The sequence below is a fragment of the Lissotriton vulgaris genome, chromosome 2_1 (assembly GCF_964263255.1).
Source record: "Lissotriton vulgaris chromosome 2_1, aLisVul1.2, whole genome shotgun sequence".
Classification (NCBI taxonomy): domain Eukaryota; kingdom Metazoa; phylum Chordata; class Amphibia; order Caudata; family Salamandridae; genus Lissotriton; species Lissotriton vulgaris.
In genome coordinates, this window is record NC_141687.1 from 1,507,756,758 (window position 1) to 1,508,910,190 (window position 1,153,433).

The window sequence follows — 1,153,433 nt, forward strand, 5'->3', positions numbered from 1 at the left end:
TAGTACCACAGTCCTTATTAGAACCTTTTCTAGTTTGTTCATTGAGTGGTAATAGGCTTAGCACTAGCAGAACATCAGCATCAATCAATCAACCAAAAATGTGGTGTATACAAAAAATGTAGTCATGTGTCCTCCATTTAACAATATGCATTATTGAGGACTAAAAGAAGTGGAAATGCATACTTAATGTACAATTGGCATGCTTGGAATAGGTGGGCTAGGTCAAGTGGTACGTCGTACTTAGGCTTAGTTATTATTCTGGAATCAGTAGTCGATAAGTAGTCGATCTGCAAATCCCCCGATACTAATTGTTGACCAGATAAGATCGGTCAATTTAGTTATTGCAATTGTTGTTTACATAAGTGATTTTTGACCGTCCTTTTAAAACATTTTATTTGTTTGAAACCATTCATCAATGTTTGTCACTTTCTTATATCTTTCCTGTTCAGCACCCAGGGGCAGGCAGAGAGGGGTGCAGTCGGCATGAGTACACCAGCAACAGGGGGACACCAACGCGGGCTCTTCTGCTGGCTCTAGTAAGTCGTCTTGTTTTTAATAATAATTCTTATTCCATAACTTTTACTGCACCATATTTTTCCCGAACTATTGTTTCCATTTCATAATGCTATTTTTTACCAACAATTATCCTTCGATCTGTACTGTTTCGAAAATCTTGTTATCCCTGCCTCTGCTATGATGACTCTCTGTACTACTATTAGTCTGTCTGTACTGTAGTAGCTAAGCTTGCCCAGTTGGCCACTCTTCATATAAAAGGTTTTAAATAAAACTCAGATTCACCAGTAGCTCTAGCCATTGATCCAGTCATTTGGGCTGTCCACTTGTACTACTTCTAGTGTTATTGATCTTGAGTCTTTGTTAATCTTGAGGCTTTTCGACAATTCCCACCAACAAATGCCCAACCAGATTTGATACAATTTTGATAGGATAGGACATACTACTACTGTTGTAGGGATTTCGAACATACAGAACTTTGTACAAGAAAATAGGATGTTGGTGATGGGAGGTTGGACCTTCCTCACACACCTCAATCAGAAGTTCAGAACCCACCCCAATCCCCTGCCCGACTAGTTATAGTAGTGTCTTGTCATAACTGTTAGCTCTCTGAAACCTCCCCCCAAGATACCCAACAAGTAGACAACCCAGAACATAACATACCCAACCTCTCAGTCGTGGAAGCAATACACATGCACACCCTTCCTTTCGTTCGCTCCTCGTGTAAGTCCACACCAAATCCCACCAAGTCTATGTAAGTTCAACATTTTTATTTTGAATTGACAAGCTCTGTACATTGTTCTATAATGCAGCACCAACAGGAAAATCAATAACATTAAAACAATAAACATCGTTACACTTACTAACAGTTGGGAAATAAATCATGATAATTGAACAGTGGTGGAAGCACCACCATCCCCTAGGAAGGAGTATAGTTTATATAAATTTATAAATGAAGATCTCTGAGTGAATTCTGGGGACCCCTCACCTTAGAAGAACCTAGTACTGATAGTTGTTGCATCATAAGCTCTGCAAAGCTCTCGATCTTCCGTCTGTAATGAGAAAAATGGTGTGTGTTAGTGTATTGCAGGCATTTCTCAGTCGTGCCAAAAAGTGTAGCATTTATGGATAAGCAATATGGACTAACAGTACACTAGAACTTCATAAAAAACGGCTTGTTAATGTTTTGGTTGACCTTGTACGCAGCGCTCAGACAGTAGCAGTATGAGGTCATGTGGGCTCAAAGGTGTCTTATACAACAAGCTGCAAGGTAACGTCACATGTGCAAAAATAAAAGACACAAAGGTAAAATGGTTACATGGCTCGGGCTAACTAGGCAAAGGCTAGAATGACCCTAGGGACCATATATAACTACTAGTGTCTACTCTACTACTACCTGATTTGTACTAGTGATGTATGTTGTACACCATTAACTCATTTTTCAATCTTGCTACTGACCAATATGGGGAGGTGTATATGACGCCTAACAAAATGTGTAATGTTTTCTAGGCGCACTACCGAACACCATTGCCGGGACCAGCGGCGAAGGCGACGCGGATGGAGAGTATGCAGCAGTAGCCGATGGAGCCGTAGAGGGCGAGCCAGCACCAGTGGTTGGCAGTGGTAAGTTAGATTCATAATCCTTAACTATTGACATTACCCTCACTGCAAGGGTGTATGTAAACTGTACTGTTGAGACTTAGGGCCCCATTAGGATGGCGGGCGGATTGCCCTGCAGGGGCAAATCGCCCGCCATCCCTGTAAAAAAGACCCCCGCCATATTACAATTGCTGGGGGGTCCGCGGCGGATAGAAAGACCGTCCGCCGATTTTCCGCACGGTCGACATGTCGACCGGGCAGAAAAGGGTTCAATATGGTGGCGGTGTCTGAAACACACCGCCAGCCATATAATGTGCATTTTGGAATGCCTTTCACCACGGAAAGGCATGCGGAGTATGCTTGGGGGCCCGTTCCAGGCCCCCACGGAGGATACATATGGTACCTCCCTGCCTTTCAAAGCACAATGTGGCAGGCACCGCGCGGTGCCTGTTACGTTGTGCTTGGAAAAGCACAACATGTATTTTTAGCATTGCGGCGGGTGGTGCTGCGCCCGCCACTGTCGCAGGCGCATCTTAATTTCCCCCACGGGACCCCCGCCCTTATGGCTGGTGGTCCCATTTAGCGTGAGGATGCCCTAAGTAAGTAAGAGTTGTTATGAACGTTTGAAGAGTGAAGACACCCTTTAATTGGCATTAGTAAAGGCATTAGGGTCGGGAGTATTGAGTAACCAATGGCCTCATCTATCTGTGAGAAGACTAAAAGTCAGATCAGATCACCTGGTGTTGAACTAAAAAGTGAAAGACGGGTGAAAGGAAGAAGGACGGGCGAGATTTAATATTTATGACTGACAGAGAGAAGAATACGTGTGATGCAAGCATGCAAATTGCAAAGGTGGCTGATAGTAAAGAATCTGATGCATTGCATGGTTGGTTGAATGCCTGAAAAAATCCTGCAAATGTTAAAGCCCAAGCTAGTGGGAGGAGAGATACATACCACAAATGTTACGTACTGTGCTTTATAGTGCTACCATGCCACTATGTGTATAACTAACTTGTCTTACTGTTTTTCTAAGAGTATATTTTACAATTGTCTTGTTTTTTCTTTTTGATATACAGCTACTCCTTCCAAACCAGATCGGAAGGAGTTGGCTGCCAAGGCACGGCGCCGCAAGCTGGAAGCAATCCTACTAGAATATCTGCAGCTGGTGGTCTTGGAAGAGGAGGAGGCGGCAGCAGCTGAAGCCTCCTCCAGTGCCCCCCCGGGCCCGAACCACCGCCCTCCTGCTAGGAGTGGCGGTCCCGGGTCTTGGTGAGTAACTATTTAATTATTACTACTTTGTGTCTGTTCTTCTGCTCTGTGTTAGATATTGCGAATATCTTTTTTTTCCAACAAACTAGAATGCTGCTGCTTACATTACAGGTAAATTACATTTAAAAGTCTTCTGTGATTGTTATGACACAGGTGCTCTTCTGCGCTACTAATCTTACTTGTTTGCAACTTTGCGTTTGCTCTCACTTAGCGTGAATATGTAAGAGTTTATTTTAGAGAAATTAAGTTACGTAATGCTAAAGTGACTCTAGTCCTTACTTTGTCCTGTCACTAAGAGATGGGGGTGGATTGATACTTAGGTTTAGTTACTTTGTATGAGTTTGTCATTTTTTTGTGGTATGCGTGATACCCCCTCTGTTACGTCACGTGCTGCTAGTACCACAGTCCTTATTAGAACCTTTTCTAGTTTGTTCATTGAGTGGTAATAGGCTTAGCACTAGCAGAACATCAGCATCAATCAATCAACCAAAAATGTGGTGTATACAAAAAATGTAGTCATGTGTCCTCCATTTAACAATATGCATTATTGAGGACTAAAAGAAGTGGAAATGCATACTTAATGTACAATTGGCATGCTTGGAATAGGTGGGCTAGGTCAAGTGGTACGTCGTACTTAGGCTTAGTTATTATTCTGGAATCAGTAGTCGATAAGTAGTCGATCTGCAAATCCCCCGATACTAATTGTTGACCAGATAAGATCGGTCAATTTAGTTATTGCAATTGTTGTTTACATAAGTGATTTTTGACCGTCCTTTTAAAACATTTTATTTGTTTGAAACCATTCATCAATGTTTGTCACTTTCTTATATCTTTCCTGTTCAGCACCCAGGGGCAGGCAGAGAGGGGTGCAGTCGGCATGAGTACACCAGCAACAGGGGGACACCAACGCGGGCTCTTCTGCTGGCTCTAGTAAGTCGTCTTGTTTTTAATAATAATTCTTATTCCATAACTTTTACTGCACCATATTTTTCCCGAACTATTGTTTCCATTTCATAATGCTATTTTTTACCAACAATTATCCTTCGATCTGTACTGTTTCGAAAATCTTGTTATCCCTGCCTCTGCTATGATGACTCTCTGTACTACTATTAGTCTGTCTGTACTGTAGTAGCTAAGCTTGCCCAGTTGGCCACTCTTCATATAAAAGGTTTTAAATAAAACTCAGATTCACCAGTAGCTCTAGCCATTGATCCAGTCATTTGGGCTGTCCACTTGTACTACTTCTAGTGTTATTGATCTTGAGTCTTTGTTAATCTTGAGGCTTTTCGACAATTCCCACCAACAAATGCCCAACCAGATTTGATACAATTTTGATAGGATAGGACATACTACTACTGTTGTAGGGATTTCGAACATACAGAACTTTGTACAAGAAAATAGGATGTTGGTGATGGGAGGTTGGACCTTCCTCACACACCTCAATCAGAAGTTCAGAACCCACCCCAATCCCCTGCCCGACTAGTTATAGTAGTGTCTTGTCATAACTGTTAGCTCTCTGAAACCTCCCCCCAAGATACCCAACAAGTAGACAACCCAGAACATAACATACCCAACCTCTCAGTCGTGGAAGCAATACACATGCACACCCTTCCTTTCGTTCGCTCCTCGTGTAAGTCCACACCAAATCCCACCAAGTCTATGTAAGTTCAACATTTTTATTTTGAATTGACAAGCTCTGTACATTGTTCTATAATGCAGCACCAACAGGAAAATCAATAACATTAAAACAATAAACATCGTTACACTTACTAACAGTTGGGAAATAAATCATGATAATTGAACAGTGGTGGAAGCACCACCATCCCCTAGGAAGGAGTATAGTTTATATAAATTTATAAATGAAGATCTCTGAGTGAATTCTGGGGACCCCTCACCTTAGAAGAACCTAGTACTGATAGTTGTTGCATCATAAGCTCTGCAAAGCTCTCGATCTTCCGTCTGTAATGAGAAAAATGGTGTGTGTTAGTGTATTGCAGGCATTTCTCAGTCGTGCCAAAAAGTGTAGCATTTATGGATAAGCAATATGGACTAACAGTACACTAGAACTTCATAAAAAACGGCTTGTTAATGTTTTGGTTGACCTTGTACGCAGCGCTCAGACAGTAGCAGTATGAGGTCATGTGGGCTCAAAGGTGTCTTATACAACAAGCTGCAAGGTAACGTCACATGTGCAAAAATAAAAGACACAAAGGTAAAATGGTTACATGGCTCGGGCTAACTAGGCAAAGGCTAGAATGACCCTAGGGACCATATATAACTACTAGTGTCTACTCTACTACTACCTGATTTGTACTAGTGATGTATGTTGTACACCATTAACTCATTTTTCAATCTTGCTACTGACCAATATGGGGAGGTGTATATGACGCCTAACAAAATGTGTAATGTTTTCTAGGCGCACTACCGAACACCATTGCCGGGACCAGCGGCGAAGGCGACGCGGATGGAGAGTATGCAGCAGTAGCCGATGGAGCCGTAGAGGGCGAGCCAGCACCAGTGGTTGGCAGTGGTAAGTTAGATTCATAATCCTTAACTATTGACATTACCCTCACTGCAAGGGTGTATGTAAACTGTACTGTTGAGACTTAGGGCCCCATTAGGATGGCGGGCGGATTGCCCTGCAGGGGCAAATCGCCCGCCATCCCTGTAAAAAAGACCCCCGCCATATTACAATTGCTGGGGGGTCCGCGGCGGATAGAAAGACCGTCCGCCGATTTTCCGCACGGTCGACATGTCGACCGGGCAGAAAAGGGTTCAATATGGTGGCGGTGTCTGAAACACACCGCCAGCCATATAATGTGCATTTTGGAATGCCTTTCACCACGGAAAGGCATGCGGAGTATGCTTGGGGGCCCGTTCCAGGCCCCCACGGAGGATACATATGGTACCTCCCTGCCTTTCAAAGCACAATGTGGCAGGCACCGCGCGGTGCCTGTTACGTTGTGCTTGGAAAAGCACAACATGTATTTTTAGCATTGCGGCGGGTGGTGCTGCGCCCGCCACTGTCGCAGGCGCATCTTAATTTCCCCCACGGGACCCCCGCCCTTATGGCTGGTGGTCCCATTTAGCGTGAGGATGCCCTAAGTAAGTAAGAGTTGTTATGAACGTTTGAAGAGTGAAGACACCCTTTAATTGGCATTAGTAAAGGCATTAGGGTCGGGAGTATTGAGTAACCAATGGCCTCATCTATCTGTGAGAAGACTAAAAGTCAGATCAGATCACCTGGTGTTGAACTAAAAAGTGAAAGACGGGTGAAAGGAAGAAGGACGGGCGAGATTTAATATTTATGACTGACAGAGAGAAGAATACGTGTGATGCAAGCATGCAAATTGCAAAGGTGGCTGATAGTAAAGAATCTGATGCATTGCATGGTTGGTTGAATGCCTGAAAAAATCCTGCAAATGTTAAAGCCCAAGCTAGTGGGAGGAGAGATACATACCACAAATGTTACGTACTGTGCTTTATAGTGCTACCATGCCACTATGTGTATAACTAACTTGTCTTACTGTTTTTCTAAGAGTATATTTTACAATTGTCTTGTTTTTTCTTTTTGATATACAGCTACTCCTTCCAAACCAGATCGGAAGGAGTTGGCTGCCAAGGCACGGCGCCGCAAGCTGGAAGCAATCCTACTAGAATATCTGCAGCTGGTGGTCTTGGAAGAGGAGGAGGCGGCAGCAGCTGAAGCCTCCTCCAGTGCCCCCCCGGGCCCGAACCACCGCCCTCCAGCGGTGCGGCGCCACCGTCTGGCGGCCGCCCTCCACCGCATTTCTATCTCTGGTGCCCCCCCCCACTGTGGCTGCAACTGCCACGCTCTAAAAGAGGCAGTGCGTGTCCTCCAATGACAATCCCGCCGGATATAGGAGGCCCTGTCTATAGCCTCTTTTTTAATTCTTGTTTTGGTGGGTGGGAATTGGATGTTGGGGTTTTGGACATTTGTTTGGAATTTCTCGTTACGGACATTGGTTGGGGTTAGGGAGAGGGGTGGATCAGGTTTTGTGTTTTTTTTACATTGTTTATTTTTGTTAGGGTTATATTAAATCTATATTTCTACTTTACATACAATGTTGTTAATGTTTTGTAGGTGGGGTTACTCTTTTACATCACACTGTTTCCTTCCTGGTGCAGGTCCGCCCATAGTCAGTGTTTGATTTAAATAATTGGCTGACTGTGTAAGACACAAACAGATAGATGTGACACCCCTCACTGATTGAGTTGTCCTACTAGTACTGTCAGTCTCTCTCCTCTAGTCTATGCATTCTTTAACTGGACTGAAAGGGGTGCGTGAATTGATTGAAAACATGTCCATTATTAGTTATGCCTCCCCCAAACTTCTCTTACCTTTGCTTGAGGTTTAAATTAGGCACAGCAATGGCTGCATGGGGATGATGGTTTCCTTTTTCTAACATGCCATGATTGTGGTGGTGGTGGTAGTTGTAGTAGTAGACACTGGCAGGGCAGCAGCATTTGCAAAAAAAGAAAATGAGACAGTCAGTCGCCTTTGAGAGACTGTTCGAGGAGTAGTAGAATGAAGTACAGTACATAACTTACAGAGCAACAATAATATGCAGAAATATTTTACAACAAAACATAACGGTGGTGGGGATAGCCTGCTAGACAGAGTTATAAACTATAGTTGTGTCGAGTCACTTGACTAGGCCAACAGCGTAACAGTTAGTGCTGAGTATGAGGATGACAAAAAATCCAATCAATGCCGGCAATTAATGCGGAGGCATATGTTCCTTTGTTAAATCAAAATCACCTCTAAAATATACTGCTCATGGGGGCGCAAGCAGGAGAAGATCATCACTCTGCCTTGAAATTGAAGTACTGTTGCTTTCGCCGCATCCGCCCCAGCATGCGTGTGATTAATTATTAGTGTACATTTAATTTAGTCACACCTCAATAAGTCACACAACCCGGGGGAAGAGGGTTAGGGTTTGTTGAATGGATGGGAAGGGGGGTTTGGGGAAAGGTTTGAAAATGAAAAACAGTACGCATGGACAAACAACAAAACAAAATCTCTGTAGACTACTCTATCCATATCAATATGTTAAGGGAGAAAAAGGAAATGCATACATGATGATGATTGATAAGGAGACCCGGATTATATACAGTTCTTGTTCAGTTGTTCCGGGCTTAGTTTTACAGATAGTAAATAACAATTTTTAATATTGGTAGGGATGAATCCTAAACAGGGAGCAAACCTAATGATAATAATAACAACAAGAAGAACACACTGTTGTAAAGATTGTAGACAAAAAATGAATCAAATTATTTAAAAGATAATGAAAGTTGATACTGTTACCCTGTTATCCTGGTCATAAATGTGGATTTGCATCTCAGCATTCATCTTGGTCCTCTCGTCCATCAATCTTGGGTGTTGTCAGTCGCCACTGCTTGCAAGGCAAATATAGATTTATTGGTAAGGTAAGTGTGCATTGCAATGTTTTCCCAAGTTTAGCGCAAGGCCCGGCCTGTAATTGTAGATGGAAAAACAAAAGGGATATTGAGAAACAAAATTGAAAGAAATGCACAAGTTATGGTGTAGTGCAACAAAAACACTTTCCAAGGCGGCATATATGCATCATCTCTACTCTAGTCTGTTTCCAGCATTGACCTTCAACAACAACAGGACAGTGCAGGCCCACAGAGACGGCACATCGCTTAGCAGATCCTCCGTTTAGAGTACTTTTTTTAAAGAGTTGGACAAAGCACATATCCAGCAACATAGCATTTTACAATTTAAGTGAGTAAATCAATGCACCGCAAACATCCCACCGCTACACTCGACTCCACTTCTACACAGATATTTAGGTCTGCTGTGGTTGTTGTTGACGTGTTTACCTTTTATGCCACTCATGAAACGTCCTCCTGACTTGTTATTATTCCATCAATCATCTCCAATACTTGTACTGACTGACTGTGAAGATCGGCCTACAGTAGAAGTACAATTTTGTTATTACACAACAAGAGTAGAAATATTGTTGACTTGAGTCACTCTTTAGTGTGTACAGTAAGACTGCTAGTATACTTTGACTTCACTTCATGCACAACAAACAAACAACATAAACACAAACACCAATGGCTCAGAGTCAGGTGTCCAATGCATGAAATTCATTTTCATTACCTGTTCCTTCTCATCTTAAGTTAACGGGCCGTCTTTTTCGCCATCATCAGCATGGACGGTGCTGTTGCTGTTGTCATACTCATTGTGCAGATTGAGTCCCCTTCCTGTATTCAGCCAAATGCTATGTATCAAGCTGCAGTAGAAGTACACATTTCTTATTAAAAATAGTTGCAAGAAGGGGAAAATTGCCTTGAGTTACGTTTAGTGTGTACTGTAGAAAGATGATGAGTGCACAATGAAATAACTTCATGCACAACAAACAACAACAAAATCACTCAGTCTGCGTCTAGTGAATGGCATCAATCATTCATTACCTGTTCCATCTCATTTTCAGTAAATGGGCAGTCTCTCTCGGCTCTGAAAGGAGGATAGCTATAGATGTCAACATGTTCCACTTCTTTTGATGGGACTAGGAAAGATTTTATTTTATCTTCTGTTTTGCATCATCCAATCATCATCTGTCTTGAGGGCAATGGATTTAGAGAGATTCAGGAGGATGGAGCGGAGGAGCTGGATTCAAAGGACAGTACTGTGAAATGCAGACACCTGAAACTTGTATATTGAAATAAGAAGAGTAGAAGACAGTGGTGATGGATTTGTTGTGATTCAAAGTTTGTAACCGGAAAGACAGACACACAAATAAAGGAAAAAAAGGGGGGAAGACAGTAAGTGTAAGCCTAATTGTCAGGCAAGTACAGCTCATCCTCAAACTCTGGAGGTTTTGCCAGTAGTAGGTAATCATGTGACACACTACTTCCGTCACCTGAGCCGCTGTTCTCATCTTCCTCCCTTGCTTCATGTATTGTATAATTCAGTGGTATAAATTGCTGATTCATTTTGATTATTGTTAAACTTTCCACGTTTTTGGGTGAGCGACTGCTGTGCCTGTCAAGGCCTGGTCGCCCCCACGCTCCTGCTGCTCCTACTTATTGCTGCCTTTCAGATCGAGTTCCTGTTCGGGCGACCCAGCCACCGCTGAGCCGCCCGCCCACACCAGCTTCTTCCCGCCGCTGCCTCCCTGCGGCCCCGCCCCCCGCCAGCCCATTCGCTGCCCTGCTCCCGCCAACCAGCTGATTCGCCCACCCGGCTCCCTATTTATGATGCCCTCGCGTACGCGCAGCTTTGACGTGCAGCGGGCGCGCCGATTGTGCGCCAAAGTCGCGCCAAAGGCAAGCCCGTCTGCGCCTGTCCGCACCTGGACCGCGCCCAGGGCCAGGACCCGTGGTCCCCATCACCGACGCAAGACTATACGCCAGACCTACGACGTCACTACCCTCCACGCACTCAATGCCGGCCGGAACCCTGCCTGCTACCGAGCCACCCAGAGGCGCACCAACGGACCCTTCACCTGCAGAGCCTGCCGATTCACCTGATACCGGACCTGCACCGCCCCCGCTGAGTCCAACACCAACAGCAACCACCTGAAGTGCATCCTGCTGAACACCCGCTCCGTCCACAGGCACGCCGTGGGACTCTGGGACCTGCTCGACGCAACAGCTCCGGATGTCGCCTTCCTCACCGAAACCTGGATGAACGTCTCCTCAGCACCCGACATCGCCACAGCCATCCCAGACGGATACAAGATCACCCGGAAGGACCGCGTCAACTAGATGGGAGGAGGCATCGCCATCGTACACAAGAACACCATCCGCATCTCGACTAACTCCAACGATACCTTCACCACCGCCGAGCACCTGCACTTCCAGATACACACCGACCCCAAGACCACACTCAGAGGCACCCTCATCTACAGACCACCGGGACCACATACACAGTTCAGCGAAGACATCGCAAACTTCATCAGCCTGCACGCCCTTTCCTCCGCCGAATACATCCTCCTAGGGGAACTCAACTTCCACCTGGAGAACAACAACGACAGACACACCACCGTCCTGCTGGACAACCTCGCCAACCTCGGACTTAAGCAACTGGTGAACACCCCCACCCACTACGCCGGCCACACGCTTGACCCCGTCTTCTCATCCAGCAAGCACGTCTCCTTCAGCCACGCCACCGGACTCCATTGGACCGACCACAGCTGCGTCCACTTCAGCTTCAGAAGAACTACGACCCACCACCACCCACAACAGGTCCCCCGCCGTAGCTGGAGCAAGATCACCGCCGAGCAGCTCACCGCCTCCCTCAGCCAGAACACCCCCACCAGCACAATGAACCCCGACGAAGCAGCCAGCAACCTCACCAAGTGGCTGACCGCCTGCACCGATGAGCTCGCACCACTAAAGAACCCTCCCAGCAGAACCGGCAGAAAGAAAACCCCCTGGTTCACCGACGAACTCAAGGAATCTAAGAAGAACTGCCGCACCCTCGAGAAAGCCTGGCGGCTCAACCGGACCACAGACAACTGGACCGCCCTCAAGCACGCCACCCGCAAACACCATCAGCTGATCCGCACCACCAAGAAGACGGCACTCAAAGAACAACTGGACAACAACGCACACGACAGCAAGGAACTCTTCAGCCTCGTCAAAAAGTTCTCCAACCCCAGCGCTGGAATCAACAACATCACTCCCTCACAAGACCTCTGCGGCTCACTCGCCTCGTTCTTCCACCGCAAGATCGCCGACATACACAGCAGCTTCGACGCATAGACCACGCACCCTACCACCGAACCAGCGCCTGCTACCACCACCCTCTACAACTGGACCCCGATCAGCACTGAAGACACCACCAGCACGATGAACTCCATCCACTCAGGATCACCAACCGACCCGTGCCCACACCACGTCTTCAACAAAGCCGACGCCATCATCGCACCCCATCTCCGAGACACCATCAACTCCTCCTTCCACACCGCCAACTTCCCGGAGAGCTGGAAGCATGCCGAGCTGACCGCCCTCCTGAAGAAACCTACGGCGGACCCCACCAACCTCAAAAACTACCGTCCCATCTCGCTCCTTCCTTTTCCGGCCAAAGTCATCGAGAAGATCGTCAACAAACAGCTTGCCGCCTTCCTCGAGACGAACGGATCCCTTGACCCCTCGCAGTCCGGATTTCGGGCCAACCACAGCACCGAGACCGCCCTGATCGCAGCCACCGACGACATCAGAACCCTGATCGACAATGGGAAAACAGCGGCCCTCATCCTCCTGGACCTCTCCGCAGCGTTCGACACTGTCTGCCACCGCACCCTAGTGAAGCGCCTCAGCAACATCGGAATCCGAGAGAAAGCACTGGACTGGATCATCTCGTTCCTCACCGGAAGAACACAGAGAGTCCGCCTCCCTCCGTTCAGATCCGAGGCCACCGAAGTCATCTGCGGCGTACCACAAGGATCTTCTCTCAGCCCGACCCTCTTCAACGTCTACATGAGCCCCCTCGCAGCCATCACACGCCAACACAACCTCAACATCATCTCCTATGGCGATGACACCCAGCTCATCCTCTCACTCACCAACGACCCCACCACCGCCAGAGCCAACCTACACGAGGGGATGAAAGACGTCACCGACTGGTTGAAGAACAGCCGCCTGAAACTGAACTCAGACAAGACGGAAGTCCTCATCCTGGGACCATCACCCTCCGCCTGGGACGACTCCTGGTGGCCCTGGGCACCGCTCCCAAACCAACGGACCACGCACGCAACCTAGGCTTCATCCTGGACTCCTCGCTGTCAATGACCAGACAAGTCAACGCCGTTTCATCCTCGTGCTTCAACACCCTGCGCATGCTCCGCAAGATCTTCAGATGGATCCCCACTGAAACCAGGAAGACCGTCACCCAGGCACTCGTCACCAGCCGACTAGACTACGGGAACACGACCTACACCGGAACCACAGCAAAACTCCAAAAAAGACTCCAACGCATCCAGAACGCCTCCGCACGACTCATCCTGGACATCCCCCGACACAGCCACATCACCAGACACCTGAGAGTCCTGCACTGGCTCCCCGTCAGCAAGAGAATCATGTTCAGACTCCTCACCCACGCACACAAGGCTCTCCACGACCTGGGCCCCAAGTACCTCAACGACCGCATGACCTTTTACACGCCCACCCGCCAGCTACGATCGACCAACCACGCACTTGCCACCGTACCATGCATCCGCAGAGCCACCGCCGGAGGAAGATCCTTCTCCTACCTGGCAGCCTAGACTTGGAACTCCCTCCCCACCCACCTTCGACGAACCCAAGACCATCTCTCCTTCAGGAAGCAGCTCAAGACCTGGCTGTTCGAGCAGTAACACACCCCTCCCCCAGCGCCTTGAGACCCTCCCGGGTGAGTAGCGCGCTCTACAAATGCCGTGATTGATTGATTGATTGACTGGTCATTCTCACTGTCACAATGGAACCAGCAGCACTGAAAACACGTTCAGAAGAGACACTTGTGACAGGGCAAGCCAGATAGCTTATCGCCAGCCTGCTGAGCAGTGACCATTCAGCCATTTTCCTATACCAATACTGCAATGGGTTTTGATCAATGTACACCTTTGTTGGGTCGTCCAGATAGGCCTGGACCATCTGCTCAATGTTCAGGGGTGCTGCTGCTAACCTTTGTTTGGGCATCAGCACTGTGTTTAATACCAATGCCTAACTTTAAATACGAATTGTGTAACGATTCTACTGGGCCTAATGATCCAGTTGTTGTTGCTGTTGTTGATAGTGATGGTGAGTGTTGTGAGCCAAACGCATTGCCCTCAGCCTCAAAAGTTGCACTTGATGCCGCATGCCCTGCTGCAGTACTTCTTGTGGGTTGATCTAGCGGCCTTTTAATTAGCAGCCGTTCATTTTCCAACTTACTTGCTGCCTCAGCTATCCAAGTTTTGTAGCGGGCAACATCCATCTCTGAAAAAGGAAATAATGTTTTCAGTGCCAATTTTGCCCGTGGATCCAGAATTGTGGCAGAAATGTATTGGTCTTGTGACAAAATCTTATTTTGCACCCTTGTATTTTCAGCTACGCGACGGGCTAAGCTCTCCACCAAGTCATAGGCTTCTTTTTTTTCCTGTACACCTTTGTATGATTCAGACACCTTCTTCAGCTGATGCTCTAGCATTTGCAATAATGGGATAACTTGGCCTATTGTACAGTCCTCCTTGATGACTTCACGTGTGAAGAACTCAAAAGGACGAAGCATGTCAGTCAGGCATTTAACTAGGCACCATTGGTCCATCTGAAGGGTCATTCCTTTCACAGTAGCATTCAGTCTTTGCATGACATATTCATTGAGTGGCCTGTACTGCTCAAACAGACGATCAAGCATGTAATACGTTGAGTTCCAACGTGTCGCCACCTCCTGGATGAGTGCTTTGACTGGCATGTTATATTCACGCTGAATGATCCTCAGCTGCTTCCGAGCTTTAAAAGAATGGCTGAAATGAGTGCATATTCTTCAGCAGATGGTCAGTAAGTTGCTGATTATGGGTTCTTTTTTCGGACAGTCTTGAAATATAATGTTTATGCAGTGCGCCAAACACAGAACCCTGAAATAGGAACCAGGCTCCATGGCCTTAAGTACATTACTGCCATTATCTGTGGCAACAAAACCAATACTAAGCCCACTTGGGCGCAGCCATTCAAATACCTTGCTGCGAAACTCTTCCAAAATGTTTACAGCAGTATGAGATTTCTCCATGGCAAACATGGAAACAGTTGCATGTTTCCGATTAGCTTTAAAAATCTCAGCTGTGTCAACAGCACCTCGTTCAGATAGCTTATCTCTAACCCCCACAAAAGAGACCCAGTGTGCAGTGATGCACATGTAATCTGTGGCTTGGCAACTAGTCCACATGTCTGTTGTCAGGTGGCTATTGTGAACAGCACTCTGCTGCAAAGCTTGTCCAACCGATTCCAGTACATCATGATGTAGTGCCGGAACAGCAATTCTTGCGAAATAGGACAGACTGGGAACCTTCCATTTAGGGCAGATGGCTGATAAAAATTCAAGGAAACCCACCCCTTCCACAAATGAAAAAGGGAGAAGGTCCAGTGCTAACATTTTAGCCAGCTTCGCATTGTACAACCGTGCCGTTGGGTGGTTGCGTTGGAACTGCCCCTCCAACGTAAGCATGCACTCAATGGTAGACTGGATTACTTTCCTTTGTGGTGATGTTGTTTTCATTAACCCACTTAGGCTCAATGAGGCAGTTTGTCTCATTGCAGTACTCGGTCGCATTGTTGTCTCAGCCTGACTCTGAGTATGGCTCTTATTGTGGTGCCACTCAGATGTTACTGAGGAGGATGTGGGCGGTACCATTACACTACTGGGGACAGGGTTAGAAATGCATATCTCTTCTTCACCTTCCACCGCAATAATATCGTCCCCTGATTCTTAATGCCCAACTTCAACGGGTTGAGTTTTTTTACTTTGTTTTAAGCGAAGTAGTGATTCTCCCACACGATAGTGTGGTGTATTCTGAGATGACTTGCTTTGCCTCCGGTACAATAGTGAGTGCTAACCTTACCCCACAAACACGTTGTTGACAAATTGAGCATATAGCACGTTCTCTTCCTTGGTGCTAACAGAAAAGAAGTCCCAAACTGGGGAGGAGAACTTGGATTTGCCACAGATGTACTGGTGGGTGTGCTTGGAATGTGACTCTGTGCAGCTACACTGTGACTTTTACTACCACTACCTACTGAGATGGTTGAGCTGGATGTAGGTCCCTGCTGGGCCTTTGAAAGTATGGCAGCTGCAGGTCATGGTGGTGTAACCTGTGTTGGTGGTATCCATGCTACATCCTGCTCAGTAGCAGCCTTTCTGGATAGTGTGAGAATGTTGGTCTCCATCCCCTTTGGGGCGGGAGTTATGTGCGTGATGACTGGCTCGTCTTCATCAACATCATCCTCCTCTTCTACATCTACCTCCATAACTATGTTTTTCTGGAACCTTCCTTTTCAGAAGCATTGTCTTGTGGCCTGCATCACGCTCAGACTGAGCTGGTGGCTGCCAAGTGGCATCACGATCATCAGAAGCGGGGCTTGAAGAAGAAGATGATGTACTAAGCCTCCTTTTCCTTGCTGGTGGTCTGGAAGACAATAGATTTTCCGAAACAGTGGCTTGCTCCACTTTGTCTGCCGGAAGCTTGATTTCCTGAAAGGCCCCTACTTCAGGAGCAACAACTACTATTGTGGGCTGTTCTTGCCGCTGCTGCTGTTCTTGCGGCTCCTGCTGTTCTTGCGGCTGCTGCTGTTCTTTCGGTTGCTTCTGTTCTTGCGGCTGCTGCTGTTCTTGCGGCTGCTGCTGTTGTTGTTGCGGCTGAACACTTATCTGCTGCGTTTCCGCCTGCGTTGATTGTGTACTACTTTGTGATAATGACATCGCTGCTGGTTAGTAGACTGGCTACCGCTGCGACACTCAAGGGCTTGGGCCTAGGTTGGTGGGGTTGTACGGCTGGTGCGGAGGTGCTGCTCCCAGCTTGGTTCCCGGACAACGCTGCTGCAGGAGTAACTTTTTTGGTCCCAAAAAAACCATTGGCCGGCACACCAGTCGTAGTTAATGGCACTTCCTTTTCCTGTTCCTTCTTCACACCGGCAACTTTCTTGGTACTGGACCGGGTACCATTCTTTGGGGCCATCTTCTTCAGATGTCAGGCAGGATGCAGATGCACAACAAGTTGTGGTCACGCATGGACATGATGCGAAGCAGGACTTCTGTCTGGCTGGCAGTACAACGGGTGATGATGATGACACCTCCTCCTCTGGCTTTTTGTGCACCTAAAAGCAAATAAGCCAGGAGAAGAACATCAGTGAAATGTTGCATTTGTCGTTGTGGTTCAGTTACTACTGTACTAGTGCAAACAAAAGATATAGTCTAGCCATTTCTGAGAATTTGTCAACAAGGGCTATGTTATACTACTGTGTACACACACTACACTCTCAGGAAGGATAGGAAATAGAATACGAACCAACAAAATGAAAATGTATTGGAAGTTCGGTGGACCCTATTTGCCACTAAATTATTTCAGCATCACATCATTCATGGAGCTGCTGCTGGCAAAGAGGTTGGATAGATGGAAGCAGTAAGCCAATCGGAAAACCATGCAGGCCTATATAGCAAAAGCAGGACACTAATAACTCCCACCACAAAAAAGGCCACCATCCACATGGACACTCACAAATCATAAGCAACAAGCATGGGGCCTGGGAAACACCAGGAGTTGATAGAAGGCCTATAAAAGCCAGGCTAAAGGACACTGTTCTGCCTTTTTAATGCAACAAAATGCAAATACGAAAATTCACAGGCCCCAAAAAGGTGTGCAGGTTGCATGCATAGCACACCAACACACACCAGACACACAAAACAAAGGCATGTCTTTAAGACGCCCAACATCAGAAAACCCACCCCAAAGAAACACATTTCCCAACTCATTCCAATGCCATCCATGCCCTAAATGATGTCATTCAACAGACCACACAGAAACACTTGATAAATAAAGCTGTAGCTACCTGCTCTGAGCCTACTGGATGAAAGCAGGCCTGTCGGCAGACAAGGCCGGACAAGCTTGCAGGCCTAGGCGTTAAAATGGCCACCAGCCAAATGGCCAGGCCCATTATCAGAAAGCACACCCCAAAAAAAACACACTTCCCTACTCAATCAAATGCCATTCATGCCCTAAATGATGTCTACATTTAACAGACCACACAGAAACACTTGATTATTAAAGCTGTTGCTACCTGCTCTGAGCCTACTGGATGAAAACAGGCCTGTTGGCAGACAAGGCCAAACAAGCTTGAAGGCCTAGGCTTCTAAATGTACACCAGCCACATGATGTGATCGCGGGCGCAAACTCTAGCAAGATAGCACAAAGGGCTACCAACATGGCAACATCTTGTGGAGCATGCAACCGGATCAGGAAAAGTTATCCGCGAACGCGGGGACCCAGGTAAGGCGATCGCACGCGCAAGAACGTATTTTTACAGCGCGAGCACGAAAAAAAAATCAGGTACGCTGTGGATTGCGGACATTTTTTGGGCCTTTTCGCGCTCTCCGCAGAACGCGAAAATGTCAAATTATCGCATTTTCCGCAAGCGGAACGGACTTTGACGCCCACCCCTAGTCCAAAGTCCTGCTTAAATTTCCATTAAGCACACCCATTTTACAGTTATTGTTCCCATTTTCTCAGTATTACTCCTGGACACTTCCACATTTACTATAAAAATATATAACTACATGTGGGGAGATTTCCACCATAGCAGAGATTGCCGTGCAGCAAAAAGTTAGGAGAGACGGAGATGTCCATCCGTTTGTCAATACCATTTTGTAGTAAGTAAGCTGTACTAGGAGAACTTCACTCCTGGGTTTTTCAATTGCATTTGTACATTGTAAATTGTGCTTCTGGGGGCATATTCTCAAGAACGTGTGATCAAGGTATTGGCTTCCTGCAGGTCGCGCTGCTGTCGCGCTGCTCTTTTAATCTACCAGTTTTGTATTTGTTTTGTTTTATTTGATTCTCCCCTGTTTTTAGGCGCTCTCACTTGGGAATAGTCCCTCGCCCCCTTACCTGCATTTAAAGAGTTGACGCACCGTCGTTTGGCGGGTCCTGGTCCCGGGGTTGGGTCGGTGGGCGCCATCTTGCCTTGGGCTGTGTAGGTTTTTGCACGGGCGCCATTTTGGAGTGTCTCTCCACTCGTGGTGCCATTCGTCTCGCCTATTTAAGGCGGACTTATCATCTGACATTTGGTCAAGGTATTGGCTTCCTGCAGGTCACGCTGCTGTCGCGCTGCTCTTTTAATCTACCAGTTTTGTATTTGTTTTGTTTTATTTGATTCTCCCCTGTTTTTAGGCGCTCTCACTTGGGAATAGTCCCTCGCCCCCTTACCTGCATTTAAAGAGTTGACGCACCGCCGTTTGGCGGGTCCGGGTCCCGGGGTTGGGTCGGTGGGCGCCATCTTGCCTTGGGCTGTGTAGGTTTTTGCACGGGCGCCATTTTGGAGTGTCTCTTCACTCGTGGTGCCATTCGCCTCGCCTATTTAAAGTCGTCCTTTCCCGCGCAGCGGGATCGCGCAGCGGGACGCCGTCGCTTAGCCGGAGTCGTGCCTGAGTCCTACTCTTCTGCGCCCATCCGCGCTAAGGAAGCGCAGGGCTCAGCGGGCACCGGTTGTTCCTGATAGCTGGTCGCGGCACTCCCTACCATGTTCGTGTACTCTAGCGAAACTCTGCGGGACGTAGGACGCTCGACTGTAAGTTGTAGTCTTCCTCCTATACATCCTTTAGTTGGCCCCTATCACTGCACTTGCGGCAGGTGGACTCTGGATCCTCCAACCTCGATCCTACATGAAAATCCAACTGTTGCTCTTTGTAGCAATCGCCCCGAGCATGCCCTTCGCATCTTCAGTCTTAATGCCAGGTCTCTGGTGCAGCATTATCAGGCCGTGTTTGACCTGATACAGGAGGAGGCCCCAGACATCGTGGCCATCACAGAGACGTGGCTGAAGGATGACGATGCGGCTATTATCAATCTGGCTTTCCCCTCCGACTTTTCCGTCTTTACCCTTAATCGATCTACTAGGGGAGGGGGTATCGCTCTTGCCATGCGATCCAATTTCACTTGTAGCTGGTCTGGTCTGACCATTGCGGGGTGTGAAAGTGCGGTGTTTAAGATTTTGGTCACCCCACAGTTTTCACTCTCGGGGATGGTGGTCTATCGCCCCCCCTGGTAGGGATGTGGCGTTTAGAGCTGCTTTCCTCGACGTGGTCAGCTCCTTGGCGGTAGGTTGCCCCAACTTCTCCATCTTGGGAGACCTTAACTTACATTTCGACAATCTCAACATCCCTACGGTAAGCGGCATTCTTACTGACTTGGAGGCCCTCCAGCTTTTGCAATTGGTTTGGCAGCCCACTCACATAGGTGGCCACACTTTAGATCCTTTTTTTACCAACTTGGCAGACGCTTCTGTCACCGCCGTTACACCCCTTGGCTGGACGGACCACTCTTTGGTTGCCATCTGTACCCCCTTGCCGGGAATAATTACTACTTCCCCTGCAAAGTTGGTCGCGAGACGGCATTGGAGTAAACTACGGCTAGAGGACTTACATCGTGTCCTCGCCGCGGAGCCATTAGAACCTTTGGTAGCTGTTGATACAGGTTAAGATAGGTTCTGCTCCTGGATCTCCAAGGCGCTTGATGCCCTTATTCCAATTACTGTTTGTAAGATCAGCTCTAGGGACTCAAGCCCGTGGTACGATGATGCCTTACGTACGCTCAAGGGTAGTTGTAGGCGAGCGGAGAGGGCTTGGCGGAAGGCGTACGATAACGGGAAAAAAGCTATTTATCTCGCCTCCGTCAAAACTTACCATCTGGCTGTCTGCCAAGCCGGGCAGCTTATTATGCTGCTGAATTCGGCAACAGCTCCAACCCCTCCAAAACCATCTTTGAAGTGATGAAGGATCTTTTAGCAAAATGAGCCGGTGCCCCGATGACTGGTTCCGCCACTCACTGTGAGGCTCTTGCTCTGTTTTTCCTGGAAAAGGTCCAAAACATCTATAAGACGTTCCCCTATACAGGGCCTCCAGTTGAGTCTCCGATTAACATCTTTGGAGATACCACTCTGCACGTGCTGCCCCCGTTGACATCTGAGGCGTTTGACCTCTTGGCCCAGCAGGTTAAATCTGGGTCCCCCGCTGATCCGCTCAGACCGACTCTTTTTAGAGATCAGTCGTTCGTGGGCCGGGCCGTGGTACACTCCTTGATGAACATCTCGTTGGAGTCAGGCAGCTAGCCTGCTAGCTGGAAGCGGGCGGTCGTTTCTCCCATCTTAAGAAACCATCTCTGGACCCAGAGAAACCCGAAAACTATCGGCCTATCTCCTTGCTCCCGTGGCCGACTAAAGTGTTGGAGGCCCATGTCAACAAAGTTCTCTCGGCCCACCTTATCCATGCTAACATCTTGGATCCCACCCAGAACGGGTTCCGTGCTGGTCACAGCACGGAGACCACCCTTCTCTCCATGGCTGAACATCTTCGCACGGTGATGGATGCGGGGCAGACAGCGGCGCTCGTTTTATTAGATCTGAGCGCCGCGTTTGATACTGTCTCGCATCCCATCCTGTTGCATCGCCTGGAGGAGATTGGGCTGGGTGGCCCTGCCCTCCAGTGGTTCCGGTCTTTCCTAGACAATCGTTTCTTTAGCGTTGCCGTTCCACCGTTCCAGTCCCAATTCCATCCTTTAAAACAGGGGGTGCCGCAAGGTTCCTCGCTGAGTCCCACGTTGTTTAATCTATACGTGAGACCGCTGGCTGAGGTCGTCAAGCAATGGGGCATGACTATGGTCTCATATGCCGACGACACTCAGCTAGCGGTTACGATCAGCGGGGATGCGGACCTGGATGCCCCCAGGTTTCAGAGTAGACTTAGGGAGGTGGCGAGCTGGATGAAGAACAACTGTCTCCAGCTCAACGCAAAGAAAACGGAGATCATGATCGTCGGTAGGAGGTCGGAATTATGGGGAGACAGATGGTGGCCTTCGGAGCTGGGGCCGGCCCCCCTTCCGGTCACTGAATTAAAGAACCTAGAAGTATGGATGGACGCCTCCCTCAGTTTTGTGGGCCACACGAAGAAAACCGCGGCCTGTTGCTTCGGTATCCTACTGTTGCTGCGCCCCGTCCTGAAGTTCTTTGACCATCGCACCAGGCAGCTGATAGTCCAGGCGACGGTGTTATCACGTCTGGACTATGCCAGCTCTCTTCTGGTAGGGACCAATTTGGCAGAGGTTACCCGCCTCCAACGCGTTCAGAACGCCGCGGCGAGAGCCATTGTTGGCTTACCCCGTACATGTTCCGTTTCCGGCACTTTGAGATCACTGCATTGGTTGCCTATCAGGGCAAGAATCCAGTTTAAAGTGTTGTGTTTGGCGTTCAAGATTTTGAGGGGCGGGGGTCCTCAAATTCTTGCGGACCTTCTGTCCTGGTATGTGCCTACCCGGCCCCTGAGATCTCTGGCTCAAGCACTCACTGTGATCCCCCGATACAGGCTGTGTCGGGTCGGTGGCCGATCCTTCCGGGTCAGAGCGGCCGAGCTCTGGAACTCTCTTCCAGTAGAGATGCGGTTGCTAGATGATCTTTTAGCCTTTCGCAAAGCTTTAAAAACGTTTCTGTTTTAATAATTCGCCTCTGTCTTTCTTTCTGTTATGTTCCCTGTAGGTGTTGCATATTACCTGCCATGCGCCAGGACGCCCCTTAGCTGGGGCAGCTGTGCGCAATACAAAAGACTGTAACAAATACAAAAGGCTGTAACATAACCATTGCACGAGTAACTGAACGCAACTCCCAACATCACAGTGTATCACGGGAAAATTACTCTGTGTTAACCAAGCATTCTCAACACAGCGGTACCTTGCGATAGTCTCCAGATAATGCGTGAAATATCCGCATAAAAATCAATGCCATGCTGCAAAAATGCGAAATGCGAACGCAAAAAATCTTGCGATGAGGCCAAACGCGGTACAAAAAGCAGCAAAAACCAGTGATAGGCCTGCAAATCCCACGCATCTGATGGGAAAATGCACTAGAAAAACGACAAAAACAACACACCAGAAACGAGCGCAGAGGCCGACGCGAACCCCACAACCCCCACAGACCACCAGCAAGGAACAATGGGGTCGGGGAAGGCGAGGGAGAAGAGGGAGAGGAGGACAGGGTGCAGTCCACAGGAAAACCAGATCAGCGTCACGGAGGTGACAGGACACTACCATCAACTGGCCCACAATTCGACTACTGGGAATGTTAATGTTATTGGTATTTGTATAGCCCTAACTGTTACTCGAAGGTGTCCTGAGGCTGTGTGAAGGCCTACAGAGAAATGAATGGCATGGGAGAAATAGCAGGATCAGTTTGAAAACATGTTTTAGTGCCTTCCTAAGCCCAAAAGATTGGTCATGGTTCACAGACAAAATGGCAGAGCATTCCCTAATCTGGCCGCTTTTGCTGTAAAGCTTCTACCACTCCAGGTGGCTTTTTTTTACCCTAGGGACAGTTATGAATATCGCATCTGAAGACCGCAGTGTTCTTTAAGGTGTATATCAGCGAAATCCCTGTTTTAAAAATTCTGGTTCAGTTCCCTGAAGGGCTTTGAAAACCAGACACAGAGACTTAAATTGAGTATGCTTCCTAACCGGCAGCCAGTGATGTTTTTTGATTTTGACTGAAATTGAATCGAATTTTGGTGTGCCTGTAAGGAGTCTAGCTGCTGCATTCTGCAGAATCTAAAGTTTATTCAATGACCCTTCCTGGATTTTAAGATATAGACTGTGCAGTCGGAGTGTCGAGGAGACCAATGGAGGAGGTCAAGAGGCACTGGCAAGATGTGAAAATCTAAACCAGGCACAAAGCCGCTGCCAACAGGAAGGCAGCATGACGACAGGAGTTGGGAGTCCTGCACCACAGGAGCAGCTGGAGGAAACAGAGGCCACAGTCATCAGTGTGGAGACGGTGCATGGAGTCAGGAGTACGGACACAGCTCAGGAGGACCTGACACAACATCAACTGGGTGAGTAATGACCAGGGACTGGGGGGACAGGGGGAGTTGGGCACAATGGCACACATGCGCAACGAGGTGTAGCACACTGAACACACACAATGACCCTGGATCATGTCCCTTATCCCTGAAGCACACTCCAGCACACACACATAGCAAGAACAGCACACCCACATTGACGACAATGTGGTACAATGCGCAAACACAACTCTGCATAACAAAGGACATAACTGGGACCACACACGTGCAGAAACAGGCCTACTACATCTGACAGAGCTGGAAACTGTGAGATGGAAATGTACACGAACAACCTCACATCTGTCATGTAGTCCAAATGTACATGGTCCCGCATCCAAATCCTGCACCTCCTAAACAAGTCACAATGTACATTGTCTGACAGTCGGAATGTAAACAAGAACAATACGCAAACATACATGTCAACACAATGTCACCATGCATCTCCCCTTCACATTGCAGAGGGACACACAACACCTCCAGCAGAGCAGAGAAGACCACACAACAGTGATGCCAGAGAGGACCCCCACACCTTCGGCACCGACACCCTATAACAGCACATGGACATCCCACGCAACCCACCATCAGGGCCAGGGTAGCCAAGCTACGTAGAGGATAACACAACCCTGCAACAGACCACACAACAGGAAGCACCCGCAAGCACGTCCGGCTAACAACACTTCACGGAGCCACACATGGCACACCAATGCCAGGTGTCAAAACGCCAGAAGGAGGTGGCCGAACAGGTGCAGGTGGGGTCCGAACCCATGGAAGACAAACTATATAACAGATGTGGGTGTCCATTATTCTTCAGGGGCCATCGACACCCCACAGAGGAGACCCACAGTGCCATTGACACATGCAGATGCACATAGCCAGTACAGAACCACGCCCATGGGCACGCAAACATCAGTCGCACACCCATGTTGGCTCTGCGCACGACAGCCCAGTCCACTCCCCTTACAAATTGAGTGCTTATCGACAAAGCTACATCTCCAAGCTCCAACCCACTGCCTGCAGTGACATGGTTGCATCCGCTGTACATAGCACATAGTAATGTGGTAGTGCCCGGGGCCCACATGCATACAACAAGACCACAGGGACACACGCAGATGTCATGTCAAACTGGCTACTGGTACGTACACCTGGCCTCTTTATTGGCAGGGCCACATATGCAGTGACGCCTGTGCTGAATGTGTGTGGGGTGAGTGTAAGCCAGACCGCAGAAAGTGTTTGGTGCTGGCAACAACCTGAACAGTGGACACCAGTGCAACAAAACTATAGAAACTTGCATAACAGAGTCTACTACTGAGCAACATGAAGGGAGCCAGAGCAAGTACAGAGGTCACCCAACATACAAACAGAAGTGTCCGTGAGTTGCAATGCACTGAGGTAGGGGCACTAGAGCTGAGCGCGCTCATGTGAACAAAATGTCTTGTACTGTGTCCCTTTGGGATATTCCCGATCCAGGCGCAGTGGGGTGTGTTAGACCTGCATCATCTTCCACATCAACATCCCGGGTCTCCCACACTGCCTGAGGTGACATTGCTGCGCAACCTCTCCACAGCTCAAACCTCAATCAGTGAGGGTCCAAGGGGTGCGGTGCATTGAGTTAGTGGCACCTGGAGTGCTGAGCAGGGTAACAGGCAGATGATGGCATCCATGACAGGTGCGAGCAACTCCATTAGCCTGTCAGCACCACTATTTCAACTCTGGCACATGACGGTTGACGGTGGTCCTGGCGAAGGTGGCGTGTGCCTCCTGCGGTGATGCGATGTTCGGCCTGGTCTGGACTAGATTTGATGTGTGAGCCCTGGTGGGCCGCATTTGTGGCCGGATGCAGCGGACAGCGCAGGGTCACAGACACATGGAGTTGGTGACCCCAAGACCATTGCCTCGGAGGCCTTCCAATATCTCAAAAGAAGGGGTCCCGGACCTGACCAGCACAGAGTTGGTGGCCCCGGATGCACAGGGGCCGGCACAGGTACCCCGCCACGGGATGGTGACTTGCGGTCCACTGAGGTAGGACATTGTCGAGGACTGAGCGTGTCCTCGACAATGTCCAAGTGGAATAAAACGGAGGGTTGTGGGGGACAGTGGAAGGTGTCCTCCAGGGCATGATGCAGAGTTTGATCTTTTCCAGAAACAGCAATTAGGGGAGTGGAAAGTGACAGCCTCGCCGCCAGCAACACTTCGGTGTCAGCTGCATGAGGAGGAAAACTACCCCCTAGTCCATAGACTCAGACGCCACAAACGTTCGCCCAGCGAGTGTCCATGAATGTCGGGGAACAGACTTAATGGTACCGGTGGTGAGAGGGGATGCAGTCTGCGATGATGCAGGTACACTGATATGAACTCCGCCATTGCTAAATCAGGACTCTGTGACCTACTGGACTGCAGTATAGGCCGTAGGCAGTGGTCAGCAGTAGCCCATAGCCACATGTCGTAAGGTCGCAATGCACAGAGTCACTGACACCAGGGATGTTTTTGGTAGTGTCCGATTACCTCAGTAATGATGATCCTTTTCTCCTTCCAAATGCAACGCGTCATCCTCTTACGCCTCCCCTTGCGTGCATTGGTATGTACTGTAAATGTAAATGTAAATGTAAATGTGTTGTATTTGTATAGCGCGAACAGTAACCCGTAAGCATCCCGGCGCTTGTACTCCTACCACAAGGGAACCCCTCCTGGCTTTTCCTTGTGAGGTGTCCACTCCTGGGCATCCCATGGTGAAACCAGGCATCCCTTGTGTATCGGGGGCCGTTGTGGAGACTAAGCAAGCTATTGCCCAGAGTTGCAGCGTGGGGCCCATGCTTAGATTCGGCACTGAGGCGAGAATATCCGGTCAGAGGAATTTAAGCCCGATCCCGCCGAGGCGGGAATCGAACCCTGGTCCCTGGCCAGCGCTCTGCATCAAGGTCTGCCGCTCTAACCATTGAGCCACACTTCTCCACTCTGCCTTTGAATCATAGATGTCCAGTTCCAATTCTGTGACCTACTCGAACGCAGCGTAGGCCACGGGCAGTAGACCGCGTGGGCCCACATGCACGTGTGGTTGTGATGCTAAGCACAGACTTGGTGGCACCACATCGAAGGAAGTATAGTGATTTCAAGTCAGCCATAAACTTCGTCCTCTGCCATGGTGTAATCAAGACTCAGTTCCAAATGTGTGACCAACTAGTCCGCTCTGTCAGCCGGTAGAGTACATAAACATGAAAGTAGTTCCTGTCGCCTTGCTCGCAGAGGCCGTGACGGTCATAGCAGGTTGCCAGGGTTGCGGGCATCGGGCTTGGAGCATGCACCCGCACATCGTCAGCCCTCTTCGACATACGCCGATGTCGCCTGGTGGGCATTGAGGCCTGGGTGCACAAGTGCAGGTCAGACAGGTTTGGGGACCAGCGTCCTGGGGTGCAGCAGGTGCACAGGATCGCAGGCAACCCCGCTCACAGCGACAGCGACGGCCACAGGGCGGGTGAGAGGTGCCTCACTGGCAGAGACGTTGGGCATTCCAGAAGAGAACCACACCCAGAGTTACGGGCCTTTTATTCACACCCCTATGCTGGCCTGGCATATGCCAGGCCAGCCCACTCCGCTCGCGTTACAGGGGGGACATAACAAGCTACATTTCCAAGTTCCTCCCCACTGGCTGGGGTGACATGGTTGCATCCACTGTCCACTACACTCCAAACACCAGCGGTGTGTGTCAACATGGACATGTGTGTGGGCTGCATACTGCAGTCTGGCCATCACATCCACGCCAGACTTGGCATTGTGTACATTCTCATTCATCGATCACTTGCCTACTTCGCACATGCCTGGTTCCCACCTCTTCCGGCATTCTGCTATTGTGTGGCTGAGGTGACATGCCATGCGGTTGATGGGTAATGTACATGGCTGGCCCAGATTCCCACAGGAAGTTGTGCTGTCATGTGAGCTGGTGACGTGTGCATTTCCTGTGTTGTGAGTTGCATGATTGTGGACTTGGGGTGTGTGCATTTGGTATTTGCCAATGAGCAAGGCATTTCCGTGGGTGCCATCCTGGTGGCGCATGTTGATGATGGACTGTCGGAAGATGTAGGGATCATGCACACTGCCTGTGTGGTTGGCGGCGACGTTGGAGGAGATTCCACGGTGGTCCACTAGTGTCTGCACATTGGTGGGATTTGTGCACTTTCTGTAGTGCTTATTGTGTGCAGTGTTGCCAGGCGGCACAAGTGGAACATGCGTGCAGTCAATTGCCCCCAGACACTGTGCAGTGTGTGGGATGTATAGATAGTGGGGTACCAAGCTTATGGGGTCATCCATGACCGTTGTGACGGACTTGGATTGGCCTGGCTGTGTGACTCCACCGACTCGGGCGGTTGTTGGTTGGTGGGTATCAAAGGCCAACAGGTGCATCACGGCCAACATCTTTGTCTGAGGTGGGATGTTGGTTGTCCTCTGTTTTGGTACTGTCAGCCGGTCACCAACGGTGAACTGGGTGCAGATTTGGTTTGTCTCTTTGAGTCTGTAGTGGGCAATGACATTCTCTGGTTTTGGGTTTGAGGTTGGTGCATTTTCTGGGGTCACTGTCTTTGTCTGCACTGCCTCAGTGTAGGTCTGGGGGGGGCGGTGGGGGTCCAGGAGGGGCGTGGGTGGGACGTGGGGGGTCCTTGGGGTGGTGACGGTGGGTTTTGTGGCCCTCTTGGGTGTCCGTCCCGCATGTTCCGTGTCACAAGATTCCACTCACCTGAAAACCAGGTAGCACAGGAATGAAGAGAGCCACCCCTCTCACCTCCAAACCAATCCTCCACACAGAGAATGTATGTGTGGGTGATGGATTTCCAGGGGAAGGGGGTGAGAGTACCTCACTCACGAGGTAAGTTCGGGATGTGTAGGGATGACACTAAAGGGGACGTCTTCAGGGGTTGTTGTTCAATGGAGAGAAAATTAAATGATGTCTGTGGGACGACCTTCAGCAGGTCCTGGGAAAACAGAAAGATAAGAGATAGATATCGCGAGGAGACAAGTAGAACCAAAAAACAAAGAACAATAGTGCTTGTGATGCCCTACAATCGTCTAAATGAAAACACACAATGTCGTCTTACCCAAAAAGGCAAAATCGTAGGGTCCGATAGGAAATGATCCACAGGAAATAAGGTTCTCATTGGTTAACAACAACGCCGTAAAAACACAAAGTCTCGTGATACCTGGTGTGGGAGGCAAAGCCGCCGGCTCCTACCTTGTGCCTCTATGGGTCAATAAAAAGGGGGGAAGGACTCGTGTAGGAGGCGGTGCAGGAGGCTCCTGCCGTGCGCCTCTGGGATGAGCGAAAAGAAAATAGGGTATGCCAATGCTTCCTCCAGGGAATATACTGTACACATATGGCTACAAACAAATGGATGTTTTAATGGCCTTCAATACAAATTTTAGTGGCTCCAAGCCAAGTTCATCCAGCTGTTACGGTTCCTTCACTGCAAGGCTGTGCTCCATCGCGGTTCATATCGTGTTTACTGAAAGAATCAGCAACTCTGGCCGTGTAATTCCAAATGCATCGGTTGCCGTGGTTTATATTTCTCAAGCGGCTTCGGCTGCATTAATCCTGGCGGCGTGGGCCGTGGGTCACAAGAGGCCGAGGCCGCGTTCAACTCTTGTCGGCATCTGCCGCAGGTCGCAAGCAGCTGAGGTCGCGTTAATCCTGGCAGCGGGTGCTGTGATGCACAAGCGGCTGAGGCCGCGGTCAATTTCAGGTGGCGGGTGCCACGTTTTACAAGCGGTTGTGGCCTAGCATAAATCAGGGCAGAGTCTGCTGCGTTTCATAAGTGGCGGAGGCCGCGTACAAATTCGGGTGGTGTCTGCCGCGTTTCACAAGCGGCTGAGGCCGCGTACAAGTCCTGGCGGCGTTTGCCGGAATTTCACAAGCAGCTGAGGCTGCGTTCCTTAGGGTGAGGGGGCAGGAAAGGAGATTAGTTTAAGATCCAGGGAAAAACAGAGAGAAACGCTCCAGCGTTCTCTCCAGGGGCTGACACATGAATTTACCATGAAGCCAAGCTTTCGTTCTGGATAGGGGCGGGGCTTTATACTGCTTCCCTTCTCACCTGTCTCCTATTAATCAGGAAGGGAAGGTAGCCCAAGAAAGGAGAAGACAGAAGACACAATAGCAAGGAAAGAGTAAGGAACACAGGAAAGTGGTAATATTCAGGAGCTCCATGGCATCTGTTGTTATTCTGGTGTGGCTCTGGTCTGGCCTTCCTTTTGTGGGCAGGCTCTGGTCCGACCTTTGCACCAGGTCAGAGCAGGTGTTAGTTTCTTGCTGCTAACGCGCTTTATCGCATGTTCCGTGGTCTTTTCGCCAATCTGTCTGGTCGTTGAGAATGTTGTGGAGTGGTGTTGTCGCGGCTTTTGGCACGGGAATGCCTACTATGCATTTCATTAGCGATAGTTGCCAAGGTCGTCTGTGGCGATGTTTATTTCGGCTGCTATCGCAGGTAAACTGGTGCTAAGGGCTGTTGACACCAGTTTGTGAATGAGGTGGTAACTTTATCGCGACTTTGGCAGCGATAAAGTGCCGTTAACTCAGCGATATCTCCTTGAGAATATGCCCCCTGGAGTACTACTGTATGTGCTCAAAAAAGCAGTTTGTCATTCATGCCAGATGCATATTTAGTGTTGCACATATGTACATTTTATGTAGATTTCTAAATGTATCCTGTGGTATTTTTGTGAATGTAATAAATGAGTAAGCTCACACCTTTGACTTGTAAACTTTTTTAGGATTCTGTGAATGAGTGAATGTCTTTGCAGGCAGAAAATGTGAAAGCCTGCTACCCACACCACAAACACAAAAAAAAATACTGCCCAGAAAAATAATTCATAAAATAATTTATACCATCTTTACATTTATGATATGCCGCTGTAGTTAGAAGCGAATGCTTCCAATGCATTGTTGCATTTTTATTTGTGCTTGCTGGGGAACACTAACGTTTTTACAGCGAACACTAAACCGTGCTTATGGGTAAAATGAGCTCTGTGGTAACCTGGAGACGAGTTTGACTGTATATCGGATTAGCAATTATAAGGAAGATGATAGGACGTCCATTCCAATATGATACAGAAATGTATATCGTGCTAACCTCTTGTCAAGGACATACGAATCCTCGCATTCCATGCCAAGCCATTACTTACACGTGCTTAAGTGTTACTAAAGTTCATGCACGTGCTGCATTCATGCTGTGCATGTGGCAGGCCTACAAAACCACATCTGTAAATACTTTCTCGAATTTGCTGGCACTCTCTGCATAAAGATCAACAATATTTCCCTTGATGGGGTAAACACAGCGGGCTGCAACCACATTTGACATTCTATGCAATTTCGTTTCTCATGAAAGCCATAAATTCAGACTGTCTGGGGGAAAATGGCAGGAACCCTGCAGTTTCCTTCGGGTATTTCGACTTCCATAAGAATACATAATGCAGCAATTTCAAGCAAGAACAGTCCACTGTTTATTCGAGGAGTTTGATGGCTCGGCTTCTGCAAAAAATACCTGCAGGAAGTCAATGCAATCAAACTAATATATCTATCGCATCTTGCAAGGCACCATTTACTCGAAAAAGGATTCAAAAAATTCAGAAAATCAACCTATTCATGGTGGGCTTTCCAATTGTCTTAGTGCCTCTGGGATCACCACTTCCGTTCTTTAAATGACATGGCCCCTAGAACATAAATCCTGGCAAGGAGCAATAAAATACACATCAGGAGGCCTATTTATCAAATTTGCATGCAGCGCCGCAAGCCACCTTGCTGCGCTGCCTAAAAGGGAGAGGGCAAGAATGAGCCGTATTTAACATTACAAGGTGCATTTCTGTTTTATGCCCGCACTGGCACACCAGGGGCGGCTCTATGTTCATGGCGGCCCTGGGCAGGGAGCGTAGGTAGGGGGCCCCGTAAGAGGGGGTCCGGCAGAGACAAGTGAAGGGGGGGTCAGGGTGTTTGGAAGTGGAACAGAGCCGCCAAATCCCTGCCAGGGGCCACCACGCAAAAATGTATCAATCCTCAGAGGATTATTATATTAAGGATATATTGGCGTGGTGGCCCCTGGGGTTTGGTGGCCCTGTGCAGGTGCACAGCTTGCACATGCCTTAGGCCGCCCCTGGGCACACAGAATGCTGCCTAGGGCCAACACAGTCACAATTGCACCCACCACCAATGCAGACAATCTGCGTTTTAAGCTGGTCTTTTGTGCAGGAAGGGGCATTTTCCTGCACAAAAAAATTCCCAGAGGCATCTACCTCTGTCTAAGTGTGCCACAGGTCCATCAGCATTTGTAAATCTGGGAATATGTCAGAATGCATGGGTGGATATGTGGGAACACCCATGCTCCACCCATGGCACACCTCCCTGCCACAGATGTTACACAAGACGGCGATATGTGCTGCCTTGTGTTAATCTAGATGCATCAAGCCATGCAGGGCGGATTTGTGTGGCTTGATAAATCTCATTTAAGTTTTGCGTCACCCTTGCATCCCCTTGCGTGGTGTAAGGACAAAGCAAAACCTTGATACATATGGGATGAGGTTTTTAAAGTTTCCTTTGACTGCAGAAAGGGCCACACATAGTCAATCCTTGTAAACGTTAGGCTTTAATGATCTCTAGCTCTATAGGATTGGCTCTCTGTTACAAGCCAGTGCTTTTTAAATCAATGAAATAAATAAATGAACATTTAGCCAGTTACACTATTGACTAGTGGGCAAACAGACCATGACATAGAGAGTCGACTGGTGTGGCTTGAAGCATGCCTCTCTGTCCAAATGGCCGTTTTACTGTTTAGGAAATCAGAAAGTAACTGAGAGAAGTTAAGGAAGGACGTCAGAACATAGACTCCTTATTTTTAGGTCTGGTCTTGCAGCCCAGCAGTCTCCAAGACTTATTGTAACCAATCTATTAAAATGTACACAGGGCGGGCTTGAGTCAACCCAGTGGAGTAATAAATACTCTCTCACCTCATGCTATTGGCTATTAATTCCAAATACCAGGAATGTAAGGGAGTGTTTTATCCCTGAAAAGTACACTGAGTTATGATGTTTGTTGTATTCAATTTTTTTCTCCTATATGCATTCTAAACAGAAAGCAGTCCTTTCTTGCCACTTCTTTTCTAGCATTAGCAATACTAATAGAGCAAGCTGTAGTACAATAAAACACCATTTGTGCCTGCCATGCATGTTAACAGTATTTTGAATGTCTGTGTTTTTCTACATTTTCACATTAAACCCAGCCCCACCAGCTTTGATAATGAATGTTTAGGACTGCCTTAAGTCACAACTAAAACATTAAAATGGCTTTAATGTTAAGAAATGCATTCCTGATTCAGTCCTTAGACTGTCTTAAACCGTAGTAAATCAAGACCATCTGTGCTGGCTTAAGATGAAACTGAGCCTAACAAAATTAGAACCAGAGTTCTTATGTAGGTTCATATGTAGGACATTAGATCCATGTGCTAGTGTTTAATTGAATGCAAGCAGTATCTGTGCCTGGTTTAATACTGACACAGAGGTGGAAATTGTGCTTACTTTGGCACCGATTACAAATCTGGCAGTCCACGGACCACCAGACTTGCGGGGGCTTGGCAGTCTCCCGACCGCCCTATTACGATATGGGCGGTGGGACTGCCATAGCCCGCCACAACTGCCAGGGAACCGTCATTCCCTGGCAGTGTTGCAGCGGTCAGGTGGCATTAATATACTGGGCAGGACTGCCACAGTCCTGACAAATATATTACAAGTTTCTTCTCCACCATGGTTTATATGGCGGTTCCACCGCCATGAAAACAATGGCGGAGAGGAAACAAAGGGAGCCATACAGGGCTCACTGGTGCCTAACACCCTGTGGATGCAAACAGGGGAGCGCAACAAGTGCCCCTCTGTGTGCACGCACACTAGTTCATGCACGGCATGGATGTCTCAGTCCATGCTGTGCAGGAACTGTTTTTGGCTTTCCCATTGTGGTGCCTATTTTCAGGGCAACACCAGGGGAAAGTCAAAAACAGAGTCAGCCAGACATGAGGAAACTCCTAATCTGGTGGGTGGTCTGACCACAGCTTTAGTGGTGCAGCGGCAGGGTCGGCCCGTCGCAGCACAGATAAAGTTGTAATTGGACCCTTAGTGTTTGTGAAGGCTCTTACCACCCTTTTGTATTTATTCTTAAGTGCCTATGCAAAACAATACACTAGTAGTAATTCCATGGGCAAAATGGGTGCAAACGCAATGTGCATGCATTCTTGCATACTATTTCCCACAATCTACAAGCGTTTTGTCACTGATTTTAATGATCAGGCCTAAACGACCATAGAAGACAATTGTGAAAATGTACACAAAGGTATGCTGACATGTTCAAATTCAAAGTAGGAGTATCTTTTTCACAGCTCCTGCCCGATCATCCTAACCATATGTCTCATCATGCTGGGCAGTCGTTTATCAGTTACTGTGAACACATGGTAGGCTGGAGTGTATGTTCTGTGCACTACACTGTAGTATACCTAGTCACTATGTATAAGGCATGGTATGCTTATAATGTAATTTAATACCAGAGATTTAATTCTCATTTCAAAGACTGCCCATTTTCAAGGGGACTTTGCTAACTGTGACAGAACACCCATAAATCAAAAGGCTGTCATACTGTCCAAGACCTATTCACCAACATTTCTGAATCCAAGCGGATTCAAACATAATCCTACGATCTACCCTGATATTCCAATGTTTCAGCTATTACTGGAGACGCTTACTGCTTATTAATCCAGTGCTGTCCTAGATTTCCCAAAGCACATTTATGTACCCTCTTCCTGTACGTGTCAACTGGTCTTTGGAAAGACAATTGGCAAGTGTAGTGTTAGATGAAATGTGCATTTCTAAATTTGTTCTTTGCTAACTTTCTAAAGCACTCTGCTAACAATATGGCCTCACTGCGCAAAGCCTTTGAAAAACTCATCATGGGAAGCAAAGAGATAAAAAGAACAGAATGAGTGGCTATTTGCCCTGTTAAAGGGAAAAAACCTGTCCCAGTTTTGGAACCAAATAAACAAGCTTCGTTCCTCCAATAAGAACCGAGGGAACGCGGTCCGTGAAGGAGATTGGGCCCAGCATGTTATTCAACAATACTGCTGTGACACCCTGGACCCTGTGGTGAGCGAATTTAGAGACTGTGTTGATACTACGCAGATAGAAATCCATGAGCTGACTACTCCAGCCGAGGTCTCCAAGTATTTGAAAGCCATTAAAAACGATGGTGCTCCCGAGCCCAACGGCCTTCTATCTGTGGTATTCAAATGTGCACTGGAAGAGTGGGCAAAGCTTTTGGTCCCCTTATACAACAATGCGTTTACTAACTATCCATTACCAGACTCACGGACAGGCTTGAACTTATGACCAATATCTAAGAAAGGATATCCCTCTCTTCCAGCTAATTATCGATTCATTGCTCTATTAGATCTTGAGGCCAAGGTATATGCCCGGTGTCTTCTCAGGTCGCTAGAAAAATGGGTAGCAGAAAACAACATTCTACCATATTTTCAAACTAGGTTTAGATCCTTGGCCTCTACAATAGACAACATCACCACTCTAGCTATCCTGAATCAACAAGCAGCACAAAAAAATCATCTACCTCTTTATTGCTGCTCTATAGACTACAGCGCTGCCTTTGATAAAGTGTCTTGTAACACCTTATGGAGGAAATTAGACAAGTGGGGGATCCCTCAGAGTCTGTTAGGAGCCCTTATCTCCTAGCATAAGAACACATGGGTGCGAGTTAGAACTGGCCCAAAGACAGTCTCTGCAAAAATTCCAACCTCAGACGGCCTAAAGCAAGGTTGCATTCTCGCCCCCCACTTGTTCAACCTTTACACCGCTGACCCGGGAACATTCCTGGAGAAAAGCAATCTCCTTCTGCCAAAACTGGGCCTTGCAAAAATGAACCTGCACATTTTGCAATATGCCGACGATATTGTTATAATGGACCAGGCAAAATCTGGCCTACAACAAGCTTTATTATGAAAACAACAATGGTCCCATGCAACACACAGTGAAGCTTTAATAATGAATACAGACACAATGGACTCTGTATTAGAAAGACTTGTCCAGCCGGACAGTGGTCAAAATATATTTAAATGAAGCCACAAAATAAAGAGAGAATATCCTTCGACAGTCTCACGTTGTGGGGCACAAGCCTGTACCTCATTTAAACACAAACACTTTAGTACATTCAAAGTGAAAAGGAAGTTCAAAGTGAAAAGAAAAGGGCTTTTAGGCAAAAAAGCTGAGTTGTTCTTCAAATTTTGATATGAACAGATACTTTGAAATGTGCCATTACATCAACAAGGTACACAATATACACACAGTATAAAGCACATAATTGGTCGAAGGCGTTTCGATCCCACTTTTAAATCAAAGGGATCATCATCAGGACATAAGATATGTGCCTAATAATTACAAGCCTCTTAAAACCTAAAAAGGAAAATAAGAGAGAAAAGGGGGAAAGTTCAAGGCATTATAAACTTGGTAGGTTTCTTAGATCACAAGGTGATAATTTGTGCTCTGCAGTGCCACTGGAAAGTAGCTGAACAAAGTGGGTATGGTGATATACACATTTGGCCAAGGACTGTGATGAGGCAGAATTGTGGCAATTGTGGTTGATTACCGTGATAATAGGTAGTTCCCGTGGGTAGGAACCTCCTGTCGTGATTGGGTGACCTGAAAAAGTCCGCTCCACGTAGGTGTGGAACTAACATGGCTAGTACTATGCTAATTACAATGGCTGCCCTTCAGGTTGGATAATTTGCGGCAGCCGCTCAGTCAGGTCTGCAGTGAGCATGCCAAGTGAATTCGGCGGGCTATTGGCATGAAGCAGTCGCGTACAGTGAACGTTTAGTTATTAAAATCAAGGCGCAGTGGTTAAAATTGTCAGGCGCAGTGACGAACAGTTGGTTGAAATTGAAAGAGAGATACGAAAAACGGCACGGTGTAGTGAAGATCTCACCAAGATAATTGAAGGCTAGAGATCCGCTCGGTGGAAGCAGTCACCTAGGGGAAGCAACAGGGAAAATTGGAGAAGGAATGGATGAAGACGGCAGACCCGTGTGTGAAAGGGGTTGCAAAGGATCTTACCAGACACAGGATCGGACAAGCAGAGTCAGGGGGTTCGGATCGTATGCTCAAGCTCGGGGTACCTGTGGTGTTGACGCGCTCTTATTGGTCAGATGCGGAAATTAAATACACGCTGTGCTACCGTGTATTTAATTTTCACCACTTCTTATTGTGTTTGTCACATCACTAATCACTTCACGGGCACCACCTTGTAACCCTGTCATCACGCTCCACCCGATTCTTTACCATCCTCTCCACTCCAATATGGCCGCTATTACTTTGCGCGTTCCCAGCGCTCCCTCTTCTCTTTCCATTGAGCTTCCGCATCTGACCAATAAGAGCGTGTCTCGCTCAGGCAGTAGCACAACGCTGATCGCATTGCCGAGCGGGCCGCTCTACCGACTGAACCGGTGAGTCCTTTTCCTGTAAGCTGACCTCCCCTGACTCCCAGTATCCTCTCTCCCGTCCCCACCCTCTTCAAACACCCTGTCCTTCCAACCCACAGGTACCCCGAGCTTGAGCATACGATCCGAAACCCAGACTCTTCTTGTCCGATCCTGTATCTGGTAAGATCCTCTGCAACCCCTTTCACACACGGGTCTGCCGTCTTCGTCCATTCCTTCTCCAATTTTCCCTGTTGCTTTCCCTAGGTGACTGCTTCCACCGAGCGGATCTCTAGCCTTCAATTATCTTGGGGAGATCTTCACTACACCGCGCCATTTTTCGTATCTTTCTTTAAATTTCAACCAACTGTTCGTCACTGCGCCTGTCAATTTTAACCACTGCGCCTTGATTTTAATAACTAAACGTTCACTGTACGTGACTGCTCCATGCCAATAGCCTGCCGAATTCACTTGGCATGCTCACTGCGGACCTGACTGAGCGGCTGCCGCGAATTATCCAACCTGAAGGGCAGCCATTGTAATTAGCATAGTACTAGCCACGTTAGCTCCACACCCACGTGGAGCGGACTTTTTCAGGTCACCCAATCACGACAGGAGGTTCCTACCAACGGGAACTACCTATTATCACGGTAATCAACCACAATTGCCACAATTCTGCCTCATCACAGTCCTTGGCCAAATGAGTATATCAACAATAGCACAATAAAGCACTGGGGTGATCCAGTAGCCTGGAGGGTAAGAGAGGGGTTACCGGAGTATGTCCTCCCAAAGAGTTCTAGCATGCAAAAAATATTCCAGTGGACCACGTGGACAGTTGAGTAATTATAAAAAACTGTACCTGTGATCTGAAGAGAAAGGGTAGGGGCGATAAGACTAGAGGTACTATAAGGTTGTGACTAGCACAACCACATATGTGGGGGGAAAAAACTATTTTATTTATATTACCCTCACACACTCTAGTGGTGTCATGCTTCATCATCGGGTCACCCCGACCCCTACAAGTCGGGGTGGGCTCGACCACAGTGTTGGGAAGCTCTTCTGATATTTTCAATGAGGGGGCTTTATGTAAGATAAAATTACCCAGATAGATCCCCGGTGTCCCTTTATTTTGGGGTCTATCCAAGAAGTTAAAAATACTGTGTAACAATTATTTTTACAATTGGGTCGTTTCAGGATATTATGGTCCTAAGACCCTAGTGCCAACATGTTTCAGTCCAGCGTGGCCATGAAGGTCCGGGACTTTCTTCAGGGCAATAGCAACCCCCTATGTAAGGAAGGAAAGGATGGAGTTCCCTATCCTAACAATGTAATGAGGGCAGAGTAGCTGCTCCTCAGTGTATGTAGTGTGCTGTTTGTGTCAACTGCCAGGCTGCGTCTGGGAAGAGAGACAAAATGCACAACATAAAATACTGATATACAGAGACTGTTATCTGTAGTGACTTAAGTGGATGTGAACGAAAACCACTTTGTGAGCATGCACCATACTGTAGTGCGTACCAAGATAGAGGTATCAACCCCTACCTATGCCATAGAAGTACATGCCTCCGTGCCATATCAGGGATCGCGTGACGGAGTGCGTGTCTTACAGGCAACACGTTTGCCTACTGATCTTTTGTGTCCATAAGCGATTAATGAATATGAAAAGTCTGCATACCACATGCATCCAAACTGTTAGTCTCAATCGTACCACTCTATTAGTAAACACTCTGTAAATCTGATACTATACGTGTATATACCCATTGGTCATGCATATAAACGTAGATTGATACTGTACCCAATTAGGGAAGTCGGCTTGCTGCACACAGGAATGGGAAACATGTGGGCGGTCCTATTAGATTGGATTAGTGAGGGTATGACCTTAGGTAATCGTGCTCGAGAATGGTAAAACAGGAGCGCTAGCAGTATATTCTCGAACGCGCTGTTTGCAGTGGCACTTACTTCAATTGAATGGTCTCACCCTGCTTTTACCTATCGGTTCCGGTCCTCAGCTTGGATTCAGAGCAGCCAGAGTACCCGGAGCGTCTGTATTTGTAAACACCTAACGGCATCATTGGATGCCGTGTGTCACGCCCTTACGCATGCGTCAATGACGTAATGCGTCTTTGCGTGAGTAGGAAAGACGGGGCGAAAACGAGTGGGAGTTGTAGTTCGTGAAGAGAGACTGTTTCTCTGCATTGTATTAAAACAAAGCTAATATGTGCAATAAATATACAGTGGAAATTCGGGAATGTAGTTTCTTAATTCGATCTTGGGAAATGTAGTTTCTTAATTCGATCTACGTGGAAAAGGACATGGTTGAATCATGTTCTTGTGTGCAAGGATTGTAGGAAAATCATTAGTAACAGATATCATGATAGACATGGCCAGAATTATGTGATGTTTTTTGTAATATCGGAAATGAGTTTTAAATAAGTTAGCTCGATTAAATCACATCATAGTGATTCGCAAAAATTATATCAAATATATAAAAAACAGTATCTGTCCAGCCCCACCATAGACAAATGATCATTGATTGATGAGTCCTGGGGACGTGAGAAACAATTCAGTTTACTTAGTTAATTGGCTCCAGGGTATACCATCGTTAAGACCATTGATATGGGTTTTCAAACGATAAACCCAACGTTGTTCTCTTTGTAGAAGTCTCTTTTGAAGGTTCCCAGTGCCTTTCACCTGTTCAATTATCGTCCATTCTAGGTCCGTGTCTTTGTGTTGTTTTTCAACGTAGTGGGCAGTTAGTCTAGTGGCTGTAATGGCTCTTCTTATTGTACTCCTATGTTCACTAATGCGTATTTTTATCTTTCGGCTTGCCATACCTATATACATAACTCCGCAAGGGCACTTAATGAGGTAGACCACTGATTCTGAATTGCAATTAGTGTGGGATCTTTGTTCCCAGGCAGTGCGTAGGCCTAAGTCTATAGTTCTCGTTTGTTCAGTGAATTCACAGGCCACACATGAACCGCATGGGTAATGTCCTGTCACCGGTGTTGTGTTCCATAATGTTCCCTGGTTGTCACTTCGGGGTTTGTATGAATCAATGTGGATTAAGACATCTCTCAAGCTTTGATTTCTTTTGAATGAGAACATAGGTTTTTCATATGTCAATTTATTAGATGTTAAGATTGGCCATTTTTGGTTTATAATTTTCTTGATGTCATTCGATGACGAATTGTATGTGGTGACACAGATGATTTGTTGAGATTGATTTTTCTCTTTATCTTCCAGTAGACCTTCACGTGGAGTGTTACATGCTCTCTTTTTTGCTTTTTTGATAATGTTAACAGGGTAATCTTTTTCTCTTAATTTGGATGATAGTATCTCTGCTTCTTTTTTATAATCATCAATTTTGGAGCAGTTTCTACGGATTCTTAAAAATTGTCCTACAGGCGAATTTTCTCTCAAAGACCGTGGATGTGTGCTGTTAAATCTCAATAGACTGTTTTTGTCAGTGGGTTTTGTATACAAAGAACTCTCCAGGAATCCGTTGTGTGTTATTATATTGACATCTAGAAAAGGAATGGATTTTTTATTTCTATTTACGGTGAAGTGTAAATAGGGGTTTAGTTCATTGATCCAGCCAGCAAAGTTGTCAATGCTGTTATCATCGCCTTTCCATATAACAAGAATGTTGTCAATATAACGATACCACTTACATATGTTGTTGGTATAAGGGTTTTGGGACCATATATATTGGTCCTCAAAATGACTCATATAGAGGCAGGCTATGCTGGGAGCAAATGTACTGCCCATAGAAGTACCATGGACTTGCAAGTATAGTTGAACTTCAAATCTGAAGAAGTTCTCACTTAATGCTAATCGCATGAGATGGGTTATCCATTCTACAGGAGCTGCCCATGGCCAATCCTCTTTCCTGAGGAGTTCCTCAACTACGCCAACACTTTCTGTTTGGGGTATACTGGTGTAAAGTGCCTCCACATCTAAACAGACCAAGCAACATTCATCTGGATTGTATTCTACATTTGTTAGTAGGTTGAGCAAGTGTTTTGTGTCTTGTACATAAGACTTTATGCGTCTCACCAGAGGTCTCAAAAACCAGTCCGTGTATTGTGAGAGAGGTTCAAGGATTGAGCCCCTGCCGGAGACGATTGGTCTGCCTGGCGTTGGTATCTTCCCTTTATGGATTTTTGGAATTGTGTAGAACATTGGTGTTCTTGGGTCTTCTTGATTTAAGAATCTGTGTTCCTTTCTTGAGATCCATTCTCTCTCAAGGGCATCTGAGGTTATTGTCATCATGGTAATCTTTTTGTAGAAGTTGTTATCAGATAGTAAGGTCAGGCATGCGCCTGCCGAATTCACTTGGCATGCTCACTGCGGACCTGACTGAGCGGCTGCCGCAAATTATCCAACCTGAAGGGTAGCCATTGTAATTAGCATATTACTAGCCACGTTAGTTCCACACCTACATGGAGCGGACTTTTTCAGGTCACCCAATCACGACAGGAGGTTCCTACCCACGGGAACTACCTATTATCACGGTAATCAACCACAATTGCCACAATTCTGCCTCATCACAGTCCTTGGCCAAATGAGTATATCACCATACCCACTTTGTTCAGCTACTTTCCAGTGGCACTGCAGAGCACAAATTATCACCTTGTGATCTAAGAAACCTACCAAGTTTATAATGCCTTGAACTTTCCCCCTTTTCTCTCTTATTTTCCTTATTAGGTTTTAAGAGGCTTGTAATTATTAGGCACATATCTTATGTCCTGATGATGATCCCTTTGATTTAAAAGTGGGATCGAAACGCCGTCGACCAATTATGTGCCTTATACTATGTGTATATTTTATACCTTGTTGATGTAATAGCACATTTCAAAGTATCTGTTCATATCAAAATTTGAAGAACAACTCAGCTTTTTTGCCTAAAAGCCCTTTTCTTTTCACTTTGAACTTCCTTTTCACTTTGAATGTACTAAAGTGTTTGTGTTTAAATGAGGTACAGGCTTGTGCCCCACAACGTGAGACTGTCGAAGGATATTCTCTCTTTATTTTGTTGCTTCATTTAAATATATTTTGACCACTGTCAGAGTCCATTGTGTCCGTATTCATTACTAAAGCTTTACTGTGTGTTGCATGGGACCATTGTTGTTTTCATAATAATTGCTCCCCGAGGTCCTGTGCCTACTTGACTTGGGGCCCCTTGTCGTTTTAAAATATACTTCAACAAGCTTTAAGCACGCTCCACAAATATAATACTGCTAACGCTCTAAAAATCAACCAGGAAAAGACAAAGGTTTTGATATTCGGCTGTTGCAAGAACAAGAAAAATTTGAGGTGGAACATTGGGCCCGCAAAGATCAAAACAACATCAAAATATAATTACCTGGGGGTCTGGTTTAGCATGTCCTCTAGACCATCAGCTCACCTAGCAGCCTTGAAAAAGAGAACTGGAGCAATAACATACTCTCTGATCCGACTTAACCAGTCCCTAAGTAGTCCTTCTGCAGAACCCATTCTGAAGAGGATTAAAGCCACTCTTCTCCCCGCCTTAAACTATGGGGCATCAGGCCTTCTCTGGCGCATGCTCTGCCAGCCTCAACCACGCCCAAGTTTCCATTTATAAAACAATCTTCCATCTTCCGAACTTCATCCACAGGGCAAGACTACGACTGGTACTGGGCCTTCAAAGACAATCTATTTTTTGTGAGGCTGATACCCTGAAATACTTTATAAGGACACTAAAAGCCGCAGACAACACCGTAAAAGCCCGTTAAAAGAAACTCTTGCCAGCCCTGGGAATCAGTGGAATCATCAAATCATAAAGGCCATAAGATCGCTAGACATCGATAACTCATTACTAACCACAGACACTATTCCATACACAGTCTGGAAAAAGGTTATCAATAAGCAGGTCAGACAAATTTCCCACCGGATGGACTCCCTGGCTCTAAAAACATCAACTGTCTTGCTTCCCCTGAATATCTCATAGCTCCCTGGGGTACCTCAATCTTACCTCCTGGAAAATCTGAACGCAGTGGCTCGGTAGAACAAAATGTTCATGCGTCTCCTAGGTCTGCGCTCCACTTCCTTCAACCGATGGGCTCCAACAAGTGAGGAGGGGGCCTGCAGACTGTGCAACTACAGATCCGAATCATGGTTGCATCTTCTGTGCTGTTGTCCCGCCCTTGACTCTCTCAGAAGACTTCTTTTAAAACACTTATATTTAAAATGGGATATCAGGACATGTTCGGAGGCATCGGCCCTTTGCTTTACTTCCTTAGACACTCAAGTGCTTGTAAGGACTGGAAAATATGTGAGACTCCTGGACAATCTTTTTTTAGCCTCCTTGGCCCCTGCTCTTCCAGTTCCTCCCCCCCAAAAACCTATTACAGACTTTTTTGTCCCCTGGCCTAGTATTCCCGTACTAATTTATTGTATTTTAGGCTTTGGAATCCTGTTATGTGATTACAATGGTAACTAAAAGATTGCCTTTTTAGTTATATGTACAGGAACTTAAACCTTGATGGTGTTCTTAGTTTTTGCTTTTAAGGTGATAATTGTGCTATGTTGATACTCTATAGCAATGGTTTTAATTAACTGTGCTAATTTAATAAAAACCTTCATAAAAACCTTCAAAACCTAAAGAATATGGGACACCTTTTCTATGTGAAGAAATCCCTTGAGCTATACTCTCAGTGTGGACAGGGGCTGAAGCCAGGGCAGGGGCTGGTGCACCAATGCTGGGTTAGGGGTACGGAGGGGACCTCACGTAGAGTGTGAGGCAGGTAAGGCCATGGCCATCAGGTCAACAATGGCCGCCACTTGAATCCGAGCTCTACCACCTCAGACTGAATCCATCTACTTTGTCTTAACAGCAAACCCATCGAACCATGCCTTTGTCAGTATGCGACAGCTAACTTTGAGGAGCCTGTGGAGGAAGCTGTCTCCCTGGGGCAGCTCCCCGCTGCCTGGACTGTGACCTTGCAGCCTATCAGGGCTAAAGCGGCGCAGTTTGCTTGAGGGTCATGCCACTCTGCGGGGGTCCATGAGAAGGACTGCAATTTTCCCCACTCTCCGTCTCTAACTGTGACTTCAAAGTGGAGGGCCAGAGCCCAATTTGAGAATGCCCCCATTCTGCAGCACATGTAGAAAGAGGGGAAAATGAGAAATAAAATATTTCTCTTCGTTATGCCTCACCTGGGGAGGCATAGCATTTTAACACATTTCCAGGTCTACCACTAATAGTAAGTCTGGGAATGTGCCTAATTCCATGGGTGGATGCATGTAAACACCCACACTTCACCCGTGGAATCCTTCCCTGCCACAGACAGATGCAAGGTATCGATTTGTGCTGCTTTGCATTACTCTAAATTTATCAAGTCATGCAGGGTTGTGCAAAGTGGCCTTGAGCGGCTTGAATAATCTCACTTAGGTTTTGCCTTGCCTCTGCACCTCCTTGTGTGATGCAAGGGTGACACAAAACCTTGATAAATCTGACTGTGGGTGTCTCCTGCTGCCAGACCTACCTAGCCCTAGGCTAGTGTCCTTGAAATAAGCAGAACATGAACCTGGGAGCTACAGCAGGTCTGGCTGGAGATGCTGGGGCCCCTTGCCGGGGGTAGGTCAGGAAGCAGACTGGGCACTATGTCTCTGGAGTGCTGACTGTTCTCCAACCCACGCAAATCCTAGGATCTTGCTATTGTATCAGGGAGTGAAGCACCATTTGGGGGCCATTAGAACTTGAACAGGCCTAGCATCCTAAACTCTGGGACTACTGATAATGCATGGCACAGAGTCTGTGGGGATTGCTCCTCCCTTCGCGACTCTACCGTCCCTCTTTGTGAGATTACCTACTGCACCAAATGCTATTCGTCCTCTAGCCTACTACCGCACAAGGAGGAACCCTACCTTGGGTGGGTGCGGCCTGCACGTGCTGCTGTGGTGAGCATCCTGGACTTACTCCGACACCTTGCACTTGCGACATCATTGCAACTGGGCCCATACCCAGAACTAACTGACCAAGGCTCTAATGGTTCTCCTCTTGCTAACTGCACCTCACTTCCATACACCCTTGTGCTACCTAACTGGCTCAACCCATTAGAGATCTGCCCTGCTATACCCCTTCAGGCCTGAATGGTGAAGCACCCCTCCATTATCTTCATCTGACACACAGGACAAACTGGACTCAATTTTGAATACAATAAAAAACTTCTGCATCTGCCTAGAGAACAAAATTGGTATTGTAGCTGTAAAAATGATTCTCCTCCGCAATAACCACAGAAACCTCTCTGAAATGTCACCGTGATTGAATGCTCACTTCAGCAACTACAGCCACAGAAAAAGGATGCGCAGAGTGTTAGATCTGGCATCCTTATTGTAATCTTCCCCCAATCATTTTGGTTTTTAACTCCACATTTTGATGTATCCTTCTGTTGGCCTTAGAAATCTGAGCACTTTAACACTGCTAAGCAGTCCTAAACTGAACGTGCTTCTCCCTTAAATATGTTTATAATTAGTGTTTACCTTGATTGACATATTTAATTTACCTATAAGCCCTTTGTAAGGTGGTATACCATATACCTGGGGCATGTAAGTTAAAGGCTGTAGTTGGTCAAATCACTGATTGTGACACCCACAGAAGTAGCCTTTCAAACCTATCTCAGGCCTGCCACTGCAGTGCCTGTGTGTGCAGTGTTCTGCCACATTTACTTGCCATGTAACATTACTTGCCAAGTCTTACACTGTCCTTTTAATACAAATAAGTCACCCCTATTGTAGGCCCAAGGTGGTGCTAAGGTCAGGGTGATTTGTAAGTAAACGGTAGGACATGTAGTGCTGTGGTTTGCATGTCCTGGTAGTGACAAACTGACTATTACATTTTTCACTACTGTGAGTCCTACCCCTTTCATAGGTTAGCATTGGGAAGTCCTGATCATAAAGGAGTAACTTTTTGATGTTTCATATGTTTGGAATGGTATTGATAAATCCTACTTACTGGTGAGTTTGGATTACATTTTACTATTTTAGAAATGCCACTTCTAGAAAGTGGACATGTCTCTGCTCTTACTGCTCTATGTGCCTGGCAACCTCTCTCCAATACATGTCTGGGCTGGGCTGGGTGACAGCTACATTTGTGCATTCCCTCTAGACAGTACCAACACAGGTCACTCAACTACATTTGCATTCATCTGCATTCTGATGGGTCTTTCTGAGCTGGGAGCGGGAGGGGGGGCTCACACTCCACTTGAGTAGGTAATGTCCTCCCCACACACAAGGTATAAATAACACCCCAATGATAGCCTGGCAGACAGTTGGGTTGAAAGGGACCCTTGTGAACTTCGGAGAACTCATTTGAAGTCACACCCTTCATCAAAGACACTTTTGGGCATAAGTACTGGGGCTCTGAGCCCCTAAAAATCAGACACTGTGTGGGACTTGTAACCAGATGTTGCTGGCTCTACATCTGCACATTACCAGAAGGACTGTTGTGCCACTTTGCTGCCTGATTCGCTCTGGTGGCCTGCTGCTTGCTGAGTGCTGTGCTGCAGGAACAACTGCCACTCTTTGACCTGCTTTCATGTGCTGACCTGCCGCCTGCTACCTTTTGTTGTGCTACAAAAGTTCTCCAAGGACATGTTGGCTCTCCCCCTGTTCCTAAAAGTCTCAGGGTCATCAAAGACTTTTTGCCATACGAGCACTTCTGTGGGACTCTGAGTACAGCAGCTGAAACCTTCTCAGACTCTGCGCTTCCCTTCTCTAAAGACCAGCACTCCGCCTTGGGAGACTGAAACTCCGTGCCCTCCACGCCATTGCCCTGTAAGCGAAGATTCCAGATGAGAGCATCGCCTTGGGCTGGGTGCTGGGTGGATCAGCTGTATTCCTTTCAAACACATTGCCTGGGCAATGCGGAGTGCGACAACTACATCATCCCCTCCCCAGCCATCTAGGGCCATCTGACGTTAGAGACTCACTTTCCTTGTTCTAAGCACCGGAGCAGGTACGGATTCACAACAGATCTTGGCAGTCCCGGGCACTTTTATTCTCCCTCTGTTGTTTGTGCCTGATAGTGTAAACTGGTCAGCGATACCGTAAACGCTCGATCCAAAGTGAGTGTACATTCGGCACTCCAGAGTTTGCTTATCTTGCATTTATGCCTACTAAAGAAAAAACGCTTTGACCGCAAATATTTTTTCTGTATTCCAGAGTTTGCTTATCTGTGTGTGTATTGCACAAATACTTTACAAATTGCCTCTTTATGTTATGTTATGTTATTATGTTATGTTATTAAATTTTGTATAGCGCGCAGATGCCGCAGCCAAGAGGCGTCCCGGCGCTTTTGGAGATAAAAGACGCAACACAACATGATGACCAAAACACAGGGCTGTACAGCGGAGAATAAATGGGTTTTTAATTGTTTCCTGAACTGAAACAAATCGTGGATGGAACGAAGTGAAGCAGGCAAAGAGTTCCATAGCGTAGCCGCCATCACCGAGAAAGAACGTCCACCCATTCTGGACTTTTTAAAACGAGGAACAATGGCCAGATTAGACCCTGCAGACCGAAGAGCTCTTGAGGGGACATAGTGGAGGATGGTCCGAGTGAGAATAGGAGGGGAGGCCAAGTTGAGAATTTTAAAAGTAAGGCACAAAGCCTTGAACTTAATTCTTTGGCCTACTGGGAGCCAGTGAAGGTCACAGATAGTGCTTCGAGCCGAAACAAATTTGGGGAGGCCGACCAGCATCCTAGCCGCCGAATTTTGTATCCGCTGAAGACGGGCAAGCTCAGCTTGATTAACACCCAAAAACAGGGAACTGGCGTAGTCTAATCTGGTCAACACCAGAGCTTGGACTATGATCTGCCTGGTGTCCGCGTCAAAAAATTTGTAGAGCGCCGAAACAAGTTCCCGCAACCCGTTTGATGTGGGGAATAAAAGACAATTGATCGTCAAGCCAAACGCCCAGATTTCTGACTTCGGCTACAGGAGTCGGGACGGGGCCCAATTCAGAAGGCCACCATTGGTCTCCCCAGAGCTCGCTGTCTCTACCGAAAAGAATGACCTCCGTCTTGGTGGCATTGAGTTGTAAGCGATTGTTCGCCATCCAACCGGCGACAGCTTTGAGGGCTGCCTGAAAGGTGGGGGCGTTCATGTTGGAATCGCCATTGAGTGACACCGCCAATTGTGTGTCATCGGCGTATGACACTATTGTAAGACCAAAGCTGGCAGCTACCTGCCAGCTAAGTCTGACTGCAATGTGCCAATCTACTGGAGGGTGCGCACAGCTTATCCTTTAGTGTGTACTTAGCTTACCCTGACTAGAGTGGTGGTCCCTGCCTGGCGTGGGGGCATACCTCAGCCAACCAGGAATGCCATTTCTAACACAGAGCCAGATACTTTCCCTGTCAGTCGGGTGTGTTACCTGGAGGGGAGGGCAGAAGTGCAGAAGGTCAGTCCCGCAGGAGCAGTAACAGGATAGCTAGTCTTGAGGAGGGAGCGGAGGGTCATAACATTGTTGCATATTTGGACTGGTTCAAAGAGTTTAGGCCTCCACAGTGGCTGTTCCCTGTCTTTTCATAGAAAGAGCTCACAGACTCCAGGGACATGATGTTCACTGAGGTTCACTCTGCGACCACTGCTGGCGAAGAGTCTCCATCACCAAGACAGCCATGCAATACTCTAACAAACAAAACGGACAGCCCAGCTTACAGTGGAAAATCACTGAGTAATGTTTTTCCTTGATTATATCGGGTCTGTGCAGCAGCAACATGCATCGTTTGCTGGGGTGAATTGAGAATTATTCTAACTGCACTTTAATTATTCTCTTTTAGTCCCAGCAAAGCTCAGGGTAACTATCCACAAAAAATCCAACTTCTTCGAGGATCTAACTGTAGCAAAGAATGGAGCAGAATAATTCTTCTAATAGGCTCCATCTGGAAAAACTGAAGCTTGGGACATGCTCCCCTCGTGCAGGCTTGCAGGTGACCCCAGCACCAATGGTGGACAATATCATAGGACGGTGTAACTCCAACTGGTAGCCAAGCAGAAGAAAACCAGCACTCAACTCTTGAGGTGGCAGCAACGTTTGGTGAGTGTGCCCAGACACTGGATTCCAAATGCACTGACACTTCCAAATAATCTGAGTCCACCTTTTTGCAAGTGTTCATTCTCAAGTACAAGGGTCATTCCTATATGACCCAGACTGCAGATGCGGTATTGTATTGCATTGCTTTGGTTTGCAATGCTTCCACTTGACACCTCTTTCTGAATCCCAGTTTACCCTTATCATGGTTGCCTTTACTTCTGCACTAATCCCTACCATACCATACTATACTAGCTTGCATTGTATTGATATTTTGGTATGGTACTAGGCCTCAACAATCACTTGCGACCCAAAGGGTTTACATACCATCACTGGCACTCGGTCCATACTGCGCATTTCACTACATAGAATACATGGGTTAACCAGCGCTGCTTAAATCTGTCTAACACACCAGGGCTGCAGGCAGCATTTGCCCCTTGAAGATGTTGCCAATGCTCTCCACCTATGGAGTAATGTATGTTCGTTTTGAAATAAATGTATGCTCAGATTGATAGATCTGGATGGTGTACACGTTTGCGTCCTCCAATTTAGGTTGTGTACTTACAGGCATTCTGGTACTTGTAAGTAGAAGAAATCCCTGCATTACTTTAATGGTACATGGATGACTGCACCAGACCAAATCTCTCATGGAAACTACACCTCAAGTGCGCACACACAACAAATACAACATAATTCTTTGGAACATCAGGGGCATGCATTCAGCAAGAACATGGTGGAGCTCGTATTGCTCTCCTAAGGGAAACACATTTCACTAATTTGAAGCCACACAATTGGCAGAGGCATTGGCGTGGCCGAATCTTCTGGTTTCTCTGCTTTTTCCGTAATACACTCTTGTGTATAAGAGCGGGGATGCCATGGTAAAACACATTCAACATACAGGATAAGGAGGGCATATAAGTCCTCTTTCAATGACGCCTGAGCATTCTTCCCTTGGTGCTGAGCTGCATCTATACTCTCAAAGTGGTTGAGCCCTCTTTCTTGGTTACACTAACTGCACACTTACCACACATTTTTCCTGGTTTCTGGGAGGTTACTTCAATTGTGTACAAGACGTTATGTTAGATAGTTCATTTCCACCTCTCCCACAAGATCCCACATTATACAACTCCAAGGCTTTCGTGCACAGGTCAGACAACTAGAGTCTCACTGACACCTATTGTCAGTGCAATCCTAGCGCAATGGTTTACAACTTTAACTCCCTGCCCCACAACCGTCATGTTCAATTGGAAAGAATTCTGTGTTCCTCTTCACTGTTTCCTCAATTCACACACATAGACTACCTAGGTCATACTATGTCAGACCACAACCCCTTGAAAATTGTGTTGCCTAAGAATGCACGCACTCTACAATTCCTACTTGGTGTATAAAACCAGCAATCCTAGAGGATGCCGCGTTCTGATCCTCCTTAAGGGATGAACCAGTTGAATACCTTGATTTGAATCAGGGCTCAGCATTCTCAGATGAATGGGAAGCGTTTAAATTATTAATGAGAGGACATTACATTAAAGCAGTAGTAGGCCCTCAGATTACCATTGAGATGCAATTGAAATCAGTCAAAGAAACCCCGCTTACTCAAAGCCTGAGTCTACTGCATCCACTCATTCCAATCACCCAATGACCAAGGCCTGCGCCAAGCATAGCGAACTTCTTGAACACTTAAGCTATGTCAATCACAAGACCTACACCATCCGGAGTCACCAGAGGTGGATAAACCTGGCGCTCTGCTGGCGTGGCTCACCTCACAAGAGACTGTCCTACACCCTGTCACCTCCATTAGGATCTGTCCTGATACTATACTCCTGACTCAGTACAAAATACATATGGCCTTCTCAGAATACTACCAGACATTCTCATTTTCCCTGGGCTGTGCCCCATTCCAGGAAATACCAGATTATTTCAGCAATACTCAAATGTCGCGGATTTCCCAAGAGCTGAGAGTGAGTCATGAAGCACCCATCACTACTGACGAAATAAAGGAGGAAATCGTTCTCTGGCCTTGGGTAAAATCCCTGAAGTTCTACCGCTCCTAAGCTGATCTCTTTGCCCCAAACTAGAAAAGCTTAACAAAACCAGTGATTGATTACTGGAAGCCATCTGAGCTGGGGTCCTACTGCCCGCTGAGAAGCCTCTAAGCAGATTACAAGATCCCGAGTAGAATCTTATGGGACAGACTGCTCCGTCTGCTCCTCCAGCTCATTCACCTTTATCAGAATGGCTTTCTGCTGGGAGGAACACTTTTGTGAATATCTATGTGCATCTCTGGTCTTCCCCAGATTGGTGTGTTTGATGTTCGACTTAGAGAAAGCACTTTTGCGTCATTTTTAACATGGGAAATAAGACATAGGGGTCCCTAGTGTATCTTTAGGGTGCTGAAACATGCAATGCCTCCGGATTCATTTGGAAAACACCTTATCTATAAATAATTTCTAGATCCATTCTCACCCTTTGCATAAACGGTTGAGAAGTTGATGTCATCATGCAGTTCTTGCAGATGGCCAAGCATAGTTTTACTACAGAAACTAAACTCTTGTTTGCTTTTCCTTTTTTAGTATAACTTTATTGTCTAAAACCATTTATTACAAAGTTGGTCCAAAAAATTATTCAAACACTCACGAGTAATCAGTACAAGAGTAGTTTGATTCACCCACAATCCATAAGTGCCACCAACATGTTGTCCTTGTGTGTTCCATCGAACCATCGACTACATAACGACCATGAAGTAGACAGACCTTGGGGCATATTTACTAGCCCCTTTTGTCACCACATTGTCACTTTTTTCGCGCTCCGGTGGCATAGCTTATCGCCACCTTGTAAATAAGCCCATTTCTGCTGCATTCCTCTGCAGCAAAGGGGCGTACAATGGGTGTTGCTGTGCTTCCATCACAACACCCATTGCTTTTTGACGCTGCCCCAGATTTACAAGGCTGAGGCAGTGTCAAGAACGAATGCCATGCAATACGATGAGAGATTATTGATTGCTCCTTGTTTTTTACTCTTTACATGTGTGCTGCATTCTGCAGCACACATAGAACGATCAAATCACCAATATTGATTGTTTATGTGCAAGAAGGTTTCCCCTCATGAACATAAACAATGACCCCTGCAGCACAGGCACCCTTGCCACGTGGTGTCAAGGTGCCCAAACTGGCACTAGGCAGCTTTTTTTGCACAAGCCCAGGGGAAACACAGAGGTACACTTTATTTTTGTGATATCCTATTTTAAGAATTGCAAAATGCGTTATCTACGGGCTAGGAATTGAATTTTGTGACCATGTATATGCCGTTCATACATAAAGAACTTCTCTTTTGCATGCCTTAATGACCTGGATTTTTCAGTTTGCCTGTTAAGAAATGAAAAATCCTTTCATTCCTTTGGTTGGAGACACTTCTTCCAGCTGCCAAGGTGAATGGGGCTGGGCAGGCACATCCTTAAAGTTATTCAGCTGCTCTACTCATATCCAACAGTGGGGGTTTGTGTAGGATGCCACATCTCGGACCCTCTAGATGTCAGCAGGGGCGACAGACTGGAATGCCCACTTTCCACCGCTTATTTTTGCACTTCCTATGGAGCCACTGGCTATCTGTCTGCATAGAGTCAAATAGACATGGAGCCTCAGGACATCACACATGTTGTCTTCCTCTAGGCTGATGATATGCTGTTACACCTATATTCCATAGCTAAGGACCACTCTAATGTGATGGCACCTCTCAAAGTGTTCCTCTGGCTGTTTGGCTACAGAGCAATTGGGCAATGTCTTGATTATTTTTGCTCTCCGCTTCAGCCTTGGAGACATTAGACATGGGTGGCGTTGCACACCACTGGCAGCAGTGCACCTTACGCTACTTATGCATTTTAACCTATCACACTATTCTAGACTTGCTAGACAGGAATCTGACACCAGCTGCTCTTAGATGCCATGTTTCGTTTAGGAGGACATTACAGCTTTCAATGATGGGCTGGATCACTCTTTCATAGATGGTAATGCTCCTTCACCTGCTTTATTTTTTTTTGGCAATCTTCCTCCATAATTGACAACCAGATTATTCATATCCCTAGACACTCTGTTGGGTGACCGGATCTGGCCCAACAGTTGGCCCAAGGTGGAGATGGCTTAGCTTTGGTGCTCCACAGCTGAGGGAGGATTGGGAATGCCTCACTTTAAGCACTGCTTTCTTGACTCCCAGCACCAATGGCTTTGCTGCTGGGTCTCGGGTATACCTTCTTGGTAGACGCTGCAACAGAGAAAAATCCTTGACCCTTGTCAGAGAGCTCCAGTACCACTGACAAGTGGGCTGTTCTGCTCGTCCGCCTCCTCTGCTGATACGTATTGCCCACCAGTGTTACCACTGTGTGCTACAGCGCACAGTGTGGATGCTCTCATACACACCAGTGGTCTCCCTTTTAGACATACATCACCCTAGGCATGTGGAGGCTCTCATTGGTCTCATCCACGTTCCAACAATGGGATAGGATCCCTTGGGGACCTCTTTCGAAAGCAACACCTGTAGGGCCAGTTATTGACCTATAACGCACTGACCAATACCCTCCAGCATGACTGGTGCATTACAGTTGAAGAGCCTCTGTCACACAAGGCGTTACAATCAATACACACCAATGGCACCGAGCCTCACTTAATTAACTACATTACTAAACTTCATACCGCACATTTGTTGTTTCCCCTGGAAGCCCTGTACAAAAAATGGGAAGTGAAACTGGGTAGAGATCTCAATGACACTACATGGGATCACTCACTAACCCTTTGCGCTAATATGTCCAGAAATGCTAGCTCATCAGTGTTTATATCTTGCTCAGAGCATACCGAACCCCAGAATAGATTAACACATTCTTCCAGGGGTGGACGCCTTCTGCCTGAGGTGCAGGTGTACAAGCATAGACCTGCATCACATAGTCTGAGAATGCCCTGCCCTGACTTGTTTCTGGATACCTATACCAACACAACTGTTCTAACTGTCCTGCTTTCACAACCTACTCAGCTCGGAGGTCTGCAAACTAGGACTATTCAAGCGTCCTAAACAATACAAAGATTTGGCTCATTTTCAGGACTTGGCCTTGCTGCCGACATATGCTGTATTACTAGCTACTGGAAAGCCAGCACCCACCTATCATCCATTGGAAGGCACAGCTTGTTTTTTTCATGGGCTGAATCTGAAGTTACCACCCTCAGGCAGTAAATCTAAATATAAATCCATTATTTGTAAAGCGCAAATTACGCACACCTAAGGTTCGGAAGGCGCTGAGGGCCATCGGGAAGATTAAGTGAGCTATTGCCGAGTAGTCATATGGTGCTGAGCTGAGCTGTCGCCATCACTGGGATTCGAACCGTGGGGCAGTTGGAAGATAGAGGCCTCCGAAAGCACTTGCTGTCGCTGGACTGGGATGCACTAACCATCAAGTTCTAGGCACTCTCTAAGGACGATCCCTTAGCTCTGTAGAGCGCACTCACAGTGGGAGTTGTCATGCCTTTTACACCACATCTGCACTCTGCACTCTGAACTTGGCAGCATTCCTACTCTTTCCTACTCTAAGGTCCTAGAGCACTTTCCCACCTGCTGGAGACACTGGCCCTCTTTCAGGGCAATTCCTTACACATAGACAGTGAGCTACAATACTGTGCTCCCAACAACTACTCTCTCACAGCACACCGACATTAACTCTAGTGCTCATCAGATTCCTCAGCTCCTCTATTGTCTAGCTAAGCCCAGCTTTGTGTTTCACACTACTCTCTGGTCTTCTCTATTACTTTTAACCATCTTTTTAAAAAAGTGACACGGCTTCTGAGTTTGACTTTCACGCAGCAGAGAGCATGAACAAATGCAGTAGCAGCACCTGCATTTTACAACAATGATTACCACTGTGAACAACCTTTGTGTGAATGCTACGATTCATGAATGTGTTACAAACAGTTGTGAATATTAATGTATAAAACCATTTAAGATTAATTTTTAAATATATAGTGGTAGGCAGGTAACATCACAGGGGATAATGCAAAGTGGGGAGATGATTAACCCTGGGCATAATACTACGCTACGCTAACAAAGCATGCAAAGTTTGTACTAATTCACACTTCACAAATTGCACATAATACAGTACCAAAACTGTGCTTAATCACATAGCGTAGCAGCTAAATCAACAAAATCCTTTGATGCTTTGAAAATTGATGATTTTGGGGTCCCCTTAATCTAGGGGGAGGACCAAGCAGATGCCTTGAACACAAAGAGCATAAACAAAAAGCACAATTTGTAGAACTTCAGTGGTGGTCCCATCCTCTTAGGACCACCCCAAGAACAATTATGGGCAAAAAAAACAATCCCAACCAAAGGCCCTGCAAAGCATTACGGGAAGAGATTAGCAGTGGGCAGTGAATATTATAGTATCGAATATCAAAATATTTCTACAAAGAGCTTTTGTGAAAGTACTATATGCACTTTAGCATATAAAGATAGAAATACTAATTTTATCATAACTGGCACTGTGAGGGATGCCATTTGCATTATTTTAGCATTTTTTCACAGTGCAGACAAGTACACAGTGTCCTAAGCTTTGCTACGCAGAGTACGTGTCCTATGTGAAGTTCAAAGTATACTTTGTGAAGCTACGTGTAGTGCTGCTACGCAAACTACGCCCAAGCCTAGAAATGATAAAGGTTACTGTTATGGAATGAGCTGATTGCCACATTGGTCTCAAAATGTCAACTGGTCAGCTGAAACGTGAAGATACTGGAAGGGTTGGAATCTGGGAGAGGAATTGATGATTATACTGTCAGCCCGCCTAGCCTTTCTGTGCTGACAATAAACCACCTTTGTCATACACACCCTGACTCTTCTCTTGTGTGTCACACAGGACACAGTACACAACAAGTAACAGACATTCATGCATTATCCCTTGAACTGATGGAATTTATTTATGCTTGGGTAATTGATCTCTGAAGCTTCATATCTTCTAATTAAATTATGTATGAGCTGTGCACTTCATGAATCTTGTAAAGGACATAGTGAGTTGATAAATTTTGTCAACTTCATACCCCCAAACTAAGCACACTAAAGTCTGCAGACGTTGATCCTGTAAATCTCAAGTGTAGGTTAACTTTTTAGGATTTGATTCTTTACAATATCCACATGGTTGTCTTTGGCTCCAACCAGGGGGCATTTCTCTCCAACCTCACATTATTCCGTCCATCATTCGGGGTACAATGGAATGCTTGCATTGCAATGTATAAGGGACTATTGTAAATCTCAAAAGTACTTTGTATCATCAAACATTAAATTATTTATTTCATTTGTGATTAGTGTGTTTTACTGCAGAAGGCTTTCTTTTTGTTTTAGCAGAACTCAAGATGTAAGCCAGACTTATTGTTTTGTCTATGCTTGCTCCTACTTGCCATCTGTCAACCAAAGGTAGAAAGGATCTTATGAATAGACTGACTCCATGACTGTATTTGTCAGCTATGAACGATTAGCAATATTCACATTAAAAACTAGTAAATACTACTTTTGCAATCAATATTTGTAACAATATCATCACTCAAACCTTCTTTTAGTCTAGCACTTCAGCTCACCATCTCTCTCAAGATAAATGAATCCATGGAACCTCATTCTGCATATAAGCAGAAACATTATTGAATTAAATCTCTCCTAGCAAGGACAAGACATATAGATGCTCATTTGGAATTCAGGGAGGAGGTAAAGTCCTTGGTCTTCCCAGACACATAAAGCAGGATCACGGTAACCAATACACCTTTGAATGTGGTAGATGAACTGTTCATGTCCATTGCAGTGTGGGAAGGTTGGGTGGTCTGTGTTTTTCCCAGGTCAGCCCACATGAAGAAGCTATTCTGTCTTTTGAAATTCCAGAAGATGATAATATCCTCAAAACCCTTAAAGATAGTTGTATCAAGGGTTGGGCCGAGAAATGTAATGACTTACTGGAATGTGAAAGATGCAGTTATGTATCATCTACGATAACATTTATAGATACAACAAGATTGTACACCCCTAAGGGCTTGCAAAAACGCATTATAGAAATAGCACATGAAGACCATCCAGGTAGGAGTATGACAAAAGGAAAAATCCAAAATGATTATTGGTTTCCCAATATGGACACCATGGTGGAGAAGACAGTGAAATAATGTTTTTGCAGCTCCACTGACAAATCTTGAGGCACACATAAGACCTTCCTGTGATAGTACCTTCAAAGCCCTGGGACAAATTAGGCCTTGACATCACAGGACCATTGAGATTCATGTTTGAGCTAATAGATTACCATTTCCATTGGATAGCTACTAAGTGAGTCACAACCATTAATACATCATCTCTTGTTGAGTTCTTAAAATATTCATTTTCTAAAGAAGGTATAGCCAGCATTGGGGTCACTGACAGTGGAGTACAGTTTACTTTCGAAGAGATGACACAGTTTCTGGAAAATGTGTCCATTATGCATGTTAAATCCCCCCGTCCCTTTATTGCACAAACAAGATGATTTAAGGCGCCATTCAGTTAGCCCTCATCTTTCGTGAACTCATTGATGAAGCTTTGAGGAAGATGTTATGGTCATATCATATCACTCCTAACGCTATTTCAGGAGTATCTCCATTTGTTTCCCTTAAGGGGAGTAATCAAGGCTTCACGTTAACTCCCAGTTGGCTTAAGGAGGATGTCCGGTTTGGGTAGACAGAAACTCAGTCTTGGACAAGATTGGTCGGCATCAAAATGATTACAAAAAAAGATATGACCGGAAATGGGATACTGTCAGTAGTAAATGGAGAGGTCAATAGGTCACAATCAAGAGGCCCATCTCTAACTGCTCCAAAATATCTTCGTTCTCTAATCCCATGAGGATCAAGCGTGTCAATTGCAACTCTGTGGTTTCAGAGATTGGACATACATTGAGTAGGGATAATGTGGCCCATTGTCGGGATGTGTAAATTCCTTCGTCAAATGATGGTGCGGTGGAGGAAGGAACTGTGTCGGCCGTACATGGGTCCAAGGATGCCAGAGTTTGTCATCCTACTAGGTGGCAGGCAGACTATAAGATGTAATGTCTCCTTCATTGCTTTGACATTTTGTAATTACGGTATATTCCTCTCTTGTTCACTTTTACCCTGTTTTCTTTTAGCGGTATTGCCAAAGTGTATCTTTTCCTATCAATAAAGGGAGATGTGTTGCAATCTAGATAAATGGTTTATTCCTTCCTACTTCTGTTCCCTCCCTCCTTTTCTTTCCATTTTATTATCCATTCCATAGAACCCTCAGGTGAAGCTCACGTTGCAATGTTAGTGTGAGCCACCTGAACGGTCAGTTGGTAGAGGATCTCACAGCAAATAAACTTCTTACCTTCTGTATATGTTGGGGGATTTATTTATTAGTCTGTATTTTGCAGAGCCCCACAGATTCAATAACTTTCCCTCACAGAAAAGTAAAGAAAATAATCAATTTAAGCCAATGATTGAGGATTGCAGGGCATTCCGGTTATGGCAAACTAATGGGATCCATGCAAGTCAGCTGGACACCCCTGAGTGTCTAGCTTTCAAAAATATCTAAGTTTAGCAGATTTCACTGAATGATAGTCGGGATGGGGCCAAATACTGCGGCTACACACCTCACTAAAATGGGTAAATTTTCATGCAAAAACGTCATGTTTCTATGTTGTGTTTTGTGGCCTATCAAGCCATGGGCAGTAAGCCCAGAAACACAAGTAGAGTACCATTTTTCTCTAGAGAATTTGTGGAATACCGGATGTTAGGAATTTTGTGGCTCCCTGCAAATTCTGGAACTTTCCTTCATCAAAATGTGGGGCAAATCCCTTTCTGGGTAAGAAAACTTAGCAGGAACCACACAAGTAACATCACCCTGGACTCTCCTGAGTGTTTAGTTTTGAGAAATATCTATTTAGCAGGTTTCCATGAGTGGAGACCAAGTCTGGTGCCATATTTGCAACCTGCCCCACCTCCAAGAGTGGTAGAAATGATCAGACTCACAACTGTCTCCTACTCTACTACATTCCAACTCAGATACAAAAAGTGCTGTCCACAGTGTTATCTTATACAGCACCAAAACACTTCCCACATTAGCCATATTTGGAACCTGCAGAATTCGAAAAGACTAAACAGTGATTTAAAGTTTAAGAATTATATATTTCGCCACACTTCACTTCAATACATATCTAACAGATGACAGTATAAGAGCACACCGCACTCATCATGTATGGCACCAAATCACTTTTCACCGATGAAAAAATTCCAATTCAGCACCCTTTCAACCAAGCACTCCCCACAGTGTAGTTTGCAAGCCTTCCACTAATTTCCTTCAACGCATCCTTATGGATGAGACATGCTTCAGAAATGTAACTACAATTGAAAACAATATAATCTCTGAACAAATGTTAATTTAAATGCATTACCTTGATAACCTGGAAAATGCATTACTAGTACAAATTTGAAGTTCTATGTATAATCAATATTTGGCTGTTGTGAACACCAACTTTGAGGGCAAGGTTTATTCAGCTCAATGAATTGGTAGATCAGCAAAATGTCTGCAAAAAAACTCAATGCATAGGTAATTATACCCTCATGCAGCAATGGAAATTCAATCAACAGTTCAAATCTTAGGCATGGAAAACAGATGTGCATTCATTCATAAAACTTGTAAAAACCTCTTACTGGTAAAATCATAACATTTTGTTAAACAGTATGCTCTTCCCACTGCAGATGCAAGCTTAAGAGTTCCTTGCAAATGCCAAAACGAGAATATCATATGGCACTCCTTAGTTTTCCCATCTGGGGATGCGCTCTGCAAAATACCTATCATTGTTAGTTGATGAAGCTCTTGCGTTTTTTCCACAGAATCTCGAGCTGTGCTCCGCACTTTCCCCCACCTCGGAGAGGCCAGTTTTGGCTCCAAATTCGCTTTGGGCAGTGTCAGCATATCCGGTTTCTGGAGAGAACTGCAGAGACCCGAGTGGGAGTCCGCCACAACAAAGTAAACAGCCTCTGTCGAACTGAGGACAGCTTTGGTTTTGTCCTCTTTCAAAGGGGCCTGGCCTGACGTCTGGAGATTAGGTGACAGAGAGCTGACAAAGGAGATAAAGCTGACGAAGCAGACTAAGGAGGTAAGTCAGAAGCATGGCATGAGTACTGTGTATGGATACGGTCTCCCCGCCTCTAATGAACATTGATCTGATGGACAAAGAGAGTGAGTTAGGGAGTGAGTCAGCAAGACTGCCTAAGGGGAAAGATTCAACCGAAAATACAAATAGGGTGTCGATACTGGGTAGAAGGTACAAACTAAGATTCAATAACTCCCTTGGTAAAGTGGTGGTTTCCCAGATAGAGCCACAAGCAAGACAACCCTTAGCCCTCCCGTTATGTAATACTAATGACAGGAACCCCCCTAATAAGACAGGGAAGAGCACTTCTTTAAAAGCTAAATGTGCAGGGTAATTTACAGTGCAACATGGAACCTCTTACAGAGGTAGAGGTTGTGTCACAAAAAAGTTCGACTGCACAACTAGCTAGTCTGTCAGCTATCTCTGTTTCGAACAGGTGAAGTGACCCGCGATTCCATTACCCCTCCTAACTCGGAACTAGGGGATCTTAAATTGGTAGAAAGGACCGACCAGATCTTTGATAAGTCAGCTAATGAGGGTACTATGAGGGTGCTAAATATACTTCAGGCCTAGAAGTTGTGAAGGGCTCACTGAGCCAGCTCTCCCTAGAGTTAAAGATCGCTTCACTACCTCAGAAACCAGCCAGAAAAAAACTCAAGATACCTGTAGCAGCTTGGAGGAGAACTTATCAGTGCTAACAAAACGCATGGAGGACTTGGAAAATAAAGTTCTTGTACTAGGGACAGACTTACAAGATCACTCTCAGTAGCTGGATAGGCTCAAGACAAGAGGAAAGGATTTATCGGATAGACTAGAAAGCATGGAAAATAATTCAAGGCGGAATAACATCTGGATTCTTGATATAAAGGAGGGTTCGGAGGGGGGAAATGTTAACACCTTTGTGGTAGAGATCTTGTCAAAATCCTTCCGTCAAGTCACCTCTGCCTCAGTTTGGGAAACGGAAATTCAACGAGTGCATCGCGCCCCTTTCAGGCTTAATCCTGGGCGGAAGAAGCCAAGGAAAATCCCTGGGTTTCTTCCGTCCAGGGATTTTCCCTCAAGAAAAAACTGTTAGGGGCAGCTCTAAAACTGAACACTATTCAGGTTCAGGAATTTTCATTTAAAATAAGGTCTGATATAACAAGAGTCACAGAAGATAGAAGGTCGGAGTTGGGCAATCGGATGGACCCCTTGAGAGTTGAGACAACTGGGCACCCAAGTTCAGTTAAGGTTTCCTGCATACCTAAAAGTGATATGGGCCAACAATTTGTACAATTTTCATTCCCCAGAGGAGGTTGATAAATTTTTGTTAAGCACTAAGGCAAGCATTTAGTTGAGTGAGTCTATAAGGCGGGTGTTGGACAGCAGCTCAAATTGGCGTCAAACAATAAGTAGTCAGGGAGGATTCCCAGGGGAAGAGGGAGTAAGGGAAGGGGGGCACAGGGGTGGTGGTGGTGAGGTTCCGTGACGGTTCCATGACGATTTGAACCCGTGTTTTCAAGTTTGTCAGAAATACATAATATTGGTATCAGTGAACCGCAAATGATCCATTTAGCATACCCTGGTGTTTTCGCTACGCTACAAGCAAGAGCACTCCTTTTATTGACATATTTCTGATCTACCCACGGCATCCATCTTAGATCATGGCAGCCATTTTGTGTTTCTTGCCCTCACATACGCAATAACCTCTGATCACTTCATTTCGATTAAGGACACGTAGCCTTAGCCGGAGATTCACCTCTTTCATGACACGTGCACCTTAAACCAGATCATGCTGTAGCTGCATGACTCGACAAAGGCTGCCTCCTCTGCCCGAGGCCAGCCCTGCCAAACTGGTCTTCGTGTCCATTGTCCTGATCATGATTAGGCGGCCGAAGCCGGTAGCCTTGCCCATTTACAACCCACAAGCATCTCTTATCCCGCTTTCCTATCTTCCACACCTGGCTCCGTTCCTTTCTTTCTGAAACTTTATTAGGGGGAGGTAACGAACTTTACGATGAGGCGGTCCGGGTCCTGAATGCAATATTGACAGGGAATTGTGATGAACTAGTGGGAACCCCTCTTCGTAGATGTTTTGTATCAGATTTTATCAACGGTTCCTGTGCACGCCAAATATTTATTGTCTATGACACAAAGGTTTTGGGAATGTACCAACATGTGAAGAATTCGCCTGAAGGCCAAAAACTAGTATATAAGGAGCAACCCGCTTTGTACAATTTGAACAGGCTCCTAGATTCTGCCCGTGTGTAGTATCTGTGACTTCTGTGTCCCTGCAGTAATAAACCTTTGGTCTTTGACGCCACCATCGAGAAGCCCGTGTTTCTGTTCATTTGTGCACCAAGGCAGGTGGAACTCCGGGGTCTTTGGGTGTTGTTCCCTGACACCTCTGGACGGAACCAAAAAGTCCAGAACTCCAATTGGCGCCCAACGTGGGGCGACGTCATTCGGTACCGGTCCAAAAGCCTGAAGAGTTCGAGAAGCTTCGTGTGAAGATTCCTGAGGGAGGCGCCCCACTTCATCGATCCCGGCATATCGCAAAAGTGGCCCGAAGTTCTCTTCCACGAGGGTTTCCCGTTCAGGACGGCTGCAGTGGGCCGTTGCCTTGACCGTCGCCCTGTCTTGGACCCGAGGTGCAGTCCTTAGTACGGCGAAATGTGACGGGTTTCTCCTTGGTGACGTCTTCAGTGACTCAGTTAAGTATTTAGTGATAGCTAGCTGGTTACTTTGTGAGGATTGTTAAAATCCTTGATTGGTTCTTGGTTTGGTTTGGTTCTTGGTAGGATTATCACAGGTTGTTCTGGTCAAGATAATCTATTTGGTTTAGTTTGGGTATCGATACAACAGTTCGTTTTGGTAGGCCTAAATTCTTGGTTCAAGTGCACATATCTGTTTTGTGTTTTGTTTGTTTTGTGTTCCGGACTGAAAAATGGTAAGTCGGAAAATGTTGTCGTGCTTTGGTTGCAACCGTGACTCACGATTGGAGGACTCTTGTCTGGTTCCTCCGATTGGGACTCCCCTATATGATTTATATTGTAAACATGGTGTGGGTCCTATATCTTATAATGAGGTATGGGTCCGTTACACTGCGAAGGATGGTGTCCTTAGTTGGCCACTGCATGGTAGTTTTGAACCCGAGATTCTCGACAACTTAGAAGCGAAATTGTTTAGGAAGAAAGCCCGGCCGGCAATGTTTGATTCTTTCCGTTATTGGCGAAAAGAATCCAAACAGAGAGAAATGAAAAGGTTGAAGAAAGAACAGAAAGAACAAGAAGAGTTGACTCTAGAGCAAGCGGCTAAGCAGTTACAGGCTAACGAGTGTGAGAAGGCCATAGATGTAGCCATTAGAGAGCATAACTTAGCGATTGACAAGTGCTATCCTGCCTTGCCATCGAAAATGGCTAAGATACTGGAGGATTCCGAAAACGATCCTCTGTTATCTTATCTGTTACGGTCACCTCCACCGTATGCACAAGGTGCTACGGCTCCACTTGTCCCGAATGTTCAATTGCCGGTTGCTGGACAACCTGGTGTTCCTGCTCCTGTCCCTCAGAATCAAGTTCCCGTACCTCCTGTGATGAATGTGAATGTTCCTACAGCTCCTCCTCTTCCTGCACTGCCAGCCTCTATACCTACATCTGTACCTACTATTCCACAAACTATTTTTCTCGATACTCCTACTGTTCCGTTATCTATTCCTACCTCAACTGCGTTCTCTACGTCTGCGAGTGTGCTAACTCCACTTTCTGTTCGTCGAAGAATCACTGATTCTGTTACTAATATGCTGTCTCCTTTATATAAAACTTTAATTAAGACTCCTACTCCTGATTCAGTTCAGAGACGTAGTCAGCTTCCAAGTACTGAGGAACGGGGAATTTTAGATTCCACGGCTCTCAGATGGATTTCGAAGAGTAGAAGATATAGTACGAGAGATGTGTTAGACACATTTATGCAGTGGAAGGAACCAACACAACGGTATGTCTTTGATGAGATGTGCTCGTTGTTACGTGAAGAAATAGAAGAAGATGATGTTGAATCAGATTTGGAAGATTTAGTTAAAGTTCAAAAAGAGTTCGCTGCAGGAATGATAGTGGGTGAGAATATAAAAGAAGCAATGGAACTTATTTTAAGTTTTAGGAATGATCCATCTCTTCGTTCACCGAGAGACTTAGAAAGAGGTAAAATGAAGCTAAGTCGCCAATATCCTATGAGGGAAGTTCCTCCAATTTGGCGCGAAGCAATAGCACGTGATGATAATGCTGGTATTGCAGCTGCTCCAGCACAGTTCCAAAGAGTGTGGATACACATTCCATGGAAGCGAGCTGAAGTGTTAGCGGTGAAACAGGCCTTGCCAGATCCACGTAAGAATCCAGCTGGATATTACAAGGAATTAACACAGACAGTTGAGGCTTGTATAATGAACTTAGCCAACATCGATATGTTATTTGGCAATGTAGTTCCGCAACCAGTGTGGGCTAAAATTCGTAGAGAGGATCATCAAGCTGCCTTAGGTGGTGATTGGGCAGCTATCACTGCAGCAGATGGTCAGCAAATAGGTGGTGCGAAACCCGAACCTCTAATTGCTAATCTTCCAGGTAGAATAATTGATCTAATGAAGACTCTGATGCCAGCATTGCGTGTAAATTGGGACAAGCTGTCAGCATGCAGGCAGAAGAAAGACGAAAGTGTCTCCGACTTCTTCACGAGGTTTGAAGAGACTTTTGTAGATCATAGTGGTCAGGACATGAGTACAGAAGGAGGACAAAGACTGTTTGTCGATAAATTTGTGCATAATTTGCTACCTGAATTATGCAATAAATTAAAAGACTCAGAAAGTGCGTGGGCTGTATCCACAACAGCGCAAATACTTGCGACTGCACAGTACTACGGAAATAGGGATAAAGAGGAAAAGGAGAAATCAGAGAAGAAAACGAAAGATTTAAAAACTAAAGTTCTTTTGCAGCAGGCGTATCCGCCTCGCATGAATCAATCTAATACGCAGCAAGGTTCGTACCAAAGGACAGATTATAGCTCATCAAGACCTCAATACCAGTGGAATCAGTGTGCGTACTGTAAGAAAGAGGGTCACTATAAAAATGAATGTCCAATCTTAGCGCAAAATAATGCAGCAGCAGCTCAGAGAGGTCGTGGTGGTTTTGTGCAGAATTCTAGAGGTCGAGGACGAGGTGCTATGCCTCCACAAACGAATGATCGTCCTTCCAATCACTTTGATCAACGAAATGGACAATCTACTCAGCAGAATAGATCTCAACAATATCTTGTTGAGGACTATAATGAAGTAGATGAGGGTTTTCAGCAGAATGGGTACTAGGACAGCCATGGACAGAGAGAGGGAGTAGTATCAGTTCCAGTGGATCAGAGTGGGCCTTATGTCGCAGTAGCAACATCAGGTGTAGTCGAACCGTTTCTGTTGGATACTGGTGCCGCAAAAAGTTCTATCATTCATGCGAAACTCCCTGGCGCACCTTTGTCCGGCTCAACAAATGTTTCCGTAGGTTTTTCAGGCGCCCCTGTTTACAACCCGATATCTGGTCCTTTGTCTATTTCTGTTGGGCCATGCCAATTGAAAGCACCCCTGATTTTGACGACAGGTTGTAATGAAAATCTGCTTGGTTTAGATTTGTTAAAACGACTGTATGCGACATTGTACTGTTCTCCGGAAGGAGTACAACTCACGTTGGGTAAAAATATCACCTCTCCGATGTACTTGTCAATGGACGCACTCCCGCCAGAGCTACGCTCACTCCCTGATTCTCTTTGGGCGACTGGTCCTAATGATGTAGGTCTCCTAGAAATTCCACCGTATGTGGTAACCTTGAAAACAAATGTAAAATTTCCAAGAATTCCCCAATATAAAATATCTAGTGAAGGAGAGCGTGCACTTTTATTGATTGTGCAAGATTTGATTAAGAAAGGTGTGGTTGAAGAAACTAGAGGAAATGTCTGTAACAGTCCTGTATTGCCGATTCTGAAACGAACTGATCCTACAAAACCTCCAGTGTACAGGTTTGTCATAGACCTTAGAGAAGTTAATAAGATTGTGGTTCCGCAGTTTCCTGTGGTTCCGGACATTACTGCCTTGCTAACATTGATTCCTGCTACAGCCACATGGTTCTCAGTTATTGACTTAAAGAATGCCTTTTTCAGCATTCCGATAGCCGAAGAAAGTAGAGATATTTTCGGCTTCTGTCTAGGAGGTCGCAGTTTCAGATTTAAACGCGCTCCACAAGGCTATTGTGAGAGTCCATCCATTTACAGTCAAGCATTAAAAAGCCAGTTAGATTCTTTTGTCCTTCCTCCAGGTTCTGCTCTAGTACAGTACGTAGACGATCTTCTAGTGGCTGCCGATGACAAGGAAACTTGCAAAGCAGCTACAATTTCCCTATTGCATCATTTGTCTAATTTGAATCACAAGGTGTCTCCTTCCAAAATGCAATACTGCTGCCAAGAAGTGACCTACCTAGGTCATCTCTTGTCAAAGGAGGGAAGGAAGTTGACCCCAGAAAGAATAAAAGCAATTACACAGATGAGTGTTCCACGCACACAGAGAGAAGTACGTGCCTTTCTAGGTATTACCTCTTACTGTAGGCAGTGGATCCCAAATTTTTCTCTTTTAGCGAAACCATTGGTAGCTTTGACTGGGAAAAATGTTCCGAGTCCAGTGCCATGGTCTGATGAATGTCAAGAAAGTTTTACTGAATTACGAAAAGCATTGTGTTCAGCTCCTGTATTGGGTACACCTGATTACAGTAAGCCATTCACGCTCTACGTTCACGAAAGAGAAGGTTGCGCGTTGAGTGTTCTGACACAGAAGTTTGGTGATAAACAACGCCCTTGTGCGTATTTTTCATCAACATTAGATCCGGTAGCCAGAGCGTTGCCTAGTTGTTTGAGAGCTACAGCGGCAGCTGCGGCTTCCATTCGACAATCTGCTGGTTTGGTGATGAACAACATGCTAGTGGTCATGGTTCCTCATGCAGTGGATACACTCATGAACCGAACGAAGACACAACACCTTACTAGTGCGAGATTATCTGGTTATGAGCTGACATTACTAGCGAGTCATATTCAGATGAAAAGATGTAATGTATTGAATCCAGCAACACTGTTGCCGACTGATCAAGAGTCGAGTGATTCCGAGCCACATGATTGCTGTTTCAAAACGGAGGAAGAGACAAAAGGACGCATTGATTTGAAGGATACTCCGTTATCAGATCCGGATGGTACGCTGTATGTGGACGGGTCATGTTTTAAATTGGAGAATGGTGATGTGACTGCTGCTTACGCAGTAACGACTTTGAAGACGATTGTGGAGACTGCAAGAGTGAGTCAGAATTCTGCCCAAGCTGCAGAATTGATAGCTCTAACGAGAGCGTGTGTTTTAGCTGAGGGAAAGAGAGTGAATGTGTTTACAGATAGTCAGTACGCATTTGGCGTGGCCCATAGTTTTGGCCGGTTGTGGAGAGAAAGAGGTTTCATTACGTCCCATGGGACTAAGATCCAACATGGTCAGCTAGTTAATGACTTGTTGGAATCTCTAACCTTGCCGACTGAAGTTGCGATTGTGAAGTGCAGTGCTCATAAAGCAATCACGGATGATGTTGGTCGTGGGAATGCTTTTGCTGATGAAATTGCTAAACAGACAGCTAGAGACACGATGAGCAGAATGTATGTTGCTACGTCTGCAAGATGGATTGCTGAGTCTGGAATGTGTGAGGATACTATGGAAAGTGTGAAAGAGATTCAGAAAGAAGCAACTGAGGAAGAGAAACGTGTATGGAGAGAAAGTACGGGCAAGTTGGACTCGAATGGATGTTGGATTGATTTGACAGAACAGCAGCGTTGGATGTTGCCCGATGCGTATGTGCTTGCAGTAGTAACGATGGCGCATGGAGTAGCGCATATAAGTTCTAAAGGGATATGTAAGATGTTAGCTCCGGTCTGGAAGAATGAGGGAATCAGTAAGTGTGCAGAGAGAGTGGTGAAAAATTGTATGGTGTGCTTGATGCATAATCCTGGCAAGGGAACTCCAACTCCAGCTGGTCATTTCGCTCCTCCTTCCTGCCCCTTTGAAGTGATTCAGTTAGACTTCATTCACATGGAGCGCTGCAATAATTTGAAGTATGTCCTGGTGGTAGTTTGTGCTTTTTCCAGGTGGATAGAAGCATATCCACTAAAGGACAACACTGCCCTATCGAATGCCAAAATTCTTCTCAAGGAATATTTCCCTAGATTTGGAATGCCACGGATTGTATGGTCAGATAACGGAAGTGAGTTTATAGGGAAAGTTATGCAGAGTGTGTGTGCCGGCCTAGGGCTGAAACAGAAATTTCACAGTGCAAACCATCCCCAGTCTGCTGGTTTAGTGGAGGGTTACAATGGCACCCTCAAGCTGAAAATAGCTAAAATACAAGCATCCACAGGTTTAGCCTGGCCAGACGCACTTCCTTTGGCCTTGTTATCAACGAGAGCAACGGTACATTCTAGAATAGGGCTTAGTCCTTATGAAATAGTCTTTGGTCGCCCGGCAAATATCTGGGGTGTGCCAAGGCCTAAAGAATTTTGTTCCATAGAATACCCTATGTTGATAGACTACCTTTACGACTTGACTGCTAAATTGAGTCTTATTCATCAACAGGTTTTCGATGCTTTGCCAAAACCTCCGGAGAGTCCAGGGCATCAGCTGAAACCGGGAGACTTCGTCGTCATCAAAAACTTCGCGAGGACGAAGAACCTTCAGCCGAGATTTGTGGGGCCCTTCCAAATCCTACTTGCAACGAGGACAGCAGTTCGTGTAGCTGGCCGCAAGCACTGGGTACACGCATCACATGTTAAGCGTGTCCCTTTGCCGCTCCCTTACGACGACTGGGTGAAGAAGGGAATTGGTGCCTCCGAATCTGAAAGCACACCGAAGTTCATCTCTTTCAGCGATGCCGAATTGATTACTGACACTCCAAAACCTGACTCTCCTCCTGAAAAGACTCCTTTGAACACTGAACATTTGTCTCCAGCATCAGAAGAAACTTTGCTATCTGCGAACTTAAACACTGCAACAGCTGCTAGTGATACACTATTTGCCGATCAGACAGTACCAGCGAAACAGAGATATAACTTAAGAAGCCGTAAAATGGACAAATAAAGCAGGCAACTGCATATTGTGATTTTGATATATTGAACTTTTGCCTTCAGCCAGGAAGTTTGCTATTGTTTATTGTTTTTAAAATTGCCTTGCCGTCTGGGTAGCCGTAGGGTCGTGGCTGTGTGCCTAGTTGAATCTGCAGGGGTCTGACACAAGGTCGATCTTTCTGTTGGTTCTGGGAACTCCCAGGGCTGATAGAGGCATTTTCGTCTACGTACACATCATCAGTGGTCGCGAGCGGATTGTAGAAGATGGAGCTTCCTGCGCTGCAACGAGAAAATGTGATTTATGTTCGCAGAAACAGACTTCATAGAATTCTTCATAGCAAATGTTTTTTGATGCAATGTGCCATTACATTCTTGATTGTTTTAGCAACATTGGTGGGTGGAATCGTCTTTAGTATAAATTTGATTTTTGTGCCAGTTACTACAGTACCTCCCCTTGATCCTGCCATTTCTACTGTTTCTTCTATACACTCTTTTCACTCGTTTCCTGAACATGAGCAAGCCCGACGCTCAGAATTCACTAACAACACTTTTGTACAGCTCTTGCACCAACACCAACTGGTAGTTAACACTACAAACTGCTGGGTGTGTGGCTTGATACCCCACACTATGGATAAAGGTATTCCCTATCTGGTTTTGCCGTACAGCTATAATGGATCATTTCAGGCCCTCCAAACCATCTTTGCTTATGCCCTTGAAACCTATCCTCCACGTCCACCGCGTTCCACTAAATATAACTCTGCCAACAAAGCCTTAGTCCAGGGAATTATTGACATGGTCAAGGACGTCAATAATACTCCATCCTACCCTAGAGACGAATTGCGAGTATATTTAAGTTGGAATACTTCAGAGTATCGCCTTAGTTTAGGAGAAAGCAAGCGTAAAAGCTCAACTCCAATCTGGGTCGTACCTCACCGAGGTCAGGTCTGTTTGCAAGGTAATGGGAGAAATCCAAGAGCTCAGCTAGGGAGGAGTGAGTGCGTAGAGACTTATGTGTTTCCGGCTAACTCTTCCCCTGCCTTTCTCACTGCTAGGGGTACCTACTTCATTTGTCGAGACAGAGCTTATACATGGTTGCCTGCCGACTTTTCAGGATCATGTTATATTGCTCGATTGTTGCCTCCGACATACACTGCTTCATCTGATTACCACAGAACCAGAGTAGCGAGAGGTGTCTTCAGCAAGGAAGATACCGCTGGTCAGGAAGCTGGAGACTTCTTCAAAGGCTTCCTTCCGTTCTGGGGGCCTATGGCCAATAGTAGAAACATACGTCAGCTAACACGGGTAGTTGAATCTACTATTACCGAAACTGCTGGTGCCCTTAGCAACTTGACAGCTGAGCTTCAGGCGGATAGACTCATGACGTTGCAGAACCGTATGGTTCTAGACGTTATACTTGCAGATCGAGGTGGGGTATGCAGAATGATCCAATCGAGCTGCTGTGTCTTTATTCCTAATAATGCTCCAACAGTCTATGAGGCGATCTCTAAGCTACACAAAATTTCCGACTCTATACATGTAGACAAGGGAAACTGGTCCTTCATGGAGTGGTTTTGGACTCTGATATCAGCGTGGGGATGGAAGGTTCTAATGGTCATTGGTGTCATCTTAGTATTCCTATTCTCATGCTGCCTGATTATCCAGTGTGGTCCTGCTCTGTGTAGTCTTTGTGCTGCAACTTGTCTCAGAAAACCACCTGCGTTTGGAGAAAAGGCACGAGAAAGGATGATGATACAACAGCATGTCACTGACCTGATGAACATAGAACTGGATTCTGACATAGACTGAGTAATTGCCTATGTAAGGGCAAAAGGAGGGTCTGAGGTTCCGTGACGGTTCCGTGACGATTTGAACCCGTGTTTTCAAGTTTGTCAGAAATACATAATATTGGTATCAGTGAACCGCAAATGATCCATTTAGCATACCCTGGTGTTTTCGCTACGCTACAAGCAAGAGCACTCCTTTTATTGACATATTTCTGATCTACCCACGGCATCTATCTTAGATCATGGCAGCCATTTTGTGTTTCTTGCCCTCACATACGCAATAACCTCTGATCACTTCATTTCGATTAAGGACACGTAGCCTTAGCCGGAGATTCACCTCTTTCATGACACGTGCACCTTAAACCAGATCATGCTGTAGCTGCATGACTCGACAAAGGCTGCCTCCTCTGCCCGAGGCCAGCCCTGCCAAACTGGTCTTCGTGTCCATTGTCCTGATCATGATTAGGCGGCCGAAGCCGGTAGCCTTGCCCATTTACAACCCACAAGCATCTCTTATCCCGCTTTCCTATCTTCCACACCTGGCTCCGTTCCTTTCTTTCTGAAACTTTATTAGGGGGAGGTAACGAACTTTACGATGAGGCGGTCCGGGTCCTGAATGCAATATTGACAGGGAATTGTGATGAACTAGTGGGAACCCCTCTTCGTAGATGTTTTGTATCGGATTTTATCAACGGTTCCTGTGCACGCCAAATATTTATTGTCTATGACACAAAGGTTTTGGGAATGTACCAACATGTGAAGAATTCGCCTGAAGGCCAAAAACTAGTATATAAGGAGCAACCCGCTTTGTACAATTTGAACAGGCTCCTAGATTCTGCCCGTGTGTAGTATCTGTGACTTCTGTGTCCCTGCAGTAATAAACCTTTGGTCTTTGACGCCACCATCGAGAAGCCCGTGTTTCTGTTCATTTGTGCACCAAGGCAGGTGGAACTCCGGGGTCTTTGGGTGTTGTTCCCTGACACCTCTGGACGGAACCAAAAAGTCCAGAACTCCAGTGGGGAGCATGGTGGGAGCATGGGAATAAAAAAAAGGAATGGAAAAAGCATCCTCTTTCGATATAGACGACATTACTGAAAGAAGAAGGATTAGGAAGACTCAAGATGGGGGAAAGGGATAGGTTTTAGGAAGAGAGCATCTGGGCATACTATGTTGGAATGTAAATGGTCTTAGAGTTAAAAGGAGACAGCGATTGATTTTAGAATATTGAAAAAACACCTCAGCTAACGTTCTTATATTCCAGGTGACTCCTCTTTTGAGATCAGAGTGCTTAACATTATTTAATAAACAGAAATTGGTGAATAAGGTGGTAGCTACAGACCAGTAATATTGTTCTAAAGGATTGCAATAGTCATTAAAGCAAACACCGAAATAGAACTGGGTAAAACACAGGTGAACATTAAAGGGCGCTGGGTGGTTGCGGAAATAAAAACCCATACTAGCACCTACACGTTGGCTAGCTATTACAGTCCAAACGAGGATGAGGTTATTTTCTTGAATAGTCTTTGATCTTATTTGCTTGAGTTTGAGGCCCCATTGATTATTGGCCGGGATTTTAATTTACTACTAAACAACAAGTTGGATATATCCTTACCCCATAGTCAAATTAATGCGCCTCGAGTCAGAGCCTGCCTTTCTGCTATGTTAGATCATTTAAATCTTTGCGATGTATGGCGGAAGAAAATGGGAGACGCAAGGGACTATTCCTTTGTTAGCAAAAAGAATGGCTACTTCTCTAGGATCGATTATGTATTTGTGGATCTTTCAGAAGTGGATAAGGTCAAGAAAATTGAATATTTGTCTATTCATATATCGGATCATGGGGCAATAGAACTAATCATAGAACTCCCCTCTAGTCCCTCAGTTAGTAGGTGGACATTGAATAGACGATTGCTCTCACAAACTGATGTTATGGATAAGATTAAACTAGATTTGGCTGCCTTTTTTAACCAAAACCTAGAGTCTGCTCCCATACAATTGGTTTGGGATTCCTTCAAAGCCTGGCTGAGAGGGATGCTGAGGGGGGTGACGGCAGGCTTGGTCATACTTGAGAAAGAAAAGATAGCCTCAGGCTGAAGCAAGTCTAAAGTTTGATCAAGCTCAGGGGGAGGAAAAAGAAAAACTGGTGGGCAACGTTGAGGACTGGCGGCGTGAATACAGGCTGGCAATGGAAGGTATAATGTTACAGAAATGGGAAATGAGTAGAATGAGAGAGTTTGGTCAGGGTGAGGACTGTAAGAAACTCCTAGCAATAAAGAACAGAATGGACAAGTCTCAAAACTTCATCAGAAGGAATAAAATAGAAAGTTGGGGCGAACCTTTTGATCAGTTTTCCGACAACAAGGGTGAGATAGAGTTGGATTTCTGTATATTCTTTCAGGACTTGTACAAGGAAGATTTAGAGGTAGATAAGCTTGTCCTAGATCAATGGCTTGCTCGAAAACAGCTTCCAAAGTTGAGCGCTGTGAGTTTAGGGCTACTTAATCAAGATATTACAGGGAGTGAAATTGTGGAAGTTTTTAAGAAAATCAAGAAAGGTAAAGCTGCACGCCCAGACTTGATTCCTAATGAGATCTATACCATACTAATTGATGAAGTTATCCCCATATGGTTAAGACTATTTAATGACATTTAGAGAGGGTCCTCTCCACTGCCAGATTCTTGGAAAGACTCAGTCATCACACTGATTTTAAAACCCGGAAAAGATCTTACACAATGTCAATCCTACCACCCGATATCTTTGCTGAACTGCAATTATAAAACCTTCATCTGAATTTGTAACGCCCGGTGAAGTAAAATCGCAGGGGCTATAATACACGAAGATCAGAAGGGTTTCCTCCCCGGGTGTAAGATGAAGGATCTTGTTATTTCCTTAATTGGCGGAATAGATCTGGCAACGGTGGGTAAAGTTCATCTACCAATTATAACGTTGAACGCTGCAGCAGCCTTAAACCGCGTTAACTGGTGTTATCTCTCTAGAGTATTAAAGGCTTTTGGGTTTATGGCACCTTTAAAGATGTTCTTGGAAAAACCTACAGAGACCCGCAAGCCCAAATCTTAGTGACCGGTAACCTCTCAGCTTTAATATCAATAGAGCATTGCACCAGACAAGGCTGCCTTGTTGTCCCCTACTCTTTTTGGATCATACATATAGCACTTCGCTCGAAGTTTAAGGCTAAATAAAGAAATCTCCCCCTTCTCAGCAAATGGGTTTTTAAGGAAACTATCACTGTATGCTGATGATTTGATACTTTTTACGTCTAATGTAAATCAATCTCTACCCAATTTGTTCAGGGAAGTGCAGATCTTTGGGCAAATGTCAGGGTATGAGATTAACAGCAATACGACCGAGATTATGACTTGGAACTCAGAAGTGCATGGTTTCAGGGTCTGAAAGGAGTTAAGGTATCTAGAAAAAAACATCACACAAGAGCTAAAAGTACTCCCCAAAACAAATATAGATGGAGTCTCTAAGGAGGTGAATATTCTTTTGAAGAGGTGGCAGAATCTTCAACTTACACACTGTGGTAGGTCAAACTTGGTCAAAATGTGGGTTTTGCCCAAGTTTACTAATCTTTTTAATAATATTCCCCTGAGTTTTGATAAAAACCTTCTAAATAAAATTCATAGAAGGATTTCTACTTTCATCTGGGCTGGTAAGGGGATCAGACTATCATGGAAAAAGCTTAGACGAAAGTTTGCACACAGTGGCCTAGGCCTACCAGACCTACGATTAAATTGCTGGGCATACCAATTGAGGAACAGCAGGATGCTTCAATCTAGACCAGAGGACAATTTGATTGGTCGCATGTTCAAGTACATGCTGCACGAGAGTCCAGCTGAGGGTTTTATGTACAAGTTCGGCGCTCTTACATTTTTTTTTTAAAGTCCGCCTGAAGATTTTATACGCTGCTGCCAAATTATAGTTTAACTGCCGCATAACTTTAGGTTTACCCTACTTTAGCGAGTGGGCCCCTGTATGGAATTCCACGGGCACTCCTGAATGCCTGAATGACGCTTTATATCAACCCTTGAAAGAGGCAGGTGTTCAGCATTGGGGTGACATAGTTGAAGGAAATAGCTGTTTGCCTTGGAATACTTGGAAGAACTTAACGAATGGCAGGCTCTCCAGATATAAATACGACCAAGTCGCAACCTGGTGTAAGAACCAACACTGGCAATTTCCTGGAGACAATGCAATGGAGGATGATCTCCAAGATCCAAATCCAAGAAAAAAGTAGATAGCTCTCCGTTATAATCATCTTCTTGCTGCTGCAGACAGGAAGCTGGATCCTTCTTACATGGTCTGGGAGAAGTGCTTGCCAGATGAAGTGCTGCAAACTTTATGGCAAGCATCTTTAGATAAACTATACCCTTTAATTAAATCGGCTGCACTAAGGAAGAACCACCTTTTTACCCTTCACAGGATATATTGGTCTCAGCTTTGGATATCCAAAATGAGGGGAGGAGGAGATGCCAGATTTACAAGATGTCGCATCCACGAGGCAGATGACATCCACATGTTTTTCACCTGCCCAATTTCGAAGGAATACTGGGATGATGTGGGTAAGACTTAGTCAGAAGCACTGGGAAAAGATGTGCAGCTAAGCCTTATTTTATTTTGTGGGTTATAGCAAAGCCCTCAGAGGGGGAGGTGGACTTCACGGTTGAACAGTGTAAACTTGTGTTCTATTTAATTCTCTTAGCAAGACCAGAAATATGCAAAAGATGGCACCAGGCAGACCCTCCATCTTGGAGGAAATGGTGGAACTGAGTCAGATTTTTTAAAGATTTGGATCAAATGGTTAATTCCCATAAAAATAGAAACAAGCTTGGGATATTCTGGAAATTACTAGACTCTGAGTAATTGGTATCGCTGTTCAATGATTACACCTCTTGGTCAGCTTATGATGTGCAGCATGGGCCCGGCCCCATAGAACATCAGCTGAGATCAGACCCCAAGATACAAGCAATTGGGTTGCTAGTACTGAGAGAATGCTCATATAATATTATGGAGGTTATATGAGGACGAATGAAAAAAACAGAAGCTCTTGCGTGTTTTTGTGCAATAGTAGTGTGGTCATGTAACATGAACAAGATGGGTTTTGTTTAGTCTTTGCGCTACAGCCCTAGGCTCCCACACTGTAACCATTCACTTCATGTTAACTTCCAAGCTGTTTCCATTTTAAAAGGGTGTATTTAGAAAATATAATTTCTTGCTTTTCGGGTAACTGAAATTTATTGTAATAACTCTTAAAGATTGCTGCACTCCCTTAACAAAATTGTCTTGTTTCTTGATCTTACAAAATGCATCCTTTGGTTTTTTTTTAAGCAATACTTATAAGGGCACAGCTTGTCAGAGACCAAACCATAGCATATAACACTAGGAATAAAAGATTAGTACATTGGAATAGAATACTGCCTTCATTAACAAATGCCTCTAGTGGCAGAATGTTCTAATAGCCTTATAGCCCTTCGTAGCTGGGCTATACTAGCTATGAAAGTTCCGCTCCCTTGTTAAAGCCCCTCGCCTTCGGCTCGGGCCTTTAACACTGGTGTGGAGGGCTATAAGGCTATAATAAACAATTTGCCAATCGAATAAAAAGATGATTAAAACAACAGTTAAAAAAGATAAAAAGTTTGGTAGCCGAGAGGAAAGCCCTGATAAAGTGCATTAGAGATCCCACCATAAAATCGCAATGAAAAGGGTTAAACCATGTGCTAAGTTACTAAAGCCTACCGTTAATGCCTAGTTCACGTTTAGCGTGTTGGGAAAGTGGAAAGCAAGAACCATGAGGCATGCCATATAACATCTTTAGTGCTTGCCTTCTAATTATCCACATTTTTCCAAGAAGTGAAGAGTCTTCACTCAAAAGTAACTCTTTCTATATGATTGTTGTCATGTTCACCAATAAAAGCATTTTTTCTCACCAATAAAAGTTTCTCTATAATACTATGTAAAAAAAAGGCATCTTCAAGCATACCTGGAGAATGATAGTCACGTAAACTAATAGACTAAGCTGGAGAAAAAGGATTTCTAAACGAGAGCGACCAATTCCAGATCACACTTTCAGGGAAGTAATTCTACTACTACATTGGTTAAAAGTGAGCAAATAGCTTTGCTTTGCTTTCTGCACATTGAACTGTATTACAATATCCACCTGAGGCCAAAAAAAAAAATCCAACTCACAGCATATATCCAAGCCCTGGAAGGAGTCCAAGATTAAGCTTGTTACCTGAACGGAGCAGTCCAAGTAATCCTTAATTATGCAGCATGTTAGCGGACAAAGTGTGTGCATCCGTGACCACCACTAATCCTCATGTTCGAACATCTATAGAGCAGACCGGTGACATTGGTCTCTGTCCCCTGTAGATTAAGCCTCTCTAATCCCTTGCGTCAAAATGGCTGCCACTGAATTCAGCAACACTGAATACATTGAACGACTCATTCAATAGACTGTTCTCCAGGGTTTTATTTGACCTCGTGATTTTAATTGTGTTTGCTCAACACTGAATTACATCAAGTGCAAGGTGAAACGATTGATAAGGCTGCATTCATTATTCAAAAACATGGTTAAGTCCTATAAACAATGTGTGCGTCCCAAAATGTCACCTAATTTCACACAAAATATCTGGGAAATGAAATGAATGTGAATGAATGAAAAAATGAATTTGTCTGTTATTTTCTTTTGTTAACTTTTTTACACTGTAACAACATGAAATGAAAGTTACAAAAATTCAATGTACCTTTAGAAACGACTTGTAGTGGCTTGAAAGAATGTGATGGAACTTCATTGCCTGCTCAGGAAGACTAAGGAGGCCCACATTACATGTCTACTCTTAATGCTAACCTGAGAAGTAACAGGAGTTTCCATATTGGTAGTTACAGATGCGGTATTACTGCAACAGTATTACATCTGTAGTTGTAATATGGGAGTTTACACCTGACACTGAAAGGTAGTAATGAACTACACTCTTATGCCATTGGCAAGGTGCCAGGAATGCATTGAGTTGTGATCTCGTTTCTAAAGACTGAAAGCATTCCCCTGGTCAAACATTAAGTTAAACGCCTTAGTTAGCATATGATTCTTGGTAATAAGCTTAGCTTTCTGAAAGTCATTATCCGTCGATCATTATTTTAATTGTTCATTGTGGCATTCATCCTTTCTCAGGAATCTAGAGCAACAATGCGTGAGATATTGTTTACAACAAATGGGAAAGCCACTTTGTGCATAATCTGACACACAGTCCAGGTGGTGAACATGCAAACATGACAGGTAAAATAGTTTGCTTTGTCAACATAGTTCTGCACAACGTTCGTTATTAACCACCACTCTACTTTTCTTTCAGAAGAACAGCAATAGAGTTGGACCATAAGTGCAAGCTGATATTCAGTGGTTCCTTCAAGAAGTCAAGTCAGTCAAGTCAAAAGATCTTTATTCGGAATTAAAAACATCCATAAAAGTACAAACAAAATACATTTTAAATCAAAAACAATACAATACAATAGTATGACAGCTGGAAGCAAAATTTTTAAGACTAATAAATCAATGTCAATTTCATTTTCACATTTACATACAGATTGTCCCTTCTTGTTAAAACATTATATACAATTAAAAAGGTTATAAAACATAGTTTAAAACAAAGAGAATGGGTGGATAGAACAGCATCATCAATAAGTCCGTATTCATAATGTGCAAAAGCAGCAATAATGATGTGCAAATTTGAAAATTTTAAAGTGCATAAAAAGTGCAGATGTCCAAATCTTAAACATCAATATGTAAGGTGGCTCGTGATCTAACGGCAGCTTTGAGAAAACAGCTCACCCTAAATATTATTTCATCCATTCCCAATAATAAAAAAGACCTCAAGGCTATTCTAAAACTAGTCAATTTTTCTTTTCTACAATAGGGCATTAAGTAATGAGCGGAAAGTTTTTTGTAAAAACCACAGAAGAACAAAAAGTGCATAAGGCTCTGTTTCATGTTAGGGTTACATGGACAATTCAAGGTGTCTGTTGTAACCCAGGGGGAAGTTTAGTAAGTTTACTATACTCCCATCTCGGAAACGAAACAATAAGTTCCTATTCCATCTGCCAAGATGCAAGCATAAATACCTGTATGGAGGGCCTGGGTGTTTAATATGAGGTTCCGAGTAGCCCATGTATTTTATAACAGTGCATTTAGACAGATTCTTCCTTTCTCGCTCTTCTCTATACAAAAGATATAATGCCCTAAGAATAATGGTCTTATGAGAACGATTTATTTGACTGGGTGAAGTAAACAATATACCATGTCCTACACTATCGAGGCAATCTTTTACCGCTTTTAGCCACGGTATAAAATGTGCCCTATCGCACTTTAGACAGTCTAAAATTATATCACGGGTCAGAGTGGCAGCCGGATTGATCCATATCTTTAGCCAGAAGAGTGCTGGTCTTGATCTTACAAAATCTTCTATATATGAGATATTTAGTTCATTATGACATACATAGTGGGGGGAGCAAATCACCCCAACCAGCACCTTTCGACAGAACCTATTTTCTTCTGTTTGGAGACCGATGCAATTTGTGTAACCCCAAACCTCGGCACCATAAGTGCCAGTCGGAATACATTGGGTTTGGTAGATCTTAACTAGTGGTGTTATTACATCGGCATTGTTGGGTTGTTTCAGGGAAGTAACACTGTTTATTGCCTTACCCAACTTGTTCCTGGCATAAGATACATGTGCATGCCACGCACCGGTATTTGAAAATAGCAGCCCCAGATAGCGGAAAGTGCAAGTGCTTTTCAAAACGTTTGACCCTGATTTAATCTCTGCAATTTTATAGTTTTTAGGACCACAACTCATGATTAAGGATTTTTTGAAATTAGTGGTCAGGCCTAAATCAGCCATAAAGAGAACAAATCCTGAAATTAAAGTGCGGAGTGCCTTTGGAGTGCGGCCCATTAGGACCGCATCATCGGCATAAAGAAGGGTAGGTATGGGGACTCCGTTTACATGTGGTACATCTTTTGTAAGGGTGTTCAGTGATCTGCTCAGATTATTGATATATAAAATAAAAAGGAGGGGGGCCAGCACGCACCCCTGTCTGACCCCCCGACCTATTCTAATATCGTCAGAAACTTCGCCAGATTGGTTTATACGCACATGTGCTCTTAAATCGCTATGTAAAAAAGCTAAAAAGTGGACCAAGTAATCATCCAAACCATAAGCAAGAAGGGTGGACCATAGGCGGGAACGGTTAACAAAATCAAATGCAGAACTTAAGTCCATAAAACCAAAATATAAAGGGGATTTCTTAGCAGTATTTTGCCATAATTAGACTCAGGTTCAGACATTGTTCCACCGTACCGACATTGCTGCGAAAACCGAGTTGACTTGGGTGTAGGATCTTACTCTCTTCAGCCCACGTTCTAATTCTTTTAAAAATAACCCGCCCCAAAACTTTCAAGGTGTTGTCGGTTAACGAAATGGGGCGGTAGCACCCGGGGTCTAGCCTATCGCCCTTTTTGAAAATGGGGACGATTGTGCTGCAGGACCATGTTTCTGGTATGTGTTCGTTTGTTAAATTGTTAAAAACATTACATAATAATGGAGCACAAAAGTCGGGCTCACACTTTAGTTGATCAATTGAGAGCCCATCAGGGCCGGGTGCCTTGTTTCCAGCGCTTTCGGATATGGCATCCTCAACCTTAGACACAGAAATATTAAGAGGGCGTAAAGGGGGAGGGTCGGAGCAGGGTTGCTAGGTGTGGCATAAATTTTAGCAAAATGTTCAACCCAAATAGGTCCAGTGATGTTACAATTATATGCCGTTAAATTTGAACCTATAGATCTTATCTTCTTTAACTCCCTCCAAAACCCAGTGGTGTCTTTCAATTCGGCCGAGCGTGCCAGGGAACCCCAGTGTGTTTTAAGCAATTCATTTGATCTGGTTCGCAGGGTAGATTTATACTCTGCTCTGAGTAGCCTTATTTGGGAGATGTCCCTGGGTTCGGCTTTTAGGGCAGCTCTCAACTTCCTATTTGCCTTTGAACAGGAGGCATCAAACCATCTAGGTGTTTCCTCAGCTTTACTCGAAGCAGGTCTGGAAATCTCACCTTTTATTACAGAGCAGAGTTCAGTAAATGATGTAATGATATTAACCCCTTGACCAGTGCTGGTAATACAATGTTCAATAAGAACGGGGTGTTTTTTCATAATTTTTGCCAGTGTTCCCCTGTTATCTACGCCCCTCCAAATTACCCTCAGTTTATCAGTTGAGGCTTCAAGGTTTCTTGCACCTATTTCATTTTGTGGGAGCTTACCCCTTGGGAGCAATAGGTGAATAACAATCGGGTAGTGGTCGCTATAAACTTTACATACAACTTCTGCCTTTGTTAGGGCATTTGCGACAGGAAGTGAAACAAAGACGTAATCAATTGTAGTTCCGCTCCCATGGCCAATAAAGGTTGGTAATGGTGCGGCACTAGATCCTATACCAGCATATTCCATACAGTTTACAAGGTCTCTAGTTGCAAGGAGATTTGACAGTTCTGTGCCCCTTCTACAAGGGGGATGTCTCGGGTGTATATGGGCATTAAAGTCCCCTCCTAGACAGATACCGTCAAATTTCCCATATTTCTGTCCATACATGATCCCGTCAATAAAATCAAATAAAAGAATAAAATTACGATTTGGTTGGGACAAAACATCATTGTTGTAGAAATTGATCAAGCATAGCCTTGTCCTTTGGGTATACGACAGTGCCATAAAGCTCGGGCAATCGGTTTGGAGTATATCAGTTTTAACATCAGCAGATATTTTGACCCAGATAGATAATCCCCCACTAGGGCGACCAAAGGGGGGGGCAGAAACAATCCTATTATAGCAGCTGTACCCCTCAAACAGCACATCATCGATACACCACGTTTCTTGAAACATTAATATATCATGGCAATTGACCCAGTCCTTCCAGGAGTTAATTTCCATCTTGGCCTTCAGGCCGGCGATATTCCAACTAAGGATTGACAGATTCTTATCTAGCTTCTTACAAGAGCCCTGGTCAATTTCTGGGGAGGATGTTACTGTAGTATGCCCCTCTTGTTCGCATGATATTTTTGGTGCAGAAGTCTTGGCTGTTTGTATGGGCACCTTAGGTGATGTTTCCACTGTCTGGTCTAGGGCAGAGCGCACAGAAACAGGTTCTTCGGTAGTGGGAAACAGTCAATCCAATATTCCCAAATCTTGGAATACTGAGAACCTGTTGTGCAATGGGAATACAGGTGGGGGCTGCATCATTTTGTGTGGCGGCCGGTAGAAATAATTTAACGGTAAAGGGGTTACCACAGTAGATGGACCATGTTGAACGAAATTTTTATTCAACAGAAATTTTGCAGTACCCGGGTTCCTGAAGTTAATTACGATACAGTCCCCATTAATGTTTTTAAAAAGAGGTCCTACCCAAGTTACTTGTCTTGTGGATATGATCTCTTTGGAAATATCGTAACCCACCCCCTTATGCTTCGTCAGCCAGTCAATACACTTGTTATGCAATTGAACCCATGATTCTCCTTGCCCTTCCCTGAGAGGTGGAATGCCAGCCAGAACCAAGACATAAGGACACGCCTCAGGTGGAAGATGTAAGGCGGGGCCTTGATGTTTGATAGGCCTGGTGTCTTCATGTGAAGTCTTGTTATGGCGCTGGATGGAATTCGTAGAGGCCTTCTGTGTTGTAGTGCCTGTTACTGGATTACTTTTAGGATTTTTCGTTGGGGCATTAGTAACAACAACATTGGGAGGGGAAGAAGATTTAACCGGGGAATCGGGGGCACTGGTAACTGCATTAGACTGCGGAGAGGATTTGGACAAAGAGTTAGTCGAATTTCTTCCTCTTACGCTTTTAATCGCTACAGATGTATTAGTTGGTATGTTGATGGCAACCTGTGATTCCTTAGCCCTGTTGGTAGTTTGGTCACTGCAGGTAAGCACGCGGTGGTGGATTCCAAGTCTTTTAATAGACGTTCAACTCTTAATTTATCCAAACACGCTGTACCTTTTCTCTTGGCATCATCGTTTTTAATTAAGTTTTCCAGCCTGTCGAGTCTTTTAAAAATGTTATTAAATTGTTTGATCATTTGACCTTGAAGTTGCTTAAAAATTGTATCCGTAATGGTCTCAATGAGATTCCCTTCTGATTTGGAGTAGTTACTATTTATGTTGTGGAGCTCAGTCTGAGTGGAAGTAGACACTGAGATTGAAGAGCCATTATTTATTACTACGACATCACCAAGATGGGATTGATCCTGTACGGATACTGTCTGTTGAGATAGTTTCTGTTTCTTTCCCCTACTCCACATACTTTGTGGTGTTGGTTGGTTAGCACTTCTAAGGGGCTGCCTCCTTGTATTGTAAGTTAATTTTACTGGGCCCCTTTTTCGTTTAGCTCCTGTATTCTCTGTGACCTCAATAATTACTTCAGTAGTTGGTATTGAAGAGGCGGGGTCTGGTGCTATATAAGTGACGGTATTTTCGTCATCCAGAACAATGGGCACATTAACAGGAGGATGTGATGGCTTAACCACAATGACTTCTGGGGTTATGTGTGTGTTTCCATTTGTAAAACTTGTACTACTTGTTACACTCGATTGGTTGGTGGTAAGTGAACCCATGGAAAACCTCCTCTCAGTCTCCACAATCTCATTAAATGCAGTTTCTATCAATGTCTCAAAAGATGTAATGAGGGAGACGGAGGTATCAACACCCTGGGTTAGTACATCAGTATTATTGCTGATAACATTACAATCGCCCATTTCGTTATCCAGAATGAGTGCTCACCTTTGAGGGGAAATGTTAGAGGGGTGGCCCGCCCGACCACTGATGACCGCTGAGGGCCACAGAGGGCCCGCCCTTGTCCCGGGCTTCTCCCGGTCGCTCCCGCGTGCGTCTCGCGGGGCGAGAGGGGTGTCAGGCTTTTTCTAGCGCCTCCGGGCGCTCCTAGCACATCACGGGCGCGCTGCCGCCCCAGAGGCTGCTGGGGAGTGTAGTTCTGAATCCCCTCATGCCTCCCGACGTCTGTTGCAGAGGAGCGCTGCTGCCGTTTCCCTCACGGCTCGCCCGATGGCGTTTTACACAGGTAAGTGGTCTCCTGGTGTTCCCCTTTGGCTCCCGGGGGTCAGGCTTTTTCTAGCGCCTCCGGGCGCTCCTAGTGCGTCACGGGTGCGCTGCCGCCCCAGAGGCTGCTGGGGAGTGTAGTTCTGAATCCCCTCGTGCCTCCCGGCGTCCGTTGCAGAGGAGCGCTGCTGCCGTTTCCCTCACGGCTCGCCCGATGGCGTTTCACACAGGTAAGTGGTCTCCTGGTGTTCCCCTTTGGCTCCCGTGGGTCAGGCTTTTTCTAGCGCCTCCGGGCGCTCCTAGCGCGTCACGGGCGCGCTGCCGCCCCAGAGGCTGCTGGGGAGTGTAGTTCTGAATCCCCTCGTGCCTCCCGGCGTCTGTTGCAGAGGAGCGCTGCTGCCGTTTCCCTCACGGCTCGCCCGATGGCGTTTCACACAGGTAAGTGGTCTCCTGGTGTTCAAACATAACTTCAGAATGGTTGGAAACATTCATGATCTAAAACTAAAATGAAGCTTCTTGTATGATGGTAGACTCCATCTGTAATTTAGTTGTGCTTCTTAGTACTTTGAATTTCCCCTGACTAATGCCCTTTTTCACTAAAAATATGCATTGCAAGCAAATGAATGTCACATTTAGATGGCGGCCATTATACTTGTTCCTTATTTTTGTAGCGTATGCTTGCAATAAAAAACACAACATAACATATTTCCATTGCACCAGCTTGCCAAGGTCAAATTTACTGGCTTTGCCAAAGTTTGTTTCAAAATGTTTTTTCCTCAATTGAGTTTCCCTTTTGGTTCATATATCCCGGCCTTTTATAAACTCTGGGGCAGATTTACAAGCTCCATATGCCATATTTGCGCCGCAGTTGCGTCACTTCTGTGACTCAGCGGTAGCGTAAAGCCAGCACCATGCTGCGGGGTATTTACAACATGACTCATCTAGGGAGGTGGGTCACATTGTAAAGCCCTGCACCACATGAAACCTGAGTCAGGATTCATGTGGGCTTTCTGGCGCGGGGGGGGGCTTTCCGGTGCCCTATAAGATTTTACTCAGTCACTTTTCCAACCCCGCTGCGTCTAACCCTTGCGCCTGCTTGAAGCAGGCGTAAGGCTTGATGCACCATGTTAGACATAGGCAGGGTTGGCAAAGTGCTGGAATTGCGTCGCGCCCGCGACACAACTCCAGCAGTGCGCCATCATTACAACTGCAGATGCGACACGCATCTGCATTTCCTTGCAACATGATGTGCCGCATTGTAAATGCGGCGCATCCTTGGTGGCGCAAGGATTGAGATGCGTTTCGCAAGTTTCCTAGAGCAACCCTGCTGATTGGCAGGGATGCGCCAGGAAACTTAAATCTGCCCCTCTGTTGTCTTCCCATGTCCCTTCGATTCGTTAGTGAAAACCCACGAGACAGAATGTTATTCAATGACACAGCTGTTCAATGATTCTTCTATACCATGAGTCATCTTTCTCATAGGTATTGCATCACTTTCCATTCTCACTGTTATCTCTAACACCTGCTTTTGAAGTCTGATTTGTCTCCAGACCTTATCAGATTAATAGGAAAAAAAGGGGTTTTCAGATGTGCCACTGAGAGAGGGATGTTTTCTCCAACCAGATGTTGGTTCCCCGCAGTAGACCTTTCATTTACCAAAAAGTGTGTTTCCTTTGAAAGAAAGCTTCCATTGTGCTGCTGTGGTGTGTGAACACTGTTCTGGCATGCTCTGACTGGACTTTACTTGTGGATGACTACAGATGATAAGGGAGGGGGCACAACCAGTCGTTACTGTTGCAGACATACACATTTTGAATACAACGAAGGGTGGTCAGTGCAGCAGCAGTCAGGAGCAGGACTGACCTCTGGTGGTGAGAGTGAATGATGCTCAGTCCAGTGACAGGATCGTTGGTGGTGCAGCCATGGTTGACCTTGCAGGTCCTTCCTTCCAGCTGCTGCATGCAGTGTCCCCCATGGTTCTGGGGCTCAGGCCGGTCGGTGATGAGCTTATTTGGTGTGGGTGTGGCCCTAGCAGGTTATGGGGCAGCAGCACTCCAAGACATATTTAGCTGCAATGTTTAATGTGGAACACCTTACTAGGCTGGCCTCTGTTATGTTTATGGTTGTGGGTTGAACTCACTATGTTTCCCCCTAGAGGGGTGTTTGGCAAGTCAGCCATTCCATTTGGGTCCTGAGTGGCCTAGGGTTGTTTTCTTCTACTGCTTCCTCCTTCCTCCCTTTGCAGGTGCGTCACACACGCACCATCCAGTGCGTTGCCCTGTCAGCTCCCTGGGTTTCCCCAGTTGTTGTAGCATGCAAATCTAAGCTACCCAGAGAGGTTTGAGTATGTGTGGACATGCGCCTACCTAATCTGGCTATCAAGCGAGAGTGGCATCTGACGCCCACTATGAATGATATGTCAGATGTGAGTGGCTCAAAATGGTTCTCAAACATGGACTTACAAGCTGGTTATCACCAACTGCTGTTGAACCCAGAATCTCGAGCCATCAACACTTTCTCCACCCATGTGGGCCTGAGGTGATATAAGAGCCTCAGCTTTGGGATTTCTAGTGCAGGACACCATCAGAAGTGTACTCGCTGGCCTAGAGGGAATCCTCAATGTCAGTGATGACATTTTATTCCATTTCCCTACGCTGGAAGAACATTTTGTTTGCTTGAGGGTAGTTTTTCAACACCTCCAAGAAAATGGATTGAAGCTTCACAGAGGAAAGTGTGCTTTTCTCCAAATGGAGATAGCATTTTTTGGATATCATTTTTCCCAGGACAGGGTGCTACCTGATCCGGTCAAAGTTTAAGATACCCATGCTGCCCCAGCACCCACCACTGTGACCGGAGTGAGACGTTTCCTTGGTATGGTCACATATTGTGGCCGGTTCATTTGTAATCTAGCTGACTTCACTGCCCCCCTCAGGGTACTAACACCATCTGCAACTAGGGGCCTGATCAGGAGAAAGCCTTCTAGGCCACAAATCTGGCACTGTCGGCTGACACAAACTTAGTGTACTTCCACCCTGCCAAAGACCTCAAACTATTAGTTGATGCCATCCCCACCGGCCTCGGAGCAGTGTTATCTCAAAAACAGAGTAACGGGGTGTAGGCTCCAGGGGCATATGCCAGCCAAGCACCAACCTTTTGTTGTCCACAAAGACCACAAACTCCTCATCTCATTGTTTATGGGGGTCATCCTCCAAGGCTCTGCCTTGAATCGAAAAATGGATTCTACAATTGCAGGAATATCATTTTACAATTATTTTTTGCCCAGGGACTCAGAAATCTGCGGGCTACCTGTCTAGACATGCTCGCCCTGGCATAGAAAGCAAAGAGCTTGATGCGGAGGAGGTGGAGGAATATGTTAGCTTTGTTGTTGAGCACACCTGACCACTCCCTATCTCCCTTGAAGAGAGTATCGAATCAACCAATGAGTGCATTCAATTGGGCACCTCTGCTGTGCTGTCCAGAAAATGGTGCACCCTGCTTGACAAAACTACATATCACACAGATGGCGCAAGGCTGATGTTAGCCTCCCTACACACTGTTTGAGCGGAACTTGTGGTGCTCTCTTAAGGCTGTCTCATGAAAGGGTCATGTCTAGTGGTTCCTTGGACTTTACAACAATGAGTGGTTGATCTCGCCCATCTGTCTCATCAACAGGTCATCAATACAAAGTCTTGACTGAGGTGTAAGGTTTGATTTCCCAATCTGAATACCCTAGTAGAGCAGACTAGTGGTCCCTATGCCAAGATGCAAGCCCGCAAATCCACTAACACCCGTCATTACTGAAGCCATCCTGCCATTTCCCTGGCAGAGGGCCAGTCCAGATGATTTTGGTAGTCTCTCGAATGGCCAACACATGGTGGTGGTCCTTAATAACTTTTCGAAATATCCAGAGGTTGAGATCATGGAATCTACCACAGCTGGTCTCGAAAAGATTATGGCCACTCATGGAATACTCATGGAACTGCGCACCGACAATGGCCCTCTGTTCTGTTCTCAAGCCAAGAGTTCACTGAATATTTACAATCAAGGTGTGTTCACCGCAGGAAGGTTACACCCCATCGGCCCCAAGCAAACGGAGAAGCAGAGCTTTTTATGTGCAATCTAAATACTGTGCTTAGAATTGCTTTGTTCAATGGACAGAAAATGGACTGAGCCCTCTATGTTTTTCTGAGGGAGTATCATTGGACTCCTCATTCTACAACTCATGTCATTCTAAGATCTATATGCATAAATTGCACTGTCATTCCTTGCATGGAAAGTCCATCAGTCATCAAAGAACAGGTTACTGACAAGTTGCAAAAGCGCTGGATATGAAATGAACACATGTCTTGTACTCGCAGAGCCAAACAGTGTGCCATCAAGGTTGTAGACCTGGTGATGTTAAAGAACAGACATTCTGGGGAAAGTTCATGTTACCTTTTGAGCTTGATCTGTGGAAAGTGCAATCACTGAAAGGAACAATGATTATGGTGGAGTAAGCTGGAGAGACCATCACCAGGATTGTCTTGTTTTTCAAGTGTTATCAAGCTCCTGTGAACAGATACATGATAGATACGGGTACACCTTTTGTACCGGAAGTGCCCACTGAGTAAGAGCTGTTGCTGGTTAGTCATCCTGCTCCTTTCGAGTCACCGGGGTCGGTGCCCTCGCTCCCTGAAGATGGGAGATGCTGTCTCCCAGAACTGTGTTTACCTGGGTCATCTGCTCTCAGCACCTCGCCATCACCTGCTGTGCCAGTTGAGGTGGGAGGAGGTGCTTTTCCCCAAGGGACAGAGAGATACCATCTTCGACCCCACCCGGCAAGATCTTCTAGATTGAATGATTTTGTATCGCATTGAATACATGACCTTGATGTTTGTCTTTTTAGTAACTTTTGTTCTCTCTTTCTCTCTCTCTTTCGCTTCCTCTTTAACTCTCTCTCTCTGTTTTCTTTTTTTTTCTCTTCTCTCTCTGTATTTCTTTTTTGTAAAGCAGGAATGTTATGTTTATGTTGGGGGGTTGGTCCCACAATGTTTCCTTTTAGAGGGGTGTTTGGCAAGTCATCCCTTCCGTTTGGGTCCCGATAGTCACAGCTGTGGCATAGGGAGAGGATATATAAGAAACTGGCCCGGTCGTGACCCCATGGTTGTAAAACATGAGGCTAGAGTGTGTGTCTCATTAGCAGCATAAAGCGGCGCAGCATAGAGTGTGCAATAAGGCCGCCAGATAGGCGCAACAGCCTCCATGTTGTGTCTGGTGGTCTCAGAATGCTCCTTGGGCAACGCTCTGCACTGCATGTCTGAGCTCATACTGTCCCGAATGCACAGCCATACATGGAGACATTAGAGGTTTCAGATATGCTGCTATGCTCAAAACAGGTCCCAAATCTCTGCAGCAACAGCTCACCTCTTCTCACCCAGACGCCACGTGCAAGATAATGGACAGAGAGCGCTGAAACTTTTCAGACACTCACCCCCAGTCACAGATCTGGGTTGAATCCATCATCATTCTTTAGCTCACTTCGCCACCTTAGTTCAGACCAAGCTATATGCAAATCAGTAGTGACCCTGTGCCTCATGGGAACAGTCCAGCTCAAACTGCCAAGCCAGGTCTTCCCTGAACCAGAAACAGCATCCTGGGACCGGTTTCGGGGAACCACCCCTCATCAGCCAGGATAGTTTGAATCCAGTGGCAAAGTGAGCAAGGGACCCACGTCTGGGCATACCCTGCTTACTTTGGGCGAGCAAAGTAAACACAAGGAGACGATGGATGAAGTGCTGAAACCTTTTAGACACTCATCCCCAGTCATAGTTTTTGCAGCGCGAGTCTTTTGAAAAAACTAGTTTTGGTACTGGAATATTTTCGGCACTTTACTATTTGCCCCCAAGTGACTTTTCCCAAAGTAGATGAATTGTGCAAAATTCACAAAGTATGTTGACTTCAGAAAAGTGAGTGGATGCATTTGCAGTTTTAATTTTGTACAGCACAAGTTTAAGTTTGACTATTGTAAGCGATTTTCGTTCAGCAAGTAGGATTTGTTAAATGTGCTTCAGCCCTTTTGAACAGTGGTGGCTGGGCTTAATAAGATGCTCCGTGAATGAGCGTATAGATACTGGGAAGTGTTGTTGTTCTTCCTCCAATGGTTGTGGATTTGGGAGTTTGGAATAATTACCATTGCTAAGGTAGTGGTATCAAATATGCTCTATTTACAGGGTTCTTCTGGTTTAGGTGAAGCTTCTCCAGCAAAGTGGGAGTGCCCAGCACAGGAGGAGCCACTTTGGGGAGAAAAACTATGCTGTGCCTGTCACTGGTGGTAAAAATTTAACAAGCAATTGTGGGCACTGGCAAAGTTCACTGAAGTAGGGGAACATTGTCTGTGCATACTAGCACAGTTTTGGGTTGTTTCTCAGCAGGGAAGGGATTCCCTCATTACCTTTCCATGAGATTCCACCACCATTTCCAATAAGCTTCTGTGGAGTCAACTCCACCAGACTATGGAGATGGACTGTGGTGGTAGACTCTTGGGAAGACTGCTGACCTTCCTTAATTTAATGTAGAGTTAGTGCCCAAACTATGGCAACACCAGTGACAGAGCCAAGTGAAGTCTCTTCCTGCATCAGTTCTCCACACTCTAGTCCGTGTTGTGACAAGGGGGCATGAGTCCCAGTACAAATAAGGGAAATGGCCCATTTTCCCACTTTCAGTAAAACATAAATAGCCATAATTAGAGTTCTGTGGGCCCCTCACCCCCCTGTGGTCCTGTGCCACAGGACCAGCTGCACTATTGATTGATGTGCCACTGCCCGTAGGGTACTATTACCAGAGCAATACCAACAACACGGGTGCTAAGGGATCCTCTGTCACCACCTTCCTCTATGTCAGGCCACTGGGGTCCTTCGAAGCTTATGGGCCAATGAAGGAGCAGATGAAGGGACGTGTTTTTACTTCTTGTTTTAGAGGTAGGTCATATGGGTCTGAGCTGTTTCAGCCTTCTGTGTTTTGATGAGGTGGATGTACCGATTAAGGTCTACCTTGAAGTAATGGTCTGTGTTTAAAAAAAATATATAAATGGTTTTAGGCTGCATGGGTTACCGGTTATGATCTACAACTCAGGCCGTGATTTTTATAGCTTCAGTAGGAAGTGTTGTTTTGCTGCCTTTCATATCCCCACTCCTGTTTCTTTAACCAACCACATCCCACCCCAAGTCAAACAAAAGCACCAGGCATGACTAGAAATCTTTGCTTCTGCCAGACACAAAATTCTTCAGATTGTTGCTGTATTTTTGTTAGCGTGGTGGTCTTACTCAAGGGAGAAATTCCACCAGCGAGCAAATAAACAGTGCTGAAAATTCATCGCAGACACTTTCACAAATACAAACGGAATAGCCTCTCGTTGCTAAACCAGGCCCCAGTGTTATATCCGCTATTGTCCACTAATGGGATCACACAAGCAGTGGCAGAAGTTTATTTTGTGTCATCGAGATAGCTAAGTTTCTTCCTACTTGCTACTTTTAATTTACAGTTGCAAATTTCACGAGGAAAATGTTATACTTCACAGGACTTCAACTATGGCCGAAAATTCGAAATGTTTTTTTACCTGCAATTTTGCAGCAAAACATTTAGGGCCATATGTATGAACACATTTTCCCATAGGCACAGAATGGGTAAAACCTTTGATACATCTGGCAGGACATTCTCCAGTGAGGAGCAGGATTTGCTAGTTACGTTTTTTTACACAAAATCTACATTTTGTGAAGTTCTTCAGCCTCACTTTGTTTTCATTAAGGTCAAAAAATGAGCAAAAAAAATCTACAATATAGGAGTAGGCGAGCATTTGGAACTTTTTTTAATGGTAATAAGTGCATTATTTACCTACTTACGCACTGACTTTATTGTACATTTTATAATAAAGTCTTGGAAAAACGAAGTGGAAAAAAACACTTGGGTTCTATTAAATATATGCAGGAGTGTAATAATGCAATGTGCGTTTGTCTAAGAGGTGTATGAAATCGTCTTTTTTTAGGAAATGTTCATGAAACTCAGAAAAGAAGACACAATCATATAAAATACACACTGACTTGCTGTTTGCAAATATCTAGCATGAAGTTTTCTTGCAAAAGTATACCTCGAGTACAACATCTTGTAAGAAACCCGCAAAAGACTGTTTCGAGCAGAAAATATTTGTCAATAGGACAAAACCAGTCCAAATCGAGTAAAAAACTAATGCATAAATATGTAAAGAGAAATGTTGTGCATGTCACATTTTGCACATTTTATGAGCGTGATTAAAATGTATCATAGGGCTAGTGGGCACCTTCATCTTTAAAAGCAGAACCTGAACACGCCAAACTCATTCTCCATTAAGCATTGCATACTACAAAGTTTGCGCACATGCAAAGTAAAGTGGATTTGCCCCATTTCCATAAGATGAAAGGATCCCTTTGACTAGGTGCCAAATAACAGATGCAGGTACAGTTGCATGGAATGAAGGGGAATGTTTACAATTAAATGTAGGAGCTCAGTGTTACTTCATAATTGGTAACTCTGTGTTTTCGCCAGCGCTGGCGCAAACAAATCTGCCTAGCACCACCGCAGGCACCCCTTACGGCAAGGGACCTGCATTGGCGATTGTTTAGATGCAGGAAGGGACATATTCCTGCACATAAAAAATCTTGAAAAGCGGTTTGCTGCTTAGCGCGAATATCTCCAAAAGTTGGTAATAGGAGATAGCGATGTTAGCAACTGTTTCCAGCCGCTAACATCTTGGCACGCCCACTTTGCATGTCATTAGTGATAAATATCACTGACATGCAAAGCGGGGCCCAAGATGGTCGCTATCTCCTACTAGCTGTCGCTAACTGGTGTTAGCGACAGCTAGGTAATAGGGAGATAATTTTATCTCCGCTTTCTTGGCTTTTAAAGCCAAAAAAGCGGAGATAAACCCCCTTGATAATATGCCCCACGGTGTTGTGGTGGAATGCCCACTACAACACCAATTGCACACCGCTTTCACCCTAAGTAAAGCATGAAATGGGGCCTTACTTACAAGGTGGCATTAAGGAAATAAGGAGAAGGGGATATCGCCACCAGAACAGAACTAAAAGTGATGTTCTGATGGTGATAGACCCTTGTAAATATGCCCTGAAATGTCCAATAGGGGTGCTTCTACCAGTCGCCACCTAGCATATGGTACATTTTTAGTACATCCTTCAAGCTGCCATTTGTTGGGTGTTTTGTGGTCCCAAGAGCCACAAGGAGACACCTTATCAGTGGGAGCTCAGACACAACCTAAACAACCCTTGAAAAGGATTATGGACTCCTAGAAAGGAAGGCCATGATGTCTCTAAAGACACACTTAAGGGGCAAATTCATCAAATGTTCATGCAACTCATGAAGTCACCTTGCTGAGCTATGTGGAAGGGAGAAGGCAGGAATTAATGGTGCAATTAACAATTAACGGCTCTGTCTGAATTGCTGCACAAACTGCTGCCTAGTGCCAAAGCAGGAACCCTGGCACCATTGCAGGGTTATTTTTGTGCAGGAAGGGAGATCTCAGAGACATTTTTCTCTTTCTAAGTGTGCAACAGATTGCAGCACCCTTAGAAGGATTAAACAATGAGGAGAGATAAGGATTTTTCTCCTCGTTCCACCTCTGGTGGGGAGGGGTACATTCTGACACATTCCCAGGTCTAACAATGTTGGAAAATCCGTGAATGTGTCAGAATCCAGGGGCGGGTGCATGGGAACACCCATGCTCCACGCATGGCATGCCTCCCTGCCGCAGAGTAACGTAAGGCAGGGATTTGCGCTGCCTTACAATAGATTTATCAAGCCACTCAGGGCCATGCCAGATGGCTTTGTGTGGCTTGATAAATCTCATTTAGGTTTTGCACCGCCCTTTCGTCCCCATGTGTGGCACAAAAACTAGATAAATATTAGCACTAATCTGTTGCCATTTTTGATGCAAAGAGACCACACAAGATGACTTCAACCATGATCCCTAAAGAAATTCACAAGTCTTGGTGCAGTTTGTCAGGACACCCATCCTTTTTAAGGTCTTAAGGGCTGTCTCAATGATCAGGAGGGCCACATGCATAAAATTATGTTGTAAATGTATACTAGTACCTTGTGGGTCTGTGCTGTCTACAATACATATTCTTTTGCTATCTCTAAAGTATCACTTTCTCTGCTTTTCGATGGGTGACTTAGCCCTGCAATTGTGGATTCCAATGTTCTTCCTTCGGGCAAAGAATACTCTGTTCCTGGGTTGTCCTATAGACGTGGTTTCCATTGTTATCCCTAGGGTAGAGGCCGTAGGGATAACCATAGGGCCTCTAGGGGGGTTTCTCCCCCGAGAAGATTTTGGAAAAAGAGTGGATAAATGGTGCATTTGCAAGCAAATTTGAGAAGCCGGAAGGTTAATAAAGCAATTGTGAAAGTGCAGTTATTACATTAATAAAGGGATGTCATATAACAACATGTAGATAGAAATGTTTCTGAAGCTAGGTCCTGCCAGGCACCTCTGAGCAATATACACGCTGTGTGCCAGCAGGGCCTAGCGTCAGAAACATTTCTATTGTTATGTTTTTGAAGCTAGAGAGTGGTAGAGAGGAGTACACACTATCAGCCAGGGGGCTCACCACAAAGTCACTGTCATGGTGTGAGCTGCCACAGTGAGGTCGGGGCAAAGCCTAATAGCCTGCACTAATGGCGGGTGTGCTTGTGAAGTTCACTCACTAAGCCCTCACATACACTCTGTGACCCATACACTGTCAGCCAGGGGACACACCACAAAGACATGGTGTGAGCTTTCAGAGTGAGCTCAGGACACGGCCTACTAACCTGCATTAATAGCGGGTGTGCTTCAGAAGTGCACTCACTAACCCTCACCTGCATTCTGTGACCCACACACTGACAGCCAGGGTGCTCACCACAAAGATGTGAAGTGAGCTACCACAGTGAGCTCAGGACATGACCTAATAACCTGCACTTTTCCGCTAGAGCTCGTCATCTGTTAATCCTTGTGTAAAACGCCAGGAATAACACGCCGCTCTCGACAACAAACAGAAGCGCTTTGGCACTGTTCACCTAAAGAATGAATGTCAGGTTGAACCTGTCATGTGGAGTCTCTAATAATGTTTTACAACAGCGAATGCTACATTCAATTAATTCATTCTAAAAAAGGTTAACATTAGAAGCTTAGCTTTTTTTTAAAGTCTGCAGATTGGGGGAAGAAAATAGTGTTTAAAGTTTAGACTTTTAGAGTATATTTACAAATATGAGCAGTATGCCTCCTGGGAAACAGACTTTGAGCGCTACACCAGTGTGAAGAATACAAGATGCAAAGCTTTTATTCCGCAAGAAGATTCAGAAAAGGGGGTGGTGATGGACAGAGTATCTGAATTACCTCTTGGCTGCTAGGCATTTTCCCCCTCCTGTGCTGGGATTTACCATTTTGCTGTTTGCATGACGAGCTCAGCTCGTCATCAGCACATGACACCCGTGGGTGATGACGAGCTAAGCTCGTCATCAGCATGGAAAGGGTTAAGCAGAACACTCCTACCCAGTCCAAAGATCAGGGCTTGATCCATCACCGTTTTTTAGCTCACTGCACCATCCCAGCTCAGAACCTGGCCACATGCAAATTAGTCTGTCCCTGGCCCAGTGCATCATGGGAACAGGGCAGACCAAACTACCAAGCCAATTCTTATACTGGGAAGGAAACAAGCCCAGGTTCTGAGCTGGGATGGTGCAGTGAGCTAAAAAACGGTGATGGATCAAGCCCTGATCTTTGGACTGGGTAAGAGTGGTCTGCTTAATTTAGACACTCTGTTCATCACCACCCCCTTTTCTGATTTATTCAGCAAGAAAGCATTCCCTTTGTAAAATGTCGTTACAAAAAAAAAATGACACGGGCTGTGGCTTAAAGCAGGAAAGCCAACAACTGAGTCATTCTTTGTTCGAAGGATTTGCGCAGCCCTATAAACTGTTTACTAGTGCGTCTCTTCCCATAGGATGTGGCTCTTGCTCACAGTTCCAAATGGGTACCAGAAGCATAACACTTTGAGCTATCATTTTCTGGAGACGCAGAAATAAGATGGCGGTAATCCAGCGGAGATTCATAAAGAGGCCTCTGGCACTGTTGGATCACCCTCCCCCATCTAATCATCGACTCACCCAACTGTAACCAAAACTAAAAAATGATGACAATTTACTGGAAGGAGGTTCAAGCAGTTGAGGCTTTCAATACTCGGGAGGTATGAGGGCACGGTGTTTCGTGTGGGGCTTACCGTGTGGGGCTTACCGCGTGGGGAGATGGGGAACGTTAAAATAAAATGCAAACTTACCTGACTGGGTCCGCGCCGCCTCTGCTCCTGGGCTGGGTCCCACGCTGCCTCTGCTGCTCCTGAACAGGAACAGGCATTCTCCTTCCCCTCCTGTAAGCCAATCACAATACTGCAATGGCAGTGTTGCGATTGGTGGGGAGACCCGGGCAGCGCCTATTCGGGCACCCGTAGGGAGGCCGTTTTCTCTATGTAGGCTGCATGCAGCCTACATAGAGGAAATGTAAATTGCGCATGACTGCTTTGGTCGGCCCAAGAACCAACCCGCAAACCCGCCCGCGCCCAATTAGGCATACCCGCCCACAACCAGGCATACCCCTGCCCTCTGCTTTCTCGCAGCGCGAGAATCAGAAAATAACATTTAAATACCATTTTATTTTCTGCTTCTCGCCCTGCGAGAAAGCAGTGGTGCGGCACTCCAATGCCCTTATGGAGCGGCCGCCAAATACCTTAATGCTTTCCCATTAATACAAATGATGCCAAAATGATTCTGAAACTGGAAAAACTGTCTTAAAGATCTCATTAAAAAGAGAATCCTCAACTGCGCTATAGAAAACCCATGACGCCACTACAGCCTACCCTGAGAAGATTGGACCACTCCCCACCATATCAAAAAAAGTGGTAGATATTATAATGGGCTCCACATTCTCAAAGTGAGGCCACCAATGTGATTAAATATTCTTTCAATACTATGAGAACTTTACAATATATCTTTGTTTACTTGGATTACCCCATAGGGCTTAGACATCAAGAACAATAGTGGTAGCATCCCTTACCTATGCCATTGAACCCCATACGGTGCTGGCATTTAGTCAACAAAGCACTGGTTAGCTATCACAAGAAAATCATATTGCTTTCAAAGCACACTGCATTGCCCACCAGGCAATCCAAAGTACTGGACGACTGCTTTGCCTCAGTCCAAATTTAGGCTATAACTCAAAGAAGTAACCTTAAATCAAGAATGGCACTGTTCCTAATCAATGGCTTTCAAAAGAACCCAAACATGAGAAGCCTTAGTTTGGTAGAAACCTCCATACTATGGAAAATGGTATCAAATAAATAAGGAAGATAAACAACCACAAAGTATTCAGAAAAGAAATATAACGTGTTTTTCCAAATTTGACTCAACTCATCCTAGGGTACCTTGCAAAAGAGTACCTTTTTACAAGAGTCAATAATCTTGCCACCCCTGAATGGACTCCAGGCAGCACTTTCAGATGTCTTGACCTCCAGCAGGTTGAGGCAGTATTGCCCATCTCTAGACACATTAAACTGGTGCCTGCCTGTCTTTCAATGTCCCATTGGGTAGGCGTCCTAGTGCTGCTTAGTGAACACAATGATGGGTGCTTGTATATCTACCCTGTTTTCCAAACGGAGGCCCTAAAAGCTATTCTGTTTATAACACCATTATTAGAAAAATAGTAAGCACCAAAATGTGTGTCTGCAGACAGCACATTCTTTTGCTAATCAGAAAACAGGCTGCAGTGACATACTCAGCGAGGGTGAACATCAGTGCTGGTGTTCCAATTGATGTGAATACTGGAATAAATTTGACGACTTAAAGTGTCTCATCTGTGTCATTATTGTAGTGAGTTGGACATTGGAACAGGGCCTACGCTAGTCATGGGCTGTGTGGGCATCTCACACTCAGCTTTAAAACAGGTGGCCCGCTTCACTGTGAAAGGCCACACTTTCACAGTGAGCCCACCTGCTCTTCCAGGGCCCCCTGCCCCACCCAATCACAATACAAATGCGAGGTGTTTTTGACATTGCTGGTCAGGGCGTGGTGACATTCATGTGGGTGCAGGGGTGGGGGGAAGGGACAAACAGAATGGGGGACGGAACAGCAGCTGGGCCATCAATTATGATGGCTCGGAGGAGGAGCTTAGCGCGCATCCAAGATGGTCGCGTGAGCACAGGGCTCCCCGGACCCTTGCCACTCCTCGCAATTTATCCTGGTGATATCCTGATTTCTTGTACGGACTCTCGAAGATGAACCTCGACTGAGTCCATTACTCTTTCCAGAATTTAAATCAGACTTGGGCAACCGAAATTACATCACTTTGAACTTTTGAGGCCCACCTGGAGGCCGTGCCGGGGACTTGGCGACTTGTGGATCCGGGACGAAGTTGAACAACAACGGCAGTGGGATCTCATCGGTGGCCGTACCCCCACTTTCGGTTTCGTTCCCGGATCCTGGCATGGTCTGATTGAGAGACCGTTTTGCTCGGCTGGGGACCAATCCAGCCTCCATTTAGTGTCGGCGCTGCTTCCTCATTGTAGCCTCTTGGGTCAAGTCGTGACTTTTCCTGGGCCATACAAGACAGCTTTTGTGGTCTGTTGGTGCCCGGCCTGCCGGCGGCCATTTTCACCAGGTCTTGCGGGCCCCTCCTGGGCGCATCTTCTAGCATGGCAGGCAGGGGTGAAGCCGAGAAGCGGAAGACCAAGACGCCTCTTCGTGGGGGAGCAGTCCAGACAAATGTTATGGACCGGTACACTCAAACCAAAGGATCCCCCCGGGCTCTCAAGCCGTACCCCGGAGGACGCCAGAGAAGACCCTCCTGCTCCTGTTGACTTGTCCCTGCAGGACATTATGGGCGCCATCACCGGCATGAAGGAGACCATCGACCAGCAATATGAGGCTCTGGCTCGTAAAATTGACACGGTCGCCATTGATGTCACTCTAATCAGGGCCGACCTGTCCAAGACCAAAGAGAACGTGAAGTCGTTGGATTTGAAGACTTCCAGTCTCACGGCCGATGTGTCGGAACTCCAAACCGAACTTGGCAATTTGAAATCGGCCAATGACCTGATGTCCCATCGGCTGGAGGATTTCGAGAACAGGGCAAGATGCAACATTTGCGTCATAGGTGTTCCAGAGAATCCCGAGACTCACTCGGTTGACCTCCTGGTCGAAGATCTGAACCTCAACCATCTTGCCCCTTCTGGACTGAGCAAGTTTTTTGCGGTGGAGCGTGCACATCGTGTTCCGGGTGGTAAGCCCAAGCCGGGCGCTCCCCTGAGGCCTATCATCGCAAAACTTTTTCACTTCAGAGACCGTGATGCGATCTTGCAGGCTCCGAGAGTGCACGGCCCGGTGAAATTCGAAAACTCCTCTGTCAATTTTTTCCCTGACTTCACTCAACTTGTCCAGAGACAAAGGATGGGCTTTCAGGGGGTCAAGCGACGTCTCCAGGACCTGGGATTGAAGTACACAATGCTTTTCCCTACTAGGCTTCGAGTGGAATATGAGGAACGGACCTTCTTTTCCGAGTGACCGGACAATGTGAGTGACTGGTTGGATTCCCTGCCTGGTCGGGGCGATCGAACGGAGCACCCTGGCGGTGCCGAGGGTGGTGAGCCTACACAGAAGTGACTTTCCGGTCCCTGACCTCCAAACATCAGACATTGCTCAGCTGGGTTCTATTTCTTTTGTATATTCTGCCTTATAGTAGTTCACGTCTGGGTGGCGGGTGGGGACGGGCCTCTTTCCTCCTCCGGGGTCTTTTTGTAGAATGGGATTGTTAGGGAGATCAGGCACACTGCATTTTTGGGTGGCTTTTTAGTCTACTGCAGGGGTGCAGGGAGGGGGGAGTTGTAACGGGTTTTGGTTGGGGGGTGGGAGGGGGTGTTTGTGTTTGTGTTTTCCTTTCTCAAGGTGGCATATTGGTTCTTTCTTTGCTTCAGGTGTCCTGCTCTTTGTGGGGAGACTTATGCACCACTTGTGGGGATGGGGGGTAGTGGGTTGAGGTTGATATCTTGGAACTTCAATGGATTGGGGGATCGTATTAAACGGGGTGTTGTACTGCAATATTTGCGTCCTTTGTCTCCTGATGTGGTACTCCTGCAGGAGACGCATTTGGTCGGCAATGTGTGTCATGCTATGAATAGATGGGGTTACCGATTGGTTGCACACTCCGGGTTCCCTACTGGTTCCAGAGGGGTTAGTATTCTTATCCGGTCTTCCCTCCCTCTAGAGATTGATAATGTCATCCTGGACGACAGAGGGCGTTACGCCGCCCTAACCGGTAGGTGGGAGGGTAAGACTCTTTCTTTAGTCACGATATATGTTCCCCCAGGCCTCCAGACCTTTACTTTCTCGGATGTTGGTCGGATGTTGCTGGAGCTCCCTGATAGTCTCCTCCTTATGGGTGGGGACTTTAACTCTGTGCTATCCGGCGATTTGGACCGCCACCACCCCAGAGCCCTTCCCGTCTCCCAATTGTGGCTTGGTGGGTTCCTGGACACCTTTGGTCTGGTGGATTGCTGGAGGTTAATGCCTCCTACGAAATGTCAATACACCTTCCACTCTGGGGCCCATGGGAGTCTTTCCAGGCTTGATTACTTCCTCATGCCTGCTGTCCAGTCCTCCTATGTTGGGGAGGTTAGACACTTGGCCCGGGGCATTTCAGATCACTCTCCTGTGTGGCTTCTTTTCGATACGGGGACGCACGCCACGGGGCGGATCGCCCCTATCAATCCTTGGCATCTGCGCAACCCCAAGACCCGCAACAGCCTCATAAAGTCGCTCGACCACTACTTCCTGGAGAACGAGGGGTCTGTTTTGTCCTCAGTGTCCCTGTGGGAAGCCTTCAAAACTGTTATTCGTGGACAGGCCCTATCTTTAATAGTTGAGATCAAGAAAGCTAGGAATGGGGAGGTCGTGAGTCTGGAGGCCGAAATACTGGAGTTGGAGGCTGATCTAGATTTAGGCGTCACCCATGATAGACTCCACGCCCTTAGCTTGAAACAGTTTGACTATAAATCCCTTGTTACGGATGCTGCCAAGACAATGTACAGGGAACAGCAAGGTAGACTGTATGATGTTGGGGGATAAGGCAGGTAAATTGATTGCCTGGCTTGATAAGAAGGAGAGAGCGAATCGTGTGGTCCTGTGATTCAGAATTCTGACGGCGTGAATGTGACTGACCCTGGCGAGATTGTGGAGTGTTTTGCTGACTATTTTCGTGTGGTCTACTCCCCGGTGTCCGATAGGGATGAGGACGACTCTTGTTTATTGCTGAGGGACATTGCGCTGCCCTGCCTGTCTGAAGTGGACCGAGTGTGCATGGATGCATCGTTGTCGGTCGACGAGATTGCGACTGCGATTCGTTCCCTCCGTTCTGGCAAAGCTATGGGCCCAAATGGCTTGCCTATTGAATTGTACAAATTGCGCCCGGACAAAGTCACACCATATCTTCGTGATATGTTTATGGAGTTGTAATTCCTAAGGAGGGCAAGCCTCGTGATCGTTGTGCCTCATACAGGCCTATTTCCCTACTGAATGCTGAACCAAAGATCCTCACCAAGGTCCTCGCTAATCGCCTACTCACTGTCATCTGTGACCTGATCCATCCGGATCAATCTGGTTTCATTCCGCACTGGAACACTGCTCTCATTCTGCGGCACTTACGTGGCGTTCTCGCTAGGGCAGAGTTTATGTCCGAGCCGTCCATCTTGGCTTCCTTGGACGCCACGATGGCCTTTGATACGATAGAATGGCCACATCTTTGGGCCACTCTGGCGAAGTTAGGTTTCTGTGCAGGATTTATCAGTTGGGTGAGACTTTTATACACGGATCCGCTGGCTCAGGTCATTGTCAATGGTAGGGTGTCTCAGTCCTTTGCTCTCGGAAGGGGTACCAGGCAGGGGTGTCTGCTGTCCCACCTGCTCTTTGCTCTTGCTCTAGAACCGCTTGCAGCCTGGCTCCGGTGGGAACCGTCGATAAAGGGCATTCAGTGGGCCCCTGATTTTGAAGACCGGGTTTCGTTGTATGCCGACGATATTCTCTTGTACCTCACCTCCCCTCGTAAATTCCTTAACGTCCTATTTGACGTCCTCACTTCTTTCGGTAAAAACTCCGGTTTGATTATCAATTGGTCTAAATCGTGTGTTTATGTCATCTCGGCGGCCTTCCTCCCTTGCCAAATAGGTTTCCCATTCAAATTTCACAATCCGGTTTCAAGTACTTGGGTGTCTACGTATCGTTGGACCCGGCTGTCTGCTACGAGCATAATCTCCTTCCTCCTCTCCGACGACTGAAGCTGGATGTGGCTCGGTGGTGTAGATTGCCGTTGTAGCCACTTGGTCGAGCGGCACCATTTAAAATGATGTCCCTGCCCCGATTTCTCTACGCACTTCAGAACTCCTTTGATATTATTCCGGCGGCCTACTTTCGGGAGGTGGAGGGTTTACAGAGGAGGCTTGTTTGGGACGGTCTCGCACGCATCGCTCTCGCAAAACTGACTCTCCCCTGGTATGACGGGGGCATCGCGCTCCCGGACATCAGGAGGTATTATTGGGCCGCCCAGTTGTCCGCCATCAACCATGCTACGTATGCTCCCGGTCCAAATCCGTCTTTCGAGATGGACAAATATCAGTTGCCTAGTGGCAACTTCAACAGAGCGCTTTACTCTCGGACGACGGGAAGGAACCTAGCCGGACCCACTAAGATTGCAGTGCGTGTGTGGAAGGATGCTAATGTGGCCATGGGATGGAATGATCGATTGACACGAGCGACCCCTTTGTTTGCTTCAGAAAGATTAGGATGCCTCTGGACATCGAAAGGTTTTGAGAACTGGGATACGATTGGCATTAGCAGAGTGGGTGATCTCTGGGTGAAAGGTGCGATCAAATACTTTGCGGTGCTTCAGAGTGAGTATGAGTTGAGTGAGAGGGAGTTCTTTAGATATGCACAGGTTCGCCACGCTTTGCTGGCAGTCTTCCCGGCCGGTACCACTGTCCCTGAATCTTCCCCACTCGAGGACCGTATACTTGATGGTCATCGGCCCGATAGTACGATTTCCTTGATTAATAAGAAATTAATCAACAATCGGGCGGATCTCCTTGTGCGTCTTAGGGAGGCCTGGACTGGAGACGGGTTGGAGTTGGATGACGAAGACTGGCAGTCCGCACTGTCCTCCCCGAAGGAGGTCGCCATTCCTGCCCGTCTCCGTCTCGTCCAGCTCAAAATTCTTCACTGTGTGTATGTGACGGGTCCTCGTTTGGTGGCTATGGGGTTTTCTTCGGATGGGTTGTGTAAGCGCGGATGTGGAATGAGTGCCACCTTCCTTCATATCCTTTGGGAGTGCTGTGAGGTTGCGGTGTATTGGCACTGTGTGCATGCGGTAATGGAGTGTGTCACTGGGGTCGCTCTGCTGCCTGAGGCTCGTAGATGTTTGTTGAATGTGTGGGAGCCGAATGATTACAACGTTGCCCAGGCCCAGTGGGCGGCACTTGGGAACATGATTGCAAAGAGGGATATTGCGCAGCTTTGGGGTTCCCAACGGCCTCCCGCCGTGTCAGTATGGAAGGAGAACATGGACTGGTGCATGTTCAGAGAGAAGACGCTATACTTGGCTAGAGGCAAGCCTAGGGCGTGGAGTAAAATTTGGGGCCAGTGGAACACCTACCGGGGGAACATCTGTACGCCCTCCTTTGAAGACACTCCGGACATTTCTCTGTCCCCCTGACCCTGAGGTTCCTAGAATACTGTACTCCTTTTGCTGATTGTCCTGACTTCCCCACTGCCTCCCCCCACTGGTCATCTCTATTGTCCTTCTGATTCTCTATCCGATACGGCAGGTCCCCCCCATCGGAGCTCGACACCATCTAGAACGTTTCTCGCCTTGAGTTTTGTTTCATTGTTTTTCTTTTGTTTCTTTTCTAAAAAAAATTTAAATATCTGTATCCTGCCTATCTCCTGAGTTGCCGAAAATGTATCCTGTGATTCTGCTGGGCCTTTGGGGATCAGTCGCGCTTCGAAACTTCAAGTAATTGGTTTGCATACACTAGCGGCCGGCCCCTGTGGTTGTAGGCCCATATTTGAAATGATGTTGTTTTGCACAATAAAGTTTTACAAAAAAAAAATAAAAAATTAATAGGGCTCACAGTGTCAGGGACGGGGCAGCGCCTCTTTTAAGTACTGGACATTTTAGCCTACCCTTTCTGCATTTTGTTTCTAAGCAACAGAAGGCCCAGTTGTTTCAGGACCAGTCGGACACAGTTAAGGAGAGGTTGGTGAGGGGAGGAGGGAGCAGCTAGATCAACTGGCTTTTGTTAACCTTTGCATCACCCATCTATTAGTTGTTTTTTTCTGTAAATAGAAATGTGCATTTAAAATGTATGTAGAACTGCCATGGTAGGGCAGTGTTTTGCAAAGTGCTGCATTACTGCTTCGACTCCCAGGAGAGGGAGTCCCTATCCCCTGGGCCTCTAAGCACGAGATCTGGCTGCAAGTCCAGGTGTGGTGGCCCCCTTCGATGGGCCTTGTAGTGATTATGTAATGCTACGAGGCTCAGGGCAGTGGGTCCCCTTCCCTGAGCCTCCCAGCTAGTTCTAAAGCGCTGCATGCAAAAAATGATTTGCACTGCTGCTAACATGCTTGCATGTACCTGTGATTAATTAGAAGGCCAACCAGATGCATTTGAGTTTGAATTGTACTTTGAAGTTCTCAATGCACTTTGTGCTTTGGTGGTATGTAATATTGAGAGATCACTTTGACAGCTTCAAAACAAATTTAGGGTATTGGCAAAGAAAGGGATGAGGAATCTTGTTTCGCCTAAAAGATGTGTCTCAGATTGTAGACAAATCAAATCTGTATTTGAAAACCTTCACGTGAGAGATCCTCTTTCCAGCATACATGCAGATGACGCCGGGCCCAAATTAATTTCTCATGTTGTTGCACGTTGACAATGATTGTAATGGTTTGCTGTGTTCTCCGCATGCATTTAACTATCATATGTTCTTCTCACATTGGCACTTGAAAGTGTTGTCTGTGTGAAATATTCGGTGTTTGCTTGCATTGGGACATTATCTGGACATGCATAGACAGACCGTTGGCTCAAAGTAAGGTAGTGGGATGCAGAACGGTCGACATTTTAACACTACACAGAGATTCACGACTAAAGTAAACAAATGCAGAAAAGTCTTGTTACAAATGAATGTATAACATTTTGTTTGAAGTCCTATTTAGTAGCAATACCAGCCTTTGCAGCTTCTTAAAACACATGGTCATTTTTTTTTCTTTTTGAAAGGTGGTAACCCTCCTCGCAGTGCTCCATAATGCTGCAAGGTTCCGGTGTGGTGCTCCCTTCCGTGGGCCTTTCAGTGGGTCTTGTACCTATTATGTAGGCCCGTAGGGCCCACTCTCCTTTACCTTGCCACGCTATGCTATGGAACTGGGAATTGGTTCAAGTCCTGCTGCCGGCTCAACATCCTGTGAGTCTTGGCAAATCACATAAATCCCCATATCTAAAAATATTTTGACCTTTTGTAATGTAACTGGTGCCCAAATAAAATGCTTCAGAGAATTTGGGTTGAGTTTGTGGTCTATAAACTGTAAAAAAAGAAAAACCACCATGGACGCAGTCTCCTTCACCCCCAGTATTTCAAGGTCGAGGAGCTATCTTTTCGCAGGGTGCTTTCCCTGCAGCCCAGCCGCAAACGTTAAATTGCACGTTCAAGGAAATGATCCCAACAACAGGGATTACAAGAAAATAAAAACACTTAATGTCAGACTGAAGTCAAGGTTTGGCCGGGAGCCGGCATGCGCACACACACAGCTGGGAAAAAAGAAACTCGAGAGTGGTGCACGCGCGCCCAGCATCTGTCTTTAATTACTGCGGTCCCTGACAGCTGGTAATTGAAGAAATATGGCCTTCGGATGCGCATGTCCGCACGGAATATGCAGGAAGCAGAGCAACTCTACAGCCTATGGCCTATTGCGTGCTGGCTTGAAAAAACACAGCCATGCGAGGACCAATTGCCATGCAGATGACATAAATAACAACCAAAAATCACGAGTTTCTCTGGAATTCGTAGGTTAGATTTTCGAAGTCCACACAAAAGGACTCTGAAGCCACCGCTGCCGCAGCGTGAGTAGATTCTTTTCAAAAAGCCACCCTCGACACACATGCACCTCATGAGTCACCAGCAGTTCAGCCCAACGTCAAGAGCAGGCAGCAGCAGTAGCAGGTCTATTTAAGGCAATGCCACCCACCAGTAACTGTAAGTAGCCAAAACAATGCTGCTTTTTTCTTGAGCATGGTGACGGTCAACGTGGTTGATATTAGTCTTACTTGGTATGAAGTGAAATGAACCGAGTGACAAGTCCGAGGCCTGCCCTGAGCAATCATGCCTCCGGCGCAGGACACCGAGTGCAAGTTAAATGCCCCGTGCCAGGAGGAGGCTGGAAGGGCAGGGCCTTTATCTTAACCCCTATCGTTGATTCTCATGACATAAAAGTATGCTGTTTTTCCGTGCGTTTCACCATCTCCTTACTTTTGCCCGGTGTGCATTGAAATATGGCGGTATGCACCAGTTTAAAGTTTATTTCTATCTTAAGTCATGAAGCCTCTTGGTTGTTTGTGCATGAAGTGGTGCAGCAGCATTGCCCCAGAGATGGTCTGAAGCGTTTGTGATAACCAGAATCACTGCACAGAGAGTTAGATGTATGTCAGTACTTCAGCAAAGCGAGCCTTATCCAGCCATGATCTAGCAGGAGTTTATTGCAAAGGTTTTGGTGCCTCAAGAGAGTATAAATCTATGAAGTCCGATTATTAGCAGAGGGGAAATGATTTGTAAATAGGGTGCAAGCCTCCACAAATTGTCAATTCGCCTTCATAATTTGGCAGAATTCATTTCTATATTTTGATTTTCAGGTTGCATGTTCATTTTATGTCAAAAAGTTTTTCGTTTCAGATCCAAACCAACATATATTTGTCACAAAACCCAGTGAGTCAGGGAGCAAAGCGTCATGTTTGACACTAAATGAGGCATTCTTTCTACAAATGTATATGCTTTGCTGATAATTGATTTCTTTTTTTCATGTCTGTATTGTTGTTTTTCACAAATTATTTGGGCATTTAGGCAATTTGACTTTTTTGTCAGTGTTCATATTTGTTTTTCCAATTGGATTTGTTTGGTCACAAAAGGTTTCGGTTTTGTAACTACATTTATCGGCAACCATTTTGCTGATGTGTTAAATAAACTTGCTTCAACAGGTGAGGGCTAGATGAAGGCCCATAACATAACAATTAATACATGACAATAATTTTGGGGCAGTTTTGGGATGGGCACTTAGCTATCTCCAATTCGGATTAGGAACGTTTAGAGATATTGTTCATCTCTTATAAACTTATGTATGCTGCAGGTCTTGCTAGCTAGTTTGCACCCTATGGCCAGTTAGCACAGAAGAGCAAGTATTGTCTACTTCTAAGCAGAAAGTAAAGCAAGGCGGAAGGTGGGAAGCTCAGGCCACCAGGATTTCAAAATGTATCACCAGGCATTAATACAAAACTGGAATCAGACTCTTTGGTGACACCCAACCCATGGGAGATTAGCAGCTCCTCTGTTAGAGAATGGGAGCATACAGCCCCATGCAGATCAGATCAGTGTCCCCACTTTTCACCCACCCCAGCGTACTGCCCAGCTGCAGCAGCACTAGTCAGCCGAGTAGACTCAAGAAGCAAGCAGAGTGTGTCACGCTGATTCACACAGCAGCAGGCATCTAATTAAAACCAAAAGGCATAGTAAGTAATTCAATTTTAACATGTGCTAGTACTGTAGTATGAAGCAATTACATTGTTTAATGGCTGAGGTAAAAGTGCACTTCTCATTTGTTAAGAGGGCTTATTTTTATGTAAATGACCTGCTGTGCAATCTTGAATGCCGGGCTACCCAAGTAATAATAATGTGTCTGTGATTAATAGATTAAGTGGGTGGAGCCAGTGGAGGAAGTAGGTGGAGCTGGTAGAAGTGAGTGTGGCCTTCTATAGAAATGTTAGCACCTGGACTTTACAAACTAAGCACTGGCTCGAAGCGTTACTCAACTTCATGAGACGAGGGATGCACAATGAGAAGGAAAGTAACCCCAACACAGCAGCCTTCGAGTTCCAAAATCAGGAGCCAGAGAACCCTCAGGACCAGCACCAAGCATCAACTGCCTCTAGTGTACTCATTCAGTACGACAATAAAGTAATGAATAGCATCCTAGGTCAAGATCATAAACACATCACTACAACCACAGCCATTATATTCTCCAATTTCAAGGACCATGATTGGGAACATGAGCAGCAAGTTACAAAAGGACCAGTATCACAGTTGCAAGAACAGGAACTGGAGAACCAGCAGCAAGAAAAAGCCAGTGTTGCTTCAAAGCTCCTAGAAGAGGTACAAAGGAACTCGGAGAGGCAACAGCAAGTTAAGGTCACAATTAATATACCACCTGAATTTTGTGATCATGGAGTAAAGAACCAGTATGACCAGCGGCTGGGCATTATAATAGTGGCAGAGACTGATAGCAATGAAGCTACTAACGAAACTGCTGAAAGGTTTTTCTACCACATTGATGATGACCCAGGGAAATGGCCTATTACTCAAGATGATAAAGTACATTGCTACCTAGTAGACAGAGGACCTACCCAGAGTGGACATAATGCATGTGATTATTTCTCATGTGACTCTCAAAATCGATCCTTCAATCCAACTTATTTCAAAAGGGAATGGGTAAAGGTTAGTAAATTAACCGGCAGAGGCTAGTTTATTTGACATAAAAAAATGCTGCATTTTGTTTCTGCTGTAAATTAGTTACCACTTCTTTCACTAACATTCAGCTTGTGACAAGTGGTTTGACTGACTGGTACCATCTTGGACGGCATTTATATGAACATGAAAATTCTCAGGAGCACCTAAAAAAATTAGGGTGTGGAAGGAGCTTGAACTTCAACTGTGGTGGGCATGCACTATTGTTAAGCAGAACTTTGCTCAAATCTAGCAAGAGAGGATTTATCAGTGAAATGTCTTGGAGAAGCTTCTAGCGATTACACAGTACCTAGTAGAACATAACCTGGCAGTGTTGACCAGCTGAACTGACCCCACAATTGCAAATTCTTAGGGCTTGTAAAATCTTAAGGCAAATTGGAGTCTGTTATGACGGAACATGTTCACAGAGTTACCACAAAGGAGATTCATGCACATTATCTTGGCACATACATTCAGAATGAATTGATTGAGCTGATGTCCAAGATGGTTCTCAGGGAAATCCTAAGGCATGTCAGAAAAGTCAAATATTACTCAGTGCTCCTTGACTGTATCCCTGATTTGAGTCATACTGAACAATTTACATTTATTGTGAGATTAGTCAGAGTTCTAAAAATGGATGTGTAACTATTGAGGAACTTTTCATTACTGATGCATTGTTGCACAAGCTGGAGGCACTGAAACTTCCCCCTGCTGATTGTCATGGACAAGGTCATGACAATGGTGCAAATATACATGGACAATACAGTGGGAGTGCAAGCTCAAATCTTAAAAGAGAACAGACAGGCTTGTTTTACCCTGTGTGCCTGTCTCAAATGGAACCTGGGCTTGGGAGATGCTGCAGCTTTATCTACATATGCTGCCAACTTCTTCGGTATTATTCAAAAACTTTACTCAATGTTCTCTGCAGCAACAAATAGGTGTAATATATTAATTGAAGCTGGATTAAAACTTTCCCTCAAAAGCCTCTCTACTACTCAGTGGGAATGCAATGTGGAAAACATCAAAGTTGTCCGATTTCAGGTGAGGCTAAAACATGAAGCACTTCTGCAAGTGTCTGAAATGGATAAAGATGTGAAGACCAGAAGTGAAGCAACATCCCTAGCATCAGAGCTTGCATCATATGAATTCTTCCTATGTCTGGTTATATGGTATGATACTTTAATGAGAATGAACACAGTCAGTAAACTAATCTAGAGTGAGTTGATGTAGCTGTGAAACACGTTCAGGAACTACTTGCATTCTTAACAAAGTATCGCCATGAAGTATTTACAGCTGCATTGATATCAGCCAGTTAACTTGCAGATTAATTGAAAATTCCAAAAGAATTCAAATGTGATCGTTGGATATCTAAGAAACAGAACATTTTTGGATATGAAGGACCTCAAACACCAATAATGAACCCATAAGAGCAATTTCACACCCAGTTTTTAATGTTCGTTTTGATACAATGTGCCTCAACAGACTATTTGAGCTGCTGAAAAACACCAAACGCTATTTGACTCTCTTCATAATATTTCCAGCTTAAAAGACATGAAAAGTGGAGACCTACAGAAACACTGCAATGATCTACATCATCTTCTGTCAGACAACACAGCTTATGGTGTTAGATATTCTGACATAAATGGGTTTGGACTATTTCAGGAAATTTCCTTTCTTGCTCAAACCCTTCCGGAAAAAATAAATATGTAAGAGGCTCTTTAGTATATTTATCTTAACAGATTGTAAGACATCTATCCAAATTGTGTGCTTGCCCTAAGAGTTCTGCTCACAATTCCAGTTACAGTAGTATTTGCTGAATGCAGTTTCTCATGCCTCAAATAATTAAAGACTTACTTTTGGTCAACGATGTCCCAGGAATGATTATCAGGATTGGCCCTTCTTTCAATTCAAAGAGATATTGCACAGCATTGGGCTACAGAAATTATTGATTCTTTTAGCAGAAGAAAGGCTAGGAAATCAATATCTCATGTGTAGCATGTAGTGCTACACATGAGATATTGATTTGTCCCAGAAAATGTCCTTATTCAATATTGTCCTGTCAGAAAAAGACACATTAAACTGTTTATTGTGTTGTTTTTCAGAGTTCAACTTCTGTTCCACCTTTAGATTGGGTTGTGAAATGTATGCTGATGTTTTGTTGACACACTGGTTTCTTTAATATTGTGGGGCCATATCCTGATGTACTCAGAGTGTCGGCATCAACTAATCATTGAAGGAACGGATAAGTGTTACACTCATTTTGTTGCCTTATATTATTTCCTTGTTCATTATGAATGAACTTCCTGATAACCTGTTATATGTATATGTTTGTATTAGCATGAAGGCAAAACGGGGCATATGTTACCAGTGACCTCCAGATGCATACAGGACATGATACAAGATGGCAATTTCTTTTTTTGTCCATTTCAACCCCTTTCCGAATTTTTCCTAAGTTGGACTACCCCAAAAAGTTTGAAATACAAACAAGAATGGTGCTGTCTTTTTTGGGGAGATTGAGGGATTTTCATCAGAATCCTGCCGATCTGACATAACCACTTCCTACAGTACTGGCAGCAAATCAAAAATGTTGGTTTGAAAACCCCTTGAATCTGCAGCACAACCTGATACTAGACCTTCCCTAATCAATTAATACCAGGGAGCCACTCAATGAGAATAATCTAGATTGTTGGAGTTACATTTCCAGTGAAAGATAAATAGAGTATTTTTATGTATTTATCAATTTACTTCTCTCCATAATGTTCAATAGCAATATTTCCTTTTATTTGCTTTTTATAAGAAATGTATATTTGCTTATCTGTTTTTCTTCACCTTGTGAGGAAAATGTATTAATTCTGTATTCTAAATTCAAAAGCTTTGGTTCTTGATTCTCTACTGCCCTTGTTTTTGTTCTGGCCAGTGAGTAACATAGCTTTCAAATAAAAATGCAAAGTACATGTGTCTGAAATTACCTTCATCTTGCTATTCCCAGTTGAATAATTTTTGCCAGTGATGCCATTCAATGTATTTTCCCCAATGCTCTCGAATTTTTATCATGTGATAATCTGGAAAGATTTAGGTAACATGGAGTAAAAATATCCATCTTTGTGAGACCTGCACCTAGCTTTTCCATCCAATGTGACTAATGCAATCAATTTAATACAGATTTAATATATATAGAGCTATTTCATTTAGATACTTATCTTTTTGTCCATGTTACTTATATCCACATTAGGTCACTTCAGTGATGCCAAATACGATCAATAGTCTTGCAATGTAACTTTCTGTGATGTGTATTCTTGTGATGTAACATGCAAATTAGAGGGGCCTCAAATCTTCCATTTCGGCCGAGGCCCCATAAATCCTAGGAACGGCCTGCATTGGAGAAGGGGGTTCCTGCTCAACACAAACAGAATGTCAGGTAATGGCCGAATGAAAACTTTAATTTCCTTGTAAGTGCAAAATGGCCTTGCAAGTACAAAATGTGCAGATGCAGAGAACTCAGAACTCTAATATGTCCCCAGACTCAGTGATGCAGGAGCACCAAGCCCTGGTGGCAATGAAAACCCTGAATAACCAATGGTTTAATGTGAACTAAACTCCAAGAACAAACCCAAACTCTTTCTAGAATCAGGGAAGTTCCAACAGTTCCCAGTCTTCAATGTTTCCAGATATTATGGGTATGACCAATCACAAAATGACGGTGCCTGAGAGGGGAGGAAGACTACATGCCTGGTGCAGTCTTGGAGATATACAAGAGTGTCCCATTTGTAAGACGGGGTGTGAATAGCTACCAGTTATGATTTTTTATCAACACTGGCACTACCTGCTCCACTGTGAGGACAGAGGAAGTCCCAGTGCTACACCTCTCAGGAAAAGAAGTCCCCTGTCAGCTAAAATCCCTTTAAAAATAGGTTCCTTTGAGAAGAACTACAAGTTTGTAGTGTGTGATTCGAGCCCAGTCAATTTATTGGGCAGGGATTTGTGGAGAATGTCAAAACACTGCAGGAAGAAGCATCAGAGAGTGAGCAGAAGGGATGGGTACAGCAGGTTGTGTGAAGAATGAGGATGAGATTTTGGTTTCGGTAGGTGGAAGTCTTGTTTTATCAGACGGATTATGGTTAGACACTTTCTTGCACCCACATACTTAGGGAGGGGTGCCATGGTGATGTTATTTAAGCAGTCATATAAGCAGAACAGGAGGTCCCTTAACCGCATGTAGTTAGACTTTATTGAGATGCCCATTTGCAATGGGCTGCAATATGTGGTGTGCATTTTCACCTGCTAGTTTCTCCTGAGCCAGACCATGGTACTCATTTCAGTAACGAGGTCCTGAGAATACTGTGCAGCTTTGAAAGTGAAACAAAAACTGCATTGTAGTTACCTGCCTGAAGCATCCAGAATCAGCAGCCTGAAGCATCCAGAATCGGCAGCAGATAAAAGGCATGATAAAATCTTGCTTTGCCAAAGTGTGTACTTCTACATCTCTTAAGTGGCCGGATGCTTTCCCTATAGTGTTGATAAGTCTCCGAAGTACCCCTGATTAGTGAACAAGCTTGGAATCACATTTAATCCTCACAGGAACAGCCATGAGGCTTCATGCTGTGTCTGCTAATGCACTTGAGAATATGTTAGATGATATGATTCTCAACTACTGCAAGGGACTGGCGATGTAGTGAGTTCTGTCTCATCTGGTCGAAGCAGCAACTGCACTATCAAACCAGGAGCAATGCCATGGCCTCATTCCCTGAAACTGGGTTTTGGTGAAGAAGTATGACAGAAAGTTCTTCCTGGAACCCCATTATGTGGCACCTTCCAGGCTATGCTGGTCAACAATACAGTCATCAAATATGATGGACTGCCTAACTGGGTACACGCATTTCACACTCAACATATGACACAATGGTGAAGAAGGGGTGACAACAGCCACAGATTTGCAGAGAGGGAAGCTGAGTGCATTCAGGTTTCCTAAAGCCAACCAGTGCCTCAAAGCAAAGAAGTCACTCAGCGTCACGTTGGGGCAGATGCTTGAGCTGTGGTGAATGAGTCAAGAGTAATCACAGTGAACCAACTCAGTGCACCTGTGAATGACAGTTCTAATCAAGGAGAAGGACAGAGCCATATGACCAGTGTTTGTTGATTGTAACTCTATTGTATGATTACTTAATACTATTACATAATAAGTGTAAATAGCAAGATAACATTAATGAGTTGAGTAAAAAATAATATAAAAAGTTCATTCATGCCTGAGAACTTAGGGCTCCTGAGGCGGAAGCCGGGAGTCAGGGCATACACACGCGCACACACCTTGTTCCAGCCCCTTGGCTGCTCGTAATTTTTAATTCACGCACTTGGTTGCTTTTTATTTCATTTTATTCTAAAAATCATTTACTGTGCTGAGACTTCCCTTCGAATTTGTGGGTTTCTCCTCCTTGCTCTCTTGGGAACCGGGGGCCGATTGAGGGCTCTGCTCGGTCCCAGGCAGCTACCCCACGGGCGCAGACTTCGGGCGCCATCTTAGAACAGGCAGACGTTTTGCAGTTAGCGCACTAGTGCTCGGGCGATTGACGGCCCAATTACTATAAAATGAACGTCACCTCCCGTCCGCGCAGCTGGCGCGCCGGAGACGCGCCAGAGGAAAGCTCCTATGCGCCTGTCTGCGCCAGACCGGGCCCAGGGCCTAAATCCCTGCCCGTTTCTCCACAATATCGTATGATATACACCAGGGACAAGCTCTTACAGCTAAGACAAAAGGTAGGCCCATGGTATGGTCAGCTTGAGAGGTCAGATAGGCAATTCAAGCAATGTAAGTTGTGTCCTATAACCACCCGGGGAAAGAATACTGGTGAACAGGCTTTGAGTCACCTTAGTATGGCACTTCTCAATTGCAGGTCACTACCTAAACACGCCGTAGAACTTAACCTGATGATCCATGATGGGAATTTGGACATACTATTTCTTACAGAGACGTGACTATCGCCCAACTCAGATTTTGATATTTCTAGCGCTCTTCCGGATGGCTTTCTTATCCAATGCCAACATAGATCGCAATTGAAGGGAGGCGGGCTTGCCATAGTCTACAAAGACAGGTTTACCTGCAGGATTGAAAATAGCGGCATAGCCGACTCAGAAAGTAGCCATTTCACTTTTCAACTTACTCCTGATAACTCTCTGGCAGGTCTTCTCATCTATCGTCCTACGGGAGGTATAAAATGATTCATAGGATCACTTCTTGATACCACGATAGCCGCAACGGCTTCTGCCCCTAATTTTATTATATTGGGTGATCTTAATTTACACTTTGATGACCCTGAGGATAAGGTGGCAGTTAACCTCAAGCTCGATCTTAAATCTTTCGAGCTGAATCTGATTAATAAAGAGGCCACTCATTCCAAAGGACATTTACTTGACCCAATATTTTCTAATATCTCACAGTTGGAGTCCAGTCCCTGCATCCCACTGCCATGGTCCAATCATCTTCTAGTCCCGTTTGCTTGGAAAACTCGTACGGACCTACCGCGCGTTTCACTATCTCGCACCTTAGAGAGGGCCTGGTCTAAACTTTCGGTGGAAAGTCTGACCCGGACCCTAGAACAAACAGCCCCCCTGCCGGAGCCAGACCCTTTAGTGGTGGATGCAAACTTTCGAAGTTGGCTTAATAACTCTTTAGATGTGGTACTACCCAGAAAAATTCTAACAAAGAAGAGTAGTGTTTTTAAATCACCTTGGTACACAATGGAACTCAGAAACCTCAGAAAAACTTGCAAAAAACTTGAACGCATAAGGCGTAAAGACTGGGCGTCTAATGATAAAGCGGCATATCGATCCGCTATGAGGCTCTACAAAGCCGCCCTGAAAAAGGCCCAGGTGGCCTTTTTCCAAGAGAGAATTAAAACATCTTCCAACTCTTCCGGGGAAACTTTCAAAATAGTCAAATAACTTCTTAAGGTACCCTCTCCCCCAATTAGGCAGGAGAGCTCTGTACTAAGATGTAACCAATTAGCTGATTTTTTTGACACTAAAATTCAAAAAATCTTACAGTTTACCACATAGTGAGCCAATTCCAGATTCAGATGAACACGCTGCCCCTTTTCCTGGCCCCTTACTGGATTCCTTTACCCATATATCTAGGGAAGACTTCGGCAAAGCCCTGTCCTCTATGAAAAGTGGCTCCCCGGCTGATCCCGCGCCTATGCATATCCTTAAGCTGATTTCAGATGTAATTGCCCCCTTAGCCACTGAACTTGTAAATGCCTCCATCACCCGTGGTGTGGTCCCCCCTAGCTGGAAGCTGGCCAGGGTAAAAGCCCTCTTAAATAAACCAGGGCTTGATCCTTCTGAGCTAGCCAACTTCTACCCAATATCGTTGTTACCAGGCCTCAGTAAAATCACGGAAAAAAAGGTCAACCAGCAGCTCTCCTCCTTTTTGGAAAACAACAAACTGCTGCGTAATTCCCAAACAGGCTTTTGCCCGGGTCAGGGTACTGACTCTGCCCTGATAGCGGTAGCGGAAGAGGCAAGGTGCATCTTGGATTCAGGGGGATCCGCTGTTGCGATCCTCCTGGATCTAAGTGCAGCTTTCGATACGGTGGACCATGGAATTTTATTACAGCGCCTTGCTAAAGTGGGAGTATCAGGCATGGCATTGCAATGGGTTTCATCTTTTCTGAGCAATCGATCTTTTCAGATCTGGGAAGGCTGCGCACTCTCTAAATCAATCCCCCTCCAGTGCGGAGTACCTCAGGGCTCTTCATTGAGCCCTACCCTTTTCAACGTTTATATGGCCCCACTGGAGGATGTGGTTAATCCTCTTGGGATCAAAATAGTTACTTACGCAGACGACTCCCAACTAGTCGTCTCCCTAACTCAACAAGAGAGGTGCTCGGAAAATCTATTTGCCTGTCTCTCAGGAATACGTTCTTGGATGACCAACTCCCGGCTCAAATTAAACGGGGCCAAAACAGAGTTAATGTTCCTGGTCCACCAACTAACATCTTTACCTAAGTCCATCTGGCCTTCCTGCATGGGTGATATCCCTGCCCCCAAAGATGAAATCAAAAGCCTAGGGGTATGGTTCGAGCAAGACCTGACCTTCAGGACGCAAGCAAAGAAAACAGCAGGTATTTGCTATGGCCTACTTCGGTCTTTGCGGAAAGTTCTTCCACTCTTGCCTTTTCAGTCTAGGAAGCTGTTAATCCAGGGACTAATATTATCTCGACTGGATTACAGTAATGCCCTGGTACTGGCAGCACCCGAAGCTACCATCAACACGCTCCAACGCGATCAGAATTCAGCAGCCAGGATGCTTACCAGCTCCTCAATAAGATCTTCGGCCAAGCCGGCACTGAGATCTCTTCACTGGCTGCCGATCCGTGAAATAATAAAATTCAAATCCCTGTGTATAACCCACAAGCTACTTCAGGGGAAGGGACCCCCTATCCTCAGGAATCTTATTCGTCCCTACAAGTCCTCTCGGACTCCCCGTTCTGATCTTGAAAACTTGGCCACTGTCTCCAGAATGAGGAAGGCACGCTCTACGGGACGTCGATTCTTGGTCAACGCGGCAACACTTTGGAATTCTCTTCCCGCCATGATTCGAACGGAACTTAACCATCTGAATTTTGGAAAGCTTCTTAAAACTTTTCTTTTTCCCATTGAGCCCTAATTAGCTGTACCTCCCTCAGTTTTTTTGCTCTTGGTTCTGCAGCGCTGGGACGCTCTCGGGCAGCCATGCGCTTCATAAATCAAATTTCATTTCATTTCATTCATGCATTGTTCCATTACAGTTTATTTGACAGTGATACTAAAAAACAACTTAAATGAAGATGCTAAAATCTAAAAATACGGCTTATTGGGTGCTGGCCTGCTCAGTGCTGGAGGGCTGGGCAGATTCTGACAATTGGGGTGTTGTTTCTGGCACTTTGTTCTCTTTAGCAATGTCTGTGCCAGATGTATACATTTGCCAAATTTGGCCATGTCAGTCACTGTTTCCAAGGAAAATAGAAGGTTTTGAGCCTCTGTGACAGATCGTGTGCCACGGAGTAAAAAAATTGGCCTCAGGAATATGCAGGGGGCATTGTATAATGCCAGACAGCAGCATTAGTAGGTGAGCCAGAGATTCCTTTCTGTAGTCTCACTGTCTACAATGTGCAATATTTTTGAGCGATTTACAGCCAGCATTCAATTCTTTTATTGGAAGGGGCATGAGCCTTGCCCATAATATTAGCTTTAAGTCACGTTTGACCAGTGATTGATGAAGATGCAGTTGATATTATTAGGAAGGCATGTGTGCTCCTTTCAGTAAGGCCTTGATGTTAATTTTACGTGAGCAATGGTGCAATTGCTTTTTTATGACAAGTTTAAGGGCAGAATAATTGATGGCTATTTGGTTCCACCGGTCCAATTTTCAACAACTAATTGTAGCTTCTCCTCTGCCATTTTTAGGTGCCTGTACTCGGAGTTGCTCTCGGTTCTGAAAATTGTTTTTATGACTGGCTTCATTGTATTCTCAGGAGCGACTGTTGTCTGATTGTATTTCTCCATGGCAATCATGTACTTGGATATTTGGGTGGCGAGACCACATTTGAGTCTAATCAGTGTATTCTGCATGTGGAAAGGCGATTTGAAAATGTGCTTGAAACCCATGCATTGGAGTTTGTCTAATTCAGCCCTCAGCATGCCGGGAAACTCATGCTGTGCATAGTTGATAGAGGGCATGAATTTTGCCATGATCACAATCCTGATGGCCTTGGTCGTAGGCGGTCAGGGTTGTTTATTTCATTTACAGAGAGTATGTAGACCATATTTTCTTTATTCTTCTCTTTTTTGCACATGTAAAGTTGCATGAAATCCTCGTGGGGAAGTTGTGATGACTGGTGGCCAAGCAGCTGTGAGTGACTGAGACCAAGTGAATCTGCAGAATATATCCAGCAGACTGTCACCAAGGAGACTGAGCAAAGCGAACCGAGTGACAGTGAAGATGAACAGGCAGTAGTCAGAAGATCAAAGAGATTTGGGGGCAGATTTATGAGGCTGTTGCGCCCCTTTGCGCCGCAATTGCGTCACTTTATTTGACGCAACTGCGGCGCAAACAATGCGCCCTATTTACAACGTGACGCATCTTGGAGATGCGTCACGTTGTAAAGCACTGCGCCATAAGGAGGCGTTCCTGCGCAGGGGGGGGGGCGTTCCTGCGCAGGAACGCCTCCTGAAAGTAGCTGAGTGAAATCTATGAGATTGGTGTACTCCCGAGCCTTGCTGGAGCTGCGTCGCGCTTGCGACGCAACTCCAGCAATGCGCCACATTTCCGGCAGAGATGCGTCACGCATCTTTTCCGTTTTTGCACCATGGTGCGCCGCATTATAAATGCGGCGCACCATGGGTGCCGTAGCTGTGGCGCACGTTAACTGGCACATCCCGAGGGATGCGCCAGTTAACATAAATCTGCCCCTAAGGGTGCCTAGCCGAAGGTACTTAGCTCCTGAATGGACATACTTTACCCAGAGTGAACTGTTCCAATTCTTTTTTGACTTGGATGGTCAAAATACGGAGCAACCGTGGTTGAGGCTTCCACAATGAGGATTGCTTGATTTTTGATTTTCCTGATTATTGACACTAAAAATGTACTTTACTTTTTAACTGAATTTTTACCGAAATCTGAAGATTCCCTAATGCCAAGGCTCCTGCGGGACAGTAGGTATAACATTTTAGAAGAAGATGGAGCAGGGCTAAAAATGGCTCATGAAAACAACTGTAAATAAGATAAATTGTTTCAAACAATACAGTTTTGCAATTTTTCCAAGTAGGTACGACAAGTAGTAATAATTCTCTTGCTTCCAACTATCTTTTTCCGATGGCAATTCTTTCAAAAGGATCAGTGTGGGGTAATTGACTTAACTGTATACAGTCAAGACCATTTTGAATACAATTCTTTGCATTATTATTTGCTCTTGTCAGAAGTGCCCATGTATAAACATTTGAACCCCAGCACTAATACAAAGGAAATGGAGAACGTGAGACATTTCTTTAGATACCCATGTAAGCATGATACTGTCTGTGCCAACAAACATAACTTAACTTGTCTATTGAGTTCAGGCGAAAAGAAATTAATTGATGACCTGGAACATAGGGGAGCAGAATTTGAGGAAAGAACGGAAACTGGGAAAGAAATAGTGAAAGATGTATGGAAAGGAGGAAGAAGAGAAATACAAGAGGATGGGAGTACAGCACAAGATTAGTCTAGATTAGCGACATAAAGGAAAGTTGTGTTTATTTAGGAGAGAAGCAAATGATCAAAAATGTCAGAGCATTCAATTGAGTAAAGGGGTTCTCAAATTTGAGATTTTGAGCAACACAGATGAAGATTTGCAGGGAAGGATCTTGTGATCTCTTTAGTTTATTATGTGTGTGGAAAGGATGCCTACATTAAGTTACCTGCAAATTGAGTGGGGACTTGCTATTTAGCACTAGTATTTCCGCAAGTCCATCATGTAGATAATTTGGATAGTCAGGAGTTGGATTTCATGGTGGAACCAAATGCTGTTGTGCTTCACAAATAGAGGGTACTATATTTGGTGCTATGATTCCTTCTGTAGGTGTGGTCCTGAATGACTTAAAGATTACAAAGCATTCAACCTTAGTCAGCAAACTTGCAACCGCTACAGCAGGAGGTTTACTAGACATTTACATTGAACTTATAGACTTGATTTATATATTTTACTCCCAAAAGAGGACAGAGTCTGTAAAATGCTGTAGGGACCTGATAGAGCAAGGAGATCAGAACGTTTTTCACAAATATCACTGTAGTATCAACTAAGTTGATGGACTTGGGAGTGACAGGTGCTTGTGAAGCAATTAAAAAGGGATTTTCTGCTATAGCTAAAGCTTAGCAATATTGGCAGAGGACTTCTAGGCGCTATATTGGGGCCTATCTTGACTAATGGTGTGTGATATGCCTACTTGCTCTGGTCAAATGATTTAAATATATGAAGAGACTTGTAGCGGGAAAGAGTGCTAAAAGAAAGAGAGAAGTTGAGTTGGAAGATAGGCAATTTAAGGCTTATGATAAGCTGAGGGAATTGGAGAACTCCAAGCATAAGTAGCAATGAGTAAAGTTTGACATGATGGCTGAATGTTTAAATATCTTGCGTGATGTCTGGTCTAGCTATCAGTGGATGGGGTGGGGAAATGAAGCTACAAAATGTAGTGCTCCATTATTATTACTAATCTATATGTTAATATGTGTGCTAATATGTTAACCTATGTATTAATGTGTGACAATATTTCCTTTTAAAGAACCCATATTTTAAATATTCTTTGTATAATAATGAATGTATGGTGTATTCACATTAATCAAATGCATTCCTAACATAGTTCTGTGAGTGGTCCTCAGTTATCCAAAGGCATTGCTTGCTATAACATATAGGGTGGATTTCAAAGCTTCATGTTTTTTTTTCTTTTCTACATTACAAGGAAAATAGCTCATTGTTTTGCTTTAGGAATGCTAGCTTACAAAATAATGGGATACCTGTTATGATTTAAAATGTGTGTTGGGATGGGAAAGATCCTTCTGTACCAGGCGGACCAGAATGTGATATCTTTAATGCCGTGCAACTGTGGTGCCTTTGTTCGGAGGTGAGAACAAGGGGTGTCTACCTGCTCTTGGAAGACAGTGCAGCATGATTGACCCCATCTGTAGAAAGTTGAGAGGGAAAAATTCCAGAAGAATTCTGTGTGATTTAATTGTGTTAGCAGATCCAGTCCTCCCTTCGGTGAGGGAAGACCTTTCCCTAACTCTGCTGGTTCCCCTACTTTTGGTTGTTGAGATTGTCTCTTGAATGCTAATGCCCAATTTCCCCTGAACCTTAATTAGGTTTATCTAATACTGACACCTTCCATTTAGAATGCCCCCTTGCCCATCTTGATGCTATATTTAGGTTAGGGAAGTTCCTTTATGGAACAAATACTGCCTTTGTTTTGTATTCTGTATTTTGTAATGGTTTGCATTGCCATCTACATAATATTTAATCTCAGATTGAATAAATATTTTGATGCATACACTTATTTTTATAAATTGATTTGCTATTGATCAAACGTTGTAACTTTGACTAATTTGCTAATAACCCTTCATGGATTTGAAACCATACACTCTGTAATTCTTGTAGAGCCAAATAGATTTCACTGCAATTTGACTTGTTGTGCTAATGGTAACTCCCACAATAGACTTTCAGTTAAAATTTCATAAGACCAGTGATGCAACTTGTTTTACAATTATGCCATAGCCTATTGGTACAGAAAAGTCTGCTGGATTGGTGCACAATACGTTTGTGTTCCCATCAGCGGATTCTCCAATCCTCTTGTTTTCAAAATACTGAATTGAATCTGCTAAGGAAGAATACATACATTTCTATGCTAAAGAAGTTTTCATAAAATACAGAAATAGTTTGGCCATGAGTCTTCTGAATCAATGGGCCTCTATACCACTATTTTAGATTTTAATTGTTTTATATTACACCCACCTAACTTATTGTCTACCATAGGGAGAGAGACTGGGGTAGCACTACTGAACACCAGGAGTGAAGCTGGAGATCGAGTAGGTGAGTAAAAGTCATTTAGAAAATGGGCTAAGCCCTAAGACATGGAAGATTGTATCTACCTATGACAGAATAGTTCCAGTAAATAATAGTCTGAGGGGGCCATTAAGAGTTTGGCGTGGCTGGAGATCCTCTGTATATAATCGGTGGTCAGATCCTCTTTTTAGAGTCAGAGGAACTACTGGGTTTACAATGGGACAGGGAAGAGTAGTCTGGGGTGGGGGTCAGGCATTAGCTCAGCGTGAGAAAATGGGTTCTTGTTACAGTATCTCCCGCACTTGTTTGCTGGTCTTTGATGCAACCTTAAGGTGTACTGGCTCCCTGCTAAACAGGTTCCCAGTACCAGTGTTCGTTCCCAAAAAGTGTACCACAATTGCCACAACTTCAGCAACCCCTATAAGTCCCTAGTAAATCCTAGGGCATTGGGACTGAAGAGGGTTCAATGGGGCTGTAGCACAAATTGTGTAACCCCTGAGAACCCCCCTCACCAAGACAATGCGAACTGCCATTGCAGGCTGCATGTCTTGGTGCAGAGAAAACTGAAGAGTCAACATGGCACACATCCCAGTGTGCCATACCCCATACACTGCATGAGGTATAGATACGTCATCCTAATTCAGGCCTTACAGCCCTAAGGCAGGTTGCACCATATCCCCTGTGTGGACATGTTTGCATAAGAAGATATGACCCTGAAATCTCTGAGCTAATCATCCAAAGTGTGCAGTGGAGCCACACAGAGTACATGGGCTGGATACTTGTCATCACTTGTTTCCTAGCTCCATGATGGCTTAACTGGTACCAAACATCTTATCTTAATAAATCCTCACTGATGCTAGTGATTAATTTCTTAATAAATGTACACAGGAGAGCCTTTAGAGGGTCCCCTAAAAACATAGAGAGCACTGGTGTTGTCTCAGACTAGTCTTAGCCAGCCTGCCACCACCATACATGCTTTTGACCTCATGGGGTGAGGGCCAGCACTCTCAGAGTCCAGGAACTAAGCCTGCTCTGGACGGGGGTACTTCACACCTCCCCCAGGTCCGGATGGCCTTCAAAGATGGAAAACTTCAAAGGTGTTGCCAGCTTTGAAATGCGACCCAGGTAGCTCCAGCTGGTTGAGGATGCCAGCCCCTTTTCCTGCTCCACATTTGACGGAAGGAAAGGCGGGAAAAGTTATGTAAATTAGAAGATGGGTCTGCAATCGACCAGCACCACCCCTAAAGTGGGGCAGGCAATATGGCCCCCATTTTTAATTCCCCTCTACCTTGGTTTGAGGGGTAATCAGGGTCAGGGGAGTTCTTCTTCCTACAGGAAGGGGTCACTTAGAGGGTGTAGACACATTAATGGTAGGTAGCCAATTGTCTACTACCTATCACTCCCTTCAATGCCGTAAATTTAGTATTTAGATGGCATTCCTTCACCCTGAACTGAGATTCAACTGACATAGTGGAGAAAAGGACACAAAAGTGCAGCTAACCTGAAGACTGAAGCCCTGCTGCAGAAGCTTGGCACCAAAACCTGCTTGCTGCTTTAAGGACTCGTGAATTGTGGTTTACTGTCTTGTCCTGGAACTGTGTGGACTCCAAGAATCCCAGAGGTCTTCCAGCCTTCTACACATTGCCAAAGAATACCTTGAGGTAAAGGTCCAGTTTGTCGAATGGCTGCTTTCAGGTAACTTTGATGCAGCGTTGGAACTAAAAGTGGCACATCAGCTCCGGGGGATAATATCTTTCCCCCCAACTAATTTGGAGACACCAGGATCCACAGGAGCCGTGCCACACCAATACCCGGGGTACAGGACTCCCCACAGCCTACACAAACAAGGCGGTCACAATGGATAAATCAGTTAAACAATCACAACACCCATGAAAAACTATACAGACAATTCTGCAAATTCAAGTCTATTTATATCAGCATTTTAGTCAAGCATATGAACTGTACATTGGTATACAGGTGCTCCATGGGGGAATCGCGCTCGAGGAAGTGCTCTTGTGAGGGTCTGAAAGTGTGAAATGGGGGTGTTTATACAATGTTAACAATGTGTCTTAAAAGTAGACCTGTCTCGTTGCCTGATCACTGGGAACATATTGAAATACACAGTCATGCGATAGATACAGCAAAGAAGTTGCTGTTATCAATGCTGTGGTTCAAAATCAAGCGCATGTACATATTCTGAGTCTACATTTCGACTCTATAGACAATTGGAGGTACATTAGGCACTTAAACCGGGCTCTTCATCAGGACATAGGGAGGCACCTTAATCCACTGCAACAATAGGTGGAAATGGGATACACTGTCACGTGGTCGCTAGAGTCTTGGTTGACATCTTTAAGTTAGCATGAACCTGGTAGCCATGATGTTGCTTTTGCACACGCACTACATGTCTTTATTTTTGACACACTGTATTTATGCCTTTCACATGAGAACACTCAGTGGTGCTTGTTCTTTAACTGTTTCTGGAGTTTAGTCTGAACAATGTGAGCAAGGTCGATAAACACTGACTCTTGTTATTCTGGTCTGGTCAGGCCCTAGCACAGACAAAACATACCAAATGCAGCAGTTTTTGCTGGAGACTCGTACTTTGATATTCTGGGAATGCATGTTTAGGTAATGAACACTTGGAGAGGGACCTTTCCAGGGAGAAGAGCAACCCACACCTGTGATGTAGAAATACGATCTATTGCCTGAGGTATGGGGTCCACTGACAAAGCCAGAGATCTTCTATTATATAAACATACTTCTGCTTACCAAGGGGAGGGTGGTTAGACCTTATAGTCCTTTATCCACTGTCTTTATAAAATGACATCTCCCTTTATGATTTATGGCCTTGGTGCAATGCTAACTGTACTGAAATTATGCATTGTGCTGCTGGTGGTGGCTCGTATACTGGATTTTAGAGCACGTTAGTTAAAATAAATATTGTAAACTATTTTCGTGTCTCTCAGATTTTATTGTGGGCTAGTACGAGAGTGTGAACGAAGAGGTTTTTCTTGTTATCGGGATTCCTGAGAGATCCGGGAGTGTTGTATTCTGGGGTGTCTACTCATTGGTTTCTCCACTTGTGAGTAGGAGAGCGAGTGAGACACTATAGCTAGTCGGTCCAGGGCTCGTGGGCACTAAGGCGGGAGGAAGGCTTAGCCCCTATACTCCCAGGTCCCATAATCCTGCGCATAGTTCTGTGTATGTGCAGAATCCCTGCAACAACATCAAAGGGCCCTTAGGCTCCCATGGCAGAGAAGCAGGTAACAACAGCCCAGCCCCTTTAGTAGACTATGTGGGTGTGTATGAATTGATCCAACAGTACGCTGTGAAGCATCGGTATATTGTGTGGCTTTGAGCATCTGACGGAGTTAATCCGGGAGCATCTTCAAACGTGAACAATTCCTGACATGTAGCCGACTGTGAACATGTACCTGTACTGGATTTTGATTCACAGCATTGATAACAGCAATTTCTTTACTGTATCTATCGCGTGACTGTGTATTTCGATATGTTCCCAGCCGATCAGGGAACCAGGCAGGTCTACTTTTAAGGTAATATTGTATAAACAGACCCATTTCACACTTTCAAACCCTCACAAGAGCACTTTTTTGGGCATGATTCCCCCTTAGAGCACCTGTATTCAAATTGACAGTTTATATGCATGACTAAAATGCTGATATGAATAGACTTTCATTTGCAAAATTGTCTGTATAGTTTTACATGGGTGTTGTGATTGTTTAACTGGTTTATCCACTTTGACCGCCTTGTTTTTGTACTGTTATTGACCCAGTTACGGTGGAATTTTGGGTTCACCCATTGTAGTGTAACGTCCCCACAGAATACAGCAAGATGAAGAGTCCATTCCAGACTCCAACTGCCCAGGAAGCAAACACCAATTTAGGGACATCGGGACCCCTGAGACTACTTTGTGAGTGGGCCAGCTGTCCCAAAATCACATTCCTCAGCTGCCTGCTCCTGTCCGTGAGGACATCTTGACATGCGCCACCTGGCTGACCGATCTCCTCTGCACCCGGCCTTTGTAATGATGATCCAGCAACGCCCCCATGGTTTTGAGACTCTTTGCCACCTGCTCCCTAAAGTGAGACCACCTGGACGTACCCTTATGTCCCTCTGTGCAGTGTGTTTTCAAGTGGCCCCTTTCTTCGTAGCGAACCAGCTACCAACAACCTCAGCAGCACCCTGCTCCCGGCCGGATACGGGATGCTCCTGAGAATGCGCTGGTGAGACTTTGAGCCCGGCCTTGCTTCCTGCTTAAATCCTGCAGTTGACGCTTGAAATCCAACCAGGTGATTTCATGTGCATGTTTCTCTTTTCTCCCATGTATTTCAGTGATGCGTGATTGTGCACAAAAGTAATTCATAATTTAAAAAGTACTTACTATAGAACGAAGTTCTTGGTCTGAAAAAATACATAAAAATCAGTGTTATTTTTATAAATTGGTCTCGTATTTATTCTTGAGTGTGTGTCTCATCTATTGCCTCTTTGAGAACAAATGCTTAGCACTACCCTCTGATAAGCCTAACTGCTCACCCACACTACCACAAATAGAGCGTTAGTATTATCTATTTTAGCCTTTGTATACCAATCTGGGTCTCACTGGACTTCCTGCACAGTGTACTTCCTTTCCGTGCACTATATAGAGGGCCAGTGTCCTACACTCAGCTCATTTGCTTTTAAATGTGATTAAATCAAAGACAGGGGGTATATTGCATTGACCTGGTTGAAAACTTATGAAAATCAAAGGGGGCATTGAGTAGAACTGGAATAAGACTACTTTATATTCAAGGACACCAGTGTGTTGAATGGGAAAATAGCTGTGCTAAGATCAGTCTGGCTAGAGAAATGATTTGGAATGTGTGTGTGTTAATGTCAGTGGGGTCACTGAGTCAACCAGGAATATGACTCCAATAATGTCAATGTGCTACTGAGGTTAACAGGGATGGGACTCCATTGAGGTCAATGGAACCATTAAATAATATGAAAGTAAGTGCAAAATTGACTTGACCAGGAACGAGACTCCATTAACATCAGCACAGTCACTGAGGGAACATTTCATGTGGCTGAGTTAGCTGTAATTGAACCGCTGAACTACTTTGGGAAGTATCCCCATTAAAGTAATCTGGGCCACTGAAGTTTATTGAAATGTAAATACATTAATCTCAGACATAGCAGAGAGTTGACATGAAATGTGATTCTATGAAAGTCAGAGGGATCTTGAGTTGACTGGAAAGGTGACTCCGTAAATGTCAGAGGGGCCATTGAGTTAATTAGGAATGTGACTCTGTAGTATTTACTCCACTGGGCTGATCAGCAAGATATAAATTCAAATGTTCCATTTAGTTGATGTGGAATATGATTCAATTAAAGTCAATAGCACCACCGAGTTGATCATTGATTTGACTCCATGAAAGTCACGGGGGCCATTGAGTTGACTTGGAATGTGAATGCACCATTGTATCCACTGATTTCCATAAAAAACCTACGTGGAGAAACTGAATTGCCCTGTAACGAGACTCCATTAATGCCAACATGGCTACAGAAGAAACATTTCATGTGGTTCAGTTAACACTACTTGTCAATCGAGATGGCTTGGAATATGTCTCCATTAAGGTAGTCTGGACCATTGAATTCATCTAAATTGTAAATGCATTTATCACTGTGGAGCAGTCAGTGAATGTGAAATGTGCTAATGAGTTGACCTGTAATGTAACATCATTAATGTTAAGTGGGCCGTTGGGTTGATCTGAAATCTGACTACGTTAAAATCATTGGGTCGATGTGTTACCAGGAAAGAGATTACAAAAAAGTCAGTGGGTCCACTGACTTGGCCAGATATATGACTGTGTTATATTTGAGGGTGCCATTGAGTTGACCTGAAATACGACTTCAATCAGGTAAGGGGCCAACTTAGCCTAGAAGGTGACTCAATTTAAGTCAACTGTGTCTTTAATTTGAACTGAAATGAGATGCAGTCATTGGGCAATTGAATTGACCTACAAACTACCCACATTGCAGTCAATAGTGCTATTAAGTTGACCTAGAAAATTATTGCAATTAGGTCAGACGGACCTCTGAGATGGTCAGGAAAGTGAGTAGACCTAGAGTGTGACAAAAATATAGATGTGCCACTGAGCTGACATGAAATATGACTTAATTGATCTACCAAGCGAAATTTATGTCAAAGGCCAATTATGGAAGCGAGATATGGGGCCACACCGCGTTTGTGGCCCTGCAGAGGACAGGAAACTCATTTTTGCGAAGAGCTCTTTCTGTCCTGCAAGGCACCCTATCTTATGTTCTGCGTGAGGAATTGGGGATGCCTTATCTCTCTAACGACTTGGCTTTTCGACCACTGGCCTTGTCGATTAAAATATGGGCCAAGCAAGAGAGCATACTTAGCAAAGATATCCTACGGGACTGCCTTTCTCTTGATCACTTTTCACGTATTTGATGGCTCTGGTATATAAAAGTAGACCTGGCTAGACTAGGAAGAGCTGATCTCTTTACGAATCCTGAGGGAATTGGTAAATGGGACCTCATTTGGGCCAAGTAGTCTTTTTTAAGAATGCAACATAGTGAAAGAGAAGGAAACGAGCTTTGTAAGCCCAGTGTGCGCAAGTACGTCGGACTGAAAACCATGCCTATCACTGAGCCTTATCTTCTCAAGCTTAAAAGAATACACAATTGTCTTCTTCTGACTGGTTCTGGCTTGACCTTTTCCACTACTTATTGGCATACCCTGATGGTTCTCACAGAGGTCAGTGACTCATTCCCTGTGGCTGCGATGGAGAATCCACTCAGGACATGATGCACTTTTTAATGTTTGTACTTTCTATGCTGTTCCCAGAACTTTATTTCTAATCCCCATCTTTAAAAAAAATGGGCTTTAGGAGGGTGAGACCAGCTTTTATTTTCTTACAACTTCTTTCTAGTGATACCGTTTTGTACACTCTACATTTTCTACGGTTCGCCATCAGACAAAGGATAAATTAGAAATAATATCTATATTGTAACTTATGTTTTTTACATGTGTATATTATGCCTGGATTTTATAACACTCATCAATTTGTAGTCTGTTTTATGGTATAACATAGACTGTATGACCTTTATGGTTTTAACCTTAAAGCGACATAAAGTTTTATTGATTGATTGACCTAATTAAGAAATTAAGAGGCATCTGTACAAGCCCCTATCGCCGCCACGTCACTTTTATTGACATTGTGGTGGCGATAGGGGCTGCGCCTTATTTACAAGGTCGCGTTAAGCAGCTTAACGTGGCTTAACGCTAACTTGTGAATAAGGCCCCCTTTCATGCCATGGTTAGCCTGAAAGGGGTGGGCAGTGGGTGTTGCGGTGGGCATGCCACCTCAACACCCATTGTTTTTTACGCTGCCCCCTATGAACAAGGTTGGCGTACATAGGAGGAAGCGACAAATGTAAGGCCAGGAAAAACCTGGCCTTAAGTTGGTGAAACGAGGAGAAATGCTTTACTTCTCCTCGTTTTATCTTTTTCCATGTGTGCTGCCTTGTGCAGCACACATGGGAAAAGCAAAATGCCATAGATTGGTTATATACAGGAAGGTGTCCCTTCCTGTACTTAAGCAATCCTTTAAAAAATGCAATTTTGTGACTTTCATGTGTGCTGCATGAAGCAGCACACATGACAGTGACAGAATGGCATTTTAGGATTATTTATGTGCAGGAAGGGACACCTTCCTAAACAATAACAATTCTCCCCTGCATGCAGGCACCCTTGCACAATGGTGCAAGGGTGCCTGTGTTGGCGCTAAGTTGCTAAATTTAGCGCCATTGCAGGGGGAAACACAAGGCTGAACCATATCCTTGTAAATATGGTGTAGCCTTGCATTTCAGAAGTGGCTGAGAGAGGCGTTAAGCCATGATGGCTAACGCCTCTCTCCGCCACTACCTTGTACATATCCCCCAAAGTCCATTGAGTTTACTTGGAATGTGATTCCATGAAAGTTAGTGGCATCAATGAGTTGACTTAGGATGTGCATTTACTATAGTCAAGGGGGATTGAGTTGACCTGGAATGTGACTTTATTAAAGTTAGGGGGTCCATTGAAGCGACCAGAATTGTTACTCCATTAAAGCGAGTGGGTCCATTGAGCTGACGTCAAATATGACTCTATTAAATTAGTGGGTCCATTGAGATGACCTGAGATGTAACTGTACTATGGTCAATAGAGTAATTTAGCTAGACGTAAGTATGACTACCTTAAAGTTGATGGTACTTCTGGCTTGACTTGGAGTGTGAATCAATTAAAATTAATGCACCATGTAGCAGATCTGGAATGTGACTTTAGTAATGTGTGTGGAGCTGCTATGTTCCCCTACAATGTGATATCAGTAAAGTTAATGAATCACATAGTTAATCTGGAATGTGACTCCAATAACATTAGTGGTACAATTGAGCTGACCTGGAATGCAATTCCGTTCAAGCCTGTCTAGAAAGTGACATTCAGAATTACAACTGCATTAAAGTTAATGTGCCGCCAACAAAATCAGTGGGTCATTATGTTTACCAGAAATTTGACTACACGAATGTCAATGGTAACAGTGAGTTGGCCGGTAATGTTATTCAATTGAGTTTAGTGGGCCCATTGAGCTGACTTGGAATCTACTTCCATTAACGTCAGTGGGGCATTGAGTTCACCAGGAATGTGACTGAGACAGAAACAAGAAATGTTGATGAACCACTTCCCTGGTATGTTTACGCAATATGGGGGTGAGTAGTATGTGGTCTAGTGGTTGATTCTCTGGTTCTTCTTCCGAGCAAAAGCTAAGTGCTAAGAGGCAGATTTGGGAAAATTATATAGATAAAAGAATAAATGGCACTGCAGGCAAAACTGGGTTTGTGTTTCCCAATTAAGGATTCCTGTGTGGAGCTCTTACAGATTGCTTTGAGAAAAATGTAAAGTTAAACTTTCCCAGTGCTCACACACTGGCTCTTCATGTGACTGGGCTGTGTCTGATGGAGCGAGGTGGAAAAACTAAATTTTGTATACCCCTCGTGAAGTCACTTACTCATAACAATAACATAAATTAATCGTGTGTTTTTGAAAATTAATCAACATAGAATAGAAAGCACACACAAGTACATGTGGGAAACTAATTTGCTCATGTTGCAAACTATAATCAACTAACTAAGTGATGTTGTTACGTTCAAAATTAATGCAGCAGCTATAAACTAACCAAAAGCGCCCTGAATGTGCTTTCTGTTTGTTTATTTGTGGCAAAAACATGAAGACTGGTGAGTAAATATATGTTGCTTTATTTGCTAGGTAATAACTAACAGAGATACCTTCGTAAAGGGGGAGGTAAACAGAAGGGTTATTATTCAGTAATTTACATTTGATTGTGTTTGTTTCTATAATAGTTCCTGTTCTGGCCTATGAGGCCTAGAACAAGATGGACATTTCTGTGAATCCGAGATTGAAGTGCAGTACGCATGCGCATGGAAATGAACTGAAGATGAGTATGAACAGCTTGTGCCTGTGCAGAATGGGTCAAGGACAGCGTGCCCTGAAAGTCCAGCTGAGTGCCAACAAAATGGACATCGGTGCTGAGAAACGTGGGAAAAGAACTAAAACTTACCAGTTAAAGGACATGAGCGAAGCGGATATAATAAGGACAAAGACCATTTTCATTGAGCTGATCTTGCGGAAATTAAACAATAAGATGATTAGGTTATGCTCTCCACCCCTTGAATTAACCAATCAGAACTGTTAAAAAACACTGATAGTTAATTTTGTAGATAGATTGAGTAGGGAAAAAGGGTATAAAAGAGTGTGTCCGGACTTAAGAAAAAACTCTCTTCTTCGATTTCCATCTGTGTATCCTGACATGCTGCCGGAATGCTGAATTTTCCTGAGGCGTAAGGACTTTGAATTTTTCTGAACTTTAACTTTACTTGAATGAGTAAGGAGTCTTTAGATGAGGTTAATAGCTAGAGAGAATAGGGAGATGAACTTTGGGAACTATTATGTCTTTTGCTAATATCCGTGTCCTATAATCTCAATAATAATGTGCTTATTTCTGTGCTTTGCATTACAGTGAAATATAAATGTATGAGTTAAAATTATTTCTTTCTCTTAAAATCTATTTGCATTAAACACATTTATAAGTGAATAAATAAAGGTCATGCTAGAAGGATTTCTTTAAATAAAAAAATAGATAAATGGAGAATTAAGCTAGTCTTGTTCATCCTTAGCCTAATTTTTTACTAGCAGATTCATTGACAAATAATGGTGGTGTGTCTGAATACATTGTCTCTTTGATAAAACCATGGTCAAACAATTTAAACTGCAGGTGTACATATTATAAATAATTAGCTTAATGTAGACACTCTGCTATGATCCAGCAGCTCTCCTTTGAGTCTCACCAATCTATGAAGTAGAGAAAAGTGTGTATGAGTGACTTACAGTGTTATGGACCCCACTTATGAGTAAATGTGTGATTTGAAACTTCAGGGAAAGGTGACGAGGTTTTAGAAGATATTTCCGGAGTAGCGCTGCATCATGTCCCACATGCTCTTCTGTCTCTGCAGAGGCAATGGTGAGAGGTGAGGTGTTATTCAATTCAGTTCCTCTTACCATGTAGCATCTTGGGTGTGCATCATTGTGTCTCTAATATATCAGTTGGAGGATTACTAATATCATGACTACTCGTCCTTCTGCAATTAACTTAAGTGCATTCTTTTCCATCAATTGTATGTCATACTATAATCAGTGGAAGAAAGTTCAACAGTATCTTAATTATAGAAGGGAGAATGCGGCACTTATACGGAGACACATTTTCCCATTTCCAAATCAGACAAACATTGACAGGAGTAGGTGCGTGGAATAGTTTCAAGATGCACTAATATCGCAATCCGGATACAACAAGAGCTATGGATGTTGCTGGGCTTAGGCTGCCCTGTTGGAGTGTTAATACATAAAAGTAGAAGAACATCTTAAGCATGACTTTAAACTTTGGAATTTTAACTTCAGATATTGTTTATGATATACCTGCTGACACTTTGAATATTTCCACTCTTTCTCTTACTCAATCATTCTTCTGAGCTGAAATACAGTTCACGTTTATATAGTACTTGTGAATCATACTCAGGAATACAGTAGGTTGTTTGTGAGACAGAGCTGTCTTTAATTTTGACGAACAGTGTTGTTTCGTGCACTGTTTACATTCTTAGTGGCATATTATCAAGCCTGGGCGATAAAATTATCGCCACTTTATCAACAGGAAACTGCAGATAAAGGGGCGATAATGGGCTTGATAATATGCTCTATGAAATTCCAATCAAAGCTCATGTTAGATATCCTTCACATTTAACATAAGCTTCGATTGGAATTCCATAGAGCATATTATCAAGCCCATTATCACCACTTTATCGGCAGTTTCCTGCCGATAAATCGGCGATAATTTTATCGCCCAGGATTGATAATATGCCCCTTAGTGTCATAAAAGGATAACATTTGACAATAGTACTGTGCAAGCATAATTTTACTGGAGTTTAGAACACAACATAGTTCATGAGCCACACAGGTAACTTCTTGGAGAATAACCAGTGCAAGACAGTTCATAATGCGGATGGTTGACTCATCGTGAGAGCAAACGAGTGCTATAGAGTTGGTAATCCTAATAAACGTTTTGTTTCGAAAGCAAACAATTGCAAGTTTATGCCCTTCTGAGAAAATTCTCTAGTTCCAAGAGATTTTTCAAGACTACACAGCAGATATCAAGGATTCAGCCGACGGGTCCGAACTGCAGTTCCAATGTATCGTGATTGGTTTGCAAGAATGGCATTAATCACAAAGAACTTAGGGGCAGATTTACAATAACTGGCGCATCCGTGCATATCTGCAGGGATGCACCAGTTATTGTGCGCCGCAGCTCCGGCACCCTGGATGCACCAAATTTACAATGCGGCACACCATTGGGCAAAAACGGCACAGATGTGGAGTTGCGTTGCAAGCGCGACGCAGCTCCAGCAGTGCTCTGGGAGGCCCCTTTCCACAATGCTGTGTCAATCCTTACGCCTGCTTCAAGCAGGCGCAGGGTTTTGACGCAGCATGGGCCCAAAAGTGACTAGGTGAAATCTTGTAGATTTCAGTCAGCCACTTTTGGGAGGCGTTCCTGCGCCGGAACGCCCCTCCCCCCCTGCAATGGAACGCCTCCTTCTTACGCAGGGCTTTACAATGTGACGCATCTGGGAGATGCATCACGTTGTAAATGCCCCGCACCATGGCGCATATTTTCGCTGCTTCTGCATCACAAAAATGACGCAACAGCAGCGTAAAAGAGGTGCAGGGGGCTTGTAAATCTGCCCCTTATACCCTAGGCATTCAAAATGGCCTCTACCATTGGCAAGTCTTGAGGGAGCCCGGTGGCCCCATGAAACATGTACTTCTCATCTTTACTCAGGTGCTTCATGAAAAGCATCCTACTGTGATGCGAGGCTTCCGTCCAAGTAGCTTCCACGTACTGGGCACCTTTCCATCCTCTTCTATTTCTGAAGAGATGGACATTCCCGATCATCAGAGTTGTTTCCTCATTGTGCACTGCTTTCTGACAAGTAGTTATAGTAGCTGTTGTCATACTACTAATGCTTTAAACACATCAGCGTTTATTTGTAACTGTTCCAGGAAATTTCGCATGGTGATACGTAGGAAGATGTGAACCCTTATAGTCCTTAAAACTTAGTTAGACCTGGAGGACAGATATGCTTTTGCTGAGCTGAGAACTTCAAGACTGACATTTGTGCTGGGTCGTAATATGCACCTAACTCTGTTAAACTGAAATTCCTTTTTCACCTATCCAGACTGCTTAGTAAATTTGGTAAAACATGGATTATCATAGAAGGTGACTGGAATCTATGGCTCTGAGTAACATCATAGACAGCTTGAGCAATGTTCTTTTTGTATTTTTGATGACACTCATAACCTTGAGGTGAAAAACCCCCTTGTTAGTCACTGTGGCCCATTTAACATTCTATATGTTATGTATAGCTCTGATAGAGAGCCACTAGCGAAAATAACTGGATTCTATATTCATTGGTTCACTGCTATGAAGTAGCCACAGTTGTTAATAAAAGCTGTTAACCATTGTTTCTACGTCAATAACAAATTCCAGGTTGCAGTGACAGGCGTCCCGGAGAGCCTGTCAGAGCAGTCCTAGACAGCAGCTTGCAGAGCTTTGACCGGAGAGGGAATAGAAGGCATAGAGAATGACAGCGATGGGGGGAAGGAGGCCAGGCATTTGTTTTTATATTCGGGACAAGGGAGCGGTCATGTCATGCAGTTTTCTACCCCTGCGTAGCAGCTAAAATCTGGAGCAGATTGATTAAGCAGGATGATTTTGGGTGTTACCTAGGGGATCTGAGTGATATCATAGACCACTAGGATACCCCTTTCTAAAAAATATCCTCATAATTTGCTGTTACCCATCTATAATTCTATATGTTATGAGTGGTGTTAGGAATGGGGGTCTCTAGTTGTTAGTGGTATGCACTCTGTCCAAGTAGGGACCTTTTCTTCTACTCAGGGTAAGGGAGTTACACATCCAAGATAACCCCTGTTTACATTCTTGTTAGTTTGGCACGAGCAGTCTGGCCTATATCAGTCCGAAGGTGGTTTTGTTCTGTGGGTGATGCAGTCTTGGTGCATAGGTGCAATGCGTGGAAAGCTAGGTGCCCTGGGGTCGACGAATCAGGTGCTGTGGTGAGTGTTTCAGCCGCAGACGGGTGATGCATCGATTCTTTCAGCTACACAGCAGGGCCTGCGTCGAAGTTGGAGCGGGGGTCCCGGCTGCTGGAGACTTGGTGCTCTGGACTCAGGCTACAGCGGTTTCTTCTGCCACGGATTGGCGCTGCATTGATTTCTTCACCCGCACGGTGGCAGGGAGTGGAAATGTGTTCCACACAGCGGTGCTGCGTTGGTAAAATAGGTGCTGGAAGGGCGATGCTTCAGATTTGGAGTCTTTTGCAGCAGGCTCCAACTACAAGGGCCAAAAACTGGAATCGGCACCACTGGACAGGTCAGAACTCCCAGCAGAGGAGTTCAAAGATGCTGCAGGAGAGTTGTTTGTTGGCACTGGGACTCCTTAACAGGAGTCAAGCATACACAAGCCCTTGGAGAATCTTCTCAAGCAGGATACAAACAGTAAAGTCCAGTTTTTGTCCTATCTGAAGCAGAAGCAGCCCCTGCAGGCCAACCCAGACAAGCAACACAGCAAGGAGGCAGTACTCCTCCAGACAGCACTCCAGTTCTTCCTCTTGGCAGAGGCTCCTCTTGCTCCAGATGTTTTCGACCAGTCTGGGGTTTTAAATCCAATACTTATACCCTTTTGGCCTTTCAAGTAGGCATACTTCAAAGGATAGTCTTTGTAGTGCACAAGTTCTGCCTTGCCCTGTCTTGGCTCCAGACATACTCCAGGGGAGCAGAGATAGCATTCTGAGAGGCAAGGCACAGTCCTTCTCAGTGTCAGTGACAACTCCTCCCACCACTCTAGCTCAGGAAGGCTGGTCTGCCTGGTGATGGGCCATCAGGATATGTAGGTCATACCTCAGCTCCCTTTGTGTTACTGTCTAGAGTGAATGCACAAACAATCCAGCTGTCAGCCTAAACTAGATGGTTCCACAGGCAGGCAGAGGCACAGGATTGTAAAGCAAGGAAATGCTCACCTTCTAAAGGAGGCATTTTCAAACACACAATTTGAATCCAGTGGCAAAGTGAGCAAGGGACTCACGTCTGAGCATACCCTGCCAACCCTGCCAACCTTTGGCGAACAAAGCGGTACTAAAGGGGGTGGTGATGGACGGAGCATCTGAACCAATCAAACACTCACACCCAGTCAACAGATCTGGGTTTAATCCATCACCGTTCTTTAGCCCACTCTGCCACCCCAGTTCAGACATGGCCATATGCAAATCAGTCTGACCCTGTGCCTCATGGGAACAGTCCAGCCAGAACTGCCAAGCCATGCCTTCCCTGGACCGGAAACAAGCTTCCTAGGACCGGTTTCTGGCATTACAGCCGTCTTCAGCCAAGCTTGCTTGAATCCAGTGGCAAAGTGAGCAAGGGACTCACGTCTGAGCATACCCTGCCAACTTATGGCGAACAAAGCGGTACAAAAGGGGGTGGTGATGGATGGAGCATCTGAACCAATCAAACACTCACACCAAGTCAACAGATCTGGGTTTAATCCATCACTGTTCTTTAGCCCAGTCTGCCACCCCAGTTCAGACTTGGCCATATGCAAATCAGTCTGACCCTGTGCCTCATGGGATCAGTCCAGCCCGAACTTCCAAGCCATGCCTTCCCTGGCCCGGAAACAAGCTTCCTAGTACTGGTTTCTGGCATTACAGCTGTCTTCAGCCAGGCTTGCTTGATTCCAGTGGCAAAGTGAGCAAGGGACTCACGTCTGAGCATACCCTGCCAACCTATGGTGAACAAAGCGGGACAAATCCTTGGGAATGTACACTCTCCTCTCAGACTGCAATGAACATACACTGCCACCATTTGAACTGGACTCCGCCTAATTGCCCTTGATGTTCAGTTCCTTGAAACTCAACTCATTAGCTAAAAGCAATTTTGTTTGCTCCAGAGCAAGGAACTTCTCTTTCACTTGTTGCTTTTGCTCCATCTTAAACTTTTTGCTCTCTAATTCTAAAGTTTCGTTTTCCATCCTGAGCTTCTCAAGCTCTTGCTTATGCTCTCTGGCCTGTCCTCCAGCTCCCCTGGGACAGACTTCTCAAGCTCTTGCTTATGCTCTCTGGCCTGTCCTCCAGCTCCCCTGGGACAGACTTCTGGATGACACACTGGCGCTACTCCTGGAGGATTCTCCCACAGGCAGATCTACAGCTACAAAATCCCCTTACATGCTCTGTATCTTCAGCTCCAAATCCTAATTAACAGTTTCCCCAGCTTCTCTAGCTGCCCAAAAGGCCCTCAGTGGCTTTTGCAGCTCCTCTTTCCCAAAGATATTTTTCACAGGGAAATTAAGATTCTTGCAGATCTGCTTCAGTTGAGGCACTGAGTAGGACTTCAACCTCCCAATCTCAAACACAACCTTTGTAACTTCAACTGGCTCCCCAAGCTGAGACATTACTTGTACATAACTTCAAGGGTTGTCACAAAAACAGGAAAAACCAATAAGCAGTATGTGATTGTGTAATGGTCTGCACTATGCATTAGTGTTCACAAATCTCTGTATGTCAAAGTACTAACACAAGTGCTATCCTCACTGCTGAATGCCAATGTTAGAAGTAGGGTGTCTCTAGTTGGAAGTGGTATGAACCCTGTCCACATAGGGACTCTTCCCTCTTGTCAGGGTAAGGGAGTTACACACTCAATTCAATTCAATTCAAGAATCTTTATTCGGTGATTAAAAAACACCATAAAAGCACATATACATATACATAGATAAAAAAAGCATTAAATGTTAACCAAGATCCTTGTACATAGTTAATACGATAAAAATACCAACATACAGGGCCGTGAATTTAAAATAGAGAGTCCCAAGTCTTTCATTCCTCTCCCCTCGTAATCCTTATTCGGACCGCAACCTTGATAAAATTCATAACACAGCACAAGGTTAACGGGTCAGAAGCTTTTTGCAAAAAGACTAGTGCATCCCTGGCGTGTTCCTGTTGGGCTTTTTTTAAAATATTTACTAGGAATCTGCGCCTGGGCATAGAGAAATAGGGACAAAGCAAGACAAAGTGAAGGGAATCCTGCGGAGACCGATTGTCGCAGCCGCAGGGTCCCTTCTGCTCAATCGACGTGGTGAAACCTGCTGGTGAAGCCAACATAAAGGGAAGTAAATTCAGTCTAAAACGACACATGAGGAATCTGTCCTGTGTATTATGCACAAGATACAGATAGGGCTCCATGCCCTCCACACTCTTCACCAGATTATAAGCCCTCACAGTCTTTTTCTCTCCTTCAGCCTCAGCTCGGCATTGGGTTTTCCGCTCTAGAAAAATTTCCCTTACTTGTTTCTTGTGCTGTGCTGAGATGATTGTGGGGTTCCTGAAGAGGTTTCCAAACCCTAGATCCTCAAGGGTGTTTCTCACATATTTAAGCCAGGGGATGCGCATACAGTGGGTCCTACCTAAGCAGTCCAATAGAATTTCTCTGCTTAGATGCGCATCTGGATTGACCCAGATTTTAAGCCAGGCCACAATTGGCCTAAGTTTTATCAGGTCGTCCAGGTATGGCCTCCCTAGCTCCCTGTGAGCTATGAATCCAGCGGTACTAGGTGGTGCCCTCAGGATAGATTTCAGATGTCTGTTTTCTTCCTGTTGGATTCTGGTAGTGTTCACGAAGCCCCAAACTTCTGCCCCATAGCTTACTTTGGAGCATGTTATGGAGCCGTACAAGTTCATCACCTGTTCCGGACTCCATCTGCCCAGCCTCCTGCCATAACCAGCTATTGCCCCATTAGAGGCAATCATTTTACTACAACGTTCCGCCACCAAGGAGTTAAATTGCAGAGCACCGTCAAAGGTTACTCCAAGATAGGAGAACGTTTTGACCTCCTCTAAACAATGGGTGCCTATTGTGTAAGTAAATTTAGAGGAAGGTTTTTTACCTGCCAGGAGTATATATGATTTACCTAGGTTGACAGATAAATCCAGGTTACTCATGAACTTAACGAACCCATCTTTCAGGATTTGTAGGCTTCGAGGTGTGCGTGCAAGCAAAACCGCGTCATATGCATAAAGCAGGACAGGAATATGCCGCGGCCCGACCCTTGGGGAGTCTGCCTTTAAACCCAAAGGAAACTGCTCCAGGTTGTTGATGTAAAGGGAGAACAGAAAAGGGGCAAGAATACAACCTTGTCTGACTCCACTTTTACATGGAAAAGAGTCAGACAATCCTCCCTCCCTGTTAAATCTAACCTTGGCCGTAGTGTCACTATGCAATTCCCTCAATATGGTGATTAGACCACTCTCAATCCCCATGCCTGACATCATATCCCATAACTTCCCTCTATTGACGTGATCGAATGCTGCTGCCAGATCCATGAATCCCATATAAATGGGTTCGTCACTGGCCAGGGTATATTTGGCAGTCAGCATATATAGGTTCAGGCATTGGTCACTAGTGGACCTTCCTGACCTAAACCCATATTGAGTGTCCGAGAAGGTGTTATTCTCTTCGGTCCACTTGGACAGTCTGTTCAGAACTGCCCTACCCAGAAGTTTAGCCGATACGTCAATCAGGGAAATAGGCCGATAACACTTAGGGTCGTCCTTGTTGCCCTTTTTGAAGATTGGCACGATGATCGCTTTAGACCGGGATGGTGGGAGACCGCAGGTGATAGCAGTGTTTATGACCCTTGTCATCAGAGGGGCCCATAATTCTATATTACTAAGAAACAGGTCAGGGGGGATTCCATCCGGACCCGGGGCTTTATTTTTAGTTAGACTCTCCATCCCTGCCGTGATCTCCTTAAGAGTAAATGCTACCGGGGGAACCTGACTTGGGGTTACTGGTGACTCTACATGGGTGCCCGGCTCATGATTATATAAACCCCTAAAGTGAGTGACCCACTGCTCCGGGAGGATGTTAGCCCCTATCTCCGGAGAATCATTTTCTTGAAAGGTCGGTTTATTAATGATTCTCCAAAACCCCGCTAGGTCCTTCCTTTCCCCTGCCTCTCTTAGATCTGCCCATGCTTCTGCCTGCAGGGTAAGTTTCCTCCTTTTGGTCTCTTTTTTACATTTTTCTCTACACACCCTAATTTTTTGTGGATCCCGTGGTTTTGACTTAAGGGAGCATTTCAATTCCCTCAGTGCCTTAGAGCAATCTTTGTCAAACCACCGGGGATTTACCAGGTTACGTGTGGGCACACTGGACCTTAGTAGTCCATCGATCAGGTTAGCAATATGGTCAAACGCTTCCAGTAACCTTGGTCCCTGGACTTCCAGATCCAAACAATCGTTAATGGCCAGTAGGCCCTTATCACCCAAAGTTTTATAAAACTTTACCCCATCTATTTTGGACCATTTCAGTCTCCTGCCTTGATCGGTGACCCTCTCCTCAATTAAGCGATGGACTTTGGTTCCAATACCCGCCCTATACAAAAGCGTTAAAACAAGCGGATTATGGTCACTGAAGCTGCTCCAGTCTATCCCTACACTGATTATTTTATTAATCAGGGATCTCGAAACCAGGATATAATCTATAATAGATGAGCAGCCCCTGCCCTTAAAAGTTGGTGGGAGTGTGCCATCCGACTGTGGGTCTATCATATTAACGGTGTGCTCTAGGTCGTACTTAAGCCGAAGCAACCTAAGAGCCAACCCAGTAGGCGAGTGAGAGAAATGCGGCCCCTTCTCAATTGGGCATTGTGTCCAGTCTGTATTTACTTTGACCAGTGCCGGGCAGAGGTGACAGTTAAAGTCCCCCACCAAAAGCAGCCCGTGAGACGGCCCCTTGTTCTGGGATGTAGTTTCTTGTCCTAACCTATGATCAAGTTCAGTTAGTACCGGGATATGGTTATTTTCTAACTCAGTGTTATAGATGTTAAAAACAGAAAATCTTAACCCCTTTCCGAGGAACCGAACTACCTGGATCCCATGTGAGATCCAGTCTGGAGAGGACCAGGTGCCTGGGAGATCTAAATCTACATAGATGGACAAACCGCCCATTGCTCTCCCTGAGCTGGATTTTCGGGCGGGAACAAAAAAACACTTGTACCCCTGAAGGTGGTAATTATTCACCACAGCCCATGTCTCCTGTACACATATGACATGAAATTTTCTAATAAAATCAACCCATTCCTTTTTGTTAAATTTGCCCGCTATGCCTGCTACGTTCCAGGAGATAAGTCTCACACCCTCTCCACTCCGTTCTACACCCCCCTGGGCCCTTGATCTTGTTTCCTGTATTGACCCTTGCATTGCCAGCCCATGTCCCCCTCCTGTACTATCTATGACTATGGCCTTAAATTCAGCAAACATGGGTTCCCCCACACCAGTCCCTACGGTTTGCTGAGCCTTAGAACTTTGCTCCTCCAACACCTCTACCAGAGCGCCCTTTTCTGTGTAACCCTGGGGGGCATTATCTGTTTATCAATCGACCCCCTCTAGACCGTTCAGACAATTAAACCGGTTATAGGTGTAAAAGGGTTGATCTGGTCGACCAAATAGGGATAAAGGCCTGGTGTCTCCCCCTCCTTCCAACCCTCTCCCAACTGTCATGAATTTGGGGTGGCTGGAATGGGACTGGAGTGATGGGAAAAAAGAACGACACGTGGAGGGTTTGGATAGTGGATTCCCTAGATCTATTCTTCCCTTGACATATATAGGACACCGTTCCTGTGTCCCTAAAGCTCACCAATATGCAGTCCCCTATAATGGATTTGTGTGTTCTCCCCACCCATGGTACCCTTCTTACCATTATGATTTCGTTATTAAAATGTGTAGGGAGGGGTCTGTTTATATTTAACCACTTAATTACCCTACTTTTCAGGGCACAAAAATCCTCAGTTTCGCCTTCCTCAAGTGGGGGGACACCCACCATGACTACAGTGAAATCATTAGTCTCTGGGGGTAGGTTAGGTCTGCGTGGTCTCAGGGTGAGCTTCATTAGAGGGGTCGGCGTGGTGTTATCTACCGGCTGTGCCGGGGGTGCAGGTCCTGGCGGAGGGTTGGGCATGTTATCGTTAAGAGGGTTAGATAATGCAGGCTTTGACCTTAAGGGTTGTTGTGTGGCCGCCGCATTCACGGCTTGTGGAGGGACTAAGTTTGCTGCACTATTTGCCGGCTGTTGGGGGGCTACAGTGGGGGGGGGGTAGATTCTGGTTGCCTTCTCTGTCGACCAGCTGGAGTTTTCAGACTACCTAATGTGGCCTCCAGTATGGTTAGTCTGATCTCAATCTTTTTTATACTTTCGCTGTTCGGTAATAATAGAGACCTTAGCAAAAATTCTAGGTTTCCAAGCGGGACAACAGAGAGGGGAACATTAGCAATACTAACTCCTGTATCTTTTATCGTAGCAGGAGCTGGATCCTCATGGGCAATAGGTTTGGGATGTGAATCAGCCGATGATTTCTCTACTAATACGGGGTTTTTTTTTCACAACCAATTTTATTGAGCAAAAGAGTATCAAGAATGTGGCATCTTCACACATCAAGATCACCACATCAGTATCAATGGAATGGTGACATACATAGTATTCACGGAGCAAGTATCAATGAAGCTCAGCTTTAAAAATGCCCTAACAACCCATCCCAACCCCAACTACACCCCCACCCATACCCACCATCCCCCCCACCCCCGCCACACATGTACAGAAGCAACACAAAGACGATTCACATAGAGGAAGCAGGTATAGTGCAACCAGGGTTTTGCCATTGGGGCCAGAAAAGTCACTGCGATCAAATGTCCTCCTCCTGCTCCGCCGGGGGTTCCAAGGACAGGCCACGGTAGTCGGCCCACCGCTTCCAGATCTTGAAGTGTTTGCGTGGGCAGCCCCGCGCCTCAAAGACCGGTTTCTCAAGACCCATAAAGTAGTCCAGCCCAGCCTTCCACGCAGACAGGGGGGGGGCCCTCACAGATTTCCAGGCCCGAGCCAAGTCACGCTTAGCAACCACCAGGCCCAGGAGCAACAGGTGACGCTTATATATGTTGCCCCCAACCCCTTCCATGATGTGCAGCAGGCCTAGCCGGTGGGTTCGAGGAAGATCCCAGCCCAGGACCTCAGCCAGGCAATTCCATACGCCCCTCCAGAATCCAGCCAGGCGACCACACAACCACACCGTATGCAACAGGGAGCCAGGCACTTCCCCACAGCGCAGGCACTCCGGTGACGCAATCAAACCAGCCTTCCACAGTCGTTCACGTGTATAATAGGCACGATGCAGGTATTTGAATTGTATCAGGCGGAGCCGAACCGCGATAGCGGTGCCGCGCGGGGACTCCAGCGCCTCCCTCCAGTCGTCCTCATCCAAGGCGCCCACGTCTACCTCCCATGTTTCCCGAAGGGAGCTGAGAGTGGATGAGCAGTGAGTAACAAGGGACTGATAAATCCTAGAGACCTTCTTGTCTCCCAAGTCTCCCATAAACACTTTCGCCTCAATCGGGCTGAACTCCGGCAGGGAGTCGAGGCCGGCAATGCTTGGGGCGAGGGCATGCCTCAGCCGTAGGTAACGGAAGAACTGGGACTGAGGCATCTGGAACTCCACTCGGAGTTCCTCAAAGGACTTGAGGGTGGCGCCTGACATGACCTGGCCCAGTTGTGTAATTCCAATAGCCTCCCAACCCTCGAACCCGGCCAGGGCCGCCAGTTCTGGGAGCAAACCGTTGTGCCACAGCGGCGTTTCAGCCGTTAATTTGCCCCACCAACCCATGCGACGCAAAGACTGCCGCCACACTGCAAAGACCACTTTTGTCACCGACGGCAACCCACGGCGTATACGGGCCGAGTAAAGAACGGTGTGGAGCGTACGGTCACCCATGAGATGTCTCTCCAGGGCATAGGCCGGGTCACTCCTGTCCCTGTACCACCATTCATTGAGGACAAGAAGATGTGACGCCTGGTAGTAGGATAGGAGGTCGGATGTGGCCAAACCACCACAGTAAGTGGACAGAAAGCACGTCCTCAGGGCCACCCTGGCTGCACCGCCATCCCACAGGAAGCGGCTCAGCACAGAGTTCACCTGACGGAACCACTCCATGCCAATAGGGTGCGGGAAATGTTGAAGTTGGTACAACGGTCTCGGCAGCGCCACCATCTTAAAGATGGCCGACCTCCCAAAGATTGTAAGGGGCATTCTGGACCATGTTTTAACATCAGCCTGGACCCGTTCCCACACCGGCAAGACACTGCGTGTCCAGGCCACGGCTCGCGAAGTCGAGAGGAAAACACCCAAATATTTCAGGCCGTCCGTCGCCACGCGCAGGTCGGCGGCCCAAGGGTCGGCAACCACTCCGCCACGTAAAACCCACAGGGTCGACTTAGACAGGTTAAGGCGGAGCCCTGAGACTTCGCCAAACCCCCGCATGATCTCCAAAACTCGAGGGCCCGAGCGCCGCAGGTCGGTAAGGAACAGGAGGACGTCGTCTGCGTAAAGTGCAATCCTATCCGTTAGGGTATCGTTCCAGACAAAGCCACGCAGATGGGCATCCATTCGTATCCGCGACGCCAGGGGCTCCATGGCCAGGGCAAACAGATAGGGGGACAGCGGGCAGCCCTGCCGAGTACCACGGCCGATATGGAAGCGCCCTGAGACCGCACCGGCTACACGGACCGACGCCGTAACATTGGTATAGAGGAGACGGATATAGGACAAGAAAACAGGCCCTAGATTGAGGCGGGCCAACAAGGTGAACAAATACGCCCAACTCACCGAGTCAAAGGCCCGGTCCATGTCTGCAAGGAGGAGTGCGGCCTGTTCATCCCTAGCACCCATGGCGTCGATCGCTGCCTGCGCCCGCCGGATATTATGCCGGGTGGCCCTGTGCGGCATGAACCCGGCCTGGTCAGGGTGGACCAGGTCGGCGATGTGAGGCAGAAGGCGGTTCGCCAGGGCTTTCGCCAAGATCTTGGCCTCGATATTGGGGAGGGAGATTGGCCTGTAAGAGTCGTGGCGGTCCGGCGCCCTGCCAGGCTTCAAAAAGACCACAATCTCAGCATGACGCCAGTCAGGTGGCAGCTCGCCTCTAGACCGCGCTGCCTCCAGGGCATTGCGAAAGTGGGGTCCCAGCTGGACATGGAACTTTTTATAAAATTCGGCAGGATAACTGCTCGGGCCGGGCGCCTTCCCAGTATTCAATTGGCCAAGGGCCTCCCCAAGTTCCTCGGACGTAAGCGGGGCCTCCAAGGCCGTTCTAGTCTCCTCCGGGACTGCCTGCGGGAGTAGGTCATCCAAGTATGAGGCTATCTCGCCCTCCACTAATGGGTCACGAGGAGCGTATTGTGCCTCGTAGTAGCGGGCAAAGCTAGCCGCCAACCGATCCGGGTCGGTCATAACTGAGCCATCCTCCGCCGTAAGGCCGGGTAGCTCAAGGGGCTGGAAAGTCGCCTGGCAAAGCCTATGTAGCATGGTGCAGGACTTATCGCCCCACTGATACACCCTGCTGCGCGTGGCGAGCTACGCCTGCCGGGCCTCCTCGTACAGGACCGAGGAATATGTCTGCTGGGCCTGCAGGAGCTGTCGCACGACGCCCTCGTCACCCCCGAGTCGACCACGCTGCTCCAGCTCCTCCACGCGGGCCGCGGCAGTCACAATGGCCTCCCGACGCTCCCGCCGAGCGGCCGCACACCAAGCTATATCAATGCCCCGGATCGTGGGCTTCAGCGCCTCCCACACAACAATGGCATCGACACCCCCCACCAAGTTCTCGCGCCAGAAGTGATCGATCTCTTCGCGTAAGTGCGCCACATACTCCGGCCGCTGCAACTGCCAGGCAGACATACGCCAGCGAAAGGGTTGTCGTTTAGAGGGGAGGGTCACGGTGGCTAGGACAGGGGAATGATCCGAGAGGCCCCTGGGGAGTATCGTGGCGTCCCTGACACGGTTCAGACAGGCACCCGGTACAAACAGATAATCGAGTCTCGAGAATGACCCATGCACCGCCGATACATACGTGAAGGCCTGCACTGCGGGATGAAAATGCCGCCACACATCGATCCAGCCCAGACTACGCACAGTCGCACACAACCGGGTGGGGGCAGCCGCGGGGGGGGGTCAGACACCACACGCGCTCGCCGCTGGCGGTCCAGGCCCACATCCATGACTTCATTCCAATCACCCCCCACCACAGTCAGGACCTCGGGGATTTCGTCCCACAACGCAAACAGCCGCTCAGACAGTGCCCATTGCAGGGGGGGAGGAGCGAAAACACTTCCAAAGACCACCGACTCGGAACCCAGTAGGCCCTTAACAAAGACAAACCTGCCCTGAGGGTCGATCCATTGCTTCTCATGAACATAGGCCACCCTACGATGTATCAATATGGCCACCCCCCGTGATCCCCTCGTAAAGCCAGCATGATAGACCTGGTGATAACCGAACCTCTGGAGGCTAAGGGCCTTGGAGCCCAGCATGTGAGTTTCCTGAAGCAGGAGTACATCCACCATCTCCCTCTTCCCCCACCGCAGCACAGCCCCACGCTTGATCTTATCCAGGATACCCCGCACATTCCATGTCACCACCCGCAGGGTCTTTGAAGGAGACACAATCGCAGCATCAGCCATTGTCAATATACAGTCCAAAATCTGATAGGGTGCAACCCGCAAATCAACAAGAATCACAGCCTCCGACATGTGTGGACCCACCCCCCCAGCCCGCAAACTCAGCGCCCCCTTCCCAACCCAGAACCCCCCCAACAAGTGCAACACCAAAACACCCCCCCACACCCCACACCCACCACCCCAATACCTCAGAAAACATTGAAGTACCTGTCGCGGCATGGAGAGACCCGGGCCCAAAACAGAGGACCCAGGGCCCGCCATACCAATGGATCCCCACAACCCCACAATGACACACACACACCACCCCCCCAACAACACTCACATCCGTGAGGGTCTGAGGCCCACATATGGTACCCTCCGAGCCACACTGCGTCCCCATGACAATAACTGAAGTCTTCACATGGGAACCGGCTGGCACATCAGGGACAAAATGAAACAGTCTCACCAGCCAAAGCAGAGCAATTCAGTATGCAGCATACAAAGTGCGTGTAGGCCCAACAATGTTCAGCTGCCCGCATCGGAGTGTTCCGAGTCCCTGGCACCACCCGATTGCGATGCACAGGCGGAAGCCGATCTTTTCTTGGAGCGAGACCTCCGATGGCGGCCCTTCTTGTTCGGGCGATCCGTCCGCTCCCCGACGATCCCTGAGACCTGCCCGGGTCCAGCCCCGGCTGGGCATGGGGCCGGAGTCGCACCGCCTCATCGGTCCAGCGGAACACCTCCTCCGGCGAATCGAAGAAATGGGTCCGAGACTGATATATTACTCGCAGGCGAGCCGGATACAGGAGCGAGTATTGGAGCTTGAGGCCCCGAAGCTTAGCCTTAGCGTCCATGAAGGATTGCCTCTGCTGCTGCACCATCTTCGTGTAGTCCGGGAAAATCATGATGGTATGATTCTCGAAGGTGAGGGAGCCCTTGTTCCTCGCCTCCCGCAGGATAACATCCCGGTCATGATAGTTCAGCAGGCGAGCGATAACTGGCCGTGGGCGCTCACCCTCCGGTGGCCGCTGGGTCAGAGCCCTGTGGGCCCTCTCAATCACGAAGCACGTAGACAGTGCCCCTTCGGGGAGCCAGCTCTCCAGCCACCCGGTCAGGAACCGCTCCATGTTGTCCTTCTCGCACCGCTCTGGAAATCCAATGAAGCGGAGGTTGTTGCGCCGCGCGCGCCCTTCTGCATCTTCCACGCGGGCCGCCAGTGTCTTTTGGACGCTCTCCACCTCCGCTAGGCGCTTCTTCAGGCCACTAATGTCCGCCTCAGTCTCCGTGATACGGGTCTCGGCTAAGCATGAGCGAATTTTGCGGATCTCGCGTTCGCGAATTTTGCGGATTTGCGGATTCGCAATCCGCAAAATCCGCGAATTCCCGCGAATTTGCGGATTTTTTTTTTTTTGTGTTCGCCCGTGTTTCTGCCAGTTCGCGAGGGTTTTGTACACTTTCGCAAATTGCGAACTTACCTGTCGGGTCGCAAGTTTCGCGAACTTGTTGTTTCTACGTGTCCAGCCTGTTTGGGACACTCTTCTTCATCACTGCCACTCTCTGTCACCACTGCCACTCTCTGACTACTCATGCCACCCTCTGGCCCACCCATGCCACCCTCTGTTTCATCACCACACCCTCTGGTTGTCCAGTGTACATTATTTTCGGCAAAGCAAAGCACACCTTCCCTGCCTCAAGTGACCTGAATTAATTTGGGGCTGATTCATGTGTCACAGAATATTTTTTTAGCTGGCACCTGCTTCCTTAGTGCGCCCTGATTAGTGATCTTTTGCACTTGCTAAGTGCTTTCATTGTTGCAAAATTAGTTACAACACCTGCCCTGCCCCAACTGACAATAATGAATTAGGGGCTGATTAATGGATTTTAACTTCCAGCCTGGCTCCTGCTTGTCTCCCTTAGCTGTAATTCAGGACCTTTGTGGCATATGTGTAACTATTCTGAGGTTCAGAGCAGGGTCACATAATAGTTTCAACTGGCAACTGAACTCTGGAGGGGCCCCTCAGGAAGCACTCCAGGAAATGGCTACTAATGATGAGCCTGAACTTTTGAACCTGGTAAGTAGTTACTTTCAGTTTTGCTAAGATCGTATTTCTGCAATTTGGCACTTATTCGCGGGGCGCGAACTCACGCGAACAGTGCGAGCAGTGCGAGCAAAATCCGCTGCTCGCGGATTTGCGGATTTTGCGGGAAATTCGCAAATCTCGCGGATTGCGGATTTCCCGAAAATCCGCAAAATCCGCGAGCGGAACGGATTTTCCGCCCACGCCTAGTCTCGGCCCCAGCGATCCGCTCCACCGCGTTGCGAAGGTCCTGGCGCAGGAGCGTGACATCCGCCCCCACCGCTCCAATCTTGGCATCGAGCATGTCTCGGGATTGGGTGATGGCCGCCAGGATAGCTGCATTGTCCGGCCCGGGGCCGCCGCTGCCACCGGCCGCCCCGGCGCCACCACTCGGCCCGGTGAATTTATCGATGGGGCCATGTTTAGGCGGGCCACCTCCTCTGTCCCTGGTCATGGCAAGCGCTGGGCAGGGCGGACACCACCCTCGAACTTTCGGGCACTGTCACAAATCCTGAGCGGGGCGGCCCAGATGAGGCCCCAGGGAGGGATGCGGGCCGGCCGCCGTGATCGGATGTCGCGAAAATCGAGGTCCCGGCGTCACCCCGGCAGGACAGGCCGCACCCACACTCGTCCCCACAAGCAGCCGTCCAGGGTATAACAGGAAGAATCTGCGGGTCCGCAGTCTGTGGGCAGCCGTATCCAGCGGGCCGAGCCAGGAGAGGCGGATCGGATGCCCCTACCGGCCACTAGTCCATCCCCGGCCGCCTCTGGGCACAAGGAACCCTGTCTCCAGACTGTCGCGGGGCCACGCCTCACCGCCACCGCTCGTTGGTCGTTCAGGGGGTGAGCCGATGGGTAGGAGCTGTTGGCACCGTCCCGATCTCCAGGCGATCGCGGTCAAAGAGATGAGCCAAGGGCGGCGTAGCGGATGCCACCCGCACCCGCCAGGTCGCAGCTGCCACCAGGCGTCGCGAAACTCGAGGACCCCGGTCTCCGGCCGGCCACCAGGCCGCACTCCGCCGCCGCCTCCCTTCGATCACAGGAAGGGAGGAATTGCAGGATCAACACACCAAAGTAGACAGGAGACTTCACTAGATCGAAAGCAATCACTGGGCACCGACAGTGGGCTCGGGGTCAGGATAAATGATCGAATTAAGTCCGGGCCGGCGGGAGCTCTACAAGGCTGCGACCGCCATCTTCGCCCGCCAAGCCACGCCCCCCTAATACGGGGTTTTTGAGGACTTCCCAAAGTCCGAATGAGGAACCTTGGGTTTATTCCTTCCCTGAGCTCCCTTCGATTTCCTCCTGCGTTTATTGGGGGGGGGTCCAAAAGCTACTTGTGTGGTGACTTGCTTGTGTTTAGCTTTCCTGGCCTTGGGGGCTGGCGGGGGTTGGGAGACTAAATCAATGGTCACCCTGGTAGGGCTAGGACTGATAGCTGGAGCTGTACTCATGACTGCAACTGGTGAAATGTTAGTGCAATCCCTCAGTAGAAGTGGGACATCATCAATTCGGGACAGCTCCTCCCTGGGTGTAATGGGTTGGTCTCCGAGGGGGGTATTTTTCAAGTTATCTATTGAGCGTCTCCGTTCTGCCCTTAACCGGGACAAATTACACTCTTTGTCCCCCTCCCCCACAGCCCGGGAGAAGTAGTTCTCTAGAGTCCTATTTTTCACTCCTCCCGGCTTCAATGGGGTACTCTCCCTTGCCGGGGACGGCATGATGTTAGTAGTGGGTTGTACTCGGCAGGGGGCTCTAACAGTGCAATAGGTCCAGGGGTCGAGTACACGACCCAAGAGGGTAAGCCCAGCCCGGCCTCCTTCGGCCTATGACGGCCTTAGACGGTCCCGCCCTTGTCCCGCCCTTGTCCCGGGCTTCTCCCGGCGCGCTCCCGCTTAGCGGTTGCCCTATTGACTTATATACACTATGCTATTCAGTGTTAGGCTGATAGGCGGGGGGCGTGTCCAGCGGGGAGAGCAGCCCAGGTGTTGCTAGTTGGGCGCGCAGGGACTCCTGGACGCTGGAGTCCCTGCCAGAAAGCTCGCAGCCCCGCTGAGACACTTGCCTGCCCCGCGCTCCCCTCGGCGATGTCACAGGCACTCCTCAGCAGACCGGGGGTATCCTTCAAGCGCTGCGGGACCCGCGAAGCGGGTCCGGCGAGGCGCTAGGCAGTTCCTTGGCGGCTCCTTGGGCAACAATTCGCAGTCCTCGGTGTGGCAAGGTCAGTTCACGCACTCCTCAGGTGTCCCAGTGGTCAATGGGCCAAGCCCGCTTTTCCCACGTTGGCGGGGGGCGTGTCCAGCAGGGAGAGCAGCCCAGGTGTTGCTAGTTGGGCGCGCAGGGACTCCTGGATGCTGGAGTCCCTGCCAGAAAGCTCGCAGCCCCGCTGAGACACTTGCCTGCCCGCGCTCCCCTCGGCGATGTCACAGGCACTCCTCAGCAGACCGGGGGTATCCTTCAAGCACTGCGGGACCCGCGAAGCGGGTCCGGCGAGGCCCTAGGCAGTTCCTTGGCGGCTCCTTGGGCAACAATCCGCAGTCCTCGGTGTGGCAAGGTCAGTTCACGCACTCCTCAGGTGTCCCAGTGGTCAATGGGCCAAGCCCGCTTTTCCTCCGTTGGCGGGGGGCGTGTCCAGCGGGGAGAGCAGCCCAGGTGTTGCTAGTTGGGCGCGCAGGGACTCCTGGATGCTGGAGTCCCTGCCAGAAAGCTCGCAGCCCCGCTGAGACACTTGCCTGCCCCGCGCTCCCCTCGGCGATGTCACAGGCACTCCTCAGCAGACCGGGGGTATCCTTCAAGCGCTGCGGGACCCGCGAAGCGGGTTCGGCGAGGCGCTAGGCAGTTCCTTGGCGGCTCCTTGGGCAACAATCCGCAGTCCTCGGTGTGGCAAGGTCAGTTCACGCACTCCTCAGGTGTCGACGTTTAGGTCTATAGGGCAGTCGTCAAAAAGACCATCATCAGGACGATATTTTTCTGTGCTGAAGAAACTCCCTGGAATTTCCAATAGAATGCCGAGTAGAGTCAAAAGCGGCAAGAAACGTGGGGCGCAGTGTCATACCACTGGTAAGATCTTGGATATTTAGAAACTCTGGCCACATCCGTTGACCTAGTTTCAATTTGGCTGTTAAATCAAGTTAGAAGAATTATCCAGACGTTCTTGAATATTAGAGACTCGGGCCACATCCGTTGGCCTAGTTTCAATCTGACTGTTTAATCAAATCCAAAGAAATATCCTGATGCTTTGAAACACGAGCTATAGCGGTATACAATGTATCCTTGCTGGTTCGTCAGAAGAACGTCTGGATAATTCTTCTAACTTGATTTAACAGCCAAATATCATCCTGATGATGGTCTTTTTGACGACTGCCCTATAGACCTAAACGTCGACATTCCATCATCTCCTTTATTGTTGTTTTGACACTAACTCACAACCATGTTTATTTATTAATTTAGGTTGCGTGTTTTACCAATTGGAGTTGATGTTTTTAAGTTATGAACTGCAGTGAAAAAACATTGTCTACCTCTGTTCATGACTTCTTGCTTTAATTAATTTGTCTGTATCTATCTCCCTAATTCTGTTGCAGTAAAAATTTCTTTTGTCATCATATAATTTCTGCTCTGTGTGTTCTCTTTCCTCCTTCCATCAGTTTATTTACTTTTTTGGAATCAAGATTGTCATCCTGTGGATACTATTGAGTGTGATACCTTTGTACAACTCACCAAACAAACTCAACTTCTCCCAAATAATCCCCTTGTAGCATATTTTGACTTCAATTACACAGCGCCCAAGCCTACAAGGGTTGATTGGGTTTCCCCTGCCTATAACATCAGTAGAATTGAGACACAAGATGGAGGACAAACAATGTTGGGAATGGGTAAAAGGGGGCACGGTAGACACCCCCTGACCCCCTTGGCTTTCTGAGGGGGGCTTAGAAGGCCCATATAGGCCCAATTAAAAAAAAAAAAAAATTTGCGGGGGAGCGCCCGGTACGCGCACCGAGGAGCATACTGGGGAGCGTACTTTGGTGAAAAATAGTGAAAAAAAGTTAGAGTAAAATAATCTTTTTGAGTGATCAGAGGTAGGGTAGCCCTGAAAAGAGCTTTTGGGTTCTGTGGCTAATTTAGGTACCTACAAGTAGGTTCCAATGCACAGTCTTAAATTCAGGAGGAATATTCTATTCCCCTCATCTGCACACCATCTCCTCTGTAGATATCTTGCATGTTGTAACGCAAGTTATTGTTGTATATTGAACTCATTCCATAGTCTCTCATGTAAGCAGAAACAGATTTATTCACATGTTTCCGTGCTTTCTCAAATTGTGGACAAAATTGGTTGGACCACTTCCATTTCTGTCTTTGGCATATATTGGAATATACCAAGGCAGTTTGTGGAAAAAGTGCCATAAATTGCCCAAAGGTGTCCTTTAAACGCATTTCCAGACCTACCCCAGTCAAAGTGCCTAGGTCATTTCCACCACAGTGCACAATTATGAGGTCAGGGTGTGGCAGATGCAAAAAGGTTTTCACCAATGGTATCAATTGGTGACATTTCAATCCTCTCTGGCCAATCCACTTGATGTCCACATTTGGTAAATCAAGGTTGTGAAAATTTCTGATAGCTGTGTACCTTTGAGCCCAGTGGATGTAGCTATGTCCAATAATCCAGACAGAATACATGGTGAGAGGAGGTTCTGGTGCAGTCAGATGAAGTGTGGGAATGAAATGGCAGTTGGAACATAAGGAGTTTGCAAAAAAAAACTGTGGAGTTTCAGTGCTCTTGAATCACAAGCAATGATTGGTGGATTCAGATAATATAAACATTCTAGTTGTCATATAGGTACTGTAAGTGGATCTCATAGTAAGTGATATCAGTATTATAGGAAATGTTGAACATGAGTGAGCCAGAGATGGAAATATGAATATTTAAACATTGTGAAAATGTTATATGAGCTTTTGTTTCAGAACGTCGGGAAAACGGTAATTTCAGAGTTTGTTTTGAGTAAGTTGAAAACATACTGATACATCTGACACTATTTGGCCTTAAGGAAAGGTGAAGGAATGAGCAAAGAGTCATGACTGAACACAAGTAGGAAATTAAAACATTGAAACATATTTCAGATGTTCTTAGAGCTTTTCTTAAAGAAAGTCGATGAAATGGAAGTTTTAGAGAACAGCAGGGTATTGTCCAATGAAAAGGACCTTCAGGATGTACTATCTGGTTTAAAGGAAAAGTAAGTGAATCAAAGATTAGTGTACATATGTGATTTTTAAGTTAATCTTTTAGATTGTGTTTTTTTTTCCCGCTGTCATATGATGAATAGTTTGAACTCACTGTTTTTAGTGAAATTCAATATATTCTGAGAACAGCAAAAATAAACTATCTAACATGTTTTACAAGTTATTCTATAGTTTGTATTGTGTAATTTATATTGTAATCCCATTGTCTCACACTCACTTTCCTTTTTCCACCCTCTTTCAGCTCTCTTTACTCACTCACACTGCCTTTCTCTCACTCTGTTTTACCCCTGTTCCTTTACTCCACTTCTTTCACAACCCCTCATTCTCATTTCAACTGTCTGCATCCCCTCTCTCCCTTGCACCACTTTTCAGCTTTCAGTCTCTCTGCTTTACTTCCCTTTTCCGTCTTTTCCTCCTTTGCTCTTTTAGTAATTCCTCTTTACTCACTCACCTCTTTTGTCGCACTCTGTCACTATAACTCATCCACTCTCCCTCACTTATCTTTCTTTGCTCCTTTCTTTTGTCCTCTTCTCTCTGTTTTTCGTTCACTACCTCTATGTCCTCAGTCCCTCACTCTCCTTGTGTTATGCTCACTTGTGTTTATCTACCTTCTATCATTTCTCTTTCAACAACTTCACTGCTCCTCTCTCATCGTTCTTCACCATAGTTCTTTTACTCCGGTTCCATTACTACCCCTCATTTCCTATCTTTCAGTGTCCTTCTCTTGACTTTCATCACCGAATCACATTCTCTCAGTACCACTGCTTTAGTCCTCTTCCCCTCTCTTTCCTTCTTTTGCTCCCTTACTCATTTTCCTTTCCTCACTCATTGTACTCCACTTCACTCAGTCCTTCCCTTAGTCCCTCTGTCTACTAACTTCCTTACTCCTTTTCCCTCAATCCTTCTATATTATCCTCACTCTCTTCATCCCTTCACTCTGTGAGTCCCCTTCACTCACTCTCAGTCATCTTCCATTCCTCATTCTTGTAAATGCATCCTCAATCAGACTCCTTTCCCTCTCACTCATTCCCCTTTTACTTACTCCTCTTTCCTGATTTAGTTTTGCTAACTCACATTCTTTTAGTATCTTACTTACCTTCAGTTCATTTCTCTCTTCTTCTCCTCCTCTCTGTCACTGAATGTATCTGCCTTACTCTTAGTAATTTGCTCTCCTTCTATTTCTTTTTCCCTCTTTTTGTCCTTCTACATTACTTTATTTTCCTTTCTGTGTCCTTCACTCTTACTTTATTTCTCAGTACACTTTTTTGATTTTTAACCTCTTGACCTGTCTCTTCTATTTTAAAATATATATTTTACTAAGTATAACTTATTCTTTCTTCTCTCTTTCACAGATACAAAGTGTAGTAAAAACATGTAATTAAGTTTACATTAATTATATGGTAAGTGTGACTAAAAAAATGTAGTTTGTCATCACCCTTTGCTTTAACCTCACTACTATTCTCTCACCCTACCTCACCCCGGTTTCCTTACTCTGCTTCCCTCACTTATTCTTATCCTCCATGTTTACTCCTCTTTCCCTTACTCTCCTACCACATTTAACTTTTTTCAGTCCCCCTGCTTTACTTCCCTTACCCTCTGTTCCCTTCCTTCGCTCCCTCACTCATTCCCTTTCCCTTACACACTTACTCCACTCCTCTCACTCCTTCTCTCAGTCCCTCTGTCCTCACAGTTCCTCACTCCCGTTCCCTCACTCCGTTTCTCTTACCCTCACTGTCTCTGTCCCCTCAGTCTGTCACTACTCTTTCGTCATGCTCACTCCCTATAACTCACCCACACTCCCTCACTTACCTTTCTTTGCTGCTTCACTCAGTCCCTTTCTGTCACTCCTTCCTTTACTCTCTCTGTCCTTTCTCTCTGTCACTCCCCATGTCTTACCCTTATTCACTTTTATCCACCCTCTTTCACCCCTCTTTACTTACACTCACTGCTCTTTTCTCACCCTCCCTCACCGCTTTTCCTTTACTCCGATTCCGTCACTACCCCTCATTCCCCATCCTTTACTCTCCTTCCCTTTACTTTCAACACCCACTCACATTCTCCCAGTACCTCTGCTTTAGTCTTCTTCCTCTCTCTTCCCTTCTTTCGCTCCCTTATTCATTTTCCTTTTCTCACTTACACCCTCTTACACCTTCTCTCTCTCTTACTATCTATTACACAGTCCCTCTGTGTTGCTCCCTCTAGCTCTCTTTCTCTTAACATCACTCTCTCTGTCCCCTTCCCTCATGCTCACTCCTTCATTATTTTTTTTAAAACATTTTTGGGTGCGCGCCCCGGTGCCTGTACCGGTACGCGTACCCGGGAGAAAAAAGAATGACAGAGTTTTTAAAAAATTTAGCATTTTTTTATAAATTGGAGGTAGTTCTAAAAAGAACTGTTTTTTTATTCTTTGTGTTGTTTTACATTTTTTTAATTGTTTTTTTGAACATTTTATACTTTTTTTGGCTTTTATGAACAATTTTATATTTTTTGGGTAATTTTTAAGGGGACAAACAAAATACAGGGAATTGTAAACGGCTCAACTGGAGAAAAAAAAACAGGAAAAAAATAAGGTTTCTTTTTGCAGTTGTGGTTGTCTCCAGCACGGTTGATCAGTTTGATACTTTGCTCTCCATAGCAAATTGTAGTCCCGCAAAATTTACAAAGTATTTTATAATCTCCAAACTGGGGTTGGATATTTGGGACCATCTCCCTTGTCTCTGGACTCGATGAAGTGGGTTGTTTTCTTTTGGAGGTGCTGGGAGAAGATTGGGGAGGGTTTCTTGTCAGTTCTCTGACCTCTGCCGCAGCATAGTTGTTTGGGTGCTTGCGTTGCATATGGCGAATCATTGTATTGTTGTCAAATGAATACTTTTTGCAGGGTTCCCCCTGGAAAGTACAGTGCCACAGATGGGACATGTGACTTTTGGAGCATTTACTTTCTTTTGTCCCCTTGGGATTTTAAAAAACTCCCACACAAAGTGCTCCTTGGGTTTATAGGGGGTATTATCTTCAGGCAGGAACTGCCTCTCCTCCTCCTCCCCTCCTCCTCCTCCTCCTCTTCTTCTTCACCACCACTGTGGTGTTGTGGTGGTACTTGTGGTGGTGGTGGTGGTTGAGATGCTCCTGCTGCTGCTGCTACTGTAGCCATTTCTCACTTACTACAAACAGGTCTGCAAACAGGTCTTCCTCAGTCAAAGTACAAAGTAAGAATGAGGAAAAAAGGTGGGGATTTTCATCATTTGGAAAAAAAAACTGTCCTGAGCCAATGAAAAGTGTTATTTTCAGGTCACATGACCCGACGCGCTTACGCTACGCGCCCCGGGGCGTGCCCGGGCCGCTTACGTAGCGCGATCGTATGCGCTTGGACGCTTCCGGGTGCGCTTACGCCGTGCGTCATAAGACGCATCACGCGGCTACGCGATACGTTACGAAGATGTTTTCGTTCGCGGCAATAGCGCTAACGGAACGCTCACTGGTACGCACACCGGGAGCGCTCCAGGGCAAAAAAATAAATAAATACATAAACATGAACAATTTACATAAAACAAATAGTATTACATAAATATACAATATAGGATTCATTATAAAAATATTATATTTCATAGCTATAGAAATTTGCTATTAAAAAACCTTTGAAATTCACTGAAAAAAAACATAGGTTTGAGGCCCTATATATAGTTAGGAATTAGCATTTACAAAACCTATGAAATTCACTGAAAAAACCATAGGTTTCACACCAGTTATAGTTAGGAATTAGCATTTAAAAAAAACTATTAAATTCACTGAAAAAACCATAGGTTTAACACCAGTTATAGTTAGCTGGAAATTTTACTGACATAAAACCATTGAAATTCCCACGATATAGTTAGTTGGACTCACTATAACTTGCGTGCCTGCAATGCACTGCTGATGACGTCACAACATCACTCATGACATGGTCAGTGACATCACTCATGACACCATCCTTGTGACAGAGTGACAGACCTCCTTTCAGTGTAATGTAACCCTTGAAACACATATTCAAAAATAGAAACTAAAATGTTCAAAAAAATGGAGATACCCATACCAGTTACAACAACCAATTCAGTAATTCCACCTTCTATATACACATCCACTCATTCACCAACAGTTCTATATAGTCACTCATACATATACTCACTCATCATATGTAGTGATACACCTATACATCCTGTTACACAACAACAGTCATCCAAAAGTTACTCACACACATACTCACACATGCAAATAAACTATTGAACATCCATTTATTTGCATATACAGCTATACACACACTACCACCTTACTTCTAAGGAAACTTACACATACTTACTCTCTTAAACCTCACTTATAGAAACACATACTTATTTAAACAGGAACTCAAACAATCTCTCACTCTCACATATACTCACTTATATACATCAATACTCACATATACTAGATTAAAACATATGTAGTTACTGATAAAGACACTAGTGAGACAGTCATTCACTCACTAACACACACATATACACACTCATCCACCCATACAGTCCTGCACATATGCTGTCTTCAAAACACATACAAACAGTGTGTCAGTCATTGATGCATCTATGTGCTAAGTAATACCCCCACCAAACTATACAGACACTCATACTGATACTAAAAAAAATCTAATAACCCATATACACACACATGTAGATACTCACCAACCCATGCAGCCACTTATACACAAAGTGAAACAGTGATACATATATTAAAATATTTAAACATTGCTCGCTAATATATGTATTCACTAAGATACACTTAATAAGCCAGTTAACCAATCTATTTTTTTTTAAAAACATCCATTTAGACACTTATTTAAACATTTATTCTTCCATCGACCTTTACATATACATATATAAAACATGTATTTTTCAGAAAGACACACATTCACTGGATGGTGTCATCAGTGATGTCATGAGTGATGTCACTGACCATGTCATGAGTGATGTAATATGTGACGTCATCAGCAGTGCATTGCAGGCGCGCAAGTTATAGTGAGTCCAACTAACTATAATGTGGGAATTTCAATGGTTTTATGTCAGTAAAATTTCCAGCTAACTATAACTGGCGTCAAACCTATGGTTTTTTCAGTGAATATATATATATGTTGAATAATATTGGGCTTATTGCATATCCCTGGGGGACCCTGTGCTGCATAGAACTATTTTTAGAAACAAAGGATGACATAGCCACTGCCTGCTGTCTACCCGACAGGTACGACCGAAACCAGTTCAGTGCTGTGTTCTTAATTCCAGCATCCATAAGTCTCATTAACAGATCTTTATGATTGACCGTATCGAATGCGGCTGACATCTCCAGTAACAACAGTATTACTGATTGGCCGGTGTCAGCCTGCATTCTGAGTACATCTAGGACTGTCACTAAGGCCGTTTCTGTTCCAAGTGCAGGGCGAAAACCAAATTAAACCTCATCTAGTAGGTGATTGTCTTCTAGATATTGTGAAAGGGTTTCACTAACTAACCGCTCCAAAGTTTTTACCGGGTAGGGCAACAAGGAGATAGGCCTATAGTTAGACGGACATAAGGGATCAAGTGTAGCTTTATTCAGTAGGGGTGTCACCACTGCCTGCTTCGAACAATCTGGGACCATTCCACCCGTAAGGATTGACTGCAAATTTGGCAGAGCTGAGGAAAGAGCTCTTGATTAAATTCTCCCAACATCCTGTGCGGGAGAGGGTACATGGGCAGCCCAGAGGAAAGACTTAAGACTAGTTTATAAAAAATATCCCCTGTGGGGATCTGGAATTGATCCAGAGTTGCCTGTTTATCTTTGTCTACTCCCTCTTCCTGCTCCCCCATCGTTATTAATTCGAGTGAACCATTTACATTGTCCATCCTAGTCTTCTTGTTTGTTTCAAGACTATCAATGATTTTATTCATCTTCTCTTCAAAGTAGACTGCAAGGCCATCACATAGATCTTGAGTGGCTATAGTCTTATTTTTCACGCACTCAGGTTTGGAGAGGCCATTCACTATATTGAATAATGTTCTAGCACTATTAGGCACCTGCAGAATAGTTTGTGCGTAGTACGCAGCTTTTGCCTTAGCAATTGTTCCTTTGTATGTGCCTAATTCTATTTTCATGGCTATTTTATCCATCTCCTCATAGAACTTCCGTTCTGTCTGTTTGCAATATTTCCTTTGCATCTTTAGCTCCTCATTGTACCATGGGGCTGATGGTTTGGCCCTATTTTTAACTTTTTTTACTGGTGCCAGTTGGTCAAGAGTATAGTTTATCTGACCACAGAAATACAAATCTGGAGGGTGAGAAAACAATCAATCTACTTGTATCGGTACATAGAATTCTGTATGCCTCCATGTATCGACCTATATCCAGCTTCCTACAGAGGGGATCTATCCACATTATTCTCTAATTTCAATATGCTGGACAAAAAAACAAAGATATGCATTATCATTTCCATAGCTTCACCACAGACAGGACATAGGACATCCCCAGGTACAGCTCTGGACCAGTTGCCACAAAATTCCTTACTCAGCAACGTCCTGTATCTCAACTGGATTCACAGTTCACGTGCCAAAGGTGGAGTCATTTTGTCTATTGTGGCCTTAGACAAAGGATATGGTTTAACATCAAGAAAATCCCTTATCAGAGAACCTCTAGTGGTTAGAGTTTTGTGAATGCTAGTGAAGTCCCAATGGATTTGTTTTAGATTGAGTTTCACAATAGAACGCATATCTTCAGGGGACTCCCTCAAATTCCACAGCCCCAATATGGTATGACATATCAGGGTTGGACTAGCAAGTTTGCAAACACATACACCAATCAATATTCTGATAAACAAGATACTTCTAGAGACACCTACTGTTGGAGGAAAAATATATATCCATATGTATGTACTATACTTAGTCCCAATTTTATTGCAAGAACAGAGGCTACATTATGCAAAGACTTTTAATGCAGTCTTCAAGCAGCCGCAAACATCATAATACAAAGGTTCCAGAAAAGAACAATGAAATAAAGTAAATGGCATGACCTGACAACAATCTGCCGCTTTTGAATGTGGCTCTGAGCAGATAAATAACCTCTCTCTCTTTTGAATTTATCTCTCTTCTAGTTATTGGTGGCTTATTGGTGGCCTAATCCCTACTCCCACCCCCCTCCCTTCACCTTACCGATCTCCTATTTACGGAGATCTCCACCCAACTCCATAGTTGGGAATTTTTTCCCATCTTCAATATCGCTTTATTGTGTGTGTATGTTGATTAACTCCTTCCTTTGCAGTAAAACACGTAAGTATTGGTTCTTATTCTTGTGTTATTCATAATTTATTTAATTTGCCGCTTACGCTCCCCGCACCTCGCGTCTCTTCACGCGCTACCGGTGCTTTGTTTCAAATTCCCTCACGCTCTCTACTCTTGCTGCTGTTGCCTCGGTCTGAATCCCCTCAGACCCTTAGACATTGCGGGATTCCTCACCTAGCACCTTACGCCCTACCGGCGATTTCTCTCAGTTTCCCTCAGGCTTCTGACCTGCGTGCCCTTCCTCTGCTCGTCTGAGGATTATGGGTACTTTACGCAATACTTCCTCTATGCGATGCGATTCAGGCAACACATCGCGTCTTGGTAAGAATTAGAGGAATTTACCTTGGCAGCAGACACGCTTCGTACCTTGCTCGCCAAGGGTCTTTCCTCAGGCATTTTTGATCAGCAATATCAAGCTCGCGATCGTCAGTTGACGAACAGCTATTCAGTACAGAGAGCCTCGGCGAAGGATTTAGTTATTTACAATGAGCTGACAGATTTACATAAATCTTGTAAATAACTTAATTATAAGTAAAAAAAAAGAGAGAGAGGGGTCAGATCATCAGGGAATCTGAATATATCTCTGAGTATATTAATAAAAACGTTAAAAAAATCTGACTCTGATTCAGAGCAGGCTAGTGCCTCTATTCCCAACGTTGATAAAGAAAGCTTTAGAATAATGCACCAAAGGGAAATTAGATCATGCATGTTAGAGACCATTGGACAAGTCATTCCCCATAAAAGATCTCTTGCTTCTGAAGATGACAAAACTAATGAGGTGGCTGCTTATGATGATCATGACTTAAAAATATTTAACTCTCTACCCTATGAGCACTGGAGGTCCTAGCACCTCTTCAAATACGGGAGGTTTTAGCACCACAAATCCAATTAGAGTTCCTTGCACCTCAATCTCCAAGGGTCTCCCTAGCGGCACAACATCTGTGGGTTCCCACCGCGGCACAAATTTCTTGGGTGTCCCTAGCGGCACAATTTCTCAAAGTGCTCAAGATAACATGGGAGATAACCCCTCTAGCATCAATGATGAATTTTCTGATGTACCTGGCAAATACTTCTTAGACCTAGATGAAGAAGACGATGATTTCTTCAATAAAGAGGATGAGGCCCCTACATCTTCTAAAGATAACATTATTGACCCCTTAGGGGAAGAAATGTTTTCTCCCTTAAACCTAAAGCACCCTGGATCTTCAGAATGGTTCCCACAGGACCACTTTCAAAATGTATTAAGAAATAGCTTCGCGATCTCCTAGAAAGGGAAACTAGGAATATTCTCAGAGCAGAATGCTCGAGGCCTTCCATTGAAGATAAGACCTGTCAGACTCCCAACCTAAACCATGAGCTTATAAAATTTCTTTTTAAACTCGGTCGTGATCCTCGAAAAGGTATGGAAAAGTCACTTAAGGGTTGCCAGGACTGAGTTCTTGATGTCCTTGGCCTCTTTGCTAGAATTCTCGACTCAGCCAAAGAGAGCCATATCCATGGCACACCTCTTAATACTGAACTTATCAGAGGTTTGAGCCAAATGGCCCTAACACTCTTGGGCAATGCTAACGCGAGCATTAACGCCGAAAGGCATAGATTAATTTTCACCAAGATTACCTCCAAACTCTCCGACATGGCAGGGAAAGAACTATCTTCAAATCCAAAAGGGCTTCTTTTCGGCAAAGAGCTTATCAAGTCCCTCAGGAAATATCTTTCAACATTTACAGCCCTAGACAAGGCGCAACAAAATATGAAAAGGGTTTTTAACAATAATCTTTTTGGAAGGGCCGGAAGAAGAGGCCTTTCTTCCGGCCGGTTTAACCAGAGGCCCTATCAAAGATCCTGTGGCTTCAGGCCGGTATTTCAGCAATTCAACATTCCTACCTTCTACCCCCAGCGTGGGAGAGGAAATCGTTCAAGAGGATCTAGATCCCGTGGTTCATTCAACTCCAAACCACCAAGTAAGTCTTGGCCCCTTGCAAGAATTCTCGACTCAGCTGAATAGAGCCACATCCACGGCACACCTCTTAACAATGAACTTATCATGGGTTGGAGTGAAAGAGCCCTAATGCTCTTGGGCAATGATAATGCGAGCGTTAACGCCGAAAGGCGTAGAATAATTCTCACCAAAATTAATCTCAAGCTCTTCAATATGGCAGACAAAGAACCATCTTCAAATCCAAAAGGCTTTCTTTTCGGCGAAGAACTCATCAAGTTCCTGGGGCAATATGTTTTAACATTTACAGCCCTAGACAAGGCGCAACAAAATACTAAAAGTGTTTTTAACAATAACCTTTTTGGAAGGGCCGGAAGTAGTGGCCTTTCTTCCGGCCGGTTTAACCAGAGGCCCTATCAAAGATCCCGTGGCTTTGACGGGAATATCAGCAATTCAACACTCCGACCATCTACCCCCAGCGTGGGAGAGGAAATCGTTCAAGAGGATCTAGATCCAGTGGTTCATTCAACTCCAACCCACCAAGTAAGTCTTCCTCCCCTCCCTCCCCCTTCTATCCCCTTAACCCTTCTTTATAACCTACGGTCGTTTTGGCTGAATCCTTGTTGGGTTACTTCCTTCTTCACGGCTCCTTTTGGATCCTTTAGAAGCCTTCAAGTCTTCAATCTGATATCTCTGAATTTTATCATACCTTTGAACTTACTTATTTTTCTTCACTTCATTTAAAAGAGGCAGATTGTTGTCAGGTCATGCCATTTACTTTATTTCAATGTTCTTTTCTGGCTGCTTGGAGACTGCATTAAAAGTCTTTGCATAATGTCAGCCTCCATGTCTTTAATGAAATCCAGATTCTCTAGTCATGGTAATAGGAGAATCGCAATTCTCCTCTGCACTAGGTCAAACCCACTGAGCAATTTATTTCTGTCCCTGTGCAAGCTGCTCAGGTCTTCCTTCACAATTTTATTCCAGCACTGCACCAAGGCCCCATCGCTGACCTCTCTGACACCCCCACATGCTGTGTAAGCAGACTTCTGAGAGGCATGTTTAATTTAACTCCTGTCTCACACATTTTAGTTGTCAGGACAATCCACAAACAAGGTTATAGCTCCTACTAGCCTACTGATAGTCCACCTGTTTACTGTTCATTTATTACTACACAGCAGATATGTATTTTTTACACTGTTGATAGAGTGCGTAGGTCTCCCGACTATAAATTTACCATACTCACCTGACCCATAATCAATAACTCATAACTTAATCAGGTAACCTTTGCTCTACTACCAGTTATTTTAGCTACTAGGTTCTATACCATTGACTTACCAATCCTTGTCACTGGTACCTGTAAACCTATTGGATCAGGGTGTTAGAATAATAGTAAAAATAACATTTGCACTCATATAATAACCACAAACTCGGGAAGTTTTAAACTCTTTATCTAAATTTCTTAAATGGTCATGATCCAAAGATTAAACACCAACAGACTTTCAATAATGAAAGTCAGAATCAGTATGTAGCTATGTAGAAGATGCATTAAACAGTTTTCAAACATTTAGCAATAGGGAGGGTAAGAAAAGGAACATAATAGGCAATCAAAATGATTTTGAGCATTTAACAAAGGGAGGGTAAAAGAAAGGGAACATAGGTAATCGTAGCTTCAACAATAGGAAGGGTAAAGAGAAAGGAAAAAATACAATACAAACCCACACAAATTTATATTTACCTAGAATGGTGTGAAGACCAACCCTTGCCACAGGCTGGACAAAGGACAGAAACCCCTAAAAGTTGCATTCGCCAGTATGCTTGCAGGTGCAGTTATAAATCAGGACGGGTAAAGCCAATTTGAATCTGGACAGGACCACCCAAGGTTAAGACTGGCACCCGCAGTTCAGTTGCAACGCCTGCGCTACTCCCTCTCTGCAGCTAACAGCTGGGTTATCGATTTCACCGACAAAGTGCTTCGCCAGCACTTCAGCTTCCCAGAACCCCGATTGGGTTATTGAATCTTCTGACAGAGTGCTCCCCAGCCCTCCGCTCTTGATGACCTATTGAGTGCGCTGGGTCAGTGACAGGTCAGGTATTCGGACAAGTCGGACAAAATAACTAGCTAAGCCTACCCTAATTATACTATTTTCCAGGTCAGTGTACCACCCCCAATGTTGCAAGTGTACAGATCCCAAATTTTTGATTGGACAAGGAATAAGGAGAGGTCATCACACCATACCAAAATGAAACTTTTCTTGATGATATTAAAATTAACGTTCCCGCCCATCAATTTATTTTTCTCATGACATCTTTATTCTACCCGGCAGTGAATGTATCAATAATGATTACAATGTAGTCCATATTTTAGTTTAGCTTCCTTCACAGGGGTCCGAAGTTGACTTTCCCAGGAACATCTTCTAGCAAGTCATGACTTGGCCGGGTTTCAATGCCAGTACTTCAGGGTTTGTGTTTCTTCTGCGCAGGCGCAGTTTCTTTCAATATGGAGTTCAGCGATAGGCGTCAAGCCCAAAACAATTTACATGTAAGAATAGAAAAGAAACAATTTGAGAACACAGAATAAATTAATGCACTGTATACTACTTACCTCTACTCTATTCCCATTACTTTATATTTAACTTTTGCGTTAATATTAACACCTTGGCTGCTCTTGAAATTCCCCTGCTGTGCTGAACCATAATGTTAATGGGTGTGGTCATGACGAGTTCAGCTCGTCATGAGCACACGAGCACCGTGCCTCATGAGCACGGAAGGGGTTTACACAGAATGAACAGCTTAGCAAAAGTAGCTGAGCAAACTTCATGCATGCGGTACACAGAGCAGCCATTTTAATTCTAGTGTGCAGAAGCAATAGTTTCCCCCAAGCGAAAGATACATCATGTCACGTGAGTATGACAGACGCATGCGCAGTAAGAAATCCCGCATAGCAGCAGCCATTTTAATTGCAAGCGGATTAACATTAGTAGAAACACATATGCAAGCTTCTTCTAGATACCCAATGTTTTGTGAAAGGCAATATTAATGTGACAAACATGTTGATTAATGTATTAACGTTATCTCGAGAGGACTGATTACAAGCAAGTCACGTTACGTGCGAAACCTTGCTCCATCAATCCCCTCTTTGATGATATTGATATCATCACCAACTAATGAAACAGATGCCAACTTTTCACAATTCACCCAATTCAATCTCTTCAAACTTTCTATTTTGTTTCTTTTCATTGTATGTGTGAAAAGTTTTCACTTTCTTGTATATATTTCCATTCAACTCTTCTAATTCAGTTCATCAATATTCCTCTTTTTCCCTCTCTTATTTACTGTACATGCCTTTTTGTGCTTCCGACATTTGCAACAAATTATTATCCCTAAAATCAGTAAGCCTATTTGCGCCATTGGCATCAGTATTCTACAATTCTACCTACAAAACTTTTTCCTACATAAGAAAGCCAACTACCTTTTGAGGAGAGACCATCAGTAAGTCTCTTTCATGCACTATCAACCTCCAGTGGTTTAAGCTCTTTTTCCAAATGCGTAATATTTCTCACATACCCCTTAATTTCAACCCTTTTGTCAGGTATGTCAGTGCAACAATGTTGCGCTTTCAACAGTCTACAGACTCCGCCCTCTTTTGCTAATCATTTATCAAGAGCAAGTCGATTTTGTAAAACCATTGATCTGATCGCAACCAATTCGGTATTGACTATCAAGAACCCTCCAGCAGTGTCAGTTGATAACCGATCCACTACTGTTGACAATTTGCAAATTCTGTGGGTATTCAGAGCCACTCCCACTGTAGGTATCAATGCACTAAATATATCACCTACTATTTCACTAAAACTAGCTCTTTTATTACATATTAATCCATTAGTCTCTTCATTGTTTCCAGTGATTTTATTTACATGATATATCTTTGGGAAGACTATTCCAAAATAACAGCTCCCATACCAATAATCTGGGAATTTGTAATGAGCCTTGTTTCCACATATAAAATAGATTCCAGGAAACACAGGTTCAGTTCCATCTTTGAAACCCCAACCCCCAATTACCTCATAATTGTGTTCACATTCACTGGAACCAGTGAATATATTGTTATAATAACTTGTTCTTTCTCTATGGAGACAGAGTTTCCCTTTCTTTTCAAAATCGTGGAGAAGTGTGGCTCACTGGTTAGAGGAGGCAGACCTGGAAGCAGAGGTCAGCCCGGGACCAGGGTTCAATTCCTGGCTCGGCGGGTCTTGAGTCCTAAAATGTCCACGGACTCGACAATTCTCACTCCGGTGCCTACTCGATTCACGGGTTCACACTCTGCGACTCTGGGCAATAGCTTGCTCAATCTCCACAACGGCCCCTCGCGGAGGGATGCCTGGCTTTCACCTTGTGGATACCCTGCCGGGGTTATCTCACAGGGGAATACCAGGACGGGTTCCCTAAGCAAGTGCTTAGATACCGGGTTGGTGATTTGTGCTATATAAATACATTTACATAGCAGCATGAGTCTTGCCATTTGGTGTGAACCCTATATTTTCGGCCCATTTAGGAATTTTATGATTCTTATCATTTGTCTTTCTTTGGAAATTCTCTCTCCTTTTCTCAACCATATTCAAAAATATTTTCTCTTTTTCTTGTAATAAGCATGTTAAATTATTCTTATGAAATACAGCTATATCTATTGTACCTATCGTTAGGAAATATTCACCCATATAACGGGTTACATCACTCTTAGTATGCACAGGATTCAGGTTACTATGGATAGGAAGTTCAGAAAATATCACATCTCAGTTAGAGTAGTAATACTGCAAAGGTCTTTCTTATAGAATAAACTAGCCAAGATACTACATGGAATACCATACGTTAATGGTAAATGGTGGTAAGTTACACCTTCAGCTACAGAAGTAGGTAACTTCATACAGACATAGCAATCTTCTATTTCCATAGCTTCTACATAGTGTACTAATAGGTTTGTAAATTCATTTAGGTGAGTTCTATTTTTAATTCTAGTATAATGTAGTCCTTCCACATCTGATACTTCTAAATCTACCTTCTGTTTTTTAATACTAAGTGCTTTTTCTTGTGTATCCATTCTTCTAGGTTTATCTGTCGTTTGTAGCTCATTAGTATCCTTCTTCATGTCTCTACTCATTATGTAAGGAATAGCTATTGTCAGTCCTAACCATACTATGAGTACTATTGCTATACTACATGTGCATATTCTACAACATGTTCTTAAGCAGTTTCTTTTCGGTCTTCCATCAACAGTACGATCAGCCATTTCTTACCAAAGAGACGTAACCCCTCTTTGTAGCTTTTACACAGTCTTTTACCCTGTGAGATTTTCAAGTGGGTCTCACTTCTCCGTCAGTCTAATCAGTAATCAATTTGTCATCACTTTCGTCGCTTATTTCTACAGTTTCAAAATCTTCAAGAACGATGTAAGTCCATTTAGGGCCTCTGAATTTATTATTCAGCCTTTTCAGTCGTGGACTTCTCCTTCTTGGTTGTATTACAGACTGTTCAGCTTGACTAGTTATTTCATTTACTTGTTCTGGTTCTTCATTTATTGTCTTTGAACGAAGTCTCAGTCTTTTGACATACCTAAGCCACCTGTCTCCTTTTCTCAGTATTTCAGCTGACACTGTACTCTGGCCTTCTTCCCAAGCTCTTTTATTCTCATTCAGTTGTGGCACATCTATTTCAATGCTGTCTTCTGTATCCCTCTATATCTGACTAAGTCCAGGTCTTATTTCCGTTTCTTCTGCCTGGTTACTAATCTGGCCTTTTTCAGGTATCTGCTGAATTTGACTTTGATTTGATTCACCTTCTTCTTCCTGAACACATGTTTCTACTCCTATCTGGTGCTGCTCAAGCTCTTCGAACCCTTGATTTTCTTCTGCTCGAGCTTCCGCCCTTTTACCTATCTGTCCCTCCTCAGACTCTGGAGCTTTGACAGGTATTTGGAATGTCTGAGTATATTGATTTTCCCTTATCTGATCCTCCTTAAGATTGCCATTGGCTTGAATTTCTGTAATCTGAGTCCGTTCTTCTAGACCTATCTCATCCTCACTATCACTCTGACTATCTAGATAGGTTTGACTTCTGGTTCTCACGTATTCTGCAGGTATCTCAAGTACTGGAATCCAATCATCGTGACTGGTGCTTGGTTGTTCCTCTTCAGCTACTTCAGGATCGATATCTTGAGACCCGTCAGCTGCACAGCCTTCAGCTTCAGTTTCATCAGGTTCAGTCACTCTTTTTGTATGACTAGCATGGATCCAGCGTGGAACTCCTTCGCGCTTTACAGCTATGGTGGTAACCAAAATTACTTGGCGTGGTTTTCCCCACCTTGGTGCAAGGCAAGATTTTCGAGTATGTTTCTTTAGCACTACCCAGTCACCTGGGTTCAGGTCATGTGCTATAGTTGCTTGTCTGGCGACAGCGTCTTCCCCAACCTGGTGAGAGATAGTACGCACTTGGTCCGCCAGTTCTTTGCAGTACTCTAGAACTAAATCATCAGATATATTTATTAGTTTGTGTCCTGACACCCATGCTTGCCTCATTGCTCTTCCCATTAGTATTTAATGAGGACTCAAGCCTGTGTTCCGGTCTGGAATACTTCTGAGTCCCATCAGAACAAGAGGTAAAGCATCTGGCCACTCTAATCGGGTAGACACATACATCTTTCCCAATCTCGACTTGATTGTGCCATTCAGTTGTTCTACTACCCCAGAAGCCTCAGGGCAGTACGCTCAGTGCAGCTTTTGTTTAACATTGACTGCTTCACATATTAAACTAATTATTTCACTATTAAAGTGTTTTCCTCGTTCTGATTCAATCGTTACTGGAAAATCGAAATGTGGTATCAGTTCTCTAAGTAGAAGTGTGGCTACAGTGATACTATCATTCCTATGTGTGGGGTAAGCTTCCACCCATTTTGAAAACAGGCAGACAATGACAAGAATGTATTTTAGTGCTCGACAAGGGGGTAACTGAATGAAATCAATCTGTAATCCTATGAAGGGACCCTCTGCCTTCCCTATCTTTTCTGGTAAAACTACAATTTTCTTTCCAGGATTCATCTGTTGACAAATTAAACATCTTTGGCAACGTGCTTCTGCTATGTTCCTGAACTTCGCATTGAACCAACTCTGTCTGAACAACCTAATCATGGCATCTCTTCCCAAGTGGGTATATCCATGGAACATCCTAGCCCTAGGAGCAAGCAAACAGTCTGGTAACACAGGCCTGCCATCAAGGTAAACAATGACCCCATCTTCAACCCTTCTCTGACAACCTATCTTTCTCCATTCTTCCCTTTCTTTTGGTTCTGCTTCATTTTGCAAATCTCTCACTTCTTCCCACTTTCCCACACCTTCAAGCAACATAAGTTGGCAGCTGCTTTCACCTACTTCAATTTTATTGTTTACAGCCATTTTGAATTTGGCACAATGTTGGGCTAACTGGTCAGCATATCAATTACCAGCTGTCACTTTGTCATTTCCAGATTTGTGAGCAGCACACTTGACCACAGCCACTTCTTTGGGCAATTGAATCGCTTCAAGCAAATCCTTTACATAATGACCATTTTTAATTGGAGTACCTGAAGAAGTCAGAAACTCCCTTTGCATCCATAATTGGCCATAGTCATGCACAACCCCGTAACCATACTGGCTATCAGTGGATATGGTTACTTTCCGATTTTCCCAAATTTGTAGGCTTTCGAAAGTGCAACTAATTCAGCTACTTGTGCAGACTTGATTCCAGGTATATAGGATGCTTCAATTGGACCCCCCAATGTACACACTGCGTAGGCAGCACTCAAACCTCCTTCCTCATGTCTCATACGTGAGCCATCTAGTAATAGCTCATATTCAGAATCAATTAATGGCTCTTCTCTTATGTCAGGACGTGGTTTTGTACTGTATTCAGTCAAGTCGATACAATCATGTTTGACTTCTCCCTTTACTTCGGCAAAGTATAAATTAGGTAGCAGTGTTGCTGGGTTCAGAATATTGCACCTAGCAATGGTTACATTTCCTGCACCTACAAGGATCACCTCATACTTAGTCATCCGACTAGGAGTGAGATACTGAGTCTTGGTCCTTGTTAACAAAATCACAACTGCGTGTGGAACATACACTGTCACTGGATGTCCCATAATAATGGACTCACTTTTCTCAAGGCTCATGCAGGTTGCAGCTACTGCTTTTAGACATCCAGACAATGCAGATGCCACTGGGTCTAGTGTGGTAGAAAAATATGCCACAGGACATCTCATAAGACCGCGAGATTGGGTCAGAACTGAAAGTGCACAATTATCTCGTGTGTCAAAATCTTTTGAATATTCAGGCATCCCTAATGCTGGAGCTGTACACAGACATTCTCGTAATTTCAGAAAAGCAGTCATGCTTTTGTCGTCCCATTCTACTGGATCTTTTGCTCTTTTCTTTGTCATCTGTTTCAATGGTTTTGGTAGGACAGCAAATCCCACAATCTATTGCCTACAGTAACCTACAACTCCAAGAAACATTCTGATTTCTTTCAGAGTTTGAGGTAAATTCATGTTTTTGATTATTCTGATTCTTTCTGAGGTAACCCTTCTGACACCTCTTTCTATCTGGTGCCCCTGATATTTCACTGATGTGGTGCAAAACTGTAATTTTTTTCAGGCAACACTTTATGTCCTCCTTCACCTAAATGATTCAGTTAAACAAATGGTATCAACAACACAGTCATTTCGAGTTCTAGACGCCATCAATAGATCGTCTACATACTAAACCAAGACTGACTGTCCAAGTAACACCAAAGACTCAAGGCACTTTTAAGAAATCTGATTAAAAATCGATGGACTCTCTGTATACCCCTGTGGAACACGGTTCCAGACGTACACATGACTGTCAAATTCAATAGAGAAAAGAAATTTGCTATCTGGGTGCAATGGAATCGAGAAAAATGTGTGACACAAATCTATCACAATGAACCATCCAGCCTCCCATGGTATCTGATACAGAATTACTGCAGGATTTGGCACAACTGGACAGCATGGAACACCAATCGTATTATTCTTGCGAAGGTCTTGTACGGCCCTATACTTGAGACTGGGCTTCTTTATTCCAATTATGGGTGAATTACATGGACTGCTCATTATTTCTTGTAAAAAACCTGCTTCAACCAATCGCTTTATTTCTGCTGCAAGACCTGCTTTTATTTCTGGGCTCATTTTGTACTGTCGAGTATTTGGGTAAACTGCACCTTCCTTCACTGTCACTTTTATTGGATCGACATATGCCATTAATCCAACATCTTTTCCGGTAAAATCCCATATATTAGGATTTACAGTCTGTAATTCTTCTGGTAAGTCTTCTATTGTTAACTTTTTATTTTCAGTTTCCTGTTTTGCTAACATTAATTTATAAACTCTGTCTTCATCTGGGGTTTGAATTTCAACACCACTTGGGGTACAAAAGATAGTGCAATTCATTTTGCACAATAAGTCTCTGCCTAACCAGTTCACTGGACTTGAATCACACACAACAAATCCTTGCATTTCTTTAAAATTGCCTATTCTAACTTCCATTGGTTCTGTAACTGGGGTACTAATTTGTTAATCAGAAACGCCCACTACTTGGATTGCTTCTCCCGAGAGGGGTAGGTTTGGAACATCTGCTGTTCTCACAGTAGAACGGGTAGCACCAGTGTCCAATAGAAAGGGGACATCATTTCCTTCAACCTCTCCTCCAATGTTTGGACCTGACTGATCTACCAGCAATGAACCTCCAAGTACGCACTCCTCGTCCTCCCCTCTCAGGCACCGTCAGTAGGTGTCCTCACTGAAAAACGTATCACTCAAAAGATATTGTGTGGCTGCTGTGTCTCTCCTTTCACTTCCCTCCCAATTTGTGGTATCCACACTCTGGTGTGTTTTGCTCCTAAAATTTTGCATAGGTGCAAGGGGTAACTGGTTTTGTATTACCTGCTGCCGTGGCTTCTGTGGCACCTCATTCTGCGTCTGTGGATTCAAATCATTAGCTTGGACAGTGTTATTTTGCACAGCCTTACACTCGTTCTTCCAGTGCCCCAACTTGCCACACCCGTGACAAGGGAACTTCGGGGCATATTATCAAGAAAGGGCCTTACATTATCGCCGCTTTTATCGGCAGGAAACTGTCGATAAAGCAGCGATAATGGGCTTGATAATATACTCTATGAATTCCAATCGAAGCCCATGTTAGATGTAAAGACATGTAACATGGGTTTCGATTGGAATTCCATAGAGCATATTATCAAGTCCATTATCGACGCTTTATCGGCAGTTTCCTGCCGATAAAAGCGGCGATAATGTAACGCCCTTTCTTGATAATATGCCCCTTCTTTTTGGCTTCTTCTCTATTGAATTTTCCCCTTGGCTTAACCCCCATTACATCACTTTGATTCTGATTATTGTTTATTTGACTCCATTGAAGCTCTTGTTGCTCTGCTAATTTCACTTGTGCCCACATTACTTTCTCCTTTAATTCCTTTCGTTTATTGGCGAGCTCATCTTCACAGTATTTTGCATATATAAGGATTTAATCAATCGGCTTGGCCTGTCAGCAAATTTTATGGTTCTTAATCCATTGCGAACTTTTTGGCCTTAATCCTGACACAAACCTATAGATGAAATGCGTCATGTCCCTCATATCAATATTTCCAGACCACTGAACTGTTTAAACATCTGTAACAGGCGTTCATAATATGCATGCACAGAATCATCCGTATTCTGAGTGGTTCTATCTATTCTAGTCCAATCAGTCTCTTTTACAGCCACCTTTCCTGTGAGGTAGAGTATTACTTGGTTGTACTTCTTCATAACCTCATCAGAAGGTGCCCTTGTCTTTGGGCCTCTCGGGTACTCATCACTAGGCCAATCAATAGCAATGTTACATTTTGTCCACAGATCTACAGGAACAACAATGTCAAACAATCCATCTAAATCTTTCAAAAGATATTTTGAAACCTTCACAAATCTCTCGACCTGTCTGTATCATTCTACAGGTTTTTCTCAAAGTTTTGGAAAATCATTTGTAAATGACAAAATATCCTGTCAGGACCATGGGACATGTGCATAACCTCCACCTGGTACCTCTCTCATGGGGCATCATTTTTCTACCTTTTCTGTCTCTTTTAATACATATTCAGAAACAGTTTGTTTTGATCGAGCATCTTCCTTTTTCTTTGCCCATCTAATTTTCCATTTTTCGAAGTCACCCCATTTCTGCAATAATGACATCAACTCCTTGATTTGGACTTTTTTACCTGACACATTCATGTTTTGCAAATCTTTGTCAGAAAATTCAACTCGATATAGTTTTTGTAACACTTTTGATTTGCCAATATCCATTCCCATATTAGCTGCTGTATCCATTAATTTTTCATGAAACACTATTTTTTTTCTAGTAATGCTTTTACATATGAATAGTAACGCATCTTCACTGAATATATCCAATCCCACATTTCCAGCCATCATTTCCTCTAATTCCTCTAATTCAACTCTTAATTTAAATATATCCAATACCTTTGGCTGTGACTTTGGTTTCTCTATTTCTCGTGTTCATCTCTCTATTTCTTCTGGGGTTACTACTGTGGCACTTCTTGTAACTGAGGATGTCTCCATCTGTACTTCTCTAGAATTCATAGGAGTGGTTTTTCTGACCGAGTCACCCACTGGTTCTCTTATGGGCAAATACATCAGGGACATCACTGACTCGCTTGATCATCAACTATTAAGGGTTATTTTCTTGGCTGAACTACAGATGTAATCAGAACGGGAGTTTTTGGACTAGCCTGCTTATCTCCGTACAAAGGTACAACTGGGCCAATAGATACCGGAATTGTCAGGGCTTCAGGACTTGTATTTAATTGGGAAATTTTCTGAATCAACTCACTTCTTTGTTTATTTAATGCTTCTCTTTCCCTTTCTTGTAATACTTTTTCTAATGAAGTCTCATGTACCACTTGCGGAATCAAAGGTGGTTTCAGAAACGGAGCATTTGGATTAACTGTACTTGGTTCTTCATTATAAGGTGGCGGAATAAGGTGGCAGATTTTTCAATAACAAATCCTCCAAATAATCATCATCCGACTCAACACTAGTCAGTAAATGTTTTGTTTTCTCCTTCTTTTTACGTACAGTAGGCTCTTCTAAAGTTAATACAGGATACAATCCTTCCACTAACATAGACTGTCTCCTTTCTTTCATTAATTTATCTCTTGTATCTTTTGGAAATCAGGGATAAAACCTACTCCAATTACCATTACTTCTGGGTCTATCTTGCTCAAAAGCTTCAGTTTCCCATTCCTACAATGCCTAATACTGTGTTAACCTAGGTCTGGGATCTAATTCATTCATGCAAGTTCTCAGATTGTGCAAAACTCTGCCATTAAATGTACCATTTTTTGGAAATGCTAAAACACCATCATCTTTTGTGTACTCCATCCAATTTTCTAACCACACACGTGTGATAGCCCCTTTCTACCATCATGTATGATGAGGGCGTATTTGGTCGTGGAATATTAATTCCTTCTCTTGTTTTAATTACTTTATCTTTCTTGAAATAATTCTTAATTCTTTTAATGAATGACATTTTTCTCTTTCCTCCGTACATATTAAACGGTCTTCCTCTTATATGCTGTTCTTGTGCAAACCCTACATTTCTCCTATCAGGTCCATTTCCTACAAGCGGACCTATATGTCACATATACTTTTTACACAAATCTTCAAGATATTCTCAATTTTGTTTACAAATTATTTCCAATGCCAGCGCGTCTTTTATTTTTCAATGACCAATCAAAATTTAGAATTCAAATAAATCTAACCAACAGTTGTGCGGCTTCTCTCGTGAGACTAGTTCTCACACTCCTGTACTCACACCCTCTTTTATTTATTACCTCAGCTACACGCCCGCTGTCTCAGCCAATACCAGAGCGGCTCTGAGTGATCTGAGCGCAGCTCCGCGACTGACTCCTTCCTTTGCAAGGTAATACGAAAACTTATTTCTTTCCCTTTAAATTCAAATTGTTATTATTCACAACGTAGAAACATTAAACATTGTACCTGAGTGACTAATTCAAAGGAAAGATAATTTTTCACTCACTACGAGTAAATCCCTTCCGCTTACTCTTCATATACTACAAGTAGATCCCTTCCATCTACTCTTCACACAAACATTAGAGAACCTGCTACTCCTTCAGACTTATCCACTCCGGGATATACTAAGGCCAAAGTTTCACCAGCAAACCCCTTTGCTATCAATCAAGCTCAAACGAACCTGCTACTCCTTCCTTGTGACCCTTTCTAGGTAATATCACACCAAATGTTTTGCTAGCGAACTCTTTGCTATTATTTATTCACACGTTCATACAGAAACTCCCTAAACAGTGCTTACGGTTTTACCTAACCATGCACTTATTTCCTACAGGTAAGTGACCTTACTGCAGTGTGGCTTCCATTTACCACCCACTATTCTGCCCCCGGGGATTCCGGACAAAACATATAACAGGTACGAACAATTTTGGTTAATACATAAATCAATACATCATCAATGTAATCAATGTAAATCAGATTTGATCGAACAATAATCAGTACATAACTAACTACCTAGCTTAACTAAACCCTAATCTTACCTCTGCTACCAAAAGAATATACTGATAGAGGGCGCAGGTCTCCCGACTATAAATTTACCATACTCACCTGGGCCCATAATCAATAACTCATAACTTAATCAGGTAACCTGTGCTCTACTACCAGTTATTTTACCTACGAGGTTCTATACCATTGACTTACCAACCTCTGTAATTTTTTCTTCTACCTTTCATGGGAGGGGACTAAAAAGTACAATTGATTTTGTACTAGCTTCGTATAGTTTAGCACCAACAATCCAGAAGTTTGACACTGTCAATAACGTAATAAGTGACCATTTCCCCATTAGTCAAACTATAAGTATACCTAATAAAATGGAGGAGCCTGTCTACCTAAGTCTTTTGGATCAAGAGAGCCTGAAACTAGACAGACTAAATGGCTTCGCATTAAAGTGGGGTAAAATAGAACAGGAACTAACTATGGCCAAAATAGTCAAACGTGCTCTTCCTTTAATTAAAATTTGTTTAGACCCCAAATCCACTCCTGAACAAATCTTGTCTAGTTATAAAGATATCACCAAAATTATAGAAGAAGAACTACACCGCAAATACTCAAACAAAAGAAATTCCAAAAAGAGATGGTTTAATCACGAGTGCACCAAAACTTATTCTGCACTAAAAGTCGCACTAAGCAAACTTAATCGGGTCAGAAAAGAGATTACCAACCTTAGAAAAGCTTATGCTGCGGCTTTAAAAAAACGTAAAAAAGAGATAAGGAATGATTTATGGACCAAGCTACATAATAGCTGTACAATGTAAGATATCTCTACTTTTTGGAAAGTAGTTTAATCTCCTTTCCTACTTCAATGAAACAATACTCCAAAGTTAGATGTTGCCATAGATGCCCAAACATGGGTTAACCACTTCTCAAAAATATTCAGTCAGGACTCGGATGCGAATGTAGAGCATTCTGAGTATGTTAGGAGGGAAATATCCCCTCCAGAAGTGGTTTACCCATTTCAGCTAACCTTTACTCACACGGAGGTAAGGAAAAGCACCAGGGCCCAATGGGGTTCCTGTGGATCTTTTTAAACATAATCTTGATCTTTGGTCCCATATTCTTACAATAGTGCTTGAAGCAGCAAAAAATGTGGGACTAATCGATTCCTGGTCCACTTCAATTTTAGTCCCAATTTTTAAAAAAGGTGATCGGCAAAAAGCCCAACATGTTACAGACCAATTTTACTTTTAAACTCCTTCGGTAAGGTTGTAGGTCGGATATTATTAGAGCGACTTCACGACTGGTCTGCTGATCATAAAATAATCTCAGACCTACAATATGGGTTCCGCGAAGGATTGGGCACAGTGGGCCAGGCGTTGAATTTAACACTCCTCATTGGAAAATACGTACAAGCTAAACGGGGGTACCTCCACATGGTATACGTTGATTTGACTGCAGCCTTTGACTGCATTAGTTATACAAAGCTGTGGTCAATCATCCTAGAAATGGGAGTGGACCCTATACTGGTGAGTTTTTTGCACGAGCTGTACTCGGGAGCAACAGCTAAAGTAAGACACGAGACGGCGGGAGAACTTACTGAATCCTTCGGGATAGAGAGGGGGGTCAGACAAGGATGCGTTCTGGCCCCCTTCCTATTCACACTATATACAAACGGGCTAGAAGTAGCCATTTTGGAAGTGTGTAAAGATCTCCCAACAATTCGTCGTCGGCCAATTCCAGCATTATTATATGCCGACGATGCGGTGATCCTAGCTAGAACCCCCATTCAGTTACAGTGGACCCTAAATAAATACTGTAGTTTTATGAATAGTTTAAATCTTAAAGTAAATATAAGGAAAACGTATACTATGCATGCAGGGCCCCGACCAAAGAAAATTAGGATATATATGTTAACAACACCGTATTAGAAAGTACTACATCCTATCCTTATTTAGGAATTCTAATAGATAATAAATCTAAATGGATACAGGCCATTAATTCCAGGAACCTATTATTTCTGAGGGCCACCACTTCCCTAGTGGCATTCGCACAGAAAATAGGCAAGAGAGCTCTGTTAGAAATGTTGAAGATCTACAGGGCCAAATGTACGAGTGTTGCAATATTGGCTCAGGGGTGTTGTGGCATGCCAAAGTGGAAGACCTACAGAAAATTGACAACACTTTTCTGAGATACCTACTCGCAGTCCCCAGGAGCACTTCGACCTATGGATGTCACTTAGAGCTAGGGTTGAATTACATAACAGACATCATTCGAATCCAACCAATCATTCTATGGCATAGGATCTGGTCTACAGATCAGTGCGAGCTAACACGATCTTTAGTTCGCGACTGTCTGTCACTTGATAACATGGACAAAATGAAATGGCTAGCTTATGTGAAAAACTTTTTGGAAGATCTCGGGCTTGAAATATATTTCATTATTCCGCCACTTATATCTGAGCTGCCTAGAAAAGAATTAAAAAAGATTTCGTTAGCGCATCTAGGCGAGCTCCGTCTTTCAAATGAAATTGGAAAAATCTCAGCCCAGCATTTATTGTCCATTCAGAGTGTCTCTTACAGCCTTATTCATCAACGGGCCGTTTTGCGAGCCCCTAATAGCGATTCATAGCGAATCGCTTTTAAGGACTCGCAAAACGGTATTCATGTAGGAATTGCTAAATAAATAGCGATTCCTACACATTCCTTATTTGCAAGTAGCAAATTGCTAATCGCAAATAAGAAATAACTCCCCATACATTCCTATGGGCCAAAAGGCCCATAGGAATGAATGGGGAGTATTCCTTATTTGCGATTAGCAATTTGCTACTCACAAATAAGATAATGATTTAAAGGGTGCCAGGGGTGTCCAAAGGACACCCGGTAGCACCCCTTAAATGCAAATTGTAACAGGTGTTGCGCACACACATGTCCAAAGGACATGTGTGTGTGCAACATGCAACTTAGAAAAATGCTTTTAAAAGCATTTTTCTAAGTTTTTGCTATTTACCGAGATGTCTGACCTCTCGGTAAATAGCGGCCCGAAATTGTGAATTAGCAATTTAAAAATGGTTGATGAATTGCATTTAAGGAATCTCAAATAGAGATTCCTTAAATGTAATTCCTCGCAATTTAGCGAATTAGCAATTACCGATTTTTGCATTTGGGATGATGAATCCCAAATGCAAAAATTGCGCTCGCAAAGGGCCAGATTCTCAGAATCTGGCCCTTTGCGAGCGCAATTCGGCTTGATGAATCAGGCTGTATATTGCAACTGTAACATACTGTATGAATTCGTAAGAAAAATTCCTTTTGACACGTTTTACATTTAATATTTTCCATAGGTTAATTTCTTTTCCCCAGCAAAATAATTGGTCCATGAACTTACCTGTCCGTGTGATGACATCTCTTCACAATCCCCAATCCACTTATTGTTTTTTTGTAAATTGCATATTGCACCATGTAAACGGTGGATTGTACCTATATTGAGCTTGATGGGCATTCATGGTTGTTGCCCAGCTTTTTTAGTACTGCAGTTTTTGGATAACGAAATATATGCTAAAGCGATAGTTTACTTTTTGAAATTCTGTGTTAATCACCGTCCCAATTTGGATTAACTAATGTTACAGAGGTTTTTTTTAATCAGACTGTATTTATTTTTTATCCCTACTAATGTACGAATATTTGATGAATTTGTAATTATATTGCATTTATTTAATCCAATACCAAACTAAATTGTAAAAAATGACTGTATTTTTATATGAACTTTTATGGTTTTTCCACAAATTTTGGAAACCGAATAAAGAATTTGAATTGAATTACTAATCCTTGTCACTGGTACCTGTAAACCTATTGGATCAGGGTGTTAGAATAATGGGAAAAATAACATTTGCACTCATATAATAACCACAGACTCGGGAAGTTTTAAACTCTTTATCTAAATTTCTTAAATGGTCATGATCCAAAGATTAAACACCCAAAGACTCTCCATAATGAAAATCAGAATCAGTATGTAGCTATGTAGAAGATGTATTAGACAGTTTTCAAACATTTAGCAACAGGGAGGGTAAGAAAAGCAACATAATATGCAATCAAAATGATTTTGAGCATTTAACAAAGGGAGGGTAAAAGAAAGGGAACATATGTAATCGAAGTTTCAACAATAGGAAGGGTAAAGAGAAAGGAAACAATACAATGACAAACCCACACAAATTTATATTTACCTAGAATGGTGCTAAGACCAACCCTGGCCACGGGCTGGACAAAGGACAGAAACCCCAAAAGTGGCAGTCGCCAGTAGGCTTGCAGGTGCAGATATGAATCTGGACGGGTAAAGCCAATTTGAATCGGGACCTCCAAAGGTTAAGACCGGCACCCGCAGTTCAGTTGCAACGCCTGCGCTACTCCCTCTCTGCAGCTAACAGCCAGAACCCCGATTGTTAGTGAAATCGATAACCCAATCAGGGTTCCGGGAAGCTGAAGTACTGACAAAGCACTTTGTCAGTGAAATCGATAACCCAAAGTGCTTCGCCAGCACTTCAGCTTCACGGAACCCTGATTGGGTTATCGAATGTTCTGACAGAGTGCTCCGCAGCCCTCTGCTCTTGATCACCTATTGAGTGCGTTGGGTCGGTGACAGCTCAGCTATTTGGACAAATCGGACAAAATACCTAGCTAAGCCTACTCTAGTTATACTATTTTGCAGGTCAGTGTACCACCCCCCAATATTGCAAGTGCACGGATCCCCAATTTTTATTGGACAAGGAATGAGGAGAGGTAATCACACAATACCAAAATGAAACTTTTCTTGATGATATTAAAATTAACGTTCCCGCCCATCAATTTGTTTTTCTCATGACATCTTTATTCCACCCAGCAGTGAATGTATCAATAATGATTTCAATGTAGTCCATATTTTAGTTTAGCTTCCTTCACAGGGGTCAGAAGTTGACTTTCCCAGGAACATCTTCTAGCAAGTCATGACTTGGGCGGGTTTCAATGTCAGTGCTTCAGGGTTTGTGTTTCTTCTGCGCAGGCGCAGTTTCTTTCAATATGGAGTTCAGCAATAGGCGTCAGGCCCAAAATGATTTACATTTAAGAATAGAAAAAAACCAGTATGAGAACACGGAATAAATTAATGCACTGTATACCACTTATCTCTACTCTATTCCCATTACTTTATATTTAACTTTTGCGTTAATATTAAGCAGAGCGAACAGCTTAGCAAAAGCAGCTGAGCAAACTTCATGCATGCGGTTACACAGAGCAGCCATTTTAATTCTAGTGCGCAGAAGCCATAGTTTCCCCCTCAAGCGAAAGATACGTCATGTCACGTGAGTATGAAAGACGCATGCGCAGTAGGAAATCCCGCGTAGCAGCAGCCATTTCAATTGCAAGCGGATTAACATTAGTAGAAACACATATGCAAGCTTCTTCTAGATACCCAATGTTTTGTGAAAGGCAATATTAATATGACAAACATGTTGATTAATGTATTACCGTTATGTCGAGAGGACTGATTACAAGCAAGTTGCGTTACGTGCGAATCCTTGATCCATCACTGTGTTCCATTTAGTTCAGGTACATGGGGCAATTCTATTTTCTATATGATTGCTCATGTTTGGACCTTTTTCCCCTCTGGGATGGGAACATGCCCCCTTTGGGGTTTTGCTGGTGACAACTCTGCGTAACAGTATATATAGCCATGCAAGAATGACTGGCAGAAGAAGCTTGTTCTAAGATGTAACACTGGGATGTTCTCTGCCTTCTGCTTTGGCCAACCAATATACCTTGGTACCTACAAATCCATTTAATCTGTTGCGGAGACCTGCAAGGTATCTACGTTTTCTTTGCATCACTCTGAGGTGGGTTGGAAGAGTTATTCCCTAACACCTACTTCCTAGTACATTTTATTGGCTAATTAATGCATAACTAATTAAGAAAATGATTACAAATTTTATGAAACACAGCAGTGCGTGACATACACAGGATATCGGCAGGCAACCTTAGAAAGGTACGAAATAAAGGAACATTATGAGCACTGCTTCATCGAGAGAACATAAATATTACATTTGATGCTTCTACAGACATCACAGTTAAGCATTAATTTTCAATGATTTTCCGGAAATGGTAAAACAGACAAGGAGAGAAAGAGAGAGAGAGAGAGAGCGAGAGAGAGAGAGAGAGAGAGAGAGAGAGAGAGAGAGAGAGACTGGCGATTGTTCACGTATTACGCGCACTGCTATTCTGCAAATATTAATAGCTGTCAATGCAAGTTGACTGAGTCCTGTTCATGGTAAGTGAAACACATGAAGATTAGGCATCATTATTTAACATGCAAAAACGAATCTACACATACATAACATGGCCTCCCCTCCTAGTGGCAAAAACACCTGGCCGCCTGCTATCCACCCCACCATGATCTGTTCCTTCCTTTCCCTTCCTCCCCTCCAAAAGCTGTGCTAGAGCCAGCGCAGCACTGAATGGCTGTGTGGGAGTGATGTAAGAGCAGACAGGAAGCAATTTATGATGCAGCAAAAAAGGGTAATTTTTTTTATTAACCACTGTTGCTATATCATAGCAATGAATTACCAGATTTAGAATCTGACATTCACACTATGGGCTCGGTGAGTGACATACATAACATACCGAATTATGAAGGGTAACAGTAAATTATGGGGATGTTTTTCATTGAGGGGTTGTGAGCGGCACAAAATAGACACTAAGGGGTCCATTAGGATGGCGGGCGGATTGCCCCCGCCAGGCTGGCGGTAGCCACCGCCAGCCTGGCGGGGGCAATCCGCCCGCCATCCTTCTCTGTATTCCCTCCCGCCATATTAGAATGGCGGGGGGACCACGGCGGAGCAAAACACCACCCGCCACTTTTCGGCCCCGGTCGCATTGCGGCCGGGGCGGAAAATGATTAATATGGTGGCGGTGTCAAGCAGACACCGCCAGCCATATTATGATGGGCTGAGGGTGATGCCTTTCTGTGGCGGCGATGCCGCCACGGAAAGGCATGCGGTCTTCACTCTGAGGGCCCCCTGCGGGCCCAGAGAATGAAGGAGGGGTGCTATTGCACATGGGGGGTACCTGTGGTACCCCCCTGTATTTGCATTAACAAAGCGGCAGGCACAGCGCGGTGCCTGCCGCTTTTTTAATGCAAATGCAGAAATACATTTCTAGCATTGTGGCGGGCGGTGCTGAGAGCATCGCCCGCCACAATGCTAGAAATGCAGGATGTGCCCGCCACTGTGGCGGGCACATCCTAATGCTGTCGTCGGGACCCCCGCCCTTAAGTCGCCATCCTAATAGGCCCCTAAGAGTGAAGCTTGGTGTTATCAATGATGTCACTCAAAACACTGAGGTGAAACTCCTCCTCCACTTGTTTGTTAAATATGGCCCAAGTAAATCATCTTACTCTTGTTTCAACTGCTATGCCTGGACATAGAGGGGACATATGTAACATGGTCTCTACTTCCTGTCCCAAATGTTAAAAATAGAAAACCTGCCTTCCTGCAACATACCCCCACCACAGGTTGAATCCTCCCGCTCCATCCTATTCCACAATTGTGCTGGAACCAAAGCTACACTCAAAAACAGCCTTGTCAGTGCAGCATGTTATTCCTTTAGGATGACTTATCAACAGTAGGTAGAAATATTTATTTCCCAATGTTGATACATTAGAGCTGTACAGAACTAGGCATAGAATCTGACTATTCATGCTAAAGGCTTAACATGGAAGCCTTAAATAACAGTAGAATTATTGAGCAAATGTTGTGAACCAAACTGGGGGCTATTTTTTTACAACCTATCAACGGTAGGGTAATCATTTAGGCATGAACGTAAGAATAAGAAGTCAGGATAGATCCATTGCTTAACGTGAATAGTGTACATGAAGGCACATGGCAATTGTAAGTAAGCTGTGGGAAGGTGGTGTATTGTGGAAGAAATGACAACTAATAGTTATAAGGTAACAGTTTTACATGAGAAAGAAGCAATGCAGGACGTTAATTATGTGCTGCAAGATTGGGAACCAGGTGGAGGAGGGAGGTATGTTAAACCTTGCTGCCTGATACCAGGAGTGATGCTCACATCCTGAAAATGTCCTTGGCTCAGTTCATGGAGAAGCACATGGAGAAGGACAACGAGTGTAGATTGAAAAACTGAAACCACTCATAGGTACCTCCAAAGTAAGGGAATGCAAGGAGTGAGTTACACTGTATACATTTGAGCTTCTGCAACCCAGTGTGGAGAAGACAGAGGAAGACTCAACTGCAACAATCCTAACAGTAAAATATAGGCTCAGAATTGATGTTTGAAAGGCTTACATTAAAGCATCACGCCTAGTCTCATTGGGATGGGGACATGCACAATAAATATTTTAGGACAAAATGGAAAAAAAACATTAGCCTGCCTTGCACCACTATGTATTGAATATATTTCTTGCATAAGATGGACTACACAGTTCTTCAAAATATGTGGCTGGTAATGAAGAGACAAACATTATGTCACAGGGAGTCGTCCATGCAGCAATGTGACATTTTTCAATTCTGTGGTCTGTTTGCTGCACATAGATTAAGGAATTAATCATCAGATTATCAAATTCTTCTAGGGAGATTTAAATTCATGTAAAAGTTGAGAACCACTGCTAATTCCTAATACATTTTATTTCAATTTTTAGCTTTGTAAGTTTTTATGATTTGGTTCTTTTCAGTAGAAATATAATATTATAGATTGAGAGTTGATGTGTCCTTTGGTACTAATCCTGGGCGGAGACCTCTGTTCCGCCCACGGAGTGTGCAGAGATTTGCTTTCGCCAAGTTCCACGGAGAACACTGAGAAGGCAAATCTTCGCACACCCCACAGCGGAGCGGAGTTGGCCAGCCCCCGCCTCCAACCCCCTATTAAGAATAAGGTAACATTAATTAGCAGTACAGAGGTAAGTGGTTTTAAGTTTATTTTTAATTAATTTTAACTTACTTCTTAATAGGGGGCTTGATGCGGGCGGTGTAGCAGAGTTCCACGGACCCCTGGCTGAGGGGCAGCAGACCTACGCTCATGCAGCTGCGGCCCCGCCAAGCATATTACAAGTTTCCTCACCACCACACTTTTCATGGCGGTGCGCAGCACCATGAAAAGTGTGGGTGTGAGGAAACAAAGGGGGCCCTCCAGGGGAAGCAGTCCATGTTGTGCAGGAACTGATTTTGGCATTCACATTGCGGTGCCTATTTCATAGGTACCACCGTGAGAAAGCCAAAGAACCGCCCCCAAGACTGGAGAAAGCTTCTAATCTGGTGGGTGGTTCAAACATGGGTGTGGCTGTGCGAGAGTGGTGCAGTTATGCTCCTGAACCACAAAACTCATAATAAGGCCCATAGCCATATGGTGAACTGTGTCTGAGTCACATGACTGGATGTAGGTGTATTCCTCCTAGGCAGTCATACACAATGGGGAGTTTAGGTGTGACTAGATGGGCCATCACTGGCAGGATGGGAGGAAGGAGCTGGGCCCAGCCCCACTAACACTTGAATAGGCTGTGTCCTGCTTCCACACAAAGGCATACACACCCCGATAGTTAGTCTGGAGCCAGGACGAGGAAGATAGAGCACCTCGAAAACTTCCAAGGGTTATCTCTAGAAGCTTCTCACCACTTCAAAGGCACAACTGGGTATACATGCTGGACCTCAGACACTACCACTTCAATACACTTCTGGACCTGTGTATACTCTGCCAGGAAGAATTACTGCTGTGCTGATGAAAGGACTCCCACTCTTATGGACTTCTTTTCTGAAGGAAGTGCTGCCCTTTTGCCTGGATGAGAAGGGCTGGACCTGAATCTCTTGACTCCAGAAGCCTGAGTGACTCCTAGGGCTAGTTGGCTGGCCTCCTGACCGGAAGCCTCAGGAAAATAATAGGCTTCCAATGAACTTGCACCTGCACCTGGACTCTAAAATCTTTGAGTCTACTGTTGCAAGAGGTGCCACCCCAGTCTTGGACTCTTGAAAGTGGCCAAAGGTGCTTGCCAGCCTCTGTGGATGCAGCAGAACCAACACATCTCCTCTGCTTTGCAACCCCAAGCAAAACCAATGCATTCCCGTGCTATGTGGATTGAACCTGTCGCAAAGACTTGCATCTTCTCCGCAGCCACACCTCCTTCGGAACAGACACTGCACAATGCATCCTCAGCACAGGCCCTCACATCCCCTGTCAATGGCAGCCTCAATGGCGATGGTGGATTCCATGTCGGAGCCTCTCAACTCTTTTGAAACGATGCATCATCCTAACTTTGCGCTTCATCCTCGAGGCTGGACATTGTATCGTACACCCTGTCGCTGTGATCCTTGATGATGAAGCAGTCCTCCGCATTGCAGACTCTGCACATCTTGGAACCGGCACATTGACTTGGCTGCATGAGGCATTTTCAATGTGGATCCAAGCAATATTCTACAAACTAGGACGTAAGGTACTTTGTTCAGCGCGCTTAACTGGGTCCCTGTAGCTGGCCCGCGGTCCATCATGGTCAGCCTAATCTTGTGATTGGGTCCCGGCCTAGTGGTCCAGCTATCCACAGTTGGTGCTTTGTGCTTTTTGGCACTATTTTCACTAAAACCTCTAAAATTGCATATCTCTGGTTCTTTCAAATTGGATTTTTGTCATTTTTGTTTTGCTCTATTTATTGAAGAAAGTTCTATTTTTCTTACGTGTGGTATCTTTTTTGTGTGATATTTTCACTTTAATACTGTTTAAAGTGTTGCACCAATACTTTACACATTGCCTCTAAGTTAAGACTAACTGTTCTGTGCCAAGCTACCAGGGGCTGAGGACAGGTTAATTTGGGGTTTGGTTGTGCCTTACCCTGTCAAGGATTGTGGTTGTTACTTGACCAGGTCTCACATTCCAGTCAATCAACAACCCTGTTTCTCACACAATGCTGCTGAAGGCTGCAAAATCTTTAGAGACTTCACCTGAATGTGTTAAATGTTCACAGATAGCCAGGATGAAGGTTAGCAGTTCACACTGCTCCTACAGTGCAGCATTGAGTCTCCCCATCTTCTCTCCTTGCTCATAATGCCGCACTGTAAGGTGAGAAAGTACATATTCTAGTTTTATAGTGAACAAAAAGTTCAGATGTAATTTCTGTTTTTCTAGACCTTGAGAAGAGTCAGAGAGAGATATATAGAATAGTGTTCTTTTCTAGAGAGGATTTTGTCTTCCTTAGCGCTAAGCCCCTTATCAAGAAAATGTTAAGGAAATGCTTACCTGCAATCCAAGGAATCTGCTAAGATAATACTGAGCCTTCTTTATTACTAATATAGTTGCAAATGTTGGCACACAGTTGTCTCAAATTTCTCTTGGAACTTGCACAAGGAGATGTTCATGAGACAGCACTTAGTTGGTGGGTCAACATGCAAGAGATTTGAGAGGAACTGAATGAAGATGAACAGGCCACCTTTCAATATTTTGCAAGTTGGGACATTAGCAAAGATGGGTCTAGATGTTAAGAAGTTCATTCTGATGTAGGTCACATGCACATGGGAAGAAGGCATATTTAGGTTCTCCTGAATTTTGCCAACTGCCAGGGTTTAGTCAAGGCATGGTTCTGCATCAGGTCTCTCAGAAGTCTTCTGTCTTTGCCACCAGTTCAATCTAATCTGTCTTTGCTACCAGTTAAATCAATCTCCTGGCTCTGTCTGTGAATGGGTCAGGTGATAGGTTGAATTAACCTGATCTCACACCTGTCCTGCAGATCATGTTTTCAGGAGACAGTGATTAATTGGTAGACCTGTTGATGAAGTAAGATACACACTATCAGAGAACTCATCGTTGGGTGACAGATGCACATCGTAGTGATCCTGGGGAATTTCAGTGAGGATGAGAAGGTTATGTTTACCAGTTCAGGAAAGCACTGGTACAGAAAATCTATTATTTTGTCATCTTGCAATTCTTCTGGTATGCCAGAAAGGCAGATGTTATCCTACCTGCTACCGTCTTCCAAGTCAATAGTTTTGCAATGTAGGTTCCAGATTACCTGGTTCCAGTCCATATTATGTTGTAGTTGGTCTTCAAACACTTCCAGTGGTCATTCTGCAGAGTCCAAACATAAGATGAATTTGACTTTGCACGCCACCACTGAGTTGAACGTCTTGACCATCCCTCTGAGGGATTTGATTGAGGTCAGCATCTTCATTAAACCCTGGATGGACAGATGTGCTATGAAGGTTCTACCCTGCATACTGCAGACTGAAGGTAGTATAAGGCAAATGATGTGGGTGAGAGTTGCTGCTGGAGAAAGAATAACTTAGGGCCATGTAGGCCATAACAGCATAATCTAGGCACAAATGTAGTACAAAATGAATTATTCATTCTGCTGTTTAGTTTTTCAGGTGGCACTTGAGTTAGAATGGCTGCAATGAGGAATGTGCCTGCAAAGAAGGTTTCCATTCCAAATTGGATGCTGACTTTGGTTTGCTAAAGGTCAGCTGTCCCAAAATGATAGGGCCCGATTCACAGAACTAACTTAAGACAAAATCCTAAACTTACTACTTTTGGTATTCACAGAAGTTAGGATTTTGTCTTAAGTTTGTCTTAGGACAGACTTAAGTTAGGATTTTGTCTTAACCCCTTTACTGCTAAGGCTATTTTCTATCTTTTCATTGAATTTCCATTGAAATCAATGGAAAGTCCATGACGAGTTACCCTTGTCATTAGCGGCGAAGAGGTTAAATCTGTCTTAAGTCTGTCTTAAGACAAACTTAAGACAAAATCCTAACTTCTGTGAATACCAAAAGTAGTAAGTTTAGGATTTTGTCCTAAGTTAGTTCTGTGAATCGGGCCCGTTGTTTCTGCAGGTAGATGGTTTCATACACCAAGAGTGTGGAATGTTGATTGGAGGCACCCGGTCTTCTATCCAGACCACATGCTGGCAATGCAGTAAAGAACCTTTGAGGATGGTAGGTTCAGATCTTTACCATGTTGGTTGTACGGCAAAAGAGACACATAATCTAGCTGCTGAGCCCCTTCAGATTTCTCCTTCGGTGTGCATGCCCATCCTCTCACCAGCTGTGCATCCTTCAGTAGCGGCCAAGGTGAAAAGATGAGTCTTGCCACTCCTTGGGACTGCAGAACAGCAGGAAGTCTTGTCCAATGGGAACCTGTATCACGGCATAGGGACACACCATATTGGCTCCCTGGATGGATCAGATTCGATCAGGTGGTTCTATGCCAAGCCAGGATATCAATTGGGATAAAAGCCCTTTGTGGATGGGACAGACCACAGGAGGAAGCTCGGGCCCATAAACGGAGTGTAGTGGCCCCCAGAAATGACAGTTACATAAAAGGAAGGTGACATTGGGTGACAACTGGAAAAGATGCTGAAAGATACTACGATCTTAAATCCTACAATTAATGTGTTCTTCTATGGTATTGTTTCTCCTCAGAAATTTGGACAAAGTGTGTGAAAAATTGTATTTTTGAGAGTGTGTTTTTCAGTAACGTTGTTTAAGGACAACGTTTGGGAGGATGGGTTCGAATTAAATCACCAGTTGGCAATGTAATATCCAGTGTTTTATAATGTCCCTCATTACAACGTAAACTTAAATTAAAAATATGGTACAGCCACTTGATAATGGTTAATATGGATGACCCTGTGGAATAGGCATTGGTGGCTTAGAAAGTGGTGGTGCATGAATACCATTCTTGAAATAGAGCAATGTACGCTTCTTTAGTCAGACGAGTTGGTCTGCATCCGAGTGGTTTTTGAAAAGACAAAGGCAATTTTTGCAACACTTTTCCCAGAATATTAGACTAGAAATTATGAGAATCTGAAACGCAATAAAATAAATATTTTACAAATGCTGTGTGCCAGGCACATCTCCCGTCGTCCTTGACTATTTTGTTCAAGAACACCTTGAACAAAATAGACAATTTTCAAGCATAATTTCACTTCATATATTACAGACAGTTTACGAATTTGGCTTAACAATATCGCATTGCTTGCTTGTACAGAAATCAGACTCTGGTGCATATTACCTGGAAATAGCGATATTTATTGCTAAGCAGGGTTAGCGGGAATAATTTTATCTCCGAGCTCCGCTGATTTTTATCGCAGATAAACCTTGCTATTATCAAGGTTTATCTCAAAAGCGATAAAAATCGTCCGAAATGCATGAATATCGCTGAAAAGTCAGAGATATTCATGCATTAGCGAGCTAATGCTCTTAGCCATGTTATCCACCTAACATTGGATAACATGGCTAAGAACTGCTCTGGGCAGGCGTTAGCTTTTGGAGATATTCACGCTTAGCGCGAATATTTCCAAAAGTACGCCTTTGTAGGTAATAGGAGATAGCGATGTTAGCGACTGTTTACAGTCGCTAACATCTTGCCACGCCCACTTTGCATGTCATTAGCGATAAATATCGCTGACATGCAAAGTGGGCCCCAAGATGATCGCTATCTCCTACTAGCTGGCGCTAACTGGTGTTAGCGACAGCTAGGTAATAGGGCGATAAAAGTATCGCCGCTTTAGCTGGAAAAATTGCCGCGAAAGCGGCGATAAGGCCCTTAGTAATATGCCCCTCTGTTCTGTGATAATATCCCTGAGATGAGAGTGGGAAGGTAACCCACAACTGTCCAAAACCATTTAATGGTATAAAGAAAACTCTCAAGCTCTATAACATAACACAACAGCAAGAATGTAGCATTTGTTTCAGTTATATTTCTATCCTGCGTCTTCCAAACTCTTTTCAGACATACTGCAAGTCTGCGTGTGTTCTTGAAAAGGAAAAAGTAGAACAATCAAACCTTACATAAATCTCAAAAGCACAGGTCCTAGACCACAGCACCAGACAAAGCTGACCGACAATTAGAAAGGAGACAGATGATACCAATCTTACATGTCCAGGCTCCTGTCAGCAGTAGCCGTAAAATCATTGAAAGCATTATCAATATATGTGATGAAATGTCATCACACAAGTCATGAAATATTAACTATGGCAAAGTCCCCGAGGCACCGAAGAGCAAAAGTAATCAATAATTCCTCCAAACTCTGCATGAACTATTCCTAAGAAATAAGCTTTAAAATATTACTGAAAAGCGACGACTTGTTCAAAACATCACTATACCAGTTACCGAAAATCCAGTCATTTGACCTTGAAATACATTTACTGTGTTGATTACATTTAAGCTTTTGATTCATAAGCGCAGTTCCCACAAACCGAACCCTGCCATTTTCATTAAAATAAAATCTGGTCTCCAAGATGTCAGATTTCCATTTTTTGTAGATATATATGTGCGGTCCTAAACGTCAACCTAACATTTTCACCATGATTTAAATATAGCACTGTCTCATCGGGACATTTTCACCCTTTCATGACACTTTAGTGCCACTCTCATCAAATACCAGGGAAGTTCTTCATATGGTCAAGATGTTTACCATCATTGTGCCAGAAGTATGTCAAGAGTATCTACAATGAGGCATGAATGGGCACCACTTTTCCAGTGCTACAACTATTCAACAAATAGCCAGAGTTATATCAAGACTGCCCACAATATACCAAGGAGAGGCAGCTATTATGCCAAAGTAGCGAGGCGGTGTCAAAATGTTTTTTTTATGTCAAGGATTAGTCATATCCAGACGAGAGTACCACCAAAAATGCCTACCATTGGTCAAAAATGAGACACTAATATGTCAGATATAGCCAGAGGGTCTGCAAGACTGCCTAGTACATATGAAGGACAGGCCACTATTAAATGAGAAATAGCCACAGTTTCAACAGGAATGCTGACAATGCATCAGGTTTGGGCCAATATTATGGCAAGAATACAAAGAATGTTAACAAGCATGCCCATAACATTTCAAGAATGAGCTGCGATCTTGTCAGAAAAGGTCACTACCTGTTTAGGATATGCCCTATAACTTTGGCATTGATAGCCTGAACGGTGTCAGGATTACCCATAATATCAATTTGAGTATCAAAATAATGGCGAAATAATGTATACAATAAATCCAACAACTTGCCAAGGTCGGATTTAGTATACCTATTACAGGAAATTAGTTTTAAAACTTACTATCCTGAGGTTACCTAAAACTGCCCTGTGGCAGCCTCTTCTGATTGGCCAGCCTTTGCAAATCTGAGCCAAGCTGCTCCCTGAGTAGGTGTGAAGAGGCCTGGGGCTGAAACTATATAGCTATTTGATGGGAGGAGGTTTGCTTCCTGGAGAAGCCAAGGAGAGAAAGGGAGCTGAGGAGATAAGCTGGGCTTCAAAGGCAGGGGAAAAGATGTAACAGGACCCGGGCAACCCCATTTCCTTGATCCCCAGCCTGATGGAAGCCCCCCTAATTAGCTTGCGAGAGGGCTGGAAGGGAAGTGTAGGGAGTTGTTAGGTACACCTTTCGGCTGGGTTTACAGACACACACACCAAGGAGAGATTTTCACCATTTTGATTTTTGTGAGAACAGTGCATTTTGGGTCACACATATGCAACACTTTGCAGAATGTGGTCATAGCAGAAGGAGTTAACTTTACCCCTATTGATGGGGTGTCCCCCCCCTGCCAGTCCAGAATGAAGGCTAAACATGGGAGAGCTACACAAGCTCCTCAGAAAATTGCCAGGAAAAAATGAAGACAGAGGACTGCCCTGCTGGACCATTGGATGGTACCACAGAGGGTTTGAGCTCAAAAGGACTGCACTTGCTGCACTCTTAAGGCTCCTCAAAGAAAGGACTGTGCCTGACTCAAAGGAAAAGGAGTGGACTCCCTGATCAGCAACAGGTACAACCGACCTGGAAGAAGACACCTGCAAGCCTAAAGGGAGGATCTCTCTAGCTGACCAGTTGCAACTAGATTTTTCCTGGACTGTTGGAATTAGGTAGCCTGGCCTAGGGCAAGACTAGCATATCAGAGGCACAGTGTAAAGGTTGCAGACCACCCAAAAGTAATTCCACGCAATAGCACTCAAAAGAAAACGCTACACCAAAATTATATGAAAATACGTACTGCTTTATATAAAAATAATATTCTCTCTGTTGTCAAATTTAAATAGCTCACATATAAATAGCTCAAAACATTTCAGGTCACTTAGGATCAGCAGTTACACTTTTTAAATGATTAGTAGGTTATCACTTTGTCTTTAAAGCTGTTACTATATTCTTGAACTCCTATCACACTTTTGCACTCAGGATATACTGTACTTTAGAATCAATCAGGTTAGATATTAATCCGCTAGAATCTTGGGAGAAAACTACGACTCACTATAAGCAAAAGCAAATATCATCACAGTATTAGCATTCTTCCTAGCCGAGTCACTGGCATTAGGAATCCACATTAACAGTATCTTTCAGTACATTCGAAAGTCATGTAAACAGTAGTTCTATTTTTCAGGAATATTAACTTATCTCAATGTTTAGTAATAAGAAGATATCTAGTCAGTTCAAGGTTGACCAAATCTGTCTTCAGTAATGAACTCCAGATTATCCCTTAGCTTAGTTATCAAACAGTAAGCTTTGTATTGGGCTTAAACTCTCATTTAAACAACAGGTTTCTTTATGCTGCTCCCCAGCCTAGATTAATCAGGAAGGGAAATGACTAGTACTTAATTCACTTCACTGGAGATGTTAGCGCCGCTTCCCTCTGTAATTCCCCTCCTTACTTGTAGGTTTATGGCCGGGATCGCCTCGCACCAGGCTTGGTAGGGGACAGCAGACAAAGGGGGGCGGGGAACCAAGACAGGCAAGGCCCTCACGCCTCTCGACGCTCCGTAATGCTAACTTTCCTGCTCTTTCCTCCCCCCTCGGGCCAGCTCCTCTGCGTGGCGCTCGAGGGGAAGGTTTGCCAAATTCTCAACTGCCCCCAAGCCTCTAACGGGCCTTTCCGCTTCCCCCTCTGGGCTCGGCCAGCTCCTCTGGCGGTGCCCGAGCGGAGGAAGGACTTTGCCTGCTTCTCCCGTCTATAATTGTCTCCTTTACTTCTCCCCTCTCGCTCGCGCCGGTCCCCCTGTGTGGCGCTCGAGCGAGGGGAAGATTACCTCACAACTCCGGCGGTAATCGGGGGGAAGGCGGGACTCTCTCCGGGTCTCCTGAGGCAGCCGGTGCTTTTCCCTCACGCTCGGCGGGGTCACTATGCTCTTAGACCTGCGCAGTAGCGCCGGCTCCGACTCCGCTGTGCTCCGCCCTCGCTTCAGGGAAGGACGCGCCCACCCAGGCCTGCTCGGTCATAGGCCCCTCCTGCACCCGGGACACTGCAGCGCTGGGGGCATGCGCGAGGGAGCAGCGTCTCCTTCCTGGAGATCGCGCACTCGCGTCAGCGCCTCCCTTCACTCCTCTCAACTCCGGGGACCAGGGAAACCACCACAGATCGGCTCCTCACCTCCAGACCCAGCAACTGCTCCACACGGCGCCGCTTGACTCGCGCCAGTCAGGGCAGTACAGTTTGACACTTCTCTGCCTCTACCCCCACAGGTAGGAAGATGGCCACAGGGGTGATGTAGCGCTAGGTGGGGGGAGGATGTCCAGCAGTCGGCCAGCAACCAGAGGATGAACTGGACAGGGGGAACCCTTACTGCTATGATTCCACTGGGATCCTTCTTCTGGGACAGTCTCTGGGGATCCTAAAATGGGCAGAGGATTACACTCTCCAGTTGAAGAAGGTGATTGGGAGGGATTGGTCAGGGGTTGAAGGGGGAACGTCTCCCTGTAGTGACTGTCTGTCACAAGGACAAACTAGCTGCTCCCAGTGCGTCCTCCTCCTCTCACCACTGCCTCACTCCTCCACTCTCTGGTCAGCACAAAATGGCTTCCCTGCATTCCGCCTTATATAGGCTGCCCTTCAGTGGTCCAGAATGGACCAGAAGGTTCTGGAATGCCCTATGTTAGGCTATGGCCAAGTTCTGTTGGTGACAGTTGGGGCAGTTGGTGGCCACCATTTTAGGTGGTGCCAACTTTCCTGTCAGAACAGGCCTCTGGGCCTAAGGTAAAAGATTATGAGGGGGGAAGAAAACACCTATCCCCCTGACCAACACCTACAAAAAGTCAGTAGACACAAAAATTAACAAGGGTATGAGGGGCAAAAAGGGGACAAATAAATCAAAATTAGGAGGGACTTCGCCAAAAAGCCAGACAGGTCTAACACGCGTCCCCCCCAGCTGAAAGTGGGGAGAACTACCCAACCCCTTGGGAGTCCTCATCACTAAGGCGGAAATACCTGGAGAGACCGTCTGCATTGGCGTGGTCCACTCCAGGCCGATGTTCCACCCGGAAGTCCATTCCCTGTAGGGAGATGGACCACCTCAACAACTTGGGATTTTCCCCCTTCATCTGCATTAGCCAACGAAGGGGTCGGTGGTCAGTCTGAACCAGGAAGTGCGAGCCAAAGAGGTATGGCCGCAGCTTCTTCAGAGCCCACACCACCGCAAAAGCTTCCCTCTCAATGGCACTCCACTTCTGTTCCCGGGGAAGCAGTCTCCTGGATAAGAAGACCACAGGTTGATCCAGGCCCTCTTCGTTGAGTTGCGATAACACTGCCCCAATGCCATGTTCTGATGCATCTGTTTGGACAATGAACTCCTTGGAGAAGTCTGGGGCCCTCAGGACCGGTGCCGCACACATTGCCTGTTTCAACTTTTCAAAGGCTTGCTGACAAGCCTTTGTCCAAACTACCCGTCGAGGTTGTTTCTTGGAGGTGAGCTCTGTGAGGGGCGCTACAATAGTGCCATACCCCTTCACAAAGCGACGGTAGTAACCTGTGAGGCCCAGGAAAGCTCGGACCTCAGTCTGTGTCTTGGGGGGTTCCCAGGCCATGATTGCCTCAATCTTAGCCTGCAGGGGCTGCACAGTCCCCCTACCCACCAAGTGTCCAAGGTACACAACCGACCCCTGCCCGATCTGGCATTTGCTGGCTTTGATGGTCAATCCAGCTTGTCTCAGGGCCTGGAGAACGGCCTGCAAATGCTGCAGATGGTCCTCCCAACTGCTACTGAAGACAGCAATGTCATCCAAGTAAGCAGCAGAGAAACTCTCCATTCCAGAGAGGACCTGGTTCACCAGCCGCTGAAATGTGGCAGGGGCGTTCTTGAGCCCAAAGGGCATCACACAGAACTGGTAGTGTCCCTCAGGCGTGGAGAAGGCTGACCTTTCCCTTGCTCCATCTGTCAAGGAGATCTGCCAGTACCCTGAAGTGAGGTCAAAGGTACTCAGATATTGGGCAGCTCCTAGCCGGTCAATCAATTCATCCGCCCTAGGGATCGGATGAGCATCAGTCCTTGTCACTGAATTCAGTCCTCGGTAATCCACACAGAACCTCAGTTCAGGTGTGGTGCCTGGTGGTGCGGCTTTTGGCACGAGCACCACCGGACTGGACCAAGGGCTGTTGGAAGGTTCAATTACTCCCAGCTCTAGCATCTTGGCAACTTCTCCATGTATGCTAGCCTTCACCTTGTCAGACAGCCGGTAGGTCTTGGACTTCACTGGTGGGCTGTCTCCTGTGCCCACATCATGGGTACACAGGTGGGTCCTTCCCGGGACAAGGGAGAACAACGAAGAGTACTGCTCCAGTATCTGGCGACAGTCTTCCCGTTGCTCAGGAGTGAGAGTGGGAGAGAGAATCACTCCCTCCACTGACCCATCCTTTTCTTGGGACGAAAAGAGATCTGGGAGAGGTTCGCTTTCCGCTTCCTCTCCCCCGTCAGTCACCATCATCAGCATGACTTCGGGCCTCTCATGGTGGGGCTTGAGTCGGTTGGCATGTAGCACCCGTAGGGGCTGTCGAGGGGTCTTAAGGTCCACCAGGTATGTGGCCTTACCCTTCTTTTCCAACACCTCAAAGGGGCCTGTCCAGCGATCCTGGAGGGCGCTAAGCTCTCCAGGCTCCATCACCCACACTTTCTGTCCAGGCTCCAGTTCCACCTGGTGAGCGTTGTGGTCGTACCACTCCTTCATGACTGCCTGGCTGGCCTCCAAGTTGTCAGAAGCTTGCTTCCACAACTTCGCCATTTGGCTCCTGAAGGCCAGCATGTAGCTCACCACATCCTGGGGGGGTTTCCTGGGAGATTTCTCCCAACCATCCTTCACCAGGCTGAGAGGACCGCGTACAGGGTGCCCATACAGAAGCTCAAAGGGGATGAAGCCCACTCCCTTCTGGGGCACTTCCCTGTAGGAAAAGAGTAAACAGGGTAGGAGGACATCCCATTTCCTCCGCAGGCTCTCGGGCAGACTTCTGATCATGCCCTTCAAGGTCTTATTGAACCTCTCAACCAGTCCATTCGACTGGGGGTGATAAGGGGTGGTGAACCGGTAGGTCACTCCACACTCCTTCCACATTGCCCGCATGTAAGCTGACAGGAAGTTGGTCCCCCTGTCGGACACAACTTCCTTGGGAAATCCCACTTGGGTAAAGATTCCCATTAGGGCTCTTGCCACTACAGGTGCAGTGACTGTCCTCAGAGGTATCGCCTCTGGGTACCGTGTGGCATGATCCACCAGTACCAGGATAAACCTGTGACCAGCTGCTGTTGGTGGATCCAAAGGCCCTACAATGTCGATGCCCACCCTCTCAAAGGGTGTGCTAATGACTGGAAGTGGTTCCAGGGGAGCCTTTAGCTTCACCCCTGTTTTCCCACTGGCCTGGCAGGTTACACATGTCCTACAGTATGTGTCGGACGCCACTTTCATTCGAGGCCAGTAAAAGTGGAGGACAAGCCGGGCAAAGGTCTTGTCCTGACCTAAGTGTCCTGCCAGGGGTATGGCATGAGCCAGTTCCAAAAGAAAGGCTCGGTACTGTTGCGGGACTACCAAGGCCCTTGATGAACCAGGCAAGGGTACCTTGGGTTCACTGTAGAGGAGTCCATCCTCCCAGTAAATATGGTAATGTCCCGTAACATCACCTGCTGCTTGGGCTTCAGCCTGTCGCCTCAGTCCCTCAAGGGTGGGGCACTCCCTCTGCCCCTTACAGAATTCCTCTCTGGTAGGACCTCCCTCCACATGCCACTCCGCAGGGATGGGTAAATCCTCCAGAGAGTCTACTTCCCCCTCCACGGACTCCTGGTCCACCACCGCAGGTGGCCGATCTGTCTCATGGGGTGTGGAAGCCGGAGCAGGCTTTCTCTGTCTCCGGGTCTGTCCCTTCTTAGCAGCGGGTTGGGCCATTGTTCCAGGCTCCAACCCAGGCGAACTCCCTCTCCGGGCAGTCGCAGACCGTGTGCTGACACAGGCCCAGTCAGGTGTACCCAGCATCGCAGAATGCGTCCGGTATTCCACCTCTCTCCAAGTGTTGTGTTCCATGTCATTCCCCAACAGGCAATCGACTGGCACGGCAGGGCTTACGGCAACTCGAAGTGAACCTGCAACCCCCTCCCACTCAAAGGGAACCTCAGCCACTGGATAGTGGCCCATTCTGCCGTCAGCCATCGCGGCGGGGTGGAGTACATTAGGAACAACCTGCTCTGGGGACACCAGCTGACTTCTCACCATAGTCATGCTGGCTCCTGTATCCCTCAGAGCCTCCCCTCTCTGGCCATTGATGGTAACCCATTGCCCATACTTTGTAGTATTTGGGGGCACCTGGATCTTTGGCACCATCTCCCGCTCTCCCAGGGACACTAAGGTGACACCCGCCCACTCACCCCCCTTATCTAAGGGCAACTCCTCCCCGAGCGCTACACTAGCTACTCCCGGTGACTTTCCTCCGGTGGGAGGGGGTGGTCTCTTTGGGCATCTGACATCTCCCTTATAATGTCCAACGCCACCGCATTCAAAACAGTGGAGAACCCTGGGCTGCTGGCTCTGGCCAGGATGAGGGTTCCGGGGCGGGTTTGCCCTAGGGGTGAAACCTGCTCCCTTCCCTTGGAAGTTATTTTGGGAACCTTTAGAGAACTCTTTCTTTTTCTCCCCCCCCTCCTTCTTCTGGGGGGCGCCCTGTCCGGCTTTTTGAGATTCCCCTCCAGTCCCCTTGGAGGACACCCGGGTACTTGTCCAGATGTCCGCCTCCTCTGCAAGCTTCCGGGGATTGGTCAGCTTGCTGTCTACCAGGTGTTGGCGCAGCTCGGGAAAACATTTCTCGAGGAGGTGTTCTCTCAAAAACAGATCGTACAGCCCCTCATAATCCTTTACCTCACTGCCCTTGACCCAACCCTCTAAGGCCTTTCTGGCGTAATCAAGGAAGTCCACCCAGTTCTGAGTACCCATCTTGTGGCTCCCCCTAAACTTCTGTCGGTACCTTTCTGGGGTGAGCCCGAACTTCCTCAATAACGCAAGCTTCATGGTGGGGTAGTTTGTCTGTTCCTCTGGATCCAGAGCCAGCAAGGTGTCCCGACCAGCAGGAGGCATGTACTTGTACAAACTACCCCCCAGTGCTTCTCCTGCACTCCATGAACCTTCAGAGAAACCTCATAAGCGGCCAGCCACTTAGCTACATCATCCCCCTGACTGAAGCTCGCTATCAGGTCCTTGGGGATATAGGGTTTGGTCTCCCTGGCTGACTCCTTCGGTTCGCTGCCACCATTCCTAACAGGAGAGGACCCCCGTTGCAGACTTTGGAGCTCCAGTTCCTTCAGTCTAAACTCGTGGACCATCCTCCTCTCCTCTTTCTCCTGCTCCAACTTAGCCAACTCCCACTTTAGCTGTCTTTTCTCCCTCCTATCGGTGAGTTCAGCTTCCGTTAGGCTTTCCCCAGAAATGCTACTGCCCTTTCTGGAATAGGACACGGGTCCGGTGAGTAAGTTTTCCCCCTCATGGTGAAATAACTCTTCCAACCCCCCTTCCGTGCCCTGGTCAACCTCTTCATCCTCCTCCTTTGTCTCTTGGTGTGCCTCCACCCAGGCCCTAAGGCTAGTCTGGAGCTCCCCCTTCCTGGCACCATGTTTGAAAAAGACCCCCATTTGTTGGCAGAACATTCTCAATTGGGGCACAGAATAGACTTCCAGGTTTTCCACTGCAAACTCCATTGTGAGTCTGGCAAACCTGGATACACACCAGAAATTTCAGAGGGCAAAGGCAACCTTAAGCCAACTCCACCCACCACCAGGAATAAATTTAGAAAAAACAAAAAGACTAATTGGGAGGGCCGCAAGGAGAAAACTCCTGGTGTAGGTTGGGTGTATTACGCCAAATTACTAGTAAGTAGCTGCAACCAAGTCCGCAATCCCACCGCTAGGCACCAATATGTTGGAATTAGGTAGCCTGGCCTAGGGCAAGACTAGCATATCAGAGGCACAGTGTAAAGGTTGCAGACCACCCAAAAGTAATTCCACGCAATAGCACTCAAAAGAAAACGCTACACCAAAATTATATGAAAATACGTACTGCTTTATATAAAAATAATATTCTCTCTGTTGTCAAATTTAAATAGCTCACATATAAATAGCTCAAAACATTTCAGGTCACTTAGGATCAGCAGTTACACTTTTTAAATGATTAGTAGGTTATCACTTTGTCTTTAAAGCAGTTACTATATTCTTGAACTCCTATCACACTTTTGCACTCAGGATATACTGTACTTTAGAATCAATCAGGTTAGATATTAATCTGCTAGAATCTTGGGAGAAAACTACAACTCACTATAAGCAAAAGCAAATATCATCACAGTATTAGCATTCTTCCTAGCCGAGTCACTGGCATTAGGAATCCACATTAACAGTATCTTTCAGTACATTCGAAAGTCATGTAAACAGTAGTTCTATTTTTCAGGAATATTAACTTATCTCAATGTTTAGTAATAAGAAGATATCTAGTCAGTTCAAGGTTGACCAAATCTGTCTTCAGTAATGAACTCCAGATTATCCCTTAGCTTAGTTATCAAACAGTAAGCTTTGTATTGGGCTTAAACTCTCATTTAAACAACAGGTTTCTTTATGCTGCTCCCCAGCCTAGATTAATCAGGAAGGGAAATGACTAGTACTTAATTCACTTCACTGGAGATGTTAGCGCCGCTTCCCTCTGTAATTCCCCTCCTTACTTGTAGGTTTATGGCCGGGATCGCCTCGCACCAGGCTTGGTAGGGGACAGCAGACAAAGGGGGGCGGGGAACCAAGACAGGCAAGGCCCTCACGCCTCTCGACGCTCCGTAATGCTAACTTTCCTGCTCTTTCCTCCCCCCTCGGGCCAGCTCCTCTGCGTGGCGCTCGAGGGGAAGGTTTGCCAAATTCTCAACTGCCCCCAAGCCTCTAACGGGCCTTTCCGCTTCCCCCTCTGGGCTCGGCCAGCTCCTCTGGCGGTGCCCGAGCGGAGGAAGGACTTTGCCTGCTTCTCCCGTCTATAATTGTCTCCTTTACTTCTCCCCTCTCGCTCGCGCCGGTCCCCCTGTGTGGTGCTCGAGCGAGGGGAAGATTACCTCACAACTCCGGCGGTAATCGGGGGGAAGGCGGGACTCTCTCCGGGTCTCCTGAGGCAGCCGGTGCTTTTCCCTCACGCTCGGCGGGGTCACTATGCTCTTAGACCTGCGCAGTAGCGCCGGCTCCGACTCCGCTGTGCTCCGCCCTCGCTTCAGGGAAGGACGCGCCCACCCAGGCCTGCTCGGTCATAGGCCCCTCCTGCACCCGGGACACTGCAGCGCTGGGGGCATGCGCGAGGGAGCAGCGTCTCCTTCCTGGAGATCGCGCACTCGCGTCAGCGCCTCCCTTCACTCCTCTCAACTCCGGGGACCAGGGAAACCACCACAGATCGGCTCCTCACCTCCAGACCCAGCAACTGCTCCACACGGCGCCGCTTGACTCGCGCCAGTCAGGGCAGTACAGTTTGACACTTCTCTGCCTCTACCCCCACAGGTAGGAAGATGGCCACAGGGGTGATGTAGCGCTAGGTGGGGGGAGGATGTCCAGCAGTCGGCCAGCAACCAGAGGATGAACTGGACAGGGGGAACCCTTACTGCTATGATTCCACTGGGATCCTTCTTCTGGGACAGTCTCTGGGGATCCTAAAATGGGCAGAGGATTACACTCTCCAGTTGAAGAAGGTGATTGGGAGGGATTGGTCAGGGGTTGAAGGGGGAACGTCTCCCTGTAGTGACTGTCTGTCACAAGGACAAACTAGCTGCTCCCAGTGCGTCCTCCTCCTCTCACCACTGCCTCACTCCTCCACTCTCTGGTCAGCACAAAATGGCTTCCCTGCATTCCGCCTTATATAGGCTGCCCTTCAGTGGTCCAGAATGGACCAGAAGGTTCTGGAATGCCCTATGTTAGGCTATGGCCAAGTTCTGTTGGTGACAGTTGGGGCAGTTGGTGGCCACCATTTTAGGTGGTGCCAACTTTCCTGTCAGAACAGGCCTCTGGGCCTAAGGTAAAAGATTATGAGGGGGGAAGAAAACACCTATCCCCCTGACCAACACCTACAAAAAGTCAGTAGACACAAAAATTAACAAGGGTATGAGGGGCAAAAAGGGGACAAAATAAATCAAAATTAGGAGGGACTTCGCCAAAAAGCCAGACAGGTCTAACATGGACTATGCAGGTGCATAGAGGGAAATTGAATCAGAGCCCACAAGAGTCAACCCAGAGTTTCTGAATCCTTGGACTGAGTTAGTGGACACTTATTTTCCCCCACGGGAATCAAGGAGATTCAAAATGTGAAAGTCTAGACATTTTCTGCAAAGATTTGGAGAAAAGCTACAGAAGGTGATTTGGCTTAATGTTGAGACTTAAGCCGCTATCGTCGGCTTACAAATCGACCATGACCTTGCTGATTTGTCCCGCTGAGAACTCCAAAGCTCCTCGCCTTCGACCTCGAGGACAAACACTTCTAGAGACTCACTGAGGCATTGTGCTGCAGCAGACCACCTTCATCAAATCGAGCTTCGGATCCGAGGACCCGCTGATGAGCCAATCAATGAGAGAAAATCTCCAAGAAAAAGACTAAGGGGCATATTTACAAGAAATTGGCATAGAGCAGCACTGCAAGCCTTCTTGTTGCGCTGCCCTACGCCAATTTAGAGGGCAGGAATGCACTGTATTCACAAGATGTGGTGCATTCCATTTCTTTCAGCCAGTGCCAGTGCACATTTTGCAGCCGTGCACCAATGCAGGCACGCTTGCACCATGATGCAATGGTGTCTGCGTTGTTGGCAGGATTGTTTTTGTGTAGGAAGGGGCACCTTCCTGCACATTAAACATTTCAAAGAGGCGTTTTCTTCGTTCTATGTGTGCTGCAGAATGTAGCACATATAGAAAGAGGAAAAAATGAGGAGAAATGAAAACATTTCTCCTCATTACGCCTGATCTGAGGAGGTGCATGGTTTTGATGCATTCCCAGGTGTATGCCATGTTGTAAATCTGTGAATGTGTCAAAACCGATAGGCATTGCATGGGAACACCCACTGCAACGCCCATGGCATGCCTTCCCGACGTAGTGTGAGGTAATGCACCGACTTGCGCTGTGTTGCCTCACTCCATATCTACAAGGCCATGAAAAGTCATGAAATTTTGCTTTATGTGGCCCGGTAGATATGGCTCAGCCCTGTGCGCCACCAGAACATAAAAAAGTGACGTTTTAGCAGCGCGTGCGGCTTGTATATAAGCTCCTTTGACAGAGCCCTGGATCTCCTAGCCTATCCGACCCACTCTCCATTGCGGTAGGCGAAAAACTTTGACTATGTCCCATTCCACTTCGAACAGAAAGCCACAAATGGCGCTTTAAGCTCTTGGCACTAGAATGCACATTTTAATATGTAATCTTTAAAAATTCATATCTCCAGTTCCCTAGATTGGATTTTGTTGTGTTGGTGTCATGTTACTTATAAAAAGTATTCTCTATTGTTATAAATTGGAGTTGGATTTTTATTGTATTGTGTATTTGACTTATTTACTGTCTTGAGGATATTAAATTCTATACACATACCTGTCTCCCAAGTTCAGCCTCACTGCTCGTTTGCCAAGTTACCAGGAGTTGAGCTGGAATGAACCACAATTTGTATCTCTCATCTTTACTCCACTTTAACACCACCTCACCTCAACTTAACCCCACTGTCACCTCAGTATGGATTCCCCGCTACCCCTCATCACATAAAAATCTCCAGTTCCCTAGATTGGATTTTGTTGTGTTGGTGTCATGTTACTTATAAAAAGTATTCTCTATTGTTATAAATTGGAGTTGGATTTTTATTGTATTGTGTATTTGACTTATTTACTGTCTTGAGGATATTAAATTCTATACACATACCTGTCTCCCAAGTTCAGCCTCACTGCTCGTTTGCCAAGTTACCAGGAGTTGAGCTGGAATGAACCACAATTTGTATCTCTCATCTTTACTCCACTTTAACACCACCTCACCTCAACTTAACCCCACTGTCACCTCAGTATGGATTCCCCGCTACCCCTCATCACATAAATTCAACCTCACTCTAACCTCTACCTCACTGCACTACTCCTCATTTAAACTGTTTGTCACTTGGCTTTCAACCTCATGCCTTTCTCATCCATCTCCCAATTCATCAGCCTGCTGTTTGTCATATGATTTAATCACAATACCTCTGCTATATGTTTCGAATGCCATAAAATTTCTTTATAGATAACCTTAGTGAACACCTGTTATTTTGATGTTTGAAATTTTCATAGCTATAATTTGAGTATATAATCATTTTTTGAAACAGCAACTTCGGGGATGAAATAACTTCCCGCAGTTTCTGCAACAAAAAGTGCAAACAGTGTTAGTGCTTCTCCCAGGAGTACTAATGCCAGTGGTAAATTGGAGGACAGTATGTTTATTTTTGTTTATATAATACTGCAAAGGATTATTTCCCATCATGGGGCACAATTTTTCACATGCAGCCTCACTGTATGTCTGTAACATATACTGCATTTTCTGTTCATTTTATTATCTCTCTTTCTGCATCTCTTACATTTTGTTCTCTCCCATGGGCTTTGATAATCAGTTTATCCACTTTGGCATCACACAATATGAGAACTTAAACATGCTTTAGGATCAGGACAGCTGGCAAAGATACTGTCTCTGTTTAGAGCATTGGACGATGCCAAGGTGGAATTGGAGGCCAATTGTGTTTCACCTGCAAGGTACATGGTGTGTGTGAAAGATAAACATGGAGTGGAAATATAGAACAAGCTGAAGTTTGTGGTCATTGAGCTTCAGGCAAAAAATATGGATGAGGCAATGAAAACGTAGATAAAAAATGCATCTGAACAAGTTTAGTACAGTCTGTTAGATCGATAATGTAATAGGATGGGGACGGGTCAGACAAAATCACCATCTTTTTTCATGTGATCTGTATTGCTTACACTTTAGCTTTTTGGTGGGATCTACGTGTTAAAGACAATGGATCAAAAGTTATGAATTATGTTCCATGTGAACATGTCTGCCGACAGAGCTTACATCTGTTGGATATTGCTGTATTACAAATAAAAATATCTGGATCACCACAGACTGTTCTTATGTAAATGAACTGTTATTTATGTGTTGTTTATAGAAAGTGTATAATTAGGGGGTCAATTGGATACAGATATATATGCATATGTACATACATATACATATATATATGTCACTGTTGTTTCCGTTTTATATTTAATTTCAGTTGCTTTCTAGAAATTGAACGCTACCCTTACATTCTGTTTGTTTCAGGTTTGAAGGTTTGACCTTCCATGGATGAAGACGTGGATGGCAAGCCTGCATTATTCGGCACTAAAGAACTACTGAAGGGCTGAAGGGTCTCTTGAATGCAGTAGGACCTGGAGATAAATCTCAGCCATTTAAGAACTTTCTCAACAGTCAGTGATTTTCACAAATTGAACAGGCTCCCGGTGACTCTCTACTTTCGAGAAGCCACAACTGTTGAAGATTTATTATCAAGCAAGTTGGCATAAATCCAGACACAGAAAATTCAACAAGTAAAAGTTGGTAAGAGGCTTGAAAAAAGAGACCTGGAAAAAGCAGGACCATCCAACAAAGGTGCAGAAGAAAAGAGCCTGAGGGATCCCCTGCCGTAAACAAAGAAAATCTGCAACGCACAGAAAGTGAGGGTGACCTTCAGGAGTTCATGACATTGGATGCTGAGACAAATATCAGACACAGGGCGATTGACCTCCAGGATACTGCTGTAGTAGCAAGAATAGCTGCTGGTGGTGTAGCAATAGATGGCATGGACCACCTGAATTGCCTCACTATATTGAGAAGTTGTCATCGATCATTCATGGGAAAAAGAAAAAAAGCTGATGGAGGTCGAATGGAAGAAAAGAAGATAGAGGCAGGGGCCTTCATTGAACTTATCAACTTCATAGAAAACTCATTAAGAAAAGATTGTTTGCGCTTCAAGCTGTCTGAGTTGCTTCACAAGTATGCAGATCGTTATGTGGCACTTGTATTTCAGAAGGAGGTCAACAAAGTTTGTTTCTAGGAAAAAAGGTTCTTGACTACTTTCCATAGGGCCAAGTGAATGTTGTATTTAGTTTCAACCAATGCAAAAACAACAGTTGATGGACAGAATGCAGAACAATGTCATACATTCACCTCAGTACAGAGATCTAGGCCTAAAACCATCATTTTTTTGCTCACCACACCACCTCAGTTCAGACATGGCCATATGCAAATCAACCTTGACCCTGTGACTCATGGGAACAGTCGAGCCCGAACTGCCAAGCGATGGCTTTCCTTGACCGGAATCAAGCATCCTAGGACCGGTTTCTGGCTATCAGCCAGAATAGCTTTACCCCAGTGGCGTGGAGAGCACGGGATTCACGTCTGAGCATACCCGTCGCACTCGGGGTGAGAAATGCAAAAACAACAGTTGATGGACAGAATGCAGAACAATGTCATACATTCACCCAAGTACAGAGATATGGGTCTAAATCCATCATATTTGTGCTCACCACACCACCCCAATTCAGACATGGCCATATGCAAATCAGCCTTCACCCTGTGCCTCATGGGAACAGTCCAGCCCGAACTGCCAAGCCATGTCTTCCCTGGACCGAAAACAAGCATCCTAGGACCGGTTTCTGGCTATCAGCCATCTTCAGCGAGGATAGCGTGACTCCAGTGGAGTCGTGAGCATGGACACCCAGACGTGGGTCCCATGCTCACTAAGCTACTAAGCTATCCTGGCTGAAGACGGCTGATAGCCAGAAACCTGTCCTAGGATGCTTGATTCCGGTCCAGGGAAGACATGGCTTGGCAGTTCGGGCTGGACTGTTCCCATGAGGCAGAGGGTCAAGACTGATATGCATATGGCCAGGTCTGAACTGGGGTGGCTTGGTGAGCAAAATAATGATGGATTAAACCAAAATCTGTGACTGTGGTGAATGTTTTGCCATTGTGCAACATTCCGTCCATGACCTTGTGTGTTTTGCTGTTCACTCTATGTGGGAAGGGTATGCCCAGATGTGGGTACCATGCTCACTACTTTTTTTTTATGTAAGGGTATATACCCAGGCAGACTTACAGTACAAGAAACTGGCTATTTAGAAAAACATATTACATAAACATCAATAATGAAATTAGTGCAATGGACTGAAATGATATCAAAAAGATAATTTTTAATTCCGATATAAAAATGAATAAATACATATAGCTTTGTATACACAATATACACAATAAAAACTATTGATTCCTTGTGTGACCTTTCTTAAACACATCTTAAGAAATCATAGCAATTTAATAAAAAAATCTTTTTCCTTATTTTTAAATCTCTGGTTATGGAGAATGGGGCTGTGTGTGTAAACGCGTTTCGACAAAGTCTTTTGTCTTCATCAGGACAAATGAATATTCAGCCACTTTTTCTAAACAGAATAAAACAATATTTTTAGATGACATCAAAGTAACAGTCCATTGCTTCTTTATATACTTCAAAAAACAGAATATCATTCATTTGATAAAAATCTTTTTAGCCAGACTTGTGTTTTTATACGAACTTTTTGAATAAAAGAGTTGGAAAACATGCATATCTCATATCTCATGGTGTAAATAGTCTACAATATATCTCAATAGTCAAGATAACAAAACATTCCTAGACATACATACAAATGTTAAGTGGAAGTTGGCGTAACATTTTGGCGATTTTACGTGAACAGGATACCTATATCTGTAATGGAAATTTGAGCTGCTTTAAAAAGGCATTCTGGTTATGATCCCTATCAGATTCATCTAGAATTTACTAAGTTCTTTTTATGTTGACCGGCCTATGTTTGGAAAAGGATTCACTAGAAAGTTATACTTTAAGTGAGACGGGGGACTCGTTCTAGAAAAAGATTTTAACAAGACATTTTATGCGAGAGACAGGGATTATTTAAAATAAAATTAAAATGACCCGAATTTCTTATCGTTTGTTCTCTCTAAATTCAGGGATCAAAAAGAAGATACATTTTAATTGAACAGACTAAAAGAAACCTTCCTTAATTCATCATTGTCTAACTCTTATTTATTATTATTCTTACCTAAAACAAATTTTGAAAAAAATTGTTCAGAGTTGATGAAGGGAGTAAGGCACCTTTCCTTGAATATCTGGAGTAGGTATGTGATATCTGTTTTAAAGGAAAGAATTACGATTTGTTATTTTCTATAATGACTAAAAAATGTTTCTGAATTCTCCTCTCTGTAATTAGCGATTCTATAGGTTAATTTTCTTACCTGTTTAAACAGTGTTCACTGCTCCCATCTTACTTCTACCTGCATCTACTTTTCCTCGACTTTAAAAAGGGGGAACATCAAGCGTTCTCCGTCATTCTCATCCACACAGTGCGTTGTAATCACTAAAGCTGGTCGTCTGTTTAATTAGAGAGAATATATGGATTTGTACCAATTGATATTTGAAACCTCCAAAAGTTTAAAGTTGCTTCTCTTTTTTGTTATTTACCCTTATCAAGTAATGATTTCCAAAGAACGGGGGAGGAGAAAAGGACTGTCAAATGGTTAAATCGTCTCAAATCCAGATGTAAACGGGCTTCTACTGGTTTTGCCTCCGTTATAAATATAATCTCTGGTCAATTCTAAAATACAGAATTGAACCATATTATCGATAGCAGTTCTTTTTTAGGGGATTATGCACTTTTCTCGGTTCAAAGCTTAAATTTGTTACCTAGATATTGCTTGCTGAAGAGATGAGGATTGTTGCCGACTTTTCGCGCTTTTTTTCTCTCACCACTTTCGTAATTAAGATGGTGCAGTTCAAATCGGATGTCCGTTAAAAGTACCACGCCCGCTAGGTAAAAGAAGGATACGAGGAAATAAAACTATGTTTAGAATAGGACTTTAAATCAATGGGGGAAGGCTTTACAGAGTTCAGTTTAAGTAATGCGGAGTTCGTGCGGAGTTTGTCGGACTCTTACCGTTGTAATGCTCAAGGAGCTCGAGACGTGTCTGCTTCCCTCAGCGGTTTGTGTCGAAAAGGAGGATTATGCGGAGTCCTTTTTCTACTACTATTTATCTCTTGGGCAGACTCCGCCCATATTTAAAGCGGTATTTTGCTTAAGTAGTTACGAGTTAGGTATCTATATCGTTATTTTGATTTATATAAAACAGATCTTCAATGGTGGCAATTTATCCTTTTATTATCATTACTTGGGCTCTATTTATGCAGCAAATCATGATTAACTCGGTGTTGGTGCTATATTATTGCGTTTTCCCAGGGTAGATCTTGGTTCAACCCATAGTTGAAAGTCCCAAGGGTGAACTACGCCACTGGAGTCAAGCTATCATGGCTGAAGACGGTGGATAGCCAGAAACCGTTCCTAGGATGCTTGATTCCGGTCCAGGGAAGACATGGCTTGGCAGTTTGGGCTGGACTGTTCCCATGATGCACAGGGTCAAGACTGATTTGCATATGGCCATGTCTGAACTGGTTTGGCTTGGTGAGCAAAATAATGATGGATTAAACCCAGATCTGTGACTGGGGGTGAATGTTTTGCCATTGTGCAACATTCTATCCATCATCTTGTAAGTTTTGCTGTTCAGCCTATGTCGGAAGGGTATGCCCAGGCGTGGGTCTCGTGCTCACTAAGCTACTGGAGTCAAGCTATCCTGGCTGAAGACGGCTGATAGCCAGAAATCTGTCCTAGGATGCTTGATTCCGGTCCAGGGAAGACATGGCAGGGCAGTTCGGGCTGGACTGTTCCCATGAGGCAGAGGGTCAAGACTGATATGCATATGGCCAGGTCTGAACTGGGGTGGCTTGGTGAGCAAAATAATGATGGATTAAACCAAAATCTGTGACTGTGGTGAATGTTTTGCCATTGTGCAACATTCCGTCCATCACCTTGTGTGTTTTGCTGTTCACTCTATGTGGGAAGGGTATGCCCAGATGTGGGTACCATGCTCACTACGCCACTGGAGTCACGCTATCATGGCTGAAGACGGCGGATAGCCAGAAACCGTTCCTAGGATGCTTGATTCCGGTCCAGGGAAGACATGGCTTGGCAGTTTGGGCTGGACTGTTCCCATGATGCACAGGGTCAAGACTGATTTGCATATGGCCATGTCTGAACTGGTTTGGCTTGGTGAGAAAAATAATGATGGATTAAACCCAGATCTGTGACTGGGGGTGAATGTTTTGCCATTGTGCAACATTCCGTCCATCATCTTGTGTGTTTTGCAGTTCACCCTATGTGGGAAGAGTATGCCCAGATGTGGGTCCAGTGCTCACTAAGCCACTGGATTCAAACTATCCTGGCTGAAGACGGCTGATAGCCAGAAACCGGTCCTAGGATGCTTGATTCCGGTCCATGGAAGACATGGCTTGGCAGTTCGGGCTGGACTGTTCCCATGAGGCACAGGGTCAAGACTGATTTGCATATGGCCAGGTCTGAACTAGGGTGGCTTGGTGAGCAAAATAATGATGGATTAAACCCAGATGTGTGACTGGGGGTGAATGTTTTGCCATTGTGCAACATTCCGTCAATCATCTTGTGTGTTTCGCTTTTCACCCTCTTTGGGAAAGGTATGCCCAGACGTGGGTCCCATGCTCACTGTGCCACTGGAGTCAAGATATCCTGGCTGAAGAAGACTGATAGCCAGAAACCGGTCCTAGGATACTTGATTCCGGTCCAGGGAAGACATGGCTTGGGAGTTCGGGCTGGACTATTCCCATGAGGCACACGGTCAAGACTGATCTGCATGTGGCCATTTCTGAACTGGGGTGGCTTGATGAGCAAAATAATGATGGATTAAACCCAGATCTGTGAGTGGGGATGAATGTTTTGCCATTGTGCAACATTCCGTCCATCATCTTGTGTGTTTTGCTGTTCAGCCTATGTGGGAAGGGTATACCCGGACGTGGGTCCCGTGCTCACTACGCCTCTGGAGACAAGCTATCCTGGCTGAAGACGGCTGATAGCCAGAAACCAGTCCTAGGATGCTTGATTCTGGTCCAGGGAAGACATGGCTTGGCAGTTCGGGCTGGACTGTTCCCATGAGGCACAGGGTCAAGACTGATTTGCATATGGACAGGTCTGAACTGGGGTGGCTTGGTGAGCAAAATAATGATGGATTAAACCCAGATCTGTGACTGGGGTTGAATGTTTTGCCATTTTGCATCATTGCGTCCATCATCTTGTGTGTTTTGCTGTTCAACCTATGTGGAAAGGGTATGCCCAGACGTGGGTCCCGTGCTCACTGTGCCACTGGAGTCAAGCTATCCTGGCTGAAGATGGCTGATAGCCAGAAACCAGTCCTAGGATGCTTGATTCCGGTCCAGGGATAACATGGCTTGGCAGTTCGGGCTGGACTGTGCCCATGAGGTACAGGGTCAAGACTGATTTGTATATGGCCATGTCTGAACTGGGGTGGCTTGGTGAGCACAATTATGATGGATTAAACCCAGATCTGTGACTGGGGGTGAATGTTTTGCCATTGTGCAACATTCTGTCCATCATCTTGTGTGTTTTGCTCGTTTAAAGCAAGGCACGAAGCAAATGCTGAAACATGCTTTTAGAGTTTATTAAGGAGATGCTGCCTTATTGGTATAAACCGCCAATGTCATTATAGAAGACATCTTGGGATCTGATGGTTATCACTTCGATACCACCTTCCCATCAGAATGTCGAAATAATTCTGAAAAACTACATTGAAAATGCTTGTTTCAATGTTGTTGAATGGATTTGTCATCAACTACCAAGACTCGCACAAACCCCAGGAAACTCTGACTATCTCCCAAACAATCATGTTCAAATGCAAAAAGACAACAAAATCTGTGATCAAATCTCGCCATTCTTTGTCATTAGAACCGCCACTTTAGTTGTACATAGGTCTGAATGCGCAAACCCCGACACAGTCAAGTAGATTGATAACTTAACTGCACCATTTGGGAATTAGCTTTAGGGACCACCAAGTTGTTCAGGTGGATAATCAGCTAGCACCTGCTTTTTCCCAGAAAAAACAGCGAGAAGGAGTTATGTGCCCATCTAACCTTCAAACTGGGCTTTTCACAGTTGGTGCAATAGACAGTCTTGATCACAACCCTTCAAGCATAACTGCCAAGGACTCGTTCTGTGGCACAGGGATCAACATATTTTCGAAACCATCAATGTCACACTCAGGGCAGACCAGAGAAGCTATCACTCTACCTGCAGAATCTGAGAGAAAGAACTTATCTTTGCCTGACAGCTTCACCACTGTAACCAACAGTAGCTCTCAGAGAGTCTACACTTGAGGTGCCAAAAATCAACATGCCAAAGGTAGTTGTGGGATATTTGGTGGAAGCAATAAAGCATGTGAAAGTGTTGATTGAATCATCTCTGTAACTTATTCAGTACGAGAAGCTAGAAAAGGGAGACAGTCAGCCTGCCATGCTTACCATCAGAAAGGGCCTTCTTTAAATTAAAAGACTACTTTTTCACACTTTCTACCTCTATTCTATTAGAAGGCAGCTTCAGCAGCCATGAACAAGCATGGCATGGATATTGTTTGTCAGTCAACAAGGTAACTCAATCCCATGCAGACCCCAGTAGTTGCAATGGATGCTACACCATTTGCGTTGGCAAAGTACATACAGTGGAAATGGCCCAAGATGGACGGCAAAGACAAGTTTATGGTGATGTTCGGTGGACTGCACATAGAGTTAGCTGTATTGACGACTACCTGGAAGGCTCTGGGTGGATAAACACTCTGACACAAGCAGAACATGCCTTCTCAGGAACAGCCAATTCTTTCCTCAGTTGCTCACATATCAACCAGACAAGACATGCACACCAGGTGTGTGCTGTTGTTCGGAAGAAACTTTGGAGAGATGCATTTCTTACGTCACACTCTACAGACACTGAGGAATCAGAAATGATCATAAAGAGACTAACATTCCAGTACTGGGATTCCATCTTCAGGCTTGAACTAATTGGTCTCCTCCTTGTCTGAGCTCATTGAGAATCTGGCTTTATGTTGTATGCGTAGTCACTGAAAGCCCTGCTTCCACTGTTCTTCGCCTTGGACCATCAGAATTATGCCCACTGGATCCCTATCCATATTCACAACATGGAAAACCTGCCACGATCCATATTGGAAGAATTTGCCAAAGTTAGCTATTGGGTTGGTCACCAGACAACAAATAAGCTCTTAGTCATGCCTATCAATCAAGCCCATGCATAGAACAATGAGCTGGTCAAAGGTTCTTGTGGGCCATTTGGACACAATGAAAATGTGTCTGTGTTCAGAAAGCGGGTGCTAGCAGGTCCTAAACAATCACGGTTGCTCACAGAGTTTGAAAACTGTTGCAGCCTGGAAAATGCAAATCATTGTCACCATAAATAAGACCTCACAACACAGGACAGCTTCAAGCAACAGTTGCTGAGTCTTACAGAGATTATCAGGGAAATTAATAATCCCTCTCTAAATGTAACGGCATATCTGCTGACGTTGTATTCTCCTGATGTCCTCAACCAGTCTGTAATTATTACAGTGCGTACAAAGACATTGGTGAACAACAGTGCAAGAACTACTGCAGGTCAGTCATTATTGACTGTGGAAGGTATATTCATGACCCAAATAAGAAGAACTCCCTTTAACTGTTCAAGTCTTCTGCTACAAAAATCAGCGGCAAACAAGCATACAAGATTGCAAGTCTGAAGACAGATGTCAACCTTTTCTTGAGACTGTACATCGTTCCATAACACTGAGAGTGTTAAATTAATACTTTATTCAGCCTTCAAAATCACCCATTTCCACCATCCCTGTGTGATAAAGGAAAGTTTTGTTTTGAGAATAAATCTGACCTAATCCAGACATCAGATAAAGAAGCGCCAAACCTATTTGAATGCAATGGCATTGATGACACAACTATGATGGTGGCCAACTTGGAAGAACTGGATGAAGATACGCTGTCAACAGAGGTGAACGTTCAGGATCTTGCTCCTGAGCTGATGTCTTTGGAAGAAACATGTAAGAAAGGTGTGCTAACTTCCTTTGAATTGAAGGTGTTATTACAGGGATTCTGCGCAAACACAGAACTGTGCACAGAGACGTAGGACCTCAGTGAATCAGGGTGTGCCAAAACTCACCTTAGTACCCAAAATCCCCTACCAGACTAGCAATCAGTGTCACATTGGCTCTTTCTCCTATAGCAAAGAAACCAATGATTTGACAAACTAGAACATGCGACTTAGGACTATCTCTTAGGACTATTTTTGTCCACCCTAAGCGTGGAAGGGTATTCTCAGATGTGAGACCCTTGCTCATTGCACCATCAGGATTCAAGCAAACCGGGCCGAAGACGGCTGTAATGCCAGAAACCGGTCCCCGGGAGCTTGTTTCCTTCCCAGTGTAAGAATTGGCTTTTGTAGTTTGGTTTGCCCTGTTCCCATCATGCACTGGGACAGGAACAGACTAATTTGCATACAGCCAGGTTCTGAAACTGGGATGGTGCAGTGAGCTAAAAAACGGTGTTGGATCTAGCCCTGATCTCTTGACTGGGTGAGAGCTTTCTGCTTAATTCAGAGACTCTGTCCCTCACCACCCCTTGTTGTAAATATTTTTGTCCACCCTAAGCGTGGAAGGGTATTCTCAGATGTGAGACCCTTGCTCATTGCACCATCAGGATTCAAGCAAACCGGGCCGAAGACGGCTGTAATGCCAGAAACCGGTCCCCGGGAGCTTGTTTCCTTCCCAGTGTAAGAATTGGCTTTTGTAGTTTGGTTTGCCCTGTTCCCATCATGCACTGGGACAGGAACAGACTAATTTGCATACAGCCAGGTTCTGAAACTGGGATGGTGCAGTGAGCTAAAAAACGGTGTTGGATCTAGCCCTGATCTCTTGACTGGGTGAGAGCTTTCTGCTTAATTCAGAGACTCTGTCCCTCACCACCCCTTGTTGTAAATATTTTTGTCCACCCTAAGCGTGGAAGGGTATTCTCAGATGTGAGACCCTTGCTCATTGCACCATCAGGATTCAAGCAAACCGGGCCGAAGACGGCTGTAATGCCAGAAACCGGTCCCCGGGAGCTTGTTTCCTTCCCAGTGTAAGAATTGGCTTTTGTAGTTTGGTTTGCCCTGTTCCCATCATGCACTGGGACAGGAACAGACTAATTTGCATACAGCCAGGTTCTGAAACTGGGATGGTGCAGTGAGCTAAAAAACGGTGTTGGATCTAGCCCTGATCTCTTGACTGGGTGAGAGCTTTCTGCTTAATTCAGAGACTCTGTCCCTCACCACCCCTTGTTGTATATATTTTTGTCCACCCTAAGCGTGGAAGGGTATTCTCAGATGTGAGACCCTTGCTCATTGCACCATCAGGATTCAAGCAAACCGGGCCGAAGACGGCTGTTATGCCAGAAACCGGTCCCCGGGAGCTTGTTTCCTTCCCAGTGTAAGAATTGGCTTTTGTAGTTTGGTTTGCCCTGTTCCCATCATGCACTGGGACAGGAACAGACTAATTTGCATACAGCCAGGTTCTGAAACTGGGATGGTGCAGTGAGCTAAAAAACGGTGTTGGATCTAGCCCTGATCTCTTGACTGGGTGAGAGCTTTCTGCTTAATTCAGAGACTCTGTCCCTCACCACCCCTTGTTGTAAATATTTTTGTCCACCCTAAGCGTGGAAGGGTATTCTCAGATGTGAGACCCTTGCTCATTGCACCATCAGGATTCAAGCAAACCGGGCCGAAGACGGCTGTAATGCCAGAAACCGGTCCCCGGGAGCTTGTTTCCTTCCCAGTGTAAGAATTGGCTTTTGTAGTTTGGTTTGCCCTGTTCCCATCATGCACTGGGACAGGAACAGACTAATTTGCATACAGCCAGGTTCTGAAACTGGGATGGTGCAGTGAGCTAAAAAACGGTGTTGGATCTAGCCCTGATCTCTTGACTGGGTGAGAGCTTTCTGCTTAATTCAGAGACTCTGTCCCTCACCACCCCTTGTTGTAAATATTTTTGTCCACCCTAAGCGTGGAAGGGTATTCTCAGATGTGAGACCCTTGCTCATTGCACCATCAGGATTCAAGCAAACCGGGCCGAAGACGGCTGTAATGCCAGAAACCGGTCCCCGGGAGCTTGTTTCCTTCCCAGTGTAAGAATTGGCTTTTGTAGTTTGGTTTGCCCTGTTCCCATCATGCACTGGGACAGGAACAGACTAATTTGCATACAGCCAGGTTCTGAAACTGGGATGGTGCAGTGAGCTAAAAAACGGTGTTGGATCTAGCCCTGATCTCTTGACTGGGTGAGAGCTTTCTGCTTAATTCAGAGACTCTGTCCCTCACCACCCCTTGTTGTAAATATCTCAGGAATGGCGGGAAGTGAGAACACTCTTTTGTTATACGTTAATACCAGTCCACAATCGGAGTAAAATAGAGATACGATAAGGTTAAAATGTTTATTTTAACGACGTGATCTCAAGCGCAGTAGCTTAATCAACATAAGCATACATATGATTAAGGATAATACGGTCAGCATGGTAACAATTCCATAAAATACAAAAGGAGGAATCATATTACAATGATAGTGCAAACAGGTGATAAAAGCGCCTATTTAAAGCGCCCTCCCTATCTAGGAACTATGTATTATAAAACTTTAGAAGGTCTCTGGAGTATTCTTTAGGGGGACCCCATTTATCTGTCCGCTCAGTAAGTGTAAATTACATCAGGATCAGTTAGTCTCTCTGCATGCCTGGAATCTTCCAAGTGTGTTAAATTCTGGCAAGTGTGCTATGATAAAGGCTCCAGAATCCTACTCGGCTTGCAGCTGCCAAAATGTTGTGTCTAAAATGTGTTACACGGACACGCCGATAAACAGGCTCGCACGTTATGATAACCTTGGCAGCTCAACACTCACTGTACGGACACGATGTATGTCTAGAGATGTCGAAAAATAAACCCTTTCTCATGTATAGACCTTTGTGAAGGCTTTCTCAGCAAAAACAGCTAAGGAGTGCCATGTGCAAAAAGCAGCAAAAAGGAAAAATGGCATTTAAACTTCTAATAAGCCATGCTAACTTAACATTCACGCAGAAAGAGGCCCATGAACCACACCACACCCACCCCGTTCAGTGAACACACAGCACTCAGGGCAAACATCATAGAATGCAGAGTTCAAGTTCGAGGGACACAGAACGAAGTTCAGAAATTTGCCAAACTTGAAATTTAGGATTGAGAAGTCAAAAAAATTCAAATCAGTAAATACTAATACACGTGGCTATGGTGTGTGAAAATACCTCAAATATGTATTGAAAAAGCAAGACAAAATGTAAAAATATTCACGAGTCCAGCACGTGTCTATGAAGCAAAAAAATTATCCCTGGAATGCGGTTCTTGACTACTTTCCATAGGGCCAAGTGAATGTTGTATTTAGTTTCAACCAATGCAAAAACAACAGTTGATGGACAGAATGCAGAACAATGTCATACATTCACCTCAGTACAGAGATCTAGGCCTAAAACCATCATTTTTTTGCTCACCACACCACCTCAGTTCAGACATGGCCATATGCAAATCAACCTTGACCCTGTGACTCATGGGAACAGTCGAGCCCGAACTGCCAAGCGATGGCTTTCCTTGACCGGAATCAAGCATCCTAGGACCGGTTTCTGGCTATCAGCCAGAATAGCTTTACCCCAGTGGCGTGGAGAGCATGGGATTCACGTCTGAGCATACCCGTCGCACTCGGGGTGACAAATGCAAAAACAACAGTTGATGGACAGAATGCAGAACAATGTCATACATTCACCCAAGTACAGAGATATGGGTCTAAATCCATCATATTTGTGCTCACCACACCACCCCAATTCAGACATGGCCATATGCAAATCAGCCTTCACCCTGTGCCTCATGGGAACAGTCCAGCCCGAACTGCCAAGCCATGTCTTCCCTGGACCGAAAACAAGCATCCTAGGACCGGTTTCTGGCTATCAGCCATCTTCAGCGAGGATAGCGTGACTCCAGTGGAGTCGTGAGCATGGACACCCAGACGTGGGTCCCATGCTCACTAAGCTACTAAGCTATCCTGGCTGAAGACGGCTGATAGCCAGAAACCTGTCCTAGGATGCTTGATTCCGGTCCAGGGAAGACATGGCTTGGCAGTTCGGGCTGGACTGTTCCCATGAGGCAGAGGGTCAAGACTGATATGCATATGGCCAGGTCTGAACTGGGGTGGCTTGGTGAGCAAAATAATGATGGATTAAACCAAAATCTGTGACTGTGGTGAATGTTTTGCCATTGTGCAACATTCCGTCCATCACCTTGTGTGTTTTGCTGTTCACTCTATGTGGGAAGGGTATGCCCAGATGTGGGTACCATGCTCACTACTTTTTTTTTATGTAAGGGTATATACCCAGGCAGACTTACAGTACAAGAAACTGGCTATTTAGAAAAACATATTACATAAACATCAATAATGAAATTAGTGCAATGGACTGAAATGATATCAAAAAGATAATTTTGAATTCCGATATAAAAATGAATAAATACATATAGCTTTGTATACACAATATACACAATAAAAACTATTGATTCCTTGTGTGACCTTTCTTAAACACATCTTAAGAAATCATAGCAATTTAATAAAAAAATCTTTTTCCTTATTTTTAAATCTCTGGTTATGGAGAATGGGGCTGTGTGTGTAAACGCGTTTCGACAAAGTCTTTTGTCTTCATCAGGACAAATGAATATTCCGCCACTTTTTCTAAACAGAATAAAACAATATTTTTAGATGACATCAAAGTAACAGTCCATTGCTTCTTTATATACTTCAAAAAACAGAATATCATTCATTTGATAAAAATCTTTTTAGCCAGACTTGTGTTTTTATACAAACTTTTTGAATAAAAGAGTTGGAAAACATGCATATCTCATATCTCATGGTGTAAATAGTCTACAATATATCTCAATAGTCAAGATAACAAAACATTCCTAGACATACATACAAATGTTAAGTGGAAGTTGGCGTAACATTTTGGCGATTTTACGTGAACAGGATACCTATATCTGTAATGGAAATTTGAGCTGCTTTAAAAAGGCATTCTGGTTATGATCCCTATCAGATTCATCTAGAATTTACTAAGTTCTTTTTATGTTGACCGGCCTATGTTTGGAAAAGGATTCACTAGAAAGTTATACTTTAAGTGAGACGGGGGACTCGTTCTAGAAAAAGATTTTAACAAGACATTTTATGCGAGAGACAGGGATTATTTAAAATAAAATTAAAATGACCCGAATTTCTTATCGTTTGTTCTCTCTAAATTCAGGGATCAAAAAGAAGATACATTTTAATTGAACAGACTAAAAGAAACCTTCCTTAATTCATCATTGTCTAACTCTTATTTATTATTATTCTTACCTAAAACAAATTTTGAAAAAAATTGTTCAGAGTTGATGAAGGGAGTAAGGCACCTTTCCTTGAATATCTGGAGTAGGTATGTGATATCTGTTTTAAAGGAAAGAATTACGATTTGTTATTTTCTATAATGACTAAAAAATGTTTCTGAATTCTCCTCTCTGTAATTAGCGATTCTATAGGTTAATTTTCTTACCTGTTTAAACAGTGTTCACTGCTCCCATCTTACTTCTACCTGCATCTACTTTTCCTCGACTTTAAAAAGGGGGAACATCAAGCGTTCTCCGTCATTCTCATCCACACAGTGCGTTGTAATCACTAAAGCTGGTCGTCTGTTTAATTAGAGAGAATATATGGATTTGTACCAATTGATATTTGAAACCTCCAAAAGTTTAAAGTTGCTTCTCTTTTTTGTTATTTACCCTTATCAAGTGATGATTTCCAAAGAACGGGGGAGGAGAAAAGGACTGTCAAATGGTTAAATCGTCTCAAATCCAGATGTAAACGGGCTTCTACTGGTTTTGCCTCCGTTATAAATATAATCTCTGGTCAATTCTAAAATACAGAATTGAACCATATTATCGATAGCAGTTCTTTTTTAGGGGATTATGCACTTTTCTCGGTTCAAAGCTTAAATTTGTTACCTAGATATTGCTTGCTGAAGAGATGAGGATTGTTGCCGACTTTTCGCGCTTTTTTTCTCTCACCACTTTCGTAATTAAGATGGTGCAGTTCAAATCGGATGTCCGTTAAAAGTACCACGCCCGCTAGGTAAAAGAAGGATACGAGGAAATAAAACTATGTTTAGAATAGGACTTTAAATCAATGGGGGAAGGCTTTACAGAGTTCAGTTTAAGTAATGCGGAGTTCGTGCGGAGTTTGTCGGACTCTTACCGTTGTAATGCTCAAGGAGCTCGAGACGTGTCTGCTTCCCTCAGCGGTTTGTGTCGAAAAGGAGGATTATGCGGAGTCCTTTTCTACTACTATTTATCTCTTGGGCAGACTCCGCCCATATTTAAAGCGGTATTTTGCTTAAGTAGTTACGAGTTAGGTATCTATATCGTTATTTTGATTTATATAAAACAGATCTTCAATGGTGGCAATTTATCCTTTTATTATCATTACTTGGGCTCTATTTATGCAGCAAATCATGATTAACTCGGTGTTGGTGCTATATTATTGCGTTTTCCCAGGGTAGATCTTGGTTCAACCCATAGTTGAAAGTCCCAAGGGTGAACTACGCCACTGGAGTCAAGCTATCATGGCTGAAGACGGTGGATAGCCAGAAACCGTTCCTAGGATGCTTGATTCCGGTCCAGGGAAGACATGGCTTGGCAGTTTGGGCTGGACTGTTCCCATGATGCACAGGGTCAAGACTGATTTGCATATGGCCATGTCTGAACTGGTTTGGCTTGGTGAGCAAAATAATGATGGATTAAACCCAGATCTGTGACTGGGGGTGAATGTTTTGCCATTGTGCAACATTCTATCCATCATCTTGTAAGTTTTGCTGTTCAGCCTATGTCGGAAGGGTATGCCCAGGCGTGGGTCTCGTGCTCACTAAGCTACTGGAGTCAAGCTATCCTGGCTGAAGACGGCTGATAGCCAGAAATCTGTCCTAGGATGCTTGATTCCGGTCCAGGGAAGACATGGCAGGGCAGTTCGGGCTGGACTGTTCCCATGAGGCAGAGGGTCAAGACTGATATGCATATGGCCAGGTCTGAACTGGGGTGGCTTGGTGAGCAAAATAATGATGGATTAAACCAAAATCTGTGACTGTGGTGAATGTTTTGCCATTGTGCAACATTCCGTCCATCACCTTGTGTGTTTTGCTGTTCACTCTATGTGGGAAGGGTATGCCCAGGTGTGGGTACCATGCTCACTACGCCACTGGAGTCACGCTATCATGGCTGAAGACGGCGGATAGCCAGAAACCGTTCCTAGGATGCTTGATTCCGGTCCAGGGAAGACATGGCTTGGCAGTTTGGGCTGGACTGTTCCCATGATGCACAGGGTCAAGACTGATTTGCATATGGCCATGTCTGAACTGGTTTGGCTTGGTGAGAAAAATAATGATGGATTAAACCCAGATCTGTGACTGGGGGTGAATGTTTTGCCATTGTGCAACATTCCGTCCATCATCTTGTGTGTTTTGCAGTTCACCCTATGTGGGAAGAGTATGCCCAGATTTGGGTCCAGTGCTCACTAAGCCACTGGATTCAAACTATCCTGGCTGAAGACGGCGGATAGCCAGAAACCGGTCCTAGGATGCTTGATTCCGGTCCATGGAAGACATGGCTTGGCAGTTCGGGCTGGACTGTTCCCATGAGGCACAGGGTCAAGACTGATTTGCATATGGCCAGGTCTGAACTAGGGTGGCTTGGTGAGCAAAATAATGATGGATTAAACCCAGATGTGTGACTGGGGGTGAATGTTTTGCCATTGTGCAACATTCCGTCAATCATCTTGTGTGTTTCGCTTTTCACCCTCTTTGGGAAAGGTATGCCCAGACGTGGGTCCCATGCTCACTGTGCCACTGGAGTCAAGATATCCTGGCTGAAGAAGACTGATAGCCAGAAACCGGTCCTAGGATACTTGATTCCGGTCCAGGGAAGACATGGCTTGGGAGTTCGGGCTGGACTATTCCCATGAGGCACACGGTCAAGACTGATCTGCATGTGGCCATTTCTGAACTGGGGTGGCTTGATGAGCAAAATAATGATGGATTAAACCCAGATCTGTGAGTGGGGATGAATGTTTTGCCATTGTGCAACATTCCGTCCATCATCTTGTGTGTTTTGCTGTTCAGCCTATGTGGGAAGGGTATACCCGGACGTGGGTCCCGTGCTCACTACGCCTCTGGAGACAAGCTATCCTGGCTGAAGACGGCTGATAGCCAGAAACCAGTCCTAGGATGCTTGATTCTGGTCCAGGGAAGACATGGCTTGGCAGTTCGGGCTGGACTGTTCCCATGAGGCACAGGGTCAAGACTGATTTGCATATGGACAGGTCTGAACTGGGGTGGCTTGGTGAGCAAAATAATGATGGATTAAACCCAGATCTGTGACTGGGGTTGAATGTTTTGCCATTTTGCATCATTCCGTCCATCATCTTGTGTGTTTTGCTGTTCAACCTATGTGGAAAGGGTATGCCCAGACGTGGGCCCCGTGCTCACTGTGCCACTGGAGTCAAGCTATCCTGGCTGAAGATGGCTGATAGCCAGAAACCAGTCCTAGGATGCTTGATTCCGGTCCAGGGATAACATGGCTTGGCAGTTCGGGCTGGACTGTGCCCATGAGGTACAGGGTCAAGACTGATTTGTATATGGCCATGTCTGAACTGGGGTGGCTTGGTGAGCACAATTATGATGGATTAAACCCAGATCTGTGACTGGGGGTGAATGTTTTGCCATTGTGCAACATTCTGTCCATCATCTTGTGTGTTTTGCTCGTTTAAAGCAAGGCACGAAGCAAATGCTGAAACATGCTTTTAGAGTTTATTAAGGAGATGCTGCCTTATTGGTATAAACCGCCAATGTCATTATAGAAGACATCTTGGGATCTGATGGTTATCACTTCGATACCACCTTCCCATCAGAATGTCGAAATAATTCTGAAAAACTACATTGAAAATGCTTGTTTCAATGTTGTTGAATGGATTTGTCATCAACTACCAAGACTCGCACAAACCCCAGGAAACTCTGACTATCTCCCAAACAATCATGTTCAAATGCAAAAAGACAACAAAATCTGTGATCAAATCTCGCCATTCTTTGTCATTAGAACCGCCACTTTAGTTGTACATAGGTCTGAATGCGCAAACCCCGACACAGTCAAGTAGATTGATAACTTAACTGCACCATTTGGGAATTAGCTTTAGGGACCACCAAGTTGTTCAGGTGGATAATCAGCTAGCACCTGCTTTTTCCCAGAAAAAACAGCGAGAAGGAGTTATGTGCCCATCTAACCTTCAAACTGGGCTTTTCACAGTTGGTGCAATAGACAGTCTTGATCACAACCCTTCAAGCATAACTGCCAAGGACTCGTTCTGTGGCACAGGGATCAACATATTTTCGAAACCATCAATGTCACACTCAGGGCAGACCAGAGAAGCTATCACTCTACCTGCAGAATCTGAGAGAAAGAACTTATCTTTGCCTGACAGCTTCACCACTGTAACCAACAGTAGCTCTCAGAGAGTCTACACTTGAGGTGCCAAAAATCAACATGCCAAAGGTAGTTGTGGGATATTTGGTGGAAGCAATTAAGCATGTGAAAGTGTTGATTGAATCATCTCTGTAACTTATTCAGTACGAGAAGCTAGAAAAGGGAGACAGTCAGCCTGCCATGCTTACCATCAGAAAGGGCCTTCTTTAAATTAAAAGACTACTTTTTCACACTTTCTACCTCTATTCTATTAGAAGGCAGCTTCAGCAGCCATGAACAAGCATGGCATGGATATTGTTTGTCAGTCAACAAGGTAACTCAATCCCATGCAGACCCCAGTAGTTGCAATGGATGCTACACCATTTGCGTTGGCAAAGTACATACAGTGGAAATGGCCCAAGATGAACGGCAAAGACAAGTTTATGGTGATGTTCGGTGGACTGCACATAGAGTTAGCTGTATTGACGACTACCTGGAAGGCTCTGGGTGGATAAACACTCTGACACAAGCAGAACATGCCTTCTCAGGAACAGCCAATTCTTTCCTCAGTTGCTCACATATCAACCAGACAAGACATGCACACCAGGTGTGTGCTGTTGTTCGGAAGAAACTTTGGAGAGATGCATTTCTTACGTCACACTCTACAGACACTGAGGAATCAGAAATGATCATAAAGAGACTAACATTCCAGTACTGGGATTCCATCTTCAGGCTTGAACTAATTGGTCTCCTCCTTGTCTGAGCTCATTGAGAATCTGGCTTTATGTTGTATGCGTAGTCACTGAAAGCCCTGCTTCCACTGTTCTTCGCCTTGGACCATCAGAATTATGCCCACTGGATCCCTATCCATATTCACAACATGGAAAACCTGCCACCATCCATATTGGAAGAATTTGCCAAAGTTAGCTATTGGGTTGGTCACCAGACAACAAATAAGCTCTTAGTCATGCCTATCAATCAAGCCCATGCATAGAACAATGAGCTGGTCAAAGGTTCTTGTGGGCCATTTGGACACAATGAAAATGTGTCTGTGTTCAGAAAGCGGGTGCTAGCAGGTCCTAAACAATCACGGTTGCTCACAGAGTTTGAAAACTGTTGCAGCCTGGAAAATGCAAATCATTGTCACCATAAATAAGACCTCACAACACAGGACAGCTTCAAGCAACAGTTGCTGAGTCTTACAGAGATTATCAGGGAAATTAATAATCCCTCTCTAAATGTAACGGCATATCTGCTGACGTTGTATTCTCCTGATGTCCTCAACCAGTCTGTAATTATTACAGTGCGTACAAAGACATTGGTGAACAACAGTGCAAGAACTACTGCAGGTCAGTCATTATTGACTGTGGAAGGTATATTCATGACCCAAATAAGAAGAACTCCCTTTAACTGTTCAAGTCTTCTGCTACAAAAATCAGCGGCAAACAAGCATACAAGATTGCAAGTCTGAAGACAGATGTCAACCTTTTCTTGAGACTGTACATCGTTCCATAACACTGAGAGTGTTAAATTAATACTTTATTCAGCCTTCAAAATCACCCATTTCCACCATCCCTGTGTGATAAAGGAAAGTTTTGTTTTGAGAATAAATCTGACCTAATCCAGAAATCAGATAAAGAAGCGCCAAACCTATTTGAATGCAATGGCATTGATGACACAACTATGATGGTGGCCAACTTGGAAGAACTGGATGAAGATACGCTGTCAACAGAGGTGAACGTTCAGGATCTTGCTCCTGAGCTGATGTCTTTGGAAGAAACATGTAAGAAAGGTGTGCTAACTTCCTTTGAATTGAAGGTGTTATTACAGGGATTCTGCGCAAACACAGAACTGTGCACAGAGACGTAGGACCTCAGTGAATCAGGGTGTGCCAAAACTCACCTTAGTACCCAAAATCCCCTACCAGACTAGCAATCAGTGTCACATTGGCTCTTTCTCCTATAGCAAAGAAACCAATGATTTGACAAACTAGAACATGCGACTTAGGACTATCTCAGGAATGGCGGGAAGTGAGAACACTCTTTTGTTATACGTTAATACCAGTCCACAATCGGAGTAAAATAGAGATACGATAAGGTTAAAATGTTTATTTTAACGACGTGATCTCAAGCGCAGTAGCTTAATCAACATAAGCATACATATGATTAAGGATAATACGGTCAGCATGGTAACAATTCCATAAAATACAAAAGGAGGAATCATATTACAATGATAGTGCAAACAGGTGATAAAAGCGCCTATTTAAAGCGCCCTCCCTATCTAGGAACTATGTATTATAAAACTTTAGAAGGTCTCTGGAGTATTCTTTAGGGGGACCCCATTTATCTGTCCGCTCAGTAAGTGTAAATTACATCAGGATCGGTTAGTCTCTCTGCATGCCTGGAATCTTCCAAGTGTGTTAAATTCTGGCAAGTGTGCTATGATAAAGGCTCCAGAATCCTACTCGGCTTGCAGCTGCCAAAATGTTGTGTCTAAAATGTGTTACACGGACACGCCGATAAACAGGCTCGCACGTTATGATAACCTTGGCAGCTCAACACTCACTGTACGGACACGATGTATGTCTAGAGATGTCGAAAAATAAACCCTTTCTCATGTATAGACCTTTGTGAAAGCTTTCTCAGCAAAAACAGCTAAGGAGTGCCATGTGCAAAAAGCAGCAAAAAGGAAAAATGGCATTTAAACTTCTAATAAGCCATGCTAACTTAACATTCACGCAGAAAGAGGCCCATGAACCACACCACACCCACCCCTGTTCAGTGAACACACAGCACTCAGGGCAAACATCATAGAATGCAGAGTTCAAGTTCGAGGGACACAGAACGAAGTTCAGAAATTTGCCAAACTTGAAATTTAGGATTGAGAAGTCAAAAAAATTCAAATCAGTAAATACTAATACACGTGGCTATGGTGTGTGAAAATACCTCAAATATGTATTGAAAAAGCAAGACAAAATGTAAAAATATTCACGAGTCCAGCACGTGTCTATGAAGCAAAAAAATTATCCCTGGAATGCGGTTCTTGACTACTTTCCATAGGGCCAAGTGAATGTTGTATTTAGTTTCAACCAATGCAAAAACAACAGTTGATGGACAGAATGCAGAACAATGTCATACATTCACCTCAGTACAGAGATCTAGGCCTAAAACCATCATTTTTTTGCTCACCACACCACCTCAGTTCAGACATGGCCATATGCAAATCAACCTTGACCCTGTGACTCATGGGAACAGTCGAGCCCGAACTGCCAAGCGATGGCTTTCCTTGACCGGAATCAAGCATCCTAGGACCGGTTTCTGGCTATCAGCCAGAATAGCTTTACCCCAGTGGCGTGGAGAGCATGGGATTCACGTCTGAGCATACCCGTCGCACTCGGGGTGACAAATGCAAAAACAACAGTTGATGGACAGAATGCAGAACAATGTCATACATTCACCCAAGTACAGAGATATGGGTCTAAATCCATCATATTTGTGCTCACCACACCACCCCAATTCAGACATGGCCATATGCAAATCAGCCTTCACCCTGTGCCTCATGGGAACAGTCCAGCCCGAACTGCCAAGCCATGTCTTCCCTGGACCGAAAACAAGCATCCTAGGACCGGTTTCTGGCTATCAGCCATCTTCAGCGAGGATAGCGTGACTCCAGTGGAGTCGTGAGCATGGACACCCAGACGTGGGTCCCATGCTCACTAAGCTACTAAGCTATCCTGGCTGAAGACGGCTGATAGCCAGAAACCTGTCCTAGGATGCTTGATTCCGGTCCAGGGAAGACATGGCTTGGCAGTTCGGGCTGGACTGTTCCCATGAGGCAGAGGGTCAAGACTGATATGCATATGGCCAGGTCTGAACTGGGGTGGCTTGGTGAGCAAAATAATGATGGATTAAACCAAAATCTGTGACTGTGGTGAATGTTTTGCCATTGTGCAACATTCCGTCCATCACCTTGTGTGTTTTGCTGTTCACTCTATGTGGGAAGGGTATGCCCAGATGTGGGTACCATGCTCACTACTTTTTTTTTATGTAAGGGTATATACCCAGGCAGACTTACAGTACAAGAAACTGGCTATTTAGAAAAACATATTACATAAACATCAATAATGAAATTAGTGCAATGGACTGAAATGATATCAAAAAGATAATTTTGAATTCCGATATAAAAATGAATAAATACATATAGCTTTGTATACACAATATACACAATAAAAACTATTGATTCCTTGTGTGACCTTTCTTAAACACATCTTAAGAAATCATAGCAATTTAATAAAAAAATCTTTTTCCTTATTTTTAAATCTCTGGTTATGGAGAATGGGGCTGTGTGTGTAAACGCGTTTCGACAAAGTCTTTTGTCTTCATCAGGACAAATGAATATTCCGCCACTTTTTCTAAACAGAATAAAACAATATTTTTAGATGACATCAAAGTAACAGTCCATTGCTTCTTTATATACTTCAAAAAACAGAATATCATTCATTTGATAAAAATCTTTTTAGCCAGACTTGTGTTTTTATACAAACTTTTTGAATAAAAGAGTTGGAAAACATGCATATCTCATATCTCATGGTGTAAATAGTCTACAATATATCTCAATAGTCAAGATAACAAAACATTCCTAGACATACATACAAATGTTAAGTGGAAGTTGGCGTAACATTTTGGCGATTTTACGTGAACAGGATACCTATATCTGTAATGGAAATTTGAGCTGCTTTAAAAAGGCATTCTGGTTATGATCCCTATCAGATTCATCTAGAATTTACTAAGTTCTTTTTATGTTGACCGGCCTATGTTTGGAAAAGGATTCACTAGAAAGTTATACTTTAAGTGAGACGGGGGACTCGTTCTAGAAAAAGATTTTAACAAGACATTTTATGCGAGAGACAGGGATTATTTAAAATAAAATTAAAATGACCCGAATTTCTTATCGTTTGTTCTCTCTAAATTCAGGGATCAAAAAGAAGATACATTTTAATTGAACAGACTAAAAGAAACCTTCCTTAATTCATCATTGTCTAACTCTTATTTATTATTATTCTTACCTAAAACAAATTTTGAAAAAAATTGTTCAGAGTTGATGAAGGGAGTAAGGCACCTTTCCTTGAATATCTGGAGTAGGTATGTGATATCTGTTTTAAAGGAAAGAATTACGATTTGTTATTTTCTATAATGACTAAAAAATGTTTCTGAATTCTCCTCTCTGTAATTAGCGATTCTATAGGTTAATTTTCTTACCTGTTTAAACAGTGTTCACTGCTCCCATCTTACTTCTACCTGCATCTACTTTTCCTCGACTTTAAAAAGGGGGAACATCAAGCGTTCTCCGTCATTCTCATCCACACAGTGCGTTGTAATCACTAAAGCTGGTCGTCTGTTTAATTAGAGAGAATATATGGATTTGTACCAATTGATATTTGAAACCTCCAAAAGTTTAAAGTTGCTTCTCTTTTTTGTTATTTACCCTTATCAAGTGATGATTTCCAAAGAACGGGGGAGGAGAAAAGGACTGTCAAATGGTTAAATCGTCTCAAATCCAGATGTAAACGGGCTTCTACTGGTTTTGCCTCCGTTATAAATATAATCTCTGGTCAATTCTAAAATACAGAATTGAACCATATTATCGATAGCAGTTCTTTTTTAGGGGATTATGCACTTTTCTCGGTTCAAAGCTTAAATTTGTTACCTAGATATTGCTTGCTGAAGAGATGAGGATTGTTGCCGACTTTTCGCGCTTTTTTTCTCTCACCACTTTCGTAATTAAGATGGTGCAGTTCAAATCGGATGTCCGTTAAAAGTACCACGCCCGCTAGGTAAAAGAAGGATACGAGGAAATAAAACTATGTTTAGAATAGGACTTTAAATCAATGGGGGAAGGCTTTACAGAGTTCAGTTTAAGTAATGCGGAGTTCGTGCGGAGTTTGTCGGACTCTTACCGTTGTAATGCTCAAGGAGCTCGAGACGTGTCTGCTTCCCTCAGCGGTTTGTGTCGAAAAGGAGGATTATGCGGAGTCCTTTTCTACTACTATTTATCTCTTGGGCAGACTCCGCCCATATTTAAAGCGGTATTTTGCTTAAGTAGTTACGAGTTAGGTATCTATATCGTTATTTTGATTTATATAAAACAGATCTTCAATGGTGGCAATTTATCCTTTTATTATCATTACTTGGGCTCTATTTATGCAGCAAATCATGATTAACTCGGTGTTGGTGCTATATTATTGCGTTTTCCCAGGGTAGATCTTGGTTCAACCCATAGTTGAAAGTCCCAAGGGTGAACTACGCCACTGGAGTCAAGCTATCATGGCTGAAGACGGTGGATAGCCAGAAACCGTTCCTAGGATGCTTGATTCCGGTCCAGGGAAGACATGGCTTGGCAGTTTGGGCTGGACTGTTCCCATGATGCACAGGGTCAAGACTGATTTGCATATGGCCATGTCTGAACTGGTTTGGCTTGGTGAGCAAAATAATGATGGATTAAACCCAGATCTGTGACTGGGGGTGAATGTTTTGCCATTGTGCAACATTCTATCCATCATCTTGTAAGTTTTGCTGTTCAGCCTATGTCGGAAGGGTATGCCCAGGCGTGGGTCTCGTGCTCACTAAGCTACTGGAGTCAAGCTATCCTGGCTGAAGACGGCTGATAGCCAGAAATCTGTCCTAGGATGCTTGATTCCGGTCCAGGGAAGACATGGCAGGGCAGTTCGGGCTGGACTGTTCCCATGAGGCAGAGGGTCAAGACTGATATGCATATGGCCAGGTCTGAACTGGGGTGGCTTGGTGAGCAAAATAATGATGGATTAAACCAAAATCTGTGACTGTGGTGAATGTTTTGCCATTGTGCAACATTCCGTCCATCACCTTGTGTGTTTTGCTGTTCACTCTATGTGGGAAGGGTATGCCCAGGTGTGGGTACCATGCTCACTACGCCACTGGAGTCACGCTATCATGGCTGAAGACGGCGGATAGCCAGAAACCGTTCCTAGGATGCTTGATTCCGGTCCAGGGAAGACATGGCTTGGCAGTTTGGGCTGGACTGTTCCCATGATGCACAGGGTCAAGACTGATTTGCATATGGCCATGTCTGAACTGGTTTGGCTTGGTGAGAAAAATAATGATGGATTAAACCCAGATCTGTGACTGGGGGTGAATGTTTTGCCATTGTGCAACATTCCGTCCATCATCTTGTGTGTTTTGCAGTTCACCCTATGTGGGAAGAGTATGCCCAGATTTGGGTCCAGTGCTCACTAAGCCACTGGATTCAAACTATCCTGGCTGAAGACGGCGGATAGCCAGAAACCGGTCCTAGGATGCTTGATTCCGGTCCATGGAAGACATGGCTTGGCAGTTCGGGCTGGACTGTTCCCATGAGGCACAGGGTCAAGACTGATTTGCATATGGCCAGGTCTGAACTAGGGTGGCTTGGTGAGCAAAATAATGATGGATTAAACCCAGATGTGTGACTGGGGGTGAATGTTTTGCCATTGTGCAACATTCCGTCAATCATCTTGTGTGTTTCGCTTTTCACCCTCTTTGGGAAAGGTATGCCCAGACGTGGGTCCCATGCTCACTGTGCCACTGGAGTCAAGATATCCTGGCTGAAGAAGACTGATAGCCAGAAACCGGTCCTAGGATACTTGATTCCGGTCCAGGGAAGACATGGCTTGGGAGTTCGGGCTGGACTATTCCCATGAGGCACACGGTCAAGACTGATCTGCATGTGGCCATTTCTGAACTGGGGTGGCTTGATGAGCAAAATAATGATGGATTAAACCCAGATCTGTGAGTGGGGATGAATGTTTTGCCATTGTGCAACATTCCGTCCATCATCTTGTGTGTTTTGCTGTTCAGCCTATGTGGGAAGGGTATACCCGGACGTGGGTCCCGTGCTCACTACGCCTCTGGAGACAAGCTATCCTGGCTGAAGACGGCTGATAGCCAGAAACCAGTCCTAGGATGCTTGATTCTGGTCCAGGGAAGACATGGCTTGGCAGTTCGGGCTGGACTGTTCCCATGAGGCACAGGGTCAAGACTGATTTGCATATGGACAGGTCTGAACTGGGGTGGCTTGGTGAGCAAAATAATGATGGATTAAACCCAGATCTGTGACTGGGGTTGAATGTTTTGCCATTTTGCATCATTCCGTCCATCATCTTGTGTGTTTTGCTGTTCAACCTATGTGGAAAGGGTATGCCCAGACGTGGGCCCCGTGCTCACTGTGCCACTGGAGTCAAGCTATCCTGGCTGAAGATGGCTGATAGCCAGAAACCAGTCCTAGGATGCTTGATTCCGGTCCAGGGATAACATGGCTTGGCAGTTCGGGCTGGACTGTGCCCATGAGGTACAGGGTCAAGACTGATTTGTATATGGCCATGTCTGAACTGGGGTGGCTTGGTGAGCACAATTATGATGGATTAAACCCAGATCTGTGACTGGGGGTGAATGTTTTGCCATTGTGCAACATTCTGTCCATCATCTTGTGTGTTTTGCTCGTTTAAAGCAAGGCACGAAGCAAATGCTGAAACATGCTTTTAGAGTTTATTAAGGAGATGCTGCCTTATTGGTATAAACCGCCAATGTCATTATAGAAGACATCTTGGGATCTGATGGTTATCACTTCGATACCACCTTCCCATCAGAATGTCGAAATAATTCTGAAAAACTACATTGAAAATGCTTGTTTCAATGTTGTTGAATGGATTTGTCATCAACTACCAAGACTCGCACAAACCCCAGGAAACTCTGACTATCTCCCAAACAATCATGTTCAAATGCAAAAAGACAACAAAATCTGTGATCAAATCTCGCCATTCTTTGTCATTAGAACCGCCACTTTAGTTGTACATAGGTCTGAATGCGCAAACCCCGACACAGTCAAGTAGATTGATAACTTAACTGCACCATTTGGGAATTAGCTTTAGGGACCACCAAGTTGTTCAGGTGGATAATCAGCTAGCACCTGCTTTTTCCCAGAAAAAACAGCGAGAAGGAGTTATGTGCCCATCTAACCTTCAAACTGGGCTTTTCACAGTTGGTGCAATAGACAGTCTTGATCACAACCCTTCAAGCATAACTGCCAAGGACTCGTTCTGTGGCACAGGGATCAACATATTTTCGAAACCATCAATGTCACACTCAGGGCAGACCAGAGAAGCTATCACTCTACCTGCAGAATCTGAGAGAAAGAACTTATCTTTGCCTGACAGCTTCACCACTGTAACCAACAGTAGCTCTCAGAGAGTCTACACTTGAGGTGCCAAAAATCAACATGCCAAAGGTAGTTGTGGGATATTTGGTGGAAGCAATTAAGCATGTGAAAGTGTTGATTGAATCATCTCTGTAACTTATTCAGTACGAGAAGCTAGAAAAGGGAGACAGTCAGCCTGCCATGCTTACCATCAGAAAGGGCCTTCTTTAAATTAAAAGACTACTTTTTCACACTTTCTACCTCTATTCTATTAGAAGGCAGCTTCAGCAGCCATGAACAAGCATGGCATGGATATTGTTTGTCAGTCAACAAGGTAACTCAATCCCATGCAGACCCCAGTAGTTGCAATGGATGCTACACCATTTGCGTTGGCAAAGTACATACAGTGGAAATGGCCCAAGATGAACGGCAAAGACAAGTTTATGGTGATGTTCGGTGGACTGCACATAGAGTTAGCTGTATTGACGACTACCTGGAAGGCTCTGGGTGGATAAACACTCTGACACAAGCAGAACATGCCTTCTCAGGAACAGCCAATTCTTTCCTCAGTTGCTCACATATCAACCAGACAAGACATGCACACCAGGTGTGTGCTGTTGTTCGGAAGAAACTTTGGAGAGATGCATTTCTTACGTCACACTCTACAGACACTGAGGAATCAGAAATGATCATAAAGAGACTAACATTCCAGTACTGGGATTCCATCTTCAGGCTTGAACTAATTGGTCTCCTCCTTGTCTGAGCTCATTGAGAATCTGGCTTTATGTTGTATGCGTAGTCACTGAAAGCCCTGCTTCCACTGTTCTTCGCCTTGGACCATCAGAATTATGCCCACTGGATCCCTATCCATATTCACAACATGGAAAACCTGCCACCATCCATATTGGAAGAATTTGCCAAAGTTAGCTATTGGGTTGGTCACCAGACAACAAATAAGCTCTTAGTCATGCCTATCAATCAAGCCCATGCATAGAACAATGAGCTGGTCAAAGGTTCTTGTGGGCCATTTGGACACAATGAAAATGTGTCTGTGTTCAGAAAGCGGGTGCTAGCAGGTCCTAAACAATCACGGTTGCTCACAGAGTTTGAAAACTGTTGCAGCCTGGAAAATGCAAATCATTGTCACCATAAATAAGACCTCACAACACAGGACAGCTTCAAGCAACAGTTGCTGAGTCTTACAGAGATTATCAGGGAAATTAATAATCCCTCTCTAAATGTAACGGCATATCTGCTGACGTTGTATTCTCCTGATGTCCTCAACCAGTCTGTAATTATTACAGTGCGTACAAAGACATTGGTGAACAACAGTGCAAGAACTACTGCAGGTCAGTCATTATTGACTGTGGAAGGTATATTCATGACCCAAATAAGAAGAACTCCCTTTAACTGTTCAAGTCTTCTGCTACAAAAATCAGCGGCAAACAAGCATACAAGATTGCAAGTCTGAAGACAGATGTCAACCTTTTCTTGAGACTGTACATCGTTCCATAACACTGAGAGTGTTAAATTAATACTTTATTCAGCCTTCAAAATCACCCATTTCCACCATCCCTGTGTGATAAAGGAAAGTTTTGTTTTGAGAATAAATCTGACCTAATCCAGAAATCAGATAAAGAAGCGCCAAACCTATTTGAATGCAATGGCATTGATGACACAACTATGATGGTGGCCAACTTGGAAGAACTGGATGAAGATACGCTGTCAACAGAGGTGAACGTTCAGGATCTTGCTCCTGAGCTGATGTCTTTGGAAGAAACATGTAAGAAAGGTGTGCTAACTTCCTTTGAATTGAAGGTGTTATTACAGGGATTCTGCGCAAACACAGAACTGTGCACAGAGACGTAGGACCTCAGTGAATCAGGGTGTGCCAAAACTCACCTTAGTACCCAAAATCCCCTACCAGACTAGCAATCAGTGTCACATTGGCTCTTTCTCCTATAGCAAAGAAACCAATGATTTGACAAACTAGAACATGCGACTTAGGACTATCTCAGGAATGGCGGGAAGTGAGAACACTCTTTTGTTATACGTTAATACCAGTCCACAATCGGAGTAAAATAGAGATACGATAAGGTTAAAATGTTTATTTTAACGACGTGATCTCAAGCGCAGTAGCTTAATCAACATAAGCATACATATGATTAAGGATAATACGGTCAGCATGGTAACAATTCCATAAAATACAAAAGGAGGAATCATATTACAATGATAGTGCAAACAGGTGATAAAAGCGCCTATTTAAAGCGCCCTCCCTATCTAGGAACTATGTATTATAAAACTTTAGAAGGTCTCTGGAGTATTCTTTAGGGGGACCCCATTTATCTGTCCGCTCAGTAAGTGTAAATTACATCAGGATCGGTTAGTCTCTCTGCATGCCTGGAATCTTCCAAGTGTGTTAAATTCTGGCAAGTGTGCTATGATAAAGGCTCCAGAATCCTACTCGGCTTGCAGCTGCCAAAATGTTGTGTCTAAAATGTGTTACACGGACACGCCGATAAACAGGCTCGCACGTTATGATAACCTTGGCAGCTCAACACTCACTGTACGGACACGATGTATGTCTAGAGATGTCGAAAAATAAACCCTTTCTCATGTATAGACCTTTGTGAAAGCTTTCTCAGCAAAAACAGCTAAGGAGTGCCATGTGCAAAAAGCAGCAAAAAGGAAAAATGGCATTTAAACTTCTAATAAGCCATGCTAACTTAACATTCACGCAGAAAGAGGCCCATGAACCACACCACACCCACCCCTGTTCAGTGAACACACAGCACTCAGGGCAAACATCATAGAATGCAGAGTTCAAGTTCGAGGGACACAGAACGAAGTTCAGAAATTTGCCAAACTTGAAATTTAGGATTGAGAAGTCAAAAAAATTCAAATCAGTAAATACTAATACACGTGGCTATGGTGTGTGAAAATACCTCAAATATGTATTGAAAAAGCAAGACAAAATGTAAAAATATTCACGAGTCCAGCACGTGTCTATGAAGCAAAAAAATTATCACTTCAGTCCAACAACGTGTAAGCCCCAAATGTTGCAACTGCTTCCAACAAGAAGTTGTTGTTTTCATCCATGAACATTTCAGACATCCAATTAAGCAAAGGGAAAGAATATACATGTTCCTCGATTGCCTGAGCCACTAGCATCATCAGAGGACAACTCTGACTTACTTCAAGATAACTACGATCCAGAAAGTCATTGGCCGCAGTCCAAATGTTCCAATTTCCTAGAACCCCATGTGCTGCTACGCAGGCCATGATCCCTGTACTACAACAGTCTATTTCATGAGCAACTAAGGGACTCATTATTAGATCAAAACCCAGATCAGGAGACACCGTGTTGCAGAGACACAAATCCAGGACCCATTTGAAATCACAATCCAGGCAATTGAAAACAGGCTGCACGTGGGTGAAGAAAGAGAACCGGAAGGATAAACCATACGCCACACTTAGAGTCTCCAAAGGCAGCGCTCCATAGTATTCTACGCAGGTGGAGCAGCCGGGACTGTACGTCGAGGGGCACATACTGTGCATCCATTTTGCAATACACAAAACAAAAGCAGAATGCTGGCTCCCAAAGCCAGGAGCAAGGGGAAACCGCCAAAGACACTCGAAAAAATCAAATGAAAAAATGCAGGGATCACACCGAATATAGTCTGAAACGAGGTAACAAGGCTAGAGCATACTACTTTAACAAAAATGTGCCAAGCAATCAATTAATCAATAAATCAATACATTTATAGAGCGCGCCACTCACCCGTGAGGGTCTCAAGGCGGTGAAGGGAGGGGGGGTGCTGTTACAGCTCGAATAGCCAGGTCTTCCTGAAGGTGAGGTGGTCCTGGGTCAGTTGGTGGTGTGCGGGGAGGGAGTTCCATGTCTTGGCAGCCAGGTAGGAGAACGATCTTCCTCCGGTTGTGGTTCTGCGGATCCGTGGGACGATGGCAAGGGCGAGGCTGGCGGAGCGGAGCTGGTGGGTGGGATTGTAGAACGAGAGGCCGTTGTTGAGGTATTCGGGGCCCATGTCGTGGATCGCTTTGTGGGTGAGGAGATTGAACGTGATCCTCTTTCTGACGGGGAGCCATGGCAGGTTTCTCAGGTGGGGTGTTATGTGGCTGCGGTGAGGGATGTCGAGGATGAGTCGTGTGGAGGCATTCTGTATGCGCTGAAGTCATTTTTGAAGTTTGGCTGTAGTTTCTGCATTCAGGGCATTCCCGTAGTCCAGTCGGCTGGTGATGAGGGCCTGGGTGACTGTCTTTCTGGTTTCGGTGGGGATCCACCGGAAGATCTTTCGGAGTATGCGCAGGGTGTTGAAGCATGACGATGAGATGGCGTTAACTTGTTTGGTCATCGTGAGGGAGGAGTCCAGGATGAATCCCTGGTTGGGAGCGTGGTGCGTGGGTGTCGGTGAGGTGCCCAACGCTGTGGGCCACCAGGAGTCGTTCAAGGCGGATGGGGAATGTACAAGGATGAGGACCACCTTCTCTTCTGAGTTGAGTTTCATACGGCTGAGCTTCATCCATTCTGTGACATCTTTCATCCCTTTCTGGAGGTTGGTTTTGGCGGTGGCTGGGTCTTTGGTGAGGGAGAGTATCAGCTGGGTGTCATCGGAGCAGGAGATGATGTTGAGGTTGTGATTGCGAGCGATGGCGGCAAGGGGGCTCATGTAGATATTGAAGAGGGTTGGACTGAGCAAGGAGCCTTGGGGTACGGCGCAGATGATCTTGGTGGCCGTGGAGCCAAAGGGAGGGAGGCGGACTCTTTGGGTTCTGTCGGAGAGGAACCAGGTGATCCAGTCCAGGGCTTTTCCTTGGATCCTAGTGTGGTGGAGGCGGGTTATTAGGGTGCGGTGGCAGATGGTATCGAAGGCGGCCGAGAGGTCTAGGAGGATGAGAGCAGTTGTATCCTTGTTGCCCATCAGGGTCCTGATGTCGTCGGTGGCTGCGATGAGGGCGGTCTTGGTGCAATGGTTGGTTCGGAATCCGGACTGGGATGGGTCGAGCAAGTTGTTTGCTTCAAGGAATGCAGTCAGTTGTTTGTTGACGGTCTTCTCGATGACTTTAGCCGGGAAGGAGAGAGATGGGGCGAAAGTTCTTGAGGTCTTTTGGGTCGGCTGAGGGTTTCTTAAGTAGGGCGTTGATCTCTGCGTGCTTCCAGCTTTCTGGGGAGGTGGCTGATGTGAAGGAGTTGTTTATGATGTTCCGGAGATGGGGTGAGATGATGGCTTCAGCTTTGTTGAAGATGTGGTGAGGGCATGGGTCAGAGGGAGAGCCGGAGTGGATGGTGTTCATGACGTGGGTGGTGTCTTCAGTGCTGACGGGGGTTCAGGCGCTGAGGGTGGTGGGTGTGATTGTTGGTTCGGTGGCTGGAGGCGGGGTTTGGGTGCTGAAGCTGTTGTGTATGTCTGCGATCTTGCAGTAGAAGAATGTGGCGAGGGAGTTGCAGAGGTCTTGCAACGGTGCGATGTCGTTGTTGCTGGCCCTGGGGTTGGAAAGTTCTTTTACGATGTTGAAGAGTTCCTTGTTGTTGTGGGTGTTGTTGTCCAGCTGGTCTTTGAATTATGTCTTTTTGGTGGTGCGGATCAGCTGGTGGTGTTCGTGAGTGGCGTTTTTGAGGGCTGTCATGTTTTCTGTTGTTCGTTCGTGGCGCCAGGTTTTTTCGAGTGTTCTGCAGGATTTCTTTGAGGCTTTGAGGGCGTCGGTGAACCACGTGGTTTTCCTGTTGCTGGTCTTGCCTGGGGGGTTCTTGAGAGGAGCGAGGTTGTCGGCGCAATTGGTGATCCATTGTGCGAGGTTCTGGGCTGCATTGTTGGTGTCAGGGGTATCTACTGGTGGGTTCTGGCTCAGCGATGTGGTTAGCTGGTCTGTGGTGACTTTGCTCCAGCATCTGCGGGGGATCTGTTGCATGTGATGGTGGGATGTAGTCTTCTTGAAAGTGAAGTGGATGCAGCTGCGATCTGTCCAGTGTATTCTGGCGGTGTGGCTGAAGGAGACGTGGTTGCTTGCGGAGAAGATGGGGTCGAGCGTGTGGCCGGCGTAGTGGGTGGGGGTGTTCACCAGTTGCTTAAGTCCGAGGTTGGCGAGGTTGTCGAGCAGGGTGGAGGTGTTGCTGTCGTTGTTGTTCTCCAGGTGGAAGTTCAGGTCCCCTAGGAGGATGTTTTCAGGTGATGGTAGGGCGTGCGGGATGATGAAGTCGGCAAAGATTTCGCTGAATTGTGTGCGTGGGCCCGGGGGTCTGTAGATGAGGGTTCTTCTGAGTATGGTCTTGGGGTTGGTGTGGATCTGGAAGTGTAGGTGTTCGGTGGCAGAGATTGTGTCTTCGGCGTTGGTTGTGACGCTGAGGTTGATCCTTTAGATGATGGCGATTCCTCCTCCGTTTTGGTTGACGCGGTCCTTCTGGGTGATTTTGTAGCCGTCCGGGATGGCTATGGTGATGTCGGGGGCCGAGGAGGTGTTCATCCAGGTTTCCGAGAGGAAAGCGACATCAGGTGATGTAGTATCGAAGAGGTCCCAGCGTTCGATGGTGTGTTTGCGGACGGAGCGGGCGTTGAGGAGGATGCACTTGAGGTTGGTGTTGTTGTTGTTGTTGCTTTCTTCTGTGGGTGGGGTGCAGGTTCGGTGGCATGTGAATTTGCAGGCTTGGCAGGCGAAGGGTCCGTGGGTTCGTTTCGGAGTGGCTCGGTAGCAGGCAGGTGAGCGTCCGGTGTTGAGTGCGTTGAGGGTGGCGGTGTTGTATCTCAGTCGTGTGCCCTGGCTCCTGCGGGGGCTAGGGGTTCTGGCACTGGGCGCGGTCCAGGCACGGACGGGCACAGACAGACTTGCCTTTGGCATGCCTTCAGTGCGCCAGCGGCGTGCCTGCTGCATGCGTCCGCTACATTGCCGCTGTGCGGCCTCCATATGAGGGGCTGTGGGAGGGAGGAGCAGCTGGGAGGCGGTCGACGAAGCATTTAAGATGTATGGATCAAAGCACCGAAGTGCAAGGGCAGGTCCGTGTTTAATAAGGCATTTACTTCAGTACGAGTATTTGCAACGTGAAGGACAAACGTCTCACGCGCAGATGTAAGGGGAACTTCCATCTTGGACAAAAGAGCTCTTATTCTGCACATCTTGTTGAACTCTGCTTTCAAGGTCGGAATCGAGGGCCAGATGGAAGCATCAAGCCTGCCAGGCAGAGGAGAGAACAACACATTCTTGCAACAAGTTACTCGCTGGGAAACAGTAACAATATAAGCAATACCGGCGTGCATCCCACAACACTCTTCATTATTTAATCATAAATAACTACCATTAGCAAGCAGTGTGAATGTAGGAGTAATGGCCCGGACTGGGGTGCCTTTTAAAACACACGCTAAATTTGGTGCAAGCACATTACACGAGCCGTGCAACTGAAGATTTCTGCATGTTAATGAATGATCTGGTGTAGTGATGCAATCTTTGCCATTCAAAAATACTTCTTTACCATCCCTCAAACATCTGTAAGTGAATGGGAGATTCCAAGATATGCTCCACCCAGGGGCTCAAATCTGCCTATAGCATAGTGTTTCATGCAATTCTCGAATTTGAAAAGAGAAAATGGTAAGGTTAATAACTTGTGGATAAGCCAAACAGCCGAATTTGCCTCTGCTACGGAAAAAGGCAATGGTTCCAATTTTTCAATATGCAACAGGGAAAACGTGGCATCTTTTATTGACATAAATTGCTGTTTCAAAGTAAAATTAAACAGCAGAAATAACAAGCTTGTGTTCATGTAATCCCATGGAACGCAACCATTCTTTAATGTTTGCAAAGTCCAGGCAAACTGCAAAACAGAACACAATTGATTTTGCCCATGATATAACACTGCAATATCTTCTTGTACAATATCAACCACAGATGACACAATATTATCTAAAGTATAAATTCGGGAAGAAAGGGTGTTAATGCTATTATCTACAACAGCAAGCACTTTTTCTAAATTGGCTTGAGTTATAGCTCTAAGCCTAGAAGCAGCTTCAATTTGAGACAGTTTCCAAATTTCATTGTAAGCAGCATATATCCATCTTTTCGATTTGCCACCCGCAGGGCCTTTCACAAAATCATTCAAATCGACAGTCTCAGTGAGTTTGGACAAATGCGACTTAACAGACACTAAGGATGAATGTCTGAGCCAACTCTGGCATAACTTGCCTACAGAATAGGTGGTGACTGAATGGTGAGTCTGAAAATGGGGATCAACTCTAACCTCTGTATAGCCAGGGGTCAGACCCAAAAAGCGGTGCTGGCAGAAATCTGCACTTTTTTGCCATAGCTACCAGCCTTCTGGATTAATGCTGAAAACATTAAAAGAGGAATTACTAAACAGTGCCTGTATTTCACTCAGGGGTGTACTGGTAAGATTATTCTAATGGGGGAATTCACCCAAATCAGGAAATGAAGGATCATTTAATTATTTAGAAGTAGCCAATCCAAAGCATGTGGTTTGTGAAATAGTATCATTCAGAAATAACATATGGTTTAGGATGAGACATGCACGATGCAAAGCCTCAGTGCCTCACACTTGCCAAATTTTACAACCCCAAACAGATTTAAGATCAATAGTATCTCTCTACAGTTCACAGCCCCCCACAGCCAACTGGTCAATAAAGGACTTCGAATAAAGTAATTTAGTGTGGGTAAGTCCAACCTTGGAAAATGACTCTCCAGTCGATTTAAAATGAAATGCATTAGGGTTGGCTTGATCAAAATCAGTAAAATAGTAAAGCTTTTTCAAAAATGCTCTGGAGCTGCCTTCCACTGGTGCGGGACAATGTTCCCACTGTGTGAAATTAACCATGCGTCTAAATGAGCTAGTCATATGCAGAAAGTGATTGCCAAAATTCAATATCCGCCCAAAAATAACCTTCAAGGTCAATTCTATGGCCAGAATACCCACCAGGTTGAATGTCATGGTTACATAACTCATATTCACCCCAAATTTCTTTAAATAGTTTGTTCCCTATGATAGTGTACCATGAGCATGAATCTACCATCAATTGAACAGGTTTGCCGTTGATGGTAATACAACATGACGAAAATTTCATACACTCAATTTCATTCACTGGAAAAATACAATTTAAGCCATGTAAAACTTCTTCTTCTTCTTGAGAAATGTAGTTGACTCTCTGAAAAGAACAACATACGTTGCTAAAATGTCCTTTTTTCTTACACTTCACGCACACTTTGTCCCAAGAAGGGCAACCTTTGTAATTACCAACATGGTTGGAACTACCACATCTATAACATACAATGGTGTTTCTTCTGAAAAAAGGTCTTATTATCCACATGTTTTTTTCCGACCTCCTTCTTGACATAGTTCTTTTCCATTACTTTTTTAGTAGTCGAAAGATTACTAGTTTGGTTCTTTACTAATGAAATTTCTGGTTCAGTACTTTGTATTTTAACAGATTGATTCCTTATTTCGGACACAAACTATTCAGATTGCTCAATTCCTTTAGCAATATTGATTACTGCGCTAAGAGTAGATTCTTTGCCCAACCAAAGTCTTTCTTGAATTTTTTTACTCTTAGTTTTCATCATTATCTGGTCTCTAAGTACTTGTTCATATGAAATAGTTTCGAATGCACACAAACAAGCTAGAGAACGTAATGCTGACACATAGTCTTCAATCGATTCCTCAACTTTTTGGGCACGTGAGTAAAATTTAAACCTTTCCATTACTGTGTTGATCTTTCTTCCAAAACGAGTTTCATTTGTTTACTAGCCTTTTCAAAAACATCCATGTCTCCAGCTTCTTCAATAGTAGGTAAGTTATCAAACTCCTTTATGCCAGCACCACCTAAACAGCGTCTCAATAATGCAAGTTTCCTTTTGGTTGAGCAATAATCTTTTTCCAACACATCCACATAAGCTAAAAACATGGGAAACCATAAAACCCATTCTATGATTGGCTCACCAGCAACTTGTAAAAAATGTGGTGGTACAGCCATGTTAGACATATTTGAGCAAATACAGCTCCAAGTTATAAGTTTGTAAATCAATCAAAATGAAAATAAGAAGATATATATTTAATTAAACTATTGGTACCTTATGTCTTGAGAAATAAACAGGAATACCAGACTGCTTGAAGAAAACAAATTGTTTTGAAAAATATAAGCGAAATAAAACAAGAAGGAAAATCACTTTAAAAATATTGCAGAAAACTTTGACATCAATCCGACTGGAAAAGCTTGAAGTGCCGATAAAGCCAAGATGGCGGCACATAGTACACGTTGTGTATACACCGTGAGGTCAAAATTATAATCCCAGAAGGCAATGCTTTGAAGAACACTGTGGGAGCATTGTTGAACGCACACGGAATTCGAAGGAAAAGAAATGCGCGTGTCGAAGAATTCAAACAATGCGCTGTACCCTTTCAATACCGCTCGATGCTGCCGTTGATAAATCCACAATACTTCAATGTATAAATACTTTAACTCTGCTGATGGCAACAAAGTATTTAGGAAATGTCCTTCATTTAACCGTCAGCTTGAGGAAAACGAAGTGCTAGGTTGAAAATGAAACACAGTGATAAAAAAAAAACGTTACCAACAGTGTTCCGATAAGATGTGCCAAGGTAGAGAAGCAGAAAATCATGGGCAGTTAGTAGGATGATATTGAGTGAACGCTGTCTTCAATATATAAATCTGTATCCCAAACTTCGCCAATTTATGTTGTGAAGAAGTAGTCAAACGCAGGTCCAGATAATAAGATTTATTCCAAGTAGACGAACAGCTTGGCAACCACAGGAGGACAACCAGGCAGGCACGACTGATCACCTCTTCAACCGCTACCTTCAACCCGAGTCCCAACATTCTCCCATGACATACTACCATTCTACAATAAACAATTCTATGATCTAGAATACCACACATACGACCAAACAAAATTGCACACACTGTTTGGAGCTTTTGTCCATCCTCACTAGTTGAAGAAGAAGAGGGCTTAGGTGTCTGACTTCAGCAAGGCTTAATTGCATGCATGAGTTCCTTTCCATAAGTGGTTATGAGACAGTGTTTATTAATCATCATCAAGAAATAAATGGCCACTAGAGTAGGTCCTGCCTACATAACCAACTTGGGGGCTGATTTCGATGTCGGGCAGACCTGAGTCCGTCCAACATCGATTGGGTACTGAGACCAACCGACCTCCTGTCGGTAGTCCAAACCCAGCCATTAGGATGCGACTGAACAGTCACAGTCCTATTCTTTACAATGGGAGCATGCATTCCGACCAGAATGCCTGCTTTCATTGTGAAGAGAAGAGGTGCATTTCTTTCCTGCAACCCATGGCAGGCACCTTAAGGTGCACAAAGATGACGTTTGTACAGGTGAACTGTGCAGTCAGACGGATGGCAGTACATGCCAGATAAAGGGGATATTTACTAGCCCGTTGTACTGCCGGTACGTCACTTTTTCCCATATTAAAAGTAAGGACTGGATCTTGTAAATAAGCCCCATAGTGTACACAAGCAGTAGCCTGCATGCTTTAAGGTAAATAAAAACGGTAGGCATCCCTAAAAGAGGGGCGGCTTTAAATGTATACTAAAATTCTGTATTTCAGACAGCTGTCACTCGGACAATATATTTGTTCTCTGCTGTGAGTCTGCATCCAGACATATCACACAATCACAAACATATGTCTAAATCAAGCCAGACCTTTTTGCTTTTCCATTGCTTGCCAATGTTATCAGATAAATACGTAGCAATGAATTTGTGAGGAGAATTAGAAATGAAAATATTTAAATTCTGAAACTATGAGACTGTTAAGTAAAAGTTACAAGGACTGTTGAAGGGGTAGTGGTCTTTGTAGTGTCTCAATAACTCTTGCTCTCCTCTTCAGGAAATACCCTTGACAACGCGGGCTGAGTCACTCCTGCCATTTTGCCGCAAGCATAACAACGCTTGCCTGAAATACCCATCTGACTTAACCATGCACATTCTTGGTTAAGGCATATTGCTGTCCAGTGTCAGGATGGGTTAGGAGAGGAAGCGGAAGCGTCTGAACAGGAAGTGTTAAACACGGACAGGTAAGTGGGGCTGGGGCTGGGGCTGGGTTTGTGGGGGTAGTTTTTAGGGGTGGGGTTGGTTTTAGGGCTCAGTGTGGGGGGGTTGTCTTAGTTTTTGGAAGGGGCTGAGTTTTTCGGGCTCAGGGCGTGTAGTTTTAGGGGGTGGGGCTGGGTTGGGAGTCGTTTTTAGAAGTGGGGGTTGGCTTTAAGGGTGAGAGCAGGGGTAGTAGGGCCATCTTTTTAAAAGGGGGCAGGGTTTTAAAGCTTGAGGCGGTGGAGAGGGGAGTGGAGGTTTAAAGGGCTGGGTTTAGGGGGAGTTTTCAGGCGTGGGGGGTCATATTTACAGCTCGGGCAGGGTAGTTTTCTTAAAGGATGCAGGGTTTTAGACCTTAGGGTGAGGGAAGGGGGATGAGTAGATTTTAAGGACAGCACAGGGATAGGGTTTAGGGCCCCTGGCAGGGGGCTTGGGTCAGGGTAGTTTTTGGTAGAGGGCAGGGATTTAGGCCTCAGGGCGGGAGAAGGAGAAAGGTAGTTTGAAGGGGAGGGAGGGGTAGGTTTAAGGACTCAGGCTAGGAAGGGGATAGGATTTAATACTTAGGGCGGGAAGGGGAGATCGGGGTAGTGGTGATCTTTACCATGCATATCCCTTTTACCAATCGTGCCTTTACTACAAAATTGCATTGTAAAGACATTTGTGGTATAGGCATATGTGGTAAAGGAATGCGTGCTTAAGAAGCATTTAGGTTGAGACCACGCTGTAGAGGCACACGTGGTTCAGCCCTCCGTGTCCCTGTCATACAACCCTCATGATATTTATCTTAATCCATTGTCCATCTACACATCTCATACATCATCTCCTTCTTCTTTAACAAACTCTCATAGAAATGTACCTCTATTCTGTCTGTCTCCTCACCTGTAAGCACAGGGGCTTAGTTATGGGACTTTGGCCTAGGGCAGCGCAGCAAGGCACCTTGCTGAGCTGTCCTATGCCAAAGTGAAAGGGTAGGCGTGCACCATTTTTTTTTTAGCAATACAGTGCCTTCCTGTCCATTCTCCCTGTGCTGGCTCCATTACAAGAGCCTTGCAATGGTGCAAGGGTGCCTCCGTTACATGCAGGATTGTTTTTGTGCAGGAAGTAACACTTTCCTGCACAAAAACAGTTCTAAGATGTGTTTGCCTGCAGCACACATAGAAACAGAAAAAACTAGGAGAAATAAACATATTTCTCCTCATTACACCTCACCTCAGGGGACGCACGTGTTTGTCTCCTCCCCAGATTTACATCACTTTACAAATCTGGGGGAGTGTCAAATTCCATGGGTGTTGCGTGGGAAAACTCACCACAATGCCCATGGAATGCCTCCTGGGGCAGAGTATGGCACACAGAGATTCGCACTCACTCATGATTTATGAGGCAACTCAAAGCCACTCTGAGTGGCTTTGCGTGGCTTCATAAATCGAAATGAGAGCCCTGCATCATGCATGTAGCACTTTATGTGGTGACAAAGTTATGCAGGGCTCTCAGAAAAAAGCCCCACAATGTATTTGTTTCCTTTGAAGTTTTCAATATTTCAGCTGCTGTGTATCCCTCCTTCACACTTTCATATAAAATGATTATCAAAATTAGCATATGTGTGACCATTGCACTGTGCACTCTGCAGAGAGGCCAAGGATTGGATGAACATGTAGTATGACCACCTTCATGGCCCACTGGCTTGCACTGCCCTCATCATAGACACCAAAGGACTCAGTCATGTCCCATCATGAACACCCATCGACAAACTGAAATCCTACCTAGAGGAGACTCAACTCATGGTATTCACTATACTACAGTCGTATACCACACAAATACACAACAGAAACTCAAGAAAAAGCAAATGTCCTTAAGGACGAAATATGCAAGAAAACATGAAATGTAAATGAACTACACCTCTAACATGAATTACCTTAAGGGTGCTTTCAGTCATTGCTGATCAATCAATCAGTGTTTGCCTTTAAAGTTAAGGTTATGAATATGGAGCTCAAAAGGGATCATTTCAAACAAGTCTGAGAGCTGGCAGGACCCACCCCTTTTAAAACTATGGGGCATATTAGCAAGGGCTTTAATTTTTGTATCGCCTTATCAGCAAGCTGTCACTAACAGGCGTTAGCGACAGCTGTCTGGTGATAGCGGGCGGTTTTCCTATCGCCTTGCATGCCAGCGATGATTATCGTTAATGACATGCAAGGTAGGCGTTCCTAACTAGAAGCGACTGAAAACAATCGCTAACACAACTTCCCCAAATAAGGACCGCAGGTGAAGTGATAAAAAAAGTCACACCAAGCGTGATTATCGCTAGTATTTAACACCTGCTGTAAACCTGACTTACCTGTATCCTCAGTGGGAGGTGGATTTTCAGGCTAAGTCCACCATGGTGTTTATGCGTGAATATCGCTGAATTTCCAGCGATAGTCAGGCATTACGCTGCTATCGCTGGATATTTTATCACAGTGGAGATAAACGTTGCTAATAGCATGTGATCTCCGCTAAAATATCCAGCGATAGGCGGCGATAAAAACAAACACGCTAAGCGGGTTTTGCGATAAAAATCACAAGTTCTTGCTAATATCCTCCCATGTTCTGCTGCTATACACGTTTGGGTGTTTCCTGCACAGCTGTCAACCTATTGTCCCAGTTTTTGCGTTTGCATTTTGGTAGAGATTGCACCCATGGTGTACATGGTGCTGATTACCGCTTTAACAAGCAATTGCAGCACAGACTCTGCTGCACATGTGCCAGGCTTTTTGAAGGGTGTTTCAGAGCAGGCCCACAACGCTGACTCCTAAACGCTTTTGCTGGTAGTGATACCCACCCATCCAGACAGAAGGCACGAATTGAAAATTAGTCACAGTGACAGAAGTTAACTGCCGTAGGCATTAACGATGATGACAGTGTCTCTGGTTTGGGGGTCAGACAAATATTTAGACTGGTGGTCTCTCAAGGCCCCCTGTTGCTCTGGACCCGAGGAAGCACCAAATCCTCTTAGCCGCGGGGGACACCAATGAATGGGGAACATGCAGCTCTGTGACAAAGCTGCGGCCCATCAAGCCTTAACATGTCTCGCCCCGCTTCTACTCTCCATTCCCTTGCCGTCCCCTCTTCCTCCTCCGTCCCTCTCTCAGTCCCTTTTCGTTGACTTTAGGTAACACAGGGGATATAGAAGAGTGGCAAGAATGTGCTTAGAACCACTCTTGCCATAACAATTTATGTTGCATTATTGCAGTGGCGTAGCTAGGGCATTACCGAAGCCATAGGCATTGTGAAAACTCAACCCGGAATGGAACAATTTTGTAGATGATTTCCATATTTGCATGTTCCAGGAAACCTGGTGTGTAGAGCCACAACACAAACAGGGCTATTCTACGTTTTTTGTCCCTGCAACACAGTTTGGGAGGGGGCGTCCATCGGGAGGATTACTTATTTGGATCAGGATTGATTTGAACTGTAAAATTACTGTGAATTATGTCCCCTGTAATGATATTCTACATATAACTGTTAAAAGGCAGACTGCCAGGAATGCTTTTGAACTTTTTTGTATTTATGCCAGGGGGCTCCCAGGGGGCCAATTGTCTCCAACACTGGAGTTGCTAGACAACACGCTTTCTGCCCTCCCTTCTAAATCCTCAGTATTAGTGGGAGGCGATTTTAATTGTACATTCGAGCCTCTTGATGAGGATGAATTTTTTGGATGTTATAATAAGCCAGGAAATCAGTTAATTCCATCCTTATCTCTGGCCCCAATTCAGAAATGGTCGGCTCGATCCATACAGTTGAATGCTCTGGTGTCTGCACATGACCTATGTGCCTTAAATGGCCGCACCACATCCGATCGTATGGGCGCTATGACCTTCAATCGATTAGGTTCCCCGTCACGGATTGACTACATCCTTTTGGATGTAGGGTCATGGGCTAACCTGGTTGATATGGAGGTCAGCCAGAGGATTGATAGCGACCATAATCCCCTTTGCATGGGTATGTTCTGGGGAGACAACAGTGGTGAGGAGGTTCACAATGAGTTGATTACCAAAGAACTAGTCCCCTCTAACTGTAATCGCAGGATTAAATGGAATGTGGTTAGGTGCAATGAGGGGACACTTGAGAATATTAGGGTTCTAGTTTTGGCTGCCTCATCTACCCTGGCCCCAGTGAACCAAATTGCACTCCAGCTTCAGGGGTCGGTGCTGGCAACTAAGTATAAAGACTTAATAGGGGAGATCAGTATGTTTTTCTCAAAAAAAACAAAGGGTTGTCATTTGTTCAATTGCACGCAAAAAAAGGGGAACCCTTGGTACACTGCCTCCTGTAGAGAGAAAAGGAAAGCAATTTCACTAGCTATTAAAAATAAGGATGCCCCAGCTGCTAGATTAGCTAGAAATGAGTACCGCACTAGTATTATGAAAGCCAAAAAAGATTGGGAAGAGGAACATTGGCAGGCTCTAAAGGAAGCGGCTCATGGGAAAAATTCCACTGCATTTTGGAAATTGATCAACGTCATGGATAGACGAGGCGCTGAGCCCATACCAAACCATATTACTGAGTCCCAATGGTATTCCCACTTCTCAAATTTATATGGCGTGGGCTCCTTAGAAGCTGCGCCAGTATCCCCTATACTAGGTACTGATTGTACGGTCCATGGGAATGATGGCTCTACTGATGTACTGTTCTCGCCCCGTGAGGTACAAGAGGCAATCCTTAAAATAAAACCGGGTAAGGCACCTGGCCCGGATGGAATACCGGGTGATTTATTGATGTCTAACCCACTGGTTTGGGCTGATTTTATTGTAAATGTTTTGAACCTTATTCATTTAGGCCACCAGGTACCGGACGCATGGAAGGGTGCTGAAGTTGTTACCGTTTTTAAAAAGGGTGAGAGAGAGGACCCTGCCAACTACAGACTAATTAGTCTAATTGACGTTATTCAAAAAGTAGTTGGCAGGGTAATTGTAAATAGGATTGAGGGTTGGCTTATGGAAGGAAACATTCTGTCCCACTTTCAGGCCGGATTCAGAAACAATGTTGGGGCCATTGACCAAGTCTTCAGATTCTGTGCAGTTTTCTGGAAAACAGTGTCAATAGCCAGAGGGAGCCTCTACCTGGCTTTTATTGACCTCAAAACGGCTTTTGATGTAATACCCCGTGTTAAACTTTGGAATGTCCTACTGGATATGGTTTTCCCATCTTACCTGTTAAATCTTATCATCAAACTCCATGAGGGTACATATGCAAAGATACGCTGGGGGGTGCAGGGGCAACTCACTAAGAGTATACCTGTCAACAGAGGGGTGCGGCAGGGGTGTGTGATGGCCCCTACTTTATTTTCCCTCTTTATAAATGGGGTTGTGAAACATCTGCAAGACACACCGGCCGATGCCCCCATTGTGGCGGGGGAGAAAATACCATCCCTCCTCTTCGCCGACGACACCCTCCTTTTATCAAAAACCCCCACAGGTCTCCAAACCCTTCTTGATCAGTTTAGTGTTTTTTGTCGGGAACGGGGACTCACAATAAACACGACCAAAACTAAACTAATGGTCATGACCGCTAAGAAGAAATATAGGAATATCCACGTGACCTTGAATGGATCTCCTTTAGAGGTGGTCGATGAGTTTGACTATCTTGGTGTTAGGATTAATAACCATTTGAAATGGGAACCCCATATATGTAAAATGATTTTAAATCTTAAAAGGGTCTCCGGCACTATTTTAAAAAACCAACGCCTCTCTATAAGTAGGCCAGTTGCCCCTGCCTTATCAGTCTACGAGGGGAAAGCAATTGCCTCAGCTGTTTATGGCTCGGAACTGTGGGGCAATGAGAATACCAACGACCTTGTCCGATCAGAGAACAAGTTTATGAGGGACTTGGTGTCGCTTCCATCCTCTACCCCACTTAAACCTTTATTCTTAGACCTGGGAAGAAAGTCTATTCGGGATATCCTCCAACTCCGTCCCCTCTTATATTGGGTTCGATTGAGGAGGACCCCCGAACTAGCTAATTATTCCCTTGTGCTAGATGAAATACTAAAATTAAACACCTCAGGCAAAATTAGATGGCTAAATGCATTAAAAAAGCTTGTAGCAAGTGTGGGTTTAAGCGACGCTTGGGTATCCCAATCACCTCCACCAAAACAAGTGGTGAAAAAATTATATTGGGATTGGATAGAGACCAAGGCGCTACAGAACCCAAACTGGGGTCATTTGACCGAGACCTTTTTGACCCATAAATGCACCCTAAAACTGGAATTGTTTTTGGACTTTATTCAGGTTCCTCGGGAAAGGACTTTATACCTTAAACTTAGACATGGAACACTGCCCCTCAAAACTTTTACATCTAGATGGAACAATAGGAGGGAAGAGGATACAATGTGTCCAGGGTGTACAAACCCCGAGGAATCATTGGGCCACTTTTTCTTTGCCTGCAAGGCATATATCTTACCTAGGAAGAAATGGTTAAAACCAGTACTAAAGATTCTTGGTGTTAGAGATTACAAATCAGCTTTGCGTATTCTTATCTCCGACACCTCTTCTATGGTTACTATTTGTGGGGTTGCAAAGTTCTTATCATGTGCCTGGATCATTAGGACTAAGATTTTAAAAAATGCTCATCAAGTCAATTTTTCCACATAACTCTTAGATGTCTTTTTTAAAATAATGAACTGTTTTTGTAATTATGTATGTAATGAACTGTTTTTATAATTATGTATGTATTTCATGTTTGTACTTTTTATGATACATGTGTCGAATAAAAGTATAATGACTTGACTTGAAAACTCAAAGTGTCACAAGAAGAGCGAGTATGGTAAATGAGCCACGCCGGTTCAGCAGAAGAGTGGTATGTAGCCAGTGGTGCATTTTGGAGCACTCCGTCGCAAACATATTACTAAGCAGAGTGTGGTAGTACATTGTCCTTTCCAGAAAGCACTTTTTTCCACTGAAATAGCAAAAAATTACACTTACATGCAGTTATACTGATAAAACTATGTTGCGCACAAATGATAACCTGTGGAAATCGAGTATCAGCAAATTGGAATCATTTGCCCATCACCAAGCATCTTGCCTTAGTTTGCTTTGTTCCTATTACGTCTTTGTTCTTATCACACTCCAAAAGTACAAGAATTACTTCTGTACTTTCCCATCTGCTGCATTGTGTTGGAATATTGGTACAGTTCATTTACGGGTGTTTAAATGGAGGTGTGTTATAAAATTTATTCGAAAACTGACATCCTATACCCTTTAATTTCACACTCCCTCTGTCCAAGCAATATTGGCAGATAGTTTGCTTTACCATAAATCATCTATTTTTTCAGAGAAAGAAAAGTAAACACCACTTCCATGTTAAAATAATAAGCAGAAATAATAATGTTATATCCTGTTATTATTAAGTGCCTATATTATTTATGCTTGTACCTCTTTAACTGCATGAGCCATGCTGTGTTTCCTTTTAACTCTGCATTCTTAACAGAGCTTTGCTCATACAGCATTCTCCACTGTTAGTCAGTTGTAACCTGTGTCCTGCTGTGTCAGGACTGGATGCTGTGCTGCTCAATAAATCATCTTAACTACAACTGCTTCCTTGGATCTTTACAAAATTGGCGACGAGGACAACCTTACTCCAGCCATCTACAGCACAGGAGCGGAGTTTGAACCCATTTTTGGATATATTTACTTATTTTTACAAAATTCTACTGATCTGCCTGCTTTGAAAATACCCAAGACATCCTGCACTACCTACTGGCTTCTACCAACGTCTCTACCAACGTTTCCCTGCAATTTGGATGTTTTTGTGGCATTTATTTTCCTTTTCTGACCTTTAAATGTCTTTTGGCATCTTTCAAGCTGGTACTTTATAGCGCGATCGCTTCACGAGCGTTTCTGCTGCCTTGACAACGCGACTTCTTCACGAGTGTTCCTGCTGCCTTGACAACATTCACTCGTCATTGCCTCATTCCTTGACAACGCTTTGGTTGCCAGCGCACACGTCATCGCCTTGGTTAATTAGCGATGACGCTTTGAACATCGTCGGAGTCATTTCAGCTTTCTACGCGCTCCTTAGCAACCAGCTACAATTGGGCCGTAACTTCCAGCAACGCCTCCGCGTCATCACCCTGCGTTACCAGCCACGCTATCATTGGTCTGGATCTGCTAACAACGTCTTCGCGTCATCACGCACGCATTGTTTGGACGTCTACACGCACGCTACATCACGTGCCTCCATTTTGTTTCTTGGTTGCCTAGCAACTTCACACGGCGATCAACTTTCACGAAGGAACCTTTTCCAGTCATCGTTTTGCTTCGTTTCTTTTTGATTTTATCTAGTTTTTAGCCCTTTTTACTAGCGTTTCTCTTAATTACAGTTCACACTGTTTATTTACCTCGCCAAGCGCTCCACAACCATTATTAAAACCACAGCTTCGCCTCTTCTCCACTGACAAGCTACTGACCACGCTGACTTCAATTGGCATAAGTACTGTTACATTTTACCTTTTACCTTTTCTGCATATTTACATTTTGTGTTTTTTTTTTTGTATTTTATCATTTTATTCGTTTGTTCAATTTATTATTCTATTTTACTATTAACAACATGCAGTTTGATCCTCCTGCAAAATTTTTACAAGTCAAGGGCGATCCACCGTTGCCTTGGTCAAGGTGGAAAGAGGAGTTTTTCAATTATATGAAAGCTATTGATGGAGAGCGTATGGGGGAAACGTTGGTAGAGACGTTGGTAGAAGCCAGTAGGTAGTGCAGGATGTCTTGGGTATTTTCAAAGCAGGCAGATCAGTAGAATTTTGTAAAAATAAGTAAATATATCCAAAAATGGGTTCAAACTCCGCTCCTGTGCTGTAGATGGCTGGAGTAAGGTTGTCCTCGTCGCCAATTTTGTAATGATCCAAGGAAGCAGTTGTAGTTAAGATGATTTATTGAGCAGCACAGCATCCAGTCCTGACACAGCAGGACACAGGTTACAACTGACTAACAGTGGAGAATGCTGTATGAGCAAAGCTCTGTTAAGAATGCAGAGTTAAAAGGAAACACAGCATGGCTCATGCAGTTAAAGAGGTACAAGCATAAATAATATAGGCACTTAATAATAACAGGATATAACACAGAAGAAGAAGTGTGTATTGTTAAATCCAAAGTTGATGAAAAAAATGTTGTTCCTTTCCAATCTAAATTTAAAAATACTGTGGGTATTGGTAATAGAAGATTTGATTCTAATAGTTCATCACTTTTATGCTACAGATGTGGGAGTAAATCACATATAGCCTCTTTTCAGGGCTGTCCTGCCATAAACAGAACTTGTAATATTTGTAACAAGGTAGGACATTTCAGCAACGTATGTAGAGAAAGGAGGTACAATTCTCAACCTCGTTCTGGACGATCTGTCACTCCCTCTTCCTCAAAGGTATCTTCTGTTGGGGTGGTTGAAGTACAACATGAAGTTGAACGTGGCTATGTTGTTTCTATTCTTGGATCAACCACTAAGAAATCTCCCAAATGTACTTTTCATGTCTCAGGTATTGCTATTGAACTTATGGTAGATTCAGGATCTCCATGGACAATTATTACCAAAGAATATTTTAACGAAAAGTTAACAAGTGTTTGCAATATTTCTGATTTACAACCTTCAGACATTTTAGCTGAAAGTTTCAATGGAAATACTATCGATATTGAAGGTTTCTTTGATGTTCTTTTATGTTTCAGAGGTAGATCAGCTCAAATCAAGCTTTATATAGCTATCAAAGGAGTCAATGTTCTGGGTTGGCATGATCAATGGGAACTTGGCATCACGTTGAATCCACGTGCCAAGGATCCCATCTCTCTTTGTAGTGAACAAGATATGATCAACTCTGTTTCTGATGTTAATGGAAAGGATGATGTAATTATTTCATGGTCTGAAAAGTTCAATAAAGTTTTCTGTGACCGTTTAGGAAGATTGGAAAATTTTGCACACAAAATTGTTCTCAAGGAGGGTGCTGTCCCAGTCAAACAAAAGCTTAGGGGAGTTCCTTTAAATGTTAGGGATGAGCTAAAAGAAATGTTGGATGACCTACTCAAGGACAGTATTATAGAGCCCATTGAATCTTCAGAGTGGGTTTCGCCCATCGTTTTGGTGCGCAAACCTGACCAGAAATTGAGGGTCTGCATTGATTTGAGGGCTTTAAACTCTAATATTGTTATAGACTGTCATCCACTCCCCAATATTAATGAGCTGGTTTCCTTGTTTGATGGTGCGCAGATCTTTTCCACCTTGGACCTTAGATCTGCGTATCATCAAATTGAGCTTACTGAAGATTCCAAGAAATATACAGCCTTCATTACCCCTATGGGACTATTTCAATATAGAAGGATGCCGTTTGGATTAGCATCCGCTGCCTCCGTTTTCCAACGTATTATGTTTCAAATCTTTAGGGACCTTGATAAATTCGTAAAATGCTTTCAGGATGACATCTTAATTTTCTCAAAAAATGAGGCCGAACATAGTTCACATTTGAGTATTGTATGCAAAAGATTAGAAAAATCTGGCCTTACCCTCAAAGCACACAAGTGCAAACTTTTTAGGAAGTCGGTGGAATACTTAGGTCACACCTTGTCGGGGGAAGGTCTTGTTCCTAAAAAATCTAATGTTGAGGCCATCCTCTGTGCTCCAGCCCCAAAGAATAAGGAACAACTTCTCTCTTTCTCCGGGATGTGTGAATACTATAGTAAATTTGTTGTGAATTTTGCCACCAAGATGGAACCTTTAAGAAAACTGTTAAGACAGTGCAACGATTTTGTATGGGAAACTGAACAGGAAAAAGCTTTTACAGATATCAAACATGATATTGTTAATTCCCCGACTTTGAAACCATTTAGAATTGGGAAAAAATGCATCATCACCACTGATGCAAGTTTGTACGGTCTTGGGTGTGTGCTATCTCAAACTGATGATGTTGCAGAATGGAACGTAGCTTTCTCCTCCAGAACTTTGAGTGAAACTGAACGCAGATATGCGGTTATTGAACGTGAGTTGCTTGCTTGTGTGTGGGCCATTGAACACTATAGGATTTACATTTGGGGCAGTGAGTTTATTCTAAGAACGGACCACAAACCTTTGGTGCATATCCTATCAGCCGGGGGTGGTTGGAATTCGACAGCTAGGATTGCACGTCTTTCATCCAAGCTACAGGAGTACAATTTTAAGGTTGAATATATTCCAGGGAAGAAAAATGTCACTGCTGACTGTTTGTCACGTCTTCCGTGTGAAAGTAAAGTAGACAATGTGAATAGTCTTTCTGAAGTTGATTTTGTGTTAGGATTGACAGATTTAGTATCTCCCCAGTATCAAGATATTTCTGAACAGTTTTGGTTAGAATGCCAGAATAAGGATGAGAAATTTGTTAAGCTGAAGAAATACCTTCTAGAAGGTTGGCCCAGCAAGAATAACGTTGAATATGATCTGCTACCTTTTTACAACATAGCAGAAGAGTTATGGTGTGAAGGGGATTTGTTCTTCAAATCTGAAAAATGTATTCCACCAAGTGGGGTGCAAGAACTTATTCTCAAATTAGCACACAAGACCCATCCGGGAATCTCGGCCATGAAGCGTATTATAAGGTTACATTTCTGGTGGCCTGGAATGGATAGATTCATAGACCGTACTGTCAGAGAATGCAATGAGTGCTGTAACAGCGACAAGATGTTAAAATTACATGTTCCACCTCTTAAGACAGTGAAATGGCCAGAATTTCCGTGGAGCAAGATAGCATTTGATATTTCAGGACCCTTCCAAGTGTTGCCAGAAAGTTCACGTTTTGCATTGGTCATTGTGGATTACCACTCTAAGTGGCCAGAAGTGAAATTTGTAGCCAAAATCACTTCTGAAGTTGTCATTTCTTTTTTTAAAGAAGTTTTTGCTAGGGAAGGCTGTCCTTCGGTATTGGTTTCTGATAATGGGGTGCAGTTAGTCTCCGCTGAAATGAAATTGTTCTTACAATCCTGCAACATCAAACACATGTGTACATCTCTTTACGAGCCACATGAGAACGGGCAGGTTGAGCGTTTCAACCGTGTTTTAAAGGGTTTTGTCTCTGATGCCATCAAAGAGAAAGGGGATTGGTTAAACCGTATCAGACAGAAACTTTGGACTTATCGTATAACTCCCCATAGCACTACTGAGATTAGTCCGTTCAAACTACTCAAAGGTAGGGATCCTGCGTCAGACACGTGCCCTTGGTGGTTCAAGGAAAAATGTGAAGCTCTGGTACAAAATAATGTAGATGTCAAGGAAGTTGCAAAGAGAGTAAGTGGGAAACAAAGTAAATCTGAAGTTTGGTACAATAAGAAGTGGAAAACAAGAGAGCATGAATTGTGTGTTGGGGATTGGGTAAGAATCTTAAAACCTTTCTTAGTCACCAAAGGTACGAGTAAGTTTGGCAGACCTATTCAAATCAAAAGAGTTTTCAGTAACTCAGTTGTTACTCAGGATGGCAAGGTTTGGAACTCAAGCAGGGTTGCTAAATGTCCTACTCAAGATGTGTCTAAATTCCAACCTCACGCTGTTACTGATAGAGGTTACATTTCTGATGGTGGGTCTGATTCATTTTCTGATTCTGTAGCTTCAAGGATCAAAGACGATAGGCGAATCAGAAGAAGACCAGTTTCTTTGCAAGATTTTGTATAGCTGTTTTTTCTCTTTCCTTTGTTTGGTCTGTAGCCCTCCCAGCCTTACTCCTTTTATTTTCATTTAATGAGGGAGGTGTGTTATATCCTGTTATTATTAAGTGCCTATATTATTTATGCTTGTACCTCTTTAACTGCATGAGCCATGCTGTGTTTCCTTTTAACTCTGCATTCTTAACAGAGCTTTGCTCATACAGCATTCTCCACTGTTAGTCAGTTGTAACCTGTGTCCTGCTGTGTCAGGACTGGATGCTGTGCTGCTCAATAAATCATCTTAACTACAACTGCTTCCTTGGATCTTTACAAATAAGCAGCAATTTGTCCTAAGACATAGCCTGACTTTTGTCTTCTGTCTTTGAACGGATAGCACACGTGACAAGATAAAAAAGAAATGTGAGGGCATCGTTAAAGCTCTTTTATCTTCTAAACTCCAGCATGTTTATTATAAGGGTGTTGAAGCACCCCTAATTTCAGCGCCTGTGCTAAGAACCATCGATATTGTGATGTAGAAAGGGAACGGTGCACGGTGACTGTAACTGCAGACACATTACTTCATAAGCAGCATGAGCGTCCATCAGTACAGTGACACGTTGGTGGAATATGCACGAATGTCCTAAAACATATTTAAGTAAAGGTATTTTAATAGGATTTTTCAATGTCGGTTGATTTACTGATTTTGTCATTAATAATAATTATCCACTCACCTACTTTGGCGTCCTAGATTCCTTAAAAACGATGCCAAGAACGTTTTGCTATAATTCAGCTTCGCAAAATACAAGCTTTTTGCAATCGGGTTTGTTCTTGGACAAGCCAGCGTTCTAATTGGATGCTTCATTATAGAGAAGAACGAGCTTGGACTCGGGAGACATGAAGCAAAACACAGGCCTCCGATTTTTCCTTTCAGATCCCTATTTTGATCTTAGCTTGACTGGCCCATGACCTTGCTTCTGAGGTAAAGCATGGACCGACTTAATCACGCGCCCAGGCGCTCCTAATTGCACCCTAGTGTCCTCCCTGGAGACCATGGTCTTGAGGGATTGCTTCATCTACAGGTGGTATTGGGTAAGGACGTCCATCAAAAAGGTCACGTGATCAGTGGTCGGTTCAGAATCGCAATCAATCTCCCACCCCTCAGCCTGGCACCAGAGCAGATATTGTGCTTTGCATGACGTCCATAAATAGACTGCACCTTCAGCTGTCAGAGAGAGGATGACAGTAAAGGAGGCTGCACAGGAGACAGTGCAACCTCCAGTTACTTACAAAAAGAAGTACTCTCTGATCCGGGCCATGTATCCAATCGACTAGAATTCCTAATGGTGCAGAAAACCCGCAATATTCAGAGACTTTGTATTGCCTTTTCAGTCGAATCTGATCCTACTTGTCAACTAATCTAAGGGGCATATTTACAATCCCCTATCGCCATCACAACATCACTTTTCAGGACGTTGTGGTGACTTAACGTAGTTTAACGCTGCCTTGTAAATAAGGTTCCTTTTCACGCTAAACTTAGCATGGAAGTGGGGGTCAAAGGGTGTTGCTGTAGGCATTCGACCACAACACCCATTGATTTTTGGGCTGACCCATATTTACAAGGGCAGCGTAAATAGGAGGCAGCGCCAAAATTAAGACTATGAAAAACCTGGTCTTACCCATGCAAAAGAAGGACAATTGCTTAATTTCTCCTCGTTTTTGCTGTTCCATGTGTGCTGCGTTGTACTGCGCAGATAGAAACAGCAAAACGCCAATGATTGTTTATGTGTGGGAAGGGACACCTGCCTGCACATAAACAATCTTCCTCTGCAACGCAGACATCCTTGCACTATGGTGCAAGGGTGGCTGCGTTGGCGCTAGGCGGCTACATTTAGCGCCAGCGCAGGGGGTAAATATGGTGCAGCCCTGCGTTTCTAAAGTAAAGGAGTGTGTTGTTAGCCTTCTTGGCTTAACAACATGCTTTGCCATTGTACTAGTAAATATGCCTCCAAGTTTTCAAAAAGTTTCACAATATTCTTACATTATTGTTCCTATTAATATTTTTACAAAATACTACAGTTCAACACAACACAAGTGTATTTAAGTGACCTACATGCCATTAAATTACAGCAAACTTTCAGATCTAATGCCTTAACCTCTACCTCTTACAAAAGTATCCTTTCTTTCCCTAAATGCATAGATTGTCTTCATGACCAAACTACTTTTGCTTTATTTATTTTTAACAGCAATACTTTTTAATTGAACACACATTGATAGGCAATGGAAAGACACAGACTAGGCTCACAATCACATCTGCACGAGACCAACCACTCCTTGAAAATTTCAATAACCAGTACAGCATTTTCTCATTGATAAACCAACAACCAGTGAAGACAAGATTTGCAAGTGGTAACCAAGAGGTTCTGATAACAGTCCGCCCCACTCCTCAGAATGTAACTCTGCCCATGCAAAGGAATCTATATATCTACAAGGCAAACCAGAGCAAGAGATCGAGGAAGAGAGTGGGAGACACACACAGCACACTCATGACTCCTTCAACACAGATCTCTCAGGTGTTATATCTCTAGTTAGAGCAAGTTTATGAATGGAGGCTCTAGGATAACAGTTAGTCACTAATTGGAGAAAGCACACCTATAGATTTAGTAAAGGTGAGAGGCATGAAACTTTTGTAATGACAGAATGCTAAACAAATATACACACTGGCTTTGAGGTAACTGGTCACAGTGAACCTATGCCACGGAGGAAGGAAGTCAGGGGTATATTTAAAAACACTGGCACACCGCTGCTTTGCTGCAGCAGTGCACCAAAAAAACTACAGCTGCGGTGTGACAGTTTCTAATGACATGTTAGGTTTGTATTTACAATAAGGCACTTCATGGCATTAGGAAGGGATCACTGAAATAATATCGATGACAGAAATATAGAATGCAAAAATATCGACTTCCTATCTCCAAACAGGTAAGTACAAACATATCGAATCAAAAATATTGTTGTAAAAAATATAGTTAGTCAAAATATCGAATTTTTTTAAATGGTTAAAAGTAATTAAAAATTAATAAAATAATAAATATAATTAATTTAACATACTTAAAATACTTAAATAACCTTAAAATTAATAAAGAATTAATGTAAGTTAAAAAAAACATACAGTCCTGCTGAGACGCCAAGCGACGTTACAGCTACAGGGGACAGGTAATGCCAATGAAGGAAGGTAAAGACATGGCAAAGCGGCGAGAGGTTTCCTTTGCAACCCACTTGGATAAAAACTTTAATAATCAGGATAAACGCACGACAACTCACAAGAGGAACACTCAAGCACCACAACTACCAGGAGGCCACGGGGTGGCCGCGCCCATTAGGGCGGGATGTTAAGAACTTAATTGGGTGCTTTTTGCCGAAGCGTTTTCATTCACCAGGAAGTCAGTTGCCCATGAAGAAGTGCTGCATAGCACGAAACGCGTCGGGCTGAACTTTCAAATTTGAGCAAGGCACTCTGCTGGTTTGTTATTGCTTCCTCCATTAAAACGAGTGGCTGATGGAACTTACCTGTTGTGGGCTCACTCATTGCAGGCAAACTTGTGGTTTGATATATATATATATATATATATATATAAACGTCATATTAATAAAACATATACAATATTTTTACCGTAGGATAGCAGAAAGGGTAGAATTTACTATTACCACTCCAGAGAATGGAACAGTAGGGAAAGCATGGATAGCGTAGGGGTAAAAATTACTATTCCCACTCCAAAGAGTGCAACAGTAGGGAAAGTGTTGGATAGCATAGGGGTAAAAATTACTATTCCCACTCCAGAGAGTGCAACAGTAGGGAAAGCATTGGATAGCGTAGGGGTAAAAATTACTATTCCCACTCCAGAGAGTGCAACAGTAGGGAAAGCGTTGTATAGCGAAAGGGTACAAATTACTATTCCCATTCCAGTGAGTGCAACAGTAGAGAAAGCGTTGCATAGAGTAGGGGTAAAAATTACCATTCACACTCCAGAGAGTGCAACAGTAGGGAAAGCGTTGGATAGCATAGGGGTAAAAATCTCTATTCCCACTCCAGAGAGTGCAACAGTAGGGAAAGCTTTGGATAGCGTAGGGGTAAAAATTACTATTCCCACTCCAGAGAGTGCAATAGTAGGGAAAGCGTTGGATACCGTAGGGGAAAAAATTACTATTCCCACTCCAGAGAGTGCAACAGTAGGGAAAGCGTTGTATAGCGAAAGGGTAAAATTGACTATTCCCACTCCAGTGAGTGCAACAGTAGAGAAAGCGTTGCATAGCGTAGGGGTAAAAATTACCATTCACACTCCAGAGAGTGCAACAGTAGGGAAAGCGTTGGATAGCATAGGGGTAAAAATCACTTTTCCCACTCCAGAGAGTGCAACAGTAGGGAAAGCGTTGGATAGCGTAGGGGTAAAAATTACTATTCCCACTCCAGAGACTGCAATAGTAGGGAAAGCGTTGGATACTGTAGAGGAAAAAATTACTATACCCACTCCAGAGAGTGCAACAGTTGGGAAAGCGTTGGATAGCGGAAGGGTAAAAATTACTATTCCCACTCCAGAGAGTGCAACAGTAGAGAAAGTAAATACTTCATATATGAATAAAAATACATTAAATATTAATACAATCACAAATTAATTAAAAGTAATGAACAATTTAATATAATATAATAATTAATCAATTAAAAATACAAATACAAATTTATTATTAAAAATAATTACATATTAATACAAATTATTTACCAATTACCAATTAATTAATTAACAATTAATTCAAGATAAATACCAATAATACATTAAAACATTAATTTAATTAGAAATAAATTACTTCCCACCCTATTCCCCTATAAACCCACAACCTGCTACAGAAAGTAAAGTATGAAAATTAACATAATTATCAATTAAATAATCAATAAAAATTAATTACCAATTATATTTTACTTAATTACCAATCAAAAATTAATTAACAATTAATTCAAAATAAATACCAATAAATAAATCAACATATTTAATTAATTATAGTCAAATTACTTCCCACCCTATTCCCCTTTAAACCCACAACTCGCTAAAGAAAATAAATTAATACAATGAACATAATTATCAATTAATCAATTAATAAAAAATAATTACCAATTATATTTTAATAAATTATCAATTAAAAATTATTTAACAATGAGTTCAAAATAAATACCACTAAATAAATTAACATATTTAATTAATTATAATTAAATTACTTCCCACCTTATTCCCCTATAAACCCACAACCAGCTACAGAATTATATTACGCAAAAATTAAGTACCATAAAATTAATTCATTAAAATAAATTATAAAATAAATATACACTTTTCACACATATACTAACATAAAAAACACTTAAAAAATTGGATATTCTTAAAAATGATATTAACTTACTTACTTCAAATTCAATATTTTTGTTGTCTATATTCTGTCCATTCGATGTTTTGTCCATTCTATATTTTGAATTCGATATTACTGCTATTCTATTCGATATTTTTGCCGTCTATATTCTGTCCATTCGATATTGTGTCCATTCTATACTTTTTATTCGATATTATTGCAATTCTCTATTTTTAACTCAATATTTTGACTGTATACCATTAGGAAGAGGTCAGCGTTGTAAAAACTGATGCTGTTGTTTGCGCTGTGTCATTACTAAATCTGACGCTACTGCTGCAAAAGTGGCGGCGGTCCAATTAGCGTCTAGAAAATAGAAGTTATCTGACCTTGTGTCACTTTTTTGTGACTAGTGGGAAAAAATATAAAAACTCCGCCACATGAATAATAAAAGTTACACTTACCTGAAAGCAGCAATGGAGCAGTCACGAGTGAGCACAGGCCAGGACAACAACCCCAGCAACCCAGCTGCCAGCCAGGATGTCAAGCCATTGACCCAGGGGAAGAGGAGTGCAAGTTCCGTGAAGAGGAGAATTAGATCTTGATCACAGAGGTGAAGGAGCACCAATACCAGCTCTTTGTCATCTCCAAAGTGCCATTATGAAGGAAAAATACACTATGGCAGGCCATAGTGGACAAGGTGAACAGCATTGCCGAAGTCAAGAGGACAGTAATTGACTGTTATAGTGCTGGCACGATTGTAAGCTCAAGACAAAGGAACAATTGGCATCATTGCAGACTGGAGGTGGTAGTCCAGTGCCCTAGTGTAGGAAGCTGTCTCTGTATTTACTATACCAAAGTAATGTATAGTGTGCACAGAGTTTATACAGTGACAGTGCAAGGGTAAACACATGGGTGCGCCACATTCTTGTGAATACGTTGTATCCCTGTGTTTTCGAAATGACGCAGTGTAGCGCCTGCAAAATTTCTTGCACTGCTGTGTTGTGCCATTTCTCTGTGAATATGCCCCTTGGTAGGTACATGTCACCATTCACAATACTAGTACCATCTGGAGTGCTGCCTGACTCATATAATTCTAAAACAGCCTGCCATCTCAGTCCATTGGATAGGGACATGCAAGATGTAGGTGTCATAGGCAGATGAGAGTCAATTTAGGATAAGGATGCCATCACTGTGTGGTTGTAAAGTGGCTTCCAGGACCAAAATTACATCAGCCAGAGGAGGCATGTACACATACAAATTCATGGGTCTGATTAAAATGATGTGTGGCACACTGCAGATAGCCAACTCTGGTCCTGTTGAAATGGGTTGAATGCCAGCGATAGTAAATAGGCCTGGGCGTAGTGCGCAGAGCTTTACTCTGCTGACCTCTGGAAAGTACCAGAAAAACTATGCTATGCTGCATGGAGTTCCGCCAGTAGTGGAGTTTTAGTCAGGCTGCTCACGATGATTTTTAGTGCCAGGAGTTTATCCCGCACTGTAAAATCAGCATGAGCGGCACTACACGTGGCGCCCGAGGGTGCTGCTGCTTTCTGCCGTTTGAGTAGACATTTTACTCAAGCGGCAGCTTTCTCAACGCGAATGGCAGATTCCTCATGTGAACGATCGAGACCTGCCGCCACCGCCCACAATTAGAAATCTCGCCAGAAGGAGGACTAGAGCATTATTTTTTCTCGCTAGCGTTTGCCAACTTACCGTTTGGAAGCCGCCCGAGAAAAAAAACTCTGCTCTGCGTCACTTTGCAGAGTTTTTCAGAACTCCACGCGGAGCATAGAGTGGGCAAAACTCCATGAACTATGACAGTAGAGTGCAATTCTTCATCCATCCCTACCACTCACCCCCGAGAGTGTGGTCACTCCACTGGGGCTCGAAGCACCATATTTCTTGTAGACAGGCAGCACCTCAGTGCATGGCTTGGGCATTAAGGTGGTGAAGCACAATTCGTCAACTAATGGTTGGCTGTAGTGGGGGCAGGGCACCATCACCCACTAGTCAATAGTCAGTCATGCAACAAGACTCCCCCACAATATTATTGCTCCCCTAACCTAAATCATTGCAATCTTTCGCCACCACCTCTAGGTAAACTCTTTTTTATCAGGGTGCCCAGCACAGTCCAGAGGCTCTGCGCACCACCGACAAGAGACTGCAAGCCCTGTCAGCACTGAAGCTCCTTCCGTTGTTTAGCCTCACTGGTTGTGCTATTATGGAAGGCTCTCTAAAATACTTAGGCAAGGGTATTTCTCTGTGTTTAACCAATACGTGAGGGCGAATTTAGCCGCACCCTCTACCAGTTGACCAGGCGCGGCGCTAGCAAGACACAGGAAATACAACAGCTGAATCAATCGCTAATTAGCAATTAACCATAGTATTTAAACCAGCTCTTGGTTCACCACCATTCAACGACGGGGAGACCAAGAGGACGAACATAGATACAATGGCTGGAAGCGCTGAATTAAGACAGTAAGAGTGTGACTGCCACGAATGTTTGCGAAAGTGTAACTGCATTTCACCTTCTGTTGATTGTGTGTGTTTGCTGCCTACAATGGGCAACAATCTTTTTAACAGCATTGAAGAAGGTTCTTTGAGTGATAGTCCTGTAGTCACAACCACAGGCTTTGACCATTGTGTACCTCTCCATTACAGAAAGTCACAGTAGGCCCTTCCACCCTCGACCTCCCATGGAGCAAGTAGGATAGGAATTTAGGGTAAGAAATGAACTCCTGTCAATTCATCTGTTGAGTGATGACATGTGTGCTAGTCACCTGTCTCATACAGACCACACCACATGTGCAGTAGGTGTGATGACGCATAAAAGGCCACTGGGCCACTTTTAATTATACTTAACCTTGCGGTATGTATGTTTTTCTTGTCTCCTTTTTTTCCTACAGATTCACTCACCCCAGTACTACACTGAGCGGGGATTCAGATACCTACAACCCTCGCCCCTTGAGTGGCAGTTCCTTTTAGCACTATGTGCAAAGAGCCTGAGTCCACTTTTTTTGAAACCCTTTGGTCCTGACGAATGCCACTTACCCTACAGGGACACGAGGGCAGAAACATGTTGACCACACTTAACACGGCGGAGGGAGTGTAATGTCCCATGTCACTGTTCACTTTCTTTTAATACAATGCACTGGCTTCTTGAATAAAAAGTTTATTGCCAAGTGTGATGGTTTTTAGATCACCTCTCACTACCTCACGGGCCACCACTTAGTTTTAGAAGTGCATCCCTGTCTCCAGGTGTATGCCCGCCCTCTATCAAATTAAGTTTTTAGAGTGCGAGTTCAGCCTATGATGAAGCATGACACCGGGTGGTGTGTGAGGCCAGTCCATTACTTTTTGCGAGATGCCTCCACAGGTGATGCATCTCAATAAAAGTCGGTAGGAAACTGTAGGAACCCAAACTAGGGGCAGCCCATTTTGTGTATAAATGTTGTATTGGAGGCCGGCTAGTCCCTTGGCCTGTGCCTCTAGTTCCCATCCCCAGTAAGACCTGGGCTAGTGTGTGTGTCTATTATGGAAGGCCCAAGAAGGTTGCCACAACTCTTTCTTCTATCAGGGGAAACAGAAAAAATCACCAGACACCCAGCAGTTGGAGACGAGAAGTCAAACGGGCGCTCCATTCAAGTTAACAAATGGCTCGGAATCCTGCTAGACACAGACCCATATTCACTTGAGTGCAAGTCCTGTGTCATGAAATTGGTGCACTCAAAAGGCCCGCTGTGAGCCAAAATATGGCGACCATTCGGGCCACCTACTCCTGCTGTCAAGTGTTCCACTGATGCTGCCTTCCCAAGCTGGTCTGATTGAGCAGTGCTCTCCGTACAATGTGTGTTCCGAGTTGTTGCCCAACGCTACTGTGCAGCGGTCAAAATCACAGTTTCCATTCCCGGGCTCCCTTAAGGGGTGCCTCACCTTCATTCTATCTGTAACAGTGGGCTCAATGCCTCCTCTACTCTGGCTAGGTGGCCACCAACATCTCTGTTGTGTGGGATGATACAGTAACAGCTAATCTGTTACAACCATGCCTTCATCTTATATTTACAGCCTGTTTCCTCCAGCTATCTATTGGGCTGATTTTACCCACTTGGGGCCCAGAAGGGCACCACAGACATAGCACTGCACTCAGGCGGTGACAACTTTACCCCTAAGCCCAGTTGTGTGCAGGCAGGGGGTAGGACAATGCAGGGTCAAGAGTGGGGCGTCCGGGAGATCTGGCTCAGTGTGTGTTGTCAGCCATCTCTGCTCCACCTCTCCAACTGATTACGCCACCTCTCTCTATGTTCCACTCTTTTTACCTACTTCTCTATCTCTCCCTCTCAACTTACTTTCTACCTAACCACTAATTCTGCACTACTATGTTCCTATCTCACCACCTTATATCTCTTTTCCATCTACTTCACCCCTCTTTTTTTTTGTATCATCATTCGCCTCAGACCGCAGTTGACAAAAAAATAGGATGTCGTTACAGTTACTCGGTTTTAAGGAGACGTAGGCAATCAAGATAAAACCAGGAGGTAGCCCCCGCCTACCGGTGTCGAACAATCCCAAAGAATGTCACTGGCCCCTTTTTGGGAATGGGTGGTCTAGCTCTCTTCCGGTTAAGTATAGCCGGAGACTGTTTATGTTGGCCCTCTAAGCGTGGAAACTGAGGAAAAAGGCCCAACACAGACAAAGAGTTTTCAAAGAGGCCTAATCATAGGATCCAAAATTGTTTTAAATGTGCAAAACATAACAACTCAAACCCCTAAATGATACTCCCCCCAAAAACGAACGCTGAGACTTGCTTAATAAACAGTCCCATAGTGCTCTCTTCTTGCTGGTATACAATCTACCCAAATCAGTGTTAGATGTTTTATATAGAGAGGACAGCCAGTCCGAATGTTTGGAGGGGTGACTTCTACCCATCTCTTACAGATTTCTCTCCTAACCAACAAGATTGCGTAAAAGAAGAACCCCCTAACAGCACCCGTTACCTCACTGGCTATGCCAAACGTAATCAGGCAAAATGAATTACCCAGTATTCTGTTATCACTGGGCATTCTTTAAACATTTGAATATCCAAGGCATTTACTAAATCACACTTCTTGCAGCTAACTGGGGGTCCCTTCGATATTTTGGACAGTCTTACTGGAGGTAGGTAGTCCCCGTGGGTAGTAAAATAGTGATTAGTCCTAAGCCAGGCAAGTTTTAGCATTGCGAACAAGATGTGAAAGGAAGTTTGCCACAAGTCTTTCCATTGCTCATCTGGCATAGATGCTCCCCATAGTTCTTCTGCTAATTTAAAATAACCATCAGTAGCTTCCTCTATGAACCAGTAAAAGAAGGAGACCTCTTTCTTTCCCAGCAGCCTTGATACTAGTTGCTCCTCCAGGGCATTTCCTATGCCTATAGTTTTCTTTAAGTTCTGGGCCAAACTCTGCAGTACTTAAACCTAGACATGCCCTCCTCAAGCCTGTTATGGAGAGACGACCATGGTGTAAGTGAACCATCAAACGCCAAATCGCTCCACACCATAAGTCCCACTGTTCTAAGTGGTGTAGCTAATTTATCTTTCAGGCAGTCTGGAGCCCCACGCGAATTCCAGAGGAGAGCCCAAATTGAGAAGTAATTTAAGCCAGTACATTGTCTAATTCTAGCCCATCCTCGAGCCATCCCCAGCAGAACTTTCAACCTGATCTTTTTGAAAAACTTTTGCTCTCCATATTTGTAGAGGAATCCCTCCTGCGACAGCCCTACACCCTTTACCATAGCAGCGAACATGACCCCCCACCCCTGTGTGGTCTTGGGTTTTCAGCAACATTCTCGAGTGCGACAACTGGAAAGCCAAGGCATAGTACTGTAAGTCGGGTATTGGAGTCGGTAGCAGGAGCGACCTTTGACCCTGCTCGCAGGTAGGTTGCCACCACGCGGCTGCTCATCACCTGATTCCTGCCTCCTTGCTGCCCTGTGCGCCGGTTTCCCCTGCCCCCGCTGCTTCCGATCTGGCTCTTCCCGCCGCTGCTTCCCTGTGGCCCCGCCCCCCTGCACACCCATTCGCCTCCCCGCTCCCTCCTCCCAGCTGCTCCTCCCTCCTAAGCCACCTCATATGCAGGCCGCGAAGCGGCGCGCTGCTGGCGCGCCTAAGGCAAGAACGTCTACGCCCGTCCGCGCCTGGACCGCACCCAGCACCAGAACCCCTGGACCCCGCGGATGCCACGACACCAGAATCCACTATGACGCCAACACCGTCCACGCACACAACGCTGGCCGAAACCACACCTGCTTCCAGGCCGCCCCGAAACGGACCCACGGACTCTTCTCCTGCCGCACCTGTAGCACCACCTGCGGCAGTACCACCAAACCTCAAAGAACTGAACCCAACCACCTCCGCTGCATACTCCTCAACACCCGATCCGCACGCAAACACGCCGTCAGGCTCTGGGATCTACTCGACACCTCTGCCCCAGACTTGGCCTTCCTCACCGAGACCTGGTAGAACGACTCCTCGGTGCCCGAGATTGCCATAGTCATTCCGGACAGCTACAAGGTCACCCGCAGGGATTGCGCCAACGGAATCAGAGGAGGAATAGCCATCGTCCACAAGTCCACACTCAAGGTCGCCACCCACGCAGACGACACCCTCACCACTGCCGAACACCTGCACTTCCGCATCCAAACCACCCTCAGAGAAACACTCATTTACAGACCCCCCGGACCCCGGGTTCAGTTCAGCGACTTCATCGCCGACCTCGCCAGCACCCACGCACTCTCCTCCACAGACGTTATCCTCCTCGGGGACCTGAACTTCCACCTCAAGAACAACAACAACGCCAACTCCGCCACTCTGATCGACAACCTCGCCAACCTCGGCCTCAGACAACTCTTCACCGCACCAACTCATGCCACCGTCCACACGCTGGACCCCGCTTCTCCACAGGATCCCACATCACCTTCAACCACACCACGAACTCCACTGGACCGACTACCGCTGCATCCATTTCACCTTCAAGAAACCAACCACGCACCACAGCACCTCGCCTCTGCTGGAACAAAGTCACCGAAGACCAGCTGATCACCACCCTTGCCCAGAACCCACCCACCGACCCCACCAACCCAGACACCTCAGCCCACCACCTCAGACAATGGATCGACGACTGCACCAACACCCTCACCCCGCTCAAGAAACCCTCCATCAGCCACGCCAACAAGAGAGCCACCTGGTTCACCGACGAGCTCCAGACCTCCAAACACGCATGCCGGAAACTTGAGAAGACATGGCTCAACAAACGCACACCGGACAACCACGCAGCCCACAACGACGCCACCCGCAGACATCACCACCTCACAGATTAGCAAAGAGATCGCTTGGATAACAACACTCACGACAGCAAAGAGCTCTTCAGCATCGTAAAGGAACTTTCCAACCCCCGCGCCAACGCCAATGACATCCCGCCCTCACAAGAACTATGTGACTCACTAGCCATCTTCTTCCACCACAAGATCACTAACATCCACAACAGCTTCAACACCATGACCGACTACGCCAGACTCCAACCCCCTGTGAACACCACCAGCGTCAACTGCCTGACCTCCTGGTCCAACGTCAACGACGACGAGACATGTAAGGTCATGAACTCCATCCACTCAGGATCTCTGTCAGACCCGTGCCCACACCACATATTCAACAAAGCAGACACAGCCATCGCATCCCAACTACGGAAGCTCATCAACATCTCCTTCGAGATAGCGACATACCCAGAAAGCTGGAAGCACGCTGAAATCAACGCCCTCCTCAAGAAGCCCAAAGCATACCCCAAGGACCTCAAGAACTTCCTTCCCATCTCCCTGCTCCCGTTCTCAGCAAAGGTTATCCAGAAAATCGTCAACATGAAATTATTTTGCCACCTGGAAGACAACAACATCTTGGACCCGTCCCAGTCCGGATTCAGACAAAACCACAGCACCGCGACAGCCCTCATCGCCGCCACAGACGACATAAGGCGCCAACTAGACAATGGCGAAACATCAGCCCTCATCCTCCTGGGCCTGTCAGACGCCTTCGACACGGTCTGTGATCACAGTCTAAAGACACGCCTCCTAGAAGCCAGAATCCAAGAGAACGCCCTTGACTGGACCACGTCCTTCCTCTCCAGCAGAACACAGAGCGTCCGCCTCCCACCCTTCCGATCTGAAGCCACCGACATCATCTGCGGGGTCCCCCAGGGCTCATCCCTCAGCCCGACGCTGTTCAACTTCTACATGGCCCACCTCGCACAAGTGGGCCGCCATTACGACCTCAACATCATCTCCTACGCCGACGACACCCATCTCATCCTATCCCTCACCAAGGCCAAAACCAACCTCCACAAGGGAATTAAGGCCATCGCCGACTGGATGAGGAGCAGCCGTCTGAAGCTGAACTCGAACAAGATGGAGGTCCTCAGCCTCGGACCCACCCCCTCATCCTGGGACAACTCCTGGTGGCCGGCCACACTGGGAACAGCACCAACACCCACCAAACATGCACGCAACCTAGGATTCATCCTTGACTCCTCCCTGTCCATGTCTAAGCAGGTCAATGCTGTCTCCTCTTCCTACTACAACACCCTCTGCAAGCTCCGGAGGATCTATAAGTGGATCCCCACCGAAACAAGAAGAACGGTGACACAGGCCCTTGTCAGCAGCAGACTGGACAACGGCAATGCACTCTATGCAGGAATCCCAGCCAAACACCTACGACGACTACAATGCATCCAAAACGCTTCCACCCGACTGATCGTTAACATCCCCTGCTGCAGCCACATCACCCCCCACCTGAGAAACCTACTCTGGTTCCCCGTCAATAAGAGGATCACCTTCAAGCTCCTTACCCACGCACACAAAGCACTCCACAACGCAGGACCAGCCTACCTAAACAGCAGATTCAGCTTTCATACCCCTACCCGCTAGCTCCTCTCCACCAGCCTTGCCCTCGCCACTGTCCCCTGCACCCAACGAACGACCTCCGGCAGCAGATCCTTCTCCTACCTCGCCGCCAAGACCTGGAACACGCTCCCTACCCACATACGGCAGACCCAAGACCTACTCGCCTTCAGAAGACTCCTCAAGATCTGGCTCGTTGAGCAGTAGCAGCACCCCCCCCCACAGTGCCTTGAGACCCTCACGGGTAAGTAGCACGCTTTACAAGTACTCTGATTCATTGATTGATAAGACTCCCTTTCTCTGTCCTACGCCTTAGCTTCTTCCAGGCTATACTCGTGGCCCTTTAAGCCCATACAAAAGAGTTGATTGCTTTCTGAATCTTATCTGTCGCTGGTTTTTCAAAATGTAAAGGAATAGAGTTAAAAAGAAAAGTGATTTTTGGTAGTATGACCATTTTAATCAGACTAGTTAATGGGAAATGGGATCAAGATTTCATTAGTTTCTGGCATTCCATAGAAACAATTGCCAGGTTAGTCCCTGAGATCTTTTCTGTGTTCTAAACGATCCTGACCCCCAGATACCTTATGTCACTCTTGGTCTGGTGCCGGCACTCTGGTAGATTCCACAACATGATTCTGTTTTTTCAGTATTGATCTCGTACCCAGAAACCTGCTTAAAGTCCTGTGCCAGCCTAATAACCTGAGGAAAAAATCTCTCCAGTTCAGATGAGAGGATCAGAACGTCGTCAGCATACAGAGCTACCTTCATCTCCCATGCCCCAAACTTGAATGAGGAACTATCCGGCTCTTCTCTTAAATGCTGAGCAGAAGGCTCAATGTGCTGGTCAAAGAGGTGCGGGGAGAGGGGGAAGCCCTGTCTGGTTCCCCTGGTTATCTTAAAAGGGTTGGTTAATTTGCCATTTACCAGAAGTCTCGCTCAGGGCTCTCAGTATAAGAGATGAATAGCTCGACAGAATTTCTCACCAACATTTAATTTTTCCATTACTGCCACAAGATATACCCAATTAACCCTGTCAAAGGCTTTGGTGGCGTCTAATGTCATGGCTGCATGAGGAAGTGAAAAGGTGGAAGCCAAGTCTATTGCACCGACGAAATCGTAAGTAAGATCAGCCAGGTTCCTGCCTCTCACGAAACCCTTCTGATCGGGATGAAGCAGACCGCCCGCCACTGCTCCCAGCCTGTCTGCCAGGACTCTTGCAAAGATTTTGTAATCTGCATTCGGCAGCGAGATGGGTCTATAAGACCCACAGGGCACCGGATTTTTCCCTGCTTTCAATATGAATGAGATAGTGGCTTCTCCCCATGAAACCGGGAGCCTGGCATCCTCAGATAATATCTTATTAAAAGGTGCTGTTATGGTCGAGATTATTGTCTCTTCCAAAGATCTATAAAGTTTAGCTGAGTGCCCATCGGGCCCTGCAGCCTTCCCTCCCTTGCAGGCAGAGATAGCCTTCCATAACTCATGCTTGGATATATCTAGCTCCAGATCTTCTCGCTGGGAGTAGTTTAGGGAGGTTAGCTTACTTCCGCTAAACAACTCCTTAGTAGTGGTTCTATCCACTATATTGTCTTCTTCATAAAGCTCCTGGTAGAAAGCGAAAAAAAGCATCCCCAATCTTTTCATCAGTGGATACCACAGAGGTGTTATCCTCGCTGTCAATTTGTTTTATCAAATTGTGCGTCCTATCAGACTTGACTTTTCACGCCAAAAGTTTACCAGCCCCCTCTCCATACTCAAAATGGGCAACTGATCCCTTAGACTGCCTAATTTCACCAGATGTTCTTGACTCTTTGCGGGGACAGTCTCATTGTTCAGGCTCAGCTCTACTTCCTTCATCTCGGACACCATATTGGCCACCTCCTCCCTATAATGTCAATTCTTGTAGCACACCCTACTTGTAACCATACCTCTTTAAAAAGCCTTCTATGCATCCCACACCACCGAGCTCTCAGCTGAACCAATGTTCGTATTCAGAAATCATTCTGTTGTGTGACAAATATACTTAGCTTCAGATTCATCAAAGAGTAAAGAACTAACAAATGTCCACATCCTTGATTGTGTTTCCCTACCAAAACTAAGTCCATCCATACTGCCGCATCCACATGGTCTGATAGATGGGGAGTCAAATAGCCGATACCCTTGATTTTGTCCTAAGGTCATTGCTAACCAGAATATAGTCGATCCTTGATCTATGGACATACTTGTTGTTGTAAGAAGACACTCCTAGCTGAGAGCCCGACCTATCTCTCCAGAAATTGCAAAGTCCGGTCTGTGCCATCATCATTTGTAGATACGTCCAAGACTTGGACAACACACTGGCTCTACTGCTAGGGGACTTATCTAGCTTGGGATTAAAAACTATATTAAAGTCCCTAGCCATAATAGTTGGGTCTCTAAATTCCAAAAGATTTGAGAAGATAGTTTTCAGAGAGGAGGGATCATCTTGGTTGGGTCCATAATATCCCCACCATCGTCAGCAAGAAGTCTTGAATAGACAATTTAGTGATGACCCAACTGCAACATAGGTCTACCATTGAATTTAGTATAGGAGCATTAACTTGCTTTTTAATCAAAATAGCTACCCCTCTTTCAACTTCATATCACTCTTTACTTCACCTTTCCATATTTCTTTAACTATCTTTATAGTTTACACTTCTCTACCTTTTTACGGACCCCTCTTTCTCGTTCACCACTCTGTCTCATTTCTCTATCTCACATCTCTTCTACCTCATCTCTCTTTAATTTACTTTTCTCTCTTACTATTGATGCATCTTATATCAAACCCTTTGTGACAATGGTTTCACATGCAGCAATGTAAATAATATTCATAAATGTGTAAATGGCCTCACATATTACATAAAAATAAAAGAGGTATCGTCTTCCCAAGGCTTATAATCACGATATAGTCATGATTCAGGAAACACATCTCTCACCAAAAGAATGTGAACATCTGTAAAGTGAATTGGAAGAAAATCTGTACTTCTGAAGTAAGACCCAACCAATCATCCCAATCCTTATATATTAAAAGTAGGATTGATATATTGATTAGGAGATCTCTACCTGTCAGGAAAATACAGACTGGGACCGACCCCAATAGACCATGTTGCTTTCTCAAACTTAAAATACAGTAACTGACTTTTGTCTGTTTTTTTATTGAGTCAATACTAGATAGATTGGGTAGGCTAGTCATTAAATGTTCAAGTAATATATTCCTTATACAGGAACCATGGAGATTACTACAGCCAACTGAAAGGGATTCAACATTTATCTCATATGTGTGTCACACATGCTCCTGCATTGATTTCCTTTTTGACTTCAGCATTGCTATTGTGCAGAAGTTAAGATACACTATTATCACAAAATAGTTTGTCTGACAAGACATGATCCAAATTTATATTGATACAAGCCTTCTCATCCTCCATAGGAAGCTGGAGATTAAACAAGCTACGCTACAAATACAAATACATAAAGATAACAATTACCTCCGCTCCTTTCTGCCTATATATTTAGAAATCAATAAAGAATCAGTGACGTTGGCAGAAAGCCTCTTGGAAACCAGAAAAGAGTATGTAAGGAGGGAAGATAGATTCTGCTATGAGAAAAAGAAAGGCCTGAGAGTTGCAAAGGGAACAGGTACTTGCAATCACTAAACTAACAGTGGCACATAATGCCTCCCCAGGGTAGAAATCTTTGAAATCCTTGTCCAAAGCCAACATTAAGCTTAACATAACCCATACTTTTGAGGTGGAATTTGTAATAACAAGAATAAAACAAAGGGGTTTTGAGTTGGGAGGTAAGTGGCCAGGTTATTGGCTCTGCAAATTAAAATCATTCAATCCAAGCATACTCCTGATTACTGATGTACATGGCAGTTACTAACTAATCCAGTGGAGATCTTTACAGCCTTTACTCAATCCGTAGAAATCTATACCACACTGATATGTCGGAGGAATAACATATTTACTTCTCCAAACTAATTCTTCTTATACTCTAAGCAGACGATGGCAGAGAATTGAAAGGAGTCATTTCTGAGGACGAAACAGGGGAGGCTATTGACATGTCATCTGGGAAGCCCAGGGGAGAGATATCTTCCCAGTAAATGATTACAAGACCTCTAAAGAGAAATTGTCCCCCTGCTCTATAGGGTATTTCAGGAGGCAGTTTTGAAAAAGGAATCATTCTTAAACCAGATATCAACACTATACAGCACACCAGTTACTTGCCTATATGCCTACTAAACACTGACATGAAGATACCTGCACAGATTCTGCGAAGAACTGGAATTTAACCAGAAGGCATAGTGGATCTATAGTTTTCCTATTGCAGTAGTCATTTATGCTGGTTTTATGCTGTAGCTATTTAGCATGTTACAGGGTACAAGAAAGGGCTGCCTACCTTATCCCGTCTTTTCCTACCAGCTCTACAGCCACTTGTAGCTTCTATTTGTCAAAACACAGATATCCATGGAATTTGTGGTCATGCTTGCAGAAAAGCAGGCACTGTGAAATGATGTTGATAATAGAAAGAAATAATAATATGTGATGAAGCAGCAATTCTTAAATTTCAAACCTCGAGTGTAATCATTATGCAAACACTGTCACTGCCCGAATGGACCTTTTTAGTCGATGTAGAGAGAGTGCTAGGAGCAAGCATTTATATCAATTTTTATAAATAGTGAACACAAATTGGACTCCACAGGAAAAAACTAAGATAATTGATAAGGTTTTAAAAAGAGTTATTAACAAATTTAGTTAAATCCAAGTCATTAATTCAATACCAATTGACATTTTAGGAATCATTATTACAAGTTTACATGTTCCCTGGGCAATATTTCAAGATAAGGAAAAATAGAAGTTATTAAGAACCATGCAAAGAGAGGAAAATATGCAACAAGTGTGTTCCTTAAGAAAACCCTTAATCTAAATTAGGTATAGATGGGGGAAGGACATTTGACTAGGCAAATACAGTAAGGTGTCATTTCAGAAAACCAACAAAGGTCTCTGAAGACAGAATACGAATGCTTAGGCACTACGACTGTGCACTCAGGCAGTGAAGATCAGCAGAGGTGAGAAGGGCCTTCTTAGTTTGAAATCTGAAAGCATCTCATCTCTAGTCTAAGGAACATACAGTCTAATATTATTAAACAAGAAATTAGATTGCAACATCACAGCTTGTTCTCACTCTCAGCAGCCAATCATATAATTCAGACTGTGGGAGCAGGTAAACTCTCCTGTTTCTGAGTGCAACACAATGATCCATGTATCTCTATGTCCTTGAATTGTTACACTGGACCAACTGTCAGATGCAGTGAGCTCTTCCCACGAGTCGCTCTCCCATCCTGGCATCTTCTCCTCCTTCTGATTAGAACTTCCCTATCAGTCATCTAATACATAACAATAAACTATTCATTAGCTAGCAATAGGCTTCTGGGAAAACAGTACCTGCAAAATAAAAACACATTGGGGCATATATACAAGCCCCTATCACCACCACAACGTCACTATTACCGAAGTTGTGGTGACGATAGGGGCTGCGCCTTATTTACAAGGCAGCATTAAGCAGCTTAACGTGGCTTAACGTTGCCTTGTAAGTAAGGCTCCCTCTCACAATATGTTAGCGTGAAAGGGGTGGACAGTGGGTGTTGCGTTGGGCGTTCCACCTTAACACTCATTCATTTTGATGCTGCCCCCTATGTATGGTGGCATACATAGGAGGCAGCGCCAAATTTAAGACCAGGTAAATCCTGGACTTAAGTTGGCAAAATGAGGAGAAATGTATTATTTCTCCTTGTTTTTGCTTTTTCCATGTGTACTGCCTTGTGCAGCACACATGGAAAAAGCAAATTGCCATGGTTTGTTTATGTAGAGGAAGGTGTCTCTTCCTGGACATAAACAATCCTTTAAAAATGCCATTTTGGTATTTCACTTGTGCTGCATGAAGCAGCACACATGAAAGCGACAGAATGGCATTTTAGGATTGTTTATGTGCAGGAAGGGGCACCTTTCTACACATAAACAATCCTCCCTTGCACACAGACACCCTTGCACTATGGTGCAAGGGTGCCTGCGTTGACGCTAAGTTGCTAAGCATAGCGCCATCGCAGGGGGAATTGCAAGGCTGCACCACATGCTTGTAAATACGGTGCAGCCTTGCATTACAGAAGTGTCGGAGAGAGGTGTTAAGCCAGCAAGGCTTACGCCTCTCTCTGCCACTTCATTGTACATATGGCCCGTAATGTGCAAAAGAAACAAGAATCAAATGTGCAGACCTCTTTTCTTTAACATGTAAAAGTCGTCATTCAAGATAGAAATGTGAATCTTTAATTTACATTGTATGTGAATTTCAGGAGAGGCTCATAATAGCTAAATACGGCCACCTTCTACAAATTATATGATTAATTTGCACGTTATTTATTGATGTAAATATAATTTTGTTAATAAATGTGTTTGATTATGCAAATGTAAAATTGCACTTCCCAACAGATATGGAATTAATATTAATCAACAGAATTAATAATAGGTATAGTCAGAAATTCTCAGAAGGCAGAGGATGTGTAAGGAGCCTAGTGGTGAATGACAGAAGACAGTAACTTATCTTAATGGGAGTATTAAACAAAATACGAGGATAAAAGGTCTCTGCAAGTGATGTGTGAACAATAACATCATAAAGCTTCATTGTTGATGATGTGTTTGATTGCTTTTTGGGAATAGGAAATTAAAGAGAGACATAAACTTTCCGTTTCTTGTTCTTGACATAAAATTTAGATTTCCTTGTAACAAGCTAAGAAAATCCTTCTTTGTAGGAGGAGTGGCAGAAGAGTTTTCAAAAGAACAACTAATGTGTCCCTCCTCCTACAAATGCTAATCTTTTTAGACTCACCTTTTCATCTTGCACCAATAGCCATGTTGGGAACTCTGCAGCAAAACATCTTGCTGATTATTCAGCACCGCCCATCCCAAAAGTAAACAATTCTTTTAGGGCCAGATGTAGGAGCCCTAATACCGGTCGGTAACGGCCGAATTCGGCCGTTACCGACCGGTATTAGGGTTTTCTAATGTAGGGGGCCTATATTTTACCGATTCTGTAAATTTACCGAATCGGTAAATTTACCGAATCGGTAAAATACCGAATCGGTATATTTACCGAATCGGTAAAATACCGAATCAGTATATTTACAGATTTGGTAAATCCAAGATGTAGCTGGCACTTCAAAGAGTGCCACAGGCTCTTTAGGAGTCAGTATTTACCTTCCGTTCCAACTCCATACAGCCTACTTGCTGGCAGATTTCAGAAAGAGACTCAAAACCTGGCTCTTCGACCGAGAAACAGCACCCAGATTTCCCTAGGGGGACAGTGCTGCACTTTACAAATGCTGATTGATTGATTGAAGTATACCACGCCAAGCTAGCCACCAGTGAGGGCAGAGAAAGGGAATTAGAGAAAAACATATACATAACCTCAAGAGGATAGAGGTCTGCCACGAACGTGGCCAAAGAAACACAATCAAGAACACTCAATTCCCAGTGTACAAAATCATGAAGATGCTGATGAAGGGGCAGCCGTAACTGTGGCAGTCACTTAATTGGCATAGAATGTGGTCCAAAGAAGAAGCATGAGCATCTGCCCATGAGACATCCTGCACCAGTGCTCAGTTTCGTGGACCAACCATGGACTACCCAACTTTAGAAGGACCTGGTTGGTACAACACTATTACCTTGATTTTAAGATTATGGACAAACCATGGTTTTTCATGGGTGGCAGGTGGTCTTGCCTCAATGACAGTGGGTTGCCTGTGTTTCTGGTTACCCATCTGACAAGGGTAAGGCTGAGCAACTTTACCAGCAACCCTTAACGTGTTTGAGTTGCAGAAAAAAAGGCCGAGCCTGTTTCCCATTTTATTCTGTTTTTTCTGTTCTTGTTGATAATTCTATGAAAGCAGATTGAAAGGCACAGTACAGCTTTGTGTCGCTTTCACATTCCCTAGGTACAGACGTAAGTGATTGAAAGCAGCACCTATTTCAGTAACTTTTGACGCAAATCAGTGAATAGAAAATAGTCAGGTGCACTCTGATAGATGAGAAAGAACGCACTGCATTGAGGTATGTCAAAACATTACATCGAATAAGGGTTTGTGAGCCGAAAGTTCGCCAGCACTCACTATAGAATACCTCAGAAAACCTTACTAAGAAGCACTGGCACGCCTAGCACTAACAATGGAAGCGATACCTAAATACGTATGGAATTTGTAGAATTTGTCGTGTTATTTGCCTACAAAAAGAAATGTATCCCTTTCCGCAGAAAACTAAAAGATCGTTAAACTCATCTTTGGTCCTGAGCCCAGGAACCAGAATGCTAAAGTTAAAAGAAATGATTGTCGATTTAACCCAATTACCAGTTTGGCTAAGTAACCCAATTAACTTTGGAAAAGAGAACTGTTTCATAATTGGGTTATAAGAATTCTGCATATCCATGGTAGAGCTAGAGACTTTGACAATCATTTTGAGGAGAGAGGTACTGGCAGCCTATCCTGCACAGATTGCTGCCCCCTAGACTGGTAACCACTGAGCAAATGCCAGGGTGACTGAATAGCCAGTCCGGACCTGTGAACAGGGTCAGTCTTCAACCAAGGGGCATATTTGCAATACCATGCCAGAGCGCGGGGCTACTCCAAATTTGGCAGTGCCATGTTAAAAAAAATTTAAAACGCAGGGCTGCATCGTATTCATAAGTATACGGTGCACCCCTGTGTTTCCCCTAACGCTGCTGCAAAAAAAGCAGCCTAGTGCCAGCGTGGGCACCCTGCCACCATGTAGCAAGGGTGATTGCACTGCAGGAATGATTGTTTATGTGCAGGAAGGGATACCTTCCTGCACATAAACAATCACTAATGGCGATTTGCACCTTCAATGTGTGCTTCGGAGTGCAGCACACATGGAAAAAGCAAAAAACAAGGAGAAAATAATAAATAAATAAGGCACCAGACCAAGGGGAGCGTGATATCAAGTAGCTTATTCACATCTGGATCCTCGCCCTCATCCATATGGAAGTTAAAATCCCCCGCCAGCACACAGTGCTCCGCCCTCAAAGCTAGCCCGGCCACCGACGCCTGAAGATCATCAAAGAAAGATCCCGTAGGACCAGGGGGTCTATAGACCAGCAACCCTGTGAGAGCTTGATGGGGAGCCAGAGTGATGGAGATAGCCAAAGACTCAGAACCAATGATAGTTTCCGTCGGGATGATAGAACAAACAGCCCTCTTGTTTACAACAAGAGCCACCCCCCTTCCCCTCCCCTTCACTCTACCTTGGCGGAAGATATTGTACTCTGGTGGAATGGCCGTCAAGATATCTGGATTGGATGATTCCTTCAGCCACGTTTCAGTTAACATCAAACATAATGGTTGTTCCGTAGCAAGTCAAGAGATCAGAGCTCTCCAAGGCGTGTCTACACACAGATCTAGTATTAAGAAGTAGGCAGAGATGTTTAATTCTGGCCTCTTCCCTCTGAATTGTCGCAGCCAGAGCATAGCCGGGTGTCCAACCACATCCCGGGCATAGCCTCTTACCTCTATAGCGACCGGGAAAGACTATGCGGCAGGCACAGGAGACCTTTGACAAGGAAAGAAGTTCCTGCGACGAATAGTGTATCATTCTCCTGACAGCTACTTGGAGCCCTAAGGCACCAAACCCGTCTTCCGCTCCTTCGCCTCCGGGACGCTGACGGGCGCAGACGGGCAGGACTCTGGCAAGACTCAGGCGAAGCGAGGGCGACCCCGCTGCGCGATCCCGCTGCGCTGTGAGGACTGGTTTAAATAGGGCCTCCAGGTGAGGTAGAGACCGCCCCATGAGGACGCTCAATATGGCGCTGCCAAAGCGTCACTGACCTACCCAAGATGGCGCCCACAATGTTAGCGCTACAGAACCCCTACAGCCCCAGACCCGGAGCCGCTAAAGCAGCGGTGAAATACTATTACAACAATGCAGGTGAGGGGGCATTCCCTAATTAAAAGCAAGGAATAAGAAGAAAACAGAACAAACACAAATACAAAACAGGTATTTTTCCTACTAAAGTGGTATGTGTCCTACTAGAATGTCACTTTTCCTATTAAGGCGGCATGTTTCCTACTAAAGTGGCCATTTCCTAGTAAAGCAGCCCCTTTCCGACTTAAGCGTCACCTTTCCAACTAAATTAGCACCTTTCCTTCTCAAGCGTCACCTTTACAACTCAAGTGTCTTGTTTCCTAAAGGGTCACATATCCTACCTGAGCTCCACATTTCCGATTAAAGCATCACCTTTCCGACTCAAGCGTCACCTTTACCACTCAAGTGTCTCAATTCCTAAAGGGTCACCTTTCCTACTTGAGCTTCCCCTTTCTGACTAAAGTGTCACATTTCCAACTAAAGCATTGTTTTGACTGATTCCTAGCTAGTGAAATTATTAATGTGTTTGTTTTCATTGATGCAACTTGCCCTTTGTGTGTGGTACAGTGTAAAGGGGTCACTTTTCATGCTCAAAATTGTTTGGCAGATATGACTGAAGACTTGGGATGTGTCAAATGTGTGTTCACAATGCACATATGTGTGGCTCCTTGTGTTCATGGTGCAGAATACATTTTCATATAGCATTTCTGTATATGCTCAATTAATAGATGTGCGTTGTGGGCCCACGTTGGTCAACAGGTCTGATGACATGATTGTAAACATTTGAGGTCATCTTCTAGTTGAAGAAATGTGGGTATGGAGATGTCTACTGGGACTATGACATTAACCCAAAAACAATGGGCCCGATTCACAAAAGTAATCTGAGACAAAATCCTAACTTTATGACTTTCTGTATCCACAAAAGGCATTTAAGAGTAGTAAAGTTAGGATTTTGTCTTGAGTTTTGGTCTTACGACAAAATCCTAACTTAAGCTTAACTTAAGTTTAACCTGAGTTAGGATTTTGCCTTAAGACAAAAACTTAAGGCAAACTAAAGACAAAATCCTAACTTTACTACTTCTAAATGACTTTTGTGAATACCGAAAGTCATAAAGTTAGGATTTTGTCTCAGATTACTTTTGTGAATCAGGCCCCAAGATTATATTCATACATTTATTTGCCAGTTCAACATTCATGATGTGGTAGTTAAAGCTCCATCACTGTACATGGGATTCAGCTGAAGAACCTTTGCACAATGTGTGTGCACCGACTATTGCCAGCCATCTCGCAAAACAATATTTCGTCGGTCCACATTATACAGTACATCAGTTTACAATATAAAGAAAAACATGATACATGCACAGTTCAGCAATAGCATCTTATCAGTGGGACAGAAGCGTAGGGGCCCCCCCTCTCTCGAGCCCATTGTCCATTAGTTGATTCACATAAGTCATTCTGGGTTTGGACTATCTCGGTCCCCCAAACGAAGCCAGTCACAATCGTTCACTCTCAATCTCAAATCTAACTAAAACATTTCCACGACAGTATTGCACCAGCTTAAGTTTTCTGAAGACATAGAGCACTTTTTCAGTACTTCACCAGTAAAACATACATCCTCCCACGCTCCCCCTTCTGTAGTGACCGGATCCCCGTTGCCTGGTTCAGTTGTTGCTCTAGTAAGTAAATAACAAGTGAGGGGGGCCCAGATATCATTTGGCCTAGAGGTTACTGGTAGCAGTTCCGCATAGGTGGCAAGCCGCTCTTGACAAGTAATTAGGTCATCCATCCAAGTCTTAAATTTAGGCGCACGCCCCCTCCCCATCTACAGGCAGCCCTTCATTTAGCCAGGAGAAGCGCCATAGCTACCAACTTCCTTTGTTCTGTCTTCACTGGGGTAACAATTCCCAGCAATGCTATTAAGGGGTCTGGCTTTAGTGTTGCATCTATCATCTGTTGTAAAGCTTCAAAAACTTCCCCCAAAATTCCCTAACACTTGGACATTCCCATGCCAGATGCAAAAAGTCCGCCCCTGGGGCGCGGCATCTGTCACACCGATCATCCTCCCTCAGTTTAAATCTGTGCATCTTAGCAGGAGTGTAGTATATCCTGTGAAGGAACTTGTAGTGTATCATGCAGAGTCTGCTGCTCACTGAAACTCTCAAAGTATGTAGGCAGCTGATCTCCCACTGCGAGTCTGTTAGCGGCCTTCCTAGCTCTACTTCCCATTTCACTCGTGCTGGAGGTGTCCAGCCACTGAGATTTGGATGTCTCCACCATCTTCCTCCTTCAACTCTATTGGGTCCTGTTGTTGCTGGCCCCATCTGACGATACATTCGTCCACACATATATATTGTGCAGGATGGCACAGACAAATATGATTTTGCACACCATTGGAGGTTAGTAAAGCAATCTCCCCCCTGAAATGTTGGGACATCAGAACCTGGCCTTGAGTACACCAGAGGTAAGCGCGACAATATTGCGGGTCGCGCAGAGTGCCTGGTTGTACTTCCTCTACAGCTTGGTCTGGGGGTGTGCATATGGATTAATGAGCCAGGGCTGGAGACCATATCCTTGGTCAGCTGCAATAGGAAAATATAGGACAAATGTCAATGCTTTGAGGTAACTGTTACAGATACATTATGGCCTATGTATGTAATGTGCAGATAAACAGTCATACACATTTCTAACGCTTTTTCACAATATGTGTTACCAATGGTGTTGGTAAAAGGTGTACAAATGTCTCTCCCATTACTCTGTATACTGGCAAACGTGATGGCTATTGGGAGATGCTGTGACCACTCTATATTATGTGCTCCCACTACATGATTGAAGTGACAGATTTGAGATCTGATAATTGGCTAGTTGATCCTCCATAGGTAGTTTGTGACATGACTGACATGGTTTACACTGACACAGACGTATGTCCATGGTAATGCACAGATGTTATCAGTGGCCTACGTGACATTGGCACAGGCCTTTCATGGCACACTTTATTGCTCATGTGACATTGGTTCATACATGTATTGCAGTTCACACATGTCACATGGATTGTTACGCTATTCATTGTCTGCTTTCCACTATATTTTTGGGCATAATAGGTATCATGGTGCACATTGCTTCAGACATATGTATTGCAATGTGGACCATGCTCATGTGGGTCAGACTGATGTTATCACGAGGAGCTGTGTTCTACATGAGTAGCCAAAATAAATTTTCCATTCACGTGTATGTGTAGGAGTAGAAGTTGTAGGGGACTGTGTAAGTGTATGCCTTATATTTATTGTCATAGCTGTGAAAGATCCATGGTGAGATTGGTGTCCTGAGTACACTGTGGTGCCTTGTCAAGGTTGGATATTACTCTATGTTGATGACTTTAGGTGCGTGGACATGTGTGGGTTGTGAGCTTGCTTGACACATGTGACATGATGCATGGTGCATGTGTGTGGTACACCCCTCATACGAATGGGCCAATCTGCTTCAACAGACACATAGATGGGTATTTTATCATCCATTTCTGATTTTTAGTGGGTCTGTTAGGTTCTTGGGTTTTGCTTACCTACAAGTAGGCCATTCCTACATTTGCCAGTCTGGAAACATTCATCTATGATGGAGTGTCTGAAGATGTATGCGCCATGCATACTCCCTGAGTATTTGGCAATCATGTTAGTGGACATCTCCCAATGGTCGATGATGGCCTGGACATTGATGGAGGAGGTGTGCTTCCGGTTCCTATGGACATGGGATGTTGCTGCAGGGGGAACCAGTTGCACATATGTGCAGTCCATTGAGTGCAACATATGTGGGAAATCAGCGATGGCATAGAAGCTTGGCTTGACCTCCCGCTGCATTTGTTGTGTGTTGGGGAGGAGGAGGAACTGTGGAATTAGGTGGTTGATGGCGTACAGGATATATGGTAGAAAAGCTGATTAAAAGGCTGGGAGATTCCTGCCACTCTGCCAGTTGTGATCTGGAATGCACCTGATGCCAAAATGTCTAGTCAGCTAGGTAGAAATGACATGGCAGAGTGAACGGCACTGAGCTTTTTCATTAAAAGTGTTCTGCAGTGTCAGTGGAAGGACTAAAATTACTGCTCAACCATCAAAGACCTACAAATGCAACAAGTGAGATCCAAGGGTCCAAAAGAGATGGGGCCCTGAGACGGCAGTGGCTTGTTGACATAACCACCAGGCTCCACATTACCGCACATGGGCTCAATTTAAAGTTTACCTAAAATTCTAAATCCTTAGATCCAGGGCCAGCAATAGGATTTTAGAGGCGCCGACAGAAAGAGAAAGTGTGAGGCCCTGCTAATTTGCAAATCACTGCACATCACGTGGAATTACATCACAGTGACATCACAGGAAGTGATATCACATTGGTAAAACAATATATAAAAATCTAATGAAAACAAAAACTTATAGCGTTCATCAGTAGAAAGTGGATACGTGCTTCAAGTTTTAACACTCAAAACTCAGATACCAACAACCGGTCAATGACAAAGTCAGTCATTTAAAGTCCAGTTTTTAAAAGGAAGCTTCTGTTGTCTCTGCTGGGGAATAATAATAACAATTACTTGTTTTTCATATATCTCAACAGACCGCACCTCTGACCCTTTCAAATACTGTAAATAAAAAGCATCACTAATATTCACTTTATGGCGCTCAATGTACTGACCTCGGAAGGATGAAAGGCTCAGCCTGCCTTACAGTATTCAGACTCATAACCGTAGAACAAAAGATTTTGTCAGCTGCGAATCTTCTTCTCACGGAGTCATCCTGGCTGCAGTGGGCATTTGTCAGGCGCTGCCTGACATTAGACTGACTCGTCCATTGACACAATGGAAACATTTTAGAAACATTTGATTAAAATGGAAACCATTGATCAGTCTTCTTTAGCTTTTACCACTGTGCTTGTATCAAGTCTTCTTTTGTTACGTAATACTCTGCTCAACCTCCTTTAATCCACTATTGCTTCTTTCTCTCCTCTCTACGTATGCCTTGCCCTTTAGCCATTCCATCCTTTGTCGTTTTGTTTTTCCTTATCTTCTTGCACTTTGCCTCTCTTAATTCTCTCCACTCCTTTGCTCTGCCTCTTCTTTCCCCATCACCACATCCTTCCCCCTACTTGCCACTCTCACCTCCCTCCATCCCAATTTTCTTTTCTGCCATTGTTTATCCTTTCCCCCATCTCTATTTCCCCTGCTCTCCTTTTGCCCGGTTCCTTCTTCCCTTCTTGAACTTCAATTGTCCTTTCCTAACCCTACCCCATGCAGGGTCATACTCGAGCGCCTCCAACAATGGGCAGAGGATAGGGGGGTACTGTCAGACTTACAATTTGGCTTCCAGGAGGGGTTTGGTACAGTGGAGCAGGCTTTAAATCTATCAATAATTGTAGGAAAATATGTCCATGCAAAAAAAGATAAACTCTACATGGTGTACGTGGACCTCTCCGCAGCCTTTGACTGTGTGTCCCATACCAAGCTAGGGCTACTCCTATCACAAATGGGTGTGGACCCCCCACTTTTACACTTTTTAAGGGAATTATACTCCAAAGCCTCAGCAATAGTATGCTATGGTGTCAGGGGCGAGTTGACCGCGTCTTTTGGAGTAGAGCGTGGAGTAAGGCAGGGTTGTGTCTTGCCCCCCTTCCTATTCTCCTTATACACAAACAGCCTGGAGATGGAACTTTTGAGGGGGGCTCAAGACCTCCCCCAAGTAAAGTCACGCCCTATTCCCGCTCTGCTCTATGCGGACGACGCTGTCATCTTGGCCCGTACTCCACGCGAGCTGCAAAAAGCGCTAACTAGGTATGCAGATTTTATGGGCAGCCTTGACCTCCACATTAATATCAAGAAGACCTTCGTAATGGTGGCAGGTAAAGGGAAAAAAAGGTTTAGAAATATATTCCTTAACAACCAAAACCTCGAAATGACGGCCCAGTACCCCTACTTAGGGATAACAGTAGATGGTAAACTAAATTGGAAAGCGGCATTTGAGGCTAGAAAACACTCCCTTAAGCGGGCAATAGCTGCATTGATCTCCTTCTCACAAAAACTAGGCAAACGATCGCCTGTGGAAATGCTGAACATTTATAATGCAAAATGCCGAGCTGTAGCTCTGTATGGGGCTGGGGTCTGGAGGCACTTCGATGTTAGCGCTCTACAGGTGGCAGAAAACTCCTTTTTAAGATTTCTTCTGGTTGCACCGAGTCGAATTTCCATATACGCATCCCATATTGAACTAGGCATACCCCATATTGAGGACCTAGCTAAAATCCAACCTCTCCTACTATGGAGGCGCATCTGGATCTCAGAAAAAAACATGTTAACTAGAGGAATTATGATGGATTCTATGACACTAGATCACTCGGGAGACATAAAATGGCTCGCCTACATTAGAAACTTTCTTACAGATTTAGGCCTAGAGGATTATTATATAACACCTGAAAAGATCATTGAGATATCCAAGAAGGACCTAAAAGAAATGACCCTGAACCACTTAGATGGAATAAGACTCGCAAGTGAAATAGGGAAACCCTCTGTCCTCCACGCAATTATGGTCCATCTTGTCCCTACAATTCAGCCTTACCTAATGCTTGAAATTGGCATTTTTGATTGTTTTCTACTAACCAGATTTAGACTAAATCTTTTCCATCGGTTAGTAGCCTTCCCAACGAGAAACACCTGGGAACAAACATTAGACCACTGTCCTTGCGATGATACATCTGTACAGACCACCATACATACAGTACTGTTTTGTAAATATTATCATGCTCATCGCAAAATTTGGCTGGTACCACTGTTGAAATCATGGGACTTAAGACAGTATCGCCCTGCTATGCTGTGCCTTCAACTTCCGGATTCTGAAATGACCTGCTATCACATGGTTAACTTTTTAAAATGTATTTTTAAACATAGGAATAATCTGTGAGAAAAATTGCTTTAATCATAATGAACTGAATATAATGAAAAAAGATTTGATCTTTTTCCAAGCAACCCTTCTCAAATTTGCACTGAAAAATGCTTTTATTGTAAATATTGTTGTATTTTTTACTTTTATGGTATAATGTGTACAAAAATGCTTTTATGGATTTCTATCACGAAATGCCGAATAAAGAAATGTATTATTATTACCCCATGTCACTTGTTTCTCTTATTTACACTGAAGATTCTTTCTCATGTATCTTCACTGTCTATTCTTCCTGTCCTCAGCTTTCTCCATCTCAATTAATCTCTGCCCTTTAACTTCTTTATTTTCAGTTCTTCTAACACTGCTCTCTTCAGTCCTTTCTACCTCCCCTTCTTTCCCGCACTCTTCTCACCTTATGACCCACTGCTGTATCCTGAGCATCACTCTTCCTCCTCTCCCAGAATCTGACTGGCCTCTAGACGCTCACATGGGAAAGGACAAAACATCAGCCCTGGTAATGAAAGGCAGATGAGGATTGAAGAGGGTATGTTACGTGTTATATAAGGTGTTACGTAGGCTTGGCATATGAATGATTCTGCCCCATTACAGCAGGACAATGAGCGACAGGTTCAGCCATGTAATCTACGGTGGGCGAAATGGATGAGATGTGATGTGTGTAGAGTCTGTCCTTTGCCTGTAGCTGAACGCTATCTTCACAGAAGCCCTTGGAAAAGTTTAAGTCAAACACTTGTACATTGTCTTCAGATTCATCTCAGCAGACAATGCCACATTACGGATTTGTGGTCTCTGGGCTAGTCATATTTTGGAGGTCACTGTAAAGATCAAGGGGCAGGTTTTCAAGAAAGCAAGCATTTTGGCTGTGCTGCATCACTTTCAAAGGATAGGGATGAAACATGTTGTTGCATCTCTTTGCTTCCCCCTGCGCTGGCACACAAACTGCTGCCAGGCGCTGGTGCAGGCACCCTTGCACCATGGTGCAAAAATGCCTGCGTCGTGGGTAGATTGTTTTTGTGCAGGAATGGGCTCCTTCCTGCACAAAAACAATCACTACAGGCATTTTTATCTTTCAATACGTGTTGAAGAATGCAGAACACATTCAAAGAGGAAAAAAACGAGGAGAAATTGAAATATTTCTCCTTGTTGCACCTCTCTACGCCTCCCCTGGGGAGGTGTAGCATTCACAAGCCTTTCCAGATTTATGATTCCTCGTAAATCTGGAAATGTTTCTGGCTCCCTGGGTGTTGCCTGGGAACACACAAAGCGACACCCATGGAACGCCCCTTTCAGGCAAAATACTCTGCGTAAAGGGTGGCTATTCCTGTCCTTGTCCTTGTCCTGTCCTTGTGAATATGGAGCAGTAAATGCGCCATCGGTACAACGCAAGAAGTGACGTACTGGTGGCGTGGTGGGCTTGTAAATCTACCCCGAAATGTTACATTTTACTCATTTTCTGCGAACTAAAGGCCGCATAGTGCCAAAAAATACTAAATTATTTGTCTTACCCAGAATCACCAAAAATCTGTAAGAAGGCACGGAGTAGAGAGACAGAGTCAAAGACATGTGCCCGCCACTGTGGCGGGCACATCTTAATGCCACCCCCGGGACCCCCACCCTTAAGATGGACTGTCCCGTTTACCGCTAGGGTGGCCATCCTAATGAGGCCCATAGTATTTAAAAAATGTATAAATCGAAATAAATATAAAAATCAAAATACATTTTTTTAATTCGAAATTATATTTTTGTTTTAGGAGCGGGATGTTGGGTTATTAGGGGATAAGGGTGGGGCTTCTTTTTAAAATATTAGTATAAAATTAAAATTAAATTAAAAATTAGAAATGTGAAATTGATTTATAATAAGAAATTTCAATTTATAATTGAAATTATATTTTTTTAGGAGCAGGATGTTGGCTTATAAGTGGATAAGGGTGGGATAGTGTCCTAAAAATATTACCATAAAATTACATATTTCTACATAAATTTTAAATTTTAAATTATTTTACAATTTGAAATTCTATTTTAAATTAGAAATTATATTTTTGTTTTAGGAGCCGGATGTTTGGTTATTAGGGGATAACGGTGGGGAGTGTTTCAAACATATACCATAAAATTACACATACAATAACACATCAATTCAAAATTTTTAAACTAGAAATTATTGTAAAATTAGAAGTTTTTTTTTTAATTAGAAATTATATTTTTGTTTTAGCAGTGGGATCTGCAGTTAATAGGGAATAAGGGTTGGTGTGTTTTAAAAATATTATCATAAAACTACACATTTTAAATAAATTTAGAAAAATTTGAATTAATTTACAATTCCAAATTTAAAGTTAATATTTAAAATGTAAATTTGGTTGAGGAGAGAAATGTAGGGTTTTTAGGGTAAAGGGTGGAGGGGTATTTTAAAAATATTAATATAAAATTGCAGAAAAAATTTAAAATGAGAAAACATTTTAGAATTATAATATGTTGTTTTATGAGTGGGAGATTGGTTCATTAATGGATAAGAGTGGTGATTTTATTGGGAAAATGATTTGCATTTATAAATTTATAATTTAAATAAAACATCTTTTATATGAGTGCTTTGTTGTCAAATTATGGGAAAATTATGGGGTAGCTAAAAAGAAATTAATAAATATTTAGGGGTCCATTAGGATGTCAGGCGTTGGCACTGCCGAGCTGGCAGTGCGGAAAAAAGCATTTTGCCGCCCGCGAGCAGTGGTACTCACGTCCGCAATATTAGTATGGCCAAACATAGACCATTTCCCGTCCGCCGCGGATCGACGCCCACCGGCATCAAAGTGCACCCGCCACCGTGGCGGTGGGAGCCAATGGAGACTCACCACCGTGCGGAATGACATCTGCCCTGCTCCACAAATTAGGATACCCCAAACAAGCAGACGCACTGCAGCGGAGACACCACTCAACCAGAGACGGCGGAAGCTCGACTGCGGAGCGTGAAACCAGAGTCCCGGTCAACACCACCTGGCCACGACCACTATGGAACCAGCTCTACATGCCTTTCCGGTGCTGTACCTTATATGACAACAGCAAATCATGGCCTGCCCGGGGAGCTGCTACAGGAATGCAATTATACAAACATAACACACAACACATGGGCTGACACATGGTCCAAATCCACATCAGACACCCTGCTGGGGACAAAAACTCATTCACAATGGCACCTACACATGACCCACCTTCCACCAAGTCACCCCTCTGCATCCTGGACACACATCCTCCGCAACCATGCAGCAAAGTCCCGGTCACCTCACCGCAGCGGTAGAGACAAGGCAATACATGAAGGCAGGGCCAGCCAAAGGCATGGGAAGGGCACCAACACCACACTGCCACACCTCCTCTCGCCACACATTGGCATACCCCATGAAGGCATATGCCATGTGCCCCTAATGTACACCCCAATGCACAACAAGAAGACAGGTCAAATCACACCCTGCACCACACAACAAACAATCAGGAAGACAGCCACAGCAGGAGTGGCTGCACAGGAACATACAACACACAGCACAAAAGCACAGGGCCACGGAAACACAGACACCACAACACCACCACACTCAGGGGAACAAAAATGAGTACACGCACCAAATTAACACATACAAGGAACAAACATACAAATGGACACACAGCCTGCATAGGAACAATAGTTACTGACTTGTAATCTGTGGTTGTCCAGTATTGGTGTCTTTCATAGAATCACATGCCTGAATCATTCCCCGTCGTCGGAGTGGGAGTCCCACGGTACATAAAAAAGCTATAATTTGCCTATAATAAACCAGAAGCTTGGTAATAACCAACCAGGATGTAAAGTAGCCCTAAGCTACAGTGAAAAAACTTCCACACTCATGACTATCCTAGTCATTTTGTATAGACCAAACTACTGCCAATCAGGCGACAGCACCCACCAGAATGTTCTCCTCAGAGCTCAGGCTCTCCGATTTTCTCGCAAAGGAGTGAAACCAACATTATCGCCTGAGGAGCCTCTATGGGGAGGTGGGCGGGTGCATGTGAATCTATGAAAGACACCAATACTGGAGAACCACAGATTACAGGTAAGCAACTATTGTTCTTCTCCAGTATTGGGGTGTCTTTCATAAATTCATATGCCTGAATCAGAGTAGATAGCAGTACACACCAGCCTTCACATAGACGCTTCTTATATCATAATGCATACACATGCTTTGCAAACAACAATGACATGTAAAATAAGCGTCTAAAAGATCATAGAGGAGGAGGGAGAACAGAGGCTCACCTTATTTAAAAAGATTGTGAAGCACTGCTCGTCCCACTGAAGTATCTGCATCGCTGGCAGCATCTAAGCAGTAGTGCCTGGTGAAGGTATGCCTGCTGGACTAGGTTGCTGCTTTGCAGATATGATGAAGAGGCACTCCAGCAAAAAGGGCTGTCAAGGAGGAGACCGCTCTCGTAGAATGTGCCCATGGCAATGATTGCAGTGGCCTTCCTGCTTGCTGATGGCATAGACTGATAGCTGAGGACACCCAGCGGGCTATGGTCTGTTTAGATACAGCGTATCCTTGCCGTATCCTTCCGTATGCTACCAATAACTGGTCAGTCTTACGTAATGTAGCAGTTCGTTGTAGATAGAATTGTAGACAAGTTCTGATGTCAAGGGAATGCAAGGCTTTCTACGCTACCATTTGCGGATTGGGAAAGAATGTCTTCAGAATTACTCGTTCTTTAAGATGGAAGTCGGATGGAACTTTAGGCATGTAGCTTGGATTGGTACGAAGCACCACTGAGTTTGAAGTAAATTGCAAAAAGAGAGACTTGATAGTAAATGCTTGAATGTCACTGACTCTACGTGCCGATGTCAGTGCTAGAAGAAGAGAAACCTTCCAGGTAAGGAATTTGAGATCCACATTATGAATAAGCTCAAAGGGATGGCGCATGAGCTGAGTGAGTACTGCATTCAAAAGCCAGGATGGAGGTGGATGCCGAATAGGTGGAAACATTCGAAAAAGTCCTTTAAAAAATTGTTGAATCACTTTAGTTGAATAGAGAGAGTTAGAGCCATCTTGACGGAACCTCGAAATGGCTTCCAAGAATCCTTTAAACGTGGAATGTGATAATCCCAATTTAGCCAAAGGAAGAAAGAACGGTAGGATCTGTTCTGGCTTGGCCTGAATTGGATGTAAGTTAGCAGAAAGACACCAAGCACAAAACATCTTCCATTTGAGTTTGCATTACTTAATCATTGCAGGTGCTCTAGCATTGTCTAAGACTTCTTGTGGAAGAGGTGTGGCGCAGCGGCCAGGGTGCCTGACTCCGGACCACAGGGTTCACGGTTCGATCCTTGGCTCCGGTAGCAGGTTATCCCAGCACCATGTGGCTCTGGGCAATAGCTTGCTTAATCTTCCCGGGGGGCCCAAGTGGTTGGACATCTCTGTTGGAGGCTGGCATTAACATTTATTTTTTGGCAATCCGCAGGAATATCTAAGTGTGCGAACTCAAGGTGTTGAGGAGCCAAGCTGCTAATTTCAAGGAGGCTGGGTCCGGGTGACAAACTTGACCCCCTTGGATGGTTAAAAGGTTCGGTATTGCTGTAAAGTGAATGAACCAGTATTGTCGAGGTTATCTGAGAGCAATGAGGATGATGCTACACGGTTGTTTCTTCATTTTGTGGATGACCCTGGGAACCAACGAAATCGGAGGAAAGGCGTATGCATATATCTGAGACCAATTCATCGAAAGCGCATTCCCGTATGATTGTTTGTGAGGAAGCCAGCTTGCAAAGTGTGGGCATTTGCGGTTCTAAAACGTCGCAAACAGGTCCAGATCTGGGTGCCCCCACTTCCTAAAGACTCGGTCCAGCGTTGATTGGTGGATCTTCCATTCGTGATTTGATCTTGTCGCCCTGCTGAGAGAATCCGCTAGTACATTGAAAATCCCAGGAACATGGACCGCTGAAAGAGTGATCCTGTGACCCAGAGCCCAATCCCAAGTCTTCTGGGTTTGTTGCAGAGAAGGGCTGACTTTGTCCCGCCTTGTTTGTTTAAGTAATGCATACTTGTTGTATTGTCTGTTCGGATTAGTACTGATGACTCCTGTATGATTGTTCAAAAAGATTTCAAGGTCACGAATATGGCCTGTAGCTCCAGGAGGTTGATATGCCACTTCCTTTGCTTTACATTCCACTTTCCGTTGACAGTCATCCCCTGAAGGTGGGCTCCCCATCCCTCGAAGGAAGCATCCGTGGTGCTGGTAAACCTTGGTACTTCTGCCAGAAATGCGCATCCCTCCTGTAAATTTTTTACCTGAGTCCACCATCGAAAAACCTCCTTCAATCGATGGGTTATTTGAATAATGTCGTTGAACGACCCTGAAACCTGCAACCATTGGAGGTTAAGCTCTTCTTGTAAAGGTCTCATTCTGAGACGACAGTTGGGTATTAGCGGGATGCAGGATGAGATCATCACCAGGAAAGATTTGTACTTTCGAACTGAAATGAACTCTTTTTCTTGTAGTTGCCAAGCCATCCTGCATATCTTGTGTTGCCTTTCTCTTGAGACAAAGGCTTGATCTAGATGGGTATCCAGTGTGGCTCCCAAGAAAGGCTTTCTTTGAGATGGAATGAGATTTGTCGAAATTGATGGAGAGACCCAGCTAGAAGGGCACTTGGCCAGTTCTCTATATCGAAAACCTACGGCACGGAACTCATTGCTCAGATTCGACAGCCATCATCCCCACTCCCTGAGGGAAAACCTTCCTTTTGGCCAGTTCCTCAGGGTCCGGAGGAACTGCTCTGACACTGCAGACTTCCGTGCAAAAGCTAAGGATCTTACTAGCAAACTGAGAATGCGACGATATCCTAAATCTCTGGTTCACAAGTCTTTCAAACGTGCTGCCAACAATCATCGTGAGGCCCTACTTGAACCACCAGTTGCTAAACCACCCCTCGACAGAATAGTGTGTGTCACCACATACAACACCTCTTCGTCTAAAATACAGAAAATAATTAGACAGAAATGGCGCATTTTAAATAGCTCTGGTGAACACATCTCTCTACCACTGTTCTCTTTTAAGAGAGGGGCTAATCTTAGAGATGCTCTTGTACACACAAGACCTCGTGATGACATTGCAGAATCCACTCCTAACCTATGGAATCTTCCTCCAGTGCAGGGCCATTATCCCTGTGGCAACTGCTCAGTGTGTGCCCAAACCAGCAAAATCCTGGAAGTTGATATTGGCACCACTACACCCTGGAAACTAAAACGTCACACAAACTGTAATAGTGACAAAGTCATCTATCAGATCACCTGTCCTTGTGGCTTAAGGTACATAGGGATGACAGCAAGAAAAATCAAACTGCGCATCCAAGAGCACAAAAGTACAATCAGACGCACAAAACAGGCTACCCGCCTTACCTCACATTTTCTGGAGAAAAAACATCATCCTGATGAACTGAGGTGGCTTATCCTGGAACAACCACACATACCCAGTCACATCACAGACATTTCATTGTTCCTTTTAAGAAAAGAGCAAAGGTGGGTCTACAAACTGCGAAGCGACACACAAGGGCTCAACGATGATATACCCTGGATGCAACTGCGAGCATCCATCTTAAACATCATCAGATTTACAGTTCACCTTGGCTTTTGGGCACCTGGGGCTAACATCTCAAACATGGGTGCACACCACCTCCACCTCATTGGTCCCACACGGGAGGTTGTCAGCGTCTAGGCCCGCTCTCTTTGGTCCATAGAATTGACTTCCCATTTGGTATTGACACCATGTTAATTTATTCTTGCCCGACTTTACTGTCACACGCAGCCGTAACCTAGGGATTGTACATAATATTGGACAAGCCTCCAACATACTGCCTTCCCTTTGGTATACACGACTTGGTTGCAATTTACCGGTTGATCTGTCTATTCATTTGTTCACACTCGGATACGACCGGTTAGATATGATACCTTCTTTTGTTACATACCACCTGATGTAACCACGGAGTGCAGATCAACATCACCTTGCTTTCTATCACTTCTCTGCAACCGCGGAGCTCTCATTGAAAGCGGACTTGGTCTGTAACATATTACACTGGCATTACGTAAAGTAAACAAAACAAACCCCCTTTTTTACTAAACAGTGCGTGATTGGTTGCAAGCTCACCAATCACGCACCTTGTGCCAAAGCCCATTTAGACATTTCCCTGATATTCTCAGAGTCATTGGGCGATATACGTTTTCCATGCTAAATGCTCCACATGCAGTCCTCAGACGAGGTCGTTCGCCTAAACAGACTTATGATCACCATAAATGACTGATAAAAGACTAGCGGTACGCATTTTACACAGCTCCGCAAAATAGCCTACATCCGCTGTCATTGGTTTAAGTCTCAACCAATGAGAACGCGCCAAGAGGTCTGCGCCTTGGCAGGCTTGACTTGCATCGCCACCATTGGTCGATTTCTCACAACCTATCACAACGCATATACTGAGAGTTCTCTCTCAGGTCCGCCACCGGCTGTTATTAACAGCCATTCTCAGTGAGCCAGTCACCTCCCCCTCGGCTCAGGATTCTACCCGAGGTAACGACGGAGAGGTGAGTTCTTTAGCGCTCTATGCTGCGCTTCTTTCTGAGAGGGCTCTGAATAGGAAGACTCCATCTCCCTTTGATTTAACTTAACGCTAACAACATGATATGGCGGTTTTGGCCACCCTTGAATAACTCTACTGATAGTACAACCTTGAAACATTAAGGGGTTTGATATAATTTTTAGAGATTAATTTCACATCAGCTTCTCAATCCAGCCGCCTCCTTATGCCTTCTGGTGTCACTGTTTGTAAAAGTCTATAACAAAATGCAGGACTTATCTAGTTACTGCACTACTAATTCCCTTTCTCGCACTTATCTTTTTAGTGCGTGGCCTCCTTCCAACCTGAGCTGTTGCCAGGCGAGGTGAGGTTTTTTCTCCCTACAATTGGGGTGAGTGAAGACTATGTTTTCTTTGCATTTCAAGAGGTTGAGGTAAACACTACATAGTTTGTATACATTTAACACTGTGTCTTTTTGTTTCCCACATTTCTATGCACAGGAGGAGATACACCTTCAATTGTTGGAGATTGTTCATGTTCAAGCTCCAACTCACGATAAGTATATGTTGCAGTAGCTTATCATAGGTCCTGAAGAAAGCTGGTATAGGCTGAAACATGTCGACCGATTAATACACGTGATAGATAGCAATTCCTTACATGCTATCAGCTTACTGTTTTTAACAATACCACTTTGATGGTCACACCGAATAAAAGTCTTCTTATGTCATCAAAGTAGGTATTTTTAATCACTAGGATTAGTTTCCTTTTTCTTTTCTGAGCACTGCAAATTTATTTGCCCCTTCCACTCACACACTATCCTCTGCTGGTTGGATGTGGTTCTTAAGGGTCCAACATCTGGCTACCTCAGACTCTCCCTGAGGAGAAGCCCATAGGACACCTTTCTTTTCACCAACCCAGATGACGAAATTCCACTGATGAGTGGGCGGATGGGTACTATGTTCTTACTTTCTTAACCCTGTATCTTCCTATCCTCACCTCTATGACATAATAGTGTCATGTGCTCAAGATCAATGGTTTGATCTGAACACTTATACTGGACACAACCTGGTCCTGTCATTTCTTCATTTCACAGACTCTTAGTACCTCTCTTGTTTTTTGTTTTTTGGAGACCCAGCGACTGCCAAAGAGACAGGCATCTATGAACATGTGCTCTTGCCATTGCAAAAGAACTGGCCTTGATAAGGCAATCGTCCTGGTAAGGGAAGATTTGAATGCCCTCTAGGCGGAGATGTGCTGCTACCGAAGCTATCAGTTTTGTGAAAACACGGGGTGCTGAGCGAAGTCCAAAGGGGAAAACTTTGAACTGAAAATCCCTGCCAGCCACTCTGAATCGTAGAAATGTTCTGTGCTTGGGGAGGATTGGCACATGAAAGTAAGAGTCTTGAAGATCGAGGGTGGCCATGTGATCCCCCATTAAAAGAAGCTGGAGTATTTCTTGAAGTGTTAACATTCGGTAGGTCAACTTTTTTAAGTATTTGTTGAGGGCACGTAAGCCGAGGATGGGACTCCATTCCCCCGACTTTTTCCTTATGAGGAAGAATCTGGAGTAAAAGCTGTTCCTTTCTGCAAATGAGGAACTATTTTGATCGCTCCCTTCTGAATCATTGAGTATTTTTTGATGACCAGCTCCTTGATATGAGCTGGAGGTGGGCCCTTGGGAGGAGAATTTGAGGGGATTTTCTCGAATTCTAAACTGTAACCCCTGGCTACTATATTCAGGACCAACTTGTCTGTAGTAATTGCGGACCAATTTGAGTAGTATTGGGATATTTATCATCCAACTCTTGACTGGGGAAAGGGTAGAAATGGTGGCAGGCAGCGTGTCTCACTGTTTTTTATTCAAATCTCTTCCACGGTAGGAGGACTTTTTTCTGGACTGCGTGTAAAAGTTACCTCCTTGTCCGTAAGACTGCTGTTTGTAGGGTTGATACCTTTGGTTGGATTGGGAGGTTTGATAAGACCTCTGCTGACTGTAGTTTCCTTTGTTTGAACAAGATCTGCGTCCTTTAGCTCCTCGAAAGGATGACTTGTGAAATTGCAGGCTACCCAAAGATCGCGCTGTTTCAGTGTCTTTCTTTAAGGCTTGTAGAGCCTCGTCAACATGCTGGCCAAAGAGAAACTCGCCATCATTATCTTGATCTGGACCTCTTGGTGAAAATATGTGGACTTCAGCCACCCTTATCTTCTTAACACCGCAGCACCTGCTAGCTGTCTAAAGCCTGTAGACGACATGTCTACTGCTGCATCGATTATTTTTGCTGAAGCAAGCTCGCCCTCTCCAATACCTGCTTTGCTTCAGTTCTTGCAGGTTCTGGTAACATCTCAACATAGGGGGAGATTTCGACCACATCCGCCTGTCGTATCTCCCTAGTATTGCTAGGGAGTTGGCAGCTCTTACAGTGGTTGCAGCCATCGTGGAGACCTTCTTTACGATGGAATCCAAGCGCCTGCCATCTCGATCAGGTGGACCTGAAATAGGTGAAGATGGGTTCCTGGCACGTCTTTGAGCCGCTTGAGCGATGACAGAATCAGTCTTAGGTTGTCCTATTGAGCACGCAGGAGATTTGTCCGGTGCCTTGTACTTGTTGTCTAATCTGGGTAGTACAGCTGGAAGAGAATTGGGTGTTGCCATAATTTTCAAACCTTCCTTCCATATGAAGTCAATGATGGGAATCGTTCTGACTTGTCTTCGCGGCTGATCTTTAAAATCATAATGGCAGGAGTGCACCATACACAAACAGAAGGAGTGCAGACCCACAGTGGGTAGGCATCCGAAGCACAGATAGGGGATGGCATGACACCACACACACCATTCCATACTGGAGGCAAAAAGGCCCCATGTAACAGCAATGCATGAGAAAACACAACCACTATGGCAGTGTGGTGCAGCAGGTCTGCACAGTCTACACAAACAGCATCAATACACAAGAATAAACAACAAAACACAACACTGACGTGCCACTCAAACACTCTGCATACTCACAAGTGACAAAAACAACAAGTAGGAGTCAGACAGAACTGCATGGACACACCAACACACTGCACAGTGCACAACATACAACTCACACATGTGCATACAACCATATCCACAGGGCTGATCAATCCAAACAACAGGCACCCAACTCCTGGGTGACAAATGTGTGTAGTTGACAATGCAGGGGCACACACACACATCAACAATCCATCCAGAGTCACCCCCTTCACACTGCACACTTCTTGACTACACAAGAGCACACATCTACGGTAGGCCATGGGACCACAATGACTGGCCATCACAAGATGACCACACACATACACTGCTGGGCACACATAAAGGTAGAACACACATACTTGATGACACTGGCCAGCCTGCCTGCAAACCTGTAGACAGAATCACACACTGTACTGGCAGCGCCCCCCAACCTGACATGGGAAGAATATAGCTAGCATCAACTAATCATATAAATGACAACTGCATAACAGGTAAAATTGACATCATAGACCCCACAAGTATCAGTTTTAGAAAGAACTGAAGTCTCTGTCATCCCTGTAAAAAAAGAGTAGGTGAAAAAACCCATTGGCAATGTTGAAGTGGCACGCAGAGCATCGGTCACAGTCAACCATATACACACACCAAATAACTTTATTTAGTAAGGACATTGACAAAACAGACAACGGGAGTAACTGTCTTTATTCACATATTGCACAGATAGGCACCAACAGTAGAGAAGAGCAAGGCACAAAATGCAGAGCATATCCATGAGAATCTGCACAGGCTGGGGAAAAACAGGAAGGCAAGTGGCCAGTTCAGGGTGCAGAGTGAGTACATGAGAGGCTGCACAAGGAATAGTCCAACAGAGCGACAAGTCCAGTGTCCAGGGCCAAGAGCAGAGTGAGTACATGAGAATCTGCACAGGCAAGGACAAAACTGGAAGGCCAGTGACCAGGTCAGGGTGCAGAGCGAGTACATGAGAGGCTGCACAGGTAATAGTGTGACTGTACCTTTTCCTGATCATCAACACAGTCAGCGGGTAACAATGGGCAGTACAGGCTTGCCTATGTGATAGACAGGTGTGTGAGGGGGACTACCACTCAGACATGGCTATCTGGCAGACTGGGAGCTGACTGTGTCTCGGGACAGTAGGAGCAGTTGACCAGGGAGAGAGCAGCCCAGCTGAGGTAGAGCTATCAGTGGCTTGGGGAGCCGGAGGGCTGCTTTGACCAGGTGGTGTAGTGGCATGTGGAGGTGGAGTCATGCTGACATGAGACACAGTGTGGCTGGGAGATTGAGGAGGGGTACCATTTCACTTCTAGGGGATTCTAAATGGCTCCCCTGTGTGGGGATTAATGGAAGTGGTGTGGACACAACAGGCACACACGCCAACAAAGCTGCATCAGATGCAGACACTGGCAATGCCTCTTGGGATGTGCTGGATCCAGCGGACCGCTTCCCCTGGCCTCGCCTTTTCCCCTCATCCCCTGTTTACTAGGTGTTACCCCTTAGTACTTCCCCTGCTTCACTGGGCTTGGAATGAGAGTCAAGGTGGTGGGTGAATCTCCCTTGAAGCCCTTCTTAGGTTTACCTTTGCCATGCACCACCTTCTCGGTGGGCAGAGAAACTGTATGTTTCTCCTTGTGAGATGCTTTAGGGACAGGAGACTCCTTGGCTGGGGATGCCTCTGAGGCATGTGAGCTTGAGGTCTGCTTCCTTGGTTTTTGGGCTTTGGTGTTGCTTGATGGGCTTTTGTCTTTGCACTCTGGGGTGGCTTTGCTCTTCTGTGGGGATGGTGTCTGTGGACCGGACCACTTGGGTTGTTGCTGCTGTGTGCTCCGCGTGCTGTATCTTGACTGTGAGGTCTGTGGACCGTGCTCCCTATCGTCAGACGTGGCCACAACCTGGGTGGTGGACAAAGGCCCGGAGCTGGACTGGGAGTATTTGCCTGTTGGAGGGCAGACGTCACTGTGGAGGACAAAGCCTGGACAGTCTGGTGCGGCCCACCCAAGTCTGAATGTATGCCCTCCATGAAAGCAACCTCCTGGGCCAATTGTTTGTCATGGTCAATGAAGGCATTGAGGAGAGCTGTCTAGCTACACACAGCTGGTGCAAAAGCTCCACAGACTAAGCACTGATGGCAGCAGGGGGGACAGGAGCAGGGGCAACGGTGCCAGATGTGAAGGAAACTCGACCCCTCTTACTTAGCCGGACACGGGCAGCACCAGAGAAAGTGGTTGGCAGGGTGGGCACTGCCCGCTGCGTGTTTTTTTTTCCTTCATTTTTATTGAAGTCCTTTAGTGTCATTGCAAATTAAAAATACAAAAAACAAAATTCATCATATCACATATCCAGCCATCAAAAACAGATATCAATTGAAGTTTAGCTTTAATCCACGATGTTATTTATACAGATTATTCAAAGTACAAGCCCCAATTGTTATCAAATTATCTTACCCCCGACCCTCAAAGCATAATTATGCTCGCTTTTCCTGACTCTCCGCATTTTCTGTAACCATTCCTGCATGGATGGGATCTGTTCTGAATGCCAGTTCTGTAGTAACAAAGATCCAGCCACTGCCATTGCAATATACACTAATTTGGCCAGCGGGTCAGAGAGCTTGAGATCCTGATCAAAACCATAATGCATCAATTTTACATTTAAGGGAATCATAATCTGGTAATAAGTTCTTAAAGAAGCAAAAATGTCATCCCAAAATACCGTAATCTTAGTGTAGTGGACCATTACATGGGACCAATTGGCCGGAGCATGATTTAAGCATCTAAAACAATCAGATGAATGACTACTATACATTTTAGAAATCCCCGCAGGTGTACAATACAATAGCCATTTGCCAAAAAATAACATTCTATGCCAGTTGGCACCCCTTACTGTACTAAAATTAAATTTATTAATAGTACTCCAACTGTTAAGGGATAATGCATGATTTTCTTGTTCCTGCCATTTTTTAACTGCTTTAAGGCCTAAATCCACCTCCCTACTCTGTGCTAAGCAGTGTTTTCAATCCACAGGTTTCCTTAACACTGCTTTGACAAAGAGGTCGTTAGTCAATGGGGATGACTGAATAAACTGTATGGGATCCTATTGCTCCAGAATTTTATATATCATATTATAAGACCCAGCCAGCAGAAAATTCCCATGGACTACACGTGCCATCTCTAACGGGGATATTCACACTCCATTTTTTAGAAAATCGGTCACTTTAATGAATCCTGCCCTACCTCTGGCCCTACCCCAATCGCTATAAACGAAAATAAATTAGACAACAAAGTTGTTGAATTAAGGGGGGGGGGGGGGCAGAGAAAATCTTTTAAGCATGGTCGCACGTTTCCTAAAGAACCATACTAGTGTCTTGTAACGGACTAGTTTGGGAGATTTAGGAACCTGCAGGGGGGGGTATCTGAATTTTTTTTTTCACAACCAATTTTATTGAGCAAGTGAGCAATAAAATTGTGGCACCCCACAAGCCGGAGATCACCACAACAATACAGGTATAGTAAATCAAATGAGTAGCAAATGTTCAAGCAGGAATCAAGAATAGGCTCAGTATGAATAAACCCCCAACCCCCCCTACCCCCGACCCCCGTCCCCCCAACTCCCAGAAACTCCCCCCCACCCTCCCCCCCGCACGTGTACATATAGCAACAGATAAAGGGTGTAGGTGTAGTGCGACAGGAGTGTCGCAGATTCGGGCCAACAATGTCCGTACAATCAAATGTCCTCTTCTCGCTCCGCTGGGGGATCAAGTGACAGACCCCGGTAGTCGGCCCACCGCTTCCAAATTTTGTAGTGTTTGCGTGGGCAGCCCCTCGCCTCAAAGATCGGCCTTTCAAGGCCCATGAAGTAGTCCAGCCCAGCTTTCCACGCAGACAGGGGATGGGCCCTCACAGCCTTCCACACCCGGGCTAGGTCCCGTTTGGCAACAACAAGCCCCAGAAGCAGCAGATGACGCTTATAGATGTTTCCACCAATGCCCTCCATAACGTGCAACAACCCTAGCCGATGGGTCCCAGCCTAGGACCTCAGACAGACAATTCCATACACCTCTCCAAAAACCAGACAGCCGACCACACGACCACACAGTGTGTATCAGGGACCCAGGCTCCGTCCCACAGCGCAGATATTCCGGGGATGCAATCAACCCAGCTCTCCACAATCATCGTTCACGGGTGTAGTAGGCCCGGTGCAGGTATTTAAATTGGATGAGCCGGAGCCGTACCGCAATGGCGGTTCCGCGCGGGGATTCTAGCGCCTCCCTCCAATCGTCCTCATCCAGGGGGCCGACGTCCACCTCCCAGGCCGCCCGAAGAGAGTGCAGGGTAGAGGAGCAATGGATGACCAGCTTCTGGTATATCCGGGATACCTTCCTATCCCCCAGGTCTCCCATAAAAACCTTTGCCTCGACTGGGCTGAACTCTGGTAAGGAGTCCAGGTTGGCAATGCTCGGGGTGAGGGCATGGCGCAGCTGCAAATAGCGGAAAAACTGGGACTGAGGCATTTGGAACTCCATGCGGAGGTCCTCGAATGATTTAAGGGTAGTGCCGGACATGACCTGGCCCAGTAGCGAGATACCTATCGCTTCCCAGCCCTCAAAACCGGCCAGGGCCGCTAGCTCCGGGAGCAGACCATTGTGCCAGAGCGGCGTCTTGGCCGTCAACTTGTCCCACCAGCCCATGCGGCGTAGGGCCTGTCTCCACACAGCAAAGACCACTCTGGTAACCGACGGTAGTGCACGACGCAGACGGGCCGAGTATAGAATGGTGTGTAGTGTATTATCGCCCATAAGTGATCATTCCAATGCATACGCCGGGTCTCCCCTGTCACTGTACCACCACTCATTAAGAACAAGCAGTTGGGAGGCCTGGTAGTAAGATAGGAGATCAGAGATGGCTAGGCCCCCGCAATAGGTAGACAGGAAGCATGTTTTCAATGCCACTCTGGACGCTCCACCGGCCCATAGGAAACGACCCAGCGTCGAGTTGACCTGGCGAAACCACTGCGGGCCGATAGGGTACGGGAAGTTCTGGAGTTGATATAACAGGCGCGGAAGCGCCACCATTTTGAAGATGGCCGATCTTCCAAATATAGTGAGGGGCATTCTGGACCAAGTCTTGACATCGGTTTGGACCCGTTCCCACACCGGCAGGATGCCACGATCCCAAGCCACGGCGCGCGACTCCGAAAGAAATACGCCAAGGTACTTCAGCCCATCTGTCGCTACCCGCAGTCCTGCAGCCCAGGGGTCCATCACGGCCCCGCCACCCAGCACCCATAGGGTCGACTTGTGAAGGTTGAGTCGAAGGCCGGAGATCACGCCAAATACGCGCATGACCTCCAGAACCCGGGGGCCCGAGTGTTGTAGGTCGGTGAGAAAGAAGAGGATGTCATCCGCATAGAGTGCGATCCTATCTACCAAGTCACCACTCCACACAAATCCGTGTATCTGGGCATCAGCACGCACCCGAGACGCCAGGGGCTCCATCGCAAGGGCGAACAGGTATGGGGACAGTGGGCAGCCCTGCCGGGTGCCCCGACCAATCCGAAAGCGCCCGGACGTGGCCCCGGCCACCCGGACTGAGACCGTGACGTTGGTGTACAGTAGTCTCAGATACGATAGGAACACCGGACCAAGGTTAAGGCGGGCCAGGAGTGTAAACAAGTATGCCCAACTCACAGAGTCAATGGCCTTGTCCATATCCGCTAGTAGGAGTGCCGCCTGCTCATCCCGAGCCCCCATGGCCTCCACCGCCGCCTGTGCCCGCCGGATATAGTGGCGAGTTGCCCTACGGGGCATGAACCCGGCTTGGTCAGGGTGGACCAGGTCCGTAATATAGGGCAGCAGGCGGTTCGCCAATGCCTTTGCCAGGATTTTGGCCTCAATGTTTAAAAGTGAAATGGGCCGGTACGAGTCGTGTCTGTCCGGCGCCCTGCCTGGTTTCAGAAAGACCACGATCTCAGCGTGGCGCCAATCGGGCGGTAGTTCCCCCTGGGCCCGTGCTGCCTCAAGTGCGCGCCTGTACTGAGGCCCCAGCTGGAGGTGGAACTTTTTGTAGAATTCGCATGGGTAGCCGCTCGGGCCCGGCGCCTTCCCGGTATTGAGCTGTCCCAGTGCCTCCCCAAGTTCCTCAGCCGTGAGCGGGACGTCCAGCGCAGTTCTGGTGTCATCGGAGACGGCCTGCGGTAGCAGGTCATCGAGATATGTGGATATCTCCTCCGTCTCCAAGGTGTCCCGGGGGGCATATTGTGCCTCATAGTAATGGGCAAAGCTAGCTGCGAGGATGGCCGGGTCCGTTACCACTGAACCATCCTCTGCCGTGAGACCTGGCAACGTAAGAGGCTGGAATGTAGCCTGGCATAATCTGTGAAGCATCGTACAGGACTTGTCACCCCATTGATAAATCCTGCTACGCGTGGCGAGCCACGCCTGTCTGGCCTCATCATGCAGGACCGAGGCGTAGGACTGCTGCGCCTGCAAGAGCTGCCGTATCGCAGTCTCATCACCCCCATCTCGGCCACGCTGTTCCAATATCTCCACGTGAGCGGCGGCGGCCGTAATGGCCTCCCGATGCTTCTGCCGTGCGGCAGCACACCAAGCGATGTCAACTCCCCGTATCGTGGGCTTCAGCACCTCCCATACCATTACTGCATCCATGTCCCCCACAAGGTTATCGCACCAATAATTATCAACCGCTTCACGCAAGTGATGCACATACTCAGGTTGCTGTAGGTGCCACGAAGACATCCGCCAACGGAACGGCTGTCGTTTCGTGGGGAGGTCTATGGTAGCCACAACTGGAGAGTGATCAGACAGACCTCTGGGTAGGATTGCAGCGTCACTCACACGGCTCAAACAGGCACCAGGCATAAAGATGTAGTCAAGTCTCGAGAAGGAACCATGCACCGCCGACACATACGTGAACTCACGTGCAGCAGGATGAAAATGGCGCCACACATCGACCCAGCCCAAGCTATCCGCCGTCGCACGCAGTCTAGTATGCGTGGTAGTGGGGGGGGGATCTACAGCCACGGGCAAGCGTCTCTGGCGGTCCGAGCCCACATCCATAACCTCATTCCAATCGCCCCCAACCACCGTCAACACGTCTGGAATTTCATCCCACAACGCAAACAGTCTCTCTGACAGGGCCCACTGCATAGGAGGGGGGGCATAGACACTACCAAAGACCACTCGTTCGGCACCCATCTGTCCCTTAATAAAAACATAGCAGCCCTGAGGGTCAATCCACTGCTTTTCATGAACGTACGCCACCCTGCGATGAACCAAGATAGCCACCCCCCTTGATCCCCTCACAAAGCCGGCATGGTAAACTTATTGGAAGCCGAATCGCTGGAGGCTAAGGACCTTGGAGCCCAGCATATGAGTTTCTTGGAGCAACAGCACATCTACCGCTTCCCTCTTCCCCCAGCGCAATACTGCTCCACGTTTGATTTTATCGAGCAACCCCCTCACATTCCACGTTACAACACGAATGGCCTTATTAGGGAGCACAGCATTTCGATCAGCCATCAGCTAGGCAGTCCCCCCCACTAGGCCCCCGCGCCACCCCAGCGCACCCCACCATCTACTCGTTCCAACATCAATATACACGTGCGGTCCCACCCCCCCAACCCCAACCCACCTCACCCCACCCCAGCCCCGAACCCCCCCCAACAACAACAAGCCAACTCTCCCCCTGACCCCGCTCCCCCCACCCCTATACCTCATAGAACACTGAAGTATCTGTCGCGGCATGGAGAGACCCGGGTCCAAAACAGAGGACCCAGGGCCCACCATACCAAGGGATCCCAACACCCCGGTCATCACACATTCACCCCCCCCCGACAACACCCACAACTCGTGAGGGTCTAAGGCCCTTAGAAGTCACCTCCCGAGCCCCACAGCATTCCCACAGGTAGCCTCAAAATGTCTCGACCGCATATAGTCTGGCATTAACGAAGCCCCCATACAACAGCCCCATCAGCCGATCCATCACGGGGGTATCTGAATTTTGAGGCAAATTAGATCAAAAAAGAAATTAATAAATACGTTTTGATGTAGAGTTTGGTTTTTAAATCTTGACAGATACTGACCAAAGTAGGCGTTACAGTAATCCCTAAGATTCGGTAAAGAGAGACCTCCCTGATCCAAATCTTCATAAAGAGTGCTTATTGCAATTCGGGGTGTTTTTTTCGCCCAAACAAAACCTGAAAACATAGATTCAACTTTAGAGAAAAATACTCCTGGCAAAAAACAAGGAATGGTGGAAAACAGAAAATTAAATAAAGGAAGAACAGACATTTTTATCAAAGCAACCCTGCCAAGGATTGACAATGGCAATGAATTCCCCCGAGAAAACATTATACAAATCTTTTGAAGAAGGGGATCGAAGTTAAGACTATACAAATCTTTAACTGAAACTGTAAAAAGAACGCTGAGGTATCTTTTCGGTTTATCATTAATACCGCAACTTATGTAAGGATGCAATTCTGGATCTCTGCCTCCGCAGACCAGGATTTCCATTTTCTTTTTATTGATGCGATACCCCACCAAAGCCTCAAATTCTTCAAAACTCTGAAATACCCGTGCTTGAGATTCTAAATCAGGTTTAATTAGGAGCCTAAAATCATCAGCGTACAGCTTGATCTTGGCCAATAATGGAACGGGAGAGAGAATATCGGTGCAATTCCGAATTGCAACTGCTAGGGGCTCAATAAAGAACGCAAAAAGAACGGATGATAATGGGCAACCTTGCCTCGTGCCCCGCTTAACTAAAACGGACTCTACCATTGCTGTATTTATAATGACATTGGCTTTTGCACCGGTATAAAGATTGTGAATTAAATTGATAATTTTATCGGGGATACCAAAATATTGCAAAATAATAAAAAGTGTCTCCCAAACCACCAAATCAAAAGCTTTTTCAGCATCTAATAACAAAATTAATGCTGGAATCCCCCGTGTCTCAAAATAATCTAAGGCTTCAATCAAATAATGCGTATTTATAATCAATTGCCTACCTGCAATGAATCCATTTTGATCAGGATGTATCAGGTCTGTTGATATTTGGTTAAACCGAATTGACAGTAATTTTGTAGCGATTTTGTAATCAGAATTTAATAGAGTGATTGGCCGGTATGAGTTAGGATCTTTGGCATCTTTCCCCTTCTTCAAAAAGCTAACCACTGTGCCTTCCTGGAAAGATTCTGGAATTGGTCCTCCTTCCAACATAGAATTAAGTAGTTGCAAAAAAGTATCAGAAAAGGCGCAAAAAAAGCTTTAAGAAACTCGGTGGGTAGCCCATCTGGGCCACAGGCCTTGCCATTCGGGAAGTCTTTCACTACCAGCTCGATTTCTTCCACAGAAAATGGACTCACCATTACCAATTGTTTAGTTTGGGGAAGAGAAGGCAATGTATATTTTCCTAAGAAATCAGTTAACTATTGCTGATCTATTTTATGTTGCTGACTATAGATATTAATATAGTAAGTAAGCATTATCTTCCCTATCCCAGCCGAGTCTACTGTATGTATATGCATCACTGGGCACTTGTGGCAGCTTGTTCTCTAACCTGCCAGGCTAAAAACCTCCCCGTAAAGTTACTCTCTATGTATATTTTAGGGGATTGTCTGCGAAAAATTGTCTCACTCTGAGCGCATAAATATGCACGAAATTCCCGTTTGGCTTTGTTTAATTTTTCTAGAACGCTACTGGATGGGTTCTGCTGCCTTAAGATACTTAAAACCTGTATGCGTTGTTCCAATGAATTTTTAATCTTCCTAGCAGCGGTCAGAGCTGCTGCGTCTTTACCTATGAATATACCGCAGATAAAAGCCTTTAAAGCATCCCAAACGATGTTAAGTGGGGCTGTTTCAATATTGCGGGAAAGAAATTCTCTAATCTCTGATTTCAATAATGCGACCAATATTCCGTCATTCAAATATGTTTTATTAAACACCCAACGTTTGAGAGTTCTTAAATTTTTCCCTAAAACAAATTCAATGACTAGCATTGCATGATCAGAAAACCCATTATACACAGTCCTCTGGTGACACAAACTTAGTTTTCTAGAGGCGAGAAAAAAGTCAATCCGAGAAGAAGACTTAAATCTCCCTGACCAACACGTATATTCTTTTTTGGATGGATTTTGTGTACACCAGGGGTCACAGAGATCGAGTGTTATTTTGTAGTTAAGGATAGTTTTCAATGCTTTGGGTTAAGCTGCTTTCTCGATTGAGTAGTTGAATCCAGCTTGGAATTCATAAGGATATTAAAGTCGCCTCCAATAACAATATCTCCTGCCACCATTAGTAAGGATTGAAACAGAACTTCATACACTCTGAAATTATCATCTAACGGTGCGTAAAAGCTAACAAAAGTAATAGGTCTCTGTCTGTTTTTAATTTTACATGTGGCCCAGCACCAACGTCCTGAACCACCCTCTTCTGTTTGAATAATTTCAGCATGTATGTTCTTATTTAAAAATATCGCAACCCCTCGCTGGGATTCAGTTAGCGAGGAAAAACCTCGGTACGAAGCCCATGATTTAAACATTAAAATCTCTTCGATCTTAGAAGAGGAGATATGTGTCTCCTGTAAGAGTATTACAGAGGGGTTTTCTGCCTTGATCCACATTTCTACCGCCCGCATTTTCTTATTATTTTTTAAACCATTAACATTGAAGGAAATTATTTTCAAACCCTCCCTACTAGACATTCAAAATTAAACCGCATTTAGACATTTTCTGTCCATCCAACCCACTCTTTTTGTATATTATAAATGGACAGAGATTTGTCCATAAGCAAGCTAAGCAAAATAACATCAAGGACTTCATTTTTCCATTCCTTTTTTAACCCCCCCATAAACTCAGCCCCACCCACCCCAGCATCCAGTGGCCCATTTCCCTTCCCCCACGCTGGCCACGGGAACCGACCCCCTAACATTGGGGTGTCCTGTTATTACACCCCTTGACCCCCAGGACCCCTTACCCCGCACCAACCCGCTTCCTCCCCCGACTTTCAAGAACACTTAAAAATATTAGCAATAATCAAATCAAAATAATTATTCAACCCAGCGATTGCTAACTCTTCTGACCATGTGAAATCTCCTTAAGCAGATCCTGTGCTTCATCTATATCTGACAGCATATAAAATCTGCCCTTAACCAGCACTTTCAGCTAGGACTGTTGAGCAATCATAGCTTGGGCACCCTTAGCTTTAAATAAATGTAAAATTTTGACAAATTCCTTCCTTCTGCGTGCAGCAACAGCGGACATGTCAGAAAAGATTCGCCATTTAACTATCTCATTGAGTGCAAATTGTCTTTGCTGGATAGCCGTGGAGAGAATAGTGGGGCCCGATTCACAGAATGAACTTACTACTTTTAGCATTCACAGAATGCACTTACTACTTTTGGTATTCACAGAATGAACTTACTCATTTCGGTATTCACAGAATGAACTTACTCATTTCGGTATTCACAGAAGTTAGGACTCCTAACTTTAGGATGCCTAAATGTCTTCTGTGAATACCGAAAGTCTTAAAATTAGGATTTTTCTCTATTTAGTAGTAGTAAAGTTAGGACTACTAACTTTACTACTACTAAATTGAGAAAAATCGTAATTTTAAGACTTTCGGTATTCACAGAAGGCATTTAGGCATCCTAAAGTTAGTAGTCCTAACTTTACTACTACTAAATTGAGAAAAATCGTAATTTTAAGACTTTCGGTATTCACAGAAGGCATTTAGGCATCCTAAAGTTAGTAGTCCTAACTTTACTACTACTAAATTGAGAAAAATCGTAATTTTAAGACTTTCGGTATTCACAGAAGGCATTTAGGAGTCCTAAAGTTAGTAGTCCTAACTTCTGTGAATACCGAAATGAGTAAGTTCATTCTGTGAATACCAAAAGTAGTAAGTGCATTCTGTGAATGCCAAAAGTAGTAAGTTCATTCTGTGAATCGGGCCCAGTCTCTTTTATCCGGATATCTACAAAATTTAACAAAATTGTGCGAATGAGCGTGGAATTAGGGAAGGGCTGGGCAGGTACACAGTGTGCTCTAGTGATTGTTAAATCACCCTCGTGCTTAGGAATCACTTTTTGTTTTAAAAAGGAAGTGACCCACTGCACCGTGCTGGACCCCTTTATTCCTCCCTAACCCCCACTATTCGAAGGTTCGATCTTCGATTATAATTTTTCAGGTCGTCCAATTTCGTTTCTAGTGTCTGTGTAGTCTTGAAGATCAATTTAACGTCTTTTTTAGCCTCTGTCATCTGGTCCTCCAAGTTCGATATTCGGCTCACAGCTTCTTGGAGGTGAACTGGGACAGTGGAAACTAAATCTTCAATCTTTTCCAATCACTGGTGGATTGAGGCCAATTCTGACTTTTGAAACCTCTTCATCTCCCGCACCTCATCTAGAATTAAATTCAGCATGTCTTTTACTGACATCTGGTTTTCCCCCACTGTCTGGGTGTTCAAATCTAAGATGGGGCTAAATGGGTCAGCAGGGGAAGTAGATCGGATGTCATATTGAAAAATGACCACATTCACCACATCATCTCCTTTTTGAGCTGAAGATACTGGTGTTTTTTTCCCTTGAGGTAAGGTTGTGACGGGTGTGGGGATAATGGCGATAGTTTTGACCGTTGGACCTATCGCTGGGCCCAAGTTCCCTGTAAACAAAGTCACAGCAAGTGTGTCTGGAGAATGGCTTGTTGCAGAGAAAGCAGCTGGTTGAACAGGGCGGCAGATGGAAAACGTGCTTGATTTTTTGTCAAACAGAGGAAATTGCTTTGGGCCCTTTAGCGCACCTGGTGTCTTAACCGGTGTCTTAACCTTCTTCTCTACGTTTAGACCTTCTTGAGTAGATTGAGCAGTTGTAGCAATTTGGGAGGCCTCCAAGTTGATATTCGCCGGTCCTGTCTCTTCTCCCGGGTTAGTTTGAATAGGCAGTTCCATGAGAGACCCATCCAACTCATCTGAGCTCTCAGAGGAGACATCTTCCTTACATTCGCTTTTATCGCTTTTATCCAGTAGCTTAGCGGCATTCTTTGCTTCTTTAGCTTGCAGGCGAAGAGCTTTCGCCTTACGTGTATTAAGCAATTTCCCCCTATTGAGAATTCCGAACCTTCAAAGCCTTTAAAGCCTTTAACCAGCAAAAACAACTGAGCCAGCTCTTGCAGCTTGAGAGAGTTCACCTGCGCCAATGTTGTAGAAAAATTTACCAAAAGCCACAATCAATCTATAATCAGGGAGAAGGGAGCAAGCTCGAATCCACGGGGCCGCAAGACTGAGGGGCATAGGCTGGAAGGACTAGCTTGCTGTGCTGTCCCAGTTTTTATCACCCAGCGCTTTAACTGTTATTCTTTTGGGCACGAATCGGTGCACCTCACAATGTCCGTCCCCTGAGCTTGCCGCCAGTTGAAAAGACTCACCCACTGCTGCCGCCGCTGTGAAGAAATCCGGCTAAAGTAGAGGAGGAAAGTCTGTCGGTAGCAAGTCCGCAAATCCGCAAACCCGCGGGGCTCAGGCTCAGGATTGAGGCTTCAGGCTGGGAGCTTAGGCTAGGAGGGGTCTCGACTCGACTTTGGAGAAACTGTGCTGTGCTTCTTCACCGGAAAATATCACCACCGCTCAGAAAGGACTCAGAGATGCCGAAAAACACGCTGGATTAGTGCGGAAGCAGGAGACAGCAGAAACGCCAGCTACCTGCCGCCATCAACCTCGTGGGGGGGAGAAGCAAGGAGCAGGGATCCCATTGCTACACTGAGGTGTGGAACTCCGTCATAGCCCTCTGCTGCGTGGTTGAAGATGATGCAGTCCCCGTTCCCTGTGCCCGCCAACATGGATGCATCCCGTCTGGCATTAGATGATGTGGTACTTTGCGTCTCAGGTTGGGATTCCTCCTGCAGACTCCAGTCCCCCTCTGAGGCGCTGGTGACATCTGTGTCACTGGGATCCTGTGCAGCTGTTGTACTACTTTCACTCCCACTGGTGTCTGGCTCCTGTACTTCTGTGACCACCGGAGATTCTGCAAGAGAGAGAGATGCAGGGTTATGCCAGTGGCAGCAACACAACAAACCTATGCAAGCAATGCAGTACACAAGATGACCAAATACATATTTTGCACACCACCCTCTGCAATCACATTGCAGCAACCAACTACATAGACCCAAACAGTGCGTGGAACCCAGATTTTCAGGCATGATTGAGCATGTGCGGGCCACACAGCACAACACCCTGCTTGTGGCTCTATTCAACCAGACACACAACTAGCTCTGCACACACCTAGGGACATGATGGGGGCACACCACTGACAGATCTTGATGGAGCGGGAGGGGACAACCCAGACACAGACTACAACATGACAGTCCCCAATGGCGAAGAGCCCATGCCAACCACCATGTTGTACTTTGGGGCCTAAAGACTGGTTGTCAGATGTCTAGGCCTCAACTATCTGGGTGCATGCAATGGACTCATTGATGGAGTCACACTGAGATTAGGAACACGGCCATACACTCCCAATGTGATTTCCCAGACTACCACAATGCTGAAGAAACCTGTAGAGCACAACTCAGACTGCAATGGCAATGCACAGCATGGTGAATTACCTTTGTAAGTACAGGTAGGGCAAATGCATAACACTGGCACCCAGCCCATCAGCCACTTACATGCCACTGCATCACACCACCAACATCACATAAGCCAGTGCCGGCACAGGCTCTGTACACATGCAGCAAATCCCAGCCAAAGTCACCCTCCCTAAATACTCACCCTTGCCTTGCTGCTGATTCTCCTTCAAATGTGCATCCAGCTAAGGCTGAGTCACCGCCAAGATGCGGGCCAATAGTGGTGTCATGCTGCGCTGTGCCAAACGCCCAGTGCAAGGAAGCACCCCCAAGGTCATCTCTGCCACGTTCTTTGCCAGCAGGCTGATGTCGTCCCACCTCTTGTGGCAGTGGGTGAACCATCGGTTAGAGACTGCCAGAGCTCTCACCTTGGCAGCAATAGCCTTCTACAAGGCCTTACGCTGGTGTACCTTGAGCTACAGGCATGGGAGACAAGAGGGTGAAATGATCAGTGACACAGTGTAATGTACCAATATCCATCAGTATAGCAGCAAGATACAAACTCGTTACAAATTCAATGATATGTCTATCAGAGACTAGGGTGCATGTCACATGGGACATCTGCATGGGATAGGCTGATGTAACTGCATGCAGTTGTGAGGGGGAACACAGTCCATGCACATCTCACATGCATCCAGGATGCCAGCACTGAAACACATATGTGTCCTGAACACATCTCCAGTGCATTTTTGGGTAGAGCAACACATACATCACATATCAACCTGTGTCTGGGGGTGGGCTCCCAGTGTCCAAGACTGTACAGCACTCAATGTCCCTGCCCTGTGAATAGATAACTCTGTCATGGGGGGTCGCATTGAGGGACAATACTCACAAACAGAATTTTCTCTTTTTTTTTTTTTTTTTTTTTTTTTTAGTCCTCATTACGCAACAGTTAATAGTAAGGAGTTTTCAGGGACCTTTCTCAACTTCGTGGCTCCCCAGAGAAAAGAGACCCCTTACGTCCATACACTTATAAGGAGGAGGATTGTTGTATCGTAGTAGGTTGAGCTAGCCATATTTGCTACTCTTGCAATCCTTCCTCGACATTGTTGCGATAGCGTAATCATTGGACATTATATAGAGAAGAAGTGGGAAATCCAGGAATGATACCTCCATGTTACGTGCACAAAATATATACCTCTCCCTTAAATTCACCTCTTATGATATTCTTCCCACAAGTCCCAGAATTTATATTTTTTAGAAGCATTTTTCTTATTTTTGTCTAGGTTAAACACTTTCAAAACTGAGGCCAGCCATTCATTATGAGTGGGGGGCACCGGAGTTATCCATTTTACACAAATTTCCCTTCTTGCCAAGAGAATCAGTATGAAAACTAAGTTTTCTTGAGCTTTAGTAAAAGGTCTTCCTACATTCGTACTTGAGACCCCAAAGATAACTAGGTCGATACTTACAGAAAGTTGTCTACCAAAAACCCCTTCTAAGGTAGTACCCACTTCTTTCCAGAAGGCGTCCAGGCTGGGACAGCGCCAGAACATATGCAGGTCATCAGCCATCTGTAGACCACATTTTGGGCAGCTCTTCACTGTGGCCCTGTTCAGTTTGGATAATCTTTTCGGTGTCCAGTAGCCTCTGTGTACAGTGAGTAAATGATTTCTTTTGAGAGCAGCAGACGTTACAATTGACCAGCATATGCTCATAGATACTTGCCATGCAATACTTGTATCCAGCGGCGGTAGGTCCTTTCCCCAGATCCTTTCGTGAATTCGGAAGTTGTCCTCCCCAGCCGAGATTAGAGCCCAGTACCAGAAGGAAATTTCTTTCGGAAATGGTTTGGACATCTGCATCTTTATCTCCAGGGCGATATTACCTTTTCTAGTCTCTTTGAGGGACTTGCTCCAACTCAGTAGTTGGTAATATTTAAATTTCGAAAGAGTGGAGTTCGTGCATTGAGATAATATGTCCCAGTCAAGAAGTTTATTTTGGAACAGGAGCGATTCCGCTAAGATCAGCAGGAATAACGGAATGGGGACAAACAGGAATTTCTCATCACAAGGCCGGTCATGTGCCATCTACAGGGCTGAGATGGCACATAGCTGAAGTGCAATGAGAAAATACCTAGGAAATATACAGGAAGTGAAGTTATGTGTCCTTGACTTTGTGGGCGGGCACTGTGCTGGGCATCTGGGTCACACTAGATACTGACAACAGGGACACACACAGCCATTCAGCCAAGCAATCAAAGTCCTGACTCCGGCATGACCAACCTACTGATTCACTGGATGGCTGACAACACAACACAGTTCACTCATACCTACAACTGCAGGCAGGGACCCCTGTGACATTGGGGCACACACCTTCCCCCTGGAGACAGCATGTATGTCAGTGCATGACACAACACCACACACTTGGGCACATACTGCATCACTCGAACTGCATGTGTGCCCCCCTGCCCTACATCTCCACTTTTGAAGACTTACCACAACATTTGGGGCACCATTCAGCCATGGGTACTGTGTGAACACCTCGTCCACCAGGACCTCCAGCTCCTCGCTTGTGAATGGACTGGCACTGATCTTCTCTGTCCTTGCCATAACTGTGGACATGGAAAAACTGCAGTGGAATTTGGAGGTGAGGGGTCTCAGGCAGCAGTCCCTGGAGGCAGCAGCAGATGAGGGGTCTCAGGCAGCAGTCCCTGGAGGCAGCAGCAGGTCAGGGGTCTCAGGCAGCAGTCCCTGGAGGCAGCAGCAGGTCAGGGGTCTCAGGCAGCAGTCCCTGGAGACAGCAGCAGATGAGGGGTCTCAGGCAGCAGGTCCTGGAGGCAGCGGCAGATGAGGGGTCTCAGGCAGCAGTCCCTGGAGGCAGCAGCAGGTCATGGGTCTCAGGCAGCAGTCCCTGAAGGCAGCCACAAGTCAGGGGTCTCTGGCAGCAGGCTCTGGAAATGTGAGGCCCCCTCCCACACATATATAGCCCCCTGGGATTGTTTCAAAGGTGCCAAGCTGCTGCAATTGGTGGTCAAGGTCTGCCTCTTTCAAAATCATCCAATGACCACCTCCGTGGTGGTGGATAATGCCTACCACAATATTCAAAATTGCATCATGCTACCGGAGTCATCTTTCCCATTGGCTTAAGGGCATGCTCCATGGCGGTGACACACCGCTGGGGACAGGCGGTAGCTACCACAATTTGGATGGTGGAGCATGCCACCGCCATTTGTGCATGTCTCCATGCCAATCACTACTGCACTTGTGTGAGTGGGGGGTGCTCGTGACACACCGCTGGGGACAGGCGGTAGCTACCGCAATTTGAATGGCAGAGCATGCCAACCGCCATTTGTGCATGTCTCCATTACAATCACTACCGCACTTGTGTGAATGGGGATGCTGGTGACACACCGCTGGGGACAGGGGGTAGCTAATGTAATTTGGGTGCCATACAATGGCGATGGCTATCTGGAATCCATATGTTGGATAGTAATGCCCCACACACCCTTACACATGCAACACATACACCGGGGATATGCCACACTTATCCCACTGTGTTGCCGGTCTGTTTACCTGATTTTACCACTAACGTCAGTCACCGAGTGTCGGGGACCTCAGAGAAGCATACATGCCACTCGCCACAGATTATGCCATCTGTTACCATAACCATTAAGACTCCGTGCTAGTGAAGACACTGTGCCGGTCATGACTGACATTTCGTGATCCAGGCGACCTATGCTACCACTGACGCGAAATCACTGAGCGCTCCACGACCCATGCGCCACACTACCTCTGAGCAGACAAATCATTTTCTCATAGGCAGGCTATCGCCAGGAACCTCCGATGCCACCAGACTGGTATTAATAGACCACCGATGCCAAGGATACGCCCTGCGTATCAGGTACCGGAGGGAGACAAACACTCCGCTCGCTACTTTTGAGCACAACAGCAGCCATATTCACTATGAAGTAGCGGCGGACACAACCCAAAAAATACACTTCAGGCTACACAGTCCATGTACTCTGCCTGAGACCAACAGGTTAGCAAGTAGCAACTATACACTTTTACCTGTGTCTTGTAGAGACACAGGATCGGTCCGACTGGCATATCCCCCTGATTGATTATGACACAACTAAGAGAACCAAATGCTTACTGCTGAATCCCAACTGATCATGGCCTATCTAAAGACCTAATGAACATCCCAGTTTAGTGAACCATAACCAGGCGCACTAATAATGCTCGAGATCTCAACCTTGACCTTTTATGATGACATATCTAAATTGCTATGTGAATTGTTTTTCTTGTTCAGTCTAATACACATAGGTGCCATGCCTTATGTGTATCCCACAGGGCACTGTTAATGCCTGTGGAATCAACTGAATAGGGTGAGTTTACTGCAATGAATTTCTGCTGCATCATGGTTTTCCTAAGGGTCTTAGTACCACAATAGCTCACTATGGAGACCCACCACCTATTGTTTTTAAGACTGTTTTTAATATCCTCTTTCGCAGCTGGGTTCACTTCACGTGTGCCTAAGATAGGATCAGAGTCACTGTAAAAGACCATGTCAATGTTTATGATGTACTACATCAACCTGAATGATGCCTGTAAACCTTTTTTTTGTCCCCCTTAACAGGTAGATCCAGGTTGCAACAGTTACATACGTTGAGTATTAGATTGAGCCTACAGTGAGTAGAAAGCATACCACGTAGCTTAGGTGTAGATAGCCATTAAATTTAGGTCCTGAAGAATCGCGTGGATATTGATCCTAGAGCGAGAAACATGTTGACCGACACATCCTAGACAAGGACACCACTACACAAGACATTACACTCGGGCTAGTGCCTTGTTTTCTGTTTTTACTTAGGGTAGGAGACCACCGGAATAAAGTCTGTTCACTTTGGTACTCCCAATCCTATTTTAACCCACCTCACTACGTTTACTCAGTACTGACCCCATACCCGCACTTCACCACACGGCTGTTGGATAAAAAGATCTTCGATAAAGAGCCCCTACTGTAGGGAGCCCGTTGGGAATTGCACCACCGTCCCAACGAGGAGTAGCCCAGATGATGAAGCATGACACCTGCAAGGGTGTGTGAGGGCATTACTACCCAACATATGGACTCCCTGCATTGATCCCAATTGGGACACTTGGGATCCTGGTCTTCTCCGGACTCTGAACTTTCTTAATCGAGAGGAACTGCATAAAACTCCCTTCCTTGCTTAACGTTCTTTTGAGCCCTTGTTTCTGCTGGACCTCCCACTCCTGGGTGAGTGGAAAAAGGCTCCTCAGGTCCCCGCCTTTTTTGTATGCAACAATGGCTATCTGGCACACATCAACAGTGCATAGTGGCTACATGGTCAATGGCACATCATTGTGCACACAATACCAATGTTCTATTGACTCCACTGGTGACTACACATGCCATGTTTGTGTATGTGTGTCGTATGTTGTCCAGTACTCCCTCAAATGTCACTCATGAATTCGTTGGTCGATGAGGCAGGACAGTGTTGTAGTAGACTCTACAATGTGTACACATGTCAATGCGTTGAGGTGCAGTGATAGTCACTGCAATGCCCGACTCAATGTATGATGTAGTTTCTTGCATGGCCTCCTATGTCTGCTCATATACACAATTGTAATTTCTGCGCCAACTGTGGTCATTGTGTTGTGGATGTGTGTCAGGTTGAAATGCAGCATTGAGGTGTGACAGGTACAGCAGCTAGGTATGCGACAGTGGTGTTTAATTGTTACACATATGCTGAATGCTATACTCCCAAGCATGCCCATGTGTAATGTGGGCATTTCCCTATGTCCAATCACATTGTTCAAGGTGATGTTTGAGGTACTTGTTTTGTGTACGTTGACAGGTGTGCCCTTTGTGTAGATGAAGGTGTCCCTTCATGTAAGCTGGCCTGTTACTCAATTGTTGTGGCAGTCATTGTTGGCGTTGTGAAATCCAGAACGTGAAATGCTGTGCCCATCTCCTGAAGTATTGCATTGACATGTATCAACTTTCATCCCAACTAGGAGGAGGTCAAATATGCTGCGTCACTTGACAGTGCTGGAGGACACGAAGGATGTGGCGATCATCCGGAAATTCCGTCTGGCTAGAGCCACCCTAAAAACCCTTTGTGATATGTTGGAGCCCCACCTGCAGCCTCGCCGTGCATATCCAACAGCTTTCACCCCAACTTATAAGATGATGGCAGCCCTTCATTTTTTTGCAACTGGATCGTTCCAGGAGACAGTGGCCAGCGCTGGTGGGATGCCACAACCGATGTTTTTTTCTACAACCGATGTTCAGCATGGTGCTGCGTGATGTACTGTCTGCCATGATGATATACATGGACAGATATATTCATTTCCCCAGGGGTGCTAAATTGTCAGCTGTGAAGTGAGACTTCTATCCCCTTGGGCACATCCCCCATGTTGTTGGTGCCATTGATTGTACCCATGTCAGTCTTGTGCCACCACAGGCAAGTGAGCACATGTACAGGAATCGCAAATATTACCACTCCATAAATGTGCAAGTGGTATGCCAGGCAGATATAATCTTCTCCCACATGTGTGCCAGATTCCCAGGCTCAGCTCATGACTCCTACATCCCGAGTAACAGCATTGTGCCCTGGCTGATGGCTAATCTGCTTCCCCAGCGTGCATGGATTGTGGGTGAGTATGCCTAGTCGTATAGTGTGCTGGGTGTGTGACCTGCTGCCCTCTGCATCAGTGACATTGCAATGTCTTTTTGTGTTTGTCATTCCTAGGTGCTTCTGCATATCCCAAACATCCCTGGTTGCTGAGCACACTGTGGAATCCCAGGATCCCGGCTGACGTTTTCGCTGCCTGGACAAGACCGGAGGTGCATTGGCATACTCGCCCAGAAGGTGTGTCAGATTGTAGTGGCATGCTGCATGCTCCACAACCTAGCCATTCGCAATGATATTCGCCTGCTCCTGGATGATGATGAGGATCCAAGGCTCGAGCCTGCAAACCAGCCCATGTCCAGTGATGAGGACAGTGGAGCGGAGGAAGGTGTTGACCTGCGTCAACAGCTCATCACCCGCTACTTCACTTGAAGGTGGAGGACAATGTACAACATACTCATAGTCTGATGATGTTGCTGCTGTTGTGAAGGTGTTAGTCAGACTTGTAGCAGCAGCCAGTTGTCGACTCAGCAGTAGTTTTCAAGGTTTCTGGGACAGGTCATTTGGGAACATATACAGGATATGTCTGTTGACACTTGACGTGTGCATGTTGGCTCATGTAGATGGTAGGTGTTGTGTGATGTCTGACATGCCACACCCACACCAGTGAGTGTTATTCTGTTGGTAGGTAGGTATTCCAAGTATAAGAGTTGGTTGTGGCAAACCATATTGTAATTCCCATCTCTGGTACAGACATATTGATTCAAATTCAAATTCAGAAGGGGAAGAGATTGTCATATACACAACAACGATTGAGAAGAGGGTCCAAGGGCAGGTTTAACGACTGACCAGGTACACGCCCCAAACTCAATATCTAAAACACCAGATTGTACCTAGTAGTCAAAAAAAGTGAGTTATTCACCAGGAATCACAACGCGAGTACAATACAGATAACACCCATGGGAACACACCATGCAAGCTTAAATGTGATGTTGGCCGAGTAAGGGCTCAAGGACGTATGGAAAAAATTCCCATCAGAAGCCACACTGTACTGCCCTCTTTTGCATCATTTGGGTTCTCCTCGCCCAGGAGACAGAACAAAACGGCCGGTCAGATGTTACCGTGACCGAAACAGAAATGTGAGAGGAGAGTATTGCATGATTTAGTGGCGACTGAAAAAAAGCAGTGTGAGGTGATAGGGGTGAAAAAGTGAGTGATTATAAAATTAGGTGAACTGGGTAGAGATCAAGAATTTATTAGTGTCTCCCAATCCCTAAGGCTAAAAGATAAGTGCTATTGCGGGTTTGAAATAATATCCGCAATCAGTAGTGGTCGACATGTTTCTGCATATAGAGAAAAGAGTTTCCATGCATTCCTCAGGACCTGTTGTTTCTAGAACTACTGCTTTTCGTGAAAAATAATTAAAAGATATCACCTGAAAAGTCCAGGTTGTGTGCTCAACCATGTACTGTTATCGCACCGCATTAAAGCATTGGATCCACAGGGAAAAACAAAGACAAACAAAACAAAAGAACATGAGTATGTCATATTCCCGCGGTTTTATGATACTTTATCAAGTTAAACCTTAATATAATGGCGCCAGATCCGCACATGCTGGGAAATAAGTTCCATTCCAAACACTCACCCATGAACGATGGTTGAGGAGCTTCACCCCACCTGGCTGCGGCTCAGGTATGAGGAGCACCGCTCTAAAGTAAGGAGATTGAATTGAAAGAAAAGAGGCAATCATGGCTCAGTTGAAAAATCCATGAAAAGGTACATGGATTATTTATGAACATTCATTGTCTTTGCCGATTATGTAGACTCAGATGGTTGGTCTTAAACTCCGCTTTAAAAGATTGAATCTCAAAAAAGTTTATTAAGGTTTTCTACATATTACAAAGCCCTGTGTGTGATGTTGCACATGTAGAAAAACCTATGAGTTTTAGCAGAGTCTAAGAAGACCCGTCTATGGTGTTCGGGATAAGAAACTAAACGTCCTAGAGTTACGCTGTTTGAAGTGGTGGACTCCCAGCCACTTTAAGTGATACAAAACATACTCATATCCCTGGCATTTTTTAAGCGCATTGAACACAAGAGTGTCGTGCGCGGCTTACCTATCCGTCGGTGTCTCCCGACAGTCATCCGAGCTGTCTGGGGGGGCACCGGTTGTGGGACTCGCGTTGTGCTTATGCGATTGTTTCGGGAGGTTGAGTCACGTGACAAACTAGGGTTCGCTCTGTGTCTCGGGAGTTGTAGTTCGAATTGCGTAATATTGTAGTTCTTACGAACAACTAGCGCTAAAGCCCAGATTATATTTTTAATGTGATTTTAATGTGATTGTGCTTGATGTACTGACAATATTTTCGCATTGTGTGTGTGTTATAAAGACACAGTTAAGTATGCTCGAATCTTCAAAATACGACAGTTGTTCTGCAAAATGATCGGTGTATGTATGTAGGAAAGTATCACGATAAGTGACCAAACAAGAGGCACGTTTGTTAGATGTGGGTCTATATACTGAGCAATGGACATAATAATGATTTTAAAGGGACATCCACAGTATAGGCTCATTGAGTCCCTCTTTATCACTGTTCAGTCTGTAGACCCATTTCTGTTCGATTTTGAACAGAAAACGGCCACCGTCTGGACAAAATTCCAGGATCAGTGGTTGTTCTAAAACAGTCCAGTAGAAATCATTTGGGCAGTGTCCTTTTTCTAGGAAATGTGCAGTCAGGCGAGTGGCTTGTTTGCGGCACCGCACTGTGCTTTTGTGCTCTTGTATTCTCGTCCTTACCTTCCTAGTCGTCATGCCAACATATCGAAGTTGGCAAGGACACGTTATCAAATAGATCAGGTTGCTGCTGTTGCAGTTGGTGAACCTTGTTTGTGTCCATGGTCTGTTTGTCCCTATATCTATGCTCGTCGACTTGCAAGTTTGGGGGAAAACAGAGCAAGCCCCACAGGGATGGTGGCCCTGAACAGGCGGTAGGTCCCACAGTGTGCCCACCTGTCTGGGTTCCTTGTTACGTGGACGTGTATGGACTAACTGGTCCTTGAGGTTTTGTCCTCTTTGTCCTCTTTTAAAGGCAAAAAGTGGTAAAGAACTACAATATTACGCAATTCGAACTACAACTCCAGAGACACAGAGTGAACACGTGACCCTAGTTTGTCATGTGACTCAACCTCCCGAAACAATCGAATAAACACAACGCGAGTCCCACAACCAGTGCTTCCCCCAGACAGCACGGATGACTGTCCGGAGACACCGACGGATAGGTAAGCCGCGCACGACACTCTTGTGTTCAATGCACTTAAAAAATGCCAGGGATATGAGTCTATTTTGTATCACTTAACGTGGCTGGGAGTCAACCACTTCAAACAGCGTAACGCTAGGACGTTTAATTTCTCATCCCGAACACCATAGACGGGTCTTCTTGGACTCTGCTAAAACTCATAGGTTTTTCTACATGTGCAACATTACACACAGGGCTTTGTAATATGTAGAAAACCTTAATAAACTTTTTTGAGATTCAATCTTTTAAAGCGGTGTTTAAGACCAACCATCTGAGTCTACATAATCGGCAAAGACAATGAATGTTCATAAATAATCCATGTACCTTTTCATGGATTTTTCAACTGAGCCATGATTGCCTCTTTTCTTTCAATTCAATCTTCTTACTTTAGAGCGGTGCTCCTCATACCTGAGCCGCAGCCAGGTGGGGTGAAGCTCCTCAACCATCGTTCATGGGTGAGTGTTTGGAATGGAACTTATTTCCCAGCATGTGCTGATCTGGCGCCATTATATTAAGGTTTAACTTGATAAAGTATCATAAAACCGCGGGAATATGACATACTCATGTTCTTTTGTTTTGTTTGTCTTTGTTTTTCCCTGTGGATCCAATGCTTTGATGCGGTGCGATAACAGTGCATGGTTGAGCACACAACCTGGACTTTTCAGGTGATATCTTTTAATTATTTTTCACGAAAAGCAGTAGTTCTAGAAACAACAGGTCCTGAGGAATGCATGGAAACTCTTTTCTCTATATGCAGAAACATGTCGACCACTACTGATTGCGGATATTATTTCAAACCCGCAATAGCACTTATCTTTTAGCCTTAGGGATTGGGAGACACTAATAAATTCTTGATCTCTACCCAGTTCACCTAATTTTATAATCACTCACTTTTTCACCCCTATCACCTCGCACTGCTTTTTTTCAGTCGCCAATAAATCATGCAATACTCTCCTCTCACATTTCTGTTTCGGTCACGGTAACATCTGACCGGCCGTTTTGTTCTATCTCCTGGGCGAGGAGAACCCAAATGATGCAAAAGAGGGCAGTAAAGTGTGGCTTCTGATGGGAATTTTTTCCATACGTCCTTGAGCCCTTACTCGGCCAACATCACATTTAAGCTTGCATGGTGTGTTCCCACGGGTGTTATCTGTATCGTACTCGCGTTGTGATTCCTGGTGAATAACTCACTTTTTTGACTACTAGGTACAATCTGGTGAAGAGATTGTCATACTAATCCCTAGGACAAAACTGCTGTGGTTAGAAAAAAGCCAGGATATTCACATGATCATATGTTTGTGGCTTTGTGTTGGATGTATCCAACTATATTCAGAAACAGAGGGATGTTAGTGTGGGAGACTAGTCTAACACACAAGAGAGGACTCTGGGAGAAATTGAAAATGATGAGGTCACAGAATGGACCAAGGTATGCCATCATTCAGTCCCACCCGGTTAGTGCCCATCTTGAATACCCATCTCTGTTCCCTGAGTAGAAGATATTTTGAAACATCATTAATGTGTGCAGGGATGTGAGGCTGTTCTATAACAGTCCATTGGAACGCAGTAGAAGGATGGCGTGCTTCTAAGAAATGTTGTGTGAGTTTAGTTGCTTGTCTCTTGCACCTAATGGTGCTCTTGTGTTCAGAAATTCTTATCCTGATTTTGCGAGTCGTCATCCCTATGTACTTTAACCCACAGGGACAAGTAATGAGGTACACAAGATTCTCACTGTTACAGTTTGTAAATTTAGACTGGATCCATGGTCTGGAAGTGCCAATGTCCAATTCAGTAGATTTTTTAGTCTGAGGACAAGAGTTGCACATCCTGCAGGGATGATGACCTATCACTGGCGGGAGATCCCACAACATACCTAGAGCCCTAGGTCTTTCTTCTCGTGGTCGAGTATGGACCAATCGATCCCTAAGATTGGGTCCCCTTTTCAAAGAGAAAAGTGGACTTTGGATGGAATTTTAGCTCACTGTTATATGTGTAATTTTTTATTTTTATTTTGGGGTGCCTGTAAAGCCACACTAGCCAGTAGGTCCAGGGATAGTGAGTGGTGCATGGACAAAGTCTTTCTGTGGGGTGTCTTGAATTTAAACATCATTGAGGGCATGAATGGCATTGGGTTGTGGTGATTTATGCGTGTTTTTTTACTTTTTGGGGTGTTGTTGGGGCCTGGCCATGTGGGTGGGGGCCATTTTGAGGCCTGGTCCAGGCAGGGCCTGGCCATGTGGCTGGGGGTCAAGGGATCATTTTGAAGCCAGGCAGTGTGCTCAGGCCTGCACCCAGTTTGCCTTGCTTTCATCCATTAGGCCAGTGGTACTCAGTGGTGCATGGACCAAGTCTTTCTGTAGGGTTTCTTGAATTTAAATTTCATTAGGTGCATGGATGGCATTGGATTGTGTTGATTTGTGTGTGTTTTTTTATCTTTTTGGGGTGTTGTTGGGGCCTGGCCATATGGGAGGGAGCCATTTTGAGGTCTGGTCCAGGCAGGGCCTGGCCATGTGGCTGGAGGTCAAGGGGTCATTTTGAAGCCAGGCAGTGTGCTCAGGCCTGCACCCAGTTTGCCTTGCTTTCATCCATTATACCCAGGGGTACTCAGTGGTGAATGGACCAAGTCTTTCTGTGGGGAACTTGGATTTAAGCATCATTGAGGACGTGGATGGCATTGGATTGTGGTGGTTCTTGTGTGTTGTTTGACTTTTTGGGGTGTTGTTGGGGCCTGGCCATGTGGGTGGGGGCCATTTTGAGGCCTGGTCCATGCAGGGCCTGGTCATGTGGCTGCGGGTTAGGGGCCATTTTGAAGCCAGGAGGTGTGCCCAGGCCTGCCCCCAGTTTGCCTTGTATTCATCCATTATGCCCAGGGGTACTCAGTGGTGCATGGACCAAGTCTTTCTGTGAAGTCTCTCTTCTATTAATGTAAACATCCATTTTTGATTAGAATTGCAATTTTTATTTTGGGTCTTTGGGTGTGTTGTAATAATAATAAATGCCTAGTTGCAAATATTAATTGAAGAACGACATATGCAACATTTATTTAACTGATGTTCCTCTGGCTTCCTTTGCTCTTATGTGCACAAGAGAACCACATCAGTCATCGTTCATCATCAGTGCCAGGAAGAAGACTTGCAGCGGTTTGTGCAGCACAACGTCACATGCTGTCACGTTGGCCACAGACAACTCTGCAACTCGTGCAACTGCGGCCTGCTGTTCTGACATCTGAAGAAGATGGGCCCAAAGAAAGGTGGCCGTAGCTGCTCTACCAAGAAAATTGCCAGTGCCCCTGCCAGTATGAAGGAGCAGAATAAGCAAGTGGCGCCACTTACCAAGGAGACTGGTGTGCCCACAGACACTTTTTTTAGGGGAAAATAACTATGCCTGCAGCAGCGGGGTCCTCCGGGGACCAAGCTGGGAGCAGCACCTCCGCTTTATTGGGCTTAGTGCCACCACGCCAAGTTATGTCCAAGGCCATGAGTGCTGCTGCGGCAGCCACTTTGGTTGTTCAATCACAATCGACCAGTGATGTTGGATCATCGCAAGAAAGTAGCATCCAATCAAACACAGGGTGTAACTCATCTGACGAGTGTTGAACAACCACAGCCGCAACGACAACCAAAGGTACAACTAGTACAAGCGCAAGTACATGTGCAAGGAGAGGCGCAAGGAGAGGCGCAAGAAGAGACGCAAGTAGAGGCGCAAGTAGAGGCGCAAAGAAAGGCGCAAGGAGAGGCGCATGGAAAGGCGCATGGAGCGGCACAGCTGCCCACAATGTTTGTTCTTCCAGAAGTAGTGGCACATCAGGAAATCGATAGTCAAGCAGAGGTATCATCCGAGGAAGCCACTCCTCCTGATGATGATCCATTGTCTTCCAGATCCCCAGCAAGAAAAGGGTCAAGGAGGGCTACTACAAGTTCTTCTTCAAGCCCCCTTCCTTCTGATGATCCTTATGTTGATTGGAGCCCAACAATGCAGTCTGAGAGTGAGGCACGCCATGAGCCGACAAAGGTAGCTAAGCCTAAAAGGAAGGTTCCCGCAAGGCTTTCACTTATGGGTGATGACGACGAACAAGAACTGGTGTATTCTGCTGCTGATGAACTGTCTGACGACGACCCAGTCATCACAGTCGTCACTGCAGCCCCAGCGGGCATGCAGCAGAAAGACATTTTTACCCTGTCCCGAATTGCTGCTGAGCGGGATGTGGGCGGCGTGGCACTGGTACCACCATCCTGCTCGACCTTCATTACCTCAAGTAGTGGTGCTGTAACTGCACAACAGAGTCAAATTCAGCCATGACCATCCTCCACTTCATCTGGCATTGAAAGTAGCACCTCCACCACCAGCAGACATCTCCAGTCCCCAGTTTGGGACTTCTTTAGTGTTAGCAAAAAGGCTAAAAACATGGTTGTTTGTTCAATTTGTAAAACTGTAGTTAGTCGGGGTAAGCTTGGTACCAACTATGGTCCCGGAGGCCAGAGAGGTCATCTCCAAAAACACCACACTATCATTTGGGAGGCGCACCTAAGGAAGATCCGGGCATATAAAAGTACAACAAATCCAAATGTATTCATTCATATTGCATCTGATGATGACGAGGGGCTGATCGTGCAGGGGGGAAGTGAAGAAGCGACAGACATTTTTTCTGGTACACCCAGTACCCCTGGCAGGAGCACTGCAGTAGTAGCACCCACACCCTCTACCCCAGCAACATGTATGAGGCACACTAAGAGTCTGGGAGAGACACCAATGCGAAAAAGTACATCAATGAGCCTAACTGGGTTGAAGAAGTCTGCATCATCATCATAATCACCACGTATGAAAACGGTCCAGACCACCATTAAAAGCATGTTTTGGTCGGATGCGCCATTTGAACATAACCACCCTACGGCACGTCTTTATAATGCAATGCTGGCTAAAATATTAGCGCTGGACCCTCTCCCTTTTTTTTCATGTAAGGGTTGGGTTTTCTAGAATTTGTGGCAACCGTCTGCCCTAAAGGGAAGGTTCCGAGCCAGTCCTATTTTGCCAGAGTTTTGGTTCCAGCACAACTTCAAGATGTGCTGGAGGTGATTGGGGCAGCTTTGCAGAAGAGTGCTGTTCACACTATCCACCTGACAACAGACATGTGGACCAGTTGCCAAGTCCTTGATTACATGTGCATCACTGCACACTGGGTCTCTTTTACAGGGGATATAGACAAGTTATATGCAGGTGTTAACTCAGACACAGTTTTTCAAGCTACTCTGAAACATGCAACAGTAGCCATGTTTGCCATTGAGAAATCTCATACTGCACTAAACCTTTTGGATAAGTTTCAGAGTACGGTCTATAAATGGCTGCATCCAAGAAAGCGCATAATTGGTTATGTTTCCACGGATAATGGCAGTAATATAGTTAAGGCCATGCATGATGGTGGCTATTTCAGAGTGCTGTGTTTGGCGCACAGTAATAACATTGTTGTTCAAGATTTCTTGAAAAAAGAAAACACAGTTACATTTTACTGACCACCTGCCGAAGAATCTGCACACATTTCAGCCATTCTTTTAAGGCCTGGAAGCAGCTGAGGAAACTTCAACATGAACGTAGAGTGCCAGTCAGAGGACTCATCCAGGAGGTGGTAACACGTTGGAACTCAACCTTCTACATGCTTGAGTGTCTGTCTGAGCATTGCTTGGTAATCAATGAGTATGTCTTTGCACTGGGTTCTGCTATGAAAGACATTAGGCTAAGTTGGAGGAATGGAAGCAAGTTAAAAGCCTGAGAGACATGCTTCGTCCTTTTAAGGTCTTCGCGCGTGAAGTCAGCAGGGAGGACTGTACTTTGAGCAAAGCTATCCCATTGTTGTGCATGCTAGAGCACCAACTGAAGGCGGTTTCTTCAACATTCAAAGGTGATACTAAAAAGCAAGACGCATATCAGTTGGCTGTGAGCTTATTAACTCGCCTAGTTGACAATGAAAGGCTTAAAAAAAATACATAAAGAACAACATTACATTTGTGTCACTATTCTGGATCCACTGTACAAAAAGGCAGTGGCCAGCAAAGCATTCATTCCTTTTAATGAAGCAGATGTTTCAACGTAAAAACATAGGCTAGCTCTGTCAGCCACTCGGTTCGAAAAAGAGCGGCAGGAAATTGAAGGAACCGCCAGAAGTACTACTGAATCAGAAGGCCATCCGGCGTCAATGTCCACTTTTGTGGCCGAAGGCAGTCACTTTCCCTTACAGCCGTTACCTACACCAGCAACGTATCATCATCCTCAGCTGCACCAGGCCCAGCAATAATATTGTCGGAAGCGGATTGGATAACTCATCAAGGGTTTGCTCGTTCCAGTGCTGATGCAAAGGCCACAGATGGTACGCAAAGTGGAGCACCCCTGCAGAACGTTGAGTGGATGGTGCAGGCCTATCTGGATGACCCCACAGAGGTCTTCTTTAATCAGAACCCATTGCTGTATTGGTAAGGGAAAAGGGCCAGGGGTCAATGGCCACTGATCACCCACCTGGCTCTAAATTATTTCTCTTGCCCACTCGCAAGGGTGTCTTCTGAACTTGTTTTCAGCGCTGCTGGTGCCATTGTAACTTCAAAAAGGACATGCCTCTTGCCCAAAATTTTTTAAAGGTTAACAATGATCAAGTTGAATCAGCACTTCATACCACCAGATTACAAAATACGTGAATGTACGCAGGAAGAAGAGGACACCGACTTAGGTGACGAAAGTTCTTTTCTGTTAGCTGACCTACTCCCGTCTCAATTCACAGAGTTTGAGGACGAGCTCTTCTTCCCTGACACCGAGGCCTAAAAATGACTTCCTTTTTTTCATCCTTATTCACTTTTATTCCTTTGTGTCTTTCTTTGTTTTGCAACTTTTACCACAACAAAACTCTAATCACCTAATCACAACAAATCCATCAGCAGCACTCTCTTCATCTTATTTCATTATTGATTTGAAGGTGCCGCTGTCTGCGTTTCTGAGGTTCACAAGTTCACAACTCAGTCATGCTCCTCTATCCTCCTCCTCCAGACGTCCCCTATCCATTTCCCTCAAGGCAGATGGCTGGATTACGCATAATCAAGAAACTTTGGCTTTGTAGACGAGTCCCCTCAAGTGGGACTGGAATTACTGACTACATGCTGATTGCTGACAGTTACTTCTGAAATTGACAGGAGAGGCTGCCCTGTGGGCCTTCACTTTCAGAACAAGATGCGGACAAAAAGTCGAACAGGTAATGAATAATGAGAATATGTCATGCAGTGGGCAGCAATGACTGTCTGTCTCTGATGAAAGCAATTGCTGTTTGTTTGTTGTGAATGAAATTAATCATATGTCTTCTGTTATTATTTATTCTTTTACACACAAAATGTAACTCCAGTCTACTCTGTTTTTTTTTTACCTTGTTTAATTCAAATTGTATTTCAACTGCAGGGACCACTACGTTGCATTTTCCAATATGCAAACTGTCCTTGGACTCACTGTTTGTCAATATACCATGATGATGATGAGTGTTGATGATCAAAGTTAAATAATATATCTTTTTTCTTTACAGTCACTCACTGGGATGGAAGGATCATCATCATCGGTTTACGGAAGAACTATGGCCAATTCGTGAGTGGCAAACAGGTAAATCAGGCAACATGGCCCTGGCCTGCTGTGTGCTAATTATTACTATCCTTGAAAAGGAGACTAAGAGTACGCACTTTAGAAATGATGCTTGTATGTAATACTGTCGCCTCTGAAACTGCAAGTGTTATTTTTGCACGACACAGCGTACCTTATATTTTTTTCTCCGTGGTGTTTTAATATCACTTCCTGTTTTTCCATCAACAATTACCGGCCGGCTTTTACCGTGTGCGATGGGAAAAACTATTAACTCAGGCTTACAATTAGCGATCCGCAATTCCGCATCCACCAGGTCACCAAGATTGATCGACGGAGCGTCAGATGGAATGGAGGAGTACCGCAAATAAGAGGAATGGCTGGATGCATGCAACTTCCCAAATTCAACAGGACAAATACAACATACAGTTACAGTATCCTCTTCACTTCTCCTTATCTTTTAAATAATGTTATTGTTTTAAAACTAATTTAATGTACTAAGTGTTTATTCTCTCTGAGGGCAGATAGGCAAGTGAAATTGCGTAATTACTGCAGCCCTGTACTGTCACATTATTTCTTCATAGTTAGTAAGTTTTAAAAAGTACTACTTAGTTTTCAGTAACCTAACCTTACATTTAGAAAACAACTTCATACATGCAGTAGTGCATGCACTTCCCTTATGTCCCTTTAAAGATTTATGGATATCTTTGTATCCAAAGATTTGTTTATTTTCATTTGTTGTTTGTCCATGCTGTGTTTTTTTTTCTCTCCATAAAACTTTCCAAAAACCCCCATCCCCATCCAATTTTCAAAACCCTAACCCTCTTCGCCCGGGCTGAGTGGTTTTCATTGAGGTGTGACTAAATGATAACAATAATGCCACACTCTTGCTGGGGAGGATAAGGTCAAAGCAACAGAAAAATCATTCAAATCAGAATTTCATGTGCGCCATCGTGGATTGATCATCAACAACATCCTCCTCCTACACGTGATGAATCGAATGCTTAATGCTTATGCTGCTGAGTCCTTAGCCTTCAATACTCTTTTTTATAGTAGCCATACTCCACGCAACTAGTATTTATATTTTGAATACATTAGCACTGCTTAGGCTACAATTTATGGCACTGTTCTCTACCATACTATCTATAGTACTGTTCTAATGCTACGCTCAGGCCACTCAATGTTTCATTTCCTTTTTTTTTCATATGCTGCTACAGCCAGTGTGTACCACTACTACTACCAGCACAACAATGAAATTTCATCCGTCCAGGATTCTATACCCAACCTTAATCGCCATTTGCCATGCAGCCAGCCCTGTGACTAGCCCTATTCTCAAACACGAATCACGGTAAGATAAGCATTTTGGGGAGGTGGAATAATGGGCTAGGACTCGGAGTACAGGAGAGACTGACAGTAGTACTAGTAAAGTATTAGTAGGGTAAATGAATTCACTTACTCTCTGTGGGCGTGGGAGGAGGGGTAGTAGTAGGCTCGGTTACAGAAAGAGGCTGCAAACCAGTGTGTCTCTTCAAACTGGGCTTTATTTTTACGGTGCGATTGGTCCTAAAGGTCAGTCTTTCCCTTGCGAACTCCAGGTTGTTCGTGATGGCTGAGTCTTCGGGGCGATGGTTGTCCTGACGAGCTTCTGCGGTCTCAGCTCCAGTCCTCCGTCTCAGGATTACCCAGGGAAAAGGAGACCAACAGAGGGAGCCGTTAGTTTAAGGTTCCGATACGGCGTACACTCCAGGGGACCGAGTGATAGTGAGGGAACACCTGTGTATATTACAATCTGACTGTGCTCGTGCAGAGGGGGGTAGGCGTGTGAGGAATACTGGACGGGCAGGGAGGGCGGACGGGTATAGGGTTAAACACGGGAAAGGCACACACAGGGTTATGTACACAATATACACAGGGGCGTTCTTCTTCCCCACCCAGGCTGCCCAACACCGCCGTACCTGAGAAAGCCACACTCCTCCCTCAGGAGTGTGGCACGGCGGAACTCGGGGTCGTTGGCCTCCTGGCTCTCCTCCGCTCTCGTGTCTCTCGTCCTCTCCGTTAGCTCCACGCTTCCTCTCCAGCTCCGCTTCTCCGCTTCCGTACTCCGGGGTGATGACACACTCCCCAAACAGGATTTCCTGCCCTTTGGCCACTCCGGGATCTCCGACGTCAGAAGGGGGCGGAGTCATGTCCTGATCGTCCAAGTTCCAATTAAAGGCGCTGAGGTCCTTTTCACCTTCCTGATCCGAAAGGCTGTCCCACTCTGCCCTCGGGGCGTTAGTCTGCAGGGACGGAGGGGAATTAGGGACAGGGGTCCATCAGTTCGTACGGTTCCCCACCCCGACCCCGCTACACTCTCTTAGTGGCATTTTTTACATTTTTGGATGTTTAGATAATTCATGCTGGTCAGTTTGAGGAAACCAAAAGTACAGTAACCCCCGCCCACCTCCACACAAAATAATATGAACGCGTATACTATGTTTAAGTATGTAAAATAAATAAATATATTTCCCCTAACAAAAATGAACTATTTAAAAGACCCAACTCACCCCCCTCCCTAACCCCAACCAATGTCCAAATGTCCTTCAAAACTCCCTTTGAATCCCAAACGCACAATTTCCACCTCCCCCCAACAGTGTTTAAAAAAGGGGCAAGGGAAAGTCACTTCTTCCGGCGGTGTCCTGTGGACAGGTGGTCCCGCATCTCTTTGCAGAGGCCCCGGAGCTGGCGCTGGAGCTTCTCTACCACGCGCTCCAGAGAGTCTACTCTCCTGCGGAGGCGGCGCTGGTGTGCCATCCAGGCTCTGGGGGGGGCAGCTGGTGTTTTACTTGCTGCTGCGCGGCGGCGGCAGGAGGCTGTCGGACCACGGCGCCGTACAACTGGAGGCTGCTGGCTGGTGGTTCCGGGGGCACTGGAGGAGGATGCAGTTGTTGCTGCCTCCTCCTCCTCCTGCTCCCTAGCCCACAGCCGCCGATATTCAGCACAAATGGCCTCCAGCTTCGGACAACCATCTCCTTCCTGGTGAGCTTTTGTGGAGCATCTATATGAAGAAAGAAAGAAAAATACTGTAACCAATACTCTTTAACATTATCACAAATTAATTCAACAGAAAGTCGTCTCACAGTAACACTAGCAACTTGCAAGCACAGTATAACATTTTGGCATGTATCTATCCTCCATCTTTGTAGGCGTGTTACATTAGTGGGAGTTTCAGGAATTCTACTAGCAGCACTATGGACTCACTACATAGACAGAGAGTCAAAGAGTACACCAGTCTTTTTCTTTTCTTCTCTTGTTTTGCGAAAGAAATTACTTGTACGTGAACTTGTGGTAGCCGGCATAATGCCAGGTCACTCAGCTTGCACCCAAGAAAAACAGACTCAAGCCATGATGATGCAGAATCACATTACTTTAAGCAGTACATGCAGGTGGGGATAGGGAAGCTCTTACTTTTCTATAGGGGTGGCACTGGCCATACTCGGTTACAGCAAGGGCTACTGCTCAATGTAATTTATATTTCGCACTGCCCCCCGTGCCTTGACTACTACAAAAGGAAAATGAAGATTATTCATTTCTGATCATATATCCTGCCGAACACATGATCTTTGCTTATATGATGGATGACTTTAGGTGCTCTGTTTTGATAGATTGAGTGAACAACAGCGATAGTCCACCCATGACACAGCTGAAAGAAAATTATTAACATAGGGAGTAAGTGTGGTACCCATAATTGCCGGAGGAAGGGACTTGACCTGATATAATGTCAACTATACAATACATACACAATATATGCTGTGCTTGCAAAGTAAACTACTGTACTGTTAGTCAAGGGAGTATTTCTGAACAATCACAACTTCTAGTATTTGGATTTCCTCTGCTTTGCTACTCTGGCACGGACATGCTGTTCAAAGTAATACTCTTCATCCACTGAGCGCCTGCTCTACATACACCTCTGCAATCTATGAGGAAGAAGATACAAACTAGGCTTCCAAAGTAAACGTCTATTATTCTTCTTAATGTCTCAACTGTACCAACTTTACTTTTCTCAACAACCAACAAACACCCTTTTCATTTTATTTGGTAAACCACCGTCTTGACTTGCATTTGAGTTTCACCCAAATGATATATTGCAATGCACACCACACATGCATTTTCTGATTCACCCACACAGGCAGTCATCTTTTCTTTCTCCTCCAACCATCCTTGCTTCAAGAAGCCATGCATCTAATTCCTTCCTATCAGCCACCTCTGCCTGCATTCAAAACACGTATCATTCTTTACAGTCATAAATGTTACGACTCACTCGTCCTTCCTTTCACCCTTCTTTCCCTTTTCGTTCATCACATCCCTCAAGTTCATCTGATATGACTTGGCTTCACGATAAAAGTTTCCCCGCCGAGTTGAAGTCAAATAGAGGGGGCCATTGCTTACTCTAGAACTACCGCCGCTAATGCTATTGCTAAGTCAAGGGTGACTGTCTTCTCCGTGATTGGCAAAAATGTAGTTCTAAATTAATAACTGTTCTTAACAGTACAGTGTACTTGTACTAATGTACTGTCTACTGTACAGTACATCATACACTCCTTTGCGAGGCTATCCCAAAAATGTCAATAAGTAAGGAGTATAATAACTTACCACCATCTGCCGCTGCTGAGTCATCCCCCACAGCTCCTCCTGGTGGCACGCCTCCGCGCTGCTGACCCGGCACTGGTGGTGGCGGTAGTATGTGCCGCATCCGATGTTGTGATGCCTAGAAAAATCATGTCATATTTTTAGATACCATACACCACCCCCTAATTCGTCTCCTAATGGAAGAAAATGTTAATACATAACCAATTTTAAGTTATTGGGAATTTAAAAAAGAAACTGTTTTGGGGAGGGTGTTAACCTTTTATATGCTTAGCCATTACATGCTACACTTTTTGGCACAACTGATGAATGCTTGCTTTTTAACGTGCACTAGTTTTCTAATTACAGACAGAAGATTCCATTGTCCTTCTGCTAACAAGCTTTTCAATTCACCACCTACTCCTCATCACCACCAGTACTTGAAGTTCAAACAAGGTGAGGGCTCCCACACAATTATTCTAATAATTAGATGTGTTAAGTTGAAGTATATTGATTCTAGGGAAGGGTGTTTAAACTTTAACGTCATCTATCACCACTGCTCGCTCGGAATACTGTGCTATTAAAAATAAAGAAATAGTTTTTTTATTTCCTATTTGAAAATAAAACTTTAAAACTAAAAAATTCTGTGTGGTTTTTGTTCACGAGTGGGTGAGCGGAAGGGTTTGCACTACTGCACTTTGCAGGCATGCTTCTGTGACTCTGATAGGTCGGGACTCGTCGGTAGTCTTCTTCTGTTCTTCTGGGTCGTATATTCATTGGTCAGACACACTAGATAGTCGGTCAGGGGATTGGGGGTTCAACTTCTGTTCAGACTGAGGTATGTGGAAAGTCAAACTGCACCTATCATCAACAATGTCCTATTTCTCTTGTCCATACTTCTTTATGTGTAGAATAGTCCCTGAAACACTAGCAGTATGGTATATGCTCCTATCAAATCAAAAAATCCACCTACTAGCATATTATTGGTGGACACATTGACATTTTGTTGTTGGAATTTGTCAAAGCACTTACATTAAGAACACTGGAATAGACAACAAGGGCAACCCAGAGGACTGCACTCAGTGCCTAGAGCTATTGCTGGAACAGAGTTTTGTTTAACACCGTTTGCCGACTGGGCAAGCTTATCTACCTACACAGACCAAATCATAATAATAGCAAATAGTAATAGCACAGAGAGTGATAGTAGAGGCAGGATAAGAATGTAGAAACAGTCTACGAGAAGATCAAAGACTATTTTGTAAAAAATAGAATTAGGAAACAGTCTGGAATGAATAGGTGCTGTAAAAGTTAGGGAAGTATAATTAATAATATTAACATTACAACAGAACAACTTACTTCGGCCAGCAGAAGAGAGCTAGGAGGACCGATCCTGCCCACCTTGTTCAACCAGCTCCGCTGTCGTCCTCTTGCCCCTGGGAGTTGCTGATGATCATGAAATAAACACAAACATGGATGATTGTTTTTTTTAAATATTTGATTTCTTTGACCACAATCTAAAATTATCTCGGGGAAACAAATTGCCAAAAATTGCACTACATGTATTGACCTATTTGATCTGGTCAACTAGGAGGATAGTACAGTATTGCTGGATTCGCAGACCGTCTACTTGAAAAGTTATGTAAATCACTAACTAAACCAACAACAAAAGGTTCTAATATGACTGCCAGCACTCAGCAGCACGCGACGTGACAGATACAGTCCGTCATCATGATAGCAGACCACTAAAAAATGTCCTACTACTAATAACAAGTCATATTAAACTCAACCTATCAATCCACCACTATCTCTTCTTCTTAGTGGCTGCAGGAGTACAAAGGAAGGACTAGACTTGAGTCTCTAGTCTCTCTAGCATTACGCAGTTCTGTAAAGTACTACACTCATACATAATCAAGCCAAATGAGCACAAAGTTGCAAACAAGTAAGCATAGTAGCAACACCACTGAGCAGGCGAGCACATGCAATCACAGAAGCTATAAACATTAATGTACCTGCAATGTAATCGAATCAGCAGCATTCTTGCTCTTTGGGAAAAACATATATTAGCAATATAATAACACAGAGCAGAAGAAAACAAAGTAGTTATTAAATAGCTACTCACCAAGCCCAGGGATCTGCACGCCTAGCAGGTCGAGCAGGTCCTGCTCCCGGTCAAGGAGGTCCGCCCACCGGTGCGTCGCCTGATGGTAGGTGCGCCAGACCCCGACTCCCTAAACATGGGCCGGCACACCTCATCCCAAAGCTTGTGACGCTCCCGGAGGCCATAACCTGCACCGGGCCTGCCGCCTGCTGCGACAGTCTTCGGGAGGTGGTGCTGAACATAAAGATAAGTGCGGCCACCTCCACCGCCCTGAAAATTTCCTGGGCCAATACATCCTCCCCACTTAATTGCCTGCAAGGGAGCCGGGTATGGGGTGCGGGACCTTCCCCTTGTTCTTCCCGGCTCCCTTTGCTATGGTCCTGGACAGGAATAGAAATAAATAGGAAAGAGAATAGGGAAAAAGTAAATACAAGAAAAGAGTCAAAAAAAGTAGTTTTAAAGTAACCAAAAGTAGAAAAAAACAAAAAATATAGATGTAGAAAAAGAGAGGGATAGATAATGAGTAAAAACGATTAAAAAAAAGTTCAAACAAACAAAGGATTGCAAAGATTAAAGCAGGATAGAAAAAGTATGCCCAGAACCATAGCAATGAATGAAAAACAAGATGGCTGCGCCCATTGAGGACCGTGTGGGTACGTTTGCGCGATATTTCCCACGCGAACACGCAAAAACGGACGCGATGACATAATTGCGCCTGTCACGTAGGAAATGCCCAACTCGAGCATGCAACTAGTGCCCTGATATGGAAATACGCAACACTGAAAACAAGATGGCCGCGCCCATGTCTGACCGCATGGGTAACTTCGGGGTCGGCGCGCTGAAAAAACCCCGCGAACAAGCAAAGCACCCCGAACACGCAAAAATAAAAAAATCTGCAAATTCGCACAAATTCGTGAATTTTGCGGACCGCAAATTCACTTTTGCACAAATTCGCGCATCGCGACTTTGCAAATTTCGCCCATACTTACTCCTGTGAGACTCACTGGATGTAGTATGGCAAGCACCTTCTCCTCCCATGGTGTGAATGTTTTTAGTGGAATGGGAGGGCCACCGCCAGTCCTGTCAACCAGCTACCGATTCTTGCTTCTCTTCTCTTTGACAACCCTTTTCAGATCATGCTACGGTTTCATGATCTTCTTTTTGGATCGCGATGTGGTCCCTACTGCATTGACCCTTTGGACTATTCTGGCCCACATTTGTGTCCTTGCGGCTAATGGGGTCGGTTGGATCAGGCAACCAAACAGTTGTGGTTCCACTCTGACTATCTCATCTACCATGACTGTCAACTCACTCTCTGTGAATTTGGGCATGTTATGTGTTGCATAGTGTGCGGTGTGCAAAGTGGTTGTGGGTGCAGGGGTGTGAGTAGTGGGTGTGGTGGTGATGTGTATGGTGTGTGATGTGCTGGGGGTTGGTGGTGCAGGTGTGGTAGTGCCGTGTGTGGTGTGAGTATTGCTGGTATGTAGCTTTGCCTTTCCTTTGTTGTGAGGGTCGGTGGCCTTCAGTTGTGGAAAGTATTGTGGTCTGGGAAGGGACTGGCTTTATACTCCGCTATGTGGGTGTGTCCAAATGAGGTATTGATGTCAGATGTGTTGTGTGTGTTGTCCTGGGAATTGTCTTTTTATTTTTGCCATGTGTTTGTGTTTGATGAGTTTTTGTGTTTGGGAGCATGGCTATTTTGCAATGTGTACTCTTTGGGCTTGTTGTGGGTTTTTTGCTTCATCCGCCATGTTTTTAACAGATCGTCTGCAGTGGTGGGTATGCTGCAGATCTTCCGCCGGCTCTCCCATTCATATCAGTGTCTGACCGCTGCGGTTGGAAACAGCGAAACGTACCACGTGACCGTCTGAGTTATTCTAATTTCCTGTGCGGTGTCTCCGCTATGATTGTGGCAGGTTTGTATTTTTCCGCAGCGTATCCGACTGCTGTGGACGGATTTTGACCATCACCGTGGTCTGTGTTTTTTGGCGGATGATCCTAATTTGACCGCCGGTTTTTCCACGGTCCCGGCGGGCAGTTGTTTTGCGCTTTGATGTCGGTCGGGTGGTTTTCCGACCGCCATCCTAATGGGCTCCTTAGTGTTCAGCACTTTCCCTGACTCAATGGTTACGGGAATTTAGATAGTTATTTATGTATGTTTAGTGTCCAGCATCTTTCTTAATTTAATTCTTACTGGAGTTGGACTAGTAATTTTTTATATGGTTACTGTCCAGCACCTTCTTTGACCTAATACTGACTGGAGTGGGAATAGTAAATTATATATGGTTAGTGTCCAGCACCTTCCCTGACTTAATACTGACTGGAGTAGGAATAGTAATTGATATATGGTTAATGTTCAGCACCTTCTCTGACTTAATACTAACTGGAGTGGGAATAATAATTTATATATGGTTAATGTCCAGCACCTATCATGAATTAATTCTAACTGGAGTGGTAATAGTAAATTATATATGGTTAGTGTCCAGCACCTTCCCTGAATTAATAATGACTGGAGTGGGAATAGTAATTTAAATATGGTTAATGTCCAGCACCTTCCCTGACTTAATCCTAACTGGAGTGGGAATTGTAATTTATATATGGTTAAAGTCCAGCACCTTCCCTGACTTAATACTGACTGGAGGGAGAATAGTACTTTATATATAGTTAATGTCCAGCACCTTCCCTGACTTAATTCTAATTGGAGTGGGAATAGTAAATTATATATGGTTAGTGTCCAGCACCTTCCCTGACTTAATACTGACTGCAGTGGGAATATGAATTTATATATGGTTAATGTCCAGCACCTTCCCTGACTTATTCCTAACTGGAGTGGGAATAGTAAATTATATATGGAAAGTGTCCAGCACCTTCCCTGACTTAATCCTAACTGGAGTGGGAAAATTAAATTATATATATTGTTAATGTCCAGCATCTTCCCAAACTTAATCTTAACTGGAATGGGAATAGTAAATGATAAGGGTTTACTGTCCAGCACCTTCCCTGACTATCATTTACGTGTGGTAGGAATAGTAAATGATATATGTTTATGTTAAAAAACTTTCTGTATTTATTTGTAATTGATCTAAGGTTATTAATTTACTTATATGTTATTTGTAGTGTATTTACTAATTTAACTGAAATTGTTGTAGGAATATTACATTATGGGCATCATTAGGATGGTGGACGGATGGAAAGGCTGCCTCCCGCCTGCATCCTGATATGGATGGTGGTGTCTAGCAGACACTGCCACCATATTAAACCCTTTTTCTGCCCGGCTTTCCCGCCTGCCGCATTACCCCCGCCATACTAATATGGTGGGGGGGAAATGGGTGGCGGATGGGGAGGAATGGAGGGCGGATCGCCACCACCATGCGGGCAGTGGTGATCTGCCCACATCCTAATGGGCCCCTAAGTGTCTTTATATGTCTGTCAATATAAGATTTTTTTATTATATGCAGTGATAATGTGTTTGTATTGTGGATTAATCTATGATATACATTTTAATATTTAAAAAAGTAATAATTGTTTGTTAATATCACTTAAAAATAGTACATTGCTGAAAAATATACATTTTAATAAAATATTACATATTAATGCATACATATAAAAATAATTAGACATTTTGAATTTTCAAACATTCTTTATTTTTGGATAAGTAGATAGAAAGATAAAATAAATCAGTTTTTATTTGTAGGAAGGAATAGACGTTAGCAAATAGACACAAAGGCACCTATTCCAATCTCGGCCTCAGTGCCCTAAAAGAGTCGGCCGGAGCCTAACCTTACGACCGGCTCCTTCCTGGAGCCGGCCCGTCCGGGCGAAGCAGTACGATGCGCATCAGTGCAAGAATCCCGACCAATCTGTAAGCTCAGATTACAGCCACAGTTATCCGTACGAAGCGGATCCACAGACGCCGATTCGTGTCTCATTGGGGTAAACACACAGCAGTTTCGGGGTGGACAAGTACGATGCGTACTTCCTGCGCGCCGAGCGGGTCACCACGTCAAAGCATCCGGAAGAGCTGCATATCAGGTACGAATCGCACCACAACACAATCCATGGCTACGAAACGGACGAGCCAGCACTGAGTACGAGTCGAAGCAACAATCAACACATACGAGATGAACCAACCATGAATCCCGCCTCGCTGGTCCTTCCAGTACTGTACATCTATCGCCGGATCAGAAACTGACGCATACAGCGCAGACGGTAAGTCTGACACCTACCACACAAACGAACCTGCCATATGTCACACACACAGGGATGCAGAAATAATGTACATTATCAACAGCTGAACCATAGGGACGGCATGGCTATCACTAGTACAATACATACCCATAGGAGTCTCATGGCTACCACTGCCAGTGACCCCAAACTCATAGGGGACTGTATGCCTATCAGGACTACCATCCTCACTCATAGGGGCAGGATGCCTACCACTTCTACCATCCCTGCTCATAGGTGGCAGGGTGCCTATCACTACTACCATCCCCACTCACCGGGGGCTGGATGCCTACCACTACTACTATCCCCACTCATAAGGGGCAGGATGCCTACCACTACTACCATCCACACTGGGGGCAGGATGCCTATCAATACTACCATCCTCACTCATAGGGGCAGGATGCCTATCACTTCTACCATCCTCACTCATAGGGGGCAGGATGCCTATTACTACTACCATCCACACACATAGGGGGGCAGGATGCCTACTACTACCTCCACTCACAGGAGGCAGGATGCCTAATACTAACATCCCCCTCATAGGGAGCAGGTTGCCTATCACTACTATCAACCCCACTCATAGGGTGCAGGATGCCTACCACTGCTACCATTCCCACTCATAGGGGGCAGGATGCCTACCACCATCCCCACTCATAGAGATCTGGATGCCTACCACTACCACCATCCCCACTCATAGAGGGCAGGATACCCACCACCACTAGCAGTACCCACATGTAGGATGTGTGATGCATAAAACCACCACCCTCCCCACACACATGGAAACAAAGCACCCCCATCATGTCATAATGATAATGTCATATTGCCTTTGTCAAAATTCCCAAAACATTGAAAGTGATAATGAACACATAATGTTAATTACATCAAATGTGTGAGCCACAAGCTGGCTGTAGGATTCACAATTCAAACATGACATGCACACTGTGGCAATGGGGTTCAAGCCCCCCATCATTACAGTGAGGAAAACGAGATAGTGGGGCTCAAAACTGCAACAGTCCATGATCAGTGTGCTAATGGGGTCTAATCCCCCCATCATTACAGGAAGCAAAAGGTGATAGTGGAGTTCAAAACTACAGCAGTCCATGATCACAGTGGTATTGGGGTCTAAGCCCCCATCATTACAGTGAGCAAAAGGTGATAGTGGGGTTCAAAACTACAGCAGTTCATGATCACTGTGGTAATGGGGTCTAAGCCCCCCATCATTACAGTGAGCAAAATGTGATAGTGGGGTTAAAAACTACAGCAGACCATGATCACTGTGGTAATGGGGTCTAAGCCCCCCATCATTACACTGAGCGAAAGGTGATAGTGGTGTTCAAAACTACAGCAGTCCATGATCACTGTGGTAATGGAGACTAAGCCCCCCATCAATACAGTGAGCAAAATGTGATAGTGGCATTCAAAACGACAGCAGACCATGATCACTGTGGCAATAGGGTCTAAGCCCCCCATCATTACAGTGATCAAAATGTATGTGTTGGAATGGGAAATATGCAACTGGCAAGCAGCATGAATGATAACTGGTACCAATACCACAATCATGTTTGTGGCAAAGTAGTAGGTGTGTCCCATCCTGACACAGCAGTGATCAGGCAAAGGTTGCACTGCAACAGAAACACCCTCTGCCATTTGCACACAAGCTTCGCACATGGGGTCTCACAATGCCTACAATGTACAATAGGACAAAGTCACACACCATGGCAGCATTGGGACATACCAAACAGGAGGAATGTGCACACTGATGAGGCAAGAGTCCCAGAGACAGTAGGGAAGAACTTACAAACAACACACACCGAATAGCACACAATACACATACCAGCTCAGTGCTGCGTATGCACAAACACAGCCAGGCAGTTCCACACCCACACTGCATATCAGACACAACATGTGTGTGTGTGAAACTACCCACAGGCTAGTACACAACACATGAGGGGGGCTGAACTCCAATGACACAGATCCCCACATAGTGCCATGAACAAGTGAACATCCACGGGGCACCCCTTCACGGTCAGTCATGCATTGTTAGATGAGTGGGATCTCGCCAGAATAATGTGACACAAGCTGTGCGGAACAGCAAACAATACAGCAAGAGACACAACCACCACAGCACGACCTTCAGGAAACCCATAATTTGCTGACACCATCATGCAAGCAACTCACCTCTGTGATGACAAATGTAGATGTGGCATTTACTGTAAAGCACAGTCATCTGTGCACAAGGTCATGAGTCCAGACCAACAAACTTACATCACACAAACAGAAACTACAGGGCATGTCTTGTGAGCAAAGTCCAAAATAGAGTCTTGGGCCTTTATAATAGGAATCTAGATAGGGATTTATGCAAACTTGGAGTGGATTCCCCGCAAATAGGCACTGGCCCAGTTCCCGTCCTGCTTTACGCGGACGACGCGGTGTTATTAGCTCGGACACCGCGGGGGTTACAGAGGCTCATTGATGGATTTGTGAGTTTTATGGCCTCACTTGATTTGACGGCAAATCTGGACAAATCATATGTTATGCTCGCGGGAGCCAGACCAGACAAGAAATTTTCTTATAAGATAGGAACCCACACAATTAGTCTGGTGCAGTCGTTTCTCTATTTAGGTGTACTGCTCGATGGGCTTCTAAAGTTTAGATCTTTAGTGGTCAAACATTGTGCAAAATTGGTGGCCTCATCCGGTGCTATAATGGGGTATGGTAGAAGGCTGGGGAGATGGTCTCCTGAGCAAGTGATGAATTTGTACAGATTGATATGCTGTGCTAAGGCAGCTTACGGGGCGGAAGTTTGGGGTTTTGTGAACATATACCTGGTCCAGGCAGAGGAAAACAAATTCTTCTGAAGGATATTGAAAGCCCCATTGAGTACATCGGCCTACATTCTACACGAGGAACTGAGTGAACCCTACATTGAAGATAAGATTAAGATCAGACCCCTTTTGGCCTGGGTGAAAATCGGGTACAACCTCGAGGCAGACCTCAGTAGACAAATTATCACAGACTGTTTGAAACGAGACAAATGGAGCTCTATCCCCTGGCTAAATTATGTAAAGATCACCCTAGAGGCCATTGGCTGTAAGAATCTCTTCACGGAACCTGAAGCCCTTAGTGCCCAGAATAAAACGACTGTCAAGAAAATGTTTGGGGAATGGACAATTGCAAGGAGGGCGGCTACTGAAGAGTGTAAATCCACAGTTGTGGCTTATAGATTATTGAAAGTATAGAGTGGAAGGGAACCCTATCTCTCACTGATCCATAATCCTCAGGACAGATTTTATATGACCCGTTTTAGATTAAACCTGTTGCATCACTTGTTGGATGATTCCCCTGGTTTTACCTTAACGGTCGAGCAGAAGGGTACCTGCGGCTGCGACAATAGGTCTCCGCAGGATACCCTTCATTTTGTTTTGCTGTGCCCTTTTTATTCATCACCTAGGCAAAAGTTCCTGGTGGGATTACTGAAACAAGCCAAGTTTAAACATGCTACGGTAGCATTAATGTTTTTACAGAAGGCTAATGATGCATATACCCTTTGCTGTATTATGAGTTTTGTTAAGATGGCAGTAAGGATAAGGAACTCAAGAGAGATGAGCTGAATATGATGCCTTGCAAATTAAGATTTTGGATCAAATGAAATGAAATGTATTGGATGAATTATTTTTTTAAGGTATTTTTAACTGTTTTAATGTACTTTTATGGTATCTTTTTAAGTGCCGAATAAAGAAATATTTGATTTGATTCGATTTGAGTCTTGGGCCTAACTACCACACAACTCAAATTTGGACACTCCAAACACCACACACCTGGATCTGCCTCAATGTGCATCATGGAAACACACATGGACTGGTGACACTGCACATGCACGCCTGACTAACCCTGGGGTGGGGGGAACCAACTTACCCATCATTCATCTCATATGCCCAGGACACAACCTTTGTTAATGTCTGACACAATGCACAGTATGTGGTACATGGCCATTATCAGAAATGTAGTATAAACCTTGAAATCCCAGACACAGTCCCGCACCAATCAAGAACACAAGGAAACCCATGATGAAAACATGCCGACACCTCACAACATTGCACAACTGGACATGAGGAGTGGAAGCAGTGACACACACATATACGTGTCACAATCACTGAAAGATACCACATTGCCTCAACAATATGATGGCGGTAACACAAAAGGGCCCTGGAGACCCCTGAATGTGTCCCACGTGCATTTGCCCACATCCCACGACCTCTCAACAAAAACACTGAGTGATGACACCCTGATGACCAGTAGTTTAACATGCACCCACATCCAAGACAACCCGGGGCAGGGATGTTGAATTAACAATTGAAAACTCATCAAGCACCACAAACTGGGACATCTGAAGGGAATACAGGCTGTGTAGGAAAAGGGAAGGGAACACACATAGACATGCTCAGACAACACACACCATGGGCTCAGGCAATGCCACAGAATAGCACACGCCCATGATATGACTACCCTCCTGTGGAGTGTCAACTGTGCCAAATTTTGTCTCTGCAGGGCTCGGTCATGTCAGCATAGCATGTGGTCAGTGAGCCAACAATAACACCAGAATGAAGGCTCTGGTCGCATCAGCCTGTGTACGCGAGTGGCTCTTAAGTCACCTGCACATACTCAGCACACATGTATAGCAAGTAGCACCGATTAAACAGTTGACTACTACACCATTGATGAGCAGACCTGCATGTCCACTGGAGACCCCCTCGGATTATTGCACAGGATGACATGGATACCAACCAGAATAGGACACAAATCCCACAGAACACATGGAGTACATCACATCAACACTTCAGTTTCTTCCTCTGATAAACACTATTACAACTGCAAGTTTGTGATGCTCATCATCAGCATCATATATATCTAAAGCAGAACCACCAGATGCCAAAGGATAAGCTTTAATCAGCAATTCGGGAAGAGAAAAGTGCATTCCTGAAAACACAAAGGCCAATGGCCAGTCCATTAGTAAAGTCCAAACAGGGGGACATGGGACAAGTTGGCACCCATTGCTTGACTGCACTGCTACAGCCAAGGGACATCTCCCCCTGGAGGGGCACACATAGGGGCAGGCCACACGCCGCAGGGACAGGATCAGGGGATAGCAGAATGAGGAGAGGGGTGGTGGGTGCCGGGGGGTCACTGGCAACTGCAGTCGAGGTATCTGACACAGTAGGCTCATTAACCACTGCAGGGCTCAAGTCAGGAGTGGTTGACGCCGGCATCACTGTAGGGCACGACTCAGATGTGGTGGATGCCGGCAACACTGCAGTGGGCTGGTCAGACGGGGTTTTTGTGGCCTCCACTGCAGTGCCTAACTCCACAGGAGTGGAAGGGGGTGCAGATGAGGGGGGCAGGGCAGAGGGGGGGACATGGTCTCCATACCAGTGGCACTAACAGACTGAGTGTCTGGGGTGGGTGTGGGTGTGCATGTGCCGGGGGGAGGGGTGGATGATTTTGGGTATGTGGGAGAACCTGGGGCAGGGTGTTGCAGGGGAACCTGCGGAGTTATAGGCTGGGGGCTGGAGGACGGAGACAGTGTGGTGGAGCTACGTGGTGGTGGTAGGGTCTTGCTACTCCTGCTCTGGGTGGACTTGGGAGTGTGGGTCTCAGTCTGCCTGTGCCTCGTGGAGGGGGTCCAGGTGTAAGGGGCAGGCCCCTCTGTGCTTGTTGACTGCCTCTTCCCCTTGCAAGTCTTATCTGATGGGTCGGTGGGGAAGAGGTTAAGGTCAAAGTGGAAGAGCTGCTGGGAGGTGGGGATTGAGGTGAGGAAAGGGAAGGGGTTTTGGAGGGAGAGGTATCAGAGGACTGTGGAGTGATTGTGGATGCCTGTGTGTGTGTCTGCTCTCCATCCCCTGTGAGTGAGGTATCAGTCCCCTGACTGTGCTTTCGTGTACATTTTGATTGTGGCTTGTGATTCTGTGTGCTGCCTGTGTCTGTGGTGGTGCATGTTTGTGCTGGAGTGTGTGTGCTTGGGACAGGTAGGGTAGTGGGGATTGACGATGAGGCAGAGGTAGGAGGGGTGAGGGACTGTTGGAGGAGGGACACTGCTGCCGTCAGTGAGGAGTCCAAGAACTGGTCGGTCCGCTGTAGTGCAGACATGCTAGAAGAGATGCCCTTCACGAACGACACCAGTTGTGTCAACAGAATGTATCATCGAACTGACGGGACCTGGAAATGGTCTGTTCATTTAGGAATATTCATGACTTCCGAGGATCATAATGGTAACATAGGTTGTTTTATTTGTCATTGTAGTGACCCCTGACGAAGAGCACCAGAGGCCCAAAATGCATTGGGGTTTTTCAAAATAAACAACACTGCCCAAGACGAATTTGCATCTGTCATGTTTTAGACAGAGGTTCGGATGGCCCAGCTTGAACATTAGAAAAAGTGAAAATTGTCAATTCCACTCCGAGTGTGGAGAAAAAATGTGGAAAAAATTGGAATTAAAATGTTTAAAATACGGATCAAAAAAGGAATATATGGAAAAAAAGTGGTGTCATATGATGATTGCCTAGCAGGCTACCTCAGCTGTGCGTTTGGTAGGGGCGAGATGATGCCCCCGATTTGAAGTTGTTATTCACCCAGGTGCCGTTTGCATGGCACCTATACCGAACTGCACGCATACAATTAGAAAATTGGTAAAAATGAAAAAATTGTGATGAGCATGGAGTGCATCCCTACCCTGCGAACATTCATGTGTGGCAAATACCCCACATATGTGGTGAGTCGGAGCAGCAATTGCAAAACATATTGATGGCACACACAGAGTACATGTCAGATCACAGGCATTGTGTGAGCAATTGTACCACCCATTAAGCCAACAACAAAGTTCCGGTAATGGATGCTGTCCCCAACTTTAACCTCAGATAACTAAAAGGACACAGTATCCAAGTGACCTGAGTCACAGACTGTTAGGGCCACACCTGTGTATGAGATGAGGCGGGTGCATGACAAAAGTGAAGGACATGAGTCCTGGACTACAAGACAGACGTACTGTGGAAGTGTGAGCAGGCTAAAGGAGTGCAAAGAGCATGTGAGACATAGTTCCCTGAAAAGGCTAGCACTTACCCGCTCCTTGCTGCTGTCTGACCTTCAGCTGCCCATCCAGGTCAAGGAATACCACTGCCAGAATCCGGAGCATGTGGCGGGTCAGGGTCCGGTGTCCGCCCCTCCTGCAAGGAGGCGACAGCTCCAGCTGGACCCTTGCAATCCTACGGGTCCAGCCACGAAGGTCCTGCCACCTCTTCTGGCAGTTGCGGATCCGGCACTTGTGGACCCCCACAGATCTGACTGCCCGGGCGATGGTCAACCAGATATCCTGCTTCTGGTGGGAATCAACCTGTGAGGATGAAAAGTGAAAAAGGCCATAAGTACACATGCAACATATTGGTGCATTAGACAGTTTTATTTACATATCAATACCAAAAAAGAGGCCTATGATGGACACAGGTAGTGCAACTATAGCTATGAACAGTTGTCCAGAAGTTACAACATGGAAGCATAACCTTGGAATAAAAAGATGCACTCTGACTGCACTGTACATGTTCAGTGCATGTAACTGCACACTTTGGGAGTGGCAACTACTCAGTGAGCATGCTAGACACTGGTGTACGCACTGCTAGTACTGCTAGTTAGACAACAAGCAATTCCAAAAATTCTTTATTTTGGCCATATAGGCCATAAAAGATGCAGTAAAATACAATACATACATTTAAAACACAGTAATTACATATAAAAAGACTCTACTGGACCAGCGGGGAATAGGGGGTGCAAGGTAGTACCAGTTCAGGGGGACATTTTCTTCCTTATTATCCACGCTGCCATTAAGAATTTTGAAACAGCAAAGACAATGTGGCCCAGAGTATTAGTTTTCATGACCCTGTAGGCCTGTAAGTACTTCCTGAACCCAAGGTTCCGGCAGAGCGGTGCTATCCAGCGCTTCCTGGGTCTCTGGTAAGCATGGCATACAAACACTATGTGTAGGTCATCTTCCTCCTGGGCTTTACAGCATGGGCAAAGTTTGTCACCCCCTATGGACCATTTGCAGGTAAATACTTTGGTGGGAGTGTACCGAACCTCCATTGCACAAACAATTTCCTCGCCAGGACAGGAAAGATAAAATCCATAAAAGGTTTGAAAACATAAGAATTTTTGGATTCCATAAAACGTGCCGTCAGGGTGCCACTAATATGAGCATTTTCCATGTGAGACAAGATTTTATTCTTGTACAGCTGGGCAAGAGTTTTACGTGTAATCCTTTGGCAACCCTGAGCTGGGTCATCCCATAAGTCTGACAAGTTCATGCTAAACAATTCTGTCTTGATAAAAGCCAGCCAGGGAATTTTGTTGTTGCCATTCAGCCTCATTACATGGATAAGGTCCTGTCTGTAATGGTGCAGTTCCTCAGTAGTCCATATCCGGTGCCAGAACTTCACGGGTTTTGACAGAAGATCTTCAGCGATGGAGGGAAGACCCAAATCTAGTCTTAGGGGCAGAAGTGGCGTGCCTTGCGGGAGACCAAGTAGGCGTCTTAGAAAACTATTTTCCACTCCTTCCAAAGCCTTCCCTGCTTTGTGTCCCCATAACTCGCTGCCATACATGGCTGCTGCCTTGGCTTGGGACCTGTATGTTTCCAGGGCCGGGCTTGCAGGCTTAAAGGTGGACTTGTTGGCCACCTTCAGCATTACACCCGATAACTGGGACAGTTTTAGCCTGGATCTCGCTATCTGGCAGTCCCATGAGAGATTTTCCTGGAGTGTTACCCCCAAATATATAAAGGTCGAGACCCTCTCAAGACTAACTTTCCCCAGTGTAGGATTGGGTCTGGTTTTGGTGGGGGGATTGAAGATCATGAACTTAGTCTTTTCCGTGTTCACCTCCAACCCGTGTTGGTGACAGAAAAGGCCAAAACCGTTCACGATCCTCTGGATCCCCATGGGGGATTTGGAAAGCAGGAGGGTATCGTCAGCAAACATTATTGCAGGGACCCTCCTGCCTGCCAGGAGCGGGGCATCATTGTCCTTAACGTTATCAAGATGTTATATGACGCTATTAATGAAAAGACAGAACAGGGTCGGCGCCAAGACACAGACCTGTCTGACTCCTCGATGGACCGGAAATCTGGACGAGAGCTTGCCATCCCTCCCACACCTCACTTGTGCATAGTTGTTCTCATGCAACCTGCTAATAATACTGAGTAGGTGAGGGGGTACTCCTAGCTTTTGCAAAACCTCCCATAATTTCCTTCGAGGGACTAGATCGAAGGCTGACCTCAGATCCACGAAGACCATGTACAGTCTTCCCCCCTCTAACGTCACCGTCTTCCAATAAAGGAGGAGGAGGCGGAAGATCTGGTCCATGGTCGACGTGTTCTTTCTGAAGCCAGCCTGGAGGGGGCTCATGATGTCATTGTCCTCCACCCAATCCAGCAGATGGTTAAGGATAAGGCGCGCAAAGAGCTTTTGGGGTACATCTATTAGGCTAATAGGCCTGTAGTTGGCCGGGAGCAGAGTAGATCCCTTCTTGTGAATCGGTACAATCTCTGCCCCCAGCCAAGACCCGGGAATTGCCATACCTCCTAGAATGGCATTGAAAAGAATAAGGAGGTACGGACCCCAGATGTCCGGGTGAAGCCTGAAAAGATCCCCGGGTAACTTATCCAAACCGGGCGCCTTCCCCAACGATAAGTGCTCCAGAGCAGCCTCCACCTCCCCTAGGGATAGTTCCATGGCAGAGTCCTGGGAGCCTAAGGGCACTGAGAGGGCTATAACAGGGCAGGTGTTAGTGTCTTGATAGAGTGCCCCAAAGTGAGCCTCCCAAACCGCGGGGGCAATGTTGGGTTCAATTGCTTTCTTAAGTTCCCCCGTCCCATTATTTACAAGGGCCCTGAATTTGCGGGAGTCCCTAGCTTTTAGGGCATCGTGAAGGTCCTGCCAGTGGTTCCAGTCCCACTCGGTCCTAGCATTTGCCGTCACTGATTTATACTGCTTCCTAAGGTCACGTACCTTGGCCTTATTTGACCCCTCTTTTATTGCCGCAATAAGCTCAGATTTGGCTGCCCTACAGGAGGAGGTGTACCAGGTGGGAACATGGGTCTTTTTCTTTCGGGTTGGCACCACCGGGTGAGATACCTCCGCCAAGTCCCTCACTAATTCCTGGTGTATACTACCCAGTTTCTCGTTATATTCTGGGGTTCTTGGTTCATTTAAAAGCACGTCCACCTCCATAAACCTTGGGAGTGCCAACTCGTATAGCTTATTAATGGCAGCCTCCGAGCTCACGAGCTTTCCCCACTTAACCCAGCGCCTATTTGTTGTAAGAAGCAGCTCCCCCATGTCTTCACCTCCATTTTCTGTGGACAAGCCCGCTGGAGACAGGGGCTGCTGGATGTTTAAACAAAGGGCATTGTGGTCGCTGTCTGACCTATTTATTACCCTGAAGTCGAGGACTTTTGGCCAAAGTGTGATATCTATCATGATGTAATCTAGCCTCGACTCATGGCCCCTTCTGTTGAAAGTGCACACTGAGGGGGTATCGGAAGGGGTACGACCATTACAAGCCCTCAGTGCGAAGTTCAAGGTGAGGGACATGAGTTGTATTGCTAGTGGGGACCAGGCTTTAGGGTGGGGCGAAGACGAGGGTGGAACCCCCCAGTAGTCATCCTCGGCAGTAAGGGCACCCTCCAGTAAGCCTATCAAGGGTTCAAAGTGGCTATTGAAGTCTCCTCCCAGCACCACCTTGAAGTCTCCTGGCAGTTGTCCCAGGAAGGAGGACAAATCGTTTAGGGTGGGTGATTCGTTTGGCGCGGCAACTGGTCGCAAGTAGACATTAACAATAGCCCACGGTGGTTTTCCAGGCCATGTGAGTCTTACACACTGAATGTCCTGCGAAAACGTATGCACCTGTTCCGCCTGGCACCCAGTGTGACTCGCAATCCAGATTGCCAAGCCTCCTGACGGCCTCCCCCTCCCACTCCATTTTGCAGGGATTTCAAAAGTTTCAAACCCTCTCCTGGTTTGAGGTTCCCTCGCCCATGTTTCCTGAAAAAGGAGGATATCACTGCTACCTAGTAGGTGATCCCACTCCGGTGTGCCTTCCTTATTTGCGATTCCTGCCACATTCCAGGAGAGAATTCTCAACCCTGGGTCTGGCGGTAGTGTACCTTGGCCTCCAGTAGGAGGTTGCGCGGTGACTATGGGTGGATAAGTGTCTGACAGAACAATGTTACAAACCGTGGTGGCGGGTGGACCATCCACCTCCGCCTCCTTAGGTTGTAAACTATGGTCAGAACCAATGTTAGGTGAAAGCCCCTGATGGCCCAGACTATCATCCAGGATAACCGTTCTATCTCTAGCGGTATCCTGTGGTCCGCATTCAGTTACAGGGGCAGCACTCAATCCCACCCAACTTTGCGCCTCACCCTCCAGCTTTCCAAGGCTAAGAAGAGTCTTCCCAGATTGTGGTCAGTCGACCTGGTCTAGGCAGGAGAATCTATTGTGATGTATGAAATTGGCCGGAACAGGTGGTAAGTAATGCCTTGATCTATATCGTGAGCCATCTACAGCAAAGCCTACTCTAGTCCACCCCTTCTCCCTCCCCACCTCCGTATTGCAAACATTTGGGTAGAAGTGTGAGAGGGGTACTAATTCAATGTTGGACTTATCAGGCCTTACGAGCCAATTGCAAATGTAGTTGGCGACATGTGGGCTTTTGAAACTTACAATGATACAATCCCCTGCCCTATTCTTTGGAGTAAGGCCAATCCATGGGATCCTCCTGACCATCAGGACCTCACCTTTCAGGTTTGGGGGCAGCGGCCTATTGATGCTAAGCCAACTTATGACCTTGTTACGTAAAGATTCCTGGGGCTTCCTTGTGTCACCAGTTAGCTCAGGTACTCCCACCATGATTGCCGTATACGGAACTGCTTCTGGGGGCAAATTAACCACCCTACGCCTATCATGGGGGGAAGTGATGTTACCAATGGGACCATTAGTAGAATTCTCAACTCCCCTCGGTTGGGGAGCAGGAAGTGGCTTAGATCTCCTAGGGGTCGGGACAGGGGGCCTAGGCGCTGGGGATAGCAAAGGGTGCGTCTGAGGGGCAAGCGCACTGTTTGTACTCAGCGGGACCAAATTTGAAACCTGGGTCAGTGCAGAAGACGACGGTCTGTTCCCAGATGGATCCCGGGGAACTGAAAGGGCATTTGTAGCTGACCCAGGATTGTTTCTATTGTGAATGTTTTCCAAAGCCTTGAGTCTAGTCTCTATGGCATCCAGTTTGTCTGAGATGGGGATTAGCAAGTTCTTAAGGGTGTCTGTAAGTGTGTTGATTATCATGTCAGTGCTATTGGGAGTTCCCCCACCGAATATAAATGGACCCGAGTGCAATGGTAAGGCCGTGGATACTGGAGAGCCCATGTGGTCCGACCTAGACCCTGGTGACATGAGCTCAGGGGAGGCCGAGATATCTGTACTGGCATCCAGATTTAACTCAATTGTATCAACTTTGGCCCTTTTTGCCTTCTTTGGTTTCCTGGACCTTTTCCTTTTTGGTGGTTGTTCCACTCCACTACCTGCAGGCTCTGTGAGCAGAGCAGGGCAACCTGTCCCACTTCCTGCGAGTCTATTCCTGTGTTGTCCGGAATAGTAGAGAGGTCAGTGATCCCAGATGGCCGGGGAAAGTCACTATCCCTCTGGGGGATTGATGGAGTTCTTAACTGCTGAAGAACCGACTCAATGGTCTGATCAATACTGTCCATTAGTGACATATGGGTGGCGTCCAGTAGTATAGGTGTACTAACATCAGTAGAAAAAGTATCCCCATGGTCCAGAGTCACGCTTTCAGGTCCCAGCTCCAGGTGAGTTTCCGTGACTGACTGACATTTGTTGTCTAGAGCACTCGCCTTTGGGAAGAATTTTTCCAGTGTACTAGAACACTGTTGGGTGGGTTTACTCCTTGAGGCCCTGGTCGCCATTTTGGAGTTAAACGGAGAGGGGCTGAGGTACAGGGAGCGTCAGAGGGGTGGCCCGGTCCGGTCTCTAACGGCCTAGAACGGCCCGCTCTTTGCCCGGTCTTCGCCCCGTTCTCCGCCCCGCGCGCGTCCCGCGATGCGCGTGCCCAAGTGCTCCTAAGTATGACAGGGGGGCGTGGCACTGGGAGGGGGCGCTGCGCGGCGGGAAGAGGAACCAGCTGGCGGTGTTATTCAGGAATGCTGGTCCTCGCAGTCCCGCTCGCCGCGCCTCTCACCTCCTCTGCGGCGGGGTCCTCCTTTAGACAAGTGCAGAATGCCGTCACAAGACGCTTTGGCTCCCAGCTACTCCTGTAGCGAGCAAAGCAGACCAAGGGACAGAGTCTCACTCTCGAGCGGCTCCCGCGAAGCGGGGACCGCGAGAGGTAATGAGCGTTCAGGCGGGGGCGTGGCACTGGGAGGGGGCGCGGCGCGGCGGGAAGAGGAACCAGCTGGCGGTGTTATTCAGGAATGCTGGTCCTCGCAGTCCCGCTCGCCACGCCTCTCACCTCCTCTGTGGCCGGGTCCTCCTTTAGACAAGTGCAGAATGCCCTCACAAGACGCGTTGGCTCCCAGCTACTCCTGTAGCGAGCAAAGCAGACCAAGTGACAGAGTCTCACTCTCGAGCGGCAACAAGCACAATTAGGAAGGCAGTGGACTACACACTCACCTGCTCCTCTAGTTTCCCATACAGATTGCTGTACTGTGGAAGGAGGCTGTCCAGCAGGGCCTTGTTCTCCTCCTCGCTGAAGGCTGGTGCTCCCTCACAGTAAGTGCCATTCTTGAAGCCAGAGGTTGCTGAGAGACAGCAGCAGTGGTATCAGAGATGTTCATCTGTAGCATGTAGTGCAGGCAAGTGAATGCTGAAGGTACCAGACAGCCTTATATCTGTGCTGCAGAGGCAGGCTCTGTCCCATGCATTCAAAGTGATTGGTCCGACACGTTTGAATCTTATGAATGTGGCCAATCCCTTTAACTTCTCGACTCGTACAAGCCTTCCGCATTGTTTAAATGTTAAAAATCCTAACCCCATTGAACTTGCAACATTGTTGTATTGAGCCAAATGAGTTTGATGCACACGATTCGATTCGTACTAGTTAAAAATATGGGTCCATCTCCATGACAGTCAATAGGCTCAGTCCATTGCTGTACGGCACGTATTTCAAAATGCAACACGCACCTGTCTCCATACCCTTCAATGCCCAAGGCGTGCACATGGCTCGGTCCATTGCAGTACGGCGCGTATATTTCGAAAAACAACACGCACCCGTCTCCATACTATTCACCATCCATTGCTGTACGGCGCGTATTTTGAAAAACAACACGCATCGGTCAGCATATTTCTCACTGGTAAACAGATGACAGCCACAATTACCTGGCAGGGATTCCAGTACACAATCAAAACATCACTGCCTGTGCCACACTGTGTCCTAAGTCAGATAAGGCTGCATTAACAGTGTGTGTGTGGGGGGGTCAACGTCTGGTTTTTTGGGTGTCACTCGGGGCAGCCACTCCCAGGCTGTGCACATGCTCATGGGGACTGAATCCTTTGTGTGTTGTGCACATGACCACTATGATGTGCACCTGGTCAGTTCAGAGCATGTGGCATGGTCACATCTCCTGTGTGCATATGTGTATGTCATGTCACATACCCCACGTCATAGGTGGAATGGCATGTACATCACAAAGTGACCCATTGCCACAATTGTGACGTACATATACAATCTGTGTGCATGTTGTGTGTCATTTTCCCAATGTGAGACTGTTTTCACATCCATGTGTGTGCTTTTACATTGATGGCGGTTGTGTGTTTGTGTGTCTTACAGAGGTACATGTATGTCCTGCAGAGACAACAGGGGCCACTACCTGTGGGAGTTATGGTTGTTTAGTGGCATCTCCATGATACACCATGCTATGCCAGTGACCATGTGGCAATCCAGGGTCCCTGGGAATGTACCTTCCGAAGAGCTGTGATGCCTGGGACACATCTGTTCTCACTTGTCACTGTGGTGTGTGTTTGGGCAGTGACATCAGTACATAGGTAATGATACACAGCCTAAAGATATGCCGTAGCATAACATTGAACTTGTTGTGTCGACATGTTGAACTGAGAGGTTACATGATGGGCATGTTGGTGGCACATATGTCCTTGCACAATGGCACACACATCAAGTACTTGTGTCTCGTCATAACGTTGCATGTGATGTTGAGTATGGTCAAAGCAACATAGGTGTGGGGACTGAAAATGACCGGCGCTACTTAAACCAAAGCTCCAGGTCCTCACTCTCTCGTTCCGGGCACCGCAGAAGGGCGATAGGTTCAAGGAGGATCTAGACCGGGAATTCCGTGAGTAGACCATACTACCACCACATCTGGGGTAAGCAATCTCTTTTCTCCCTACAGGTTGGATGTAAACCACTAGTTTCACTATCCTTATCCTAGGGTCTCTATCTCTGCCAGGTGACCCACGGAAGCATTTGACAGCAACTAGCCAGTGTGAGGATACCTACCAATACTCAATTGTACCTCACAAATGCCACTATCCGCTGTCCTAGCTCACCACAAAAATCGGTTATCATTAAAAACCAATGTAGGCCAAATATGACCACACCATAGCCGCATATAGGTCGTTCACCCACCTTATAAGTCGGCTAAAAATGTGATTATACTTTTCTCACCATGCTAAAATGACTCTCTTTTGTACGTTTGTCTTTGTCTTTGTTATATGTAGCAAAACTAGAGGGAATCCCCTTCTTACATGTAATCGCACCTCAGCGTGTGCGACACATTACAAAAACACAAACACTATAATTTAGTTTTTCTGCACCTTATACACATACTCACTTGGTCCTGAGGAAAGCCAGTTTTAAAATCAATAAGGCCTGGCTGAAACATGTAGACCACACAAGACGCAGGAGGTCATAATCCACACTCCACCGCGTCTAACAGCCTTTTTTATTGCTAACAGTGGCCCAGTTATTAAAATTATCTACTTACCCTCGGGTACTGGGACCTACTGTATAGCTTTTAACTTCACTTTCTCACTCACGACACTGCACTCTCAGCAATTACACCAGCTCCGCAGTAATCTGGTGTTGAAGCACACCCGGGACACATTCGGTGTCACTGAGGTGGGCGAGATGATGAAGCATGCCACCAACTAGGTTGGTGGGTGAGGGCTTCATGAACAAACTAACAGGTTTGCCAGCCAGCGTACTTCTTTGAGTCCCCCCCTTCCCCCCTAATCACAGCTAGTCCTATTTTGATATTTACATATAATCCTGGGGATATGGATTAGCTTTTCTAGTCCTCTCTCTCTACTTTGATTTTGTGAGGTTTGTGCATACCCAGCTCATGTATTGATTGACTGTACATGGCCATTGCTACTTAGGGCCATCACGTGCCTTACACAGGCGTGTTATCCCTGTCCAAATGTGTCCTTTAACATACGTGCAATTCCACTTTGGATATGCTTCTGGATTGGGGCATGTGTGTTGTCAGTGTTTTCAAGTCTTTGTGCGTCCCATTGGTGTGTGTGAATAACATGGTCAGAGTCCGGTATGCCTGAGATCTCTTTTGTGGATCTGTGTTGTCAGCGTTACTAGTTCACGTCTCTTTTAAAATGGGTGGTGATGTTACCGTAGCTAATGATGTGGTTGCTGAGTTTAGTACGTGCAAGCCTGATTAATCCTGGCACTGTCCTCCATGGGGATTGGGATTGGGCACAGAGACTCTCTGGCTTTTCCATTTACATGGAAGTGTGGGCTGTGGTGTGTGTGTTGCAATTCTGCTGCTGTGAGTAGTATGTCTCCTCCAGTGCAGTCCAGGTTAGCCCTGTGTCTACAGTGTCTATGACAGTGAGTGGTGTGTTGAATGCAGGATGCATACGTCGCAGAACGCAGAGGTTTGAAACTCAGCTCAGTACAGCACCTTGTGTGAATGACACCATGCTACCTTGTCAGCTATATTGGTGTGTCTATGCCATTCACTGTCAGGTGTCCCCTGCCAATGATGTCTGTGAGTTCCAGTGTGTTTTGTGCTATGTAGTCTGTCTGATTCTCCACAGTTGTCATGTGTATGACACACCTTCACAGCCAGGCCAGGAGGCACCACGGGACACTGCATCCCCAATGTGTTTGTTGAAATACAGTTGCAATGACTGTGAGTTTGTACGTGTGTGGGTTGGCCGGTGCATGTGGACGATTTGCAGGCACATCATTTCTCATGACCATGTGTCAGCCAACTTACCAGGCCATTAACTTTGGGAGTGACTGCTCCCACGTGTGAGATGTGTGTTTAGCTGAGACGTTGTGTCAATAGACAGTTTTGTTGGTTTTTGGCTGAAATCCTGACCTCCTTCTCCCCATGCCAGTTTTCCCACCACAAAGCATGCCACCCTTGCAGTGTGTGCATGTTGACTCTCAGGATATCAGCCAGTGGTGTCCTGTAGTTTATTTGTACCCAGTTCCCAATAGGGCCTTGTGTTCCCCGTAGCAGTGTCCAGTCTGAGACATCTTGGAAGTGGCTTTTCACTCCCTGTGAGGTATGCATGGTTCTTTGTGAGCTTGCAGGCCCATGTGGGTGGGGGATATTGAGCTGTGACTCCAACTCCCATCATGCTCTTGGCTACGCCACCTTCTCAGCATACCCACACTTCCTTCCTGTTGGCTCTGCTTCCCTGTGAGTGGGTGTGCCTGTGCTGAAAAGATGGCTAACGATGGTGTCCTGGCGTTTGTTTGGCTACACGTCAAAAAAAATGTACATGTGCTTCACAGAACAGGAGGCAGTGAGTGTGGTAGATCTTTGTGGGCTATTTCAAGGGAGTGTGAGGCAATGCATAATCCTAGGTGAGTTGTGTGGAGTTTGTGGTAAGGGGTGTGTGTGACAGACACATGCTAGGAAGTATGGTCAGAGCTACCAGTCCTCCTCCACCCCGGCCAGCCATTCCACCATGACACGTGCTTCCATTGCAGGGAGTACAAGTTGTCTTTCAGGAGGCCAGGCAGTGGTGCCCTGCTGTTTGTTTGAACACAACTCCCAGCAGGGGCTGGTTCTCCCCACAGCAGTACCCAGTGTCAGCCATCTTGTGAGTTATTTTCCACTCCCTGTGATGTGAGCATGGTTCTGATTGTTGGTGATGGGTCCATTATCTGTGACTACAATGCCCATCATGTTTTGGGCTACACTCACTTCCCCAGCAGTCCCACATTTCCTTCCTGGCAGTCAGATTCCATGTGGGGTGGGGTGTTAGTGGTGGCAAATTGCCTGACAGTGTTAGTTAGTTAGATTAGTGCCACTGCCTTGCTCTATTTGTTGTTAGGTTTGTACATGTTTTGACACAGTTATATATCACTATATGATGGCAGGTATTGTATTTGTCTGACTGGCATACACATCTTGGGATGATTCTCTTCTGGTTAGTGTGGCTTTGCTAATGGTGCCTGGTTTGACTGTCCCGTTGCCAGTGATGTGTGTGTATTGGCACACAATATTGATTATATAGGTTATGTACTCACCAGGCTCTGGGATGTCTGAAAGTACATGTACGCTCTCTGGTGGTAGGATGGCACGCACCTTCTCCTCGCAGGACCGGAAGTATACTGGTTTGACAGGAGGGCCACTGCCGGTACGATTAAGCAACTCGTTGTCCTTGCGGATGAGGTTGTTGACCTTCCTGCGCACATCATACCACCTGTTCTGGATGTTGTCCTTTGTGTGCAACGTTGGTGCTAGTGCATTCACCTTGTCGAAGATCCTCTCCCACATCTTGGTCTTCTGGGACAGGGGGTCTGTTGTACCAATGTACCAAACAACTGTGGCTCTACTCTGATGGTTTCATCTACCAGGACTTCCAACTCACTGCCTGTGAACTTTGGATTCTTCTGTGGGGGGATGTTGATGAGTGGTGGTGGGGATTGATGTGTGGTTGTGCAAGTGAGGGTGAGTGCGTGAGAGTTTTTGTATGTGTTTGTGAGAGTGTTTTTAGAGAGGTGCAAATGGTGTGAGGCTTGAGTGATGGATGAGTTGTGGTTGTGTCTGTGGTTGCTGTCTGCTGTTCTGTGCAGGTCAGTCTGTGTGAATAGCAGAGGATCATGGTAGGGAATGTGTGGCCTTTATATGGGTTGAGTTGTGGGTGTGTCTTCATTCCAGACTTTTGTTCTCTGTATTTATTGACTTTGTGCTTGCTGGTTTGGTCCTATTTGTGTTTTTTCATTTGTGTTTTGTAGTCATGAAGAAGACGTTCTTGCGACCAACACGGACACTGCTGTTGGCTTGTGCGGGCTTATCTGAGTCGTTCATGTTGACTTTCTGATGCATTTCATGTGTGGTGTACGTTTTGGTCACAGAGGACTCGGTTGCTTCGGCACCCCGTTTTCTGTGCATGTCGTTCGTACGGTTTGTGCTCTGTGCGATTCGGTCATGTTTCACATGCGTTACATCATACTGTGCGTGCCGTACTTCGCTCTTACGTGTCAGTCTGGTTTCACCACAGGTATGTGTCGGTCGGTGTGAATCGCACCATTTTTCCGGCCAGATTGCTTGTTTCCATACTATTTGGGCGTACGGCTTACCTCCGTACGGCTAGGTTGTAAATCTCTGACTTTTGCATCGTACTACACGTGCCACACAGCACTGGACGGTGTCGGTCATCTAAATTCCCGGTCCGAGTCAGACGGAACATTTTCTGGCTGGAATCGGATTCGGCCCCTAAATATGTACATATTTATTTAAGGAAAAAAAATTATTATATATACATTTATTAGTTAACAAAATATCATAAGAAAAAAACATTTTGTAACATTGTCAACATTTATAATAGAGGTATTTCTATATTGAGATACAAAGCAATTTTTAAAATAATTTTAGAATAGGTATTGTTACATAATAATACATTTATACAATTAAAAATATATTTTGGCAAAAAATAACATAAGAGAAAGGATTCAATATTTAATATTTAGTTAATATAGAAATTTTATAATGATGCAGTGAACATACTTTAACATTTTAGGAAAATAATAACTGCATTAAAAATAATATTAATGTTAATAAATATTATTATATATAAAATATGAATAATAATAATTTTTACATTGTTACATTACATGAAGAAAACAAGTTACTTACCTGTAACTTTGGTTCCCCAGTATTGGTAACTTTCATAGATTCCCATGCTTTGTATCATTCTCTGTCATCGGAATGGGAGCCTCGGTAGTACAAAAACTATAGAAACAAAAGAGAAAAACAGGCCTAGGCCTCATCTCATTTTGTATCATATCACTCTCTTTGTGTAAAAGAGACCAAACTTTTGCCAGGACCAATCAGAGCAGCCTCACCCCCTAGAACCTTCCTGAGAGAGCTCAGAGCCTCAGATTTTCGTAGCCGTTGTGCAAACCGCCACTATCTCATGAGAAACGACTGAGCTTTCCCAGGGGAGGCGGGTGGGCGCATGGAAATCTATGAAAGTTACCAATACTGGGGAACCAAAGTTACAGGTAAGTAACTTGTTTTCTTGCCCCAGTATTGGAACTTTCATAGATTCCCATGCTTTGTATCAGAGTAGCTAGCAGTAAATCACCAAGACACATTTTGCAAAAACATGGCATCACATAACCATATAGTAATACTTATAGTAAAGTTAGAAAAATCAGCAAAATGTGATCACCAGGATGGAGGGATTGTAGGGAAAGCTCACCTCTCAATGAAAAAGATTCTGCAGAACTGCTTGACCAACTCGCCCTGCAGACTCTAGGCAGTATTGTTTTGTGAAGGTATGAGTACTGCTCCACGTTGCTGCCCTGCATACATCTTTAATGGCGACTCCAGAGAAAAGAGCCACAGACGAAGCCACAGATCTTGTAGAATGGGCACTAACTGTACTGTTCAATGGCTTGCCCGCCTCCTGATGGCAAAATTGAATCGTACTGGAGATCCAGCGGGAAATGCCACTCTTTGCCAAAGGAAAACCCTTCAGTGGTGCGCTGTAGGACACAAACAACTGGGATGATTTTCGAAAGGGTCGTGTTCGCTCTAAGTAGAATTTCAAGCATCTCTGAACGTCCAAAGAATGTAAAGTGCATTCAGCAGGTGTAGAAGGGCGTGGAAAGAAAGACTTTAAAATCAAAGGTTCATTCAAGTGGAACTCAGACGGCGCATTCGTAATGAACTTCGGATTGGTGCGAAGAACAAGAACATCCTTTTTGAATTGAAGGAATGGATGCACTATGGAGAGGGCTTGAAGCTAACTAACTCTTCTCGCTGAAGTAAGAGCTAAGAGGAGGGCAAGTTTCCAAGAGAGGAACTTCAAGTCCGCCTTGTGCACAGGCTCAAACGGAGGTTTCATGAGTTGAGCCAGGACAAGATTGAGCTGCCAAACTGGTGGAGGAGGTCGAACTGGAGGGTACATCCAGAACAAACCCTTCAAGAACTGCTTAACGATCCGAGAGGACCATAAGGAAGGGCCTGAAGAAGTACGCTGAAACCTTGAAATGGCTGCAAGATGGACCTTCAGAGACGAATGTGCCAACCCAGACTTAGCCAATGATAGTATATATGACAAGAGTTGGTGAGGCAGAGATTTGTAAGGATGGAGACCTTGTCTTTGACACCATAGGCAGAACCTTCTCCATTTTGCCTTGTAAGTCTTATTTGCACTCGGTGCTCAAGCCTGTGACAAAACCTCTCGACATTCCTGGGAAAGATTCAGATGACGGAACTCTCTGTGTTCAGGAGCCACGCTGTCAAGTGGAGCGATTTCGGATCCGGATGGTAAACCTGCCCCTGATTCCTGGACAACAGGGACGGAATTGATTGTAAGCGAATTCGAGGAGCCTGGGAGAGCCGCAGGAGCTCCGTGTACCAAAATTGCCAGGGCCACGCTGGTGCAATGAGATTCATCTTGCACGGTTCCACCTTCATTTTCTTGAGTACTCGAGGAATGAGGGGAATTGGAGGAAAAGCATAAAAGAATGCGCTGTACCAAGCCATCGAAAGGGCGTTCCGCAGGGACCCCAAATGGTGAACCTTGCTTGCGTAAAACCGGCATTTGGCGTTCACTGGAGAGGCAAAAAGGTCGATGGTAGGTGTTCCCCAAACCGAGGACACCCTCTCCAGAATGGACTGATTCAATTCCCATTCGTGCATCACCTCCGTCTGTTGACTCAGGGCATCCGCCTTGACATTGAGCGAGCCTGCCAGGTGTTCGGCTCTCAGACTGATGTTGTGAAGGATCACATAATCCCAGATTCTCTGAGCTTCTGTGGACAGAGTTTGCGACCTCGTTCCCCCTTGCTTGTTGACCTAGTGCATGGCCGTCGTATTGTTCGTCTGGACCAGCACTGAAGGATTGCGGACTCTGGGAAGGAAAGCCTGGAAAGACAACCGAATGGCCGTCAGCTCCAAAAGATAGATATGGCACTGGCGCTGATCCGGGCTCCAGTGTCCGCGGACTTGAAGTTCGCGGAGCACCGCTCCCCAGCCTTCCAAAGAGGCATCCGTGGTTATGATGAGGGGGGATGGTGAAATTCTGAACGTCAGACCTTGTGTGATATTTTCTTGTACCAGCCACCATTCGCATGCCTTTCTCATTGCTGAAGTCACCAATACCTTGTCGTTGAATGATCCCTCTGCTTGGCGCCATTGTTTGTCTAGTTCTTCCTGCAGAGGGCGCATTCGCAGCCTACAATGCGGTATTAATGGTATGCAGGATGACATCGACCCTAGACGGGACTTGTATTGATGGACTGACAGGCCTTTCTTGTGGAACAGTTGGCGAGCTGATACGATCAACTTTTGTTGACGGTCCTCCGAAGGACGAGCCGTGCACTGTGCGGTGTCCAAAATGGCCCCCAGAAATCGTGTGGTCTTGGGGGGTTGCAGAACTGACTTGCATTCATTTAATTGAAGGCCTAGGTGTCTGAACAACTGAATGCAAGTCAAAACAGCCTGAGAGGTTTCCTCGAAAGATGGAGCCTTGACTAGCCAGTCGTCCAAGTAAGGGAACACCTCCAGGGAATGTGTTCTTAGAAAAGCTGCTACTGGTGTCAACACCTTGGTGAACACCCGAGGTGCAGACCGAAGGCCAAACGGAAGCACCTTGAATTGGAAATGGCTCTTGCCCACTGTGAACCGGAGATATTGTCTGTGAGCTGGGTGTATCGGAATGTGGAAATACGCATCTTCTAAATCCAGGGAAGCCAAGTAGTCGCCTGGGTTCAAAAGAGGAAGAATTTCCTTGAGAGTGACCATCCTGAACGAGAGTTTGTTGAGATAAGTGTTGAGCTATCGTAGGTCTAGAATGGGGTGCCAAGTCTCTGTCGTCTTCCGCACCAGGAAGAACCTGGGATAAAAGCCTCTGCCCCTCTGAGAGAGAGGTACCGGTTCTATTGCCCCCTTGAGGAACAATTGATGGGCTTCTAGATGGAGCAGTCCCAGATGTTTTGTGCGGATGGCGTCCGGAGCTCCTGTTGGAGGAAGATCTTGGAATTCCAACGTATGGCCACTCTGTACAATATTCAGGACCCACTGGTCCGATGTTATACACCTCCAGCTGTTCAGACAAAAGGATATCCTGCCCCCCACCGATGTGACTGGGAGGGAAGGAACAGCAGGTAGAGCCAGGAGGCCGCTATTGCCACTTGGCGCTGTCACATCCTTGACGGTTCTGACGCCCTCGCGGAGTTTGGCAAGAGTAAGACGCCGATTGTCCCTGCCGTTGATTGGAGAACTGGGTCTTATAAGACTGGGACGATTGTGAAGAATATCTCTGTTGGGCGTTGCCTCTATACGAAGAGAAACCTCTGCCACGAACGCCTTTAAACAGGACTTTACGGTAGTTAAGAGATCCCAGTGACTTCGCTGTGTCGGTATCTTTCTTAATATTCAGCAGGGCATCTTCAACATGCTTACCGAAAAGCATTTCTCCATCAAATGGGAGGTTCAGGATCTTATTTTGGACCTCTTGACGAAACCAGGTGGATCTCAACCAGCCCTGGCGACGCAGCACTGCTGACCCCGCTAAGGCCCGAAAAGCAGTGGAAGCAATATCCATTGCACAGTCAATAACTTCGGAGGAGGATTTTTCTCCCTCCATCAGCACTCTCTTGGCCTCATCCCTTGTCGCGTCTGGCAATTGTTCCACAAACTGTGCCAAGTCACACCATATCTGGCGATCGTATCTGCGCAGAATGGCGAGAGAATTTGCTGCTCTAACCAACAGGCTGGCCATGGAAGAAAACCTCTTCCACACGTTATCCAGACTTCTACCGTCCTTGTCCGGAGGCGTAGTCAAAGGTGTCATTGGATTTTTTGACTTGCTTTGGGCGGCCTGAGAGATCACCGAATCAGGCTTCGGCTGTCCAAGAAGACAAGCTGGACTGCCTTCCGGAGCCTTATACTTTTTTTCCAGTCTGGGAAGCACCGGAAAACCAGTGGCTGGATTCTGCATGATCTTCATGCCTTCCTCCCACACATGTTCGATTATCGGAATGGACTTGACAGATCTCCTGTATTGCTCCTTAAAGTCATAGAGGAAGCACTCAGACTCCTCTCTCGCAACCGGCAGTTCAAACCTCTTTGCCGCCCTCTCCATCAGGTTATGGAACCCCCCTATGTCCACCGGAGGGGATATAGAAGTATCACGACCAGTGGCATCTGGGTCTTGTAGCCCACTGTCACCCTGATCCAGATCTGGGTCCTGCAATGGATCAGACAAGGGATCCACTTGAACAGCATCATCGTCCAAAGAGGCATCCTGGACAGGATTGGTTGGTTCAGGATCCAGTGTCCGAGATCTGACCAGGGGTATAACCTGAGGTGGGAAGTCCTGCGAAGGAGGCGGACCAGTAACTGACTGTGCTTGTGTCAACCCCTGAGGTGGAGGCTGCGCAGACTGCGTTGAAGGTTCTGAAGGAAACCTGTTCCTATAGTCCTGCAACATCAGCTGAAGATCAGAGAGCAGAGAGGCGGGCATGGCCACCATGTCCTGTCCTAAACCAGTGGGATGTCGCTCTTGTGAAACATAGTGCAACTGTTGCTCTCCTGCATGCTCAAAATATTCCTCCGTGTCAGTGTCCTGCAGTTTTACATGCAAGTCTGAGGGACTGTAGGCGTCTCCATAACGGCCAAACTCATCCTCCTCTTCCTCCGACTCATCATCCAGGAGCATATTCGGTGGATGCGACAACACTCGTCGTGGAGATGTAATTTCCGGCGTAATTTTCATTCTTTTCAGTGGAAAATGCATCTTTTGACCCTTCGACGGTCTCGTCGTCGGAGCCGTCGTCGACGGAGCAGCAGTCGTCGACTGTATAGCCGTCTTTGTCGACGAAGTCTTGGTCGTCGACGGGACGATCGTCGACGGTACAGCCGCTGTCGGCGACGAAGTCTTGGTCGTCGACGGGATGATCAGCGTCGATGTCGAAGTTGTTATGGTCATCGACGTAGTTTTCGTCGTCGACGAGCCCGTCGAGAGCACCTTACCGGAGCTCATCATCGTCGACGTGGAAGAAGCAATCGTCGATGAACCTGGAACCTTGAATGACGAAGAAGACGTTGACGTGGAGATCGCTACCGATGATGAGCCTGTCGACGGAGCCAAGAAAACAGCGGGAAGTTTCACAGAAGTAATCGTCGTCGACGTACCTGACGTTTTCGGCGTCGACCGACTCTGTTTCTTCTCCGGACCGGTTCCAGGAGTGACAGAAGAGTGTTTGTCACCGGTCTTTTCCTTTTTGGACGGAGGAGAAGTAATGGAAACCTCCTTTCTGTCCTTTGAGGCTGTAGCAATCCAGCAGCCTGTCCCTGCCTCTCCTTTTCACTTCCGTGAGGAGATTGAAGGGGACCAGCCCTCTCAGACCTATCAGAGATCTTGTGAGGGGCCTTAACAGGGGGCTCAACTGAAGAAGAAGAACCAGGGGGAGACCTACCCCTCTTCCTGGACTTGTGAGAGGACGTTAGAAATGTAGAATCCTCTTCCTCTGATGAAAGCACCTCCTTCCGAGCCTTCATCTTTTGAAGCCAGGTCAAAAGTCGACCCTCTCTGTCACGGAGAGTCTTGGTAGAGAAGGTTCTACAAATTTTGCAGTCGGTGGCCTTGTGGTCCGGGTATAAGCAATAAATACAGTTATCATGCTTATCTTCCACAAAAAGTAGTTTTTTCCCACAAGAGGCACAGGACCTGAATAGGGCCTTCTTCTCCTTGTCAGACATCTTGATAGCAGTTGAAAAAAATTGAAGAAGTAATCCAAAAGATTGTAGAAGAAAAACTGTGCAGAGCTCAGTGGAGACTCCCTAGCACAACGTGCGGTAGAAAAATCTGAGGCTCTGAGCTCTCTCAGGAAGGTTCTAGGGGTTGAGGCTGCTCTGATTGGTCCTGGCAAAAGTTTGGTCTCTTCTACACAAAGAGAGTGATAGGATACAAAATTAAATGAGGCCTAGGCCTGTTTTTCTCTTTTGTTTCTATGGTTTTTGTACTACAGAGGTTCCCATTCCGACGACGGGGAATGATACAAAGCATGGGAATCTATGAAAGTTCCAAAATTATTTTATTATATCAGGTAAGGTTTCATTTAACATTTATACATAATTGGTATGTATTTTTAATATTTATTGTGAATAATAAAAATACATATATAACTTAACAATAAAAATATATATATATATATATATATATTAATTATTATTATAACTTTGCAAAGTAGAAAATAATAATAAGTAATTTTTTAATATAAATACAGTATTGTAAATTACAACAAAAATATATTTAATGTTTAAACATTCATTTATTGCATGTTTTTAACATAATTTATTTCTTTTGATTTATTTAAGTAGCTATTTTTGTTTCACATGGGACTATTTTGTAACCACGTAAAGTTATTTTGGGTCATTCAGGACCGGAGAACCTCTAGGTTGGAAGCTGCGTCGTATCGAGCAAGGTAAGGGGAATTGTATTTCATTTAACTTAATTATTACTTATGTTTGAGTGTAGTTAGGATCTAGAAAATGTATTTACTGTTAGGTCATTGCGTTTTTGGTATGTTGTAGGTGTTAGTTATATTTTAGTGAGATGTCGTGAGTTAGTGTTTGAGGCCTAGTCTAGCCAGATAATAATATGTGTAAATATGTGTTGTTTGTAATTATAAATTATTGTAAATGTATTTATTATTGTATCTGGGTGTATTTGTGTGGGTGGGTATATTTTCTACATTTTTTGCAGGTTAATTTTTATCGGCGTTACGTTGGATAGAAAGACCCGTTTTTAAAAAAGAAGTGTGTATTAGTATGTTCAACTAATATTTTGATCACTCTTTCTTCTATTTTTTTGTGATTTCCTGGAGCTATTTTAATATTTTTACATGTTTTTGGGGTTTTTTATGGTTTCGACTACTTGGATTTATCGAGGATGGATTTGTATTGGATCTGTTGGATTTTTGCATTTTTGGGGGGGACATTTTTTAACAAAAACATGGATTAACAGACAACGAGAGCGATTATTACTAGTTGGGATACATCCTCTACAGTGACATAAACTGTAGGTACCTTTTTTGCTATTAATCTGGGTGGGAAATGTTGGTTACATTAATTGTGATATATAGTATATTTTGATAAATAAAATTTAATTGTAAATATATATTTTTAGTATAAAATATATGACAATTTAATATTATTTAACAAAATATAATATTAATATATATGTGTAAAATATTTGTTTTGTGAACGAAACTATTTCTATTTGTTGTCAAGATGTAGTTTATAATATTCTCTTAGCTATTAGGAACAGGTACTCTAGGCCTCTTGTTGATTGGTATAGGGTAACCTGACTTTGTAGTAGTTGAAAGATTTTGTTAGTTTGCTTAGTTAATTTTGGCCCTATTTGACTTAGAGATTGTTCCATTCTTAATTCCTGATAGGTTTGTTCTTTTTGTATAGATTGCAGAAGTTAGTGTAGGGTAGGTGTCCCTCTGCCTGTTGTTGCTTGGAAGGCATTATGCCATCCTTCAACACTGTTATTTGTTTTTGCTTCTTTGGTTCAGGTACTTAGGTACACATTCCACCAAGCTATGAGGAACTTAGGTTGTCTCCTATGCCCTGATCTATGCAGTCTTCCCACCCAGGTATTCTCAAAGTAATCTAGGAGTGGGGTTAATTTGTCTTCGTTCCTTTTGTAGTAGGGGCTCTCTATGAAGATATTGTAGTGCTCTGCTACATCAGTAACAAGTACATATGCTAGTACTACTAACTTTTTAATTTGGTAGGTGAAAGTACTGTGAAAGTACTGTCTGTAGCATATTGTACACTATGGGGTCTATTATAATGGCAGGCAGATTGCCACCGCTATACGGGAGCTGGCGATCCACCCGCCATTATCCTCCGCCCGCATGGAATTTACCCCCGCCTGATTACGTTGGTGGAGGGTACCGCGGCAGAAGACCGTCCGCCGCTTTTCCGCCTGGTCGATGACTCGACAGGGCGGAAAAGGTTTTAATATGGTGGCGGTGTCTGTTAGACACTGCCATCCATATTACAATACATGCAGGGATGTGCCTTTCCATGGCGGAGTTGCTACCACGGAATGGCATGCGGTCTTTGCTATTGGCGACCCTTAACAGGCCCCCAGGAAGTTGGGGGGTGGGGGGTGCACATGCGGGTTACCTATGGTACCACCCTGCAATTGCATGCACAACATGGCAGGCACTGCGGGGTGCCTGCCAGGTTGTGCATGCAAATGGATAGCATGCCTTTTTGGCATTGCCGCGGGTGGTGCTGAAAGCACCGCCCGCCACAATGTTAAGAATGCAGGATGCGCCCACCAGTGTGGTGGGTGCATCCTAATCACCCCAATGGGACCGCCGCACTTATGGCGGGTGGTCCCTTTTTACGTCAGGATGGTGGAGGACCCGCCCGCCATCCTAATGATACCCTAATGGGTGATTTTTGTAGCTGTCTCCAGAGACTCTGGTTAAAATGATAATGTTAATGTTAGGTGTTCTTATAGAGCGGGCACTGATACCCGAAGGTGTCCTGGCGCTATATGAAGAAACAGCAGGGGCTGGGGAGGGAAAGGAAAATACACCGGATTATTTGGCAAAGAGCCATGTTTTTAGTGCTTTCCTAAATGTCAAAAGATTGGTCATATTTCTAAGGGCTAGAGGAAGAACATTCCAAGATTTAGCCGCAAGGATGATAAAACTTCTGCCGCCCCAGTTGACTTTTTTTACCCACGGGACGTTTACGAGTTTAGCATTGGATGACCGCAGTGTTCTCTTTGGAAGATACCAGTGGAAACGGTGTTTGAGGAATTCTGGGCCGATTCCATGAAGGACTTTGAAAACCAAGCTAAAAGACTAAATTGAGTTAATTTCCTGACTGTTAACCAGTGAAGTTTTTTTTATTTGGCTGATATTGACGTTTACTTTGGTGTGGCGGTTAGGAGTCTGTCTGCAGTGTTCTGCAACATCTGTAGTTTATGCAAATACCCCTTATGGATAGATAGGTACAGGCTATTGCAATAATACAATCTGAACATTATAAGTGTTGTAACTACAGTTTGTTGTGCGTCTATCGGCAGGAGAGGCATTATTTTTCTGCAGGTTTCGAGGATAAACGGTGTGGCAGATGCAACCTGATTTACCTGGTCCCTAAAATTTAGTTTATCGTCAATCAAAACTCCAAGGTTCTGCAGCCTTGACGCGGTTTTGTGAGTGACCCCTGGAAGCAGTGTCACCACTATTTGGGTTTCATCTGCGTAGGAAGTTAGTGTGAACCCAAAAGTCTGAATTAGGGGTGCTAGTGACGACACATAGACATTGAATAAAGTTGGGCTAGGTGAGGAGTCTTACAGCACCCCACAGGGTAAAGAGGAAGATTCTGCTTCAAATTCCTCCATTGCCACTGTTTGAATTCTGTCAGAGAGGAATGATTTGATAAGCTTCCATGCATTACCCTTAACTCCTTTCTCGTCCAAACGGTCCATCAGCAAAGCGTGATGGACCGTATTGAAGGCCGCAGAAAGATCAGACATGATTAGTACTGCATTTCCACCTCGGTCCAGAATGGTCCTGATTTCTTCTGTAGATTTCAAGAGCGCCGTTTCAGTACTGTGGCCGTCTCTAAACCCATACTGAGTTGGATGAAGGGCATGAGAGTCTTGCAGAAATGTATTGAGTTGGGCATTCAGATTGCTTTCAAATATTTTTGCAAGGAGAGGTAGCCTGGAAATTGGTCTAAAATTAATGGGATAATTACAAACCCTGGATTGCTGTGTGTTGGTAATTTTTCAGTATAGCATTTATCATGGCTAATTCAAAATCAATTATCATTTTTTAGGAAAATAATTATTGCTTTCTTGTTTTTTTTTAGTGAGTATATCTATGTAGGTCGCTTGCTGCTTATTTGGTAATAGGGCTTAGATGAATGGAATGTTTGCATTTTGATATAATCCATGCACAGTGTACAGCTGGTAAAATGGTTTTGGACGGACTTTGAAAGTTCCATCCATCATCCAGGTGTCACATTGCTGTAATTTAATTACATTTTTTCTGCAGTAGCAAATATAATTATTCTTTTGTCAGGGCATTTGCTATTTAAAAAAATGGTTCTTTAGTGTGAGTACTGCTTAATTCAGGGGGAATAACTACTTCTTCAAACGTTTTAGGGGGCAGGTATGCTACTTGTAGTTGCTTTTGTCTATCTGGCAATAGTTCTTTTTAAAGAGTCTTTGGAGGGTAATTGGGATTGATGCATGTTGAGGTACCTTTAATAATTTGGTTGCTTGCTTCCTTAATGTTTTCAAGAGCATCCCTACCTCAATCTCTGTTATATTTGGGGGTGAATATGCTTTTTACAGAGAGAACAGTAGTTTCACTGGCAATAGTTCTTTCATTTGTTAGAGTGATATTTGCTACATTTCCAGAAAACTTTTAGACCACTTTGTTTCTCCAGAGTATACAAATAACCCATATAACATAATAGTTCTTTATTTTTTTGCGACATTACCAATTCCGCGCCTACAGTCATTTTGTTCTGTTTTATGCTAGGGGAAATTAAAATAAAATGTACTTAATATAATAAATGAGACATTTTTCTTTTACACACATACATTTCAGTGATTATACTTACAATGTTTTTTGATGTGAAGAAAAAAGTCCAGGAAAATATTTGAAGCTTTGTTTCTATTTTCATGATGTTTTTTCTGTTGGTAAGAGAAGTAATAATTTTAATTATTTATTTACATTGTTTGTAGTTGATAGGTATTTTAGGGGAAAAGGGATATTTGGCTGGGATTTTAGGGAGTTTAATAAATGAAAATGTTTTTGTTGATCCAATTTAATTGGTGAGTGTTTTGAAAATGTTTTTGGATGCTTTTGCAGTTATCTGTAGAGAAGATAGATAACAAACAAAATATACATTAACGAATTATGTTTTAAAATTATTTTTAGTGGATAGGAAAAAAATATAATATACTTACATTGATTTAATATTTTATTGGTAAGATTGTTGAAAATAATTTTCTTGCTTTAGAGGATATCTGTAGAGGAGATATAAATGTAAGAAATGATAGATTAGATAAATTATGTGTTAGAAATATTTTAGGTTGAAGTCTAGTAGTACAGTTATTTTAAAACCAGTTTTACTTAGTGCATTTCCAAAGATTTCTTCGGTAATTACATTTTTCTTTCAGGAAATAGTTGGGCAGAGTTTCACCTTCTTCTTTATTGCTGGTTTGAGGTGTAATAAAAATGCAAACATTTCAAAGCTTATATAGTGGGTATCTAATTGTTTGTTTTATGTGATTGGTGTATTTCAAAATGGGAGCATTTCATTCATTCTAGTAAATAGTTTTTATTGTTTTGGCAGTTTGTTTCCTTATATGGGAAACGCTAATTAAGAACTTGTTAGTATGAAGTTATTATTTTACCGCTTTTTATTTTCAAATGTGTTACAGATTGCTTTGAATGTGACATGATGCAAACACTATGGGCCTCATTAGGATCTCGGACGGACTTGCGTCCGTCCGCGACCCCAGAGGATGAGGGAACGTCCGCATGGGCTGCGGCGTTCCCTCATGTGTGATTAGGATGTGACTGCCACCCTGGGGGTCACATCCTGGATATTTAACATTGCGGCGGGTGCTGCTTGAAGCAGCACCCGCCGCAATGTTAAAAGTGCATGTTTAACATTTACATGCACAAAGCGGCAGGCACCGCGCGGTGCCTGCCGCTTTGTGCAAGTAAATGCTGGGGGGTACCATAGGTACCCCCCATGTGCACCCCCCACCCGCCAACACCCTGGGGACCAGCAACGGGCCCCCAAAATCAAAAGTACACATGCTTTTCCACGGCGGTTTTCCGCCGCGGAAAAGCATGTTTACAAATGCTTCCTAATTTGGCTGGCGGTGTCTGATAGACACTGCCAGCCAAATTAGAGCTTTTCCGCCGCGGTTGTAATCTGACCGCGGCGGAAAAGCAGCGGACAGTAACCATGATCCACCAGCCATCGTAAGGCGTCGGTGGGTCTTTGGTGAGTCCGCAGAGGATTTTCTGCCTCCTCCGGCCCGGAGGTGGCTTCCCCCGGCCCGGAGGAGGCGGAAAATCCTCCATCATAATGAGGCCCTAAATATCTAAAGTTTTTATATAATAATTATTAGTGCTATTTTGTAAAACAGTTTAAGTTTTTTAGTTTGATGTGGTTGCAAGTGATCATTTTGTTATTTAAGTGTTTAGTATTGTTTTATAATGTAAACATATATTTGGTGGTAAAGATATATTTAATTTACCTATTTTCAAATAGCAGATATCGTTAAAAAAAGAAAGTTGATGTCTATGTTTTAGTATTCGATATTTTGGCTACTTTGTATGTGTTTTAGAAAAAATCGATATTTAATGTAACGATATTTGATTGTTTGATATTGTGGTGTGCGATATTGCTATAGACGATATTGTGTATTCAATATTTTTGTGTTTATTTAAATAAGTATTGGTAGTCGATATTATTGTAGTCGATATTCTGACGACGATATTTTTTCTAGACGGTATTATGATTGTCGATATTATGTCAGTGATCCATGGAGCAGTGTGGCTGCTATGAACGATGTTGAAAAGTCATAATTAAGAAGTGTTAAACACATTTTTTACCTTATTCATAACTAAGAAGACATTATGTATAACGTAACAACCCTATTAAAAAAATAACATAGAAAAATGCCATCTGAATTACAACACGATCAGCGGATGGTCACTAGGGGAGAATCAACAGATGCCCGATTCTGAGGGCAGACTGGGGTGGTGTTGGTTGATGCTGAAGTGGTGCTGAGGTGATACTTAGGTAATGCTGATTGATACTCAGGTGGTGATGAGGTGATGCTGAGGTAGTGCTGGAGTGGTGGTGTGCTGGTGCTGAGTGATGCTGTGCTGCTGAGTCATACTGAAGTGATGGTGCTGCGCTGATGCACAGGTGCTACTCAGTGATTCTGAGTTGTTGCTGTGCTGAGGTGATACTGCACTGATGCTAAGGTGGTGCTGTGATGATGTTGAGGTGGTGCTGGGTTGGTGCTGAATAGCTGCTGAGGTGTGCCTGTGCTTGCGCTGAGGTGGGACTGAGCTGGTTCTAAGGTGGGGCTGTGCTGGCGGTGGTGCGCTGGCGCGGAGGTGATGCTGTGCTGATGCTGATACCGTGCTGTGCTGATGTTTAAGTGATGCTGTGCTGGTGCTGAGGTGGTGCTGTGGTGGTGCTCAGGTGGTGCTGTGCTGATGCACAGGTGGTGTTGTCTTGATGCTGAGGTGGTGTTGCGCTGATACTGAGGTAGTGTTGTGCTGATGCTGTACTGGTGCTAAGGTGGTGCTGAGTGATACTGAGTAGGTGTTGCACTTGGGCAGAGGTAGTACTCTGATGTTGCTGTGTGATATTGAGGTGGTGTTGAGTGATGCTTTGGTTTTGCTGGGCTGGTGCCCAGCTGATACTGAGTTGGTGCTATGCTGTTCCTGAGGTGATGCTGCACTGGTGATGAGATGGTGCTGTGCTAATGCTGAAATGGTGCTGTGTTGGTGCTGACTTGCTGCTGATGTGGTGCTGTGCTGGTGCAGAGGTGGTGCGGCACTAATGCTGAAGTGGTGCGGTGTTGGTGCCAAGTTGGTGCTGAGGTGGTCCTGTGCTGGTGCTGAGGTGGTGTTGCGCTGGTGCTGAGGTGGTGCTTTGCTGATGAGGATACTTAGGTAGTGCTATGAGGTTCTGTGGTTGTGTTGGGTGATGGTGAAGAGATGCTGCACTGGTGCTGTGGTGGAGTTGCATGATGGTGTTGTGGTGCTGAGTGATGCTGTGCTGGTAGTGCACTGATGCTGAGGTGGTGGTGTTACACTGATGGTCAGCTAATGCTACGCTGGTAGTGAGGTAGTGCTGCACTGATGGAGAGGTGGTGCTGTGCTGGGGTGGGAATGATGCTGCACTGATGTTGAGGTGGTGCTGCACTGGTGCTGAGGTGGTGCTGCTCGAATTCTGCATGATGCTGAGATGGGGCTTTGTTGGTGTTGTGATAGTTATCGGGTGCTGCTGAGTGATGCTGAGGTGGTGATGCAGGGGTGCTGCTGCAGGGGTGCTGCTGAAGTGGTGCTGAGTGATACAGACTGGTGCTGAGGTGGTGCTTTGTTGATGCTGAGATGGTGTTGCATGGATGAAATGGTGCTGAGGTGGTGCGGTGCTGATGCTGCGATGGTGCTCATGTGGTGCTGTCTGGTGCTGAGGTGGTGCTGGATGATACTGTGGTGGTTCTGAGGGATGCTGTGCTGGTGCTGCGCTAGTGCTGAGGTGGTGGTGCTACATTGATGCTGAGGTAGTGGTGCGCTGGTAGAGAGGTGGTGCTGCACTGGTGCTGAGGTGGTGCTGTGCTGGTAATGAGTTGGTGCTGAGGTGGTGCTGCACTGATGCACAGGTGCTGAACTGATGCACTGGTGCTGAGGTGGTGCTGTGCTGATGTTGCAGTAGTGTTCAGGTGGAGATGTGCTGGTGCTGATTGATGCTGAGGTGGTGGTGCTGCTCTGGTACTCATGTTATGCTGCGCTTGTGCTGAGGTTGTGCTGCACTAATGCTGAAGTGGTGCTGCGTTGGTGCTAAGTTGCTGCTGAGGGGGTGCTGCATTTGTACTGAGTCGACATCACAGCACCTTGTGCCCTCTCCAGTGGCGTATCAAAAGGTGGGAGGGCCCCCCTGCAAAATATGCTGAAGGGGGCCCTCACACTTACATCAGTAGGAGCTGAGGGGAGGCCCCTCCAATATGGGTAATCCCGGGGACCCCATAAACTGTGGGGGCTGCAGAGGCCTTTGTTACGCCCCTAATATTGGGTGTAGTGGATGGAAGGGTCCGTAAGAAGGTGCAGTGTACACAAGGAGCTTCTAGGTTTGACACCTAACAAGGAGACCAGTCCAGAGTCCCCCAGTGAGGCCTGTCCTGAACCCCAGTGAGAGCTCTCCTGAGCCCTGCTTCTTGCATTGAGGCCTGCGAATTCTGGAAATTGGGCAGCCCAAGGTGGATTATGTGGCAAATTCCTAATTATAAAAAGGGGCACTAGAATTATGTAATTTTGTGGCTGAGTTTTTTTAAACATGTTTTGGTGCATTTGCCACGTAATCCATCACCTGCTGCATTCTCTGCAGATTTTTTTTTTAATGTTTGTATCCAACGATGCAAAGTTACTTTAAAAAAAATTAAGCACACAGTGAAAGGTCATTCTCAAAGGTTGACAGGTCACCTTTCTGTTGTTTATTGCTGTACTTTGATGTCAAACAGGTATTACTGTGGTGGATAGTAGTAAGATGTATATAAATGCCAAAATTAGATAATACTAACAAGATGGGCTGCATTGACTCTTCTTGCCACCAAAGTAATTTGCCAAACACACCGCACCATGGAGCTTGTCTCTTTAAGTCTCAAGCAACTTTCGCTCCAGAAAAACCAAAGTCATCGGCTCCTGTGATATCATCTCTGCTTGGGCTCGGCAATGAAAAGGAATAAGGGACTCCTTGGGTGAAGCGAAAGATTAAAGCGCAGGATTTCCTCAATGTCAGTTTCGTCTTAGTTTGGTCCATTGAATCCCTAATAATATTGTAGGCAAGAAAAATGTCATCTTAGTGTTAGTTTGAAATTACAAACTATTAGAATTTTTTTGTAGGATGGTAAAAATCTTCTTTATGCCTCGGAGAACAATGATTTAGCATTTTGTTCATTTAAGCTCAACATGAAGAGGCTCATGCTCTTTCAAAGATGTCCAAAGATGTCCACTTAAAATCTGTTGCCATTGGAAACGGAGGAAATAGGGGTCGGCAGAAGCAGCAAGGCGGGAAGGGGTTGAGGGACAGACATCCTCTCCCTTTGAAGTCAGAGATAAGACCCCAATTTACAGCCCTGTTTACTAAAAACTGTATAGCTAGTCGAAACACCACTGGGGAGAAATGTTATTTTAGATGTGAAAATAAGTTCCTGAGCCAGTAGGATGGGACAAATGGAAGCCTACATGGATTGGGGTATGCTGCATGGAAGGAAACAAACAATGAAAAAAGGAAGGACAAATAGAAAAAACAACCACTTAGACTCAAGGGTTTTTAAAGAACACTGAAAAGCAGTAGACGGGCAGTTGCCCACAAAATAGAATATAACATATCTCGAACAGAAAGCACAATCGCTGATTAGGCTTGACCTAAAACCCACAAAACCAATGTAATGGATACTGTATTACACGGTTTGTAAACAGTTACTGTTCATGAAGCATTATAGAAATGTATACTTACTCAAAATCGAGGATCTTAAATTTACTACCAAAACAGGTTATTTTTTCAGTTACATTAAATGTTGTACACAAAACTAGTGGCAGGCAACCATTTAAAAAGAGCTAACACACAACAGAAACAAGAGTGTCAAAGTGTCTGTGTTTCAGATTCATACATGCGCAATTGGTGTGCAGTGGAGATGCCAGTTCCTCAGGAGAACATAGTCACACAGGAACAACAGCCCTTGAGCACACAGGGTGTCAGTAAAGGTCCCTGAATGCTGTAAGCTTGGTAGCCAACTAGGTTCTGGAACATTGCTAAGAAGAAAAAACATATGAAAAGGTGGTACAAAGTATTGCTGAGTCACTACTCTCTGTAATACACATACTGATACCTCTGGCAGCCATCTCTTCTGCTGGTGCACCAGATGAGAGGCTCCAGGCCTGGAATGGCATCACAGAGCATCAGGCATTTTCCAGGTGTGCTAGTGGGATGGAGGCCTATTTTACTGCTGATGGAGGCTTTGTTGTTGGGGAGAACCCAGCCGCACTTTCTGCCTGCAACGCTTATAAATAAATAGTACTAATCCAATGGTTTTAAAGAGTTCTTCAAAACCATTTTTTTTGCGTTTTTGGTGATACCTATCTACTGCAGGGTCACCACGAGCAGTGGTGATCTTCAGGTCTTTTGGAGTGTGTGGCGGGAGTGTTCTGCTGTTGCTAAGAGCATATATGATAAAGACTTTCCTAAATTCAAAACAGTGCATTTCTTCATCATGCAAAGAGTTCAGTTCGCAGTCTGATTGCTGTGTCATTGGTAACCAAACAGAATATTACAGTCCATGTCAAGGCCCAAGGTGAGTGTTGCAAAGTGTATTGGGGGAGAGTGGAAGGTGATGATACAGAGGGCAGAACCAAGCAGAAACAGGCCTTATGGTGGAGATGCATGCTACTGCGTCCTTCTTACCATAATGGCAGATTCATCCACATCTTCGTCCATGGTTGTTTCATGTGCCTCACGTGTGGGTGGTGGTGGCCTGTCTCGCACTGTGTGGCAGTGACACCTCTGGGGCCGGAGGTGGAATGTCTGCTGAACTGTGTGGCACTGACACTTCAGGGGGCGGAGATGTGGATGTAGAGGTAGCAGCAGCATGCATCAGCACCAGGCCAAGGTGTGTTGCAGCAATGCATGAGGATGGTCATGAGGTCATTGAGGAACCCAGCTACCTCTCGCTGGTGTACAGCCGTGGCAGCGCTCTTTCTGCCTGCCTCCCCTCCATGGTCTCCATTGACCTCTGTGCGTGTTCCAACACCTGTGTGACATAGCTAGTGCCATTCTGACTGGACAGTTGGTTCTAGTCTCTGAGTCAAGGCTCCAGCAATGTCAGCCATGGTCTGTTAGAGAGCATGGAGCGAGCTGTGGGTGTCCGTTAGGGACCGTGAGTGGTCCCTGATGGGACTTATACACCCACATATGGCATCTAGTTTGGCTGCCATGCAGTCAAAGCCCACCCACACCTGTTCAGACATATTCTCCTGGCACCCCAACACATGGCGTTGGAAGGCCATGTGTTCATCGTGGGGGTCCTGGGAGGCAGCCGTGGTGGTGGGTGCTGCCTGCTACCTGATGTGTTGCCTGTGCAGGGGGTGGGGTCTCCTCGTAGCATCAGGGCTGCCTTGCTCCTGGAAGTGGGGTGCGGAGGCTCTCCCCGAGCTGTTGGGGGGCATCGGAGTCGAAGCTGTGGTAGTCCTCTTCATCATCCGAGAAGAGAGGTTCGGGCTACTCTGCAGGAGGTGTTGATTGTCCCTCTGCAATGTGAAGGGGAGATGCAGTTTAACAATGTGTTCACAAAGTGTTCACATGTATGTTGTCGCTTTGTAAATTTTTTCATACAGACTGTATGACTGTGTACATTGAGGCTGTTTGGGAGCAGCTGCCTATTTGATGGGGACAGTGGACATTTCGACAACTTGACGGATGTGTGTTTGTACTTATCACATTTCCCTGAAATGCCAGATGTGATTGGTCAGTTTCTACACACAAGCGGCACCTGTTGTGTTCTGTGTTCTGTTGTAGACGTGTTGCGGTTTGTACCACATTGTTGTCAATGTTGATGTGCTCTGCATGTATGTGTGTTTGTGCTGCATTTTGGGGGAGTCGCCCCTGCAGCTCTTAATTTGCTGCCCCTTATCCCTTTCATGCGGTGTGCCTTTGACTTCTGGGCTTATACAATGCTGAGATGTTGTATACTTGGGTACATTGCTCTCTTTGTGGGAGTTGGGGGTCTGGGGCATGGTTTGTCCACAGATGTGCTCTACTTAATTGTGCATGTGTGCCATTGTTCCCATATCCCCCCGACCCTCCAGCCCCTGGTCATTACTCACCCTGGTGCTGTTGTGTCCGGTCATGTTGAGCAGTGTTTGGTCCCCCATCTCCTGCCACCGTCTCCTCACTGATGACTGTGGACACCATTTCCTCCATCTCTTCCAGGTTCTCCTGGACTCCCACCTCCAGTCTGCATTGCTGCCTTCCGGTTCTTGGTGAGTTTCAGCTTGGTTTTGCGCTTGACATCATTCCAGCGCCTCTTGACCTCTTCCATTGTCCTCTTCAGCACTCCAACTGCATTCACCTTGTCTACGATGGACTGCTACAGTCCATTTTCTGTTGTCAATGACACAGTGGAGGTGACGAAAAGTTGTTGATGGTGTTCTACGGCCTCCATTATCAGGATCCTGGTTTCCTGCGAACTGAACTGCTACTTCCTACTCTTCTTCTCCTTGCCCTTCCCTTACCCCGAGGTCCCTGACTGGTCCTCCGAGGGGCTTGTGGGATTCTGGTTGTCCTCCGTACTTGCTACGGCCATCCATTGTGCTTCTCTGTTGTTTGGCATTTGTTTTTCAGTTTTTTTCTTCTTTCATGGTGATTTTTCCCACCTGACGTGTGTGAATTGCAGGTCTGTTGCTGGTTTTTGCTGCTTTTTGTATTGCGATTGGCCTCATCGCAACTTTTTTTGCGTTCATGTTTCGCAATTTTGCGGCATTGCATTGAATTTATTGCGGACATTTGACGCATTGTCATGGGCCTATCGCATGGTAAATCTGTGTTGTGAATACTTAGTTAACACAGCGTTATTTTCCTGTGATAGACTATGATATGAAGAGTTGTGTTAAGCTCAATTTGCTGTAATTATCAAACGTTCTTGAGAATATCCCCCTGCAACTTGTTTCAGGCCTGCCATTGCAGCCTGAATGCAGTGTCACATTGCCATGTTGGCTTGGCATTTTAAACCCCTTTTTATTACATATGTCACCCCTATGATAGGCCCTAGGTAGCCCATAGGGCAGGGAGCTCTGTAACTATAAGGTAGGAGATGCACTTTTAAACTTTACATGTCCTTGTAGTAAAAAACTCACAAGTTCACTTTTCACCACTAGGAGGCCTATCTTTCCCATGGGATAACATTAGGGATTCCCTAGTACATTAAATAAAGTGTAATTCCTAAATGAAAGGAAGTTGATATCATGTTTGGTACTTGTGAACTTATAATGATAAACCGACTTTAATAGTAACGTCAAATTTATCTTTACAAGTTTGAAAATGCCACTTTTAGAAAGTTTGTATTTTCCTGCCCTTAGTCCTTTCTTCCTGCAGCCTGCCTTAGGACACATGACAGGGTATAGATGACTGACTTTGTGAATTCCCTACACATTAAGCCTCAATGGGCCAATAACTGGCAGGATGGGGGCAGAGCTGAGCACAGCACCACTTGCACCTGAATAGCCTGTGTCCTATCGCCTCACAATAAGCCTAACAACCCTGTTTTGTCAGTGCAGTCAGATTGGTGCCAGGGCAGGGGAAGCAGAAACTCCCAAAACTTCAAAGGATCTTTTCAGAAACATCTCTCACCTTCTGGGAGTAGGGCACCAGGGAATCGAAATTGGGCTCTAAGACCCACTCTTCAGTTCACTACCAGACCCGTGGAAGGACTCTCATGGGACTGCCTGCTGCCATGACCTACTGTGCACTCAGCCACACTGCTTCTGGAAGGACATGTTTGCTGCCTTGAGGCTGCCTTGTACTTACATAGGCCAGCCCTGCTGTTGAGCCCTGCATCTACACATGCATTTAGGAAAACCAGAAATGACTCCAGGGCCAGTTTGCTGGCCTCCTGTTCAGAGAGAGGGTTGCAACATCTTGAACCCGCACCTTGACTCAGCCTGAGTGTGTCTTGAATCCCCAAGAGGTCTCCATCCACTCCTGGACTCTTGGTTGTGGTGCTAAAGGTGCAGAGATCGCCATTTTCCAAATGTGAGGACTTGGGCAAAATGTGCCCAAAAAGTAATTTGAGAACCAGGAAGAGACGTGGACCAAACATGCTCGCCTATCAATCCGAGATGTATCGCCAGTCAGATTTACTTTTTGGCTTCTCCGGCTACGGTCTTCCCCACAGCAGCAAATCCATTTCAGCAGTCTCATGGCACCGTCTCATGGTACCGTCTTCAGCTACACCGCCCTGCTTTGTCCTGCTGAAGATTTTCGACTTCCATCTAGACGGAAAGTCCAAAGGTAAAATTCTTTACTGCAGCTTCACTCCAGATGTTGGTCCCTGCTCAGACACGTCTGCAGCCTTGCCCAGCTAAACTTCTAACTTCTCAAATAGTTTTCTTAAATAATGTTTCAATTCTGAAGGTGAACGCTGATTGGGCCCAATCCACTTCTTGTATTCGACCCACGCTCTATCGCAGTCGACCTTCAGTTTGGACTTTGCCCGGTTTAGTGTGACCAGAATTCCTTGGTTGGGGCTTTTATCTTTTAGGTACCATTTTACAGTTTATTCGTTCACAAATTCATAACTCCAGTTCTACTGATTGAATTTATATTGGTTTGGTGTAAAATTAATCATTAAAATGTACTCTCCATTAATTTTCTTGTGTTGTGTTGTCAGCGTATTACTGTTTGTATGCTGCATAAATACTTTACACATTTCTCTGACTGCTTTGATTGAGTGATTTTTGTGATTCACCCTGCATGGGATTATGGCTGTTGCTTGGCCAGGGCTCATACCCTAGTCAACCAACAACCCAATATCTCACAATTCTCATTTAAAAAAAAACATTTGTATTAAGTTTTTGCATGAATATAATATATAATGCAAATGCAGCACGTACAATAATTAATGTAATCAATCCACAATCTCCCAATGGGTTGGGATATCACATACAGTAATGTAAACATCAACAGGAGACATTTGTTCTTTCTTTAATATATCTGCAATTAATGATATTGATAACCATTTGGACTAGCAGGGCACCAAAAGTTCTAAACGTCAAGATCTGAGTCTCTCATATAGGGAGATATATATGTATGGCACAGGGCTGCTATCTATTATTGCAGCCCTATTAGTGTCTACAGCGGGCATGAACACAGCATTCCAGCACCACTCCAGAACCTTCATAAAAAAGTAAATTAGCAAGGGCACGGGGAGGGAAAGTGATTCAGTCATTGCTTCAAGTGTAAGAGGGGGGCCACAATCACATTTTGCTTCCAGAAATCCCCTCCCTGGTCGCCTCAGAGAGGGTCTGTAACTCAGTCACAATGGCCTCCTCCGTGCGCAGTGCTGTGTACGCGGCTCTACTCCACTTCAGCATTGCCGCAAACCCATATGACATGCTTGGGAGGCAGGAACTCTTCCATTTCAATACAATTGAACGCTTATTTATAATTAGGGCTAAGTCTATGAAACGATTTGGTGCATGTCAGGATTAGAAGACAAGGACGCCAGCAAACACCGCAGGCTGCATGTCAAAGTGCTCTCACATAAATTGAAGTCTAAAAGGAAAGTCTGCAGTAGAATAGGTAGCTGCACATCAATAATCTACCCCAAGATGGCGGCTAAAATTCCTAGACAGGCTCTGCAAGTTAGCGTTCCAGTTTTGGCGGCAAATCAAGAATGTGCAGGTGAAGCGCCCGATCTGTGGCGCACTTCACCTGGAGTCTGAGGCTGAGAAGCAGCATCCGATTCGCGTCGCGTAGTTTAGGGAAAAACCTTGCGGCGCGTTAAAGAAAAAGTGTTTCCCTTTCAAAGTCATCAGAGAAGAAGTCCCGGAGTTGTGGAGAGTCGCGCATTTAAAGTAAGCCTGTTCCGAATACTTTTGAGTGCGCAAGTAAAGATGGAAGCGTGACAGAGTTTGAGCATGCGCATGGTAGAAATAGTGATTGCGCAGTAGCGAAGCTAGTGTACACGCTATTAGGCATGTGCAGAATTAGACTCGACGAGTGAAACCATTTAGAGTCAGCGCAAGCAGCATTGAATGACTCAGAAGAGAGCAGTATATCGAGTCATAATATTGAAGTGGCAAATCAGTGAGAACACAGAATTCAGCAGTCCTTGTATTATTTGAACCATAGAGGTTTGGGCAAAAGGCTCCCTACAGTGAAGTTCAACTGTAGCTGAGTATTTCATTTACTGAGAGATTTCAGCAGTACACAGATACAGGTGAAGCAACCTATACTTACCAGGATATTAATAGAAGAGCTACTAGCAGTAACTAGACAGGTGAGGAATCTGAAAGAGAGAGAGAGAGTATCAATTAGTTTTTACGAAGAGAGAAACAGAATTAATAAAAACGTTTTCACCTCAGTTACAGCAACAAGGAAAGAAGAGAAAGAATAAATCAATATTAGAAGAGGAGCACAGGCCACACAGTAGACTGGTAGGTCTAAGAGTAGAGCAAGGAATTTATATGTATTAAAAAACATGTAGACAGAATTGCATGTAATAACCTTTCCTTTTTCAGCAAAAACCTTATGCAGCCTAGAGTGAGAGAGGCGTACCAGTGCAGCAGTCAGTGAACAATAGAAGAAGAAAAAAAGACACAGTGTGGCAGTCTCTTCTCTGACCCATCCCCTTTCCCCTGCGGTACTCCATTTGGCCTTCACATGTAAGAGTGTGTGGCTGGGGAGTGTCATGGTGGAATTAGGAACTTGCAACATTCTGCTCCTGTGCAATTGTGAGAGAGTTCACCCACAGAGTCATGGCCTGACAGAGTGAAGTGCCCACGGATATAGTGGCACCCGAGCAGAATGGCGGAAGGTTTAGATTTAAAGAGGTTAGGGGAAATTTTAGAGGGAATTCAGTGTGAGTTAGTAGCAGTGAGAGAAGACCATAGGGAGCTTAGAAAAGAGACCACAGAATTAGCACAGAAAATGGGTGAGATAGTATCCAATCCTAATGTTAGTTTTCCCTCAGCTGTTAATAGGAATTTGGGAGAGATTTCAGGACCACAATCCAAGATAACCACACAAGTAATACACTCACTTTCACCAGTAATTCCCTTAGTCCCTCCTGAATGATTTGGGGGAGATCCACAGAAAGCACAGGTGTTTTTAACGCAATGCACCTTACACTTTATGTGTTGGCCGGCAATCTTCACCGATGCACAATCTCGAGTGGCATTTATTTTGTCTTATTTGAGCGGAGACGCTGCATCCTGGTCTATGCCTTTGGTCACTAGAAATGATCCAGTCTTTTACAATTTGGAAGAATTCAAGAAGGAGTTTCTAAGAATCTTTGACCGAAGAAGAGTCTCCCAAGCCACAGATAATGAGTTGCTAGAAATAAGACAAGGCAGTCGGGATCTAGTTGCCTATCTGGCCCAATTAAATAAGTTGGTGGTCGAAACAGAATGGCCAGAAAATAAATATGCTGCAGTATTCTATTGAGGCTTAAAGGACGAATTAAAGGACGCTTTGGCACAAGTTCCGAACAGGCCAGCTGAGATCTCGGCGCTAATTGATTTGGTACTGGAGATCGATTTTCGCCAGAGTGAAAGAAAAGGGGAGTGGAAAAGGGATTATCGCCCAAATGTGCCTAGATTTGACAGAGTCAGGACCGAAGTTAATAAGGAGAATGATTTGAATCAAAATGGAGAACCAATGCAACGATTCGGCGTACGCTATCTAAGGATGAGAAGGAAAGGCGAAGAGTGAATAAGCAGTGTCTATATTGTGGTGGAGTTGGTCACTTTGTTCGGAATTGTCCTAAGAAGCCAAAATCAGCGCCGATGGAAAACTCTTCGCTCCACCAGTAAAGGGAGTTGGACTGGTGGTTGCAGATTCTAAGTCAACTCCAAATACTCACACCTTGGCAAACACCTTACAATCAGCATCTCCACATTTGGTGATCGAGATGACCCTGCGGTATCGAGAAAAGGTTCTGAATTCGGTGTCTGTAACGATAGATTCAGGAGCGACTGGCAATTTTTGTGACCTGAAGTTTGCTGATAAGATTGGTTTGATGGCAATAAGAAAGGAAAAGAGTGAAGCAGTAAGGGCAGTGGACGGAACAAATCTTTCCTCAGGACCCATAGTAAGTCACACAGAAATGGTGGAATTGGAAATGAAAGAAGGGCATTTTGAAATCTTACAGTTCAACTTAATAGATGCCCCACAATTCCAACTCATTTTGGGTCTACCATGGCTAACGGAACATAATCCAACCATAGATTGGGAGGCCCGCACCATAGCCTTGGATTCCAAGTATTGTAAAGAAAATTGTCATCATGGAACTCAACGGCAAAAGGAGAAATCATCAGACTATTATTTGAGTGAAAATAATTCCACAATTTGCGTGATACACACTGTGACTCTACGTGAAGAATATTGTGAGTTTTGAGAAGTGTTCAATGAAGTAGAGGCCAATAAGTTACATCCTCACAGAGATTACGACTGCAAGATCGATTTGGAGCCTGGATTTAATCTCCCTTGCAGCAGGATATACGCCCTGACAGAGAAGGAAGATGAACATTTGAAGAAGTACTTGGATGAATATCTGGAAAACAGGTTCATTCGTCCGTCTCAATCTCCAGTTTTGTCACCTTTATTTTTTATTCCAAAAAACAACGGAGAATTGAGGCTGTGTATTGATTATAGGGCTATCAATCAAATAACCAACAAGAATCGGTACCCTTAGCCTTTGATAGCAGTATTGTTGGATCAAGTGAAGGAGTCAAGAATATATACAAAATTGGACCTGAGAGGGGCATATCATCTTGTCAGAATTCGAGAAGGAGACGAATGGAAGACGGCGTTCAGGACCAAGATCGGGCTCTATGAATATCAAGTGATGCCCTACGGTTTATGTAACGCGCCAGCCGCCTTTCAACATTTTATCAACGATGTTTTGAAAGAGTGCATAAATCAGTACGCAATAGTGTATATTGATGACATCCTTATTTATTCCAATTCTGTAGGAGATCACCAAGAGCATGTGAAGGAGGTTTTGCGGAAGTTGAAGGCCAATAGTTTGTTCGTGAAATTGGAAAAATGTGCTTTCAACGTAACTACAGTGGAATTTCTGGGATTTGTACTGGTGCCAGGAGGAATCACGATGGACTCAAAAAAGATTCAGGCAGTGATCGATTGGGAATCCCCTAAGACAGTCAAGGAAGTTCAAAGCTTTTTGGGATTTGCTAATTTTTATGGCAGGTTCATTCAAGACTTTTCCAAAAAATTGATTCCCATCACTAAACTGTTAAAGAAAGGAGTACCATATCAGTGGTCAAGAGAAGCAGAAGAAGCCTTTGTTCAACTGAAGAAGGATTTCACTACCGCACCGATTCTGCTTCATCCAGATCCCACCCAACCATTTTTTGTGGAAACGGACGCTTCAAATTTGGCATTGGGGGAGTGCTGTCACAGTGACATAAGACCTCCGGACAGCTGCATCCTGTGGCCTTTCGTTCGAGAAAATTGAATACAGCGGAAATTAATTACACCATCACCGAAAAGGAGCTGTTAGCGATCAAAGATGCCTTTAAAGAATGGAGGCATTATTTGATGGGAGCAAGGCATATGGTTACAATTTATACTGACCATAGAAACCTGAAGTTTCTGAAGTCGGCAAGAACCTTGACCCCTCGGTAATTGCGCTGGTCCTTGTATTTTGCAGAATATGATTTTGTCATCACTTATCAGCCAGGAACACAGAATGGCAAAGCAGATGCCTTATCTCGATTGGGCACAGAAGGTCAGATGGAAGAAATCACCAATAAGCATATTATTCCGGCAGAAAAGGTAATAGCTGCAGTAACACCGGAAGTATCCAGTCAAGAAAACATTTTGCACGGCTTGAACCCCAAAGAAATCGAAGAGTGGTTGAAGGAAGATCCGAAAAGGGAAGTTCGTCAGGGACAGTTGTATCATGATGGAGCTTTATTCTTACCAACGCCAGATTTGCAACAAAAGGCAATTAAGGAATGTCATGATGGTGTTCTGGCAGGGCATAAGGGCATATCAAAAACCGAAGACCTGGTGAGGCGGCGTTTTTGGTGGCGGGATGTGATCAAGGATGTTCGTCAATTTGTTTCTACTTGTGAGATTTGTGCGAGGGGAAAGGCTGAACGGCATTCACCACAAGGGTTATTACAACCTTTAACCACACCCCCATACCCTTGGCATACAGTCACCTTAGATTTAATTGTGGAATTACCTTCTTGTCAATGTTTTGATACTATCTTAGTGTGTGTAGATGCCTTTACCAAGATGGCGCATTTTGTACCTTTAAAAGGGGTGCCCACAGCTAAGACTCTTGCTCGTGCCTTTAGTCAGAATATAGTGCGAGCACATGGGATTCACAAGGTTTTAATCTCTGATCGGGGAACTCAATTTTTGTCCCACTTGTGGAAGGCATTCACCAAAAGGCTAAACATGGAGACTAGGTACACTACTAGTTATCACCCAGAGACTGATGGTCAAACTGATCGAGTAAATCAGGAACTTGAGTAATATCTAAGATTATGTCTACTAGATCAAAGGGGGATTGGCCAGATTACTTGTGGACAGCAGAATTCGCACACAACAACACAAAAAACTCATCCACAGGATATACTCCCTTTTTCTTGAATTCAGGTAGACACCCATCCATTTCAATACATTTTCAAGAGGTGGATGTTCCAGCAGTCACAGATCTGGTAGGACACATGACTAAAATCCATAGGATAGCTACTGAGAATTTAGTCAAAGCTAAAGCCAGTTATAAATTTCATGCAGAAAAAAAGAGAAGAGAGGCACCAGAGTTTAGAGTGGGAGATCAGGTTTGGTTAAGCACAAAAAACCTTAGACTAAGAGGAGTGCGAAAATTCCAGCCTAGATTTATTGGCCCTTATCAAGTCGAGAAGAAGTTAAGTCCCCTGAATTATCGATTGTAGCTACCTGAGGCCTTGCAGATTCATCCAGTGTTTCACGTCTCTTTGTTAAAGAGGGTGACCCCAGGAATACGAAAAAGATAACCCCCTCCATCAATCCAAACTGAGCATGGAGAAGAGTTTGAGGTACAACAGGTTCTAGATTCCAAGATACAGAAGGGGAAATTGTACTATCTCTTAGACTGAAAAGGATATGGTCCAGAAGAAAGATCTTGGGAGTTGTCTACTGACATTCATTCTCCCCGTTTGTTGAGAGAGTTTCACAAAAGATATCCAAATAAACCCAGATTGGAAGGAGGCACTTTGAGGGAGGGTACTGTCAGGACTACAAGACTCAAGGACCCCAGCAAACACCGCAGGCTGCATGTCAAAGTGCTCTCACATAAATTGAAGTCTAAAAGGAAAGTCTGCAGCAGAATAGGTAGCTGCGGATCAATAACCTACCCCAAGATGGCAGCTAAAATTCCTAGACAGGCTCAGCAAGTTAACGTTCCTGTTTTGGCGGCAAATCAAGAATGTGCAGGTAAAGCGCCCGATCTGTGGCACACTTCACCTAGAGTCTGAGGCTGAGAAGCAGCATCTGAGTTGCGTCGCGTAGTTTAGGGAAAAACCTCGCGGCGCGTTAAAGAAAAAGTGTTTCCCTTTCAAAGTCATCAGAGAAGAAGTCCCGGAGTTGTGGAGAGTCGCGCATTTAAAGTAAGCCCGTTCCGAATACTTTTGAGTGTGAAAGTAAAGAAGGAAACGTGACAGAGTTTGAGCATGCGCATGGTAGAAATAGTGATTGCGCAGTAGCGAAGCTAGTGTACACGCTATTAGGCATGTGCAGAATTAGACTCGACGAGTGAAACCATTTAGAGTCAGCACAAGCAGCATTGAATGACTCGGAAGAGAGCAGTATATCGAGTCATAATATTGAAGTGGCAAATCAGTGAGAACAAATAATTCAGCAGTCCTTGTATTATTTAAACCATAGAGGTTTGGTCAAAAGGCTCCCTACAGTGAAGTTCAACTGTAGCTGAGTATTTCATTTACTGAGAGATTTCAGCAGTACACAGATACAGGTGAAGCAACCTATACTAACCAGGATATTAATAGAAGAGCTACTAGCAGTAACTAGACCGGTGAGGAATCTGAAAGAGAGACAGAGATTATCAATTAGTTTTTAGGAAGAGAGAAACAGAATTAATAAAAACGTTTTCACCTCAGTTACAGCAACAAGAAAAGAAGAGAAAGAATAAATCAATATTAGAAGAGGAGCACAGGCCACACAGTAGACTGGTAGGTATAAGAGTAGAGCAAGGAATTTATATGTATTAAAAAACGTGTAGACAGAATTGCATGTAATAACCTTTCCTTTTTCAGCAAAAACTTTAAGCAGCCTAGAGTGAGAGAGGCGTACCAGTGCAGCAGTCAGTGAACAATAGAAGAAAAAGAAAATACACAGTGTGGCAGTCTCTTCTCTGTCCCATCCCCTTTTCACCACAGTACTCCATTTGGCCTTCACATGTAAGAGTGTGTGGCTGGGGAGTGTCAGGTTGGAATTAGGAACTTGTGACATTCTGCTCCTGTGCAATTGTGAGAGTGTTCACCCACAAAGTTGTGGCCTGACAGTGCACCTCTTTGTTTCCTATGTTGATAAATCCCTAGTAATCCTGCCTTCATGGTGTGGAGATCAAATCTACCCATGACCCCCTCTAGGGCATCCAAGGCCACCCCCATAAAAACTGTGCCTCTGAGCAATTCCAGAACAAGCGTGCCATGTCTGCATTTCTGAAATCGCATCTGGGGCACACAAACTCACTCCCATATGTTTGGTGCAGTCACTCGGGGTAAGACAGGCTCTGTGTAAGATGTTATGTTGGATGTATAGGAACTTCACATTACGGGAGAGTTTACAGGGATATATAAGAGCCCTATCCAAATCTTTAGGAGTAAGATCACGACCCATGTCCCGCTCCCAGTGCAGTCTCATGGGCTGCATCAAGTCCTGCGGGTAGATGCCTTCAGACATGTAATCCACGTGATAAGGTTAGAACCCGAATCTATCACATGGATTGCATGCAAGAACGGATGCGTCTTGGGTTGCATGTCCCTGATTTGCCAAAGCTGCTGTAATTTGGCTGGCATTGTGCGCTGTGCTAGGAATTGTCCTCAGGGGATACCATGGTGTTCTCGTAAGTGTTCAGAGGGTACAAGACCACCACCTTGAAACAAGGTGCCCAGTATGTACACCCCTGTTGTCTCCCAGAGTTCCACCCCCTCTCTCCTAAGCAGGTCTTTGAAAGGTCGTATAGCCGGTACCTGGATTTCTGGCGAATATGGTACCTGTCAAACAAAGGCTTGTGGTTATAGTTAGTATATTTCATGGTCACTAGCTTTTTGGAGCGCAGGGGTAGTTTCCCAGCTGATAACAGCAGCTCATGTATCATTTGAGCAACTCGATCTAGCTAGGGTGAGCCTAGTTCAACCAGGCACCGATCTGCCAGCCAACGTGATGGCCACTGTAGCTGTGCCACTACGTATTAGTGCTCAAAGTTGGGGGCCCCAAGCCCTTCAAGGGCAACAGGCAGTTGGAGCTCCTTCAGTGCAACTTGTCTGCGCCCCTTGTTCCAAATTAATCACCATCTTATAGAGGGAAACTCGCCCCTACACTATGAGATCTAAGCTGCTTCAAAAGGATATCTGCGGCCTCAGGGAGGGAACTGCCCTCATGAGGTTGCCGTCAATTAATATGGTAGATGCGAACATTGAGGTAACAAGACGTGGAAGGCTCCTATTTCACTGGTCCATCAAAAGGAGCTGTGGTGGGCAGGTCAGGATCACTGGGGAGAGGCAGGTCTTGTCCCAATTTACTCCCACACCAGAGGCATTCTTAAATTGCTCAAGCACTAATTCAATGCCACCAAGCCCCTTCCTGATGTCCCATATGCAAAGAAGAATGTCATCTGCATATAGGGAGACCGCATGTACCATCCTCGATAGAGTTAACCAAGCTTTCCCTTCTTTGTGGCACTCAAGTGAGATATTTTTGAAAGCATGATAAAATACAAATGGTATGGGAACAAAATTAATCATTTATACTTTGCAAACACAGTAGCACATGAATCCCAAGGTACAGTAAGCAGCAGGCTACTTTTGCTAGATACAGTGGTGCTAACGAGGTGAAACTGTGATGAGGCAGAGACAGCCTGATAAAATTCCACCGTCTGCTTTATATAGAATTGTGATCCATGCAGTAGGCGTTTTACCCTTCTCAGTGTCTTGCAGGCTTAAAACAGCCTGACACATTGAGGCAGAATTATACATTTTGCATACAATGTAGCATAGCAACCCACTGTGTTGTGTTGTGTTGCACAAGGGGGAAATTAGAGCTCTACTAAGATGGTACTTTAATTAGGTTGCCTTGCAAAACACCCGGCCTTGCAACATGGTGCAGAAGTGAGTATGCACTGCCTAGTTTAGGATTTGTAGTGAAAGAATATTCTTTTATTACAAATTCCTATGGCTAGACAAAATCATAATGATCCCGGGCACTGGATGTTTTCTGTACACTACAGCACATAACTTTGCTTGAGAAATGAAAACATTTCCCTCTGTTGCCAGCTTTAAGGCACATCCGTTTCTGACGCTCACCCTGGTCTGCTAATATTAGTGGATCAGGCTTTGCCTCAAAATGTATGTGTGTTTGTAAAGATCTACCCAAGTAATGTCCCAATAATTCTCCGTTGACAAAAAGTTATGCCATCGAGCTCATAGTGAGTTGTGTCCTGGCACGTGCTGAAGACAGGACATGGTAGGCTGATACAATTATGTGTTTATTGTAGTTTCTTCGAGCCACCACTGCTCTCACACCAACCAAGAGCCACCAACTGCCACTCCTAGGATCTCCCACGCTCGAGATCACCACAGCAATGCATAGGGGGTCTAACGTGAGCATATTAACAAGCCTTGCTAAGCACAACATAGTGCTTTTTGTGCTGAGAAAAGGGAACCTTTCAAGAGCAAAATATATTTCGTAATGGAAAGTAAACACCAATGCATCGCTTTGGGAAAGTGTAAAGCCTTAGCAAACTGGGCTGTAGAGTGCTATTGGTGTATATAAATGTAGATGGATCACAGGACACTTGGGGTTATGTTACAGGATAGGTTTATTAAGACAGCAGAGCAGCGAGGATACAGCTATGTTGGCTTAATCACTATTATTCAATCATTTCGCATAAAACTAGACCTGTTGTCAAGATAGGATATTCATTATTTACATACCTACTGTAGAGAGCCAAAGCAAAGATGAACACCTCACTAGGATGACTGCTCAAATATATTTGTTCTAGCTGAGCCAGAGGCACGCGCATTACTAAAATACAAGGGGGCTCATTGCAACACTGTACAGGCCTGAGTGTTACTGTGCAGCTGGGAAATACACATACTGCCAGATGGAGCATTTAACGAGTGTAGTGAACAATGCAAAGGAATGAGGTAAACTTTTCCCACCACATCAGAGCGGCCTTTTTTCAGGGAGAGGCCAAAGCCAACACGTCGAACCAGGAGGAGCAAGAGCACAAAGAGAGCCAAGTTCTTCAATAGCCCAATCGACACGCAGCAAAACAACCTAGTCATCAACATTTCAAAAAAAATTTTATCCAAGAATCAACTTTCTGTTCTACAGCGTGGCCTTACATTTGTACCAACTTACAAACCTAATGAATTAGAAATGGAAGTGAGCTTCTTCAAGTTCATGAGGACTCTTCGTCTGAGACATTTTTTCACCAATGTGGTGACTGAACCACCAACCTCCACACAATCGGATGACTCATTGTTAGGGTTAAAAAGTAAAAGTACATTCTTGGCCCCAGTAAGCCATAAAATTTTGGATTCCTACGAAACAATCATGACTAATGAAATAAAGGAGCTATTCAAGAAACCAACCACTAAGCGTTCAAACCTGTCAGTCCATGAAATTCGAGCAATTAACCAAATTACGGAGAACCGGAAATTCAAATGCTGCAAAGCAGATAAAGGTGGCGCTCTCGTCATAATGGACATGGAGTACTATATTGAGAGTGTAAACAATCACGTGTTTGATGACAAACTGTACATGACATTACCGAATGACCCCACGAATGTATTCAAAGAAACTCTGACAATCATCATTAATCAAGCTGTTGACATGGGAACCATCACTGAGAAAGATAAATGCTTTCTGATTCAAGATCACCCAAAATGTCCAAGCATTCATATGTTACCAAAGATACACAAGGATCTGATGAAACCCCCTTTTAGACCTATAGTGTCCACTAGAGGCTCAATTCATGAACCCATAGGAAAATACCTAGACCGACACCTACAACCACTTGTTCAAAAAATGTCAACTTATCTTCGCGATACCACTGACTTTCTCACCAAACTTAATGAAACTGAACTAGATGAGACAATGGAAATAACATTATGCACAATTGACGTTTGCTCGCTATATACGTCTATCCCCCATAACAGAGGCATCAAAGCCATAGAGTAATTCTTGATTAATCATGACATCAAGCAAGAACTTAAAATATTCCTGTTGGAATTGCTACATTTCACGCTGTACCACAGCTACTTTTCCTGGAATGAACAACATTTTCAACAACTGGCAGGAACTTCCATGGGGAATTGTGCAGCCCCCAGCTACGCGAACCTCTTTATGCACAGGCTGGAACTTGAAAACATCCTTGAAAATCCCAGATGGCAAAATAAGATCCTAAAATTTTGGAGATACATAGATGATATCTTTCTTATTTGGAAAGGTCCATCGACCGACATTGCAGAATTTATTAAAGAGATCAATGATATTGATGATCACATTATATTTACCCATTCCATCAACACTGGTTCCATCCCTTACCTGGATGTATTAGTTTCTTTGCAGAATAACCGTTTTCAGACAGATGTATACTCCAAAAAGACGGACAGGAACAACATGTTGATCTTTGACAGCTGCCACCCGATGTCATTGAAACGGCATTTACCGTACTCACAACTATTAAGAATGAAAAGAATCTCTTCAAACGATCAGACTTCCGAAAAGAATGCCAACCAAATGATCACGAAATTTCGAGAACGGAAATACCCAGACAACATTCTTGAAGAAGCTAAATCAAGAACACAAGCCATTCCAAGGGAAGAATTGCTTAAAATACACGCAAAGGACATGAACCAGAGTAGACCAGTCTTCGTATCTAAGTACTCCACCTTGAGCCATCAAATTAAAAAAGTTGTGTTAAAAAATTGGGAAATGGTTGAGAAAGAACCGGATTTCAAAGGATTGTTCAGCAAACCATTGTTCGCTTACCAAAGATCTAAAAATCTAAAGGATCTAATTGAAAAGGAGGTACGCAACAAATCTGAGAAATATACAGGAACTATTCCATGCGCCAACTGTGGCCACTGTAATAACATTATTCGTGGCACCAGCATAAACCATCCAACTACAGGAAAACTCATTAACCTTTTTACTAACGCCACATGTGACTCTAAAAATGTGGTTTACCTTCTAAAGTGTCCCTGCGGACTCCCTTATGTGGGAAAGACAGAGAGAAAAATTAAAATTCGAATGACAGAGCATAAAAGTACCATCAGGAACAGATCTACTAAGGCCCCAGTAGCCGCACACTACATTTCCAATAGCCATAACATAAGTCAGATCCGTTTTTTGATTTTGGAGTGCGTTCCTGTGAGGCAAGGCTGTGATAACAAAAAAAGATTGCTCCAAAGGGAGATATTCTGGATTAAAAAACTGAACTCCTGCAACCCCACGGGGTTAAATGAACACCTCGAATACAGTTGCTTTTTATAAACCTGATTAGTTGTAATATGCCATCTAAAGCTACCACGGTATTTAAGACATTGACCTTCCTTTAGAATACATGCCTTAAACACACTTATGATTGCTGCTTCTACCCCAATCACCTCCACCTTAATGGCCATTACCCATGTTTGTTTATGATTTGCCCTTGATTATGCTTTTGATCTTTATCATGATTGGTTTCACCTTGTATATTTTTCTGTATGTGATTGACCATTCCAAGATGGCTGCGATCCTGTCTACACATAGCATACCCTTGTTCATTTTAATCATTGCAATGGTTTCATTGGTTTAAGTGTTCTTTCATTAAATGCTACTGTTTTATGTTACTCAATTCAATTGCATTTGAACGCATTACCTTTCCGTTTCTTAACTTGTTTAACACAGAACGTTACGTTCTCACACCGCGCCTTCTTCCGGGTCACGTGATATTTTTCTCTATAACGCGCTCTTTGCGCATGCGCGAACATGCACTAACCGGACCCACTACGCGTCTAACCCGTTTACTAATTCGGTGAGTAATATATCGCGCATGCGAATTTGCACGTAATACGCATGGTTTGATTCCTTTATTTCAGGAGCACTGCGCTTTAATCGGCGCATAGCACCCTCACCTCCCACTAATACGAGTGCCGAGTTACACGCCACCGCGGCGTTTCCTCTCACCGAACTGGTTATGTTATTGGTTTAACAGCACACGCCACCGCGGCGTTTTCACTTCCCTGAAACGCTAATGTGCTTTATGTCACCGATTTAACAACACGCTAATCACTCGTAACCTTGGGCTCATTAACACATAGGACCAGAGTCCGTATCTTGTGAGATTCATTTTAAAATCCTTCTTTTTTCTTTTTAACAACACTTGGGTTGTGCACGTTTTCCCTTACAATCTTTTTATATTTTCACCTATGGCACAGCATGTCTTCAGAAAGAGTTCACTTATAGTTAGATTACGGATTTCTAACATTACTAACAGACTGTGACCTGCTTCCTCCTCACTGATTAGATTTTATTCTGAATTTACTTTATAGAAATGTATTTCCCCTGATGAAGTGCAGCCAGCACGAAATGCATTGGGCAATTGGTTGAATTTGTGGACAACAAAATTGTTTATTGGAATGACGTTGAACTTTCGCATAGCTGTGATGTAACAGCTCAATGTTGAGAAAAAGATTGCACCATTCAATCAGAAGAATAAAATTCGTGCAAAACACAGTTTTCTTTGGTATTTGTTGAAGAATATCTTTATGTTTGAACTGCATTGAAATAGAAGGGATTAATTTCCCCAGAAGAGTGCGACTGGGTAACCTGTCAAATCTGACAGCCTCTAATTGAAAATACACATACTGCCAGATGGAGCATTTAACGAATGCAGTGAACAATGCAAAGGAATGAGGTAAACTTTTCGAAAATTAGAGAAATGTAGGGGCATATTACCAAGCAATAGCGATAATTATCGCTATTGCTTGGTTAGAGACAAAAAGTTACCGCTGAGCTGCGGCGATTTGTACCGCAAATAAACCTTGGTATTACCAAAGTTTATCGCAAATGCGATAAAAATCGCTGCAATGCATGAATATCGCTGAAAAGTCAGCGATATTCATGCATTACCGAGCTAATGCTCTTAGCCATGTTATCCACCTCCCATTGGATAACATGGCTAAGAACTGCTCAGGGCAGGTGTTAGCTTTTGGAGATATTCGCGCTTAGCGCGAATATCTCCAAAAGTTGGTAATAGGAGATAGCCATGTTAGCGACTGTTTTCAGTTGCTAACATCTTGGCACGCCCACTTTGCATGTCATTAGTGATAAATATCACTGACATGCAAAGTGGGGCCCAAGATGGTCGCTATCTCCTACTAGCTGTCGCTAACTGGTGTTAGCGACAGCTAGGTAATAGGGAGATAATTTTATCTCCGCTTTCTTGGCTTTTAAAGCCAAAAAAGCGGAGATAAACCCCCTTGATAATATGCCCCGTAATGAGGTAACTAAAGACTGACTTGGGTTCATTGCCAACAAGTTGTGGCAGAGATGCACATGAAACGCGTGCTCCTTTGCTGTCATAAATTGTACTCTCTCTTGTTGGAGGACATAGAAGTTCTTCTGTGCGATCCAGGATACCCTCTAGGGACATTGTAATACATTTGAGTTGAAAACATTGGTGTTTAAGAGACTTTCGTCAGAAAAAGCTGTGGTACTTCATCACTAATTTAAAACTTTGCCCAGCATGACAACTTTTTGAGTGTTGTTGGAAAATGTGAAACATATAGAGAACTTTAACTTGATGAACTACTTCGCAAACAAGGACTTGATCCCTTGTGTGGTGTCTCCAAGAAATGCAAATGAGGGTCAAGATCTTTATTTCTGATTACATTTTGTTAACAGACATGCGCCGATGCCCTGTTGTGCTGCAAGTATCCAGATTAATTATTCCACCCCATCCACAGCTCGTCCAATCAGGCAACCATAATTAAAGACCCTCTTCAAGAAGAAAGATGTAACATACTTATGCCTGGCGTCAAAGATAAAATTATTCTACATCCTCTATCCTATATATTTTTATTCACTTGATTCACTTTTGTATTTCTGCTTAGTTTAAAATGAATATGCCCATCAGCAGAAAATGAGGATGTACTGGGAGCATAGTTACTCATTTTTGGAGCTGTGTAGTGGTGCATCCAAACCTGTGAACTACATTGCATCAATGAGGAAGGGAATAAGGCAGCATATCTATTAGGATATGGAGCTATTTTCCGCTCTCCATGGCTGGAACACTTTGGGCTGCGGCTGCCATGTACGAAAGCCGACACCTTTAAACAATCCTGCAAGGGTGTGGGCACTTTGTTAATCATGGGATTTGTACTGGAATGGGAACATTCCAGTATTAAAACTATGCTTTAACACTTTTCCATCGTTGTCTGTGTTCTGCACAGTTCTGCACACATGCAATGTTTGAAATGTTTTGAGAAAAGGAAATTATATGAAATGAGATGGGTGCCGGTTATTGTGACGGTTCCACTATTATCTCTTTAGCTATTACAGGAATTCTGGAACTCTATGAGACCCACTAGACTCAAGCAAACATATAATCACTTCATCGGATGGTGCTGAGGAAGGTGACCTGTTACCAACTTTTTGTCCACCGAAACGTACACCGGAAGTTTTCATTGTCCACTTTTGTAGGTCTACCAAAGTGGAATTATAATTGTTTCATTTTCTCTTTGGTAGGACATCTGCCATGCAACAGGGACCTTGGTTTGAATTTAATTGGATTGATTTGACTACAGGAAATTTTTGTGGTGGGCTCACTGACTAAAGTACACAAAGTCATGTGTTATATAATGCCTTACAAAAACCGTTTTTGTTGTTTCTAACTAATTATGTATATTCTATGAAGAGTAATGATGACTTTTAGGTGAATTGTTTGAGATGTATTCTGAATACAGCATTGTATAATACTGAAGGATTGAGTGTATGCTATTTAACTTGCTGTTTTTGAGTGATTGGGTGGGTATGGAAAAGTTACATTGTTGTTGCAATTTTGGTATGTCCTCTTTTACCCTTTATTTTTACTCCACCCTATGTATGTTAAATGTGTTACAGGGGCTAGAATCAGCTTGTCCTGTGCAGCAAAACTGCCTGCACCTATTTTTTTATTTGATTACATATGTGCTTTATGTGAACCTTCGTATATATAATGTAAAAGAGAGTCTAAAGTTTACTATTTAACAATAAAACACAACTCAAAAAAGTTTAACAATCCTTGTATGTCAATTCGGATTTCCAAAGTACAATCTTAAAAAAAAAAAACATTATGCTCAAATCAAAGTACTTGGGCATTTGTAGATGAATGTTATCAGTGAATCCTGTGACATTCATGGATGGCCCAAGAACAATTGAGCAATATGTAGTATACTAATTATTTTAATACTACTATGAAATTAAAAGAACATCAAAATGGCATCACTGGTGAAAAAGCTCTGGGCTGATCATGCCAAATCGATTCTGATCAAAATACCTTTTTAGTTGCCTGGGAGGAAAAGGGGTTAACAACAATTTAGATCCTGAAGTACAGTGTGATCATGTGGACCACACCATAAAAATTCGGAATCAATAACTTGAAGTTAAAAGGCTTATTACAAAATCAAAGTCAGACTCAGCCACAGGTAGGCAGAGTATACTGGGCGAGGGAGTAGCTTTGAAGCAAGTGTGACTACAAGCGTACCTGCTCTCCCGTGCAGAGCTCGTGGGGCAATGTTCGATTCCTAAATAAATTGAATTAAGTCAGACTACCATACTGGGTAGTTTTTGAAGCAACATAACAATTGAGTATTGTATGGAGCATTTTTTTTACATTAAATGTATAGGCACTAAAATATGCCAGCTATCAATTGGGAGAGACACTAAGGGATCAACTCTATCTGACGAAAAGCCATTGGGGAAGGCTTGAAACATGTAGACCGGGAGGAAACACATACATTATATTATGCAACTCCCAACACCCCCTTTTTTAACCATACCAGTCTCTGGATTCAATAAAGTTTAGGTTCCAAGTGGCCAGGTATTTTTTACAATTTTTTCACCATCTCACTGACCCTTTTCACTCCTACACATATATATTTTTATCAATTTATTCCTCACTATCCCAAAAGTGCTCCCACGTCACCGTCGGTCGCTGCACGCCCCGTCCCGCAGCGGGGTGGGTAGAACCCGATGTTGGAGCATGCCACCAAGGGGCCTTTGGTGGGTCAGGGTTATTTTAGTAAAGAAAATCTTTTTCCTTAGGAAACATCAACATTTCTGAAATGATATTAACCCCTACTCCCTAGTGGATTTTCTTTGATTGATCATACCTTTAGTGCACCTTACCTCTTTAGTAATATTGATTCACACAAGTAAAAAAGGCCAAATGTAATTATATATGTGGCCTAACCAAACTTAAAAGGATGGAGCCAACATTATGCTACTCAAATCCCCACTCCTATGGGGATCTAGCCATCACATATTGCAAGCAGATCATTACTAGACTAGAACAATCAAAACCTAGTGGTATAGAGCATCTTTTTTCTAGACTCCTCCAGAGGCTTCATATCATCAAAATATCTGCTGTGACCTTCTTCTAACCCACATCTTTCTTTTCACTCCCATCTCACTTGTACATGCTGATATTCCTTAAAGATTAGATATAGGAATATCACACAAAGGGTGATTGTCAAAAAGGGTTTTAAAATGGCACCCAGAGTTGCACTTCCCAAGCTTCCAAACCATCTACCTATCAAAGCAAAACTATTTCCAATAGCTTCCAAGGACCTGTCACTTCCAACTCCTTCTAATCCTTCGTAAACCCGTATATATTCATATTATATTCCTCCAGATCCTTATTTTCATTCGAAATATAAGTACAGCATTGCTGAACTTTCAATATCCAGAAGACTCCACCCTCCTTTGTGAGCAAGAGGTCTAACGCAAGTTGGTTCTGCAAGACCATAAACCTTATCGCAATCAACTCAACATTTACAAGCAATAAGGAATTTGCTGTACTTGTAGATAACTTGGCCACTTTTGTAGACTGCTTTCTAATTTTCAGGTCATTCAGAAAAACCCCTACAGACAGGATTATAGCGCCAAAAATATCTCCTATAACTTCTGCTGCAGTAACTCATTGCTTAATTCTGGATTTCACTTCCCATACAGGATCATTAAAGTATTCTAAATGATACATCTTTGAGGAAAACTGTGCCAAGATAACAGGTACCATGTCGTCCATGTGGCAATTTGAAGTATGCATTCTGTACACAAATAAAATAGACTTCAGAAATCATAGGATCCTGTCCCTCTAGGAAATGGGAATTTTTCCCTCTCGCTTCAAAAGTATGTACACATTCACCCACCTAAAAACAATGGATCCATAAAACTGATCAACATGTATACACAACCTTCCCTGTGTTCCCAATCTAAAACTAAGGCAGGTATATTTCCTTTTTCCTGATGTTAAGTTCCTTCACTACTCCAATTGTTATTTTGAGATCCTTAACAGTTTCATTTTGAAATATTAGTGTTTGAATTAAATGTTTGATAAGGCGTACTTGTGGGAGGACTACATCATCATTCAAAAAACAATATTGAAAACTAGCTTCCCCATAAAAATAGGAGCCTACAACAAATACCATATGTTAGAGGGAGATGGTGATAAGTAATTATCTCTGACGCAGAAGCAGATAACTCAGTGCAAAAATAGCAACTCCTAGCATTCATTATATTTATAGACTCATAAAGCAGTCTCAAATAAACATTCAAGGTCTATTCCCCCCAGATACATTTGTATGTAATTTCTTAACCACCCACAACTGCATGTTACTATCAGACGAATGTGGTGTGGTAGGGGCAACAGTAGACTTAAATCACTGAACTATCTTTACCTGAATATATAAGCCTAAAAGCACTTTAACTAATACTATGACTAAAGCCATTAGTATGCCTACTATGCCTACTATGATTAATTTTTTGCCTATTTGTATTAGGATTGGCTTCCATTACTTCATTGGAATTTTAACATTGAGTGGAATGTAGCAGCTGCAGAGACTTCTCTGTTGATTTCCACTGGTGAAAACAGGAAAATCAAGCTCAATTGATTGTGTAATTTAATTATGTACCAAGGGGCATATTTCCAAAGAAATGATGCAGCAAGGCACTGCAAGCAATTTAGCAGCTCTGCACCTTTAAAGAAAATGTAGGGATGTGCTGTATTCACAAGAATAATGTGCACCCCTGTGTTTTCCCTTGCGGCACGCTACAAAAGCTGCCTAGCACCAACTTAGACACCCTTGCGCCATGATGGAAGGGTGCAGGTGTTGTAAGGATGATTGTTTATGTGCCGGAATGGCCAATTTCCTGTACATAAACATTCATTAAAGGTGATTATTTGCTCCTTCTGTGTGTGCTGCAGAATGCAGCTCACATAGAAAGAGAAAAATGAGGAGAAATAAAAGTATTTATCCTTGTTGTGCCACTCTAATGTATGCTTTTCAGTGGCGTTCATTTTTAGCTCTGCCTCAGATTTACAGATCCCAATAAATCTGGGTCATCGTCAAAAAGCAATTGGTGTTGTGGTTGAACGCCCATAGCAATACCCATTGAACATTCCTGTCATGCAGATATCTGCGTCAAAGGGTGCAACATTTACAAAGTGGTGTTCAGCCACACACAGGGGCTTAGCTTCACTTTGTAAATATGGAGAAGGTCATTGCACCACTGGAACTTTGGAAAAAGTGATGCTCCAGTGGCACAATGCCTATGTAAATATGCCCCAAGGTTTTTATGAATACTCTTTTTCCCCCTACAAGACCTAAGAAAAGTCTATGATAATAAATGGTTCTAACTCATTCACTATTAATCTCAATATGAAATGCTTTCAGTCATTGACTAACACAGGAAACTCGTTTGCATCCAAAAAGGGAACTTCATCCATATCTAAGATAAAATGTCTCAAGGCCCTCAGTCTTGTTAACAATGAAAGTTCAAAGGTAAGATCAAAATGGAAATCAACTTTACAAAGTTTCAATTGAACTTTCACAGTGACCCCAATATTCCCAGAAGTCGTTCTCCCTGTCATTTGCAAGAAAGTATATCCATTCAGGGCATAAGTACCTCTGACAGGGCACTCTTGCTTGCTTCGACCTCCTGAGTGCTATCTCTTCTCCTCCTTCACTCAGGTCTGAATCCTCTCTCTGCTTTAGGATATTTGAGATATCATTTTTTTCTTGCAAGACAAGTTTCCCCTTTTCTGCCTCCTTCCAAGATTCTTCTGCTGCCCCTTCCGGTTCTCTTGTGTTTGGCCCTTCACTGGGGTCCAATCTCTGATATGAGCACTAGATTAGCCTCTCCTTCATCAGTCTAGTCATTCAACTCTTCAGTAGCCTCCTCGGGCCGATCAAGTGCTATTTCAGTTCCTGGCTGTTCCCCCAGTAGCTTGACTAACCTGCTTCCATGATCTCTTGGCAACTACTGGCTCTTCTGGGAGAGGTGTTGTTATTGTTATCAAGGGGACATGAAACCCTGTGAGTTTGGGCAGCAAAGGTCCAATTCAGGAGACCGCCGCAATTCACAGTAGTTGTAATCACCAGTATGACTAGTGTTGCCAACGAGGCTCCAAGATTGACTTTCGTATGCACATCTTCATCAACACACTGTCTCCAGGTCTTAGTTTGTGGCACTGCTCCTGATATTGTCGGGCTGTAGCAGCTTCAACCTGATGAGACACAGAATCCATCATCGGCAAATCCTTTGCAGTGATTTAGTATCAGATCATCAGTAATGTGTACTAGAGTATTTGCCGGTACAGCTGGCTATCAGTTTGCCCTTTCCATGATGATCTCATGGGGAGACAGTCCTGTCCTAAGATAGGATGTGCTGCTCAGACTCATCAACTCCAAAGGCAAAGTATCTGGCCACTTCAAAGACTTAGAAGCACATACTTTTGGAAGTCTTGATTTCAGTGTCCAATTGACTTGCTCCACCAGACCTGAAGCCTCAGGTCAGGATCTACAATGCAGTCTCTGTTCAACCTGTAATTGTAATTGTAATTGTAAAATAGTTTTATAGAGCGCATGCTATCGCTCCACGGAGCATCTTGGCGCTGTAAAAACCGTAGCCTAGAATGGTGGGCCGGAAATACTACTCACATCACTTTCAAAGTACCTGAAGGTTTATTTGAGCCTAGACTAACTGTTTACTAGCCGTGTCTGGTAGATTAAAAATCCAGGTTTTCAGGGCTTTCCTGAATTCGATTTCAGTGGGGATTTGCCGTAGGCTTTGTGGGAGTTTATTCCAGGCTTTAGTACCAAGGACGGCAAGAGATCTTCCTCCTTTGGTGGCTAGTCTAAATCTGGGGATTGTTAGGAGACACATGTCTGATGACCTCAAGTTCCGACTTGGTATGTACGGCTTGAACCGTGGGAGCAGATATTTAGGCCCTTTTTTGTGGTATGCTCTAAAAGTAATTACCAGTATCTTAAAGAGCACTCGCTTGTGTATGGGGAGCCAGTGTAACTGCTTTAAGGCAGCAGAAGCAGAAGATCTCCTTGGAAGATTAAGCACCAGGCGTGCAGCAGCATTTTGGACAACCTGCAACCTGTGCAGGGTAGATCTATTCACTCCTGCATATATGCTGTTGCAGTAGTCTAAACGTGATGAAATTAGTGCCACTGCAACTGTCTTCTTTGCTTCCAAAGGGATGAAGTTGAAAAATTTTCGAAGACCACGTATGATGTTGAAACACGATCCTGCCACTGCATTCACTTGTTGTTTAAAACAGAGTTTGTCATCTGCTGCAAGGCAGCACTCAGCATCCTCAGCCCTTCGTTATTGAAGTGTGTGCCATGGTCTGATTCCAAGAAGTTGGGAAGCCAAACCTTGGTATCAACTCCCTCAGAAACTACTTTGCTCCTGTGAAACTATCATTCTTTCTTGTGGGATATACCTCAACCCATCATGAAAAGATGCACACAACAACCACCATTTATCTCAGCCTTTTGCACACAGACACCTCCATAAAGTCCATTAGCATCCTGTTGAAGGGACCACCTGGCCTCCCTATGTGGCTCAATGTCACTGCAATTCCTTTCTCTGCATTGTTCCGTTGGCACACAACACATCTATGACATAACGCTTCCGCTATCAACCTGAACTTTGAATTAAACCATGTTTGACCAAACAAACTGACCATGGCATCCCTCCCTACCTGAGTCGTTCCCTGGTAATGTCTAGCCATTTGCGGTAACACACTATTTCAACCATTTACTTAAACTCATATTTCATCCTCATCTCTTTTACCACAACATGCGTTCACGCAACTCTGCTGTTCTGCTTCTGACACCTCTTCCTATAACCTGTTAATTTCCTCCTACATATCAGCTGCTGTGAGCAAAAGACTGTAACTGGTTTCCTCTGTCCCTTCATTTACATGCTCACCATTAAATGTACAAGGATTGTATGCAGTGTACCTTGCGACTTCATTGACATATCTGTTCCTGACTGTAACATGGTGATCTTCCATGCATTTTGCGGAACATTTCATGAAAGCTTCTTGTGCAGGCATTTGCAAAGCCTCTCACAGTTTTGTCATCTGCTCACCATTACGGACATGGGATCCTGATGACGTCATTAATTCCCTCTGGGACCATAACTGTCCAAAGTCGGGCACCACACCAAAGTCGTACTGACTATCTGTAAATATAGTCACCTGTAATCGATCTGAAATGTAGCATGCTCCGGTAAGAGCAATCCCAAACTTCTGATCTCACTTAATCTTTGAGATCCAAAGACAAGTCTTTTGTTATCATCATTAGAGACATTCCAATAATTAGATTCTGATTTGCCAACCCGAAGACAATGTCCTCATCATGTGTTCGAAATTCTATTCCTTTTGGTGTATAGTATGTAGTGCAATTCAACTTGCACAGCAAATCACGTCCTAACAAACTCACTGACTCGAATCACAGACTACAAATTGATGTTTATCCTGAAAACTTCCTGTCAATACAGGGACATTCTCAGTAACGGGCTTTTTCATTTGTTGATTAGCAACTCTAACAACTTGACTGGTTCTTCCTGAGAGAGGTGGGTCTAGAACTTCCTCTAAATTCACAGTAGAACGGGTAGCACCTGTGTCAACCAAAAATTATATGTTAAACTAATTTACCTGAGCATGTATAAGTGGGCCATCCTAGTCTACCTCCAAGACAGCGCCAAGGACACAGTCTTCCTCTCCTCTCAGGCACAGTCAGGAGGGTTGATTGATTCTAAAATGTTCACTTGTCTCGAACATGGGAAATTGTTTGTAAGGATTATTATTCTGGACAGCATTCTGAATCAAATTTGGAATGTGGGGTCATGGCTAGCGGCCGACATAAATGGTCGCTCCTAAAAGGGGCTCCACAGCCCTCGCCTAAATATCCGTCACATCTCCGTTCACACCGCAATAGATTCCCCCTGTTCTACGGGAATTGCTATCCACACCGATCCAGCAAATAGTTGCTGGACGAAGATCGAATTCTTTGGCTGGTGCGATGCGGAAACGAATTCAGGCGGAGAGACCAGGGTTCTTCCATGATGGCAATCAGCTCCTAGAGGACGGTGGAGATAGATGGGTCCTCGCTGGCGACCAGCGCAGCACCGGCGCACTGCTGATGTGTGGGTACAGGGTCTCAGTGCCCCAGCATTGAGAAGACACAGATCAAATGCTGCTGGTGAAAGAGGTGAGCGTAACCCGGGTGAGGAGTGTGGGCAGAGTGGAAATTGGCTGCCCTGTGGTGTGAGTTCCCCGGATTTGCGGCCCTCCCACTGGAACACTAGCATACCCCTGAGGAGGGGACACATCACAGGGGCCCCAAGGCATGAACTGCACACTGACGTAATCGAGCCCAGAAGTGAGGAAAACAGCACACTGTGCATCCTGGTTGCTGGAGGGTGACTAACTGGGGCAGTGGGGCCCTTTGCAAAATCGAGGCCCTGCTTTGGGTCTACTCGTTTCGACACTGTGCCCAAACTCTTGAACACACGGAAGCTATTACGACTGGGCCTGTGTAAACACCTCTCTGACCGTGGGAGATTCATCTGCTGCAATATTAGTGAGCTGTGCTCTGTGTTGGGGAGCCCTAGACTGCGGTGCTGACGGAGGAGAAAGGAGCCATCGCGCTGATTTGTAATTTGGGCGGTGTAGTGGGGCCCACTAAACATTGCAACATAAGCTGACATTCGCCTTGAAAGTGAAGCTGCTGGTAAGCGCCCACGCGAATCTGTAATCTAGTCACCCCCAACAGAGGTGGGTGCCGTGCCCCGCGTTCGTTGCTGCCATTGTAGGAGCGCAATATGAGAACAGCAGTTTTTAGTGCACAGTGGATGCTACTTGAGCTGTCTGCCCTCCCCCAAGCAGAGCTTTGTGCTACACAAAATCTCACCTGGGCTCTCCTCAACCTGTAGTTCAAAGGACAGCGCCCCAGGGGCTGTACACCGCTCTATACCATAACCCTCACCGCACGGGCGACGTCAGCACCCTCCCCGGAGGGCGGCAGAGCATACAGAGAGTGTTGAATTCCTATCTGACTGCCGGATAGACCGAAGTACATCCCCCCGCCCCCTCTGGCTGACTCACCTGGAACCCTGACAGGCCGACGGGAGCTTGATTCTCCTCCTTTCAGGCAGCGGATATTACAGGTGTGTCCAACTGACCTTAGTGAACATCTTCAGAGTTTTCTGGGCTCCCTTGTATTTTCTCTGACAACATGGTCGCAAATAGGGGGCTCAAATCTCAGACTCAGAAACAGCTGACCAAATTTGCCTGGTCTCGACAGAGGGAGGAGACCAAAGCAATGCCAGGTGAGGACCCCAATACTTCACAGCCCCATTCCTAGTCCAAAAGTCTCACTCTTGGAGACGTCATAGAGGCTATCGCTGGGGTGCGAACTTCGTTGGAAACTCGCATTGACTCTGTGAACATAGAAGTCACTCTCCTCCGTGTAGACCTAAAGAAAATGGACTTGAGAGTAAAAGATGTAGAAATCACCATGAAAACTCTGGTAGTGTGCCCCTCCTCTCTGCAGGGACAAGTGACCCGGCATCAAGACCAACAAAAGAAGATGGAAGGCTCCTGGATGACTACTAAGGAAGGGCGAGGTGGAACAACATCCGTATCGTGGGGGTCCTGGAAAAATCAGAAGGGCCGGCTGTAGATCTATATGTGGAAGACTTGGTGCTCAATAAACTTCAACCGAAGTGCCTCTCTAGTTATTTCTCCATCAAACAAACCCATAGAGTCCTGGACGGGCGCCCAAAACCTGGTGCCCCCCAGACCTATAATTGCAAGGGTCTTTATCTTCCGAGATAGAGACGTCATTCTACGGACAGTGAGAGCAGGCCCTCCGGTAAAGATTGACAACGCAACTTTCACCTTCTTCATGGACTTTACAGTTAGATCTCAAGCCCAGAGACGCAGTTTTATGGCGGTGAAAAAAGCTCTCTGGGATAAAGAGATTAAGTACTCTATGCTGTTCCCAGCCAAACTCAGGGTGGAATCCGAGGGGAAATCATGGTTCTTCCTCTTTCCAGACGAAGCCTCGGAATGGCTTGAGGGATGGCGACGAATGGGGAGATCGCCAGATGGTAACAACAAGAAAGATCTCTGTAACTGCCAACATGCCCCACCAATATCACAGAAACGCAGCCTGGAGGCTGACCCCCTTGGTTGACACTGACCCCTTGCACTGAACTCATTTTCACTCCTGCGGACACAGCTGGGGGGCCTCTTGTACTCTTGATTTGCACTTTAAGACCTACATGTGATCACTACCTAAAACTCTACTGTTAATTTTGACGGGATGTCATGAACCCAGCTTAAATCATGACACAGTGACTTGGGCTTGTAACAAGTTTATAGTCGGCCTTCTCTCCAAAGTTTGTTCAGCTAAAGATCGGTCTACTGGGTAATGTTTTAGTGTACGCTGAGAAACACACTATTTCTAGTTAGATGAGGGGTGATGGTGGTTGGTCAGGCACCCTCTCACGGATGCGGTGGGCAATTGGCACTCTGCCTTGTTGAGGTGTGGAAAGTTGTAATTCCACGCGGAGGAGGTTAGGGGCGTGGGGTCAAGGGAGGGGGCGGGGGAAAGTTGGGTTGTTCGTTATTATAGTTATTTTACCATATAGTATTCAGAGGAGCAAGTATCTGAAGGTGACAGATTCTGCTATACATATGCAGCCTAGGAAAACAGTAGCTAGGGAAGGAAAGAAGTGTGTCTGCAAAAACTGTCTGTGTCACCCCTTTCGATGTAAGGCGCTACATACAGCGCTATTATGCGCCTCATTTATTCCCCCTGCTTTCTACTGCCACCCACCATGACAGATGCAAAAACTACGAAGATATATATTATGACATGGAATGTTAATGGGTTAGGAAGTAAGATTAAAAGGGGGATAGTCCTGAAATATCCTCAAAGGCAACTCCCAGATCTTGTCTTGCTCCAGGAAATGCGCCTAGTTGGAAATAATTGCAAAGCCCCAACAGGATCCCAATTGAATTCCTCAGGGGCATGGCCCCCAAAATAGCTCCACATCCTAAAAACATATATAACGAAAGCCTGGAGCAGGGAGCTCTCCCCCTGGACCAAAGTCTGGCGTTGATTGTCGTAATACGCAAACCCGGTAAGCCAGTGACAAATTGTAGCACATAAAGACCCATCTCCTTAATCAGCTCGGAGGCCAAGGTTCTAGCTAGCGCCTTGCTTCACTATTGATCATGGTTCTCCCTTCCTTGGTCCATGATGACCAATCCGGTTTTATACCAAGCCGTAACACGGCCCTCAATATTCGTCAAGTCCATAACAACCTGAGCCAACAACCATATTTGCAGGAAGATGCGGTAATACTATCATTAGATGCTGCAATGGCATTTCACAATGGATCGCGCTATTGTATACCGCTCTACTGGCCCAAATTCGAGTCAACAACTGCACATCACGGATGTTTACATTGCAGAGGGGGACAATACAGGGATGCCCCCTGTCCCCCCACCTGTTTGCAATGACTCTGGAACCGCTTGTGCACTGGATTCGACAAGATGCTTCCATACGTAGCATATGATGGAGTGAGGATATAGTGGATAAAATATCATTGTATGCAGATGATATCTTAATTTATCTGGCATCTCCACAAGCCTCACTTAATAGTCTTTTTAACGTCATCACCAACTTTGGTAAATATGCAGGATGTACTGTTAACTGGTCGATGTCGGTACTGTGTGTCCTTCATAGTCCCCCACCTAGGCTACCATATTGGCTACGACATTGACGTAGTTACCAAAGGTTTTAAATATTTAGGGATTTATATTACTTCCGACCCAAAATATTCTAAGATCAAAATCTTCTTGACCCCCTTTGAAAACTGCAGGATGATGTCCAGCATTGAAGATCACTGCCCTTGTCCCTCCTGGGAAGAGCAGCCTTATTTAAAATGCTTGCACTACCTAGATTTTTAGATGCCCTCCAGAACTGCCTATTCCACATTGCTAACAAAACAGGTGATGGACCGAATGTGGATCAATGTCACACATTCTACCCAGTCAAAAGATCTGGGCCCAAATCCATCATTTTTATGCACTCCACACCACCCTGGGTTAGACAATGGCGATATGCAAATCAGCTCTGACCCTGTGCCCCATGGGAACAGTCCAGTCCGAACTACAAAAGCCATGTCCTTCCCAGAACGGAATCAAGCATCCGAGGACCGGACCGGTTTCGAGGTAACACCTCTCATCTGCCCGGCTAGCTTGACTCCAGTGGTGTGGAGTGCCTGGGACCCACGTCTGAGCATCCCCAGCGCACTTATGGCGGCAATTGCAAACAAAACAGGTGATGGACCGAATGTGGATCAATGTCACACATTCTACCCAGTCAAAAGATCTGGGCCCAAATCCATCGTTTTTTTGCACTCCACACCACCCTGGGTTAGACAATGGCGATATGCAAATCAGCTCTGACCCTGTGCCCCATGGGAACAGTCCAGTCCGAACTACAAAAGCCATGTCCTTCCCAGAACGGAATCAAGCATCCGAGGACCGGACCGGTTTTGAGGTAACACCTCTCATCAGCCCGGCTAGCTTGACTCCAGTGGTGTGGAGTGCCTGGGACCCACGTCTGAGCATCCCCAGCGCACTTATGGCGGCAATTGCAAACAAAACAGGTGATGGACCGAATGTGGATCAATGTCACACATTCTACCCAGTCAAAAGATCTGGGCCCAAATCCATCGTTTTTTTGCACTCCACACCACCCTGGGTTAGACAATGGCGATATGCAAATCAGCTCTGACCCTGTGCCCCATGGGAACAGTCCAGTCCGAACTACAAAAGCCATGTCCTTCCTTTTGCATTCCCCATTGCTGGCACATATTTTGCTGCCATAGAGGGAGAGATCCAGACTCTATTGTGGGACTGCAGGGCACCTCGCATTGCCCTCCGCAAGCTGATGAAGGGGTGGTATGATGGGGTATCGCTCTTCCTGACCTTTGCTTGCACTACTGGGCCAGACAACTGGTGGCCACAAACCACTGGATACATGGATACATGGCTCTCCATCGAATCCGGCCTTTCATCTGGAGAGATACCAGACGGGGAGGGAGGGCAATCTAGGCGCCCTCTATAGTAAGGTTCGGAGGGGCCGCTATCTTGGACCCATGTCATTGACAGTGGCCATCTGGCATCAAGCAACTAAACGTCTAGGCTGGGCGGACAAGCTCACGAAATCCACACCGCTCTGGTCCACGCAGAAACTGGGGCTGCTCTGCCAATTCGGCATGCCCTTCAGACTACTATCCCAGATTTGTCCTCTATAACACACTCCTCTCCTTTGGAGGACCGCCTACTCTCCGAACCGCTTCTAAAAAAGGCGGTATCCTGCACATTTCGCAAGCTCTGTAATATTTTACCTGACCCCTTCCAGACTCTCCGGGACCAGTGGCAGGCGTACATTGGGCCTATAACCAAGGAAGACTGGCAGACGACATTATTGTTCCCCAGGGAAACGATTATAAATCATCGCTTTTGTCTCATTCAATTGAATATCCTACATCGCTCTTACCTCTCAGGAATACTCCTCACTAAAATAGGCTATAGGGCAGACACACTATGTCTCAGAGGTTATGGTCAGGATGGTACTTTTTTTACCATGTTCTCTAGATATATGCCCCATGATACTCCCCCTATGGGACAAGGCTACCCAAAAAATGAAAGACACGCTAGGAAAACAAATTAACCTGACACCAGGGTTGCGGATCCTAAACATCTGGGAGGCCACAAATTTGACTGAAATAGAACAACAATGGGTGGCATTGGGGTACCTATTAGTGAAAAGAGCTATTGCAATGTCCTTGGGGCTCCGCCACACGACCTCTAACAGTTGGCTGGATGGTGGAATTAGATCGCTGCATGATAGCAGAGAAAGAAGTCTATAAAATGCGGGGCTGCCCTAAGAAATGGGATCGGAATTGGAAACACTGGAATTCCTATAGGGGCGATATTTGCATATCACCAACAGAAGATAAGGCAATGCTTAGAAGCACATAATAGTGAAGCCCTTGTTGAATGTGATAAGTGACAATTGCATGTTAATGTGCTGTACCCTTGAATTGATATGTACTTGATCTGCACTGATGACTCTGTGATTAGACTTAATAAAAAGTTTAAAATAAATAAAAAATAAATTCGGAACCTGATTGGTAGAAAATCTGGGAACAGTAGCATCTTGATGTGACATCAAAGGCTGGGAAACCTGCATCACTGGGGCTTGTGGCATTGGAAGCAGGGAAACCTGTACTACTGGGGATTGTGGTACCTTACAATTCTGAGATGTAGGTCTGGGTACATTGTGTTGCTGTATGAAATTTCATACATGAGGTGGCACAAACCCTGGATTCTGACCTTGATTTGCTTAAATAAGACAACATTCACCCATCCAGTGCCCCAGCCTATTGCAGTAGTAACATGGATTTGTCTTCCTTAGTGTAGCTACATTAATCCAGGTACTCGAATCAACAGGGTCGTCTACTCTGTGGCTGAAATCCATCCCCAACTTACATCGCCTGAGCTCCCTGCTAATACACTCCCTGCATCGTAGGGGCATTGCCTACAAATGGGGGATTCTGAATTTCAATCTGAGCAGCCTTCATTTGTACCACCATCAATTTTACCTTTCATTTCTTCTATTGCACTTCAATCTCATTGTTGCAATATTTAGACTATCACAAAATCTAGTCTGTTGACTTATTCTGCCAACAAATCAAGTGCTATTGAATCACCATATTAATTTCGGGGGTCAATCCTGTCACATACTTAGACAAATGATGCACCATATCTTTAGGCTCTAGTGTTTCTATTCAACTAAACTGTACAAATGCCTGTAGCAAACTCTCATAGTAGGCATGGACCAGCCATTACAGTTTCTGAGTCATGCAGTGAATCTTGACCCAATCAATATCTTGGGGTCGCACCTTAGACTCCAATCATGTCATCACCTGATCATACTTCCTCACCAACTACAGCTGAAGGTCCTTTAGGCACAGGATCACTTGTCAGCTCTCTCTCTGAACACTCAATAGCTATTTTGCATGCTGTCCACAAATTACTTGGGACCACGATATCAAACAAGGCATTCAAACCAGTCCACAAAACCTTTGAAAGTTTCACAAACCACTCAACTTACTTATACCACTTTTCAGGCTTCTCTCTTAATTTGGGGAATTCATTTGGAAATTACGCAAGTTCACTTCTACTCCAAGGTACCCCCCATAAAGGGAAGCTTGTAGCTACCATCTCACCCCCCCACCTCCAGGAGGAGGTGGCTCTCCCGTCGTTCTCTTGGGAGAAGTTATTTTCTAACATTTAACTTCCCACTTATTTAGTTAACTCTAAATACAGATAATTTCTGAATCTGCATCTTCATTCCTGATAATCTCATATATTCTATGTCCTAATCACTAAAAGCAACCGCTCCGTCATCAGCTGCGGTGGCGCTGTGCTGATGACGGTACAGAAAAACGGTGGTCCTGGTTAAGTTACAATTTATATGTTAAATCCAGTATTTGTATCAAAATAGTACCCACCACAAATTCATTCGTCATACATGAAAACAGTTGAAGTAATGTACATTGAACCCAAAATACGCTGTAAGGGTGACTGTTGCCTCATGTTGGGGTCTTCATCAGGACTGAGAGTGGTGAGAGCATCATCAGGACGGTAATGATCTTTGCCGTCTGGGAATGGGCATGGTGGTGCTCCTGGGAAATCTGTTATGGGACTGCTCCTGACAAGTATAGACGAGTTGCTCCAGGCTTGTGTCCTGTTATTCACAGATGTTGGGCGCGTTTAATCTTGCCGTTCGTGGTCCGACCTCTGGAGTTCTGGCAGCGTATTTTGGGGGTCGAAACGTAGACTACGCCACTCGAGCACAACATAGGACACAAGGAAATTAATGAATTTAAACCTATGTTTGATGCATTTTTGGAACCATGTACCTAACGATTGTAAAGGCATCTTGATTTCTACGTGATGTTCTTAAACCAGTCACACCACCTTTACCCGGTCCCTCACAACTTGCACACCTTCCCTTTCCTTTCTTCTGAGAGCACATTGAAATGTAATGACTACATAATTGCATTTTAGTTTTTATGTGTTTTGGATACAAGCTCAATAGCTCGCAAAAGTAATAATGCGTCAATACTAACTATGCATAAATAAATGCATACTAAATACACATTTGGTTCAATGTACATTACTTCAACTGTTTTCATGTATGACGAATGAATTTGTGGTGGGTACTATTTTGATACAAATAATGAATTGTAACTTAACCAGGACCACCGTTTTTCTGTATTGACTATTGGACCCCGGTCCTGGAGTTTTTAGGGTCTACCCCTTTCTTACTCCTACGTGCTGATGACGGAGCGGTTCCGTCATGGCCAGGCCGCCGCGCCTGCGCTGCGCTGATTTCGCGCCTGCGCGGCACATTCTATTGAGCGGGGCGGGCCATGACAGAACCGCTCCGTCATGAGCCCAGCTCAACCGCCGCTGGTGACGGAGCGGTTCTGTCACCAGCATGCGGCCGCTGCGCGGCGGCCCGCCCTGTTAGCGCTCCGCCGCAGCGAAAGAGTTAAATACTCCCTATACTTCAGGTGTGATGCAGTGCATTTTTAAAGGTGGTCCCCAGGTAAGTCAACCCAGATCAGGCAACCCCAGAATTGGCCTTAAAGGTCCAAATCCAGTCTTATGGGTATATGTACAGATGGGTCTGCATTTGCACCTCTAGGAGAACTTGCATAAATCAGACTGAAAGGAATGAACTGTCTTTCCTTCTGACTCGTAGGTTCAAGTTCTGATGCTTGTTGTTTCAAGTTCAAGTTCAAGTTCAAAACAACTTTATTTCGATTAATAACAAATCATAAAAAGCACACAGACACAAATACATAATCAGGGGAATACAATTACATTGAATTGATGACACTATTAAAATTGAACAATTAAAATATTTACAAATTTTTAAAAAATAAGGGCGGTTTTTCAATCATTTCATAAGTTATCGCCAATGGTGTTATGTTGTCTGTTCCTGATGCATTTTTTAAGGCGAAAAGCAGCCACCAGAAAATTTGCAACACTAAACATTATTAGTGGGGAGTCTAGATGTTTTAGGTAAAGGAGAGCTGGTTTGGCTTGGACAAACCCCTTGTCTTTGAGCAGCGGGATAATATATTTTTTCCTAGGCAAGGCATAAAAACTACAGAAAAACATAAAATGTAAAGTATCCTGCAAAGAATAACTATCGCAATTACAGACGGGCAAATCCTCGGCTTAGCCCACACCTTAGAATCATTTAACAAAAGATGAATCTGGTTAAATCTTAATTTAGTTAGTAACCAGCGGTGTAACAGGATTGCTTGTTGTTTAAAAGGGACAGCTGAGTTTTAAATCTTATTTCCCCTGGAACCAGGTTTATATATAGAAACCACTGGTCCAATGGTAACAGGAACTGTAAGTGCATCTGGGACTGTACAAACAGTGGAGGACCCTTACATGCAAGTCCCTGCATTTCCTTATATCATGTTTTGATTCACTGTAATAGTCCCCATTGCTCACTGGTCCTTCTGCACAGGATGTACCTTACTTGCTGGTGCAGTAGGCAGTCTGGTATTACCACCGTCAACCTCCCTCCCACCTCCCTCCACTTCAATCTTATTATACATAGGTGGTAGCTCAGATAATAATACGTCTCTTTTCGGTCCCTCTTTAAACTTCTTCATTTTGCAAAAATGGGTATAATTTTGCTCCTTCTCTCATATCAGTTCTCCACATTTTCTGCTCTGCATCTCACCTTGCATCAGCATAAGAATGCACTGCCTTTTTCACTCTTCCCTGATATCTTTTTTTTCTCTCGCATAACCTGCACGCTTGCAAGCTTTAGGCACTTTGAACTGTGATTGTCTATGTTGTGGTTTCATCTCATATAGAATTCTCAAACTTTCAATTTTCTCAAATTAAATGTACCATAAAGTAGAAAATCTAATGCTCCTTCTTTCTCAATGATCTTGTGCCATTGTTCTAGCCAAATACATGTGTGTAAATCTACATTTACTAAAACACACAAGATGATGGGCAGAATGTTGCACATTGGCGAAATGGGGGGTGAATGTTTTGCCAATGTGCAACATTCCGTCCATCACTTTGTGTGTTTTGCTGTTCACCCTATGTGAGAAGGATATGCCCAGACATGGGTCCCGTGCTCACTACGCCACTGGAGTCAAGCTATCCTGGCTGATGATGGCAGATAGCCAGAAACCGGTCCTAGGATGCTTGATTCCGGTCCAAGGAAGACATGGCTTCGGCAGTTCTGGCTGGACTGTCCCATGAGGCACAGGGTCAAGACTAATTTGCATATGGCCATGTCTGAACTGGGGTGGCGTGGTGAGCAAAATAACGATGGATTAAACCCAGATCTTTGATTGGGGGTGAATGTTTTGCCAATGTGCAACATTCCGTCCATCACTTTGTGTATTTTGCTGTTCACCCTATGTGGGAAGGATATGCCCAGACGTGGGTCCCATGCTCACTATGCCACTTGAGTCAAGCTATCCTGGCTGATGGTGGCTGATAGCGAGAAACGGGTCCTAGGTTGCTTGATTCCAGTCCAAGGAAGATATGGCTTTGGCAGTTCGGGCTGGACTGTTCCCATGAGGCACAGGGTCAAGACTGATTTGCATATGGCCATGTCTGAACTGGGGTGGCATGGTGAGCAAAATAACAACGGATTAAACCCAGATCTGTGACTGGGGGTGAATGTTTTGACAATGTGCAACATTCCATCCATCACTTTGTGTGTTTTAATCTACATTTATTGCCATATCATGTCCTGTACCATCCTCGGGCAGTGCTTCTCCCCTCCCCCAAGAGGTATCTGACCTTCTCCTCTAAACAAATCTTGTATAACTTTAAAATATTCATTGTTTTATTAAAATGTGCTAGTTTCAAATCATCAATCAATAATTGTGTGGCACCTCATGACTCCAACAGCCAATAACAGCACAGCTTTACACCAAATGACCTATCCCAGCACGGCACGCTGTAATGACAATCTCACTCCTTGCAGCAGCTCACTCTCCTTCAAATTTTTCATGTACGCACTCTTTTTAGCAGCACGCTCACAACTAAACACAATGCAATAGCAACAAGTAACAATTATCTGTTTTACTAAAGACTCAACAAAAAGCAATCATACAAAGAAACACAAACACACTGTTGGAAATGGCCCTTTTTGCAAGGTTATCCCCAAACTTTTTGCTTTTTCCTCCTATTTTTCCCTGACCTGTGTGTGTTGGTTTTAGGACTCTGGGCACTTTACCACTGCTAATCAGTGCTATAGTGCATATGCTCTATGCCTTTGGACCCCCCCCCTGCACCCATGAAATGCATTAACAAATTGCGATTTTCAAAATGAAAATCGCAATTTGTTAAAGCCTTCCCATTGATCCCTATGGGCCTTTTGGCCCATAGGAAACAATGGGAAGTGCGAATTCGCACTTTATAATCCGCGTAATATTTGAGAATCGGTAAAAATTGCGATTTTTACCGATTCTCAAATATTTTGCAAAAATGTACATGCATCCCATTTTGCATTTCCTAATTTGCGATTCCCTAAAAATCGCAAATTAGGAAGTGCAAAATGAAACAATGATGCATGTGGGGGTAAGCACATCACTTATAATCATCTAAAACCTTATTGCATCATATCGCACAATCTCCGCAAAAGACCACGCAATTGCCACAAACAATGCAAGCTAAGCATAATCCATTTAAACATACTCTATTGATACTCACTCCTCTGCCATTATAACTCACTTTTGAACCACTGGAACATCACCAAAACCAATTCTCTAAGTCGAATCATAGGCGCTAGGGAAGGAGATTGGATAGGGACTCATCAAAAGTAAAAGTTTTCTAACCCCTCTACATCTAGTACTAATTATCCTCGGTATGCTACCATCTGAGACCGCTTGGGGCTAGTCCTTCCACTTTGATCCTGGTCAATGACCTTTTTAGTAGCCTGGGCTGGGAGGAAAAGGGTTAACAACAATTGAGATCCTGAAATACAGTGTGATCATGGGGACCACAATATAAAAGTTGGAATCAGTAACTTGAAGTTAAAAGCTGTATTACAAAGTCAAAGCCAGACTCAATATCAAAATCAATATCAATCTCAAAACATAGAATAAAAGTATAAAATAATTAAAGGTAGAACAAACGTCTTACAATATTGGTCTCAACAGAAAAGAGCATATAAGAATCTCAGTAGTAGCAACACAGAAAACAAGAAAAAGGACTTGATGACTAGACCTTCTCTGCATACATGGAAAAGATTTTAAACATCTACTAAACCCTACACTGAACTAAAGATAAGCGAAGCCCTAATGAATTGAGGAAGCAAGAAAGGTGTTAACATCAGAACCTCTGTAGAAGTTCTATTAGTAAACAGTCATTGTGAGAGGCTGGCCTGTTATATGGCTACCTATGTAAGTGGATACCCTGCCCCAGTCCAGACAACCCTTAGTGTGATATAGGAGGTCTTTGACAACCTTAGAAATCTCTCTAAGAGGTAGCTGTGGAGAGCAGTCTTCAGGCTTAGTCCAGAAGGAGTGTAAAGCAGCTTGTTTTACCAGAATCCAATCTTATAGGTATATATTAAGTGAAAAAGAACCACACAATGTATTTATAAAAATATGTATTCATTATATAATACTCACTAACACAGATATCTCCTACTCAGGAATATGCACAATGCAGACAATACTTTGCATAGAAATTATGTAAATAGCACAGAATACACAGTGGACCCGGGGGGGGTGGGGGGGGGGACCGAGCCATATACTAAGAAAGTGATATAAGAACCGCAACTCGTGTCAGGGCGATGCCATAGGAAGTAGAAGTGCCGGGGAACAACACCAGAGGAGTGACTAGAAACTCCACAGAAATCGTGTGCAATGTGGGAACACGACTCCATTCCCTGTACAAATCAACGTGTAAGTCGCGGTTGCAATTTTAAAGATTAAGGACCCCTGCCAATGGACCCTGAAAAAACCCTGTGGAAGACAGAAGGCTGGAGAGCTACCCCACCGGTGGATAACCTAGTACCCATATTACCTACACCAGGGAAGCCGGGTGCATAGATGTGAATTGGTGTCAGAAACCGCTGTCAAGCCCAATGGAGGACTTCAGGAAAATGCTGCTGCTGGAGAAGGAGAAAGTGTCCAGTGGAATCCAAAGGTGAATTCACCTTGAGGAGTATCTGCAAGCAGAGGGGACAGAGTCTATGTCAGAAGAGACCTGGAGTCCTGGAAGACGAATGCCCATCGATGCCAGGAGTTGCAGGAGAAGTGAGGATAACCTTGACTCTGCAGCTGTGAGGACCAGGCAACGCTGAGGAAGACCAGGAGCTGTACATTCCCTGTCTCATGTCGTATGTCAAGAGTTGAGGGGTCGGTGTCTGTCGGGAGCACCAATAAGCCTTGGCAAATGCAAACAACGTGGAAGTCGAAGAAGGTGCAGTGTCGGGTCCAGCAAGGCCCAGGGAACTCACCACAATCAGGGGAGTCAGAGCAGACCCCAAGCAATCAGGGGCCCCAAAAGGAAACAAAGATGACCCTCAACAGGACCCACAGGCCGAAGGATCTAGAGGTCACAGGAAGACCTTGAGCAGCTCGCCAAAAGATGCAGGTCATGGTGCAACTGATGTGATGTGATCAAAGATTTTGATCACTGAAGATGCTTGAGGTTAAGGTTACTTGAAGCCTGGAGATCTTTGTGGAAGGAGAGAAACAAGCCTTTACAACGGCAAGTTGATGTGGTGCACAGGATTTCAGTTCCTGTGGCTCCTACAAAGGGATACTGGCCTCAAACGTGGTGAGAGGACAGGACAGGTCTTGAGTTATGAGAAGAACCACCTGTGTTGCTGAGCCTTTTGGAATCCATGGGAGCCCAATATCAACAGATCGGTCTGCTTAGTTGCGGTGCCTGCAGATGCAGGAAAGTGATTCCTTCACTCCAAGGGAGATTACTTCAGGTGTTCTTGGATGCCCACATGCCTTGGAATGTTCCTGTATGGCGCACAGGCACAGACGCTGCTGCCGACTGGAAGGGAGACGAAGTCGAGCACAAACAAGTCAAGTCAAGTCAAGTCAGAAATTTATATAGCGCGCTACATACCCATAGGGTCTCAAGGCGCTTGAGGAAGGGGAGGAAATTACTTGTCGAATATCCAGGTTTTAAGTTGCTTTCTGAATGCTAGGTGGTTCTGAGTAAGGCGAAGGTGAGTGGGAAGAGAGTTCCAGGTTTTGGCTGCTAGGTAGGAGAAGGATCTACCTCCCATGGTGGCTTTGTTGATGCGAGGAACAGTGGCAAGGGCTTGGTTGGAGGATCGTCGCTGACGGGAGGGGGTGTAGAAGGACAGTCGTGTGTTGAGGCATTCGGGTCCAAGTTCGTAAAGTGCTTTGTGTGCGTGGGTTAAGAGGCGGAAGGTAATCCTCTTATTTACGGGGAGCCAGTGGAGGTTTTTCAGGTGACCAGAGATGTGTTCTTTACGCGGTATGTCTAGTATGAGTCTGGCTGATGCGTTCTGGATGCGTTGGAGTTTTTTCTGAAGTTTTGCGGTGGTACCGGCGTATAGGGTGTTTCCGTAGTCCAGGCGACTCGTAACCAGTGCGTGAGTGACCGTTTTTCTAGTTTCGGTGGGGATCCAGCGAAATTTTTTTTTTGAGCATGCGAAGAATGTTGAAGCAGGATGATGAGACAGCGTTGACTTGTCTGGTCATTGAGAGTGAGGAGTCCAGGATGACGCCCAGGTTCCGTGCGTGGTCCGTCGGGATGGGTGCTTTTCCGAGGGCCTCTGGCCACCAAGCGTCGTCCCAAGCGGAGGGGTGTAGAAAAAGGTAGGGCTAGGACCTTTCTCAAGATTTGCCCGGCGCTAACCGCCCTTGTACCATTCAAATTACCAAGCAATGAGGCAGGCGCCGGAGACCAGAAGGCAGGAAACAGAAGTTTATTCCGACGGAGCAGAACACATCAGATCAGACAACAAGGTATCGTCTCGAGGTGCTCTAACAAGTGAGCTGAGACTCAGTCTTTTATACCTTGCAAAACACTTGGCGTTACAATCAGGACATTGTGACACAAAGAAAAGACATCCCTATAATCCTTGTGTCAATCCTACTCCACATATGTTATCAATAGAGACCCTTGAACTGTAGATAAGAGAGGGGGCAATGACGCAGCTGAATGTTCCGCTGATTATTAGGATGTGTGCGCCTGATCGTAGCCCAGGGAGTGGGGAGGCCAGGATCAATAGTGGGTCCTTTGAAGAGGAGTGACTTCATACAATAAAGTGCAGTAAATGGTATCCTCTGGCTTAGGCGATGGCCTCGGACATGTGTGGTCAGTCGGACTCGGGGGAAGGGGTCATCAAAGGAGTGGTATTCATGCCGCGTGGACAATCGAGCGCGGAGGGAAGGCTTGTCAACAGAGGGGCATTCATGGAAGGAAAGGAGGTGTTGGTCAGGCGCGGCCGTGACTCCCAAGGACAGGGTCTTGCAGAAGGAGAAGGTTTATGACTTGTCCATGTGAGGGAGAAGGAGGGGGTCAGGGTGCGCGCAGGGTCAGAGTCGCACAGAGAGAGAGAGAGGTCTTATGACCCGTACATGAGAGAACAGGGGCAGTCAGATACAGCTGGGGGGCTATGTCAGCTGAGGCGAAGGATGCCTCTTCAAGAGGGAAATGGGGGGGTGCCTGGGTCAAGCAGGAGGGTTGCCTTTCATAGCAGGGTCGCGCAGAGTGCTGGGTTTCATGGTCTATGCATGTGAGAGTGGGAGGGGGGTGCTCAAATGCGCGCAGGAGGGAAGCCAGTGATCCTAATGAGTGGGCAAGAGGCCAAGGTGCCTAAAATGGCTGTTATGTACATATGGGCACGGGCTTTCATTGGCAGAATGATGCGGTCAACATTTCAGGGTATACGTGGTGCCTACAGGGAGGGGGACGGGAGAGGGCAAATGAACGCCGCTTAGGTACATTAATTTTGCTAATTTCCACAGTCGCCGCTTTTAACATAAGCGAGTTCATTTTCCTATTCTTCCTAGTTGATGGGCGTACATATAAACAACAACAGTTCATTTTCCTATCCTTCCTAGTTAAGGGGCGTACATATAAACATGTGGTTGATGAAATAGCATTTGTCAATACTAACATATTGCATAAAAATCATGAACAGTTGATGTGATGGGCAGAATGCAGCACATAGGAAATTGCATTTGTCGAGTTCCTATCATTTCAAAAGCACTACATAGCATAAATGTTTCTGACTTAAAAATGTGACCAATGAACATTTTGACCAAGCAGTTGAGGGCGGAATTCAGTTCAATACACAAGATCTCTTCGTCACAGTGTCTTTTATCAGTGAGCCATCACTGGTAGGCTCTAGTCCGTGTCCTTTCGTTGGCGCTGTTGAGCACCGGCGGTGGAGCTATAGGTCCAGCTCGGGTCTTATCCTTACGCGTTGCAGGGTGCAGTCAGTCCTCTGCTGTTAGACCACAGTCCTGTTCCCTAACCAATCCGTTTAGTGGTGCCTTATGCTCGGCACCTATATTTCCGTGGCAACACCCTATTCCCACCCGAAGGCTGTTCTTCCTTTTTGGCAAGAAGTCACATGGAAAAGAGGGTGTGTCGTTCAAATAGTCGATGGGAGTGAGAGGGCGGAGTGGGAGCAGATTTCCTGGGACACACCAAAGGGACCAAGGGAGCAATGGATAACAAGCAAGCAGGCCCATCAATCGGGCTTGAAAAGGGGGACGGAGGCTCCAGGCACACGTGGGTTGGCGGACGGCGAGCTTCAGGACAGCCCTTCATCCTTTCTTTTACCGCCTTTGAAAGTGCTGCCTCGTCCCGTTTCTTGTTGTGCTGCGGCTCCACCTTTGGTCGAGGTCGCATGTGTCTCATGATCTGCAGCCACGCTGTGCGTCACGTCCGGCCCTTCTCCTCCGGTGATTGAGTATCTTTAAATGGGTAAAAACAAGTTTTAGAGACCTGGCAGGAGAAGAGATTTTTGCATTTGAATTCCACTCGCAATCCTAGCACCTGGCGTTATGCTCATTGGTCATAGTCAGAAGTCTATTACCATGAAGTAAGTAGGTGGGTATTTCTACTGCGTTCGCACCAAGTCTAATCGGCGTTCGTTCATGACATATATGGACAGAGGTCAGACTCTTATCACCTGCGTATTTCAACAAAAACCCCAAGATTGACAACATTCAGGGGAGACTCGTCCTTCTAACCCGAGCCATAAAAGTCTTACATTTCCCTATAGAGCTGGCTAACTCTTTCAAACAGAGCGGGGGTGCAATCATTGAAAGACAGGGTCAAACAGGTTTTTCTCGAGGGGCGGCAGTTACTCATGGTCATCAGATATATATATCGGGGACAGTAGCTGGGGTCAATCAAGTGGGGCGGGGACGCTTCGGGCATTCGCGCTTGGGTGCAAAGGGGGTGGGGCAATCTGGGCATTGGGGGTCAATCTGGACCTTGGCGCTTGTCTCTAACAATAAAAATTAGGATGCCATTGACATATAGTCCCCTTTTTAAGAGGGCCAGATTAGGGGACCTTAGTCGTCTCACCTGTCCTTTCCTTCTCAGCCAATTTCGAGTTCATTCATTTTGTAGAAAGGAGAGGTAGTAATATGGCGAGATACAATCATTTTAGTTTCGGTCAATTTCGCTGAACACCTTCGCGTTCAATAAGTATCCAATCAGACTGGTGCCGACGGGGCACAATATTACCACACAAAAAGGATGGGACAGGGGGACTCTCGTAGGGAGTGAGAGTCGTCCGCAACCTAAACGAGCCATTCGGTACACGTATGACATGTAGAGAGAGGGAGAGAGAGAGAGAGAGAGAGAGAGAGAGAGACGTGTACGAAAATAGGTCATTTAGTGTGCTCACAACACAGAACGACAGAGGTCAGGTAACACGCAAACGCAGACAGAGGGAAGACATAAACCCGTACATTACATACACACAAACTCAGACAAGGGAAGACAGTACATGTGTTACATACAAAAGAGTTCACGACAAAACATAAAACAATTATTGGCCAAACAGAACTTCTGGATGCTGCGCATCTTTAGTATCCTATTTATCTACGTGCTGAGCTCTTTTTACCTTTTTCCTCCTTTTCCTCTCATTTCCCTTTTCGTTTGTTATTTCTTCGAGCCTTCTCATTTGCCAATACTTACACCTCGATTAGTTGATCAGAAATTAACCTGGTCGCGCTATTTACTCATGGTTGGATCTTAAATCATTTTTCAGTTTCTTCCTTTGGTGGGAAGTTCTCCAGGCTGAGGCAACGGCAAGTATTGATCGGGAGAACAGTCGGACAGCTTGGCTAGATCTATAATGTGAGAAGGGGGGGGGGGGGAGCAGTATTTTTGAACATCAGCAACATTTCTAACTTCCCAGACGGCAGCAGCCTTGGTAACCCTAACTCTTGCATTTTTCTTCTGTCCTTTCCCTACCTAGTCAAACGTCTAGTTACATTCTTTAACGTGTTATCTCAAGTCAATTTTCGTCATACAGTACCCGTCAAGTCTCTATGTCAGTCCATCCTCCCAGCCGTTCTAACGTGCTAATTTCCAGTCAATTTCCGTCATACAGTACCCGTCGAGTTTCTATGTCAGTCCATTTTCTCAGTCGCTATGCTCTAATGGAGGAACAGTCATATTTAAGTCTATGTCTCTAAAAACTTATCGTTATAAGGACTATGCTCATATTCCCTCCTTCCCTTTTTCGTCGGTTGTTCGATCATCGTTCTCCCATACTTCAGCCGATGTTCCAACGCGACCTGCAGAAGGGAGGAGAAAGAAGGGGTGGGGGGAAGCATTCAAACCTCATCAGCATGCAGTAATCCGGAAATGTTTTTACCTACCACATACTCGACCTATCTCCACGTAGTGCATTTCCTTGCCATCTCGGCGTTTAAGCCCAGAGGGACCAGTAGCGTCAGATAGATAACCATTGATGATCTGCGTATCTACATGAGTTACTTGGTCGCGACCCCTTTAGGTTGCGTGCAAGGGTGCCGGTCAGGTGGCATTTCTGTGGTGTCGTTAAAAAGCGTCTGAAACACTTTTCCGGCTGCCTGTCACACATAATGTAGCTGCTAAATATCGGGTCCTTTTTAACCTTCAGCCTTCATCATACTTATTCTTTGCTCATAGTAGTAAAATCATCCAAAACTCATTAATGCAACCGCTACAACTATGCTTTCTTTTTCAAAATACTTTTAATAAAAAAAGTGTTGATGTATAAATACAGGCCTACAACCCAGTGGACCGGCCACGGAGCAGATTGGAACTGTACATAAGAAGAACGAAGTTGGGGGCAGTTCATTGCATAAAGTGCAGCAGTGCAATAAAATCGTATCAAACTTCCCTACAGAGCAAGCATGATGCATGTCAAGAAGTCAGTTCTCAATTAATTCATAAATTCATTATCCAGATGCTCACTCGGTTCCCAAATTACACCATTTCATTGTTCCCAATCATAATTAGTACCCACCCTAGATCAGTTCATTGTCCAAACACATGGTCAATATCTGTCTTACATTGCTTCTTTCTTTAAACACATACTCATTATCCATCTTATCGACTTCCATTGTCCAAAGAATGCATACATATCTCAGTGCATCAATATTCGAGCAATCCGGGTGAACAGGGAGTTCGAAAGTTTTGTTTCGTGTATCGGCGCCATTTTGGGCGAGGTCAGGCAGGTTCCGGTATAGTCAGAATGTCTTCAATGACTCATGGTTGGACCAGAACCTTCCGTTGGTAGTTCAAAAAGTTTTGCGTAATGTGGTAACAGTCTAACAATATGGACCATCAGTCAAAGAGTGGGGAGGGCGGCAACAATTTTCCTACCGGGTCACTCTGGTGTTCCACCGGAACTGAACAAGTCTGTACCTTGGCTGTGTTTTAGCCATTTCCAAACTGAGGCTGGCGCCGGCAGGAGTGCGTCGATGTCGCGGTTCCCAGTGAGGGGGACGGGGGCACCCATGCGGAGGGGTCGGGGGCCCCCCCGGCTCTCATAGAATCTTCAAAGTCGAGGAGAGAAGGCATGGGGCGTGTGCCCGTCCCGGGAAAAAGACTGCTTTTCGATGTGGACCCTCTTTAAGTAAAGAGCGTTGGGGTGTCGCTGGAAGCCTCCACCTGGAGGGAGGTGGGGGAGGCCCGTTCGCGTCACCTCCCCCTTCCAGCGACCCCGCGCCGTTCCTCGGCTCCGCCGCTTCGGTATTGGCCGTGCCGGCTATTGAAGATGGGGGGGTGGTCGGCGGCTGAGGCAAGACAGCCCCCCCCCCTTCCTCTTTGACAGGTGGCGGGACTACCTCCAACTCTCCAGAGGTGGACATGTGGCGGGACTACCTGTAACTATCCAGGAATTTGACATGTGGCGGGACTACTTGCAAGCGCCGCCGTTCTCGCTTTTGGCTTCGGCCTTCTTTGCGGGTCGGACCAGGCGAGAGACAGAGGGGGGGGGTGGTCGGTGGCTGAGGCAAGACAGCCCCCCCCCCCCGTGGCCTGCAGGGCAGCAGAGGAGGAGAGAAGGAGAGGCCATCACGGTTTTCTGGGCCGTCCGCCCCACAGCCTCCCCTTCCGACTGCGTCCAGGCGAGCCCCGCATGCCTCGAGGCCTCGCCTACCGGATGGGCGTAACCGCGGACCTGTGGCACTTCGGGAGTTTCCGGGATGGGGGTAGGTACCTATTGATTTGTATCTATTTCACGTGACCGTTATTTGGGCGTGGTGGGCAATGAGGCAGACATGTTTAGGGCAGGAATAGGCAACGGAACCTAGCTACCTCGTGGCTTGCCTGCTGTCAAACTTGTCTTCCCTTGCCATTTGTATGTTTCTTATTACGGGTTGTTTCTAGCGTTTCTTATTTTATTTTTAGCGAAGTTGATAACTCCTCAGTGGCCTACTGATTTCGCTCAACTCCTTTTCTTGTATTTTTATGCCATAATCTATTATAAGCTAAAGCGACTAGTCCATGCTTAGTGAACATGTCCTTATTAGGGGTGCCCTCCAGTGGAGCTGGATGGTTCATCTCTAATAAGCGGTCCGGGCTAAACAGGCTACCAACCAGTGGGGAGAAGACAGGCATGACGGATTACAACGGGGACAAAAGTCTGCACTACCTATCTTATCACGGCGGGCAAAGACTAGACAGAATACTTCTATTCTCCGTTGTTTGCCGGCGGTGAATACCTCAAACGAACCAATACCGAATAATCGGCCAATCAAACAATTCAGTGGGGAGAATAAGTGGGCACGAAAAGTTATCGCTACCCACTCTTTCTCTACCTGCAAAGAGAGACCTTGTTCTTCCCTGTTTGCAGACAAAGAATCTCCAGACAATAATCCACGAACGACAGTTCGGGAAACAGTGGGGGAGGAAGATAGGCACGACGGATTACAATGGGGACAAAAGTCTGCGTTACCTATCCTTCACTGCTTGCAAAGAGAGAGCCTGTTTGTTTTTCCCCGTTTGCAGACAGTGAATCTCCAGAGGTTTCAACAAAGCGTAATACTAGTATTATCCAAACAAAACAATCTTTTCTTAATTTGTCGTGTTTACACGACCTTACCCGGACCGCATGGACGGTTTCCTGTCTCCTGGATCCAGCGCCCGATGGTCCTCTCTTCTTCGTGATGCCCGTGGCACTCCTGATGGTTCCCAGTCAGGACCGTGGATCACTCGAGAGAGGTCTGTTCAGAACTAGTGAAGGTCGGATGATCGGCTGTCAGACGAGGGTCTATCGGACATGAGCTCTTCCCGATCGTTGCAGTCGTTCACTCTGTCATCGGGACCTCTCCCACTGGATCCACGTGTCGCTGATGGGCCCCACGCTTTGGGACGCCAATTGTAGAAAAAGGTAGGGCTAGGACCTTTCTCAAGATTTGCCCGGCGCTAACCGCCCTTGTACCATTCAAATTACCAAGCAATGAGGCAGGCGCCGGAGACCAGAAGGCAGGAAACAGAAGTTTATTCCGACGGAGCAGAACACATCAGATCAGACAACAAGGTATCGTCTCGAGGTGCTCTAACAAGTGAGCTGAGACTCAGTCTTTTATACCTTGCAAAACACTTGGCGTTACAATCAGGACATTGTGACACAAAGAAAAGACATCCCTATAATCCTTGTGTCAATCCTACCCCACATATGTTATCAATAGAGACCCTTGAACTGTAGATAAGAGAGGGGGCAATGACGCAGCTGAATGTTCCGCTGATTATTAGGATGTGTGCGCCTGATCGTAGCCCAGGGGGTGGGGAGGCCAGGATCAATAGTGGGTCCTTTGAAGAGGAGTGACTTCATACAATAAAGTGCAGTAAATGGTATCCTCTGGCTTAGGCGATGGCCTCCGACATGTGTGGTCAGTCGGACTCGGGGGAAGGGGTCATCAAAGGAGTGGTATTCATGCCGCGTGGACAATCGAGCGCGGAGGGAAGGCTTGTCAACAGAGGGGCATTCATGGAAGGAAAGGAGGTGTTGGTCAGGCGCGGCCGTGACTCCCAAGGACAGGGTCTTGCAGAAGGAGAAGGTTTATGACTTGTCCATGTGAGGGAGAAGGAGGGGGTCAGGGTGCGCGCAGGGTCAGAGTCGCACAGAGAGAGAGAGAGGTCTTATGACCCGTACATGAGAGAACAGGGGCAGTCAGATACAGCTGGGGGGCTATGTCAGCTGAGGCGAAGGATGCCTCTTCAAGAGGGAAATGGGGGGGGTGCCTGGGTCAAGCAGGAGGGTTGCCTTTCATAGCAGGGTCGCGCAGAGTGCTGGGTTTCATGGTCTATGCATGTGAGAGTGGGAGGGGGGTGCTCAAATGCGCGCAGGAGGGAAGCCAGTGATCCTAATGAGTGGGCAAGAGGCCAAGGTGCCTAAAATGGCTGTTATGTACATATGGGCATGGGCTTTCATTGGCAGAATGATGCGGTCAACATTTCAGGGTATACGTGGTGCCTACAGGGAGGGGGACGGGAGAGGGCAAATGAACGCCGCTTAGGTACATTAATTTTGCTAATTTCCACAGGGGGAGGTACCTAAGATTAGGACTTCTGTTTTGTCTGAATTCAGTTTCAGACGGCTGTGCTTCATCCACTCGGCTACTTCTTTCATTCCTTCGTGTAAGTTGTTTTTGGCGGTGTTGGGGTTCTTGGTGAGTGAGAGGATCAGTTGGGTGTCGTCAGCGTAGGAGATGATGTTGAGATTGTGTTGGCGAACGATGGTTGTGAGGGGGCTCATGTATACGTTGAAGAGGGTGGGGCTGAGTGACGATCCTTGTGGCACGCCGCAGATGACTTCAGAGGCCTCTGACTTGAATGGTGGGAGGCGGACTCTCTGAGTTCTTCCGGTGAGGAACGAGGTGATCCATTCCAGTGCTTTTCCTTGGATTCCGATGTTACTGAGGCGCTGTAATAGGGTGCTATGGCAGACTGTGTCGAAGGCTGCGGAGAGGTCAAGGAGGATGAGGGCGACTGTTTCTCCATTGTCCAGTAAGGTTCGAATGTCATCTGTTGCTGCGATGAGTGCGGTCTCAGTACTGTGTTTGGCTTGGAATCCGGACTGTGAGGGGTCGAGGGCTTTGTTGCTTTCGAGAAAGGCGGCAAGCTGGTTGTTGACAGCTTTCTCGATGACTTTGGCCGGGAAAGGAAGAAGCGAGATGGGGCGGTAGTTTTTGAGTTCGGTGGGGTCAGCTGTGGGTTTTTTCAGAAGGGCGCTGAGTTCTGCGTGTTTCCAGCTTTCCGGAAAGGTGGCGGAGTTGAGGGAGCAGTTGATGACGTCTCGGAGGCGTGGTGCTATGGTGGAGTCTGCTTTGTTGAAGATGTGGTGAGGGCATGGGTCTGTGGGGGATCCTGAGTGGATGGAGTTCATCAGGCGGATGGTGTCCTCAGTGGAGATTGGGTTCCAGTCGTTGAGTATGTTCAAGGGGGGAGAAGGTCCTGCAGAAGGTTGGGTGGGGAGGTCTACGGGTCGGTTGTCGAAGCTGTTGTGGATGTCTGCAATTTTGTCGTGGAAGAAGGAGGCTAGGGAGTCGCAGAGGGCTTGAGAGGGGGTGATGTCGTTGGAGTTGGCTGGTGGGTTGGTAAATTCTTTGACGATGTTGAATAACTCCTTGCTGTTGTGGGCGTTGTTGTCTAGTCGGTCTTTGAAGGCGGCTTTCTTGGCAGATCGGATTAGTTGGTGGTGTATACGGGTGGCGGTTTTGAAGGCGTCTCTGGTGTTGGAGTTTGGGTCTTTTTTCCATGCTTTCTCGAGGGAGCGACAGATTTTCTTGGATTTCTTAAGATCATCGTTGAACCAGGAGGCCTTCTTGCTACTTAGTTTGTTTTGATGTTTTTTCCACGGTGCTAGGATGTCGGCGCTTTTGGATAGTCCAGAGTGCTCATACGGTAGAAGTTGAAGTGGAGTCTGAATTGATGGTAAATGTAATGGTAATGTAGTTTCTTATATAGCGCACGTATCACCACAAAGGGTATCTTGGCGCTTGCTTTGGGAACCCGTCCTGGTTTTTCCCTGTGGGATAGCCCAGCTGGGCACCCCCAAGGTGAAAGCCAGGCATCCCGTCGCGGGGGGGACGTAGTGGAGATTGAGCAAGCTATTGCCCAGAGTTGCAGAGCGTGAACCCCTGATTCAAGTAGGCACCAAAGCGAGAATTATCAGGTCCGTGGACATTTGGGCTCCAAACCCTGCCGCGTCGGGAATTGAACCCTGGTACCGGGCCGACTTCTGCTTCTGGGTCTGCCTCCTCTAACCGGTGAGCCACACTTCTCCACGTGTCCCACAATGAATCTAGTGACCTACACCCAGGTAAGCCTTTAAGTACCCTAAGGAAAGGTTTGGAATGATTCAGGGGTCCCTACCAGGGGAAGATTTGGACAGAGGAGGATACTCCCATGTCCTTTGTCCAGTTTTGTGCCAGAGCAGGAGCCAATGACTGCCAGAGCTGCTTTGAACTGGGCTATGCAAGGCACCAAATGTGACCCTCATGCATACTAAGTGGTGCTGGCAAGTGCACCCACCCGGCCCCAATACACTTAATCCTGTATGGGGGGTGGTCACACCTCCCTGTGACAGGATACCTACTGTTCTGCCTTCCCCTGCTCGAGCTTGGCTCAGCATCGGGATGGCAGAATTATGTCTCTGGTCAGCAGAAGCCATATTGTGCTATCCGAGTCTAGAAGACTGGCACGGGAGCACTGAGAGTCTAATGGAGGCCTGTTCCAATGCTTGGTATCATACCTCCCACACCATTTATGGTGTGGGAGGTATGATTCCAACATGTTTGATACCAAACATGATCGGATTTGTTTCAGCCAATTTCGATATGGTCATAGCGTAATTACGTGGTGCCCCTCTATATGATATATGGCTGTCTCACTTACAACCCAGGTGAATGGACTTTGTAGGCTGTAGGGGTGTCCTGCTCATGCAGGTGCACCCTCATACTTACAACCAAGCACCCTGCCTTCAGGATTGTAAAGGCCTGCTAGAGGGATGACTTATAGGTATTAAGTGCAATGACCCTAGACATAGGAAACCTATAACTTTCATAAGTGTTGCTAACACCAGCTTATGCAGGCTGCAATGGCAGTCCCGTTGTTGCATTTTTATTGGTCTCCCATGGGTGGCATAATGCATGCTTCAGCCCATTAGGGAGACCTTTGGGTTACTTATGCCCTGGGTACCTTAGTACCATATACTAGGGACTGATAAGGGTACCCCAGTATCCAATCTGGGATGTACCTAAGTACTGACCACAACAATTTAGGGGAGGAAGCAGAGAGACTGGGGTTCTGATTAGCAGGATCCCAGTCAGACTAGTCAAATACAGATTAACACCAGGCAAAAAGTAGGGGTAACCATGCAGAAGGATCCTACCTTCCTACAGTCATATATAGCATGAAGCCACAAAATCCGAGTTGTTAAGAGATGTCTGTACCTCTCTGAATCTAAAAGGGATTCTGACTAACCCGAAGGTGGTTTCACTAATTAAAAAGCACAAAGAACATTAGAGAAATATGACCTCATACATATCACAGTACTTTTCCAGTTCCCAAGACAGAACTTGGCACCTTGAGCACTACTCCCATATTCCAGTCTCCACTTCCAAGGCATCCTTGGATTCCTCCCTTTGTCTGATGGTATCAGCTGGTAACACTCCCTTTGTTCTTCATTAAAATCATTTGACCATGCCAGTTCTTCCTTGCCAATCTCCAAAATACAATGTGCTTTGGTCTGCACCAACCAATGAGAAAAACATGTAGATAAACAACTTTCACGTTAGTATTCAATGTCTCGACTCTAAGCGTATGGCTCACAATCAGGCTAATTTAACAATTCTCTTTAACTGCATATTAGTTCTACAATCTACCTTTAAGCCAATAAAAGAAATCTTTAATAAAGGAATTAACTTGTTTATACTGTACTCTTATATGTAGCACAATATACCAATAAAATTGTATTAACCAAAAACGAAAACTGATCACAATTGATGAAGAAAGCAGTAAACACACATATGATTCATTCTCACTAATCCCTCGAAAATCACCGCATTAAATGCATTTTAGCGCACAGCGTTACAATATAAACCTATAGAAAATTGGAATCAGCAATACACATGCCTCTGAAAAGGACAAGCAAATGTTAATATGCACACACATAAATGTCATAACACACAATAGATGTACTTTGAATACCTTTAGTGCAACTTATCTCTTTAGTATTATTGCATCACGCATAAATAAGGCCAAATGTAAATATATATGTGGCCTCACCAAACATAAAAGATGGAGCCACAATTGTGATACTCCACTAGGTAAGCTATTCTTTTTTGGATAGTAAAAAATGTATATACAGTTAGCATGAGTGGGCCTATTGTAAATGTACATTTTCATGCGGACATAATGCACACACAAATGTGGGATAGTGACGGAGATTTATTCTAGCAAACACAAGAAATTGAAAAACATGCCGAATGTTTCCAAAAGGCATCTGATTTGTTGGCGCAATGCCCTCTTTTTCTTTACAGAACTCCCTAATGCTCCTAATTAGCCCGTAGGCGTACTGCACGATGGCAGAGAAGCAGTGGGCAGATGAATATATTGTGGGAGAAGACGCTGTACCGCTATGTTATTATGTGTTGACATTTAGTTATTAAGGGCTTGTTTGCCAACTGGTTTCGTGCCTCTATGGTGAAAGTATAACTTGTCAGATTAAAAAGCTTTAGCTAGGATACAAGTTTTAAGGACTGCATAAAAAGGCACACTATGAGACTGAAGCATAGCTGTGGGGGCTGTTGATGCTGCAAAGCAACAGCTTAAAAATAAAAGCTACATCTGCCGCTGCAGATGTGCCAGAATCTAGGGACAGTATGCAATGTGAGAGAAAACGATTTTAATGTTCTCTCGTATGAATAGTTAAAAATGCATGTATTGGTGCAGAGCAGCTTAAATGAAATCCCTATTTAAGAGGGAGTAATCACAGTATGTCAACTGGAAGGATGGGAATACTGGAGAACCAACCCACTCCGGTAATGTGAATGCCTGGGTTCGAAGGATCTGGATAGAATTTAGGGGCATATTATCAAGGGGGTTTATCTCTGCTTTTTTGGCGTTAAAAGCCTAGAAAGCGGAGATAAAATTATCTCCCTATTACCTAGCTGTCGCTAACACCCGTTAGCGACAGCTAGTAGGAGATAGCAACCATCTTGGGCCCCACTTTGCATGTCAGTGATATTTATCACTAATGACATGCAAAGTGGGCGTGCCAAGATGTTAGCGACTGGAAACAGTCGCTAACATCGCTATCCCCTATTACCAACTTTTTGGAGATATTCACGCTAAGCGTGAATATCTCCAAAACCTAACATCTGCCCTAAGCAGTTCTTAGCCATGTTATCCAATGGGAGGTGTATAACATGGCTAAGAGCATTAGCTCGGTAATGCATGAATATCGCTGACTTTTCAGCGATATTCATGCATTGCGGACGATTTTTATCACATTTGTGATAAACCTTGTAATGACAAAACAAACAGTAGGGGAGGGCTAGAGGGACGTTTAAAGACCAATGCCTAAGTATTGTCCCCCAAGGGACTGAATAATACACAAAAAACTTAGGGGTCTAAGGGCTAAACCTGAAAAGTGTTTGCTAATGTAAACCTATGTCTAGTTAGTACTATAGGCATACAAAGTAAACCAGACCAAATCGCCAATAAATGCAACACCTGTAATCGTGTGTCACCCCAGTTGTTTTGGATTCCCATCAAAGTCTTACAAGATCAATATTATCATTTGGTAATCCCTGGCGGGTATTGTGTCTCCTGACCATTGAGATCACATGCATACCCTCTCGGATGGTTCGGGGTAGCGACCACAATCACACAGGTATCACAGATGATGTTGATTCAGTGGGAAAAGTGCAGTGCAGAAAGAAAAAGTGGTGATTAAAATAGGATAGGGAACTAACAGAAAATTTTTTAATAGGCGTTGGCCCCTTCCTGATTAAAAACAAGAACAGACTGGCAAAATCATCGCATTGATAACAAATATCTGCGAGGAGACCAACATGTTTCAGCCTCTGAGGGAGATACCTCAGGCTTTCTTCAGGGTCTCTGTTCTGAGGTGTGCTACTGCCTGTATACGTGTATAAATGAGTGTGAAAAATTATACAAAAAAACACACAAGTGAAAAAGCCAGAAAAGGATATAGTGTTCCTTCTTCTGTGCGAACTCCTCTTCGGAAGCAGGTACTTAGTTACTGTAATAAGGGAACAAACATACAAGTGAAACACTTCCAGCAACTCTGGTCTGGATATTACAGTGCAAGAAGTCAAGAACTGTGTCATACTATGATACTCACCCAGTACTACCGGGGAGTGGACCTCACCTCTTCCTGGACCTGGCTCAGGATATGTGAGACCCCACTCTACGGGAACAGAAAACGACCTCATGGTTATGATAACGGAGGGATCAGGGGTAGATCTACTCTCGTACATACTGCATGAAGTCAAACATGTTCTGAACGTAGAGTATACTGTCATACACTAAAAACGCCCTCCCGTACCAGTGCCCCTCGTCGCACCCACCCGACATAAGTCAATGTTTCGGGAATAATTACGCTGACATGACTAGAGGTGTCATTCAGATCAGTGTCAAACGTAACCCGCCAGAAGAGCTAGCGGAGCTCTCGTCTCACCTGTCCGTCGTTGTCTCGAGCTGTGACTGAGTCAGGGGGAGGCTCAGACCAGTATACGTCATTCTTACTTGAATGGTTTGGAAAGAAGTTCCCAACCAATCAGCAGGAGCTACAACGACGTAACCTCATACTGAGGCTCGAACTACTCGATGACGTCATACTCAACACTCGGGTAGTTCTAATGGTATGCAAAGGACCCCGTAATTATTCGGTGGCTGGTCAAGATTGCCTGACGGGAAGTTTAGGAAAGACTGAACCATGGGATATCGTCATTCAGTCCCTGTTGGTCAGTACCTAATTTGTACTTTTAAGGCCCGGAAGCAGCTGAGGAGCCTGCTATATCAACATCAAATGCCAGTGAAAGCACTCATCCAGGAGGTGGTAACACGTTGGAACTCAACCTTCTACATGCTTGAGCGTCTGTATGAGCAGTATACGGAACTCGATCAATATTTCCTTAAAGAGGGTGCAGAGGAGCTGAGGATGGGTGGGCCGCAATGGAACATAGTTGAAAGCCTGACATGCATGCTTCGTCCTTTTGAGTTCTTCACGCGTGCAGTCAGCAAGGAGGACTCTAATTTGGGAAAAGCTATCCCATTGTTGTACATGCTGGAGGACCAACTGAAGGAGGTGTGTTCTGTGTTTGGAAAAGATAAAAACCAAGACTCTTTGCTTCTGGCCGAGCAATTATTAGAGCTCCTACAAGGTGATGAACGTCTTAAAAAGATCCACTCAGAACAGCATTACATTTGTGCTACTATTCTGGATCCACGCTACAAAAAGGCGCTGGCAGGCCAAGCATTCTTTCCTTTTGATGATGAACATGTTCTAAAGTACAAACGTTGGCTAGCCTTGTCAGCCAAGAAGTTTGAAACAGAACAGCTGGAAATTGAAGGAAATGGCAGTACATCAGCAGGCCATCCCTAGTCAAAACAATCCACTTCTGCACCTGTGGCTGTGGCACAAGTGACCTCTCAGCCGTTAAAGACACCGGCAACCGGATCATCTGCACGAAAGACAACAGAAACATTGGAGGCTGAAGAGGATTGGCTAGCTCTGCGTGGGTTTGGTTCTCAAAAGGTCAGAGGCACAGCAAGAGCTAAGCAAAGTGGAGGAACCTTGGATGAGGACCTTGAGTCGATGGTGAAGGACTATCTGAATGACTCAACAGAGGTCTATGTTAATTCTGACCCATTGGCGTATTGGCATGGGAAAAAAGAATTGTGGCCACAGCTCACCAACCTGGCTTTAAACTACTTGTCTTGCCCACTCGCAAGCGTGTCTTCTGAACGGGTTTTCAGTGCGGCTGGTGGGATTGTAACTCCCAAACGGAGCCGCCTCTCGCCCAAAAATGTGGAGAGGTTAACAATGATCAAGATGAATCAGCACCTCATACCACCAGATTTCAGAGTACGAGAGAGCGTGCCGGATGAAGAGGAGGTGGCCAGCAACATAGATGAGGGAATTTCTACTCTGTCAGGTGACACTGAGCTCTCCCTGCCTGAATTCGCAGAGTATGATGACGAAGCCTTATTCTTATTCCTGGACCGTGATACCGACTTCGAGCCCTGAAAATGAGACAACAAATCAATAACTTTCTTTTTCATCCTTATTCACTTTTATTCCTGTGTGTCTGTCTTTCTTTGTTGTGCACAGTTAATATAATTCAAACTTTAATCAGATAATCACAAAAACAAGCCCATCAGCAGAATGCTAATTTATTTGAAGGTGCCGCAGTCTGCATTCCTCAGGTTCACAAGTTCAGAAGAACATGCTCCTCTATCCTCCTCCTCCAGACTCCTATTTCCATCAAAGCAGAGGGCTGGTTTACGCCCAATGAAGAAAGACTCAGCACTTGTGGGGGTGTTGTTCTACCTCTTTGCAGGTGAGTTGACGGGTCTGGGGCCATTGCTGGGAAGCACTAAAAGTGGTTTGGACCAAATCCGAGGCGGAAAATTTTTTGTGTTTTTGATGACTTGCTTGCCTTTGAGGTGCTCTTAGGGGGGGTTCCGTCTGTTTGTGGGTGAGTTTCGTGGTCTGGGAGCATTGCTGGGACACTCTAATCTTGATTGCATTTGCTTTTCAGGAAATCCGTCGTGCCAACCCCGACTTATGGCCTAGCTACGCAGCGCGTTTGGACCGAAGGCCCAGAAATATTGCAAGTATGAGATTTTGCTTTTGGCCTGTTTGGGGGTGTTATGCTTCTTGGCGGGTGGGTTGCCGGGTCTTGGGGCATTCCTGGGAAGGTCTAATACCGGGTAGAAGTGGTTGGGACAAAATCCAGGCCGATTTTTTTTTATGGCTATTTCTGACATTTTGCTCTATGTAGCGTTTTCGGGGGTCCTGTTTGGGGGGCTTCCTGGTGTTTGTGGGTGAGTTTCGTTGTCTGGGAGCACTGCTGGGACACTCTAATCTTGATTGCATTTGCTTTTCAGGAAATCCGTCGTGGCAACCCCGACTTATGGCCTAGCTATGCAGTGCGTTTGGACCGAAGGCCCAGAAATATTGCAAGTATGAGATTTTGCTTTTGGCCTGTTTGGGGGTGTTATGCTTCTTGGCGGGTGGGTTGACGGGTCTTGGGGCATTCCTGGGAAGGTCTAATACCGGGTAGAAGTGGTTGGGACAAAATCCAGGCCGATTTTTTTTTTGCTATTTCTGACATTTTGCTCTATGTAGCGTTTTCGGGGGCCTGTTTGGGGGGCTTCCTGGTGTTTGTGGGTGAGTTTCGTGGTCTGGGAGCACTGCTGGGACACTCTAATCTTGATTGCATTTGCTTTTCAGGAAATTCCGTCGTGCCAACCCCAACTTATGGCCTAGCTACGCAGTGCGTTTGGACCGAAGGCCCAGAAATATTGCAAGTATGAGATTTTGCTTTTGGCCTGTTTGGGGGTGTTATGCTTCTTGGCGGGTGGGTTGCCGGGTCTTGGGGCATTCCTGGGAAGGTCTAATACCGGGTAGAAGTGGTTGGGACAAAATCCAGGCCAATTTTTTTTTTGGCTATTTCTGACATTTTGCTCTATGTAGCGTTTTCGGGGGCCTGTTTGGGGGGCTTCCTGGTGTTTGTGGGTGAGTTTCGTGGTCTGGGAGCACTGCTGGCTATATATACTTTACTTTGCAAGAGGTTTGAAGCAAATCCATGGTGGCAGAGGGGACTTAGGGCCTAGCTGCAGAGCGCGCGCGGAGTGATTTGGGAAATTTGTGAAAAATTGACTAAGTCCCCATTTTTGTACTTTTGCTCTTTGGCTGTTTGGGGGTCTTCTACTCGTTTTCTCCTGGGTTGACGGCTCTGGGGCCATTGCTGGGAAGCTCTAATACCGGATAAAAGTGTTTTGGACCAAATCCCAGGCGGAATTTTCTTTGTGTTTTTGATGACTTGCTTGCCTTTGAGGTGCTCTTAGGGGGGGTTCCGTCTGTTTGTGGGTGAGTTTCGTGGTCTGGGAGCATTGCTGGGACACTCTAATCTTGATTGCATTTGCTTTTCAGGAAATCCGTCGTGCCAACCCCGACTTATGGCCTAGCTACGCAGCGCGTTTGGACCGAAGGCCCAGAAATATTGCAAGTATGAGATTTTGCTTTTGGCCTGTTTGGGGGTGTTATGCTTCTTGGCGGGTGGGTTGACGGGTCTTGGGGCATTCCTGGGAAGGTTTAATACCGGGTAGAAGTGGTTGGGACAAAATCCAGGCCGATTTTTTTTTTGGCTATTTCTGACATTTTGCTCTATGTAGCGTTTTCGGGGGCCTGTTTGCGGGGCTTCCTGGTGTTTGTGGGTGAGTTTCGTGGTCTGGGAGCACTGCTGGGACACTCTAATCTTGATTGCATTTGCTTTTCAGGAAATCCGTCGTGCCAACCCCGACTTATGGCCTAGCTACGCAGCGCGTTTGGACCGAAGGCCCAGAAATATTGCAAGTATGAGATTTTGCTTTTGGCCTGTTTGGGGGTGTTATGCTTCTTGGCGGGTGGGTTGACGGGTCTTGGGGCATTCCTGGGAAGGTCTAATACCGGGTAGAAGTGGTTGGGACAAAATCCAGGCCGATTTTTTTTTTGGCTATTTCTGACATTTTGCTCTATGTAGCGTTTTCGGGGGCCTGTTTGGGGGGCTTCCTGGTGTTTGTGGGTGAGTTTCGTGGTCTGGGAGCACTGCTGGCTATATATACTTTACTTTGCAAGAGGTTTGAAGCAAATCCATGGTGGCAGAGGGGACTTAGGGCCTAGCTGCAGAGCGCGCGCGGAGTGATTTGGGAAATTTGTGAAAAATTGACTAAGTCCCCATTTTTGTACTTTTGCTCTTTGGCTGTTTGGGGGTCTTCTACTCGTTTTCTCCTGGGTTGACGGCTCTGGGGCCATTGCTGGGAAGCTCTAATACCGGATAAAAGTGTTTTGGACCAAATCCCAGGCGGAATTTTTTTTGTGTTTTTGATGACTTGCTTGCCTTTGAGGTGCTCTTAGGGGGGGTTCCATCTGTTTGTGGGTGAGTTTCGTTGTCTGGGAGCACTGCTGGGACACTCTAATCTTGATTGCATTTGCTTTTCAGGAAATCCGTCGTGGCAACCCCGACTTATGGCCTAGCTATGCAGTGCGTTTGGACCGAAGGCCCAGAAATATTGCAAGTATGAGATTTTGCTTTTGGCCTGTTTGGGGGTGTTATGCTTCTTGGCGGGTGGGTTGACGGGTCTTGGGGCATTCCTGGGAAGGTCTAATACCGGCTAGAAGTGGTTGGGACAAAATCCAGGCCGATTTTTTTTTGGGCTATTTCTGACATTTTGCTCTATGTAGCGTTTTCGGGGGCCTGTTTGGGGGGCTTCCTGGTGTTTGTGGGTGAGTTTCGTGGTCTGGGAGCACTGCTGGGACACTCTAATCTTGATTGCATTTGCTTTTCAGGAAATCCGTCGTGCCAACCCCGACTTATGGCCTAGCTACGCAGCGCGTTTGGACCGAAGGCCCAGAAACATTGCAAGTATGAGATTTTGCTTTTGGCCTGTTTGGGGGTGTTACGCTTCTTGGCGGGTGGGTTGCCGGGTCTTGGGGCATTCCTGGGAAGGTCTAATACCGGGTAGAAGTGGTTGGGACAAAATCCGCGCGGAAAAGCCTTTAGTTTTGGCACTTTTTGTAACTTAGGGTTCGTTAGGGTTAGCCCTAGCAGCAGGATTGCATGTGTTTCGGGGTGTTCTAGATTTTTCCAACTGAGTTCTGGGGTCTTAGAGCACTCGTGAGAATGTGTAATTTTGGTTGCAAGTCATTTGAAGAAAATCCATGGTGGGAAAGGGGGGATTTGGCATAGTTAAAGAAAGCCTTTGCCACTATTCTTAACTTAGGGTTCGTTAGGGTTAGCAGTATTTCTATTGCATGTGTTTGAGTGGGGGGGATTTCGAGTCTTGGAGCGATGCTGGCTATGGCTACTTTTGCTTGGTTGCTTGCAAGTGGTTTGAATGCAATCCACGGTGGGTAATGGGTAATTAGGAAGGGGGTACTTCGGCCTACTTTTACTTTCAAAGTAAGTTTTGTCACCAGTTTTCTGCTAGGCCTCGTTTTTTGAGATTTGATTGGGGGTCTTCTACATTTTTGCGACTGGCTTTAGTAAGGGTCTGGGTGGGAGCACTGCTAGGAAGATCTAATTTTGTTCTAAAACACAGTTTACAGTACACCTAGCTTGAGGGGCAAGATCCGCTACATTAATTTGCCCATACTTATTTATCCTTCAAAAGGTGACTCAGAGTACGCACTTTCAAAAATATTGTACTGTCTACTAGGAAAATCAAATTGTGACTTTTTGCACTCCACAGCCTACATACCTTATATTTATTTATCAGTGGTGTTGTAATATTATATCACTTCCTGTTTTTCGTTGAATAATTACAGGCCGGGTTTCAGTCTCTGCAATGGGGAAAAAAGGATGGAGTCAGGCTTCACAGTAGCGAGCCACAATTCAGCATCAGGCAGGCAGTGGACAGGGTGTCTTCTGGTGACCAACATCGATGGACGAAGCGTCGGCTGCAATGGAGGAGTGCCGCTAATAGGAGGATTTTTTTTCTGCAGGCAACTTACTTACCACTTCCAACAGGACCACTACAACCACATAGATACAGTATCCCTTGCCTTTTTCTCCGACTGTGACTGCATTTCTTGGCTCTCTCTCGGCTTCTACATTGATCCCTTAACACATCACTTAGTCCACTCCACTATCACATCTGCACCACACATAGTCATTTGTAAGTGCTCCTACGTAATTCGCAAGTCGCAGCACGCCCCAGGCCGTAGAGGACTGGGATGGCCCCAATGATGAAGCATGTCACCAAGGGGCAACCCTGGTGAGTGAGGGGACACCTAGAAAAAAAGCAATGTCTCCTTTTCTATCTACTATACCTTCCAGACCAACCCCACTGAGTGTTGTTGTGAATGGATTTATAGTGACCAGCAAGGCTCTCGGGTATCTGGCTACAGAGACCTTATGTTGAATATCGTTATCAATAATTTACACATAGGCCCTTTACTGTTGCATTCTTTCTTCCACAGTTGTCGAATGTACTACTTACTTTTCACTGACATGCATGCAGTAGTGCATGCACTTTCAAAGATTGATGGATAGGTTTGTACCCAAAGAATTGTTTATGTTCAATTGTTTGTCTATGCTGTGCTTTTTTTTACAGGGTGTCTTCTGGTGACCAACATCGATGGACGAAGCGTCGGCTGCAATGGAGGAGTGCCGCTAATAGGAGGATTTTTTTTCTGCAGGCAACTTACTTACCACTTCCAACAGGACCACTACAACCACATAGATACAGTATCCCTTGCCTTTTTCTCTGACTGTGACTGCATTTCTTGGCTCTCTCTAGGCTTCTAAATTGATCCCTTAACACATCACTTAGTCCACTCCACTATCACATCTGCACCACACATAGTCATTTGTAAGTGCTCCTACGTAATTCGCAAGTCGCAGCACGCCCCAGGCCGTAGAGGACTGGGATGGCCCCAATGATGAAGCATGTCACCAAGGGGCAACCCTGGTGAGTGAGGGGACACCTAGAAAAAAAGCAATTTCTCCTTTTCTATCTACTATACCTTGTGTCAGGTTACGCAGCCCCTAAGCGCCTACCGTACTATGAAACTACATTTCCCATGAGTAGGCGGGAGACTTGCAGGAAGTTTATCTGGGGAACAGACGCGCTTCCTGTTGCGCGTTATTCTGGTTTCTGTTCTGCACCGGCATGAGAGCGGACGCTCTGCATGCTTTTCTATCGTGTCTCCTGTGGACTATCACCTTCCCCCCCCCCCCCTGAGGCTCAGTCGGGAGCGCTTCCGTGTTCTGTCCTTGGCGGTAGACGGACTTCACGCGTCTTCAGGTAAAGCCGCTCTAAACTCTTCGGCCGCCCGTGCGGTCAGCTGATTACTGCCTGAACGGATTGTTAAGGGAGGTTCTGCGACTGTTTTCTAACAGAATTCTACCTTTGATGAATTCCTGTTTGGTTGAATTGTGTGTGGCGGAGCACAGTGGCGGTCTATACCACGTGTTAGCGTTCACATCGGGGATCGTTTTTGTACTATTAAAACGGAGCGCGGTAGTAAGGACAACTACGCGTCTCCGTTGTATAACTGTGTATTTCAAAGGACCTCCATAACTGGGCATGTAGTGAGGTAACTACAGGCTACCCCAGTTCTCTTTGTGTAGTGCACCGTGGGGTGTGTTGTTGGCAGAATTCAGTGGTGGTCGCAACTACGTTTTTCTGTTTGACCTTCACCAAAGATTCTCTACTGGGTCATTACTTAGAGAGCGCAGTGTTGTAGTTCTTGCTTCCTACACACTACCGTTTCCCTCTTCCTTTTTGTTGGACCATACATCTTTGCTTTGACTATTTGGAACCCCCTTTGTACATTGAGTCCTCTACCATGTTTGTGGTATGTTGTGAGTAGTGGGTTTGATGTCTTAGTATAACGCGAGTGTGTTTGGTGCGACAGGAGTGTGTTCGTTAACTATATGTTTATGTGTTTCTTAGGCCTTCCTCACAGATTGTGGCAGAAGGGCTATAGTATTTCCTATCCAAGGTCATGTTTTCTTGGTGCTCAGGTACTTGTCTACTTCCTTGGTTATTTAGTGAGACTATATGAGAGTACCCTTGTATGTTAGGACAGCACTTCACTGATGGCTGTCTTGTCTTCTGTTACAGGTATCCTTTCCCTGCTGACCCTACCTTTACCCATCCCACATTTTTTATTTTAGTTTGTTATTTTTCTCCCCCGCCTAATGGCTCGAACACCCTGTGTTTACACTTCTGGGTGTTGGTGACATTTGGAGGTGGAACCATATTTGCATCGACTGGATCACGGGGAGTAAACCTGACACCTTCCAGACCAACCCCATTGAGTGTTGTTGTGAATGGATTTATAGTGACCAGCAAGGCTCTCGGGTATCTGGCTACAGAGACCTTATGTTGAGTATCGTTATCAATAATTCCACACAGGCCCTGTACTGTCGCATTCTTTCTTTCCACAGTTGTCGAATGTACTACTTACTTTTCACTGACATGCATGCAGTAGTGCATGCACTTTCAAAGATTGATGGATAGGTTTGTACCCAAAGATTTGTTTATGTTCACAATAGTTTGTCTATGCTGTGCTATTTTTTCTTGTCTCCCAAAACCTTTCCCAAAAACCCCCGTACCCATCCATTTTTCAAACCCTAACCCTCTTCCCCCGGGCTGTGTGGTTTTGATTGATGTGTGACTAAATTATTATTACAGCAATAAATCCACACACTTGCTGGGGAGGATAAGGTGATAGCAACAGGCTGGTGAAGAAATCCGAGGATATATTCTTACTCTGCTTCACAAAGAACCATTGCTAATGTGAAAGAACTTCAACCGAATTAGTAGTTATACTTTACCATTTGTTAGGCTACAATGTGGCACTGCTCTACTGTACTTCTGTCACCTGCTATATTCTCAGTTGTACCGTTGAATTGCTCAGGAGGACAAACCAGATTTCATTTTCTTTTTTTTCATAGGCATGCAACTGCCACTGTGTCACACCACTAGTACCACCGCTATGAGGAAATTTTATCCGACCAAGATTGCCAACCTTATTCGGTGTTTCCCGTGGAGCCAGCCCTGGGTCTAGCCCTACTTTCAAACACAAATTACAGGTAAGATAAGCGTTTGGTGGTTTGGGGGTATAATGGAGTATTAGTACGAGAGACGAGAGAGTGAAGGTAGTACTACTAAAGTCCTAGGACTCTTGGATTCACTTCACTTAGTCTGTGAGAGGCACTTAGTGTTGAAAACATTTGGGCATTTACACTTAAAGGAAGAAAATGGAACTAAACTTTCAGGAAAACAGTCAACGTTAAACCCCCACCCACCAGGCAAGCAGTAAAAAACAGGTATGCTCAGATAAAGTTTGAAAAAGTATATTTATATCCCTAACAAAATAATCTCCCGCAAGACCCTCCCTAACCCCAACGATTGTCCTTCAAAAGTCCCCAAAAACCCAACTCCCAATTCCCACCCCCCAAAAGTCTCTAAAAAAGGGGCAAGGGACACTATGGGTGGATGCTGTTAACTTTTTGGGCCAGGGCATCATGCTCCTCGCGGAGCAAGGCGAGCTCCTGCTGAAGGCGGGACACCATCAGGGTAGTGCGGCGCAGGCGTGCCTTCACTGCCTTGCAGGTGCAATGCCTGTGAGAGGCAGCTGTTGGCCTTGCTGCTCGGCGGTGGCGTTTGCCTTTGGCAGCCCGGCTCAGTCTGGGTGGACCACTGTGCTGGGTGGCAGCCCGTGGGGCCACGGAGGCCGATGCAGACGACGTTGTTGTTGTTGTCGACTGCACACTTTCCTCGTCCTCCAGGGCCACCAGCCGCCGATATTCCGCAACAGTGGCCTCGATCCTCCGTTGCCGGGCCGCTCTAGCCAGCTCCTTCCTCCTTGTTCGTTTGGAAGGAGAACCTATATGAAGAAAGAAAGACATAGTCTGTAACCAATGCTCTTTAAGATTAACTCAATCATTCAGCAGAAATTTGTGTTGCAGTACAACTAGCAACTTGCAAGCGCATTACATAACTATTGAGGCCAGTATCTATCTAACCTCACACTTCTTCATCCTTGCTCTAACATTAGTGGGAGTTTAAGGAACAAATTCTACGAGCACTGTGGACTTCCATTGGAGTCGACTATGAAAGTACACCAGTCATATTCTTCTTCTTATCTCTTGTTTTGGAAAATTGGTATGTTATTTTCTGCAAGCCGGCATAATGCCAGCGCAGTAAACTTGCACCCGAGAAAAAGAGACGCACGCCATGAGGAGTGACCTAGACTTGCGTTGCCGTTGCGTTACTGTACCCGTCCAGTACATGCAGGTGGTGAAGCTCTTACTTTTCTAGTACGGGTGGCACTGAGAATACTCTGTTACAACTCAAGGGCTACTGCTTAATTAATTTAACTTTCACCCTACAGTGGAAATGAGTACTAGAAATGGAAAATTGAAGAAGATAAATAATCTGATTATCTATCACTTCACATGGGATGTTTTTGCTTATATATGGGATGACTTTAGGTGCTTTGCTTTTTATTGAGTGACCAGTGATACATCCACACATGAATGACTGAGTACTACTAAACTTATTAAGAGAGGTAGGGAGTGGCCACCATAATAACCGGATCTATGCAGTGCTTGCAATACAAACTACTGCTACTATTTATGGTAGTATTTGGACAAAATTAAAAGTTCTTTTCCTTGCCTTTCCTACACTGGAACGGACGTGCGGGTGCAGTGTTACATGCTCTTCAAAGTTACACTTAGTTCATCCACTGACCGTCTACTCTCTCTAGATCATGGGTACTCACAAACTTTCTCTCAGGGGCTACATTTACAGTGTAGTTTGGGGCCGAGGGCCGCACTGGTGGGGGCGGAGTCAGATGGGGCTGGGCTAAAGCAAAACGATAACTTGTGACCATGAGGTTGCACACAGGTCCCTGCAGCAGATGCCCTCATCCACTGAGCCACCAGACCCAGCATTTACATACATCTCTCTCCCTCCTGCTCTCCCTCCTGCCCTCCCTCCATCTCTCTCTCCCTCCTGCCCTCCCTCTCCCTCCCCCTCTGTCATCTCACTGTGTGTGTGTCTATCTGTGTCAGCCTTCAGCCCGGGTTGAGACCGCTTCCTCAACGCGCACACACAGACAACAACACCAAAGTACTTAACAGGTCTTTAAAAGACCATGAACATATTATTGAGGCTTTGTTTGTTGTAGCGCCCCTGCTTCTCCACCATGACAATCACTGCTTGCCCGGCCCCACAGAGCAGAGGCTTTGTTCTATTTCACCTCTTTGTGGCCTTGCATCTCCACTCTGCTCTGTGGGGGCCGGGGGAGCAGTGATTGTCAGAGTGGAGATGCAGGGGCGCTAACAGGTGAAATACAAAAAAGCCTCTGCTCTGTGGGGGCCGGGGGAGCAGTGATTGTCTGCAAGGTCTGCGCACCGCCAAGGAAGGCTTGCCGGGCCACCACCGGCCCGCGGGCCATACTAGGAGTACCCCTGCTCTAGATACACATATGCTATCTAAGAGTCAGATAGTAGCATGATCCAGGTATATGGACACATACAGTTTCTGTGTCACCCACCCAGGCTGTTGTCCTTCCACCCATCATTGCTTCATCATTCACCCAGCCATGCATCTCATATTCTTGCCTTCCCAGCTAGTCTTCAATCTCAATAAGTAAGGAATATATAAGAGCTTACCTCTGGCCACCACCACCACCGTCTCAACTCTCACAGCCGCCGCCTCCTCCCCTGAAGAATCGCCCTCCGCCTCCGTGTCGAGCACCACCACCTCCACACTGGCCCCGCCACCAGATGTTCCACCTACAAAGTACATTTAAGAATGTTAGAATAAAGCACTCACTAGTCTTTGGTCTAGGAATGAAGACATGTGAAAACAATGTAATTTGTGACTGTCTACGTTAAAGTTAAAAAAAATGTCCCTTTTTCCAGGGAAGGTTGTCTTGCTGCACTTTTTGGCACAACTGATGAAGGCTGTTTTTTTAACACCCACCATTTTTCTCCACACAGACAGAAGATGGACTTCTAACAACAAGATCAAGTTGAAACCAGGTGAGAGCTCGGCTCGACCACAAGAAATGTCTTCAATTAATCGTCAGCACTAACCACTTTTCCATTATCAGTTAAACGTTTAGTTTTATTATGACTTCATTTTAATAAATGTGTTTACTTTTAATAAAGCTTTTAAACTTAAATACAATCTGTGTTTTTTGGTCCAGACTAGAGTGACTGAGCGAAAGGTTTTGCAATTTTTGCAAGCATGAGTCCAGATAGAACACTTCAAAAGACATTATGGACAATCCCAGAGGACTGCACTAAGTTGATAGAGCTATTGCTGACTAGAATCATGGGAGTTTCGCCTACCGTGCAATCTTAGTTAGCTACACAGACAGACTAATAAGAATAATCTAGTAATACCACAGGGAGTCATAGTAGAGGCAGGATAAGAATTTAGATACAGTCTACAAGAAGAGCAAAGACAATTTTGAAAAAAGTCAAATGAGGAACGCTAGGAAAAATAGGTACTAGTCTAAAATGAAAACTTACTGGGGCCAGCAGAGGAGCCCTCGCCTGCCCGATCCTGGCCCTGTTGAACAGCATCCGCCGCCTGCTGCTCCTGTGTCCTCCTCTCGCCCCTGGGGGGAGCTGACGTACAACATGAAAGAAAGAACAGAAAACATGGATGATTGTTGCTTGTCAATGTCAACCAAATCAAACATTTCAAAAGAACAATAACAAAATATTTCCGCGAAATTATATTGATTATGGTTACTTTTCATTTATTTGCGGACCTGTGACTTCGAAAGTCACGTAACTCACTAAACAAAGTACTGAAACGTTCACCTAGGACTGGCAGGCAGCAGTCCGCAGGCAAGACGCAAAGTGACAGACAAACTCCATTGTGATTTCAGTCAGATCAGTGACAACACTAACAGTTGCCTGCTACATTACCAGTCATTTAAATAGTTAAACTATCAATCCACCGCCACTATTTTTCTTATTGTCAGGGGTACAAAGGAAGGGGCAGATTTAAGCCCTTGCGGCTCTTTTGCGCCGTTCTTGCGTGACTTTTGTGACGCAGCAGCTAAACAAAAAAGGGCGCCATGGTGCGGCGTATAATATTATAACAACGTGACGCATTTGAGAGATGCATCCCGTTATAAAGCCCTGCGCCATCAGGGGGCGTTCCGGCGCAAGGGAGGGCATTCCTGCGCTGGAACACATCCTAATAGTGGCTGAGGGAAATCTACAAAATATCAATCAGTCACCTTTAGGACAATGATGCGTCACACAAACCCTGCACCTGCTTGAAGCAGACGTACGGCTTGACCCAGCATTGGGGAGATAGGGTACCCCAGAGCATTGATGGAGCTGCGCCATCGTTGCGACGCAACTCCAGCAGTAAAGCTTCGGTGACGTTTTGGGCCCATGGTGCGCCGCATTGCAAATACGGCGCACCATGTTTGGTGGTGGTAGCGGGCCGCACAATTAATGGCGCATCCCTGCTACTTTGCAGGGATGCGACGGTAATTGCAATTCTGCCCCTTAGGGGCATACTTACTTACGCGTTCTGGCGCATCTCCAGAGATGCGCCAGATCAAATGCGTCACGCAAAACTACCCTTGCGAAACGGCAGATGTGCCTCATTTACAAAGCGGCGCGCCCTGGCGCAAGGGTAGGCACTTGCGTGACGCATCTCGTCACGTAAGAGCGGCGCATCGCTGGAGTCACGTCGCCAACGCAATGCAACTCCAGTAATGCTCAGGGCCACCCAATACTTAACATGCTGTGTCAGTCCTTTCGCCTGCTTCGAGCAGACATAAGGAATTGAATTGACGTAGCAGCGTCGCAGAAGTGCCTGCGTTAAATCTTGTACATTTCACGCAGGCAATTTTGCGAGGCGCACAGCCGCTGGACCGCCCACCCTGCATACTAGGAACGCACCCATTGTGGTGCAGGCCCATGGCTTTATAACGTGACGCATCTCCCTAGATGCGTCATGCTGTAAATGACTCGCAGGGATGCGGCACGTTTACGCCGCTGTTGCGTCACGCAAGGCAACGTAAACGTGGCGCAAGGGGCTTGTAAATGTAATCTGCCCCCTAGTGTCTAGCATTACGCAGTTCTGTAAAGTACACTCATACATAATAGCTACTCAGGCCAATGAGACCACGAAATAGAAAACAAATAAGCATAGTAGCAACGCCACTGAGAAGGAGAGCAGTGCACCTGAAATGCACAGAAGATTTTGAAATATAATTTAACTACAATGTAATCGTCATCAGCGGCATTATTGGCTTGCTCCATGTAAAAAACAAATATTTGCAATACAACAACACAGAGCAGGAGAAAACATCATAGTAGTGAGTGATTAAATGGCTACTACTACTCACCAAGCCCGGGGATCTCCAAGCCGAGCTGGTCCAGCAGGTCGCGCTCGCGGTCCAGGAGGTCCGTCCAGCGATGGGTGACCTGGCTGTAGGTGCGCTGGACCCCGTAGAGGTGGGATATGGCCCAGCACACCTTCTCCCACCGCTTCCGGCGCTCCCGCATGTTGTAGCCGCCGGCCGCGATCCTGCCTCCTCCCGCGATGGTCCTGGGCAGGCGGCGCTGGACGAAGTAGACCAGCGCGCCCACTTCCTCCGGGCTGAATATCTCCCGTTGCGTCACCTGCTCCCCCTCAATCTCCCGCATGCTGTCCTGCCACTGGGTCCAGCACTACTCCCCGCCGCCGCTGCGGCCCTCAAGTGCCTGGGCAGCTTCACGGCGCCTGGCTTGACCATGGTCTGGGCAGGTAAGGTAGGAAGAAGTAGAAAATTAAGAAAGAATAGGATAGGGAAGAAGAAAAGAAAAGAGTTTAAAAAAGTAGTTTAAAAGTAAAGAAAAATAGCAGAAAAGACAAAAATATACAGCTAGGAAAAGAGAGGGATAGATAAGAAGCAAAATCGTAAAAAAAAAACTGAAAACAAGCAAAGGATGGCAAAGATACCAAGAGGATTAAACACCATGCCCAGACACAGGAAATGAATGAAAAACAAGATGGCCGGCGCCCGTTCACGAGCGCGAAAGTAAGTTCGCGCGAGATTTTCCTCCCGATCTCGTGCGAACCTCTAGATTTCCCGCGCAATCTCGTGCGAACCTCTACTCGCAATGCGCTTACTGCGCGAGATTATACATAGCGTGCGGAAACGGAAATACGTCACGCAAACAAAATGGCCGCGCCCGTACTCGACCTTGGGGTAAATTCGCGTGTTGCGCTGCAAGCGGCTCGCGAATACTGCAAAAAAACTCGCGAAACAACAAGCCGCAAAAAAATAAAATGCTCATTCGCACGAATTGGCGGCTTCCGCGGTCGGTTTCGCACGACGCCGCGCCCCGCGAATAGCGCGAAAAAAACCGGAAAACGATTTCAGCAAAAGCAAAAGCAATGAGCAGGTGCAAAAGGTCAACCTCATGATTTGTAACGATTCTTTGTAGTGCTTCCTGAGGGGGCCCTCCAGAATTCGGTTGCCTGCTTGCAACTATTGTGTGACCCTGCTCTGACCTTAACTGTATGCCACAAAGGTCCTGATTTACAGCTAAAGGAGCAGACAAGCAGGTGCCAGGCTGGAACTTTAAATTCTTTCAGTGACACATTAATTAGCCCCTAATTCATTATTGTCAGTTGGGGCAGGGCAGGTGTTGTTAATAAACTAACCCCAAATTAATTCATGTCAGTTCAAGCAGGGCAGGTGGGCTTGCTTTTCCCCCCCATCTTCTACAGTGATGATGAACCAGAGGGTGGCATTGATGTAACAGAGGGTGGCATGGGTCAAAGAGAGGTTGCCAGTGGTAAAACAGAGGGTGCTGGGAGGCTGTGATGATGAACCAGACGTAGAAACAACATAGTCGCGACCGTTGCGAGCCGACAAGTATGTTCGCAATTGCGAACTAGTACCAAATCCTCGCGAACTGGCAGAAACAATTGCGAACACACAAAAAAAAAAAATCCGCAAATTCGCGGATATTCGCGGATTTTGCGGATTGCGAGTTCGCAAATCCGCAAAATTCGCGAACGCGAGATCCGCAAAATTCGCCCATGTCTATAATATTGATCTTGTAAGACTTTGATGGGAATCCAAAACAACTGGGGTGACACACGATTACAGGTGTTGCATTTATTGGCGATTTGGTCTGGTTTACTTTGTATGCCTATAGTACTAACTAGACATAGGTTTACATTAGCAAACACTTTTCAGGTTTAGCCCTTAGACCCCTAAGTTTTTTGTGTATTATAAACCTTGTAATGCCAAGGTTTATCTGCGATAAAAATCGCCGCAGCTCAGCGGTACATTTTTGTCTCTAACCAAGCAATAGCGATAATTATCGCTATTGCTTGGTAATATGCCCCTTGAACCCTAACAAGGCACGCCAAGATAGATGAGATGGATGTGGTTTTCAAGAAACCCAAAATACATACAGATGGGGGGTAGCGCTATGCCAGAAGAAGCCCATAAACAAAGGCTACTAGCTAACCCCTAAAAGGTTGTAGCTGACTGATTGAGATTGTCCAGAAATGAGGAATTGTAACTAGTCCATCAAGAATAAGTGTAATTCATTTATAATGCAACCATCAGGGCCATATTTATCAAAATGTAACGCAGCGCAGCATGTGACCGTGCTGCGTTACAGGAAAAGGGCAGTAATGCACTGTATGTATCACAATAGGATGCTGCCTTTTCCCAGCGCTGGCGTACAATGTGCTGCCTAGCGCCAACACAGGCACCTTTGCACTATTGTGCAAGGGTGCCTGCGTTGTTAGCAGGATTGTTTTTGTGCAAGAAAGGGCACCCTCCTGGACAAAAACAATCCCCTGAAGCATTTTCCTCTTTTTATGTGTGCAGAAGAATGTAGCTGCAGAATGTAGCACAAAGAGGAAATAACCCGAAGAAATAAAGAAATGTCACCTTCTTACGCCTCTCCTGGGAAGGCATGACATTTTGGCGCATACCCAGATCCACCACTAATGGTAAATATGAAATACATCAAAATCCATGGGTGTTGCATGGAAACACCCACACACCACCCATGGAACACCTCCCTGGGACCGAGTAAAGCAATGCAGCGATTTTCACTGCGTTGTGTTACTCCTCATTTATCAAGCCTCTCAAGGCCATCCTTGATAAATCGCATCTTAGTAATAGCGCCGCTTCTGCACCCCATTGCATGGTACAAAATTGATGCAACCGCTTGATCAATATGGCACATTTCAATTAAATATGACATAAAAAAACATTAATGACAAAATACATTAATATACAATTTATGAACGGCGGATCTCAGTTTGGCAGTCTTAATTTAAAAAAACAGACCATTGCATAACAAGTCAAATGGGTTGAGGAAATATGCACATATGAAAAGGCTGGTCTACATATTGAAAAATTCTCATATCTCATCAGAGAAGCGTGATATTTCGTATGAGCCTAAACTATATTACTCACAAAAACAAAAAGAGAATCATAGTTAGAACAATTTGGAACAGAAGAATTATACCAAGGACATACATTTTTAACTTTAGTAGAAGCCTGCTCTTTTGGAAAGGGCAACAGATGATGGGCAATGCCAGCTCTACATCTAGTTAGCAGTCCCACTTATACACACTAGATACCATATTTAAATGAGGTTCGAAGCCCAGACTAGTTTCAAGAATAGTAAATTACCTAGTTATTGACTACTCAAAGTCAGAGGTCTCCCTGAGAATACATCCGCTTTATATAAACTTTTTTTTACCTAAACTTGCCAGTTTCAAAATATTTCAGAGGTAACAGACAAATGGGAACGACTTAAATCATAACAAGCAACTTAAATCAAAACAGGGGGCAGATTTACAAGCCCCTAGCAACATCTTTAAGACACCGTTGCGTCACTTCTGTGGCGCAGCAGCCTCGTAAACAATGCGCCACAATGCAACAGATTTCCAACTTGTTGTAAAGCCCTCCACTTCATTATACCTGCGACAGATATAATGTATGCAGGGTGGGCGTTCCGTTGCAAGGAAGCCCCGTAAAAGTAACACAGTGAAATCTAAGCGTAAGGGGTGATGCAGCATGTCAGGTATAGGCCGCCACTGAGCATTGCTGGAGTTGCCTTGCGCTAGCGACACGACTCCAGCAATGCGTTGCCCTTAAGACAAAAGATGCGACACGCATCTGACTATCCTTGCGCCACGGTGCACTGCATTGTAAATGCAACGCATCCGTGGTGGCACAAGGGTAGTTTTACGTGTCGCATCTTTACTGGCGCATCCCTGCTAATTTGCAGAGATGCGCCAGGCCTTGTAAATCTGCCCCAAGATTCCTAGTTATTTAACAATGTATTCTTGTGGTTGGAATCGAGATCTAGACAATCGGGAATAAATTCTTGATTCAAACTCGTCACAGGTTTAGCCAATTTAGAAATACATACTAAATGCAACAAATTTGATTTTCTACTCCACATAACCTAAATCCAGTACTTATGCCATAGAAATTGTGAAGCTCCATGAGGTAAACCCAGCAGTCATCTGCATAATCTACATTACTCTATTTGCCAGTTGCCTACATTTTGAATTCTTCAAACATCTGCATCATAAGATAAAACAGAAACACATTTTAGAGCTAGTGAATTTAGGGACCACAGTTAAGAGGAAAGGTTTAGATAGATTAGTAGCTACATCCAAACTAACAATATATTTTAAAAATCATTCAATCAAGTTCTTTGGCTCTTTAGCTATCCTAAACTTAGGAAAAGCACCAATCACTTACAATAAAATTGAAATGGATTGACTGCCAAGCCTGGGTGTGATCAATATCCCCCCCCCCCCCTCAAACACTCTTCAAGCTGATTAATAAATATGATGAACTAAATAGGGACTGGATAAAGCCCTAGCAAACATCACTAGACAGATTCAAACTCGTAGATTTCTCAGCTCATGGACCATACCTGAACATATAACACTGAGATTACAATAAAGGCTACTCAGAAATCAATAGCTGGATCTATAACTTTGTGAACTAAAATAAACAATGTTTTACCTATTCAGTTCACCAAAAGCTGAGCTATTGTCTGTAAAAGATAGAAAAAGACTCCTCATGAGCTGACATAAATTTACTGGTGAGAAAACGTAAATTAAGATACTTCTCCACTGTCCCCACGTTAGCTCTAAATCCACACTGAGCTTCAGTCAAAACACCGTTTGATCGTGTCCAAGACTGATTAATAACAATCATGGTTCTTCCTGCCAGGTTCACAATGAACCCCATCAAGCCAATTGAGCGGTAACGTCTGGGGTCTCCTCTGCCACTTTCTTGAAGACAGGAATAGTAATTGACTGTCACCAAGAGGTGAGGGTGGTAAATTACAGGCAGCCTTTAGCACTTGGGTTAACAAGATGATACACACTTCAATATTGTGTTTAATGAAATCCATGGGCACCCCATCAAGTCTTTTACCCGTGGCACTTCCCTTAACAGCATCAGTCACACACAGAAGGCAAAAATGCAAGATACGAGCTGAATAAAAGTAGTTTTAAAGGGCCCTTTAGAGTCTGCAGTGCCATAAATAGATTTAAAGTGTGCAACTCACAAATCTGCTGTGATATGACCATTTGACTTGTATTAATTTATCACCTTTCAAAAAGTAGCCAAGCCCATTTCTTAAGTTGATCAAGCTTTTAGCTGAATATGAACGTTGTCCTGTAAACTACCTTTTTATAAGGAGCGCTACAAATTGTAGGTTCCTTGTGGTCCTGAGGTGAATGTTTCAAAGAATGTGAAGATTCCAATAGACATGCTACGTGATCTGGGAAACGATTTACCATTTGACTGTGTGAAGAAGCCTTGTGAATACCAGAAATTATGACTAAACTAAAATAACAGCATTCAAAATTTCAGTAATTCCAGCCAATTTCCAAGCACATAAAAATGTCACTTAATGACACAGAAATCAACTGTTGAGAAACAAGACAGTATTAATTAATCCGAAATAATGTAGTACCTCCCTCCATCTTTAACAGATTCATCGTAAAAGATTGCAAGAACTGCTTGCTTAAATCAGTGCTTATTAAAAAAAGTGTAGTAGATTTATTGACACTAAATAGGCTTATTATTATATGGTAATCAGTGACGTATCCCAGAACTTGGTTGGACACAAAAAAGTATTCAGTAGTGCTAAAACAGCTTCTCGCAGAAAAGGAGTGGGGTGGAGCGGAGGGAGAACTGGCGAGTTGGGACCTAATGTGCGAAGTTTTAAATAGTTTTAAGCAAATTCAATGCAGCAGTCAAATCTAAAAAAAGAACCTCTGTTTAGTAAAACTACCCAAATATGGATAGATTGCTGTCACATTAATGGTAGATGGCTCCCACATAAAAGCAGCTCTCTGTATTCAATTAAATTCCCTTGAAGAGTCAAGAGGTAAACATCTATTAGTACAAGGCGTTGGGTGATGTATTGGCAAACTAAGATGAAAATCAATAGATAAAAAAGGTACTCGATAGCAAAGCAGGCCTCAAAAAGAATTCTTACTTGAGTGTGAAGGTCAGAATGAAAACTAATATTGATAAAGTCATATAAATTACCTATCATTCTCAACCTGCTGAAATTGATAACCACACCATCCCAAATACAGTTTTAACTGAATTTACCACGCAGCCCATCTGTCTCACATGGTGATGTCATCAAAAGCAAACTGCCATGTTTTCATTTAACAAATGAACTGTATTACCGTCAGTTAATCAAAATCCTCACTTTTATGGCATTTTAGGGAGAAACTTCCACTAACAACATGATAAACAGTGTTACCTGAGGGCAACTCTAAAACATCTCGATTAACCTGTTTCCAAGCAGAGGTGCCCTGTATGAAATGAGCTTTATTTTCTTAAAGGTAGTAGCCAGATTTGTAATCCCTACACTTGGATTCGGTGTATTGGAAGCAGATAAAGGGGCAAATGAACCAGTACATGAGTTAGACGGTTTAGTTACAGAGGTCTACACAATCTGGGTGCTCAAATTATGACTCATATAAAATATATTGTGATGTATAAAATGTCCAATAATAGCATCCATTAATTTTTCCAGAAAAGGTAAATGCTCTAATTTACCTGCAAAGGGGCCCCTATGACAGGTTCAATGTAATCCCCAATCACAACCTCATTGCCGGGAAATGGTGTAGAGCTTTGACCATCAAATTGTAATGACTTAGGGGCCCGATTCACAGAATGATCTTACTACTTTTGGCATTCACAGAATGAACTTACTCATTTCGGTATTCACAGAAGTTAGGACTACTAACTTTAGGACTCCTAAATGCCTTCTGTGAATACCGAAAGTCTTAAAATTAGGATTTTTCTCAATTTAGTAGTAGTAAAGTTAGGACTACTAACTTTAGGACGCCTAAATGCCTTCTGTGAATACCAAAAGTCTTAAAATTACGATTTTTCTCAATTTAGTAGTAGTAAAGTTAGGACTCCTAACTTTACTCCTACTAAATTGAGAAAAATCCTAATTTTAAGACTTTCAGTATTCACAGAAGGCATTTAGGCATCCTAACGTTAGTAGTCCTAACTTTACTACTACTAAACTGAGAAAAATCCTAATTTTAAGACTTTCGGTATTCACAGAAGGCATTTAGGCGTCCTAAAGTTAGTAGTCCTAACTTTACTACTACTAAATTGAGAAAAATCCTAATTTTAAGACTTTCGGTATTCACAGAAGGCATTTAGGCGTCCTAAAGTTAGTAGTCCTAACTTTACTACTACTAAATTGAGGAAAATCCTAATTTTAAGACTTTCGGTATTCACAGAAGGCATTTAGGAGTCCTAAAGTTAGTAGTCCTAACTTCTGTGAATACCGAAATGAGTAAGTTCATTCTGTGAATACCAAAAGTAGTAAGTGCATTCTGTGAATGCCAAAAGTAGTAAGTTCATTCTTTGAATCGGGCCCTTAATGTGACTCCAATATTCAGCGGTTCGGTAGTTGGAAGAGTTGTGTTGAGAGGGCGTTCCTTCCTAATACTGGTTTGAAATGGTATGTATGAATGTTTTGTAACTGAAATGTGGTTGCAAAACACCCACATTTTAACTCCATTCGAAAAATTGTGGTAACCAACTCGCCAATTAACTTAAGAATGGTTGGCAAAATACTTATTTAGAGCATGCAGTGTCCCACAGCCCACTGCGAACTCTTAAAAAATGAAACTTCAAAGTAACATTGTTTCATTTTAAACACATCCCATTTTCCATTAAGGAAAACGGGCTGTGTTTAAAAAAAAGATTGCTTTATTTAAAAGCAATCGCAGACATGATGACATGCTGACCCCAGCAGGCTACCATCCCTGTGATTTTGGCGAATCCCAGTGGATCATAAAGTGAAACCTATCTCATTAATATTCAGGGGGTAGGTTTATTTGTGACCCACTATGAATCGCTAAATGGAACTCAAAGAGTTTCAACCATTAGGAATAGTGATTTCCTAATTGTGATTCTCAGACAATCGCTATTTGGAAATGGCTATTTCAAACGTTTGCACATCTAGCCGTTCATTTCTGATACAAAAAGAGCCACGGAAACTACAACTTTCCATTTTATTAGGAATCCATTCAATCACTGTGTCTTTGATTCCAAAAGATTGCAAGTGATTAAGAAGCAACTGATGATCCACTATGTTGAAAGCTATGGAGAGGTCCAGGAGGATAAGCATTGTATGGATATAACAATCGCTAAACTGCGTAGTTCATTCCATAAAGCCGTAACAACTGTCTCTGTACTGGAACTCACATGAAAGACCATTAACAAAGGGCAGAGATAATTGTTATTTTCCATATGGCTGGTTAGCTGTTTCTATATGGTGTACTCCAACAGAGTGGACACGCATGGGAGTTGTGATATTGGCCGATAGTTATCCAGTAGCTCGGGGTCAAGAGAAAGTTTCTTCAAAAGTAGAAGGATTTACAAGCACTAACAAGGAGCTCCCTTTGTTCGTAAGGAGGGGCGGACCACAGCCCCCAGTGGTTATTGCGTCAGCTGCCGCTAACGCCATGGTTCCCTCGCCTGTAGGTGCGTATCAAGACTGTATGGGCTCCCGCAGCACAGGAGCCCGCTTTGTTTGTAAGGAGGGGCGGACCACAGCCCCCTGCGCTTCTTGCGGCTGCCTGAGCCAATGCCACAGTTCCTGCGCCCAGAGGTGTGTATAAAGACCGCACGGGCTCCCGCAGCGTTGGAGCCAGCTTTGTTTTTAAGAAGGGTGGACCACAGCCCCCACCGCTTCTTGCAGCAGCCCCCGCCAACGCCACTGTTCCTGCGCCCAGAGGCGTGTAGAAACACTGCACAATCTCCCTTTAGCGCAGGACGGGCCCGGGCCAAAAGTGGGCACGTCCGCACCCATCAGTGGCTGGAAGATCCGGGGCTGGGCCCAACCTCTTTCCAGTGGTACAGCAGTGCCGGCCCCAAGGTTCACAAGGTCTGAGGTGAGTGCTCGCCCGTAACAACGGAGGTAATCTAGAAACAGTTCTGCCAAACAAACAGCCATGGGGAAACGTACTGCCCCGCCACCCATGTGCACCTCAGTTACTCTTGACAGTATGTTGGAGAGAGTGGTCAACATCGTGTCCAATGAGATTGAGGTAACAGTACGCAGACTGTCACTGGGAGGCAAAATTGCACAGATTGGTTTTGCATCTGAGGGGTTTCACCTGATCCCGCCCAAATATCTGCCCCCACCATCACATCTTGTGACTTCTCACATTTGGTGGTTGACACTAACAATGAGCTGATCTCTAGTGGGAGTGCCCTTGGTGTCCCAGGGCATAGCCCTCCCAAGACATAGTTAACTGTGGGTCCCCCAACAACAGCACCCGCCTTGGCCACCCAATGCAAAAAGATGGCATAGAAGCCTGTTTGTCCTAAAAGGAAACAGCCTCCACACATTAGTGCATCCCGTAGTAGTCTGTCCTCTTGGATGCAGTCACCATAACCATCTAGCGCCAACCCTCCAGCACTACCTCCGAGTGGCAAGGCTAGTCATTTTTCTTGCACCCAGACAGAAGTTACATCTGCCTCACCAGATTTTGGGGAAGCTTTCATGACTACTGTATGTTCTCAGCTAAGCAACCTGATTGATACAAAACCCACCCTCTCATGGAAAAGCTTGGATCACTTGGACAACCTGATGAATAGACTCAGTCAACGGGAAGAGATATTCCATTCAACATTCCAAAGACACTTCTGTGGGGGTGTCTAATCCTCCACCAAATGTATTTCACAAAGATAGCTCATCCCACACTGTCAAGTGCCCACCTGATGCCTCTTTAGCTGTATCTTACTGTAAAACATGCATTCATCTAAGGGAGTGTCTCCTTCCCAGTGTCAACACAGCTCCGAAGCCCTCCCTACTAAACAAGGGTCTGCAAATCTCAGCTGGGGTCAACTCATTGGCTCCCATGTTCCTATACTTATACCAACATTTAGATCTAATGGTGACCCATTGAATTTGGGTCTATTTAGTAGTATTACATCATGAGGGATTCATCTCAGGCCAAATACAGATGTGCTGGGTCTGCCACCGGCATCCTGCCTCTATGTTTTGGTGTTGGCAGGGGTACCTACCCTTAAAAAGGAGCAGAGGGAAACCTGGAATAAACTGTGCAAGAAATGTTTGGTCTGGTTGTCTCAGAATAAGCAGGTTACTGTTGTAAATATGAAGGAGATAATCGTGGTATAAAGGGTCAGTGGGTTGGTGATTCACCTAAAAATATAGAAGGCGATGCATTGTCATTAATTTTCGCAGATTATCAATGGTCAGGCCACTTCCATGCAAACAGGAGATCCTCATCCCTTGTCCATCTAAAATGTGGTCCCTACCATTGGGCTACTTTTACAAGCCAGCCACTAGAAGTCTTTCTCATGACTCTGCCCCTCCCTATCCGCTCAGAATAATTTTACAGCACTGTCTGATTTAGACACTCAGGATTGACTACCGCTGCCCCTTCAGACTGGCGGGGACGACCACATACCTATATACCCATCAAATTCAATCAAGATAAGCAACCAAGCTCTTACAACTGGCCCTAAGGCTTGTGATAATCAGGACTTGAACATTCTTAGTTGGAACGTTGCTGGCCTACAATCTAAAATATATCTGGCAGATTGGCTAGAGCTAGTCAGGCAACAGGACATTCTCATGTTCCAAGACACCTGGGCCACAAAAGATATATATCTTGAAGGGTTAGAATGTTTCAATATTGTAGCCTCATCCACCAACTCTGGTCGCCCGTCTGGTGGTCTCTTAATTTGGGTACCCATTGCAGCAGGGGGTAATGTTAAGATTTTACAAACCCATAGGATACATTCCAAGTTCTACAATACAAAAGGTGGGTATCTATACAGTTATTTAACTTTTACAATAATGATTTTCATAGCCTAAGGGATTCAAAAGGCTTTGATAATACAGCAGGCATCTGTCTTGGGGGTGATTTTAATGCTAAGTTGTCCCATGAAACCTCAGCTGTCCCCAGGCCTAGTAGTAAAAGTCAAACTTGCCATTGGGGTGTTGAGCTTAAGGAGCATTTGAAAACCCATGATTTGCACACCAGTGGCAGCAGGTGAGTAGTGAGGCCTGGGTCTGCAGTGTCGTCTCTCTCTCTCTCTCTCTCTCCCCTCTTTCTCTCTCTCTCTCTCTCTCTCCCCCTCTCTTTCTCTCTCTCGTCCTCTCTTTCTCTTTCTCTACCTCCCTTTCTCTATCTCTGTATCTCCCCCCTCTCTTTCTCTCTTTCTCTCTCTCTCTCTTTCTCTCTCTCTCTCTCTCCCTTTCTTTCTCTCTCTCCCTATCTCTCTCTCTCTCTTTCGCTCTCTCTCTCTCTCTCTCTCTGTCCTTTGATGAGCACATGACACACCTTCTTATCTAGAATTTTGTCTTGCAGGCTGTGACTCACAGAATGTCCTGAGAAGACAAGCCATGACTCTTCAGAAATGTTGTTTTGGGTTTATTCTGAATAAAACAAATTGTTTGGATATTCTGGGATGAATGTATAATTCTCCTTTTTCTGCCCACACATGTATGTTAAGTGTTGTAAGTGTTCGACCTCAGGCAAATTGCTTGGTTCATGATTTCGTAAAGTTGATGTAACATATCTTGTCCGGGGGTGGGGGGTCCTTGGGGTGGTGGCGATGGGTGTTGTGGCCCTCGTGGGTGTCCGAGCTGCATGATCAGTGGCTCCATGGCATCTATTATTCTTCAGGTGTGGTTCTGGACTGGGCTCCCTTTTCTGGTGCAGGTTGTAGTCCGACTTTACACCAGATAAGAGCAGGTGTTAAATTCCTGCTGCTAACGCGCCTTATCGCCTGTTTTGTGATCTTATCGCTGATCTGGCTGGTCGTCGAGAATGTTGCAAAGTGGTGTTTTTGAGGCTTTTTGCAGGGGAACGCCTACTCTGCATATCATTAGCAATAATTGCTAGTGTCATCTGTGGCGATGTCTTTTGCGACTGCCATCGCAGGTAAACTGCTGATATGGACTGTTAGCACCATCTTTTGAATGGGGCGATAAATTTATCACAACTTTGGCTGCGATAAAGTGCCGCTAACTCGGCGATAAATCCTTGAGAATATGCCCCCTGGAATTTTAGGACGAAATCTAATTTGACATTCAATTTGAAAAGGGGCAGATTCATCTACAATTGATACCAAATATTGGCATAGTCGAAGCAAACACATGACCAAGCTCACAGGAAACAAGGGTAAGTCTAACATAGCACTTCAATCTTGTTTATGTTAAGCTTTTAAAGGTCACCTGTTAACCCAGCATTTTTTTTCCTGTAAAACAAAAGGTCCTACTGCGGATAAACAGACCAGCATCAAGAAAACCGCCCTAGAGAGGACTGACCCAATAGGGCTGTGCAGCGTTCTTTTGTTATCGAACTGTCCTCCCACAAAACGCTAGCAGAAAATGTTTTAATTCTTTCTTTCATAAAACTTTATTTCGAGCGAGCGACCATAAAAGCGTGCAAAGAAAAACAGTACTTTAACCCGTTGAGTGCTGATGACGGAGCCGCTCCGTCATCAGCTACGGGTGACCTGTGCTGATGACGGAGCGGTTCCGTCATGGCCCGCTCGGCGCACTTGCGCAGCGCGAATTTCGCGCCTGCGCTGACGTTCTATTGAGCGGGGCGGGCCATGACGGAACCGCTCCGTCACAAGCACAGGTCAACCGACGCTGGTGACGGAGCGGTTCCGTCACCAGCATGCGGCCGCCGCGCGGCCGCCCCACCCCCTTAGCACTGCGGCAGAATAGCCGCGGCAGTGAAGGGGTTAAAATTCACGTCACTTTAAAATTATACAGTAGTTATCATACTTGATTGCATGGATCTTGTTACCACCCCTACATGAATGTTTTAATTCGCTTTACTGCCATATGGGGACGCGAATCCTCAGAAGAGAATTACAAAGTAAATATATTTAATCCCCTGCTGATCATTTACTTTTCTGCCCTGTTTACAATGTTGTCCCGAATCCAAAACACCCCAAATTTCGGGTGCTTCAAATTTGTTGTGAACTGGTTTGTCAAGAACTACCGTTGACCATGGATATCAATTCACTAAAATAATAGGGGTAGCAGAATTTACATTATATGCCCCTTGACCCCCAGATGACACCACAGGAAGTGACGTTGTGTAATTGTTTACCCAGGAGACATTACAGGAAGTGATGTCACGTGATGTTCGACCATGGTGGCATTACTGGAGTTGCCTTGACTGAAGATAATTGCATGCACATACCCCTTACCTCGTTTTATCTAGACTCCACTCACTTTGAACACTCTGCCATCTTTCAAATCTCTACACATAACCCACACATGTGTTCACAATATGATTACGGCCACTATTCTTTACACACACATCCAGGCAAACATTCCTGACACAACACAGTTAACACACAAACAACACACAAACGCAAATTCCTAACACAGGCAGAGCCATACTCAGATTCCTAAAACAAGCAGTCAGATGTACATACCTTAAACGGACTTAAACGGATACTAGACACTGGTCTGTACATACATTTTGAATACTCACAAAAGGGCACACTTTCAAAACAACCACACATTTGTTACACACACATAACTTCTAAACATACATTCCTAATGCAAAAAGAGGCACATAAAAACAGACACAGATTTAATATGCACACATTTTTAACATATACACGCGCACAAACACACACAGACATGTTCCTACACTGTCAATAAGAGACATTTCTTTCATTCAAACTCAGACAGCCATAGAAGGAAAGTCAGACATATTCTCTCTCTCTCTCTCTCTCTCTCTCTCTCTCTCTCTCTCTCTCTCTCTCTCTCTCTCTTCTCTCTCCCTAAAACTCGCAATAATGGCTGTTTACCCGTTTACAGATGTTAATGTTAGGCACAATGAAACCATTTGATTGGTCAATATTGATTAACAATTACAAATAGCTTTACTAAAAGCTCAGTTTGGGGGGGAAGACAGCAGTTGCCGTTTACAAAGTGATTAACACAAGTTTTTGAAAAATGTGTATTTCTATGTACACCGGATCAATTCCACTTGTCAAATCTGCCTAAGTTTTTCTACGTTTAATTCAGACAGATAGGTTTGTTTTTATTCTTTACTGTCTTTCTGTAGCGCTCCTGCACTCTCCACTTTCGCTTAGTGCATTAATTTATTGTTACCATGGGGATATTTTTGGCTTAAATTGCAGAAAGTTCATCGGGGCATATTATCAAGAAAGGCGATAAATGTATTGCCACTTTAGCGGCAGAAAACTGCTGCTAAATAATATGCTCTATGGCATAGAGCATATTATCAAGCCCATTATCGCCGTTTTAACAGCAGTTTTCTGCTGCTAAAGCGGCAATAATCTTATCACCTGTCTTAATATTATGCCCCATCTTCTTTTTTCGAGTCAGGGCTAGCCATCAATGCCTCGCTGTGCCACATGTCTGCACAACATTTAGCCCTTCTTCGGCTCTCAAATAAACCACCTTCCAAAAACCACTTGAAAGCGTTGCTATACTTGGAGGCGAGCTGCTTTGCCTTGCTCTAGCACAAGCTTTGTGACTGGCCGAAGGATGAAAGATTCCCACCTCTTACCATTCCCCTGTACATCTGCAGCAAACAAGTGTCTGCTGAAGAGACAGAGCAAGACCAACAGGAAGAAACCATAGAAATCAGACAGGAATCTACGCAATGCACATTTATGCTCTGTTTCCTGTCTGTCTTGCGATCTCTGGCAGTGCTTAATTTGTAAACTAATAAGTGCCAGGGCCCTGGCCAGGAGACCACTGAGGTTACACCACCCATTGCCCATCATCACTGCCAATTATGGTACCAAAATAACTCTCTCGTCTACAAGTGCGACAATTCGGATTATTCGAGGTCCCCAAAAGTAAAGGAATGGATGGGGAGGTAGGTATTAGTCATTTTTAAGGTATACTGTATTTATAAACAGCCATTGTTCTGCACATCCCTAAATTAGATGAACAGCACCACCATGTGGCAGACTTTTATATGTGTCGTGTTGACAGTTAGGTGTGGATGCCAAGCACAGGAAACCACTGGCTCAAATTAAGCACTAATTAGTGGTCACAATGGAGGGGCTAGGTGTAGCAAAGAGGCGTTTTTGAACGTGTAAAGACACATTGTGTAATTATTGTGCAAGGTAACAGAGAGTGCATGGATGTGAGCCTGCGGCAGGCAACGTTTGTTTTAATATCCAATAAATCAACAGTAAAAATCGGCCCAGCAGACCATAAAACAGGACCACAAACAACCAACAAACAACCCACACACTGACCTGTGAGACCAATCTATCGAGCATTGGCTTGTTGCCCGATAGGCCAGCCTGACCTTTGCCTTGGTGACCCCTAAATGACGTCCATACCCTTTAAAGAGATGTGGACTGCTGGCAATGGACAGAAAAGCGAAAATGTCCGGGCCGTACAGATTGAACTAAAATGCTTCAAACATCTGGAATGAATAAAGTCTTTTCTGCGCTCAAATAAAGGGATCATAGCGGGGCAAGCTGATGAGTGACCCTTGTTTGAGGAGAAGCTTCACGCTGCGCAGCACGGTAGCTTAACCAGCGATAATTCCGAGAACAGGCCGCTCGCGCTGCCCACTCCTTGTTCCTGATAAGGCATGCCAGCTTGGCCGTGTCCTTCATTTCCGTTCCAGCACTGGTGTACGGCTCAAAGCTACAAAAAAAGTATTTAACTGATGCTATCATTCATTCCACATAAATAATTTCATGGGCAGGCACTGCGACGCCTCTAGCATCCCTCCAATTGCTGACACAAATCTGAAGCGTAAGGCGAAGCCTGCGGTGAATAAATGGAGTGGACCGAGACACACCAGCCCCGTTTCATTCTTTTGTACCATTTATTGACGAGAGCAGTCAATTAACAAGCATTGGCAAAGCCGATAGATCTAACGTTGCTTTTTGCCAATGCTCTGCACTATCGGGGGACACAGCAAAATGTCTTATGACGATGATCTGCCCCATAGGAGCAAAAAAAAAAAGACGATAATGTGCTCGCGGTTGGTAGTTGAGTCATTCTGCGGGTGCACATATGTGTATTAATGTATGCGTGTGCGCGCATCAACATGCGTGCACGTTCCCGCAGAATGGCATGAGCCTCGTTTTTTTTTTTTTATTTAAATTATCCAAAGTTGTGGATGCCACTTCTATGGATAACTAAAAAAAAATACTTTTTTTGTGCTAAAGTGAAGAAAATGGCACCTGCCAGGCCCCCCAAAACAACAAAAAAAATAACTTTAGTAGCGGGTGAGGGACAAGCGAGGGGAGTGTAGGGTGAGGAGGAGAAAATGCAACACGTGAAGGGAGAGAGCGACACATCTGTTGGAGGAGAAGCACGCAAGGGAGAGAGCAACATGGAAGCGTGGGGGTAGGGAATTTGACAGGGCGAAATACACAAGAGGGAGAGCAAGGAGCACATGAGTGAGACAGCAACACAAGCTGGTGGCAGGTATTTGGTGGCGGGAGAAGTACAGGAGGGAGAGAAATGGAAAAGGAATCCACTCTCTAGAGTGCTTGCAAAAAGAAAACAATATTCCCTCAAATTGAGCAGTGGAAGGACAAGCCAAATAATCGAAAGGATTGCAAAGAGCATATGCTCTGGGAAGGCAGAACCCCAAAAAAAGAGAAAGGCTGACCATCAAACAAAATTCAAGCAAATGAGAGTGACAATAAAGACAACTAATGGTGAGCATGGAAGGATGTAAGCCCCCTGTATGTCTTTGGTAATCCCACATAAGTTCTGTCGCAATCAGTCAGCTTGTTTGTCTGGTTTGCAAGACCTACAAAGATGGTAGGTATAGCATGCCTGATTGCATTGACTCTCACACTCTCTTCAACACTTCCTGTGTATGTGCTGTGATGTTCACTGTCCCATTTCAGAGGCCTTAGTTAGAAAGATGTAATGGGAACAATGCTGATAAACTTTTTGGTCACTATATAAAAACGTGCCCAGATTTAAGAAGAAGTAAAGCAATGCAGCATGGCAAGTAAAGACTCTGTGTTGCATTATGTGAACGGGAGCGAGCAGACCAGCGCCAATCTATGGAGAAGTGATGCTCTTCTCTGTCCGTGCTCTAGCACACTTTAGGCAGATCCCCCGGACCACAATGCAAGGGTGTCTACACTGGCAGAAACCTAGATTTAGGGCTGGAATGGGTCGCTTGCTTTACAAAACGTATGTTTTGGGTCTTTTCCCACTTTTTGCATGTTCTGTACAATGCAGCACACATGCAAAGTGGAAAAAGGAGGACAAAGTAAAACATTTCTTCTCGTTGTGTCTGTTTCGAAGAGATATCAGATTTTGGTCCAAATCCCTGGCTATGAATCTTTGTAGGTAGGGATTTGTGTCAAACCACATGGGTGGTTACATGGGAATGGCCATACAGCACCCATGGAACACTTCTTTAACCCCTTGGACGCTGATGACGAGCTCAGCTCGTCATGAACTGGGGGATTTTTTAAAGTTCAGCTCACAGCGGGAAAATGAGGTTAATGTGAAGTAATGCAAGGCAGCGAATTTTGGAAATTTGCGTTACTTTGTCTTACTTTCAAATGTAATCCTGATTTGCGTTGGATAGTGAATCCTACCAACACTTTGTGTCTGGTTTGACTTAGAAGAGTAATGCAAATCAGATACAAGGGGTCTTATTTACCAAGGATTTTGTACAGGACATCATCACACATCTATTTTCTGCCCTGCCCTACACCAAATCAAAAGGCAGGATTAATGGAATACAGCACATTCCTGTCCTTTCTGCCTGCACAAATCAGTGTCTACATCAACTCCGGCACCCTTGCACCAATCGTGCAAGGGTGTCTGCGCTGTTAGCACAATTGTTTTTGTTCAGGAAGGGGCACCTTCCTGCACAAAAACAATTTGCATGCCTCCCCTGGGCAGGAGCACAGTTTTGACGCATTCCCAGATTTAGGCTGCGTTGTAAATCTGGGAATGTGTCCAATACCATTGCCGCTGAGTGGGTACATCCACTGCTACACCCACGGCATGCCTCCCTGATGCAATGTGAGTACTGCATTGATTTACAACTTATCTACGAGTCCATGAAAAGCCATGCAGGATGGCTTTTCGTTGCCTTGTACATATGGGTCTGCACTCTGCGCTGCCGTAACATCAACAGAAGTGACTTTCAGGCGGCAAACAGGACTTGTAAATAAGCTCCAAAGTGTTTGTAAATCTGGGCCACAGTTCACATACTTTCCATTAAGAAAGGAGCATTCCTCCGGTCTTTGATGTGCCTCAGCATGAAAAGCAAGATGGGGTCTCCTGTACTCTGATCAGAAAAGAAGGACTGACAGCCCAAAAAATAAAAATGTACATTTGTGCAATTAGTTCATGAGCAACTATAAAACCTACTTGGGAGAGAGTGCAGGTTTTATATGATGGAGTCATCTAAAGTTTCAAGATGGCAAAGATTAAGGGGCATTTTTATGAATATATCACGCAGTGCAGCAAGTCACCTGCGGTGGGCAGTGTGATAGGGAAAGGGCAGGAATGCACCGTATTTCACTTAATACAGCACATTCCTCTTTTTTCCCTGCACTGCCTCACAATGTACTGCCTAGCATCAAAGGCAACTTCTGCGAGCAAGCATAGACTCTGATGTGAACTGCCACAATGCAATTCAGATTTATATTCACTGCGAATTACTTATCATGAGCATTATTTGCCATTAACAATACAAACAGACGCCGACTACATGGGCGAGTGCAGACTCTTCTGATATCTGCTACAACATTATTCAGATCTGGATCCGATCTTCCTAAGAGGATATCCCTGATTCATCAAATACTTGGAGATTACAGATACATTTTTTTTATTAACATTAAAAAAATGTTTTTATTTACATTGATTTTTGAGGGGCAACAATTTCAAACTCCTATAGTCCTGAAGATGGTCGAATAGACGACAGCCCATCGACCGAACCATAGACAACTACACTCATTTTCTGTACAATGTTACCATAGGCAATACTCATCTGTATTATTTGTGGGTCTGCCTTATTTCTATTTTGAATAAAGTGTACACAATTGTCACTGAGAAGTACAAAAAAACCAACTATATATGTATGCAACTTCATGTTACATTGTGTGTTTAATGATCTAGTACCCCTTAGTATTATTTTTACAATACGATAACATTTATTTTTTCAGTATACAACCGTGCTCGGATTTATTTTTCCTTGATATATTCCTTTGACATATGCTTATGTTTTCATATTTTAGTAGAAAACTAAATTATATATGAGTTCTTTGTGCATAGATAACTTAAATTATTCTAAAAGAAACTAATTTGCAAGCAATGTACAAGAGCTTGCTTGAAGTAAAAAGCAAAAATCAGTTCAAATTAACTGAACAAATAAATCCCTTATTGGCACATTTACATGTTCATGGCATCAAAGCAGGCACCCTTGTACCATGGTGCAAGGGTGCCTGCGTTGTGAGCAAGATTGTTTATGGGCAGGAAAGCACACCTTTATGCCAAAAAACAATACCCTGTGGCATTTTCCCTTTTCTATGTTTGCTGCAGAATGCAGCACACATAGAAAGGGGAAGCAATTAGGATAAATAAAGATATTTCTCCTCATTATGCCTAACCTGGGGAGGCATAGCATTTTGACCCATTCCTAGGTCTACTAGTGTTGGTAAATCTGGGAATGCACCAAAATCCATGGGTGGATGCTAGGGAACACCCACGCTCCACCGATGGAACACCTACATGGGGCAGAGTAACACAATGCAGCGATTTGAGCAGCTTTGTTTTACTCTAGATTTATCAAGCCATAAGGCCATGCAAGGTGACCTTGCACGGCTTGATAAATCTCACTTGAGAGTTGTGTCAATCTTGTGTCCCATTGCCTGGTGCAAGGCAATGCAACTCTGTGTTTAAGATGTTCTTTAACCCCTCCCCTGCAGATGACGGAACCGCTCCGTCATCAGCCGCGGTGGCGCTGTGCTGATGACGGAGCGGTTCCGTCATGGCCCGCTCGACGCTCCTGCACGGCGCGGATTCCGCGCCTGGGCTGAACGTTCTAACGAGTGGGCGGGGCCATGACGGAACCGCTCCGTCATAAGCACAGCGCAACCGACGCTGGTGACGGAGCGGTTCCGTCACCAGCATGCGCCCGCCGCATTTCGGCCCGCCCCCTTAGCACTGCGGTGGAATAGCCGCCGCAGAGAAGGGGTTAAATAATGGCATGGATATCTCCACTGTGCTTATTGTCATGGGCTTGGACCTCGTATCACGATAAATACATAGGTCACTATTCTGTAGTGCACCAACTAGGATTCATATATGGGATTCTTAGGCTACACGCACAGATATCTGCAGCAGTCGCATTAAACACAAGAACTTTCTTGGCAAAACAGACTGCATTTTCCACAGATTAGTTTAACTTGCATTTATTTTTCATGTAAGGTGCGTGCGTCTAAATGTGTATCGTACCGAGTGCCTACATGTGTGTGTAACTCACAACACATTCAAGTCTACAAGGGGCTCCTCCGCCTGCCCCACTGCGCCCCAAGAGGGCATGAATAGCACTATTTTTTTTTGTTTGAGAGGAACATTTTATATCACCATATTAGACAGAACGTAGTTTTGGACAGCCTATATTTTAATTTAAAGAACCTTCTTGTATGTGCGATTTGGTTCCTGTGATTAATTGGGTCACTGTTGCAAGGTGACCTCATAACTAAGCATGGGCAAATTTTGCGAATCTGGTGTTCGTGAATTTTGCGAATTTGCGAACTCGCGATCCGCAAAATCCGCGAATTCTCGCGAATTTGCGGATTTTATTTTTTTTGTGTTCGCAAGGATTTCTGCCAGTTCGCGAGGGTTTGGTACCAGTTCGCAATTGCGAACTTACTTGTCGGCTCGCAACGGTCGTGACTATGTTGTTTCTACATCTGGTTCATCATCACAGGTTACCAGCACCCTCTGTTTCACCACTGCCACCCTCTGTTTCACCCATGCCACCCTCTGTTACATCAATGCCACCCTCTGGTACATCATCACTGTAGATTATGGGGGGGGAAAGCAAGCACACCTGCCCTGCTTCAACTGACATGAATTAATTTGGGGTTGGTTTATTAATGTGTCACTGTTTTAAAATTCCAGGTCTGGCACCTGCTTCCTTATCAGTAATTTGCTTTCTGTTGCAGTGCAATTTTTTTTTCCAGGACCTTTGTGGCCTACTTGTAGCTATTCTATGAGCCTGCTGTGAGGGTCAGAGCAGGGTCATACAATTGTTGCAACTAGCAACTGAACTCTGGAGGGGCCCCAGTCAGGAAGCACTACAGGGAATAGTTACTAATGATAAGGTTGAACTCTTGCACCTGCTGAGTGCTTTCAGTTTTGCAAAACTCGTTTTTCTGCAATTTCGCGGGATTTGCGGGGCGCGAACTAGCGCGAGATCGGATTCGGAAGCCGCGAATTCGTGCGAATATGCGATTTGTGTTTTTGCAGCGTGTTAGTTCGCAAGGTTTTGTGCGTTTTAGCGAGCCGCTTGTAGCGCAAGGCGCAAAGTTACCCTCGCGGTCGTTCAAGGGCGCGGCCATCTTGTTTGCATGACGTATTTCCGTTTCCGGCCACGAAGTGTAATCTCGCAAAGTGTGCGGCTCGCTAGTACAATTTCGCGTGTGTTCACGAGGAAAATCTCGCGCGAACTTACCAGCGCGGTCGTGAACTGGCGCGGCCATCTTGTTTCTCATTCATTGCTATGGTTCTGGGCATGCTTTTTGTATCCTCTCTAAATCTCTGCCATCCTTTGCTTGTTAGAAGTTTTTTTGGATCAATTTTACTTATTATCTATCCCTCTATTTTTCTAGCCCTATATTTTTGTGTTTACTGCTACTTTTGGTTAATTTTAAACTACTTTTTTAAACTCTTTTCTTTTCTTCTCTTCCCTATTCTATTTTCTTTATTATTTAGCTTCCTTTCCGCCCAGACCATGGTGAAGGGAGCCGGGAAGCATCCAGAGAAGGGGAAGGGTCCCGCACCCCGTGCCCGGCTCCCGTGCGGGCGTTTGAGGGGGGAGACAGTCGCACCCCGGGAGATCTTCAGCCCGGAGGAGGTGGTCGCACTCATTTTTTATGTTCAGCGCCGCCTCCCCAGGACCATCATGGCAGGCGGCAGGATCGGTAACGGGTACGGGATCCGGGAGCGCCGGAAGCGGTGGGAGAAGGTGTGCCCGGCCATGCACCACCACTCTCGGGTCCGGCGCACCTACAACCAGGCCACCCACTGCCGGACGGATGTCCTGGACCGTGAACGCGATCTGCTCGACCTGCTTGGCCTTGAGATCCCCGCTTGGTGAGTAGTAGTAGCTATTTCTTTACTACTCTGTTTTCTCCTGCTCTATGTGTTATAATCTTGCTAATTTTTGTTTTTTACCAAGAGCAATAATGCTGCTGATTACATTGTAGGTAAATTATATTTCAAAATCTTCTGTGCATTTCAGGTGCATTGCTCTCCTTCTCAGTAGTGTTGCTACTAAGCTTATTTGTTTTCGATTTTGTGTTCATTTCATTGGCCTGTGAAATTATCTATGAGTGCAGTTTAAAGAACTGCGTAATGCTAGACACTAAGGGGCAGATTTATGAGTTTGTTGCGCCTCTTTGTGCCGCAATTGCGTCACTTTATTTGACGCAACTTCGGCGCAAACAATGCGCCCTATTTACAACGTGACGTATCTAGGAGATGCATCACGTTGTAAAGCACTGCGCCATAAGGAGGCGTTCCTGCGCAGGGGGGGGGCGTTCCTGCGCAGGAACGCCTCCTGAAAGTGGCTGAGTGAAATTTATGAGATTTCACTCAGTCACATTCAGGGCAATGCTGCGTCAAAAACCTGCGCCTGCTTGAAGCAGGTGTAGGTCTTGACGCAGCCTTGTGTAGATGGGGCACCCCCGAACCTTGCTGGAGCTGCGTCGCTCTTGCGACGCAACTCCAGCAATGCACCACATTTCCGGCACAGATGCGTCACGCATCTGTGCCGTTTTTGCACCATGGTGCGCCGCATTATAAATGCGGCGCACCATGGGTGGCGGAGCTGTGGCGCACTGTGGCGCACGTTAACTGGCGCATCCCTGGGGATGCGCCAGTTAACATAAATCTGCCCCTAATGTTCAGATTTTTAATTACCGGCGCATCCCTGCAAAGTAGCAGGGATGCGCCAGTAATTGTGCGCCACGCCACCACCACCCATGGTGCGCCGTATTTACAATGCGATTCAGAAAAGGGGATGGTGAAAAGGGGGTGGTGATGAACAGAGTGTCTGAATTAAGCAGACCACTCTTACCCAGTCCAAAGATCAGGGCTTGATCCATCACCGTTTTTTAGCTCACTGCACCATCCCAGCTCAGAACCTGGCTACATGCAAATTAGTCTGACCCTGGCCCAGTGCATCATGGGAACAGGGCAGACCAAACTACCAAGCCAATTCTTATACTGGGAGGGAAACAAGCTTCCGGGGACCGGTTTCTGGCATTTCAGCCGTCTTCGGGCCGGCTTGCTTTTCTACCCTCTTTTCCGTATCGTATTTACAATGCGGCGCACCATGGGCCCAAAACGTCACCAAAGCGTTACGCATCTGTGTCGTAAAGGCGGCGCATTGCTGGAGTTGCGTCGCAATGATGGCGCAGCTCCATCAATGCTCTGGGGTGCCCTATCTCCCCAATGCTGCGTCAAGCCGTACGTCTGCTTCAAGCAGGCGCAGGATTTGAGTCACGCATCATTGTCGTTAAAGTGAGTGATTGAAATCTTGTAGATTTCCCTCAGCCACTTTTAGGATGCGTTCCTGTGCAGGAACGCCCTCCCTTGCGCCGGAACGCCCCCTGATGACGCAGGGCTTTACAACATGATGCATCTCCCATATGCGTCACGTTGTTAATATACGCCGCACCATTGCGCCTCTTTTGTTCTGCCGCTGCGTCACAAAAGTCACGCAACAATGGAGCAAAAGAGCCGCAAGGGGCTTCTAAATCAGCCCCTACAGACTCAAGTCCAGTCCTTCCTTTGTACACATGGCGATAAGAAGAAATAGTGGTGGTGGATTGATAGTTTGAGTATTTTAAGGACTGGTTAATGTAGTAGGAAACTTTAGTGTTGTCGCTGATCTGCAATCACGATGGACTTTGTCTGTCACTTCACGTGCTGAGGACTGCTGCCTGCCAATCCTAGGCAAACCTTTTTAGTACTTTGTTTAGTGAGTTACATAAGAAGTTTCCAATTTGACGGTCCGCAAATCAGGCAATACTAATAACGTAGTAGACCACATGAGATCGGTCAATAATATATCCCTTTGGAATAGTTGTCTATTTGCTATTTCGCCAAAATATTTTGTTATTGTTCTTTTGAAATATTTGATTTGGTTGACAAATATCATCCATGTTTTCTGGTCTTTCTTTCTTTCATGTTGTACATCAGCTCCCCCCAGGGGCAAGAGGACACAGGAGGAGGAGGAGGAGGGTGCTGTTCAGGATGCAGGCCAGGATCGGGCAGGCGAGGGCTCCTTTGCTGGCCCCAGTAAGTTTTAATTTCATAAAGAGTACTTATTTTTTCCTAGTGTTCCTCATTCGATTTTTTCTAAATCGTCTTTGATCTTCTTGTAGACTGGATCTAAATTCTTATCCTGCCTCGACTATGACTCCCTGTGGTATTACTAGATTATTCTTATTAGTCTGTCTGTGTAGCTAACTAAGATTGCACATTTGGCAATTCCATTGGACTCCCATTCTAGTCAGCAATAGCTCTATGCACTGAGTGCAGTCCTCTGGGATTGTCCATAATGTCTTTTCAAGTCTCCTAAATGTTTATGCTTTGACAACTGCCAACAATAAAAAGGTGAATGGCCACCAAGAAAGAATAAGATACTACTTTACTTTTGGTTTGGATAGTAGGACAATCCATTCTACTACTGTTGCAGGGACAAATCTGCACAAACAGAACTATGGACACTAAATAATGCATTGCTTAGCTTATCAATTATAATAGGTGCTGTTAGACTTTCCACATACCTCAGTGATAACAGACTTTGTAGTTGAACCCCCAATCTCCTTACTGACTAGATAGTGTGGCAGAGTCATTTAGCTCCCAAAGTCACCGATGATTGAACCCCAATGATGTCAGAGGCACGGACTCATGCTTGCAAAAATTCCAAAACTTTTAGCTCATCCACTCTAGTCTGGAGGACCAAAAACCACAGAGTCTATTTAAGTTTAAAAGCTTTATTAAAAGTAAACACATTTATTAAAATCAAGTTTGTCACAAAAGTAAACGTTTAACTGAAAATGGAAAAGTGCTTAGTGCTGACGATTAATTGGACACATTTCTTGTGGTCGAGCCGAGCTCTCACCCGGTTTGAACTTGATCCTGCTCGTGTTCTTAGAAGTCAAGCTTCTGTCTGTTAGGAGAAAAAGTGGTGCGTGTTAAAAATAAAAAGCAAGCATTCATCAGTTGTGCCAAAAAGTGCAGCAAGACAACAGCCTTCCCTGGAAAAAGGGAAATTTTTACTTTAGAGTAGACAGTCACAAATTATTAAATTGCATTCTGTTTTTTTCACATTTCTTTCTTCCTCCTAGACCAAATATTATATAGTAGTGAGTGGTGTATTCTAACATTCTTAAATTTACTTTGTAGGTGGAACATCTGGAGGCAGGGCCAGCGCGGAGGTGGTGGCATTGGACAAGGGGAACAACTCTGGGGAGGAGGCGGTGCAAGTGTCGGACATGCCTGTGAGGGATAACACGGTGGTGGCGGGCAGAGGTAAGCTATATATTCCTTACTTATTGACATTGAAGACTGCAGAGTGTGCTTTCTGCACGGGTGTATTATAAATCAACCAGGTAGCAGCCTCCTCTAAATGTACTTCGACTTAGCTGTGAAGTTTTTGGCGAGAAGAATCCCAATCAGATCTGAGATGAACTTGATGGATGGGATGAACCAAAAGCGAAAGAAGGGTGTAAGTAAGTGTGGAAGGACGAGAAATGTAATGATGACTGGCAAAGAAGAATGATATGTGTTTGCTTGGTCCCCGAGGTGGCTGGGAAGGAAAGAATATGGTATGGTGCATGGCTGGGTGAATGATGAAGCAAGGATGGGTGGAAGGAGAACAGCCTGGGTGGGTGAAACAGAAACTGTATGTGTGCATTTACTTTGAATGGATGGATGCCTGGATCATGGTACTATCTGACTCTTAGATAGCATATGTGTATCTAGAGAGAGTAGACGGTCACTGGATGAACTAAGTGTTACTTTGAAGAGCATGTAACACCGCACCCGCACGTCCGTTCCAATGTAGGAAAGGCAAGGAAAAGAAGTTGTAATTTTGTCCAAATACTACCATGAATAGTAGCAGTAGTTTGTATTGCAACTGCAAGCACAGCATATATCCGGTTATTACGGTGGACACTCCCTACCTCTCTTAATAACTTTAGTTTAGTAGTAGTACGTCATTCATGTGTGGGTGTATCACTGTTCACTCAATTATAAGCAAAGCACCTAAAGTCATCCCATATGTCATCAAATACAACCCATGTGAAGTGATAGATAATCAGATTATTTAGCTTCTTCATTTTCCTTTTCTAATACTCATTTGCACTATAGGGTGAAAGCTAAATTAATTAAGCAGTAGCCCTTTTAACAGAGTATTCTCAGTGCCACCCGTAAAAGAAAAGTAAGAGCTTCACCACCTGCATGTACTGGACCGGTACAGTAACGCAAGTCTGTCTCACTCATCATGGTGTGCGTCTGTTTTTCTCGGGTGCAAGTTCACTGCGCTGGCATTATGCCGGCTTGCATCAGACAACGTACCAATTTTCCTAAACAAGAGAGAAGAAGAAGAATAAGACTGGTGTACTGTCATAGTCGACTGTAATGGAAGTCCATAGTGCTCGTAGAATTTGTTCCTTAAACTCCCACTAATGTTAGAGCAAGGATGAAGAAGTCGGAGGTTACATAGATACTGTCCTCTATAGTTATGTACTGTGCTTTCAATTTGCTACTTGTACTGTGACACAACTTTCTGCTCAATCATTTTGTGTTAATCTTAAGGAGCATTGGTTACAGACTATGTCTTTCTTTCCTCATATAGTTGCTCCTTCCAAATCCAACAGACCATCAAGGAGGAGGGAGCTGGCTCGAATGGCCCGGCAACGGAGGCTGGATGCCACTGTTGCTGAATATCGGCGGCTGGTGGCCCTGGAGGAGGAGGAGACGCAGTCTACCGGTACTACAACAACATCCACTGGGACAGCTGCATCCTCCTCCGTGCCCCCACGGGCTGCCAGCCAGCGCAGTGCTCCAGCGGTAGGAGCCGGGCTACCAAAGCCAAACGCCACCGCCGAGCAGCAAAGACAGCAGCTGCCACCCATAGGATTTGCAAGGCACGCCGGCGCCGCTTATGCCTCAGAGTGTCCTACCTGGAGCAGGAGGTCCTAAGCTATAAGAACTTGGTGGAGGGCCTCCGCTTCGACCATGCCACCCTCCGCAAGGAGCATGATGCCCTGGCCGCTAAAGTCAACAGCATTCTGCCGTAGTGTTCCTTGCCCCTTTTTTAGAGACTTTTGAGGAGTGGGAATTGGGATTTGTTTTTTTTTGGGACTTTTGAAGGACAATCGTTGGGGTTAGGGAGGGTCTTGCGGGAGATTATTTTGTTAGGGCTATAAAAATATACTTTTTGAAACTTTATCTGACCATACCTGTTTTTTACTGCTTTTGAGTCTGGTGGGTGGGGGTTTAACAGTAAGTTTGTTTTCCTGAATAGTCCTAGGACTTTAGTAGTACTACCGACAATCTCTCGTCTCTCCTAATACTCCATTATACTACCTCCAACCAAACGCTTATCTTACCTGTAATTTGTGTTTGAAAGTAGGGCTAGGCCCAGGGCTGGCTCCACGGGAAATGGCGATTAAGGTTGGCAATCCAGGACGCATGAAATTCCTCCTCATTGCGGTGGTACTAGTGGTGTGACACAGTGGCAGTTGCATGCCTATGGAAAAAAAGAAAATGAAACCTGGTTTGTCCTTACTGTAGCATTACAACGGTACGATAGAGAATATAGCAGGTGACAGTACACTCGAACAGTGCCACAATGTAGCCTAACAAATGGTAAAGTATTGATAGTATAACTTGTACTTGTGTTGGATTTTTGACATTGGCTACTACTACAAGAAATAGTACTGAAGCTGAGTAAGTCTAGAATATATCCTCGGATTCCTTCACCAGCCTGTTGCTATGACCTTATCCTCCCCAGCAAGTGTGTGGAATTATTGATGTCATTTAGTCACACATCAAGCAAAACCACACACCAACGGAAGAGTGTTAGGGTTTGTAAAATGGATGGGAATGGGGGTTTCTTTTTGGGTAGGTTTTGTTGAGAGAAAAAAAAAAGCACAGCATGGACAAACAATAATTGAACATAAAGAAATTTTTGGGTACAAAGCTAACCTTAAATCTTTTACGTGACATAAAGGAAGTGCATGCACTACTGAATGCATTGTTACTGAAAAGTAAGTAGTACTTTCGACAACCGTGAATGAAAGAATGCGACAGTACAGGGCTACATTAAATTAGGTTTAAAAAATAGCCGAAGTAAAACCTATAGAATGGCTGTAGGGATCAATTTAGAAGCAGAGAGAGATCCAAGAAAAGCAGTCACACACACTCATAGAAGAAAAGAATGGATACTGTATCTGTATTGTTGTAGTTGTCCTGTTGAATTTGGTAAGTAAGTTGCATGCAGCAAACAATTCCACTTATTAGCGGCACTCCTCCATTCCAGCTGACGCTTCGTCCATCAATGTTGGTGACCAGAAGACACCCTGTCCACTGCCTGCCTGGCGGATGCTGAATTGCGGCTCTCTAATGTGAAGCCTGACTCCATCCTTTTTTCCCCATTGCACAGACTGAAACCCGGCCTGTAATTATTGAACGAAAAACAGGAAGTGATATAATATTACAACAACACTGATAAATAAATATAAGGTATGTACGCTGTGTAGTGCAAAAAGTCACACTTTGATTTTCCTAATAGACAGTACAATATTTTTGAAAGTGCGTACTCTGTCTGAGTTACCTTTTGAAGGATAAATAAGTATGGGCAAATTAATTTAGCAGATCTTTCCCCTCAAGCTAGGTGTACTGTAAACTGTGTTTTAGAACAAAATTAGACCTTCCCAGCAGTGCTCCCACCCAGACCCTTACTAAAGCCAGTCGCAAAAATGTAGAAGACCCCCAATCAGATCTCAAAAAACGAGGCCTAGCAGAAAACTGGTGACAAAACGTACTTTGTAAGTAAAAGTAGGCCCAAATACCCCCTTACCCACCGTGGATTGTATTCAAACCACTTGCAAGCAAGCAAAAGTATCCATAGCCAGCATCGCTCCAAGACTCGAAAACCCCCCACCCAAACACATGCAATAGAAATACTGCTAACCCTAACGAGCCCTAAGTTAAGAATAGTGGCAAAGGCTTTCTTTAACTATGCCAAATCCCCCCTTTCCCACCATGGATTTTCTTCAAATGACTTGCAACCAAAATTACACATTCTCACGAGTGCTCTAAGACCCCAGAACTCAGTTGCAAAAATCTAGAACACCCCGAAACACATACAATCCTGCTGCTAGGGCTAACCCTAACGAACCCTAAGTTACAAAAAGTGCCATAAGGCTTTTCCTTATGGATTTTGTTCCAACCACTTCTATCCGGTATTAGACCTTCCCAGGAATGCCCCAAGACCCGCCAACCCACCCGCCAAAAAGCACAACACCTCCAAACAGCCAAAAAGGAAAATCTCTTACTTACAATATTTCTCGGCCTTCGGTCCAAACGCGCTGTGCAGCTAGATCATAACTCCCGTTTTCCACCACGGATTTCCTGAAAAGCAAATGCAATCAAGATTAGACTGTCCCAGCAGTGCTCCCAGACCCCAAAACTCACCCACAAACACCCGGAAACCCCCCAAAGAGCACCTCAAAGGCAAGCAAGTCAGCAAAATCACAAAAAAATTCCGCCTCTGATTTGGTCCAAACCACTTTTATCCGGTATTGGAGCTTCCCAGCAATGGCCCCAGAGCCGTCAACCCAGGAGAAAACTAGTAGAAGACCCCCAATCAGCCAAAAAGCAAAAGCACAAAAATGGGGACTTAGTCTTTTTTTTGCCAATTTCCCAAATCATTCCGCGTGCTCTCTGCAGCTAGGCCCTAACTTCCCTCTGCCACCATGGATTTGCTTCAAACCTCTTGCAAACTAAAGTATCCATAGCCAGCAGTGCTCCCAGACCCCGAAACCCACCCACAAACACCAGGAAGCTCCCCAAACAGGCCCCCAAAAATGCTACATTGAGCGAAATGTCAGAAATAGCAAAAACAAATTCAGCGTGGATTTTGTCCCAACCACTTCTATCCGGTATTAGAGCTTCCCAGGAATGCCCCAAGACCCGCCAACCCACCCGCCAAAAAGCACAACACCCCCAAACAGCCAAAAAGGAAAATGTCTTACTTACAATATTTCTCGGCCTTCGGTCCAAACGCGCTGTGCAGCTAGGCCGTAACTGCCGTTTTCCACCACGGATTTCCTGAAAAGCAAATGCAATCAAGATTAGACTGTCCCAGCAGTGCTCCCAGACCCCACAACTCACCCACAAACACCCGGAACCCCCCAAAGAGCACCTCAAAGGCAAGCAAGTCAGCAAAAACACACAAAAAAATTCCGCCTCTGATTTGGTCCAAACAACTTTTATCCGGTATTGGAGCTTCCCAATAATGGCCCCAGAGCCGTCAACCTAGGAGAAAACTAGTAGAAGACCCCCAAACAGCCAAAAAGCAAAAGCACAAAAATGGGGACTTAGTCATTTTTTTGCCAATTTCCCAAATCACTCCGCGCGCGCTCTGCAGCTAGGCCCTAACTCCCCTCTGCCACCATGGATTTGCTTCAAACCTCTTGCAAACTAAAGTATCCATAGCCAGCAGTGCTCCCAGACCCCGAAACCCACCCACAAACACCAGGAAGCCCCCCAAACAGGCCCCCGAAAATGCTACATTGAGCAAAATGTCAGAAATAGCAAAAAAAAATCAGCGTGGATTTCGTCCCAACCACTTCTATCCGGTATTAGACCTTCCCAGGAATGCCCCAAGACCCGCCAACCCACCCGCCAAAAAGCACAACACCCCCAAACAGCCAAAAAGGAAAATCTCATACTTATTTCTCGGCCTTCGGTCCAAACGCGCTGTGCAGCTAGGCCGTAACTCCTGTTTTCCACCACGGATTTCCTGAAAAGCAAATGCAATCAAAATTAGACTGTCCCAGCAGTGCTCTCAGACCCCAAAACTCACCCACAAACACCCGGAACCCCCCAAAGAGCACCTCAAAGGCAAGCATGTCGGCAAAAACACAAAAAAAATTCCGCCTCCGATTTGATTCAAACCACTTTTATCCGGTATTGGAGCTTCCCAGCAATGGCCCCAGAGCCGTCAACACAGGAGAAAACTAGTAGAAGACCCCCAAACAGCCAAAAAGCAAAAGTACAAAAATGGGGACTTAGTCATTTTTTTGCCAATTTCCCAAATCACTCCGCGCGCGCTCTGCAGCTAGGCCCTAACTCCCCTCTGCCACCATGGATTTGCTTCAAACCTCTTGCAAACTAAATTATCCATAGCCAGCAGTGCTCCCAGACCCCGAAACCCACCCACAAACACCAGGAAGCCCCCCAAACAGGCCCCCGAAAATGCTACATTGAGCAAAATGTCAGAAATAGCAAAAACAAATTCAGCGTGGATTTTGTCCCAACCACTTCTATCCGGTATTAGACCTTCCCAGGAATGCCCCAAGACCCGCCAACCCACCCGCCAAAAAGCACAACACCCCCAAACAGCCAAAAAGGAAAATCTCATACTTACAATATTTCTCGGCCTTCGGTCCAAACGCGCTGTGCAGCTAGGCCCTAACTCCCGTTTTCCACCACGGATTTCCTGAAATGCAAATGCAATCAAGATTAGACTGTCCCAGCAGTGCTCCCAGACCCCCAAACTCACCCACAAACACCCGGAACCCCCCCCCCAAAGAGCACCTTAAAGGCCAGCAAGTCAGCAAAAACACAAAAAAAATTCTGCCTCCGATTTGGTCCAAACCACTTTTATCCGGTATTAGAGATTCCCCGCAATGGCCCCAGAGCCGTCAACTCACTCGCAAAGAAGTAGAACACCCCCACAAGTGCTGAGTCTTTCTTCATTGGGCGTAATCCAGCCCTCTGCTTTGATGGAAATAGGAGTCTGGAGGAGGAGGATAGAGGAGCATGTTCTTCTGAACTTGTGAACCTGAGGAATGCAGACTGCGGCACCTTCAAATAAATAAGCAAACAAGTGAAGACAGTTCTGCTGATGGGCTTGTTTTTGTGATTAGGTGATTAAAGTTTGAATTATATTAACTGTGCACAACAAAGAAAGACAGACACACAGGAATAAAAGTGAATAAGGACAAAAAAGAAAGTTAATGATTCATTGTCTCATTTTCAGGGCTCGGTGTCAGGGTCCAGGAATAAGAATAAGGCTTCGTCATCATACTCCGCGAATTCAGGCAGGGTGAGCTCAGTGTCACCTGACAGAGAAGAAATTCCCTCATCTATTTTGCTGTCCACCTCTTCTTCATCCGGCGTGCTTTCTCGTACTTTGTAATCTGGTGGTATGAGGTGCTGATTCATCTTGATCATAGTTAACCTCTCCACATTTTTGGGCGAGAGGCGGCTCCGTTTGGGAGTTACAATGCCACCAGCAGCACTGAAAACACAGAAGACACGCTTGCGAGTGGGCAAGACAAGTAGTTTAAAGCCAGGTTGGAGAGCTGTGCCCAGAATTCTTTTTTCCCATGCCAATACGCCAATGGGTCAGCATTAACATAGACCTCTGTTGAGTCATTCAGATAGTCCTGCACCATCGACTCAAGGTCCTCCTCCAAGGTTCCTCCACTTTGCTTAGCTGTTGCTGTGACCTTTTGAGAACCAAACCCAAGCAGAGCTAGCCAATCCTCTTCAGCCTCCAAAGTTACTGTTGTGTCTCGTGCAGATGATCCGGTTGCCGGTGTCTTTAACGGCTGAGAGGTCACTTGTGCCACAGCCACAGGTGCAGAAGTGGATTGTTTTGACTGGGGATGGCCTGCTGATGCTGATGTACTGCCTTTTCCTTCAATGAGCTGCTGTTCTCTTTCAAACCTCTTGGCTGACAAGACTAGCCAACGTTTGTAGTTTGTAACATCTTCATCATCAAAAGGAAAGAATGCTCGGCCTGCCAGCGCCTTTTTGTAGCGTGGATCCAGAATCGTAGCACAAATGTAATGCTGTTCTGAGTGGATCATTTTAAGATGTTCATCACCTTGTAGGCGCTCTAATAATTTCTCCGCCAAAACAAAAGGGTCTTGGTTTTTTTCATTTTTTTGAAACACAGAAGACACCGCCTTCAGTTGGTGCTCCAGCATGTACAACAATGGGATAGCTTTTCCCAAATTACAGTCCTCCTTGCTGACTGCACGCGTGAAGAACTCAAAAGGACGAAGCATGTCTGTCAGGCTTTTAACTATTTCCCATTGCGCCGCATACATCATCAGGTCCTTGTGAGCTGTACCCTGTTTTAAGAAATAGTGATCGAGTACCGTATACTGCTCATACAGACGCTCAAGCATGTAGAAGGTTGAGTTCCAACGTGTTGCCACCTCCTGGATGAGTGCTTTCACTGGCATTCGATGTTCATGTAGCAGGCTCCTCAGATGCTTCCGGGCCTTAAAAGAATGGCTGAAATGGTTGCACATTTTTCGGCAGGTGTCCACTACCTCGTACGCTGGACTGTCTTTATCACTCAAGAATTTTTTAACAACCAGGTTTATACAGTGCGCCAAACACGGCACTCTGAAATAGTGACCCAGCTCCATGGCCTTAACTACATTGGCGCCATTATCCGTGGAAACATAACCAATCTGCCATTTTTTTGGGGACAGCCAGTCAAGGACCTTTGTGTTAAACTCATCCAAAAGGTTTTGTGCTGTGTGACGTTTCTCCAAACCAAACATGGCTAGTGTTGCATGTTTCCGAGCAGCTTTAAAAACTTGGTCCGGGTCAACACCTGCGTTTAGCTTTGCTTTAACCCCTGAAAAAGAGGCCCAGTGTGCAGTGATGCACATGTAATTAGCGCCTGCGCCACTGGTCCACATGTCTGTTGTCAGATGTATAGTGTGAACAGCACTCTTCTGCAAAGCTGCCCCAATCACCTCCAGCACATCTTCATGTAGTGCTGGAACCGCAACTCTGGCAAAATAGAACCGGCTAGGAACCTTCCATTTAGGGCAGAGCGCTGCCACTAATTCTAGAAAACCAACCCCTTCTACAAAAGAAAAAGGGAGAAGGTCCAGAGCTAGCATTTTAGCCAGCTTAGTGTTATACAGACGCGTCAGTGGGTGGTTGCGTTCATATTGCGCTTCTGTAAACAACATCTTTTTAATGTTGCCCTGGACCAAGCATTTACGGGATGATGATGATGATATCTTCGACCCAGTTACGCTCGCTGATGAACGTTTGCGCATTGGTGTCTCACTCTCTCCCACACTCTTAGTGTGGCTCACATGGGGTGTGCTGCTGACAGGGGTACTGGGTGTAAGTGAAGTGTTTGACACGTCTTCTTCCTCCTCGTCACCATCAGATGAAACATCAACATTTTCATTATGTGCAATTCGGGCTTCCTTGATCGCCTGTAGGTGCGCAAACCATTGGACAGCCTGCTGTCTCTTAAGATGACCTCTCTGGCATCCGGTACCATAGTTGGTACCAACCTTAACACGACTAACTGCAACCTTACAAATGCTACAAATGGCTATGTTTTCCCTTCTTGGGCAAACACTAAAGAAGTCCCAAGCTGGGGACTTGAATTGTCTGTGGGGGCCGGAGGAGGCGGCGATACTGGTGGTGGGGGTCATGCCAGATGAAGTGGAGGATGTGGATTGCCGAACTTTAGTACGTTGTGCACTTTCACCACCACTAATTGAGGTCGAGGTGGATGGAGGTCCCTTCTGGCGAGGAAGAAATATGGAAGCGGTACGTGTTGGTGTACTAGTTAACTCCAATGATTGTTGTGTTTCCATTACCTCCTCGTCGACATCATCATCACGCTCAGCAGCTTCTCGGGCTAGGGTCAAAATGTCTGTTTGCTGCATGCCCGCTGGGGCTGCAGTGACCTTTATGATGACTGGCTCGTCATCGTGAGAGCTTTCATCAGCAGCAGTATCCGCCACTTCTTGTTGGGCCTCATCACACTCCATAACTATGAGTTTTTCGACAACCTTCCTTCTACGCTTAAGTACCTTTGTCAGATCATGGTGTGCCTCACTCTCAGACGGCAGTGGTGCTGGTTCCCAATTGGGATCCGTATCATCAGAAGGAGGTGGGCTTGAAGAAGATGTAGACACCAACCTTGATCTTTTCCTTGCTAGGGATGTGGAAGACAATGAATGATCATCAGGAGGAGTGGCTTCCTCAAATGATACCTCGGCTTGATTGTCGATTTCCTGATGTGTCCCTACTACGGGAGGAACAACTATTGTGGGCACCTGTGACCCTCCATGCACCTCTGTTTGCGCATCTCCTTGCGCTGCCTCTCCTTCCACATGTACTTGGGCTTGTACTTGCACATGTGGTTGTTGTTGCGGCTCTGGTTGTTCAACACTCGTCAGATGAGTTACAACAACCTGTGTTGATTCATGGGACATTGCTGCTACTTTCTTGCGATGAGCCAACATCACTGGTCGATGGTGATTGAACAACTAGACTAAGTGCCTCTGCAGCACTCAAGGGCTTGGACTTAAGTTGGCGTGGTGGTGGTGATGGCACTGAGCCCAATGGAGCGGGGGTGCTGCTCCCAGCTTGGTCCCCAGCAGATCCCGCTGCTGCTGCAGGCGTACTTTTTTTTTACTCCCAAAAAACGTAGCGGGCGGCACACCAGTCTCCTTGGTTACTTGCTTCTTCTGCTCCTTACTGGCAACTTTCTTGCTAGAGGAGCTACGGGGAACTTTTTTTGGGGCCATCTTCTTCAGAGCAGGTCAGAACAGCAGGCCGCAGTTGCACGAGTTGCAGAGTTGTCTGTGGCCCGACGTGACGTCGCGTGACATTATGCTGCACACACACACCGCTGCAGGACTTCTTCCTGGCACTGGTGGTTCTCTTGAGTCTTGTGCACCTAATAGCAATGAAAGACAGAGGAACATCAGTTCAGTTATACACCCCAAAAAAATCGAAAAAACACAGAAAAATCAGCACAATCCCATGCCCTCCATGATGTTTAAATTCAAGACACCCCACAGAAAGACTAGGACATGCACCACTCACTACCCCTGGTGAAAAGGCCACAACAACAGCCCAAAAAACGAAAATCACAGAAAAATCAGCACAATCCCAAGCCCTCCATGATGTTTAAATTCAAGACACCCCACAGAAAGACTAGGCACATGCACCACTCACTAGCCCTGGTGAAAAGGCCACAACAACAGCCCAAAAAAACAAAAATCACAGAAAAATCAGCACAATCCCAAGCCCTCCATGATGTTTAAATTCAAGACACCCCACAGAAAGACTAGGCCTATGCACCACTCAGTAGCCCAGGGCATGAAGGTTGAAAGCTAGGCAAAATGGTTGCAGACCTAACAAAACTGCCTGCATTCAAAATGGCCCCCTTCCTCCCAGCACATGGCCAGGGCCTGTAGCAGCATGGCCCCCACCCACATGGCCTGTCCCCATGAACACCCCAAAAAATCGAAAAACACAGAACAATCAGCACAATTCCATGCCATCCAGGCCCTCCATGATGATTAAATTCAAGACACCCAGAGAAAGACTAGTAACATGCACCACTCACTATCCCTGGTAAAAAGGCCACAACAACAGCCCAAAAAAACGAAAATCACAGAAAAATCAGCACAATCCCAAGCCCTCCATGATGTTTAAATTCAAGACACCCCACAGAAAGACTAGGCCTATGCACCACTCAGTACCCCTGGGCATAAAGGTTGAAAGCTAGGCAAAATGGTTGCAGACCTTACAACACTGCCTGCATTCAAAATGACCCCCTCCCTCCCAGCACATGGCCAGGGCCTGTAGCAGCACTCAAAATGGCCCCCAGCCACATGGCCTGTCCCCATGAACACCACAAAAAATCGAAAAACACAGAAAAATCAGCACAATACCATGCCATCCAGGCCCTCCATGATGTTTAAATTCAAGACACCCCACAGAAAGACTAGGCACATGCACCACTCACTAGCCCTGGTGAAAAGGCCACAACAACAGCCCAAAAAAATGAAAATCACAGAAAAATCAGCACAATCCCAAGCCCTCCATGATGTTTAAATTCAAGACACCCCACAGAAAGACTAGGCCTATGCACCACTCAGTACCCCTGGGCATAAAGGTTGAAAGCTAGGCAAAATGGTTGCAGACCTAACAACACTGCCTGCATTCAAAATGGCCCCCTCCCTCCCAGCACATGGCCAGGGCTTGTAGCAGCACTCAAAATGGCCCCCAGCCACATGGCCTGTCCCCATGAACACCCCCAAAAAATCGAAAAACACAGAAAAATCAGCACAATCCCATGCCATCCAGGCCCTCCATGATGTTTAAATTCAAGACACCCCAGAGAAAGACTAGGCACATGCACCACTCACTAGCCCTGGTGAAAAGGCCACAACAACAGCCCAAAAAAACGAAAATCCCAGAAAAATCAGCACAATCCCAAGCCCTCCATGATGTTTAAATTCAAGACACCCCACAGAAAGACTAGGCCTATGCACCACTCAGTACCCCTGGGCATAAAGGTTGAAAGCTAGGCAAAATGGTTGCAGACCTAACAACACTGCCTGCATTCAAAATGGCCCCCTCCCTCCCAGCACATGGCCAGGGCCTGCAGCAGCACTCAAAATGGTCCGCAGCCACATGGCCTGTCCCCATGAACACCCCAAAAAATCGAAAAACACAGAAAAATCAGCACAATCCCATGCTATCCAGGCCCTCCATGATGTTTAAATTCAAGACACCCCACAGAAAGACTAGGCACATGCACCACTCACTAGCCCTGGTGAAAAGGCCACAACAACAGCCCAAAAAAACGAAAATCACAGAAAAATCAGCAAAATCCTAAGCCCTCCATGATGTTTAAATTCAAGACACCCCACAGAAAGACTAGGCCTATGCACCACTCAGTACCCCTGGGCATAAAGGTTGAAAGCTAGGCAAAATGGTTGCAGACCTAACAACACTGCCTGCATTCAAAATGGCCCCCTCCCTCCCAGCACATGGCCAGGGCCTGTAGCAGCACTCAAAATGGCCCCCAGCCACATGGCCTGTCCCCATGAACACCACAAAAAATCGAAAAACACAGAAAAATCAGCACAATCCCATGCCATCCAGGCCCTCCATGATGTTTAAATTCAAGACACCCCACAGAAAGACTAGGCAAATGCACCACTCACTAGCCCTGGTGAAAAGGCTACAACAACAGCCCAAAAAAATGAAAATCACAGAAAAATCTGCACAATCTCAAGCCCTCCATGATGTTTAAATTCAAGACACCCCACAGAAAGACTAGGCCTATGCACCACTCAGTACCCCTGGGCATAAAGGTTTAAAGCTAGGCAACATGGTTGCAGACCTAACAACACTGCCTGCATTCAAAATGGCCCCCCTCCCTCCCAGCACATGGCCAGGGCCTGTAGCAGCACTTAAAATGGCCCCCAGCCACTTGGCCTGTCCCCATGAACACCCCAAAAAATCGAAAAACACAGAAAAATCAGCACAATCCCATGCCATTGAGGCCCTCCATGATGTTTAAATTCAAGACACCCAACAGAAAGACTAGGCACATGCACCACTCACTAGCCCTGGTGAAAAGGCCAGAACAACAGCCCAAACATCGATAATTACAAAATTGTAGTTGCAGCAACTGTAATGCCCCAAACAAACTTACTTTTGAAATTTCTAATCCAAATGTGATCCAAAGAAAGTCAAAAAGGCCTCAAATCCAAAAATCCAGCAGCATCCACAAAAAGTAATCCTTCCAGCTCCAGATCCAAATAAAAAGTGACCAGGAGATGGACAAAGCACTGGGAGGAGCCTGCTGGACAGACTGTGGAGACTGTGGGGCACTTCCTTCCTCCCACCCCCCACCCCAAAATGGGCTCCTTGCAAAAAAAGTGCAGGCAAATGTCAACCTGAGGAGTTATTCAGATAAAAATCATCATTTTCAGAAGGTTTATGCTGCTTGCTGGTGAATTTCTTTTGCAGAATTGCAAATTTTGTATTTTCGCGAGTGCGAGATTGTTGCTGCCCGCCACATGTACGGGTTCGCGATTGCGAACTCTCGCGATACGTGATCACGGCGTACTCGCATTGACAAACTCTCGCTGTGCAAGGTGGCGAGCGCGATGATGTAATCGCGGTCGCCAAACTCCCGGGGGATCTCGCAGCAAGATCCAAAATGGCGCAGCACTCGCAAAATATCAAGAAAAACAACTCGGCAAACGCTGAATGATGGTAAGTGAACGCCGCGCGCCGCAAAATTGTATCACCAAGAAAAAAAAAATCCGCTGCGTGCGAATTTGCGGATTTTCGGTAAATTCGCGAGCGTTCGCGGATTGTGAATTTACAGAAAATCCACAAAATCCGTGAGCGGAACGGATTTTCCGCCTACCCTCACTCATGACGCCTGGCGTCCTAAATAAAGTTAGCGTGGCGTCGCTTTCGCAACAATTGTACCTTGTGTGCTGAAAGTTGATCTATTTCTTGTTTAGTCCTGCAGTTGGACCGTTGTCTGTAGCGGTGCTATATAACCCTTAGTACAATTCCAATAATATGAATATAGGGGATTCACAAAATTCCACCCTAAAATCCTCAAAGTGAGAAGAAGGGCTACAGCTTTTTGCATAAAAAAATGGAATCAGGAACACTTGTCATACAAAAAAAAAATCACAAAATCATATAAGATCACATGCAACATGATTGAATTATTTTGCGCTAGGCTCTGGTAGTCTTCTCTCCTGCCTACTCCTACCTGTTCATTTTACCACTCGTTCCACTAAAGCTTGAACGTTCTGCTCTCTAGTATTATTCTCTAGTTTTACATTCTGTGCTATTTCCCTCTGGTTTTTTGTACACCCTGCAATTTTTGTTCTCACCTTGAGCTCCCCAGTCACAGAAGGCAAAGGCTTCTATTTCTGCCAGCGGCAAACAGGAGTGACCTAGTGCAATTTCTGCTCCGAAGTGAAGGTGGATGCAACTAATTTTCTATGTACTGCTGCCAACTCTCCCTTATGATGGTGACAGGAGGCAGAACCGACAAGGACTATAGCCTTTCAGAGTGCCAACTGAATTCAGCAGTTATACTTACCTGAGCTAACTCTAACCTACGACCTGTAATGCACTGCTTATGACCTCAGATATTACATCACTCATGACATGGTCAGTGACATTACTCATGAAATATAGCTAGCTAAGGTAACTATAACTGCTGAATTTTACTGGTTTTGTATGAGTGAAATCTGAGCCTAATTATCATGCCCCTGTAACCTTCATTTTTTTCATTGAATTTCTAATGTTTTCTTAGTTACTATTTCCAAACTATAACGTCCCTTTAACCTTTGTTTTTTTCAATGAATTTTTACTTTTTTTAAAATTCTGTTTCCTTACTATAATGTCATTGTAATCTTTATTTTTTCTGTGAATTTCTACTTTAAAAAAATATTATTTCCTATCTATAATGCTCCCATAACCTTTGTTTTTATAGTGAATTAAAAAAAATTGAATTAAAAAATTGAATTTTAATTCCTAACTGTAACCTGTAACCTTTGAGAGTGAGTGTGTGAGTGGCTGTATAGGTCAGTGTATGGGTGTGTGAGAGGCTGTATGGGTCTGGGAGTGGATGTGTGAGTTGTTTTGTAAGTGTATGAGTGGCTGTATGGGTTGTGGCGGGTGTGAGTGGCTATATGGGTCTGTGAGTGGGTGTGTGAGTAGCTGTATGGGTCTGTGAGTGGGTGTGTGAGTAGCTGTATGGGTCAGTTACTGGGTGTGTGAGGGGCCGTATGGTTCTGTGAGTGGGTGCTTGAATAGCTGTGTAGATGATTGACCAGTGTTGTGAGTTGCTGTATGGCTCTTTGAGTAGATGTATGATTGATTGTTTGGGCCTGTGAATGGGTGTTTGAGTAGCTGTATGGATCTGTAAGTGGGTGTGTGAGTGGCTGTATGGATCTTTAAGTGTGAGTGGGAGTGGCTATATTGGTGTGTGAGTAGTTGTTTTGGTGTGTGAGTGGCTATATGGATGTGTGTGTGTAAGGGTGTGAGTGGCCATGTGTGTCCGTGAGTGTATGTGAGAGTGGGTAAATGGGTGTGTGAGTGGGTGTCTGTGTGGGTGTGTCAGTTGCTGTGTGAGTGACTGGGCCACAATAAAAACTCACCTGCCCTGTTACCCAAAGAGTTCACAGTTTTGCACTAAATGTCTACCCAACTGAGAGCACTTTCTGCTGCTTAATTAGTTATTGCTATCTTGTAGTGTAATAACTGGTTCATATTCTACACTACATCTGCATAATGGACTACGAGGTAATGTATTCAGTGACCCTGTGTGCAGGTTATTTCAGCAATGTGATTGTTCCTCAAGCGTCTTGATCCACAAATCTGTGATAACATAAATCTTCGTCTAGAGAATGGGACGAGTCTATAAAGAGGTGAATCTCCACCAAACTGAGGTACTTCCTCTTAAGAATATAAAGTAAGTGTTTTGGTAAAGATATCCTCCTAATCCTCTGCATCAAGAACGTGTCTCCAAATTTGGCATGAAGCGCGCTTGGGCCTTTAGGCAAACTGTCCATCAACACGTGAAAAGATGGGAAGACCTTTGCATACTACTAAGGAAAATGGGGTAGAGACAAACAAGTGAGCTTGCTGATGATTTTAGGCATTTGCATATTCAGGGTAAGTAAAACGGAAAACTATGGACTCTGCTCTCATAAGCAGATGACGAGAAAGAAACCACTTCTCTCAGTCACCCCAGTTCAGATTGTGGTCCAATTTATCATTGATGCTTTCACTTTTACACAAAGGAAGGGGGACCGCATGGCCCCCCTCCCTGGGCCGATTTTGGCACTGGAGACACCTTCCCCGGCCCTCCAACCTCTTCAACCTGGGTACCCTGGAGCCCAACCAGGGTACCCAGTGTGCAACTTTGGGGACCATGGGGGAGCCTCAATGTCCCCGCAGACCCTGCCAGCTCCCTGCCTGCAGTGAAAACCGGCATTGCTCTCACACAGAGGGAGCAGCCACAAAATCTGCCCCCCCTGCATTTGGGAGCAATTCTTTCACCTGTTTTTCTGCCCGCTTGACAGCAGGCAGGAAAACAAACAGAGAGTCTGCTCCCAGCAGGCAGGAGCAGTTTTCCTGCTCCCAATACCTGGGAGAGGACTTATAGTTTGCTATTGCTCTGTGGGAGTTGCCAAAGGTAGGGGGCTTGCTGCCCCCTCATTTCATTTTGGAGAGCCACTTCAGGAAGATTTGTCAAACAGCGCCGAGGTATTGGCAAAAAAAACACTTTGGATATGGCAACTAGATCCTAACTATAACTAACTAATGACAACCACCACTAAGTAGTAATTAGACACATACACATAAAATATGTCTTTAAATCTTAACAACATATATTTAGCAACATCAATGTATATACACACAGATCCATAGCGATTTTCACAGTAAAAAACATTTTTAAAAGTTTTTTGGCCCAGGGGGACCCCAGCACCAGGCCTAGGGGGTCAGAGTATTCCGACCTGCCCCCGTCTCTTTTTTATATGTATATAAAAATTCCCGGCTAAACCGTTCCCCATTGCTGTGTCCTCGGTTTGTCTATATAAGTCACAAACTAAGAGGAACAAATTGTTCTTAAGGCAGTACCAAAGCATGTCTACCAATATCTTATTGTGAAGGAGAAAGCATGTGCTTGTATAAAGTGTCAGCATGCTGTTATGCATGAAACATGTGAGATTCACATATATAGACTATTTGCGTCTAGACTCACTCATCCAAAAGTAAACTTCCTCCCAACCTATACATTTAATGATTCCAAAGAAGCCCCCAGAGTCTTTCACATACAAAAGCAAAGTTTCTAAAAAACAGTTTGAGAAAGAAATTTACATAATGAGAGTTGTTCTCTAACAAGCATCCTACAGAGGAAACTATTGGTCTATCTCGGGGATTTATGGAATCTTTTTGCAATTTCGGTGAAAAGTATATGACTAGAATCTTTGGATGGGTACACTTCAGATATTAGTATTCCTCCCAATCTAGGAGCCCTTGTGCTTACCATTCCATTAAATTGTCATAATACAATTAACTGACTTGATCAACTTTACTATTGTTGGTCAATTCATAACATGTTTTATTGTGTATTTGTCTGTACCCATCTTTCAGGTCTTTTCTTTAGACAAGATGTCTACATTACCCCGCTTGACTGTTTTTCTAATGACAATAGTGGGATTGTGCTGTAAATCTTTCAAAATCTTTTGGTGTTGTGTGAACAGATTTCATGTGTCCTACATTTTTGTATGTCTCAACTTTCTCAAATCTTTTAAAATGCGCTTCTCAAAGATGTCTATTGCATCATAAGGCAAGGTAGGAAGAAAAACTACTGGGACAATTGCACTCCAACTGTATATCAACATTTTCCCGATTCGATATATTGGATCTTTATTTGCTGGCACATTTTCATCTAGATCATGTATGTAACAATTCAAAGTCAAGTTTGGTCAAATGTGTTGGTATACATTTCTTGAATTTGAGTTTTCTAGAACATTTGAAACGGTCTAGTTTACTGTCTGTGAAGTCTAAGTCAGCAGCAGAGCAAATGGATAAAGCTTCAATTTGAAATTGGTTCTAAGTAATGTCTGATTTACCATAGTTTTGTGATGCCCCATTACTCTGTTGAAAATTGGCCCCTTGTTTTTACTCCCACTAGTCTGTCGTAGCTTTTTCTTGATCTTGTACCTTGCATTTTTAATATTTTTCCTCCTCAACCACCTCCTCTTGAAGATCTTTGAATGGGTCTGAATTCCAATCGACCCATTGTGAAAAGCTGAAATTCTTTAAAAAAATTGGTTATTACTTCCAGGGAATCTGAACTGACTAATTCATCACTTGTATTGGCACTACTATCCTCCTGTATTTCTCTACTATTTAAAGCTTTTTCTTGCTGTCTATCAATTTCTTTGGGTGATGGTATTGGCTTATGTTGATCTTGTCCTTTTCCTTAAGTAATCACATTTCTTTGCAACAGTAATATTTCGCCATTCTGGACATCTTTAAAGTCCCAATAGAACTCTCTTTGTTTTTATTCTTTATTTCTTCTTCCGGTTTGTCCAACTTAATGTTAATCTTTTCCAGTTCATCATTGAATTATTGTTTGGTTGTTATTTTGTGCAACTCCAAAGTTAGTTCATCAACTGCCAATACTGGTTTCTCCCTCTCTTTTCAAGCATACTTTATCAGGATTCGTAACATCACTGTAGAGCGGTATGCAATTTAGCTGCCCATTCTTCCAGCTTAGCTGGATCCAGATCCTGCTAGGAAGGGCACTGTGAAAATCCTTAGTCCCCTTGGTACTTTTTCAGTGTCCTCATATTTTTGCAAGGACACAAGCTTCCACCATCTAAAAATAAATTACAGTAAATTCACAGATCCACAGCGAATTTGCAGTATTTTTTGATTTTCATTTGTTTTTGGCATATGAGCGGTCCCATGAGGTCTAAAAGGGGAAGGATAGCTCTACCCTGCCCTGTCTCCTATATGTTTTTTCTAACTTACTTTCAGGAGAGGGGAGTGAATCCCAAAATAGCTGCCATCACATCCTTGTTAATGTGGTGGCAGTCAATCAGATCTTACCTCTAGATTTGTCGGCTCTGTGGATCCTCCACGGCATTTAACATCTATGTTATTTAATCTCTAATTTGCAAAAAATATAGAACAGAAATACATCAAATCACAACTAATACAGTTTCTGGGCCAAGAGCTTCCTTTCTACCATATATGGTGTAATTACTTTCGGCCATTTTTGCTGTAGCTATGTCTATTTTTTTCTATTGTCAGTAAAATGGGGAAATTCTGTTTTGGGACTCCTCCCTTTCTTTCGACCCCTGCTTGAAAGATCACCTCAAAACTTTCCAGGAGGGGCTGAGGTGAAGGAGACATTTTTAGGAAAGTTTGGTGATGATTTTACCAACAGTTCCAAAGTTGCTAGCTGATGAAAAAAATGTGTTTCTTGTGGAAACATGGTCCTAACTATAATTCCCACAGGATCCCACACCTAAAATGGCTGCCCCAGAGCAAAAACTGTATATTTTTTTAGTTTTACAGCAAATTCACAGAGGATCTACCATAAAATGTAAAGGGCTCCTGCCCTTTTATAAAAAATACCCCGGGTGGGCCAGGGACCAGGGGTTTGTAAAAACTATTCCTTTATAGTGAGGGGGCAAGTGGCCCCCTCTCCAAGCCCATAGCAGGCCCCGGGGACTTCCTCCTGTAGGGCTGAGGGCATGAAGCCCCCAAGAATTTAGAAGACCTCGAGGGTCATTGGGCCAAATACATATTTAACGAAGAGTTGTGTGCAACCCCCCTTCATGAGCCTGTAAAAGTCCCCACTGAGCCAGTCCCCTGAGACTGACTTGGTTATTTTGGGGAGGGGTAGTGCACCTCAGCTCCCAAGCCATTAGAGGGCCAGTGTTTTTCTGGGGAGAAATGCATTGCGCCCTCTCTCTGAGCAATAAACCGATGCAGGGGACCCCATGGCCCCCCAAAAAAGGAGTGTCCTGGGGACCAAATGCCTCAGGACACTGCTGGTCACTGCCGGGGAGGGTGGGCAGAGAATACAAATGTTATTCCCTGCAAGCGCTCTCTTGGGCAGGGAACACAACTTTGCTCCAGCCCAACAAGAGCACAAAACAGCTGCTCCTATCTGTGCAGGAGCAAAGAAATGGAGCTGGCATCCTGGGGCAAACACTTTCAAATAATGGCTGACTTCTGCTGGCTACCAGGATGAGTTCTGACTCGGGAGGCAGCAGGGGCCATGGGGTACTTGAGGATCGGACCATGGCCCCCAACATGGAAAAAAAGATTGGGTGCCCCTGTGAGCACTAGGCCACTCCAAAAAAACATAACAACAGAAGCAGCTCATTTAATATGTATTGCTCCTTAAAGCCCTGTGAGGGCTTTTAAGTTTGTCATGCTGGTGGTGTCCCTAGAAGTAGCAGAGATACCAGCAAGCATGTTTTTAATGTACTGGAGAACTGCAGGGAGAGCAGCAGCCTCCAGAAACATTTTTTTTAAAAACAGGAGAGCTCCCCATATTTCTTGTAAAGAACTCCAAGCTGGAGCTATATGCTGTACATCTGGAGTGCAAGGACTCATTGTGGTTGATGCTCTGTGAGGAGATGGCTGCTGCACTCATCAGGGCCCATGTGCAGATTCATTAGAACACCCCATATACCTGAGGGGCCTCAGTGAATGTACCCCGTAGTTGTGGCGATCAGAGGGTAAAGTCAACAACCCTTATGCCAGATGGGGCTGCAGAGAACATTACACAGCTGCTGTGCCAATCAGGGAATGACCCATGTGTGGAGTGAAGTAAGTGCCCCGTATGCCAGCGGTAGCCACCAAGAAGAACAATGAACTTCGCCTGATTCCGCTGTCACTGAGAGGAGAGGATGCCATGGTGAACTGTGCATGTCCATGCCCTGGCTGAGCATCAGCCCAATGCCTAACCCCATGCTGTGCATGGTGATGGACATCTTGCCTTACATTAAAAGATTAAAGTATTAAGGTGAAGTCGTAGTTAGGAATTGTAATACTTTGCATTAAAAAAATCTCAACAATTACATGAAAAAACAAAGGTTAAAGCGACATTATATATAGTTGAAAATGTCATTTAAGATATACATTTTTAAACTAAGAAAACAACTGAAATTCACCAGTTATAGCTATACCAAGTAACTATAACTCGTGCCCTACATTAACTATAACACCCGCCCTTGCCATGCACTACTAATATTCCCTCAAATTACATACCTCGTGACATGTTCTATGACATTATTGATAACTTCACTGCAACATCTGAAATGACATCATTGATGGCCCCACTGTGCATGGGTCCCAAAACACTATTCCCCAGCTATTTCGCCATGGAAAAACTTACATACCGCTACAGCCAAACCGTCTGGAAGGAATTACACCAAATTTGGCATAAAAGTAATTCTGCTAAATACTTCAGATATACCATCACTTATGACAATATCTATGACAACATTAATAACATCACTGCAAAATCTGTAATGACTAAATTGATGATAATGATGGAGGTGCCGAGTTACAGTTATTTGAAAAAAGCTAACTATAATGTCATTTTAACCTTAGTTTTTTTATGCGGTGCAATAACCTTTTATTTAGAACTCTACTGATAAACACTCATTCACATAATTATTACACACATTTGTAAAACTAAATTGCAAAGGTCAAATCCAAGTTTTTTTCCATAGTGCTGTAAATTTGAAATGAAAAAATATTTCAGACTGAGTAACATATCACATGTATCAATTGCTTTCAACATGGAAACAGCTCTCCTAACAGTCATTAGGTCTCTTCAATGAGATTTTAACATTCTACAAAAATGCAACCTGGTTTTGTTAAAATAAAATTTGTTGAAACAAATACATATAAAAAGTACTATGGACTATCCCATATATGAAGTTATATGATTTTTATTGCCTTTCTTTACGGAGGGTAGCAGCATCATGACTCACTCAAGACTTTGCATCTCATGGCCCTTCTCCACAAACAACAATAATAATAAATTGAATATTATACATTGTTCAGCTGCATATCTACTCAGCATATATTCTTAAAGTACTCAATTAAAGATCAGTTATGGTTAAGAATTAAAACTGAAAAATTGCAAAAAATAGCAAGTTATGGTAAGGGCCACAATCCATTACTCACCCAACAGCCATGATACTGTAACTAGCACACTAAATAAAATCCTTTGGCCCTATCAAGATGTATCCCAATAAGTAACAATATCTAAAAAGACAGCGTAATTAAATAACAATATGTTTAAACCAGTAATTAATGCTACCTTTATAATTGTCTCTTTCATAGTGTAAATAGTAATGTAATAATCTCTTTATTGATTACTAGCAGCCCGCCCCAGCGTTGCCTGGGGCAGAAAGGGGCTGGGGGCAGTACACCCGCTCCCGCCCGACCCCCTCTCGTACCGGCTCCCTCCCGCCCCGACTCACTCGCGCCCCCCTCCCGCCCAGACTCACTCACGCCCCCCTCCCGCCCAGACTCACTCGCGCCCCCCTCCGACCCAGACTCACTCGCGCCCCTACCTCCTCCGAAACTGCTGCCTCCACACCTTTCCTCGGGCCCCGCAAAGATCCCGCAGCCTTCGGCAGCTCCGAGCCGCGCGGCAGATGTCAGCGGCAGAGGAACTCTCCGTTCAGTGCGCTAAAGTGCGGACCCTCCGCTCCACCGCACTCGTCGCTCGGACTCTCCAGCCCGGCACTCGGCTCCCCCGTTGTCGCCATCTCGCACACAGCTCGCTGCAGAGCCGTAGACATAGAAGAGAGACACGGCCCTGAGAGACTGCAATCGAGGCATTACTGCACCGCCTTCCTCCTTGTCGTCATGACGCACGTCACGTCGTGGCCAGCGCTAGGTCCCAGCCGGCGCTACTTTCAGGGGTCTACTTTGTTTACAAACGTAATTTTTTTAATTTATTTTTTTTTAAAAATTTATATAGCCTATGTCCATCTACACACCCTGACATTTTCATAGATGTATCGGGTGTGTAGATTGGCGCTGTGGTTCCCGAGTTTACCTGGCCAAAAGGTGCAAGTTCTCTCTTTATAATAGTAGTATAGATTTACCACATTTGTCACTTAATTTATCACATCAAGAGTCACGTCAAAAACACTGCACCTCAATCTTAGACTTTTTAAAAAGAAAAATAGATTTTCATCACATTTATGACAGATGAGGGGGTGGAGCTATGAGTCCAGGAAGATGGCAACAGTGCTATGGAGCTCCGCCCAGGCCAGAATTCCCATCTTCTCTACCTCATGAAAAGCCACAGCAGGGAAAGTGGCACGGGGGAGCAGAGACCCTGGATCATACTGCAATGTGATGACACAGCTGCACTAGACCCCACTGCAGTAATGGGCACACAGCGAGAGGCAGTAACTGGGGCTCCCTATCCCTGAGGCACTCAGTTCGGTCTCAGTGGTGGATGTGGGGGCTCAACTGTAGCCCTCAACCTCCTCCCACCTTGAAGAGTTAGGATGAGACCTCCACATGCAGGCCACCTCCAATGGCCGTGGTGGTTTATAGCTGATGTGGGAGGCTCTCGCCTTGAGGCCTTCAGCCAACATAGAAATAGGACAAGAGGCCTCATCTGCAGCAGTCTTCCCAGCCGGCCAACTGGAGTGTCAGTGGAGCCCTCCCAACACCTCAACCAGAAATAACCATTCGACACTACCTTGTCACTTATGCTGGAGATGGCTCTTTCAGCATGAGGTATGGCTACAGATGACGGTAAGGCATTTACAGCTAGATTCATCAACGAAAAATGGGCTCGCAAAGGGCCAGATTCTGAGAATCTGGCCCTTTGCGAGTGCAATTTTTGCATTTGGGATTCATCATCCCAAATGCAAAATTCGCTATTAAAGAATTCGCACATTTGCGAGGAATGAACTATTTTAAAATTGCGAATTCGCAATTTTGGGCCGCTATTTACCGCGAGGTCAAACCTCGTGGTAAATAGTGAAAACTTAGAAAAATGCATTTACATGCATTTTTCTAAGTTGCATGTTACATACATGTCCTTTGGACATGTGTGTGCGCAACTCCAATGTAGATTACATTTCAGGGGTGCTACAGGGTGTCCTTTGGACACCCCTGGCACCCTTGAAATCGCATCCTTATTTGCGATTAGCAATCGCAAATAAGGAAGCTGTAGGAATCGCAATTTATTTAGTGATTCCTACATGAATTCCGTTTTGCAAGTCCTTAATAGCGATTCCTTAATAATCGCTATTAAGGACTTGCAAAACGGGACGATGATGAATCTGACTATTAGCCCGGTATTTTCTTCACTTTGCATTGACCACATAGCTCCCTATCCATCCCCTCTGTGACTACTGACAGGTTCCTCAAGGAAGCCTCCCCAAGAGTAGTGACGACCGTGGCCTCTTTGTCTTTTTTTTTTAGGTTTTTTTTTAGGAAGTTTTGTATAGCTCTAGCCAGACCGCAAGGTATCGGAGCGCTTCACATAATTACAGAGCGGTGCAAAAGAGAGCAAACAAAGCAGAGCAAAGTACAATACAGTGCAATTAGACATTTAGGGTACGAATCACAGTAGGAGGAAGAGGGAGAGATCCGTTACATGGTTTTGGCCATCCCCATCCGGGTGGAGAGCAGAATCTCTTAGGACACTCCAGGCTGATTTTATCTGATAGTTAAGGAGCGATCAAGGAACAGGATTTTGAGCTGTTTTTTTAATTTAGGGAAAGTAGGAATAGTTCTGATGTGGGGGGGGGATAGAGTTCCAAATTTTGGGTGCATTCCCAGCAAAGGACCGTTCCCTGGTTTTTTGTTTTCGAGTTTTTAGTGGGATCAGAAGTAAGATGTTAGAGCTTCTAAGGTTCCTGTTCTGACCTGCTTTTTTAAGTTTGGCCACCAGATATTCAGGTTTGCCTGTGTGAAGGGCTTTGTGGGTGAGGCAGGCTCTTCTAAAGTTCACCCGCAATTCTATTGGTAACCATTTGAGTTCTTTTAGTGCGGGAGAGATGTGGTCAAATTTTTTTATTCCAGTGACCATTCTGGCAGCCGCGTTGAGGGTTGTTTTTAGAGGTGCAAGATGGATTTTGGGTATTCCAGAGAGGATTGCATTCCCATAGTCAAGTCTTGACAGCACCAATGCTTGGGTGGCTTGTTTGAGATCATTGGGTGGAATTAAAGGTGTTATTTTGCTTAGTAGCTTCAGATTAAGGAAGGCGCTCTAAGCCGAGATCTTGATGTGTTTGGTCAAGTCTAGTTTGGAGTCAAGTGTGATACCTAGTGATTTGATGGAGTCCGCTAGGGAGAGATTCTCATTGAACGCGTCTCTATCTTTTAGCCATTCGATCATTTGTGGGTTCTCTGCTTTGTTCGAGATTAGGAGTAATTCAGTTTTGTCAGAGTTCAGCTTTAGGTGGTTGCTTGACAGCCAGCGTTGGACTTCCTTTAGTGTTTCGTTGAGTCTGTGAATGTCTTTAGTGAAGGAGATTTCCAGATAGATTTGGGTATCGACCGCCTAGAGGTGGAAGAGGATGTTAGCTTAGCTTTCCTGGGTAGGGTGGAGAGGGGTTCCATGTAAATGTTCAAGAGTTAAGGGGAGAGCACTGAATCTTGTGGAACTCCTCTATTGACTGGATGAAGGTCGGATTCAAAGCTTCTCATTTTGATTCTTTGTGAGCGATTATGCAGGAATGAGGAGAACCAGTTACGGACCACATCATCTAGTCCAGCCCTTTCTATGAGGGCTTTGAGGAGAAGAATATGGTCAACTGTGTCGAATGCTGCCAATAGATCGAGGAGAATGAGGAGGCAGCATTGGTCTTGGTCCAGTGATTTGTGTATGTCCTCAATTATGTTGAGGATTGCAGTTTCCCTGCTACACCCTCTCCTAAATCCTGACTGATGTGAGTCAAGGCGGTTGGTATTGTCCAAGTACTGTGTTAGTTGTTGGAGAACAAACCTTTCTAGTATTTTGGAAAGGAGAGGAAGGTTGGAGACGGGTCTGAAGTTGTTTAAGTCATTTGTATCAAGGCCTGGTTTTTTTAGCAATGGGGTGACTTGTCCCACTTTCAGGCAATCTGGGACGGTTCCAGTTTTTAAGGAGGTGTTAATGATCCTGCACCACAGTGGGGCTAGGGAGAGTTTTAGTTTTTTGGTTAGAAGAGCAGGAAGGGGGTCTACGGTATGAGATGAAGGTTTCAAGGTGGAGATAAGTTTGACTATTTCCTCTTCTAGAATGGGCTGGAAGAGTGACCATGGTTTAGTAGTTGGTGGTGGAGCGCTACCAAGCACCCCCCCCCATGCTACTATGGGGCCGGGGAGAGCAGTTGATAACCAGAGAGTGCTCGATCTTGGAGACCTTGTCATTGAAAAAGTTGGCGAAGCTGTCGCAACATTCTTTGGAGGCCTGCCCAAGGGAGGAATCCGGTTTGGAAGTTTGTTGTCTAAGAATACGAGCTCCTTGGGTCTGTTTTTTGCGCTGTCAAGAGCAGATCGGAAATACATGGATTTCTTGTTCTTAATATGGTTATTATACTTCTTCCGGATGGTTCTGAGTTTGTATCGGTGGGAGATAGTGGGCACGCTTCTCCATTGTCTTTCTGCAGCTCTGAATTGTTTCCTTTCTTCATTAGTGTCAGAGTCGAACCAAGATCTGGACGGAATGGCCCGGTTCTTTCTTTGTTTCAATGGTGCTAGTTGGTCGAGGAGGTTTACCATATTAATGTTATAGAGTGAGGTAAGATCGGTTGTGGATAGATCTTTGTCGTTAGGAAGGAGCAGCTTTAGCCTATCGTCCATGACTTCCAGGGGAATCTGGGAGAAATTTCTGGACCATTTGGGGGGATCCTGCACAGGAGGCAGGGATAGGACTCTTTGGTTAATGTGGAATAAGATCATGTGATGATCGGACCAGTCCACTGGGGGGATGTTGTCTTTTGTAATTGTATCTTGTTGGGCAATGATGGCATCCAAGGTCGCTCCTTTGTTATGAGTTTCTTCGGAGCAATGTTGGGAAAGGTTATTGTCACAAAGGAGAGTATTAAGCGATTGGATTAGTGCATTATTGGATTCATTCCAACGTAGGTTAAGATCACCCAGAATTATGTGGTAAATGTCTTTGAGTGCGCAGTGGGCAATCAGGTCAGAAAGATGTTCCCCAAAAATAGGGGTGTTGCCGGGTGGGTGGTAGAGAAGGTGACCTACTAACGGGCTGTTGTCCTTAAGCTTAATGGTGAACGATAAATATTCAAAGGAGCTATATTCGCAAGGGTCCATTACAGTAATGGAAATATCCTCTTTATGGATGATGGCTATCCCTCCACCGCGTTGGTCTATTCTGTCTTTATTAATGAGTTTGAAACCAGGGGTCACTAACATGTCGAAGCAAGGTGGGGAGCACTCATTTAGCCAAGTCTCCGTGATGAACGCAATGTCTAAGTCCTGAGAGAGGATGGCTTCGGCAAGTTCCGTTGAATGCTTGGGGGCAGGTCTACAGTTAATGAGCATGCAGTTGGTAGATATATTGTTTTTGGTCGACTGCTTTTCTAAAGGGGCCCTCTGTATGAAGGTGAGGGTGGGTGGAGGTCTGGTGAGCATCACCGGTGAGAAATCTCTTCCGAAGCCCGTGATCACTTGGATCTTGGCGTTGGTGGCAATTGAGGGATGGGAGACATAGGTGGAGGCTAGGTCCATATCTTCTTCATATGACATTGCTGCTGCAGATCTGAGAGGCCTATTTGATTGGATCTCCACATCTTTACTAGTGTATGTATGAGCTTCAGATGCGGGGGCTAAAGTTCTTGAGGGAGATTAAAGTGGAATCCCCGTGTCAGATCTAGGGGGCCTTGGCGGTCGTTTCTCGGGAGTGGGTGAGTTTCCAGAATAGGAATTATGAGGAAAAGAGTCAGTCGGATCAGAGGCCCTGTGTTGGACATGTCGTGGCTTATGAGTCTTATCTAGGTTGGAAAGGATGTCATCCAGGCCACTGCATATCATTTCTAGCTGACTCTCTAGTAAAGTCAAATGGTGCGCCATATTTTGCAGTGCTGGTGGCGAGCAGTTTTGGGTAGGGGCATCTCGTGGAAAGGGGGCCAGGTCTCCATTAGAGGTTTAGTGCTGGGAAGGTCAACCTGGCTGTCAGTATTAGAAGCCCTTGGTAGGGGGTTAGGTCTTGGGCTCTTCCTCCGTGTTTCGGTTAGAGTGATGCAGGGGTCAGTAGACCAGGCTCTAGGGAGGGTGTTATGTTGTTGGAGCGGGTAAGATTGCTGGCACGGTGGGGCTTGGTCTTCTCTGGTAGGTTGATGGGGGTCAGTGGGCTGAGCTCGTGGGATGCTAGAGTGATGACGAGGAGGATAAGATATCGGGGGCTGCGGGCGCTGGTAGTCTTTAGAGACCTGAAGGATAAGGTTCACAGGGACAGCGTGATGAGGGGAGTTTCTGAGGAGGGAACTGGGGGGTCTCGTCGGGAGGGGGGAGGAAGATATTTCCAAATCCTGCAGAGGGAGGTAGCTCGGGGCATTGGGATAGGGTGGAGCAGGACGCCGTGACTGCAGGTGTGCTGAGCAAAGGGTGGGGAAGAGGGAGTCGAAGGCCTCTAGGTTCTCATTATTGGCCTGTACCAAAACTGTGCCATTTGAGTAAATGGTCACTGATGTATTCCCTATTCTATTTGCTTGGTTGGGGAGGGAGTTTGTCAATTTGCAGCTGTGTAAGGTGGTCGTCGTTTTAGATATGTGAAGTTGCATTCTCAATACGGTGTTCCAGCTTTCCGGACTATCTGTTTGGAAGATGAGGTCCATCTTAATCTGTCCTTTGGAGGAGCAGTGGTATGTGTCAGCAAATAGTGTTTCTAGGTGTTGTCTGATTAAATTGTGTTTGTGGTTTCTTCTCGCTTTTGGAGAGAGGTTAGGGGGAAGATAATCACGAAGGCGTTCACGCCGTGAGGTTTCATGTGGGTCAAGGTAGGAGGTACGACGGAGGATGGCGTGCCTGGTGGCATTATTGCGGGCTGTGGAGGGGGGATGAGCTGAGCAAGGGGACTAGAGGGTTTGCCTTGTAGTGGGAGCCATGATTGAGGAGGCAACGAGTAGACTAAGTGTGTGCTGACATGTCCTGCCTGACCCTGTCACCTCTTAGGGGCATCACAAAATGCAGAGGGCGTCACAAAATGCAGAGGGCCAATGTACTGAACGGTATTGCAAAATTCAGGGTCCTGCAATAGGGCACTGAACTGCCACTCATTCCATTCACTGCTGGATCTGCATTCCAATCACTGTGGGGCACCTCCGGCCTCATCACCCACTCCACTTGTGGACATGTAGAGCATATGCCTAGTTTTTGAAAATCGCAATATTAGCACCGAGTTTTGTGCATATTTTTACACATCCTACAGACGCATATTTTTATCTAATGTAATTTAACTGACACTTTTACTTCTGATTAAACTTTCTTTTTTATTAAATTCTTTTTTTTCCCTTTTTTTCATATATGTTATTTTTTCTTCATTAAATGTGAGATAATTTCCTTCTTAACATATATTTACTGTAGATTGATTTATGTATACATTTTACATTTCATTGATAATACAAAATTCAAAATTCATAGAATACAATACTGTTGTCCGTGATTATATACAGAAAAAATTCCATTCAACGCGTTTCAGCAGTGCCTTCCTCAGGAATTCTGTATTTATTCTGTATCAATGATAACTATAAAATGAAAAATTGTGTCAATTAATTCAGTGCTTCCTTTACACATTATCAGCATCAAGTGAATTGTTATCTTTTACATCTCTACTAAATATAACATCATTATTACACAAGACAATCAACAGACTATTAGGGTGAGGCCTGGTCACTATCTCTGGATTACTAATATACCCTTATTTCACATATCACTATATAACAACATTCTAAACATTTACATATATACACATTATATGTACATTACATTTCCTATTTACAATGGAAAATTCCAACACTAAACTTGTATTACTATACAGTTTGTTTCCTATTTATATACACTATGTACATTTATTTCTAACAATGAATATATTTACAATGGAACATTTCAGTTGGCATTGTTCATACTTGCGGAGAGCTGTATATTGACACTAAAACTATTTTATATAATATCGTCACTGCCTCATAATATAAACTCAGTTTGGCGTCTTTAAACCACAAATGTTTCCTTAGTCCATGTCACGGGTATTTATTTATTCTGAACATGAGGTTAAAGAAAGTAGTTTTCCAATTGAAACCAGTCTGTAAGTTAGAAAGCTATGTATCTCCTTATCTAGTATATGTCCTTTATTCAACACAAGACTAAACTGTCTTATAATTTAACATGAATTACTGGGCATTTAATAAAAGATCTGGGGGAAAGGCAATGTATAAGCCTATTACATTGGTGTTATTAATTAATGGCCTCAATTGCCTATTTCCTATTTATTATTACTTATTCAGATTACCTGGTTGGGATAACGGAGTACCGGACCCCAGAAATTGGCTGGAACGCTTGCGTGGTATGTCTGTATCTGATGATTATTCTTCTTCCATCTGGGTACGTAATGACATTAAAACCATATCAGGATCTAACAGGCAAGGTACAAAAAGGTCCTATTAAAGAGTGACGGTTTAAGATGCCTGTAGGCATAAGCTTATTATCTAGACATCCTATGTACATACCTATAATGTGTGAATGTAGATATATTCACGTAACATGAGAATTGTCGTGCAGCAACAGGTATCTCAAAACGCCTGTAGATTTTAGTCCCTTGTTTGATCTATAAGACAAGGTAGATTGCAATATTTACCTAGACGCATCCAAAATATTTGAGTTTTATCCTGTACCCCCATGTGAGTAAGGCATCATACCTGATAGTCTCTAATGTAGGGGCCAGCAGTCCAAAAGTGTGTCACTGTCAAAATGTGTCACTTTAAAGTTGTGTTCTTCACCTGTGAAATATATAATTAACAAATACTATAAGGCCTTTGTCCTATTCTATGACATGGCGGTGTCTTAAACATGCGTCCGAGTTCTATGCAATTCTATATCTGGAACGAGAATTATTGCTTATGCCCTTATGATTATACATTTAAATGTACAACATATTAGCATCTGTTTATCCCACAATCTTTACTCTTATATGGATAATTATTGTGATTCCTGAGAACCCGCACGTTATGACCTCCCTGTCCCCGGTATACACTCTACGCCGGAGTGAGTTCTGGTCTGATAACTTACTAAAACGTGAACGGGTTAAGGCGTAGCCTGCTATCTCCATATGCACTCAAAAAAGCATCCCGCTTCTATCAGGGTTATTCCAGAAATATAGCTACTATAATCAAATGACTTTAACTTAAAAAACCTATAAGGCCACTAATGCATAATCTAATCCAATCACTAACACTGTTGCGTGCATTATTGACCGCTAAAGCGCACGTCAAGCGCCTGCAGAAAACAAGGCCCTGGCAATTCTAACCGCTTTAGCTATTTAAGGGATCTTCCCTACTTACTTCATTATTGGTAAAAAAGCGCACGGTACAGACGATGTATTTTTCATTAGGACAGACAATGTGGACAACCTTCACCAATTCATTGAATGGATAAATTTATGTGATGTGAATATTAAATTTACTAATCACATTGATGATAAAGAAGTGGAGTATTTAGATGTCACTATTAAAGATCAGGATGGTATTCTCGCAGTGGACTTATTCGTTAAGCCCACAGCCAGAAATACGTTACTGCACTACGATAGCTTTCACCCTCCTGTCCAGAAAAATAGTGTCCCATTTGGGGAGTTTTTGCGTCTCCGACGCAACTGCACAAGCATGTGTGACTATGATGAAAAATCATTGATGATGAAATAAAAGTTCCTCACACGAGGATATCCTAAAAAAATAGTGCGCGATTCATACAAGCGGGCTCGCTTCTATGATCGGCAGCACCTTCTGCAACCTAACATTGACAAGAAAGATCCAGGTTTGGTTTTTATTACCAAACAATCAGTCTTGAATGAAAGAATCAGGCAGACTATATGTGCTAGTTGGCACATATTAAATGTAAATACACCTAAAGAAACTAGATTGCCTAAACCCATGTTTGCATATCTGCGGAACAAATCTTTAAACGATCACATTGTTAGATCTAGAATGGTCCAAAAAATGACGTCTGTTCAACAGATGCTTATCAGTGTTCTGCCAGTGTTAGGCACCTATAAATGTCTGAACTATAAATCATGTGATACAGCAATACAGGGCCCAACATTGGATTTCAATAATCAGACGAATAATCCTAAAGATTTGGACAATTGTAAAAGTACTAATGTCATATACTTAATCATATGCCCTTGTCACAAAGGTTATGTAGGTCAAACAGGAAGGGCTATGAATGTCAGACTGACCAAACACCATTCAGCCATCAGGACACGTACAATGACAGCTTCCTTAGTCTGTCACTTTACAGAACGAAATCACGCACCAGAAGACATGACTTGGTATATAGTAGAATGGATACATCACAGGATAGGATTAGACCAAGAAAAAATTAGAAAGATGCGTGAAGTCTACTGGATATTTGTTCTGGGTACAGCAGTAAATGGACTGAACATGGAAATTCCATGGAATCAGGCAATATTTAATCCATGAATGTTTCTGTTTGTAGTCCGTGGGTATCTGACACAGATACATATAAAACAGCTACCATGTATCATATCACAACTATGTCTCTCTTTCCAGGTATAGGATTGTATCACCCATTATTTAACACAAGTGATGAGGCCCCTATATATAGGATATGACCTTCTGGGTTTCTGACAATCGCAGTCCAATCTCTTACTGCAATATGAATCATCAATTCAAGATATATTCTCCATGATACTATTAAAACATACAAGGAAATACAGCATTTGCATCAAATGCCTTTAGATAAACGTTAAGGATACTATGTAAATTATGTAAATATTAGGGAATTTAGGGTTCGTAATACTATGATTAGCTCCATCTTAAAATGGCGGAGCCATTAGTCTCACCCGCATTAAGTATTCATGTAGCATTCATAATGTAATAAGCAGAGAAGGCTTTTTAAGAAGCTGAAGTAGTTAGAATTGCCAGGGCGCTGTTTTCTACAGGGGCTTGACCTGTGCCTAAACGGATCACATGCCTTAATATAAACATGGGTCGCATTATGATGTTGGCTCCATCTTAAGATGGCAGAGCCATTAGTCTCACCCACATATAGTATTTCTATAGCATTAGGACCCAGGAAAACATCGCAAAATTTTATACAGTGGCGCGAAAACTGTCAGCTTTAAAAAGACCGATTATACAAGAACGCCATGATCGAAACGACACCAGGCTGAAATGCCACGGGACGCTTTTTTACCGATAATGAAGTAAGTAGGGAGACCCCTTAAATAGATAAAGCGGTTAGAATTGCCAGGGCCTTGTTTTCTGCAGGCGCTTGACGTGCGCTTTAGCGGTCAATCATGCACGCAATAGTGTTAGTGATTGGAATAGCTTTTGCATTAGTGGCATTATAGGTTTTTTAAGTTACAGTCATTTGATTATAGTAGCTATATTTCTGGAATAACCCTGATAGAAGCGGGTTGCTTTTTTGAGTGCATATGGAAATAGCAGGCTACGCCTTAAGCCGTTCACGTTTTAGTACATTATCAGACCAGAACTCACTCTGGCGAAGAGTGTATACCGGGGACAGGGAGGTCATAACGTGCGGGTTCTCAGGAATCACGATAATTATCCATATAAGAGTAAAGATTGTGGGATAAACAGATGTTAATATGGGGTACATTTAAATGTATAATCATAAGGGCATAAGCAATAATTCTCGTTCCAGATATAGAATTGCATAGAACTCGGACGCATATTTAAGACACCGCCATGTCATAGAATCGGACAAAGACCTTTAAGTATATGTTAATTATATATTTCACAGGTGAAGAACACAACTTTAACCCCTTCGCTGCTCATGACGAGCTCAGCTCGTCATGCAGAACACTGGTCGTGTGCTTATGACGAGCTGAGCTCGTCATGAACAATGGGGATCATGCATATCCAGCACAGGAGAAAAATCTCCCTAGCAGCCAAGGTGTTAAAGTGACACGTTTTGACAGTGACACACTTTTGGACTGCTGGCCCCTACATTGGAGACTATCAGGTATGATGCCTTACTCACATGGGGGTACAGGATAAAACTCAAATATTTAGGATGCTTCTAGGTAAATATTGCAATCTACCTGGTCTTATAGATCAAACATGGGACTAAAATCTACAGGCGTTTTGAGATACCTGTTGCTGCACGACAATTCTCAAGTTATGTGAATATATCTACATTCACACATTATAGGTATGTACATAGGATGTCTAGATAATAAGCTTATGCTTTCCGGCATCTTAAACCTGCACTCTTTAATAGGACCTTTTTGTACCTTGCCTGTTAGATCTTGATATGTTTTTAATGTCATTACGTACCCAGATGGAAGAAGATTAATAATCAGATACAGAGATACCACGCAAGCGTTCCAGACAATTTCTGGGGTCCGGTATTCCGTTATCCCAACCAGGTAATCTGAATAAGTAATAATAAATAGGAAATAGGCAATTGAGGCCATTAATTAATAACACAGATGTAAAAGGCTTACACATCGCCTTTCCCCAGATCTTTTATTAAATGCCCAGTAATTCATGTTAAATTATAAGACAGTTTAGTCTTGTGTTGAATAAAGGACGTATACTAGATAAGGAGATACATAGCTTTCTAACTTACAGACTGGTTTCAATTGGAAACTACTTTCTTTAACCTCATGTTCAGAATAATTAAATACCTGTGACATGGACTAAGGAAACATTTGTGGTTTAAAAACGCCAAACTGAGTACATATTATGAGGCAGTGACGATATTATATAAAATAGATTTTGTGTCAATATACGGCTCTCCGCAAGTATGAACGATGCCAACTTAAATGTTCCATTGTAAATATATTCATTGTTAGAAATAAATGTACATAGTGGATATAAATAGGAAACAAACTGTATAGTAATACAAGTTTAGTGTTGGAATTTTCCATTGTAAATAGGAAATGTAATGTACATATAATGTGTATATATGTAAATGTTTAGAATGTTGTTATATAGTGATATGTGAAATAAGGGTAAATTAGTAATCCAGAGATAGTGACCAGGGCTCACCCTAATAGTCTGTTGATCGTCTTGTGTAATAATGATGTATATTTAGTAGAGATTTAAAAGATAGCATTCCACTTGACGCTGATAATGTGTAAAAAAAAGCACTGAATTAATTGACACCATTTTTCATTTTATAGTTATCATTGATACAGAATATATACAGAATTCCTGAGGAAGGCATTGCCGAAACGCGTTGAATGGAATTTTTTCTGTATATAATCAAGGACAACAGTATTGTATTCTATGAATTTTGAATTTTATATTATCAATGAAATTTAAAATTTGTACATAAATCAATCTATTGTAAATATATGTTAAGAAGGAAATGCTCTCACATTTAATGAAGAAAAAATAACATGTATGAAAAAAAGGAAAAAAAAAAAGAATTTAATAAAAAGAAAGTTTCATCAGAAGTAAAAGTGTCAGTTGAATTACATTAGATAAAAATAGGCATCTATAGGATGTTTAAAAATATGCACAAACCCCGGTGCTAATATTGCAATTTTCAAAAACGGTTTTTCCTTGCCAGGGTTTATCCTTTAAGGCAGGGGCCTCTAATCTTTTCTAAAACGAGCATATGCCTAGTACCAGATTATAGGCCCTGGTACGACAGAAAAATTGGACAACCAGATTCTCAATGAGACATGGTTACACCATCGAGGGAATTATTTTTTACGGAAGCTATTGTTGGGAAATCATCCAAGATGTCTGCAAAGCTGCCCATGCCCCCCAAAGACTGCTCACTGGAGGTCATTTTGAAAGAACTCACATCCTTGGGACTCTCAATGGCCATGGTAGAAGAGGAAAAAATGAAAAGGGCAACAGATATCTTTTCTGTCCGATCCAATATTGGTTCCTTCAATACCCGCCTGCAACAATTAGAAGATAGACTCCAAATGGTGGAGCAATGGAGGATAGATGCTGCCACGACAATCTTCGGTTTTCCGGCATACAGGATAAAATGGAATGCTTGGACGTCATAGCGTTCCTGGCCTTTTTTCTACCAAACCTAACTGCGCTTAATACTTACTCCACTGTTTGAGTTCCAAAGGGCACAAAGACTGAGAACCAGGAAATCAACCACCTATGGAGGCCCCCATGAAATCATTGCGTGATTCCTTTGCTACCATCTTAAAGGTGAAGAAACATGGGCCCATACTTATCCAGGGAACTCTCAGGACTTTTCTGATGATCCCGTATAGTGTAGAAAGACGTTTCAAGTCTTCCACCCAAGGCTTTACAAGCATTTGGCATGCAATAGGTCTCACATTTGCGAGAGTTTAAGCTATTGGCATTGTAAATAACAATGCTTTTTATGTATGTTTTTAAAATCAACACATAAATAAAATGGAATGTCATATACAATGGCAATAACTCAAACTTGTGCAAATGCGAGACTTATTGCATTGCAAATGCTGCCGTCCATGTAGGGTGCATGGTGCTTTCTTTCCCTTCTCTGTCTTCCAGGGTGCATGGTGTTCTCTCTCCCTTCTCTGCCCTCCTTGCAGGGTGCATGTTGCTCTCTTTCCCTTCTCTGCCCTCCATGGTGCTCTCTCGCCCTTCTCTGCCCTCCATGATGCTCTCTCTCCTTTCTTTGCATGGTGCTCTCTCTCCCTTCACTGCCCTTCTTGTAGGGAGTATGCTGCTCTCTCTCCCTTCTTTGCCCCTCCAGGGTGCATGATGCTCTCTCCCTTCTCTGCCCTACTTGCAGGGTGCATGCTGCTCTCTCTCCCCTCCATGATGCTCTCTCTACCTTCTCTGCCTCCAGGGTGCATGGTGCTCTCTCTCGTCCCTCCATGGTGCTCTCTCCCCCTTCTCTGCCCTCCAGGATGCATGGTGCTCTCTCTCCCCTCCATGGTGCTCTCTCTCCCTTCTGTGTCCTGCATGGTGCTCTCTCTCCCCACCATGGCGCTCTCTCTCCCTTCTCTGCCCTCCATGCAGAGTGCATGGTGCTCTCTCTACCTTCTGTCCCCTCCACACAGTGTGCTCTCTGTTTATGTTCTGCTGAAAGCACACAGGTGTTCTTGAGCTCATGGTAGCAGGGATCTGGATCCAGACATCGGGCACGGCACAAAGACCAGCAGGCTTCGCGAGGTCACGCAGAGGTCAGATTACTTAAGCCTGTGATGATGGCGAGGCTCCTTCACCGAGGTATCTTGGCACTAAACTAAGTAACCAGGAAATAAAAACAAGGAGTTGGCAAGATGCGGTCCGCAAAACAGATATACTGGGCTGGAAACATTTAGTCTAGATACGAATACCATCTAAGGTACAGGAAATCAATATGAATACAGCCTAAGGTACAGTGAAAAAAAGGTTTTAACCTTAATTAGATGATTGTTTTTCTATGTGTCAACACTGAGCGCTTAGTTCGGGAGTTGGCCACTAACCCACATCTCTTTCTCTCTCTATTCCTGGCACTCTCTCCATTGCTTTTTGCTGCACTCTCCAGTGCCTGGCACTCTGTCCATCTCTCCCGTCTCCTCTACATCCGTCCTCTCTGTCCTGTCCCCTCGATTGCATTGTCTTTGTTCCCTTTGGAGTCCTATCCCCTCAGTGCTAATTCTCCCGCCCTCTCTGTCCCCCATTCCCCCATCCCATTTGCTCTCTCTTCTTCCTTCATCTCTCCCTACTTCTCGGTCTCTCTTTCCCCACTGGTTTTCTCTCTTACTTCTCTCTCTCTCCCCCCTCTTTCTTCACTCTTACTTCCCACTGTATCCGCCTCCCCGCCCCCCACCGTGCCTGCATCTTACATCCTTGGTTCCAGATTCTTTCCCAACTGTATTATCTCCCTGTACCTTTTACTTATTGGATGTGCTGTGCTTCCTTCCATCATACCTGGAATAAAATACTACTTTTTTATAAAAGAAGCTTCTTACTTTTTTACTTTGGCGACGATTCCTGGTTGGAGATGGTCAGGAAAAGACTTTGGGTCTACCGTATCACGCCACATTCGGTCACAGGTGTCGCACTTAATAGGTTTAAATTTTATACCAGAATCCAAGATGAAAAAGAATGCTTTGATGATTTTCTTACAGCCTTACGTGCGTTATCTTTACATTGTAATTTTGGTCTTATGACAGACGAAATGATCAGAGATCAGATCATTGTACATGTAAAAAATAAGAAGGTTCAAGAGCAGTTGTGGATTTTGGGTGATCCTAGTTTGGAAATAGCGATCAGTACTGCTAAAGCTCTTGAACAGTCCGATAAATGGATAAAAACATTAGATAAAGCATCTACTGCTTCCACCTCCTCGACTAGTTCCACTTCTTCTAGCGAAGTTAGTGTTGTAAAACCCCAAGAACAAAGAAATGTTGTGCCTTCCAACAAGAATGATGGAAAAGCTAGACAATTCTATTGTTTTAGATGTGGAAACCCTGACCACATTGCTTCCTTTCCTCAATGTCCAGCTATCTCTAGGCAATGTAATAAGTGTGGATGCTCTGGTCATTTTTCTAATATGTGTAAAACTTCCACAAGGTCCTTCCAGGACACTAGAAGATCTTCTGTTACTTCATCTAAACGTTCTTCTGGTAATATATCATATGTCAATGATGATGCATGCAATGATCCAGATATTAAGGAATTTGGTATTGTAATTGCTATACAGGAGTCATTTGATTTATCTCAAGCAGATACCCTTTCCTCTCCTAAAAGTCCTGTTACCATTTTAGGCAAAGTGCTAGAACTTATGGTGGACTCCTGTTCTCCTTGGACTATAATCACACATGAGTATTGTATTAAGTCTTTTGGTGATTTAATTGATATTAATTCCTTATCTAAGCCTGACATACGTGGCTACAATTTTGATGGCTCCAAGATCAATATTATTGGCTTTAAGGAAGTTGTGCTTACTATCAAAAATAGTTCTGCTAATGTGAAACTTTACATTGCATGGAAGGGTGTGAATGTCTTGGGGTGGAGGGACCAAGCGAGACTTGGTGTTTCTTTAAATCCTAGACTTAAAGATCCTGTGTTAGTTTTAGCTATGTCCGACGGAGATTCCACTGAATCATCTGAATACACTGAGATTTCTCGTGCTTTTCCTAAAGTGTTTTCTGACAAGTTAGGTAAATTGAATGGGTTTAGCCATAAGATTAAAGTCAAACCTAACTCTGTCCCTGTTAAACAGAAGTTAAGGGGAGTGCCTATTAGTATTAGGGACGAACTTAGAGATATGCTTGACACCATGGTAAAAGATGGTATAATTGAGGAAGTGGAATCGTCCGAATGGGTTTTCCCCATTGTTTTAGCCATTAAACCTGATAAAAGTATTAGGCTATGCATTGATTTAAGGGCACTTAACAAGAGTTTAGTCACAGACTGTCATCCACTCCCTAATATTAACGAAATGCTTTGCATGTTGGATGGGGCTAGTGTGTTTTCTACTTTAGACCTGAGATCTGCGTATCACCAGATCGAACTCACTGAAGACTCCAAACAATTTACTGCTTTCATTACCCCTCATGGGTTATTTCAGTTCAAGAGAATGCCATTTGGCCTAGCTTCGGCTGCTTCAGTGTTTCAGAGAGCCATGTACCATATTTTTAAAGACCTGTCATTCGTCAAATGTTTCCAGGACGATATTCAGTTTTTTTTCAAAAGATAACAGTGAACATCATACTCACCTTAAAGAAGTCTGTTCTAAGTTAGAGCAGTTTGGTTTGACCATTAAAGCCAGCAAATGTAAATTTTTCTGTAAGTCAGTAGAATATTTGGGTCACACCCTCTCTGGTGATGGGGTGGTACCAAAGAAGAACCTTGTTGACGCAATTATGAATGCACCGGCCCCTGATAGTAAAGAGAAGTTACTCTCTTTTGCGGGGTTGTGCGAATATTACAGTAAATTCATTCAAAATTTCGCCAACAAGATGGAACCTTTAAGGGAGTTGACTAGAAGCTCAGCCAAATTTGTCTGGACTGACAGGCAAGATATTGCCTTCAAGCAAATTAAGAGTGAGATTGTTAATGCTCCTACACTCAAATCTTTCTGTATAAGTAAGAAGTGTGTCATCACTGTTGATGCCAGTTTGTATGGCATTGGTGCTGTGTTGAGTCAAACTGCGGGTAAGGATGAGTGGTGCGTAGCCTTCGCTTCCAGAACTTTATCCCCCACTGAAAGGAGATACTCCGTTATTAAAAAGGAGCTACTTGCTTGCATTTGGGCTGTAGAACACTTTAGAAACTATGTCTGGGGGAACAGGTTTGTTTTGAGAACGGACCACAAACCATTAGTAGGTATTCTCTCCCCTGGTGGTGGTTGGAACTCGACTGCCAGGATTGCTCGTTTGTCCTCACGTCTCCAGGAATATGATTTCGAAATCATGTATGTTCCTGGAAAAAGCAATGTAACAGCAGATTTTTTATCCAGACTACCGTGCAGTATTGATAAGGTTTCCACCATTGACCAGGATGTTGATGTTATTGCTTCCATTGAGGATTGTATTTCGAGGGAGTTTTTAACATTGTCTGAGGAGGAGTGGTTTAGTGAAATGGCAAAGGATTCCATTTGTCAACACATTTTTGGCTTTGTGAAGGATGGATGGCCTAATAATAGATCCATTCCTTCTGACTTAGCTTCCTTTTCCCAAGTTGCTTCAGAGATTGAAGAATTTGGGGGATTTCTGTTTAAATCTGGCAAGTTAATTCCCCCTGCTTCTTTACAAGAGAAGATTTTGTTGTTAGCTCACCAAGGCCACATTGGCATGTCATCCATGAAGCGCCTTGTTAGGGAAAAGTTTTGGTGGCCTGGCATTGACAAAATGATTGACAGAATGGTAAGGGAATGTTCTCAGTGCATTAGTAGTGACAAAATGCTCCATTTGTCTTCTGCTCCTCTTAAACCCGTGGCTTGGCCCAAATTTCCATGGCAAAAAGTGGCTTTTGACATCTCAGGCCCTTTTAAACAGTTACCTTCTAATGCCCGTTTTGCACTTGTGTTGGTTGATTACCATTCTAAATGGCCTGAAGTTAAATTTGTAAATAGTGTTTCCTCTCAGGTTATTTTGTTTTTCTTCAAAGAGACCTTTGCCAGAGAAGGTTTTCCAGAAACTTTTGTTACAGATAACGGTACACAGCTTGTTTCATCTGAAGTTAAACAGTTTCTTGACTGCTGTGGTATTAAACATCATACTGTGTCCTTGTACGAGCCTAGAGAAAATGGTCTGGTGGAACGTTTTAATCGTGTCCTCAAAGATTGTATCTCTGGTATTGGTTCTTCCGACGATTCCTGGTTGGAGATGGTCAGGAAAAGACTTTGGGTCTACCGTATCACGCCACATTCGGTCACAGGTGTGAGCCCTTTCAAACTCTTAAAGGGTAGAGAACCCTCTTCTGCCATTTGCCCCTGGTGGGTTAAAAAAACTTAATAGGAATGACCCTAAAGTTGACGTCGAAAGTGTTGCCAAGCGTGTTGAAGACAAACAGCAGAGTATGAAACTTGCATATGATTCCAGAATGAATGTTAAACTTCATGATTTTGTTGTGGGTGAGTGGGTGAGGGTAAAGAAACCTGGTTTCTTAATTAAAGGTTTCTCCAAGTTCTTTCCTCCTATTAAAGTGGTCAAGGTGTTTAAAAACTGTGTTGCCACACAAGATGGGAGGGTTTGGAATGTTCGTAGGGTTGCTAGATGCCCTGTTACTTCTGACCTTTCTCCATCACCATCACGTGCACAGGCCAATATGCCTTCTCCTGCATTTGTCAATGTTCCTCCTCATGTGCAAGTTAATGTACCTCTCCAGACTCCTGTTCTTAAAGATTTGTCTGTTGCTTCTAGGGTTAAATCTGATGTTAGACCCAAGAAAACTCCTAGTAGGTTTCTATGTTGATTTTTCTTTTATTGGGGTAAGATGTGTTGCATCCTTGCTTTTCCACTGCTTGTTGTTTTACACTGCCTTACCTCATTGTGCTGGAACCTGGAATGTATGATGCGTGCCTGCATCTTACATCCTTGGTTCCAGATTCTTTCCCAACTGTATTATCTCCCTGTACCTTTTACTTATTGGATGTGCTGTGCTTCTTTCCATCATACCTGGAATAAAATACTACTTTTTTATAAAAGAAGCTTCTTACTTTTTTACAGGAGGCTTCAGGGACACAAACTTCAATACAGCAAAAACAAAAGAACAAATACAGTGGGAACTGCAGCAGCACCCCAGGGCAGCTGAGGCCGGGCTACGACACCCGTAACTCGTAAACATACACGCCCCTATAGATAAGAAATTCAGTCACGACCGTCGGCAAGCAGACTATACAGTCCGGATGGGCCGGACAAAAAGGAGACAGGGCGTAAACAAAAAAGCCTTAGTTTCAATCGGAGGCCACCATTTTACATAAACGATGAAGGGTGCCATGAAAATGAGGGGCGGAGCTTAAGTCCTCTTCATAAATCTCCTCGATCACCATAGCCCTTGAGGAGCGAGCAGCGCATGCGCGCTGCAACGCTAGGCGAGACCTAAACAACTATACATACGTGCAGACTGCTGGACCACGCCATCATGGTGATCACACATAATAGCAAAACCTTGGGAAATTAAGCAAGTTGAGGACTTTCTGACTTCCCTAGAGGATTTAACTTCTAGACTACTGCCAACTCAATCCAACTCTAGCAACCATTGTTGCCTCAAAACTTGCAGGAAGAAGATCCTGGTGCACCCCTGCTTCATGGAAAGAGACAGACTGGAAGAAGTTACCCGACAATGGTCAATGGCCCAGACATAAATCTCAGGGATGACCTCACCTGCCGAGGGACAAATCTAGATATCTGGTGACACCGTGAAAGCAAAGGACTAGCAGCTGGAGTCACACCCTTGTCAGATGCCTACTCCGGCAGAGTATCCTTTTCACTTTATTGTAATCCTGGTGGTTTCATTGTGGCATATTTTACTGTTATTGACTGCTGGAGCATCACTAATTCATAGTGTGATATGTTTGTTTACACACCTCCTGTATTGGGGGGCTGCCTGATGGAGCCCTGAAGTGATTAGTAGAATGTCTATGACCTGGGGCTCAGGTATTTTTAACATGGGAAGAACCTGGCGACTTTCCCCTTCCGAAGGGTAACACTATTCACTGTAGACAGAATTGTTTCTGTACCTTCTTGCCAGACTTGTGGGACCCTACCCTATCACACATGTACACAGCTATCTTGCAACACAACATCACATACTAGGTGATCCTTGGGCACCTCAGCACCCATTCACATATTTGCATTATATATATTTGCTATGTGCTGGGAGCTAGTAACTTCCTGCAAGGCCTAGCCGTCACTGAATCAAAGTTAAGAAACAATGCAGACGCCATATAGGTGCTGAGCCAATCACTTAACCACACATCTGCCACACACAGTACCCACTCCACTTGACCTATAGCTTGTATACTTTCCAATTGAGTCTCCCTTTCTTCGAACCTGAATGCAAGAGGCTACCACCAATTTTGTATCTCTCAATGTTAAAGGCTTTACCCATTTATAAAAAGAAAGCAGGTACTTTCTTAGCACACTGTGCCTTTACTTAACTTTTGTACAGCAAATACATTTTCTCGACATAGAAAGTTCAAAACTGCACGGGAGAGTGTAACATGCACAAAAACTCTGTGGCATCAATGCAACACCAAATCACACTGAGATGAATCGTAAGGGAGGACTGGCTATTTTGATGAGACGGATCAATCATTAAAACCACATAAGGTGTGTCAAGACTCTTTAGGATATTGTATGCACATCAGAATAACCACACAGCACCAAACCCTACTTGTAGGCTCTATGTATGGCCCAGCCAATGATAAACATAGCACTTTTCAGGTTATCTCTAGGATTTTGTGCCAATATCTGCATACTAAAATCCTGCACAGAGGCAAATGGAACATAGCCCCACATTTGTACATGGACAAATCACAACATCCCCATGTGGGCCACGAGTACTGACTTGCCGACCTCCTGTCTGGCTTCATGCTACACGACCAATGGCTTCTCTTCCAACCCGATGAGTGAAACCACACATCCATCTCTTAAGTGAGCCGCATGTGTGCATGCATTGACTGCTTCTTGACATCCGCCCACCTCGGGATACAACCATCACAACGCAACTTTTACCACGCACTACCATCACAACGCAACTTTTACAACGAAAGATCCATTACAACGCATTCCATTACAACGCATGCCATTACAACGCAGATGCTATTACAACATATGCCATTACAACGTAAGTATGGGTAAGTATTTAATACAAAATAATATTAATTTATTTTTTTAATTTAATTTTCTTAAAATAATTATAATTTCATGTATTATAATACATTTTAATATTTTAATTTAATTTTATTTAAATTAAATAATTAAAATTATATATTTTTTTATTAAACCCCATTTTAACCCCTACTCTATCCAGCACTTACCCTACTATTACACCTTCCTGGAGTTAGAATAGTAATTTTAACCCCTACAACGCATACCATTACAACGCAGATGCTATTACAACGTATGCCATTACAACGTAAGTATGGGTAAGTATTTAATACAAAATAATATTAATTTATTTTTTTAATTTAATTTTCTTAAAATAATTATAATTTCATGTATTATAATACATTTTAATATTTTAATTTAATTTTATTTAAATTAAATATTTAAAATTATATATTGTTTTATTAAACCCCATTTTAACCCCTACTCTATCCAGCACTTACCCTACTATTACACCTTCCTGGAGTTAGAATAGTAATTTTAACCCCTACACTATCCAGCACTTACCCTACTATTACACCCCCCTGGAGTTAGAATAGTAATTTTAACCCCTAAACTATCCAGCACTTACCCTACTATATTACACCACCCTGGAGTTAGAATAGTAATTTTAACCCCTACACTATCCAGCACTTACCCTACTATTACACCCCCCTGGAGGTAGAATAGTAATTTTAACCTCTACACTATCCAGCACTTACTCTACTATTACACCCCCTGGAGTTAGAATAGTAATTTTAACCCCTACACTATCCAGCACTTACCCTACTATTACATCCCCCTGGAGTTAGAATAGTAATTTTAAACCCCTACACTATCCAGCACTTAGCCTACTATTACACCCCCCTGGAGTTAGAATAGTCATTTTAACCCCTACACTATCCAGAACTTACCCTACTATTACACCCCCCTGGAGTTAGAATAGTAATTTTTACCCCTACACTATCCAGCACTTACCCTACTAATAAACCCCCCCTGGAGTTAGAATAGTAATTTTAATACCTACACTATCCAGTACTTACCCTACTTTTACACCCCCCTGGTTTTAGAATAGTAAATTAAATTTTATTAAATAAAAATACAAATTAATGTGAAGAAATTATTTTTTTTAAATTATAATTAAATTAAAATTAATAAAATTTTATACTTACCTATACTTACGTTGTAATGGCATGCGTAGTAATAGCATCTGCGTTGTAATGGCATGCGTTGTAATGGCATTCGTTGTAATGGATCTTGCATTGTTAAAGTTGCGTTGTGATGGTATGCATTGTGAATGTATGCGTTGTAACGTCATACATTCGCCCACCTGCTGAACAGGATCATAGATACGGTCATTTGACCGAGTAGAGCGTTGGGTCATGCCATGATTCAAATTCAGTTGGACCTGGGGCTACTTTTCTTCATTAGAATGAGCATTTTGTCCCCTCTGTATAAATAGTATGGGTGGCAGCCAAAGCCGGTGCTTGGGGGGAATTTAGGAAGGATACTTAAAGGCAGAGCACAAGAACAAAATGCACAAGAACGGCGGGTCATGGCATTCACAAACACATATAGGGACTCACTGACAACATCAAGCCTGTGCACCTTAGACTGCAAAGTGTTCATGGTGAGATGAGGTAATACTTTATTGGATTGGTACCATCAAAGAGACCTGGGTATCACATTTAATCCGAATGCTCTGGATCAAGTTATTTTATAGCCAATCTCATTGATGATGAAGATGTGGTGAATATATTTCAGCAGTTGTTCGGAGAAGGTCAGGGTTTGTTAAAGGGATTCGAACACTAAATTGTGCTGAAACCCAATGCTAAACCTGTAGTGCATGAAGTCAGGAAGGTTCCTAATTTTATGATTGGACCTTTGAAAGAAGAATTAGATAGATTTATGCATTTAGATTAAGGATGGATGGGTGGAGTTCACAGAGTTGTACTAGGCGGAATTCTGTGTAGTTGCATGAAAACTCAGTGGAATTCTGCTCCGCGCTAATTAGATTCCTGTCATCCTGACACAATGACAGCAGTGCCTGCCTGCATGCCACCTGGCCTGGGTAGATGGCAGGAAGGGAAGAATGGTGGAGTGTAGAGGACTGCACGACCCAGTCACAGTCAGCCATGCGGAGCCTGTTGGAGGGGGTCCGTGTGACACCTGAATGCATTCCTTAGACCGCCTAGTGCTGCATGGGGAGCTAGACACAAGTCACCTGGCTTTTCATTCAGCTGCTGAGCCTGCTGAGGAGCCCACGTTCGCTTGCTGTGTGTAGGTCAAAGCCTGACATTGGCCACTCATTCTTCATGGCTGTGCCTCTCCACTGATCTGTAAGGGGATCTGCAGTGCCCCGCAGAATAAAGAAGGGAGCACACTCTGTGTGCAATAATTGCAAGCCTCAAGTTCTTCTTTTAACCAGAGCATGAAACTAAAAAGGTGGCTAGGTGTTTCACATGCACCGTATGAGGTATAATCCTATCCACCATCACCTAATCCAACATGCACCGTGAGTCCAGGACAGTGAGTGGTTGCCCACGCCCAGACACTGACATGTATTGATGGAAAAGATGAATGACTCATTGAGGGAAACTCTCAGACGGATCTTTAGAAAGGGAGACTTTGGGCTCATTGCACTGCACCATTCCTAATACTGTTAACAAATTGTCTGCATTCCAATGTCTGAAGGGACGTATGGCCGTATCTAAACTCAATCCATTATGGTTGGAGTGCAAGTCGGAGACGGTGGTTTTTGACCCAGTTAAAGTGACAGACTATCAAAGAAAGAATAAAGAACACTGTTATATCAAGCATGGAGCTTGTCACAGGAACTGGTGTGTGGGTGAGAGAGTGTATGAGAAAGGAGCAAGAAGGGTCTCTACAGGCGAATCCAAGTTTTAGGGACCTTTTTTGGGTGTCAGGAAGAATTTGGTTAAATTAGAAAATGATTACATTTGGAGTATGTCATTGTTAGAAATGGGGTCTCTGGTTGGCAGTGGTATGCACCCTAACCAAGTAGAGATGCTCAGACTAATCAGGGCAAGCGAGTCAAACAGCTAAAGTATTCTCTGCTCACCCCCTTGGTAGCTTTGCACAAGGAGTCAGGCTCATCTCAGAGGGAATGTGTAGAGCATTTGTACCAACCACAGTAGCACAGTAAAAACAAAGCACTACAAAAGGAGTCCACACCAGTTTAAAAAAAAGATTCAATATTATTCTGAATATAACAAGACCATAATGACAAAAATCCAACATACACAAGTCACAATATCACTTTTTAGAATTCAGTGGAGGCATTTGTTTAAGCACAGATTACTTTATATGCATCAAAAATCAAAGATGGTGCAAGACGCAAGGCAAGAGAGGCACCAAAAAGCTTAGCAATGCATTGGGCTCTTACTACACAGAGGAGGTCATGCGTCAGTACCTTACTGGTAGGGAAGGTGATGCATTTGTTCCTTACTGACATGGGAGTTGATGCATTGGTTCCTTACTGGCAGAGGATGTGATGAGTCGGTTTCTGGACACACAGCCTCTGTTCCTTACTGTGGCATGGTGTCAATGAAGAGTCATTGTCAAGGGACGAGGAGTTGAAAATCCAGATGCACTACATCGTGCGGCAACAGCAATGCATGTGCTGCATTGATTTCGAAGCCGCGAGGCAGGCACTGCGTCGATTTTTTAGCTGCGAGCAGGTACAGCGTTGAAGATGGAGCGGGTGCCACAGACATCAGTGACATGGTACTTTGGATTCACTCTGTGGCAATTTGTCTGAAGAACTGCGACGGTGAGCAGGGGCCTGCGGTGAAAGCCATGGTCAATGCTTCCAGTGGGAAACATTCTTTTTTGCAGGCAGCAGCAATGCGTCTATCTTTTGAAGTGATGTGTCGGAAAAAAGGTGCTGAGAGCCGATGCATGGGTTTTTTCTTTAAGATCAACAGGTTACACTTCCAAGGGCCCATGGACTGGATTTGGCACATCTTGGAAAGTCAGGACTCTCAGCAGGGAGCCCAGGCACTGGCAGGTGAAGTATTTGATGGCCATGAGACTTCTTAACAGGAGCCAAGTGTGCACAAGCCCTTTGGGAACCTTGGAAGAAGGATGTAGAAAGCAAAGTCCAGTCTTTTAACTCCCAGGACAGAAGCAGCAAGCAGCCTGCCAGCACAACAAAGCAACAGGCAGAGTGGCAGTCCCTCCCACAGCATTTAACTCTTCTTCCTTGCAGAATGTCCTCAGTCCAGTATTATTCTGATTTTGGGTTGTCAGAGGTCCAATATATATACACCTTTTTGCCTTTGAAGTAGGTAAACTTCATAAGAAAGACTTTGCAGTGCCCAAGACCCTGCCTCTCCCTGAAAAGGCTCTAGAGACAGCTTTGTGTGAGGACAGGCACTGCCCTTTTCAGGTGTCAGTCACAACTCCTCCCACCACTCTAGCTCAGGAAGGCCATCAGCCTGGTGATGGCCCATCAGGATATGCAAGGTGCACCTCAGCTCCCTTTATGTGACTTTTTAGAGTGAATGCACAAGAGCACAACTGTCAACCAACCCAGACATATATTCTACAGACAGGCAGAAGCTCAGAATGGTTCAGCAAGAAAATGCCCCGTTTCTAAAATGTGGCATTTTCAAACACACATTTTGAAAAACAACTTCACCAAAAGATGTGTTTTTAAATTGGGAGTTCAGAGACCCCAAATTCCAAACCTCTATCTGCACCCAATGAGAAAATACACTTAAAAGGTATTCCAAGGCAATCCCCTTGTTACCCTACGGGAGAGATAGGCCTCGTAATAGTGAAAAACTAAATTAGCAGTATGTCACTATTAGGATATGAAAAACACATGAAGACATGTCCCACCATTTAACCCCTTGGCCGCGGCGGTAATTCCGCCGCGGCGCTGGGGGGGGAGGGGGGTCACGCGGCACCACCATGCTTTTGACCGAACCACTCCGTCACGAGCCACGGGAGCGCTGTGCTTATGACGGAGTGGTTCCATCATGGCTCCGTCCACTCACTAATTCGCCCGCACAGGCAAGGAATCAGTGCCGCGTTGGCCGAGCGGCGTGACGGAACCACTCCGTCATGAGCACACGCCACCCGTGGCTCGTGACGGAGTGGTTCCGTCACTAGCGTGGAAGGAGTTAAATACACTGCACTCTGCCTATGAGGCTACCATGGGCCTACCTTGGGGGTGACTTACATGTAGTAACTGGAAGGATTTGGGCCTGGTGAGTGGGTGCACTTACCAGGTCGAAATGGCAGTTTAAAACTGCACTCACAGACGCTGCAGAATCAGGTCTGAGACATGTTTTCATTGCTACTCATGTGAGTGGCACAATCAGAGCTGCACGCCCACTACTAGCATTTTATTTACAGGCCCAGGACACCCCAGTGCAACTTACTAGGGGCTTACTAGTGAATCAGATATGCCAATCATGGATAAACCAATCACCAACACAATTTAGACAAAGAGCATATGCACGTTAGCTCTGGTTAGCAGTGGTAAAGTGTTCAGAGTCTTAAGGCCAACAAAAAAACAGGTCACAAAAAAAGGAGAAAGAAAGCAAAACTTTGGGGAAAACCCTGCAAAAAGGGCCATGTCCAACAGTCATGTTTGGTCAAACACTCACAACAGGTGAAAGAGGATGTGTTTGAGTAAATGGACGAACCTGGACTTGATGGGAACACTGATTTCAGTTGATAGGAGTTGTGAGAGACCTCATATTATAGTCCAACTCATTTTAAGGATTATGTTGTAGGGTAATATTTATGTGTGTAACCTTATGTATGGTACTTTTATCATTGGCCTACATGTATACATTTTGATTGTAATCGTATTGCTTCATATGCTGTTGTATTTGCTTTGATCTAGATATGATAAGTTATGCTTAATGTATATATATATATATATACATATATATATATATATATATATATATATATATATATATATATTTTTTTTTTTTTTTTTTTTTAATTCTCATTCTAATAGTTGAGTTTACAAATGTAATGTTCTTGATTTGCATAATTTTCCAGTCATTTTAGTGGGGGAGATGTGTTGTGGCCTACTGTCTTTCCTAACTTATAGCTATGCTAAGGGAATATTTTCTATGTCATCAAAAAGAATTGGGAACTGGAAAAATTGCAGTATGAGGAAAACAATGGTTGTGGTAGAAGTTGAAGCGATGACCTGGACCTTGTTTCCTTTGCCTGTTGTTAGTGTGTTAAAATTATTTATTGAGAGAAACTGGATTTGGTAACTATCTATGGAACGTAACAGCAATCACATTAAAATATGCTCTATTATCATTTAAGTGTGTAGTAGAACCAAACGTTGTATGTGCAGTTACCTGTAGGTGAAAGGACAACAGAATGTGTTGCTCCTTTTTGTCACGGCTCTAAATAGGTCCTCAAACTCCCTGACCCCATTTCATTGAAAGTCACAGTTCCCATTTACATTCATACATTTCGACCACTGTCTACAACAAAGGCCCTTTTCATCCTTGCTGACTAGAGGACGCACTGTAACCTGATACAACGAGGAGCACTTTGCTGCCTTGTCAGTGATATAAAGTGGTATGTAAATGGTTCATTACATTTGCTCTCTAAGCCAGCTCATCATGTAATTCTATGAACCCTAAACGTTTGAAATATATTTGTTAGAAAGTTAAAAGAAGAAGTCTTTTTGTGAGTATGTATCTACTTTTCTGCCTGTTTGGGAGATTCACTAAAATGCATGCATAAGTACTTGTATAGCGCGGACCTAATTGTTAATTTCTGAATTTGCGAGGCATCATCTTCCTATTGAATTTCGCTTGTATATGTGTATGTAAATATGTTTACATAAGTACCATAAATCACAAACTTGCCTGCTTAGAACTTTAGGAGGCTTTGTATTTTTTATGCTGGTTATTGATATTCATGTGTATTAATAAAGTGCAAACCAAGCTGTATAGCAGCAGATTCATTTCTGAAACACGTATCCTCCGAGGAAATTGTTTCACACTAGGTGGGCGTTTTGACATTTCTTGCTGTCCTTTTAGACTTTAATACGCATATTTTAAGAAACTCTCTTGATTAATACCGTTCCTATTTTAATGCAGAGCCCCTCGCTCCTACTGTTGTTCTGCAATCCTGTAATTTACCATATGCCACCTTTTCTTACCCGTTGATCAGCCCTTATAAAAAATTGCAAATGTGAACATCTGTTTAGCTGTATGCCTTAACTGGTAATCATTTTGCTTCTAAGCAATGCTAATTCTGTCAGAGTAATGGACTGAGGTACATCAAACATTGGACTCCTTCCTGTCTCCCTCTTATCACATGAAACCTTTGTGCTGCAACCTCAAAATTGTGAAGGAGAGAGGAGAGCTCATCCAGCTCAGCCTCATTCTTTCCATTTGAGCAATTATTGGAATTGCTGATATTCTGTTAAATTACTGGAAGAGTGGACAGCTCTGTTAGATATGTTACAAGACTGGCAGGTAGTTCTGTGTCGCCTGTAATATCTTCATTCACTTCTGATGTTTAAGTCAACAGCATTATGGACACCGGAACTGTCTGTACTTAGAATGGAACGCAAAGGTGGTAGGGCGAGCGTGGTAAGAGCAGATCTGTTTCACAGCAGTACCCTTCCACATACCTCAAACATCCTCTCAGAGGAAAAGGGAGCTGTTCTGTCCCTCTGGCATGGCCCACAAGAGTGGCCTGGCAAGACCCCAAACTCACTTGGGTATACCAGCATCCAAGCTTACTTCTCAAGACTAAGGGCTTTGTAAGGTAAGGTTGGATCACCCACAGTAGGTCCTCTGAGACCAGTGGCTAGAGCATCTGCCAGAAAGCCTTAGAGTGGTGGCTGTGGCATTATGTAGACTAGACTCCAGTGGGCTAATGTGGAGCACCTCTGAGTCTCTTTCTCATAGGGATGTGATGGGACTCTGAACCTGGCTGTCTCCTAGATGTATGGTCCTGCTTGACAACTTGTATGGCTAGCTGTGGTGTTGTGGAAGCTGTGCCTCGAATCACCATATGGGTTTTTAAGAGTGTTTGTACATATCAGGAATCTGAGAGCTCCATGGTTTTAATACCTTGCTCCAGGCTGCTGCGGGTTGTAGGGTCCAATTTGATATTTCATGTGAATGGGTAAGCCGATGTGTAGACTGCACCTCTCAGCTCAGTGCTTTGCTTTCTTAGTGCAGTTTATCCTGTTTGTAAGAAAGTGGGCTACTGGTTGGGGGGGGGAGGTGAAACCCTACTCAAGCAGCAGCCATAATCCTTGCCTGGGTGAGCATCAAGCAAACCCCAAATGAACCTTTGATCGACCCTCTGGTAGCTTGGCACAGAGCAGTCATGCTTAGCTTAGAGGCAATGTACAAAGTATTTATGCAGCACTTCAAACAATAATAAAGTGAAAACACAATCCAAGAAAAATCCCACACCAATTTTGAAAAATAGAGAATATTGTAATGAATAAACCAATACCAAAATGTCATAAATACAATCAGTAGATATGTAATGTTAAAGGTTTCAATTAAAATAGCGCCACAAAACACAATGCGCCAACAGTGGAAATCTGATTGCGCTGCACCAGTACCAAGTCACAAGTTCAGACCGACCACAAAAGAGTAAGGCAGAGCTACTAGGACCCAGTTAGGCCAACTGAACAAGAGCACCTTAAATCCTGGTTTGCAGAGTGTTCTAAGGTCAAACGTCAAGGATGCATCGCATGGCTGAGATAATGTGTCCGTTCACAGGAGTGGTGAAGCTGCGATGTGAGGTCCTGCGTCATCGTCGAGAATTCTGTCAACGAGGGCATGCAATGTGAAGTCAATCAATCAATCAATAAATCAGAGTATTTATAAAGCGTGCTACCTACCCGTGAGGGTCTCAAGGCGCTATGGGGATCGGGGGGGGGGTGCTGCTACTGCTCGAACAACCAGGTCTTGAGGAGTCTTCTGAAGGCGAGTAGGTCTTGGGTCTGCCACATGTGGGTAGGGAGGGTGTTCCTGGTCTTGGTGGCGAGGTAGGAGAAGAATCTGCCGCCGGAGGTCGTTTGTTGGATGCGGGGGACAGCGGCGAGGGCGAGGTTGGCGGAGCGGAGCTGGCAGATGGGGGTGTAGAAGTTGAGTCTGCTGTTCAGGTAGGCTGGTCCGGCGTTGTGGAGGGCTTTGTGTGCGTGGGTGAGGAGCTTGAAGGTGATCCTCTTGTCGACGGGGAGCCAGTGTAGGTCTCTCAGGTGGGGGGTGATGTGGCTGCGGCGGGGGACGTTGACGATCAGTCGGGCGGAGGCGTTTTGGATGCGTTGTAGTCGTCGTAGGTGTTTGGCTGGGATTCCTGCGTAGAGTGCGTTGCCATAGTCCAGTCTTGTGCTGACGAGGGCCTGTGTCACCGTTCTTCTTGTTTCGGCCGGGATCCACTTGTAGATCCTGCGGAGCATGCGGAGGGTGTAGTAGCAGGAGGAGGAGAGGGCGTTGACCTGCTTAGACATGGAGAGGGAGGAGTCAAGGATGAATCCTAGGTTGCGTGCATGGTCAGTGAGTGTTGGTGCTGTTCCTAGTGTGGTCGGCCACCAGGAGTCATCCCAGGCTGTGGGGGTGGGACTTCCGTCTTGTCTGAGTTCAGCTTCAGGCGGCTGCTCCTCATCCAGTCGGCGACGGCCTTCATTCCCTCGTGGAGGTTGGTTTTGGTGGTGTGTGGGTCCTTGGTGAGAGAGAATATGAGCTGGGTGTCGTCGGCGTAGAAGATGATGTTGAGGTTGTGATGGCGGGCCACTTGTGCAAGGGGGGCCATGTAGACATTGAACAGTGCCGGGCTGAGAGATGAGCCCTGGGGGACGCCGCAGATGATGTCGGTGGCTTCGGATCGGAAGGGTGGGAGGCGGATACTAGGGGTTCTGCCGGAGAGGAAGGACGTGGTCCAGTCAAGGGCCCTCTCTTGGATTCCGGCTTCAAGGAGGCGTGTCTTTAGAGTGCGATGGCAGACCGTGTCGAAGGCGGCTGACAGGTCCAGGAGGATGAGGGCTGATGTTTCGCCATTGTCTAGTTGGCGCCTGATGTCGTCTGTGGCAGCGATGAGGGCTGTCTCGGTGCTGTGATTTCGTCTGAATCTGGACTGGGACGGGTCCAAGATGTTGTTGTCTTCCAGGTGGCGGGCCAATTGCATTTTGACAATTTTCTCGATGACCTTTGCTGGGAACGGGAGCAGGGAGATGGGCAGGAAGTTCTTGAGGTCCTTGGGGTCCGCCTTGGGCTTCTTGAGGAGGGTGTTGATTTCGGCGTGCTTCCAGCTTTCCGGGAATGTCGCTGTTTCAAAGGAGATGTTGATGACCTTCCGTAGTTCGGGTGCGATGGCTGCGTCTGCTTTGTTTAATACGTGGTGTGGGCACGGGTCTGACGGAGATCCTGAGTGGATGGAGTTCATGACCTTGCGTGTCTTGTCGTCGTTGACGTTGGACCTGGAGATCAGGCGGTTAGCCCTGGTAGTGTTCACAGGGGAGGTGGAGTCTGACGTAGTCGGGGTGGTCGTGGTGTTGAAGCTGTTGTGGATGTCAGCGATCTTGCGGTGGAAGAAGATGGCTAGTGAGTTGCACAGTTCTTGTGAGGGCGGGATGTCGTTGGCGTTGGCGCTGGTGTTGGAGAGTTCCTTTACGATGCTGAAGAGCTCCTTGCTGTCGTGTGCGTTGTTATCCAAGCCGTGTTTGAAGGAGGTTCTCTTGGCTAATCTGATGAGGTTGTGATGTCTGTGGGTGGCGTCCTTGTGGGCTGCATGGATGTCCGGTGTGCATTCGTGGAGCCATATCTTCTCCAGTTTCCGGCATGCGCGTTTGGAGGTCTGGAGCTCGTCGGTGAACCAGGTGGATCTCTTGCTGGCGTGGCTGTTGGAGGGTTTCTTGAGCGGGGCGAGGGTGTTGGTGCAGTTGTCGATCCACTGTCTGAGGTTGCAGGTAGCGGCGTCTGGGTTGGTGGGGTCGGCGGGTGGGTTCTGGGCAAGGGTGGTGATCAGCTGGTCTTCGGTGACTTTGCTCCTGCAGCGGCAAGGCATCTGTTGGGTGCGGTGGTGCGTGATTGGTTTCTTGAAGGTCTTGAAGGTCCAGCATCAAGAATGCATTGCCCAGTCAAAGGGCTGTGCTGCACCTGAAGAGGTATATAAAACTTTAATTACTGAAGCAAAGAAAAAGTACTACTGTGAGAGAATTGAATCAGCAAAAAACTCTAATAAAGCATTATATGAAACCACCAAACAGTTAGCTGGATATTCCCCCAACCTGACACCTCCCCCCTCCCAATCACTCTGCAACGATCTGTCTAATTTCTTCTTTAGCAAAGTTGAAGACATTTATCGGGTCTTCGCAAATAACACCAACACCTCCATTAAACCACCCGCCCCCTACAGGGGTCCTACTTTCTCGCAGTTCGCAGATGTCTCCAGTTCCCAGATTCGGAACATCATATCATACATCAAATCGGGCTCTGCTCTAGACCCATGTCCCCTGAAAGTTATGCTCCCGATCATTGAAGTGGTTCTCCCGGCTATGACTGCAATCTGTAATGCTATGTTTAGTACAGGCGTTTATCCAGAGGTTCTAAAAAAGACCCTTATAAAACCTCTTCACAAAAAACCAAACCTCGATAAGGAAGAACTAAAAAGTTATCGTCCAATCGCTAGTCTCCCAATCTTGGCGAAAATAGTTGAAAAAGCTATGAATTTTCAACTATCAACCTTCATTGAGGAACATAAGCTACTGGATGAATCTCAGTTCGGCTTTCACCAATACCACGGAACGGAGACGGCCTTGGTGAAAGTGGCGGACGACATAAGAGCCATCCGTGATGTTGTAGGAACAGCAGTCCTGATACTGCTAGACCTATCGGCAGCTTTCGACACGGTCGACCATGCTACCTTGGTCGACCGTGTCGAAAGCATGGGTATCCAACATAACGCCAAGAAACTTCTTGCATCTTTTCTGGCGGACAGGTCCCAGGTGGTCACTATTGGACCCTTTCAATCACCTTCCTTGTCACTGCCATGTGGAGTCCCTCAAGGCTCATCCCTTAGTCCGACACTATTTAACATTTATGTGTCGGACCTTGCCAACGTCATTCGTGCACATGGGATGAGCCTTACATCCTACACAGACGACACCCAGCTGGTCCTCGCCGTCAGGAATGATGGGCACAAAATAGCCAATAATTTTAACCAGGGCATGCTGGCAATAGGCAATTGGATGGCCTCCAATTGTCTGAAACTAAATTCCGACAAGTCGGAAGTGGTCATTTTCGGAAACTTGACCCCGGAATGGTCCTCCCTTTGGTGGCCGCTATCACTGGGCCATCCACCGGCTCCGGTCAGCAAGGTGAGGAATCTGGGAGTCATGTTCGACAATCGCCTCACTTTCCTTCCTCACGCAAACCAGATCTCCTCTTCGGCCTTCCACAAATTACGGCTCATCAAAAAAATCTTGCCATTTCTTCCTGAGAAAGCTGGAAAAACCCTGGTGAGCTCCTTGGTATTGTCTACATTAGATTACTGTAATGCTCTGTTTCTAAGTGCCCAAGAAAGAGTGTTACACAAAATGAAAATCATTCAAAATGCAGCCGCCAGGCTCCTTGGAAGAATCCCGAAACATCAATCTGCGTCAAAAACTATTAGAAAGTTGCACTGGCTTCCTGTAAGAAACAGAATCAAGTTCAAGACCCTCTGCATAGTGTATAAGGCTCTACACAACGTTGGACCTGCCTTTTTTTACTCAAAATCCTTTACAGCCCCTCCAGAACACTACGCTCCTCCAGTTCACACGAATTGGTGGTACCCCGTACCAAATCTGTCTCATGGGGAGACAGAAGATTCCTTGTAGCCGCACCTAAACTCTGGAACACCTTGCCACACTCGATTAAAACAAGTACCTCACTTTGGTCTTTTCGTAAGCAACTCAAGACCTGGCTTTTTAATCTGTAAACTCTAGCTCCCCTTGTTGGTTAAGCACTGCAGAGATTCCTTAGCGCCGAGATGCCCACGGGCCTTCGTTCGCGCTCTATAAATGTTTTTAATAAATAAATAAATGCATAAATCAGTTCTGTTGTCTCTCCTTGCTTTCTCTCTCTTCGTCTTATTCGAAAAATTTCCCGTTTCTTTTCTTTTGATGCTCTCAAAATTATTATTATGGCCCTTATCACTTCCCGCCTTGATTATGGAAATGGCCTGTACGTGGGCATTCCAGCCTACGAAACACGTCGCCTACAGGCAATCCAGAATCAGGCTGCCCGTCTCATTCTTCATCTTCCTAAAACCTTTCACATCACTCCGGCACTTAAGTCCCTTCACTGGCTTCCTGTCCTCCAGAGATCCCTCTTCAAATTGGGCTGCTTAGTTTTCCGGGCTCAGGCCCGCTCTGCTCCTTTGTTTATCAGTTCCCTCATTTCTTCTCACGCCCCTACCCGCACTCTTCGCTCTTCCACTCTCTCTCTTCTTCATGTCCCTCGCTTTCGCAAGTCCAGAACGGGTGGTATCAGATTTTCCGTTTTGGCCCCCTGTTTCTGGAACTGCCTCCCCCTGTCTATACGCTCTATCCCTATCTATTCCCATTTTCGTAAAGCCTTAAAAACCTTCTTGTTCTCTCAGGCGTTCTCCTGTTAAATCCCGTGGCCTCCTCTGTGACTTGTGGTCTTAGTCCCCAGCGCCAGGAAGCCGCTTGGCCACAGTGCGCTTAATTAAATATTTTTTTCATTTCATTTCATTAATAAGGCGACTCCAATGTTATCTTATAGGAGAGGTAGGCCCTGCAGTAATGAAAAATTAATTTCAAGCATTTTTCACTACCAGGACACGTAAAACTAAAAAGTACATGTGCTACTTTTTAAATGCACTGCACCCTGCCCTTTGGGCTGTCCATGACATACCCTAGTGGTGACCTAAATGCATTAAAAGAAAGGTTTGGGCCTGGCAAAAGGTTTATTTTGCCAGGTCAAAACGGTAGTTTAATGGCACACACAGGCAATGGGAAGACCTGAGACATGCTTTTAAGTGCTATTTAAGTGTGGGGGGTGGGAGACAATATGTGCTGCAGGCCCACTAGTAGCATTTGATTTACAGGCCCTGGACACAGGTAGTGCCTTTGTGTGGGGCTTCCAAGTAAATTAAAAATGCAAATTGGGTATACGCCAAATATACCATGTCATAAAGGAGAATGCACAAGCACTTTTGCATGGGTTAGCAGTGGTGTACTGAGCAGAGAACTAAAGCCAAGCAAATAGATTCAGAAAACAGGAGAGTGAAGGCAAAAGGTTTGGGGATAACCCTGCAGGAAGGGCCAAGTCCAACACTGGTGATCTGTGGTGATCTCTGAGTTTAGCCAGACGTATACGGATCATCCTATTTTGTTGCATGTGGAGCCACATGGCCTAGACATCTCTCAGCCAAGTGCTGGTTTCTTCTAAGTTTTGTATATCTCTGAGTGTACAGTCTCTGAGTCTTACAGGAATTAATGTTGTCCTGTGTCTCCATTGTGCTCCTTAATCGGTGCTCGGCTTTTCTATGAGTACCAGTGATAGCTGAGTTCAGTGCTGTGAAAAAAAGCTGCTTCTCAGCTCTAGCATCCTGCAGATTATGTGTATTGTTGTAGACCTGTGGAGAGGAGACCTCTCAGCATAGCTCTGGGCTGCTCTGAATGTCTTTGTGGCCCAGTATCAGTATCTAACTACAATGTCATGATTTTGGGTGCCTGCCAGGTCTAGCGTCCTGCTGGAAGCCTTATGAAGAAGGCTGCAGTTAGGTGTAGACCGGGGGAAACATCCTTTACAACGGAACCGTTACAACGCGGTACTGTTACAACCCAGGATTTACAACGAAAGTCATTACAACGACTTTTGCTGGAGGGCGCTCTAGGATAGGGGATAGTTTAATTTACTATCCAACACCTTCCCTACTATCCACGGGGACTGGAGTTGGAATAGTAAATTAAACTATTCACTATCCAGCGCCCCCCAGCGCAAGTCGTTGTAACGACTTGAAGTGTTAAACCTGCGTCGTAAAGGTACGCGTTGTAACGGTACGCATTGTACCGCCATACATCCGTAGACCGGGGCACTGTCATTCCACTGCTGGGCTCCTCTGGCTAATATCTGCACAGTACAAACCTCTACTGCCACTCTTTGTTTCTGACCTGCAATTGCATACTTCTTTTAAACCAGGAGAAAAGCGTAAATCAAAATAACTAAGGCATCTCCAAAGTAAACCAAGTAGCACTTGTGCTAATTTCCTCTACTTTATATCAAAGGGGGAGAAGTTCTACAGCTGGTACATGGACATTCTCACACAACCACCCATGGAGTTTGACACAGTTTTGTGCTAAAAATGTCTCTTTCCTCAAAACCTTTCAAACTTTGCATGTGTACTCTAATGGACACTTCTCTACAGTTAGACATGTTTTTAAGTATGTTCAAGTATAGTATTTTGTACTTGGACAATACCTTTCCACTATGTTTGACATAAAATTAGACATCACACACACTTACCCTCACACTATGGTGAACGGGTGTGAGCATTGCGTGAAGCAGCCTAAAGTGCACCAGTGCTTGGGAAGATTGTAGGAGCACCATATTCTAGCATATAGGATGCTGTCTTGGGGTCTCCCTTTTACACAACACAACACAGCACAGCAACTTTGGTTGGTGTGCTGCATTGAGTCATTTCTGAATAAATCTGGCACTTTGTGCCTTTAAAAGGGTTTAATCCTAACGAATCAGAAGGTGCTAGCCTGTGTACACTTTCCTCATGTTTATATCTTAGTAGAGGATCTCTTGCGATAATTCCCATTAATTTAATTGTAGCTGTTCCTCATGTAATCCAAAAGAAGAGACAAGGATCCGATTCAATAAAAGTTATGATTGAAAAAATCATATCGTGCTTCAAAGGCTGTCTTGTTCCCACGTGATGACGAAAATTGCTGCTAAAGATAGCAATGCGCTCTTTAAAATGTCAAAGCCTGCATTTCACGCTACATGTGTTCACATCTGGTCCCTCTTACATGAAACTGCCGTGAATTAGGGACTCTGCTGGAGAAACCTTTTCCAAACAACCCGCCAAGCAAATTAGAAACACTCCCTTACACCACTTCTTGTACATCTTGCTGCATGCCTTCTTTAACTGTGAGCTCTCCCTTTTTGTTGTCTTTTGATCATAACATCGGATTTTCCCAAAATCCTGGAGATCAATTCTCCCAGGAGTTTGAAATTCCACTTAACAAGAGAAGACGGTGACCCGGCTGCCCAGCACTTGTTATTCATGTACTTCTGTGAAAAATGAAAACGTCAGCTACCTCCGCTGTTCCTCGAAGTAAAAAAAGTGGAAACTACGAGGTGTTAGCTTCAGGTGATGCACCACTGAAGATCTGAGGCGGGGGCACATCAGACTGGAAGATCAGCGACAAGAAGGGAATTGGCGCACGTGCTGTGCACATGATATACTGTGAGCAGGGAAAGGGTGCAGAAGTCCAGATGATTTATGGCATAGGCATAGATTTCATTTCAATGGATTGCAAAGCTGTTGTGGAGCCCCTGACACTCACTCAGCCAGTGTTTCCTGCACATGGCTTTAAGAGGGATGCTGACACGTGCAAAGAGAACTCGAATTTCATGTTTCATTGCTGTGAAGAAATCCAAACATGATGGCAGGGTTCTTGTGGGGTCACGTGTTAGATGTTTTTTTCTTTGCTTTTTCTTTCCTGGCCCTGAATTTCGACACGGACATTGATTTTTAACTTACTGTGCCGAGGTAGCTATAAAGAATGAACAGAGATCTCTGTGCATCTTGCATGACACAAGATCAAATGGACCTACTTGGCTTAACCGCTCTCCCTCAGAAATCAGTAAAATTAGAATCATTGTGATGTACAATATATAAACTGGTATTATTCTTTACCAGTATTAATAGAAGTAGTAGTGGAAGTAGTAAAAGTAAAAGGATTATAGTGGAAGAGAAGCTGGAGTAGTAATATTATTAATAATATTACATACTATTAATACAATATGTGTGAAATAACTTTATTCGGTAAAAATTTCACCATAAAAGTATACAAATTATACCATACATATATAAAATTGAAAATACATTAGTAGATACCTCATTCAATAAAATTCCATCGAGAGTGTGCATATTGTACAGTACACATAGTATGGTAAGGCCCAACAACCAAATATGCCTGGGATCTCACATAACTGTCCCCTTTCATACTGGTAGGGTACATTTTAACCAAAACAAAAATACCATCAAGTATCCTACAAAAGGGCCGTCTAGGTGTTAAGCGGGGTGGGACGGGGCTTCATCCTCCTCGTACGTGTCAGCCATGCACTACCCAGATATTTAGCTACCCCGCATACCATAAGGGTGGAGGACGTATCTGTGCAAAGTACTCATAAGGCCATTTTGTGGCATCTAAGACCCAACCCCCTACATAATGGTTTTAGCCAAACCTTCCTGGCAATTTTATATGCGGGGCAAGCAAAGAGGAAATGCGCCGCAGACTCATTCGGGGCAGCACAACAGGGGCAGGGGTTCAACAAACCGCCAACGTTGGTCCACCCGAGGTGAAGTCATGCACTGGGAGGGTCCCATCCCTAAGTTTTAAATAAAGTGCTCTATCCAGAGGCTTTGATATAAGGTCTAGGAAAGATTCCAATTTTCTTGACCATTTAAACTCTAAGAACCTCTCCGTGAGCAAGCCCCCTGCGCCGCTACGCATTGCCTCTGCCTGAACCCAATCCCAGTAGAGTTTCTTTATCACTAGTTTAGGGGGTGGCATTTGGCTAGTCCATACATCGCTCAAGCCCAGATGCACAACCAGCTGCCTCAGGTTGCTCAACCATCTGATCTTATCACTGGTATTGAGCCTAATGAGTTCATCTAAAACAGCAGCATAGTTTGTAAGCTCCCTGGTCCTTCTCAGCCGTACCCAAAATAATAGAGGGCGCAGTCACACTAGGTCTTTAAAGGAGCGCCTGCCTAAATCTAGCCGTAAAGGGATTAGCGGAGTAGAGACTGAGAGAGCCACCAGGTCCCTCAAAAATTAATTTTCAGCTGAGACCAACTCCGAGACATTCTCAAACCCCCACAGCTCGGAGCCATATTGGGCGGCCGGTAAAATCTGTCTCTCATAGATTGCCAGAGCCGGTGCCACAGGTTTGCTCATCGACTCCCGATGTTCTCTCAAGGTCATCCCTGACACTCTTTTGTGGCTGAGTAACATTTTGGCCAGGTGGTCCTTCCAATTCATCCGACTATTAACCCGGACCCCCAAATAGTCGAAGGAATCTACCATCTCCAGAGGTGTCCCGTTGAGCGTGAAGTTGTTCCTAAATCTTTTGGAGGGAGAGAGGGCCATAAGCTTAGTTTTAGAGGTATTGATGGTAAGACCTCTATCCGTACAAAAGGTGCTAAAACGGTGCAAAAGCTTTTGGAGTCCCACAGGGGATTTGGAGATCAGTATGGTATCATCCGCGAAGAGCAGAGTAGGTGTTTTTCCCCCACCTAGGATTTGCGCGTCTACCTCTTCCTCTCTCAGATGGTCCACCACACCGTTCACAAAGAGAGAGAAGAGGGTCGGCGCCATGACACAACCCTGGCGGACTCCACTCCTCACGGGCACCCTGTCTGTCAGTTGTCCCTGGGTGCCCCATCTAATCCTCGCATAATTCCCCTCATGGAGCCTTACAGTCAAGCCCAAAAGAGGCCCAGGAAAGCCCATCTTCTCTAGCGTGTCCCACAGCCTTGCCCGAGGGACCAGGTCAAATGCCGTCTTATGATCTATGAAAGCGAGGTAGAGGCTACCCTTGTTGATGGTCACACACTTCCAATAGATGGCAAAAAAACGAAAGACCTGGTCCATCGTGCCTACCTTTTGGCGGAATCCTGCCTGAAAGTGGGACAGGACATGTTCCTCTTCCATCCAGGTTCCCACCCTAGAGATAATGACCCTGCCGACCACCTTCTGAATCACATCTATCAGACTGATGGGTCTGTAGTTGGCAGGGTCATCTCTGGCCCCCTTTTTAAACACAGTGACGACCTCTGCCCCCTTCCAAGAGTCTGGCACAGGTTGTCCCTTGGCAATCAGGTTCATTATAAGGGCAATAAGTTTGGCCCAAGCAGTAGGATCTTCTAACAGGAGGTCCCCTGGGATCCCATCCGGGCCAGCCGCCTTCCCCGGGGACAAATGCCTGATTGCCACTACTAGCTCCGCTGGTAAAAATGGGTCCTCAAACACTAGTGGGAGTTGGTCCCTTCTAGCCGAGGCTAGAGGGGGACAAGAGGGCTCTTCAGCTCCACAGTACAGTGCAGAAAAGTGGGAGAACCATTGTTGGCTTGTTATGTGGGTAGCTAGTGGTTGGGAGCTCTTCTGCCTAGCTTTATTAATAAGCTCCCAAAACAACATTGAATTCCTCTTACTAACTGCAGAATTAAGATCCTTCCAATGTTGTTCTTCCCATTCTCGTTTGGCCAATGCCATTACCCTTGCATAATCCTTCCTAGCCTCTCTAACTAGTGAGGGATCTTTTTTTTAGCAGGGCAACTGTTAGCTCTTTCCTTTTTTCCCTGCACTGAACCGTGTACCAAGGGTTGCTGGATATGGAAGATGTATTATTTACTCTTCCTCTTTTCCCCTTGGATAGAAAATGTTGGCCTACTACTTCTATTGTATTTTTGTATGCTGTGGCAAAAGCGAAAGGCGACTCCTGGGCATTTCCCATTCCCCTTTCCAGGGCCACCAATTCCGCAGTCAGATCTGCCACATGTGACTTAATACTCACAAGTTGATCTTCCTGCAGTTGGGCCTTGTCCCATTTCAGCCTACGGTTCCCATTGTAAGGGATGACCTCATTGGTTATCCTCAAGGGAATGCTCTTCACACGTCCATTTGGGATGCCCCACCTAACTTGGTACAGAGGGGATTGTGGTCACTGTCCTGTGTGGATACCACCTCCATATCTACCAGATCCCTCCACAATTTTACGTCCAGTAAGATATAGTCGATTCTTGACGGCCAGTAAGCCTGTTAAAAGTCATCGCGCCAGCACGGTCAGACATAGTCCTACCGTTCAATGCTCTTAGATTAGGTTCCCTGGTAAGTGCATTAATTTGTATTGCCCTTGCTGACCAATTTCTAATTGGGGCTAAAGACAAGGTTGGAATGGACCATCTAGAATCTTCCTCCTCAATGCCCAAGGGATCATCCCCACTAAGGGGCTCGAATGTACAATTAAAATCCCCACCCACTTTAATTTTGGATGATGGGGGGCGATTGGCTAGTGCCAAATCTAGACTCGTTAGTGTAGGCGAGGCTGTATCCCCCGGTGTCCCTCTGGAATAAACATTAAATAAATTGAACCTACTCCCCTCATTTTGTCCCCTAATTGAGAGATGTAGGATATCCCTCATGCTGAATTGTGGCTAACAACATCCCAGTTCAAATCAATTTTAATCCAGGCTAATAAGCCTCCCGCTGGCCTGCCCTTCCCACAGCTTGTGGCGGGGGAGAAGAAGGTTGCGTACCCTGATTTATGTAATGGTAGCAAACTCCATGTCTCTTGGAACAGACACACATCGAACTTCCCAATGAAAGTGTGCCATTCCGGTAAAGCCATCTTCCTTTTTAACCCCGCCACATTCCAAGATAACAAGTGAACAACCCTATAACCTATAGCAGTCGCATCAGGGGCCCCCTTGTTCCCACTCCTCCCCCGAGCAATGGACTTTGGGCTGGCCTCCACATCTTTAGTTAGATTTAGGGCTACATTATTACCAACATTGGAGTCCGGGCACACTACCTCTGTGGAAGCTGTGGTTACACTACTAACCGTGAGATTGGCTAATATAGGGCCCACTTTCCCCTTGTCATGACAACTGGCTTCACTTGAAGCCACTTGAGCTATACCCCCTAGGCTGGCATCACATGATCGATCACCCATGTGTACCCTCAACTGTGATCTTCAATCGCAGTCTTCCATACCTGATAGCACAGAAAACCTGTTCCCTGACTCCAGAGGTGTAAAGGGTCTCAAATGGTCCATTCTCCTACTGGTGTTTCTATTATATCTCGGGGGTACCGTGTTCCACCCGAAGGGATCGACCACTTGTGCAGGGTATTGACCTTGAGGTGCATGCCTAATATTATATAATGACAGGGGGTTTAAATGAGTGGGGATCAGCCCATTTGAAAAGGATGGGGGGAACACCAGAGATCTAGGGTAAAAGTATGTCCGGGCCCGAGGGGTAATGCAATTATCACCACTTCCCATGGGCCAATTTAGTATGTAATATACTGCACGCGGGTCTCTAAAATTAATTACCACCAGATCGCCCTCAATGTCTTTGCATCTACTACCCAGCCAGGTAAGTCGCCTAACGTGCACTATCTCGCCATCAATGTTGTGTGAGATGGGTCTATATGTACCCAGCCAATGCATGATTGTATTCTTCAGCTGGGCAAACCCTTCTCTCTTGTTGTCTGATAGTGGTGGGACCCCCGTTAGAACAATCATAAATGGCACAGCTTGTGGAGGTAGTTCCACTTGTGGCCCTTTGTTCACTGTGGCTCTAGTGTGTCTAGCACTTCCCCATTCCTCCCGTGTGATCCCTGTGGGGGCCATTGCCAAACCCCTTGGCTGTTCACTAACCGGAGCTCCCACCGGCTTTAGTGGCTGTGGCTTTTGATGGATAGAGTCGCCCATACTAGAGGGCTGTGGAGTGGCTTTAGTAATTTGGGATGGAGCTTTAGCGACATTAGTAGAAGGTAACATAGCTGAGGTTGTGGGCGGTGCAGCCACACTTACCTGGGCCTTAGGAGGAATAACCTTACTACTTATGGCGGTCTCTAGGATCGTAAGTCTAATCTCCACCCTTTTTAAACTCTCTATAATGGGCTGAAGGAGAGATCTAATTAGGTATTCCAAATTCCCCTGTGGGATTATAGGGGGTACTACATTCAGTAGTGGCTCCGCAAGGGCAGGGTCAGGCTCAGTGATATTGATATCCCTGACAGGTAGTGCAACTACTGGGGGGCAGTGGCGAGATTGAAAGACTTTCTGGCACCTCCAGTGGTGCCGAACCGGTTTATTAGCGGGCTTTATAGATTTACCAAAATCAGAGTGGCTAGTTTTAGATTTGAGCAGCCCTCCCCCCATCTTCCGTCTTTTTTACTAGGGGGTGGGCCATGGGTTATCGCCAATGCTAGAAGCTTTCGCTTCATCCTTGTCAGCTTAGCACGAGTGGGGATCTGGGTAATTAAGTCAACAGCCGTACAGCTTGAAATTGAAAGGGGGGAAGCACATACAATCTGGTCAGTAAGGACACAAGGAGTGGGGGTACAGTCCCGCAACAGCAGTGGGACACTATCCATTGATAATAGATCTTCATTACTACTTGGGCTTCCTCCCTCCTGGGCAACGAAGTGGGGTTTGGGGTCGGCAAGAGACCTATTTTTCAAACTTTCAACGGAGCGTCGGCGCTCAGCTCTGCGCTCTGCCAACAAGCTTTCCCTATCACCATCGATCGATACCCTGGAGAAGTAATTGTCCAGTGTCCCATTTCTAGTCCCCCCGGCTTTCCAGTGGTGGCATCCTCGGAATCCGAGCCATGTCCATCAGTTGTTTCAGGGACCACACGTGGGGAACGCTAGCGAAAGTAAGAGGGTAGGCCCAGCCTCCTCCGGCCTACGAGGGCCTCAGAGGGCCCGCCCTTGGCCCGGGCTATACTATAAAATACAATATTATTAATAAGATTGTATTGCATTGTATGTATATAGGGCTTACTACTCCTATGTGGAGCGCTGAAACACTTGTCTGCCTAGGCAGGATGCTATACCATATAGGGTACATGGTTGAAAGAATGTTGTCTGTATTTTGATCCTATATTGGAAGCGTTTCCATGTCTTGTGTGATGACCACCGACGTGTGATTATCCTTTTATGGGATGCAGAGCACAGCAGTGTGGTTGATGATGTAGTGTGAGAGACAGGCACATGATTTTCAGTTTGATGTCAGCATTGAATGCTCTGCAGGTCTCTTTATGGTATTTCTTATGATATAGTCTGCTTCGCTGGTTACTGCACTGGGTTGTTCAATCTGAGACTTTTTTATATATAGTTGTGGTCCTGAGCTGGCATCAATGGTGGAAGTGAGCAGTGGAGAGGTCTGTTGGAATGGGCATTTTTATTATCATCTCATATCTGAGTGGCTTTGTGAGATGTAAAGAAGCAGCCAGACTATACAGATATGTGTGACCTGCAGTAGTGGACATCATTAAAGTCCTCAGAATTGTCCAGAAGGGTGAGACAGATCTCTTCAGTTATCAGTTATACCATGTCTGTTCATTTGGTGATGGTTGGGTTTTAGCTGTACAGTGCTGGTGATGGACATCCCTCATAGCAGATAGGTCTTATGTTAATTTAAAAGTTTTAAGTTACAATTTGCACCTGACCGGTACATATTATGGTATGAGCATTATTGTGGGCCATAATTGGTATATATGCAAGTACATACATTTATAATACCATATTGAACCATGGGTCAGCCCTTCTTAGCTTACCTGTATATCGAAAGCAGTTAGGTGTTTAAATTGTTTCCATTTCGTGTGTTGTAAGATGACAATTGCATTTGAGGGTGCAACTGTTTTCTGGGCTCTGTTGCAAGGGTGTGGGTGGTGCAGTTATCTAGGAAATTGCCATATTTTTAAACTGTCTTCAGAAGTGTTTATGCTCCTATGTGATACTAATGCTGGCTGTTAGTGAGATACAGAGCTTTGTGGCTTGTACTAAGGAAGCAGTGCCTCCTAAGGTTCTCTAATGGCAAGGTGGTACGATGATTAGTGCTACAAGCCTGGAGCGCAGTGTTCTGCTTGGTTTGCATTGCTTGAATTTAACCGGTAGGTATAGAGGTCATTTCCCTTTGGGTCTCTGTGAACAATGCCAATTGACTTTAACACTACCCTTCTAGCTATAGGTAGGAGTGGAGGGATGGCATGACTGAAGTAATGCGTTCTCTTGGGTTAAGGTGTAGAGAAAGCCTTGCAGCAGCATTCTGGATGAGATGTATTTTGCATATGATGAATGCGGATGTACCGCAGTATAGGTTGTTGGCATTATCAAATTTTGAGATTACGGGTGCAATGATGTCTTGCAGTTTATGCTGGTATTCAAGGTATGAGAAGATGCAAAGTAGTGTTTTCATTGTGCAGAAGGCACTCTTTGTGATGTTGTTAACATGCAGTATCAAGGATAGTTTTGAGTCCATGGTTACTCCTAGGTTTCTAACATCTCTTCATGTTGCAGGGGGTGCTTCAAGTTCCTTAGGCCATAGGGCAGTAGGCTTGTACTTTTGCCATTGACTGCATGTCATAATCTCTGTATTTGCAGTATTGAGCTTTAGATGGTTATCTATCACCCATGCGACTATGGCACAGAAGAAAGTCATCAAGCTGTAAATTGTAAAAGTCTTCTGGGCTATCCATTTTTAAAAAAATTATTTAGGTGTCATCTACGTAGTTGTAATAGGTGAGGTTGTATGATTTCATCAGATTTGGTAAGGGGTTTAGGTAGATGTTAAATAATTGAGCAATATGATGGGTCTCTGAGGATCGCCACAGTGTTGTATGTGAGAAGGTGACTTAAAAGGTCATAGGTAGACTGCACTTTGTCTGGGAGATTAGAGGCAATCCATTTAGAGCATTTTCATGGACTCTGAGATCGTGGAATCTTTGTAGTAGCATGTGGTTTTGGACAGTGTCAAATGCAGCTGATCAATCCAGAAGCAACAAGACCCCTACTCCGTTCTTGTCCACTGTTCGTTTTAGATGATCCCAGATGGATGTGATGGCTGACTCTGTGCCTCTACCTGGTCTGAACCCAGACACTTATATAATCAGTGGTGCATGCCAGGAGTGATGTGCATTAGCAGAGCAAAATTAGAGGCACACTAGTGATCTCTAAGTGGGGCTGTGAGCATAGGTTGAGGTGCACTTATTGAATGGAAGAGGGCTGCACACCAAGATGGTGGTGTATTGCAGAGTTGTATGTGCTACTACTTTTGGACTATAAGAGGTTGTGCATGCCTGCATTGAGGTGTATTGGTGGAGCCGGATGCGAGACCCGTATTGGAATATTGCATGTGGTGGAAACCAGGACTGATGTGAGTTGAGAGACCGAAGTGAGAGGTCCACATTTACATGTATAAATAGTAATTGTAATTACATTTATATGGCACTTACTACCCCTGATGAGGCATTGAATGCTTTGCGGTGAGAAGCACTGCACTCCAAAACCCAAACTTAGTAGTTAATCCAGTGGGTATTGGTAGTCATTGCAAGCAGTCATGTGCTCTCAAGAAAATAAATTCCATTAATTTACTCCAGTTACTCTATGATACATTATATCAATACCAGTTAGGTGTGATCATTAGTGGGGGCCAGGTGGTTTCAGGTGAATAGTTGGTGAGGTAGATAGACTAATAGAGTTTAGGTTGCAGGGATAGGGTTTAATGCAGGAGAGGTTGTGATCTATGAAAGAAGATATCATCCTTTTGCAGAATTACGAAAGAAATTAAGCCAGACTGGCATGAGACTGAAAGGAGGTCATACTCTGAAATAAAAGGCATGCAGGCTATGGGCGGTGAGAAGACATTCACTTGGATGAAAGAAAGGAGAGGAATCAAGTGAAAGGAAATCGAGGTAAAAGTTTCATGCAGTGTTTTAGTACTATTGTAGGAGAAGGCTTTCTGAGATAGCAAGCAATCTAAGGTTCTAAACTGTAGAAAGAAACAACATAATACAATAGCATTCCATGTCCAGGGCATTCAGCTTAACCATGCGAGTTTGAGTTTGTACATTATTTAAACATTAAAGGCATCATTTACAAGAGGCCTGCACCACCAGAGCCTCACTTTTCTAATGCTCCATGCCGAATGCCCCTCAGTCATATCTGTGAGGTGACACAGAGCCATGCTGCATAGCTTTGCATGGCCTCATAGATATGGAGTAAGGCAAGGCTGTGCCTTACTCAGCTATGGGGGTGTTGCGGTGAGTTTTCCCATGCAATACCCATGGATTTTGAAGCTGCCCCAGATTTACAAAATCATGTAAACCTGGGGCAGAACCAAACTCTTACAGGAAAGCACAGTAAAGGAGGCCTCTGGGGTCTGCTCACGTGAACAATATGGGGGTGAGGCTATTTTCACAGACATTGGAAGTTTGCCAGGATGAAAGTAGGAGGGATGAGACCTAAACACTGAAGTGGGGATAAATGGCTTGGGGCTCTTACAGAAAGTCCATTAGATCTTTTTGTAGAGACGGGCAGCTAATCAGTATTTCTGTAGCACTGCAACTTGGTACATAGTGGGGTGAGGGGGGGCTGCAGTTGCTGTAGTTCAGAACTAGAAGGGTATTTCAGGTGAGGCCAATCTATTGTCTTTGTAGACTGATCACTCTCTTTGTAGCTGTTCATAGCCAGGTACAGATAGTTCACGCCTCTTTGTTCCAGAGTTGGGGGTACTCCAGGTGGAGACACCTGTGCTGTGAGGAGTGTCTCTCTACAAAAAGGATGGTCTGCAGAACTGCTTAGAGAAGCATGTAATAGGGACATCGCCGAGGATGAGACCTCCGTGCATTTCAAGATGGCGCCCGGGCCGGACCAGCCACAAAGGAGGTTAGCGGTATAGACACTTCAGCCGTCGCTGGACTGACATCAGGCAATAGGGAAAAAGAGAGCCGGACATCAACGCAGGAGGATGAAGGCGCAAATTGTAAGGAGGAGAGCGGAGTGGAGAGGGTGTACATCGGAGGAGCTGCAAAAGGACTGGGCCATTGGCAGTCGGGAGAGCTGTTCGACGAAAAAACCCACGGGAGCCCTGGAGAAGAGGAGCTGAAGCGGGAGGTTTCCCCAACGACCATTGCCTCTGTATCCGGATGTCGCCAGGAGAAGCAGGACGCCAAGATACCCCACGCTACGGTGCCGGAGGACCATAGTTTCAGGCAAGTGCCATTTCTGCAATTCTGGAGGAGATTGGAGGGGAGGGGAGAAACGGAGGGGGACCTAAGTGGGGCACAATTTAGGACCGCTACTAGCCCTCACAGCCCTGTTCCCTTACTGACTGTGGTGGTAGCATGTTCAGGTGAAGGGTCAGCACAATGTTAATGTCACAATAAGTATTAGGACTGACCGGTGGTTGTTTTGTGTTTCTTTGCTTTCTTCTGGGGACACCAAGCCAAATGGGAAGCCACCAAGGAGCTGAGAGGAAGCTACCTGACAGAAGGAGACCTGTGGGACTGGCTAGTGGCTACCAGACTTATTATTTGATCATGTGTGTTCTGGATATCGTCGTGAATTTAGAGTATATCCTTATGCTAAGACTGAACCTTTAATTCTTTGAATAAATATAAAGAGGTGTTACTAACCTTTAATTCTCATTAACGTTCTCGCAGGTCCTTTATCACAAAGCACTTGAGTAAGGACACCACCCCAAACCAGTTCTAAAATATAATCATGTTTATCTGTGCATATACAGTTTGAAATACAAATTTTCTTTTGTGAAAGCATGAATAAATGTTCATGTTCATACACTGTCACAGCTCTGAATTTATGTTTATGGCTGCATGTGCTATCTGAAGCTTTCTGCTACTCAAGGCTATTTGTTAACCAGTTAAGGAACTTGTGTAGCACAAGAAAACGTGACGTAAGTGATAAAAACAATGATTTATGAACACTAAGTTACTAATATTACTAACAGAGCCAGACTAACAAGACTTTCAGACTTAGAAGACTTATAGTCGAATTACCTATGAACAAAAGCAGCTATTTAACCTAATTACTGTCAAAATATGTTTTTATGTTTACTTTCACGAATACGTGTATACGTGGTCTCAAACAAGAAAAGCTGTTGTTGTTAGGGTAACTAAAAACTCATTCATCATTATACTGGAGTGTCTTCTATTGAGCTCAAGTTGAGGAAATGACAATTGCCAGTAGTGGAACAATGCATTATGTTCCCAATATATTCACGTCATTCAAATAAAGCAACCCATAATGTGAATAAAATGCCTCAATGCTTGGTCGTTGGTGTCTGTGTCCCCTCCACCACCCACCCCTTAGGGCCTGGCACACAAGTCCATTCTTTCTGTCATAAGCATAAAGGGTGATAATAGATGCCTCCACCAGCCACTAGTGAAACTGCAGATTAGTAGCTGTATTAATGGTATTATTAATGGTATTCATACATTAATAGTATTACTGCTACAGTAATGGAAGTGGTACAACAGTAGTAATAATATTCCTTGCAGTAATAGTATCCTTTATGTATTACTAATACTATTGCTATCAGTAGTAATGATGGAATTAAAGTCGGTATTAATAGTCATTTCATCAGTAATTTTATGTGTAGTGGTGTTCAATATCTCTTATTTTCGTAGATTTCCATTAATATTTCTTTTGCCCAAAGTCATACTCTTGCGCATTTTCCAACTCAGATAATCTGATTGATTAGGGAAAACGTGGCTTTGCATATTAGTTTCTATATTTTTAACTCCTGTCAGGCTGGGTTTACAGAACATGTAATTAAAGGGGCCTTTGGGCTCTCTTAAACTGAGCAAGCTCAGGTGTCAATAACCCCACTTCTCGGGCTACAGATCATGTTAGATCTCCAAATCCCCAAGACGAATGTTACATAGTATACCCTCTTTTGAGCAATGGCAATCAGGCAGCTGTCTCTCACTCCACACCACAATGAATTATGCCCTCCACACCACAATTAGTTATGCCCATTGTTGGAAAATGCCCCATTTAGGGTGATCACCCCCACTTTTTGCCAGATTTTATTAATAGAGTTTGGGCTCTGCACACCGGGACAATGCTGTCCAGTGCTGAGTTTATGTGCTCTGACCCCTAAAACATGTTGAATTGGGATAATCCTACCTGGCATATTTAGTTTACCTGTAAGTCCCTAGTCTGTGGTACAAAGTGTAATCAGGTTGCGTAAGCCAAATGTCACTAGTGAACTGTAGCATATTAAATGCCATCACTGAAGTCACTTTGCAAAATATATCTGCAGGCTTGCCACCAGTAACCCAGCTAGGCAGGTTTCAACTACAAATTCAACCTGTTACAATCACTGCTTTTGACAAGCCTAAATCCTCCTTTTAAATATTAATGTCACACCTAAGTTAGCATTAAGTGTCAATAAGGCAGGGAATTTAATAGTAGGACATGTAATAATTTAATGTTAAACATCAAAGGATCAAAATAAGCTTTATTCGATATTACCAAAGAATATCATATAAGCATACAGTAACAGAAAAAATAATACAGTGCATTTAGGCAATTTCATTCAAATAAAAGATTAAAGAAAAAATGATCATCAAATAAAAAGAAAAATCAAAGGAACCGGTGTCAACTTACATAAAAGATTAAAAAGATTAAAAAATCTAAAAAGAGGAGTAAACTTAGGTAAGACTTTGGAATGTTCAACATCACCGCTCCATGATTGCTACGTCCAAAAACAGTAGGATAGGATCCCAAACATAGTTAGTTCCGTTCCACCCCCTGGTTGAGATGCCAAAAATGGGGGTTGGAATTAGTTATTACCACTCCCAGTATTTCCCAAAAAGATCATGATGTAAACCGATCATGTAGGGTATGATTTCACATAAGGGGGAAAACCAGGGATTGAGGGATAGAAGTCATATAAGTCCCATATAGATATTGGGCCGTCTGTCTCTTGTGGCGGCCAGGTTTTCAAGTAAGGGACTGTAGGAGAGTAGGGTCTGCAATCCTATGATCACCCAGATTTTTTGCTTTTGTTTCACTGGTTTACGACTTTCTCTGGCTGTGGGCCTGCCAATCAGACCCACAGCCTGGCTGTTCTCTTTCTAAATTACCTCATGTACCCTAGGTGCATCTACCAATTGGTACTGGGCCACCTTATCAGACCCTGTAACTCAGGGCATAGGTGTACCCAGGGCTGCCAGGGGCTGCAGCATGTATTATGCCACCCCTGGCTGGCCTCCTAAATTTGACACAACTGGTTGCATGACAGCTGGGGCAAAGTCGTGTAATCACCCTTTGCTGTAGGTGTAGTATACCTATACCTAACCCTAAAATGGACACACAGATTCCTATCAGTCACTCCTATGGCAGGCCTTGACAATCCTGAAGGCAGAGTGCTGGGAATCGTGTGAGATGGTGCTCTGGCACGAGCTGAGCCTGTCTGCAGCTTGCGGAATCAAGTCCTAATAGCTGTTCCATGATATCGCATACCATATACTCTTAAGTGCATTATAATCCTCGCGGTTAAATGCTATCTTTGGTATTGCTTTATCAAAACATGTCGAGTAAGGTGTCATACGAATTGGAATACTAACCCCTCGCCAATTCTGGCGACGGGGTTAGCATTCCACCCTTCTAGAGGGACACGACATGTATGTAACTGTGAACCCCGGTTAAAGTTAACTGAAGCCTCAGCTCCACAAAATGGATGCTGCCACCACAGACACGAGTCTGACCCCCTGCAGCTGGGAGTCCTTCCAGTGAGGGGAGCCTGGACAAAGGGTTTCCTGTCAGGGGCGGTGCTAGCACCGTCCCAGACATGGTTTTGTGTATCCTGGGTAGGCAGGGCTTTACAGGAAGGTGACTGCTGAGTGGCACCCCGGTGCTCACTACGCATAGGCCGGTCTGAACCAGTTCCAGGGGCACACCAGCCCCTGGCCTGGGGAAGTCCGGCATGGCTGAGGGGTGTAACCACCCCCCACCTAGTCCCACCCATAGGCAGGACCTAGTCACCGGGTCAGCCCCCTTTTTTAGTATAAAGATGGGAGCGGGCCCCCTGTTAAAAATTAGATCATCTTTGGAATCAAGATACCACTTTCTTCGAAAGGACTTCACGATTTCTTCTTCAAGATTCTCCCTTGTGGCTAAGGAGTAGTCACCCTGCATCCGCAGGCACCATCCTAAAGAACACTGCGGTCTGCTGCAAGTCCTTCATCACGAATCCGACGACCCAGCTCGACGAGACCCGGCTTCCCTGGCACCTCTGACCTCTACTCACCTCTACAGCCCAGCTGAGAACCGTGAGTGCGACGAGACCTCAAGGGACCGACGATCGCCAAGACTGCACGACATCTTTACTGCAAGCCCACCGTGTCCTCCACTGGTGAGTGCTTTGGGGTCCGAGAAGCCCCGACCCTGCGCAGCTCCAGCACCCAAGATCAGCCCCCCTGCATCTCCACGATCTGCGTGGGGCCCTTCTGCTGTTTGCTGTGCCCCGCGTTGTTTGGCTACTAGCCGGCTGGCTTGTGGCCCTCTGAACGACGCCCAACGACTTCACGACTGCTGGTCTGGTTGCTCCAGGCTGGCCTTTGCTTCCTTCTTCAAGAGAGGCACCCCGGACCCTCCTGGTCCACTCCAGACGCCATTTTAGGTCCACCGCGTGGGCTTGAATTTGCCAAGGCTTTGTTGCCCAATCCTGGGTCCAGCGACGCCGACAGCTTCTATCTTCGTGGGACAGCTCGATCCTCCATCCTGGTCGCCGACAACGCCTCCTGGTCCGTGAGATCTTCGAGTCAAGCGTCACCCACCCACCTAGTCGAGGTGGCTACCATCCGGTGCCCTCCTGGTGCCCACTGACTACTGGCTAGTAGTCTCGAACTTGGTCCCCTCTGCTTTCAGGTGTCATCTATCTTCAAGATCCAGGCTTGGATCCGACTGAACTTTCTTCACTGGTCACCGGCCAGCATCTTTTCTTCCGGCTCCTGGTCCGTCTACGAGGATTCCCGACGTCTTTTCAGACCTATGCAGCTGCAGCCCCTGGGCTAGGTAACTTCGGCATTTCGGTGCCCCAGCATAGCCTCACTATCCAAGGGTCAGAATCTACTTTCGTTTTCTCCCTACCAGGTCGGGTTCGCCCGAGAACACTAACTTTCTAATTCCTAGCTACCATAGACTTTTGTCCCGCATCTCGCGTGAGAGTGCACACACTGCACCCGAGTCCCCTAGGCCTCCTAGAAGTAATCTAACGATTCCCTAGTCAAGTCCTAGCGATTCCAAAAGCTATTAGTACTGTACTTACCTGCTAGGAATTTCGCATTCCACTTTCAGAGTATATGGTTTTCCGTGCCCCTCGGGCATTTGTATATACTGTGCTAACTTAAGTATTTTTGTAAGAGTTTTGGTTTGTGCTTAGTACCCTGTCCTCATAAAGAGTACAGGGCTGTTGTGATCTTTAAATAAATAACTATTTATTTTCATAACACTTGTGTGGTGTCCTTTCACTTGGTATTCAAGGGGTATATGTGTGGTAAACAGCTGGCTTAACGCGCCCTCTCGAGTCTTTAGCCTTAGACTGCTCGTATCCACGCTACTAGGATAGCTGGTCTATAAGGTTGACTTACAACCAATCATCAATAAGGGTTGCTGGACTGATACATAGTGTTCACTAGAATAGTGAGCACTGCATATCAGGCCACCTTCTCACATTGGTGGCAGCGGTGGGATTTGAGCTTGCTGTTGTTTTACCACACGTATCCTAAGAATATCTTGTTGAAAGATCACATAAGTACTGTTAGGTACACATAACTAAAGCTTAGAATACTCTGAGTTCTACTGAACCAGCTGTTGTAGCTCCTCAAGGCTTAGCACACCTTGGCTGCAACTCTTAGCAAGGGATCAGTAGGTAAACACATAGTGTAGGTAGGTGCATCACTTACACCACACTAGAAACAGTATGTCGGACAAAGGAGGAAACACTGAGGTTCCCCTTGTGTCAGTTGACCCTCCACAGGTCATCCCTTCAAGATATACTGCGCTTAGCTTCCATGAGTTACGACAAGTGTGTACCTCTAGGAAGATTAAGCAGGGGTCTAACCCCACAACTGCCTTTCTGATTGGTCTCTTAGAGACTCATGATGCAAGGAGGGCTGGTAACCCAGACCCTTCTAATTCAGATGGCAACATGCCCTCCTTACAGGGTCCCTTTGATGCCCAGGACCATCCTCTTCAGGAAGCAGATGATGCTGATGATGAGGATGATGATTTGGTATCAGGGGATGAGGCAGAAAAGGAACAGGTAGAAGTCAGCAGACTAACCAGGTCCAACTTAAGCAGACATGAGATGGGCACTAGGGGACCCTTGGGGCCACTCTCAGGTCAGCTTAACATTGGGAATGGACGAGATAGATCTCTATCAAGAGGCTCTATCAGATCCCTTCATACCAATGGCTCTCAACGTTCCTCTCAAAGGGGAATGACATCTCCCCAGAGGAGAATGTATGAAGCTAAGGAAAAGGCAGCCAATCTGAGGATTGAAAGGGAAGAACTTGCCCTGGCCAAAGAGAGGCTTGCCTTTGCTAGAGAGCAACAATTGAGTGGGACAGTCCCCACTGGTGGCAGCATTGTACCTAGCAATAGGGAAAGGAGTTTTGATACAAAACACCTTGGTAAGATAGTGCCCCCCTTTAAACAAGGGGATGACATCCACAAATGGATTACTGCTTTGGAGAGGGCCTGCACTGTGCAAGGTGTTCCCCCAAGTCAGTGGGCAGCTATCTTGTGGCTCTCCTTTGAGGGTAAAGGAAGAGACAAGCTCCTCACCACAAGGGTGGAGGATGCTAATGATTACCAAGTCTTGAAAAATGCACTGGTTGATGGGTTTGGCCTAACCACTGAGCAGTACAGGGTGCTGTTCAGGGATACCCAGAAAACTCAGTCTCAAGATTGGGCTGACTTTGTAGATTGTGCCACTAAGGCTTTTGAGGGCTGGTTGCTGGGCAGTAAGGTTACTGATTATAAAGGATTGTACAATTTGATGATGAGAGAGCAAATTTTAAACAATTGTCAGAACCAGTTGTTGCATCAGCATCTTGTTGACTCAGATCTGACCTCTCCCCAAGAATTGGGAAAGAAGGCAGACAGATGGGTTAGAACAAGAGTTAAACAGAACCAGGGCCAGAATCAAGGTGGTCAGAAGAAAGCAGACCAGAAGGGTAAAGATTCTAAGGGGGAACAAAATGACCAGAAGTCTTCGACAGGTCCCCAACAACCCAAAGAGGGTGGGGGTCAGGCTCCCCAAAAGAAGAAAGAAGGCCAATCTAAAAGGTGGTGCCAATACTGCAAAAGTAAAACTCACTGGTTTAGTGAGTGCACCAAGAAAGGAGGAGGGCAGACTCCTGCCACTGCAGCCCCTAAGGCACCTGTGCCCCCTAGTACAGCCAGCAGTGGTAGTGCACCTCCCAAGGGTTTAGTAGGGTTAACCCTGGGTTCTGAGGGGAGTGACAACTTAGTTGGCACCCTCACTCAGGCTGTCCTTGTCAGTACAGGGGATATGGATATGTCCCCTGACATAAGTCCCAATACTTTGGGCAAATACAGACAGACACCTTTTATTAATGGAAAAATGGCTCAGGCCTATAGGGACACTTGTGCCAGTGTCACAATGGTGACACCTAGCTTTGTGGACCCTGGACAGATCATGCCAGGTACAGAATTCCTGGTGACCAATGCAAGCAATGTCACTACCAATCATAGTATGGCAATTGTAGCTTTCTCCTGGGGAGGGGTAACTGGCCAAAAGAAGGTTGTAGTTAGTTCAGACCTCCCAGTGGATTGTTTGTTGGGCAATGATTTGGAGTCATCACAGTGGTCAGAAGTGGAGCAGAGGACTCATCTGGAAATGTTAGGGTTGCCAGCACATGTGTTTGCTGTGACTAGGTCACAGGCCAGAAGATGCCCCACTGAACAGGTGCTGGATCCTGGAACAATGGACCAGACACCTTCCAAGAAAAAGAGCAGTAGGGTTAAGGCTGTGCCTTCCCCCTTGCCCCAGGTTGTGGATCAAGTCTCAGAGGAGGCTGACCTGCAGGAATTGAGGGAAACTGAGCCTAGAGAGTTTGAACTTGATCAAGTTGAATTCTTGGGTTCAGGGGGACCCTCAAGGGAAGACCTGGGGAAGGACCAGTTAGGCTGCCCTTCTCTTGAACCCCTCAGACAGCAGGCTGCTGCTGAGGCTGCTGGGAACGCCACAGGTACCCACAAGGTATACTGGGAAGATGGACTCCTGTACACTGAGTCAAGAGACCCCAAGCCTGGCATGACCAGGAGGCTGGTTGTACCCTTGTCTCAGAGAGGTTTCCTACTTACCTTGGCCCATGAGATTCCCTTAGCAGGACACTTAGGCCAGACAAAGACTTGGGACAGGCTTGTCTCACACTTTCACTGGCCTCACATGAATGAGGATACCAAGGAGTTTTGTCGCTCCTGTGTCACTTGCCAAGCCAGTGGTAAGTCAGGTGGCACAACAAAGGCCCCCCTTATACCAATGCCTGTGGTGGGGGTGCCCTTTGAAAGAGTGGGGATTGACATTGTTGGTCCAATGGAACCCCAGACAGCATCAGGGCACAAGTTTATACTGGTGGTAGTGGATCATGCCACCAGGTATCCTGAAGCTATTCCACTTAGGACCACCACAGCCCCTGTGGTGGCAAGGGCCCTAGTTGGAGTGTTCTCCAGAGTGGGCTTCCCTAAGGAGGTTGTCTCTGACAGAGGTGCAAACTTCATGTCAAGCTATTTAACTGCTATGTGGAAGGAGTGTGGTGTCAATTACAAATTCACTACACCCTATCACCCACAATGCAATGGGCTTGTTGAAAGGTTCAACAGGACCCTAAAAGGGATGATTCATGGACTACCTGAAACACTCAGGCGTAGATGGGATGTCCTGATGCCCTGCCTTCTGTTTGCTTACAGAGAGGTCCCACAAAAGGGGGTTGGCTACAGCCCTTTTGAACTTTTGTATGGGCATCCTGTGAGAGGCCCCTTGTGTTTGGTGAAGGAAGGATGGGAGAGACCTCTCAAAAAGCCTGCAACCAACATAATGGACTATGTACTTGGTCTCCGCTCCAGGATGGCTGAGTATATGGAGAAGGCATCAGAAAACCTTAAGGCCAGTCAAGAACTTCAAAAAGCTTGGCATGACCAAAAGGCTGTCCTGACTGTTTATCAGCCTGGACAGAAGGTGTGGGTGCTGGAGCCAGTGGCCCCAGCAGCACTCAAAGACAAATGGTCTGGGCCCCACACAATCCTTGAGCAAAAGGGAGAGGTCACCTACCTGGTGGACCTTGGAACTCCCAGGAGTCCCCACAGGGTACTCCATGTCAACAGGCTCAAAGCATATGTCGACAGGAAGGACATGAGCTTGCTCATGGCCATAGATGAGGGACAGGAGGAAGAGAGTGACCCTCTCCCAGACCTGCTCACTCAGAATCCTGATGATGGGTCAGTAGATGGTGTTGTCTTTTGTGGCAGCCTCTCTGAACATCAGCAGAAAGACTGTAAACAGGTTCTTCAGTCTTTCAGACATATGTTCTCTCTGACACCCAGTCAGACCAATTGGTGTACCCATGAGGTTGACACTGGTGACAGCCTGCCAGTCAAGAGTAAAATCTACAGGCAGCCTGATCATGTTAGAGACTGCATAAAAACTGAAGTGCAGAAAATGTTGGAATTGGGAGTCATTGAACCCTCAGATAGCCCTTGGGCTAGTCCAGTAGTTCTAGTGCCAAAGCCTCACACCCAAGATGGTAAGAGAGAGATGAGGTTTTGCGTAGACTACAGGGGTCTCAATGCAGTCACTAAGACTGATGCCCATCCAATACCAAGGGCAGATGAACTTATAGATAGATTGGCTTCTGCCAACTACTTAAGTACATTTGACTTAACAGCTGGGTATTGGCAAATCAGGTTAGCTGAGGATGCCAAACCCAAAACAGCATTTTCAACCCCTGGTGGGCATTATCAATTTGTGGTAATGCCCTTCGGTCTGAAAAATGCACCTGCCACCTTCCAAAGGTTGGTGAATCAAGTCCTTACTGGGCTGGATGACTACTGTGCAGCATATCTAGATGATATTGCTGTCTTTAGCTCCACCTGGGAGGATCACCTGGTCCACCTGAGGAAAGTGTTAGAGGCTCTGCAAGCAGCAGGCCTCACTATCAAGGCCACCAAGTGCCAGATAGGGCAGACACAGGTTGTATACCTGGGCCACCTTGTAGGTGGAGGCCAGGTTCAGCCACTGGAGAGCAAAATACAGTCAATCAGGGACTGGGCTCCTCCAACCACCCAGACTCAGGTTCGAGCTTTCTTGGGCCTGACTGGATACTACAGAAAATTTGTCAGGAACTATGGTTCCATTGTGACACCATTAAATGAACTGACAAGTAAAAAAATGCCAAAAAAGGTTCAGTGGACAGCAGGCTGTCAAAAAGCATTCGATGACCTAAAGCAGGCCATGTGCACAGCACCTATCCTTAAGAGTCCAGACTACTCCAAACCATTCATTGTCCAAACAGATGCTTCTGAGTTGGGTGTGGGAGCTGTTCTTTCTCAACTGAATTTTGATGGTCAGGATCAGCCCATTGCTTTTATAAGCAGAAGGCTGACCCCCAGAGAGAAGAATTGGTCAGCTATTGAGAGGGAGGCCTTTGCTGTGGTTTGGGCCCTGAAGAAGCTGAGGCCATACTTGTTTGGCACTCACTTCAAGATTCAGACCGACCATAAGCCCCTCTTGTGGCTAAATCAGATGAAGGGTGAAAACCCCAAACTGCTTAGGTGGTCCATTTCCCTACAGGGGATGGACTTTACAGTGGAACATAGACCTGGTACTGATCATGGCAATGCCGATGGGCTCTCCAGATATTTCCACTTAGAACAAGAAGACTCACCTGGTCAAGGTTAGCTTATTGTCCCAAAGTTTGGGGGGGGGTCATGTAGGAGAGTAGGGTCTGCAATCCTATGATCACCCAGATTTTTTGCTTTTGTTTCACTGGTTTACGACTTTCTCTGGCTGTGGGCCTGCCAATCAGACCCACAGCCTGGCTGTTCTCTTTCTAAATTACCTCATGTACCCTAGGTGCATCTACCAATTGGTACTGGGCCACCTTATCAGACCCTGTAACTCAGGGCATAGGTGTACCCAGGGCTGCCAGGGGCTGCAGCATGTATTATGCCACCCCTGGCTGGCCTCCTAAATTTGACACAACTGGTTGCATGACAGCTGGGGCAAAGTCGTGTAATCACCCTTTGCTGTAGGTGTAGTATACCTATACCTAACCCTAAAATGGACACACAGATTCCTATCAGTCACTCCTATGGCAGGCCTTGACAATCCTGAAGGCAGAGTGCTGGGAATCGTGTGAGATGGTGCTCTGGCACGAGCTGAGCCTGTCTGCAGCTTGCGGAATCAAGTCCTAATAGCTGTTCCATGATATCGCATACCATATACTCTTAAGTGCATTATAATCCTCGCGGTTAAATGCTATCTTTGGTATTGCTTTATCAAAACATGTCGAGTAAGGTGTCATACGAATTGGAATACTAACCCCTCGCCAATTCTGGCGACGGGGTTAGCATTCCACCCTTCTAGAGGGACACGACATGTATGTAACTGTGAACCCCGGTTAAAGTTAACTGAAGCCTCAGCTCCACAAAATGGATGCTGCCACCACAGACACGAGTCTGACCCCCTGCAGCTGGGAGTCCTTCCAGTGAGGGGAGCCTGGACAAAGGGTTTCCTGTCAGGGGCGGTGCTAGCACCGTCCCAGACATGGTTTTGTGTATCCTGGGTAGGCAGGGCTTTACAGGAAGGTGACTGCTGAGTGGCACCCCGGTGCTCACTACGCATAGGCCGGTCTGAACCAGTTCCAGGGGCACACCAGCCCCTGGCCTGGGGAAGTCCGGCATGGCTGAGGGGTGTAACCACCCCCCACCTAGTCCCACCCATAGGCAGGACCTAGTCACCGGGTCAGCCCCCTTTTTTAGTATAAAGATGGGAGCGGGCCCCCTGTTAAAAATTAGATCATCTTTGGAATCAAGATACCACTTTCTTCGAAAGGACTTCACGATTTCTTCTTCAAGATTCTCCCTTGTGGCTAAGGAGTAGTCACCCTGCATCCGCAGGCACCATCCTAAAGAACACTGCGGTCTGCTGCAAGTCCTTCATCACGAATCCGACGACCCAGCTCGACGAGACCCGGCTTCCCTGGCACCTCTGACCTCTACTCACCTCTACAGCCCAGCTGAGAACCGTGAGTGCGACGAGACCTCAAGGGACCGACGATCGCCAAGACTGCACGACATCTTTACTGCAAGCCCACCGTGTCCTCCACTGGTGAGTGCTTTGGGGTCCGAGAAGCCCCGACCCTGCGCAGCTCCAGCACCCAAGATCAGCCCCCCTGCATCTCCACGATCTGCGTGGGGCCCTTCTGCTGTTTGCTGTGCCCCGCGTTGTTTGGCTACTAGCCGGCTGGCTTGTGGCCCTCTGAACGACGCCCAACGACTTCACGACTGCTGGTCTGGTTGCTCCAGGCTGGCCTTTGCTTCCTTCTTCAAGAGAGGCACCCCGGACCCTCCTGGTCCACTCCAGACGCCATTTTAGGTCCACCGCGTGGGCTTGAATTTGCCAAGGCTTTGTTGCCCAATCCTGGGTCCAGCGACGCCGACAGCTTCTATCTTCGTGGGACAGCTCGATCCTCCATCCTGGTCGCCGACAACGCCTCCTGGTCCGTGAGATCTTCGAGTCAAGCGTCACCCACCCACCTAGTCGAGGTGGCTACCATCCGGTGCCCTCCTGGTGCCCACTGACTACTGGCTAGTAGTCTCGAACTTGGTCCCCTCTGCTTTCAGGTGTCATCTATCTTCAAGATCCAGGCTTGGATCCGACTGAACTTTCTTCACTGGTCACCGGCCAGCATCTTTTCTTCCGGCTCCTGGTCCGTCTACGAGGATTCCCGACGTCTTTTCAGACCTATGCAGCTGCAGCCCCTGGGCTAGGTAACTTCGGCATTTCGGTGCCCCAGCATAGCCTCACTATCCAAGGGTCAGAATCTACTTTCGTTTTCTCCCTACCAGGTCGGGTTCGCCCGAGAACACTAACTTTCTAATTCCTAGCTACCATAGACTTTTGTCCCGCATCTCGCGTGAGAGTGCACACACTGCACCCGAGTCCCCTAGGCCTCCTAGAAGTAATCTAACGATTCCCTAGTCAAGTCCTAGCGATTCCAAAAGCTATTAGTACTGTACTTACCTGCTAGGAATTTCGCATTCCACTTTCAGAGTATATGGTTTTCCGTGCCCCTCGGGCATTTGTATATACTGTGCTAACTTAAGTATTTTTGTAAGAGTTTTGGTTTGTGCTTAGTACCCTGTCCTCATAAAGAGTACAGGGCTGTTGTGATCTTTAAATAAATAACTATTTATTTTCATAACACTTGTGTGGTGTCCTTTCACTTGGTATTCAAGGGGTATATGTGTGGTAAACAGCTGGCTTAACGCGCCCTCTCGAGTCTTTAGCCTTAGACTGCTCGTATCCACGCTACTAGGATAGCTGGTCTATAAGGTTGACTTACAACCAATCATCAATAAGGGTTGCTGGACTGATACATAGTGTTCACTAGAATAGTGAGCACTGCATATCAGGCCACCTTCTCACAGGGACAATGTTTGTGTCTCTGAATCTCACGAGTACCAGGTCCCCAGGAAGATCCTTATGAAGAGAACCTAGCCAGTCTACCCTCCTGACGCTCCTTATTGCTCCATATAGGTGACGAGGCAATGGCCTATTATTTGACAGCCAGAATTTGGTTTTGTTAAATAATTCATGTTGGCTTTCAATTTTTCCAGGTGGAAGAGCAGGGACGCCGGCAAGTATGCAGACGAATGGGGCCGCTTCTGGTGGTAGATGGATTGAGTTAATCTTGTCATGAACTGCTCTAGATGCGGTCAACTGGGGAAAGGAGACACTTGAAGAGTGTTTGGTTACTTTTTGTCCCACTGTACTAGGGCCAATTAATTGTTTTTGGCAGCTTTTATCCCGTTTAAAGCCTTCATGAATAGGAGGTGACTTTGGACGGTTGAATGTGTCACAGTGTTTGTCATCCGACAAATTTAACTTGATGGCTGACTCTAATCCAGTAAGCCTATCCCCTAACATGTTAATTTTTTCCAACAACGGGGCTATCAGTGAGCTAAGCAATTGTTCAATGAGCGGTAATATATGCGGGTGTATAAGAGGGCTTAAGGGATCTTGGGGCTCAGCAGTCGATGGGATCGTTGGAGAATTAACAATGCGTGAGCCTGGAGGCGGTGTTTGAGTCATTTTCACTAATGGAACCTGGGGGGGTGCAATATGTGGACTACAAGTTTTGTTGAGTAATGTGGGTTGCTCCATAAAAGTGGGCTTAACTGATGGTATGATGTCGCTTTTAGGCGAAAAGGGAGTTTCTGATGGTGCATAGGTGGTTTGGCATAAGAGATTTAGCTCGTCTAACCATGAGAACTTTTGCCCAGTTCCTGCTACGCTAGCTGGGTGATCCACTTTAGAAGTCATGATAATATGGGAATACCAGCAGATGCGTGAAAAATGGTCTTTACCTTCGTGATGTAGTAAAGCCAAGGGGGGTGGCCCGCCCCGTCCCCCTCGGGTCCTCTGAGGGCCACAGAGGGCCCGCCCTTGTCCCGGGCTTCTCCCGGCGCGTCCCGCGCGCGATCCCGCGGGACAGGAGGCGTTCCGGTGTTTGTAGGCGCCTCCAGGCGCAGCCTGCAACGTCCCAGGTGCGCCTCTGCCACCGGGGCACCTGGGAAATGGAGTCCTGTGAGCTGTGGTTGCCTGCCCGGCCGTTCCCCTCACGGCGCTCGGTGGGCTGATGGATGGCGGTAAGGCTGGAAGTGTGGGGCTGTGCAGCTCTCCTCACGAGCTGCCAAGGAAAGTAGAGTTTTATGTTAAACATGTATTTACAGTGAAAAGGCCAACCATGTCGAGATGTGAGTGCACTCCCCCCGTTCACTAGTAAACATAGCTTGAAAAGTTCTTTAATTAGTGCGTGCGATCAGAAGCGGTGGATCGCCCCTAGCCACAGTCCATATATTAGTATAGAACGATGTAGAGCACGCATCTAGTGCTCGTAACTGTCGCACTGCAATGAATGGGATTCTTCCCCCGTAGTAACCAATTTATCTCAGTACTCCTCAGTTAGATAATGATTCCGTTCACTTATCCAAAACATTATGTTAACTTGACCTTTTTCAAATCATCACATCGGAGACGGTGTACTTGCGACTGCATCTTTTATTAAACTTTTCATACTCCAGCTGTATGCCTTTGGGGGCTTTGTACAGCCGTGCGTTTTATACAGATGAGTCAAATAGAGTGAACACGATGTCAACAGACTCAATGCATTTCGAGCCCATGAGGCTCTTTGTCAGGGGTTTCTCTAAAAGTAAATAAAAGAAACAACTCAGCTGAACAATCCATATAAACATTCTAACCCAAATATATAAAACAACAATTTAATGCCCATATAACTGATACCTATTCAAAACCTACAAACGCGCTGCTCTGTGGATTAAGTGCTCCCTCCTCCCCCTGCTGAAACCAATCGAAAAAACGATGTAATCGAAATCTCCAAAAATGCCCGTATACAAGCACCTAGTCATTCTCATTCCAACCCTTATTATTCCACCCTTACCATAATTGTCACCTGTATTCTAAACCCCCCTCGCTCTTCAAATCCCTTCCTCGTTGTTGCAACCCGTACCTCATCAGCTCCGCCATCAGCGGTTCCTGCTCTTCTTCATCATTACATAACTCCGCCCATACCTCAAGACCATCCCTCTACACCTATAAATACACCTTTTCCATATGTCTGATTCTCGCGATGAAACACTACTTTAACTAAATCCCGCGCTAACTGAACTCTTTGTGCCCTCTACCTATGATCAACAACTACATCCCCCAAAATGCTCCTTCATTGCCCCACCCAAAGACCCAAAGCCATTCTTGCAGGTTCTATATTTTCCCAGTGTCAGTGAATAATTAACAAAATACGATGCTTAACTATTGGATGAAATAATCGTGCCAAGAACGTTGAGTGTCATAAATTATATTAATTAAAACGTTTACATGAATTCTGCATAAGATAGCATTTGGTGCTATGCCAGTATCAAGTGGTACCAGACCGTAGAACACGCCTCACGTATTTTCGAGGTGTAATTTGAGCGTGTTGGTGTCAATATACACCGTGAAGACACCATTGTGACTTTTTGATTGGTGCTACTATTACGTCTCATACTTTCTGAACAGGACGTTTGCGGCAGTTTACTCTGCACCTTACATACTCCTAGTGCCCGGCTCACTGATGATTAACAGTTTCTGACTTTCCTCAAGCCGTGTACCTTCATTTCCCCTCTATTGGCTTACTTGGATATTGGATCTGCCCGAACCGCATTCCTACAGTTACACTGACGCGAATCAACAGATTTTATGCTACAAGAATCTATTTCATCGGCCTTGAAAAAGTCCCAGTACTAATTCATAGTACGGACGAAACACGTGTCGGCTGTCATTTTATCATTTGGATTACCACTTCTAAGAACCAATAAAAGGAAAAGATGACATAAAACATGAACTTTATCCATCCTTTTGTCCTGCACATTACGATTATCTGTGGACTTCATTTGGTTTAACTGTTGTTTAGACTTTTCATCGTATCAGTCTTGTATATATTGGCATCGTAGGATTGTGCTCTCTAGACCATTTTTGCTCATATGTTTATTTGTCAATCCTTTGGCTTGATAAATTGTGTTCCTTCCTGGTAGTGGCGGATATTGGTCCATGTAGCACTCCGTCTTTGATATTTTGAAAGATTTTATTGACTATCCTAATACTATCTCTAATTATATTGTTACTAGTGTATGTGCGGTTCTTTTCAATCGTTTGGAAACACCACTACCATTCTCTGTACGAAATATTGCTCTGACAGGTGTTCCTACAACTGTATGTGGAAACATTTTTCACTGTGGAAACCTCTCTTCCTTATAGCTCCTGGAAGAATTGGAGTGTGTTGGGGAACTTAGCACACTAAAGAATAGTTTAATAATTTCTAAGCAACTTAAGTGTGCATTAAAAGTCACTGAGTAAAATTGGGAATGCTTGTGGATACCTGCAATGTTCCACCTTTATCAGCCATACGTTCATTTTTATATGTTACAGCCCTAAGCCACCAGTTGGACAGCCCATGTTCCTGCTGTTGGAAAGTGAGTTACTGGTTGAGGGGGCTGAACCCAACTCAAGCAGCAGACACATTTTCTGTTAAAGTGAAGTCACAAGCAACCCCAAATTACCTGTGCTTAACCCTCTGACAGCTTGGCACAAAGCAGTCAGAATAAACTTAGAGGCAATGTGTGAAACATTTATGCAGCAGCTCAAACAGTATTGCAGCAAAAACACAATACAAGATAAATCCCACATCAATTTAGAAAAATAGAGTAGAATAAATGAAAACAATTGACACCAAAATCCTAAAAAGGATTTAAGTTAAAATATTGTCTATATGCAAAAGCACATACTGTGGTTATCTGGTTCCACCGGAATGGGACAAAGTCACAAGTTCGGGTCGATCATGATGGAGCGCGGGCCAGATAAATGGACCAAGTTAATCCCACTAAACAAAGTATCTTCTGGTTTGTGGAGCATTGGGAGATCCCCCTTGAGGGTGCGTCGTACAGTGGTAGTTCAGAGGAATCTACAGGGCTACGATGATGGATCCTGCATAGTCATCCAGGATGCCGAAAAAAGAGGGGCTTGCGATGCGAAATCCTTTGTCGAAGATGTGTTATGCACTTGTGATTCTGAAGGAGCTATAGGGCTGCGATGCAGAGTCCTGTGTCATTGTCAAGGCTGCTGTCAACGAGGGGCTTATGATGCCAAAGCCTGCATTAAGGGATGCATTGCACAGAGGTTGTTCCGAGGAAGCTGTGTGCTGTGATGGGTGGTCCTGCTTTGGGCATGCATTGCTGTGTGGCTGTTCAGAATCGCCTGCAAGGGGATGTGTTATGCTGCATTGGTTCTGCTCAAAGGACCATAGCTGGGCTGGCAGAGCACCTCAGGCCCACTTCCAATGGTCCATGACTGAAATGGCAACACTTGGGGAGGCATGAATCACAGCAGGTAGAGTGCTGGTGCTGTTTTCAATATGGTTGGAGTCTTTTCTGTCCTTGAGGCTCCCATCAGGAGGACAGTCAACTAGCCCTTGTAGTCACTCTGGTGCTCTTGGGATCAAGATGCAGGCCAGTTTTTTCACTCAGGTAGCAGGGCAACAGAGTAGCAGTCCTCCTTGCAGGGCAGCACAGCCCTCCACAGATCCATAAATGCACTGAAAAGCTGGGTCTGACGGTCCAATATTTGTGCCTGCTGCCCTCTTTGAAGTAGGAGAAAGTTCTGGAAGTTTCCACCCCCAGAGATGCTTGGAATTTCCTTACTCCCTACCCTGTCCCCAGCTTGTTTAGGTCACATAAGACTAGCGTCACAAACCCTCTGTGAGTGTGCACAGCCAGAGCCTTTATGATGTGCAAGTGTGGTAGGTGACAGCTCCTCCCCCTCATCAAGTCAGAGATGGCCCATCCGGCCAGCACCTATTTCCCCTTTGTCTTACTGTCTGGGAGCACTTCACAAAGTCCAACTGCCAGCTGCACCTAGTCATGTGACCCAGGATACAGGTGGCAGGCACCACATTTTTGGGACAAGAAAATGCCAACTTTCTAAAAGAGTGAATTTCAGAACTGGGACTTAAAATCTAACTTTACCAATAAAGAGGGCTTTAGTGGTGTAGACGCCAAACTCGACATTCTGTCGACTATCAATTGAAAGTTATCACTTATTAAATGTAATAAGTTAACCCAATGTTATCTGATAGGAGAGCTTTTCACTACCAGGACATATAAAATTCAAGCGTACAGGTCCAACTTTTAAAATACACTGCATCCTGTCCTGTAGGGTGTTTAGAGACTATCCCCTGGTGGGTTGTATGGAATGAAAAGGAAGGTTTAGACCTGGCAAAGATCTATCTTGCCAGATTGAAATGGAAGTTTAAATGTGTAAGACATGTATAAAAGGCTATTGAAGTGGGTGCCATAATAAGTGGTGCAGGCCGACTAGCAGTGCTTTATTTGAACTAGTGGTTTATGGTGCTCAGCACTGGCACTTAACTATCAACACTGGTACTTGTGACAGCCTGACATAAGGTTGTACTGTCTGGAATGGGAGGTTCCACTGTATTGCCGGAGGAGCATCGACCCACTTGTCAAAGTCAAATAGCGAAAAATAAAATGATTATAAAACAATATTATGATTTTATTTTCAACTGAATTACTGACCTAGTGTCAGTGTAGGGCGGGACCGGAGCATAGCATGGTGAGGAGTAAAAGGCACTGCAAAGTGTGCATGTCAATTTGGTCCAAAGTCTTAGGCCGGTCAAACAGACATGCACACTTAGCTTTCTCCAACCCAGCTGTGTTGCAAGGCCGAACTGGAGAAACAGCTCAGACTCTCAGGCACTCACTGTCTGAGTGGCAAACCAGGCCCCTCAGACCAATCCTGGAGCTGCACTCATGCTAGGTATAGCATAAGAGCAGCACCGGGATTGAGTGGGGAGTTTGTGCCCCAGTGAATGCCAGTAAGAGAGCCAGGGAAGAACACAGAGGTGACAGGAGTCGACAGGTAAATTTAACTGTTTTTAACTGTTTAAATTACATTTGAATTACTATCACTTTTAGTGAATTACCTACTGGTAGCGAGAGCAGGTGCTCCCGTTTCCGGCAGGCAGGCACCATAGAGTGCGGTAGAGAGGTAGAGTTACCCCTCTCTACCATAGGATGCACACGCCGACAGAGGTCAGAAGTCTAATTTCTAGACCTCTGTTGCTTCAAAATGAAGGCTGGGCAGCAGGCGTGCCGCTGGCACTCCAAAGGCGTGCAAAGGTAATCCCATCTGTGCACGCAAGTCCATGCCTGATCGGGACTAGGGGCCAGGAACCCTGCCCTAATTAAGCAGCCACGGACCATCTATACTAGTAACGAGTTACGCAGATTTAGGCCTCCCCATGAATCGAGCTGTGAGAGGGGCTGGCAACTTGATTGTGGGTTAGCGGGAGCTCAGGTTTGCAGGCACTGCAACTTTGAGATAAAAGTGCATGTTGAGCTTGAAATGGATGCTCGTAGCTCAGGCATGGAGATTAGGGCCTGGAATCTAGGCTTTATTAACAGCCGATCCCTCCCTAAATACAAAACTGAAATCTCAACGCCTTGTTCATTACTGAAAGCTGGCTTAACAGCTCCACCCCAGACATTTTAATGGCCCTCCTGACAGGATTTCAAATCTATAAACTGGATCGTAAAGGGAAGGTGGGGGTGGACTTGCCGTCCTGATGAAAGATTAATTTAAATGCGTCACTAGCCCCCTCCCCATCTTCGACTGTGAAAGCTACCAATTCACCTTTACTTTTTCACCAACATACACCTTTTCAGGACTACTAATATACAGGCCCCTGGGCCTCTATAGGGAGTTTTTATATAGTCTGACTGACACTCTTGCCAGCTTTTTGGTGAAGAAAGCCCACATCACCATTTTAGGAGTTTTAAACTTTCTCCTTGAGGACCAGAATGTCCCTACTGTCAAGAGGCTGTTGCTAGATCTCGAGGGACAACAGCTATCTCAGTTGATAACATCTGGCACACACATCAAGGGACATATACTTGATCCACTAATCTCAAATGACCATAGAATTTCAGCATCTCCACCAACACCTGTACCTTGGTCAGACCACTACTTTATCCCATTTGCACTCTGCAATATGGAAGTCAGAAAAAAGAATCATCAACCTCCTGTAGTTACGAAGACGAGAAACTTGTTGAAGTTGAATGTAGACACATGGGGGATCTCCTAGCCTCATCGGCTCCCAAGACACATAGTAAGGTTGACGAAGCATACTCCAACTGAGAAAGCTGGATTACACAAACACTGGATAAAATGGCCTATAAAACGACTGCTAAACCGAAAACCAAGTCTAAAAGGCACCATGGTTAAATGCACAACTAGTGTTTCAAAATAAAAACTTCAAAAAAATTGAAAAGGAATGGAGGAAGACTTATGATATACAATTTAAAGCCAGGTATAAGGCAGCCATCAAAATCTACCATAATAGTCTTAAAGAGGCTCAAGCGAAACATTTTGAGCAAAAGATTAGACAGGCTCAGAGTTCATCGAATGAACTCTTTATAGTGGTCAAATCATTAACCTCCCTAACTCATGACAACTATATTGCTGAGGCTACGGTGGAAATATGTAACGATCTAGCAACTTATTCCCTCAAAAAGGTTGTGGATATTTAGAGCTCCTTCCAGACAGAGAGAGACATCTGCAAGTCAGGAAAGAGACCAAGTGCAGATATCTTACATACCTGCCCTCACTCGCTTCCCACTCATTAAGACAAATGATGTGAGATGACTGATGGATAAGGTTAAATCAGGCTCACCATTAGACTCTGCCCCACCTTATGGTCTTAATAAGGTCACAGAGGTTCTGTGCCCAACTTTAGTTAAAATCATGAACCTTAATTAGAGATGGGCAAAATACCAAGAGAATGGAAATATATCATTATTAGACCATTGTTAAAATAATCGAATTCAGACCCTGCTCAACTAGGGAACTATCGTCCTACCTCACTTCTACCATTTCTTGGTAAATTATTAGAGAATCATGTAACAGGAGTGCTGACAGAGTTTCTGGAAATTAACCAATGCCTCCATCCCACACAGATGGGCTTCCATGCACAGCACAGCACAGAATCAACACTCTTAGGTGGTAGAAAAAAGAAAAATTACGCTGGACCAAGGAAGGTTAGCCGCTATACTACTTCTTGACCATATTGCGGCATTCGGCACCGTGGAGCACCATATTCTGAAAAATAGACTGCTGGATCTTGGCATTGAAGACAAAGCCTCAGAGTGGCTGTCACCTTTTTTTGAGGGAAGAGCTTTTCAAGATATGGAAGCTAACCTTTTCTCTAAGACTATGCCACTGACTTGCGGGGTGCCTTAGCGCTCCTCACTCAGTGCCACATTGTTTAATGTCTATTTTGGACCACTAGCACTGATAGCCCGAGAGTTCGGTATCTCTATAATATCTTATGAAGATGACACAAAGCTGGTGGTCCCACTGGACCCCAGAACCAACGGTGAATCTGACAGTTTAGCACCCTGCCAGGAAAGAGTTGTGAAATGGATGACAAGTAGCTGTCTGAAGCTGAACGGGGACAAAACGGAGCTGATGGTCCTTGAAAACAACGTGGTTCCCAGGCCTTTGATCAGCTGACCTAATTGCCTAGGTAGTTCACCAACTTTGAACATGACTATCGAAAATCTTGGCTTTTGGCTTGATAGCGAATTTACAATGGAGCCCCACATCAAGAAACTGGCAGGCACCTGTTTTGGATTACTCAGAATGTTCTGCAAAATACTGGAGGGAATTCCCATGCAGCTCAGAAAGACAGTAAACCATTCCCTGGTCACATCTCGTCTGGACTATGGAAATTCCCTCTTTCTGGGGGCACCAAAATATGTCATCAAAAGACTCCAGGTTGTCCAGACTGCTCTTTAAGGTTCCAATACAGGAACCAGCCGGAAAGCATCTAAAAGCTCTACACTGGTTTTCGATTGAGGCAATAATTACATTTAAGACACTTTGTCTGACACACAGAGCCATACATAAAAATGTCCCAAACAGAAGCCTCAGATACCGCTCTGAACGGTTACCAAAAACCACCAGAGTTAGGAGAGCATCTGGCACCTATGCTGTGGACCTCTTTCCCACATGAATTTAGACTTCTGGAAAAAGAAGCACCTTCCTGAAAATTGATTAAAACCTGGCTATTCCATCAGTATCATTCATTCTTTTTTTACTTCTGCATTGTATTGGTCTCCTAGTGCTGGGAAGCCCTTGGGCAGCTACGTGCTCTATAAAATCTCTTAAAATAACATAACATCTGTTATTATAAGCTATGTTTTATTATGGTGATTATGAGATGTGTTTTTTAATCATAAGGTGTTTTATCTTTGTATTGTGCTTTTATGGCTGTGTTTCACTGCCAAAATAATGTTTATCTAAGTCTAATTCAATAGATTAAAAATGACTGTTACCTGCCGCCCAAGCCATTCTTATACCTTAGGAGGCCTCTAATAGTCCGAATTGTCACACTTGTAGGAGTGTGATGGTTAGTGGTTGTGTTGTTACTATCATTGGCAGCATGGCAGGAGTATATTGTGACACTTATTTTTTTTAACAAATTAAGCACTGCCCACTATTAGCATTCAATTTACAAGCCCTGGGTTCTTGTAGCACCACTTTACAAGGGACTTACAAGAAAATAAAAAATACTAATTGGGTGCAAGCTAAATCTATCATGTTTAAACGAGAGAGCACAAACACTTTACCACTGGTTAGCAGTAGTAAAGTGTAGAGAGGTGTATGACCAACAAAAACAAGATCAGCAAAAAAATGTAGATGTAGGCAAAACGTTTGAGGGAAGACCTCCCTGAGGATTACAGGTTTAACACTCACCGTTTTACTGCATTTATGAATTCAGAAAATGTGAGGTCCTGACAGGGTTTCCATATGTATAATTTCTGCCTGTGTCTGCAAATATCTAATAGCCGTGATTCTCTGATAAATATAAGTCATGAACATATACACAACACACGTCCTGCATTTCTGAAGTATTCACCTAAATGCTCAAAACTGTGAATTTGGCTTCTATATTTTTGTGACTCCTTGGAATTGTTATACCACATTTTATCATGAGTTTTCTACCATCATAGCTTCCATACAGTGAACACATTTGGCACATCTTTCTTAAAAATGTCAAAAAAGAATCTGAAGACTCCCCGCTTACAGGCAATCCCTCTAAAAACTGGTAATATCAAAATTGGCCAAATGCGAAAAACTGCAGCAATATACAGGTTATTTGAAGACGACCTAGCAACCAATATGTCATAACCTACTAGAAAGCTCTTCCCCGTAACCAGTAGAATTTAGAGGAACAATATTTCAGTTATTCAGCTCTGCAAAAATGGTTTGGTCACTATTGTTAATACTTACATGTTTGATTGCTTACAACATAAATCAGTGGCAAAATATGTTTGGAGCTATATTTTGGTTGGCTATTATGACAGATACCTTGAGTTATTACTTGGGTTGCAGTAAAATATGAATTTCTTTATGCTTCTCCCAACGGAAAGGTGTTCAAACTATTCCTCTGAGCTATAATGTACAGGGGCATATTCTCAAGGACTTCTTGCCGATTTAGCAGCACTTTATCACAGCCAAATTTGTGATAAAATGATCCCCCTTTTCACAAGCTTCTTGCTAACAGCCGATATCACCAGTTTTCCTGCAAAAGCAGCCACAAAAAAGATCGCCACAGATGACCCCGGCAACTAGCACTAATGAGATGCAGAGTAGGCATTCCTGTGCAAAAAGCAGCAAAAACACCACTTTGCACCATTCTCAACGACCAGCCAGATCAGCGATAAGATCACAAAACTTGCAATAAGGTGCGTTACAGCAGGGATTTAACACCTGCTCTTACCTGGTGTAAAGTCGGACAACAACCTTTACCATAAAAGAGAGCCCAGCCCAGAGCCACACCTGAAGAACCACAGATGCCATGGAGCTACTGATGATGCAGCTCAGCGCCCCACGAGGGCCACAACACCCACCAACACCTCCTCCAGTCACTCCATCCCCCCGGACCCCTGTACCCACCTCCCATACTGCCACAGAGGCAGCGCAGACAAAGACAGCGGACCTTCAGAAAATGCACCAGCCTCACAGACTTCACACCAGAGGATGTCATTGCCCACTACAGGCTCAAAAGGACAACCATCCTCCTCATCCTGAACATCATTGCCCACAGGCTGACGGTACATACACAGCAGACAACCAACATCCCTCTGCAGACAAAGCTGCTGGCTGTGCTGCATCTGTTGGCTTCTGGTACCTTCCAACCAACAACTGCCAGAGTCGGTGGAGTCTCACAGCCAGCCCTATCAAAGTTCCTCACATCTGTCTTGGATGCCATCATCAGCTTGGTACCCCAGCACCTTCACTTCCCCCACACTGCGCAGGAACAGCTGGAGACCAAGCAAGGCTTCTATGCCATAGCTGGCTTCCCACACTTGTTGGGGGCAATTGACTGCACACATGTCCTACTTGTGCCCCCTGCTGACACTGCACACAATTACCACAACAGAAAGCACACACATTCCATCAATGTGCAGGCAATAGTGGACCACAGGGGACTCTTCACCAATGTTGTTGCCAACTACCCAGGCAGTGTGCATGATTCCTACATCTTCTGACAGACCATCATAAACCAGTGCTTTCAGGATGGCACCTACAGAAATGCACTGCAAGTGTGACGTGGATGTGCTGGCCAGACTGCAGTATGCAGACCACAGACATATCCATGTCAATATTCACTGCTGGTGTTTGGAGTGTAGTGGACAGTGGATGCAACCATATTACCTCAGCCAGTGGTGCCTGCAATCTTGTACACCTGCAACCCCCAGGTCGCTGGTCCCCAGACCCATTCTGCCCACCCCTGCCCATTAAGGCCTCACTGTTCACCTGCCGACACCAGCGTGTGTCAAAGAGGGCCCACCACGTGCCAGTCCAAGCTCCAAGTCCGAGGCCCGCGACCGTCAGACCTCCTTACACCATCACTGCATCCGCGACACAGGCAACCAGCACTCCTTTCTCATTGACGTACTCCACCGCTTCCTACGGCCTACACTGTGGTCTAGTAGGTCACACATTTGGAACTGAGTCTTGATGTCATGATAGCCGAGTTCATATGTCAATGGCAGCATTTATACCACTATTCTCCCTTCGATGTGGTGCCACCAACTCTGTGTATAGCATTCGAATGACACTGGTCTGTGGTCCCTTGCTGACTGCTGCCTTCCTTCGGCCTACACTGCAGTCAAGTAGATCACACATTTGGAACCTGAGTCTTGATTTATTTATGGCAGATTTTATATCATTGTTTGCAAGGAGAGGAGTAAGAGGAAGAAGCGGTTCAGTCCGGAGAAAAAAAGGATCATCATTATGGAGGTGTTCGAACACTACCAACAACTGCTCTGGTGCCACTAAGTCTGGGCACCACAAGTCAACGATGCCTCCAGCCTACACTGTGGTTGAGTAGGTCAGACATTTGGAACTGAGTCTTGATTTATTTATGGCAGAGTTTATATCATTGTACAGGCCTCATCGCAGACTGCATACCCTTTCAGCTCTGGTGCCACTGACTCTGTACCACAAAATTCATGGACACTCTCTGGTTGTATTTTGGTAGCGTCTGAGTATATGGCCTAGGGGTTGTCTTCATCATCATGTAGCTGATACTGACTTGGTGTAATGAATGAGTCTGTAGCATTCATCTCTTCCCTATTGCCGGTTTCTGCTTGGTTCTGCCCTCTGCATCATGCCCTGGAAGAACACCTTCCACTGTCCCCCGAAATACTTTGTGACATTTACCTTGGACATCGATGAGGTCCCGCTCAGCTCTCGAGGAAAAACCTCAGTGCACCACAATTCACCATCCCGTGGCGGTGTGCCTGTGCCCGATGCAGTGCATTCAGGGTAACTAACTATGTGCAACTCAAGTCATGGGCCCTTGCTGTTTGAACTTTAAACTTCTGATTGTCCAATCACTTTTGCAGTTGTTGCTAGCACCAACGACTCACTGAAGGCTGGCTTACACGCACCCCACACCCATCCAGCACAGGCGTCATCGGACATGTGACATTGGCAATAAAAGGGGCGGGCACACGTGCCCCTAGCCAGTTCCACAAACTATCTAATTGTGTCCGTGTGGTCATTATGTATGCATGAGGGACCCTGGCCCTACCACATAACATTGTGCTGTACACAGCAGGTGCAACCATGTCACCTCAGGCAGTGGGGTGGACCTGGGGCATGTAGCTGTGTCGTACCCCCTGAAAGCGTAAGCAGAGTGGACTGGCGTACAACAGTCAAGCGTAGGGGTTTGGTTCATCATCCTTGGGCTCTGAGCGTGGTTAAGTTTTGGCCTTGCCAAGGAAGTAACTAATGCGTGTGTCTCTGTTGTAGTGTTGGCGCCACCTGTCCCGCAATGGATAATGTTACAATGTAGCATGCCCCCAGAGTTCAAGCTCGGCTGAAGGGGGCAAATGAGGGTGCGCAAGCCCGCTTGGGGTCAGGGATCATACATGCCAACTGTTGTGTGTGTACCTATTACCACAGCAGAAACCAAAGGTCTACCCCCAACCGCATCGCGAGTTCAGCCAGCCATGTACTCTACATCTGTGTCCGACCTATCCTTACCATAGGCCTACACACATGTGTCTTCCCACCTTAAATGCACAACATCACAGTGTTGTTGTCTGGCTTGTGGACATGCGCACACAGGCATGACAATGGTGTGTCATAGGAGTGCAAGTGATGCAACCGAGCTGCGCACAGTAGTAAATAGGCACGGGGGAGGGAGGAGCAGCAGTGAGGCTACGTCATACACATTGATGCCCCTCCTTTGCTACAAGCAGTATATGTCAAACAGGAATCACTCAGTCAGACATATCACATACCAATGAACCAGTGAGCCTGTCAACACATCAAGCAGAACCAACTATTGACTCATGTCTCTCTGCACTGTCACAGATGATCAAGAATGTGCACTCTGCCATTGGATGATGACACTCCACCGAGCCCCGAGCAGACAGGCCTTGAGGCAGTACAATGCGACCCACAAACGCATCAGGGGCATTGTGGAACGCACATTTGGCATGTTGAAGTCACATTTCAGGTGCCTGGACATCACAGGTGGAAGGCTTTTGTACATCCCATACATCGTGTGCAAGATGACCATTGAATGTTGTGTGTTGCACGGATCACTGAAATAATATTTACGGACAGAATATCGACCTACACAAATATCGACGCTGGAATATCGAAGGTAGGTATATCGACACCCTATCTATAACATTGTAAGTACAAAAATATCGGAAAAAAATATCAATGTTAAAAATATCGTCAGTTAAAATATCGGTTTTTTTTCTATAAAAAAAAGTAAAATAAAGGAAATGATACTTATAAATAAAATAAACATATTTAAACGTATTTAATAATGTTTAAAATTAATAAATAATATGTATTTAATAATAAAACTTTAATTAAAAATATACATCGAATATATAATATATACTTAGTAATACTTTTTAATAATTATTTTAATTACTTATAAATTATTAAAAAATAATATAAATTACAAATACATCTACACACATAAAATAAAACATACATAAAAATAAATAATTATATTTAATAAATTTAAAAATATATATATACTTTCCATATTTTTAAAGTTAATTAAATACATTATCTAAAAAAATAAAAAAAATATTAAATACATATATAATTAGAAACTAATATTTGAAGTCCAAAAAAAACTACAGTAATGAAAACACTGGAGAGCTTAGAACATAAAATTACTATTTCCACTCCAGAAAATTCAACAATAGGGAAAGCGTTAAATAGCGTAGGGGTAAAAATTACTATTCCCACTCCAGAGAGTGCAACAGTAGGGAAAGCGTTGGATAGCGTAGGGGTAAAAATTACTATTCCCACTCCAGAGAGTGCGACAGTAGGGAAAGCGTTGGATAGCGTAGGGGTAAAAATTACTAATCCCACTCCATAGAGTGCAACAGTAGGGAAAGTGTTGGATAGCGTAGTAGTAAAAATTACTATTTCCACTCCAGAGAGTTCAACAGTAGAGAAAGCGTTGGATAGCGTAGGGGTGAAAATTACTATTCCCACACCAGAGAGTGCAACAGTAGGGAAAGCGTTGGATAGCGTAGGGGTAAAAATTACTATTCCCACTCCAGTGAGTGCAACAGTAGGGAAAGCGTTGGATAGCGTTGGAGTAAAAATTACTATTCCCACTCCAGTGAGTGCAACAGTAGGGAAAGTAAATACTTCATATATGAATAAAAATAAATTAAATATTAATACCAATTACAAATTAATTAAAAGTAATTACCAATTTAATATAATATAATCATTAATCAATTACAAATACAAATACAAATTAATTATTAAAAATAATTACCTATTATTACAAATTAATTACCAAATAACAATTAACTAACAGTTGAAAAATATTTAGCAATTATTTCAAAATAAATACCAATAAATAAATTTAAAAAATGAATTAATTACAATTACATTACTTCCCACCCTATTCCCCTATAAACCCACAACCCACTACAGACAATGAATTAATAAAATTAACATAATTATCAATTCATCAATTAATAAAAATTAACTGCGAAATATAAATAAATTAATTAGCAATTAAAATTAATTAGCAATTAATTCAAGATGAATACCAATAAATAAATTAACACATTTAAATAATTATAATTAAATTACTTCCCACCCTATTCCCCTATAAAGCCACAACCCGCTACAGAAAATAAATTAATAACATTAACATAATTATCAATTATTCAATTAATAAAAATTATTTACCAATTATATTTTAATTAAATACTAAATAAAAATGAATTAACAAATAATTCAAAATAAATACCAATAAATAAATTACATTATTTAATTAATTATAATTAAATTACCCCCCACCATATTCCCCTATAAACCCACAACCCGCTACAGAATTATATTACGCAAAAATTAAATACCATTAAATTAATTACTTGAAATAAATTATAAAATAGACACTTTTCACACAAATACTAATATAAAAAACACTTTAAAAAATTCGATATTATTAAAAAATCGATATAAACGTACCTCAAATCCATTCTATATTTTGAATTCAATATTACTGCAATTCAATTCGATATTTTTGTTGGCTATATTGTGTCCATTCGATATTGTGTCCATTCTATATTTTTTATTCGATATTACTGCAATTCTATATTTTTTACTCGATATTTTGAGTGTATACCGTGTTGCCCAACATATGTGTACGAACCAATGCTTCATGGATACAAGCGCCAGATGCATCGTACGATGATGAGGAAGAATGGGCAGGTGGACCACACCCCACTGCAGCCGCAGCAGGAATAGCCAGTAGGAAAACCATCATTGACAATTTCTTCAATCAATCAATCAGTACATTTGTACAGCGCGCTACTCACCCGTGATGGTCTCAAGGCGCTAAGGAGAAGGGAAGGGTGTTGCTACTGCTCGAATAGCCAGGTCTTGAGGTGTTTCCTGGAGGTGAGATGGTCCTGGGTCAGTCGTAGGTGTGCGGGGAGGGAGTTCCATGTCTTCGCTGCAAGGTAGGAGAATAATCTTTCTCCTGTGGTGGTTTTGCAAATCCGTGGGACGGTGGCGAGGGCGATGCTGGAGGAGCGGAGTTGGCGGGTGGGGGTGTGGAACGAGATGCGGTTGTTGAGGTATTCGGGGCCCATGTTGTGGAGCGCTTTGTGTGCGTGGGTGAGCAGCCTGAACATGATCCTCTTGCTGACTGGGAGCCAGTGCAGGTATCTCAGGTGGGGGGATATGTGGCTGTGGCGGGGGATGTTGAGGATGAGTCGTGCAGATGCATTCTGTATGCGCTGAAGGCGTTTCTGAAGTTTGGCTGTGGTTCCTGCGTATAGGGTGTTCCGGTAGTCCAGTCGGCTGGTGACGAGGGCCTGGGTAACCGTCTTTCTGGTTTCAGTGGGGATCCACAGGAAGATCGTTCGGAGCATGCGCAGTGTGTTGAAACACGAGGAAAAGACTGCGTTGACTTGCTTGGTCATCGTGAGAGAGGAGTCGAGGATGAATCCCAGTTTGCGTGCTTGGTCAGTGGGTGTCGGTGGGGTGCCCCCCGACATGGGCCACCAGGAGTCGTCCAAGGCGGGAGGGGATTGTCCGACGATGAGGACCTCCGTCTTGTCTGAGTTGAGCTTCAGGCGGCTGTACCTCATCGATTCTGCGACCTCTTTCCTTCCGTCCTGGAAGTTGGCTTTGGCAGTGAGAGGGTCTTTGGTGAGGGAGAGTATGAGTTGGGTGTTGTCAGTGTAGGAGATGATGTTGATGTTGTGTTTGCGGGCGATGGTGGCGAGGGGGCTCATGTAGATATTGAAGAGGGTTGGGCTGAGTGAGGAGCCCTGGGGTATGCCGCAGATGATCTTGGTGGCCTCGGAGCGGAAGGGAGGGAGGCGGACTCTCTGGTTTCTGTTGCAGAGGAACGATGTGATCCAGTCCAGGACCTTTCCTTGGATCCCAGTGTTGTAGAGGCACGTTATTAGGGTACGGTGGCAGACGGTGTCGAAGGCCGCCGAGAGGTCCATTGTCCATCAGGGTCCTAATGTCATCGGTGGCTGTAATGAGGGCAGTCTCGGTGCTGTGGTTGGCTCAAAATCCGGACTGAGAAGGGTCGAGCGAGCTGTTTTCTTTGAGGAATGCAGTCAGCTGTTTATTGACGGTCTTCTCAATGACTTTCGCCGGGAAGGGGAGAAGAGAGATGGGGCGGAAGTTCTTGAGGTCTTTGGGGTCCGCTGTTGGTTTTTTCAGAAGTGCGTTGATTTCTGCGTGTTTCCAGCTTCCCGGGAAGGTGGCTGATGTGAAGGAGCTGTTAATGATGTTCCGGAGGTGGGGTGCGATGATGGTGTCGGCTTTGTTGAAGATATGATGAGGGCATGGGTCAGAGGGGGAGCAGGAGTGGATGGTGTTCATGGCGCGGGCGGTGTCTTCAGTGCTGACGGGGGTCCATGCGCTGAGGCTGGTGGTGGGGGTCGTTGGTTTGGTGGTTGGAGTTGGAGTCTGGGGTCCGAAGCTGTCATGTATATCTGCGATCTTGTGGTGGAAGAATGTGACGAGGGAGTTGCAGAGGTCTTGCGACGGTGTGATGTTGTTGTTGCTGGCATTGTTGCTGGCGTTGGGGTTGGAAAGCTCTTTGACGATGCTGAAGAGTTCCTTGCTGTTGTGGGCGTTGTTGTCCAGCCGCTCTTTGAATGATGTCCTTTAGGTGGTGCGGATCATCTGGTGGTATTCGCGGGTGGCGTTCTTGAGGGCTGTCATGTTTTCTGATGTCCGTTTGTGGTGCCAAGCTTTTTCGAGGGTTCGGCATGATTTCTTTGCGATTTTGAGGGCGTCTGTGAACCAGGGTTTTTTCTGTTGCTCGTCCTGCCTGGGGGTTTCTTCACATGAGCACGTTACATTGTCACAGTCCTTAACAATCATGCTACAGTACAAAATGCCCACAGGCACAGCATGTGCAAATAACTTCATTACGACACACTTTCCCTGTGTGCATGTCACTCCTCTGTGCAAGCACATCACTCTGACAAGGGTAAGTGCAACATGTAGTGCTAATAATCTCATATTTTGAAAATTGATGGTAGGTGTGTCACCTCCTTACAGAGAGGCTGTTTAGGGTATCACTTATTTGAAATGCCATTTCTGTGTGTCACTCTGCTTATGCTTACACCCCCCTGTAAGCGTAAGCAGAGTGGACTGGCGTACGACAGTCAAGCGTAGGGGTGTGGTTCATCATCCTTGGGCTCTGGGCGTGGTTAAGTTTTGGCCTTGCCAAGGAAGTAACTAATGAGTGTGTCTCTGTTTTAGTGTTTTGGCGCCACCTGTCCCGCAATGGATAATGTTACAATGTAGCATGCCCCCAGAGTTAGGGCTCGGCTGAAGGGGGAAAATGAGGGTGCGCAAACCTGCTTGGGGTCAGGGATCATACATGCCAACTGTTGTGTGTGTACCTATTACCACAGCAGAAACCAAAGGTCTACACCCAACCGCATCGTGAGTTCAGCTAACCATGTACTCTACATCTGTGTCCGACCTATCCTTACCATAGCACGTATTTGAAATGCCATTTCTGTGTGTCACAGGTAGTACGGAATCCCACTCATCAGTTCAGCCAGCTGCATCTGGCGGTCTAAAACACGGCGTTCTTTGGTGAGGTGCCTGGAGCCAAACGTAGGCTTGGGTCCTTCCTGCTGAGTGGTCCTGGCAGGGATGGGCTCACCTCTATGGTGCTGGGCTGGCCTGCTACTTGAGGTGGGGTGCGGAGGTTGGCCATGAACAGTTGGAGTTTGTCGCAGTCATTGTCCTGGGGGTCGTCTCCATCATCACTGACGTGATGTAGGGTCTGCTCTGCAGGAGGTGTTGATTGTCCCTCTGCAATGTAAAGGGGAGATGCAGTTTCACAGTGTGTTCCATGTGTGTTCATGCATTGTCGAAGTTTACATACAGACTGCATGACTATGTACATTGTGAGTGTTTGTGAGGAGATGCTTATTTGATGCGGGACAGTGGATATTTGTACTACATCACAGATGTGAGGTTGTACTTTTACATTGTCTTCTCACAGTTTATTTTCTCTGCTTTTCTGGTGCATTTTCCCGCATGATGCATGCAAATTGCAGGCCTGTCGCTGGTTATCGCAGATTTTTTGTATTGCGGTTTGGGACATCGGCACATTTTTCGAGTTTGCATTTCAAATTTTAAGGCGTCATGTTAATTTTAACGCGGGCATTTGACTATCGCATGGTACCGCCGTGTTGAGAATTTCATGTTAACACAGCGTTATTTTCCCACAATAGACTGCGATGTTGAAAGTTGCATTAAGTTAATTCTGCGATAATTACCACAAGTTCTTGAGAATATCCCCCACAATTTGTGGGACAATTAGTGAACTTGCGTATTGTTTACTTCAGCTCTCTTTAACCCCTTCGCTGCGGCGGCAATTCCGCCGCAGCGCTAGGGGGGGCAGGGGGGCCGAGCAGCGCTCGCATGCTCGTGACGGAGCCGCTCCGTCACGAGCCGCGGTTGCGCTGTGCTCATGACGGAGCGGTTCCGTCATGGCCCGCCCGCTCAATAGAACGCGCCGCGCAGGTGTGAAATCAGCGCGGCGCAGGCGCGGCGGCAGGTCCATGACGGAACCGCTCCATCATGAGCACAGCTCAGACGATGCCAGCCGATGCTCATGACGGAGCGGCTCCGTCATGAGCATGGGAGGGGTTAAAAATGCTCACATCAAACCTCGCAGAAGATGCCAATGTGTACTCTGTGTCAAATGTGATATTACTTTTAAAAGTTAGAATCTTATTACAATCCTATTTTGCAGTCAAATGATTATCCTTCTTTGCTCGTATCTTATTGAGCAAATATTATTTCTTAGCCCAGGAGGCACAAGAAAGTGTTCTAGTAAAAACCATCGATTGTGACACCAAATTCTCCATCCACCTCTTCGTTCACCGTGAAGGAGACAGTCACATCTCCAGTCTTACCAAACAGAACCACAGGCTGCTCAGTGTTCTTTCGGAGGTATTCAACTTAAATGCCATCTGCTGTACCGACAGTGAAAGATACTCACCGCCATTTGAGATCGAAAGCCAGACATAACATTGATACTGTCAAAGCCCCATCAAAAACAATCCACTACAAATCTAGCTGCTCATATTAAAGTGAATCTCAAGTCCCGAATTAAATTAAGGAATTGCTAGCCCTGCTTTTCCCCCTAGGAGCCTCCCAGTGTTGCCACGAATTCCACTCCACTCAAATCTTTAATTTAGTTAAAACTTGATGAGCCAAGTCCTTGTTCTACGTATGTCGGGGAAGTGCAACAGCCTTATGGTGCTAAATAGTGACAGTGTATCGGTGCTGGGGAGGGCAGGGATGAAGAAAACACCATTCTTATTTATTTGGAGCGCCGAAAATCCTGGCACTATTCATGTGTAGAGGTGGTGTTGAAATGTGAAAAGAAATACACTGAGTGCTGCTCTGAGACATTAAAATATGTTTCCCAGGGATCAATTGAGAACATAATCACATCACTATAGCATAATGTTCTTCTATCACCTAATATCCTCATCTGCTCATGGCACTCTTTCTAGATCATGATCTTTTCAATCTTAAGCAGTAATATTCATTGTGTAAATGCAATCATAATTGTTAACATCAATTGTTCATACAAAATCAGACCCGTAACCGCATCACCATTTCCACCATTCCAATTATTGACCACTCTTTTTTTCAATCTAGATTGTAACACAAATCAGTAAAAACTGTACAGTGAGTGCAACACTACCAAACTCTCAGTTCATTCACTCCCAAACTATGGTCTTTGCCCAACCCTTCATTCAAATATCTACATTGTGTTTATTATTTGAGATCACCCTAGGCATTGTCTAGATTACGAGGTTTCATTTTTTACTTTACTTTTCTTTGAAAAAGTAGCAGCTATTCCAGTTGTTTCATAGAAAGATCCTAGAAAGATTTTTGAAAATGGAGATTCCTGCCTTCTTGTAGCCAGAGGGCATTCACTGGTTTTGGAATCCTTGAGCAATATATCTTGTTAGGAACCCTCACATCATTATGTATGTCATTGTCCTAGATTGTGTCACCTTCATTGTTTTAGACACATATATATACTTACTCAAATAAACTCACTCAGATGTCGGACTAGTTTCCAATGGGGTCCCGGAGGGTTCTATACTTATGTCTGTGATGTCCGACTTATACAATAGGAATCCTTCCTACCCTTAAATGTGTCTCCTACCCCCAGTATGAGGACAATAGACAGTTACATTTCACAAGAACATCCAGTGTCTTAAGTTGTGCCTTGACAATATTTAGCACTGGAGGGCCACAATCTTATAAAGGATAAATTTCCCAAAACTGATTTGAAGTTCTCCCCTGGGGGTGGGCACCAGCAAACATGGTTGTCCAACAAGATATTCGGTCTTCTTTCTCTGCCAGTACCAAGTCACCAGCTTCCTCAAAATGTTTAACTCTCATTTGAGAGCCATGTGATGGAAAATATCCAGACAGCTTGACACCAACATCACCACCTCACCAGAATTAATGTTTTCATGCTCATAACAAGCTTTCCTTCAGTGTCGAGGTCATAGTGCCGCACATCGAGAGTGGTGATGCTCATCAAATTATTTTTACTAATCCCACAAAAATAACCCTGCTTGCTGTACTCCTACTGGACATCTGTTAAAATAAATGTAAAGACATCACTTTCTTTTTAAACGGCTCACTAACACACCCACCCAGCTTGCACCAAATTCAAGTTCTACAATGCAGTCGACAAATAAATGTTTTACCCACAAGAAAGACTATACTGCATACAAGCTACATGATCTTGAGTGGTCTACTCATATACCGCAGCTCACGCCTCACAAAGCTTAGCATCTGTAAATCCCTGGAGGAATGAACACAGATGCACACCTCTTTTGCCTATGCACAAGACTGTGCAATTAGGTTACTGCTTCATATTATTTTGTCCAATTTCTCTGCAACACTTCTAGGAAGATTTAAAATACCACCTCTTTATAATATTCCTGTCAACTCGACTATTGCCTTAGGCCACCGGGTTATTCTTTCTCCACTGCACACCCAAAATAAATATAATGTATATGGGTTCACTTTTACTAGCCACCAAAGCCTAGGACATATCTACCGTGCGCTATGTGAAGTCTGGCACTGCCCTGCTCCCTCGTCCAGGGTCAAGTCTGCTTGCCAAATAAATAAATGTAAATATTCCAAAATGTACATTGAAATGTGAAACCTAAAACTTGAACGACAAACATTTAGGAGCTTATTTACAAGCCCCTTGTTCCACTTTAACGTAATTATTAACATTGGAAAAATTACTCAAAAGTGGCACAAGGGGCTTGTAAATAAGCCCCTTAGAGCGCCCCTTGCGCCACAGGAACTTCACTTTTTGTGATGTTCTATGGCGCAGGAGCCTGCTCCATATTTACGAGGCTGCACTAAACCACTTTTTTTGGCTTAATGCTGCCTCGTAAATATCGTTCTCTTTAATGCAGTTTTCTGCATTAAAGGGGCAATTCATGGGTGTTCCTGGGGGCGTTCCCAGCAACAGCCATGGCTTTTTGACACTTCCCCAGATTTATGAGAAATCTGAGGCAGGGCCAAAAAATTACACCTCCCCAGGGAAGGTGTAAAAGAGGAACAACAAAGAGAAATATCTTTATTTCTCGTAGTTTTTCGTTTTTCCTATGAAAAAGTCTTGGGATTGTTTTTGCGCATGAAGGTTTCCCTTCCTGCACAAACATAATCATCCCTGCAATATAGGCAGCCTTGCACCATGGTACAAAGGTGCCTGTTTGGCACACTGCAGCCCATTTTGCGCTGTCAAAGGGGAAAAGGACATGAATTCTCAGTATCTGATGGATACAGTTCATTCCTGCCCTTTTCTTTTGCTGTACAGCAGCGCAGCACAGCAGGAAGGCCCGCAGCGCTGCCCTATGGCAAAACTTTATAAATGAGGCTGGAAAGATTTTACTGAGTCGAGGACTCTTCAGTTTCCTTTGAATAAAATGCAGCCGCGGTCGGTGGTGTGAGTACCTGCTGGGCGGTGATGTGGGGAGGGGGTTGGGCAGGGTGAGGGGTAGTAAACAATGGATTATGGAGGTTTACAGGTAAGTAAACATAAATAAATAAAACGAATTTCGTTGTGCGCACTGCATCTCCAAATGCGATGCAGTGCGCGCAACGAAATTCGTTTTATTTATTTATATGTTTACTTACCTGTAAACCTCCGTAATCCATAGTTTACTACCCCCCACCCTGCCCCTCCCCCTCCCAACGTCACCGCCTGGCAGGCACTCCCACTACCAACTGCGGCTGTTAAAATGTATTCAACGGCTAAACTCATTCCATACCTGTTGGGCCTCTGACTTGACATTGCTGGGCTCGTGCCAGATGAAGTCGGCTCACAAAATTCCAGCCCATTCATCTATACAACAGCAGAGCATCCTTGAAAGTGACTGTAACAATCCATATTTGATGCTGTGACAGAATACAGGCAGCACATTAAAAATGACAAATTAAGCCCATCTCGGTGAATAGTTGTCCCCGTCGAGCGCTCTTTCTCTGATGCCGGGCCGCTGAATACATTTTCATGCTTCCCCATGCTCGACAATAGTGCTGCTCCCTGAGGGCGGTGGCCACGATTCAAGCGGTGAAGATTTGTTAGCCAGGAAAAGACACAATTACGGCACCGCGGCATCCAGCCCACAAGGGAGGGAACATGGCTGATCACAAAAAGGCAGACAGTGACGGATTCGGTGATATGGCTGCATACAGCATGGCATCTGCTATAATCACTTATTTTTATTTAATCTTTACTGCCACTGCACCATTTAGTTATTAGTATTTTTTGCAGAGAATATATAGCTGAATGCATTCTACGGTACACAACGTAGGATGTTATTCATGCTTTGGAGAAGTGGGAATGCTGCTGTAAAATGGAGCAGTCCCAGATCGTTCAACCACCTTGGCTGCCATTTTGAACTTCGGGCACTGACAAGCTGAGCAGTCAAAAATCTGTTACTCAAGTAGGCCGCTTTCCAGAGGGTTGCTACATCAGAGCATTAGAAAACCAACTCTATTTCAGGTGAACCTTGCAGCTCTTATTTTTCCCCAGAGCTTCCTCTATGCCTGGTACCCGAAGCATAGTAGTCCCAGGCAGAAACAATAATCAATGGCTGTCACACACATGGAGGAAACTCCCTACGCATGAGGGCTTTGCAGAAATAATCTACCACTTTGTTTTTTTTTTAGCAAAATCAAAATAACGCCAACCTGCACCATTAAATGGTGGCTGACTTGAATTACAGTTTGACAAAAGTACTAAAGCCATGTCATTCGTGACTCTTTCATCAAACTGGTACCCCATCATTGGGGGATGTAGATATATTAAGGGTGGTCCACCACTGAGCTGGCAGAAATGTAGGGTTCGGCTGCCCCAGTGGAATTGCAGCCAACCCGCCATGCTCTAAATTACCACCACAGCATACTTACAATTGGTTTTTAATGAGTGACAGGTGTTTGTGGACTATCACACACTAAACGCAGTCGTACATTTTTTGAGCACCAAATCCACACATGTAAGATGTAGTACTTAGAGGTGCGCAGGAAGGCTTTCTAAAGAAACAGTGTGGGATTCTAATGTTTCTCTGTTAGATTCCTTTAATGCTTGTGGTATGGAAAATGTTACTTCGCTGTGCTCTTTGCAATGTAGTGTTCTGCATGTTTTTATACTGTCAAATGTCTATTCTGCTACACCTAGTTCTAATTGGCTGAGGCACACTATGAGATGTTGGCATTAAAGTTCTTTCTGTGTGTTCCTGTGTGGTGGACGCTTTATACAGTGTTCCTGTGTGGTGAACACTACATAAAGTGTTCCTGTGTGGTGAACGCTTTATAAAGTGTTCTTGTGTGGTGAACGCTTCATAAAGTGTTCCTGTGTGGTGAACGCTTCATAAAGTGTTCCTGTGTGGTGAGCGCCTCAAAAAGTGTCCCTGTGTGGTAGACGCTTCAAAAAGTGTTCTTGTTTGGTGGACGCTTCATAAAGATTTCCTGTGTGGTGGACACTTGATAAAGTGTTCCTGTGTGGTGGGCGCTTCAGAAAGTGTTCCTGTGTGGTGAACGCTTCATAAAGCATTCCAGTTTTTCCAGGTGTATTGCGAGCTGTAGCTGGAGAAATCTCTACAATATTTACATTTAGGACCACATCAAAAATTCCCTGGATTTAGGTGTGGGGACACAGGAGTCCAGAACCTTGAACTGGGGCTTCTCTGAATGGACCAGAGCAGTATCCCACTATGGGTTTATGACTCCAGGCCATGATTAATCAGGATCGTGGAGGGAGAAACAAAGGTAGCCCACATAGAAGAGCTTGGGGTATATGCTAGCTTTTCAAAGGAGATCATCAAAGGTTGTTCAAAGTGCTTCTTTCATTTACGCCTATTGCATAAGATTTTACCAGTATTACTGATGGACCAACATAAAGCAGTTATTGAGGCAGTAGTCTTATCTAGATTAGACTACTTCGCTTCCTTGTACATGGACCTACTTTCTGCACTCATTCATGAATTACAGCTTGTGCAGTGTGGTGCCACTATACTACTGTTTCATATATCGCAGCACCATTCAAAAGGAACTCATATTTGTGCTTTACATTGGCTCTCGGTTCGGAATTGTCTTCAAAGCACTAAGCATTTGTCACAAAACTTCAACAAACAATGGTCCAGTTGGCAATAAATAACATAATAGGTCTTATCGCCCTTTTTGAACTTTGCACTTTTTTTTTCAAAATCCTTTCTTTTGGTGCCCCGTTTCAAAAATCTCAGATCAGATCAAAATCTTTTTTTTACCCACTCCGCTCAATCTAGTAATGAACTCCAGCTGAAAATCAAATCTGCGCTGAATCAAATTACTTACCTTTCAGGAAAAACAATAAAACATGTCTCTTTACTTCGAGTATATTGCAACCTGCTTTCTGCCAGCACCATGTCACACTGACTGGATACTATTTGCACTTTAGAAATCCACCATTCATTCAATCTTCAAATTGCATTCAATGTAGAATTGCGAGAATAATCAATATAACTAAGAGACAGATTTAAAGATGGAGTATGAGTGATGCATAAAAAAGAGACAGATTTAAGGATGGGGTATGAGTGATGCACGAAAAAGAGACAGATTTAAAGATGGAGTATGAGTGATGTTTGAAATTACAGGGAAAAGCACTCTTTACTGTAATTAATGCTGGTGTTGTGACCATCGCTGCTGTAGATCCTCTTAACATCTTTCCATCAGCATTACTTATACTGAATTTGTTTATGAACTTGATGGAGCAGATTTTCGCGAAAAGAATCCTGTTCGAATGAACACCCCTATAATAAGTACTAACAGTAAGTAGTGTCTAAACAACTAATATGCACTGAAGAACTGGGGACCAAGGAAGCTCCCTGGAGCATCAGAGCCATCAGCTTGAGTGCCGTGCTCACATGCTGTAAGGAGTAGACGGGAAACAGAACTGCTAGGGGACGCAGCGTAAAGTAGGTGTGTTTTTCACGGGAGCCGCTGGAGGAGGAATCCGCCCTGTACATCGAGCTGCCGTAGGAAGGAAGGAGGAGAAGCACCAACAAGCCAGAGGAGATGAGAGCACCGGAAGAAGATGTGTCCCTCGCTCGGGAAAAGAAGCACACCGAGGACACTGGAACAGAGCCCAAGAGAGAGTCAGACTGTTGGACTTGGCCCTTCCTGCTGGGTCATCCCTAAACTTTTTGCCTTTTTCCTCCTATATTTCCTCTGACCTGTTTTTGTTGGTTTAATGACTCTGGGCACTTTACCACTGCTGACCAGTGCTAAAGTGCATATGCTCTCCCTGTTGTAAATTGTTACATTGATTGGTGTCCATGTTTGGCTTATTTGGTTTACTGTCAGCCCCCAGTCAAGTGCACCAGGAGTGCCAGGGCTTGTAAATACAAATGCTGCTAGTGGGCTTGCAGCACTGGTTGTGCCACCCACAGAAGCGGCCTAACAAAATGTGTCTAAGGTCTGCTATTGCAGAACCTGCGTGCAGTCTGGTACTGTCATGCTGACTGCACAAGTACACCTACTTGCCAGTCCCTAAACCTTCCCTTAACTTCATATTAGTCACCCCTATGAAAGGCCCAAGGGCAGGGTGCATTGTAAGCATAAGGTAGGGCAAGCCCTGACGCGTGTGGCATGTCCTAATAGTGAATTACAGCCAATTTCGTTTTTCACTATTGTAAGGCTACCTGTTCTCATGGGCCAGAATGGGCTGCTGGAATTATTACACTCTATAATCCCAGCAGGCTCAGGGAACATGGTGGAAAGTCAAGTTTAGTATGCCTGAACTCAGAATAATAAAATACTTCTTTTAGTAAAGTTTATTTTAATATCCTGTGTTTGCAAATGCTACTTTTAGAAAGCTAGCATTTGCTTGCCTAACCATTTCAGCCTGCCTCTGCGGGGATGTGTATCTGACTGTCTGGGATATGTGAGTGACAGGGCTGGGGGATGACAGGTGGTGAATGCCAGGATTACACCTTGGTGGGAGGTGGGAATGCCCCTGGACGCTTAATAGGGCTGTGCTCTGCCACCACAATGATGACTCAGCCCGACACCTGGCCCAGGAGAGGCGAAGCACTGTCAACAAGGTACTCCTGGCTGCCCCTGTCCACACAATGCTGGCTCCACCTGCTGTGGAGCGTCTGATGTGCCTGCCCCTCACACTGAAAGCAGAAACTAGAGTACACCCAACAAAGTGCTCAGAGACTGAAAGAAGTTATGCAGAGGCCCCCCTCGCCTGCAAGAACAAAGAAAATGCTGTATAAAAGTAGAAGCCCTGCTCCTTGCAAATCAGATCCTGTTGACACCAAGAAGAAACTCTGCCTGAAGAGAATGACCTGGGAAAAGCTGCATGGAGAAGTACTGTCTCTAATCCTGAGAGACTGGCCTGTGGTGGGTGCCTTGCTGCTGAAGGAGAGGAAGAAAAAGACTGAGAAACTCTTTTAAAACTACTTGTGCATTTGACAATCTCCAAGGGCTTGCTGTTGAACTTGCCCCCTGAACTGCACCCCAGGAACAGTGGGCGCTACCCCCCCCGGAAGAGGAACTGCTGCTGAGGATTGTGTCCCTGCATCGCTGCCCGGAAAGCTGGGTGCGCTTTGCCCCCATCGTGCCCTCTGACAAGCCTGCGCTACCCCTGTCCTGCCAAGCACAGTGAGCTCCTGCCGCCGAGCCGCAGCTCCCACCGCAAAGGTCAGCGCCGCCTGACCCCAGCACCGTGACTGCCTCCCTGAGCCGAAGCTCCCAACGCAAAGCAGAGGACCCGTCCGGTCCAATCACCACAATCTGCTGGCCCACGCCCGTGGAAAGTACAGAAAAGACGGACCAGAAGCGTGGGCTCGCCTTCCGTGAGAAGCCCTGCTATAAGTGCCCCAAATCCGCTGCACACCTCTCCAGGGCCCCAGGACTCGGCCCTTGTGAACCTGTGTCCCCCGGAGCACCGCGCGCCTGGTGAGAAGCGACCCCGTGGCCTCCGCGTCACCCCGCCCACCAGGACAGCAACGCGACGCCGGACAACAGCGTAGAGCCGTCTGCCCCGAATCCATCAAGAAAGAAAAGGACACGAAGGTATTGTGTACAAAACAAACTGCATTTCAGCCTGCGCTGTGTGCTCAGAATTGTTGCCCATCCTGATTGTCCGCTTTTACGTTTTCTAAGACATTTTGCGCACCGTACCCTGCTGGTACGCCTCGTAGTGCGCTTGAACTCCATTGCCAGCGTACGCCTCGTAGTGCGCTTTGAAATCCCATTGCCAGCGTACGCCTCTTAGTGCGCTTTTAAATCCCATTCAAGCGTACGCCTGCGCATCGGAGGCTGGTACGCCTCGTAGTGTGCTTCGAATCTGGGTCGCACCGTACGCTGGCTCTCCTGAGGCTGGTACGCCTCGTACTGCTGGATTCAGTGTTCGCGTCGTACGCCGCCTCACACGAGATGCGTGAGGTTTAGTAGGGCCCATCCCGCAAGTCATAAGAAACGCACCAAGAGCGCTGCGAAGAGCATAGAGGCCCTAAGGAGCACCATACCTTCAGGGAAGTGGGCAGAAGGCCCTAAATATTGCTTAACAAGAACTGTGGCAACCTGATTAAGAATTGTGGCCACATTTTAAAGGGAGGGAAAGCGTTCTAAAGTACTGTCCCTGCAATTCAAGAACTGTGGCATATTTAAAGAGTAACTGGAACCGCTTTTTGAAATCTGAAAGACTGTATTTACAAGGCACTGCTTGAAGAGTATATATGGCCTATTGAGAGTAACTGGATTTGCTATACCTGTATTGACAAGCCTGCTTAAAGTATATATATATAAAGGAGATATTTTTTTACACAACCTACAGTCTAGTGTCATTGTGTGGTGGGTTAGTGGTTGTTGTGTGTGATGCTGCAAATGTTTAACCCTATGTGCCCCAGAGATTAGCCTAGACTGCTTGCGCCACACTACCTAGAGGGTGAGCAGGGGTTATACTTGTGGGTAATCCTTTGCCCTGACTTAGAGGAGAGGGTCCCTGCTTGTCGCCAGTGCTGCACTGCGCCAACCAGAGACCCCAATTCTAACACAGACCCTCTCCAACACCGCAAGTTGACCAGCCATGCTCCTGCAGGAGCGTGGCTTTTGCAGGTACAAGCTTGGCTCTGAGGCTTTTGGGGAAAGGAAGGGGAGGGGTTGCCCAAACCGCAGTGGTACATTACAAAGCGACGCACGCAGTAAAGAGGGTGAAGTTGCGGTACGCTGCATAGCTCTACTACTGGTGACGGGTAACAGGTGTCATTTCCCTTCACTTCTTGTTCCCTCTAATGACCACGTGAACTGGTCAGCACCTCATTGAGGGGCATATTATCAAGCCTGTGCGCTAAAATTATCGCCGCTTTATCGGCCGAAAACGGCCGATAAAGTGGCGATAATGGGCTTGATAATATGCTCTATGGAATTCCAATCGAAGCACATGTTAGATGTGAAGACATCTAGCATGGGCTTCGATTGGAATTCCACAGAGCATATTATCAAGCCCATTATCGCCGCTTTATCGGCCGTTTTCGGCCGATAAAGCGGCGATAATTTTAGCGCACAGGCTTGATAATATGCCCCTAAGTTCTTTTTGTTTTCTTTCTTTCTTTTTTCCCTTCCTGTATCCAGAGAACAGCCTCAACCTTGGCAGTGGCCATGACAGTGGTCTAGCTGAAGCATAGAGGGTCGGGGGTCACAGTGGATTACTGCGCTTAGTGAGAGACATTCCTTTGGGAGCACAGTCTGTGTCACAGAGGACTCAAGCAAAGGGCTCTGCCCAGCGTCTTAAGAGATCTGTTGCTTCTGGGTTGCCACTCCTTTTTCCAGGGGATAGTTTCAGCGGCGGCGCTCCTTCATCGGCCAGCCTACTTGTTTCTCTCTTTTGGAAGCATACCCTTACACTGCTATTCTGGTGCCTGCATATTTAAAAGTACAAGAAAAATGAGTATTTAAAGGGACGCTGTGTGGCTGTCTGTTTGTTTTGCCTCCCTGCTCAGACTAAAGACCCGAGACAGCAGAGGGAGGCGGAGTGCAGACTGGGAGCAGGGGGAGTGAAGGACCACACTTCCCAGTGTCCTTTGCGGCTCCCAGCGCCGTCGCACAGCCACCAGAGTTGCCTGCACACCAGGAGGCGCCTTCAAAACCTTCCAGGGGCTCCCGCAGCCCGGGCCACCAGCGCCCGTCAGAGGCCGGATGAGGCCGACCTGGGCCACATTATCAACATTTCTACATCGCCTTAGTTTTATTTAGTGTGAACCTTCTGAGGTACTGTGTTAATAACTTGTTGGCAGCTATTTTGTATTAAGAAAGGGTGCAAAATGATCAGGTCAAAATCTGGTAATGGGCAAGGAGTGATAGGGACACTGGATGCTTTTTTATTGAGAGCCGAATCAGCTTTCATTCATGAAATTGAATTGACTGAGCGCAGATTGTCCCTGGAGCCACAAAACCCTCACAATTGACCTGCTTTTTACGGAATGGGTTTGGAAGTTAATTTACTACAAATAAGTATGTCACAATACCCAGGCTCTGAAAATATTAATGCCTCTGACATAGTTGATCCCCCAGTAATGCCGAAAGTTGTCACACAGGGTCAAAAATCCAAGAGTAATCATGGAAGTAGCCTTGCTCCACCATTAAAGGAAGGGGCAGGTGCCAAACAAACAAATAAAACAAAGTCATCTTCTGCCCAAACCTCTTGGTCATAGCAGTAAACTTGCGGACACAGAGTACAACCAAGGGGATACTCAAGCACTTGCACCAGATGATAGGGTATTATTGGTAGAATAATCAAGTCAGGAGAGGGAAGATTTCTTGAAACAATTGGACCTCTTGATTTTAGCCCATTTGAACCTGATATTGAAAAAACTAACTGAAATTAAGGCTAGGTTAGCGCTCATAGAGAAACCTGTATTGAGAACTTTCCAAACCCCTATGGAAAATGGGCAAAGCAGCGGCAGGGCGCTGCTGCTGCGAAGTGGAATGAGCAACAACCCAAACCTTCAGTAAGACCTTCTTTAAGACCTGTAATTCAGTACAGTCTGCCTCTCCCAAGGGCAGTAAACCCCACTGTAAATGCCACAGAGACCCTACATCAGATAGAAGTTTGCCTCACAGGACCGCCCAGACCACATATGTCCCAAGAAGCACCCAAGCTGATAAAGCAAGTGTTGACCATGAGGAGAGACCCCGTAATACACGCATCATAGAAGGGCAGGGCAGTGATCAAGGACCTTCTAGTGGCTCATATTTTAATTTGCATTTACCCTCAGAAGCAACACCATACATCGCAGTGTCTGCCAATGTCCCACCATCGCTGCCCGGTGGTGTTGAGCACTGTCCAACACTGAGGAATGCATCTTTAAACTATTTGAGTACAAGGACAGGAATTAATAATAAATTGTTATTTTCTGAATTTAAGATGGCATGCAGGACTGAGTGGGTGGGGAAATCTAGTAAGACACTATCCGGAGATTGTGTTGCATTAACCTTTAGACCACCAGGTTTTTTCAAACCAATATTCGAGAGGATGGCCGATTTATTTTACAAATGAGAGGGGCATGTCCATCCTAACCTTGGGGTTTTTCTATCAGCCCTCAAGACCACAATAGCACACAGTGGAGGATAATAGTAGTACATGATCGAACCCGCACTTCCAGTTTTCCCCTTGGTTTCATCCAAATAGTTTTGAGGCCTGAAGAGGTCTTGCAGATGTAGACTGACTAACACCAAACTTGAGTGCACCAGGAATTAATGTTACTTCATACAAAACTAAGCATGGGCGAATTTTGTGAATATGGCGTTCGCGAATTTGCGTATTTGCGAACTAGCAATCCACAAAATCCGCGAACTCTCGCGAATTTGCGGATTTATTTTTTTGTTTTCGCAAGGGTTTCTGCCAGGTCACGAGGGTTTTGTACCAGTTCGCAATTGCGAACTTACTTGTCGGCTCGCAACGGCCGCAACTTTGTTGTTTCTACGTCTGGTTCATCATCACAGGTTCACATAGCCCTATGTTTCACCACTGCCACCCTCTGATTCACCCATGCCACCATCTGGTACATCACTGCCACCCTCTGATTCATCACTGTAGATTATGGGGGGGGGGAAAGCAAGCACACCTGCCCTGCTTCAACTGACATGAATTAATTTGGGGTTGATTATTGTGTCACTGAATTTAAACTTCCTGTCTGGCACCTGCTTCCTTATCTGTAATTTGCTTTCTGTTGCAGTGCAATTTTTTTCCCAGGACCTTTGTGGCCTACTTGTAGCTATTCTATGAGCCTGCTGTGAGGGTCAGAGCAGGGTCATAGAATAGTTGCAAGTAGGCAACTGAACTCTGGAGGGGCCCCTCAGGAAGCACTACAGGGAATGGTTACTAATGATGAGTGAACATTTGCACCTGCTGAGTGCTCTCAGTGTTGCAAAACTCGTTTTTCTGCAAAACAGCAACTGTAATGCCCCAAACAAACTTACTTGTGAAAGTTGATTTCTAATCCAAAAGTGATCCAAAGAAAGTCAAAAAGGCCTCAAATCCAAAAAAGTGCAGGCAAATGTCAACCTGAGGAGTTATTCTGATAAAAATCATCATTTTCAGAAGGTTTATGCTGCTTGCTGGTGGATTTCTTGTGCAGAATTGCAAATTTTGTAATTTCGCGAGTGCGAGATTGTTGCTGCCCGCCGCATCTACATGTTCGCAATTGCGAACTCTCGTGATGCGTCGCCAAACTCCCACGGGATCCCGCAGCAAAATCCAAAATGGCGCAGCACTTGCAAAATATCGAGAAAAACAACTCGGCATATGCTGAATGACGGTAAGTGAACGCCGCACCCCGCAATATTGTATCACCAAGCAAAAAAACCCGCTGCGTGCGAATTTGTGGATTTTCGGTAAATTCACAAGAGTTCGCGGATTGCGAATTTACCGAAAATCTGCAAAATCCGCGAGCGAAACGGATTTTCCGCCCATGCTTATACAAAACCTGTAAGATTATATCCAACAAAGTAGATAGTACAACTGCCCCCCTTTTACACTAGATCATGAGAACAGTCTATACTCTCCCCCGGAGCCACATATTGCTAGTGCAGGAAATGCAGGGCTAGATTCAGATATTTTCCTTGTAGAGCCACCTATTTGTAACAGTGTTGAGAAAGCCTCAGTGGCTGTGACTCTTAATACCTGCCCACTTAGGCTTATCTCATGGAACATCGCAGGTATCTCCTCAAAATTATCAATGAGGCATGGGTACATTACGTGAAGAAGTTTGACATTATTTGTGCACAAGAAACCTGGAGCAGGGAGGATGTTAACCTGGACGGATGTTGTTCATTTAACGTCCAAGCATCACCATCATAAGCAGGAAGGGCAAACGGAGGCTTAGTGACCTTCATTTCTGCCCAATATGAGTCACTAAAGAAAGAGAATATAATAGATTCTCCTTGGTACCAGCTCATCTTGATTTCTAACTTAGTTGAAGCCAAACTCCTATTGATTCATTGGTACTACAATATTTTCGACCCTCAAAACTGTGGCGTTATTTACACCATCAAAGAGGAAATTGATAAAGTTGCGGAGAGATGCTTCCCACTGTGCATTATTTGGGTGGGTGATTTTAATTGCACTCAATCAGCCCGATTCATGAAACGAAATTGCGCTCGCAAAGGGCCAGATTCTGAGAATCTGGCCCTTTGCGAGTGCGATTTTTGCATTTGGGATTCATCCTCCCAAATGCAAAAATCGCTATTTGCGAAATCGCATATTTGCGAGGAATTGGATTTAAGGAATCTCTAATAGAGATTCCTTAAATGTAATTCATCACCCTATTTGAAATTGTGAATTCGCAATATTTGGTCGCAATTTACCACGAAATCTGACTTCGTGGTAAATTGTGAAAAACGAGTAAAAAGCACTTTAGTGCATTTTTTTCTTTTGCATGTTACACACACACATGTCCTTTGGACATGTGTGTGCGCAACACCTGTTTGAATTTGCATTTAAGGGGTGCTACAGGGTGTCCTTTGGACACCCCTGGCACCCTTTAAATCGCTATCTTATTTGCGATTAGCAAATTGCTAATCGCAAATAAGGAATACTCCCAATTCATTCCTATGGGCCTTTTGGCCCATAGGAATGAATGGGGAGTTATTCCTTATTTGCGATTAGCTATTTGCTAATCGCAAATAAGGAATGTGTAGCAATCGCATTTAATTTTGCGATTCCTACATGAATCCCGTTTTGCGAGTCTGTAATAGCGATTTCTTATGAATCGCCATTACAGACTCGCAAAACGGGTCTTTGATGAATCTACCAGTATGTCACTGCAGTATGCAGAAAGTATGTGTGATTTTTGACACCGCAGACCACTTTTTGCCCTATTTTAAGCATACCCCACAGGGTGAAGCACCTAATACCATCACTGTAGTAAAAGATTTAGGCATGATTGACACTTTGTTTAGCACTCCTTCTGTCCAGTGTCGAACTTATCAGGGTGGAGGGAGAGTTAGCACAACTGATTTTATGTTGAGATCGAATAAGTATGCATGTCTTGTAGATAACTTTTTGGTTGAACCAAACCCATCTAGTGACCATAACCCCCTTACGGTTTCAATGTATGTCATTGCACAGAAGGGCAGGGGCAATGATTATAAATTAAAGCATAATTGTAATCAAGGTGTTAGGTTAAATTAGAGCTCAATAAATCCTACAACATTTGAGGAGATTGTTATCAAAACAAATACAATGTTTGGAATCAATTTGTGAAGATGTGGCAACAAATTTGACTAAATCAGTAAGGAGTCAGGATTCCCCGAAAATAAGATGGTTCAATGCTGAATGTTCCAAGGTGCAAAAAGATATGAAGAAAGCTTTGCATGCAGTTCCTCGTGATAGGGTGCTAATCAAGACAGTAAGACAGGCTTATAAAAGTGTGATAAAGCGTAGAAAGGAATAACTGAGAAGACTGGCCTGGGAAGATCTTGAAAGAGCTAGTGCTCTAAAGGATTCTAAGAACTTCTGGGAAGTTATAAATCGTCCTCTATTTTCTAGTTACCCAAGGAGTATGAACTCGACCATAACAGAGGAAGCTTGGGAGTCTCATTTTTTTAGTATATTTAATCCAAAGGGTGTCTCATCACAGGAACAAAGGGATAAGATAGAGATTAATTTACAATCAGCACATCAACTTAGCTCATCCCTGTCCCTAAGTGAAGTTGAGGATGCCCTAGCAAAGGGCATTTCCTCGAAAGCCCCAGGACCGGATGGGGTGTCCTTGGATTTATTTAAAAATAATCCTCAATTTTGGGATCTCTTGTTGTCAAATGTTTTAAAATCAGTAATAGTGATTTGTATCCCATTGTCATGGAGAAATGCAGTGGTAGTCCCGATTTTTAAAAAAGGTAACAGGAAGGACCCCACATGTTACAGGCCGATCTCTTCAATCAATGCTATGTGCAAGGTTATGAGGAGGGTAATTCTTGCATTTTTGTAGTCATGGGCTAATGCCTCTGGACTCATATCTAATACTCAATACGGCTTCAGAAAGGGATGGGAAGCAATGAACAGTGACTCAACTTGTCCATGATTATGGGTAAGTATATGAAGGCCAGGGGGGTGTCAATCCACCTGACCTTCATGGACTTGTCCAGTGACTTTGAATCAGTGAACTGGCGGAAGTTGTGGACACTGATGGAAAGCAAGGGTTTCGAATAACCCCTTATTACACTGTTACGTAGGCTACATGCATCTACCACTATAGCTATCCGTTTTGGTCCTGGGGGAGAGAAGACTAGGCCCATTGCTTCTACTGAGGGGGTACGTCAGGGTTGCATTCTGGCCCCATTTTTATTGTTAGTATACACAAACGGACTGGAACAAGTTTTGTCAAAACCGAAATTGGACTTCCCAAGCATAGAAGGCAAACAGGTCCCATTACTGTCTTATGCAGACGATACCGCCTTGATGACCTTAACGGCCAAAAATGTCTTAATGCGTTCATTGAATATATGTAGGCTTTGGACCAAAAGGTACATGTTAGCAAATCATTTATTATGGTATGCTGCCCCAACCAAACAAAAACAAGGTAATTTGCAGTAAGGGAAAAAGTTATTGAAAAAGTGTCACATTTTACCTACATGGTGAATGTTTTTAATAACAAATTAAACTGGGAAAACCTAATTGAGGCTAGGATTCAACAAACTAGCAGAACAATAGAGGGGCTTTTTTGCTTTGTTTGTAAGCTTGGACATAAGCAAGTAAATTAATTGATAACTTTATATAAACTAACATGTTATCGGTACCCACCTTTGGTGCAGGAGTATGGGGTTACCACAAAAGTATCCAAATTCAATTTTAGAGAATACATTTTCTAAAAGATTATTGAGGATTCCCCGCAGTTCTCCAACACTTTTTTGCCACTCTGAAGTAGGTTTGGATTTTGTGAAAGATAGGATAAATATTGCCCCATTGGTTTTATGGGGTAAAATTTGGACATCGGAGAACCTATTATTATCAAAGAGTATCCTTAGAGACTGTATGAATCTTGATAACGCAATGTCACCCCGCTGGCTTCATTATGTTAAGGATACTTTTTACAAAATAGGCTTGGAAAATTAATATGATAATCCTGATGGTATCCAATCAAACGTGAAACGGGTTATAAAAAAAGCATTCTGAATGAACTATATATGTCTAATCAGGATAATGGAACACCAGATTGTGAATCTCAGAGCCAACCACAATTGTACTTGTCTTTTACCATGCACGTTTAATCGCGTTGACTAGATTTTGTCTTTGCACATTGTACTTTCATGTGGCTTATCCTAAACAGGCGGGTTGGTGAGAGAGCCTAACTCCCTGTCCTTGCAATAATTTAGCCCATCAAAGTTCAATGCACTTTATGTTGTTTTGCAAACTTTATAAAGACCCAAGGGCATGTTTTATCAAACTTGTTTTATAAGGAATTTGTCCCTGCTCTTACCAGGAGGGTTTTAATTATTTGTGGTCACTATCTACTGCTGTTATTTGCAGTGCTGTGCTTAACTTCATCAGAATTGCTTTTTTAATCAGAAAACGCTATGAATCCTAAATGAATTACAGTTTTTTAGAGATTTTAGGGGTTTTTAATATTTTAATATTTTGTATAAATGTGTTGCAGAATGGTAGGAGCTTCTATTCCCTTTGCACAACATTTTCCTATGCATTTTTATCCTATTACTTAATGTATGTATGTAAACTTTTATTATGTGATTGAATCAAATAAAGTTATTTGAGCTGAACTGACTAATGTGCACATTTACACTACACATGTGAAGCTTACTTTGCAAATATGCACAAACTAATCAAAATTATTGTGTAAATAACCGAAAATGTAATAATCTTGTGTTTAGAATGGATTAAAAGGTTTTGCATGGCAAGGCCGCATGTGTAATTTGTAAAATGCATGGTGTGTGATGCTTTAAACTAACAAATAATGCTGTTTTCCGCTTAAGCTATGCTAGGCTGACCCGTTAATAATGAATTTGTGCTGAATAGAGTGGTAAACAGTGAGAATTGTATTATCGTTTCATTAATAAATAAATAATCCCTGTTTTGTTTAGTAATGATAGAGTCCTCCATGTTCTTAAATTGTCCAAATTAGAGAGAGAGTGAATTTGTGTGCAAGCAAGTATCATGTGATCACGTAACTGAACTGCCGTGCTAAGCTGAAAAAGCCTGACCTGGTGAAGAACAAAGACATTGACTGCCAGCTAAGCCAGTGTCATCATGAGAAACTGTAGTGGCTGAATTTAATAAATTGTATACAAAAGTGCAACGTGTACTCATGAGAGAGAAGCGTTATTGATGACTATGGTAAAATCATTTTTGAACAATGCTATAGTTGAAAGAAGAATGATTTCATAATGGGGTGACATCCTACCTCTAGAAACCAACCAATCACTTACTTAGAAAATGTGAAGATAGCTACTATTGTGGCACAGACATGTCATATTAAAGTATAAGTATAGGTGCTTTGAGGGTGTGGTTTAGATACCGTCGGGAGAGAGATCGCATAGGTTGAAGAGTCCCAGAGAGGGGTGTGACGCTGTTCGTCGGTTTGCTGAGAGGCCTAGCTGTTCCTGTCCTGTCCCTTGAGTGGAGAAGTGTGGCTCAATCGTTAGAGCGGCAGACCCTGATGCAGAGGTCTAGCCCGGGACCATAGTTCAATTCCCGGCCTCGGCGGGTCTTGGGCTCAAAAAGTCCACGGTCCTGATAATTCTCGCCTTGGTGCCTATTCCAATCATGGAGTCCCACTCTGCAACTCTGGGCAATAGCTTGCTTAATCCCCACAATGCTAAGGATGCCTGGCCTCCACCTTGGGGGTGCCCAGGAGTGGGCGCCTCACAGGGAAAGCCAGGATGGGTTCCACAGCGGTGTTCGTACAATCGCCTTGAGACCCTTGCGGGTGAGTAGTGCGCTCTACAAGTATTAATTTACATTCACATTTACATTTACTCTTAGTTCAGGGGTCTCTCTGTACTGCGTAGGCCTGGGTGGTGGTTTTCCCCTTTACAAATCCATTAGGTTTTGTATTATTTAACATTGCAGAAATGTATTTGCCGTAGTTATATTTTCTTCTGTGCTTTTGTCTCTTCTTCTATCCCTCCAAAATTAATGGTTATAATCAATATATTTTATTTTTGCATCTAATGTCTCTATATCTATCCACTCTTTGCAACGTATATTTCAGATGGTATTTTCATTATTGCTATGATTAGTTTGTTACTCTCTCATGAGGTAACCAGTAATTGAGTTTATAACGTTTGCTTTGAGCATTTATTATTAGTAGATAAAATTACAAAAAATTACCAAGAGTCTGTGGTTCTTTTGGTCAATTATTGATTGTTAATGTTATTAGAATTTCCATTGCCATCAACTCTTCAGCTAGTTGGTTCACCGATCAAGTAGAGGAAAAGTCGATTACATATGTTAAATATATATAACACTTGTATTTCTTTATTGCTGTATACACTTGGTTATTAAAACTCAATAAATAACTTAAAAATATTACCTACTGGTGGACGCCAGTAGGTAGTTATAGTTAGGACCTAGTTTCCATAGGAAATCCGCAAAATTCTATTTGGAATAACTTTGGCGCCGGTGGACGAATCTTTGCAAATTTCTCCCAAAAAATGGCCTGCTCCTCTCCGCTCCTTCCCTGAAAGTTTGGGGGTGATTTGTAAAGCGGGGGGCTGAGAAAAAAGGGGAGGTCCCAAAACGTGTTTTCCCCATGCAATTTTCAATAGGACCTTTAGCCAGAGCTACAGCCCGTATGGCTGAATGGAATTACACCAAATTTGGCAAAAAGGTAGAGTTCTGTTCGCAGATCACGCTTTTTGTTAAATGGTGTAAATCCGTTCAGTAGTTCCTGAGAAAATCAAAAGCAAAATCATAGATATATCTATAGGCGCTTACCGTACGGGTACGGTGCGTGTACTGGTCCGCGTACCGTATGCATACTTTTCCGAGCATGAGCTGCATGCTGATTAGCTGTTAACTGTCTGTCAACACTCTAAACCAGGAAGTGTTGGCAGCCATCTTGTGCCTTGGTGTACTGAGGCACAAGAAAGCAGAAAAACAAACATGTAGAACGCAAAAAAGGGGGCAGGGTAGAAACACCCTGATCCCCTAGGCCTGCTCAGTGGGTCCCACAAGGATCCCCAAGGCTGCCCCCCGGCGGGAATTAGTTCCCCCTCTGAAAAAGTGCCAGCGGGCTGCATTGCAGAGAGGTGTAAAAAGGGGTGTGGCCTCATTACACCTCTCTGCAACGCAGCCCCCTGGCGCATACTGGAGATTCCTGGTGGGCTAGTTGGCCCCCAGGAACCCCCAGTATGCAAGGAGAATTAGTTCCCCCTCTGCAAACGCGTCCGGGGGCTGCGTTGCAGAGAGGTGTAAAAAGGGGCATGGCCTCATTTCACCTCTCTGCAACGCAGCCTCCTGGCGCATACTGGAGGTTCCTGGTGGGCTAGTTGGCCCCCAGCAACTCCCAGTAGGCAGGGGGACTTACAGCCAGATTCATCAAGCTGAAATCGGCTCGCAAAGGGCCAGATTCTGAGAATCTGGCCCTTTGCGAGTGCTATTTTTGCATTTGGGATTCATCATCCCAAATGCAAAAAGATTCCTTAAATGCTATTCATGAACCTTTTTAAAATTGCGAATTCGCAATATGGGGCCTCTATTTACTGCGAAGTGTAACTTCGTGGTAAATAGCGAAAACGTGATGTCACTGACCATGTCATGAGGGATGTAATATTTGACGTCATCAGCAGTGCATTGCAGGCGCGCACGTTATAGTGAGTCCAACTAACTATAACGTGGGAATTTCAATGGTTTTATGTCAGTAAAATTTCCAGCTAACTATAACTGGTGTGAAACCTATGGTTTTTTCGGTGAATATATATATACATATTATTAACAATACATATACAATATTTTTTCCGTAGGATAGCGAGAGGGTTAAATTTACTGTTCACACTCCAGAGAGTGCAATAGTAGGGAAAGCGTTGGATAGCGTAGGGGTAAAAATTACTATTCCCACTCCAGAGAGCGCAACAGTAGGGACAGAGTTGGATAGCGTAAGGTTAAACATTACTATACCCACTCCAGAGAGTGCAACAGTAGGGAAAATGTTGGATAGCGTAGGAGTAAAAATTACTATTCCCACTCCAGTGAGTGCAACAGTAGGGAAAGCGTTGGATAGCGTAGGGGTAAAAATTACTATTCAAACTCCAGAGAGTGCATCAGTAGGGAAAGCGTTGGATAGCGTAGGGGTAAAACTTACTTTCCCACTCCAGTGAGTGCAACAGTAGGGAAAGTGTTGGATAGCGTAGGAGTAAAAATTACTATTCCCACTCCAGTGAATGCAACAGTAGGGAAAGCGCTGGATAGCGTAGGGGTAAAAATTACTATTCCCACTCCAAGGAGTGCAATAGTAGGGAAAGTAAATACTTCATATATAAATATAAATAACATAAATAATACCAATTACAAAATAATTAAAATATTTTACAATTTTATAAAATATATTATTTAATCAATTAAAATCACAAATAAAAATTAACTAATAATACAAATTACCTACTAAAACTAATTATTTATCAATTACCAATAAATTAATTTACAATATAAAAATAAATTAAAATTAGACACAAAAGAAAATATGTATAAAACATTGTTACATACAATTTAATTACTTCCCAAGCTATTCCCCTATAAACACACAACCCACTACAGAAAATAATGTAATAAAAGTCACATATTTATCAATTAATCAATTACAATAAATTACAAATTATATTTTATTTATTTACCAATTAATAATTAATTAACAATTAATTCTAAATAAATAACAGTAAATAAAATAACATATTTAATTAATGATAAATAAATTACTTCCCACCTTATTCCCTATAAACCTAAAACCCGCTAAAGAAAATAAATTACTAAAATTAACATATTTATCAAATAATCAATGAAAAATATTTACCAATTATATTTTAATTAATTACCAATTAAACTTTATTTGGAGGAGGTCCGTTTAGGAAAAATTGAGGGGGATTTGTCTGTGTTAGGGAACCTTGTACGTTCGCAAGGTCAGTCTAAAGTACAGCACCAACAAGGCATCAAAACAACCCAACCCCCCTTAAAAAATATTGCGTGTCCCACGCTGCCTAAACCTAGCACAAGTAATAGCCAGGCTGCTGCAGTAACTCCAGCCACCCCTAACTCCCTAAACGCGGCTCCAAAAGCACTCGGTGGTAACACCGGTAAAAACCCTTTAACAACAACTTCAACTGATGTACAGGGTAAACCAACCACCATATTACCAACTATTCCCGCAAATATCCCACCCAGAGAACTTAGACCTGAAGGGAAGGAGAATAATTGGGGAAGAGGGGGACCGTCTAGAACACCACCGACAGAACTTCCCCCAGAAGCATTACCTTACGTGGTTATACTCACCGGGGTCCCAGAACTGCCCAATGGCAAAAGAGAGGGATATTCTCAGTTAAAAAACAAAATAACGCATTGGCTTTCTCTATATAGACCCAAACCCATTGCGATTAACGGTGAGATAGTTCACGTCCGGCGTCTGTCCTGGCTGGGGGGCAGAACAAAGGACATTGGTGGTGATGTTGTGGTAATAAACTTTAGAGACAGGAGAGCCGTACAACATATCCTGAATTGGCCCTATGGAAATGAAAAGAACTGCATTGTACCACGCCCCCTGACATATTTTTATCCCAGAGCCACTGTCTTCCCTCCACAACACTATAATAGTAATGCCTTCTCTTCTTCTCAGTTTCCTAACATTGAGTCGGCTCTAAACCCCGTATATATGCACCCTCTGGCTCCACCATCAGCCATACCTGGGTGGAACACCATACCTTTTAACCACAAAACTGGCTCCAATGGGAACATGTTAAGCTTGTTACCATTTACGCCTTTAGAGCTCTCCAACAGGTTCACGGTTTTCAACAGCCTAGAGGACTGCGATTGATGGTTAAGGAACGCAGAAGCTACGGGGGGCGGGGTAAGTGCCTCATGTAACTCAAGGTCATCTGAGAAATTAGGGGGTCGGTGTCACGTTATAAATTCACATACTGCCCAAACCACCGCTGATAAAAACAGTAGTCCCCCTAAAATATCACTCACAGAGTTAATAGGGGAAAACGTGGTGCACCCCACACCACCCTCAGATATAAAGGTAGTTACTAGTGTTATATCTGGACCCTGGCAGCCAGATGCAGTGCGTATTGTGGGCCCGATGGTGGCAACCGTATTGTCGCCTTCTTTAACATCCTCACAACCAATTACAGAGTCTGTTGTTTGTCCTGCACTTGATGACAGTGTAAAATTAATTTCCTGGAATATTGCAGGTTTGGCAAATAAGTTACGAGATGTAGTATGGCTATCGTTTATTAGAAAATGTAGCATTGTGTGCCTCCAAGAGACCTGGTTAGAAGAAAATAATGTTCATATGGAGGGTTTCTTAAGTTTTATCACCCCAGCAGCTGCCTCGATCAGGGGTAGAGCCAAGGGTGGTCTGGCCATCTTCATTAGCCAAGAACTGCAATGTAATGTAAGCAACTACCATAGCGTAAATCTGAACTTACAGAAGATTGATCTAAAAAATGGGAAGTCTGTGATGACACTGGTTAATTTTTACAATGCCAACAGCAACAATGAAATGTGCCATATTGCTTCCCTGAATGACATTTTGAGCAACACTGTTTATAATGTATCACGGCATTTGTTGATAGCAGGTGACTTTAATGTGCAACCATGTGGTAACCCAGCTAGTACGCCAATGGGGTCCTTAGGGTGTCATAACGAGGAAGGTTTTCACTTCTCCCATAGTAGGGGTGGCGAGCACCTAAATGATCTAATGAACGAGCACAACCTGATTGTAGCTATGTCGCTTGTCCCCGATACAAAAATCTTTGACACCCCAACCTTTAAAGGACATGGGCAGGGTTCCTTTATTGATCACATACTATTATCTCCAGATGCTGCTCAATGGGTTTTGTACTTTTCTATCCTCACTAGTACATACAGTGATCATAATCCCCTTGTTATAAACTTGAGTGGTCCATTTTTTGCTAAACGTCAGTCACGCCCCGATCATGGTACGTTAAGGTGCGTAAATGGCAGGCGTCGCATTAAATGGTCAATGGTAAATCAAGACACCTTGTATTCTAACATAACCAGCGCCTGCAAAGAGGAGCTGTCCGTTTGTCTATCATCTGATTCAATCACTTCGAACATTTTGTCTAGGTTTGAGGGGTTGGTCGCTAAAATCGGCTCCATGCTCACAGTGCCAATAAAGGGTCATAGTGAGAATAACTCTAAATGGTTTAATCATAATTGCTCAAAGGCAAGCAGGGACTTGAAACTGGCATTAAAAACCAAACCAAGAGATCATGAACTGATAAAAAATCTTCGCATGGCTTACAGGAAAACAATAACCATTAGAAAGAAGGAAATTAAGGCAAATGTTATTGAATCCCTTCTGGACCCATCTGTGTTGGGGAATAGCAGCAAGTTTTGGCAAATAATTAATAAACCCATGTTCGAAAACCCAAACGACACAGCTATTGGAACAAACATCCCTGAGGGGGAGTGGGTGTCCCATTTCAGTACAATTTTTAAGAGCAATGAGCAACGGGAAGTCACCGATTTTATAATTCCAACTGGGTCCCCTTTGTGCTTCACAGTACAAGAGACTGTTAGGGGTATACAGGGCCTAACAACCAACAAGGCCCCGGGCCCGGATGGTTTACCACCGGACCTGTTTAAGTCCAGTATCCCGTTTTGGGCCCCGGTTCTTACGGCTGTAATAAATGCAGCGGTGACAACTGGTTGCCCAAGAACTTGGGGTCTCTCGACTATAGTCCCCATTTTTAAGAAGGGTGACCGCAGTAGTCCGTTATGTTACAGGCCAATTTCTTTACTGAATTCAGTAGTTAAAGTGGTGGGGGGAGTAATTCTTAATAGGTTATCTTCTTGGGCCAAGAAAAATAAAATCCTTTCACCCATACAATATGGGTTTAGACCGGATCACTCAACCATCACGCAGTGTCTGAACCTATACCTTATCCTAAGCAAGTATACATTGGCAAGACAAGGTACTGTCTACATGGCCTTCATGGACCTGTCGTCCGCGTTCGACTGCGTAGACAGAAGCCTATTATGGGCCACCTTGCTGAGAATGGGTGTAGAGAGGAACCTTGTTAATTTCCTCGCTGATCTGCATACAGACACTAGGGCGAATGTCCGCTACTCTCAAGACCTTAAGGTAACGGATGAATTTAAAATAAATCGGGGTGTCCGACAAGGATGCATTTTGGCCCCATTCTTATTTAATTTATATATTAATGAACTGGAGGAATCACTTTTACTGGTAGAAGCAGATTACCCCTTAGTTGAGCGCAGAGGGGTACCTGTCCTACTTTACGCCGACGATGCTGTTCTTATTTCTAGAACAGCAAACGGCCTCCAGAAACTTTTAAACTCCTTCCACAAATTTATGGAGTCACGTGGTTTAAGTATAAACAACTCCAAGTCTTTCGTTATGAAAGCAGGTAAGGGCATTCTGAAACCTGGTCACTTCAGTTTAAACGGGGAAAAAATCCCTTCAACCAACTCCTTCTCTTACCTCGGGGTTCTGATAGATCAAAAGTTATCATGGGGGCCAGCAGTCTCCAAAAAGAAGGGTGAAACTACACGGGTCAATGCGGCCATCCTTGGCTTTGCAAAAAAGATCGGCAATTGCCCCTTGGCCGCACTGCTTAAATTGTACCAGGCAAAAAGCGTTGCTATTGCCTGTTATGGGAGCGAGCTCTGGGGCTATCGCAAGGTTAAAGACCTTGAGGTCGCAGAAAATAACTTCTTAAAAAAGATCTTAAGATTGCCCAGGGGTATTGGGAACTACTCAGTACACGAGGAGCTGGGGGTCCCCTTTCTAGGTGACAGAATAGCAATAAGTCCAGTTTTATGCTGGCTGAAATGTTGGCTAAACAGTGAAATTCCACTAACACACGCCCTACTGAAAGAAGCTCTACAGTTAGACGGGAGATTTAAGGTACCGTGGGTAAAGTATATAAAGGACAGCTTAACGGCAATAGGCCGATGTGATTTGTTTTATGCCCCAAATACAATCGGAAAACCTGATGTGAACCTGGTCAAGAATGCCATAGTTTTGTTAAGATGTACTGATAGGGAAGATGTTGAGACACAGAAGGTCAGTGTCAGGAAACATCTATTGCTAAAAACATGCTTGCAAATAGAACCTTATCTGACATGGCCCATGTCCAGCTATGAACGGTTCCTTTTAATAAGGTTCCGTTTTGACCTTTACCATCTTCTACTGGCATTCCCAAGTGGCGCTCAGCGGGGCAAAGTGTTGCCAGCTTGTGGCTGCGACGGGAAGTCTCCTCAAGATCTGGCACACTTCCTTTTTATCTGCCCTTACTACTCTACCCCACGGAATCTATATCTTAAACCATGTCTTAAAAAAATGAGCTTCACACAAATTAAACCCGCACTCTACTATTTACAACTACTGAATATTGACTGTACCCTGTTTATTTGTAATTTTTTTAAAAAAGCCATCTGCTTTAGGAAAAGCATGGACGGCTAATCATGATGTAAAAAATGTGTGCTGGTGATTTTTAAGCTTACAGTTATTTATATTTTTAACTACATACTTCCCTTGCTCTATTGTCTGATATATTGTACTGTTTATTGTGTCATTAATTGCCTTTGATAATGAACTGTAACCGTTTTAATTATGTGATTTTAAAAATGAACTTTTATGATTGTAAAATCTACAATCGAATAAAGATATTGAATTGAATTGAAACTTTAATTAACAATTAATTCTAAATAAATACCAATAAATAAAATAACATATTTAATTAATTATAATTAAATTGCTTCCCACCCTATTCCCCTATAAACCCACAACCCGCTACAGAAAATAAATTACTAAAATTAACATATTTATCAATTAATCAATTAGAAATAATTACCAATTATATTTTAATTAATTACCAATTAATAATTAATTAACAATTCTAAATAAATACCAATAAATAAAATAACATATTTAATTAATTATAATTAAATTACTCCCCACCCTATTCCCCTATAAACCCACAACCCGCTATAGAATTATATTATACAAAAATTAAAAATTAATATTAACTTACCTTAAATTCGATATTTTTGTTGTCTAGATGATATTATGTCCATTCTATATTTTTGATTCGATATTATGTCCATTCTATTCGATATTAAAATTTTCTAGTCGATATTTTGGTAGTCTATATTATGTCTAGTCGATATTATGTCTATTGTATATTTTTTACTCGATATTAGGTCTAGTCGATATTAAAAACCCGATATTTTGACTCTATACCGATACCAATACCAGTTACAACAACCTATTCAGTAATTCCAACATCTACCCCTTATTTCCCTAAAAGGTAGTTACTGGACAATACCCCCGCTAAGCCCACCTTCCACACGGAACGGGGCTTTCTCATCAATGCCAGGTCTCTGATAACATTGCCAGGGACCCTTCATGGGTTTTTATTACCGAAACTTGGGCCTCTGATTCATCCGGTCCCAATCTCCAGTTCGCCATCCCAGAGGGCTATGCGTTACAGAGACTGGACAGATCGGGACGCAGGGGTGTAGGGCTGGCGATCCTTTATAAAGTTTCATCTATTTGTTGCACTAAAACTCTCTCTGCGCCATCTGACCTTTTTCTGGCTATGTATTTCCCTATATCCTCCTCTCCCTCAGTGTCCTTTACTGGTCTTCTCATCTACAGACCCCCTGGCCCCAGATCCTGCTTTGGCCTCAATCTATTTAAAATCTTAGAGCCCTATTTTGGCAAACCCCATCTTACGGTTCTGGGAGATTTCAATTTCCACTTAGACGATCTCTGTTCCAAGGATACTCTCTCCTTGGTGGACCCCCTGACCGCATGTGGCCTTCTTCAGTTGGTAAAAAGTCCTACCCACCGGGCTGGCCATATTCTTGACAGGGTGTTCTCTAACGATCCCAGACTTTCTGTGGGCTCCCCTATCCCCCTAGTCTGGTTAGACTATCTGGCAGTTCCTTTGGAACTTAATTCCCTTCCCCCCTCCCCACCACAACATGGTTCCAGTAACATGATTACTAAACGGAATTATAAGGGTATTACAAATGAATCTCTTGCCCCCCTTATAGCTCAGCTTCCTATCTCCCTTTTGAAGGATGCCAGTGATGCTGCACAGGAGCTTGCCAATTCCATCTCCAAAGCAGTAGATCTCTTAGCCCCTGCCTCCCTGCGCTACTCAGCTAGGCGGAAACCCTCTGCTCCCTGGTTTACGGAGCCTCTTAGACTTCTGAGGCAGGGATGTAGGAGGCAGGAGAGGCAATGGCGGAAAACTTGGAACCCCACTGACAGAGAAACTCATAAGCTTATGCTTGGAGAATACAAGTCTAGGGTCGTTAAAGGGAAGCAGGACTATTTCTCCAGACTCATGTCGTCCCTTACTTCTTCTAGGGAACTATTAAAGATCGATGACTCTCTGTGTTCTCTTCAAATTCCTGACCCCATTATAGGTTCCCAAGAGCTGTGCTACAAGATCGCACAGTTCTTTCATACCAAAATCGCTGACATCTCTCTTACCCTGGAAGCACAGAGAGATCTAATCTGTCCCATCCTTCCCCGACTCAACCTGTTTTAGAATGCTGGACTAAAGACCCCTCCAAGACCTTGACCAACTTCCCGCTTCTCACCCTCGACCAATTAGACTCTCTTTTAAACAGAACAATATCAGGCTCGCCACTGGACCCCTGCCCTCTGAAAGTCCTGAAGGATTGTAGGGAAACTCTGTTGCCCCCTCTTTTGGAGGTGATGAATCGCGCCTTAACTCAGGGCCTATTCCCTGCACCCCGGAAAAAGGCCATAGTCAAACTATTACTTAAAAAGCCTACTCTGGATCCGGAGACCCTTAAAAACTTCCGACCGATTTCCTTATTGCCTGCCCCTGCTAAAATGCTAGAATCACATCTCAATCAGCATTTGACTGCTTTCCTTGATGCCTCTGGGTTCCTGGACCAGTCCCAGCATGGCTTCCGAAAATACCACAGCACCAAGTCGGCGCTCACTGTAGTAATAGACAATATTTGTTCAAAGGTCGACCGAGGCCAGACCACCCTCTTGGTCCTACTAGATCTAACCGCAGTCTTTGACACCCTGTTTCCCTCGACCTTAACAGCTCGTCTGAGGGAGATAGGGGTGGAGGGCCCAGCATTGAGTCTTCTGTCCTCTTTCCTCGATCCGAGAGAGCAGAGGGTCAAGCTGGGAGAGTTCCTCTCCCCTGCTAAACCTGTGCAATGTGGAGTTCTACAGGGGTCGGCCTTGAGTCCGACCCTCTTTAACCTTTAAGTGGCCCCACTTGCCAGGCTAGTAAGATCACAGGGGATGGAGGTGGTGTCATACGCCGATGACAACCAGATTATGGTGTCCCTCTCCCACTCTGTGAGTACCTCCGCGCTCAGCTTCAGGAACTGCATGCAAGCAGTCTCTGAATAGATGAACGGAGAGAAAACCGAGGTCTTGATCTTTGGTAAAGATCAAAGCATATGACTGGTGGCCTTCATCTCTTGGAGCCTGCCCCGTGCCATCAAACTCTGCCCGGAATCTTGGCGTGATCATTGACACATCATTGGCCAATAGGACTGTGTCTACTTGTTGGGGAGTTATCAGGGTGCTTAGGAAAATCTCCCACTATCTCTCCCCTCAAGCTCGCAAACAGACCGTGGTCGCCCTAGTGGCATCACGGCTAGATTATTGCAACACACTATATGCAGACATCAATAAAGGCCTTATCCAACGCCCGCAGACCGTCCAGAACGTGGCTCCTAGATTTGTAGTGGATGTCCCTAACACCGCCTCTGCCACTCTTGCTAGGAAGAGTCTCCACTGGCTTCCGATCCAGTCAAGGATTTCCTTCAAAATCCTGTGCCTGGTCTTCAGTGCTGTATCCGCCGGCTGCTCTGAAGCCATAAGCTCTCTCTTGAGTCTCTATTCTCCCAGTAGATGCCTACGTTCTGCTAGTAAGAACCTTCTTTCCGTCCCTCGGACAAACAAGGTCAGATGGGGTGGAAGGGCCTTTTCATCTGTGGCCCCTAAACTGTGGAACGCTCTTCCTCTTGATATTAAATCCCAACCCTCTATGGCCCTCTTCAAGAAAGCCATAAAGACGTGGTGTTTCACTAAGGCCTACGAGTAAGCATGCTCTTGGACCTTACACCCCATTTGGTTAGGCCCCTTGACGCCCGTTGGGCTAAGTAGCGCTATATAAATCTGGCTTCATTCATTCACATACATATCCACTCATTCACCAACAGTTCTATATAGTCACTCACACATGTACTCACTCATCATATGTACTCATACACCTATACATCCTGTTACAAACCGACACTCATCCATAGAGTTACTCACACACATACTCACACATGCACATAAATCGAACATCCATTTATTTGCATATACAGCTATACGCACACCACTACACTTACTTTTACAGAAACGTACACATACTCTCTTAAACAATCACTTAAATAAACATATACTTATTTATACAGGAACTCTTCCAATCTCTCACTCTCACATATAATCACTTATATACATCAATACTCACATATAGTAGATTAAAACATTTGTAGTTACTCTTAAAGACACTATAGAGAGAGTCATTCACTCACTAACACACTCATACACACACTCATCCACCCATATAGTCCTGCACACATGCTGTCTTCAAAAGTCACACAAACAGTGAGTCAGTCATTCATGCATTTATGCGCTAAGTAATACCCTCCACTGAACATACAGACACTCATACTGATACTCAAAAACCAAACTAATAACCTATATAGACACTCATGTAGCTACTCACCTACCCAGGCTGCCACTTATAGACAAAGTGAGACACTGATACAGATATTTACATATTTAAACATTACTCGCCAATACATGTATTCACTATGATACACTTAATAAGTCAGTTATACAATCAATTTTACAAAAAAAATCCATTTAGACACTAATTTACCCATTTATTCTTCCATTGACCTTTAGATATACCTATTTAAAAAAAATATATTTTTCGGAAAGGTACACATTCACTGGATGATGGCATCAGTGATGTCATCAGTGATGTCATGAGTGATGTCACTGTCCATGTCATGAGTGATGTAATATGTTACGTCATCTATTTATTTATTTATTTATTTATTTATTTTTAAAATTTCTAGAGCGCGCAAATACCTTCCGGTGTCTCGGCGCTAGTGTGTACAGATTACATGGTTGTGAGAAGATGTTACTGGTTAAAAAGCCATGTTTTAAGATGTTTTCGAAAGGAAAACAGCGATGTATGTTCCTTGATCTGAGAAGGGATCTGGTTCCACAGTTTGGATGCAGCCACTACAAATCGTCTGTCTCCCCAAGTTACCTTTTTTGTTGGGGGAATTTGGAGCTGTTGAGCTGTGGATGAGCGCAGAGTTCGACTGGGTTTGTAAATTTTGAAGGCGTTTTTGAAGAAGTCAGGACCGTTATTGTTCAAGGCCTTGTAGGTTATACACATGGCCTTGAACTTTATCCTGCTTCTTATGGGTAGCCAGTGAAGCTCTCTAATTATAGGGGAGATAGAGGCGTATTTTGGTATCCCCAAGAGGACCCTTGCAGCAGCATTTTGAACAAGCTGTAGCTTATTCACCACTTGTTCCTGTGCATTAAGCAGTAAGCCATTACAATAATCCACCTTGGATAATACCAGGGAGGACATCAGAGTTTTGCCAGCAGTGGGAGGAAGAAACGGGAGTAGTTTCTTCACCATTCTCAACGTGAAAAAAGAGGCCGAGACCACGGCGTTAGCATGGCAAGGAACGTCAGCTTACTGTCGAAAAGCACGCCCAAGTTTTTCACCTTGGCAACTGGCAGTGGAGGTGTACCCAGTTCAGAAGGCCACCAGACCGGAGACCAAGACGGAGTTAGTTCGCCAAAAACCAATACCTCCGTTTTGTCGGAATTTAGCTTTAAGCAGTTCCGATTCATCCATGTACTGATTGCCTTCATGCCTGCCTGAAAGTTAGCTGCCACAGCTTCTCCGTTTTTATGTATCTCCAGGATCAGCTGTGTGTCATCGGCGTACGATGTAAGCCCTATGCCGAATGACTTTATTACCCGCGCCAAGTCCGACACATAAATGTTGAAGAGTGTCGGACTTAGCGAGGAGCCCTGGGGGGTCATCAGCAGTGCATTGCGAGCGCGCGAGTTATAGTTAGCTGAACTAACTATAACGGGGGAATTTCAATGGTTTTGTATGAGTGAAATGTCCAGCTAACTATAACATGTGTGAAACCTATGGTTTTTTAGTGAATTTCTAAGGTTTTTTAAATGCTAATTCCTAACTATAACGTGTGTGAAACCTATGGTTTTTTCAGTGAATTTCTAAGTTTTTTCAAATGCTAATTCCTAACTATAATATGGCTGAAACCTATGTTTTTTTCAGTGAATATATATATATATATATACATATATATATTACCTACTGGCGGTCGCCAGTAGGTATATATAGTTAGGACGGTTTCCCATAGGAAATCCCCAACATTCTATTGGGAATAACTTTGACCCTGGTTGATAAATCTTCACAAATTTCTCAAAGAAGATGGCTCGCTCCGCTCCGCTCCTTCCCTGAAAGTTTGGGGGGGATTCGTCAAGTGGGGGCTGAGAAAACAGGGGGGTCCCAAAACGTGTTTTCCCCATGTTAATTTCCATAGGACCTTTAGACTCGGCTACAGCTTGAACCACTGAAGGGAATTACACCAAACTTGTAAAAATAGTAGTGTCTGGTATGCAGATCACGCTTTTGGTAAAATCGTGTAAATCCCTCCAGTGGTTCCTGAGAAAAGTAAAAGAGAATCAAATTATATATCTGGGCGGAGCCTAACGACATATCTCTGATCGTGCGATCTGATGGGCTGTCAGCATCTCATCGTGAGATCTGATTGGCTGTCAGCAGTTCATCCATGAAGTGTTGGCACCCCGCGATTTTGCGCTGTATTTTGCCACTAGCGCTTTGGGAGCGCTTTATGTTTTATGCATCTTTTCAGGCCGGTGCCCACCCGGCATTGCCCGCTGAAATTGTCCCGCTGTTGCCGCCCGGCCGCGACCAGGAAGTCAGGCAGGCCGGGGGCGGAACTGTGACCTTATTCCCCGGGCCGCGCTCTGATTGGCTGCCGGCCCGGGACAGGACAGAGGAAGCCGGAAGCTGCCGGGAGCCGACCCCGGAATCCGGTGAGTGACCGGCGTAGCTAGGGGGGGGCGGTCCGCCCCAGCAGGACAGAGGAAGCCGGAAGCTGCCGGGAGCCGACCCCGGGATCCGGGACAGGACAGAGGAAGCCGGAAGCTGCCGGGAGCCGACCCCGGGATCCGGTGAGTGCAGAGGTCACCGAGGGTAAACACCGTGGACAATGCAGGGGTCAGTCACCTCAAGGCGGGCCGCGGGGACCATTGACACCCCCCCCCCGCTCGCAATGTCCCCGCTGACCAAAGCCAACTGGCCGCATTGTTCTGGGGGAGTCAAAGGGACTGACCCGCAGGCGTGCCAAGGGCCCTCGGCCGCATTCACCCCGAGGGACCCATTCACCGCCGGTGCTGAGGAGTCGGGCCCTCCACGGGGCAAAGGCATGTGTGGGAACTTAATCAGGGCTGCTCGGCAGATTACAGGCATGCGCGGCGCACTAAAGGTCGGCAGGTGGCCCTCGGCCAATCCCATGCTCCAACGGGGCCGTCTCTTTGTGGGAAGGGGCCTTATTACTTGTTAATGGACTGGGGTTTCCGCTAGCAGCGCGGGCAGGGTCAGATGTTCTATCAATCAATCGGGCAAGCGTCCTATTGATTAGTTGTTACCATCTCCTTATTGGTTAGGAGCTTGACCAGGAAGAATTTGTGAGTGGCGCAGGTTTTAACAGTGCACGAAATACTGGAATTAATTGATGCAATCCCCCATAATAAAAAAAAAAAATATATATATATATATATATATATATGAGAGAGCAAACGCCTTGGAGCTTGAAGAGGGCTACTCGCACGCTGTCAGCCATCCAGCTTGATTCATTGCCCTGCAGCACCCTTTGGCAACCTTCATAATATTTGTAATCCAAGTTCGACGCGTTTCAGGGCCAACGCCCCTTCCTCATGAACTGCGCATAAAGGGAATGACATCTCACTATGCCTTTGTTTTCCGACCTTTATTGAGGGAAAAAACGCCCTGCACGGGGCGTGGCAGCAGTTGAAATATCCAGCGGAATGCTGGGAGTTGCAGTCCTTGGTAACGTGAGTCCAGTGTTTTAACCCTAAGTGGGCTCAGTCCCTTTATTGATTGTTTGCGTTTCAAATCCTTAAGTAGGAAAAAAAGTTGGCTTAGGTGTGCTGAAATTCGTGAGACAACGTGTGCTTCCGATGAAAGGGAGACAGTTCCATTTCTGAAGCGCCTTCTTGCTCCCGCTGAGTTTGATTGGAAGCAGAAGTGGTGCCCCTCTTCCACGGCCAAGGTAGCCGTGTGGGTAATGAGAGAGCAAACGCCTTGGAGCTTGAAGAGGGCTACTCGCACGCTGTCAGCCATCCAGCTTGATTCATTGCCCTGCAGCACCCTTTGGCAACCTTCATAATATTTGTAATCCAAGTTCGACGCGTTTCAGGGCCAACGCCCCTTCCTCATGAACTGCGCATAAAGGGAATGACATCTCACTATGCCTTTGTTTTCCGACCTTTATTGAGGGAAAAAACGCCCTGCACGGGGCGTGGCAGCAGTTGAAATATCCAGCGGAATGCTGGGAGTTGCAGTCCTTGGTAACGTGAGTCCAGTGTTTTAACCCTAAGTGGGCTCAGTCCCTTTATTGATTGTTTGCGTTTCAAATCCTTAAGTAGGAAAAAAAGTTGGCTTAGGTGTGCTGAAATTCGTGAGACAACGTGTGCTTCCGATGAAAGGGAGACAGTTCCATTTCTGAAGCGCCTTCTTGCTCCCGCTGAGTTTGATTGGAAGCAGAAGTGGTGCCCCTCTTCCACGGCCAAGGTAGCCGTGTGGGTAATGAGAGAGCAAACGCCTTGGAGCTTGAAGAGGGCTACTCGCACGCTGTCAGCCATCCAGCTTGATTCATTGCCCTGCAGCACCCTTTGGCAACCTTCATAATATTTGTAATCCAAGTTCGACGCGTTTCAGGGCCAACGCCCCTTCCTCATGAACTGCGCATAAAGGGAATGACATCTCACTATGCCTTTGTTTTCCGACCTTTATTGAGGGAAAAAACGCCCTGCACGGGGCGTGGCAGCAGTTGAAATATCCAGCGGAATGCTGGGAGTTGCAGTCCTTGGTAACGTGAGTCCAGTGTTTTAACCCTAAGTGGGCTCAGTCCCTTTATTGATTGTTTGCGTTTCAAATCCTTAAGTAGGAAAAAAAGTTGGCTTAGGTGTGCTGAAATTCGTGAGACAACGTGTGCTTCCGATGAAAGGGAGACAGTTCCATTTCTGAAGCGCCTTCTTGCTCCCGCTGAGTTTGATTGGAAGCAGAAGTGGTGCCCCTCTTCCACGGCCAAGGTAGCCGTGTGGGTAATGAGAGAGCAAACGCCTTGGAGCTTGAAGAGGGCTACTCGCACGCTGTCAGCCATCCAGCTTGATTCATTGCCCTGCAGCACCCTTTGGCAACCTTCATAATATTTGTAATCCAAGTTCGACGCGTTTCAGGGCCAACGCCCCTTCCTCATGAACTGCGCATAAAGGGAATGGCATCTCACTATGCCTTTGTTTTCCGACCTTTATTGAGGGAAAAAACGCCCTGCACGGGGCGTGGCAGCAGTTGAAATATCCAGCGGAATGCTGGGAGTTGCAGTCCTTGGTAACGTGAGTCCAGTGTTTTAACCCTAAGTGGGCTCAGTCCCTTTATTGATTGTTTGCGTTTCAAATCCTTAAGTAGGAAAAATAGTTGGCTTAGGTGTGCTGAAATTCGTGAGACAACGTGTGCTTCCGATGAAAGGGAGACAGTTCCATTTCTGAAGCGCCTTCTTGCTCCCGCTGAGTTTGATTGGAAGCAGAAGTGGTGCCCCTCTTCCACGGCCAAGGTAGCCGTGTGGGTAATGAGAGAGCAAACGCCTTGGAGCTTGAAGAGGGCTACTCGCACGCTGTCAGCCATCCAGCTTGATTCATTGCCCTGCAGCACCCTTTGGCAACCTTCATAATATTTGTAATCCAAGTTCGACGCGTTTCAGGGCCAACGCCCCTTCCTCATGAACTGCGCATAAAGGGAATGACATCTCACTATGCCTTTGTTTTCCGACCTTTATTGAGGGAAAAAACGCCCTGCACGGGGCGTGGCAGCAGTTGAAATATTCAGCGGAATGCTGGGAGTTGCAGTCCTTGGTAACGTGAGTCCAGTGTTTTAACCCTAAGTGGGCTCAGTCCCTTTATTGATTGTTTGCGTTTCAAATCCTTAAGTAGGAAAAAAAGTTGGCTTAGGTGTGCTGAAATTCGTGAGACAACGTGTGCTTCCGATGAAAGGGAGACAGTTCCATTTCTGAAGCGCCTTCTTGCTCCCGCTGAGTTTGATTGGAAGCAGAAGTGGTGCCCCTCTTCCACGGCCAAGGTAGCCGTGTGGGTGAATGACCATGTCATGAATGATGTAATATGTGACATCATCAGCAGTGGATTGCGGGTGCGCGATATATAGTTATTGCAACTAACTATATATGGAATTTCATTGGGTTTTATGTCAATAAAATGTCCAGCTAACTATATAGGAGGAATTTCAATGGTTTTTTATATGTTAATTCCTAACTATAATAGGCCTAAAACCTATGGTTTTTTTTAGTGAATTTCATTGGGTTTTTTAAAGGCTAATTCCTAACTATATATAGTGTATAACCTTTGGTTTTTTCAGTGAATATATATATATATATATATATATATATATATATATATATATATATATATATATATATATATATATATATATATATATATATATACATAAAATACAGGATGTTTAAATATAAATTTTAGTAGTAAGGAAGGTTGTAGACGGATACGTAAACCTGACCCCAGCGCAGAAGGGATTTGGTTGAATGTGTATGGGCCAAAGTAGTGTGAAGAATTTGAGTATTTATCCCTGATCAATTTATTGGGTTTCCGTCGGATCAAGTTTTTAAGCAATCTCTGTAAATTTTACAGTGATAGAAACACCACAACACAAAATATCCAAAAGGCAGACAAGACAGATGTCCATCCTCCTACCTTAGGGTATATAAGTCAATCTTGGAATATCACATACAAGTATCGGAAGCCAATGTGCTGTGAGGTTGGCCTATAGGGTTGCATAGTTGAAATAGATTAGAGAAAAAGATTTTTGTGGCAAAGGTGCAATATCAATAATTTACCCACAGGCTGAGGAACGAGTCTAGTGGATCAATGCTAATAAGGTGACAGAATGTCATTAAGTTTCAGAGGAAAGTTCAGATGGTGTTGGGCCTGCAACTAACACATCCAAAGAATTATGTCTTACTAGTGGGCAGCTGAGAGTTGAAACTTAGCAGTATGCATGGCATTGGATTTCCATGCCACAGAAGCTGTACTCCTGAAAGTGTCATCAAGCACAATCAGTTTTTGTAAATGTTTTTGAGGTCTCAGGTTATTTAGAAATCAAAGAAGAGGCTGGAATTTTTTCCCCTAGCCTTTCTGTAGTCATTACTGAATTTGTTGAAAATTAGAGATCACGCAATGGCCAAGGAGAATTTGCTCATTTACATGTGGTATGTGTTCATGCAAGTGGTGGAGTTCTTTAACATGTATGCATGCTCTATAGTACTGCAGCTCATGCACAAATAGGCGGAGTAGCTCTTCAATACAGTGTTTAACTGTGTTTGGAGAGTGTATGTGTAACCTGGGGTTGCCTGTGGTTTTGTCTGTGATCATGAGTGATTTCATGCAGAGAATATTCTAGTGCCAACCATAGCGGAAGCAAATTGCGAAGTAAACATGGAGTGTTTGCGGGCTGATAATGAGTTGATACATTTGTTATGTGCCTGCTGAGATTTAGGCTTTGACACCTGAGGCTTAGAATCATCACTAAGGAAGGTAGGAGACAAGGAACAATGTTTCATATTTTTATGATGAATTTGTGCATATCAACCCTAGATTAAATCTTCATTTTCTGTGCCCCCCCAGGCTGATCCTGAAAAAGGTCCCAAACTCTCAGGGGCAGATTTACAAGAAAGTGACGTATCTGTAGTGAAGCGTCACTTTCCCTACGCCACCCTGAGAAACCCTTGCGCCACCATGGATGCGCCGTATTTACAATACGGCGCACCTTGGCTCAAGGATGACAGATGCATCAGAAATTCTGATGCATCTGTTGTGGCAAAAGTCACTCATTGCTGGAGTCGTGCCGCAAGCACGACGCAACTTCAGCAATGGATTTTGAGGCTTATTCCAACTACATTGCGTCACTCCTTACGCCTGTTTCAAGCAGGTGTAAGGTTTTGATACAGTGGCGTCCTAGAAGTGACACAGTGAAATCTTGTAGATTTCACTGCGTCACTTTTACAAGGATTTCCTGTGCGGGAACGGCCACCCTGCATACAATATACCTGACATAGGTATAATGTGACACAGGTCTTTACAACGTAACGCATCTAACTAGATGCATCACGTTGTAAATTGGCAGCATTTTTTACGCCACTGCTGCATCACAAAAGTGACGCAACTGTGGCGCAAAAGTGTCACAAGGGGCTTGTAAATCTGCCCCTCAGTGAGGTAATTGTTAGCAGATGGTGTCATTACCTCATTGCTCTGCTGCAGATTGAGAGGTGGGCACTTCAGTCACAGTTGAACCATCAAGGTTTTACTTTAATGGCATTATGAGCAACGTGTCATCTTCTGTTACTGAAGAAAAGATAGGACAGAGTGAATGAGTGAATGATTAAACTACACTGGTGTCTGAGAGAAGATCAATTATATGCTGACTACTGCCTGAACACTTGAGAAGAAGAGGGGAAAAGCACTTAACACATTAGAAAGAGAATAAATAATATGTATTGCCAAATAGAGGTCACAGAGATCCTGATGGGGTACAGCACATGATCTGAATGAGCTTCTGACAGATAGTTCTCGCTACTTATTTTGTCACACATTATGCCACCACTGGGGTGTTTAGGTTAAAAATATACATTAACTCGGTTTTAAATTTCAGTATGGAATGGTGATGGATTGAAAAAACAGACAGCTGCATTTACAATAAACGGTTTTAATGAGGACCATATTATCATTTTAAAGCAGGCACTTGTGGACCGACCATGTCTGCAAATATTTATATGAACATATTGTAGGAAGCTGGCTCTCTATATAGTGCACTAAAATGAAGTACATTGTGCAGAGAGTCCAGTGAGACTCTGAATCCCGGGGCATATTATCAAGGGGGTTTATCTCCGCTTTTTTGGCTTTTAAAATTATCTCCCTATTACCTAGCTGTCGCTAACACCAGTTAGCGACAGCTAGTAGGAGATAGCGACCATCTTGGGCCCCACTTTGCATGTCAGTGATATTTATCACTAGTGACATGCTAAGTGGGCGTGCCAAGATGTTAGCGACTGAAAACAGTCGCTAACATCGCTATCTCCTATTACCAACTTTTGGAGATATTCGCGCTAAGTGCGAATATCTCCAAAAGCTAACACCTGCCCTGAGCAGTTCTTAGCCATGTTATCCAATGGGAGGTGGATAACATGGCTAAGAGCATTAGCTCGGTAATGCTTGAATATCGCTGACTTTTCAGCGATATTCATGCATTGCGGCAATTTTTATCACATTTGCGATAAACCTTGGTAATACCAAGGTTTATTTGCGGTAAAAATCGCCGCAGCTCTGCGGTAAATTTCTGTCTCTAACCAAGCAATAGCGATAATTATTGGTAATATGCCCCCCCCCCCATTCCGGATCTGACACCTCCGAATCACATTAGATCAGAGTGGCTGATCAATATTCATGTCATGCGTTAGTGCTGAGGTGATAGGGTTATATTGTTGATTCATAAATCTCAATTTTGATTCTTTGAAATGGTAATTCTTTGTTCTCACTATGACGAGTTTGCGGATTTAAAGCTTTCTTATGGAGAAAACTCTTGAATTTGGAGGTGAGTCAGATATTTTTGGTCTCTACAAGTGATTTTGCCTGATTTTTACTGATTTGCTGCATAGTTTAGCCGTAAACAAATATTGTTTTGCTTGTTATTCTGTATTATTCCTAGTACTATTACTGAGAGCGATCATGGCAATGACTATGCATTTAAATGAGATCTGCTGAATCTGCACTTTACTATTTCTGTATTGTTCCTTCAGAATTTTGTAAGGAACCTTTAGTCACCTTTTGAGTCAGTCCTTTCTTTATTTACTGTATTTTGAAGTGCTGTTTTGAACCCTGTCTCTGTGACCTTTTGCCTTGTGATTCAAGTTTAACACTGTCCCGATCCATACAATCTATGGGTGCACCATTGAGCTGTAAAACTGTAGGGTACAGAGCACCCACAGTTCGTAACTATGACAATACTGCAGTTTCCTGTACCTTATTAGAAATCTTGACATCGTTCCATTAGGTAATGCCATACTTCACTTACAGCCCATGTTAAGTGTTAAATAGACAATTTGCGCAGTTAAGGCATAAAACACGAGTGTGCTTAGGAGAAAAACTAAGAGGCATATTAGCAAGGGCAGTATCGCGCTTTAGCAGCACTTTTTGCCGCTAAAGCGGCGATATTTTGATCAACCTATCAGCAAGCTGTCGCTAACAACTCTTAGAGACAGCTTTATGGCGAAAGCGACCGTTTTGGGTGCCGCTTTGCATGTCAGCGATATTTATCCCTAATGACATGCAAAGGAGGCGTTCCCAACTTGAAAGCGACAGAAAGCAGTCGCAAACACACCTTCCACCTATTACCAAGGCCCGCAAAGCGATAAAAAAATCGCACATGTTTATCAATGGATTTAACACCTGCTACAATCCTGACTTAACCTATGGGAGGTGGATTCTATGGCTGAATTCTCATCTGCCTATTAGCGACCTTTTCCTTAGCAATGGGAACTCATCGCTCGAATTCCCGTGTTATTGCTGGAAAATCGCCGTTATAGCTGGTTTAGTATCGTCTTGGAGAAAAGACGTTGATAATAACGCATTATCTCCGCGATGTAAATCAGCGATAGCCGGCGATAAAAAATACAGCGCTAAGCGCGCTTTGCGATACTCATAACAAGTCCTTGCTAATATGGCCCTAAATATTTTGAGTTATTAGTTATGATAGTGTGTTCACTAACGGAAACAAAATGGATAAGTTGAACATTCTAATCTTTATGTGCGTAGCTGGTTGGTAAGTTACAATTAACTAGAATGCTAAACATCAAACTTTACAGTGGAGAATAGTTTTTAACTGACTGTTTACAATGTATTTAACTCATGAACTAGTATTGATGTGTTTGCCCGTCTCTATGTATACATTGTGGAATCATCCTGGATCAGTTGTAAGCCAAAGTAGAGGCACAGTGTTAAACTGAAGCATATTGGACAACAACAAATCAAGTATTGTAAGACAATTTATACACCTGTACAGCCATTTTGAAAAGGGATCATGGGATCTTAACCTATGACACTGAGACAGTGATATACCTCCCCTACCAGATACCCCCACTTGTCCTAATTGTTGTCAGAAAGTTTGCATTTTGCCTACTTAAACAAGAGGGCAATTCTTCGCCATTATTGAAATCATCCACATTTATGGGATGTTATCAGCATGTAAGTATGACCAGTGTTGCACACAGACAAAATTCATCCTGAAGGTAGATGCTAAATAAGGATGCCCTAGGAAGTGACTCACATGCACGAAGGGCAGAATGGACCTTTCACACTTTGGGTTACAGGCACTCCAGTTAAATAATTTGAGACTGTGTTTTCCGGTGCTCAGCACTAGCACCTAATTGTAGACACTGGTCCATGTGACAGTCTGCCACAAGGTGGCACTGTCTAGTTAACTTAGAGACGACCACAACAACACTTAATTATTAATTCGGTATGCATTAAAAATTACTATTACCTGACACCCAATCCATTATAGCTTTGGGGTCCGAAATAGTCAGTATAGTCACACTAGTAGGAGTAGGAAGTTATTAGTTGTGTTGTTACTATCATTGGCACCATGGCAGGGGCTATGTTTGTTGCAAGCTGCAGTGGGTTCCTGACGAGAGTCCTGGCACTTATTTTTTTACAAGTTTAGCACTAAGGCACTCACTGTACTCCATGTTTTATTCCTAGGCACTTCCAAGGACAGACTATATGTGCCAATACACAAGCACTAACAGTGTGACAGGGGATGCGTTGTCAGTATCTGAGGTCTGTCTACTGATTGTGCCTTGGAGACCTCCAGGAGTGTAAGAATTTTTCTGAGCATCTTATCTGCACTTTGTATAGGGCAGGCTTTAAATTAGAGTATTGGCGCATGCACAGGAGATGATACTTGGTTTAGGAGTACATGGACCTGGCCTTTGCTGGATATATCAGATATGGACGTGTCACATGCTAACCTAGGGTGCTGCCTCCTACTTGGCATTAGAGCCTTAGGAAGACACCAGAGGTGTTTCACTTCATATTTTGTGAAAAAAGGAATCTTTGGTCAGCCATAGTTGCCATTTCATAGGTGCAACTAACAGTTGCCATGTACTGTTAATGCATGGGATGTTTCCAGTGTGAAATGGTTGTGAAAACGAAATACTAGGTAAGTGAACTTACAAATATCTAACTAAAAGAAAGGCGTTTAAAGAAAAAAATGTAGAAATCCCACAGGAAGAGGTTAACAGAACTTATGAATTGTGTTACAAACCATGCTAAAATCCAAAAATGCATACTGTGGTAAATGAAGGATGCAGAGTCCACTTAGTAAGTTAAGATCCTTTATTGTAAGTTCCTTCCAAGATAATAAGTAGAGAAGTAAACCCCACCAGGAGCCAGCTGTTAGCAGCTCAGCCTGAGATGACCAACTGCCACAGTAGGTTAGAGAGAGGCACTGTGAGCCAGAGGGACACCCAGGCATTCTATGATGTCACAGATATCATAGTACAGTCTATCCAGAGAAGAACAGTGGAGAGGACATTTACTACAGATCCTCTTCCCTTATGGAATAGGAACAGAATAAAGAAACAATCGGCAAAATACCTCAAATGCAACATCAGCAGGAAAGTACAAAATTGAGATGAACCAAAAGTGATAATGTACGACAAGAGATGACGTTAGCATGAGGTAACATTAGCAGAGAAAAGAACAAAGAAACAACATTATGTCACAATACGCCTCAACCCCCTCCCTTAACGAAACAGCATGGTTTTGAAAAAAAACAAGACCAACAGCTAAGTTAGCTGGTGACACTCATAACCTCCCCACACATGGGTACACCACAGGGTAAACACCCTAGAAATAAAAATGCGTGTAGGCTGGGAGAGACACAATAGGGTAAGATTCACAAGAGATAAACCAAGAGAGCAAACCCCGTTAACAAGAATTCACCAAAGAAAAAAAAAAAACTACCCCTGATAAAGATATGCTGACACTAAACGTATGATAAATACACAACTCAAAATCTTACCAAAATGAAGCCCTGGCCAGTAGCTGCAAGAAGGTAGGCTCCGACAAGAACATAGTGCACAAACAATCTCCACCAAAAACAGGGGACAGCGCATAGTATGGAGAATGGACTACCCACAGACACTGAACCTCCCCTGAAAAGGGTACACCGTAGGACAGCAATCCTGGGAATAAAAATGGGCATTGACTACCCACAAACGCACACCCTCCCCTGAAAAGGGTACACCGCAGGGTAAGCAAAATAACCCTGGGATGGAAAATGGGGCATGGACTACCCGCAAACACCCAACCTCAAAGGGTACACCGCAGGACAGTAATCCTGGGAATAAACATGGGGAATGGACTACCCACAAACACCCAACTTCCCCTAAAAAGGGTACATCGCAGGATAAAGACAATAACCCTGGGACAAACGATGGGGCACGGACTACCCACAAACACCAATTTCCCCAGAAAAGGGTACACCGCAGGATAAAGACAATAACCCTGGGACAATCGATGGGGCATGGACTACCCACAAACACCAACTTCCCCAGAAAAGGGTACACCGCAGGATAAAGACAATAACCCTGAAACAAACGATGGGGCATGGACTACCCGTAAGCACTCAACCTCAAAGGGTACATGGCAGGGTAGTAATCCTGGGAATAAACAAGGGGCATGGACTACCCGCAAACAAACACACAACCTCCACTAAGTAGGATACAGACATAACATCCCCCTAGAAGCAAAATGGGGGAATGACAACAGACATGCATATACCCAATATGCCCTACATAGGGTACACAATAAGGTCCTAGAACACCCTAGAAATGGGCACAGACTACGCACACAGCACACAACCTCCCTTAGATAGTGTAAACCTGTTAAACACTACATACACCCCTGCAAAGAGGAGTTAACATTACAAAAATTAATTAACACCGGTGAGCCACCTCTCACCTGGGATCCAAACGCCCAGACCATATACCAAACAGGACATACATAAAGTCAACTTGCTGTGTCCCAGAAGAAGGCTTGCGGGTTGATGTGTTGACAGAACTGGTGTCCACAGTCAACGCTGAGACTTGCCACACCAACAAAGTATCATGCCGTCTATTGGATGCCATGACTGAAGAAAAGAGAAGAGATGTAGGGCTCCACACCCACTTCGACTGAAACATCGCCATGAAGCACTGACATGCAGGTCAAATTTCTTTTTTTACGGCAAAGAAACTGAGGTTTTATTGACACACGTGCACAGAGACAGTTGTCCTCAGATCCTTTCCCCTTCCGGTTGCTGCTGGCACCAGAGCTGGATATACACGACTTTTGAGTACAATAACGCTGTACGGTAACTGGGAAGTGTACAGAGCAAGCTGTTGTCGTGGCAACTAAATTGAAGACAAAATGGCCACCACGTCGACCGTAGCGGCGTAAGAGGCATGAAGAACAAGCTTAACGTGTCTCCAAAGGAAGACGTCACAGGCGTCACAAGAGCGAAGGAGCTCGCTACGTGAGAAGACCTTCGCCAACTCCACGAAGCATTTCAAGACGTCATCAGATGGACGGGTGCAGAGAAACAGAGGAGATCGCTGCCAGCCAACCGTCGGCCAACCGTCATTAAGATACAGAACTGTGAGTAACTGAGCATGGCAAAGCGCAGTGAAACAGTAGGCTCATGCTGAAGCGGCGCTGTATTTACGCGCTGGTGAATAACTTCCGATGCTTAAAGAGCTTGCACACAGAAGTTCCCATGCGGAGCAACACTCAACCAGCAAGGAACCAGATTAATGTGCAGCAAGTAGCGAGTTCTGGCGTTGTAAAACGATACAGTATAGATGCAAGAACTCACCAGAGGGAGGAAAAATCGGAAACGTTCACAGCATTTGTCCCTGATGCAGCCAATTGACCACTTCACATATAAATTGCCAGTTTCTGCCAACGCCTGACGCTTCCCACACTGGATGAAGGCCAAATGAAATAAAACATACCGCAGGCCTCAGGGAAGAGTAATGCTGGAAGACTTTTCGCAGACAGGAGCAAGGTGACAGCAGGCAAAATAATAACAAACGCCCAGGTTGCAGGATGTTCGGACACACGCAGACATAAGCATAAAGACACACACCCAGGGTGCAGGCTGTCCAGGTGAGATAGGACACTGGTGGGGTCAGCTTAGCGTTACCTTTTGTCTTATGTATGATTTTCACAAAGTCTTTAGTTCCTTTCTTTAGTTTCTTTTCTTGAAGTAGCTTTCTTAGTGCACAGGTAGGTTCATCCTCTTTAAAACGTCGCCAAGTTGTGGTAAATGAAAAATGCGGAGTCCACTTAGTAAGTTAAGATCCTTTATTGTAAGTTCCTTCCAAGATAATAAGTAGAGAAGTAATCCCCACCAGGAGCCAGCTGTTAGCAGCTCAGCCTGAGATGACCAACTGCCACAGTAGGCTAGAGAGAGGCACTGTGAGCCAGAGGAACACCCAGGCATTCTATGATGTCACAGATATCATAGTACAGTCTATCCAGAGAAGAACAGTGGAGAGGACATTTACTACACATACCAATGTGTTCAGAGAATGATTGCCTGACTGTAAGCGGAGGTTTATTTAAAACTTCCTATGAACTAAGGGTGACACAAGGAATCATGAACTGCGTGACACCTTGCCCACTGTTCGTCATTTCACTCTGATAATGCAAGATGTTGAAATCATAATATACATTTAGGGGCCGATTTACAAGCCCCCTGCACCCCCAGTACATCACTTTTTCATGATGTACTGGTGGCGCAGGGGGCTCCTCCATATTTACAAGGACAGGAAAAGCCACCCTGCGTGACTTTTTTTCCTTTCCTTGTAAATACGGCCCCTTCATGAGCAGCACTTTGCGTTGAAGGGGCGTTCCATGGGTTTTGCTGTAGATGTTCTCATGCAACACCCATGGAACAAGACACATCTCCAGATTTATGAGAAATCGTAAATCTGGAGATGTGTCTGAATGCTACGCCACCCTAGAGGTGGCATAGCGAGGCGCAACGAGGAGAAATGATTTCATTTGTACTAGTTTTTTAACAAGGAGAAATGATTTCATTTCTCCTCGTTTTTTCCTCTTTCAATGCATGCTGCATTGTACAGCACGCATTGGAAGAGGAAAATGCCTGCAGTGATTTTTTTTGTGCAGGTGCCCCTTCCTGCACATAACCAATCGCCCCACAACACAGGCATCCTTGCACCATGGTGCAAGGTTGCCTGCGCCAGCGCATGGCTGCAGTGTGTGCACCAGTGCAGCTGGAAGCACAGAGATGCGACATATTCTTGTAAATATGTCACATCCCTGTGCTTCGGAAGTGCCGCAGCATGGCATAGCCAAAGGGCTTTCAGTGCCACTCTGCGGCACTTCCTGGTACATCTGCCCCTTACTGATTAAGGACACGAAAAGCTGAAAGTTCACTTTGCACACGTTAGACGCAGTGACACATGAAACTGAGACAAGATGTGTAGAAGCATCTTAAAAGCGTGCTCATTAACGTTTACTGATGAAATGGTGCTTTTAATAAAGTGGCCTAGTGTTTTCAATTTCTTCTGTTAGAATACACCATTTAGAAAAGTCAGTGCAAAAATGTGTAAAAACTAGGTATGATCTTGAAATTTCTCAAAATAATACTAGAGATTCTATTGTTTATGGAAAGTGAAAAAAAATTGTTTGTGTCAATTTAGAAAATGATATACTCATATGAATAGTGAGATAAATTGCGGTAGTAGGGTATTTCTAATGTTAGCTATTTGCATGTAATAATGTCTGGTGAAAGTTCTACATATTCCCTATTGGAAATGATGTTTTGCATTATATTTAATATTGATTTAGAGTTTGTGTCATTTAAAATGTGTAATGGCAACCTTAGGGCTCTTTCACAAATGCTTTATCTCTAATGCTGACCTTTCCCTTGACCTAATACAATAGTCCATTTACAACTAGTGAAATATTGCTTTATTTTTTCTGTACATATATTACTTTTGACATTCCTGAATGTTTCTTCAATGTTAACAGTCAAATATTACTGTGGGAACACGATTTCAACTGTTTCTATAGACGGATACTTTGTATTTCTTTTTCACCTATGTGCACTTTCAAATCTTTAATTTCTCATGATTTGCATGGGAAAGCATCACACTGTTGGAAGTGTCCTACGTGACATTATGACATTCTGAGCATATGACAGTCTTTCGATGGTGGTGTGATGCTACATCACTGTAACCTTTTTAGAGACTTATAAAAGAAGAAACTCCAACTGAGTGGCATCACCATACTTTTTCTTTTCCCCTTGCGAGAGGATACTATGCTGATCGATTTTTGATGATTACTAAGAATAATCCTTTTATTTTTGGACTGCCTTGCTGATGCTACAGTCAGTAACTAAAACCTTCTTTCCTGAACCATTCCAATATAATTTCCTTATTTTTACAAAGCTATGCTCTCGCAACTACATATGTAGTAACAAAACAGGGTACAATGACCAAAAAAGAAGAATAGAAGCACAGAAGCAGATTCTTTGGTGTGTATTTCCTTGTCACAGCAAGATGTAGGTTTATTTTCTCCAGACTTGAGAGATGTTACAATCGCCGACACGTGTTTCGTCGTGTACGGTTGAGTCAACACGACTCTTCAGGGCTGGTGATACAAAAATCACGTAAGCATGTATTTAAGTAAGCGTCATATCAAGTGACAAACTGCATATGGTGACAGAAGTGCATCCAACATGCAGTAGTGACGTGCGTGTTCATTCGCACACAGTGGTGTGTCTGGTGAAGTCATTAAGGCACTAAGAGATATAGAGGGGTGATAGTTCTACTGTGCTAGTGTGCATGTTGTGAGAAAAAGTGATATCAAGAGAATGTGTGTGGTCGTTGTTAGCTCGCACACAGTGGTCCTGTATCTCAAGGGTTCGAGAGGTGGTTCGGCATTAACCAGAAAGTGTCTAAAACAAAGTATTTGGTGAGAACATTGGTGATAAAGTCAAGCCAGGGCGTCTATGTGACATAGCAATGTGAAAAATATAAAGAATAGCGGTGCCTATTGTGGGTTAAGATCCAGAAGAAACTCGCCATGCGTTTGTAAGCTTTTTCTATGTGAAAGGTTCTATTACCTTAGTCTTCAATACCAAATGTATGGTTTGAAGTGAGTCTGGACCTTGTCGTTTATGTTCTGCATGAATAGAGTGGGGAAAAAAAGAAAAAGAAACTCAACAGGAGGCATCAAAAAAGGGGGAAATTGTAATGGACTCTGCAGTCCAAGGTCAGGATTGCTGGGCATAAAAGATCCTTCTCTTACCGCTATATAGTTGGTCAGAGTCGGAATTATCAATACTCTGGAAGCGTTTAAACAGTGAGGTCAAACGTGTAGTAAGAGTTTAGTCTAGTTGTGATCCCGCCTCACTGGTCGGTGAAGAGTCTCGAGTGTAGAAGCTCTATTGGGATAAGGGAATCATAAGTTTAAGCGTCAATGCGAGTTAGTTGGTCTTTATACCAAAGAGTTATATCTGGCTTTATTAAGTCTAGTTAAGTTGCCCAATCCTATATTAGTCACACAGGAGAATACCTGAGTACGTCTTCGTCTCAGGCGGAAGCCGGGAGGGGATTCTTCGGTTGTGCTCCTGAAGGGAAACGGGTGCGTCTCCTCTTCGGCGGTGTACTGGGAAATTAAGATTGTTTGTAATTAAAACATTATCGTCGTCGGATAAGCAGGCGCCCGAAGCTCTAGGCAACAGACGTAAAAACGGGCATTAGTTTAAAGTTAGGCGGAGGAGGTAGTGTCACTTACCCGTAACATCATGGCAGACATAGATTGGCAGAAAGACACCATATTAGTGACCATGGATGTGGTGTCTCCCTATACCAGCATCAATCTAGAACTAGGAATTGCAGCTATCACCAAACTTCTATCCAACAGACCGGCTTCACTATGGGCACATACCAACATGTTAATACACATGATGAAGATTATTCTTGAGAACCATTTCTTTATTTTTGATCGGAAATGGTACCGCCAGAAAAAGGGGGTAGCCATGGGCTCCAAATTTTCGCCCTCCTTTGCCAATCTCTTCATGGGGGCTTTGGAGGCTGATCTCATCTGGGGCACCAAAGGCTCACAATATATCGACTCCATAGTCTTTTGGGGTCGATATATTTACGACTGTTTTCTCTTGTGGTCAGGATCTGAGGAACTTCTTCTCTCTTTTTTCGAACATCTGAACACAAACACATGGGAAATTAATTTCACTATGCGACATAGCCTGACCAACATTGAATTCCTAGACCTAGAATTTTATGTGAAGAATAATCACCTACACTCGAAACTGTTTAGGAAACCCACTTCTTGCAACGCTATACTCCATGCCTCCAGCTTTCATCCTGAACACCAGTTACGTTCCATCCCATATGGAGAATTCCTGAGAGCCAAACGTAACTGTAGTGAAGCCGGTGAATTTGATAACTGTATTGCTAATATGAGAGACAGATTCCAAAAAAGAGGGTACTCTAAGATATCCCTCAAGAAAGCAGAATTGAAAACTAGGACCATCCCGAGACCCGATTGTCTAAAGACACGCACAGAGATAGAGTCCTCTGAACAACCCATCAGACTGATAACTGAATTCAATGCCCTTAACTACGTTACAAAAAAGAGTATAAACAGACACTGGAAACTCCTAACTGATGACCCTACACTCAAAGAATTTCTTCCAGGCAGACCATCCATCACATATAGGAAGGGCTTCACTCTGAGAAACAAACTGAGCCCCACGGTTCCCCCAAACACCACAGCACGTGACTGGCTATCCACACGTAGCCTTGGATTCTATAAATGTGGCTTCTGTTCAATGTGTTTGTGGGGGAAGCTTGGCACCACGAGCTTCAAAGGACCAGATGGAAAGGTCTATCAGATCAAACACAATATCACTTGCCTTAGCAAATTTGTAGTGTACGTAATCGAATGCCAATGTGGCAAGATCTATGTAGGAAGTACTATCAGGGCTCTCAAAGAGAGGATCTCTGAACACATGAGAGCCATACAGAAGAGAGACCCTAGATACCCGGTAGCCCTTCACATTGCAGAATGCCAACCTCTGGAGGACGACATCAAAGTACGTGTCTTTGGGATTGATTTGATTCCCCTCAACATCAGAGGGGGCAACCGTGAATTGACACTCAGACGTAGGGAAGCTACATGGATAATGCGCTTACAAAGCGTAGAACATGGGCTGAACTACGATTCTGAGCTTCAATATTTCTTAGGTGATTAAAGAATCACCGGGGGGATTCATCACATGCACACGTTAATTTCCTTGTAATAACAGCAAACCATAAACTTATTACTAGGAAACTTAACACCTTGAGAATGGTTCATAACCCCTCGGAGCTGAATGTTATTACTGACTGTTGTACTGTACGATATGAATACCTAAAATGTACTGTTTTGATTTATCCAGACTTCGCGACAATGTATGTATTATGGTAGAAACAATTCTCATAACATGTGATGATTGTATATGTAACCTTTCTGCATAACGAGAAATGTAATATTATGTGGAGAAAATGTTGGATTCAGACTCCTGTGCTAACCATGGCCTCAGGATCACCGCCGTCACCCTGTATCACGTCACGTATTTTCTGGCCAGACACTAAAATTTCTTGCATGTGCACTGTCACCAAGCGCATATCTCTAGACGTTACGGATCTAGCTGGAACCGAATGATATCAAAACAGCCAATACACGACATTGCGGTATTTTGCAAAAACATTACACACGTAAGTGTAGTGATTTCGAACTCCACGTCTAAAAGTCTAGAAGTCTTCTAACTTATATACATCATGTCATTATACATCAGCTCCAACTCGCAATAATGACAGTAGAGCACATTAGTTTTGTACTAAACGAATCTAAAGATATAATAGGATAACTAGGTGTCCAGATAACCCCTCTTAATAATGGCGCCCAGATATACGCAATGAAAACGAGGACATCTTCGATGTCTACTAAAACCTTTTTAAATCTCACCTCGCCCGGGGTCACGTGTTCGTACACGAGAGACGACCGCCGGGAAACACAAGAGGAGGGATTGCCTACTACGGGTAAGTGACACTACCTCCTCCGCCTAACTTTAAACTAATGCCCGTTTTTACGTCTGTTGCCTAGAGCTTCGGGCGCCTGCTTATCCGACGACGATAATGTTTTAATTACAAACAATCTTAATTTCCCAGTACATCGCCGAAGAGGAGACGCACCCGTTTCCCTTCAGGAGCACAACCGAAGAATCCCCTCCCGGCTTCCGCCCGAGACGAAGACGTACTCAGGTATTCTCCTGTGTGACTAATATAGGATTGGGCAACTTAACTAGACTTACTAAAGCCAGATATAACTCTTTGGTATAAAGACCAACTAACTCGCATTGACGCTTAAACTTATGATTCCCTTATCCCAATAGAGCTTCTACACTCGAGACTCTTCACCGACCAGTGAGGCGGGATCACAACTAGACTAAACTCTTACTACACGTTTGACCTCACTGTTTAAACGCTTCCAGAGTATCGATAATTCCGACTCTGACCAACTATATAGCGGTAAGAGAAGGATCTTTTATGCCCAGCAATCCTGACCTTGGACTGCAGAGTCCATTACAATTTCCCCCTTTTTTGATGCCTCCTGTTGAGTTTCTTTTTCTTTTTTTCCCCACTCTATTCATGCAGAACATAAACGACAAGGTCCAGACTCACTTCAAACCATACATTTGGTATTGAAGACTAAGGTAATAGAACCTTTCACATAGAAAAAGCTTACAAACGCATGGCGAGTTTCTTCTGGATCTTAACCCACAATAGGCACCGCTATTCTTTATATTTTTCACGTTGCTATGTCACATAGACGCCCTGGCTTGACTTTATCACCAATGTTCTCACCAAACACTTTGTTTTAGACACTTTCTGGTTAATGCCGAACCACCTCTCGAACCCTTGAGATACAGGACCACTGTGTGCGAGCTAACAACGACCACACACATTCTCTTGATATCACTTTTTCTCACAACATGCACACTAGCACAGTATAACTATCACTCCTCTATATCTCTTAGTGCCTTAATGACTTCACCAGACACACCACTGTGTGCGAATGAACACGCACGTCACTACTGCATGTTGGATGCACTTCTGTCACCATATGCAGTTTGTCACTTGATATGACGTTTACTTAAATACATGCTTACGTGATTTTTGTATCACCAGCCCTGAAGAGTCGTGTTGACTCAACCGTACACGACGAAACACGTGTCGGCGATTGTAACATCTCTCAAGTCTGGAGAAAATAAACCTACATCTTGCTGTGACAAGGAAATACACACCAAAGAATCTGCTTCTGTGCATCTATTCTTCTTTTTTGGTCATTGTACCCTGTTTTGTTACTACATATGTAGTTGCGAGAGCATAGCTTTGTAAATTTGTTATGTCTTTTGACTTATTGGACGGTTAAGGGTGTTTGCCGTCTGCTCTTCATGCACTTCACAACAACATTCATTTTAGCTTTACACACTGTAACGTACCAACCTAGGCAGTGCGCCCTTGGGTTCCGAATCTCTAAAAAACCCCTTTTTCAGTTCATAATTTCCTTATTTTCTTCGGTTTTCTGCTAAGGGACTTGCCTTTAATGGACTAAATCTGAACCGTTCCCCCTTCCTTGTAGGATTTGAACTGTTAGACAAATTAACTATCCTTCTGCTTTAATGGTGGTGGGGCTCTGTAACTCTTTAAGCTGATTTTTATAATAACCATCCAATAAAACCTTGCCTAAATATTTGGTGCTTTAATGCAAGCTGTGATATTCTTAACTGAAATTCTCAAAAGATTCCTATCAATTTTGAATCTTTAATACAATAACCAAGTTAATCTAATACCTGCCAGAGTCTAATATTGAGTCCTGTTGTTTTTTCTTTTAATCTGCTATGTTACAAATGATTTATATGAGTTGTAGGGGGAATGAGTGAGTCCTGTCAAGACATAAAGTATTACTTCTCTTGTTTTATGATGCTATTTGAGCTTTTTGTCTGCATAATTCTAGCCCGACTTAACTTCTTCAGGAGGGTGGGTATTCCCATTGCTATTACTTTTCCACTGCAGCAACAAATGATGAATGGAATCCTGAATAATACAAACCTTATCCTCCAGTCAAGAGATTTGGGCTAAGTCCATCATTCTTTTGCTCACTAGGCCACCCCAGTTTGGACCCAGCCATTTGCAAATCAGTCTTGACCCTGCTCCTCATATGGCTGGATTTAAACTGGAATGGGATGGGGAGCAAAAAAACACTGGATTTAACCCCAGATCTCTGTACTGGGGTGAATGTTTGACATTGTTCAACATTTGTTCCATCAGTTCTTTTTGTATTCTTTATTTCTACAGCATGGCCTTGAGAGTGGTGTACTTAAATGTGATCTCAAATGTGTGAGTTAGCTGTCAATTAATGGCGTAATTGAACAGCTAACGTGGTTGTTTGGCTACCCTAATTTTCCTCCCTTCTATCAGAGGAGAAAGATTCATCAGAGGATCATTGCCTCTGTCTTAAATGAAAAAGCTGTATATTGTTTAATGGTAAAGGGCCCAGTACAGTTAGAGAAGTAAAGAGAGTATGTGTATGGTAAAAATGTTACCACACTTATGCTGCAACAATCTCATCACTATCAGTTGACGTTATTGACTTGATAATAAGGTAGATTGTTGAACAAGGAATTAATCTTTTTTCCAGCCCTGGAATTTGGTAGGCTTTGAAGTTTTTGCAATGAGCTTTGAAGTAGAAGAATTTTCTAAAAGGGCATTAGAAAATAAGGGCATTCTTTCTACCGAGCAACAAGACATTGCTAAGCTATGCAAAGTTGTATTTCTGTTTTTGCCCATGATTTGAATAGAAATGGTCCTTTTTTCCGGGGGTCATTGCCTACCTATTTCATGCGTGTAGTTGAGGCAGCATTTCTGAAAACACATATGGTAGAGGCCTATTCTGGATTTGCCAGTTTTTACAGAAAAATAACAGATAAAGTGGAGACTATGGAGTTATACATATAATACAGAGTGAAACAAACCTACCTCATTATCATCTGAGGTCTCGAGTTTAAATGAGTGGTGTTCAGTTACGATTCTTGAGGGATGCAAATATGACCAATTATAGGATAACCACAGCCTATCTAATTTGTTCATAATAAAATTCAGTTTAAGCAAATTGATCTTGCGCATGTATTCCATGAATATCTTTTCAACACCCCTGCACTAAATGGTAGCTGTAATGTGCTTACAATGTGCTTTACTCAGTAACAATAGTGATCAAACCAATACCTGTTGCTCCAAAGTTACTGCACTTTCCATGTGAACAGCAGTAGTACACTAAGGGCCACATGTATCAACCATTTTTGTGTTCGCAAACAGGCCTATTAGCAGAATATGGCCCGTTTGCGAATGCAAAAAAAGTATTTTTACATGTATCAAACACTATTGTGCAATTCAGTGACCTGTTACTGAATGGCACAATGGGTAAGCTATTCTCTATTTGGAAGGGGTGTTTTTAGGACGTCCCTTCCAAATTACGAATTGATGCTGTACATATGAATGTTTTGTGACCATAAATGCAGTCACGAAACATTCACAATTTACCACCAACTTCAAGTTGGTGGTAACTCATTCGCAAATGGGAAGGGGTCCCCAAAGGAGTGTCTCCGCTTGGCAAAACGTGAGTATAAAAGTAAGTGGAAGGAAAGGAAATCCGAATATATGTCTAAAAATTTGCAGACAGTGTTTAAAGTAATAGGCACAAATGACATCAGATTATTTTGGCAATTGGTGTGGGAGGGGAATGTACAAGGGAAAATGCAGTGCTTAGTGGGAGAAAATTACTGGTTTAATTATTTGAACAATCTGTATGATAGCAAGAGGCTAGACGAGAATCTGGGAAAAAGAGTTATGGTTGGGGAAGAAATATAGCTGCATTTCTCTTCTCAAAAGATAAAAGAACCCATCCAATCCTTAAAACTAACAAAAGCAGCAGGGCCAGACAACCTACCAGCAAATATACTAAAACATAATGTGGATTGGTAGGCTTGCTTTTTAAATGCCAACTTCCGAAATGTCTTATCCGCTGGGATTTTCCAGAAAAGTTGAATAGTCAGAACAATATATAAAAAGGAAGATGTCACACAGGCCAAGAATTATCATTTATTTATTTATTTATTTTTGTAATTTATTGAGCGCGGCGAATACCCGTGGGCGTCTCGGCGCTAAGTGATTCCATTAATTCCCTCATTGCTCATAGAAACTGTTTGGACTACTGATCAAATAGCCAGGATTTTAGTAATTTACGAAACTGCATAAGTGAAGGAGATGTCTTGATGCAGAGAGGCAAGGTATTCCAAAGCTTTGATGCTGCAACCAGAAAGCGACAGTCTCCCCAAGATACTGTCTTGGATCGGGGGACCACTAGATGGTTCAGTGTGGTTGATCGAAGCAGTCTGGTTGGTTTATAAGGTGTCAACTTTGCCATAAAAAATTGGGGAGCCTGGTCATGTAATGCTTTGTAGACTATGCATAAAGATTCAAATTTTATTCGGTTGCGGATCGTTAGCCAGTGGTATTTCTTAAGAGTGTCAGATACTGGGGAGAATTAAGTTGTTCCTGAGAGGAGCCGTGCTGCTGCATTCTGCAGTGACTGAAGCTTGTTTATTATCCTGGTTTGGGCATTTAGAAATAGCCCGTTGCAGTAATCCAGGGAAGTTAGAACCAGTGAACTGATTAGTGTTTTTGCGGCAGTAACAGGAAGGAATGGAAGAATTTTCCTAATCAGTTTTAATTTATGGTGGGCTGTTGCCGCTACCTTATTCGCATGTGCCATGAAATTTAGGTCCACATCGAATGTTACTCCTAGGTTCCTAACCTTGAGTGCTGGCCTAGATGGCTCACCCATTGCTGAAGGCCACCAGGTTGACGACCAATCAGGTCTAAGGGGTCCAAAAATTAACACTTCCGTCTTATCGGAATTTAGCTTAAGACAATTAGATGCCATCCACTCGCTGATTGCGAGCATTCCGTGCCGAAATCGGTCAGCCACCTCTGGTCCATTATCTTTAATACCCAAAACCAGTTGGGTATCGTCAGCATAGGAGGTTACGCTCATCCCATACGCTTTGATGACATTAGCAAGGTCCGACACATAGATGTCAAATAGTGTCGGACTCATGTTATTAGCTTGTTGGTTGTGGGGTGTGGGGAAGAAAGTATTCTCAAAGATATTGCTAGACATAATGAAGGCAGTGGCGGCTGGTGAAATTTGAAAGCAGTAGGGCGTAAAATTTGTGTTGGAGTGCACCACAGCGAGCGACCGCAGCGAGCGAGACCTGGTAACATGTTGAAAAATGCGTTTTTTTATTTGAAAATGTAATTGCTTTGTAAATATAGATGTGAGAACTTTTCATTCATTTTATTAATTGCAACAAAATTGTGGAGATCCTCCCTTATAGGCGCTTGTGAGAATGAGATGACAAATGGATACATGAGATGGTGCAGAGCTCACTTCTGGAAGGAGTCTTTTGAATTGCTTCAAAAGCCAAACTTAATTGTTCTCACTTAGAGAGCACCATTCATGTCTAAAGCTGATGCTTGAGTTGTGAAACCATGCTGCTGTGAATTGCACACCTCAAAAACATTCCCAGTCCCCCTGTGTCAGGTTAGCAAGTGCATTCTTCAATCCGGAAGTAGTATCTACAGGATCTGAGGATTGGCTGCATCATGGGGACTGGACTGCTGGACTACTGCATGAGCCATCAACCTCTTGGGCAACTTCATGGTTCGCTTCTCTGCCTCCCTGAGAGTGCCCACTTTCATTTTCTTTCAGTGACACACAGGGTTTTAAGTGGGAGGAAAAAACACTGGGTATGAGAGCATAGGGGCATGGCCGCTGTAATTAAGGCTGTGGCTTAAGACAGTTAGGTTAAAAATATGTGCTTAGCATAGTGTGTGCCCCACTGGTATTTTGCAGCTTTTGTCCATTCGTCCAGATCTGTAACACAACAAGTTGCATTACACCTACATACACCAAGCCAGGACTAATGGCTTTGTCAATGTCTTTCAATTGCATAAGATAATTAAACAACTACAATGACTTTTTTCATATAATATATTGCAAATGCTTCCATTCTTGTGGGCGAGGTTGTGTAGTAAGTCTAGAGCTACTGACTTTAGAGCTGAGAAAGCAGGTTCGAGCCTCAAGTCGGCTCAACATCCTGCGATTCAATTATGTCCAAAACTTTAAGTTTGCAATAGTACAATGGGTACCTTTGCTGTAACTTCAAAGAGACTCGTTTTTCAGTTTTATTATAGCGCAAACTTGGAGTGTTTTACATGAGCACCAGTTACCAGGACATATAATAGGTCCTGGTAACTGGCGCTCATGTAAAACACTCCGAGGCACATTTACAATGCGGCGCACCATGGGGCAAAAACGGCACAGATGCGTCACGCATCTGTGTCGTAAAAGTGGTGCATTGCTGGAGTTGCGTCGCAAGCGCGACGTAGCTCCAGCAATGCTCTGAGGAGCCCTATCTTGTTAATGCTGCGTCAATCCTTACGCCTGCTTCAAGCAGGCGCAGGGTTTTGACGCAGCAGGGTTCTCAAAGTGACTGAGTGAAATCTTGTAGATTTCACTCAGCCACTTTTAGAAGGCGTTCCTGCGCTGGAACGCCCCCCCCTGCACAGGAACGCCTCCTTCTGGCGCAAGGCTTTACAACTTGACGCATCTCCCAGATGCGTCACGTTGTAAATACCCCGCAACATGGCGCATCTTTTGCGCTGCCGCTGCGTCACAAAAGTGACGCAACTGTGGCGTAAAAGTGGTGCAAGGGTCTTGTAAATCTGCCCCTCCAAGTTTACGCTATATTAAAACTGAAAAAAACGATTCTCTTTGAAGTTACAGCAAAGGCAGTGATGTACAGTACAACCCATCACTGCCTGTGTGTCCTGGTAACTGGCGCTCATGTAAAATACTCCAAGTTTACGCTATAATAAAAGTGAAAAACGAGTCTCTTTAAAGTTAAAATAAAGGCAGTGACGGGTTGTACTGTATAACCTGTCATCACTGCCTTTGATGTAACTTCAAAGAGACTTGTTTTTCAGTTTTATTATAGCGCAAATTTGCAGCGCTTTACATAAGCACCTGTTACCAGGACATGTAAAATGCTCTGGTAACTGGTGCTCATGTAAAGCGTTCCAAGAAAAACGAGTCTCTTTGAAGTTACAGCAAAGGCAGTGATGACGGGTTGTACAGTACAACCCATCACTGCCTGTGTGTCCTAGAACTGGCGCGCCTGTAAAGCGCTCCACGTAAAGTGTTTCATTGAAGTTATATTAAATGAAATGACGGGTTGTACTGTACACAACCAGTCACTGCCTTTGATTTAATATTAAAGAGATTGAGACTGGTACTATTGCGGAGTTAAGGTTTGGTCTACTACACACTGAGGGTAAAAAAAACAGGGAGAGCCCCGTAGCGACCCAACATGATGTGGCATTTACTCACGTTACGTCACTTATCTCGATACTGATCCAAATCTTTAGGACACACCAACGCACATTGCCCAGCCAACGCCAACTTAATTAAGTGATGTGCGAGACCTGGTTGTGTGCTAGGCCTGGCATTGACTCAGGGAAGGGGCCACCACGACGGCGAGGTCAGGCCCCTCTAGGGTGACCAACTGGCATGGGTACAAATTCAGGACTGTGAGTGTAAAAATTCAGGACAAAGGGTCAAAATTCAGGACAGAAATTCAGGACAGGAGGTCGAAATTCAGGACAAAAGGTACGTTTTAAAGACACATCAGAGGAGGTTGCGCAATAGTATATAAGTAAGTACTTGACGTTTTCTCTTTTGTATTGGCTTTACCTTATTTTTACCCAAGTTACTTTTGGACTCTTCGTTCCCTTTGTCATCCTCCAACAATATATCCACCTTAGAAGAGTTTACAGATGGGTCACTAACGACTGATTGTTGGGTAGGGTTGGGTGAAGTATCAACAGAAATGACAAAATCTTCGGGAACGGGATGCACTTCAGCCAATAAAATAATAGGTGTAGGGCCGGTAGGACGCTGGGGGTTTTTAGCTAAGGCAATATTTCCTAAGGATGATTTTTTACCTAGTGCAAGATCTATGGACAGCTTTCTAGCTGCCTCCAACTCCAGGGACACTCTTTGCTGAAGTTTATTGATCTCAGTGTCAATGTGAGTATTAGTCCTTGTGATGAAATCGTCCAAAGTTCCTGTAGCCTTTTTTGCTTTTTTAGCCATATTTTGAGTTTCGCGCGAACTCATAGTTTTACTAAGGCCCTACACAGGAGTGTACTTATGGGTAAAGTTACCAAGACTGTGAAGTACGGCCACACCGCCAAGATAAGCTGTCCTGTCCGGTCTTGCTTGGTCTGTAACGGGCTAGAACGGGCCCGCTCTTGGCCCGGTCTTCGCCCGTGCGCGTCCGCGCGCGTCCCGCGGGCCGATATTGAGGGTCCACCTATGTAGATCTGTTGAAGGGACACGCCCCTGATTTCTTGTCGCAGGGGGGAGGAGGCGGCGGGAAGAGGACCAGCTGTGGCAGGTTAGCGCACTGCCCGCTGGTCCTCGCAGTCCCGCCGCAAGCCTAGGTTGGAATCCGGCTTCAGTCCTCTACTCAGTGACCCCTGTGATGACAGATACTCGAGCGGCACCCGCAAAGCGGGAGCCGCCAGGCGTGGGTCAGGGTCCGTGAAAACAGCAACTAGGGCAGTGGTGAGTTCACAATGCAGCCTGTTCCTTCGGGAAGCACACACAGAGCTCGGGTCCAGCCCTGATTTCTAGTCGCAGGGAGGAGGAGGCGGCATGAAGAGGACCAGCTGTGGCAGGTTAGCGCACTGCCCGCTGGTCCTCGCATCCCGCGGCAAGCCTAGGTTGGAATCCGGCTTCTGTCCTCTACTCAGTGACCCCTGTGATGACAGCTACTCGAGCGGCACCCGCGAAGCGGGAGTCGCGAGTCGTGGGTCAGGGTCCGTGAAAGCAGCAACTAGGGCAGTGGTGAGTTCACAATGCAGCCTGTTCCTTCGGGAAGCACATAAGTAAATAGACAACCACTTAAGTACAAGTGAACATACGTTTATATAAGGGTGAGAAAATTGGGCCCTTCATGGTTTTTCGGTATGCGTGCAGCTTTGAGCAAATGTGCAGGTCTTATTGTGGTAACAAAACCGCCCCCACCCCACCTTTCCAGCCTCCCAGGAAAACGCCTGATATCCAGTCTGGCCAGTTCGGCCTTGAAACCACCTTCCAATGGTGTCCCTCATCTTCACAAATACTCTCTCATGTGTTTTTCATGTCTTTCATAATGCTACTCATCCCAAGTAAGTAAGACAGGTGTAGTAAGGCGTGACACAGATGATTTACACTGAGTTCTTTATTTACTGGTGAAACATCACAGACTGCCGTCAGCTTGTCAAACTCATGGCTCGGCTCACTGTGTCAACATTCCACAGCGAGCGCCCAGCTGTCACTAGGGAGATACCAACATTCTACATAAAGGAGGGGGGGGGGAAACCGGGAGAGGGTTTGGGTGAACACATGTTACAAGTTACAACACATCATCCCCCTTAAGGGAAATTGGAAAAACACTAGGGAAACAATACAAAAAGCGGATGAAAGTCTGAGCCTGCATGTGTGACTATCTCATTATGTACTGCCTGTGCCACTGGGGAGATGTTCTGAGTCTATCACTCCTTCTGTCTTGCCTTATGTTTTCTCCTACTTCGTTACTTCCTGCCCTTCTCATTCCTGTCCCCTGTTCTCTCCTTTCTGCCGGAACCACTCGATCATGGCTCCATAACCTCCCATCTTCCAGGACCACCGAATTTCTATTGGGCCTGCGGATGGTCTTGGAGGCATAGAACTTGTCGCCCCCTCTCCATAGTCTCTCAGGTTTCTTTACATAGACTCCTTGACCTTCCTGAAATTTTCTCTCCTTCACTCCCCACTTTTTGTCATACCATTCCTTGTATTTACGTTGGCTGGCTTCTATCTTTCTCTTGACTTCTCCATGCTCGATTTCCGTTGTCTGTTTTCTCCCCATCCATCCTGGAGTGAGTTTGGTGCCTTCTTTTCTTCCTCTCAGTAACTCAAAAGGCGTGTTTCCAGTGGTGGACTTGGGCGTGGTGTGGTACGCCCACAGCATGTCCCTTATGGCTTCCTCCATGTTCTCTCCTGCACGGTTGGCCAACTGTACGCATTCCTTCAGCATCCGGTTGACTCTCTCCACTTTTCCGTTGGCCTTGGGACAATACAGTGGCGTTCGAATGTGATTCACCGAGCAGTCTTTGAGGAAATCCTTCATTTCTTCTGACACCAGTTGGACGCCGTTGTCGGTGACTAAAGTTGAGGGTATGCCTTCTTGGGTGAACGCCTCTTTTAGGAACTCAACAATCACCTTAGTGCCCACGCTGTGTACTGACTTGCAGGTTATCCAGCTCGAGAAGTAGTCCACTAGGACCAATAAATAACAGTCTTGCGGACCTTTGCCATGGATGGGACCTGCAATGTCAAACCCTAACTTGCTCCACGGCACTTCTGGAACTTCCACTGGTGCCAGTGGAACTTTTCTTGTGATTTTGGTTTTATCGCTCAAGGCGCATGCGTAACAATCACGCACCTTGTCCTCCATCTCTCTGTCCATTGTTGGAAACCAGTAGTCTGCACGAAGTCGGGCCTTGCACAAGCTTCTCCCAAGGTGTCCTTCGTGGGCCAGTTCAACTACTTGGTTTCTTAGGGCTTCTGGAGGGACTAATCTTCCTGATTTCAGCACGAGATCCCCTTCCACCGATAGCTCCTCTCTCACATTCCAAAATGGCTGGATCTCTTTCTCCACATCCTTGCATTTCTTTGGCCATCCTGCCAGGATATACCTCCTCACCTTCTTCAAATCTTCATCTCGTTCCATTTGTGTTTCCCAGGACTCTTTTTCTACCGCCGCTATTCGCACCTCCAGGATAGAACTATTCTTCTCCTCTTCTTCTTCATCTCCTTCGGTGGGTGCTCTCGACAAGAAGTCTGCAACTCTGTTTTGTTGCCCCGGAATGTATGAAACGGAGAAGTTATAGGCTTGTAAGCCTACTGGCCATTTAGCTATCCTAGGCGTCATGCTTTCCATGTCCTTTTTGGTGAACAAGGCAACCAACGGTTTGTGGTCCGTCTGTACTTCAAACGTGGTACCCCAAATGAAAAATTTGTAGTGGCGTATAGCCCAATACACTGCTAGAGCCTCCTTCTCAATGGTTGAGTAATTCTTCTCTGACAAGGTGAGTGTTCTAGATGCGAAAGCTATCACGTTTATCTTGTTACCTTCTTTCTGTGCCAGAGTCGCCCCTATGCCTCTGTTGCTCGCGTCTGTGGAGATGATGGTTACACCATTGGGATCAAACTTCCCTATATACGGAGCTTCGATGATGGCTTTCTTGATACTCTTCATGGACATCTCTTGTTCCTTGCCCCATTCAAACACACTGTCCTTCTTTATGAGGTCTCTCAAAGGCTGTGAAACCATCGCGAAGTCCTTGATGAATTTGGCCATATATTCTGCAAGGCCTAGAAACGACAATATGTCCTCCTTGCTCTTGGGAGTTGGGGCATCCTCCACTGCCCTCACTAAGTCAAGTTTTGGCTTGATGCCGTCCTCGGATAATGTATGTCCCAGGTAGTCTACTGAGCTTACTCCCAGTTTGCATTTGGAAGGTTTGGTGGTGAAGCCTACCTCTTTCAATTTTTCCAAAACTCTTCTAGCCATTTCGTTGTGTTCTTCTTCCCCACTTCCATAGATAAGTATGTCGTCTTGAAAACAGACGGTGTTCCTGCAGTCTTTCAATGCATGTTGCATAACCCTTTGGAAGGCAGCTGCAGCTGATGCCAATCCGAATGGCATTCTCTGGAACTTGAAGTTTCCAAATGGGGTGGTAAATGCAGTAAGGATTTGGGAGTCTGGATGGAGTTTGATTTGATAATAGGCCGATGATAGGTCCAGCACACTGAAATACTTGGCACCCTTTATGGTGCTCAGCATCTCCCCTATCCTGGGAAGAGGAAACCTGTCCACAAGGATGTTTGCATTCAAGTCTCTTAGGTCTACACAGAGTCTTATGCTGTTCCCTTTATCTTTGGCCATGATGACAATCGGTGCTAGCCATGCAGAACTCTCAATTTCTGTGATGACCCCTTCACTGACTAATCTCTTGAGTTCTTGCTGGAGGGGCTCCCTCATGCGTAAAGGTATTGACCTGGTCTTGTGCACTACTGGCACCGCCCCCTCCTTTAACACTATCTTGTGCATGTAGTTCTTGAATACACCCAATCTATCACTGAACCCTTCTCTGAACTCATTGGTGAGGTCCTCGGATATTCCTTCTGGTTCAATCAACAACACCTGCTCTCTATTGTTTGGGTCAAGTGTAATCCCCAACTGCTTCTGATGTCTCCAGCTCAATAAGGTAGAACCTCTGGTGGAAACATATATCTTCCCTACCGTGTGCCTATCCTTAAAAGAAATTCTCATGATCGCCATACCCTCCAGGGGAATCTTCCCTTCGTTGTAACCTTTGGGACTGATATCAGGTGGTAGCAATTTTACAGGGTGATGGGCAAACTTGTCTTCAAACACTTTCTTATCTACTAGAGTATATGGGGAGCATGAATCTGCAAACAGACAAAACTTGACCCCATCAAGTAAAACATCACATTTTGGATACACATCATCATTATTGTCCTCATCCCCCACTTGAAAAACATAAGACTTTTCCCTTTCCTCTTCCTGGGGTGTCTCCTCAATGACATGTACCGCCTTCCCCGGGGCCTTACACACTTTGGAAAAATGGCCCCACCGGTTGCACTTTCGGCACTGTACATTCCTGGCCGGACATTTCCAGTTATTGGCTAAGTGGTTGGGACTTCCACATTTGTAACACACTGACGAACTGGGCTTGCTGCGAGTAAGCTCTTTACCCTTTTCACCTACTTTGCACACTGTTTCGCTCTCTGTACTAGATTTTCCTTCTGCCCTCTCTCTGTTAGAGCCCTCTGAAACCTTCATTTCTCTCATGCAGCGTGCTGTGTGTTCTAAGCCCTTAGCTATGTTAATTGCCTCTTCCAGATTGGGGTTTTTAGTAAGTAATTCCTCTTGTATCTTTGTGTCATTTGTGCACCTCACGAGTTGGTCTCTTATTAAAGAGTCCGTGAGCTGACCAAACTCGCATGTGGCTGACAACCCTCTCAACACTGCTATATAATTGCTCACTTTCTCCTCCCTCTTCTGAACTCTCTTGAAGAACTTATGCCTTTCCATCACTACATTTATTTTCTCCTTAAAATGAGCTGCTAATTCTCTCAGGGTGCTTTCATAAACGTTGACACCTTCCTCCACCACCTCTTCCTCATCTTCAATCAATCTTCCTGTAATGTCCTCATATATTTTCCTTCCATGTGTGCCTAAATTATGTAGCAATATATGTTGTTTGCGTATGTTAGTGTAGTTGCTACCTCCAATTGCTATTAGGTATGATTTAAATATTCCTTCCCACCTTCTCCAGGGAATAACTGGTTCACCTAACTCATTGAGGAAGGGGAGTGGTTGGCTCATTCCTGCTCCTGCCATGGCCATAAAACTTCACACTCTATTGATAAATGAATATTCTAACGGAACTACTACCATTAATATTATGGAAAGCTTAACTCTTCTACTTTCACTACTGAGGTGAATCCACATGCAAATATTTAACACTTCCCCTTTTTCTCCTTAGAGTGAGACACAATTCAAGACAAAAGCAAAACATTCACATTGCACCCAGGAGTGTGCAGTCCACTTTCTGCCTCTACAGGTCTACTGTCACTCTCCAATTGAACTGCTGCTTTCCCTTGGCTGGCGGGAACTTCCTGTGCTGAGGGCTTCCCTCAGCTTAGTTCCTGTGAGAAAATGTATTCTGCCGGCTGGGCTGTGGCTTCCTGGACCTGCCCCTCAAAGAAACGGCGATCCGGGCAGTCTATTCACCGTACCCACCGAGTTTCGGTGTGTGCACCCAGAAACGAGTCTTCTCCCTCTCTGGAGGACCCGCGGTGAGTGCGCTGCTCGATTTCAGCCAGCTGGCGGGCGCGCAGTCAGTCAGGGCTCGCTCGCTAGGTTTCCGCTTCAGCGTCACGCTGGAGCGTTTTCTTTTTCCTTTTTACCGTGCACGCTGGGGGCTGATACCATGAGGGGAAACATCCACTCGTCTCCAGGCTGTGAGCGAGTGTAATTCACCTCTGAACTTCCAAATGTGACTTCTTAGTTTACTGACCAGACCGCCTTTGGTTTTACGATCGTGTCGCTGCCCTCACACAGTATGCGCGCCAAGGATTCGACGCTCCTTCCCTCAGCTGGCACAGAGTCCCTCAGTTACACTGGGATTGCGATGCCCGATTAGACACCCGAATGCGGAAACGAACCCTTGACCCCAGCAGTTTCTCTTCGCCTTAACGCTCGTGACCCCTTCACTATCAGTCATGCGATGCCCGATAAGACACCCGATCTAAGCCTGACAACAAGGGCATTATTCAAGGGGACTGTACTATGCTGGGACAGCGCTGCAGAGTCGCCTTACTTGATGATATTCTCTGCTCCCACTTCCTCCTGTACAGCGGTCACTTTCCTGTAGAGCTTTGATCACCGGCTTCTTCAAATTTTGATATGGTTGACAAGCACTTCACAATTCCAGGGAAACGGCAGTCACTGTCCCTGGCTCAGTTTCCTCATCCTCGTCGCCAGGAAAATGTAGTAAGGCGTGACACAGATGATTTACACTGAGTTCTTTATTTACTGGTGAAACATCACAGACTGCCGTCAGCTTGTCAAACTCATGGCTCGGCTCACTGTGTCAACATTCCACAGCGAGCGCCCAGCTGTCACTAGGGAGATACCAACATTCTACATAAAGGAGGGGGGGGGAAACCGGGAGAGGGTTTGGGTGAACACATGTTACAAGTTACAACAACAGGGTGTCGGAGTGCGTTACATCACGCACATTTTATATAGAGACAATGACCCATATAAATGTGAAAGTCAATGTTTTAAAATGTTACTTAAGATAATGGGGGTTACAATGTGTAATCATTCTTTCATCCATCATTCAATCTTTCACCATTCATTCTGTCCTTTTATCTGTGTGCCATCCATAACAATATTCAACCATATGCAAACCTATCCATCATCTATCCTTGCATCCATCCATCCACCATTCCACTCATCTATCCCTCCATCCACCCTTTCACTCATCCATCCCTCCATTCATACTTTCACCCTACCCATTCATCCACTCCTCCACTCATCCATCCGTTCACTTATCCATCCCACCATTTCAACTTTCACCGATCCAACCATCCTTTCACTTACTCCTTCTTCAACCCAGTCCCTCATCCTTCCACCCTTTCAGTCAACCATCCTCCCTTTCGCTCTCCATCCCACTTACACTTAGTCATCCATCCTTCCATCCACCCATCCATCTACTCATCCACTCAGGAATCCATCCATTGACCCTATCACTCATCCGTCTATCCTTTCTCTCATCCATCTACCCTTTTACTCCTTCACTCATCTATCCACCCTTTTGTCCATTTACCCTGCCTTTCACTCACTCATCCATCCATACATTCATCCTTTCACTTATCAATTCATCAATCCTTCCATCAGTTCACTCATCTATCCCCCATTCACTCACCTATCATCCACCCTTTCACTAATCCATCCACCCATGCATCCATTTACCCGTCCATCTACCCTTCCACCCATACATCCATGAATTTACCTTCTCTCATCCATCCATCTGTCCACTCACTCATCCGTCCATCTTTTCTCTCATTATTCATCCAGTTACCCTTTCATTCATCCATTCATCCTTTCACTAATCCATCCACCCATCCCTTCACATACTCAATTTTTCACATTAATCATGAGCTGAGCCTTTGTCTACAGAGTTGCAGACAGAAGAGCCCCATCAAGGATTTCACCCCTGCTGTAGATCCTAAAGCAAGGGGTGGGGCGGGGAGGGCTCACTATCAGCCTTATTCATGAAGCCGAAATCGGCTCGCAAAGGGCCAGATTCTGAGAATCTGGCCCTTTGCGAGTGCGATTTTTGCATTCGGGATTCAGCATCCCAAATGCAAAAATCGCTAATTGCGATCTCGCAATTTTGCGAGGAATTACATTTAAGGAATCTCTATTTGAGATTCCTTAAAGGCAATTCATCATCCAATTTAGTTTTGCGAATTCGCAATTTCTGGCCGCAATTTACCGCGAGGTCAGACCTTGTGGTAAATTGCGAAAACTCAGAAAAATGCTTTTAAATGCATTTTTCTGAGTTGCATGTTACACACACACATGTCCTTTGGATATGTGTGTGTGCAACACCTGTGTAAAATATCATTTGAGGGGTGCTACAGGGTGTCCTTTGGACACCCCTGGCACCCTTCAAATCGCTATCTTATTTGCGATTAGCTAATTGCTAATCGCAAATAAGGAATACTCCCCATTCATTCCTATGGGCCTTTTGGCCCATAGGAATGAATGGCGAGTTATTCCTTATTTGCGATTAGCAATTTGCTAATCGCAAATAAGGATTATGTAGGAATCGCATTTCTTTATGCAATTTCTACATGAATCCCGTTTTGCGAGTCCTTAATAGCGATTCGCTATGAATCGCTATTAGGGGCTCGCAAAACGGGAGAATGATGAATCAGGCTGTATGTCCCTGTACATAGGAAATCTGAAAAAGTGGAAGTCATGAGTCATGCATGAAGCACTGAGCCACTGACATGGTGTTGTTTCCAGGGTTTTAAGTGGGATGAAAAAACTGGGGGGAGGGGGGTTCTCCAAAGGGGGTGTTCAATGTAATCAAGGGCATACCTAAGCTAAAAGTCTGTGCTCAGCATATTGTGCCAACCGACTGGTAATTTGCTGCTTCTTTCATTGCATCCAAATATATAATACAACAAGTAGTGCTACACCTACAAGCCAGAACTATTGGCTTTGTCAATGGTTGTCAGTTGCATAAAATAAAAAAAGCAGCAACTATGGCTTTGTTGAATATGGCAATGAAAATGCGGCCGTTTTATGATGAGACGGTGAACCCTTTTTTTTTTTCTTTTACTTGTTTCACCACCTTTTTTGTGAACTGTATTCTCCTGTAGCAGCATTGGCATTTTTCACCGCCTGACTGAACGCCTTGCCCTAGACCGAGGCTGCAGGAGGCCCACCGCATGCATTAAAAGTACACACTGTCCCATTGTCATTCTGAATGTGGCAATGAGCCCCATACAGAATGACAAAGTGCGGATGGGGCTTGTCTTGGGTTCAGAGGCTGAGTGAGTGGCGGGGCCATCAGGGAGCAGAAGCTTCAGTCAGGGGAACAGTGATGTTCCCCAATGCCCAAAAATACGGACAAAAGGCGTCTGTAAAAGGGTTGCTCACGGACAACGGACGTGAGGCCCAAATTACGGATGGTCCGTGAAATTTACGGACGGTTGGTCACCCTAGGCCCCTCGGCTCTCTCTCTTCACACTCCCTGTTGTCCTGTGTAATGGCGTATACCTACGCTCACAGAGGGAAGAGGGAGAGAGAAAGGCTCAGAGCTAGGGCACATTAACCAATCACTGCACGGTTTCACAATCATGTCGTGCAGTGATTGGTGAAAATGCACGAGTCCCGTGGACATGCCCATTCCCTCTGGCTCTGCGCTCTCTGTTTAGAGACACTAAATCAGCCAAAGCAGCGCCTGGATTGGCCAGGGCAGAACAACTCTCCGCTTATCAGGAGACCGGCATTTGCGGCTTCGACACCACTCCCCCCCTGGCTCCTGTGCATGTCGGGCTGGTCAGGGAAAGGCACCGACAAGCAGGCATGCGCAGTTGTTTACACTGCACTTGACTGACTGCTCCTAGCTCCACCTCCCTAAGCCGGGAAGCCTAGGATGTGTGACGCGCGTCACACACATGTGATCGCCGCTGCTGAGACTATGTGCTGACTGCAGTGGGGTGTAATAAGTGAGTGTTTGCTTTCAATTATTGAAAGTGTTAATAATATTTATAACACATATTTTTAGTTTCATTCAAAGCACTGCTCACAGCTGCCTCGGGCAAAATAAGGAGGGGGCGACGCCCAAACGTCTTCACGGAGGAACTGCCACTGAATGAAGGCCTGGGTAGAGCAGAATAACTTAATCCCGATAGAGCAAGGTGGATTAAAGAGGACCACTCTAAAATAGATCATTGCCTTAGCCTATGGGCAATGGCAAAAAAGGCAATCGAATTAAGAGGTAGATTGTTTTGCTGTTTTGTCGATTTCCGAGCCGCCTTTGATTTGATCATTCATAAGCTATTGTGGAATATGTTGGGCGGCTTGGAATCAATAAAGCGGTACTCTCACTAATTCAGTAAATGAACTTTCAGAACTGGGTCAGGGTAATCTTAGACACCCTTGAAACGCTATCAAAGAAAATACAGATAAAGAATGGACTATGCTAGGGCTGCGTTCTTGCCCCACTACTATTTTCAAAGTTACTGCCCGACCTCCCAAATGTGTTACGTAATGCTGGTGGTTTAAGCCCTAAAATGGGGGGAGACACATCTTATGTCTGCTATACGCTGATGATTTAATGATAGTGGACATGACAGAATTGAGTTTGCAAAAGAAACTGGACATCTTTTATGCTTTTTGATTACAGAAATGCCTTACGGTTAATTTAGAAAAGAGTTTAATAATGGTGCTGGGGAAAGGAAAGAGAACCTTTAATTTGAAATCGGGAGAGGTCAAAGTTGAGATGTTGGACAAATACAAATATTTGGGTATGGGGCACGATACCAAATTAAATTGGAGGGACCATATAGTATCATTAAAAGTACAGGCACTTTCCTCAGTATGGGGCCATCTCTGCGGCCAATTCCAACAGCTTTTAATGCAGTGGTCCACCCGCAATTCCAATACGGAGTGAAGGTTCTATCTGTAGGCTGTAAATTGGATTAAAATCTTGAGGAGGGTAAATGTGTGAAACAGCTTCTTGCTCTCCCAGCATCAACTATGATACAGGTGTGCAAGCAGAATGGCAACTTACAGCCTAGAGCTATGATGGATTGTAAGCTACACTGAATTTCTGGCATAGCTTGAGTAGAGAAGGGACCCCAAAAATATCATAACTTCGTAAAAGAGAAAAGGTAAGTGAATTGAATTGGGCATCCCAAGCTAGACATACACTAGGTAAGATTTGCATTAAACTATCACTAGAGCCAGAGCAATGGAAGTTAGGGCAGCAGATCCCCAAACAGGAGCTATGCATTATTATACCTTAAAAAGCTCGAGAAGATTTACCTTTTCTGGGAAGCGAATCATCCACCCTGTTAATGGCAAATGGGGGAGCAATGAACACATGTTCCCTTACATTGAAACCATGCCAAGTCCTAAGTTTAGAAATGTGGTATTGAAATTTAGAGTTGGCCTGAACCAGTGTAATGCAGATAGTAACATAAAAACTGCAATGAGAAATTAATTGGGCTCGTGAACATGTGGGCCCAAGGTAAAATGCAGTAGGGCACATATCTTGCTGGACTGTTTGCGGTTCCTAGATGACTGTGAAAAACAAGGACCCCCTGGGTAGTAACAATCTATAGACTCCTAGGGCATGGTAGCAACATATTTGGAAAAATCCTAGGACGTCTAGGTATATGGGTGTACAGATAAGACAGGCCAGTTATCAAGAAGGAACAGTGGTGGAGGATTAAAGAAGTTGTATAAAAAGTATATTTTTATTTTGTATATTTAAAAATCATATTAGAAATGACAGGGGGTCAAACCAATATGACGGGTATTAAAACAGCTTTCTCAAAATTACATACAATAGTCATAACAAATTAACAAAATTCAGAGTACATAAAATAAGAGGATATGTTAACCAAGGCATACAAATAATCACATCATAATTCCTATGTTTGTTTTATTAATGATGTGATTATTTGTATGCCTTGGTTAACATATCCTCTTATTTTATGTACTCTGAATTTTGTTAATTTGTTATGACTATTGTATGTAATTTTGACAAAGCTGTTTTAATACCCGTCATATTGGTTTGACCCCCTGTCATTTCTAATATGATTTTTAAATATACAAAATAAAAATATACTTTTTATACAACTTCTTTAATCCTCCACCACTGTTCCTTCTTGATAACTGGCCTGTCTTATCTGTACACCCATATACCTAGACGTCCTAGGATTTTTCCACATATGCGGTTCCTAGATGAACAGAAGGAGTTTTTGAAACATCTTTTTATCACTTATAAAACTATTATTAGAGATAAAGCTCCGAGTCTGTTGATAAATATGGGATTTTTAAATGTTGTATGTACAATAGGAAAGATTTTTATTGCAATACAGGAACCGCTAAAAGAATTGTTAATATACCTTAAAATGGGCTAGGGGGTAGGAACAAGATTATTTCTATTCTTTGATGACGTTCTGGAGTCCCCGTATGTATACAGAGATGTACACTTTACTTCTATCTAATTCTTCCCACAACTAGTCATGAATTAAGACCGATTTGATATAGAGTGGCACTACTCCTATTGTAAGTTTTACTTACAAACTGCAACAGGACCAGTTGAGGGAGAAACTTTCCTCTGGGTGTAGCCAAAGCCTACTCTGTGTATTTTCCAGTTGCTGAGCGGAAGTGCGCGGAAGTTGTAGGAGCTGCTGTAGGAGGATTTTTCATTCACGGAGCTTGGAGCCGCGACTGGAGCAGGAGCTAGAGCAGGCACACTTCGCTGGCTCACTCATCACTGGAGAAGGAGCTATCGCACACTGAGTGGAGTGGAGCCTGGAGCTGAGGTCGGAGCAGGAGCTAGAGCTAGAGTGAAACTCGTCATCACAGGCAAACGCTCGCTCGTTTATCCCCGTCTGCTCCCTCCCGCCCACATAAGCTGCTTTAGCCGCATGCGACCACTGCGCCGAGTCGTGTTGACTCGCAGTTCTGTGCAATGCCGTATAGTTCCCACGGCTCCAGCACCATCCCACAGCACCCTCATAGGCTCTTGAGAGGTGGAGGTTGCAAGGGGGTGAGAAGGCGGTGAGCGACGGCAAGCGGCGGCTGATAGCACAGCGGCTGACAGTACAACAGAGCAGCAGGAAGGAGCACGCGCATCCACCAATTCACTCATCAGCTGATTGTGACCAGCAGTGAGGCGACAGCAGCAGGAGGCTAAGGCAGCAGGCCAAGGGACCAACGCAACAAGTATTTAATTTTCATTTTATGTGCATTTATGTGCATAGAGCATTGAGCATTTGGAAACGCGTGCAAGACTAGTTGCGAGACTAGTTGTTTGAAGCAGCTGAAGTCTGAGCCGAGTCTTTGTGATGTACAATGACCGGTTACTCACCGGTAATATTCATTACTCCGAGTCGTAGCCCTCCCCGTCCCAGTCCTAACTACATGAGCATAGCTCCTCCCACCAGAAACTCCCAAGCAACTTGAAACCCATCCCTTCCCTCCAGGCCACACCCATACCCTGAGGCATATAACCCTGTGACCTGCCAATCAACAACCTGTACCCAACAAGCACAAGAAGCCGAAACAGGGAGGGAGGGATGGGAACCTGGACTGGGACGGGGAGGGCTACGACTCGGAGTAATTAATATTACCGGTGAGTAACCGGTCATTACCTCCTCGTCAGCCCTCCCCGTCCCAGTCCTAACTACATGAGCAGATACCAAAGCAATAATCGGCTTCACTCAGTAGCAAAAAACAGACTTTATTAAAGCACAGAAAGTCACACCACCGGAGTAGAACGCAACACAGCGTCCCCAAACCCAGCAGAATCAGTCCCCCCAACCATCAAACGATAATGGGACATAAAGGTGTGCGGAGAACTCCAGGTAGCAGCCCTGCAGATTTCAGCCATGGAAGCCCCCTGAAAACAAGCCCAGGAAGCCGCCACCCCCCGAGTCGACCTACCCTGAACAGGCCCTGGAGCCAACACACCACAGGCCTCATACGCAGCACCCACAGCCCATCGTAGCCAACGACTGAGGGTAGCCCCAGAAGGCTTAAGACCCTGACCAGCCAGGCCAAAGGTCACAAAAAGGGATTCCACCTTACGAAACGGCCCAGTACGCAACAAATAGATCTCAAGAGCCCTCCGAACATCCAAACAGTGCAGCCGCACCTCAACCTCTGAAAGAGGATCAGGACATAAAACAGGCAAAACCAGATCCGCAGAGCAGTGAAAAGAGGAAGGGACCTTGGGAACAAAGGAAGGATCAGGCCGCAGTACCACCCGATCAGGAAAGAAACGTAAAAAGGAAAAGACTGAACAGGGCCCAACTGTAAGGATACAAAGAAACCCAGAAGACCCCGTCCCAGGAACCAGTGAACCCAGAGGTAAGAACTCCCCAACTCCCCAGCAGAACTCCACAGCAGGGCAGCAAGAGGCCAAGACACGAAATCAAGCCCCATGCAAATCCCTCCAGAAAAAACGGCAATAAAGCAAAATTGGACCGCCAGTAGAGGGAGCTCCAACAACAGAAACGCGGGGAAGAGAACACTAACCCAGTCAAAGTCGGACTGAACCTAAATATCGGGCCCCCACGGACCAAACAAAGGCAGTCCCCCCCCTCCCCGATACCCCAGACACCACCAAGGATTGCAGGAAGCATAAAGAAAAAGGGGAAAAACACGGGCTCGAAGAAACGAGCCCCGAGAGTCACAGACAGAGAAGCCAATCCGGCACGCCCTCGGCACGCTGAAAAAGCCAGCCACACACCCCCCCTCCCCCCCGGGTGTACCGGCTAGAGCAGGGAACGAACCCGGAAGAGGGGAGGCTGCAGCAGGGAGTCACCACCCCACAGCAGGCAGTCCGGACCCCCAACCCCACGGTCCCGCTACAGCAGGGACTCAAAGCAAATGCCTACAAGTAAAAGAAAAACAGGCACAATAGGGGTAAAAAACGGGCGCTTAGCATCCCGATCCACACTTACCAGATAGGAGGCCAATTCCAGTGCCCCCCTCGACGAAGACTGCTCGGAAGTGATTCCGCAGAAAAAACAAACAGGTTGTTGATTGGCAGGTCACAGGGTTATATGCCTCAGGGTATGGGTGTGGCCTGGAGGGAAGGGATGGGTTTCAAGTTGCTTGGGAGTTTCTGGTGGGAGGAGCTATGCTCATGTAGTTAGGACTGGGACGGGGAGGGCTGACGAGGAGGTAATGATTGAGGCACCCAGCTTCTAGCCTCTCTGGCTTTCCTAGCTCTCCCGACTCCCCACGCTGCCTGAGGGGACTGGGTGGAGCCTGGGAATGTACGGAGGCCGGGGATCGGTGGACAGAGAACACAGTGACAGACGACCCCCTGACCAGGGACTGCGACCACAAAGGGTTGCGGGCTGGGACAAGGATCGGCATATTGGTAGACGCCTCCCCGGGGGTCAGGGGGTTGGGACAGGCCCCAGGTGGAACCATTGACTTTACTCTAAACACGGAACTCTGATCTCAGCCTTGAAGGAGGGAAAACCCGCCCTGCCTGAGTGTGAAGAGAGTGCAAAGGGAGCAATCTAATAACAGTGGAAATTGGTACAGAAGGCGCAGGCCTATGAGAGCAGATCTGAAAAGAAAGAAAATAAATAAAATCAACCAGCAGCAGCAATTGACAGCAACTAACAGTGAACAGGCAGCCAACAGGGAGCTACAGGGAGCAGGTAGCAGCCAGCAGACACAGGAGTAGAGAAAAGGAAAGAGAGCGCAACACCCTTAAGGTGACTGCATAGTGAGAGCCCAGCGAGTGCGCGGATCAGTCCAGCAAGGCTGGGTACGGCCAGCAACTCAGCAGTGAGCCCTGTTCTCATCCTAATTCCTCCTGTACTCCAGTGTTCTTGGACCACTCGCATCTTCTACGCTGCATACATGGACATTTGAAAGGCCCAAGACGGAGCACTTTGGCTTTCTGTTAGTCACTTGGACAAAGCTAAGGATGCGATCAGGGTAGCAGAGGGGCATAGGCCCCCAAAAGAAAAAAAGCAGAGAGAAATGCACGAGACATCGACGGTAGACACAGATCGGATACTCGACCTGTCGCCAAGCTCATCTGGAACTACCACAGTCAGCACCTTCCATCTGCTCTCGCAGGAAGCTGGTTCCGTTGGCTATAAATCATTCTGGCACACAACCAAAAATAACATCAGCATGTGCATTTCTGAAAGACGCAGGGTTAGCCGTTTTCTCCAGCAATACGAGAATCAAGGGCTTACCTGCTACTTTGAGCCCCACTGTGACCATTTGCAAGGGCAGCTCAGGCGGCAACATCGAGCTCGGCAAGCCGCAAAACAATACAGCCACAGACACCAGCAAGTTTGAGGAGCCAGATACATCCCAGATACATCCTAGAGGGAGGAGACCCTAATATAACCATGTTGAGCAGTCTAGGGGTCCCACCTCCTGCCTCGGCCGCAGAGTGTATTCAAACCAGGACCACATTAACTCACCTAGAGACAATAAGCAACTTTGTAGCTAATACTGCAGCAATTCCCCTTGCAAGCTCAGACCTCATGTCCAAGTTCACCAATTCAACAACAAAGCTCGGCACACAGGGCAGCACCAACGATACAACAGAAGAGGGAGTGGACACTTCTGCAAACACACCACACGTATCGCTAGTGCATTCATCACAAAAGGGGGACGGTGGTAGAGAGCTTGCCCAGGGCTCATCCCAGGGGCAGGGCCGGCCACGTGGGGGGGATGCTTGCGCTGTGGACAAAGATCTCTCCTTTTTTACAATCAAAAGAATGGGAAAACATGCTTTCATCATATGGCAGAGACACTCCCAACCATCCCACGCCCTCACCGGTCCCAAACGAGAGGGAGGGGGAGGAATTCAAACAGAAGACAGCATGGACCTCAGCTTTGGAGATTCTACAAAGGTCAGCCAATGCCATGACATATCAAGCCAATAAGATGGATATACAAATTAGCCTTTTGAACACACTGGCGGTGTACATCGCTAACATAGACGATAAAATCAAAAATCTAAATAACCTGATCAGACGGGCTCAAGCAGATGCCGACCCTCGCAACAAGGATGCAACTGTAATTGAGAAACTAAGTACCCTCCCAGAGATGATGGCAAAGTTGGTGGTGGACTTAAAAGAAATTACAAATGTAAAGCCTATCCCCCAGAGTAAAAGAGATGGTGCCACAAGCTCGGCCAACAATGTCAAGGTAGCGGCAAACTCAGGGGCAAGGGGAACCAAAGCCAGGGTTACATCATCATCACCAGAAACATCAGCCACAAGCAGCAAAATGACCGACCAACAAAAAACCTCCACTGCGGGCAAAGCCGAGTCCATCTCACCATCCCAATCAGAACAGGACATGAAAGAAGAAAAGACAAAGAAAGCGAAAGGGCCGCAATAAGATCCTCCGGATTCAGCAAGACCTGAGTCTTTATCCACTGTTTAACACCCATACACGAGCAGCCTCACCGGGGCATAACGACCCAATAGGAACCGATGAGGTAGCTAAGGAATCACAGAACCCAACAACCTCATCTGGCAACGCCAAACAACAGCAGATTGGATCTCCTTCCCTTAAGAAGGAAAAGGGTGCAGCCTGGGTAGACCCTGAGCCTATGGGAAAAAGAGGGAAAATAGGGCCAAATGTTAACATCCAATTGGCACTCCCGGACCCAAGGTCTTCTCCTTGGGCAGAGGGCCTAAGGCTCACCTGGCTTTTAGAACTGTTAGGCAGCACCAAATCTCCTAATCAGGCCCAAGCCAATAACTTGCATAAAGATCATTTGGGCAATTTCACTATACCCATTCAGGGCAAGGGCAGTGAGGTGCTTATCGGCCATGGTGCAACTCAAAAGAGCCCTAGAGCATTGAATAGGTTGACTCCTACACCAGTGCATAAAGCAAACAAGGGGGCAACCCCTGGATCCTTGGCAGCAACTGTCTTTTTGCATTGTATGCTAGGGTCAGAACCATTACCCGGGCCTTCTGAGGTTCTCTCTGGGAAGGGGCCCTCATATTGGGAACTGAGACAAAGTAACCTCATGAATGGTGACCCAGAGATCATCAAAACTGCAACTAAATATGGAAGCCGACAGGACACCAGGCCATCTCATGAAGGGACAACTTTCACTCTTTTATATACAGAGTACAAGTCCAAAGGCAACTGTGACATACTAAACCGTGGGAACATCATGAAATTGATAGAAGCCATGGACTGTCAAATGAAGTTACATCACAAGACATCACTTCGATAAAATGTATTGCACCAGGTCAGGGTCAAACAAACAAAGCTACGAAGGTCACCTGGCGCTCTATGGAGGCAATGAACAAAATCTTAAGGCACATGAAAACCTTCAAGCAGTGGGGCTGGCAGGGAACCAGGCTACCCACATGTTCTTTGGAACATCTGAGCCGCTGAGCACCCATGCGCAGGACCAAAACCGGTCTACTTGGTCCTGAGGAGTGCCCGGGTAAAACCCCTTCCTCCAACTCTAAATAAAAAAAAGCAAGAGAGGGCCATCACACATTAAACAGGGGACTGGAACAGGCCTCCACATGGTCATGGTTGGCGGGAACATTAAATTCAACCCGGCTGCTATGTTGACAAAACAACAGCCAAAAGGTTCAAGAAGTCAATCCACTAAGGATCTGCTCTTGAAACATAAATGGGCTATCAAACAAACTGGGGGATGATGCCACAATCTCCTACTAATGGTCATTTTAGATCATTTTGTTACAAGAGACATGGCTTGTGGAGTGGCAGCATTTGGAAGGGTTTAAAACTCCCCACACTCACGAAATAAAAATGAAATCCTTGGGATGAGGCAGCGGAGGTCTAGCCATCTACATATTAGCAAATAGCGCAATCACCTCATGGGACCTCGTAGGCCCCTCCCAGTCTCTCCAGTCTGTGGGAATCTCTCTCAGAACCCATAAAGGTCTGCCCAGGACCATAATTTTATTGAATGTGTGCATTCGTCCTAACTCAGTGTCCAGGCAAACCTTTTCCAACGAGGTGACAGCGAAAGTGCTAAAAATGAGATCTGGGATCTCAAACGCAGACATCATACTATCTGGGCACTTAAACATGTGGATGATGTCCGACTTACAAAAAAACGAGGTAACCAAATCACAGGAATGCGATTGGGCCATACGACCCCAGGATCATCCCAGATGGTGTAAAGAGGACCTGAAGGGCCGCATCCTCCAAGGCAACCTGGAACATCTCAGCCTTAGAACCCTTAACGGCCGTTTCTTTCCAGACAAGCCGATGGGTCTCTCATTCCTTTAAAAAATGGGCGCAACTCTAATTGACTACTCTTTTGTCAGCCTTTCCCTCTTGAATAAAGTCTCTGGCTTTGCGTTTGGCAATAGATTAGAAAGCGACCACATCCCTCAAAAATACTGCTTAGCACCAGGCTGGTGCAACATGCTAAGGCAGGGCATAAGCTTTTGAAAGCTTTACGATTAATTTAAAATGTATCAAGTGCTCAGTCAACAACCTCCAGCACATAGCAATGGAGGCAAAACACATGATTGAGAACACCAGCAGGACAACTGAAGATCCAATTGCAAATTGGACAAGTTTCACAAGGAATTTGACAGCCCGACACTCAAAACCGATAAAGCATGCAAAAGCGATCGGGACCCAACAGTCGACCACCTGGTAACCTGTGACACGATCGGCAAAAAGCAGTATGAACCGACGATGGCGGGAACTAAAAATAAAGCCAATAGACCCATCAATAAAAACCAAACTAAGAGATGCCCAAAGTCACTTAAAGGCTGTAAAAAGGGAACATCGAAGGGCTCATTGGAACTCCTTTTGGGCCAAACTATACCATGACATAAGGTTAACAACTATGCGAGGTTCTGGCGCACCATAAATAGCTCTGGGGGCAGTGTCCCCAAAGTTGCCTCGTCAAACATACTGGAGTCTGAGTGGCATTTCTTACTGTACAGTCATTTTAATGATCGACAAGACTATGCCCTTAATCAGGTTATTGGTATAGAGGGCAGCAAAGCTTCGACGAAGGTGAACTTGCCTCCAGAGCGTTTCCGCAAAGCGCCAATAATGGAAGAGCACTCTCACAAAGCGCCAATAACCGAAAAGCAAATTGACAGATACAACCAAGTCAACATCATGGGGTACAGCACAGCCCCGGAGGACCAAATTGAAAAGCAGATCACAAAGGGATGGAAAGATGGGGCCCCAGGACCAGGAGGCATCCCTCCAGCTTTGTTTAAAGAGATTCCGACCTTCTGGGCTTCTAAGCTAGCTCCAATTTTTACTTCCATCTTAGAAAGGAACATCATTCCACCCTCTTGGCAAGGATCGATCCTCGTTCCACTCTTCAAAGGACGAGACAAAAAATCTCCAGGAAAGGGTTGGTTGGTCGCCCTAATCGATAATGAAGCGAAGTACTTTGCAGGGATATTGCTCAATTCACTTCGGGCATGGGCCGAAGCACGCTCAGTAATCCCTCCAAACCAAACTGTATTTACAAGCGACACTGGCTCTACGGTCAATCTTATGTTTTTTTTGTGTTTGATTGACCAGGCAGAGACTAGCACCAGAGCGTTTTACAAGGGATTTATAGATTACATATCTACTTTTGACAAGGCCAACAGGTCAAAGCTGTGGCAGAAGCTCTCCTCATTGAAAATCCCAAATGGATTATTGAGAGCCATGCAGCTCCTGCATCAGGACACATGGATCAGGATTAAGATTCCTCCCGACTGTCACGACCAATTTTGACAACGCAAGGCCTCAAACAACGATGTGTCTCGGCCCCTATACTTTTTAACGTATTTTTATCGGACCTCCCGAAAACCCTAAACAAAGTCAACTCTCACACTCCCAAATTAGGCAGCCTCCATATGTCAAATCCATTTTATGCCGACAACGTGGTCCTCCTAAGTCACACAAGGATAGACCTACAAAGGCTTATGGACGCAACTGCCGCATATTCAAACAAGAACGGGCGTCAGATAAATAATAAGAAAACTAAAATCATGGCGGTCCGTCTGGGAAGGCCTAAGAAGTTGTCATGGTTCTTAAACTCGGAAAGTATTATAGAAACCAATTTCTACAAGTACTTAGGAGTCCTCTTCAACAACAATGGAAGATATAAAAGCCATTTGGGCGAGCAAAAAAAAGAAAGGAACAGCGCTAGCATTCACACTAAGCTCTTTCCACAAGAAATTATTTGGCCCAACCTTTGCTCCAACACTTCAGGTGTCCCAGGCAAAAGTTATCCCATCTTTAACATACGGAAGCGAGGCATTAAAAGGACTGGATTGTGGGCAATTAGATAAAATCATTGTAAAACAGTTTAGAACTGTCTTCCAGCTACCATCATACACTTCACCGGCACAAATCAGGCTGGAACTGGGCATCTGCAAACAATCAATTGGCAGAATGATGACTTTTTTAATGAGTTGCCACAAGTTGAGGTCATCAAAGAAGGGCCACCTAGCGCAACATTTATGGACCAACTTGAACACAAAACGGTGGCTAGCGGAGCATGGCTATTTGTCAAGTGGGCTAAGGACCCTTGGCCTGTGCGAAGTCTGGGACCTACACGTAAGACAAAAGTGTCAAATAGCTCTCCTCAACGGAAGACAGGACAACTCTCGCAGCTAGAAGCCACGGTAGGATGACACTCAAGTCATATGATCAGCTGATACCTCAGAGTTATTTAACTTTCCCAATCAGCGCACGCATCAAGCTCTGCTTTTTAAAACTAAGAATGGGGTGAGCCACTTGTCTTTCCATCTTCCCAAATGGAAAAGAGTTCAAGCCCCGGAACCATGTCGGCTTTGCGGCCATCATAGGGAAGACTTAATCCATGTACTGTGCCTGTGTCTTTGCCTCTTGAAGGAAAGAAGGACTCTTCTACTGAGTGGCTGGAACAATAAGGAAGTTAGATCGTGCAGAGCTGCAGTATTGGCCTGTTTTGATCCCTCAAATACCAATCTAAACTGCGCACTGGTGAGGTTCAAGGACCGCGCAGTAAAAAAAACTAGAGGAGGGGATCTGTCTATCGCCACCTAGGCCAGAGATGCAGACTCCAGGCTCTTCGCTCAATAGCTGAACAACTTTTCTTTTGGGGGGCTGCCAGGCACACGAAAAACTGTCGGAAATACCAAAATAAAACGACTATCGGAAGGGGATTAGCGTATAGGCTGGTTAATTTGGGGACTTGAAAAATCTACCTCAATCAGGATCACAAATGCCCCTAAGGGATCATCATCACAGGATTTATGGGCAGCGCACCTACAACAGAGCTCTGACAAGTGGGAGGTCGGGTGTTTTTAACAACAGGAATTGGGGTTCTTTTTAATGAATCAAGTGTCACATTTTTATCTTTTGTACTTTGTAAACATTTTTTTTAAATCATTAAATCAATAAATGTATTATTATCATTGTAAGTTTTATTTGGTTTTTATTGTGCTTTGTATTGTTCTCATGGTTGCAATATATCCTTTCTTTGTATTTCTAACTGCGTTTTTAATGTTGTCGCCTTTTATGGCTATATTACCGAAGTAGGTATATTGAGATGAAACATAGCAGGGTCCTGGGGCTCACAAACCAAGAATGCCCCAGAGATGTGCAGGACAACACTTATCCCATGCGTCCCTGTTGGACCTTCCTGAGATTCATGAAAGTTATAAGGCCCAGCCCACAGCTCTGGTTTACAGCCAAGACCCTCATCCAGCCTCCTGTCCATCCAATCACTGCTGTTCACAGTCTTTGCCTATGGAAAGCCAGGGTCCACTGCAGAGCCTACCCTATGGCCAGGCCAGGCTGAATGCCCAATCCTTCAGGTGATCAACATAGCCTTCAACTGATCAGAGTAGAAGTGGGCCAGAGGGCCTGGTCAGAATTCAATCCTTCCATTCACCCTTCCATAGAGCCACAACGCCCCGTGCACGACTTTCAGCCATACAATCAGGGGTTGTACGCAGGTTAAGGGTTGTATGCTGGCCACAGTCTGCAAAAAGGTCCAGTTCACAACTTACAATCCAACCCATCCCTGCTGTGCCTACATCTTAGCCAGATTCTGCACCCTACCCACCAGAAGGCCAATTCCTGTTTTACACAGGCTTTGGTCAGCATCAAGACCCGGCGCCCACTATTTCCTATGGTGGGCTTGGCACAGGGCATAGCTGCAGGTCGAATCATATGAATCTGGCCAATGATACACAACCCTTCAGCTGTGGCACAATGGCATGTATCAGTCGCTACTAGCTAATCATATTGCCAGTATCCTGGGATGCTCTCCTCAATGATTGAAGTGACAAAGGTTCCTTTGCCAGATCAGATTTGTTTATTTAAGAATCAGATATGTGAACAATCTGCTGAGAATGGGCAAGATATACAACTGATTAGCCCTTCATAGCTCATATGAAAATGGTTCCATGCAAATATGCCAAGAACGGATTTACGTAAACCACACCTCTGCCCTAATGTGACCAAATTCTTGTTTCACACAACATTTGGGGGCAGATTTATGTTAACTGGCGCATCCCCAGGGATGCGCCAGTTAACGTGCGCCACAGAGCGCCACAGCTCCGCCACCCATGGTGCTCCGCATTTATAATGCGGCGCACCGTGGTGCAAAAACGGCACAGATGCGTGACGCATCTGTGCCGGAAATGTGGCGCATTGCTGGAGTTGCGTCGCAAGCGCGACGCAGCCCCAGCAAGGCTCGGGGGTACACCATATGCAAAATGCTGCATCAAGACCTACGCCTGCTTCAAGCAGGCGCAGGGTTTTGACGCAGCATTGCCCTGAAAGTGACTGAGTGAAATCTCATAGATTTCACTCAGCCACTTTCAGGAGACGTTCCTGCGCAGGAACGCCCCCCCTGCGCAGGAACGCCTCCTTATATCGCAGTGCTTTACAACGTGACGCATCTCATAGATGCGCCACGTTGTAAATAGGGCGCATTGTTTGCGCCACAGTTGCGTCAAAAAAAGTGACGCAATTGCGGCGCAAAGAGGTGCAACGGCCTCATAAATCTGCCCCTTGGTATAGATAAATTATGTATCGTGTGCAGTAGCAGTGGGTCAAAATTCCTAAAGGGGCTTATATGGGTAACGCACCTTTCCCATAATTTACCCCACCTCTTTAACACATCTGCAAAAGGAGTGCTTTTATTGCACAAAATACAATGGTATGAAAGCAACATTTCACAGGGAAACATGAAATAGTCCACATTACATAGAAATGACATCATAGTGACAACCTCTGCATAAATTCACCATTGCCCGTTGTTCATGTACAAAGCAAAATGGGGACATTCACATTGCAAATAGGGCCCATTTTAGCTGAAAATCACCAAAGAAACCTAAATACATCTGAGCTTTGGCAGTGGTTATTGTATAAAAAGCAATAATCTGTGAAAGCTAATAAAAACCTGGACATTCTCTATGCAATTAGGGCCCATTATTAGATGAATATTGCAAGAATATGTTGAATAATTTCTGAGCGTAGCAAACATATTATTTAATCAATACTCTATTCATGACAGCTGACCATGCTAATTGCATACAGAGACTGTTAGATCTGCATTGGTGGCAATGGCTTCAACATTTCTCACTTCTCAAGACAGAGTATGTTTTTTTAATAAAACCATACTTGCTTTATCTGAAAACTTGTATTCTAACTAAGTAATACAATATTTTTCTCTTTTTAGTTCCACAGAAAATGACAAGAAAACGTACAGAATTTCACTGATTGTTTCAGTAACCCTTTCTGTGTGTGAAAAAAGCATTGGATTGAGGACATATCACCAAAATAAGCAAGAAGTATAACAAGCAATAATAACTGTGGTAGGTTTTGCCTATGTGATTTATAATACGCAGCTTTTTGTTGTAGTTGTAGTTGGTAGGTTAACACACCTAATGCATGGGAAAGACAGAGCTGCCAACTTTGGAACTGAACCAGGTTTGAGTCTCGGCGTTGGCTCAACCTCCGGTGATCCTGGGCAAATTAATTAATCCTCTGCGTGTGATAGAAAAAATATCAGCAGCCTACGCTATTGTGTAATATGTACAAAAAATAGTGCCGGAGTTGAAACACTAGGGAGGAGGGTGGAAAACACAATAGAGAGTGGGGGAGGGTGGTGGAAGAAACTGGTGGATTAGAAACAACAGGAAAGCAAGAGAGGTGGGGGTTTCGAAACAAAGGAAAGTGGGAGGGTGAGTTTAAAAAAAAGAGATCAGGGGAGGATGGTGTTGAAGGAGAGGGCTTAAAAAGTGAAAAATAAAAATGAAAGAATACCTGCAGGAGCCTGCTTTGGAAGCAGTTCCAAGGTCCAGACTCCATTGCACGACGAAGACTCAAAGCCCAAGGGGTAGACAAAGGTGAGGAGGAGGTGCTGACCAATAGTAAGCAAATAAACGAGTGACGACGTGGTATCCAGCCAGTGAGAAGTAAAGGTAAGGAATGGGCAGGCTTTAAGCCCCTTTAAAGATACTTCTTTTGACACAAAAGATTTTTGCAAGCACAGCGCAATTGCTGTGCAGGCGAAACCTAAAAAAGAGGACTCATTTGGCTGGAACAATCAAGTAGACCTAGTTGGGCAGCAACATATAATTGCTGTAGCATACCTGTCAAAGTGCTCTTAATGAAGGTAGTCTGCTCTGAAAACAGTATGGACTCTGCCAGAATGGTGACAAGAGGAGAAGGACACACATACCACTTTTAAGCGGTAGAGAATATTGCCTCGTCCACCCTTGCTTCCTACAACATATTCACTCTGAATACAGTTCTGTTAGAGAACAGTACAGAAGTGACATACTTGAGTGTCTGCCCTACAAATGAAACCACCTTCTTGAGCTGCAGTTGCAAACGAGTGCCTAAAATGTACTCTAATGTTAATACAATTCAAATTCACCACTGTAAATATAATTCAAAGCAAACCTTGCACCAAAAAAAGAAATTGGAACTACACTGCCTCCTTCGACCGTTTTCAAAGTCACCAAGGCACTCAACATCTTTTGTGACCTGAATCCTGCTGTCTTGACTTATACAGGAACTAATCACAAACAAAAGTTCAGAGCAAGAAAAAATGAACTCGAGCCATGCTGCTCCTCGGGTGCGCTCTGCAGAATTTAACAAGCATTTGCAATGCAATAGGTCACGCATTTAAGAGAGTTTGAGCTATTGGCATTGTAAATGACAATGGCTTGTATTTATGTGTTGGTTTTGAAAACAGATAGATAAAAGACATTGGGCCAGATGTAGGTAATCCAGAAATACCGAGTCCTTAATAGTGAATTTTACCGATTCGTTATTAAGGACTCGGTATTTCCGATGTACGTAAAGAATCGGTCAGATTTACCGAATCAGTATAAATCGCTAACAAATAGCGATTCAGAATGGATCAGTAAAAATAATTCTGAAACCACACTAACGAATCGTTAATACCAAATCCCCAATACCGAATCGGTAAAAATTTGGTATTTGTGGAATCAGCCAATCCTGTGCATCCCCATTACCTCCCAAACAGGAAGTGGCCACACCCAAGCAGCTGCACTGAACCTGGAGCTGACTGTGAGGCAGGGAGCAGAGCAGAGAGAAGCCAGGAGCAACACAGCTTTATTTTGCAACCAAAACGAAGCTAAATGGCAAACCAGGAGAGGGAGAAGGAGGGAGCTGAAAGGAATTGAAAACAAAAGATTTAGCGAGAGGGAGCTGGAGGTACTCATTGAAGATGTCATCAAGGACCAAGATAAGTTGTTTCGAAAGCAGTCCCTGCATTTGCCAGAGTCACAAAAAAAAAAGGCAGATCTGACTTGCAATTCAGAACAAAATCAATGCCATCGGAGTCATCCAGCGCTCCATTGAGGATCTTAACCCCTTCCATGCTCAGGACGAGCTCAGCTCGTCATGAGGCACGGTTGAGCTGTGCTGATGACAAGCTGAGCTTGTCATGAACAATGGGGATTCTGGGAATGCAGCGCAGAAGGAAAATATCGCTAGCAGCCAAGGTGTTAAAAAAAGATTGTACGATCTGAGGAAGATTGCTAAGGCGAGGATGGCAGAGAGGCAGAAGCAGGCCGGCAAAACTGGTGGAGGGAGGAACAAAGCACCTGCACCAACTGCTCTGGAGCTCCTGGTTGAGTCCACTCTCGAGCTGGAGAGTGTGAGTGGGGTTGGTGACGCAGACAGCTCAGCCAGAGCTGCCAACAAGCAAGGTAAGATGCATGCACAGCATGCTGTGCACACCCTCCCTACCCCCAATCCTCAGAGGCATAGGGACTCCCACTCCAGTACATGTTTTACTCATAACCTGCAATGCATTATGGAGATATAGTCAGAAGTAACACATGTCAGAACAGTCAGTCCAGCAAACCCAAAGGCATGTGACACCAATTAGCAAGCAGAGGACAGTCAGTGTGATTGGCAGACATTACATTTATTACAATGCAAATGCTGCCAGATAAGTGAGCATATCCACATTCTGTCTTCACAGGCGAGACATCTCGCAATGCAGCAGAGTGGAGCCAAGGAAAGGCACCCCGTGCCAGAGAGGAGACAAGAAGAGGAGAACCACCCCACCACCACCACCACCACCATCACCATCACCACAGCTACCAACAATGCCACCACCATCACCACCGCCACAATCAATGCCACCACCACCGTCAGGGAGGAGGCATGCAGTGGCCACCCTCCAGCAGATGGAGGTGTCCGAAGAGGACAGCACAGGCGGCTAACAGTCTACAGTGGCTGAGGATGGCAACAGGGCAGGATTGCAGTCCCCAACAGAGTGCGCCCACACATTTGTCAGACGGCAGGGCAAGGGCAGCCAGTCCTCGCTTCCAGGGCGAAGATGACAGTGTGTTTGCTGGGCTTGAAGGTAACATGCTGAAGGTCCAGCGCCTGCAAGGGAGAGCAATCAGGTCAGTGCAGCGTTAAATAGCACACATGAATGCCCACATGCATCGCATTGAGAAGGGCATCAGTGCTATGAACACCACCATGGCTGAGGGCATGAGTGACGTGGCGAAGGCTGTGAGGCTGCTCTGCAGCAAGTTAGAGGAGGACCGTCTGTCTAGGCGCAGGGAGAGGGTGAACCGCCTGTCCACTGCAACCTCTCTCATGTGCAGACACTCAATAGCCATGCAGGAGGAGATGGCACACTGCAGTTGGGATGTAGCTAGGGGGCTGGTCACAGTGACCACTGCACTTGAAGTTCTTCAAACAGACAAGGTGGCCACTACAGCTGATGGGCGGAAAGTGAGGAGGCTACTAGCCGTAGTAGCATTACGCCCTCCCCCACAGAGACCAGGAGGCGCAGCGAACGCCACTGCACTTGCCCTGAACAGACTGGCAGTGCGGACAGTGGGGCAAAGGAACATGGCAGCGCAGCGCGTGGGTGCAAAAAGTAGGGCCAGCCATGATATGGTTGTACTGAAATGGGTGATGTAACCCATGTTTGTATGGACACTGCTTTTGATCTTGGTGGTGTGTTCTGATCATTAAACACCATCACTCAAATACAGTCACTGGCTATGTCTCCTTACTCACTCAGAAATAGTTGTGTGTTATCTCAACCCATCAGTGTCTCCCATCCGGTGCTGCTGCATACTTGTATACTTGTAAAGCACACAGCTGCCCCAGCAAAGGGGCGCCCCGACACTGTATACCGCTGGGGAACCCATCCTGGCTTTCCCTGTGAGATGGTCCCTCCTGGGCATCTCCAAGGTGAAGACAAGCACCCCCGGCACTGATGGGCCCGTTATTAGAGATTAAGCAAGCTATTGCCCAGGGTTGCTGAGTGGGACCCATGGTTGGAGTAGGCACCGAGGCGAGAATTATCGAGCCCGCTGACCATGGCCCAAGACCCTGCCGCGTCGGGAATCGAACCCTGGTCCCGGGTCGCCCTCTGCTTCCGGGTCTTCCGCCTCTAACCAGTGAGCCACACCACTCTATGTATGTAGTGATGCATTCTCTGCATCATGGCATCCAAAAAGGAGTTGAAGAAACGGGACAGGCAACTCTGGGACACACCACCTGCCGCAGCCATCACACCCTGGTAACTTCCTAATGCGAGTAGGTGCAGGCTACAGAGCACCTGCACCATGTGTTGGTATGGCATGCCCCCTTGGTGTCTGATGCTCCAAATATGGGTGCAGGCCCTGTATCAGGTCGAGGATGGTTTGTGGGTGTAGCCCGTACCTATCATGTATTTCTGCCTCAGTCAATTGGAACAGTGTGACACGCAGTCTGTACACACGCTCTTCCCGTCTCCAAACCCTCAGTCCTGCTGCTTGCAAACGTAGCCGCCTTGCTATGATGTAGAGGGCCGCCATTGTGTTCACACTGTTGCATTTTGGTGCTGTTTTATGCACTGCACCTGATTACCACCTGCTCTGGGTCAGTGGTAATTACCGGTATTACCGATTTTTTGTACATCGCATTAGCGATTTGTTACCGATTCCTTATTTACTGATTAGGTATTTTGGTGTTTCGGTGTCGGTGGATCGGTAAATAAGGAATCGGTAACTGCTTTCCCTTAAATTTACCAATACTTTATTACCGATGGCATTCGGTAATACCTACATCGCACATGGCTAAATACCGGTCAGTAAAGCTGAAATTTACTGAATTTCTGCATTACCGACCGGTATTAAGCCACCTACATCTAGCTCATTGTCATTTACAATGCCAATAGCATAAACTCTCGCAAATGCGAGATCTATTGGTTTTTAGTTACACTTCTGACTTCTGCCCCAATATCAGCACTACTCACTACCCTATAGAGTGCTGTCATTGTCTCTATAGAGAGACCATCAGCATTCTGTGTGCCCTCTAGAGGGGCAACACGAGCATGACTCATGTCCCCTGAAGCATAAGCACTGTTCAGGCTCCCTGCATAGGAGCAAGGCAGACACACAGAGACTACGGGAGGAGGTTGTGTTGGAGAGCATTGAGGGGAGGTACATTAACTCGCTATATCTTGGAGGTTTCTGTGCAGGATGTTTATGTAAGAGTGCAATGGGGGATACACGTGTCAGCTGTGGAGCACCCAGTGGCAAAATGGAAAGCTTCTTCCATTGCAGGCCCCAACTTTCCATTTCTTGCCGGAAATAATAGAAGAATGAGGTTTGGGCCCGGTCTGGCAGGACTGCTGCCAAATGTGGACATAATATGAATGTGTTCCAGACACCCTCCCTAACATGAAGCCAAAAGGAAGGAAAAAGTAGAGGCAACGGAGATGCGTGGCTCGAGGAGATTGGAAAGAGAAGAAAGAGTGGGCGTTCCAGAAAGATTTAATAATAGTTGTGGATTTTTACACAGTTTAAAAGTGTGGGGAGGACTTGTGCTCTTGGGGGGAGTGGACGAGAAGCACTGAACTCAGTAACATCAAAGTGTCAGAGGACTTCATGCCATCATTAACCTGCTTACAAAGAGCACTGTATTATTACGGATCCAACCTGCACTTGCTAAACAAGGTCGGCAGCTTTGGCTGTTACACATCCCCCCCACCCAATTCCTTTGTATACTCATAAATGCTCCTGTCAGTCACCTCTATGTTTCAATTTAACAGCAAAGCCTGGAGCAACTGCACCTGTTGCACCAATGATAGCTAGACCCCCCCTATTACGTTCTCTTGTGAGACTTCCTGCGTCTCGCAGTGTGTCAGGAAACATCCCTCTGCTACCTCTGCATTCTAGTTATTGTAAACATTCATTTCGCCACAAAAAAGAAAAAGAAATGCGCACAATGAGATGGGGTCTAAAAAAACAGCAATAGTCACCCGATTCTTCCCATTGTTTTACCTTTCTTACAGTGGTTGGAGAGGGCAACGGGGGGAGCTCAGGCGGTTGGAGGGTGCCAAGGGGGAGCTCTGGTGGTCGGAGGGTGTCACGTGGGAGCTCCGGTTGCCAGAGGATGACATGTGGGAGCTCAGCTGGTCGGAGGATGCCACGGCGGAGCTCCGGTGGTCAGAGGGTGCCACGGGAAGCTCTGGTGGTCGGAGGGTGCCACAGGGAAGCTTTGGTGGTTGGAGGGTGCCACGGACGAGTTCCAGTGGTCACAGGATGCCACGGGAATCTCCGGCAGTCGGAGGGTGCCTCAAGGGAGCTCCGGTGGTTCGAGGGTGCCTCAAGGGAGCTCCGGTGGTTGGAGGGTGCCTCAAGGGAGCTCCGGTGGTTGGAGGGTGCCAAGGGGGAGCTCTGGCAGTTGGAGGGTGCTGAGGGAAAGCTCCAGTTGTTAGGGAGTGCCACTGAGGAGCTCCGGTGGTTGGAGGGTGCCACGGGGGAGCTCAGGAGGTCAGAGGGTACCATGAGGGAACTATTGTGGTTGGAGGGTGCCAAGGGGGAGCTCTGGTGGTCGGAAGGTGCCATGCGGGAGCTCAGGTGGTCGGAGGGTGTGACGAGGGAGCTCCGGTGGTCGGAGGGTGCCAAGGGGTAGCTCCATTGGTTGGAGGGTGCCAAGGGGGAGCTCCGGTGGTTGGAGGGTGCCAGGGGGGAGCTCATATGGTTGGAGGGTGCCAAGGGGAGCTCCGGTGGTTGGAGGGTGCCAAGGGGGAGCTCTGGTGGTTGGAGGGTGCCAAGGGGGAATTCTGGTGGTTGGAGGGTGCCAAGGGGAACTCCGGTGGTTGGAGGGTGCCACAGGGGAACTCATGTGGTTGGAGGGTGCCATGGGGGAGCTACGTTGGGCAGAGGATTCCATGGGCTGGTACGGCACGGACTGCTGGAGAGGCCTCCCATATTGGGATATCTCCGCTGTGTGTGGTATCTCCCCTCATCTTGCAGGGCAGCTCTCTTGGTGTGGCGCATCTTCCCTCATGTGTGACATCTCTCTCACAGAGGTGCACCACCTCCCCCTATTGAGAAGGGTTGACCGTGGGACATCTTTGGATTAACTGAGCTGAGTGCTGGGACGGGCACAGGTGCTGAACCCCGCTGCCCGTGAACCCCTCACCCTTCTAGACTTCACTCCAGCATCCTGGGGCTGAGGACCAACAACTGCTCTCCTTTTTAAAGCGCCCTGAAGTCCACCCACTGGCCCATCATTCCCAGACCCTTTACCTTGTGCCCATCACGCTACCTCCTTGACCCTTGCCCCCCAGCCCCAGTCCCCATTCCCATAATCCGCTTTTTCCAGCTCCTGGCTCGGCCTCTGACTTGGCAGTGGTCCTCGGCCGCTTACTCTGTCTCTCTATCAGGAGCTTTCAGCCTCCTTTACATCAGTTCCCGGTGCAGCCCTGTCCTCCCACCCTCTCACAGCTCCTGCACTTACTCGCAACTGGTCCTCGGCCGCTGACCCGGCCCCCCATGCCCCTGCCCTCAGCCAGGTCCGGGTCTATTATGAAAGTGTCGCCCGTCCCAAGCCTGTGCAGTCGCCATCGGATCCCCAGCCCGGGCTGCCCCCGCCATGAAGGAGCAGTCCAAGAACGCAACCAAGAGCTGGTGGGAGAAGGAGAACTGCAAGTTCTATGAGCTGGCCAAGCTGCTGCCCCTGCCGGCCACCATCACTGCGGAGCTGGACAAGGAGTCCATCATCCGCCTCATCACCAGCTACCTCAAGATGCGGGCCATCTTCCCCGAAGGTTAGGGGGGCCCTGCTGCAGGCGGGGGTGCACGTGTGAGCTGGACATGTGTGGTGCATGTGTCTGTATTTATGTGTGTGCTAGCTGCATGTGCATGCGTCTGTATGTATGTGTGTGCTAGCTGTGTGTGTTTGTGCATGCGTCTGTATGTAGGCGTGTGCTAGCTGTGTATGTGCATGCGTCTGTATGTATGTGCGTGCTAGCTGTGTATGCGTGTGCATGCATCAGTATGTATGTGTGTGCCAGCTGTGTGTGTGTGTGTGCGCATTCATCTGTATGTTGGTGTGTGCTAGGTGTTTGTGCATGCGTCTGTATGTAGGTGTGTGCCACCTGTTTGTGCACGCTATAAGTGTGTGTGTTATGTACCATGTGTGTGAAAGCAGCAGAGCTGCGTGCACACAGCATGTGTGCGTGCAACCTGCTGAGATGAGGTGTGGGCTAGCTGCAGGTATGTGTGCAAGCTGCTAAGGTGTCTTAAAGCGCCCTGTGAGAGTTGTCGAGGTGTGCGCAAAATGCATGTGCATATGTAAATTGCCGTGTGCGGGCTGCAGATGGGTGTACAAGCTGCGGAGCTGTGTGAATATGAATTGCTGAATTTTGTGTGCAGCCTGCGGGGGGCCGTGTGCCACCTGCCAGGGTGTGTGTAAAGCCTGCAGGACATTATATATAACTCTGGAGTCCCTGTGCAGTCACCTGTGCCGGTCAGTGTGCAACCCGCTTGGGTCTTGGTGCTACATGTGAGGTGTGTGAGCTTCTTGGGTCTCAGGGTAGCCAGATGGCCCATGTGTGCAGCCTACTGGAGTGTGTGTAACTTGCTAGGGTCTGTGTGCAACCTGTCAGGGAATGTGCCACCTGCTCAGGTCCGTGTGACACCCGCCGGGTGTGTGTGTGGAACCCTCTGGTCTCTGTGGGTCACCCCTGAGGATTGTGCAACCTGCTCTAGTCTGTATGGATCCTATAAGGCTAGTATGCAGCCCACGGAGCTGTGTCTATGAGAATGCCCTGCGATGGCTGTGTGTCATGGTCAGAGGATAAAAAGAAGACTGTAGTTGTCAGAGAAAGTCAGTGCCAGACTCCCCTGACTTCTGCCAATAAATGCCTTCCCACATTAGTGTCTGCCACAGACTATGAGACAGCTAGGTTTGATTGCATCGTCTTCGGCTGTTGGCAAACTAGGTTAATGCTTAAGCAGGTCTGCTGCTGGTAATGACTGCCAGGCGGGCGAGAGGGTGAACAAACTCCAAAGGCCTGACCTTCCGTTTGTCTTGTGTACAGTTGGGTGTCTACTAGTGCAGTCACGGTTGGCCAGAACTACTTGCATCATGTTCATCCAAGCACCAGATTCAAAGTAGCTGACATGGCTAGTTTGTCCTTGAGGTTTTTTTGTGCACTTGGCTCTGCCTGGACAGAGTGCTCAGTCTTACTGAATCAAGCAACACTGCACACTGTTCACTCTGACCGTGATGATGCATGACATAACTGAGGGATTGTGTACAGTGTCTGAGTGGACAAGGCAGAGGGTAAAAAAAACATGAATAGAAGCTCATAGTGAAGCATTGAAATGTAGCATGTCTGGAAAACTACAGAAGGCACCACTGAATCCAGGGAAGGCTCACTAGACCCAGCTGTTCTTGTTTGTTTCGTTTTGGAAAGTGCACACTGCAATCTGTTAGAGTGATCAACTCTGCCTTCTGGATCCAAATAATGTGTTCAGAGAGGTCGGATCTAACAGATTTGTTTTTCCAGCACACAACCACTGCAAAAGTACAATACTAGTCACCATAGCAACCCAGGCCGACAGTGGCTAACTAAATTAATTGCCTGGGAACACAGTGGAACAGCAGGCCATGATTAGTGCACCTGGGCTGCTACTCTTGCACTGGCACCTAGTAATCACACATCTACAAAGGGGCTTTAAAGCATGGTGAAAGCATTTTAGTGCAGTGGTGCGGACACCACCAAAGTCCTGATGCGTGGTATTTGGCAGGGTTAGTTTTCACATTGGCATCTTGGTGGAATTACTGGGTGCATACATTGAAACAGGGCATAAAGGCAATAGTGCAGAGGAACAGGCACAGGAGATGATGCAAACATGAAGCTAGAGCAGGCCGGGCGGCTCTCTGCAGTGGAATGTGTTCAAGGAACTGTCAGAGCTCGAAAAATAACCAGCAAACAGATTTGTTCATCTCAAAAGCCTCAAATAAATAAGCATGCTTGAAATGCATGCTGACACAAGGATATTAAAGAAAATAATTCAGAAAAACGAAATGAAAACATTACCTAAAAGCCATGGGAGGAACAAAAAAAACATGCAGCTTACGAGCATGCTTGAAATGCGTGCTGACACAAGAACATTAAATACTGTGCAGTCAAACCTAATACAAGAAGTGCCATCCACCAAAGCGGATGGAAAGGAGTGCTTGGTCCATGGGAAACTGATAAGAGAAACACACAAGGAAAGAACTGGAAATAGTATGCAACAACCAAACGAAATGGAGGAACACTAAGTAGGGAGCACAGCAACAATGAGAAGTAAGGGCGGGATGTAACCCCCTTTTAAGATATATATGAAATACAATAGATTTCACTGTGCAGGCAAAACATAAACCTCAATAATGGGTAAGTTGTGGAATACATTCCTATAGTGCCATCTTCAGTTCTTGTGATCATTTTAAACCCACTTGAATTACGGCATTGTAGATTGTGATGACACCTGACCCCCATCATGGCAATGTAGGAAAATAGAAAGAGAGAGGAAGGGAGAGAGACAGAGAGGGTGAGACAGATAAAGAGGGCCAAAGAGAGAGAGCGAGAGAGTGAGAAGCAGTGAGATTTCATATATTTGGGTAGTGGGGATGCAACAAGCTCACAACAGCACTGCCCACCACCACATACCTCATTTTGGCTTACAAAAGCAAAAATAAAGACAGAATGGTGAAGATGTAGCACCACAACCCATTTGTGTAATTTTCTTGCTAATAATACAGTGACCAACAATTGCTAATTTTAGCTATGTACTACACACATACATTTGCTGGGCAATGGACATCTTTACCAACCAAATAACTACCTACATAGTTTGAGTCAGCCTGTTAGCCATTTCAACCCCCCCAAAAAAACAACTTATTAAAATTGATATACCTAACATAACAAATGCACATATCCACAAAACTGAACCAAACTTCTAATCTGCAGTGGAGTACGACAAAGCACAGCAATACCATACTAATTACAAATTGTACACTTTTTGAACTTGGCCCTTTCTGCAGGGCCATTCCCAAACTGTATGCCTTTCCACTTCTGTTTTCTGAACCTGTTCGAGTTGGCTTTTAGAACTCTGTGCACTTTACCACTGTTATTCAGTGCTAATCAGTGCTAAAGTGCTTGTGCTCTCTCCTTTATACATGGTAAAATTGTCTTACACCCAAATGCCACATTTAAGTTACTTATAATTCCCTATAAAGTTGTACCACGGGTACCAAAGGCCTGTACATTAAATGCTACTTCTGGACCAGCAGCACTTATTGTGCCACATAATTAAGCAGCCTTTTAGAGAGTTCTAAGGCCTGCTATTGCAGCCTGTGTGTGCAGTTTTAAACTGCCATTTCGAATTGGCAAAATAAATCCTCTGCCAGGCTTAAACTTTCCTTTTTAATACAATTCACCCCTGGGGTAAGCTTTAAATAGCCCACAGTGCCAGGTGCACTGTATTTGAAAAGTTAGACATGAATTTTTAATGTTTGCATGTCCAGGTTGTGAAAAAATCTAAACTTGTGAGGGGCTAGAAAAATTTGGGGACCTTTTGGAAAAGATGATTGTATTGTATAAGCCCCAGTGTTCCAAATTTTAATATTCATGCACCACTTTTTGTGACCTGCTGCTAGACGCTGGTAAGCATGCTGTCCGTTCATTAATGTTATTGGTCGGCTGTTGAAAGGTGACATTGATCCTGCTTATTTTGTTTACTCTCCGTCAGCTTTCCGTAAGAGGTTTCTGACCATTGTCATGAATTTGATGCCCCTGCAGACCAAGATAATGGAAGCGCCTTCCAGGCAGCTTATCACTGCTTGTCTGCATGAACGAATGTTCAAATCATTGAAGATGAATTTTAAATACTGTTGTCAGATCGTCTCTGTTAGACCTGGCACCTTGGCGTGAGTCTCCCTTCCACTTTTTGCTGATGTGCCTCCGATGTTTTGCTGGTTTTCCGATACTCAGGGCACTGCGCCACGGCTGATCCGTGCCGCAGTGCAAGTGCTCCCTACTGTAAATTGTACATACGATTGGTATCCATGATTGGTGCATTGGATTTACTGTTAGTCCCTAGTAAAGCGCACGAGAGAGTGCCGGGGCTTGTAGATGCCAATACTGCTGGTGGGCCTGCAGCGCTGGTTGCGCCACCCACCGAAGCAGCCGTAAAGATGTGTCTGGGAACTGCGACCGCAGAACCCGCGTGCGGTCTCGTACTGTCACGCTAGCTGGGCAAGTGTCCCCACTTGCCAGCACCGACCCTTCCCTTGAATACATATTAGTCACCCCTATGGTAGGCCTGCGGGCAGGGTGCGTTGTAGGTGCAAGGTAGGTCAAGCCCTGATGTGCGTGGCATGTCCTAGTAGTGACTTACAACGAAGACCGTATTTCACTACTGAAGGCTACCTGCTCCATTAGGCCAGACTGAGCTGCGAGGGTTATTACACCCTATAATCCCCGCAGGCTCAAGGAGCATGGTAGTGAGTCATGTTTAGTATGCCTGAACTCAGGATAATGAGATATTTCTTGTAGTCAAGTTTATTTCAGTGTCCTGGGTTTGCAAATGCTACTTTTTAGAAAGTTAGCATTTGCTTGCTTAGCCATTTCAGCCGCCTCTGCTGGTGTGTATCTGACTGTCTGGGATGTGTGAGTGACAGGGCTGGAGGGATGACGGGTGGTGAATGCGCAGATTACACCTTAGTGGGAGGTAGGAGTGCCTCTTGACTCGAGCTGTCACTGTGCTCGACCTCCACAATGCTGGCTCCACCCTCCTGGGGAGCGGCGGATGACTCTGCCGGCACCTGGCCCAGGAAGGGCGAAGCCCCCATCAACAAGGTACTCTGGCCACTCCCGTCCGGACAATGCTGGCTCCACCTCCTGTGGGGCGTCTGATGCGCCTGCCCCTCACACTGAAAGCAGAAGCCGGAGTACACCCGCGGGGGTACTCCAGAACTGAGAGTGGCTATGCAAAAGGCCCCCCTGGCCTGCGAGAACAAAAGGATTGGCCTATAAAAGACGGAGCCCTGCTCCATGAAAATTAGATCCGGTTTGGGCCACAGAAAGACTCTGCCCGACGAGAAGGACCGTGAGGGACAAGGAAGGGTGCTGACTCTTGCCTGTGTCTGGTGCCTTGCTGCTGAAGGAGAGGAAGACAATAAGACTACGAAAAGACTGTTGTGCTACTTGTGCCAAACTCTGCAACGAGATCTCCAAGGGCTTGCAACTGAACTTGCCCCCTGACCAGCGTCCCAGGACCAGTGGACGCTACCCCCTTGGAAAGCGACTGCGGGTGCTGATCATCGCCGCAGCACTGACGGAGGAATCTCCTCTAAGGCATCAACATCCTCCCGACCACCGTGACCGGGGCCCAAAGCAACAGCGGAAGCAAAGTGAGGACCAGCCGCCGCTGGCCCGAACACCGTGACCGCAACTGCACCGGGAGCCCGAGAGCAAAGCAAAGGAGGACCCGTCCGGTTCGAGCTATCGAGGTGACGGCATAGCGAGCCATCACTCACCTGCAAAGACGGACAGTTGCCCTACGAGAATCCGCAAGGTCGGTAAGCCTGCCCGACAGCCCAGCTGTGAGCCCACAGCTGCACCGACATTTGGCTGGGTACGTCCTGCACTTGGGGACCGTACTGCCACTTGTCACCACCGCACAGCCGCCGCCTCCAGGGTCGGAGCGGACGACGAGGAAAGGACCCTGCCGCCACAGAACACCGCTGCCCCGGACGACCAGTGACCTGCTCGGCCGAAGAGCCGCAACGATCAAGCGACCCCGGGAAGGCAACGCGACGTGGGACAGATCCCTTGGAAGCCGCCGGCTCCACAGGAACATTGAGTAACCCCGGCCTACGGGCCTCAAGAGAACTTCCGTAAGAACTGTGGTAACCCGAATTAAGTAACCTGCAACCGTCTTCATAAAGTTATTGACTGTATTCATAAGCCTGCTTAAAATCTATATAAAGATATATATTTTTACAAGAATACAGTCTGGTCTCGTTGTGTGGTGGGTTGGTTGTAAAGGTGTACTGTTGCAAGTGTTTAACCCTATGTGCCCCAAAGATTAGCCTACGACTGCTTAAGCCACACTACCTAGAGGGTAAGCAGAGGTTGTCTGGAAGGTAACCCTCAGCCCTGACGAGGAAGAGAGAGTCCCTGCTTGTCGCTAGTGTTACACTGCGCCAACTAGAGCCTCCCCCTTCCTACAGTCTCCCACTCGGAACCACGCTGCAGGAGCGACGATATTCCCAACCCTCTATCCCTACACAGACTGCAGCGCCCAATAAAGATAACACTGAATGCTACAGCCTGCGCCAGGAGAGGGGGCAGGATAGAAAAGAACCCGTCCCGGGGAAGAGGAAGACTTCAGAGGACCCCGTACGTCTCCAGTTCATACAGCTCTCTAGGAGTACGGAGAGAAACACACCCTGCAGAGGAGAGATAAACAGAAAGAATACACATGAGAATTTACTCCCCCCTGTACTCTCTCAATGCACATCCAGGTGACTAAACCAGAACAACCCCTCTCGTCTTACCCGCTGAAGGTGTCAGTATCGCCAGACAGGAGACGTTGCGCCTCTTCTTTAGTATTGAAGTCGTCTAGAGTTAACTCCACTCTAGTATAGCTTCCGTAATTCTTTATACACCGAAGGGGAAAAAGTCTTCTGACATAAAAAACCCCTTCTTTCTTGGATATAGTGATTTTAAACAAAACGTCCCGCTTCCCAAGAACCCGAAAAGTCAGTGGCCACCAAAAACAAAGGAAACGAAAACCCGCCAACTAGTAGCTGGTTCGTAAAAGAAACCCGAATAACACAAAAGGATATCGAGAGTGCTCCAAAGTCCGGAATCAAATGCACTGGCATTTAAAGATGTCCGCACGCAGCCGCGTACAAACTCCAATGCCGATATCAGGCACTTTACCCAATAAAGTTCGTACTCCCAATCCAGATACAGGAGGTATCCTTTACTGAGCGAAGCCTCGCTCAGTACACAAAGTATCTCCCAGTAATCCAACACGAACACAGCTGTTAAATCCTCGTAGCTCGATCACCAGAGAAGACAACGTGACCGGTAACTAAACCAAGCACTGACTGCCCGGTTTCGTGTCCTTAAATACGATCACATGGGTCAAGAGGGAGGGGTGAGATCGACAGCATGTGCACAGAGAGAGGACTGGACGCAACCCGTTCTAAATCCCAACAACTGTCTCCTCTGTTCCAGGACTGCTGGACAAGCACATAATAAGTGGGTTACAGATTCTGATTTAAAACCACATAGTCGACAGTTTGCGGATTGATTAGGCTTTTTCCAAGTTGGATGCAGGTCTTTTGAGTCATGCAACCCATGCGGAAGTTTGTAAAACTCTTTTTTAATTGCAAGCTGAAGTGAGCGGATAGATAATTTTGGGGCCTTAGGGTTCTATATGAGTTTATAACTGTCCACCCATGCCAGCGCTTGGTGATTTCATTTTTGTCTGCCAGCAAGGATTTCTTTTTAGCTGCGGCGTTTATGGCTTTGCCGAAGCTTCCCCGTTTTCCCACGCTGTTTGTAGTTCCAGCTCGGTCAGAGCTGTTCTCAAAAAGCTTCCCCATGAGCACGGTGTTTCTAGGTTCATCTGGTGCTTAATTTCATTCCAGCATAGTCTTTAATGTTAAAATTGAATTTTAAATCACATTCTGAGAATGGCACTTTTAAAAATGCAAAAACCACAGTTGATGGACAGAATGCAGAACAATGTCATACATTCACCCCAGTACAGAGATCTGGGCCTAAATCCATCGTTTTTTTGCACTCCACACCACCCCAGTTCAGACATGGCCATATGCAAATTAGCCTTGATCCTGTGCCTCATGGGAACAGTCCAGCCCGAACTGCCAAGCAAAAGGTGGCATTTTATTGTCCCAGATCAAACTCTTCAGTACACCTCTTGACCTGTGAAAGACTCAGATGGACTGTTGTGCTGCTCTGCAAGAAGGACTGCTACTCTTCTGCCCTGCTACATAAGTGAGAAGGACTGGACCTGCATCTTAAACCCAAGACAACCAGAGTGACTCCAAGGGCAAGTTGGCTGGCCTCCTGATCAGAGCCACAGGACCAAAAAAAGCTCAATGAAAAAGACAAATTGTGATGGGAGGATTGCATACATTTCATCTAACCACTGGCAATCGGGCAGGGTAGAATCCCATTTTATCGTTATTTTGCTCTCCAAAAAAGCTCAGTTTAGACCCAGTCCCATGCAAAGTAGTCTTGACACTACGCATGGAAATAGGCCAGCCTGACGTGCTAAGCCAGGTACTCACTAAACCAGAACACAAGCAACCCAGGACTGGTTTTGCCTTAGTTATTGTCTCATCAGCCAGACACAGCTTGGTTCCATGACATTGTGACCACAGGACTCCTGTCTGGCCATACCCATGCTACTTAGATAGGTACATGAAACCCACAAAAGGTGATGAAAGGAATGCTTGCAATTTGTCAAACCACTGGTAATCACTCGAGATAGCATTCCAACCCTTTGGTTTTTTTCTCACCATGCCACCTCAGTTTGGACCCAGCCATATTGAAATCATCCTTGACCCTGCTTCTCATGGGAACAGTCCAGTCCCAACTGCAAAGCACCCTCTCTGAATCTGAACACAAGCAACCCAGGACTAGTTTCACCCTAGTTATGTGTTCATCATCTGGGTACAGCTTGATTTCAGTGACATAGAGAGCACCGGTTCCCCCATCTAGACCTACTCATGCCACTTAGGGTGGTACACGAAAGACACAAAAGTTGAGGATTGCTTGCAATTTGTCTAAACACTGGCAATCGCTTGAGGTAGCATCCAAACCCATCATTATTTTGCTCACCATGCCACCTCAGTTTGAACCCAGTTAAATGCAAATCAGTCTTTGCCCTGATCACCAGTGGAACAGTCCAGCAAAGACTGTCAAGCCAAGTCCTCCCAAAACTGGAAAACAAGCAACCTGAGTGTTTCTACCTAGTTATAGGCTCATCAGTTGAGTAAAGCTTGGTTACATTACCACAATGAGCATGGAACCCATGTCTGATCATATTATTGCCACTTAGGGTGGTTCATGAAACACAGAAAAGGTGATGGGAGAATTGCTTGCAATTTGTCTAATCGCTGGCAAACACTCAAGGTAGTTTGTGTATCACAGAAAAGCCTCTAACCATCTTGAACCCAGCACCTGAACTCTGTCTGCTGTGATTCCTATGTCCCAAGTGGTGCCACCCGAGTCCTGGACCCTTGGACCCTTGGAAGCAGGCCTAAAGGTACTCTGCCAGCTCAGCTGTGGTTGTTTGAGCAGAACGAACTCAGCATGATGCACCTACTCACAGCTCTGCTTTGAAACCGCGGCAGTGCAATGGTTCCCCTATGCCCGACTTCACATCGCAGGCTGCAGCCTCCTTGGAACTGCTGCTGCGTGGCACCTCCTCAATGCAGGCCTTCACATCACAAGCCCCTTGTCAACAGCATCCTGGATGACAATGGTGAACTTCGCATGGCAGCCCCACAGCTTCTTCAGAACCACCACTTCGCAAAGCATCCTCAATGGTGGACTTTGCAGCGCAAGACCCTCGTCAACAGCACCCTCAACAATGATGCAAGACTTCGCATCACAATACCACAGCTCCTCTAAACCGCCGCTGCTCAGCACATTCTCGACAAGGGATCGCATAATGCTCCACAAATCAAGATTTAAAGTACTTTGTTCAGCGGGCCTAATATTACTGGTTTAAGTGCTGCATGAATACTTCATATATTGCCTCTCTAGGTTAAGTCTGACTGTTTTGTGCCAAGCTACCAGCGACTTAACCACAGGTTCATATGGGGTTTGTTTGAGTTCGCTGTGACTAAGAATGTGGCTGCTGCTTGAGTAGGGTTTCACCCTCCTCAACCAGTAACCCAATTTCCTACATGCACTACATCTGAATCAGAATTATTTAACCCTTTCACTGCTGGGATGTTTGTACACCCCTGCGTTGTGTCCTTTTGAAGAAAAAAAAAGGTGTTAGGTTGTTCAGATCATTGTCCCTCTTTGGTGTCTTTGTGCAGCAATTGAAATAAAGGGGCTATTTACAAGGCCCTTGTGCCGCCGGTGCATCATGTTGCGTGAGGCACCAGCGGCGCAAACTGCTGCGTGATAATTACAAGCACAGGTAAAGCCACCCTGTGTGGCTTTACATGTGCTTGTCAATATCGTCCCTTTTAGCGCAACACTTTGCGTGTTAGGGGAGTGACATGGGTGTTGCTGTCCACTGATGCATTTCCAGATTTATGAGCAATTATAAACCTGAAAATCACCTCAATTAATTGTTTTTGTTCAGGAAGGGGGCCCTTTCTGCACAAAAACAATCTCCCCACGACACAGGCATCCTTGCTACCATGGGTCAAGGGTGCCTGGGCCGGCGCATTTCAGCAATTTGTGCACCAGCACAGGTGAATGCACGGAGATGCAACATATGGCTGTAAATATGTTGCAAGCCTGTGCTTCGAAACTAATGCAGTGCAGCAAAATGACTTGCGACATGGTGCTGCGTTACTTTCTCATAAATAGGGCCCTCAGTATTTTTGTCAACACTTAGAAGACTATATACTTGCACAACTTTGCATCAATATTTCATTGTAATTTGAAGAAATAATGCAAAACAAGGACATGCTTTAATTGTTAACAAGTTGTTAGGACTCGCCTGAGCTAGCGCTTGCGCTGCTCTGGCGAGACTTTAAGTGAGTTGGCTTTAAAAAGCTCACCACACGCTTTTGCTTGTGGCCTAAAGCTTGCAGTTACGCGCACAGGTACGCGCAGAGGCACCATCTGGCTTTCCTCTCTTGTCATGGCTCATTAAGCGCATCGCTCCTCACACGCCAGACGTGCCTCCTTTTTTTTTTTTTTTACTTTTAGCGCGAGGCAAGCGCCTACGCGGGCACCACTCGGGTGCTTGTTTTGCCCGCCACAGCATGCGCCTGGAAGCTCTTTTGCTTCCTCACTTCGGCTTCGCAATAAGAGCTCCCCCGATATGTGTGCTTTCACTTTAAACTGCCACAGCATGCTCCTTGAAGATCTTTTGCTTCCTCACCTCCAGCTCTGCTAATACTTAAACAACACACATATGTGTGCCCATGGGTCTCCTGTACATGGGTATAACAGATATGTATAGGTTTCTATGGATTTGGTAATCCATCAGTAAATTGCAATAGTTACATTTTAAAAGCAACTAATAACTATAACTTTATTAGATAGCTTATATGACCACTGGGGTGTATGAAAGTCTACCCCAACCCTATATTTTCAACACCTACATATTGTAAGGTTTCAATCACTGGCTGTCAGAGTTCTCTGGCTTGTGAGGAGAATGCACTGAGTCTGAAATTCGTCAGATTTTAGGCACTCTTTTTTTCAAAACATAGCAGTTCCATTTTTATCAAACTCACACAGGGATATAATCTATTCAAGGCTTAACTTACATCTGTTTTTCTCTGGGTCTTCTGAGCATGTAGATTTCCAACACATATTCGCCTTCTAAGGGTTTAAGGTGCACACAGGCATTAACTTAGTACAGTTCATTTTTAAATTTTCTAAAATTGGGAAATAGCCACCTGCAGCTGCATACACAGATAGATGCAACCACATAAACATACAGACACACATGTGCCCATACGCATGCAGGAACAAGCACATACAAACACAGATACACACAGGCAGATAGACACAAACTATGTAGAGTTCTTTCTTATTTGCTCAGCCCCAGCTGTGAAGGTTCAGAATACCCTGCCGTTCACTGGTTTCTAATAGGAGGTTTGTAGCGTCCCGTCGGTCTGTTACAGTACAAAAAAACTGAATATGCAGATGGAGATAAGAGGCAGATACGGCAGGCTGATAGACAGACAGAGAAACAAGAGACAGATGGACAGATGGAGATAAGAAGCAGATAGGGTGGCAGATATAAAAAGAAGCGATAGATGGACAGACAGAGAAACAAAAGAGATGAGTGAGTGAGCTGGGAAGAGCAATACGGAAAACACAGATGGGAGAAATAGAGATATAGATGTGAAGAAACAAGTGATGTTAAGCAAAGAGAGAAAAATGGGGCAACATGGGTTGATGGGTAAGGAGAGTGAGCTAGAGAGAGAGATGAAGACATAGAGGTAAGGTGAGGGAGAAGGTGTGAAAGGGAGATGGGGCGACTCGGATCAAGGAGTAAGGCAAGGGTGCAAGAGAGAATGTGGGAGATAAGACAAAAGGGTGGGTAAGATAAAAGATAAATAGAGAGGGAGCGAGTGAGATATTGCATAACAAGGATGGGTGGGTGAAATAAGAGAGATAGAGAGAGGGTGAGAGTGGGATCAAATAACAAGGGAATGAGTAAAATGAGAAAGACAGAAAGAGGGGAGAGAGAGAGACAAGGAGACATGGGATGGGGAAACGTGATAGAGAAAGTGAGAGGGAGAGATTGCGAGAAATGGGTGGACTGGCAAATTGGGAGAGAAAGAGGAAGGATGGTAGAGAGTGATTTGGAGAGAGAGAGAGAGCACAAGAAAGTAAATGAGAGACAGGGAAACAAGGTGTACTGAGAGATAAAGACACGGATCAGTTAGAAAAAATTTCTGCACAGAGCGTGGGAGCAGGGCTTTAAGTGGGATGAAAAACTGGGGGTCTCTCAAAGGGGCGTAGTCAATGTAATTAAGGGCGTGTCGTAAAAACAGGTTAGCTAAAATTCTGTGTTTAGCATAGTGTGCCGCCCGACTTTGTTTCGGTCATTGCATCTAGATATATGATACAAGTAACGTTGTGCCTATAACTAGTCAGGACTATTGGCTTTGTGAATGGCTGTTAATTGCAAAAGATAAATAAGCAGCAATATGGCTTGAATATTATTGAAAAATCAACAGTTGATGGACAGAATGCAGAACAATGTCATACATTCACCCCAGTACAGAGATCTGGGCCGAAATCCATCTTTTTTTTGCGCACCATGCCATTCCAGTTTGAACCCAGCCGTATGCAAATCAGTCTTGACCCTGTGCCCCATGGGAACAGTCCATCCCTAACTGCCAAGCCAGGTCCTCCCTGGACTGGAAACAAGCATCCTAGGACAGGTTTCAGGCTTTCATCCCTCATCAGCCAGGATAGCTTGATTCCAGTGGAATGGAGAGCACAGGGCTCAAGTCTGAGCATTCCCGTCCCACTCGGGTGACAATTGCTAAATCAACAGGTGATGGACAGCATGCAGAACAATGTCATACATTCACCCCAGTAGTGAGATCTGGGCCTAAATCCATTGTTTCTTGCTCACCATGCCATTTCAGTTTGAATCCAGCCATATGCGAATCAGTCTTGACACTGTGCCCCAAGGGAACAGTCCAGCCCGAACTGCCAAGCCAGGTCCTCCCTGGAATGGAAACAAGCATCCTAGGGCCAGTTTCGGGCTTTCAGCCCTCATCAGCCAGGATAGCTTGATTCCAGTGGCCTGGAGAGCTTGGGACTCACGTTTGAGCATTGTAAATGTAAATGTAAATGTAAATTGATACTTGTATAGCGCACTACTCACCCGCAAGGGTCTCAAGGCGCTTGTACGAATACCGCTGTGGAACCCATCCTGGCTTTCCCTGTGAGGCGTCCACTCCTGGGTACCACCAAGGTGGAGGCCAGGCATCCTTAGCGTTGTGGGGGCCGTTGTGGGAATTAAGCAAGCTATTGCTCAGAGTTGCAGAGTGGGACTCCATGATTGGAATAGGCACCGAGGTGAGAATTATCAGGTCCGTGGAATTTTTTGAGCCCAAGACCCGCCGAGGCGGGGAATTGAACCCTGGTCCCGGGCTAGACCGCTGCATCAGGGTCTGCCACTCTGATCATCCCACCCGGGGTGGCAAATGCAAAATCAACAGTTGATATACAGAATGCAGAACAATGTCATACATTCACCCAAGTACAGAGATCTGGGCATAAATCCATAGTTTTTTGCTCACCATGCCATTCCAGTTTGAGCCCAGCCATATACGAATCAGTCTTGACCCTGTGCCCCATGTGAACAGTCCATCCCAAACTGCCAAGACAGGTTCTGCCTGGTCTGGAAACAAGCATCCTAGGACAGGTTTTGGGCTTTCAGCCCTCAGCAGCCATGATAGGATGATTCCAGTGGCATGGAGAGCACGGGACTCACGTCTGAGCATTCCTGTGCCACTCGAGATGACAAATGCAAAATCAACAGTTGATGGACAGTATGCAGAACAATGTCATACATTCATCTCAGTGCAGAGATCTGGGCCTAAATCCATCATTTTTTGCTCACCATACCATTCCAGTTTGAACCCAGCCATATGCGAATCAGTCTTGACCCTGTGCCCCAAAGGAACAGGCCAGCCTGGACTGCCAAGCCAGGTCCTCCCTGGAATGGAAACAAGCATCCTAAGACCTGTTTCAGGATTTCAGCCCTCATCAGCCAGGATAGCTTGATTCCAGTGGGCTGGAGAGCACGGGACTCACGTCTGAGCATTTTCGTCCCACTCCGGGTGACAAATGCGAAATCTACAGTTGATGGACAGAATGCAAAACATTGTCATACATTCAACTCAGTACAGAAATCTGGGCCTAAATCCATCGTTTCTTGCTCACCATACCATTCAAGTTTGAACCCAGCCATATGCGATTCAGTCTTGACCCTGTGCCTCAACGGAACAGTCCAGCCTGGACTGCTAAGCCAGGTCCTCCCTGGAATGGAAACAAGCATCCTAGGACCAGTTTCGGGCTTTCAGCCCTCATCAGCCAGGATAGCTTGATTCCAGTGGCCTGGAGAGCACAGGACTCACGTCTGAGCATTTTCGTCCCACTCGGGGTGACAAATGCAAAATCAACAGTTAATGGACAGAATTCAGAAAAATGCCATACATTCACCCCAAGACAGAGATCTGGGCCTAAATCCATTGTTTTTTTGCTCACCACGCCATTCCAGTTTGAACCCAGCTATATGCAAATCAGTCTTGACCATGTGCCCCATGGGAACAGTCTAGCCTGAACTGCCAAGCCAGGTCCTCTCTGGACTGGAAACAAGCATCCTAGGACCGTTTTCGGGCTTTCAGCCCTCATCAGCCAGGATAGCTTGATTCCAGTGGCAGGGAGAGCACGGGAGTCACGTCTGAGCATTTCCGTGCCACTCGGGGTGACAAATGCAAAATCAACAGAATGCAGAACAATGTCATACATTCACCCCAGTACAGGGATCTGGGCCTAAATCCATCGTTTTTTTGCTCACCATGCCATTCCAGTTGGAACCCAGCAATGTGCAAATCAGTGCGCCATGGGAACCGTCCAGCCCGAACTGCCAAGCCAGGTCCTCCCTGGACTGGAAACAAGCATCCTAGTACCGGGTTTAATAACGATGGATTAAACCCAGGTCTTTGACTGGTGGTGAATGTTTTGCCAATGTGCAACATTCCGTCCATCATCTGGCTGATGATGGCTGATAGCCAGAAACTAATCCTAGGATGCTTGATTCCCGTCCAGGGAAGACATGGCTTGGCAGTTCGGGCTGGACTGTTCCCATGAGACACAGGGTCAAGACTGATTTGCATATGGGAATGTCTGAACTGGGGTGGCGTGCTGAGCAAAATAGCAATGGATTAAACCCAGATCTGTTTTCACAAATTGACCTCGCACACCAAATAACTGTATAGTAAGCACAATGTCATGTCATGTCATGTTCATGGAACCGGGAGACCAGACGACCACACGCGCACGCGACGTACACGCCGAATTTAAGGCACTTACTTTGCCCTCTTGCTAATTTTACTGGATCCCAAAATGAAAGGATGATTTACTAAATCTGCCAACTTTTTAACCATAAATCTCACTGTTTGTACACCGGCCAGGACGGATGAGACCTTTAATATAAGATCACACTGCGCAAAGCCCTGAAGAAGTCCGGTTTCGGACGAAACGCGTTGGCTATTTTTTATCTGCGAGTGTTTCGACAAATAAAGAGAATAAAACGAAGAAAATTGACTTGAACTAATTTCTTGGGAGAACAGTTGGATTTTACCTTCGTTATAAAATGAATGTTGATTGAGCACTGACATTGTGCTTACTATACAGTTATTTGGTGTGCGAGGTCAATTTGTGAAAATAGGTATACGGAACAAATTTCATTTGTTCTATGTTGGGATCTAGGGGGTTGTATCCCAGACCATTCGCACCCTCACTTTGAGTAACTATTGGGAACTTGACTTGTGGTGCGGCCCTTAAAGCCTCAATCCCCTTCCTTGTTGTGACAGATAAACCCAGATCTGTGACTGGGGGTGAATGTTTTGGCAATGTGTAACATTCCCTCCATCATCTTGTGTGTTTTGCTGTTCGCCCTATGTGGGGGTCAAGACTGATTTGCATATGGCCATGTCTAAACTGGGGTGGCGTGGTGAACAAAATATCAATGGATTAAACCCAGATCTGTGACTGGGGGGTGAATGTTTTGCCAATGTTCAACATTCCCTCCATCATCTTGTGTGTTTTGTTAAATATTATTGAAACAGCTTCCACCTAAAGCCCTGGTGACACCACAACAGTCTTGCTGCTCCAGAGTTTAAAAAAGAGAAGGGAAATCCATAGAGAAAATGACTCTCTTTAAAGGATTTTCCTCCCGCTACAACGCTCACTTGGCATGGCGTCATGCTGTAACTTCTCCACTAGTGAGAAGTGAGCAGTGAGAGCAGCGCACATGGATGTGCCTGCTGTCACTGGAGTCCGGAAAAAAAAGGTGCTGCCTCTGCTAGAGCACAAAACAGAGCCCGATAGAGACCCGTTTCGAGGCCCCCCTTAAAAAACTGCTGGTGCTCAGACCCGGTGAGACCCGGCCCACATAAAGCCCTGCTTGGGAGGTACAGTGGAGAGTTGGAATGAGGTGTGACAATTGACAGTCAAAGGTGCAGAGCCACAGCACGTTTCTCTTAAATACTGCACTGATGCAGCATCTGAATCTATGGCAGAGTTTTTTACTTCTCTTTTAGGTTTTTAATAGGCATGCACAGTCAATGATATAGAAGTTCTACCTCTGTCTTTTTGGAGGGAATTTGTTGAAATTAATTGGTGCATTGCAACTTTATCGATGCAGTTCTCTGGTGGGAGTTTCCCGCCTTTGAAGAAGGACTCTCACATCTCATTTCATGCACACAGAATACGATTAATAGTACAAACACACACCAACAAGATGCACACGGTATACACCTGTTACAACGCATTTTTTACAACGCACTACTGTTACAACGCATCTATTACAACGCAGATACTGTTACAACTCATGTTTTTACAACGCATTTTTTTACAACGCAGGTACCTTTACAACGCATACCATTACAACGTAAGTATTGGTAAGTATATAATTATATTTTAAATGTTATATGTTTGGGGTAAAGGGGTATTTTTAGGGTTTAGGGTCAGTTTTGGGTTTTAGGGTAAAGGGGTATTTTTAGGGTTCAGGGTCTGTTTTCAGTTTTTGGGTAAAGGGGTATTTTTAGGGTTCAGGGTCAGTTTTTAGTTTTTGGGTAAAGGGGTATTTTTAGGGTTCAGGGTCAGTTTTTAGTTTTTGGGTAAAGATCAGGGTCAGTTTTTAGTTTTTGGGTAAAGGGGTATTTTTAGGGTTCAGGGTCAGGTTTCAGTTTTTGGGTAAAGGGGTATTTTTAGGGTTCAGGGTCAGTTTTTAGTTTTTGGGAAAAGGGGTATTTTTAGGGTTCAGGGTCAGTTTTCAGTTTTTGGGTAAAGGGGTATTTTTAGGGTTCAGGGTCAGTTTTTTGTTTTTGGGTAAAGGGGTATTTTTAGGGTTCAGGGTCAGTTTTTAGTTTTTGGGTAAAGGGGTATTTTTAGGGTTCAGGGTCAGTTTTCAGTTTTTGGGTAAAGGGGTATTTTTAGGGTTCAGGGTCAGTTTTTAGTTTTTGGGTAAAGGGGTATTTTTAGGGTTCAGGGTCAGTTTTTAGTTTTTGGGTAAAGGGGTATTTTTAGGGTTCAGGGTCAGTTTTTAGTTTTTGGGTAAAGGGGTATTTTTAGGGTTCAGGGTCAGTTTTTAGTTTTTGGGGTACAGGGGTACAGGGTAAAAATAAATTAAAATTATTTTTAAATTAAATTAATTAATTGAAACTAAATTAAATTAAATTACATTAAATTATTTTTGGGGTTGAGGGTCAGTTTTGAGTTTTTGGGGTACAGGGGTACAGGGTAAAAATAAAGTAACATTTATTTTAAATTAAATTAATTAATGGAAATTAAATTAAATTAAATTACTTTAATTTATTTTTGGGGTTGAGGGTCAGTTTTGAGTTTCTGGGGTACAGGGGTACAGGGTAAAAATAAAGTAAAATTAATTTTAAATTAAATGAATTAATTGTAATTAAATTAAATAAAATTACATTAAATTATTTTTTTTAAAATTAATTTACGATTATAATATTAATATTAATATATACTTACCAATACTTACGTTGTAATGGTCTGCGTTGTAAAGGTACCTGCGTTGTAAAAAAATGCGTTGTAAATACATGAGTTGTAACAGTATTCGCGTTGTAAAAGATGCGTTGTAACGGTATGCGTTGTTACAGTCCGCGTAGTAACATCATATATCCGATGCACACCACTCAAAGCACAAATAAAAAGGGCAGCCAGGCATCACACACACCTGCCACACAAAATAGGCACGCACACACAAACACACAGCAGCGCACGCACATTACCCAGCTAGAAACGAGAAAGAAAGAAAAAGATGACATACAATAAAACCATCTCAAGATCGTTCTGATGACCTTTAAAATGAAAGAGGCTGACAGTATGCTCTTCGGCAAGTGTAACCGCAAATCCACATAACAAATATGTTTCAGTTATAGACACGAGGGTAGAAAATGTTTCAGTTTGAAAAATGTACAGGAACTGAACTTGTTTTACTGACTATTATATAACACATAAAACAAATCGAGAGCAAGTTCCTGCATGTACTTAAAAAAAATAAAGTTTAAGAGAATTACCTTGAAATGTACACTTCATCGTGAACAAGCAACAAGTAAATTCCCTATTACAGTGCAGCCAAATTCAATGCACCACTGTAGTCAGCACAACGGCTGCTGGTAAAGGACAGCTGGTGCCAGTAAAGGATTGCTTGCTACAGCAGTAACTAATAACAATTAAAAAACGGAGGGGTATATTAGCAAGAATCTCGTTAAAATTATCACAGTTTTAGTGGCAGGAAACTGTGACTAAAACGGCGATAATGGGCTTGCTAATATGCGTTATAGATTTCCAATGGAAGCCCAGGTTAGATGTGCAGGTCATTAATGTAGAGGGTAAAGAGTAGGGGGATTAGAATACAGCCCTGCCTGACCCCGTTAGTAATCTCAATCCTGCCCGTACAATTACCCAAACGGTCATATCTGACTGTCTTCCGAAAGGAAGTACACAATATTTTTTTCAATGCCAAGTTTAAGAAGGAGCCTCCATAATTTGGACCTATTCACCCGGTCGAAGGCCGAGGAAAGGTCCATGAAGGCTAGATATAGTGTGCCCCTATTGACAATTGTGTATTTCCCAATTAATAATTGAAGGTTAAGGCTTTGGTCTATAGCACCGCGGCCTTTCCTAAACCCAAATTGTAGGCCTGAAAGCGTGTTTTGTTTCAGCCAACCACTCTGTAAGTTTACCTAAAACCACCTGACCTAATACTTTCACAGCGGAGTCAATAACAGAGATCGGGCGGTAACAGTTAGGATCTCCTCTATTACCTTTCTTGAAAATGGGTACAATCACAGATTCAGACCAGGTACCCGGGATCCCTGATGTACATACCCTATAAAACATTAGTTAAAACTCTAGACCATGTCTTGATGTCTGATTTGAAGAGGTCTGCTGGGACGCCATCAGGACCCGAGGCCTTGTTACTTGTCATCTTCCTGATGGCGTCTGCTACCTCTGTCTCAGTGAACACTAAAGTATAGGGAACCACATTAGGGGTAGATCTAATCGCATCCCCTAGGTTTTCGCCTTCATAGACTGCCTTAAAATGGGAACACCATACCTGTTCCTGGATACCACAGTCCAGTTGGTCGTTACAAGGGTCATGAAAAAAGGGTTTATTTACAACAGACCAAAACTTAGAGCTGTTCCTGAGAACATCTATAGAGGTTAATTCTTCCCAGGCCCCATCCCTAATTTCAGGCCTTCTGACTTCCAGTGCATTTTTATAGGCTTTTCTCAGTGAGGCTACAATGGCCCTATCCACTGGCTTGCATTTCAGGGCGGCCATCAGCCTTTGGTTGGCCAAAGAACAGTTTTGGTCGAACCAGCCCACCCCAGCAGGGTCCTTCACTTTACCTGGTTGTTTAGGGTTAGCTGCAACCTGGGCGCAGATTTTTGAATAAGCCTCTAAGACCTCCTCATTCCCTGCTTGCACATTCTTGGCCTTATACAGCTCAGTTCTTACTTTAGTTAATAGGTTATTTATGAAGTCTCCAGGTACGACTCTGCTCCATCTAATTCTACGTGCCTGGTCTATATGGCGGATATCAAACTTGTCCGTCCTATTAAGGGGCAAATCTGGCTTTTTGATCAAGTTTGTGATACTAACAACCACTGAGTTGTGGTCGCTGAAGTGTGACCAGACCGCCGAATAGCCATGTATCTTGTCCCCCAGAGTGGAGCTAATAAAAATATAGTCAATAACTGAATGACTTCCATTCCCTTTAAAGGTAGGTATCCCCTTGTCCTCCGTTGATGGAAGCATTAAACCATTATCTGCAAGAATATTTTCAAGGAGATCTCCTTGGACGGAGTGCTCAAAATGGGTATTCCCTTGCTCTATGGGGCCTAGTTGATCTAGTGCCATACAATTATCCGGGCATCCATGTATATTTAAATCGCCCAGAACTATGATAGAACATAGACTTTTATTGACCTTTTTGTAATCAGCCAAAAAAAGACTTAACGTTTCCAGGTGACTCTATCATAAAAATTATAAAAATGAATAATTAAAATACTGCCCACCCAACTGCAAGTGATTTGTACAGCCAAGCAGTGTGGTGATCCTGTATCTAATTGGGTATGGGTTCCAGGGATGGTGGCCGAGATGAATGTGACCAGCCCACCCTTCGCTCTCCCCATATTAGATGTAAGGCTGGGTGTAGTGGGGGTAGTGGGGCTTCGCAAAGCTATGCGAAGTGGGCAAAAAACTACGTCCACCCACGCACTTCGCAGAGCCTCACTACGCGCCACCCGCCTCCCTCCCGCCCTCCCTAAATGCTTTAAATGAATATATAAATGAATTGTAAAACCACTTACCTTGTCCGCCGCATCCCCGTGGCTCCCGCTCGTCATCGCGCCGCCGGCGCCGCCATATTAGATACTAATGCGCATGCGAGACCGCCCGCGCATTCGCATTTCTCACGAGAAATGCGCATGCGCGGGCGGCCGCGAATGCGCATTAGTATCCAAGCCGCGCACGCCGGCGGCGCGATGACGAGCGGGAGCCCCGGGGAAGCGGCAGACAAGGTAAGTGGTTTTATAATTTATTTATATATTCATTAAAAGCATTTAGGGAGGGCGGGAGGGAGGCGGGTGGCGGGCAATTTCGCTACGCCGACGAAGTGGGCGTAGCGAAGTTGCCCGCCCAGAGTTAATTAGATGCTGTTGGGGGAATCAGGTGAGTAGAGTAACCATCTAAGCTAAGGAAGTTCTCTGTGTCCCATGTTTCTTGCAGACCAATAATGTCTGCCCCACCAATAAATTCTCTCCAGATCGGGTCGCCTACTTTGTTTTTAAGACTGGCAACATTGCAGGTTACAAACTTTATATTTATACCCATCGCTAATTTTTCTGCCCCATCTATGTGACAAATTTTGTTTGCTAGGGGGTCAGAACTAGAATCTATCGGGGGGATGACAGATGTAAGAGTGATTTCGGTAGAACCTAGTCACTCATTGTCTACCAAATTTGAAAATATGACAAATCTGTTAAAAACTGGTACCGAGAATTCTTATGGTCCTTTCCTCTTTGGTGGGACCCTATGCACTGCCCCAATGTTATGAGGGGGATAAAAAAAAAACAATTGAAGTATATTTACGTAGTCATGATGTATTCTAACCGACCCAGCCTGCCTTAGTATATCTTCAACCAGTCTGGGAGACCTAAAATGTATTACTACACAGTCGCCTTCCAAGCTTTTATTAGCCTTACCCACCCAGGGCACCCTTCTTATCATTTTGAAATTATTATACAAATGATCCCCTAATACTGTTTTATTAGACAAGTAGTGAAGAGCTTTATTTTTTAGTGAGGACCAATGTTCATTTTGGCCATCCTGGATCTTAGGAACATTGGCCAGGATTATTGTATAGGGACATGCCTCTACTAGTAGGTGCAGTGGCGGCTCTCTTTTAGAGGATGTTGCCTGGAGGCTTAGTCTCCCCACTGGGCCAGGGGTTCTTGCTTCTCTCCCCGCGAAGCTCCCGTAGCTCCTAAGGTTAAAGATGAAATATTTGGGGTTATACCTGGGTCTACAACTTGTGGTATAGGTTGGAGAAATGGGGTAATCATTGAGTCCAACAGGTTATTAACGGAAGTTGTAACTGCACTCAAAGAGTGAACTACAGGTGGGTTAGACGCTAACATTGGACCTTTGTGGTCTTGAAGGTGTTTTTCAATTACATGTAATCGACCCTCTATTTGCTCTAATTTGTCCAGTAATGGGGTGGCTAAAAAACCTAAGCCGTCTCATAAAATCGGACATATTTCCCCCCCCATTATTTCCTACAACTGTGACGGTATGTTCGACTCCTCCTGCTCCCTTATCCTCAACATCCTGAAGGGAAGCACTTTTACCCTTACAACCCGACCCAGAAGCAAAATTATTGTTCCTCGCCTGTTTGGCCTGTTGACGGCTCCCTTTGGGGGTATTCTTAGACTTCCTTTTCCCTGGTATTATTTTGCTACGAGTATTCTCCGTACCTGTCCTAACCCTTAGCTGTCTGGTATTTGTAACCATGGGGTAAGGAACTAGACTAGTTACAGGAGAGGGGGCGGGGGAAATAGACAAGCCCTCAACTAGTACTGACCCATTAGATACATGTTGAGAATGCGAACAATCTGATAGGGGAACAACGGTAGCGGGTGTATCCGCGTTAGATATCGAAGAGGCTATTTGCCGAATTAGTTCCAAGGAAAATCTCCTCTCAACCAACTCGATTTCCTTTGCCACTGCAGTCTCTGCTAGTCTCAAGAAAGCATCGAGGGTCCCCGCACCCCCAGCCCCGTTGCAAGCTCTAAGGTTAGATTTAGCCATAACAATTGAATCTTGCTAACAACCAAATATCTCTTTAGGATATAATAGAGCATGCATCAAACAGTATCAAACCCCCAGAAATGTCTCGCAACTCACTTATAGGAGAGTCGGTTAAAGGTGGTCCATAGATCAAAATGGGGTAGGCCCAGCCCAGCCTCCTATGGCCTCTGAGGGCCTAAGAGGGCCCGCCCTTTGCCCGGGCTTCGCCCGGCTCGTCCCGCGACACGCGGTAGGGCAGGTGGCTTTAAGCACCTGAGGAGGGCGTGGCGTAGAGGTGTCTTCTTGCCCAGGTGGCTTATGGGCTGTGGAGTTCAACAACTCACTCTGCCGATTTTGCCCCCACCAGCGAGCGTTTCCCACGCAGCGGGAAACACAAGAAGTAGTTCAAAGTTCCTGGAAGGGAGCGTATGCATCCACCGTTTCGTGACCCCGCTGAAGGCAAATGGTAATCCGCTCAACGCTGTGTCTCAAGTAGTATTATTGATTACAGCAGGTCTTGCAGACAGCGCATGCCCACTGTAGCTCAACCTAATAAACTCCAGCTCAATTGCTGACTGGTATTGTGGACATTTGAATAAACTATAAACATTATACATCTAACACAGGAAGAGAATGATGCAGCCTCAGTATCTTATTTTTGTTGGTCAATCTATAACTTTATTGAACTACCGATGGATTCCACACCTGATTCATTCACAGACTGAAAGTAAATGTAAAGCACATAAATGGAAAATGTGTGATTTTGAAGTCCACGAAAGAAAGCAAAAAGTGATTGACTGCTTACTAGGTCACAGATGCACAACTTCTTCCTCTCACATTTAAAAAAAAGGAGTGTTGTCTATGCTCCAGCAAGGAGCCAGATGCTGATTGGGAATTTTCTTAACTGTGTCTCGGTTTCCCAGCAAGGAGTCAAATGAAGTATAAATTACCCCCAAAAATATCTCAACAACATGGGCTCTCAACAACAGCTCCTTCCTCTCATAAGACTTCTGACGGAGGGAAAATCTTTACAAGAGGAAGGAATTATGCATCTGTCTTCACCTGAAAAACCTATATAAAAGCAGCAGTTCAAACACCATCAGAGGTTAGACTACTCTTTCTTGGTAAAGGCAATGGTGAAACCCAGGTGTCAAGAGAATTCACAGAACAATGTTGTGATGCAATATATTCAAGTTTAGTTTTTACTTCATCAAATCAGTGTACTCTAGAACATTTAATTGTATTTGTTAAATGAAGGTTAACCAGGATTACAACCCTGAGATTGCAATAAATTAGAGTGAGCTCAAGGGGATGCCCTTGATTGGAGGGATCCAGCTTTCGGAGCATGTGTCTGTGGCAAGTCACTAGACTACCAACCTGAGGAAACTCTGCATGGTAAGGAGTGCATCAAGTGCCATGCCACCATAGTGGTGCTGCCCACCAGCCACTCAGGCCTCTGTGCCCCAACCTCTATCCCAGTGGGTGCTTACAATCTTGACCCCCTCATATGAGTTCCTGGAGTGGGAAGTCCTAGAGAGTCTTTGCTTCTTTCTAGATCAGACACGGCCTCATAGAGCTGGAGGCCGTATGTAGATTAGGAATCCTAGACATTTTGAAACTGTTTAGGAACAAGCGTACACACAACTGTGTGGTCCATCTTTAAGTGTGACTCATTTTTGCACCTATGTGGAGGCCATTTTTGGAAGGCCCCCATTAAAAAAACTATGCTTTCAACATAATACTTCCCATATGCTATGATTTGGATGGGAAAACAGCGGTTGATGGGCAGAATGCAGAACAATGTCAAACATTCACCACAGTACAGAGATCTGGGCCTAAATCTATCGTTTTTTTGCTCACCATTCCATTCCAGTTTGAACCAAGTCATATGCAAATCAGTCTTGACCCTGTGCCTCTTGGGAACAGTCCAGCCCGAACTGCCAAGCCAGGTCCTCCCTGGACTGGAAACAAGCATCCTAGGACCGGTTTCGGGGTTTCACCCCTCTTCAGCCAGGAAAGCTTGATTCCAGTGGCATGGAGAGCACGGGACTCACATCTGAGCATACCTGTCCCACCCGGGGTGACAAATTCAAAACAACAGTTGATGGAAAGAATGCAGAACAATGTCATACATTCACCCCAGTACAGAGATCTGGGCATAAATCAATACATTTTTTGTTCATCATGCCATTCCAGTTTGAGCCCAGCCATCTGTAAATCAGTCTTGACCATGTGCCTCGAGGGAACAGTCCAGCCCGAACTGCCAAGTCAGGTCCTCCCTGGACTGGAAACAAGCATCCTAGGGCCGGTTTTGGGGTTTCACCCCTCTTCAGCCAGGATAGCTTGATTCCAATGGCATGAAGAGCACAGGACTCACGTCTGAGCATACCCATCCCACTCGGGGTGACAAATGCAAAAACAACAGTTGATGGACAGAATGCAGAACAATGTCATACATTCACCCCAGTACAGAGATCTGGGCCTAAATCCATCGTTTTTTTGCTCAGCATGCCATTCCAGTTTGAACCCAGCCATGTGCAAATAAGTCTTGACCCTGTGCCTTATGGGAACAGTCCAGCCAGAACTGCCAATCCAGGTCCTTCCTGCACTGGAAAAAAGCATCCATTGACCGGTTTTCGGGGTTTCACCCCTCTTCAGCCAGGATATCTTGATTCCAGTGGCATGGAGAGCACATGACTCACGTTTGAGCATGCCCGTCCCACTCGGGGTGACAAATGCAGATGGAGCACTTACTACTATTCTGTGTTTGGTCTTGCCTGTATGACATAATAATGGCTTCTATCCTTTTTGTGCATAATAGATGACCTGTGTCTTTCGTAATCTGATCACCCTAAATTTCTGCCCTTCCTTGGTAATTAAGCTCTTTCCCGAAAATGATCCATCCTTAGATGATGTACAATTCAGTCTCTGGTACAGTTGTAGAACAACAAGGCTTCCTACACTAGAGGATTTGGTTAGTGTTAGACCTGACATCATTGGTGCGAGTCACCCTTCCATTTATGACAGTTTGCCTACTCTGTTTTAATATGTTTTTGCTGGATTTTTACTTTGGGCACCGTGCCACTGCTATTCAGTGCCACAGTGCAAGTGCTCCCCATGTTAAATTGATATACTGTTTGGATTCCATGATTGGGTTATTTGGTTTATCTTTCAGCCCCTAGTACAGTGCACCATGTGTGCCCAGGGCTTGTAAATCAAATGCTGCTGGTGGGCTTGCAGCACTGGTTGTGCCTCCCACAGAAGCAGCTTGTAAAGTGTGTCTCCGGCCTGCCATTGCAAGACCTATGTGCAGTCTAGCACTGCCATGTCGACTTGGCCAAGTACACCCACTTGCCAGTCCCTAAACCTTCCCTTTGCTTCATATTAGACGCCCCTATAGTTGGCCCAAGGGCAGGGTGCATTGTAAGTATAAGGTAGGACATGCTCTGATGTGTGTAGCATGTTCTAATAGTGAATTACAGCCATTTTCGTTGTTCACTATTGAAGGCTACCTGTTCTCCATAGGTTAGAATGGGCAGTTAGATTATTACATTCTTATAATCCTAACTGACTCAGGGAACACGGTAGAAATTCTAATTTAGTATGCCTGAACTCAGAATAATAAAATACATCTTTTTGTAAAGTTTATTTTAATATTCTGTGTTTGCAAATACCACTTTTAGAAAGTAGGTATTTGCTTGCCTAACCATTTGAGCCTGCCTCTGCTGGGTTGTGTATTACTTGGCTGGGTTTACGGGTGACAGGGCTGGGGAATTCCAGGAGACAGGCTGGGGCAGACCAGTGGTGAATAGAGAGATCTGCATCCAGATGAGAGGGAGGAGTTGCAATTGGGACCTGAATAGGGCTGGGCCTTCCCTCTACAATGCTGGCTACACCTCCTGTTGCTTGTCTGATGTCTCTGCCCTGCACTGTGAAAGGAGAGGAGGAATCATGTCACCAGAGTGCTCCAGAGCTGTATCTTCCCTCCCCTGTGCTGGCTACACCTCCTGTGGGGCGGCTGATGTCTCTGCCCTGCACAGTGAAAGGAAGAGGAGAGTCATGTAAACAAAATGCTCAGGAACTGGTTTGAACTAGACAGAGGCCTCTCTGCCTTCAGAGAACAAAGGACTTTGGGTATAAATATTGGGACCCTGATCCCAAGAAATTAGATCACTTCTGGAACCAGAAACCTTTCTGCCAAGGAGAAGAACCAAGGAAGCTGCAGGAGTTTGGACTTCCCCTCTGCCAGTGTGCTGTTTGCTGGGTTGGCCTGCAGTGGTTGCTTCATTGCCAAGGGAAAGGAGAAAGAACTTTGTGAGGACTTTCATCTACAGAATATTCTCCAAGGGCTTGAACTGTGCTTGCCTCCTGCTGAAATCTCAGGGACAAAAGACTTCACCTCCAGCTTCCTCCTGAATTTCCTTGCTGGGAATTCTGACTCCAGTCACTTGCGTGCCGCTGGGAGATGGAAGCGTGATGCATCAAGAGGAAGCGTGTCGCCGCCGCAGCTGAAATCATCGTAACAACTGGGTTCCTCATCTGTCCGATCTCATTGCTTCACTTCTGATTAAATCCAGTTCTCTTCTAGTGGTAGGTGATCTCAACATTCATTTAGATGACCCCAGCAACAGTGCAGCCAGAGCCCTGATTTCCGACTGTCAGGCAATGAATGTCACTCTTCTTAATTCCGGCCCTACTCACAAAGGCGGACATCTTTTGGACCCCATTTTCTCGAATCTGCCTGACTTGATATGCTACCCGGCTTTGCCCGTCCTCTGGTCCGATCATTTTTTGGTCAACTTCAGGATTACATCCAGGACTGCTCGAGTCTCTCTCAACGATACCTATGCGAAAAGTAAGAGGGCTTGGAAAAAACTAGACATTTGTTCTTTGAACAAATTACTAGCATCTCATTTCCCTGCAGAACTGCTTATATCATTTGATGTGGAAACAGCAGCCTCCTCGATGGATGCCTGGCTCAAAACTGCCATTGATATTTGTCTCCCTGCTTCGTCAAAGAAAGGTGTGCCTCATAAGACTCCTGCTCCTTGGTACACAGAGACGCTAAAGGTCGAGAAATCCCGCTGTAAGAAGCTGGAACGTGATTGGCGGAAAGATTATTCTAAGCCATCAGCCCTTGCCTACAAAAGTGCCTTAAAAATCTACCACACAGCTTGTGCCATTACCAGGGCCAATTTTGTGGCAAAATCTATAGAAGAGGCCCTTGACAAATCCAATATTTTGTTTGGCCTAGTCAAAAACCTTGCAGGGTCTCTCTCCATCGCTAAAGCTCCCCCCTGTCGAGCCAAAGATGCAACGACATTGCCCAGTTCTTTATAAATAAGGTGGACAAGATCCATCAGGACATCACCATCGGTAAGCTGGGACAAAATCCCATGGTACAGCCGACTCTTTTCAAGGAGGCCACTCGTCACCCGGCCCATATCCCTTGTCCATTACTGACTTGGCCTGACCTTGAGCCTGATGACCTCCTTGATACTCTCTGTAAAATAAAATCAGGTTCCCCTTTGGATCCTTTACCCATTGCTGTACTTAGGTCCCTTGACCCTCAGCAATTATCAGCAATATGCTCTATCTTGAATTTATCGTTTAAGACTGCCACAGTTCCGGCCATCTGGAAACATGCAATGGTCACGCCACTCTTGAAAAAGCCTTCTGCTGACCCCGAACTTCTCTCAAACTACCGCCCCATTTCACTGTTACCTGCTTTTTCTAAGGTGCTTGAACGCCACATTCATTACCACCTGTCCCAGTTTGTGACCTCTAACATCTTACTCCATCCTTCGCAGTCAGAATTCCGGTCAGGTTTCTCAACAGAAACAACGCTCTTAGGCGTTACAGAGAATCTCCGTTCTTTGTTGGACAGAGGGGAGACAGCCGCGCTGATATTACTAGATCTCAGCGCGGCGTTCGACACCATTTCCTACAAAATCCTCCTGGATGCCTTAGCCAGCATGGGCATTGAAGGATTGGCCCTGGGCTGGTTAGCCTCTTTTCTTGCTGACCGCACTTTTCAAATCTTTTCCCAATCCGCCACTTCTAATGTCTACCCCCAACCTCACGGTGTCCCTCAAGGTTCTATCCTCAGTCCCCTTCTCTTCAATCTGTACGTCACCCCTCTAGCCCATATAGCAGACAGCGTTGGTCTTACTCTATTTACGTACGCTGACGACTCGCAGATTGTCTTTTCGCTCACCAAATCTGACAAGGCCTCTACTTCTCTCCTCTCAGTTGGACTTAGTGAAATTGCCAAATGGATGGACCGTAACCTCCATAAGTTGAATGGGGGGAAGACCGAGGTTCTTGTCCTGGGTCATAAACCTGACCTATGGACTTCCAGGCACTGGCCTATAGAACTCGGCCCCCTTCCAGCACCAGTGGAACAGGTCCGTAATCTTGGTGTTGTTATTGATAGGGATCTTACAATGCAATGCCAAGTAAATAAGGTATCATCCACATGTTTCATCATCATACGTTGGTTGAGGAAGATCCTGTGGATGCTGCCTATGGGCACCCGGTGTTCAGTTGTGAGTGCCTTGGTCACCTCCCGGTTGGATTACGGTAACATACTTTACATGGGGGCGGCCAAGGCTGTCACGCGCCGCCTCCAGTTGGTACAAAACGCCGCAGCGCGTCTGCTTAGCGGAAACCGTAAAACTGTCCATGTATTGAGCCACCTTCGCAAGCTTCATTGGCTGAAGGTGGAAAGCTGTGTGAAGTTCAAGGCTCTTACTTATATGCACAAGATCAGGCAGAAGGTGGCCCCAAGCTCTCTTCAGACCTTGGTGAAATCGTATTCTCCTACCCGCTCCTTCCGATCCTCCACCCAAATTCTCTTCTCTGTGCCGAGGGTCAAACTTTCAAGAATGGGAGGCCGTTCTTTTGCCTATTTGGGGCCTAAGCTATGGAACTCTCTCCCTCTGATCATTCAGTCGGAGGACAATCACTTTTGTTTTCGCAAAGCCGTTAAGACCTGGCTCTTTGACCAATAATTGCATCCGCCTCTATCTGACTTTAGCTGCACAATCTTAGCGCCGGGAAAACCCTTAGGGGTAGCTGTCGCGCTCTACAAACTCAAAAAATAAATAAATAAATAAACGCCGTAGAAGCGAGCCTTCTCGGCATCTCCCTGGAGGTGTGTGCTCATCGAAGCTGCCTGCTGTCGCATCACCGGAGAAGCGTGATGCCATCGAGAGAGTCGCCATCGCATTACCGGGGAAGTGTTTCGCAGGGCCTGTCGCGGCTCCAAAGTACAGAGTCGTTGCAAGGCTGCCAGGGCGTCATCGTCATCACATCGCCGCATCAAGGGCGCCATCTTCTCGCATCGCAACCGGATCGTCGCATCGCATCAAGGCGCCATCTTGCGCACCGCAACGGGCCCGCAGGCCGAGAATCTACGCATCACCTCCGCACCCGTAAGGCTCACGACGAGTCCCCTACTCTGCGCAAGCATTGAGGAAAGACGCAGCCGTTCCCCAAGGTCACAGAACCAACGCATCTCCCCCTTTTTGCGAGCCTTTTGTTCACTTTGCGTTACACATCCAGGTATTTTGTTGAGAACTTTGTCACATTTACCAACAACTTGAACTAAGAGACTTTAATCATCTTTTAAGTAATCTTAAGTGAAGTATTGTGGATTTTTGTCGTTTGTGGTCTTGTGTTTAAGTCTATATAAAGAAAACTTATTTTGATAAAACCTGTGTTGTATCCATCTGTAGTGTTATCACTGTATTACTGTGTATATTCACAAATGCTTAGCACACTTCCTCTGAGATACGCCTGTCTGCTCGTGCCAAGCTACCAAGGGGGTGAGCAGGGGTTATTAAGGAGTGTTATCCCCTTATCCTGACTTAGAAGTAAGGGTCCCCATTTGGACAAAGGTGATAACCATTGCCAAGTAGAGACCCCCAGATCTAACAGTTAGACTGATAACAAGGTTGATCGAAGGGAATATAATGGTCCATATTTATGGCCAAGTCATGCAGTGTAGCGCAGCAAGTCACCCTGCTGCTCTGCACTGAGTGACAGTGAAAGGGAAGGAATGGGCTATATGTAAGGCAATACAGTGCATTCCTGCCATTTCCCCTGCACTGGCGGCCTTTTGACTGCCTAGCGCCAACTCAAGCACCCATGCACCACAGTGCAAGGAGGCCAGCGTTGTAATTCGGATTATTTTTGTGCAAGAAGGGATACCTTTCCTTACAAAAACAATCCCCTGAGGCTTTTTCCTCTTTCTTTGTGTGCTGCAGACAAACATATTTCTCTTCATTACACCTCACCTGGGTAGGCATAGGCTTTTGAAAGCATTCCCATGTCTACCACTTCTGGTATATCTGAGAATGTGTTAAAAATCATGGCTATTGTGGGGAAACACAAACGCCCATAGAAACGCATCCCTGGTGCATGAAGCAACGCAGGGTTACGTAAGGTGGCCTTACGTTGGTTCATGAATCTCATTTTTTAAAATTTTTGTTGCTCTTGCCGGTAAATATGCCCCAGTGATTCTATAAGCATTTCATGTCCACTAACCTGTCACTACTAGTAGGTGCTGGTGTACCTCAAGAGTGCATGAACTGCAATTAATATCTTGAGGAGGAGGCAATAACGGCCAATTTTTGGGTTCAAAGGTACCACATAGCACCAGTGCTTAGTTTGTGAAACAATAAGTGCAAAGTCTCTAATCAGGTGGCCACTGTAGCATACATCACCCAATTGCCCCTGCCAGCGTGGCCAATGAAAGTACCGAAACAACTACTAATCATCATACTCCTACAACTGTGACAGTTTGGACTATTCCAGGCCCCAAAGCCATAAAAATGGCTTGATGGCAGGTATTTACTTTTTTAATGCACATTCAGTTAATAAACAACTGTTCTTGTGCTCATGTGTAAATTAGACAAGCAGCGCCACCACGTGGCAGGCTGTCATAATTGCCAGTGTTGACAATTAGGTGCCGTGCCGAGCACTGGAAACCACTGGCTCAAATTAAGCACTGCAAATTCGAAGCAAAACAGTTTCAATCTATGTATCAGCTAACACATACAGACAGCTAGCTTTATGCACTTGTTATTGTCTGACTCAGTATGAATTTGCAGCTCAATGGAAGTTCATGTGCAGTGTTTCGACTTTGCTGCATCGAATGCTAAACATGCATTTAAATAGTACGGGGTTTAGAATCTCCCGGTTTTATGGGTGGAGGGACGGCATAAAATCCTCAATCTGCATTTTCCATATTAGTGATACGGTAACCTGTCAATGGTAGTATCAATACAGGTGCCATTTGTATGCAATTGAGATGGCTTCGTTTAACTAACGCATGCAGTAGAAAATTACATTGTGCCTGCATGATGCACATGTTGTTTGCTCATTGTTAGAGAAATGAATGACTGATAGTAACAAAGCCTGACAGGAAGTGGTTTAGGGTTGACTTTATCAGTCTCTGTAGATACAGCAGAATTGACACCTCTCCTCTGCTGCGTGGCGTGTACCCATCGCAAAGACTCACATTGCCACCGCAGCCTGTATCATCTCCAGAACCGCTTCCTTGCATCTTTGGCGCAGGTCCTTGCATCTCTCTTTGATGTCAGCCTTGACAATGATGTGGAACTCCGCATTGTAGCCTTGCGGCTCCTTGGAACACATCCACCGACTGCACAATGCATCTCCAACTCTGGACTTCGCATCTCAAGCTCTCGTTGCCAGGATCCTCAGCATCAATGCAACAGGACCTCCCACCGCAGCCTCACCATATCTTGGAACCGTGGCATTGCTTCTGCTGTGCAACATATTTTCGAAGTGGATCTATGCAATGCTCCACAAACCAGGATTTAAGGTACTCTGTTCAGCGGACCTAACTGGGTCCCTGTAGCCGGCCTGTGCTCCATTACAGTCTGCCTAAACATGTGACTTTCTCTCGGTTCAGCACAACCAGATATACACAGTTGGTGATTTACAACTTTTGGTGGTATTTTCCCTATAAACTTTAAAATTCAATGTCTCCAGTTCTACTTATTGGATTTTTGACATTTTGGTCTTTTTTTATTTATTAAATACTACTCTTTTCTAACATTTCCTCCTAGTTACGCCTGACTGCTCTGTGCCAAGCTTCCCTAAGGTTGAGCACAGGTTAATTTTTGATTTTCTTGTGACTTCACCCTGAGGAGAATTGTGGTTGTTGATAGAGAAGGGTTTCACACCGTCAACCAGTAACTCTGTTTCTTACACAGTCCGACCCTGTAAGCAGTGCTAGACATTGTTGGGTTCTCCAATATTACAATGAACAAATTAGGTTGCATCTCTGAAAAGCTGGAAATAAATTAAAAAGCAAATTAATGTAAGGGGAGTTCTACCACTATGACAATGCTTGTACTCCACTTGTTGGGCTCAACGACTGTGAACAAAGCTCTGTCTCCTCCATTATTTATTCAATTGCACTAGGCACTGATAGTTTATGGGCTGACAGTGGATTTCTTCCTCTGTTGCTGCATTCAGACCACTTGCAAAATCTAGTCATTGTTTTTGGATGTTATGAGACCATAGATTATAAACAGAGGTAGAGTTTGGTTAAATTCCCTTAATGTTCATAAACCAATCCTTGTTAGATAAACATTTTCAATTACGCAACCTGGACTTGCTCCCATAGGTATACCGTCATGCAGCAGGCCTGTCCTCAGACAAAATTGTGCAAAGTATTTACAGAGCAGCAAATATACTGAGTTCAAGAAGCCAATCATTGATATATTAAGTAGGACCTAAGGCTTCTGCCTGACAAAGCAAATAGAGACAATAGGTTAACCAGCTTCTTGCCTTCTCCAAGTCCAGTTGTGTTCTGGGGTGCTGGTGGTAGAACACCTCTCTCATATTAACTACAGGATAGTGACTGGTAATAACTTGTAACCCAATCCCAAGAAAGGATCTATAGGGTCTGACCAATAGCGGAGGAGTCTTGATTGGTATATAGAGATTGGAAGTGAGTCCCTACTAATGGGGGATGCCTTGCCTAACGAAGCTAGTTTTCAATTAAATTATGCATATTTAACCATGTGACGTGATAACATAAGTGGCGGGTGAAATATCACCAGAGGAAGGGATGGTTTGTGAGGTGCCCAAGCTCTATTAATAAATGGTGGGTAGCAATATGAGTACTCCAATATGACGGGTCCAAGGTATGCATTGTTGTTGCAGCTGAATTAACAGGGATTGATCAATAGCGGAGGAGCCTTGATTTGTATAGCAGGGCCAAAGTTCAAAATGGCTGTGATGATGTCATTCGAAATAGCGAGTGGTATGAAGTGGTCACTGGATCAAGGGATGGTGATGTATTTAAACACATGATTGCATTGAGGATCTATACAATAGGTTGTGGTAGAAACCATGCTACCCATGACATAGATGGGGATATTGGTCCATTATTTGGATTAATAAAAATAGAGAAGACACACAGGGATGTTGTTTTATGATTTTGATTGGTAATGTAAAATAAGAGTGTGTGAGAACTGTAAAAGATATATTTGATGTAAATATGGAAACGATTATAGTTGGTGTTAGTAGGTCTTTATTTGAGGAAGGGACACTTTGGGGAGAGACTTGAAATGTTGGATCTTTACAGACGTTATTTATGTCGATATTGTTAATAAAAGTGGACAGTACTATGTAATATATATGTTAATGTCTATAATGAACTATTTGTTAGTATGCAACACCTTAGGCTAATGACTGTATGAAGAGATTCTAAAGCTATTCTAGAGGTCTGTGTGCTAGTACAACTGATATAAGTGGGTGGATATATCTTGTGAGCTCCCTACAGGATTGATAGGGAAGATATTTATTGGAAATGAGATGGAGTTTTATATGTTTATCTCCTGTTCCAAGAGAATATCATTAAAACAAAACTCGAGAAGAGAGACATTTTACATCTGGTACTTTCCTTGAAAGTTCATTACGATTGATGTAAATAATATTGAATCTATTTGAAAGTAATGATTGTGTATGAAAAAGATGGCATATGATTTTACTATGCTGTAATATTATACAAACTACATTTTTTAAATAAATTAATGTCATTAGTAAATGTTCAGTTTGTAATATTTATACAAATAATATGTTTGTTTTCTGATTGAAAAAAACTTTTTATGTGTGTTAATCAGCCCTGAAGCTGAACGCAGCGGTTCTCATCGGCCTGTCACACTCGATGCTCCCACCTCACAGCCACAGATGAATATGTTGCTTAATGTCTGTTGTCCTGCTGCACCTGCACTTTAACTGCTGTTATACTGCCTATTTGCACCTTGCCCGCTTTTTAGATTTTTAGCTTCAGCATTGTGTTAAATAGTTTATTTAGTGGTTTTTATCCAGTTTACACTTACCTCACGCTTTTGCAGCTGTTCGGTCCACCGTGGTGCCATTGGCCATTTGAGTGGAGAGAACAGGCGAAGGGGAGAGGACATCCGCATTGACGGCCGCCATATTGGGGTGGTTTGTCGAGTGATGGTCTAGTCTTGCACGCTAGGCTGAGCCGGCCCATACTTAATCGACCCTGACAAAGGTGCACCAAAAGCAAGTCCGTCTGCGCCCGACCACACATGGACCACTCACAGCGCCAGCCATGCTCCCATTTTTAGGTGAGCCCTTTTTAACATGTACACATACTCCCAAGAGAGTTTGCTGGCCTTATCCACCCCCAGGCTGCGCTGTGCAGGCCCGAGTTTTAATTGTGGCACTAGCTCACACCCCTGGAAATGTCATATTTGCAGCCTAGAGCTCTCCTACATTAAATCAAAATTAACAGGGACTTCCCTTAAGGCACAGTCAAGGCTTCAATGCGCACTTATGAACGCACGCTCGCTCATCAATTAAAAGTTTGAATTCTTCAACTTTGCCAAAGAGTAAAGGCTGGACATCCTGTTCCTGGTAGAAACCTGGGCAGACGAAGCGTCTGGTCATGACCTAGTGGTAGCCATTCCACCTGGTTTTGGCATCTTTAGGAAGGACCGTAATGGAAAAAATGGCAGTTGTCTACAATAATTACTTAAAAGCCACCTTTAATGATATTCCAGCTGGATTATCTTGTGAGGCACTAGCTTTCCAAATAACTAGTAGTCACATCACCTCATTATATGGGATGCTCTTCTATCTCCCCCTGGACCCAGGGCCATCTTTCTACAATCCTTGGGGCATCTATTAGAGTACAAAGTGACTACACTTGGGGACTTAAATGTTCACTTAGAAAATGCACAAGACCATGACTTAAAGGCCCTGCTGGGCCTTTTCACTAGCATTGGTCTGACATAGTTGATGGAAGGTTCTACGCATAGAGCCGGTCACCTGCTGGATGCGGTTTTCTCTGATTGTCCACTCTTGAAATTTAACAGGAGCTTGCAACTACTTTGGTCGGACCACTCAGCGGTCCGGATCACTATTACTCTGTCATCTGCTTCAAGTAACAAGCAGTTGCCAAAAATATGCAAGATCCATTTTCTGTGGCATCGCCTAGATCATACTGAACTATCTTCCAAACTTAGTTGTAATGGACCTCCTATAGCCACTGCCCCAGAAAGAGCATCCCTAGATTACCATGACTGGATAGGTTCCTCAATACGGGCAACCGTTCCCCAAAAATCAGGAAAAGTCACAAGGACAGACCCACCAAACCATAGTTTTCGGAGGAGCTAAGAATTCTTAAAAAGCAGTGCCGCAGACAAGAAAGGTGCTGTAGACTCATTTATGATCCCAATGAAAAAGAGCGCTATAGGGAAATACTTACCCACTACAAAGGTAAGATTCATACTGCAAAAAGTATTTCTCAGAGACCATTGACAAAGCAAAGAATAATGCCAAAGAGCTGTTTGCCACAGTTCAGAAACTGAGCCAAGTACAGGTATATAAAGAGAGATATTCCAAAGGGATCGACCCTCAGTCTGACTCTTTTGAATTTGTATGTGATTGCCCTGGCCAGGCATATTAAATCCTTCAGTTTTGCCATGGTGTCCTATGCCGATGACACGCAGATTATAGTGTCTATCTCAGAGGACCTTCGCAGCACCATCCACAACTTTCATGCCTGTATGAGACAGGTGAGGAAACGGATGTCTGAAAACTGCCTTAAACTGAACTCCAATAAAACAGAGGTTCCTCTCTTTGGCAGAGATGTCTCCCATTGGTCCTCAGACTGGTAGCTTAGTGAACTCAGCCTTCTCCCCACTCCAATCTCCAAGACTAGGAACCTGGGAGTCATCTTTGAGACCACTCTCGTATTCTCCCATTATGTGAATGCAATTACATCAGCCATCTGGTACATCCTAAAAATTCTAAGTAAAATCTTCTGCTTTATACCTCCTGACTTACAGAAAACAGTAGTCTCAGCATTAGTGTTGACTAGGCTGGACTACTGCAACGGCCTCTTGATTGGTATTAATAAAGCACTTCACATCAAGATGCAAGTCTTGCAGAATTCAGCCACCCGCCTGCTATTTAAACTGCCTAAATACACTTCTGCAAAGACGGCCCTTAATTCTCTCCACTGGCGCACGGTGGAAACGAGAATTTAAGTTTAAGGCCCTCTGCATTGCCTTAAGGGCATTGCACAATCAGGGTCCTGCATATATGAATGGACCTCTTTCATTGATATACTCCTCCCAGAATTCTGAGGTCTGCTTCCCATTAGCTAGTGAAAGCACCCAAGGCACGTCTCTCCAACGGGGGTGGAAAAAGCTTTCTCTACATTACCACTAGATTAGGGAATCAATTGCCACTCTCATTGAAAAACTCATCAGACCTGATATCCTTCAGGAAGAAGCTCTTTCAGGCCTAAAGCTATGCAGTGTTAGTTTTCTTCCTCTGATTCCCCATGGCTGGCTGGAGATGGGTCGTCAGCGCCTAGACCCCTGCGGGTATTGGTGAGCTATATATAAATATGTAAATAAATAAATACAAATAAATTAATTGATGATTATGTTGGGTTAGAAGGTGTATACATTTAATAACTGCAGAAAATTCAATACATTCAGAGGTATTTGTCACTCAATATTTTACAATGTAAATGTGAACATATTTCATTTTTATAAATGTTTCTATTATAAATACATTTTTCTATATCTCTTTTTTACAGCCCTGATGCAGTACTGTTCAAGGGACTAAACATGTTGGTTGGGATGACAATGTGTTTATGGTATGCTGGGAAGATGAATGAAGAATAAAATAGACTATGTCATGAATTGGTCATCCGGAATATTTTAATAGCCTTAATGTGGAATTTCCTGTGATTTTCACTGATTTATAATCCAAATATTGGAATTATACTGGCTGTACTGACTGCCAACAAAGCACATTTTTTAGTGCTTCTCCCCTATTTATGTTGCTTTAACCCCTTCGCTGCTGGCCCGTTTCCGCCCCTGTGCTGTAAACAACAGGAACAGGGGCGGGCCATGACGAACCCTAGCCGTCATCAGCACACGAGCACCGTAGTGCATGACGGCTGGGGTTCGTCCCTGGCATACAAGGGGTTAAACTTGTGTGTATGTGAGTTTGAGAGTCAGTGTGATTGAACATATTTGAGTGTATGTGAATTAAATGTTTGTGAGCAAGTGAGTGTCTGTGAACATGCAGATATGTGCAAATATGTGTTTAGTTGGAGGACTCACAGTTGCCACTGAAGTGGGGTCACCATCATTAAGAAGACCATTGACTTTGCGAGATTTGGCTGCCAGGCGATGGGGCAAAATCTTTAGAGTGTGTTGCAGAAGGATAAATTAATTGAGAGGCCACCGGGCTGAAGGGTTCCCCGTAGGTGGAGGAGAGTGATGGATCAAGGAAACACAAAATTGGGCTTTAATGCAAACTACAACAGTGCAAAACTGGAGCTGAGAGGCGGGTAGCTATGTTTTCAACACCACTGAAGATACTGTTGTATTCTAGAAAGATGGCAATGCAAATTAAAAGTCACTGTAATCGTAAAGGCCAAATCCGGCACGAGAAATCAGTTGTCAGTTTAATTTATTTATTTATTTATTTGGAACATTTGTAGAGTGCTCTGTTACCCGGAGGTGTCCTGGCGCTGGTGTGATAGAGCAAACATGAGAGAGCAGGCTTACTGAGTGAACAGCCAAGTCTTGAGTCCTCTTCTAAAGGCCATCAGATTCTGAGTTTGTCTGAGCATAAGTGGGAGTTTGTTCCAGGCCTCTGCCACCCTAAGGGAGAAGCTCCTACCTCCCCAGCGAGCTCTTTTGATTCTGGGGACTGTGACCAGGGCCAATTCTCCTGACCTCAGGGTTCGTGCTGGTTTATGCCAGCGAAAAAGCTATTTCATGTGTCTGGGGCCCATATCATGAAGGGCTTTAAAGACCATGCATAGAGCCTTGAATGCAATTCTCTTACGAATTGGCAGCCAGTGTAGTGCCACCAGGTCCTGAGTTACCGAAGCAAATTTGGGAGTGTCGGTGATCAGGCGGGCGGCTGCATTTTGCAACAGTTGGAGTTTGTTAAGTACACTCTGCTGGGCGTTTAACATCAGGCTGTTACAATTAATTGATGCAGTCTGAGAATTGTGAGATGTGCAATGCTATTTTTTGAAGATCGTTTTTCAAGACCAGAACCAGGCCTTTTTATGTAGCCTGATTCATTAAAACAATTAGTAACTAGCAATGTTCTTCAACCCACCACACCAACAAAAAAAGCATCATGGAAACGTTGCCAATGCTTGTTTATTTTCATGTTTCTTATAAAAAACTAGTTACACGGATTTTCCATTATGAATTGTTCTGAAAATACTAGCATGCATCAACACATTTTACTAAATTATGCTTCAAAGAAATGGTACTTAAAGTTTCACAATAGTTTAGCAAAACCTCTTTTTCCTAGTGGCATTTTTTTTATGAACATTTTGTTTTGAAGGCATATAATCATCAATCTTACTTTCATCTTTTGCATATATTTGCATCTAATCAGAGAGCATCCTGGAAGCGTTGTACATAGCCTTATATTATTAAACTTTGCAAAAGTGTACACATTTTTATAATGGAACTAATGTCAGTAGTGCAGTCTGAACTTACATTTCCTTAGAGCACTCAGCCTAATAAAACAGGCTTATGCTAGTGAACCATATAGTTCAAAAAGCATTAACATATGAACCTAAATATTATCTTCACTGCAGACAATACCCTTCTCTGATCCATAATGTGATACACTAATCTGGCAGACATAGGATTAGTGCTGCAGGGGGTCATAAGGACAAAATAAACATGAAAATATGTCGGTCTTGCTCCCAAACAATATGTCTTGCATGTCAGGCTATAGGAACTGGGCCGAATTTAGCACTAGTGGCGCACTGTGCAACAATGTTTGTTGGCGCCCCCCAATAACCACTGCTGCCACATATTCCCTCACTACCATCATTTAACAGTGCCCCTTAAGTCTCCATAACCAGTCTCTCAGATTCATTTAGTTTTAAAGCGCCACTCATACCAATGTGAGGTGTCAGAGCACTTTACATTATACTCACATTTAACAGGGACAATCACACGTGTAAATCAGTGTATAGGAACTTTTCCATAAGACAGAAGATTACAAGATGTAGGACTCACGTTTCATCCATATTGGTAGGCAGTATAGTTTAAGAGTCCTTGGTCTGGAAAAGCACACATTCGGAATTTGAAGCATAAAACTAATTGTTTGGGGTTCACTTTAATAATAATAATGAATTTCTACCCAAATGATCCCTTTTTGCATGATTAGGGTAAGGAAAGAACAGACAAAAAAACATGTAGGTCTAATATACACCTTGCACTTTGAATGCAGCTCTCTGATTACAGTTAATAGCTCATTTTCCATATTAGGATTTTAAATTATAAACTGCAAGTAACAAAAATATCTCTCTGACAAAAGCAGCAACCCATTGACCTATTAACATTATATGCACTTTGTGATCTGCATGGAACACAGTCTTAGCAACAGGGATGTAAACCCTCTGAGCCACCTTACGAGGAGTCAAACTTCCATTAGACAAAACTCAGTCTATCTCCGGGGAAGAACATTAATCACTGGAGTTATCTTGACATTTTTATTGATGTCCGAAAATTGCCTGAGGCAAGGAATGCAGCAGCAGGTCGTTTTCAAGCCATAATATATTTGCAAACAGGCAGCCCCCACCCCAAGTCAACGCCCGGTGCGGTGGCACTGATTGCACCACTCTAGTGCATGCCCTGTATGGGAATTTCACACCCCTGATTGTAATGGTATCTGCATTCTGTTAATCTTGCATTATTTGTAGATGTAAAAACTTGAGTGCGTACTTCCTATGATGCTACTAGGTCACATATTAAGAAAAGTCACCTCATCAGAAGACATCATTTGATGTCACTTGCTATCATGTCATTGAGACATGATAAGAGCATCTAATATGGAAGACATGGGGATATGGGGAGTTAAAGATAGAGTGAGACACAGTGAGAGAGGCTGAAAAAGTCATCAATAGAGCAACAGAAAGACCGGGAGTGAGATGAAAACATGCAGAGTCAGAAAAAGGGAAAGTCACGGGAAAGATAAAAAATAGAGAGAAACTGAGGCGAGAGAGAGAGAAATAGAGAGATAAGAAAGATATTTGTGATTACAGAAGTCAAAGACAGGGGGGTCATACAAAAAGAGAGAGAAGGACTGGTTCATAAAGATGAGGGACAGACAGGAAAAGATGGAGAAAGAGAGAGAAACTAGAAAGAGAGAAAGGTTAAGGAGAGAGAGAAAGAGAGAGAGAGAGAGAGAGAGAGAGAGAGAGAGAGAGAGAGAGAGAGAGAGAGAGAGAGAGGTAGTCATGGATGACAAAGACGGGAGAGTCATCATCATCAACATAAAACTTTATTTCGGTCATTGCAACCATAAAAGTGCAAATGCATACAGTACAAGCAAACAAGATAAAAAGCATACCAAAGTTTATTAACTGCAAATCATCAAGTTTTAACTGTATTAAATTTCCTAGAAATTGATGTAAGCAGTTAAAATGGCTTCTAGAGAAGTTAGAAATGTTAGAGCCTATGCCACAATGGAGCTGCGCAGCATGGCCCGCCATGCAGTCACAGTGCTAAAAAAACTCTATAGTCAAAGCTAAAAAACATATATAAATAATTAAAATAAGACTAAAAGATTAGTTAAAAAAGATTACACAATTACATTTTCAATACGGACCTTATAATAATCTACATTTTACCAAGAAACATGGTAACTGCACAGGCAATTAAGAGACTAGAATTGAATTTTAGAATGCGCAACCCTTATCAATGGCAGCGAGTGCCAAGCCGCCTAAAAACAGGAGATAACTATTAGGCTCTCGGGGAAGGGTATATGGGACACACAAAGAAAATGTGGCTAATTGACTCAACTGCAAGGGAACAACCTGGAAAAAACTGCATTGTTGGGGAGGGCTGCCGCCAGGAGGCTGTAAAGGTATTCACCAGAAGGGAGCCAAATCTGAATTGCATATAAAGCTTCCTGTCGTACTGCATTGTAATAGCCTCCAGATAATGTTCATAGGCACCTCACAGTGTGAAGTCCATAAAATCCAATGTAAGGCTGCCCTAAGACGAGTAAGAAACAGAAGTCTGAGCCACCCAATTCCAATATTGTTTCTTAACCAGATCTTTACTAGGCAATAATGCTGGGTCTTTTATGTCCCATGTTCTCTCGAGCCCTATCGTAGAAAGCATGGACTTCACCTTAGAGAGCCAATAAATTTTCTTTTTTTCTCAACAGACAAGAGCATCGGTGGAGAATTTTGGAGTTTGGATCTCCGAATATTTTAGGATCAATGAGGAGACGGCTGGACCCTTTGCGGCCGGGGGGCGTTTTAAGGCTGCAGCTTGTGGACAAATAAACTCCTTTTCGGCCACCCAGTTTAGGGCCCGGTGGACAAAATAGCTGGACTGCAGGAGGCGGTGGAAAGGGCTCATGCCAAGAGGACCCGGTCATGTCCACATCACCTGGATAAGGCTTGAAAGGCCCTGAGAGACTTCTTTGTTTTTGAATGAGATCAATAGTTCCTGATCCTTTCAACAAAAGGTCTATGAACATAGCCAGCTCATCTGCAAATTGCTGGCCAGCTCCACAAAATCCAAACAAGAAGCATGCCTTGTTTTGAAGGTCGCCGACCCCAAGACTGGAATAGAAGTTACTAATAGTGAAGAGATTCCGCAGATTTCTTTTAGAACACTTCCAGCAACTCTACACTACTGAATACTTGGTGGGGGAGGCGATGATACACGAGTATTTTGATAATGTAAATATTCCCAGATTATCTGATTCTTGGATTGACCAGTTAAAATCAAATTTAGAAACTGCTGAGATTTTGGCAGCTATTAAATCAATGGCTGGGGCTAAAGCTTGCAGGGAAGATGGGTCCTCAATAGAATTTTACAAGACTTTTTCAAAAGAATTGATTCCACCCATGAAAACACTTTTCAATCATATCAAAAACGGTGGCCAGGTTCCTCCATTTTTTAAAGAAGCAATCGTGTTTGCTTCGTAAAAAAGGACAAGAACCCAAAGGATGTCAATTCATATAGGCCCATTAGCCTCCTCAACTCAGACTACAAGATTTTAATGAAGGTCTGGGCTGAACGTTTTTTATTGGCTGCACAGGAAACAATTCATAAGGATCAGGCAGGTTTTATAGCAGGAAGATCCATGGTAGCCAATACGGAATTTCTAATACAGGCTCTGGATCATTGTAACGAAAACTCTATCCCCACCTGTATAATGATGGTCGATGCAGAGAAAGCATTCGACCTGGTGAATTGGAACACTCTGTTTTTCTTCCTTGGTCAATTTGCCCCCCCCAGGTTAATGCAATGTTACGTAGTGTTTATCAGGGGGCACAAGCCCAGGTGTTGATCAATATGAAACGGGCAGGTATGGTAAAGATAAATCGGGTGACAAGACAAAAATGCCCACTCTCCCCTTTGCTTTTTACATTTTTTTATAGAACCTTTAGCTATTAGAATGCGTGACAATGCCGCAATTAAAGCCCCAATTCAGGGTACGACCAAATTAAAACTTTTTGCGGACAATATTATTTTATATTTGAAGCCCAAGAATTATTATTTGGACGTGGTGTTGAGGGAATTCAATAAATTTGAATTATTTGGGGGCTATAAAATAAATCCAAACAAAACTGAAGTTCTTGTTTTAAATTCAGATATACATTTTCTTCCACCCTGTCTCAGGTTGCAAGCTGCAAAGCCAGACCCAATTAGATATTTGAGGATATTTGTGTCCAGCCAATATCAACAGTTATACAATCTGAATTACGTAAGAACACAAGAAAAAAATAAAGAGATTATTAGAGCAGTGGCTTTTACTCCATCTTACCTTGGTGGGACGGGTATCACTCATCGAGATGTCCATACTTCCGTTACTCATTTTTCTATTTATTAATGTACTACTAAAATAAATATGTGTTTTTTTAAAGAAATGGAAACCCTCATTAGACAATTTGTTTGGGGGAAAAAAGCCCTAGGGGTTAAACTCACATCACTACGATTAATGATTGAACAAGGAGGTCTGCCTTTACCCCATTTAAGAACCTATTACGATGCCGCTTTTTTGGACTTACAAGCTGGCTTAATGCGCTCAAATGGAATGCAAGAAACCGGCTCTCAGATCTTAATATTTTTAAAAACCTCCAAATTGATGTAAAAAACAAGATATAAGACACTGAAGGACTATTCTTTTAGACTTCAGTCTTTTTTTTTAAAGTGATGGGTTCCTCTGGGTTACAGTATTTGAAATTGAGGGAATGTAAGAGCCTCGGCCTCCAAATTTAATCAGACCACGTAAGAAACCGAGAAGGCTTTGGGCTTGGGGTGCTAAGAGATTTTTCAATCCAGAATAGGGTGATCTCTTGGCAGGAGGTGCTGCTGAGGGATGGGAGTCAGAGGAAGCTTGCCTTTTTTGAATATTTACAAATTGTTCATTTCATAAAAAATTTGAAGGGTATTTTAACACACCAAACAAACTTGTGATAGCTCTTTTTGGGGCTAAATTAAGTGGCGTAGGGAACTGGTATAGTTTACTACAAAATCAGGACCAACTCCCATTGATTGAGACCCATTTGGAAAAGGTGGCCAGCGAAACACATGTACTTTTTCCATTTCCAAATGGGAAGTCCTATGTCTTCGCGAAAGTAAGTCTCTGAGAGAAGCCAATTTTAAAAGAATGGCCTCACTCAAGAAAAGGTATCCGGATGCCAATTATAGGTGCTTCCGATGGCAGGCGCAAGGAGAAGGGGGTTGGCTCCATATTTTCTTTACATGTCCTAGGTTGGGCCCTTTTGGGAGGCATTTTTGTGTCCCTAAACCAGGCATTTGAGAAGAAGTTGCCCTGTTTGGAATTTGTAGAGTTAGAACAATTTTAACGGAAGCCAAAGTACATTTTCTTTCTATTACTTGCTTAGTAGCCTGCTCCTTAATCCTACAAAATTGGAGGTCTAAGGATGTTCCCACCTATGACAAACGGCTGAACAAAATGAAAAGGACGTAGGCTTTTGAAGAAGCTTACGCGAGACGGGTGGGAGCTTCCAGGAAATTCAATAAGAATTGGAAGTTTCTAAGCAATGTGGAAAACCTGATAGAGGGATAGATTTATTCAGAATTTAGAAGCTAACCATTGGTTTATTGTTCTTATAATGTTTGGAGGAATTAGAAATATGTTCTGTCAAGCACTTTAGCACTTTAATATTGGATCTTCATAAGAAATGCACGGGCAAAAACCTTTTGGGCACTATCAATCAGGCTGATAGGCATGTAATTGGTGAGCATTGAGCGGTCACCCTTCTTAAAGACCGGAATCACCTTGGCTCCCTTCCAAGAAGGTGGTATTAGGGCACCTGCAGCAATTCCGTTGGCTAGGCCAAAGTAGATATTGATCAATTCTCAATGTCACTAAGAAAGACATCACCAGGAATGCCATTTGGCCCCTGGGCTTTGTTCCTAATGATAGAATTAATACCGTACCTAACTTCAGCTAAGTAGATAAGGCGCTAGTCTGGGGATAAATGCAGTCCAGAATAGGGGCCTCAGTGGCAAAATCACTAGGTACATCATAAAGTGCAGAGAAATGATCATGCCAGGTAGAAATGGCAATGTTATTTGCGGGCGCCCCAGGTCTTTCTGCATCTCCCCTGGGGACAAAAATCCGAAACCTTTGAGAGTCATTTCTATGACAAGCATCACTAATCAACAACCATCGAATCGCTTCCAATTCCTTTTTTGCTCTTAACAAAGCTGTCTTATAGGACCTCCTAGTTTCTCTGAAGTTAACCACATAATTTGCTCTAATTGCAGTGGCCAATTTTGATCTGAGGCTCCTACACTCCTGGTTAAACCAGAACTGTGGCCTGGTATTCTTGGAGGTGGCCTGCGGGCATTGCGGCATTCTAAAGTAAGACGCCAACTGGTTTAAAAGGTAAGTATGACAACAGGCCCCAATCTTAGCCAATCCACCAGAGTGCTCAAATAATCTATATATATATCTAATTTATCAGTATCCATAGCTGCACGTGCCCATTTCAGACGTCTATCGTCATTAGGTCGGCATACCTCCCTAGAAGTAAGAATAGAGTTTGGGAGGCTAGAGAGTTTGGCCCAAGGTGATGTCAAATCAAGCTCAAGGAGGTTATGGTCACTGTCGATGGTAGACCCCAATGCCATATCCATCACTCCAGGCCATAGTCTCTAATCTAACAAAAAGTAGTCAATACAACTCATATTAGTTGTTCTGTTGCAGGTATTTGTTCCGTTTTATCGATTTAGTGTGGCCATTGGAGGTCCTCCGGCCATACTCAAGAGTTAAGGCATTAAGCGGCAAAGCTGTTTGGGTCCATTTTTTATTAGGTGGTAACTCAAGGAGGGGACGAGCTGCAGCTCCTCTTCCTCCCCAGTTTCATATAAGTCCTCCTTTTCTAAGGGTTCAAAGGTGACATTGAAGTCACTGGTTACAATTAGTGGGGCCTGGGTGACCCTATCGTCAAGACAGTCTTCCAACACTTGAAGAGTGGATGATCTGAAGCCAGCCTTGGTTCCTCTGTCGTAGACATTAAAAAGGTCTACCTCTAGACCATTCCCACCCCTAATTTGAATTGCTAGGATATCAGAGCTGTTGGTCTTGAGCTCTCAAATGGTGCATTGAAGCGCATTTTTTACCAAATCAGCAATCCCCCAGCAGGTCGACCTGGTTTGCCGGTAATTGCTGGGCGATGGAACGTGATATATCCAGGAATGAAAACATGGTTTGCAGGTAATTGCTGGGCGATGGAACGTGATATATCTAGGAATTAAAACAGGGTTTTCAGGTAATTGCTGGGCGGTGGAACGTGGTATATCCAGGAATTAAAACAGGGAAAGTAGACCAAGTTTCCTGGAGAATGCAGATATCATATTGTTCGATATATTGGATCCAGTGTGCAAGGGACACCTTTCACCTCACCCCAGCCACGTTCTATGATAGTAGCATAAGCTTTGTGGGCGGTCCTTGGTCAGCTAGATTGAAGGGCTGTGTTCCATCCGCCATGAATCCTACTTGTATTTCTGTCAGGAATGTTTCTGGTAGCAGACTCCCCTTGTTAGGTGAATTGTTAATGGTGTGATGTTGTTCTGGAGTCCCAAGACAAATGAGCGGAGTGGTTGATGGTAATGTAACAGTATAATGGCTTACTTTATTTGTTATATAATGAGTATTGCTTGAGCTTGGGTATTGGGAAATCGTACCTGCAGAAAAAGCTTGTTGTATGAGTCACTCATTGACAGCGAGAGGCGAGTCAGAACCCTGAAGAGTGTCGGAATGGTGGGCCGGTATCAACAGTGGTCAAGTAAATGGTCTGTACTAAAGTTGGACAGAGGAGTCATGCAAAAGAGGGAGACGGGGATAGATAGGCACAGAGAAAAAAGACAGGGAGAGGGAGAAAAAGGAACAATGAACCCAAAGGAAGAAAAAGAGGTGGAAAGACAGAGAAAGACTGGGAGAAAGAAAACATGGAAAGTCAGAGATAGAGAGCGAGAGAAATAGGCGTAGAAATACCAGGAGCGACAGAGAAAGACAAGGAATGACAGAGAGAGAGAAACAGGGAGAAACAGAGAGTGTCCCCTACTTCTGCCCCCCCCCCACCCTGCTTCTCTAAATCTGATCTCATTTAACTAACAGTTTATCACAGCATCTGTAGAGTTTCAAGTTGTTCCTCTGCACAATCTTATCCTGCATTTGCAGGAAAAGAAGTTCTGGCACAATCAGACCTGAATATATTTAGTATCACTTAGACATGTTCCTGCAAATTTTCCGGGTTCTTAGATGTAATGTCAATAAGAATTTATGTTGGTAAATTTTGTGGAATGAAACATATTTTTAAGATGTATTTTTATGTGGAATTCTGCGGAATTCCAAATCATAATAAATAAAATTGAATTTAAAAAATGTAAAAAAATGTAATCCTGCAAATGAGAAACAACCTTTACAACGCAACTTTTACAACGCACTTCCATTACAACGAAACTTTTACAACACAACATCCATTACAACGCATGCCATTACAACGCAACCATTACAACGCATGACACTACAACGCATACCACTACAACGCATGTCATTACAACGCAGTCATTACAACGCATACCATTACAACACATAGCATTACAACACATAGTACCCTCACACTATCCAACACTTACCCTACTATTGAACCCCCTGGAGTTAGTATATTAATTTTTACCCCTACACTATCCAACACTTACCCTACTGTTGCACCCCCCTGGAGTTAGAATAGTAATTTTTACCCCTACACTATCCAACATTTACCCTACTGTTGCACCCCCCTTGAGTTAGAATAGTAATTTTTACCCCTACACTATCCAATACTTACCATACATGCAATGTAATGTTATGCGTTGTAATGGTATGCGTTGTAAAGGTAGTATGCGTTGTAATGGAATGCATTGTAAAGGTAGTTTTTAAAAATTCGTTGTAATGGCATGCGTTGTAATGGAATGCATTGTAATGGATGTTGCGTTGTAAAAAATGCGTTGTAAAGGTATGCGTTGTAAAAGTATGCGTTGTAATGTCATATATCCCTGCAAAACTGTAAATTTGCAAATGTATTTTATTTTCAACCATAGATCAAAAAACCAAAATAATTGATTTTCTAGTAGGTCCCTAGGACGAGATAAGCATTTAGCAATTTTATACTTAAAGTAGGCCTTAACAAATGGGAAGACTTTATTTAGTGTGTAAAGAAGCATTGTAGAAGTCAGTTACTACAGAAGCATTGTAGGGTACGCACTTAGCATGTCTCACTTCTATACATTACGGGCCTCATTTATGAGGCTGTGCGTCACTTTTACTCCGCCGCCGGTGCGTCACTTTTTGTGACGCACCGGCGGCGTAAAAAATGCGCCTTGTTGCTCCATATTTACAAAGTGACTCATCTAGGTAGAGGTACGACCCTTTCTTGCGTTTTGACGCAAGAAAGGGTCGTAGAAGTGATGCAGTGAAATTTATAAGATTTCACTGCGCCACTTCTAGGATGCAAATGCGTCAATATCTTACGCCTGCCTCACAGCAGGCGTAAGACTTATGCAGGCCCTTTCACATGGGGCTTGCCCCATGTGAAAGGACACATTGCTGGAGTTGTGTCACTTTTGTAACACACTCCAGCAATGCGTTGCTTTTGCGCCATACAGATACTTCAGAAATACTGACATATCTGTAACTCCTTGTGCAATGATGCGTCATACTGTAAATATGACGTATCATTGGTGTCGCAAGGAGGGCGCAATGAAAAGTGATGCATTGCTGTTTTCACGTAGCGATGCATCACTTCTCAAAAATGAGGCCCTACGTGCCTAGGCCTTAAGGGCTCAATGCAACCCTGAGCTGGTGAGGCTGCTAATGTGATAAGTAAATATTTTAAAGTTGTTAAACTTGTGAATTGATCCGTTTCATTGATTATGTGAATTTATTTTGTCTCACTGATTATTGGTATATGTATGAAGTAGTGTATGTATTTGTAAATGTTTGTTGGTAAAATTTTGTGTGCAAATCTGTGGAGAACAGTTGCTCTTTTTATTATATACGAATAAAATTGAAAGAATTTGGGTAAAATAAATAACCCAACCACCAGCAGAAAATAGTGTGTTTTTTTCTCTTTTAAATGAATGGAGATGAAGTGACTTAGGAATCTAGGTTATTGATGTTGTTGAGCTTAAACGGGTCCTTCCTAGTTCCGGTCCAGTGGACCCACCCCCTGCCGTTGTTGCTTTACAGCAATAGAGCATATTGTTAGCTTTTATGGCTACTGGTTGTAATTTTCTTGGGTCCTCATTTACGAGGCCCTAGGGGGCACATTTGCACCGCTAACGTCACTTTTTTGACGCTTCGGTGGGTAATGTGGTGCACAATATTTACAAGGCATGCAAAGCCACTTTATGTGGCTTTTCATGGCCTTGTAAATATAATTCAATTTCACTCAAAACACTGCGTGAAAGGGGCATTCCAGGGGATCAGAAGCATTCCCAGATTCACGAGGAGTCGTCAGATTTAAATGCCATTCCAGGGATGGTTAGGGAAGCACAGCGAGGAGGAATAATCTTCTCTCTGCTCAATTTGTCTACTTTCTATGTGTTCTGCATTCTGCAGAACACATAGATGGAGGAAATCCTTTCCTGCACAAAAACACAAAAACACAAAAACACTCATCCCCGCAATGCAATCACCCTTGCAAACTGGCGCAGTGGGTGCTTTTTTAGTGCCAGTGCAGGGGTCAGTAAAGGAATGTACCGTATTCTTGTAAATACGCGCATTCCTGCACTTTTAGAATGACGAAGCATGGCACTGTAAAATTGCTTGTGGCACTACGCTATGCCATTCTATTGTAAATGAGGGCCGGTGCAAAAATGAATCCCTATGTGCATTCAAGAAACAGTGGCCCAGAGCCGGGATGGGTCACCAGAACTACTTGGGAATGCTGCTGGCTTTTGCAGCTTCAAGTCAAATATTTTGAGCAAGTCAGGGGGAGAAATGGCTCAGTGAGAAAATTCCAGGAAATGTAGGGCATAACATCGTGTGTGCCCATGACGTAGAATGCCTGTTGAACCTCGCTTGTGGTTTCTAACTGCCTATATATATCTAGGCATCTTTACTTAGATATCTCTCTTGACCTCATCTATCCCCCTCTCTCTATTTCTGGATATCTATTAACTTCAATATACTTTCTACATATAGCTCTCTATCTATATGTATATTGTTAGAACCGGCTGTCTCTAGTTGGCAGAGCTATGCATTTCTGACAAATAGGGACACACCTTTTCTAGTCAGGGCAAGGGGATCACACCCTTTGATAACCCCTGCTCACCCCCTTGGTAGCTTGGCAGAGCAGACAGGCTTATCTCAGAGGCTGTGCTTTAAGCATTTATGACCACATACAGTAATAAAGTGAATACACTACAAATGGACACGACACAGTAGTATTATAAAAATAAGGATTTTTACATAAGGCTTAGCACAAGACCAAATAACGACAAAAATGTACACAATCTTAATAAATACTCTTGGAAGGGAAAATAACAGTTCAAAGGTAGTTCCTTCTTTAGCACAAAGTCTTTCATATCAAAAGGAACTCTTCTTCTTTAGAACACAGTTCTTGGCAACAACGTAACCCACACGGGAGTTACACGACGTCGAGGCAAAGTTAATCCACAGGTTCGGCGTCGACCGCGAGGAGCGCTACGTCGAGCCCGGAGTCACACGGACCCCCCAACAACACAGTATCTTAGGAAAAGAAAGCACACGATGATCAGCGGCGTCGAGCAATCCGGCGTCGCGTCTTCGGTGTCGATCAGGCCTCAGTAGTCGTCGATGTCGATGATGCTGTTGCAAGAGTGAGCAGCGCTCACGGCGTCGAGAGGGCACGAAGTCGATGCGATCAGCAGCGGTGCAGACATGAGGTCCCTTGGAGCTGGAGCCGAACTCACTACCCACTGGCGTTGCTGCTGGCATCAATCAGGCCCGGCGGCTGGCATCGAGGAAGCGGGACACTTGAGCCGTTACTCACGGTGTCGAGCTGGATTCGGCGACGTCCGTCGGCGTCGAGGTCGCTAGTTTCTTTCAGAGGTGCTGGATTTACAGGTTCCAGCAAATAGCACTTGTAGCAGATGAAGTCCTTTAGCCCTGTGACTTCAACAGGAGACTTGCACCCTTCCAGCCCTTAGAGATTTTCTTAGCAAAGCGTGAGAGTACACACACAGTTCCTCTCCCCTGGTTCCTTGGCAAAAATAAAGAAGCACCGCAGGATTCCCCCCAGCATCAGCACACTGGCAGAAGGGGTAGGCAAGTCCTTGGATCAGCAGGCTTCTTGTCCTTAGTTCAGGTTTCCTTGTCAGAACTGATCTGAATTCTTGGTTCAGGGGTCCTTCTCTTATACCCCTTTTCGGCTTTGATCCCTTTAGCCATGCAGGGGAATTTCCCAACATCCTTGGTCTGTTGTGGGTGGAGCCAGGCAGAGGCACCTGGCCTATTCACTGAGCAGGGCTGGGTCCTCAGACGCCCAGCAGGAGGTGGAGCCAGCATTGTCACTGGCAGGAGCAGAGCTATCGGCCTCCTGGTAGGAGGTGGGGCTAGGATCGTCCATGGCAGGCACAGAGCCATCAGTCGCTTGGCAGGAGGTGGAGCCAGCATTGTATCAGGCAGGGCAGGCTACCAGCAACTACTCTCCCCCTACTCTCAACGCAAATGTCCCACTCATCCCACACTGACTCATTCGGACCTCTGGAGCCACCCAGCTCCTGTCACACACACGCAAAAGCAGCAGAAACCAGAAATGGTTAGACAAGAAAATAGACACTTTCTAAAAGTGCTATTTTCAAACCCAGAGTCCAAAAACCATCCACACCAACGGATGCGTAATTAAACCCCGAGTTCAGGGATACCAAACTCGACATTGCACCATGCTCCCCGAGCCAGCTAGAATCATAGCATTAATAATCCGGGCAGCCCATTCTAACTAATGGAGAGCAGGTTACCTCGCAATAGTGAAAAACGAATATGGCTGTAATTCACTATTAGGACATGCCAACTTGGGCAGGCTTGTCCTACCTTATTCTTACAACGCACCCTGCCCGTGGGCCTACCATAGGGGTGACTAACATGAAGTTCAGGGAAGGTTTAGGGACTGGCAAGTAGGTGTACTTGCGCAGTCAGCGTGACAGTACTAGACTGCACGCGGGTCTGGCAATGGAAGACCCTCAGACATACTTTTATGAGGCCGCTCTTGCGGGTGGCACAACACGTGGATCAAGCCCTGATCTGTTGACTGGGTAGGAGTATTCTACTTAATTCAGAAACTCTGTCCATCACCACCCCCTTTTCTGAATCGTTTTGTCCACCATAAGCGTGGAAGGGTATACTCAGATTTGAGTCCCTTGCTCATTGCACCATCAGGATTCAAGCAAGCCAGGCCGAAGATGGCTGTAATGCCAGAAACCGGTCCCCAGAAGCTTGTTTCCTTCCCAGTAAAAGAATTGGCTTGGTAGTTTGGTTTGCCCTGTTACCATGATGCACTGGGACAGGGACAGACTAATTTGCATGTAGCCAGGTTCTGAGCTGGGATGGTGCAGTGAGCTAAAAAACGGTAATGGATCAAGCCCTGATCTGTTGACTGGGTAGGAGTATTCTGCTTAATTCAGAAACTCTGTCCATCACCACGCCCTTTTCTGAATCGTTTTGTCCACCATAAGCGTGGAAGGGTATACTCAGATGTGAGTCCCTTGCTCATTGCACCATCAGGATTCAAGCAAGCCGGGCCGAAGACGGCTGTAATGCCAGAAACCGGTCCCCAGAAGCTTGTTTCCTTCCCAGTAAAAGAATTGGCTTGGTAGTTTGGTTTGCCCTGTTACCATGATGCACTGGGACAGGGACAGACTAATTTGCATGTAGCCAGGTTCTGAGCTGGGATGGTGCAGTGAGCTAAAAAACGGTGATGGATCAAGCCCTGATCTGTTGACTGGGTAGGAGTATTCTGCTTAATTCAGAAACTCTGTCCATCACCACCCCCTTTTCTGAATCGTTTTGTCCACCATAAGCGTGGAAGGGTATACTCAGATGTGAGTCCCTTGCTCATTGCACCATCAGGATTCAAGCAAGCCGGGCCGAAGACGGCTGTAATGCCAGAAACCGGTCCCCGGAAGCTTGTTTCCTTCCCAGTGAAAGTATTGGCTTGGTAGTTTGGTTTGCCCTGTTACCATGATGCACTGGGACAGGGACAGACTAATTTGCATGTAGCCAGGTTCTGAGCTGGGATGGTGCAGTGAGCTAAAAAACGGTGATGGATCAAGCCCTGATCTGTTGACTGGGTAGGAGTATTCTGCTTAATTCAGAAACTCTGTCCATCACCACCCCCTTTTCTGAATCGTTTTGTCCACCATAAGCGTGGAAGGGTATACTCAGATGTGAGTCCCTTGCTCATTGCACCATCAGGATTCAAGCAAGCCGGGCCGAAGACGGCTGTAATGCCAGAAATCGGTCCCCGGAAGCTTGTTTCCTTCCCAGTGAAAGAATTGGCTTGGTAGTTTGGTTTGCCCTGTTACCATGATGCACTGGGACAGGGACAGACTAATTTGCATGTAGCCAGGTTCTGAGCTGGGATGGTGCAGTGAGCTAAAAAACGGTGATGGATCAAGCCCTGATCTGTTGACTGGGTAGGAGTATTCTGCTTAATTCAGAAACTCTGTCCATCACCACCCCCTTTTCTGAATCGTTTTGTCCACCATAAGCGTGGAAGGGTATACTCAGATGTGAGTCCCTTGCTCAATGCACCATCAGGATTCATGCAAGCCGGGCCGAAGACGGCTGTAATGCCAGAAACCTGTCCCCGGAAGCTTGTTTCCTTCCCAGTGAAAGAATTGGCTTGGTAGTTTGGTTTGCCCTGTTACCATGATGCACTGGGACAGGGACAGACTAATTTGCATGTAGCCAGGTTCTGAGCTGGGATGGTGCAGTGAGCTAAAAAACGGTGATGGATCAAGCCCTGATCTGTTGACTGGGTAGGAGTATTCTGCTTAATTCAGAAACTCTGTCCATCACCACCCCCTTTTCTGAATCGTTTTGTCTACCATAAGCGTGGAAGGGTATACTCAGATGTGAGTCCCTTGCTCATTGCACCATCAGGATTCAAGCAAGCCGGGCCGAAGACGGCTGTAATGCCAGAAACCGGTCCCCGGAAGCTTGTTTCCTTCCCTGTGAAAGAATTGGCTTGGTAGTTTGGTTTGCCCTGTTACCATGATGCACTGGGACAGGGACAGACTAATTTGCATGTAGCCAGGTTCTGAGCTGGGATGGTGCAGTGAGCTAAAAAACGGGGATGGATCAAGCCCTGATCTGTTGACTGGGTAGGAGTATTCTGCTTAATTCAGAAACTCTGTCCATCACCACCCCCTTTTCTGAATCGTTTTGTCCACCATAAGCGTGGAAGGGTATACTCAGATGTGAGTCCCTTGCTCATTGCACCATCAGGATTCAAGCAAGCCGGGCCGAAGAAGGCTGTAATGCCAGAAACCGGTCCCCGGAAGCTTGTTTCCTTCCCAGTGAAAGAATTGGCTTGGTAGTTTGGTTTGCCCTGTTACCATGATGCACTGGGAAAGGGACAGACTAATTTGCATGTAGCCAGGTTCTGAGCTGGGATGGTGCAGTGAGCTAAAAAACGGTGATGGATCAAGCCCTGATCTGTTGACTGGGTAGGAGTATTCTACTTAATTCAGAAACTCTGTCCATCACCACCCCCTTTTCTGAATCGGTTTGTCCACCATAAGCGTGGAAGGGTATACTCAGATGTGAGTCCCTTGCTCATTGCACAATCAGGATTCAAGCAAGCCGGGCCGAAGACGGCTGTAATGCCAGAAACTGGTCCCCGGAAGCTTGTTTCCTTCCCAGTGAAAGAATTGGCTTGGTAGTTTGGTTTGCCCTGTTACCATGATGCACTGGGACAGGGACAGACTAATTTGCATGTAGCCAGGTTCTGAGCTGGGATGGTGCAGTGAGCTAAAAAACGGTGATGGATCAAGCCCTGATCTGTTGACTGGGTAGGAGTATTCTGCATAATTCAGAAACTCTGTCCATCACCACACCCTTTTCTGAATCGTTTTGTCCACCATAAGCGTGGAAGGGTATACTCAGATGTGAGTCCCTTGCTCATTGCACCATCAGGATTCAAGCAAGCCGGCCCAAAGACGGCTGTAATGCCAGAAACCGGTCCCCGGAAGCTTGTTTCCTTCCCAGTGAAAGAATTGGCTTGGTAGTTTGGTTTGCCCTGTTACCATGATGCACTGGGAAAGGGACAGACTAATTTGCATGTAGCCAGGTTCTGAGCTGGGATGGTGCAGTGAGCTAAAAAACGGTGATGGATCAAGCCCTGATCTGTTGACTGGGTAGGAGTATTCTACTTAATTCAGAAACTCTGTCCATCACCACCCCCTTTTCTGAATCGGTTTGTCCACCATAAGCGTGGAAGGGTATACTCAGATGTGAGTCCCTTGCTCATTGCACCATCAGGATTCAAGCAAGCCGGGCCGAAGACGGCTGTAATGCCAGAAACCGGTCCCCGGAAGCTTGTTTCCTTCCCAGTGAAAGAATTGGCTTGGTAGTTTGGTTTGCCCTGTTACCATGATGCACTGGGACAGGGACAGACTAATTTGCATGTAGCCTGGTTCTGAGCTGGGATGGTGCAGTGAGCTAAAAAACGGTGATGGACCAATCCCTGATCTGTTGACTGGGTAGGAGTATTCTGCTTAATTCAGAAACTCTGTCCATCACCACCCCCTTTTCTGAATCGTTTTGTCCACCATAAGCGTGGAAGGGTATACTCAGATGTGAGTCCCTTGCTCATTGCACCATCAGGATTCAAGCAAGCCGGGCCGAAGACGGCTGTAATGCCAGAAACTGGTCCCCGGAAGCTTGTTTCCTTCCCAGTGAAAGAATTGGCTTGGTAGTTTGGTTTGCCCTGGTACCATGATGCACTGGGACAGGGACAGACTAATTTGCATGTAGCCAGGTTCTGAGCTGGGATGGTGCAGTGAGCTAAAAAACGGTGATGGATCAAGCCCTGATCTGTTGACTGGGTAGGAGTATTCTGCTTAATTCAGGAACTCTGTCCATCACCACCCCCTTTTCTGAATCGTTTTGTCCACCATAAGCGTGGAAGTGTATACTCAGATGTGAGTCCCTTGCTCATTGCACCATCAGAATTCAAGCAAGCCGGGCCGAAGACGGCTGTAATGCCAGAAACCGGTCCCCGGAAGCTTGTTTCCTTCCCAGTGAAAGAATTGGCTTGGTAGTTTGGTTTGCCCTGTTACCATGATGCACTGGGACAGGGACAGACTAATTTGCATGTAGCCAGGTTCTGAGCTGGGATGGTGCAGTGAGCTAAAAAACGATGATGGATCAAGCCCTGATCTGTTGACTGGGTAGGAGTATTCTGCTTAATTCAGAAACTCTGTCCATCACCACCCCCTTTTCTGAATCGCAAGCCCACGAGCAGCATTTGTATTTACAAGCCCTGGCACTCCTGGTGCACTAGACTAGGGACTGACAGTAAACCAAATAAGCCAAACATGGAATTCAATCGATACAGCAATTTAACATAGGGAGCACTTGCACTGTGGCACTGATCAGCAGTGGCACAGTGCCCAAAGCATTATCCAGCAAAACATCGTAAAACAGTGGAGGCAAACAGAAAAAATGGAGGAGAGACTCAAGCCAATGATGTCAGGTCTAACACGTGTCCCCTCCAGCTGAAATGTGGGGAGAACTACCCTTGACCTAGGGAGTCCTCATCACTAAGGTGGAAAAATCTGGACAGACCACCAGCATTGGCGTGATCTGTACTAGGGCGGTGTTCCACCGTGAAGTCCATCCCCTGTAGGGAAATGGACCACCTCAACAGTTTTGGATTCTCACCCCTCATCTGCATCAACCATCTGAGGGGCCTGTGGTCTGTCTGAACCCGGAAGTGAGTCCCAAACAGGTAGGGTCTTAGCCTCTTCAGCGCCTAGACCACAGCAAATGCTTCTCGCTCTATCGCACTCCACCTCTGTTCCCTGGGAAGTAACCTCCGACTGATGAAGGCTACAGGCAAGTCTCGGCCCTCTTCATTCACCTGAGCTAGAACAGCTCCCACGCCATGCTCTGAAGCGTCCGTCTGGACAATAAATTCCTTCGAAAAGTCGGGTGCCTGGAGTATAGGTGCTGTACACATTGCAGTTTTCAGGGTGTCAAAGGCTGTTTGACAGGTATCAGTCCAGATCACATTTCGTGGCTGCTTCCTGGAAGTCAGCGAAGTCAAGGGGTGCACAATGTTACCATAATCCGAACAGGATGCCCCCAGGTTCCGAGATGGGCTGAGAGAGGTGGCCAGCTAGATGAATAACAACTGTCTCCAGCTGAACGCAAAAAAAACTGAGGTGATGATCGTTGGGAGGGGAGCGGATCGCTGGGGGGACGTCTGGTGGCCTCTGGAGTTAGGGCCGGCCCCTAAACCAGTGATGGAACTTAGAAACCTGGGAGTGTGGCTAGATCACACCCTTTGCTTCACTACCCATACTAAGAGAGTGGCGGCATGCTGTTTCGGTGTCCTGCGTGGGCTAAGGCCGGTGCTCAAATTTTTTGACGCTCCGACGAGACAGCTGGTTATCCAAGCGACGATTATCTCCCGGCTGGACTATGCCAGCTCGCTACTGCTGGGAGCTAACCAATCTGAGATGGTTTGCTTGCAGCGCGTACAGAACGCGGCTGCGAGAGCAGTGGTGGGCCTGCCGAGGTCCTGTCCCATTTCCAATACTTTGCAGTCCCTACATTGGTTACCGATTAAAAGTCGAATCCACTTTAAGGCCCTCAGCCTTGCTTTTAAAATTTTAAAAGGATCGGCACCTGAGATCCTCAATAATCTCTTATCCGCCTATGTCCCGACTCGCTCTCTCAGATCTCTTGGGCAATCTCTTGCGGTTATCCCGCGTTTCAGGCTTAGCCGGATGGGCGGTCGTTCTTTTCGTGTAAGAGCTGCGGCTCTCTGGAACTCCCTCCCTTTGGAAATCCGCCTGTTAGAGGATCTATTAGCATTCCGTAGGGCCTCGAAAACTCACTTGTTTTAATTTCTCTTATACTGACTTCTGCACTTTTCTGTTTCCTTTTGCGTTGTGTTATGTTCACCTTTTCCTTGCGCCAGGACGCTCCTTAGCTGGAGCATCTGTGCGCAAAATAAATGATAATAACATAACATAACATAACATAACAATCCTTGACAAACCTCCTGTAGTAACCCGTGAGACCTAAGAAGGCTCTCACCTGAGTTTGGGTTTTGGGCGGTGCCCAAGCCAGGATGGTATCAATCTTGGGTTGCGGGGGGCAACCTTGCCGCTTCCTACTTGGTGCCCCAAGTACACCACAGAACCCTTCCCAATCTGGCACTTACTGGCTTTGATTGTGAGGCCTGCTCTGCGCAGGGCCAACAACACTTCCTGGAGGTTGCGCAAGTGTTCCTCCCAGCTGGCGCTGAACACTGCTATGTCGTCCAGGTAGGCGGCACTGAAATCCTCCAGTCCAGCCAAGACCTGGTTGACCAACCTCTGGAAGGTGGCAGGGGCATTCTTCATCCCAAAGGGCATCACCCGGAACTGGTAGAGCCCATCTGGTGTGGAGAATGCGGACCTCTCTTTTGCCCCATCAGTTAAGGCGATCTGCCAGTACCCAGACGTTAGATCAAACGTGCTAAGGTACCGGGCAGCCCCCAACCGATCTATGAGCTCATCAGCTCTGGGGATGGGGTGCCCGTCAGTCTTCGTGACTGAATTGAGTCCTCGGTAATCCACGCAGAACCGAAGTTCTGGTGAAGCACCAGGCGCTGCAGCCTTCGGGACCAAGACCACTGGGCTGGCCCAAGGACTACTAGAGGACTCAACCACCCCTAAGGCAAACATTTTGGAGACCTCCTCCTTAATGTATGCTCTGACCTTGTCAGTCACCCTGTAAGCCTTGTGCTTCACAGGAGGGCTGTCTCCGGTGTCAACGTCATGGACACACCAATGAGTGATACCCGGAACCAAGTAAAACAGATCAGGGAATTGTCCCAACAGTTGGCGACAATCCTGCTTCTGCTCAAGGGTCAGTGTGTCAGAGAGGACAACACCATCCACTGACCCATCTTGCTCTTTAGCACACAGGAGGTCAGGAAGAGGCTCACTCTCCTCCTCCATTCCAGCATCTGTAGCTAGGAGCATGCCCACTTCGGACCTTTCTAAGTGGGGCTTCAAACGGTTGACATGCAGGACCCTCAAGGGGTTACTGGGAGATTTCAAGTCCACCAGGTAGGTGACATCGCTCTTCTTCTCCACAACCTTAAACGGTCCAGTCCACCTGTCCTTGAGCGCACAAGGTTCCACAGGGGACATGACCCACACTTCTTGACCAGGCTGAAGCTCTAGTGGCATTCCGGTCGTACCAATTCTTCATCTCCTCCTGGCTGGCCTCCAGATTTGCCTGAGCAAGATCTCTGAAGCGCCGAGTCTGGTTCCTAAAGGCCAGCATGTAACTGTATACATCCTGGGGAGGTTTCCTGGGAGATTGCTCCCAGCCTTCTTTGACCAGACTCAAAGGCCCTCTTACCGGGTGACCATACAAAAGCTCAAAGGGACTGAACCCTGGAGACTTCTGTGGCACCTCTCGGTAAGCAAAAAACAGGCATGGCAAGAGGACGTCCCATTTCCGCCTCATTGGTTCTTCAAGACCCATTATCATGCCTTTAAGGGTCCGGTTGAATCTCTCAACCAGCCCATTACCTTGGGGGTGGTAAGGAGTCGTGAACTTGTAGGTTACCCCACGCTCCTTCCACAGAGACTTCATGTAATTGGAAATGAAGTTGGTGCCCCGGTCTGACACCACCTCTCTGGGGAACCTCATTCGGGAGAAAACACCCATCAGTGCCCGTCACACCACGGGGGCCGTCACTGTTCGGAGAGGGATGGCTTCCGGGTACCGTGTGGCATGGTCCACCAAGACCAGGATGAACCTGTTGCCCAGGGCTATCTTGGGGTCCAGGGGCCCAACAATCTCAATCCCCACCCGGTCAAAGGGGGTACTGACCACTGGAAAAGGTTGAAGGGGAGCCTTCTGCTGCCTTCCGCTTTTCCCACTTGCTTGGCAAGTGTGACAAGTCTTACAATGGGTATCTACATCCCTTCGCATCTGAGGCCAATAAAAATGGGTGACAAGCCTGTCATAGGTCTTGTCCTGCCCCACATGTCCAGCTAACGGAACGTCATGAGCCAAACCCAGTAGGAAGGCTCTAAAGCGCTGGGGTACCACCAGCACACGGGCTGACCCAGGCTCAGCAGCCTTAGGCTCGCTATACAGGAGGTCGTTCTCCCAGTAGACAAAATGTGACCCTGACTGATCACCTGAGGTTTGGGCTGAGGCCTGCTGCCTCATACCCACAAGAGAAGGGCACACTTTCTGTTCGGCACAGAATTACTCCCTGGAGGGACCACCATCCTGCTGCAAATGGGTCAGCTCGGGCAGGTCTCCCAGTTCGGCAATTTGTTCACCTGTGGGCTCCAGGGCATCCCCCTCAGGGTCTACCTCCTCCTGGACCACGGGAACTACGGGGGCCAGTTTCCCGTGCCTCCTGCCTCTTCTCTTCACAGCTGGGTCCTGGGCCGTACTTTCAGGCTCCGGGACCCCATCAACACCCTTACTCGGTGTCATCGATCGAGTGGTTGCATACACCCACTCTGGCACACCCAACATTTTCAAATGTGTCTTCCTCTCCACCTTAGCCCACGGGGAGTCTTCTAAATCATTGCCCAGGAGACAATCAACAGGCATGGCGGGCCTCACAGCAACCTGAAGAGTACCTGTAACTCCCCCCATTCAAAGGAAACTTGAGCTACCTCACACTCTTTCTGGGAGTTGTCAGCAGCTATCACGGGGTAGAATGCGTGGGGAACCACCTGCTCTCTGGACACCAAGTGACACTTGACAGCTGTCACACTCGCTCCGGTGTCTCTGAGAGCTTCCACTCTATGGCCATTAATGGTCACCCACTGCCTATATTTACTAATGTTACTAGGCAGAGGGGGTGGAGGGACCATTTGCATGTCTCCTAGCGAGACCAGGGACATTTCTGCGGGACCCCTCCCACCAGGGACAACCGTTTCCTCCCCTCCCAGGGCTACACTCGCCAACTGACAGGGGGTGCACGCGGCGGTGCATTCGAATTCTTCATGGGACACTGGGGGTCATAATACCGGTGTCCCACCTGCCCGCAAACGTAGCAGGTTAGGGGGCCCCTATGAACAGGTTTACCCGTCGGGGCCCCTGGCTTCTTCTCAGGGGGAGGCTGGGAACCTTTCCCTTGGTTCCCTTGGGGATTACTTTGGGGCCCTTTTTGGGACTCCTTCTTTTTACCCTTGTCCCCCCTACTCTTCTGCTGGGGACCCTGTCCACCCTTGGCTGAGTCTCCCACTGGACCCTTGTGGACCCTGGTACTGACCCAGCGGTCCACCTCCTCAGCAAGTTTTCTAGGGTTAGATATCTTGCTATCAATAAGGTGCTGGCGCAACTCTGGAAAACAGTTATTAGACAAATGCTCCCAAGCAAACAAATCATAAAGAGCTTCATAACTTTCCACTTTGCTGTCCTTTACCCAACCATCCATGGCTCTGCAAAAATAAGACACATATTCAACCCACGTCGTACTAGGCAACTTCTTACATTCTCTAAAAGCTTTTCTGTACTTCTCGGGGGTTAGGCCATACCGCAACATTAAAGCATCTTTCATATGAGCATACGACATCCTACCCTCAACAGGCATGTCTAACAGGGTATCTCTTCCCTCATTCACAAAGCGACCCCACAACCCCGCTCCCCAATCCTTCTAAGGGACCCGGTGGGCCAACAATGCTAACTCATATGCTTTAAACCACTGACCAATATCTTCGTTCCTATGATAATCTTTTATCACATCTTTGGGGAAATAAAACCTACTTTCTGCAGGCACAGATGGGATGCTGCCACCAGAGGGATTCAATTCTAACTTCTTAGCTTGGATGTCCAATTCCCTCAACGTGGTATCACGCTCCAAAGCTAACTTCTCTCGTTCAAAATCCAACCTTTTGGTCTCCAAATCAGCTTCTCTCCTACCTCTTGCATTTTCTAACTCCAACTCCCCATTTATCTTTAGCCTTGCCATTTCCATGTTGTATGCACGCTCCTTCGCCCTTTCTTCTCTTTCTTCAGGGGAAAGACCTTTGGAGGAAACACTGCTACCGGGAGAGGACACAGGCCCATTCACTGGTGCCTCCTCATCCCCTTCCCCTGGCGGTACCACCACCGCATCAGAGGGATCTCTGGACTCCAACCAGGCCTCCAAAGCTTTGCGAAAATCGTCTTTAATTTCGAGGCCTGTGGTAGGAACTTTAAACTGCTTGCAAAAGTGTTGCAGCTGCTTCTTCCTGTATTTCTTTATCTTTGCTCTTTCAAATCCCTCCACAGCAACAACAGGGGTAGTGACTCCGGTGTCACTCATGATCAAAACTGGCAGTGTTCAAAAAATCAAGCTTCAGAAAAGCGGAGAACAAAAATAGGATCCTTCCAAATTAGATTGTGGCTGCGCTATGGTCTGATTTCACTATGTAGCGCACACTAATCACTGCACATGGGTCATAAATGCAAGGTTCAAATCCTCACCGCTGCGTCCAATGTTAGAACCGGCTGTCTCTAGTTGGCAGAGGTATGCACTTCTGACAAATAGGGACACACCTTTTCTAGTCAGGGCAAGGGGATCACACCCTTTGATAACCCCTGCTCACCCCCTTGGTAGCTTGGCAGAGCAGACAGGCTTATCTCAGAGGCTGTGCGTTAAGCCAGTCAGTCAGTCAATCACTTTTATTCGATTTTTAAAAAATCATAAAAAGACACAGGATACATTTCAGGAATTACACATACAAAAAATTAAATAATCACAGGAAAAATATTTACACAATATATATACATAATAATTCATAATTCATAACATCAGAATGTAAAGTGACATGTGCACAAGCAATTTATGTATACAATCAAAAGATTAAAAAGTACCATTAAGACATTTGAAACATCAATATATCTATATTCTTATAAAGGTTAAATTTTTTTAAACGGTTACATTATATTAAAATTTTTTGTTTATAATCAATCCATTATTGCTTTTGCTGCGCTTCTTATTAATGCGTACTCCTTCTACTAAAAAATTTGCAACATGGAAAGTGACATGTGCGTTGTGCAAAAGTTGCAGGAATAAGAGTGCAGGCCTTACTTGTGGGAAACGGGCCTCTCTGAAGATGGGGACAAGATATTTCCTTCTGATTTTATCATAGTGATCACAGAACATAATAAAATGTAAGGTGTCCTGGGGTGAGAAGTTATCACAATCACAAGGTTTATTATTATCAGGGGTCTCCCATCTATAGTATGTGCCCAATAAAAAATGAATTAAATTCAAACGAAATCTAATTAAAATAAAGCGGTGGAATGAGTTATTTACAAATACCAGGTAAGGTTCTGGACCTGGGACAGTTTTCAGTGTAAAATTCCTTCTCACAGTAATTTTCTTAAGTTCAATTTCCTCTCGCTCTAGGTTAAAAAGATTCATCAGTGAGTCCTTGATTGTTTTAACATCCTCCTTCCTTATACTCATGGCGGAATTAAAAAGGTCGATACGTCCCACCTTTGCTAACATGTTTTTTACATACAACATCCATGGGATCTTGAGTGCTCCATCCATATTTAAGCAATCTTCTAGAATTTTATGATTTAAAGAAATCTCTTCATTTAACCAGGTTTTTAACCAAGTAATAACAGGGGCAGATTTTATGACGTCAGAAACATACCCAACCCCCAGTTCTGAATGAATAGTGAAAGTGGGGGTGGACTGGGGAACAGAAAGTAATGATCTTAAAAACCTGTTCTCTGCCCTTTGAATAAGGACAGGCTCTATGTGTCCCCAGATTGAGGCCCCGTAGTTGGCAATTGCGATGCTCTTAGCGTTATATACTTTGAGGATCGCGCTTGTCGGTCTTGAACCCAGTTTACTAGCAAAATTCAGGATGGCTCCAGCCGATCTACTTAGTGCATTGGATTTGGCCTTAAGTTGGGGACCCCACGTGCCTTTATCATCAAATAGGACGCCTAGGTAGGTGAAAGAAGGGACCCTCTGAACCTCCTTTCCTGTACAGACCATGGTTATTGGTTTCCTCCTTATCCCTCTTACTCCCATGATCATGACATGGGATTTTTGTGTGCTCACTTTTAGGTCTAATGAGGTCATGAAGTCCCCAAAAGAGGCCAAAAGTTTGTTCAGGGCAACGCCAGTTCTTGCCAGGACGACCGCGTCGTCCGCGTACAGGAGGACTGGAATGTTTGTCTCTCCTGCACGCGGGACGTCGGCACCCAAGACGGAGAGTACCGGCTCCAAGGTGTTTATGTACAAAGTGAAGAGGAGAGGGGCAAGGATACATCCTTGCCTCACTCCTCTCTCAGAGCTAAAGGGTTTAGTGTACCTACCGTCCCTAGTTACTCTAACTGAGGCCTCCAGCCCCTGATGCAGGTCAGCCAAGAAGCCAACTAAAGATTTTTCAATACCTATGTCCAGGAGGACCCCCCACAGCCTTGACCTGTTGACCAGGTCAAAGGCTGAGCAGAGATCCATAAAAGCCATATATAGGGCTCCTTTTTTGACTAAGGTATATTTGGTAGTTATCAGGCATAAGTTTAAACACTGATCCAATGTGCTTCTTTTAGCTCTAAAGCCATATTGGGCGTTAGAAAGAATTCCCCTGCCCTCCAGCCAAGATGTTAGTCTCCCCAAAATGACTCTGCCCAAGATTTTAACAGCAGAGTCAATTAGGGAGATAGGCCTGTAACAGGCAGGGTCACTCTTGAGGCCTTTTTTAAAAATGGGTATAATGATAGATGTTGCCCAAGACTGTGAGATTGCACCTGTTCTAGCTACGTTAAACACATTTTTCAAAATCTTTGACCAAAATGTAGGTGCTGCTTTGTACAAGTCGGCCGGGACCCCATCAGGTCCCGGGGCCTTATTTATGGATGTCTTGTTTATTGCATCTTCTATCTTATCTGTTAGAAAGGCTTCGATTGGGTCAGTGTTAGAGTGGTCAAACCTATCATGTAGTTGACTAGATTCGGTATGTTTATAGATGTTACCAAAGTGGGATAGCCACAGGTCATCGGGAATGACACACTCTACTGTGTGGCTATCTCCTTCCGAGAAGTAAGAGTGATTAATGACTTCCCAGAATTTGGAACTATCCCGGAGGACCTCCGGAGATTGAAGGTCCAACCATGCCTGCTCTTTAATGTCCTTTTTCCTTTTCCAAATGGCCTGCTTGTAATTCTTCCTTAGTTGGATTACTTTAGCCTTGTTTCTTGGTGTCTCTTTAAGGGCATTTAATAAGTCAGAATGGGCCCTTGAGCAGTTAGAGTCAAACCATCGTTTAACAATCGGTCTCCCCCTTTTTTGTTTAAGGGTTAAATCCTTATTAATTTGTTGGCATAGTCTTTTAAAAGCCTGTACGATGTTGCTATTGGTTGATATGGGGTCTAAGCAAATACCGACTTCCCTTTCAGCTTTAGTTAAGACTTCCTGTAAGAAAGCAATTGGTGTTACATTAGACCATTTCAACCTTCTCCCTTTATCTGTGGATGTTAAGTTTATCACGGATTGAATACCTGGTTCATTAGAATCTTTAAAATCAATGAGTCCGACTTGTGACACCTCTAATACCACAGGGTTGTGGTCGCTAAAAATAGAGTCCACGACTCTATAGCTTAGGATATAATTCAAAATAAAAGATGAAATGAAGATAAAATCTATGATTGAACCTGTGTCTTTCCCTTTGTATGTCGGTGGTCTCGGTCCTGACGGACAGCAGCTAGATTCATATAGATTGTGAGTGGCCAAAAGATTTTCCAAGCCCTCCCCTCCTTTTGTATGTTCAAAGTGTACTGAGAGCGCATTGGGTGGGCCATTCTCATCATTGAGCTTTCAATTCATACTACAAGGGTGAATATTAAAATCTCCTGACAATATAATCTCATAACCATGTTTGCTTAATTTGTAATTTTCCAAAAATTCATCAAGTAGCATCAAAACTTGGTTATTATTAACAAATTCAGGAGAATTGTAAAAATTAATCAACAAAATCGTAAGTGAATTTGACATTGTTAGCTCTACAACCAAGAAATACGGGGAGCAAGACTGTAACTGTTTGGCTTTCCCTTTCAGATTGAGTGAGATAAAAGTGGATAAGCCACCTTTTGCTCTACCCAAAGTGCTCGGTGTAGCTAAAATATTAAAATGCATAAATCCATCTACCTCAAATTTGTTATCAATGTCCCATGTTTCCTGTAATGTAATGATATCTAAAGATGAGATAAAACTTAGCCAATTTTCATCCTCAGCCTTAGATCTTAGTCCTGCAATATTCCAGCTAAGGATCTTACAGGTATTCCCGTTAAACACACTAAGGGTCTGATTGATGACATTTGTCTTCTCGAGTCAAACCAGATCTTCCGTTGACGAAAGAGGAGAAAAACGGTTAGACAAAGGGAAACTTTCTCTATGTACATTATTCGGTTGTGATGTCATTGCGGTGGATCGCGTAACCTGCTGGTTAGTGGGTACTGACGGTCTAGCCTTAGATTGCATTGCAAAATCACAGGGTCCTAGGGTTGAGCTATGTTTCCCCCCAGATAACTTATGTATAGGAGGGTTAGTTTTATGGGCCACCCTTGGCGGATAGAAGTAACCCAGATGTAATGGTCTAATGTCATTGTTAATTGTGGGTGATCCATCCCATAATAGTTTATCGGCCACTCCTTTGTCTGAGAAGTTAACAACAATACAATCTCCTTTGATATTCTTAGTTCCATGTCCAACCCACCCTACCCTTCTGGCCATAATAATGTAAGGAGTAATATCTAGTTTGCCGCTTGAGTATTGCTTGCACCATCCTTTAGATTTATCTAAGAGATCTGTAGTAGACTCTCTCTCCTTATGAGGCAATGATGGAACTCCGCAAATAACTGCTACATACGGAGCTGCTTGAGGAGGAAGATGCAATCTAGCGGTGTTAGTTGGGCTATGGTTGTGCAAACTATTATGGACTGTTGCGGTGTTTCCCTGTGTGGTAGTCTGAGAGGTAACACCACAACTTGACACAGTATCTGTGGGTAACAAGGCAGTTGGTGGGTCCATGGTATATTGAGATTGTGTATTGGATGGGATCATTTTAATTGTAGTACAGTCCATTAATTCCACAGTATTAGGGGCATTGGACTTAGACTTAATAATGTCCTTTGACAGCTGCTCTTTAGCCCGAAAGTCATTTATAAAAGTGTTGATTCTCTCGCACCTTTTAAGCAGTCCTGCCAGGCAGCTGTTCAGGCAGTTCACAATGTCTTTGCCTATTTCTTCCAGTATTGGCTCGAGACGAGCAGAGACCATGTCCTCCAGTTTATCCCCCAGTATTAAACAGATATCCTTAACAAGATCCTGATGATTAGAAATAGGGGCGCCTTTCTTTCCAGTTTTCCTAACTTTCTTTCTGGGACTGTTAGGAGTCAACGACCGACCCATCTCCCCATTCTCAGTTTTGTGCTCTACTGAGTCTATAATATTAGGGTTGTTGGGTGGCACCTCCACTGCCTGCGGACTCACCCCTGTAGGTGTTGGGAGTGCTCAGTGTCAGTGACAGTGGAATTGGAAGCTTTACCCAGTTCTAATTCTTTCTCGGCATTGGCGATTTTTTGATTAATTGCTCCTACCGCCGATGTGAGATAGGAAATAATAGTGTCCGCCTTGCGTGGCACTTTAGCATCTTTGGCCCCCTGTCCCTCAGGCCCCAAGAATTTTCGCTTACCCATTTGTCGTGCCAAGGAGGGTGGCCCGGCCCGGCCTCTTCTGGCCCCTGACGGCCACAGACGGCCCCGCCCTTGTCCCGGGCTTCTCCCGGTCGCTCCTGCGCGCGACTCGCGGGGTGAGGGGGGTGTCAGCCTTTTAGAAGCGCCTCCGGGCGCTTCTAGCGCGTCACGGGCGCGCTGCCGCCCCAAGGGCTGCTGGGGATTGTGGTCCGGTCCGTCCGGTGCCACCCGGAGTTATTGCCGCCGTTTCCCTCACGGCTCTGCCCGATGGCGTGGCAATGTGCGTTAAGCATTTATGACCACATACAGTAATAAAGTGAATACACTACAAATGGACACGACACAGTAGTATTATAAAAATAAGGATTTTTATATAAGGCTTAGCACAAGACCAAATAACGACAAAAATATACACAATCTTAATAAATACTCTTGGAAGGGAAAATAATAGTTCAAAGGTAGTTCCTTCTTTAGCACAAAGTCTTTCGTATCAAAAGGAACTCTTCTTCTTTAGAACACAGTTCTTGGCAACAACGTAACCCTCACGGGAGTTACACGACGTCGAGGCAAAGTTAATCCACAGGTTCGGCGTCGACCGCGAGGAGCGCTACGTCGAGCCCGGAGTCACACGGACCCCCCAACAACACAGTACCTTAGGAAAAGGAAGCAAACGATGATCAGCGGCGTCGAGCAATCCGGCGTCGCGTCTTCGGTGTGGATCAGGCCTCAGTAGTCGTCGATGTCGATGATGCTGTTGCAAGAGTGAGCAGCGCTCATGGCGTCGAGAGGGCACGAAGTCGATGCGATCAGCAGCGGTGCAGACACGTGGTCCCTTGGAGCTGGAGCCGAACTCACTACCCACTGGCATGGCTGCTGGCGTCGATCAGGCCCGGCGGCCGGCGTCGAGGAAGCGGGACACTTGAGCCGTTACTCACGGTGTCGAGCTGGATTCGGCGACATCCGTCGGCGTCGAGGTCGCTAGTTTCTTTCAGAGGTGCTGGATTTAAAGGTTCCAGCAAATAGCACTTGTAGCAGATGAAGTCCTTTAGCCCTGTGACTTCAACAGGAGACTGGCACCCTTCCAGCCCTTGGAGATTTTCTTAGCAAAGCGTGAGAGTACACACACAGTTCCTCTCCCCTGGTTCCTTGGCAAAAATAAAGAAGCACCGCAGGATTCCCCCCAGCAAACAGCACACTGGCAGAAGGGGTAGGCAAGTCCTTGGATCAGCAGGCTTCTTGTCCTTGGTTCAGGTTTCCTTGTCAGAAGTGATCTGAATTCTTGGTTCAGGGGTCCTTCTCTTATACCCCTTTTCGGCTTTTATCCCTTTGTCCATGCAGGGGGATTTCCCAACATCCTGGGTCTGTTGTGGGTGGAGCCAGGCAGAGGCACCTGGCCTATTCACTGAGCAGGGCTGGGTCCTCAGACGCCCAGCAGGAGGTGGAGCCAGCCTTGTCACTGGCAGGAGCAGAGCTATCGGCCTCCTGGTAGGAGGTGGGGCTAGGATCGTCCATGGCAGGCACAGAGCCATCAGTCGCTTGGCAGGAGGTGGAGCCAGCATTGTATCAGGCAGGGCAGGCTATCAGCAACTACTCTCCCCCTACTCTCAACGCAAATGTCCCACTCATCCCACACTGACTCATTCGGACCTCTGGAGCCACCCAGCTCCTGTCACACACACGCAAAACCAGCAGAAACCAGAAATGGTTAGACAAGAAAATAGACACTTTCTAAAAGTGCTATTTTCAAACCCATAGTCCAAAAACCATCCACACCAACGGATGCGTAATTAAACCCCGAGTTCAGGGATACCAAACTCGACATTGCACCATGCTCCCCGAGCCAGCTAGGATCATAGCATTAATAATCTGGGCAGCCCATTCTAACTAATGGAGAGCAGGTTACCTCGCAATAGTGAAAAACGAATATGGCTGTAATTCACTATTAGGACCTGCCAACTTGGTCAGGCTTGTCCTACCTTATACTTACAACGCACCCTGCCCGCGGGCCTACCATAGGGGTGACTAACATGAAGTTAAGGGAAGGTTTAGGGACTGGCAAGTAGGTGTACTTGTGCAGTCAGCGTGACAGTACTAGACTGCACGTGGGTCTGGCAATGGCAGACCCTCAGACATACATTTACGAGGCCGCTCTTGTGGGTGGCACAACACGTGCTGCAAGCCCACAAGCAGCATTTGTATTTACAAGCCCTGGCATTCCTGGTGCACTAGACTAGGGACTGACAGTAAACCAAATAAGCCAAACATGGAATTCAATCGATACAGCAATTTAACATAGGGAGCACTTGCACGTGGCACTGATCAGCAGTGGCACAGTGCCCAAAGGATTATCCAGCAAAACATCGTAAAACAGTGGAGGCAAACAGAAAAAATGGAGGAGAGACTCAAGCCAATGATGTCAGGTCTAACATATATATATTTATTTCTCAAGCTTCGTCTCTCTATCCATCTCTGTCTACCCATCTCTTCCTGTCTCTACTCATCCCTCTATTTATCCATCGCTGTTTATCTATATTTCTATTGCTCTTCTTCTCTTTATCTCTCTTCATTGCTCTATCTAGATTTCACTTTCTCATTATCTCTCCATCACTTTCTCATTACTTATATCTCCTTCTTTGTCTGTCTGTCTATCCAGCTCTCTAGCTACCTATATCTAGATACCTCTGTCTCTCTCTGTTTCTCCCTCTGTGTTTGGGTCTATCTTTCTCTCGATATCTCTGTCTGTCCCTGTCTCTCTATCTGCATTTCAGATTTTACCTATCTGCATCTATTGCATCTAAAGCTATACAGCTACCTGTCTATCATTGCACTATTTCTATCATTGTCCCAGTTTCTGTCTCTTCCCCTCAGTCTTTTCTGCCACTGTTGCTGACCCTCTGTGTGTCTAGTGGTGGAGATGCCACTGACTACTTGAGACATTTCACGAGCCGTAAATAGCTTTCATGTGGCTTTTGCCTGCCAAGCAAGCACCCATCTCATACTCTAAGACTTAACAAGAGTGGGAGAGGGTGTGGCCTAACGGCTAGAGTGGTCACCTCGAAGCTGGGGACCTGGGTTCGAGTATGGTCACTGACGCTCAACATCCTGTGATTCTAGGCAAACCACTTAATCTCCCTGGGCCTCATTTATGAGGCCTTGTCTCAGTTTTGCGCTTCTGATGCGTCACTTTTTGTGACGCATCGGCGGCGTAAAACATGCCTCCTGTTGCGCACTATTTACAAAGTGACTCATTTAAGGAGATGCGTCACTTTGTAAACCCCTGCGCTACATTATACCTGCGTCAGGTATAATGTATGCAGGGGGGGGCGTTCCCCCCCGCAAAAAGCCTTGTAGAAGTGATGCAGTGAAATCTATGAGATTTCACTGCGTCACTTCCAGGACGCTGTTGCGTCAAAATCTTACGCCTGCCTCACAGCAGGCGTAAGACTGATGCAGGCCCTTTCACATGGGGCCTGCCCCATGTGAAAGGACGCATTTCAGGAGTTGTGTCACTTTTGTGACACACTTCAGCAATGCATCACTTTTGCACCATACAGATACTTCAGAAATACTGACGTATCTGTAACTCCTTGCAACCTGATGCATCATACAGTAAATATGACGCATCAGGTATGCCGCAAGGAGTGCGCACTGAGAAGTGACGCATTGCTGCTTTCACGTAGCGATGCGTCATTTTTCATAAATGAGGCCCCCTGTGCCTAACAAAATGAATGTGTCCGCCTTTAACGCAAATGGTGCTCATGTAAAGCCACTGATACCTTTGGGTCTAGCATGCACTGTTTAAAGCTTAAAAAAAAAAGAGAACGCATTAATGTGAAATAAATTAGGAGACAGAAAGCGATACCATATAGTGACAGAATTGCACAAGGAACATTTTCATTGCTCGGCTCATAAATGGGCTTTTAGAGCCATGGCAGACGCTTGGCTCTCTGTTTTAATTTGTTGGCTGGATCACCTCTTTGTCTCCCTTTCTCTCTTACCCTCTTACCTCATTCGTCGCCCTCTCCCAGTCCGTTGCTCGTTACTTTTGGCTCAAATCTATCCCAATATTTGCTGCGACCGAAGTGCGATCTGGACGGATTCTCAACCCGTGTTTCCTTGGGGAAGATGAGCCCTAAAACCCTAAGGGGCAGATTTACAAGCCCCTTGCGCCACTTTTGCATAATTTTTAACATGGGAAAATGACGCAGAGGTGGCGCAAGGGGTTTGTAAATCTGCCCCTAAAAGCCTGACCTGGCCCATCACAAAAGTACTGGAACATCTCATTTGTGACTTTTGAGGACACTGACTTTATCACAATTAACTTCAAAATAGTGCTATAAAAAGCACAGCTAACGTTGGGTCTAAAGGATTTCAGGCTCAAATGTATGGCTTGCTCTATCCAATTGCAGGAATGAATTTACACCCCATCACGTTCAAAGTTCACCATAATCACTGTCCAAGTAAGAGTTATTGGAATCCTGAAATTCCAAGTAGAAGAAAATGGTTTTCTGTAATAACCACTTAATGGAAATATAAATCATAACACGCTACCGAAAACATGAAAGTCATTACCAAGGGATTGATGGAGCATGGGCAGATTTCAAGCTTTCACCAAATGAAGGGATTGCAGTGATCCTGGCTTTAATGACCCAGTTATTAAAACAAACAAAGACAGGGCTCTTTTACATTCAGTAAAGATTTTAGTGTGAATATCAAATTAAGTTATTCACCTAATTATAACCATATCTCATAGAGAAATACATTGTATGCCACACTTCTATAACCATATCTCATAGAGAAATACATTGTATGCCACACTTCAGAGAGTGGTTAGGAAATGCTAGGGCAGAGGGGGGATTCTAAGCATTTATTATTCTCTTGTCAGCTCGTTGTGGGCTTTTCAGTGCTGGGGCTGGCAGATTAGCCAATTGGATTCACTAATATAGTGATTATGTCAGAAGTCTTAATAATGGGAAGATCTGGAATAAATATGGTTCAAAATAAATTAAGGTTTGAGCAAATTGAAATCCAGTGGCTAGGGGTTGAAGATTAGATGTCAAATACATCGTTTGGACTCTAAAGCGGACGTCAGAAAATTTTTAACATTTGTTACAGCAACAGGACTAGATACAATGCAGCGGTGTAGTTTTGCAACAACAATTACACATTTCCTTAATTCCATTGGTTTCACTGTAATTTTCACCACCGTTTGCCCTACCTGGCATATGCTATTAGTGGGCATCGCAACAACATATTACTCATATTAGTCAGGCCTTGTGACTGACAGCCGAGTTTTCCCCTGTGCAAGGTCATTTTAAGCATTCAGCCAGAATGGCAGTAAACAGTGTTTTTCTTATTTTGTTTTCGTTGTACTGTAATAATTAACATGGAATTTGACCTTTCCACTGCAGCAACTCATGTATCAGTGTGTGTAAATTTGGATGATTGGTATAAATAACATGTATTATCAGGTAATATTTATTTTCACTGATGACTGATAAGAGGCGACGCCCCTAGTGGATCATGATTCGGGCCTCCTCCTCCAGCTCACAATTATAATAAACAGCATATTATACTTTAATCATCTGGGCATATGATTTGTGCCATGCTTTTTGCATGTGTATTTGTTTGGAAATATATATATTTATGCCAAACCAGCATACAAAGGGTTACATTTGGGCAGTGAGGTACAATTACATCCATGAGGCCTCATGACAATTAAAATAATGGTTCCCCTGTGTAAAATAATTGTAACATTCAACCTGCAAGGAAGAAAATAGTGCTTTTCTCATGTACATTATTAGTAAATGTGTGAATGCGTGTTTATTAGTACAGATGTTCTAAACAGCATATGTTATTGGGTCACCTTGAGTTTCACCACACACACACACACACACGCATACACACACGTATATATATATATATACATATGGACAAAAACAAAGGTGAAAGGGACATTATAGTTCGCTGAAAATTTCGTAATATTTTAAAGTAAAAAAACACAGAAATTCCCCAATTATACATAGCTCTAATAAATATAACTTTTGCCTTAAAGTAAACTTAACTTGTGCGCCGCAATGCACAGCTGGTGTGTGAGGGTGAGGGTGTGTGTGAGGGTAAGGGTGTGGGTGAGGGTGAGGGTGTGTGTGAGGGTGAGGGGGTGTGTGAGGGTGAGGGGGTGTGAGGGTGAGGGGGTGTGAGGGTGAGGAGGTGTGTGACGGTGAGAGGGTGTGAGGGTGAGGGAGTGTGTGAGGGTAAGGGGGTGTGTGAGGGTGAGGGGGTGTGTGAGGGTGAGGGGGTGTGAGGGTGAGGGGGTGTGAGGGGTAGGGGGAGTAAGGGTGAGGGGGTGTGAGGCTGAGGGGGTGTGAGGGGGTGTGAGGGTAAGGGTGTGTGAGGGTGTGTGAGGGTGAGGGTGTGTGAGGGTGAGGGGGTGTGAGGGTGAGGGTGTGTGAGGGTGTGTGAGGGTGAGGGGGTGTGAGGGTGAGTGGGTGTGTGAGGGTGAGTGGGTGTGTGAGGGTGAGTGAGTGGGTGAGGGTGAGGGTGAGGGCTGTGTGAGGGTGAGGGGTGTGAGGGGGAGTGAGGGTGAGGAGGTGTGAGGGTAAGGCGGTGTGAGGGTGAGGGGGTGTGAGGGTGAGTGGGTGTGAGGGTGAGGGGTTTGTGGGGGTGTGAGGGTGAGGGGGTGTGACAGTGAGGGTGTGTGAAGGTGAGGGGTGTGAGGGTGAGGGTGTGTGAGGGTGAGGGGGTGTGAGGGTGAGGGGTTGTGAGGGTGAGGGAGTGAGGGTGAGGTTGTGTGAGGGTGTGAGGGTGACGGGGTGAGGGTGACAGGGTGAGGGTGTGTGAGGGTGAGGGGGTGCGAGGGTGAAGGGGTGTGAGGGTTATGGTCTGTGAGGGTGTGTGAGGATGAGAGGGTGCGTGAGGGTGTGTGTGAGGATGAGGGTGTGAGGGTGAGGGGGTGCAAGGGTGAGGGGGTGTGAGGGTGAGGGGATGTGGGGGTGTGAGGGTGAGGGTGTGTGAGGGTGAGGGTGTGGGGTTGTGAGGGGGTGTGAGGGTGAGGGGGTGTGAGGGTGAGTGTGAGTATGATGGGGTGAGGGTGACAGGGGTGAGAGAGTGTGAGGGTGAGGGTCTGTGAGGGTGAGGGGGTGTGAGGGTGAGGGGTTGAGAGGGGGTGTGAGGGTGAGGGTGTGTGAGGGGGTGTGTGAGGGTGAGGGTGTGTGAGGGTGAGGGTGTGGGGTTGTGAGGGGGTGTGAGGGTGAGGGGGTGTGAGGGTGAGTGTGAGTGTGATGGGGTGAGGGTGACAGGGGTGAGAGAGTGTGAGGGTGAGGGTCTGTGAGGGTGAGGGGGTGTGAGGGTGAGGGGGTGTGAGGGTGAGGGGTTGAGAGGGGGTGTGAGGGTGAGGGTGTGTGAGGGGGTGTGTGAGGGTGAGGGTGTGTGAGGGTGGGAGGGTGTGTGAGGGTGAGGGTGTGGGGTTGTGAGGGGGTGTGAGGGTGAGGGGGTGTGAGGGTGAGTGTGAGTGTGATGGGGTGAGGGTGACAGGGGTGAGAGAGTGTGAGGGTGAGGGTCTGTGAGGGTGAGGGGGTGTGAGGGTGAGGGGGTGTGAGGGTGAGGGGTTGAGAGGGGGTGTGAGGGTGAGGGTGTGTGAGGGGGTGTGTGAGGGTGAGGGTGTGTGAGGGTGTGTGAGGGTGAGAGGGTGTGTGAGGATGAGAGGGCGAGTGAGGGTGAGGGTGCGTGAGGGTGAGGGTGTGTGAGGGTGAGGGTGCGTGAGGGTGAGGGGGTGTGAGGGTGATGGGGTGTGAGAGTGAGAGGTTGTGATAGTGAGGGGTGTGTGAGGGTGAGGGGTGTGTGAGGGTGAGGGTGAGGGGGTATGAGTGTGAGGGAATGTAGGGGTGTGAGGGGGTGTAAGGGTGAGGGGGTGTGAGGGTGTGTGAGTGTGTGGGGTGTGAGGGTGAGGGGTGTGAGGGTGATGGGGTGTGAGGGTGATGGGGTGTGAGGATGGGTTAGAGGGTGTGTGAGGCTGAGCGGGTGTGTGAGGGTGAGAGGGTGTGTGAGGGTGAGGGGGTGTGAGGGAGGGTGAGGGACAGGCATTGGACATTGAGGGACACAAGCACGGAGCACTGAAAGGAACAGGCATGGGGCAGTAGTGAAGGACACTGGTTTGGGGCAGTGTGGGTAAAACATGAAAAAATGCACGCGCTTCTCTGGAATGTCTAGGTTAGCTCGGCGAACTGCCCTCTACAGGACTCTGGCCACACCCACTTCGTGGGATGTAGGCCGAGCCCTAAAAAGCATTTTTGCTAGAACGGTGCAGCCCACCAAAAAACTGCTGGGTCCCAAAAAAGTTTTTAAAAAATGAGACAGCGCAAGATAAGCAACAGTGGATAGGATGTAATGAGCAATAGGATCAGTAGGGGGCAGTAACAGAGGAGCTTCGATGGTGAAATGAAAAATATTTAAAATAAATTGAAACAAGTTTGAATGCAGTTAAAGGGTGCAATTTCGAAAGCAGTCCCGCTTTCCCTAAGAAGGCGCCTTTGTGCTACTTTAGTTTTTTTTGGTTTATTTACAGATCAATCTTATTGCACTGAAAATTATATATAAATGGTGCCTGCGTCATTTCATACGAATGCATGCACAGTGATGCGTCTTCAGGCCTCTTTTCCTTTTTTGTCTTTTGGCCATACCATACAGCATCTTTTGCCGAGGTTGTACAGCATTGCCAAAAGGAATCAGTAATTATACTACTAAATCTTTTTGGAGTTAATAAAAAAAAACGGATATGAGATGTGCAGTGCTGGCACCCTGCATCCAGATCAATCTTTCTTTAGGCATCCACGATGCAAATTCCTTCTTGCTTTTCATTTTTTTTTTTTTTTTATTGAGACCAAACATTTAGACAGTTCAATTTGCAATTTAAACAGCAGAATTGGTTATACAAAATTCATACAAAATGAAACAGAAAATAAATAGTCAAATTAAGCAAATGATAACACAAATACATTCCTATCAATTAAGACTGAGGAAAACACATCGGAAACAAATGAAGAAGATACTAATGCTATAATACAATCTGAACAACACTTTTTTCTTATCCAATCCATTCGGCCACAGGCGCCCAGATTCGTGTCGCAAGTTGCCGCCGTCTCCCCCTTTACAAGAAAATGCCGAAAATTCTGGACGATGTATGGCTAACAATCTTGCCCCCTCGAAGCTCGAGGGGATATAAATCCCCTCGAGCTTCGAGAAGCCTTTGTAGAACATTGGAATGTTGCTCTGCGGGCCTTTACCGGCCCGTAGAAGCAGGGAGCACTCCATTGTCTGCAATGGAGCTCCCAACATTCCAATGTTCTAATATCATTTAGAAAGCCACGAAGCAATACGCAGGAGTAAAACATATGTGTTGCATCGGCTGCGAGCAACCTGCATCGTGCACATGTATTTCCTTTTGTGGCCCCCCATTTTGCAATCTTAGCAGGCGTATAGTATAAGTCCAGCATAGACATATAACTTTGGGTTTTAAGCGAGCCAGATACAATAACCTGACTAGCAAGGTCTATTACCGAAGTTAAATCAATACCTGCCATACCTAATTTCACTTCCCACTTAGCATTTTGATCAGTCAATTCATCCGGAAGTGTTGATAAAATATATTGGTATAGATTGCCTATTCTACTTCTCTTTTAATCAACTCAATAACTGGCACTTTCTCCAAAATGCAAGGATTTATCTTCAAGTATTTTTGGATAAAACTTTGAATCTGTAAGTACTTAAAGAAGTCATCTGAAAATAACTGAAATGTATCCCTTATTTCACTATATGTTAGGACAGCACCATCCTCAGCCATGTCCCCCAACCCATAGATACCTTTATTTTGCCATCTGAAAATAACTGAAATGTATCCCTTATTTCACTATATGTTAGGACAGCACCATCCTCAGCCATGTCCCCCAACCCATAGATACCTTTATTTTGCCATCTGTACATAACGTGATCCTGAAAGATGCTGGGATATATTCGAATAGCTTTAAAAGGCGTATATAAGTTCATATTTGGAATAGTTAATTTCCTCCTAATCATTCGCCAAATAGTATATGCTGCTAATAAGACCTTAAAGCAGGTTCTCTTATAGTAGCTAGGTTCAAGGACTTCAAGTAGAATACCTTTCGCAGCTGAACCGAGCCCTATCTCATAGATAGTGGGAGTGTTACATATGGGTATGCTCACTTTATCTCCACATAACAACACTACCATTACCTGCAGCATTGCAGCCCAATAATACATAGCAAGATTTAGAACCGCCCAGCCCCCTCGATCTCTGGGCAGACACATCCACTTAGCTGCTCTACGTGAGCCCCTTTACCCCCACAAAAATCTGTAGCAAAGTCTATCTGCCTTTAACAAGCTTGTTTGAGAAAACAAGAGAGGAATGGTCCTAAACAGATATAAAAACTTAGGTAGAATTAGCATTTTAATAACACTGCATCGTCCATATAAGGATAGATGCAGGCTATCTAATCTTTCCAGTTTTTTATTGGCTTCATCTATAACCGGTAGAATGTTTAAATCAGGTATACTATTTACTACAGAGGTTATACGCACCCCTAAATACATGGCATCATGAACCACTGGGGCATCTGAAATGGCTATACCAGGTGTCTGAACCACCTGCGTCTTTGAAACATTGAGCTTATAGCCCGACACTGCCCCAAAATGCCCTGTCAATTGCTTAAGTTCACTAAAAGCAGACAAGACTTCAGATGTTATAACCACTATATCATCTGCATACGCTTGCAGATTATAAGACATATTACTAACTCTTATAGGTTTTATATGCTGATTAGCCATAATCTTAGAGAGGAAGGGGTCTATGTAAAGGGCAAACAACAGGTGAGGACAAGGACACCCCTGTTGCGTGCCCCTAGTGATAGAAAAAGGACGAGTCTGTTAGCCGGAGATACGAAGTTGTGCTCTTGGGGAAATATAAATTGCACAAATTGCCTGTATAAATTCTTTTAGAAATCTCTTCCACTTCAGGACAGCCCACATGAACCCCCAGGAGACCCTGTCGAACGCCTTCTCGGCGTCCAACAGGATCAACCCGAGAGGTGAGTTCGTGACTTGAGCCCAATCTAATAAAGCTATGGAGCATCTGGCATGGCCAGCAGTATCTCAGCCAGGTATAAATCCATGCTGAAACACAGAGACCAGAGGGATAATCACCTGTTCAAGACGACCGGCCATTATTTTTGAGTATATTTTAGAATCACTATTGATTAGAGAAATAGGCCGAAATGATGATGGTAATAACTCAGGTTTGTCTTTTTTTTTTAAATAAAAGTATGGTTGTATTTTGCCATGATTCAGGTACTATACCCCTCTGGGCTGCTCTTAATACCTCCAAGAAGACCTGGCCAATTTCAGGTAGAAACACCTTATAAAACTCCAATGGCACTGCATCTGGTCCACATGCCTTGCCATTAGCCAAAGATTGTACTGCTGTCTCGACTTCCTCCCATTGAATGGGGGTGGCCAAATGCTCAGCCTGTTCAGGAGAGATAATGTCAGTCTCAAGATCTGCTAAAAAAGCTTTGGCAGCTCTCTCGGTGTTGAGACGAGTGGTATCTTCACTGTATAAAGAGGAATAAAACCTTAAAAAGACTTCATTGATCTTTTCCTGTGTTTCATATACTACTCCATGTTCATCTTGAATTTTCACCACCTGACTCTGAATGCTCCGCTGACAGAGTCTCTTAGCCAGAACCCTGCCAGAATTCTCCCCAAACTCGAACATTTCTGTACGATATTGTAAAAACTTTAGCGCAAGATCCTGCCAAAGAGGCTCCAACAGCACAGCCCTGAGAATCGCTACCTTTTGTAAGCAGGGAGCTATATCATTCCCATCCTTGATATTTAAAGTCAGTTCTATTTCTGCATCCCGAAGTTCTCTAACACTATTACGCATACGTTCTTGTTCTAATTTCCACCTGTAAGAAGAGAAACTTTTAGTCTCACCCCGTAGCCCAGCTTTCATTGTGTCCCAGACCACTTGATCTGTAGCAGATCCTCTGTTAATATTCAGGAATTGGACTACCCATTTTTAAATATGTGAGCGATACCCCTCATCAAATAAAAGTTTCTTATCAAAGGTCCAATCTCTAGGTGGTTTTCTAACCGTGGCCAAGGACATTCAGCGATCAGAGGATTATGGTCTGAGAGAAATCGTGGTAAACAAAAAATAGTACTAACAGCTGCCACCTGTTTAGACAAAAAACCAAAATCTAGCCTAACGTTTTTCTTATGAGGAATGGAGTAAAACGTAGAACCATCTTCTGTTCTCTTATGCAGATACCATAAGTCTGTAAGACCATGCTCCTGAAGAAGAGCCTGAAGGGCTTTAAAGACTTTTGATTTTCTCCCCACATATTTACTGACATTCGTAAAATCCACATCGCTTGGCATATTAATGTTCATATCGCCACAAAAGAGTAGTGGACTAGGCCATGCTGCCAACTCAACATCTAGATTTTCAAAAACTTCAGGGTCATCTAAATTCGATCCATACACGTTGCAGATTGTTAACAATTTCTCACCAATGCACAATTCCACTATAGCCCACCTACCCATTTTATCGGCCAATATCCTTTTACATTTACCCATACCGACCCTTGCATAAATAGCGACCCCTCTAATCATAGATGTCTGTTTAGTGCAGGCTAATATCTCAAACCCAGGAAGCTTCAGGCATTCCCGCTTCCCCCATGGAATATGTGTCTCCTGTATACAAAGTATATCTACATGCATAAAGTCAACAATTTTACGAAAAAGAGCCCGCTTTTTAGCATCATTGAGGCCACAAATATTCCAGGTGCCAATTGCTATTTTATCCTGCCCCATCTAAGCAAAAAAAAGAAAAAATCAGTACCCAGATGAGATTCCCTCAGCCATTATATAGATAATTTGTACTACCAATTCTGAAAAAAAGTCTCAATTTATTTTTTTGCTACCCCACTCTCCCCCCACCCCACGCCACCCCTTACAACTCCCTCACCCCACCTCCCACACCCCCACCACCACCCAAAAAAGAGGCTTAAGGACATTGTCCTCAGTGATGTTGAGATGCAACCACCGTTCCCCACCCCATCGAATTCCCTACCCCACACATATGGTACTCTCTTGCTCCACTTCTCAAATATAATTGGCTTCTAATTACAGATATCGGTATTCAATCATTCTTAATGACAAATCTCTAAGATCTATAAGAAATGATAATAACAAAAAAAGTTACTCTTTCTATACATATAGACAGATACAATTAGTATCATTGTCTCCTAGGGACCAGCTCTTTAGCCAAGCGAATGAGCTACTCCTTTTTGTTTATAAAATACATCAACCGATACTTTTTGCGTGAAGAGAGATACACTCATTACCCTTCAGCCGAAAATAAAGCATTAACCCTACCCACCACCCCAAATTCATAGGAACTCCATACCAATTACAAGTTACAGATTAACATTGTCAAAACACTGGAACTAAAAAAATCATCTTCTCCGCTTAGTAATTTTTAACAATAAACATCTATTTCAACCTTCTTTCTTTTTGAGATCAGACAGATAGTCATGTGCCAGCCGGCTAGATGTAAAGTACCTCGTTTGCCCATTAAAAACAACCTTTAATTTGGAGGGATTGAGCAAAAAGACCTGGGCACCAACTGCTTGGAAGGGAGTAAATAGTTTCTGCATTTGCCATCATTCATTAACAGTTATTGGGCAAAAGTCCGGGCGTACAAAAAACTTGCACCCCATACCAGTGCGTTTTTTCCCATGACGGGCTAAATCATAGAGGGCTTCTCGCAGCAAATAATTATTCAAACAAATCAATATCGCCCTTGGGTATGAATTTTGGTCACCCTGTCTATCTCTCGCACGTTGTCGTACTGCAAACGGAAATCTGTGAGCCCGTATTACCTCCCTTTCCCAGTTCCAAGTAGTCAGTTCTGGAAAAGTCTCCTTGAACAGCTGTACTATAAACTTGCGAGGGTCTGCCCCCTCTCTTGTTTCTGCTATACCTAAAATTCGCAAGTTATTACGGAGTGATCGATTTTCTAAATCAGTGAGCTTCCAGTCTACATCAGTTTTCGCATTCTGTAGAGACTCTACAACAGATTGTTGCTTCCCCAAAGTATCTTCTACAGAGGGCACTCTTTCCTCTACTTCCACCACACGTGATGTAACTTCCGCGCAGGTTTTTATTAAGCGCCGTACGTTGTTCTGTAGTTTCCTTACAGCACCTTGCGTTCGCAGACCCTCCATTTTTGTCTCATTACGATGAGTCATAATAGTCTTATAGATGAGTCCAAGTGTAATTGCCTCCTCTTCCAGCTCTTCATCCAAGTTAATCTGAGCAAATGGCTGAACTTGATCACGCTGTACTGTTTCACTGATATCCTTCTTCTTCCTCACTGTATCCTGGGTCTGAAACTGTTCCGGGTCCTCTCCTTCTTCATAATCTGGAAGGTCCCCCCAGTCACCCAGATTACTGGCACTATCCAATTCATGTTCTTTGTCAGATAAGGTTGTCAAGTCTGACATAGAGTAAAATTTCCCTTCAGCCTCAGATTCAAGATCTTTATCCAATGCCACTTTTGAACTAGGCTGGGAAGACACATCTTCAACCCCCATTGCAGGGGTAATTGTCTCTGCCAGATCCTGCCTCATATCTATCTCAGACATGTACACTTCACTACCAGCTACAGCGACATCGTTCCTGACGATAGACTCATTAATCAGCTCACTATTCAGCTCACTATTCAGTTCCAAATTTTCTTTCAGCCTGGCTCCCCGCCTTTTATCAAAATTGCTGCAATTGCAACTGTTTTTTGTTTTAGCAGGTGTCTCTTGAGACTGGCGAGCTGCTGAGTCTCTGTAGTTAGTCTGTAAATCTCCTAAGGCTCCTTGCCCACTTCGTGCTTGTAACTGTAAAAGGGGCTGCGCTTTTACACTTAGACCATTAGTCTTTCCAGCTGCGCCAGCATCTATAGCCACCCAAGTCGACGACTATCTATCTCAGGAACATTAGACTTAGAGGCAGCCCCTCTCGTTTTAGCTCCATTACCATTTCCCTCAACAAGTACACTCCTTGTGGGGGTCCCAACCGGAGTTTCAGTCACTCCCGCGCCTTTATTCTTCGCATTTCCCTTTCCCTTCGGGGCCATCGCAAGTGCTATGAAGCAGGATCCCTGTTGAATTTAAATCTTTATAGTAGAACCTGCAGTAGCCTTACAAACAAATGTCCCTCTCTCACCTTAATTTGGCATTGTTTCAATGTATCGCCTCAAGAGTTCCAACTTCCGAAATTCAATCAGACAGATAGTTGCAGCAGAAAAGCCACAAAGTAGCAACAAGGTAACAACAGGGTTTCTTCTTTTTTTTCCACCGAAATAAACCTTTTCACCTGGTTCAGCAAGCAAAACAAGCTAAGCTCTACAGTTCGGTAGCCGCTTGTCGGAACCAGCGCGGCAAGCAGAATGTCCCAGCCCAGCCCAGCCCGGCGTCGGGGCGAGATCAGAATGGGCGTCGGCTCGAAGCAGCACACCGCTGAGCGTTACTCACTCGGGCAGTACACGGCTGAAGCCGCTGAAATCACCGGAAATCCACTGGAAATGCTCCGACCTCACTCAGGAATCCACGGAGCCGAAGTTAAACCACATGATAAAGCCGTCAACCCGCAGTCCGAAAGGTAGGGAGAATCACCGTAGGCAGGGAATTCGAATGGGGATACGACATAGCTCCTCACACGGCCACAGTAGCAGCCGCCATCTTGCTTTTCAGATACAAATTTAAAACGCATCTGTTCCCGCCCTAGCCCCTTGTGGCTCTTGATAACTGTATCAATGTTTTTTCTAATGTTCTTCTCTCTGATTACCTGTAGCTTACTCTGTGATAATGTGGATCTCAAGACATCCGTAAAAAGTTGTTTTTCTTAAACTCTCCAGGAACTACTATTATTATTAATTAAGTTGTCCAGTCACTCAATCTTCATTCTGTTACACGAAACCACTGTTTATTACTGATGTCTTCCCAATAACATATAGAAGCAATTCAGTCGTGCAGTGTGCACTCTAGAAACGAATAAACACAAGTTTTGACTTTTGTGGGTTATGTAGAATTGTTCGCTTTGCAATGGGATGAGGGAGGGATGTTAGCAAGAGACATGCTTCAGAAGTGGTGTTCTGCTTTTTTGATGGCGCGAAGTTAAAGCAAATCCAGCTACTTACAAATATTCGTGCCAGGCAGTGCCTTAAAAAGCCTGGGAAGAGCACAATAAACTAAAATACTTGAAATTGTTACTTAACACACTTTACTTGTTCAGAATGGGGGGGGGGCACAGTAAAAGCAGAGAAATAGGGTAAGGCACCAAAGCAAAAACATGTCACACTTATCGCCAAAATTAGAAACTATTTTTTCTTTATTTTCTAGTAGCTGTCATGCGGCCCACTTCTTGTTTTCATTTTCAGCCAGTTATAGTTTGAGCCAAGATAACTTTCTGAGATTGGTTACTTATGTGTTTAACATTAGTATAGGATTAAAAAACATGCATCACAAAAAATGCTGCCAATCTTGGTAATATGCCCCTGGATTCTCAAAATGTTCTCCAAGCCTCTCCACAACGGTTCAGCAGTTTGGCATGCATGTGGCTTCTTGGGGCTGTGTGGCTTTAGTGTGACCCGAGTAACTGTTGGGAAAGGCCCAGTGCCGTCATTTTACCCTGCTTTTTTTATGGGGTGCTGTCTGTATTTGTGTACATCTGGCCTCGCTGCCAGTGTCCCAACGGCAGTGCATTCATTACCCATTGTGTTCACCCCACGCTGGCGTTAAACTGATATTGGAATAACGCACAGCCTTGGTTACTGCCTTGTAACGCATTACATGTGTTTTGCATTGTTCAAGACTTTCATGCAGGTGGTATGGTTCGGAGTAGGATGGGGACTATTGAACCGGCTGGACCCCAATAAGTACCTTGTTTCCAACAATGCCTGAAGTGCAGAACTATGAAATGATTCCACAGACTCCTGTTCGGGCCGCAGATTCCCTCACCAGAGCAAGAGGCTCAATTTCACTTTCAGAAGCCTTACACAGAAAGATGGTTTATTACACGCCGCAAGCAGGGCGGGATTGACCTGCCTTAGCTAGTGGATGCTGCTTTTCCGTAGCATGTTTTAAGAGCGGCGTCAGGGCCCCCTAGCCGCCCTACATAACCAACCGAGCACAGCCCAGAACGTACTTGTTAGTTCGAGAATTAGATGGGCAAAGTGACATCACCTCAAACGTGGATAGTGGAGTTCTGGACTTTTTGGTTCCGTCCAGAGGTGTCAGGGAACAACACCCAAAGACCCCGGAGTTCCACCTGTCTTGGTGCACAAATGAACAGAAACACGGGCTTCTCGATGGTGGCGTCAAAGACCAAAGGTTTATTACTGCAGGGACACAGAAGTCACAGATACTACACACGGGCAGAATCTAGGAGCCTGTTCAAATTGTACAAAGCGGGTTGCTCCTTATATACTAGTTTTTGGCCTTCAGGCGAATTCTTCACATGTTGGTACATTCCCAAAACCTTTGTGTCATAAACAATAAATATTTGGCGTGCACAGGAACCGTTGATAAAATCTGATACGAAACATCTACGAAGAGGGGTTCCCACTAGTTCATCACAATTCCCTGTCAATATTGCATTCAGGACCCGGACCGCCTCATCGTAAAGTTCGTTACCTCCCCCTAATAAAGTTTCAGAAAGAAAGGAACGGAGCCAGGTGTGGAAGATAGGAAAGCGGGATAAGAGATGCTTGTGGGTTGTAAATGGGCAAGGCTACCGGCTTCGGCCGCCTAATCATGATCAGGACAATGGACACGAAGACCAGTTTGGCAGGACTGGCCTCGGGCAGAGGAGGCAGTCTTTGTCGAGTCATGCAGCTACAGCGTGATCTGGTTTAAGGTGCACGTATCATGAAAGAGGTGAATCTCCGGCTAAGGCTACGTGTCCTTAATCGAAATGAAGTGATCAGAGGTTATTGCGTATGTGAGGGCAAGAAACACAAAATGGCTGCCATGATCTAAGATGGATGCCGTGGGTAGATTAGAAATGTGTTAATAAAAGGAGTGCTCTTGCTTGTAGCGTAGCGAAAACACCAGGGTATGCTAAATGGATCATTTGCGGTTCACTGATACCAATATTGTGTATTTCCGACAAACTTGAAAACACGGGTTCAAATCGTCACGGAACCTCACGGAACCTCAGACCCTCCTTTTGCCCTTACATAGGCAATTACTCAGTCTATGTCAGAATCTAGTTCTATGCTCATCAGGTCAGTGACATGCTGTTGTATCATCATCCTTTCTCGTGCCTTTTCTCCAAACGCAGGTGGTTTTCTGAGACAAGTTGCAGCACAAAGACTACACAGAGCAGGACCACACTGGATAATCAGGCAGCATGAGAATAGGAATACTAAGATGACACCAATGATCATTAGAACCTTCCATCCCCACGCTGATATCAGAGTCCAAAACCACTCCATGAAGGACCAGTTTCCCTTGTCTACATGTATAGAGTCGGAAATCTTGTGTAGCTTAGAGATCGCCTCATAGACTGTTGGAGCATTATTAGGAATAAAGACACAGCAGCTCGATTGGATCATTCTGCATACCCCACCTCGATCTGCAAGTATAACGTCTAGAACCATACGGTTCTGCAACGTCATGAGTCTATCCGCCTGAAGCTCAGCTGTAAGGTTGCTAAGGGCACCAGCAGTTTCGGTAATAGTAGATTCAACTACCCGTGTTAGCTGACGTATGTTTCTACTATTGGCCATAGGCCCCCAGAACGGAAGGAAGCCTTTGAAGAAGTCTCCAGCTTCCTGACCAGCGGTATCTTCCTTGCTGAAGACACCTCTCGCTACTCTGGTTCTGTGGTAATCAGATGAAGCAGTGTATGTCGGAGGCAACAATCGAGCAATATAACATGATCCTGAAAAGTCGGCAGGCAACCATGTATAAGCTCTGTCTCGACAAATGAAGTAGGTACCCCTAGCAGTGAGAAAGGCAGGGGAAGAGTTAGCCGGAAACACATAAGTCTCTACGCACTCACTCCTCCCTAGCTGAGCTCTCGGATTTCTCCCATTACCTTGCAAGCAGACCTGACCTCGGTGAGGTACGACCCAGATTGGAGTTGAGCTTTTACGCTTGCTTTCTCCTAAACTAAGGCGATACTCTGAAGTATTCCAACTTAAATATACTCGCAATTCGTCTCTAGGGTAGGATGGAGTATTATTGACGTCCTTGACCATGTCAATAATTCCCTGGACTAAGGCTATGTTGGCAGAGTTATATTTAGTGGAACGCGGTGGACGTGGAGGATAGGTTTCAAGGGCATAAGCAAAGATGGTTTGGAGGGCCTGAAATGATCCATTGTAGCTGTAAGGCAAAACCAGATAGGGAATACCTTTATCCATAGTGTGGGGTATCAAGCCACACACCCAGCAGTCTGTAGTGTTGACTACCAGTTGGTGTTGGTGCAAGAGCTGTACAAAAGTGTTGTTAATGAACTCTGAGCGTCGGGCTTGCTCATGTTCCGGAAACGAGTGAAAAGAGTGTAAAGAAGAAACAGTAGAAATGGCAGGATCAAGGGGAGGTACTGTAGTAACTGGCACAAAAATCAAATTTATACTAAAGACGATTCCACCCACCAATGTTGCTAAAATAATCAAGAATGTAATGGCACATTGCATCAAAAAGCATTTGCTATGAAGAATTCTATGAAGTCTGTTTCTGCGAACATAAATCAAATTTTTTCGTTGCAGCGCAGGAAGCTCCATCTTCTACAATCCGCTCGCGACCACTGATGATGTGTACGTAGATGAAAATGCCTCTATCAGCCCTGGGAGTTCCCAGAACCAACAGAAGGATCGACCTTGTGTCAGACCCCTGCAGATTCAACTAGGCACACAGCCACGACCCTACGGCTACCCAGACGGCAAGGCAATTTTAAAAACAATAAACAATAGCAAACTTCCTGGCTGAAGGCAAAAGTTCAATATATCAAAATCACAATATGCAGTTGCCTGCTTTATTTGTCCATTTTACGGCTTCTTAAGTTATATCTCTGTTTCGCTGGTACTGTCTAATCGGCAAATAGTGTATCACTAGCAGCTGTTGCAGTGTTTAAGTTCGCAGATGGTAAAGTTTCTTCTGATGCTGGAGACAAATTTTCAGTGTTCAAAGGAGTCTTTTCAGGAGGAGAGTCAGATTTTAGAGTGTCAGTAATCAATTCGGCATCGCTGAAAGAGATGAACTTCGGTGTGCTTTCAGATTCGGAGGCACCAATTCCCTTCTTCACCCAGTCGTCGTAAGGGAGTGGCAAAGGGACACGCTTAACGTGGGAGGCGTGTACCCAGTGCTTGCGGCCAGCTACACGAACTGCTGTCCTCGTTGCAAGTAGGATTTGGAAGGGCCCCACAAATCTCGGCTGAAGGTTCTTCGTCCTCACGAAGTTTTTGATGACGACGAAGTCTCCCGGTTTCAGCTGATGCCCTGGACTCTCCGGAGGTTTTGGCAAAGCATCGAAAACCTGTTGATGAATAAGACTCAATTTAGCAGTCAAGTCGTAAAGGTAGTCTATCAACATAGGATATTCTATGGAACAAAATTCTTTAGGCCTTGGCACACCCCAGATATTTGCCGGGCGACCAAAGACTATTTCATAAGGACTAAGCCCTATTCTAGAATGTACCGTTGCTCTCGTTGATAACAAGGCCAAAGGAAGTGCGTCTGGCCAGGCTAAACCTGTGGATGCTTGTATTTTAGCTATTTTCAGCTTGAGGGTGCCATTGTAACCCTCCACTAAACCAGCAGACTGGGGATGGTTTGCACTGTGAAATTTCTGTTTCAGTCCTAGGCCGGCACACACACTCTGCATAACTTTCCCTATAAACTCACTTCCGTTATCTGACCATACAATCTGTGGCATTCCATATCTAGGGAAAAATTCTTTGAGAAGAATTTTGGCAGTTGATAGGGCAGTGTTGTCCTTTAGTGGGTATGCTTCTATCCCCCTGGAAAAAGCACAGACCACCACTAGGACATATTTTAAATTATTACAGCGGTCCATGTGAATAAAATCTAACTGAATCACTTCAAAAGGGCAGGAAGGAGGAGCGAAATGACCAGCTGGAGTTGGAGTTCCCTTGCCAGGATTATGCATCAAGCACACCATACAATTTTTCACCACTCTCTCTGCACACTTACTGATTCCCTCATTCTTCCAGACCGGAGCCAACATCTTGCAGATCCCTTTAGAACTTATATGCGCTACTCCATGCGCCATCGTCACTACTGCAAGCACATACGCATCGGGCAACATCCAACGCTGCTGTTCTGTCAAATCAATCCAACATCCATTCGAGTCCAACTTGCCCGTACTTTCTCTCCATACACGTTTCTCTTCCTCAGTTGCTTCTTTCTGAATCTCTTTCACACTTTCCATAGTATCCTCGCACATTCCAGACTCAGCAATCCATCTTGCAGACGTAGCAACATACATTCTGCTCATCGTGTCTCTAGCTGTCTGTTTAGCAATTTCATCAGCAAAAGCATTCCCACGACCAACATCATCCGTGATTGCTTTATGAGCACTGCACTTCACAATCGCAACTTCAGTCGGCAAGGTTAGAGATTCCAACAAGTCATTAACTAGCTGACCATGTTGGATCTTAGTCCCATGGGACGTAATGAAACCTCTTTCTCTCCACAACCGGCCAAAACTATGGGCCACGCCAAATGCGTACTGACTATCTGTAAACACATTCACTCTCTTTCCCTCCGCTAAAACACATGCTCTCGTTAGAGCTATTAATTCTGCAGCTTGGGCAGAATTGTGACTCACTCTTGCAGTCTCCACAATCGTCTTCAAAGTCGTTACTGCGTAAGCAGCAGTCACATCACCATTCTCCAATTTAAAACATGACCCGTCCACATACAGCGTACCATCCGGATCGGATAACGGAGTATCCTTCAAATCAATGCGTCCTTTTGTCTCTTCCTCCGTTTTAAAACAGCAATCATGTGGCTCGGAATCACTCGACTCTTGATCAGTCGGCAACAATGTTGCTGGATTCAATACATTACATCTTTTGATCTGAATATGACTCGCTAGTAATGTCAGCTCGTAACCAGATAATCTCGCACTAGTAAGGTGTTGTGTCTTCGTTCGGTTCATGAGTGTATCCACTGCATGAGGAACCATGACCACTAGCATGTTGTTCATCACCAAACCAGCAGATTGTCGAATGGAAGCCGCAGCTGCCGCTGTAGCTCTCAAACAACTAGGTAACGCTCTGGCTACCGGATCTAATGTTGATGAGAAATACGCACAAGGGCGTTGTTTATCACCAAACTTCTGTGTCAGAACACTCAACGCGCAACCTTCTCTCTCGTGAACGTAGAGCGTGAACGGCTTACTGTAATCAGGTGTACCCAATACAGGAGCTGAACACAGTGCTTTTCGTAATTCAGTAAAACTCTCTTGACATTCATCAGACCATGGCACTGGACTCGGAACATTTTTCCCAGTCAAGGCTACCAATGGTTTCGCTAAAAGAGAAAAATTTGGGATCCACTGCCTACAGTAAGAGGTAATACCTAGAAAGGCACGTACTTCTCTCTGTGTGCGTGGAACACTCATCTGTGTAATTGCTTTTATTCTTTCTGGGGTCAACTTCCTTCACTCCTTTGACAAGAGATGACCTAGGTAGGTCACTTCTTGGCAGCAATATTGCATTTTGGAAGGAGACACCTTGTGATTCAAATTAGACAAATGATGCAATAAGGAAATTGTAGCTGCTTTGCAAGTTTCCTTGTCATCGGCAGCCACTAGAAGATCATCTACGTACTGTACTAGAGCAGAACCTGGAGGAAGGACAAAAGAATCTAACTGGCTTTTTAATGCTTGACTATAAATAGATGGACTTTCACAATAGCCTTGTGGAGCTCGTTTAAATCTGAAGCTTCGTCCTCCTAAACAGAAGCCGAAAATATCTCTACTTTCTTCGGCTATCGGAATGCTGAAAAAGGCATTCTTTAAGTCGATAACTGAGAACCATGTGGCTGTAGCAGGAATCAATGTTAGCAAGGCAGTAATATCCGGAACCACAGGAAACTGCGGAACCACAATCTTATTAACTTCTCTAAGGTCTATGACAAACCTGTACACTGGAGGTTTTGTAGGATCAGTTCATTTCAAAATCGGTAGTACAGGGCTGTTACAGACATTTCCCCTAGTTTCTTCAATCACATCTTTCTTAATCAAATCTTGCACAATCAATAAAAGTGCACGCTCTCCTTCACTAGATATTTTATATTGGGGAATTCTTGGAAATTTTACATTTGTTTTCAAGGTTACCACATACGGTGGAATTTCTAAGAGACCTACATCATTAGGACCAGTCGCCCAAAGAGAATCAGGGAGTGAGCGTAGCTCTGGCGAGAGTGCGTCCATTGACAAGTACATCGGAGAGGTGATATTTTTACCCAACGTGAGTTGTACTCCTTCCGGAGAACAGTACAATGTCGCATATAGTCGTTTTAACAAATCTAAACCAAGCAGATTTTCATTACAACCTGTCGTCAAAATCAGGGGTGCTTTCAATTGGCACGGTCCAACAGAAATAGACAAAGGACCAGATATCGGGTTGTAAACAGGGGCGCCTGAAAAACCTACGGAAACATTTGTTGAGCCGGACAAAGGTGCGCCAGGGAGTTTCGCATGAATGATAGAACTTTTTGCGGCACCAGTATCCAACAGAAACGGTTCGACTACACCTGATGTTGCTACTGCGACATAAGGCCCACTCTGATCCACTGGAACTGATACTACTCCCTCTCTCTGTCCATGGCTGTCCTAGTACCCATTTTGCTGAAAACCCTCATCTACTTCACAATAGTCCTCAACAAGATATTGTTGAGATCTATTTTGCTGAGTAGATTGTCCATTTCGTTGATCAAAGTGATTGGAGGGACGATCATTCGTTTGTGGAGGCATAGCACCTCGTCCTCGACCTCTAGAATTCTGCACAAAACCACCACGACCTCTCTGAGCTGCTGCTGCATTATTTTGCGCTAAGATCGGACATTCATTTTTATAGTGACCCTCTTTCTTACAGTACGCACACTGATTCCACTGATATTGAGGTCTTGATGAACTATAATCTGTCCTTTGGTACGAACCTTGCTGCGTATTAGATTGATTCATGCGAGGCGGATACGCCTGCTGCAAAAGAACTTTAGTTTTTAAATCTTTCGTTTTCTTTTCTGATTTCTCCTTTTCCTCTTTATCCCTATTTTCGTAGTACTGTGCAGTCGCAAGTATTTGCGCTGTTGTGGATACAGCCCACGCACTTTCTGAGTCTTTTAATTTATTGCATAATTCAGGTAACAAATTATGCACAAATTTATCGACAAACAGTCTTTGTCCTCCTTCTGTACTCATGTCCTGACCACTATGATCTACAAAAGTCTCTTCAAACCTTGTGAAGAAGTCGGAGACACTTTCGTCTTTCTTCTGCCTGCATGCTGACAGCTTGTCCCAATTTACACGCAATGCTGGCATCAGAGTCTTCATTAGATCAATTATTCTACCTGGTAGATTAGCAATTAGGGGTTCGGGTTTCGCACCACCTATTTGTTGACCATCTGCTGCAGTGATAGCTGCCCAATCACCACCTAAGGCAGCTTGATGATCCTCTCTACGAATTTTAGCCCACACTGGTTGCGGAACTACATTGCCAAATAACATATCAATGTCGGCTAAGTTCATTATACAAGCCTCAACTGTCTGTGTTAATTCCTTGTAATATCCAGCAGGATTCTTACGTGGATCTGGCAAGGCCTGTTTCACCGCTAGCACTTCAGCTCGCTTCCATGGAATGTGTATCCACACTCTTTGGAACTGCGCTGGAGCACCTGCAATACCAGCATTAACATCACGTGCCACTGCTTCGCGCCAGATTAGAGGAACTTCCCTCATAGGATATTGGCGACTTAGCTTCATTTTTCCTCTTTCTAAATCTCTCGGCGAACGAAGAGATGGATCATTCCTAAAACTTAAAATAAGTTCCATCGCTTCTTTTATATTATCACCCACTATCATTCCAGCAGCAAACTCTTTCTGAATTTTAATTAAATCTTCCAAATCTGATTCAACATCATCTTCTTCTATTTCTTCACGTAACAACGAGCACATCTCATCAAAGACATACCGTTGTGTTGGTTCCTTCCACTGCATAAATGTGTCTAACACATCTCTCGTACTATATCTTCTACTCTTCGAAATCCATCTGAGAGCCGTGGAATCTAAAATTCCCCGTTCCTCAGTACTTGGAAGCTGACTACGTCTCTGAACTGAGTCAGGAGTAGGAGTCTTAATTAAAGTTTTATATAAAGGAGACAGCATATTAGTAACAGAATCAGTGATTCTTCGACGAACAGAAAGTGGAGTTAGCACACTCGCAGACGTAGAGAACGCAGTAGAGGTAGGAATAGATAACGGAACAGTAGGAGTATCGAGAAAAATAGTTTGTGGAATAGTAGGTACAGAAGCTGACAGTTCAGGAAGAGAAGGAGCTGTAGGAACATTCACATTCATCACAGGAGGTACGGGAACTTGATTCTGGGGGACAGGAGCAGGAACACCAGGTTGTCCAGCAACCGGCAATTGAACATTCGGGACAAGTGGAGCCGCAGCACCTTGTGCATACGGTGGAGGTGACCGTAACAGATAAGATAACAGAGGATCGTTTTCGGAATCCTCCAGTATCTTAGCCATTTTCGATGGCAAGGCAGGATAGCACTTGTCAATCGCTAAGTTATGCTCTCTAATGGCTACATCTATGGCCTTCTCACACTCGTTAGCCTGCAACTGCTTAGCCGCTTGCTCTAGAGTCAACTCTTCTTGTTCTTTCTGTTCTTTCTTCAACCTTTTAATTTCTCTCTGTTTGGATTCTTTTCGCCAATAACGGAAAGAATCAAACATTGCTGGCCGGGCTTTCTTCCTAAACAATTTCGCTTCTAAATTGTCGAGAATTTCGGGTTCAAAACTACCATGCAGTGGCCAACTAAGGACACCATCCTTCGCAGTGTAACGGACCCATACCTCATTATAAGATATAGGACCCACACCATGTTTACAATATAAATCATATAGGGGAGTCCCAATCGGAGGAACCAGACAAGAGTCCTCCAATCGTGAGTCACGGTTGCAACCAAAGCAAGACAACATTTTCCGACTTACCATTTTTCAGTCCGGAACACAAAACAAACAAAACACAAAACAGATATGTGCACTTGAACCAAGAATTTAGGCCTACCAAAACGAACTGTTGTATCGATACCCAAACTAAACCAAATAGATTATCTTAACCAGAACAACCTGTGATAATCCTACCAAGAACCAAAACCAAACCAAGAACCAATCAAGGATTTTAACAATCCTCACAAAGTAACCAGCTAGCTATCACTAAATACTTAACTGAGTCACTGAAGACGTCACCAAGGAGAAACCCGTCACGTTTCGCCGTACTAAGGACTGCACCTCGGGTCCAAGACAGGGCGACGGTCAAGGCAACGGCCCACTGCAGCCGTCCTGAACGGGAAACCCTCGTGGAAGAGAACTTCGGGCCACTTTTGCGATATGCCGGGATCGATGAAGTGGGGCGCCTCCCTCAGGAATCTTCACACGAAGCTTCTCGAACTCTTCAGGCTTTTGGACCGGTACCGAATGACGTCACCCCACGTTGGGCGCCAATTGGAGTTCTGGACTTTTTGGTTCCGTCCAGAGGTGTCAGGGAACAACACCCAAAGACCCCGGAGTTCCACCTGTCTTGGTGCACAAATGAACAGAAACACGGGCTTCTCGATGGTGGCGTCAAAGACCAAAGGTTTATTACTGCAGGGACACAGAAGTCACAGATACTACACACGGGCAGAATCTAGGAGCCTGTTCAAATTGTACAAAGCGGGTTGCTCCTTATATACTAGTTTTTGGCCTTCAGGCGAATTCTTCACATGTTGGTACATTCCCAAAACCTTTGTGTCATAAACAATAAATATTTGGCGTGCACAGGAACCGTTGATAAAATCTGATACGAAACATCTACGAAGAGGGGTTCCCACTAGTTCATCACAATTCCCTGTCAATATTGCATTCAGGACCCGGACCGCCTCATCGTAAAGTTCGTTACCTCCCCCTAATAAAGTTTCAGAAAGAAAGGAACGGAGCCAGGTGTGGAAGATAGGAAAGCGGGATAAGAGATGCTTGTGGGTTGTAAATGGGCAAGGCTACCGGCTTCGGCCGCCTAATCATGATCAGGACAATGGACACGAAGACCAGTTTGGCAGGACTGGCCTCGGGCAGAGGAGGCAGTCTTTGTCGAGTCATGCAGCTACAGCGTGATCTGGTTTAAGGTGCACGTATCATGAAAGAGGTGAATCTCCGGCTAAGGCTACGTGTCCTTAATCGAAATGAAGTGATCAGAGGTTATTGCGTATGTGAGGGCAAGAAACACAAAATGGCTGCCATGATCTAAGATGGATGCCGTGGGTAGATTAGAAATGTGTTAATAAAAGGAGTGCTCTTGCTTGTAGCGTAGCGAAAACACCAGGGTATGCTAAATGGATCATTTGCGGTTCACTGATACCAATATTGTGTATTTCCGACAAACTTGAAAACACGGGTTCAAATCGTCACGGAACCTCACGGAACCTCAATAGTACGCATCGTGTGAAAGCAGCCCGGCCGAGAACGATTTTTAGGCCTGACGTACCATTTCTCACTTTAAACTACTCACGTAATTAGGTCATACTATCCCAGATAGTACCCTATTTCACGACAAAAGTAGCATTTTATCGAGACATGTTTAAAGTAAACCAGGCCCCATTAATTGCCTATCCCTCTCAATTCCAGTGGTATGATATAGGGAACACATTAAGAGTCTTTAATCATTGTGCTTGCATTACAGAAATCGCACTGGTACACATCCGCGGTTCTTTCCTACTTTTGGGGAAAACGTGCGCCCCAAAATATTGTGAACTTTAAAAACGTGCATCCTAGTTTGCAAGCCAACATTTTGCGTCACTGGTCTCGTTTCCACCTAAGGCTAAAATCAGTTAGCACAATGCTTTGCTCCAGTATAAAACTAACACCTACAAAACTGATGTTTCCGTAGTTGTCCCCCACCCAACATGACTCTCGTTCTTGAACCCTCGCGATGAGGCAACGTGTTGGCACTGAACAGCAGGACCAGATTGCCATTTTGAGGAGGCCATAAAAGATTGTTTAGGTATTAAGCGCGTTCCCTACCCGCGTCGGGTATTAAAGCGCCTTTGATTGTCGGATAGGAAACTAAGCCGGGGCTATAACCTACGGCCTTAGAGCAAGGGGCCAGCTCTTGGGTCTGGCTACCTCGGCCTCAGACCACCCACACGCCCAGTTCAGAAGCGGGGGAGGTACGCAGCTGACTGGCCCCCACTATGGTCTACAGGGCAATCTGGCGAAGGGCCGGTCTGATCGATCATTCTCCGGGCTGTCTAGTCCTGATTCACGGTATGCTGGGCCGAATTTCTGTTTATTTCCCAGATATTAAAGGTCATTGCCTGCACAGATACTTACCCCTATCCCTCCCTAACAACGAACCTTTACACGTTTCCACACGGAGAAAAGGCGCTGAGAGGTAGAGCTTTGCCATGAAATGGATCCACAAAAAAAAGCTCGAGAGTGGTGCAAGCGAGCGCGCCACTGCGAGCATATGTCTCCAATTATCGCTGCCCTGACGGCCGGGATAATTGAAGACATATGGGCTTTGGTGCGGGTGACAGATTCCAATGGGCCATAGGCTGAGCTACGCTACCGCCTATGGCCTATTGCGTGTTCTGTTAAAAAACAGCACGCACGCACAGCCCAATCAAAATGGACCTTGGAAATAACACGCACGAGCTGTGTGGAATTCCCAGGTCCATTTTTGAAATCCTCTCAAAAAGGCTCTTTGCTTCGCGAGCCCTAAAAGAGAAAACACCTTGACCCCCTAGGTCTCTAGGGCTGCGGGGGATGGGGGTCCTATTTGAACCTCACAGGGCCAAACAAAGCATTACAAAAAATATTTCAGCTGGATCCACGGATCCCGCCCCCAAAAAAAAAGAAATGAAGCTCGGGCTGCTGTGTTGGCAGCCATTTTGGGACATGGCTTGAAGCTGAGTCTACGAAAAAATTGTAAAAAAAAAGAAAAGGGAGCAGGGTGGAAATATCCTTACACCCCTAAGCCTCTTGGTGGGGGCCTCAAAACTATTTTTTTCAAACATTTTGGCAGGATTCGCAGATCCAGGCGAAAATATTTTAAACACGAAGCATGGGATCCCGCTCTTTGTTTATTATTAGCCCCCTGTGGGTCATATCCTGGTGGCATTTGTTTAGTATGGGAGGGAGGTACACTGGCCTCCCCTCCTAGGGCATAATATTGCCCTAGGGACCGCCACCTCCTAGGGGCATAACAATGAATGCACAGGAGGTCCATTTGGCCTCCCCCGCTGCCCTGGGGATCACCACCTCCCCAGGGTTTATTTCTTTCTTTACATGGGGTCCTCTCAGACACCTCCCCAGCCCTGGGACCGCCACCTCCCCGGGCTTAATCTGAAAATATTGCAGGGGGCTGCTCAGCGCCCCTGAAGCCCTGGAGCTGCCACCTCCCTGGCGCTTTAACTTCGATGATGGGGGGGCCGCACAGACCCCCCCAACCACAGACATGGGCTTTTGCAAATTGGAATGTAGGGGACTGCGCAGCCTCTACACAGCCCGGGGATCACCAATTTTCCTGGGAAAATTACCAAAAAGGAAGGGGCCATGTGGACCCCCCCTGGAGTCAAAAATGGCCCTGGAGACCGCCAAACCCCAGTGCCGGCTCCTGCAATGTCCTTGGGTGTCCACCATGAATTGACTGGAGTATAAAAAATGCTCTTGCTTACTAGAAGCAGAGCAGAATTGCTTTTGAACAGAGAACGCTGCATGTTCAGCAGCTCCCTCTGCCCAAAAGCAATGCCAGCTCCCTCAGGATGTGGCTAGCCGGCAGGGACTGCAGGGCCTTGAGGCTCCCCCTGTGGTCCCCATCAGTGACAAGTGGGTGCCCTGGGTGGGACCAGAGCATCCATGATAGGGATCGGCCCTGGAGAGGGGGTCCCTAAGGGTAAAATCGGCCTGGCCCCAGGGGATGGGGTCCCTAAGTCAGAAATCTGCCCAGGGAAGGAGGGCCACAAGGCTCCCTCTACGAATAAAGAAGAAAGAAAAAGACCAGTCCTTCTCCCTTTCTACAACACTCTGCAAATGCACTTCCTGGCACACTGCCGGTTGGGTGATTAAGTCCTCTTGGCTCCAGAGGGTCCTTGGGGACCACAACCCCTTCTGTTACCGCTAGTAAATCCCCACAGTCTGGTTGCTGAGAGCACTTTGGAGGCCACACCCTCTTTCTCCACCAGTCTGCAAATGTGCCTCCTGGCGACCTGGCGCACTGCTGGTTTGGCTGAGATGACTTCAGAGGCCACACCGCCTTTCCCCACCACTCTGCAAATATGCCTCCTGGTACAAGTGGTGGTTGGGGGATTAAGTCCCCTTGGCTCCAGAGGGTCCTTGGTGGTCAACTACTTCTCCTGTTACCTCCAGTAAGTCCCACACAGCTGGATTGTAGAGAGGTTACAAAAGGCCATGCCCCCTTTCTCCAGCACTCTGCAAATGGCCACTGCTGGTTGGGCAATGAAGTCCTCTTGGTTCCAGAGGGCCCTTGGGGGCCAACTACCCCTCCTGTTACCTCCAGTTTTTTATCTATGCATTGGCTTTTTATTGTTTTATGTATATGTATTGCTTTTTAAGATATGCATCATATCGAAATAAAGCCTAATTGACTGACTGAAAAAAAAACCTCCAGTAAGTCCCACAGAGCATGATTGCTGTAAGAACTTCAGGGGCCATGCCCCCTTTGTCCACCACTCTACAAGTGCACCTCCTGATGCACTACCGCCTGGGAGATGAAGTCCCCTTGGCTGCTGAGGGACTTTGGGTGCCAAGAAGCTTTCGTCTGACCTCCAGTAAGTCCCTTACAATGGGATGCCTGAGAGGTGGTCGGAGGTACTGCCCCCTTTCTTCACCACTCTGACTACTTGGTAAACAACCATAGAAATTCACTGAAAAAACACAAATGTTACAGGGACACTAAAGTAGGAAATAGAATTTGAAAACCTTAGAAATTCACAGAAAAAACAAAGGTGTTATAGTTAGGATGAGATTTCACTTGTACAAAACCAGTAAACTTCAACAGATATAGTTATCTAAGCTAACTATGACTTATGCATCTGCAATGCACTGCTTATGACCTCACTTATTACATCACTCATGACATGGTCAGTGACGTCACTGATGACATTTCAAATGACATCACTAATGACATCAATGATCACATCCTCCACAGAACCACTCACAGCCCCATACAACATTTCGTACACCCTCTCACACACCCATAGAACCTCATATACTCATATACCCTTCACAAACCCATACCAGTACTCACAATCCCACTCACGTCTCCAGAGAGGCACTCACACACCGACTCACTCACATGTACAGCCACTCACACAACCATTTAGTCACCCATACCGCCACTCATATAATCAGTCCCTCATCCGCATAGCCACTCACATAGCCACACACCCACCCATACCGTTGTTCACACACCCACTTATTTACATTCACACACCCACTCAATCACCCTTACAGCCTTTCAATACAACCACTCACTCATCCACATAAGCACTCATTCACTCACACACTCACTCACACACACAATCACTTACATATCCATTCACACATCCATACAATTGCTCACACATCTACTCACTCACCCATACAGCCATCCCCACAGTCACTCACTCTCCAATACAGCCACTCACACACCAACTCACGTAAACAAATACCCACTCAAACAGCCACCACTCACCCATACAACCACTTACACACCAAGTCACTCGATCATACAGCTATTCAGAAACCCACTCACTCACCCATACAGCCACTGACACACCAACTCACTCACCAATACAACCACTCACACAGCATCTCACTCACCCACACAGCTACTCACATATCCATTTATAAACCCATACAGCCACTTACACACCCATACACACAAGGATACAGTCACACAGCCACTTGCATAATAAATGTTAGAAGCAGTATCGCTCAGTAGTAGTGCACCTAGTATACTAATCTGGTGTTTGTAGTAGGTTGCAATATATGTTTAACACCCATAAACTCATGAAAACACTTACACTCACTTGATGATGTCACCAGTGATGTCATGAGTGATGTCATTTGAGACATCATTAGTGATGTCACTGGCCATGTCATGAGTGATGTAATATGTGAGGTCATAAGCAGTGCATTTTGCGGGCGTACATTATATTTAGCTCGGGTAACTATAGCTGCTGAATTTTACTGGTTTTGTATGAGGGGAAATTTGAGCCGAACTATAATGTCCCTGTAACGTTTGTTTTTTTCAGTGAATATATAAAATATGTACATATATATAATCTAGCATTCTTGTCTAAAGATCACCAATATTTTTAATCAATTGTATAAATGCATATTTTAGCAATTCACACAATGCAAAGTGTAACCCCTTCGCTGCTAGGCCTATTGCCCCCTGTGCTAAGCCTTTTTTTGGCTATTTGGGGTAGTTCACGCTTAGGCCCTTGTAACCTTTTCACCACGTAAGGTATCCACACCAGATTTGCGTCATTTTCTTTAAACATCATGGAGATTTTAAAGGTACCCAGAGTTTGTTGGTTCCTCTGGAGGGGACCCAGAAATTAGCCAAAATACAGCCACATTTTTTTTTTTTTAATGGGAAAAAAGTGCTGCAGGTGAAAGCATCTGTTTTTTCCCTGCAAATGGTATCAACAAAGGGTTTTTAGTGCTGAAATCACCATATGCTCAGCTTCGGGGGACTGACAGACTTTTGTCAGAAACCCAAAATCTTTTACACAGTTTTGGCCTTTTACTGGGACATACCCTTTTTTTGGCTATTTTTTGTGCTTTCAACTTCCTTCCAGTTAATGGTAAAAATGGGTATGAAAGAATAATGGATCCTGGAAAGCTATACATTTAAAAAAAGTAGACAACATTTTGAATTCAGCAAGGGGTCATTTGTGTAGATCCTACAAGGCTTTTTTTAAAAGAAACTAACAGTTGAAAATTGGAAAAAGTTAAAATGAGTTGAAAAAACAGCCATTTGTGCCAACGTTTTCACCTGCAACTACTTCTAAGTATGCCCGATTTTTAAAGCAATATATTGTTACATTTGCTTGACCCTTTTAGTTGTGGGGATATATAGGACTTGTAGGTTCACCAAGAACCCGACGAACCCGGAGCCAATAACTGAGCATTGTCTTACAATGTTTTTTATTGTGTATTTCCAAAGTCTCCAGATAAAAATGGTACCCTACCCTTGTGGTTGGGTCAAGTACCCGAGACAGGCAAGGGCCCTTAAAGTATTATGGAGACTTCAAAATTATCTATCATAAAACAACCTGTTTTTGCAACGGGGAACCTGGATTTTAGGCCCCAGGCTTAGCGGCAATCTAGGGAAATGTTTAAACTGGGGGTTTCTAATTGACAATGGCTTGCACCTTTGTCCAAATAGGGACCCTTGCTTCTAGTCAGAGTAGGGGGTTACACTCCCTAAGACTTCAGCAAGAGGCAAGCACAGTTCAAGCTCATGGAGATTCTTCTTCAAGATGATGAAATTTGTAAATAAAAGTCTTTCTCTTTTCCTAGGCAATAAAGAAACCACTGCAGGCCAACCCCAGAAAGCAACACACTGGCAGAGGGGAAGTCAAAAACTCCTGCAGATTCTCTGGTTCTTCTCCTTGGCAAAAGGTCCGTCTTGATGTCCAGAAGTGATCTAAAGTTCTGGGGCCTGGGTCTCCCTTTTTATACACACAAATCCTTTGTCTCTGAAGGCAGAGAGTGTCTGTACCTAGTCCAAACCAGTTCTGGGTGCATTCTGAAAGTGCACAACTTCTCCCTTTGTCAGTGTGGGACAGGGTCATCAGACGCATGACCGGTGCTAGAGCCAGCATTTTGGAAGGCAGGCACAGCCCTATTCAGGCCCAGGTGCTACTCCTCCCTACACTGCCAATGCAGATAGTTCTATTCAGCCTTGTGCTGACTCACCCTGCCTCCTGGAGCCCCCTCAGCCCCTGTCACTCACAAACCAGACATGGAATACACAACCCAGAAGAGGCAGGCTTGGATGGTTATGCAAGAAAATATCTACTTTCTAAAAGTGGTATTTTCAAACACAGAATTTTAAAACCAGCTTCACTAAAATATGTATTTTATCTTTCTGAGTACAGGCATACTAAATTTGTTTTTTCACCATGTTCCCGGGGTCAGTTAGAATTATAAGATGTTATAATCAAACTGCCTATTCTGGCCTATGGGGACAGGTAGCCTTGTAATAGTGAAAAACTAAATTGGCTGTAATTCACTACCAGGATATGCTACAGACATCAGGGCATGTCCTACCTTTTACCTACAATGCACCCTGCCCTAGGGCCTACCTTAGGGGTGGCTAACATGTAGAAAAGGGAAGGTTTAGGGACTGGTAAGTGGGTGCAATTACCAAGTCGACTTGGCAGTACTAGACTGCACACAGGCTCTGCAATGGCAGACCTGAGACACACATTACAAGCTGCTTCTGTGGGTGGCACAATCAGTGCTGCAAGCCCGATAGCAGCATTTGATCTACAGGCCCTGGGCACACATGGTGCACTGTACTAGGGTCTGACAAGTAAATCAAATCAGCCAATCATGGAGTCACAAATCCATTACAGTAATTTACAATAGGGGGCAAAAAACCCAGGTGACCCCCTTGCAAATTAAGGTCATTTTGTGATAGGAAATTTTGATGTTGCCTCAATACATTTTGGGCCCTTGCCTATCACTGGCCCACCCACGTGTGTGAGGTACCATTTTTATCGGGAGACCTGAGGGAATGCTGGGTGGCAGAAAATTTGTGTCAGCCCGGAGATCCTTCAATTTTCCCACACAACATTTTGAGAAAAATTGGATTTCTTTCAGCAAAATTTGAGGTTTGCAGGGGATTCTGGGTAGTGAAATTTTGGGGAGCCACGCAAGCCATACCTCACTAGACTCTTCAGGGTCTCTAGTTATCAGAAATGTGTGGGTTTGTAGGTTTCCCTAGATGGCTGCCGAGCCCAGGGCCAAAAACTCAGGTGACGCCCCTTATAAAACCAGGTTGTTTCATAATAGGAAATCTTGATGGCTCAACAATACGTTTTGGGCCCATGCCTGTCGCAGGTACTTGGCCCACCCACGCGAATGAGGTATAATTTTTATCGGGAGACCTGGGGGATTGCTGGGTGGTAGGAAATTTGTTATTTCTTTCTGAAGCGTGAACATTATGTCACAGTAATGCAAGGAAAATGTGAGAGTCACATCTTGAGGTTTGCAGGACATTTTGGGTAAGATAACTTGTGGGGATCCACGAGCGAGACATCACCATGTACTCCCCTGGGTATTTAGTTTACGAGAATATCTAGAGTTGGTAGGTTTATCTTAGATTGAATGTACACCTAGGCAGAGAAAGACAGAAAACACAAATATATTACTGAGTAACCATCTATTCCTCAAGCACACACACACATTCTGGTTGGATTTGGCACAAGTGTGAGTGATGGTTCAGTGTATAAAATTTTATTAATGAGAGATTTCACAAAAATGAAATGTACTGTCAATAATTGAAAGGACAAAAAACGGAACCAGTGACTTACAGGTCGTGAGTTGTAAAGCCAAGACAAGGCACCAACCTCTTTACAGGCCAGTCATACACCTTTCATTTGTGTGACACATACAAAACCATTCACATTGCCAGCCGGGGGCCCATCACATTACAACACTCACATCAGCAGACAGTACCAAGTAAGGGCTCATCACTTTCACACGCCCACATGCCTGGCACAGCAAACACACCAGCTGATGGATTGTGTGGACTGGCGTTTGGCTACCATTGTGTGTAGTAACCAGCAGCAAGTCACTTCTCACACACCACCAGCCAAGCCCCGGCCATGCATACTGCCTACCAAGTGCCAGTCCATGCACTCCGCCAGCCAAGCGCCAGTCCATGCACACCGCCTGCCAAGCGCCAGTCCACACACACACCCAGCCATGTGGTACATTCTAAAACAATCAGGCACACACAGCGCAGGGTTATAAAGGACACTCGGGGCAGTACATATGAGTCTCCTTCCACGTACCTCTTCACCAACACACTACATCTCCTACTGGGAACGTCTTTTAAGGGACTGGGAGGAATGTGATCAGGAAAGCGGCGATCTTTCAGTCCAGCCACGTCTTCAACCACTCCAACTCTAGGAACACTTGCCTGTTCCACTACACAAGGCTGCCTAAGACAGACTCCTGAAACTTAGCAAAAGTCATCTTTGACTCATGACAACAATCCTTAAATACAACAAAAGCATTAAGGGTTGCCAAGTGGAAAAGATGGATAGCTAACTGCTTGTACCAAGTGTAAGCCTTACAAAGAGCAGTGTAAGGTTCCAACCTCTGATCTACTCTACCAACACCACCAACACCAACATAATTAACTATTATAGTCTATAATGCACACCGGCTTGCGCACTTCAGCAACCTGACCCCATACAGTCATAGGTGAAGTGCTTTCATCATGGATGGCGTTTGTTTGGGGGTGGTGGCAGCACCTCATTACAGCGCTCGAGAAGGCGAGCAGATTGCGAGGGCTCTCCTCTGCTCTTACCTGTTTCCCACTGATGCATTGAATTTCGTTTTTTTAACACTTCAAATTGATTTTAAGAATTGCTGTGTTAATATTGTGTGTACCTTTTAAAACTCACCGCTTCAAAGCATTGCATTAATCAGGTCCCCCTGAGCCCCGTTCCACAGCGGCTTCAAGTGCCGATTGTTGTGGAGGGCTAGGTCGGGCGCCATCTTGAGTGTGGGCCAGACCCTGCGGGACCCGAGTTAGCGGTCCAGCAGAGGGTGGGGCTTGGCCTACAAGTAGATCTGGTGCTCGTGGGTCTGTGCGTTTGTTTGGGGGTGGTGGCAGCACCTCATTACAGCGCTCGAGAAGGCGAGCAGATTGCGAGGGCTCTCCTCTGCTCCTACCTGTTTCCCACTGATTCATTGAATTTCGTTTTCTTAACACTTCAAATTGATTTTAAGAATTGCTGTGTTAATATTGTGTGTACCTTTTAAAACTCATCGCTTCAAAGCATTGCATTAATCAGGTCCCCCTGAGCCCTGTTCCACCGCGGCTTCAAGTGCCGATTGTTGTGGAGGGCTAGGTCGGGCGCCATCTTGAGTGTGGGCCGGACCATGCGGGACCCGAGTTAGCGGTCCAGCGGAGGGTGGGGCTTGGCCTACAAGTAGATCTGGTGCTCGTGGGTCTGTGCGTTTGTTTGGGGGTGGTGGCAGCACCTCATTACAGCGCTCGAGAAGGCGAGCAGATTGCGAGGGCTCTCCTCTGCTCCTACCTGTTTCCCACTGATGCATTGAATTTCGTTTTTTTAACACTTCAAATTGATTGTAAGAATTGCTGTGTTAATATTGTTTGTACCTTTTAAAACTCACCGCTTCAAAGCATTGCATTAATCAGGTCCCCCTGAGCCCCGTTCCACCGCGGCTTCAAGTGCCGATTGTTGTGGAGGGCTAGGTCGGGCGCCATCTTGAGTGTGGGCCGGACCCTGCGGGACCCGAGTTAGCGGTCCAGCGGAGGGTGGGGCTTGGCCTACAAGTAGATCTGGTGCTCGTGGGTCTGTGCGTTTGTTTGGGGGTGGTGGCAGCACCTCATTACAGCGCTCGAGAAGGCGAGCAGATTGCGAGGGCTCTCCTCTGCTCCTACCTGTTTCCCACTGATGCATTGAATTTCGTTTTTTAACACTTCAAATTGATTTTAAGAATTGCTGTGTTAATATTGTGTGTACCTTTTAAAACTCACCGCTTCAAAGCATTGCATTAATCAGGTCCCCCTGAGCCCCGTTCCACCGCGGCTTCAAGTGCCGATTGTTGTGGAGGGCTAGGTCGGGCGCCATCTTGAGTGTGGGCCGGACCCTGCGGGACCCGAGTTAGCGGTCCAGCGGAGGGTGGGGCTTGGCCTACAAGTAGATCTGGTGCTCGTGGGTCTGTGCGTTTGTTTGGGGGTGGTGGCAGCACCTCATTACAGCGCTCGAGAAGGCGAGCAGATTGCGAGGGCTCTCCTCTGCTCCTACCTGTTTCCCACTGATGCATTGAATTTCGTTTTTTTAACACTTCAAATTGATTTTAATAATTGCTGTGTTAATATTGTGTGTACCTTTTAAAACTCACTGCTTCAAAGCATTGCATTATTCAGGTCCCCCTGAGCCCCGTTCCACCGCGGCTTCAAGTGCCGATTGTTGTGGAGGGCTAGGTCGGGCGCCATCTTGTGTGTGGGCCGGACCCTGCGGGACCCGAGTTAGCGGTCCAGCGGAGGGTGAGGCTTGGCCTACAAGTAGTCATGCACTCTAAGACGTGCAGCGGCCACGCGCAGCGGGCGCGCCATCTGCGCGCCGAGGGAGCGCCAAAGGAGGGCCCGTCTGTGCCCGTCCGTGTCCCGGACGAGGCCAGCGCCAGCCCCCCTGTCGGTGCCCCACAAAAACCCCATAGGACCAAGACTCGCTATTCCTGTGAGTACCTTATGGCATTAAAAGCCAATTCCTGTCCATGCACTGATACGTGGGAGGTAGCAGACAACCCCTCGCGGGAGTGTCATGTGTGCAAATTTCGCTTTCAGCCCATTTTAAAATATCCTGCTCTCAAGCCTAATGATTCCTCATGCCTCCAAGCAGGCCTGATCAATGCCAGGTCACTGGTCAAGCACACTGCTGATATTTTTGAACTATTGAGTGATAATCAGCTTGATCTCCTTTTTATTACGGAAACCTGGCTAAATGAGACATGTGGCCCAGCTGTCGAATTTGCTATCCCACGAGGTTTCAAAATTGTTAGAAATGATCTCCCTCTAAGCAGAGGAGGCGGCATTGCAGCCATTTTCAGAGAACAATGGGCCTTCTCTCATGACCTCCAGGGTCCTCTAGCAGATGTAGAGATGTTTCATTTCTCACTAACACTTGGGGCTCATTTCACCTTAGGAGGCACTCTGGTTTACCGACCACCAGGCCATGCCGGTAATTTTTTGGGGGCATTAGAGGATATTGTAGTCCCACGGGTTTTGAGATACTCCAGATATCTTCTCCTGGGGGATTTTAATATCTATATGGATAACCCGGACTCATCCGAGACGATCCGCTTAAATGAAGCTCTTGCCATGGCTCAGCTAAAATAATGGGTTGAGGTGCCCACTCACTCAGGTGGACATGTCCTTGATCTGGTCTGTACTAATTTCAACATTGACATGGCCCGCCCTGAGATAGTGACGTGGTCAGACCATATGCTGATCAGGTTTGCCTGGACTCTAACCCTCCCAGCCGAGAGCAGCCCCCCAGTTGTTCATACTCAGAAAATTAACGCAGATATCTTGTCCGACTGTTTAGCCACCTCCCGCCCAGTTCTTCCTCTCGAAATTGAGTCAGCTGTCAGCTCATTCAACTCATGGATTGAACGGGGGACTGCTGCATCTATAAAAACAAGTCGGGTTTGTAGACTACGCTCTACCCCTTCCAAACCCTGGTTTTCCCACTCCCTCCGTGACCTTAAATCAGGCTGTAAAAAACTTGAACGAATTTGGAGACAAGCATATCTCCCTGAGGCTAAGAAAGAATTGAGGGTGGCACAAAAAAAGTACTATGCAGCTATTAGATCTGCCAAAAGCCACTACTATGCAGGGCGCATTACTAAAGCTAACAACAACAGCAAGGAAATTTTTACCATTGTAAAAAGTTTTGTCTCACCCTCTGCTGCTCAACCTCTACTTGCCTCTTCGGAGAAATGGTGCGAAGAACTTTCTGTGTTCTTTGTTGACAAAATCACCAAAATTCAAGATGATTTACTCACTGTCTGTAAGAGCCTTCCTTCTCCATTGGCCACCCCTTCCCCCATGATGCCTGTCCACACTGAACAGTTTGCTAACTTTGCCCCGGTAGAAAATATGGACATCGTTAAAATCCTTGAGGCCTTAAAATCTGGATCTCCCTCTGACCCTTGTCCTGCTAGAGTATTTGCGGGACTTGCAGATACAGTTGGTAATGAGGTGACCCATATTATTAACCACTCTTTTCTTACTGCAACTGTCCCAGCTCGCTGGAAACAAGCGAAACTGCTCCCACTCTTAAAAAAAAATGGTTTAAATCCCGCTGTCCCTGCCAACTTTCGGCCTATATCACTGCTGCCCACTCTCGCTAAAATATGGGAAAAGGTTGCTTTTACACAACTAGACAAATTTGTCGAAACCTCTCAGTCACTCCATCCAGCACAATCAGGTTTCAGAGCAGCCTACAGTACGGAGACTGCTCTAATTGAAATATCTGAGGCTATCCGGGAATGTCTGGACGGAGGTGGCAGAGCGGCTCTGATTCTATTGGACCTCTCTGCCGCCTTCGATACTGTTCCACATTCCCTCCTGCTCACCAGACTAGCGGCCATAGGCGTTACAGGCCATGCCCTCGACTGGTTGACATCATTTCTAGAAAACAGAACACAACAAGTCTGGATGCCGCCTTTTGCTTCCTCCCCCAAGAAACTTACAACTGGTGTCCCTCAGGGTTCTACCCTCAGCCCCCTGCTTTTTAATATTTATCTCATCCCTCTCATCTATCTGGCAGAACAGTTAGGAGCAAAAATTATGGCTTACGCCGACGATACACAACTTCTGTTCACATGGCCAAAAAACAACCTGGACACGTCGGTAGCCCAATCTTGCCTATCAGCCGTCTTTGGTTGGCTTGGCCTCGCCCAACTAAAATGCAACGAAAGCAAATCAGAGATTTTACTGTATGGCTCCTTTCCAAACAACTTTAGTGATCTTCTCTGGCCTGCCGACCTGCCATGTCTTAAATCTATCGGCGGCCCTGCAAAAAGTTTAGGAGTTTGGTTCAATAATGACCTCAAATTTGAGGATCATCTAAAAAAACTTACAGGGGTCTGTTTTTCCACACTCAAAACGCTACGCAGATTTTTTCCTCTTGTTCCAAGAGAGGCCAAAGAGACCATCATTCGCACCCTTATATTATCTAGACTAGATTATGCGAATGGCCTCTTCTGTGGCCTCCCGGCCTATCTGATACATCGCCTCCAGGTCATTCAAAATGCCGCTGTGCGGCGTTTATTTAACATACCCAAAAGCTCCAGGGTCCGCCACCTTCTCCGTGCCCTCCATTGGCTCCCAGTCACTCACAGGATTCTGTTTAAAATCCTTGTCCTCTCTTACCGCACTGTCCATCAAACTGGTCCAGTTTATTTGAGAAAAAGATTTTCCCTCTATGTTCCCAACCAACCCCTTAGGTCGGCCAACTTATGCCAAATGACGGTACCTAGATTCAAATACAGCAGACTTGGTGGCCAATCCATCTCAGTCAGAGCTGCGAGAGCCTGGAACACTCTTCCTCTCCACTTGAAAACAGCCCCTACCATCACTGTCTTTAAGAAAGGATTGAAGACCCACCTTTTTAACATCACTGTGTAGGGCTCTCCTTCCTTTTTTTTCCCTGGATCCTTTCTGCTCTGCCCTCTCTCCCTTCCGCGCCAGGATACTATTTTCTTAGTAATTGAGCACGCTTCAAAAGCCTTTATAATAATAATAATAACGGTAGTCAGCATGTAGACAGCTATCCTGTCTGCAAACTTCACAGCTAGAAGTTTCTCCTTACGCAACACACTGCAATGTCCCCTCACAAGCTTTTGACAAACAAGTTCTTTTGTAAAACCTTTACAATTAGAGCGGATTGAGCCACAAGCAACAGTGTCCAATTTGGCCAATTCTCTGAACAACTGCACACAAGTGTAGAATTATCTACATATAAATGATGAGCTTTGTTAAAAAGTCCTCTACCAAATTCCCACATAATTTTCTCAGTCAATCCAAAAGTGGACGGACAACCAGGGGGGTTAATCCTGGAATCCCTACTGGTGTATACCCTGAAATTAGAGACATATCCAGTCCTACTGTCCCACAGCATATACATCTTAACTCCATAGCATGTCCTCTTGCTGGGAATGTGTTGCCTAAAAACCAAGTGGCCCTTGAACAAGACCAAAGACTCAACCACATATATTTGTTTCCCTGGAGCATAGATCTCAGAAAATCGATCTATTAAGTGATCAATGACAGGCCAAATCTTAAAAAGATGGTCGCAATCAGGGTGATCTTGTGTCAACGCTAAACCATTATCGACAAAATGCAGCATCCGAAGCAGAAGCAAATACCTATCACGACTCATGACTGCCGGAAATATAGCCATTGCCATCAAGGGACTAGTAGACCAATATGAAGACATGGATGGCTTCCTTAGTAAGCCCATCAAAAAAGTTAAACCCAAGAACTTCTTCATCTCATCCAGATTTGTGGGAGTCCACCGGGTAGCTCTAGAGTGGGGCCTAAGGCTGGCACTGTTGTCCTTCAAAATCTGTTCAGCATACAAAGTAGTTTGCTCAACAATCTCTGTCAAAAATACATCATCCATAAACAGCTAAACAAAATGTATAGGCAAATGTTTTCAGTATCCACTCTATACCCTGGAACACCAGTAAAGTCTGGCAATGTGGGCTGCATCATGCCTGGGGCAACCCAGAGGACAGCATTTCCAATGGGAGGCCTTGCAGCCCCAGGCTGCAACCCAGCACATCAATGTCCTCCTCTAAGACAGGCACTTCATCTGCACTAAGAGTCGCTTTATCATCCGATGATTCCTCGTAAACAGAAAAATCACTGCCAGAATTTTCCACTGCCTCCTCAGATGCAGAGTGAGTCTCTGAACCATGGTCAGAGGATGACTCAAAAAGCATACCAACAGCATGCTGAGCAGTAATTCTGTGGCTAACCATTGTCCTTAGAAAGAAATGGGGCTTCACAAGCAAGTCACAACAACAAACATTGTGCAAAATAAGTAATAATAAAAGTGTGGCTTCAGCACAAAGATCTATATACTCAAAAACAATATGACTCGCAAATACGATTACCCCTCATTTATTAAACATGTTTAACGAAAGCCTCCAAAGAGGAGAACTCCCCAAAGATCGGAGAATAGCAATGGTTGTGGCCGTACATTAACACGGGAAGCCAGCCGGCGACTGTACCTGGTACAGACCTTTCTCCCTGATCAACGCTGAAACCAAGGTCTTGACCAAAGCGTTAGCAAATAGACTGACACCTCATTTAACCAAACTAATATACCCGTATCAGTTGGAGTTCATGCCCGGTAGAAACACGGCCCTCAACTTGAGACGACTCCAGAATATATTGGGGCAAAAGCACACAATGCAAGAAGAGGCCATAATACTGTCTCTTGACTCCTGTACAGCTTTTGATACAATAGAATGGCCATTCCTATTTGCAGTTCTTGCAAGGTTGGGATCGGACCTAAGTTCTGCTCATGGGTACGACTGCTATATATGAAACCTCTTGCACACATAGTGGCGAGTAGGCGCATATCTACAGAATTTCCGTTAGGAAGTGGAACAAGACAGGGCTGCCCACTATTGCCACTGCTCTTTGCCCTGGTGTTGGAACCCCTAGTGGCATGGATAAGGCAGCATCTGACAATTCGGGGGCTTTGTTGGACAGAGAGCTGCGAAAATCGCATTTCTCTATATGCAGATGATATCTTACTGTATAGGGCCTCCCCTACCCGCTCAATGCATGCAGTCCTGGATATATGCACAGCCTACGGGAAATGTTCAGGATATATCATTAACTGGAAGAAATCAATCATATACGTCCTGTGGGGCACACCGCCCAGACTGTCTAAAGTATTCACGGTTCCAGTACTAGAGGATAGCTTCAAATACTTGGGGATCCACGTCACATCTGACCCAGAGGAGTTTGTGACCCTAAATCTCCTAGAACCCCTAAAGAGACTGCGTAGAGACACTAAACATTGGCGATTCCTGCCTTTGACCCTACTTGGAAGAGCAGGACTCTTCCAAATTATGGCACTCCCCCGTTTTCTATATGTATTACAAAATACCTCATTCAAGGTCCCCCAGCCTACTTCTGGGCAATAGAGACAGAGGTAACTACACTCCTGTGGAATGACAAGCCGGCCCGGATAGAGATGGCCAAACTGTTTAAGGATTGGTACAATGGCGGCATCCCGCTACCAAATGTGCAAGCGCACTATTGGGCAACTCAACTGACCGTAATCAATCAATAGGTCCATGTTCCACACTCGGATCTGGCCTATCACCTCGATAGACTAATCTGAGGCGCAGAGGAACTCAACCGAGCGCAATGCAACACTAACCACAAGGTGGCTTTAATAGGACCAACATAACACACGATTCACCTCTGGCATGTAGTGCTCAGGAAACGTGGGTGGCATAAAAAGATCAAGCAAGCAACATCCCTCTGGGATACTGGCAAGCGAGGCCCACTGCGTAATAGAAAGGGCTTTAAGCAATGGGATGATATAGGAATATCGTGGTTGGGTGACCTATACTCCAAGGGATGGGAAATTCCATTTGTCCAACTCAGGAACCAATACGAAATGGCTCCTACAGAAACGTTCCAATACTACCAAATTAAAACATGCACTGGCGGCAGTCATCCCGCTTGACACCATCCTCCCAAAGGCCTCTGCCCTGGAGGACAGATTGTTGTTGTTGTTGACAGAACACATGCACAAAAAAGCCACATCATTGACATATCAAAAAATCATCAATAATCACCCTGGCTCCACACAATCCCTCCGGGAGAAATGGCATAAAGAGATGGGAGACTTGGACGAGGCAAACTGGCAGATGTCTCTGTCCCCAAGGGAGGTGGCAATCCCTTCAAAACTAATCCAACTGAAAGTGTTACACCGAGTCTATTATACTAGGACTACATTGTACAAGAACGGAAAGACGGACAGAAAGCTCTGCCTTCACCAATGCTGGGCAATAGGCACATTTTATCACACATTATGGGAATGCCTTGCAATAGTGAAACACTGGGAGGCAGTCATGTCCACAATAACGGAGGTAGGCGGGCCCCTGTACCAATACAGCCTAGGCGATGGCAAGCCACAGATCTTAATCTTGCAAAGCAAACCTGGGCGAAGCTGGGTATAACTATAGCTAAGAGAAATATTGCCAAACACTGGGGTGGGTGTAACACTCCCACAGTCAGAGAGTAGATTAACAACATGGTCAATGGTGGCTGAAAGAGCAGTGTACATGCATAGGGGGTGCCCCAAGAAATTGGAATGGGTTTGGGGAAAATGGAACACTTTTAGAGGTAATATATGTGAAGTACCCGTTGTTGATTAAATATTGGAAGACAATGAATTACCCGTACATGTAAGCCGTGTCTAATGTTACAGATTCTCGTGTCTATGCTGTATAGCTCGTCATGTAATGGAAGTTTAAATTGCACGATGTGACAAATACTGGTCTCAATGTTAAATGAAAATGATAATGCTCGGTACCAAAATCAAAAAAGATTTAAAACCCCCCAAAAAACCAACAATATGACTCACTTGCCAAAGATATCTACACTCACCAGCACCTACTCTGCAGAGACACAGCAAAAGCAACAATATCCCACTAGAAAAAAGAAAACAATTACTCACAAGACAACAAAATATATATTGAGCACTAATGCAAAAATATTTTACACTAAAAAAACAGAAGCCAAACATACTGCTATTATTACACCACTTCCAAAAAACACATTCATGCAGGGAAATGAAACTAATTTAGAGTAAATAGTACAAAAAAAGTTCTCTTACTAAACACATGCAACTACATAAACTCCATAACCGCCAGTAACGAAACCGCAATCTGGAACAGTCTAAAGAGCAGAAGCCTTGAACTAGAATAAAAAAGGAGAAATGAAACATTAAAATTGCAATTCACAAGAAATAAAACAATTAAAGTTATAACACGCTATGTCACTACCCAAATGGTCAATCAGCCATATGGGCCTTCAAATAGGGCTGAGAAAAATGGGGTTGATCTTGCCCAAGGGATCCGGTGGGGTTTTCTACAGGCCGATCTGTCATCCTGGTGGTGCAGAAAACAGACGACAGAAATTTGATCCCCTTGCAAAAGAAATACATCCCTGGCCCCTAGTAGGGTTTTATGTCTCCCTTCTCCTGCCTAGTGCAGGAAGGCCAAAAAAGGGGCAGATCTGTCCCTCGGGGGGGGGGGGAGAAAATACATAAACAAATTTCAACTCCCTTGCCTCGATGCATGGAGGGAACAGAAAACCTACCTTCTCCGGTCGGATACCTGGAAGCAAATGGCTTCCAGGGCTTCTGGGGCTTCCTGATGATGTCAGCGCACACTGTGCATGTTGAAGTCATGGTGTTCTGTCGTAATTAAGGAACTGGTAACTGGTAAGTGCAACAAATAGTTTTATTTGCTTGTCCCGATCATTAGGGGCAAAAGAGATGCGCCATCAACAACCACCACCTCTCGCGCCCCCAAGGCTCGGTACAGAACACTCACGCAGTGAGGTTCTGCACCGATGAACATTCACATGAGAACAAAGCACAGGATACTAGAGATTCCCATGGGGGTGGTCTGGTGGCAGCGGAAAGTCTTCAGCTGCCATCCCTGTTTGCAGGGGCGAGATGGGCTGCCCATGGGGAGAGCGCCAGTGCTTCCCCCATGGGTGGGTGTCATGACGGAGTGGTTCCGTCATGAGCACACGCCCACCGTGGCTCATGACGGAACTAATCCATCCTGAGCATAGAAGGGGTTAATGCCAGTGATTATAATATATAATAAAGTTAGGACTCCTAACTTTAGGACTCCTAAACTGAGAAAAATCCTAACTTTAAGACTTTTGGTATTCAGAGAAGACATTTAGGAGTCCTAAAGTTAGGACTCCTAACTTCTGTGAATACCGAAATGAGTAAGCGCCTTCTGTGAATACCAAAATGAGTAAGAGCCTTCTGTGAATACCAAATGGTAGTAAGTTTAGGATTTTGTTTAAGTTAGTTCTGTGAATCGGACCCCTAGTTCCTGCTGCCAATCTGCTCTTTCGTACCAGTGCCATTTCCTGCCTAGCCTGGAAGGTTTTGGGCGGCACCACCTCAGTGCTCCTCCCTCTTAATGCGTAGAGGGGTTCGGACCAGCTGTTCTCTCAGCTATCAAAGTGCTTTGAGTGAACTTGTGGTCTCATCCATAGTCTGGTGATTTCTCAGTTTTCTCATCAAATCAGGTGACAAGCTTCCTTCTTGCCTCGCCCTTGCAGCCTGTTGTGTCTTCGAAGGGCTCCCAGTGCAGAGTTGCACATGTGGTTGCGCAGTTGTATATTTCATAGCCCTTCTTTTCTACAAGCATTGTGAAGGCTTTAGCATTTGCGCAGACAGTCACGTTTCACCAGTGTTTGTGTAGTGTGTTTTTCCCAGCGCTTCAATTCCACAAGAATACTGGAAGACTTGGCATTTGCGTTTATTGTCACCCTCAGCTCTACTTCTCCTCAAGTTCAGTCAGGTGTTGGTTCTCACCGGTTCTTCAGACATGATGCAGCATTAGGGTATGCGCTAACACGCTTCTCTCAGCGCCTTATCTCCCCTGCCATATGCTATACTTTTCATATTTATAACCTTCTTAGACAAACCTAAGCAACGCCTCCACGTTTAAAGATTAAGAAGCCCATCTTTTGTTTACACTGACAAGCACAGCTTGCCTGCAGTTCCCTATGCTATTTCTTGATTTAAAAAAAAAATAATTCCAGTTGGTTAGGTATTAACTATAATAAATACATTCTTAAGACTTTAAGTGCTCACTGTTTCATCCACTGTTATCCTACGCTGCAACTTATGCCTACAGCTGTCGGTTTTGAATTTCACAGATATTCTTCCATACATTCTATTTTTTTCAAACTCCGATAACCTCTAATGCTGTAGATAGCAGTGTAAGGTAACGCTTATGGACTTTGTATATTCATTTTCTATTCTCTTTGCATCTTACTCATTTCATCTGGTATAACAAGTTTAGAAACATGTCTGTTGCAAGTATGAGTCAACCCCCTCCATTTTTAAACGATGAAGGGGAACCAGACATACCTTGGGACAGATGGGTTAAAATGTTACACTCCTATTTAATCGCTATAGGGGGAGACATTTTCTTCTGTAAGAAAACAACACATACTCCTGCATAATTTGGGTACTCAAGCTGGAAAAGTTTATGAGGACCTTGCAAATGGTGGAGAAGAAGGAGGGGAAGGGGATGATGATGTTTTCACCACAAAGTTAAGGAAATTAAGGTCTCATTTCAAAGACAAAATCAATGTAGTCTTAGAAAGGCACACGTTTTTAAAGAGGGCACAAGGTAAAAATGAGAAATTAATATCATACATTGCGGCTTTTAGAGGCCTTTCAGCGACTTGTGATTTTGGTGCACTTACAGATTCTCTAATAAGGGATCAACTAGTTCGCTGCACCAATAACCACAAGGTGCAAGAGAGACTGCTAACCCAAAATCCTGACTTGGATGAAGCTATAAGTATTGTGAAACGCATTAAGCATACTGCATATTGTGTTAAAGAAATGAAAACTGGTAAAGAATTTTCCCATGATGAAAAACAAGTAAATGAGATCAAAGATGATGAGGACACCTTAAACAAACCTAAAATTAAGAAAGAAGTTTTCAAGTGTTTTCGATGTGGTAATACCAGTCATTTTGCTAATTTTCCCAGGTGCCCAGCAAGAGGAGTGAACTGTAGGAGGTGCAACAAAATAGGTCACTATTCCAAAATATGCAATGCTAAAGAGGCTAAAAGTGAGGTACGTTTAGTACATGATGAACAAGTTTCTGTGTCTAAAGAAAATAAGTTTATATTTCAAGTCACTGACCAAGAGTTAGAAGAGAAAGTCAATTACCCTGTATGTGAGATAAATTTAGATGGAAAGAAAGTTCATGCTTATGCTGACTCATGTTCTCCTTACAGGCTGGCAGATGGTGATACTTTTAATATGTTGTTCCATGAAAATGAGTACAAACTTGAGAAACCAGATATACACATTGGGGGCTATAATAAGGAACCCATTCCTCTAAAAGGTATGGTAAAAATGTGCATCACGTTCAAGGATAGACACACTTATTGCAAGGTGTACATGACTGAGAAGGGGAGCAACCTTCTAGGGTGGAAACACCAAAAGGATTTCGGCATCTCTCTAGACCCCAACAACAAAGAACAAGTTTTATTGGTTGACAGATCCTTAACTGGTGGGGGTATATGTGAGGAATTTCCAGAACTTTTTTCTGATCAGATAGGAGTATTAAAAAACTATGAACACAAAATAAAATTAAAAAAAGGTGCTGCTCCTGTAGCGCATAAAACCAGATCAGTACCATTGCTATTGCGAGAACCTTTGGAGAAAGAAATTGAGAAATTGGTGAATCAGGGAATCATACAAGCTGTGGAAAACTCTGAATGGGTAGCCCCCATTGTGATTACTTCTAAAAGAACATGGCAGACATTTGCATGTGTGTAGACCTTAGAAGTTTAAATGCAAGTATATGGGGTGACAGGTACCCACTCCCCAAGATCAATGAGATGTTGTCAGTCATTAATAGAGCTAAGATCTTTTTGGTGTTAGATCTCACATCAGTTTATTATCAGGTACCTTTACACCCAGAATCACAAGCACTAACTTTGTTTACCACACCGTTTGGAACATATACATTTCTGAGAATGCCATTTGGGTTGGCTTCTGCCGCATCCGCCTTCCAAAGGATAATGCAACATATCCTGGCGGATGTGGATGAGTCCTTATGCTTTCAGGACGATATTCTTATCTATGGGTCCAGTGGGATAGAACATGATTTCGATTTGAGAAGGGTATGTGAGAAACTCAGAGAAGCAGGTCTAACCATAAAAAAAGGGAAATGCAAGATTGGAGTGGCTTCAGTAGATTTCCTGGTTGGGACACTCTCCTGTGAAGGGATTAAACCTAAAATGGACTTGATAGAGTCAGTGGTCAAAGCTCCCATACCAGAAAATAAAGAAGAAATCAAATAATTCCTAGGCCTAGCAGAATACATTTATTTAAAAAAATTCAGATTTGGTACAACCCATTAGAGATTTATTGAAAAAAGTAAATATGTCTGGTTACCAGTTGATGACCAAGCATTTCTAATCTCAAAAGAGCAATAGCCACTGCACCCTGCATAGGAAATTTTGATTGCACCAAAGACACGGTCCTTACCACGGATGCCAGTAATAGAGGTATTGGTGCCACACTTTCTCAGTTTCATAAAGGCAAGGAAAAGATAATAGCCTTTTCCTCTAGAACTCTAAAAGAGGCAGAAAATAATTATTTAACCATTGACAAAGAAGCTTGTTCGTGCTTCTGGGCTACTAATCACTTCAAATACTTTCTGTGGGGACTACCATTCAAATTAAAAACAGACCACAAACCATTAGTTTCTTTGTTTACTTCTAAAGACATTGAAGAGATTACACCAAGAATTGGCAAATGGCTGGTATCTCTACAAAGTTACAATTATACCATAGAGTATGTACCAGGCAACAAAAATCAGGTTGCCGATTTTCTTTCACACCTTCCCATTGGCATGCCCGATGATGACAACATGGAAGAGTATGAAGTTCTGCAGGTTTTGATTCCTGCTATTCTTGAGAATGAACGGAAGTCATCATATAAAGATGATACTACACTTGCAGCAGTAAGGGAAAAATCCAGAATGGTTGGCCCAATAAGTGTGGGAACCTTCCTTATGAGCTGCAGCCTTATTGGAATGTTAGAGAGGAATTGTGCATTGTAGGTTCCAACATTTTTAAATCTGATATAATAATACCTCCTCATAACCTCTGAAAAAACATATGTGATTTGGCTCATGAAGGCCATTTGGGGAGGAGCCTTACGAAAAGCAAATTATGCTCTGGTTATTGGTTTCCAGGTATGGAGACCCATATTGAAGAGTTAGTCCAGGGTTGTCAAGCACGTTGAATCAGTGATAAGAATAAATGCACCAGAAGAACTCCCCTTGAACCTGTACAAGTTCCCATCAAGGCCTGGGAATAACTAGGTTTAGATATCATAGGGCCTTTACAAATAATGGGGTTGCAAGAAAAAGTTATTCTAGTATTAGTTGATTATTATTCCAAATGGATTTCCATCAAGTTTGTCAACAAGGTAGACACCAAGGCCATCAAAATTTTCCTATCAGACAGATGTTCCAATTGAGGTATACCACATACTGTCATTACTGACAATGGGGTTCAGTTCGTTTCAGAAGAGATGAAAGAGTTTTTGGTCAGCTTAGCAATAAAACACATATCTACCCCGTTGTATTGTCCCCGTGCTAATGGGTTGGTAGAACGCTGCAACAGAATGATAAAAGACACTTTACAGCTGGCCATTGCTTCTCACAAATCCATAATCCAATCCATCAAAGACATAATTTGGCCGCATGCTATAACTCCTAAAAGTGTAACCGGCTATTCCCCATTTTGTCTGTTAATAGGGCGTAAACCAGGATCGAAACGTATGCCTAATTGGTTGTTTGAAGACAATACCTTTGTGTGTGACAAGAAAAATATTCAGGAGAGGATCCTCAGCCATCAGAATAGATACAAACAGGAGTATGATCATAGATGGAGAACCAAGCCATGCGAGTGGAAAGTTGGACAAGAGCACTGGTCAAGAAGCCTGCCTCAAGCTCAAGTAGATACAACAAATGTTATGATCCTGAAGAGATGAGTGATGTTGGTAGAAACGTTGTCACCATGGCAGATGGTAGGAAGTGGAGCATGGACAGACTGGTTCCATTTTCTGTTCAAGCTACGAGCGACAAGACTAGAAGTGTGCCAGGTGTAAGATCTAGCAGTACGGACACTAAACAGAGTAAAAGAGCTCTAAGGTATCCAGAATGGCAGAAAGGCTATGTAATGAAATAAGCTGCATTTATTGTGTTCTTTTAGGTACATTTCTATGGCAAGTAAGATGAGTTTTAATCTTGTTTTTTTTCCCATTTCTTTCCGCTCTTTCTTCCCCTTGGTACCGTCACTCCTCCCCCCCTTTGCTCCTATCCTTATGGTTCAGCCCCGCTCTGAGAGGGCACGATAGAATTTTGGCAACCTCTGGCATCTGACAGGAGTCAGAGGCGAGAGGAGTTAGAGGGGAGCCAGGAAACTGACTTATCAATAAACAAATCATCTTACTTCATCGGTGTGAAGCGATTTTTTAACAATATTGTTCTATGTATGTAAGCATTCGCAGGGCCATTTTCTTTGTCTGCGCCATTTCGTGTAATTGAAATTTATATGCTGCTATTTCCGAGAAAAGGCCTCTGTTAAGTTCTGTTTCTCCAAGGTTAGTGTTACATCCTGCTTTTCCTCCCTCTCTGTCCTTCTTTAGAGTTTGTTCTAAGCTGCTGAGCCTGTATCTGTGATGTCACCTAGAGTTCCTTTCGTGTATGTTTGATTCTATTGTCAGTTCATCTCTGGAGGCTGAGCAGCAGGGCTGCTGCTCCTGGTGGGGCTTCATACTTTGTACCTTGTAACCTTTGGATTATCTTACTGCTTATCCTATGAAATTGGAATGGAAATAAAACTATACCTTGGATACAGCACCAACTGAATTCCCTACTTTTATTAGAGTCAACACTGGCGACGATTTGGAAAAGGACCCATTTAAAGAATTATCATTGCAACTTAAGAGAATAAGAAACACGTTTAAATATTCCAGCTTGCCTCTGAGTACCCCACCGGTGCCTGCATCCAACCGACAGCCTCAGCCCAGAGCATTATGTAACCTTTACTGAAGCGACTTTACTTCTAATTATGTTCAATAACCTCCGCCACATATCTTAAGGACAACCTTCGCTTTTGCCGGTGAGTCAGCTTACATATGAGTGAGTTTTCTACTGCTGACTATTCTTGGTGTGCCTGCGCTGCTTGTGCCAACCTGCTGTTTAAAGGCCTCCTGTTTACAAAAGCGCTACTTGGACCTTTACAACCTGCCATTAAAATGAAGGTGTGCCTGTCACAATCTGCGTGGACTCTGTGTTTCGGTACCTTGGAGGTTGTGCACTGGCAGTTTGAGTGATGAGACGGCTTTCACGTTTATGAGGATGAACTATTTCAAACCTTTTGGGTTTGAGAACGTCAGCCCGTTTCAATTCATGTAAATTGGTTATTTCTGTGTACTCTGAGGTGTTTTTGCGCAATGCACGTACTATTTTACTCTGTTATTTGGCTTGCCTACCAGTTTACAGTACAGTTATGAAGCCGTTGAACTACAATTAAATCACTCATTGAGCTTGTGCACCTTACCTGCTCTCGTGCTTCTCCGTCTTGTGTGATGTCTTGGATTTATGATCTGCTTTACCTGTAGACGCCACGTTAGAGACATCGCGTCCACAGCTTGCCCGGGTCAGGATCAGTGCTGGCGTTCCGCTCTCCCCTCGCCGCTGCAGTACAACAGCAGCCGCCGAGTAGGGGAGAGCGAGAGGGCGAAAGAACTACCCTTCCCAGCAGCCCTTGCGCCAGGACCGGAAGTGACATCCCGCAACAGCGCGCCAGGCGGCTCATTTAAGCCAGGCTCCACATCGGTGGAGCGGGGTACACAGCTAATTGCTTTACCTGTAGACGCCACGTTAGAGACATCGCGTCCACAGCTTGCCCGGGTCAGGATCAGTGCTGGCGTTCCGCTCTCCCCTAGCCGCTGCAGTACATCAGCAGCCGCCGAGTAGGGGAGAGCGAGAGGGCAAAAGAACTACCCTTCCCAGCAGCTCTTGCACCAGGACCGGAAGTGACATTCCGCAGCAGCGCGCCAGGCGGCGCATTTAAGCCAGGCTTCACATCGGTGGAGCGGGGGACACAGCTGATTGCTTTACCTGTAGACGCCACGTTAGAGACATCGCGTCCACAGCTTGCCCGGGTCAGGATCAGTGCTAGCGTTCCGCTCTCCCCTCGCCGCTGCAGTACATCAGCAGCCCCCGAGTAGGGGAGAGCGAGAGGGCGAAAGAACTACCTTTCCCAGCAGCCCTTGCGCCAGGACCGGAAGTGACATCCCGCAGCAGCGCGCCAGGCGGCGCATTTAAGCCAGGCTCCACATCCGCGTCACGGGAGCGTGCGGGAGCGCCGGGCTAAGCCCGGGCAAAGGGCGGGCCCTCTACAGCCCTCAGAGGCAGGAGGAGGCTGGGCCGGGCCACCCCCCTAACTCTTCACCTGTGAGTTATTATTATCATCTGGTCGAATTGCACATTACAACGTATTTTTATGCCTATGGGCATTTTGCACTTTGATCTTTGCTATTTTCACACTGAGTGGCTTATCACACGTGTAACTTAGGAAGAGAAATTTGCTAGGGGGACACACACTCGAAAAATACTGTCAAGTTCAGATCCGAGTAGTATGAGGAAGGTGACTAAAACTACCAGGATGCCCACGCTACGATCTAACACCAAACAGAAGGCGGATACACCCCAGCCACTACCCACACTAACAGCGATAGACAAAATGTTACAACAGACTATAGGGGTAGTAACCACTGCAATAGTTAACACAGAAAGGAGGCTCTCTTTACCACCGACTATAATCACCCAAGAGGTACAAGACGCAGGAGATGACCTCTCAGTAGTTACAATAGATGCCCCAGATATAAGCTTTTGCTTCACCTCTTCCTATGCGGAGCTCTCATGCGCACAGGCCCCCACCGAGACCAGCAGAGGTATTGAGAACACCCAGATTAGCCCAAGTCCTGCGCGGGTTACAGAAAAGGCAAGCTTAAGTAACCGAGAGCCGAAAAGAGCCAAAGAAGCTCGTGCATGCAATAAAAAAAGGGGCAAAGTCATATGAAGAATCATAATTTAGTGACACCGATTACCAACTCTACACCAGGAATTCCTTGCTGGGTGGCAAACATGGTAGCCGATTTAAAGGCAGACCTAGAAGAAACAATCATCTCCCACATTAAACCCCTTATGTCAAAGATTGACAGATTAACATCCATAATAAATAATAAGGGGGTAAGAACCTCTAGGCAAGAGGGACAGGAAGGTACATTGGTCAAAACAGGGCAAGAAGGGGGACTCGCTAACAACACACCGAACAATCTCCCTATAAATAAATCAAAGAAAGTTATCCAAATCAATACCCCAAAAGTCAACAAAGCCCCTATACCCTCGAAACCCAGTACCATTATGACCACCCCACAAGTACGAACAAAGCAAGGAAAGGGAACCCTCCCAGCTTCAAACGATAAAATGCCCCAAAACTTAAAGGAGAGTTCTACTACAAAAAACTCTGGGGCAGATTTACAATAACTGGCGCATCACCAGGGATGCGGCAGTTATTGTGCGCCACCGCTCCGCCACCCATGGTGCGCCGCATTTACAATGCGGCGCACCATGGGGCAAAAATGGCACAGATGCGTGACACATCTGTGCCGTAAAGGTGGCGCATTGCTGGAGTTGCATCGCAAGCGCGATGCAGCTCCAGCAAGACTCGGGGGTGCCCTATCTGTCCAATGCTCAAGCAGGCGCAGGGTTTTGACGCAGCATTGGCCTAAAAGTGACTGAGTGAAATCTTGTAGATTTCACTCAGCCACTTTTGCGAGGCGCACCTGCCCTGGAACGCCCACCCTGCGCCGGAACGCCCACATGTGGCGCAGGGCTTTACAACGTGACGCATCTGCCTAGATGCGTCACGTTGTAAATGGGTCACAGGGATGCGCCACGTTTACGCCGCCGTTGCGTGACGCAAACGTGGCGCAAGTCCAACATAAATCTGCCCCTCTCTACCTAAAGACCTACCAGAAAAAATAAGATCGGCTCGCTTCCATACAATTAATCTTCCATCGGAAGCTTTGCTTTTCGTTGTTGTATTGACAGGAGTTCCCACCCTTAAAGAGGGGAAAAGAGAAACACACCTTGAATTAAAAAATAAATGTGTACAATGGCTAAGGGCTAACAGACTTTTACCCCCAAACATTTCTGGTGAAATACTCGCAGTCAGAAGAGTGGAGTGGATAGGGAGAGGAATAAAAACAATAGCGGGGGACATTATAACAATCAATTTTAGAGACACCGCTGCAGTAAAGTATATATGCAATGCACCCCCAAGTATAACAAACACACAAATCCACCCTCTACACTTATCATACTTCTATCCGATTGCACCACAAAGACCAATGCAGACAAACAGGGCACCTTTGATTAGGGTCCACCAGTTAGAACCCCAGCACAGATTTCACCAATGGCAAACGCCCTGGCAGGGCACACCCGTCAATGACACTTTCCTATCCCAGTATGTTCATTGGAATAGATTTTGTGCACTGGACGAGGTGGACTGACTCGCACTTGAGGAAAATTAGCATCTCACACCCAGTCACGAGATTAGTTGGGGATAGGCACCCAGGGATGGGAAACCTCATACTGACCCCCATAAAAGAAAGCAGCAGTAGGAGGGCTAACACAAGGAATGCCCAAGAACAAAAAAGGGGAATAAAGCGCATAGACCAAAAAGATCAAATGATGATAGCTAAACAAGTGAGGTATGACACTGAAACCACACCTGAACTCTATACTAAAAACACAACAGCGGGGGAAAATAAGAAAATCTGCTCAATAAGGGAACCGAAAGGATCCACAAGGTTGAAGATCAAAGATACTCTTAGAATTATATCGTGGAACATTGCAGGGCTAGCGGCTAAGTACGACTCCCAGGAATGGCGGAAGTACATAACCAATTTTCAAATTATATGCCTGCAAGAGACCTGGGCGGTTGACCCTAATCAGTACAGCATGGAGGGGTACAAATGTTTTTCTGTCCCGGCTGTAAGAGCTTCATCAGGGAGAGCGATCAGAGGCCTTATAATCTATGTAGATCTCCTCATTCAAGGAACCTGGTTTAATTACAACTGGGATTCACAAAATATGCAAGCGATCGGGTACCGCTCCAAAGGGATTCATTTCCTATTGCTAAACTGGTATAATGCGGTGGGCCTGATGGGAAGAGGGAACATAACAAAAGAACTGGATTCCCGTCTAGATGGGCAGATATCATCAAAAAAGACAATAAACCCCCCAGCATAATACTCACGGGGGACTTCAACTGCCACCTCTGTGAGAACTTGAGACCATTGAATAAGGACTGGTCGCGATGCACTGTGTTAAAAGGTCCACACTTTGCACATACCACAGAGGGGTGTGAATTAGAGAAAATAACAAAAAGGCACAACCTGTTCCATATTATGGATCTGATAGAGTTAGGCTGTAATGGAGACCCTAATCCAACATTCAAGGGCAGAGGCTGCCACTCATATATTGACTTTGTTATGGTTTTGCCCACAATAAAAAGAAGTACCAGTAGTATGGCAATCGACATAAGCATATTTAGTGATCACAATCCCCTGGTTCTGGAACTAAATGGCATGAATTGCAAGAAACCATCAGATAAAACAGACATCATGGAAAAGGCGGTGGATCAGGGGAGGAGGATCAAGTGGGCCAGGACAGATGGAGACACATTTTATAGAAGCCTGATAACAGCAGGGCAAAATGCTATAAATATATGTCTTGATCTCAGTATGGAGGGAGCAATAGTGGTTAGTGCATTCGAGGAAATAGCATGTCACGTAGACGGCCTACTAAAAACCACCAAAGGAAGCAAAACAGTACTCACACCACGCTGGTTTGACCAAGACTGCACTAAGGCACACAAAAACCTTAAACGTAGCCTCAAGTTGCACCCCAGGGACAACTCCAAAATAGCCCACTGCAGATCAGAATATAAAAAGGCCCTGAAATCTCGTAAAAAAATACAAGCTTGGGAGGACTTAAGGGAGGCGGCTGAAAGGGGAGACATGTCAGGGTTTTGGAAAGTCATAAACACACCTTGTTTCCAGGACCCAAGCAGGCCCAAACTAACAAACACCATTTTACCAGAACAATGGTACACCCACTTCCAGAGTCTCTATAATTATACAGGGCAATTAACCCATGATGAGGGATTAAGGCCAAACCTGACTACACGATTAGACTTTTCCCTGGCAGAAGTGGAACTGTCAATTTCAGGACTAAGTAAAAACAAAGCACCGGGCCCTGATGACATACCCCCTGACCTCTACCTGAGCAACACAGAGCTGTGGGCACCGATTCTCACGAGGGTCTTGAACGAGGCAGTTGTGGCAGGACTGCCTCGTTCCTGGTCAACGGCAACCATCGTCCCAATTTCAAAAAAGGGAATCGGGATGACCCACAATGTTACCGTCCTATATCCCTTATCGACGTGACGGCTAAGGTGCTGGGCCATGTCATTCTAAATCTACAGGAGTGGGCGGAGGGGAATCAAATCTTTACAGACATTCAATATGGGTTCAGGGAGGGCAGATCTACCACTGACCAATGCCTGAATCTATACCTCTTGACAGCAAAATACATCATCGCTGGCAAGGGGCCATATATATGGGATTTATGGACCTCTCCGCTGCCTTTGACCGTGTAAACAGAGCAAAACTATGGGCATTAATGACAAGCCTAGGTGTGGAACAAAGGCTAGTCGACCTCCTGAAGGCCCTACATTGGAACACCTCTGCAACGGTCCGATACACTCAAGAGGGAAGTAGGACAGAGCAATTCCTGTGTACGAGTGGAGTGAGGCAGGGCTGTATTTTAGCGCCTTTTTTGTTTTCTGTATACATTAACAATCTGGACAACGAACTATCTAAATTGTGTGTGGATTCCCCCCAAATAGGGCATCGAGCTGTGCCCGTATTGCTCTATGTGGACGATGCGGTGCTGCTAGCTAGAACACCGTTGGGGCTCCAGAAGCTGATTGATGGTTTTGTCAACTTCATGGCTAAACTTGATTTATCCGCCAACTTGGAAAAATCCTATATCATGGCAGCGGGAGGCAGAGAAAAAAGGACTTTTACTTATAAGATTGGGTCACATAAAATAGGCCAGGTCAAGACTTTCTCCTATCTGGGCGTGTTGTTCGATGAACATCTAAATTTTAAACCTCTGATGGACAAACAGGCAGCAAAATTGGTGGCATCATCAGGGGCCATAATGGGCTATGGGAGAAGACTTGGCAGATGGTCCCCGGAGCAAATCTCAAACCTATATAGATCAATTTGTTGCGCCAAGGTAGCCTATGGATCTGAAGTATGGGGTTTCACAAACAAAAATATTGCAGCAGATCCAGGCGGAGGAAAACAAGTTTCTCAAAAGGGTTTTGAAATTGCCACAGAGTACCCCAGACTACATTACACACGAAGAACTAGGGGAGCCCTATATTGAAGATCAAATTAAAATCAGACCACTTTTGACCTGGATTAAAATTTGGACTAACCCGGAAGCGGGCCTCACTAGACAAATTCTTAAAGACTGTCTAAAACGCGACAGAGGAGGCCACATTCAATTGTTGAAATATGTAAAAGACTCATTGGAGGCAATTGGTTGTATAAACTTTTTCACTGCACCAGAATCTCTAACTATCCAGAATAAACCAATGGTCAAAAAACTTTTTTCAGACTGGACACTTACGAATAGGGCCAATGTTGAAAAGTGCAAACCCACTGTTTTATCCTATTGTTCACTGAAAAAGACAAATGGAATGGAACCATACCTTGTCGTAATGTACAACGCACAGGACAGATTTTATATGACCCGGTTCAGACTCAATATGTTACACCATGTACTCTCTGTTCCCGCTGGTTTTACTCTGACACTGGAGGCGAAGGGTACCTGCGGCTACGACGGAAGGTCTCCACAGGATACCCTTCACTTTGTATTGCTATGCCCCTTTTATTCTGTTCCCAGACGCAAATTCCTAGTGGGGATCCTGAAAGAAGCTAAATTTAGACAGGCAAAAGCGGCCTTGAAGTGTTTGCAGGATGCCCCAGATGCACATACATTGTTTTGCACAGTAAGCTTCATTAGGGTGGCAATGAGGTTAAGGAATACAAGAGAAATTACCAATTGCAATGTCCCATAAACAGAGTCTTATTACGGGAATCCCCCTTTTTTATTGCATATAATGAATTTTAGCTTTTTTAATCTTTTTTAAAAAAAAAATTTTTTTAAAGTATTTTTATAAAAATGTAATTGTCTATGTAATTGTCTATGTACTTTTATGGCGTCTTTCTAAGTGCCGAATAAAGATTTTGAATTGAATTGAATTGATCTGCATTGTTGCATTACGCCCAGCTGCACTGACACGCCATGAGCCATCCGGCCCTGCATCATCGACGTGCCGCCATTTTATGTGGAATACATAAATTCCTCATGTTGTCATATTTCCTCAAGGACTCTGCATGGCTAAAGAGTTAAAAAGCTACATCTTGGGACAAGCCTGGATAATATGGATCTGATTATCTCTGGAGGAAGATTGGATGTGTGTGCTCATTCTGCACTCCCACTGACTCAGTAAGGCCTCTTGTGTTATGTTTTTTGTGTGTTTTTTTCATAAAGATTCACATGGAGCTTTTCTAATTTTACCAGTATGCTGCGTCCTCTCATGTTTACATACTGTGCTGCAATAATTTTTCCTGAGAGCTTGAATCTTCTATGTGACGCCATACTTGGAACAAACAGAACATGTGGGATTTTGTCCTTACATTATAAAATCTCTAATGTGCACTACGGATTTCTCGAGTACTATGTTCGAGTATTGGCGAAATTTCTCTCGAGATCTATGCATGGTGGAAAAACATTTACTGTTTTCCTGTTTTAATATTTATTTTGCTTTGTTATACATGCTTATTACTTACATGATGACATATTTCTCCCATCTTTAATTACCTTCCCTGTAATTCTCTAAACAGGTTATTGCATATAAGTCAGTTTTAAGAATTTATTTAAAGGGATTGCTCATTGCTAGGCATCCTAATTTATTGTTGCAAGCCATTCACATGCTCAATTTTGATTGAGGTGCTCAATTCTGTTTATCTTGCTTGTGATGAGTTATAGAAGTACTCTATCCTGTTTATGCTTTTTTGATACTGAGCCATTTATTTGCTCAACTTGGTTGAGGTACTCAGTTTAGGTTATACTTACTAGTGATGGGCCACAGAGGCATCTGTGTTTGTGATGAGCCTAAGAGGTGCTTAGTGTTATTGATTCTTGCTTGAGGAGTTGTAGAGCTTCTCAGTTTTATGGGTCAGGAGCAGTAGAGGTGTTCAATTGTATTAGTGAATATGTGTTTTGAACCATTTAGGTGCTCTACTTTGATAGAGGTGTTCATTTTCTAGTGTATTGCTCAGTTCCTTTTATACTTACTGATGATGAGCCATAAAGGTGCTCAATTCTATTGGTGCTTTCTTGTGCTGAACCACCACTTAGGTGCTCAATTTCTATTGAGGTGTTCAGTTTCATTGATGTTTACTTTTGATGAACCACAGTACTTAGTGCTCTATTCCATTAGAGGGGTTCGAACTCTTACTGTGAGTCGTGCATTTCCTCCTATTGTATTGAGCCACATTTGTGCTCAAATTGTATTTGAGGTGTTCATTGTGGCGGAGCCACATCGGTACTCATTTTTGAGGCGCTCCATACTTTTCAGGTTTATTGTTAAAGATGTTCAGTTATACAGAGAGCTGCTGTAGTGCTCATTGCTATGAAGAGCCCTGTTGTGCTCAGTTTTATGTGAGGAGTCTTAGTGCTTCTCAATTTCTGGATTTCTTTGAAGGTATTCGGTTTTATGGAGAGCCGTGTAGTGCTCAATTGCTTAGAGCTTTACAAATTGCTTAATGTTATGAAGAGCCATAGGTTGCTCGATTTTGTTGATATGAACCACACAAGTGCTCTAATGTTTTAGAGGAGGTCATATTTAATTAAAAAAATTATTGTATCTGCATCTTTATTGCCCATTTTGTGGAGGTTGAGGGAGCAGTGTGCTCTGATGGAGCGAGCTGTTGAATAAGTTTTTGTTCATACTCGCAAAGTTAAACTTCCATAACAATCGTAAAAGTATTAACACCATCAATGCTGATGGTATTCCCCTCCTGTGATGACAACTGATTTTTCCCATTGTTCATGACGAGCTCAGCTCATCATGAGTGTACGAGAGGTGTACCTCATGACGAGCTGAGCTCGTCATGAGCATCGAAGGTGTTAATAAGCATGTGTGTTGAATTTATTAACCAACATTAGTTTTAAAAATGCATTCATTCTGAAAAACATGTGGGACTAATGTTTATGCTCTATGTTGCAATTGCAAGTATGTGGAAAATAATAAACTAACTTTGTCTATTGTCCTTGTCAGTATTAAATGTGGCTGTTTAATTAATGGCATGTGGCTATTGTGTGCTTATGTAATGTTATGTCTTTTCTGTGGCAAAAGCTCGTGGAGAATCCTTATGGCCTAAAAGAAGAAGGTTAATATAAATGCTGCTTTTTGTGCTTAGCTAGGTAACATATATTAATTGGGTAATAATTAGCAAAGGGGGTGGGTAACAGAATGGGTCTCAATTCTCTAATTAATTACTGTTTTGTGTTTGTTTAAATACTAGTTTTCGTGAGAGGCCTTTAGGCCTACAAAAGATGGCGGTTTTGAAACCTGTCCAGACAGGAGCCTTGCACACACAAGAAGTGGAAAGTTTTACCACGTTGACAATTTTGTCAGAAAATACTGTTGAATAAGTTGTGCTTAATGTGCCCATAGAGATTGTCCAAGGACAGGAAGCGGCAGGATTGCCAAGGCAAGGAAGTCATGAACTGTAGCTCGGACATTGATACAATTTCGAGGAAGCGAAATGACATGAAAGCAAAGGACAATAGGGCTAAAGAAAAGCCCGTTCTTTGTTTGGAGATGGTTAAGACATGCTGGTGGACTGACACGGCTCAGCCAATGACAAGTTTGGATTTATGGAGAAGAATGCAGAATTTAGTTACTTTAGCTAGTTAGAAAGGTATAAAACCTGGCTCACAGGGAGGAGGGAATCTCTCCTCGTTTTCTGATTCCTGAAGAGCGTGACGTGCTGTTGGACTCTTTGGCGCAAGTAAGGACAGCAGTCTTTAATGAATATTCTTTTAGGTGAAGAGAGTTTTAGACAGGGAGATAGAATTTAGGGAATGGAAACTTTATTTTGCTTTAATTCATGCTAATTGATTTACCTTTAAAATGTCAGTCTAATAAGCCTTTTCCTTGAATGATGCTTTCACTTTGCTAATAAAATAATGATTTTTTAATAAAATGTTCTTTCTTTGAATAAATAAAGCTAATAAAATTTGATTTTTGAAATGACAAGCTGGTCTTGTTTATTCATGGTCTAGTTATCATTAGTTGATCCATTCGCCTTAGTGACTTAATTAAATGTCATATGATTAAAAACCATGGTAAGAAATGATAAACTGCAGTTGTATATAATTTTGTAAATAGTTTGTGAAAAGTTCTGATTAATTAGGTCACATGATTCAGTCGCTCAAAAATTGTCTCCTTAGTTTATGGGCCTTGGTAGTGATTCATGATTAATGGTGAGTATTGTGGAGATGAGTAGCGTTTGTGAGACAGTTTTTCTTTAGGAGCGCTGGATCAATTACTTGGTAGCAGAGTTACGGTTACTATGGTAACTGACATGTTACATGATAATTACATAGGATACATGTCTAAAACTTGTTAAGTTTGTTTAGTTGTTACATGTAGTCAAAAGGTTTTTTCCAGCAGTGTGAAAATTCCTAGTTGTGCCGGCATGAGTAGTGTGACAAGTGAAGTTACACAGTGCATTTGTTCTGTTTCAAAATTGTGGTATTGTCATATATCACAAGTGTTGTGGACGTACACCACAAGCTTAGGGAATTTAGGTGTGTTAGGTAGAATGTTTAGTGAGGATTGACTATGAAATTGTAGCTTTTGAGTATAGGGACACCTGTCCTGTTTTAAAACTCACTGTGAAAAGAGTAATAGAATTTTTCCAAGCTTGAGTGAAGGGTAATGAAGCGTCGTCTATTCTTACTGGCAAGTGAGGATTTTTATTGGCGGGTTAAAGTCCTACCAAAAATTTCATATATGAATCGTTAGGGATTCTTTCCGTATGATTGCGTGTGCTAGAAGGGTAGAGCAAGGCTACTTGTTTTTATCAACGAATTTAAATATTCTGTGAAAATGGCATTGTCTATTTCATGTGAAAGAATACTTGAATGATTGAAAAATCTATTGCTTTATTTTAGCAAAACAGACAAATGGTTTGTTTATGTGAAGTTACTAACTGAATTCCATTGAGAGTTTTATAAAAAAATGGCGCTGTGAAAATATTTTGTAAAGGAGGTGTCAGTGTCAGAGCAGAGCGAGGACATTGAAGCTGCAGCGGCAGCATACGTCACAGGGTTCGCACTGTGATTGGCTAGCATAGGTCACAGTATTCGTGCATTGATTGGCTCATGTGACTAGGCAGACTTGTACCTGATTGGCTCATTCTGAAATTCATTAATCCCATTGGCTGAACAGAGTAGTGACGTGACTTAACCTGATTGGCTTGTTGGTGAGTTTCACGCACGGATTGGCTGGTGTAGCGGAACACAAGAAAATATTTACGATCTTTTCATAGTAAGCGGAATTGTTTAAAAACATGGATTATTATTACATGAAAGAGGAAAAGAAGCCTTCATGGTTTCAGAAATTGAAAAATATTTTCAAAAGTGACAAGAAAATTGAAACGTGAGGTGGAAGATTACTTCATAAGTACAAAACACCCGCAGCTTACATGTCAGGTGAATATGGTTATCATACTTGCCTTTGGATGGATAATTGGATGGAATATACCGCAAATGATGGTGTACTGGCATTGCCAGAAGATGGGTCATTTAACATTAAGGTGTTGAAAAACTTGAGAGAAAAAATGATGACTCTCGTACCAAAACCTAGACCTACACAATTTGAGGCTTTAGCTGAATGGGAAGATGAGATGGTTGAATTAGAACGTGAAAACAGAGGAGTAACAAGAGGTACTAGATTAGACATTATTCGAGAAACTCATGAAGATATAATGCGTCGTTGGAGACGAGCAGAAATGTGCAGTGGTTTGTACCCAGCAAGATTTAGTGAGGAAACAGGTCAAAAGAGTTCTGCAAAGAAAAATAATATTGGTGAAGATAGTGAATTAGAAGATTCAGTTTTAGAAGAGATTTACATCAAAAAATTGAAACCGCCACCTTATCAACCAGTTTGTTCATCGTCTACCCTGAGAATTCCTCAAGGAACTTCTCCAAGTGCTCCTCCTAGAGAAATTAATGATGAGTCTCCACTTAGATTAAATCAGAATAATGCAAAATTTCCTGAGAGAGTAGAAACAAGAACTAATTCTAGTACATCTGGAGAAAGTAGAAATTATGCTGAAACTCCAGTTCAGGGAAACAGAATCCCAAGAAATGTAGTGGGAACAGAAGGATGTGGGGATATACCAAATGCAGAATACATTCGATCAAAAGAAGACTTAATACAGCAGTTAACTAAAGGCATGGAAGCAGTAACGGTACCAGTAACAATTGGACCTGTTCTTCCAGTTTTTGATCAAAAAGAAATTAGACATTCAGCTTTGACTGTCCAATTAAATGCAGAAATTCAGAAAGTGGCTGAAAAATTTTATTCAGATTTAACAGAAATTCACAGAGAGAAAAAGATGCCAGACTTAACTTTTAATCAAAGTTTTTCAAATGGTCAAACCCCAACTCCTGCAGGATCTGATTCTGGAACTCCAGAAGAGAGCATAAATAAAATAGATTTAACATAGACTCTACAGCCCCCAGAATTTAAATGACTTGATGTTGCAAAATTGAAGGCGGATTTAGAGGAATTGATTATTGGCACAATTGGACCTGACAGTTTGAAGCTATATCAGGATGATGAATTATTGTTTATTTGTAAAAGTATACAATGGAAAATGAAAACCAAGTATGATCAGTTAGAAGAAATGGCTGCTGAATTAGAAATAGATTTGAGTAGACAGAAAAATTTGCAGAAACATTACAGAGTGGATTTCTCTGAAAAAGATATTAAAAACATGAACACCACAGGAAGGATAATTCATATAAAAGAATTAATAGTGTTTCTAAAAAGATTAGGTGAATTAAGCAAATGGAGAGTGAAATGGACAAAGAAAAGGGAGGAAGACAAAAGAGAAAGAGGGGAAATAGCAACTGATTTTCCTATGAGAGAAATAGCTGGCAGAGGGTATGTTCATGTTCCATGGACAAGACAGGACATTTTGCTGTTTACAAATGATTTTCCCTGCCTGAGAGAAAAACCTGTGGAATGGTATCGACAGGTAGAAAGATTTCTTAAGGTTTCAAAAGTTCTGAGGATTGATCTTGATGGATTCTTTGACATTGTTGTTCCTTCAGATCTTTGGACAGAATGTACAATTTCTGTAGATTGGTCCAAAGAAGAACCTGCTTGAGATAAGGTAACAGGTGCACCTTCACCTGATGTTATAAATCTGTATGATAAGGTGATTGTGTGGTTGAAAAACAAGATTCCCCCAAAAGAAGTAGATTGGGTTAAAATAGACAGAACAAATCAGGAACCAAAAGAATCAGTACATTCCTTCTATGAAAGACTACTGCTGGTATTTAAACAATACAGTGATTACGAGAAATTGAGTGAAACGGATATGAGCCATTTTATATACAATAGTTGTATGGCAATCACTGACAGTTGATGACATTCTGAGAAAAGCAAAATACTGTAGTGATGAGATAGATGCTAAACAAAAGAAGCTGAAAGAAAAAGCAATGTGGGCACAGGTAAAAGTGGCTGAACAACAAATTGCAACTTTAGAAAACAAAAATGTTCACCAGAATCAAGGGAAATTTAAGGGTAATTTTAATAAACCAAAATTGATGGGTAATATTGAAGAATTAAAGCAGAAACTCCCACGTTTTAATTGTGGCGAAATTGGACACTGGAAGCATGAATGTAAGAATCCGCCCAGAAATTTTAAAAATACATCATTAAATCCACAGATGCAGAATGAGATAAATCAGCAGCAACGGCTACGTCGACAGTTAAATGAGATAAATCAGCATCAACAGCTACAGCGACAGGTAGTGAATCAGCAGAGTCAGATTCCACAACCGCCACATCCAAATTGTGTTAATGTGCAGAGATACAATACGGAAACAGGATTCTGCGGAGGTGAACAGGTAAACAGATCGCCAAGAGTGAATGTGTCGAATGTTTCTCAACAATATTGGTTGAAAGAAAATGATGGAAGCGAATCTGAGGATTACTTATGCCGGTGCCTGAGAGAGGAGGGAGAGTGTGTGCTTGGATCCACTCTTGAGGTAGATCAATCTGGTCCGTTTGTTAATGGTAAAGTGAATGATGTAGAAATCACTTTTCTAGTGGACACAGGTGCTACCCGTTCTACTGTTAGATCAGTGGAAATAGAAAACCTACCTCTCTCTGGGGACACCATCCAAGTAGTTGGCGTAGCTAATCAACAGATTAAAACAGATTTTACAGAACCAGTTAAAGTTGAAATTGGTAAATTTAAAGACAAACATAAATTTGTAGTCTCTGATAGCAGTCCTGTAAACTTGTTAGGAAGGGACATCCTTTGTAAAATGAGTTGCAAAATATATTGCTCACCGGATGGTATTGAGCTTCAAACTCCAGAAGAAGATGGCCATTATAAATTAACAATGTTAATGGTTGAAGTAAATTATTTCCTGCTTTTGACAAAAATGATTTACCTGAAGAATTAAAGACACAGTCAATACAAAAATGTGGGATTTATCTGGAGACGAAATGGGTTTAATGAAACATGTAGACCCAGTAAAAATAACGGTAAGACAAGGAGCAAATTATCCAAACATTCCTCAGTATAAAATGAAAGAAGAAGTTATTGAAGGTGTTATACCTGTAATTGAAAAATTCATAAAGCAAGGTGTTTTAAAAGAAATTGAGAGCAGTCCATGTAATTCACCAATTATGGGAATCAAAAAGCCAAACGGAACTTTCAGGATTGTTCAGGACCTGAGAAAGGTTAATCAAATAGTTGTTCCATGTTGCCCAGTTGTACCAAACCCAGCGGTAATTTTATATCAAATTCCGCATGATGCAGAATGGTATACAGTTATAGACCTTGGTAATGCATTCTTTACTGTTCCATTGCATGCAGAAAGCCAACAAATGTTTGCATTCAGATTTCAAGAGCATATTCTAGCATGGTGTCGTATCCCTCAAGGGTATACAGAAAGTCTATCTATTTTTAACCAGGTGCTAAAGAAATCCTTGGAAAATCTAGATTTGCCTGGAAAATCGACATTAGTGCAATACATTGATGATCTCCTTGTTGCTGCAAAAACACGAGACAACTGTGTGACAGATACCATTACTCCTTTGAATCATTTGGCAGAAGAGGGACATAAAGTGTCTCCTGCAAAATTACAGTTTTGTAAACAGGAAGTAAAATATCTTGGTCACAGGATTGCAAAAGGAATTAGACAAGTGACAATTGAAAGAATAAAAATGATCCAAGCAATGCAACCTTCAAAAACACAGAGACAGGTCAGAATGTTTCTAGGAATGGTAGGTTATTGTCGGCAATGGATTAGCGGATTTTCAGCGATTTCAAAACCATTGCAGAGACTGACAAAAGCAGACATAAAAGACCCAATTACCCTAACAGAAACTGAGTTAGAGGCTTTTGAGCAGTTAAAAAGAAGTCTGTGTGAAGCTCCAGCATTGGGAATGCCGGACTACGAAAAGGAATTTGAGCTGTATTGCAGTGAAAGGGAAGGATGTGCATTATAAGTTTTAATTCAAAGACATGGGAAACTGAGAAAGCCTATAGTCTATTTCTCAGCTGTTCTTGATCCTGTTGCAAAAGCATTACCAGGTTGCTTGAAAGCAGTGGCTGCAACAAGTGTGAGTCTCGAACAAAGTGAATGGATAATAATGGGGTTTCCTGTAAAAGTATATGTGCCCCATTCAGTTGAGATTCTCCTTACCAGAAGCAAAACTCAACATTTGACGAGTAACAGATTGACAAAATATGAAAAAGTTATTCTGGTATCAGATAACGTATCTATTGCGAGATGTGTGAATTTAAATCCTTCCACATTGTTGCCTGATGGCACTGTGACAGAAATTAGAAATGAAAATGACATTGATCATAAATGCCTGGATGTTTTAGAATATTGCACCAAACCTAGGCAGGACATTAAAGATGTTCCGTTGACCGAATCAGATTTTGTTTATTTTGTTGATGGTTCATGCTTGAGAACAGATGAAGGCATTCTGAGTGCAGCATACTCTGTCTGTACAGTTGCAGATGTTGTTGAAGCTTCTTGTCTCAAAGGAATTCATTCAGCTCAAATAGCAGAATTGATTGCTTTGATTCGTGCATGTGAAAGAGCAACAGGGTTGAAAATTACCATAGTGACTGATAGTCAGTATGGGTATGGCGTAGTCCATGACTATGGCCAGCTCTGGTCTCAAAGAGGTTATATAACGTCTGCGGGAACACCTATCAGAAATGCAAAATTGATCAAAAGGCTGATCGATGGCATTCAGCTGCCAGAGAAAATTGCTGTGGTAAAATGTACAGCACACAAGAAAGGAGAAGATTATAGGACGAAGGGAAATGCATATGCTGATGTAATCGCAAAATTTTGTGCGAAGAATAATATGTCCATTAATCGGGAAAAAGACAATGAACATGTTTTGAACTCACTTATGCTAACATCTGTAGTTGAGACATGGCAAGGAGTGAAAGATTCACAAGATGAGGCAGATGATGAGGAAAAAGACACATGGTTAAAAGCAGGTTGCAGACAGCGAGAAGAAGATGAAATTTGGGTTTACAAAGATGACAGACCAGTAATGCCAAACTGCATGATTGCTGACATGGCTCGAATGTACCATGGTCCAGGACATTTAGGAAGAGATTCAATGATTAGGTTGTTTAGACAGACATGGTATAATCCAAAATTCAGGATAATTGCAGAATCTTTTTGCCAAAGATGCTTGATCTGCCAACAGATCAATCCGAACAGAAAAACAGTTGTAAGCTTGGGAACCATATGACAGGAGGGTGGTCCTTTTACCAGGTTACAGATGGATTTCATTGTTATGCCTCCCCATAACAGATTAAGATATGTCTTAGTGATAATCTGTCTGTTTTCAAGATGGGTGGAAGTGTTCCCAACTCGTCACAATGATTCAGTTACTGTGGCAAAATTGCTTTTGAGAGAAATCATACCTAGGTATGGATTTCCGATGACGTTCGAAACTGATCGTGGCAAGCATTTTGAAAACAGACTGTTACAGTTGATTTGTGAAGCACTCGGTATAAAACAAAAGCTACACTGTGCTTACAGACCAAAAAGCATCAGGTGTTGTTGAGCAAGTCAATGGTACAATCAAGAATAGGCTTGCGAAAATGTGTTTGGCTACAGGAATGAAGTGGACAGATGCACTTCCACTTGTCTTGATGTCTTTGAGAAGTACTCCAGATAAAAAAACTGGTTTAAGCCCACACAAAATATTGATGGGCAGAGTAATGAGACAAGCATTTGTTCCAGTTGATAAATGTTGGACTTGGCCCGCAGGGCAGGTTCACCCCTAGACTTTTTGCCTTATTTGTGACCCTGTGTTAGTGATTTTTGGGTCTCTGCGCACTTTCCCCTGAGTCCCAGAGTGAAAATGCGTGCGTGTAGTATGGCTGGCCTGCCCTCCCATAGGAATGCATGGGGAATGTGTGTGTCCCTGGTAGTTCCTGATACGTGGGGAGTGCAGGCTCGAGTTTGGTATGCCTAAACTCGTGAGAGTGAATGCTGCAAGATGGTGTCTGCGGCATGTGGGTGTCTAGTTGGGAAGTGCTACTTCTGGACATTGAGATATGTGTACAGTGAGGGTGCTGGAGCGTGATTGGCTGGAGCTGGCTGGCATGCCAGGCTCCAGGAAGTCTGGATGGGTCTGCCCGGTGGTGAGTGGGAGATTAGCATGAGTGATGTGTGGGAGGAGTGTACCTGGGTCCTGGATGGGCTGGGTTTTCCCCACACAATGCTGGCTCCGCCCCCCTGTGGTGTGTCTAATGACCCTAGCCTCCCCAGTGAAAGGAATGGGTGGTTGGGCTATCAAGAGTGCTCCAGAACCAGCTGCGACTGGTTTTCCCCCCAACCTGCACATTGTAACAAAGGAATTTACAGTATAAGAAGGGGCTGTGTCCCCACTGAATTTGTTCTACTTTGGAATCCTGCCAGAGGGGGCTTGTGCCGCTGCTGGGGCCAGAAGGACCGCCACTTGGGGAGTCTCCCTGCCTGGAGACCCAGTGTGCTGGCTCTGGCCCAGCCTTGCCCCCCCTGCCTGCCTCCAGCCCTGCTGGAGCCCTGTTCTGTCCTCCAGTGCTGGGGAGCACTGAGGACTTCGTTGCCTGCAGCCTGAGAGCGCTGCTCTCTGCCCTTCAGCGCTAGGAGCGCTGAGATCGCCTGCCTAGCGCTTGGAAACGCTGGATTTTACCCCTAGCGCCTGGGAGCGCTTTTTGCTGCTGTTTAGCGCTTACGAGTGCTTACTTGTGCCTGCAGCGCTTGGGAGCGCTGTGGTCTGCAGAGGCCGGTGCCCACCCGGCCTCCGATCGCCCCGTGTGGTGGTTTGACTGCGCGGGTGCCACCCCGCTCATTGCCGTATTGTTTTGCCCCGGGTCCGTGCTTTATTGGATTCACGAGGGAGCCCACTCCTCGGATCCGGGGAAGCCGCCTGCCTACCTAAAACGGGCCGCCGCGCTGCCCGCGACGACCCGGAAGTGCTCCGGCCGGCCGGCCAATCAGAGCGCGGCCCCGGAAAGGCCGACCGGAAGTCCCGCCTCCCTCGCCGAGCCGCGAGAGAGCCTGCCGAGGCTCCCCGAGAGGAGAGGAGAGCCCCGGGACCAGCGGGAGAGACCCGCCGCCGCTGGAAAGCCCAGCGCCAGACCGGTAGGTGCCTGCAGAGGAGGGGGGGAGCGTCGGGACACATTGCCGGTGTCCGCCCCGCCCCCTCTCTGTAGCGCGACCTCGCGCCTCTGTGTTTTTGGAGCCTGAGGGCTCGGGGGCATTGTGTATTGAAGAGCCCAGAGAGGCTCCAGCGTCCCGCACATTCCTTGTCTAGCGAGCCAGAGGGGCTCGTGGGCGCATCTACGAAGAGCTGAGAGAGGCTCTTGAGGAGCATTTGTCCATACCCCGGGTCCCCAGAGAGAGGGACCCCACAGCCCAGCGAGGCTGCACCATTGGCTGGGAGTCCGGAGAGGCTCCAGCCTGCCTTTTGCTTCGCGAGCCCTGAGAGGCTCGAGTTCCCCCCCCCCTGGTCTGAAAGCCTGAGAGAGGCTCTGAGGGGGTCATTTCTTGTCTGGGAGTCCAGTGAGGCTCCAACTTTGCGCTAACATTCCCTGCTCCAGTTGTCCAGCACTTAGTGGACAACTGCCACGTTTAGGTCCTGACATTGGGACACCGGGACAGTCACAGGTGGTGACTTGTGAGTATGGGGTAATGGTTATTGATTCTGCACCTCTGAATGTATTGATTATGCGTCATGTGCCTTTTCACCTCTGAATGTTGATACATCATGTGTTTTATCCTTGCACCCCTATAGGTATTGTGACATGTAGGTGGTTGTTTTCTCCCTAGTACAGGTGGTGCTAGAGAGGTCCTGTTACCAGTGATTACTGGTTGTATGCTCTACTGTTATATTTTTGTGCTACAGTAATTATTTCTAAAAGTGCTGATACCCTTGACAGTGGTCCAAGTGGCCCTGTCCTGTACAAATATCCCTTGTAAATTCCGCCCGTGCCTGTTGGCACCGTGTAATAAGATGTGTGTTTTATCTGATGTATATTTTTATAATACAAAGGCTATTTTTACATAACCTTGTGTGGAGTGTTTCTTTGTGGTGGGCCTTGGGTGTTGTTGCTGGGGTGCGTGCGCAAATACTTAACTTACATCGCCTCCAAGTTTAGCCTTGACTGCTCGCGCCACGTTACCTAGAGGGCGAGTAGGGGTTGCCTTGGTGTGTGACTCCCTTGCCCTGACACCTAGAAGTGGCGATCCCTGACTGACCTCGACGCGAGTCTTGGCCGGCCAGGGTCCCGGTTCTAACATTGGCGGCAAGCGGTGAGGATAAGAATTTGTGTTTGCGTTGTACCACAGTAGCAACTGGCCACTACAAAGCTCTGCATTTTAGATGACCACATTTTTGGGGATTATTGTGTTTTGGTGAAGTTCCATTATTGCTTCTCCTGAAGAGTGTCATTTGATAATTGTGTTCAGTACATTTGTCCCCCGCCCTGCTTCCAGAGTTTGGTACCTGTGTCACATGTGGTCAGGTTGAGAAGTCAGGGGTGGTAGAAACTGCCTTACCGATCCGAGGGGAGGGTGTGCGTGGATGAATGGTGTGTTTTCCTGGACGCATGAGTGAGTTCTTTTTTTTAAGGAGAGTGGAAGTTTTGGAATTGTGTACTTTTACTTCAGATTGCTAGTTCCCTTGTGTTGCACGTGTTTGTGAGCATCCTGTCAAGATGGAATCTCCTTTTAACCTGTGTGGCCTGTCTAAGTACAGTGTGCATGAGTTGGTACGGTTATGTAAGGAGAGAGACATCCCAGTGAGTGAGTCAGACACCCAGTCCAAGCTTAGGGATAACATGATCCTGTGGCAGAAGAGTGACTGGGAGCGTGAGCACAGTGAGAGGGAGAGGGCCCGGACCGCACACCATGAGGGTGGTGGGTCTGAGGGGAGCCCTGAAGAGTCTGATGTGGAGAGTGAGTTTGACAGTGGATGGGCGCCAGCAGAGAGCGAGTACCCCCTAGATAGGGAGTCCCTTGCTGGGTCCCGTGTCAGATGTAGCCCCCCATCCCTTTCCCTGTCCCCAGAGGAATGGATGGATAGGAGAGAAGAGAGGGAGCACCAGCTGGCCATGGAGAAGCTCAGGTTAGAGTATGCCTGGAAGATGGCGCAGCTGGGTGTGAATGAGCGGATTGCAGAGGCTGAGAGGGCCTGGGCCAGGGGGAAGATAGCCCTAGAGAGTAGGTTATCCCCTGCCCGCAGTCCGAATTTTCTGGATCCCCCAGGGAGGGTGGAGTCCAGTGGTGGCAGCTTTTTAAGTGTTGGTGTTGACAGTCCCACTCCCAGTTCCCAGAGTATGGTTCCTGTTTCTCCAGAGGAGGAGTTAAGGTTGAAATTCAGGGGCAGTAGGAGGCTGCCTCACCAGTCTTGGGTAGACTTTGAGGAGGGCTGTTGTGAAGCCCTGTGCGATTGGGTACAGGAGCCCACGAAATGTGATTGGGACATATTGTTCGATGTGTTTCTCAGAGAGCAGATGCTCAGTTGTTGTCCCCCAGGGTTGCGACAACACCTGTTGGGGTATGGATTGTCTGACCCGTGTGAGCTTGCAGTTGAAGCAGACCGCTGGGAGAGCGCCAGAGGTTCTGCAAAGTCATTAGAGAGTGAGTCCAACAGCAGTGGTACAGGGAGCTTCCAGCCCAGCGTGGTGGAAGAGGCTCAGTGAAGCCCAGCTAGGTCCCAGTATAGTGAGAAGGGTGAAGGGGCTGACTGCCTGGCTCAGTGGAGCAGGAGTCAGGGGGTGGCTGAGAGCACCCCGAGGCCCGAAGCCCTGTCTCAGAACTTGGGTGGTTTCTTAAGGGAACACCAGGTTGGGGACCTAGGCTGTCCTGTTAGTACACTTGAGGAGGATCTCCTAGTGTCTAGGGAACCTGGAGTGTCTGTAACAAGAACTCCAGGGGTTCCAGTGTCCGGCAGTGTCGCTCCAGTTGGGAGGGCACAGAAGTCCGAAGCGAGGAGTGATTGGGGGACGAGTTTCCCAGTGGATGCACCAGTGGACCAGAGACTAGCCAGTTGGGCTAGGTCTTGGGTGGACCCGGGTGGCGCCACTTCTGGTCTGGGGGATCTTTGCGCCCTGTCAGGTGGACAGGAGGCGGGAGATCTGCGCCAGACAGACCGTCACACGACACATGGGTCATGTGTCAGCCTCAGAGGGATTGCGTGTGAGTCCCCAAAAGTCCTGGAGTGCCAGGCAATTATTCCACCAAAGGTTTTAGACCGGAGGTTGGGAGGCCAGGTGCAGGTTCGGCCTGACCTGAAGGGTGGGACGACTGTAAGCAGTGTCCTGACCGGTTCTTCCAGGGGAACTTCTCCAGTTGGGAGAGGGCAGACCTCTGGAAGGGGGTGCAGAGGGTGGGAAAGCCCACCTCTGACCCCGGCGCAACCTGAGGGGTTAAACCCTGGGTTGGAGTGGCGTTGTAAGGGTACCCCTCGCAGGAGGAGGAGGAACCCTGGAAGACGAGGTAAGGGGAGGAAAGCCTTCCCTGAGACTCCTGGTCCGCCTGAGGTTGTAGACCAAAGGCTGGTGAACCAGTGGCAGTCTAGTCCTGTCTTGCAGACAGGGAGAGTGGAGAATGGACACTATGTGCCAGGGGTTACTACCCCCCGCTCTGCGAATTGGCAAGGACCGGTGGCACCTGGGTGGCCCAGGGCCGGGTCCTGGCCGCGGACAGCTGAGGAGTACCAGTGGGGTAGCCCAGTTGGTCCTTACAGGAGCTTTAGAAGGAACCCTAGGGGTTCACCGTGGCATAGAACAGGAGAGTGTCCCGGCAGTGGCGGGCCTGCGTCCGTGTTCTATCGCCCCAAGCAGGGAAGTCCATCACGGTGGTGATTGTTCTCCCCTGCGTTTTGGCTGGAAGGGGGTTGTGTTGGACTTGGCCCGCAGGGCAGGTTCACCCCTAGACTTTTTGCCTTATTTGTGACCCTGTGTTAGTGATTTTTGGGTCTCTGCGCACTTTCCCCTGAGTCCCAGAGTGAAAGTGCGTGCGTGTAGTATGGCTGGCCTGCCCTCCCATAGGAATGCATGGGGAATGTGTGTGTTCCTGGTAGTTCCTGATACGTGAGGAGTGCAGGCTCGAGTTTGGTATGCCTAAACTCGTGAGAGTGAATGCTGCAAGATGGTGTCTGCGGCATGTGTGTGTCTAGTTGGGAATTGCTACTTCTGGACATTGAGATATGTGTACAGTGAGGGTGCTGGAGCGTGATTGGCTGGAGCTGGCTGGCATGCCAGGCTCCAGGAAGTCTGGATGGGTCTGCCCGGTGGTGAGTGGGAGATTAGCATGAGAGATGTGTGGGAGGAGTGTACCTGGGTCCTGGATGGGCTGGGTTTTCCCCACACAATGCTGGCTCCGCCCCCCTGTGGTGTGTCTAATGACCCTAGCCTCCCCAGTGAAAGGAATGGGTGGTTGGGCTATCAAGAGTGCTCCAGAACCAGCTGCGACTGGTTTTCCCCCCAACCTGCACATTGTAACAAAGGAATTTACAGTATAAGAAGGGGCTGTGTCCCCACTGAATTTGTTCTACTTTGGAATCCTGCCAGAGGGGGCTTGTGCCGCTGCTGGGGCCAGAAGGACCGCCACTTGGGGAGTCTCCCTGCCTGGAGACCCAGTGTGCTGGCTCTGGCCCAGCCTTGCCCCCCCTGCCTGCCTCCAGCCCTGCTGGAGCCCTGTTCTGTCCTCCAGTGCTGGGGAGCACTGAGGACTTCGTTGCCTGCAGCCTGAGAGCGCTGCTCTCTGCCCTTCAGCGCTAGGAGCGCTGAGATCGCCTGCCTAGCGCTTGGAAACGCTGGATTTTACCCCTAGCGCCTGGGAGCGCTTTTTGCTGCTGTTTAGCGCTTACGAGCGCTTACGAGCGCTTACTTGTGCCTGCAGCGCTTGGGAGCGCTGTGGTCTGCAGAGGCCGGTGCCCACCCGGCCTCCGATCGCCCCGTGTGGTGGTTTGACGGCGCGGGTGCCACCCCGCTCATTGCCGTATTGTTTTGCCCCGGGTCCGTGCTTTATTGGATTCACGAGGGAGCCCACTCCTCGGATCCGGGGAAGCCGCCTGCCTGCCTAAAACGGGCCGCCGCGCTGCCCGCGACGACCCGGAAGTGCTCCGGCCGGCCGGCCAATCAGAGCGCGGCCCCGGAAAGGCCGACCGGAAGTCCCGCCTCCCTCGCCGAGCCGCGAGAGAGCCTGCCGAGGCTCCCCGAGAGGAGAGGAGAGCCCCGGGACCAGCGGGAGAGACCCGCCGCCGCTGGAAAGCCCAGCGCCAGACCGGTAGGTGCCTGCAGAGGAGGGGGGGAGCGTCGGGACACATTGCCGGTGTCCGCCCCGCCCCCTCTCTGTAGCGCGACCTCGCGCCTCTGTGTTTTTGGAGCCTGAGGGCTCGGGGGCATTGTGTATTGAAGAGCCCAGAGAGGCTCCAGCGTCCCGCACATTCCTTGTCTAGCGAGCCAGAGGGGCTCGTGGGCGCATCTACGAAGAGCTGAGAGAGGCTCTTGAGGAGCATTTGTCCATACCCCGGGTCCCCAGAGAGAGGGACCCCACAGCCCAGCGAGACTGCACCATTGGCTGGGAGTCCGGAGAGGCTCCAGCCTGCCTTTTGCTTCGCGAGCCCTGAGAGGCTCGAGTTCCCCCCCCCTGGTCTGAAAGCCTGAGAGAGGCTCTGAGGGGGTCATTTCTTGTCTGGGAGTCCAGTGAGGCTCCAACTTTGCGCTAACATTCCCTGCTCCAGTTGTCCAGCACTTAGTGGACAACTGCCACGTTTAGGCCCTGACATTGGGACACCGGGACAGTCACAGGTGGTGACTTGTGAGTATGGGGTAATGGTTATTGATTCTGCACCTCTGAATGTATTGATTATGCGTCATGTGCCTTTACACCTCTGAATGTTGATACATCATGTGTTTTATCCTTGCACCCCTATAGGTATTGTGACATGTAGGTGGTTGTTTTCTCCCTAGTACAGGTGGTGCTAGAGAGGTCCTGTTACCAGTGATTACTGGTTGTATGCTCTACTGTTATATTTTTGTGCTACAGTAATTATTTCTAAAAGTGCTGATACCCTTGACAGTGGTCCAAGTGGCCCTGTCCTGTACAAATATCCCTTGTAAATTCCGCCCGTGCCTGTTGGCACCGTGTAATAAGATGTGTGTTTTATCTGATGTATATTTTTATAATACAAAGGCTATTTTTTTTGACATAACCTTGTGTGGAGTGTTTCTTTGTGGTGGGCCTTGGGTGTTGTTGCTGGGGTGCGTGCGCAAATACTTAACTTACATCGCCTCCAAGTTTAGCCTTGACTGCTCGCACCACGTTACCTAGAGGGCGAGTAGGGGTTGCCTTGGTGTGTGACTCCCTTGCCCTGACACCTAGAAGTGGCGATCCCTGACTGACCTCGACGCGAGTCTTGGCCGGCCAGGGTCCCGGTTCTAACAATAAAGTACTAAGTATAAATGATAGTGGAAATATGGACTACTGTAAAAACCTTTCTGACGTGGGGACTTCTGTGTTCCATCAGGTGGGAACTGAAGTACTTACAAAGGAAAAAGAACAGGCTCATGATCTTTTGCCAGGAGATTGGGTGAGGACAAAGGTTCATCGAAGGAGAAATTGTCTGGTACCTAGGTGGCAGAAAGCAAGACAGGTGATTCTTGTCACAACAAATGCAGTAAAGTGTAGAGGTCTGAAAAGGTGGATACATGCAAGTCATACCATTCAAGTACCACCACCTGAGAATCCTGACGAAGAAGATGATACAACAACTGATTCAGATTCTGAAGAAGAACCTGAAAGAAATCCAGATCCTGAAGATCGACAAGAAAGTCGACATCTGGAAGATTCAAATGCGAATGAGGCATTGAATGAAAAAGATCTAGAAATTGTGATAGTAGACTCTGAAAATGAAGAAGATCTGCTAGAAAAAGAAGCAGAAAAAGAGTCTGATCAAGAAGTGAATCAAGATCAGGAGAGTATTGAAAAGCGGACTGGAAGCTCTGGAAGAAGGAACGAAAATTCTGAAACTGGTGGATTGGAAGTACTTGAAGAAGAAGAAGAAGACGAATTACCAAGTACCAGCTATAAGGATGATGTTCCTAACAGAGTGAATCTGCCGAGTAAAGAAGTGCCTGAATCTAAAGCTGATATCACAGAGAGTGAAACAGATGAAAGTGATGATGAATCCAATGTGAGAAGATCAAGAAAAAGAGCCTGGAGAGTTGAGTGCAATCAAACTGAGCTGCCAAAGAAGATACTCTCAAGAAAAGGAGATAATTGGCCAAATGAAAATGAGGGCCTGAAATTCAAATTAGTGAATAAATCAAAAGAACAGATTAATGAGATTTCAAGTCAGAAAAGTGATTTAGATAAGAAAAATCAAGCAGGAAAGAAAATAGAGGTGATTAGCAGTAGAGCAAAGAGAGTGTTAAAGCCTAATCAAAAATATAAGTCACCTGAATGGACCTACATTATCATCCCACTAGTAGTGGAAGTGAGCAGTAGTAGCCAAGAAGATATAGATGATACAAGTGACAATGATTACATTTGTTTTCATATAAGGTTAAAAGTTGTAGGTGACATAAGGTCGAAGAAATTGTGTTAGGTGACACAAGGTCGAAGAAATTGTGTTAGCTGGAAAAACACATTGATGTAAGACGTAAGATCGAAGAAAAGCTGTTAGAGGACTCTTTTTTTTTTAAATGTAAAAAAGGGGGGTGTATATTTTAGTGATTTTTAAATTTAAAATTTTTGTTTAGTTTTTTCTGAAAGGCTCTTGTTTCAAGTAAAAGATGCCTAATTCTAACAACAATTCGAGATGCTCTATTTTAAGAAGATGTTGCAAAATGTCTTCTATTTGTGTGATTCTAATAATTTTGGTTTGGCTAATTTTAGCTGTCATTCTCCCTTTTGGAATTGACAAAGAAATGTACAAAGCTAATATGACTAGTAAAGTTGAGGCTAAACAAGTTATTCAAAACAACACTACATGCTGCAGCTAGAATGATTACCGGCATCAAAATATCGGATCACATCTCCCCAGCACTCAAGGAACTCAAATGGCTCCCAGTAGAAATGCATAGTAACTTCAGAACGGCCTGCCTAACACACAAAGCCCTCCATACCGGCAAACCCGAATACCTGGCAAATAAACTCAAAAAAGCAGGCCAAGCCAGGAATCTGAGAAGCTCTAACTCCTTCCTGCTCATCCTACCCAATACCAGAAAGAAAAGAACAGCGGACTGCTCCTTCACTGGAAACGCCCCCAAAACTCGGAACTCCATCCCCCAGCACATCAGAACTATTCCTTCTTTTGTGGAATTCAAAAGGCAACTCAAATCCTTGTTCCTGATCTGCTCCCTTGGCTGCGGATAACCGGGGTCAGCAAGCAACCCCTGAACTATGTGACTACAGTGAATCCCATAACCAAAGAAGCTCGGCAACTCACCCAAGTTCCGCTTACAATGTCAATCTTTGAATGCTTATACCTTACATATGTTATGTTCATGTTTATGTTTGTTATGCATATGTTTATACAGATTTTTGTCATTCTATTACTGTAAAGTGCTCTGCTACCTCCGGGTCTTGACAGCGCTATAGAAAACTTCCTAAATAAATAAAATAAATAAATAAAATAAATAGGTAAGACTAATAGAGTCATTGAGCACAAACCAGAGATCCACCAAGATAGATCTGTTGGTGATTTTTCTAGTAATACCTTTTCTAGACTTTTATCTGAATATGTTAAGGTGATGAATGTGAAAGATTGTTACATCTGTGTGAAACTACCTGCTTCTGTTTCGGAAGGGGTAACGTATAATATGCTTCCTCTCACTTATGGCATTACTTGTAGTGCAATAGCTAGTTTGTTTTATAAAACTGGACGTCTGGAGTGTTATTACTCTGATTATGATGAGATTTTTGCAAATTTAAAGATTGACAATAGTTTAAATAAACTGAAACATGCTAAACAGATGAGGGAATTTTTTATAGTGACTAATGAACTTACATACGAGTACGCTTTTAGAAACAATTTAACATGCAAATTGAGAATGGAAGAAAAGTCTCTTTTAAACATGGTTGAAGAGAGAAGAGCGATTTATAAAAGAAAAGAGATGCTGAAACAAACCAAATCTAAGTTTTGGCAGAGTGAGGATAAAAAGCTTAATGGTAGAAATGAAAATGTTGCCATACACATAGATAAACCTGTTAGTGGAAAATTGTGCATAAGGAGAGATAACACTCAATTCGATAACTATTTCGTGGGTGCTAGTCAATGTGAAGATACCTATCATATCTTAGGAGGGCAGGGATTTAAAGGAGGCAAAGATCCAATTTTTCCTGGAATTTATTTTGTTTGTGGGAACAAAGCTAACTTCAGTCTCCCAGACCACTGGTATGGGACTTGTTATATTGGTTTAGTTTTTCCAAAGATTTTTCACATAGATAGAAATTCAGAAGGCTCATTTGAAATTGGCAAACACCTGAATAGGTTCAGGAGGGAAAGTTTTTCAGAAATAATGGGAGATATATTTGGTGCAATTATACCTATGGTGGGAATAACCCTGATTGCAAATAAAATCAGAAAAGTGTCTACAATTGTGGACAGATTGTCAGCAGATACTGCAAGTGGATTTCAATTAGTTGATACAGAGCTCAATGCTATGAGGTCAATGGTTATGCAGAACCATCTTGCTCTAGACATTCTGCTTGCTAAAGAAGGAGGAGTTTGTGGAATTTTACATGTCCAGCATTGCTGTACATATATTCCAGATAAGAGCCAGAACATAGAGATGTTTATCAGAAATATTACTGAATTACATACTGAGATAGAACCCTTAGAAGATGATAATTTTTCTGAACGTTTAAGTAAAAGATTTGCAGCAATCAGAAACTGGTTTCAAGAGATTGGTAGTTCAATCATTGGTAAAATACTTTATCCTGTAATAGTTATAGTTATAGTGACACTTTTGCTAAAAATTAGTTGCATGATACACAAGAGAAAGAAATATGTCAAGGAAAAGAAAAGAATTTATAAGCTCAGAAAAGAACGAGAACAGGAAATAGAACTAGAAGAGTTTTGTAGAGCCCAATATGAGAGTTGCAGACAAACTGCTGAATCAAAAGTTTAGAAAAACTAATACAGTGAATGTTCAAAACATGTTCGTAAGATAAAAATGTTGCTGAAATTTTTGGGTGTAGTTCGGTGATTATGAAATCACCAGATGAGGGAGTTGATGGAGCGAGCTGTTGAATAAGTTTTTGTTCATACTCGCAAAGTTAAACTTCCATAACGAACGTAAAAGTATTAATAAGCATGTGTGTTGAATTTATTAACCAACATTAGTTTTAAAAATGCATTCATTCTGAAAAACATGTGGGACTAATTTTTATGCTCTATGTTGCAATTGCAAGTATGTGGAAAACAATAAACTAACTTTGTCTATTGTCTTTGTCAGTATTAAATGCGGCTGTTTAATTAATGGCTTGTGACTATTGGTGTGCTTATGTAATGTTATGTCTTTTCTGTGGCAAAAGCTCGTGGAGAATCCTTATGGCCTAAAAGAAGAAGGTTAATATAAATGCTGCTTTTTGTGCTTAGCTAGGTAACATATATTCATGGGGTAATAATTAGCAAAGGGGGTGGGTAACAGAATGGGTCTCAATTCTCTAATTAATTACTGTTTTGTGTTTGTTTAAATACTAGTTTTCGTGAGAGGCCTTTAGGCCTACAAAAGATGGCGTTTTTGAAACCTGTCCAGAGAGGAGCCTTGCACACACAAGAAGTGGAAAGTTTTACCACGTTGACAATTTTGTCAGAAAATACTGTTGAATAAGTTGTGCTTAATGTGCTCATAGAGATTGTCCAAGGACGGGAAGCGGCAGGATTCCCAAGGCAAGGAAGTCAATCTGTCAAAACTGTAGCTCGGACATTGATACAATTTCGAGGAAGCGAAATGACACGAAAGCAAAGGACAATAGGGCTAAAAAAAAGCCCGTTCTTGGTTAGGAGATGGTTACGACATGCTGGTGGACTGACACGGCTCAGCCAATGACAAGTTTGGATTTATGGAGACTAATGCAGAATTTAGTTACTTTAGCTAGTTAGAAAGGTATAAAACCTGGCTCACGGGGAGGAGGGAATCTCTCCTCGTTTTCTGATTCCTGAAGAGCGTGACGTGCTGTTGGACTCTTTGGCGCACGTAAGGACAGCAGTCTTTAATGAATATTCTTTTAGGTGAAGAGAGTTTTAGACAGGGAGATAGAATTTAGGGAATGGAAACTTTATTTTGCTTTAATTCATGCTAATTGATTTACCTTTAAAATGTCAGTCTAATAAGCCTTTTCCTTGAATGATGCTTTCACTTTGCTAATAAAATAATGATTTTTGAATAAAATGCTATTTCTTTGAATAAATAAAGCTAATAAAATTAGATTTTTGAAATGACAAGCTGGTCGTGTTTATTCATGGTGTAGTTATAATTAGTTGATCCATTCGCCTTAGTGACTTAATTAAATGTCATATGATTAAAAACCATGGTAAGAAATGATAAACTGCAGTTGTATATAATTTTGTAAATAGTTTGTGAAAGGTTCTGATTAATTAGGTCACATGATTCAGTCGCTCAAAAATTGTCTGGTTAGTTTATGGGCTGTGGTAGTGATTCATGATTAATGGTGAGCATTGTGGAGATGAGTAGCGTTTGTGAGACAGTTTTTGTTTAGGCGCGCTGGATCAGCACCAATTCAATTTAGGAGATTTTGGGACCTTAGTGTCCCAGTGCTGAATCGCATGTTATGTTGTGGGCCTTTACCATATTTATATATTTACCATTTCCTTCATTTACAGGTGACGCTACTGCCTTTGGTACCTTCACCATTTGATGTTTTATCCTCTTCCACTTAATTTGCGAAGAGGGTTTACTTTGTATGTGCTGTATGTTCTATTTCTCATCTGGCTCTTATTTCTGTCAAGGGCGGAGATGTGTTACATCCTGCTTTTCCTCCTTCTCCGTCCTTCTTTAGTGTTTGTTCTAAGCTGCTCAGCCTGTATCTGTGATGTCACCTAGAGTTCCTTTCGTGTATGTTTGATTCTATTGTCAGTTCATCTCTGGAGGCTGAGCAGCAGGGCTGCTGCTCCCGGTGGGGCTTCATACTTTGTACCTTGTAACATTTGGATTATCTTACTGCTTATCCTATGAAATTGGACTGGAAATAAATCTATAGCTTGGATACAGCACCAGCTGAGTTCCCTACTTTTATTAGATTCAACAGTTAGGCTTTGCTTCACTAATAAATACACTGTTCTTATTAGCGCATACCTTTCCCTTTAGATATAGGTCTTCTCCACCTTGTCTAGTGGCGGGCACGGGCAGAACGACCTTGAATAGTAGATATTGTAATCCCTGCCTCAGACTCAAAATTCAATTTTTGTTTTTGGCTGTTTTGCTGCATCTGCTTTGCAGATTCCATTGAGGGCGTACCATAATTGGTCCTGAAATGTACATAATGTATCTTTATGCTTGCCGATGTCAGTCCCCCTGCAGCACTCCTAGGCGACTGGGCAGACTGGGCTCCACTCTGAATGTAATTGAATAAACAGATGTTGGTTTTTATTCTCTACTGTCTGACCGACTCTTCATTTGGTATGGAAGCCTGAGAGGTGGTCGTGAGTGACCCAGGTGACCCTAATCGGCCACTTCCTTCAACACCATTCTACTACACTGTACCACACACCACTCTACTCTACAACACTTTACCGCACTGTATTCTACGCCACTCCACTCTACTCGACTCCACTGCACTGAACATGCTATTCCAGTCTATGCTTCACCAGTTCACCAGACTCCATGGCACTCTTATACACTTCACAACACTTTAACACACTCTGTAACACTCAACAGCATTCCAGCCTACGTCACTCCCTGTATCACACTCTACTCCATTCTATACAACTCCATTCTGCAAGAATCAACTACACTTTATGCCACTATACAAAAATGTACTCACTGTATGCCACTACACTACACTGTATAATCCTCCACTCTATTGTATGGCCTTACACCCCAGTGTATAACACTCTAATGCATTCTACGGCACTTTCCAACACTCTATGACACACCACTCCACTATACTGTACAAAATGCCACTCCAAATTAGAACAATCCACTCCACTCTACACTACACCTGTCCACTTAGTGCATTTCACGCCACTGTACTATACAACATGCTACTACACTATATAACAATGTACTCCACTGTATGCTACACCAATCCACTCTACTCGAGTCCACTCTTCTATACGATAATGCACTCTACTGCACTCCACTGTACAATACTCCACTCTACCCCACTCCAATATATACCACTCCACTCTACGCTATTGCACTGCACGCCACTCCACTGTACGACATTCCCCTCTAATCCACTCTACTTTACTCCACTCTACGACAATGTAATCTATGACAGAAGACTGTACCACACTCTCTTCCACTCTACTCTACTACAATCCACTTAATACCCCTCCACTCGCGATTTGAAACAAATTTAGATTAACAAAATATAAAAACATTGAAATTCACTGAAAAAAACTAAGCTTAAACTGCAGCTATAGTTAGGAAAACTATGTATTCTTTCTATACAAACCAAACTTTCCATGCTCACTGTACCACTAGAATCAAGCTATACCTCGCGGAATAGCCCTAACTAGGGAACAATTGGTCATATGTTGCTTGTGTTCTGGTTCAGGGAGGACATGGTCTGGAAGTTTGGGCTGAACTGTTCCCATGCGGAGCAGGTGAGCAGGGTTAGGACTGATTTGCATATGGCTGGGTCTAAGCTGAGGTGGCATTATTGGAGTGAAACAATGTATTGGGATGTGGCCCGAGCAATTGCCAAAGGCTGAGGTTAATTCAAGCCTTCCATCGATCACCTTGTTGTTTATCATTATTATGCTCTAAGTGCCCTGGGCATGCCCAGACGTGGGTCCTGGGCAGACTGTGCCACTGGAACCAAGGTATACAAGGCTGAAGAGCCCTAAGTCGGGCAAAACCAGTCCTCGGTTGCTTGTGTTCAGTTAAGGAAGAGCCTGACATGGCGTTCCGGACTGGACTGTTTCCATGAGGAGCAGGGTCAAGATTGATTTGCACATGGCTGGATTCAAACTGAGGTGGCATGCTTGGTGAAAAACAATGGATTGTAATGTGGCCCTTCGTGAGAGCCATTAGCTGAGATTAATTCATGTATTTCATCCATCACCTTCTGGTTTTTTGCATTTGCTACCCTAAGTGCACTGAATGGGCCCAGATGTGGGTACCGGGCTTACTGTGCCACTGGAACCAAGCTATACCTGGTTGAAGACCCCTAACTAGGGCGAAATCGGCCCTAGGTTGCTTGCGTTCCGGTTCAGGGAGGACCTAGCCTGGCAGTTCTGGCTGGACTGTTCACATGAGCAGCATGGTCAAGACTGCTTTGCATATGGTCAGGTCCAAACTAATTTAGCCTGGTGGGTGAAAAACAATTGATTGGGATGCGGCCCGAGCGATTGCCAGTGGCTCTGATTACTTCAAGTATTCTATCCATTGCCTTGTTGTGTTTGCTGCTTTCTAAAAGTTGCATTTTCAGAATTGTGATCAAAAACTCAACTTTACCATTAAATTGAGCTCTTCACCACAATTCAGAAGACAGCAACCATGATATGGCACCTGCTCCCAATTGGAAATTGCAGCTTATTAAATGTAATAAGAAATCCCCAATGTTATCCTACCGGAGGGGTAGGCCTCACAGAAATGATAACTAATTTGGATGTTTTTCACTACCAGCACATGCAAAACTTAAAGGTGCATGTCCAGCCTTTCCATTACACAGCCACCTGCCCTTGAATACCTATGGCCTACCTTAGTGGTGACTTATATGTAATTATAGGAGAGTTTACGGCTTGTCAAGGGATTTCAATACCACTCAGGTTGCAATGGTAGTCCTGGGACATGTTTTAAGGTACTAATTGGCACAATAAGTGATGCAGTCCCACTGGTGGCATTTCATTTATCAGCCCTGGGAATATGGTATATCCTTCTACAGGGGATTTACAAGTAAATAAAACCATGATTAAAGGAGCGACCACAAGCACTTTAGCTCTGGTTCGCAAATGTAATTTTCACAGAGTCCTAATGCCAACAAACTGATTTCAGCACAAAAAGGAGGTTAAAAGGCAAAAGGTTTGGGGGTGAACTTGCAAAGAGCACCAGGTCCAACAATTACCAACAGCACCTAAAGCATATTAACGAGACAAGTGCTTTTGGATCACAGCTTTAACTAAACGATTTTTTTAAATCTGGGTTACAAGTGAAAGCTCCTAAATACATCCTGAGCTTAAGGACAAGAAGAAACATTTCTCAAAAGTGTTCTGCAATCAGAGACACGTTCACCTTATTACGGGCATGCCCTTGTGACGTGAGTGCCATGTCTTGCTGAAAATGGATTGCCCGGAAAAGGTCATTATGAAGAACGTTTACAATAGCCACATTGCTACATTGCCATACAAACTGACACGCGGGATGTGTTTTCAAAGCACCACAAAAGCTTTAATTGAATGCTGATGTAAGGGGATTCAAGACTGATAGTTGTCTATTGAGATTTGTTTGACAACATAAATGTAATGTTTTGTTTTGGAAGAGAAAGTAACTCTTTTAACCCACTCATGTTTGCAGCAGGCATGCCAAGTGTGAATAGGCATCTAGCCTGACCCCAATTGCCTCTTCTGTGCTGCAGTGAGAGAAAGCCTGCACTTCTTCTGCCCATAATGGACAGACTTTCTGAGAGACTTAAACCTGGTCCTGAGAATAGCTGAGGTGGTACTGAGTTGTTGTACATGTGGCACGAAAGAACGACAAAACTTAAATAGTGCTATTCCACAACCTATAGGTGTTCAGCCGCCTACCAAATGTTCATAGTTTCTTACAGATAAGAAAAGAGAGTTACAATGTGACAAAATCATCCTCTCAGGACTGCATAGTAGGGAAGAATGAGGATTCCTAAATTAGAACTCAAGTCTCATGCTTCAATGGTCAACAACTACTTAACAATTAGACCACATATCCTGCTGAACCATGGAGGACCTAAAGTCCAACCTATATATCCAGGATCCCACAGCCACCAGACAGACTTGACCTGAGAAAAATATCCAGCTCTCCTAAATCCTTTAGCATGTTGCCTTTTATTCCCAGTTAACCCTCTTCTTAGAGGCTGCTCCTCTTGGCGTGACCTTAGACTTGCTCTGGCCTCATATGGAATTGAGACACTTGGGCAAACCTGATCTCCTTCAGGTACTTATCCATTTTCTAACTGTTCACACTTTTTTCAGATAAGTGAAGTGAGGCTCAGACTGGGTATATAACGTGATTTAGTCTAGATCATGAGTACTCACAGATATTTTCCTATGTATATGATCGAGGGCCGCATTGATGACAGCAGGGTAGCGGTCAGAGGAGGGGCAGGTTGGATGGGTGTGGCACATAGTAAAGGGGGGTTTAAGGGAAGCAAAGCATATACATCTAGTGGCTGAATTGCACAATATGAAACCAGAAAACCTGGGATGATCCCAACTTCCTCACTTTACCAAACAGTGTAATCCTAGGCAAATATTTCATTTCACTTTCCCTCCTTTTTCTTTTATTATCACATATAAGAGGACCTCGAAATACATGACTTCAGGAAGTGCGCAGTACAAAACCGTCTCCTGTGATTTATTTAATAAGCCATAATGTTGTTTATGCATAATAGGAGGCCACCCAAAGAGTGCACAGAACAACTGACTTACCTCTTAGATCACTATTGGCTTTGTTGTCAGTGTGGGGGGAGAATGTGTATTTCAAAGTTCACATTTGAAAACTATCATTTAAAAAAATACTTCTAAATGCACTGATATAATGTGCCCCCAAGAAACATGGGAAATCAACCAGATTAGTATAGACAGCCATTGCACCTTCCAGACAGACGCTGCTCCGTCCAGAGCAGGACACGCAAGTGGAGAGTTAGCCACTTTAATAGCCAGTACAGTTGGGGTCAAGGTAATAAAGTTTATAAATACAACGCCCTGCTACCACATCCTTTTATGTGTCAGTCAACATGGAAGGGATTGGCTGCTAATTAATCTGTATAAGAACAACTTTACAGGAGATATGGCCGATGTGGTAGATCTAATTGAAAAAGATACTGACCATCTTTTGAAAAGTCACCACAATCCCCCCGATATAATACGGATGGGCGATTTTAACATCTACAGTTGTGACAGGATGGAGTCTGTGGTCGGTGGCCTGATAGATGATCTAGGGGAGCCCATTTGCCACTTTTCCACTAACGACTACGGCTCTGCACTAAATAGACAATTAGTGATTCATAACCTGGAGATAATACATTTAGCTGACCCCAATAGAGGCCTATTAGACTACACTTTTATTGCCCGTTCCCATAATTCAACTATCAATTTCATTCTGGCCTTCGAAGAACGTAGGTCTCCCTTATAAAGACCGAAATCTATCCATTTAGCGATCACACAGCAATTACCTGCCAAATGCCCTAGGGTTTGAAGAACATTAATCCTGGAAAACGAGTCCCAAGGCTATCAATTGCAAGGAAAATGGGATCGGCCTGAAATGGGAGAAGGTAGACACCTTGAAATGTACTTGTAGTATTGTTGCCAATATGACCCAGGAAATCTAAATCTGTTTAGACCTACTCTCACTGCCTGAGGAAATCCCTGCAGCCCTTGAGCGAATTTTAGTTGAAATTCATGTGAATCTCTTGCGGCCTTGTAATCGCAAGGCAAGGGGATCAGTAGGTTGCTTTATCATTATGCTACTCTTGTAAAATAAAAAGAGATAATAGACTAAGGGCTTTAAAGGTAGACGCTTGGGACAAATTAATACAAGCAGCAGTACTAAAAAATAGCAGGGACTTCTGGCACATAATTAACGCCCAGTTCATCAAAGACGTGTCAGATATCTCCCTAGACCAGCATGTAATGGAGGATGCTTTGGTGACCCACTTCATGGGGGTATTTTGGACAGAGGGCGAGGACTCTGCAATGCCACCACATTGCCTGAACCCCCCCCCCCAGAGGGAGCTAAACTATCTTTTACCCTGGACGAAATAAAAAAGGTGCTGGACCAATGTAGCGAAATCGAGGGCAGCAGGGCCAGATGGGGTACTCATAGATTTCTTTCTAACTAATCAAGAGTTATGGGCCGTTATTTACTAATGTCTTAAATGCTATAGCACAAATGAATACCCCCCTCATGGAAAAAGCTAGTTTTTATACCGATTTATGAAAAGGGGAACAAAGCATTAGTGAAAAACTATGAACCAATATTCTTGCTTGAAAGTACAGCGGAATTATTTGGCCGCCTTCTGCTAAGCAGGTTAGAGATATGGGCTCCAGAAAACAACATACTAATTCAGATATTTTTCAGTCGCCCATGGTGTCAGGCAAGGGTGAGTACTTGTGCTAATAACATGAGGTGGCGTCCCTCTTTGGGTCATCATGTTGCATGGGCAATGGCCTCTTCTCACAGATCTGAACCAGGTTGATGACCTTTAACCTTCACCACAGCCCCACCTGGCATATGGAGATCGTGAATAATACACATGGACAGACGGTCCAATCAGGGTGGCAGTCCTGATGTGGACCATAATCCTGCACTCTGCTTCAGGGATCCATTCAATAGTATTCCCAATGGACCTCACTCCCTCCAGGCAATCTGTTGCACCTCACAGTGTCCTCTGGTCTTGGGTCAACCTGAAGCAGGTGCACCGGGCTGCAGGGCGAGTGGTTTTGATTCTCCTGGGGGATGTCCCCTCACTCATCAATGGGACAGCCAGGCTCTTAGCCCCAGACCTAGTCCAAACAGGCAGAACTTGTGCTGAACGTCTCTACGCTGATGTACAATTTCAGTTTGACAATTTGGAAGTCTCAAGTTCCCCTTTTTATAATACATTTTAAGACACAAATGTGATTTAGTGTCTATGTCTTTGATGTTGTGTTCTTGGGGTTGGCCACTTTGAAGTGCCCACTCCTCTGTTGTGCTCTTCCTCATAGAGCAGTCTGTCACAACCGGGCATCCCCAAACACAGGCCTTGGGAGTAACAAGAGGATCACACCTGGATGTCAGCCTCATTGATATGTGTATCAAAAGGTTACACGGTCCCTAAGCCCTACTGTTTATGATTCCCTAATCAGCCACCTCATTCCTGAGATGTGTCCAGGCCCCTTTAACCAGGGACCTCTCTTAGAATCAAATAGTCCGTGTGGAGTGCACGAAGAGCCTCGCTCTTCTTTCCTCCATTGTGTGTCCCACACAGCTCTTAGGAATGCAGCAATCCATAACTCTGTCTGAGGGGTCCCTCTACCTTCACATGCTCCTCCAGCAGCCAGTGAGTTTCCCAAAATGGAACCCAGATACTTCCACATATTGTTACCTTAATAAGCACACACAAGGCTCTCATGTGCTGTACAACTTTACTGGCACTCAAACATTCAAGTGCACACCGGCACCCATGAAAGCTGACTGTCATGTACTGTACCACTTCAAAGACACTCAGACATCTCCATGGGCACCTGCAACCATGTGGGCTGACTTGCACTGCATCCATACTAATGCAGGTCAAGGCTGAGTTAAGCACATGGCAGTAGAACTTTACACAAGTGGGCCAGAAGACTCGAATCCAGTTACACAGGTAAAAAGACCTGTTCACTGATGTAGAAAACACGGTAGGCCACCACCACCGCACTTGTACAGCTTAACTGCAGATGGAAGCAGTTGCCTTTCACAAGCACTAATTTGTTTCGCTTTGGGTGCCCCTGCCATTCTAAGCAAGATTGCAATGCGTAAAACAGGGCTAGCTCATGGGACACTGATATGACCCATTTTCTCCCATGACTAAACATTGTTAATATGGATCCATATATCACCACAGCAGGGGCTCTCAGGGCAGGTGTACACGTCCATTATCACGCAAGGGACTTTTCAAGCTGAACTTACGATACAGAATTATAGAAGTGTAAAATCACGAATGGCTTACTTTAATGGGGCTTGCAGTCCCTCTAGTTCCAGGGGCAGCCCCTGCACCTCAGCAGCTGCTTGAGGAGAAAGAAATGAGCACATTCTGGCATGGAGCAAGATGCTCAAGATTTAAGTAATAGGCAGAGTGGGGTGGAACAGTCAAGCAATTTACTCAAAGTGCAATCAAAAAGAGACACAAAAGGAATCTTGGTTTGAAAATCTAATTTAATGCAGTGAGGCAGGTGGCTGGAGACATCACGTCACTGACCCTCGGTCACATACTTTTCTAGCTAAATGGACTGAGGTCAGCACCTAATTCAATTGCCTGGCAATGAAGCCTGCAACGCTTGTCATTATGCGAGGTAAAGTTCTAATCTGATCACTTTTAAGAGCGACATGATGCAATTATCAACGCAACAGTGCATTTAGGCTCAAGGGATGGTATCGTATCCCATTCCATATTATGGCTGGCTGTTGGAAGGAAGGCATTTTCGCAGGCACACAATCCAGCTAACCACTTAATGTTGGCAGAGAACCTTCACTGTCGATGCGAGGTGTCACGCGTAGTCTCACACCAGCCAGAATCAAACTTTGAGTTAGAATCTGTTAGATCCTCAGTTTCCTGCCACTGGTTTTACATCTGTATATTCAGGCACAACTGCCATAGTTAGTCTTCCTCTGACGTATTTCAGTGGCACGCCAGGTAGGGGGTGCCCGAGAGCCATTTGATGTGCAACAACGAAGGGCCAGATGTACGAAGCTTTTTCAGCTTGCAAATGGCCAGATTTCCATAATCGGGCCGTTTGCAAGCTGAAGAAAATCATTTTTAAATGTACAAAGCCCTATTGGTGATTCGGTAAGCCATGACAGCATAGCAAATTGGGTTTGAGAGTCACTGTTAGGAAGGGGCGAGGGCGTCCCTTCCTTACAGTGAGTCGCACTGGTATGTAGGAATGTTCTGCAACTGGGAATGTGGTTGCAAAACATTCACAGTTACCCCCAACTTCAAGTTGGTGGTAACCCATTCACTAATAGGATGAGGTCATTTAGGGACCCCTTCCCTTTTGTGAATGTGGGAGACAACATTTTTTAAGAGCCGGCAGTGGTCCCTCGGGCCAATGCCTACGATTAAAAAATAAAAAGGAAACTTTTCATTTTTCTTTTTTTTCTTTTTTGAATGCATCCGGTTTTCCTTTATGGAAAACAGGCCGCATTTCAAAATACAAAACTGCTTTATTGAAAAAGCAGTCATAGACATGGTAGTATGCAGCCCCCGCAGGCCACCATCCCTGTGAGTGTTAGCCATTCCCAATGTGCCACAAATTGCGACCTGCCTCATGAATATTAATGAGGTAGGTCCCTTGTGACCCACTGGGAATTGCAAACAGTGTAAAACACACTGTTGTACATAGCTGTTTACGATTTCCTAATAGCGAATCGCAAAAATTCCCTATTAGGAAATCTCAAACTGAAGTCTATGTACATCTGGCCCTAAGGCCCTAAGGTGACTCTCAACCACAACTAGCCTCACTCTGAGACCTACTTTTCTCGATTCAGTTTCAGTTTATTGTTTATTGTTATTAGCTAATAAAAACCGTCACAATACAAGTTAGATACATAAAAAAAATATGAATCCATTTTTGTTAAAACATTGATAAATATTGGTGCAACACAAAATAATATCATGAATTTGTTAAAATAGAACATTATAAAAATGCATTCAATTCATAATTGTTGGGACACTTCACCATATTATTAGTGTAGGGTATGCATCTGTAAGAAGAGACAGAAATTTGGCAGTTCTAGATATCGTCATCCTGCTATTGTTTTCTCACATATCGCTGTCTTATAGTCTTGCATCTGGACAGGATCCTTGTGTTGTTGAGTACCACTCACAATCCTGTTTTACTGCTTTATCATGAGATTGTAAAAACTTCAGAAGTTTACAATTTAGCTGGGGATCTGTGGAGTCCAGACTGCTCATAATGGCTGTTCCTACACGTACGAATCCCTCGCTCATTAAATAAGCGCTTTAAAAGTACTTTTGTTCATTTTTCTGCTCCAGTAATGGCAGATAGTACAACAATCCCTTTCACTTAGAGGGAGGAAGGGTGATCAGGGCCCGACACGACCCAAAATGTTGAAACTAGCCCTACTTTTGCCTCTCTCTCTCTCTCCTCTTTCTCCTCTCCCCTGCTCTCTCTCTCTCTCTCTCTCTCTCTCTCTCAACAGACTCCAGTAGCCCCAGCCCCTCAGGGAAATTCCTGAATGGATAAGTGGCCAATTCGGACCTTCGGTGAAACTTGTGAGTGCTGTTTTTATCTCCCGTATAAACTGAGGGTGGCAGCTTTCCAGACATATGGATTTTTTTTATTCTGTCCCTCATTTCCTCAGGTGAAGAGTTTCGACAATCGAGCCAACTTAAATGAAGTTGTGTTTCACCTGGAACAGGTTCACATTTAGTGTGTCTAGCTCACTGTGACCGGGAACCAGTTCCCTCTGAAGATAATTTAGTGCACCTCAGCTGTGAATGGGCAATCCTTTCCAGAGGGTTTAATACAATTTATGTCTAATCATTCAATAATCTTCTGACCTACTCGAGTATTTAGACTATGTTATGAAGCTTTTGACTAGTTATTTGAAGGAAATCAAAATGGCCGCAATGCCTCCTTACAGAAATTTTTGTATGGGCTGTAGGACTTCCTTCGACCATGTATAGTCTTGTAGCATTATTGATAAGAACAAACAAGCCAATTTGAAGCTACGGTTATCAAGGGAAAGCAGAATGTCAGGAGTTGCAAGATTCAGAAAATAATGGCAAAAGAGTTCAGAGCCTCCATGTGCAATAAATTCAATTATAAAATACTGACTGATGTCCCACTTACAATCTGGATGTTTCTCATTACACTCAATGATTCCAAAATAGCTCAAATCAAATGTGTCACTTGACTGCCCCTTTAATATTATGTTTGCCTGTTCCAGTGCAGTGAACGTGCTACTGTCTGTAAATGAACACATGGATGATTGCACCTCTGCTGCCTCTAAAGCAAGCATACATGTTGACAAGGAAATTAGAGAAGGACACATTTGGGTGGCCAAATCGTGAAAGTTATATTATCTTCCCGTTGTGTCTCGGGTCAGAGCACTGCTTCCAAACTCATGAACCTATGAATGGCTGTTAACTCGTGTGCATTGCACAGCAGGTTAAACAATGCACATTGTTCGTGTGACCATAGCTCTAAGGGTCCTATAGGGTAGCACCCCACTTTTGTTGTTACAATGGCAATTACATTTTACCCACTGAGCTAAGTTGTAGCTTGGCAATTTTGATGTAATGTCGTAATAGCTCTAAATGTCTCCAAGACCTCTAGAGCTATTATGACATTGCAGTCACACACATGGCACATATGGTGGTCACACACACACCACCTTTGGATCTTATTACTGATGATGTCATGTGACAGCAGGCCTTAATACTACACACAGGTGTTTGTGGGGTCTCAATTAAAGTAACCAAATATGTGTCCCAGTTCCCTCGTGGAACTATTAATGTGTTTTTCATTATTTATTTTGACACATTAATATTTGTTCAATATTCAACATTTTGACAATACACCGGCATCCTTCTAAGACCTTCTTTTTTATATCCTGCATCTCCAGGTACTTAAGTTGTCAAGGGGCACATGCATCTAAGTAGGCTTTTGCGAGTCCTTGATTGCGAATATTAAGGAATCACAATTAGGGACTCTCAAAAGCCTATGCATGTAGAAATCGCTATTAAAATAGAGATTTCTAAACGTTCCTTAATTGCGACTCGCAAATTGCTAGTCACAATTAAGGAATGGCTTCCCATTCATTCCTATGGGCCTCCAGGCCAATAGGAATCAATGGAAATTGCATGCGCAATTTGCGAGTACCTATTGTGCATGCAATTTCAAGGGGTGCAATGGTGTCAAAATGACACCCTGTTGAACCCCTGAAATTGTGATGTGCACCCATGTTGCGCACACACATTCCAAAATCTTGAAAGATGCACTTTAGTGCATTTTTCAAGGTTTTTGCAAAATATGGACTAGAGTAATTTCTCTGTATTTTGCGGCCCCAAATAGCGAATTCGCTTTTTCTAAGGGGTACATGCATTGCATTAAAGGAATCGCAAATTGTGATTCTTTAAATGCACTCCCAATTTAAGAAATCACAATAAATTGCAATTTCATACATTGCGAGTGCCTTGCGCCTTGATGCATCGCCAAAGCGCTTTTTTGCGGGCTCAAACTGCCGATTTTTGCGAATCGCACCATTTGCGCTCGCAAAAAAACGTTGAAGCATGTGCCTGTAAGGTCTTAATCGTCCTATGTTTGCAAAGTTCCCCTTTAATGTCATTACTTGCTAGTCACGCATTGTGTTCCCAATCGGTGTGACGTTATAAGCTATACAAGCTTCTGTTTTGTGATTTGTGATATTAAATCTGTTAAGCTTTCTGATTCTATGTAGCATTTGACAAGTTTCTCTAATATCTGACTTGGAGGATTCCAGATTGTCCTTGAGCAGTGGTTGATAAATAGAGATAACTATTTACTAAAAGCTTCAGACTGATAATAATTGCCCATTTACACTGATTTTTACTGGTAATTGTTTTACTGGTAATTCAAATCATGCCCGCCAGTTGTTGGAAGATAATCCATCAAGAAGCGTTAAGTGAGTTAGTTACCATAATCAACCTGATTCTATTCCCGGATTGCACGCTGTGTGAGGTGATGTTTTGTTTCTTGGTTGCTGCTTTTTTTACGCCATCTTAATGAGGCCCTCTAATTGTCCACTGCACGCTGAACCAGGCCTGCTATTTAAATCGGACACAGGTGCAGTCAGGCAGTGGGTTTGTGTAAAGGGGACGCTGCTGGTACACCATAGGCAAACCTGACTGCACCTGTCTGCAATTGGACTACTATCTGCAGCCACAACACTGTCTCTGGACGGAGAAGAAGATGAGTAAGTTGTTGTTTAACTTTTTACCCGACGAAATCATGCACCATGGCCAAATATAGTAATGATCCACATACGAACTGCGGTGACAGACTAAAGCAGTGGAGATTGGTAACACCTTATATCGATCAAGAAATTCTATATTCCCTATATATTTAGATGTGGAGTTATTAGCTGAATGTTCTGGGTGGAGGGGTCAGGATACTCAACTTCAAAAAAGATACGAAGGTGCACTTAATAATGTGTGGTCAGTGGCTACTAACTGCCATAATATGTCAAAGCTAATTGTGATAAATGAATTCGATTCCATCTGCCTAGCAGGGAAGTGGTTGAAGGAAGACTTCATAGCAATATGGAATGATTCAGTTCCTCCTGGTTGTCAGAAAATCTCCGCTTTAGAGAAACGTAGTGGTGGCTTAGCCCTGATCGCAAGGCAATCTTTTGAATATGAAAAAGTAGTGGTGGAAATTCATTCAAAGGTAGAATTGCTAGAAGTAAAATTAACGCACCCTATTAGAAATACACAGCAGCTAATTTAACAGAAGTAACTCCAACATACAGATTGAATAATACAAACAATGTAGAGTGTAGTAAGGCCCCTGTTACTTACCGGTAATCTTCATTATTCTGAGTCCTGGTCTTCCTAGATGCAGTCCTCACACATGAGATACTTCTCCTTTCTGGCAGAACTGATTCCCTAGCTGAATTCCAAAGAGCTCCCCAAGGGTGTCCCCCGTTACCAAGGAGCCACGACAAAATGGAGGAACTAAAGATGCACTTCCTGTAATATACCCTGCCAAAAAGATAAAGGTAAAATAAGAAATAGTCAATCGGCATGGACTGCATCCAGAAAGACCAGGACTCGTAATAATGAAAATAACCTGTAGGTAACCGGGGCTTTACCTCCTCGTCCATCTTCCTGGATGCAGTCTTTAAGCATGAGACAATACCCAAGCAAACCGGTCCTATTTCCAGACACTAAGGTCGAAAAAACACACCAGCAAAGCATTAATAAATGCTGAATCAAAATAGAATTTATTACAACTTAACAAAGAAACTGCTATTCAAGATCCAAAATCCAAAATGAGTAGAAGCACCCTCCACAGGAGGCAGGAGGAAGAAAAATGTCCACCCAATTGTAATTGGTACTGGGACAGAAAAGTGTGATGCAAGGGTATTCGCAAACATTTACCCAGCGGCCACAAAACCTGGTCTGTGATGTGACCGAGGACCGCTTTGAACTCTGCTGGGTGGCAATCAAGAGTTTGGGGGGGGGGGGGGGGGGGGGGGGGGGGGGGGGGTTGACAGTAACGTGGGAAGTAAAACATAGTGTCTGAAATGCACAAGTTGAAACCAAAAACTTGGGATTTATTCTGGCTTCTCCACTTAACCAAATTGTGTGATCCTAGGCAATTGTTTATTTGGCTTTCACTCTTTTTCTTTTGTCTTCATTATCACACATAAGAGTACCTTGAAAAATATGACTTCATGATGTGTGCTATACAAAACCTTCTCTTGTGTTCGATTTAATAAACTCTAATGTTGTTTATGTATAATAGAAACCCAGGCCACCCACAGAATGCTAATAACACCTGACTTGCCTCTTAGTTCACTATAGTTGGCTTTGTTGTCAGGGTGAGAAGGAAGAATGAATGTTTCTAAATTCTTATTTGAAAACTATCACTTTAAAAAAAACCATTCTCTATAAAATGATATAATCTGATGTACTAAGGTGAAACGGTTTTGCATGTTAATGAAATACACGTTTTGAATTTGTAATAGACTTTATCATACTAATACACTTTTGCTGCAAGATGTCTTTAAAATCGAAGGAGTTTTTTTTAAGTTAAATGGGGCAAGACACCCTAGTTACTTCCTTTCTTAAACTTTAACTAACCTTTAAATAAAGGCTTGCTTGTATGTTTAAAATTTTTCAATGTAAGGGTTGAGTTGGGTGAACATGCAGCCCTGCACTGCGGTTGACCATGGGGCCACGTGTAAAGGTCAGGAGGGCCACATGTGGGCACAGGGCCATACTTTCAGTATCACTGGTGTGATGAGAGCTCCAAGTAGCTGCAGCACAAGCATCATGCAAAGAGGCATCTCAAAAGACCTCCCAAGGGTTGCAACCCCACTAGCTAAACGACCTTGCACCTACAGAAGAGAAGAAGACCCTGACACCTGGTAAGCCCTTGTGATGGCAGACTTAATCTGTAAATGAACTTTTTCAACCAAAGAAGGGGCAGGAAAGAAAACTGGAAGGACAATGTCTCTCTGAACAAGGATATTACGAGGGACCCTAGTAAGGAAAGCTGGACCTGGCGGATGAACCACTGTATCCAGAAAGAAATGGAGAAACTGACCACAAAGCACCAAGGTCTCCCACCCTTCATCCAGAACACACAACAACAAAATACACTGCCTTCTCCATCAGAAAAGTGAAGGAAACCACATCCAAAGGCTCAAAGGGAGGAGCAGTCAGAGCCTGGAGCACTAGAGGTAAATCACAGGGAGGAACCGGAGAATGGGAAACCTGTATTTACCGAAAGAAAACCCTGAGCAGCAGAGATGCCAAAGGCACAACATCAGGGAGATTAACTCATCGAAAGGCCCGAAGAGCCGCCCACTAGGCTCTCTCATTATGCAGGAAATCCAAACTCTGTAAAGGGGGACAAGAGGAAGAAATCAACCCCTTAGAATCCCACTACTTAGCTAAGTGCCCCCAATGGTGATCGTACGACTTGTGAGTGGAGGGTTTGCAAGACAACTGGATGGAGGTGGCCCCAGCCTCAGACCAACCCACATACAACAGATTCAAATGCTCACCAGCCAGACCCCCAAATTGAGATGCTGCAGGGAGGAAGTCAACAGAAGGGGATGTCTGCGAGAAGGAGAAAGAGGAAACACCCAGGGATGACCCACCGACAGCTGAAGAAGCTGAGGGAACCAAGGTTTTTGCGACCACCCTGGAGCCACCTGAAGAATCTGTGCATGGTCATAATCCACCTTCTGCAACATTCTGGGAATCAAGGAGAGCGGTGGAAAACAATGCAGGAGACGACTTGGCCAGGGAATCGAGGGGGGTAATCCATTGCCCAGGCTCCCAGAGAGGGAAACCAAGGAGCAGAAAAGGGGAAGAAGGGCATTGCACTCTGAGGAAAACTGATTCAGGCAGGGGCACCCGAACCTCTTACATATCTCCAGAAGAAAAGACCCTGGGGAGAGACACGTGACGGAAACCACTGGCTCTGCCAATTCCCCTACCCCAGAAGATAGACTGCTGTCAGATAAAGAAGATTCTGCTCTGCTCACAGTCCCACTACCCAGGAGAGGATAAAGAGGGAGGGTATTATGAACCCTAGATGACAAACAGAAGACCTCATGACCTGAATGTCTGTCTGGATACATACTCCTTGACACCTGATGGAAGGGAGGAAATAAAACAGAGCCATCCGACATGAAGCTAGCTCCTTCCAGTTGGAAGAATGGAGAAACTCCCCAGCTCCACAACCTCTGGGCAGTAAGACTCAGCAGGACTGCTCCTCACCCCTGACTGCTGTCATAGGCGGAGATGATCACAGGAGGGTGGAGGGACACTCATCTGATGGCCCTTGTTGAGGTTTTCTGGGTTCAACCACCACTACAGCTCCTGCACAACTTGGGAACCCGATCTGTAAAATCCTGAGACAGCGGATTCCATTAATGCAGAATATGATGTACTAAAAAGAGAATGAAGTAAAACCCCAGCCCGTGTTCCCTCTGGGGAACCTGAACAACAGCCCCTACACCCAGTGGTTGCTGGTGATGCACCGGATCTCATGGAAGAGGAACATCACAGAAGAAGGATCCCAGACTCTCCACAAACTCCAAGAGACACCCCTTGAACAGTACCTGTAGGGCCCAGGCATCCAAAACGCCCTGCTGCGAGTGGTCCTGAAAGTCCAAAAGGGGTCCACCCATTGGAGAAGCACTCAGGTTGACACGCTGTGGGAGGCTTGGTGTTGGCAGCTGAGGCGCAAGACTAGAACCGGAATTGTTTCTGGATATGAGGTGCCCGGCAAAGATCCTTATCACGAAAGACAAAGCCCTTTCAAATGCAAATCATCAGCCCCTTTGAAAGGGTAATGCTGGTACCAAAAAATGTTTGTTCCCCACAAATTTATTGATCATCACTTCCAGCTGGTGCCCAAACAGCTTGGGACTCTCAAAGAGCAGGCTCATCCAAACAGCCCTCAAACTGTGCATCAAAGGGGATCAACGAGCAGCAACAGCCAGCTCGGAAGCAGCTGCAGATGCACACAAATTATCGAAGGACAAGTCAGATAAAAAGTGAACCTGCTAATTCATCAGTGAAACAAGATTTGAACAATCTGAACTCACAGACAAAATGATCTGCTAAGGCCATAAAGTCTTGTAGCAAGGACTGCACCTAATAAGTCATGTAAGCACTAGCATGAACAGAGAAATTGGCTGCAGCATAACACTGTTCACCAGCCTCATCCACCGCCCTATCCACCGTATCTAGGTAAGTGTCCTCGGAAACCACATTTACCTGAGTGGACATGCCAGCCACCAGATTGTTAACCTTACCACAGATGGAAATTGCTCTACAATCTTGTCCACTGGATAATGCTGTGACAGAAACCTAGGGAAAGCTGATTTGCCCACTTCTTTACACTCATGCGACCATACCCGTCGAACCACATTATGTAATGGTACAATCTCAGGCTCCCCCTGCTGATAATTAGCTAATAAATCATCCTCATCAGCTGATGCACAAGCTGCAGGAGGACTCACCTTTTCTCCAACATGCTTCAAAAGATGTCAGGTCATAACCCTGAACTTATCTCCCCCATTGACTCTCCTCCATAGGATCACTGTCAGACTCTTCCATCTCATGCCTGGGAATCTTATAAGGTTGCCCTCCAGAGGCCTTAAAAGCTGTCTCATCGCAGCTACAATCAAGTGTTGCAATGACTGTAAAAAGGACTGCACCAAAGGACCAGCCCCTTCCTCAACAGGCTCCATACTACTCAAACTCTAACCACCCCATGCGCTTCGTGGGGGTGAAAAGAGACTGCCAAAAACTATAACTCTGGCCTGCCAAAAGGACTGCTCCACGAGTCCTGGCAAAAGGGAATCCCAAAAACGCCTGCTATAGCCAGGCAAACAAATCAGTAGATTTTCACCCAGCCCCGGCCGCTCCTGGAGAGCACTATGGGCCATGAAATCCAAACTTTCAATGCCCCTGGCCCCACTTGCTAAAGCAGAGCAACCGGTTTGTAGCTACCAAACACAGTGCGTGGACCCTGCCAGCTCATACAAAGCCCGACTCGCTAAAGCTGAGATAAAGGGCATACAGAAATATAATCAAAGGAATGCTGAAAAATGGCAATCTGACAAAAATCTGAAAAATTTAAGGAAAACACTTACCTAATCAGTAAGGGAGATTCTGAATAGTGTGAGTTCCAGAAATATAAAAACAGGAAGTGCTTCGTTAGATACTCCAATTTGTGGAGGCTCCTGGGTAACAGGTGCCATCTTGGGGGAACTTTTTGGGTTTCAGCTATGGCATTAGTTCTGCCAGAAAGGAGAAGTGTCTCATGCTTAAGGACTGCATCCAGGAAGACGAACGAGGAGGTAATAAGAAATATGCTTATCAGGTCAATTTTGTCTGCTTCTTAGACTGACCATTTTGTCATACCATTTGTGTGCAACTTAAATGTTCGGACTGCTAGAAACCCAGTAGCAGATTTAACTGATGAGTATAAAATAGAAATAGCCGCAATGAAGCAAGAACTAAATGTACATGACAGAAAACAGCCATTACAACATGACTGATACCATGCACTACCTTTACAATGCAGCTGTTACAACGGGAGTGCCATTACCACGCATTGCCATTACCACATCATTTTTACAATGCATATGCCATTACAATGAATTTCATTGAAATGCATGAATGGTAAAGCCATATGCATTTTAAATGTAAGGAATAGGTAAGTAGTAAGGGGCATATTCTCAAGGACTTTCCTCCAATTTATCTCCACCTTAACACATCAAAAGTGGAGATAGAACTAACACTCCATTCACAAACTGGTGCAAACAGCAGACATCGTCAGAATTCCCGCAATAACAGCCACAAAACCGAACACCACGGCGGACACCACCAACTAACCCTAATGAGATGCAGAGTAGGTATTCCCGTGCAGAAATACACGAAAAAACAACACCACTATCGCAACAAACTGACAGATCCGCGAAGAAAACCAAAAAGAGACGATAAGCCACGGTAGCCGCAGGTATTTAACAGCTGCCTCAAGCAGGTGTAAACACGGACAACTACCTGAAGTAGGCTACGGAGTCCCACACACAGCCTTACCCGAAGAACAAACAACACCATGGAGCTACTCATCATGCAGATTGGAGCCCCAACAGAGACACAACACCCACTGCCACCACCCCCAGGACCCATACCTGCCACCCGGACCACCACAGAGGCAGTGCAGAGTGAGACAGCGGACCTGCCAAAAACACACCACTCTCACTGACCTAACACCCGAGGAAGTCATTGCCCAATACAGGCTCAAAAGACAACCAACATCCGCATCATGACCCACATCGCCCACAGTTTGACGGTCCCAACACAGCGGAGAACCAACATCCCTCTGCAGATAAAGCTGCTGGCTGTGCTGCATCTGTTGGCCTCTGGTACCTTCCAACCAACAACTGCCAGAGTTGGAGTGGTCTCACAGCCAGCCCTATCAAAGTTCATCACACCTGTCCTGGATGCCATCCTCAGCTTCACACCCTGAAAGTCTGAAAGGAAAGACAATAAAAATAATGTTAAGAAGACCAAGAAGAAACAGGTTGAACTAAGTTAGACTAAAACAGGCTAAAACCGGATAGAGGAAAGTATATGGGTTTTGCACATTTGCTGAACCAGTTGTGTCCTGTGTTCAAATGTGGTGGGGATGCTGTTTGTACTGGGATGTTGTCAATATCGGGGTGCACTCTTGCTTATGTGCGTATGCTGCACAGTGAGTGTGTCACTCCTGCGGCTCTGATTTGTCTGCCACTGGTCACTTTCATGCCTGTTGGTTCTGTTGTTCCATGGTGCTTGGTTGTTGTGGTGTACATGTTGTCCCCTGCAGTTGGTAAGGGTACATCCGTGGTACTCCACTCTTGATGAATTTTGTTCTGTGGCATTTTCCTTATACTGTTCTTGTGCCTTTCCCCACATTGCTTGTGAGTATTGCTGCCCTCCCGCTGGCTGTCACTGTTTTCTTATTTTGCTTTTGCCCATCCTAGGATTTTTTGTGTTGGGGTTTGTCTTTTTATCTCCATCGAGTAGATTGTGTCACGGGCATTGGCTGCGGTTTTGGCTAACCACGTATGCTACCGCCGCGTTGTGAATTCCACGTTGACACAGGGTTATTTTCCCGCCCTAGGCTGCAATGTTGAAAGTTGCATTACGCTACTCTTGTGGTAGTTATCACACATTCTTGTGAATATACCCCTAAGAGTTTATATATATATATATATCAAATCCAAAGGTTGCTTGTAAGCATCACACGCACTCAGCAATATGTATGCTCCAATTATTTATTCCTCAAAACAACGTTACGCGTTTCGACACTGAGTGTGTCTTGATCATACGTTAACCAACAAAACATTTTGCTTGTATTAAATAGACATCAACAATGGACTTTCACAAACAACATAGAAAACGTCCACGAGAAGCATACTTCTGTATCTAGGAATTCTACATGATTCTCACTTATCGTGTAGGTCAGTTGTATGTTATAGACCATTAGAAGATAAGAAATTCACTTTTCACTGTTTATTTCTATTTATGGGGCTCTTAGAAATTAATTCTCTAGGGGCCGTTTGCTTGTAAAAACAGTCACACGGACTAATGGACTTGTTTGGAGATAAATGACATAATATTGGGCAATGTTTCTGGCTGTAAACCAGAAGTTATCATAGGCACTAGACCTCATGAAAATCTATTAACCTATTAACGTATCCAAGTGTTTACTTTTTCTGCTACGCACCCATTTATGTGCGGTCATTCTAGATACAGAGGCACTGTTCCTAAGGCAGATTTTTGGACTGCTATAATTAGTCAGTCAGTGGTATAGGCATTGATATTGAGAACCCCAAATGAGGAGAAAGCTGGGTGTTATTATACATATGCTTTACTTAAACATAACAGTTGGCAACATTTCTAACTGTTTTATGCCTATCCACTAATAACAGCATTGGATTGTGGTAATTATGCACTTATGAAATGCAATAACTTAGTTTGTTGTCAACCTACTCCATTCTAAGATGGCGCCCAATTTTGCCTGCACTACCAACAAGCCATGCTTCTCGTGGACGTTTTCTATGTTGTTTGTGAAAGTCCATTGTTGATGTCTATTTAATACAAGCAAAATGTTTTGTTGGTTAACGTGTGATCAAGACACACTCAGTGTCGAAGACGCGTTTCGGCGGTATTCAACCGCCTTGCTCACTACATCTGTCATTTCTATGACTTAACGTGGTACATAGAAATGATATATGTACATAATGCTACTTAAAGTCTGGGTCAATGTTTCTTCACATTATACCTAAATGAGGCTGTAATGAAATTTATAAATAAATAAAATTAATTGTACAAACATTGAATAAATTTACACAAAATATAAGGTGTATGCTTAACATAAAAAGAATGAAATTAGTGTTTTGACACTCTCTTGGGTGCGTGCGCGCTCATTCCTGTCTCCCACAGTTTTACATGTCAGTTAGCCCTCTACGGAATGATCGAGCTTAAGCCACAGCTTAGTGATGAGTATTTTTCCCATAGTGGGTTTACACTGTGGTACTCGCGTCCTAAATACTTAACATGCCTGGCTCAGATGTGTTGCCAGCCTGTCGTGCGTGTCTGTTTACAACACTGCTCACCTGTGTGCCTGTGCCATACAGGTTAACTCTATCTGGGCGGTTGTACGGGGCATGTGTCCCCAAACCTGCCTGTGGTATCTTACTCCTGTGGGTCTATTTAGATACTCATTTTCATGGATGATCAGTGACAACCTTGTGAAAATAAGGGAGGATAATGGTGGGTGAAGGAGCGCTACTGTGGCTGCTAGAGTGCAACACTCCGTGTGTATCTAAGTGGTGCAGTTCTATTATACTAATTAAGTGACTAGGGTGTTGTGTCAAACCGTAATATGTACATGTAGTGTGGGTGAACGTCAGTTGTATAACGGAAAGGGTAAAAAAATACGGGATAGGCAGACTAGGACTAGAGGTGCACATTAAGCGCCTCATCCGCATTTAACATGTTAGGGTTCTTAGAGTTTCGTAAGATGATATGTCTAGACTCCAGTCGTCTCAATGCTAATTGTCAATTCCCTCCTCTGATATTCTTGGGTATACTGTCGATGACAAAGTATTTTAAGGCATCTGTGTTTTCTGCATGTTGCTAGTTGATGTGTCTTGCCACTGGATATGCCTGGTCATCATTAATGATTGCCCTGAGATGCTGCAGTATTCTTACGTGTGCCTGGTGTATCGTGCTCCCCACATACCTTTTGCCACATGTGCATTCTAGCACGTACACGGAAAATTCAGTTTTGCACATGTAACTCCCTCTGATGTTGTAAGGTGAGTGTCTGAAAGGTAGCCTGACTGTGGTGGTATTGGTCCCGTGTTTACAGGCTTTGCACTTGGTGCACATCTGAAATCCTTTCTGGGTTTGAAGCCACGTGGTTGTTTTGATATTTGTGGGAGCGTTGCACACTAGTTGACTCCTCATGGATTTTGCTTTCCTGAATGTTACTGAAGGAGACTTGTCACAGATGGGACCTAGCGTTGGATCATTTCGTATCAACGGCCAGTGCCTGGTCAGAATCGTACGTGGATTGGTGTGATACGTGTTGTAACCTGTGATAAGTCGGGGGTTATGGTGTGTAGTTTGCTCCCTGGTGTCTGAAGTGCCCTCTTTTTTATTATTAAAAAGGAGATCTTTCCTGTCTTTTCCCCCACACTTTTGTTCTGCTTTCTTCAGTGTTTCATTAGTGTAACCCCTATTCCTTAGTCGCATGAAGAGGTTTACTTTGGCATCCGCCAAATCCTCCTTCCTGCTGCAGTTTTGCATCATTCTGAGACACTCTGCGTATGGTATTGATTCCTTCAGTTTGGTCGGGTGAAAGCTCTGCGCATGTAATATTGCGTTACCTGCTGTGGGCTTCCTAAAAGTACGGGTTTGAATTTTATTGTCTACCACAAGGAGTTCTAGGTCAAGAAACTGTATTGTAGAGGTGCTTGTGGTGCAAGTAAATTTGAGGTTCAAGCCGTTGTCATTAAGCTGTGTTGCAAAGAGTACTGCACTCTCTGTGGAACCCTCCTATAAGATGAAGATGTCATCTATAAACCTAGTGTACAGTTTGACATTGCTCGACATCTGATGGTGGTAGGTCACCCCAAGTACTTACTCCTCCCACCAGCCCATGTGCAGGTTAGTATAGCTGGGGGAGAAGCAAGTACCAATGGCTGATCCTTGTGTTTGTTTGGAGTGAAGTTTGTTGAAAATAAATGTATTGTTCGTGAGGCACCATTCAGTCATCTCTAGCAACATACAAGTGTGTTGGTGAAGGCTCATTGGTCTTTTACCTAAGTAGTGTTGCAGTGCTCTTAAACCATCCTCGTGCCTGATGCTCATGTAAAGTGACTGTACATCAAGTGTCATAAATACATAGTTATCTTTCCAATCGACATCATACATTTTTGTCAGGAAATCCTCAGTATCTTGTATAAACGCTGGTAATTCACTCACATAGGGTTGTAGAAAGTGAGCTATAAAAACACTTGTATTTTCAAACAAACTTCCTATGGCCGAAATTATTAGTCTTCCCGGTGGCTGTTGTGTGTTCTTGTGCACTTTCGGTATTAGGTATAGTTTGGGGGTAATGGGATAGTAATTTTTAAGAAAGTCAAATTCTGGTTTGCTTATTAGCCCCAAACCTCTTCAGCGATAAAGTTCATTGTGGTACCTTTCTTTTATTCCCACAATGTGTGTTGGGCTGATTCGATTGTAGCACTCTTGATCCTGTAGTTGGGATAAAGCCTCGTCATTGTACATATTAAGTGGCCACAACACTACGTTTCCTCGTTTATCCGACCACCTGACCACAATGTCTGGTCGTGTTTGAATTTTGGTGATCAGATTGTTGTATTCAGTTCTTTGGTTGTGGTTCTTGGTGGTGAACTCTTTTGTGCTTAACAATGATAATGTTTTTAATTCTTTGATCACATTCTCCGCAAATACATCCAGACCATGCTTTGGTAACATGGGCATAAATAATTACTTGGGTTTAAATGGCGTGCGTACTGCTTGGTATATATCCAATCCTGATTCTTCTGCTGCTTCGCTTGGCGTTATTTGGCTAGTTATTTCCTCTTGCTCTAAGCTCGTTAGATCTCTTAGTAACTCCATGTCTGCTGTTGTTAGAGTTTCTCCTAGTTCAGTGTTGAAGGATGTTGCCACTGTCTTTTTGTTTGAGTTAACAAAGTACTTTTGTAATTTTAAGTTTCGTACGAACTGGAACAGATCTATCCTGGTTTGTGCATAGTCAAAGTTCGTTTCAGTGCAATAAGTAAGGCCCAGTGCTAGAATTTCTTTTTCTCTCGCAGTTAAATCCATATTGGTTAAGTTGATTACTGTGTTGTCTATATCCATGTTGTGTTTAATCTGCGTTTGTTCCTTCTGTATTGTCCTTTTGTTTGTTTTTGTCCTGCTGTTGCACCAGCGTCTGTCCTTTCTTCGTCTGTTTTTTGTTTTTAGTTTTGTTGTTTGCCCTTGCCCCACTCTTTGTGCGGCGGCCGTGGGCGAAGGCTCATCATGCGTTCCATTATTAAAATCCCAAACTCCTGCACTGGTGTGGGTGTTTTGCCTCCCATATTCCCACTCAAATTGCTTTCTAAGTCTGACTCTATTTCAGAAGTCCATTCCGATTCGCTTTGTCCCACGCTCGAGCCAGCGCTTTCCACTGCCGCAGATAATTGTTGGCGTCTTATGTTATCAAACTTTCTTGAGAAAGTATAAATTCTTCCATTTAAATAATTGTTACGGTCTCTCTGGAATTTTACTGCTTTTCTTTCTTTTATTCCATCCTCGTGTTAGATTACTCTGGCTTGGATTTCTTTTAGTGTCTTTTGTATTGCTTCCTGATTTTTCTGTGACTCGAGTTCTTCACAAATTTCTGATATCTGATCTAGAATTCTCTCCCTGTCACTCGCTGCATATTTGATTAAGATATTTACCATATTTTGTGAGGATTGAGCGCTGTTGTCTGCCCAATCCTGAAGCAATGCAGGGTCAGGATTTTCATATGTGGGGGCTACCAGTATTCTTAGGCCCCTCGGGACTCGGCCCACATCAAGATACCGTTTACATATATATATATATATCAACGATTCCGCAGGTGAGCCGTTGCTTGTATCTCGCCTCCTTTTCCCAACAAGTACGGACACGGACCAGTTAGATATTCGTGCAAATTACTTTAAATTCCGCAGTTTCGCCACCACCAAATTACTTTATTTTCCGCAGTTTTGCTGCCATCATCAAAGGCACCCCGTGGCGTGTTTTAAGTTGGGGGATTAAGTTCCCTTGAATCCCGAGGTCCCCTGGCAGCCAACTAGCTCTGTGTTGCAGAGAGGTGTTCCGAGGCCATGCCCCATTTTACACCTCTCTGCAACGCAGCTCTGTGGCGTTTACTGGAGGTACACATGATGATGGGCTAGTTGGCCACCAGGGGACCTCAGGATTCAAGGGGACTTAATCCCCCATCTTAAAATGCGCCACAGGCGCATTTGCACAGTGGTGAAGGTAGGGGGCGGGGCCTGAGGTGATATGTGTGCAAACACGTCCTGTGGCGTGTTTTAAGTTGGGGAATTATTTAATCTTCAATCAAGAGGTCCCCTGGTTGCCATCTAGCCCACCAGGTACCTCCAGTATGCGCCAGGGAGGTGCGTTGCAGAGAGGTTTTGAGAGGCTATGCCCCTTTTTACAACACTCTGCAACACAGCTCCTTGGTGCTTAGTGGGGGTACCTGATTTGCACACATATCACCTCAGGCCCCGCCCCCTACCTTCACCACATTTCTTAGGTTTTAGGATGGGAATGGGTTTTTCGACTGGCAAGAATATTTTTAGAGTTTAGGGTGGGTATGGGTTTTCGGGTGGCAAGGGAATTTTTAGGGTTTAGGGTGTGAATGGCTTGAGGGGTTGTGGGCTTTTAGGTATATATCTATACATGTGTGTGCATTTGCTATCTATATATATATATATATATATATATATATATATATATATATATATATATATATATATATATATATATATATATATATATATATATATATATATATATATATATATATTCAGGATAAGATCCCAGTTTCAACAGTCTTCGTCACTGAAAACATCCAGGCACGAGCAGGGTTTCATCAAAAGCTTATTTATTTAAGCAATATACCATCAACACGTTTCGGGAGTCAAGCTCCCTTGATCATGATGTTTTTGCGTTGGTCTGAGCCTTCCTTTTCACACACACACAGGGTGATAAAAACAGTAAAAGGACTCACAGCGAAACACTGTTAGAGTAAACACAGCGGCCATCTTAGCATTTTCCAAATACATAGATATCAAAGTGAATATCATATTGCAGGACCTCGCAAATCAAAGCATTTAAAAGGGAATAATTGAAAAACGCTCAAAATAAAAGAGATATATACATATATCATTATCTCTTAAATGAGACCTTCCCAATTTTTAAAGTGCAAGTGCATATTTCATTCAACAGAAACATATTAGCTCCTTTGTGCAAAAAATGCGTATTTAAAATAAAGGCAAGTGCCTGTTTCATTAGAGCGTAACCCTTTCTTTGATGCGAGAAAAGTTCGTTTTTAACCATTTATATTGCCAGAATATCTCGCTGCATTTTAGTTCAACACAGTCCAGTCTCATGTGAATTCATCCTGGCTCTGACTGTCAAGTTTGTGTCAATTCAACTTGTGGGAATCATACTAATGTTAATGCTGTCAAACGGTTCTACCTTATTAGAGACATAAAGTGCAAGTACATTAGTCGACAGACAAATATATACTGTAAACAAATTGACTGGATATTGCACATGGAAAATATTTATATATATGTACTCACATGTTTATGTGTGTGCGTATATATATGTGTGTGTTCATATATATATATATATAGATAATGGAGAGCTGAGAATATTTTAACTAAATAATTGATTGTTAAAATATCCTATTGTATTTTACCATTATACACTAATGTATTTATGTATTTATTTATTTATATATTGCGGAATTTTGCACATAATGAATGTAACGTTTTTTGCACAACACACGGTGAAGTAACCATGTGATAGTATTTCTTCCATTGTAATTGTGAATGTCGATCACATGACACACAGAAATAATGCACTGCCACTTTAAATTGTTTCCCAATTGCACTATCATTTGTCGAGTGAACAAGCGGCGCAAGCCGCGAAACGCGTCTCTGACCTTTTGGCAATAAACATTTGAGGCTCCAAACCCACTGGGGTTTTATTTTTACCTAATTTTTGCATGCCAGTGAAGCAGCTCACTGGAGTAATAATGAAGGCACTACAAAGGCCATCAGGCTCGGGGAGAGCCGCAGCCCACTGAGGCAGGTGGTGGGAGCTACAAGTAATGCTGGTGCTTCGTGCCTTGTTGGACTAAAAGCCTCTGAAGAAATGCTAAAGGGAGCATGAAACGCGTCAGGCTGGTTGATTTATGGACAGTTTTCCATCCACTGCGCTGTCACTTGTACAAAATAAATGGAGATTTACCTTCCTGACTTGTGGCTCTTCTAAATGGGGTAACTCGAGATGGTATATATGTATATATATATGTATATATATATATATATACATATATATATATATATATATATGGGGGAATTCTAGTTTCTGCAGGTTCCTGAACCAAGGATACCCACCTTTTATCACCTACCTAAGGTGCATAAAGACCAGATGAAACCCCCAGGGCGTCCAATAATTTCTTCAAAAGGATTATTGGAAAATATGTCCAAGTTCATAGACTTTTATTTGTTTCCATTTGTGGAGGAACTCACCAGCTATACAGGAGACACTAAAGACTTCCTACGTTACATCGAGGGGAGTCCGTGGGACCCTGATTTCCTAATGGTGACCCTAGATATAGCCAGCCTTCACACTAACATCTCTCATGAACAAGGCCTAGACGCTATTACTCAGACTTTGCAACAAAGACCGCATGAACTCAGAGAACACAGTGAGATGCTCATTGACTTTCTTCGTTTCTGTTTGTTTAACAACATCTTTATCTTTCAGGAACAGATCTATCGCCAGAGACGGGGGACAGCCATGGGAGCCTGCTTCGCCCCCAGCTACGAGAACCTATTCGTTGGCTGGTGGGAGAAGTGGGCGGCATGGTCTGACTCCTGTGACCATTGGGTTGACAAGACCATAATTTGGAGGCGTTATATCGATGACCTCTTCCTGGTCTGGAAAAGAAATAGAGATTCAGTTGAGGAGTATATCAGACATCTCAATAGCAATGATTTAAATCTAAGGTTCTCTTGGGAAATCAGCGATACTGAAGTAACCTATCTTGATGTGAGAGTTTTTGTGAGTGATAACAAATTGCAAACATCACTCTTTAGAAAGCCCACTGTGGGAAACTCAGTGCTTCATGCACGGAGTAGTCATCCCACAAGCCTAAAGAACAGCATCCCCTATGGGGAACTTTTGCGCTTTAAGCGCAATAGTTCCAGACCAAGTGATTTCCAGCAAGCAGGGGAAGCGAGCCTTCAAAGATTCAGACAGCGTGGCTATAAAGAAAGAGTCTTAAGTGAGGCATGGAGAAAGGCACAGAGTAGAGACAGAACCGATCTAATTAAAGATACACCAAAGAATAGAACTGTCTCGAATACCAATCTAAGGCTTATTACCAATTTTTCTAATGCTGCAAAGAGCTTGGAGAAAATAATCTTTTCAAATTGGAAAATTCTTAAATCCGACCCCATCATCTGCCGTGATATACCTACACAACCATCCATAACCTTCCGCAAGACAAGATCACTTAAAGATCTATTGGTACAAAGTCACTTGGCACCAGTTAGCAGAGGCATTCAGGGCCTAAAAGGCTTTTATCCCTGCAATAAATGCAGGGCATGTGCTGACAGTAAAAAAGTCATCAGCTACCAGGTACCAGGCAAAAGTGATCCAGTAGTGATTACAAAATTCATGAACTGTTTGACACCCTATGTTGTATATTGTCTGAGTTGCCCATGTGGCCTCAGATACATAGGGAGCACAAAACATCAAGCTAAGATTCGTGTCCTGGAACATCAAAGAGCGATACAGAACAATGACAGTAATTACCAGTAGCGCGTCATTTTCACATACATCATAACAGCATCCGCAAACTTTTGAGTTATTTCTGTCCAGACCATGTAGCTGTAGACTCCAGGGGAGGAGATCGAGAAAAGTGCCTCAGGAGATTGGAGTCTCGCTATATTATTGATTTGGCCACAAAAACTCCTTTGGGTCTTAATATGGGAGAGGAACTGAAGGTACACCTGTAAATACTGTATAGATTGTATATATCAATTGACATTTCTTTTTCATTTGCTTCACCTTGGGAATTTAGAGCTCTGGAGATGAACTAAAAGAAGTTTTCTCTTTAGTTAACATTGATTTTTGTACATATTAGCTCATGAATATCTGTATATGTCATCCTTTAGTCGGGTAGGGTAGCACCAGTTAGAGCACAGTGAGATTGAATTGTGTACGATAACCTTTGTTTTGGATGAATTATTCGATTTGCCCATCTGAGGGCTTCAACAGTTTTTTAACTGGTATAAGGGGATACGGCAACCACAAGCATTTGATTTATGTATTTTCACAATCATTTTTTATGCATAGTTTGGTTTCCCGCAATTTGTATTATATTTATCCATGCCACACAATTATCATTTACTGTCAGTTTACCATATCTGTAAATAAAGTTTACCCCAACACTGCGAACATTAAGTACAAAAGTCGATATTTGTTTATTGTTTTGAGCCAGTGAATGTGCCTGATGTTAACATGGCGTCCTGGCGAGATCATTCCCGTGAGATCTGGTGAATCAATGTGTTTATATTTTGCAGCGTTATGGCGGTCGCCTGTAACTGACGAAGGCATACCGCCGAAACGCGTCTGAACCTCACTATCAATGTGCAATAAATCCTTTGTGGATTTGACCCCCGCGAGTGCAGTTTCTTTGTTCTTTTGCAAATATATATATATATATATATATATATATATATATATATATATATATACATATATATATATATATATATTACCTACTGGCGGTCGCCAGTAGGTATATATAGTTAGGATTTTTTCTCTATGGAACTTTTGAAAATTCTATGTCTAATAACTCTGGCGTTTGTGGACGGAATTGGCTGAAATTTTCAGGAAAATGGCTCATTTTGTTTCTGAGCAGCCCCTGAAAATGTGGGGGGTTTCATCAAGGGGGGGCCGAGAAAAAAGGGGGGTCCCAAAACGCGTTTTTCCCATTCATTTTTCCATAGGGCCTTTGGCCTCACTTTTAGCTCGAACGGCTGAATGGATTTACACGAAACTTGGCAAAATTGTAGGGACTGTTAGCCCGATGTGCCTTTGCTGGGTCTCAATATATGTGCTCCAGTGGATTTTGAGAAATTAACGTTTAAAAAAACAGATATATCTGTGACAGCGTCCTAGATAGCGCACCAGATCGCGTACTTTTCGCGTTACGGAGCTTTGCGTGGCGAAGCTGATTGGCTCTCCGGTGTCTGTCAACATTCTAAACAGTCCGGTGCGGCCGCCATCTTGTCTCTCGGTAGGATCGAGAGACAAGAGGAGGAGAAAAACGAAGGGGGAATTTAATGAAAGGGGGCAAGGTAGACTACTCTTGACCCCCTAGGAATGATGTTGGGGTTGTTAAAGGGTCCCGTGGGGCAAATAATTAAAATTTGATTTTTCGCGGTAGAGGCGCTTCTCGGTTCGCGAACCGGGCTGCAAACTGGTAGCGAAACGGGAATTCGCCATTTTGTGTTTCGATTTAATTAAATTACTAGGTATAAGGGGGTACGGGAGACGTATCCTGATCCCTTATGTTTTCTGAGGGTGGCTGAGGAGGCTCATATATGTTGATACATGTCTTCCAGCGGCTGTGCGTGAGCTTTTTTTTTTTTTTTTTTGCTGCGTGACGTCTGTTAACGTTCGATTCGATGGAAATCAGGAACTGTTGACTGCCATTTTGTCACTGCGAGTTAATATTTTGTTAAAAATAATTGTTTATTGATAAACATTGTTTGCGCCATCTTGCCTTTTTTGCAATGCCACACTTTTGTTGAGCACGGCAGCCATTTTAGATGCCTTGACCAGACCTACTCTCTGCACGCCGCCGATCCTCAGCATGGCTCCCCACCCTCGCAAGCATCTCCCTCACGCACTGGTCACCCCCGCTCTCTCTCTCATGCATGGGCCAGAAACCTCCTCCCATCTGCGCTGTTCGTGAGCGTTTTTTTTTTTGCTGCGTGCACCCCCGCTCTCTCTCTCATGCATGGGCCAGAAACCTCCTCCCATCTGCGCTGTTCGTGAGCGTTTTTTTTTTGTTGCTGCGTGACGTCTGTTAACATTCGATTTGATGGAAATCAGGAACTGTTGACCGCTATTTTGTCACTGCGATTAAATATTTTTATAAAAATAATTGTTATAAATTAATCCTTATTGATAAACATTGTCTGCGCCATCTTGCCTTTTTTGCAATGCCACACTTTTGTTGAGCACGGCAGCCATTTTAGATGCCTTGACCAGACCCACTCTCTGCACGCCGCTGATCCTCAGCATGGCTTCCCTCCCTCGCAAGCATCTCCCCCACGCACTGGCCACCCCCGATCTCTCTCTCATGCATGGCCCAGAAACCTCCTCCCATCTGCGCTGTTCTTCTCTGAGAATCACACCCTGTGCCCGCCCGACACCTCCCTTTCACCCTATTCACTACTGCACCCTGTGACACTCCTCTTCCTCTGTGTCCGATTGTCCAGGCCGGTCCCAGGCTATCACCTAGTCCTGCAGGTGTAGTTTATGGCCCCAGCTGTAGAGAATCACCCCTCTTCAAAGGAGTTACAGTAGATCAAGGCCCCCACCCGATGAGATCCGTCACACCACACGCGTTCCTATTATCTGATAACCATCCTGTATTGTGCTTGGGGAGGGGATTCTCACTGTGAGGGTGTGTGGGTCCGAGCCTGAAGCGGAAGATTCCAGGGCTGCCTTTTTGTACATCAAAGTCTTCACAATTATGTGTCACATTAAAAATATATAGCACTCCAACAAAGTTGTCGGATTATAACACTTTAATAACTTATAAATATATACAACGGAACAAAAACAGTAAATACATTTAAACATTTTTTTAAAAAAGAAGCAACAATGGTCAGTAGCTGTGTTTTGTGCGAATAGTCCCAAGGCAGCACAACGTGCTGAGTTCTGGACGTCACCCAGGTGATGTATTCTGGGTGCCGCACTGGTTTTTGGTATCCTACAATGCAGCTCCGAAAAACGGCGTGGGGTGTCCCGGGTGGTGCGGGGGGAGGCCTCATCAGTAGCGGTCTGTTGTGTGAATAGTCCCAAGGCAGCAGAACGCGCTGAGATGTGGATGGCAACCAGGTGATGTCCAGTAAGTTGCCGCACTGGTTTTGTCATCCTACAATGCTGCTCGGAAAAACGGCGTTGGGCGCCCCGGGGGGGGTGCCCAACGCCGGGGGGGGGGGAGGCGGCGTGAACGGGCCTCCCCAGGTGGAGGCTCGTCTGCTGTACTGGGGCGCCCCTTTACCGTTTCAGTTGCCATTCTGCCCGCTTTTGCTACACTGTGCCTCATCCTCCATTCAGCTGTTTATCGCCCGCTCTTGCGGCTACAGCGTCTCGCTCACCATGTAGTTGAGTTGCGCCCACTCTTGCGGTGCAGCGATAGGCGGCTGCTACAGGACTCTTAAAATGGCGGACGGCTCTTCGGATTTGGGCCTGGTCCACTAAAATGGCCCTGGGACACCTTGGAACTCGGATGTCCCCTGAGCCTTGAAGATTTTACAAAAGTCTTGAGGGCCCCCGACTCCTGCAGGCTTCCGGTGGGGAGCGGCTGCCATGATTGCTCGCGGAATGACCACGACGGAGCCACGAGATGGTGGTGCTCTCATGCTGACGCCAGCTTCAGTCTGAAACATCCAGAAACAAGGTGGGGCTTTCATCGTTTGGAGTGGAGTATAGAGATGCAACTGTCGCTTATTCATTGAAAAAAACCAGAGTCTCAATACTCACTCCTTTTCTAGACATGCTCTCTATTTTAATTCGGGCCATGACATTTCCGGTTGAGCCGGAGGACTGACTAGCTAAAAAATCTATGTTTATTTAGAGCTCCCTCACTATCCAGGTTTAACCGGAGCACCTACCAACTAGAGGATCTAGTACAGCACCAGGCAACGACGGAGAGGTAAGTGCGGTCGGGGTTGCGTTCGGAATACCACAAATCAAAGGAGCCATGACAGCGCTCAAAAAATACCCATTCTTTTGTCTAAAAAGATTGAAATGAGTCTGAGGGTTTTTTAGACTTTCTGAAGGGTATTTTAAGCATTTTGTGTATTTAAAAGAGGAAAGACAGAATGCGCTTACACAAGAGCTTGTCCCTTTTTCCCCCCTTTTTCTCTAAATATTCATATATAATTTTCACTCTAGAAAAGGAGTGAGTATTGAGACTCTGTTTTTTTTCAATGAATAAGCGACAGTTGCATCTCTATACTCCACTCCGCTCCCCACAGAAACTTCATTCTTCCTGTGGCCATTCGCCCTGCCGTTTGTATTTAACTGGAAAGTAGTTTGGATTCACTAATCCGACTTCAGAGATGAACTAAATCACATTATTTTAACTTGATTTCTTATAGTGCGTGGCCTCCTTTATCCTGAGCCGTTGCCAGGTGAGGTGAGGTTCCAAATCCCAAAAATTTGGGTAAGTGGAAGAAGAATTCACGTATTAATGTATATATATGTGTGTGACAGATGTCTCAAGAACCATAACTTTTCCCTGTGTGGTTTTTTGTGTTCTTCCCTTTTTTGCTTTTTTCACAGGAGATGATACATCACTTTTAAGAATGTCTGTAGTCTATCTTTCACAGCACAAGTAAGTGTTGCAGTAGTGATTACCAGGTCCTGACGAAAGCCTACAAAGGCTGAAACATGTTGACCACAAAACATCTTTGGTAAATAGCAATTTGTTTTCTCGCTATTATCACTCTGCTTTTAACAATACCAACTTGATGGGCAAACCCAATAAAGTTTTCTTATTGACATTAAGATAGGTATTTTTAATCACTTGGCTCACCCTTTTTCCTATCTGTTATATTCATTTTTTCACAACTTTCTTGAGCACTGCAACTAAGCACTATCAGCCTTAAACTCAGTCATCCTTTATGGTTGAAGGTTCAACCTTTGGGTCCACAGCTAGCCTCAGGATTTCTTTGAGGAAGGGCTGTCTTGGACACCACATTCTAAATATGAAATCCCAGATGACGAAGTTCCACTATTGAGTGGGCTGATGGGTACTTTTTCAATGGGTTCTGACTTTTGAACTATATCTACAACTATCTATCTCCTGTGTCTCTTCTCAACTATAGTAACCTTTTGGTTCTATCTATGCATGCAGAATACTGTGATGGTTCGGCATGAGATTTGAATGAAACAAAGACCTGTGGCATCTCTCTTGTGTTTAACTGTATAGTTGGGGGACAAGATACCATTTGGTCTATAAATAACTCCTCCCCTTGGGCCCCCGCCTCATCCTTCTTTGTTTTTGTATATTCTGGACCTGACCGGCCTCGCCCAAAATGGCGCCGGTATAAATGGGACTCGTAACTCCTTGTTGTGTACTGGTTGAACAACCTTGATATCACGAGATACGTATGCAGTTTTGAAGCACATGGCGGGCGGGGACGAGATATTGATTGAATATTTCGACATCCTTATTGATATTAAGTTCTGATGTGTTATTGATTACTGAACTATTGTAAGTTCGAATTAACGTCACCCATGGTACTTGCCCGCAAATGTATATCTAGAAAATGTTATTGTTAGTGGCCCTGTTGTATTTTAATTACAAAATGTACGTCCACCGATTCCGCAACTGTTAGACACCTTAGTTCTTGCAACCTAATGGCCCGCTCGTTACGTTCCTCTACAGTGTAAATTTTTCCTCATCATATACGTTTCCAGTTTGCTCCGTGGCTGGCCCACGTGGTTATAGGCCCGTATTTGTATACTGACATTTTCACAATAAAGGTTTTTAAAACAAAACATTTGAATTTAATTTGAATTTAAAAACATTTATATAGCGCACTTATACCATGCGGTTTCATGGCACTTCAAATTGCGAGGGATGGCAAACGAGGAGAGTTTAGGCAGCAAAAGCACGAGAAAAGAGGAAGGTTTTGAGGTTTTTCCTAAATTCAGTGTAGGAGGATGTTGTGCGGAGTGCCACGGGTAAGGAGTTCCAAAATACAGGGGCCAGAACAGAAAACTTGGTGCCGCCAGCCTTTTTCTTTTTAAATCGGGGGACAGTTAAGAGGGCCAGGTGAGAGGAGCGAAGCACCCTCCCTGGGGTGTAAGGCTTAATGGCCGAGCAGATAAACTCTGGTGCAGTGCCCATTCTAGCCTGAAAGGTAAGGCACCCAAGCTTGAACAGAGCCCGCTCTTTCACCGGCAGCCAGTGCAGTGCCTGCAGTAAAGGGGAGGCCCGATGATATTTAGGCAGGCCATAGATAAGTCGGGCCGCCTGATTCTGCACTAGTTGCAGTCGGTGGATGGCGTAGGCTGGCGCGCCATTGTAAATGATGTTGCCGTAGTCAAGGCGCGACAACACCATCGCCAGCACTATGATCTTTAGGGCGGGGAGTGAAAAGAACCGAGAGATCTTCCTGATAGTTCTGAGGGAAAAAAAACAAGAGGAAACAACAGAACTAACCTGTGAGTGAACAGAAAGTGAGGGATTGAGGAAGATACCAAGGGTTTTGACTTTGGGGACCGGGAGTGGGGGGGCACCAAGTGGGGAGGGCCAGTGAGAAGGGGACCAGGGACTGCAACCACCTCCGGTCAAGACTAGTTCAGTCTTGTCCGGGTTGAGTTTGAGGTGGTTGCAGTTCATCCAATCCTGAATGAATAACATGACAGATTGGACATTCTGAAACGATGAAGGAGAGTGAGAAAGGTTGAAAATAAGCTGGAGGTCATCGGCGTAGTTGTACACCGTGACCTCGAGCTGCTGTAACATAAAAATAAGGGGGAAAATGTATAAATTAAACAAAAGGGGGGAAAGTGAGGAACCCTGGGGGGACCCCGCATGTCACCTTGTGGGAGGCCGCAGCGAAACCGGTAAGATGGACTGCCTGGGCTCTGCCGCTTAGAAAGGACTCAAGCCAGGCGAAGGCTAGGCCCTCTATGCCCGCTGCCTTGACACGGGTAAGTAAGATGGAATGGTCCACCGTGTCAAAAGCAGCGGACAGATCTAAAAGAATGAGGGCCTGAGGGAGATTAGTGTCGATGCCTTCGCGTAGGCTGTCCATAACTGAGACCACTACCTTTTCCGTAGAATGGAGGGGGCGAAAGCCCGCCTGCCGAGGGGAGAGGCAGTGGTTGATTTCCACGTGAGAGCTCAGCGTGGCGGTGACGTGGGTTTCTAGAACCTTTCCCAGGTAGGGAAGAAGGGAAATAGGACGATAGTTGGAAGGGGATGAAGGGTCCGCACCAGCCTTTTTTAGAATGGGAATAACGGCTGCAAATTTGTGTGGGGCGGGTACCACTCCATTACTGAGAGAATCGTTTAGGAGTGTGAGGGGTGGGGATGGGCATGTTAGAAAGATTTCTCTCAAAATGTGGGCGGGGGCGAAATCAAGGGGGGAACCTGATTTCACCCTGTGAAGCAAGGGGAGAAGCGTGGCTGTGGTCAGGGGGGGGATGGAGGTGAGTTTGGAAGAAACGGGGGGGGGAAGGGTTGGTAAAAGTGGGGGATGGGGGAGGGATGTTGGCCTTAATCTTTATCACCTTGTCCACAAAGAAGTCGTTAAGCGAGTCACAGAGAGATTGAGAGGGTGGAATAGAGGCCGAAACTCTGTTGGATGACGCGAGCTCGTGCACTGTGGCGAAGATTTCCTTGGACTGTGACTCTGCTGACAATATTCTATTGGAATAGAATAGTGTCTTGGCATCAAGGATGCTCTGCTTATATTCCTTGAGCACAGAGAGATAGGTGGTTTTAAGAGAGGGACAGTATGCTTTTCTCCATGCTCGTTCTGCCCTACGTGCGGCCAACTTTTTCTCTTTAAGAGTGGAAGTGAACCACCGGTTGGCGGCGTGTGCTCGCTTAACCGTAATACACCTGAGGGGGGCGAAGGTGTCGCCCGCATGGGTCAACCAGTTGTTGATGGTGTCCAGTTGGACAGGGGCAGCGAGGCCAGAGAGGTCAGGGCTAGTACAGGCTAGCGAAGAGCAGAAGGCTGGCAGATCGACTTTGCCCCATTTTCTGGCCCAGGTGTTCTTAGGGAGTGGAGGCTTGGTAATAGGGGCTAAGGCAAGGGAAAATGACATTAAAAAATGATCGGACCAGGTGCAAGGGGAAATGGTGGGGGGAGTGGACGGGATGTTCAAGGTCCAAACCTGATCGAGTGAGTGGCCTTGGACGTGAGTGGGGCTGTGGATGTGAGGAGTGAAATTAAGACTAAGCATAAGATCAGTGAAGTCTTTGGACAAGGGACTCTCGGCAGGGTCATTGGGCCAGAAGTTTAGGTCACCCAAGACTAGCACTGAAGAGTTATTCACTACCAGCGTAGCCAGTACGTCCTGAAGATTAGAGACAAAAGTGGGAGAGGGGTGAGGGGGACGATAAATTAGAACAGAGGTTAAAGGGGAGGATTGGGAGTTGGAGCGGGTGACCAGGTAATCCACTTCGGGGATGGGGGGGGAGGGAAGGATCTGAAACTGAAGGTCGGTGCGGGCTATCAGGGCCACTCCACCACCTCTCCTGCCCTCTGGTCGATCTGCTCGAAGGGCCGAATAGCCAGGGGGAAGTGCGGCTAAAACGTTAGGCAGGGAGTCAGCCTTAAACCAGGTCTCCGTTAAGAACAGGAGATCTGGTTTATGAGTGTCGATGTGGTCGTATAGTTCGTACTGGTGGCTGACAGCAGAGCGGGTGTTTAGTAGCGTGGCCGTGGTGTTAAAGGCCGGAGTACATGGAACGGACGGAGGGGGGGAAGGGCGGGCAGGAATGATGGAAGGGGGTGAGAAGGGAGGATGACATAGTAGACCTAGCTGAGCTAATAGAGCGGATGTAGACGGGCTGATGGTACCAGGAGACCATAGCGAGAGAAGGGAGGAGGATGAATATAAAGAGAGATGGGCAAGGGGGGGGGCCCCCTGCCCCGGCCTGCCGCGGACGGGCGCAGACGGGCAGGACTCTGGCTTGACTCCGGCGAGCCTACGGCGAGCCCGCTGCGCTCGTCCGCTGCGCTGACACATGGGGGAAGTTTAAATAGGGGAGCAGCGTGGGGGGAGTGGCGTGGGTGGGGTCGGGCGAACCGGCCCAATCCAAGATGGCGGCCACTGCCGCTGGGCGCCAGAGATGAAAAAAGCTGCCAGCCGGCCCCGCTGTGTCCCTGGAAGGCAAAATGAGGATTAGAAGGTACCTGTCAAATTTCAGTACAGGTTAGACACAGAAAACAATTTAAAAGCGATCGCGTGTCAGCGCTTTCATCAGCGTGACAACGCGCTAAAAGGTAACTAAAATGCACAGTCGCAGCCCACAGCTCCTGCTTGCTAGCCCACTGCCACCGGGCTGCTCGCAATCGCTGGGGAGACTGTGAGATGCTCCTAAATAGGGGAGCAGCGTGGGGGGAGTGGCGTGGGTGGGGTCGGGCGAACCGGCCCAATCCAAGATGGCGGCCACTGCCGCTGGGCGCCAGAGATGAAAAAAAGCTGCCAGCCGGCCCCGCTGTGTCCCTGGAAGGCAAAATGAGGATTAGAAGGTACCTGTCAAATTTCAGTACAGGTTAGACACAGAAAACAATTTAAAAGCGATCGCGTGTCAGCGCTTTCATCAGCGTGACAACGCGCTAAAAGGTAACTAAAATGCACAGTCGCAGCCCACAGCTCCTGCTTGCTAGCCCACTGCCACCGGGCTGCTCACAATCGCTGGGGAGACTGTGAGATGCTCCTACATAGGGGAGCAGCGTGGGGGGAGTGGCGTGGGTGGGGTCGGGCGAACCGGCCCAATCCAAGATGGCGGCCACTGCCGCTGGGCGCCAGAGATGAAAAAAGCTGCCAGCCGGCCCCGCTGTGTCCCTGGAAGGCAAAATGAGGATTAGAAGGTACCTGTCAAATTTCAGTACAGGTTAGACACAGAAAACAATTTAAAAGCGATCGCGTGTCAGCGCTTTCATCAGCGTGACAACGCGCTAAAAGGTAACTAAAATGCACAGTCGCAGCCCACAGCTCCTGCTTGCTAGCCCACTGCCACCGGGCTGCTCGGTAGTAGTATTTACATTGGTAAAGTTTTTAATTTTAGTCACTGTTTTCTAATCAGTAAAAGGCAAGTGAAATAAAGCAGTCCAATTACATGACGGATAAAAGGTATAATACGCAGGAACACAGTAAAGATAAATGGTCAAGGGCTGTTGTGTTTTCTACTCCTGCAACATAAAGTGATCGATAAGAATCTGATATTCAGGCGTATCGGCGACTAAGACAGCAGGCCGAGCATCTTTTGCTCAACGGCTCCGTCATGGAATGAAGAAATGCCCTTTTGCTAGAAAAAGGAATATATTTTACTTGCAGGACAGTTGTAAATTTTCCGGGAAAGTACATTATCCTGGAACATTATAACATATATGTTTAAGAAAAAATAATGTTCGAAAGCAATAAAAAGCGTAATTTTTAGGTCATATGACCAAGCCTTTCATCATTAGAATAACAAAAGTAAAATGAACCAATGAAAAGTTTTATAAACAAGTCACATGACCTGTTATGCTTACGTTACGCGCCGCGCCCCGGATCGCTTCCGGGAAGCTGCGCTTCGCGCACCGGAGCACTTCCGGGTGCGCTAACGCGACGTGTCATATAACGCATTACGCGACAACGTAGGTCTAGAATATAGTCAAAATGTCTCCACCAACCAGCGGTCGGAACACAACCCCTTTCAGTAGTCTAAAAAGTTCTGTTAAATGACAACAGAAGGGACAGGCAACAAGAACCATCAATCAAAGAGGGGAGGGCAAGTTCTTCCCTACCGGGTCACGTTGGGGCGCTACCGGAACTGATCGAATTGGTAGTCTACAGTGTTTCTGGATGTTTCAGACTGAAGCTGGCATCAGCATGAGAGCACCACCATATCGTAGCTCAGTCGTGGCCATTCCACGAGCAATCATGGCAGCCGCTCCCCACCAGAAGCCTGCAGGAGTCGGGGTCCCCCAAGACTTTTGTAGAATCTTCAAGGCTCAGGGGACGCTTTCGAGAATGGGGCCCAAGTCCTAGCAGACAAGCGTCCGAGTTCCAAGGTGTCCCAGGGCCATTTTAGTGGATCACGCCCAAATCTGAAGAGCCGGCCGCCATTTTGAGAGTCTTGTGGCAGCCGCCTATCACTGCAATGCAAGAGCGGGAGCAACTCAACTACATGGTGAGCGAGACGCTGTAGTCGCAAGAGCGGGCGGTAAACAGCTGAATGGCGGAAGAGGCACAGTGTAGCAAAAGCGGGCGGAATGGTAACTGAAACGGTAAAGGGGCGCCCCACTACAGCGTGTCTTCAGGTCAAACGGATTGTGGGACAAGGTCCAGAATGGAAGAGTCATCAAAAGGCAAAAAGTTCCGCCGGACCCCGGGAGCCGGCCGCCTATGTCGGGGGCGATCTTAGGCCACACCAGGGCAACACGACTTGGGGAGGGGGCAGGAGCCAAGCGCCCCCTCCCAGTCCGCGCCACCACAACGTATGTTGAAAATCTGAAGCCATCGTTCTTCAAACTCTCAACCAGCCTTGGATGGAAAAATCTTGATGAATGTACAAACTGAAAACCAGTTTTTGTCTGCATAGCATCAGCAGCAAAGCTTGCTATCAGAGTTTATGAGTTTCATGCTCGATCGATTGAGGTAGCCGGATCGGGCAACTAAAAGTATAAAATAGTTATGTAAATAGTTATTTAATAAAATGTTTTACCCTGTTACTTTGCTGGTGTGTTGTATATATTTATAATATTTGCATAGGGTTTGTCGTTATTTTGGGTGGGGTGGGTGGCGGAGCCGAGCTGTATTGCAGCCATCATCGTGTGGAGCTCAGTTCATCTCACTAGTTTCGTATTTCTCATGAGGGGTTGTTCTTAATGTTTCTATTTTAGCTAGGTCAAAAAGAGATCCCATTAGTGGCCTACTGATTTTGCTCGATTCCTTTTGTTTTTTAAAACGATTTTTCACTATCTGCAAAGACTAAACAGAGTATTGCGACTCTGTGCTTGTTTGTAAATAGAGAATGAACCAAAGAGAACCAAATCTAAAACAGTAAATGCTTGGATAACAATCATTAAAATGGAGAGAGAAGCAGACACAACAGATTAGAACGGGGGCATAGGCCTGCGTTAACTACCCTTCACTATCTGCAAAGTGAGAGTACTGCTAAGAGAAAAGATGGGGGGGGGGGAGGGGGAGGGGGGGCAGCATTCAAAGTACATCAGCGTGCATAAATACGAAAATGTTTTTACCTATCATGTACTTCACATTTGACAGCTTTTGATATTTGCTATTAAAAAACCATTGAAATTCACAGAAAAAACCATAGGTTTTAGGCCATATATAGTTAGGGATTAGCATTTACAAAACCTTAATATACTCGCACAAAACCATAGAAATTCGCATATATAGTTAGATGCAATAACTATATATCGCGCACCCGCAATCCACTGCTGATGATGTCACATATTACATCATTAATGACATGGTCAGTGACATCACTGATGACATCACTGATGACATCTCAAATGACATCACTGATGACATCTCAAATGACATCACTGATGACATCACTGATGACATCTCAAATGTCATCACTGATGATATCACTGATAACATCTCATTTGATATTACTGATCACATCACTGATGATATCATTCATGTGATAATACGATGAACCTCTTCAGACTCTAATATAACCTTAGATACACTCAGTGTAAACCGACACTCACAGATTGTCACTCATCCATGGAGTTACTCATACATCTAGTCAGTCATGAAAAGAATCAGTCACTCCTCCATTTCCTCAACTATACAGTTATACACACCTTATTTATTCAAACATATACTAACACATATTTACTCTCTTATACAATTCCTGATACAAGTTTTCAATGATCCATTCAGCCACTCACACATTCACTGGCTCTTATACACAGTGATTTATATATGTGAACTCTCACATATACTGTGTTTTACATATTTACTTACTTTGACATGTAGCACTGAGATATCCATTCACTCACTAATACACTCGTACACAGTCAACCACCCATACAGCTGTTTCAACATGCAGTTTTGAACCCATAGATCGAGTGAATCAACTGTTCACACATGTATACACAGAGTCACACACCTCCCAGCCACCCCCACACACACACTTACTCTCCCATAGAAATACTTAGGCAACCAATCAATAACCCATATAGTTACTCATATAGCTCCTGATTAACACATGCAGCACTTCATAGAACAACAGATATAATGATGCAAAAATTAAGACAGTTTAGTCACTAACCCATGCACTCAGTGAGACACATTTAATCATTTACTCATACAGTCAGTCATGCACCTACTAAATCCTTCATCCAGACACTTATACATCCACTCATTCTTCAATATGTAAGACATATTTTAACTTTACAGAAACATGCAGTCACTGGATGATGTCATCAGTGATGTCATCAGTGATGTCACTGACCATGTCATTAATGATGTAATATGTGACATCATCAGCAGTGGATTGCGGGTGCGCGATATATAGTTATTGCATCTAACTATATATGCGAATTTCTATGGTTTTGTGCGAGTATATTAAGGTTTTGTAAATGCTAATCCCTAACTATATATGGCCTAAAACCTATGTTTTTTTCTGTGTGTATATATATATATATATATATATATATATATATATATATATATATATATATATATATATATATATATATATATATATTCACTGAAAAAGCCACAGGTTTCAGGGACGTTATAGTTAGTTGGACATTTCACTTGTACAAAACCAGAGAAGTTCAGCTAACTCTAACTCGCCTCGCACCCCCACAATGCACTGCTGATGACAACCCATATTACATCATTCATGACATGGTCAGTGACATCACTGGTGACATCACTGATTATATCACTGATGACATCATCCAGTGACTGTGTGTTTCTGTAAAGCTTAAATATGTTTTATATATATATATATATATAGGCCAAGGTGTATTGAAAACTTAGTTGGTGTATAAGTGTCAGAATGGATGATTTATTAGGTGTGTGACTGACTGTATAAGTGAGTGATTAAATGTGTCTTACTAAATGCATGGATTAGTGACTGCTACAGATATTCACACAGCTTAGTTTGTCAGTTGGCGTGTAGGCAGTTGCATGGGTTAGTGAGTAGCTAAATGAGGGTCTATCTAGGTTACTGTTTGGTTGTCTGAGTGTCTGCGTGGGTGGGAGGGTGGGGGTGTGACTCTGTGCATAGATATGTGAGTGGTTGATTCACTGGGTGTATGGGTTCAAGAGTGCATCTGTGAAGGGCTGTATGGGTGGGTGAGTGTGCGTTTGGGTGTGTTGGTGAGTGAATGGATGCCTCAGTGGTACATGTGTGAGTAAATGAATATGTGAAAGCAGTATATGTGAGTGGTGGAGAATATAAATGACTATATGTGAGAGTGGGTGATTGTGAGAGTGACTGTATGGATGAGTGTATGCTTGTATTAGTTATGGTATAATAGTGTAAGTGTGTTAGTATATGTGTGAATAAGTGAGATGGAGAATGTATAACTGTATAGGTGAGTAAATGGGAGTGTGATTGAATATTTGCATGACTGACTAGGAGCGTGAGTAACTTCAAGGATGAGTGGCGGTGTGTGAGTGTCTGTATAGATATGTGAGTGCACATGATAGTCCCGTATTGATGGTTGACTGCATGTATGAGTGACTTTATGGGTGAATGAGTGAATGTGTGTATAGACCTAGGAATTAGTGAGTGGGTATATACTAACTGGCATTGGTGTGTCTATGATTTAAAAAATTGTAGTCTGTATTTTAGAGTGGGTGTATCAAAGGTTATATTAGGGTATGAGGAGGTATATCAGATTATCATGTGGGTGAGGTCATCAGTGATGTCATTTGAGATCTCATCAGTGATGTCACTGACCATGTCATGGATGATGTAATATGTGACGTCATCAGAAGTGCATTGTGGGTTCTCAAGTTGTAGTTACCTGAACTGACTATAACAGCCAAATTTCACTGGTTTTGTACGAGTGAAATGTCCAACTAACTATAATGTCCATGAAACCTGTGGTTTTTTCAGTGAATTTCAGAGGCTTTTTAAATGCTAATTTGTAACTATAATGTCCTTGAAACCCGTGTTTTTTCAGTGAATTTCAAAGGTTTTTTAAATGCTAATTTCTAACTATGCCTAAAAAGGTAGGATATGTGCAGAAAGAGGAAGAAAGGTGCAGTTAGAAGCAAGAGAAATGCAGAAAGAGGCTAAATAAGTTCAGAAAGATGGAGAAAGGTGCAGAAAGAAGCCAGAAGTGCACAAAGAACCAACAGAGGAACAGAAAGAGTCCTTGTTGCAAAGTTATCCTGTGCCCCCATTTTTTGCTGACGGGTACTGGTGGTAACTGACACTGACTAACCAGACCTGGAGCCTGTGCTATTCTGAAAGACACTTAGAATACAGTGAAAACACCTACATACACTAGGGTACACTATGAGTTGGGGTACCCCTGTGATTGGCATGACCTCCCCTGTATGGCCCTGGTTCAAAATAGGGCAAGGGGATTAAAACGACATCTAACTTAAGAGGTGCAGAAGGAGGCAAGAAAAGTGCAGAAAGAAGCAACACAGGTGCTGAAAGAGGCAAGAGAGGTGCATAAAAAAGCAAGTGAAGTGCAGAAAGTTCCAACAGAGGTGTAAAAGGAGGCAAAAAGGGTACAGAAAGGGATAGGAGAGCTACAGAAAAAGGCAAGAGAATTGCTGAAAGAAGCAATAGAGGTGTGGAAAGAAGCAAGAGAAATGCAGAAAGAGGCAAGTAAGGTGCAGCTAGAAGCAAGAGCAGTGTAGAAAGAACCAACAGAGGAGCAGAAAGAGGGAAGAGGGGTGGAGAGAGAGGCAAAAAGGGTACAGACAAAGATAGGATGGGTGCACAAAGAGTCAAGAGAGCTACAGAAAGAGGCAGGAGAGGTGCAGAAAGAAGCAAGACAGGTGCAGAAAGAAGCATTAAAAGTGCATAATGAAGAAACAGGGGTGCAGAAAGAGGCAAGAGAAGTGCAGAAAGAGGCAAGAGAAGTTCAGAAAAAGGCAAGAAAAGTACAGAAAGAGGCAAGAGAGGTACATAAAGACACAACAGGGCTCCAGAAAGAAGCAAGACAGGTGCATAAAGAGGCATGGAAAGTGCAGAAAGAAGCAACAGTGGTGCAGAAAGAGGCAAGTGAAGTGTAGGAAGGAGCAAGTAAGGTGCAGAAAGAGCCAACAGAGGTACAAAAAGAGGAAAGAGAGGTGCAGAAATAGGCAAGAGAAGTGTACAAGGCAGAAGAGAATTGTTGAAAGACGCAAAAGAGGTGTTAAAAGAAGCAAGGGAAGTGCAGAAAGGGGCAGGTGAGATGCAAAAACAAGCAGGAAAGGTACAGTAAGATGGAAGGCGAGTGCAGAAAGAGACAACAGAGGTGCAGAAAGATGCAAATGAGGTACAGAAAGAGGCAACAGACATGCAGAAAAAGGGAAGAGAGGTGCTGAAAAAGGCAAGAAGAGTGCATAAGGAAGCAAAAGTGGTACATACAGAGACAACAGGGGTGCAGAAAGAAGCAAGACAGGTGCAGAAAGAATCATGCAAAGTGCAGAATGAATCAACCAGGTTGCAGAAAGAGACAAGAGAAGTGTAGAAAGGAGCAGAGGTATAAAAGAGGCAAAAGGGGTATAGAAAGGGGTAGGAGAGGTGAAGAAAGAGGCAAGAGAGCTACAGAAAGAGGCAGGAGTGATGCAGAGAGAAGAAGAGAAGTGCAGAAGGAGGCAAGAGAATTTCTGAAAGAAGCAACTGAGGTTTTGAAAGAAGCAAAGAAAATGCAGAAAGGAGCAAGTAAGGTACAGATAAAAGCAAGAGCAGTATAGAAAGAACCAAATAGGTGCAGTGCAGAAAGAGGGAAGAAGGATGGAGAGAAAGGCAAGAGGGTGGACAGAGAGGCGAGAGGGGTACAGCAAGGGACAGGAGGGGTACAAAAAGAGCCAAGCCAGGTGCAGATAAAAGCATTGAAAGTGCAGAATGAAGCAACAGATGTGCAGAATGAGGCAGGAGAAGTATATAAAAAGGCAAGAGAAGTGCAGAAAAAGGCAAGAAAAGTGCAGAAAGAGCCGAAAGAGGTACATAAAGAGACAACAGGGGTGTAGAAAGATGAAAGACAGATGCAGAAAGAGAGGTGGAAAGTGCAGAATGAAGCAACAGGGGTACAGAAAGAGGCAAGAGAAGTGTAGAAAGGAGCAGGTCAGGTGCAGAAAGAACCAACAGAGGTGCAAAAAGAGGCAAGAGAGGTGAAGAAACAGGCAAGAGAAGTGCACCAAAAGGCAAGAGAATTGATAAAAGAAGCAACAGAGGTGTCGAAAGAAGCAAGAAAAGAGGGAAGAGAGTGCAGAAAGTACAAGAAATTTGCAGAATAAGGTCAAGAGAAGTGCAGAAAAAGAAAGAAACATGCAGAAAGAAGCAACAGAAATGCAGAACGAGACAAGAGAGGCGCAGAGGGAACCAAGAGTGGCTTACCCACGATTAGTACCAATTTAACACCCACATTAAACAATAAGTACCAGGTGACCATTCTAGGTTTGCAAAGGCCCATCCACCACGCTGTAACACTTGTCGCTGCATTTTTGGTAACGTTTGACCCGTTTTAGCTAGAAAATCTGCAGATTAGGGTGCAGATGATGAATTATGTGGCTAATGCAGAAAATGTATAAGTGTGCGAAAGTTGGTGCAGCCAAACAGTCACATAATTCCAGTGGTCCTGCTCATACCTTTGACTAGGTCCATGAGTGCTCCTCAGTGATTCCATCTTTTTTTGTCTCACTGAGTTCATAGTTGAGCTCCTATGGAAATGAGAAAGACTAAACCTGAGGTTACCACTCAAGAACACAGGCTACCATATCACATAATTACTCTCCATAACACATAACCCCACTCTACAAAATTGATATACATTAAATACCACATACATTCTATCCACATAATTTCACTGCACATCATATCACATAATTCCACTACACACAATGTACATCCACTCCACTTCAAAAAACATTAGTAAAAGACTTTTGCATTTACAACGGCAGTAGCTCTAATTCTCACAATTGCAAAACCTTTGACATTGCAAACACTTTTTAATTAGCAGTCGCGTTTGCAGAGTGGCGGAGAAAGAGTGCTGACTCCGACCAGCGCTCTGGAATTCCAGTGCGTAGGGCTTACAGGAGGTACCAGGAGGGCTTCTTGGCCCCCAAAGTCCCTCAGGAATAAATTGTACTTCATCCCCCATCCTGTATTCTGCCAGGAGGTGTGTTTGCAGAATGGTGGAGAAAGGTGGGCATGGCCTCCAAAGACGTCTTAGCAATCCCACTGTGTGGGACTTACTGGAGGTAACAAGAGGAGTAGTTGGCCCCCAAGGACATTCTCGGGGGCCAACTACCCCTCCTATTACCTCCAGTAAGTACCACACAGCAGCATTGCTAAGTTCAAAGAGAAGGCCATGCCCCCTCTTCACGCCACACTACAAACGCATTCCCTTGCACGCCCTTCAATGGGGATTGAAGCCCCCTATGCTGCTGGGGGTCCTTTATGGAACAACTAGCCTACTTCTTATCTCCAGTAAGCCCAGGATTGCCGAGAGGCCATACCCACTTTCACCACCCCTCTGCAATCACACCCCCTGGTGCGTTCTATGTTGGGGGATTAAGTCCCCTTGAAACTGAGGGTTCCCGTGGGCCAACTTGCCCAAGAGGTACCCCCAGTAAGCACCACCCACCACGGGGAGCGTTTGCAGAGAGGTGCAGGGAGGGGGCTGTGCCTGATGTGACAAGTGTGCAAACGCGCCCTGTGGTGCATTTTGAGTTGGGGGATTAAGTTCCCTTGAATCCATCCTGAGGGTCCCTGAAGGCCAACTAGCCCACCAGGTACCTCCAGTAAGCACCACAGAGCTGCGTTGCAGACAGGTGGCCTGAGGCCACGCCCCTTTTTACACCTCTTAGCAACACAGTCTGTGGTGCTTACTGGACATACCTGGTGGGCTTGTTGGCCTGCAGGGACCCTCCTGATTCAAGGGGACTTAATTCCCCAACTTAAAATGCGCCACAGGGCATGTTTTCACACTTGTGACATCAGGCCCACCCCCTCCCTGCACCAATGTGCAAACTCACCCCTGGCATGTAGTATATTGAGAGAATAAGTCCCATTGTGTCCTGGGGGTCCCTGGGGCCAACTAGCCCACCAGCTACCTCCAGTAAGTGCAACAGAGCTGTGTTGCCGAGTGGTGTAAAAAGGGGGAGTGGGTTTTGATCACCACTCTGCAACATAGCTCCCGGGCACATACTGGAGATAAGTGGTGGGCTAGTTGGTCCCCAGGGACCATCAGTTTTCAAGGGAAATTAATTCCCCATCTTACAAAGCGCCAGGGGGTGCATTTGCAGAGGGCTGCAGGGAGGGGGCATGGCCTCCAGTGCAATGCCCGCTTTTTTTTTTAGAAGGGGGCTTTGTGGCCCCCCTTCTTTTCCCATTTTTGTGGCCCTGGAGACCCCATCAATCAGGGCCTGACCCCTCCTTTTTTTTTAATAAACGGGAAAGGGGCTGCATGCCCCCCCCCCTCCTGAGGCCTATTTCGGCCCTGGGGACCCCATCACCCAGGGCATGGCCACATATTTATTTAAAAAATTAAGGAGGAGGCTGCGTGACCCCCCTCCTGAGGCCTCTATTAGCCCTGGAGACCCCATCCCCCGGGGCTGTGCCTCTTTTTTTATTTTATTTTTTTAATGTAATTGAGGGAGGGGGCACATGGCTCCGTTCCCTTCAATGAAGCAAAGCAGAGTTTGCTAGAGCAGGGTGGGAGCTGCATAGCTCCCACCCAGCCGAAGCAAACAGCAGTGTCCCAGGGTGGGGCACCTCGGGACACTGCAGGAGCTGGCCCTGGGGATGGCGGTCCAAATGGCCATCAAGGGCTTCAGTAGGGGGGCCTTGTGTCCACCCCTCCCAACGTTTAAAGCCCCAGGGAGGTTGTGGTCCCCGGTGCTTGGCGGCCCTTCACGGACCCCGCATTTGCATACAGAGTGCCCCAGGGAGACGGTGGTCCCCGGGATATGTGAGGCGGCTGTTGCTCCCCTGCAGTTTAAAAACAAAATGTTTGCAACCCCGGGGAGGTAGCGGTCCCCGGGGCTGCAGGGGGCTACGTGACCCATGCTTACAATTGATAAAAGCCCCAGAGAGGTGGCAGTCCCCAAGGCAGCATGGGGGGTGGGACCCCACGCATAATTTTTTTTAAAGCCCGAGGGAGGTGGTGGTTCCCGGGGCTGTGGGAGGCCGTGTGCCCCTGCACATAATCGCAAAAAAGACAGTTGATGGACAGAATGCAGAACAATGTCTTAAATTCACCCCAGTACAAAGATCTGGGCCTAAATCCATCGTTTTTTTGCACTCCACACCACCCTAGGTCAGACAATGGCTATATGCAAATCAGCCTTGACCCTGTGCCTCATGGGAACAGTCCAGCCCGAACTACCAAGCCATGTCTTTCCTAGACCGGAATCAAGCATCCAAGGACCGGTTTCTGGCTATCAGCTTTCTTCAGCCTGGATAGCATGACTCCAGTGATGTGGAGAGCCTGGGACTCACGTCTGAGCATACCCAGTCCACTCGGGGTGAAAATTGCAAAAAACACAGTTGATGGACAGAATGCAGAACAATGACTTACATTCACCCCAGTACAAAGATCTGGGCCTAAATCCATTGTTTTTTTGCACTCCACACCACCCTAGGTCAGACAATGGCTATATGCAAATCAGCCTTGACCCTGTGCCTCATGGGAACAGTCCAGCCCGAACTACCAAGCCATGTCTTTCCTAGACCGAAATCAAGCATCCAAGGACCGGTTTCTGGCTATCAGCTTTCTTCAGCCTGGATAGCATGACTCCAGTGATGTTGAGAGCCTGGGACTCATGTCTGAGCATACCGAGCCCACTCGGGGTGAAAATTGCAAAAAACACAGTTGATGGACAGAATGCAGAACAATGACTTACATTCACCCCAGTACAAAGATCTGGGCCTACATCCATTGTTTTTTTGCACTCCACACCACCCTAGGTCAGACAATGGCTATATGCAAATCAGCCTTGACCCTGTGCCTCATGGGAACAGTCCAGCCCGAACGACCAAGCCATGTCTTTCCTAGACTGGAATCAAGCATCCAAGGACCGGTTTCTGGCTATCAGCCTTCTTCAGCATGGATAGCTTGACTCCAGTGATGTGGAGATCCTGGGACTCACGTCTGAGCATACCCAGCCCACTCGGGTGAAAATTGCAAAAAACACAGTTGATGGACAGAATGCAGAACAATGTCTTACATTCACCCCAGTATAAAGATCTGGGCCTAAATCCATCTTTTTTTGTTTTTGCACTCCACACCATCCTAGGTCAGACAATGGCTATATGCAAATCAGCCTTGACCCTGTGCCTCATCGGAACAGTCCAGCCCGAACTACCAAGCCATGTCTTTCCTAGACCGGAATCAAGCATTTAAGGACCGGTTTCTTGCTATCAGCCTCCTTCAGCCTGGATAGCTTGATTCCAGTGATGTGGAGAGCCTGGGACTCACGTCTGAGCATACCCAGCGCACTCGGGGTGACAATTGAAAAAAACACAGTTGATGGACAGAATGCAGAACAATGTCTTACATTCACCCCAGTACAAAGATCTGGGCCTAAATCCATCGTTTTTTGCACTCCACACCACCCTAGGTCAGACAATGGCTATTTGCAAATCAGCCTTGACCCTGTGCCTCATGGGAACAGTCCAGCCCGAACTACCAAGCCATGTCTTTCCTAGATGGGAATCAATCATCCAAGAACCAGTTTCTGGCTATCAGCCTTCTTCTGCCTGGATAGCTTGACTCAAGTGATGTGGAGAGCCTGGGACTCACGTCTTAGCATACCCAGCCCACTCGGGGTAAAAATTGCAAAAAACACAGTTGATGGACAGAATGCAGAACAATGTCTTACATTCACCCCAGTCCAAAGATCTGGGCCTAAATCCATCGTTTTTTTGCACTCCACACCATCCTAGGTCAGACAATGGCTATATGCAAATCAGCATTGACCCTGTGCCTCATGGGAACAGTCCAGCACAAACTACCAAGCCATGTCTTTCCTAGACCGGAATCAAGCATCCAAGGACCGGTTTCTGGCTATCAGCCTTCTTCAGCCTGGATAGCTTGACTCCATTGATGTGGAAAGCCTGGGATTCACGGCTGAGCATACCCAGCCCACTCGGGGTAAAAATTGCAAAAAACACAGTTGATGGACAGAATGCAGAACAATGTCTTACATTCACCCCAGTACAAAGATCTGGGCCTAAATCCATCGTTTTTTTGCACTCCACACCATCCTAGGTCAGACAATGGCTATATGCAAATCAGCCTTGACCCTGTGCCTCATCGGAACAGTCCAGCCCGAACTACCAAGCCATGTCTTTCCTAGTCCGGAATCAAGCGTTTTAGGACCGGTTTCTTGCTATCAGCCTCCTTCAGCCTGGATAGCTTGATTCCAGTGATGTGGAGAGCCTGGGACTCACGTCTGAGCATACCCATCCCACTCGGGGTGACAATTGAAAAAAACACAGTTGATGGACAGAATGCAGAACAATGTCTTACATTCACCCCAGTACAAAGATCTGGGCCTAAATCCATCTTTTTTTGCACTCCACACCACCCTAGGTCAGACAATGGCTATATGCAAATCAGCCTTGACCCTGTGCCTCATGGGAACAGTCCAGCTCGAACTACCGAGCCATGTGTTTCCTAGCCCTGGATCAAGCATCCAAGGACTGGTTTCTGGCTATCAGCCTTCTTCAGCCTGGATAGCTTGACTTCAGTGATGTGGAGAGCCTGGGACTCACGTCTGAGCATACTCAGCCCACTCGGGTTGAAAATTGCAAAAAGCACAGTTGATGGACAGAATGCAGAACAATGTCTTACATTCACCCCAGTACAAAGATCTGGGCCTAAATCCATCTTTTTTTTGCACTCCACACCACCCTAGTTCAGACAATGGCTATATGCAATTCAGCCTTGACCCTTTGTCTCATGGGAACAGTCCTGCCCGAACTACCAAGCCATGTCTTTCCTAGACTGGAATTAAGCATCCAAGGACCGGTTTCTGGCTATGAGCCTTCTTCAGCCTGGATAGCTTGACTCCAGTGATGTGGAGAGCCTGGGACTCACGTCTGAGCATACCCGCCCACTCAGGGTGAAAATTGCAAAAAACACAGTTGATGGACAGAATGCAGAACAATGTCTTACATTCACCCCAGTACAAAGATCTGGGCCTAAATCCATCATTTTTTTGCACTCCACACCACCCTAGGTCAGACAATGGCTATATGCAAATCAGCCTTGACCCTGTGCCTCATGGGAACAGTCCAGCCCGAACTACCAAGCCATGTCTTTCCTAGACCGGAATCAAGCATCCAAGGACCGGTTTCTAGCTATCAGCTTTCTTCAGCCTGGATAGCATGACTCCAGTGATGTGGAGAGCCTGGGACTCACGTCTGAGCATACCCAGCCCACTCGGGGTGAAAATTGCAAAAAACACAGTTGATGGACAGAATGCAGAACAATGACTTACATTCACCCCAGTACAAAGATCTGGGCCTAAATCCATTGTTTTTTTGCACTCCACACCACCCTAGGTCAGACAATGGCTATATGCAAATCAGCCTTGACCCTGTGCCTCATGGGAACAGTCCAGCCCGAACTACCAAGCCATGTCTTTCCTAGACCGGAATCAAGCATCCAAGGACCGGTTTCTGGCTATCAGCTTTCTTCAGCCTGGATAGCATGACTCCAGTGATGTGGAGAGCCTGGGACTCACGTCTGAGCATACCCAGCCCACTCGGGGTGAAAATTGCAAAAAACACAGTTGATGGACAGAAGGCAGAACAATGACTTACATTCACCCCAGTACAAAGGTCTGGGCCTAAATCCATTGTTTTTTTGCACTCCACACCACCCTAGGTCAGACAATGGCTATATACAAATCAGCCTTGACCCTGTGCCTCATGGGAACAGTCCAGCCCGAACGACCAAGCCATGTCTTTCCTAGACTGGAATCAAGCATCCAAGGACCGGTTTCTGGGTATCAGCCTTCTTCAGCATGGATAGCTTGACTCCAGTGATGTGGAGATCCTGGGACTCACGTCTGAGCATACCCAGCGCACTCGGGGTGACAATTGAAAAAAACACAGTTGATGGACAGAATGCAGAACAATGTCTTACATTCACCCCAGAACAAGGATCTGGGCCTAAATCCATCGTTTTTTGCACTCCACACCACCCTAGGTCAGACAATGGCTATTTGCAAATCAGCCTTGACCCTGTGCCTCATGGGAACAGTCCAGCCCGAACTACCAAGCCATGTCTTTCCTAGATGGGAATCAATCATCCAAGAACCGGTTTCTGGCTATCAGCCTTCTTCTGCCTGGATAGCTTGACCCAAGTGATGTGGAGAGCCTGGGACTCACGTCTTAGCATACCCAGCCCACTCGGGGTAAAAATTGCAAAAAACACAGTTGATGGACAGAATGCAGAACAATGTCTTACATTCACCCCAGTACAAAGATCTGGGCCTAAATCCATCGTTTTTTTGCACTCCACACCATCCTAGGTCAGACAATGGCTATATGCAAATCAGCATTGACCCTGTGCCTCATGGGAACAGTCCAGCACAAACTACCAAGCCATGTCTTTCCTAGACCGGAATCAAGCATCCAAGGACCGGTTTCTGGCTATCAGCCTTCTTCAGCCTGGATAGCTTGACTCCAGTGATGTGGAAAGCCTGGGATTCACGTCTGAGCATACCCAGCCCACTCGGGGTAAAAATTGCAAAAAACACAGTTGATGGACAGAATGCAGAACAATGTCTTACATTCACCCCAGTACAAAGATCTAGGCCTAAATCCATCGTTTTTTTGCACTCCACACCATCCTAGGTCAGACAATGGCTATATGCAAATCAGCCTTGACCCTGTGCCTCATCGGAACAGTCCAGCCCGAACTACCAAGCCATGTCTTTCCTAGACCGGAATCAAGCATCCAAGGACCGGTTTCTGGCTATCAGCTTTCTTCAGCCTGGATAGCATGACTCCAGTGATGTGGAGAGCCTGGGACTCACGTCTGAGCATACCCAGCCCACTCGGGGTGAAAATTGCAAAAAACACAGTTGATGGACAGAAGGCAGAACAATGACTTACATTCACCCCAGTACAAAGATCTGGGCCTAAATCCATTGTTTTTTTGCACTCCACACCACCCTAGGTCAGACAATGGCTATATGCAAATCAGCCTTGACCCTGTGCCTCATGGGAACAGTCCAGCCCGAACGACCAAGCCATGTCTTTCCTAGACTGGAATCAAGCATCCAAGGACCGGTTTCTGGGTATCAGCCTTCTTCAGCATGGATAGCTTGACTCCAGTGATGTGGAGATCCTGGGACTCACGTCTGAGCATACCCAGCGCACTCGGGGTGACAATTGAAAAAAACACAGTTGATGGACAGAATGCAGAACAATGTCTTACATTCACCCCAGAACAAGGATCTGGGCCTAAATCCATCGTTTTTTGCACTCCACACCACCCTAGGTCAGACAATGGCTATTTGCAAATCAGCCTTGACCCTGTGCCTCATGGGAACAGTCCAGCCCGAACTACCAAGCCATGTCTTTCCTAGATGGGAATCAATCATCCAAGAACCGGTTTCTGGCTATCAGCCTTCTTCTGCCTGGATAGCTTGACCCAAGTGATGTGGAGAGCCTGGGACTCACGTCTTAGCATACCCAGCCCACTCGGGGTAAAAATTGCAAAAAACACAGTTGATGGACAGAATGCAGAACAATGTCTTACATTCACCCCAGTACAAAGATCTGGGCCTAAATCCATCGTTTTTTTGCACTCCACACCATCCTAGGTCAGACAATGGCTATATGCAAATCAGCATTGACCCTGTGCCTCATGGGAACAGTCCAGCACAAACTACCAAGCCATGTCTTTCCTAGACCGGAATCAAGCATCCAAGGACCGGTTTCTGGCTATCAGCCTTCTTCAGCCTGGATAGCTTGACTCCAGTGATGTGGAAAGCCTGGGATTCACGTCTGAGCATACCCAGCCCACTCGGGGTAAAAATTGCAAAAAACACAGTTGATGGACAGAATGCAGAACAATGTCTTACATTCACCCCAGTACAAAGATCTGGGCCTAAATCCATCGTTTTTTTGCACTCCACACCATCCTAGGTCAGACAATGGCTATATGCAAATCAGCCTTGACCCTGTGCCTCATCGGAACAGTCCAGCCCGAACTACAAAGCCATGTCTTTCCTAGACCGGAATCAAGAGTTTAAGGACCGGTTTCTTGCTATCAGCCTCCTTCAGCCTGGATAGCTTGATTCCAGTGATGTGGAGAGCCTGGGACTCACGTCTGAGCATACCCAGCCCACTCGGGGTGACAATTGAAAAAAACACAGTTGATGGACAGAATGCAGAACAATGTCTTAAATTCACCCCAGTACAAAGATCTGGGCCTAAATCCATCGTTTTTTGCACTCCACACCACCCTAGGTCAGACAATGGCTATATGCAAATCAGCCTTGACCCTGTGCCTCATGGGAACAGTCCAGCTCGAACTACCGAGCCATGTGTTTCCTAGCCCTGGATCAAGCATCCAAGGACTGGTTTCTGGCTATCAGCCTTCTTCAGCCTGGATAGCTTGACTTCAGTGATGTGGAGAGCCTGGGACTCACGTCTGAGCATACCCAGCCCACTCGGGGTGAAAATTGCAAAAAGCACAGTTGATGGACAGAATGCAGAACAATGTCTTACATTCACCCCAGTACAAAGATCTGGGCCTAAATCCATCATTTTTTTGCACTCCACACCACCCTAGGTCAGACAATGGCTATATGCAAATCAGCCTTGACCCTGTGCCTCATGGGAACAGTCCAGCCCGAACTACCAAGCCATGTCTTTCCTAGACCGGAATCAAGCATCCAAGGACCGGTTTCTGGCTATCAGCCTTCTTCAGCCTGGATAGCTTGACTCCAGTGATGTGGAGAGCCTGGGACTCACGTCTGATCATACCCAGCCCACTCGGGTGAAAATTGCAAAAAACACAGTTGATGGACAGTATGCAGAACAATGTCTTACATTCACCCCAGTACAAAGATCTGGGCCTAAATCCATCGTTTTTTTGCACTCCACACCACCCTAGGTCAGACAATGGCTATATGCAATTCAGCCTTGACCCTTTGCCGCATGGGAACAGTCCAGCCCGAACTACCAAGCCATGTCTTTCCTAGACTGGAATTAAGCATCCAAGGACCGGTTTCTGGCTATGAGCCTTCTTCAGCCTGGATAGCTTGACTCCAGTGATGTGGAGAGCCTGGGACTCACGTCTGAGCATACCCGCCCACTCAGGGTGAAAATTGCAAAAAACACAGTTGATGGACAGAATGCAGAACAATGTCTTACATTCACCCCATTACAAAGATCTGGGCCTAAATCCATCGTTTTTTTGCACTCCACACCACCCTAGGTCAGACAATGGCTATATGCAAATCAGCCTTGACCCTGTGCCTCATGGGAACAGTCCAGCCCGAACTACCAAGCCATGTCTTTCCTAGACCGGAATCAAGCATCCAAGGACCGTTTTCTGGCTATCAGCCTTCATCAGCCTGGATAGCTTGACCCAGTGATGTGGAGAGCCTGGGACTCACGTCTGACAATACCCAGCCCACTCGGGGTGAAAATTGTAAAAAACACAGTTGATGGACAGAATGCAGAACAATGTCTTACATTCACCCCAGTACAAAGATCTGGGCCTAAATCCATCGTTTTTTTGCACTCCACACCACCCTAGGTCAGACAATGGCTATATGCAAATCAGCCTTGACCCAGTGCCTCATGGGAACAGTCCAGCCCGAACTACCAGTGTCTAGCCCAGGGTAGTGTGGAGTGCAAAAAATGATGGATTTAGGCCCAGATCCTTGTACTGGGGTGATTGTATGACATTGTTCTACATTCTGTCCATCAACTGTGTTTTTTGCAATTTTCACCCCGAGTGTGCTGGGTATACTCAGACGTGGGTCCCAGGCTCTCCACACCACTGGAGTCAAGCTATCCAGGCTGATGAAGGCTGATAGCCAGAAACCGGTCCTTGGATGCTTGATTCCGGTCTGGGAATGACATGGCTTGGTAGTTCGGACTGGACTGTTCCCATGAGGCACAGTGTCAGAGCTGATTTGGATATAGCCAGTGTCTAACCCAGGGTGGTGTGGAGTGCAAGAACACGATAGATTTAGGCCCAGATCCTTGTACTGGGGTGAATGTATGACATTGTTCTACATTCTGTCCATCAACTGTGTTTTTTGCAATTTTCACCCCGAGTGTGCTGGGTATACTCAGACGTGGGTCCCAGGCTCTCCACACCACTGGAGTCAAGACATCCAGGCTGATGAAGGCTGATAGCCAGAAACCGGTTCTTGGATGCTTGATTCCGGTCTGGGAAAGACATGGCTTGGTAGTTCGGACTGGACTGTTGCCATGAGGCACAGGGTCAGAGGTGATTTGCATATAGCCAGTGTCTAACCCAGGGTGGTGTGGAGTGCAAACAAAAACGATGGATTTAGGCCCAGATCCTTGTACTGGGGTGAATGTATGACATTGTTCTACATTCTGTCCATCAACTGTGTTTTTTGCAATTTTCATCCCGAGTGTGCTGGGTATACTCAGACCTGGGTCCCAGGCTCTCCACACCACTGGAGTCAATATATCCAGGCTGATGAAGGCTGATAGCCAGAAACCGGTTCTTGGATGCTTGATTCCGGTCAGGGAAAGACATGGCTTGGTAGTTCGGACTGGACTGTTCCCATGAGGCACAGGGTCAGAGCTGATTTGCATATAGCCAGTGTCTAATCCAGGGTGGTGTGGAGTGCAAAAAAAACCCGATGGGTTTAGGCCCAGATCCTTGTACTGGGGTGAATGTATGACATTGTTCTACATTCTGTCCATCAAGTGTGTTTTTTGCAATTTTCACCCCGAGTGTGCTGGGTATACTCAGACCTGGGTCCCAGGCTCTCCACACCACTGGAGTCAAGCTATCCAGGCTCATGAAGGCTGATAGCCAGAAACCGGTCCTTGGATGCTTGATTCCGGTCTGGGAAAGACATGGCTTGGTAGTTCGGACTGGACTGTTCCCATGAGGCACAGGGTCAGAGCTGATTTGCATATAGCCAGTGTCTAACCCAGGGTGGTGTGGAGTGCAAAAAAACGATGGATTTAGGCCCAGATCCTTGTACTGGGGTGAATGTATGACATTGTTCTACATTCTGTCCATCAACTGTGTTTTTTGCAATTTTCACCCCGAGTGTGCTGGGTACACTCAGACGTGGGTCCCAGGCTCTCCACACCACTGGAGTCAAGCTATCCAGGCTGATTAAGGCTGATAGCCAGAAACCGGTCCTTGGATGCTTGATTCCGGTCAGGGAAAGACATGGCTTGGTAGTTCGGACTGGACTGTTCCCATGAGGCACAGGGTCAGAGCTGATTTGCATATAGCCAGTGTCTAACCCAGGGTGGTGTGGAGTGCAATAAAACGATGGATTTAGGCCCAGATCCTTGTACTGGGGTGAATGTATGACATTGTTCTACATTCTGTCCATCAACTGTGTTTTTTGCAATTCTCACCCCGATTGTGCTGGGTATACTCAGACGTGGGTCCCAGGCTCTCCACACCACTAGAGTCAAGCTATCCAGGCTGATGAAGGCTGATAGGCAGAAACCGGTCCTTGGATGCTTGATTCCGGTCTGGGAAAGACATGGCTTGGTAGTTCGGACTGGACTATTCCCATGAGGCACAGGGTCAGAGCTGATTTGCATATAGCCAGTGTCTAACCCAGGGTGGTGTGGAGTGCAAAAAAACGATGTTTTTAGGCCCTGATCCTTGTACTGGGGTGAATGTATGACATTGTTCTACATTCTGTCCATCAACTGTGTTTTTTGCAACCTGCACATAGTGTGAGTTTTGAACAGATCGCAACCAGACTCACAGATGCAGAACTACGAGCCGTCCGCGTCATTGTGGCTATCCCTGCCCTGTTCCATCGTACGCCACGCCACGCCCCGCCACAAAATCAATGAAGAAATCTCATTGTATTTATATTGATTAGGAATAGAGGGTCAGGTGCTGGATCTTGACGGGATACACTGACTAGATCGTTTATTTTTCTGCACACGAAAAATTCACATTGCAACTTTCACAACAACTGCAATGCAAAACAAATCCCGGTGATAAGCCGCGTTAGCACCAGGGATTTTACACCTGCTTTCTGCAGGTGTTAAGCAGGACAACTAGCTGAAAGGGAACACAGCCAAGAGCCACACCGGAACACCCAAAGGTGCTATACAGTCAATGAGCATGATACAGGGATGCCCATAAGGGCCACAAGTCTCATCGCAACAACCCCAGGACCGCCAACGCTCCCCAAACCAACATCTGAGCAAGTGTGTCCCTGTGGTCATTGTGTTAGCATGATAGGCACGGGCCCTGCAACATCACTGTGTGCTGTCTTCACCGGACGTTACCATGTCACCTAAGCATTGGCAGTGACCCTGGACATGTAGCTACGCATGCATCTTCCTGCATGAACAAGCAGAGTGTGCTGCCCCAGCGTACACAGGTCAGCGCAGAGGTGTGCCTATCCGCAAGGGGACATGTCCGTTTGCAGGAAGTGCGGTAAGTGTGTCCCATTGATCTGGTGTGCCTGGACCAAGGGCCGCAGCACTCGATGTTGTAAAGTGGCATGCACCACCTCCAAACAGCATTGTCATGGTGTGGTTGGAATGCCGCAAGACATGCGGGAATAGGCATTACAATGGTGTGCCGTAGGAGTGCACAGGATACAACAGCGCACCATACAAAAGTGTGGGGGCTCGTGGGAGGGAGTAGCAGCTGCTTGGCAACATAACAGACAGTGAACCCACATGCTAGGCATCTCATCCATGATGACCAGGGTCGCAGACATCCTACAATACCCATGACCGCCTTTGTACACATCCTGTATGAATGCAGCTGGACAAGTTACTGTAGGGATGAAAGGTTCTTTGTCTGAGAAATCTTGCGCTAGCACATCTGCTACTCCGAGAAGTAACTTGCAAGTGGCCAGCCCCCCTGACAGATACGATAATATTTGCATCCGTGTCCCACACTACACACTGCCCGATTTGAGAACGAGTACACATCCCACACTCAAAAGTCCTTTGTCGTAGTTAGCATGAGTGAAATGGCCTTCACACATACTCCCACCACACCCCTGCCCTGCACCCACTGCACAAACACCTGGCTCATAGCACCAAGCTGTGCCATTTCATCCACAACACTGGCACACGGCAATTCAGTGCAGCTACAAGCAGAGCTACTGACTCAATGGCAGGGCATCCCGAACACATGGTCAACTCCTTTCACGTCCACCTATCCCTTGCACGTTTGCTGCATGTCCTAGGTGCACTGCCTTTGGCAGTAGTGCAGATCACTTACTGGCTGAGCTTCTGCATTGCGTACGTCACCTGCGTTCAACCTGTGTATTGTAATGTCGCACGTGCCTATCCGAGTGGTGCATGGACGTGTGCCTCTCCAACGAGTTGGTAGCTGACATGGATTATGACAGTGTGTGTGCCCCCACTTGGCCCACGACAAAGAGTATCATGGTGATGCCCCTATATGGCATGCATGGATGTTTGGCATGCATGTTGGGAACTGAGCCTGGGAGATTGCACGTGTCGTAGTATGCAGTGACCAAATTGACCCACTTCCTGATTCTGCCCTAGTGCACATTGGGTACAGTGGTTGGAGTCAGCACATCTGTCCCAGTCAACTGATGGATTACGTCGACAACATGTCAAATATTGTGGCCAACTATCACTCTTTAGAGATAGTGGCTTACGCAGCTGCACTCACATTCATGGATGAGTGACAAGGTACCTTCAACCACAACTCGATGTGCCACATTGCACATGTCCCACCTCATCATTGCACATTGTACATCTGGTCACATGTCCCAAAACAACAGTGGGCATGGCTGCATTGGCGTCGAATTATGTCCGAGGCGCGAACAACCAACGATGCTTGACATTGACATGTGTTGATGATGGACTACCTCGAGGTGAACATGGAATTTTTCCCTACGTTCCTTATTCAGGTAAAGGCATGCATGGTAGAGGAATATGTCTTGTATAAAAATGCATGGTAACGGTTATGCGTAGTAATGGCATTTGCATTGTAACGTCATGCCTTACAACAGAATGCGTGGTGACCTGACCATACAATAAGGAAGCCTAATCAGTTATTGCATATGTTCTAGGAACAATTGAGGGAGGCTGTGGATACCTTGATCTAGGCTGAGGTCGAATAAATGGTTTAATTAAGACCTAACCAAACTGAGGAGTAAGTTTCGTCAATTAGAGTAGATATGGAAGGGAGGATGGAATGGGTGATTTCTTCAGTCTGTCATCCAACCCCTGTGGCACTGATCCTGAAGGATGTGCCAGTGGCATATGATACCGTTGGCCAAGAGGTGCTGCTACAGTGACTGGCTGGCAGGGTTACTGCTCCAAATTAGGATAAAAGCTTTCTTCTTACCAGATAATTCAGGATGAACTTAGTCCACATCTGTCTGATTGGAGAACCCCAGAAGTCGATTCTCTCACCCAGGTTATGTTATGGTACTGCTGGCCAGATGTTTCAATCTTTCATCGTAACTGTTATTATATTTGTGTATGATTTGAAGATTTTATTTGCTATTACTGGCATTCTAACATAAAAGCTGATACTTTCCGGGAATGCTCGTCAAATGTGCAATGATGGATGTCACGCAACAAACTAAAATTAAATGGAGGGAAAACTGAAATCCTCTGACTGTCAGATAGACACTGGCATGGAGCATGCCTTTTGACCTCCATCAACGGGACAAAAACCGGTCCCCATTCACCGTGTAAGGACTCTTGGAGTATAAATTGAATTAGGCCTTATAATAGAGGATGAAATAAATCATGTGGTGAAGAATTATTTTCTCAATTGATTGTACTGAAGAAAAATATTTATCTTTTCAATTTCCAACAGAATGCAGAACATAAATGCCTTTATGTTGGCTTGATTGGACTATTGGAATGCAGTCTAGTAAGGCTTGCCTTCAAAATCTTTACACAAATTGTACTGGTCCAGAATGCCGATGCCAGATTTATATTAAAGGATAAGAACTTTGAATCCATCCCGCAAGCGATATTGAAATTCTATTGATTGCCAGTCAAGCAAAGGATAAAATGCAAATTTCTTTGCCTGGTGCGTAGAGCTCTGCATAATGAAAGACATCATCCTTTGACTAAGTGGTTTTCTTTTTATGCACCGAGATGCAGTTTAAGATCCGAGTCAGCATGTCGACCAAATGTGCCGAAATGATCGTGAATCACTCTGGGTGGCACAGCTCTTTTCATAGCGGCATCAAAGCTTCGGGTTGACCTTCCGCCTCAGCGCCACACTGAGCTATCACCTCTCAAGTTCAAGAAGCGGTTAAAGACCTGGTTATTCTCTGTTAGCTAAATCAGAATTGTTACTGTCGTCTATATATGATTGAACATGGCCAGATAGAATCGTGAAGTCATTTAAACACTCGAGCACCCACTTATCCCCAGGTGTTTGGTTGCGCTTAGCGAACGAAAATAGATAACAAATCATCTTTGCGGACATTTTTGCATTAAATGAATTAGATAATTTCGACGGATTGACAGTTGTATAAACGTTCAGCGTGCATACGACCTGGTTATTTAGGCTTGTTAAGGAGGATGTGTTTCTGTATTTTGCATCTTCTAAAACTGCGAGCTGCACTTCTCACATGTTGTTACTCCAGCTGCACTTTGTTTCTGCCGATGCTGTGCCATATTTTCAAGTGGCTTGTAGTCAGTAAGGCAGGGTCTGTGAAAATCTGCTTCAGGTGTGCATATCTGCCTAACAACGTATGTGGGTCCTTCACAATCCTATTCAGAGATGCTAGCACTGGATTAGGACTAACAAAGTAAGGGGGAAACTTTGCTTCTACACTGTGATTTTTGTAAATTCACATCAATACAGGACGCGGACTATATCTAATCTGTGGTATTTTTTGCTTCCTTCCATGTTTGCGGGGCTATTTGTTTTCACAATTTTTATTTTAGGTGAGATTTTGTGGGAACAGCTATCAACGTTTTAAATGATTAGAAATTCCAAATTATGAAGCTCAGGCAAAAAATATTTTTTCCACTGTGTGTTTTTCCGCCATTTGTTCAGGTTCAAGGTTCAAATAATCTTTATTCAATCAGGAACATACCCATAAAAGCACATGTTAAAATAAATGCACAAATATCACACAAGCGGATAGAAATGACAGATGTGCATCATCCTTGGCCTTCCATTTTGTCATAGCTATAATCATGCTGCATATTTTTTCCGTAGACTAATAAATAGCCTAAGTAATAAAATGTGGCATTGCATAACAGAGTATTGGTCACTCAAGATGTTGTAGATTCAGTAAAACTTCGTGATGTTTTAAAAGATCTTTTCGTGATTAAATTGGACATAAAAAACCCGAGTTCTAACATCAGTCTTCAGACCAAAAAACCAGTGGCACCAAAAATCCCGTCAGTATACCTAACGAAAATCTAATAATCTCGATAGAAAATGGAGAAAGAGGGGTCTGGAACAAAAATAAAGTTAAGCAGAGATCATGGATACCGGAGACCCTAAACAAGCATAAACAGGGAAGGGAAATCCATCTCCCTTTTTAACAGAAGGCATTCTATCCCATCATGGATCATAGCAGGAAAAAATAAAGAGAAACTGGCGCTAATTCTGGAGGATTCCCCGGCGTTGGTCGCACTACAAGAAACTGGTCAATAAAGTCCTTTGATCAAAATGAGTATTTTGTATACGACAAATCAGCAGAACCAGTGAACCGGGGTCACACCAAAGGAGGACCAGCAATTTTGTTGCACGAGGATTACTTTTGGGAGGAGGAAGTCATCCCTGTGCATCAAAAAAACATCCAATGTTCAAAGGTCAAATACCGGCACCTTTCCATGGACACTTCAACTTACGTAATAATTTTCAACACATATTCCTATATTCCACCAGGTCCCATGAACGATGTTCTTATGATTAAAGTATTTGAGGAAATAGAAAAGGTGGTGGAAGAAAGAGGACCCCTTCCGGTTTTTCTATTAGGAGACTTTAACAGGAAAGTCTCCAATGATCTCCTGGAAAAATGGGAATATGGAGAACAAGAGGAAGTTCTATCAATCCCTACTCCAATATTTCCCCAAGCGACCAAAGCAGATAAACGAGGGAAAATCTTATTATCCTCTCTCCTTATAATAAACGGGGTCAATCTAAATTGATGCACTGAAGGAGACATACCTGCACCCTTCACAAGAAAAGGCAACTTCAGCTCTTCAGTTTTAGACTATATGATTTGCAGTCAAGATCTGTTTGGCAGAGTTACAAAATTAAGTATCACATTTCAACAGGGAAGCCATAACTGCCAAGGTTTCAGATTGCTAAATGTGACATTTTATAATTTCAGTGAAATTATGAGTGACATTTCAACCACTATGAGTGACTTTTTCTCGCAAGCAAAATAAAGCAATTTAGACGAGGGAAACATATAAATATCAGAAATTACACTGTGTCAGGGACTATGATGTAGATAGAGGTAGAACACATGAGGACTCATTCACAAAGGGCCTCCAAACTCGGAGTGGTGGCCCGCTGTTGTGGGGGAGTTGTCATTGTGGAGATTTTGCCCTGACTGCAGAAACTCCCCCACGACTGCGGGGCCACCACCACGAGTGGGAGGCCCTTCATGAATCAGGGCCTCCAGGCTCCGTGTCAGAAAATGGAATGTGAAAGCAAAAGAGGAAGCACCATAATGAAGTACAGTGGGGTCAGGGATGCAAGGGTTGAGCAAGATGGTTCATAACATCCAAGACAATGGCGTTAGGGAACACGGTGGAGGAAGACTGGCACCAGGGAGCACAAGCAAAATGGCACTGATTAGTGCTAGTGCCACATAGGTAAAATGGTGTCAGGCAATACAATATAGAATTAGAGTGCAAGGTGTCGGGGAACACAACATGAAACTTAAACAGCTATGGAGGCCAACGTAGAAGCAACATTGTGTCAGGGAACCCAATGAGGAAATATAGTGGCCTTAAAAAGCAACTTGGGGGAGCACAAAGAAGGAAGTAACACAGTGTAAGAACACAAAGTAGATGTAAAACCTACACATGAGACAATATAGAGACAAAATCCGCATAGGAACACAATCTGATTTTACTGCATTAGGAAAAGTGATGATTTAGAACACTCCCTATTCACCGCTAGTTTCCAGATATACTGAGATAGCTTTATCTGTGTGTCTTTCAATCTTGGCAACACCTCTCACCTTTCTCATGCCCCAGAGTCTATGCTTTCAGCAGGTTAAATCCCTGCCCCCTTGGTGTGTATCTGAAGGAGGATAGGAGACTTTACTGTTGGGCTTCACAGCTTGGTTCACCTCCGTCTCCCTCTCCCTTTCACTGAACTGCTCTCCACACACATTTTAATCTAAAAGGCCGCATTATTACTAATCAATGCACCATCCGTCAGCCATCGCCCCTCCCCACGTGGTTCCGTCCATATGCATACAGCGGGTCTTGTGCCACTCTCTGCCATCCTTGCTCCTGTCACACTCTAATCTCAAAGGCCGTCCTACTACTGATCGAAGCACCATCCCACCAGGAAAGGTCTCCCCCATATTAACCTCCCTCCCAGTACCTTACAGCCAGCCGGTTCACTTACGGTTCAGGTGGTATTGCAGAGGCTGCTTGGAGCAGGGCGCAGCAGGTGAGGAGACCCAGGCCCCACATTGTGGGCTGGAATTGAGTCAGGCAAGGCTGACTGAAGCAAACACACCCAGCCAGCCCAGCCGCAGGCTCGTATTATTTCAAAAGTATCACTGACACATTACCGGCTGGTTCGGGCGACACAGGACTCACTGGTCTGCGTCACAGCTGTGCTGGCTGACCCTGAGTGACTGTCTGTCAGCAGGTGAGGTCTATCATGATGTGCCGGCGCCCCGCCATTCCAACAACACTGCCGGGCTATAATATAAATTATTGCCCCTCCTGCGCAGGGAGCAGCGCACTCGACTCAGACTGTCTAAGAAGTAACTCTGTTTAGTGGGGGATACCAACCTATTGTGGGCGCACTACCTTAACTTCAGGGTACTAAATTATAATTATTGACAATAATCAGAAGGTGCTTCAAGAGGAATGATGCGTATCCTACATCAAATGGCTTCATGTGAAGCAACAATAAGAACAATATCCTCTGAGCACACCCACAGTTCACTCATATAATTCCAACGTATATATGGCAAGCAACTCCAATCCTCAGGAGTCGGATCAATAAATATAGTGTAATCAACTTTTGAAATAAATTACAAGGACTTCACATACAGGAAGTGGACTCTTTTGTGCATTGGCCTTGGAGACTATATTTATTGATCCGACTCCTGAGGATTGGAGTTGCTTGCCATATATACGTTGGAATTATATGAGTGAACTGTGGGTGTGCTCAGAGGATATTGTCTAAGAAGTAAGACTGACTGAGGGACGCCGCCCACGGGGACCAGACAACACAGCTGCAACTCCTCCAGTCGAGTCCCCGGCCCAGCCCCTTCTGATGGTCACCAACCTCACTTCCTGTTCCAGGAGGACATAAGGCCGGAATTTCAGGCAGCAGAGCAGATTGTTAGGAACATTGTAACAAGCACTGAGTCTGTGACTCTGTGAGAGGCAAAGCAGATCTTTAACTGTTGAGCTGCTGCTGCCGCCAGTGAATGAAGTCTGCTGCGTCCGGGGCTCACACACAGCTGTCAGCGACGGCGCGAGCTAGCACCTGGCGTAAGTGTACAGCCATGCGGTCAGTGGCAAAAATGTGTGACAATGCATTTCAGTGCTGTGATGCGGGAACACCACACAGAAATGCGTTACCATCACTCCTGATGCGTGATACTTGGGAGGCCTGGGAAGCGATCATGCAATATTAAGACCCAAAACTGAAATAACACTGCAACTCACCTCTCCTGGGCCCTTTAATCACTTCAAAGCACTGTACTTATGAACCAGGTCCAAAGGTGTTTAATTTGGGCATCCAACATTTCAAATCACTTATTCTTTGGATCCAAAAGTAAATTTTGAATTAGTGCTTAATAAAATAAAGCAAGTTTTACAGGCCTCTTTAAAGCAGTGGGTCTCTATGGCAGAAACTCACACAAGAAAGAAGCCAGATAAAAGAGCTATCGCAGAAAACAAATGACTTTGTTTGCAATTTTTACATTATTCAGAGACAAAAGATCAAGAAATTAACCCCTTCCATGCTGGGCCGATTTTTCTCGTGTGCTGAGCTTTTAAAGAATCAATGGCTTCATGACGGCCCCCAGCCGTCATCAGCACACGAGCACTGTAATGCATGACGGATGGGGGCCGTCATCAGCATGGAAGGGGTTAAACATCTGAAAAAATGCCGGCGGAGGGAAAAAGAAAAAATCCGACAAATGAAACAGGATAAAATTGGGTCAAATTTCAACCTGCTGCAAAACAAAATAATACTCAGGAATATTGGAGCTTAATAGCTGAACAAACAGGTACTAAGAAATCTCTGCAAGCTTCACCAATTCCCCCAATTGAATGGGAAATCTATCTACGTCATTTATATAAACTAAATTTGAATCATGAAAAATGGAGTCAAGCACCAAGTATTCACAGGGAAAATATTCAAATGAATTCTCATCCTGCAGCTCGCCAAACAGAGCATTATATAAAGAAAGCAAGATCGTCTGCTGCAATGGGCCCGGACCAAATCCGGATGAAGGTACTTCAAAGTAATCCTGAGGAATGGAGTACATTTCTAGCACCACTTTTCTCCAACTGCTACTTTACAGGGAAAATCCTAAAATCATGGAAGGGAAGTATTGCGATCCAATCTAAAAGAAGGTATCTCGGTTGCATCCAGGTAACTATTGGCAGATCGCATTGCTGGACGCAATAGGGAAGAGCTTTGCGGCAAGTTTCCTGGACCACCTTAAAGACTGGGCTTTTTCTACAGGAGTGATCCCTTTTAAGCAGGTCGGGTTCCGACAGAAACACTCTGTAACGGATAGCAAAGGAGTGTTACAGACAATATCTATAAATACGTGGTTTTAAAATCGCAGGTCATTTATGCTGTCTTTGTTGATTTCACGACAGCGTTCGATAAAGGGGACAGACCTACACTCTGGAACAAGCTCAGAAGTCAGGGAATTCCGGAAACTCTTCTATGCTTAATTATTTCATTACATTCAGAAACTTGGTGCCAAGTACAAATGGGAAAAGAAAAGGGACTTACTCGTCCAATAGTGACACCAAATTATCTTAGGCAAGGTTGTCTGCTGGCTCCCCTCCTCTTCTCATTATAACTCAGTGACCTCCCAATCAGTTTTTTGCAGGTTGATAATTTCCCTCAGAAGATTTCATAGTGTGAAATTTACAAAATGATGTATGCCAATGATGTGGTATACTCGATCTTACCCCATTCGGATCACAAAGGAACTTAGATGTGCTTACAAAATATACAAAAGACATTTTTTTTGGTTCCAAATACAATAAAAACTAAAGTAGTACCGTTCAGAGGAAAAAATCATTACACTAAATGCATTCGGACATTGGGAGGAGAACCACTAGAAGTGATAAAAGAATATACTTATTTGGGGAGAATATTCACTCACTCACTTTACAAAACTCCCCTCAACTGCAGCACTTGAGTCGTAAAGCAGATGTTCATGTGGGGGCGCTGCAACGCTTATATTTCTCTTCCGGCAAAGGCACTTCCTTTCATTATTACAGGTCTACAGCTCTAAGATTCCCCCAATCTTATCGTATGCCCTGGATTACATTCCAATTAGCTAGTGGTACCAGAACACTAACAGAATATCGAGGAGCAAAATATCGACCTGGCAAATATCGATGACAAAATATAGAATCCCAGATTATCGACTTCCTATCTACAAACAGGTAAGTACAAAAATATTGAATCCAAAATATAGTTGTAAATAATATAGTTTGTAAAAATATTGACTTTTTTAAATGTCTTAAAAGTAATGTAAAATAATAAAATAATGAATATAATTCAGTAAAACATACTTAAAAATACATAAATAACCTTACAATTAATAAATATTTAATGTAATTAAAAAAGACATGCGTTTTATTTTTTAATACATATATATATATATATATATTAACTTAACAATATTAGAAAATATTCAATATTTTTAGCATTGGATAGTGGGAGGGTAAAAATTACTATTCCCATTCCAGTGAGTGCAACAGTAGGGAAAGCATTGGATAGCGTAGGGGTAAAAATTACTATTCCCACTCCAGTGAGTGCAACAGTAGGGAAAGTGTTGGATAGCGTTGGGGTAAAAATTACTATTCCCACTCCAGTGAGTGCAACAGTAGGGAAAACGTTGGATAGCGTAGGGTAAATATTACTATTCCCACTCCAGTCAGTGCAACAGTAGGGAAAGTGTTGGATAGCGGGAGGGTAAAAATTACTATTCCCACTCCAGTGAGTACAACAGTAGGGAAAGTGTTGGATAGCATAGGGGTAAAAATTACTATTGCCACTTCAGTGAGTGCATCAGTAGGGAAAGCGTTGGATAGCGGGAGGGTAAAAACTTAAAATTCCTACTCCAGTGAGTGCAAGAGTAAGGAAAGTGTCGTATAGCGGGAGGGTTAAAATTACTATTCTCACTCCAGTGAGTGCAACAGTAGGGAAAGTGTTGGATAGCTTAGGGGTAAAAATAACTATTCCATTGCAGAGAGTGCAACAGTAGGGAAAGTAATGATTTCATATTTAAAAAAAATGAATTATCAATACCAATAAACAATTAATCAAAATTAATTACAAATTACAAAATATTTAATAATTATTTATTTGTAAATACCAATAAATATTAATTATGAAAAATTACTTACCTATTATTTATAAATTAACAACAAATGTATGTTCAATAACACAAATTAATAAGTAATAAAAAATAATAATAATTAATTAGCCGTAAATTAATTATCAATACAGAAAAATAATTTCACAAATTAATAAATTACAATTAAGTCACTTCCTGCCCTATTCCCCTATAAACCCACAACCCGCTCTGAATAATAAATTAAAATACAATTAATATAATTACCATTATTACAAACTAATTACCAATTAATAAAAATTAATTAACAATTAATATTTAATTAACAATAAATTAATTATCAATAGCAATATATAAAAATAAATAATTACTCAATTACAATTAAATTACTTCCCACCCTATTCCCAATAAGCCCACAGCCCGCTGCTGTACTAAAATGCGCAATTAGATTAAAAATAATTAATAATTCTTAAAAAAAATATTAAATTTACTATAATTCAATTAATTATTCCCCTGTAAGTCCACAACCTGCTACAGAACTAAATTAAGAAAAAATAAATATCATACAATTCATTACTTTAAAAAAAGTAAACATACATTACAAAAATATTACATACTTTTAACACATATACTAACACTTAAAACACTATAAAAAAAATCGATATTTTTAACAACTATATTATGACTGTTGATATTACTAAGTTCAATCTTATGAAAATTGATATTTCTTACCTGAATTTCGATATTCTGCACCACTATATTTTTGCAATTCGACATTCTGTCCATTCTATATACAACACTCGATATTCTGTCTAGTCAATATTTTTTTTTTTATATTGTGTCTAGTCACCAGTGGTACAAAATTCTAACTAAGGAAGGGAAAATTCTTTGTAAATTGATTAAGGTCCAACAAGCTGTCCCTGCACGAGCACTGCGTTTGGAATTTTCTCTAGTCAGCCCCTTTGCCAGAGCCATCACCAATATTTTAAAATGGGCCTATAATCTTTTACATGCAGATCAAGGCACCTTAAGATCTTTACTAAAAATTGAGACGTTTGAGCCCGAATCCTCAAAGTAAATTTTTTGCCAAATCTTGCTTATTGCGTTTAAATTATCAAACTGCTCAAGTGCACTTTTGAATTCATGTACTCTAGCCCAACTGAAGCTTTTCTTAAAACATCTAATGCCGAGGATTAGTTTTGAATTGGACATTATGCACTGTCCTAAATTGCATCATTACGAACCCTATGCAGAATCAATTGAATACAAACAGGTTCTACATTTTATCCGTTTTTCTTTAAGGCATGGAATCCGGCGATGTATTATTTTATTGCGACTTGGGATACTCCATTTTAAATCATTGACTTTTACATGGACCCATAAAGAAAATGCTACCAGTATATGCGATCTCTGCAATGGAGGTGTGCAAGATCTGAAGCATGTTCTGTCGGTATGCCCGAACTCGATATTGGTTGAGACCAGAAGGCGCTACTTAAAAATAATCCAATTTAGATATATTTGTGCATCCGTGCAGAGTCTGATCTCGCTTTTAAAATTTCCCCCAGATGAATTTGTGTGTTATAACCTGTTTACATTTTTAAAAAAAATTCTAAACTTGTATTGAATGTTTTGATGTATATTTTTATAACAAATGCTTTAATTGAAAATTGTTGTTCTCAATAGAGAACCAAATCAAATAAATTAAACTTGAGTTCTAAAATCAGAATAAAAAAGAAAACAGTGCAAAATAAGATTTTGGGGCACATTATCAAGAACGACGTTAAAATTATTGCAGGTTTAGCTGCAGAAAACTGCAGCTAAAGCGCCGATAATGGGCTTGATAATATGCCCTGGAGAATTCTAAATGAAGCCCATGTTCACACCAAAACATGAACTTCTATTAGAATTCTCCAGGGCATATTATCAAGCCCATTATCGCTGTTTTAGCGACAGTTTGCTGCTGCTAAACCAGCAATAACTTTTAATGCCGTTCTTGACAATATGCCCCAGAGTGCTTAGTGAACTGTGTGGACATACCATCACAGGGAAAACAGGGTATAACATCAAACCAAGAACCAGTAAGGGTACAGGCAACTAAAAATGAATTGTGTTTACTCGGAGAGCAGTTAAATGGAATCTGTAAACTGGAGCATTTATCAAATATAGCTAGTCCTCTGTTCCTTCACAGGTTGACAATAGAGTTTGTGAATAAACTGTAACCATATCTGAAACTTTCTCAGGTCTCATCTTATCTCTGTGGGCATAATATATTTATTTCTCAAGGTCTTCATGAGTGGGGTTATCCCGCTGGTATTCTCATAGAGACCGGATAATCCTAATTCTTGATAAGTATTTTTTAAGTACTTGATCCCTGGGATAGCTAGCATTTTAGTCTGTTTCAGGCAATCCTCCACTATTTCCCAAGTACAACTTAACTCTGGGGTTGGCCAAGTTATATCCCACAGCAAGATGGGTGCCAAGACCACCCTATTTTAAAAAAATCTAGACCATATTTGTTTTGAGTAATAAAACTCAATATAGATCTGGGGAGTCCTAAAAGCCTGGTTAAACGTTTTTTTTCTGCTGTCTGAAGGGTCTTTGGAGGCATATGCCCCTTCACTCCAGCACTGTACGCGCCCACAAACAAACATTTAGTTTTATATAACATGGACACTTCTTGGGGAGGTTTATGTCTAACTTTTTAGCAAATCTAAATAGAAATTCACATCAAACCTTCATCAAGTGGGATTTTTGGGTAATTAAACAGTCCCATCTCAGGTTGGCACTAAATACAATACTCAAACAGCTAAAATTCATTATTTTCATAATAAGTATATTTCCACTAAAGAATTTCTTTGAGCTGGTAGTCTTTGGTCCACACATTAAGATGTAAGATTTGGCATTATTAACCTTAAGGTTCAGCCCTGCATAAAATCACAAAACACATCTAAAAGTGCTTGCAGGTCATTTGCAGTGTGAGCAAAAGTACAGCATTGTCCGCATTGAGTAAAAACAGGAACTAATGTTAACTGCATTAATATAAAAAAAGAAAAAAAAGCACCAAACTACAGCATTGTTTCACCCCATGTGTGCATGGAGTTTCTCCCTACATGGGGAGCATCCTCACCGTCTCTGGTTTTAGGGGCAGGATTTAGGTTATAGTCCCATTATCCTTAGTTTTACACTCACCGTCCCTCGGTTTAGGGACAGGATTTGGGTTACAGTCCCATTATCCTTTGTTTTACACTCATCGTCCCTTGTCTTAGGGGCAGGATTTGGGTTAGAGTCCCATTATCCTTGTTTATACATAGAGTCTCTCCCTACATGGGGGTAGAAATTTGGGTTTTAGTCCCTCTTTTCTTGTTTCTTTTTATTCACATATTGCTACGTTGTTAACTTTTCTTATGGTTGGGTGATGGGTTATAGTCCCATTCACTATACATTAATATTTGTTCATGGGTTTTAGTCCCATATGCTTGTTTAAAGTCATTTACCCTTTCTAGGAAGATGACTTTATTGGTCTTAGACCCAAGGTTTATTGTCATGGGTTTTAGTCTCATATACATGTCTTAGGTCATTGATCCCTACATTCTTTAGTTTTGATCCCTTTGTGAGGAGTGTAAGATCTTTAAAATGTATGTTTTTTCCTTACGTGGAAATGTTTCTATCTCTATGGTTAATAATAATATTTTTCTGGTGGGAAGATGGGTATTGTTAACATCTTTTGTTGTTGTATTTCTTATCCATCTTTTCATGTTTTTTTAATTGTTCACACTCTTGTGTTGGGGTACTTTATTGTATATCTCTGAGAGTTGAACTATTTTGTATATTTGTTCTTGTACTATGTCTTTTCTTCTCGCATGCCTGTCTGGCCAGTAGGTGTGTCTGTTGGATAGTCATTAGTATTTTCATGCTTAGTTTTCCTCCTAATTGTTTTCTTTTGCTTTGTTATTTACTTTCTCTTGTTATTCATGGATAGGAGGATGGGTAGGTTCTTCTGTATGTTTTTCCATTTCTTCCCATTTTCTGTGTTGGTTATGTTTCTCTTCTTTTGGTTCTTTCTGACCAGTGTTCCTTCCTTTTTGCTTTCATTATGGAAGAAAGGGGATAATGTAGTATCCTTGCACCTTGTTTATATAATATACATGCTTTCTTCACCTCTAGCCCAGCCTGTAGAATGCTGCAGCTATGATGCACATGAGAATGTTGGGAATCTGTGGGCTGAGGCCTTCAATTGTCATTGGGCTGAGCATCATGCTGGAGGCTCCTGGTGAGGTTGTACCATCTTATCTACTTATCTACTAATAAACATCTTAACATCATCTACTGTGTGTGGACTTGAACACTACACTTTAATAGGAGATGTTTGTTCCCCCATCGAGGAGTAATGAACTGTCATGTTTGTGTCTTGGTGGAGAATTTTTAACACACACGATAAAAGTAAATCTACTCCTGCATGTCCCATAATGTCCCACTGTTTATTTCTATTCATCAAGTCAAAGGTGCAGCAGAGATCCATGAAAGTGATGTGTATGGCACCTCTCCAGGCCTTGACAAATTTACCCAAGATTAGGGAGAGATTTAGAGCTTGCTCGGTGGTGCCAACTCCTCGGTTGAACCCACATCACACTTTGGTGGAAAAAGGACTTTTCACTCGGCCATACTCCAGCTCCTTCAAAATGACCCTGGCAAAGATTTTCCTAGACGAATAAAGCGGTGCAAATAGTCGATAATTTTTGGAGACATTCTTGTCTCTTTTTTTTATATGGGGACGGGGACTGACTGCTTCCATGACTCGATCATCCCCCCAATTATTATGGACCTAAAAACATTTATGATCAATGGGCCCAGAAATCTAAATTATAGTTAAAAATATCAGCTTGCACCCCGTCTGATCCAGCTGCCTTGCCTGTTGTTGAATGGAGTATGCCCATACATACTTTCCCAACTGAGATGGTCTTACTATGTTTATGGGATTTGTAAAACGCATGACTACCCTTAGGCATCTCAGCACTGAGGTGATACAGGATGGAAGCTGTTAGCACTTGTGATTAGGGGAAAAGCCATGTCTTGAGTTTTTTCTTGAAGGATACTTCATTTTCAGTCAGTCGGACCTCTGGGTCCAGACTGTTCCAGAGTGTTGGTACCAGATGGGCGAAGGACCTTCCACCCCATCTGGCTCTCTTGAATGTGGTCACTTTCATCAAGAATTTTGAGCTTGACCTAAGTTGTCGATGAGGAGAGTAACGAGAGACCAACTTGTGGATGAGGACGGGTCCCCTCCAATACATGGCTCGGTGAGCCAGGCTTAAGGACTTGAATTTAATTCTGGCTTGAACCGGGAGCCAATGCAGCTCTCTCAGTGCAGGTCTAGCTGAGTGGTGTTTAGGTAAGTTCAACAGCAGTCAGGCAGCTGCATTCTGTACAACCTGTAGTCTGTTCGTGACATATTTAGGAGAGCCAAGAAAGAGAGAGTTGCCATCGTCCAGCCTTGATACCACTAAGGCCTGGACAACTGTCTTCCTAGAATCCTCTGGCAGTAGAGATATTATTTTTCTGATCAGCCATAGTATCCCAAAGCAGGATCCTGATCATTTTTTACCCTGGACCTCCATCGTTGAATTTCGGTCTAGCCACATACGTCAGTTTTTTATAGCCGTTTTTTGGGGAGGAGATGGTCCCCAATTGGTGGGCCAAGAGATCTCGGTGAGATGGTTAAAGTTGTTGCCCAGGATCATCAATTCTGTTTTATCCCCATTCAGTTTGAAGCTACTGTCCGCCATCTACAATCCATTTATTTCCAGGCAAGGGATGAGTTGTCTGTGGTCTGAGTTGGGGAGTCTGAGATTGAGAACACTAGTTGCGTGTCATCGGCATATGACACGATGGAGAGGCCAAATTACTGTGTAATATGAGCCTTTGGGCTGAGACAAATGTTAAAAGGTGTTGGACTCAGGGAGGTTCCCTGGGGGACTCCCCAAGGTGTTGAGAGGGAGTCTGACTTAAAACCCTCCTCCATACATTGGAAGGTTCTGTCACTCAGAGATGACGGAACTCAATGGTTAGCTGTTCCTCTGATTTTGACATCCTCCAGTCTTTAAATTAGCACTTTATGGTCTACCGTATCAAAGGCTGCGCTCAAATCCAGGTGTACCACAGCCGCAGTTCTCCCTTGATCAAGGACAGATTTGAGTTTTTCAGTGACCACCAGCAGGGCCGACTCTGTGCTATGTGTTGGTCTTAAACCTATATGAGTCTGGTGTATGATGTTGTGTTTTTCATGGAAAGAGGAGATTGTGCTGTTCACATGTTTTTCTGCCATCTTGCCTAAAATCGGCAATAATGATATTGGTCGGTAATTGGCTACATCCGAAGGGTTCAATTGTGTTTTTTTTAGCAGGGGTTTAATAATGGCATGTTTCCTTTCTACGCGTACCTTGCCATTTTCAAAAGAGAGATTAGTTAAATTACATAGTTGATTGAGGACGACTTTCCAACCTTGGGCAAGAATCTGGGGTGGGGCAGGATCTAGCGGAGATCCTGACTTAATTTTCTGTAATGAGGAGGATACCTGATCTACCTTCATCATCGGGATCAAAAGGAAGACCGGTGCGGCGGGCTGGAATGATCCTGTGTGTTAAGTTGTGTTAAGTCTTCCTGGGGGTGTTTAGAGTGCTATGGGGGCCTTGTGGGGCACTTAAAGTCGTGATAGAGTTAGGGTGTAGGGAATAGTAGATGTTTTCCACTTTGCGCTTAAAAAAGTGGCCAACCCATTACATCTTTCTTTGGAATATTGGAGGTTGTTTATTCCTTGGTCTACTGTGGTAAGTGATTTGACGATTTTAAAAAGCTCCTTAGAGGAGTTAGAAGACTTTACTATTTTTTCCTTCGAAAAAGGTAGCCTTTACCTTCCTAATGCTCCTATGATAGAGCTGTATGGCTAGTTTGTAAGCTCCTTTGAGCTCTGGATCATAGGACTTCCTCCAATTACATTCAAGTCTTTTGCAGCTCTTTTTTTGTGCAACCAACGTAGGACAGAACCAGGATGACCTTTTAGTTTCCTTTTGCTTTAGTGGGCCTGGCTTCCTAAAATTCTGGTCAATAGAGCTATTGATCCAGGTTATCCAGTTTCCATGTGCCTCTTCCAGGTCCAAGGTGTCTGATGGTGTGGAGGACTCCAGATCGTTAATCCAGGCCTCAGGGACTATCTAGGCCATTTGCTTCCCACTATTATAGGTTCTTTTCTTTGTTCACCTATAAATGGTTTATGGAGGCGCAGTGGAATCATGGTGTGGTCTGTCCATGGCATTCGCTTGGGTGCTAGTACCTCCAGTCTTGTGTCGTTTGAAAAAATGGGGTCTAAGAGATGCCTTTTTTATGAGTGGCGGACGGTACCAGTTGTGAAAACTGTAGGACTTCCATGTCAGCTAGGCATCTTCTAGCTGATGGATCATTGGGATTATCCAGATAGATTTTGAAGTCACCTAGCACTGTAAGAGCACTTTTCCCTATTAGCATGCTCGCCAATATGTCAGGGACAGATTCTAAAAACTGCATACAAGCTCCTGGGGGTCTGTATATCAATCCGCCTGAGAAAGAGCATAAAGGCGAAGGCCTCGGATTTAGCAATATTGAGAGGGATGATGGTACACCCTAGCTGAGCTTTACAGATCATTGCAATACCCCCACCTATGGCTTCAGCTCTGTCAAGGTGGAAAATTTCATAGCTCAAAGGTAGGGCCTTTAGGATTTCATGGGCTGAATTTTCTCTAAACCAATTTTCGGCTAAAAACATGACCTCCAATTCCCCTTCCTCTATTAAAAGTTTAATTTCCACAGTATGCTAAATTCAACTAATGCCAAAGAGGTTATAGCAGAATCAGCTGAGGGTCTTACGGTATTATCAGGCAATTCAGGGTTAAGTATTTTTTCAAAGTGAGAAACCTGTCAGTGCTAAATTATATGGCAATCCAGCCCCTATTATGTTTGCTTAGTAAAGAAGGGACAATTCACTATTTCCCAAAGGGCTCTCTTGTCTTTCAGAGCCACTACTTGTTCCAGATCATACCAGGCCTTCACTCTTATTTCGGCAATACTTTTTCTATAGCAATTCTGTAGTTCCTTCTTGCAGCTCTCACCACCACTGCATCCTGGGGATTTTATGAGTTACACTTTTTAAAACTTTCTAAGTATTTGTGCATTCTGAGTTGAACCATGAGCAGACAAGTTGTACCAACCATGGATTATTAGTCAGTAAAAGTTCAGAAATAGATTGAAAAATCTTAAGAAAGCTTTCGCATATGCTTGCGGGCTCACAATTTCCCCCCAAACAGGCTAGAACTGTCATCTATCATTTTCTGCATACCCCCTGTTTTTAGTATTAGTCATGGGCTTGGATTTACCAAACTTAGGGGGAACTGTTAATGCGCAAGCTAGATTGACATTGACAGGGTGATGATCACTAAAAGGGGAGAGGCAGACCTTACAGTTTTTCAACAAGATAACCAGGTCATCTGACACAAGGAGTGGTTGATGGTACTTCCTTTGCCACTCCCCACAAAGGTCGGGATAACAACAGGATTTTCAGACATTAAATCCATAGCAAATGACAAATTATTGACTAATATTATTCTTATTAGTGCTTCTCCACATACCAGTGCATGAAGTGACCAGCGCAATTGCCCAACCCTTTGTTAAGTCCACAGACATGGCTCCGACTTAAGGTGCATTTGGTTATGTTAAAATCACCTGCTCATAGGAAGGAAACCCAATTTGGTTCTTTATCTATTTGGTACCAGTGTATGAGTTCTATGTTCTCAACAATCCTCACCAGTTGTAGCCCAAAATAGTTATAGTAAAAATGATTTAAAAAGATATTAAACTCTTTAGGATAAGATATCTTCACTAATTAGAAACAAGAGTTAAAAGAATTCATTTACTTGGACGTTTCCAACCGCAGTTGATAGGAGGACAAAAAGCCCACCCTTCCCACTTCCAACAGGTGAACAGAAGGACCTTAACCCATTTAATGAAATGTGGTCATAGGTCCTGTCTCCTGGCAGCATATGACGCCAAAAGCCTCAATAAAACTTAAGCATTCAGTATTGGAAATCTTTTGTCGGATTCCGGCACATTCCAGGAAAGGAACCAAATGCACTTTATACACTGTGTGAGAGAGGTGTCTTCGATTAGTACATATTCCTTCTGGATCTGGTTCAGTGGGAGCTCAAACACAGTGATCATGGTTACCAGTGGCTCTTTTATCTTGCTAATACCTGGCAAGCCATCCTCTAAAAACCTAGGGGCATATTATCAAGAAAGGGTGTTACATTATCGCCGCTTTTATCGGCAGGAAACTGCTAATAAAGCGGCGATAATGGGCTTGATAATATGCTCTATGAATTCCAATCGAAACCCATGTTAGATGTGAAGACATCTAACATGGGCTTCGATTGGAATTCATAGAGCATATTATCAAGGCCATTATCGCCGCTTTATCGGCAGTTTCCTGTCGATAAAATCCGCAATAATGTAACGCCCTTTCTTGATAATATGCCCCCTAGTTCTGTCCTAAGTTGGGTAATCGATGGACCTATTAGTGGACAGCAGCATGTTTGACTCAGATCTAAATGAACCCTCTTTCTAGAAACATTGCCTCATTTAATAGGTAGTATGTAAATGAAGTCAATCATTTACATCGAGCTCCAAGAGCAACTGGAATCTGTTGTGAGTCGGGATCCTGCAGGCTCTCCGTGATTCTTCATGAGGACGGGGCAGAGAAACAATCCTTTTACCAGGCCACTTGATGCAAAGAAGCGATAGAAATACCCCATTGAAACAAGAGAAAGAAAATCAGGAAGGCCTTCTAACCCACTCCTGCTGCCAGATTTGAACAGGTAATGCGCCAGCTCCAGAAATCTGCAGCTGCCCACAATACAGTCCCCTTCCAGTGCCCTTGGGGAGGGCGCAATCCACTCAAATCTCCTCACCCAAAGGATATCATCATACTCCCAGTTAGGGCAGAATCTCTCACGAGCCAGTTACAACTTTACTTTGTTGGGCAGTGTAATTTTCATCTGTGTGCGATGGGACAGGGGGTACCCCCATTAGCACTGCCAAATAGAGCAGCAATCTGGTGGAACATGTAAAACCTGGTGTGGATGTAGACAGCTGGGCTGGGAGGGATGGTTGGTAATAGCTGGCTCGTCTGTGGCCCCTTTGCTTCTGAATTCAGTCTGTGCCTGGGGGCCCGTCCGTGCTATATCATGCGGCTTCACTGTAGCAGGAGCAGTGGTTTTCAGAGAGGTAGTGGGGACCGTTTTAGTGCACAAACTCTGTGGCTGGTTTTCGACCCTCCTCTGGGTGTTCAGGGCACTAAATTTGTTTATTGATTCATGTGAGGGCATAGGGACATGGGGGGCTGGAGTAGTCACCCTTAGAGACTAAATACGTAATCAGCCCTCCAGGGCATTTAGTCTGTTCAATAATGGTGTAATGGCAGAACTAAGAAGCCCCTTACATTTATCTACTATCTTTTCCCCCAATAAATCTAACTCCACATGGCCAATGACTTATATCACCACTAGAGGAGAGACTGGATGGTTTGGGGATCCGAATTTTGAGGAGGTCTAGTTTTTGGACCTGGTTTTACAACAATAGCTGGAAATGGACCGGGTTTCATTTTACTTTTACTTTTCACCACAGGTTCACATGAGTTATGGTAGAGACCAAGACCATGGCCAGACCCGGGATCAGATGTGACTGTTGATGGACTAGATGGACTGGATGAGACAGATACTGGCTCTCTGTCTGTCTTCCCCCCTGGCCGAAGCACCACATGCCATGTGGGGCAATTTATTTCCTAGAACTACCTTGGCAGTGGCAGATTTTGCAGTTTGTGAGAGACTCAGCCATAGGATGGCAGGGCTTGGTCCATCTCCCAGCCCAAGGGACTGCCATCTCTCCACCAGTTCAATCTCTGTGGATACCACGATGACAGCCTGCACCGGAATGAATCGAAAGGTAGTGCCTGTTTTAGGGCTGGTTGTAACAATGTCCCTCCCGTTTGGCAGCTTACATTTGCCCATGGCTTGTGTAAGTAAAGGTCAAAAGTCACTCTGACAATATCAGCCCCAAAAAGAATCAAGAACGGATCAAATAGGCTTGCTGGGACAGTTGCCAATCACTTACCTCCACCCCTGGTTGCAGGGACCTGCTGCCTTCTCCACCACAGACACCCCAAGTCTTGAATATCTGAAGGTGTACCAACTTAGGGCCTTCAGACCGTCTCTGTACTCTGATCCGAGTCTGAGAAACTTTAGCAAGTCATTTCCCCGTCCGTTGTCATCTGATGGAATTCCCTAATATCCTTTGCAGCCCAAGTTGTCCGCCCAAACATTTCCAGTGAGGGCTAGCCATGTCGATGGTGCAAGCAGGAAATTGGCTAAGCTGACAGGCAAGCGAGCGAGATTGGCTGAAGGATCCCATGCATCCCCAGTCTTCTTGGGCAAATGACTCAAACCGACTCAAAATGTGACAAAAGACTGAAAAGTGAATAGGCCCCCCTCCTCCCCCTCGGAGAGAACTCTCTGCTCTCATTGCCTCGCTCTCCTCCAGAGGAGCCCTGGAAGACTAGGCAGCCAGCATGAACACAAGCATAGCAGCCTCGGTGACGGCGGCCATCATGGTGAGGGCTTTCCCGCCTCTCCCCGCTCCTTTTGCGTGTGACACATGGGTGTGTGGGTGGGCTCGAGCACATCAAAAGGGTAGGTAATGCCTTACGCCAACTCTGAATCATGTAATGTAATACTCTACGGTACTCAGTCACCATGTTCTCTCCCACTATTTGTTCTTACACCAGTTCTTGTCCCGCCATGTGGTCTCCCTTCGTTTACTCTCCAGTATGTGCTCATCTACCATGTAAGCTCTATGCCTTTGCTCTCGCATGGGTTTACCCACCATTACTGTCCCACAGTGTGCTCTACATTTGTGAGGGGAATGCTACATTTACACATACACGCAGAGTTTTTCATGAATGTCATATTGCACTAAAATCAAGGGAAAAACTTATGTCAGTCAAAATCTTTTTACAGAGGAGTCTTTCTTTGTTATCCACCATTGCCTTTGTGTCAGGCCCATAATTGTGATGTAGGCAATTTATAGCAGTCAGCATCCACAGCAGTGTGTGCTAAATGATTTACAACCTTTAGGGCTGGGAAATAGTGCCTAATTGGAACACTATAGAGCTACTGATTTATGCAGCAGTAGAACACAAATTATGCAGCAGGGTTGACTAAATTATGCGACAAGACAGTGTTTGATACTATTGCTTCATTATTTTGTAATTTTTCCACATGGTAGTACGGCCTGAGCAAAGATTTCACCTCAATTGAACTAGTTTAACAACCAAGCAGAGAAAAAAGCAATAGAAAAATGTCCATTTAACCTTTGCAAAGGGCCTTTCATTGCGCATGCAAACCTACATCACCACGTTTTTAGTAACTTCTTTACTGTTTGCACTAGAAACTATTTTTTTGTTAAAATCTGCAGATTATATGGTAGATGATGGATTATGTGAGCAAAAGCAGCAACCCCTTAATCATACAAAAAAAGCCAAGGCCACAGAATCACTTAATTCCATTGGCCATGACTATAATAAGGGAGGCCCACTGAAGATGATTGAGTGCAGAGCGACAAAAATTGCCATTTTAGTCCTACTGATCCAAAATGCCATTGCCTGCTTTCCTGATTCTAGAGAGAACTCATTACCGGGACAAGGGAGACTCTAATTCCCGGCACTCCTCGCAGTAGGTGAGCCGCAAACGCCTGCGCCCAGAGATACACAAAAAGCTGTGTGTGGAGTCTCCCGCAGCTTGGGAGAGGGAACTCATTACCGGGTCCCGGGGTACTCTAATTCCCGCACTCCTCTCAGCCTGTGAGCAGCCAATGCATCAGTCTGCCCGCACCCGGAAGCACACAAAAAACAGCAGAGCCTTTGGCAGCGTGGGAGAGAGAACTCATTAACTGGACTCGGGGGACTCTAATTCCCAGCACTCCTCGCAGCCAGTGAGCCGCAAACGCGTCAACGCATCAAAAAGCCACAGAGCCTCCAGACCGAGGGCAGGCCCATCTGCACCCGTCAGACCCCGAAGGGGACTGGGCTGGGCCACCCCTCTGATGTCTACCTGTGGAGTCCTTTTGATCTGACCCTTAGTCATTGCTGGACCTACGGTTAGTGACTCTGCTCGCTGGAAACGCTCATATCACTGTTGTGCCTACTCCGTCCATATTTTGTTGTCCAATTTTTTGGCTGCCTCAGACAATTTTTTGGCTGCCTCTTACACCTGCAGTCAGTGGAAGGGTAGATTTAGAACAGTAAATGCTAAGCACACTTGATCTACCCCTATGTGGCATACTAATTCAATTATGGGGAAGCGTACTTGTGTTGGGAAGAAACAAATGCCACCACCACAAACCACAACAACATTCTAACCATCCTCGCTTGACAGGATGCTTCTGAGGGCTATAGGTGTTGTGGCCACCGAAATCAAACTAACTGAAAGGAGTTTATTGATAATCCCGGACATAGACTTCCCTTTGAGTGATCTTGATGCCTCGCATACCTCACCAACCTTGGCCACTAACTCTCCTAAGTCCCACCCAAGGGCCTGAGCAACGGTTTTTGAAACATCTAGTACTGACCCACATCTGGAGGTTGTTCCTCCTGGCCTTGTCAAGAAAGGGAACCCCAAAGCTGCTATGAAGTCAGGGGCAAAACGCAAGAAGGGTACAGAAGAGTCAACAGGCACAGGAGACATTGGAGAGGGAGGGTCGGGTTGTTGTTCAACTATAACTATAGAGCACCCAGCATGGGTGACCAACCTGGTGATGGACTTACATGTTCAAGTTGGGGCCATTGTGGAGGATGAGGTCAGTATTCTGTTTGCACGGTGGGGATAAGCTTGCATCCTTGATTGAGGCCCGGGTAAGCAAGGCAGTAGCTACAACAAGAAGGACTGGGTCAGCCAATCACCAGGTTATGCAAGCTGCTCCCCCAGCTCCAGGTTTGATCCTCCACCTGGAAACATAACATTTTCCTTTACTCCCCCAGATCAGATCAATCTGGGGGTTGTTACCATAATCAGGGCCAACCCTACAATACCGATGGTGTTTGATAACACACATTGTCTGGGGCATAGTCAGGGGATGGAGGATGTTAACAAATGTAGGGCCAATCCAACATTTTCAAAAGTACATGACAATATGCTTCGCCAGGGACCTAGTCATGGGAGGGGCAGTTGACTTGTTACACATGCAGAAATCAATGAAGAGAAGACAGTCATGCCATGTATCAATCTTCCACCTTCCTCAACCCCTAATGTCATTGTTTTAACTGGAGTACCAGAGCTCAAAAGTAAGCAAAGGGAATCACATGGCGAACTGAAGAATAAATGTTTGTTTTGGCTGGCCAAGCAGAAGCAATTTTCATATAAAAATGCAGGCGAAATTCTTTTGACACTAAGGGTTTGCTGGGTGGGTTGTATTGCAGACCTAAAGATGTTCAAGGGGACTGCATTGTGATTAACTTCAGAAATCCACTGGTGGCACAAGTTCTCTTTGACTGGAACCACCACAGGCAGGTTGGGGGTATTAGGTCTTTGCCACTGGGCTATTTTTATCCCTCAGGGTGAATCCCACAAATCAGTAAGTAGAATGGTCATGAAATAGGGATGTGGAATCAAGTTTCAAGTTTAAGTTTACTTGATTTAGTTCTCGACTGAGAGCAAAACATTTTTAAAACATAAAATGTACCTATAAAATAATAAAATATCATTCTAGTACAAAGTTAAAAAAGATTTTAGAAATTTGAACATATTGTAACATACCAATTATTTAGGCGGTACCTTACAAAGAGAAATCAGGTTCAGAACCAAGTTGATTTTACATTTTGTACAAATTGGTTGTATAAACCTCTTTCTAGCTTCTACAACTGTCAATTTGGACAAGAGAATAACACATGTTCCAAGTCTTGCACCCCACCATTACTTAGATCACAGGATCTACTGGCTTTTTCTTTTGGGAGCTACTTAAAGGTAAATGCCTTTAGAGGAAGTATCCCGAGCCAGAGTATTATAATGCTTCGTCTGACTCCATGCTTTAAGTTAAAATGAATATACTGCTGCTTTTTCTTATATACAATAGTTTCAGCAAAAGTTTTATACAGTGACAATTTGGAACAGTGTTGGATGTCAAGATCAAAGCTTAACCTTGGTGTTAAATGTTTTAAAAAGAGCTTCAAATGAGCTGGAATCCAAGTTTGCAGCAGATCAATATTAACATTTGATATTTTAAAAGCAATAGGTACATTCTTACAAAATACATATTTCGGAGATCCTTGTTCGAATGTCTATATTTTTAATGGGGAACATAGGGTTCCTTGTTCCGCATGGATGAGAATACATGCCCATCTTATAATATTAGTGATTCCTCTGGCGTAAGAACTGACTAATGAGAGTTCAAGGCGAAGAGCTGTACCGGGATGTGGAATCAAAATAATCAACCTGCTAACTTTGGTCAGGATCAACCCAGTTCGTTATTATCTAACCTTTCCATATCAAATAGATTTGGGACGTTGGAACTGGTGGACTGACTCAGTCCTGCATGGTACTCAACTGAGAATTTCCATAATTGGAAGGAGCCCTTGGGAAGAACTAACCATCCGGGGTAGTCCCTTCAACAGAGTGTGCCACCTAAGCCGGACATGGGTTAGGGGAAGAGGAGTGTCATCGAAGATGGAGGTGTTGAAAGGGACAACTGGCTTTGGACCACAAAAACCGACCCTCGTCTGACCTACCCTACGAGCCTAAGCAGGCTCTTAATCCTTGGGGGGGGGGGGGGCGCTCGCCAAGACTATCTCCTGCGACGGGATCTCCTGTGTGTGCTGTCTTTGCTGCTGGGGGCTAGGCGAGGCTGCTTGGGGCTCTGCGAACTGGGGACAGCGCCTGCAGTTACATGAGGACTCCAGGGACCAGGAGCCTCTCGACCGGCACACCTGCGCTCAGACTACGGTCCCGCCCCTACCACCTACTTCACGCCTCGCGGCCCCCGCTCCGCGGGAGCTGTTCGCCAAGGCTATCTCCTGCGACGGGATCTTCTGTGTGTGCTGTCTTTTCTGCTGGGGGCTAGGCGAGCCTGCTGGGGGCTGTGCGAACTGGGGACAGCGCATGCAGTTACGTGAGGACTCCAGGGACCAGGAGCCTCTGGACCGGCACACGGGCGCTCAGACTACAGTACCGCCCACACTAGTTATTTATTTTGTCATTACTCCCACTACACGGGACGTGGGCGGGACCGTCTGTGGCCGTCCGGGGCCAAACGAGGCTGGGCTGGGCCACCCCCTTTACACTTCCCTGCAACCATTGACATTCTCTGGTATTTTCATTGAATCGCATTGTACCTGTGGGCACCTATTCCTCATTTGTTTTCCATTCTACTCCAATTATTATCCAGTAGTCAAAGCTTCTCCCTAAATGTTTAGGTATAACTAGTAGGAACTTTTAATTGCGCTATCACTTAGTGGGATTTTCCAAAATAAATCTTAGTCTAATCTCTTTTTATTATAAACTGTGTTTAGTCGGGATTCTTCCCCTCTTTTTACCATCAGACAATGAGTAACATGGGTAAAAGCAACAAGGTTCCTACCTCACGTCCCATGACCAGACAGCTGGCAGCTATGACTCAACCCCTGCCAACCCTCACAGCATTAGACAAAATGCTCCAAAAAACGATTGGAGCCGTCTCAACTGCTATTGAAAACACTGAGAGGCGACTCTCCCTCACTCCAGTGATCGTCCCATCTCAGCCTGTAGGGGTTTCCCCAGAAACCACCGTTAACCCCTCTGAATACACCTCATTCCTCACATCCTTCTCAGAGTTACCCTGTGCTCAACAGGGTCTGGATGCGTTTACCCCTGTAGTAGAACCCTCGCTACATTCTTTACCCGCAGGGAAAAAGGCCCTCAACACTGGCTCCAAACGAAGGAAGATGAAACTCACACGAAAACAAGTGAATAAAATACCTTCCAAACTCCCTACATCACACTTGGAGCCTGCCCCCCACTTACATAACATTGGTCCCCCATTGTGGGCTACACACTTAATTATCGACCTACAGGCCCACATATACCAGCTCATAACCTCTCACTTTAAAAGTCTCTCCTCCAGGATTGACTGACTTGCATCTCTTATTAACAACAAAAGTGTGGGCAGAGATCAGGTAATCATTGTACCAGGGAACCCTCCCCCAAGAGCAGGCCTTGGCCCTTCTTTGCCCACCCCCTAGATACCGGGTGGGAAGTGAGTCCCCTTCCAGCACACCCCCTACAACCCCCAGTACCCACAGTTGTGAGGAAAACTCCCACATTAGTAGCCGCTATGGGCCCCCCAAGGAGTACCAGAACGAGCTACATCGCAACTGGGAGTAAATCTAACCTCCCCCTCCTTCCTAAGCCACAAGTATCTAGTCATAAGAAGTCTCCACCTTGCCCCCAGTTACCTCCTGAGGCAGCACCGTATGTGGCGTTCCACCATTGTATACCGCCCGTGACGAAACATTTCCTGAACTAAAGAATAAGGTTGTTCACTGGTTAAATAGGCATCGACCCCTTACGGGTCAAGGACAGGGGGAGATCATGTTTGTACGCAGGGTCAATTGGCTGGGGATAAGACCCAAAGATATTGAAGGTGATTGCATCATTGTGAATTTTAGGGGCCCTGTAATTGTTAAGCACTTGCTAGGGAGCAGTGGCCCAGACCCTTCAGGCTCTATTAACATTAGCCATCTGGGGCATTTCTACTGCTAGAATCAGTTTCAGGCCACGCTGGCACAACCTCTTCCCTCATTTGGCAACACGGTTCCCAAGTGTATCACCCCAGTGGCCAACAGATTTAGGGCTTTAAGCAGTCTGGACTGACTACCGCTGGGTGCCCCTATTATGGCTATACCTCCCTGGGCACCCGTGGAGGTGGGAAGTCCATGCATAGAAACTGGGCCCTTAGCGCAGACCACCAACCCAGAGATACATGCCTCACCTCTTCCATCCGATAATTTTGCACCCCCAGTCGATGAAACAGAGTTAGACCCCCACCCACAGGCATCATCTACCACCTAGCGCATCCCATTGGAGCAATTTCTGGCCCTTCGGCCCAATGTACCTCTCTGATTGCTTCTTGGAACGTAGCTGGGTTGGGGAAAAAGCTACTAAACCCTGAGTGGGGGAAGATGGTGGATGGGTATGATCTCTGTTTATTCCAAGAGACCTGGCTCCTGCCTGCCCCTCTGAGGGTAGGTTTGGCATCTTACCATAGAGCGGCAGTCCAAGGACCAAGGGGAAGACCCTCTGGAGGGTTGTGTACTTGGATGGCAGTCCATCTGGGGTGCACAGTAAAGGTAATTGACACTAACTGCCTAGACATCTTGTGCATCACAATGTCATTCAATGGGGGTATGGTACTGGCAGTAATTAATATCTACCTACGCCCCTTCCCTCGTCAGAAAGGTCTATCCACCTTGGAAGCCCTGGAGGCACTTTTAACATCTCTTCCCCCATGTATCATATAATTTTTGGGGCTGATCTCAATTGCCATTTTGAGCCGCTCATGGGGATCCCATCCGTCACTACTGAGGAGGATGAGTCATGGCTAATCCCGGAATGTTCCATGTACCCAGAAAACCGCCTGATGCCATTGGCTCTCGCGAATAAGCTTAATCCTTTAATATGGGTGGCCTCTAAATCTCTATCCCCATAGTTGATACATTTGTTGCCAGCACTGGTTTGAGGGCAATGGGTGTTGGGCGGACCAGCTCCCTCCAACATGTACATGGGCCATTAACGTCTTCGGACAAGTCTTTCAAGTCAGATAACTGTTTGTGCTCACCCAGTCTGTGGGTTTTATCATGGAACATTGCTGGACTCATCACCAAACTAGATAATCCAGAGTGGAGGGCGCTTATAGATCAACATGAGATCTGCCTGTTCCAGGAAACCTGGGCTAGGGTGGACACACACAGATTAGGCTATGCGTCGTTTAGTGTGCCCGCCACTTTTGTAGGCAAGGGAAGGCTCTCACGGGGGCTATGTACTTGGGGTGGGGTACACTTTGGTTGTGTAGCCAAACAGATGGAGACATCCTCAAGTGATATCCTTTGTATTTTCCTGATCTTTCCCTCAAAGGCAGGAATAGCCCTAGTTAATGTTTGTGCCCGACCTGTTGGATATAGTCAAGAGTCAGCAACTCTTGATCAGTTGCCCGCCGTTCTATCCACCATCCCTGCTAACTTCTCAGTGATTTTGGGTGGAGATTTTAATTGTCAGTATGAGCCCTTGTATGGCCTGAACAGAGGTAATCCGAGTGATAAGGATCTACACTGGGTAATTCCAGAACCTAACATTCTGCCTATTAGGACCCGGACTCGATTGGGGCTCCCTAAGATAGTAGTGCCCAATCTAAGATGGCGACCGCAATCAGAGCTCGTTTTTTCAAACCGGGCACTTCAAGACAAATGCAAATAATAATTATAATAGGATTGTCCCTGAATAAAAGTGCACATTATGAAATTAAATATTCCACCATAAAAGAAAACGCATTATACTCGGGACATCAACTATCGTCTTTAAGGAACACATATTAATATATATTATCAAACGAGAATTATGTAGGCAAATGTCTAGAAAATACCCATATTAATATAGATTAAAACAACTGTTGGGATTATGAAGGATCGAGGTCCCAATTCAATATGGCGACCGCGATCGGGGCTAGCCTTTCTAAACCGGGCTTTCCAAGAAAGGATCGAGTGCCCAATCCAAGATGGCGACCGCAATCGAAGCCCGTTTTTTCGAACCGGGCTGTTTAAAACAATCTAAATGACAATAACAATAGTATTTGTCATGAACAAAAGCCCACATTGAGAAATAAAAAATATCACCTTAAAGAAAATGCAATTTAGATGCAGGGCACTTAGCAGAAAAATTACATTTATGAAAGCACTAATGTCCGGACATCTAGTCCATATAAACAGTACTGGATGCTTATAAAATAAGGAAATGTCAAATCGTGGAGAGTAAGTATGTTTTATGAACTAAATAGGATGGCTGGTACCAGATATATAAACAATCAAACGAACTACAATATGGCAGCGCTGAAACCCAAATCAAACAAACTAACTAACAAGAAACAGATACCAGGTGATAGCAATTAACCAATCAACAAGGGTATATAATCTGAAAACAGTAGGTGAGTTTACCAGTTGAAAAAAACCGGGGAAGAGGAAGGCGCCACGCAGTTCAGCTACCTATACTAAGTAAGTAGGACAAAAAGAGGGGGCTCAAACTTTAGAGAGAAGATGGGTATAATCATTATTGTCCCTATTCTTTTTTCTTTTTGTTTCCCTAGAGTTGAGAGCTAAAAATGTAAAAAAAAAGCTCCAACTGGGACACTGCATAACCTTAAGATCTGGACAAATAAGAGAGTGAACCAAACAGAAAGTAACTCCTTATCTAACCAGTGAGGTAAGATGATTACTGTAGATATAAGACAGAGCACCAGATGTCCTAGAAAAACTTAGATTAAAACCACTAAAACCATGAATTGTTTTTTGATATAATACAGCTAGAAAGATATAAGGAAAAGAAAAGGTAGCTCCCAGAGGCGTCCTTCCCACCACGCAAAGTGATATGGAAAGTGGACTGGTAAGAATCTAAGCACACTAACATGTCTGACTTATGCAAGCATAAGGGTAGTGTTATAAAAATACGTCTTTTTCCAATTAGGATTGAAGTGGGTCCCTTCCATAAAAATAGAGTGAAAACCGGAAATTAACCAGCATATGAGGTAAAAATCAGAACTATAGTTTTTCTGAAAAATGTCCACATAAGTCAGCAGAAATAACTATATGAAAAGTTTTGTTGTTCTAGCATAAACAAAGAAACAGTGTAAAGAGCGGATAGAAACAGGCTCAGACATCAGATCCAGGAAATAAAACACCCTGGGTAAGTCAACCGCCAGGGCGTATATAGAGTCAATAAGATAAATAGTCCGTGATGTTAATTAATGAAACATCCAACATGTATCTAGAGTACAATAACATGATACAAGTCCTAGATATAAATACTTAAGAAAATAAGCATTGCAGTGGAGATGCTGGTGAGCAATATGCAATGACCTTTGTATTGCTATGTATGTGGGTTACCAAATATTAGGGAAAACTAAATAGTGATAGTAATCTAAGTGTAACTGATGCAATAAAAGTATGGGACCTAATGAAATGTACTATGATTTTTGTAGATGTGACAAATACAGGGAACGAGTCCTGAAGAAGGTGCAAGAATAAAACAAAGGGCACCGAAACGCCGCGTCGACAGTTTGTTCCTTTACCATTGTTTGACCAATAAATGAGATGTTTTTAATATGTTGATGTAGACAGTGCTATTATAGCATTTTTAATCTGACAACCTTTTTAATCATTTGAGTGTATTTTTTTGCAAAAATTTAAAATGTACTGCTTGTTGGTTCAGATAACGTATCTCATGTTATTATGAATTTTTTTAACTTTTACAAAATAAATGAATGATTTTTTACATAAACTTTTGTCCTTGTACATGAGGTTTTTATAGTACGTGTGGGTCCGACATATTGTTTCAGGTGTAAATTTGGTAACCCGTATAACACTGCAAATCCCTTGTTTCCCAATGAGAACGTCCTCTTAAGGGTGTACCTCATTTAAGATTTACTAAATCCAGGAGAAGGAATTCTGTACTTTGTATAACCAGATGAATACCCTTACATTGAACCCTTCATTAAGGGCATGCAATTGTCACACAAATTCTGATACACCGGAGAACTATACCTTTAATAGAACAGGTCATCTCTCTATTCTAGATCACATCTTGATAGACACAAAATCTTGGCATGGAGTGATAGATTTTAAGATTGTTCCCCACCATGACAGTGACCATAATGCTCTTATCCTAGAGTTAGTCTCGAGAGTGTATCTGAACTGAAATTGCCTCCTGACTACAGACTAACACTCACCAATTGCAGGTAGAGAGTTTGATGGGGGGATATTTCCCAATCTCATGAAAAATTGTCCTCTTTATACCAAACCATTATTCCATTTCTTACGGTCGCGAATCAATATATTCTGTCCATGGCACTTCTTTCTCTCTCTTTATAATTACGGAGAGCCATCAAGCTTAACATCCACTATGGCTAATATTTTTTATCCCAATAGAGAAATAAGAGAAAACATTAAACCACGACACCCCTGCTATAGCGATAGCTATCGTATGGCCAAGTCAGCTCTCATCATTGCTATCAAGGCCTTGGATAGGCTGCTAATTAAAGAAAAAAGAACGGCATACAAAAATACCACCAAGAAGGCAAACAAAAGTTGGGAATGTGACAAGTGGGACACTCTGAGACGCACCCTATGAATCCGTGATATGAGGCCCCGTTGGAATGTGATTAATACAGGTTGCTCGGAAGGCAAACAGGCAAAAGAACTCAATATAGGGGCGGAAGGGTGCAAGGGTCATTTTGAGTCCCTCTATTTAAGGGTAGAGGATGCGGCCGGTGAAACTGGTCATAAGTCCACTGCCAGCCAGTTAATTAGCTCTGAGACCCCAGCTATCACACTTAGATAGATAGTTGTTGCCCTGAGCAAAGTAGCACCGTCTAAAGCACAAGGGCTAGATAAGAATCCTGGGGACCTCTTTCATAGTGAATCTATAATCTGGGCCCCCTACTTGTGGACTCTATTTAATGCCATCTTAGAAGGAATGCTGATCCCTGCTACCTGGGCAGGGGCGGAAATTTTGCCTATTACAAAAAAAGTTCACCATTTCTTCCCATAAATTATAGACCAATAAACCTTATTGACGTCAGCCAAAAAATATTTGCCCACGTGCTGTTGGGGCATCTCCAGAGCTGGATGGAGGAGTATAATGGCCTAAGCCCCTTTCAAGCCGGGTTTGGAGCAAAAACGTCCACAACAGACCAAATCTTTAGGCTACACATTTTACACTGGAAAACAGTGCGTATAGAGGGTGGCAGTCTCTATTTAATATTTGTGGACCTACAATCCACATTTTATCTGGTGCCGAGGGCCAAATTGGGGGCTATTTTACTGGATTTGGGGGCTCAAGCCTATCTTTGTCACCTGTTGAAACGACTCCATGAAGGCAATTTTGCCCAAATCAGGTTTGCCAAAGATGGAGAACTAAATGCCCCCATACCTGTAGACACGGGTGTATGCCAAGGGTGTGTACTGGCCTGACCCTTTTTTGTTTGTTCATTAATGGACTAGTTGAGGCTCTGATTACAGGGAATGACATTGATACCCCTAAGTGGGCGAGCCATAAAGTACCTGCCATGATGTTTGCAGATGATACTCTCCTGCTCTCAAGAACACTTATGGGTATCCAGAGGGTCCTAGACAATTTTGATGTCTTTTACAAGAAAAGGGGTTGGAGATCGATCTACAGAAAACCAAATACATGGTGTTTAATGCTGGGAATAGCACCCCTGCCAAATCCCTGTTTAGAAGGCAGACCTCTTGAGAGGGTGTCAGTTTTCGACTACCTCGGTCTTACCATCACTGAAAAAATGGATTGGGGTGCCCAAATTAAAAAAGCTAGCTTAAAGCTGGCCCAGACAACGTGGGTCCTGACAAAGGTATTTAGGAACTGCATCCACAGATCTACAAAGCACAAGCAAGGGGTACTACCCTCTACAGGCTAAAATCCAATGTCACTGTCCATCTGGCATTAGAGCAAACACTGAGAATTCCTTTGCTAGGCAGTTATTTGACCTTCCCCTTAGTTCCCCTCCCACACCACTTTGTCTGGACATTGGGATTAGATCATTTGAAGACAAAGCTGCCCTTAGACCTCTCTTATTCTAGCGACGTCTGTGGGGCACCCCTGAACTGGCTGTATATAGGGAAGAGCTGAGCGAGGTGTTGAGTCTACAGGGTGGGAGCAACTACCATAGTTGGCCATTTTCAAAGACACATTTGTGTCAATGGGAATGGGCAACCTGTGGCATAATGCAGTGGAAAACTGTCCTACAATATCTAGTAAGGACTTGAAAGCGAGCTATAGGGAGGATAAACTTTCCCGATTTCAGTGGAGCGCCTTGTTCGGCTCATTGATTGCAGCATTTTTTGAAATAAGAGATTAGTATGGATAAGAGCCTGTTCTGGATGATATTCAGCCAGCGCTTGCAAAGAAATTATACTTGCAGTTCCGACATGGGGTGCTCCGGCTGCGTGCATTTACAAATAAATGAGCGGGCCCACCTAATTTGTGTTGGCCGGACTGTAGTAATGCAGCGGAGACAGAATATCATATATTTTTCTGTTAAGGCGAGACACCGATGGCTAATCCAGCTATGCTGAAACCTGGGATCCAAGCATTGCGCAGAGGTTTTTAGGATATTAAAATACGGCACCCGCCTGCCTATTGTGTTCTCAATATCACGCTTTTTCTATGTGGTGCTATCAGAGAGCTCCCCTTAAGATAATCCCATAGGTTTTGCTTGACCTTCTTATCTCTTTTCTTTTAAATTGAAAGAGATATATTTTTATCTTGTATAAAATCATTTTTATGATCTGTAGATAACTATCTTTTATATATAATATGTTTTATACTTGTTTTTTGTACTTTTTTCAAGCAATTTTTCTTTTTTAATGTGACCAGGCAATGACAGCCTTGGCCCTTGTTTATGAGGCCTTGCGTCAGTTTTGCGCCGCTGGCGTAAAATATGAGCCTTGTTGCGCCATATTTAAAAAGTGACGCATCTAGGTAGATGCGTCACTTTTTAAACCCCTGCGCCACATTATACCTGCGTCAGGTATAATGTATGCAGAGGGGGCGTTCCCCCGCAAAAAGCCTCATAATAGTGACGCAGTGAAATCTATGAGATTTCACTGCGTCACTTTTAGGATGCTGTTGCGTCAAAATCTTGCGCCTGCATCACAGCAGGCGTAAGACTGACGCAAGCCCTTCCACATGGGGCTTTCCCCATGTGAAAGGATGCATTGCTGGAGTTGCGTCACTTTTGTGACACACTCCAGCAATGCTTCACTTTTGCGCTTACAGATACATCAGAAATACTGACGTATCTGTAAGTCCTTGCGACATGATACGTCATACAATTAATATGACGCATCATTGGTGTCGCAAGGAGTGCGCAGTGAAAAGTGACGCATCGCTGTTTTCATGCAGCGATGCGTCACTTTTCATAAATGAGGCCCCTTGTTTTTAGTAACGTGAACCCTGGCTCCTGGAAAAGGGCTCTTGTCAATGTAGCTTGCACACATGCAAAAATGTTGTAAGGCACTTGCACTATTTTCCTGTAGATAATTATAATGGAGGGATTTGGGACTCGTGTCTGCGCATATTTGAACTGCTTAGTGCTCTTTCCATCTTCTTATGGTCTTTATATTGCACATGTAATGCACATGCACTTTAATGAAACTTGTACTTATAGGCCAAATTCTAGGGGGCAGATTTACAAGCACACTGCGCCACCAGTATGTCACCTTTTGTGACATACTGATGGCTCATGTTACTGCTCCATACTTACAAGGACAGGAAAAGCCACTCTGCATGGCTATTCCTGTCCTTATAAATATGGCCCCTTTACACGCAGCATTTTGCGCGAAAGGGGCATTCCATGGGTGTTGCTGCGGGTGTTCCCACCCAACACCTATGGAACAAGACATATTTCCAGATTTACGAGGAATCGCAAATCTGGAAATGGGTCTGAATGCGACGCCACCCTAGGGTGGGGTAGCGAGGCGCAATGAGGGGAGATGTTTTCATTTCTCCTCATTTTTTCCTCTTTCAGTGCGTGCTGCATTCTGCAGCACGCATTGAAAGAAAGATGAAAATGCCTGTAGTGATTGTTTATTGTTTTTGTGCAGGAAGATGCCCCTTCCTGCACAAAAACAATCTCCCCATGACGCAGGCATCATTGCACCACGGTGCAAGGATGTCTGCGCTGGCACATCATAGCAATTTGTGCTCCAGCACAGGGCAGAGCACAGGAATGCAACATATTATTGTAAATATGTTGCATTTCTGTGCTTGGGAAGTGCCGCATCGTGGTGCAGCCAAAGAGCTTGCGTTGCCGCGCTGAAGCACTTTCTTGTAAATCTGCCCCTTGGTCTCCGAAGGTGGGAATGTGTGATTTTTGGCAGTGTTTTATGGGTTATTAATGTGTTATACATGAATTTTGGTGAGCAATTCTGCCCCCCATTTAGATCATCACATTTTATTCAATTCAATGTAATGCATTGTATTTTTATGTGCTTTTATGGACAAATGTCCGAAATAAAGTTTTAAGATGATGATGATGTTGATTTTCCCTGTTTAATTGGCAACTTTCTACGCTAGTTGGCGAATTAAATTAGTCAAATGAAAGTAGAAACATTTACTGAATTGATTATTTATTTATTTTCTAATTCTCTGTGGTCATTGGGTTTCCACTCCGCTTCAGCAAAGTAAGGGGAAGAACAGTCGTTTTAGAAAAGTCTGGTTCAGAGAAGGAGGCTGAAAGAGAATCACTGGTGAACAAAGATGTTTACTCATCTCATCTGTCAGGTGAGAGCTGGTTCATGCCCCGCTGTGCTCCCTATTGTGGTTGTGTTGTGGGAGATGACAATATCCTTATTGCCCTTAGCTTCTGGGTAATAATGGGTACTAATTACTCACCCCTTGTTATGCACCCTTGCCTCTGGATCGGTTCATAACTGCCAGGAGTGTCATTAGCACCATAATTGCTCACAGTTTTGGACAATAACATTTCATTAGCTACCTGTATAGGATGATGACATTCTGACTCCCTATGTTCAGACACCCCTACACATTTTTCAGTAAGTGCTCACAATGTACCCTTATTTCTCCTTTTCTACATCAAAGCACCACACCAATCCTGAAGCCCTTATGCATCATTTCCGAGTTTATTGAAACCATAAAACAAAAAGGGAAAAGTAATAAAACCTCCAAAAGGTGTTTTAATACGAGCCAGAGTGGTATTCACATCAGCTTAATGCAGAAGGTATCATTCTCCTTCACACGGTAATGTGCCATCGGAATCGCTTAGAATGTGATTCAGGAGCCCATGATGCGCAGTGTGAGACCGGCCAGTGTGAGATCCCAGCAGGTAATTAGTCAGTAACTCATTTATATGAAACAGTGATGGGCTGTAAGCTGGTATCAGATGCCCACGTGGTAAACACTATATCTGAAGGCAAGCCTCGCCAGAATAGGTGATGGCTCAGAGTACTGTAGCTACAAATAGAATTAGGCTGTGAGACTTTTGGATGCGAGCTGAGCTATTTAAAAGGACCTTCTATGTAAAGAAGACCTCTGTAAAACCCATTAAAGCAACAGCAGTGAAAATGATAATTTACAAAATTATTAGGTTGTAGTACGACAAAGGTAAAACATTTGTTTGTATTTTAGGCTCTAACCAACACACATTGGGGCATATACACAAGGAGCTATCGCCAAATTAACGGCACTTTATCGCAGCTAAAGTTGTGATAAATTTACCTCACCATTCACAAGCTGGTGCCAACAGCCCACAGGACCAGTTTTCCTGTGATAGCAGCCACAAAAACATCGCCACAGAGGACCCCGCAATTATTGCTAAGGAGATGCAGAGCAGGCGTTCCCGTGCCAAAAGCCGCAATAACACCAGACCTCAAGATTCACAGCCAGCCAGATCGGCGATAAGAACACAAAACAATGCAATAAGGTGGGTTAGCAGCAGGAAATTAACACCTGCTCTAACCTGGTGTAAAGTCGGACCACAGCCTGCACCACAAAAGGGAGCACAGCCAACAGCCACACCTGAAGACAAACAGATGCCATGGAGCAATTCAACATGTAGCACGGACACCCAAGAGGGCCACAATACCCACTGACACCACACCCAGGCCCGCAACATCCCCCCACTCAGGCCCACAACAAACCCCGGACCAAGAAACTGCACAGCAACACCACGAATCCCAAAACAAATATTCTGCCGGATGTCGCACAAGCAGGAAAATCAACATACATGCGTGGCCAGAAAATGGAGATTCAATCATACAGCAATGCAATCACCAACGCAAAACACCTGACAAACAAATGGAAAAACAACCATTCAGATGGGACCTAGCGGGTCCTCACTGGACAATCCCTAGGACACAGCCTGGATCTGCCTGCCACAGTACAATCCGAAAATGCAAGTAGAAGTCAGACAAACATCAGGGATGAAAGATTCATTTTCCACTGTAGAAGGCAGAAGGACACCTGCACCTCTGACCTTGGTCCAGAACACACCTGAAACACCCTGAGAGAGATGCCATGGCAGATGTGGAGGACTCCCACACCAAGCATAACGCAAATAAACTACCCGACTCATCCACACCCAACACACAGAAGTCCCTTCCGGAGGTGCCCCCACATGGGATGCCCTTGACACTCACGGAAACACCAACCCATTCAGCCAAATGTTGCACATACATGCGAATCATTGATCAGAGCTGTGGCATATCCTCCACACATATGCCACAGTTCAAAAGAGTGCCGGTTCCACAAGACGTACCAAGGCAATGGCAGGCCGTACCGGGCACATGCACAACCCCGTCACGTGAAACAGTAATGTGCACGTATGCTGCATTTGCTGGGAGCAGTGTCACTGGCAGTGCTGCGGATCAGTTACCAGCTCAGCTTCTGCATTGCCTACGTCACCTGCATCCAGCCCTGGTTCCCATGCAGAACATGCACATTTGAGTGTCCCATGGAAGTCCGCCTATTCAACACAATTGTAGATGAATCGGACTATGACTTGAGTGTGCGCTCCTGTTGGAACACGAACAGGAGTGTAACCGAGACAGTCATGCATGTGATGCCTTGACATACTGGGTATGCATTGGCAGTTGTGCATGGGACATTGCACAATTCCTTGTGTGCAGTGACCACATAGAGGCGCTCCCCTATTGGGCAGTATTGCGGATTGGTGAAACAGGGTGGGCTGAGCACACCTGCCCAGACCAGGTAATGGATTGGCTTACCCTTGTGTTCTATTGGTACACATTGCACATGAAGCAGTGCCGGCATTCATGGACGAGTAACTACGTCCCTGCAGCCACATCCGATTGTCACCCATAGCACATGTCCCAACAACTTGTTGCATCATGGGGATTGCTCACATATCCCACCACAACAGAGGACACGTCTGTCATCATCTGGACTCTGGATACATGTGCGTGGCACAATGCGTGTGTACACACAACTGCAAGGTTATGCAGGTCCATGGTCGGAGCAACACAGAGTCATTTGGCAATGTTGCCAATTCAGACACACTGCTGGGGGAGAGCACACACATGGCAATGTATCACAACATGTGAAGCTGTCGGACTCTTTCAGCTGAACACTGTCAGTAGAGCAGACAATCGGAGAACTCCGGTGGCAGAGCACTATACAGATCCCATGGGCAGTGAGTCGTGCCCCCTCACACAGGGCAATGGGCAGACGCCAAACAACATACGACTCATCCAGCAAGGCAAGGTGGGCTGGTAGTGTTGCCATCCGTGATGATTGTCGTACATTTTTGCAGCACCATTTCCTGAACCTCGACATGTACCCATGCTGCGTGCAAGCGTCTTAAGCATGTCCCTGACTGTTGTGGCCGTTGCCTCGTCCACACTGACACGTAAATCCCAATAAAGTCTATGCCACCCCACTAGTGTCTAACTGTGAGATGTGTTGATTTGGTTGTCCACTCGGGTGCCACAATTGTCCCTTCACTGGGAGGAACTGACTGACGCATGTGTAATGGGGGTGGGTTCCTTTTGCAATCTCAACCTTTGTGAGCCGGACATTGTTTTGGGGTAGGTGCTGGCCGACATGCGCACTTACGTAACTTCAGCGATGTGAGTATGGTGTCCAACCTCTGACCGTGTGGACCAATGTCATATATAATAACAGAATGTGTCCACACAGATGTGTGTAAGTAGATATGCATCATGAAGTTCTGTTGTCACTGTGATGTAGGACAGCACTCCTGGCCTGATACTGATTTGGACACTACTACACACAGCCCTATACAACATATGGACATGTGCCTACTTTGGAGGTTTGTGAGATTGTTGTTGATGTGCAATGGGGCCACAGCTAGTACTCACCTTCACAATCATCCAATTTGCCATGTGTCTCAGGGATACAAATTAGCATAGATGTCAGTTACAATGGTGTACCTTCATGTGCAATCATTGTCCCTACATCCAACCATACTTACATACGTGAGTGAAGGTAGTAATGATACATCTGTTTGATTCATAGTGTTTTATTCACATTCAGGTGATTAACGGAGCTGGAGCTGTACATGGCCATCCAAGCCCACATCACATGGAAGCCTAGTTGTGGGCAAACCACAGTCCTTTGGGGATTGATAAGTGATTGGGAAGTGGAAGGGTGCAGTCCGCAGCAGGATTTCTGTGTAATTGGCCAGCAGTGATGAAATGGAAGTCAGGGTCTGGATGAATGTCACTGAGTGTTCCTGGTGTCAGCAGGAGGTGTTCCCCAGGGCATGATGCATAGGTCATCACCAGGCAGGGAAAGGGCATATGGTGGTGATGGATGTTACTGCCTCATTCTTCACACAGTAATTCCCATACCCTTCTTACTCCCCTGATACGGGTTCTGTGTTGGGTGTGACCGGTGTGTGTGGTGGGGTGATGGCTGCATCACTGTGTGCTACTGACACAACAGACTGTAGGGGTGATGGTGCAGCATCACTGTGTGCCACGGACACATCAGGGGTCGGAGCTGTGTGTGTCGATGTTCCCGCTGCAGTCATCTGGGAGCGGCTCAGTGGCAGCAATGGCAAGATTAAGTACTGCAGGTTAATGAAAATCCCAGATAATATTCGCTGGTGTCCAGCCATGGGAGACATACTTCCAGCCTGCATCTGCTCCATGGTCTCCATTGGCCTCTGCATCTGTGCCAACTCTGTGCTGTAATCGCTGGTGCCTCTCTGAACAGACAGTTCTTGTAGTAGATTCATGGCCCCAGCGAGGTCAGCTAAGGTCTGTGGCGGAGCATGGTGCATACAGGGGGTGTCCGATAGGGACTGTACTTGGTCCATGATGCGACTCAGACACCCACATATAGCATCGACTTTGGCTGACACGAGTTTGAAACCCACCACAGCTGTTCAGCCAACTCTACCTGGCAACTCTACACACATTGTTGGAACTCCATGTCTTGGTCGAGGGGTGCAGGGACACTGCCGTGGTGGTGTGTGTTTCCTGCTGTGTGGTCTGTGCATGGGGTGGGCTCACCTCAGGACAGCTGGCCTGCCCTGTTCCTGGGGATGGGGTGCGGAGGCTGTCCATTATCCTTTGGAGGGTGTCTTGACATATGTGCAGGTTATCCTTTTCTTCATCAATGATGTGAGGTGTGGTGTGCCCTGCAGGAGGTGTTGTTTGTCCCTCTGCAATGTGAACGGTGAGATGCAGGTTAACAGAGTAGCACATGTATGTTGGAGTTTTGCAGATGTTTACATTCAGACTGCATGCCAATGTACATTGTCACAGTTTTGGTGGAGCTAGCTATTTGATGGCAGTCAGTGGATTTTTCGACTACATGACGGATGTGTGGTAGTACCCGTGCAATATCATCACACAGTGTCAGGCAATGCCAGATGTGAGTGGACGGTTACTACGCAAGTAAGGGACCTGTTGTGAGCCGTAGCCTATGCTATTGGTGTTGTACTTTGTACCACATTGTTGTCATTGCTGATGTTCTGTGATTGCTATGTGTGTGCTCTGCTGCATTGTGGGGAAGTTTCCCCTTCAGCTCTGATTTCGTGTAGCCTTCTCCCTTTGAGGCGGAGTGCCTTTGAATTGTGTGCTTTTTGGGGCCTGATTTGTTTTTGACTTGGGCCAAATGTGCTCTCGGACAGATTTTGTGGCCTGGTGCATTGTTTGTGTGCTGCGTGGATTGTATGGCATGGGTTGTGTGTGCACATGGACATGTCAGAGTGTGACATACTCCTTTACGGATGTGATCCGCACTGGCCTAACTACATGTTTATTTGTGGGCCATCTCATGTTTTTGGGCTGCTGCCATGCTATCGGGAATGCAGTGTTACTTGCATAGTCAGTGTGGGTCACAGAGCCGCTGCTTTGCTGGATTCAGCACATGTGCATGAGTCTGTTGTGATATTGGTGATCTGGAGGGGACCCTTTTGTGCACATTGTGGACGGGGGGCTACTTGGCATTTCTATGTGTGCTGCAGTGTGCCAAGTCGATCAGTGACATATTCCACGATCATGGTGGGTGTGCAGTGTGCCACATAATTATACATGTGTGCCATTGTGCCCATCTCTCCCCGTCCCTGGTCGTTACTCACCCTGTTGCTGTTGGGTCAGGTCGTATCGTGCTGTGTCCAGGCCCCCAATTCCTGCCATCGTCTCTACACTGCTGACTGTGGCCACCATTTCTTCCAGCTCATCCAGCTCCTCCTGTGTCACAGGACTCCCACCTCCAGTTGCCCTTGCTGCCTTCCTGTTGTCGGAGAGCTTCTTCTTGGGTTGGCTGAGCACTTCATGCCAGCGCTTCTTGATCACCTCCAGCGACCTCCTTGACACTCCGACTGCATTGACGTTGATGACGATGGCCTACCATATTACCGTTTGGGTTGCCAGTCCCGCATGAACGTGGCGAGCAGTTGATGATGGTGTCCTATGACCTCCGTGATGATAATCCGGTCTTCCTGCGGACTGAACCCCGTCCTCCTCTTCCTCTTCTCCTTGCCCTTCCCTGAACACGGGGTTCTGTGGGGCTTGTGGGGTTCAGCCTGTCCTATGCACTCTGTCCGGGTGCATCCATGATGCTACGCAGTTAGAATTAGTTAATTTTCTTTTTTTTGTTTTTCTTTTATAGTCCATTTTCCAACAAGACGCATGAGATTTGCAGGCCTGTGGCTGGTTTTCTCTGATTTTTGTCCCGTGATTTGCCTCATCACATGTTTTTTTGCATTTGCGTATCACATTTTTGCAGCGTGACGTTGATTTTCACGGGGACATTTGATGAGTTATTTGGTGTCTATCGCATGCTACCGCCTTGTTGTGAATTCCACGTTGACACAGGAATATTTTCATGCGATAGGCTGCGATGTTGAAAGTTGCGTTACGCTACTCTTGCGGTAGTTATCACATGTTCTTGTGAATATACCCCATTATGTACTATACATACAGACACGCACGCACACAACTGTGTTGGCACAGATACAGACACACAGAACACACACATAAACACAGACACACAAGCACACACACACAGACCATACACACACATGAACAAAAACAACAAAGACACTGTGTTGTGGGCGCTATCTTTCAGATAATCTGTATGATTGAAATGAAGTGCCCATTACGGGGTCCGGGCTTTTGTTATCCTCCAGATTAGATGAGGAAATGTGGCCCTAAAGATAAGATTGAAAACAGCATTTCAAATACCAATCAATAAATAGAATCTAACTCAAAGGGGAATTTGAGATCAGTAATATTTTATTAATGTACTAAAGTGCAATAAAGGAGGTACATTTTGGTCAGTCTCAATAAAGTTATAAGACATGGAAATCAATTGCCATATAAGCTCTAAGGGCCTCATGTATGTGTTTTTTCCATAGGGCACTGCAGCAGGCCTTCTGGCTGTGCTGCTCTACAGCAAAAGAAAAGGGTAGGAATGCGCTGTATCTATAAGATACGGCGCATTCCTGTCCGTTTCCTCGGCAACGGTGCACAATAGGCTTCGGTGCCAGGGCAAATTTGCACAAATGATGCAAGGGTGCCTGCATTGAGGGGATGATTGTTTCTGTGCAGGAAGGGAAATCTTCCTACACAAAAACAATCACAAGAGGCTTTTTCCTTTAGCACACACACAAAAAGGAAAAACAAGGAGAAATAAAGATATTTCTCCTTGATTTTGGCTCTGCCTCAGATTTATGATTTCTCGTAAATCTGGGCAGTGTCAAAATGCCTTGGATGTTGCTGGGAACACCCAGCAACACCCATGGCACGCTCTTTTAACGCAGAAAAGTGTGTTAAAAGAGAAAATATTTACGAGGCAGCATTAAGCCAAAGAAAGTGGCTTAGTGCTACCTTGTAAATATGAAACAGCCTCCTGCAGCACAGAACATAAAAAAAAGTAACGTTCCGACGGTGCGGGGACCTAATAAATTGTGGAAAATAGACTAACGGCCGGATGTACGAAGGTTTTTGCGTGCGCAAATGGGTTTTAGAAAAACCTGTGGCCCATGTACTAACACTATTTTGCGAGTCGCTAATTAAATAGCGACCCACAAAATAGGGTTAGCAACTCGCTGTTTGGAAGGAGCGTTCCAAGGGCGTCCCTTCCCAATAGGGAGTCCAACACCTATGTAAGAATGTTTTGTGACCGTGATTGCAGTCGCAATATACTCGCAGTTTGCCACCCTCTTCAATGGGGTCTCACATTGTGACAGCCTCATTAATATGCAAGAGGCATGCAATTTGCAACCCCATTGGATGTCTCAGACACTGTTGTACATTGGAAATTGCGACTCGGAAATTGCGAGTCGCAATTTGGCGCAATTTGCCAGTCTCAATTGTCGTACAGCTGGCCCTAAATTCAGAATATGCAGCAAATCAACAGCAAATCAGCCAGCATCCCAGGTAGAGGCCCAACGAAATCTGTCTCGCCCCCAGATTGAGGACCTTTGATAAAAAATGTCAGCATATAAAGCTCTTCAAATCACAGTCAGCATGGGGTGAGCAAATGCAGCGATACAACATTACATCATAACACAGCACAATAAAACGTCATATATCACCATCCTAGTACCTTCCCCTAAAATTAATATTAATACGCCCCTGCTGTCCTAATGTCATCTTAGGTCTCAGAACACATCTCGGTACACAAACAATGAAATACTCATAAATGAAAAGTCTACAGCGGGAAAAGCCTTGAAAAGTATATGAAGGCTTCGCTGTAGTTCTTGTTGAACAACATGTCATCACACAACAAACAGTGCACATTTTGCTGCATGTAGTTACAATGAGAAATAATCACAGAAAGAATTTTATGAATGCTCCAGGAAACAAAATGTAGTCGAGGCCTAATTTGGCCTATGCCAGGAAAACCCAATTATACACATCAGAGCATTATTATTTCAATCGTAAAAAGCTCATGTTAATAGGCAGATATATTGCTAGTGAGAAATGAACTATAACAGCGTCTTTTCAAAGACTATAAAGTCACAGAATGTTCAAACCCAAGGAGTTTAACTCGTTATCTCGGCTTAATTTAGGAAATTAAATTCATTGATCTCAAAATCCAATTCAATCATAAAAAAACGGAAAAAAGGATTGGCAAAAATAGCAAAAGCACATGAAACACAGAAGCATTGCTTTCTTGAGTATGTGATGATGTTAAAAAAATAAAGAGGGTATGGCGTATTCTACTCCCATTGTGAGTGAATTATTTTCTAGGCTTTGGACCCTATACGCAGGGAGCTGACATGAGAAATATATTTGCTGACGTTGTGATGAACCGGGATTTAAACCCAGCGGCGCCAGGGGCACGCCCAAAGTCTTCGGATTCTCCTGTCTTGGCAAACAGAGACATGGGATACTTCTTGGTGACGTCAAAGATCAAATTTATTGGCTGCAGCCAGTAACAGAGGTCCTAGAAGTACAACATGGTGTATGTTCTCAGGAGACTGCTCAACTTTACAAAGCAGGTTGTCCCTTTTTTTGCCAAAAATTGTGCTTCAGGCAAACATTCGTTATTTACAGTTTGACCACTCACATGTTACAACGACAAAAGCATTTGCATGATGACAAACCCATTTTTCAGTTTGTCCAGCCCATAATTAATCATCAAACAAACCCAAGATAAACATTCTTTTCTAGACAAGCTGGACAAAACCCATAATAAAAGGCCCGCAGCCCACATCATAAAGATGGAAACAGAAACAGATGAGACGCAAGATAAAGGGGTGTGTGCGTGTACAATAAACTCAACAATGTCCTGCTCTTTGATCCTAATCTTGATCAGCTAGAGGGCAAGAACTGGTTTGGCAAGGTCAGCTTCAGGCAACAGGGTCATTTTACTCAGGTCAAACAGGAGTCAGCACAAACTCAAGCTAAGGTGCATGTGTCCCAGAGACTTGTTCAGCCACAATCATAGGCCTATGTGAGGGCAAACCACAAAATGGCTGCCATGCACAAAATGGAATCCAAGGGTTCAGGACGAAATCGTCAAATACACAGTGAATCCATCGGTGTAACATGACGAAAACACTCATGCTTGCTGAGCTCACTGTTTACGGTTCGCTGTTACCAAAATCATAACGGAACCACGACCTTTATGACCCAGGTTCAGAATTCACGGAACCTCAGTTGGCATTTGAACAAGTGGACATGATGAGTTTGTATTTATAGAAAATATAAAACCTTTATTAACTTACGGCGTAGCATTAGTGGTAGTACTCCTACAAGTATTGTTTTAACCTTTAAATTCGTCTCTGGTAGCATTAGTATTAGTGCCATCAGAAGTTGATGTAGCATTGTGAGAAACATTTACAAATTACATTTTATAGTACAAGGGAGCAAATGGAACAGCATAGATTCAGCAGAAAAATACAAGTGGAAATACACCAGCATAACATGCACAGAAAAACAGACACAATGAGATATACAACCAGTTACAGTCACCGAGAGCTATTATGGACTTTATCCTTTTATATAGCGTGAAATTGACCCGAATTGGGTTTCATAGCGTTAACATAGCACCAGTTGCATTACTTGAGGACACATTCATATTTTTTGTTAGGCACGGGGAGATTAAGTAATTTACCCAGAATCACAGGATGTTCAGCGTTATTGCCGAGATTAAAACCCAGGTCCCCAGATTTGAGGTCGACTGCCCTAGCGTTAGGGCAACTTCTCTCTTAATTACAACGTGCCGGAGATGGCAGAAGTGACATCACTAGCCAGAGTCCATGATGACATCACAGGACCGACCCTTGTACCCCCTGCAGTTCTTAACACTCTTTTCTTTGCTTCTGAGGGGATAACAGCAGTGTGAGAGGTGGACATTACTGGAAATAAATGGAGGTTATGGAGCTTTCCATTGTTTCTGTTTCTGCTGCTGCCTGTACAAGCCAAAACTAGGGGAGGCAACAGCATTTCAGTGTATCCCAAAGTGCAAGCCAAGGGTAGCTGCTGCTGCTACTCCAGAGACCTCTAATTTACTTCTGTTGTAGAAATGTGTAGACAGACACATATTCACACAGAGAAACTCTAGTACAATGCAGTAGTGACTCATAACATGTGAAGAAACTAAATGTAATAAAGAAAAAATACTGTAAAGTGTAAACCAGACTAAATAGTACCTGTTTTCATATTTTAAAATGGATCCACTACAGTAGTGGAGTGGCATTGGCAATCGTAGTGTTGGAAAGCCCTACATTAGACGCTCAGATCCTATAACAATATAGATATTTCAAGGACATAGCAAGAACTGACATTCCATGATATTTACATTTAAAAATTTAGTAACAAATAATTTGAGTTGATGGTGGGTTTTCTGCTTGCTGTGAACCAGCTCTGCGAGGTGTTGTTCAGGGGTCAAGGTATTTGACTAACGGGGCTGAAGAGGAATGTCACCAGCAGCTCGTGCAGGAGTTAAATATTAATTTTTGGGCAGTTTTTCAAAACACCATACATTGACTATGGCCCATTAAAATGGCACTGCAGTTGTCAAACTGTGACATCATCCAGACTCGAGCTAATTCTCTTTTCTGGTAAATTGCCAGGAGTAGGAGGATTTATATGAATTACGGGCAGTTGAACATTGACTATGACCATGTCTTGTGGTGCAAATCATAGGCCCGAACCAAATGTAATTCTCAGTTTCTCCTTTTTTGCTTTGTGAATGAGTCCGGGGCAGACTGTTTGGCCAGTCAACTGGGATCAAATCACTGGTTTCCCCACCAGAACTAAATGTCTGTCCAGCCGTGGCCCGTGATGGTGGTCAATCAATCAATCAGGGAACTTGTAGAGCGCACTACTCACCCGTGAGGGTCTCAAGGCGCTGAGGGGAGGGGGTGCTGCTACTGCTCAAAGAGCCAGGTTTTGAGGAGTCTTCTGAAGGTGAGCAGGTCTTGGGTCTGCCGCAGATGGGTGGGGAGGGTATTCCAGGTCTTGGCGGCGAGGAAGGAGAAGGCTCTGCCACCGGAGGTTGTTCGTTGGATGAGCGGGACGGCGGCGAGGGCAAGGCTGGCGGAGCGGAGCTGGTGGGCGGGGATGTCGAAGCTGAGTCTGCTGTTCAGGTAGGCTTGTCCAGTGTTGTGGAGTGCCTTGTGTGTGTGGGTGAGGAGCTTGAAGGTGTTTGGTCAGGATTCCTGCATAGTGTGCGTTGCCGTAGTCCATTCTGCTGTTGACGAGGGCCTGGGTCACCTTCTTCTGGTCCCACTTGTAGATCCTGCGGAGCTTTCGGAGGGTGTTGTAGCAGGAGGAAGAGATGGAGTTGACCTGCTTCGACATGGAGAGGGAGGAGTCAAGGATGAATCCTCGGTTGCATGCGTGGTCCGTAGGTGTTGGTGCTGTTCCCAGTGAGGTTGACCACCAGGAGTCATCCCAGGCAGAGGGCCTGGGGCCTAGGATGAGGACCTCAGTTTTGTCCGAGTTCAGTTTCAGACGGCTGCTCCTCATCCACTCGGCGGCGGCCTTCATTCCCTCGTAGAGCTTGGTTTTGGTGGTGTGCGGGTCCTTGGTGAGGGAGAGGATGAGCTGGGTGTCGTCGGCATAGGAGATGATGTTCAGGACATGCTGTCGGGCCACTTGTGCGAGGAGGGTCATGTAGACGTTGAACAGGGTCAGGCTGAGGGATGAGCCCTGGGGTACACCACAGATGATATCTGTGGCTTCGGATCGGAAGGGTGGGGGCGGACTCTCTGGGTTCTGTCAGAGAGGAAGGACCTGGTCCAGACCAGTGCCTTCTCTTGGATTCCGGCTTCTTGGAGGCGTGTCCTTAGTGTGCGGTGGCAGACCGCATCGAAGGCGGCTGACAGGTCCAGGAGGATGAGGGCTGATGTTTCGCCATTGTCTCGTTGGCGTCTGATGTCGTCTGTGGCGGCAATGAGGGTTGTCTCGGTGCTGTGGTTCCGTCTGAAAAGGACTGGGATGGGTCTAAGATGTTGTTGTCCTTGAGGTGGCGGGTGAGTTGCATGTTGGTGATTTTCTCAAAGACCCTTGCCGGGAAAGGGAGCAGGGAAATGGGCCAGAAGTTCTTAAGGTCCTTGGGGTCTGCCATGGGTTTCTTGAGGAGGGTGTTGATTTCGGCGTGCTTCCAGCTTTCCAGGAATGTCGCTGTCTCGAAGGAGATGTTGATGGAGCGGTGAGGCCGGGTTGGGGGGGGATTCGACAGACGACCATTGGGGAAAATGAAATAAATTATTACTTTTCCCTCATCTATTGTAATACCCCCCTCCCATCAGCCCCACCACCTCACCCCTCTTGCCTGCACGGGCCGCGGCAGCGTCTGTCCCTAGATCCATTCTGGTAAGGCAAATCTGACTTCATTCAGTGGTGTACTTGACCCATGCAGGCACCAAAGCTTGCTCGTTCTTCAGCTGAATGTGAGTCTGAATGTCAGCAGTGCACATTAAAAAGAGCGATTGAGCCTCTGCTTCACCTGCAACCAGAGGAGAAGATGCAGCCTTTGTAGCTGTTTCTTGGTGATTTCATTACAAGGCCGGAGGCTACATTATGCATACAACTTTTAATGCCGATCCCAGCAGTCGCATCACAATACAAAGTTCCAAATAGAACGTAGGCAACAGCTAAAAGCCATGAGCCAACAATACCCAGCCTCTTTTAAATGCGGATCCCAAGCAGATAAGTCTAACCTTATACTCTTCTCTGATTATCTGTGTTTTTTCGTTTTTTAGGGGTTTTATATATTACCTTTGTAGTATTTTGGGGTTTCTTTGCTGTTACTATGAGTGTGGACTTATGGTGTGGCAGTTCCCTTCCCCCATAATCCTACACACCCTTTCCATTACCGATTTCCAATATATGGAGATTCCCTCATTGCAACCTCCCCCCCTCGCTTACATGCAGTTTCGCTGAATGATTTTAAGACTTCTGTAACTTTCTCACTCGACTCGTTGTAATATTTAAATCCTTGTCCCCCCTTTGCCTGTGCCTGGCACGTCTTCAATTTGGCGATAGAGGTGGCAGTAATGTGGCTGACTAGAACACACTTTCAATATGAACTTGAAAATGTACATGCTATGTTTATGCCCTTAAGCCATTTTTTTTTCTCTCTCTCAACCCCCTCATCTTCTCCATCACCATCTCCATCACAAGCTCCATCTCCACCACCATCTCTATGTACATATCCATGGTTAGCGAGGCTTCATACATGATCCTTAATAGATGAATAGATATAGTTACAAATACAGGGAAAGCGAAGCTGGTTACGCTGCACTCTGCATAATGTAAGTTCAATTTGTATTGGGTCCCAAAACATATAAATGAACCAAAAGCCATTTGTGACAGCAACAAAACTAAAGCCTCAAATATCTTGCACCTAGCGAATTAAGATTTTAACAAGAGGTGGCCAAAATTTCAAACGTTCCCACTCTTTTTGGGAATTTAACAATCTTTGCCGTGTTTAAAAAGTTTGCACTCCCAACGTCACAATGAACAATTGTCACTAAGCGCTGACTATGAGTCATTGTTTACCTTCTTGCAATTATTGTTACCAGGAGTACCAATAATTAAAAGGGCAAGGGAATAAGGGGTATTACGAGATTATAAGGAATAATATACTGGAATTTGTGTTTCTGTGCTGATTACTGCATGTTTTCAGCAGCAAGAATCTCCATGGGAATTATACAAAACGTATAAATCCGATGGTTCCAGTAACGTTTGTTATAAGGTCCATTGAAATGTATGAGATATTTATAATGAGTTCCTAACAGCTTTGTTTTCAAAACAAAGTTTAGCAATAGAACTCTTATTTAAACCACCGTCATAGTGATTTACTTTTTTTGAAGTATTTGTTACATTAGCTTGTATTTGGAGAGCCTACTTACCCTTAGCCTGTTTCAAGAGGTAAATTTGTGTGGCCCTTTTGCCCCTTCCCATTATTAACACCATCAACGCTTATCGTTTTCCTCTCCTGCGCTGAAAAACGGTAAATCCCATTATTCATGACGAGCTCAGCTCGTCATGAGTGTACGAGAGGTGTACCTCATGACGAGCTGAGCTCGTCATGAGCGTCGAAGGTGTTAATGAGGCCATTTGTTACAAAAGGTACCACATTGTGACTAGTGGTTTCATATTTTTTTTCTCTTCAAAGTTGTACTTCTTCCTGCCTTGGATGTTGTTTGGAACTATAAATGAATACATGTGTATGAAACGGAAAATTCAAAATATGTATTAATTCACTACAAACATTTAAACAGGGATTAGGAGCACGTTTCTTAGTTCCGCATTGGACAACTCAAAGACTTGAGCATTTCTACTTGTAGACAGCGACTGCTAATTGACTATGGTATGAAAAGTTCAGTTGCTCATCAGACCCAGACTTGTTCTATGTAATGTAAAAGGCTGTTCACTTTAGACATCAAATGCCACCATTTTAGGTCTCTGCTAGACAACGTTTGCCCTGCATCTTTGAGACATGTTGTATATACTTTGTGGGATAACAACCCGCCCATTGGCTTTTCATTCGTTCCTTCCGGCGTCTTTTAAAAATGATTACATGTTAATGGTAAATCCTTCTTCTTTGTCTATCCTTTTTGTGTTTTGTTTCCTTCCACAGAGCACCGCTCAAAAGTACTGTATATGTACACTTAAGTCTGTGTATTATTTTGAGGGACTATTTTCTTCTTTGGTTCCTGCTCGTATTACAAGTTGCCTGTCTTCGGTGGGTGCGCGTTCAGCTAAAGCTCACGTTAGAGTGAGGAATGCAGGATCCGGATCACTAACAATTCAGGAGCTCAGAACATGCTCCAAGCGTCCTCAGTAAACAGGCCTGTAAATATTGTTCTTTTCTCATCACGTTTGCACGTTCTTTTCCGAGGGTGCCCAGCAAGCGATGTTAGTCCAAACTTGCCTCTGCAGCATTGTGAAAAAAAAGCAACAGGGATATACACAAATAACCCTTCTACACCTGGGTATCAGAAATAGTAGAAGTAAACAACAGTTGGTATGAAGGAATAAATAATACACTAAATTTGGTGAAGGTATTTTTAATTTACCTTCCCTATGTTTTATAATTCACAATTAATTTATCATATATGCATTATCTACTCATAGCCAATAACACCTTATCAATGAATTACAACACTTCACATATAATCACAATCTGTACAAAGACATCAATCCTGCAAAAAAACTACAAAAAACACAAATAACCCTAAATAATAATATAATTTTAGATAGTGGCTTCCATTCACATCAGGACAGACCACTAGGAGGTAGTCTTAAACACCCACTTCTAAGTCACAACCGCTACTTCTATAATTAACAGTGTGACACTCAATAATTTGGAAGTGCACTATATCTCCACTGACTCCTCCACAAATGTGTTGTCGACTTGACCACGTTTCAGCCTATATTCCTCTTAGGCCTCCTCAGGACAGAGCTAAAACATGACTGTGTGGGACATAACATAAACCAACATATTGCTTACTACAAACCTAGTGTGTCAAACAGGCTGGCTAAACATCAAGGCTTACCGATAGCCCAAGGGATGTGAGTAGTGAGGAATTAAAACTACAAAAAATGTCACACACCTCAGTGCAAAAAAGCATCAGCGACCTGCAGTGCAGTGCCTAAATGTGCAACTGGGAACTGGTAAAACTAGGATGAGTCCGGGCTAAAGTCTAGCCTCTCACCAAGTTAAAAACATAATGAGTCTTCACTTACATTAATTGTCCACATACGGGCAGCTGGCCTGCCTGGGGGTGCCATGAATTTTGGATTTGAGAGGGTGACGGGTTTTATCAACAGTCACCCTTACCTAGCTGAGTCCCTGATGTCCTCCCCCACTGCCCTTTCGTTCGCCTCCTGCTTTTGTTCGATAAGCTTTCACTTAGCTTTCACTTTGTTGCCTTTCTTTGCTCTCTCCTTTATCTTGTCTTAACTTCTGTTTCTTTTACCCTTATTTTACGTCTGTCTGTCTGTCTGTCTGTCTGTCTGTCTGTCTGTCTGTCTGTCTGTCTGTCTGTCTGTCTGTCTGTCTGTCTATCTATCTATCTATCTATCTATCAATCTATTTATCTCTCTATCTATCTATCTATCTATCTATCTATCTATCTATCTATCTATCTATCTATCTATTTTTCTACGTTTTCATCCATTGTGACATGCAAAATGGGGGATCTCACCTGCGCTCCAAATATCTAAGTTAAGGTAGACCTAGTATAGGCTCAAATGTGAGTAGAATCTCAAATCACAAAGCTATAACAAATAACAGAGTTATAACAGTGTTGTTATGACCATAAGTAGCTGGTCAAAAAAGAACAATGGTCATTCCTCCAATCCTGGTCAGAAACATCAACGCATCCAAAATCAAAGTTCAGAATTAATGTCCCCAACTGTATGCTTGGTCGTAGTATTCTTCTTTATTCTTTAACTCTTGTTGCTTGGTGTGTCAATTTCCAATACAGTCAATTAACAGCCAACTTGTGTTTCGTCTGGCCCGATACAACGGCCAATGACTTCATCAGGGCTGTGTTATAAACATCAAATGAATATATATCAGTATACTATTATTATTTGCGTAGTAACCGAGGGTAGATAGAGATAGTAAAGATCCACCTAGTAAATACCAGTGTTTTGAGAGGAATATAAAAGAAAGTATATTACGCCACCAAGGTCATAGGGTCACCATTCTGTACACCATATTGCCCAAGATCTAGTTAAGATATGACTATAATCACCTCAAATTATATATGGAATGGCGTCACAGAAGATTCTTCTCATCCTCTAGACTAATAGAGCGGTCATCCTGTCCTGAGAATAATAAAATAAATCAAGTCAGTAGTTATTCTTGCTAAACTACAAAACCCCACTTTGTTATCCACGCCACATATAGTCCAGTAATGTAAAGACCATCTCAACTCACCAATAATATATATTTCTCATCATTTAATCAATTCCCAAAGGTAATACGGAATACAAATTAAAGTCAGCTCCTAGCTGCACGCGTGGTAATATTAACCTGCAGCAGAAAATTCGATGTATCATTAATGCTCTAACAATTTAACGTATAAACGCTTATTTAAAATCTCCCTATGAGTCAACCTACCGGATCGTCTCTTTCTGTTATTCTAGTAGATGTCACATTAAGGTAGGTAATGAAGTATTTCAGAAATAATAAAATGGTCTGCGTGAAAAAAAAAACAATGTCTTATAAGATTCGAAGCAGGTATTAGTTGTCCAATGTTCCATATCTATGCCTACTATATTAGACAGTCTTACCTCAGGCTAGATCTTCGTCATAGCTGGCCTGGGAATAATAAATATAGAGAAAATCTAATCAGCTGACTCCCATGAAATAAATAATATCTCCTGTATGTATAAACCCAGAACGGGTACTCACCCACTATTCCCCTATCTGTAGTAGACCTGTTAAGTGATACCGGGAGATTTTGGAAAAGGAGGGAGGGGGGGGGGGGGAGAAAACAAAAAAACTGCGTTTTTTATAATTTGTTTGCTGTCACTCGAAATCGAGATTGCATCGTTAATTATATTATCGTAAATATCCTGATCATGGTATATACATTAACAAAACCAAATACGTAAGTTAAAACTTATCTAGTATCTCGTAGTTTGTAAGCTACAAGTAAACCCTCAACTGTCGATCTTAACTCACCAGAATAATGTAGAGAATTGTCCGTTTCAGAATCTGGCGTGCAGCGCGGTCGCCATGTCTGTGTGTCAATTTATATCAAGGCGTGCATGAGCGCCATATTGTAATATGCAATTATCCTTGATTTTTACTAAAATCTCATATAAAGTCTAATTATCAAGGCTGTGTGTGTCAAAAACACGTATATTATACTGTCCGATCTTCATTAAGGCACCCGCCCCGAGTACAACTTCATATTATGTAACGTCAGATTGTCTAAACGTTGTACATATATTATCTTATATTCCCTTCTCTTTTCAAAGGAGGGAAATAAATTATCAAAGATTTCAAAATGATCAATTCTTGATTCTTGCTATATCTCAGTCATTGTTATAAAATAATAAGTTCTAGGTCTAAAATAAGATCATCATATATCAGTTTCGAACCCTGTATCAACGCTTCCGTCGAGCATCCTCCTATCAATTGTGCTACTGGTAAGTCTGACAGACAGAGAGGAATTTATAGTATCAATAAGGAAATATGGCGCGGAATGAAGTTGGATAGAGTTGGGGGAGTAAGGCCTTTTCCATTCTAGCACCCCAATTATGGAACACACTTCCTCTGGAGATTAAATCACAGCCCTCATTGGATCTCTTTAGGAAAGCGCTCAAAACCTGGTGCTTCATTAAGGCCTATCAGTAAGCTTCTGTCACCTGGTGTTATCAGCTTTATATTGAGTTAGGCGCCTTGACGCCCACTGGGTTAAGTTGCGCGTGTATAAATCCCACTTCATTCATTCATAGAGTCAAGTCTAAAAAATAGAGGACTAAATGTGTCAATATACCGAAAATAGAGGAAATATAGGTTGTATCAAGCACCCACATTTCTAAAGACCAGATGGTAGAGAAAATAGTGACAAAGAGACAACATCTCCTCAAATCTATAACAAATTATGTTCCCTATAGCTGAATGAACCATGTTTAAATTTCGAACTCATATAGATTCATCAGCAACAATTTACAGGTAAAATCATAAGTACAAAATTCTCTCTCTTAGGATATACTATGAACAATGTGATAAGACATCATCATTTGTATATTCAGACATCATACAGTATGGGCCCAAGGAGTGTACTACTAAGGCAATTGGTATTTAAGTACATCAATATCATGGTTAATATATGATACCTCATAATCAATGACCCAAGAAATATTGTAACTCTGAATCTAAATTCAGACCCTCTTCCACGGCCCTAAGCTTCATGATCCACATGCATTCTCTACGTCGTAACCGGAGGGTTCTATCCCCTCCCCTCTTGTCTGCATTTACTACGTCAATACCATGGTAATGGAACTGATGTTTCATCCTTTCATTTTGAGTTTTAATAAAATGTGCGGCTATAGGATATCTTGTATCTCCATTTTTGAGTGCTCTAAAATGTTCTGTCATCCTATAACGTAGTCTCCTAGTATTGCTGCCGACATAGATTTTAGTAGATGGGCCATTAACAGGATTAAGGAATTTAACTATAATCAAATGGGATCCTTTAAAATTAACTCTTTCATTACCTGTGAGACCACATATGTAGTCTATGTGATTGTATGTTCATGTACTAAAATCTATGTTGGCAGCACTACTAGGAGACTACGTGATAGGATGACAGAACATTTTAGAGCACTTAAAAATTGAGATACAAGATATCCTATAGCCGCACATTTTGTTAAAACTCAAAATGAAAGGATGAAACATCAGTTCCATTACCATGGTATTGACGTAGTAAATGCAGACAAGAGGGGAGGGGATAGATCCCTCCGGTTACGACGTAGAGAATGCATGTGGATCATGAAGCTTAGGGCCGTGGAAGAGGGTCCGAATTTAGATTCAGAGTTACAATATTTCTTGGGTCATTGATTATGAGGTATCATATATTAACCATGATATTGATGTACTTATATAACAATTGCCTTAGTAGTGCACTCCTTGGGCCCATAATGTATGATGTCTGAATATACAAATGATGATGTCTTATCACATTGTTCATAGTATATGCTAAGAGTGAGAAATTTGTACTTATGATTTTACCTGTAAATTGTTGCTGATGAATCTATATGAGTTCGAAATGTAAACATTGTTCATTCAGCTATAGGGAACATAATTTGTTATAGATTTGAGAAGATTTTCTCTCTTTGTCACTATTTTCTCTACCATCTGGTCTTTAGAAATTTGGGTTCTTGATACAACCTATATTTCCTCTATTTTCGGTATATTGACACATTTAGTCCTCAATTTTCTAGACTTGACTCTATTCAACTTCATTCCGCGCCATATTTCCTTATTGATACTATAAATTCCTCTCTGTCTATCAGACTTACCAGTAGCACAATTTATAGGAGGATGCTCGACCGACAATTGATACAGGGTTCGAAACTGATATATGACGATCTTATTTTGGACCTAGAACTTATTATTTTATAACAATGACTGAGATATAGCAAGAATCAAGAATTGATCATTTTGAATTCTTTGATAATTTATTTCCCTCCTTTGAAAAGAGAAGGGAATATAAGATAATATATGTACAACGTTTAGAAAATCTGACCGTTACATAATATGAAGTTGTACTCGGGGCGGGTGCCTTAATGAAGATCGGACTGTATAATATAGGTGTTTTTGACATACACACCCTTGATAATTAGACTATATACGAGATTTTAGTAAAAATCAAGGATAATTGCATATTGCAATAAGGAGCTCATGCACGCCTTGGTATAAATTGACACACAAACATGGCGACCGCGCTGCACGCCAGATTCTGAAACGGATGATACTCAACATTATTCTGGTGAGTTAAGATCGACAGTTGAGGGTTTACTTGTAGCTTACAAACTACGAGATACTAGATAAGTTTTAACTTACGTATTTGGTTTTGTTAATGTATATACCATGATCAGCATATTTACGATAATATAATTAACGATGCGATCTCGATTTCGAGTGACAGCAAACGAATTATAAAAAACGCTGTTTTTTTGTATTCTCCCCCCCCCCCCCCCCCTCCCTCCTTTTCCACAATCTCCCGGTATCACTTAACAGATCTAGTACAGATACGGGAATAGTGGGTGAGTACCCGTTCTGAGTTTATACATACATGAGATATTATTTATTTCATGGGAGTAAGCTGATTAGATTTTCTCTATATTTATTATTCCCAGGCCAGCTATGACGAAGATCTAGCCTGAGGTAAGACTGTCTAATATAGTAGGCATAGATATGGAACATTGGACAACTAAAACCTGCTTCGAATCTTATAAGACATTGTTCTTTTTTCACGCAGACCGTTTTAATATTTATGAAATACTTCATTACCCACCTTAATGTGACATCTACTAGAATAACAGAAAGAGACGACCCGGTAGGTTGACTCATAGGGAGATTCTAAATACGCGTTTATACGTTAAATTGTTATAACATTACTGATACATCGAATTTCCTACTGCAGGTTAATATTACCAAGTGTGCAGCAAGGAGCTGACTTTAATTCGCATTCCGTACTACATTCGGGAATTGATTAAATGATGAGAAATATATATTATTGGTGAGTTGAGATGGTCTGTACATTACTGGACTATATGTGGTGTGGATAACAAAGTGGGGTATTGTAGTTTAGCAAGAATAACTACTGACTTGATTTATTTTATTATTCTGAGGACAGGATGACCGCTCTATTAATCTAGAGGATGAGAAGAATCTTCTGTGACGCCATTCCATATATAATTTGAGGTGATTATAGTCATATCTTAACTAGATCTTGGGCAATATGGTGTGCACAATGGTGACCCTATGACCTTGGTGGCGTAATATACTTTCTTTTATATTCCTCTCAAAACACTGGTATTCACTAGGTGGATCTTTACTATCTCTATCTACTCACAGTTACTACGCAAATAATAATAGTATACTGATATATATTCACTTGATGTTTATAACACAGCCCTGATGAAGTCATTGGCCGTTGTATCGGGCCAGACGAAACACGTGTTGGCTGTTAATTGACTGTATTGGAAATTGACACACCAAGCAACAAGAGTTAAAGAATAAAGAAGAATACTACAACCAAACATACAGTTGTAGACATTAATTCTGAAATTTGATTTTGGATGCGTTGAAGTTTCTGACCAGGATTGGAGGAATGACCATTGTTCATTTTTGACCAGCTACTTATGGTCATAACAACACTGTTATAACTCTGTTATTTGTTATAGCTTTGTGATTTGAGATTCTACTGACATTTGAACCTATACTAGGTCTACTTTAACTTAGATATTTGGAGCGCAGGTGAGATCCCCCATTTTGCATGTCACAATGGATGAAAACGTAGAAAAATAGATAGATAGATAGATAGATAGATAGATAGATAGATAGATAGATAGATAGATAGATAGATAGATAGATAGATAGATAGATAGATAGATAGATAGATAGATAGATAGATAGATAGATAGATAGATAGATAGATAGATAGATAGATAGCACTCAGGCTAAAAAGAAGCAACCATATGAGATGCGGGCAGCATGACTTCATTCACAGCCAAGCTTTGAATTACACAGATCATATGTTTCTTCTTGGGCTGCATCTTCAGGATATTTATTATGAACTCCGGGATTCTATCTAAGCATTTTACTCAACCTATGATCTTGATTCTAGGCCTGATTTAGATTTTGCCAGACGGGTCACTCCGTCAAAATGGTGAGGGATATCTCATCCACCAAAATATAAATTCCATAGGATATTATGGGAATAATATGAAGGCGGACAGGATATCCGTCACTGTTGTGTCGGAGTTATCCGTCCACAGAAATCTAATTCAGGCCCTCGGTCACTCTTTCATCTAATTAAACTGATCAGGAGCATGCTATGTGGTTCCATCAGTCAGCCCCGCTGCTTACGGTTTCCATAAACTTGGAATTTCTAAGAGATTAATCCTGGTTGCACTTTAAGCATTGAGGTTGTTTCAGTAGCGTAGCAAGGAGGGGTGGGCCTCTTCCCACCCTACCTGCCATCTCGGGTGCACCCCCTACTCTGAGGGTAAGCCCTGCAGGCAGCAATCAGCAGAATCTCGCCAGCACCCTCCGCACTTCAAAGTGGCTGTGGCGGCAAAGGCCAAAGGGCTAGCTATGCCACTAGGCTGTTGAGTTACTATTTAATGTTATGATAATATACCTTTCTGCACTCTGCTTTGTACGTATCCAAATCCTGCATCAGCCTTGATAAATTGATAAACTCAATAGCCAACAAAGAACATTTTCAAAGCTTTCTTCAACTTTGTATGATTAGGGTTGTTGTGAAGCTCATGCGGCATGGTGTTCCAAGCTTTTTCCCCACCACTGTAGGACTATATACTTCGTAGTGTGCTTCTTGCACTTTAACATGCATTTTGCAGTGCCATCCCCAAAAGTAACTAATTAAAGCCAGACCCATTGACCATGTCCATTAGAGCTACATGCAGCACTTCCCCCAACCACTTTATGTTCCAGTAACAATACATGAAACTAAATACAGCACTAAACGACAACTACTGAAAATGGGTTACAACTGGAAAAACATGGTCATGGCCATAAAGTTTGAAGATCATAAGTGCAGCTTTTTGTTTGCACCCTCCATAACACTAAAATGAAGGACACTATGAGACTTCAGAACCGGACACCACTGTAGTCCATGTTGAGCAGAATTTAGTGGCAAAGTTGTGCAAGATTTTCAAGCTTCACACACTCTCTGGCATTCACGAAATGTTATCAATGTTGTAAATTGCACGTGAGGACACAAGAACTAAAATACAAAACTTTGTAGAAGAATTTACCAATAAAACATTTTTGCAAGAGAATTCTATTGGTGTGCACACAGAATATTGAATAAAAAATATTGAGTTGCACAAATACTGAGTAATAAATATTGTGGTTCAGAAATATTGACAACAAGAATATCGTGGTCAAGAATATTGACTTAAGGTAAATAATATTGATTTTAAAAATATCGAAGTATTTGATATCATTTGCAAAAACACCCACCCACACCGCCGGCCACACGCTCAACCCCATCTTTACCGCAAGCCCCTCATCTCCTTCAACCGCACCACCGAACCCCACTGGACCTACCACCACTGCATCCACTTCACCTTCAGGAAGCCCACCACGCCCCAACGCTTCCAACTTCTGCCCCGATGATGCTGGAGCAAAATCACCAAAGACCAGCTCACCACCATCCTCGCCCTGAACCCACCCACCGACTCCACCGACCTCGACACCGCCGCCTGCAAACCTCTGACAATGGATCAACGACTGTGCCAGCACCCTCGCCCCGCTCAGGACACCCTCTAAAAGCCACAGCAGCAAGAAAGCCACTTGGTACCAAAGACCTCCAGACCTAAAAAACAACATGCCGGAAACTGGAGAAGAACTGGCTCCGCGAACAATCACCGGACAGCTACACAGCCCAGAAGAACGCCACCCGCAGGCATCACCAACTCATCAGAGCCGCCAAGAGGGCTTCAATCAAAGACCGCCTTTACAACAATGCACACAATAGCAAGGAGCTCTTCAACATTGTGAAGGAACTCTCCAACCCCAGCTCCAACGCCAACAACATCCCACCTTCGCAAGACCTATGCGACTCACTGGCTACCTTCTTCCACTGCAAGATCACCGACATGCACGACAGCTTCAACACACACCAACAATCGACTCTCCTGGACAAGCGTCAACAACAAGGACACCAGCGAGATCATGAAGATCATCCACTCCGGCTCATCGCTAGACCCATACCCCCACCACATCTTCAACAAAGCCAGCACATCCATTGCACCCTATCTCAGCAAGGTGATCAACATCTCCTTCGAGATGGCAGCCTTCCCGAAAGGCTGGAAACATGCGGAGATCAACGCCTAACTCAAGAAACCAAAGGCGGACCCCAAGGACCTCAAGAACTACCGGCCCAATTCCCTGCTCTCTTTTCCGGCGAAGGTAACCGAGAAAATCATGAACAAACAGCTGACCTGCTACCTCGAAGACAACAACATCCTGGACCCATCCCAGTCCCGTTTCCACAGCAACCACAGCACTGAAACCGCGCTCATGGCCGCCACAGATGACATCAGGACCCTGCTAGACAATGGAGAAACAGCAGCCATCATCCTCCTGGACCTGTCAGCCGCCTTCGACACGGTCTGCCACCGCACCCTACGCACAAGCCTACACAATGCCAGAATCCGAGGGAAGGCCCTGGACTGGAGCACATCCTTCCTCTCCCGTAGAACTCAGAGCATCCGCCTCCCCCTTCCACTCCAAGGCCACTGAGATCATCCGCAGCGTACCCGAGGGCTCGTCCCTCAGCCCAACGCTGTTCAACATCTACATGGCAACCCTCACCCACGTCCCCCGTCAACACGACCTCAACATCCCCTCCTACGCTGATGACACCCAGCTGATCATCTCCCTCACCCAAGACTCCCACACAGTCAAAACCAACTTCCACGAAGGAATGAAGGCCGTTGCCGACTGGATGAGGAAAAGCTGAACTCAGACAAAACGGAGATCCTCATCCTTGGGTGCACCCCTTCGGCCTGGGACGACTCCTGGTGGCCGACCACACTGGGAACTGCTCCAACACCCACAGACCATGCATGCATCCTAGGGGTCATCCTCGATTCCACCCTCACCATGACTAAACAGGTCAACGCCGTCTCCTCCTCCTGCTTCAGCATCCTCCGGATGCTATGTAGGCTTTTCAAGTGGATCCCCACTGAAACAAGAACAGTCACCAAGGCCCTCGTCACCAGCAGGTTGGACTACGGTAACGCCCTCTACGCAGGAGCATCAGCCAAGCGCCTGGGACGGCTGCAACGCATCCAGAACAGCTTGGCAGGTCTGATCCTCGACATCCCCCGCCGCAGTCACATCACACCCCACCTGAGAGACCTACACTGGCTCCCTGTCAACAAGAGGATAACCTTCCAGCTCCTCATCCACACACACAAAGCCCTCTATGACACTGGCCCAACGTACCTCAACAGACGACTCAGCTTCTACACCTTCATCTGCAAGCTCCGCTCTGCCAACCTCGCCCTCACCGCTGTCCCCCGCATCAGAAGAATGACAGCAGGAGGCATATCCTCCTCCCACCTTGGCGCCAAGACCTGGAACACACTCCCCACCAACCTACGGCAGACCCCAGACCTACTAGCCTTTAGAAGACTACTCAATACCTGGCTCTTCAATCAGTAGCTGCACCACCCCCCAGCGCCTTGAGACCCTCACGGGTATTTAGTGCGCTCTACAAGTGTCCTAATCGATTGATTGATTGATTGCTTGATTGATAGTTGTTAAAAATATTGCTTTTTAATTAATCTTATGTATTTTAGTATATATGTTATATGTATGTGATGAATATTTTTTGTATATGAGTTGTTTGTATTTTTAATATATGTGTTACATTTTTAGTAGTTATTAAATTATTTGTATTTACATTTTGCGTTTTTAGTTCCGTAGCGGGTTCTGGGTTTATAGGGAAATAGGGTAGGAAGTAATTGAATTATATTAAATTAATTGATTATTTTTATTTATTAATATTTGCTTAATTGAGATTTTACAGTTTTAAATGTGTAAAGTAATGTATTAGTAATTAGTTATTAACTGGCTGTTAATTAGTTGTATTTAATTATTTGGTAATTAATTAATTATGGTAATTGATGAATTATTAATTGCCTATAAATTAATATTAAATAATTAATTGGTAATGAATTATGGTATTTGTGTAATTAATTTTAGGTGCATGCTTTGGGGTTTATAGAGGCAAAGGATGTTAAGTAGTTTTTTTATTTCTTATTATTAATTTTTTGTTAATGGATAGCAATTAAATTCATGAGTATTTTATTATGGTAATTGTGTGATTGGTTTTAGGTGTGTGTTGTGGTGTTTATAGGAGTAAAGGGTGGGAAGTAATATGTGTTTGATTAAGATATAGTTGTTAATTAATGGTAACTATTTGATATTTACTTTGGGTAATTGTTTAATTTTGTGTGTTGTTTTAACTTTTAAAGGGGTAAAGAGTGGGCATTAAATATATTTTAATTACTTTATTATACGTTGGTAATAGTAATAAGTATTCATTTAAAAATACGTTTTAATTGTGTTTTATTATTTTATAGTTTAATTTAGGTGTGTGTTGTGGATTCTATAGTTTTACCTCTGGTCACCCCACACGCCGCACGGCTCCCCCTGTGCATCCATCACTCCCTCCTGCTGCCTGGAGCCTGCCGCTGGTGTGCCCCTGGGACTGGTATTGTTGTAACTGTTGTGGCATTATTTCTGTTGGCTGTATTTTGTTGTATGTTGGCTGGTTTCCCCGTGCTTATCCCTGTTGTTCTCCCCCTGATTCCTTGGCTTCCCCTTGCCCCCGCCGCACCCGCCGCACCCGACTGAGATACGACTCCGCAGCCCTCAATGCACTCAACATCGGACGAACAGCCGCATGCTACCAAGCCACCCCGAAGCGAACCCATGGACCCTTCACCTGTCAAGCCTGCAAATACACATGCCTCCGAACCTGCAGACCACCCACCGGACCTCGCAACAACAACAACCACCTCAAGTGCATCCTTCTCAAAACATGCTCCATCCACAAGCACGCCGTCGAACTGTGGGACCTCCTGAACACAACAGCACCAGACGTCGCCTTCCTCACGGAAACCTGGATGAACGCTTCCTCGGCCCCAGACATTGCCATAGCCATCACGGACGGCTACAAGATCACCCCAAAAGACTGCGTCAACCAAACCAGAGGAGAAATCGCCATCACCTACAGGAACACCATCAGCATCACGACCATCACCGAAGACACACTCTCCGCCCCCGAACACTTACACTTCCAGATTCACACTGACCCCAAGACCACCCTTAGAGGAACACTCCTCTACAGACCCCCGGGCCCACGCGCACAATTCAGCGAAACCATCGCCAACTTCATCAGCCCGCACGCCCTAGCCTCACAAGAATACATCCTCCTCGGGGACCTGAACTTCCACCTGGAGAAAAACAGCAACAACAATACCACCACCCTGCTCGACAACCTCGCCAACCTTGGACGCAAGCAACTGGTAGACACACCCACCCACATCGCTGGCCACACACTCGACCCCATCTTCTCCTCCAGCAACCACGTCTCCTTCAGCCTCTCCTCCGGACTACACTGGACCGACCAAAGATGCATCTAATTCACCTTCAAAAAGAATACCCACCACCATCGCATGCAACAAATCCCCCGCAGATGCTGGAGCAAAATCACCACAGACCAGCTCCTCTCATCGCTGAGCCAGAACCCACCTGCCAACAACGCAGCCCACAACCTCACACAGTGGATCACCAACTGTGCAGACAACCTCCCACCACTAAAGAACCCCCCAAGCATGACCAGCAACAGGAAAACTCCATGGTTCACGGACGCCCTCAAAGAATCAAGGAAATCTGCCGAACCCTTTGAAAAAACCTGGCGCCACGAACGAACTACAGAGAACATGACAGCCCTCAAGATCGCCACCCGTGAACACCACCAGCTGATCCACTCCACCAAAAGGACATCACCCAAAGAGCGACTAGACAACAACACCCACAATAGCAAGGAACTCTTCAACATCGTCAAAGTGTTGTCCAACCCCAGCGCCAGCAACAACGACATCACACCGTCACAAGAACTCTGCAACTCCCTCGCCACGTTCTTCCACCGAAAGATCACAGATATACACGACAGCTTCGGATCCAGACCCCGCTTCCAGTCACCGAACCAGCGACCCCCACCACCACCCTCAGCGCCTGGACCCCCATCAGCTCTGAAGACACCACCAACATTATGAACTCCATCCACTCCGGCTCCCCCTCGAACCCTTGCCCCCATCACATCTTCAACAAAGCCGACACCATCATCGCACCCCATCTCCAGAACATCATAAACAGCTTGTTTGCATCAGCCACCTTCCCCGAGAGCTGGAAGCACGCAGAAATCAACGCCCTTCTGAAGAAACCCACAGCAGACCCCAATGACCTGAAGAACCTCCGCCCCATCTCTCTTCTTCCCTTCCCGGCCAAAGTCATCGAGAAGACCGTCAATAAACAGCTGACTGCTTTCCCCAAGGCAAACAACTCGCTCGACCCATCCCAGTCCGGATTTCGAGCCAACCACAGCACCGAAACCGCCCTCATCGCAGTCACCGACGACATCAGGACCGTAATGGACAACGGAGAAACAACCGCCCTCATCCTCTTGGAACTCTTGGCAGCCTTCAACACCATATGCCATTGCACCGTAATAACCCGCCTCTTCACCACTGGGATCCAAGGAAAGGCCCTGGACTGGATCACCTTGTTCCTCTCCGACAGAACCCAAAGAGTCCGCCTCCCTCCCTTCCGCTCAGAAGCCACGGAGATCATCTGCGGCGTACCCCAAGGATCCTCGCTCAGCCCAACCCTCTTCAATATCTACATGAGCCCCCTCGCCGCCATTGCACGCAAACACAACATCAACATCATCTCCTACGCCGACGACACCCAGCTGATACTCTCCCTCACCAAAGACCCAGCCACTGCCAAAACCAACCTACAGGAAGGAATGAAAGACATCGCGGAATGGATGAAGCTCAGCTGCCTGAAGCTGAACTCAGACAAGACAGAGGTCCTCATCCTCGGACTATCCCCTTCCGCCTGGGGCGACTCCTGGTGGCCCACGGCGCTGGGCACCGCACCGACGCCCTCGGATCACGCACGCAACCTGGGATTCATCCTGGACCCCTTCCTCATGATGACCAAGCAAGTCACCGCCGTCTCGTCATCATGCTTCAATACCCTACGCATGCTCCGTAAGATCTCCCGGTGGATCCTCACCGAAACCAGAAAGACGGTCACCCAGGCCCTCGTCACAAGCCGACTGGACTACGGTAACACCCTATACGCAGGAACCACCGTCAAACTGCAGAAACGACTACAACGCATACAGAACGCCTCCGCACGACTCATGCTCGACATCCCTCACCACAGCCACATATCCGTCCACCTGAGAAACCTGCACTGGCTCCCCGTCAACTAGAGGATCACATTCAGGCTCCTCACCTATGCACACAAAGCACTCCATGACATGGGCCCCGAATACCTCAACAGCCGCCTCTCGTTCTACACTCCCACCCGCCAGCTCCGCTCCGCCAGCCTCGCCCTCGCCACCGTCCCATGGATTCCCAGAACCACCACTGGAGGAAGATCGTTCTCCTACCTGGCGGCCAAGTCATGGAACTCCCTCCCCGTACACCTACGAACTACCAAGGACCATCTCTCCTTCAGGAAACACCTCAAGACCTGGCTTTTGGAGCAGTAGGAGCACCCCCCCCCCCCTTCAGCGCCTTGAGACCCTCACGGGTGAGTAGCGCGCTCTATAAATGGTTTGATTAATTGATTGATTGATTAAAGTGTGTGTAGTCAATAAATGTTTATTAGTTGTTTTTATTAATAATATAGTTGTCATTGATTATTAATTATGCTAATTATGGAAGTAAATGCAATTTAAAATGTTCAAGTGTTTTGTTTTGGTGTGGTGTTATGGGGTAGGAAATAAAATAAATACATTTATGTATTAATGCATTCTTTTGTATGTCAATGTTTTTTAGTTAAAAAAATATTATATTTTATTTTATATATTATTTTATTTTATATAATATTTTTAGGTATTTGTTATATGTAATTAATATTATAATATGTTTTCTTTTTATATATTTCATATATTTTCTTTACAATTATTTAAATAGTGTTAATTTTTATGGTTTTTTGTTTATTTTTATGATTTTTTATTATAGAGTGAGAATAGTAATTTTCCCTACTGTTAGACTCACTGGAGTTGGAAAAGTAATTTGTATCCCTCTGCTATCCAACACTTTCCATTCTGTTGCACTTACTGGAGTGGGAATAGTAATTTTTACCTCTCGGCTATCGAGCACTTTCCCTACTGTTGCACTCACTGGAGTGGAAATAGTTAATTTTACCCTTCCGCTGTCCAACACTTAGCCTACTGTGGCTTTCAGTGGAGTGGGAATAGTAATTTTTACCCCTCCACTATCCAACACTTTCTCTACTGTTGCACTCTTTGGAGTGTGAATAGTAATTTTTGTATCTCCACTATCCAACAATTTCCCTATTGTTGCACTCACAGGATTGGGAATAGTAATTTTACCCCTCCTCGATCTAACACTTTCCCTACTGTTGCACTCACTGGAGTTGGATTAGTAGTTTTCACACCTCTGCTATCCAGCATTTTCCATACTGTTGTACTCATTGGAGTGGAAATAGTATTTTTAACCCCTTTGCTATCCAACACTTTCCCTACTGTTGCACTCATTTGTGTTGGAATAGTAGTTTTTACCCATCAGCTATCCACCACTTTCACTACTGATGCACTCATTGGAGTGGGAATAGTAATTTTACCCCCTTTGCTTTCCTACACTTTCCCTACTGTTGCACTCACTGGAGTTGGAATGGTTATTTTTACCCCTCCGCTTTCCAACACTTTCCCTACTGTTTCACTCACTAGAGTTGGAATAGTAGTTTTTACCCCTCTGTTAGCCAACACTTTCCCTACTGTTACACTCACTAGAGTGGGAATAGTAATGTTTACATCTCCGCTATGAAGCACTTTCCCTAATGTTGCACTCACTGGAGTGGGAATAGGTAATTTTACCCCTCCTCTATCCAACACTTTCCCTACTGTTGTACTCATTGGAGTGGAAATAGTATTTTTAACCCCTTTGGTATCCAACACTTTCCCTACTGTTGCACTCACTTGTGTTGGAATAGTAGTTTTTACCCATCCCCTATCCAACACTTTCACTACTGATGCACTCATTGGAGTGGGAATAGTAATTTTACCCCCTTCGCTATCCTACACTTTCTCTACTGTTGCACTCACTGGAGTTGGAATGGTAATTTTTACCCCTTCGCTATCCAACACTTTCCCTATCGTTTCACTCATTGGAATTGGAATATTAATTTGTACCCCTACGCTATCAAGCACTTTCCCTACTGTTGCACTCACTGGAGTAGGAATAGTTAATTTTACCCTACCGCTATCCAACACTTTCCCTACTGTTTCACTCACTAGAATTGGAATAGTAGTGTTTACCCCTCTGTTATCCAACACTTTCCCTACTGTTGCACTCACCAGAGTGGGAATATATTGTTTTACCTCTCCGCTATCCATCACTTATCTTACTGTTGCATTCAGTGGAGTGGGAATAGTAATGTTTACCCCTCAGCTATCCAACACTTTTTCTGCTGGCGCTCTCTTTGGATTATGAGTAGTAATTTTTTGTCACCCCGCTATCCAACAATTTACCTACTCTTGCACTCACTCAAGGGGGAATAATTAATATTACCCCTCTGAAACACATTCCCTACTGCTGCACTCACTGGAGCTGGAATAGTAGTTTTTACTGCTCCGCTATCCAACAATTTCCCTACTGTTGCACTCACTGGAGTGTTAATAGTAATTTTTACCCCTCTACTATCTAGAAATTTCCCTGCAGTTGCACTCACTGGAGTGGGAATAGTAATTTTACCCCTCCACTATCTAACACTTTCCCTACTGTTGCACTCACTGGAGTTGGAATAGTAGTTTTTACCCCTCCGCTATCCAAAACTTTCCCTACTGTTGCAGTTTTTGGAGAGGAAATTGTAATTTAACGCAAAATCAAAGGGGATGATAGACGGAGTGTTGAACATTGCAAGCACTCAGCCCCAGTCAACTGATTTCATCATTCTTAAACTCACTCCACCACCCCAGTTCAGACATGGCCATAGGCAAATCAGTCCGACCCTGTACCTCATGGGAACAGTCCAGTCGAACTGCCAAGCCATGTCTTCCCTGGACCGGAAACAAGCATCCTGGGACCAGTTTCTGGCTAATCAGCCGTCATCAGCCAGGCTAGCTTGAATCCAGTGGCAAAGTGAGCAAGGGACCCATGTCTGGGCATACCCTGCAAACTTGGGGCAAACAAAGAAAAACCAAAGGGGATGATGGACGGAGTGTTGAACATTGCAAACACTTACCCCCAGTCAACTGATCTGTGTTTAATTCATCATCATTCTGTAGTTCATTCTGCCACTCCAGTTCAGACATGGCCATATGCAAATCAGTCCGACCCTGTGCCTCATGGGAACAGTCCAGTCGGAACTGCCAAGCCATGTCTTCCCTGGACCAGAAACAAGCATCCTGGGACTGGTTTCTGGCTAATCAGCCGTCATCAGCCAGGCTAGCTTGAATCCAGTGGCACAGTGAGCAAGGGACCCACGTCTGCGCATACCCGGCCAACTTGAATGGTAATTTAACCCCTTTGCTAGTCTACACTTTCTGTCCTGTTGCACTCACCGGAGTAGGGAAAAAACATTTTACCCTTACGCTAGCCAACACTTATCCTACTGTTGCATTCAGTAGAGTGGGTACAGTAATTTATACACCTCCTCTATCCAACACTTTCTCTACTGTTGCACTCTTTGGAGTGGGAATAGTAATTTTTGCCCCTCCGCTATCCAACACTTTCCCTAATGTTGTTCTCACTGGAGTGGGAGTTGTACATTTTACCCTTCTGCTACCCAGCACTTTCCCTACTGTTGCACTCAATGGAGTGGGAATAGTAAATGTTACCCCTCCACTATCCAACACTTATCCTACTGTTGCACTCAGTGGAGTGGGAACAGTAATTTGTACCCTTCTGCTAATCAACACTTTCAATACTGTTGCACTTTATGGAGTGGGAATAGTAATGTTTACCCCTCTGCTATCCAACACTTTGCCTACAGTTGCACTCTTTGGAGTGGTAATAGTCATTTTTGCCCCTCCACTATCTAACACTTTCCCTTCCGTTGCTCTCACTGGAGTGGGAATAGTAAATTTTACCCCTCCGCTATCCAACACTTTCCCTACTGTTGCACTCACTGGAATTGGAATAGTAATGTTAATTTCTCCGCTATCCAACACTTACCCTACTGTTATTTTTACCCCTTTGGTATCCAACACCTGATTTTGCACTGATTGTATTCTGGAATGTAATTTTAAATATTTTTTAATAGTTTAATGTTTTCATTTCAGTATCGAACGATTAAAAAGTCAAAATGCAGAACAATACAAATCCCTAACCAAAATAGAAAAATAAAGCAAATGACACAAAAATGGCAAAATTATAATAAGATAACCCAAGGATATGAATTTTTTAAGTTTTAAGTAGAAATGGTGCCAGGAATTGCAAAGTGCCAATGATAGTCAATGGTCAAGTTAGGCCGGGACCTAGGCTCAATTTTAGGCCAACAATGATGAAGCGTGGTTCCCATGTAACAACTTAGATCATACAGGTAAAAGTTTTTACCTTCTGACTTAGTCCTTTAAGTGCAAATCAACCAAAGGAGTGCACTTTTAAAGCCCCCCAGGACCTAAGGGGAGGATCCTAGAGACTATCAGGATAGGTTATTTGGCAGAGGTAAATGGAGGATCCATTCCAGGTCCAGTTGGCCCTGCTCAGCTGGAGACTTGTAGGAAACAACATCCTGTAGCTTGTTGTGTCCCTGTAGGTTGAACAGGAAGTCAGCCTTATGATGTTTGGAGTCCACTTCTTTGTCCTGGGTAATAGATGGAGCTGTTCCGGTCCTACATGGCTCCTTTCAATTGACAGATAGTAGGTTAAGTACTTGTCTGCTCTTCCACAGATCCAGAAAGTGTTTTCCTGTAGGGGGTTCCCCATTTGTGCCTTTCACTAGCTAGTGGGTAGGATTGACTCCTGGGCCTGCCTTAACCAATGAGGTAGTGCTCCTGGGGCCAACCATACCCACTTTGGCCATTTTCAACATGGGGAAAGTCTTTGTCCACAATAAACTTGGGAACTGAGGGCTGGGGTGTTTGTGGGGAGCGTACTATGCTAATTCTAGTGTCCTCCGACATCTAACACTAAAATCCAGTTTGGAGCACAAAGAAGTCCAGTAAGACAAAATCAGACCAAGTAGTAGATTTACAAGATTTGTCTTGGCATTCTCTTCTATCTTCTTTCAGGTGTGCCCCAATTGTTATAGGTGAACCCAGCAAACCTTTCACAAAGGTTTTGATACTCGAGCAGGATTTTGCACTGTAGTGTCAAACACGTTGCCCACAGCCCCTACTCTGCGTATTCAGAGGAGTAATTTTTCCCCATTTGGGTCAGCCTATTGTTCATTCCCTGATGGCTTTTCACTCCTATTCAAGGCCAATTACTGGTTGGGAGAAGCTAGAGAGAGAATGCAATATGACAGTGACAAGGTACATTTTTAAAAGTAACTTTTCCGTAATATTTATGAAACTCCGACTTCATCATTGAATTGGATATTTAATGTCTATAAAAAATAGCTGTTTAATACATTTTCTTGTCTCATTCCAGAGTCACAGTATTAGGATTTTAATTTGTACTCTGGTTTTCTGCATATGACAGCTAGGCCTGCCTCAGTGAAAATATATCTTGGGTGCTAGTCACTGTAAGAACACGTGAACATTACATTTCTACCTGTCTTACTTTTCACTTCCTTATACCCTACCTTGTTGGCTAAAATCTCTACATAGGGGGGACCTATTAATATTTAAAAGGGCAGGTTAAAAGTGTTTATTTTGATAGGTCAAATTGCAGTTTTTAGACTTCAAAAGTCATGCTATAATGGTAGCCCTTTAAGGCATGATTTAGCCACTGCAGTCAATGGCACAACAGGTGCTTTAGACCACTAGTGGCATTTAGGTTCCATGCTCAGGGTACATTTTGTACCAAATATCAGGGACTTATAGCCAAGTTAAATATACCAATAAGGAGTATGCCAATTTGACCATGTTAAAAGGAGCAAAGCCAATTTCCTATTGGATAGTAGGGGTAAAGAGTTATAAAGAAGGTGAAAATATAGGTCCAGCAAAAGGAGAAAAATATGGGGTGACTACACAGAATAGGCATATGTTCTGCAGATAGGAAACTGAGATGGTGCCCTGACCTTAACTCAATTAAGGGAGGAGAGATCTGAGGTTGGTTCTGATACTCAGGCAGCATAGGAGGAAGAGGATCATGGAACAGAATCTGGAAGTGATGTTTCAGTTGGTGGAGTTCCATCAGATGGTGACCTGTCTCTTCTCATGTGCAACCTATACCACTGAGAGACAGTGGTAGTGTAACTCAATCTAAATTTCAGGCAGTTACCACCTGGAACAGTAGCCTACTCACTTGGTAGAACTCTAATAGATTCCAGCAGAGAATTCCTCCTTTCACTGGAGATGCTGTGTGTAAAGTAAGGGCTGCAAAGTTTGTGCCCATTGACAGCAACCAATGTTTTTGTGTATGATGTGTTCCTAGAGAAAATTGTTAAGTAAATAAATGTGCATGCTGAACAGTTTTCGAGGGTGAATGGAAACCCCCAGGCTTCACATTTTAGAGCCCATCTTGGGACTGCATTGCATTTAATGTTCTTGAAGGCCCTGAACCTGGGTTATAGACTATAACGAGGGAGAGGGCCTTCAGCAACCAGTATAGCCCAAGGCAGAAGGGCTGTAAGGCTATTAGAACAAATCACCCACTGAGGTTTGAATCTTCTTAATTAAAAAGGGAGAATCAGAAACACAAACAATGGGATGTTGGAGCAGAAGGGCTATAGCGGCCATTATTGGCCAGGGGCTACTTCATTGTCTTCAATTCAGCTCTCAACATTCCAGTGTTTTAATATAGCCTCATAGCTTACTGCTGAGAGTTATACCAATTGTTAAAGGCCCTGAACCTGAGGGCCTTTAACAACTGGTATAGACCAAGGCAGCTGGGCAATAAGGCTCTTAGAACAATCCACTCACTGAGGGTCGTAAGGTCCAAATTTAAAAAGGAGAAACATAAAGACAATTTTGGGAATGTTGGATCTGAAGACTTATACCAGCCCTTATAAGCCCATTGTCTTCAATGGAGCAGTCAACATTTGAATGTTTTTATAAAGGTTCACCTGGCACCCGTACAGTATCAGTCAGGACTCCAAGGGAGAAAGATACATGAAGAGGTACTCAAAGGGTATCCTAGCTTGTTTTCATAGGAATCTAGTGTAGGTAACAAGTAGATGCTCAATGTAGGAGTCATCCAGAGATCATTAAAGCCACCTCCACCAACATAGGTCATATCGATGGTTTGCTTGCTACCTTAACCCCTTGCATGCTGTGTTAATTCTCCCGCTATGCAGGAGAATTAACAAGTGGGCGGGATTCGGACGGCCCCCGACCGTCGTGCGCACACGCCCAATAGGACGTGTGACGGCCGAGGGATTAATTCTCTGTCTAAACATGGCAGAAGGTCTGTACACAGTATTACAAGTACATTACGGTCAATGAACGGCACATAATGGTGTATAGGACATGAAGCTCATTTTGAATGAGTACCCTATCCTCCAAAACCTGTGATCCTTAGACTTTCTGGAAATAAGTTTTAGGGAACTTAGTGCAGTCTGCAGGTTTCTCATCATAGTTTTTAAATGTAGGTTGACTCACACTGTTTGATGGATGGGTCTCCAATACGGCATTGGACACCTCCCAGCTTACTAGCACACTGGAAAGATTTAGATTTAGTGCAATGAGTTCACTAAAGGCGTGAGAAAGACAAGTATTCCTTAACTCAAGGTGGCTGCAATGGGAAGGTGTTAGTAAAGGTACACCTTACACCTACACAGTAGTATTTAGCACTTAGAGATTTTTAAAGTGTGACCTAGGATTGAAAAACATTTATTCTATGCTTGTTTTATAGGGATCTCATGTGGGTAGAAAGCAGATGGTCAAAGTAGGAGTACTGCATGGATCCCAGCACTCATCACTACTCAAATAAGTCATATTACACATGTCTCTATCCCACGCACTGGTCGGCCTGTAAACTCTGGACATTTGTGCCATATACAAATACCAAACAACCTAAAAAAAAGATCTCTCGTGTTAGATGGCAAGATGCATGGATGGTGCATGCCATACTATGTTAGTGAGGGGTTACTTACCAACTCAATTTTTGGCCCATAGTTAAGAGAATACAAAAACAGACAAAGCTCAAGTGTCAATGGCATTTTGGCATCTATGGTGTACATATTTACTGGTAAAAAGGAAAGTCCCACCATTGATCATTTTTACACCTCTCCGGACTACAATTAATTTGGCAGGTATGTATGTGCTTTCTCAATGGTAGAGGAAAGGTTTGACCCTGCTCCCAAATGCATCAATGGTGACTTCATAGAGAGAGAGACTGGACTATGAGGGCCAGGGTCACCCAGCAACAAGGAATACCTACCAACCTAATATTTCTAAGAACTAGAAACAAAGGAAAATACAGAGAGGTTTAACATGTATGGAAGGCACAATATTTCCTTACCCAAAATGCCCAGCAAACTTTAAATCATACTTTGGTTAAAAGTGGGATATCAGAGGATTTTCTTCAACTTTCTGGGAAAGATTCAGAATCTGCAGGGAGATAAAACATTGCTATCACCCTTCGTTCACACCCAGCCAGCAGCCCCACACATCTAATAAAAACACTAACTTCTTGGGTTACACAGCTGTTTCCACCACATACTGCAAGTAGATAGAAGCCACAAAATTGGGACAAATCGGCTACCATCAAACTGATTGCAACTTTTTTTTACAACTCTGCATGTTACTGAACTCTGAGAGAAAGGTGATATTAGTACAACAAACATTTTGTTGATATATTTGTAGGAAAACAGTACACAACTGAGAAAGGATAGAGGTTTGGTGCAGCAGCCAGGGCAGCAGACTCTGGAGCGGAAGACTCATGGTTCGATCCCTGGTGGCAGCTCAGCTGAGCACCATTTGACTCTAGGGAATAGGTCACTTAATCTCCCCAACAGCTCCCAGTGCCTTGAGACCCTTAGGGGGGAGTAGTTCATGCTTTGCAAATACCAGGTTTTTCCTCTGTACTTTATTCCTATTTTTCTAAACACTGTTTCCTATATTTTGGATATTTCTTTGTTAATGGAGAATACACAAACCCTGGGTACCTGTAGAATCACCATATGGGTAAAAAAAGAAAGCTAATTTGACCTGGGTACTTTATGTCGTAAAAGGTACAAAAGCATATGGGCAAACTGCCCCACACATCCTAAAAGGGCCCTGCACTTGGGAGATGCGGGGAAGCCTCAGCACTTAAGTGAGTTAATAATAGAAAATTTACCCTGGATGCAATATTTTTGTAAACAATATTTATGCCACAATATTTGTCAGACAAAATGTTTGTTATTGATATTGTGACATACACTTGTTCTCAGTTCATTGCCACCAATGCTTAGGATCAATTTGAACATGTGCCTGATATTCCAACCTGTTTATCACTTCTCTAGGAGGAAATTAAAATCAATAGTCCATAGTCCATAATGTACTCATAGTCTAAACCAAGACTCCACCACGTTCCTTAAGAATGTAGTAGGTGTATCACCAACAGATTATAGACACCCATAATAGGCATCCCATCCCATCAGACAATTTCCTCTATTGTGGAGCAAAAGCACTGAGAATTATTTTCAGAATCCCAAACAATGTAAGATATGGCACTCGGTACACATGGGATAATTATCTCTCCCTCAGCTGCTCAATGTCAGACTGTGCAATTATCATGCTGTCTGAATATGAGCCTGGAAAATACACTGTACAGCCCTCTCCAATACATAAATACAGAATTAACTTTTGATGTCCATATACAGCTGTCATGAGCCCAAGACCAGATACTTGGGCATGGCTAAAGCTTCCATGTGCACATCCATCGCTCACAAACACACGTGCTATTGATACACTCTTCAATGGCTTGCCTTCCTTTAAACTTGGCTTGTTAATGGCAGTATTACAGAAAAGGCAGAGGTGAAGGCTAGTGGAAAATAAAGGAGGGCTGTCCATCTTTGGTCTAAGGAGACAGACTAACGAATTATGAAGGAGAGGTGCCCATTTTTGGTCCAAGGAGATCGATCTGTACCCACTGTTTCACATATCTACAGATAATATATTTAGATACAAATCCCAAATGGAGCTCATTTACCTACTGACAATCTTCAAAACCTCCAGGCTCCTGAGTATCTTGTAGCCACGCTGGACAGCTCTGACAGAGAGGCCCTCATTAATAAGCCTGGCTATTTGCATTAAGTGAGTATCACAATTATGAGTTTGCGATAAATATCAGCAGGTCATACCTGCCAATGTGCATCAGGGAGATGAGTGATGAACACCAAAATCCACAGTATTTGCCAACAAGCTCATAATTGGGTAAAATGTATCACACCTGATAAATTCCGACTCAGCAGAGTTGGATTTTATTAAGTGCTATAATTATCACACCAATTACGGAGCCACTCTTAATGATGGCTACATTGTGAAAGCTGGCAAGGAATTGTCTGGCACTAAATTTACATCCGTATCTACATATCACTGGTACACATGCAATCATTCATAAACATTAAGGCCCATCTTTATCAAGGTTTAGCTTTGCCCCAATCACCAGGTAAGGGCGATGCAAAACCTAAATGAGAGCTCTGTGTGGCTTGGTAAATGTAGAGTAACACAAGGCAGTGCATATCACCTCTTTGAGTGACTCTGTGACAGAGAGGCATGCATGGATGGAGCGTGGGTGTTCCCATGCGTTCTGATACATTCCCAGATTTACCAACGCAGGTGGACCTGCGAATGCATCAGAATTGTAAATCTCCCCACCAGAGGCACACAAGGAGAAAAATCCTCATTTCACCTCATTGTTTCCTCTTTTTAATTGCATTATGCAGCACACTTAGAAAGAGGAAAATGTCTTTGAGTATTGTTACTGTGCAGGAAGGTGCCACTTTCTGCATAAAACCAATCCTGCCTATAACACTGGCACCATTGTGAAAGGTTGCCTGCGTTGGTGATTGGCAGAACTTTGCGCACCAGCAGAGGTATTGAGCAGGAATGCACCATATGATGTTAAGTATGGCACATTCCTGGCCTCTCCCTTTCACACAGCACAGCAAGGTGGCTTGCCGCATTGTGTGTGTGAATATATGATAAATATGCACCTCAAAAAACACAATTGAAGAGAGGGTTTGGTAATAGTAGCTGTCACATTTGAAATATCACTGTTCCTAAAGGAAGCTTACAACTAGGCATTAACTACATCCAAAAGACAAAACACTTGTATGTGACTCAATGTTTACATCTGCGATGAGATATATTCAAAGTATTTTCCCCGCTCACTCACCCACTCTTCTCCCACCACCCTCCTTTACATGATGTGACTTTTAATCCATGTTGTTCAGACATAAATTTCAGGACACCCACAGCAGATTGGAAATCTATTACAGGTGCTCAGTCGAGCTACTTAGAGAACTGAAGGTCTGTAATTGAGGATAATGAAAGATTGAATTTGTCTGCAAAGTTTTCAAAGAGCGCCTAATGTATTCAAGTGCCTTCTTCTCAGATGCATCATTTATGCAAACCTGCATTTCTTTCTTCCGATTTTTCTTCCACTGCCTAATCAGAAACCTTTTCAAAATGCAGTTTTCAAGCAACCTGGCTTTGTCTGACTTGGAATTGTAAACTTTGAAGATCATGCCAGATGTAACCAGTTGGAAACTCATCATCAATCATCACAAACATTTTCCCATGGGTCAAGATGTATGAACTCTGGTGTGACCAAGGGCCACATTGATGACAGCAGGGGGGTGGATAGGGTGTGTAAAGTGGGTGTAGAGGAAGCGAGGCATGTACATGGTGTAGACAGTGAGAAGTGGGGTTATTTAACTTATTTTGTGGGTGCAACACAAAAAGATGATGTACCGAATGTTGAATATTGTCAACCATTCAACCCCAGACACATATCTGGGCTTAATTCATCATTATTTTGCTCACCACTCCATTCCAGCTTGGACCCAGCCATATGCAAATCAGCCTTGGCCTTGTTCCCCATGGGAACAGTCCAGCCCAAATTGCCAGGCCAGGTCCTCCATGGACTGGAAAGCAAGCATCCTGGACCAGTTTCGGGAATCACCTCTCATCACCCAGGCTAGCTTGAAACCGGTAGTGTAGTGAGCACAGGACCCACGTCTAGACATACCCTTCCCACTTTGGGTGAAAAGTTAACACAAAAATATTACGGACAGAATGGTGAACATTGCCAAATATTCACCCCCAGTCACAGATCTGGTTTTAATCCATTGTTATTTTGCTAACCACGCCATTACAGTTTGGACCCAGCCATATTCAAATCAGCCTTGGCCCTGTTCCCCATGGAAACAGTCCAGCCTGAACTGCCAGGCCAGGTCCTCCCTGGACTGGAAAGCAAGCATCCTGGGACTGGTTTCTGGACATCACCCCCTCATCAGCCAGGCTAGCTTGAAACCGGTAGTGTAGTGAGCACTGGATCCACGCCTGGGTATACACTTCCCACTTAGGGTGAAATGCAACACAAAAAGATGTAGAACAGAATGTTGAACATTGTCAAATATTCAACTCCAGTCACAGATCTGGGTTTAATCTATCATCATTTTGCTCACCACGCCATTCCATTTTTGAAACATCCATATGCAAATCAGCCTTGACATTGTTCCCCATGGGAACAGTCCAGCCCATCATGCCAGAGCAGGTCTTCCCTGGACCGGAAAACAAGCATCCTGGGACCGGTTACGGGGCATCACACCTCATCAGCCAGGCTAGCTTGAAACTGGTGGCGTAGTGAGCAGCGTACCCACGTCTGGGCATACCCTTCACACTTAGGGTGAAAATGCAATACAAAAAGATGAAGGACGGAATATTGAACATGGTGAAATATTCACTTCTAGTCACAGGTCTGGATGTAGTCCATCATTATTTTTCTCACCACCCCTTTCCAGTTTCGACCCAGCCATTGTTGTTATGAACCCCGATGTACCCAAATATATGGGCCTAGGTAGTTGCATAACCCCTTACCTACATCTGTCCTACCATTGTGCTACATAACAGGTCTGGTGCTGACCTTTTACCTAGTTAGGAGCTGCATAAATGTCATGTTGTTTTCTCCGAAAATCAGTTTAATTTTTTATGCATGGGAATTTTCAGTATAACAGCAGGATTACCATCTTCTGCATACTAACTCTGTAAAAGGGTCACCACTATCGTCATCCTTGCCCAACATGCCAATAGTGCACCTCTAGCAAAAAAAAACATAGGGCACCTTTCGAGTACATAAGCACTACAACTTCGCTGGGCAAACCAGAGCAGAAAATGACTTCCAGGCTGTCACAAGACGCTGAGGTTCCTGCATGCAGACACTCCAGCATGCAGTGGTCTGACATCCCTTGCAGGGTGTCCATCTCGAGATCAAGATGGGGTCCTTCACTCTCCCACATCAGGTAATGGAATTGGCTCTATCCTAAGACGATACTTGGCTATACATATACATACATGCTAGGTACAGTTAGGTACGTCTAGTTAGGGTTTGCATCATAGTAGTACACATTATTACTGTCATATATTTATATGCCTGCATAATTTCATTGTTTTAGCACTATGGTAGAATTCTACCTTTTCTTTACTCTGTTGGTGCTTATAACCATATATATATGTTTCTATCTCATGGTTGTTGCAGCACACTTTTTATACTAGATTTTTTTTAAATATTATTATTATTGAGAGTTCATAAAAACAAGATCAACATTACTGAATACATTTGTTAAAATATTTGATGTAATACATGGCATATGGTTATACATGAATAATCAATAATCAAGTGTCCATAACATGATTATAAAGTGCAAAGAGTATTTATAAAGTGCAGAAGTGCTTAAGAAAAGTACAAAAGTGCATATAGGCAGACTAGAGATTATGAAGGTATTTTTTACAATTCAAAAATACTCCAGAACTTTTCATATTTTTTGAGCGCCCCTGATCTGAGCGCATATTTTCTTTCCCTACCCTGTGTTCGTATTAATTTAGCCTTCCATGCCTGGAAGGTCGGTACTTGATTGGTTTTCCAGCATTGCAATATGAGTGAATTAGCTATTAGAGAAGCTATGAAAAGAAATTCGTCATATTTGGTGTTGGTCGCTGAGCAGCCAAACACCAGGACTAGATCTTCAAAAATTATAGGAGTCTTAAACTCAGAGGAAAGATATTTTTCAATTTCCCTCTATAGCTGTTGGATTTTAGAGCATTCCCAAACGATATGCTTCCAGGGCCCTTTTTCCTCGCATCGAAAGCATTTATTGGGAACTAGTGGAAAAATATTGAGGAGATAAGAGGGAGTTCTGTAAATCAACCATTTATTATAAAATTGGATGCGCTTGAAATTAGCGCCGCAAAAGATTGTTTTGTTAAATTTTTTATTTTATCCCAAATTTGTTCATTGATTTCAATATCCTCCCTTTTTTTCCACCTCTCAAAAATCTTACTCGAGGATTCCTGTTTCTTGTCCTCTTTTAATATTTTAACCCAGATACTCATCTTTTTTTGAGATTTATTATTCAGTGCTGTGGAGATATTTTCTTTAAAATAGAGATTTCCTATGTCCAGCTCTCTGAGTATTGAAATCAACATAAACAAGCATTTACAATGCAACGGTCTCGCCTTTGCAAAAGTTAGAGCTATTGGCATTGTAAATGACAACATTTTTATTTATGTGTTGGTTTTGAAAACAGATAAATAAATGGCATTGTCATTTACAATGCCAATATCTTAATCTCTTGCTAATGCGAGACCTATTGCATTTGTAATGCAATAGGTTGCCTATTTACACGAGTTTCAGCTATTGACATTGCGAATAACAATGCGCACACAGAGAGCCAAACACATACACACACACAGACAGAGCCACACACTAGGTCTCGTATTTAGTAAATGTAAGCAATTCTATTTGTAATTAGGTAGCTTTTTAGTTTTGGTTTTATTAGTGTTTTTTACAGTTCCATGTACATAACATGCATATGTGTGCATCTATGAATATGCAAGCATGCATTAATATTGTTATTCATATAGATATGCAGATGTTTATATGTTTTAGATATGTATTTATATATATATATATATATATATATATATATATATATATATATATATATATATATATATATATATATATATTCAATGAAAAAAACATTGGTTTTAGGCCATATATAGTTAGGGATTTGCATTTACAAAACCTTATTTTACTCGCATAAAACCATTGAAATTCCATATATAGTTATAAGCGCTAACTATATATCGCGCACCCGCAATCCACTGCTGATGATGTCACATATTACATCATTCATGACATGGTTAGTGACATCACTGATGACATCACTGATGACATCTCAAATGATATCACTGATGACATCACTGATGACAACATCCAGTGACTGTATGTTTCTGTAAAGTTAAAATATCTCTTACATATTGAAGAATGAGTGGATATATAAGTGTCTGGATGAAGGATTTAGTAGGTGCATGACTGACTGTATGAGTGAGTGATTAAATGTGTCTCACTGAGTGCATGGGTTAGTGACTAAACTGTCTTAATTTGTGCATCATTATGTCTGTTGTTCTGTAAACTGTTGCATGTGTTGATAAGTAGCTATATGAGTAACTATATGGGTTATTGATTGGTTGCCCAAGTATTTGTATGGGATACTGAGTGTGTGTGTGGGTGGCTGGGAGGTGTATGACTCTGTGCATAGATGTGTGAGCAGTTGATTCACTAGATGTATGGTTTCAAAAGTGCATGTGGAAACAGCTGTATGGGCGGTTGACTGTGTGCATGAGTGCATTGGTGAGTGAATGGATATCTCAGTGCTACATGTCAAAGTAAGTACATATGTAAAACACAGTACATGTGAGAGTTGACATATATAAATAACTGTGCATAAGAGCCAGTGAATGTGTGAGTGGCTGTATGGATCATTGTGAACTTGTATCAGGGATTGTATAATAGAGTAAATATGTGTTAGTATATGTTTGAATAAGTAAAGTTTGTATAACTGTATAGTTGAGGAAATGGAGGTGTGATTGATTCTTTGCATGACTGACTAGGTGTGTGAGTAACTCCATGGATGAGTGACAGTCTGTGAGTGTCTGTTTACTCTGATTGTATCTAAGGTTATATTAGAGTCTGAAGAGGTTCATCGTATTATCACATGAATGATATCATCAGTGATGTTATCAGTCATGTCAAATGAGATGTTTTCAGTGATGTCATCAGTGATGTCATTTGAGATGTCATCAGTGATGTCATCAGTGATGTCACTAACCATGTCATGAATGATGTAATATGTGACATCATCAGCAGTGGATTGCGGGTGCGCGATATATAGTTAGCGCTTATAACTATATATGGAATTTCAATGGTTTTATGCGAGTAAAATAAGGTTTTGTAAATGCAAATCCCTAACTATATATGGCCTAAAACCAATGGTTTTTTCATTGAATTTTCAAGGTTTTGTAAATGCAAATTCCTAACTATATATCCACTATAACCTATGGTTTTTTCTGTGAATTTCATTGGTTTTTTAATAGCAAATATGAAAAGCTTTAAAATGTCAAGTACGTGATAGATAAAAACATTTTCGTATTTATGCACGCTGATGTGCTTTGAACGCTGCACCCCCCCTCCCCTCTTTTGTCTTAGTAGTACTCTCTCTTTGCAGATAGTGAACGGTAGTTAACGCAAGCCTTTGCCCCCGTTGTAATCCGTCGTGCCTGCTTGTCTCTCCATTTGATTGATTGTTGTCCAAGCATTTACTGTTTTAGAATTGGTTCTCTTTGGATCATTCTCTATTTACAAACAAGCACAAAGTCGCAATACTCTGTTTAGTCTTTGCAGATAGTGAAAAATCGTGTAAAAAAATAAAAGTAATCGAGCAAAATCAGTAGGCCACTAATTGGATCTCTTTTTGACCTCGCTAAAATAGAAATATTAGGAACAACCCTTCATGAGAAATACGAAAATAGTGAGATGAACTGAGCTCCACACCATGAGGGCTGCAAGACAGCTCGGCTCCATCACCCATCCCGCACAAAATAACGACAAACCCTATGCAAATATTAAAAATATAGACAACACACCAGCAAAGAAACAGGGTAAAACATTTTATTAAAAAACCATTTACATAACGTTGGTTTATAAGATGATGTCAGTAGTGGACCGATGTGTGAATAGATCGAAAGCAGCACAAGGCTCCAAGATCCGGATGGCAAGCTCCTGGATGTTGGGTGCCATAGTTTAGAGTTCTGAGTTTGAGCCTTTTTCAATGCCTGTGTTTTGTTGAATCAAAATGGCGGCTTGACACAAAGCTGACTCAAGCGTTGCTACTGATGCTATGCAGACCAAAACTGGTTTTCAGTTTGTACATTTTTCTAGATTTTTCAATCCAAGTTTGGTTGACTTTGTAGAACGATGGCTTCAAATTTTCAACATACGGTGTGGTGGCGCTGACTGGGAGGGGGCGCTTCGCTCCTGCCCCCTCCCCAAGTAATATTTTCATACGTGAAAGTACGTTAATGGTTTTGGTCCCTGAGTTGCTTCGATGTCACTGCCATTCTCAAATAGCATAAATTCTGGATGTTGGGTGCCATAGTTAAGAGTTCTGAGCAGTGCTTGTAACACTGTCTGAAGCTTATTTCCACCTACTGCAGCTTCACTATTCTCAAAGTAAGTGAGTGTCGTTTGTGGACCTGACTGCATTAGAAAACAATGTGATATGTTAGCTTCCTAAACAGCTTGACGGAGGCCCCTGAGGGGCGGTGTGATGGCCATGGACTCGGAGAAGACGCTTGGCTCCGACACCCTCCCCAAGTCTTATAGCACTGGTGTAGCCTGAGATCGCCCCCGACATAGGCGGCCGGCTCCCGGGGTCCGGCGGAACTTTTTGCCTTTTGATGACTCTTCAATTCTGGACCTTGTCCCACAATCCGTTTGACCTGAAGACAAGCTGTAGTGGGGCGCCCCTTTACCGTTTTAGTTGCCATTCCGCCCGCTTTTGCTACACTGTGCCTCTTCCGCCATTCAGCTGTTTACCGCCCGCTCTTGTGACTACAGCGTCTCGCTCATCATGTAGTTGAGTTGCTCCCGCTCTTGCGGTGCAGCGATAGGCGGCTGCCACAGGACTCTCAAAATGGCGGCCGGCTCTTCGGTTTTGGGCCTGGTCCACTAAAATGGCCCTGGGACACCTTGGAACTCGGACGCTTCCCTGATAGGGCTTGGGTCCCATTCTCGAAAAGCGTCCCCTCAGCCGTGAAGATTCTACAAAAGTCTTGGGGGCCTCCGACTCCCGCAGGCTTCTGGTGGGGAGCGGCTGCCATGATTGCTCGTGGAATGGCCACGACGGAGCTACGAGATGGTAGTGGTCTCATGCTGACGCCAGCTTTAATCTGAAACATCCAGAAACACTGTAGACTACCAATTCGATCAGTTCCGGTAGCGCCCCAACATGACCCGGAAGAGAAGAACTTGCCCTCCCCTCTTTGACTGATGGTTCTTGTTGCCTGTCCCCTCTGTTGTCATTTAACAGAACTTTTTGGACTGCTGAAAGGGGTTGTGTTCTGAACGCTGGTTGGTGGAGACATTTTGACTATATTCTTGACCTACGTTGTCGCGTAATGCGTTATATGACACGCCGCGTTAGCGCACCCGGAAGTGATCCGAGGCGCGGCGCGCAGCGCGTAACGTAAGCATAACAGGTCATGTGACTTGTTAATAAAACTTTTCATTGGTTCATTTTACTTTTGTTAATTTAATGATGAAAAGCTTGGTCATATGACCTAAAAATTACGCTTTTTATTGTTTTCGAACAATATTTTTTTTTCAAACATATGTTATAATATTCCAGGCTAATGTACTTTCCCGGAAAATTTACAACTGTCTTGCAAGTAAAATATATTCCTTTTTCGAGAAAAAGGGCGTTTCTTCCTTCCATGACGGAGCCGTTGAGTAAAAGAGATTCGGCCTGCTGTCTTAGTCGCCGATACACCTGATTATCAGATTCTTATCGATCACTTTATGTTGCAGACATGAAAAACACAACTGCCCTTGACCATTTATCTTTACTGCGTTCCTACATATTATACCTTTTATCCGTCATGTAATTGGACTGCTTTATTTCACTTGCCTTTTACTGATTCGAAAACAGTGACTAAAAGTAAAAACTTTACCAATGTAAATACTACTACTGTGTTTTGTTTTAAAAACCTTTATTGTGAAAATGTCAGTATACAAATACGGGCCTATAACCACGTGGGCCGGCCACGGAGCAAACTGAAATCGTATATGATGAGGAGACATTTACACTGTAGAAGAACGTAACGAGCGGGCCATTAGGTTGCAAGAACAAAGGTGTCTAACAGTTGCGGAATCGGTGGACGTACATTTTGTAATTAAAATAAGACAGGGCCACTTACAATAACATTTTCTAGATATACATTTGCGGGCAAGGAGTTACGAGTCCCATTTATACCGGCGCCATTTTGGGCAAGGCCGGGCAGGTCCAAGATATAGTCAAAATGTCTCCACCAACCATCGGCCAGACCAGAACCCCTTTCGGCCCTTTATGCTACAAGATGGTGTCTTCCATTCAGAAAATATTGTTGGCAGCATTTTGAAAGGAAACAGAAACAGCCGTTCTCCTAGTGAGTTTCACATTGTTACATTTAGGAAGAATGTTGAAGAGTAGTATGTGGAAAATCTGAAGCCATTTTTCTACAAACTCTCAATCAGACTTGGATGGAAAAAAAAAACCTGAAGAATGTACAAACTGAAAACCAATTTTTGTCTGTATAGCATCAACAGTAACGCTTGAGTCAGCTTTGTGGCAAGCCGCCATTTTCATTCAATCATTAGCGTCCCCCTGCACACATTTAGGGACCTGGTCGTGTCTCAGATGAAACGGATTGTAGGAAAAGAAGCAGAAAGGAAAAGGCAAAAAGTTCCGCCGGACCTCGGGAGCCGGCCGCCCATGTCATGTGCGACCTTTGGCCACACCAGGGCAATAGTGAAGCTGCAGCAGGTGCAAATAAGCTTCAGACAGTCTTACAAGCACTGCTCAGAACTCTCAACTGAGGCACTCAACATCCAGGACTTGCCATTCGGATCTTGGTGCCTTGTGCTGGTTCCGACCTATTCACACATCGGTCCACTACTGACATCACCTCATAAGCCAACGGGGCACCCCACGCCGACTTTCGGCGCAGCATTGTAGGATGGCCACACCAGTGCGGCAACTTGCTGGACACAACATCGGGGCCATCCAGATCTCGGCGCGTTCGACTCACTGTACCGCAAGAGTGACCCCAACTCAGCTGGACACGCCGTCTTTCGGCGCAGCATTGTAGGATGGCCACACCAGTGCAGCAATTTGCTGGACACCACCTCGGTGCCATCCGGATCTCGGCGCGTTCGAGTCACTGTACCGCAACAGTGACCGCAACTCAGCTGGACACGCCGTCTTTCGGCGCAGCATTGTAGGATGGCCACACCAGTGCGGCAATTTGCTGGACACCACCTCGGTGCCATCCGGATCTCGGCGCGTTCGAGTCACTGTACCGCAACAGTGACCGCAACTCAGCTGGACACGCCGTCTTTCGGCGCAGCATTGTAGGATGGCCACACCAGTGCGGCAATTTGCTGGACACCACCTCGGTACCATCCGGATCTCGGCCCGTTGTGCTGCCTTCGGCCTATTCGCACATCGGTCCGCTACTGACGCCGCCTCACGTGCCAACGGATTTTCTACGCTTTTTGTAGCCCTATGCCGCATAACAGGTCATGTGACTTGTTTATAAAACTTTTCATTGGTTCATTTTAGTTTTGGTTTCCTAAAGATGGAAGGCTTGGTCATATGACCTAAAAATAACACTTTTCATTGGTTTAGAACATTTTTTTTCCCAAACGATGAAAGCCCCACCTTGTTTCTGGATCATTCAGACTGAAGCTGGCGTCAGCATGAGAGCACCACCATCTCGTGGCTCCGTCGTGGTCATTCCGCGAGCAATCATGGCAGCCGCTCCCCACCGGAAGCCTGTGGGAGTCGGGGGCCCCCAAGACTTTTGTAGAATCTTCACGGCTGAGGGGACGCTTTTCGAGAATGGAGCCCAAGCCCTAGCAGGCAAGCGTCCGAGTTCCAAGGTGTCCCAGGGCCATTTCAGTGGACCAGGCCCAAAACCGAGGAGCCGTCCGCCATTTTAAGAGCCATGTGGCAGCCGCCTATCGCTGCACTGCAAGAGTGGGAGCAACTCAACAACATGGTGAGCGAGATGCTGTAGCCGCAAGAGCGGGCGCAACTCAGCTAGATGGCCGCCACCTGGGGAGGCCCGTTCACGCCGCCTCCCCCACGCCCCCCCCCCCCCCCCCCCCCCCCCCCGGGCCGCCGCACGCCAATTTTCGGAGCAGCATTGTAGGATACCAAAACCAGTGCGGCAGTTTACTGGACATCACCTGGGTGCCTGTCGTACATGTTGTGTCAGCCATGGGACACTGGACACAGTCCCATCAACATCTCAACGCGTTCTGCTGCCTTGGGACTATTCGCACAACAGACCGCTACTGACGAGGCCTCCCCCCGCACCACCCGGGACGCCCCACGCTGTTTTTCTGTGCTGCATTGTAGGATCCCAAAACCAGTGCGGCACCCAGGCGACATCACCTGGGTGCCGTCCAGAACTCTGCACGTTGTGCTGCCTTGGGACTATTCGCACAAAAGACAGCTTCTAACCATTGTTGCTTTTTGAGTTGAAAAATGTTTAAATGTTTTTAGTTTTTGTTCCGTTCGTTATAGTTAATAGTTAATAAAGTTTTATAATCTTACTTTGTTGGAGTGTTATCTATTTTTTTAAAAACGGGTGAATGGGGCCTTGAATCGGGTTATTGTCATGTGTGGGCTTTGGAAGTGTGCTGCTGCAGGATCGGACATTTCAAACTCAAATGCACGTTCATTTTCTTACCTTTCCGAAGCATGGAGCGCAATAGCAGGCAGAGAAAGGGTGATGCACGTGTTGAACACTACCTGACCTGGCAAGTTGCTGGCAGTGCCCCCCTGCCCGCTCCTGAAAGAGGGCACACACACACCGCCGCCCCGAGTACTTCACAAATCTTTAAAAGACCATGCGCTTGTTCATGAGGCTTAAATGGTTTATCACCTCTTCTAGAACCCCTGCATCGACCCTCTGACGTTTCCTGGAAAAATTACCATGTAACACAATACCAAGCCCTGTCAGCTGAAACCCCCAAGGAATCGTGGGGCATATTATCAAGGGGGTTTATCTCCACTTTTTTGGCTTTAAAAGCCACGAAAGCGGAGATAAAATTATCTCCCTATTACCAAGCTGTCGCTAACACCAGTTAGTGACAGCTAAAAGGAGATAGCGACCATCTTGGGCCCCGCTTTGCATGTCAGTGATACTTATCACTAATGACATGCAAAGTGGCGTGCCAAGATGTTAGCGACTGGAAACAGTCCCTAACATCGCTATCTCCTATTACCAACTTTTGGAGATATTCGCGCTAAGCGCGAATATCTCCAAAATCTAACACCTGCCCTGAGCAGTTCTTAGCCATGTTATCCAATGGGAGGTGGATAACATGGCTAAGAGCATTTGCTCGATAATACATGAATATCGCTGACTTTTCTGCGATAATAGCAAGGTTTATCTGCGATAAAAATCGCCGATGTGCGGCGATAATTTTTGTATCTCAACAAGTTAGAGACAAAAATTATCGCTAGTTGTTCGTAATATGCCCCCGGGTTTTTGCTTGCAGAAATCGGGAGGCGGGAGACTAGCACTGAAATCAGTAGTCTCACGCCTGAATCGGGAGGGTTGGCATGTCTGAATTCTCTACAGCTGGGGCCATAAACTACATCCGCAGGGGTAGGTGATAGCCTGGGACCAGCCTGGCATCTAAAATGGCTGCCGTGCACGACAAAATTGTGGCATTGGAAAAAAGGCAAGATGGCGCAGCCGCTGGAAGAGATGTATCAACATATATCAGCCTCCTCAGCCACCCTCAGGAAACATAGGGGATTAGGATACGTCTCCCGCACCCCCTTATACCTAGTAATTTAATTAACGAAGCACAAAATGGCGAATTCCCGTTTCGCTACCAGTTTGCGGCCCAGTTCGCGGCCCGTGAAGCGCTTCTACCGTGAAAAATCTTTTTTTTTTCTTTTCCCCACGGGACCCTTTAATAACCCCAACAACATTCCTAGGGGGTCAAGAGGGGGATACCTTGCCCCCTTTCATTAAATTCCCCCTTCGTTTTTCACCTCTTCTTCTCTCTCGATCCTACCGAGAGACAAGATGGCGGCCGCTCCGGACTGTCACGCAGCAAAAAAAAAAAAGCTCACGCACAGCCGCTGGAAGAGATGTATCAACATATATCAGCCTCCTCAGCCACCCTCAGGAAACATAGGGGATTAGGATACGTCTCCCGCACCCCCTTATACCTAGTAATTTAATTAACGAAGCACAAAATGGCGAATTCCCGTTTCGCTACCAGTTTGCGGCCCAGTTCGCGGCCCGTGAAGCGCTTCTACTGTGAAAAATCATTTTTTTTTTCTTTTCCCCACGGGACCCTTTAATAACCCCAACAACATTCCTAGGGGGTCAAGAGGGGGATACCTTGCCCCCTTTCATTAAATTCCCCTTTCGTTTTTCACCTCTTCTTCTCTCTCGATCCTACCGAGAGACAAGATGGCGGCCGCTCCGGACTGTTTAGAATGTTGACAGACACCGGAGAGCCAATCAGCTTTCTGCGCGCAAAGTTCCGAAACGCGAAAAGTAAGCGGACCGGATCGCTGCCCGGAGCGCTGTTACAGATATATATCTTGATTTAAACGTTAATTTCTCAAAATCCACTGAAGCACATATATTGAGACCTAGCAAAGGCACATCGGGCTAACAGTCCCTACAATTTTGCCAAGTTTCGTGCAAATCCATTCAGCCGTTCGAGCTAAAAGTGAGTCCAACCGCCCTATGGAAAACTCAATGTAAAAAACGCGTTTTGGGACCCCCCTTTTTTCTCAGCCCCCCCTTGACGAAACCCCACCAAATTTTCAGGGGCTGCTCAGAAACAAAATGTGCCATTTTCCTGAAAATTTCAGCCGATTCCGTCCACAAACGCCAAAGTTATTAGACATAGAATTTTCAAAAATCCCATAGGGAATTAATCCTAACTATATATACCTACTGGCGATAGCCAGTAGGTAATATATATATATATACACACACATACATATATATATGCATATATATGCATGTTATGTCCATGAAAGTTTGAAAAACACTAATAAAGCTAAAGCTAAAAAGCCACCTGATTACAAACAGAATTGCTTTATGTGTAATAAAGATGAGACTTATGGCATTTTTTTCACTAGTGCCTTTAGGCAAAGAGTAAAGGGTTGGAGTAAGGTCAGGCTGTTTTTGCAGATTAAGTAGTAGAGAGTGAGTAGTAGAGAGTGATTAGAGAGTGAGTAGTAGAGAGTGAGTAGTACAGAGTGAGTAGAGAGTACTAGAGAGTAATAAAGAGTGAGTACTAAAGAGTTAGTAGTGTGATTATTACAGTGAGTAGTAGAGAGTGAGCAGTAGAGAATCGTAGTAGTGAGTAGTAGTAGAGAGTGAGTAGTAGACTAATAGAGAGAAGAGTAGTAGAGGGTAGAGTAGTAGTGAGTTGTAGGCAGTAATAGAGAGTGAGTAGTAGAGAGTAGTAGAGCGTATTATAGAGTGAGTAGGAGATACTGTGTAGGAGACAGTGAGTAGTAGAGAGTAAGTAGTAGAGATTAATGAAGAGTACTAGATAGTAGCAGAGGATAGTAGAGAGTGAGTATTAGTTAGTAGAGTGAGTAGTAGATATTAGATTTAGTAGAGCGAGTAGTAGAGAATGAGTAGTTTAGAATGAGTAGAGATTAGAGAGCAGTAGTTAGTGAGTACTAGAGAGTACTAGAGTGTAGTAGATAGTAGAGTGGTAGAGAGTGAGTAGTAGATAGTGGAGAGAGTAGTAGAGTTGTGAGTAGAGTGATTATTAGATAGTAGAGAGTAAGAGTGTGTAGTAGAGAGTGAGTAGTAGAGAGTGAATAGAAAGTACAAGAGAGTAGAAGAGAGTGAGTAGAGAGGCGTAGAGAGTGAGTAGCAGAGAGTAGTAGTAGTGAGTGAGTAGTAAATATTTAGTAAAGTGTACTAGAGAATAGTAAAGAGTGAGTAATAGAGAGTATTAGATTGAGTAGTAATAATTGAGTAGTAGAGTAGTATAGAGTGAGTAGTAAAGAGTTGAAGTAGAGTTAGTAGTAGATAAAGAGTGAGTAGTATAGTGATTTGAGAGTAGAGTGAGTAGTAGAGAGTAGTAGAGAGTAGTAGAGTAGTAGAGAGTGAGTAGTACAGAGTAAGTAGTAGAGAGTGAGTAGTAGAGGGTAGTAGAGTAGAGTAGTAGAGACTGAGTACTAGAGAGTAGTAGAGAATAAGTAGTGGCGAGTGGGTAGTAGAGAGTAGTAGAGAGTGAGTAGTAGAGAGTGAGTAGTAGAGGTTTAGTAGAGTGAGTAGAGAGTGAGTAGTAAGTGAGTAGTAGAGAGTAAGTAGTAGAGAGTGAGTAGAGAGCTAGGGCGCTCAACCTCAGAACTGGGGATCTGGGTTCAAGTCTCAGTAACGACGCCAAACACCCTGTGATTCTGGGCAAATCACTTAATCTCCCCGTGCCTAACAAAAATGAATGTGTGTCCTCATGTAACGTAACTGGTGCTATGTAAAGCGCTCTGATACCCGATTCGGTTCGGGTCAAGTTCACATTATATAAAACTCTGCAAAAAAAAAAAGAAGATAATAGTAGAGAGTAGTAGAGAGTGGTAGAGAGTGAGTAGTAGACAATGAGTAGTAGAGAGTAGTAGAAAATGAGTTGAAGACTAGTAGAGAGTGAGTAGTAGAGAGTGAGTAGAGAGTGAGTAGTAGAGAGTGAGTAGAGTATCTCACACATACAGTGTGTCCCACACACAGTGTCTCACACACAGTGTGTCAGTGTCTCACACACTGTGTGTGTTAGGCACTTCGAGTGAGACACTGTGTGAGTAAGACACTGTGTGAGTGAAAGACACTGTATGTGTGTGTGTGGCACTTTGTGTGAGACACTCAGTGCCTAACACACACACAGACACAGTGCCTCACATACACTGTCTCACACAGTGTTTCAAACACAGTGTCTCACACACAGTGTCTCACACACACACAGTGTCACACAGACACACAGTGTCTCACACACAGAGTGTCAGACACACACAGTGTCACACACAGCGTCTCACAGTGTCTCACACACACAGCCTCACCCACACACACAGCCTCAAACACACATACAGTGTCTCACACACACAGTGTCTCACACACACAGTCTCACACACACACTGTCTTAAACACACTGTCTCACACACAGTGTCTCACACCAACACACAGTGTCACACACACAGTGTCTCACATGTACAGTGTCTCACACAAGGCTCTCTGCTCTTGTCCCCCACCCCTATACCTTTTGTTCCTACCCTGCCCCTGCCCGGTCTCCAGCCTTCCCCCTCCCCGGCTCTCTCGCTGCCTGGTGCCAGCCTGCTCCACCTTCCTTCACTGCCAGCCCTCCTCCCTCCCCCGCAGCACTGCCAGGCAGCCCTCGGTGCGAGCAATGACCTGAATTGTTAACATTTCAGAATTCAAATGATCCGGGGTCTGACGGGGGAACATACTTTACGTACCCTATGCTTTGTTGCGCTGTTTATTTATCTGAAAGTGTTGTAAGGCGCTATGTGTCTCCTTGGCATGGTACGGCTTGTTAGAGGCACGTGTATAGCGCTTATTCGCTCTTCTTCCCACTATCTGTAGAAAAGAACCGCCACCCGCCCATGCCACGCCTCTCTAGCCATCACTAAGAAACACTGTCAGAAGCTGCAAGCGCAACCTGCGGAAGGGGCCTGTTGCACAACGCCACTGTTTGCATTGTAAAATATTCCTTCATACAGCAGCGAATGTCTCTTCCCGGCAGCCTTTGCGGGGGGGCTGCATAGCCTACCTCCTGGTCAGAGTAAGGAGGGGGTCACTTTCAGCACTTACACAGTCATCATACTCCCCTTCGAGCCTCCTAAGCACGCGCCACCCCCTCGTCCTCCTGGAGGCTTATGAGTCATTAGCTATGCATAACAAGTGTGACGTAAAGCGCTCAATACACTACAATGGGATGCGTATCACTATAAAATAAATTAAATACATGTCAGAGAGGGTCTGTAGAGAGCTGATCGGCACAGGTGGTAGCGAGAGAATACTTGGAGAAAGAGGACTTTGAGGGTGTGAAATCTGCAACCATCAAATACTGTTGCAAAAAGGAGGAGTTAAGAACTGAAGAGGGAGAGGCTGAAGGTGGGAGGGCGGGTGAGAGAAGAGGCAGCCAGCTTCTTTATGAGCGCCGCGCGCCTCGTGAACAGCGCCGCGCGCCCCTCTGCAGACTCCCCCTGCATTCCAGAGAGGCGCGCGACGCGATCTGGTCTGCCCTGCAATGCTGTGGAGACAAGACCTGGCCACACGCACAACGTTATCCTATGGGGAAACGCTGCGCGCGGCCAGGTCTTGTCTCACTTCGGTGTTCTCAGACTGTTGAGATGCCGACAATAGTTCTCTGGTGAGAACGCGCTTTCAGCGCGTTACTAGCCGAGACCTGAAAAGGACCATTTCAGAACAGAATGGAAATGGCTTACCTGGCTAGCAATTTGATCCCCTGTCTTCCACCTGATACCAGCCAGGAAGTCATCTATTTTTTCAAAACCGTTTTCTTTCCATAGCTTTATCGTTTTTCTATCCATGCATCCCTCTTCACCTAGGTTGAGGTTGTTTATATCAGTTGTGTTACTTATCCTAGGAATGGAATTGGATTTCAGGAACTGGGTTTTCTGTCTAAGAATCCATTGGAGGGACTTGTAGCCGATCTTTTTTGGGTCTTTAGTAACTCTAATTGGATCAATAATCTTTGCCTCTGATAGCATCTTCTTCATAAAATAGATGTCTGTCTCGTTCGTGTCTGAAAAGAAAAATCTAAAACTATGATGTGCAAAGGACGCAAAATAGTATTCCCTTATGTTAGGGAGGGATAATTCTCCTTGTGCAAATGGAAGATTTAAAGCGCTACGTGCAAGTCTAGTAGACTTTTTTGCCCAAATAAATGAAGATATTAGGGAATCTATTTTTTTTAAAAAAGGAAACCTGAATAACACAGGGTGCTGCATTAAATAAAAATTAAAAAGAGGTAGGATCGACATGCGTATCAGTGCTGCTTGGCCCATTATAGACAGAGGTATTAGATTCCAGCGTTCCAAAAGGGACTCAACTTTTTTTAACAACGGTGAATAGTTAAGCTTGAACAGCTCGTCTAAATTGTCCGAAATAGATATACCCAGATATCTCTTCGGTGTGGGGTTATAAATTTGCCTAAATTCTGGTAATAAAGTGTCTACGGTGCAGTTTAATAAAATAATTTCCGTCTTGTTAACGTTAATTTTATAGCCCCCTAGTTTTTGAAAATCTGTAAATATTTTTACAATTTTTGCTTGACTTAGGGGGTTAGAGTCTAAAAACAGGGCAATATCATCGGCGTATAATTTTATATTAGTCATGCTAGCTACCGGGAGTGTATTAATTCGTATATTTCTAATCGCTATCGCTAGCGGTTCAATAAATAATGCTAATAATATTGGTGATAATGGACAGCCTTGTCGGATGCCTCTAGTGATCTTGCATGTACCGACGTTGGAGTTATTGATTATAATCTGTACCCTGGAGTTCAAATATAGTTGTTTTAAAAGAGAGATAAAAACATTCAGGAAATTAAAACTGTGCAAAATAGCAAATAGGCAGCCCCAGGACACTAGATCGAAGGCTTTTTCAGCATCTAGGAACCAAATTTGGGCCTTAACATTATTAGTTTTTAAAAAATCTAGTGCCTCCAACACAAACTTTGTATTTGTGTGGAGCTGCCTACCTGCAATAAAACCACACTGATCTGTGTTTACCAGACTTCCCACTATTTTATTCAATCGATTTGCTAAAAGCTTAGTAAAACTCTTATAGTCTGTGTTTAAAAGACTTATAGGTCGATACAAGTTTATATTCTCACTATCCTTTCCCTTTTTTAATATACTAACTACCACAGCTGAGCGGAAAGAATCCGGGGCGATCCTCCTTGAAGTAAATTATTTACTAAAGTTAAAAATTCTTTGCGTAGAGTTCCTTCAAATTTAAAAAAAAATTCATTTGGAAGACCATCATCGCCGTTGGCCTTTCCGTTAGGGAGGGAGTTGATTACCTCATCTAACTCAGACTCTGAGAATGTCTCAATGAGATCTTCCTTCTCTTCAGCGTTTAATTTGGGAATTGTAAGTTGAGATAAAACTCCCCTATTGTATCAGTTGAGGTCTCTTCTGTTGTTTGATAGATTCTCTCATAATGTTTCAGGAAACATTCACCAATTAAGGCTGTGGTCTTAGCTTGTATTTTAGTGATTGGATCAGTTAGTTGGTCAATTCTGTTGCAAGCCTGTTTTTCTTTAGTTTGCCACGCCAGGAGCTTCCCTGTAGACTCGCTATCCTCGTACATCCTCTGGGTGTAGCAGGTAAAGTGGGTTTCGCCCAGGGCATAATAGAACTCCCTCATCTTACTCTTAGCATCGGATAGTTTTTTACTAGAATGTATTGTTCTAGCCCTGTAGTGTACTTGGGTTGCCTCTATAAGATCTGTTTGCAATTTGCTCTTCTCCTCTTTTCTTGCTTTATATTTTGGTTTATCTTTAGATGTGATAGACCCCCGTAGAGTGGCCTTAAATGCATCCCAGATCGTGTTTAAGGGGGCTGTACCTCTGTTGAGTGTAAAGAACTCCTCAATGAATTCTTCAATTTCTGTACACCATTGAGGATCTAATAGGTTATTTTTGTTAAAAAAACATTGTTTTATAGTGCTTATGTCTTGTGTTCCCAGAATTACCTCCATGGAGACTGCCGCATGGTCTGAGAAAGCATTTGGTAGGTGGACATAATTACGTAGATTTAAGTCATGGGAGGTTAAAAAAAATCCAATCTTGAAGCAGAATTATACTTAGCAGAGAAGCAAGATTATTCTCTTTTGAGTGGATTGTTAATCCGCCAATGATCCATGATATCGAGGTCTAATTTGCAACTCTGTATCGCTAAGACAGATTGGGGTTTATTCTGACGGCGATCTTTTTTAGAGGAGTCCAATACAGTATGTTGCAAAAGATTAAAATCACCTCCCCATACTATTATCCCAGGAAGGCTGGTTATAGTATTTTTTAACTGTAAAATTGTCTGAGAGTCTTCTAAGATGGGAGCATATAATGTAACAAGGATTATATTTACATTATGTAATTTACCATGGGCAACTGCCCATCTACCTCTGGGATCTGTGGCTCTGCTTATACTAGATTGATGCTGGTTCAATAAATGCTTATTTATTGAAAACATCCCCACCATTTACTCTGTGTATATCTCTGCAACAGAGTGAGCATGAGTGACTGAGGGAAAAGTACTTTACTTTTTCCACAATCCCTGAGGGATCAGGGCTGTCATGTTCGATAGTTGCAGAAACGATTCGCTCCTCGGTAAGAGGGTCTCATATTGGCACTGTGAGCTAACTGGCCTAAAGACTAGCATATCCTCTTGAGGTATTTGGAATCAGTCTTGCCACCAATCCCTTCAGTAATGTTGTCTAAACGTGCGAATCCTATGTAGATTAGTAGTAACTAGATGACATTGCGTTTGCTTTGTTCACCCTAACTTGTCAGGGTATGCCCAGATGTGGGTCCCTTGCTCAGTTTACCACTGGATTCAAGCTAGTTTGGCAAATGAGGGGTGTTTCCCTGAAACCGGTCCCAGGATGCTTGATGCTTGTTTCCAGTCCAAGGGGAACAGTCCAGTTTGGGCTGGACTGTTCCCATGAGGAACAGGGGCAAGACTGATTTGAATATGGCTGGGTCCGAACTGGTGTGATGAAGTGAGCTAAAGAACGATGATGGACTCAACACAGGTCTTTGACTGGGGTGAATATCTGAAAAGTTTCAGCACTCCGTCCATCATCTCCTTTTATTTGCTTTGTTCACCCTAAGTTGGCAGGGTAGGGCCAGCCGTGGGTCCATTGCTCATTTTGCTACTTGATTCAAGCTAACCTGGCTGATATGGGGTGTTTCTCCAAAACCGGTCCAAGGATGCTTGTTTCAGGTCTAGGGTAGACCTGGTTTGGGATGAACTGTTCCCATGAGGAACAGGGTCAAAACTGATTTGCATATGGCCGTGTCTGCACCGGGTTGGGGAAGTGAGCTAAAGAACCATGATGTATTCAACCCAGATCTGTGACTGGAGGTAAGTGTCTGAAAAGTTTCAGTGCTCCGTCCATCATCTCCTTGAGTTTTCTGCTTTTGCCCAATTTGGCAGGGTATGCCCAGATGTGGATCCCTTCCTAACTATCCCACTGGATTCAAGCTAGCCTGGCTAATAAGGGGAATTTCCCCCAAACTGGTCCCAGGATGCTTGTTTGCGCTCCAGGGAAGACCTGGCTTGGCAGGTCGGGCTGGACTGTTTCCCACGAGGAACAGGTTCAAGACTTATTTGCATATGGTTGGGTCTGAACCTGGGGGGCAAAATGAGCTAAAGAACGATGATGGATTCAACCCAGATCTGTGACTGGGGGTGAGAGTCTAAAAAGTTTCAGCACTCTGTCCATTATCTCCTTGTGTTTGCTTTGTTCGCCTTAAGTTGTCAGGGTATGCCCGGATGTGGGACCCTTGCTCACATTGCCATTGGATTCCAGATAGCCTGGCTGATGAAGAGCATTTCCCTGAAACCGGTCTCAGGATACATACTCATTGGAGACCTGAACTTCCACCTCGACACCCCCAACAACCCCAACTCCACTATCCTTCATGACAGCCTCGCCAGCATTGGACTTAAACAACCTGTCAACACACCGATCCACAGAGCAGGACACACCCTCAACACCATCATTGGGGCAGGAAACAGCATCCAATGCAGCCACACAACGCATCCGCCATGGACCGACCACCACTGCGTACACTTCGCCATCATCAAACTCAGGGCACCAAAACCAGCCCTACGCCCATCACAAAGGAACTGGAGCAAGGTTACGGATGAGTAACTTAACTCCACCCTCACCCCAGACAACCACACCTGGGCACCCGACGCAAATGACGCAAACGACGCAAACGAAGCAGCCAGAGAACTCCACACCTGGGACTCCAACGGCACACCCGAGCCAGCACCGCTACGCAACCCCGATAGACAACGCCCCAGGAAAGCCGCCTGGTTCACCACCACTCTCCAAGAAGCCAGACGCACCTGCAGATGCCCGGAGAAGAACTGGAAAAACACCAAGACAACCGAAAACCACACCACTTACAAGGACGCAATTACAAACTACCAGAACCAGATCAGTGCCACCAAGAGGAACTTCATCTACAACAAAATCCTGGCCAACTCCACCAACTCCAAGAAACTTTTCAGTGTCATTCAAGAATTCACCAACCCATGCAGCAAAGCCACAGACATCACCCCATCCCAAGACCTCTGCGACAAGCTTTGAACGTATTTCCACCTCAAGATCAAAAACCCAACAACTTCATCGACCATCCACCAGGCACCCCAAACGGCCCCCCAGAAACACCAGCCAGCCACCATATCCAACTGGACACCAATCACGGCCGAAGACACTGCCTCGACCATGAAAATCATCCACTCGGGGGCCTCCGCTGACCTATGCCCCCCTAAAATCTATCACAGAGCTGTGGCCCCCATCGCACCCAAACAACAAAGCACCATCAACACCACCTTTAAAACAGGCACCTTCCCAGATGACTTGAAGTGAGCAGAAGTCAGACCCCTGCTCAAGAAGCCCACAGCTGACCCCACCAACCTCAATAACTATTGGTCCATCTCGCTCCTCCCCTTCGCAGCCAAAGCTGCAAAGAAAAGAGCCAACAGGAAACTGACACGATTCGTTGAAGAGAACGCCATCTTCGACCCGTCCCAATCCGTATTTCGAAGCAACCACAGCACAGAGACCGTCCTACTCGCCTCCACAAATGACATTCGCACCCTCCTGGACCAAGGCCACTGCGCTGCCCTCATCCTACTCGACCTATCAGCGGCCTTCAACACCATCTCTCACCGCACACTAGTCACCAGACTACACGACGCAGGTATACAAGGAACAGCCCTGCACTGGATCCGATCATTCCCCACCGGAAGAAGCCAAAGGATCAGACTCTCACCCTTCCTCTCCAACCCCCCGAAAATCACCTGCAGAGTCCCACAGGGTTCATTACTGACCCTCACCCTCTTCAACATCTACATGGCCCCCCTCGCAGCCATCGTCGAACAACACAGCCTCAACATTGTTCACTATGCCGATGACACCCAGCTCATCCTCTCACTTACCAAAGACCCCACCACTGACAAACTCAAATTCCAGAAAGGATAGCAAGACTTCACAGTCTGGATGACGAACAGCTGCCTGAAGCTCAATGCTGAGAAGACAGAAGTCCTCAACCTTCAACACTAGACAAAGGACAGTGAGAACATTTTAACCATGACAGTAGGGGACTTGCTGTTTAATCCTGGCTTTACCACTTTGCCAAAATATGCTGCTTGTGAACTCTCTATTTAAAATCTTGGCGACTTCCACTGCACAATGGCATTTTATTGGTGAGAGTTGTTCCTGATTCTTCCAGCTCACACATAGTTGGTTTGTAATGAACACACCAGAAACTATGGAACCAAAGAGCATATTTTATTTATTAAAATCGGCCGCCCCTTGTGACAAATTGTGCGCTTTTCAATATATCACTTTCTTAACCTATTTCTCCACTCCTTTTTTTTTAAATGATAGAAAAAACTTAAATCAAACTAAACACTGGTAGTAAGTATGTGATAAGAAAACAGGACGCAGTCTAATATTCACTTGAATTTACCAATGCAGGAGAGAACACTCAGTCTCATAGTTCACTCACCTAAATATTGTGTATTGGGGAAGGTTTGAATTTTGAAACAAGGAGTCCTGCACTATGTTGTTGGTACTCCTTCTTCAATAAATTATTTGATAAAAGTCAAATGATATCTTACCTGTGCCTTTCTAGGCTTAATTGCCATTATGTGTTAGAAGTGGGTGAGCCAATAAAAGGGTTGAGCCAAGCTCCTGGCTGTGGCTCAAATCGAGGTTCTCTTGGACCCTCAAGCCCAAATCCAGCTGACCCTTCATGTTGCTTCTGTGTGCCTCCAAGCTCTAACTTCATCCGCGAGAATTAAAGACAAAGCATTGTCGTTTGATGTAAAACAATAGAGGGATAGAGATACTAGCTAGTGACTCAATTGCACACTGTAAAACCAGAAAACCATTGATCAATCCTGGCTTCCCCCTTGACCAAATTGTGTGATCCTCAGAAAATGTTTCATTTTACTTTGCTTTCTTTCTCTACATTATCACATATAAGAGCACCTAGAAATACACGAGTCAGGGTGGATGCTGTACAAAACATTCTCTTACATTTGATTTAATAAACTATAATGTTTCTGATATATAACAATAGCCCAGGCCACCCAGAGGGTGCACATGACAACTGCCTTCCCATATTGATCACTATTGGCATTGTTGTCAGGGTGGGGGAGGCATAAATGTTTCGAAGTTTAATGTTTGAAAATTATCACTTTTAAAACATACTTCTCAATGCACTAATATAATCTGATGTACTAAACTGAGATGTTTCTGCATCCTAATGAAATACACTTTTTTGAATTTGAAAGTGGCTTTATCATATTTTTACATGTCTATTGTAAGATGTCTTTACTAATAAATGTGTTCCAAAAAGATAATTGGTGCAGGACACATCCTTTGCTTCCTTGCTTATACTTCAGTTAACCTGTAAATATATGTGTCTGTATATTTAACATATTTCTGTATGTCAGTGCTCAGTCAAGTAAACAGCAGCTCAGTGCTGCTATTCAGCAGGGGCAAAAACAACAAGTGATGGACCGAATGTGGATCAATGTCACACATTCCCCCAGTCAAAAGATCTGGGCCCAAATCCATCGTTTTTTTGCACTCCACACCACCCTGGGTTAGACAATGGCGATATGCAAATCAGCTCTGACCCTGTTGCCCCATGGGAACAGTCCAGTCCGAACTACAAAAGCCATGTCCTTCCCAGAACGGAATCAAGCATCCGAGGACCGGACCGGTTTTGAGGTAACACCTCTCATCAGCCCGGCTAGCTTGACTCCAAGTGGTGTGGAGTGCCTGGGACCCACGTCTGGGCATCCCCAGCGCACTTAGGGCGGCAATTGCAAAAACAACAAGTGATGGACCGAATGTGGATCAATGTCACACATTCCCCCAGTCAAAAGATCTGGGCCCAAATCCATCGTTTTTTTGCACTCCACACCACCCTGGGTTAGACAATGGCGATATGCAAATCAGCTCTGACCCTGTTGCCCCATGGGAACAGTCCAGTCCGAACTACAAAAGCCATGTCCTTCCCAGAACGGAATCAAGCATCCGAGGACCGGACCTATTTCGAGGTAACACCTCTCATCAGCCCGGCTAGCTTGACTCCAAGTGGTGTGGAGTGCCTGGGACCCACGTCTGGGCATCCCCAGCGCACTTAGGGCTGGAATTGCAAAAACAACAAGTGATGGACCGAATGTATATCAATGTCACACATTCCCCCAGTCAAAAGATCTGGGCCCAAATCCATTGTTTTTTTGCACTCCACACCACCCTGGGTTAGACAATGGCGATATGCAAATCAGCTCTGACCCTGTTGCCCCATGGGAACAGTCCAGTCCGAACTACAAAAGCCATGTCCTTCCCAGAACGGAATCAAGCATCCGAGGACCGGACCGGTTTCGAGGTAACACCTCTCATCAGCCCGGCTAGCTTGACTCCAAGTGGTGTGGAGTGCCTGGGACCCACGTCTGGGCATCCCCAGCGCACTTAGGGCGGCAATTGCAAAAACAACAAGTGATGGACCGAATGTGGATCAATGTCACACATTCCCCCAGTCAAAAGATCTGGGCCCAAATCCATCGTTTTTTTGCACTCCACACCGCCCTGGGTTAGACAATGGCGATATGCAAATCAGCTCTGACCCTGTTGCCCCATGGGAACAGTCCAGTCCGAACTACAAAAGCCATGTCCTTCCCAGAACGGAATCAAGCATCCGAGGACCGGACCGGTTTCGAGGTAACACCTCTCATCAGCCCGGCTAGCTTGAGTCCAAGTGGTGTGGAGTGCCTGGGACCCACGTCTGGGCATCCCCAGCGCACTTAGGGCGGCAATTGCAAAAACAACAAGTGATGGACCGAATGTGGATCAATGTCACACATTTCCCCAGTCAAAAGATCTGGGCCCAAATCCATCGTTTTTTTGCACTCCACACCACCCTGAGTTAGACAATGGCGATATGCAAATCAGCTCTGACCCTGTTGCTCCATGGGAACAGTCCAGTCCGAACTACAAAAGCCATGTCCTTCCCAGAACAGAATCAAGCATCCGAGGACCGGACCGGTTTCGAGGTAACACCTCTCATCAGCCCGGCTAGCTTGACTCCAAGTGGTGTGGAGTGCCTGGGACCCACGTCTGGGCATCCCCAGCGCACTTAGGGCGGCAATTGCAAAAACAACAAGTGATGGACCGAATGTGGATCAATGTCACACATTCCCCCAGTCAAAGGATCTGGGCCCAAATCCATCGTTTTTTTGCACTCCACACCACCCTGGGTTAGACAATGGCGATATGCAAATCAGCTCTGACCCTGTTGCCCCATGGGAACAGTCCAGTCCGAACTACAAAAGCCATGTCCTTCCCAGAACGGAATCAAGCATCCGAGGACCGGACCGGTTTCGAGGTAACACCTCTCATCAGCCCGGCTAGCTTGACTCCAAGTGGTGTGGAGTGCCTGGGACCCACGTCTGGGCATCCCCAGCGCACTTAGGGCGGCAATTGCAAAAACAACAAGTGATGGACCGAATGTGGATCAATGTCACACATTCCCCCAGTCAAAAGATCTGGGCCCAAATCCATCGTTTTTTTGCACTCCACACCACCCTGGGTTAGACAATGGCGATATGCAAATCAGCTCTGACCCTGTTGCCCCATGGGAACAGTCCAGTCCGAACTGCAAAAGCCATGTCCTTCCCAGAACGGAATCAACCATCCGAGGACCGGACCGGTTTCGAGGTAACACCTCTCATCAGCCCGGCTAGCTTGACTCCAAGTGGTGTGGAGTGCCTGGGACCCACGTCTGGGCATCCCCAGCGCACTTAGGGCGGCAATTGCAAAAACAACAAGTGATGGACCGAATGTGGATCAATGTCACACATTCCCCCAGTCAAAAGATCTGGGCCCAAATCCATCGATTTTTTGCACTCCACACCACCCTGGGTTAGACAATGGCGATATGCAAATCAGCTCTGACCCTGTTGCCCCATGGGAACAGTCCAGTCCGAACTACAAAAGCCATGTCCTTCCCAGAACGGAATCAAGCATCCGAGGACCGGACCGGTTTCGAGGTAACACCTCTCATCAGCCCGGCTAGCTTGACTCTAAGTATGGGCGAATTTTGCGAATCTCGCGTTCGCGAATTTTGCGGATTTGCGAACTCGCAATCCGCAAAATCCGCGAATTCTTGCGAATTTGCGGATTTATTTTTTTTTGTGTTCGCAAGGATTTCTGCCAGTTCGCGAGGGTTTCGTACCAGTTCGCAATTGCGAACTTACATTTCGTCGCGCAACGGTCGCGAATTATGTTGTTTCTACGTCTGGTTCATCATCACAGGTTCCCAGCACCCTCTGTTTCACCACTGCAACCCTCTGTTACATCAATGCCACCCTCTGGTTCATCATTACTGTAGATTATGGGGGGGAAAAGCAAGCACACCAGCCCTGCTTCAACTGAGATGAATTAATTTGGGGTTAGTTTATTAATGTGTCACTGTTTTAAAATTCCAGTCTGGCACCTGCTTCCTTATCTGTAATTTTGCTTTCTGTTGCAGTCCATTTTTTTCCCCAGGAGTCAGGACTTTCTTTGTGGCCTACTTGTAGCTATTGTATGAGCCTGCTGTGAGGGTCAGAGCAGGGTCATACAATTGTTGCAACTAGCAACTGAATTCTGGAGGGGCCCCAGTCAGGAAGCACTACCGGGAATTGTTACTAATGATGAGTTTGAACTCTTGCCCCTGCCGAGTGCTTTCAGTTTTGAAAAACTCGTTTTTCTGCAATTTCGCGGGGTTCGCGGGGTGCGAACACGCGTGAGATTGGATTCGGAAGCCGCAAATTCGTGCGAATATGCAATTTGTTTTTTTTGCGGCGTGTTAGTTGGCAAGGTTTTGTGCGTTTTTGCGAGCCGCTCGTAGCGCAAGACGCGAAGTTACCCTCGCGGTCGTTCAAGGGCGCAGCCATCTTGTTTGCCTGACGTATTTCCGTTTCCGGGCGCGACGTGTAATCTCGCATAGTCGCGGCTTGCCAGTACAGTCTCGCGCGTGTTCGCAAGGAAAATCTCGCGCGAACTTACCCGCGCGGTCGTGAACGGGCGCGGCCATCTTGTTTCTCATTCATTGCTATGGTTCTGGGCATGGTCTTTGTATCCTCTGTCAATCTCTGCCATCCTTTGCTTGTTTGAAGTTTTTTTTGATCTATTTTACTTATTATCTATCCCTCTATTTTTCTAGCCCTATATTTTTGTGTTTACTGCTACTTTTGGTTAATTTTAAACTACTTTTGTAAACTCTTTTCTTTTCTTCTCTTCCCTATTCTATTTTCTTTATTCCTTTCCGCCCAGACCATGGTGAAGGGAGCCGGGAAGCATCCCGAGAAGGGGAAGGGTCCCGCACCCCGTGTCCGGCTCCCGTGCGGGCGTTTGAGGGGGGAGCTAGTGATGCCACGGGAGATCTTTACCCCGGAGGAGGTGGCCCAACTCATTTTTTATGTTCAGCGCCGCCTCCCCAGGACCATCATGGGAGGCGGCAGGATCAGTGCCGGGTACGGGGCCCGGGAGCGCCGGAAGTGGTGGGAGAAGGTGTGCCAGGCCATTTACCACCACTCTCGGGTCTGGCGCACCTACAACCAGGCCACCCACCGCTGGACGGATGTCCTGACCCGTGAGCGAGATCTGCTCGACCTCCTTGGCCTTGAGATCCCCGGGCTTGGTGAGTAGTAGTAGCTATGTCTTTACTACTATGTTTTCTCCTGCTGTGTTATTATATTGCAAATTTTTGTTTTTTACCAAGAGCAATAATGCTGCTCATTACATTGTAGGTAAATTTTATTTCAAAATCTTCTGTGCATTTCAGGTACACTGCTCTCCTTCTTCTCAGTAGTGTTGCTACTATGCTTATTTGTTTTAGATTTTGTGTTCATTTCATTGGCCTGTGAAATTATGTATGAGTGTAGTTGAAAGAACTGCGTAATGCTACACACTAAGGTTCAGATTTTTAATTACCGGCGCATCCCTGCAAAGTTGCAGGGATGCGCCAGTAATTGTGCGTCACGCCACCATCACCCATGGTGCGCCGTATTTACAATGCGGCGCGCCATGGGCCCAAAACGTCACCAAAGCGTTACGCATCTGTGCCGTAAAGGCGGCGCATTGCTGGAGTTGCGTCGCAACGATGGTGCAGCTCCATCAATGCTCTGGGGTGCCCTATCTCCCCAATGCTGCGTCAAGCCGTACGTCTGCTTCAAGCAGGCGCAGGGTTTGAGTCACGCATCATTGTCCTCAAAGTGACTGATTGAAATCTTGTAGAATTCCCTCAGCCACTTTTAGGATGCGTTCCTGCGCAGGAACGCCCTCCTTTGCGCCGGAACACCCCTATTGGCGCAGGGCTTTACAACGTGATGCATCTCCCAGATGCGTCACGTTGTTAATATACGCCGCACCATTGCGCCTCTTTTGTGCTGTCGCTGCGTCACAAAAGTCACGCAACAATGGAGCAAAAGAGCCGCAAGGGCCTTCTAAATCAGCCCCTACAGACTCAAGTCCAGTCCTTCCTTTGTACACATGGCGATAAGAAGAAATAGTGGTGGTGGATTAATAGTTTGAGTATTTTAATGACTGGTGAATGTAGTAGGAAACTTTAGTGTTGTCTCTGATCTTCAATCACGATGGACTTTGGCTGTCACTTTGCGTGCTGCGGACTGCTGCCTGCCAATCCTAGGCAAACCTTTTTACTACTTTGTTTAGTGAGTTACATAGGGTAGTTTCCAATTCGACGGTCCGCAAATCAAGCAATACTAAAGTAATGACGTAGTCGACCACATGAGATTGGTCAATAATATATCCCGTGGAGTCGTTCCCTATTTGCTATTTCGCAAAAATATTTTGTTACTTTGTTAGTTCTTTTTTAAATGTTTGATTTGGTTGAGAAATATCATCCATGTTTTCTGTTTTTCTTTCTTTCATGTTGTACATCAGCTTCCCCCAGGGGCAAGAGGAGGACACAGGAGGAGGAGGAGGAGGGTGTTGTTGTCGATGCAGGCCAGGACCGGGCAGTCGAGGGCTCCTTTGCTGGCCCCAGTAAGTTTTAATTTTAATATAGAGTACTTATTTTTTCCTAGCGTTTCTCATTCGATTTTTTCTAAATCGTCTTTGATCTTCTTGTAGACAGGATCTAAATTCTTATCCTGCCTCGACTATGACTCCGTGTGGTATTACTAGATTATTCTTATTAGTCTGTCTGTGTAGCTAACTAAGATTGCACATTTGGCATTTCCATTGGACTCCCATTCTAGTCAGCAATAGCTGTATGCACTGAGTGTAGTCCTCTGGGGTTGTCCATAATGTCTTTTCAAGTATTCTAAATGTTTATGCTTTGACCATTGCCAACAATAAAAAGGTGAATGACCACCACCAAGAAATAATAAGATACTACTTTACTTTTGGTTTGGATAGGAGGACAATCCATTCTACTACTGTTGCAGGGACAAATCTGCACAAACAGAACTATGGACACTAAATAATGCATCGCTTAGCTTATCAATTATAATAGGTGCTGTAACTGTTAGACTTTCCACATACCTCAGTGATAACAGACTTTGTAGTTGAACCCCCAATCTCCTTACTGACTAGATAGTGTGGCAGAGTCATTTAGCTCCCAAAGTCACCGATGGCAGAGGCACGGACTCATGCTTGCAAAAATTCGAAAACCTTTAGCTCATCCACTCTAGTCTGGAGGACCAAAAACCACAGAGTCTACTTAAGTTTAAAAGCTTTATTAAAAGTAAACACATTTATTAAATTCAAGTTTGTCATAAAAGTGAACGTGTAACTGAAAATGGAAAAGTGCTTAGTGCTGACGATTAATTGGACACATTTCTTGTGGTCGAGCCGAGCTCTCACCTGGTTTGAACTTGATCCTGCTCGTGTTCTTAGAAGTCAAGGTTCTGTCTTTTAGGAGAAAAAGTGGTGCGTGTTAAAAAGTAAAAAGCAAACATTCATCAGTTGTGCCAAAAAGTGCAGCAAGACAACAGCCTTCCCTGGAAAAAGGGACATTTTTACTCTAGAGTACACAGTCAAAAATTATTAAATTGTACACTTTTTTTCACATTTCTTTCTTCCTCCTAGACCAAATATTATATAGTAGTGAGTGGTGTATTCTAACATTATTAAATGTACTTTGTAGGTGGAACATCTGGAGACGGGGCCAGCGCGGAGGTGGTGGTGGCATTGGACGAGGAGGACAACTCTGGGGAGGAGGCGGTGAAAGTGCCGGACAAGGACATGCCTGTGAGGGTTCACACGGTGGTGACAGGCAGAGGTAAGCTATACATTCCTTAGTCATTGAGATTGAAGACTGCAGAGTGTGCTTTCTGCACGGGTGTATTATAAAAAAAGCAGGTAGTAGCCTCCTCTAAATGTACTTCGACTTAGCTGTGAAGTTTTTGGCGAGAAGAATCCCAATCAGATCTGAGGTGAACTTGATGGATGGGATGAACGAAAAGCGAAAGAAGGGTGTAAGTAAGTGTGGAAGCACGAGAAATGTAATGATGACTGGCAAAGAAGAATGATATGTGTTTGCTTGGTCCCCGAGGTGGCTGGGAAGGTAAGAAAATGGTATGGTGCATGGCTGGGTGAATGATGAAGCAAGGATGGGTGGAAGGAGAACAGCCTGGGTGGGTGAGACAGAAACTGTATGTGTGCAATATACTTTGAATGGATGGATGCCTGGATCATTCATGGTACTATCTGACTCTTAGATAGCATATGTGAATCTAGAGAGAGTAGACGGTCACTGGATGAACTAAGTGTTACTTTGAAGAGCATGTAACACCGCACCCGCACGTCCGTTCCAGTGTAGGAAAGGCAAGGAAAAGAAGTTGTAACGTTGTCCAAAGACTACCATGAATAGTAGCAGTAGTTTGTATTGCAACTGCAAGCACAGCATATATCCAGTTATTACGGTGGACACTCCCTACCTCCCTTAATAACTTTAGTTTAGTAGTAGTACGTCATTCATGTGTGGGGGTATCACTGTTCACTCAATAATAAGCAAAGCACCTAAAGTCATCCCATATGTCATCAAATACATCCCATGTGAAGTGATAGATAATCAGATAATTTAGCTTCTTCATTTTCCTTTTCTAATACTCATTTGCACTGTAGGGTCAAAGCTAAATTAATTAAGCAGTAGCCCTTTTAACAGAGTATTCTCAGTGCCACCCGTAATAGAAAAGTAAGAGCTTCACCACCTGCATGTACTGGACCGGTACAGTAACGCAAGTCTGTCTCACTCACCATGGTGTGCGTCTGTTTTTCTCGGGTGCAAGTTCACTGCGCTGGCATTATGGCGGCTTGCATAAGATAACGTACCAATTTTCCTAAACAAGAGAGAAGAAGAAGAATAAGAGTGGTGTACTGTCATAGTCGACTGTAATAGAAGTCCATAGTGCTCGTAGAATTTGTTCCTTAAACTCCCACTAATGTTAGAGCAAGGATGAAGAAGTCGGAGGTTACATAGATACTGTCCTCAATAGTTATGCACTGTGCTTTCAATTTGCTACTTGTACTGTGACAACTTTCTGCTCAATCATTTTGTGTTAATCTTAAGGAGCATTGGTTACAGACTATGTCTTTCTTTTTTCATGTAGTTGCTCCTTCCAAATCCAAGACACCATCAAGGAGGAAGGAGCTGGCTCGAATGGCCCGGCAACGGAGGCTGGATGCCACTGTTGCTGAATATCGGCGGCTGGTGGCCCTGGAGGAGGAGGAGACGCAGTCTGGTACAACAACAACGTCCACTGGGACAGCTGCATCCTCCTCCGTGCGGGCTGCCAGCCAGCGCAGTGCTCCAGCGGTACGGAGCCGGGCTACCAAAGCCAAACGCCACCGCCCAGCAGCAAAGAAAGCAGCTGCCCCTCACAGGATTTGCAAGGCACACCGGCGCCGCTTATCCCTCAGACTGTCCTACCTGGAGCAGGAGGTCCATAATTATAAGAACGTGGTGGAGGGCCTCCGCTTCGAACTTGCCACCCTCCGCAAGGAGCATGATGCCCTGGCTGCTAATTCCAACAGCACCCTGCCATAGTGTCCCTTGCCCCTTTTTTAGAGACTTTTGGGGGGTGGGAATTGGGAGTTGTGATTTTTGGGGACTTTTGAAGGACAATCGTTGGGGTTAGGGAGGGTCTTGCGGGAGATTCTTTTGTTAGGGCTATAAAAATATACTTTTTGAAACTTTATCTGACCATACCTGTTTTTTACTGCTTTTGAGTCTGGTGGGTGGGGGTTTAACATAACAGTAAGTTTATTTTCCTGAATAGTCCTAGGACTTTAGTAGTACTACCGTCAATCAAATCTCTCGTCTCTCCTAATACTCCATTATACTACCTCCAACCAAACGCCTATCTTACCTGTAATTTCTGTTTGCAAGTAGGGCTAGGCCCAGGGCTGGCTCCACGGGAAACAGCAAATAAGGTTGGCAATCCTGGGCGGATAAAATTTCCTCATAGCGGTGGTACTAGTGGTGTGACAAAGTGGCAGTTGCTTGCCTATGAAAAAAAAGAAAATGAAATCTGGTTTGTCCTCCTGAGCAATACAAAGGTACAATACAGAATATAGCAGGTGACAGAAGTACACTAGAACAGTGCCACATTGTAGCCTAACAAATGTTAAAGTATAACTAATTCGGTTGAAGTTCTTTGACATTAGCCATGGGTCTTTGTCAAGCAGAGTAAGAATATATCCCCGGATTTCTTCACCAGCCTGTTGCTATCACCTTATCCTCCCCAGCAAGTGTGTGGATTTATTGCTGTAATTTAGTCACACATCAATCAAAACCACACAGCCCGGGGGAAGAGGGTTAGGGTTTGAAAAATGGATGGGTACGGGGGTTTTTGGGAAAGGTTTTGGGAGACAAGAAAAAGTAGCACAGCATGGACAAACAATTGTGAACATAAACAAATCTTTGGGTACAAACCTATCCATCAATCTTTGAAAGTGCATACACTACTGCATGCATGTCAGTTAAAAGTAAGTAGTACTTTCGACAACTGTGGAAGAAAGAATGCGACAGTACAGGGCGTGGGTGGAAATATTGATAACTATATTCAACATAAGGTCTCTGTAGCCAGATACCTGAGAGCCTTGCTGGTCACTATAAATCCATTCACAACAACACTCAATGGGGTTGGTCTGGAAGGTATAGTAGATAGAAAAGGAGAAATTGCTTTTTTTCTAGGTGTCCCCTCACTCACCAGGGTTGCCCCTTGGTGACATGCTTCATCATTGGGGCCATCCCAGTCCTCTACGGGCTGGGGCGTGCTGCGACTTGCGAATTACGTAGGAGCACTTACAAATGACTATGTGTGGTGCAGATGTGATAGTGGAGTGGACTAAGTGATGTGTTAAGGGATCAATTTAGAAGCAGAGAGAGATCCAAGAAATGCAGTCACAGTCAGAGAAAAAGGCAAGGGATAGTGTATCTATGTGGTTGTAGTGGTCCTGTTGGAAGTGGTAAGTAAGTTGCCTGCAGAAAAAAAATCCTCCTTTTAGTGGCACTCCTCCATTGCAGCCGACGCTTCGTCCATCGATGTTGGTCACCAGAAGACACCCTGTAAAAAAAAGCACAGCATAGACAAACAATGGAACATAAACAATTCTTTGGGTACAAACCTATCCATCAATCTTTGAAAGTGCAGGAACTACTGCATGCATGTCAGTGAAAAGTAAGTAGTACATTCGACAACTGTGGAAGAAAGAATGCGACAGTACAGGGCCTGTGTGGAATTATTGATAACGATATCTCTGTACTTAGCCAGATACCCGAGAGCCTTGCTGGTCACTATAAATACATTCACAACAACACTCAGTGGGGTTGGTCTGGAAGGTATAGTAGATAGAAAAGGAGAAATTGCTTGTTTTCTAGGTGTCCCCTCACTCACCAGGGTTGCCCCTTGGTGACATGCTTCATCATTGGGGCCATCCCAGTCCTCTACGGCCTGGGGCGTGCTGCGACTTGCGAATTACGTAGGAGCACTTACAAATGACTATGTGTGGTGCAGATGTGATAGTGGAGTGGACTAAGTGATGTGTTAAGGGATCAATTTAGAAGCAGAGAGATCCAAGAAATGCAGTCACAGTCAGAGAAAAAGGCAAGGGATACTGTATCTATGTGGTTGTAGTGGTCCTGTTGGAAGTGGTAAGTAAGTTGCCTGCAGAAAAAAAATCCTCCTATTAGCGGCACTCCTCCATTGCAGCCGACGCTTCGTCCATCGATGTTGGTCACCAGAAGACACCCTGTCCACTGCCTGCCTGATGCTGAATTGTGGCTCGCTACTGTGAAGCCTGACTCCATCCTTTTTTCCCCATTGCAGAGACTGAAACCCGGCCTGTAATTATTCAACGAAAAACAGGAAGTGATATAATATTACAACACCACTGATAAATAAATATAAGGTATGTAGGCTGTGGAGTGCAAAAAGTCACAATTTGATTTTCCTAGTAGACAGTACAATATTTTTAAAAGTGCGTACTCTGAGTCACCTTTTGAAGGATAAATAAGTATGGGCAAATTAATGTAGCGGATCTTGCCCCTCAAGCTAGGTGTACTGTAAACTGTGTTTTAGAACAAAATTAGATCTTCCTAGCAGTGCTCCCACCCAGACCCTTACTAAAGCCAGTCGCAAAAATGTAGAAGACCCCCAATCAAATCTCAAAAAACGAGGCCTAGCAGAAAACTGGTGACAAAACTTACTTTGAAAGTAAAAGTAGGCCGAAGTACCCCCTTCCTAATTACCCATTACCCACCGTGGATTGCATTGAAACCACTTGCAAGCAACCAAGCAAAAGTAGCCATAGCCAGCATCGCTCCAAGACTCGAAATCCCCCCCACTCAAACACATGCAATAGAAATACTGCTAACCCTAACGAACCCTAAGTTAAGAATAGTGGCAAAGGCTTTCTTTAACTATGCCAAATCCCCCCTTTCCCACCATGGATTTTCTTCAAATGACTTGCAACCAAAATTACACATTCTCACGAGTGCTCTAAGACCCCAGAACTCAGTTGGAATATTCTAGAACACCCCGAAACACATGCAATCCTGCTGCTAGGGCTAACCCTAACGAACCCTAAGTTACAAAAAGTGCCAAAAGGCTTTTCCGCGAGGATTTTGTCCCAACCACTTCTACCCGGTATTAGACCTTCCCAGGAATGCCCCAAGACACGCCAACCCACCCGCCAAGAAGCATAACACCCCCAAACAGGGCAAAAGCAAAAGCTCATACTTGCAATATTTCTCGGCCTTCAGTCCAAACGCACTGCGTAGCTAGGCCATAAGTCGGGGTTGCCACGACGGATTTCCTGAAAAGCAAATGCAATCAAGATTAGAGTGTCCCAGCAGTGCTCCCAGACCACGAAACTCACCCACAAACAGACGGAACCCCCCCTAAGAGCACCTCAAAGGCAAGCAAGTCATCAAAAACACAAAAAAAATTCCGCCTGGGATTTGGTCCAAAACACTTTTATCCGGTATTAGAGCTTCCCAGCAATGGCCCCAGAGCCGTCAACCCAGGAGAAAACGAGTAGAAGACCCCCAAACAGCCAAAGAGCAAAAGTACAAAAATGGGGACTTAGTCAATTTTTCACAAATTTCCCAAATCACTCCGCGCGCGCTCTGCAGCTAGGCCCTAACTCCCCTCTGCCACCATGGATTTGCTTCAAACCTCTTGCAAAGTAAAGTATATATAGCCAGCAGTGCTCCCAGACCACGAAACTCACCCACAAACACCAGGAAGCCCCCCAAACAGGCCCCCGAAAACGCTACATAGAGCAAAATGTCAGAAATAGCCCAAAAAAAAATCGGCCTGGATTTTGTCCCAACCACTTCTACCCGGTATTAGACCTTCCCAGGAATGCCCCAAGACCCGCCAACCCACCCGCCAAGAAGCATAACACCCCCAAACAGGCCAAAAGCAAAATCTCATACTTGCAATATTTCTGGGCCTTCGGTCCAAACGCGCTGCGTAGCTAGGCCATAAGTCGGGGTTGCCACGACGGATTTCCTGAAAAGCAAATGCAATCAAGATTAGAGTGTCCCCGCAGTGCTCCCAGACCACGAAACTCACCCACAAACACCAGGAAGCCCCCCAAACAGGCCCCCGAAAACGCTACATAGAGCAAAATGTCAGAAATAGCCCAAAAAAAAATCGGCCTGGATTTTGTCCCAACCACTTCTACCCGGTATTAGACCTTCCCAGGAATGCCCCAAGGCCCGCCAACCCACCCGCCAAGAAGCATAACACCCCCAAACAGGCCAAAAGCAAAATCTCATACTTGCAATATTTCTGGGCCTTCGGTCCAAACGCGCTGCGTAGCTAGGCCATAAGTCGGGGTTGCCACGACGGATTTCCTGAAAAGCAAATGCAATCAAGATTAGAGTGTCCCAGCAGTGCTCCCAGACCACGAAACTCACCCACAAACACCAGGAAGCCCCCCAAACAGGCCCCCGGAAACGCTACATAGAGCAAAATGTCAGAAATAGCCAAAAAAAAATCGGCCTGGATTTTGTCCCAACCACTTCTACCCGGTATTAGACCTTCCCAGGAATGCCCCAAGACCCACCAACCCACCCGCCAAGAAGCATAACACCCCCAAACAGGGCAAAAGCAAAAGCTCATACTTGCAATATTTCTGGGCCTTCGGTCCAAACGCGCTGCGTAGCTAGGCCATAAGTCGGGGTTGGCACGACGGATTTCCTGAAAAGCAAATGCAATCAAGATTAGAGTGTCCCAGCAATGCTCCCAGACCACGAAACTCACCCACAAACAGACGGAACCCCCCCTAAGAGCACCTCAAAGGCAAGCAAGTCATCAAAAACACAAAACATTTTCCGCCTGGGATTTGGTCCAAAACACTTTTATCCGGTATTAGAGCTTCCCAGCAATGGCCCCAGAGCCATCAACCCAGGAGAAAACGAGTAGAAGACCCCCAAACAGCCAAAGAGCAAAAGTACAAAAATGGGGACTTAGTCAATTTTTCACAAATTTCCCAAATCACTCCGCGCGCGCTCTGCAGCTAGGCCCTAACTCCCCTCTGCCACCATGGATTTGCTTCACACCTCTTGCAAAGTAAAGTATATATAGCCAGCAGTGCACCCAGACCACGAAACTCACCCACAAACACCAGGAAGCCCCCCAAACAGGCCCCCGAAAACGCTACATAGAGCAAAATGTCAGAAATAGCCAAAAAAAAAATCGGCCTGGATTTTGTCCCAACCACTTCTACCCGGTATTAGACCTTCCCAGGAATGCCCCAAGACCCGCCAACCCACCCGCCAAGAAGCATAACACCCCCAAACAGGCCAAAAGCAAAATCTCATACTTGCAATATTTCTGGGCCTTCGGTCCAAACGCACTGCGTAGCTAGGCCATAAGTCGGGGTTGCCACGACGGATTTCCTGAAAAGCAAATGCAATCAAGATTAGAGTGTCCCAGCAGTGCTCCCAGACCACAAAACTCACCCACAAACACCAGGAAGCCCCCCAAACAGGCCCCCGAAAACGCTACATAGAGCAAAATGTCAGAAATAGCCAAAAAAAAATCGGCCTGGATTTTGTCCCAACCACTTCTACCCAGTATTAGACCTTCCCAGGAATGCCCCAAGACCCGCCAACCCACCCGCCAAGAAGCATAACACCCCCAAACAGGCCAAAAGCAAAATCTCATACTTGCAATATTTCTGGGCCTTCGGTCCAAACGCGCTGCGTAGCTAGGCCATAAGTCGGGGTTGGCACGACGGATTTCCTGAAAAGCAAATGCAATCAAGATTAGAGTGTCCCAGCAATGCTCCCAGACCACGAAACTCACCCACAAACAGACGGAACCTTCCCTAAGAGCACCTCAAAGGCAAGCAAGTCAGCAAAAACACTAAAATATTTGCGCCTCGGATTTGGTCCAAACCACTTTTAGTGCTTCCCAGCAATGGCCCCAGACCCGTCAACTCACCTGCAAAGAGGTAGAACAACACCCCCACAAGTGCTGAGTCTTTCTTCATTGGGCGTAAACCAGCCCTCTGCTTTGATGGAAATAGGAGTCTGGAGGAGGAGGATAGAGGAGCATGTTGTTCTGAACTTGTGAACCTGAGGAATGCAGACTGCGGCACCTTCAAATCAATTAGCAAACAAGTGAAGACAGTTCTGCTGATGGGCTTGTTTTTGTGATTATCTGATTAAAGTTTGAATTATATTAACTGTGCACAACAAAGAAAGACAGACACACAGGAATAAAAGTGAATAAGGATGAAAAAGAAAGTTATTGATTCGTTGTCTCATTTTCAGGGCTCGGTATCACGGTCCAGGAATAAGAATAAGGCTTCGTCATCATACTCTGCGAATTCAGGCAGGGTGAGCTCAGTGTCACCTGACAGAGTAGAAATTCCCTCATCTATGTTGCTGGCCACCTCCTCTTCATCCGGCACGCTCTCTCGTACTCTGAAATCTGGTGGTATGAGGTGCTGATTCATCTTGATCATTGTTAACCTCTCCACATTTTTGGGCGAGAGGCGGCTCCGTTTGGGAGTTACAATCCCACCAGCCGCACTGAAAACCCGTTCAGAAGACACGCTTGCGAGTGGGCAAGACAAGTAGTTTAAAGCCAGGTTGGTGAGCTGTGGCCACAATTCTTTTTTCCCATGCCAATACGCCAATGGGTCAGAATTAACATAGACCTCTGTTGAGTCATTCAGATAGTCCTTCACCATCGACTCAAGGTCCTCATCCAAGGTTCCTCCACTTTGCTTAGCTCTTGCTGTGCCTCTGACCTTTTGAGAACCAAACCCACGCAGAGCTAGCCAATCCTCTTCAGCCTCCAATGTTTCTGTTGTCTTTCGTGCAGATGATCCGGTTGCCGGTGTCTTTAACGGCTGAGAGGTCACTTGTGCCACAGCCACAGGTGCAGAAGTGGATTGTTTTGACTGGGGATGGCCTGTTGATGTACTGCCATTTCCTTCAATTTCCAGCCGTTCTGTTTCAAACCTCTTGGCTGACAAGGCTAGCCAACGTTTGTACTTTGGAACATGTTCATCATCAAAAGGAAAGAATGCTTGGCCAGCCAGCGCCTTTTTGTAGCGTGGATCCAGAATAGTAGCACAAATGTAATGCTGTTCTGAGTGGATCTTTTTAAGACATTCATCACCTTGTAGGAGCTCTAATAATTGCTCAGCCAGAAGCAAAGAGTCTTGGTTTTTGTCATCTTTTCCAAACACAGAACACACCTCCTTCAGTTGGTCCTCCAGCATGTACAACAATGGGATAGCTTTTCCCAAATTAGAGTCCTCCTTGCTGACTGCACGCGTGAAGAACTCAAAAGGACGAAGCATGCGTGTCAGGCTTTCAACTATGTTCCATTGCGGCCCACCCATCCTCAGGTCCTCTGTACCCTCTTTAAGGAAATATTGATCGAGTTCCGTATACTGCTCATACAGACGCTCAAGCATGTAGAAGGTTGAGTTCCAACGTGTTACCACCTCCTGGATGAGTGCTTTCACTGGCATTTGACGTTGATATAGCAGGCTCCTCAGCTGCTTCCGGGCCTTAAAAGAATGCCTGAAATGCTTGCACATTTTTCGGCAGGTCTCCAATACACTGTACGCTGCACTGCCTTTATTACCCAAGAATTTTTGGACAACCAGGTTTATACAGTGCGCCAAACACGGCACTCTGAAATAGTAACCGTCCCTCATGGCCTTAACTATATTGGCGCCATTGTCCGTGGAAACATAACCAACCTTGCGTTTTAGTGGGGACAGCCAGTTAAGGACCTTTGTGTTAAAGACATCCAAAATGTTTTCTGCTGTGTGACGTTTCTCCAAACCAAACATGGCTAGTGTTGCATGTTTCCGAGCACCTTTAAAAACAATGTTCGTGTCAACACCTGCGTTTAGCTTTGCTTTAGCCCCTGAAAAAGAGACCCAGTGTGCAGTGATGCACATGTAATCAGCGCCTGCGCCACTGGTCCACATGTCTGTTGTCAGATGTATAGTGTGAACAGCACTCTTCTGCAAAGCTGCCCCAATCACCTTCAGAACATCTTCATGTAGTGCTGGAACCGCAACTCGGGCAAAATAGAACAGGCTAGGAACCTTCCATTTAGGGCAGAGCGCTGCCACTAATTCTAGAAAACCAACCCCTTCTACAAAAGAAAAAGGGAGAAGGTCCAGAGATAGCATTTTAGCCAGCTTAGTGTTATACAGACGGGTCATTGGGTGGTTGCGTTCATATTGCGCTTCTGTAAACAACATCTTTTTAATGTTGCCCTGGACCAAGGATTTATGGGATGATGATGATATCTTCGACCCAGTTACGCTCGCTGATGAACTTTTCCGCATTGATGTCTCACTCTCTCCCACACTCTTAGTGTGGCTCCCATGGGGTGTGCTGCTGACAGGGGAACTGGGTGTAAGTGAAGTGTTTGAATCGTCTTCTTCCTCCTCGTCATCATCAGATGAAAAATGAACGTTTTCATTGCGTGCAATTCGGGCTTCCTTGATCGCGTGTAGGTGCGCAAACCATTGGACATCGTGCGTTCTCCTAAGATGACCTCTCTGGCCTCCGGTACCATAGTTGGTACCAAACTTACCACAACTAACTCGAAGCTTACAAATGCTACAAATGGCTACGTTTTCCTTTTTTGGGCAAACACTAAAGAAGTCCCAAACTGGAGACTTGAAATGTCTTCGGGGGCCGGAGGAGGCGGCGATACTGGTGGTGGTGGTCCTGCTGCTAATGCCAGATGAAGTGGAGGATGTGGATTGCCGAACTTCAGTACGTTTTGCACTTTCACCACCACGAATTGAGGTCGAGGACGAGGTGGGTACCTTCTTGCGAGGAAGAAATATGGAAGCGGTAGGTTTTGGTGTACTACTTAACTCCAAATCTAATGATTCCATTTCCATTGCCTCCTCGCCGACATCATCATCACGCTCAGCAGCTTCTCGGGATAGGGTCAAAATGTCTCTTTGCTGCATGCCCGGTGGGGCTGCAGTGACCTTTGTGATGACTGGCTTGTCGTCATCGTGAGAGGCTTCATCACCAGCAGTATCTGTCACTTCCTGTTGAGCCTCATCACACTCCATAGGTTTGAGTTTTTGGACGACCTTCCTTTTACGCTTAGGTACCGGTGTCAGATCATGGTGTGCCTCACTGTCAGACCGCAGTTGTGGTTCCCAAGACAGATCACTTGCATCAGAACGAGGTGGGCTTGAAGAAGATGTAGACACCCCCCTTGATCTTTTCCTTGCTAGGGATGTGGAAGACAATGAATGATCATCAGGAGGAGTGGCTTCCAATGATACCTCGGCTTCATTGTCAATTTCCTGATGTGCCCCTACTTCGGGAGGAACAACTATTGTGGGCACTTGTGAACCTCCATGCACCTTTGCTTGCGCATCTCCTTTTGCTGCCTCTCCTTCCACATGTACTTTGGCGTGCACTTGCACATGGTGTTGTTGTTGCGGCTGTGGTTGTTCAACACTTGTCAGATGAGTTACAACAACCTGTGTTGATTCAGGGACATTGCTGCTACTTTCTTGCGATGAGCCAACATCACTGGTCGATGGTGATTGGAGAAGTACACTGACTGCCTCTGAAGCACTCAAGGGCTTTGACTTAAGTTGGCGTGGTGGTGGAGGCACTGAACCCAATGGAGCAGGGGTGATGCTCCCAGCTTGGTCCCCAGCAGATCCTGCTGCTGCAGGCGTACTTTTTTTTTCCTCTCAAAAAACGTGGCGGGTGGCACACCAGCCTCCTTGGTAACTTGCTTCTTCTGCTCCTTACTAGCAACTTTCTTGCTAGAGGAGCTACGGAGACCTTTCTTTGGGGCCATCTTCTTCAGAGCAGGTCAGACAGCAGGCCGCAGTTGCACGAATTGTAGAGTTGTCTGAGGCCAGACGTGACGTCGCGTGACGTTATGCTGCACACACACACCGCTGCAGGACTTCTTCCTGGCACTGGTGGTTCTCTTGAGTCTTGTGCACCTAAAAAAAATGGAAGACAGAGGAACATCAGTTCAGTTATACATCACAAAAAAATCGAAAAACACTGCAAAATCAGCACAATCCCAATCCATCCATGGCCTCCATAATGTTTAAATTCAAGACAACCCACAGAAAGACTAGGCCCATGCAAGACTCACTACCCCTGGGCATAAATAAAGGTTGAAAAGTAGGCAAAATGGTTGGAGGCCTAAGAACAAAGCCTGCATTCAAAATGGCCACTTGCCTGCCAGCACATGGCCAGTGCCTGTAGCTGCAGTCAAAATGGCCACCAGCCACATGGCGTGTCCCTCCCCATGAACACCCCCAAAAATCGAAAAACACTGCAAAATCAGCACAATCCCATTCCATCCATGGCCTCCATGATGTTTAAATTCAAGACAACCCACAGAAACACTAGGCCCATGCAAGACTCACTACCCCTGGGCATAAATAAAGGTTGAAAAGTAGGCAAAATGGTTGGAGGCCTAAGAACAAAGCCTGCATTCAAAATGGCCACTTGCCTCCTAGCACATGGCCAGGGCCTGCCTGTACCAGCACTCAAAATGGCCCCCACCCACATGGCCTGTCCCCATGAACAATCCAAAAAATCGAAAAACACAGAAAAATCAGCACAATCCCCATGCCATCCATGCCCTCCATGATGTTTAAATTCAAGACACCCCACAGAAAGACTAGGCCCATGCACCACTCACTACCCCTGGTCGAAAGGCCCCAACAACAGGTCAAAAATCGAAAAACACAGAAAAAACAGCACAATCCCATTCCATCCATGCCCTCCATGATGTTTAAGTTCAAGACAGCCCACAGAAAGACTAGGCCCATGCTAGACTCAAATACCCCTGGTGAAAAGGCCACAAGTACAGGCCCAAAAAACGAAAATCACTGAAAAATCTGCACAATCCCATTCCATCCATGGCCTCCATGATGTTTAAATTCAAGACAACCCACAGAAAGACTAGGCCCATGCAAGACTCACTACCCCTGGGCATAAATAAAGGTTGAAAAGTAGGCCAAATGGTTGGAGGCCTAACAACAAAGCCTGCATTCAAAATGGCCACTTGCCTCCTAGCACATGGCCAGGGCCTGCCTGTACCAGCACTCAAAATGGCCCCCACCCACATGGCCTGTCCCCATGAACAATCCAAAAAATCGAAAAACACAGAAAAATCAGCACAATCCCCATGCCATCCATGCCCTCCATGATGTTTAAATTCAAGACACCCCACAGAAAGACTAGGCCCATGCACCACTCACTACCCCTGGTCGAAAGGCCCCAACAACAGGTCAAAAATCGAAAAACACAGAAAAAACAGCACAATCCCATTCCATCCATGCCCTCCATGATGTTTAAGTTCAAGACAGCCCACAGAAAGACTAGGCCCATGCTAGACTCAAATACCCCTGGTGAAAAGGCCACAAGTACAGGCCCAAAAAACGAAAATCACTGAAAAATCTGCACAATCCCATTCCATCCATGGCCTCCATGATGTTTAAATTCAAGACAACCCACAGAAAGACTAGGCCCATGCAAGACTCACTACCCCTGGGCATAAATAAAGGTTGAAAAGTAGGCAAAATGGTTGGAGGCCTAACAACAAAGCCTGCATTCAAAATGGCCACTTGCCTGCCAGCACATGGCCAGTGCCTGTAGCTGCAGTCAAAATGGCCACCAGCCACATGGCCTGTCCCTCCCCATGAACACCCCCAAAAATCGAAAAACACTGCAAAATCAGCACAATCCCATTCCATCCATGGCCTCCATGATGTTTAAATTCAAGACAACTCACAGAAACACTAGGCCCATGCAAGACTCACTACCCCTGGGCATAAATAAAGGTTGAAAAGTAGGCAAAATGGTTGGAGGCCTAAGAACAAAGCCTGCATTCAAAATGGCCACTTGCCTCCTAGCACATGGCCAGGGCCTGCCTGTACCAGCACTCAAAATGGCCCCCACCCACATGGCCTGTCCCCATGAACAATCAAAAAAATCGAAAAACACAGAAAAATCAGCACAATCCCCATGCCATCCATGCCCTCCATGATGTTTAAATTCAAGACACCCCACAGAAAGACTAGGCCCATGCACCACTCACTACCCCTGGTCGAAAGGCCCCAACAACAGGTCAAACATCGAAAAACACAGAAAAAACAGCACAATCCCCATGCCATCCATGCCCTCCATGATGTTTAAATTCAAGACACCCCACAGAAAGACTAGGCCCATGCACCACTCACTACCCCTGGTCGAAAGGCCCCAACAACAGGTCAAAAATCGAAAAACACAGAAAAAACAGCACAATCCCATTCCATCCATGGCCTCCATGATTTTTAAATTCAAGACAACCCACAGAAAGACTAGGCCCATGCAAGACTCACTACCCCTGGGCATAAATAAAGGTTGAAAAGTAGGCAAAATGGTTGGAGGCCTAACAACAAAGCCTGCATTCAAAATGGCCACTTGCCTCCTAGCACATGGCCAGGGCCTGCCTGTACCAGCACTCAAAATGGCCCCCACCCACATGGCCTGTCCCCATGAACAATCCAAAAAATCGAAAAACACAGAAAAATCAGCACAATCCCCATGCCATCCATGCCCTCCATGATGTTTAAATTCAAGACACCCCACAGAAAGACTAGGCCCATGCACCACTCACTACCCCTGGTCGAAAGGCCCCAACAACAGGTCAAAAATCGAAAAACACAGAAAAAACAGCACAATCCCATTCCATCCATGCCCTCCATGATGTTTAAGTTCAAGACAGCCCACAGAAAGACTAGGCCCATGCTAGATTCAAATACCCCTGGTGAAAAGGCCACAAGTACAGCCCCAAAAAACGAAAATCACTGAAAAATCAGCACAATCCCAATCCATCCATGGCCTCCATGATGTTTAAGTTCAAGACAACCCACAGAAAGACTCAGTCCACCCACCACTGAGTACCCCTGGGCAAAAGGCCCCAAAACAGCCCAAAAATCGAAAATTCCAAAATTTTAATTGCAGCAACTGTAATGCCCCAAACAAACTTACTTGTAAAATTTCTAATCCAACAGTGATCCAAAGAGAGTCAAAAAGGCCTCAAATCCAAATATCCAGCAGCATCCACAAAAAGTAATCCTTCCAGCTCCAGACCCAAATGAAAAGTGACCAGGAGATGGACAAAGCACTGGGAGGAGCCTGCTGAACAGGAACAGGAAGTTGAAGACTGTGGGGCACTTCCTTCCTCCCACCCCCCTGCCCCCCTCCCCAAAATGGACTCCTCGCTAAAAAAGTGCAGGCAAATGTCAAACTAAGGAGTTATTCAGATAAAAATCATCATTTCTAGAAGGTTTATGCTGCTTGCTGGTGGATTTTTGTGCAGAATTGCAAATGTTATATTTTCGCTCGCCGCATCTCAAATCTCGCAATTGCGAAGTACCGCGAGACGTGATCTCGCCGTACTCGCGTGACAAACTATCGCTGGCAAGCCGCGATGACGTAATCGCGCTTGCCAATTCCCGCGGGATCACACAGCAAGATCCAAAATGGCGCAGCACTCGCAAACTATCGAGAAAAACAACTCGGCAAACGATGATAAACGCCGCGCGCCGCAAAAATTGAATCACCAACCCCGCGCGCCGCCCAAAAAATCCGCTGCGTGCGAATTTGCGGATTTTGCGGGAAATTCGCAAATCTCGCGGATTGCGAATTTCCCAAAAATCCGCAAAATCCGCAAGCGTAACGGATTTTCCGCCCATGCTTACTTGACTCCAAGTGGTGTGGAGTGCCTGGGACCCACGTCTGGGCATCCCCAGCGCACTTAGGGCGGCAATTGCAAAAACAACAAGTGATGGACCGAATGTGGATCAATGTCACACATTCCCCCAGTCAAAAGATCTGGGCCCAAATCCATCGTTTTTTTGCACTCCACACCACCCTGGGTTAGACAATGGCGATATGCAAATCAGCTCTGACCCTGTTGCCCCATGGGAACAGTCCAGTCCGAACTACAAAAGCCATGTCCTTCCCAGAACGGAATCAAGCATCCGAGGACCGGACCGGTTTTAAGGTAACACCTCTCATCAGCCCGGCTAGCTTGACTCCAAGTGGTGTGGAGTGTCTGGGACCCACGTCTGGGCATCCCCAGCGCGCTTAGGGCGGCAATTGCAAAAACAACAAGTGATGGACCGAATGTGGATCAATGTCACACATTCCCCCAGTCAAAAGATCTGGGCCCAAATCCATCGTTTTTTTGCACTCCACACCACCCTGGGTTAGACAATGGCGATATGCAAATCAGCTCTGACCCTGTTGCCCCATGGGAACAGTCCAGTCCGAACTACAAAAGCCATGTCCTTCCCAGAGCGGAATCAAGCATCCGAGGACCGGACCGGTTTCGAGGTAACACCTCTCATCAGCCCGGCTAGCTTGACTCCAAGTGGTGTGGAGTGCCTGGGACCCACGTCTGGGCATCCCCAGCGCACTTAGGGCGGCAATTGCAAAAACAACAAGTGATGGACCGAATGTGGATCAATGTCACACATTCCCCCAGTCAAAAGATCTGGGCCCAAATCCATACCTCGAATCCAATACCTCGAAACCGGTCCGGTCCTCGGATGCTTGATTCCGTTCTGGGAAGGACATGGCTTTTGTAGTTCGGACTGGACTGTTCCCATGGGGCACAGGGTCAGAGCTGATTTGCATATCGCCATTGTCTAACCCAGGGTGGTGTGGAGTGCAAAAAAACGATGGATTAGGACCCAGATCTTTTGACTGGGTTGAATGTGTGACATTGATCCTCATTCGGTCCATCACCTGTTGTTTTTGCAATTCCGCTATTCAGCAGGGGGCACATCTAAAGATCAGGACGGCCACAAGAGGTCATGGGCTGTTCATTGAGTATCACTGCTTTAGATGGACTTGCAATGTTAGGTCGCCGGATAAATGAACAACAGTGGGCCAATGAAGGTGGATGTGCATATGATAGCCATTCCTTCCACAATCCGCAGCCTTTCCATTAATATTGGAATCAGTGTGCTGTACACTGCAATTTCTTGAATACGTTTCATAGCTTAAATCCCCCAATCCAGAAATAAAGTATTCATCAGACATCTTGCTTCGTATCTCACATCAACACACTGACATATTCTTCATCAACAAGATGTGACTCGACTATACCTCATTCCCTGCCTTCAATTAGTAAACTATGGGCAAACTGGTTGTCTGGTGACGTCCTGAACTTCGATATGGCTTCTCTTGTATTAGAAGGGATATCGACGCTCGGGACGACGCCAGACCACCATTTTGCCCTCGTTTTCTCATGTTACAACAGGAACGCATTTTAAAATTACGAAGGTTCGCCATTCATGCAACTTTCAGTTCCTATTAGAGTTAACCTTCTCGCTATTCTAGCTAAATTGTAGGGTCATCCATGAAACATCTACGGTCATAAGAGAGACACTTATATAATCATCTGTGACTCAGAAATAGAAAAGTTAGGAAACATATCAACAAAGGTGTCTGCACCGACATCCAGAAGGACACAGTCAAATACCGTAAAAAGTCCACCTGTGGCATTTCCTTAGGAAGGCGCTACTTGCGCCGAAACGCGTGTTGAAGATTTATTTTCTGCCCGACGCAGTGTAAGACAATGCAGAGACTAGCGCTTCGTTGTCTTACACCACATCTACCAGTCCCTGAAAAGCCTCAAAAAGTGGCTTTACATGGCCTCGTACATATGGGTCTGCACTCTGCATCGCCAGAGTGTCATTAAAAGTGATGCACCAGCGGCGCAATTGCTTGTATATAAGCCCCTAATTGGCCACGTCCAGCATTCACAGGCTGCTCTACTGACACAAACTAAATTATTGTGTTTAAAGTTACTTGTTTGATATTTTAATGAAATGCCTTGCAGGCACAGCCCCCTTATCTCATATCAGTATTAACAATACAGTGCTGTTCCCCTCTTACTACCTTCAGAAGTGATACGTGCCTTTATTCAACTCAAGCGTTTACATACATTTCAATTGGAAGTAATTGCAGGCTCTAGAAACCCTTCCTAGGGGTATAGTATACTCTGTAATTGCATGTAGACTGTCAAAACCATCATATTTCAATGAGTGAAAAAAGGGAAACTGTCAAAGATGAATTAATGTATTCCCAGTTTGCATTTTCGATCTCACCGAGGTTCATGCAGAGATAGGTCCAATTTTAAGAGTATCCTGGGTAATGGAGATGGCAGTGCCCCAGCAGAAATGTCTATAATGCAGGTCTGCAAGTGTGTGTCCAGAGTATCCAGTATGACAGAGAGACCGAATTAGAGGGAAGTGGTAAATGTGTAGACTATCTTTTGTGATACAGATGGAGACTCGGGCAGAGATAGAAGTTGGATGTATAGAATATCCTGTATTGCAAAGTGAGACTTAGGCAGAGGCATAGAATAGTGCTGTAGAACACTTGTATGATAGAAATGTAGGACACTGGTAGAATTAAATGCAAATTGTGTAGGATATTCTGCACAACAGAGATTGAAGCCCACACACTTATAAGTGCAGTGTGTTCCTTCTCCTTTTCTTTTCCCACATCACACCCAAACTCTGGAACGAACTCCCCTTGCCCCTGCGATCTGAACTATTACTATAGGAGTTCAGGAAGAGACTGAAAACCTGGGGGCATATTAGCTAGGGCTGGCTATATAATAATCGCCACTTTAGCGTCCGTTTTCGGGCGATAAGCAACGATAATTATATCGCAATATCATCAAGGACACGCTAGCGCGTGTTTCTTTCATGTAGAGACTGTTTTTTCACAGCCGCGCATCGCTAATGAGATGCAAAGAAGGCGTGGCTGTGAAAACAACACATGAAAATATCGCAAAGGCAGCTTCGCAATATTAACAAGGAGGTGCAGCGATATAAAAAAAAATTGCGCTACCTCGGCCTTAACGCTGGAATTTAACGTCTGTTAAATTTCAGACTAAGGCATACTAATAATGGTAAGTGGATTATGCTGATACGACCACAGGGTCGTATCAGCAATGTTTTGCTGTTTTCCATGGAACATCGCTTGAAAACCAGCGATGTTCCATGGTAAACACCACTATCGCTGAAATATTATCGCCATGGCGCTATGCATTGTAAATATAGTGTTATTGTGGCGATAATTTTCAGTGATAGCCAGTGATAATATTTCTATTGATATATCTAAATGGTTGATGACTATTGGTTTAATGAGCGAGGAGGGGTCACGTAACCGGAGCTAGTTTAAAAAGGAAATGGAAACGAGGAAGGCAGGTGCCGTCATTAAGAAAGATGCAGTATGAAGCACAGATGTAAAGCAACATGAAGGTATGTGATCTAGAGGAGGTGAACCGAAGGTGTGGGTTAAAGGAAAGGAATACGGGATGTTACTGATTAGGGTTTTTACAACCACGTGGAAGGGTTAAGGGACAGGAACGTGAAGGGCTTCAAGGCAATGTACTTATGCAATAGACAGCTATGATTTTAGAGGGAAAACGCTGCATGAGGGTTAGTTGTAATACTCGGCATGGATCCTATAAATGTAACATTGTTTTGGAAAGGACGCATTAAGTATGTTTTATTGGTCTGGAACAACAATTCATAGACTTATGTTTTTTTAATTATAGTGAAACCCCTGAAGAAGAGCTAAAGATAGCTTGAAATGCATTGGGTATAAGTTGAGTCACTTCTGAGGATGTTTAAATGTTGTCCGACGTGTCCAGAAAAAAGCTTGGATAAGCTTATCTGCGGCATGAGAAGCAGTGAACACATTTTGTCTTACGTGTGATTTACCATCGGAAATAAATGAAACCTTCCAAAAACCAAGGAGTACATGGATTAATTTTTGAAAATTTCGAGAATAAACGTTGAATCAAAGAAATGCTGTGCGCCCGTGCAAGGAACGCAAACGCGCTCCAATTTTGATAAACAATTGTTCCTTGTAGCAGATATAATAGGATGCCTGATGCAGTTAGTCAACTCAGGGGGCTCATCTGTTGGTAGTTGCCTCACCTTGGAGTTACTAACATTAGAGCTATTGTTGTCATTATTCGTTACAGGATTGTATGTGGTAGTTATGGGGAAATTGTCCAAATGAAACCAATTGTTCTGAATTTGAGTTTGAAATTTTACGTCTATTATATTAAATGATTCTGTATTTCCAGGCAGAAACCTTGTCACATACCCTCCACCTTCCCGAAGAAGGATGTACAGTGCTCTAATAAGTTAGTTTGTAACTCAACTATGGCATGATATGTAGAACCGCCAGCACTGTCAGCTTCTCTACATTGTGAAAACTGATTAAGTAGTTTTACAAGATAGCCTTACCCCCATTGTGTGCCTGTCTGGATTTCCTAGTAGTTTTAGCAGGCTCCTCTCTCCTTTTCCTTTTAGGTGGTGGTGAGTTGGTGATGACCGTGTGTTAGACTTGGCACTGTCGGCGTGGGTCTCCCTTCCATTTTTGCTGTTGCCTCATATGTTTTTGCTGGTCTAGATGCTTTGGGCACTTTGTCACTGCTGTTCAGTGCCGAAGTGCAAGTGCTCCCTTTGTAAATTGATGTGATGGATTAGTGAGTCCATGATTGGCTGATTTGATTTACTTGTCAAACCCTAGTACAGTGCACCAAGTGTGCCAGGGCCTGTAAATCAAATGCTGCTGGTGGGCTTGCAGTATTGATTGTGCCACCCACAGAAGCAACTTGCAAAATGTGTCTCAGTCCTGCCATCGCAGAGCCTGTGTGCAGTCTGGGACTGCCATGGTGACTTGGCAAGTGCACACACTTGCCAGTCCGTAAACCTTCCCTTTTCTACGTGTTAGTCACCCCTACGGTAGGCCCAATGTTCCGCTATGGGCAGGGTGCATTGTATGTGAAAGGTATGGCATGCCCTAATGTGTGTGGCATGTCCTGATAGTTAAATACTGCCAATTTCATTTTTCACTATTGCAAGGCTATCTGTTCCCATAGGCCAGAATGGGGAGTTAGTTTATAACATCTTATAAACATAACTGACCCCAGGAACAAGATAGGAAAATAAAGTTTAGTAAGCCTGAACTCAGAATGTTAAAATGCAGCATTTAGTGAGGGGGATTTTTACATTCTGTGTTTGAAAATATCACTTTTAGAAAGTTGACATTTTCTTAGCTAACCATACAGTGTGCCTCTGCTAGGTTTGTGTATTGCATGTCTGGGTTTTGGACGACGGGGGTGGGAGAGGGCCGTGGCTCCAGAAGTCTGATGAGTCATGGCTGGCTGAATAGGCTTGGTCTACATTTGGAGTGGTGGTTGGAGTAGCATCTTCACCTGAATAGGGCTGTGCCTGCCTTCCACAATGACAGTTTCACCCCCGTGGTGTGTGTGAAGCCAGGGCTCACACTGACAATGGAGGTTTTTGTGCACTTGCAAAGTGCCACACAAACTGGTTTTGACTGGTACAGACACTCTCTGCCTTCAGAGAACAAAGGACTTTGGTGTATAAAAAGAGGGACCCAGACCCCAGACTTTTAGATCACTTCTGGGAATTAAGAGAGACCTTTGTCATGGAGAATAGCCTGGGGAAGCTGCCCCTGTGCTGTTCGCTGACTGGGGTTGGCCTGCAGAGGCTGCTTGCTGCCAAGGAAAGGAGAAAAGGACTTTTCTATTTGCTTGGCATCTTGAGGAACATCTCCAAGGGCTTGAAACTGAACTTGCCTCCTGTTCTGAAGTCTCAGGGACACAAAGACTTCACCACCCGCTCCCCTGAATTCCCTTGTTGGGAATTCCGACCTGCAAAGAGGTGCCTCCTGCTGTTTAGGACCTCTGGAAACTGTGTGTCGCTTGGAGCTGGGAAATCGACGCAACACCGAAGTAGCGTGTTGCATCCAAACTGGTTTCCCGACATATCGCAGAAGAAACAGTCACAAAACCTGCTGCGGCTCGAGAAATCGCCACCGCTGCACTGATCCTGACGGAAGCCTGCTCTGTGGCTACACGAAGACATGCATCGTACCGGATAGGCGCTTCGCATTGAGGCGCCAAAGACTGTTGCATCGCTTGGAGTCCGCAGTAAGAAACAGACGCATCAACTCCCCCTACAGAAAGGAACTGACGCATCACCTCCCCTGTGCCGCAGTAAGGACTAGACGCATCCCCTCCCCTGAGTGCAAGGAACTGATGCATCGCCTTCCCTGCGTCTATTTTGTTTGCTTTGCGTGACGCATCTCAGGTACTTTTGAGAAAAGTGTTGCATTTAATACTTGCATTGAACTGAACTATTTGGTAAGCCATATTTTTATTACTGTATTGTGGATTTTTGTCGCTTGGTCTTGTTTTGGTTTAGATAAAGATTACTTTTATTTTTCTAAACTGGCGTGGTGTCCATTTGTAGTGTTTTCACTATATTTATGTATGTGTTCACAAGTGCTTTACACGCTGCCTCTGAGATTAGCCTATCTCCTCCAAGTGGTGTCTATATGGAAGTAGCGGGCCACTTGCTTGGTACTTTGGAAAAAATGGCGTACAACATGTGCTCCCCGTCTTTTTTATACATAGGGTCACATGTGTAGTGACGGATGCGCTGGATGGGTGTGGTGTGGGTGTATACCAACCATGAGAGAATGTGTGTGTCGATCTGACAACTAGACCTGCAACTAAGAAATTACTACAATGGATATCTGGGCCTTGTACTGTTTTTGTGTTTTCCTGGTATCGTAAGCACAGTAGGCTGTACTAACGTATTCAGTCTCGATTACTTTACCACCTCCCCCAGGGAGGCTTTTAAATGTTGGGAGAGGTGTCAAAAATTGTGCTGACGTTTCTCCTTTATCGTGCAGTACTATATTGTTTTATAAAATGTATAAGTCTTCAAACTATCTTTGCTCTTACGACGTACGGCCGCTATTTCTGTAATTGCTTTTAAAAGTAATATACCCTTTTTTAAAGTAAAAAAAAAACTTTTCATGATTATCCCAGATAATGTCTTTCCTTAATATGCACATTAAATACATAAATATATGGGGGCTACATGCTTGTAAACTTTAGGGAACCCCACACGGTAGATCATATTTGTACCTGGGGTAAAGAAAATACAAGTTCATCTATAGAAACCCGACCACTTTCGTATTTTTACCCATTAACTAGTACACGTGACCCTGATGGAGACTGGACATGGGTGACGAAATATGTGCGTGATAAAAGGGAAAATCGGGGGTTTGCATTATTAACTGACTGGAGAGAAGTACCCACTCAAAATAGGTTTAGCAGTCCAGATCTGGTGGACTGACTTTATTCGAGCAGTGAACATAAAACAAACAAGGAAGCAGGGCAAGATGATAAAAATCCCTCAAATGGCCATGTCACTAGAGAGAAATGTGATCAAACGGCTACTACTCAGGAGAGCACCCAAAATATACACGTAAAAATAGATGAAGGGGGCTTGAGCCAAGTCCCTGTCGTCAATAAGTTTACGACAGGCATTTCTTGCAACCCGCTCTCTTTATTTTTAGTTGTGGAGCTGGAACAACTTACATCAAACCATCAACAGGACTTAGAAGTCCGCCTGGATCACGAAGGTTGTAAAATCAGCTCAGTCCACGCTTAGAGGGAAAAAGCCTTAAGCAAGCCTATAGATAGGCTAACTCTTCTTTCCTGGAATGTAGCTGGTTTATCTAGTAAGTTAAATGACCCAATGTTCATGCCCCTCATAAATAAATATTTGATAATTTGTTTTCAAGAATCCTGGGAGCAGGAAGCTATTCATATAAGTGGTTTCCGAACCTTTCATACACCTGCTAAGTATACCATTAGGGGCAGAAACTCAGGGGGGCTCTGCACCTATATATCAAATACTGTAAATATCAATGTTAAATCACATAATATAGGGTCAAACAACTATTATTTCCAATCTTTGATACTCAATGTGGGAGGAAATCAAAATATTAGCCTGATTAATTTCTATAATAACATTGTAAAAACAGAATTAACATATGTTGTAGGTGATATTTTAAGATGCATGCAAAACATAGGTGATGTTTGTCCGAAGTAGAACTGTGTAGTCTGGTTGGGGGATTTTAATTGCTATCTGTGCACAAATAGTCAATCGGGGGTGTGTGGGCTGGAAAATTTAAAAGGTGACCCTTGCACTCACTTTGCACACACTACTATAGGGGATTCATTGAATACCTTGCTTTTTCAAGTAGATCTGGGATATGCTAATGAATTATGTCACCCACAAGTGGCTTTTAAACCCACTTTTAATGGCAGGGGATTTAATTCTCTGATTGGTTATATTCTGGTATGAAATAGTTATTACTGCAACGTCCTTAAATTTGAAACAGGTGATATTGTTTTCAGTGATCACTTTCCTACCAGTCTGTTATTAAATTTTACATCTACGAATTACAAGAAAAATTGCAAGAAAAATGATGTCACAGATATCCTTTACAGCCATAGGTTAACCCTGGCAAAATAAAACGGTTACTCCATAAAATGGAACAAAGTGGAGCCCACTGCCGTTACTCAGGGTTTAGTTAAAAATAATTATAAACATCAGGGGCCAGATGTAGGTAGGCTTTTACCGGGTGGTAACGGCCGAATTCGGCCGTTACCACCCGGTAAAAGCAATTTGACATGTAGGTCCCTGTAATTTACAGACTCGGTAAATTTACCGATAGGTAAATTTACCGAGTATGTAAAATACCGAGTCGGTAACATTATGGATACCGGTAAATTGGTATGTAGGTGGGACTCTTCTGAGTCCCACAAGCAGTACAAAATCGGTATTTTACCATCAAATAATACTTGATGGTAAAATACCGTTTCAGGTGTGCATGCACATGTGTGCATGCACACCTATGCCATATGACAGGCAGACCTGCCCTTAGGGCAGGTATGCCTGCCACATGGCACCCGAGCCTCTTTTGGGGGTGCCAGAGGGTGTCAAAGTGACACCCCCTGCACCCTTGTGGCTATCGGTATTTACCGATGTGGTAAATACCGACCGGTAAATGCCCGTTCATTCCTATGGGCTTCAAAGCCCATAGGAATGCATGGGCATCAACTGGTCGGTATTTACCGCATCGGAAATTACCGACTGTTTCCGATTCGGTAATTGCACATCTGCAATTACCTACATCTCGGTATTTTTATTTTCCGACCTCTGAAATACCGAGTCGGTATGACTCGGTATTTAAGAGGTCGGAAAATAAAAATTACCTACATCTGGCCCTATATGACTTGTTTAACAGAAAATAATGACTGTGCCTCAGTCATTAGGGCCTTTTGTGGTATCTCAGAAGAAATAAACAAAGCTCTTTCTAGGACAGCGAAGAAGAGCCTTGGTAAAAAGGTTAAGGGTTGGTTTGACACTAAGGGTAGAAAAGCACACGCTGTCTTGAAGCAGACACACAATAGTGAACCGAAAAACCCCCTTGAAATGAGAAAGGCTTGAGCTATTTATTATGCAGCCATAAAAAAACGGAAAAAGGTTTTGAAGCAGGAAGCGTGGCAAGCTCTACACGGAGCCTGCATTTCGAAAGATAATATTGGGATTTGGAAGGCGGTGAACGCACCTTTCTTTGTAGATAAGAACACAGATACCATAGAGATGGCCATTGATGAGGACACCTGGGTAACCCATTTTACTGAACTATATAAAAGAGATGATTCAGTAGGGACCGGCATTGTAGAAATAGTTACAATGCCTGAGAAGAATCTAGAGGGATATTTTCCTTTAAACATTTATTTTACGTTATTCGAAGTTGAAACAGCTATCACAGAGAGTGCGGCAGGAAAAGCCCCCGGGCCAGATGGGGTCCCCGTAGATATTTATAAGACAAATATGGATCTATGGGCACCTCTTCTGACCAATGTTTTAAACAGTTGCAACGAAGAAGGGTTTTTGCTGTCATGGCAAGAGGCAATTGTGGTCCCCATTTTCAAGAAAGGGGACCGAAACGATCTCAAATGTTACAGGTCAATCTCGTTGCTTGACTCTTTGATGAAAGTGGCAGGGAGAGTCATCTTAAACAAACTCCAGACATGGGCAGAAGACACAGGAGTCCTTTCAAAGGTCCAATATGGCTTCAAAGCTGGTTTGGGTACTGTGGGACAGGGGTTGAACCTGGCAATAATTATAGGCAAGCTTGTGATTGCAAAAGACGGCAATTTATTCTTAACCTTCGTCGTTAAGATTTTTCTATATGGGAGACAGAGGGCTAAAAATCAATATTGGAAAAACCTTTAGTATGTGCTGCACGAAAAAGAGAAACGTCCATTGCAACACTTTCTTAGGAAAGTCAAAGATAGTACTAACTAATACTTTTTCCTATCTGGGGATTAATTTCGACAGGAATGGGACATGGTCGGTAGCTGCTAAAACGAGGAAATCAGCGTTTTCTCATGCAATTGGGGCAGTAAAACATTTTGCAATTAAACTGGGAGTTAGACTAGTACATATCTTGCTTCACATTTACAAATCCAAATGTGTGCCCACTGTCGTATACGGAGCAGGAATATGGGAAATCGCAGACACTAATGAAATCCAATTATGTGAAAATGCCTTCCTCAAATGGAAAGGGGAGACCACTCGGTCACCCCGAACGTATGGATGGGTGCCCCGATCCCCCAGGAAACCATTGCGGGTGGGGGCGTGTCCCGGCCGGTATGCCCAAAGCGGCGTGGCCGTAGCACGCCCCTACCGCCCAAAAAGTGTTTTCCTAAACACCCTCCCGGAAGTCCGTGTACCGATGGGCATGCTGAGGGCACCGCCCCGCCCTCCCGCCGCTGGATAAAAGGCACGGAATCCAAGGAAGCGTCCTCTTGTTCCTGCGCTCTGAAGGCTGCACCACTCGTCGCTCGTGAGCCCTCAAGGGAACAAGCTGCAGTTTTTTGAACTAGTAATCTTTGGTTTTCTGTTTCAGTCATCAAGGCGTAGCCGGAGTTTGAGTCACTTCCGACGGACAGGCCGAGCTAACGTTGAACGCGGATATGCCTGGCAAGAAGCCTGGAAAGAGCTACGAGATGGAACGAATGCTGCGTACATTGGTGAAACAGGTTGCGGCGATGGACCGAAAGTTCGGTAAAGTAGACCGGCTGGATCGCGGCTTGGCGGCCCTCAGAAAACAGGTGGAGGCTCAAGCGGCCCCCTCAGGGCAACCTAAGAGAGTCATAGGGCTGGCTTTGCCAAATGTTATCCCAGGGGATAAGCGAAAAAAGAGGAGGGTGAAAGCGGGTCCTAGCGAGGCCCCGGTCCCGGTAGAGATACCACCAATCCCGGTAGCGCCAGCGGCCAGCCCGGTACCCGTACCGGACGGGGGGTTGCCTATCCCGGTGGTCATCACACCGCTGGAGAACGATCAGATGCCTCCGGAGTTAGCGCTTCAGTTAGCGGCTGTGCTTCCATGGTTGAAAAAGGGAGCGGGGGGAGCTAGGCTAATTAATGAACAGTTACGGCAGACAAGGGATGCTGGGGCAGCGAAGGTGCCTTCTATTTCCCCACAGGTGGCGAAGTTGGTCCCGGCAGACAACTAAGATAAAGCGACGGACACAGCAGGAAGTGCGGCGGAAGCCGGTAAGAGATCATTACCGATGATGGGGGAGGGTGCGGTACCCTCACGGCGGGAAAGCTTGGCGCAACATGTTCCCATGGTTAATAAAGAGATGGTGTGGGCCAACAAGTATATTAATATGTTTTCATTGTTGACTGATCATCGAGAGCTAGAATATGCAAAGACCCAGAAGGATTTATGGCACCCCAGTGTATGGCGGGCAAAGATGGCGGAAATCAGTTCAAGGAGTCAATGATGAACTGGATCAGGGCCTTTTCTATCTTTGGGGCTATTATCGCCGAACGTACACCAGAACTGTTGAGTGACTTGGCTTGTTATCAGAGCAGGATCACGAACTTCCATGAGAAGTATGGAGGTGAGGAGTGGAAAGGATATGATGTGGCTTTTAGAAAAGCAAAAGAGTTTAACGAGGCTTTGACCTGGGATTGTCCGGATACGGTATCATTGCATGCGCAGCTCTTGCCAGGATCAGCGGGTTGTTCGGAGTCGAGCACGAATGGCTCCAGGGCATTTCCAAAGAGGCAGTCACAGCCCTTTCGTCCGAGCTACGGAGGGGAGTCTCAGCCTAGATCAGGCGGGAACGGAAGTAAGCGAGGATGTGTTGGGGTTTCAACAAGGGAACGTGTAACAGGCCGAAGGGAAAGTGTAGGTTCCGGCATGCGTGCTCTGGCTGTGGTAACACCTCACACCCTGAAACTAGCTGCCGATCCAGGGCCAATGGCACAGGAGGCAAAGGGGGTACCAAGCAGGATAGATACGGTGCCACAGAAGCACACATCTTCGCCCGTAGATATCTTGGCTTTGACCCCTTGGCTGAACAGATACCCTGATCATGCGTCCGCCGGGATTCTGCGAGATGGCTTCTCATATGGCTTCAGGATCCCGGCAGACAATTTTCGTGGGTCCACTTCTTGTAAGAACCAATTGTCCGTTCAGCACAACCCGACAGTTACCGCCAAAAAGATCGCCAAAGAGGTTAGCTTGGGGCGAGTGGCAGGACCGTTTGGTGACCCACCAACGGGTGATTTTGTGTGCTCCCCATTAGGGGTGGTGCCAAAAAGGGACCCGGGGGAGTACCGGCTCATTCACAATTTGTCAGCACCAAAGGGGGCTTCTGTCAATGAGGCGATCGACCCTGAGGTTTGCAGTGTAAAGTATGCATCTTTCGATGACGCAGTGGTGCTGTTGAATCGCCTGGGTCCCGGCGCATTGTTAGCAAAATCAGACACTGAATCTGCATTCAGGTTGCTTCCGGTGCATCCTCAAGATCAGCGCTTGTTGGGTTTTACGTTTCAGGGGAAATACTACATGGATATGTGCATGCCAATGGGTTGTTCTATTTCGTGTGCCTATTTTGAAATGTTTAGCTCATTTCTGGAGTGGGTGTTCACAAAGGCCACAGGGCACCAACATGTGATGCATTATCTGGATGATTTCCTCTTTCTCGGCCCAGCGGGCACTCGGGACTGTGCACGGGCATTGCAGGACTTCTGCGTGCTCATGCGGGGTTTCGGGGTTCTGTTGGCGCCAGGTAAGACAGTGGGGCCAACTACCTCCCTGGAGTTTTTGGGCATAGAACTGGACTCCATGGAGGGATGCTTCCGCTTGCCGGCGGAAAAGATCGCCAAATTTAGGGCTTCCCTGTTGCAGTGTCTCCGGACTGAGAAGGTGACATTGCACCAATTACAGCAGACAGTGGGTCAGCTTAATTTTGCATTAAGAGTGATACCGATGGCTCGCCCTTTCTCTCGATCCATGGCCCAGTCCATGGTGGGCCTTAGGGAAGGACACCACCGCACGAGACTGTCGGCGGAGGTTCGCCAGGACATGCTCATTTGGCTAGCATTCCTGGTGGACTTCAACGGCCGAATAGCCTGGAGCAAACCCCCAGCCTCGTCGGCGGAACTCAGCTTATGGACCGACTCAGCGGGCAGCGTGGGGTTTGGTGCGATCCTCGGAAACCGCTGGTTGGCACAAAGATGGCCGGCGTGGTGGCAAACAAACGGCCTGACGAGTAACATTGGTTTTCTAGAACTCTTCCCCATCTGGGTGGCTCTGTTGGCATGGCCAGAGGATTTCAGAGGCCGCTCGGTGGTATTTTGGTCCGATAACATGACTGTGGTTGAGTGCATTAATCAGCAGGCAGCACGCTGCAAATGGATCTTACGATTGTTGAAAGAGATTGTGTTGCGATGCATGAGATTAAACGTACAGTTCAGGGCAAAACATGTGCCGGGTGTACTGAATAATGCAGCTGATGCGCTCTCTCGTTTCAAAATGCAGGCTTTCAGGGATTGTTTACCCTCAGCGGAGCTAGTGGCGGCACCATTTCCCGAAGCACTATGGCAAATCGGTGCCCCGGACTACAAAACCTTGTGGCAGCCAGTTTAGCACCCAGGACGAGGAAAGCTTATGAAGGGGTATTCCGCTCGTACTGCGCCTTTTTGGGGCCGGCATGGGAGCATAGATGGGGGCAGGAGGAGTCCTTTGTCCAATTTTTAGTGGCACTTCATAAGGAAGGCCGGTCGGCGGCAACCGCAATTCGGTATAAGGCCGCCGTATCATTTATGGCACAGCTCCATAGGATGAGGGACCCGACGGACTTCTTTCTAGACAGGAAGGCCCTGCATGGCTGGCGGTGCTTAGAGGGTTGCAGAAGGGATAACAGGCACCCGATATGTTTTGATAAGTTGACCACCTTGCTGGCTAAACTAGAAGAGACATGCTCCTCGCCTAGCGAGGTGATACTATTCCGAGCAGCGTTCACATTGGCGTTCTATGGGGCCCTGTGGGTGAGCGAACTAGTGGCGGCTATTAAGAAAGATATTGAAGGAGGTCTGTGCAGGGATCACATCCAAGTAAGGGGGGATTCTCTGCTGATCTCGATAGCCAGGTAAAAAATGGACCAGGAGGCCCAGGGGAATAGTGTTGTGTTGCAGCACGCTCCAGGTAGTCCCGGTTGTCCAGTGAGGCATGTTGAGGCCTACCTAAAACAAAGGTTGACAACATGGGGGGGCCCTGCTGCGACATACAGACGGCACCCCGTTGACAAGATTTCAGTTTCAGAGGGTGCTGGCAATTACGATTGCAGCGGCGGGCTTGAACCCGAGTGATTTTGGGACTCATTAATTCAGAATAGGGGCCGCTACAGAAGCTACGGCTCTAGGTCTGCAGGCAGACGAGGTGAAACAGTTAGGCCGTTGGTCTTCGAATTGTTTCAAGAGGTATGTGCGACTGCACATGTTGTAAATGACTGATAAAGCGCACTCACTCTTGTTGTCTTTTGTTTGGATTACAGTTTCACGAGCCTGTGACGCAGGGCGGAAATTGGGACCGGCCCAAGATCAGCTAACCACCGCAACAGGATTACGGAATGGAAATCGAGTGGTCTGGGTCGTGGGCCACTCATACGTGAGGCGTGCCGGGGACATATTCAAGTCAGGTGATGCGATTCACACATCTGAGGAATATGGGTTCAGGGTGTCCTTCCATGGGAAAGGCGGCCTCTGTATTGACCAACTGCAGAATTTTGTGGAGGAACTATTAGGGCGGCACAGGTCACCGCCATCTGTAGTCATAGTTCACTTAGGGGGCAATGACTTGGTAAGACTGGGCAGACGGGCTTTAGTTGAGCACATACTTTCTGTAGTTAGCTGGTTAGCAAAAAGGCTCCCGGGATGTACGATTGCCTGGTCTCACATGATTCCCAGAAGGGTATGGTGGGGTGGTTTGTCCACGACAGCGTTGAACCATTCGGTAAAGAGGGTCAATAATAAAATGGAGAAATTGTTTCGCTCTGCTCATCTCCAAAGCATTTCTCATGGGTACATCTGGGGCGATCATTGTTACTCTGATGATGGGGTACACCTGTCCAGGGTGGGTAATGACTTACTGATAGGAGACATGTTAGCTTGGCTAGTGGGTTTGATGAGACATGACCTATAGGAGGTGTGGGGGGGCCAGATAGTCGGTCAACTATCTGGCCTGTGGCGGTAAGGTCATGATCGGTGAGCAGTGATTTCAAGCTCCCTAGGGGGGGCGCCAACCATTATGGATGGGAGTGCCCGGGGGAGGCGGCCATTGGCCCCTCCCACGGGGGGCGACACCCACTACGGATGGGTCGCCCAGGGGGAGACAGCCATAGGCCCCTCCCAGGGGGAGACGGCTATATGCCCCTCCCCAGAATTTCCCGGGGGCCGGATTTCCGCTCCGGCGGAAGAGAGTGCAGGGGAAAGGGGGGAGTCCACGCTGTCCTTCTTACGGATACCTCACACGGGAACTCGGACGACCTTAAGATGGCGTCGAGTGAAAGGGGGCCCCCACGACAAGGGAAGTTACAGTTGGCTGCGGGGGTAAAGTCCTCTGCGCATGCGCCACTCACACGTGAGGGCGGGAAGTTGGTGATAGGGATCTGACACCGGTTAAGACCTTGCCGTTGGCCCTTAATGTTAGGTTGTACAAATTCGAATGTGATGCATTTGCAATGATGTTAGACTCGGCTAGGAAATCTTTGTATTAGAGATTTGTTAAGGTTAGCCTGAATACCTGTCTTCATCAAAATGTAATTGAAGTTTATTTTATTTTATTTATTTATATGCTTCTATAGCGCCTGAATAGACCCCCGAAGGGGTATCTCCGCGCTTTGCCATCCAGGCGAAACCTGCTACTGTATCCGGACAATACCAATAGATAATGGGGGAATAATGTTAAATGCTAGAGAAGAGGTAGGTTTTCAGGGTTTTACGAAAAAATAAGTGATCAGAACTGAGCTTTAGTGAAAGGGGAAGGGTGTTCCACAGAACAGGCCCAGTATAGGCCAGAGCCCTACCTCCTTGACGGGCTTTTTTAATCTTGGGAACCTTGAGGAGTTGGAGATTGCTAGATCGTAGTGCACGGCCCGGGACATATGGTGTAAAGACTGTGCTGAGAAATTTCGGGCCTATCCCCATCAGGCATTTGTGAATTGTACACAAGATTTTAAATTTGGTCCGCTGTCGCACTGGCAGCCAGTGCAGTTCCGTCAACAGTGGCTGGGAGGGAGTCCTAGGTGGAGCATTCATGACTAACCTCGCAGCCGTATTCTGGACCACCTGTAGCTTGTTAAGTTGGCCTTCATTAGATGACAAAAGAAGGCCATTACAGTAGTCCAGTCTGCTAACGACCAGAGCCTGGACCAAGGTCTTTCTGTGGTGATCTGGGAGAAAAGGAAACACCCTTCTCAACAGAGAGATAACCCCAAAGCAGGTACCAGCAACCTGGTTGACATGATCTTTAAAAGTCAGTGACTGATCAAATAACACTCCTAGATTTCTTATGGTCTGCTTGGGGATTGGGGTGGGTCCTAGTTCACCTGGCCACCAATCACTGGACCATAATGTTGCTGCTTCCCCGTAAAGTACAACCTCGGTTTTAGACACGTTGCACTGTAAGCAGTTGTTGGCCATCCATTTGGAAACTGCCCTCATTCCTTCTGCAAATGTTCTTTGTAAAGCAGGGGAGAAGGTCTTAAAGGGGAACAGAAGTTGGGTGTCATCGGCGTAGGACACCGGTATAAACCCAAACGATCTCACTAAGTTAGCCAGGGGGGCCACATATACATTAAACAATGTGGGGCTCAAGCATGAGCCCTGTGGCACACCCCTGGTGAGCTCCCTGGCGGTGGATTTATGGGAGCCCAATCTGACTTCCTGAGAACGACCGGAAAGAAAGCTCTCCATCCAGGACAGGGCCATACCTCCCAGTCCTATCTCTCTCAGCCGGCAGAGAAGCAAATCGTGAGACACCGTGTCAAAGGCAGCGGATAAGTCCAATAGCACCAGAATCATCGACCCTCCACTGTCAAGCGTCATCCTGATGTTATTGGTGACAGCCAGGAGGGCGGATTCGGTGCTATGGTTGGGCCTAAAACCCGATTGCGAGGGATAAAGGCCATCCGCTGTCTCGATATAGTTAGAAAAATGGGTGTTCACGTGCTTCTCTGCTAACTTGCCGATGTAAGGCAGGAGAGAGATAGGTCGGAGGTTAGTTAGATCCGTCCAGGGTAGGGTCGCCTTCTTCCTAATTGGGTTTACTACCGCAGTCTTCCATTCCATGGGGACTTGGCCTTTGGCTAGGGAGGTGTTAATTACTGCCAGGATCGAGGGGCCTAAGATGGAAATTAGAGGGGCCACCATTTTAGCCGGAAGGAGGTCGTTGGGGGAGCCTGTTTTCATATGACCAATGAGGGTTGCCAGGTTTTGATCTGTGACGGGAGGAATGACAAACAGGGAGTTTGTAGCCTGAATACTGGATTTAGCTTGGGGAATAGATGTAGAAACCCCAAGTTTAGAAGTTAGAATTTTATCATAAATCAAGTTAATTTTTTCTTCAAAGAATACCGAAATTTCATCACAAAGTGATTGAGAAGCATCTTCAGTGCTCTCAGTGGCTGCAGGTTTAATAAAATTTTGCAAAATTTTGAATAGTTCACGCGGACAATTTCCAGCCTCTTCCAGTTGTACGGAGAAATGAACTTTCCTGGCTAGTTTTATTTTTTTATAATATGCTGACTGAGCCTCATGAAAGGCTTTCCTGGCCTCTTCATTTTTAGATGATCTCCAAGTTTTTTCTAAACGCCTGCATTTCTGCTTTTCCTTTCTGAGATCAGCTGTATACCACTTCTCCTGTTTGGTATGGGGGAATTGCTTGTGTAGTTTGAGAGGAGCAAGGGTATCAATAGCGGTTTTTAGGGACTTATTAAATTTCTCTAATGCAGACTCAGCAGTGTCTGCATCCGTAACAATTGGTTGCACCCAATGTTTGTGTAAGTTGGTCGCTGAGATTTTATGCCACTCTCGCCGAAGAATTGGTGGGAGCAGGGTTTTTTGTGGTCGTTTAATTGGACCAGCCAAATAAAACTCCACCAGAAAATGGTCTGCCCAAAAGATCTTTTTTGCAGGCAGACATCGTACTTTGGTGCTGTTAGAGAATATAAGATCCAGGGCGTGGCCACCTATGTGTGTGGTACCGTTGTTAATTATTTTAAGCCCCAGATTCGATAAATCAGTTGTTAAATGCATGGTTTCAGGCAGTTCTGGAACATCCATGTGTATATTAAAATCCCCAAGGAGGAAAAAATCTTCTTTTGCTTTTATGTGGGGGGCAAGTGTTTCCAGGAGGAGCAGGGAAAAATCGGGGTTAGGGATAGGCGGACGGTACAAAAGGGCTCCTTTCCAGGATGTATTTCCTAATGTGATTTTAAAAATCATTATTTCCATCATTGTAGTACATATTTTATCTAAAATAGTAGCCTTAAACATGTCCTTATATATAATTGCCAATCCACCCCCTGTTTTATTGGGTCTATCCACATGCATGATTCTGTATCCTGAAGGAACACCCAACACAACAGCAGGTGTTGTGTGGGGTTTCATCCAGGTCTCAGTGAAGAAACATAGATCAGGTTGTTCCGTGTGAATAAGGTCCCAAATCTGTAGTTGGTGTTTTGGCATAGAACGCACATTTAAAAGAAGGCATTTAAGTTCCGGGGGAGTTGTGGTGATAGCAGCTGTGCCCTGAGTGCAGTCCTCGGTCAGGTCTGACTGAAAACGGCATTGTAGGCATGAAAAACTCCCCTCAAGCTGTTTATATTGCAGCCGTGTATCACAGCTCACAGCTCAGTTGAATTTGTACTTGATACATGAAACGTTTTAATTTAAAGTTTTAAATTTTGTTTCATATTTTAATTAGGCCTGGGCGAAGCACTACGCTACGCACGCGGAGTTTGCGAAGTTTGCGCCACTTCGCACTACGCGAGCTGCACGTAGCACAGTGCGAACAAGCGTAGTGCAGCGTAGCGTAGTGCAGAGCTCATTTTTTGCTTGTTCGCGGTCCTGAGCATCATGTTCGCGACCGCGAGCAAGCAAAATGGCATCCCGGCGAGATTCTTAACGCGGGGAGGTAAGGTTTCTCATTGTGAGTGGTTGCGCATGCTTGCGACCGCTCTCAATGAGAAACTACCAGTTCGCGTAGAGAAAGCTGCAGCTCGAGTAATAATCTACTCGAGCAGCAGAAAACTACAGCTCGCACTGTGCAAGATGCCGTTTTCAATGATTGCACAGTGCCGGATGCTTGTCCGCACTGTGCAATCATTGAAAACACTTCTTGCACAGTGCAAACATGCTACTATGCAGTTCGCGTAGTGATACGTGAAGTTCGCGTAGTGCGAAGTGCACTACGCGTAGCTTCGCGTAGCGCTACTTCGCGAACTACGCCCACCCTTAATTTTAATAAATACGGCCGGGGGGGTCGTGAGGCCCCCCGCCTTTCAAAAGTTCAAAACTGTGTCTGTCTCCTCCCATGGGGATTGGTGGTGGAAGGGGTGGCGGGCATCCCGGCCCATATGGAAAGGGGAGACCACTCGGTCACCCCGAACGTATGGATGGGTGCCCCGATCCCCCGGGAAACCATTGCGGGCGGGGGGCGTGTCCCGGCTGGTATGCCCAAAGCGGCGTGGCCGGAGCACGCCCCTACCGCCCAAAAAGGGTTGTCCTAAACACCCGGCCGGAAGTCCGTGTACCGATGGGCGTGCTGGGGGCACGGCCCGCCCTCCCGCGGCTGGATAAAAGGCGCGGGAATCCAAGGAAGTGTCCTCTTGTTCCTGCGCTCTGAAGGCTGCACCACTCGTCGCTCGTGAGCCCTCAAGGGAACAAGCTGCAGTTTTTTGACCCACCCACCAGCCCCTGTTGCAAAATATTTTGAAATGAATAAAGCCGTATGTTGCTATTTGATGGTAATAAAACATGTATTGGAATCATTGCTTTCATCATCAAGTGATGACAAAAGTATGCGTGTAATTGAATACTTGCTTATAGGCCTTTTTTCCTTTGTAGAAATGTGAAGTAATGGATGCAATAAAGATTGTGCGGTGCTTTAGGACCTTTTTTCCTTTGTAGCAATGTTGAAATCAGTGGATTTATCAAGCTGTTACAAGAGTAAGCATAGTTTTTTCTTTCCCATAGTAGGTAACTAATTGTCGTATTTATTTAGTCTTCGGTCTGGCGGTAAGGTCATTATGGGTGAGCAGTGATTTCAAGGTCCCTAGTGGGGGCGCCACCCATTATGGATGGGAGCGCCCGGGGAGGCGGCCATTGACGCCTCCCTTGGGGGGGCGGCACCCACTACGGATGGGTCGCCCAGGGGGAGACGGCCATAGGCCCCTCCCAGGGGGAGACGGCTATATGCCCCTCCCCAGAATTTCCCGGGGGCCGGATATCCGCTCCGGCGGAAGAGAGTGCGGGGAAAGGGGGGGAGTCCACGCTGTCCTTCTTACGGATAACTCACACGGGAACTCGGACGACCTTAAGATGGCGTAGAGTAAAAGGGGGCCCCCAAGACAAGGGAAGTTACAGTTGCCTGCGAGGGTAAAGTCCTCTGCGCATGCGCCACTCACACGTGAGGGCGGGAGGTTGGTGATAAGGATCTGACACCGGTTAAGACCTTGCCGTTGGCCCTTAATGTTAGGTTGTACAAATTCGAATGTGATGCGATGTTAGACTCGACTAGGAAATCTTTGTATTAGAGATTTGTTAAGGTTAGCCTGAATACCTGCCTTCATCAAAATGTAATTGAAGTTGAATTTGTACTTGATACATGAAACGTTTTAATTTAAAGTTTTAAATTTTGTTTCATATTTTAATAAATACGGCCGGGGGGGTCGTGAGGCACCCCCGTCTTCCAAAAGTTCAAAACTGTGTCTGTCTCCTCCCATGGGGATTGGTGGTGGAAGGGGTGGCGGGCATCCCGGCCCATATATTTGTTAGCTGTTTCTAAGTCAACCTCCACATATGTTTGCCACAAGGAACTAGGTCTGGACTATGTCACAGACCTCATTAAACTGAGTCCTGTTCTCCTGTGGCATAAGGTATGGACCTTGGATGAAACTGAGCTACATAGGAACTTAATTCAGGATCACCTTGAGCTACAGGGGGCCTAAAAAATAGATTGGTTTATATACGTTAAGGGCTTTCTCAAAGAGATTGGACACCCTGAATTCTTTGAGTCGCCTAATCTGCTAGCAACAATTTCAAGGAAAAATACTTGCCTCACTTTGTTAGAGAAAAAAAGGTGGTTGCAAGAGAGTAGAAAGGTTTCTGTGCTGGAGAATCAAATACTTTTACAGGGCATCCAGAAATGCTTGATACATACCCAGAGTTCTTATACTCGGATGCTGCTGACACGATTCAGGGGGGGACTTTCTTTAGGCTAATTACATTCCCTGAACTTAATAGCTGGTCGAAAGATTTGATACTATGCCCCTGCGATGATATATCGCACCAGTCATTGATACATTGTACGCTGTTTTGTAAATTTTACACATTGCCAAGGAATAAATATTATTTTTATTGAAGCAATGAGGCTTGAGACAATGTAGACCGGCAATTGGGAAACTGCAAATGTTAGAAGATGAGAGGTCTATGTACTTAGTAGCCATGTTTTTAAAATGTGTAATTAGATGTAGATTAACAATGAATTGAATTATTATGACTACTCCTAGGTACTTTTTCTTAATTTTAAATGAATTGTATTAATGTTTAATGAGTATTTACTTGTGCTTTTGTGATTTTTCTAAATTGAAATTGAATAAAGCTACTTTTTGACTTTGACATAAATATATGTTTTTGAACATTTAGCATCTTTTGCGCCGTACGCGTACGGGTCGCTGTATATGACGTCACGCGGGGTATGTGTTTTGGGCGAAAAATTAAAAAACACGAAGCCCGCTTTATTGTTAATTAGACTCCGAGGGGGCCAATTCCCTGGGGCAATTTGTTTTTCATCACAGGCGAGACCCAGAGGGTCTCGCCTGTGTGGGGATCGCTACCCCCTGGATCTTTAACTATATGTACGCAGGGGGTCATGGCCCCCGGGAGTTCCGGGGACCGCCTCCTCCCCCACTCGAGCCCCCCCGGGGCCTCTTTTTATAAAACTAACTGTGCAAAGGGGTTGTAAATGTCGTATTTTGCTTTTGTTTCTGTCTTGTAGAGGATCCAAGGTAAATATAATTTTTTTTGTACAGCCACTACCTTTCTGCCTGTTACCATAGTAACAGTTCATGGATCACTTGCATGAAAACAGAGGTTAGAAGTTTACCACAATATTTTGCTAATTGAAATAGTAACTGTGCTGGAGATTTATATATATTTTTTTCATAGGAACCGTTAGTCGTAGAAGAAGTCAGTGGAAAAGTTTTGTTGGGGATTCCTTCCTGTTCTGGGAGTATTAGGGTAACGTGCTCCAAGCGGGATTTTACGAAGTTTAATGTTCATTGGCTTTGAAGTATTAAAAGTAGATGGTTTAGCAGTCATTCCTTGCTCATCTGTGGACCAACATGAACATTTTATTGGCTAAAGTCTTCCGAGCTTAAGTTTGATCCTTATTGGGTTTGAACGGTTTACTGTTGTCAGTGATATTGTGATGCATTTTCCAAAGAAGTATGGGCAAAGAAAGTAGTAGAGGGCAGGTTAGGAACACGATTAACTCTGTACAGTGCCCATAAGGTGGTGGTGAGGAATTATGAGGGAAACATTTTTTTTTATATGTTTCAAGGGCCATTTATATAATTGCTGTGTGGTGTATAAATCACGGAGGAAAAATGACAGTGTCTTGCGCTGTTTTCTTTTATCAAGTTTGTAGGTGACATACTTCTTAGGAGTACTTTTTACTTATATTGTTGTGTTTACTTTCCTGATGGGGAGGTGTGGTTGCGCAGCAAAAAATTCAATCTAGGTTTTAAACAGTTTTTATTAAGCAAATACAAATAAACTTTCTTCAGAAACTGTTGCTGTATATATGAAAGGGGTGACAATTAAAAACGGAATTTCATAAAATATCAGTTAAGCTTGGCTATATACTTCTTTTTTGTGCTCTAGTTTGTAAAAGTGTTGCCCCACATTCTTGTTGACGTAAGAGGGCATCAGTTACTTTTAGATGAAGTAGAATAGAAGTGCAACAACAAATACTCCCGCACTACATTATCTCAGATCAAGAGAAAAAGAAAAACACAGTTAAATACAAATGATTTCATATTACATAGAAATTCATGCATTATTATTTTTCACATTTTAATTCTGTACAACTCAGAAATGTGCTGTCGTAGTGCTTACAGGTTGTAGACTGTTCCGAGAATAAATCACATACTCACTAAAGAATACATAGAATGGTACTCTTATAATATATAGTCCAGGTCCTATATATTCTTTAGGGAGAAGGTGAATAGAAATCGCAAATAAGAATAATAATTAGAAAATAACATTCAGAAATGTAGGGTTTTTTAAATATTTAAAGTAACAAAGTATGCATGATAGCTATATTTTAATATATATAAAAATATCAGATCAAGTACTTCTTAATATTTGATAATTATATTACAGATGGCGCCGAAAAATCTCCCATTCTTCTTCTGGAGCACTAGGACAATCTCAGTATCAAGTGCACGGGCAGAGCACGTCAGCCGTCTTACCGGGCCATCCGATCTATCCAGTTCAGGGTGTCGCACCATATTAAAGTCGCCGCCCCAGAGGACCTGATACCCGCAGTTTTCCCTTATAGTAGTGGCTAAATTCAGATAGAAAGAAGGGCAATCATAATTCGGACCATACGAGTTGACCACATGAAAGGTCATGCCCTTACCTACACACTTTGAAATGACAAACCTCCCCTCCAGATCTGTGACCACAGGAGTCAGCGTCATATTCGCCTTCGGGGTAACCCATTTGAGAACTCCCCGAGCGTGTGACGTAAACCCTGCGGCGTGTATGTGTCTATGCAGTCCTCTATATCACAATGTTGGGCTGTCAGGGTGTAAATGAGTCTCTTGGAGGAGTGCAAGGTCAGTAGAGTGCCTCAATAAATACAGCAAAACTCGTCAGACTTTTCTATGGTCATTTAGACAACGCACATTCCATGTAAGTAGCGTAATGGGGTCCTTATCGTGTGTTAACTGTGTAACTTCAGGTGGCATCGTATATGTGAAAAAAAAATAGAACCGTCCACATCGTGAACACCTTTGTCCTGTGCTCTGTGCTCAAACTGACAACAACAAAACATTTTCTCTCCTTCAAATTCAGCAAGTTAGAAAAAACCAAAGTCTCCGCCCGACCCCCTCCCACGCTTGCCCAACCTAAACATGGCCGCGTCTCTTCCCTCCCTGATCCCGAACCCACTCCACCTGCTGCAGAGGAGCTTGTAACACTACCCCATCCTCCTCCCCCTCCCACTATCCCCAATACCAATTGTGAAATACAACAAAACACATAGCATAAATAAATCACCCAGAAAGGAGGGTTATTCGGGAAAGCGTGGTGTACACACAGGGGTGTAGGTAGCTCGCTCATAATGAGTCTATATCAATATCAGTGCATCATTTCCGTCTCCGTGTCCCGCCCCCACGCCTCTGTAAAGTAAATAAAAATAGGAAGGTAAACAGTGCCCCTCGAAATACCAAAGCTCAGCCCATCGCAGTAAGGGGCTTTAACGAGCAGCTATAAGAGGACTCAATCTCTCCGTTCCTCCCCCTGCTAACTACATCAATCATTGGATAGCCAGCTTTTCCTATATATACAGTATACATCGTCTGTCTACCACCAACTGAGCTGCAATGTCACAGTGCGATCTCTGGTCAGCAGATCTCTGTCAGATACAATATCATAGGGCTAGATACAACCAAAACTTCACTGTAAAGATGTCATCATTGAGAAATAACTCCTACTCTGCCCACCATCCTGCGTCTCAGGCCCACTCCAACAGTTCTCATAACGGCATTATGGTACAGTTCCTGCACAGTCCTCCGCCCAGTACAGCACCATCCCTGCGAAACAACAGAAACAGTGGCCCACCCCATCACAATCCCTATAATTAAGGAGCTTGGCTACAATAGGGCATGGGGGAGCCCCCGGCTTCAGTCTAGGGTCATGGGTACAGTGGGCTCTCTCTATGACAAACATTTCTGAAAAAAGCGTTGTCCCCTAGCAGCTTCTTCAAGAGGGACTCGACAAACAGTTCCATATTTCCCGTTTGGGTATCTTCTGGAAGGCCCGTAATGCGTATGTTGCATCTACGTGAACACGCCTCCAAATCCTCCGCCTTGTCTTGCAAGAGTTGGATCACCTTTCCTAGCTGTTTATGTTCCGAGTCCAGATTCGTCTGCGCTTCTTCCACCTCGACTATTCTGCATTCCGACATATCTATTCGTTCGGCGTGTTTATCAAGCCTTTCCACCATACGATCCATTCGGCACGTGACGAGTCCATCTTGGTGCCTAGGGAAGTAATGCCGCCTTGTAAGTTCTTCTCCATAGCCAGTAAGATGCCATGAATATCAGGCTCAGTCATCTCTCCTTCTCCCGAGCTCCCTGCTCCATCGATCGTCTCATTTGGTGGGGCTTTGGCTTTCCTGGTGTTATCGAAAGTCAGCTTGGGTTGTGTGCGATCCGGGCGACCCATGGCGTCACAGTGAGCACACAAGGATCTCTTACTTTGCTTGCAACTCGAAGCAGGAGTAGACAACACAGGAATATACGACACCAGGGCTCACCACTGGACAGGAAGTGGCACCTCACAGAAGGGGACGCGCTCCGCTCAGCGTGTGTGCTCCGCTCCGCTGGTCAAAGATCAATTGGGGGAACAAGACCAGACAGTTTCAACAGCTGCCATCACACCCTCAGTAAAATGGCAGAGCCGGGGGTCAAGTGGCCTGTGTATGCCCAGCAGCACAGTCTGCTGGGCCAATAACCCACAGGAAAGGGCCGTAGATAAAGGGCCGCACTAAATATGCCGCTCCAGCTCCGGTATAATTACTGTGCGTTTGATATGGTGTACCCCTCAGGTGCCAAGGCCTCCGTTCGTGTCCGAATATCTTTGCCCCAGGTTAATTCCTACAGCACTCCACTGCTTTCCGGGCTCGGCACAATATGGGAAGAGAGAAAAGTCTTCACCGCCCGGACCACACCACTCCCAAAAGCAAGTTTCTGTCCCCGGTCCTCCAACAGGTGCAGAGCACGCCCAGGCAGAGCCCCTCACAATGGCGCCAGGTCTGGTGCGCCGATTTATGGGGGCGGGCACTATGCCTCCCCGCCGCGTGGCACAGCACAGTGGACAGTTCGAATATATTATACCTGCTGTGGTAGGTCCCAGAGTCAGCGTAAAGTCGGGCACACCCACAGTGTTTTACAATCGTCTCAACACCTCTAGGTTTTCCAAATTCACAGCCGCTGGATCGCGCACATCTTCTCCCCTCTCCTCCCCGGCCCGAAGCTTGCTGTCTCATGCACCCCGACCCTCTCCTACCATAAGCAAGGCAGGTGGTCAGGTCTCACCAGCGTCGAGAGAGGCAGCGAAGCGGCACAGTCTCTGTCACTCCCCTCCGTCGGCGCCCCCAGGAGCACCAGGCCCAGGGACCCCACCAAAGCTGGGGCCTCGAGTGCGAGTCCGCAGCCGTCTCAGGCCTTTCAGTCAATGCACCGTGCCCGACTCGGCACTGCGGCTCATCTCAGCTCCGCTAGTTGACTGACCGTTCTCCGCACTGCTTCCGATCTGTATTCTGCCACAGCAGTCGATCCGGATGTTCTAAGGTAGGAGACTACTGCAGTGCAGGCGCCGCTCACTATGCAGTGTGAGGTAGGCCGCGTCCCCCCGAGACACTTCTTCCAATGGGGTCGATCAGATAACAGCACTTCCCCGCAGTCTGCGCCTCCAAAAATCTCTCAATATGTGCCCCCACTGTTCCGATTTTATATTGAGGCAGCTCGTGGTCCGAAGGGCACCGCCATCCGCAGGATATTTGAAAGGATAGTGGATTCAGCGGAGGAGCCGACGGACAAGGCGGCCATCTCTATTGCTGGCTAGGTCCGCCCCCCAACAAGTTATAATTAGTTCCAATTGCTCAAGACCTACAAGATTCAAATGCTCATGAATTAATTATAATATAGTGTATACATCCATTCCAATGTTATAGTTTGCATGGAGCCAAAGACAGGGAAGGTACTTCCAATTGAGCTCCAGAAAGGACTTAAAGGTATTGTTGTGTACTTGCATTGGATTGCAAGCAGAAAATTGAAACTGTAGGGGTACAGAGAGATTTAGGAGAAGCCCTTAATATTCTAGTGAATGGTGACCCTACCAAGAGTCAAACAAATATGGCAGGAGTTAGTGAATGTTAGTAAAGTAAATAAAGCAACATTACATCTGGTACAAAACAGTATTTATTTAATACAATTTATAAAATTGTAGATGCTCATCAAGACATAACACATATGAAGTGTGATACATCATCATCAAGAGGTCAGATTGGAAAGGTGGATTGATCCCGATCAGAAGATTTTTATGAAGACCACAATATACACACTCTGCATTCTAATGAGTTTATTGGTGATGTTACTGCTCTCTTTCAAATAAAAGAAGCAAGACGAGCTCTCTTGAGTGGGTGGGAGAAAAGTTTAGAAGATCAGTTTTTCTGCATTTCTTTCCCAGTGTAGTGGATGATAGGTATGATGAGCAGTACAGAAACCATGATTGTATTCAAATACTTAAGATTGCAGCAGATTTGGAAAAAGAACTACAATGTTCTCTTTAAAAGGAAATAATTTTATGGTATTTGGTGGTCTAATGCAACTCACCCCATAAAAGGACAATCTGTTTTCAAAACACTTGTGCATAATGAAACATGAAAGTCTCTGGGGAGTATTGGCAATATAATATTTGGTTAAACTTTGATACAAGGAACTAATGAAAATATGCGTACGGCATCTGTAGTAAATTATGCAGATTTACTAAAGGACATTAGAATAAGAGATCTAACAAAAGAGGGAAACATGCTTTGGAAAGTTGACTCATGAAGAGTCTATTTCCATCTAATATTACAGCAGCTGAACTAATGCAAAATGTCATTGAAGAAGAGAAGTCCATAGTTTATTTAATGCCAACACGTGAAGAGTGCTCCAAGTTTAATGACCAACTACTGCAACTGGAGAAAGAAGATATTTTGGAAATTACAGCTATTGATAAAATGGAACATGAGGGAGTCCCAACACTACTCACAGATAAAATACAAGCAAACTTGGATGCTTTGGAGAAGTCTGCATCAAGAACTGTAGGATTAGATAAGCGCTGATGGATGAGCAAAAGTTGTGGAGTCATTTTGCACCGTAATTTAAATGCTGAGTAAAGGTTAATAATGGTGCAATGGGTAAAGTAATTATTTTATTTATTTCCCAAATAGAGATGAGGTTGTATCTTGGCCATAAAATTGATCAGATTGATGGGTGAGAAGCAGATTGGCCATTGTGTTGTACATTTTATGCTAGTTGAAGACTTATATGTGCGCAACAGCAGTTCCCACTGTTTCTAGTGTATTCGGTAACTGTTTATAAACCACAAGATTTAAGTGTAAATGCCGCATTTTTTAATATTGGAAGTACTGTATTTAAAGAAGGAATGTCTTATGTAGTAGCATTGTTATGAGTTAACACATTAACTGGTTTGTTTTGATTGACTTTGATGAAAAGAAAGTTTAGTGCCGATGCAAGCTGTGTAAGAGAGCACAATCGATTGAGAAGAGGATATGCTTCTCACTTAGACCAACACCCTGCTCATGAGAAACTGATCATCTGTCCAAAACAGAAGATTACAAAAAGAGTGTACAGATACTGAAGATAAAAAAGAGTTAAAGAAGATAAAAAAGAGAGGAGAAAACTGGTAAATGAAGGAGATATTGTAGGTTACCAGTTGGAAAACAGTTCAGGTGCAACTGCTATGCAAATGTTCTCAATTCATTTACCATATCTAGTCAACCAAATTGAACAAAATCCAGATAGGAGATTGTGTTTTGCATTGTAACACTTGCTCCAATGTTTACTGACTGTCAGAACTATAACACATTCTGCTTCAGGCATTCAAGATCTATTAGCTATACGTAGTGGGTCAGTAATATTTACTCTCAGCAGACAACAAGATGCACAATAATTGATTACAGTTATGTTTGGAGTATTAAAAGAAGAAGATATAAATATGCATGATTTATTCGGAATGAGTTACACATAGAACCATGACTGTGAAGATTGTGATTATTCATCTACCACTGTAATAGAGTCTGAGAGTTTTCTTCATGTAACATTACAGATTAAAAAAGTGTACATTGTGACAAATTGATGAAGAATGCTTACCAAAATATGACATGCCCAAACTGCAGATCAAATGTTATCGCTACGTTAATCCTATCGAGAACTGAGAAATACCTTATAGCAGTACTAAAATGATGAAAAGCAGATCGTTCCAAAATGGAAACTCAAACAGCAAACTTCAAAGCTGGACAATTATCTTTTTTCTACTTCTGCTATAATCTTTAATGAAGTAATCAATACAAACTCTGGACACTACACTGTCTATTTAAAGAGTGATACTGGATGGATTGAATGTACTGACCTCAACCTCAAATTGAAGCCAAAATATTCTTTCAAATCACAAAACTCTTGTATTTTCTTTCTTCAACCAAAGTTCAAAGGAGGAATTGCAGATAAAAAAGTGATGGACTGTGTTTCTTTTATATGGTTCATCAGTCCTTTAGATATTATTCAGCCTATTTGGGATAATGTCTTTGAGGTCTTCAACAGTCCTTTTAAATAGTGTAAATATCTCACTGTGAAATTCCAAGTCAGAAACTGAATGGACATAATCCAATTGCAGCAGCTTAAAGTTGAAAGTAAAAACTGTCCTTGTTACTAAAAAGAGACCCCTTTTGTTCCATCAACCAAATTTCTAAGTACTATTTTTGGAAAGAAACTACACTATGAAATATAGTCTATATGGATTACTACTATTTAAACATCATTTGGCCTACCATAGGTGAAGTTTTCTAAAGGGTCTCTAAAATTGAATAGTACTTTGTATTTATCTGTGAAAGTGTACCAGATATAATAATTTAAGAAATATTTTTAATATTGGTTTGTTTACATTACTGTAGTAAGTCCTGAAAAATCAATTTATTAATGAATTACAGTGAGTACAATGCCTAGTGTCACTTAAAAATAATGAGGAAAAGTGCAGTAATGGTTTTATTTTTTATAATTCTTTGATTGTTTTTCCTCACTGTTCGAGGATTATGATTCATACAGATCACTGTTTATGGTGAAGAGGTTTGGAGCTGAAATCTATAAAAAAGGGAAAAACAACCCTGGGCAGAGCTTGCGTAGTGGCACTATGTGGAATTTTACGGAGTTACTGGAAAACTGTGAAATTCCCTGGACTTTCGTGGCCTGGCGGAGTCACTCATTGCCCCCCCTGTCCCCTCTGCACCCCCCTGCTAAATCCCCGCTAAACCTGTACTGCATGAAGGCATGCCTGACCCTGTGAAATTCCATGATAGGGTGCAGGCATGCCTTCACACAGTATGCCATGCACACTGCCGTACTTCCTGTTAATTAAACCAGAGCAGCAGAAGCCGAGTGAAGCCAGCAGCAGGAGCAGGACACTGATTTAGGAGGAAGGTAAGTCTTCCAGCAGCACAGGTAAACTCCACTCCACTGCAATTGCAGAGTTTTAGAAATCTTCGCACTCCAAGTGGAGGGCGGAGTTCTGAAAAGCTTGCAAACTTCACTGGCAGAGCAGAGTTAACCACCCAGCCTTAGTTTTTTCTGTATCCTAATACAGTGGTACAGTCTATATATTGTGTATTGTTATAATTCTATATTTGTGAAGATTAAATATTAATATATCTTTATGTTCTCATACTTTTTACCAAAGTGGTTGCAGTTGAATGTCTCAAAGCACTCTTTCTACCGCAGACATATTCGTTAGAGATATCCATGGAGAGTGTTTTTAAACATAAAGATCTCTTACCATATCCTCCTATTAGTTTCTTTTGCCAGGCTAGCTTGAATCCAGTGGCAAAGTAAGCAAGGGACCCATGTCTGGGCATACCCTGTCACTTAGGGAGAACAAAGCAAACACAAGGTGATGATGGACGGAGAGCTGACATTTTTCAGACACTTACCCCCAGTCACAGATCTGGGTTGAATCCATCATCATTCTTTGGCTGGCTTTGCCACCCCAGTTCAGACCCAGCTATATGCAAATCAACCTTGACCCTGTGCCTCATGCAAACAGTGCAGCCCGAACTGCCAAGCGAGGTCTTCCCTGGCTCGGAAATGAGCATCTTGGGACCGGTTTCAGGGTAACACCTTCATTTGCCAGACTAGCTTGAATTCAGTGGCAAAGTGAGTAAGGGACCTACATCTGGCCATATACTGCCAACGTAGGGCGAACAAAGAAAACACTCACCCCCAAAAACAAATTTGGGTTGAATCCATCATCGTTGTTTGCAGTCAATGCCATTAAGGAACTTTTTTGGCGTGCCTTTACGGTTCCCATATTCGGGGGCACCACCATGGAAATGCCAATAAAAGCACGCCAGACGCAAGAAAACGCATATTCTGACAGGCTGATAGGCTGTTCAACCACAAATTTGGCGGTGTGGGAACAGTCCCACATTGCCAAACCCGTAATCTGGGCCTAAATATGTAAATGCCCAAAAACAACAATAGCAATACTCAAACAACCAGTCATACACCAATAAAACTACTGACTTATATACCCAAAGATGCACAGCAACACTCACAGTGTCACTCACTGACACACACACAGGCTCTGACAAAACCAGCGACAAAGCCAGGGAGGCACTCACACAGTCTCTCACAGACCCACTCACAGACTCACACACCACATCAGAAAGCCACTGACACACTCACAACCCCACTCACAGACACACACTCATACACCCATTACATAACCCATACAGGCATTCACACATTCATTGTGAAACATTACAGGTTATCGTTGTGGAAAATCATTTGAAAAACCTTAGACATTAACAAAAAAAACAAAGGTTACAGGAGCATTATGGCTAGGAACTAGACTTTAAAAACCTTAGAAATTCACAAAAAAACAAAGGTTACAAGGAGTTTATAGTTAGGAAATAGAATTTTGTTAACTGTAGAAATTAACTGAAAAAAACAAAGGTTACAGGGGCTTTATAGTTAAGCTCAGATTTCACTCATAAAAAAACGGAGGAAATTCAGCAGTTATAGTTGACTGAGCAAACCATAAATTACGCCCCCGCAATGCACTGCTTATGACCTCACATAACACATAAATCATGACATGGTCAGTGATATTACTGATGACATCACTGATGACTTCTCAAATTACATCACTGATGACTGATTGCCTCACACCCCGGTCCACAGCGGTTGTTACCGTTTGCTGTGGAGGGTTCTGGAGGCTCCATTGCTTCTTTGCCGGCTGGCGAGGGGTAGAGACAGGTGGGTTAGCACTCTAGTGCGCAAAACCTATAAAAAGAGCGGATGCATGCTAATGTTTTAGTCCTTTCTGAACCGCTTTGTTGGGGGCATTCTTAACATGTTATTATTTACTCTATCGAGGTTTTTAAATGGTGCACTGATGTTTTAAATAGCTCTTTTTTGCATTCTGCACATTTCTATTCCCAGCCTGTACTTACCCATTACGTGAGCAGTCTTATGCTTCAGGGCTTTGCCTAAACCCCGGTCCACAGCGGCCTTTACCGTTTGTTGTGGAGGGTGCTGGAGGCTCCATTGCTCCTTTGCCGGCTGGCGAGGGGCAGAGACAGGTGGGTTAGCGCTCTAGTGCGCAAAACATATAAAAAGAGCATGTCCTGCCCGCCGAGCAGCAGACACGTGCAGTGGGTGCGCCAAAGGCAAGCCCGTCTGCACCCGTCCATGCCAAGTGCACGGCAGGCGCCAGGGATGCTGGTTCTTCTTTGCCAGGTTTAAAGGTAGCTTTAAGGTATTCTAGAGAGTAACTGCTGGAATTCTGCAAGGTTAAGGCCCATTGTAAGCATACTATGGACCCAGATACTCTTGCCATGAAAGGATTCTCTTCTTGTGAGTTCTGTGACTTTGGAAATATAGGGGGAGGAGAGGAGAGCTTGGCTACTACCAAGGACATTGATACTGCCTCCAATAATGAGATGGTAGCTCAGGGCTTCCTTATTAATGTTAGATCCCTAACTAGAAACAATATTACCTTTAAAGGTTTTGCCTTACAACGTAATCTGGACTGGGTGTTCATAACCGAAACATGGGCTAATGATTGCTCTTGTACCGATCTGGTAGAGGCTATTCCTGTGGAATAATCTCTGATAAGATTTGATAGAGTAGGAAGATGTAGGGGTGGACTGGGTATTTTGCTCAGAGATATTTTTACCTGTCACTCTAATCTACTCACCTCACCTCACCTCACCTACTGATCAGTATCAGGCCTTACGTTTCTCCATAAACACGCATCCCACAGAAAGTTTTTCTGGGGTACTCGGTTAATGGCCTCTAGGTCCTAGGTCCTCTTTTAGTCGGGTCTTTTGTAATCTTCTGGAGCCCTATCTAGAAAGAACTACCTTTAAACTTCTTGGGGACTTTCATTTTCATTTAGAGAATAGCGCAAGTCATGATACTCAAACCCTTTTGGAAAACATGAACTGCTGTGACTTCTCACAACTGGTCACATCCTCTTCTCATGCGGCGGGCCACACTTTGGATGGGATTTTCTCTAATGATCACCGTATTAAGGTGGGAGAGCCCCTCCTGCTAGCTTGGTCAGACCACTTTACCATTCCCTTTAGTTTAAGGGTCATGGCTTCTGGGAACACACGACTTGAAAATAGAAAAGTGGCAGATAAACGGAATCTTAATTTGATTAGTAATGAGGCTGTTGCAAATGCTCTGATACATTTTCAGATCCCAGGCTATTTAAGTGCTAACTTAGCTGCAGATGAGCTATTCAAAAAGTTACTAGCAGTAATGGACACTTTTGCTCCTATAAAAGGTCATTACTCAGCAAGGAAAAGGCCCTCCGCTCCTTGCTTTTCTGACAGATTGCGTAAGCTTAGAAAGGAGTCTAGGAGGCAGGAAAGATTATGGGGTATTGACTTAACACAGTCAGGCAGAAAAGCGCACAAACAATGTTTGAAAGTATATAAAGCAGCTGTTTTGGAGGAGAAGGGAAGGTTCTATGTTAAAATTTCTGAGTCGATTAAATCCTCCAAAGAGCTTTTCAATACTGTTAACTCCCTTATCTCCCCCTCAAATATTGACCCTGTTGAGTCCTCACAGGAGCTCTGTGACAGGCTTTCAGCTTTCTTCTGCACCAAGATTTCAGACATATATGCTCAGCTAGAAGCCTTAAACCTAAAGAAGGACCTTCATGCCCAGCTGGAACTCCACTCTAAGGAAAGCTGTAGTATTAACGCAACTTCTAATTTACTTTCCTTTCCGAGTTTGTCTCTAGAGACCACAGATCTCCTACTAGAAGGAATCAAATCCGGATCTCCAATGGACCCTTGCCCCCTGAAAGTACTAAAAAGTGCAAAAGGTGCTATTTTACCGCATCTTACCGCTGTTCTAAACTTAGCCATCTCGGAGGGGCAATATCTCCTGGTCTGGAAGGCAGTAGTACTTAGGCAACTTTTGAAAAAGCCTTCTCTAGATCCATTGGAAGTGAAAAGCTATTGTCCCATCTCCCTCCTGCCGGTTCCAGCAAAGATTTTAGAATCCTACCTCAATTTTATCTGAGTTCCTACTTGAGGGACCATCAAATTCTTGATGGCTCTCAACATGGGCTCAGAAGCAGTCATAATACTGAAACAGAGCTCACTGCAGTGTTCTATAACATCCATACACAGGTGGATGCAGGCCATACTACCTTATTAGTTTTACTTGATCTCACTGCAGCCTTTGATACCCTTTCCCCGCTGAGACTTGTGGAATGGCTCAGGGAGATAGGTGTAGGGCGCTCAGCTTTAGGGCTTCTTGCTTCTTTCCTCAGTTAGCGACCCCAAACAGTGATATTGGGCAATTTCTTCTCAGATCCTACTCCCCCATCTATGCGGTGCGCCTCAGGGCTCTTCACGTTATTTAATATCTATGTTGCCCCACTGGCAAAGGTGGTAAAATCTTTTGGTTTGGAGGTGTTGTTATATGCGCATGACACGCATATCATGGTGTCCATCACTCATAACATCAGTGACATTGCTTGCAATTTTAAAAGCAGTATGCAAGCAGTCTCGTCTTGGATGGTGCAAAACTATTTGAAACTGAACGGGGAGAAGACGGAGGTTCTAGTTTTTGAAGACAAGGTTGACATCTGGTCTGGGGAGTGGTGGCCTGATGCTTTGGGAACTTGTCCAAATCCCGTCTCCCAGGGAAAAAATATGGGAGTCTTGGTGGACAATACTTTGTCCCTGAATTTGCAGATTAGCAGGACGGTGGCTACCTGCTATGGGTTAATAAGGCTTATAAGGAAGATCTCGCAGTTTCTGTCGCTCAAGGCACGTGAACAAGCTGTCTAATATTATCCAGACTGGATTACTGTAACACCCTTTATCTGGGCATAAACAAGGGACAGCTGCGGCGCCTGCAGCTGGTACAAAATGCTGTTGCCAGGTTGGTGTTTGACTTGCCTGAACACCATTCTGTCTCTGCTTCTCTTCTTTCTCTGCACTGGCTTCCTATGGACCGCAGGATTATGTTTAAAACCCTTTGCCTCACTCATAATGCCTACTATGGTCTGGGCCCTGTCGGCATTAAAGCCCTCTTTCACCATTATGTCCCCACTAGGAAGCTCAATTTATAGTTAGCGCAGGTAACTTTAACTGCCCAATTTCTCTGGTTTTGTAAGAGTGAAATCTCAGGTTAACTATAATGTCCCTGTAACCTTTGGCTTTTTAAGAGAATTTCAATTTTTTTTAAAATTCTAATTCCTAACTATAATGTAAACTTTGTATTTTTGAGTGAACTTCAAAGGTTTTTAAAATTCGATTTCCTTCCTATAACGTCCTCATAATCTTTGTTTGTTTTAATGAATATATATAAAAACATATATGCATAGTTATATGATAATGTCAGTCAAAACATAGCACTTTAAATTAAAAAACCATTAAAATTCCCAGGGTTTATTTATTTCAAATATAGATAACTCATGACCTGCGTCCAACTCCTCGTGCACAACCAACCTCCTAAGGCCCCATGGACATCCAACATCCTATGTTTTTATTTTGTTGTGCCACTGATGCACAGCAATTCTACAGGAGACCACAGTGAGGCTCACAGTTGATCAGCGCATCTACAAAACACCCCCAAAGCATTTTTTTTGTATTTGCCCCAGTGAACAACCAACATGGCCCAGGTGGTCAGGGTACCCTGCCACCTTATTTATTATTGACTCAGGTCAGACAATCTCAATGTGCACTTAAGCTTGCTGATCTACTGTGGTGGAACTGCTACATGAAATATATCTATAGTTTGAGCCTTGATTTCTCCAAACTACTGAATAGATTTACAACAAATCACAAAACAATTCTCTCAAGATCAAAATCTAGCTTTGTGCCACATTTGGTGAATTCTGTTAATCCACTTTTGTGGTATTGCTGTTCAATTTTACTATGGAAAATTGCATGGTGCAAATGTGTTTTAGAACCCCCTTTTACTCAGCCACTGTATCACCCTGAAACTTTCCAGAAAGAAGCTGAGACCTCTTCTGGTAAGTTTTGTTAAGATTCCTCGAATGCTCCCAAAGTTATTAGTAAAGCAGAAAATCAATTTAATATGGAAAAGTAGGCCTAACTATAACTAGCCAGTAGTGACCGCTGCTGTGTAAAAGTGTATATATATAATACAAAAGGACATACTTGAGAACCTCAGCGTCAGCGGCATTTGAAAAGGAGCAGCATCGGATGAAGGCGAAAGCCGAAACGCGTCATGCAAACCCTTTTAAATAAATGATCCTTTTAAACCCCGCCGTGCCCCCTTCTCTACTTTGACGGAGGAAGACAATTTTCGAATATAAATAAATATATATATATATATTTTTTATTTTTCAACAAACGATTCCCCTTTCTTCCAACGTGCTCACGATTGGTGCGATTAGTGTGGCACAGGAATCGAGAACCCCATTACGTATTCTCATCAAAAAATAATTACTCGCACTCCAGGAGATTCAAATATCAAGCTTATTTATTCCAATATGTTACAGCCAGCACCACCAAGTCCTCACAAACCAACGCTTTTAGTATATATATATATATATATATGCAAAACACTCGATATCCTTCTTTGCTTGCTCTGCGCTCCGGACCCACGCCTCCACACCAACAGAGAAAAGGAACGGACCACAGGAAATCAGCAAGATGTAGTTTTATTTAGTCTCTCACGGAACCATCAGCGACGCGTTTCGAGTACAAGTACCCTTGATCACGCTGCGACTAACTAAACATTCACTGTCTTTTTTTATGCATTACTACTCCTCCGTTACCACCCCCTGGTGGTAACCTCCAGTATTGTGTCAAGAATAAAAAGTGAGGAAAGTCTATTGCTGACACATAAGAAAATAAGCATAATGCACATGAAAAATACAGTTTTTGGTTAAAATCCAACAATGATGAGAGTAATGGCTCAAAACACTCTTACCACACTACAATACAACTAGGTTAAAATCCAGAAGTAAAATTAGGTAAATAAATCCTAGTAGTGCAAAATAGCATAATGCCTGAAGGTTGGAGTGATTTAAGATCAAAAAACCATCATATCACAATGGAAGGAATTAAGTTATCATGTGCAAAATAGCAAAATTGAAATAGCAGCAATAGATTGAAAAATTGCAAATAATTATATAAAGTGCAAAAAGTGAATACGAGGAATTATATTTCTCTTATGCAGGAAGAAGCGCATTATCATATGGTTAGAATATACTAAACAGAATATAAATGCATCCTAAACTCAGATCCATGAGCTAGTAAGCAATATATATCATAAACAGTAACAATGTAAAAATCCCATATAATAAAAACTAGTATCAAAAAGAATTGCTATGTAAACATTAAAAATGGGTATATATCTAAAAAGCATTATATCCCATATGTAAATTCATATATGGCACCATACAAAAAACACACGAAACATACAAAACATTTAGAGCAAAATTGATAAAGGACAGCAAGATACAACATACTATGAAAATATACTATCAGCATAAACTCCTAAGACCAAAGCATTGTAATGATGCAGATCGCAAATAGGGAACCTAACTTGCGAACTGCTGCTGTGGTACAAATGCATATTAATGTAATGAAGGTAGACCGGTGGCTTTGCGTTGGAAGGGCTCTAGTGTGTTACTCTAGGAAATGATGTAACTCTTCAATGTTGTTGAGCCCGTTGGGCCAACGACTATCGAGCTCTAAAATGAACCGTGATTATATATATATATATACTTGCAGCCCGCCCCAGAGTTGCCTGGGGCAGAAGGGGGCTGGGGGCAGCATTCCAGGCTTGCGTGCACCTTACCTCAGCGCTTGCTCCCAGACGCACAAACCCAGGCCCCCGCTCCAGTCCGCCTCACTTCACCACCCCCCACTACTCTCACTTAAATATCTGCACCCTCAAGTACGCCTCACTTCACCGCGCCCCACTACACCAAGCCAGTCTACACGCCCCACTGCAGTCCGCTATCCCGCTCCATTCCACCTCACTTACCGCTCCTCCCCGCGTACTTCACCGCTCCTCCCCGCGTTTCACATACCTCATGGCGCTGCAGTCTTGCTACATTCTCCGCTCCTCCATGCGCTGTTGTCCTCTATTCCGCTCCAGGCGCCTTACTTCACCGCTCTTCCCCGCGGTTCACGTACCTCATTCCCTCCAGTCTGACTAAGTTTTCCGCTCCTCCCCGCGCTGTTGTCCGCTCCTCCTCACGTTCCTGTCCTCCGATGATGTCAGCACGCACGTTGTTAGCACACACGGCCGGCGCTACTTCTTAGGGACTACTTTTTTTTAATTGTTTATTTTGTAAATAACGTTTATTTTTATTTTTTTTCTAGCCTATGTCCATCTACTGGACCCCCCTTTCCAACGCTGTATTGGGTGTTGCGATTGGTGGTGTACTTTTCGAGTTTACCTGGCTCAAAGGACACAGTTCTCTCTTTATAATAGCAGTATAGATATATATTTATTCTTCACCAAACAACTGAAAGCATATCGATGTATATATACATTTCACTTAGTCTCTTTCCTCTCTTTCTCTTTTGCTCCTTATGTCTAAAAATCATGACTTTGTTCATGAATGTATTCAAGCCTCGACTGCAATGGTTGCAAGAAGATGAAATTATATTTGCAGATGTGCAGCTGTTTGGGGAGATAATTGCGGACACAAATTGCTTATATGCACGTTTTAATAACTATGTTTTCAAGAGGGAACAGTCTAAAATTGTCCGTGCTGGGAGACAGTTTCTAATTGCAGTGGCGTACTGTAAGGAAAAACCACATGCAGGCACATTTTTATTATGTTTTGGAGTCGCTGGAACTTCAGCACCACTAGGATGAAATTCGTTGTAACAATACATGAGAAATGCTCTTTGGGTACCGTGACCGAGGGACCTATTTCTGCCCACCTGCCCACGTCAAGGCAAAGGCAGCACCTAGAGCTAAGCTTCTCACCGAATCCTTATGAGCACATCAAAGTACAACCATGCCATTGAATTCCAAGGCATGTAAGAACATGATACAATAGTGAATTTGAGAGCCATTTTCTTACCCTCCCACCCCACCAGACTGTACAGCAATAATTTGCAGATTTTTTTACTGTGCAAACTCGACTTGAAGGTATTGAAGTGCTTAACATGAGCATGAGTTACTTTACAAGGACACATTTTGTATTTTTATTTTTTTGGCATAGGAAAATTAAGTGATTTGCCCGAAATCGCACGACGTTGAACCGATGCTGCAACTCTAACCTGGTTCCCAAGTTCCAAAATCGGCAGCTCTGGCCTTAGCACCACCTCTTCTCCTTATCATCTAGGGGGGGTATTTATGAGAGTGTTGTGTCACTTTGGCACTATCCAATGGGGTACATTCATGGCACAAATCTTTCAGTCAGATTTTTGAAACCTCCCAAAGACACTTTGCTTGGCTCTGAGTGACTTCAAAAATCTGGAGTAGCTCAATGCAGCGCAAATCGCTGCATTGTGTTACTCTGCCCTGGGATGGCGTTCAATAGGTGTTTCGCGGATGTTTCTGCACAACTGTTATGATATGTTAAAATTACTTGTTAAACGCACGTACACCAAGCAGTTTAATGGCACTGAGAGTGGAAGGGGAACAGTAACACAAGACAGGTGCTTTACTCGTATGCCTGGGAGAATAACAGGGTCCTGAGGAGTGTTCTGAACTAAGGGTAGGAGGTAACTTACCTCAAACTGGCAGGGAGAGAGTTCCAGAATTAAGGGGCAAGAACTGAGAATCTGAGACCACTGTGTTTTTTATGTTTGAATGTAGGGAAGGTGAGCAAGTTCCGAGGAGAGGAGCGCAGTTCACAAGAGGGGGTATCAATCAATAAATCAATCCTTTGTAAAGAGCACTACATACCCACGAGAGTCTCAAGGTGCTGGAGGGGTGCGCTATTGATCGAACAGCCAGGTCTTGAGTATCCTCCTGAAGGTCAGAAGGTCTTGGGTCTCTCGTAGGCTCAGTGTTATAGCTCTGAATCCTAGAGGAGATGAATGAAGGGCCATTCAGGGCGAGGTTTTTAAAGATGGTGCAGCCCAGCTTAAAGGCACATCGTTTAGCCACCGTGAGTCAGTGGAGGCTCTTCAGCAAGGGGCTGACATGTTGATGGTGGATTAGCCAACTGCCTGGTTTTGTACCAGTTGTAAATGATGAAGATGATATGCAGGAATCCTGAAATAGAGTGAGTTGGTATAATCAATTTGGGAAGTGACCAGGGCCAGGGTGACAAGGGTCAAGGCCTCGGTGGTAAGGAATCTGCAGATCTTATGGATTCTACGTAGATGGAAAAAGCTGGCAGAGACCACCACGCTTATCTGGGGTTTCATAGATAGGTTGTTACTAATTATATCCCCAAGACTTTTTACAGATCCTACTGGGCAAGGGGGACTACCGAGGAGCAGGGGCCAGAAGTTAGAGTTCCACTGATTGGCAGTTCCTCCAGTTAGGATCAGCTCAGTTTTATAGGGTTTGAGTTTTAATTGATTGGCATACATCCATTCGCTGATAAAACTCATGGTAGATTGAAAGCTGGAAGCTGATGTGTTAGAGGAGTCAATATCAAACACCAGCTGGAGGTCATCGGCCTAGTAAAATGCTTCGACCCTTCTTTTGCGCAAGGACCAAATCAAGGGAAGCAGGTATAAGTTAAAAAGAAGGGGCGAAAAGGAGGAACCCTGAGGAACTCCACATTTCAAATTAATTTTCTTGGCAGAGAAATTGGCAAGGCGGACTGCCGTGAATACTCCTGTGCAACTCCTGTGAATAATGACGCATCCCCAGATTTACAAGACCTTCTAATCCTAGAGATATGCCAAAATCTTAAACGTTCCTAGGGGAAGAGTACCAAGGAGTAATAACTCAATTTCCCCTTGCTTCGTCCTCTTTCTATTTGTTCTGCATGCTGCAGCACACATAGGAAGATGAATATACCTCCCAGTATGGCGCAGGGGGCGTCTGCATTGGCACTAACAAGCCAATTGTGCTCCTGAGCATGGATAAGGACAGGAATGCACTGTATTCCATTAAAATCTGCACATTCCTGTCCTTTCCCTGTCTCTAAGTGTAGTGCAGCAAGATGACTTGCTGTGCTGCACTGCATTTCAAAGTTCATAAATGAGCCCCTAACTTTTTATTTATGAGTTTTATAAAGGAACTCTTATTTAACCAGGCCACTTCAATGCACTAAAATAAATTTCAATACAAGCCATGTAACCAAATAAAAGGATGAGTTCAGTCGATCAGTAGGAAGGACCTAATATGGAGTAATGCACAAGCACAGACACAGCAGCCAAAACATTCCCTCATTTTCCTCCCATGCTGTGATGGTGTTTAACAGTAATACACTGTTTACCTTGCAATTTTATCCCTTTATCTTCCTGTCTTTAAAGTCTCTGCAACTCTTTCTCCCGAACTTCCAGTAGATTTTTATAACTAGAAATCTATTTACAAATTAGAAAATAAGCCTCTCCTCAAAATTTCCTGTTTGTACATTTTTATTTATTATTTTTTCCATTTTATATAGCGCAAACTAGATCAAAGGTATCGGAGTGCCTTACATAATAAACGTTTCTACCGATTGTATACAATTTACATGAGGACAGTTACAAGTTTGCATTTACAAGTTAACATAAGGTCACTACAAAACGTAGAGAGAATACTTGCCTAGGCAGACACACATGGGTTTATGTATGAGAGCCCTGAGTCACTTTTGCATCATGTAAAGTTGTATATGCATGAGGTAGGGCTCTCATAAAGATTTATGAAGCCACAAAAAGCCGCCCTGCTTGGTTTTCAGTCGCCTCATAAAGCATTATTAACCCCTTAGGTGCTGCGCACGTTCGGCGGCCGACGGCACCACTACCTCCATAGTGCTGCCGTCGGCCGTTGAACGTTCGAACCTCACCTGCACAATGGAACGTCCAGCACTGGAGCTGGACGTTCCATAGCAGCTATGAGGTGAAAGCAACATAGCGCAAATCGCTGTATCACCTTACTCGGGCCAGGGAGGATTTCCATGGGCGTTGGGGTGAGTTTTCCCAAGCAACACCCATAGAATTTTATGCTACCCCAGATTTGAAAAGTGATGTAAACCTGGAGGCGTCTCAAATCCGTATACCTCCTGAGGTGAGGCATACTGATGAGAAATATGTTAATTTCTCTTCATTTTTTCCACTTTCAATGTGTGCTGCATTTTGCGGCACTCATAGAAAGAGGAAAAGGCCTCATAGGATTGGTTTTGTGTAGGAAGGTGCGCGTTCCGGGGCAAACACAATCCTGCCTGCAATGGAGGTGCCTGCCTAAGTTAGCGCTAGGCTGCCAAAACCGCTACAGTTCGGGTAGAAAGGACAGGAATGCAGTGTATAGCCTAAATAGGGTGCATTCCTGCCCTTTCATTTTGGGGTAGGGGAGCGCAGCACTGTGTCGTCCTGCACTGCCCGATGCCAAAATGCCATGAATGAGGCTCACAGCTAATCATAATGAACATGCTGGCTAGTAGATGCAAGCATACTTGCAACAACACTCTGTTTAGTGGATCTTTCACAAATTGCTTTCTTGTCACCATTAAAATGTTTTGATGTTCTCGTTTTGAGATGCAAAACGTTCAGTGTGATTTGACATGCACTTCCATTACAATTCCTCGAACTCTAAGGGGCACATTAGGATGGCGGGCGGAAAGTCCGCTCACCATCCCATCGTAAAAAGGGATCAACCGCCATAAGGGCGGGGGTCCCGTGAATGCCATTAGGATGCGCCCACCACTGTGGCGGGCACATCCTGCATTCCTAAAATTGTGGCGGGCGGGCGGTGTACTCAGCACCGCCTGCCACAATGCCAGGAAGGCATGTCGTGCACTTCCATGCACAACATGGCAGGCATCGCGCGGTGCCTGCCATGTTGTGCATGGAAGTGCACGACATGCACAACATGTGTACCCCCAAACACCCAGAGTCCCTGGGGGCCCGCAACGGGCCCCCAAAAGCAATTCCCACATGCCTTTCTGTGGAGGCAATGCCACCACGGAAAGGCATACTTCCACACTCATAGTAATATGGCTGGCGGTGTCTAACAGACACCGTAACCATATAAACTACTTTTCCGCCCGGTAGGCAATCGGGCGGATTGCCTACCAGCGGAAAACTGACGGACGGTCTTCCCTTGGTAGCGGGCGGAAGTTTGTAGCAGGCGGATCGACCCCGCCATATTGGCGGTGGCGATCCGCCCGTTATCCTAATGTGCCTCCTAGTAGCCAACTTGATTACTAATGTTTTTGTAAATTCTAAAAAATCTCACACTCAGGGTAGTTTTTAATAAAATGAGACAAGCATGGTAAAATGATAACATGCAATTGACCAATTTTTACCACAGTAAAAACAAATGGCTCTTATCTAAATTCAGTACATCCAGGCCCAGATTTGTGAAGCCTTTGCATTGTCCCTGCATTGTGCATGATGATGCAAGCCCAATGCAAATGTTTCCTTTATATTTACAAAGGTACACAAGAGACATGGCCATGCGTGACTTTGTAAAGAAATATAACGCAATGCAGCTGCTTCTGCTGCATTGCATTACATTTCAAGCTTGGAGCCTTTCCATGGGTGAAGCAAGTTGTTCCCATGCATCCACCCGTAGATTACAAAAACTCGTAAACCTGGCAATGTGTCAAATTGCCACCCTTTCTCCAGTGAGTCATAACAAGGAGAAATATCTTTTATTTCTCCTCAATATTTCCTCTATTCATGTGTACTGCATTCTGCTGCACACACAGACAGAGGAAAATGCAGCTAAGGGCTGTTTTTTGCAGGAAGGTGTGCCTTTCAAGTTTTATATTTTTTATTCTCTCCTTTCCTCTCCCCCCTTTGCTGCTCACCGATTTCCCCAACTAGCGACCACCACTGCTTGCTTCCCTTTGTTGTAAATATGCCAGCTAGTATTTTTTATTTTTTCTATTTTTTATTTTACGGAGTTTTATATAGCGCAAACTTGACCCGAAGGTATCAGAGAGCTTTCAATAGCATCAGTTGCCTTACATAAGGAAACATTCATTTTTTGTTAGGCACAGGGAGATTAGGTGATTTGCCCAGAATCACAGGATGTTCAGCGTCGTTGCCGAGACTCAAACCCAGTTACCCAGATTTGAGGTCGACCGCCATACCCATTAGACCAACTCCTTTCCTCCTAGTATGCAAGTGGGGCAAAATAGCCATCACAAAGCAGTCTTTACCATACAATTCCTTTGCCGCTTAGCCTTTACCATGGAGGCAAGAACCATGCAGGAAAGTATTTGTGCTTTCAGCATGAATGCCTTTACCACGCAGGTGAGTATTTTTTGTTGTTATTGTATTTAAGGGTGGGTAGTGAAAAAGGGAGGTAAGGGTAACTATGGGGTTAGGTTAGTTAGTGGAAAAAGGAAGTTAGGAGTAAATAAAAAATATGGGTGTGTTCGGGGAGTTGCACCCCCAAATAAATTCAGTTATTTAAACATTAAAAATGAAATATACTTACCTTACATATCCTTACCATGCGTGGTAATGGGTTTCATGGTAAAAGGCATCTGCGTAATGAGGGCTGCATGGAAAAGGCATGTGTGATAATTGCTTCTGTTGTAAAGTTATACAATCTGTATGTTGTGTTTGTATATTGCAAACAAAGCTAAAAGGCAACAGACACTTCACAGGGTCAAAGGCAGTGAATCAGTGCATCAGCAATTTGAGTGGAAGTGGGGTCTCCGGGTTAAAGTGCACTGTTTCTACATATGCATGTGATATTTGTATACTGAAACAAGGGCACTGTGATTCCTCTGAGCAAAATAATGCATCCATGTTGGAGCAATATGGATTGACACCTTGGTGCCTGCCATTATATCTTCCATTGACTGCGTCTTGACTGATCATCAGCTAGCAGAATAAATGCATGCAGACACTCCGCATTTAAGATCCACACAAACAGTCCATAAAGTTGTCCTTTCTCACACTCTCCACCTATCAACCTAGGTATTCTACATCCATCCTCCTTTACATTAAAAATATTTCTTTCCATCTATCCATTCCTCCTTCCTTTTGCCTATCCATATATCATCCATCCATCCATCTATCAAAGCCTGCAACCATTCACCATTCATCCATCATTTACTGTCGAACAGTAAACATTCACTATCCATCCATCCATCCATCCATCCATCCATCCATCCATCCATTCATCCATCATTCACTCTTTGCTGACCTTTCATTCCCCATCCATTCAATATTCATTCACACCATTTGGCAGGCACAAACCATTGACCTGTTCACAAGTGACCAGTCATCATTCACAATGTATTGGCAGTTCACTATTCATTAACCATTAACAACCACCATCCAATCAAAATTTACCAATCATGATTTTTTTTGCCACTTACCATCCATTCCCCACTAAGCCATTATTTAATCAATAGCCATTTCATTTACTTTCATTAATAGCACTTATAAAGATTAACTTATAACTGAAAGATTTTGTGTTGCTAAAAGTAACTAAGACACTGAGCCCAGATAAAAAACAATGGGGCATATTACCAAGCCTGGCAAAATTGGATTATCCCCGCTTTAGCGGCCGTTTTCGGCCACTAAGCGGCGATAATTATATTGCCCTATTAGCAAGCTGTCGGTAACTGATGTTAGCGACAGCTTTTAGGCGATAGCGTGCGGTTTGGGGCCCGCCTTGCATGTCAGCGATATTCATTGCTAATGACATGCAAAGTGGGCGTACCCAACCAGTTAGTGACTGAAAGCAGTCGCTAACGACGCTATCGCCTATTAGCAAGGCAGGTGTAGCGATGAAAATATTCGCGCTCAGCGCGAATATCTCCAAAACCGAACACCTGCTCAGACCAGTTCTTAGCCATTATATCCAATGGGAGTTGGATAATATGGCTAAGTCCTCATTAGCGATAATGCGTGAATATCGCTGGATTTTCAGCGATATTCTCGCATTTCGCCGCTAACGTCTGAAATGTTATCGCATTTGAGATCAACGTTGCTAATAACACGTTATCTCTGCGATAAAATCAGGCGAAGCACGGCGATAGAAAAAATGTCGCTAAGCTTAGTTAGCGATAATTTTAGCTAGTTGTTGATAATAGGCCCCCTTATCCCTACATTCTTCCATGGTGAAGAGATATTACTTCACCATCCATTCAACATCAATTTGCCATTTCCCATCATCAGTTACTAAACATTAGTCATGAACTCACCAATCATCATTCATTCACCATTCACCAGCCTTTCATCTTTCATTCACTACTTAGTAATCATACAGTATAATTTCACCATTCAGTCATTATATCCATTTCCATCTATTTACCATCAATTTGATATCAATTCACAATGTATCATCCATACAGAATCCATACATTCACAATTTACATCTGTCCATTCTTTCACTCATTTAACTGTCACGATCCATCCAATTAAAACCCATTGACCAGACTATTACTACCCACTCACTATACTTCCATTCACCATCCGTTCAGCATTGATTCAATGCAAATTCAATCATGTGTAAGCTCCCCTGGAAAGACAGTCACTCAACTTGCTGGACTTCTTTATTTACTTCAGAAAGACTGAGAAAAATACTCATTCTCGCAGCGCAAAACCAGATTCAATTAACATTTTTAGACTGATAATAATCGTCTCGATTTGATTTGAAAATGTATAGAGCGCGCGATTGCCCGGAGGCGTCTTGGCGCTAGGGGTCGATGTGAGTAAGATTGCCGAAAAGGTAATGAGCTGACTTAAAAAGTAAAGAGACAGGTTTTTACGGCTTTTCTAAAAGACAAAAGTGAATGGCTGTTTTTTATCATGATTGGGATAAGGTTCCAGGTTGTGGCTGTCCGCAACAGGAAGCTTCCCCCCCACCCACCTAACCTGCTTAAATGTAGGTACCTGTAAATGTTTTGCATGAGCAGACCTCAGGCTTCTGGCTGGCTTGTATCGTTTCAGAAGTGTTCTTAAAAATTGCGGTTCTGAACCATGACCGGCCTTGTAGGCCATGCAGACTGTTTTAAACAAATACCTCTTTTCTTTTTTATTAAACAAGTTCTTTATTGGGGTATTTATTTTTTACATTATAAACAACCATCCCCCTCAATCCCACCCTCTACCCTCCTCCCATCCAGGCATGTTGTTCGACATATACATAGTCAGGTATATTATTGGTATTATACATGTTACATAATGTTTCAGTCACATTAGTCATAATTTCACAAATACACATTCTACATTATGACCCAAGTGTTGCATCCATTGTGTAAGGGGATCTCAGATTTCTAGACCCTATTTTTCCCTTTCACTCCATTCCTCCTATAAATAGCTATCTCTAAGCTATATGTTGCTGGGAGTCTTGCCCGCCATTGCTGGAAGGTCAGTGGGTTTGGATCCAGCCAAGTCAATGCCAGACATATTCTGTAAAAAGCCATTGAAATAAATAAGAGCCCTTGTGCTCCATTTGGTCGGGTACCCCCATCCACTCCTAACATTATTTCCCCTGTTGAGATTTCTAATCTTGAGTTCAAAATTCCGGATAAAAAAGTAGAGATTTCCCGTCTGATGGGGCCAAGCATGTCGCATGTGGCGAACATATGTATTATATATGCTTCGTGTAATGCACATCGTGGACACTGCGAACCTTTGCCAGTGCTCCACGTAGCTATTTTGTTCGGTGTATAATACAATTGAAAGTATGTTTTGTAATATTGGACTTTTTGTTTAGTTGACATTAGTAGTGATTGAGAGAGCTTGAATGCCCTCCAGATTGTGCCCTCAGTTGTGTCTAAGTTGTTTTGCCATTTTAGGGTGTGTTTGTCCATATCATCCGGGAGTGTGGAGGCTAAATTGTTGTAGATTTCCCCAATTTTAACTGTGGTGTTTCCGTTAATTACATCAATTGTCTGGATTTTCTGGAATTTTGCTCTTCCTCTCCCTTTTTTCATTAAAAAGTCTCTTATTTGTAAATATTTAAAGAAATCTCTAAGTTCTAGGCCAAATTCGTTTTTTTACTCTTCATATGATTTGAAGCCTGTTGAGGTGAAAAAGGTGCCACATCGAGAAATTACTAGTCTTAACCACCTTTTCATACATATGTCAGTGAAGATCTCTGGCAGGTTGTTATTTCTAGAGAGACTAGTGTAGTAGGAGTACCTTCCGATCCCGAGGAGTTTACGTACATGATTCCAAGCGGTATAGATACCGGCTAGTGTTTTGAAGCGGACTTTCTTGAAATGACAATCGTATGTCAGTCGCCACATATGTTCACCCGCTTCATTTCCAAGGATGAGTTCTTGCGGAGTTGGAACTCCCCCCTCTTGTCCAGGATTCCTATTTGGGCCCAGTAACACCTTGCTGTATTTCAATAATGTAGCCCACCAGTAGACTTTGAGATTAGGGACGGCAAGGCCTCCTCTATCTTTCGGGAGAGAGATATATCTATAGGCTCTACGCGGTCTTATATATCCGCAGATAAAACGAGAAAATATGTTATCTAACTCTGTAAATATCTGTTGATCAAAATTTAGGCATATAGTTCTAAAAAAATATAAACATTGAGGGAAAAATAAAATTTTAATAACGTTTCATCTGCCTATTAAGGTTAGATGTAGATTATGCAATTCACTGAGGCTTTTTGCCGTTTGCTTCATGAGTGGATCCATATTGATTTTGACAAGTTTATCTAAGTTGGAGGTAATATTAACACTCGGGTACCTCGCATTTTCCGCTATCCTGTCCTCCCTGTAGGTCGTTTTGTTATTGATGATTATCTGGGTTTTGCCCTGGTTTAGTTTGTAGCCAGAAATCTCTCTAAAAATGCTAGCCTCTTCCTCCATGATTTTAATGGCTTCTCTTGGATTGGTCGTTACAATCGCGATGTCATCCGCGTATGCAAGAGTCTTGGTGTCACCATTTGGGGTTTTAATAGGCAATAGAGTCAGGTTGGTTTCTAGTTTGCGAATAAACTGGTCGATAAATATAGCAAATAATAAGGGGGAGCATGGGCACCCCTGCCTTGTCTACTAAACAGCATCCTAGGACCGGTTTCGGATTCATAATCACCATCAGCCAGGCTATCTTGAATCCAGTGGTCAAGTGAGCAAGGGACTCACGTCTGAGTATACCCTGCCAACTTAGGGCGAACAAAGCGATACAAAAGGGAATGATGGACGGAGCATCCTGTGACCGGTTTCGGATTAATAATCCTCATCAGCCAGGCTATCTTGAATCCAGTGGCCAAGTGAGCAAGGGACTCACGTCTGAGTATACCCTGCCAACTTAGGGCAAAGAAAGCGATACAAAAGGGGATGATGGACGGAGCGTTTAAGCAAATCAAACACTCACCCCCAGTCAACTGATCTGGGTTTAATCCAGTTCGGGCTGGACTGTTCCCATGAGGCACAGGATCAGACTGATTTGCATATGGCCATGTCTGAACTGGGGTGGCAGAATGGGCTAAAGAACGGTGATGGATTAAACCCAGATCAGTTGACTGGGGGTGAGTGCTTGTATTGTCAACGCTCCGTCCGTCAATTCCTTTGGTTTTTCTTTGTTCGCCATAGGTTGGCAGGGTATGCTCAGACGTGAGTCCCTTGCTCACTTTGCCACTGGATTCAAGCAAGCCGGGCTGAAGAAGGCTGAAATGCCAGAAAACGGTCCTCTGTAGCTTGTTTCCGGTCCAGGGAAGGCATGAAGGCATGGCTTGGCAGTTCGGGCTGGACTGTTCCCATGAGGCACAGGGTCAGACTGATTTGCATATGGCCATGTCTGAACTGGGGTGGCAGAGTGGGCTTAAGAACGGTGATGGATTAAATCCAGATCAGTTGACTGAGGGTGAGTGCTTGTATTGTCAACGCTCCGTCCATCATTTCCTTTGGTTTTTCTTTGTTCGCCATAAGTTGGCAGGGTATGCTCAGACATGAGTCCCTTGCTCACTTTGCCACTGGATTCAAGCAAGCCAGGCTGAAGAAGGCTGAAATGCCAGAAACCGGTCCTAGGTAGCTTATTTCCGGTCCAGGGAAGGCATGGCTTGGCAGTTCGGACTGGACTGTTCCCATGAGGCACAGGGTTAGACTGATTTGCATATGGCCATGTCTGAACTGGGGTGGCAGAGTGGGCTAAAGAACTGTGATGGATTAAACCCAGATCAGTTGACTGGGGGTGAGTGCTTGTATTGTCAACGCTCCGTCCATCATTTCCATTATTTGGTGTCATCTGCATATGAAAGTGGAAAGAACCCACTCTTTCTGATTATCGATGCCAATGGAGCGACATAAATATTAAAGAGAGTAGGACTCAGGGAGGACCCCTGAGGCCCTCCACAAGGTCAACTGAAGGGTTTGGATGTGGAGTCTCCTAATTTAACTGAAAAAGTTCTCTCTGTTGAAAATGAAGACAGCAACTAGAGTGCATTGTCTAGGACCCTCAGTTCTACTAGATGGTCAAGGAGTATCTTGTGATTCACAGTATCGAAGGCCACCAATAAATCCAATATAATCAGGGCGGCCTTCCCACCAGCGTCCAGTATACTCCTAAGTTCCTCTGCTGCCATAACCAAGGCTGTCACAGTTCCATGTTCTTCCCTAAATCCATACTGTAATTTGTCCAGAAAGTTTCTAGAGGCTAAGAAATTTGTCAGTTGTTTATTCAGGAATTTTTCGAACACTTTGGCTGGGAATAGGATTCTTGAAATTAGTCAGTAACTACTGGGTTACTTCGGGTCCAAATTGTTTTTTTTTAAGAGATGAAGGACTGCAGCTGTTTTCCAGGCATCTGGAAAATACCCTGACTGGATTATCTTTGTGAATACAAGATTTAGTTGTTCACTTAACAGTTCTGGGTACATATGCATATCCTTAGACGGGCATGGGTCAGTTGAGTCCCCAGACCTAATTGTCTTCACTGCCTGGCTAACCTGTTCTGCTGAAGGGGGAGCAAAACAGAAGCCCGTTTTGGGGGTTAAAATGTCCATGCCTCTTGTAGGGTGTAAATATAAGAGGTCAGTGTTGTTAATGGTCTTAAAAGAGTTATACACTGACATGACTTTATCTACAAAGAACTGTCCAAGTGTGTTACATAGTTCTGTGCTATATTCCATCTGGTTTTTTAACCGTGGCAAAGAGCTCCTTGCTGGAATTCTTGTCCTGACTTATTTTTATTGAAAATAATTACTTTTTTCCCCCTATAACTAGTTTTTTGTAGACTGCTAATGTTCTAGCACATTCATTTTTCCTCCTCTCAGCATACTTAGCCCTCCAATTTCTTTCTGCCCTTCTACACACTTGCTTTTGCACCCTAAGTTTTTCAGTGTTTTAACAACAAGTTTTTGTATTGCATAGTTTGTATATAAAAACTCCTTAATTATAAAAGGATAAAAAATTCTATTAAAAAGACTACATTAAAAGTTCAGATATAAGCAGTCACTAGTTCAGGCACGTTATATCCAGAAATTCATATCACGATTATTTACACCACGGTAATTCTTGGATAAGATATTTTGTTTATAAATGCATAAATACATTTTTAAAATTAGTTTTCAGTCATTGTTTTAATTTCCGGCAATTTCTCTTGGCATGCTGTCAAAATTTTTTACCAAGGCGCAGTTTAGTTGGGGGTCACTTGGAGCAAGGCAAGCCAGAACTGCTTGCCTCCTAATTCAAATTCCCCGCTGGTTGAATTTTGCTTTCAATATTTGTAGCCGCTTTGTGCGAGTTGTTTGCAGGAGCATAAAAGATGAAGCAGGTCTTCTGATGCTAACCCGCATAGGCGGCACCTAGGATCAATCAATCAATCAATCAATCAAAGCATTTGTATAGCGCGCTACTCACCCGGAGGGTCTCAAGGCGCTTGGGGGAGGGTGGTCCGCTACTACTCGAACAGCCAGGTCTTGAGTTGCTTCCTGAAGGCAAGGTGGTCTTGAGTCAGTCGGAGGTGGATGGGGAGGGAGTTCCACGTCTTGGCCGCCAGGTAGGAGAAGGATCTTCCTCCTGTTGTGGTTCTTCGGATGCGGGGGACGGCGGCGAGGGCGTGGCTGGTCGATCAAAGCTGGTGGGTGGGAGTGTAGAAGGTCAGGCGTTCGTTGAGGTATCTTGGGCCTTGGTTGTGGAGAGCTTTGTGTGCGTGGGTGAGGAGTCGGAACGTGATTCTCTTGCTGACGGGGAGCCAGTGCAGGTTTCTCAGGTGTGTGGAGATGTGGTTGTGTCGGGGAATGTCCAGGATGAGGCGTGCTGACGCATTCTGAATGCGCAGGAGTCTTTTCTAGAGCTTTGCTGTGGTTCCGGCGTAGAGGGAGTTGCCGTAGTCCAGTGGGCTGGTGACGAGGGCCTGGATGACCGTCTTCCTGGTTTCGGTGGGGATCCACCGGAAGATCTTACGTAGCATGCGCAGGATGTTGAAGCATGACGAGGAGATGGCGTTGACTTGTCTGGTCATGGAGAGGGAGGAGTCCAGGATGAAGCCCAGGTTGCGTGCATGGTCTGTTGGTTTGGGTGCGCTGCCCAGGGCAGGGGGCCACCAGGAGTCATCCCAGGCAGAGGGCGAAGATCCCAGGATGAGGACTTCCGTCTTATCTGAGTTTAGTTTCAGGCGGCTGTTCATCATCCACTCGGCTATGTCTTTCATCCCTTCGTGTAGGTTGGTTCTGGCGGTGGCGGGGTCGTTAGTGAGGGAGAGGATCAGCTGGTTGTCGTCGGCGTAGGAGATGATGTTGAGGTTGTGTTGGCGTGCGATGGCCGCAAGGGGGCTCATGTAGATGTTGAACAGTGTGGGGCTGAGTGATTATCCTTGTGGTACGCCGCAGATGACTTCGGTGGCCTCTGATTTGAACGGGGGGAGGCGGACTCTCTGTGTTCTTCCGGCGAGGAAGGAGATGATCCATTCCAGTGCCTTCTCCTGGATTCCGATGTTGTTGAGGCGCTGTACTAGAGTGCGGTGGCAGAACGTGTTGAACGCCGCGGAGAGGTCCAGGAGGATGAGGGCCGCTGTTTCGCCGCTGTCGAGCAGGGTTCGGATGTCATCGGTGGCTGCGATGAGGGCGGTCTCGATGCTGTGGTTGGCCCGGAAACCGGACTGCGAGTGGTCGAGGGATCCATTCGTCTCGAGGAAGGCGGCCAGCTGTTTGTTGACGGTCTTCTCGATGACTTTGGCAGGAAAAGGAAGAAGTTAGATGGGGCGGTAGTTTTTGAGGTCGTGGGGTCGGCAGATGGTTTTTTTCTGTAGGGCGCTGAGTTCGGCGTGCTTCCAGCTCTTTGGGAAGGTGGCGGTGTCGAAGGAGGTGTTGATGATGTCCCGTAGGTGGAGTGCTATGACGGAGTCGGCCTTGTTGAAGATGTGGTGAGGGCAGGGGTCTGTTGGAGATCCGGAGTGGATGGAGTTCCTCGTGCGGATGGTGTCTTCGGTGTTGATCGGGGTCCAGGCGCGGAGGGTGGTGGTGGGGGGCGTTGATGCAGTCGTAGGGTGCGTAGGCTGTGTGCTGAACTGTTGTGTATGTCTGCGATCTTGCTGTGGAAGAACGAGGCGAGCAGTTGCAGAGGTCTTGCGAGGGAGTGATGTCGTTGTTTCCGGCGCTAGGGTTTGAGAGCTCTTTGACGATGTTGAAGAGTTCCTTGCTGTTGTGGGCGTTGTTGTCCAGTCGTTCCTTGAATGCAGTTTTCTTGGTAACGTGGATCAGTTGGTGATGTTTTTGAGTGGCGAGCTTGAGGGTGGTCATGTTGTCTGTAGTAGGGTCTCTGTGGCAGGCTTTCTCGAGGGCTCTGCAGTTCTTCTTGGAGCTCTTGAGTTCGTCGGTGAACCAGGATGCTTTCTTGGAGCCGGGTCTGGCGGGAGGGGGGTTTCAGCGGAGCGAGGTCGTCTGCGCAGTTGTTGATCCACCTCGTGAGGTTGTTGGCGGCTTGGTTGGGGTTCGCTGAGCTGGCGGGGGGGTTCTGGCTCAGGGATGTGGCGTGCTGGTCGGCTGTGATCTTGTTCCAGGTCTGCGGGGGCCTGTTGCGGGTCGTGGTGGAGCGTGGTCTTTCTGAAGCTGAAGTGGACGCAGCTGTGGTCTGTCCAGTGGAGTCCGATGGAGTGGCTGAAGGAGATGTCCTTGCTGGAGGAGAAGATGGGGTCAAGCGTGTGGGCGGCGTAGTGGGTGGGGGTGGTCACCAGTTGCTTGAGTCCGAGGTTGGCGAGGTTGTCCAGCAGGGTGGTGGTGTTGCGGTCGTTGTTGTTCTCCAGATGGAAGTTGAGGTCCCCGAGGAGGATGTAGTCAGCGGAGGGGAGGGCGTGCGGGCTGATGAAGTCGGCGATGTCTTCGCTGAATTGTGTGCATGGTCCCGGGGGTCTGTAGATGAGGGTGCCTCTGAGGGTGGTCTTGGGGTCGGTGTGTATCTGGAAGTGGAGGTGTTCGGCGGCGGTGAAGGTGTCGTCAGAGTTGGTCGTGATGCGGATGGTGTTCTTGTGGACGATGGCGATGCCTCCTCCAGTCTGGTTGATGCGGTCCCTCTGGGTGATCTTGTATCCATACGGAATGGCGATGGCGATGTCGGGCGCTGAGAAGGCGTTCATCCAGGTTTCCGTGAGAAAGGCGACGTCTGGAGCTGTGGTGTCGAGCAGGTTCCAGAGTTCTACGGCATGTGTGTGGACGGAGCGGGTGTTGAGCAGGATGCACTTCAGGTGGTTGCTGCTGGTGTTCGGCTTGGAGGGTGCGGTGCAGGTCTGGATGCAGGAGAAGTTGCAGGATAGGCAGCAGAAGGGTCCGTGTGTGCGTTGCGGGGTGGCTCGGTAGCATCCGGGGGTTTGCCCGGTGTTGAATCCGTTGAGTGTGGCGGCGTCGTAGGTCCGGCGGGTGGGCTGGCCTCTTCAGGGGCCAGGGGTTCTGGCACTGGGCGCGGACCAGGCGCGGACGGGCGCAGATGGTCTTGCCTTTGGTGCACCTTCGGCGCACAATCGGCGCGCCCGCTGCGCATGCGTGGGGGCGACATAAAAAGGTAGCCGGGAAGGAGGGTCAGCTGGGTGGCGGGAGCGGGTCGCCCAATGGGCTAGCGGGGGGCGGGGCCGCAGGGAGGCAGCGGCGGGAAAGTCTGGTGCGGGCGGGCGGCTCAGAGGCAGCTGGGTCACCCTAGGCGAGTGCTGGGGCACAGGAGCAAGGAGGCAGGCAGTGGGAGGAGCGAGGGGGCGACCAGGCCTAAGCAAGGCTCAGTGCTCCCTCCCGAGGATAGGAGAAGGTCTCCTTAAAAAGGTAGCCAGGAGGGAGGGTCAGCTGGGTGGCGGGAGCGGGTCGCCCAATGGGCTGGTGGGGGGCAGGGCCGCAGGGAGGCAGCGGTGGGAAAGTCTGGTGCGGGCGGGCGGCTCAGCAGCGGCTGGGTAACCCTAGTCGAGTGCTGGGGCACAGGAGCAAGGAGGCAGGCAGCGGGAGGAGCGAGGGGGCGACCAGGCCTAAGCAAGGCTCAGTGCTCCCTCCCGAGGATGGGAGAAGGTCTCCTTAAAAAGGTAGCCAGGAGGGAGGGTCAGCCGGGCGGCGGGAGCGGGTTGCCCAATGGGCTGGTGGGGGGCAGGGCCGCAGGCAGGGAGGCAGCGGCGGGAAAGTCTGGTGCGGTCGGGCGGCTCAGCAGTGGCTGGGTCGCCCTAGTCGAGTGCTGGCGAGTGCTGGGGCACAGAAGCAAGGAGGCAGGCAGCGGGAGGAGCGAGGGGGCGACCAGGCCTAAGCAAGGCTCAGTGGTCCACCTTCTCCTTCAGCCAAGGTGGAGAATGCTGAGTGCCAGGCAACAAGCCAAGTCTAAACTTCATGAAGCTAATTTTTGTATGCTTGGCATAACCCGTGTTAAAGTACTTCTGGGCTGCTTGCTCACAGTATGTGTTCAGAGTCATCCAGCCGTGAGACCTTTCAGCGAGTGAAGCTTTATCCTCCAGCCACAATAGGAATTTGACTGATTTCCAAGTTAATTTCTTGATTACACCGAAGCTAGTGGGACTTTCCCACAGCTGGCTCAGTCCCAATTTGTGTAGCCCTTCTTTAAGATATTTTGCTGCGGGTGAGTTAGTGTGTCTGCTTAACTCTTTCCACAGCTGTACTTTTAGTGATCCTGGAGCTGCTTTTCGTATTTTGGCCCACATTATGATGTATGCCCCATGTCTCGCAAGCGATTGCTTCTGGATGCCAAACTCGAGCCTCATTTGCGAGGGGGAAGTGTATTTGGGTAGTCCGAATATAATCCTAAACGTGTTTGTAACTGTGAAGTCCAGTAGTTTGGCGTCTCTTCCTTTCTGGGCTTCACTTCCATAAGTTATTGTTGGCAATAACTTTGCACGAATCACCTCAACTATGGGCAGAATCTACGGGCCAGTTAATTTGGAGTTCAACAATTTTAAAGAGATTGCCAGAGTGATACCTTTGTGCCTGGTTCTGTTTCTCTATGCAAGGAATTTACCTAATTTGTCGATCTTCACACCCAGGTATATGTTCTCCGTGGTGCTCTCTATTCGGGTATTACCCCAGTACCATGTTGAGGGCTATTCCCTTTTTTACTCACAGTGATGGTTTTAGTTTTCTCGAGGTTTATCGATAAACCATTTTCCTTTGAGTAATCATGAGTTGCATTTATAAGATGTTGAAGCCCTACTCTCGTTTTACTGATCAAGACTATATCGTCTGCGTATAGAAGACATGGCACTAAGATATCTCCTAGTTTTGGAGCATGCGAGTTGCAGGCGTTTAGTCTCGGCATAAGGTCAGCTACAAACAGGTTGAAAAGTGTGGGGGCCAGAACGCAGCCTTGCTTAAGACCTTTGACAGTTGGAATGCGTCTCGACAAGTGTGATCCGTCACCCAGCTTAATCTGGACCCAAGTGTTAGTATGCAGGTTTATCAGGAGGTTTAGAAGGGATTGGGGGAGGCCCCAGTTATGAAGTTTGGACCACAGTCTTTTGCGTTTTACATGATCGAAAGCTGCTTTATAGTCAATAAAGCACAAATGCAGGGAGCTCCTAGCTGTTTCCACCGTGTCAAAGAGCATTGCCATCGTTATTATATCTATGGTCGTCCCCACATTCTTTGCAAAACCGGTCTGATTCAAGGGGATGATGGATTTTGCTTCTGCCCAAGCCTGGAGCTCTTCCAGGAGCGTTCCCCCGAAGAATTTTGCCTCATTGTCCTGTAGTTCGAGTAGCCGATAATTCTGAATCTCTGACCTATCCCCTGCATTATGGATTGGTGCAATGATGGATCCTCTCCATGACTCTGGCAGAATATTTGTCAACCTGATTTCCCTAAACAGTGGTTCTAATTCTTCAGCCCAGAATGTTGGCTCTTGCTTATAGAGCACAGGCGGTATACCGTTTGGGCCGGGGGCCCCTTCCCTCCTTCCCTTACCTATTTGCCTTTTTATGATCATAGTTTGATTAGTTGAAGTGTCAGCAGTTAAGATGTCATTATCGGTTTTGCTTTGTTTGATCTGGTTAATTCCTGCATGTGCAGCACTAATGTAAGCACTTTGGGAAGTGCCTGAGGAATTTTCCCCTTTTATTCTAGACTCCGTAGCTTCATGGAAGTGAGACCCAAGATATTTTGACCAGACTGATCCAGAAATGTTGGAGGTAGTTCCCTCTTTATTTGGATGAACAAAGTTGTTTATGGTTCTCCAAAAACTTGCGCTGTTATTTTGCTTTATATCAGCTTGTAGTTTGGCCCACATAAAGTTTTCTTTGTCCCTTTTTGCATCATGCCTTTTGCTTTCGCAGTGAATTTAGTAATGTTGTATCTTGAGGGTTCCACCGTAGCTGTGTCAATATACGGTAGATAACTCTCTTGGTTAGCTTGATTTCTTTCAGCGCAAATTGAGATATCGATTTCGCACCACCTGTTCTTTGTTGGATTTTTGGCTTGATGTTCGTTGTATAGGCTGCCATGGTTTCAATGAAGCTTTCCCACTTTTTGACCTCATCTGATCCGGCTCTCAGTTCAATGTGATCCTTAGCAACTCCCACCATTCTGCAATGTGCGGCAGGCCCGAATTTGATCCTCTTAAGATTAATAGTATAATCTGTTCCTCAAGCTCATTATCACCGCTTTAGCGGCAGTTTCTTGCCGTTGAAAAGGCGATAGTTTTATGGCCGTTCTTGATACCATGCCCCTACAAGTTTTGGTAACTCTACGGTTTTACGTGTGCAGGGTGACTCGTACATTCCAGTTCTGTTATAGTGCTGCGTTCAAGTGGTGTCTATATGGAAGTGCCTAGTGCGTTACTGACACCCGTTATGGCGACTTATTTCTAATTCATTCCTGTGAAGGCTTTGTAGATCTAGGCCTATGTACTTACCGTTATATAAACCTTGCGGTAAACGTTTTAGGCAGTTGGTGTCACAACTTATTCTGAACAATTCTTCTACACGTCTGCACGTTGAAGACAGCAGTGTCTAAGTTTAAGAGAGAAAGAGAAATGATGTCACAGAGAGTGAGAGAGAGAAAGAGAGAGAAAACAACATTAACACTGTGTCGCAGAGTTGAGATTTTTTCCTTGTGTCATTTTACTCAGGTTAAAAGTGACTTAAAAGTGGCGTAATAAGGTTGTGGATCTGTTTGTCAGACTGTTGTAACCTACCTGTTGTCATTGCTCGGAGGTAATTATAGATCAATCCCATTATAGCCACTTCACAAATAAAGCTAACACTACAGTTTTACGAGTGCAGTGTACCTGGTACATTTTACTTGTTATAGTGCCACGTTCAAGTGGTGTCTATATGGAAGTGCCTACTGAGTTACTAACGGCCGTTATGCCAATATATTTCTAATGCATTCCTATGAAGGATTTGTAGATCTAGGCCTCTGTGCTTACCGTTGTATAAACCTTGCGGCCAAACACATTAGAAAGTAGACTTCACAACAAAAGTTCAACAATTCTTCTACACGTCCAAGCAGACAGCAGTGTCTAAGTTTAAGAGAGAAAGAGAAATGATGTCACAGAGAGTGAGAGAGAGAGAAAACATTAAAACTCTGGGCCATAATATCAAGCATGGGCTACAAAATTATCGCCACTTAATCGGCAGGAAAGTGTTGCTAAAGTGGCGATAATGGGTTTGATAATATGCTCTATGGAATTCCAATCGAAGCTCATGTTAGATGTCCTTCACATCTAACATGAGCTTCAATTGGAATTCCATAGAGCATATTATCAAACCCATTATCGCCACTTTTCTGCCAATGAAGTGGCGATAATTTTGTCGCCCATGCTTGATAATATGGCCCTCTCTCGTTTCACAATAAAGCTAACACTACAGTTTTATGAGTGCAGTGTACCTGGTATATTTCAGTTGCTATAGTGCCGCGTTCAAGTGGTGTCTATATGGAAGGCCGACTGCGTTACTGACGCCCGTTATGGTGACTTATTTCTAATGCATTCCTGTGAAGGCTTTGTAGATCTAGGCTGCTGTGCTTACCTTGTATAAAGAGTGCGGCCACTGGAGTTCACCACTCCACTTGAACTCTGCTTCTATACGTCAAAGTATATTCAATAAGTTGCAGGGTATTCCATTGCTGTTGGTTGATAAGCCGTAGTTGCTTCTGAACGATGTTTGCTGAAGGAAACAAAAGGACATTTTGATTAGTCATCGTAAATGAAATGATTGAAAGCCGTTGTCAGCACAGATACTGAAGAGAAATTTACATCCAAAGCTGATTTGAAGTTGTGAACCCTGCTGTCTGCAATGTAGATTGAAGGTACTACTCGACACAAACATCGATGAATGCTATTTTGTACCGTTAAAAGAATCTGAGGACATAGCACAATTGTTTCTGGTTTAAATAAATCGAGAGTAATATGTCATACTCTGTTTTAAGAATTTGTTGCATTCTTAAATGCACAAAGGCAAGCATTAAGTTTGATACAATGCTTAGGTCATGAATAATGAGAAGTTTCATTTTCTTCAAGTGTTTTCACAACAAGCTTCTCCAGATAGCTTGTGGTATTCCAATTTGCAGTCATGTTCCACAGGTAGTGTAAGTAAACGATGTAATGTAGCATTGAAAATGGTAATATTTGGTCATATTTTGAATATAAGGAACTTATTACAAATGTGCAACAAGGAAATTATGTTGAATATGGAACTATTCTACAAGAAATAAAAATTGGAGAAATGACTGAACATGACAAAGAGGTTTTACAGAGACGATTACTTTGAAATTTGTTTCGAAAAGAAAATATTGTTCCTAAGCTGGTAGCTACTTTTAAAATAATTGAGAACAACAGTGAAGAAAAGCAGCAAGTGTGAAAATATCCTACTGCCTTCGGCCAGGGTATTAGCTACAACAAAAAGGCTCGATAAAGGGCCTTGACTTCGAATCAGAAAATGAAATTGAACAATAATTGGTAACCCCAGCCAAGAAAGGCAGTTAGTGTGCAAATTTCCCACTGCCTTCGGCCGGGGTCGTAGGTACAAGAAAAAGGCTCAAAAAAGGGCCACAAGTTTTTTTATCAGAATATGAAATTCACGAATAATTGATAACCCCAGCCAAGAAATGCAGCAAGTGTGCAAATTTCCCACTGCCTTCGGCTGGGGTAGTAGCTACAACAAAAAGGTTCAATAAAGAGCCATGAGTTTGAATCAGAATATGAAATTCAAGAATACTTGATAGCCCCAGACAAAAACGGTAGCAAGTTGGTGTGTGTTATGTGTAGATGATGTGTTAATTGAGTGTAAGATAAAAAGGGTGACAAATTAGAAAGTCTGCAACTATCCACTGACTTGTAAGGGAAGTGGATCTTTGGATTTCCACCTCATTATACGGATAGGGCGTCACATTTTGCAGTGAGATGCTAAGAAATGGCTACCACATCGAAGGAAGCAATGTGAGTGCATTAAGTTACCACTGTGGGTGGTAGGGCTGAAAAATTACAACACCAGGCCCATTTTAGGGACTGTAGTTTGAATTAGAATAATACTTGGCAAAGGCTGCAAGAAAGTTAGCAGGTAGGTGTGTTTGAGGTAGTGGATGCAGAATAAAGTGAAAAGAAAGAAAGGTAGCAGATGCGGAAAGAACCCCCTGTCTTGTAAAGAAAAAGGGTGTTTGGTTTTCTAGTGCATTACAGACTGTGAGTCGGATTCCGCAGTGGGAGCTTGAGAAACAGGTATCTCATCTAAGGAGTTAAGCAAGTGCACAAAGTGCACATACTGTGCGGTGGAAAGGACGCAAGTGTTTAGATTACCCACTGCCATTCACAGGTACTAGTTATCAAGAAGGTTTAATAAACGGTCTGACAAAAAGGCTCGATAAAGGGTTATGACTTTGAATCAGAATATCAAATTTAACAATAATTGATAACCCTAGACAAGAAACGTAGCAAGTGTGCAAATTTACTTTTGCAGTATTAACCTTCGGCTGGTGTAGTAGGTACAACAAAAAGTCTCGATAAAGGGTATGACTTTGAATGAGAATATCAAATTTAACAAGTAATTGATAACCTTAGACAAGAAAGGTAGCAAGTGTGCAAATTTCCCACTGCCTTCGGCTGGGGTAGTAGCTACAACAAAAATGCTTGATAAAGTGCTTGCAGTTGTAATAGGAATATGAAATTGAACAATAGTTCATAACCTCTGCGAAGAAAGGCTGCAAATGCACAAATTTCCCATTGCCTTCGGGCGGGCTAGTTGATACAACAAGGTTTGATAAAGGGTCTGCATTTTGAATAGGAATATGAAATTGAACAATAGTTGATATTCCTAGCGAAGAAAGGCAGCAAGTGTATACATTTCCTACTGCCTTCGGACAGGTTAGTACCTACAACAAAAAGGTCGATACAGGGTTTGTAGTTTGAATAGAGATATGAAATAGAAGAATGGTTGATAACCATAATCAAGAAAGGCAGTACGTAGGTGTGTGTACGTGTAGATTATGTGTTGATTGAGTGGTAGATGTATAATGTAAAAAATAAGAAAGGCTGCAAGTGTCCAAATTATCCACTGCCATTCACGGGTAGTAGTTATCAAGAAGGCTCAATAAAGAGCCTGTACTTTGAATTAGAATAACAAACAGAAGATTTGATAACCATGGAGTATACTGGCTCTTTTTTATTATTGGTAGAGTTTTGTTAAGCTTTATTTTACACATGAACGGCAGGAAGTGCACCAATTACCCACTGCTATTCACGAGTAATAGTTACCAAGAAGGCTCAATAAAAGGCCTGATATTTGGAAAAAAGGTTACTTAGGAACTGGTTTAACTAAAGGACAAAACCTGACAAGTGACAGCAATGACTATAGGGAAACAAAGTGCATGGTACAAAAATATAGACTTTATTTTATTAGATTATGGCAATTTCTTTATAGTTAATATAAAAACATTTTTACTTTATTGCGAGTTTTGCTGTGTGCGTGCCTCCACTATACATGTGATGGTTAATCTACATATATATACACATAATTAGATTCTTGGTGCAGTTCAATACATTTCAAAAGAAATCATGATTTGAGAACTGTATGGAAGCTTATTTCAACACACTATACATAAAACATGGCTAAATATAACATCTACGCGCGTTTCGGCTGAGGGCCTTCATCAGGGAGCCATGTGAATGTCCAAGTGAACCTATGCACATAAAGAAATACAAATAATAGCAAAGCTTGTCAGTGTCTGTATGTTGTCCTAAATATTTACATATTAAAAAACACAGAAACTTATGGTACATTTATACAGTGATGGAAAAAGGAACAATAGTGTCCTATAGGTGCTCAAACCTGTCCTAATATTTACAATTATGTACAATGTATTGCCCATTTGAACTGGTACATGCGTGATTATATATATAACATACTTGGGTATTAATCCTAACTGGCTGTACATAGGTTTAACTGCATGGAATGGTACATTGAGGAGTGGGGAAGATGGAAAAAAAAAAGGGGGCACACATAATGATTATCTATACAACATACTATAATATTGATTCTGACTGACTGTAAACACAGACAACTGATGTTGTAGGAAAAAGGAGGGAAAAGGAGAGGGGAGGAGAAAGGAAGACGAAAAAAGAAGATGAAAAGAGAAAGGGAAAAGAGAGTGAAGACCAGGAAACAAGGAAGAGAAAAAGGAGAAGAAAAGAGAAGGCTGGGGAGGGCAAGCGGGAAAAGTTTTAGGGAAAAAGAGAACAGGAGAAAAAAAGGAGAAAAAAAGAAGAAGGGAGAAAGAGGTTCGGATGTTATTAGGGAACCAGCATTATACCTGGATGGAAAAGGTGCAGATTCTCACAGGAAAGGGAGTCAAATTTGTCTGGAATGCAGGACTGTCTGTCTTGAGATGCTGGTACTAAATGATAATACAAGAATATGTGTAAAGATGTTAGTATACCAGATAGTTAATAATGTGTATGCCTGGTTCCAAAGAGGAACTAAAGATAATGATGAAGCATTTACCTATCTTTGAAGACCAAATTGGGTATAACAGACGAAATATTCATGTAGATGGTTCAAGAAGAGTGCGCAAAGTCCTACAAGTGTAGAAATGTGAATTATTATGGTGACAGTACTCTAGAGGGGAAAATTTATAACGGGGGACCCGGGGGGCAATTAATGAAAAAATTGTTACAAGGAAGCTAGGGGGTGGATGAGTACCTTTATTGAATGTTTTACTCGTTTTTCCTTGATGGGGTTTTCTGGTATCTATAGATCCAGTGGGATTTGAGGACTGCTGGATACAGAAGGACATATGGTACAATTATAAGGATCATGCTAAAGTCCAGTCATAGTCTAATAGGTAGAGTAAAGCAGAAAAAGTACCTGTCGAATTAATCCTACACAATTGGGGGGCTGCGAGCTCCTGTCGCCAATGGGGTGATGTGGAGATAATCTATGTGTCAGGAAACATAAATGACGGCAAGATTAGCAAAGACTATTCTAACGACGGCTCTACTAGCTGGTAAAAGCGGCCATAACCATAACATGGAGGAACAGATAGATACCTTTAGGTTGTGTCCACTAGTTCTCCAATTTGGGGTCTGTGGGCGTCTCTGCGAGCGCTGACAATTACCGGACGGGTGCCGTCATGACGGTAATGGTACGGAAGGGTTCTAAACGGCAGAAAAACAATGAAGCCGAAGATATATGTTCAAGGTTTTTTAAAAGAACGGCCATGGACGCTGTTTAATAGAGCAAAGCGGCGGAATTCGGGAGCCAATGCTTACCTGATAGGAGGATTCCGTTCGCCTTCCAATGAGGGGATCTGCCGATGTCTTTGCGGATAAGACCAGGTGTGAGGGTAACTGAATGGCGTCGGGTGAGTTTTAACGGCGGTGCTCACACGAGAAGACCAATGTGTGAACGAGTTTGGGGTCATTGATTGGTTCGGCATAGAGATCAATGACGGACTGTGTGGGATAGCGTCAATGGGCAATACTAGAAATGGGCAGACATATTGGAATGGGGGAAAGGGTGAAGCAGGCCCTTATGTGCTGGATATTGGTGGAATATATGTCAGTATATCCAGACACGGGGAAGCATAGGTGACTGTAGGGGGTGATCAACAGATGCACAATGTGCTTTTTTGTCAGTGGTACTAAGTGTCAGAAGTGTCTGATATAGAAAAAACATTGGAACCTATTTTTAACCGTAATTGTATTTAAGGACTTGGTCCCACGGTATTTTGTTGTTCATCCCCTTAGTATAAGTGTCCAGGGTGAAAATCCAATATACTTCGCGACATTTGCGTACCTGTGTACTAAGTGTGCCGGATGATTTTCGGATTTTTTCCAGGATGAACCAACGGATATCGTTGGGTTTATGCTTCGCCTCTAGGTAGTGTTTGACCAGAGGGGCTTGCGTTTTGCCAGTGCGGATAGCTGATCTATGCTCCGATAGGCGAGTTGACATCATCCTTGCTGTTTCGCCTACATATCCCATATTGCATGGGCATAGTAGGAGATAAACCACATTGGTGGTTTTACAATTAGTTAGAGTTTGGGATCGAACGGTGTTATTATTGAAACTCAGTTCTTTAGTTTCAATTGCAAATTCACAGGCAGTACAGTTAAGGCACTTGTAGTTGCCTACCACTGGTGTCATGTCAGTGAGGGCTCTTTGTGTGGGGGCATTTTTGTTAGGTTCCATTCTCGATCTTACAACCAGATCTTTAAGGTTTTTATTTTTCCTATATGCAAACACCGGCTTAGGGAGCTGGCTTTCTTTGGGTTTTGTTGCATTAAGAATGTGCCAGTTTGAAAATACAATATGTTGGAGCTTTGCATTCATGGTAGAATGTCTGGTTACAAAGAGCATCTTGGATTGAGGTTCTTTGATTTGAGGTGTTAATAGGTGCTGTCTGTCAAAGAACCTTGCTCTTTTATATGAGTCACGGACTAGACGCTTGGGATATCCACGAGATATAAATTTGAGTTTCATCTCGGCTGCTCTTTTATCAAAGTCTGTCACAGAAGAGCAGTTCCTTCGTACTCGAAGGAACTGACTGAAAGGGATGCTGGATTTTTGAGTTTTCGGGTGGTAGCTGGTGTAGTGCAGAAGTGTATTGCGAGCAGTTGGCTTCACATACAGATCTACACTGAGGTGGTTATTGTTATTGATGATGTTAATGTCTAGAAACTCTACATGTGTCTGGCTGGATGTGGCAGTGAAATGTATGTTCTTATCACATAGATTTAGCCAAGACACAATAAAAGGCCTGTACTTTGAATTTGTATTACAAGAAGGATAATTGATAACCCCAGCCAAGAATGGCAGCAAGTATGCAAATTTCCCACTGCCTTTGGGCGGGGGAGTAGCTACAACACTAAATCTCGATAAAGGGCCTTGACTTTTAATCAGAATATGAAATTGAACAATAATTGATAACCCCAGCCAAGAAAGGCAGTAAGTGTCCTTATTTACCACTGCCTTTGGCTAGGGTAGTAGATACTTCAAAAAGGCTCAATAAAGGGCCACAAGTCAGGATATGAAATTCAGAAATAATTGATAATCCCAGCCAAAAACAGTAGCAAGTTGGTGTGTGTTAGGTGTAGATGATGTGTTGATTGAGTGAGTGCAAGATAAAAAAGGTAAAAAAATAGAAAGGCTGCAGATGTGCAAACTATCCACTGACTTGTCAGGGAAGAGGATCTTTGGATTTCCACCTCATTATACGGATAGGGCATCGAATTTTGCAGTGGGATGCTAGGAAATGGCTACCCCATCGAAGGAAGCAATGTGAGTGCATTAAGTTACCACTGTGGGTGGTAGGGCTGAAAAATTACAACACCGGGCCCATTTTAGAAACTGTAGTTTGAATTAGAATAATACTTGGCAAAGGCTGCAAGAAAGTTAAAAGGTAGGTGTGTTTGAGGTAGTGGATGCAGAATAAGGTGAAAAGGAAGAAAGGTAGCAGATGCGGAAAGAACCCACTGTCTTGTAAAGGAAATGGGTGTTTGGTTTTCTAGTGCATTACAGACTGAGTAGGATTCAGCAGTGGGAGCCTGAGAAATGGGTATCTCATCTAAGGAGTTAAGCAAGTGCACAAAGTGCACATACTGTGCAGTGGAAAGGACGCAAGTGTTTAAATTACCCAATGCCATTCACAGGTAGTAGTTACCAAGAAGGTTTAATAAAGGATCTGAACTTTGAATTACTTGAAGAATAATGGATAACCTCAGTCAAGAAAAGCAGCAAGTGTGAACATTTCCTACTGCCTTCTGCCGGGGTATTAGCTACAACAAAAAGGCTCGATAAAGGGCTTTGACTTTTAATCAAAATATGAAATTCAAGAATTGATAACCTCAGCCAAGAAAGACAGGAAGTGGGCCAATTTCCCACTGCCTTTGGCCGGGGTAGTAGCTACAACAGTAAGGCTTGATAAAGTGCCTTGACTTTTAATCAGAATATGACATTCAAGAATAATTGATAACCCCAACCAAGAAAGGCAGGAAGTGTTCAAATTTCTTACTGCGTTCAGCCCGGGTAGTTGTTACAACAAAAAGGCTCGATAAAGGGCCTGCACTTTGAATACGAATATGAAATAGAAGAATAGTTGATAACCATAGTCAAGAAAGGCAGCTAGTAGGTGTGTGTAGATGATGTGTTGATTGAGTGGAAGATGAATTATGTAAAAAATAAGTAAGGCTGCAAGTGTGTAAATTAACCACTGCCTTTAGGGGTAAATAGTTACAACAAAAAGGCTCGATAAATGGCCATGACTTTGAATTTGAATATGAAATTCAAGAATAATTGATAACCCCAGCCAAGGAAGGCAGCAAGTAGGTGTTTGTCCGTGTAGATTATGTGTTGATTGAGTGGAAGATAAAAAAAGGTGAAAAATAAGGAAGGCTACAGATGCACAAAGTACCCACTGCCTTGTGAGGGAAGTGGATGTTTGGATTTACAGTCAATTACACAGACTATGCATCGGATTCTGCAGTGGGAACTTGAGAAATGGGTAGCACATCTAAGCAACCAATGCAAGTGGACAAAGTACACACACTGTGTGATAGAAAAGACGCAAGAAAGGTAGCAAGTGTGCAAATTTCTTACTGCCTTTGGACGGGGTAGGTCTTACAACAAAAAAGCTTGATAAATGTCTAATGACTAATGTTGAGGACAGCGATGGTCCCGTTTCTTTTTTTTGATGAGGTTGATAAACTGTTTCACGTTACACAAAAGTTGATTGCAATAAATGCATAGAAATTTAAGTTTACCAAATTCAAGATCAATATGTGAGTATGGACTGTTTGCTGAAGATGCTGTTGCAGCAGTTGATGTGCTTGGTGCAGCAGCAAGTGGGTTGTCCTGTAATCTCTGTGTTGCAGCTCAAGAAAAGTTGTTGGGGTGCAAGTTGTTTATGTGTTGCACTATATTTTCTGTGCCAAAGGATTATTTTTTGGATTGATCACACCTTGAAAGAGTTATTTGGCAAATTTTACAGGTTACTAGTGGTTGGTGTGTTTCACTTAGTATATGTCTGGGCTTCGCTGGAATCTTTAAGGGACACATTAGGGCTTACATAATACAGAAACACTTTGTACTTAGTGACATAAATTCTATTTTATGATGAGCGGTTGAATTCTACATCCGCCTTTAGGAGTAGTGGGTGGGTAGCATTTTAAAGTGTTTGACAGGTTACACTACATGTGTCCATGCATGTAAAGAAAACTTAGCATGGTTATGCATGGGCACCCTCTCACACAAAACGTAGTACCCAGTATTCAGGAATATAAAAGCTTGCAATAGGAGTGACTGATGAGTTTATATATGTCAGTGAAAAAAAAAAAACAAGTACGCTTGTTTTACATTAGAGATATACAGACCTTAAAGAATATGCATGTCAATGCATGACATCTTTTTTGAAGGTATGGAAGAAAGCAGTGAAAGGGTGTTTAGAAACAATACTGTCCAGCTTAAAAAGTGCTCAAGTGTTCTTTTTGTTGAGTGTGAACACACCTTTTTGATTAGGACCATGGAATAGTGGTGTAACTATATCATAGATTCTATTGTCAGATATCTATCATAGTGATAGTGGAATTACCACTACTTTTTAGAGTACAATTGAACAATTATATGTAGAAAGGCGGTATTGCTTCTTGACTTTCAAAGAGACGGAAGATTTAAATTTATATTTCAACACCGTAACAAAATAATTGTTGTATTTCAAAAAGAAAATTAAGTAGGAATGTTAGAGGAAGTCTGGTCCAACTCTAAAAGGATTGTGCAAATCATGACAACTGAAAGAAGTTTGTCTCTACATTACTTTTTTAACATAATTCAGACACAACACTAGATTGCAGGAGTGTGCAAATGTCTACTTAGACATGTTGCACACGATCATGTTACATAAAAAGATACATTTTTTACATATTTAACCAGTAAAAGGTAAGCAAGATTTACATTTGCTTTTAGAAAGTGAAGGTGGAGTCATCTGCTGCATTCCAAACATTGGGCCCGTTGGGAAGATAGTGAAAAGTAACTTGTTATTAAGATTGCATTGTTTAAAGGTCAATAGCTTTTTGTATTGAAAACGTTATATGTATTTACATGGTAAACATAGATTTTTTGTTCTGGGCGTTCTTTGGTCTTGAATATTATCGTTACCCTGCTGGGTGGATACGTAAACACCATCTTTTGAGCACCTCCAACCAATAGGAATATACACTGGAATTATAGGCTTAGAATGTTCCAAGATGTGGAGACCATACAGCAAACCCACAACTTGTGTCATATTATTGTTTAAAGTCAAACTTGATGAGTCCATTAGGTTCATTGCAATTGTCAGTCCATAATTCTTAAGAAATATTACATTAGTAAAAATCTGGGCTACTGAATGCTGAGTTGGGTAGTATTCTGCAAACTGAAAAATAATAACAAATGCATATGTTGAGCAAAATTCGAACCTGAATGTCATACCAATCATAGGTTTCAGAGTAGAGAATTTCAGTACACACATTGCTGGGAAATTGTTACATAAAGATAAGTAACTGTAATAGGAATGAAAATATACATATATTTGGTGTTGAGAGACATGTTTGAGAGGAAGGCATCGATTAGTTGTAAAAATATATGAAAGAACACAAGCTTCTAAAGAGGAACCAATATGTACATCATACGCTATTAGGTATTGTATACACATTTACATGTAGCAGAACGTGGTGTAACTGGTACAGGTTGTGAAGACTGATCACGTTGTGAAGATTGATCACGTTGTGGAGATTGATCACGTTGTGGAGATTGATCACGTTGTGGAGATTGATCACGTTGTGGAGATTGATCCTGTGCTGGTGAATTATCACTGGTTATGCTTCCTGCAAATTAATTATGAAAAAGTAACATTTCTTAAAGAAGAAATTAGTTTAACAACCTAACAGAAAAGTTTCTTACACACAGTTAATACAAAATAACTTTCTTATATTAATGTACTTTGAAAAATATGTTGTGTGTAGAAAGTTTAAGCGAGGGATATAGAGCACAGTCTACACAAATACAGAGGTAAGGTCTGTCAAATTGATGCAGTTTGAAAACATGACAGTTTAACAAAGGGCGCTCAGGCCCTGCAGTGATAGGCTTGATTTTTATATTCAGAGTTTCTTGGGTGGGTTGCACAGTTACTGTTGTAGGCCCAGTAGTAGCATGTACTTGAGCAGTCTTGGTATACGTAACTATCAAGAGTAACATTTTAATCATGGACAAACAATTATCATTACACTTTCAAAAAAGGCAGCAATTGCACTTAAAGACTGATCATGAAGAGGTGAAGTGTCGAAAACATGTATTTTGGTGAAAGCATGTTATAAAAAGTTGTACAAGAGAGGGAAAAATGGTTAGGTAACCTAAGCCAAATAAAGGGCCAGTACAACACTGTAGTGTCAAAGTTATAAATCCAATAATTATTATGAATTAAATCTATGGTAATCTGAGGAGGCAAAACTTTTGTAGGCCATCTAGAGCACAGATAAAAAACAAATATAGGTCACGTGAGAAAGCAAGAAATGTTAAGTCAGTGGAGGATTAAAAGGGAGCAATTATGATGATTACGAGAGAGTACGTATGTTGAAACACAAAGCACGTGGCGTAGCACAAAAATGCAACATATATATTTATGAAAGCACAATATGTAAGAAAATAGGCCTGGGAAGGCCATGTGAGGCAGTAATAAATATTAAAATTCATGGGAGAAAAAAAAAAGGAAAATAGAGCTGGGAGGGACTCGTGACGCAGTAAAAAAATAATACTAATATGAATGCACAAATTAGACCAAGAGAGGCTAAAGCACGGGGCACAGTTGAAAAATACAACACAGAAATTCATGGACACACAATTTATTTAGAAATGGCCTAATAGGGCCCTGTGACGCTGAAGGAAATATTACGATCAACCATATACGATCAATAACAATAGAGGCCCGGGAAGGCCACCTGAGGTAGCAATAATTAGTAAAAGTTACAGGATGATTAGGAGGGAAGAAATACGATGAAGTGCAAAGCACATGGAGCAAATAAACAAAGCAAAACAGTCAAAAAATGATACTATTATGAACGCACAATTTTTAAGAATACAGGCTAAAGCACGTGACACTTCAAAAATAATACACAGAAATTCATGCATGTACATTTTATTTGAAAAGGCCTAGTAGTGCCCCGTGACACAGAAGGTAATATTACAATCAACTATATACGATCAGTAAGAATAGAGGGCACGTGAGGTAGCAATAATTATTAAAAGTTACAGGACGATTAGGAGGGAAGAAATACAATGAAGTACAAAGCACATAGAGCAAAAAAATAAAGCAAAACAGAGCTGAGAGGGCCACATGACGCAGAAAAAAAAATACTATTATGAACACAAAATTTATAAGAATACAGGCTAAAGCATGTGACACTTCAAAAATACGACATAGAAATTCACAGACGCACAATTTATTTGGAAAAGGCCTAATAGGGCCCCGTGACGCGGAAGGAACTATTATGATCAACCATATACGATCAATAACAATAGAGGCCCGGTAATGCCACGTGAGGTAGCAATAATTATTAAAAGTTACAGGACGATTAGGAGGGAAGAAATACGATGAAGCATAAAGCACTTGCAGCAAAAAAATGAAGCAAATTAGAGCTGGGAGGGCCACATGACGCAGTAAAAAAAATACTATTAGGAACGCACAATTTATAAGAATACAGGCTAAAGCAGGTGACACTTCAAAAATACGACACAGAAATTTATGCAGGTACAATTTATTTAGAAAAGGCCTAATAGGGCCCCGTGACGTAGAAGGAAATATTATGATCAATTATATATGATGAATAATATTAGAGGCCTGGAAAGGCTACGTGAGGTACCAATAAATATTAAGAATCACGGGAGGATAAGGAGGGAGCAAATACGATGAAGCACAGAGCAAGTGCTGCAGAAAAGTAAAGCAAAACGGCTGGGAGGGGCACGTGACGCAGTAAAAAAAATTATAATAATATGAATGCACAAATTGGACCAGTACAGGCTAAAGCACGGGGCACAGTTCAAAAATAGTACACAGAAATTCATGGACGCAAAATGTATTTAGAAAAGGCCTAGTAGGGCCCCGTGACGCAGAAGGAAATATTACGATCAACCATATGCGATCAGTAACAATAGAGGCACGGGAAGGCCACGTGAGGTAGCTATAACTATTAAGTTACAGGATGATTAGGAGTGAAGAAATACGATGAAGTACAAAGCACATGGAGCAAAAAAATAAAGGAAAACAGAGCTGGGAGGGCCACATGACGTAGTCAAAAAATAATACTATTATGAACGTACAATTCAGAAGAATACAGGCTAAAGCACGTGACACTTCAAAAATCCGACACAGAAATTCATGCACGTACAATTTATTTAGAAAAGGCTAAGGAGGGCTCCTTGACGCAGAAGGAAATATTATGATCAGTTATATATGATAAATAATATTAGAGGCCTGGGAATGTCACGTGAGGTATCAATAAATATTTAAAGTAACGGGAGGATTAGGAGGGAGCAAATACAGTTAAGTACAAAGTTTGTGTCGCACAAAAATAAAGCAAACCAGAGCTTCGAGGGCCACGTGACAGTAAAAAAAAATAAAAAAAAAATAAATACTATCATGCAGGTACAATTTACAGCGTCTCTTGTCTTGTCTTCAAAGGCTTGGGCTTTGGCTTGGCCTGGGTGGGTGGGCGCGGGCGACACCGGCACTGTGGCTATGATTGCCTGGCTGGAAGGCAGCAGCAGTGACACCACGTCGAGTGTCACAAGTCCTCCTCCATTCGAGCAAACAGTTTGTAGTTCAATCGACGACAATGAGAGTCTGTCTGTCACCGCAGCGGAGGCAAAAGAGAGCGTGGTTAGGTCACTCTCCGTTTTATATGGGAACCGCGGGGCCTGACCAAAGTAAGTCCAGGGTCGTTATTGGTAGCGTTTTCACGGTCTAGAAGAATTACGGACCTGGAGGACCTCCCATTGGCTAATGTATTGGGTTCCAGGCTTAGTAATTGCAAGAAAGGTATGTGGTGATATGTGGGAATGTGTGGGCGGGCGTGCGCTGCGCAAGTGCACCAATAATTAACAACAGAGAGAAACGGGGTGGGGTTTTCATGTGTACAGAGGCAGACCCAGAATCCGATCGCCAATGAGTGACCACTTGTAACTATTCTCGTAGCACGCCCTGTCCTCTGATTTGACATGCGAGAGTGATTGCACCGTAGTTTGTATTGCTAATCATTCTCAGCGCATACTCGCGCATGCGCTACAAATACGCTTTGACGTTACGCGTCGCATCAAAGCTTCCGTGTAACGTCATGTACGGCGCCCTGTACGCGAAAGGCGCAAATGTTTTTAATTGTTTAAAAACATATATTTATGTATTTAATGAACATACTAACAGAATACATCATGTAAAATAGTTATGAAAATAGTTTTTTTAAACTTTAAACAATCGTATATTACTTTTAAAAGCAATTACACTTATCGCGTTATGTGTACTCGCATCGTAAGAGCACTGTAAGCTCAGCGTAAGCGGACGCAAAGCCATGTGACTTTAAAGGATGGGATTTGATTGGTTCATAATAGTTTCTATTCCAATTGTTGAAAGTTCCGTCCCATTTTAATCATTCTACTTTGTCTTTTTAAGAAGAAGCATCTGTTCTGAGAATCCTGAGATCACCATGATACCAGCAATGGACTCATCTTCCAGCCATTCTTCAGAGGAATATTTCATTCCTGAAGAACCTCCAAAGAAGAGGAAAGAAGCTCTAATTTGGCAATTTTTTACTTTTACAGAAGGGCAAAGAAAAGGTTAATGCTCCAAAAGTAACCTGTAAAATTTGCCAAACAAGTATTTCAAGGGGTGATCCATCTAAAAAATACTCCTTTGGCACAGTAAATATGGTGCGACACGTGAAGAACTTGCACCCCAATAACTTTACTCGAGCTGCAACACGGAGGTTGCAGGAAACCCCACCTGCTTCTGCACCAAGCACATCAACTACTGCAGCAGAATTTTCAGCAAGCAGTCCACACCCACAAATTGATCCTGATTTTGCTGACGTTAAAATTGTAAGCATTCATTGCGACAAACTTTTGTGTTATAGAGAACAGTCTATTGATCTGATAAAACGCAGATGCAGGAGCATCACTGTCCTCGACATTAGTTTTTTTTTTCATTCTTTTGTTCCAGTTGGACACTTTTTGGGTTCCAGTTCCACAAAGAAAAACAGTTCTTTTTAGAACTACCTTCACTGGTCAAAGAAAGAACTATATTTCTATGTTAGTGTATAAAAGTTTGTCAGAATGAATGTGTAGTTCATAAATGAATGAATGAAAACATTACTAGTGTATGGTGAATGTGAAAGTGCAGAACTATAAGGAAGTGCTATAGCATACATCTATAAGGTGTTTACCTATAGTATACTGTAGTACCTCTGAAGCACTTGAATGTAACATATCCATATAAATATGTTACAAGTCTATGCTTCAAGTTGCACTGCTGGTGAAACTGTCTGGGTGAATTTTTATGTGTTAGGGGTAGATATACAACCCCCTTGTGCTTCTTTTAACACACCTGTTACGTCACTTTCTTGATGCACTGGTAGTGTAAAAGATGTGCCATGGTGTGTGGAAGGTGCATCACATTATAAAGCCCTCCCCTAGAAGGAGGTGATATCCCAGTACACAATAATTGTCATATCTCCGGGAATGTACCACTTATTGTACATCTGCTGATTAGTGTTTTAATGTAGTGAATGCATTCTTTTAGAGTAGTGTACAGATAAGCACATAGTGCTGTATGGTCAGTACAATATTGAAATAGAAGTGTGATAGTATTTACTGGAAGTGTAAGAATACAGATTGAGCAATTGAGGTATAAAAGACAAGTTTGCCGGTGCATAGAAGACTAGATGCATAGTCTATTGGGGTTTTCTCATGAACTACTGAACGGATTTACTCCATTTAACAAAAAGCACAATCTGCAAACCGAACTCTACATGTCTGTCAAATTTGGTGTAATTACATTAGTGTATGTGTATGCTACGATGATAAAAAAAATAAATGTTACAGGAATTATATAGAATTCAATTTTAATATATTGGGAAAAAAATAATTAATTAAAAATAATATTTTTTAATTTAGTTTAGTTATTATTTTACATTAAGAATATGAAATATAATGTAAAAATTGAAATAAATATAAATATTTATATTAAAAATGTAAGAAATTGTTATAAAAAGAAATAAATATAATTAGTAATACATTTAATAATTATCAGTGACAAAACCTTTGAAATTCACTGAAAAAGCCATAGGTTTCACACCCGTTATAGTTAAGAATTAGCATTTAAAAAACCTTAAAAATTCACTGAAAAAAATGCTAATTCCTAAAAATATAACGGGTGTGAAACCTATGGTTTTTTTGTGAATATATATATGTATATATATATTATATTTTTACCCCCCTAAAACACTCGAACAACACTTACTACCCTGATAAACATATCCCCTAAACCGTAAAATTACTCTTAGCACCCCTGAATTCATATCCACCCTGAATGCAAAATTACCCCTGGCACCCCAAAACCCAAACCCACCCTGAATACCAAAATTACCCTTGACACCCCAAAACCCAAACCCCAAAATTACCCCTGGTATCCCAAAACCCAAACCCACCCTGAACCCTAAAATTACTCTTAGCACCCCAAAACCCAAACCCACCCTGAACCCCAAAATTAGCCATGGTATTCCAAAACCCACACCCACCCTGAACGCTAAAGTTTACCATGGTACCCCAAAACTCATACACACCCTGAACGATAAAAAGACCCTTGGCACCTGAAACCCAAACCCACCCTTAACCCTAAAATTACCCCTGGCACGCCTAAGGCTGTAACCACTGTGAACCCTAAGATCACCCCAAAACCCAAATCCACCCTGAACCCTAAAATTACCATTGGCACCCTAAAATCCAAACCCACCCTGAACCCAAAAAGTACGACTGGCACCCCAAAACCCACACTGAACCCTAAATTTACCCTTGGCACCCCAAAAGCCAAACTCACCGTGAACACCAAAATTACCCCTGGAACCCCGAATCCTAAACCCACCCTGAACCCCAAAATTACCCATGTCATCCGAAAAACTATACCCATCCTGAATCCTAAAATTACCCTTGTCACTCCAAAACCCATACCCACCCTGAACCCTAAAATTGCCCTTGGCACACCAAAACCCATACCTACCCTGAATCCTAAAATTACCCATGGCACCCCAAAACTCATACCCACCTTGAACCCTAAAATTACCCTTGGCATCCCAAACCCCAAACCCACCGGAATCCTAAAATTACCCTTGGCATCCCAAACCCCAAACCCACCCGGAACCCTAAAATTACTATACCCATCCTGAATCCTAAAATTACCCTTGTCACTCCAAAACCCATACCCACCCTGAACCCTAAAATTGCCCTTGGCACACCAAAACCCATACCTACCCTGAACCCTAAAATTACCCATGGCACCCCAAAACTCATACCCACCTTGAACCCTAAAATTACCCTTGGCATCCCAAACCCCAAACCCACCGGAATCCTAAAATTACCCTTGGCATCCCAAACCCCAAACCCACCCGGAACCCTAAAATTACCCTTGCTACCCCAAAACCCATACTCACCCTAAAAGTTAAAATTACCCTCGGCACCCCAAAGCCAAAATCCACCTTGAACCCTAACATTAAACGTTACACCCCAAAAGCTATAACGCTACTCACCAAAACCCAAACCCACCCAAACCCTATACTTACCTTATAATTGCATGTAAAACCCATATGCCTGTACCAATCATTCCTTTATAACGGAATTTGTTGTAAAACCGTGTGGTAAAAGCATATGCATTGTAATTCCATGCGTTGTAATGTCATTGTGATGTAATGCGATGTAATAGTAGTTGCGTTGTAACAACCTTGTTGTAACGCATTGGAACATCCACGTTGTAATGTCTGTTTCCCACACAATTAGATTCCAGAGGCCTGTCTGCAACTGCCCAGCTGACCAAAATGTACTGGAACTACCTGGACCTGCTTGAAACCTGCTGCTGGCCTTTGCTGGTGTGAGTCCTGATCCCCAAGACTTTCCCGCCAGGACCAGAACCGGCTTTAGGGCAGTGCGACTGGTGCGGCCTCATTGGGCGCAGACCTTTAGAAGGGCGCTGACCTCGAGAGGGCACTGTGTTTAGCAATAACTTACAATTGGGGAGGTAAAGAACACTTTTTCCTGCTGGTAGTTAGAGAATCTGAGGAGGCGGTCATGGGGTGTGGGGGTGCCAAAAATGATTTTTGGATCTGGCGCCACCTGGCCTGAACCCTTTGCTGGCACTAGTGTGAATAAAAGGTGAAAATCCAGAGGTTTCGGGATCCTTGCTACCATGAAATGGCCTCTTCATGCCAAAAATCAAGGCCCACAATGACCATCAGCGCGAAGCTCCACCAGGATCTGCCTTCGGGCCGCCATTGATCGTCAACGACGACTGACAATGCAAGACCTGCACTTTGCACCAACAGTGACAGCCCACGATTATCACCACCGCAAAACTCCAGCGATGACTGGATTTTTGTGTTACAGGAATGACCGTCCATGATGCATGACCTGCTCCTCGCACCAACAACTTCCTCCTTGTGGCTGCTGCAAACGTGAACAGCATACCTTGTACGAACCTGAGAAGGAAACTCTATAGCAGTACTAACCTGGTCCCTGCGTCCAACCTGCTCTCCATCACTTTTGGCCTGAACTTGTGACTTTCCCCAGTCCAGCACGACCAGATAACCATGAGTGGTGCTTTGTGCTTTTTGGTGCTTTTTTCACCTAAAAGTTCAAAATTAGATATCTTTGGTTGTACTGGTTGGATTTTTGTTGTCTCAGTGTCATTTTATTTATTACAATTTACTCTAGTTTTCTAAAGTTTTCTAAATTGGTTTGAGATTTCTCTTTTGTGGTGTTCTGACTTTATTTCTATTTGAGTGCTGGATAAATACTTTTCACATTCCCTCTAAGTTAATCCTGAATACTTGTGTGCCAAGCTTCCAGAGGGTTAAGCACAGGCTTATCTACTTACTTTTCTGGTCCACCCTGACAACAATTGTGGGCCTCATTTATGAGAAGTGTTGCATCGCTGCGTGAAAGCAACACTTCTCAGTGCGCCTTGATTGCGACATGATAGATGTCATGTTTACGTATCTGTCAGTGCAAAAGTGGCGCATTGCTGGGGTGTGTCTGAAAGCATATGCAACTCCAGCAATGTGTCCTTTCACATGGGGCAAGTCACATGTGAAAGACCTGCATCACCCTTACGCCTGCCATGAGGCAGGTGTAAGGTATTGACACATTGGCTTCCTAGAAGTGGCACAGTGAAAGCTTGTAGATTTCACTGCACCACTCCTACAACCCTTTGAACCCCCACCCTGCATACCTTATACCTGATGCAGGAATAATGTAGTGCAGGGGATTACGAAGTGACGCATCTGCCTAGATGCATAATTTCGTAAATATGCTCACCATGGCGCATTGTTTACGCTGCCGCTCCGTCACAAAAAAGAGAAGCAACGGCAGTGCAAAAGTGACGCAGGGGCTCATAAATAAGACCCTGTATTTTTTTAGTTGCATGGGGCTTTCACCACTCTCAACTAATAACCCAATTTCTTATAGCAAGATACCAATTCAGTATTTGGAATTAAAGCCTAAATCCAAATTGGTATCCATTCAGAATCCCATTTTGGGTGTCAGAAAAACATTTCTGACTCTGGGATCAGTAAATAGGAAAAAGCATTTTAGCATTTGCAACTGCCACATCAGAGCATTTGGCGCCTTTAAAATGTTTAGCACATCTTGCCCATTGCCCGAAAAAATAAAATAATAAGATTAAAAGACCAATATTGGCAATAAATATGTGCTTCCCTGAAACACACAGACATTTAATACAAACAGCCTGACTAAATTCCACTAAAAACTGGGCGGAAAATCCGTTTCGCTCGCGGATTTTGCGGATTTTCGGTAAATTCGCAATCCGCGAGATCCGCGAATCTCCCGCAAAATCCGCAAATCCGCGAGCAGCAGATTTTATGGCTTGCTCGCACTGTTCGCGTGAGTTCGCGGCTTGCCAGTACAACTTCGCACCCCGCGAGTAAGTGCTAAATTGCAGAAATACGATCTTAGCAAAACTGAAACTACTTACCAGGTTCAAAAGTTCAGGCTCATCATTAGTAGCCATTTCCTGTAGTGCTTCCTGAGGGGCCCCTCCAGAGTTCAGTTGCCAGTTGCAACTATTATGTGACCCTGCTCTGAACCTCAGAATAGTTACACATATGCCACAAAGGTCCTGAATTACATCTAAGGGAGACAAGCAGGAGCCAGGCTGGAAGTTAAAATCCATTAATCAGCCCCTAATTCATTATTGTCAGTTGGGGCAGGGCAGGTGTTGTAACTAATTTTGCAACAATGTACGCACTTAGCAAGTGCAAATTATCACTAATCAGGAAGCACTAAGGAAGCAGGTGCCAGCTAAAAAAATATTCTGTGACACATTAATCAGCCCCAAATTAATTCAGGTCACTTGAGGCAGGGAAGGTGTGCTTTGCTTTGCCGAAAATAATGTACACTGGACAACCAGAGGGTGTGGTGATGAAACAGAGGGTGGCATGGGTGGGCCAGAGGGTGGCATGAGTAGTCAGAGAGTGGCAGTGGTGACAGAGAGTGGCAGTGATGAAGAAGAGTGTCCCAAACAGGCTGGACACGTAGAAACAACAAGTTCGCAAAACTTGCGACCCGACAGGTAAGTTCGCAAATTGCGAAATTGTAAAAACCCTCGCAAACTGGCAGAAACACGCGCGAACACAAAAAAAAAAATCCGCAAATTTGCGGGAATTCGCGGATTTTGCGGATTGCGAGTTCGCAAATCCGCAAAATTCGCGACAAAATTCGCCCATGCTTAGGAGTTAAAATGGAAAAATGGTTTTGCTGTTTGAAGAACAGCAATAATAATAATTGAGGCAGTGTTCTGTAATGTAAGAAGAGACAAACGTTCTAGAGGTAGCTCTGCAAAAGTTATTATTGACTGTTGAATAGAATTAAAACCTATATTCAAAATGTAAGCCACTAGTCTTGCCATAAAATCTGTTATCTCAAGACTTATTCTGGAGATATTGAGAGGCTGGTTTAGACTTTCGCAATAGCGACAGAGTACCCTCTCTACCAAACTCAAGCTCTGCCCACCCACTTTAGAGGCGGACAGATGTTTAGGGGCTTATTTACAAATCGCAGGTATGTCACTTATCCCCTGTTAAAATTGACGTACCGGCGGTGCAAATGGGTTGTAAATAAGCCCTTTAGTATGCCAACAATGGAGCCTACTCTGGCTCTGTCACTGATTAACTCCTCCTGAAATAGGATGGATGGTGTTAACGCAGAACACGTCCACCCTATTTGGAGTGCATGGCTTATGTGTTTTTTGTTGTCCGTAAAACCTGGTGACAACGGACAGTTAAACAAAAGAATGACTCCACACCATGGGAGAAGACTCCCATGGTGTGGGAGATCTTTCGTTTTTTCATTTTTTCTTTAAAAACACATTCCTGCTTTGAGAGTTTGTTTATGAAAATCGTTGTACAAGTTTGATAAGCTGCCATCCTTTTTAACGGATCTGTCATCAATCTTTTACAACAGTGCCAGCCACCACTATCAGGGCAGTACCTGGCAATATTAAGAATTGCCCGCAAGGCTCGGAGATGACTCTAGATTTGGCGGGGAGAGGTTCCTTGGGTTGGCAGGGGCAATGTTCTCCATCATCTGGATGGATTACCCTTTACCCATCCAACTCTTAGGGGGATATGTACACTGAAGTGGTGGAGCGTGCCGTCAGCCTCCTGGGGTTACCTACATGCTCCACCACTTCAGAAACACAAGGCTGCACCATATTTACAAGAATTTGGTGCAGCCTTGCATTTCTCCCTGCGATTACGCTAAGTTTAATAACTTAGCACCAACAAAGGCACCCTGCACCAGAGTGCAAGGCTGTCTGTGTGCAGGGGAGGATTGGTTATGTGTAAGAAGGAGTCCCTTCCTGCATATAAACAATCCTAAAATGCCATTTTGTAACTTTCATGTGTGCTGCTTCATGCATAACGTTGTTTTAAAAGGTTTGTTCATGTACAGGAAGGGGCACCTTCCGGTACATAAACAAACCATGGCATTTTGCTTTTTCCATGTGTGCTGCACAAGGCAGCACACATGAAAAAAGCAAAAACAAGGAGAAATAATGCATTTCTCTTCATTTTACCAACCTAAGAGCAGGATTTTCCTGGTCTTAATTTTGGCGCTACCTCCTCTGTACGCCAACCTAGTACATATGAGGCAGTATCAAAAATAATGGGGGTTGTTGTGAAATGCCCACCACAACATCCACTGCAAACCCCTTCACGCTAATCATAGCGTGAAAGGGTGCCTTATGTACAAGGTAGCGTTAAGCCAAGTTAAGTGGCTTAACGCTGACTTGTACATAAGGCAAGGACCCTATCACCACTGCAACGTCACAAAAAGTGACTTTCCCCTGGCAATAGGGGCTTGTACATATGCCCCTCAATTCCTTCATCGGTCTGATCACACAGCAAAGCAACTAGAATGTTGCCATATAATGGTCTGCAGCATGTCTTTTGAAACAGAAACCATTTTCCTCAACAAGAGAGAACAGCTGCGTCCAATGCAGCTGACGTGCTTACTTCACTTATTTTCTATTTGAGAGAAGGGTCTCGGGCATTGAGAAATGTAGTCGTTATCATCATGAGCATAGATCTCCACTGTACGCAATCAAATGGGAGACATCACACTTCAACATCTGGTGAGAGGGATTGTATGGGTGGCATGACTTAAGAAAGGCGATGGGCTGGTAAAACAGCTGCCTAAAGAATTTGGGTCTCTTGAGAATTTGTTTATATTGACGAGCATGTCACCCCAAGTTCATTTTGCAGCTGACAGCTAACTGAACATTGGGACACAAACTGATGTAAGATGCACATGAATGTATTTGAAGTGCGGTGCATTTTTTTTTAAGAGAATGTGGCACCGGATGCTGAATTAAAATGTAATCTCTTCGGCGTTGTCACAGTGGCATTCATTCACTAACGTTTCTGCTCATCATTACCGCTTAAAATTATGCAGAGCATACTGAGCATAGTTGGCAGCACAAGTAAGTTCTTTATGTCGCCATTGTTGCTTGTCCATTTTGCCCGGGAGGAATACATGTTGCATCCGGGCTGCCATCACTCTCTTTACTCATACATATTTATTGTATACGCGTCTACAATAGAGCTGATAAGGTGTTTGTAGTCAGGAGGCCTTCATTCATGAAGGCTAAGAAGTAAATATTCCTACATTATGCTAAATGGGAACACTTTTACAAATTGAGAAGTTTCTAATCTTAGAATTTTCAGACGTTCAGAGGTTTTCAGAGGTTCAGCTCATCATATTTAAGGGCCTTCAGTCAGATTACGCATGATGACGATGATTTGAGGTCATTTGTGATGGAATTTGTGATGTGTGAATTCATGTACAATGCATTGGCTGGAGAATTTCCATATCTACTGCTAATTTTAACTGAGATTGCATAGCCTTTCTATAAATAATATTATTTGCTTTTCTGAGTAAAGTATCATAACTTATCATTAACTACGTGTGTTTCAGTGATTTGTTTTAAATGAGCATCTCCTTCCATTGTGCATAGTGGCATATAAGAGCATGGCACTGCCTCTGACTAAGGCCTGTGCCCAACCCCACACGCTTCCAGGATTAATTTTCTGTGGTCTACCTTCCCTCTGAGAATTTTTTTTAAAGTATTACATATACATTACATCGACTATCCAAAACTGTGTCTGCCATGTTTTATGAAATCCATGGTGCAAAAACAATAGGTGGAATCCATACTAACTATTTGGTTCGTTTTGAGAACATGTCCTAACTTTCCACGATCCCACCTCAACCTCTCGTGGGTCTCGAGATTATTCTCAGCCACCTTATACCACCACCATGGTAATCAACTCTTATCCCGCATTTTTTATCCCGCATACCATTAGCCTGCATACTATAATCCCGCAATTGCTTTCAGCCCGCATACCATTATACCGCATTTTTTTTATAACGCATGTGCTTTTATCACACATTCCTTTACAACGAATTCCGTTGTATAGGCATATATGGTAAATGTATTTGCGTTGCAAACCACGACGATGAGAGAGGTAAGTGGGTTTGGGTTAATTTTTAAGGGTGGGGGTCGTGCTGGGGTAGTGATTGTGTAGTGTAGTGTTGTGTTAGTGTAGTGTTGAGTTGTGGTGGTTGTTTAGTGTAGGGTCGTGCTGGGGAAAGTGTAATAGGGGTTGGGGGTAGTGTTTTAGGGGGTAGGGTAGTGTTGTAGTGTTTGCGTAGTGTAGGGTCATGCTGGGGGTAGTGTTTTAGGGTTTAGGGTAGTGTTGTAGTGTTTGAGTAATGTAGGGTCATGCTGGGGGTAGTGTTTTAGGGTTTAGGGTAGTGTTGTAGTGTTTGCGTAATGTAGGGTCATGCTGGGGGTAGTGTTTTAGGGTTTAGGGTAGTGTTGTAGTGTTTGCGTAGTGTAGGGTCATGCTGGGGGTAGTGTGTTAGGGTTTAGGGTAGTGTTGTAGTGTTTGCGTAGTGTAGGGTCATGCTGGGGGTAGTGTTTTAGGGTTTAGGGTAGTGTTGTAGTGTTTGCGTAATGTAGGGTCATGCTGGGGGTAGTGTTTTAGGGTTTAGGGTAGTGTTGTAGTGTTTGCGTAGTGTAGGGTCATGCTGGGGGTAGTGTTTTAGGGTTTAGGGAGGTGTTGTAGTGTTTGTGTAGTGTAGGGTCATGCTGGGGGTAGTGTTTTAGGGTTTAGGGTAGTGTTGTAGTGTTTGCATAGTGTAGGGTCATGCTGGGGGTAGTGTATTAAGGTACAGTTGTAGTGTTTGTGTAGGGAAGTAAAGTGCTTAATGGTAGTGTTGGGGGGTCGTGCTGGGTAGTGTAAATGTAGTAAAAGGACTGTAGTGTAGGGTAGTGTAGGGTAGTGTTTGGTAGTGTATGGTAGGGTAGTGTACTTTCACTTTCCTTTAAAACTTTTACAATTAGTATACCTTTAACATGCATGCTTTTACGTTGTAAAGGCATGCGTGCTAAAGGCATATTCGTTCTAAAAGTTTGAGTTCTTTTAGTTTGCGGCCTTATAGTATATGCGGGATGAAAATGCGGGATGATGGTATGCGGGATGATTGTATGCGGAATTTCGACATATATTCCACCACCATACCTGTTTATGTACTGCTGCCGTCTGAATATTACAAAAAGAACTATTGATTGGCCAAATGCTGAACAATGTCAAACACGAACCCCCAGTGCAGAGATCTGGGCCTAAATCCATTGTTTTATTGCTCACCACCCAGCCCAGGTTGGACCTACCCATGTGAAAATCAGTCTTGACCCTGCTCTCCTTTGGAACAGTCCAGTCCAAATTGCCAATCCATGTCTTCCTTGGACCGTAAACAAGCGTTCTAGGATCGGTTTCAGGGTATCACCTCCCATCAGCCAGGATAGCTTGAATGGAGTGTTATGGCGAGCACAGGAACCACCTCTGGCCAAACCCGTCTCACCTGGGGTGACAGATACAAATAAAACAATTGATGGATTGAATCCTGGCCCGAACTTCGGGCTGGGTCAAGACCGATTTGCATGTGGCTGGGTCCAAACAGGAGTGGCGTGGTGAGCATAAAAAGAATATTTAAACCCATATCTGAGAGATAATGTTTTATTTGTTCAGCATTCATCATCTGTTCTTTTTCTGAATATTAGCAGACCCCTAGCATCGCATTATGGTGATCACATAAGCATTTTGTCTCACAGCCAGAAAATTACGTTGGCCAGATCTATGGATATCAAAATGACTGGTGAGAGAAAATACTACCTCGGCCATTCATACTCATTTTGTTTTTGAATTTTTATATCCTCTGATTCTTTGCAAACCCCAATTTAATTCAGAGTGAATTGGCAAGTTTTTCCTGGAGTCCACTCATTTTATTTTGATGACATGTTCTACAGCAAAAATATTCCCACATGACAACAAATGGTTCAAACTATCTACACTGCATAGAACTCTCTCGGTGCCACCCTCACCAAGACACCTTTAACATTTACTGTATTACTCACAAAGCTAACACATGGACCCGACCACTTACACGAAAGAAAATCAAACTGTAGCTGATGGCTTAACATTACAAGAAGCAAAATAAACAAGCCTTTCTCTATCATTGCCCTGAACAGGAAAGATAAGAAACCAAACGAAATCTTCTTGCGCTTCACTGCAAGACGTTAAAAAAATATAAAGTAATACATGCATAGAAAAAATACTTTTTATATTTCTGCAATGAACTTAAGAGCAGTAGTGTGTTTAAAAAAATAACAGATAAACATGTCATGTTACCTATCCTAGCCGTTTTCCTATACTCTCTCCAGAGTTCCTTTTTTATGTCAACATTGTTTTCCCCATGAAACCTTTAACGATTGAAGTTTTCTATAAACTGAAACACTACCTTACGATGACAAACTTTACATACGTTTTTAGATGTATACATAAGATGGTCTCCATTTTATGGCATAATTCTCTGTGAAACCGTATGAAGGGCTACTCAATTGATTGTAACAATAAAGCTTGTTCCGTGCACTACATTATTACTAGAATTGTACTGGGACACTCCCATGGCCATCATGCAGCATTCCTTATAAACCCCTGTGCCCTCTGAGATCCCTATATAAACAGGGGCACTGCCATCCTATGTTAGTAGGACACTGCAATCAAATGCTAGAGTAGAAGCATCATGTGGCAAGCATTGCCATCATTAGCCATGGAATGGACATCAGATGCAAGGGTATTACAATTCTAAGACCATATATTGTAAGCATTTTATATCTCTTATATTTGTTGCTGGCATTATTTAAATATTTAACGTTTCTCACACCATATATTTCAATTGAATACCTTACTATTTATCTTTAGAGTTGTTAGTGTTATTTATTGGTGCTTAGTATTTATCATATATGCATTCTCTTTCTCTTTTCCATATATTCTGTATATTTTTTCATGCCATTCAAATTGTAAGTTATTATTAACTTTATTGTACTTATGGTGCAATTTTCTCAAAATGTCAATAAAAAATTATATCACATCATATATTGTAAGAAAATGCCAGAGGAAAGCCATTATAGAGCACTGTCATTTTAGGTCAAGGTACTGGCATAATTTCCCAGAATGTTGCAATTGTATTCGTGGTATACAGCCATCAGAGCCAATTGTATTGTTATGCTGGTGTTGATTTAGTCAATCTCAGCTAATCAACTCATACATTATTATTCTAATAGCCTTTGTTTTGTTTTTATGTTTTGCTGTTTTATACAGCACAAACTCAGCCCAGGGGCATTGAAGCTCTTTACATGAACACCACTTACATTACACAAGGTCAGCATCATTTTTGTTAGGCACTGGGAGATTAAGAAATTTGACCAGAATCACAGGACTTTGAGAAAATGCCAGGACTCAAACCTGGTTCCCCAGTTCCAAAGTCGGCAGCTCTCACCATAACGTCACACCCTCTTCCCCTAGCCTTCTGTAGTTAGAGTTCAGGGTGAAAAGGACACATGCAGAGGCTGAAAGTAGAAGAGTGTGTGCAATGTCTCTCCTTCATTGCCACCCGCCAAACTACCTTGCAGTCTCCTGTCCAATCATTGGTGTACTGCCAGGGAAGCTGGTCCCTATTCTGGGATCTTTGTTTTCTTCACCAATGCTGTGGTCTCTTGCATTGGGCGATGGGCAAAAAAGTGTTGCATTGAGAAGAATAGATGTGTTGAACATCCAAAATATAATAAATCCAGAATATCCAGCACCTCAACCCTGAAGGAGAACTACCAACGTTCTCACCGATTTCTTCCTCTCTGCCTAAGAGAAATAGCCCCCTGCTTCTTAGCAATCTTGATTTATGACCTCAGCATGTCTTAAACCAAAGGCCAGCCTGGGTACCACCTACTGCCCATTGCTAGAAAAACTAGTGGCTCTCAACTTCCAAGGACAACACCAATGTACAGACAAAGTCCAGCCTGATCCCAATAAGGCACCAGAAGATTCTACCCATTTTCTGAAACATTCTGCACTTCTGCAGCATTGCATTATATGTAGCCCCGTCCTCTCCCATAACACCATAAGGTAACCAACACTGACATGTATCACTCACATAAACGTGATAAGATATGAAGAAGAGGCACATATAGATAAGAAGAATCAGTATTCCACCTATCTTCAAGACCTCCTCACCCTGATCTTAGGTAGAGTTACTAACAAGCTAAACTGTCACTGGCATAGTAATGTTTAATATGAGCGGGTGGTAGAAACACAGAAGGAGCAATTGAATAGCAGATTAGTAAGCACTTACAATTCCATATAATAAAAATATTAAATTAAACACATATCTTCTTATGGAGAGAATTTATTCAATAACAAATTCTAAATTCTTTGTGCTACTTGGGAGAGTAACAAGATAATGTGTTACTTGAGCTTGGATCTACCATTCTGAGATTGAGAGACCATCATTGGTAACCTTTAAAGATGGGCACTTGGTTAACCATTGCATACTCCAAGTTTGCCTTTTGTCCATGACGAGAACATTTCACTTGACACACTTTATTAGCATGGGTTTAGAAAACATAGACACATTATCTTTTTGATTCTCTAGTCTTATTAGCGAAACCCAATCCCCAAATATTCACTCCAAGTTCTTGACTCCTTGACTTCTATTATAAATCTCTTTGCAATTCCGTTGCTGATTCATAAGTCTTTTGTTCACCACATTCCTACTAACCCATACATTGCCCTCCACATTCAGCCAACTATTTGATAGTTTAATTCTGGGTTGTCACAAAAGGAGCCACACCAGTAACATTGTTAGCAACAATTCCTGAATGGCTAAATCAATTTGAATTGTGGATACATTTGCCCTCTGCATAAGCTCTTTCAGCATTCTGTTTACTCTTTCAACTAGGCGAAACAAAAGGGGATGATGGACGAAGGGTTTGAGCAAATCAAACTCTCACCCCCAGTCAACTGATCTGGGGTTAATCCATCACCATTCTTTAGCCCACTCAGCCATCCCAGTTCAGACATGGCCATATGCAAATCAGTCTGACCCTGTGCCTCATGGGAACAGTCCAGCCCGAACATCCAAGCCATGTCTTCCCTGGATTTAAAGGCAGAGAGTGTGCTTCTTTTATTGATTATATATTTGTTTCTATCTCACTTAGAAACTGTGTGTCCAAGTTTAGTATCAGTCACAGTGCGTTTATCGATCTTAACCCCCTTGCCTTATCCTTGGCGGATGTCTGTCACTGCAACGAGTCACATGGAATGGGAGGGGGGTGGTCAGGTCCACGGACACAGGTCAGCGGAGAGGCCTTTTATAAATCCGTTAAAAGAAGGTGAGATTAAAAAGGGAATTGAGGGTCTAACTAGGAACAAGGCTCCTGGCCCTGACGGGATCCCACCTGATCTTTTTACAAATAATGTGTATCTCTGGGCTCTAGTCCTGACCAGGGTGATTAACACAGCAGGGGACACAGTATTGCCAGCATCCGTGTCCAAAGCCACGATTGTCTCCATTTTTAAAAAGGGCAACAATGATGACCCACAATGTTACCACCCAATTTGCCTTATTGATGTGCAGCGAAGGTATTAGGGCTGGTGGTTTTTAGTAGGCTAATTGACTGGGCTGATGAGCATCAAGTTATAACTGATGTTCAATTTGGTTTTAGACTAATGCCTCAATCTGTACCTCATTTCAGCAAAATACACAGTGGTAAGTCCAGGGACGATGTATTTGGCATTTATGGACTTAACCGCCACCTTTGACAGAGTCAAGGCGTTAATGGGCGGGCTTCGCGTGGATCCTGGGCTTATTAACGTCCTAATAACTTTGCATTTGAACACCACTGCTACGGTTAGATACCTCTAGGCTGGAAATCAAACAAAACCCTTTACGTGCTCCAGTGGTGTCAGACAGGGTTGCATATTAGCTCCCTTTCTGTTTACGCTATATATAAACGGTCTTGATCGCGCACTAAGTACTCTTCATGCTGATACCCCAAGGATAGGTACCCGTGGAATCCCAGTTCTGCTTTATGCAGACAACGCAGTACTCCTTGCACGCACCCCTAGAGGTCTGCAGATCCTAATAGATGGGTTTGTATCCTTTATGGAGAACCTGGACTTGTCTCCCAATGTGGCAAAATCTTATGTCATGGAAGTGGTCAAAAAGGCAGGTAAATATAAATATACTATTGGATCTCATTGTTTAGGGTAGATACAGTCCTTCTTGTATCTGGGGATTTTATTTGATGAGCGTCTAAATGTTAAACACTTACTAGGAGAGAAGTGCTGCACCATGGCTAAATGTGATGGATCAATAATTAATTTTGCCCAAAGGTTAGGACGGTGGTCCCCAGAGCAGATCTGAAACTGTACAGCTCTATGTGTTGTGCCAAAGTGCTGTATGGCAGTAAGGTGTGGGGATTTATTGAGGCAAATCAATTACAAACAGAGGAGAACAAGTATCTCAGGCGCCTGTTAAAAGTTCCTCACATCACGCCAGCCCACATTGTACACAAAGAACTGGGTGCCCGGTATATTATGGATAGGTGGGCTGTCAACCCCTTAGTTTGCTAGGTAAAGATCTAGTCAAATTAGGAAGCCGCACTAAGTAGGGAGGTTATAGAAGATTGCCTCTCACTGGACCATGGACTCAAAACTCCCTGGCTAAAATATGTGAAGAAGTCTCTTGTGAAAATTGGTTGTGCAGATTTATTTGCTAACCCCTCGGAAATAGATACACAGATAGGGGATCTATGATGTTACAACGCGTTATTTTACAACGCATGCTGTAACATCGCAACTTTTACAATGCAGGTTCCATTACATCGGATGCCATTACAACGCAGGATATTACATAGCAGATGCTATTACAACGCATACCATTACATCGTAAGTATAGGTAAGTATAACTTTAAAAAAAAAATGTAATTAAGTTAATTTAATTAATTTAATTTTACTAATATAATTAAAATAATTGTAAAAATGTAAATAATATAATTTATTTAAATAAATTTCATTTATTTTTAAATAGGAATTAATGTAATTTAATTAAATTAATATAATTTTTTTAATTTAATTTAATAAATATTATAATAGTAATTATTTAAATTTAATTAATTTAATTTAATTATTATAATTGAATTAATCTTAAAATTGTAATTAATTTGATTTAATGAATTTAAATCATTATAATTTATTTAATTAATTTAATTCAATTAAAGTCGTAACCCTAAAAATACCCCTGTACCTCAAAACCCAAACCCAGCCCTAAAACCTAAAAATACCCCTGTACCCCAAAACCCAAAGCCAGCCCTAAAACCTAAAAATACCCCTGTACCCCAAAACCCAAACCCAGCCCTAAACCCTAAAAATACCCCTGTACACCAAAACCCAAACCCAGCCCTAAAACCTAAAAATACCCCTGTACCCCAAAACCCAAACCCAGCCCTAAACCCTAAAAATACCCCAGTACCCCAAAACGCAAACCCAGCCCTAAAACCTAAAAATACCCCTGTACCCCAAAACCCAAACCCAGCCCTAAAACCTAAAAATACCTCTGTACCCCAAAACCCCAACCCAGCCCTAAAACCTAAAAATACCCCTGTACCCCAAAACCCAAACCCAGCCCTAAAACCTAAAAGTACCCATGTACCCCAAAACCCAAACCCAGCCCTAAAACCTAAAAATACCCCTGTACCCCAAAACCCAAACCCAGCCCTAAAACCTAAAAATACCCCTGTACCCCAAAACCCAAACCCAGCCCTAAAACCTAAAAATACCCCTGTACCCCAAAACCCAAACCCAGCCCTAAAACCTAAAAATACCCCTGTACCCCAAAACCCAAACTCAGCCCTAAAACCTAAAAATACCCCTACACCCCAAAACATATACCTCAGTACCCCAAAACATATACTCCTATACTCATACTTATTTTAAAAATTACTTAAATTAATATATTTAATTTATAATATTAAAAAAACATAAATAAATATATTTATTTATAATTAATATTAATTAAATTAATTAAATAATATTAAATAAAATAAAAATAAAATTATATACTTACCAATACTTACGATGTAATGGTATGCATTGTAATAGCATCTGCTATGTAATATCCTGCGTTGTAATAGCATCCGATGTAATGGAACCAGCGTTGTAAAAGCTGCGTTGTAACAGCATTACGATGTAAAAGTTGCGTTGTAACAGTAAGTTACCCAGATAGGACACTGGTCAAGGACTGTTTTTTCCAAGTATGTAGTGTTGCACCAGGAAGACAGAGAGTTACTTAAACCGTCAGTGAGAGAACACTCAGTAGCCATATCCACCGAGGGCATTGAACCACACCTGTCTGGTATAAGTGGTTCCCAGGATAGATTTTTAATGACTCAGTTCAGGCTAAACCTTTTGCACCACATTTAAGCAGAACCGGCGGGGTTCATACCACATTCAGAGTTGAAGGGGCCCTGTGGCTGCGACCACAGGTCTCCACAGGACACCCTTCACTTTGTTTTATTTTGCGCCTTTTATTCTCATCCAAGAAGAGTCTTTCTGAGCGGTATTTTAAAAAAAATCCAGATTTAAACAAGCACAGGTGGCACTTTTATTCTTGAAATTGGCCCCAGATGCATTTATTATCTTCAGTATTATGAATTTTTTAAGGACTGCTTTTAGATTAAGGACCACAAGGGGTTGCGTTAACTAGACCTGTAGATGGGGTTGATTCAGGAGAGACACGTTACATGTGATGTTTGCTAGTTTTTAGCTATATATATTTAATTTGTACCATGCAGGTTTTAGATTGATGTATTGTTCCTTTAAAAAAAATGAACTCTGTACTGTAACCTATGGATAAATTGTTACTTTTATGGTAATTTTATATGCCGAATAAAGAAATTATAATAATAATAAAAAGTGGTACGTATTTATCACTAATAAAGATCCTATTCTGAAAATGGAGCTGATTTTTAAGATCCCCAAAACATTTAATTTCATTCGCTAAGGTTGCATTTATTTCTATTCATTCACCACAATGCATGGAGTACTCACAACCAAAATAGGAGCTACATCTTTTGCATCATCTTCATTATCTGAATAGCTTAGGTGCATTTCACAGAGGTGGTCCGCAACTAACCAGGAACATATTCTACATTAAAATTGTACCACATAAAACTCATCACCCAGGTAGCTATAATAGAGCAATAAATTCAGCTCCTTTGGAGGTAAAAATAAATGATAAAGTCTCGTGGCTAATTCTATAAGTGAATCACATATCCCAAAGACAATAACTAAAATGTGTAATGACCAAGAAGCAAGCACAAGCTACTATTTCTATAGTTGAGTAACATTGTCCATTACTTTTCAAGGAACATTAAGTAAATGCCATCATTCTCTCTTCTTTTCTGCCCACTTGGGATAAAATCAGTTTGGGCTTGCAAAGCTTTCCATTTAACATCAACAGTTCTCAGTGAAAGTTCTTTGATAATCGACTCTTTCATCTGATCAAAAGATAATTGGCAAACTTGCCTCTAAGAAAATGGCCCCCTTATTTTGAGAAACATTCTTAAGATCTGATACATTTCAACTCTGACATGCACTCAGAAAAAGCCAGGAACAATTGTAATTCTTCCCAATCTTTGTGTTGTGGGGCAGTTCTGATGGATGTATGATGGAACTACGCACACCATTACCACACATGTATTTACCACATGTCCATTGCCCTGCATATGCCTTTATCCCACATGCCTTCACCATCAAGTCATTACCTTACCATGCATATACCTTTGCCACACATTCCTTTAAAATGAAAATATAAGTATTTCACAGGTAAGTGTACAGCCTTTTATATATATATAATATATATATATATATATATATATATATATATATATATATATATATATATATATACATATATATATATATATTTACACACATATATATTTGTATCTGTGTGTATCTATCTGTCTATCTATCTATCTATCTATCTATCTATCTATCTATCTATCTATCTATCTATCTATCTATCTGTCTATCTATCTATCTATCAATACATATATATATGTTACATTATCGACCCAACCCCTAAACCTGACCACCTCTAAACCCTAAATATACCCCTATGCACCCTAAATCATAAAAACACTTATGCTACCCACAAACCCTTACCCACCGTAAACCCTAATAACACCTTAACCACACAAATATCCTCACCCACCCTAAACCCTAAAAGTACCCTTGTGACCCAAATACCTTTACCTACCCTACTCCCTAAAAAGGACCCTTTTCACTGAAATATCCTTCCCTACCCTTAACCCTAAAAATATCCCTTTTCACTGAAATATCCTTACCCACGCTTAACCCTAAAAATACGTTTGCCACCCAAATACCTCTGCCTACCCTAAACGCTGAAAATACTCTTGCCACCTAAATACCCTTACACATCTTAAGCCCTAAAAATACCCTGGCCACCCAAATACCCTCACCCACCCCTAACCTCTAAAAAAAAGCCTTAATCTTGATAAATGTGTGTGCGTGTGTATATTTTTTTTCACTAAAAAAAATATAGGTTTCAGGGACGTTATAGTTAGAAATTAGCATTTAAAAAACATTAGACTGCATGAAGGCTCAATATGAAAGCAAGCAAAGATTTTTAGCCAGGGGCTATACTGTTAATATTCTTGACAGAGCGATTATGAAAGCTAACACTATCCATCGCTCCACAGTATTGGGTTGCAGCCCTAAGCAGGCTGAGTTGCCCAATGTATCTAGAGCCCTTACAGAACAACTCACATTAATCACTACGTACAGTCGACAACATAACAAAATGCGCATGATTTTGTATAAGAATTAGTCGGTTGTTCATAGTGATTCAGTAATTGGTGACACTCTATCCAAAGCTCCTGAGATAACCCTTTGTCGAGCTTGTTCAATGAATGACATACTTGTCAAGAGTAGTCCAGAAATAACCTCCAATAGTTCCTGGTTACAAACTACTAAGGGCTTTATAAAATGTGCATCCTGCAAAGCCTGTAAACTAGGAAGGAACAAAACTTTGTACAGAATCCCGTTCAATGATATTCCTGTAGTTATCTCTAAAAAATTGACATGCAAAACTGAATATGCTGTTTATGTGCTGGAGTGTACGTGTGGCTTGCAATATGTTCGTAGCACCAAGTTGCAGGTCCACTAGCGTATACTCCAGCACATGAGGGCTATCAGTAATAACGATGGAGCATACCCTGTTGCTAGGCATTTTAAAGAGATCCACGGTAGTTGCCTAGACTACTTGAGTTACTTTGTGGTGGACATGGCCCCACCACTTTGTCGTGGTGGTGACCGTGAAGCCCTGTTAAGAAAACTAGAGACAAGGTACATCCTCAAGTTAGATACCAAAACTCTGAATGGGCTCAATTTGAGTGAGGATTTCTTGACCTGCCTTTAAAGTCTCCCAGATCTGTGTCAGTTTATTTGCAGCAATCAGCACTGTTTTTAATATGAATTACTGATCTCCGTATTGAATAATTACAGTCATACGGAAGACAAAATGACTTGCTGGATTTTAACATTTAGTTTTTTCTTTTTTCACTCCACTCCTCTCTTGTGATTTTATATCAACAAAACATGACTATTTAAGGCAGATTAGATGTGGGGGCCAAAGGGGCTTCATGCAGATGTACTTAGAAACATTACCGTTTCTTACTCGTATTTATTATGAATCGAAACATTAGAAAAGGTCTCCCAGATCATTAAATAATACAGTTTATTCCCTCTAGTACTTATATGCAAGGGACATAGTACAAAGGATATTTTTAGATATTTATGATGTAATGAATATTTATAGCGCTTTTAGAGGTTCTTTTTAACGGTTATTTGACATTTGGAATTTGAATGAATATTTTAATCAATTATTTGATTTTAATTCTTTATAAAAGTGTACCACCTATGGGTTAAGTTTTTGCTCAGGGACATGCGATCTACAAGAGAATGCATTAATTCCATGAGCCACTAGGGTATGATGCACCACTGTTTTATTGCAACCATTGTAAATAATTTGATAAGAAACATACATTTTTAAACATCTGCAGTCGGTTGGTCTGATGTATTTTGCCCTTTCATCAAGGTTAAAGACATGCTTATGATGGAACTTTCCATTGTATTTCATGCAGTATTAAAATTGTATAGTTGCATTGGGCTGTATTTTTTTGCACTATTTCTAATATTTTGCACATTTCATTAGAGGCAACACATAAAACATCTGTTTTGACGGTTGGGGTTTAGGACTCGATAATGCACTTCGCACTTTGTTGCTTTCCCTGGGTATTAAATGCCATTTGTGCTTCCAGTCCCACTATTGGGATAGATACAATTTGCCTATTTTGCACATGTCTAATTTTCAGTATTGCATTGTTTGCACGTTTATTCAAATTTCATGTCATGATAATTTGGTAATTTGAATTATTACTAGAAGACCAGTTGATTGTTATGCATTCATGCATTGATGCATTGTCATATGTTCTCCATGTCTTTTAGCCCTACAGTCACGTGATTATTACCTTCACTTTAAATTGGTTGGCTCTTCCTGACAGCGTCATGTGATCAAGGCCTTTCTAGGGTCGAAACGCGTCACAGCGGTTCATGGGGGTTTCAATGAATTAATATATATCTTTGCACGCAGCAGTCTGGGTCCGTTTTTGGCTTTCCTGGCAATTGGGATATTCAAGATGGAGTTCTTCACATATATATATTATATATTACCTACTGATGGTCGCCAGTAGGTATAGTTAGGACCCATTTTCCATAGGAAATCCGCAACATTCTATTTTGAATAACTTTTGCGCCGGTTGACGAATCTTCGCAAAAATTTTAAAACTGATGGCCAGGTCCGATCCTTTCCTGAAAGTCTTGGGGTTATTCATAAAGAGGGCGCTGATATAAAAGGGGGGTCCCAAAATGTGTTTTCCCCATGCAATTTTCCATAGGGACCTTTAGCCGCAGCTACAGCCCGAACTGCTGAGAGGAATTACACCAAATTTGGCAAAGAGGTAGTCCTCAGCTCAGACACATGCCTTTTGCTTAAAGAGTCCCAATCTGTTCAGTAGTTTTTTAGATATTAAAGGAAAAAAAGTACATATATATCTGGGCGGAGCCTAACGAAACATCTCATTGTGAGGTCTGATTGGCTGTCAGCACTTCATCCAAGAAGTGTTGGCAGCCATCTTGGGACCAATATACATGATAGCACCTCAGTAGACAAACACCACTCCGCTTCCCTGAACCCTAAAACACTACCCCCAGCATGACCCTCTACACTACCCAAACACAACTGCACTACCCTAAATCTACCCCCAGCATGACCCGCTACACTACCAAAACACCACTGCGCTACACTAAACCCTAAAACACTACCCCTACATTACACAAACAGCACTGCACTACCCTTAACCCTAAAACACTAGCCCCAGCACAACCCCTACTCTACACAATCACCCCTGCACTACCCTAAACCCTAAAACTCTACGCCCTGCAATTTACAATTACCACTAAACTACCTTAAACACTAAAACACAACCCCAACACAAACCCACAAACACTACCCAAACACCACTGCACTACCCTAAAAACTAAATCTACCCCCAGCACGACCCCTACACTACCCAAACACCACTGCACTACACTAAACCCTAAAACACTACCCCAGCACAACCACCTACACTACAAAAACACCACTGTATCACCCTAAGCTCTAAATCTACCCCCTACTCTACACAAACAACACTGCACTACACTTATCCCCTAAATCTACCCCCATCACTACCCCCTACAATACACAAACACCACTGTATGACCCTAAAACACTAACAACAGCATGACCCCCTACAATACTAAAAAACCATTGCACTACCCTAAACCATAAAACACTACCCCCTACAGTAGACAAACACCACTGCGCTTCCCTGAACCCCAAAACACTACCTATACTACCCAAACACCACTGCACTACCCTAAACCCTAGATCTACCCCAGCACAAACCTCTACACTACCCAAACACCACTGCACTACCATAAACTCTAAAACACTACCCCATACACTACACAAACACCACTGCACTACCCTAAACCCTAAAACACTACCCCCAGCATGACCCCCTACATTACACAAACACCACTGAGCTACCCTAAACACTAATTCTACCCCAGCACAACCCCCTACACTATACTTTCATGACTGCACTACCCTAAACCCTAAAACACTACCCCAGCACGACCCCCTACACTACCCAAACACCACTGCACTACCCAAAACCTTAAATCTACCAGAGCACGACCCCCTACACTACCCAAACACCACTGCACTACCCTAAAACACTACTCCAGCATGACCCCCTACACTACACTAACACCACTGCACTACCCTAAACTCTACTTCTACCCCCAGCACGACCCCCTACACTACAAAAACACTGCTGCACTACCCTAAACCTTAAATCTACCCCCTGCACAACCCCCAACACTACACAAACACCATTGCACTACCCTAAATCCTAAAACACAACCTCCAGCACGACCCCTACATTACCAAAACACCACTGCACTACCCTAAAACACTACCCCAGCACAACCACCTACACTACAAAAACATCACTGTACCACCCTAAACTCTAAATCTACCCCCACCATGACCCCCTACTCTACACAAACACCACTGCACTACACCAACCCCCTAAATCTATCCCCAGCACTACCACCCTACACTACACAAACAACACTGCATGACCCTAAAACACTACCCCCAGCATGACCCCCTACACTACTCAAACACCACTGCACTCTCCTAAACCCTAAAACACTACCCCCTACAGTAGACAAACACCACTGCGCTTCCCTGAACCCCAAACACTACCCTCAGCATGACCCCCTATACTACCCAAACACCACTGCACTACCCTAAACCCTAAATCTAGCCCATACACTACACAAACACCACTGCACTACCGCGGGCGGGGGCGGGGCCGGGGCCGGGACGGAACTGCTCCGTCATGTGCACAGCGCAACCGCGGCTGGTGACGGAGCGGTTCCATCACCAGCATGCGCCCGCTGCTCTTCCGCCCGCTCCCTTAGCACTGCGGCGGAATAGCCACCGCAGTGAAGGGGTTAAAGAGTGCTTAGTCTGGAAAAGCACAAACTCAGGATTCAGAACATAACACGGGGCTAGCACTGACTTTAACATGAAAAATGTATTTACACCAAAATAAACCTTTTTAGCAGGATCAGGATAATGAATAACTGGGGAAAAACATAAGTTACTAACTGGTACCATGTAGTTTGCAAGCAGCTCTTTGATGACAGTTTATAGGTCCATCTGCTACATTACAATTGTCACTTGTGAAATGCACAGTAACGAAAGAATCTCTGACAAAAGCAGTAACCACGAACCTATGCACATAAAATACTGCGTTTTAAAATACATGTTGCACGTTCTTTGCAGAAGGCACATTAACCCTCTTTGCTACATTAGTAAAGTCAAAGCTGCTACTGAACAAAACTCTCCTCACGCTCCAGCAGGTACATTAATCACTGGCAAAATCTCGACACTTATTGTTGCTGGAAAGCTGCTAATTATACAAGAACATTTTCTGTGCTTTTAAAACTGTTGCCTACGGACCACCTGGAAATGTGTCATGGACCCCTGGGGGTCCGCGGACCCCAGTTTGTGAAACACTGCCCTACACTACCCAAACACCACTGCACTACCCTAAAAAGTAAAGCTACCCCCAGCACGACCCCTACACTACCAAAACACCACTTTGATGCCCTAAACCCTAAAACACTACACCAGCACAACCACCTACACTACAAAAACACCACTGTACCACCCTAAACTCTCAATCTACCCCCACCATGACCCCCTACCATACACAAACACCACTGCACTAGACGAACCCCCTAATCTACCCCCAGCACTACCCCCTACACTACACAAACACCACTGCATGACCTTAAAACACTACCCCCAGCACGACCCCCTACACTACTCAAACACCACTGCACTACCCTAAACCCTAAAACACTACCCCCTACAGTAGACAAACACCACTGTACTTCCCTGAACCCCAAAACACTACCTATACTACCCAAACACCACTGCACTACCCTAAACCCTAAATCTACCCCATACACTACACAAACACCACTGCACTACCCTAAACCCTAAGGCACTACCCCCAGCAAGACCCCATAGACTACACAAACACCACTGCACTACCCTAAACCCTAATTCTACCCCCAGCACGACCCCCTACACTATCCATTCACGACTGCACTACCCTAAACCCTAAAACACTACCCCAGCGCGACCCCCTACACTACTCAAACACCATTGCACTACCCAAAACCTTAAATCTAACAGAGCACGACCCCCTACACTACCCAAACCCCATTGCACTACCCAAAAACACTACCCCAGCATGACCCCCTACACTACACAAACACCACTGCACTACCCTAAACTCTTAATTCTATCCCCAGCACGACCCCCTACACTACATAAACACCACTGCACTACTCTAAACCCTAAATCTACCCCCTGCACGACCCCCTACACTACACAAACACCATTGTACTACCCTAAATCCTAAAACACAACACCCAGCTCGACCCCTACATTACAAAAAAACCCATTCACTTCCCTAAACCCTACAGCACTACCCCCTGCACTACCCCCTACACTACCAAAACAACACTGTACCACCCGAAACCCAAAAAAACTACCCCAGCACGAACCTGCAAACACTACACAAACACCACTGTGCTACGCCAAACCCTAAATATACCCCCAGCATGACACCCTACACTACCCACACACCACAGCACTACCCTAACACCTAAAACGCTACCCCAGCACAACCACCTACACCACAAAAACACCAATGTACCACCCTAAACTCTACATCTACCCCCACCATGACCCCCTACTCTACAAAAACACCACTGCACTACACTAACCCCCTAAATCCACCCCCAGCACTACCCCCTACACTACACAAACACCACTGCATGACCCTAAAACACTACCCCCAGCACGACCCCCTACACTACTCAAACACCACTGCACTACCCTAAACCCTAGAACACTACCCCTGCAGTAGACAAACACCACTGCGCTTCCCTTAACCCCAACACACTACCCCCAGCATGACCCCCTATACTACCCAAACACCATTGCACTACCCTAAACCCTAAATCTACCCCCAGCATGAACCCCTACACTACCCAAACACCACTGCACTACCGTAAACCCTAAAACACTACCCCATACACTACACAAACACCACTGCACTACCCTAAACCCTAAAACACTACCCCAAGCACGACCCCCTACACTATCCATTCACGACTGCACTACCCTAAACCCTAAAACACTACCCCAGCACAACCCACCTACACTACCCAAACCACATTGCACTACCCAAAACCTTAAATCTACCAGAGCACGACACCCTACACTACCCAAACACCATTGCACTACCCTAAACCCTAAAACACAACCCCCAGCAGGGCCCCTACATTACAAAAACACCACTGCCCTTCCCTAAACCTTAAAATACTACCTCCTGCACGACCCCCTACACTACCAAAACAACACTGTGCCACCCTAAACCCAAAAAACTACCCACAGCACGATCCCTCAAACACTACACAAACACCACTGCACTACACCAAACCTTAAATATACCCGGGCAAGACACCCTACACTACCCAAGCACCACTGCACTGCCCTAAAAACTAAAGCTACCCCCAGCACGACCCCTACGCTACCAAAACCCCACTGCGCTGCCCTAAACCCTAAAACACTACCCCAGCACAACCATCTACACTACAAAAACACCCCTGTACCACCCTAAACTCTAAATCTACCCCCACCATTACCCCCTACTCTAAACAAACACCACTGCACTACACTAACACCCTAAATCTATCCCCAGCACTACCCCGTACACTACACGAACACCACTGCATGACCCTAAAACACTACCACTAGCACGACCCCCTACATTACTCAAACACCACTGCTGGACCCTAAACCCTAAAACACTACCCTCTACAGTAGACAAACACCACTGTGCTTCCCTGAACCCCAAAACACTACCTATACTACCCAAACACCACTGCACTATGCTAAACCCTATATCTACCCCATACACTACACAAACACCACTGCACTACCCTAAACCCTACAGCACTACCCCGAGCACGACCCCCTAGACTACACAAACACCACTGCACTACCCTTAACACTAATTCTACCCCAGCACGACCCCCTACACTATCCATTCACGACTGCACTACCCTAAACCCTAAAACACAACCCGGGAACGACACCCTACACTACCCAAAAACCATTGCACTACCCAAAACCTTAAATCTAACAGAGCACAACCCCCTACACTACCCAAACACCATTGCACTACCCTAAAACACTACACCAGCATGACCCCCTATACTGCACTACCCTAAACTCTAATTCTACCCCCAGCACGTCCCGCTATACTACATAAACAGCACTGCACTACCCTAAATCCCAAAACACAACACCCAGCCCGGCCCCTACATTACAAAAACACCACTGCACTTCCCTAAACCCCAAAACACTAACCCCTGCACGACCTCCTACACTACCAAAACAATACTGTACCACCCTAAACTCAAAAAAACTACCCCAGCACGAACCCGCAAACACTACACAAACACCCCTGCGCTACGCTAAACCCTAAATATATCCCCAGCACGACACCCCACACTACCCAAACACCACTGCACTACCCTAAACCCTAAAACACTACCCCAGCACAACCACCTACACTACAAAACCACCAATGTACCACCCTAAACTCCAGGTCTACCCCCACCATGACCCCCTACTCTACAAATACACCACTGCACTACACTAACCCCCTAATTCTACCCCCAGCACTACCCCCTACACTACACAAACTCCACTGCATGACCCTAAAACACTACCCCCAGCACGACTCCCTACACTACTCAAACACCACTGCACTACCCTAAACCCTAAAACACTACTCCTGCAGTAGACAAACACCACTGCGCTTCCCTGAACCCCAACACACTACCCCCAGCATGAACCCCTACACTACCCAAACTCCACTGCACTATACTAAACCCTAAATCTACTCCATACACTACACAAACACCACTGCACTATCATAAACCCTAAAGCACTACCCCCGGCACGACCCCTAGACTACACAAACACCACTGCACTACCCTAAACCCTAATTCTACCCCGGCACGACCCCCTACACTATCCATTCACGATTGCACTACCCTAAACCCTAAAACACTACCCCAGCATGACCCCCTACACTACCCAAACACCATTGCACTACCCAAAACCTTAAATCTAACAGAGCACGACCCCCTACACTACCCAAACACCATTGCACTACCCTAAAACACTACCCCAGCATGACCCCTACACTACACAAACACCACTGCACTACCCTAAACTCTAATTCTACCCCCAGCATGACCCGCTACACTACATAAACAGCACTGCACTACCCTGAACCCTAAATCTACCCCCTGCACGACCCCCTACACTACACAAACACCACTGCACTACCCTAAATCCCAAAAAACAAACCCCAGCCCAACCCCTACATTACAAAAACACCACTGCACTTCCCTAAACCCTAAAACACTCTCCCTGCACGACCCCCTACACTATCAAAACAACACTGTACCACCCTAAACTCAGAAAAATACCCCAGCACCAACCCGCAAACACTACACAAACACCACTGTGCTACGCTAAACCCTAAATATACCCCCAGCACGACACCCTACCTTACGCAAACACCACTGCACTACCCTAAACACTAAATCAACCACCAGCAAGAATTCCTACACTACCCAAACACCACTGCACTATCATAAACCCTAAAACACTGCCCCATACACTACACAAACACCACTGCACTACCCTGAACTCTAAAACACTACCCCCAGCATGACCCCCTACACTATACAAACACCACTGCACTACCCTAAATCTACCCCCAGCACCACCCCTATACTACCCATTCACCCCTGCACTAGCCTAAACCCTAAAACACTACCCCAGCACGACCACTACACTACCCAAACACCCTTGCACTACCCTAAACCTTAAATCTACCCCAGCACAACCCCTTACACTACCTAAACACCATCATACTACCCTAAAAGACTACCTTAGCATGGCCCCTATACTACACAAACACCACTGCACTACCCTAAACTCTAAATCTACCCCAGCATGACCCCTACACTACATAATAACCACTGCACTATCCTAAACACTAAATCTACCCACAGCACGACCCCCTACACTATACAAACACCATTGCCCTACCCTAAACCCTAAAACACAACCCCCAGCACGACCCCCTACATTACTCAAACACCACTGCAGGACCCTAAACCCTAAAACACTACCCTCTACAGTAGACAAACACCACTGTGCTTCCCTGAACCCCAAAACACTACCTATACTACCCAAACACCACTGCACTACGCTAAACCCTATATCTACCCCATACACTACACAAACACCACTGCACTACCCTAAACCCTACAGCACTACCCCGAGCACGACCCCCTAGACTACACAAACACCACTGCACTACCCTTAACACTAATTCTACCCCAGCACGACCCCCTACACTATCCATTCACGACTGCACTACCCTAAACCCTAAAACACAACCCGAGCACGACACCCTACACTACCCAAAAACCATTGCACTACCCAAAACCTTAAATCTAACAGAGCACGACCCCCTACACTACCCAAACACCATTGCACTACCCTAAAACACTACACCAGCATGACCCCCTATACTGCACTACCCTAAACTCTAATTCTACCCCCAGCACGTCCCGCTATACTACATAAACAGCACTGCACTACCCTAAATCCCAAAACACAACACCCAGCCCGGCCCCTACATTACAAAAACACCACTGCACTTCCCTAAACCCCAAAACACTAACCCCTGCACGACCTCCTACACTACCAAAACAATACTGTACCACCCTAAACTCAAAAAAACTACCCCAGCACGAACCCGCAAACACTACACAAACACCCCTGCGCTACGCTAAACCCTAAATATATCCCCAGCACGACACCCCACACTACCCAAACACCACTGCACTACCCTAAACCCTAAAACACTACCCCAGCACAACCACCTACACTACAAAACCACCAATGTACCACCCTAAACTCCAGGTCTACCCCCACCATGACCCCCTACTCTACAAATACACCACTGCACTACACTAACCCCCTAATTCTACCCCCAGCACTACCCCCTACACTACACAAACTCCACTGCATGACCCTAAAACACTACCCCCAGCACGACTCCCTACACTACTCAAACACCACTGCACTACCCTAAACCCTAAAACACTACTCCTGCAGTAGACGAACACCACTGCGCTTCCCTGAACCCCAACACACTACCCCCAGCATGAACCCCTACACTACCCAAACTCCACTGCACTATGCTAAATCCTAAATCTACTCCATACACTACACAAACACCACTGCACTACCATAAACCCTAAAGCACTACCCCCGGCACGACCCCTAGACTACACAAACACCACTGCACTACCCTAAACCCTAATTCTACCCCGGCACGACCCCCTACACTATCCATTCTCGACTGCACTACCCTAAACCCTAAAACACTACCCCAGCATGACCCCTTACACTACCCAAACACCATTGCACTACCCAAAACCTTAAATCTAACAGAGCACGACCCCCTACACTACCCAAACACCATTGCACTACCCTAAAACACTACCCCAGCATGACCCCTACACTACACAAACACCACTGCACTACCCTAAACTCTAATTCTACCCCCAGCATGACCCGCTACACTACATAAACAGCACTGCACTACCCTGAACCCTAAATCTACCCCCTGCACGACCCCCTACACTACACAAACACCACTGCACTACCCTAAATCCCAAAAAACAAACCCCAGCCCAACCCCTACATTACAAAAACACCACTGCACTTCCCTAAACCCTAAAACACTACCCCCTGCACGACCTCCTACACTATCAAAACAACACTGTACCACCCTAAACTCAAAAAAATACCCCAGCACCAACCCGCAAACACTACACAAACACCACTGTGCTACGCTAAACCCTAAATATACCCCCAGCACGACACCCTACCTTACGCAAACACCACTGCACTACCCTAAACACTAAATCAACCACCAGCAAGAATTCCTACACTACCCAAACACCACTGCACTATCATAAACCCTAAAACACTGCCCCATACACTACACAAACACCACTGCACTACCCTGAACTCTAAAACACTACCCCCAGCATGACCCCCTACACTATACAAACACCACTGCACTACCCTAAATCTACCCCCAGCACCACCCCTATACTACCCATTCACCCCTGCACTAGCCTAAACCCTAAAACACTACCCCAGCACGACCACTACACTACCCAAACACCCTTGCACTACCCTAAACCTTAAATCTACCCCAGCACAACCCCTTACACTACCTAAACACCATCATACTACCCTAAAAGACTACCTTAGCATGGCCCCTATACTACACAAACACCACTGCACTACCCTAAACTCTAAATCTACCCCAGCATGACCCCTACACTACATAATAACCACTGCACTATCCTAAACACTAAATCTACCCACAGCACGACCCCCTACACTATACAAACACCATTGCCCTACCCTAAACCCTAAAACACAACCCCCAGCACGACCCATACATTACACAAACACCACTGCACTTCCCAAAACCCTAAAAAACTACCCCTAGCATGACCCCCTACACTACCCAAACATTACTGCACCACCCTAAACCCTAAAACACAACCCCAAGAATGACCCCATACACTACACAAACACCACTGCACTACCCTAAACCCTAAATATACCCACAGCACTACCACCTACACTACCCATTCACCACTGCGCTCCCCTGAACCCTAAAACACTACCCCCGGCATGACCCCCTACACTACCCAAACACCACTGCGCTACCATAAACCCTAAAACACTACCCCCGGCACGACCCCCTACACTACCCAAACACCACTGCCCTGTGGTACCTCCAGTATGTGTCAGGGAGTTGCATTGCAGAGAGGTGTTCTGAGGCCACGCCCCTTTTCACACCTCTCTGCAACGCAGCTCTGTGGCACTTACTGGAGGTAGCTGGTGGGCTAGTTGCACCCCAGGGACCCTCAGTATTCAACGGGAGTTAATCCCCCAATTTAAAACGTGCCACTGAACATGTTTGCACAGTGGTGAAGAGAGGGGGCGGGCCTGAGTTCACATGTGTGCAAACACACCCTGTGGCGCGGTTTAAGTTGGGGAATTAATTCCTTGTCAATCCTGAGGGTCCCTGGGGGCCAACTAGCCCACCAGGTACCTCCAGTAAGCGCCATGGAGCTGTGTTGCAGAGTGTTGTAAAAAGGGGCGTGGCCTCTGAACACCTCTCTGCAATCCAGCCTCCTGGGCCATACTGGAGGTACCTTGTGGGAATTAATTCTCTAACTTAAAACACGCCACAGGGCCTGTTTGCCGACATATCACCTCAGGCCACGCCCCCTTCTTTCACCATTGTGCAAACGCGCCCTGTGGCATGTTTTAAGTTGGGGAATTAATTCTCTTTCAATACAGAGGGTCCCTGAGGGCCAAATAGCCCAACAGGTATCTCCAGCATGCGCCAGGGAGCTGTTTTGCAGACAGGTGTTCAGAGGCCCGCCTCTTTTTACACCTCTCTGCAACACAGCTCTGTGGCGCTTACTGGAGGTACCTAGTGGGCTAGTTTGACCCTAGGGACCCTTAGGATTGAAGGGGACTTAATCTCTCAACTTATAACGGCGACAGGGTGTGTTTACACAATGGTGAATGGAGGGGACCTGGCCTGACGTGATGTTTGCAAACACGCCCTGAGGAGCGTTTTAAGTTGGAGAAAAAAATTCCACTTCAAACCTGAGGGCCCGTGGGAGGCAAGTAGCCCACCTGGTGCTTCCAGGAAGCGCTACTGAGCTGCGTTGGAGAGAGGTGGTGCAGTCCGTGCCCCTTTTTACATCTCTCTTCCACTCAGCTCTGTGGCGCCTACTGGATGTACTACAAATTCAAATTTACTTACCTGTTATCACGAGAGACCTCAATGCTGCATCTTCGAGCCAAGTACTTCCTGAAAAGTAATTCTAACCATACTTACCAGTAACTTGAATTTCATTCCATAGGCTAACATTGACTGGTTTCACTTGGAAATTCTTCTGTGTGGAGTTTTCAAACTTTAAAATATTCACCTAATATCATCCAAACAACGAATTCTGATTTACTCACCTGTTATTAGTAGAGAACCCAGTGCTCCATCTTTTAGCCCAGCACTGAACATGAAAAGTAATTCTAACCGTACTTACCAGTAACTTGTATTTCCTTTTATAGGAATCCAGTGTCTGGTGTTGATTTTCACAAACCACAAATATTCCTTAAAAATCTCCTGTATGACTTAAACACATTCTTTCAACTGTTTACAGGAGATGCATCAGTTCTGGATCCAGACTCCACCACTGAGTAAGAAAAAGTAACGATAACACTACTTACCTGCTAAGTGAATTTCCTCCCATAGGATTACATTGGTCATTCTATGTGAAAAAGTTTCTGTCAACTTTTAAAATACAATAATATTCCTTAAAAATCACTACTGTAACCAAAACGCTTTTACTCAACTGTTTACAGGAGATGTCCAAGGACTGAATCTAGGATCCAGTCTTGTGGTTAGAAACGTAATCCATAAAGTAACTAATTGTATTTAACAGGAAATTCACATTGAGCTCAATGTTGCATTGTATTTGAAATTGTGTTGCCCATTGCAACAACTGTAACTACTGCACTTAAAAGTCTATTGCCTATTTGCAAAGTATCTAAACAAAAGTAATTCTTTCTGAGAAGGTATATTTTGTAATGTAATGTATAATGTAAATAAATAGCGCAAAAAAATGTCGTCAATCAGTATCACAAAAATAAATATAACAATTAATACATTTAAAATAAGTCATTTACAAAACCTTTGAAATTCACTAAAAAAACATAGGTTTCAGACATGTTATAGTTAAGAATTAGCATTTAAAAAACCTTAGAAATTCACTGAAAAAAACACGTGTTATAGTTAGCTGGACATTTCACTAGTACAAAACGATTGAAATTCCTCCAATATAGTTAATTTTACTAACTATAACTCATGCACCCGCAATCCACTGTTGATGATGTCACATATTATATCATTCATGACATGGTCAGTGACATCACTGATGATATCTCAAATGACATCACTGATGACATCACTGATGACATCATCCACATGACAATCTGATACATCTCATCATACACTAGTATAACCTTTCAACATTCAGAAAATATGGAGTACCATATTTGAAACCATCGTCACACCAATACAAGTTTCTAAAAACCCACTCAGTGATTACTACATCTACACACACATCTAAACACTTCCCTACAGATTCACTCATACATGCTAACAAAGATCAATAGAACACTACTAAATATATTTATACACCTACAACAACATTACACACCAGCACACATCATATTGACTTATGCAGTCATCCTACTCACTTATGCAATAATTGATAATACTTACATTTACTCAGCTACACACTTAAACAAACAACACTTTATTTATCCATATAGTAACTCAGATAGTAACTCATACTTAGTGTGTTATAAAATCACTATTGCATGTATAAAGTTTTTGATGCAGTCACTCATACAATCACTGAGTCTTATGTATACTTATTTACTCTTTTACTGTCACAAACACTGCCTTTTATATTTCTAGTTTGTTGGACATGTATCATTTAGAAATATATTTACTTATCACCACACCCACAAAGGCATTCACTTATCCAAACAACTGTTTCCTTATACAGTCTTAACCTCATATACCTAGTAAGTCAACTATTTACACATCTTTGGACAGTCACACGCCTCCCACCCAATACACACACATACATATAAATACTCACTTAACTAATTAATAAGTAATATAGACTTTCAAATACCTGGTAGCCAACTTATGTAGTAGTTTACGCAACAATAGATAGAGTGATATAGATATTCACACTGTTTAATCACTATCCCGTATATTTAGATAAACACTTTAAATTAGTCACTTAGACAGTCAATCACAGTGCTACTAAATCCTCCATCCAGACACTTATACATCTACTCAGTCTTCAATGCACATTGCTATATATATAATACTTATTTAAATATCAAACCAAACCACATTCACTGGATGATGTATTTGGTGATGCCATCAGTGATGTCATTTGAGATGTCATCAGTGATGTCACTGACCATGTCATGAATGATGTTATATGTGACATCATCAGCAGTGGATTGCGGGCGCAAAAGTTATAGTTAGTACAGCTAACTATATTCGGGGGAATTTCAATGGTTTTGTACGAGTGAAATGTCCAGCTAACTATAACACGCTATAACAAACTGTAATAAACATTTCTAGATTTTAAAATATATGTCAAATTTGAAAGTTCATGATTTATATTTTACTTTTGAAAACAAAGCTGACACATAATACACCTCACAAATTTGTAACTCACCTTTAAAATTAATTTGTAGATTATGAAGTATCAGAAACTCTGAAAAGATTGTCTTATGCACACTATCAATATACACCACTTTTCGCAGCAAAGCAAAACCAATAATGGCAAAATGTCATTATTTTTCTCCACACATATACATTTAAATAACAAATCACATTGCTTCCCAGATTATTTCAAATTCTAAAACACATTTCGATTGGTTATACATATCAACCCTTGCCAACTGACTTCTAAATGGACCCAAACTGCTTCTGGAATTTTTTGGTGTCGCGCCTCCACCGTGCACCATAAGCAATGACACCGAGAATCCATACAGGAGTTCAATAATCTATTTCAAATAATGTTAACATATCACTCCTAAAGATAGCACTGACTTGTAAAATCTCACTGTAATAACATATCACTTCAATATTAATAACAAATTCACATTTTAATGCCACTGTTAACTTTCAACCCTACCCCCATTCTGCTCAATGTCTGTTTCCATAGTAACAGTTAATGGAATACTCAACTGAACTCACAGGTCACAAGGTCAGCATATTTTCAAGTTCACCATACAATGTTGCAAATACAAACAGCAGGTGTGGTTGACTTTGCAAAATATGAACTTATTCTATCTACTGTACCTTTCAAACATGTTTTACTAACCAATAAGAAACATGCTGTTTAAAGACAGAAACATGCACTTTATTTTTCACTGTACAATGTTCTTAAACAACCAATCATTCCTCTTCTTTTTCAAAAACTGCATCTTATTCACCATTTTAGATACCTCTCATTCTACCACCTGCCTACTTCAGCTACATACATCTTTTCAGTGCATCCAGACTTCCCTTTAAGATGCTTAAAGTGTGGATTGTGGGACACAGCTATGTTTTCTCGTGCAAAAGGTATGCTGAACACAGAGGCATTGCCAAAGATCTAGCTTTAACAAATGTGAATATTAAATGGATTGGACAAAGAGGATTCAAGTGGCACCAATTGATGCCTTTGGTTAAAACCTTTTTACATCTCTAACCCAATGACCTCATAATTGTCCACTGTGGTGGCAATGACCTAGGCACATTGACTGGGATAGGGCTGGAAATGCTAATGAAGAACAACTTTGCAGAATTAATGTTGCTTTTCCCCCAAATTGTCTTTATATATTCTAATATATGCCAAAGACAGAAATAGAAGTAGCCTAATCAATTCCGTCCACAGATTGAGAAAGCTAGAAAAAATATCAATAAAGCTGTTTCTGCTTATCACAGAGATATGGATGGCAGCCTCGCCGTGAAGGATTGCACCGCAATTAAAGAGATATGGGTCTGCATGGTTGGAATTTTGCTAAACCTGTTTGCAGCACGACAAATGTAACAATGGGAACCGGACTAACTTTCTGAGGCCCACTGGAGCGTTTTAACACCGTGGCTGCTAGAGGTTTTCCCCCCCGGTGCTGCACTCACAGAGTTACCATTGTTCATGACGAGCTCAGCTCGTCATCAGCACAGCTCAACCGTGCCTCATGACGAGCTCAGCTCGTCATGAGCATCGAAGGGGTTAACATAAATGAAAATAATAACACTGTTTAAAGTATTTGAACTGCCAGCAAAACGGACCCCACTGATGGGGGAGAATTTGGCACAGCATAAAGACTTCCAGTCCCATGATGCATAGGAAATTACTCACCTGCGAGTGCGAGGCCCACTGAGGGGTTAATTGATGAAAGGAATGCATTAAGGATGGATGGCGTGCTGCGCAGATCCGTGGCTGACAGTTGGTGTTTTCCCTTTGAAAAGGAGGCAAGAGCTTTAAAATGTGTCAGGGATGTAATTTATTGGAAAGCTGGAGCCGGTTTCAGAAATAAATGGATTTGTGAACCTAATTCCTGTGGAGGCGCGTCCTTATATATATATACTCACCTATCTGCAAAATACTTACATTTTTGTTGTGAAGGCTTGGGTTATAAAGTCATATGTGTGGTAATGGATGTGTGGTAAAGGTATTGCATGGTAACAACTGCATTGTTAAGGTTGTTTCCTATTTCTGACAACTTCAACTTGGAATCTTCCATGGTCAATAGGAGTCAAAGGGGAGAATGGGCCCGGGAAAACTGTTACCTTATATCCATCTAGAAATACAGTACATTTAGGGGAACAGAGCTCTCTCCTATCCTCATCCTCTTCAAGTTGGAACATTTTTATTTCTAACTCTTATTCAACATACTTTTTATAGCATTTCAAACATACAGTTTTACGAGCAATACATAACATGCTGTTAGACAGATGAGTCTGATTACCAAAGCTATAACACCTTGTCACAGTTTGCGTTCCCTTTAGGATTTGAAAAATGCTTTTTGTTTTTAACATTTTTTATTTTTGTATATTTTTTGTAATTCCCTTTGGCAATATCAGTAGCATATTTTAAACATTGGTTGTGAGCCAATGATTTATCTTGGATTTAAGAGTTGTTAATACACCTCACTAATTAATCATGTATCAAAGATTTGAGTAGTGTACCAAAATCACATGTTATGAGCCACACCACTGCAATTTGTAACTTTTTCATTTTTACCTTAAACTCTTCTAAAAATGCATGCCTTTCCCAAACCCCATTCATCTTTTCTCCAATATGATCTTCCAGTTTATTGAATATGCTCTGATGTACGTCCAACTGTGCTGCACTGTCTCCCTGCTTGTCAAATATAGGTTACTGTAAATTCTGAAAAAATGTCCAACCATGTATATTCAGATTGGGTAAAAGAATGTGCTGTTTACGCAATTACAAAAATAAATTCCCACTTATTGCAATCAAATATGACTCAAAAGATTTCACCCAATGCTTCTACGCTAGTTTGAGTTTTACCGTATAAATAAGAAATGATGATGGGTGTGACATACTAGCAGCTGCCATGGTGCAAGGGTATTGTGGAATGAAGAGTTTGTAAAAATAATACCAGGTTACAGTGATTAATATTAACTCCTCAACTATTGTTAATAGAATTATATGCAAGGAGAACTAAGACTGTGTTCTAGATGTAATATACAGTACAGAGCAAATTATACACAATATTCAAAATACCATACCTGAGGATCATTGCTTGTAATACAATGTAATGTGTTAGATAAAAGGTTAAAACAGCAGTTTCCACTTGTTACGCACAAGCATAACTAACACATGTACATTTACATTGCCATACTAGCAGCAGTGGGAGAGATGATACCGCAATATGTATTAGAAGGTGGGTGTTCATCTTAACTACTTACTCATATCACTTGCCAGATTGTCATTTAGGCCAGACAAACATAACAAAAAAAAGGGTCTTCCAACAACCCCTCTTCCTATCATTGAGGCCTAGTCAGGGCAAAGAGGTTGCCAATACTATTGAGACCTTACAGGCTGAGATATAGAAAAAAGAGAAAACCCTTTTGCCTTTACTGAGGGGCTAGTGAGGAATAATGATCCCTGAAACCTTTTTCAGCACCCTAATTGTAATTTGACCCTTCCAGTCTTGCTCAATGTAAGTCCCCACAACAACTCAGCCATGGTATTGGTGAAGGGAATTCATACAACCATTGCTGACATCAAGTGAAGGAGGGATTTCCTGGTTCCTCTTGCCTTGCCCAAGTATGTGGGGCAAGTATTAATTTTAAAGCAGAGCAACTGTTAGCTGCCACTGTTCGCTGCCTCAGTGTGTATGTGACCCTCCCTGCCTTGCCTAAGTGATGGGATGGTCTTCTCTGATCCCCAAACTCACTCCGCTATGCCAAGGACTCATCAGAAACATCAATTCAGTATGCCTTACTTGTGGTCAGAGTGGGAGATGATTCATCACAAGGGCCAACAAAGGTAAAAGAGCATAATTACAATGTATATTTAAGGTTCTTTACAGTTAGCCATTCAGAACATTATATCTTAAATATTGATTTAAGATTTGTAATATTGAATGCAGATGTATGTGGAGGCCATATTTGAACTCTAGTATATCAAGGTGATTTTCGTGAAGTACCTTGATTTCCAATTCCCATTTTTTATCCTGCTGGCAGCTCACCCAGTTTGAAGACTAAGTTGTGCTACAATTCTCACTTGAAAATCTTCTTCACAGTATAAGTTAATTCTCTTCAGCATAACTGATTGAAGGTGGAGTGCTACCATCTGTGTGTGTATAGACTTAAATATCTCTTATAAGGAGGCACTTTTTCATGACTGGTTCTATAAGTGTTGGTCCGTGGCGTGATAATCTCCCATTCTTTCTATAGACTTTGACTTACATAGTTGATTTGGCATTCTAAATGTATTGTAAACTACTTTTGAAGAAATTCAACATAGTTATGGCATGTCATCCCACTGTAGAAGAGTTAGACTTCAGACTAATATTGTATAATATATATTGTGGTGAACCATTTGTATTAACAAACAGGGGTGCACAGACAAAATATCGACTCCAAAATATCGACTGGACATAATATCGAGTTTTAAATATAGACTGGACAAAATATCGACTGGACATAATATCGACTACAAAAATATCGTTTTTCAGGTAAGTGAAGTAATATCGACTGTGTAAAATATAGATAGCAAAAATATCGAATTTTTAATAATATATAATATTTTATAGTGTATTTTAATGTAATAATATGTGTGAAAAGTGTGTATTAATGTTATAAAATATTTTATTAAATGAATTTAGTTTTTTTAATAATTGCGTAATGTAATTCTGTAGCGGGTTGTGGGTTTATAGGGGAATAGGGTGGGAAGTAATTTAATAATAATTAATTAATTAATATATGTTTGTAAATATTTATAATTAATAATTAATTGATAATTAATTAATAATAATTAGTTAATTAATTTATATAATTTTGTACATATTTTGTATTAGTAATTAATTGGTAATTAATTAATTATAATTAGTTAATTACATTAATTAGAGTACATTTTAATATATATTATTTTTTGTTATTGTTAAGTAATTAATTGGGAAAAAATAATATTAATTATTAAAATAATTACAGCTAATGTGCTAATATATTTACTTTATTATTATTGTTAATTAATAATTATTTGGTAATTAAATAATATTGATACATTTTGGGTAAAGGAGTATTTTTAGGGTTCAGGGTCAGTTTTCAGTTTTTGGGTAAAGGGGCATTTTTAGGGTTCAGGGTCAGTTTTCAGTTTTTGGGTAAAGGGACATTTTTAGGGTTCAGGGTCAGTTTTCAGTTTTTGGGTGAAGGGGCATTTTTAGGGTTCAGGGTCGGTTTTCAGTTTTTGGGTAAAGGGGCATTTTTAGGGTTCAGGGTCAGTTTTCAGTTTTTGGGTAAAGGGACATTTTTAGGGTTCAGGGTCAGTTTTCAGTTTTTGGGTAAAGGGGCATTTTTAGGGTTCAGGGTCAGTTTTCAGTTTTTGGGTAAAGGGGCATTTTTAGGGTTCAGTGTCAGTTTTTAGTTTTTGGGTAAAGGGGCATTTTTAGGGTTCAGGGTCAGTTTTCAGTTTTTGGGTAAAGGGGCATTTTTAGGGTTCAGGGTCAGTTTTTAGTTTTTGGCTAAAGGGGTATTTTTAGGGTTCAGGGTCAGTTTTGGGTTTTTGGGTAAAGGGGTATATTTTAGGGTTCAGGGTCAACAAATAAGATTGTAAAAAATTATTTTTATTATTTTCATTTATTATTTAATTATTATAATTTAATTTAAGTATTTTTAAGTATATTTTAGTAATTAAAATTTAATATTAATTTAATTTAACACTGTTTTTAATAAAGTCGATATTTTTTACATCTATATTATTGTTAACGATATTTTGTACTCGATATTTTTGTACTTACCTGTTTGTAGATACAAACTCGATATTTTGACTGTCGATATTTTGTCCACGATATTTTGGCAAGGTGATATTTTGTCCCTCGATATTATTTCAGTGATCCCAAACAGGTAATGCTTTAGCATACATGCCAACATTTAGAAAGACGGAGACTTAAAATTAGGGGACTGTATTTTCCCCATAGACTTTCATTGAAGCAGAGACAATTTTAGGCCAGAGACTGGCAATATTAAGCCGTTTTGGCTTTAAAAAAGTGGAGTCTCCTGTCGGAATGGGGTCTGTTGGTATGTATGTGTAGGACGCTGACTCCCTTTATATTGTACTAAAATGAAGTACACTGTGAAGAGAGTCCAGTGGGTCCCAGGTTGGTTTACAGAGTCAAACGTAGATAATACTAGCACTCTCTTTTGTGGTAGTGTGGGCGAGCAGTTAGGCTTATCAGCAATAAATGAGACATGCAATCTGATGGGAGGAAAAATAAAAGATGTATAAAGGTAGGTATAGTCGGTTTCAGGGGGATTCACCTTCAGGGTACAGAGTTGTAGTGGGCTAAAGTAGTATCAGAAGTTCTTCTGGAACTGGCAGAGTACTACTGAGAGCAGGGTGTTGGTGAGGCTGGTAGCTGGCACGCTATGGTGAAGGAGGACTACCCAAAACAGGCTGCACAGTGCTCCCAAATGAGCACAAGTGGTCACAAGTGGTCTTAGAGCAAGGGGGCAGCAATGGTTAGTCGGGACTCAGGTTGCTATCTCGGGTGCAGGGTGGTTAGATCAGCTGGATGCACAAAGATGCACCTCGTGGTCTGGGACAAACAGCTGGCAGGGGCAAAATCGAAGCAACTCTCAAAGTGAATATCAGTGATGCTTATGTTCCTCAACAGCTACTTGGTCTTGGTGCAGTGAGAATCTGGACTCCCACTATTGGTGATTCGTGCAGGGCACCCAATACCCCAGGGGTTGGGGCTGCACTGCTTTAGTTGGTCCTGTTGTCTACACACTGGGCATGGAGACAGATCTGACCTTACAGAGCACGTGTACTTTCTCCTGGTCATAGGCACCATCGGTCAGGCCGGGCAACTGCAAGGCGATGGACCAGACTCCTCTTGTTGGTGCCTGCGGACTGCAGGGGAGTAACTCCTCTACTCCAAAGGAGACCGTCTCTGATTTTCAAAGTGCTGGAAGGCTACCCATGGCTTTAGTAGTTCTCCAGCTCACAAGACGAGTCACTCTGTCACAACTGTCGATTGAGGGCTGAGGACAGCAGGGTTTTGCGCCAAAGTTCTGATGCAGTTCTCACCAAGCAATGACTCTTCTACATCTTTCTTCTGTAGATCCGTCAAATATGAGTACATGGGTTCAGGCGTGCTACCTACATTCTCAATTTAGGGACGTTTAAGGGGAGTGAATGGTAGTAGCCAATTCCGTCCCGGAAAGTGGGGTCCACATCAGCTGACCCACTCTAGTGGTGGTGCTTGCTTAATGTGGGCACACCTAATCTTATTCATTTTGCTGCCTATCTTGCCGCCATAAAGTGGAGTCAGGATAGGAGGGTGGGCACCTCCACTATCTAGAGTGGCCCAAGGTTGCATACCAAAGGCGGAAGAGCCGTTAAAGCTTCCCGCCCTTGAATTCCCATACTGCTTGGAGGAAGTGTGAACACCTCTGCCCAGAGCACACTTTGTTCCTGTCCTCCGCGAGCACATTCTCTGTCTTTAGGACATCAGAAAGCTATCTATGGTGGTTGGCTGGTCGAGACCAGTCATTCAACCCTCTAGTAGTCAGTAGGTTTTCAAGGGGCAACTCTGAGATGCCCTCTTGGTTCATTGCTTACTAAATCCATCACTGGTATCAGTGAGAATTTATCAAAACAGGATGTTTGATATCAAATACCTTAGGTGACAGTGAAGCTATCATGTAGCTGGGAAAGTCATAATTAAGACTGTCCAGCCCATGTACTTTGTAAGGCTTCCTTGTCTCATTATAGTATCTAAGGCTCTGCTTAGATATCACAGGGTCACAGCTTCTCATGCAGATATGCCTACACATGGGTTGTAGTGCACCCTGCCTCAGGGCTGTGAGGGCTGCTGTACCTATACCACATGCAGGGTTTTGCTGGAATGACACACAGTGGGTTGTGCCCTGTAGACTCTTCGGTTTTCTCTGAACCAAGACATGCAGGCTGTCATGGCAGTTTGCATGAGATTGGTGAGGTGCTTCTTATGGTGCCACAAGTCATGCTGCAGCCCTTAGGGGCCCACTTTCGATCGAAGGCCATAGGTACCAGAGGTACCACATACTAAGGACTTACATGTATCCTAATGGTGTGATGATTATGGAACAATGGTACAGTTTAGGGAAGAGCACTGGTGCTGGGGACCAGATTAGAAGGAACCCAGCACACTTTGGGTCAAAAATGCACCACTTACCAGGCAAACAGTGGGGGGTAAAGGTGTCAAAAGGGGCACTTTTCTATGCTTCAGACTGTCACCCAACTTTACATGATCTATTATACATAGTATGAAATAGTCCAGTTGAGAAGATTATATGATAAATGTTGTTTGGTTATTTTAGCAAGGACATAAATTCATGAGACAAATCCATACCAGGTCCTAGACAGGGTGCTTCTCTGTGACATGCTCCTTTTCCAATTCCCCTTTCTGTCAGCATTCTTGCAAGCAGCTTCTTACCCCCCTCAGAGAACAAGGGGGTCGAGATGGAGCAGCATTGAATTCCAGATTTCCCTGCAGTGGAAACATGAGTCTAACTGCCTGGAGGTATGTGTACACCACCTTGCTCTGATCTAGAGTGAGGGATTTAGTGCATCTATCTGACGTTCCTAGGGGCATTGAAGTTTAGCCTCCCCATCCCCCTCAGCCTAGGAATTGTGAAGGCAGCATCAGGAGAAAAGGGAATTTCACACTGTTGTCCTTGTCTACAAATCCTGCGGGTAACTCGGGACAAGTTGCAATTGTTAGGAGACAACAGAATGGTTGTGAGCTTTAATTGGCGTCATTGATCCTCAATGTCAAGGAGGCCAGGGAAATCTAACAACTGCCAACAGGGGGAGGACTAGGAATTAACAACTTTCTGCCCATTGGAAAGTCAAAAATGATCAAATATACCCCCTGTCATTCGACAAGGCGAGGTAATAATGTATATAACACCCCCTTGGAAGAAATGGGGACACAGCCCCTCCACTCTTGGATAAGTTGGGAGAAAGGTTCTCCCTATACCTTTGGTCTTGGCCAAGATGGGTAGCAAACAAAGACCACACGCTGGCCATGTCATGTTTGGAAAAAGACATGGCACCCCTTGCACTTCCCCGATGCAGAGGACAATCACAATCTCTATTCGACTCAGGAGCCAGATTTGAGGCAACACAGACCACTCATGGGTGGGTTCATGACTCCAAATAGTCACAGATTAAGTCACAAGGGTGAAAGGTTAAGGAATAATATTAAATTGTGTATGCTATGTCTTTTTGAATGTTATGCTGTAGCCAGTAGTGACTGCCATGTCAATCATAACTTCTCTTTAACTTTTTGAAGAGGAATTCTCAATATGTAATGAGGTCTGCATTTCCCATCCATGTACAGTTAATCAAAGTTCCAATCGTGCCATTTTTAATCACGTTTTGAATTGTGTGCTATAAAAGATGAATACCCTTGCCTTAAATGTCACATAGGTGGAATATCTTTCAGAAATGAAACTCTCACGCAGAAAATTTGAAACGTATTTCACTAATTTCAAAAGGCAAATATCTTTGGCGGAGCCAGACACCATTACTACAAAAATGGATGCAAATAAACTATGATATAAAAGGCAAATGGAAAACTACTCTAAATGGAAATTCATGAAATATTAAGGTTCTAGTTAATATTGCAACACTTTAACTCTATGTTCTCTGGGCTGGTTTACTGTATTATCTGCCATTTATTTCCTGTAAACTCTGAAGAATATTGCATTATTAAATAACACCGCTCGTGGAGCTTATATTTACAGCATGCGACTTTCCGAAATTGAGGAAATGCTCAGAAAATAACCAAAAGTGAGATTTCACTCTACGTCTCTCACGAGTCCCTACAAATCATCAGTATTGCTTAGAGGTATTCAGTCTATTTCAGTTACTTAAGTTAACCACATAAGATCAATTGACAATTAATCTTACGGCTCAATTGCATGTCGGGTGAAGCTATGTCCCCAGAAATGATACCATTCCATCTGATAACAGGAACCCTGGGGCCTCATTTATGAAAAGTGACGCATCGCTGCGTGAAAACAGCGATGCGTCACTTTTCACTGCGCACTCCTTGCGACACCAATGATGCGTCATATTTAATGTATGACGCATCATGTCGCAAGGACTTACAGATACGTCAGTATTTCTGACGTATCTGTAAGCGCAAAAGTGACGCATTGCTGGAGTGTGTCACAAAAGTGACGCAACTCCAGCAATGCGTCCTTTCACATGGGGGACACCCCATGTGAAAGGGCTTGCGTCAGTCTTACGCCTGCTGTGAGGCAGGCGCAAGATTTTGACGCAACAGCGTCCTAAAAGTGACGCAGTGAAATCTCATAGATTTCACTGCGTCACTATTACGAGGCTTTTTGCGGGGGAACGCCCCCTCTGCATACATTATACCTAACGCAGGTATAATGTGGCCCAGGGGTTCAAAAAGTGACGCATCTACCTAGATGCGTCACTTTTTAAATATGGCGCAACGAGGCGCATTTTTTACACCGCTGGTGCGTCACAAAAAGTGACGCACCGGCGGCGCAAAGCTGACGCAAGGCCTTCATAAATAAGGCCCCTGGTGTTCAAGCCTCTGAAATTCCTGGGCGCTTGAATATGTGACATTAATTTACTGGTCAGAAAGTTCAGCAGAAACATAATCTGCAGATCAGGCTGCAAGTGCTTTTACGCCTGCCTGACTTCCTCCTATGGCCTGTGGAAATAACAGAACACTATCCATAAGTTAGCCCACAGACCCTTCTTCCACATGATGTCCTTTCCACACCTCACATCCCATCCTCTGTCCATGCAACTTGTAAATGGAATCTAAAGAGAACTCATTTACCTACTCAGTGGTTATCCGGAATTTCTGGCAAGGACTCTGGTTTGTTGTCCTATGTGAAATACCTCTGTTGATTACTTTAGACAATGCCATGAAGAACCCATGATAAAGTTATATCAGTTTGCTGTATAGTCAATATTTAAGATGTCAGTACGGTCTAATCCCCCCCCAAGTATCATTACTTAGGAAGCTGGACATCAGAGACATTTTTATGAACCATAAGAGGGAAGTTCGGCATGAATGTGAATGTAGGAAACGAACTGTAAATTTTGATTTAACACTTACTTCTAATGTGGGCTGTCAAGATTATCTAACATACATTCCCAATCTTATGCATCATTATGTATTAGTCAGATTCAGATTGGGAATTGTCCACCATTTAGTGGCTTTCCCCAACATGAAAACTTGTCCTCCAGCCACGATCCGTTGCCCATGTGTTAGATAGAGAAAGGCAGAGCAACGTGCACTTAATGCTATTTTGTGGTTTTTGAAAATTATTATTTAAAACCATTTTTGCTTGCGTATGGCAGTGGCTCTCATCTTGCCGCAGTACAATACTTGTCCGAACTTAACGATGCCAGGGTTTGCCATAATGTGGCACTTTTTATTATAAATGCTTTTAATGCACATAAAAGTATTGTTGTATCGATATAGTAACGACACCCTGAAGTTTATTAAGTATTTGAGCTGTATTTTTAAAAAGAATATTTTATGCATTTTAAATGTGATTAATTTTGGCCCCATGTTGCAGACCATGGGCCTCATTTATGAGGCCTTGCGTCAGTTTTGCGCTGCTGATGCGTCACTTTTTGTGACGCATCGGCGGCGTAAAACATGCGCCTTGTTGCACCATATTTAAAAAGTGACGCATCTAGGTAGATGCGTCACTTTTTAAACCCCTGCGCCACATTATACCTGCGTCAGGTATAATGTATGCAGAGTTGGCGTTCCCCCGCAGAAAGCCTCGTAATAGTGACGCAGTGAAATCTATGAGATTTCACTGCGTCACTTTTAGGATGCTGTTGCGTCAAAATCTTGCGCCTGCCTCACAGCAGGCGTAAGACTGACGCAAGCCCTTTCACATGGGGCCTTCCCCAGGTGAAAGGACGCATTGCTGGAGTTGCGTCACTTTTGTGACACACTCCAGCAATGCGTCACTTTTTCGCTTAGAGATGCGTCAGAAATACTGACGTATCTGTAAGTCCTTGCGACATGATGCGTCATACATTAAATATGACGCATCATTGGTGTCGCAAGGAGTGCGCAGTGAAAAGTGACGCATCGCTGTTTTCACGCAGCGATGCGTCACTTTTCATAAATGAGGCCCCATGTGTCATCTGCTTTGTCTTTATTACTTGATATTACTTGAATTTTTGCATGTGTTAAGCAATCAGCTTTAATGTACGCATGGTTTTAGATGTGATCAATTTTGGCCATATGTTGCACATCAGATGTTATCTGTTTCATTTTCTCTGCATAATGCAATCAATTTGGATGTATGTATACATTTGTGGGTTTTTCATACATACCGAATAACGTTTTTGAACTTGAACTTGACAATGGATGTGTGAATAAAGTATCTGAACCTCATTTTGAGCACTTTGTTGTCTGTTAGCATCCTTTATATTAATTTGACCAATGCACTGTAAGGGAAAATTTAGACTTCACTCTTGATTACTTGAGAAAATGACCATCATCACATGTTTGAAAAGTTGGCATCAGTGTTTCCTGCACATAAACAATCAATGGTGTTTAGCTGTATCTAAGTGTCCTGCACAACGCAGCACACATGGAAACAGCAACAAAGAAGAGAAATTAAACATTTCTCCTCGTTGCCCCAAGGTAAGACCAGGTTTTCCTTGGTCTTAATTTTAGTGCTGCCCCATATTTACGCCACCCTTGTAAATATGGTGCAGTGTCAAAATCAAGGGGTGTTACGGTGGAACATCCACCGCATCACCCATGCCCCTTTCAAACTAAGTATAAAATGAAAGGAGGCCTTATTGACAAGGCAGCATTAAGTGGCTTAACGTTGCCTTTTAAATAAGGCGAAGCCCCTATCGCCACCACAACCTCGTGAAAAGTGACGTTATGGTGGCTATAGGGGCTCGTAAATATGCCCCATTTCAGGAGTTTAAATGCAAATCATCAGTGAAAGAGCTGAGAGTCTGCTATTAGAGATAATTGCAATCATTTTCAAATCAATAAACTTCAACAGGGAAAAGAGTGGAGGTTGTGGAAGGCGGGTTGCTGGAAAGTTAAAAGCTAAACTGCTGACCACCTAGAAGGGGGAGGTTTGGGATTTCAGTGTTATCAGGCACAACTGGGTTAATTGGAGAAGAGTTGTATAAAACATCTGTGCTTTAAGACCACTTTGCTTTGCTATGCTTCACAGATGTGTTGGGTTCCCGCTTTGACATTTCGGTCACCTCTATTAAAGTCAAACAACTTTGTTGATTTTCCCTCTGTGTTCATTAGTGTTCCCTGCCTTGATTTCCTTGTTTGTTAGAGTTTGCCTTTCATGGTTTGTCCGGAGTCAACCATCTGCTTTTATGTGGTCTCCAATGTCTAGGTGTCCACCAGGGCAACTGCAGTATCCAGGTTGATATCCGCTGTCACTACTGAAACACCCGCCCAGGATTTGGGTAACCATGTTTGCTTGGGAGTCTAGTTGTGCACACAGTAATAGTGTGCGCCCCAGTTACTTCCTTTGGTCTTACCTTCTTTTTCCCACACTCACTCAGATCCTATCCATATCATTAACAAATTTAAGGCTGTGACCACCTAACGGTATTCTATTATCTCAGCAGAGGCTTACTGGTAGACTTGACATCCTTGATGTGGTCTTCCCCCAGACGTTTTGCTTGTGCTCTCTTTCCCTAAAAATTGTAAAATTGGCCTACATTTAGTTGGCACATTTAATTTACTTATAAGTCCCTAGCATATGATACTACATGGTACCTAGGGCCTGTAAATGTAATGCTTCTAGTGGGCCTGCAGCACTCATTGTGCCACCCACTAAAGTAGCACTTTAAAACTTGTCTCAGGCCTGCAACTGCAGCCTGTAGTGCAGTTTAAAACTGCCAACTCAGCCTGTCAAAATAAATCTATTGCCAGGCCTAAATCTTCCTTTTCTAATAAATATAACTCACCGCTAAGGTAGCCCCTAAACAGCCCACATGGTAGGGGGCATTGTATTTAAAAGGTTGTTTGTTTATTTTAAGTGTTACATGCCATGGTAGTGAAAACCCCCTATATTTGATTTTCACTACTGAAAGGCCTTTCTCCCCCATTGGAATACACTGGGTTACCATATTGCATGTATTAGGTGCTAACTATTGATTGGGAGCAGGTAGAAAATGTCATGGTAAGTCTCAAATTAATTGTAATAAAAAATCCTGTTTAATGGTAAAGTCAGTTCTGAATATTCTACTTTTAGAAAGTTGGCATTTTCCTGCCAAAACCAATTGCGCACCTCTGCCAGTGTCTGGGTCAAATGACTGTGAATGGCTCTGCTGTTGGGATTTGTGTAATCCTGCCAGATAGTGATACAACGGGGAATGGATATAGGCAGGATGGGCCATGCTGCCTGGAATTCTGGGGTGGAGCTTTTCCCTGACCTACTTATATTTTAAAGGGCTCGCTCCAGCACGCACACAAAAGGAACCTGACACTAGTCTTTTGTCACCCCTGACTTCTTGGATCCTTGACAGGGGAAGGGGAAATGTTTCCAGTACCAGATGAGGGGGTATTCATAAAGATTCCCTTACTTAAAAGGCTTGCACCAGGTATAAACATTGGACACTCATAACAGTTCTTCTGTACACTTCTGGACCTACAGAACACTTCATATGGCTGAGATACCCGCCACCCCCTCTCAACACAATACCCGGAAGGAGGGAAACCGGAAACAGTTCTTGAAGTTTTTTGGAAGTGGGAGGGAGTGACCCTCCCGGCCGTATTTATTAAAACAAATTAAAAACATTAAACGTTTCATGTTATGTACAATTTCATTACCACATTGCGATGTTTGGCTAACTTTAACATATTCTCTAATACAGAGGTTCTCCTAGCCGAACTAGCATCCTACAAAACATTCTCTAAAATGACTGAAATTGTACATCCTAACGTTTAAGGGCCAACGGCAAGGTCATAACCGGTGTCAAGATCCCTAACCAGACTTACCCCTCCCACTTGGGAGGGGCGACAGCACAGAGGCTTACCTCAAGTGCAACTACTAACAATTTCCCTTGACTTGACGGGGGCACTTAAGAACTCGACGCCATTTAAAGGTCGTTCGAAAACTCGTGTGAGGTATCTAGAAGGTATCGTGGACCTCCCCCCACCCCACACAACTTACAGCATCTGCCGTCGCAGATGTCACTGGCCCCGGGAAATTCACCAGGAGGGGGCTGTAACCCCTCCTACAAAGGAAGGGGCCTTGACCGCCTTTCCTTTACTTCCGGCGACCCATCCTTAGACGGGACCGCCTCCCCATTGAGGGGCCAATGGCCACCTCTCCCGAGCGCTCCCATCCGTGTTGGGTGACGCCCACTCATAGGGATCTACCAATTAGTGCTCACCGATCATGACCTTACCGCCTACCAAAATTAAATACGACAATGCTACTCAAACATACAAAACATTGGTCGCTACGACCGAAAGGCATGCTTAAAATTTTCAACACTATATCGAATCATTTTATTGAAAAACCTTCACAACATACACTATTCTTCATTATGGTCAATCCTAAACATGATACCATCACAACCTGTAAACGAAAACAGCAAAACATAATCATAGATCCTCTTTATTACAAAAACAACTTGCTGTCCTCAGGGGCTGGTGGGTGGGTCAAAATTGGCTCTTCGTTCTGTCCCGAGCTCACGTGTAGCGAGGAGGTGCAGCTTCAGAGCACAAGAACAAGAGGACGTCTTCTGATCTTGGATCCCTTTTTATCCGTCTTCAGGGCGGGCGTAAACCCGCCCCTGCCTGTCCCGAGGGCGTGGCTGGCTGCGTCGGTGTCTAGGCCAGCCCACTCTAGGGCGGGAAAAGGCGCGCCCCGGCTACGCCGCTACGGGCATACCAGCCGAGACGCGCCTCCCGCCAAAAAAATGGCTTCCCGGGGGGATCGAGGTACTTCGCCATACGTTCGGGGGGACCGAGTGGTCGCCCCTTTCCATATGGCTGAGATACCCGCCACCCCCTCTCAACACAATACCCGGAAGGAGGGAAACCGGAAACAGTTCTTGAAGTTTTTTGGAAGTGGGAGGGAGTGACCCTCCCGGCCGTATTTATTAAAACAAATTAAAAACATTAAACGTTTCATGTTATGTACAATTTCATTACCACATTGCGATGTTTGGCTAACTTTAACATATTCTCTAATACAGAGGTTCTCCTAGCCGAACTAGCATCCTACAAAACATTCTCTAAAATGACTGAAATTGTACATCCTAACGTTTAAGGGCCAACGGCAAGGTCATAACCGGTGTCAAGATCCCTAACCAGACTTACCCCTCCCACTTGGGAGGGGCGACAGCACAGAGGCTTACCTCAAGTGCAACTACTAACAATTTCCCTTGACTTGACGGGGGCACTTAAGAACTCGACGCCATTTAAAGGTCGTTCGAAAACTCGTGTGAGGTATCTAGAAGGTATCGTGGACCTCCCCCCACCCCACACAACTTACAGCATCTGCCGTCGCAGATGTCACTGGCCCCGGGAAATTCACCAGGAGGGGGCTGTAACCCCTCCTACAAAGGAAGGGGCCTTGACCGCCTTTCCTTTACTTCCGGCGACCCATCCTTAGACGGGACCGCCTCCCCATTGAGGGGCCAATGGCCACCTCTCCCGAGCGCTCCCATCCGTGTTGGGTGACGCCCACTCATAGGGATCTACCAATTAGTGCTCACCGATCATGACCTTACCGCCACAGGTCCGGATAGTTGACCGGCTATCCGGACCCCCCACAGAACTCCTACCTAAAGGTCATGTTTCAACGTTTTTAACCAAGCCAAGAAGTCTCCTATGAGTAACTCATTCCCCACCCGTGACAAATGCACACCATCCCCCAAAAACATACTGTCATCGTTAATACAACTATGCGAGATAGAATGCAGTGTCTTGGAACGGAACAACCTACTCACTTTGTTATTAAGTTTCTTAACAGAATGATTCCAAGCAGGAATCGAGACAGCCCCCCGCCACACTTTACGTGGGATCATATGAGACCACGCGATTATGCACCCCGGAACTCTCCTTGCTAACCAACTTACCGTGGAAAGCACTGCCTCTAGGAGAAGTCGTCTACCGATGGTGACCAAATCATTGCCCCCTAAATGTACTATGACTACAGACGGCGGTGACCTCGTCCGCCCTAACAAACCCTCAAAGAATGTTTGAAACTGGTCAATACAGAGACCGCCTCTTCCGTAGAAGGACACTCTGTACCCGTATTCCCCAGGTACGTGAATCATGTCACCTGCTTCGAATACGTCTGCGGCACGCCTCACGTATGAGTGGCCCACGACCCACACCTCCTGTCTCACAGCCGGTGACGTCTGACCGCTGGCCTGGTGTTGGGTCGACTGCATAGTCCGCCTCGCCTCGTAGGCTTGCGCAACTGAAAACCAAACAAAAGACAAGAAGCGTGAGTACCTTATTACAGCTTCACAACATGTGCAATCGCACATATCTCTTATAACAATTGGAGGACCACCGCCCCACTCGTTTCACTTGTTCAACATTAAGACCCCTGGCTGTAGCTTCGGTGGCAGCCCCAATTCGAAAGGAATGGGTCCCGAATTCGCCCGGGTCCAAGCCCGCTGCGGTAATGGACATTGCAAGCACCCGCTGAAACTGAAACTTCGTCAGTGGGGTGGCGTCTGCGTGTCTCAACAATGTCCCCCCCCATGATGCCACCCTTCGTGCTAGATAATCCTCTAAACACCGTACAGGACACATGGAGGACCCGGGGATCCTTCGAATGATCGTGCAGTCTCCCATCCCATCTTGGTCGGTCTTGGACCTGGCAAAGGAGACAATCATCTTTTCACCCCTTATCTGAACGTGTTCCCGGCACAAACCCCCCACCACATCCCGTTTGTTCCTTGCAACCAGCTCACTTATCCTCATTGCCCCGTGAAATGCCAGCGTAAATGCAGCCCGGAACAAACACGCCTCGAAAGGAGACGAACATGTGGTAGGGAGTGTGGCCATCAACTGGGACAACCTATCCAGACCTATCGGTCGTCTCTCATCTACTCTGCGACCCTCCAGGCGTTGCCACCCACGCAGCGCCTTCTGTACTACAAAAGACGCCGTCGGGTCCTGGATGTTATGGGCCCTGGCAACAAAGGAAATGGCGGCACGATGCCTTTGGGCCGTAGCCACCGACTTCCCAGCCCTTCGTAAGAACATCAGAAAATGTACTACCCACTCCTCCTGACCCCAAAGTCCCCCTCTCTCAGTCCCCAAAAAGGCTAAGTAGGCCCGAAACGCCCCTTCATATGCCTTCCTCGTCCTGGGTGCTAGACTCTCTCCCCCGAGGTGACGAAGTTCGGGGCACCGAGAGACCAGAGAGCTTCGGGGAAGGGTGCCGGCTCTGGGTCCGCTGAGGGAAGGAAACCCGAGAAAGCCTGCATGTGAAAACGAGACAGTGCATCAGCAGCCTGATTCATCACCCCTGGGACATGTTTTGCTCTGAATATCACGTTCAGTTGCATACACAGTAAGACAATTTCTTTGGGCAGCCTCAAAATTAATTTACAACGGGCCGCCTGACTATTGATGCATTCTACAACGGTCATATTGTCAGACCAGAACACGACAGAATGATCTTTGAACCCTTCGGGCCAGGTTCTCAGGGCCACCAGAATGGGAAACAGTTCAAGGAAAGCAATATTACTCGTCAGCCCCTCCTCATGCCACCATGGGGGCCACCTTTGTGCCGACCATTTTGTGCCGAAGATGGCGCCAAAACCTATGCTTCCCGCTGAATCTGTCCATAGACCAAGCTCTTCAGAGGACACGGCTGGTTTGTTCCAGACGACTCGACCATTGAAGTCCGCCAAAAATGCTAACCAAATACGCATGTCCTGGCGGACCTCAGCCGATAACCTCGTGCGATGATGACCCTCCTTTAGGCCAACCATCGCTTGGGCAATTGAACGGGAAAAAGGGCGAGCCATTGGGATCACCCTCAAGGCAAAGTTCAACTTCCCCACCAATTGCTGCAACTGATGCAGTGTAACCTTAGATGCATTTAAACATACTTGCAGGGCTGCCCTGAATTTCGACACCTTGCTAGCTGGTAGACGGAAACAGCCCTCACTAGAGTCCAACTCGATCCCCAAAAACTCGAGGCAAGTCGTGGGACCCACAGTTTTACCTGGTGCCAATGGCACGCCAAATTGACCCATCAACACACAGAATTCAGCCAAGGCCTGGGCACATTCGGGATTTCCGGCGGGTCCAAGAAACAGAAAATCATCAAGGTAATGCATCACATTTCGGAAACCCGTTTTCTTCGTGAACACCCATTGCAAAAAAGTGCTAAACTTTTCAAAATATGCACACGATATAGAGCATCCCATTGGCATACATCTATCCATGTAATATGATCCCTGAAACATGAATCCCAGAAAACGCTGGTCATCAGGGTGTACCGGGAGCAACCGGAAAGCTGACTCGATATCTGATTTTGCCATCAACGTCCCGGGCCCCAGGCGATTCAAAATGGCTACTGCCTCATCGAATGATGCGTACCGCACCGAACATACTTCTGGATCAATTGCATCGTTTACCGAAATACCCCGTGGGGCTGACAGATTATGGATTAATCGAAACTCACCTGGGTCCTTCTTGGGGACCACCCCTAACGGAGAACAGACAAAATACGGTACCGGGGGTACAATAAACGGCCCGGCGACCCTTCCCTTGCTAACCTCTTTCTGGATCTTATCCTGTACTACAGATGTATGATGAAAGACGGAAAGTTGATTTCTGCACGTCCCGGTACCCTGAAAGTCCCCCACCGGGATGCGGAAACCATATGAAAAACCGTTCCGCAGCACCCCAGCAGAGATACGATCTGGGTACTCGCTGAGCCAAGGAGTCATCGCCAAAGTATCAATCGGAGTCGGTAAAGGCGCCCCTCGGCCTATATTAGGCTTGTTTGGCGCCTCCCTTACCCCCATTCTCACTCGTTTTGGCTCTACACAAGGACTCAGGATGGGACGACCCGCAGTTGCTGCATTCGTGTTTGAATTTACACGATCCCGGAGGCCTGGTACATTTTCCCTTGTTGAAATTGAAGCAGAAACCCCTTTTCCCCGTGTTGCCGGCAGGTCTCGGGTAATCGTCGGTGCTCGTACCTGACCGAAAGGGCGTCCCCACATTTTGGCGGGAGTAATCAACAACATTGCTCCCTACTAACGGCATTTTCAACATTCCTGACTCTTTCATTTTGTCCCATGTCACAGAATCGTAACAATCCCACGTTAAACCTTTGTTATGTTCCTTTTCTTTCCTAAACAAGTTGTCATAACAGAACCAATGGTTACCCTGATACGCTGTCGAGTAACTCATAATTCGTGACTGATAAATGGGAAACTCAGGAAGCAACTCGGGCCTACGTTCCCCCAAAATCGATGTAAAAATACCCCACGCATTGCCCCAGTTGCCAATATTCTCATTTACCTTAAAGGCGGCCATTTTTGCGCGCCAAACACTCGGATGCATTAGGTCCTTCTGACTCTTAACATGCTCCACCTCATAATGATCAACAAGCAAGGAGAAAATATTCACATACTCCCCCGCCCAGATCTTTTCCTTTATTGCTAAAGGCACATGTTGTCCCAATCTCTCTCTACGAGAGGGTGCTGACTCGTCCCTTGCGATCGGCAATGGCCGCTTACCTGAACCGGACGCTGCTTCCGCCGCTTGCGGCTTGTCTATCCCCGCCAACGGCGCGGCCACTTTAGCTGCATCTCTCTTCTCACGCAGCCCTTTAATCAGCGCCTGTGCCTCGGCCGCCGTGGCGCCCTCACTACTATCCCCCAACCATGCTGCTAGCTGTGCTGCCAGCTCGGGGGGCATATCTTCATTGGATGTCGGGGTGACGACAACGGGGATTGGATTCCCCTCCATCGGTACTGGGGTCGGCGCCTCGAGCGGGGCAGAGGGAACCGGGACGTCTCCACCGGCTGGAACCCTTCTCGGCCTCTTAGGTCTCCCTCCAGCCGGCGCAGGGCCCGAACCCTCCTCCCCGTCTCGCTCCGCCAACCGTTTCTTTATGTCGGACATCTCTTTGAAAAGGGCCCGCACCATCTGGTCGGTCGTCATTCTCTTTGCGCCTTTCTTGGGCATCTCTCCGACGAAGTATCTAGAAGACAAAGAAAAAGATCAAAACGCTCAAAATTGGCTCTTCGTTCTGTCCCGAGCTCACGTGTAGCGAGGAGGTGCAGCTTCAGAGCACAAGAACAAGAGGACGTCTTCTGATCTTGGATCCCTTTTTATCCGTCTTCAGGGCGGGCGTAAACCCGCCCCTGCCTGTCCCGAGGGCGTGGCTGGCTGCGTCGGTGTCTAGGCCAGCCCACTCTAGGGCGGGAAAAGGCGCGCCCCGGCTACGCCGCTACGGGCATACCAGCCGAGACGCGCCTCCCGCCAAAAAAATGGCTTCCCGGGGGGATCGAGGTACTCCGCCATACGTTCGGGGGGACCGAGTGGTCGCCCCTTTCCAGAAGTACTGTCTGGACCCCCAGAGGACTGCTCTGCTGCTGCTTGTGGGCTGCCTTTCTTTCCAGAGGACTAACATAGGACTGCCTTGTTACTTGAAGCCCGCCTTGCTCCCCAGAGGACTGCCATACTGCTGAAACCTACCTTGTTGCTTGTGCCCAGGACTACCAGAGTGCCACCAAGGGCTAGTTGGCTGGCCTCCAGTGTGAGCTACAGGGACATAACAGGCCCCAGAATTCTTGAACCCTGCACCTGGTCTCTGCTGGAGTGAGTTCTAACCCCCAAGTCCTGGCCATGTGGTTGTGGTGGTAAAAGTGCTGCTCCTGCTTGACCCTAAAGGTTGGGACTTTGACGAATTTTCACCAAACAGTGGACTGAGAACCTTCAAAAGACCGGGACATACCTGCACTCCGATCCATCCGAGGTGCATTGTTGTTCCGCCTGACTCGACAGTAGCTCCTGCTACGTTCTTCTCCGCTGCAGCAAGTCCTGTTCAGCTGGTCCTCTCCGAGAAGATACATGACCTCATGGTGTCCTCATCAGTTACAAACTGCAGCTTCACCCTGCTGGAGGTTTTTGACTTCCACACAAGCAACAAAGTACACAGGTAGCAATCTTCACCTTGACTCCATCCAGTGACTCCCCAAGAATGATGCCTCCTACTTGAACATTGCCAGCTGCCTTGCCCGGCTGAACTTTACCTTCTCAGGAACTTTTCTTCAAAATATCTTTTAAGTCCGAAGGGAAGCAAATGCTGATCTCAATTCACCCCATGTACCCGACTTGCGCTCTATCGCAGTCGATCTTACCTTTGGACTTTGCTTGGGCCTAGCACAACCACATACTTGTGTCTGGCGCTTTGATCTTTTAGGCGCTATTTCCAATCAAAGTTTTTAAACTTCATAACTCCAGTTCTACTGACTGGATTTAGTTTGCTTTGGTGTTATTTTATTTATTATATTCTGCTCTATGTATCTACATCGGTCTGGCATTTTTTGTTGTGTTTTCACTGATTGATCGCTGTAAAAATACTTTTTACTTTTGTTGGGTTTTCGCATTATTAATGATTGATTGATTCCTGACTGCTTTTGTGCCAAGCTATCAGAGTGTCAAACGTAGGTTTTTAGTAACTTTTGTGGTTTTCCAATACAAGGTCTGTGGTTGTTGTCTGTCCAGCCCTCTCAACTTATAACCTAAACTCTTACACGTACAATACCAGAGTCCTGACCCAGGCTCCAGGCTAAGTATTACATATACAACCTGCAATATGTAAGAGTTCAGTGTCTCTCCTTTCTGCTCCCATTTCTCCCCTTCTTCTGTTGAACGGGAACCTCCTAAGTAATTTGAGGATAGCTAGGACTCTCAGCGAATTCATGTCTTCTGCAGAAGCTTGACACACATAGAAAGGATTCACAATTTCACTAAATTGTCTCAAATCCACTACACAACGATTGGAGGAATGAACATCAAGCAACATCCTGACAATTTATTAAGTTGAATCAACAAGCATCCTCATCTATGATCTAGCCCACTTTCTCTCAAAAGGAGAACAGATAGATCTTTAAACCCTTGCTAAAGTAGTGACCTTAACTCTTGCAAAAGGCTTAAAAGAAAACTTGAGAAAAAGTCAGAAAGTAGGCCACAAACTAAGAATACTCCTTAAGGGCACTCCAGAACAGAAGGAAAAACATAAACATTTAGGTCTAATGACCAAAAATGGCTAATTCAAAATAAAATTAAACTAGCAACCAACAGACCAAGAGTCTTTTTAAA